This window comes from Rhinopithecus roxellana, chromosome 4, assembly GCF_007565055.1.
Source record: "Rhinopithecus roxellana isolate Shanxi Qingling chromosome 4, ASM756505v1, whole genome shotgun sequence".
Classification (NCBI taxonomy): Eukaryota; Metazoa; Chordata; class Mammalia; order Primates; family Cercopithecidae; genus Rhinopithecus; species Rhinopithecus roxellana.
In genome coordinates, this window is record NC_044552.1 from 63,755,945 (window position 1) to 64,909,377 (window position 1,153,433).

The 1,153,433-nt window shown below is 39.8% G+C and overlaps 10 protein-coding genes, 3 long non-coding RNA genes and 8 pseudogenes across 40 annotated transcripts; 12 read left to right on the forward strand and 9 right to left on the reverse strand.

The window, feature by feature from the left end:
• Positions 1-11,637: 11,637 nt before the first annotated feature.
• Positions 11,638-18,128, reverse strand: ARMH2 (armadillo like helical domain containing 2). The gene is made up of 2 exons (XM_010365199.2): positions 16,712-18,128; positions 11,638-12,160 (listed from the first exon to the last, which is right to left on the reverse strand). The coding sequence occupies exons 1-2, from the start codon at positions 17,007-17,009 to the stop codon at positions 11,733-11,735; spliced, it is 726 nt and encodes a 241-aa protein (XP_010363501.1). The 5' UTR covers positions 17,010-18,128; the 3' UTR covers positions 11,638-11,732.
• A 4,550-nt stretch (positions 18,129-22,678) lies between these two features.
• Positions 22,679-266,282, reverse strand: RIPOR2 (RHO family interacting cell polarization regulator 2). 6 transcript variants are annotated; one of them, XM_030928118.1, is made up of 22 exons: positions 265,849-266,008; positions 93,837-93,963; positions 91,785-91,940; positions 91,023-91,101; positions 89,030-89,053; positions 87,233-87,286; positions 83,454-83,603; positions 79,085-79,148; positions 70,222-70,265; positions 68,263-68,388; positions 67,169-67,317; positions 65,368-65,497; positions 59,933-60,625; positions 55,884-56,065; positions 52,506-52,674; positions 49,069-49,204; positions 47,325-47,486; positions 44,976-45,134; positions 42,040-42,242; positions 33,579-33,662; positions 31,095-31,185; positions 22,679-24,891 (listed from the first exon to the last, which is right to left on the reverse strand). In XM_030928118.1, the coding sequence occupies exons 1-22, from the start codon at positions 265,922-265,924 to the stop codon at positions 24,791-24,793; spliced, it is 3,159 nt and encodes a 1,052-aa protein (XP_030783978.1). In that variant the 5' UTR covers positions 265,925-266,008; the 3' UTR covers positions 22,679-24,790. The 6 variants fall into 6 exon arrangements, with proteins under 6 accessions (XP_030783978.1, XP_010363480.1, XP_030783979.1 ...); XM_010365178.2 differs by lacking the exon at positions 265,849-266,008 and adding an exon at positions 155,579-155,764; XM_030928119.1 differs by lacking the exon at positions 265,849-266,008 and adding an exon at positions 128,842-129,194.
• LOC115896803 lies at positions 229,919-244,974 on the forward strand. 4 transcript variants are annotated; one of them, XR_004056680.1, is made up of 5 exons: positions 229,919-230,351; positions 237,396-237,624; positions 238,282-238,394; positions 239,193-239,414; positions 244,925-244,974. It is a non-coding gene; the product is annotated as an uncharacterized LOC115896803 (long non-coding RNA). The 4 variants fall into 4 exon arrangements; XR_004056679.1 differs by having other exon boundaries at positions 237,396-237,449; XR_004056681.1 differs by having other exon boundaries at positions 237,396-237,449; positions 239,321-239,414.
• LOC115896802 lies at positions 244,988-253,189 on the forward strand. 2 transcript variants are annotated; one of them, XR_004056677.1, is made up of 4 exons: positions 244,988-245,050; positions 245,241-245,348; positions 247,067-248,792; positions 250,680-253,189. It is a non-coding gene; the product is annotated as an uncharacterized LOC115896802 (long non-coding RNA). The 2 variants fall into 2 exon arrangements; XR_004056678.1 differs by lacking the exon at positions 245,241-245,348.
• Positions 266,283-306,451: 40,169 nt separating the features above from the next.
• Positions 306,452-673,187, reverse strand: LOC104663792 (cytidine monophosphate-N-acetylneuraminic acid hydroxylase). Of its 9 annotated transcripts, none has more exons than XM_030929498.1 (17): positions 673,029-673,187; positions 590,537-590,670; positions 383,638-383,697; positions 364,673-364,876; positions 353,318-353,409; positions 340,367-340,476; positions 338,960-339,150; positions 335,360-335,507; positions 334,903-334,984; positions 333,981-334,118; positions 331,801-331,936; positions 322,887-323,027; positions 319,336-319,510; positions 317,698-317,814; positions 312,609-312,724; positions 309,924-310,020; positions 306,452-307,045 (listed from the first exon to the last, which is right to left on the reverse strand). In XM_030929498.1, the coding sequence occupies exons 3-17, from the start codon at positions 383,646-383,648 to the stop codon at positions 306,983-306,985; spliced, it is 1,821 nt and encodes a 606-aa protein (XP_030785358.1). In that variant the 5' UTR covers positions 383,649-383,697; positions 590,537-590,670; positions 673,029-673,187; the 3' UTR covers positions 306,452-306,982. The 9 variants fall into 9 exon arrangements, with proteins under 9 accessions (XP_030785358.1, XP_030785356.1, XP_030785357.1 ...); XM_030929496.1 differs by lacking the exon at positions 673,029-673,187 and adding an exon at positions 627,968-628,037; XM_030929497.1 differs by lacking the exons at positions 590,537-590,670; positions 673,029-673,187 and adding an exon at positions 384,567-384,659.
• LOC104664022 lies at positions 397,298-397,726 on the forward strand (annotated as a pseudogene).
• On the forward strand, positions 477,669-478,168 carry LOC115897027 (annotated as a pseudogene).
• LOC115897028 lies at positions 491,459-498,938 on the reverse strand (annotated as a pseudogene).
• Positions 498,439-842,683, forward strand: CARMIL1 (capping protein regulator and myosin 1 linker 1). Of its 5 annotated transcripts, none has more exons than XM_030929490.1 (37): positions 498,439-499,203; positions 504,169-504,266; positions 643,237-643,287; positions 649,125-649,184; positions 658,896-659,017; positions 670,988-671,085; positions 671,428-671,498; positions 671,727-671,800; positions 686,537-686,612; positions 692,149-692,237; positions 693,426-693,520; positions 702,899-702,985; positions 709,076-709,179; positions 712,451-712,528; positions 712,679-712,755; positions 715,754-715,858; positions 720,824-720,893; positions 730,720-730,801; positions 731,569-731,668; positions 731,770-731,824; positions 736,745-736,917; positions 738,458-738,526; positions 741,336-741,429; positions 751,508-751,606; positions 760,671-760,799; positions 762,725-762,856; positions 773,798-773,973; positions 776,893-776,980; positions 779,620-779,769; positions 803,857-803,923; positions 804,195-804,391; positions 815,989-816,116; positions 821,862-822,294; positions 826,342-826,420; positions 827,843-828,055; positions 832,158-832,289; positions 841,604-842,683. In XM_030929490.1, exons 1-37 carry the CDS (start codon positions 499,164-499,166, stop codon positions 841,738-841,740), a joined length of 4,128 nt encoding a protein of 1,375 aa, XP_030785350.1. In that variant the 5' UTR covers positions 498,439-499,163; the 3' UTR covers positions 841,741-842,683. The 5 variants fall into 5 exon arrangements, with proteins under 5 accessions (XP_030785350.1, XP_030785351.1, XP_030785349.1 ...); XM_030929489.1 differs by having other exon boundaries at positions 498,440-499,203; positions 826,339-826,420; XM_010365105.2 differs by having other exon boundaries at positions 498,441-499,203; positions 816,004-816,116; positions 826,339-826,420.
• On the forward strand, positions 604,346-604,445 carry LOC115897126 (annotated as a pseudogene).
• Positions 658,697-658,813, forward strand: LOC115897216 (annotated as a pseudogene).
• A 32,915-nt stretch (positions 842,684-875,598) lies between the features above and the next one.
• SCGN (secretagogin, EF-hand calcium binding protein) lies at positions 875,599-925,737 on the forward strand. Its single transcript, XM_010365099.1, has 11 exons — positions 875,599-875,939; positions 876,847-876,917; positions 885,035-885,127; positions 888,424-888,513; positions 892,906-892,962; positions 893,393-893,470; positions 906,182-906,237; positions 913,422-913,467; positions 913,722-913,781; positions 915,299-915,367; positions 925,176-925,737. Exons 1-11 carry the CDS (start codon positions 875,858-875,860, stop codon positions 925,302-925,304), a joined length of 831 nt encoding a protein of 276 aa, XP_010363401.1. The 5' UTR covers positions 875,599-875,857; the 3' UTR covers positions 925,305-925,737.
• A 24,834-nt stretch (positions 925,738-950,571) lies between these two features.
• LOC104663752 (histone H2A type 1-A) lies at positions 950,572-951,031 on the reverse strand. Its single transcript, XM_010365087.1, has one exon. It carries the CDS (start codon positions 951,008-951,010, stop codon positions 950,615-950,617), a length of 396 nt encoding a protein of 131 aa, XP_010363389.1. The 5' UTR covers positions 951,011-951,031; the 3' UTR covers positions 950,572-950,614.
• Positions 951,032-951,269: 238 nt separating this feature from the next.
• Positions 951,270-951,827, forward strand: LOC104659463 (histone H2B type 1-A). The gene has a single exon (XM_010359531.2). It carries the CDS (start codon positions 951,397-951,399, stop codon positions 951,778-951,780), a length of 384 nt encoding a protein of 127 aa, XP_010357833.1. The 5' UTR covers positions 951,270-951,396; the 3' UTR covers positions 951,781-951,827.
• A 4,176-nt stretch (positions 951,828-956,003) lies between these two features.
• On the reverse strand, positions 956,004-956,387 carry LOC104663733 (annotated as a pseudogene).
• A 173-nt stretch (positions 956,388-956,560) lies between these two features.
• LOC104663726 lies at positions 956,561-957,052 on the forward strand (annotated as a pseudogene).
• A 21,941-nt stretch (positions 957,053-978,993) lies between these two features.
• SLC17A4 (solute carrier family 17 member 4) lies at positions 978,994-1,005,745 on the forward strand. 2 transcript variants are annotated; one of them, XM_030929336.1, is made up of 13 exons: positions 978,994-979,077; positions 986,184-986,308; positions 992,911-993,010; positions 993,565-993,770; positions 994,633-994,866; positions 994,951-995,038; positions 995,504-995,590; positions 997,870-997,988; positions 998,108-998,269; positions 1,001,198-1,001,330; positions 1,001,415-1,001,562; positions 1,002,501-1,002,591; positions 1,003,644-1,005,745. In XM_030929336.1, exons 4-13 carry the CDS (start codon positions 993,636-993,638, stop codon positions 1,003,776-1,003,778), a joined length of 1,332 nt encoding a protein of 443 aa, XP_030785196.1. In that variant the 5' UTR covers positions 978,994-979,077; positions 986,184-986,308; positions 992,911-993,010; positions 993,565-993,635; the 3' UTR covers positions 1,003,779-1,005,745. The 2 variants fall into 2 exon arrangements, with proteins under 2 accessions (XP_030785196.1, XP_030785195.1); XM_030929335.1 differs by lacking the exon at positions 992,911-993,010.
• Positions 1,005,746-1,009,366: 3,621 nt separating this feature from the next.
• Positions 1,009,367-1,074,815, reverse strand: SLC17A1 (solute carrier family 17 member 1). 3 transcript variants are annotated; one of them, XM_010365020.1, is made up of 13 exons: positions 1,074,751-1,074,815; positions 1,073,271-1,073,354; positions 1,069,186-1,069,358; positions 1,056,765-1,056,998; positions 1,056,594-1,056,681; positions 1,056,159-1,056,245; positions 1,043,976-1,044,094; positions 1,043,712-1,043,873; positions 1,042,523-1,042,655; positions 1,042,283-1,042,430; positions 1,037,738-1,037,828; positions 1,030,888-1,031,024; positions 1,009,367-1,009,400 (listed from the first exon to the last, which is right to left on the reverse strand). In XM_010365020.1, the coding sequence occupies exons 2-12, from the start codon at positions 1,073,302-1,073,304 to the stop codon at positions 1,030,890-1,030,892; spliced, it is 1,404 nt and encodes a 467-aa protein (XP_010363322.1). In that variant the 5' UTR covers positions 1,073,305-1,073,354; positions 1,074,751-1,074,815; the 3' UTR covers positions 1,009,367-1,009,400; positions 1,030,888-1,030,889. The 3 variants fall into 3 exon arrangements, with proteins under 3 accessions (XP_010363322.1, XP_010363332.1, XP_030785197.1); XM_010365030.1 differs by lacking the exon at positions 1,056,159-1,056,245; XM_030929337.1 differs by lacking the exons at positions 1,073,271-1,073,354; positions 1,074,751-1,074,815 and adding an exon at positions 1,071,564-1,071,641.
• A 4,053-nt stretch (positions 1,074,816-1,078,868) lies between these two features.
• Positions 1,078,869-1,104,952, forward strand: LOC115896996. Its single transcript, XR_004056956.1, has 3 exons — positions 1,078,869-1,078,974; positions 1,096,701-1,096,748; positions 1,104,799-1,104,952. It is a non-coding gene; the product is annotated as an uncharacterized LOC115896996 (long non-coding RNA).
• On the reverse strand, positions 1,083,504-1,115,251 carry SLC17A3 (solute carrier family 17 member 3). Of its 4 annotated transcripts, none has more exons than XM_010364971.2 (13): positions 1,115,176-1,115,251; positions 1,111,194-1,111,317; positions 1,105,099-1,105,310; positions 1,104,662-1,104,895; positions 1,104,490-1,104,577; positions 1,097,704-1,097,790; positions 1,093,662-1,093,780; positions 1,093,363-1,093,524; positions 1,092,951-1,093,080; positions 1,092,708-1,092,855; positions 1,092,278-1,092,368; positions 1,088,117-1,088,253; positions 1,083,504-1,084,228 (listed from the first exon to the last, which is right to left on the reverse strand). In XM_010364971.2, exons 2-12 carry the CDS (start codon positions 1,111,282-1,111,284, stop codon positions 1,088,119-1,088,121), a joined length of 1,497 nt encoding a protein of 498 aa, XP_010363273.1. In that variant the 5' UTR covers positions 1,111,285-1,111,317; positions 1,115,176-1,115,251; the 3' UTR covers positions 1,083,504-1,084,228; positions 1,088,117-1,088,118. The 4 variants fall into 4 exon arrangements, with proteins under 4 accessions (XP_010363273.1, XP_010363309.1, XP_010363291.1 ...); XM_010364981.1 differs by lacking the exon at positions 1,083,504-1,084,228 and adding an exon at positions 1,087,841-1,088,035; XM_010365007.2 differs by lacking the exon at positions 1,092,951-1,093,080 and having other exon boundaries at positions 1,092,708-1,092,809; positions 1,093,433-1,093,524.
• Positions 1,115,252-1,122,919: 7,668 nt separating this feature from the next.
• LOC104664013 lies at positions 1,122,920-1,123,619 on the reverse strand (annotated as a pseudogene).
• Between the last annotated feature and the right edge of the window lie 29,814 nt (positions 1,123,620-1,153,433).

Consider the following 1,153,433-nt stretch of genomic DNA (forward strand, 5'->3'; position numbering starts at 1 on the left):
TTGTTGCCCAGGCTGGAGTACAGTGGCACCATCTCGGCTCACTGCAAGCTCTGCCTCCATGGTTCAGGTGATTCTGCCTCAGCCTCCGGAGTAGCTGTGATTACAGATGCCTGCCACCACACCTGGCTAATTTTTGTATTTTTAGTAGAGACGAGGTTTCACCATGTTGGCCAGGCTGGTCTCGAACTCCGGACCTCAAGTGATCCGCCCACTTCGGCCTCCCAAAGTGTTGGGATGACAAGTGTGAGGCACCACGCCTGGCCTCAAGCTTTTGAAAGGATTGTTTTAGGTAAGTATCCTTACAGAACCTTAATTTTCTCTCCTTTTTTTTTGAGACAGGGTCTCACTCTGTCACCCAGGTGGGAGTGCAGGGGTGCAATCTCAGCTCACTTCAGCCTCCACCTGCTGGGCGCAAGTGATCTTCCTACTTTAGCCTCCCAAGTAGCTGAGACTACAGGTGCGTGCCACCACACCCGGCTAATTTTCTGTGCAGACGGGGTTTCGCCACGTTGCCCAGGCTAGTCTTGAATTCCTGGCATCAAGTGATCCACCTGCTTCATCCTCCAAAGTGTTGGGATTATAGGCGTGAGCCACTGCACCTGGCCTTGATTTTCTTTAATACTGAGATAAAGCCTACCTCACAGTGTTATCGTGAAGATTAAAACCTTTAGTGTCTGGACTAAGTGCCTTAAAAATGGAAGCTATTACTAATCTGTAACAACATTGTCCAGTAGAACTTATTGGGATGATGAGAATATCTGCTGTACAGTATGGTAGCCATTCCTGTGTGGCTGTTTAGCACTTGAAGTGTGGCTAGTGTGAATGAGGTATGGACATTTTAAGTCACTACAAGAAGCTAGTGGCAGTTACGTTAGTGTGGCTCTGTATGTTTCAGGTTTGGATCACTAGCCTAAAGATAGAATTAAAGAATAGGTGAATTAATTTTAAAAAAGGAATTGAAGAATATTCTGGATTAGAGCACGAGGAGAATCAGCTGAGAGGCCTTTTAGCATGCTTAAGAAAGAAAATAGGTAAGTAGAATAGGGACTCGGCAAATAGAAAGTATTTTTGTAAAATGCCAGGATTTGATGGTGTAGAGCAAAAGGAGAGGGAATTGAAGGGGATTAAAAAACTAAAGTAGTAGCTAAAACCATAAAACTTCTAGAAGATTATATAGAAAATTCTTAGTGACTTTGGATTTGGCAGAGAGTTCTCAAAATAGGACACAAAAAAGCATAAACTTTAAATTTAAACTTTGTAAATTTTAAAAACTTTCTGAAAGACAGGCAAATGAAAAGGCAAGAGCAGACTGGGGGAACATATTTGTAGAACATAGCCAACAAAGTATTTGTATCTATAAAGAACTGGGATATATATGAGATGGAAAATAAGTGCATGAAAAGATGCTTAATGTAATGCTCAACATTAGTCATTAAGGAAGTGCAAATTAAATGACAACCAGATAACTGCTACATACCTTTCAGAATTGTTTTAAGTTTGAAAAATAAAAACAACTATATCAAGTGTTAAGGATGTGAAGCATCTGAAACCCTCCTGCAGTGGTGGTGGCAATGTTAAATGCTGCAACTGCTGTAGAAAAGCTGAACAATTCCTTGAAAGTTATACATACACATTTTATATGACTCAGCCATTCCACCCCGGGTATTTACCCAAGAGAAACGAAAGCATATGTCCACATGAAGAGTAGTTCGCACATTTTCATAGCTTTATTTGTAATAGCCAAAATATCCATTGGTAACTGAGTGGATGAATTATGGTATAACCATACAGTGGAATACTATTTAGTGATAAAAAGGGGACAAAAGGCTGGGTGCGGTGGCTCACACCTGTAATCCCAGCACTTTGGGAGGCCGAGGCGGGCGGATCACGAGGTCAGGAGATTGAGACCATCCTGGCTAATGCAGTGAAACCCTGTCTCTACTAAAAAATACAAAAAATTAGCCAGGCCTGGTGGTGGGCACCTGTAGTCCCAGCTACTCAGCAGGCTGAGGCAGGAGAATGGCGTGAACCTGGGAGGCAGAGCTTGTAGTGAGCCGAGATCGCGCCACTGCACTCCAGCCTGGGGGACAGAGCGAGACTCTGTCTCAAAAAAAAGGGGGATAAAAATTGGTACACACCACATGGATGAATCTCAATGTTGTGTGACAGAAGCCAGGTAAATACATACTGTATGCTTCCATTTATTTAAAACCACAAAACTACAAAGTATAATGAGAAAGCAGATTAATAGTTGCCTAGGGGTCATGTAGGGGCTGATTTTGGGGACACATTTTAAGCTTCTAGTCCCTGGGAACTGACCCTAGTGAAGGAGAATTTGTAGGAATTTCCTGTGGAAGGTGAGTCTGATTTTTAATTAGGTATCAAATGTTAGTATAACATGTCAGCCAGGTGTGATGGCTTACGCCTGTAATCCCTACACTTTGGGAGGCTGAGGCAGGCAGATCACTTGAGGCCAGGAGTTTGAGACCAGCCTGGCTAACATGGCAAAATGCTGTGTCTACTAAAAATACAAAAGATTAGTTGGGCATGGTGGCGCACACCTGTAGTCACAGCTTTTCGGGAGGCTAAGGCACAAGAATTGCTTGAACGTGGGAGGCAGAGGTTTTAGTGAGCCTAGATTGCGCCATTGCATTCCAGCCTGGGTGACAGGGTGAGAGTCTGTCTCAAAAAATAAAGCAAAGAAAACCATGTCAATGAAAATACCTTGGAGAAGGGGTGAGGGAGCCTGGCCAGTTAGAACAAGTTCTTTGAAGCTGGTTTAATAACATGCAGTTGAGCTTCCTTAGGGAAATGGCAAATGGATAAGAATCCATTGGAAAAACAGTATGCATGAAGTCTAGATTAGACTGAACTAATTTGCCAATATGTTTTACAAGGCTAGCATAAATGATAGCAAGATTTGAGGATGGACCAGCTGGGTGCGGTGGCTCATGCCTGTAATCCCAGCACTTTGGGAGGCCCAGGTGGGTGGATTACTTGAGGTCAGGAATTCGAGACCAGCCTGACAAACATGGTGAAAACCCGTCTCTACTAAAAATACAAAATTAGCCAGGTGTGGTGGTACACACCTGTAGTCCCAGCTATTTGGGAGGACGAGGCAGGAGAATCACTTGAACCCAGGAGGCAGAGGATGCAGTGAGCCGAGGTTGCGTCTTTGCACTCCAGCCTGGGCAACAAGAGCAAAACCTCATCTCAAAAAAAAAAAAAAAAAAAGAAGATTATGAGGATGGACCATAAGGTTGGAGTGGCGGAGTCTAGAGCCCTATTAATACAGATTGAAAAATCATACATAAAATGGCAAGTCTAATCTACTAAAAGATAAAATGATGAACAAGTTAGGGTTTATCTCAGGAATGCAAGACTGCTACAATGTTAGTAAACATGAATTATTTATATTAAAGGAGAAAAAGCATATCCTCTTAATAGATGGTAAAATAGCATTGAAAAAATCCAACACCCTTTCTGGTAAAAACTCTTGGTAAGCTAGGAAAATAAAAAAATTGTAACCTGAAAGAAACTACGCTACCCACGTTTAACATAGTGCTTCATGGGGAAGCTTTGGAATTAGCTTCAAGGTCAAGAGTAGAAAAGGATGGACCACAATTATTTCCAATTCTTTTGGAGGTTGATGCAGTAAGACCAAATGGAGGATAATTATAGGAAGGGAAGAGAAAAGCTAATCCAAGAGCAGCTAGAAATGAATTTTAAGACTACATCATAGGTAAGATATCTCCCCCAAATAAACAGAAGTGTTATTAGAAGAAAGAATAAATTCTAGTGAGCCAAAAAGCAACAAACGGTCCACCACACTGCCTTAGGGCCCTTGTACTTTTGGTTTGTGTAGAAAATTTCCTTGTCTGTCCCACACCCTTCAAGATATTTCAGTTGACTTTTAGGTTGTAACTAGGTTGTTAGGTCAACCGAGAAGGACAAGAATTGGTGTATACATATCTGAGCTCCTTGGGACCTCTGGATGAAATAACTCTTACGGTGTGTGTGTTGTGTGTTTACCAGACGGTTTCCCAGCAGGATTAAGCCTCCGTTTACCTACAGCGGCAGCTTTCTTCATACGACATCTTTTGTTGGCTTTCTTCCCTTTCCTATTGCTAGTTCCCGAGATCACCTCCCAAATAATATCTCAAATCCTGAAGCAAATCCTCTGATTTGCTTCTAGGAAAACTCAAATGTTGGGAGAGATGAACTTAGAAGGGACAGCAAAGGAAAACAAAATCACTGTTGTTAAAGCTTTGGTAAGCCAGTTTAAAATTCAAAGTTTAGAGTAAAAATGCCTCAGCTCAAATCTGAACCTTGTATCTTACTTCCTTCAACTTAAAGGGGTTCCAGATACCAAAAAGGAATTTGAGTAGAACATATTATTAGACTAACTTATAAGCTAATCTTCCGTAGATAAAATGTTAACCAAAATTTCTCTAAACATTGTCACAGAGAGGCCTTCAGCAATTTCTGGTTAAACATGTCAATTGAACAGAGCCATTTAATTTCTGTCTTTCCCAAACCTTATTAAAATGTCAGTAAGCTGTAAAAAACATAATCCCGTGCTGACAAAGCAGAGTCAACAGAAGGTGAGGCAAAAGTCACAATGCAGGGAACAGAATAAAACAAAAGCAAAAGATGAAGTATGGCTGAGCAATCCCATTTCTAGAAACTTACTCAACAGATACACTCACACATGTGAAATCACACATATTTAAGGTTATTCATTACAACTTTGAACTATCAAAATATTGGAAATAACCTAAATGTTCATCAGTATAGGACTGGTTATATAAATTACGGTTCACCCCTGAACAAGTAATTAGGGAAGCCAACATCTGTACAGTTGAAAATCCGCATATAAATTTTTCTTTTTCTTTTCTTTTTTTTTTTTTTGAGACAGGGTCTCACTCTGTTGCCCAGGCTGGAGCGCAGTGGCCGGATCTCAGCTCACTGCAAGCTCCGCCTCCCGGGTTCATGCCATTCTCCTGCCTCAGCCTCCCGAGTAGCTGGGACTGTAGGCACTCGCCACCACGCCCGGCTAGTTTTTTTTTTTTTTTTTTTTTTGTAATTTTTAGTAGAGACAGGGTTTCACTGTGTTAGCCAGGATGGTCTCGATCTCCTGACCTCGTGATCCACCCGCCTCGGCCTCCCAAAGTGCTGGGATTACAGGCTTGAGCCACTGCGCCCGGCCCCCGCCCCCCCCGCCTTGTTTTTTTTGAGACGGAGTCTCGCGCTGTCACCCAGGCTGGAGTGCAGTGGCGCCATCTCTGCTCACTGAAACCTCCGCCTCCTCGGTTCAAGAGATTCTCCTGCCTCAGCCTCCCAAGTACCTGTGACCACAAGCACGTGCCACCATGCCTGGCTAATCAAAATTTTCTTTGGCAATCTTCTGCTTTTAAAATTTAGATAAATTTTCTTTTTTCTTTTTTTGAGACGGAGTCTGGCTCTATCACCCAGGCTTGAATGCAGTGGCGTGATCTTGGCTCACTGCAACCTCTGCCTCTGGGTTCTGGTGATTCTCCTGTCTCAGCCTCCCGAATAGCTGGGATTACAGGCACACACCACCATGCCCGGCTAGTTTTTGTATTTTTAGGAGAGACGTCAGTTTCACCATGTTGGCCAGGCTGATGTTGAACTCCTGGACTCAGGTGATCTGCCCACTTAAGCCTTCCAAAGTGCCGGGATTACAGGTGTGAGCCACCACAACTGACCTAGATAAATTTTCTGCTTTGAAATTATTATTGTTATTTGAGACAGGGTGTCACTCTGTCACCTGGAGTGCAGTGGCACAATTTTGGCTCACTACAACCTCTGCCTCCTGGGCTCAAGCAATCCTCCTGCCTCAGCCTCCCAAGTAGCTGGGACTATAGGCACACACCATCACACCTGGCTAATTTTATTTTTTGTAGAGGTGTCTCACTGTGTTGCCCAGACTGGTCTTGAACTCTTAGATTCAAGCAATCCTCCCATCTAGGCCTCCCAAAGTGTTAGGATTACAGGCATGAGCCCCACCCCACTCCGCTGAAATTAGTTTTTATTTGAGGCAAGGTCTTATGTTTTTTAGTCTGGGTTCAAGTGATCCACCTGCTTCAGTCTTACAGGTAGCTGGGATTACAGGCATGCCACTATGCTCAGCCTTGCATATAATTTTTTGCTCTCTCAAAACTTAATTATCAGCCTAATGTTGACTGGAAGCCTTGCTGATAATATAAACAGTTGATCAACACATATTTTGTATGTTATATGTATTATATCCTTTGTTCCTTTTTTTTTTTTTGAGACGGAGTCCCACTCTGTTTCCCAGGCTGGAGCACAGTGGCGCGATCTGCAACCTCCGCCTCCCGGGTTCAAGCGATTCTCCTGCCTCAGCCTCCTAAGTAGCTGGGACTACAGGCACACGCCACTATGCCTGGCTAATTTTTTGTATTTTCAGTAGAGATGGGGTTTCACTATGTTGGCCAGGATGGTCTCGAACTCCTGACCTCATGATCCAACCTCCTCAGCCTACCAAAGTGCTGGAATTACAGGTGTGAGCCACCGCACCTGGCCTATATCCTGTGTTCTTACAATAAAGTAAAGTAGAGAAAAGAATTAAGCAGATCATAAAGAAGAGAAAATATTTTTAACTATTCATTAAGCAGAAGTGGTTCATCATAAGGGTCTTCATCCTCATCATCTTCACATTGAGTAGGCTGAAGAGGAGTCTCGGTGGCAGACTTGCTGTCTCGGGTGGCCGAGGCAGAAGAAAATCTTCATATAAGTGGACCTGAGCAGTTCAAACCCATATTGTTCAAGGTCAACTGTATAGTACAGTCATACAATGAAATACTCTGAAGCAGTAGAAAAGAATTAAACTCTTTAAGATGTAGAACCAAGTGTGAAATAAATTATGTATGTATAGAATGCTAGTATATGTTAAAGACAAAGAAAGGGATAAATGTATATTTTCTCGTATATAGATAGAATACTTCTGGAAAGATACAGAAGAAGCTACTTCTTCTTTTCTTTTTATCCTTACATGAGTTTATACATTTTAATTGGTTGCATGTATGCTGCTTTTCCATATCTGATGTTTTCTTCCTGGAGTAGGAAGCTCCAATGCCTGCAACACTCCTGGCTTTAGTGGAGATGAGGGACTTACCTGATTAGTGACTTTGGGAAGAACAAACCTCATGTGCTTGCCTCAGCTCTTCCCTTCTTCGTCTGGGGAGTGAGGGCTTGCACAGAGCACTGATGTTCTCAGCTGCTTCTCTTGGTTCAGGGACAGGCTGAACTCAAATTATTAATCAAGTGAAGAATAAAGACATCATTGGACATGCAAATGCTCACAACATTTACCTCCCCTTCATTCTCAGGAAACTACTGAAAAATTTTCAAATTAAAATGTTGGAATGAACCAGGAAAAGGGAAGAGATAATATACAGGAAACAGTCTTCAAGATGAGGGGGGTAATGGGGGGTCCTGGATGTTGAAGGGAACCCCTAAAATACTGTCTTTGTTAGCTATAGGGCAGGCCCAGATTGGGGCAAGAAGATGGTGGAGCTGGAGCTGACAGTTACTCGATGCATGATTGTATTGAGAGATGTTAGACATAGAGAGGAAAGTGTGGGAATAAAGTAGTGATAGGTATTCAGAAAACTAAGTTAAAAACAAACTCCACCTGGGCGCGGTGGCGCATGCCTGAAATCCCTTTGGGAGGTGGAGGCGGGTGGATGGCGAGGTCAGGAGTTTGAGATCAGCCTGGCCAATATGATGAAACCCCGTCTCTATTAAAAATACGAAAAAATGGGCCGGGCGCGGTGGCTCAAGCCTGTAATCCCAGCACTTTGGGAGGCCCGAGACCGGGCGGATCAACAAGGTCAGGAGAATCGAGACCATCCTGGCTAACACAGTGAAACCCCGTCTCTACTAAAAATACAAAAAACTAGCCGGGCGAGTGGCGGGCGCCTGTAGTCCCAGCTACTCGGGAGGCTGAGGCAGGAGAATGGCGTGAACCTGGGAGGCGGAGCTTGCAGTGAGCTGAGATCTGGCCACTGCACTCCAGCCCGGGTGACAGAGCAAGACTCCGTCTCAAAAAAAAAAAAAAAAAAAAAAAAAAAAAAAAAAAAAAAAAAAAAAATACGAAAAAATTAGCCGGGCGTGGTGGCGCGTACCTGTAGTCCCAGCTGCTTGGGAGGCTGAGATAGGAGAATCACTTGAACCTGGGAGGCGGAGGTTACAGTGAGCCGAAATCATGTCACTGCTCTCCAGGCTGGGTGACAGTGTGAGACTCCATCTCAAAAACAAAACAAAACAAAAGAACTCCGAAGAAAACAGAGTTGTGGAAAGAAGGAAGTGTAATCATACTATCCTGTATGACTTAGCCTTGAAAAATACTGAATTAATCATATTGCATTTTAATTAATTTATTTATTTATAACAGAGCTGGGTCTTGCTGTTACCCAAGCTAGCCTCAAGCAGTCTTCCCACCTCAGCTTCCCAAAGTGCTGGGATTACAGGTGTGAGCCTCTGTGCCCAGCTATCGTATTTTTTAAGTCAACAATTGTGACATAATTACATCGAGAGGAAGAGGAGGGCAGGTGGAGGTAGGCAAGATGAGTGTTAGAGTGCCAGATTCCATCTGTCCTATTCGGAAGGACGAACAAAAATCCCCAAAATTGAAAAAAAAAAAAAAAAAGACAAGAATTAACAATATATATAAATTATTTAGAAATATGGAGGTAAATAAATACCAGAAGAAACAACTGAAAGAATTCAGATGGTTCCCTCTGGGAGTGTAAATGAGGAGGGGACTCAGGGGCTGCTGTTTCTCACTAGAGGCCTCGCATTATTTGACTTTTTAAACTGTGTATGTGCACTTCTTTGACATAAAAACTTAATTTTAAAAGCATTCAAAGGCTGAATGTGATGGCTGACGCCTGTAATCCCAAAACTATGGGAGGCCAAGACAGGAGGGAATGCTTCAGCCTGGGAGTTCAAGATCAGCCTGGGCAAAATAGCAAGACTCCATCTCTATTTAAAAAACGTGTGTAAACTTTTCATATATCTATATACACACACACATATATACACATATATATATATATACATATATACATATATATACACATATATATGAAAAAGAAATTAGCAGGGCATAGTGGCTTGCACCTGTAATTCTAGCTCCATGAGAGGCTGAGGCAGGAGGATTGTTTGAGCCCAGGAGTTCAAGGTTTTGTATGATCTATGCCTCCAAATTTTCAGACACTGATTTGAGTAATAACAAAACTCTGGTCTCCCATTTAGCCAGCTCTACGTATATTAAACTCTTTCTCTATTGCAATTCCCCTGTCTTGATAAGGTTCATAGCTCAGTGGCATGAGCTATGATTGCACCACTGCATTCCAGCCCGGATGAAAGAGTAAGAGGCGATCTCAAAATAAATAAATAAATAAATAAATAAATAAAATTTAAAAAAAGAAAAAAAAAAGAAAAAAAGTAATTCCTGACAGTAATTCAGTATCTAAATGGAGCTTGCAGTTTCCAACCCTTAATCTATTCCTATCAACTAGATTCTAGTTGAGAAACTCTACATTCCACACTTCACAAAACCACAAAGAATGGAAATGCTCAGCAGAACATAGCTTTTTCTGGTCTAAGATCTGAGAAAATTCTCCTCCAGATCCTTCTTAAGGAAACCCCATCTGATGATGTGATTAGCATCCTCCACAACACTCCTGTCCCAAATACAAGTGAGGATCACGAATCTACGTTACTGTGTGTGTGTTTTTTTAATAGCCCCCTCTGTGTCTAACACTATAGCACAGCTCAGTCAAAGCAAGTCTGTGAAAGATGAAAGTACATAATTCAATGTTATGGTTGCAACTGAAGCTAGAGAAGCTAGATTCTCTAACTGTAGTTAGAGAATCAGGTACATATCCCTTAGGCACTTTTCTGCCAATATTATTTTTTCGAATAAAATTTTTGATGAGGTTGGTTAACACACATAGAGTGCAGGTATTCTGTTGCAGATTAGTAGACAAAACAGAGAGAATAACATCTTTTTATGAAAATCTAAGAGCCTACCTAACTTTAGGCGTTGGAACACATGTGCTCCATCTCCATCCAGACATTTGTGCCAGTGGAGCTGCTGCAGGTGGAGGTAGGCAAGAGGAGTGCCAATTCCAGTGCTAACCCAGTCAGCCCTATGTGCAACCAGATCATGCTCTGATAGCTCGAGAACCACCTCAAAAGCACCGCCACCGGAGGTTCTGTACTGAAATAGGGCTGAAAGGATTCAGGTGGGTCAATAGTGCCTGCTGAAGGAGGTGGCTGTGGGTGGGGCTAGGATTTGGCTTTTCTGGGTGCCTTGGTTTAATGTCATCTAATAACTCCCAAAGTGCATCATTGCTCCTAACAGTTATATACATGATGCATCTTCTGATGAATTTCCATTCTATGAACTTAATTTTTATGAGGTCTTTTTTAAATTTTAATGATTTTGTTTTACCACACAGAAGCATATGGTTAAAAAAAAAACCAGCATATATTTTTTTCCAATGGGAAATCAATTATAAAATACATATTTTTAATCAACTTCAAAAAAAGATATATTAGAAAATAAGAGTTTCATGATTTAATGGTAGACATTGAGGATATACATTCTCTCTAGCCTTTGTATAATAGGTGGCAAAAAATAATATTTCAGTTCTGTAATTTTACGAGTGTTCATGTTTCTGCCCCATGAGTTCTTCTTGCTCTTTGCCCAGACAGAGCAGATTTATCAAGACAGGGGAACTGCAATAGAGAAAGATTTTAATACACATAGAGCTGGCTAAATGGGAGACTGGAGTTTTAATATTACTCAAATCAGCCTCTCTGAAAATTTGGAGGCTAGGATTTTTTAAGGATAGCTTTGTGGACAGGGGGCTAGGGAATGAGGAATGCTGACTGGTTCCATTGGGGATGAAATCATAGGAGGCTGGAACTTGTCCTCTTGTGCTGAGTCAGTTGCTGGTTGGTGACCATAAGATCAAAAGAACCAGCTTGGCAGTCTGGGTGGTGCCAGCTGATCCATCAGAATGAAGGATCTGAAAAATACCTCAAATACCAATCTTAGGTTTTTCAATACTAATCTGTAGGTGCAACTGGGGAGGTTGGAATCTGGTGGCCTCTGGCTGCATGACTCCTGAGCCATAATTTCCAATCTGTGGCTAATGTGTTAGTTTTATAGAAGCAGTCCAGTCCCCAAGCAAGGAGGGAGTTTGTTTCAGGGAAGAGTCTAGGTAATCATCTTTGTTTCATAAACTATGAACTAAATTCTTCCCAAAGTTAGTTTGGCCTATGCCCAGGAATGAACAAGGGCAGCTTAGAGGTTAGAAGCAAGGTGGCGTCAGTGAGGTCAGCTTTCTTTCGCTGTCAGATTTTTCTCACTGTCATCATTTGTGCAAAGGTGGTTTCATTCATATTCCCCATTGTATCTAACGGCGTGCTTTAACATCTTTATTTCCTAATGGGAGAGAATACACTCATGAGCAAGCTCAACGGGCTCTCTCTACGAGGTAATTTTAAACAGCATTGCTTTTCTGAAGTTTGATTATTGCCGTTAACTGTATGAAAATCTATACAGAACTCTTCAACTACAAAGGAAAACATCGACTTTTATTGTTTATTTCAGTTTTCCAGGGTAATACAATGGCACAGAGAGCTGCAACATGTAACTGGATTTAGAGAAACTAACTCCTGTGAAAACCAATTAGGAAATACAGCACTTCTGCAAAATTCTCTGTCCATCCAGACCAATTCTCAGCAGCCAACATTTGCAAGTGATATTTTAGAGCCCTGTGCTCTTTAAGCTCCTTGACGTAAGACAAGTTATTGCATGTCATGACAGAGAGAACGTAACAAGTCCAAAATTTAAGGAGGAGGTAGCTGTTTATTTCACTTTTGATAGTAGACTCGAATCTGCCTTCAAAAAAATGAACGAGAATAGGAATAAATTGCAGACTTTGGGCTCTTTTCTGGCTGACAGGGTTTAAGTAACACCAACATGCCACACTCTGGAGCAGCAGGATCTTTATTTTTGGTGCCACCTCCTCATCTTGCAATAAGTGAGCCACTTCTTTCATGTACTCAGCTGCAAATTTCCCAGCAGGTGGTCCTCCTGTAAAACAAGCATTTGCATTTCCAGAAGTATTTGGTGTATCTAGTAGCTAATAACACTTTGAATGCTCCTATATGTTCATATTCTCGTTGCCCTATAGAGGATACTTTGGATACTTTGAATTTTCCTGTCTTTTTCCCTCACCTCCCATGCTGCTGCCATGAAGACCAGAAAGTGTGTGTCAATAAGCAAGCAGTGATATGAAAAGCCTGGGAAGGTCTCTGCTTGCTGGTCTCCTCCCTGGTTCCTTTAAGCAAGCACCCAGGAGTGAGTATTTCTTTCTTTCATTTTTTCTTTTCTTTTCTTTTTTTTTTTTTTTTCTGAGCACATGTTTGCTAAGTTTAATTCAACTGTTACACCCCATTCTGCCTTGTAAAAATAACAAAACGCTCCTATCAAAATGACATTGTGATGTGAGTACAGGCTTTTTGTTTTGGTATAGCTCTAGAAAAATGTTGGCAGCGAATGCACTTAAGAAAAGTGTTAAGGCTTAATACAAATACAGACAAGTCATTTCTCAGTGCAGCTTAGAGGGTGAGGACAGGATGCTAGGTTTTAAACCTTCCAAATACAGGCAGTCCCCAACATACAGACATACAGAACACCTCCCAAATGCAAATGACAGCCACAGAGCAAGACTTGCATGTGCAGGAACTCCTCTTCTCCCGGTGACCAGACGAAGCACTCTGAATCCCGCCCCACAGTCGCGCAGAGGGAAAGAAGGCAGGACAGATGCGAGAGAAGTAACGTCAGGGGCTCCGTCCCAGCTGCCCAGAGGCTTCTGCGAAAGTTCCTATTTTCCTCATTCCCATCTCTGGTTTCTCCCACCACCCAGAAGTCCCTGCCAGGAGCAGAAGTAAAGAGTTTTTCCTCTCACCTAGTGGACAGCAGGGGCTGGGAGAATCACAGGGCCCAGTATGGTCATGTCCTATTTCTTCCTGGCAATCTGATTTGGAATTCGTGAATCATTTTCTCAATTAAAAAAAAGAAGTTATAAATGGTAGTTCATTTCCACCATTAAACTGTTTCCTTTTAAGTTGCATCAATGACTTTGAAGCTAAACCACATGAGGTGTGTGTAGAGTCACACAGTGTTTCTTGGCTCCAAAGTCTACAGGCAATCAAAAGGGGGGAGCTGTCTTTGGTTGACAAAGCCTTGTGCAGACCCCTCAGCGTGCCAGGTGTAGGAAGGGGAGCTTGGCAGGCAGCTTCTGCAGGCACTTAAGCACTGAGGCAACATGAGCCTAACTGGACATGGCTGCTGCTTTTCTAAAGTTTAATAATGATGATGTTTCTAGCACCAAGTATTAGCTTTATAGGCACTCAGAGCAAAGCTGCCACCACCCAGACATTCTCCTCTGTTAACAGATGCCCACCCAAGGACAGCATGAGAACTGAGCCTGCAGCCCTTTAGGGAGATGGGAAGGGGCTTCTGCCTGAAGATGAAAGCAACACCACCTTTGCCATCCCGTAATAGCTGAGTGAGCAAAGCTCAGGGAATTGGACAGGTGTGACTTTGCTACTGAACGCTTTCATCTCCTGGCCTAAGGTCTGTAGTCTCTTCCGGAAGCTTGTGAGTTAGATCCAGAGGTTTATAAAGCTTTGTAGAGGGTGGCCTACACAGCTCTTCTTCCTCTTTGGTGTACCTGAACAATGGACTTTTTTCTGGAAAGGTGTCAGAAACAGACCAGAGTCAACAATCATTTATGTAAAGCTGGTATTTAAAAATTTCTTTTTTTTTTTTTTTTTTTTGAGACAGAGTTTTGCTCTTTTTGCCTAGGCTGGAGTGCAATGGCACGATCTCAGCTCACTGCAACCTCCACTTCCCAGGTTCAAGAGATTCTCCTACAGCAGCCTCTCAAGTAGCTGGTATTACAGGCATGCACCACCACGCCCAGCTAATTTTTTGTATTTTTAGTAGAGAGGGGGTTTCACCATGTTGATCAGCTGGTCTCGAACTCCAGACCTCAGGTGATCCACCCGCCTTGAGCTCCCAAAGTGCTGGGATTACAGGCGTGAGCCACTGTGCCCGGCCAAGAGTATTTCAAGGTGAATAAAACCTGGTTGCGTTCGCTTAGCAAATATCCCTCGTGGTCTCATTCTGGATTATCTGCCTTTAGTACTGGTGGGGGAAAAAAAGAAGGATCCCAGAGCATTAGTGCCAAGAGCAAATTGAAAGGTTGAGCAGCACTGTCAGGGACTGACTGGCGGGAGGGAGGTTTTCCTGAATTTTTGTTCGTTGCTGTCTTGTTCCCCTTACACATTTCTTGCCTCAACTCTTTTGCAGCTATGGGACCAACACGACCTTACAAGATTTTTCTTGTTTAGCCACTGACCCAGCCTGGCCCTAGACTGTACTTTCACCATATACCTGAGCCCCAGTGCAAATCTCAAACTCCAAGGTACTAGCCAAGAGGACATGGGATGAAGACTTTTTAGGTGGTATGGAGTAGCTGACAAAGCTGGTCGGATTCTTGCCACTGGAGGTTTTTTTTTTTTTTTTCCTGAGACAGGGTCTCACTCTATCGTACAGGCTGGAGTGCAGTGACGCGATCTCAGCTCACTGCAACCTCCATCTCCTGGGTTCAACGTGCCACCACACCCGGCTAATTTTTGTAGTTTTAGTACAGACGAGGTTTCATCATGTTGGCCAGGCTTGTTTTGAACTCCTTACCTCAGGTGATCCACCCGCCTCCACCTCCCAAAGTGCTGGGATTGCAGGTATAGCCACCACGCTCGGCGCCACTGGAGTTTTGATCCCACTTGGATTTCTCTTACTTGTTCTCCACAGGTCCATGGTCCTAAGAATATTCTATTCAACATTAAAGCTTTACCTGAAGCCTAGGCAGAGGCCCTTTCCCTAGCTTCCTACCAGAACAACTAAGGCTAAATACCATCAAATTAAGGAATTCTGATCCTTTCATAATTAGCTAGCTCTTCCCACAAATGGTGAAGATAGCTACACAGGAAACTCACCCCGCCCCATGTTGGGGGAGCCCTTAACCCCCACTCAGATGGGTGCATCTCCTATGTTTCCTGTCTCCTTTCTAGCTCTGTGCCAGTGGTTCCCGGCCATTCTGGCAACAAGGATTCCTTTCACTGTTTTCTTTCCTGAACTCCATTCTTTGAAAGATTTAGTCTATCAAACTACATCTAAGTAATTCATCTTCCCACTTAAAACTCAGTCTAAGGGCTGGGCGTGGTGGCTCATGCCTGTAATCCCAGCACTTTGGGAGGCCGAAGTGGGTGGACCATCTGAGGTCAGGAGTTTGAGACCAGCCTGGCCAACATGCTGAAGCCCCGTCTCTACTAAAAATACAAAAAATTAGCTGGGCATGGTGGCGGGCACCTGTAATCCCAGCTACTAGGGAGGCTGAGGCAGGAGAATAGCATGAACCCTGGAGGGGAAGGTTGTTGCGGTGAGCCGAGGTCGCACCACTGCATTCAAGCCTGGACAACAAGATTAAAACTCCATCTCAAAATCATAATCATAATCATAATCATAATCATAGGCCGGGCACAGTGGCTCATGCCTGTAATCCCAGCACTTTGGGAGGCCGAGGTGGGGGGATCACGAGGTCAAGAGATCAAGACCATCCTGGCCTACATGGCGAAACCCCGTATCTACTAAAAATACAAAAAAAACAAAAAACAAAAAACAAATTAGCCAGACATGGTGGCAGCCGCCTGTAATCCTAGCTACCTGGGAGACTGACGCAGGAGAATCACTTGAACCCAGGAGGCGGAGGTTGCAGTGAGTCGAGCGCCATTGCACTCCAGCCTGGGCAAAAAGAGCAAAACTCTGTCTAAAAAAAAAAAAAAAAGACAAAAAAACCCCACAAAACTAATAATAATAATAAACATAATCAAAGACTCTTATAGCCACCAGCCAGAGCTTCTTGTTAGGAAATGTGTTATTGAGGACAGTCTATAAAATCTCATTACACATCCTAAAATTTATCAATTAGAAAAAAATGGAGTGAGTTTGGACTTGATGATTATTAGAGCAATGTGTGTTCAAACAGTTACCACTTTATTTTCCACTTTGCTTTCTAGTCAAGTATACATTAATCGTTGTCTGTCACTAATGCCCCTATTGGCTTACCTAGTAAGTGTCTTAAGGGTATTAAGATTTACTGATTTTTCTAAGATATTTACTGTACAATGCATAAAATAAAAAGTAAAATATCAGGTAGTTTTACTCTGCATTGGAATCAAATCACTAGGTTGAAATTATATCAAATCATTGTAGTCTTTGATTTTTTAAAATGTTAATGAGAAGTTTGATAGGCATTTTAGTACATATATATTTTAATTAATAAAAATGGGAGACATTTAATTAGTAGTTTATTTGATGGGCACATTCTTTTAAAACATGAGATCCTTGAGGATAAAATAATTAGTAATATTTTGGGCACAAAGACAAAAAAATTTCATCCAATGAAATGTTATCAGAATTTTAAGATTACAGCTAAGAAAAATTACTAAACTACAGTGTTATAAAATGAGTATCATGAAACACTCATTTTAGCACAGCCAGTTAGATCAGTACCTGTGAAGGCCAGCAGTCCAATTTTCTGGGCAGCTTGAGCTCTCTTCTCAATGGGTAGGGATTCATTCATCAACACTTGACCAAGTACAACAATTTTTTCCTTATGAAAATAAGTCTCAGCTGAAGGGATTTGTTTTTCCTTCTTCTTAACAAAAAAGCCCTTAACAGTGGCACACCAGTATTTCTGGAGATGCCGACACAGCCCCGCAAAATACCCATACATGTTAACCCAAATTTGCCTACAAGAAAATCGGCTGTTAGCCATTGTGGAAAAAGGCCAATGGTCCTTCAGGTGCATCACTGGCAGTCACAGGAGTTCACAATCAAGAACTCTGGACTACATCACTTAGCAACACTGTGGAATGGAATATACAAACCAGGGAAAGCAATAGATGCCTAAATTCTTCAGCTTGTCATTGAAGGCCTTCTACTATTTAGACTAAATCAATTTTACTTTCATTTCTCTGGTGTACAAAACCTCAACTTAAACTTGTTTCCCCTAATGCACATACATCTCACTATTGTCTTTGAACCTTTGCTCAGGCAGGGTGTATTTGGAACTTGCCCATTCTAGTCTGATTATTCCAACATGTACTTTGCTTCTTTCCATCAATCTTTCATAGTATTGTTACCTCTTTTGCTTGTTTGCTACCCAAAGAGAGTTCTCTACATCATAGATTTATCTTATTTTGCTGAGAAAATAGAGCAATGAAAAGACACCTTGCATAACTCTTACCAGTGCATTCATCCACCTATCTGCATCTGCGGTACCCATAGACTCTGACTTTCCTCCTGTTACTATGGATACTCTCTCTGTGCAGTAGATGTCAATCAGCTCCTCTCACCTCAAGAATGTTGCTCTACAGTTCTTCTCTTATCTTGGTAATTTTTCCATCTCAACTGGACCCTTTGCATTATCAACAAACACGCTATACTTTTTTTCTCATTACAGAAAGAAAACTCTCTTGACTTCATTTGCTTTCTCCCCGCAGCGACTGCACATTCACTTCCCCGCTCTCCTTTACAGTATAGCTCTTTAAAGAGCTGCTATACTCCCCATCTCCAGTCTTCCTCATTCTTTCTTGGATGAATTCCAAACAAGATTTCAACCCCATGACTCCACTGACATTGCCTGTTACGGTCATTGAATTGTCAGTCTTTGACATTTGACACTCCTTTCTCTCCGAAACACATTTCACCCAGCTTCTAAGATATCACACCCCTAATTTTTCTCCTCCTGGCCACTCATCATTTTCCTTTACTGGTTCCTCTTCTTCTTTATGACCTCTAAATATTGGAGGCCCCAAGGTTCATCAGTCTTTGTATGTGTTCTTTTTTTTTTTTCTTTTGAGACAAGGCTCTCTGTGTCCCCCAGGCTGGAGTGCAGTGGCATGATCTTGGCCCACTGTAGCCTCGACCTCATGGGCTCAGGTGATCCCCCTACCTCAGCCTTCTGAGTATCTGGGAACCACAGGTGCACACCACCATGACCAGCTAATTTTTCTGTAGAGATGAGGTTTTGCCATGTTGCCCAGGCTGGTCTTGAACTCCTGGGCTCAAACAATCCACCCACCTAGGCTTCCTAAATGCTGGGATTACAGGCATGCCACCATGCCCGGCCCTTTTTCTTTATCTATACTTCCTAGATAAGATAAACCAGTTTATGGCTTTAACTAGTTACCCATATGCTGAAGACTCCCAATTATATATATTATGTATATATTATATTAATTATATGTATATATAATTTTTTTTGAGACATGTTGCCCTGTTTCCCAGGCTGGAGTGCAGTGGCCCAATCATAGCTCATTGTGGCCTTGATCTCCTAGGCTCAAGTGATCCTCCTGCCTCAACTTCCTGAGTAATAGGGACAATAGGCCACCACACGTGGCAAGTTTTTAAATTTTTTTTTTTAAGAAATGGGGGTCTCACTATGTTGTCCAGTCTGTTTTGAACTCCTAGCTTCAAGCAATCCTCCCACCTTGGCCTCCCAAAGTGCTGTGATTACAGGCATGAGCCACTACGCCTGCTCCAATTTTATATCTTTAACTGGATTTCTCACCTGCACTCCAGACTCATATTCAGTCATAAGCTTGATATCCCCATTTGAGTGTCCAAGACGCTTTTCAGTTTTAACATATCCAAAACTGAGTTCCAGGTCTTCCTCCCTAGACCTGCTGCTTCTCAGTTTCTGTATCTTGGAAGATGGTATTACATCCTCCTAGTTGTTCAGATAAAAAATTCTAGATTCATCATTGGCTTCTATCTATCTAACATCTCATTTTCAACTTATCAACGAATGTATTGGCTCTACTTTAAAACATATCCCAAATTTGAGACAGTCTACAGAATATACCTGCATATGCTCTTCAAATATATTAATGTGTGAAGGCTTAAAAAATTGGGGTTACTCTGCTACATTAAAAGAACCTGAGAGACATGACAACTAAAATAAAAATGTAGGCCGGGTGCAGTGGCTCTCACCTATAATCCCAGCACTTTGGGAGGCCAAGGCAGGGGGACCATCATCTGAGGTCAGGAGTTCGAGACCAGCCTGGTCAATATAGTGAAACCCCTTTTCTACTAAAAATAGCCAGGCGTGGTGGTGCATACCTATAATCCCAGCTACTCAGGAGGCTGAGGCAGGAGAATCACTTGAACCTGGGAGGCAGATGTTGCAGTGAGCTGAGATCTGGCCATTGCACTCCAACCTGGGTGACAAGAGTGAAACTCCATCCTCAAAAAATAAAAAATAAAAAAAAAAATGGCTGGGTGTGGTGGCTCATGACTGTAATCCCAGCACTTTGGAAGGCTGAGGTGGGCAGATCATCTGAGGTCAGGAGTTCAAGAACAGCCTGACCAACATGGCGAAACCCCATCTCTACTAAAAATACACAATTAGCCGGGCGTGGTGGCGCATGCCTGTAATTCCAGCTACTCAGGAGGCTGAGGCAGGAGAATCGCTTGAACCCAGGAGGCGGAGGTTGCGGTGAGCCGGGATTGTGCCATTGCACTCCAGCCTGGGCAACAAGAGTGAAACTCCGTCTTGAAAAATAAGTAAATAAACAAAAGTAAAAATGTAATCGCTGCTTGGATTCTGTACATAAATACGTGTGTATGTGTCTGTGTGTGTGTGTTTGTGTGTGTGTGTATGCTGTAAAGGGTATTACTGGGACAATTCGGAAAAACAGACCTTCCTTGTCCAATAAGGTAGGCACACATGGCTGAGTATTTGAAATGTGACTAGTCTCAATTGAGATGTACTGTAAGTGCAACATGCACCCTGGACTTTGAAGACTTTGTAGGAAAAAATTTAAAATATTTCAATAATTTTTATATCGATCATATTTTGAAATATTTTATATTAGGTTAAATAAAATATATTATTACAGTTAATATCCTCTGTTCTTTTTTCTTTGTCTTAAGTGTGGGTACTAGAAAATCCAAAGCACCAAGCGTGGCCTCTTTTCAAGGCTTTTGTACTTATTGTTGTGCAAGGGAGAAAACAATTTCTTTTTTTCCCCTTTTTGGGTTTTTAGTTGAGACACTGTCCTGAAAATAAAAGTCAGATTAACAAAGAAAAATAAATGGAAGTTTATTAATGTGTGTCGTACCCAACGCACAGGAGAGACTTCAGTTCAAAAGTATTTCTCTCTCTAAGCAGTGGCTTAAGGGCTTTGCTTAAATAGTATTTTAACAAAGAGCCACAATCCTATCTAGTGACAAGACAAAGACAACACCATCTTCAGGCTTCCAAAAGGTGAGAAAATGCGGGAAGGTGGCCGGGCGCGGTGGCTCAAGCCTGTAATCCCAGCACTTTGGGAGGCCGAGACGGGCGGATCACGAGGTCAGGAGATCGAGACCATCCTGGCTAACACGGTGAAACCCCGTCTCTACTAAAAAAAAAATACAAAAAATTAGCCGGGCGAGATGGCGGGCGCCTGTAGTCCCAGCTACTCGGGAGGCTGAGGCGAGAGAATGGCGTAAACCCGGGAGGCGGAGCTTGCAGTGAGCTGAGATCCGGCCACTGCACTCCAGCCTGGGCGACAGAGCGAGACTCCGTCTCAAAAAAAAAAAAAAAAAAAAAAAAAAAGAAAATGCGGGAAGGTAAATTGATGGGAAGAGTGAAGTCTATTCCCGGGTCCTCTGGCAGTGCTGTCTCTGAGCTTTGGTTACGAGCTGACCAAGGCAGAAAGGAGACTGTTTTAACCTCTTCACTATAATCTCCAGCATTTTAGGGAGGAATATTTTAGTTGCCTCCAGTTGCCTCTGCCTCTAATGTTCTTCCCAGAGATAATACATGTGACTCATCCCAATAGCTCCTCAGATCATTCCTCAAATGTAATTTTCTGTGAGGCCTTTGCACTCCTTTTTTTTTTTTTTTTTTTTTTTTTTTTTGAGACGGGGTCTTGCTATGTCACCCAGGCTAGACTGCGGTGGCACAATCATAGCTCACTGCAGCCTCAAACTCCTGGGCTCAAGCAGTCCTCCCGCTCCAGCCTCCCAAGTAGTTGGGACCACTGGTACACACCACCACGTCCGGCTAGTTTTTAAAATTTTTGTAGAGATGGGAGTTTCAGTATGCTGTGTAGGCTGGTCTTGATTTACTGGCTTCAAGGGATCCTCAGCCTTGGCCTCCCAAAGTGCTGGAATTACAGGTGTGAACCACTGTGCCCGGCCTCCGACCACTCTCTTTAAACCTGTGATCTTTGCTTTCTCCCTGTGTCTCTCTTCACCCCACTTTGTGCAATCATTTTTCCCCTTCTCTGCTTTGCTGTCTTCCCTTGCCAGGATATAAGGCCTGGGAGTTCAGGGATTGTTATTTCTTTTGTTTTTCTCCATTACTCTATCTCCAGTGCCAAGAACAGTCCTTGGCATACACCTTGTTCAGAGTAAGTAAGCAACAAATACTTGTTGAATGCGTGAGAAGTTAGAGATCTAATTTTTAGCAAACAATTATTATTCCTTGAACAAGGTGTACTTAGGACTGCCTCAAAATCAAAAGATAATATTTGTTTACTAAGAGGTACTGTCTCCAGGAAAGGTCAGGGATAAAAATATTTTATTTGAATTTTTCTGATACAGCAAGAAGTACTGGCATTTTTCAGTGAACTAAGGTTTACAATTTTACTTTATAATTTTGTAAAGTAACTAAGGCAATTTAGTTAAACAGTATAGTAGCAAACCTTATAGAGGAAAATGTTTTTACCACTGACTCAGTAAAAGCAGTCACTGGTATTTAATGAGTCACGTGGTAAATACTGTCAGAGTTGAAAGTCAGGGGCTCCTTTGTGATGATGCTGGTGGGGTCTGAGTGGGAACAGAACATACACAACTCAGTGAAGGCACTTTTTTTTTCCCCCGAGACAGAATCTCACTCTGTTGCCCAGGCTGGAGTGCAGTGGCACGATCTTGGCGTGAGCCGCCGTGCCTGTTTGCCCTCAAGGAGCTCATAGTCTCTGCTCATAGATACCACAACAGTGAAACTTAGCTGTCCAATTAGTTTTACAACAAATTTGAGATTTATTATCTCTATTTAGAGATAAATGAATTTCAAATTTAAAATGAAATCACCAGCTGTGGTGGCTCATGCCTGTAATCCCAGCACTTTGGGTGGTCGAGGCAGGCAGATCACCTGAGGTTGGGAGTTCGAGACCAGCTGATCAACATGCAGAAACCCCACCTCTACTAAAAATACAAAATTAGCTGGGCATGGTGGCACATACCTGCAATCCCAGCTACTTGGGAGGCTGAGGCAGAAGAATCGCTTGAACTCAGGAGGTGGAGGCTGTAGTGAGCCAAGGTCGCACCATTGCACTCCAGCCTGGGCAACAAGAGCAAAACTCTCTCTCAAAATAGATAAATAAATAAATAAAATAAAATCAAGGTGAAAATGAGGTGCAGTGTGTTCCATAAATACCAACTCAGAAAGGGCATATGAAAAAAAAAATCAGACTCTGCACATGATGCTAGTAATTCAAAAATAATTTTTATTTTAACTTACATGACTGAAAGATCAATGAATACAAATGCCACAAAACTGAAAGCACCTCCTCAACCGAACATAAAATACAGAAGTGAATACAAAAGATCTGAAATTAATTACTCATGCAATAGTCAAAAAATAAAAATAAAAAAATGACAAACCAAACACAAAATCCTGTAACATCTGTGTTTGATTTTCTATAAAAAGAAGCATTTCAACCATTTAACATAAACTATAGACTATACATACTAACTACAGCCTGTACAATGTACCTTTAAAGTGAAGGATATATGAATATATATAATATTTATAAATATACAGATATATACATTATAACTTCACAGTTGAAAGAACTATTTGCCAGAAGCCTGGCAAACAATTTGCACTTTGAAATGAAATGAGTCCTTTTTAAAAGTCTTGCTAAAATGTAAATATTTAAAATGACATCTAAATGATACAAACACACCCATAGTAGTTAGTTGATATCCCACAGTTTAAATTACACTCATATATATTGTTTTGATACCTTGGCATACCTCACCTTGTATACTCTTTAGAGGAAGAAAAGATATTTTAATAAGAGCTACTGAATGGTCTTGTACTTTGCTTAATGAACGCAATGCGTCTCTGATACTGAAGCAATAATGGGACCTGATGTTTGAACTATTTGGCCAGGGAATCCTACCAGTGAGTGATTTCCCTGGGGGCTGTAACCACCCCTCAGGATGTCCTCCTTCTTTGTAATCCCATGGTCATTTTTACAGAAGGAGGGACCACTTTAAATAAAAGGAGTTTAAATTTAAACTCCTACTCCATTAGGATTTCTCCGACTTCTAGGTTCCTCCACCTCAAAGAGCATCACAGGTTTGTGAATCTACAGCTTTTGGTTTTGATTTGTCTGAGCAGCAAAATACCCCTATGGTAAGAATATCATAAAAAATGGCTCTCATTAATTAAAAAAAAAAAGCGTAAGTTTTGAGTTTTTTGTTTGTTTTTAAGTGTATAGGTATAATCTTAAGGTAGTTCTTAGTCATGTACTTATCTTTTTTCCATAATGGAAACATGATTTTGGAATTTTCAGGATGGGGGAAAAGAAGCAAAATAAATTGTGGGAGTTTTTTCTTTCTTTCTTTCTTTTTTTTGAGACTGGCTCTCATTCCTCTGTCACATGGGCTGGAGTGCCATGGTGCAATCTCAGCTTACTGCAACCTCTGCCTCAAGCGTTCCTCCCACCTCAGACTCCAGAATAGCTGGGAGCACATAAAATTAAAACATCTGAACTCTCACAATGGGTTATTTTTGCCAGGTTCTGCAGGAAAACTTTTATTTGAAGAGATTCTTTTTTGTGCTTTGTATTGAAAGTAAAGTTAGGTAGCTAAGGGGACCACTCAACCCTGAGAACACGACAGAGAAAAACTGCAAGGCATATGATGTTTATCGAAGTATCACATGACTATTTCAAGCTTATAAACTTGCAAAAAAGTACAAAGATGGCTATTTTAAAATTTCATAAATATTAAGATAAGATGGACTCTTGCACTGAGTATTATCAGACACAATTGACGATGTAATCTATTGAATTATACCATAGCCCTATCCTATGTTGGCCAAAGGAAAAGTAGATACTGTGAAATGAGACTCTGAATTCTTTCTATAACATATTTTTGTTGTTGTTGTTTTGTTTTTTGAGACAGGGTTTTGCTCTGTCACCCAGTCTGGAGTGCAGTGGTACAATTATGGCTCACTGCAGCCTCAATCTTCTGGGCTCAAGCAATCCTCCCCTCTTAGCCTCCCAAGTAGCTAGGACTACAGGTGCACGCCACCATGCCTGACTAATCAAACAATCTTTTTTTGTAGCGACAGGGCCTTGCTATGTTGCCCAGGTTGGTCTTGAACCGACTGGGCTTAAGCAATTCTCCTGCCTTGAGCTCCCAAAGTGCTGGGATTACAGGCATGAGCCATTGCACCCAGCCTACATTTTTATTTTAGTTTTCATGTCTCTCAGGCTCTAAACAATTTCCAGGCAAAACCACAGCACCATCTTGATGAAAAGGGTCAGATATTAAGACAGCTGTTAGGCAGTTAACCTGTAATTAAAAGGCTGTGGCAACTTCAGTTCCATGACGACCTCCGACTTTGACACAGTCTCGAGGAAATTTGTCCAATTGTTCATATGCCAGCCGCCCATCTTCTCCTAAATATAGAACATTAAACATGAATACCAATTCAAACTTAACATTTTTATTCATTACTCAAAGTAACATAGTGCCAATTGTTTAGGTATGGACTGCTATAATATCCTTTGTTAACTTTTGGTAAGAAAAAGTTATCTTTTGTTATTCCTAATTATGTCATTGTTTTCCAGGTAATGCTTAGAACAACCAAGAACTTTTGAGCTAATTAATGCCAGAGACCAAAAGAATGCCAGGGTATGAAACAGAGTAGAAGTCTCATGGCCATTTCATATTGATGATTTCACATAATAGATTTATTTCAGAGCAATTGTATGGATTATATTTTAAGTACATTAGGGATTTCAGTATGGCTGATCCTTTACTTTAACACATTGAACTTTTACATAACTTTTACTTGTATACATTATATATTGATACATCTAAATGATCATTGGTAAAATCAATCTTAGGCTTTCAAACTTCAGCTAAAAATTACTCTTTACTATGTAAACATACAGAGATGCCGTCTACCAGCTACCAGCTAGTTCATTTTGCCTGTAGCACCACCTTGAACAGTTAAGATGCATTTGCAAATAATTTTAATGTTTTATTTTCCTACTTTAAAAAATGATTAGAAAATGAGAAAATAAAATACAAAGACAAGTGATAAGAAACAGGCTTTCATAAATGTAACACAAGTGAGACAAAGATGAAAATAGTTGTGCTTAATCAGAAGTTCATCTGGGCGTGGTAGCTCATGCCTGTAATCCCAGAACTTTGGGAAGCCAAGGTGAGTGGATCACTTGAGGTCACGAGTTTGAGACCAGCCTGATCAACACAGTGAAACCCCATCTCTACCAAAAAATGCAAAAAAAAAGTTAGCTGGGTGTGGTGGAGTTCGCCTGTAGTCCCAGCTACTTGGGAGGCTGAGGCAGGAGAATCGCTTGAACTCGGGGGCAGAAGTTGCAATGAGATGAGATTGCATCATTGCACTCCAGCCTGGGTGATAGAGCGAGACTCCATCTCAAAAAAAGAAAAAAAAGTTCACTGTGAAGGAAAACAAAAGTAAAAAAAAGATTCAGAAAATGTTGGAATTATATTGACATGAGGGGGTTTTAGAAAAGGAGTGTTAATTATTGTAATTATGGATTTTATAATACATTAGAGTCTCTCGAAACAGAAACATTTCAGTAAAGCGAAAGTCTGGTTAGGGTTTTTCCCCCCATACATTTAAGTTTTTCAGGAACACCTTAGATACAAAAACAGATATCTGCCTATATTTAAAAGAACCTTGCAGAGTGAGCTTTTCTATAGGCAAAAGGCTGCCTTTTTTTTTTTTTGAGATGGAGTCTCACTCTGTTGCCCAGGCTGGAGTGCAATGGCGCTATCTTGGTTCACTGTAACCTCCACCTTCAGGTTCAAGCGATTCTCCTGCCTCAGCCTCCCGAGTAACTGGGATTACAGGCGCCCACCACCACGCCTGGCTAATTTTTGTATTTTTAGTAAAGACGGGGTTTCACCATGTTGGTCAGGCTGGTCTCAAACTCCTGACCTCAGATGATCTGCCCTCCTTGGCCTCCCAGAGTGCTGGGATTACAGGCGTGAGCTACTGTACCTGGCCATCTCTTATTAAGATTTTTTTTTTTTTTTTTTTTTTTTTTGAGACGGAGTCTCGCTCTGTCGCCCGGGGTTGGAGTGCAGTGGCTAGATCTCAGCTCACTGCAAGCTCCGCCTCCCGGGTTTACGCCATTCTCCTGCCTCAGCCTCCCGAGTAGCTGGGACCACAGGCGCCCGCCACCTCGCCCGGCTAGTTTTTTTGTATTTTTTAGTAGAGACGGGGTTTCACCGTGTTAGCCAGGATGGTCTCGATCTCCTGACCTCGTGATCCGCCCGTCTCGGCCTCCCAAAGTGCTGGGATTACAGGCTTGAGCCACCGCGCCCGGCCAAGAGATTTTTTTTTTTAAACAGTCTTTGCATGCCTTGACTTTTCAGAGGCAATGCTCCATTTTTTCTAGTTTGGTAGTTTTCAAATTTTTATTACTTTGGAGTAGAACCCTTTACTGGAAACACAATGCTGATATGCAAAACCCTGATATATTAAATAGATTAAACACAGGACCTTTCCAGTTGATGGCAGGAGAAGATGGAGCAACAGAGGGCCTGAGTTAGGCTCGTTCACGTGCTCCCTCCTTGCCCACTCACACACACCCCGCTATGGATGCCTCAGCTAACAAATGCGACTTTAAGAACCACGTCTGCTAGGCCAGTTCCTAGTTTGCTCATGAAGAGATTTTAGTTTAGAGGTGTTATGTTCTACTCCTAGAGTCCCACAGGGTACAGTGGCCTAGAGTGGCAAGATTCCATCTTGGTGCCTGACTAGGTCTGGGTGCCGATAGGCAAGTTATACAACCTCAGCCTGCTTTCTGTAAAATGGAACTAATTGCACTTCTGCCTTTATGGACTAGTTTTGAGTACTAAATGAGTTAACCCATGCAGATCCCTCAAAACAGTGCCTGGCCTGGAGCAAGTCCTCTATGGGTGTTACCCAATATTACTACAGTGACATGAGTAGGGTGGGTATCTCACTCTTATTCAGTTTTCAGTGTCTTGATCTGCTCTGCTGCTAGTCATTTTTTTTTTTTTTTTTTAGCTAGAGCTAGAGGTAGAGTGTGGTGACACAATCACAGCTCGCTATAGCTTCGACCTCCTAGGCTCAAGTGATCCTCCCCCCACCTAGCTTCCTGAGTAGCTGGGACTACAGGCTCATGCCACCATGCCTGGCTACTTGAAAAAAATGTTTTTGGTAGACCTACTCTTGCTATGTTGCCCAGGCTGGTCTCAAACTCCTGGTCTCAGCCAGTGCAGTGGCTATGCCTTTAATCCTAGCACTTTGGAAGGCGGAGGTGGGAGTATCTCTTGAGGCCAGAAGTTTGAGACCAGCCTGGGCAACATGGCAAAACCCCATCTCTATCAAATTGAAAAATATATATTTTTAAAAAAGAGTAAAATTGTTTAAAAACAAAACAAAACAACCCAGAAAACAAGAAAGAACTCATGGCCTCAAGCAATCCTTCTACTTTGGCCTCCCAAATTGCTGGGATTACAGGGATGAGCTCCCACACCCAGCTCTGGCTAATTGTATTAATTTTTATTTTGTAGAGATGGGGTTTTGCTATGTTGATCAGGCTGGTCTTGAACTCCTGTCCTCTCACACTCAAGCAATCCTCCTGTGTTGGCCTTCCAAAGTGCTGGGATTACAGGTATCAGCCACTGCAGCTGGCCCTCTGCCAATCCTTTAACTGCCTTGTGAAGTGGGCAGAGTGTTGGAGGGGAGAGAGCCCCAGCTTTGGGGAGTCAGGGAGTACGGTTCTAAGCAGGTCTGAGGTCCAGCTGGGACACAATGAAATGGCCATCGTCATGGTGAAAACTGTTCTGTCCAACATAGTGGCCACCAACCACATTTAAATCTAAATGGTAATTACAGATGGTCCCTGACTGACAATGGCTTAGACTTATGATTCTTCGACTACAATGGTGCAAAAGCTGCATGCATTCAGTAGAAACCATACTTTTTTAGCATGGTATTCAATACAATCCATGAGATATTCAACACTTTATTATAAAATATGCTTTGTGTTAGATGATTTTGCCCAACTGTAGGCTAATGTAAGTGTTCTGAGCATGTTTAAGGTAGGCTAGGCTATGATGTTCTATAGGTAAGATGTATTAAGTGCATTTTTGACTTAACAGTATTTTCAACTTACAATGGGTTTATTGGGATGTAACCCCACTGTAAGTCAAGGAGTAGCTGTCCTCAAAATTGAGTAAACTTAAAACTTCAGTTCCTCAATCATGGTGGTGAAGGTGAACAGCTCAACAGCCATTTAGGATGACTGCTGTCATACTGGACAGTGCGCATATAGAACAATCCCTTCACAATGGAGGGATCTACCGGACAGCTGTAGGTTAAAATATCGAAATCATTCCATACTGGTTGGTAAATAGTTGCAGCCCTGAGTCCTTTAAGTGCCCACAATGACCTTCTGCCCTTTGTCATAGGGCATTTTATCAATTCCTATTGAAAATACTATTTTCACTATACTAATTCAGTCATTTGTGTGAGAGAAAAATGTGCCAGTATTTGTATATTAGGGTCAAAGAAGATTCATAATATTGAGTTCAGGGGGTTCTCAAACTTTGTATTAGAATCACCTGGGAGGCTTTAAAAAATCCTGATGCCAAGGAACACTTAGACCAATGAAAGCAGAATCTTTGGGAGTAGATTGTTTAAGCTTCCCTGGTGAATGTGCAGTTAGTGTTGAGCACTGCACACTGGTGATGTGAGAGGGCCCAGGGCTGATGCGAGCAGTGTGCACGAAGAGCTAAGGTGAAGCAGGTACGGTGATGGCTTCTGGAGATACTGCTGTTCGCAAAGCTCCAGTGAGTCCCGGGGCACATTCTGTTGGGATCAACTTCCTTAGATTACACAGGAAATAGAAGCTTCGTTGGCTATGCTTTATAAGTGCCTGGCTTACCTTCATGGTTATTTTAGAATACGAAGGGATAAAGGAGTTTAAACTAATAATACCTGGGTACATTTTTAGAGAATTAAACAATTTCTATGCCTAATACAGCCATAAGGAATAACTTTTATCCTTTAAACAAATATATACTGGCTAAGATTTCTGTGGAAGATATAACATATTCAATAGCAGAATGATGTCTTGTTAAACGCATAATTGTAAGAAAGAGGGCCTAACAATAAATGGGATTTTCACAGTGATTATAAATGCCATGAGATTCTTCTTCATGTTGTTAAGTTACTATTACTAAACAAGGGTGGTTTTTTTCTAAGCTGCATTATTGATTGGATTATGTCTGAGGATTTCTGGGAGCATAGTTTTTTGGGTTTTTTTTGAGACAGAGTGTTGCTCCTGTTGCCCAGGCTGGAGTGCAACGGCGTGATCTCGGCTCACAGCAACCTCTGCCTCCCAGGTTCAAGCGATTCTCCTGCCTCAGCTTCCCTAGTAGCTGGGATTACAGGCATGCACCACCACACCCGGCTAATTTTGTATTTTTAGTAGAGACGGGGTTTCTCCATGTTGGTCAGGCTGGTATTGAACTCCCGACCTCAGGTGATCTGCCCACCTCGGCCTCCCAAAGTGCTGGGATTACAGGCATGAGCCACCACACCCGGCTCTAGGAGCATAGTTTTTACACTTTTAAGAGTGTGTTGTTGAGTAAAATTATTTATAATGATTGTTTATACTTTTTTTTTGAGAGGGAGTCTTGCTCTGTCACCCAGGCTGGAGTACAGTGGCATGATCTCAGCTCATTGCAACCTCTGTCTCCTGGGTTCAAGTGATTCTCCTACCTCAGCTTCCCAAGTAGCTGGGACTACAGGTGCACCCCACCATGCCTGGCTAATTTTTGTATTTTTAGTAGAGACACGGTTTCACCATGTTGGCCAGGCTGGTCTCGAACTCTTGACCTCAAGTGATCCACTCACTTTGGCCTCCCAAAGTGCTGGGATTACAGGCGTGAGCCACCAAGCCCAGTTATTTATACTTTTTAATTCAGAATTAAGAAAGGCTTTCCCTTCCCTCCCAAATCCCCAAAAAAGAATAAATGTATAATGCCTGCTAGGCATGAATCTTCATAAAATAAAGTGAAGAGGAAGGGTTCTCTGGATATTTCAGAATAAAATAAGTACTCCAATTATTTTCTTAGATATCAGGGTTCAGATGGGCAGAGGCTACAGGGCAGTCAGAGATTAACCTGGAAGTCAGGGTGAGGTTGAGATACCTGGGGCTTTACAGCATTCCCTGGGATGCATCTCTGGTACCTCATCCAATTTCTGTCCTCCAGGGAGTGTCAACCCCACCCTGGCAACCCAGCCTGGATTCCTATTGCCTCTGCTTTATGGTTTGACTTCTGTGTTCTTGATTCCAAATAGTATACAGACTGATCAATCCATATAGAAAGGCTCCAGAGAATATACTTCACTCTCAGCATCCAGACAGAACAAGGAGTTGGGGTGAGATGGACATTGATCAGTTCTTCATACTCTGTGTGAGAAGACAGCCTACAGCAGGGAAACTGCTAAGACAGGGTACATGAAACTTCTCCTTACTGGAGAAGGGAGCATCTCAAAGGGAACATCCCTTTGAGAGTGCCAGAAGCACACAATCATGTAAACAACAACAACAACAATAAAACTCACCCAGAGACAAGAGGGTTTCGGAGGCTACATTTCTGATTTCTTCAGTATCAGACTGACACAATGTCACCAACATTTTAATGCTTTCAGTAGCCTATGGGGGAAAAATAGGTTACATCGTGTTTTGACATTTAGGTCCAGAGTTCCACGAGACTTGACACTTAACAACTGGTGGGAACTTCAGCCTCACTTTGTTGCCCAGGTTGGAGTGCAATGGAGCGATCATAGCTCACTGCAGCCTTGACCTCCTGGGCTCAAGCAATTCTCCTGCCTCAGCCTCCTGAGTAGCCAAGACTGATTTCTAATTTTTAATCTTCGGTAGAGATGAGATCTCACTATCTTGCCCAGGCTAGTCTCAAACTCCTGGGCTCAAGCAATTCTTCTGCCTTGGCCTCCTAAAGTGGTGGGATTACAGGTGTAAGCCACTGTGCCTGGCCATCTTACCTACGGGTTTTTACTTACCTAAAAATCATCTTACCTATGGGGTCAAACCTAGCTGAGTGTCTGAATCCCTTAAAAGTAATACTCCTGGGTGCCACTCTGGATGCACTGTATCGGAATTTCCTGGGATGGGGCCCAGAGTTCTTACTTTCAGGAATTCTGATGAGCAGTTAAATTCCTCATTCCACAGTAGACTTCTAGTCTAGAGGAGTGAAGTCACTAGCTTGCTTTTCCAGAATAGAATCCATTTTCCCTGGTTCTTTCCACTGAATCTCACTGATTCCAAAATGGCTCTAATTTAAAAATTCTTACTATTTAGTTTATATGCTAAAACAGAGGAGGAGGTAAAGGCCATTAATGACAATTCTTCTATTTGTTTGTTCCACAAATATTTATTGAGCACTCCATGAACCAGACTATTCATAAAGCATGAGAGAGTCCACAGTGAATCAGACATGGTTCTGGTCCTCAAGAATTTACAGTCTAGTGGATTTAGAGTAAATCCATACAGATCACTGTATCCTTATGTCTTTATTTGTCTGTATCACAGACATCCATCACTGATATGTCACTGGATATCAGGAGAGCACCCAAATAGTAATCACTGTGGGTTTTCTTTTTGGGTACCTGAAGGCAATTTTTTTTTAACCAAGTAACAAGGAAGTCAAAATTTCCTACAGTTTTTTTTTTTTTTTTTTTTTTTTTTGAGACAGAGTTTCATTCAGTAACCCAGGCTGGAGTACAGCAGCGTGATCTTGACTCACTGCAACTTCTGTCTCCTGGGTTCAAGCAATTCCCCTGCCTCAGCCTCCTGAGTAGCTGGGATTACAAGAGTGCGCCACCACGCCTGGCTGATTTTTGTATTTTTAGTAAGGATGAGGTTTCACCATGTTGTCCAGGCTGGTCTCAAACTCCTGACCTCAGGTGATCTACCGGCCTCAGCCTCCCAAAGTGCTGGGATTACAGACGTGAGCCACCATGCCTGGCCCTAGAGCTGGTTTTGATCACAGGCCGTTAACTTTTTCTTTTGAGGTATTAATCCCTTTCTTTATCAGGCCTGCAGGTCCCTGCCTCTTTTCCAAGATTTTGGCAAGTTCTAAGGTGTGGCCTTCTCTCATTCTTTTCTCAAGACTGATTTGTCTTATTTTTTTGTGATGAAGGTAGGTCAAACATTACATCTTGCCTATTGAAAGGGAAACTTCCATGTCAGGAGTTCTCAGTCTTTTCGTACTTGTTTACATTCTAGCTCTCTCCCTGCTCACGACACCTTATGACAATCAAAACTGGTTCTCTGCTTAATAAAAAGAGCTTGTGGGAAAGGATCTGGGAATTCAGTGGCATACTGAATTTTAGTACTTCTTTTCAAATCTTATTTGTTCCTGCTTTTTGTTGTTCACAATAAAAATGAGTGAAATCACCATATATCTCATCTCCCTTTTAAGATATACTTTCCTTTTCTCTCTCTCTCTCTTTTTTTTTTTTTTTTTTTTTTTTTTGAGACAGATTCTGGCTCTGCCACCCAGGCTGGAGTGCAATGGCACAATCTTGGCTCACTGCAACCTCTGCCTCCTGGGTTCAAGCAATCCTCCCACCTCAGCTTCCTGAGTAGCTGGGATTGCAGGCACCTGCCACCATGCCTGGCTAATTTTTGTAGAGACGGGGTTTCACCATGTTGGCCAGGTTGGTCTCAAACTCCTGACCTCAGGTGATCCACCGGCCTCGGCCTCCCAAAATGCTGGGATTACAGGTGTGAGCCACCGTGCCAGCCAATATGACATACTTTTCTAATGCTGACCTAAAGGCAAACTGGTTCCCTTGGGCTAGTGCAAACCATGATTGCTTTCTGCCACTTATTGACTAACAAAACAAAGTCACATGTAATTACTGTTTAAGGGAGAAAAATACTAAAACTAACATACAGTGCAAAGGAGACAAGAAATACTGCTAAAAATGTACTTTCAACCATGAAAGAAAAGCTGTTATATACACTCGGCTTAGCCTGGCTCCAAGCTGAGTTGCCAGGGGAGTTCCAAGGCTGGGCTTTACCTCAAGGATTTTCAGGGCCAGGCAAGCTGCTTTCTGGAGCTGGAGGTTTGTCTTTGTTAGTGCTTCACAGTAATAGAGCAAGGCCTGAAAGAGAAGGAGGGATCTCGTGAAGGCATTTTGGTTTGTTTGTAGTTTAAGAGGTATACCTCATTCTCACTCTCTGAGATAAACTATAGCATATAACCTACACATTTTGCACTACCTTCAGAGCAAGAAAAAAAAAGTCATTGAAATTCATGTTAATTAAAAGAGTCGTTTATTCAATAAATTGATCCCTCATGTTCTCCTAGATCTACTATGACTCTAGGAGAACATGAGGGATCAATTTACTGAGTAACATAATCATGGTGGGCTATTATTGGCCACCTAAAGGTAATTTTTTTAACCAAGTAATGAGGAAGGCAAAATTTCTCAGAGCTGTTTTTGATCCCAGATCATTAACTTTTTCTTTTAAGGTGTTAATCCCTTTGTATATGTCACATCATAAAGGCCTGCAAGCTCCTGCCCCTTGTCCCATGTGTCATTCCAAGATTTGAAATATAAGGGATCAATTTATTAAATGAAATTGGGAGATAGAGAGTTATGGTTCTGGCTTTTAAGGAGCCTGTAGATATAGTAGAAATGCTAAGACTGTTAGAAGGAACTGAAGAGAAGAAATGTATTAGGTGCCATAAGAAATCTACAAGGTAAGTCAGTCACTTGAAGAAGAGACATTTTATGGAGGGGCAGGGTAAGTTTCACAAAAATGTTTGAACTGGAATGGAAATGATGGGTTAGATTTCAGTGGGGAAGTTGATTGAAAAAAAGATATTCAGGCAGAAATAAGGAAGACAGGAGGAGGCAGTACGTTCCAGTGAGGAGGGTGGTAATGTCAGTTTGAGATTTGCTGAGTTTGATACATGGCAAATAAATGCTCTGTATAAAAAAAATCTGCATAAAAGTACATTGTCTTTTTTTTTTTTTGAGACCGAGTCTCGCTCTGTGGCCCAGGTTGGAGTGCAGTGGCATGATCTTGGCTCAATGCAACCTCCGTCTCCCGGGTTCAAGCGATTCTCCTATCTCAGCCTCCTAAGTAGCTGGGATTACAGGTGCCCGCCACCACACCCAGTTAATTTTTTTGTTTTGCTTTGTTTTGTTTTTTTAGTAGAGACAAGATTTTGCCATATTGGCCAGGCTGGTCTTGAATTCCTGACCTTGTGATCCACCCGTCTTGGCCTCCCAAAGTGTTGGGATTACAGGCGTAAGCCACTGCACCCAGCCAACTGTCTTATTTTTACCAAGCTAATTTCTTCCTATATGGTTGATAAAATGTGTAGTACTTAACATTAATTCAAACGAATAAGAATCACTATATGTCATATTGGTTCATAGGAAACTTAATTACTCTTGAAGAGAATTGAGGGTGGAAAGAGAGGACTAACTTTTGATTTTGTTGGGCTATATTGTGCATTTCTTGCTATTTGTCTGAATTACTTTTATTTTTTATTTTTATTTATTTATTTATGTTTTGAGATGGAGTTTTACTCTTGTTGCCCAGGCTGGAGTGAAATGGCGCAATCTTGGCTCACTGCAACCTCCGCCTCCTGGGTTCAAGCGATTCTCCTGCCTCAGCCTCCCTAGTAGCTGGGATTACAGGCGGATGCCACGATGCCCAGCTAATTTTTGTATTTTTAGTAAAGACAGGGTTTCACCATGTTGGTCAAGCTGGTTGTGAACTCCTGACCTCAGGTGATCCACCCACCTGGGCCTCCCAAAGTGCTGGGATTACAGACGTGAGCCACCGCGCCCAGTTTACTTTCATTTTTAAAAGCATAACTCAAGTCAGATCACTATTCTAAAGGGTATCTGTTGAATCAATAAGTGGTATTGCTCTGCCATTTGTTTTTTTTTTTGAGACAGGGTTCTTGCTCTGTCACCCAGACTGGAGTACAGTGGCGTGATCACAGCTCACTACAGCCTTAACCTCCTGGGCTCAGGTGATCCTCCCACTTCAGCCTCCCAAGTAGCTGGTACTACAGATATGTGCCACCATGCCCCGCTTAATTGTTTTTTAATGTTTTTTTGTAGAAACGGGGTTTCGCCATGTTGCCTAGACTGGTCTCGAACTCCTGGGCCCAATTCATCCTCCTGCCTCAGCCTCCAAAAGTGCTGGAATTACAGGCATGAGCCACTGTGCCTGGGCTATATGATGATATTTCTTAGATTTATCCCTTTTCCATGGTCTCAGGTCTTGTTGGAGGTCTCAGTTTCCTACTGGGCCATTACCACAGCATTCTGCTCCCCGTGCCTAACAATGAGGGACCCCCTTCCTCCAGCATGCATTACGTCAGCATGGGCAGCCCCCCTCCCCTCCTTCTTCTTTGCCTAGCATCAAACTAGAACTCCTCACTATGGGCTTTTCAAGACCCTAAGCCAGGTGGCTCCCTACTCTCTCCCTAACTGCCCTCTTTTCCTGCCATACTCAATGTACCCAGGGGCTGTGAGCCCCCCTGCACCCCCCCCCCCCAGAGGATTCCCCATACTCTCCTCTCCTCTCTGACGGGCCTCATTTTTGATGACCTTTCAAATTTGTTCAAGGCCCAGGACCCATTTCATCAACCATTATGTGACTGATTCTGTTTTTTTTTCTCTCTGATTTCCTATAACTAATGTTTTCCTTGTTTCTTAAATTAACTGTCATTATTTATATGTATTTATATTTCTAAGTATTTATATTTCTAAATTTGTAAGTATTTATATTTCTAGTATGTACTTCAGCTACCTAACGTGATTTTGGGCAGGTTACTTAACTTCCCGTGCTTCAGTCTGCCAATCTGCAAAATGGTTGTAATAATAAGACCCACTGACAGGGGTTTGTGAACCTTCAGTGCTATTAACACACGTAAAGAATGGAAAACAAGGCCTGGCACAAAGTAAGCCCTCAATTAGTATAGCTATAATATTATTTTTATTCTCACATATATCTGTGTATTCATATATTTGTTTATAGGATAAAAATACCATAGTGACACCATTTATGTTGAAGCTTCTTAAGGATGAAGACCTTGGTTTTTTTGTTTGTTTGTTTTTTATTGCTTACTTAACTCCTTTAGCATCTGGAACGATAATCTGTCCTTAGTGAGACCCTAGATGAACCAGCCTGAAAGTGTCATCGACCACTTAATGACATGACTACTCATAAAATGCCACATTGTTCTGCTATAGTCACTGATAGTTGGGAGTAAACACATCCTGTCTTCTCAGTTTTTTTTTTTTTTTTTGAGACGAGTCTTGCTCTGTCACCTAGGCTGGAGTGCAGTGGCATGATCTCAGCTCACTGTAACCTCTTCTTCCTGGGTTCAAGCCATTCTCCTGCCTCAGCCTCCCCAGTAGCTGGGATTACAGGTACCCACCACCATGCCCAGCTAATTTTTGTATATTTTAGTAGAGACAAGGTTTCACCGTGTTGGCCAGACTGGTCTCAAACTTCTGACCTCGTGATCCACCTGTCTCAGCCTCCCAAAGTGCTGGGATTACAGGCGTGAGCCACTGCACATGGCCCCTGTTTTCTCAGTTTTATAGGACAACTTCATTTAAAAAAATTGAAAATATAATTTACATGCCATAATATTTAGACTTCAGCATGTATATTCAGTGGTTTTTAATATATTCACAAATCATCCCCATCATCTGATTTCAGAACATTTTCATTACCCCAGAAAGAAATCCTGTAACCATTAGTAGTCATTCCCAAGACCCTTTCTCTCTAGTCCCTGGTAAACACTAATCTACTCTCCATCTCTATGGATTTGCCTACTTTGGACATTTCATATAAATGAATTCACACAATATGTGCCCTTCTACGTCTTGTTCTTTCATTTGGCATATCTTCAAGGTTCATCTCGGTTGAAGGATGTATTAATATTGCATTTCTTTTTATGGCCAAAAACTATTCCATTATATGGCTAGACCACATTTTATTTATTCACCAGTTGATGAACCTTTAGATTGTTTCTACTTTTTGGTTATTATGAATAATGCTGCTATGAAGATCTGTGTACAAGGTTTTTGGTGTGGACATATGGTTTAACACTTTTTTCTTTCTTTTTTTTTTTTCTGAGAGAGTCTCTTTCGGTGGCCCAGGCTGGAGTACAATGGCACCATCTCAGCTCACCGCAACCTCCGCCTCCCGGGTTCAAGCCATATGCCCACCTCAGCCTCCTGAGTAGCTGGGATTACAGGCCCCTGCCACCACACCCAGCTAATTTTTGTATTTTTAGTAGAGATGGGGTTTCACCATATTGGCCAAGCTGGTCTCAAACTCCTGACCTCAGATGATCTGCCCTCCTCAGCCTCCCAAAATTCTGGGATTATAGGCGTGAGCCACTGCGCCCGGCCAGTTTAACACTCTTTTTCTTTTTTGAGATGGAGTTTTGCTCTTGTTGCCCAGGCTGGAGTGCAATGGCACGATCTCAGCTCACTGCAACCTCTGCCTACCGGGTTCAAACGATTCTCCTGCCTCAGCCTCCCGAGTAGCTGGGATTACAGGCATGCTCTACCACGCCCAGCTAATTTTTTATATTTTCAGTAGAGACGGGGTTTCTCCATATTGGTCAGGCTGGTCTCAAACTCCCGACCTCAGGTGATTCGCCCGCCTCGGCCTCCCAAAGTGCTGGGATTACAGGCGTGAACCACCGTGCCCAGCCGGTTTAACACTCTTAAAGGAAACAAAGATACGCAGTATAGGTTATTACAGCAAGAACAAAAGCAGTAACAGTAACTAGCTCTTAACTATACTAGACCTAAATAGTTAGAGCCTGGGCTTTGGCTTTTGAAAAACCTCTCTCTGGCTTGCTTTTTGGCCTCTACTAACTTGAGGGTGAGCAGCCAAAAGGGGAGGAAATAACCCTCAATCCACAGCTGGGCAGCTACACAGGGACTAGCCTCCCGTACAAAAGGAACAAGGTCCCTGAAGTGCCATTTGCCATCAACCCCCTCCAAAGCTCCCATTTCCAGAGGTGGATATACACCAAAGGTCATCTTTAGCATTTCATCCCTATTGAAGCATTGTTATAATGCAAACATGCCCGAGAGGAAGGACAATCGAAGTTATCATCACCCATTTAAGTCTTTGGAATATGTGGTTTTGGTAAGGGGTAAACCCGGGTTTGATAGTGAACCTTGAAGGCCCTTGATATGAGTATAAGAGGGAAATGGCAGGAGTTCAAGGCTGTAGCAAGCTATGATTGTACCACCTGGGTGGTGCATGTCCAGCCTGGGTAGCAAAGTAGGACCCCATCATTACAATCCAAACCCGAGAGAGAGAAAGAGAGAAAGAAATGGGCAGGAGAAAATAGAGAAGAGTCTTGTGCTAAAGTTCATCTACTTTATAATTTTAACAAGGGCTGGCCCTGGAGGTCAGAAACCAATTGATGGTGGCTATGCAAAATGCTGAGTCATAATTCATTTAGTTTGATCATGTTGGTGGAAATATTTGTCTCCCTCATTTCAGGAACACAAATATTGTAATCATGTGTGTAAATATATCTGAAAATATCAATTCACTTGTCCAATGAACAGATGACTAGCTACTTGTTAGGTGCCAAGCTAACATGCTAGGTGATAGGGCAAACCTGTCTATGTTAACTTCGGAGATGATACCTGACCCTGCTAATTTCGGGGTTACTGAATAGGTTGCTCACTTTATTTATGTATTTATTTTTATTTATTTATGTATGTATTTATTTATTTATTTATCAAGATGGAGTTTTTGCTCTTGTCACCCAGGCTGGAATGCAATGGTGCGATCTCAGCTCACTGCAACCTCCGCTTCCTGAGTTCAAGCAATTCTCCTGCCTCAGCCTCCCTACTAGCTGGGACTACAGGTGCCTGCCACCATGCCCAGCTAATTTTTTGTATTTGTAGTAGAGACAAGGTTTCACCATGTTGGCCAGGCTGGTCTTAGACTCCTGGCCTCAGGTGATCCACCCACCTCGGCCTCCCGAAGTGCTGGAATTACAGGAGTGAGCCACCGTGCCCGGCCTATTTATTTATTGTTAAATGTCTGTTGAGTCATAAGGTTGCTCACTTTAGTTTGAGTGGTTGCCTAAGAATTGGTGGCTGCTCAGATTCGTAACAGTTCCAGAAAGCAAACAGAAGGCACATTATAAAGCAAGAAGCCCCTGTCACCATGCAGAGGCCACCAGCATCTCCTCTGACCAGTCCTGGATAATTAAAGAAGCAACCACATCTAAATGCAACAGTACAGTTGGAGGACAGTAGATATTTCCTACTTGTCTAGGTGTGGGGAAAAGCATAAAATAATGAACCAACACACACAACTTTTATTTTGTTTCAATAGCTATGATCCTTGAAGCACGGTTCTGGGTTTACAGTGACACCAACTCTCACAGAGGCATTTTTGTGTAGCTTTAGTGCTTTGCATCTAGTTTTAAGAACTTAATGTAATCACTTTTGCTATTCCATATAAGAAAATATGGAAAGGGTTCAATGTTTGCTTTGGGAGTCAAACATTTCTAGGTAGTAATCCAAATTCTGTTACTTAACTAGTCTTAGCCAAGTTTAACTCCTTGGAGGCTCAGTTTCCTAATCCATAAAGTGGGATCATAGCATCCACCTTGTTAGAGATAAGACAGCTAAGTGATGCCGCATGGTGCCTGGTGTTTAGGAAGTACACAGTACTTCATGGGTATTATTTCTTGTTTTTCTGACTACTGGAAACTCTTCAAGGGCAAGGACTACTTTTCCTTTATTTCTACAGTGTCCACAAAACCCTCCATATAATACCAGGGACACAGTACTCACATAATGAAGGTTTAGTCATGAAATATGAATTTAAGGGAATAAACATGAGAGCTGAATTGGAATAAAAAGAGAACATTTAGCCTGTGGCTAATGCCCTAAAAGTAGAAGATGCATATAGAATAGCCAAAGGAAGGCTATGTCTTACCTGTTGTTATTTCTTTTTTTTTTTTTTTTTATTGTTTGAGATGGAGTCTCGCTCTGTCGCCCAGCTGGAGTCCAGTGGCACAATCTCAGCTCACTGCAGCCTCCACCTCCTGGGTTCAAGTGATTCTCCTGCCTCAGCCTCCCGAGTAGCTGGGATTATAAGCACGTGCCACCAGGCCTGGCTAATTTTTCTATTTTTAGTACAGACAGGGTTTCCCTTTGTTGGCCAGGCTGGTCTCAAAGTCCTGACCTCAGGCAATCCAGCCACCCATCTCAAACTCCTGACCTCAGGTAATCTACCCACCTCAGTCTCCCAAAATGTTGGGATTATAGGCGTTAGCCACTGTGCCCGGCCCCCTATTGCTATTTCTAAGGGCACATTTAGAACACTGGCCCCTCACTGTGACTAAAGAGTATCACAGTCCCGCTCCCCATAAACTGCACACTCAGATGCATATATATTCTGCTACCAGCATGTTCACGATTCTTTAATTTTCTTTCTCTTTTTTTGGTAGGAGGTGAGAATAGTCAGCCCACAGAACAGCCTTTTGAGCTAATTCCACTGAAAGATAACTGTAGCAAAGAACTACATAGAGTTCACCCTTTTGGACCAAAATGGATTATCTTCTTGTGAGTACACAAATGTTCCACTACATATTAGCTTAGGCAATGCCTTAGACAAGTTAAACAAACTCTGAGTTCAACATGGGACCTTTTCAAGGACAAGGAGAGGCCATGTTGAACTTTCTTGAGCCGATCTGATCTGGATTTTGATGAGAGTTAGTTTTTAGAATGACAGTATCAATTGTAAAGGGCTCCCAGGGACCAATTCCACTTGTATGAGCCAATGTACTTAAATTACAGATTCCTGTTCCATCTGGATGGCTATTGAATTAAAACTGAGAGAGAGATAAATTACCTCTTCCCTGGAAATAAGGGTGATGGCTTTTAAAATTTAAAATACTCCAGTTCTTTCAGCCAATAGCTAGATTACTTGACCCTAAACTGCTCATAAGACATTCCTGTATACACACACATAGACACACATATGTTCACCATAATATTTTTAGAGTTGGACACTACACAAATGCCCACCAATATAGAGTAAGAAAATAAATTCTAGGATATTCATAGATGGACATGCCATTCACCCATAAATATAATGAAGTAGTTCAATATGTTCTATCAAGGAAAGAAAATAACCATGATTTATTACATTTAAAAATCCATTATGAAACAGGATAGTGTGATCTCATTTTAAAAATTATGTATGTTAGCAGATAGATAGATACAATCTGAAAGAAGAGACAGTATGTTATTAATAGTTTTCTCTGGGGGCTGGGCTTAAGGGGTACTTAATTATATTTCTTTAGTTTTGTTTGGTTTATGGAGCACATATTATTAATAAGCAGAAAAAATTATTTTTGTAAAAGAATAAATGCTAAAATATTAATAGTAAATGATAGAAAATTAAACCAGCTTCTGGCTCAATGGCCCTGGTTTAGTGTCTTACCTTTTCCCTGAAATGCTGATTTTTAGAGGCTGCTGCCAAGTAAAGCGTCACAGCCTCACTAACTTCATTGTCCTCTCTGGTTAATAGCAGAGCCAGAGTCCTGAGTACTTCCTGCTGGGCCGGGAGGTTGCTGGGAGCAAGGTCACTCATGGTCTGTAGCAGTTTTTCATCTCTCAGTGATTGCAGAGTCTGAACCATGGAAACTAGAGGGTAAGAAGGAGGGAGATTTCATGTTCTGACATGCTAAAGTAACGAGCTCGTTACAAATATAAATAGAACTCAACTACATAAGAAACTATAGTATAGTAACTCAAATACATATGAAAAATTAGCATCAGATAAAGGTGGTATTTCAGATTGGTGAGAAAAGGACAGACTATTCAAATAACTACATTACAGTGATGGGCAAAGCACATGGGAAAAAGTGAAGGTGGGTTTCTATCTCATAATGGCTACAAAAATAACTTATAGATGAATTAGCCCAATGTAAAAATATGCAGAAGAAAATACAGGTAGACAGTTTTTACAATCTTCCTAATATATGTATGGCAGACTCAATTGCTCCTCTTTTAGTCAAACCTGTCTGGCAAAACCCCAATCCTGGGTGAACCCAGTACAGAAACCAAGTCTTCACTGAGGCAACTGGGCCCTGATGGAGCAACCTATTTATTTATTTATTTATTTAATTTTTTCTTTTCTTTTCTTTCTTTCTTTCTTTTTTTTTGAGACAGAGTCTTGCTCTTGTTGCCCAGGCTGGAGTGCAAATAGTGTGATCTCAGTTCACTGCAACCTCTGCCTCCTGGGTTCAAGTGATTCTCCTGCCTCAGCCTCCCAAGTAGCTGGGATTACAGGTGCATGCCACCATGCCCAGCTAATTGTTGTATTTTTAGTAGAGACGGGTTTCACCATGTTGGCCAGGCTGGTCTCAAACTCCTGACCTCAAATGATCCACCCGCCTTGGTCTCCCAAAGTGCTGGGATTACAGGTGTGAACCACCGTGCCTGGCCAGAGCAACCCGTTTTGTTGGTTGGAATATTAAGATAATATAGTAAAAAATAAGGTTTTGAGTCCCATGTGGACAAATTAACCATGTTCCTTGAATAAAGAGTATACTATACTCCCTAACCAGAAATCCAGCATGATCAACTGTTCGTCACAAAAACACTGGGATGAGGATGTGTCTGGTCAGTACAGATGGAAAAATAAAAGCCAAAATTCATGCTCCATGAATAAAACAACATTCTCTACACAGTAGACAAATATGTGACTTATTTAGATTTTTTGTTTTGTTTTGTTTTAATTTCCTATTTTCCTTGCTGTGGATGCTCTATCAATTTCACTGCTTTGTAAATAAACACCCTAGTAAAAAGCCTCAAGGCAGCATTATGGATTGTAACATCTAAATTAACAAATAGCAGAAAATAGCCTAAATGTTCAACAATATAATCAAATACATTAGTATACATTCAAATGCAGAACTATTAATCTAATAACTAACATAATCTAATACAAATGCTTTCAAAGAATACTTAGTAACACAGAACATAATATCAAATAAAAAACAGGATCAATACTCTATAAGGCATAATTACAATTTTGAATCCAAAACCCACATACATTCAACTGAAAAATACATTCAATTTAAAAAGTAGGAGGAGAGATTGGAATTTCTTTCTTTATACTTCTCTGTTTAATATATATATATATTTTTAAATAATGAAGCTTTCCCTTTTATAGTGAAAGAAAAGAGACACTTAAAAGGTTAAAGGTTTTTTTTTTCATTGTCATTTCCCATTTCTGTTAGTAAATGAATAGGCTTTCTTGGGGACCATGTAATAAGAGGCTGGAGATGTAAATTGCCACTGATATAATCTGAGTAATAGAAACGTTTTCTCAGGATATTGATTTAGTTGGGATAAATTTAGTATCAAGAAATGAAGATTATATTATAAAATAAGACTTTGTGGTCCTAAAACAAGGTCTTTCTGCTCGTGCTTTGTCTTCCTGGTCCTCTGTGCTGGCGTCTGCCTCATCAGGGGTTATGCTCAGACTCTCTCCCATGCTCCGTGCTGGTACAGTGCTGGGTGAAGGAAGATTTTTCTTCCTTCACTATGATGCCACCCAATGTGCTGACTGTGTTGTTGCAGGATTTGATGTTCTGGAGAGAGAAGGGGTAAGCCTGGGCTTGTGCCAGACATGTTGCTGCTGCCTGGTGCCGTGCCAGACTCACCTAGCTCCAAAGAACACACCTCATTCCTCCCGTCCCTTTTAACCTGCATTGTCAAGTCTCCGTGGATTTATAGAGCACAAACCTGGGAACCAGAAACCAGCCCCTGACTACCTGGCTCCACTCCCAAAGTGGAGTTTTCATTTGATTCAGATTGTTCTTTTATTTCCAGTCCCTGATGGGCCACGTTGAATGACAAGAACCAGCTTCACCGCTGCACGCCTGCACTGACAGCTGTTCTCCTTGTTCCCTGGACATGTAGCCCTAGAGTTAGTTTTCCACCTTTTCCTCCTTTCCTTTCCCACCATGTTACCCACCTGCCTTCTTTAAAACCCCATTTCTTCCTATTATTATTGAAAGCCTCACCAAAAAGGGCAATATAAAATAGTATTGCCTGTAGGATTGATCCGACTAATGGCAAATACATTACTGAAGGAAATAAATTACAGTGAAAGCTTAAATCATTTACCAACTTCCCGTAAATGGTACCTCTCTGCAGATAATTGAGTTGCTCCTAGTGAATCCCTGGTTTAACAAGGGGCTCACTAATGTTAAAAGTCCAAAAGTCATTTAAAAGGCAAATTGCACCTCTACTGTGGACTTGAAAAATAAAAGGCCATCATTGCCCAAAGCCATGATTTAAAAGACCAGAGATATTGCCAAATTGAGCCACCACTACACTACAATGTGACAAAAGAACATGTCCCACCTTGCCTTGCCAGTTGGCTCAGGTAACTCTCCAGGTCACTGACGCCGTGGCTGGTGAAGTAACTGTAATACTGGAAAACAGTGACGACTTCCGAGGACAGGCTGGAGGAAAGCAGAGGCTCAGCCCGGTCCAGAATTTGGGACACCAGGGTTCGAAACACTATTCGGAAGGGAAAGACACAAAGCAGCTTTAGATATATGACCATTCATTCATTCAATAACTTTTATTTTTATTTTTATTTTAGAGACAGGGTCTCACTTTGTTGCCCAGGTTGGTCTCAAACTCCTGGGCTCAAGCAGTCCTCCTGCCTCAGCTTCCCAAGTAGATGGAATTGAAGGCATGAGCCATCACATCTGGCTCAATAAGTTGCTTATCTTTTATTGTGGTTGAAGATAGAGTGAAGTAGGTAAAGTAAGCAGTTGGATGGTTTTTGCACATGTGCACACCTGTGTAACTGCCATTTAGATCAAGATATGGAAGACGGCCCGCATTCCATAAGGTTTCCTTGTGCCCCTTCCCAGTCCATAGCTACCCTTCCCTTCCCTTATATGTAACATATATATGAAGAAATATTATATATGTGTGTGTAGAAGAGAGATAAAAAGGAAGAGGAAGAGACAAGTGAGAGAGGAAAAGAGAAGGAAGGAAGGAAAGAAGGAAGGAAAAATGAAGGGAAGAGAAAGGAAGGGAAGGGCACAAATCGGCAACCATCTGACTTCTATCAACATGAATTAGTTTCACCTGTTCTTGAACTTCATGTAAATGTAATTATATGGTATGTACTTTTGGTGTCTTGTTCCTTTTACACAACAAAGTATCTGTGAGATTCATTCAAATGATTGATTAGAGCAATAATGTATTCTCTTTAAAAATTGCTGGCCCAGGGCTGGACACAGTGGCTCACTCCTGTAATCCCAGCACTTTAGGAGGCTGAGGCAGGTGGATCACCTGAGGTCAGGAGTTCAAGACCAGCCTGGCCAACATGGTGAAACGCTGTTTCTACTAAAAATATAAAAATTAGCCGGTCATGGTGGCATGTGCCTGTAATCGCAGCTACTGGGGGTGCTGACGCAGGAGAATCGCTTGAACCTGGGAGGTGAAGGTTGCAGTTAGCTGAGATCACACCATTGCACTCCGGCCTGGGCAATAGAGCGAGACTCCATTTCAAAAAAGAAAAAAAGAAAAAAAAATATTGCTGGCCCAGAGTAGTGGCTCACAACTGTAATTCCAGCACTTTGGGAGGCCAAGGGAGGATTGCTTGAGCCCAGGAGTTCAAGACCAGCCTGGGCAAGAGGGTGAAACCCCGTCTCTACTAAAGGTACAAAAGTTAGCCAGGCGTGTTCGCATCTGCCTATAGTCCCAGTACAAAAGGGAAAGAGGCAGGAGAATCTCCTGAGCCCAGGAGATGGAGGCTGCAGTGAGCTGTTATCACACCACTGCATTCCCCCTGGGTGACAGGGTGAGACCTTGTCTGTATTTTGTTTTTAAAAATTGCTGTGTAATACTCTGTGCTATGAGTATATTACAATTTATCCATTCTCTTGTGGGCATTTAGGTTGTTTCCAATTTTTGGCTCTTATGAGTAAAGCTGGTAGGAACCTTCATATAAATGTCCTTTCTTGTGAACATAGCACTTATTAGTCTTTACATATTTAGGAGTGAATGTGCTGGATCCAAGGGTAGGGGGTATATTGAGCTTTAGTAGAAACTGCCAAACAGTTTTTCCAAAGTGATCATACCATTTGACACTCTCAAACTGGTGAAATTGTAATGAAAGAAGTACACATATAGAAATAACAATACATAAGAACGTAGTAGCTTTATTATTATTGAGATGGAGTCTCACTCTGTCATCTAGGCTGGAATGCAGTGGCGTGATCTCAGCTCACTGCAACCTCTGCCTCCTGGGTTCAAGCGATTCTCCTGTCTCAGTCTCCCAAGTAGCTGGAATTACAGGCGTGGGCCACCATGCCCGGCTAATTTTTGTATTTTTAGTAGAGACGGAGTTTCGTCACGTTGGCCAGGCTGGTCTCGAACTCCTGACCTCAGGTGATCCACCTGTCTTGGTCTCCCAAAGTGCTGGGATTACTGATGTGAGCCACTGTGCCTGGCTAAAATGTAATAGCTTTAAATGTCACTGCTGATGTTCTGAATTAAAACAGTTCAACATCTTTCTTTTCTTAAATCTGAGTAGATGTTTTCCCTGGACAGTACACTTCTTTTTTCAGGGCTGGCCTTTTGTATGCTTCCCATCCACAGGCAAGTGGTAGGAGGAACCCCCCGGATCCCACCGCAAAGCCCAGTCTCACACTGAAGGACAGAAATTCTCTCTCTACTGCTGCCTCGTACCTGGGTCTGCAAGTCCTGGATATTCTTTGTTGACAGTTCTGGCAAAGCTGGCCTCCAGTTGCTTAATCACTCTGTCCGCTGGGCTGTGGTAGACACCAATAGGGCTGCAGCACTTGGTCCAGAATGACAGCAAAGACAGCTTTTTGTGAAATTCTGGTATGGCTGGAAAAGAAGAGCAACCCCCCATCTCATAACACATTTTATTTTATTTTATCTTTTTGAGACAGAGTCTTGCTCTGTTACCCAGGCTGGAGTGCAATGGCATGATCTTGGCTCACTGCAACTTCCGCTCCGAGGTTCAAGTGATTCTCTTGCCTCAGCTTCCCAAGTAGCTGGGATTACAGGCATGCACCACCACATCTGGCTAATTTTTGTATTTTTATTAGAGATGGGGTTTTACCATGTTGGTCAGGCTGGTCTCGAACTTCTGGCCTCAAGCAAACCACCCACCTCGGCCTCCCAAAGTGCTGGGATTATAGGCGTGAACCACCGCGCCTGGCCATAACACATTTTAAATGAAGCAGATGAAGACGTGTTGGGGCAAGGGTGTGTGTGGGGGAGGTTTTTAGGGACCTTTTTTCTCCCCATAAGACTGTGATTAGTTTTCAGATGGAACTAGCAGATTCCTCTGCGTTTGGCAGATGGCCCAAAGGGTAAAGAAGTTATTACAGGAACTCATCCTGCCTGGGGAACAAAGAAAACAGAGCAAAAACAAGGCTGCTTGCTGTGAGTGATAGGAAACACAGGAGCTCTACCCTTGGGAAACATTCCAATCATGGGTTTTCCTGTAACTCCACAGCAGAAATCATACAGGATCAAGGACTCAAACTTGAGGAGTTTCCTGAAGGGGATGGGAGGTAGCGGTAGGTGGCTGGAGGAAATTTTTACCCTGCCCAGGTGGTTCCCTGACTGAAATGACTGAGCAGCATGGTACCAGGTGGCATAGGAACAATGTTTCACTTGCATGTGTCATGATCATGAGGAGGGGGCTGGGAGAGGAGAGGACACAAGTCACGCACAGCCTGAATGTCCTGCCCCTCTTCATGCCCCTCAGAGACCAGCCAAGGTCACCTACTTCTACTGGGAATGGATGTGGGAGGCAGAAATGTACAGGGAGAATAAGATAGAGGAAGTTTTAGGTTTAATCAGAGATTACCTGGAAGACCCTATTTCTGCTGAATATCTGATATGAAAAAAGACATAAATTCTGGTTTCTACAAAAGTGCCCCATAGCCAGATCACACAAATTCAAAGGCATCTTTCCCATGTCAAATTCTTCATCTAAAACTCTTAGAATCAGGAACTCTCCTGGAGGTGTTTGCATCCATGTATTTGTACCTTTCCCGAGCAGGGTCTGGCAGGATCTTCCATTTGACAGTCACTATATGAGTTGTCTTAGCCACCTCCAGGGTACAAGAACATCCAATAGTCATCTGTCCCTAAAGGGAACCGCACCAGCAGAAAGTCTGTGAAACTCTGCCTGTGAAGTGGGTGCTGTTTCTGTTTCTGTATCTGACTTCTGGAGGTGGAGGCCCCCTGGAAAAAAACTGTGTGTCTGCTGCTTTGACTCAGAAAGCCGAAATGTGACATTAATGAGTCCAATTTGTTTGCAGACCTTTCTCAATCCTGTGACCGAAGAATGCTTTTCTGTTTTTCCAACAAAGCAATGAACATGCATAGGGAGTGGACTGGGCTAGTGGTGTCATCATTTACATGAATAGCGGTGTAATTGGCAGACACTTACCTTCCACAACAGAACTGATATTTCCTATGTTCTCATCACTGACAGCAGCGAGTTTCTCCATCACTTGGATCTGCCTAGAAAGCTTCTCTAAGAGACTTCTTGCCACAAATGGGATTTTGCTTGAGAAAACAATTTGCTGGTAAAACAAACAAAACCACGTTTCAATTATGTTGTTTTCAGTAGAGCTTTCTCTATCCAGCTTCATCCTTCCTGAATGTGGTGGTGATACTAAATAAACTCATGCAATGTTTTTCTTCCAGCTTGATAATGATCCTCATTCCATGCCAGTTACAACATCTGATGAAATCGGGCATGTTTTTGTTGCTTTGCATTTCTTCATGTGTGCATAAATTCTGGAACTTTCTCAGTAGTAGGTCTACAACGTTATTATAAAGCTGCCTTCCCTTTTATGTACTATGAATCTGATCTTCCCCTTTGAAACATGAGGGGCAGTTTAGGCTGTGTCTTGGTGTGTAAGCAGAAATAGATTTGTCTTACAAATGCAGTAATTTTTCACAGCATGGTTTTATTTTTGTGTGTGTGTGTTCAAGTTGAAAGTTAAGGGCAGGTTAAATGATAATGATAATTACAATCAGAGCTGTCTCTTGATAACAAATGAGTGCTTACTATGTGCCAGGCACTGGTCTGAGTCCTGTATAAGTGTTAGCTTATGTTATTTCTCATAACAACCCAATGAGGCGGGTCCTATTGATATCCCCATTTTACTGATGAGAAAATTGAGGCACAGAGAGATTAAGCAACCCGCCCAAGGTCACATAAGTTGTAAGTGGGTTCATTTGTGTGCAGTTCACAAGAATGAGAAGGCCTAAGAGAGGAAAGAATATAAGTCACTTGCTGCCCAATGGTTCTATTCCTTTCTGTGTCTCTCAGAGACTTGTCTCGATCACCTGGTAGGCATAGATGCAGAACACAGACCTGTACTACTATGCTGCATTGTTTAAAGTATGAGACTCTAAAACAAATAGGATTTTCAAACCCAGCACTTTGGGAGGCTGAGGCAGCCAGATCATGAGGTCAGGAGATTGAGACCATCCTGGCCAACATGGCGAAACCCCACCCCTACTAAATATACAAAAATTAGCCAGGCGTGGTGGTGCAGGCTTGTAGTCTAAGCTATTCAGGAGGCTGAGGCAGGAGAGTCGCTTGAACCCTGGAGGCGGAGGCTGCAGTGAGTCAAGATTGTGCCACTGCACTCCAGCCTGGGTGACAGAGTAAGACTCTGTCTCAAAAAAAAAAAAAAAAAAGTCTAGTGCAGCAATTATGTACTAACACCTTTCTTGTGAGTAAATACAATAGCAATGAACTGCTTTATTTTGAAAATAATTGTAGTGATTATGATTCTTAGAAAATGCACATCTTTATCTCTCTGTGATTATATACCTAACAAATAAGTAAGCTCACACACGAATCAATGCAAGTGAGAAGTTAAGTTTCTAATCCTCACTCCTTCAATCTACATCTTTATATCCGCCTCTTCTGTTTTTGTACCATTGCTCATCCCCACAGAAAGGTTGAATTATTATAATCACGGCCTTATTACTGAGAGAAACACTTCATTGACTGCTTACACTAAAAACATGCCAATTAGTCTTTGCGAGGAAACAGTCACTCCTTCATAGACAAGAATTCTTTTATGTCTCACAAAACAGCTATTTTTCGCTGAAAGAGAAACAAGTGGTTTGCTTGGTGTAGTATCAAGGTCAGCAAGGACAAAGAGCTGTCTTGTTCAAATGGTTGGTGAGTAGAAAACAGTTATACATAAATAAAAATCCCTGTCTATTTTGATCAGAAAAAAAAATTGCACATTCTACCAGATTGGTTGTCAATCTCATGGTTTGTGAGACCTTTGTGGTTTTTGACCTTGAAACTCAACAGAAGAGTGCAACTAAGTGTTGGCTAACCAAGTGGCAGGAGTTATAATTGCCAACCAGTCTCCCACAGCACACAGTTGTCTGAGGCTTCCCTGATGCTCTTCATCTATGGTGGAGAAGCATATTCTCCTTACATGTGTGTTACCAAGGAGGCAACACTGCCCCTCTGCTGGGCTCCCAAGGGACCCTTGGCTCCTCACCCTGACTCTTGTCTTCCAACAGGTTCTGTGCTTTTGGGTTGCAACAATTCCTCCTCTTTCTGCACCCTTCCTGCTTGGCTGATCCCCTTACACTTTTTTTTCTTTTTTCTTTTTTTTTAAATGAGGCCTCAGCCTCTCAAAGTGCTGGGTTTGCAAATCCCATTTGTTTCAGAGTCCAAATACCTTAGACAATTCAGCATGGTAGTACAGGTCCGTGTTCTGCATGTATGCCTACCAGGTGATCGAGACAGGTCTCTGAGAGACACAGAAAGGAGTAGAACCATTTTTACCCAGGCTGGAGTGCAGTGGCGCCTTCACAGCTCACTGCAACCTCTGCCTCCCAGGCTCAAGCAATCCTCCCTCCTCAGCCTCCTGAGTAGCTGGGACCACAGGCGTGTGCCACCATGCCTGACTAATTTTTGTATCTTTTGTAGAGATGAGGTTTCACTCTGTTGACCAGGCTAGTCTCAAACTCCTGGGCTCAAACAATCTTCCTGCTTTGGCCTCCCAAAGTGCTGGGACTATGGGCGTAAGCCCCTGTGCCTGGTCTGGAACCATTATATTAGCTTCTGCATTCTCTTCTTGTTTCACATACATCCAAGCAAGCTGGGAGAAGAATGATGTTAGGAGAAGAAAAGCAACCAGGCAAGAAGAAAGCTCTTAAATAGATGCTTGAGGAAAAATGCTTTGTTCAAGACAGCTGAAACCCTTCCTGCAACAAAAGAATTTCAGAACATTTGCTCCACTGTTGAAAAACCTTAAGTGGTAAACAGCTTGGGATGAGAAGAAAAATCAGCTCTGTGGTGTCCCAGAGTGAGAGCTAAATGGTGATGATGATGGCCTAGAGAAATATCTCTTAGCATTGCTAATAAGAAGTACTTATTCAAGATCCAGAAGACTGTGGTTAGATTCTTTAACACTTTCTTTTAGCTCTCCAGGTGGTGAAAAAGTAATTCATTTGACATTCACATTAATATATATTCAGTACTACTGGCTTTCAAACTCCATTGCAGATGGTGGAATACAAATGCTTTCCCCCTCGCCACCCCCTCAATCACATTATTCTCATTTACTACCAAATGAGACAACAGTGAGAGCTAACCACATTCCACCTACTACTGTTAAGGTCTGGAGAGTTAGGTTCGAAGATGAAAAACCCAAGGTTGTAGAGGGTTGGGCAGGCCCAACCTCTACAAGTCAGAGTTTTTGACTTGGCTCAAACCAGAGCAAGACTGTTCTCTTATTCCTGAATTCTCATTTCCCTGGCAACACTAAAAAATGAAAGCACACTTCCTGGTATGTAAATCACCTGGCATCTCAAACACAAATTCATCGCTGATCCTACCTGCACGAGTTGGGTGCAGTACTGGAGGTGCCTGATGATGGTGATGTCCAGGCTCTCGTTGCCTGTGGTCAGTGGGAGAGGACTTCCTGCCACACTGGTCCCAACTCCTGTGTCTTCAGTGAGCGCTTCACTGAGATGGCCCCTGGCTTCTGGGTGAACTGACCTGTAACTGTTGAAGGTGGGCAAAACATTAGCTATTCTTTTTCTGTGCACAAAACCACAGGTCAAGTCAACATGGTTTGCATCAGGCCCCAGCACCACCCCCTGAAAACAGTCTTTCACTTGCCTATCTTGAAAAATAGAGACACCTTTCAAAAATTACTTAATTCTGCCTGGTCACCAAATTGCCTAGAGTTAAAAGGAAATGCAAACAAATTGCTTTCAAAGTTCTTTCTCTGCTTCTTAAGCCTAATGAACCACTTATGAAGTCGTTTCACCCAGAAGTCTTTGAAACATGCCCTCAGTTTGAATGTGTTGCACTTTCCTGCTCTGTTGACAGGGTGATCTGCCAAATTTTCTGGGATTAAACTGTCCTCTATATTTGTGGTTTCCCAAAGGCAATACCATTAAGAAATAATCTGTCAAGGCTTTTTTCCTGGCCTCAGATCAATTGCTACTTGAATAAAAGGAAAAAGGAAAGCTGCCAAGAAGAGAGACATGATGTTCTACTCTGGACAAAAGTTAAAAAGGGTGTTTGAACATTTAGAGGAATAGCTTAGTTCTGCCTCTCACGCTTTGTTTAAACCTCCTTGTTGAACTGTATGAAGTTATATCATGATAGGCATCTACATTTTAAAAAATCTCTTGCATTGATTATCTAATTTTATTCTTAAAATAAACCTGTGTACTGGGGAGGGTGGCAAGAGTGATCTTGTTTCCCATGATTAGCAGGGATGTTAAGAGTGTCCTGATTCACCCAGCTAGACAGGACAGGGCAGATTTGGGCTTCTAGCCTCACACTCTCTGGTGTCCACAATTTTAAAAGATCAGCACCAGAGCTTAGAGGCTTTGAATGCTTTATTCTGATTCACATTTGCCTCCAAGGGGAAATCATTCAGTTTGTGTCCGGGCAGTCCACACATAGCAGCTGTTACATATTTAAAACACACACACACACACACACACACACACACACACACACACACACACACACACACACACACTCTTCCCTAATACTTCTGATGACATACAATGAGATTAATCAAATTAGACATATTTAATATCGATGTATAACATTTATAAAATCTGTGATATTTCTGTTGTTAAAATGTTTCTTATAGCAAGAAGAAAAAAAGTTTAGATTGATGCCTGACTTTGCTATATCCTGTAACAGCTTAAGGTAACAAGTAAGCAGAAAAATTTTTGGATAAGAAGCATTTCACAAATTCTATCAAGCTAAAAAATATGAAGGCAGAACAATTTACTTTTATTTATTTTTTTTTTGAGATGGAGTCTCACACTGCTACCCAGGCTGGAGCACAATGGCTCAATCTCAGCTCACTGCAACCTCCACCTCCCAGGTTCAAGCCATTCTCCTGCCTCAGCCTCCTGAGTAGCTGGGACTACAGGCATACACCACCATGACTGGTTAATTTTTGTATTTTTTCACCATGTTGATCAGGCTGGTCTCGAACTCCTGACCTCAAGTGATTCACCCTGTTCGGCTTCCCAAAGTGCTGGGATTACAGGAGTGAACCACCAGGCCCTGCCTTATTTATTTATTTGAGAGAAGGTCTTGCTCTGTTGCCCAGGCTGGAGTGCTGTGGTACAATCTCAGCTCACCTTGACCTCCTGGGTTCAAGCAATCCTCCCACCTCAGCCTCCGCATAGCTGGGACAACAGGTGCGTACCACCACACCCAACTAACTTTCGTATTTTTAGTAGAGATGGGATTTTGCCATGTTTCCCAGGCTGGTCTTGAACTACTGAGTTCAAGTAATCCTCTGGCCTTGGCTTCCCAAAGTGCTGGGATTATAGGCATGAGCCACCATGCCTGGCCAAATGTAGGATAATTTGAACATTACATTCATTTAATAAATTTTCTTTGCCATGTCCCCAGTTTGCTTAAGCGGTAAATTCAAGTTCTCATGGTTTTTTTCCTGGTTTTATTTTGAAAAAGGAAACCCTTCAGGGACAACAACAACAAAACTAACATCTTTCAGAGAGATTTGTGAAGGTTGAAGTCACAGCTTGCTGTAACTTGAGACCTGTTTACGTCATATTGTGCCAAAGGTGAAGATGAGTGGGCAATCCACCCCCACTTTGGGAAAGTGTGTTTTCTTTCACAGCAATTGGTGGAGGTGGGTACGTTCCACTGTACTTATTTTGCTTTATCTGTAGTTAATAAAATTGGACCCCAGGCTCTAGTTCTCAAAATGTGATTTGGCTGCACGAGGACACCTGATGGTGAAGGTGACAATGTTTCACCTTCATCCACTGCTTCCAGAGAAGGTCACATTCTCCACCTAGATTGCTGCAGAACCAGTGGCAGTCATCGGTCATCCTCTCTTACATTCTAAGAGAAATATGCACTATGGGACTTAAACTTGGCTTTGATGCATGCCTTGATGAACTCAGTCTCATGCAAAGACTCACTGGGTTGAAGGAAGCATAAAGGGTTGGGAAAGGGAAGCTCAACAAAACAAAGGCAACTGAAGTAAAGTGCAAGCCAGGGAGAACCAGGTCCAAATTTGTCATCCAGTAAGAGTTCTCCAGAAATGTGTATACCTAGTTAATTTGGAATTAAATGCATGGGGTCAAGTTGTAGACACTGAACCGTATAAGACACATGTGAGGGCTGGGTGTGGTGGCTCACACCTGTAATCCCAGCACTTTGGGAGGCTAAGGCGGGTGTATCACCTGAGGTCAGGAGTTCAAGACCAGCCTGGCCAACATGGTGAAACCCCATCTCTACTAAAAAAATACAAAAATTAGCTGGGTGTGGTGGCAAGCGCCTGTAGTCACAGCTACTGGGGAAGCTGAGGCAGGAGAATTGCTTGAATGTGGGAGGTGGAGGTTGTGGTGAGCTGAGATCGCACCACTGCACTCCAGCCTGGGTGACAGAGCAAGACTCTGTCCTAAAAAAAAAAAAAATGTGTACACATGTATGTGTATATAAACATTCTCATACAAAATTTTCCTATTTATAAAGAGGAAATATAAATATATTTATTTTCCCTTAAGCAACCCCAAAGAGATGAATAATATTGATGCTTTTATTGCACTTGACAATAAAAAGGAATTGTAAGCCAACTGGTCACACATGTGGAGAGTTTAATCTTCCTGGAAATGTGTACCAGGTCCCCTCTGACAGTAACAAAGAACTACTGTATCAGCTGTGATAGGAGAAATATAAGGAGACACTAACTCCAGACTTACCTGTGTTTCTCAGTCTCAGTGTCTGAAAATACTGAGTCAGCACCTCCGCCAACATTACAAACCTCATCACCATCCTCCTCCTCGTCAAAATCAGAGGTGTTCAGGAAATCAAAGCTTTCTAAAGCACTTTCAACTGTAAGACTTAAACTGGAAGACCTGCTGCGGCTTACTGCTGGCTTGCACTGTAAAGGCAGAAGGCACCAGGAAGAACATCAACATATCCGGAAAGAGAAACAGGACACACGATGCTCAATTGGAGATGCCACACTTTTTTTTGTTTCAAGTTTTTATTTTTTGTTAGCATTTAAAAATGCATTTAAAAATCTTAATATCCAAAAAAAGTACAACCATGGATAAAATGGCACAATATCTGGGACTGGTTGCAGAAGAATCCAGAGGGAAGTAAGCAGGTTGAAGAATAGGAAACAAGATTGGCCATGAGTTGATCACTGGGGAGGTGGAGAGACGGGCACACTGGGATCCATTAGAGGATTGTCTCTACTTCTGTTTGAAATTTTTGTAACAAAAAGTTGAAAACAAAACAAAACAAAACAACACAAAGTCAACCACAAAGCCTTGGGAAACAGAACTGCTATATCCCTCTGCCTAGTGCTCACCCCAAAATAAAATACAACAAGCAGACAAATTTTAAGTCGTGAGTCAATGCTGAATACTGACCAATCTCTAATTCCAAGTGGCAATGTCTTCAGTGTTCTACAAAAGGTGCTAGCTATCTAAGGCACCTGCTCTAAAGGACTAACAAAACAAATCCCAGAAACAGGAAGTGGCTCAAATTCACCTAGCCCATGTTCCCTAGGTAAGAAGCCCTGCATTTTTTTTTTTTTTTTTTTTTTTGTTGAGACAAGGTCTTGCTCTGTCACTCAGGTTGGAGTGCAGTGGTGTGATCACAGCTCACTGCAGCCTCAACCTCCTGGGCTTTAGCAATCCTCTCACCTTAGCCTCCGAGGTGGCTGAGACCACAGGCATGTGTCACCACACCAGGCTAATTCTTTTCCTTTTTGTAAAGACAGGGTCTCTCTATATTGACCATACTTGTCTCGAACTCTTGGGTTCCAGCAATCCTTGGCCTCCCAAAGTGTTGGGATTACAGGCATGAGCCACTGCACCTACTCACAGCATATAATTTTTCCTCGGAGCTTTGAGGGAAGAATGAATGCCTTGCGCATGACAAGAAGCAGCCCTGCTTCCTCTGTAGCTCTGCCTCAAAGGGAACAAGTCCCATCACTTCCCTGACCAGGCCCTGGCATCATGGGAACAATCCCATTCTCTGGCTTGGAGCATTCTATAATGCTGGCCACATGCAGAAACATTACAAGCAAAACAATGCCAGTTGCTACGGGCACAGAGTTGGAGAGAAGTATTTCCAAATATTCAAGAAGATGCTGGGGTTGGTCGAATGGGACAAATTCTGCAAGTAAGAAGCACTAAATGTCTTCCATCCAGTTAGGTGACACTCCGTGCTGATTTCTTAGTGCAAGGTAGAAAGGGCCTTGCAGGGATCTGTCTCTGACACTCAAGATGGCACAAAAGCACATGGGAAAACGTCTTTCAGTCTTTTAAATCACAGTTGTCTCATTCACCCTCAGTGATCTCCGTCCAAGAGGCAGCACCACTTAGTTTCTGATGGTCAAGATGTTTAGCATCCTAGGAATGTGAAGGAGGGAGAAAAGAGAAAGCTTTGTCCAGCTGATGCTTTAATTCTGGCTGGATACAAAGCCGTTTGCCCCAGACCTAAACACTCACTAGTGACGTTTTCAGCAGTCTCAGGGGGAGAGAGGGAGTCGGTTTGGTTTTCACCTGCTTCTAGGGTCTTTTTTCCTAAGCAAGGTGTCTGCACAATTTGATCTTGTACAGTATGGATGTGTTTAAATATTGGTCATGAAAAGGAAGGGGCAGTTGAGGATTTTAGTAGCAGGACAATTTTAGAACAACAGCAGACTGAAATAATACTCTGGAAAGAAGTCTCTGGTCACCAGTTTTTAATAATGCTTAGTGTTTCCTGCAGATTGAGCTACTTAGCAGCATCCTAGATGCCTGGAATGGGACCCGCTATCACTACTGGATTTCTCTAAGGAATTCACTTTAGATGGCATCAATTTGTGTCTTAGCTCTTTGAAATGAATACCTTTTGCCCACAAAGCAAAGCTGGTCAACTGTGCAGAAAAGATAGGTGCTTAGTGGAATACCAGACAAGCAGCCTGCATGTACAAGCCCTGAGCTGATGGTTTTGAACTGATATTTTACAGGAAGTAGATTCAGAGTGCTCTTCTGTTTCTCGGAGGCTATGTCATCAACTGAACTGTCATGAGCATTTGAGGACCTGGAGAGTCAGAGCCTGAATTATCATCTGCCTTAGGCACAAATCTCTTCCAGAGTTAGGTCAGCAAGACTGAGTAGAGAAGGATAAGATGGTCAAAAAGCCTTGGAAATGCAGTTTCAGATGCCACTGGGCATGTAAAAACAATCATCATATTCTTTTTTTTTTTTTTTTTTTTTTTTGAGACAGGATCTCACTTTTTCGCCCAGGCTGGAGTGCAGTGGCATGATCTCGGCTCACTACAGCCTCTGCTTCCTTGGCTCAAGAGATTCTTCCACCTCAGCCTCCCGAGTAGCCGGGACTACAGGTGTGTGCCACCATGCCCAGCTAATTTTTGTATTTTTTGTAGAGATGGGATTTTGTCATGTTGCCCGGACTGGACTCTAACTCCTGGGCTCAAGTCATCTACCCGCCTTGGCCTCTCAACATGCTGGGATTACAGGCGTGAACCACCATGCTCAGCCAGGAAAACAGTCTTAGAAAGGGATGCAACAGCCTTCTGTGGGTTGGTTCTTGGCTTGCCCCTGCAACCTTACTTTCAAGCCTTTTTACAGACCAGGTTCCCCAAAGAACTGCTCTTTTAAGAAAAAGGATCCGAGTTCTCTTTTCTTTTATACAACAATATAAATCAGAGCAGCAAAGAATACAAGAAGTGGCAGTGAGATTTGGGACAATTCAAATCTGTCTTCTTGTGCAGTGTTTTTTAAAAAATTAATCTGTATGCAGGTGGAGACAGATACATTCTGATGCAGCAATAATGATCTCATTATCAGGACCTCCCGCCTGTGAGGAAATCATCCTTCTCATCTTACCCTTCCACCTGTACCCTGGACTGTCTGATCCCCATGGATTGAGGGTATCTCTGGAGAGTCTATAGATCCCCCGCTCTAGAGTAGAATGGATGATTATTTTGCTGATGATTAATCTGAGATTCTGACTTGGTTATTTGGACCAATTGTGAGAGCAGGCAGTCTCCTCCAGTAGGCAGTGCCTCATGGCTCTCACAATGGAACTGGATGACTCTGACTCCAACCAGGAAAAGGGCTCCCTGCTTTCCCGACCCCCTGAGAGGGATCCCATCCAGTAATGCCTGTGAGACTGTAATCATCAAAGTGCCACTATTTCACATATGGGATTAGAATGATTCACTTGGGGACTGGGGGAATTTCAACATTCTCTAGAGCTCTTTGTTTAAATCCTAATCAATTTAGATAAGTTGATCTGTTGTCAGGAAAATAAAACTTAATATGCACTACTGGCATATTAGTGCCATTTAAAATGACGATGAGCTATTAATCCTGTGATTGGACAAGATTTTTTTTTTTTTTTTGATGGAGTCTTGCTCTGTCGCCCAGGCTGGAGTGCAGTGGTGTGATCTCCTCTCACTGCAAGCTCCGCCTCCTGGGTTCATGCCATTCTCCTGCCTCAGCCTCCCAAGTAGCTGGGACTATGGGCACCCGCCACCAGGCCCAGCTAATTTTTTTGTATTTTTAGTAGAGATGGGGTTTCACGGTGTTAGCCAGGATGGTCTCCACCTCCTGACCTCGTGATCTGCCCTTCTCAGCCTCCCAAAGTGCTGGGATTACAAGCGTGAGCCACCGCGCCCGGCCTGGACAGGACTTTTTTTTAAATGATACCTCATCTTAAACAGAATGTTGGCTTAGGACACCTCTCTCCAAACCTAATCCAATTTCTCTGAAAAGGTACTTACTTTTAGAATATCATCCAAATGCATGACTTCTTGGTTCAGATCCTGAAACTCTTTATACTGCTCTTTATGTGGTTCTAATGCAAGGAAAAGCCCATTAAAAGCATCCTCTAAGCTTCCATCTAGAAAGGATCTGCAGCCTTCGGATTCTCCCCCGACAGAGCCCTCAGAGAGCACCCTGTCTGTGGCCACTGGCACCTCTGCGGATGTGAGCCTCTTAACCAGCTGCTTCGTGATGTTTCCTTCCAAAGTGTCCAGTTCCACAGGCTTGAGCTCAGAGGCCTCCTCGGACTCTTGCAGAAGTGCCTCTGCAACATCATTCTCAAGGAACAGGTGCTCAGCCCCAGCACCTGAGGACTGTCGGCGGCAAGCCTCAGATGGGGCCGAGGCAGGTTTCCTGGGCTCCTCTGGGTCTTCCTCCTTCAGGTGTGATTTTGGCTCTTGGCCTTCTCCCAAGGAGTTCCTGGAAGATGCTGAGCTGGTGTCATCCAAACCCTCATTCTGGGAGGCCAGGCTGCTGTGGTGAAACTCCGCAGGGGTGATGGTAATTTCTGGATTTGTTGAGTTGGAAGGGGAGCCTGTTGAGGGGGAGGCGAGGGCGCAGTCCCCGTTGGGCAGGTCACTGAAGCTGAGTGACAGTGGCATTTTCTCCTCGGCTGCCTTTCCATTTTCAAAGATGTCATCAGGTAGATTCGACTGTAGATAAAAGATACCTCATTATTATTTTCAATACAAATGATGCATTTGGCTTGGCATGGTTTATTTCCAGACAGAGTGTAAGACAATTACAATGAAAATACCCAGAACTTTCAGAATATTAGCATTTTATTTGTTGATGCCTGTGTGTGTGTGTGTGTGTGTGTGTGTGTCTGTGTGGCTGGCAAAAGAAAACAGACCATCAAGAACAGTTTCTATTGTTGAATCTAGGTGAAAGTTCATGCCAATAGTCTCAAGATCTGACATTTTTCAAAAGAAAAGGTTGCATGGGGGAGGGGGCTTGTCTTCTGAATTCCAAGAGCTCATAATATTTGGCAGCTATAGTTATAAATAACATTACCAATTCCATTTTCTATTTAGGCAACTACCTTAAAAAACTTTCCAACGTCCATGCAGTTTAGTTCCAAAGATGTGATGTTTTGTTCTGCTTCAATTCTCAAAAATTATTCCTTTGAAAATCTCTACCCACAAATCCCAAGCTCTGGAAAATGTTTTATTAATTTAGTAACCATGCCATAAATAATTCAAGGCCAGCCATACATTTGCATAGCTTCTCTAGAAATAAGAGGAAAAGACCAATAAATGGAACATCAATCTTGCAGGGGGTAAACCCCAGGGCTCTCAGGCTGCCCAGAAACACCGAGTCATCTGTCAAGCAGACCCGGGTGGTGTCACAGGTACGCCCTGTGCTTCATGAAGCAGAACTCTGAAGAGAGAGGTCAGAAATATCCAGGTAACCAAGATCATTCATTTATTCAGGCATTGCCATTTCTAAGTCAGCTCTCCTTGTGCTGTGGTCTGTGTATAATGCCTAATTGCCAAATGCTGCTCTGTGGAAAGGGCTTTTTAGTTATTGAGATTAACCCCTTCAAAATGGTTAATTTTTCTTTCTTTCTTTTTTTTTTTTTTGAGACGGAGTCTCGCTCTGTTGCCCATGCTGGAGTGCAGTGGCGTGATCTCGGCTCACTGCAAGCTCCGCCTCCCGGGTTTCCGCCATTCTCCTGCCTCAGCCTCCCGAGTAACTGGGACTACAGGCGCCCGCCATCTCGCCCGGCTAGTTTTTTGTATTTTTTTTTAGTAGAGACGGGGTTTCACCGTGTAGACCAGGATGGTCTCGATCTCCTGACCTCGTGATCCACCCGTCTCGGCCTCCCAAAGTGCTGGGATTACAGGCTTGAGCCACCGCGCCCGGCCTTTTCTTTTTTATTTTTTTGAGACAGTTTCACTCTTGTTGCCCAGGCTGGAGTGCAATGGTACGATCTCAACTCACTGCAACCTCTGCCTCCTGGGTTCAAGTGATTCTCCTGCCTCAGCCTCCCAAGTAGTTAGGACTACAGGCATGCGCCACCATGCCCAGCTAATTTTTGTATTTTTTTTTTTTAGTAGAGACAGGGTTTCACCATGTTGGTCAGGGTGGTCCCAAAGTCCTGACCTCAGGTGATCTGCCTGCCTCAGTCTCCCAAAGTGCTGGGATTACAGGCGTGAGCCATCACACCCGGCCCAAAATGGTTAATTTTCTCAGATTCCAGATTTGGTTTTTAAAGTAAATAAATGGTAAGTATTATGCTAATAATTGTTTTAATTATATAGAAATTGACAAATTCTCAAAATTTGCTGGGAATAAGCCCGGCAAATAAAACTGTTACAGCAAATGCAGTGAGGAGCAGATGGGAAGATAAAGGCTCCCCGTCCTCCTCCAGCTGGGTCCCTGGTCCCATTGCTGCTGCATCTGAGGCTATGAGATCCTGACACATGCAGTTCGTTCCACCCAAACTGTCCATTGTTGTAGCATGGTTGGAAGGCGATTTACTTTAACTGCAGGCGAGTAAAATGATGTGTCACTGGACACTTGAGTAACCTCTACAAGCTCAGTTTCTTTACCTCCAAAACTGAGGATGTTTTACTCTGTGAGTAATTACTGAGCTGTGGTCCACAATGTTGTTGGGGTGTTGGGCTCTGGTGCTCCTCTTCCTCCCCTCCCAGCTTGTGTATTTCAGTTTCTTCCCTCACGTATTTGCACCCCCCACCTCATATACACCTTATGTCTCTAGGAAAGATAAAAGGAATCTTTTAGGGGAGGGATGAGGGATGCCTGGAGCCTTCTCCCTAGACCTCATCCATGGGGGTCCCTTAGGATTCTAGAACCCGTGGGCCCTCCACATGGTCCCACTGAGCCTCATCTGATCTGTGCACACATCTCATGGCAGCACCGAGGGAGGTGGGAGACAGTGGGTATGGCAGAGAGATTGGGTTGTCAGGATTCTTATTCAAATTCCAAAGTCCTTCCCAGCCATTTCTCTTGAGACTCCAAGACTCAAGCCCAACTTCCACCTATTTAAGTGGCAAATATTTGGTGAGAATAAATCGAGATGCCCCACCCAAGGGGACTTGCAGTCTACCAAGGGGGCGAGCCTAACAATGACCACACAACAGTACAATGGTGTGCATGCTGTAACTGAGGGATGACATCATGAGGGAGCCCCAATAAGGGGGTGGCTGCTGCCTGAGAAAGAGCCAGTCCTGGAGCTTAATGTTGAGGATGGTGAGGTAGGGGGCAGGCACCAGAGGAAGTGCATTCTAGAAGGAACAACGTGCGAAGATATGAGCTCCTGAAAGGAGGTGGTGCATTTCGAGGACACTGAGAAGCTGCAAGGGGCTCCAGCAGAGGACAGAGAGTGGAAAAGTGAGATGGGCTTGTGGTGGGTTGTGGCCAGATGGAAACAGCCGCTCTGAGGACCTTTGCATTTATCTAAAAGGTTTTATTAGGAAAATCATCCAGTTGTTTTCTAACCTTGTTCTTATTTAAATTATGACATGAAACCTCTACCAACTCTCACCCACAACCCTCAACCTGTAGCACATGAGCATGAATATACATGTTATGGTAATGGTTGCGTGTACAGCTGTGTTAGCTCTTTGTGTTTTGGTTCATGTTTTCGTGTGTATTTCCCCCACATATTCTTCCTATTTTCCTTCAAAAGTCCACCAGAGTTTAGCCTGGTCCTTTTCACCTGCCTTTTGAGACAAGGTCTTGCTCTGCTCTCCAGACTGGACTGTAGTGATGCAATAACTCACTGCAGCCTCAACCTTCTGGGCTTTAGTGATCATCCTGCTTCAGTCTCCTGGGTAGTTGGGACCACAGGTGTGCACAACCACACCAGGGTAATTTTTAAATTTTTTTGTAGAGACAGGGTCTCACTTTGTTGCCCAGGCTGGTCTTGAACTCCTGGGCTCAAGCAATCCACCTGCCTTGGCCTCACAAGGTGCTGGGATTATAGGTGGGAGCCACCATGTTCAGCCTTCACCTGCATCTTTTAATTCAATGAAAAAGATGCAATTATTATTATTATTAACCCGAAGACTTTTAATCCTTTCCTCTGCTGACACTCAAAGCTTCCTTTTATACGTCTGTGAAGAGCAGGATGTTCCATGCATGTGTGTGTGTATGCATGTGTGTGTGTGTATCCTCTCATGACATAATGTATAATATATAATACTTACCATATTCCTGACTGCGAATTAAGGATTTCTTTTTGTTAAAGTGTTATAGAATTAACAAACATTATAATAAACTAAGATGGAGAACCTTTCAAATAGAAGTAGCTCTAGTAAAACTCATTGAAATCCTTCTGAGTTCCTCGAATGCCAATTTTTTTTGTTTTTGTTTTTGAGATGGAGTTTGCTGTTGCCCAGGCTGGAGTGCAAGGGCACCATCTCGGCTCACTGCAACCTCTGCCTCCTGGGTTCAAGTGATCCTCTCACCTCAGCCTCCCAAGTAGCTGGGACTACAGGTACATGCCTCCACTCCCAGCTACTTTTTGTATTTTTAGTAGAGGCAGGGTTTGATTATGTTGGCCAGGCTGGTCTTGAACACCTGAGCTCAAGTGATCCACCCACCTCAGCCTACCAAAGTGGTGGGATTACAGGTGTGAGCCGCCATGCTGGGCCGAATGCCAGTTTTTGAAAGGCTTAAACTTGTTTAAAATCTTGTTACCATGGATATCTTTGCCACAATGGAGAAAAATCACAGCACAAAAACAGGGATTATTAGAAGAGAAGGACAAACTGTGTCTCTATCAAAGTTACATGCACAACCAAGTTTCCCACCCCAAGGACAGTACAGCTGTAACTATTACCCAGTGAGCAAGACAGAGAAGATAAAACAAGAGACATGCTGAGTCACACATGCCACAAGCCCCCCGAAGTCAAGCACTCCATACCCGGCAGGCTACACTCACATAGAGCTCTAGCACGGCCTTGGGACTCGGCCTGAGGGAGGGCAGGTCACTGAAGGAGCGGCTGCGGTGCAGCTTGGCAAAGAAAGTGTCTTGCAAGGCACTCAAGACAGACAGCCGCCTTGGCTTGTCTGGGGAAGGATGCAGCCACCTCTTCAGAAGTGAAAGCAAGATGGGGTAGTTAGTGGGAAGAATCAGGTTACTATGTTTTTTTAGCTTTTTAGCGAGCATTTTTGATTAAAACAAGGGGCTATTACTTACATCCACTTCTTTAAAAGGCTGATCTTAGAGAATGTTCAGAAAAATCTACATGTTACCATCACAGCAATAGGTAAGATGGGCAAGGAGAGAGGAAAAACGGGAGGCTTACCGCCTCTGATAGAATTACTGAGAACTCCCAGCACTCTCTCTCCAGCATTTCAAATGCTGGGTGCAAGCACTGGCTCAGGTGCATTGATTCTACTCGGGAAATTACACTGAACTTACAAAGAAGGAGTGGTCTTTGAAGGTGGGCGTTTCCGGGGTACCCTGGCTGTACATGGACATTCTCCTCTGAAGGGCTGCCGCCTTGTTCCCAGCGCCTGAGGATGCGGTCATGTCCTCCACGTCAAATGGACTGCAAAACACAGGACCCCATGTATGCACATTTGGTAAAATCACCTATCATCAACAGACCACAGGCTGAGAGAGTACCTCATTACATAAAAGTAAACTCAACAGGTGGGAACTGGGCTGGTTTTAGCTAAACTGGTTTGCAGAAAATAAACCTGGATAAAAGAAAAGTGGAGCAGAAAACTGAGTCTAGGCTCACCCAAGGGACCCCAGAATATTATCCCAGCTCTAAGCACAATTTATCTATACACTTAGATACACCCGTTCCTCACTAACATTAGAAACACAAACTTATGAATGCTTGCTTAAACAAAACAAGATGTTGAAAAGTCTATAAAAATTATCTGAACTTTGTGGGGCTAGATACCTTAATGGTATAAGACATCGACGGACTATTGTTCTGTTCTAAAGAAAACACTCAAAAATAGAATCCCATTCATTTCAGTTGACACAGAGCCTCTCGTGTGGGAAGAGAATAACAGTCTGTTCACAATGATGCCACTTAATATCATGGCACCTGATTCATCCAGCAAGAAGAATGATCTTGCATGTGAGATGTCAATGGCTGCAGATTGTGGGGACGAAAGGGCTGGGTAAAGCGTGCTGATGATGACAAGGCACGAGTGTCTTTGCTGCTTCCACACCTGGCTTTCTATATTGTAAATGAGACCCTGAGCATGAATACTCAACATGTCAACTCAGCAATATACCAGGGGCATTACATTAAACATTGTGAACTACTAGTGGGGTTTTTTTGTTGTTGTTTTTTTGTTTTTTTTTGAGATGGAGTTTCCCTCTTGTTGCCCAGGCTGGAGTGCAATAGCATGATCTCAGCTCACTGCAACCTCTGCCTCCCGGTTCAAGCAATTCTCTTGCCTCAGTCGCCCGAGTAGCTGGCATTACAGGTGCTTGCCACAATGCCTGCTAATTTTTGTATTTTTAGTAGAGACGGGGTTTCACTATGTTGGCTGGGCTCGTCTTGAACTCCTGACCTCAGGTGATCCACCTTTCTTGGCCTCCCAAAGTGCTGGGATTACAGGTGTGAGCCATCGTGCCCGGCGCCACTAGTGTTAATAACTTACCATGACCTTTCTCACTGGGTGACTTTGGAAAACCATTTCTAAGTTCATTGTTTTGAAAAAAGATATCTCTTGCCCTTTGGGAATGTTCTATTTCAGTAAATACAGTGCAGAGGAACTAAGGATACTCAATTTTCCAGAGCAGTGTGAAGTTATGCGATAAAGGGGAATAAGCATTTAAAGCATCGTAGTGAGAATCAGGATTTTTCTGAGGTCAAAGTACCTCCTATTGGACAGATATTTTCTTTCAAATTAGTTTACTTGAGAGGACATATTCTCTTATATATTTAAAGGTAGAGAGGGAAGGAAGGTGACAGAAAAAATATTTTAAAATAGGAAGTAGAAGAGGCGATTGGTGATATGATTCAGGCTTCTCCAACTTTAACACGTGTGCACCTCACCCGGGGAGTTTGTTAAACAGATTCTGGGGCCTGAGCAATTCTGCCACAGTAGTTCTGGGGTGGGGCCTGAGATTCTGCTTTTTTAACAAGCTCCCTGGTGATGCAGGTGCTTTTTTAACATGCACTAGCTTTGAATAGCACTAGCCAGTATCAGATATTCCTATATGAAGAGATAGAAAAGGAAGAGGCACTTACTACCAGGTGATTTCCAGGTTCAGTTTGATGGTGCCAAGGTCATTGATGTCGACAGCCACCACCTGAGGTCGGGCTGCAAACAGCTCTTTGGTCTCACAGGTCACGCTACCTACCAGGATGTGAGTTGCCAGCCCTTTGAGCTCCGTGACCTAGCAGAGAGAGTGGGAGGGGAAAGGCCTTACATCACAGCAGAGGAGAAAGGTAGGATAATGTGTCATTTTTTTTTTTGAGATGGAGTCTCGCTCTGTTGCCCAGGCTGGAGTGCAGTGGCCGGATCTCAGCTCACTGCAAGCTCCGCCTCCCGGGTTCACGCCATTCTCCTGCCTCAGCCTCCCAAGTAGCTGGGACTACAGGCGCCCGCCACCTCGACTGGCTAGTTTTTTTTTTTTTTTTTTTGGAATTTTTAGTAGAGACGGGGTTTCACCGTGTTAGCCAGGATGGTCTCGATCTCCTGACCTCGTGATCCGCCCGTCTCGGCCTCCCAAAGTGCTGGGATTACAGGCTTGAGCCACCGCGCCCGGCCTGTGTCATGTTTTTTACTGAGCTAGCTTGGTCATTTCTTTCAGAATCATATCTGAAATTGGAAGTGGATTTTGTTTTTTCTTTCTGGAGACAGGGTCTCTCTCTGTCACCCAGGCTATAGTGCAGTAGTGTGATCATGGCTCACTGCAGGCTTGACCTCCTGGGCTCAAGTGATCCTCCTATCTCAGACTCCCAAGTAGCTGGGACTACAGGCACACATACCACATCTGGCTAATTTTTGTACTTTTGTAGAGATGGGGTTTTGCCATGTTGGCCAGGCTGGTCTCCAACTCCTGGGCTCAAGTGATCCATCCACCTCAGCCTCCCAAAATGCTGGGATTACAGGTGTGAGCCACTACACTACACCTGGCCAGAGGTGGATATTTCAAAAGTGTATCTTAGATTGACTTTACCTACCCTGATGCGAGAGCAGCTGTCTTTGTAATGGACTTGTAGTGCAGAGAAGTCTGTGGGATGGAGGGGTGACAGGCAGGGGTCACGGGTAAAGGCCCCACCAATGGATCATCCAGCTGTGGCACCATGAAACACAACAGGCAGTGACAATACTGTACCTTGATGGAAATGAACCCAACTATCAGGGGCAGAAAAACTGTTTCTTCTCCATCCCAGCTCTGCTTGCCATTTACTTCTATTTTGCCTTTCAGTTTCCACCGCTGCCGGCCATACTTCATGAAAATCTGGAGAGGAGACATCCAAGGGCCTTCATGTCTTGCCATGCCCCCTTCTCCACCAGAACACCAAGATCAAAAGGAGAAAGAATACACACCACTGCCGCCCTCCCCTTCTCCCTCACTCTCCCTCCACCCCCTTACTCTTGGGTATGGGTGGAGCTGGGGATGAGTGGGGAAGAGACTTTTTTCTTTTCTTTTGAGATGGAGTCTCGCTCTGTCGCCCAGGCTGGAGTGCAATGGCATGATTTTGGCTCACTGCAACCTCCACCTCCAGGGTTCAAGCGATTCTCCTGCCTCAGCCTCCCAAGGGACTACAAGCATGTGTCACCATGCCCGGCTCATTTTTGTATTTTTAGTAGAGATGAGGTTTCACCATGTTGGCTAGGCTGGTATCTCGAACTCCTGACTTCAGGTGATCTACCTGCCTCGGCCTCCTAAAGTGCTAGGATTACAGGCAAGAGCCACCATGTCTGGCCCGAGACTTTTAAAGCACAGTAAGTTCTGCCTGTCTGAGACAGAGGGGGTACAGGTTTTCTGTAGTAAAAGGTCATTGCATGGTGCCCTTCTGCTCACTCATGCCAAGCAGTTCTCTCTCTTGTTAGTTCTACTTCAATAGAGCAGCCACTGGGATTAATTCTTCACACAACCCAGCTCCTTTAGTGAGAGGAGTAAGTATCAGCTAAAACCCCCTTAAGAAAGAAAGAAAGACATCCTTATTCTGGATAGGGAGATGGAGCTGGCAAGAACTTTGAAATCCAATGTACTCTTGGGGGAAGGTGTGCAATATTTCCTTGGTCAGACTGCTTTAATGTTTAAGGGAAGATATACCCTCACCCCTGCTTTAAGAGGTATGAGTATAGAGGGTTTTGGAGGAGATGTCAGATGAAATGGTTATATAAGTTTCCTTTTGAAGAGGGAAAGGAACAAAGCCTATTTTTACTTTTTGGAGCACATTTTTACAAAGAAAGATCTAGATGTTATTTTTCTTCAGTCATGGTACTTATGATCAGCCATGATCCTGGATTGGCTCTTGGATTAGGAAAAAAAAAAAAAGCCTGCTTATCTAGTACAATATTGGGACATCTGGCAAAATATGAACATAGACTAATTCCAGGTGACGTTAGCTGAAGAGCCAATCTTAAACTCACTGGTGTTGAGGGCTTAGTAATGCCTATGTGAGAGAATGTCCTTCCATTCTTAGAAGAAGAATTTAGGGATGAAGAGTCCTGGTGTTTGCATCTTGCTCTAAAATGGTTCAGGGGCCGGGCGTGGTGGCTCACACCTGTAATCCCAGCACTTTGGGAGGCCAAGGCGGGGGGATCACTTGAGGTCAGGAGTTTGAGACCAGCCTGGCCAACATGGTAAAACCCCATCTCTACTAAAAATACAAAAAAAGTTAGCTGGGTGTGGTGGTGTGCGCCTGTAGTTCCAGCTACTCTGGAGGCTGAGGCAGGAGAATCGCTTGAACCCAGGAGGCAGAGGCTGCAGTGAGTTGAGATCATGCCACTGCACTCCAGCCTGGGCAACAGAGTGAGACTCCATCTCAAAAATAAATAAATAAAAATAAATAAAATGGTTCAGCAAAATAATAGTAACAATGACAGCAATAATGATGATGATGACAGAGCAAATGTGGCATAATGTTACAAAGTGGTGAATCTAGATGAAGCGTTTATGGGAAGTCCTGTACTAGTTTCCAGACTTTCTCATTGGCTTAAAATGTTTTTCAAAATGAAAAATTAAAAAAAAAAAAGACAACTTGAGAAGCAAAATGACATGACAACTGGCCCCTACCGTTCAGGTCCGTAATTCCAGCACCCAGACCAAGACAATACTTACTTCATATTGATCTCCAGGACAGAGGCGCGCAAATCCAGCCAGACCTGGAACCAAGCAATTGGAAAGTGAGGTGTAGAACATTATTTCCCCTCTCTATAGACACATACTGAAAAGAATTCAGGTGAAGTGTCAGAACTTTGTGCAAACTCACATAACACTTTTTGGGGCCATTCCTGGGGAACGGCTGTTTTGGGGGAATTCCTTCTATCACAGGTAGAGAAGACATTCCTGGATGAAGTGATGGAAGAGGTGGTTTCCAAGGCAGGGGAGGCTGGGCAAGAGGGGGAGCTAGAGCTCAGTACATCTTGGGCTGATTTAAGATCCAAGCAGATTCCAGGGTTAGGGTATTAGGGCCAGAAAGATAGATTTATTTATTTATCTAACATAATCCCATGAAGATAATCTGGTCTCCTATTTTCCCTTCTGTCCTAAAATGTGTGATTTTTAGGTGCCTCCCATTTGAGTTAAGATTCCATGCAGTTATTTCCCTTGCTGCCCTCCAATTTACTCATTCGGATGTTTTCTTTATCCTTTTTATCTGGTATAATGATACAATTTGCTGTTATGAAATCCCTGAAAATGGATTATTACTTACACAAAGCTAGTGATTAAGAAAACAAAATCAATCCAACCAACCAAATGATACACCCCCAAAAGAAAGATGGGACTTCTACTGTGCCATCCAGGAAGTCATGTCTAACTGGATCTGCTCAATTTGAGATCTCTTTCTGGTGCAGCAGCAAAAACAAATCTTATCAGACTAGATGGTCACCATCTGAGGCCATCTCAGGAACTCTCGGTTTGTCCAGTCTTTTTCTTTCTTTCTGTAGATATTTACTGAGAGTCTGCTGTATGTAAGGCTCTATGCTAAGCATTGGGGTAATAACTTGGAAATTAAATTAAAGATTATATGGATCCCCATGGTATAGAACAAAATACGGTTAAAGCCCACAGAAATGAAACAGACAAGGACTTGCAGACAGTAAGATGGAGTTACACCTGAGGTTAATTTGTTTGTCTACTGGCTATCCTACTCTAGAAAATTTACTTAACCCAAGTTTCTTCACCTTTAAAATAGGATAACAGTGTCCACTTCTAGAATTGTTCGTAACAACAACAGATGGCATCTTACACATAGTAGGGCCTTAATACGTGGTAATGATGATAAATCCAAGAGTGGGATAATACTATTTATTGAGTACATGCCATCTACTATATAATGAAAGACGTAATCTATATGAAAAGACACAAGGCTGGCATGTTGGCTCACTCCTATAATCCTAGCATTTTGGGAGGCCAAGGCAGGAGGATGACTCGAGCTCAGGAGTTCAAGACAAGCCTGGGCAACATAGTGAGACCTCATCTCTACTAAAAAGAAAAAAAAATTAGCCAGGTGTGGTGGTGCATGTCTGCAGTCCCAGCTGCTCGGAGGCTGAGGTGGGAGGATCGCTTGAGCCCAGGAGGTCTAGGCTATAGTGAGCCGTGATTACACTACTGCATTCCAGCCTCCAGACTCTGTCTCAAAAAGGAAAGCGAAAGCGAAAGCGAAAGCGAAAGGGAAAGGGAAAGGGAGAAAAGAAAAGAAAACACACAGTAAACTGATATGCATCAGGGAGGGAAACAACAGTGGAGAGACAGAAGGAGATCTTTGCTTTTTTCTGTATTTTTATGAGAATGTATTACTATATAATTAAAATGAAAAAACAGAGACTATCTTATTTAATGTAGAATAGTTTCATGGAGGAAAGCAGCATTTGAATAACAAAGTTTCACCACGGTAAAATGAGGACATGGGTGTACAGATACTTCCAGGCTGAGTGAATGACATGTGTGTATTCGACAATGTTTCTTGAATGTCTACTGTGTCAAGCATGAATAAAGCTGTGAGGAGGAAGGTGTGCTAGTCACATGTGCATAGCAAATGAGGAAACTAATCTCATCAACAGAGGCTTGTCAGAGACCCAGCTTTACTTTAATCAGTTGTTTCTGGCTTTAGTCAGCTGTTAAGTTGTTTTCGTGCCAATCACAAAGCAAAGCCCTTTACATTCATTGGGGCCTAAAGACTAAAAGTTTTATTCAAGGAACCAAACAAATTTAATAAAAATGGGTAAAAATCTTTATCCTTTAAAAATTTGTTGAAGGAAAAAAATAAAGTCTTATAAGATTTCCAGTTAAGAATTCAGTACAGGCTGGATGTGGTAGCTCACGCCTGTAATCCCAGCACTTTAGGAGGCTGAGGCGGGCAGATCACCTGAGGTCAGGAGTTCCAGGTCAGCCTGGCCAACATGGAGAAACCTTGTCTCTACTAAAAATACAAAAACTAGCCTGGCGGGGTGGTGCTTGCCTGTAATCCTAGCTTTTCGGGGGCTGAGGCAGGAGAATTGCTTGAACCCTGGAGGCAGAGGTTGCAGTGAGCAGAGATCACGCCACTGCACTCAAGCCTGCATGACAGAGCGACACTCCATCTCAGAAAAAATCCAAAAAAACAAGCAAAGAATTCAGTACAAATATTTGTAGTGAACTTTTAGTTAAAGGCAAGATTTATAATGTAATATTAAGTATAGAAAGAAAAAAAGGTAGCTGGGTGCGGTGGCTCACGCCTGTAATCTTAGCACTTTGGGAGGCTGAGGCAGGTGGATCACGAGGTCAAGAGATTGAGACTATCCTGGCCAACATGGTGAAACCCCGTCTCTACTAAAAATACAAAAATTAGCTGGGTGTGGTGGCGGGTACCTGTAGTCCCAGCTACTTGGGAGGCTGCGGCAGGATAATCACTTGAACCTGGGAGGCGGGGGTTGCAGTGAGCCGAGATCACACCACTGCACTACCGCCTGGCAACAGAGTGAGACTCCATCTCAAAAAAAAAAAAAAAAAAAAAAAAAAAAAAAAAAAAAAAAAAAAAAAGGAAGGACACAAAACCTTACATAGAGTATAACCTCGGCTATATATAAATGGATCCCCAGAGAAGAAAGTCTAGAAAACCACACCAAACTGTTAAAAATAATTTTCTCTGGTAGGGTAGAATTAAGGAGAAAGTTAAATTTTTGTCATTAAGTGATAATTTTTATTTGATTTTTAAAAAGATCATACACTTATTTTGTAATACAGAAAAAAGATGTAAAAAAGATCACACACCTTGGCAGGCTGTGTGTACACACAGAAAAGTTGGTTGGATATTTTAATAATTTTAACAAAGCTTAGCACTGGGTGGAACGATTATATATGATTTTAATTTTTTGGTTATATTTCTCAATGTTTTAAAAAAACAAGAAGGTACTACTTTCAAAGTGTTTACATCGAGATTGAAGAAGACACGAACAGTTCCTCCCTGTTTACCCAGTGATTTTTTAGAGGCAGTCCGAGGAAATAATTTTGATGAGCTGGTCCAGAAACAGCTGTGAGTCCTAGGCTGTTCCCACACAAAGACGTCCATATGACAAATGGGTCCCTTAGTACCTCAGCCTCCTTGAGTTGCTATTTATAGCCTTTGCTATTTATAACACTATTTATAACACAAAGATTGTTTATGTATTTATTTAAACGTGATTTTACCCATATAAAGATGCTGTGGGTGGTATCACACAACGTGTTTTGCCTTCTATGAATAGCCCTGTTAGTATGCTGGAGATTCTTGGCCAGGCATGGTGGCTCACACCTGTGATCCCAGCGCTCTGGGACGTCAAGGCAGTAGGATCACTTGAGCCCAGGAGTTTGAGACCAACCTGGGCAACATAGTGAGACCCTATCTCTACAAAAAATTTAAAAGTTAGCCAGTCATGGTGGCGTGCGCCCATGGTCCCAGTTACTCAGGAGGTTGAGGCAGGAGGATTGCTTGAGGTTAGGAGTTTGAGGCAGCAGTGAGCCACTGAACGCCACCAGCCTGTGTGACAGAGCGAGACCCTCGACTCAAAAAACAAAACAAAGCAAAAAACCCAATTAAGTTGAGAGTCTTAAATGAATGCTTCTACTTTCACCTGACTGATGGACGTTGCATGGGTAAGCTGACAGCAAAAAAGGTCCCCGGATGCTTAAAAAAAAAAGCACGTGCTGTTACCATTACTTGTCAGTAGGTGGCAGCAACTCACCAGCTCGTCCGTGCCTTCCTGCCCGTGGAGCCAGTACATTTAAGAACAGCTTTCACTAATAATTAGAACACAACAAGCCACTTAAAAAGACTTACTGAAATAAGAGCAGAATTGAAGAAGCCTGTATTCCACTAATAATTTTCTGGAGCATTTAGTTAGTCTTTTAAAAAAATACTTGTGAAAGAAAGTACAATCGACTGGCTTTTGTAAATCCTAAACTGGACATGCTAATTCTAATAAAATCCAAAGTACTCTTTAAAAACCTCTGCAAATTGGCCGGGCGCGGGCTCACACCTGTAATCCCAGCACTTTGGGAGGCTGAGGTGGGCGGATCACCTGATGTCAGGAGTTCGTGACCAGCCCGGCCAACATGGAGAAACCCTGTCTCTACTAAAAATACAAAAATTAGCCAGGTGTGATGGTGGGCATCTGTAATCCCAGCTACTCCGGAGGCTGAGGCATGAGAATTGCTTGAACCCAGGAGGCAGAGGTTGCAGTGAACAGAGATAGTGCCAGTGCACTCCAGCCTGGGTGACACAGAGAGACTCTGTCTCAAAAACAAAACAAAACCTCTGCAAATTAGTTCAGGATTAATTTATTGCCTGTTTATTTATGTAATTACAATGGAAGACTGGTTGAAAAGAAACTGATCTGGCATTGTTACTAGATAAGGTGGATAAAGGGGAAATTCTTTGAAGGTATTTGTTTCCCCACCTTTAAAATTATCAGAAATTTTATATCTGAAGAAAACTGAACATGAGAAAGGTACTTGGTAGTGATGTTTTTTTCACATCTCAGCCCACGTTACTAAGCAAAATTTCTTGGAACTGCTGTAGTGGCATCACTGATCCTCTCTGATTGTAGCAATAATGTAGCACAATGGCACTATCCAGGCACAAACAGCTTTTGTGCCATGCTTCTTAAAGTACTGTCTGCTGTGTAAGCCACTGGTGGTACAGGCCACGGAATTAGCACTAACAGTGGGGCAATGACAGTTACAGTCTGTCTTTGAGGTCTGGCCAGGTTTCTTTCAGGCTCTTGTCTGGGGACCTGCTGGCATTTTCACAGTTGGAGAAAGCTGCAAGTTTTCTCAACAGTTTGTGATTACTAGTGCATGATCTAGAAAGCTTAATAAAAGCTTTCTAGCTTTCACTCAGAAAACCATCATGGGGGTTACCTCTGAGGGTGGGCATGGGGGGCTTGCAGGGGTCATACCTTTGGATGTTTCATGGCACTCACATATTACTGATCTAACACCTCTTCCATAACCTCGTTTGGAGGGTGTTACAGCAGCTGCCTACTCTTGCCTGTCTTCCTTTGCTCAGATACCATTGTGCCAGAACACTCTCCATCATTTCTCCCTTCACACTTCCTACTTTAAGACAAACAACCAAGTAGTTATACAGTCAGGAGCTCCTATTACAGGCCTTACTGATTTATTGACTAGGCATAAATAATGCGAGTTTACTAGCTCAGTGGTGGTTCTTCCTTCTCAGGAATGTTGATCTGCCCTGGAAACTGTAAGGACCAGCAGAGACTGGATATATACACTGCCTGGAACTTAATTTGAACCAAGTAATAATTTGGAGAACTAGTTTGCTCTAAGGAACTACATCTTTTTACCTCCATCCTGTTTGATAGTTTGCAGATTAAGTGCTCTCTGTTCAGCCTGGCATTCATGGATTTTTATTATCAGGACCCAACTAATTCTCCATAGCTCTTCTCCCGACAAGCACATCAGCCACACCGGTCTACTTGTCACCTCTGAACAGGCTTCCCTCTGGTGAATGCTATTCTGGTGCTGTTCACCATTTGTTACACTGGGAAGCCTTCCTCTTTCCTGCTCCCCTCCCCACCTAGAGAGGTGAGTGGCAACCTTTTCCTCCTCTCCCCTCCTGCTTCTGCAGCAAGCTGGGTTACACTGTTGTTCAGGTGGTCATTTATTCCATTGGATGAGAATGCACAGCCTCATATGTCCCTTTTCTCTGGTAGACCATGTGGAACTCAAGGCCAGGGACCAGTCATCAGAATGCAGTCTAGTGCCTAGCCAATAGCAGGCACTTAGTAAGTACTTGCTCTATTCTCTTTAACATCACTACCCCAAAAGGTTGTTGTCTAGTGTTGAGGGTGGGGCAAAAGGGAAGTGAGGAAGGGTGTGGTGCAAGGAAGTTAGGGGTTGCTGGGTCTGAGAGTATTATGACATACTCTCAGTTTGTCAATATGCATGTTGGAAGTAGTTTTTACCAGAATGAGTAGCAGATGAGAAAGCAGTTAATTGCAAAGACAATAGGATTTCTTGGCAGCATGAGAAGGTTTCCCTTTCTCTTTATGGAGGAAGAGAAAGATTTCCATGGGGGTGTTTACCCTTGAAAGGCTTCACAGATGTAGTTTCTGAATTTGCATGTTAGATGAGGACAGTGGAGGAGACAGGAGTCTATCAATGAGGAAGGAGATTCAGTTTCAGGCCTGAAAAACCCCATGGAAGAAATCAAGTGTTCAGGTAGACTCTCAGGAAGATCAGGCAGGAGAGCACGAACAACAGAGAGAGGGGGAGACGGAGGAGTGGGAGCCACAGCAAGTTCATCAGCCCATCAGGGCTGTGATGTAGCGGGTGGCCAGGTCCCCCAGTAGGTGGCAGGGACTCCAGCATCATCTCCTCACTGACCACCAAGCCTGAAGCTCCAGATCTGGTCCGAGGGTGGTCCCTTTCCTCCCATCCCACTCCCAGGGTGTGTGCCTCTGTGCTAGGTTGAAGAGGATCTGCCCATAAGGGAGACCATTCTTTGAGCAATGGTTTATGTTGTCTGCTCAGCTCTGAACTTCCCTCACAACATGGAGTTAGAGGTGGGAATGCATTAGGAACAAAGAACCCTGGAATTCAGTTTCTTGTCTGACTCCAATTTATGTATGACTCCTGGGACAAGTCATTTAACCTCTCTAGGCCCCTATTTCCCATATGTAAAATCAGGAAATTACCATCCCACAAAAATAGATGCATTTGTTAATACTGAACATCAGAAATATGAGAAATACAGTACTTATTAATATTAGCAGCGATAGGCGATGTGCATGATTTGCATTACCGTTAGGCTGCGAGACTCTGCGACTGTGCTAGTCTGTGTGGGTGGCGTCTGAGTGTTGGGGGAAGTAGAGGGAAGGTTTTCTGCTAAACACTGATTCAGGGCAATTGTTTTCCAGAATCGATCAGGCTGCTGATAGAATCATCCTCCAAGTTAAAATAAAAATTCCAGGGCCCACCGTGGGACTATGGACCTGAGTGATTTTGGAACCACTGACTCAAGTGAGGACCCAAAAATGTAGAGAATGGACCTAAAAACTGGAAAAAAGCACAGATGCCAGACTCAGTAGCAAAGCAAGTGTTGAAATTTAACACTGAATATTAAACTGATTCCCTACCAGATCTGCTGGAAAAGAAGCATGCAGCCATTTGGGAAGCTGAGGGTCAAGGTCATTTTTATTCCAGGTATTCTCAGACAGGCTCTCACATGTCAGTGCCTAGTGCTTGACAGAATAATTTCCCTCCTGAGTTAGGTGATTCATTGGAAAATGAAGCCCTCCTATCGAGCCCTTTCAAAAAAAGTCTCCTTTCTTTACTCCCTTAATTGCAGAAAGTAGAAAGAGGGTGATTAAATCCCCATTAGCAACCCAGGGATCAAGCTGCTAAGAAACCTCAGAATTGCATAAGCACCAGCCCTCTTCGCTGCAGTCAAATGGGCCAAAACTCAGAAGAGAAATTGACTTGCTGTGATGGCCGCTTATTTGACAGCCATGCCTGGCCACTGAGCCGTAAATCTGACAACACCTGAGCAATGCTCTGTTTTCTAAAATCAGACTTCGTTTTTGTTCTGAAGATGCTGTGGTATAACTCAATCATATATCTAGTTTGGAACTTTCTGGAATAAATACCAGAAAGGCACTGGGAGGGGAAAATTTCTCTGTGGGTTTAACACCAAGATTTATAAAATTTCATAGTTAGTTTGCTAGAAACATGAGGAGCTAAAGGAATAATTTAAACATCACCACAAAGAAGCCAACAGACAAGCTAGAATGTGGGACATTCTGTACAATGGTTTCTACAGCGAGTCAAGAGTAGAAAAAAAAAAAAAGCGGGGGGTGGGGGGAGAGGTTTGTTTTAGATTAAAGGAAGTCTAAAAGATATACCTAACAACCAACTGTAATGCATGGACCTTGTTTGGATCCTAATTTGAACTAATCAAATGTACAAGGCATTTTTGAGACAACGGGGGAAATTTGCTAATGGAATGGGTTAATAACCAAGGCTTATTATTTTTGTTAGCTGTGAAAATGTGACAGTACTTGGCATCGTGGTTATGTAAGATAACAACCCCATGCTTTAAGAGATGCATACTGAGGTATATAGCCGCAGACTGACCTATCTGGGTTTTATTTCATCAAAGGACTTCTCTTTTATCAAAGGAAAAACAAAAGCAAAGAGTTGGAGCAAATGTGGCAAAATCTTGCTAATTATTACATCTAGGTGATGGGTTTATGGGGGGTTCATTATAATGTTCTCTCCACTTCTGTGTATGTTTGAGATTCTGTCATAATATTTTTGTGTGTGTAGGTAAGCCTCAGCATGAGAAGCATCAGTAAACTATCAAAAGTGGGGAGGGTTGAGAGTGGGTGGCACTGCGTCTTTGCAAGGAAAATAAAAATAGCATGGGCTCTCAAACTTTAAGGAGCTCTGCGCTCTGCAGAGATGGCTCCTTATTCTCTCTAAACAGGGAAAAGAATACCTTTCATCTTGATGGAGAATTCTCCCAGCAGATTCTCTAGCTCTGCTTCAATGGTGCACATATTCTGCAAAGAGGACAGGAGATGAGCATGAGAATTGGCCTTTTACCCAACAGCTCAAAGCACACGACATTTTAACAGGAGCACAACAACTGCATGAACAACAAGAAGCATTTACCTGTTTGCCCAACAGAGCACAGCCTATGAAACGTTGTTGACAAAATGTTTGATCTGAGTCTAAGCCTACCTTTTAGTGGCATAGAAGAGCAAGTCAGATTATATCAAAAATAGACAAATTCAGAATGTGGGGTAGACTATAGGAATTAGCATGCATTCTACAAAAAGGCAGTATCATAGGGGAAAAAATTTCTAGATAAAGAGACTAGACAAACATAATCACCAAATGTAACATCTTAACCTTGATTACATTCTGATTTGAAAGTAAATCAATCAAAACAGTTACAAAAGACATTATTGATCCAAATAGGGAAAACTTGAAAATGGACAATATGTTATATAATTCTATAGGATGAAGGTCAATTTTCTTAGTTGTGGTAGTGGTATGTGGTTATGTAGGAAACGTAGATATTCCATAGGTTATTACAAGTAAGAGATCCCTGGCTTGATTTAGCCATTGTATTACATATTTCAGTGTATACATACTTCAAAACATCATGTTGTACACCATAAATATGTAACAGTTTTTACTTGCGAATTACAAATAAATTTTAAAAAGAGATCCAAGTTAAAATATTTATGGGGTGAAATGTCATGATGTCTATCACTTACTGTGAAATGACTTGACGGGGATGGAGGGGGATTTGATCATATGAGACAGAGGGAAAGCAAATATGGCCAAATATTACTGATTGGTAAATCTAAATAAAGGAATATGGTGTTCAATGTACTAGTCTTTCCATTTTTCTATAGGTTTGAAATTTTTCTGAATAAAAATGTGGGGCCAAAAGAGCACAAGAGTTGAATTCTGCTCGAATGAGTAAGGTGGGCTTCCTGCTGCAATGCCACAGCACCCCAAAAATAATTTTTGGGTCTGACAATGGTTCCTCTCTTTGATGTTGAAGGAACAGGATAGAGAGAAGGAGTAACACCATCTGCACATGTGGTTAGCTACATAACTACCCTCACCCTACTTCCTCAATACCTGAGGACGTAAATAGAACAACTGCAGTTAGAAATGAAAAGGGAAAGTGCTGCGGCCACGGCAGTCCCAGGGAGGCCCTTCTGCTGCATGCGAGGCTTCCCAGTGTAAGCCTTACAATCTGGATGCTGCTGCTGCTATGCTAAGCAGCCGTCTCCACTGAAGCTTGATGCAGGGTGATGTCTGCAGGCTTCTTCCTCAGTTGCCAGCCTCCCACAAGGCTAGGGGTTTGAGGGTGGCCTCACTGACAAAAGCACAGCCAGCTTGATTAGTGCAGGCTGATATTGCTTCCATTTGAATTCTGTATGCTGAGGACCTCAGCCTAGAAGCTCTGATTCTTCTATGTTTCTTTGTTCTGCTCCAAATGATCACTCTCATGGGATGCAAAGAGAATGGCATTGCTTTTTCCCTTGTAAGCTCTCACTACCTGAACTAGCTAGCAAGGTTGGGGAAAACTTCCTGAAGTCTGAGCTCTGTGTAGCTTGAAAGTCTTGAAAACAAAGCCTCAGTATTATAAACCAATTTACTTCCTCAGAGTATTGGGCACCTCTGTGAAGAAACAGGTTCCAGAAATATCAACTACGCTCTCATGCATGTCAGGATTGCTACCAGTATCTCCGAAAAACTTGAGAGCAGCTAGGTTAAGACTTGAGGACATCCATGGTCAAAATTTCCCCCCCACCACCACCCGGCACCCCTCCACGCCCGCAACCACTGATGAACATTGCTGCACACGCAAATGTACCTGAGCCACCTTGACCGCATTGTTAAATCCTCATTTTAAACCCGCATCATAATAAAATCCTGGCTTTTGTGGTTATGTGAGGATATATTTCTTTCTTGTTTTTGTGCTTTTTTGTTTTTTTGAGATAGAGTCTGGCTCTATCACCCAGGCTGGAGTATAATGGCGCCATCTCAGCTTACTGCAACCTCCGCCTCCCAGGTTCAAGCGATCCTTCTGCCTCAGCCTCCTGAGTAGCTGGGATTTCAGGGCACACCACCACACCTGGCTAATTTTTGTATTTTTAGTAGAGATGGGGTTCTGCTATGTTGGCCAGGCTGGTCTTGAACTCCTGACCTCAAGTGATCCTCCCACCTTGGCCTCCCAAAGTGCTGGGATTACAGGTATAAGCCACTACACCCGGCCGTGAGGATATAAACCCACCTGATACCAAATGTGGTATGAGGCTACAGAAGTCCTGGACTTCTTTCTTCTCTAAGGCAGTTTAAATTGCACTCTATGTCTTTGAATTTGTGAGCAAGGTCATGATGCCATGCCCTGACACTTCCTCAAGAGTGGCTGTGTCTGAAATGACCTGCAAATATGCCAACACAGACAGTCCCTGCATGCTGCTGGTCAGTTATCAGCATTTGTCCTATAAACGTCCTCTATAATTGGAAACGGTTCTCCTGATTTCAGAGATCTGTAGAAATGGGGTCTCATGAACTAAGATTGCTTCTAGGCCAGGAATTTTCAATCTGCAGGTCTATAAAGTAGGATAGGGGAGGGTAGGAAGAGTCAGATCTTTATTTTCACTAACATTTAACTGAAATTAAACATGTTTAGGTATGATGAAGATAGAAAACGAGCCACAGCATACCTGTGGCTTTGACACATAGCCATACCTGTGACTTTGACACTGATAGAAATCACATACATGTTCATGTCCCATCATTTATTGCAGATAACTTTAAAAAAAATCATTTACACTTTTCATTACTTTGATGTTTCAGTAGTTATTAAAGCCACTACTAGATCTTATAATCTGATGTATTAATAAAGTAGCAGCATAGAACTATGTCACATATTTGGCTTTTGAAATATTTTGAAAACTGTACTGATGATATTGAAATAACTGTATTTCAATATATTTTCTTCCTTTCAATTCCTATGTATTTTATTTTATGCATTTAAAAAACATTATTCTAGGCCAGGCTCGGTGGCTCATGCCTGTAATCCCAGCACTTTGGGAGGCTGAGGCAGGCGGACCACCTGAGGTCAGGAGTTCGAGACCAGCCTGGCCAACATATAGTAAAACCCCATCTCTACTAAAAATACAAAAATTAACCGGGTGTGATGGCACATGCCTGTAGTCCCAGCTACTTGGGAAGCTGAGGCAGGAGAGCTAGTTGGGAAGCTGAGACAGGAGAATCACTTGAACCCAGGAGGTAGAGGTTGCAGTGAACCAAGATCGCACCACTGCACTCCAGCCTGCGCGACAGAGCAAGACTCCATCTCTCAAAAATAAATAAATAAATAAATAAATAAATAATTCTAAAGGAGGAAGTTAGGTAAAGAAGCTATGCTTTCAGTCAAATAAAGAGACACACTTGGTTTAGACAAGAGGCAACGTGGGAGTGTACACACAAAGGGATCCTACTGACAGTCATCCAAGCTGTCCCTCTGATTCCAGGGCTGAGACAGATGCTCAGCTCTGGGAATTGTCCAACAGACCCTCTACAGGCTGATGACTTCATTCATGAAATCTGATCTCTGAACAAAGACTCATGGGATAGTGAGGAGTGCTGCTTTAATAATTTAGTCATTTCATCAAACACATTGGTATTAGGTGACCCCAGGAGGAGTGAAGACTTCTCTACCTCTTCCAGAGAGCTGGAAACCAGGAAAGCACACTTCTGTTCGTGGTTCTTAATCTTGGCTCCTTTATGATAAAAATTTCTCACAATTAAAAAAAACATTGTAGGCAGAGTGTTACTGATATCCAACACTGACATCCAGTGTAGCTATCTGAACCATACGGTCTGCTCCACTTCCAGGGATAAAACTCGGCTCGATTTACACTAGAATATTTAGAAGTGTGTTTCAATGACACAAATCAGGGCAATGTGGCTTATGCATTTATTTTATTTTATTTTAGAGATGCGGTCTCACTCTGTCACCCAGGCTGAAGTGCAGTGGCGTGATCGTAACTCACTGCAGCCTCAAACTCCTGGGCTCAAGCAATGCTCTTGCCTCAGCCTCTTGAGTAACTAGGACTATAGGCATGTGCCACCACTCTCAGCTTATTCATTCATTTTAAGCAATTCCACCGATTGCCTTTCTTGCATACTTTTGAGGCTAACAGTAGAACCTATCTTTCTAGAGAAAGAATGAGGTTGTGGGTTGCTGTTTGCCTTGTTCTTGGCAATTACCAACAATTCACACCAGGCCAGTTGGGATTTGGCAACTTAAGCAGGTTAGTGGGTTATACCTCTGTGTACTCCTTGTAGCTCCGATTGATCTCTGATAGACTCTCCCGGGCAGCTTTGCTGGCAGGGGATGTTGCGAAGGCTTGCTTCATTTTGCTAGCACCATCCTGGAGGCGTCGCTGGATACAGTAAGCTTCATAGAGTTCATCTACCTGCCAGAATCAAAACAGGAAACAGAAATAAATGTCAGGCTTGAAAGAAAATACATAGATCATTGTTACATGATTAATGTACTTTACATTTCTGACCTCTACAAAGAGAATCCTGTAGAAGTATTATCCTTTTAGATAGGGACCGATCACTTTTATTTTAGCCACTGTGATACATTTTGTCTCAAAACAGATTTTGCTCTAATCCTGTTTTCAAATTATGCAAAAGGGAAACGCCTCTTTTGCATTGTTTGAGGCCATCATTGGAATTGTTTAAAATGACTCCTAGGTGACTTTGTGGGTCCATGGGTGGACTGTAAGTACTAAATAAGATGAGAGCCTTCTGTAAGTACTAAATTATTAAATAAGTATTAAATAATAAAAATAAGTAAGTATTAAATAAGACTGTAAGTAATAAATAAGGAAGATGAGAGCCTTCTGTTTATAGAACAAACACTGAAAGGGTTTATACAATTTCATACCAAGGTGAAAACTTGGTAGTATCCTAGGCTAATATCACTTTAAGAGGTAGTGTCACAATATTAGGATTTGTAATCCTGATATTTACATATCCAGACTTAGTATTTCATAAAGTAACTTGGGGATATATATTGAAGATAATTTTTGTGAAGTCTTGGCTCAACTGTAAAGAGAAAAAGTTATTCTTAAAATTAGGGTAAAACACAATTGTCAAAATATATCAAACTGAACACTTAAGAACTGAACTCTTTTTCATGTAAATTATATGACAATTACAAAAAAAAATAAGTGGAAGCAATATAAATGAACTTTCTTTTGCTACACATCTATACTTCTGCTTCTAAATAATAATAATATACCATTTTCAAATGACTATTGATTTTATACTCATATAAGCCTGATAATCAGCTAATTCTTCTAAGGCGGTGATTCTCAATCAACCCAAGGCAATTTTGACCACTGGCATCTAGTGGGTAGAGGCCAGGCATGCTGCTAAACATCCTATAATGCAGAGGACAGCTCCTGCAGGAGAGAATTATCTGCAAATGCCAGCAGTGCTAGGGTTGAAAAAAATGTTTTTTTTTTTTTGAGATGTGGTCTTGCTATGTTGCTCAGGCTGATTCCTAACTGCTGGGCTCAAGTGATCCTCTTGTTTCAACCTCTCAAGCAGCTGAGACTACAAGTGCACATCACTGTGCTTAGCTGGGAAAAAAAAAAAAAAACCTGTTCTAAAGTTATTCCTAATGATATTTATCTCTACAAGTCCGGTACTATCTTTAATTGACTGCAGTTATCTACAATAATTTTCAGGCAGAAAACAAACAACAATATCATCAGGCATTGTCAAAAGCAAATAAAACCTATTACTTTGGGGAGGCATACTTACCTAGCACTGTTTGAATTTTCAGTTCAGTATGAACTTTGTTTCTTCAAAAAGGAAGCTTAACTATAGATCCAGAAGGTGGAGATGCATATACTAGATTTCAGAGTTTAAGAGTCCCCTTTTGTTCTGAAGGCAAACTTTTGGCTGCTCACTCAAAAGCATTACTATAACCTGTCTGAGGAGTACAATTTTCCATAATTGCTTTGTCTACACAGATATCAATGACACTTAGCTTAGAATGCAAACATTAAGAGACTAAAAATTATTCTCTTGATTAAAGGATTCTTTGTTGCTATTTACTTCAACAATGCACTCAACTCCACTAAGAAGAATGCCCAAATTGAAAAGAATCATCTTTAATCTTCAGGGTCAATGGATTTATCTCTGATTAACAGGGAGATATAAGACTCAAGGAGTGTCCTATCTGCTGATGACATCTTTTGGTTGATGGTTGGCGTACAGTGTGGTTTCCATGCTTTAAAGCTAAGCCTCATCTGGTGAGCTTGTTAAAATGCTGATGCCCAGGCCCCACTGTGAGGTGCTGATTCCATAGGTTAGGGCTGGGCCAGGAATTTGAAATTTTAAGTAAACATTGCAAATTGTTCTGATGTGGGAGATCCTCACAAAACTTTTAGAAACCCAAGTGCTAATATCTCTTCCAATGCAGGTCAGGCTATGTCACCCATGTGGTCTTCTGGGGAACGCCCCCTGCAACCCTTTTCCCTACTAGTGGGTACGCCAAAGTTTCTGAGCTTGTTATCCTTTCAATAAGGAGACAGTGCTCACAGGACCATTGGTATAGCCATAATGACTTAATCTATTACTTTGTGTAGCAAGAAAGTTTATTCTTTGTTTTTGCTTAAATATCAACCTATCCTAGCCAAATAGAATGAAACTTTTGGATAAAGTATACCTATGTAGTCACCTTAGCAGATAGCCATTTGTAGGCAAGCATTTATCTTACCTATGAGTCAGCAATGGCTCATTAAATAAACTGATTAATTGAATCATTCAATTACATATCATTTGTTAGGCATCTGGATATAAGATGTTGCAAACAGAAAGAGTACCACTGACCTTTGAAAACCATTAGGATTGTTGTATCTAACAAGCATGGATACAATATTGATAAATATACCCTTACTTCATACTGATAGTTTTCGTGCTGTTTTTTGAATTAAACAATAATAGGTCAAAGCTTGCCTGCCACATAAATAACTTCTGATGGATGTCATTGTTTTATTTATTGAGTTTCACAGAAATAGGAGCAATTTCAGATTTGCCTAGGTAGTAAATATCTTTCAAAGCAAGAATGTATGAAGGCAGTAGCATATACATGTGTATTCACACATACAAATCATCCTAGAATTTTAAACGGGAAAGGATTCTTAGGATCATGTAGATCAAATCTGTGCACCTCCCCAGCGCCACTTCACAGAGTGGAAAGCCAAGATTCACACAGATGACACAGCAAGTGAGTATGTGGCAGAGCTGGGACTAGAACCTAGGGCTTCTGACTCTTAGAGAGATCTGCTAAAATTCCCAGGCTTCCCACTTGGAAGAGAGGCTAATGGATATAGACAAATAGGAATTGATAATTGTGTGATTTAGCTGCCTCTAAAGGTAGATGTTTTCTAGCTGGCACCAGTAACTCCTGACAGTGCCCAGAACAAGGGGGTGATAGCCTCATTGTACCACCAGTGAACTATAGGGTTCAGGGCTGGGTGTGTGGGATACTGGCAAGCTAGTGCACATCTAGGGCAGAGGGGATAACACGGCACCTGAAAACCATGCTATATGAGGGAGAGTGGAAAGAACCAAGAGCTTGAGAGAGATTGAGGGAGGCGCTGAAACAGCGGTCTTTTGGTAGTTACAAGGCCTTCATGAAGAAGTTTATGGGGTACCAAGTGTTATGTGGAACCAGAGTGTAAAGTCAGGCAAAAATGAAGTTTTTTGTAGGGCTAGTTTGATTGATAGTTTAAGTACACTACACTGACGCTGGAAGTCCTCCACCGGGCACTGTGCCTGTTACTTAGCACTTAAATGTTTGTAGAACTGAGGTAGAGCCCAAACTGTGCCGGGTCATCAAGCCTTCCATTCTTATTGTTCCTCCATCTTTAGTGCCCACTTGAGGACTTAATTGCTAGTCAGCTTGGGAGTCAATTGGATAGGAAGTTCTCCATGCACTAGATACTACGCTCAGGCCAAAGGTGTACCTGATTAGCAACAGAACTGAAAAACAGGCAACGAGAACAGGAACTTCAATTACCTTACTAATGTGAAACTCCAGGCGTCTCATGTATCGTTCAATTGTTTTAATTTGCTGGAATTAAAAGAAGTTTGAGAAAGTACAGTCATTTATAGTTCATTTGACTCAGGCTTGTGAGAATATCTTTATTATATCATACTCAAAAGTACTAGAAAATCCAATATATTTCTCCTTTCCTTCCCCTTTCCTCCTATCTCTGATGCTATTTTAGAGGTTCGCTAATACCAATTTGGAATTTTTTTCTTATTTTGAGACAAAGTTTCACTCTTGTTGCCCAGGCTAGAGCATAATGGCGTGTTCTCGGCTCACTGCAACCTCTGCCTCCTGGGTTCAAGCGATTCTCCTGCCTCAGCCTCTTGAGTAGCTGGCATTACAGGCACTCGCCACCACACCTGCCTAATTTTTGTATATTTAGTAGAGACGGGGTTTCTCCATGTTGACCAGGCAGGTCTTGAACTTCTGACCTCAGGTGATCCACCCACCTTGGCCTCCCAAAGTGCTGAGATTACAGACATGAGCCACTGTGCCTGGCCCTGGAAATTTATTTTTGTAATACTGAATAAATATTCTGAGATGTGAACTTGAATTAGTTATCGGAATCCTTGTGTTTAACATAAAGAAAGGCCAATCCAATGGAAGTCATTAGATTCTGACAGAACAGTATCATATTGGAGTATATTTAAATTTCTTCATAATAATATATTTTATCTTCTAAGATTGTTTTTTTTTTTCCATTCACATTTTAGTGTCTCTGAAATTGGGGTGCATTTTACAATTGCTACTGGCAGACAGCTGCCTGTACAAGCTCAAAGATAATCATAGTTGTTCATGTGTTATCTCTTTGAGTTGTAATTATTATTATATGCATTTAATTTAATCGCCTTTTAAAATGTCTTCAAAAAGAATACACTATGATTCAGCGTTGAAATAAAATTATTGTGCACATAGGAAGGCATGGAGCAGCATCATATATAAATTTTTTTAAAAAGAAAGAAAGAAATCTGTGTCTAAATAGACCTAACAGTTTTCTTGATAACTATAAAATACAAATTTTAGGTGAAATGAAACAACTGTCAGATTTTAACTGGAATCCTTTTTTTCTCTTCATGGCACATGAAATAATGGTTCATTTTATAATCAACAATGACTTAGATTTGATGAAGTATAGTAATTTATATTCAGAGACAACACAGGTAAAGGCCTCCAAACGCTTGGGAAGTTCTTAAACTTATCAAAACACAAACTTATCAAAACACTACAACCCAGTGGCATTTTTATGGACGTAACCTTAAATACTTTATTTAATCTATAGATCACAGTACTTGTATTATCCTCATTAGACAAGAGTATGCATTTTTCCAGGATTCGAAAAACTGTCAGTTCTCTAGGATTTTACTGTCCCTAAGAGGGTCTCCCATTGACTTCTCAAGGATGCAGAGTTCTATTTTATTTTTTGAGACAGGGTTTTGCTCTCTCACCCAGGCTGGAGTGCAGTGGGTGCAATCATGGCTCACTGCAGCCTTGACCGCCTGGCTTCAGGTGATCCTCCCACCTCAGTCTCCTGGGTAGCTGGGACCACAGGCACACACCACCATGCCTGGATAATGTTTTATATTTCATCTTTTGGTAGAGATGGGATTTTGCCACATTGCCCAGGCAGGTCTCGAACTCCTAGGCTCAAGCGATCCACCCACCCCAGCCTCCCAAAGTGCTGGGATTACAGGTGTGAGCCACCGCGCCCAGCAAAGATGCAGAATTTTTTTCTTATTAGCACCCCAACACAGAATGGCAACTTACCTTGTCTAGGTCATACAGCACACCCTACAATAAAAAAAGGAGTATGTGCATTTAAACATCATCCTCCAAAAGGTTACCCATCTTAACAGAATGATTTAGCACACATTTCCACATTATCTGTGGAAATAATAATCAGCTCTACAAAATTCTACTGGATATTTTACATTTGCTTTAAAAGAATAAAAACGGGTTATTTTAAATACCAGTAAGAGTACATTTAAGAGCTGACATTGATTTACACTCTGTTTCTAGCATTGCATGCAGTCCTCCCTGCCCCTTGGGATCTTTAAAGTTTTCACTTGCTTTGAGCTCTCCTGTCCTACCTATTGAGGGGCATGGAAATTCACAGTCATTAAAAAAAATTTAAAATAAATGGTATGAATATAAAACATAGCAGTGGCGTATGTGTTAAAAAATACTTGCCTCGCTGTCTAAGCAAATAAAATTGATATTTAAGAAGAGTTCTCTCTTTTTTTTTTTGAGACAGAGTTTCGCTCTTGTTGCCCACGCTGGAGTGCAGTGGCGTGATCTCGGCTCACCACAACCTCCGCCTTTCTGGTTCAAGTGATTCTCCCACCTCAGCCTCTCGAGTAGCTGGGATTACAGTGCCTGCCACCATGCCCAGCTAATTTTTGTATTTTTAGTAGAGACAGGGTCTCGCCATGTTGGCCAGGCTGGTCTTGAATTCCTGACCTCGGGTGATCCACCCGCCTCGGCCTCTCAAAGTGCTGGGGATTACAGGCGTGAGTCACCACGCCCGGCCTTAAGAAGAGTTCCTGAGGCTGTGATAAGCTTTTCTGAAATTGTTTTCAAAGCCAGCTCATTTCCTGTGTGCTCACAGTATCGTAGTATAATCAGTGCACTATCCTCGTATCCTCCAACTGAAGGATTTTTAAGGAACAGGAGGTCTTGGCAGAAGCCCCTGCATTCGTTCACCGTTGTTTTCCAGGAGGGACATTTGCAGCCACTGAGGATGGTCAAGGGCATTCACCAGCTCTGAAAGCCCTGACACAAGGGGTTCCACACAGATGCAGGCAATTTATATCCTAACATCAGTAGAACACAAAAATTGTTAACATTGATAAAGCCTTGAATCTCTACGCCTTTGAAAAGGACAACAGTATACATTTGAGCACATTTCCTATAAAAGAAAAAGACAGCAGCTATGACTGTCTAGCTGCACCCCCTAGGAATAAGTTGAGTTTTCTTGGACTGATTTCTTGAAACAGTAAGGTATAATATCTAGAGCTGAATAAAACCATTTAAAATAGTGTAGACATTAGAACCACCTCTTCAATCACACAAGTCCTCACAGATTCATTAGAAAAGAAGAAATTTGCAACATAACATGTACTTGATCTGGTCTAAGAACTCTAACTTCTCATGGTGGTTACACCTTTCAGCCTCTTTTCCATCCCTGATTTTACAGATTATATTTTTTAAAAATTGGAGACAAAGTAAAAGTTCTAGATTCCAAATTCTTTATATTAATTTTTTATATTTTTTAAAAACAGAGACAGGGTCTCACTTTATTGCCCAGGCTGGGCTCGAACTCCTGGCCTCAAGCGTTCCTCCCGCCTTGGCTTCCCAAAGTGTTGGGATAACAGGCATGAGCTACCGTGCCTGGACCCAAATTCTGTATGTACTAACAATATGCTAGGAAAACTTCAACTTTTCATTTACTTATATTATTTGGGAGGGTGGTAGAGGACATTAAATTTTTTTTTCCTGATTATAAAGTTTCATGAAGATAGACATTTAAAAAAATGATCTCATAAACATGCTTGGAAAATACTGAAAAGTATTAAGTAGAACACATTAAGAAGAAAACACACCCTTCTTTTTCCTTCTAAGACATACTGGGGGGATGCAGATAGTACTCTGCCCCTTGGATCTCCTCTTCTTAAACATTCCTCCCCAGTCCCATCCAGTAAAAGAAGATATTTGGCTAAAAAGAACAGTGTTAACATCCTAATGACTGGATAGTACCTACCAGGCGAGAGTTTCTTTTCATGTCTTTTAACTGAGCTGTCAACTTGTCCAGCTCCGTCTGGTGAACCTCCAGATATTCACTGCAAAGATAAGACAAGATATAATCGTAATCTCTGTGCCTGTTAAGTGGAATCTGGTGCTGTTGCTGACTTTTCCTTCTCAAAGGGGATTAAAAATTGAACCTTGCTCTGTAGTTGGGGAGGAGGCTTTTTATTTTCCCAATCTTTCAACATTTTGAAAGCTCTAGCAGTGGCACTGGATACTATCCAGCTGGGAAAGTAGAAAAAGAGAAAAAGGCTGAAAGTCAAGAAAAGAAAAACCAATGGGGAGGCAAGGGGCAAGATGTCTGTAGAGTCAGCCCTGGCTCTGGCCTCACAGAATTCTATCTAGTCAAATAGAACAAATAGTGAATGTCCCACTGCACAGCAGGGAAGTCTTATTCTGGGTTCACAATCCCTGTAAGATATCAGGGAGGTTTCAGAACTCTCCTTCAGCAATCTCTAGAATGGATATGTCTGTCCATCACTGTTTAAGTGAAACTCAATACGGCACAGGTTCCAGGTCTCCATCAATGTTATGAATACGACGTGGAATACCAACATATTTCCCATCTTTGGGACTTATGTCAGGCTTCCCTAATTGTGGTGCAAGAATAAAATACCTCCTACCGAAATAGACATCTAAAAAATGATCTCATAAGACCAGCTTTTCTCTGACCCCTTGGTTCTTTCCTTAAAGTACATTATCAGGTTCAAGTTCTTACTCAAGTCCATTTTTCAAGGCCCTGTAGACTTCCTCCACCCTTTTAGGCTGAGGCTCTTTGGGGAGATTGTTGTTTTTGTGGCCTAAATTGTGCATTTTCTTCAGTTTGGCCTGAGGCTTCTTGAGAGCGGAGGAATTTTCAATGAAGGAGTTACACCTATAGAAAGAAAAAAAGAACAGAAGAAATTGTGAGGATTGGGCATCCAAAAGGATTTGACCAAAGAAAAATGTCTTCTATTATTTACTTATTTGTTTTAGAGACATTCTTCCTCTGTCATCCAGGCTGGAGTGTGGTGGTGTGATCACAGCTCACTGCAGCCTTGAACTCCCGGGCTCATGAACTCAAGTGATCCTCAGCCTCCCAAGTAGCATGTACCACCACACCCAGCTAAATAGTTGGTTGTTGTTTTTAAAGAGAGGGGGTCTCACTTTGGTGCCCAGGGTAAAGTGCAGTGGTGTGATCATAGCTCACTGCAGCCTTGAACTCCTGGGCTCAAGTGATCCTCCTCCTCAGCCTCCCAAGGAACTGGGACCACAGGCATGCACCAGCATGCCTGGCTAATTTTTTTTTTTTTTTTTTTGTAGAGATAGGGTCTGGCTTCAGGCAATCCTCCTGCTGTGGCCTCTCAAAGTGCTGGGATAATTTTTTAAAACTTTTTTTGTAGAGTGGGGTCTTGCTATGTGCTATGTTGCCCAGACTGGTCTTGATCTCTTGGCTTCCAGTAATCTCCAGCATTAGACTCTCAAAGTGCTGGGATTACAGGCATGAGCCACTGCGCCTGACCAATCTTGTGTTCACATTAGTGTCCTCTGCAGAAGGTAATGTTCCCAGATCTGAGCCATCCTGCATTTAGTTTCTTAGTATTGGATTTGTTAACTGCTGAAACCAGAAAGTTTTGTTGGGCAGAGGCTACCTAGAGTCAAAGTCTGGCCTCAGGGAATGTGTATTCTGAGTGAAAATGTATTGCTTTTCTAAAACGTCATAGGAAGCTAAGGGCAAAGAGCTCCAGGTGGACATAATTAACAGGCAGAAGGATATAATCCAACTAAAAAAATACATGTACTACGCAATTTTAGATACAAGTGTCTATGAAATTCAACGAGGATGTGAATAAATCCTTTTCGATAAGGGACCATAAGCATGACAAATAGCTAATTCTATATGACATTTAAAATACATGTAGCTTTTTTTTAAGTTTTATTTTTAGGAAGTACATTTACTGACTAGGTATAACTTATAACATTTCAGCATCTCTAGTAGTGTCAGGGATACAGTTTGCAGTGGTAAGATGGATATGTGATAACTTAAAACCAGAGTACTGATCTGATTAGGAGATGCAGAGGCTAGGCCACTCACTGACCCGGTTATCAGCAGGAAAGCCGAGATCTCTGAGGCCAGAAGCTGCCTACTGCACCCCTCCCAGGTTAGTTATTCGTTACAATCCCTGCCATCACCGTGTGCACAATTGGGACAATACAGGTCAAACAAAGCACATAGGGCCCCTCAGAGGGCAAAGACCTTTATGATAACAGAAAAACTGAAGATAAACTTGGTTACCTGTTGCTTATTCACTATCTGTTCTTTCTTTCTTGAGTTCCCCTAAGTCCTGTTTCAGGTGAGAGGAGATTCACGAAACTAGAAAGACTCACTCTGGCAACCCCTGTCTGAATGACACCTGCTCCCCAGAGTCAATCTGCAGAGGCATAGTCAGTATCCACTGCATGACTTTATAGCAAACATAGTCTCCAAAGTCTGAATGCAATGGAAAATGCGCTTCAAAAAGGGGTGGAAGTAGGGGTAGTGAGAGGTCTATGCATATATCACTGGTTTGTCCTAAATCCTTAGCCATCATCCTTGCAGGAGGAATTCTAAATGATAGAAAATAAACTATAGCACTTAATTTTTGGTACATCCTTTCCATAAAGAAGATTAAAATAGTGGGCAGGGGTGGGGGGAGGCTGATGACGCCAAATGCACACAGACCCTCTTCACAACATCAAAGTTCACTTCCTTGACAAGCTGCACCCCGGGAGAGAACCACACAGTACTTGCCTGGATCGCCTTTCCTGGAGGCCGCTGAAACCCGCGAAGGACTGGCTTCTAATGATCCCATTGGGCCCTCCAGGCGAAAAAGACTGGGATCCTACCAACATGATTTCCGGGAGTCTGGTCGGTAGTCCTAGAAGACAGTGGAAAGATCATCACAATTTATAGGCAGGTTCAGACAGAAGATGCACTAAGCTTGTCAATAATGATAAAGGCTGTAAAGTAAGCCATGAGACTGTTAAGTGCTTGTGAGGTTCTTTATTATGGAGTGTCCTGAAGACAAAGGGCTCAACTCTCAAAAGAATAAAAAAGATATCTATCTACCTAGATGAAAATAAATATAGCCAGGTGCAGCAGCTCACGCTTGTAATCCCAGCACTTTGGGAAGCTGAGGCGGGTGGATCACCTGAGGTCAGGAGTTCCAGACCAGCCTGGCCAACGTGGTGAAACCCCGTCTCTACTAAAAATACAAAATTAGCCGGGCGTGGTGGCACATGCCTGTAATCCTAACTACTCGGGAGGCTGAGGCAGAAGAATGGCTTGAACCCGGAAGGTGAAGGTTGCAGTGAGCCCCACTACACTCCAGCCTGGGCAATAAGAGCAAAACTCTGTCTAAGAAAAAAAAAAGTAAATATAAATTATACATAACTACCAAACTGCCCATCACTCTAGGTTTCCTTCAAGATTTTTTTTTTAAACAAGGTTCAACCACACTCTCAAAAACATGAAAACTGTTGCAACATTAACCTCCATTCAACAATAAAAACACACAAATAGGCCAAGTCAAAGTTTCAGATAAATCATGCATCAAACTGAAAACACAGTCAAGTCTTAAGGCGGAATTCTACACCTAGGGGTCACAAGGCTGCAACACTAGGTTTCTTCAGAGATGAACTTACTTAAACTAGCTCTCCCTTTCTATCTTTTAGAATATTCTGAAAGCTAAGATTGTGCCACTACTATGACAGTGCAAAGTAAGAAGGGTAAAGGGAGTGCTCACAAAAGAAATGATAATCTAGGTTAGATAAGAACACAAGGGCCAGGGGAAGGTAAGAGGAAAATACAGCAGAAAGCACACAACCTGTATTTCAGTCGTTTGCTTGGCTTTTGTGAGGACTTACCACAACAGACCAAGAAGCATCGTCAAAACACAACTTCAGCTGAACAGAAGCCCAGGGCTAGTTCCCCCAAAGGATGCCCCTGGAACTGTTAGGTAATTCTGTTCCTTTTAGATCAGGAGTCAAACCACATACCATTGTCTTAGCAGGTGACTTCAATCCAGAGAGGGGGACAGGCCAGCAGGAAAAAGGGGAAAGAGTTACTGCCCAGACTGAAGACTCCAAAGTGGGCAGACACCAAATCGTAGGCAGAGTGTTGACAATTGCCTTTTAAAGACTCAATGAAAAAGAAAGAAAAGCTAAAAAACAACAGCAGCAGAACTCTCTGGTAGTACATCCAGATGTAATGGAAAGACCAATTTCACTAGACCTTCCTCAAAGCTGCGCGAAGCAGCTCAGCAAGGAAGGCAGTTTGAGCGAGTTACTTCCCCAGAGACAGAAGGACAAATAGACCCCTCCCCCATGCTGCTGCAGGTTTTTAAATCCCCTCCCTCCCTCTCCAGGAGAGAGCAGCCCTGGAGTTTGTATGCATTCTTGCAAGGTACAGGTGCTGACTCACTTGGCTACAGGTCTGGCAATTGGCTTGCTCTTTCATCTGGGTGAGATGCAAATCCCACACTAGCTGGGGAGAAGTAGCTTACATTTTAGGGCATTCTCCAGAATTTTAGAAGTAATGAAGAAGTATGTATGAGCAGTAAAAGTAATAAGTAGGGCACAAATGGTTAGACAAAATGCAGGTGCAGATAAGGTTCTCTCTGGTTACTTCTCCCCAGCCTCAAGGCTCAAAAAACTCCTAATTCTGTTATAAATAATTTTTTGATACCACAAGGAAATAGCATTCGAACATAAATTTAATTTTCTCAGCAAGGCAATTTTTACTTCTATAGAAGGGTGCAACTTGCGAATGGAGTAATGGTGAGAGCACACCTGGACAGGGGAGGGGCAGGAGTTCTTATTCCTGACGCAGGGCCCTGCTGCTGTGTCATTCCCCTATTGGCTAGGGTTGGACTGCACAGTCTAAGCCAATTCTGATTGACTGTTTTAAAAAGAGTAGGGGTATGAGCCAGAGTGGTGGGGTGGGTGGTTTGGCAGGAGGGATGGTTAGGAACAGGTAACTAAAGGTGACTTAGGTCAGAGCAGGTGACCAGGGGTGACTCAAGTCAAACAGGTGACCAGGATGAGTCAGGACGGAGCAGGTGACCAGGGGAACAAATGTGAACTACTGATTAGAACTGGTGGTAAAGCTGTTTACTGAAACTAGGAGCAAGGAGAGAAAGAGAACCAGAAGGTTAAACTTTAAAATGGAGAATCAAAGAATAAGAGAGCTGAACACACTGAAAGACTGATTCTTCGAAGAGAAACTTGGGGTTCACTATATTTAACAATTCCTTTAAATACTTAATGAGGTTCTCCTCCGTGCACTCTGCTGGTTACTAAGAAATCTGTCTACATTTCTTTGAGGGGACCTTTCTTAGGTTCATAAAGCACGCCTGTGGTATCACTGTACACCATGCAAACTTCTAATAAACTATAGTGCTTTCTTGATATTTCTGTTCTTTCTGTACTCAATTTGACAACAAGCACCCACCTTAACATCTCAATTTGGCAAATTTTAGTATTCTATCTTATTTTGTAAATTGTTGTTCAATATATCTATTGTATCACACTCTTTGATCAAAAGAAAAAACGTAGAGTATTTGAAACATTTAACTGTACAGTTATCTCATACTTCCTAGAAATTATATTTTTCAAGCCAATTTTTCCCCCCTTATCCATTGGGTCACTGTAGTTTAAACAACTGATGGCTGGCTCCTATCCCCAGGCACTGTTTAATTAATATGGGGTATCACCTGGGTATGGGGAGGTTTGTAAAGTCCCCAGGTGATTCTGAGTTTTGATTGAACAATCAGTTGCACTAGTGATAGGCAGAAAAAAGAGAAAAAAAAAATACCAAGTTCATTGCAAATTTAAGACTTCTGTTAAAATAATCTGCTACAATTAATCAATTCCAACTCTTTCACTAAATGAATTAAACACTGGAGAGTAAAACATATGTACCAGATTGTAAAATAATTTTCCTTCTTCCTCATTTTCTGTAACAGGTGAACAAGGTTCTCAAAATCAGAACAAATGTCTGTCCAGGATCCTAAGATTGTCAAATGCTTTGGGAGGGGGAATAATGCTCAGAAACTTTTCATTAAATTTATGGTTGGGCACAGTGGCTCATGCTTGTAATCCCAGAACTTTGGAAGGCTGAGGTGGGTGGATAACCTGAGGTCAGGAGTTTGAGACCAGCCTGACCAACATGGTGAAACGCCCCCCCATCTCTACTGAAAATACAAAAATTAGCCGGGGGGCATGGTGACTGGTTGCCTGTAATCCCAGCTATTGAGATTACAGAGGCTGAGGCAGCAGAATCGCTTGAACCTGGAAGTGGCGGCTGCCGTGAGACGAGACCACGCCACTGCATTTCAGCCTGGTGACAGTGTGAGACTCTGTCTCAAAATAAATAAATAAATAAACAAATAATTGAGAAACTTTTCACTAAGTTTACATATGGAACTGACGGCCACTAGGAATGTGACTTGGGTGAGCAGTTTTGTTTTGTTTTGCCTTTGTAGTCTTAGAAATGATCATTATCTATCAGGAAAGAATGTGGCCCAGAGCTGGTTTAGGCTGAGATCTCTCTGTCTTGACATCAGTTCCCCTAAAAGGTGACACATGGCCTAAGGAGAGTCATAAAACAAGCATGCACACACACAAAGTCTGGCTCTGGAAGAAATAAAAGGAGGAGGTTGGGGCAGGGTAGTGTAGAAGGTATTAGGGACAAAAGTATACAAAACACTCCCTTCCCCATACCTCCCAAGTCTGATGGAAGGGTGGTAGTTCTTTGCTACAATTCTTCCAGCTTCCCCAGCTCTTCTCCAGTTGCAACTGATCTTGCACCTCTTCGTTATCAACTGTCATTCTATTGACCAGTCCACTCCTACCTCTTAGCGCCTTATATCTTTAGGTTGTTCCCTGGCTTCCTAGAAGTCCCAAAGACCTGGTCTGTCCCCAGCTTTCAGCAAAACTGTCTCTCAAATTTTCAGGTTTGAAGGATTTCATTGCCCCTGCCAGAGTAATCTGCATTTTAATAGCCAGTGCTCCACTGAACCAAAAGCCTTAACCTAAAGAAAGGACTACGGTAGAATTGCAGTATTACTGCTGGTAGGGATGTAAAGTGGAATTAAATTTTTGAAGAACAATTTGGCAGTATCTGTTTAAGCTGCAAAACATACTAATCCTTTAACAGGGCACTTCTTTGATAGCTCTTCCAGGGAAATACCCAAATGCATGAAGAGGCATATACAGGGATATTCATCACAGGCAATGTTAATAGTAATGGAAAAATAAGAAATGATATAAATGTTAGTCATTACAGGAATGGTTGACACTCAAAATTATGGGAGAGAACATTATGTAGCAGTTAAAAACAACATGGCCACATAGAAAGATCCCCAGAAAAATTGCAGAATGAAACAGAGTGTGATAGCAGGAATGCTAAAAACAAAACTATATAAAACCATGAACACAAATAGAAAAGTTCTGAAAGTATACAGAGTCTATGGAGAGGTGGGATTGAGTGGTAGTCAGAAACATTTTAATTTTTTCTGTATTGTATTTTTATACAGAAAATGTATTTGTGTATTATTCATATAATGTAAAATTCTGTTTTGAAATTGCAGACATTTGGAGTTGCCTAGAAATGGAAGTGAAGGGGAGACAGAGCTCATAAACAAGATCATATAACTGTTGAGTAATAACTGTATTTATGTAATTGTTTATATTTATCAGCCTTGCAGAGGAGAAATATGATTGCCAAGAAATATTGTATAGGCTTTATAAATTCTGATTACATCAGAACTATTTAGATTTCCTGATGAAGTCCTTATTATGAGTTCTGAGCTATGTAACAAGTTCGTTATTTTTGTCTGCAAAACATTTAGAGCTGGGCTTGTACTCCTGGTAACATGCACTATACCTGATACATACCGGATATATACTCTATGTTCACCAGTTCACCAGTTCACCAGATGCCATATCTATTAAGCAAGAAATCCCACATAAAACAACAACTCAGGCCAGGTGCAATGGCTCACGCCTGTAATCCCAGCACTTTAGGAGGCTGAGCCAGGTGGATCATGAGATCAGGAGTTTGAGACCAGCTTGGCCAACATAGTGAAACCCCGTCTCTACTAAAAATACAAAAAAATTAGCTGGGCGTGGTGGTGGGTGCCTGTAATCCCAGCTACTCGGGAGGCTGAGGCAGGAGACTTGCTTGAACCTGGGAGGCAGAGGTTGCAGTGAGCCAAGATCACACCATTGCACTCCAGCCTGGGCGGCTGGGCCTTTGAAAAATGTTTCCAGTCTCTAAGTTATTGACGCCTCACCTGTTCTTTTGGAAAATTCCAGCATAACTAACATTCATTTTTGTGCATTAAATCCCAGAAAGGACTCAAATCCTAGGCAAACAGTGAGGCTGCTATGGTTTGCTCTTCACTTGGCTTTGTTGCAGGAGGCCCTGGCTGTCATACTAGGTTGCCACCCATGCCCTGCCATTTCTATAACCAATGAGAACAACACAACAGGGTCTTTCTGGAAGGAATCCCAAGCACCTTTACTAAGAGTTGAACAAATCCTACCATTCCGAGCTGAGCCTCTAGGCGCAGAACCCTGAAAGCCACAGCTGTTTCTCTTCCCAATTTCTTCATACAATGAAAATCACTGCCTTCTCTGTTGACTATGCAGTGTTAAGTTCCAATTAAACACATATCAGGGTCTTTTGAAATTATAATAAGTATAAGATTTTATATGTTCTTGTATGAATGCTGTGATACAGGTACACTGGGCTTTGGTAGATGCTATGAGCAACCGCCTGACCCAAACATCTTGTGTCTGTTTAAATTAGAAGGTAGCTCATCAAATCAGCAGGCGGTTTTTGGACAAGAACACGGAATCTGAAGATAGAAGGGGGCTGAAGCAGATAAAAAGAGAACAAGGGATTTCCCCTCACCCATCAGGTCTCAGGCTCTGATTGGACCAGAAATAAAGGGTGGAATATGATTGCAGTTCAGGGGAAGAATCTGCAGCTCCTTGGAGAGCTTGGAGATAACCTGTCTATTAAGAATAAAGGACAGGAATCAATCTTGGAGGGCTGCTTGGAGGATGGGTGATGAAGGACATCCGTCATGTAGCAGGCCTGTGCAGTAGGCCCTAAAGTGCAGCTCATGGTAGTACCCCCAGTAGAAGTATAAAAGTGATGGGAAAATGTTTGGAATGTCTGGTCTAGGTGATGGTTCTACTTCTCCCTATATTTTTATGAACTGGCATGCTGGCTTATGTTTTCATGTGTGTTTGATTAGCTTGAGTTAGCAAGCCTCTCTCTTCAGATTTCAACAATTTCACTAGGAGACGGGTAAGGCTAGGTATGCTAAAGTAAGAATCTTGATTGCCAGGCCAATGGCTGACCTCCTTTCAACATCTGCCAGGTGTGAATCTTCAAACTCACTTGTTCAGAGTAGAAGTGCTGGAGGCATTGATTAACCTGTAAGGCAACTGGGCAAAGTCAGCTAGAACGAATGCTAATATTAATTGTTAGAGTTAAGAATACTGAGACTCATTAAAGGAAATACGATTCAGTAGGTTATTTTTAGTTTTTACAGGCACAAAAGCACTCTCTCATATTAGGAAAACACAGAAAAGTAGAAAGAAGGCAGTGTAGGGAGAAGGAGAGAAGAACCATACTGTTTGTACCATATAAACACAACCACCGGGGGAATTTTGTTCTGTTAAATTTTCTCCAGCTCTTCCCTTCTCATATAAAGCATAATAATTTGAGCATATTGCATGCAAAATTTTGTATCCTGCTTTTTCTATCAGATTCTTTTTTTAGAGCTATGCCGAGGGGGCTATAAATTAGCTTTTTAACAAAGCTATCTTTAAAAGGATACTCAAGTCTACCCCATATTCCATGTGCTCCTTTAAATAATAAGAGGAAAACCAACCAGTCCACATTAAATATGCCTTTTATTTCTGATTTTTCAGATATGGCAGTTTGGCCAGAGGCAAAAGAAAACTCCTGCAAGGATGAGACCAGGGCTTTTCTATGGGAAGCAAGAGACCATGTGATCATTTGTTCCTGCTTGAGTTGCAGGACATCAAACATCATGAAATTAAAACAACAAAAATACAATAGCTAGATGCTACTGTCTTAACCCTTATGGTGTTTTCTTTTTTAAAAAATTTAACCAAATCTTCTATTGAATTAAGAATACAAACAGACAATTCTGAGAGAAGCTTACATCTGTGATTTCTGAATGACATGAGTAAGGATATCTCAATTCTCACCAAGGCATTTCTCATGGGGGCCAAATGTCAACTTGGAAACCCATAGTTGTCACAGTTACAAAGCTATGCCATCTCCATAAGCTAGACTGAGACCAACTCCTCTGAGACAAGACAATTGACCCATAGATCAGTTGGCTGTAGCTGGGGTGACATGTTAGCAAAAGTAAAAAATTCCACAATCAATTTAAGTGTTTGCGTAAGGCCAGGGACAGGAGCAGGCAAGGAAGCAGAGAAAACTTTTGGGGGTGGTGGAAGTGTTCTAAAACCAAATCATGGTGATGGTAGCACAAATGTATAAATTTACTAAAACTCAAACTGTCCACTTAAGATGAGTAAATTTTATGGTATGTGAATTGTACATCAATAAAGCTGTTTAAAAAAAATCACTACCAATTTCTAGAAAAAGTCATCATTCCTTCCGCAAGAGGAAGTGCCAAGAAATCAGGACTTGGAAAAGCTGAATCAGTAAGCAACCAGCTGAGAGTTGCTTTCGTGATTTGATCCTGTCTCGCAGCGAGGCTTCATAAGATGTAACACCTGCCCTCACTGCACTTTCTGAGTCATTTCTTCATGCCCGATTTAGGTTCTTCCTTTCTTTTTCCCCTAACAATGCCATCCTGTTTATGCTCCCCTACATCTTGGTCAAGAGCAGATGTATAATTGAGTTGTCTGAAAGAGGCATGTGGGCCAGATGTAAATAGCCTGCTATGCAAAATGATTATTTAAGATGAATACTAAAAATAGGTGTTTGCTTATTATATGGTTACAAGGTACCTATTACAGAGCAGTTGACTAATCTTTTTTAAAAAGTAAATATATTTATGTCATTGGCCTTGAAAAAATATGGCTGCTTTAAAATAAAGCAACGTTAATATTTGCTTCTCAGTTGTCAACACTGTTTGTCAGCCCAGTGATGAATGCATGCATGATACACTGCTTCACTAAGACAACTGATGCGAATGCATGAAAAAAAAGTGTAGACCAACTCAACAGAACCTCACTCCTCAGCAAGGGGATGGAAGAACCAAGGCCAGGTGTTCTAACTGGCCTCTTGGGCAAGTCCTAAACTCAGCCTCAGACTGTATCTGTAAAAGAAGTAATTCCTCCCCATTTTAACAGGCAAGCATTGTAAGGTTCAATTGAGATCAAAGTTTCATCCAATCTAACAATCACAAGACTACTTGGACATGCAGACTGACTTTCCACCGTCTCTGTAGATGGCTGGATTTCTGCTTTAAAACACAGAGAAAATGACGAAGTGCTTTACAAAAGGCAAAGTGCTTGAGAAACCACAGATTACTATAATGAATACTTAGTTTTAACTCACTTGAAAAAAAGAAACTTAATTTTCAGAATCTCTGGAAAGTGATATGATAATTTTCTTTCCATGTTTTCTAAGACTCCATCAATCAACATAATTTTTAAGTACATATTATATGCTCAGCACTGGCAGGATACTACGTGTTGTCCAATATCCAAAGACAACCTAAGACTGAGCTCTGCTTTTAAAATTTTTAACAATTGAAGATAACGTGACTATACATAAAGCAGATTGGAGACAATTTTTGATGTAAGAAATAACAGTGTAAAATTTTAAGTGGTACCTATTTCTGTTTTTGTTTTGTTTTGTTTTGTTTTTTTTGAGACAGAGTCTTGCTCTGTTGCTTAGGCTGGAGGACTGGAGTGCAATGACTCAATCAGAGCTCACTGCAGCCTCAATCTCCTGGGCTCAAGCAATCCTCCTGCCTCAGCCTCCCGAGTAGCTGGGACTACTGGCATGTGCCTCCACACTCAGCTAATCTTTTTGATTTTTAGTAAAGATGAGGCGTTGCTATGCTGGTCAGGCTGGTCTTAAACTCCTGGGCTCAAGCAATCCTCCTGCCTCGGCCTCCCAAAGTATGAGAACTTCAGGTGTGAGCCACCGTGTCCAATCAAAGTGGTACCTTTCTTAATCTTCCAAGGAAAGCAACACAGCAGAGACAATAAGAATGTGGAATCCAGAGTCAGACAAATCTGCATTCAGTTTGGGTTCTACAGCTACAGCTGTTTGAAATTTTGCACATTATTTAACTTCTCTGAATCCCAGTTTTCTCATTTATATAAAAGGATTAACATTTCAGAGGATTTTTGTGAGGTGCAAATGAGATAATATACACAAGACCTGGTATGTAGTAGGTGTTTAATAAGCCTAGCTGTTAATAATAATTTAAAATAATAAGGAGTTTTATCAAAAAAGAGGGAGATACATAAGACAGGAATAGCCAGGCAAGTTTAGGTAATGCTAAGGAAGCTAGAAACTAGCATCTTTTTGAAGACAGAAATTTTTAGGTAATTAAAAAGCATAGATTGATAAGAACTATAAATATGGGTACCTGGGATGTGCAGTTTGAAAGTCAATTTTACAAAAAAGATTTTGATTTTGAAATAATTTGAAGCTTACAGAAAAGTTGCAGGAAAAGTACAGAAAGTTCTCATCTACCCTTCACCCAGATTCATTCATCGACATCTGCCACATTTTACTTTGTCATTCCTCCTCCAAATACACACACACATTATTTTTTCCCAAATCCTATGAGAGTAATTTGCACATATGTATTTATATACATTTCCTCCCCCACACTGAGTAATTTGCAGATGTGATGCAAATTTACTCTTAAATACTTCAATGTGTATTTCCTAAAATCACAGACATTTGCTATTTCACTATCATAGTCTAATTATCAATATCAGAAAATGTAACATCAATACAATACTATTATCTCATGCACAGACCTTATTCCAATTTCATCAATTGTCTCAATAACGTTCATGTATTGTCCCTCCTCCCCGCATTCCAAGAGCCAAACCAGGATCAGATGCTCCCTGTTTTGTCATGAGTCTGTCCTTTTTAATCTGGGACAGTTTCTTGGTGATTCTTTGTCTTTGACATTGACATTTTAATGGAATTCAGGCCAGTTGTTTTGTACACTGGCCCTTAATCTGAGTTTGTTTGCTGTTTTCTTGTGAGAGTCAGACTGCGTTTTCAGCAGTGATACCATGTAAGTGATATTGTCCTTCTCAAGGCATTGCGTCAGAGGCTTAAGGAGTTGCTTGGTGCCATTACTGGTGATGTTAACTTTGATCAGTTGGTTAAAGTATTGTTGGCCAGTTTCTCCCATGGAAAGTTACTATCTTTGCCTTTGTAATTGATGTGTAGTTGGTAAGGAGGTACCTTGAGGCTGTGCAAATATCTTGCTTCTTTAAGCCAGGAGTTTTAGCATCCATTGATGACTCCTGCCCAAATCAATTATTCTTATAATAATGGCAAAATGGTACTCTTTAAACTCGATCATTTCTTCTACTGTAAAGACAGAGCTTTTTCTAATCCTTTTATTCATTCATTTATTTCCTTATTGTCACTGTATGGACTCACTGGATTCTTATTTTACTCAATGGATTATAATCCATTACTATCATTTGATGCAAAAGCCAACTGTTTTCTAGAAGCATTTTCTGAGCAGCATGGCCAGAGGGATCTCACATTGTGAACCTCAAAACTTTGAATTACTGATGGGGAAATTAACATATTCAGGGCCTTGCTTGTATTTTAGTTATTTTCCCGAATGTCTTACCTCTTTAACCAAGCTACACCCATCTTGAGATGGGGTACCAGCTGTCTTTTGAAACTTCTCTGATGCTTGGTACAGGGAAAGATACCAAAAGCATTGGCTCTGCAGCCAGGGTGATCCAGGCTTCACCCAAGTCACCTGCTCTCTCTAAGCCCTAATTTTTCTTATGAATAAATTGATGATCATACCTAAGTCACCAAGGGTGTTTTGAAGAGAACATGAGATAACATATGTAAAAGACTTCATGTGGAATAATGGTCTTTTTTACTAACTAGGACTTGCAATTTGAGAGATATCTGACTTTTATCAAATGGAATGTGCTAATAATAAACCCATGCACATTTTACAGGTGAAGAAATACATAGAGATGAAGTAATTTGACATTACTGCTCTCCCCTTTCCTTCTTTTATTCCTCTTCAAAGCAATGATAGCAAAGTACCTTGAAGCTATTTTAAGGGTCTGGCTGAGTCATTTGAAGAGTAAAGAAGAAATGTTAATAGCACTTCTATTCACTGGGACAGTCAATTGTAGGAACTTCTGGATAATTGACACCATTTTAGCCCTGGGGAAAAATGAAAACTATTTCTTCTCCTTTTCTGGTGGATTAAGTAAATGCAGGGAGTAGCAGCTGGCCTCACGATAATTAGAAGAGAAATGATTCAGGGCATAAAACTTGCTTAAGTCTAATGAGGGGTTGGGTTGATTTTGACTAATGTTGTCATAACTCATTTTAAAATGCAAAGTGCAGAACACTTGTAGACCTTCATTTGGTGCACACTACATGTCAAACCAGGACCAACTGTTTCCTTATTAGACAGAAAAAAGCATTTTACACTTAAATGAAGGCTGATGCTATTTGTAATAAGTACATTTAGCTATTAAAAAAAACAGCAAAACCCATGTATATCAAAAAAGGAACATCTCTTGGGACCATGATCTTCAGAGACAGCTTGGCTGATCCTGCTGAGAGAAAAACACACCCAGCAAGGATCCTCATTTTTTGATCACCAGGTGAAAAAAAACACTGCCATATAGAAGAAAATGGCCCCATTCCTGGTATTATCAGCTCCTTCAGGCATATTTGCATGCAGCCTGTTTTCCCTAGAGCTTGGCAACTCATTTCTAGCTAATAGCGATTACTGCTTCTTTACTTCAGAACAGCATCAAAATGATACTGACATCCTCGCTTCTCTTGGTATTTGACTTTACTGAAATTACCATTTTTATAAGCTAATATTTTTTATTGTTCTTATTACAACCAAGCTACATCTTTGGGAAACCTACAAAGAAAAAGCCACTAGGTTTCAGGAGAATGTACCCAACAGTGTGCTGGAAGTATAATTACACACCATGTGCTTGTTTCCTTTGCCCAACATGTGCAATTAATGCTGGTGTTTATTAATGGGCATGAGGGTCCAGGAGGAAATTGAATTGAGCCTTGTAAATAAAGCTACACGCTGTATTTCATCTCAGAGAAAGGATAAGAAATTATCTTAAATGAAAGCATTTCAGATGTGGCTTACATAATCACACTAATAGATTTTTCATATGGCCAATTAATTTCTTTCTGTCCATCCTAACAAGTAAATTGAATTGATGGAGAATTGACTGGCAATTATGTGATGGTAAAAATAGCTGAAAACATTACTCAAATATGGTAATGTTCTATGATCACGGCCTTTGTTTGAACTAGGTTAGAGTTAAACCCTTGCAACATGAAGGTAAAGCAATGGACTTAAAACTAAATCAGCCCTTTCAAACTCCAGTTATATTCGTCATTTTATTCCTGTTGTTATGACAACACTTTAAAAAGCAGCACTTTAAATGCTTAACATTTAGGCATCTTATTATAGACTGGAAAATAATACATGAGGGTATAAAGTGCTGTTCCTAGGGAGCTTAAAAGGGGGCCTGGTGATCATCAAGAGATGCAGCTGGAACACCTGGACTCCTTTCTCTGCTGTGTCCTCTAGAGCTCAGTAACTTTGCTTTTTTCTACCCTCAGGGGAGTGAGAGCTCATCCAAGGGAGGGAAGCTTAACGAATTTATGTGGGAAGATACAAATTATTATTCACAGCCTCTATTCTGTGGTTTCATTCGTGAATAAGAAATTCACCCGTGACCTTAAGTATTTTATTTTCTTGATTATAGCCTGTGTCATGCAGTTTTTAAAAGGCTGTAAAGGATGATGTGTTCCGATTGATTTTAGCTGCTTATTGTTAGCTACTGGAATGACCTGTTTATGTGAATATAACTTTACAGAAGGAAATTCATAACACATAATTATTATGAAAATGAATTATTGATAAAGAGATAATGTGTTGGAGTGAACCTCTTACATGGATCAGTGACCTATTGTGTTTGTACTATCCTCTGATAAAAGCATATAAATGCTTGTTAAATTTAAAATATTATTTTTAAAAGCAGCTAGTTGCTTTAAAACAATGTATGTCCCTATACGTAGATGTTTTTATTAAGGAAACAAGCTAGTTGAATGTTGGCACTTTCCAGTTATTATGTATTAGTAGGTTGAAAATTATCTGTCATGTTTAATTCTCTCTGCCTTGAAATAAATTTCCCTGATAATTTTACCTTGGTAGAAAAGAAATAATTGCACCAAAAAGATACCTGCACCTGTATGTTTTTTTTTTAATTTTTTATTTCATTTATTTATTTTTGAGACAGAGTTTCACTCCTGTTGCCCAAGCTGGAGAGCAATGGTGTGGTCTCCGCTCACTGCAACCTCCACCTCCTGGGTTCAAGTGAGTCTCCTGACTCAACCTCCTGAGTAGCTTGGGGATTACAGGTGTGTGCCACCACACCTGGCTAATTTTTTGTATTTTTAGTAGAAATGGGGTTTCACCATGTTAGACAGGCTGGTCCTGAACTCCTGACCTCAGGTGATCCGCCCGCCTCAGCCTCCCAAAGTGCTGGGATTATAGGCGTGAGCCACTGTGCCTGGCCTGCACTTGTATGTTTAACGTAGCACTATTCACAATAGAGCAAAACTATGGGATCAACCTAAGTTTCCATCGGGGGTTGATTTGATAAAGAAAATATGGTATATATACACAATACTATTCAACCATAAAAAATAAAATGTCTTTTTTTTTGTTTGTTTTTGAGACGGAGTCTCACTCTGTCGCCCAGGCTGGAGTGCAGTGGCTCGATCTGGGCTCACTGCAAGCTCCGCCTCCCCGGTTCACGCCATTCTCCTGCCTCAGCCTCCCGAGTAGCTGGGACTACAGGCGTCCATCACCACCCCTAGCTAATTTTTTGTATTTTCGGTAGAGACAGTGTTTCACCCTGTTAGCCAGGATGGGCTCCATCTCCTGACCTCGTGTTCTGCCCGCCTTGGCCTCCCAAAGTGCCCGGATTACAGGCATGAGCCACCGCGCCTGGCCAATAAAATGTCTTTTGCAGCAACATGGGTGGAACTGGAGGCCATTATCTTAAGTGAAACAGCTCAGACACAGAAAGACAAATACGGCATGTTCTCAATCAGAAGTGGAAACTCAATAATGTGTACAAATGGACATAGGGTGTGGAATGATAGACCATGGAGACTTGGGACAGTGGGAAGAGGGGAGGGGAGTGGTTAAGAAGTTACTTCATGGACACCATGTATGTTATTTGGGTGAGGTATACACTAAAAGTCTGACTTCACCACTATGCAATCTATGCATGTAACAAAATTACACTTGGACCTTGGTACCCAATAGATTTTTTCTTTTTCTTTTTTTAAGAGGCAGGGTCTTAGTGTGTTGCCCAGGCTGGAGTATACTGGTACAATCATAGCTCACTAAAGCCTGGAACTCCTGGGCTCAAGTGATTCTCTCCCCTTGGCCTCCTGAGTAGCTAAGACTATAGGCACATGCCACCGCTCCCAGCTAATTTTTAAAATTGTTTGTAGAAATAGGGTCTTGCTATTTTGCCCAGGCTGGTCTCAAACTCCTGGGCTCAAAAGACCCTACTGCCTCAGCCTAGGAATACAGGGGTGGGTCACTGCACCTGGTTCCCATAAATTTATACAAAAAAAGAAAAGAAAATTACCTTGGTCTTTCTAAATGTGTGCTGTTTTGTATAAAGTCACGTGAATTATTACTGAACAAAGTATAGCTGACCAAAAAAAGTAGAGGAAGAAAACTATAACAAACTGACTCACTGCAGAACAACCCAGTGTCAAAGAGTTATTCCAGGATCTTAACAAAGTAAGGCAATGCTATGTACGTGTGTACCGTCATATGCCAGCAGTTGCAAACTTGAGTGGCTTCCCAGAGTTCTCTACACATGTCCTCTGCATGGTAATTTTAGCAAATTAAACTGCCATAAAAGGAATAGTGGTTTCATTGCTGGTCCTAGCTGCTGCATACCAAAAGGTAGCCACATGTATAACATCTGCTGAGTTATTTTTGGTTGCCAAAGACAAATAATTTGTTATTAGAATGCAAAGCAGTTAGATATAGCTACGTGCAAATATCTAGATTATTAACAAAACAGAATTATGTTCCTTTTTATTGTATATCAAGAGTGTTTAATAATTTCTTACTATTCTTTGTTTAAAGGATTCGAAGCTGTAACGACAGTAACGAGATTAAAAAAAAGGCCATCTAATTCTTATCTTTAAGTACGATATAGCATAAAGAACAAATGCTTATGTATCCAAGACTGGATCCATCAACATACAGCAAATTCCCAACACCAAAGACAAAAGAATATATTAGAGGCATATTTGTACATGTGTGAAATGCCGTATTACTTGTATTCTGAGCCCAAAAGGCACTATCCCATTGTTTCCCCTCTCAGAGGCCCACGTAACTCCTATAATCACACCAAGCTCTCACTTAGGTTAGTAAGTTAGCTTTCACAATCCTCTTGCCTATTTATGGTCCTTAGCCAATTTACCTAGAGTGGAGTTACATCCATTCTTATTTATTTTATTTTTTTGAGACAGGGTCTTGCTCTGTTGTCCAGGCTGAAGTGCACTGGTGTAATCTCGGCTCACTGCAAACTCCACCTCCCAGGTTCAAGTGATTCTCGTGCCTCAGCCTCCCAAATAGCTGGGACTATAGGTGCGTGCCACCAACCCTGGGTAATTTTTGTATTTTTAGTAGAGACAGGGTTTCACTATGTTGGCCAGGCTGGTCTCGAACTCCTGACCTCAAGTGATCCACCTGCCTCAGCCTCACAAAGTGCTGGGATTATAGGTGTGAGCCACATCCATTCTTACAGAGCAAGAAAATGAGGGTTAGAGACTTTTCCTAAGACTCCCGTCTCCCCTAATGTACCCTCTATCACCTCACACTCACCAGTTTTAAATCCTGTTTCTCCTACATCATTCCCTATGCTTATTCCCAGGACGTACTCTATCCTCTGGGTCACACAAGAATTGTTTGAAGGCCACTTTTTATTTTTGGGGACTCAAATCTCACTCTATTGCCTGGTCTTCTTTTGACCCTTGTCTTTTCCATTTTTTTCTAGTTCACTGGGGAGAAAGTAGTTTTCATTTATTTTCTTGTGTCCTCATCTCATCAACCTGGGTGAAGTTATAAACAGTGGAGTAAGATGTGCTGATTCTTTGGATAGCCTGGGAGAAATAAAGCAGGGAACAGATCTTCTCTGGAAAGATTTTCACAGGGCCTCAGAATTCTTACTAATCAAAGAATTTATTTGTGGGAAAAAAGGGTGGGAGAACAAGAAGAGACGCAGGAGACATAGCAACAGAGGCAATGTGTAGATTCTGTTTGGATTATGATGACAAACCAACTGAAAAGTCATTTTTGAGATACTTGGGATGTTTTAATATGTACTAGATATTAGATGGTATTAAGGAATTATTTCTAATTTTGTCAGGTGTAAAATGGCCCTAGGGTTATGCAAGAAAATGTACATACTTAGTTTGAGGCTACAGTGAGTTATGATCTTGCCACTGACTCCAGCATGGGCAACAGAGTGAGACCCTGTCTCTAAAAAACCAAACCAAACCAAAACAAAAGTGTGCATACCCTTGAGATACAGTGGAAGTAGGTAGAACTGAAATCTAGAGGTCTGAATTTGCTTTAAGAAACTTCAACAGCAACAATCACCAAAGGGATCGATTGATCATGGAAAAATCTTCCCGATTTTTGTAACTGGGTGATGGAGATTCAGGAATTTGTTACCTCATTTACTCTATTCCTGTGTATGTTTGAAAAGTTTATTTATTGGGTGTCTACCAGCCCACTGCTGATACAAAAAGACAATCCCAAATAGCTTAAGAGTATCAGGGCACTCATCTAGCAGAAAGTAGGTGAGGGTAGTCTCAGAGACAGTAATTCTTAACCTTTACCTCCTTTATGGAGTGCTTTAGGACACAGTGAATGTAAGAATGGGGGACATAGACTGTAGGCAATATGTGAAAACCCTTGTCCTCCTCAGGTCTCTGTGCAGATAAAGATGAGGCCATGGAAAAGGGGAATGTGTCTATTTTCTCTAGAAGATTATTTGGTTTGGCCTTTTAGCCTGGTGCGTTTACTCTATCCCACTTCAAAGCAAACAAGAAGCCTATAATCTGACCACACTGGTGTTCAAATTAACTGGTTTTAATAAATTCCAGATCTAGCTAATTTTCCACTCCACTCAGGCCAACATCTGTGTAAATACAGAAGCCCCAACCAAACTGGGGAGCATCCTTCTTGGATGTGACCCAGATCAACAGGGGAAGAGAATCGTGTTGTCAGGGAACCTTAGATTTTGCCTGTATCATCTGGTTTATAGGCAGAAGCATGTGGGGATATTCTGGGACTTTCACCATAAACAAGAGAACAGAGAGGTCCTAGGCTGTCAGGATCCAAAGAAACAAATGCACAATTTGAGCCAACTGGAAGCATTGAACTGGGTCATGTCAGCCATGCAAAAATGAAAAGATGAAATAATCTCCATGTAGGGAAGTTAGGTGTTCAAACCAACTTCCAGAGGCCTTCTCCACCATAGTGAGCTACCAAAGAATTTAGTAGTACCAGGTGCTAGGAGGAGCAGGTGACCCATTAGAGATCAAAATCAACAGAAAGAAAGGTTCATCTTCTGGTGGTTACACAGCTGTTTGTATCTCAAATATTACTTGGAACTTCAAAGAAACCCCTTGATTGACGAGGGGGTTTCAGGACAATATTTCATGTTTGCAGACTGCACTTTTCCAAATGCTTTGGCACCTACTCTATATGCTAACAGCAACCCGCGAGTTAGGTAGGACAGTGATTATTATTCCCGTTTTACAGGAAGAAGAAGAGGCTGTAGAGAAGGGAAATTCATCTGTATTCTGCAACTGACCTGTAGGCAACTGTTCCAACAAGATTGTTAGCAGAACTGGAACTGGAATGAGGGTTTCTATCATCCAGATGGGGTCTTGTTACTACTTATCTTCGTTCTCCTTTAGCTAAGAATGCAGAATTCCCTTACTAATAACAATTTCCTTTTCCCGTTTCTTAATTTTCTGTCAACTGGGAGGGGAGGATCATCAGTTCTCAGAATGCCCTGTGGCCCAAGAAACATCATCAATCAGTACAAATCCAATTCAGTGCTCACATGGGTTAAGAACACTGACTGGGGTCTCACTATGACCTCCTGTTCCCGGTCCCCAGGCGTTTTACTTTCATATCCCATACCATTCCCCACCACTAGGTGCTCACTGAGGGTCAACAACACAGTGTAACAATAATAACAGCATTTCAGTTTCAACAAAAATAAATGGATAAATGGGTCATCTTTGCTATTCAGAGAGTAACATCCTGCACCTATACTCTTAGGGTTAAATCCACAGTTATGTTGACTGTTAGAAATGGATTTAATGGGCTTATCTGAAGACATCTGCTACATTAAAATATTTATCCTTGTCCCAATCTCTGCATCTTCCTATTGATATAACTGTCAATAACCTTTAGAAAGAACCTAATATAATGCACTGTCTACTTTAGAGGTTCTCAAACCAGGCCACATCTTAGAATTACCTGGGGAGTTTTTGTGTGTTTGTTTGTTTGTTTTTGAGATAGAGTCTCACTCTGTCGCCTAGGCTGGTGTGCAGTGGCACCATCTTGGCTCACTGTAACCTCCGCCTTCCAGGTTCAAGCTATTCTCTTGTCTTAGCCTCCCAAGTAGCTGGGATTACAGGTGCATGCCACCACACCTGGCTAATTTTTGTATTTTTAGCAGAGACGGGGTTTCACTATGTTGGTCAGGCTGGTCTCAAACTCCTGACCTCATGATCTGCCTGCCTCGGCCTCCCAAAATGCTAGCATTATAGGCGTGAGCCACCACGCCTGGCACCTGGGGAGCTTTTTAAAAATGTCATTGCCCAAGCCTCATTCCCAGAGATTCTGACCTAGTCTGGGGTGGGGCCTGGGCATAAGTACTTAAAAAAAAAAAAAAATTTTTCCTAGGGTTTAATTTTTCTCCATACACACAGCATGCAGTGATCATGTCACATTTGCCTCCCATTCTTTTAACAGGTAAAGAAAAAAAAAAGGAGTCACTAATGTTCTTTAGTCACTTGGCTTCAACTTCACTACAAAAAATATTTGAAAAAGGCATTACAAATATTTACCAGAAAAACAGGATAAAATTGTATCACTCATTCAGTCGCATACAAGGAACGGTTCTGGGAATCTTAGGATTTAAAAGAACTTCTTCATTGCATTGTTGTGAAGACTTAAAAGGAACCCTGTGTCAGGATTGGAATTTGTTGTCATCTGTCCCTGTGTTTTCCAGTGTTTCACTAACAAAACAAAAGCCTTCTACTTCAGCAGTGCTGAGACCAAAGAATCCAGCCTGCCTGGGTTTGCGGCATGGCAGCACCACTTTATACTGTGTGGCTTTCACAGGTTGCTTAAGCTTCCCAGACATATCTGTATAATAGGGATAATAAAAGAACCAAACTCGTAGGTCGCTATGAAAATTATATAGGTCGATTAATGGAAAGTGCTTAAACAGTGAAAGGGTTCATTGCTGTTCTTGTTACAGTGATGAGGATATATTATCAAGTCAATTCCAATTTACTAAAGTCTAGATTGAGACTTCCTGTGCATCTCCTAGAGGAAAAAAAGCTTCAAAGGAGGTTGATTTCATGAATTTTATCATGTACCTGGGCTGTCATTTTTAACTACTGTGCATTCTCAACTCTCTTGAAAGTTGAATTAATAAGGTGAGATTCAATTATAGAGACTACATAATATCAGGAGGTCAAAAATCATCAGCTCTTCCTATTAAAAAATAGGCTGGGCATGGTGGCTCATGCCTGTAATCCCAGCACTTTGGGAGGCTAAGGTGGGCAAATCACGAGGTCAGGAGATCGAGACCATCCTGGCAAACATGGTGAAACCCCATCTCCACTAAAAACACAAAAATTAGCTGGGTGTGGTGGCACGTGCCTGTAATCCCAGCAACTCTGGAGGCTGAGGCGCAAGAATCGCTTGAACCCAGGAGGCGGAGGTTGCAGTGAGCTGCGATTGCACCACTGTACTCTAGCCTGGTGACAGAGCAAGACTCCATCTCTAAATAAATAAATAAATAAATAAATAAATAAATAAATAAATAAATAAATAAATAAAGTTGGTATGAAATGTGGCATAGGATCCCAGGGTATTTTACCACCAGAAGGAGGGATTTTTAAAAGTCAATTTTCTCTGATATGATTGTGAGCTTTTCAGCGAAACCCTCCAGATAATCAGCTGCTCTGAACATTTTCTTTTTGAAGAACGCCATTCACACTGTATATTTCTCAACCCTCATCCCAAGACATTGGAAGTGAAAATACAGGGAGCCATAAATGTGGGTGTTGAGTCTAATCAAATGGGATGAGCAGAGTTCAGAATGTGAACTAGGCAATGTCTTTCACAAATGACATGCATTCACTTAAGAATGCATTTCGATTCCTAGGAGGGCCAGAATTTTTTCTGTACCAAAAATACATCATTTGGCAGGATGAGTCTATTGTTTGAGTCAGCAGTGCGGGTGTTCCAGCCCCAGGAGCAGATGCCCTCCAACTGTTCAGACTGGGGTATTCAGGGTGAAGAGAGAAGGGGCCACAGCGTGGACAGGTGGCTGCACACAGCTAGTCATAGCACCCCTCCCCCTCTGCCATCCTCCACATTTGGATTCCGGATTACACTGTATGCCACAATTAATATTCGCAGCAGGAAATGGCAAGTATCAAATTTACCAGTTAGGTTTCTGTTAGCACTTCCAGAGTCAAGGAAAATTGTTTAATAAGGGCATTTGTCTTAGTAAATGAAAGTTCGCCTAAACTTTACATGTGTATATATGACATATTTCCTGAGAGTTGACTCCGAGGCAGTTTCATGCCATCATACCTCTCATTAACAGAGGGCCTTAAGAATCTTAAAGATGGTCACAGTTAGTGTTTTTATTTTTATTTACTTGTTTATTTATTTTTGAGATGATATCTGGCTCTATTGCCCAGGCTAGAGTGCAGTGGCGGGATCTGGGCTCACTGCAACCTCTGCCTCCAAGGCTCAAGGGATTCGCAGCCTCCCAAGTAGCTGGGACTACAGGCACGCACCACCACGTCTGGCTGAGGCAGGAGAATTGCTCGAACACGGGAGGCGGAGGTTGCAGTGAGCAGAGATCGCGCCATTGCACTCCAGCCTGGGCGACAGAGTGAGACCCAGAAGAAAGAAAGAAAGAAAGATAGAGAGAGAGAGAGAGAGAAAGGAAAGAAGGAAGGAAGGAAGAAAAGAAGGAGGGAGGGAGGGAGGAAGGGAAGGAAGGAAAGAAGGGAGGGAGGGAGGGAGGGGGGAAGGAAGGAAGGAAGGGAGGGAGGAAGGAAGGAAGGAAAGAAAATCAAGCCAAAGTGTAGTGCTAGGCACAAAGTATGCACTCAGTTAAATGACACCTCTTATCCTATATATCATCATCATCACTAAGGTCAAGGGTAAAAAGACAAATGGCCTTATCTAAACAAACCTTTGTGTTTTTATGCTTTGCTATGTTTTCCTTATTAAGTTGGTCTTACTAGAACCTATAACCTGAAGCGATAAGTTCTGGCACAGTAATAAGATTATTATGAAGTTGTAACTCCAATGTCTAAGCTGAGCTCCTCTGTGAGGGGGTGTGGGGCAAGGGGTAAGTCATCTTCAACTCACCCTGCTAATATTTTCTGCAGATAAAATCTGATTATGGCAAGTAAAGTTGCCTTAGATAAGTTGTACCACTTTTTCTCAAAAAAGGGCTATTGAGGGCCAAATAGAGATCTTCTTTTTTCTCTTCATGAAATTGCCTTTGATTGGCCTTTTTTGGATCTTTAGAGAGCTTGATGGAGGGATAGGAAAATAAGAATGAAGATCAACGTGCAAGGTGTTGCCTCTTGAACTTCACTGCAATGAACTAGCTCAATTTAACCTCCCGTGTATACGTTCCCATATAAGATATTACTTTTACAGTTCATCACTAAGGGAATGTGTCCTTTAAGGAACTGCTGTATTTTGTATGCCCATCTTTCTGCTAGCAGTAACTTAGGTGATAACTTCCTATGTTCCCCTTTCTGCCTGGTTACAAGGAAGCTCAGAGTAAAATTTACTGCTCTGTCATAACAAGAACATACTTACTTTCTCTAGCTCCTCCTTTTGATACTGGTATTCTCCTTTTAAAATTGTTCATTATTGTAACCTGTCTCAATTCAGCATCAGGGAGTTTTTTTTTTTTTTCCAGTAAACTTGAACCACCTCTTCTTAGTCTTCTCTCAATTACTAGGTGTGAGTTCAAAGAGGCCTTAGCAGCTATCTATTGCTTGACAAAAGTCACAGGGAAATTTCCACTGATGTCCATTCATTGCCCCATAATTTGTTCCAGCTGTTTGTTTCAGTTTTTGGAAGCCACTGGATCATGGAGGTTCAGGGACCATGTGGGAACAAGTAATGTGATCATTACTGTAAATCTCTCATAAATCTTGATAAAGGAAATACTCATCATTCCCATTGAATTATCTCCATAAAGGAAGTTGTACTCAGGCTAACATGGGGCCCATGAAGATAATTTCTCTTGCACTGATTTGAAAAATGGGCACTTCTGGAAGAGATAAAATATGAGTTAAGTCAGTGAATCACAGCTATTGTTCTGGAAATTATGTTCAAATCTAGTCAGTCCAAATCCGAGAACTCTATTTGTGATGCAAATCAAAGAAAGAAAAATACTTCTACTTAGCAAACCAATGCAATTTTGCATATCATTCAGATTGGTTACCACTTTAAATCTTTTCTGATAGAGAGATAGAAGGGTAAACCATGCGTGAATTAACCACATCTGACGCTATTCATTTTCCTTCAACTGCAGGTAATTATCCTGCATAATTCTCCTATGCATAAATTAAAACTGCATGAATTAACAATGAGCTTGTTTTCCTACATTCAGTAATTAAGACAAAATTGATCAAGGGATACTTTACATGTGGGCATGGATCAGACAAAAGTCCTCACAAAAGACAAGGAATGATTCCTTTATTCTCTCAGGTTTGTTTTTTCTCCATTTCCTTTCCCTTTTGTGGGGTTGATCAGATCTCTGAAGCATCAATCGTTTGCAAGAGGAAGAAGGCACGCCACTGACATGGCGTTATTTATCAGGATGCATTGCTTACTTGGAGAAAAAGTGCCCATTTCATTTCCCGATGATAGGGCATCTTTGCAGACACACTGCTTACCCAGCTGGAATAATGAACCTTGCAGATAGAGGATGTGAAAAATCTTCTTCTTGATTATAATAGAAGCCTGAAGAGTCTCATTAACGCCTTGATAGCAACTGAGAACCTCAGCCTGCGTGGACAGTCTCTGTTTCGAGTTGCTAAGCCAAAAGATCTGGCAGCCACAACTCAGCTAAGTTATGTGGGAGAACTCGGGCTTTTCGAACATGCTACAAACTGGCAGTTGCTGTGGGAACCGTGGCTCTGAATTTGGAGTCTGTGTATTTACATCCACAGCCGCAGCACAGCCCAGACTCTGATGCCAGACGGCCTAGGTTTAGAACCAAGCTCTGCCTCTTAGTAATTTTTCAGAACCTCCATTCTGTCATCTATAAAATGGAGTAATTACCTCAGGGTGTTATGAGCACCCAATGAATTAGCACATGTACCTGGCACATTAGCAATGCTGTTTAGTGATATTTAGTGATAACTATTACTTTTATAATAATATAAAACATGTTTATTTATATTGGGTGTTTCATTGTATGAGAAGCTTGGCTAGGTGTGGTGGCTCCCATCTGTAATCCCAGCACTTTGGGAGGCTGACGCAGGGAGATGCTTGAGCCCAGGAGTTCGAGACCAGCCAGGCCAACGAAACCCCATCTCTACAAAAAATACAAAACTTAGTTGGGTGTGGTGGCATGAGCCTGTGGTCCCAGCTACTCAGGAGGCTGAAGTGGGAGGATTGCTTGAGCCCAGGAGATTGAGGCTGCATTGAGCTGTGATCTGGCCACTGTGCTCCAGTCTGGGTGACAGAGTGAGACTCTGTAGCTGTCTGTCAATATGCAATATGAGATATGTGTACACATATCTGTAATTCAGAATTTGCATTTCTTTGTTGGGTTTTTTGGTCTTGCTTTTTGTCGTTGTTGTTTTAAGAGAAGGACTTGTCAGAGCTGGACTTGAACTCCTGGGCTCAAATGATCTTCCCACCTCAGCCTCTGGAGTAGCTGGGACTACAAGCACAGACCACCATACCTGCCTTAGACTTCGTATTTATTTTTGAAAATTTCAATGGCTTCAAACTCCTCTTGTGCCCAGGAAGGCCTTGCCTCTGTACTTATACTCAGGATCCTATGATTCACCTAAAGGGAGATGATAGAGGGAAGGTCATTTTTACCATATGTAGCATCTTATGTGCCAGGCTTGGCCAGGCTTATACTCCCCCAGCTGGATTATAAAGGAGTGAAACGAGTCCCCGACATGAAAAACTATGCATCCTTTCAATAGGGCCTTTTTCAGTACCTTTAGCCTGATTACTGTATATTCACATTTATGAAAACATCTTGAGTTAATGCGGCCCCTTAGTCCCTTTCTGCTTTGGCTATTTTCTTCCATCAGTGAGGGAAAGAGCCATTTTGTGACAACCAAAGAACAAAACCAAAACAAAACAAAAATTACATCTGGAAACATGCTAATGTGAAGAAATACACATTGAGGATCTGGAAAAAAAAATGACCCTTAAAAAAGAAACACCACGTGCCATTTCTATCCTATTTTAGGCCAAAGACCATTATGACAAAATTCAAAGGGCAAACTTTTTTTGGAATGTCATGGGAGCCTGAAAAGGGAGCAATTCCTGACCTTTATGTCATTACAGGGGCAGGTTTCCATTTGCAAAACCAAGTGTCCAACTGAGGACATTAGTCATGTTGTAAGAGAAAATGGTCATACTTCGAATAGGCCACTGCTTTGGTGACTGAAGAGGGACTGGCAGGCAGAACAAATCACCTCTCCTCCCTTCAGAGAAACACTGTTTTTTGCTGCCTCCAGGCTGGCTGAGTGGACCTCCCGGGGTGGAGAGCCCCCAGTGAGGAGTCAGAACATCTCAGCGCTAACCAGCTAATCCATTCGTTTGGTTTCCTAATTTGTGAAACCAGAGACATCGATGTTACATCACAGGGTTGTTCTGTGGTTTAAATGAGACCATGGTTGTAAAAGTTGTTGAAAACTGCAAAAATCCACAGAGATATAAGGCACTATCACTTGGACTAAAATATCGTGATGACTATCCTCAACTGGACCTTGAACTTAAACTTGAGGAACAGCCGACTTTAGGTATCAAAGAAGAAGGGGTGTGCAGAAGAGAAGTGGTAGAAAAGGGCCGGGCGCAGTGGCTCACGGCTGTATTCCTAGCACTTTGGGAGGCCAAGGCGGGCGGATCATGAGGTCAGGAGATCCAGACCACAGTGAAACCCCGTCTCTACTAAAAATACAAAAAATTAGCCGGGCGCGGTGGCGGGTGCCTGTAGTCCCAGCTACTCGGGAGGCTGAGGGAGGAGAATGGCGTGAACCTGGGAGGCGGAGCTTGCAGTGAGCCGAGATCGAGCCACTGCACTCCAGCCTGGGCGACACAGCGAGACTCCCTCTCAAAAAAAAAAAAAAAAAAAAGAAAGAAAAAAAAAGAAGTGGTAGAAAAGGAAACAGCAGCAGTCAGCTGGCTGGAGGAAGTAAGGGATCGCCAGCTGTGGCAGAACGTACTGCAGGTGTCAGAGCATAGTCGTTAATCCAATTACTTTTTCTTTTTCTTTCCTTGTTTCGCTTTTTTTTTTTTTGAGATAGAATTTCACTCTTGTTGCCCAGGCTATAGTACAGTACAGCGATCTCGGCTCACTGCAACCTCTGTCTCCTGGGTTCAAGTGATTCTCCTGCCTCAGCCTTCTGAGTAGCTGGGATTACAGGCACCCGCCACCAGGCCCGGCTAATTTGTTTGTATTTTTAGTAGAGCCGGAGTTTTACCATGTTGGCCAGGCTGGTCTCGAACTCCTGACCTCAGGCAATCCACTTGCCTCAGCATATCAAAGTGTAGGGATTACAGGAGCAAGTCACCATGACTGGCACTTTTTCTTACTGGCACTCTTTTCTTCTCTTTTCCCCATCTCCTAAGTGGGCCCCCAATTTGAGGACACTTCCTGAAGTATGGTTTGTACTACCTATACTTGCTACATTGAGACAGCTCTGCTTTGAAACGAAGTTATTTGGATTCCTGTTTGTTCACATGCTAGATTAGCCAGTTTGAAACTAAACTCCTTCTCCATGGTACCAACTCCATTTTCCCAAATCCTCCCCCGACAAGCCAATGAAAATGTGCAACAGTTTGCTTCTAATATACAATTTAAGAATGGATTTCTTAGACCAATATTCTGCAGGAGGAGAAGGTGAGCTTTAGATTTGGCTGTTCTGTGACTGCTACTATCATGTTATTTACCTCACAGGGAAGAAATTTGATAGGAATAACACAAGACTGTGGTCATATTTGACCTTTTTCTGTGTCTGGCCGTATAAACCAATCTAGTTATTTATTGCTGTGTGACAAATCATTCCAAAATGTAGTGGCCTGAAACAACAGCAGTGAGTCAGGAATTGGGAAGGCCTCTGCCAGACAGTTCTGGCTCAGGGTCTCTCCTCAGTCAGATGGTGGCTGGACATGAACAGCAGGGTTTGGAGGAGCTGGGGGCTGGCCAGACATCTTCCTCTTTCTCATCTTCTCAGTTCTCTCTATGTGATCATAGAGAGGTAGCTTGGGCTTCCTCCTAGCATGGTAGTCTCAGGATAGTCAGACTGCTTGCATGGCAGCTGATAACTTCAAGAGTTAGTATTCCAGCCAGTAAGGTAGAAGTTGAATGTTCTTTTATGATCTAGCCTTAGAAATCACATTCTCTATTGACTGAGAAAGCCACAGTTTTGAGGGGAGAGAAAATAAACCCCCATCTCTCAATGTATCAGACTCACTTTATTGAAAGATCATGTGGGGTGGGAGTTATTACTGAGGGCATCTTTGGGAAAATATAATCTGCCAATCTGCCATATGGACGGGCTGTAAGTAGTTAAAGGTTAAATTGCAGAAAGTCAATATTTATCCCTGATATGGATACTTACATAAGATCTCTCCTTAATCTCCAGATAGCAACTTTTTTTGTTTTTTTTAACTTATTTATTTTTAAATTTTTATGGGTACACAGTAGGTGTGTATATTTAGGGGATACATGAGATATTTTGATACAGGCACACAATAAATAATAATTACATCAAGGTTAATTGGGGTATCCTCCAGAGAGTAACTTCTAATGTGGTAAAACAGGCAACTATTCTGATGCCTCTCCCCTACCTCCCCTTTGTATCTTAATGACTTAACACTTGTTAAACTTCCTAAAAATCTCAGGCATCCACTTGTGTTCTGCCACATGCTACTGTCCCTCAGAGAAGGATTGTGCCATGGACATACACCTGCAGCTCCCCGAGTTCCTCACGACTTTCAGTGGCAGCTGCACCGGATACAGTGATTGGCACTCAGCATTGTCCCAACCCCTTTTTGCTGCCTTCCTTACTGGAGCTGGGAAGCTGAAAACTGCACTGCCCAGAATCCCCTGCAACTAGGATTCCATGTGTGAGTTGGGGTCTCTGTCAAATGCACTTGCACAAGATTGAAGGTAGAAGCGAGGGCAAGGCTTGTGTATATGAGTTTCAGATGGCTGCTGTAACAAATTGCCACAATTTTACTGGCTTAAAGTGAAAATGACACATATTTACAGTTCTGGAGGACAGAAGTCTAAAATGGGTCTCACTGGACTAAAATCAAGGTGTTGGCAGGTCTGTGTTCCCTTATGGCAGTTCGAGGAGAAAATCTGTTTCCCTGCCCTTTCTAGCTTCTAGAGGTCACCTGCATTCCTTTCCTTGTGGCTCCTTCCTCTATCTTCAAAGTCAGCAATGTTCCATCTCCCTGATCTTTCTTCCATAGTCACATTCCCTCTGACACAGCAGGGGAAGGTTCTCTGTTTTTAAGGACAAATAGAATTAGGTTGGGCCCAACTGGGTAATCCAGGATACTGTCAAGTCCTTGACTTAATTACATCTACGAAGTCCCTTTTGCTATGTAGGGTGACATAGTCACAGGTTCCAGGCATTAGGACATGGACATCTTTGGGGGTTGGATGTGCATTATTTTGCCTACCATAGCAGACTTCTTCTTCTATTGTCACTGCTGGCAGCCACCTTCATGGAGTATCTGCTTTTTCTGTAGTGGCTTCCTGGCTGGCTTTTTCCTGACCATGCTAGTGGTAGCCTCATTCTGGAGTCAGTAGCTTCTCAAATCAGTGCATAGCTTCTTTTGTTTTTGGAGATGGAGTCTCAATTTGTTGCCCGGGCTGGAGTGCAGTGGTGTGATCTCTGCTCACTGCAACCTCTGCCTCCCAGGTTCAAATGATTCTCCTACTTCAGCCTCCCAAGTAGCTGGGATTACAGGCGTATACCACTGTGCCCAGTTAATTTTTGTATTTTTAGTAGAGATGAGGCTTCACCATGTTAGCCAGGCTGGTCTCAAAACCCTGGCCTCCAATGATCCACCCGCCTCGGCCTCCCCAAGTGCTGGGATTACAGGTGTAAGCCACCGTGCCCAGCCAGTGCACAGCTTCTTGAGTATAGGTTAGACAGTGGCTCCAGTAGCCTTGTTTTACAATGTACTTTTCTTAGGTGTTCCAAAAAGCTCAACCTAGAGTGTGTTTCCTTATCCTTCAACTTAGAGAGTGTTTAGTTGGCCTTCCTGGCCCAACCATCCTGTAACCCATTTTATTTTAGATCCTTTCTGCTGAGTAGATTCTGTTCTCTGCAACTGAGCCCTGATGAATGTTGGATCACCTGTGGGTGTCCATCACCTCAGCTTCATCTCTCTTTTTTTGTAAGCTCCACTTATTTCTCAGGATGAAGCATCACTGAGAAAACTCTAGGTTAGATGAGAACTTGGGAGGATACAGATCAAAATGGCTAAAATGCTGCCAATAACCTTATAAACTAAAAGTAGGGCACTGCAATTCAAGGGTTACAGCTGGTAGTTATCTTGGAATCGTCACATAGGATAGGTTAACCTTGAACCTCTGCGTATCAGCAGGGCACCTAGTGTGAGTATACATTAATTGGAAGGTAGACTGTCACAGCTAAGGCCAAGGCCAAGTCATTCCAGGACTTCATATGTAGCAAAAAGTAGAGAAACCAAATGTCATACTGGGATTGACCTCTTGGGAGTTGCACTAGCTCCAGGAGCTCCCGGAAACTGTCACTTTGAATTTATTTCTCCTAGTAGGAGGAGGAAAATCACGGGTGCTTTCAGTGTTTCTCTGCCTTGCTTTTGTATTTCTCAGGTACTCTCCCCATTTTCCTGCCCTTGCCTTCCTTCCAAGAGCTCACCTGGAAGCCAAGGTCAGAAGGAGACAAGCTTGAAGAGAATAGAGTCATTGTTTCTTCATTTAACATCCAAAACAATTTGTTTGAGAAGGAAGAGATCACTTCCAGGGGTAGAGGTAAAGGCCAATAACATTAAACCCAAAAGTTAAGAGGCAAATACAAGAAAGAATTAAAAGACACTGTTGTTTTTCTGTACATAAAGTTGGTTTTCGGTATGGTCGTTGGCCAACCTTGTTCTAGTATCATCATTAATAGTAGCCTTGTTTCACAACTGTTCTTATCTGACCTTCCTTGCGAGACATGCCTTTTGACTGTCCCTAACGTTCCTACCTTCAGTCTTGATCTTAAATCTAGGTTCACAGGCAGTTAGTTAATAGTTGATACCTACCATTGGGTAGGCGGCATGCCAAGTCTCAAGGATAGAGGAACAAACAAAACAGACCCTCTGTGCCTTCAGGGAGCTCACAGTCTTCCCAGTCTTTTTGTCTGGTAAATATTCCCTTTTCCTTTCTGTTTACTTGTAATCTTAGAATAGGCACATGAATGAAATCTTCATTGACCACTCCAACCACAGCCTTCTTCCTCTGACCTCTCATAGTCCTTTCCTCTAGGGTGACTATGTGATTGCAACACTTCTGAGTGAAAGGTGGTGCTATTAATAATTATGCTGCAACAACAGGTGTCTATGGGGCAAACCAGGACATCCAGTCACCCACAGCACACTATCCAACTCAACTGTGCTCCTCCTACTTCTCCACCAGACTGTGCTCCTTAGAAGGTATAATCAATATCTTACACTTTTTCTTTTTCTTCAGAGCTTCACTCTGTCACCTAGGCTGCAGTACAGTGGCATTATCTCTGCTCACTGCAGCCTCGACTTTCCAGGCTCAAGTGATCCTCCCACCTCAGCTTCCAGAGTAGCTGAGACTACAAGCATGCGCCACCACGTCTGGCTAATTTTCCCTTCCCTCCCCTCCCTTCCCCTCCCTTTCTCTTCCCTTCCCTTTCTGAGATGGGTTTTCACTATGTTACTCAGGCTGGTCTCAAACTCCTGGATTCAAGTGATCGTCCCACCTTAGCCTCTTAAAATGCTAGGATTACAGGTGTGCGCCACCGCACCCGGCCAATATATATAATATGTTGAATGAGATGTCTAACTTTGTCCAGACCTTAGAATAATTGCCCAGTAAACATATGCTTAAATTGAAACAAAAGTGGGATTCTCCTAAATTACATAACATTACAGACTTGAACTTAAAATCTACCTCAGAATTAAAAATGATTGCAAATCAGTTTTAGAATGCTAAACGGTGTAAAAAATACTTCCTTTGAGACTCCTCTCTCCTTGGTCTGGTAGAGAACTCATTTTGATCTAATGGAACACAACATAGAAATATTGCACCTCATTTGCTTTCACTGTTGAAAAAAAATCTAATTTCCTTTTTAATTAATGTAATGAACTTGTGAAAACATTCATCCCCTCCACACAGCACTCATCAGTTCATGTAAACAATGCACAATAAAATAAATTGGAGCAGCTTCTCTTCTTCACAGTGTTCTGGGTTTCCTTTGAGGGAATTAAATCCAGCACAGGGCCATGTGTAAATGATCTTTTTTCTAGATAGCCTGCTGCACTCAGGAAAACATTGATTATTTTTAGGGAATGTTTCCAACCTAAGTGAGATGAGTTTACTGTGACCAAAAAGCAAAACAAAACAAGACAAAAACCTGGACCATGAACCTACAGAAGAAGTTGGTGGCTGCAGAGAGGAGACACAGAAGAGGGAACAGGACATGTGAGGGTTTCATGCTTAATTCTCTGGAGATACATGATGCATTGAGTGATTTTGTTCAATTGAATCAACTTGAAGGCTTCCATATGCATAACAGCGAGGTTCTCATTTTCAGGGGAAAAATGTCGTTTCAAGAAACTGCCTGTAAGTAAATGAAATGAAGAAACGAAGCTAAAAGAAGGGGTCCTTCCAGATGAAAAGGCATATACTCATGATCATTCTCCTTTTCTGAATAGATCTTTCTAATAATCACATTGCAGGGTGTTTACATGACAACTGCTTTATGACACCATTCTACACCTAGGTTTGCCTTTGGGGAGCCAGTTATGAGCGACTGGGCTATCTGTACCTCCTCTCCCCACCCCCACCCCAATTCCCTTGCTCCATTGTCTGTTTTCAGCTGGTATTCTTTTCTGGTTGAATGGCCACAAACACAAGCTGTCTATCTCTCCCAGCTCATGGAGCTCAGCTTGGCAGATGAAAATAACCCTGGTAAAGGAGCTCTTCACAAACACCAGGCCCTGCTCACAGGACCACCGATGCAGGAAGCCCAAGTAGAAAGTCAAATCTGCCATTGCCCTGAGGAGCACCCATTGTGTAAATAAAAGGGACTTTCACTTCTATCACACTTCCTCCCAAGAAAAGCAAGGAACTGTTTTTAGACTTCTGACTTCTTTTCACAATGAAAACAGATAATCTATTGAATGCAATAAATGATTAAATAAAACTCTGGTTTGCAAACCCTTCAACCCAAGGGACTGTTGTATGTACAATTCAGCTATTTAATATAAAATCTGAAATCTGTGCTATTCACCCTGCACAGTTGCCTTTGTCTATATTTTAGTCTCTTGACAGAGGGGTGAACCAATAATCTGTGAATTAATACAAAATGTAAGAGAGAAGTGTCTTGGTAATACTTAGAAGTGGGCATGTGGTTGATATAACAGTTGGGCTGTGGGGTTTTATCATAATAGGGGTGTTTCCACTTTAGTGACCTCAGATTTAGGGAAGGACACTTGGCAGTCATTAGCAGGGCCCCAGGTCAATGGGTATCAATACTAAAGAGCAGAATTTTTATGCGAGTTTAGCTAACAAGACCCACAGATATAAATATCTTCCTCCACCCACCCCCAGCCTCCTTGGCTTCTCCAGGTCAACCTTGGGTGGGTCCCTTGTCTGCTGGAAATAACTTCACTTTGCAGTTAACAAAAGGAAGGAGAGCCATTTCTGGAATTGTGTTTGGGTAATCAGAATTCTGTGCAAGTCCCTAGTGCATGCTTTTGGTTTTCCTTCTCTCTAGCTTGGTATTTCTTTATATTTATACTGAGGATAAAATATTCAAAGAGAAATCTCACATTAGAGTGTCAGAGGAAGAGGGAAGCAACAGCAACTGGGGGGTCCTTTGGAAAAGCAACATATGCAGTATGTTTTTACTAAACAGATTCTCCAGTGTTCAAGTTTTCAGATGTTTGGATGCAGTAAATTTTTGGACAGGCAGATGCATTACCTTCCTGGGGAAAAGACACAGTTTGACACTATTGTAACTGAAGGGGAAGCTGAACACAGAAAGCTAATCCTGAGTGCTGGGAGATGGAGGCTTCAGATAGGGGAGTTCCTCAAGCCCCTGTTACCCTAAATTGGCACATCCCTGCAGTTTGTTCCTACAGAAGGATAACTACTGATGCTTCTTAATTAACCACTGGAGAATAGCCTTGATGGCGCTGGGTCTCGGAGAGTTCATGGCTGACATCCCCTGCTTGTGACAGCAGCTAAAATACAATTTGATGAAGGTAGACGGTGTGAGTGGGCAAGTTCAGAGGCTGGTCCAAAATGGCTGGAGGAGCAAGGGGAAGAGGGGAATTGAGTGAGTGGGAATACCCGGGTAGGGGAGGGAAGGAGGTGGGTATACTTTTAGAGCAAGACAGACCCGATAGAAAACAAAAGGGAAGAAATGATTGTGTGTCAGGTAACAATCGGGCAGATGCTCACAAAGGATGCCCCCAGTCCCATAGAGATGGCCAAGTACAATTTCTTCAGAATGGGGGCAGTAATTAGTCACAATCCTAGACCTTCTACCAAGTGTGTGGACATAAGAGGGTAAGAAGTGGGGAGCAGGGAAGAAACAGCTCCAACATTTATTTTAAGACAGTCACAACTGTTTTCCCAGATCAAAAGCTTGAACATTTTTCCTCAGTCACTCAAGCAACATGTAGGTATCTCCAAGACAAGGACCTAGGAGCCTACCAATCTCACTCTGTACCACCCCCATCCCAGCAGAATTAGCCCGATTCTCCTGCTTTTCCACCTGCTCTCCAGGGAGCTGTCACTTCTCACAGCACCTCTGCCACCTTAGCACCTGATGACTTCTGCTTACCTAATTTCAAAATGCACCTACTCCCTTCGAACGTGAGGGGTCTCTATCTGCTGCCCACTGCCCTGTGAGAGGGAGCTAGAAGGTCATCATCTCGGGCAAGAGAGCTGCACATGCTCCGCTTGGCCAGCCCCCTCCCACGCCACGGACAGCTGCTAGGGTGTTCCTGTCCTCAGGTGCATCCCCTCCCCCCATCTTTCCAGACACAGGTCGGCATCGAAGCAACACATTTTTTCCCTTCTTGCCCCTCTTCCCAATTCTCATCCTCCCATTCCACCTGGCCAATTTGGAATTCACACACGGTGAGGAAGGAGCTGGTTCATAGTCCAGCTCAATCGGGCAGCCCGGGGGCAAGTGAAGACCCTTGAGACTGCCATCCCAGCCCTGAGCTGGATTCCCCATAGGCTCTGCGAATGCCGAAGTCGTTCCGTGCCAGGGGGCCACCCAGGACTCCCATCTGGGGGCGCTCGCACACACACCCCTCCCTGACTCCCAGGGCCCGGCGCTTCCTCGCCCCAGAAATGTCCCAACGCCGGGCAATGCTGTGGGCGCCTCTAACCTTGGCCCATTCCTCCACTCTCCAGGGCATCCTTCAGTTCTGCTTGCAAAAAGTGCGCGTGCCCCTTTCGCTTAGCAACTTCCCGACCGTACCCTGCGGGCTTCAGATGCCCGAACCCACCAGGGTGGTGGAAGCCGAGGACGCTCCAGTTTCAACAGCTGCTTAGCATGCAACGCTCATTGAAATCGAGGACACCTCTCCCCACACAGACCTCACCGGGTTGTAAGCAAAATCAGAAGCTAAAAAGGAGAAATGAAAAGGTGAACCTACCTAACGACGACGGCTCCTTGTCATGTCAGGGGCACACTCAGGGTTCTCTGGCATGGCATATAAAAGCCTCCGCACCAATGCAATGCCCGGAGCTGCCCGCACCTCCGGCTTTGCATACAGCCTGAGCTCGCTCACTTGGGTGAAGGGGACCCCGGGAGGCAGTCGGGTGGACGCGAGCTGTCCCCAGCGCCGGCTGCCCTGCCGCGTCCGCTCGCAGCAGCTGCGGCGCGCGGGCTGAAGTTGCGGGGCTGGCGGGCGCGAGGGTGGCGGAGCGCGGAGCGAGAGCGGCGGAGCGGGCTGAGGGGCGGGAGCCGTGAGGAGGGAGAGGCGCGGCGCGGGGGCCGGCGGCGTCACTTGTGCTGGGAGGGGAGGGCGGGTGGAGACAGCTGCTTGACAGCTACTTCAGCCCAACTCCAGGAGGCTGCGCTTCGGTGCCTGCTTCCAGCTGATCGCCGGCACGCCAGGCTTCTTTGCAAGAGCTGGCGCGGCAGCTTTGAAGTGATCCGTGGAATCGCGCAGGGGAGCGAGCCCGGTGGATCGAGGGCGCTGGAGGGAGAGGGCAGAGTAAAGGAGCCGAGGCAAGGAAAGGCCCTTTCAGCTAACGTTTTGGGATCTCTTATACAGGCTGGGCTGTGCACTGAAAAAAATGAGGCGGTAGTGTATGGGGTGGGGGCGGTGTGGGGGTGAGATTGGTTGCCCACGGCAAGCGTTGTGCTGGAAAGCCCCGCTGGGGAGGGCTGCTTTGTAGGGCATTCTCTCTACAGGGGCTGCTTTGGACACAGCTCTCATAAAGATGGCAGAAGCAGAATTGTTTTTTATTTTGTTCTGGTGGATTTGAATTATAAAGGTTTCCTTTGGGGAAAGCATGGGTCTGCCTAATAGACAGCCATTCGCAAAAAAGGGCCTTTTGGAGTGGAAACTGTATGGAACTGGGAGTCGACAAAGGCCCAGGGACAAGGTCCTGACTCAGTCTCCATCCTTACACAGGGATTCCCTGCTATGCCTCAGTTTCCTCATCTGTTAAGTGATCATAATGAATAAATTGTGTATTTAGAATATGTTAACTAGAAAATAACACAAGATACACCCACTCCCTCCCACACCACTTGAGATTCAGTCACCTTGTGAAAGGATCAGTAAGAATCAGTGAGCTGAGACGTTAACCAAAAGGGAACATCCTAGGAGACGTGTCAACATGGGAAACACCCACAACCAGACATGGTCTGGGCACTGCATCCTTGGGCTGAAATACCAAGCAGCCAGAACCATCGCCTGATAAACTGTTTCATAATCCACCTAGGAATACAACAGAAAGGGCAAAGTCAACTTGATGCCCAGCAAGAATGCCCAGGAGCATGCCTTGGTCACCGTGTCTCTGCCTTAGACCATGAAGAGTGGCCTGAGCAGTTCCTTGACAGCCTGAGCCCTCATTACAGCTTCTACCCTTCTTCCAACCTACAAAATAGTTTCTGACAGCACTTAGTCTCCTCATGTAGGCATTCCTTTGGAGGAGAAAATGTGTTGACCACATGGCATGTATATGTCAGGCAGCCTGGCGAGTTATTTTTCATATGTTTTTAATATTGGGATTCTGGTCAATACATGAATCTCTGGTGAGTTTCGTTGACTTGAGTCTGTCCTTACACTGCTGAACACTACAGTTTATCAGCTATCTTATATTGTAGGCTCCAGAGCAGATATTTTACAAGCATTGTATCCTTTATTCCTGATTATAATCCTCCAGTGGGTGTTATCGTGCCCATTTTATAGATGGGGAAATCAAGATTCAAGAGACTTCACATGACTTGTCCAAGATGACACAGGTTAACCAACTTTAGATACACATGCGAAACCTGGATTTGGACACCCACAAATATGGGCTGTGGTGATACTATCCTGTCCCAGATCCTCACCCTTCAGAGGACACAACTAAGCTGTGTCTGGACTCCTGAGCTGCAGAAACTGTGAGATCATAGACATGTGTTGCTTTAAACGACTGTGAGAAGGGGTTATGCAGCAAGAGATAATGAAAATATCTACACCACAGAAACAATCATCTTTAAAAATATGCACTGTATTGTGGTCACGTGGTGCTTGAAACCCTGCATTGGTTCCCAATTTGGAGTACAGAGCAAAAGCCAAACTCCACACCAATGCTTACTAAGCCCCTGCCAGTCCCTCCAGCCTCACTCACGCCTTTCTCTTCTCTCTCCTCTCAGTTCCTTATACACTCCAGGCCACTTCTCAGAGAGGCCTTCCCTGACCACATCTTTAAGTACATCCTTCGCCCACCAGTTATTCTCTTTCTTAATGCTCTGTGTTTTTTTTATAGCACCAACTGTAAATTGTAAAAACTTTATTTGCCTCTTTGCTTATTTCTTGTCTTACTAGACTGTGAGCTCATAGGGCAGGGACCAACTCTGTCTGATATACGGTGTCCCCAGCACAGAGCAGGAGCTTCATAGCTACATACTGAATGAAAGATGGATCACCCAGTCATTCTGAAGTACCCCTTCACTCTTACATTGATCCTTTTATTTCCCTTGCTAAAAACTTATCTGCAACCACATAGCTTTTGCCCATTTCCAAATAGCCACATCTATTCATTAAGATCCAGTTTAAATACTTTAATCTATATCCATTTTTCCAAGATCCCTTGCCCCTCCCCCCGCCTTTTTTTTCCCTTTCATTTCAGAGCTTTTATAGCACCTTAGTTTATTCTCCAGATGCCTAGCACCTTCCTCTGTGTAGAGGTGGATGGTTCCAAACATTTCTCTATTTACTGAAGTCTGGAGAAAGAGACATGGAAAGAAGTACAAATATGCAGTAGAAGTTTGGGCAGAACTGAGTAAAGCACTACTGCAGATAAGGACACTACTAATGGTCTCATAGGACGAATCTGGAGGGAGAAGGGCCTGACACCCACCCTGGAGAGAAGCCAACTGTATTTCCCCACCTTCCCACTCCCATCACCTTCCTGACTCAGGAATGGCGCTGTTGTAAGTGACATATAACATTTTATAAGAAGGAGGGGGAAGAGGATGAAAAGAGAGAAGAGGCAGACAATGTTAGGTACTTTACAGACATTATCCCACTGAAGCCTGTCATCTCTTTCCCATAGCTGCCTCCACTTGAAAGATAAGAACACTGATACTCTTGAGAAGATGAACAAGTAACCTCCTGATGATTACAAAGATGAAGCTAGTGTTGAAAGTCAGATGTGATTCCAAATCAAGTGCTCTTTTTACTATAGCACATTCCACTCCCACCCCCAACTTCCCCTATTGGGCTGAGGGGTATCTTGCTGAGGTTTGGGCATGACTGTGGGCATGACGTGTGTGTGTGTGTGTGTGTGTGTGTGTGTACATACAGAGCAGAGATCAGAAAGGAGCATGGAGTGGCTCCCCAAGCTGCTGCCTTTAGAGATTCCATGAGGTTGCCCCACTCAGCGCTGTGGATTTAGGACTGAAGCTCTGAACAGGAATGAAGAGTGCACAGTAAGCTGTTTCTCATCTTAAGCGAGCTTCTTAGGAAGGGAGCAGAACGTGTGGAGTATGGAAGATGAAGGGCCAACGCAGGCCTGACTGACTGCATTAGACTGGAAGCTCTGGGAATTGGGATCTGTTCTGGGTGACTTTGTAGACCCCACAGTTCCTCCCACAGAGTACCTCCAGAGAGCAGGTACATGTGTGACTGAGGGACCAGGCAGCACAGATCTAAACAACCACGACACACTGTGTATTAGATTGCCTGGTCCAAATCCCAGAGATTAAGGTCATATAACCAAATAAAAAGCCCACACCAAGTCTCCTAGAGCTTAGTCTAAAGGTCTTCACACCACCTCTCTAATCACGGCTCCTGCTGTGGTCACCAAAGGTCTTGTGTAGTTAATTTCTGCTTGTGCCCATTCTCTGTCTTATAATGCTATTCACTTCCTTCTAGGTTCCTACTACCCCTTAGGCAGGATTCTTTATCCCCAAAACTTCACTGAGCAGAGCACTCAGATATCTTGGCTGGGTCCTTTTAACCTCACCCAGGGAACAGTGAAGCCTAGAGCTTGACAGGCATTATGGGTGGGGATAGTATAGGAACCTCCCCACCCCCACCCATGAGACACTTGCATTGCTCTTTCAGGTCAATGAAAAGGAATAGTTCCTTCCAAAGAAGAAATCGTTTAATACAACTCAGGGTATTTTCCCCCCTATATATAAATTTTAATTGAAAACACCCATAATGGCTGGGCATGGTGGCTCACGCCTATAATCCCAGCACTTTGGGAGGCTGAGGTTGGTGGATCACTTGAGGCCAGGAGTTTGAGACCAGCCTGGCCAAAATGGCGAAACCCTGTCTCTATTAAAAATGCAAAAAATTAGCTGGGTGTGGTGGCAGGTGCCTGTAATTCCAGCTACTCAGGAGGCTGAGGTGGGAGGATCACTTGAATCCAAGAGGTAGAGGTTGCAGTCAGCCAAGATCGCATCACTGCACCTCCAGTCTGAGTAACAGAGCAAGACTTCGTGTCAAAACAAACAAGCAAACAAACACCCCTAAGTACTAATAATAGCTATTATTTCAAGAAATAATCGAGTGCCACCCAGGTGCCAGGCACTCTGTTAAGGGCTGGAGACAGAGGTAAGCCCAGTAGTCATGAAACCTGCCTTGTAGAGTCTGGTGATGAGGACAGTTGTAAATAAGTGGGATGGTGTATTACGAAGGAGGCAGCACTCTGGGTGCTATGGGAACTGTGATAATTTTTTATACATAAAACAAGGTGTTTGAACTTCGGCAGCACTGAAAATGGCCTTTTTTAATAACTGAACTGTATCCCGTTCTCCTCTCATGAGCACTTTTTAAGCCAGTGTGTGGTTGAAGAACAGACTCAGTCAAACAAGCCTTATTGTTCTTACTGTCAGCAATCAATCCTAGTAAATACACAATTCATCAGAAGAAAGCAGAACAGCAGCCAAAATGCAACCAATTTAATTCGCTGACTTAAAGCTTCACATATGTAATAAAGGACTTAGACCATGCCTGAAGAACCACTGTTGTTATAAAGTGAAGTCGGTGCTCTGGGTCTAATCAGAAGGTCACTTAGAGATTTGGTTGTACCTACCAACCCTTATCTATCTATCTATCTATCTATCTATCTATCTATCTATCTATCTATCTATCTGTCTATCTATCTGTCTACCATATATTTTTTTCTGCATTCCCGGCAGAAATAAAAAACCATATTTCTGTATCTACCTGTGTCTATCATTCTGGTGAATTTTGGCTTCTACTCTTGGACTAGCTGACTAGTCCTAGAGGGAAGTAAGCAGATACAACTGAGGTCTAATTTCTCTTTATAACTGTGATGCTTCGTATCCATATGAACAGCAGATCTAACAGCCTTGAAAGTCTTTTCTCTACTCCTATGACCTTTCTCTATAGGCACTTGGCCACCCAGATCCAAGGCCAAAATATGGCTTGGAATGCTGCCAGTTCTAAGATTTTTGAACTTCTTTCTAATAGTATATAATCTTTTGGTCTCCACATTGCTCACGTCTATTGAATTCTTCAGTTGACTCTGTGACCAGTCTTTCTCCCTCTCTTTGTACTTTTTTTTTTTTTTTTTTTTTTTTTTTTTTTTTTTGAGACGGAGTCTCCCTCTGTCACCCAGGCTGGAGTGCAGTGGTGCAATCTCAGCTCACTGCAACCTCCACCTCCTGTGTTCAAGTGATTCTCCTGCCTCACCCTCCCGAGCGAGTAGCTGGGATTACAGGCGCCCGCCACCACTCCCAGCTAATTTTTGTATTTTTAGTAGAGATGGGGTTTCACCAGGTTGGCCAGGCTGGTCTCAAACTCCTGACCTCGTGATTCACCTGCCTCAGCCTCCCAAAGTGCTAGGATTACAGGCGTGAGCCACCGTGCCCCACCACTGTCTCTCTGTATTTTTGATTTTCCAGCTTATAAAGTGCATAAGAATCACCCTGGGAAGGAATTTAACATGCAGATTTTTAGGTCCCCTTCCTTTCCCCATGTCGTTTTAACAAGCACACTGATGGTTTTGGCACAGTCATCTCAGAATGCACTTTAGGAAACACTGGTCTGAACCAAGTCCAAATAGGCATCCAGCCCCCTTGGCGCTGCAGTGTGGTTCCAAAAGCCTTCCCAGCTGCATCCCCGCCACTCTGCCATGCAGGCTCTCAGCTCTGGCTCTTCTCACCCTGCATTCAGGGAACAGCCCTGGAAAAGGTCCTGGACTCAGAGTCGATGCCTGGGTTCTATTTTAGTGTTGCCAATAGAGAACTCAGGGGCCTTTATGGACCTATGTCCTCATCTATCAAATGAAGGGTTTGGACAACCTGATCGCCAAGCTTTCTTTGGCTCTAACATTTGACAATTCCTGATTCCACCTTTTTCCTCAGGCCATTCCTACTGCCTGGAAATTCTCTGCTGAGCCCTTGCGTCTCACTTTTTCTCCTACCTTTAATGTTTGGCTGTAAAAATCCTGCCTGGCCTATGAAGCCCTGTTCAAACGTTACCTCCTTCATGACACTTTCTTTGGCCATCTGTACTCTACCTGAGTCCTCTTGTAATTCATCTGTCCCGAGTGCAGACTCAATCACACATCTTCCTTTTGTTGCAGCTACTTAATACACTTCTCCTCTTTGGTTTATAAGCTCTGTGATGTCAGGAACTATGTTTTGTGCTGCATATAGGATAGTAACCTCTATATTAATGAGTGTAGAGGATAGCCAATAAATACTGACTAAATGAGGAATGAGAGCATACACTGTCCCTGCTGGTTCCTGCCACCTTTTCCCCTGGAAAAAGAACATAACAAGCCTGCATTTATTAGCGTCTGAACTGTACCTACAGAAGCATATTTCAACCTGACAAGTGACAGCTGGGTCTTGCTCACTGCTTTCCTAACTGCTGAGAGAAAGACCCTGTTATCCTTTGCCCATGTCTGGCACCCATGATAAGGTTCTCAAGGGAGTGGACATCTCAGGCTGTTTCCTTGCTATTGTCACATATATCTGCTTGCACAATGAGAAACTTGTTTAGCCAACACCCTTAGCATTTTAGTATGTCCCAAGAATGAATGTCCCGGAGGTTCAGAAATCAGTCTCCTGTACTTGGGCAAATTATCCTGACCCTAAACCTCCTCTCCACCCCCACCTCTAGCTTCCACACCAAGTGACCTGTAAGGCTGCATGGGTAGACCACAATCAGTGGAATGTTCAAAGTTGATGGGAAATAAAATATTCTCTAAATATAGCAGTCTCCTTCTCTCCAGAAACTTGAGATTGGATTTCTCATACATTATTATTATATTACATATAGAGATCATTTTCTGGAATCACATAATCTAGGCCAGCAGTACTCCCGACCCTTTCCTTGGTTTCAAGACACATTGATACAATACTATAATCTAGAATAGCCTTTTTGAATTTTTGGTCCCAAGACCATTTTATGCTTTTAAAAAATATTGAGGACTTTAGGGACCCCTTGAAAGGGTTCTGGGAAACCTCATGAATCTTTAGATCACATTTTGAGAATCAGTGATCTAGACTGACAAAAATGTTGGCAAAATGTTAACTTTACAAATTGGTATAGTTCTAAACACCATAGGCCGAAGGTAAATGGCATACATTTAATCAATATGAATTATTGCACAAAGATATTAAAATAAGTATAACATGATTCAAAGCAGTTGTAGAAGTGATTGGAGAGTATCAATATCTATGTGTAAGCACAATGCTAAGTACTTGTTATGCAGTAGGCTTTTTTTTTCTTTTTTTCTTGAGACAGAGTCTTGCTTTGTCACCCAGGCTAGAGTGCAATGGCGCCATGTTGCCTCACTGCAACCTCCGCCTCCTGGGTTCAAGCAATTCTCCTGTCTCAGCCTCCCAAGTAGCTGGGATTACAGGTGTGCGCCACCAGGCCTGGCTAATGTTTTGTATTTTTAGTAGAGACGAGGTTCCACCATGTTGGCCAGGCCGGTCTTGAACCCCTGACCTCATGATGCGCCCGCTTTAGCTTCCCAAAGTGCTGGGATTACAGGCATGAGCCACTGCGCCCAGCTGTAGTAGGCTTTTTTAAAGGTTCTAAGTTGACTTTCACTTCACAATATCTTTCCTTTTTCTCTCACAATCAGGGGAAACATTAAAATAAGAGATGTATCTGCAAAGGTCCTCCAAGGTGATTTATTCATTCCGTGACCAGGCTGGTCTTGAACCCCTGACCTCGTGATGCTCCCGCTTTAGCTTCCCAAAGTGCTGGGATTACAGGCATGAGCCACTGCGCCCAGCTGTAGTAGGCTTTTTTAAAGGTTCTAAGTTGACTTTCACTTCACAATATCTTTCCTTCTTCTCTCACGATCAGAGGAAACATTAAAAGAAGAGATGTATCTGTAAAGGTCCTCCAAGGTGATTTATTCATTCTGTGTCCCTGTGCCTGATGCAGTCCCTGGTTTGCAGGTTACCCCATGTTGCCCCTTTCTGTCCATCTCCATCTTCTCTCTCCTGGAGGGTTCACCTGTAGGGACCACATCAGTGGCTGCCCTGTGATATCCAGGTGGGTCTGGCCAACGGGGATCCCCAACAGGAGATGAAAGTGAGGTGAGAATATGCATTCCCTGGCTCCTCCCTATGAGGTCACCATGGACCCCACTATCCCCAGCATCCCCATCCCCCTTGTAACTTGTCTCATTGTAAATAAGTTTCCTTGAATTATTCTAACTTGAGGGAGCTGTCAGCTTCCTGACATTGGCTTGATTGATAGTCATTAATCATTACCTATTATTGAAAATTTTAAAGTATCTGCTTTTATCCAGTCATTCATATTTTTAAAATATTTCTTCTTCAGGTAGCTCCCTTAATTTAATTTTCATTTCTCTTTCCATTGTAGGCTAGTGATGTTACTGTATGTAATCCTGTTTAATTCTTTTCTGTCTCCCTGCCCCCACCTATGCAAAGATCTTCCCAAAGGTTAGTTCATCCCTATTTCATAAAGCTGGGACCATTAACTTCAGGAGGTAATTTTAGAAGGAATTACGGGCCCAGAAGCCCTATTGCTTAAAACTTTGTCACTGACCGTTAATCTTCAAAATCTTCATGGACATTATTTTGGAGCCTAATTTATATCTGGAACTGAGGTCTCAGTAAGGTTAAATGAGCTGTCACTAATACTCAGGCAAAGCTAGGGAAAGCTCTAGAGAGTCTCAAGGCAGCTTAAAATACAAGGAAACACACTCTGAAGCCATAACTGGGGCTCCTCCTGGCTGTGCTCTATTCCTTTCTCTCATACTCCTGCTCCTAGGCTCTGAATCCAGCTGCATGCTAAAAAGGCCTGTGCCTCCTCTGTAAGCCTGGAAACCATTAGATACCCTAGCTAGCTCCAGGGTCTAATGCCTCTTTCCTTCCTAAGTCACTCTTTCACAGCCTGCACCTCCCCCAACTAACACACATTTTATGCAAAATCAGGATACTGGATACAAGATTCATCCCCATGGGCCCAGCACAGTTTCACTTTACAGAGGTGAAAGGGGAAATCTAACTCCGGCAGCACAGCCTGCTCAACCCACAAAGCCTTCTTTGGTAGCAGGAACCTGGCCCCATTTCCCCTTTCCTTCTCCGCTCACATAGAATCCACATCCCTGGCAGCTTTGGAGAGGAGCTGTGACAACAGGATAGAGTGCTGTCATCTTCCATAATTAGCCAGGCAAGCAAGATTGCTGTAATATCACTACGTTGACAGTGCTCTTGCACCTAATAAATTATTCACACCACCAAAGTGTAATCGCTGTCACGTTCAAAATAGGTCATTCATGCTAAGGCTGCTGGAGGTGAAAATTTCACAGCAACGGAAACAAATCCAAGAGCTTTGGTTTAAGCAAATCTCCAAAGAAAGTGGCTTCTCCAAGCAATCCCATATTAAATATCTTTTATTGAGTCCTGGCTATGTTTTCATTAGCAGCAGCAAGAAGAGACTGAAACAGCTGTCTGCTGGCAGGAGTGAGAGCTGGGGGATGGAAGGCTGTATTTCAGTCTCTTCCTTCCCTGACCCTCCCCCAAAGAGCCTCAAGGGGCTGCTTGAGGAAGATAAATGTGAACACCTGCTCTCGTTTGTTCTCTGCACACAAGACGGTGGCTAAGTCACAATGAGGGTAAGCCCTGGACATCTAGAAGAGCAAACATACACAGGCCTCTCTGAGAAGTGCCTCTCAGCTGTGTGGTTTGCATTCACAGAGGACTTCAAGTTCAACAGCTGTAGGCCGTGTGCCCCTGCATTTCATATCCTAATTCACAGACATTCAGGCCTCTTCACCACTGAGAATACACTCGCCCTCTTGTCGGCAGTAGATACTATTCGACTCAAGTGCCTGGTGGAATACAAATATTGGACTGGCGATTTCAGTGTTTGGAGAGTTATTGGTATTGTTAGTATGTTATTTTAATGATTTTTGAGGACTGTCTTGCAGAAGGAAGAACAATTATTTCCCAGAATTAGAATAAAGAGAAGTGATTGAAGATATAACTTGTGGGATTTGAGTTAAAATAAAAGCAAATGTGATGCCTGCTAGCTATTGACTGTTCAACGGTTGTGTAAATGATGAAGACATATACATCTCCTTTGGAGGGATAAAGGGAGGGAGCTGAGCACTGTGGCTGATTCTTGCCAGCCTTCTGTTAGGAAGGTAGACCAAACACCTCTTTAGGTCTCTTCCAGCTGAGATTCTATGAATATATGGCCTTGGAGCAAAAGGGCAAGAAATGCAAGCATGTGAACTTGGTATGCATAGCACCAAATGCAGGAGAGTATGTGAAGATAAAGCATTCCCTGATGCATTCCTACAATTATCGTGTTTATCAGAACACTGCTTCCAAGGATGTTAAGCTCTCAACTTCAAATATTCACCTGCAAGAAGCCTGCTCAGATTATTCCAGCCCTTTCCCTCTGGTCTTTCCCTAAATTGCCCTTTAGTGTTCTGAACAGTTTGCATTATATTATTGAACTCATGGTCTTATGGAACAAACCATATAGTTTATATAGCCCAATCCCTATAAGCTAGAGATAAATATATGTATAATTTTCAATTATGTATAGGTTGCTTTATAGGCAACATTTCAACAACTATTTCCTGAGTGTTCGCTATTCTGAGTACTTAGAATGGGACTTCATGAAGTCATCCACAATTTATATGTATACTATAAACTTAACTGTCCAAAACTGGACTCTTGATTCTGCATCACAGCAATACCCTTCCTCACCTTAAGTCTACTCCTTCAGCAGCCGTCTTCATTTCAGTAAAGAACAATGTTATCCTTCCAGATTCTGAGGCCAAAGCCCTGGAATCATCCTTGACCACTTTTTCCCATGCCCCCATTATTCAGCCAGTAGCAGGCCAGGTAAGGATCCCATGAGCTCTTCTGGAATAAGCCCATGGTCTCCTAACCTGCCCTTGCCCTTATTCCCCCATCTTTCTTTCCAAGACAACAGTCAGAATGATTCTTTTGTAAGGTAAATCAGATTGCATCACTTTGCTCAACACTGGCCAATGGCTTCCCATCCATCTTCCCTCAAATCCTTACAGTAGCCTATAAGGCTTTACAGGAGCTGAACTCTCCAAAACCTCTTAGATCTCTCTTCTTTTTTTTTTTTTTTTTTTTTTTTTTTTTTTTTTTTTGAGGAGACAGAGTCTCTGTCACCACGGTTTGAGTGCAGTGGCATGATCTCAGACCACTGCAGCCTCTGCCTCCTGGGCACAAGCAATTATCCTGTCTCAGCCTCCCAAGTAGTTGGGACTATAGGCACGTGCCACCACACCCAGCTAATTTTTTTTTTTTTTTTTTTTTTTTTTTTTTTTTTATAGTAGATACGTGGTTTCACCATGTTGGCCAGACTGGTCTCAAATACCTGATCTCAAGTGATCCTCCAACTTTGGCCTTCCAAAGTGCTGGGATTACAGGTGTAAACCACCATGCCCAGCCTTAGATCTCATCTTCTACCATTCTCTGCCTTGCTCACATTGGTTTCCTTACTATTCCTGGAACACTCTCCCCAGACCTCCGTATGTTCAGACCTTGACTTCAAACCTCTGGGAATTTGTCAGTAAAGTCTTCCCTGACCACCATGTCCTATTCTGCCCACCCTGCACTTAATTTTTTTCCATAACACTTATCGCCCCCCTCCCCCGATGTACTGTATTTTTATAGGCTGTCTTATTTTATTTGTCTGTCTCTCTTCTCTGCAATATAACTTCACAAGGCTGGGACTTTGTTACATTCACTGCTGTATTCCGAGAGCCAGAATAGAACTGAACCAAGCATATGGAAGACTTTCAATTGATATTCTTTCTTTTTTTGTTAAATTTGAGACAGAGTCTCGCTCTGTTGCCCAGGCTGGAGTGCAATGGCACGATCTCGGCTCACTGCAACCTTCGCCTCCTGGGTTCAAGCAATTCTCCTGCCTCAGCCTCCCAAGTAGCTAGGATTACAGACGTGTGCCACCATGCCCAGCTAAGTTTTGTATTTTTTAGTAGAGAAGGAGTTTCACCATGTTGGCCAGACTGGTCTCGAACTCCTGACCTCAAGTGACCCATCCTCCTCGGCCTCCCAAAGTGCTGGGATTATAGGCATGAGTCGCCATGCCTGGCCGATATTCTTTAAATGAGTAATTAAAAAAAAAAGCATTATTTATATCCCTAAAGATCTCGTAAACCCCCAAGGGAGACACATCTTCTAATTATGTTATTCATCTCTAGAGGAGCCTCAGTAAGTGCTAATCTCAAAGTATTTTTGCAGAGTTCCTGAAACTGATGCCCAGCTAGGAAGAAATTAGTAGCAAGAATCCCATACGTAACTCTCACATATGCTGTTATAAAGGAACCAGTCTTTCTAAGATTGTATCAGATATGCTTAGCCTTGGTCAGTGTCAGCTCCCTAGAACCACTTCTATCTTTTGTGGAAATTCAGTTCCCTACTGTTAAATTTACGTGGCTCAAGAAAAAGCAACTGCTCTACAGACCCTCAGGAATGGCCTGGTACTTTCCAGTTTTTTATGTACCCATTCTGAAGTCTTTAAAAAACCAAAAATATGGTAAGGGGCCAGGCGTGGTGGCTCATGCCTGTAATCCCAGCACCTTGGGAGGCCGAGGCAGGTGGATCATTTGAGGTTAGGAGTTCGAGACCAGCCCGGCCAATGTGGTGAAACCTTGTCTCTACCGAAAATACCAAAATTAGCCTGCTGTGTTGGCATGTGCCTGTAGTTCCAGTTACTCAAGGAGGCTGAGGCACAAGAATTGCTTGAACCAGGGAGGCAGAGGTTGCAGTGAGCCAAGATGGTGCCATTGCACTCCAGCCTGTGCAACAGAACAAGACAGTCTCAAAAAAAAAAAAAAAAAAAAAAAAAAAAAAAAAAAAAAAAAAAAGGTAAAATACACATAACATAAAATTTACCATCTCAACTGTTTTTAAGTGTATGGTTCAGTAGTGTAAAGTATATTCACACTGTTCTGCACCAAACTCCAGAACTCTCTCATTTTGCAAACCTAAAAGTCTATGCCCATTAAAGCAATTCCCTACTTTCTCCTCCCTCCAGCCTCTGGCAACCACCGTCTATTTATTGTTTCTATAAATTTGATTACTCTTGGTACTTCATAGAAGTGGATTCATACAGTATTTGTCTTTTATGACTGACTTATTTCACTTAGTATAATGTCCTCAAGGTCCATGTATATGGTAGCAGGTGTCAGCATTTCATTCTTCTTGCAGGCTGAATAATATTCCATTGTGTGTATATATATATATATATACATATATATATATATACTGTACTACATTTTGCATGGGTGAATACTTGAGTTGCTTCCACCTTTTGGCTATTGCAAACAATGCTGCTATGTATATGATATACAAATATCTTTTCAAGACTCTGCTTTTAATTCTTTTGGGTATATACTCAGAAGTGGAATTTTTGGATCACATGGCAATTCTATTTTTAATTTTTTTTAGGAACTGTCATACTGTTTTTTAGAGGCTGTACCATTTTATATCCCCACCAACAGTGGCCAAGAGTTTCCTAACTCTTTTTAATAGCAAGATTTTTCTCCCCCACAGCAAGTTAGAACTGCTCAGAGGCTGGGTGCGGTGGCTCACTCCTGTAATTCCAGCATTTTGGGAAGCTGAGGTGGGTAGACCACTTGAGGCCAGGAGTTTGAGACCAGTCTGGCTAACATGGTGAAATCCCCTCTCTACTAAAAATACAAAACATTAGCCGGGCATGATGACATGTATCTGTAGTCCCAGCTGCTTGGGAAAAACTGAGGCATGAGAATCACTTGAACCTGGGAGGCAGAGGTTGCAGTGAGCCGAGATCGCACTATTGCACTCCAGCCTAGGTGAAAAAGAAAAAAAAAAAAATGCTCAGAAATGCCTCACAGAGCTCAGCATTCCTGCCTCTTGTAATGCGTAGCAACCAGGAGCCGTGTGGCCCCTCCAAATGTGCATGGGTGTGTGTGGCAGTGCTTTTAAGTGCTCTCCTGTTGTGTCTGTTTTGAAAAGGCTTCCTTGTTCTTGAATTAACATGCAGGCTAAGCAGACACATGCTGGTCTGCTTTACAGACATGGGGCAGTGGGCAAGAGCCAGCACTGTTTTGGGATGATCAAAGCTCTGCTAATCCCATGTAATCTCCTAACGTAAGGTAATGCATTTCCAATTTGTGGTTTCTTTGGGAGATGCTCCCTGAGGCCTGGCACCATCACTCCTTGGTAAACTGGGACTTGCGTGTGTGCAAAAGCCAAAAAGACAACTTTGAGTCATGCTTGCCTATCATTCATTATCATTCATTATGGTTAGGTCTAAGGGCTTCAGATCTTGGAGATGTGTGTACTCAAAGCATCACATGGGGGAAAGAAGTCCCTTGAAATGTTGCAGAGGTGTAAATAGAAAAGACTCCTTGGACACTTGCTGTGTGCTATCTTCTTTCACCTGATTTACTGTTGGGCTGACAGAAAAGATCCTTAGTCTTATGGTGTTTCTCCTTTTATAGGATGTTGCCTTCTGTTCCCTCCCCAAACCCAAGGCATTCTGTTTTAGCCACCAATTTTTCATCATCCTTCCAATTGGTATTACAGAGCAATGTAATATAATGACAGATATTCTTTTTAAAAGAGTTTTAAAATAACCATAAGAAGGGATAAGTCCCTTCCTACATGGGGATTTAATAATAAGACCCTCCCAGCAGACATGAGAAGGAAGGAAGAGATGATGCAAAAGGGGAAGAGGAAGAGATGATTACAAAACTCTCAATGACCTTAAGATTTGGAAGTTGATGACATAGACTAGGAGTTGGCAGGCTTTTTCCGTAAAAAGCTAGATAAATATTTTATGCTTTGTGGGCCAAGTGATAAAAATGAGGAAATTATATAAAGACATACAACAAGAAAGAAAATAAAATTTCACATATCGTTATTGACAAAATTCAAAATATAATTGAGTACTTTAAAAAATGGTCTAGTAAGGACAAGAATGGAATCCTTTTCCTTTGGGATAATGTTCTGCTTAATTGAGATTCTAGGTTAGTGATCCCTATCACCAAATTAATTGCAAATGTTATCTGTAAAAAATCATTCTTATCTTGCAGGCGATACAAAAACAGGCAATTGGCTGGATCTGGCCTGAGGCCATGGCTTATCCGTCTCTGCCTAGACCAAGAGCAGTGCAGAAAGCCACTGACTCACTGTGTGCAGTTCTCAGTGTTACCTGGTGGGTCGTAAGGCATAAACACCTACTTTTCCAGGTGTATCATCAATATTAGGAAGACCCACGGGGCTATCTCTGTCTTCTGCATTGTAGTCCTTGTTGTAAAGGATAAGCTGTGTTGTCTTTTTGCATAGGGCAGATGATGCTTCTGATCCGCCATCAGTTGCCTTTCCAGAAGAGTAGAGAATTTAGGTTCAGGCCGGGCATGGTGGCTCATGCCTGTAATCCCAGCACTTCGGGAGGCCAAGGCAGGCGGATCAGGAGGTCAAGAGATGGAGACCATCCTGGCCAACATGGTGAAACCCTGTCTCTATTAAAAATGCAAAAATTAGCTGGGCGTGGTGGCAGATGCCTGTAATCCCAGCTACTCAGGAGGCTGAGACAGGAGAATCACTTGAACACGGGAGGTGGAGGTTGCAGTGAGCGAAGACTGCGCCATTGCACTCCAGCCTGGTGACAGAGTGAGACTCGGTCTCAAAAAAAAAAAAAAAAAAAAATTTAGATTCATCCATTCTTGGTCTACTCTGCTGCAGCTGGTACCATTTCCAACCTAACCAACTAAGTATGTGCCCTGCTCATAACTTTTATGAGTGGTACTCAATAAGTATTTGTCAATGAGCTCACAGAGGGTTGACTCTATTCACTCTTTCTCTGTCCAGTGTAGTGTTATTATAAAGCAACTGAGCTAATGTTTGTCCTGTACATTTGTATAAAATTAATGTTTATACACAAATACACACAAACAGATTATCATTTTTTTCAGGGAGTTTTACCACTGAAAATATTTTTAAAACAATGGAATCTAAAACAAAAACAAAACACCACTAGAGAGAACATTGTAGAGGCTTCATTTAAAATCTTAATTGCTGTCCTAAAATACTGTAACATATACAACATTAAAGTTTTCAGTGGGTGTTATCTTTAAATTAGAAATGTTTTAACAGATACAGAAAGTTCAGCTTTTCTCAGATTACATTTTTAAAAGAACTCTGTAAAGTGGTGATGGGGGAGGCAGTGCCTCTGATGTGTTTACCACAAGTAAATATTTACTCAAGAAATAGGTCCTGCATACTGCTAAAGATACGGTTAAAGATATGATTTTCACCTCTGAGGCAAGGGGCCCCTCTACACAATAAAACTGCCATAGTACGTGTTTCTCCCTTGGATACCCAGAGAATTTTCAGGCAGAGACCAGATTGATTAAAGCAATAGCACACGGGTAAGCAATCATGTATGTATTCTGTGCCAAGCAATGGGGTTATTCTGAGCCCTGCCTTGGTCACATGGTGGAGATCAGATAGCAACCAGGTTTGCTAATTCATGAGCCAGAGGTACCTCTATATTCTCAGGAAAGCATTTGAGGTGAGCAGTCGCAATAGCTCTGCTCTAATCAACTTGTGTCTTTTATTAAGCCAGCTCTTCCTAACAAAGGCCAAGAATAGAAGAGGGAGGAATTGTATAGACTTGGGAGGCTGAGACAGCTGAGAAAATCACAGTCAAATAATAACTGATACTTATGTAGTAAGCCCTTACGTTTTTTTTTTTTTTTTTTTTTTTTTTTTGAGAAGGAGTCTCACTCTGTCGCCCGGGCTGGAGTGCAGTGGCCGATCTCAGCTCACTGCAAGCTCCGCCTCCCAGGTTCACGCCATTCTCCTGCCTCAGCCTCCCGAGTAGCTGGGACTACAGGCGCCCGCCACCTCGCCCGGCTATTTTTTTTTTTTGTATTTTTTAGTACAGACAGGGTTTCACTGTGTTAGCCAGGATGGTCTCAATCTCCTGACCTCGTGATCCACCCGTCTTGGCCTCCCAAAGTGCTGGGATTACAGGCTTGAGCCACCGCGCCCAGCCCGCCCTTATGGTTTTCAAGTATATCATACATTATCTCCCTTTAAACTCAGCAGTTTTTTGAGAGGTTAATCATCACCATCATCACCATCATCACTAACATCATCATCAGCATCACCACAATCATCATCTCCACCACCATCATCATCATTGCCACCACCCACCATCATCATGATTATCATCATCATCAACTCACCACCACTACCATCACCACCACCACTACAACTACAACCACCACCACCATTATCATCACCACCACCATCATCAACATTACCACCACCACCATCATCATGATTATCATAATCATCATCACCTCACCACCATCACTACCACCACCACCACCACAACTACAATCATCACCACCACCACCAACATTAGCATCACAATCATCATCACCATAACCACAACTACAACCATCACCACCATCACCATCATAACCAATACCACTACCACCACCATCATCATGATTATTATCATTATCATCACCTTACCACCACCACCATTATTATTATCTCTATAACCACTACCACCACCATCATCACTACCATTGGTCCAACCACTACCGCCACCACCACCATCATCAATATCATCATAATCATCATCACCATTACCACCACTACAACCACCACTACCATCACCTTTATTATCATCATTTTCTTTTATTTTTTATTTTTATTTATTTTTTTGAGACGGAGTTTTGCTCTGTCACCAGGCTGGAGTGCAGTGGTGCGATTTCAGCTCACTGCAACCTCCACCTAGCAACCTCCACCTCCCAGGTTCAAGTGATTCTCCTGCCACAGCCTCTGGAGTAGCTGGGACTACAGGTGCACACCACCGTGCCCAGCTAATTTTTGTATTTTTAGTAGACACGAGGTTTCACCATGTTAGCCGGCCGGGATGGTCTCAATCTCTTGACCTCGTGATCCACCCGCCTCGGCCTCCCAAAGTGCTGGGATTACAGGCATGAGCCACCATGCCTGGCCTATTATCATCATTTTCACTGGAAAAAGGAAATTGAATCTTCTGAGGAGTTTTGCCTAAAGCCAAACAAATAGTAAGTTGAAGTAGGTTTTATGAGTTCAAATATTTTGCTCATTCCACAGCATATATGCTACTTTCCCTCAGTTTGGAAGTCTGGAAGCTAAAAATCAAAGATTCGAAAACAACAATGACTTCAGAATTTCTGTATGCAAAGTACCCAATACAGCAATATGGTTAGAAAAGGGGTCTGGGCCTTCTCTAGAAGCTGTTTGCAGAGCAACACGTGATTTTTTACTCAGATTGTAGAATGCAGACCACTCAAAATTGCAATGTTTTATTTAAAAAGCTTTCTATTACGCCTTCTATTAAGATTTAAAATGTTAATTGCTTTTTCAGTTTTTAGAGATGCTTGTGGAGATTAATAGGGGTGTGAGTCACGCCCTACCTCAAAGACATTCTTGGTACCCCTCAGCGTATGAACCACAACTTGAAGAAGAGTTTGTTTTTCCTAATATTTTAGTCATGTCATTTATCTGAAGGCAGTTAAGAGAGTTAAGAATGCCTTCCACAAATCATATCTGCTTATTTGAGTCTTTGGTATATTTTTCTTTAAATACCATTCTACTAGTGTATTTTGCTGTTATCAATAGAAAGAAAATTCCCACCATAGAAAATGTTTTCATATTTATTCTCTGTCAGAGATTTCTGAAGTTCACATAAAAAAGTTGTACTCAAAGGCTCAGCCAGCTGACTCATCTTGTGATCTGAAAGGCAAGTTATCCTTTTGTTACTTCTTACACTGAATGAACAGTTTAGAATGAAGTCAAGAGGGAGAAGGGACCAGCTGCTCTTATGCTGCTGCTGTGTGAGTGGTATAGTATAAATATTCAAACCTTTAACTCCCAATAATTCAAAGGCAAAGAAAGAAAAGTCTGCAGTGAAAAGTGGCACCATAACCTCATCACTTTCCGGAAGGCAGCAAGTTCTTTCTTCTCTTTATTTTATTTAGAAATAATTGCTGTCTAGAGTTAAACTTGTAATATAGCTGCAGACGAATAACCCCAGGATCTCTTCTCTGTTTAGGAGGTTCTCTATTAATGAAAATCTTTACAAAGCTAGATCTGAGTGTTTTCTCTCTTCCTCAATTTGGAAAAGAGACACCTTACCCACCCCAAAAAGTTCACATTTCTCACATTTATATTTTAAGTTCCAGGAGTTTTACTTTGTATCCAACACTGTGTCCTTAAGTATATCCTGCCTGAAGCATTTCTTAAGCAAACTGAGACATGAAAAAATTGAAGATATAGAAAGCCAACATGTGAAAGAATGATGATATAAATTATTATTAATTTGCCTTCTGGAGAAACACTGCCCATTACATCTGGCTTTTGATTGCTATCACAGCATAGGTCAAAATCTTTCTCTTAAAAATATCTGAAAAGGATAAATTGTTCTGTTTTTTTTTTTGGAAGGAAGGAATATTCTAAATGATAAGATATGCTATGGCTGCACAGCACAAAGGAAAGTGGATTTTTAGCTTACATGACCTGATTTGTTTATCAACAAGAATCAAACAGTTCAGGCTCTTGACACTTCCCTCTTCAATCTAGGGTGTGCAGATGCTATGGAATCATCACTCTCAGAGCCAACCAAGTACATCCACATTTCAGGGTCCCAGAAACTAGCACCTGACATAGCCTGGACCATACTGAATGATGAGGAATTATAAGAGTGTTTACTGTCTCATCAGCACCTGCATTTCTAGTTTCATTTTCTTCTTTCCATTTTCACTTGTAGGACCATTTACTAGGTCCTTTTCTTCCTCTCCAACTTTTCTCTGTCCTTCTGGTACTTGAAAGAGTCACTTTAATTTGTCTCAACTAATACCTTTTCTCCTTTAAAATATCTTCCAAAATCAACTGCATTTTAAACATTTTAGTTAAACATCACAGCTTTTGGCAAGTAATTAGTAGACACAATTTTGCCATCCAAAAATAAACGAGAAGTTGAATAAACTGACATTTGCTTAGCACAATAAAATGTACAAGGCAGGCCAAGCACGGTGGCTCACGCTTGTAATCCCAGCACTTTGAGAGGCCTAGGCGGGAGGATCACTTAAGGCAAGGAGTTTGAGACCAACCTGGGCAACATAGTCACAGCCTGGCTTTACAAAATAATTAAAAAATTAGCTGGATATGGTGGTGCACACCTGTAGTCCCAGCTACTTGGAGGCTGAGGCAGGAGGATCAATTGAGCCCAGGAAGTTGAGGCTGCAGTGAGCTACAATCACACCACTGCACTTCAGGTTGGGTGACAGAGCGAGACCCTGTCTCTTGAAAAAATACAGAAGGCACAGTTAACTAGATAAATCACATCTTTTTAATAAATATGTTGGCTTGTGTAACTGAAGTGCCTTCTATCAAAAAGAGAGGTGGGAGGGCAACTCTCCAAATTTATTTTAATATTTTGGTCACAACAACTACACATTTATTTTTCTTTTTTTAAAACTTTTAGTTTTCAACTCAAGCCCTATGGAAGACATACTCTAGTATATCTTACACTCACCATTCCTAAAAAGTTAAGACTTGGCTGGTTTCTCATGGACATATTAAAATAAACATCTAAATGTTTTACTTGTAATATTGGGCCCCTTTTGGCATTGGCCTGATCTAAACGGGTTACTCTGAGGTCACTGGGGGCCATAAATCAGGGGGGTGGACTGGTGGCTAAGACAGCCTGCATAGCTTTAGTGCACTGTGCTATTTTAGTTTATGCCCCTGCAATGACACCATCTCTTTGGCACCAGCCAAAGAAAGCTTCCTAGACATCTATGGGAAGAGAATGTTTTGCAGTAATCCAAGACAGAGGTCACACAAGCATGAATTACTGTGGGGAGGTCTTTGGCTGCTCCAGACCCTGGGACAAATAAAGTAGGGAAAGTGACTTCCAACTAAAGCATTTATCCAGGAATTCGGGGGTGGAAATTGATCCAAGCAATCTTGGCAGAATCGTGAAAGCAAAGAGTGACCAATTCTTTTCAACCCAGGAAACTAGGGCATTCCAATGCCATTATTGGGTCCACTCGAGAAACCCAGATATATTTTGAGAAAGATTCAGCATAGTTAAATAGCAATGCTTGTATTTATTTACATGTTATAAAATGTGGCATAATCACACAAAAATCTCCAATCCTCTCTAGCCAAGACTTACATACTTTTACATTTGATTTCTCTTACTTTTTCCACGGAGGGTATGACTTAACCCATCTGAATTTTCAGCATTTATTAGTTTTGTACATATTATTTATTTAATTGCTTTTTTCCCCTTTCTTCTTTCTATTAATTTTGGAAGGGGCAAATACAATTCAGGAAACAATATCAAAATATTCCAGATTATACCAGATTGCATAATTATTAAATACTACCTTGGTTTTATAAACAGCCTACATGGAAAGACAAAAAAAAAAAAAAAAATAGGTATCTATCCTAAGTACAGTTTTTTTTTTTTTTTTTTGGTAAGTGTTTTGTAGTCTTCTTGCTCCCTCTGACCTGAAGTTCCCTTTGAAAGGGAAAAAGTGCTAACTTACTTGGCTTGGAGAAAGGAGGGAGGCTTGGTTCATAAGTGAGTGGCAATTTTTTTCCAACCAGCTGTTAGTCTCTTTAAGGCAACAGGCAGCTAATGGTTGAGTGGACTTCCTTTTGCCAGTTCATCTTCATCTGGGAGAGTTCCCCTCCTTTGTGGAGGTTGAAACGACTTTCTCAGACACAGTTATCTAGGACAGGAGAAGTATTCTCATGCTCAGCTGCACTGTATCAGCTCTGGGGGACATTTGAAAATCTGACAATGATTTGTAATTTCTTGTCATCTTCAAGCATAATCCTAAAAGGCATGCAAGTATCCAGGAAATACAAGAACCTGAGAAATACTTTGCACACTTACTGTGAAGTTGGGGTGTTTTATTATTCTAATCTTTGCACTTGACAACAGATTACTGAGCAGTGCTGAAAATGGAGGCAGGGACGGGTCGCGTTTCTAAGGAAAGAAGCAATTGGAGCTTTAACTTGTGCTAAGGAGTAATTTTGGCTTCTAAAATACTCACTGACTACCACCTGGTGAGTCGTTTGCTCCCACACATGAATTCTGTTCTGTTCTTGAAAGCAGGATAGGAACCTACACTGTGCATGACCCTTCTTTCTTCCTTTTTTCAATTGTCATCATCATTGTCATCGCCATCATCAGCAGCAGCAGCATTCTTATAGTCATTACCATTATTACCCATCCAGTTATTTCCACTAACACTGACCAGACTGGCTGTCAAGATCACACAGTGACAAAACAGATGAAAGTCGTTTAATTTGATAAGTTTGAAACAACAATGGGAAAAGAGTCTGTAATGCTAACTACTGGTTTTTCAATTCCTTGATAATCGAATGAATAATTTCTCCAGGAAAGATTAAGCCTACTTGATAGTAACCATTTTCTAAATGACATGACGATGTTGTTAGGAAAGCAAACTTAAGGCTGTGTGTGTGTGTGTGTGTGTGTGTGTGTGTGTGTGTGAGAGAGAGAGAGAGAGAGAGAGAGAGAGAGAAGAGAGAGAGAAGAGAGAGAGAGAGAGAGAGAGAGAGAAGAAACACAGACAGGGAGAGACAGAGAGAGAACAGACATTGGGATTTGTTGTGTGTAGGTGAATGCCTTTTCTTTCTCTCTGTCTCTCTCTCTTTCTCTCTCACTATATGCAACCCTGTTTTAGAACAAGAGCAGTTACACACCAATGCTCCGAAGTTCTGTGAACCTTAACATTTCCTTGAACCACAAAAAACAATTGCTGAAACAAACAGGATCTCAGAAAGGCTGTTTACAAAATACATTGTGAGCATGACTCATTGACTCATTTCTTTTCTTCCCAGATCTTTACAGTGTCCATATATCTAAATGAATTTATATATACTTTTAAGCAAATGAACTGAAATTCTAAATCTGTGTAACCTCTGGGGGAAAGGGATTTTAAAAATGTGTCACTTGCAAGGAAATGTGGTTGCCCTAATAACAAGCTTCTGGGCATTTTCCTTTTTTTATGTTACAGAAAACTCATTGTACCAAAAGCTTTCTGCTTAGGCATGTTAAGTGAGCTGAAAGCATGTGTGAATCCTAGAACACGCATGAACTTTTATAAGTAGATACATCATTTTGAAGTAAAGACTGAGTAGTATAATGCTTAGAGAATGTGTAATCAGTCCCTTTGTTTCAGATGAAGAATGAGGCTCAAAGAGGGTAAATGACTTGCCCGAGATCCTCCAGCTATACCACAGCAGGGGCAAGGCTACAACTCAGACTCCTAACAACTTGTTCAGTGCTGTATCTGCCATATTAAACCTCTGAAAAGTTATTTATAAACTGAAGTTCTGTAAATAAGTCCTATTTTGAATCTGAGGTTAACCAGACACGTGAAAAATCGGTCACTATTCTATAAACCCATTTTTGTAAATAGACAATAGGGATTGATATGTATTGAGCACTGACCACTGTTCTAAAAGCTTTCCCTATCATAGCACTTAAGCCACATACAGCCATATGAGGTTTGAACTCCATTTTATAAGTGAGTAAACTGAGGCACAGAGAGATTACATAACCTGCTTAAGGTCACAAGTGAATTGGTTGGCAAAGCCCAGACTGTGCAATTCCAGAGCTGAAGCTTTTGACTGTTACCCCACACAGAGCTTGCTTAAAATGAGGCACCAGCTGGACATGCTTTCACATAAATTGCCAAACATGAGCCACGGCTCTGAAAACTGAATAAAAATACAGTGGATGTTGGCCTTGCAATGATTTTCTCTTTAATCTTTAGGGATTAAATGAGATAATCAATTTGGAAAGGATAAAGCATACCACATTGAAGTGCAACGCAAATATTATGAATCTACTATGAAGACAATCTGTACAGCCGATAGGTATTACTGTCCCACTTCACCATTGAGGAGATCAAAGTTAGCTTGTATGGGTACCACGAGGCAGAACCAGAATTTGAGTCTGAATCTCGTTTGACTCCCAACTCATCAACCTGCACTACCTCCCTCACTTCCCACCTCAGAGCTACTTGGTTACCTAGCTACCTGGAACCTGGGGACCCCAGCCATTCCACAACAACATGGTTATTGAGGTTACAATAATCACCTTGGAAATGATGAATGCTCAGGAGAGCGAACACACAGGTTCATCCAGCCCTGCTTGGTCTTAACGCTTCCCTTCAGAATGGGGCCACTCGTAATCCAGAGTGCAGGGCATCAGCCTATAGAGGGCACTCTTAAGCATCATAGCCAGATGTAAAAGAGCAAAATTCCTGTAGGCAAAGAAATGTTTGCTGGGCGTTTTGGAATGCCACTCCTGGAGGGAGGTGTGGGTGAATGATTGCCAATTTTTCCGTTCTACGCTTATCTTCATAGTTGTGACCATTTTTCAGATCCTAAAAGGAGTTAATATCTTAGTACAAATTTTCTCTTTAAGGTGTTTGCTTAAACAGGAAACATCTTTAAGAAATGAAAGCTGAAGAACGGGGCCTAAGATCAAACTTCAAGGTATTGGTGGCTCTAAATGCCTGCCATCAAAGTAACACAACAGAATGATACAGAATGATAATTTGGTAAACAGCAGCGAAGCTCAGTAGATATTCTTCAAACTGATTTAAGTTGTGATAAAAACCCAACTTATGATTTTAAATATTTCTGTAGCTAGAACAACATAGCAGAAAGACAACATCAAAATATTAACAATGATTACATTCTACATGACTAGATTACAAGGGATTCTTTGCGACACTGTAATTTTTCTTCAACTGAACTTGTATTGCTTGGGTAATTACACATACACAAAAACCTTACTACTGCTCCTTTTAAAAAAATTACTGAATAGAGTTTTCAAAAAAATTACTAGACATAGTTTCTTGAGGAAAGTAACCAAATTCATGAGATTCTTGAGTCCAAATTTCCTTTATTTTGGCGGCTCCAAATTCTAGAAAAGCTTTTGCCTATGGCCCAATCTCATAGGCAGCACTTGAACAAAACATCCGTCCATAATTAGATCATCCCTTTAAAATCGCAACCTTTAAGTTAAATTCTAGTGGACAGGTCAAGTCACGGAAGAGCAGCAAGATGAGAACAGAAAACTGAGCAGTGCCAATGGGGGTTGGAAGCTACCAGGGCTCCAGTATCCCAACTTGGGAAAAAAGAAAATGGGAAAAGAGAATGGAGGGTTGGAGTGCCAAGTATGTGTGAGAAAGAGTAAGAGAGAAGGACCCAGGCTGGGCATGGTAGCTCACGCCTGTAATCCCAGCACTTTGGGGTACCAAGGAGGGTGGATCACCTGAAGTCAGGAGTTCAAGATCAGCCTGGCCAACGTGGCAAAATTCTGTCTCTACTAAAAATACAAAAATTAGCTGGGCACGGTGGCGGATGCCTATAGCCCCAGCTACTTGGGAATGACTTGAACCCGGGAGACTGAGGTTGTGGTGAGCTGAGATTGCACCACTGCACTCTAGACTGGGCAACAGAGCAAGACTCTGTCTCAAAAAACAAAAAAAAGAGAGAAAGACCGAGAGAGAGAGAGAGAGAGAGAGAGAGAGAGAGAGAGAGAGAGAGAAAGAAAGAGAAAGAAAGAAAGAAAGAAAGAAAGAAAGAAAGAAAGAAAGAAAGAAAGAAAGAAAGAAAGAAAGAAAGAAAGAAAGAGAAAGAAAGAAGTGCAAATCAAAGCAACATGGTACCATGGAAAACCACTCCTGGTCCATTTGTTCAACTTCTACCTTAGCAGCCCTGCTATGCTTAAACCACTGTGACAGGCTTTCCTTAAGGTGTTAGACAAGAGATAGAACAGAAGCGAGACAAGGCAAAATATTTAGTAATATTTTCCAGCCTAAACTAAACCTTTATTTTAGTAATGTCTTTACAAAATGTATTTGCAGGAATGACTCAACCCCTTGTCCCACTCCTTGCCTTGTGTATTCCTTCAGTGCCTAAGCTGATATCTGCAGCTACTATCTCACTCAGAATGCTTCGTTTTTATCATTTCAAAATACTCAAGTCCTTGCTCAAGTTGGGCAAAAGTGTCCAGTGGTGTCAAAACAAAGCAAAGCAGGCTAGAGAGGCTCCTGCCAGAAAGATGCGTTTACCTTCACCAAAAACATCATCCTCTTCATCGACCAGGAGCTCCTCAGCATCAAAAAACTGCATCTTGGAGAGGACAGGCACGAGAGGCAGCAGGCAGCAGCCCCCAGCAGTCTCAGCAGCCACACTGCCGACCGAGGTGATTTCCTTTCCTCGGGTTGCCCAAGCCCTCTGGAGGGCAGCTTCCGCATCTGCCCTGAAGAAAGCAGTTTCATTCATATGAATAGGCTTCTTGAGCCTTTTGAAGAGTGAATCCCAGGTGGGGTAATTCTCACCACTGAGGAGAAAGAATTTTTTGAAAGGGGGCTGCAGATCCGGTTGGATGTGAATACAGTGATCACTCAAAGTCTGAAAGCAGTGAATTCTATTTCAAAGCAACAACTTTTATATTTCCTTAAAGAGGAAGGTGGGCGCTTAACTTTCTTGCTTATGAATTTGAACACAATGGGTTGTGTTGAAAGAGGGAGTTCACATTTCTCATATCTTGGTTTTGCTTCAATGACAATTTATCTGAAAGTAAAGCAAGCCACTATGTTAAACCAAAACAGGCATTTAGAGGACAGAGCTTTTATTTTGCTCAGTAATAGTTGCATTTTTCTTTCCTTTTTTTTTCCCCCAAACCTCTTGCATTTAAGGATTGGAAACTTTACAGCATTTAAACCAAATTGAACCATATCTAGGCTTTCTGTGGCTCAATTAAATCTATAGTCAATGAATAGATAACTGGTTTTGGTCAAACATCTTACATTTCACGATATTTACTCAGTTTGATACTTCAGATTGTATCACTAAAGAAGAAAGAAGAAAATGTAACTCAAAAAGCAGTCCTCCCAAAGGGATGAGTAACCACTGAGCTTCTATGTGAGCATCATTGGCTGGCATCACCATATCAAGCTACCCAACATGTGCTAAATTCTGTATGGCTGCACAAACAAACACACATCTCTCTGAGTAATACTGAGACTTCATTTTGGGGTTTCCCAGACCACTCCATTGTGTTGTAAGATCTCTTAGGTGGCCAGAAGCTTAGAAAATGCAAATGGAGATGACAGTGAGGAGCTGTTGACCCAAGGTGTTTATTTTTGGCACTTTATTTACTGCGTGGTTTTGAAGATACTCCCAGTGTTACCTTAGAGAAACTGTCCCCTCCTCCTGTAACTGCAACCTTGAAATTGCACCATTTTCTCCTAGAAGAGACTATGGACAACAAGGTTGGAGAAATCCAGCAGTGAGAAGGGATCACCCCAGAGGAATTCAGGAATCAGACACCGAGGGTTAATTGAGCAGCAACAGTCAGTTCATCCCTGCATTGGTGGCTGCAGCAGTTCCCAAAGACAATGTACAGCTTGGGTCCTGCTGGGATCACCAACTGTTGTCAATCAGGGCTGGAACCATTCTTAGAGGAGAGCTTGGAAATGTCTGGGGTGTTTTGGGTGGCACAATGACTGGGGGTTATTACTGGTATTTAATGTCTTAGCACTCAGGGGCCCAGGGATGTCAACCTTACTGTAATGCATGGAACAGTGGCCCTACAGGAAGAACTGTCCCCCTCCAAATACTAATAATGCCCACCTTGAGACACACTGAGAGGCAGAGAGCTGGAGTTATCCTTTTCTCTAGCTCTCCTTTGCATCTCCCCTTTCTGACCCTTCTACCACTCCCTACCATGGTCCCCACTTGAATGATGTTTCTGGCCAAGGGTTGCACTTAGTTACATAAATTAAATTAATTAAAATGGGCCAAGGTGTAGGAAATTTGGATGTGGACTAGAGCTCTCTTTTGTGTGGCTGGGATAAGAGGATGGGTGTCCATTTTGATAATCACTACATTTCTCAACTACTGTCCCATGTCCTTTAATCTCCACAACTTCATGAGGTTGATGCTATTATCCCATTTTACAGATGAAGCAATGGAGGCTCTGAGAGCTTGAAAAACTTTCCTAAGATCAGGCCGCCAGTGAGTGGCAGATTTGACTAACTCCAGAGTTCACTCTGTTACCTCTTGTCTGGACAACTTTATGGGAGTGACTGCACACAGTCCGGGTCACTGCAGCATCCCCGTGGCTCTTGGGGACCGGCACTACCTCCCTCACCTCCCACCTCAGAACTACCTGGTTACCATGTGAACCTGGGGGCTCCCAGCCATTCCACTTCAAAAAGTTAGCATAATCTCTCTAGGCCTATTTTATTATTTTAACTGGGTGGAATTGTGTCTCCCCTATTGAATTCATATGTTGAAGTCCTAACCCTCAGTACCTCAGAATGTGACCTTATTTAGAAATAGGACCATTGAAGATATAATTAGTTAAGATAAACTCGTATCATGTTGGAGGAGGATAGGTCCTTAATCCAATATGACTTATTTCCTCTTAAAAAGGAGAGAGGTAGACAAAGACATACACACAGGGAGGATAGCATGTGAAGATGAAGGCAGAGATCCATGAGCCAAGGAACACCAAAGATTGCCAGTAAACCACCAAGAGCTAGGGGAGAGGTCTACAAGAGATTCTCCCTCACCTCCCTCAGAAGAAACCATCCTGCCAATGCCTTGACCTTGGACTTCTAGCCTCCACTACTGTGATGCAGTAAGTTTCTGTTGCTTAAGCCACCCAGTTTGTGGTACTTCGTTACAACAGTCCTAGAAAACTAATATACTTTCTCATTTAGTTTGTTTTGAGGATTAAGTAGGATAAATTATGTTAAAGGAGCTGACACAGCACATGGTACCCAGTTACAATTATACACCTAAATCTCTCACAGGGAAGCTTAGGATATTTACCTAATTGAAGCCTCAATGGGGATAGAGAATGAGAAGTCACCATGCTCCATATAAAACCTCAATAACCCTTAGGAAGTTCCCCTCAGTCTCCTCTTCTCCAATTTAGATATCTCAGAAACGCAGCTAACCATCTCAAAGAACAAATCACAAATGCCACCATGAACTTCTTGAAAGCACAGAGACTAGAAAACATGGTTCTTGCTCTCCAAAGTTTACAATTACCTTAGGGAGATATGACATACATGCATGATGTGTTAACTATAGAGAAAAACTAATAAATTACAGATGTATGCATCAATATGGATGAGTTTCAAAAACATAATATTGACTTTGAAAAGTCTCAGAAAATTATTAGTATGATTATATGGATATGAGTGTACAAAATGAGCAAATAAAAAAAATGTAAGTAATTGCTAACACTTACAGAGTGCCAGCAACAGTTGTAAGAGCCTTGATCCACTTAATTCCTATATCAACCCTAAGATACATACATATTTATTATCTCCATTTTAGTTTTAAGGCCCAAGAGGTGAAGTGATCCTCCTGAGGTCATACATTTGGTAAGTGGTAGAGGTACTGAGATTTGATCCCAAAGTCCAAACTCTTAAACACCAGGCTATACTATCTCTTATCTATGTAAAGTCTAAAAGAATGCTGAGTTTATATACAATTTGAACAAAGGGCAATAAACTGTGAAGAAATGACTAGACAAAGGAGGCAGAGTAGGGGAATGGGCTCCTAAGAGTGGTAAACTGTGGGAAGGTAACTAGGAATGTATGATAGCTAAGGATTGTTATGCAGACTCATCTCTCATATCAAGAAGAGGACCATGAGACTTAGTCACCCAAGATGGGGAATGAAACACCTTTACAAGCGGAAATTTATAGCACTTAAAGCAGAAAGGAAAAGGGCAGAAGATTCTTTCTCAAAAATAGGTCAAAATAGTACTTATGCTGAAGTAGCATATTTTGGGGGACACATTCTGATCCCCTTCAAATCTGTATTAGAAAAGAAAGACTAAGGATAGGGAAATTCAGTGCTTAGTTAAGGGAGATGTAGGTCACAGAGACTAGTTTTCACTAAGAAATGAGGAGTAAGTCTGGAACGACAATGAAAGAATCTTACTTTTCAGTGATTGAGGCTAACAGCTCCAATAATTGGATGTGGGGAAGAGAACAAAAGTATAGATGAACCAGTATAAGGCAACCACTTTGATCCAATGCTGATTTGTGACAACCTGTGCTAAATTTAACAAAAGAATTTCATCAAGATCATAAACACAGGAACACAGCAAAGCTTTTATACTCCAAACAGTTGGTGCCCACTTTATGTCCTACTAGGTCTGTGAATTACAATGATATGAAAGGTCTGGTCCTTGCTTTGTGGAACTTTACTCACTCATTCATGTGTTCATTCATTTGGAGAATAATAATGAATACCTACTATATTTCAGGTACAGTGTAAAATATTTAAGTAAATATATAAGTGACAAGGCACATGTTGTGTTGAACACATGAAAATCAATATAGTATTATTGAGTTATGAGAACTGAGGCCATAATAATCAATGATTTATTTATTAATTTAAAATATTTCTGCATAGTTTGCTGTTTAAAAAAAAAATACCATCTGTGAAGCACGTACAGGACGAAGACATGCTAGTGGAAAAATTTCATCATCCAACGTGGGCTTTTATTCCAACAGAAGAGCCTCACAATCTTCTCTCTGTGCTTCTGGAGAATTTCCCACTTCCTTCAGAAAGTGTTTTAAAATACTTAATTTTCAGATATACAAACTTCTGAACAGGGAGAAAAATCTGAAGCAATTAGGAGCAAAATGTTCGAAACAGAAAGGAGAACAAAGTAGGAGAGAGGAATTGAAACTGTGAGGAGTGGTAGGAATCAGGAAAGAAAAAGGTGAAAAAAATCACAGAGTCAGAAATAATCTTATCTTTGGGTAATTTTGCCAGTAAAGATGCACCTAAAAATTTGTCTAACTGTAAGATGCCACGTCTAAAGAGATGGGACAAAAGGAACATGATTTTTTTTTTTTTTTTTGAAACAGAGTCTGGCTCTGTTGCTCAGGCTGGTGTGCAGTGGCTCGACCTTGGCTCACTGCAACCTCTGCCTCCTGGGTTCAAGTGGTTCTCCTGCCTCAGTCTCCTGAGTAGAGTAGCTGGGACTACAGGTATGTGCCACTATGCCCAGCTAATTGTTTTTGTACTTTTAGTAGAGACGGGGTTTCACTATGTTGGTCAGGCAGGTTTTGAACTTCTGACCTCAAGTGATCTGCCTGCCTCGGCCTCCCAAAGTGCTGGGATTACAGGCATGAGCCACTGCACCTGGCCGGAATATGCTTTTTAATAGTATTCCTGTTTTCATGTTGCAAAGAGGAGGTACCAATCTCATGGGTGCAATCTCATGAGGGTTGTCTCGGGGGAAAACCCTCCCAGAGCCTTTGGAAGTATTCCTGCCTGCCTCCCCCAGTTTCAGGCGCATCATTAGGCTGCAGGAGCCACACTTAGAGTCACTTACTGAAGGTGCTGGGGAAGCCTGACCAAAGGCCAGGACAGTTTCCTTCAATGGCACTAAATATAATGAGGGTAATTGCCCACTGAAGGAATCCATTCCTTCCACTTATGAAAGAAGGATAAGAACCCAGTAAACAAGAGTTCTATGGCAAGACTCACATTGGGTATGGTTGGTAAGGTCATAACTGTGGGTTAAGGGTATGATTGCTGGGAGTGGTTAGCTTGCAACTAGAAACAGAAAAAAAAAAAAAAACATATAAAGGCACTGGTTCTGGGATTTGACAGGGCTGAGTTACAATCTTGGCTTTGTTACTATCTAGCTCTTTGACTAGAGTTAATAATTTCACTTTGAATCGGTAAAATGGAATAATAATAATCAATTACTGAGTTAAGTGATAGTTCAGCCCTTTCCCACTAAGTTGCCCCAAATTAAAATACAATCTATATTAACACATTGTGCTATCACTGCAAACACAACTTCAAGACCCAGTCCCTAGTTCCTGACCTTACCCTCTGTCTCAACCAGAATGTAATCACAAAGCCTCTCCAATAAAGAAATCCTGAAACTGCTACTGATAATAAAATTTACCTCTCAGGGTTTGGCAACATTAATTGAGATGGGAATCCTTTCCTGTGGCCCTACCATTGACTTTAAAAGCATTTTCAGGGATCACTGTACAGTCTGCCCCTCCTCCCCTTTTTTAACCTCAAGACAAATTTCTTGGTGTGGGAGCTACAGAAAGTGACAGAAGGAGTGGAGAAAAGATACACAGGAAAGTAAACTTTAAGAAGGTAGAAACAGTCTTCCATGTCTGTGAGAGATGTGGGGAGAGTTTAAGGAGAATTACAATTCTCCCTCCCAGAATGTGACCCCAGACCCAAGACAACCAAAGAAGGCCAGATGAGAAGGTATAACTTTCTCAACTTTTAAAGAAAGGCATGCATTTCGTGTACCTTAAATCTTATGATGAAAGATTGCTTGATAGCACATAAGTCACTGGGTGGCAAAATAAGAGACAATATAAAATATTGTTACTGAAAAAATGAATTTTATTTAATCACTAGTAATTCACAAACTTTCTAGTTATTTGTTTTCAAGGAACTGAAACCACTCTTACCGAGTTGATGCTATGAGACCAATAAACATATTTTTAAATAATTTATTACATGATATTTGACACATGATTGACAAAAAATTAAAAGAGTTACAGTGGATATTTGAGAAAATGGTGACATAAAGATCTTTAAAAAGACTTTCCTCCATAAAAGCAATAAGAAACTGGGAAAATGGTCAGTATCGACTTTTTCAGAAGGTTGGAAATTAACCAAATGCTTACAGCAATCCAGGGAGCATTTATTTAAGAAAAATGGCTGAATTTCAATAGAACAATGAGTTTTATGGCATTTTAATTTACCTGCTTCCACACACTTCACCTTATCTCTGTGGTAGCCTTGAAAATCAGCAGCCTGCAATCACAGTGAAAATCAGCAGCCTGGCAGCTATTGGAATGGTTGCAGAATGGAGATAAAGCTTTTTCCAAGTCCCATTCCCCCAAAATTGTCACTATTTGACCTGTCTGGTGGTTCTCTGGATGACCTCACTCACAAGGCTGTTTTTATTTAACCTGATTTAGAGTTGCCAAGTGTGAACAGTCTTTTCCTTGGGGGTGTTTGTTGAAAATAATCACAGGCAAATAGTCAATACTGCAGCTGCCTGAGGCAGTGGATAAGAGTTGGGGGCAAACAGTAGGCTAACCAAAAAGCTTAAAAGGAAAAGCTTGGGAATGAGATGCCCATAGGAGACTTAGAAAAGCTCCCATATATTCCTGGGAATCTAGAAGGCTAAGCCTATATAGGGCTATGTGCATAACCACAGCTCTGTATATGCTCAGAAAATACTTGGCAAGACCCTAAGGTCTGACCTCTGGCTAACCTTAAGGCTCTGCAGAAGCAGGAAGTAAAGGCTAAGGCAGAGTTGTAAAGTGCTTAACTGAGCATTGAAAGTGTGTCCTAGTATGCATATAGAACCCCTTGGCAAAGATTGCAAGATTTATTGGTCCCAGGTATCTAAAGAAATTTCTGTTCAATCATTAGTGTACCACTAAGCTAATCAAGCAGAGATTTCAGGGGCCACATATGACAAACAATATAGGCTTTACAGAACTATCTCAGAAAAGTCACTAAACAAACAACAAGAATAGCAACAAAAACCTTGGGGGAGTAGGGAGAATCTGATTTCCAGAGTTTCCATATAATTTTAAATGTCCAGCTTTCAGCAAAAAATTATGAAACATGCAAAGAAGCCAGAAAGTATGGTCTATATACAGGAAAAATAAACAATATGAATTCCCTAAAGAAGCCCAGAAGATGTTGGCTGCAAACTTCCCAGATTTGATGAACAAGATTAATCTATAAATCTAAGAATCTCAATGAATTTCTAGTAGGATAAACTCAAAGAAATTAACAACTAGACACATCATAATCAAACATTGGAAAGTCAAAAGCAGAGAGAATCTCATCCAAACAAAAGTGACTCACCACATACAAGGGATCTTCAATAAGACTAAAAAGTGATTTCTCATTAGAAGCAATAGAGGGCAAAGGGATGAAAAAAAGTTGGTTAATGGGCACAAAAATAGTTATATAGAAGGAATATGTTCTAGTGTTCGACAGTACAGTAGGGAAATTATAGTTGGCAGTAATTTATTATATATTTCAAAATAGCTAGAAAAGAATAATTGTAATGTTCCCAGCACAAAGAAAAGATACATGTGTGAAGTGATGGATACCCCAGTTACTCTGAATTGTATACATTCCATACATGTATCAAAATATCACATGTACCCCAAAAATATATACAATTACCATATATCAATTTTAAAAACGAAAGAAATCATAGAGGGCAGAAGAAAGTGGACAGCATATATAAACTCTTGAAAGTAAAAAACAAAAACAAACACAAACAAAAAACTCAACTAAGATTATATACCCAGTAAAACTATCCTTCGAGAATGAAGGAGAAATAAATACGTTTCCAGATATACAAAAGCTGAGGAAGTGTATTACTAGTGATTTGTCTTGTAAGAAATGCTAAAGACAGTCCTTTAGGTTGACATAAAAGACACTGGACAGTAACTTAAAGCCATAAGAAAAAATAGAGAGCACTCGTAGAAGTAACTGCATAAGTAAACATAAAAGACAGTACAAAGGTATTTCTTGTTTGTAAATCTTTTCCCTCATCTGATTTAAAAGACAACTGCATAAAACAATAATTATACATTTGTGTTGACGGGCATATAACATATAAAGGTGTAATTTGTATGACAATAACAGCACAAAGAAGAGGGAAATGAGTGGAGTGATGGAGGATAAAGGTTTTTATATTCTCTTGACATTAAGGTGGTACCAATTTAAACTAGATTGCTATAAATTAAGATGTTAATTGTAATCCCCAAGGCAATCACTAAGAAGATAAATAAAAAGTATAGTAAAAGAACCAATAGAAAAATTAAAATTATAAACTAGAAAAATATCAATTTAACACAAATAATTCAGTGATACGTCTATAAAAAAATTCTTTTATTCTCATTAACTTTCTAATGTGAACTTGGCTTATTAGTGCTTACACGTATATAAATAAAATATAAGATTATTTTTACAAACTCCTGTCTCACTGTAGCAAAAGTAATATTCATCCATGGATAAATGAACTCATTGAAAGAAAGTCAACCTTATTCATCTCATTAAGAGATACATTTCTAATAAAATTTTGATTTCATGCTAGAAGACGATGATTATTTATTTATTTACTTTTAATTAATTTTTTTTTTGAGACAGAGTCTCACTCTGTTGCCCAGGCTGGAGTGCAGTGGCATAATCTCAGCTCACTGAACTCCAGCCCTGGGTTCAAGCAATTCTCCTGCCTCAGCCTCCCAAGTAGCTGGGATTACAGGTGCCCACCACCACACCTGGCTAACTTTTATACTTTTAGTAGAGACAAGGTTTCACCATGTTGGCCAGGCTGGTCTCAAACTCTTGACCTCAGGCCATCCACCTGTCTCAGCCTCCCAAAGTGCTGGGATTACAGGTGTGAGCCAACCATCTCATTTTTAAAGTCCAAAGTAGATTCTGAAAAAGTACATACCCTCACATATTGGAAACCTTTTATCCTGTAATCCCAGCTACTCAGGAGGCTACTTCCCTGCAGGAAGTAGGCCTTGCAGTGCCATCCCTTTGCACATACTAGCTTTGTGGGCTGTAACCCAGTCTCTCCTGACCTGTTTCTTTTTGGCCTCCGAATTTCTTGCCCTCAAAGAAAGAATAAAATAAGGATTTAGAATTCAGGACTTTTAAGTTGATTTTGGCCGAGTGTTTTTGAAAATTCTTCCTGGTGTGGCTTCTCTTCAGTATATGTGTTTCAGTGACCTCTGACTATACAGAAGACAGAGAAACAATTTGGAGAAAGAGATCTTTTGAAGACTATGTGACGGAAAGAAAGAAGAAAGAAAAAAGGAGGAAGAAAGAGAAAACGTGGAGGAGGAGCAGAATATTCTTCTTTTGGAAGGAAAATACTTCCAGATTGTGTCTGTTTTTTTTTAAAGATTCTGTGGGAGGATATCCAGAGACACTCTTTGATTTAAAACTTCAGCCTTCCCTCCAACAAATTCGGCTCTGGGTGCCTATCAATGCTACAGGACAGACGTAAGCCCAGATAAGGCTGAAACACACCTAAACTCTCCATCTCGGGTTTTGGGTTCACCTTAGATGAGCTCCAACTCTGCTCTGTCAGGCATCCAGGAAGAACTACATGCATTTGCGTCAATTTGGATGGAGGAAATGAAGAATTATAGAGTAAAAAATCACCATTCCTCTTTCGTGTACTGGCAGGCTCAACCCTGAATGCACTTTCTTACTTTAATATCTGAAATGTATTAATAAATTACAATAAAGAATGGAACAGTGAAAACAAAACCCCAGAATAAAAGAAAAGAAAATGTGTCCTGTGGACCGAATTATGGAATAGTCCTGCTCAGAAGGGAAAAAAGTCCTATGTTTTCCTGACCTGGGACTGGTGGAGAAAGAAGATGGTGCAATTCTCCTCTGATTCGTTACAGTTTAATCAGCAGCCTTGATCTTCAAAAATGGGCTCTACCTTTTCTTCTCTTTCAAATAAAGAAGGAGGGGGAGGAGAAGGGAAAAAGTAGGGGGAAGGGGAAAAGTAGAAGGAAAGGAGTAGGGGAAGGGGAAGGAAAGCAGCAGTGAAGGAAGAGAAGGAAAGAAAGAAAAAAGAAAAAAAATGAGGTATTGCCTCAACTTTTAATTTATAAGTTAAATCTCGCATGTCTTAATGACTCATCCAGTTCAATTAGGCCTTCAAATACTATATCCCCTATTATAGAAGAACTCACGTTCCATGACCATGCTCTTATAATTATTTTCCTAATTAGTTCCCTGGTCCTATACATTATTTTCCTAACACTCACAACAAAATTAACTCATACTAGCCTCATAGATACCCAAGAAATTGAGACTGTCTGAACTATTTTACCTGCCATTATCTTAATTTTAATTGCCCTCCTATCCTTACATGTTCTGTACATAACAGATGAGGTTAACAACCCTTCTCTCACTGTCAAAGCAATTGGCCACCAATGATATTGAAGCAATGAATATACAGACTGTGAAGAATCAGGCTTCAATTCTTATATAGTCCCAACAGCAGACTTAAAGCCAGGAGAACTTTGACTCGTCGATGTTGATAACCAAACAGTTCTCCTAAGAGAGATCCCCATCTGTGTATTAATCTCATCCGAAGACTTCCTGCACTCATGAACTATCCCCTCATTGGGCCTCAAAACAGATGCAATTCCCAGAATAGCTGACTATGAAGAGAACCTCTGAGCATTAAGATGATGAGCCCAGATTCCTCTCCTTCACTGCTCTGTGTCTGTCTCAGATGATTGCTCATGGGAGTTGTTAGTTATTAATCACTCTGCTATTTCTTTCTCTTTCTTTTTTTTGAGATGGAGTTTTGCTCTTGTTGCCCAGGCTGGAGTGCAATGGCACAATCTTGGCTCACCGCAACCTCCGCCTCCTGGGTTCAAGAGATTCTCCTGCCTCAGCCTTCCGAGTAGCTGGGATTACCGGCATGAGCCACTACATCCAGCTAATTTTGTATTTTTAGTAGAGACGGGATTTCTACATGTTGGTCAGGCTGGTCTCAAACTCCCGACCTCAGGTGATCCGCCCACCTCGGCCTCCCAAAGTGCTGAGATTACAGGCGCGAGCCACCACGCCCAGACACTCTGCTATTTCAAACATTTTTTTGCCTTTTAAATGTCAGTTCAGGTTGACCACAGGGAAACTTTGTTATGACCAATTGGTCAAGCTTCTGAGGCGCTGGCGCTGACCCCGGCCCCTTTTCCTGCTGTCTCCATCCTTCTCCCTCTTGTCCCTGTCCCCTGACTTCTCTTCAGCAGAGAGGTGTCAAAAACAATCCAGGGCTCATTTCATCTCTGTACATCCATGTCACGCTCTCCTCCTTAACTCTTCAAAATAATACCTTTTTTCCCCCTTTTCTTAGAACCATATCTGGTGTGACAACAATTTGAAAAGCGCCACCCATCCTCTCTGAGACCACAAACAGTGCCGGAGGCAGTGAACCAAAACTTACAAACAAGGGTGTAGACCAAAGAACACGAGGGGCCAGAGGAGGAGAAAGCAAAAAGATAGAAGCACCATAATTTCAAGAGGGAGGGAAGCAGAAAGCCGCTAGTTCTATAAAAAACAAGAAGCAAAACCCAGAACTCAAACCTCATGAAAGTATCACGAGGTTGAAGCCTTTAAGAGGTGTTTTCACAGCAGATTTTAGAGACTTCTCACCTTACCAACGGTTATAAACCCGAATCCTTGCAAAATCAACAGTAGAGTCATTAGATTGCCCCCCGTCTCCACATATGAAGGGTCTCAGGGCTTTCCAGGGCTTTAGGGTCAGGTTTTGTGAAATAGGTAGGTTGGGCCAGCTTTCTGGGGGCTCTAAGCAACCTTGGAGAAAATGGGCAGGAGTAAATAAAGGTATGCCAGTGTGCTTTTTCCAGTGGGGACTTGGCAAGTGCCAAAAACAGTATAAATATTAGATTCCCATCTTCTAATATGGAAACCCGTGGTGGCGATGGGGCGAAGGGCTCACTAGCCACCCTGAGGTGAAGAAGCAGCCCCTCAGAGATCCGAAGCTGGTTAGCAGGAGTTCACCAGGGCCTAGCTCCTTGTCCCTCAGGGAAGGCCCCTTGGTGCCACAGCCCACCCCATGGAAGGGGCAGCCCCTGGAGAAATGTTAGAATTCTGGGTGAATTATTTTCTTACGAGATTTCATCCAAAGTTTTAACAAAGTACCAAATAGGAGAGTTGTCAAGTATTGTGAGTGAGTGAGGTGGAGGAAGCAGAGCGGGGAAGGGGTGGCTCCACTCTCTCACTATATTCACTGCTCATCCTAGAGATGACCTAATGTCAGAAACATTGCAAATGCAACCAGCTGCCTGTTGCATCCACGTAGTTCAGTTGTTGCTATTTACAGGGTAGTAAAAATACCTGGTGCTACTATGAACCAGGGTGCTGAGTATCCAATGTTCCTGGAAGAGCACCTAGTAGTGTTTCTTTCTTTGGATGGTATCTAATTAAAACTTTAAGTAAAAGTAATAAGGTATTACTGATTATAGGTGTTATCTGATAATAATATTATCTGATAATAGTTATTACCAGATAATATATTATAAAATATATTATTATCTGATAATAATAATCCTGTCAAGTACTTGTTTGGGCCAGATTACTCTGTGAAGGCAGAAAGTTGGCAATGCTTGTCTTAAATACAAGATTCTTTCTTTTTTTCTTCCCCCCGCCCTCCCTCCTATTCAACAATCTTTTCTTCATCCTGGGGAAAATTTGGGTTCTGCATTCACTCTTGCACAATCCTGGAATCTCATGGCTTACTTTATGATGACAATATTAATGTCAATAAAGGCACATTTTCCCTAAGACACTTGGGAGTATGTGTGGCTTATCCTTCTATTTTCCTAATGAAGTAAAAGGGAGTTCATTGTGTCTTTCCTCACTTCACTGACTGCAGAAATTAAGGACAAAGAATCGAGGCGAATGGGCAGTAGGGGACATGAAACGTGGCAGGGTCACCAGAGCAAGCCAAAACACTTTCGAAGAGCCAGTGAGTCAAACCTGTGGAAACCCATGCCAGAAATTTCTTACAGGGATGACTGAACTGTTCCACCTAAACAAAAGGAAAATATATTCATTTCAACAAGCCCTAAAGTGCAGTTATCTAACAGGCGAGGTGGATGGTGTTGGGTGCATAGAGTTTGCTGCGTTAGTGCTGATTTCTCAAATCTTTTATTTTCTGTGCTGACCTCTGCAGTCCCATAGAACACAGTCCAGGCATTAGACTTGCAGCCACAGGATCTAGGTCTTGTGTGTCAGTTTTGAAGACAACATGCCATGCTAGACTGTGACATCTCGGAAGACAAAGGTCAACCAAGACCTTTGCATGAGGCCTGATGGGAATCAACGTCCCACAGACATTTTTTTTTTTTTTGAGACAGTCTCGCTCCTAGCCCGGGCTGGAGTGCAGTGGCGCGATCTCGGCTCACTGCAAGCTCTGCCTCCCAGGTTCGCACCATTCTCCTGCCTCAGCCTCCCGAGTAGCTGGGACTACAGGCGCCCGCCACCATGCCCGGCTAATTTTTTGTATTTTTAGTAGAGATGGGGTTTCACCATGTTAGTCAGGATGGTCTCGATCTACTGACCTCGTGATCTGCCTGCCTCAGCCTCCCAAAGTGCTGGGATTACAGGCGTGAGCCACCGCGCCCGGCCAACATTTTTAAAATGAATGTAGTTCTCTAGGCAAGAGTGATCAGACTTTATAAGTTCATATCAACATGGAAGTGGTAGAATGACACCTGAGAGTAGTGAGTGGTCACCAGATCACAGGTGTCAGGGTGATTAGAACACTCCTTTGCCCTACAGTGACCTTTGTTCTACCTCCCAATATTAAGCAGAGGAACCACCATCACATAGAGACTGATTATGGTTTTTATGCTCAGGGTAACTTGTGTTGTCTTCTAAGTGTTGCAGCCCCCAGGCTTTGATAAGAGAGGGGCAAACAGACATTTTCTCACGTAAATTAATCAGCTCATCCACGAGTTTTGCAGTCGAATCGCTGTCTTTACATGGTGTTGTCTCCCAACTAATGGAATAGGGCATCTTCAAGTTTTATTGACAAAGATAAGATTTCCGTAAAAGGATCCCTTTGAAAGCAGCTTAAAGAGAATTCCGAAGCAACTGTGTTTATAACAATAAATGTTTCTCCACCACTTTCTTTCCAGTTCCTTTGCCCCAGGCTTCTGCTACTCTAGTTCTTTTTCCTAGTTTCTCTCCTGTTTTCTTGCGCTAAAAGAAAACTGTGTAAGACACTTCATAGGAACATTACAAACTGGTACAAGGGAAATGTCATGCATGGTTGGTGGGGGCGGAGTTTATAAAGGTTTGGTGAGAAAAAAAAATCCAGACCTTGCTTCTGGCATTTTCTGGGTAGGATTTTTTCACTGGTCCCTAATTCACAGAATAATCAGCTTTGGCAGCAATATTTAGTTCCCCTTTCTTTCTACACACTGGGATGAGAGCATATGAGAACGGAACTTGTGGTAAAGACTACCTTGCCACAACAGGACCCCACCCTGCTTACCTTCCGCTGGATCCACAGTAGTCATAAATATGTAGTGAATAGTAAATGTGGGGCTTCCTGTATTCTGCAGTGGACATTGCCACACCACTGTCTCCAGTGGAATGAACCAGAATGTAAAACTTATACTTTTGAAATGCGATGAAGCAACATAGGATGACCCCATTTTTTCTGTACTATATTGCACTCTTTTGCACAATGTGTAAGAACACAACATGAGAAACCCACAAAAGAAGGAAATAGAACAACTGAGGTTGTTGGCTGGGCAGGCTGCAAGGTAAAGGGCAGAATAGTAAATGCCCCACCTAGCCAACATCCTCTGCCAACTGTTATTCCTGTCTCCTAAACTGTACTGCTCTCTTTCTGTTATCCTTTCCTATCATCCATCCATTCATCCAGCCAGTCAGCCTGCATTTACTGGCCATCCTGTCATGCGGCTGCTGGGGATATAGACTGTGGGTAGTATGCTGGTAAAAACTAAATAACTAGCTCTGAGGAAAAGGAGCTGATCTGCAATGCTTATGGATTTTCATAGTGCTAACACTCCCACCATGACTAATTTCAAGCTACTAACGTGACATCATTGAAGCAAATTTGGGAAGAGATGCACAGTAGCACACCATTTCCACCAACCAGATACAACTGATGTAAATAACCTCCAGTGCACAGATAACAACAAAATGTAGTAATGATGAGCTGATGAGTACTGAGTATTTATTAGCATTGCTTTAAATGTAATTTATTTAATTGCACACTTATATAATTTAATTTTAAATCATGGCTGTTTTAACAAACAGCTCACAACATTTCTGAAACTAACAACTGGCTCTCATAAGCAGGTTATGTGCTGACTCCAGCACACCACTAGACAGAGAGAAACGATGTATACTGTCTGCTTTACAAGTCTTTTTTAAATCTAGAAAGAAAGACATACATATGTAAATAAGTAGTAGCCATATAGTTAATGTGATAATACAGTAGGGGAAAGTGCTGGGCATAGAATTAGTGGGCAGCACAGTGAGAAGCTGTTATGCACTGAATGTGTGTGTCTCCCCGAAATTCATATATAGAAGTCCTAATCCCCAGTGTGGCTGTATTTGGAGTAAGGAAGTATTAATAATCAAGGTTATGGCTGGGTGCGGTGGCTCACACCTGTAATCCCAGCACTTTGGGAGGCCAAGGTGGGCGGATCACCTGAGGTTGGGAGTTCGAGACCAGCCTGACCAACATGGAGAAACCCCCGTCTCTACTAAAAATACAAAATTAGCCAGGCGTGGTGGCGCATGCCTGTAATCCCAGCTACTCGGGAGGCTGAGACAGGAGAATCACTTTGAATCTGGGAGGCAGAGGTTGCGGTGAGCCGAGATTGTGCCCTTGTACTCCAGCCTGGGCAACAAGAGTGAAACTCTGTCTCAAGAAAAAAAAAAAAAAAAAAAAATTAGGTTAAATGAAGTCATAAGTGTGGGGCCCTGATCTAAGATTAGTGTCCTTATAGAAGAGACACTGGGGAGCCCTCTCTCTCTCCAGGTGTATTCCCCACAGAAAGACCATGTGAGGACATAGTGAGAAGGCAGGTTCCTGCAAGCCAGGAAGAGAGCTCTCACCAGAAACCAAATCAGCTGAGAAGGGATTCAGGTCATGCTACTTCAAAATATGGTACCTTGGCATTTGAGAAAACAGCAGAAGCAAGAAGGTCACTCTCACCTTTCCCTCATCCTTCTCTGCTGAAGCGGGTCACAAGACTTTCATTTGAGAATTACCTTCCCTATACCTGGAGGAATGGTAGGCCCTTATTTCTTCAGCCACAAAGACACAAAGAATCTGAACAAACAGTCCTCAAAACATTGCCCCAGTTTATGACCATTAGATGATTCCTATGTCCAATTATACATCTGCATGGCTGTCTCATCATCAAACCTAAGCATAAAAATACACAAGCTTCTGTTTCTTTGACTCTTCATTTCTAAATGTTCCCATGTCATGTAAAACTTACGTTCATTAAATTTGTCTGCTTTTCTCTTGTTAATCTGTCCTTTGTTATTGGAGCCTCAGTCATGAACCTAGTGATGGGAAAGAAAGATATGCTTTCTCCTTACAGCTGGAACATTGATGATCTTGGACTTCTAGCCCCAAGAATTGTGATGAAATAAATTTCTGTCGTTGAAGCCACTGGGCTGTTTTGTTATGGCAGCCCAAGCACTCTAATACAGAGGCCTAAATAAAATTACCTGGAGAGCAGGTTGGTAACTTGGACTCAACAGAAGCACCTGAGGATGCTCAGAGGCAGGCTGGTTTGCACTTAGCAAGTGGCCCTCCCTATTCATGAATATTTTCTCTTATCACTAGTCACTGTCTTCAGATGCAGACACCCTGGCACAATTATCATCCTTGGCAGAATGTTGACTGGGGAAGGAAGAACTCCAACTTTGTAGCCCAAGCTGAGAAACACAGCAGGGCAGGTGAGGATTGGTGACCAGTGACTGCCACTGCCAACACAGGAATCACAGCTGGTGAACTGTGCAGGCCCAATCTCTCATTTTTTTTGTTTTGTTTTGTGTTTTTGTTTTTGAGACAGGATCTCAGTCGGTTGTTCAGCTTGGAATGCAGTGGTGTGATCATGGCTCAGTGTAGCCTCAACCTCCCAGGCTTAAGCGTTTCTCCTGTCTCAGCCTCCCAAGTAGCTGGGACCATAGGCATGTGTCACCATGTCTGGCTAATTTTTTGTAGAGACAGGATCTCACTATATTGCCCAGGCTGGTCTCAAACTCCTGAGCTCAAGTGATCCTCTTGCCTCGGCCTCCCAAAGTGCTGGATTATAGGTGTGAACCACTGCACTCAGCCTTAGGCCCTAGTCTTTAATAGTGGTTTCTCATGTCAAAGAAATAAACAGCACAAATTGGATTAATAACATTTTCTCATTCCCAAGAGTCCTAGCACTGATAATAAAACATATGCCCTCTAGAACGAGAAAGTCTTTGAGATTCTTAGACACTTTGGTGGCTGTGCAGCACTCAGGGCATTCTTCCTAATGTGGTATATATGGAAATGAGAAAATAGTAAAAGAATTAAGAGTTGTGGCCGTTTATATTCTGATTTGTAGAACAGGTAATGACATATATACTGAGTACTTGTAGATGTGCTTAGAGGAAAGGATGTTGGCCAAAATGTGAACAAGGGTGTTATCTCTGGATTAGATATTTTCGGAGGAGAGTTTACTTCTATGTGTTTGCTTGTATTGTTTGTATTTTAAATTTTTGTCAAAAAATTCATCAATTTATAATACCTGTCCATTGTAAATAAAGCAAGTAAGATTTAAAAAGGAAGTGTAAAATCCAACCATAGTCATAGTCTGAAGAGCCAGAAATAAGCACTGTTAATATTTTGGCTTAGAACCTTCCAGATCTTCTGCTATGCGTGGCGTATTTTCTTTGTAACCTCTCATCAGCTTTGGATTAATCTGTCTCCATTTCCTAGACCAGGGCTTCTGAGCCCTGGGAGACAGAAGGCTCACAGCTCACACAGTATTAAGTTAATTTTAAAACACAATAGGCCCTTCACCCCTGCTCACAATTTTTTAAAAAAGATCTCTAATTAGCCCCTTTTCATTCCCCACCACTATTTCAAAGCTTAAACCATTCTCGCTATCTCACCTCCTATTTCAGAGAAAATACAGACCATCAAGCATGATTCTCTTACTCTCTTCTCTTCCACTTTTAAATCTGCACTTTCTTTTCTTCCCCTCTGTTATAGTTGAAAACCTATCTCTTACCCCATTAAAGGTCCATGCTGCTCCTTCAAAAAAAGAAAAAAAAAAAAAATTACAGGCCGGTGCAGTGGCTCACGCCTGTAATCTCAGCACTTTGGGAGGCTGAGGTGGGTGGATCACTTGAGTTCAGGAGTTCGAAACCAGCCTGGCCAACACGATGAAACCTTGTCTCTACTAAAAATACAAAAAAAAAAAAAGAATTAGCCAGGTGTGGTGACAGGTGCCTGTAATCCCAGCTACTTGGGAGACTGAGGCAGGAGAATTGCTTGAACCTGGGAGACGGAGGTTGCAGTAAGCCAAGATTGCAGCCAACGCACTTCAGCCTGGGCGACAGAGCGAGACTCTGTCTCAAAATAAAAAAAATAAAATAAAATAAAAAAATTACAACTTTTCTCTGGTTTTATAATTAATCACATCCATATTGAAAATGTTAGGAAATATAAAAGACCCAAAGAAGAAAATAAAAATCACATGTAACTCAAACATTAAGAGACAATTACTGCTGGCATTGTAGATTCTTTGTTTTTTCCACACATGGTTGTGTGTCTCTGCACATTAAATAAGTATTTTTACACAACTGAAATTATTCTGCACATTCTATTTCATAAATCTCTCTTTCCCTCTTATAATAGATCATAAATATTTTTGCATGACTACAAACGTTCTACAATGAGATTTTGAGGTGATTTTTTAGGTTAAAAATAACTTTTTCCTTATTTTAAAAACAGTGTATGCTTATTGTGGAACCATTAGACTTTCGTTAAAAGGGAGAAAAACTTAAATACTTATCATCTTACCTCTGAGATATGATGAGCTGACATAATTTTTATATAAATTTATTTTATAAAAATAAGTTAGTCAGGTATCATTCTATATCATGTATGATATACAAATATTTCATTTAATCCTCATGACACACTAGGTAGTTGTAAGTATTATGATAATCCCCATTTTCTAGATGAGGAAACTGAGGCCTAAAGAAGCTAAGTAATCTGTTCCAAGTTTTTAAGTGGTAGAGGTGGGCTATGGACCTAGGCAGTCTGCCTCTAGAGGCTGGAGTTTTACTAACTCATCTGTACAGCTCTCAGTTTATAGAGAACATCTTTCCACATCAATAAATCTTCCTCTCTGTGCCTTGCTTGCAAAGATCTACTCTAGCTCAGAATCAGATAAACATCTCTGTCTCAAACAAAACAAAACAAACATTGTTTTGTTTTCTTGTAGTTCTTTTAAGATTTTCTTTTTCGATTACCAGTTGCATGTAGAATTACTTTTGTTTATGCTGTGGGCGGATTCTCACTTTAGTTTATTTCCAAATGGTTAACAAATGATCCAAGTTTAATTTATTGAACGACCTCTCATTTCTCCACCAACTTAACCTGCGATCTTTGTTTCTGCTTCTGTCTTCTCTTGACTTCTTCGAAAACCTATTTCATTTATTATCCACCATTTCTCCTGATCTTAAAAATACAAGGTAGCTTTGAATTTTTGGTATATTTGCTTAATTAATTGATTGATGCATTATTCATTAAGTAGCATTTATAAAGGATGCAACAGGAAGATTTTTAAAAATCCTTCTTGGGGCTCACTGTCTAAAGATATATATGACTCTTTTTAAGAAACACTTCAGTTGCACTTATGGTGTGCCAGGCACTGTTCTTGGTGATTTACAAATGTTATCTTATTTAATCCTCATAGCAAGACTATGATGTAGGTACTATTTATATCCCCACTTTTCATATTATAGGCAATAAAGCATCGAAGGGTTAAGTAACTTGTCCAAAGTTACATAGCTGGTAAATGGGCAGTTGGGAAAAGTTAACTGGCAATTCCAATTTTATGCAATGAGTGTCATTATCATAGGGGAAATATAGAGTTCTGTGGGATCTTAGCAAGGGCATCTGATAGAGCCATGGGAGTCAGGAAAGACTTTTGGAGAGAGTGATGGCCAAATGATTCCTAAAGAATGAGAAGGAGGGCCGGGTGCAGTGGCCCATGCCTGTAAACCCAGCACTTTGGGAGGCCGAGGCAGGCCAATCGCCTGAGGTCAGCAGTTTAAGACCAGCCTGGCCAACAAGGTGAAACCCTGTCTCTACTAAAAATACAGAAAATTAGCTGGGCGTGGTGGTGGGTGCCTGTAATCCTGGCGACTTGAGTGGCTGAGGCAGGATAATCACTTGAACCCAGGAGGCAGAGGTCATAGTAAGCCAAGACTGCCTCATTGCACTCTAGCTGGGCAACAGGGCCAGACTCCGTCTCAAAAAAAAAAAAAAGAATGAGAAGGAGTAGGCTGGACACAGGCTGGTGAGGAGAACAGTGAGTGGTAAGTGGGGGGTAGCAGTAGAAATACTTCACCCGGAGAAAGCAGTAGTACAAAGGCTTAGAAAAGAGAGAAAGAGAGAATGTACGCTAGAAGCTGAAAGAAATGCAGTATAGTTGAAACAGAGTGTTGGGTGGGGAAGAAGGGCGGGAGGTGGAAAGCCCTAGGGTTGGAAGGGTCAACAGAAGCCCATCATCTTAAGCCTTGGGAGACACTTTGAGGAATTTTAACTGTAGTCTAAATATAAGAGGAGATATTGAAGGGTTGTAAGCAGGAGAGAGATTACTCTAGCTGCTGGGTGAGTATGCATATCAACATATCAACAGGGCAAGAGTGTGGGCAGAGTATGCTGTTGGAAGGGGCTCTTGCAACAATCTAGGTGAGAAATGATGTTGGCTTTAACTAGGGCGGTAGAAATTGGATGAAGAAAACAAGACACTTCAGGTGCTTGGAGGAGCTTAACTGGACCATAGGTGAAAAGAGCAGTCAGTGATTATGACTTGGCTCTTGGCTTGACTAATAAGTCCCCATATTAACATCTAAGGTGTCTTAGCCCATTTTCTGTTGCTTATAACATAATACATTAAATTGAGTAATTTATAAAGAAAAGGGATGGATTTCATACAGTTATAGTGGCTGAGAAGTCCAAGGGCAAAGGGCTGCATTTGGCAGCCTTCTTGCTGGTGGGAACTCTACGGAGTCTCAAAGTGGGGCAGAATGTTCCAGGGTAAGAGGGCTGAGCAGGCTAACATCCTTGCTCAGGTCTCCCTCCTTTTGCTTATATAGCCACTGGTCCCACTCCCATGATAACCAATTAATCTGTTAATTCATGAATGGATTAATCCATTCATGAAGGCAGAACCCTTGTGACTCAGTCACCTCTTAAAGGCCCCATCTCTCAATATGGCCACATTGGGTATTAAATTTCAATATGAGTTTTGGATGGGACAACTATTCAAACCATAGCATAAGGCAGTGATAAAAATGTGTATAGTAAATAGATTAGACTTAATGTCCACATAATACATAGGGGAGAAGGAATGACTTGCCTGTAGTTTAATCATGACATTCTTATGACTTCTCCCTTCACACTCACTAAGCTCTTATTAAGGAAGGTCTACAAAGTTTATAAATATGGCAAATGTTAAAAGTAGTATCTTTGGGGGCGTAATTATGTATAATTAAAATAGTTTTTTTTTGAAACAGCTTTACTGAGATATAGTTTACATTCCATAAAATTCACCCATTTAGAGTGTATAGTTCAGTGGTTTTCAGAATGTTTAAAATTGTGCAACCATTACCACAATGTACCTTTAGAACATCTTCATAATTCCAAAAAGAAACCCTGTGCCCATTGTGCAGTCACTCCCCATTCCAATGTCCTTGCCTAACCCTAGCTCTAAGCAATGTATTAATGTCCTTTCTGCCTCCGAATTTATCTGTTCTAGACATACCACATAAATAACATCATGTGCTGGACGCGGTGGCTTATGCCTGTAAGCCCAGCGCTTTGGGAGGCCGAGGCAGGCAGATCACCTGAGGTTGGGAGTTCGAGACCAGCCTGAGCAACATGGAGAAACCCTGTATCTACTAAAAATACAAAATAATTAGCTGGGTGTGGTGGTGCATGCCTGAAACCACAACTACTTGGGAGGCTAAGGCAGGAGAATCACTTGAACCTGAGAGGCGGAGGTTGCGGTGAGCCAAGATCATGCCATTACACTCCAGCCTGGGCAAAAAGAGCGAAACTCCATCTCAATAAACAAACAAACAAAATAACATCATATAATATGCTGTCTTTTGTGACTAGCTTCTTTTACTTAGCATAATGTTTTCAGGTCCATTCTCATTTTATTTTACTTTTTTGAGACATGGTCTCACTCTGTCATGCAGGCTGGAGTGCAGTGATGGGATCAGGGCTCACTGTGCCTAAACCTCCTGGACTCAAGTGAGCCTCCTGCTTCAACCCTCTGAGTAACTGGGACTACAGTCAGACATCACCACGCCCAGTTAATTTTTGTACTTTTTGTAGAGATGGGGTTTCCCCATGCCTGCCCAGGCTGATCTCCAACTCCCGGGTTCAAGCCATCCTTCTGCCTTGGTCTCCCAAAGTGCTGGGATTATAGGTGTGAGCCACTGTGCCTGGCCATTCTCATTTTATATCATGCGATAGCACTTAATTCCTTTTAATAGCTGAATAATAATATGGATATAGCACATTTTGTTTGTGCATTCATCAGATAATGGATATTTGGTTTCCACCTTTTGGCTATTATAAAGCTGCTATGAGCATTCATGTACAAGTTTTCATATTGACATGTGTTTTTTAAAGTGGCTGTACCATTTTACATTCCCACCAGCAACGTGTGAGGGTTCCAGTGTCCCTGTGTCCTTTTTAACACTTGTTATTGTCTTTTTCATTTTAGCCATTCCAGTGGGTATGATGTGGTATCTTATTGTAGTTTTGGTTTGTATTTCTTTAGTGACTAATGATGTTGACCAGTTTTGTGTGTGCTTACTGGACATCTGTATATCTTTTTTGCGTAAATATCTACACAAATTCTTTCCTGACTTTTAACTTAGGTCGTCTTTGTGAGAGTTTCTTCAGTATGTTGAATACAAGCCCCTTGTCAGATACATCATGTACAAATATTCACGCTCATTCTGTGGGCTGTATTTTCTTAAGTCCTTGATACACAAAAATCTTGAATTTTAGGAGATTCATTTTTAAAATTTTTGTTACTTGGGCTTTTGGTGTTACATATAAGAAACCATTGCCCAATCCCCAGTCACGAAGATTTACTTCCATGTTTTCTTCTAGGAATTTTATAGTTTCAGTGCTTACATTTAGGCTGTGATCCATTTTGAGTTAATTTTTATGTATGGTATAAGATAGAGGTCCAAATTTATTTTTTTGCATGTGGATATCCAGTTGTCCCAGTGCCATTTGTTGAAAATACTATTCTTTCTTCATTGAATCGTCTTGGCATACACAAGTTAAATTTTATTCATTATATCTTTTCTCCTTCCAAAATTACCGCCCACCAAAAAAAATAAAAATAAAAAAAAAAAAGGAAGAAAAGAAAGAAAAAGAAACGCCAAATTCACATTCTTTTCTTTTCTTTTCATTTTAACAGAAGAAGCAATAGACCATCAGGAACCGTGTATGCACCAAAGATTCAGTTGAGTTGGACTTAGCTGGGTTTCTTTTCTGACACCAAATCAAACTATTCCTTTTTCTTCAGCTCAGTGTCAAAATAGCTAGTCTCTTCTCAAGTCCCGCCATTTTAGAGTTTGTGACAGCGGAACTATTTGGTGAATTTCAGCTCCAGAAGAAAAGTGAAAGTCTCATAAAAACAGCAAATAATTTTTCCAAGAGTTTTATGTGTCAGATATGTTTGAGAAATTACCTGCGTGCTGGGGCAAGAGCAAATGTAGTTTAACTGCATAGGTCATTTGATTATAATGCCAATTTTTAATAAAAGGTTTGTGATGAAGTGCATACTATTTAGTAGTGTACATTTGCCACATGAAACTTTAAACTTTTAAACAACGAAACTTTAAAAATTAAAAATCCTTCTGATAACACTGTTGGTGGTATTGTAAACTGGATCAGTCTTTTTTGAGTGTATGATGGTGACATGTAACATACTCTTTATAGTTTGATCTAGTTATGTCTTTTGAAAAATAACTTAAGGACATAATCTAAGAGAAGAAAAAATATACACAGAGATATGTTATTTAGGCAAAAATGGAAAAATATCCGAATGCCTAAGAATCAGAGAATGAATGAAAAAAAACTACATTTTGCAATGAAACACTATAGAATACTAAATAATAACTATGGTTATTATAGTGTAGTATGGTCATATGTACAAATGCATCTACTAAATAATGTTGACATGTGCAAAGCAGAATTTGCACATGTACCTTAATTGAAAATGATCTAAGGATGGATGGATTCTTATACTGAAAATTAATTTAGCACAATATTAATATCCATTTGATCTATTTTTAGTCCTCTAACAAAGGTGACCTAAAATTAAAATGGAAGTTGAAATAAACCTTTCTGAAAATCAAAATAAACACCTTTCTATTTCTTCAACACATTTTTTACTTAGTTACTCCCCAGCACATTAACTCCTTATCTTAGCATGGGAGGGGGAGAATAAACACTTAGAAGAAATGAAAGATTTCTTAGAATTTTGCTATTAAGATTATTATTCCTGAGAAGTATAATCAACACCCAGTGATGTGTTATCTCTCTGATGCTTCATGAGCCACAATGGAAATGTATCTACATATAATTTGGGGTGAGAAATAGACTGAACTTTCACTCTTGGGTGTAGGATGGTTTATTCGTTTTCTAGGATTGTTGTAACAAGGTACCACAAACTGGGTGACTGAAAACAACAGAAATTTATTCTCTCACAGTTCTGGAGGCTGGAGGTATGGAATCAAGGTGTCAGGAGGGTGGGTGTCATCCAAGGACTCTGAGAGAAAATCCCTTTCATGCCTCCTCTGTCTTAGCTTTTGGAAATGGCCATCAATCCTTGGTATTCCTTGGTTTGTAGATGCAGCACTCCAAGCTCTACCTCCATTTTTTTTTGAGACAGGGTCTCACTCTGTTGCCCAGGCTGGAGTGGAGTGGCCAATCATAGCTCACTGCAGCCCTGAACTCCTGAGCTCAAGCCACACTCCAGCTTCAATCTCACAAACTGCTGGGATTACAGGCATGAGCCACTGTACCTGGCCCTTCTGCCTCCATCTTCACATGGCATTCTCCCTGCATCTCTGTGTCCTCTTAGGGGCCCACCCTATTCCTGTACAATTTCACTTCAACTAATTACATCTGCAATGATCCTGTTTCCAAATGAAGTCACATTCTGAGGTACTGAAGGTTAGGACCTCAACATATCCTTTTATGGGGACAAAATTCAACTCATAACTGGTAGCCTTGGAGTTAGTGCACAGTTTCATTTCAGAATTTTCTCAGAGCAAAATCTGCAATGTCCATGACAGGTCCTAGGAGGATCCACGCAGGAAAAGGGGCTGGTAATGGTAATCCATGAAAGTAGGATAAGATTGCTTTAATAGACTGCTGATCTTTCTTCCGAGGAGGATGGCCTCACTTCTGGTTAACCACAGATGTAATGCTTAAACACAAAGGGAAAAGACAGCTGCAGGCTGTTGTGGGGACTCTCTCTTTCCCCTTGATTTTATGTTTCCACATGGAGGAACACACATTAGATAAATGCTTCTGTCCTCATCACTCCCTCATTCATCCTCCTCAGCTAAGAGCAACCTAGCTTCTCCGTAAATTTTGGAAGAAGGCCATGAGCATACCCCAATTAGCCTTTTTCTCTCCGATTTGCAGCCAACTGCCGGCATGTCCTCTGTTTCTCCACACACTAACCTGTGTTGGGGCAAAACTCCACAGGGAAGGTCTGTGGTTGTCTTGTGCTGCTTATGACTTAGTGGGAAACAAACACTAATTCTGGGGGGTCAATGTTATGCCATCTTTTGGCCAAGAGACCTACGCCACACTCTCCAATCTGGCTTTTATCTACATTAAAAATATGTCTAAATTTCCTACAATACAGGTGATGTTTTAATTTTCTTTTGTCTACCTCCTTCTCTAAGTCTAAATGTGTTACAAGTTCAGGGAGAAAAAAGGTTGTCCCTCTAGGCATTCTTGAACCTCCAGAAGAGGATACAATTAGTTCACTTTTAGTTATTTCCTCTACATTGTAAGAACCAGGTATGGAACAGACACCAAAAAGGGAATGGAGGATGCATGTTGTTGTCTGTTCGTATTGCTACAACAAAATCCTGAGACTGGGTAATTTACAAATTATAGAAATGTACTTCTCACAGTTCTGGAGGCTGGAAGTCCAAGGTCAAGGCACCAGCAGTTTAGGAGTCTGCTGAGGGCCTGGTCTCTGCGTCCAAGATAGCGCCTTCAATGCTGTGTCCTCTCATGGAGAAGGGATGGAAGGGCCTAGCTAATTCTCTCCAGCCCTTTTATAAGGTACTAATCCCATCCATGAGTGTCCAGCCCTCATGGTCGAATCACCTAATCACCACCTAAAAGCCCCACTTCGTAACACTGCTGCACTGGGGATTAAGCTTCAACATACATTTTGAATTTTTTGTTTATTTATTTGTTTGAGACCAGGTCTCACTCTGTCACCCAGGCTGGAGAGCAGTGGTGGAATCTCAGCTCACTGTAGCCTTGACCTCCCCTGGTGCAGTTGATCCTCCCACTTCAGCCTCCTAAGTAGCTGAGACAACAGGCATGCACCACCACGCCTGGCTAATTTTTCCATTTTTTTGTAGAGACAGGGTTTCTCCATGTTGCCCAGGCTCATCTCAAACTCCCAGGCTCAAGTGATCCACCCACCTCGGCCTCCCAAAGTGCTGGAGTTACAGGCATGAGCCACCGCACCTGGCCTCAACATGAATTTTGGAGGCAAATGTCCAACCACAGCACATGTTATTAACCTCCACCCCCTAAGACTGTCCCCAGTCAGAGTGAGGGGTGGAACGTGCTGCAGCAGAAAAAGGGATGTTGGTGGGAATCGGGATACTTTCTCCATTTCTAGCTGCTTTTGCTCCTATTTATCAGTCAGCAACCATTTAAGGAGAGTCGGCTTTGGGCAAGGTGCCACGCTGGACCCCGTCGAGAACACAAAGAACCGTAAGGCAAACACCACCCATCCTCAGTAGATTTACAGTCTTGTTTGCAAAATAAGCCCCATAAAAAAGACAAGGTACGATACAAGACAGGATATGACCAGTGCCAATGAGTTTTATAGGTAGTTAAAGTGCCATAAATATTCAGAAGAGGAAGAGAACACTATGGAACAGCTTGAACTGATAAAATATTGGGGGATACTTGGAGAAGGGAGTATTCCAGGCTAGGGGAACAGTGTGTGAAAAGGGACTGGTGCTAGCATGTTCAAGATATTTTAGTAAACAATTTGAGCTACACTTAAGAAGTCCCTAGCATGTGAAAAGCCAGGGGCTGATGGATACAGTGTAATGTGGTGCTCATTGGGTGACTCTGAAGTCAAACATGTAGCCTGGAATTCTGTGCTCTGGGGCAAGTCACTTAATTTCTCCAAGCCTCACTTTCCTTGTCTATGGGGTGGCTGCTGTCATAGGCAGTAAGGATAAAGCAATAAGTAAGAAAATTCCTATTTATTTTGTGCTTTCTTTAGGGTACAGTTGTTATTCTAAGCACTTTTTTTTTTTTTTTTTTTTTTTTTTTTTTTTTTTTTTTTTGAGACAGTCTTGCTCTGTCGCCCAGGCTGGAGTGCAGTGGTGCGATCTAAGCTCACAACCTCCACCTCCTGGGTTCAAGTGATTCTCCTGCCTCAGCCTCCCCGAGTAGCTGGGATTATAAGCACCTGCCACCATGCCTGGCTAATTTTTTGTATTTTTAGTAGAGATGGGGTTTCGCCATGTTGGTCAGGCTGGTCTTGAACTCCTGACCTCAGGTGATCTGCCCGCCTTGGCCTCCCAAAGTGCTGGGATTACAGGCGTGAGCCACCATGCCTCACTTATTCTAAGCATTTTTTAAATGTTAACCTGAGGCAGGTACTTTTATTACCCTCATTACACATGTGAAGAAAGTATGGTCCAGAGAGGCTAAGCACCTCACTCTAAGTCTCCCAGCTAGCAAGAAGCAGTAGCCAAATGCATACTCAGGCAGTCTGGTACCAGAACCTATGCTTCCAACCATTATGCTAACTAGCCGTAAGGTGGTGGGTTTATCGAGGGATGTTGCAGTGGGAGATGTGATTGCATAGGGTAGGGATGACCTTGACCACCAGAGTAAGAAAAGTAAGAATATGTGGCAACTGAGATTCTTTTAGATTTACTGCTTTGCTGCTTGAACAAGCTGTTTGGACTTAAAATTACAGGTTTTGGGTGGCCATGCAAGGCCTTATAGAAGAGGTAAGTAAAAAGCTATTTTAGGAAGATTATTCTTCCTGTGACATAAATTATGGTTTTGGGAGGAGAGAGTGTGGAGGTAGGGGAGAAAAATTCGAAGGCAATAATAAAGCTTGCATCTAAGGCAGGTGCATTGGGAATGTAAAGGGAGAGATGGTTTTGAAAGACACTGCTATGAGAAGAATATTCACTCCACTAAAGAATGTTTAATCTACTAGTCTATCTTTGTATTTAATGCCATGGATGTATCATCTTTTTATTTGGTTTTCATGGTAACACGTATTGTTTAAGAGAGGTGGGATAAAAGAAATTTCATTTTTTTTTTTAGCACGGTACGCTTTGAACTTTTAGCTACTTAATAGCATTTGAAAAGGAGGTACATTATAGCAAAAAGGTGATTGTACATTGATATGCATAAAAAGGTGATAAAATTCATCCTGGCTTCCTTAGTCTTGTGAAAATCTCTTTGAAGAATAGCATACATCTGTACAAATTCTCTAGAAGTATTATCGGAGAGCAAATTTACATGAGGTCTCCACTTGGGATTCATTGATTGGAAGTGGAAAAATGAATGACTCAAGATATCTTTGTTGATGGAGGACAGGCCGGGGAGAATCGAAACTGCAAATCCCACTGGAGCAGGGTTCTCTAGTTCTCCTGTGTCTATGCCTTTCTTTGATTGGTTATGCAAACCACAGCAGAGAATGTATGTGATTTTTTTTTTTTTTTTTTGAGTTTCGCTACTGTCTCCCAGGCTGGAATACAATGGCACGATCTTGGCTCACTGCAACCTCGGTCTCCTGGGTTCAAGCAATTCTCCAGCCTCAACCTCTGGAGTAGCTGGGATTACAGGCTCCCACCACCACGTGCAGCTGACTTTTTTGTAATTTTAGTAGAGACGGGGTTTCACCATGTTGGCCAGGCTGGTCTCAAACTCCTGACCTTCAGTGATCCACCTGCCTCACAAAATGCTGGGATTACAGGTGTGAGCCATCCCATCCGGCCGCATGTGTTTATCCCACTTTTTGAACCCCTACAAAGAAGTTTGTACTGGGCAAATAATCCACACCTAGCACTTAGAGGAAAAGTTAGTGCTCATTCTTTTTATAAAAATGTTGGTAGAGTCTTAAATGTCTAGATGATACCTAAGAACAAGTGTAAAATAATAGAATAGAACAAATAGAATATATGTAGCTGTTCATGAAATGGACACATACGTACGTAAGTACACGTATATACATATAGACCAATATGTACATATTAATATTTAAGGCATTTTTCTGGGAAGACAAGGATAAAAAAAGATCTTTCATGGAATTTGCATTAAGAGAAAAAGCAAGCTGCAGAAAAGTTATGTATAGCACAATTCTACTTCAGTTTTTAAAAAAGTTGTATGTATGTTTGTGCATGCATGTGACTGTGTGTGTATTTATCCTCCTTGGCATTCATTTAGCCTTTGGGTAAAAATACGTGTCTTTGATCTTCTGGAAAATTCTCATGCTTTGTGTTTTCTTTTTCTAATGTTTCTTTTGAAATAATTATAGATTCACAGGATGTTGCAAAGATAGTACAAAGAGGTCCCATGTACCCTTCACTCTATTTTTTGAGACAGGGTCTCCCAGGCTGGTCTCGAATTCCTGGGCTAAAGCTATCCTTCCCTCCTCCCACCTCAGTCTTTCATGTAGCTAGGACTACACGTGCTCACTGCCACCTGGCTCTAATGGTTACTTTTTACGTAACTTTAGTGCAGTATCAAAACCTGGAAATTGACATTGGCTGTGTGTGTGTGTGTGTGTGTGTTTCTTTGCCATTTCACCAGATATGTAGGTCCCTGTAACTACCATCACAATCAAAACGCAGAATTGTTCCATCACTATAGAGCTCTCCCTCACGCTACCCCTATATAGCCACACAGCCACACATACTACCCCCCCATCACTGTCCTTAATCCCTGGCAACTTCTAACCTGTTATAAGACGTTTTACAATGTTTGCAAATGTATAATTGAACCCATACAGCCTGTGTCCTTTTGAGATTGGCTTTTTTCCCTCAGCATGTTGACCTCGAGGTCCATTAAAGTCGCCGTGTTTACTAATAGTTTCCTCCTTTTTATTGCTGAGTATATTGTATGGCTAGATATACACCATAGTTTCTTTAGCAATTCACCTACTGGGAGACATTTTGGTGGTTTCCGTTTTTTGACTATTGGAAATAATACTACATGGACATTTGTGTACAGGTTTTTCTGTGGATGTAAATGTTAATTTCTGTATCATAAGGCAGAGGAGTGCTGATGTACCATATGGTAAGTGAATGCTTAGTTTTTTGAGGAAATGCAAAGCTAATTTCCTGAGTGGCTATACCATTTTATACCCCCACCAGCAATGTATGAAATATCCAGTTTCTTCACATACTCACCTGCATTTGGTATTGCCAGTGTATTTCACTTGTTCCAGTAGATGTGTATTGATATTTCATCTTGGTCTTAATTTGCATTTTCCTAATAACTAGTGATGTTGAACATCTTTTTATGTACTTATTTGCCATCTGTATTTCTTTTTGGTGAAGTATCTGTTTAAATTTTTGCTCATTTTTGAATTGGGTTTTTATTTTCCTATTTCTAAGATTTCAGAGTTCTTTATATATTTTGGATACTGTCTTTGCTCTGTCATCTTTTATTTTTTACTCTATCTTCCACATCTTTTAACCTTTCTTTCGATTTTCCATTTCTTTGTCTCTCTGAGCTACACTTATTTATTTATTTATTTATTTATTTATTTATTTAATTTTTGGAGACAGGGTCTTGCTCTGTTGCCCAGGCTGCAGCACAGTGGTACAATTACTGTAGCCTCCACCTCCCAAACTCAAGAGATCCTCCCACCACAGCTTAGTGAGTAGCTAGGACTACAGGTGCACACCACTACACTCAACTAACTTTTGTACTTTTTATAGGAACAGGGTTTCACCGTGTTGCCCAGGCTCATCTTGAACTCCTGGCCTCAAGCAATCCTCTCACCTCTGCCTCTCAAAGTGCTGGGATTACAGGCATGAGCCACCACACCTGGCAAAGTTGTAATTCTGCTACTTTGTTTTTCATTTTCAGAAGTACTACTTCATTCTTTTTGAAGTTTGCTTGTGTGTTTTATATAGTTCTTGGTTTCCTGCACATATTTTCAAACTTGTTCAAACTTGTGTATTTCTTTAAACATATTAAACATGACCATCTTATAGTCTGTGTCTGATAACTTAATTACATGATGTCTGAAATCTTTGTGGGTCTTTACCTACTATACATAGTTTCTTTTACAATTGTTTGCAGATCAATGATTTTTTTAAAAATACATTTTATTGGAAATAAAACCTAGATAAAGAAAAGCTATACACAAAACAAATGTATAGGTAATGAATTATTATAAAGAAAACACTATTGTTATTTACACCGAAGTCTAGAAATTGAATTTCAAGAGCCATTGGTATAGGCCCTTCCATGTGCTCTGTCTCAATCCCAATCAGTAACTTTCAAATGTACTCATCACATGGTACATACAACTATGGACAAATTCGTTTCCTCTATATCACAAAGGTTTCAAACTCTCTAATTTGGAGGATCTCAGATGATCACAACACAATGAACTGAGGATTCTGAAACATGTACAAAACCAGCTGCAGCAGGGAATTAAATGATTGCTTTATTAGAAAAACAGAATGAGATTGGGTGAAAAGCATGAAAGAGGATATACAATCTCTCTTTTTCCTCCTTTGGCTCTGGTGCAATTTCTTCTCTTTATAGAGAAGGAACAGAAGCTGTGGACCATGCTTCCCATCTGAGCCTGTCCTCACTTTATGATGCTTAAAGATCTCAACCTGTAACCCCAGAAGGATCAAGCAGCACATACATCAGATGGACAGATTACCATCAAGCTCTCTGCAGGACCAGAGAATGCATCTCATAATGCTCATTAGATAACTATAGCTATCACTAGATATTTCACTATCATAATACAGAATTTTCATGGAATATTACTGTGTTTCATCATCCTTATTAATATATTAAGTTTACTAAATTACCTAGCCTCCCTCCCCAAAATGTTTTCTTTAATACTGCGTTTTTGATTCCTGTATCAGACAGCTGGGATGCCACGTGTTGGGTCCCTGCCGAGTCGGGAAATTATACATTTGAGGATTATGAAATTGGGCTTGATTGATTTAATCACTGTAATCATTGGCATTGTGCAGATATGCAACCAGGAGGTTTTCATTCCAACAATTATGCATGATGAAGTCATGTTATGTGGGAGGCTCATCCCTGTGTTTATTTCTGTCTAAATGGGAAGGACAATGGAGAGTGAGGCATGATCCAAGGCACAGCACTGCCATGTGAACCCACATTAGCAGCCAGGGGGAGAATAAGGACAGGTGATGAGCTTAATGAAGTCTCTGTGCTGTACCTGACCACGCAAAGAATTTGTATCTAATTATATACTTATGCCATTATCCTTCGAAGAGGATTAAAAGGCAGAGTATCTGCTACATGATAAGAATGCCACAGATATTAGTTTCTTTCTTTATGACAAGTCCTTCAAAGTGGTCTCAGGAGCTGTACAGAGGTGAAGCTACTTCAAATCCACCACTTTCCTTCAATATCCTGGAGGCAATGCGGACAGGAACAGAATGTCTTCCCCCTACTTGGTTCTACAGATTTGAGTTGCTGACCAAAGGAGTGTCTCCCCATTGTGAACTGGTACATAATTAGAAGGGCTAGTGAGTCAATCTTTGAACAAGGCTTTGAAGAAAGCTAACAGAGCCTAAACCATTCTTATCATTATGGAACCTCAGAACTCTGTCTAGGGAAGGAGCATGTGACGGCTTGAGAAATCATGTGAGCTCATTTTCACAGGGCTCTGGGCATGTGAATTTGAAGGAGACAGTGTGTGGATGTGTGGAAGTGAGGAATAAGCAGCAGCATGTTGGGGAAGTTTGGTCCAAGATATTGTCCAAGTACAGTATAAAGGATAAACATGTGTTATCTACTGCCAACATGCACTGAATCACAGTATGGTAGAAGGAAGCAGGGCCTTGGTACCATCTGTTCCAACCTCTTCATTTCACTGATGAGGAAATTGAGAGCTGGCAAGAGTGATCAAGATCACACAGCTGGTAAGCAGCCAAGTGGTCCCTGCAACTCAGGCATTCTGACATGCCCTGGATGCATTTTCCATAGGATTGTACCGGAGAAATCCAAGGATCTGTTTATAACATACAATTGGTCCCTCTCCTAACCAGCATAAAACTTCCATTAGGGCCGAAGTTACAGGATGAATTAAAGAATTTATTAGCTGTTTTCCTGTGTAATAATACATGATCTAATTTAATCCTCAAAATAGCCTTGAAAGGTAGGCATTCCCATTATTTTCCTTTGTGGATGAGGAAACTGAGGTGTAAGAAGTTATGTGACTTATAGACTAAGTATCTGGGACTCGAATTGTGATCAGAGCCCAGGTCTTCAAACCTGAAACCACAGACCACATGTCTTGGTTGCAAGATCTCAATCTTTTTTTTTTTTTTTTAGACAGAGTCTCGCTCTGTCGCCTGGGCTGAAAGTGCAGTAGCACGATCTCGGCTCACTGCAACTTCCGCCTCCCAGGTTGGAGCGATTCTCCTGCCTCAGCCTCCTGAGCAGCTGGGATTACAGGCACGCGTCACCACACTCGGCTTAGTTTTGTATTTTTAATAGAAATGGTGTTTCCCCACGTTGGCCAGTCTGGTCTCGAACTCCTGATCTCAGGTGTTCCGCCCACCTCAGCCTCCGAAAGTGCTGAGATTACACGAATGAGCCACTGCTCCTGGCCACACCAATCTTATATGCAGTTAACTTCTGTATGTTGCACTTTGACCTCTCGATACCACCTTTCAAATGAGGGCCTTCACTGCCTTTCCTCTGACAATGATTTGAGATACTGCTGCCACTAAGAAGGCAGAGAGGACCCCTCCACTTCAGAAAGCACCTATGGGTTATTTTGTACCTCCACTTCTGCTGGTGTCACTCCCTGCTGAGTGGATGCACCATGTATACCCAATCTCCAGTTGGAGGACCTGTGAATGAGAACTTGAGTCTGCAACTAATATTGTGCTTTCCACTAGCCAGTGGTTCTCAGCTGGGACAACTTTGCTCCCCAGGGAACATTTGGCAACGTCTGGAGGCAACTGTCAAAAATTGTGGAGGGGGAATGAGAGGTTGCCACTAGCATCTAGTAGGTAGAGGCAAAGGATGTTGCTAAACAGTGTCTAGACTAGGGTGAGAAAGTTTAGGAGGCCACGTTCAGAATCACACAAAAGCCAAGCCTACACTTGCAGAACCCTGAGAATGAGTCATTCCTTAAATTATGTGCCCTAGTATCTTCCCGGCCTCACTTCAGTCCCTGGCCTGCTGCTGCTAAATGTCCTACTGTGTCTGGAATTGGCGTGTTCTATGGTCTCACTGACTTCAAGAACGAAGCCGCAGACCCTTGTGGTGTTAGTTCTTAAGGAAGGCGTGTCCCGAGTCTGTTCTTGCAGATGTTCAGATGTGTTCAAGAGTTTCTTCCTTCTGGTGGATTCATGGTCCCACTGACTTCAAGAGTGAAGCTGCAGACTTTAACGGTAAGTGTTACAACTCTTAACATGGCGTGTCTAGAGTTTTTTAGTTCTCCCACCAGGTTCATGGTCTCATTGGCTTACATGAGAGAAGCTGCAGACCTTTGCAATGAGTGTTACAGCTCATAAACACATCATGGACCCAAAAAGACAGCAACAGCAAGATTTATTGCAAAGAGCCAAAGAACAAAACCGTCACACTGTGGACAGAAACCAAAGAGGTTTGCCACTGCTGGTTGGGTGGCCTGCTTTTATTCCCTCATCTGATCCCACCCACATCTACTGATTGGTCCGTTTTACAGAGAGCTGATTGGTCCATTTTGACAGGGTGCTGACTGGTGCATTTACAATCCTTTAGCTAGACAAAGAGTGCTAGAAAGAAAAGTTCTCCAAGTCTCCACTAGGTTAGCTAGATACAGAGTACTGATTGGTGTATTTACAAACCTTGAGCTAGACACAGAGTGCTGATTGGTGCATTTACAATCCATTGGCTAGACACAGAGTGCCAGACAGTTGTTCTCCAAGTCCACTAAGTTAGCTAGATACAGAGTACTGATTGGTGTATTTACAAACCTTGAGCTAAACACAGAGTACTGATTGGTGCATTCACAATCCCTTACCCAGACATAAAGGTTCTCCAAGTCCCCACTAGAGGCAGGAACCCAACTGGCTTCACCCAGTGGATTCTGCACCAGGGCCACAGATGGAACTGCCTGCCGGCAGAAGTGTCCGCCAGTCCCGCTCCTCGGGCTGGCACTCCCCAGCCCTTGGGTGGTGGATGAGACCTGGCACTGTGGTGTAGGGGGCGGCGCTCGTCTGGGAGGCTGGGGCCGAGCAGGAGCCTGTGGTGGGCATGGTGGGGATAGCTCTGGCATGGTTGGCTGCAGGTCCCAAGCCCTGCCCTGTGGGGAGGCAGGTGAGGCCCCGCGAGATTTCGAGCACAGCCCGGGGCACCCTCGGCAGTGCTGGTCAGGGTGCTAAACCCCTCACCGCCCAGGGCCGCAGCACCGGCCAGCCGCTACGAGTGTGGAGCCCGCAGAGCCCACGCCCACCTGGAACTTGCACTGGCCCGCGAGCGCCGTGCACAGCCCCAGTTCTGACTCGCGTCTATCCCTCTACACCTCCCCACAAGCAGAGTCGGCTCCAGCCTCGGCCAGCCCAGAGAGGGGCTCCCACAATGCCGTGGCAGGCTGAAGGGCTCCTCAAGCGCCACCAGAGTGGACGCGGAGGCCGAGGAGGCGTCCAGAGCAAGGGCTGCTAGCATGTTGTCACCTCTCACTACAATGCACAGTACAGTCTTCATCACCAAATAATTATGCAGCCCAAACTGTCAATAGAAACCCTGCAGGACATTATGTTGCTGGTTGCCTACCTATACTGAACTAGCTATCCCTTTCAGAGGAAGTGCCTTTGACTCCTAGCTGCCTCTGTAGGTGGCCCGTTTAATCACCTCATTTATTTCTCCCTTTTTTCATGACTTTCAACCACCTTCCCATCATTAGACAAGTGATATAAAGTGCTTGTGAGAAAACCCGTAGGTAATCTAGGGCAGTGGTTCAGCTTGCATCAGAATCACCTCCAGGGCTTGTTAAACCACAGATCTTTGCACCCCACCCAGTAGCCCTACGAGGCGGCCAGGGAATTTGCATTTTGCATGTGCTCCAGGGTGATGCTGTTACTGTTATTCCAGGTGAGAACCACGATTTGGGCCTTGCTATTCATAGTCGTCCAAGGACCAGCAATATCTGATCACCCAGGAAACTTAGAAATGCAGACTCTCAGGCCCACTCCTGTCGAGCCACTGTGGGTGAGAATGAGAATTTGCCATTTAACAAGATCCTGGGGTGATTCATGTGCAGGTTAAATTTTAGGGAGCTGGGATCTAAAACAGTAGTTCTCCATTTTGGTTGCATATTTTAATGAATAACCCGAGGAAGCTCTTTGACATACTGAGTTGAAGAACTTTTTACTCACTTATTTTCACAGTATGGGTCACTTGTTGGAGTGGGGTGTGAGACCCCAATGTGCAAACTTGAATTGCTGAGGGGCCCTCTAAGCCACTAGGCTGCCATTTAAGGTCAAGGAGCCCTAGTGATCAGTAGCAGGATGGGTTTTGCTGATAAGGCTCTTTGGCCCTGCTCCCTCTCCAACTTCACTTCCCTCCACTCTCCCCTTCACTTGTGGGGCCAGCCATATAGCCACTGCTCTGCCCCTTACTGTGCCCCCAACCTGCTGAGCTCATAAGCCTCAGGTCCTTTACACTTCATGCTCACCTTTCCTGAACCACACCTGGCTGGTGCCTTGTTGACATTTCAGTCTCTACCAGATACCACCTCCTAAAGAAATTCCCAGAGCCAGCAGAGACCTTGTCTGTTCACTGCTCTCTCCCCAGTACCTAGAGCTGTGCTGCACATGGTAGCTGTTCAATAAATATTTGTTGAATAAACAAAATAAATGAGTCTGGGGATAGCTAAGAGGGAGTGGGGTTCAACTGTTCTTTACAGAAGAGGCAGGAGAACTCTGAAGTTCCTGGATGGGAAGCCTGGGAAAGGGAAGGAAAGAGACCTTCAGGGCTGAGTGCCTCATGGAAGTTGGAGGGGAAAGAGAGGGGACAAAAAAAAAAATCATGTTGTCAGAGCATGTAGGACCATGACAAACACAGACATCTGGTTCAGATGTTCACCATGTATGGCATGTGGTGTTATGAATCCCTTACTCCTTCTCCCCTACAAAGTCTTCAATAAGCCTCTATAACCACCCAATGATAATTTTTGCGAGATGAGCAGAGGCAGTAGAGGATTATTTAGGGAAACTCAAAGAGGTCTTGAATTCTGCATACAGGTTGGCACAGGGCTGAAAAGAGAAGAGACAGACTTTACGAAGCAAGAGCAAGAACAGGGGAGGGTGGATAGCTAAGGGACTTTTCAAATTCAAATTCCTGCACCTTCTCCCACTGCAGGCCTACTGAGCTGGACCCTCCTTGGGAGGAACCCGAGAATACGGTGAACTAAAAGCTGTCTTGGTAATCTGTGTGGAACCCTGGGTCAATCAGTTTATAGCCTCCGGGTTCACATGAACGGCATCCTGATGTATTAAGAGTAGGGAGAAAAGCGACTGTTGAGCCCTCGTGAGTGTGTATTTAAAGAACTGTGGGGTGGGGAAAGGGGCAGAGATTCTGAAACCAGAGAAATATCATGCTGATTTTCAATAAACGGCAAAACAAAAGAAATGAGATTTCCATGGAGTTTATGTTGCCATTGTGTAGTGGTAGGAGTCTGCACTCTGTAGTCAGACGGCCTGGCTTTGAATTCTTGAGTCACTAGCAAGTGGCTATGAGATACTGCGCAAATTTTTTAACATCTCTAAGCTCCAGTTTCCCCATCTGAAAGTGGGAATGACAACAGTACTCACCTCTTTGTGCTAGTGCCAGAAATAAATGAGATAATCGTCATGTAAAGCACCCGAATCGTGCCTGGAACATGATCAAGCCTACTTATGAGAGTATTTTTCTTATTGTGGCGCTTGAACAAGATATTAAAAGTGGACTACAAAAGGGATGCTTCATAGGCACTTAGAAGAGGAAACAAAAAACTATGAGCAAGAGTGACGGCAGTCACCATAATTAATAGCCGTTGTGGCTGACTCCTTCCATTCAGAATGGACACTGGCCATAGCACAGCATGGGTTTATGGGCAACAAGGCAGCCTGCCATCATTGCCTTACTGCCAAGAAGACTTCGATCAGGGAGATCAGGGTGACATGTTGTCTCTGGATTTAGCAAGTCATTGACAAACACTTTTGGGATATCCCATAGACATGGAGACACACGTGCTGGATATAGGGATACAGGAATGACTTGAGCAGATGATGACTAACTAGATGAATGCCGACCTGGCAGGAGCCCTCTGGCAGCCTGTTATGGCTCTTTTCTATCACTGCTCCTTTCAAAATGTTGATGATAGTTCAGGATGGGTGCTTTGCAAATTTATTTTTGGCACCAACATTTTTCTTTCTTCCCATGCGTGGTTAATAGAAAGCCCAGGATACAAAACAGACGAAAGCAGATCTGTTTTGACTAAAGGATTTGATGGCACTGAGGAGGGTTCCCTTCATTTCCTGAAGCAGCTATGAACATTTAGGGCTCTGTGGCTTGAAAACTTGGGAGCTAGATGGAATCATGAAGGCAGATCCCAATGCCGGTAGGCAGGGACTCGTTGAGCCTTGAGCACTGAACTCCAAAGCCCAGGAGGAAATGAGGTCGATCACTTGAGAACTTGGCTTTGAAAATCGCAAATATAGTTATGACTTTGAGCAAGTTAATGAGTCTTGCCAAGTCTCAAGTTCTTAAACTATAAAATGAGGAGATTAACTGTACCTACTTCATACAGTATTTGTGCAAATCAAAATGGAATGAACATATTATCATCATCAATAAGGGGAAAAAAAAAAAGTGACATTTCCATGGAGTTTATGTTGCCACTGTGTAGTGGTAGAACAACTACACAATTATATTTACTTGATAGAACCAAAAAGGTTCTATCCTTTAATTTGTCTTTACTTGATCGAACCAAATTCAGCAAGATGGCATATAACAGGGTAAAGAAAAAATTTTATATTTGAATCTTACAAAGATATGCAGAAATATAGATGTGGAATTTGTTAGCAGTCTATGTACAAAAAAAATGTAGGCATTTTAGGTAACAGTGAAACTCAATGTAAAAATCAACCATATGTAGTTAGCAACAACAACAGAACAGGGCTAAATGCAATCTTAACCTGCATAACTTAGAACATTTCCATTTTTCCTGCTCCTGGTTGGTTCACACCCCTCATCTCAGGAGTCACACTCACAGAGAACTCAGAGACTGGAGCATTCAGAGGAGGCTGGTGAAGACCCAGACAGAAACCATCATGTTAGAACAGTTGGAGGCATTACGACATTTACCCTGAAAAAGAGAGGTCTCAGAGGAGGGTAATACAACAGAGGTTTTCAAGTATGTGGGAAGGCTTCAAGGGTTTTATAATGTCTCAGAGGGATATTATAATGCCTCATGGAGTGAAGCTAGGAGGAGGAAGCTTCAGAGAGATAGATTTAAGCTATATATAACAAAGAACTCTCCAGGAATAAACTTCTTTGTCCAGCCTTACAATGACTGCCTTGGGAGGTAATAAATTCCCTGTCACTGGATGTGTGTATAATTTGGCAGCGTATGTTACGGAAGGAACTCATGGGTGGTTAAGTCTGGACAAATTTTAAAAGCTCTTTCACCCTTGAAAAATCTGTTTTACTAATAAATTATGAAATGCTGAGTAATGACTTTATTTTATGGGTGGAGACAGGGATAGCATTTCTTTATCGAAAACATCTGTTAATGTGAATCCTGGATCTGTAGCCATGCTGGAGATGGGCTTGCTCTACTGCTGAGGGACATACACGCATCCCAGTTCTTTTAATTATCTATGGCACAAATTTGAGAATAAAGTAATGAAAGGAGAGGAAGGAAGGAAAGAAGAGAGGGAGGGAGGGAAAAAGAAAACATCTATTAACATATATTCATTTGATCTGAATAAACATTTCTCCACAGAAGATATTTAAAGAGCCAATTAGCTGGAGAGAATAGGGAATGCTTATAAAGTGTTGGTGGGAATGTAAATTAGTTTTGCCACTATAGAAAGCAGCCTGAAGATTCTCAAGGAACACAGAACTACCATTCAACCCATCAATCTCATTACTTGGGTATATATCCAAAAGAACATCATCCTTCTAGACCAGGTGTAGTGGCTCATGTCTGTAATCCCAGCATTTTGGGAGGCCGAGGCAGGTAGATCACAAGGTCAGGAGATCGAGACCAGCCTGGACAACATGGTGAAACCCCCGTTTCTACTAAAAATACAAAAAAATCAGCTGGATGTGGTGGCGTGCATCTGTAATCCCAGCTATTCAGGAGGCTGAGGCAGGAGAATGGCTTGAACCTGGCAGGCAGAGACTGAAGTGAACTGAGGTCACACCACTGCACTCCAGCCTAATGACAGAGCAAGACTCCATTTCAAAAAACAAACAAACAAAAATAAAAATAAAAAAAATCATCCTTCTACCAAAAAGACATAGGCACTCACATGTTCATCACAGCACTATTCACAATAGCAAAGACATGGAATCAATCTAGGTGCCCATCAATGGTGGATTGAATAAAGAAAATATGGTATGTATATACCATGGAATACAATGCAGCCACAAAAAAAGAATTAAATTATGTCCTTCACAGCAACATGGATGCAGCTGGAGGTCATTATCCTAAGTGAATTAATATAGGAACAGAAAACCAAATACCACGTATTCTTACTTATAAGTGAGAGTTAAACCTTTGGGTACACATGGACATAAAAATGGGAACAACAGACACTTGGGATGACTAGAGGAGGGAGAGAAGGAGAGGGATAAGGGCTGAAAAATTAACTGCTGGGTACTATGTTCACTACCTTGGTGACCTGGGTCAATTGTACCCCAAAACTCAGCATTATACAATATACTCATGTAACAATCCTACACATGTGCTCATTGAGTCTAAAATAGAAGTTGTGCCAGGTGGTGGCTCATGCCTGTAATCCCAGCACTTTGGGAGGCAGAGGTGGGAGGACTGTTGGAGCCCAGGAGTTAGAGACCAGCCTGGGTAACATAGTGAGACTTCCTCTCTGCAAGGGAAAAAAAAAAAGAAAATTAGCTGGATGCAGTGGTGAGCACCTGTGGTCCTAGTTATTGAGGATCACTAGAGCCCAGGAGTTCCAAGGTTGCAGTGAGCCGTGATTGTCCTTCTGCTACACTCCAGCCCTGGGTGACAGAGCAACATCCTGTCTCAAAAAAAAAAAATCCCAGTTGAAATTATAATAAATAAATAGCCAATTAGCACATGAAAATATGTTCAACATCATTAGTTATCAGGGAAAATGGAAATCAAAACCACAAGAGAGTATTTCACACCCAGCAGGATGGCTACAACACATGGATAATCACAAGTGTTGAGGAAGATGTGGAGGAACTGGAGCCCCTATACATTGCTGGCGGGAATGTAAAATGGTGCAGTAGCTTTGGAAAGCAGCTTTTCAGTTCCTCAAAAGGTACCATAGCACTCAGCAATTCCATTCCCAGTTGTATACCCAAGAGAAGTGACGATATCTGTCCACACAAAAACATGTATGCAAATGTTCATGGCAGCATTATTCATCATAGGCAAAAATGCAAACAACTCAAATGTCTATCAACTGATGAATACAGTGTGGTATAGTCATACAGTGCAAGATTATTTGGCCACAAGAAGTAGGAGGTATTGATACACGCTACAGCACAGGTGAACCATTAAAACATTATGCTAAGTGAAAGAAGCCAGTCACAAAAAACTACATATTGTGTGAGTTTACTGAAATAAAATGTAAAGAATAAGCAAATCTACAGAGACAGAAAGTAGATTGGTGGCTGCTAGGAGCTGGGGTGAAAGAAATGGGAAGTGACTGCTAATGGGTATGGGGTTTCTTTTCCGGGTATTAAAAATATTCTAAAATTGATCATGGTGACAGTAGTATAACTCTATGAATATACTAAAAACCATTGAGTTATACACTTTAAATTGGTGAATTGTATGGTATGTGAATTAAATTTCAATACAGCTAAAATAAATAATGAATCTCTACTTATCTTCATTTGTAAATTTCACCAAACTACTAACTTTTAATTGTAGAAGTTTAAACACAGAGAATTTACAGATATTTACAGCATGTGTAACAGAGAATGGGAAATATACTTTAATAAGGAACTCTTCCAAATAAACAAATATAAATAAATAAGAAAAAGATGAACAGCACAGTAAAAAGCTAGGCAAAGGACACAATACACAAGAGAAGTACAGACGAACAGAAAATTCAGAAAAGCATGGGATGGTGGAAAGGGGAGACATTGACTAAAGGGTAAATATTCAGTTATCAGACCTGATGTTCAGCATTGTGACTACAGTTAATAATAATGTATTGTTAGCCAGGCCGAGTGGTGCACACCTGTAGTCCCAGCTACTCGGGAGTCTGAGGCAGGAGGATCACTTCAGCCCAGGAGTTCAAGTCCAGCCTGGGCAACATAGTGAGACTCCATCTGTAAAATAATGATAATAACAATGCATAGTATACTTGAAATTTGATTAAGAGAGTAAATCTCAGTTGTTCTCAGCATACAAAACAAAGTATGTGAGGTGACAGATATGTAAATTAACTTGATTACAGTAATTGTTTCACAATTTGTACATATATTGAAACATCACGTTGTACACCCTAAATATATAAGTACATATAATTTTTGTCAATCATACCTCAGTAAAGCTGGGAAAAAACAAACTTCTAGAGATTGGTTGTACAACAACGTGAATATATTTTAGCACTACTGAACTATATACACTTAACGATGATCAACATGCTAAATTTTATGTGTATTTTGCCACAGTTAAAAATTTTTGAAAAGAGAAAAGTGTCAAATTTATTAACAGCTAAAGAAGTGCTAGTACAAAGGTTAACTGGTTCAGCCTTTTTGGATGTCATATTAGTAATATGCTAAAAAAAATTTAAAAAGTCATCTTTTTGGTGGAATAATTTTATATCTAGAAAATAAGGAAAGAAAATATGTGCAAACATACTACTATGGCATTATTTATAATGACAAAAAATTGCCGACAGTCAAATGTATGGCAATAAGTTACATATATTAGAACATATATATGCCTTAAAATACTGTGCAACCACTTAAATTATGTGTTTAAAAATGACTGAATTATTCTAGAAAATATCATGTTAAGAAACAAGAAAAAACTCACTGCATATATATACAGTAACACCAATTTTGTGGCAAATAAGCCATACATATAGAAAAAAAAAATCGTGGTAGGATTACCAATGTTTTCAATTTTTTTGCTTGAAACTTCTCTGAACTTTTTTTTTTTTATAACTTCTTTTTTTTTTGAGATGGAGTCTCGCTCTGTCGCCCGGGACTGGAGTGCAGTAGTACGATCTCCACTCACTGCAAGCTCCGCCTCCTGAGTTCACGCCATTCTCCTGCCTCAGCCTCCCGAGTAGCTGGGACTACAGACGCCCACCACCACGCCCGGCTAATTTTTTGTATTTTTAGTAGAGACGGGGTTTCACCATGTTAGCCAGGATGGTCTTTATCTCCTGACCTCGTGATACGCCTGCCTCAGCCTCCCAAAGTGCTGGGATTGCTGGCGTGAGCCACCGCACCTAGCCAAAACTTCTCTATTCTATAAGGCCTACAGTGACTATGTGTCCCCCCTTACTTTTTTTTTGGTATGCCTTTTAAATCGTAATAAAGGTACATGTTTAATTTAAAACAGAAATTCAGAACACAAACTACTTTCAACTTCATCTAAGCCTATTCTATCAGATACATAACAGGAAATGGAGACCAAATATTTATCTCCAATATTGAAATAAAGCATAGTGTGCCATATTTTATTGTTCAAATATAAGAAAACTCAGGAGAATCATGTAATAAACGTTTTCTAGTTTTGCTAATAATCTCGATGGAAGGAAAAGAGCCAGGTCCTGTCACTGGCACATCAGTGACTGGGAGGGTAGCTATGGTCCTATTGAAAAGCTGCCCTGATGTTTTTTTGTTTCTGTAAACATCTTGCTCTTGAAATTCTAATTATTCGGGATGTAAAAGTTTTGAGAATTATAGTCATCAGAATTTCCAAAAAAGTTGTGTTTATTGAAGGGCAGAGGAAGCTTCCCTCCCTACTTCCGTTTATTCATCTAAAGCTGTGATATCAGCAGAGGATTTTGGGTGGCCAGTCTGAATGTCAATCAAAACTCCATGGATATAGGGATAACACAAGGACAGTCAGGGCCAGGTGTTTATTTTGAAATGAGCCCAGGAAGGAAAAGCAGCATTCAGTCTGTTGTGTGAACTGAAGCTTTCCTGCTACTGCCAGAGTGGGATTTTGATCTCTCATTAGAGTAAGTAAAAGAAAGAAAACCTTTTAAAGTGAGAACTGCTTTAAAAACTACTGTATTGCTGAAATATGAATCTAGTGTGACTGAGTCTTTTTCATTCTACGGGTGCTGTTTTTCAGGCCAGCTTATTGGAGTTGCAGAAATATTTTTGTTAAGCTGAAAGTCGCCAGCGGTATGGTTTTAGGCATATCCCTTCACTTCACTGAGCCTGAATGTCCTCATTTGCAATGTAAGAGTGCTTTCAAGTTTTAAAATTATAGAATTCACTGAAACAAGTATGTTTATTCACTCCTCTCTGTGCCGCCATACCCCTCACATGAGTATATAAATATATATCACTTTAAGTAACTACTTTAGAATCAGGGTCTTATTTATATCAAAGGTCTTTGCATGTAAAAGCCAACTGGCTCAACCAAATGGCCAAGAAAAGGCGTCCCCTTCTCTCCCCAACTTCCATGTATCTTCTCATACCAGATGGTACAGTCTCTGAAATTCCATCTTCAGAGGGTTATTACTTAGGGTTAAGTTTGATCCTTTTTTTTGTCACTAATGCTTCATGGTGAATGGAGGTTGGGAATATTGTTCTGGGATAAGACTGCCTAGGTTTGAATCCTAAGTTCTACTTAGTTGTGAGGCCTTCGGCAGGATATTTAATCAATCTATTCTTTAGTGTCCTCATTCAATTTTAGTTCTGCTCTCATAGGGTTGTTATACGAATTAAATAGATGAAACATGTAAATTCTCAGTAAACGTTCATTCCCATTTCTTCTGGTGGGAGAATTTCAGAGCCATGTGAGCACCTCAGGCCAAGATGTGAAAAGTTCCCAGAATGGAAATCATGACAGAATGCAACTGATATATACCTCACCTACTGCATATATTAGCTTAGGCCTGAGGTGCACACTACTGAGACTTACATATCTTTGGAGAAAAGTTTAACATTATTTTCTCTATTTCATGAACTAGTTCCTTCCTATTCCCAACTCCCTTTTATAATTGACCTCTCAACATTTCCTATCACTCCTTGTGAGATGAGAAACAATGGGCTTAATTTTCCTCTCTCAGCTGTCGTGCATCCTATCTATAGGTTGCAAGGACCCTCTTCTCTGCTCCACTCCCACTGGTCTATTCCTGGGAAAACCAAAAACCACAGAAGGAACATGCAATAGTTGCTTGAAATGATACGGATTTTCTTTTTTGCTGGTTTCTTAGCCATGACATGACACTCCTTTTCTGATTTTAAAAGACACACTGCACATTAACTGTCCTATGGGAGAGACTACACCCTCTTCCAAGTCATCCCAGTTCACATTAATGAGCCCACACTACCAGGCAAAAATGTGTCTTCTGCAAACCTGACACAAAGAGCTTCCCATTTCGAAAAGGTCCTGATAGAATTAATATGAATTGGATCTCATTAGTTTTATTGTAACCAACTATCTAGTGTTAAAAAATACTTATGCAGAATTCTGGGCAAGAATTATTAATGCATGTTAATGGGAAGCCTCCAGTTCTGCTTTGCTGGGGAAGAAAAGGCCAGCTCTCGTAACTTCCTCCACACCATGTTGGGACCCAGAGCCAAATCAATGGTCCATCTGCCATCCATATGAGTTTTCATTTGGAAAATTCAAGGCTAGTTTGAGTTATTGGAAGCAAGTTGGTGGTATAGCATAATTAAAAGCACAGGTTTTAAAACTGACAAATCTGGGTTCAAATCTCCATTTAACTACTTACTGGCTTTGTAAGTAACCAGTTTCTTAGCTCTGCATGATACAGAGATACATCCTTCTTATAAATTAAACGAAGTTACGTAAGGAAAGCATCAAGCATATACTGGGAACTTAATAAATTATACTGCTGTAGGCTGGCTAGTGACCATGTTTTTGACCATGAAATATAACACTGTAGGAAAGGGAGCAAGTGGAAGAGGGACAGCCCATACTTACAGAAGCCCAGTTTAAAGCCCTCTGCTAGGATGCATTAGAGCATTAGAGAATCTCATCTTAGGCTCCTCAGCCTTGAATATTTAATGCAATCCAAGTTTTCTCTGCCATTCCATAAACTCAGCACTGTTGCTTCTAGAGCCCTTGAGAAGCTGCTAAGAATCTCAGTAAACACCATGAATGACTTGACTTTCCTTTCAGCTTTGTCCAGATTCAGAAATTTACAAAGCAATAATGTGCTTCCTGATTTATCTACTGAAGTGATATGAGTTGTGCCTGTTACAGTGGGAAAGCTTCCTTGGACATCTGTATTTTCCCATATCACCAACAGGGAGTGAAATCAGGACACCTGGTCATCTCAAATGTGACCCAACATACTCTTTTACAAATACATGCATTTTTATATAAATGAATTTTTAAAATAATACTGTGTACTCCCTGATGTGAAGGTAAGTTCATAAGTAAGCCCGTGGTTTCCCTCTCACTCTCCGTGCTCTTGTCAGAGCCATAGGTGCAACCATGGTTTGTGAATTAGGAAGGCAGTTGGCCCCTCACACCTATATGGTAAAGTGTGAATGAGGAGTCGTGTATACACATAGCTCTAACCAGGTGCACAGAGGCACCTGCCACATCCCCAGGTGCAAGTGAGTATAAAGGCAAGTGTGTTGTGGAGTCACAGGGGGCTTTTGGGCATTGGCGCTTTGCTCCACTCCCGTCTCCCTGCCGCCAAATCATCAGAGGCTTCCTCCGGCCTGATGCAGCTGGGCTCTGGGAAGGTCAGTGAGCTTATCCAGGATGGGAGCAGAGAAGGTGAGTAAAGCTGGACAGAAACAGGGGAATGGCGATTGGGGTACACATGCTTTCTCTAGTTCTCTGAATGAACACATTCATTCATTGTCCCAGTCTTCTATCTCAAATTCCTCTGCTTTATTTCTCTGTGGGATAACTTTCTCCACCTCTGTAGGAGATACAAAAACAAGGGTGGGTCTCAAATAGTTGAAATTCTTTTCTATGTTGCCACTGCCTTTGCTCTCCTTCATTTGAACAAAAGGGTGTAGAGTTTGGATGAAAACCAACAGGGTTATAAAGAATTTTATCTTTGGATAAGGCTTTCAATGGCTGCTTTCTATGTCCTGTGAGCCTAGAGTTGCCTCGTGGGTAAGTGGAAAGCACTTATCAACCCAAACAAATATTTTCCCAGGTTCCCTTCCCCATAGAGCCATAGTGGATACTGAAATGAAAACAGTCAGCATTAATTCTTGCATACCCTGCACACTTTTTCTTCTGTAAAGCAGAAGGAATTCTGAATGTAGGAGAGGAAACAGGTAAGTCTGAATGACAAAGACTGAAACCTAATGGAGGCAAAGGCTTTCTCTCTCCAATTCTAGGGAACATTTCTTTGCCTTTGGCATCTGCTACCCACCTCCTGACCCCCGCAGCCCCTACTGCCTGGCACCCGATTAGGCTAGACAGCTAGGCCTTTACTGACCTTGCTCTGGTTCCAGAACTGGGAGTATAAATCTGTACTCAGTGGGCCCAGGGTCTCCTGGCCAGCCCTTCAACCAATTAAGCCTTGAGTCACCCGCACTCTGGTATGTTTTGCATTAGTGGGTAACACTATAGACTCTGGAGCCATATTATCTAGGGTCGAATTCCTACCTCTGCCACTTGCTAATTGTGCAAGCCTGAACAAGTAACATAACCTCTCTGTTCCAGTGTTGTCATCTATGAAACAGAGATTATAGTTAACAGCTACCTCACAGCCTTGCTGAAGGGATTCAATGAGGTACTACTTGAAAGAGATTTAGAAGGGTTTCTGACAAAAAATTCAATAAATGCTAATTATTTTTATTTACACGTAATAGAGCATAGAGAGGAAGGGGGCTCACCTTGTCCCTTGGCACTGCAAAAGCAAGAGTTTAGCAGACCTTTCACAGACCCTGAGCTGGGCCTCCCTTCAACTTCTTGCCTTATGAGGAATGGACTGATGAAAAATGACCCTAATCCAGGGTACCTGTCTAAATAGCAACTTTTTAAAGATTAACAATGGTTTAACAATTTCTAACTTCTAAGAGATCTCTTTTTTAAGTAATAAAAGAAAACATATTTGTGGTAAAAATCCATATATTTTGTCTATAAAGTATAGAAAATGAAAACCAAAAGCATTTCTCTACAGATTCCATTTTCCAAAGGCTGTTAACAATCATCGGCTTTGTACAAAGGAGAATAAAGGAATAATAGTTTTCTTTGGTTGTTGCTGCTTCCAGGATCCACATTCTTTTAGTTCTGCTGTCTATTCAAACAAAATGAATTATTCAGTAGTTTGTGTGACTGAATGTGAATGAAATTAATTTAGCGCAGATTTCTTTTTTAGTTTCTAGGTGACTCAGCTTGCCTTGTAACTACTGCCCTAGTAAGATTCATTCTCTGCTGATGTTGCATTTTGCTAATTACATATTTCTGAGGACAAGTGAGCTTATGACTTATTCAGACACCAAGTATTTATTAAGCCAAATAACATTTTATCCCCTTACATTTGAGCCCAATGACTTGCTTACTTTGTGGCTTCCTAAGAATCAATTAAAAGTAGTTGGCTCATGTGCCTGTGCTTCTGTACATATAAAATGGGTACAATATATTCGCTTGTCAGACAGTCATAATAAGGTACTAATAAATGTGGTATACCTCCACTAAAAACGAACTAATATTAAGAAAAGAAAAATAGCTCAGAGCAGGCTGCATTATGTAAGGTATGCGAAATTTACCAGGCCCAGAGAGAGGAGAGTATGGGATTTCAGTTACATTGGGCCCCCCTATGCCTGGGGAGCAATTGTTTAAAGACATTTTGTTCTTTCTTTTCTTCCCTGCCTCACCCATTGTCTTCCTGTTTCTGGAATTTGTGATACAAAGAACAATGTACAACCAATTAGTAGCTTAGGTTATTTTAATGTAAATTCTTGGTAAACAATTTAGGAACTACCTCTTCTTTTTTCCTTTAAAAACCTGCTTGCAACTGTTGCTAACTGGAGGATCTACTCAGGGGACTAGAATCTATGCTCCTGGGTTGTTGCAGTCCTCAAACTTGGCCCAAACTCTCTACCTATATTAATTTTGCCTCAGGTTTTTTCCTTTAGGTTGAACATGTATACACACACACAGGCACACACATATATATACATGTATACAAATATACGTATATATGGCCTCACTACTGAGGCTGTATTTCCAGAACGTGATCTTTTTAAACAAAATGACTAATTGTAATATATATGTATACATAAGGCAAGTACCATACAAGTTTTGGAACCTGATCTGGGTTCTAATTATGGCAAAGACAGCTAGTTGTCCCCCAGTACCCATTCTCTACTTATCCCTTAATATTAAAGTCCTGAAGCCAGGCACGGTGGCTCACACCTATAATCCCAGCCCTTTGGGAGGCCTGGGGGAAGTGGATCACCTGAGGTCAGGAGTTCGAGACCAGCCTGACCAACAAGGTGAAACCCCATCTCTACTTAAAATACAACAATTAGTCGGGCATGGTGGCAGGTGCTTGTAGTCCCAGGTACTCAGGAGGCCTGAACCTGGGAGGTGGAGGTTGCAGTGAGTCAAGACCGTGCCACTACACTCCAGCCTGGGCGACAGAGCGAGACTCTGTCCCATAAATAAATAAATAAAAGCCCTGAGTATCAGTGGAGCAGCTGAGCACCTGGCTGCCTGCAATAGAGACCAGCCTTTTCTGAGTCTCTGCGGCTAGGTGTGACCATGGTTAAGTTCTTTTCAATGGTACAGAAAAAGAAATATTATGTGGGACTTCAGAGAAGCATCTCTAAAAGGTGGAGCAGCCCTTTTTTTGGTTTGCTTCCTTTCTGCTGGTAGAATAAGGACATGCTAGCTCCAACCTGAGTGGTCCTCATGGACCACAAGGAAGAAGCTACATGTAGACAATAGTGGGTGACCACACGAAAGGAGCTATAGACCTTGACATCTTGGAGCACCAGGTCAGCCCTGCACTATTTACTTCCAGCCTTTTTATATATGAGAAACAAAAATAAATAAACTTCTACATTTTGGTTGTCTCCCTTTTTTCTAACACACATATCTAGGGCTAATCCTACTGGATACATTAGACAAATTACTCACAATTTTCTAACCTGTAAAATTGGAATAATAATTACTAACTTAAAGAGCTGTGAGAACTAAAGGAGATAATACATTTAAAGCACTTGGAGCTGGGCCCGGCGGTGCATGCCAGTAGTCATAGCTACTTGGGAGGCTTGAGCCCAGGAGTTGGAGACCAGTCTGGACAACACGGTGAGACCCCATCTCTAAAGAAAAAACCTAAAAAATAAAGAAAGCACTTGGCATTGTATCTGGTCCCACAGTAAATGCTCAATGTAAGCTTCAATTATCGTTATTATTTACATGAATTCACCCATGATTTAGGAAATACAATCAGTCCAAGAACTGACAGGACATGCTGTAGTGATAGAGGGAAAGAGGGCCTCATGGTCCTCCCCTTTTCCCTTGTACCCTGGCATCACAACAAGGCAGCCTGGTTGAGGTTCCTCTTGGTGCTCTGTGTAGACCATCATTACTGCTGAGGCTGGCACTTGGGCCCTGAGAGGCCCTGTGAGCCCCTCTGCCACCTGCCAGGTCAACCTAAGGGATGCAACTCCAAATGAAATAAAAGAGCACTGGACTTGGGTCCCCAACTCAGGAAATGTTCCCTGTGCACAACTTTTGTGACTGGCAATAGACTTTTTTGTTGTAAACAATTCCAAACTGGAGAGATCTTAATTTTTTCCAGTTGGTTAACAGAGAACTGACCAACAACCATGAGGAAACAGCACTCCTTAAACCATTATCAAATAGGATAGAAAGGCGGGGTTTGGTGGGAGAAAAGGGACTAGTTACTACATGGAATTCAAAAGCTTCTTCTCTTCTAACACTGCCAGGAAATGACCAGGGACAGCAGTTGAGGTAAACTGGATTCTGAAAGGCAAGAGGTGGGACCAGGGGCTCCATAGACCAAGTGATTTTTTTTTTTTTAACCACTAAAATAAAAGAGAAGGCTGCAAGTGATCAAATCTCTCAACAAGAAGTTGCTGACTGGCCCTGGACCTCTCAGCAGGAGCACATTGTTTCTGGAAACCCTAACCCAAGTGGATTATAAACCTGAGAATGGAAGGCAGTCAGTGACTCAGGACATGCAAGCTGGCTTGCCCTGACACGTTCTTCATGAAGTGATGACAGGGACATCGACAGGATGAATTTGTATCCCCTGCTCCCTTCACACTTCCCATTACAGCAACTTCAGAATGAGCAGTAGGGAATTCTGGGACCCCCTAGACCCTGGTTGATGCAAATCCTGTAACTATCCATGGGTCCTAGGTGAAGAAACACTTGGGCTGATGTACAGGGTACTTCCATGTAGCCAACTGCAAACTAGATTTACTGATAGCAGTAAGTCACTCAGGGAAACTTAGTTTATTTTATATGATTTGGGGTGGTAGTTAATAGAATGAATGACTGAATCAGCATTCCAGAGGTATATAAAGGCTGGAATAAGGTACTGAAAACGGTGAAATATATTAATATATACGACAACATCCTGCATTTGGGTTCCAGGTATCAGTTTCATGAACAGAGAATGGGCAAAGTCTTGATAATGGTTCAGTGTGATAAAGACCTAGGGAAACACTATTCAAACCCTCTTCCACCAAATTCTCTTTCAGGAGATTCGTAGTTGTGTGTTGCATGATATTAATTGGTATTTTCCTGAATGTTTACTACATACTGGGCCCTATTTTAAGGCTTTCATGTATGTACACTTGTTTAATGTTTGTAACAACCTTCTGTGATAGGTACTATTATTGTAATTCCAGTCTACCTACAAAGAAGTAGAAGCACAGGGTGGTTAAGTAACTTGCCCAAGGTCACACAGTTCGCAGAACTGGGATTTAAATCACTGTCCATGCTCTTAAACCACTGTGTATTGATGCCTTTTGGAGGACTCCTAAGTAAACAAACTTGTTGAACTTTGAATTAGGATTTGACACATTGTTGTTTTAGCACTGAAAACTTTTTAAAAAGGCAATTACATCTGGTAGACCAGTGTTTCCTCAAACAATAATTTAGGAACTAGTGCAAAACAGGTTATTTGACTCTCATAAAGACCAACCAAATAATGTAGTTGCCAGAACAAAAAGAAACTGAAATACTGCTGTTTCGCAACAGGAGAAGCACTCTGTTCAGGACATGCAGTTGTACTGCTGTGTGCTGTATCCTTGCCTGACCTCACCTGAAACGCTCTGCTCAACGCTGGAAAGCATGTCACAAACGAAAGACAATGAAACATCTAAACACAACTACCATGTGAAGAACAGCTGATGTTGCTGGAAATGTGTAGTCTGGAGAAGAGTCGAGAAGATTAAATTGTTCAAATATTTGAAGGACTTCCTTGTGTTCCTTTAAGGTAGGGTTGTCCAATCTTTTGGCTTCCCTTGGGCCACACATAAAATACACTAACACTAACGGTAGCTGATAAGCTTAAAAAAAATTGCAAAAAAAATCTCACAATGTTTTTAGAAAGTTTACAAATTTGTGTTGTGCCCCATTCAAAACCATCCTGGGCTGTATTGGCCTGAAGGCTATGGGCTGCGCAGACTTGCTTTAGAGAATACAAGTAGAATCAACAGATCAAAGTCACAAAGCAGCAAATTTCAGCTCACGATAAAGGAGAATTTTCTAGAATATAACTGGCCAATAGTGAAGTCTTGAATGCCCAACTCTCGGCTGACTGATCAAGAATCATGGCTGGCTGGCACAGCCAGGCGGACAGGTGTGGCAAGGTGGAAAGAGTATGGTCCAAAGACCACAGTCAAGTCCTGGCCCTGCCCCTTACTAGCTATGTGACTTACATGCCAGCAAAGTCTGCTTTCTCAGCAGATAGAGGTAATGACACACATTGCATAGGGATTCTATAAATTGAGACTAGAAAGAGGTTTAATGACCTATGACTGATGGGTGGTGCCACGTGAAAAATTACCTTGATGCAACAGACGCCTCCAAGTATAATGCTGCAAGACAAACTATCCCAGAGGTCATGAAAGAGGCTCACAGGCCAAATTAAAAGGCTCAATCACATATTAAATTGTTTTAAAACACATAAGGAGATGAAAGGGAACAACGTTAAGAGTACATTAAGATACTTACAATGGGGTTGTAAGGGACGTGGAAGGCCCACTACATACAACTTGGGGTGTGCAATGTTCACAAAGCAAAGACTGACACTAAACTGCTAAAAGCCTGATCATGTCCCTATGTATACAACTGTACTTACCATTTAGCTATTTCCATATTGTATCCAGAATTGGTGGGTTTTTGGTCTTCCTGACTTCAAAAATTAAACCACAGACCCTCATGGCAAGTGTTACAATTCTTACATATGGTGTGTCTGGAGTTGTTCATTCCTCCTGGTGGGTTCGTGGTCTACGCTGGCTTCAAGATGAAACTGCAAACTTTCGCGATGAGTGTCACAGTACATAAACAGGGCACAGACCCAAAACATCAGCATTAACACTTAACACCAAAAAACAAAACAATAGCACCTCCTCAACATCAAAGACAACCCGCACAAATTGCCTCAGTTGGTCGGTTCCGGTGGCCTGCTTTTATTCCCTTATCTGGCCCCGCCCCCCACCTGCGTTCTACTGATTGGTCCACTTTACAGAGAGCTGATTGGTCCATTTTCAGAGATCTGATTGGTCCGTTTTACAGAGAGCTGAATGGTCCGTTTTGACAGACCGCTGATTGGTGCGTTTACAAACCTTTAGCTAGACACAGAGCTCTGATTGGTGCATTTACAATCCTTTAGCTAGACATAAAACTTCTCCAAGTCCCCACCCGTCCCAGAAGCCCAGACGGCTTCACCTCTCAATGGCGGTCAGCGAGGGACCCTGCGGCACCTAGCCCGGGCACTCCGGCAGCCCAGAGGGAGCTGTACCCTGATCAAAGCCAGCAGGCGTTGACTGACTGCGCCGAGTGCGGGGCCTACTCGGAACCCGCGCCGGCCCGCGAGCGCCGCACGCAGCCCGGGCTTCCTCTGTCGCCTCCCCCTCTACACCTGCCAGTGAGCAGAAAGAGCCTGCTCCAGCCTCGGTCAGCCCCAGGGAGGGGGCCCCAGAGCGCAGCGGTGGGCTGAAGGGCTCCTCGAGCGCGGTCGGTCAGAGCGGACGCGGAGGCCGAGGCGGCGCCGAGAGCGAGCGAGGGCTGCTAGCACGTTGTCACCTTTCAATATGACACATACCACATGGGATAAATCAGAAGGCCTCAGAGATTTGTCAGTGTCTTCAGTGTTCATAATATTGTCTCTAAATAGATTCTAAACTCCAAACTGACAATGCCGACAATAATAAACCAAGCCTATACTGTCTTGTCATCAACAGATGGTTCCTGTTTTTCCCTCATACTTATTTAAGGGGCCTTGCTACAAACTGCAGCTCTAAAATTGTTTTAGAAGAAACGACAAAGAATCTCAGTAACAGATGATACCTAACCCCTGTCAGATTGTACTCAAGGACCGAATTGGGATTTTCAAGACTCAGTTCAGAAGTAGACTTCATGAAAGTAGAGCTTAACTCAAGATCAAGAAAATAAGAACTAATTAACCTAGGACTGCATGAAAGTAGAGCTTAACTCAAGATCAACAAAATAAGAACTAATTAACCTAGGACTGAAATAACTGACCACACTACAGTTAACGTTCTACTGTGAATAGATGCTTTTTTTTTTTTTTTTGAAACAGTCTTGCTCTGTCACCCAGGCTGGAGTGCAGTAGCACAATCTTGTCTGCAACCTTTGCCTTCCGGGTTCAAGGAAATTCTCTTGCCTCAGTCTGCCAAGTAGCTGGGATTACAGGTGCCCAGCTAATTTTTATACTTTTAGTAGAGAGGATTTTGCCATGTTGGCCACGCTGGTCTCAAACTCCTGACCCCAGGTAATCTGCCCTCCTCAGCCTCCCGAAGTGCTGAGGTTACAGGCATGAGCTACCAGGCCCGGCTACTGTGAATAGCTTCTTAATCTTTATCTTTCAGTTGAACACACTTCCAATTGGTATCTCGTTTCAACTGACCCATTGGATTTCAAATAAATATCTTATAAAAGATCTGATAAACTGTCAAGAAAACTCAAAGAATAATGATTGTGTAGAAAAGACATCATATAGTGGCTTGACATTTTTCTCGACATCTGGGTGTGTGTGTGTGTGTGTGTGGTGTCTGTGTGTGTTTATCATGCTTTTAGAACTTCCCTCCTATCTCTCCATCATGCCTTGACCTTGTCATGTTTATGTTACAATCATCCAGAACAGGGGTTGGTTAGCCTGCTTCTTCCTTTAGTAAATAAAATTTTATTGTCCATTCATTTACATATTATCTGACTGCTTTCACACTACGGCAGCAGAACTAAGTAGTTGCAACAGAGACTACATGGATCAAACACTGAAAATATTTACTATCTTCCCTTTTACAGAAAATGTTTGCCAATGTTTAATCTAGATTTTAATGTTGTGTTATTAATTTTAAATATATATTATATTTAGACAAGTCAAGTAGTTTCTCTCCTTTACACTGATTCTTGAACCCTACATCTTCATCTTTCTTGGATTCATTATTTATTTTGTTGAAGTTTATGCTATCGTCATTCTTTCAAAAAAGATTCTATTGGTGATACATATCTGATTTTTTAATATCAAAAGTCATGTTTAATTTCTAGGATCATTGCTTCATTTTCATGGATGTAATATCTTAAACCTCTTTGAGGAAAATTGTTGTATCTGTAATACTTATAAGTATATATTTTACTTATACTAATTGTACTTTTCTTTTTTTTTCGAGATGGAGTCTTGCTCTGTTGCCCAGGCTGGAGTGCAATGGCGTGATTTCGGCTCACTGCAACCTCCGCCTCCTGGGTTTGAGCAATTTTCCTGCCTCAGCCTCCCGAGTAGCTGGGATTACAGGCATGTGCCAACATGCCCAGCAATTTTTTTCTATTTTTAGTAGAGATGGGGTTTCACCATGTTATCCAGGCTGGTCTCGAACTCCTGACCTGGTGATCCGCCTACCTCGGCCTCCCAAAGTGCTGGGATTACAGGTGTGAGCCACCACGCCCTGCCTTGTGCTTTTCTTAAAATTGTAAGATTTATAAAATAAAAAAGATACCACATATTGATTGATTTTGCTCCTTAGAATAGCAGTTAAACACTATGTAAAGTGCATTTACTAAGTTTCTTTACTTCGTTGTTTGTGTAGTTATTTGCACAGGTTTAATATTCAATACCCTGGCCGGGCCCGGACTCAGAAGGCTGAGGCAAGAGAATCGCTTGAACCCGGGAGGCAGAGGTTGCAGTGAGCCGAGATCGCACCATCGCCCTCAAGCCTGGGCTACAGAGTGAGACTCTGTCTCCAAAAAAAAAAAAAAAAAAAAAAAAATCAGTACCTTTTGTTGTGTCAGTATAAACAAAACAGGGCAAATGCAACAAAACATACTATATCAAAAATAAAATCCTCACTCTCAGTTCCTGGACATTTTCTCAAATGAAAGAGTTGGCTTATCCAAAATGACATTTGTAGTCATATTGTAACATGTGCTTTTTTTTTAGGCAATAATGTCTCGATGTGCTGAAAAGATAAAGGTCTTAGTTTCTGGACGTGTCAAAGGACAAGACCAAATCAGCTTTAATAGGTGGATATGTGCAAAAACATCACTGATAATGCTTCTAATGACGTGCAAAAGATAAATCAGCAAATAAGAAGTCAATACCAAAAGAGGAACTCTGACATTACAGACAATAAGAGCTGATGACAAAGATGTGATACCTGGATGCTCAGAGCTTCATATGGCCTCATGGTCTCAAGAAGCCACAACCGTGAGTCATACCCTGGGGCTTCTGAAAAAGTGGACTGATTGGACTTACGTTGATGTGAGTGAACAGTTTAAAAGCTGCTGTTTTAATATTGTTTACTATGACAGTGATGGTTTAGAGTTTAAACTTATCTGTATGATGTATTAGAATGAGAGATCTGAATACTCTAAGGGTGACTCATAGTGTGCATTTGTTGCATTGTTTGAGAACATTCAGCTATGCTATAGGAGGAGAAAAAGAAATGGGATATGTCATAAGCTCATAAGATGTGTTAAGTAAAGTAGTTAGTAGAGCACGTGTATGTTAAATATAGATAGAAAAGAATGGATGGGCCAGGAGAATCCTAGTATTTTATGAGATCATAAATATACATGAGGCACTAGGGCACTAAATGTACATCAGACATATGAAGCGCTAAATACACAATAAAATCCAAATGCTCAGGATACATAAAATATGCATGCGCACTCAATGTTCATAACACTTTAATTTGGCCAGCCAACGGTGGTACTTATCATGACCCACATGTTCTCTGTCCAAGGCACAAATAAAACCCATGACTGTTCAAAATTCTAATCAATAAGCTACAATTGCGGCCAGGCATACATGGCGCTGTTCCTGTGTCTTTCTAACAAGCATGTAACAAGCCCTGGGAACCTTCTGCTTGTAGAGCCCTTGCTAAAACCTCAGGTAGTTCTGGTCTTTATAATCATAGTTTCAGTGTTGAAGGCTGATGCAGCTGAGAGAGAGGTTCTCTCACAAAGGTGTACAAAATAAAAATTTTGTACACCTTAGGATTCAGATAATACTATCCTTTCACCCTGCTTGCTCTCTATTTTACATTACCTTACCAGATTTCTTCTTGTTGTGTATTTTAAATTGTTTTAATAAACTATATAATTTGAGAATTTTAATTTAGTCTGTGAGCCATTCTGTTGTGTGACTTCTTGGGTAGCTTGTCTGGTGGTATACTAGGAGGTACATTACAACAAGATAATTTCCCACAAGACAGGTAGGATCCAGAATTCTGGAAACCTCAACCAGCTAACTACTATGATTATGTCCCCCTGCTGGGTAACCAAGGGACATCTAGCACAGTGGCTGAACGCCATCCATGAAATCCTACCTATGGGTTTAGGTTTATGGAATTCACAACCAAACCTCACTGTGGGCCCCCAGTGTGTTGGGCCTCTTGGAGTCCTGAGAAGTCCTCTGCTTAGACTAGGTGGCCACCAAAACTGGCTAAGTGGCCTCCATATCTCCCAAACCTATATCCAAACCTCAGCTTAAAGGGTTTTAATGAAACCCCAAAAGGAAAAAAAGAATAGCATCCTAGAGACAGCTAGTCAAGGGAAGAGTTAGGTGAGTTGATCTAACCTGCTTACTCCAGACCTTCTGAGGGAAGCTAACCCCATCCAGGCAGGAAGCAGCCCTACATCCCTCTTCTTGTACCTGATTTCTGAGATAAGAGAGCTCCACAGAGAGAATTCACCACGTAGACTCAGAGTTTCAATTCATTTTGCATCCACTGCGATATTTTAAAAGCTTTGGCTCTTGACACCAAAGCCCTACCTAGGGGGCAAGACAGGGAGCCTGAAACTCCACCTGGTGGTCAGAGTGTTGTATTAACAGGTTTTTGCTAAGAATCAGTGCACTGAGTTAGGAAAGCATTTGATGATGGTTTTTTCTCAAGAGCTCTGCAAATGGCCACAAAACAAGGTACTATAGGAGGAGATCCTTCCTTTGGAGTCCACTTGGCCTGAGTGACCATTATAGTCCATTCTAAATCTTAGCTCTCATGAAATTGTCATAATTTGTCTTGTCACATAGAAGACATTACAGGTACTCCTCACTTTGCATGGTTCCAATATGCACGAATTTGTTCCTCTACCTGATAAACAACTTCAGCAAAGTTGCAGGATACAAAATCAATGTCCAAAAATCACTAGGATTCCTATACACCACCAACAGCCAAACCAAGAACCAAATCAGAAAGGCAATCCCAGTCACAATTGTCACAAAAAGAATAAAATACCTCGGAAAATGGCTGACCAGGCAGGTAAAAGATCTCTACAATGAGAATTACAAAACACTGCTCAAAGAAATCAGAGAAGACACAAATAGAAAAACATCTCATGGTCATGAATAGGAAGAATTAATATCATTAAAATGGTCATACTGCCCAAAGCAATTTACATATTCAATGCTATTCCTATCAAACTGCCAATGACATTCTTCACAGAACTAGAAACAACTATTTTAAAATTTATACAGACCTAAAAAAGAGCCCTAATAGCCAAGGCAATCCTAAGCAAAAAGAATAAAGCTGGAGGCATCACATTACTAGACTTCAAAATATACTACAAGGCTACAGTAACCAAAACAGCATGGTACTGGTAAAAATCTTGATTTACATGTAAAACCTCACGATTTTAAAACAATGACAGCAATTCAAACTTAAATATCCTATAAGCCAAGCAAACAAACGAGGGAATGGCCTTTATTGTAAAACACCTGCAATAAGGACATCTTTGAATGGATGACAAATTTGTTTGTTGTTTGTATTTCTGTCAGGTCAATAGTAACATTTTGTTGTTTGTATTTCTGTACGATCAATAGTAACATTTTGTTGTTTGTATTTCTGTCAGGTCAACAGTAACATTTTGTTCAGCATTTCTAATTGTTTATTTGATCTTCTCTCTTTTATTGGCCTAGCTAGTGGCCTGTTTTATTAATTTTTTCAAAAAACCACCTCCTAGATTCATTGATCTTTTGAATGGTTTCTCTTTGTAGGTCTCTAAGAACTTGCTTTATGAATCTGGGTGCTCCTGTGTTGGGTGCAGATATATTTAAGATAGTTAGACTTCCTGGTTGAATTGAAACCTTTGTTATGATGTAATGCCCTTCTTTGTCTTTTTTTTTTTTCTATCTTTCTTGGTTTGAAATATGTTTTGTCTGAACATAGGGGTGCAATCCCTGCTTTTTTTTTTTTTCTGTTTTCCATTTGCTTGGTAGACTTTCCTCCATCCTTTTATTTTAAGCCTATAAGTGTTATTTATTATGTGTGAGATGGCTCTCTTAAAGACAGCATACCATTGGGTCTTGCTTTTTTATCCAGCTTGCCACTCTGCCTTTTAGTGAGGCATTTAGCCCAATAACTTGATTTTCATGGAAGAGGTTAATGGTGTGTGTGTGTGTGTGCACATGTGCCTGTGCACATGCTCACTTTCAGTAATTCAAAGAAGTAACCTTAATCGGAGGTCTTCAAACTGTGACCTGAGGGCAAGGCCAAATTCAGTCTGCCAATTGTTTGCTTGTTGTAAATAAAGTTATATTGGAAAACAGGCATGTCTATTTGTTGTATTGTCTATGGCTGCATTCACATTACAATGACAGAGTTGAACAGTCTCACAAATTGCCTCTCCCTCAAAGATGACAATATTTACTATCTGACTCTTTGAGAGCAATTCTGCTAGTGCCTGCTTTAAATTTTGATTTGGTATCATTTTTAAAATCTCATTAAATTTTTAACAGACTGTTTGATCAATTAACTTGTAGTTGAGCCCAAGATAAGAGTTGATTCTTGAGTCAACTGGTACCTAACATTTCACTCAGAGTGCCCTTCCTTTGGCTAAATGTATTGTTCTTTGTTAAACTGTAAGCTCCCAGACAAAGGTATGACACACAGTAATTTCTGAGTTATAGTAATTGGGAAACAGATAATTTCCAAAGAGTAGGTTTTTTTAAGGTGATGGGAATAAGAGGATATGAGGAACTGGACTCTCTGAGACTGAGGAGGATATACCACACAGAGGGGTTAAAGGAATTTAAAGGGGATGTTAAGGAGAGAGAAGACTAAGTTTCTATTTTGTAAATTAGTGAAGGTCTGGCCCAACACAAATCAGAGAAAGTACAGGTCAGGTAATACCATTTGAAGATCTGATAACGTTTCTTTGAAGCATCTTAGAGTGTATCACAATATAACACCTTATTTCTCTCAAAAACATCATGTGATAAGCCATGAGGGAACTGGGATGTTGAAAGCCATTTGCAGGTAAAGTGGTGCTGAAACCATTTCTGATCTGTTGTAATGACTCTGATCACCATTGCTGCTCCCTAGCCGAGTTTTGATTTTTCTACCTTTATTCTCACCTGTAGAAGAGGAAAGAACAAGGGACTTGAAGAATGTGGGAGAAGACATTGGGGTACTCATAAGAGCGATGGGACATGGTTTGGGGTGTCTGTGGCTACCATAAGGCAAAGTTTTGGGTTCTGAAACCTGGGGTAGAACAATGTTCCCTGGCTCCCTGGGCCAGTGCTAATGACAAATAGCACCATGACACACCTTACATACCGGAAACATACTCTTAACCTGGTCTACACTTGCCCCATCTCTACTTAAGCTTAAATATTTATGTTAAAATGAGGATTATCTCTGTCTCTCTCTTCCCACTTCTTGGATGTATTGATTCACAGTGAACTCTGACAGCCAATGGAGCTCACATTTTGTTTAGACGTTGTACTGTGATAACCGCTGGTGCTGCCCCCAGTGTCTGTGGCCAACCATCCTCTCTGCCATGCAGAATTTGGTTGCTGAGGACATTAGGGGGATACTCTAAATCCAGGGAGCCATCTGGTTCTGAGGAAGAAGGGCTGGGAACGAGGCCTGAGCTACCAGTGTGGGGGCTTTTCCTTTCCTCTCTGCATCATCTTCTCTTCTTATTATGAGGGTTTTGTGCTGGAGAGCAGGACCCCAGCCTTAATAGGCTCTCTGGCTCTGCCATTTGCTTTCCCTCTAAAGGGGTCCTCAGCCTGGGAGTGCACAGAGACCTTCCCTGGGGTGGATGTGGCTGCAGAGGAGGGTGAGGCTCCAGCAGTAGGAGCTGCTGAAGGGGCAATGAATTGTCTCAAAGGGTCCATCAGGATAGAAGAGAAATGGTCCCAGAGGGAAGCCATTTGGTTGGATCAAGTGTGCTATTCCTGGGCAGCATCACTGAGGGAGGGGAGTAGGGGCAAGCGGCCATAGGGAGGGAGGACTCTGGACAGCCAGGCCTTGCCTGGGAAACTGCCAATCCCTGCAACTCAATCCACCCCTTGTACACAGTTTGTCATTCTCTCGATTCTGTGCCATAGGAGCATCAGGGAAGTGAACTTGGGATGAAGGTGGCAGGGCTGCAGTCTCACACAACTCCACAAAGCTCTGCTTACAGAGAAGACAACATACAAGGCACCTCTTATATGTTCTCAAGTAATTCTTTATATTGTGAACCATTTTAATAAAGTTCATAGCAATTTCCCCAGGGATATTTTTGGTGACTATATACAGATGTTTCTATGAAGATCTAACATCCCAAATCTACTCTCGAATCTGCAACTAGAGTGATATTTTTAACCTAGAAAATCGAATTCCTTTATTTCCATGCTTAAAGCCTTTCAATGTTTCTTCATTGTCCCTAGACAAAGTGCAAACTGCTTATCATTTTTCATGCGGTCTTTCACCACCTGGATTCTATGTATTTCTCAGGTCTCATCTATGGACTATGGGCAAAAAATCTACAATAAACAAAATATCAAAAAATTAGATAAATACAGGCTGCTATTATTTGATTTACAACCCTGGGTTACTGCACAACAGGAATTGATGAATGCATCTTTCAATTACAGCCCTCAAGTGTGCAAAGGAGGTGTGGATCACAGTGAGCTCACCTCCTCATATCACTTCTCTGTTTAACCATCACTGGCTGCCTCTCGTCTATACAGTCCTGACCCCCTGAACATGCAGCTCTTCATGAATGGCCTTATGCCCTCAAGCCCTGTGCAGCCCCTTTCCCTTCTCTCCCACCACTGTTTCTGCTTCCTTTAACACCAGCCAGTCCAACTGTGTCCAACCATGCTGATGTACTTGACATTTCCAATCAACACTGTTTACTTTCAACACCCAGGTGAGAGACTTCTCTGAGAACCCCTTCCCCAATTCTCCTGAGCCCCTGGGAAAAGTAAGCCACTTCCTTTGGTGTGATACTTCCTCTGCATGACTCAGGCACTTTGTACAGGCTTCTATTACAGCACTTACTGTATTGTTCATAGTTAACTTCTCCATTGCACTAGGAGGTCCCTAGAAGGCAGCCCTTACACTTTTCAATTTTGTATTCCTAGCACATAGTATAATGGACAACTCACAGGCGGTACACAGCAACTACTTGGAAATTAATGATATTTTATGGGTCTAACTTGTTTTGGAATGGGTTTTCCTTAGCGGCAATCATATGTATGCTCAAGCAGCTACAAGTCTTCCTTCTCACTCTCACAGTTTCGAGTGTGAATTACTAATTAGTGAGGATGGAGTTCAATAATTTTCAACCTTGTCTGCTCATTGGGGTCACCTGCAGGGCTTTTAAAACTCCCAATATGCAGGCCATAGCATACAACAATGAAATCAGAATCTATTGGTGGGACGCAGGCATTTGTGTTTTAAAAACTCCCCAGGTGATTCTAATATACAGTGAAGCCTGAGAACCACTAGTTTAAGTGTTCCTAGGTAGTTAATTTAAAAAACCTTTTCCTGTATGCTCACTATGTAGTAAACACTGTGTTAGGCATTTGGAGAGGAGGTGGGATGGAAAGGTAGTGTTTGGCCCAGAGAGAGGAAGAGCCTCAGAATTTCTATATTAGACATAGTGCTTGCTTTTAGGAAACTGCAGTCCTTACAATCTCCATGAGCAATAGCAAATGGTGATGGTATCTAAATTGTATCATTTAAATCAAGGTTTCCCAACGTGGCATTTTGGGTTAGATAATTCTTGATTGTGGGAGGCTGTCCTTTGCATTGTAGATGTTTTGAAGCATCTCTGGCCTCTACCCACTAGATGCCAGCAACAAGCAAAAGCACTCCTCACTTCCCACTGCCACAGTATATAACAAACAAAAATGTCCAACATGTCCAAATGTGCCCTGGGAGTAAAGTCATCCTTTGTTGAGAACCACTGATATAGATCTCAGTGTAGCATCCTTTGCAAGGCCCCCAGGTGATTTGTATGCACATTAAAGTCTGAGAAACACGCACTGGTTTAAAGCAGTGCTTCCCAAAGTGTGGTCCGTGACCAGCATCAGCACTATCTGGGAACTTGTTGGAAAAATACTCTCAGTCCTCACCCCAGACCTACCTAAACCAAAACTCTGCTTTAGTAAGTCCTCTGGGTGATTCTCACACTTAGGTTTCAGGGCCACTAACTAAAGGGGAAAAGGAGATTGGATGCACTGGAGCAATCAAAAAATTCTTAGGAATAGAGCTTGATTTGGGCCTTGAAATTGAATAGGCGGTGGGGAGGGTATTCCAGGTGCAGAGAACAGCATGAGAGAGGATTTTCAGATGTAAGTTAGCCCACACTCTTAAACTGCCAAGCCCCTTTTTCTCCTTTTTTTCCCCTTAACTTCCTCAATCTGTTTGTTTTCTTGTGTTTTGGCTAGAAAACGTTCTCCTCTGCAATTTATACTCCATGATGTGTTCATCAGCTTGCTCAAGTAATTCTTTGAGAATCTCAACAAAATGATCACTTGCAAAAACACAGGAGTGTGTTTTTGAAAAGTTGTGCATAATCAAATTTGCCATCAGACATATGTACAAATCAGCACATATTTACAAATGTATTTCTCATTTACAAGGATTTTATATAGCGAACCATTTTTATAAAGTTAATAGCAATCCCCCAAGGGATATTTTTGGTGACTATAAATACAGATGTTTCTATGAAAAAACCTAACATCCCAAATGTACCCTCAAATCTGCGACTAGAGTGATATTTCTAACCCAGAAAAATCTGATTCCTTTATTTCCATGTTCAAAGCCTTTCAACGTTTCTCCATTGCCCCTATACAAAATGCAAACTGTTTACCATTTTTCACATGATTTTTCACCACCTGGATCCTACGTATTTCTCATCTATAGACTATGGGCAAAAAAAACTACAATAAACAAAATATCAAAAAATTAGGTGAAGACAGGCTGCTGTTATTTGTTTTATGACCCTGGGTTATTGTGCAACAGGAATTCCAATCAGCCCAAGGCTGGCCAGGTCAGACAGTGTCATGAGAGTTGACAATGGCACGGGAACAGACTGGACAATGTGGAACTTTATGTGTAGTCACTTTTTTTTTTTTTTGTAGAGCTTGTATTGACTTCTTCCACAAACTATAGACACATTTTCGGGTAAGTGTACACTATAAGGATGCGTATTTCTTTTGCCTCAGGCTCCAGTGTGACTCCACATAGCACTGAATCAGAGTGTTCGTTCCTCCTAATTGATCTGGGAGATCAAATGAAGGCTGATAGGAAACCTTGGGGATGTTGATTTGGATGTGAGACAGGAGTCATATAGGGTGGTTACAGGAGAATAAAAGTTCCAGGCAGCAGTTTCACATGAATAGAGGCTATGGACTGATAAGACCCTGAAAAACCAGATGTGGACCAAGCTGATTGAGACTGACTGGACCCAACATGGAGCTGGATCCTACTTAGGTTTCACCTAGGACCTTATTATATGCTCATTAACATACAAATCACACACCTGCCAGTGCCATGACAGTTCCAGGAACACCTATATCTGTTGGAAAAATGGGTGGCACGACAATTCTGAGAAATCTCCAACTTTTCCCAGGAATTTTCATGAATATTCTACCCCTTGCTTTGGTTATAGAAACCCATGAAGGTAGCAACCCCAAACCCCCTTGTGCCTGGCTCTTGACTACAACCACATTCCCTTCTCTTGAGTGTGTACTCTTCCCTCTGCAACAAATCTCTGTACTTTTACTATTTTCTGACTCATCCTTGAATTCCTTCTTGCAACGGTGTCAAGAGCCTGGACACCAGCTGGAGTTGAGGTCTCACCTGTGTTTGGGGACCTCTCTGAGCCCATCAGCATCAGGTGGTGGTGAGAGAAGGTCAGTCAGCTGACTGAGATTTTTAGCTTCAAGTATGCCTTCCTCAATTCCTTGCCACCCTTCATCCTTTGTCTTCTTGGCCCCAGTCACCCAGAGCCATTTGCATATCCCCAATACCATGGTCTCTCTCAAGTCGAGTCCTATGCACACATTGGCTCTCTTGCCTAGAAAGTTCTTACTGGTGTCTTTTCACCTAGACAACTCTTACTTTCACTTCACTCTCCATTAGAGGATGCTTCCTCCAGGAACCCTTTCCTGACCACTGAAGGTGTCAGGAAGATTGGGCGTCCTTCGTGTTAGCTCTGTAGCACTCTATGCTGACCACTCACGAAAACTCACACAACTCACTCCAGTGTAACAGTTCACCCATCTTCCTTCCCGACTGTACTGTCAGATCTGTAAGGGCAGGGATTGTATCCTGTGCACTGTTGTATCTCCTGAGCCTAACCCTGTCCCTGACACATAGTAAATGCTCAATTAGTCATTTATTAAATGAATAAGTGAACTCATGAATATCTGGCTTGAAGGGTTTTATATCTGTATCTTAAATCTACAATTAATGCAGCACTTCTTTCTCCCAAACTAAAATTAGTTAACAATGTTGGGCTACATTGTTCATGTTTTTACATACAGCCAGCCTCTATTTTCTTTCTGTACTGTTTTTTCCTTTTTTTTTTTTCCCGTGCTGGCTTTTCTTTCTGCTCTTGGTGGGGCCTTGAGTAACTCTGTGGAAAAGTACGAGGTCCTCACCAAAGAATCCAGCACTGAGCCTGCTGCCCTGAAGTGCCCCAGCAGTACTGCTTTTGTTGTTCCCCAGCATGCTGGACCAGCAGCAAGGAAATAGTGACTCAAGTTCTTGGCTATGAAAAAGAAATGCTTTCTCCACAGACAGACCCATAAGTGAAGGAGGCAAAGAACATAATTCCTGTATATTGACCAGGCATCATTTACCACTTAAATGGAGGAGAGCCAGTCAGTATGTTCAGGAAAGGGGCTGCAGACCTTGATTGTTTTTCAGGTGTAATTAAAGATACCATTCCCTAGCGATGTCCTGCTTAGAATTCAATTAATCTTGTGTATGTGCACACACATAGGCACATGTACATATACATGCACATATATACATGTAAACACACATATACTCATGTGTATCTATATGCTTATACACATATTTATATATTTACATATGTGTATGTAGACCATACATACATATATATGCATATGTAGCTACATATAGGTATATACATATGCATTTATGTAATCATACAAATACAGAGACAATATACATATTTTTAGTCCTAAAATGTTAATAACTTAGGACAGGGGTCAGCAAACTTTTTCTGCAAAAGATCAGAGAGTAGTCAGGTGCAGTGGCTCATGCCTGTAATCCCAGCACTTTGGGAGAGTCAGGCGAGCAGATCATGAGGTCAGGAGTTCGAGACCAACCTGGCCAACATGGTGAACCCCGTCTCTACTAAAAATACAAAAAAATTAGCTGGGCGTGGTGGCGGGCACCTGTAATCCCAGCTACTCGGGAGGTTGAGGCAGGAGAATCGCTTGAACCGAGGAGGTGGAGGTTACAGTGAGCCGAGATCGCGCCACTGCACTCCAGCCTGGGCAACAGAGCGAGACTTCGTCTCAAAAAAAAAAAAAATCACAGAGTAAGTATTTGAGGCTTTGTGGGCCTTACTTTCTTTTTCTTTTACTTTCTTTCTTTCTTTTTTTTTTTTTGTTTTGTTTTTTTGTTTTGAAACAGAGTATCGCTCTGTCGCCCAGGCTGGAGTGTAGTGGTGCGATCTTGGCTCACTGCAACCTCCACCTCCTGGGTTTAAGCAATTTTCCTGCCTCAGTTTCCCGGGTAGCTGGGACTACAGGCGCTTGCCACCATGCCTAGCTTTTTTTTTTTTTTTCTTCGTATTTTTAGTAGAGATGGGGGGTTTCACCATGTTAGTCAGGATAGTCTCGATCTCCTGACCTTGTGATCTGCCTGCCTCAGCCTCCCAAAGTGCTGGGATTACAGGTGTGAGCCACCACACCTGGCCTGTGGGCCTTACTTTCTCTGATGCAACTATTCAGTTCTACCATTGTAGTGTGAAAATAGGTATAGACAATATATCAGCAAATGAGGTTGGCTATGTTCCAATAAAACTTTATTTACAAAACAGCAGTGAGCTGCACTAGGTATACCAATCATAGTGTGCCAATCTTTCCCTTAGACTATAGGTATGACTAGAGCATTCAGTAAATGGTATTTAAAACAAAATTACCTAAAATTTAGGACAACCATATAAGTTACGGGGTGTTCTCTTACCAAATACTATGGTAAAGTACAAATTCTGTGGACAAGAACATAATGTATGTCCTCCAACTTGTAGACTCTACATTTATAAAAATTAAGAGAACAACCACCTGTTACAGAAGGACTTATCCAAATGGTATGTATTTCTTCATTGTTCATCTTTTTGTTGTTTAAATATGTTTGAAATGCTTTAGGAAATAAGGTCCACTGTGAATCACTCATATTTCCTTATCTATTCAGTGAACACTCAAGAAATGGATGCTTTTTTTACTTCCTGCACATTCCCATAGAAAGCAAAACCTGTATTTCATGTTTTCCCCTTACAGATACTGAAGGTACCTGCAGAAGCGACAGTGCCCTTTAACGACAACCAAGTGTTTTAGGTATACAGCATGTTATTGCTTTCTGAATCACATTCAGCTTTTTGTCACAAAACCCCCGGGCAAGAATGAAAGCAGGGACTCAGCTCCACCTGGCACGGTGTGAATCGAAAATGCTACATGTAGAAGTGATGGTAGCCACAGGAAAGTGGCAGCCTGAGATGAATGAACGTCATGGTGAGAATTGCCTGAGCATTGTCAAGACTGAGAAAGATTAAACAGCCATCTTGAAATGGAATGTGTGGTTTATCCAAAGTTGCAGCCAGCAATGTGCCTTCTGCAATTTGCAAAAGATCCAAGTACAAAAGTGATTTAAGACAAGTTCATATGGGTTGCAGCTCCTGTGAATTTTTCTACAGTTAAAACATGGAAAATTTTTATGTTTTCTATTCCGTGGAACATTTTATGGTTAAAGCATGGAACAGGTCTTATAAAACATGTTTACAATTTACTTTTATTTTTACCAGGCAGATTAGATTGTAGAAAGAAAAGATTGGTGAGTCACTTCTCAACCATTTACATAGGTTGAATCTTCGAAACTTTCTCAATAACCTTTCTCGGAACATACATTCCTAAAACACAAAACCATTCAGCAATCATGGAAGAAAATGCAGAAAACATATTTTGACTTCAGCCTTTGAGAGTATCATTGGGTAACAGGTATCTCAAGATTTATTTTTATTTAACTCTTTTCTCTTTGAAAGAGGTCTACATAAATTATTAGTTTTTCAGAACTAACACATTATTATTATCATCTCCTTTTTTTCTTTTCGAGACAGGATCTCATTCTGTTGCCCAGACTGGAGTGCAGTGGCGCAGTAGTGGCTCAGTGTAGCCTCAGCCTCCCTGGGCTCTAGTGATCCTTGCACTTCAGCCTCCCGAGTAGCTGGGGCTACATGCATGCACCACCACACCCGGCTAATTTTTCTATTTTTTTTTTTTTGTGGAAACGGGGTCTTACTATGTTGCCCAGGCTGGTCTCCACCTTCTGGGCTCAAGCGATCTGCCCACCTTGGCCTCCCAAAGTGCTGGGATTACAGGCATGAGCTACCATGCCTGGCCTATAATCTCCTTTAAAGGTAGCGTTACCCCTCATTCCAAGCCTAACATTTTTATACTTTCAGTAGAATGTGCTACAGTCTTAGCTTTTCCAACAGGTAAGTGCAAATTTTAGATACTTATTTGTTCAAATAGTATTTTTGAATTCATATGTTAAAAATAGTCTAATAAATCTGACCCCAGTTCAGTCATGACCATTTACCACTCTTCTTTCATGTGTCATGTCACTGTGTGAATAAAGTACAAATAGAAGCAGCTCCAGTGGTATTTTATATGTCCTAAACACACAATAGTGCATCTGGATGGGGATTTGAGCAGCACGCAGTGAAAAGGAAACTGAGTAGAAACAAGCCAAGGGAAATTATGGTTGTGATGTGTTCATTGTCTCAGCTTCCTGAAACGTATAGACAGTTTCTGAATATCACAAAAATGCACTAAATCTGGCTAAAATACCTACAAACCACAGTGATACTGAAACTCAGTGAAAGATGGAAATTAAAATGGAATAACTGATAGGATCCGGTTGTTGAAGGATGGATACGGAAAAAAAGAACAAAGCACAGACAGGCTTTAGACCACCAAAGTCATGTAACTAAATATCACACAATCAGATGCAAGTTAAAAAAATGTCTCTGTATGCCTCATAATCCCTGCTGCTTGGTCACAGCGTAGCATTTCTACAGCAGTTCTCTTTGGCCTGGAGAGGGTAACAGCTTCTCCTTTATGTTCACCATTCCCCCCCTGTACTGGATTTTTCTCCACCCTGTCACCTCCTCTCCAGGTTTTCTCCTGCCAAGAAGGGAGATGAGCGTCCACAAACAGCACTGATTTGACGGTAGCCAGCATCAGGACTCTAGGAGCCAGGTATCCCTGCTCAGCAGGCCAATCAGAGAGATCCCCTTATGCAAGGGGCTGCTGAGGGACTATTTGTCCTGGAGTGGAGGCAGAAAATTGAAGGATTCCCTTTTAGAGTTTGTATGGGTTGTTTTTGGAGAGAAGTCATGCTTTTTTTTTTTTTTTTTTCCCCCACTGGCACCTAGTTTGTGTGTGTGTGTGTGTGTGTGTGTCGCGTGCGCGTGCGCGTGCATGCGCACATGTGTGCATGCAAATCTGCTGTCTTTGAAGGGAGACATTTTTTCAGTTCCTTCCTTAAGGTGCTTTAGTATTCTCACATTTTAATTCCCTATTGTTTTAATTCCAACCATCCAAATATGTTATGATCTGAATCAAAAGCTAGTACTCCAAATGTATTCAAACAGCCTACACACACAAACACAGACACACACACACTCTGCTGTGTCATCCATTCTATTATCCCCAACATCCTGGTATTAATTAACCCTTGAGCTACAGCTGATAGCTTTGCACCAGGAGAATTTCCCTGCCTATTTCCCTATTTGGTAGAGCTAATAGGATTGGAGTGGCTACTGCTGCAGTAACATTTCACACTGTTCTGGTCACCAGAGGTTGAAGGAGGCCCTGGGGTTTTTATCTATGAGGCTGACTCTGACTGGGTTGTCTGTAGACCAGGTTGTCTGTAGTCTATACTAGGTTCCACCTTAATCAAACCAAATACAGCTCAAAGTGTTTCTCCATCAGACTACAAATCAATTTATTAGACAAAACTCCCCATTAATCCATAAGTGTCATAGAGCCACCCACACAGGTCTGCAGAGCATCTATACAACAATGATATTTTGTGTTCTGATTTTCCTATCTGTGCAATTGTAAAATAACCCAAATAGCTGGTGTTTATAAGTTTTCATTTGAAAGAAGCATAAGAAATCTATGTCTCATCTTAGTCAATGAAAAAAAATTATCCTTAACTGTGAACAAAGTCAGAGACATAGCCTCTCAGAAGTGGGAATGAAGAAATTATGCAGGACCAATTTAGCTTCTGGTGAATGTGACAGGTGTTTCCAAGGGGCATTTCAAAAATAAAATTCCTATGGATGGATGGATAGGATAGATAGATAGATAGATAGATAGATAGATAGATAGATATCTCAAAAGATAGGCCATTATATACATCACCTTCTTCTCTTTAACTTGACATTTTCTTCATGATCACTGAGTTCTGGGATCCCAGCCCTCCTACAATAGTGCTCTCCTGCCATGGTGACTAACTAACTTGTTCATTTCAAAAGTATTCTCAGATGATGAAAGCAATAGAACATTCAGAAAATAAAATAAAACTCTACAATTCTATGCCCAGCACAAAAGCCGCTCTTAGGTTATATATTTCCTTCCAGGCTTTTAAAATTTTGAATCATTACTTTAAAATATTTCTATTAAACAAGCATGAGAAATAATTATAGGAAAATGAGACTATAACAGAAAATCATAAAAGGAAAACAATTAGAATACTCTCTAATCCCTCCACTCAGAAATACACACTATTAACATATATACAGTTTTTCTTTCTCTTTCTATATACAAACATACGTTTTTAAAGGATTACTTTTCAATGCTCATGCCTCTTTCTGCCTTCATTCATTCATTTATTCATTTGTTCAATAGACATTAATTGAGCACCTACTATAATACCAGCCAGCACTTTACTAGAGTTAAAACAATGCACAAAAAATGGCATGGCCTCTCATGGTTCTCATGATTCTTACAGCCTACAGGGGAAGATAGATCTTAAACAAATAATTACTACTTTTTCTTTGAGGAATAAATTGTATTTGTCTTTGGGCCTTAAAGTCTCATCTGCCTTTTCAAACCTCTCTCACCACCTCATCCCCACAAATTCCAATCTCCCTCTGTTTTTTGTTCATTAATAAACAAACCATCACAATTCAAGTGAGAGGTGTCCTGGAACTCTCTGTTCCTTCTTGAAGAGTTCACCCCCTGTGTCCTCCAGGCACAGGTGAGTCACTGTGCTAGGAGGTGGCTCTGTGGAGCACAGACTCTATCACCAAGTGGCCTTGCACAAGTTTTTGATAACACTTACCAGAGCCACGAGAGTTCTGAGAATTCTACCCACAGGAAGAGGAAGTATTTGGAATAGGAAGTTAAGATTGAGCTGCCAAATATAGCACAGCTATATAAGAAGCTGGGTTAAGAAGGAGGAAACATGCACTCTTTTCAGCTGCCAGGCAGCACTTTGCTTTGGGGAAAAACAAACAAAGGGTGCCGTGGCTGAAAGCCTAGAGGAGCTGGAGCTCAAATGCTGTGTAGTGCTGCTGCTGGGACCCTGTGGCCCTGGAACGGAAAGCTGTGTGAATCCCAGTGCCAGGCTCTGAGAGGCTCTCTTGCTCAACCAAAAGCAGGGAGAGTTCTCCATAGCCAAGGGCCTGCAGCAATTATTTGATTAACTTCACCAAGTTTCTGCTCTGTTTTCTGTGTTGGCTATGGTGACATGGACTTTCATTGTTATTATTATTAGTCTTCTTAATACTGGAGAGAAGAGCCCGTATCTTAACATCTTCAATAGATAAAGAAAAGGCTATTAAAGGCAAATACCATGAACAGAGGATATTCTGTGTCTACACGGTAAGCTGCATCTTCTTGTTCACTAGAGTAGTGGTCTGCTTCTCAGAGGAGGTTACTTCTCTGATACTGTTGGTCTTATCCTGTGGGTTGAATAAGTGAGCACAAAGGCCCAGCTGATTCATTTTCACATCCTCATCACTGACACTGCCTGGTCCACCATGGGCGCTCAATACTACAACAAATCCTCACTTGGTCAGTTTTGTAAATGTGACATACTGAAACATGTAGCCATAAATAAAATGAGTGGGTTTCCCCTATGTACGTAATAAGCAAGATACGATCAAATGAAGTTTCACTTTACCAATATGCAGGATATTATTATTTTTATAATTATTCTTCATTTTCCTTTGGCCTCTCTAAAAGTCCTATGCTTTCTGACCTTATTCTTCTTCCCCAGACACCTTGCACTCCTGGTGCTTCCTCCCTGCCCTCCCCATCTTCCTTCTCGTTGATCTTAGGCACCCCCACGGCTTCAACTGTATCGTCTGTCAATGACTCCACATTTCCATCCATGCCCAGGCTTTTCTCCCGGGCTGCAGACCTGTTCTTCCAACTGCTGTAGATATTTCCACATTGATCTCCTGGAGAGACCTCAAATACAACATACCAACAAATAAGCACTCTGTAGTCACACCGGCCCCCACCCCTAGTTTGCCCCTAACCTCAATTTCCTATCATGTTTAGTGGCATCACCCCAGGCAGCCAGTGCTGGAAACACTGGAAATACCCCCAATGGAAATGTCAAATGGAACTCTTTCTGCCTTGTCATTATTATTTTTCTTAAACTCAGTACTAAGAATGTGCTTCATTTTTTGCTGTGGTGCCAAGACACGCATGGTAGCTGAATGATGGTCCCCCAAACACATCCACGTGCTAGTCTCTAGAACTGCATGGTAAAAGGGACTTTGCAGATAGAATTAAGTTAAGGGTTTTCTTTTTGACCATGTTGGTCAGGTTGGTCTCGAACTCCTGACCTCGTGATCCACCCGCCTTGGCCTCCCAAAGTGCTGTGATTACAGTTGTGAGCCACCGTGCCCAGCCAAGTTAAGGGTCTTGAGATGGGGAGATGGCCCTGGATCATGCAGGAGGGCCTAATGTACTCAAAAGGGTCCCCATAAGAGGGGTCAGTCAGAGAAAGAGATATGAGGACAGAGACAAAGGCTGAAATGCTATGGCCACAAGCAAAGGTGGCTCTAGAAGCTGGAAAAGGCAAGGAAACAGGCTCCCCTAGAGCCTTCAGGGGAATGCAGCCTTTGAGTTAAGCCTGGTAAGATCCATCTTGGACTTCTGGCCTATAAGACTTGGACTTCTGGCCTATAAAACATAACAACATTATGCTATTTTAAGCCACTACATTTTGGGTAATTTGTTACAGTAGCAATAAGACACCAATACAATAAGAGATTTCAGATATGAAAGGGAGCAGGAGACGTTTTCCAAAGAAAGTGGCCTCTCTGACATCTGCTCCAAGAATAAAAGTGGTGGCCAGGCATGGTGGCTCATGCCTGCAATCCCAGTACTTTGGGAGGCTGAGGCAGGTGGATCACCTGAGGTCAGGAGTTCGAGACCAGCCTGGCCAACATGGTGAAACCCTGTCTCTACTAAACATACAAACATTAGCTGGGCGTGGGGGCGGGTGCCCGTAATCCCAGCTACTTGGGAGGCTGAGACAGGTGAATCGCTTGAACCTGGGAGGTGAAGGTTGCAGTGAGCCGAGATCGCACCATTGCACTCCAGTCTGGGAGACAGAGCAAGACTCCGTCTCAAATAAAAAAAAAGAGAGAGAGAGTAAAAGTGGTAGAAATTAGTCAGGGTGCTAAGGAAATTTGGTGAGGAGATAGGCAAGATGATGACTCTGGGGGAGCTGTTGGCATTTGTGGGTCTTCCCGTTGCCTCTAGGGAAGTGCCTGGGTTGAGAAGCACTGTTCCTGGCAATTCAGCAGGTGCTACTTTCCGCTTGGTTTGTTGGGAAACTAAGCAGGGAGAGGTCAATAGCTTGCTTGAGCTCATGCAGCTTGTTAGGGATGGAGCCAGGACACTGATGCAGGATGACTCTGGTCCATGCTTTACTGCTGCCTCACCTCAGAGAAGGCAACAAAAGCAGGGACTGGAGCTCTGATTGATGCAGGGTCTTGCTGGTGGCATCCTGCTGCTCTTGGCTTCAAAAGCATGGGCGAATGATGTTGGTCTCATGGGGAAAGGTACGTCCCTAGCAGTAGGGAGCACAAAGGGAAGAGGAGCTTACTAAGACCAGTGTCAAAAACAAGAGAAGACCTGCTTCCGTAAGCAGGTCAGACAGAATGCAGTGTTCTTTATCCCTTGCTTCTCCGCCTTTCAACATTTATCTTGATTAACAATTTCTCTGAATTCACTTTTCTCTTTCTAGTAACTCAATCCTAAATACTCCAGCCTGAGATGTTAATTTGATCGATTAAACAAGAGAAATCCCTTAGAAATCATCTTACGATTCTGAAGTCCATATTTCTCCAGAAATATTTACTTCTCCCAGATTCCGAGGTTCACGAAAATACCAATGAATTAGTAGGAAATGTTTCCTCCATTTTAACTTTGACCAAACTTCATTCAAAACCATGAAACCAAAAGAAGAGTAAGAAACCACAAAGCTAGTCACCACCCAGATGGCTCCCAGCTTATGAATAAGTTGTATTCCAAAAGTTGGCTTGTAAATCAGCTGTTCAGTATGTATGGTAGCCTTTCCCACAGAAACCATGTTTTCAATGGTGGCCAAGTTTCAAGCTCTCTCATAAAGTCTATCTAACTCATGAGACAACAAGTAATATTAACAAAGAATAGAATTCCAGAAATTATTTATGATTTTTTTTTGGGAGAAAAGCAGGATAAGGAAAGAACTATACTTCCTGTGGGTGGAGGTGGGGACCCAACTGTCTCCAAGCAAAGAGGCCACACAGCCTTCTACTGTCCTGGGCCAGGCAGGTTTTGTGGCCAGCAGGAAAGGCCCTGTGGTGAGGCATGAGGCAGGAGAGCATGGGAGAATGGACTTCCCAGAAGAACTTCCAGGAGAGAGTTAGGAGGAAGCAGTTCAGAGAGAGAGAGGATCAAGAAGAGCTTCAAGATAAGAGAAAACTGGAGAGGAAGCAAATGGAACATGTTTACAGATGTTATAGTAGGTTATGAGTTTAATTCTTTTTAATGTTTGCTATAGTTTGAATGTTTGTCCCCCATTAACCTCAGGTTAAAATTTAATCCCAATGTTGGAGGTGGGGCCTAATGGGGGTGTTTGGCCATGGGGACAGATCCCTCATGAACAGTCTCGTGCCCTCCCTGGGGATGATTGAATCATCACTATATTAGTCCCTTCTTCCCACCAGAGCTGGTTGTTAGAAAGAGCCTGGCCCTCCTCCCTCCTGCTTTCCTCCTCTCTCACCCTGTGAGCTCTACAGAGCTGGCTTCCCTTCACCTCCTGCCTTGAGCGGAAGCAGTCTGACCAGCAAGACTTCACCAGATGCAGATGCTGGTGCGAGGCTTCACGTACAGCCTGCAGAAGCACGAGCCAAATAAGCCTCTTTACTTGACAGATTATACAGACTCAGTTTTTCCTTTAGAGCAAAACAAAATGAACTAAGACAGTGTCCTTCAAGAGATTCAAGTGGAAATTAGAATTTTTTAAAATTACTTTTTCTTGCTAGATGGCATTTTTTGACTAGAACTCTATACTAGGATTGGGCTATGGGAGCACCAGGATTTATATGGGCTTTATAAGTAGGAGCCTGTGCTATAGATCCTATATTATTCAGGCAAACAGGAAAAAAAGATTTCCTTCCACTTCCACTCCGTAAACGTTTATTAAGCCAGCATTTTTTTTAGTGCTTGCTAGGTCTCTGGTGCTACAAGGGACACTAGACAGGATGAGATACAAAAATAAATAAGATGGACTTCTTGCCTTTGAGGAGCATATAGGTTGTAGGGGAAGACACCACTGCCAACAAATGATCCCAGTGCATGCTACACTAGAAGTGTGTGCAAGTAGCATAGGGACACAGATAAAGAAGGGCTTCTCTGCCTGGGTGGTTGGGAAAGCTTGTTCTCTCCAGTTGGGACCCTGCTTGAGTCTGTCCCTTATATCTTCTACCTTCAGATATCTTCGCATGTTACTTCATCCTGTTCTTCACGTTTTCATCTACAGAATCTATGAAAAACAATTTTTTTTTACAATGACTCATTGGAAAAGAAAAATTTGGCAATGGGGCAGTGGAGGGAGTCTAGGGATGCCAACAGAAATGGTGGTTACATGTTTTAACATTTTATAAATTTCAAAAATTAGGAATTGGGTTTATATATACATACACATATGTATATGTACATATAGGTATATATGTGTGTGCATGTATATAATGTGTACATATACGGGTGTGCATTGTAATCAAAAGGAAGTCGCCAGGAGGAGCAGTTTCCCAGGATCCAGTCTTCTGGTGAGACACTGAGGATGACACGGGGATGGCCAGGGCTCTAGGCATCACTGCCACATTACTTTGGATCTTGTATCTGAACTCTAGAATATGTCACATAGTCATCAAACCACAGTTTAGTCTGCTCTTCCACAAAGGAAAACTTTATCTAGTTGGCCTGTGTTACACTATAATGTGTGAAGGGAATTGGATGGTATTACATCGAGAATCCAAGCACAGCTTATTGTTTCTTGGGATTACATTCTCATATTTTTACGTTCTTTAATAAAGCACTGGCTGGAACATAAGTGAAAGGAAGCAAGTTCTTAACTATTAAAAACGGACTGCATGGCCCTGTCTCACACTGTAGACAAATAGTAGCTAAAAATGGACCGTAGACCCAAATGTCAAAGCTGAAACTATAAAACTCTTAGAAGAAAATGCAGGAGTAAGGCCGGGCGCAGTGGCTCACGCCTGTAACCCCAGCACTTTGGGAGGCCAAGGCGGGTGGATCACTTGAGGTCAGGAGTTCGAGATCAGCCTGGGCAACACGGTGAAATGCCGTCTCTACTAAAAACACCAAATTAGCCAGGCATGGTGGCACATACCTGTAATCCCAGCTACTAGGGAGGCTGAGGCAGGAGAATCGCTTGAACCTGGGAGGAAGAGGATGGGATGAGCCAAGATCGCACCATTGCACTCCAGCCTGGGCAACAAGAGAAAATCTCCATCTCACCAAAAAAAAAAAAAAAAAAAAAAAAAAGAAAGAAAGAAAAGAAAATGCAGGAGTAATTCTGTGTGACCTGGTATTATGTAATGATTTCCTAGACATGACAGTAAAAGCATAAGTGACAAAATACAAAATACAAAATAGATGTTGGACATCATGAAACTCAAAACTTTTGTATTTCAAAAGACACTATTAAGAAATGAAGAGAGAGGCCAGGCGCGGTGGCTCAAGCCTGTAATCCCAGCACTTTGGGAGGCCAAGACGGGCGGATCACGAGGACAGGAGATCGAGACCATCCTGGCTAACCCTGGTGAAACCCCGTCTCTACTAAAAACTATAAAAAACTAGCCGGGCGAGGTGGCGGCGCCTGTAGTCCCAGCTACCCGGGAGGCTGAGGCAGGAGAATGGCGTGAACCCGGGAGGCGGAGCTTGCAGTGAGCTGAGATCCGGCCACAGCACTCCAGCCTGGGTGACAGAGCGAGACTCCGTCTCAAAAAAAAAAAAAAAAAAAAAAGAAATGAGGAGAGAAATCACAGAATGGAAGAAACTATCTGCAAATCATATATCTGATAAGGGGCTTATGTCCAGAATATATAGAGGACTCTTAAAACGAACAATAAAAAGACAAATAACCAAATTTTTTTAATGGGCAAAGAGTTTGAATAGTCATTTCTTCAAAGGAGATATGCAAATGGCTAATGATCACATGAAGATACTCAGAGTCATATGTCATCAAGGAAATAGAAATTAAAACCATAATGAGATCCTGGTAGGATGGTTAAACTAAAAAAGATAGATAATATAATAACATATGTTCTTGAGAATGTGGAGAAATTGAAGCTCTCATATATTGCTGAAGAGAATATAAATTTTCAGTCACTGAGGAAAATAATTTGGCAGTTCCTCCAGAAGTTAAATATGGAATTACCATATGATCCAGCAATTTCACTTCTAGGTATAAACCCAAGAAAAATGGAAACATATATACACATAATGACCTGTCCACAAATGTTCACAGTGCCATTTTTTATCATAGCCAAAAAGAAACAACCTAAATGTCCATCAGATGAGAAAATGGATAAACATGATGTGGTTTATCTGTACAATGGAATATGATTTGGCTATAAAAAGGATGAAAGTACTATTGCCTGCTACAAAATAAATGAACTTGGAAAACATTATGCTGATTGAAACAAATCAGACACAAAATGCTACTTATGATCATATGATTCCGATTAGATAAAATATTCAAAATATACAAATCCTTAGAGATAGAGAGTAGTTTAGTGCTTGCTATGGTTGGGGGAACGGGAGATTGGAACGAGGAGTGCCTGCTAATGGGGACAGGGTTTCCTTTTGCCGTGGTGAAAACATTCCTCAATTAGATAGTGATGATGGCTGCTCAACTTGGCAAATATGCTAAAAACCACTGAATTGTATGTTTTGAAAGGTCAGATTTTATGGTATATGAATCACATCTCAACAAAGTTGTTTAAAAAAAAAAAAAAACAGATTGCCCAATCCCTGCATCCATACGGGGGTAATGAGAGACCAGGACCACTAGTCATTCTTTTATCAGAGAGTAGTCTGATTAAGTAGTACTCCACCTCTGGGTTTTTTTTTTTCCTCTCTTTTTCTTCCAGAGAGGTGAGCATCTGCAGAATGCTCTCTGGCACAGAGTGTTCATTAGAATAAACAAAAATAGCATCCCACCTACCGAATAGCTGTCATTGATGTTCAGATTGCTGTTTTGCTTTTTTCTTTTCTTTGTTTTTAAAACATCATTAAATAAGCACAGACCTCCCCCAAAGAAGCTCTAACTTTTGATTGGATAATTCTCAGGATGTATTTTCTGAAAGGTCAGTGATTTTTTTTTTTTTTTTTCAGAACAGTGATTCTTCAATGGTGGTCTGAAGACCGTGAGTGTTCCTTGAGGAGTCAGTAAGTCAAGCATCTGCAACTCCCCTGTGCACAGGGCAGGGCAGGGGGAATGAATGAGGCTATAGCCGGGTGTGGACTATGGCATACTAGGAGGGCTGCACCTACTCGGCCTGAAGGGGGAGCACGTGCTTTGCCTGAAGGGGCAGCCCCTCGCGCACCAGGGGACTGTGGGGAGGTAAGCCCACCTTCATCAGCTCTGCCAGTTTTACAAATAGACACTGAACACCTGAATTTTTTTATGCAAAATCTTTATGTTTTAAATGCTGACAACCAAACTCAGAGGAAATGTAAATCACTTGTGTGGGCCAAACAAAAGATCTGTGGGCTGATAAACTACAAGTTTGTGACCTGGGCCTATAGGGGTTCTCTGCACTGGCTCTTTTGTATAATTAATATCAAATTTTCAAATCAGAAAGTAAGTGTTGAAATGGTACTTAGAGTTCCTGTAGTTCAGTCTCCCACTCCATGTTAAAGTCTTTTCTACAATAGGCACGTTGAATTTAAGGAAGCTAATAATTCAAGCCAGACACTTGCAGTTTCTTTGTTGCCTTTTTATTTTAAAAGAATATGGAGTGAGGAGTTAGGTAAAGAGATGGAAGTAGAGGGAAGTTTTGGGAAGCAGGCCAAAAATTTAGGACTGGAAGGGGCATCAATGTTGATTTTTTTTGGATGATTCTCTCTTATGGCTACCCCTAGTATTTTTTAATCCTAATTTATCAAAATGCATCAGCAAGGTTGGGGCTTAGGTTTTCCAGAATTCCCAGAGGGAAACAAAATTTTAGGCCTGGAGCAGACCTTAGAATTAATGTTGTCCGACTCTCTTATTTTACAGATGAGGGAACTGAAATCTGTGAGCTTTAAACCACTTGCTTGAAGACATGGCTGACATTTGTGGCTGAATCCTAATGTAGTTAATTTTCCTTTCAGCGGGTCAACTTGCAACTGGTAAGTAGGATCCAAACAAAACTACAATCACCTTGAAATATCCTGTAGTCTTTTCTACCTCACATTTCAATAGCTCTCATTTTTTAAGAGATACAAAGATTTCTTTTTAAAGAAGCAGCTGGTATTTGACTTCATGAGTTACCTTATTGGATTAATGAGATAACTAATAGAAGTTATTTCAAAATAGAGCCAATTACAGAGTGCACATGATTCTGGAAACAGGGTTGGCATGAACCACAGATAATCCCCACAAGTCATTTCACTAGTTCCCATTGTCCTAATAAAACCCTTTGGAGGGGTGCTAATAAGTGTCAAATTAACCAATGTGTGTTTCATTTCCTCTATTTGCCCTCTGAAAAAGATGCTGGCAAAATGGCAGATACAGCAGTAGTGGGAAGGACAAGGAGAAGAAATGAAGGCACCAAAGAGCTCCAACATTTAGACAGTCCAGGGTCCATCCCTAAATGATCAAAAGTGTGTAACATGGCACAAATTATTACGAGTTGAAATCTTTTGGTCACTAGGGACAAGGACAAAACAGAGCCCACGAGTGTGTGAGAAGGGCCCAAGGGATCATTCAGTTTGTTTGCATTGTTGTGTTTTGTTTTTCTCTTGGTATGGCACCTACACACAAATCTGACAAGCCAAAATAGGAATAAGAACACATGCACTCACAGTGACCTTTTATTAAATGCAGAGATGGTTATGTGTCACCTAAAATATCAACAAAAGCCCAGTTCCAGTAATCAGCAAGATTTTTTTTGCTGCATTTATACTTGGTCCTCTTTAATTATACAGAGTTGCCACCAGTGTACCGAAATGATAGACTAGAAAACGATGACTTCAGCAGGGGATCAGAGCTTTAGAGCTTCATCATTCACATGAGCCAAGTGCGAGATTTCAGCCCGTCTCTCCTCTAAATGCAGTTAGGAGTCTTCGAAACCTTTTGTGTGAATCCAGGAGGGAAAATTGTCTGGCAAAGTCTGATAAGCATCGTGTCAAGAGCACATTTGTACTCTGGTAAGAAGCCCAAGCCAATTGCTGCTGGGTTGTCATGGCAACAGACATACACACCATTTACACATCAGCTTCTGAAATGAGTAGAAAATAACAAAACCTTTTCGACAGGCTGGGAGGTGAAGGGAAGAGTGGCATCATCTGTGCAGCCTGGTGAAACGGTGTTTACGACCGTCTACACGGCTCTAGTGGGCATGCTGTCTCCTTGGATGGTGTCATATTTTTAACCCAGGGGGAAATTCATAGGATCCTCCTGATTCTGTATAAACTGTGGGACAATTCAGTCACTTTTACCAAATCCTCATTTCCTTTCAAACCCTGTTTACTAATTGATGCCAAATAGTATTATAGTAATTGGGAAATAAAGGAGGTCCCTCTCCTGCTTATTCCTCCCAAAGTACATTTCTTTAGCTTTTCATGGAGGTTTTGTAGCATACTCATATATTGTAGAGGGAGGTGGAGAAGGAGGAGAAGGTCTTTCATGGGCCTAGAGAAAATGAAGTTAATCACGGTTGGAAAGCCTTCCCTTAAAAATGCTGTTTTTTGTTGTTGTTGTTGTTGTTGTTGTTGTTGTTTGTTTTAACAGAGTCTCTCTCTGTACACCCAGGCTGGAGTGCAATGGCGTGATCTCGGCTCACTGCAACCTCCCTCCTCCCGGGTTCAAGCCATTCTCCTGCCTCAGCCTCCCAAGTAGCTGGGACTATAGGCATGTGCCACCACACCCAGCTAATTTTTTTTGTATTTTTAGTAGACATGGGGGGGCGGGGCGCAGTTCACCATGCTGGCCAGGCTGGTCTCGAACTCCTGACCTCAGGTGATCCACCTGCCTCAGGCTCCCAAAGTGCTGGGATTACAGGTGTGAGCCACTGCACCCAGCCCTAAAAATGCAGTTCTAAAAATGAATAAAAAAATAACAATTCATTCCAGTAGTTCCTGAGGCATACGGCATCAACAATAGATCAGAACTATATGGAATAAGCCCACAACATTGAAAACTTTAGGCTGAGTGGAAGCTGGATCCCTGAAGCTAATCTCAGCGATTTAAAGTAGAGAATAAGGATGGAATGCATCCCCTCCATTAGTCTTGAAGTGAAACCACAGGAACTCTATTCATGAGAAGTAAAATTAGCTGTATGTTCACTTTTCATGACATTTGTTACTGCACTTAAGCATTCCACAGCATGACTTAATTGCTGCTGAAATACCTAAGAGGAAAGAGAAGGAAGGAAAATAAAGTGTTTGATCTTTGAATGATAAAATAGTCACGAATCTGGGAACATTAAGTAACTAGAGATGGAGTTAGCGTCACAAGCAACACACGACAAAAGTCTTGTGTCTGATGATAATAAAGTTCCCTCAACTGATTCATCACTTTTTCCCTTTCTATAATTATGAACATTCATCAAAAAAGCTCTGACATTAAAATTTCAAACTCTTGTTACTTCTGCTTTTCTATCTCATAGTTAGAAAAATTTATTATTTCCAATTTTAGTTCTGGATTTCTAAAAAATTCCAGGAATAAAACCTAGGGAGAAAGACCCTCTCATTGTATACATCTTCTTGGGAATTCACGTTCTGGGTGCTTCACTTAGACATGGTAAGTTGAAAACATACGGAAACAAAAGATCTAAAGAAAGTAGCCAGCCTCTCCCAGAGATTGCAAACCAGCATGCAGCCAGCTGGCAGACACTTTATGGGGAGGTAGGGACTGGAACAGTGTTAAAAGAAATGGCACTGGGTGCGGTGGCTCACGCCTGTAATCCCAGCACTTTGGATCACCTGAGGTCAGCCTGGCCAACAGTGGTTAAACACCATCTCTACTAAAAATACAAAAATTAACCAGGTAATACCAGTTATGTGGGAGGCTGAGGCATGAAAATCACTTGAACCCAGGAGGCAGAGGTTGCACTGAGCTGAGATTGCGCCACTGCACTCCAGCCTGGGTGACAGACTATGTCTCAAAAGACAAAAAGAAAAATGGCATAAATGCCTTTAGGTCGAGCAAAAGCTCGGTTGTTTGCCACAGTCCTCCCCATTCTTTACTGTCTTACATCTAGATTGCATGCTTATTTCTGTTGCCTGCTTATGGGCTTTGAGTTAGCAGTTTATGCACACATTTGCTGATGCTCCCCAGATTTTCTTCCTTTTGGTATGTATTCAAATCAACCCATTTATTTAAGACTTAATTCAGGTATTCCCTTTTCCACAAAGCCCTTCTGGCCCTCTGGTCTCACCTGACCACGCCTATCATCCCTATTCAGTGCCCTTCAGTTTTAGTTCTTACTTGTTCTCTAATTTGTTCAGGAGTAACCAAGTAGTCAACGCCCAGAGGGCCAGGTTGTGATTCACTGTTCTTGTGTTTTAACCCAGGAGAGTGGTAGTTATGGTATGGGAGCTCAGTTAGCTCACAACAGTTTTTCGACAGATGGGAATGCAGGAACCAGCAAAGTGAGGGAGTGGACCCCGGCACAGCCCAGTGGGCTTGCATTGGTTTCAAAAGGAAAATGAAAAGTTCTGTAAAGTCTTTAGGACTCCTATGATGGAAATATTCTCTTGGAAGCTCAAAACTGATATTTTGGTTCTTAGTAGAATAGTTAAAACACATTTCTGCTTAAAATCTCTAAGTACTGAGGGATGACAACAGGTAGGACAAACATAGAAATACAAGTAATTTCATAATATCACCTAGGGAAGCCGTAGCATTGAGCTTAAGTATTTGGTGACTGTATCAGTTTCCTATGACTACTCTTACCTCCTTGCTTATTTCAAAGTCTGAAGTGTTTCATGTTGGGTTGAGAAAAGCTGTAAAACGGCACCACCTGATGGTTACTACCCAGAGTGCCTGAATTGACCTGGCAATTTCAAATGAAATAAATGATCTTGGTTAGCTCAGAAGACTTCTTCCTAATGCTTTACGTGAAAAGAGCAAACTGAAATACGTTCTTCTTGGAAAATCAGAAACATAAAGAAAATGTTTTAAATTTTGACAGAAGCAAACCCACTCATATACAGAATAATCTACCACCAAAACAGAGTTTGCATATGATATTCATTGAATACTATTAGATTTCAAATAGGTAATAAATAAGATTTTATTGTCCAGTTTTTCTTTCTCCTTTAAAAGCAGATATTTTTTCTACATAGAACTCTCCTTAACCAATTGTTTGATTATACCTCCCACCCCTTCCAACAAACACAATGTATTTATTTTAAAAATCTATCACTTGCCCTGTAGAATTTTCCGCATTTTGGTTTGCGCTAATTGCTTCCTCCAGTGCTGTCTAACTTGTTTCTATTCCTAGGATTTCCTATAAACTAGTAGTAAGATCTAGATTAGATTAGATTTGATTAAATCCCAGTTCTATTTTTGGCAAGATAATAGGTGACACAATATGATGCTATATTAATCAAATCTTGAAGCACGTGCCTAGTTGTGCTCCTTATTGTGATATTAAGATTGATTTGCGGGTACAGGTAATGTCAGTTGGAATTCTCTATTATAAAGTTCCCCAATAACCTTTCATTGAGAGTGTGGATATCTATTGATGATCATTGTCTCCATCCAACGTTTCATGAGGACTGCAAAATAGTGATGGTATAAGTTTTATTATTATATACCTAGTAGCTGGGATTTTCTCATCATCTATTTAGTTAGCTTGAAATACAGTTCAAACAGGAAAGAAAGAACAAATATGTGATCAATCTCTTTAAAATATATATTTAGAATAACAAATTAGTGTCCTGGCAACCTTCAAAGGTGAGCAGTGATGTTTTGTGTTTCATTAGGAATTCATAGATTTTTATATTTGATGTATTTTAACCCATTGCAAGCATTATTCTTGTTGATGCCCAAATGGTTCCACATTTGACAAATGCACATATTTTGACATAAATACTCTAATATGTGGCATAGTTGTTAGGAAAGCAGGCATACTGTAATGTTCTCAGAATAAATTATTACCACTTTCAAGGAAGGCAATTTAGCAATATGTATTAGGAGCCTTAAAAAATGTATGCCCTTTGATTTATACTCTAGGATCAAACATAAAGCAATCTTTTCTATGAAAATAATCAGGAACATAGCTAATAATTGTATAAAGATATTAATTCTAGTGAAAAGTTAGAAAGAGATGTCAGCCGGGCACGGTGGCTCATGCCTGTAATCCCAGTACTCTGGGAGGCTCTGAGGCGGGCGTATGACGAGGTCAGGAGATCAAGACTATCCTGGCTAACACGGTGAAAAACCCCATCTCTACTAAAAATACAAAAAATTAGCCGGGCATGGTAGCACGCGCCTGTAGTCCCGGCTACTTGGGAGGCTGAGGCAGGAGAATCACTTGGACCCGGGAGGCAGAGGTTGTAGTGAGCCAAGATCGCACCACTGCATTCCAGCCTGGGCAACAAAGCGAGACTGTGTCTCAAAAAAATAAAAAAAAAAAAAAAGAGAAAGAAAAAAAAGAAAAAAGAAAAAGATGTCAATAAGTATGATGATATACTATAGCTACCATATTAAAAATCCAGTTTTTTAAAGAATTGTTATCATGGGGATATTTTTATATTACATTAATTGAAAGAAGACTACCAAAATATGTATATACACCAATTTATATACATAATATGTATATAAACAAAAGACTAGGAAGTCATACTTCAAAATATTAATAGTTATATCTGGATAGTGGGATTACAGGATATTTTTATGTCTCATTTGTATTGTTCTTTACTTTAAAAATTATTTCCAATATTATGTATCACAATATGTCTTATTAAAAATCAGCTAGTACTAAAGGTTTTTCTGGACAATGTTAATTTGTTATTGTTGGGATAATAAACCAAGTAAATAGTTTATAGTAAACAAGCAAAATATCTCCTTATGTGTTAGTGAAAATTGTGCAAGAAAAAAACACTTTTCCCTCAGCCAAAAGATCCTTCTGAGTTAGTTAAAGAATAAAAACACAACTAAGCAGGATTTGAAATAAAACATGCAGGAGCCTTCCTGAAATAGGTTATATTTTTCCTCCTAGAATCTGCTCATTGCAATTAATTAGGCTTCTTCAAGAGTAAATTTTCCCTGTGCTATCCAATAAGTCAATGTGATATCATCCTGATTCTTACTGTGAATGAGAGCATCAACATAGATCAAGATGGATGTATCTGCCATTTGTAATGAGATTCCACAAGGTATCTCCACCCACCAGTTCTTTTCTGATACTGGCAATTTCTGATTTTTGATATCCTAATGTCTAGTTGTCACTTCCAAAAGTCTAACAACCTCTAGTCCAAACCATTTATTAATCCTTAATCTCTGCCTCACCCTCTTACTACCAAACAGGTATTCAATGTCCAAAATTAGATAGTTCCAATGAGATAAAAGAAAATAAAATTCACAAATAATATTGTCAAAACAACTTTTAACATGGTGTTATAAGTCCTATTTCCTGGCAGCTCTTTGGGGACAAGGTTCATGACTAGTTTAATTTTTTTCTTTTCTTTTCTTTTTTTTTTTTTTTTAGATGGAGTCTCTCTCTGTTGTCCAGGCTGGAGTGCAGTGTCGTGATCTTGGCTCACAGCAACCTCACAGAACCTCCTGGGTTCAAGCGATTCTCCTGCCTCAGCCTCCCAAGTAGTTGGGATTACAGGTGCCCACTACCATGCCTGGCTACTTTTTTTTTGTATTTTTAGTAGAGATGGGATTCCATTATGTTGGCCGGGCTGGTCTCGAATTCCTGACCTCAGGTGATCCACCCGCCTTGGCCTCCCAAAGTACTGGGATTACAGGTGGGAGCCACTGTGTCCAGCTAGTTTAATCTTTGTTTCCTTTGCATATAGGACAGTGCTCATTTCATGAGTATTTATTGATGATAGAAGTGAGATGAGGAGGAGGAAGAAGAAAGGGAGAGGAATGCATTTCTGGACAGGGTGACTACATGAAAAAAGGTATGAGCTTTGAGTGCTAGAGGCAGTGAGGAGACCAGCTCTGTTTAAGAAGAAGGATCATGCAAGGGGACTATAGAAATTAAGGCTGTGGCACCCAAATGCCCATCGATCAATGAGTGGATAAAGAAATTGTGGTATACATACATGATGACTACTACTCAGCTATAGAAAGGAATGACTTAATGGCATTCACAGGGACCTGGGGGAGATTGGAGACTATCATTCTAAGTGAAGTAACTCAGGAATGGAAAACCAAACATTGTATGTTCTCACTCATAAGTGGCAGCTAAGCTATGAAGATGCAAAGGCATAAGAAAGACACAAAGAACTTTGGGGACTCAGAGGGAAAGGGTGGGAAGGGGTTGAGGGATAAAAGACTACAAATTGGGTTCAGTGTATACTCCTCGATTGATGAGTCAAAATCTCACAAATCACCACTAAAGAACTTACTTACGTAACCAAATCCCGCCTGTTCCCAAGAAAACTATAGAATTAAAAAAATTTTAAAAAATTTTTAAAAAAAGGAAATTAAAGTTGTGGCAAACGTGGCAAGACTGTGGAGGGTCCCAACATTTAGCTGAGGAGTTTGTCTATAGTCTGAGTCAGTGAGAGACCAGATTGAAATCTACCCTATTACATGAAACAATCCTAAATTCCTTAATGCTTCAGATCAAGTAATTGGTTTATACCAAGAGAAAGTTGGTGCCAGGGGAAAGATAAATATTAAACTTAAAAAAAAAAGGTCTGTAACTACGTAGAAATGAACCTATCAATTTGATGGAATTAGATACACTTGTTTTTAGGTATAATTTCATGGAGTAAAATTAACCCTTTTTAGTGCATAGTTCTACAAGTTGTAACAAATGTATACAGTAGTGTAACCACCACCACAATCAAGATACAGAAGAGTTACATCATATGAAAAAAGTTTCCTTATGCTTCAGTAGTCAGCCCTTGGCAACCAATGATTTGCTTTCTGTCCTAATAGTTTTGTCTTTTCCAGACTGTCTTATGAGTGGTATCATACAGTATGTAGCCTTTTGAGTCTGGCTTCTTTCACTTAGGATAATGCATTGAGAATAATCCATGTGATTGCATGCATCAGTTCATTTGTTTTTATTGCTGAGTCATATCTCATTGTATGATATACAGTTTGCTTAATCATTAATTCATAAGGACAAATATTTCTTTTTAACATAACACATATAACTAATGTGGTACCTTCTTTTCTTTTCTTTTTTTTTTTTTTTTTTTAGACAGGGCCTTGTTCTGTCACCCAGGCTGGAGTGGGATGTGTTCACAGCTCACTGCAGCCTCAAACTCCTGGGCTTAAACCATCCTCCCACCTCAGCCTCCTGAGTAGCTAGACTACAGGTGTGTGCCACCACACCCAGCTAAGTTTTTGATTTTTTTGTAGAGATAGAGTCCCACTGTGTTGTCCAGGCTGGACTTGAACTCATGGGCTCAAGCAGTCCTCTCCCCACTACCTCCCAAAGTTTTGGGATTACAGGCATGATGGTGCAACCATGGCTAGCCCAAAATAATATTTATAAGCTTTAGGGATTTATTTACTAATTGACAAAGAAAGGTGACGACAGGAAAAAGAGAAAATGCAAATAGAGTATGCATTAATTTCAGAAATGTGAATGTCACTGCCCAGTAGACTCATTTTCAGAGCAATTTTTTTAATAGTGTATCTTTTAATTGTCATTTTATAGCTACCCACCGCAGCTGCCCCCCACCCTTTCCTTCAATGACGATGTTTGCAGGCTTCAGGGGACTAGGGAACAAAGCTGGGGCCTGGTAGCCCCATTACGCTGCCAGCCGGGAAGAAGAAGTCACAATTACAAATTATCACAACAGTTAGCGCCTGTACTTGGGGTATCTGCAAAGTGAGGAGGCCCCAACTCCTCATTGTACAGGGGTCTATTTGGCAGTGACCTTGCTCTGGAGGCAATGATACTCCTTCAGCCTGAGGGAATTGATGTTGATGAACCCGGTGGCATCAATTGGCTCATAATCACCCTGCACGTTCATGCTCACCAGCTCCTCGTTGTAGGGAGACAGTGGGGACTCCCGGCTAAGGATGTACACCTGGCCCTTGAGGACGGATACCTGTGCTTTCCCTTCCACTCTGTCCTAGGACTTGGCGATGCAGTGGCGGACAAATTCACACTCAGGGCTGTGCTGGAAACCGGCAAATTTCAAGCTCAGCAAATTTCAAGCCCAGGCCTTGTTTGATTTTGCGCACCTCCCGCCTGGTCCATGGTGAAGGCCTCGCTGTCTAAATGAGTGTGGTAAAGGATGGTGCCTGCTGGGGTCTCATAGATACCTCGGGACTTCCAGTGAAGCGGTTCTCCATGATGTCAGTACTTCCCACACCGTGCTTGCCCGCGACTTCGTTCAGGTACATGAAGAACTCCAAGGAGGTCTGGTGGGTGGAACCATCCTTGACGTTGGTCACCTTCACAGGGACCCTTTTTAAAATTCGTTCTCGAGGATGTCAGGGGTGTTGAGGGCTTTGGCCGGTTCCTGGGTCTTTGTGTAGAGACCTGGAGGCACTTGGTTCTTGGGGTTCTCCAGGATTCCAGCCTCCTAGCTGATGTGCATGAGGTTCTTGTCCATGCTCCACGGATTCTTGGGAGTGACGGGAATGGGAATCCCGTGTTGCTTTGCGTATTCCATCAGCTCATTACTGCCCTTGAACTGGTTATAGAACTCGGGCATCCTCCAGGGTGCAATGACTTTTATCTGGAGGGGGCCAGCGAGTACCAGGTGAGCTCAAATTGGACCTAATCGTTCCCCTTACCCGTGGTGCCGTGGGCACTCTCTCCTGCTGGACGATTTCCACTTGTTTGCTGGCAAAGCAGGACCTGGCGAGAGAGGTGCCCAGGAGGTAGCGGTCCTCACACGGTGTGCTGGACTGGATGGCCGGCCAGATGAACTCCTCCACAAACTCCCTGATGACATCCTCAATGAACACCATTTTGGCCACAAGTTTCAGTGCCGCCTTCCTGGCTTCCTCGAAGTCTTCCTTCTGGCCAGTGTTGGCCAGGTAGGCAATGATGTCATAGCCTTGTTCCTTCATCCACACGAGGATGCAGGAGGTGTCCAGGCCTCCACCATAGGCCAGAACCATGGAGCCTTTGCTGGACCTGGCATCTGGGATTGGAGGCCTAGTTCTAAGCATCTGGAGTCTGTCTTCATAGTGCAGTGAACCACTCGGGCTCAGGCAGCTGTGGCAGGCAACAGAGCAGGAGCAGTCAGATTTTTAAACCATTGTTAAAGGTTTACAGTTCTGTGTCCTTTTGGAAGCAGTGTGGCCCCAGACTGACAACTGACCCTCAAAGAGGAAGAAAAACCCTCACCTTGCCCCCCGACAACACTGCAGCGCTGTTTCTCATAACTTGTAACTGCTGCTTCCCTACTCTGTCCACGGAGCAGGTGAGTATGGGACTTAGCTGAAGCTGATAATCATTTCTAGATTTTGTCAATACTTTGCCTTCAGTTTCCTCTTTATGCCTGTTTTAATCCATTGATATCCTTCTCACCATGGGTTTTCTTTGATGACTTGGAAAGCTATTTTCTCTCTTTCTAGTTATTTATTGAAAATTGAAGTTGCCATCCTTTCAGCTCCACAATATTCTCTGAAGCCAAATTTGTGACTTCAGGTTGTATGTCGATGGGTGAGCAATCAGACGTGTGGGGCCATGCTCAGTTTAACCTTCAAATATTCACACTAAATGGACGGAAAAAGTCAAGAAAAAAGAGAGGCCACAGTTGATATGTAGAGGTCTCTTTATTCATTTAATGGTAACAGGAAGCCCTCTCTGCCTCACGCTCGCTCCCACCCACAGGTCCTGGTGTACATGTGGGTGGCAGGAGTTCTAAGAATTTGATCTAGTCAAGGGGGGAAAAAGGTAATTTAGAAGCTTCTATTTATTTAGCTTTAGGATTCTTCCAGACAAATTCCAATAAGAGCCTGTGGTGTTAAGGTTTCTGCTATTTGGAGATAGTACTTTGGATTTTCATAGAAACTCTCTGTTGAATAACAGTGCTCTGGAAGCCCAGAGCTAGGGGAAGACTGGGTGCATGACAAGGCTTTTTTAGGGTTAGAAGTATATAAGCAACAGAACCTTTAAAAAAAAAAAATGACAGGGACAGATAAAGAAGTTTACCCTCGCCCCCTCCCAGCACTATTTGTGCCTTAAAAGAAAGGGAAAAACAAAAGTTCTTTTTAATTTAAACTGAATTTCTAAGGAGAAAAAAATTTCATTGTTTTTAGAATATAACTGATTAAAACGAAAACTGAATGTTGAACTTGAGAAAACCATACAAATTAAAGAAAATGCACATTAGGTTTAAAAGAAAAACTTCCTGTGATATGATGAATATGCGTATTCAACACGGCTTTGGAAAACATTGTTTTTTCACTTTAAGGAGCAATCTTTCCCTTCACTTAGTCCTCTAGTGAGCAACTGTTCATGAAGAGTGAGAGTGTGGGTTTTCTTAGAGGTCAAGAATCAGAGCTGTAGGAGACACTGAAATATGGGCTTGACCAGAACACTGTGATACATGGATGAGCTTCTTCACGACTCCAAGGGATGATTTGTTTGTGCTTTGATACATGGTATTTCAAAACCAAATTGTACGTGTATTCACCAACAAAAGAAACTGAAGAAATTGCATGAGATTAAAAGTTACAAAGATTGTTGGGTTTTTTGTTTTTGAGTCACAAGCAAGTCATTTTTAAAAGCATTGTGCTCAGCAAGACAGGTTTATAAATGAATGCTACTCACAGATGGAAACTAAAGAATGAACAAAACCACTAAAAGCTACATAAAAGGTTTCTTATTTTTCTGTACTGTATGATTAATTAGAGCCATCGTGTGAAAAAGAGAGGAAAATTGCTTCTCTTCATGGTATTTTGCTATTAGGGAGCTTTTATTAGATATTTATTTAGGTATACATTTTGTCACGTGTATAAATGAGAGTCAAGTTCATTATTTGAGGTCTCACTAACTGGGATTTATGATAAGTCACATAGAGATGGTTTCAAGTTTACCTCTGCTTAGCAAATGAAAAATAAAGGACTATGAAGGGCGGATTGAAAAGATGAACCTTCTAAAGCATTTTGGAAGCTCAATATGCAAACAACGGAGACACTAACTAGAAATGCTTCATGTTTATCCTTAAAGACAAGAAGCCTGAGAATTTCTAGAAGGCAATACTTTGTTACCCTGAGCAGCTGTACATTTTTCTTTTTCTGTATATTTTAAGAGAAAGGAGTTTTATGTGTACTCATAAATAAATCATTTATATTAATTTCAGAATATGAATCCTGCAATTTCTTTGAATTTGTGAACATTCACTGTCAAAGGGAGATTACGGTGGTCTAAAATTCAAGACCATGCCAACTTTAAAGAAGGTAAACAGGAAAATCTTGGGGCATACAGCACGAATGCCTCTGAAAGGAAGTTGGCAGGAGATAAGAGGCTGAGATCTGGAGGAAACAAATAATAACTCAAGTGCTCTCCAGTGGAGAGGAGGCTGAGAAGAGGCCACTCTGGCTTGCTCCACAGGCCCTAGACCACTCCCGGGCTGCTCAGGTGTGAGTCTGTTTGCTGATTTGCTGACATCACCGGCCTCAAAACTCCTGACACAGCAAGTGCAAAAGAAACCACTGAGGTAAACGGCACATTCTGGGATCTGCAAGTCTCCTATAAGTAGCTGTTCCAATTTCCAAATGTTAAAACAAAAAAGTAAGCTCATAAAGAACTTGCTGATGCATTCTATTTTTAAAATAATAATAAAAAATAATTTGGGTGATACTGCATAGCTCACAAAATATTTCCACGTGCATTATCTTAATGCAAACGACAATCGCGTAGGGGTGGATTCAATTCACCTACTTTTGCTTACAAGACGGCCCAAGCACCGAGAAGCGAAGAAAAGCACTTAGCACACAGGACTGCAGAGCCACCCACCCCTCTGCGGGTTCCCAGGGGGAGGCGCTCGAAGATGAAGTACAAACCCATCCCCAGGCTCCGAAAGAAAAGTCTACAAGCTGACCTCTGTGGGAGGGTCAGGGCCCAGGGTCTAAATATAGACATGCTGTGCAGCTGTTTCTGTTTCTTGCACGCACAGCAGAGAAGGAAAAGCGTTTGGGGTTCACTTCTGCCAGGAAATAAATACATAACCGGCCTCGTGGTGGCCATGCTGTAGCTGGCACACTCTGAGCAGTCACCTTGGGGGATGACAGGGGCATCCTCCGCTAAGCGTGGTAACAGCCTTGGGCGGGAACATTCGGGAACACCCCAAATGCTGGGGAGAAAGAGGGCCCCCCTCCCTGGGTATGAGTCACCAAATCCTTGAGCGACTTAGGTGCTCCTGCCCCACCCTCTTCTCCACCTCAGCCCAGCCTCTCAAATACCGTGATCCGCAGACACCCCCAGGTTGGGAAACCGACTGAACAAGAGGGAAGAGGCAAGTTCCGTGGACAGGAATCCCTGGAGACACACCCAGCAGCCGAGGAGGGCAGAGGTGCTCCAGTCGGGCCGCTGAGCCATCCTTCTTGGCTGGGTTCTGAAAAGAAAGGGTAGTGGGCACCGTCCGCTGGAAGTGGGCTGGGTGCCTACGACCCCCACCAGCTCTAAGTCCAAGGGTTCTGCGTGTTCAGATTTCTTTCTGAGTGGCCCCTACCACCCTCGTCCTGCATAAAAAAGAATGCAGGGACTCAAGGTAGGCATTCTGTAGAGATTTGAATATTCGGTAATACCTGGACATTCAGCACAGCACAGGAAGATGCAGTTTCCAATAGATTTCCAAATATCTCCTTAGCTGCCCTCAGACGTCGCCAGCCCTTGTTCTGCCTCTAGCAGACTCCCAGAGCTGTGTGCATTTCAACCGGGCCCATGTTTTGAGATGTGGGGAGAGACTGTAGGGTGCACTTTCTGGTTAGACAGCGTGGCCACTGGAAGAACCATAAAATTAGAAGTTGATTGATTTGAGCTTGAGTCCTAGTTCCAGCAGTGAAAACCCAGTCTGGACTTGTACACAAGTGTCTGAATGTTGGTTCTGTTCTGCCACACTGTGGCCTGTGATTTTTAATAAGTCCTTTAACTTCTCTGAGCCTCAACTTCCTCACTTGCAAAATGGATACAATTACCAACCTTATAGAGTTGGACTGAGGATTGAGATAATGCCCAATAGGGGAGCTGGCACAATGCCTGATAACTGAGAGGTGACAATGTGCTAGCAGCCCTCACTCTCAGTGCCTCCTCGGCCTCTGCCCTCGGCGTCCACTCTGGCAGCACTTGAGCCCTTCAGCCCGCCATGGCACCGTGGGAGCCCCTCTCTAGGATGGCTGAGACGGGAGCCTCCTCCCTCTGCTTGCGGGGAGGTATGGAGGGAGAGGCGCGGGTGGGAACCGCGGCTGCGCTCGCCGGACGGTATGAGTTCCGGTGGGCGCTGGCGCGAGCTCCGCGGGCCCCACACACTGAGCGGCCAGCCGGCACCGCCGGCCCAGGGCAGTGTGGGGCTTAGCACTGGGGCCAGCAGTTGCGGAGGTTGCGCCGGGTCCCCCAGCAGTGCCAGCTCGCCGGCTTCGCACTCAAATTCTGGCTGGGTCTTAGCTGCCTCCAGGTGGGGCAGGGCTCGGGACCTACAGCCCGCCATGTCTGAGCTCCTCCCCCTGCGGTGGGCTCCCACGCGGCCTGAGCCTCCCTTACGGGCGCCGCCCCCTGCTCCGTGGTGCCCGGTCCCACTTGACAGCCCAAGGGCTGAGGAGTGCAGGCAGGGCTCCGGACTGGCAGGCAGCTCCACCTGCAGCCCTGATGCAGAATCCACTGGGTGAAGCCAGCTGGGCTCCTGAACTGGATGGGGACTTGAACTTTTATATCTAGCGGAGGATCATATATGCACCAATCAGCACTCTGTGTCTAGCTCAGGGTTTGTAAATACACCAATCAGTACTCTGTGTCTAGCTCAAGATTTGTGAATACACCAATTGGTACTCTGTATCTAGCTAACTAGCACTCTGTGACTCTGTCTAGCTCAAGGATTGTAAATGGACCAATCAGCAGGATGTGGATGGGGCCAGATAAGGGAATAAAAGCAGGCTGCCGGGACCAGCCAGCGGCAACCCGCTCCAGTCCGGTTCTACACTTTGGAGTCTTTATTATTTCACTTTTTGCAATAAATATTACTGCTGCTAGTTTTTTGGGTTCATGCTGCTTTTGTCAGCTGTAACACTCACCACGAAGGTCTACAGCTTCACTCCGTGAAACCAGCGAGACCACAAACGCACCGGGAGGAATAAACAATTCCTAGACGCACTGCCTTTAAGAGCTGTAACACTCGCCACGAAAGTCTGTAGCTTCACTCTTGAGGGCGAGACTATGAACCCCCCCAACAGGAAAAAGCTCCAGACACATCTGAATGTCGGAAGGAACAAACTCCAGGCACACTGTCTTTAAGAACTGTAACACTGCGAGGGTCCGTGGCTTCATTCTTGAAGTCAGTGAGACCGAGAACCCACCAATTCTGGACACAATACTAATATAGCCCCCAATAAATGACAGATTTATTGCTCCTTTTTCTCTGAGCTTCAGTTTCCATACAAGAAAAAAAATGGGGGGGGGCAGAGATGGTACAAATTCTTCTAGCTCTACAGGGTAGTTGTGGGTCTCCAATGAGATAATATGTGAAATCACTTCCGCCCTTAAGCATGTGAAGTTTTAATCAATTTTATCAGGTTGACATTGGGCCCTTCATGCAGTCCACACTAGGGTGGGAAAGTATGGGGAAGAGTGGATCTGATTTGATGTAGGATAAGGTAAGGAAAGGCCCTGAGAATTGTGCTTTTAAGACTGAGAGAAGACACCATTGATCAGTACAACAGGAGGCAGCAGAGTGTTAGGAGAGATTGCCCACAAAGAAATGAGGGCCAGGTGCAGTGACTCACGCTTGTAATCCTAGCACTTTGGGAGGCTGAGGCAGGCAGATGTTGAAGTCAAGAGATCAAGAACATCCTGGTCACCATGGTGAAACCCCGTCTCTACTAAAAATACAAAAAATTAGCTGGGCATGGTGGCACGCAGCCTGTGGTCCCAAGTACTTGGGAGGCTGAGGCAAGAGAATGGCTTGAACTCGGGAGGTGGAGGTTGCAGTGAGCGGAGATCATGCCACTGTACTCCAGCCTGGTGACAGAGCAAGACTCTGTCTAAAAAAAAGTAATGAGAAAAGGGGTGGATAGGAAACCAAGAACGAACTGTGGCCTGGACACAAAGGAATGTTCATGTATTGACTGTACTGAGACAGTGAGTGGTCTGAGTGATGCCTCACAGATGAGCAGGGGCAAGACCAGGCAGCAAGTCCCATACCCTGAGCTGGGACCCTCCGTGCCCCACATCACCTTCTCAGATGACAGAAATAGAGACAGCATTGGGAGTGAGAGCAAAGGAAAAAAATATATATAACCTTACCCTGAAGATTATGCTTCTCATCTTAAAAAAAAAAAAAAAAAAAAAAATCCAGACATCTTCATTTTTTAACTGTTGTGGGGAAATAGAAGAAAATTGATTTTTTTTTTTTTTTTTTTTTTGGTCCTTTGAGGGAATTATAACGATGTCTGGGTTACTCAGTTAAAAGCTGGGTTAAAAACATGAAGTCAAACTATATGCTTTTCTTAAGAGATCAAGATATTCTTTAATTCTTTTCCTTCTGTGTGCAGGATATTATTGTCTTAGATTGAAAATACAGACTTTTAACTCAAGGTAGGGAAAGAAAATGGAGTGGGAGAACCAGACAGCCAGAAAGCTCTTCAAACTTTGTGGGACTCCTGGTTCCTCCACAACTGGGTCTTAGCTTGACAGAACCATTACAGCCTCTGCTATAGTGTCTCTCCCCTTTTTCCTATCCTTGTTCTTCTGTATCCTCCTGCCTCTGCTTGTCTGTGTCATCCTGGCTCAGCTCTTAAATGGGGGGAAAAGATCTCTGTTTTTGTGTACAGGTTGTATAATCATATACAATGTCAAAGAAAAAGTAGGGTTGATGACTGGCCTAATACATTGTGAATCATGATCATTTACTGCTTATTAAATAAACTATCCCTGCGTAGTTGCCACTGATGATATTCCCAGGGTACAGATGAGATGAAGTGGGACTCAGAGGGTTCAGAGTCCCTCGTTTGCTCAGAGCTTCCCCTGAGAGAGGACCAGAGCTATAGATAGAATTGGGGTGCCCCAGAACTCGGGGGTTGTCCCCTCTGATGACCATGTTTACTCATGCTTTTTGGTGATTAGAGATCTTACCACTTGCAAATAACTATACTGTATAAGAATACATCCAATAATGGGATACTACTCAGCAACGAAGAGGAACAAATGTGCATGCAGCATGGTTGATGAATCTCAGATGTATCATGTTAAGTGCAAGAGGCAAGACTCAAAAGGCTGCATACTGTATGATTCCGTTAATGAGATATTCTGGTTTTTTTTTTTTTTTGATGGGGTCTTGTTGGTTTTCTTTCTTTCGTTCTTTCTTTCTTTTTTTGAGATGGAGTTTCACTCTTGTTGCCCAGGCTGGAGTGCATTGGCGTGATCTCAGCTCACTGCAACCTCTGCCTCTTGGGTTCAAGCGATTCTCATGCGTCAGCCTCCTAAGTAGCTGGGATTACAGGCATATACCACAATGCCCAGCTAATTCTGTATTTTAGTAGAGGCAGGGTTTCTCCATGTTGGTCAGGCTGGTCATGAACCCCTGACCTCAGGCGATCCACCCGCCTTGGCCTCCCAAAGTGTTGGGATTACAGACGTGAGCCACTGCGTCCGGCGCCGGGGTCTTGCTATTGCACTTGCCTAAGCTGGAGTGCAGTGGCTATTCACAAGCAGGATCCCACTACTGATCAACATAGGAGTTTTTACCTGCTCTGTTTTCGACCTGGGCCGTTTCACCCCTCTTTAGGCAACCTGGTGGTCCCTCACTCCCAAGAGGTCACCATACTGATATTAAACTTAGTGCAGACACCCAGTCAGTAGAGCACACTATACCCCAGAACTCCTGGGCTCAAGCCATCCTCCCGAGTACCTGGGACTTTAGGCATGTGCCACTGTACCCAGCTTATGAGACATTCTGGACAAGCCAAAATGATAAGGACAGAAAACAGATCACTGGTTGACAAGGGCTGGGGAAAGGGATTGACTCCAAATGGGCATGAAGGAATGTCTGGAGTGATGGAACTCTTCTATATCTTCATTGTTGTAGTGGTTACACGACTTTAAGTGTTTGTCAAGACCCATAGGACTGCACACTTAAAAAGTATGCTGTACTCTATGTAATTATACCTCAATAAACATGACTAAATTTTTTTAAACTATTAACAAAGATTGATATATATGTTGGAGTGTTTAGAATAAAGTATACAGATGCCTATAATTTATTTAGACAGCATTAAAAATAAGATTGATTAAAGGATTTATAGAGAGATATATAGTTAGGTATGTGATATAGGTGGTAGTTACATGGATATTCACTGTATAATTATTTCAACTTTTCTATATGTGAAATGTATTAATAATAAAATGTTAGAAAACATTTAAAAATACATCTAATGCATTTTCTTCACCACCTATGCCATTTAGAGGGTTGCTTGTAGACCCATACACTTGCTTTCATACTCTCTCATGCGTTCAAGAGTACTCTCCCTCTCCCCTTCAAACCATCCTAATAGGAGTAAAGTTTCCCCTTGGTACAGAGGGGAAGAGCTCTTGGGGTTCTTTGCTGACTCACTTACATGAATTTACTGTCCTCCCTTTGATGCAGTATCAGCAAGCGAATCCTTTATGGCGTTTTTTTTTACTTGCTTGAAAATGGAAGGATTGGATTAATTTCACTCAATTTGTAACAAACCTCAGGGAACAAGCTTTGGGCAGCAGCAATTCAAAGTGTTAGCAAGTATCTCAGTCTCCGTTTTTCTTTATATTGCCTGGTTCTTGCTGCTGGCTCAGGCTTTGCCTGCCTCTTTCCATCCCACCCTGTAATGGAGGTAAGAACTAAGCCACCTGCTCCCAAGCACAAGAACTTCTCTGATGTCTCAGAAACCAGGCACCCCTAGAGCCAACCCTTGATGGGATTGGAAATGGTCTTGTTTCCAAATCACCCTCTGTTTGGTGGAGGATGAAAAGATCTCCCCTTCAAAGACTGTGTGAGGCATAGGTTTTTGAAGATAGATATGCATACCTTCTCCTGATTACCCTGACCTTTAAAATAGCCCAGTTTCCAACTAGAAACAGAAAGAGCAGCACAGCATGACTGGAGAGTCACAGATGTCCAGCCTCCATAAGTAAGTACATGGATGGTTCAATTCCCAACCAATACAATCCACTTTACAATTATAATCATTTTTTAATATTTAAGTGAATCACATTAGATGCACTTAAAGTGTCTCAAACTCTACAAGCTTTCATTTGGATTTGGGTATATGCATCCTGTCTGAAGAAATTTATTTCTATTGACATAAAAAGGTACCCAAGTTATGTTGTGAAATGAAACAGTAAGTTGTAGAACGTGGTATTATTCTGATCCCATTTAAAAATATATTTAGCTCAGCACTTTGGGAGGCCAAGATGGGAAAATTGCTTGAGCCCACAAGTTCAAGACCTGCCTGGGCAACAGAGCAAGACCCTGTCTCTACAAAAAATTAGCTGGGCATGGTGGCACATTCCTGTGGTCCCAGCTACTTGGGAGGCTGAGGTGGGAAGATGGCTTGAGCCCAGAGGTCTGAGGCTGCAGTGAGGCTCCAGTGAACCGTGATGGCGCCACATGCCTGGGTGACATAATGAGACCCCATCTCAAAAAAAAAAAAGTTTTAGGTTTTAGCTCTTATTTTTAATGTTTAAAAATGGATATTTAACTTAATGGGCTATAATCTATTAACATCATTGTTTATTTGATGCTCACATTGTCCCAGTTTTGCCAGTAGAAGCCCCTCCAAGGCAGCTCCCCAATCCTTTTGACAGATTTCCCCTTTTTTTTTTTTTTTTTTTTGAGCACTTCTTTATTTTCTGGTACAAGGTGTTTCAGCCTAATCTTGTAATTTAACTGCTGCAGCCTTGGGATCAGAATTTTTCCAATGGGCCCTCATTCCTTTTGGTGTGACTTATATTCAAAAACCAAGATCTGGGTACTAGGTCGCTCATTGCTATTGGGTATTACTCCTTCTAGATCCTTTTAGTGGACAGAGCTAGGAAATATCTGTGTCTATCTGTCTATCTAGATTATTCTAATTCCAAGGCAACAAATAGGATTCTTTTTCATCTTCACTTATTTTATATTTGTATCTGCCTTCTCCCACAGTGAGAACTCTGGCTCCCAACACATCATGTAGGTACTTGTTTGCTTAGTTCTGTAATACACAAAATAGTTTTAGAATTGTTATAACTGTGGTCTACAAAAAACAAATCTGCTAAACAGAGTTTAAGATTATTTTTATGACTTTATTTTTTTTTTGCTTTTTGACTGAGGATATTTAGCCAAAGTATTGTGTTCAAATGTTACTTGGATTAATTCTTTTCATTTTCTTCCATGTAGTTGTGCTATTCATTTGAAATACAGTTCATTGGTTTCTGTTTGCATTCAATTTGCATTTTTTCTCATACTTGTTTATTTAATTTTATTTTTGAATGTATAGAGAATTGATAACATTTTAAAACAAAAACTATACAAAAAGGTTATATGTATATATATTTAGCATATTTTACAAAAGAAATGGGAGTGCTATGATGCATGGGGTGAGGGCTGGGAATTCTAGATGACTTTCTGTTGTATGTTTCTATATTGTTTGATTTTTATACAACATGGGTATATTAGGTTTGTATCAGATGAAAACAAAATCAAGACATATGTTTCAGTGCTATTGCCCAAGTTTACAGTTTTGACAACTGTGTAGGGAGGGTAGGAGGGGGTAAGGTGTGTGTATATAATTAACATGTTCTTACACAATGAAACAATTTCTTGGATCTTGCTATTTCAGAGGAAAAACTGGTACTCACATAGTGGGTTGAATCTAGGCTAACATATTTCAAGATGCTTTCCATTCCCTAAGATCCTCCTTACCCCCAACTTGATACACTAGCTTAATGCTTCTGAGAAAATTTGCTATTCTGGTAATTTTCTGCTACTAACCAGAGACCAAGTTATCATTCTAGTGATTAACTTTTGGCCTCTTTAGATCCCTCATCAAACAAACAACCTGAGAATTACAGACTTCAGAATCCTTCGAGGTTCTGAGTTCTCTAATCCCTCTGCTAGTTTCATTTTCTTTTTTATGTTTATTAGCGTCTTTGTATTTGCTGCTGCTTCCTCTCCTTTCCTTTTCCCTCCACACCCTCTCTTTTGTCCATCCTTGGCTGGAGACAGCTAAAATATCTGTCCAGATCATGTACATACAAAGAGAACACTTTCTGAACCAACGGACCTCCTTGAATTATTCAAAGTACCTTCCATTCTCCAGTTTCCCATCATTTTTCTTCCTTGACAGTATAAACTGGAATTGGACATTTGGCAATTGTACCCATGGATTTAATCATTCAGGCAGGAAGGAGGAGGGTACGCCTTCTACAGAAGCAAGTATTCTTCTGAATGATGAGAAAATAGGTAACAACACGTTTGAAGGTATATAAATAATTTTTATGCCAGTATAAACACTAGGGTCCCTAAAACAAAATGCAGTAGCATTCTCTGTAATTGGCAGAGCTGTTGGTAAACAAGATTCAGAACTGGGGAGAAACCCAGGCCTTGTGGGGCCCAGCCGCCTGTTGTCTGGGATGAGGCTCTTAATGGATAAATTTAGCAGGTGTCTAGACTGAAACCCAGGAAAATATGTGACCTATGAATTATACAGAACGTTCTAAAAGGTTTCTTTCTTTTTTGTACTTGGGGTAAGCCCCTCACTGACCTCCTCTCAAATCTTTAAGCTTGTAGCTTAAAGGAAATAGAAACCAAGAGAGGAATTTGCCTGGTATATTCTTCTCCGCTTCAGAGCAGAGAAGCCCAGCCTGAAGCCTAAAAATCGCAGCACAAGGGATTTGTCAGTCAGTAGCAATTCTGATGGTCAGAATAGCAGCAGGAGACCAAATCAGCAGGTTGGAAAAGGCAGCAACACGGTTTCTGCTGTGGTCTGGGACACTTGGGTGTTTGTATCCACGTTGAAAAGCTCAGTCTGCAACCATAGTGCCTCCCCATGCCGGTACAAAATCCCAGAGGGGAGGAGACCAGGGGAGAAACATGAGTGTTGTCAAGGCCTGACCCTTGCCAGATAACAGGTAAGCCAGGACAGAAAGCCGATAGGAAGCTGGGATACTCTGTAAATTGATGCTGGATCTCTCTGCAAGCAGGGGCCATCTGCAGAGTGGGTAGCCTTGTGCAGATGGAGGACTCTGGGAAAGGTGCCCACATATTCTTCCTATCCCAAGCCCCTCTGTCTCCCTGAGATCTTGGCTTCAGGATCTCATCTGAAGACAGTGGTATTTAGAAGAAAATCTAAGACTCTTTCTATGAATCAGAATGCCTTCCAGAGCTGCACATGCAGTGAGGAATAGCCAGCTGAGTTCTTACCTCCCTGTGTAGAATTGTCAACCCAGGTTGGTGGCAGACAGGAAAGCGCTCCTTCGAAGTCCCACAGCCCCAACCACAATCCAGGGCATGGTCTGTGGGATTCAGACTGCTGCCTGACCAGGTCCCCTTGCTCAGTCACAATTAAGAATGCCATCACACTGAGTTAGGAGAACGGCCCGCGGAGCAGAACAAGACAATTAAGTCACATTGACACTGGGAGGAAGTCGCCAGCGGTATCTCTGAGACAGCAGATTCCCTAATCTCAAGTGCATATCAGCTTTGTCACTGTTATCTTTTCAGTGGACAGAGAAAACTCATTTCCATTCCTTTGATTGGAGTCCACAAAAAGTGCTAACCAGCGGTCACCTCCATCAAAGCTCTACCTAACAGAGTTCAACTGTTGATTTTTTTGTTTGTTTGTTTTGTTTTTTTTTTTTGAGACAGCATTTGCTGTGTCACCTAGGCTGGAGTGCAGAGGCATGATAATAGCTCAGTGTAACCTCCACCTCCTGAGTTCAATCAATCCTCCTGCCTCAGCCTCCTGAGTAGCTGGGATTATAGGCACACACCACCATGCCCACTAACTTAAAAAGAAAAAATTGTTTATAGAGACAGGATCTTGCTGTGTTGCCAGGCTGGTCTCTAATTCCTGGCCTCAAGTGATCCTCCCACCTCAGCCTCCCAAAGCATTGGGATTACAGGTGTAAGCCACCACACCAGGCCAGAGTTCAACTTTTTAAAGAGGTAAAACAATAAGTTCCAAATGGGCTCTGTCATCTGGTTGCATTTACTTGTACTGAAAACAGCCTGGAGATCCTCTGTAGGGGCAAACACTCCATTTTCCCAGAAGAACAGGAGTCACACCCCTAGGGGCCAAGATTGGTTTTTCCCTAGTGTATCTGTGTTGCCTCCTGTGTGGTGTGGTGCAAGCCAGCTGAATGTGAGGGTGGGGTGCATGGCTGAGGAAGATGGGGATACCTTCTCCAGTATGACATTTCTCCAATTATTTTGTGAAAAAATGTGCAGGTGGCAATGGTAAGCCCTTCATACTGCCTCAAATGCCACTATTACTATTTTTAGGCCCTCAGCTCCCAATAGCTACATTGCCAGGAACTGTGCTAGGCACTTGACATATTTTATGTCTTTTAATCCCCCCCAATGACACTGGGAGGTTGGTATTATTGTAATAACCATTTTTAGGTTGAGGAAGTGGGCACTCAGGGAGGTGGAATAAATTGCCCACAGGCCAACAGCTAAGAAGTTGTAGAAACAGGATTTGAAGCCAAATCTCCCAGTTGTCAAAGCTTATATACTTTTTAGGGTTTCTTTCCTTTAATCCCCCACCCCAACTGTAGCAGACTTTAAAGGAAAGAAAGGCTCTCAGGGCACTCAGTTATCTGTGCCCGCCCCTCATTCCCATGCCCTGCCCTGACCCTGCTGTCATCATGTAGAAGGCCCAGGTACCCATGGAGCTGTTGCTCTGTCTGTACTCCTCTTTACCTGGGCAGGTCACAGGTAAGCAGTTTGACAGGGTTTACAGGACACCAGATAGGTCCTTCTCCCGAATGTCTGCTCAGTGTCACACATGTGTGTCTTTGTAGTGACCTTTGGTCTCTTTTAAAATTCAAATATCCCTAAGACGGGTAACATATTACTGTTCTCATACCTTGATTTGATTATTATTATTATTTTTTATTACTTTGCTATGAACTAGAAAAGAAAATAATCTAAATATTTAATTACAGATTCTGGGGGTGAAAGGAAGAAGTGAGGAAGGCTTAGGGAAGATGGACTTTGGGATCCATCGCTTTAATATGAGTTTAATTTTGATGGAACCCAGACGGTTATTGAGTAGATGAGGTGCCAGGTATTTTGCTAAGGGTTATAGGCATACAGAGCATATTAAGGATTGGTTCTTACCTGGGGATATTTGAATATGGTCTGGGTATTAAATAACATGTGGGGATCATTGTTAATTTTATTACACAGTTATGTAGAAAAATGTCCTTATATTTTAGAGATGCTCTTACTAAAATATTTAGTGTGGAGATGTCATAATGTCTAATTTATTTTTAAATGTTTCAACAGGAAATTAGATGAAGCAAATATGGCAACATGTTAATAATTGTTAAATTTAGGTGATAGATACATAAGATTCATTATACTATTTTCTCAACTTTACTTACTGTTTGAAAATTTTCATAATAAAAAGTAAAACAAAAACAAACAAATGAGCAAACAAAAACACCTAAAGCTTTCCAGTAGCTCAAAATTGAAGTTCTATTGCAAAGATGACAATTAGGTTTTGTAGTTAGCAGGTGTCTTCACTCTTTCTCCCTTTCCACTTTCTTTAATTTGCTGCCTGCAAACAGGTACAGGTCTTTTGTGAGTTAAAAACGCAACCCTCCAAAAATGTCACTTGATCCTGTTCCTATTTCTAACTCACACTGACTCTCATGCAGCAGGGTTCTTGACCATCCTGGAAGAATATCAGAATTCCCTCCTTAGACACTATGCCAAAGAGGTTCAGGACCAGCCTGCTTAATGTTGAGCTTACATTCAACATCTATTAATATATCATTTCATGTTAAAACCATGCAGAAATCAGCACAATATTCAGATGTTAGTCTCAAAATTTAAGTGAAATTTCTGTAGTAAAGCAGGCTTTTCTCACAATTCTTATTTTAAGAGTATAGACCAACTTCCTATCCATACTAGTGAAACCATGTAGATCCATAATCCAACTTTTCTCAGTGATGGATTCCATAATGGAGGTATTGTATTAAAACTGTAGGATCACAACTATTTTCCTATAGATATAGAATGAAGTTTCACAAAAACTGGAGTTTAAGGTATGCACAAGTAAAAGAAACATGATCAAGAAAGTAAAGGCCCAGAGAAAACTGATGGCTTCTTCAATTATATCAAAAAAAAGGAAGTATTTTGCTTGATGCAAATTATTTCCTTGTCTTTGAATTGTCATTTGGAAACCAACCAGCCCAGCTTGCCTCCGAAACTAGTAGACTGTGACTATGTTGGATACATGTTCCTAAGCCACTCATTCATCTTAATTTAACTGTCTATACTAGGGGCTTGTAACACATAAGGAAGAGTTGCCAACGTGTAACTAGGCATAAAGAACACTGTGTGACGGATTTCTATTTTATTTTATTTTTTTTTCAGATGGAGTTTCGCTCTTGTCGCCCAGGCTGGAGTACAATGGCACGATCTCCACTCACTGTAATCTCTGCCTCTTGGGTTCAAGCGATTCTCCAGCCTCAGCCTCTCGAGTAGTTGGGATTACAGGTATCCACCACCCCGTCCAGCTAATTTTTGTATTTTTAGTAGAGATGGGGTTTGAACTCCTGACCTCAGGTCATCTGCCCCCCTCAGCCTCCCAAAGTGCTGGAATTACAGGCGTGAGTCACCGCGCCTGGCCTGTGTGATGGACTTCAAATGAGAACAACACCTAGCACATAAACCAGGGCTTGGCTACTGGTGATCCACAGTTGTCACACGTTGCCTCAGAACATTGGTGTTATATATTTAACATTCAAAGAATAAACTGCCAACATTTAAACTTGAGAGCTTTCACATAGAAATTAGCATTTCTTGCTGGGTTTTTTTTTTTTTTTTTTTTTTTTGAGACAGAGTTTCGCTCTTGTTACCCAGGCTGGAATGCAATGGCACGATCTCGGCTCACCGCAACCTCTGCCTCCCAGGTTCAAGTGATTCTCCTGCCTCAGCCTCCCCAGTAGCTGGGATTACAGGCATCCACCACCATGCCTGGATAATTTTTGTATTTTTAGTGGAGACAGGGTTCCACCATATTGGCTAGGATGGTCTTAATCTCTTGACCTCGTGATCCGCCTGCCTTGGCCTCCCAAAGTGCTGGGATTACAGGCGTGAGTTACCGCATCCGCCCACTTTTTTTGAAAAATTGGAAAATCTACCAACCTGTACCCCATTCCCCATGGAAACAATTTGATGGCATTGAATGGTGGGTGTCCCACTATGATGGGACACATATTTTCCCACTTGCTGTACTCTCTACCACTCCCTATTGCTACCTCATACTGAGGCCAAATGTCAGTTGTCATTTATCATCGTGGTTTCGCTATCATTTTTCTCACAACAGAGACAGGAAGAAAGTGAACTATTCGTTACCCCTGAAAACAGATACCTTTCACTCAGTCTTCTCAGCAGCCCAGCCCCTCCACCCATTTGAATTTGCTGACATCTGAGATAAATAAACATCTCTAAGAACAGACACACACGAATTTGTTACTTGTTCATGAGAAATGGTTTTGGCATACATTTGAAATGCTTTTTCATTCTCAGATTACTCCAATGCTAAAAACTCCCTTTTGGTTAGAGTTCCTGTCTACTCAGTTGTGAGTTTGATAATTTAAGAAGCATACAATTGGGTCGTTTAAAGGAAATATGACTCACTGATCCTTGAATTTCACCTTATCTAGCTACACTGCTGATAACCTGTTTGATTCAGATGTTCCATTTTTTTCCCTACTGTAATAAACAAAAATTCCAATTCACATGACTCCTCGATCAATGTAAATATTTATTTGTATTTTCCATCTAGTTGGAGAAATAAAGAAAAGAGGCCCTGTGGCCCTGTCTTGCTCACCACTTGAAACAAAATGTATCTAGTTACCTCTAATTAGGATAGTGCTGGGAAGGAAATAGGAAGAGAGAGAGTCGGTAAAAAATACCAAAGTCCATTGGAAAAGGGAGCACAGGAAGGTGGAAGAGAGGAGGAAAGGGGTAAGATTGGAGAAGATTTGCAGAGGGCAAGAAATGAGTGTGTTGCGGGAAAGTGTGGAAAACAAAGGCAGAGAAGTAGGTAACAACCCATCGGGACACTCACGGTTGAGCTGGCGCCTCCTGATTCTGTCCCTCCATGGCCTGTTTCTGATCCAGTGTAATCGCGAAGGTAACACCATGGTCCCAAGAGAGCGGCCTAAAACCTGCTCATGGCAAGGGAACAAAAGGGTCTTGCAGCGATCACGGAAGTTAAGTCCAGACGTATAAAATTGAAAAAGAAAACATAACACCCCCCCTTTTTTTCTTTTCTTTAAAAAAAAAAAAAAAAGTATTTGAGGCTTCCGTTCACTTCTTTTATCTTGTAACTTGTCTTGCCTTTCCTTCCCTTAACTCACGACTGGCCCGAAGGCAGCTGCTGTGCTGGGCTGCCCTAGCCTCCTGTGCCATGTTTTATGCATGAAGATGATGGGGCGGTAATTTATTCAAGCAGAGATGATCACCAGTCTCCTGTGTCTGCCCTCGCGTCAGAGGAGCTGTGCAATGGCAGGGGGAGGGCAGGTGTGTCTGACTGCACGCAAGAATGGCCTGAAATGGGAATCCCTCTCTGTAGGCAGAAATGAAGAGCAGAGCTTTGCTGCGGGAGCTGAATCAGAGCAACACTCCTTACCTTTTAGGGCGCATGATTTATTTACTGCTGGGTCCCTAGTATCTAATATAGTACCTGGCACTTGGTAGGTGAGCAATAAATATTTGTTGACTGAAAGAATGATCCAGTGATAACCAACATAAGTGACATCATACCTTCCTTTTCACCAGTTAATCTGCCCTGAACTGTCTTCAAATATGTCTATTTGAATTTTCTCACCCATTCTTTTTCTCCACCTACGATCACACTTGCCCCTCACCCACTCATTCATACTTCAAAGCCTCATTTTTTCCATGAGGCTTTCCTGAAGCCATAGACATGGGGCTGTACTCCAGGCACCTATTGCTCTCACCTGCAGGTGGCCCATGTCTGCACTGCCCAAATTTGTTAGGCCTTTTGTTTGTTCTCTGGTTTCTTTTAAACCACACATCCAGGCTGGACAAGGTAGCTCACACCTGTAATCCCAGTGCTTTGGGAGGCTGAGGTGGGAGGATCGCTTGAAGCCAGGGCAACACAGCAAGACCCTATCTCTACAAAAAATTTTAAGATTAGTTGGTATTGGTGGTGTGTGCCTGTAGTCCCAGTTACTCAAGAGGCTGAGATTGCCTGAGAGAAGAGTTCCAGGTTGCAGTGAGCTATGATTGCACTATAGCTTTCCAGCCTGAGCAACAGAGAAAGACCCTGTCTAAAGAAAAAAGAGAAAAGAAAAAAAAATTGCCCACATTCAAATAGTGAGTAAGCTTCTTGGTGGCAAGAACTGTATATTTCTCTTTCTGAGCTGCAACATACAGGGGTTTACATGGGGAAGTGGTACTTCAAGGGGTGGTTTGGGGCAGTTTTAGTCAACCCCCCAAATCTCCATCAGCTCCTCCTCAAAATTCCCCAAGTAAAAATACACTCTAACTAAATACATTATGTTGGCTATAATACCAACATAGGTATTACAGCTACAGCCTCTTCCAAATATGTGGCTGAAGCCTCTCTTACAGAGATGTTCTAAAGCTGCCCCTGGCAGGGGAAGCTCAGTACGTTGATTGCTTACTTTGTTCCAAGCTTCTCCTCTGTGCAATGTCAGATTGCTCCAGAGAACAAACAGTTATTGACAAGGCCTCAGGAGTAGTCTTGCCCTGAGGGTGGAACTGAAAAAAGTGACACCCAAATTTAGCCCAAGATAACCCATAAACTTGCTGATGGCGGAAACTCTGTCATTTATCTTTTGTGTCTCTTATGATGCCACAAGCAGAGGGACTGGGGGAAACTACCAAGAGATGGGAGTCAAGAGGCTTGTAATTGCAGCTGACCAAATGAGTGCTTTAGGCACATCTCTTAGTCTCGGTGACTTGTTTTCTTCACTTAAAATGGGAATGACCTACAGATTTCAGAGTTGTCAAAAGGAAATGAGATCAAGTAATTCTTTAGAAGTTGGTAGGATACTGGACTGGCACCCAAGACCTCAGGCTCCTCTTCTGTCACTATGTCTGGTGGTAAAGAGAGTGCATTCCAGAGCAGAAATGCCTGGGTGCAAACTCTTAGCACCCTATTTAGTATCTTCATGACATTAACATCCTTATGCCTCAGTCTCTTAATCTGTAAAATAAGGATAAGAATGAGGGCTGCTGCCTTAGGGTTATGCTGATGACTTCATGAGTAAATACATGCTAAGGACTAAGAATTGTGTTTAGCACAGAGGAATTTCTCAATATTGTCAGCAGCTATTATTAACTAGCCATGTGACTTCATGAAAGTTGGCAAATTCCCTGGGCCTCTGTTTCCTTATCTGCAATATCAGGGGGTCTGAGATACTTTATATCTCAGACAGGGACAGGATCTGGAGGCGCCAGCTCAACCGTGAGTGTCCCAATGGGTTGTTACCTACTCTCTGCCTTTGTTTTCCACCCTTTCCTACAACACACTCATTTCTGTGTATTAGTTTCTGTGTATTAGTTTCCTACTGCTGCTATAACAAATTACCGCAAACTTAAAGGCTTAAAACAATGCAGATCTATCGTCTTTCAGTTCTGGGGTCAAAGTCTGAAATGGGTCTTATAGGGTGAAAGTCGAGGTATAGGTAGAGCTGCATTCCTTCTGGAGGCTCTGGGGGAGGATCTGTTCCTTGCCTTTTCTAGCTTGTAAAGGCCCTTTGTATTATATAAATCTATTTGCAGAGTATCTTTGTTCACCTGAGGGACCACCACTCAGCCATTACATTAACTGGCAATTGCAGGTCGTGTCGGACATTCCTGGTCTAGATAATTGCTCATGGTTCCTGATCCCTCATGATGTACCAGCTCCCCAAGACTCATTTTCTGAATTAGGGGGGAAAGGTAGAGACCAAAATTAAAACAAAATCTATGTAAGGTAGCCAATGAGGTTTTCTTGACTATTGACACTGAACACCTAGAATGGCAAATGCAGCATAAGAAAACTACATTTGGTAGACTGGACCAAGCAGAAGAAAGGATTTCAGAGCTTAAAGACTGGTCTTTTGAACTAACATAGTCAGACAAAAATTAAGAAAAAAGAAGTTTAAAAAAGGAAGAAAGTCTTCAAAAATATATGATTATGTAAAGCGACGAAATTTATGAATTATTGGCATTCCTGGGAGAGAAGGAGAAAAAATAAACAACCTGGAAAATACATTTGGTGGAATAATTCAAGAAAATTTCCCTAATCTTGCTAGAGAGATAGACATCCAGAGTCAAAAAAAATCCAGAGAACACCTGTGAGATACTATACAAAATGAACATCACCAAGGAGTACAGTCACCAGGCTGTCCAAGGTCAATGCTAAAGAAAAAATCTTGAAGAAAGTTAGAGAAAAAGGGCAGATTACATTCTAAAGGAACCCTATCAGGCTAACAATAGATTTCTTAGAAGAAACATTATAAACCAAGAGGGATTGGGGGCCTGTATTCAGTATTCTGACAGAAAAGAAATTCCAACCAAGAATTTCATATCTCATCAAACTAAGCTTCATAAGAAAAGGGAAATATAATCTTTTCCAGACAAACTAGTGCTAAGGGATTTTATTTTATTTTATTTTATTTTATTTTATTTTTTTAACCACTAGAACAGCTTACAAGAAATCCTTAAGGGAGTTCTAAACATGGAAACAAAAGAGCAATACCTGCTACCACAAAAACAGAGTTAAGTACATAGCCAACAGACTCAATAAAGCAATCACACAATAGAAGCTACAAAGCAACCAGGTATCAACTTCACAGTAGGGTCAAAACCTCACATGTCAATATTAACCTTGAATGTAAATGGCCTAAACACCCCACTTAAAAGGCATAGGGTGGCAAATTGGGTAAACAAACAAACAAACAAACAAAAACCAAAAAAACCCATCTGTCTGCTGTCTTCAAGAGACCTATTTCACACATCCTAACACCCATAGGTGCAAAGTAAAGGGTTGGAGAAAGATCTACTACACAAATGGAAAACTAGAAAAAAAAGCAATCACTCTTCTTATATCAGATAAAACAAACTTTAAGCCAACAATAATAAAAAAGACAAAGAAGGGCACTACACAATGATAAAGAATTCAATACAACAAGAAGACTTTACTAAATATATACACACCCAACATTGGAGCATCTAAATTCATAAAAATGTACAATGTACTTCTAGACCAATGAAAAGACTCATACAACCACACAATAATAGTTGGGGACTTCAACAACACACTGACAGCATTAGACAGATCACTGAGGCAGAAAACTAATAAAGAAATTCTGGATTTAAACTTGATACTTGACCAATTGGCCCTAATAGACATATACAGAATCCTCCACTGATCAATGACGGAATACACATTCTTCTCATCTGCACACAGAACATATTTCAAAATCAACCATACACTTGGCCATAAAGCAAGTCTCAATAAATTTTTTTAAAAAATCAAAATTATACCCACCATACTCTCAGACCACAGTGGAATAAAAATAGAAATCAATACCAAAAAGATCTCTCAAAACCACATTTGGAAATTACACAACTTGCTCCTGAATGACTTTTGGGCAAACAACAAAATCAAGGAAGAAATTAAAAAATTATTTGAAATAAATGAAAACAGAGACGCAACATACCAAAATATTTGGGGTGCAGCAAAAGCAGTGTTAAAAGGAAAGCTTATAGCACTAGATGCCTAACTCAAAAAGTTAGAAAGATCTCAAATTAACAATCCAATATCACACCTAAAGGAACTAGAGAAACAAGATCAAACTAATTCCAAAGCTAGTAGAAGAAAAGAAAGAACTAAAATGAGAGCAGAACTGAATGAAATTGAGACCCAAAAATCCATTCAAAGAATCAGTGAAAGCAAATGTTGGATTTTTGAAAGGATAAACAAGATTGATAGACCACTAGCTAGATTGACAAAGAAAAAAAAAGAGAGAAGATCCAAATAAGCACAATCAGAAACAACAAAGGTGACATTACAACTAATCCCAGAGAAATACAAAAGATCATCAGAAACTATTATGACTACATCTATGCACATGAACTAGAAAATCCAGAAGAAATGGAAAAATTCCTAGAGACACACAGTCTCTTAAGATTGAATCAGGAAGAAATTGAAACACTAAACAGACCAATATCAACTTCTGAAATTGATATGCTGTATTAAAATAAAACTATCAACCAAGAAAACTCCAGGCTAGATGGATTCACAGCTGAATTCTACCAGAAGTACAAAGAAGAGCCGGTACCTATTCTACTGAAACTATTCCAAAAAATGGAGGAGAAGGGACTCCTCCCTAGCTATATTTGTCAGTTCTTATGCTGCTAATAAAGTCATGCCCGAGACTGGGTAATGTGAAAAGAAAAAGAGATGTAACGGGCTCACAGTTCCACATGGCTGGGGATGCCTCACGATCACGGCAGAAAGCAAAGGAGAAGCAAAGGCACATGTTACATGAGGGGAGGCAAGAGGGTTTGTACAGGGGAACTCCCATTTATAAAATGATCAGATCTCATGAGACTTACTACCATGAGAACAGTATGGGGGAAACTGTCCCCATTATTCAATTATCTCCACCAGGCCCCACCCTTGACACATGAGGACACAGCCAAGCCATATCACCAGCTCATTTTATGAAGTCAGCATCAACTTGGTACAAAAACCTGGCCAAGACACAACAAAGAAAGAACACTATTGGCCAATACCTTGAATGAACATAGATGCAAAAATCCTTAATAAAATACTACTAGCAAACTGGCTGGGCACAGTGGCTAATACCTATAATCCCAGAACTCTGGGAGGCCGAGGCAGGTGGATTGCATGAGCTCACGAGTTCAAGACTAGCCTGGGCAACATGGCGAAGTTGCCAAAATTAGCAACTACAAAAAAACACAAAAACAAAAATTAGCCAGGCATAGTGGCATGTGCCTGTAGTCCCAGCTACTCAGGAGGCTAAGGTGGGAGGATCACTTGAGCCCAGGAGTTCAAGGCTGCAGTGAGCCATGATTGCATTAGTGCACTCTAGCATGGGTAACAGAGTGAAACCCTGTCTCAAACCAAAAAAACCAAACCAAAACAAAAAAACAAAACAAAAACAAACAAAAAACAAACAAAAAAACCTAGCAAACCAAATTCAACAGCACATCAGAAAGAGTTAATTCACCATGATCAAGCAAGCTTCATTCCTGGGATGCAAGGTCAACATATGCAAATCTATATATAACACCACAAAAACAGAATTAAAAACAAAAACCATTTGATCATCTCAATAGACATGGAAAAAGCTTTTGATAAAATACAACATCCCTTCATGGTTTTAAAAAACCCTCAAGAAACTAGGCACTGAAGGAACATAGTTTAAAATAATAAGAGCCATCTATGACAAACTCACAGACAACATCATTCTGAATAGGCAAAACCTTTACTCATTCGCCTGGAGAACTAGAATAAGACAAAGATGCCCACTCTCATCACTGCCATTCAGCATAGTACTGGAAGGGCTAGCCAGAGCAATCAGGCAAGAAAAAAAAAAGGCATCTAAATAGGAAAAGAGGACAAGCCATGTCTCTTTGCTGGTGATGTGATTCTATACTTAGAAAACCCTAAGGACTCTGCCAAAAGGCTATTAGAACAGATAAATGATTTTAGCAAGGTTTAAGGATACCAAATCAATGTATAAAAATTGGTAGAATTTCTATACACCAATAACGTTCAAGCTGAGAGCCAAATCAAGAATGCAATCCCATTTACAATAGTTACGCACACAAAAATAAAATGCCTAGGAATACATGTAACCAAGGAGGTGAAAGATCTCTACAGGGAGAACTACAAAACCCTGCCAATAGGAATCACAGATGACACAAACAAATGGAAAACATTCCATGCCTATGAATTGGAAGAATCAGTATCATTAAAATGGCCATATTGCCCAAAGCAATCTACAGATACAACACAATTCCTATGAAACTACCAACGTCATTTTTTACAGAATTGGAGAAAAACTATGCTAAAATTCATATGGAACCAAAAAAGAGCCTAGATAGCCAAAGCAATCCTAAGCAAAAAGAAAAAATCCAGAGGCATCACATTATCTGACTTCAAACTATATTATAAGGCTACAGTAACCAAAATAGCTTGGTACTGGTACAAAAACAGACACATAGACCAATGGAACAGAATAAAGAACTCAGAAATAAAGCTGCATAACTACAGCCATCTAATTTTCAACAAAGTCAACAGTAATAAGCAATGGAGAAAATTCAGTAAATGGTGTGGGGATAGCTGGCTAGCCATTTGCTCAATAATGAACTTGGACCCCTCCATTTCACCGTATACAAAAATTAAGATGGATTAAATATTTAAATGAAAAACCTCAAACTATAAGAATCCTAGGAGAAAGCCTAGGAAGTGCATACTGGATACCAACTTTGGAAAAGAATTTATGGCTAAGTCGTCAAAAGCAAGCACAACTAAAACAAAAAATGACAAGGGGGACCTAATTAAACTTAAGAGCTTCTGCATGGCAGAAGAAACTATCAACAGAGTAAACAGACAACCTACAAAATAGGAGAAAATATTTGCAACTATGTATCCAACAAAGGTCTAATATCCAGAATCTATGACGAACTTAAACAATTGAACACGCAAATGATAATAATAACAACCCCATTACAAATAAACAACCCCATTAAAAATGGGCAAAAGACATGAACAGACACAAGTGGCCAACAAACATGAAAAAATGCTCCACATCACTAATTATTAGAGAAATACAAATCCAAACCACAATGAGAAACCATCTCACACCAGTCAGCGTGGCTGTTACTAAAAAGTCAAAAAACAACAGATATTGATGAGGCTGCGGAGAAAAGGGAACACTTATACACCATTGGTGCAAATGTAAATTAGTTCAGCTACTGTAGAAAGCAGTTTGGAGATTTCTCAAAAACTTAAAACGGAGCTGCCATTCCACTTGGCAATCCCGTTACTCTGTACTGAAAAGAAAACAACTTGTTCCGCCAGAAAGACACATACACTTACATGTTCATCATAGCACTATTCACAATGGCAAAGATATATGGAGCCACCTAGACGCCTATCAGTGGTGGATTGAATAAAGAAAATGTGGTACATATACACCACAAAATACTACATAGACATAAAAAAGAGTGAAATCATATCCTTTGTAGCAACATGGATGCCACTGGAGGCCATTATCCTAAACAATTTAATGCAGGAACAGAAATCCAAAGACTGTGTGTTCTCACTTATAAGTGAGAGCTAAACATTGGGTACTCATGGATATAATGATGGGAACAATAGACACTGGGGACTACTAGAGCAGGGAGGGAGGGATCAGGGCAAGGTCTGAAAAACTGTTGGTACCACACTCAGTACCTGGGTGGCAGGATCATCATACTCCAAACATCAGCATCACGCGATATACCTAGGTAACAATCCTGCACACGTACCCCCTGAATCTAAAATAAAAGTTGGAAAAGAAAAGAAAACTATATTTGGGAAACCTAGAAATGGATATTGTTCTAACAGTCTCCTCTCTTCTTGGTTTCTACAATTGTTAATTGCAACACTTTTCTTTTCTATAAAGCACTTAACATAAATCAAATCAGATAGCTGCCAAGTAGGCAAATTCGAGATGAGAGAAATCTTAGAGAAACTGTCACGGTACTGTGACTATGTTCCCTCCATCACCTTCTTTTATTATATGGCTCTTGAAATTCTGTGCAAGCAATGAACTTGAATGTGGAGGATGTGATACAAAAAAATCAAGTGCTTTTTTTTTTTTTTTTTTTTGCAATCAGCATCAGACCTTCTTTCCTCCTCATTAAGCCACACATTTCCTAAAGCCTCTGCTGCATGAGTCACCAACGTTTCTGATGTACATAATTTACAATAGCAGATGAGAGAGAACAGCAGGCCAGAGGGGGCGGGAAGTACAGTTAGGTCTAAAATGAGAGGCAGTTGAAAAGTTTGCATTTTCTCTGCTCTTGTGAATTTAAATACAGATCTTGCCAGTTTCCTCATTATAATCATAGAAAGACTGTGGGGTGGGTGTATGGAACAAGAAGCGGAGGACTTGCCACCTTCTTTTGTTGTTCTTTCCGGTCAGGTTGACAACGCTGAAGATCCATGGCTCCTATGTAGGGCTCCGTTTTCTGACTCTTCGTGCTTTATATTTTCTTTTATCAAGTACACACTCATAAATGCCTGGAATAAATAGCCTTGTGGGGTGTTATTCTCCCAGGGAACATTTTTGTTTGTGTTAAGTGTACGTTATCAATTTTTACTCTTTCTTGGGCTCGCGTTGCTATTAAATTTTCATAAATCGCAGAATTTCATGGTGGAAGCATGTATAGTCTGCAAGGAGCAATGTGTGTAAGAGAATATGGGGGAAAAGGCATAATTATGTGATCCATTCTTCATTTTTCCTTCAACTCATTTTCAATAAATGGAAGCTAGATGTTAGACTCAGGAGAAAAAGCATCAGCATGTCTGTTTCTACTTTAAAACCATCCTGGGGAGAAACAGACCTTCAGTTACTCAGTGGAGAATGGCAACTGCTGAGCCAAAGTATGTTGTGTGACTTTTATGGAAAGTCAACAAGGAAAACTTGGCATCATTTTAAAATAAAAGCTTATCAAGCACCAGGAGGAAAACGATAGCACAGCACCTGATTTATTTCTCTTCTGTGGCAAATACATACGAAAAGAACTTGAGGTCTCAGTTTGCTCTTTGGAAATTTAAATGGAAGTGGGGGTCAGGTTCTAGCTGTGGCCATTTGGCTTTCTATTTACACACATTTATTGAGCACTTATGGAGAGATAGGCTGTGTGTTGCATGCTTTTAACAGACAAGTGGTTTTATTTTATTTCCCCTACATTCTTATCCATGAGTTATTAGCAATCCTATTTTACATATAAAAAACTGAAGGTTAAAGAATACTCTAAATAATATACAAACACATAGAGTACTTCACTTGTGTTAATTCATATGATTGTCGTATACTAATCCCATGACCATTTTGCAGATAGGGAAACTGAGGCACAGAGAAGTTTAGTAACTTGCCATGGTCACACACCCAGCAAGTGGCTGAGATGATATTTGAATTGAGGTAATCTGGCTCTAGAGCCCAAATATTTAACCACAACCTATACTAACTCTTCAAATTAGGTAAATAAACATTGCAGTGTAACCATTCACTCATAACATTCTATTTTTAAAACATGTACCATGCAGCTTTGACAAAGGCGATTATTGAATAATAAGGAATTAGAAAATTGGACAACTATTAGAGAATTACCCTAGACAACCTCATATCCAAATGTCCCATTTCACAGAAAATGAAACTGACACTCAGGTTAGGAGACAGCTCCAAGTTGGCACAGCAGGTTGGTAGACCAGGACCAAGTTGTACCCCACTTTCTCCCCAAACCTCAATACAGTATGCTTTCCACTGCTGCTCCAATAAGATTTCAAGGGATTTTAAAGGCTTAGAACACTTTTGGGAGACAGTTTTTGTGGAATCAAAGCAGACAGTTTTGGAGTATGAAAGAAGAAGCTATGAGGCTAGAGAGAGGACAGTGTCTGCATCTTATCTCTTCTTCTCCAGTCAGACACAGCCCATTACTGCCCTCTCTCCTTCCTTCTCTTTCTTCCTCCCAAACTGGCTTCACCAGCATTTTCTGTCTTGGTGACCTTCTACCCAGTTGATCAAGACAGTGCCCTAGGTGCTACTCCTTGCTTCCTAGCCCCCATGTCCCACATTCAAACCAACAACTGACCCACCTGATTCTGCCTCCTACTTGTTGATGAAAAGAATCAAACTCTGTAAAATATTTGAAGAAATTTGTTCTGAGCCAAATATGAGTGACCGTGTCCTGTGACACAGCCCTCAGGAGATCCTGAGAACATGTGCCCCAGGTGGTCAAGGCACAGCTTGGTTTTATACATTTTATGGTGACATGAGACATCAATCTAATACATTGAAGCTCTACATTGGTTCAGTCCAGAAAGGCAGGACAACTCAAAGTTGGGGTGGTGGGGAGGAGAGGTGGAGCTTCCAAGTTAGAGGTAGTTTTAGAATTTTTCTGGTTGACAATTGAGTTTATCAAAAGACCTGGGATCAATAGAAAAGAAATGTCTGAGTTGTGATAAAAGTTGTGGAGACCATAGTTTTATCATACAGATGAAGCCTTCTGGGTAGCAGAGAATAGATTGTAAATGTTTCTTATCAGCTTTAAGGTCTATATTGATGTTAATGCTGGTCGGCTTTTCCTGAATTCCAAAAGGGAGGAGGGTTTAATGAGGCAGGTCTGACACCTGCCTTCACATCATGGCCTGAACTAGTTTTTCAGGTTAACTTTGGAATGCCCTTGGCTAAGAGGAGGGGTCTGTTCAGATGGTTGGGAGGCTTAGAATTTTATTTTTGGTTTACAACACCCAGGAGTCTAGTTTCAGTGGTTCATCACTTAGGCACAAAAGAAAGTTCCTATGCATTGAGTTTAAGCTTCAGAAGATAGAAATCTAGACACTGCCCAGAGAAACAGATACAGAAATAACTATGATATTTCCCTGACCCCTTAATAAGTGGGAACTGCAGTGCAGGGGCACTCGAACTAGCCAGCCACTTCAGCCCCGGCAGGGGTGAATTCCACTCACTCATGGGAGGGGGAGCACACAGATTAGCAGGTGCAGGAGTTGGGGCAAGTGATTTTGGGCACCAGCAAGAGCAAAACTCCGTGCAGGTCCCAAGGCAGCATCTGGCGCCTGTGACCTCTCAAGCCCCAGTAGGAGTGTTACAGTGTCCTTTTAGCTTTGCCATCTGCAGACAGCTTAAGTGTTAATAGTTAGTGGAGCGTCAGTGTGATAGCCTTTTGCACCCACACTTATGGCACCCAAGTTCTTGTCCGGCATCCAGGAGGAATGAGGTTGCACCAACAAGTTGAAAATGGTAAATGCAGGGGACTTTGTTGCCAATGAAAGTGGTTCTCAGCAGGAAGGGGAGCCAAAAAGGGGATGGAGTATGAAGGTAATCTTCCCCTGAAGTCTGGCTATCCCCAGTCAGACTCCTCTCTGAAGCTATGCCGTCAAGCTGTCCCTCTGAGGTCAAGCTGCTTCTCCCCAACTTCCAATCGTAGTCCCTGTTGTCCAGCTGCTTCTCCTCTCTCTGCTGGCCAAGCTTGGGGTTTTTATGGGCACAGGATGAGGAGCAGTGTGGGCTATGGGTGGTTTTGGAAAAGGCAACATTTGAGCAGGGAAAGAGGGATGTAAGGTCTCACTTTGGGCTGCAGTATCAAGAGTTTCAGCTTGAGAGTGGGGACCTCCCCAGGGACCTGCTGTCTTCTGCCCAGAATTTCCCTGCTTCCTGTTCCTATCAATAGTAACTAGGTGTGAACTTATTAATATAGCCACCCAGTGGCTGTCCCAAGAGCCCTCTAAATCTACAATCACTGGAAGGCCTCACTGAAAAGTCTTCCTTTCTTCTGTGATTAAGGGCCTGATATTTTAACTTTTAGAATAACTTATTATGCAAATAGTGAACGGTTGACATCAGTGGAGCAGAGTTGCCTTTATGAGTCAGAGTAGAGACAAAAGATAGGTCTGTTCTCTCTCTGGATTAAATCAGCCCCAGTGGAATAGCCCCGATTTTAACAGAAAAACATTTTTAAAGTAGTGATCTGTTTAACTTTTGTGGTGAGCTCCCTCTGGAGAAATATCTAGATGTAGAGGAGAAATATTTCCTTATTATACTTAGTTTTAAAAAAGTCACCTTTTCTTTGACCTTAATGCCATGAGATTTGGATGCTTTTCAGCCTTGGCAGAAGGGGAGGGGGTGAAAGACTCCACCATCCGAAGTCAGTTTCTCTTCTTTTTACCTATAAGTAAACCATTAAATCAGAATCTCCCAGAACTTCAAAGCCAATGAGACCTCAGACATCACTGTCCCATACCTTCATTTCATGATAAAGGGAACAGAGTCTCAGGAGGAGAAATGTCTTGTCAACAGCCACAAAGCTAGTTAGTTCCTAAGGCATTATTAATAGTTGTTCTGACTCATAGCTCAGGGCTCTTTCCATATTCACAAACCATTGCAAACCAGACTTTCCAGTTATAAAATATACGTGTTTTTCAGCAATGTTTTAAACATTATATTTTATGTGTGAGCAACCAGCATAACAAAGACTATCTTTTAAAACTTATGCTGTGAAGCCAGATATTCTCAAAAGTTTCATGCAGCTTGTTCCCAAAAGGCCATCTGATTAGAGTAACATGTATTCTTATACATTTTCAGGATGGAGGAGGAAGCAATTGAAGGAAGATATAGAAAGGAACAATAAGGGGTCTTTTCTCCTTGACATCTCTGCCAAGGCTCCTTGACTCATGAGAGTGTCCAGCCTACTTGAGGAAAATTGTCCAAGAAGTCTAAAGGTTTCTTCCTTTTGAAGTTAATTCAATTCACTTAAAAAAAAATGTAGTAGGCACTGGGCATACAAAGATGAATTATACCCTTTATCCTTGGAGCTTAAAATTCAGTGGAGAATGTAGAAGATATACAATACAGGCGGCCCTCCATATCTGTGACTTCTGCATACTAGGATTCAACCAACTTCAGTCAAAAATATTCGGAAAAAAAAAAAAAAAGACCACAATAAAAATAATACAAATAAAAAAATACAGTATAAGGACATTTACACAGCATTTATGTGTATTAGGTATTATTAGCAATCAAGAGATATTTAAAGTATATGGTAGGATGTGTGCAGGTTATATGCAAATACTACACTAGTTTATATCAGGGACTTGAGCATCTGAGGATTTGGGTGTATTCAGGGGTCTAGAACTGATTCCTCACAGATACGGAGAGACGACTTGTCACTATATTACCAGATTCAATGTGATTGGTGTCAGAGCAGCAGCAGTAAGTCATTTAGGCACCCAGAAGATGGAGAACCAATTCTGACAGGAGGAGGAAACTCAAGGCAGGTTTGGGGAGGAGGCGGCATTTGAGCGATATTTCGAAAGATGGGGAATGAATCCAAGAGTGGAGAGGAAGGAAGAGAAAGGCATTCTTGGCCAAAGACTCAAGAGCAAAGGCTGTGAGGGAAGATGACGTACCATTATGAATGGGACGAAAGAAGGAGGGAAGGTTGGGAACAGAGGGTGCAGCCTGTTCCCAACCCAACGGCAGGCCTGATGGGAGGCCACTGCTGGAGGAAGCACAGCCTTTCTAGTTGCAGTAAAGAAAGAGAAGCTAGCCCTGGCATCGTGGGCCTCCTTCACCACTGGGATGCCCTTCCTCTTCAGGAGACCACAGTTCTCAGGCTTCCTCTCTTCACCACAGCCGGCTTGAGCAGGAGGTTTGGCAGATACTCATTCATACCACAGGTTGTTTCCATGGAAATGGATCAAAGTAAGGTGATATCCAGAGAGAACAGTAGCTGCCACTTAGAGCCTCAGAGAGGGGAGAAAGCCTTAATGGAGGCTTCACGCTCTAAGGTGGTCCAGAGTGTGCCTATGACACAAGGCACCAAGACAAGATCTGTCACTGGGAACTACCTCACCGGGAACTAAGCAAAATCTCAACAGAACAATGTACACCCACATCCAAAAGAAAATATGCTGGCATGTAAAAAGGGAAGAAAAACTAGCAAGAAAAATGAAACATTTCAGTTAACTGGCCAACATATTTTAAAATGAAACAAACTTTTAAAAATACAGAAATATAAGGCATTTATTGAGTGCTTACTATACACCAGACTTTGTACTAAAGGTTTTTGAGGCACACACCTGGAAGGCCAAATCACAATCCAAAATTTGCTTGGTGAGAGTGGAATCGGAACCAAGTGAGCTAGTTGTTGGATGCTGATGGTTCTTGTCATTGAGTTAGGGTAACCAGTTTGTCCTGGTCTGCCCAAGGCTTTCCTAGTCATTCCAGGAAACCCCTCAGTCCTAGGCAAACTGGGACAATTGATCACTCTACATCAAGTTATAATGGCCCAAAGTTTCCTTCTCCTCTTTTTAGGGCTTACTTGTGGAGAGGACTGATGGTGAAGCCGAACTACAGATTGGCTCGACCAATTCCATTCCCTTTTCTCGTGAGTCTTCCTGCCCTGTAGTAGGGGAAAGCTCATTCTCCAGACTCACTTGCCGCTCGAGCTCCTCATGTGGCTTAGCCTCTGCTAAGCAGATGCAATGATGTGAGTCTTGGAAGGAGCAAGTGAGAAAAGAGCTGTTGGCCTTGTGCAGGGAGAGGGGACCTTCTGGCAAGCATAGCAGCAACAGCCAGCAGGGGCAGGGCAGCTATGGACCCAGCAACTTCCTGATCATGGCAGAGGCCTGGTGCTTCTGGGGGCCCTGCTGGCAACAGCTCCCTTAGTATACCAGTTCTTTTGAGAGGTTCAGTCTAGATTGTTTACCTTCAACCCTCCCACTGATTTTATGGAGCTATTAATAGCCATTTATAACTCTCCTTTTGTATAAACTAGCCAGAAGATTTTGTAATTTACAACAAAAAAGCACAGTCTGACACAGATGGTATATAGGATGCCATCATCAACAGCCTAATAATGGCTTCCTGGAATGCTGCATTGAAAAGAATTCTGAGACCTCATCCAGGCTTAGTGAGAAAAACTGCTCTGATGCGTTAGAACCTCTTTTATGGTCCCAGAGACAGAAGAATTGCATTTGCATCAGACTTTTGCCATCTGTGGTTGAGACTACTGACAAAATCATGTATTTTTTCTTTTGTTTTACAACCATACTGTCCTTTGGAGATGTTGTCTGCTAAGGTGTTGATAATTCTGGAAATCAGAAATTTTAGACATATTTCTTTAACCTTAATTTTAGAAATATAAACTACAACTGTCTTTGATATGAAAAACTGAACAATTGTTGATGTAAATTCTTGAAGAATGTAAATGCTGTGTTGAAAATTTCTTGCTTAGTAAAAATAAAGAAGATTAAAAGATATTTTACATTCTAGAGAGTATTACATATTCACTATTACATATCTATACATTACAGTATGTGTATATTATATTCAAAGAGTATTATAAACAAAGTGACTAGGCAGCAGGGATGAAGATCTTACTCAAGTTTAAATCTATATATCCTATTTCATATAATCATGATTACAACTTCCCTTTAATATTCAATAGTTTGAGAATGAAATTTTGCTTAGTCCTGTATAAAAATTGTAATATGTGTTTGTAATAGGAAAATATGTTTGTTCAATTGTCTGTAGAAAATGAGTATTATAGGAAACTAAATCTTCTCACTTAAACTCCAGATGAGTTTGTGATCAGCCTTTTGGTATTTTCTACTCTACATACTGTTCATGTCCTCTTGTTAGAGAACACTATGGTTGGACTTTCTTAAAGTTGTAGAAAGAAAATAAAGCCACCATGACATAATTTAAATACAACACAAAGCATGATTTCTTGAACAATTCTTAGAATTTGCGGTTCGTCATTGTACCACCCACACTAAAAAGGCTTGTCTCTCTTGAGGGAATTTTCTCTCTTGGAGGGATTTTGACTTTCACTTTCACAGGGCAAAAGGGTGAGGCTGTAGCAGAGGTGTGATGGGCTGCTGATATCACAGGGCCCAGGCATTGCTTGTTCTGACCCTAGAGCCTAACCTGGGTGAAATCCCTGTGCATCAAACCTGGGACATGGGAGTGGAAAAGGAAACTTATGAAGTTGGAAAGAACTGAAAACAAATTTCCATTTCTTTCTCATTTCATCAAGAGTGGTATCCTCACTAAGTGTCTTTTAGTTGCAAGCAAGACAAATCCACTACAACTACAAACTGATTTTTTTTTTAGGTGGGGGGATGAAAAGGAAACAAAAGGTAAACAGATTAGGAAGAAAGAAATAATATTGCCTTTATTTGCACATCATGTGATTGTCTATGTAGAAAATCCAAAAGAATTAACCAAGAAAACTCCTGGAACTAATAAGCAGTTACAGCAGGGACACAGGATACACGGTTATTACACAAAAGTCAATCGCTTCCTTATGGGTTTTTTTGGACATTTCTTTCTTTTGTTTATTATTATACTTTATGTTCTAGGGTACTTGTGCACAATGTGCAGGTTTGTTACATATGTATACATGTGCCATGTTGGTGTGCTGTACCCGTTAACTCGTCATTTACATTAGGTGTATCTCCTACATTCTCTACAATATTCTCTACAATATATCTCCTATATTCTCTACAAAGGACATGAACTCATCCTTTTTTATGGCTGCATAATATTCCATGGTGTATATATGCCACATTTTCTTAATCCAGTCTGTCATTGATGAACATTTGGGTTGGTTCCAAGTCTTTGCTATTGTGAATAGTGCCACAATAAACATACGTGTGCATGTGTCTTTATAGCAGCATGATTTATAATCCTTTGGGTATATACCCAGTAATGGGATGGCTGGGTCATATGGGACTTCTAGCTCTAGATCCTTGAGGAATCGCCACACTGTCTTCCACAATGGTTGAACTAGTTTACAGTCCTACAAACAGTGTAAAAGTGTTCCTATTTCTCCACATCCTCTCCAGCACCTGTTGTTTCCTGACTTTTTAATGATCGCCATTCTAACTGGTGTGAGATTGTGGTTTTGATTTGCATTTCTCTGATGACCAGTGATGACAAGAACTTTTTCATGTGTCTTTTGGCTGCATAAATGTCTTCTTTTGAGAAGTGTCTGTTCACATCCTTTGCCAACTTTTTGATGGGGTTGTTTGTTTTTTTCTTGTAAATTTGTTTGAGTTCTCTGTAGGTTCTGGATATTAGCCCTTTGTCAGAGGAGTAGATTGTAAAAATTTTCTCCCATTCTGTAGGTTGCCTGTTCACTCTGATGGTAGTTTCTTTTGCTGTGCAGAAGCTCTTTAGTTTAATTAGATCCCATTTGTCAATTTTGGCCTTTGTTGCCATTGCTTTTGGTGTTTTAGACATGAAGTTCTTGCCCATGCCTGTGTCCTGAATGGTATGCCTAGGTTTTCTTCTAGGGTTTTTACGGTTTTAGGTCTAACATTTAAGTCTCTAATCCATGTTGAATTAATTTTTGTATAAGGTGTAAGGAAGGGATCCAGTTTCAGCTTTCTACTTATGGCTAGCCAGTTTTCCCAGCACCATTTACTAAATAGGGAATCCTTTCCCCATTTCTTGTTTTTGTCAGGTTTGTCAAAGATCAGATGGTTATAGATGTGTGGTATTATTTCTGAGGGCTCTGTTCTGTTCCATTGGTCTATATTTCTGTCTTGGTACCAGTACCATGCTGTTTTGGTTACTGTAGCCTTGTAGCATAGTTTGAAGTCAGGTAGCATGATGCCTCCAGTTTTGTTCTTTTGGCTTAGGACTGTCTTGGCAATGTCGGCTCTCTTTTGGTTCCATATGAACTTTAAAGTAGTCTTTTCCAATTCTGTGAAGAAAGTCATTGGTAGCTTAATGGGGATGGCATTGAATCTATAAATTACCTTGGGCAGTATGGCCATTTTCACGATATTGATTCTTCCTATCCATGAGCATGGAATGTTCTTCCATTTGTTTGTGTCCTCTTTTATTTCACTGAGCAGTGGTTTGTAGTTCTCCTTGAAGAGGTCCTTTACATCCCTTGTAAGTTGGATTCCTAGGTATTTTATTCTCTTTGAAGCAATTGTGAATGGGAATTCACTCATGATTTGGCTCTCTGTTTGTCTGTTATTGCTGTATAAGAATGCTAGTAATTTTTGCACTTTGATTTTGTATCCTGAGAGTTTGCTGAAGTTGCTTATCAGCTTAAGGAGATTTTGGGCTGAGACGATGGGGTTTTCTAAATATACAATCATGTCATCTGCAAACAGGGACAATTTGACTTCCTCTTTTCCTAATTGAATACCCTTTGTTTCTTTCTCTTGCCTGATTGCCCTGGCCAGAACTTCCAACACTATGTTGAATAGGAGTGCTGAGAGAAGGCATCCCTGTCTTGTGCCAGTTTTTAAGGGGAATGCTTCCAGTTTTTGCCCATTCAGTATGATATTGGCAATCACTTCCTTATATTACCAGAAATGAACAAGTAGAAACTGACATTAAAAAACGAACATTAGCAGGACACAGTGGTTCACGCCTATAGTCCCAACACTTTGAGAGGTCAAAGCAGGAGGATCACTTGAGGCCAGGAGTTCAAGGCCAGCAATAATAACCAGGGCCGGACGCGGTGGCTCACGCCTGTAATCCCAGCACTCTGGGAGGCCAAGGCAGGCAGATCATGAGGTCAGGAGATCGAGACCATCCTGGCTAACATGGTGAAACCCCATCTCTACTAAAAATACAAAAAATTAGCCAGGCATGGTGGCAGGTGCCTGTAGTCCCAGCTACTCGGTAGGCTGAGGCAGGAGAATGGCTGTGAACCCAGGAGGCAGGGTTGCAGTGAGCCGAGATCGCGCCACTGCACTCCAGCCTGGGCAACAGAGTGAGAATCCATCTCAAAAAAAAAAAAAAAAAAAAGCCAGGCATGGTGGCATATGCCTGTAGTCTCAGATACTTGGGAAGCTGAGGTGGAAGGATTGCTTGAGCCCAGGAGTTCAAGGCTGCAGTGAGCTCTCGTCATGCTACTGCACTCCAGCCTGGGCAGCAGAGTCAGACTCTGTCTCTAAAATCAAACAAACAAACAAACAAATCCCACATTATCATTTACCAGGAAAAAAAAAAGGTGTGTGGGGGGGGGTAGGTATATTACAACAAGACAAACGTTTAGACGACTGAGGATAAGGATGGCTACTGGGAACCCAGGCAGCAATCTATCAAACTTTGCCAGGCCTTCTCCTGCTCTCAGGAGCCATGAAGTCTAATGTGGGCTTCTCAGCACTCAGCTGTCTTCCTGGCCTTGTGGGTAGCACACAGCTGTGGAGTTAAACCAGAAGACTTACTCCTGAGCATACTCTAAAACTGTGTGGCCTTAGATAATTTGCTAAACCACTTTAGGCCTGAGTATCCTGGACCTTGGATGACAGTAACTATAGTTCCTATCTCATAGGATTGTGGTGAGAATCAAATGAGCTCTTCTGTGTGAAAACAGGGCCTGCTGCATAGCCAGCACTGAATAATCATTAGCTGTTGATCTGGTTTATGTTCTTTTTGCTCTCTGGGGCTTGGTTTGCTCTGTTTCACTGGATGTCCAAGCCTGGCAACCTCAGCATGGTGACCTCAGTTTCTATGTCCACACCACCCCAGTCCAAGCCAATAGCCAGATGGAATGTGATTTTCTTGGTCTCCAAACCAAATTCTTAGGAGGAAGAATCTCCTTGGCTCAACTGTGGTCATGGAGGCAAATGAACTCAGCTGTGGAGGGTTGAATTGTGTGTGTGTGTGTAATGGGGAGGGGGTGGTGGCGAGGGGTAGCAGGTGGAGGTGATAGTTGTAGTCCTCAAAGAAAGAAAGGATATCTTCATGGGCTGGTTAATTATCCCAAAATAGGTGAGCCCAGCAACCCTGCATTTTGTAGTCTTCTGTGATACGTCAATAAGCACTTGTGATGGTAAATTTTAAGCCTAACTTGACTGGGCTCAGGGATGCCTAGATAGGTGGGAAAACATCATTTCTGGGTGTGTTTGTGAGGATGTTTTCAGAAGAGATTAGCATTTAAGTCAATAGACTGAGTAAAGAGGATCACCCTCATTAATCTTGCTGGACATCATCTAATCCATTAAGGGCCTGAATGAAACAAACAGGTAGAGGAAGGGTGAATTTACTCCCTCTGCTTGACTGGGGACATCAAACTTCAGCTCTGAGACATTGAAGCTCCTGGTTCTTGGGCCTTTTGGCTCAAACTGGACTACGTCACTGGCTTTCCTGTGCCTCTACTTGCAGATGGCCAATAATGGGACTCTCTAATAGCATGAGCCAGTTCTTCATAATATATAACTATCTGTCATCTATCTATCTATCTATCTATCTATCTATCTATCTATCTATCTATCTATCTACCTATCTATCTATCTATCTACCTATCTATCTATCATGTATCTATTGATCATCTATCTATCCACCCATCCTATTGCTTCTGTTTCTCTAGAGAACCTTGATGGATATGGCTCTCTTGGTGTTCATCCCAGGCACCTTCCATCCTTCGAATGCCATATCTGTGTGTTGCTCCCCCCTCACCCCCTCTGTGCACTTTTACACTGCCCTCAATCTCTCGAATCGTTTTGCTCACAAGTGTGGAGAGCCAGAAAGGCCTGGGAGTTTATGTGTTCCCTTCCTCCAGGGCAGCCCTTCACCAGAGACTGCTAACTGCCAGTGCAGGCATCTGAAAGCCCAGCTCCCCTGCCTTAAGTGGGGACAACTCAGAGGCATAATTTGCCCTCCAGAGCTCCCCTATGGGATCAGGCTGAGGCTGGAACTTTGCCTGGGGTGGCACTCCACTTGCGTTCTTCCCCTTCTCTATCTGGCTTCCCCTGGAAGTATTTTCTAAGTAAATCACTTACACTGGAGTCCCGATCTCAGGGTCTGTTTCTAGAGCTCAACTGAAAACAATCCTACAGATCAAAAAAACATGGGCCTGAACTCATGTGTGAGCCATTAACGAATATAACTAATGTCCATGTGAAAAGGATTCTTTCATTCCTCTGAGATTTGGTTTTGTTTCTCATCCTTGCATTCTTTGGCAGGTCTTGCCTACGGAGAGAGGCTGTTGAAGAGCCTGGATCTCTTGGTCTTCAGAAAATGATCTTCTTTCAAAGAAAACAAGGAGGACAGCCACTCTCATTTGACAAACAAACAAAAAAAGAGAGGTTAGTCTGGTATGTGACTTGATTTTCTTTGCTGCTCCCCCAGCTACCACCAAGCCCCCAATCCCACTTCCCCTTGTCAGCCGGGAGAGCCTTTTCTTTTTTGTATTGATATGTTTATTCCTGGACTTTATTCATGTACAAATAGGAATATAGATTTTTATGTTTAAACAGATGTAATAATTCTGCATATATTACTCTGCAAACTGCTTTTTATTTTAACCACACATAAAAAACAATGTACTTATTTTTTGCCTTCAGCTTTATTGAGGTGTAGTTGACAACACTGTATAAACATAAGGTATGCAATGTGACATTTAACTTACCTATATGTCGTGAAATGATCACAATCAAGTTAGCTAACCCATTCATCACCTCACATGTTTCCCATTTGTGTGTGTCTGTGTGTGTGTGTGGTGAGAACATTTAGAATCTACTCTTTTCGCAAAATTGAAGTATACAAGGCAATATTGTTAACTAGAGTCACCTTGCTGTACATTAGATCCTCTAGGCTTATTTAACTTACAGCTGAAAAGCCATTTTAGCTTTCGAAAAAGAGACTCTTCCTGCTGAGTCCAGCTGCCTGCCTGAAACCTCAACGTGGATAGACCAGCACACGGAGGCAGAATGAGACGTGACATTTCTAGGACGAGCTGCCACCGTAGCTGATTCTCGCTTAGTGACACTCTTCACTCCTATTGCAGAGCTTACTCCTGCTGATGATAAGGAGAAGTGCTTTGAACGGATCTCAGTGAGAAACGTTTTCTCATGGAGGGAATACACAGAGCTGGCTGCCTTTTCAGGTCTGAAGCCAACCAAGAAGCTCCTTTGGGCCAAGAGGGTCTGTCCTTTGAGCTGGGCCAGGCTTGGTGCCAAGCAGATGAGCCAGTCACTAGTAGATAGGGCAGAGTATGAGTGTCCCTAGTTCTTAACTCCACTTCAAAATATTCTGGCCACCTCAGCTTAACATGAGTGACTAACATTCTACCACACAAATTCATCTCTTTGGATTGAACACCTGTCTAATGCTAAAATGTAAACCTTCTGAGAGGGATCACACATTTTCTTGTTGCATTAACCAGACTCTTTTGGATGTAAGTGACAGAAACTTAAAATGGTACAAGCATAAACATAATTTAATTGGCTCAATCATTATGGTAGATGGCTTGAGGCTCAGGTAGATCAGGTGTCAAAACAACGTCATCAGAAATCTTTTTTTCATTTGCCAACTCTGTTTTTCTGGGTTGGCTTCATTCTCCGGGGACAATGATGGCCCCTGGTAACTTCTTACTTAGCAAACCAAAGGAAGGAGTGGCTCTTTCCCTGTCATTCCACCCCAAATCTCAAGACTATGTCCCTTTGACTCAAATGGAGCCATGTGGTCTTCTATAAACCAATCACTGTGACACTAATGGATGAGGTCATAGTCCTGTGCCAATGGCTGGGGTGGGAAAGAAGGGTCAGCCCCAGCCAAGCCACATATAATGAGAGTGGGAGGGGGCTGTTCAGCAAGGAAAATTTCAGGTGCTCTTACCGTTAGAGGAGAAACTGGATATTAGGAAGGCAATACCAACACCTATCTACCACACTGAGCAGTTTTCATACCACCAAGGTAATAGCTAGCAGAGAGCATCTCCCTACAAGATGAGACATAGTAGAGATGGTAACAAGTCCAGAGCTTGGGGCACCTTACTAGGAAAGCAGGCAGGTTGGAGGATATTGCATTAGGGCTCCTTGAAGAACTAAGGGGAACCCAGGGCTCTGAGATTTAACAGTACATTCTTAGAAGTTAAGAAAAACTCTCAGATTGGGCTGGGTGTGGTGGTTCACACCTGTAATCCCAGTACTTTGGAAGGCCGAGGTAGGCGGATCCTGAGGTCGGGAGTTCGAGACCAGCCTGATCAATATGGAGAAACCCTATCTCTACTAAAAACACAAAATTAGCTGGGCATGGTGGCACATGCCTGTAGTCCCAGCTACTCAGGAGGCTGAGGCAGGAGAATCACTTGAACCCAGGAGGCAGAGGTTGTGGAAAGTAGCAGGAGAATCCTAGGTAGCTTGACAAGTGTCAGGCAGGGGGCCAGCAATGCCACTCACAATTCATACCCACAGGCTTCCCCCCAATTTATGGTAGGCTCAGCCTTCATCCTTCTTTAACAGGAGTGAAATAGTGTATTCATGCTTTTCTGTATCATCCCCCAAGGATCCTTAGTCATGTTTGTGTGAATTGGTGCCCAGCAGGCACAATTGTGCTGGACTATTCCATGATCTCTTTTTTGTTGTTTTCACAAACAGATACTAGTATGACTGATGGGCAGCTGACATTTTCCAAGCACGATATTATTAGAACATCCTGAGAGCCTGCCTATTTTGCTCTACAGATACGGACACTTGGGCTTGGGGAAAGATGAAGTGATTTGCCAGTCTGTCAGTGGTGGGGCCAGGCTACTGACTCCAGTCATGGGGTTCTAGCCAACATCTTTAAACTCCATACCATAGCTGAAGCCAGAAAGAATTGAGAAAGTATGGAGGGGAGAATTTCAAGGAGAAAAGGTCGAGGTTTAAAGCAATCAGCCAACAGGGGTAGGGGAAAAGTCCCAGGGTACAAGACATGGCTGTGAACAGTACCAAGGAGGCAGCAGATGATGAGAACATGCTGCTCTTTGTTTGCTAACGATGATACCACTATGGGTAGAGTGGCCATATAATTGTTGGCCAAAATCAAGACTTTTTGAGAGTGAGAGGGCACTGTTAATTGTACTGGGAAGACTGCAATAAACCAAGACTGGTTTGGGCATAACAGAACACAGGGTCACTCTAACTGAGGCTACTAACAGTAGGGCTGGTATTGTTTTCTGATAGCAGTGATGGATATACATGGATTTGTCCACAGCCCCTCCATCCATCATCGTTTTGGGGTTGCAGGATGGCTGGTGAGGAATGTATTAACTAGCTTTGGTCTTTGTAGCTCTGTGCTCTAACCAACAGAGTTTATCTCCAGACACAGTAGAGTCAGGGGACAAAAGACACAATTTCAATAATTAATTAACTTATTTAATTAAACCAACCATTAGCTAAGCAAGGCAGTATAGTAGAGTTGTTAGTGAATTTCACTTTGAAGTTTAGATCTCAGTGATGTGACTCTGGGCACGATACTTAATTTCTGTGAGTCTCAGGCTTCTGATCTGTAAAATAGGGACAAGAGGAAACACTATCTGAGCTTTTACTTTGTTTTAGGTACTGGGCTAAGCACTTTATGTGGATTATTTACTCTAATATCATTGTAACCTTAGGAAGCAGGTACTATCATTATCTCCATTTTGCAGACCAGGGAACTGGAGCTCAGTGGGACAGAGTAACTTGCCTGAGATCAGAATACCAATTCTACAGGGGCTGTTTTTGGTGATTAAATGAGACAATGCTTATTAAAAGCTTAACATATTCCACCTGATTAAATTGGTTAATTGTGGCCCGTTGTATGTGAAGTTCAATATTAGACCCTTTCTTTCTTCATTTTTTTTTGAGATGGAGTCTCACTCTGTTGCCTAGGTTGAGTGCAGGGGCGTAATCTCGGCTCACTGCAACCTCCACCTCCCTGGTTCAAGCGATTCTCCTGCCTCAGCCTCTGGAGTAGTTAGGATTACAGGCATGCACCACTACACTCGGCTAATTCTTGTATTTTTAGTAGAGCCAGGGTTTCACCATGTTAGTCAGGCTGGTCTCAAACTCCTGACCTCAGGTATTCCACCTGCCTCGGCCTCTCAAAATGCTGGGATTATAGGCATGGGCCACTGCGCCCAGCCATCTTTATTCCTATTAAACATCCTTCCTTGGAAAAAGGGGATATATTATTGTGACTTATGCATATTGTCCAAAAATAAAATGAGTCACACATCTGAAGTCTGATTGCACTGGGGCAGCCTGCAACATTCAAGGGTTTTTCTGATCCCTGTAGTCTTGTGTCTTCTGAGAACAGAGATGTATATATTCATGTTAGCATGAGAAAATAGGTTTAAGCCACTTTTAGTAATTTAGATGAATGTTTCATATAAAGGATGGCTAGCAGCCACAATGCTGGGTGGGAGAAAATGGCCAAATACTTAATATTTTAAATGAAATTACTTCAGATCTGAATTCTGGGCCTGCCACTGTTGTGGCTCTGGACATGTTACTGAGCCTCCTTGAGCCTTCGTCTGCAAAATGGGTTGAATAATGCATATCTTTCAGAGTTGCTATGAGGATTAGAGATAATATATGCGAAACAGTCACATAATGGACACTCAAGAAACACTAGTCATTATGACTATTAAAAAACTTAGCATGGCCGGGTATGGAGGCTCACACCTATAATCTCAGCACTTTAGGAGGCTGAGGTGGGCAGATTACCAGAGGTCAGGAGTTCAAGACCAGCCTGGCTAACATGGTGAAACCCTGTCTCTACTAAAAAATACAAAAATTTGCCAGGCGTGGTGGCAGGCGTCTGTAAGCCCAACTACTCAGGAGGCCGAGGCAGGAGAATTGCTTGAACCCGGGAGGTGGAGGCTGCAGGGAGTCGAGATTATGCCATTGCACTCTAGCCTGGGTGACGAGTGAGACTCCATCTCAAAAAAAAAAAAAAAAAAAAAACATTGCATATTGACTGAAAAGCTAGTAGAAAGCCCAAATGTAAGTCCTTAATAGTAATTTAACATTCAGTATTTCTGTTTTCTTACATTTGTAATTTGGATACTTTGGATCATATTTCTAACCCACCATATGTCAGGAGAACCCTGTGAATGAAATCCTTCCTAAGAGAGGACAGCATTGTTGACATGACCCGTCTCTGACAGCCTCAAGAATCTGAAACATCCAGGCTGTTCTTGCTGCAGCTGGGAAAATAAAATATCCACATGTATACTTAAACCCAGACAGTTATTTATTTATTTTTCTTAAGTGTCCTAAGTGGAGAAGAAGCAGCAGATACAGGATGGGGAGGGAGAGAATCGTTGTTCAATCATCTGTCCTAATTCCTCCTAAACCAATGCTTGTGTTTTGGGAACTCATTTCCAGGCCTCCTGAGCACTTCCCCTCCCAACTAGCCACTCTCATGTCTCCGGAAATACCTTTAGCATTGCAAAGCACAGGTTTTATGGGCACGCTGGGAGTACGCTACGAACTTGCAAAGGTCCTGGGACCAGATGAAATCACCGGAACCACGTTCCCCTACACCCAGGCAGAGGGCATAGGAGAAACCTGCCTTATGTAGAGGAAGACACAAGTGGATTAATACGGATAGTGTGACACTGGGCAGGCTAATTAACTAGCTCTTTGAGCCTTAGTTTTTTCATTGACAACATAGAGATAACAAAATCTTTGTATCTTAAAAGAAACAATGTTGTATGCTTAACAGAGTACCTGATACATCATAAAAGTTGATAAATGCTAACTGTTATTGCTAAGGATTAACTGAACATGTCACTGCTTTAGGCAGTATGACCGCAGAATATAAGATGTAGTCCCTGACTTCCAGCGCTTGTGGAGGAGTCAACACTAACTCACCTTAAATGGCCAGCCATCAACTAGAGGCTCAGTTGTGTGGTGTGACGGGGGTTTGGAGAAAGAGAGGTGTAGGCTGGGGATGCCATGGAGGTAAGCACTGAGGATGGTGAAAGGTGTTGACAGATGCAAAGAAAGAAGAAACTTAATGGGAGCTATAACTGGCTCAGAGGAAAGGAGTGCTGTGGAAATGGGGTGTGTGACACTCCAGAAGGAACAGGAGCTCACCTCACCTGATCTACTCTATCTGAGACCCAGGATCTTGTCTCAGTGGTGAGGCAGAGCCCCCTAAAGGAGTCATCTCATCAACCACCACCCAAGGGTTCTTCAAATCCTGAGCCTATAAACACTAGCGCAGGAGTAGAAATCCAATCCACACTGTGGAATGAGAATCAGTTGTAGGTTTCTTTACAGTTACTTTGAACGTTATACACGATAAACTGTAAATGATACTATGAATTTTTAGTATGAATTGTTCATTCATTTCTAATATAAATTGATGAAAAACCCTTAGCTGAGTATGGTGATAAGAATGAACTCTGCTCTGTTCTGATTTGTGTTTCTATTTATCTCTGGCTATCCAGTTCATACCTCCTCTGTGTCCAAAGTTATTCTACAGGAGGCCAAACTCGGATAAATGCTAAAACTAATCATGCATCAAAGAAAAGTCTTCATTTTGGTGTAGCACTAGAAGTTCAGAGTGTTTTTGCAATTATATCCCTAAGGAGTTTTTACTTTCTGTAATAAGCTTTACAAAATATAAGCCCAGGATGAATTATTATCCTCAGAAGGATTTCTGCCTTTATTTGTCCAATTTTGTAGTACTGCTCTTTTTCCTTAATCTGGACACTTTTTCTCCAGTTGCCTCTTTTCTGCCCTAAGTCATTAGCGAGAAATAAGAGTGAAGTTTGGTATTTTGTCCTCTTAATGGGAAAAGTCAATTCCAGATGGGACCCAACCAAGCTCAAAATAGTTCTCTTCTGGGCAGGAACACAAATGCTACATTTCCTAGGTAATGTTATTGAAGCATGTCTGGCTTCAAACACACTTTGTAAAAAAGAAAAGAAAGTATACAATGATAACATAATAATAATAATAATTAGGCATGTACCATTTTCAGAATTCACTGTAAGTTCTACAGAGATGCACCAGAGCTGTGGATACTTTAGCTGGTGGGGTTCAGGCCGCTGGGACTCACTGTTGCAATGGCCACAAATGTCTAGTTGAACTTAATGCTTAATAACATCTATCTGCCCAGAGGGCAACAAAATGTTTGTTCCTGGCTTGCGAGGCCACGATATTTTAATTTTTTTTTTCCACAGAACTATTGGCCTGAGGCCCCTGGAAACATTGCTTCATTGCTTGGCCTTATAAGAATTTACTTGACCTATTTTGTGGAAGCACATTTACCCCGGTCTTAGAGGTTTTTCATGCAAAAGGGATAAATGAAAATTTTTACTGCTAAGTCTCATTCACCCAAGCCAATCACAGCTACTGAAATGACCAGGTTGGTAAATGCTGTTTTAATGGAAACAGACTCTCCACAGGTCTAGATTGGGTAGGTCCATGTCTCAAAAATGAAAAATTCTCTTCTTAGCTCCTTTAGCTGGATTACTGGGCAGGGCTACCATTTTGTGAGTACAAGATAATTATTAACACATGAGGCTCTCTCATTCAGACCGCACCCTTCAATGGCGTGATATCTGTGGTTACACAGAGCAGTCCAATCCTCCCATTTTGGTTTTTTAATTATGTAAATGAAAAAAAAAAAACCAACCAACTCCCATCTGCCCAAAGGCTGAGGCTGAGGAGGACTGTAAGAATCTACTGTCTACAAGACGACATTTCAAAGTTAAGGGAGTCTAGCTTTTGTGTACTGAAGGGAATGTTCATTAAGAAATAAATGTCTTAGACATAGGCCCCTTTCCTATTCCTGGTTGGCCTAAAGATGCATAATTTGAATAAAAAAAAAAAAAAAAAAAGCAGGGCTTGGGGGTTGGTTGGGAAGTGACTTCAAAATACAAGAAGTAACATTGCTTTGTCTAATAAAGTGAAGTTTGAACTCCCCTGCTTGGCAAGTTAGGAAAATATCCCTTCCTTCCTAAAAATGGAGACAACTTTCTGGGAAAGTAAACATTTATTGCTCAAAGGTCTGTGGGTTTGAGTTCACCTTCACCTGCATGTTTAGCCGTGGGAAGATCTCTAAGACAGCGATACTAAGAGTGTACCTGCCCTGGATACCAGGAGGCCTTGAAGTCCAAAGCCAGCAGGGCTCCCTCCCTCTCAGCCATGGAACCCGGGGTCTTGCAGTGATAAAGGTGGTGGCTGATTGCACCTATGAAGCCATTGAGGAATTATTAGTGTAAATATTTCATTTGGAAATGCACTGCCTGGGAACAGGCATGGTCCTAGGATGAGTTCCTGTGAGTGGAAGGGGTCTCCTAAATCTTGGGTGAAGAATGCCTGGGTGAGATAGGAAGGAGAGACAAATTTTTTTCCCTCTCCCTATAAAGAGGGCTGGATTTGAGAGCAGGAAAGAATGATTAGGAGTTGTGTGCATCCCAAGGAGGCCTCCTGTGAAGGGAGCCTTAGGGATGGGTGTGGTGGGGCATGCCTGTAGTCCCAGCTACTAGGGAGGGTGAGGTGGGAACGTTGATAGAGCCCAGGAGTTTGAGGCCAGCTTGGGAGACATAGTGAGATCTTCCATCTGGGAAGGAGGGGAAGGAAGGGAAGGGAGGGAGTGAAGAAGGGAGGAAGGAAGAAAGGGAGGGAGGGAAGGTTTTCCACCAAAATAAGAGGAAGTCATACTTAGCATAAAACTTTAAGTTTTAACCTTCTGCTCCATAGTGTCCTTAATTACCCGAAAGCTTCAGTGAAGTGTGCCACACATCAGCCTGCAAGGCGGTGGGGTGAACAGGAGGCTACAGGGTGGAGGGGGTGTCTGTGTGAAGACCCAAGGGAGAGCTTCCAAGGGACCACTGGAACACCAAAGGAATCCCCTCTCTTCGTAGATACATCAGATGAAACAGACTCTTGAAAAGGTGAAAGGCAGCCGCTTTGGTTACTTTGAAGTCTTCATGGAGTCCACAGCTACAGCTTTCAAAGGGGCAAAAAGGAACTAGTGCGCAGGCCGCAGGGGTTCGATGTGGTCCTCTTCCGCCACCTGTCGACAACATAGGCTCATTGCAGTTTCCAAATATACCTACTTGCAACTGGTCAAGGTCGCATTTTCTGCATTCAAATTAAAACTGAGTCCACAGGGAAGATACTTATTTTTACAGATCTAGTTTAGCTATGTTTTTGGCTCAACTAACCTTGATTTTTAGCTGTTAAAATAATAGCATGGCCATAACAAGAAGGCAAAGTTCTGATATCTTTTTTCTTACATTTGGTTAATGCTTTAGAATATATAGAGGCACTGAATATGGTTTTTGTTGTTTCTCAGAAAACATTATCACTCTAAAGGTGTTGAAGGCATTTTTGGAAAAGTAGGAGCGTACGAGTAACATTTGCAAACAGCAAAGTGGCAGTTTCTGCAGAATTAACATTGTGGAGCACCATGGGAAATATGTTTAGGTAGGGCACAGAAGATTGTCCATGTTACATGGGCCTGCACATTCACTGGAAGACGGAGATGCTTCAGAACAATTGTTCAGATCCTTTGATCCCGTAATCCAATTTCAAGAATTTTCTTGCAAGAAAAGAATTTGAAAGCATGAAAAATGTAATATGGATGATATTCTTCATAAGATTGTTTAGTAGTCAACAATTGAAGAAAAGTTGAAGCTATAGCTCATTCAGAATATGGAATATTATAATTATTTTAACATGTAGTAATGGAAAAATGCCTAAGAAGATATAAAATATCTAAGTAAAAATAGAAATATTTAATACAGCTGGAAAAGAATACTAAAAATATTATAACTGAGTTAGAGTGGTGGAATTAAGGGTTTACAATGTTATATATACTAATGTTTTTGTTTTTCTAATTCCACAAATATAAAAATGCTTTATAATAATACATTTAAATGATACAGAAGCATATAGAGTAAGAGGTAGAAGATCCTATTACCTTCCTGTCTTTCTTCTCCCTGTTAATGGATTGGTGTAAGAGCTTCACATCTTTGTCCTTGGAGTTACACACACACACACACACACCCCACACCCACACCTTCATGTAATGTATATGTTGCATGTATACATCATATATTATTTACAGGCATACCTCAGAGTTATTGTGGGTTTGATTCCAGACCCCCACAAGAAAACAAGTATCTCAATAAAATCAGTCACACATTTTTTTATTTCCCAGTGCATATAAAAGTTATGTTTATACTCTATTATAGTACATTTTAAGTGCAAGAGCATTCGTCTAAAAACGAATTATATATAATAATTTAAAAAATGATTCATTGCTAAAAAACATCCTAATGATCATCTGAGCCTTCAGCGAGTTGTAATCTTCTTGCTCGTTGAGGGCCTTGCCTCGATGGTGGTAGTTGCTAAAGGTTAGGGTGGCTGGTGCAATTTCTTAAAATAAGACAGCAGTGAAGTTTACCACGTCAATTGACTCTTCCTTTGACAGAGGATTTCTCTGTAGCATGTGATACTCTTTGATAGCCTTTGAATCACAGTAGAATTTCTTTCAAAATTGGAGTCAATCCTCTTGAATCCTGCCACTGTTTTATTAACTAAGTTTATGTCATATTCTAAATCCTTTGTTGTCATTTGGACAATGTTTACAGCCTCTTCACCAGGAGTACATTCCATCTCAAGAAACCATTTTCCTTGCTTATCCATAAGAAGTAAATCCTCATCTGTTAAAGTTTTATCATGAGATTGCAGCAAGTCAGTCACATCTTCAGGATTTACGACTAATTCTAGTTCTTTTGCTATTTCAACCACACCTGCAGTTACTTCATACACTGAAGTCTTGAACCCCTTAAAGTCATCCAAGAGAATTGGAATCAACTTCTTCCAAACTCCTGTTAATGTTGATATTCTTACCTCCTCCCCATGAATCACAGATGTTCTTGGTAGCATCTAGAAAGGTGAATTCTTTCAGAAGGTTTTTGTTTGTTTGTTTGTTTGTTTGTTGTTCTTTTTTTTTGAGACGGAGTCTCGCTCTGTCACCCAGGCTGGAGTGCAGTGGCGCGATCTGGGCTCACTGCAAGCTTCGCCTCCCGGGTTCACGCCATTCTCCTGCCTCAGCCTCCTGAGTAGCTGGGACTACAGGTGCCCGCCACCTCGCCCGGCTAGTTTTTGGTATTTTTTTTTTAGTAGAGACGGGGTTTCACCATGTTAGTCAGGATGGTCTCGATCTCCTGACCTCGTGATCTGCCCGTCTCGGCCTCTCAAAGTGCTGGGATTACATCAGAAGGTTTTAAATTTACTTTGCCCAGGTTCATGAGAGGAATCACTATCAATGGCAGTTATGGCCTTATGAAATGTATTTGTTAAATAATCAGGCTTAAAAGTTAAAATTACTTCTTGATCTGTGGGCTACAGAATGGATGTTGTGTTTGCAGGCATGAAACTTTAATCTCCTTGTATATTTCCATCACAGTACCAGAGTGACTTGGCACATTGTCAATGAACAATAATATTTAGAAAGAAATATTTTTTCTGAGTAGCAGGTCTCAACAGTGGGCTTAAAATATTTAGTAAAGTATGCTGAAAACAAATATGTTACCTGAAAACAGACTTTGTTGTTCCATTGATAGAGGACAGGCACAATAATGTGACATAATTCTTAAGGGCTCTAGGTTCTTAGAATGGTAAATGAGCATTGGTTCCATAAAGTCACCAGCTGAATAGCCCTGAACAAAAGATTCACATTGTACTTTGAAGCCAGGCATTGACTTCTCCTCTCTAGCTATGAAAGTCCTACTTGGCATCTTCTTCCAATAGAAGGCTGTATCATCTACATCGAAAATCTATTGTTTAGCATAGCCACTTTCATCAGTGATCCTAACTAGATCTTCAGGATAACTTGCTACTGTTTCTACATCAGCACTTACTGCTTTGCCTTGAACTGTTTTTTTCCAGCACAATTTTGTTTATTATTATTTTTTTATTTCAATAGGTTTTTGGGGAACAGGTGGTGTTCAATTACATGAATAAGTTCTTTAGTGGTGATTTCTGAGATTTTGGTGTACACTGTACCCAATGTGTAGTGTTTTGTCCCTCACCCTCCTCCCACCCTTTCCCCGAGTCTCCAAGGTCCATTTTATCATTCTTATGCCTTTTCATTCTCATAGCTTAGCTCCCACCTATAAGCCAGAGCATACTATGTTTGGTTTTCCATTCTTGAGTTACTTCACTTAGAATAATGGTCTCCAGTTTCATCCGGGTTGCGTGAATGCCACTATTTCATTTATTTTTATTTTATTTTATTTTTCTTAATATACTTTAAGTTCTGTGGTACATGTGCAGAAAGTGCAGGTCATGTCATGGTGGTTTGCTGTGCCCATCAACCCATCATCTACATTAGGTATTTCTCCTAATGCTATCCCTCCCCTAGCCACCCATCCCACAACAGGTCCCGGTGTGTGATGTTCCCCTCTCTGTGTCCATATGTTCTCATTGTTCTACTCCCACTTATGAGTGAGAACATGTGGTGTTTGGTTTCTGTTCTTGTGTTAGTTTGCTGAAAATGATGGTTTCCAGCTTCATCCATGTCACTGCAAAGGACATGAACTCATCATTTTTTATGGCTGCATAGTATTCCATGGTGTATATGTGCCACATTTTCTTTATCCAGTCTATCATTGATGGGGATTTGGGTTGGTTCCAAGTCTTTGCTGTTGTAAACAGTGCTGCAATAAACATACGTGTGAATGTGTCTTTATAGTAGCATGATTTATAATCCTTTGGATATATACCCAGTAATGGGATTGCTGGGTCAAATGGTATTTCTGGTTCTAGATCCCTGAGGACTCGTCACACTGTCTCCCACGATGGTTGAACTAATTTACACTCCCACCAACAGTGTAAAAGTGTTCCTATTTCTCTATATCCTCTCCAGCATCTGTTCTTTCCTGATGTTTTAATGATTGCTGTTCTAACTGGCATGAGATAGTATCTCACTGTGGTTTTGATTTGCATTTCTCTGATGACCAGTGATAATGAGCTTTTTTTCATATGTTTGTGGGCCATGTTAATGTCTTCTTCTGAGAAGTGTCTGTTCATATCCTTCACCCACTTTTTGATGGGGTTGTTTTTTTCTTGTAAATTTGTTTAAGTTCTTTGTAGATTCTGGATATTAGCCCTTTGTCAGACAGGTAGATTGCAAACATTTTCTCCCATTCTGTAGGTTGCCTGTTCACTCTGATAGTGGTTTCTTTTGCTGTGCAGAAGCTCTTTAGTTTAATTAGATCCCATTTGTCAAATTTGCTTTTGTTGCCATTGCTTTTGGTGTTTTAGTCATGAAGTCTTTGCCCATGCCTATGTCTTGAATGGTATTGCCTAGGTTTTCTTCTAGGGTTTTTATGGTTTTAGGTCCTACGTTTTAAGTCTTCAATCCATCTTGAGTTAATTTTTATATAAGGTGTAAGGAAGGGTCCACCTTGCACTTTTATATTATGGAGACTGCTTCTTTCCTTAAACCTCGTGAACCAACTCCTGCTAGCTTCAAACTTTTCTTCTGCAACTTTCTCACCTCTCTCAACCTTCGTAGATTTAATAAAGTTAGGACTTTGCTCTGGATTAGGCTTTGGCTTGAGGGAATGTTGTGGCTAGGTTGATCTTCTATCCAGACCACTAAAACTTTCTCCATATCAGCAGTAAGGCTGTTCTGCTTTCTTATTTGTGTGTTCACAGGAGTAGCACTTTTAATTTCGTTCAAGAACTTTTCTTTTGCATTCATAACTTGCCTAATTCTTTGGTGCAAGAGGCCTAACTTTTGGCCTATCTTGGCTTTCAACATGCCTTCCTCAGTAAACTTAATCATTTCTAGCTGTGGATTTAAAGTGAGAGACGTGTGACTCTTCTCTTCCTTTCACTTGAATACTTACAGGCCATTGTAGGGATCTTAATTGGCCTAATTTCAAGAGTATCACATCTCAGGGTATAAAGAGGCCAGAGGGAAGAGAGGAAGATGGAGGAACAGTGTGTGGGTGGGGAAGTCAGAACACACACAATATTTATTAAGTTTTCTGTCTTATATGGGTTTGTGGTGCCCCTAAAACAATTAGAATAGTAACGTGAAAGATCACTGATCACAGATCATGATAGCAGATATAATAATAATGAAAACATTTGAAATATGAGAATTACCAAAATGTAACACAGAGACATGAAATGAGCCCCTGGTGCTGGGAAAATGGCTCGATAAACTTGCTGAGTGCATAGTTGCTACAAACCTTCAATTCACACAAACACACAAAATGGAGTATCTGTGAAGTACAATAAAGCATAATAAAACAAGTTGTGCCTGTAAAGTGCTATTTAAACATAAAAGTGATATTATTATACCTTGGTTCTTTAAAAATGTGCATTGTATGTCTTTCTGGATCAATAAACATAGAGCTACCTCATTGCTTTTAACCACTATATATTAACATAATGTGATTTACTCTAATATATTTATTTCTTAATTGATAGATGCTTATTTCTTCTAAGCTCTAAAATGATATATAATTTTGCCAGTGCCCTCTCTTGTACATTTATCTCAGTGTACCATATTAGTAAATTAAGCTTCTTTTCATTCATTGGCCATTTATATTTCGTTAGATAATTTTCTATTAACTCCTGGGTTCAAGTGATCCTCTCATCTCAGCCTCCCAAGTAGCTAGGATTACAGGCCTGCACCACCATGCTTGGTTAGGTTTTTTTGGTTAGTTTTACTTTCAAAGCAAAATTGTGTTCCACGAAAAACGATGGCCAGTGTAGTTCATGGCTCAATAACGTAGGCTCCTTCCCTCGGGACAGCTGTCACAACTGATTACACGGCAGAAGTGCTGTGCTCATTCTTCCTGTAAGACATACTCAAGATCCTGACTAAATTTATACAGTTAATAAAATCAGTGCTTTTTCTTGCATCATCATGGATGTTAAATAAAACAATTTTTTTTTTTTTTTTTTTTTTTTTTTTTTTTTTTTTACTGTAAGCACCTAATACAATGACTGTTAGCACGGTTTGATGTCTCTGCCTCCGTCCGGGATAAGGTGTCAGCACTTATACACACTGTGATGTAAGGGTCAACAAGCAGAGGAAATGGCAAAAAATTTTAGTATTATTTTGAAAATAGTTCTGACCTCAAGGACTTTGTAAAAGGGTCTTGGGGACCTCCATGGGTCTGTGATCATCACTTTAAAGAATTGCTTCAGGCCGGGTGCGGTGGCTCACGCCTGTAATTCCAGCACTTTGGGAGGCCAAGGTGGGCGGATCACCAGGTCAGGAGTTTGAGACCAGCCTGACCAACATGGTGAAACCCTGTAATCCCAGCTACTCAGGAGGCTGAGGCAGGAGAATCACTTGAACCTGGGAGGCGGAGGTTGCAGTGAGCTGAGATTAGGCCACTGCACTCCAACCTGGGCCACAGAGTGAGATTCCATCTCAAAAAAAAAAAAAATGGCTTCAGTGGAGAATTTTGTGGTATGAATATACCACAATTTAATCTTCTGATGGCTATTTGGGGGTGCTTCCAGGTTTCTGTTAGAAAAAGGGATGCTATGAACATTCTTATAGATAACGTGTTTTTGTGAAACACACATTTGTGTGCATTTTTGTTGGGTATATACTGATGAGGGGGATTGTGGAGTCATAGATTACATGTATGCTTACTTTAGGGGTGCCTAATGATTAACCAAAGGGATTGTACTAATTTATACTCCCCCAGCAGAGTATGAGACTTCCTATGGCTCCACATCCTCAGTGACACTTGAAGCTGCCTTTTTTATGTTAGCCATTCTGGTAGATGGTCGTGGTAGCTCAGTGGAGTTTTAATTTGCCTTTCCCCAATGAGTAATTAATTTGAGCATCTTTTCAAAGCTTCTTTTGTGAGTAGTTCGAAATTTTCTATTACTCTATTATTGGTCTTTTAAATTTGTAAGAGCCACCCTGTGGCTTACCTTTTTATTCTCTTAATACCATTCTCAGTGAATAGGTTATTAATCGGTTAATAGTAGCTTATGAATAGGTTATCAATAGCTTAATAGGTTATTTTGAAATTTACATATACTAAAATTTACCCTTTTAGATGCACAGTGCTATGAGTTTTGTCAAATGCATAGAGTTGTGTAACCACCACCACCATCAAGATACAGAACGGTTCCATCCCCCCCAATATTTTACTCATGCTGCTCCTTCATAGTAACTGCCTCTTCTTCCCACTAAACTCTGGCAACCACTGATTTGTTCTCAAACTATATATTTGTATTTTGAGTCTGGCTTCTTTTGTGTGGTGTAACGCATTCAAGATGCATTCGCATTGCATGTGTCAACAGTTTATTCCTTTTAATTATGAACTAGTATGCCATTGTGCAGATGCACTAGCTTTTGTTTAGCCATGTGCCAGTTGAAAAGTATTTGAATTGTTTCAAGTTTAGGAGTAATTCTGAATAAAGCTGCTGCAAACATTACTAAGTTTTTTGTGAACATATTTCCATTTCTCTTGGGTAAACAGCTGAGAGTGAGATTGCTGGGCCATGAATAGAGTTTATATTTACTGTAGTCTAATTGTTCAATTTTTTTCTCTTGATGGTTAGTGCTGCTTTGTGTTCTGTTTAAGAAATTATTGTCAGCAAGGTCACAAAGATATTTCCATATATCATCATCTAGAAGTTTTATTGTTTTGCTTTTCACACTTAGATCTGTAAGTCACCTCACGTTGATTCCTTGTTTCTGTTATAACTTAGGGGTCAAGGCTCCCAGCATATGACATCCAATTCAACTAGCACATTTGTTTAAATCACCTTCTCCACTGATCTTCAGTACCATCTTTGTCTTAAAGGAAGTCTCCATGTTTGCCCGAGTTTTTGTGCTTTCCATTCTGTTATATTGATCTGTCTCCCTTGAGCCACTTACCGTACTGTCAACTATAAGTTTTGTTATCCAGTAGAACATATACTGTCTTCTTCTACTCCCTCTCCACCTCCTTCTCTCCTTCTTCCTATCTTCCTTATTCCTCATCTTCTTTAAAGAGTGCCTTGGTTACTCTTGAAATTTTCTCTTGCTATGTACATTTTAGAAACTGACTCTCAATTTCCATAAAATAAATACCTGTTCAAAGGCTTAAAACTTGTTGGGTAAATTTGACATTTAAAAAATATTGAGTCTTGGCAGGGCATGGTGGCTCACACCTGTAATCCCAGCATTTTGGGAGGCCAAGGCGGGCGGATCACCAGAGATCAGGAGTTCAAGACCTGCTTTGCCAACATGGTGAAACCCCGTCTCTATGAAATCTACAAAAATTAGCTGGGTGTGGTGGTGGGCACCTGTAATCCCAGCTCCTCAGGAAGCTGAGGCAGGAGGATTGCTTGAACGCTGGAAGTGGAGGTTGCAGAGAGCCAAGATCAGGCTATTGTACTCCAGCCTGGGCGTCAGAGCAAGACTGTCTCAAAAAAAAAAAAAAAAAAAAAAGATTTGAGTCTTCCAGTTCATTAGCATGACATGTCCCTCTATTACATCTTTGATATTTAGGTTTAGCTCAATATTGTTTTGTAGCTTTTGTTTAGAGATAGTGCACATATTTTATTAGATTTATTCCTAGGTATTTGATATTTTGATGTTGTTATAAAAGGTACCTTTTAAAATTTTTATTTTCTGTTGATCACTGATAAATATTAGTTTTTTTCTGTGTATTGACCTTATATCAGAAACCTTGCTAAACATTATTTCTACTTATCTGTAGAATGTTTGGAATTTTCTGTGTTCACAAGAATATTGTCTGCCACTAATCTATTTCTTCTAATAATTATACTTTGTATTTCTTGCCTTATTGCACTGACTAGAATTTTCATTATATTGCAATACTTCCAATCTGGGAAGGTTTAAACATCTCACTGTTAAAATATTTGCTGTAGTGTTTCTTTCAGAGAAAGATCTTTTCTATTCCCAGTTACTATGAGTTTCTTTATTCACTTAAGTTCACGAATGGCTATTAGAGCATTTATCAAATGTTTTTTGTACATATATTGACATAATCCTATACAATTTCTTCTATTTATAGTCAGGGTCTTACTCTGTTGCCCAGGTTGAGTGCAGTGGCATGACCCTGGCTCACTGAAGCCTCCACCTCCTGGGCTCAAGTGATCTTCCTGCCTCAGTCTTCTGAGTAGCTAGGATTACAGGTGCATGCCATGACGCACAGCTAATTAAAAATATTTTTTTTGTAGAATCTTACTATGTTGCCCAGGCTGGTCTGAAATTGCTGGTCTCAAACTCCTGCGCTTAAGTGATCCTCCCACCTTGTCCTCCCAAAGTGCTGGGATTACCGGCGTGAGCCACCTAGTCCAGACTAAAATTTCTCCTTTATTCAGTTAATGTGATTGATTTTCACATGTGAAACTAACTTTGCATTGAGACTAAAGCCAACTGAGTTGTAATAAATTATCCTTTTTATAAATTGCTAGGTTCGATTTGTTGATACTTTGGGATTTTGCATCTATGTTCATTTCTGAAATTGTCCTGAAATTTTTGTTTCCCTACATGTTCTTGTCACGTGTTGGTGTCAATATTTTTGCTTCAAAAAACAAGGGGGCCAGGTGTGGTGACAGCGCCCAAGAACTAGCAGCTTCCCTGGCACTCTTTAGGGTGACTTCACACTAGGAGCGTGTCAATCATGAGACATCTCCCAGTAAATGGCTTTGAGCAGATTTTGAGACATTCAGTTTCTTGACCTTTTCTGGAATTGGCAGATGTCTGTGGAGGAAAATCAGTCCCTGATGCCAAGATTATCATACTTTTATGAGTTTCCTTCCTCTTCTGATCTTGGTAGCAGTGGAAGTGGTAGAAATTGGTCAGACCCTGGATATATTCTGAAGGTGGAGGTGACAATTTGTTGACAGAGTGGATGTGAGAGCCAAATAGAAAGATGATTTCATGGTTTTTTATTTAAGTAATGGAAGTGAGACATGAGATACTAGAGATGGGGAGAGAGCAGGAGATGTGGGGTATATGCAAGAAGAGTGCAAAGGGAAGTGAGGACATAGCAGCTGATATCAGGTCAGTGAATTGGTGGTCTGGTTGTCAAGGAACTGGTGGTATTAGGATATCAGAAGGAGAGAACTGGAAAGATAGCTTGAGAATATAGACTTAGTATGAGAAAAATTCATATTTTAAAATAATCTTTTATTTGTTCACCATAGACACTCTGACCTACATTATATTGATATACAAAATTTTCAGTGAAAATTGAATAATTTATCACACAGTATAAATCACAAAATATAATTCCTGAATTTCTAGCATTATTGTTATGCATAATGTGTGTGGTTAACCAGAATAAGCAAACATCATTGATGTTAATCTAAATGAGAAGTTGGTAATAAACACTTCTATTACTAAGTATGAATCTAGAAATTTCAGGAAACAAATTCCACCATGGAATTCTTGTATCTTCAGAATCAGACGTAGCATATATAATCAGAAAATAAATTTTGAAATTCAAATCAGTGGTGTGTGTGTTGGAAATGTCAACATGTAAAACAGAATCCTAGTTAACAATCACATTTTCCTAGGAAAAAATTTGTGTCTTAATCATACGAATATCACAAAAACAGACCATTTCCTATTCTCATTGTAGTCTTGGACGTTTTCCTCTTCCTAGTTCCTTGGTGATTGGATTCGTATCTACTACAGTTATGCTTTGTTTTCCACAGAGAATTTGTTCTTATTGGGTTCATTGGTTCTTTTTGTAGAGAACTGTGGATGGAATAAGTAAAATATTTTTGAATCTGGCTATGTAGTGATCTATAAATGTAAGCTATATACACAAATCACAAAGGCAACATAGAATTATCCATTGCTGATGTCATAAAGCATAGTCTCTTTGCTGTAAGCTTCCTGTGTTCAAGACGTAATGATAAATTTTTATTTTGTTTTTCATTCATCAGTGAATTCTTGAAATTTTCATGTGGTTTTGCATTCCTGTGAAATGAAGATATTATTAATGAACAACAGTATGAGTCTCATTTCAATGCTTTTTCATTTTCTTACTGCATTGGGGCAAATTTTTATTCTTATTTAGTTCAAGGTCTATAATGCTTTAAGATAAGCGAGAATCTAAAACAGGAATGTGAACTGGAATATGACCTTCCTCCTAAGGTCTTAAGGATTTACCCACTGACTGTGGGCCATATGGTGCTCCTGTTTATTTCATGGGGCTGACATGGTCAACAGCTATTGTTCACTTTCCGTGGCATGTCACTTTTCTAGACATGCCTCATACTGTGACACAACCCTGTGAGGTAAATGCTATTATTACATTCATTTTACAGGTGGAAATTTGGAACACAAAGAGATCCAATAATTTCCCCAAGGTCATATGGTATGTGACATTGCTGGAATTTTAACTCAAGTCAGACTCCAAGTCTCCTTGATACAGCAATGTCCAAATGCACACAGTGACCTCTTGATTCCTATTGCCTTCATCTCTGCTCTGCTCTGCTTCATTCACCCACTTATACAGAAACACTTTTAACTTGTCTTCTTTCAAAACTGCTCCATCTCTAAGACCTTGGACTCGTTGCTCTATCTGCTGCCTCCTTATCTTTTATTCCTCTTGCTTTTTCACAACAGCTAAACCCTGCTCAGCGTCTGCATTGAGCCCTCTTAACTCTCCTTATTTCCCTAGTTTCCACTCATGCCCCTTTCCTGGTTCCCCTTACTTCAGTGCCATATAAGGAAGACTTGCCATTGCTTGAATTCACCTTGTATTTTTCCACCTTTTAACTTCACCCGCTCTTTCTGTCTGGAATATTCTTCCTACCATCTCTCTCCTCTATTTTAGCTTGTTTAAAACTTTTCCCAATCTTTAAGCCAATCCCCTACCCCTTACTCCCCAAACGCTATCTCTCTACAACATTCTTCCTGGTCATCTCAAAACCTCAGATGCAATCTCTCTTTCCTCAGTATTCCTGATACTCTGTTTGTACAACAAATACGGTGCTCATGAGAGTTGGCCTTGTAATAAAGTTGCATGTGAATTTCCTTAGCATCCCTTCTAGCTTATAATTATAACTTAGAAGTTCTAGCCCAGTGCCTTATGGTAGATTAGAGTATGGAACAAATAACTTTACAACTGGAAAGGATGTAAAAGATATTCTAATTCAAACCTCAATTTTACTGGCGAAGACATTGAAGCCTATTTTAAGAGGCAAGTCATGCTGACAATGGGAAAGAGAAATTCACTTGTACCTTCCTTCCTTGAATTCATATTAGAAATAAAACTGTATGTGTGCTCAGCACTGTGCTAGGTACTAGGGCTACCCAGGTGATAATTCCTACTTTTAAGAATCTCAGTATCTATTGGGAAAGACAATTAATAAATAGATTATAACACAATGGGATGGGATCGCTGTTTGTGGAACAAATAAATGCAGGAGTCAAAGAGTTTACTGTCTACTGTCTTTGCAGTCATATTATATGGTCCCTTCAATCAGAAGCATGAGGAGACAGGTTTTTGTTTGTTTGTTTGTTTGTTTTGAGACAAGTGTTTCCATCTGTGGCCCAGGCTGGAGTGCAGTGGTACAATCTTGGCTCACTGCAACCTCTGCCTTCCCAGCTCGAGTGATTCTCATGCCTCAGTCTCCCAAGTACCTTGGACTACAGGCACCCACCACCACACCTGGCTAATTTTTGTATTTTTAGTAGAGACGGGGTTTCACCATGTTGGCCAGGCTGGTCTCGAACTCCTGACCTCAAGTGATCTGCCCACCTCAGCCTCCTAAGTGCTGGGATTACAGGCATGAGTCACTGTGCCTGGCTGAGACAGGTTTTATAATTCACTTAATAAAATCATATCTCAGGCTGTAGGAAAGGAATGTCAAATCTGATTTGTGCCAGGCAAGTTCATCGTCATTAGTCCAAAAGAGGAGAGAGGTCTATTAGAAACGAGGAGGTGCTGCTCTCCATCTCACCCTCAGTTTTTAGTTTGTCTCTCCTCAGTTTTTGTTGCTGCTTTCCCTCGTGTGCTCAGGATTACATTTCAAATACTCAAAACCTGGACGAGTTTTGGTTTTGTTTACTTATTGGCTGTATGTTTACCTCAACCAGGCCAAAGGTTCTATGGACTCTGGACTGGATGCACTACTGATTTACTTTTTTTTTTTTTTTTTTTGGTGGTGGGGGTCGGGGGATGGACTTTTGCTTTTGTCTCCCAGGCTGGAGTGCAATGGCACGATCTCAGCTCACTGCAACCTCCGCCTCCCTTGTTCAAGCAGTCCTCCTGCCTCAGCCTCTTGAGTAGCTGTGATTATAGGCAAGTACCACCTCACCTAATTTTTGTATTTTTAGTAGAGACATGGTTTCACCATGTTGGCCAGGCAGGTTTCAAACTTCTGACCTCAGGTGATCCACCTGCCTCGGCCTCCCGAAGTGCTGGGATTACAGGCGTGAGCCACCAAGCCCAGCCTGTTAATTTACTTTTTAAAACACTTGAATGTTCTTGTAATGTTAGCTGTTCTCAGTCCCCCAAAAGTCGGGTTTCTGTCAGGCAGGGTGTCTGCTTAATTTAGGTGTCAAAGAGAGTGTCATGGGATGCATGGTAGGATGGCTCCCAAACCTACAGGATATTCCTTACTTGTGAAATCCCAGGCCCATTCTGCTCACAGCACATCAGGAATGACCTCCAGTTGGGTGGCGTGAGGGGAAGTTTTATTTGAAAATGATTCCAAAACCTGTAAGAGAGATAAAGCATGGGAATATGCTCTGGAAACTTCCATGCCTGTTCATTTGCCAGGATCTATTTGGTACCTGGTACTCTGTCCTCCCTAAGAGATAGTGTTTCTGTACGGTTCCAGCTGTTGATGTAGCTCAGAACTTTCGGGGTGTTGAACACAGATAGTCCCTTAGAACATGATGATTTTGTCTTATTTTGATTGTACTATGATGTTCCTTGCTTTAAGGAATCCTCATATGTGAAAATCTAGATCTACATCCTGTACACAAAAGCAATAGAATCTAGTTTTAGTGAAGGTACAGGTAAATGTATTCTCTCATACATTATTTTTGGAAAGGTGAACTGGCTTCCCAAAGAACAATTTGGTAGAGGGCACTAAAAGCCTAGACACTGTATTCATAGAATGCAGCAGCCCCGCTCCAAGGAATTTAACTTACAGAAGTCACTATGAATGTGTGCGAGACACATCCACATGATTATCTGCCATTGTTTCAAATAGTGAAAAGTTAGAAACGACTTCAAGGTCACAGAGGTTAAATAAAGTACTAATACAGGTATGTGGTATCAGGTAAGCAGGCATTAAAAATGATGTAGGAAAATACAATACTGTGGAAAATCACTTTGATAAACACACAGGTAAAAAAGTATGTACGGTATATGTGCTTTTAAGGAAAAAAAGAAAGATTAGCTAGACACCAAAATATAAATTATTCGTTTTGGGTAGTGGGATTATTTGTAGTTTTAATTTTTCGTTTTAAAATATTTTTTTCAGACCGGGAGCAGTGGCTCACGGCTGTAATCCCAGCACTTTGGGAGGCCGAGGCGGGTGGATCACGAGGTCAGGAGATCGAGACCATCCTGGCTAACACAGTGAAACCCCGTCTCTACTAAAAAAAAAAAAAAAATACAAAAAAAATTAGCCGGGCGAGGTGGCGGGCGCCTGTAGTCCCAGCTACTCGGGAGGCTGAGGCAGGAGAATGGCGTGAACCCGGGAGGCGGAGCTTGCAGTGAGCCGAGATCGCACCACTGCACCTCCAGCCTGGATGGCAGAGCAAGACTCCGTCTCAAAAAAAAAAAAATATATATATATATATATATACACACACACACACACACACATTTACATATTAAATGTATATATATTGCAGATTTTCGACAGTGGATTTTTTTTTTATAACTAGAAGAATGTTTAGTAAATTCACAAATCCCATTTTCAGAGCAACAAGATAAAGTGGGCTGTGACTGCTTCCCAATATTCACGATGACATCTTCTTACATTTGTGACCCTTGTTACCAAAACACAATAGAACAAGATAGAGTTTAGTGGTTTCCAAGACGGAATTATTTTCTCAAGAAAAAAAAATCCCCAAGATCCCCTCAAAAGTTGGCAGATTCCTTTCTTTCTAGAACAAGAGTTAGGTTTATGATCTGTTGAAAATGATAAAAAAAAAAAAAAAAAAAAAAAACTTGAAATGTTTTACAGCTATTAAAAGATTTGAGGTTGACTTGGATGTCCCGATGTGGAAGGCTCTCTAAGATATATTGATGAGTAAAAAATGCAAGTTGCAGAACATATGTACTAGGGTTTCATTTAAAAACAACAGCAACATCCCAAAGGTGGCGCATGCTTTGCCAAAATTAAAAAAAAATAATAAAATAAAAACAGCAACAATAACACTCCCTCACCACCAACTATGTGGAACATTTTATTGAAAACAAATATATTTAGAGAAACGTTGCTTGGCCTGTGAGGATGCACACTGAGCTATTATCAAAGGTTACCATGGTGGAAGGAAGGGCAGGAAACAGGGTTTCCTGGGAGGGACTTGGTGGGGTTACTTCCTTTTTATTTTATATAGCTTCACATTCTTAAACTTTTCCATATCATTTAAAAACATTCAAAAGGAAATAAGTAAAAAAGAAATTTTAATAAATGCCTCTGCTTGCAAGCTCAGAGTACAAACTGTTGCTTATACATTTTAAATAATTAGAATTTTAAAATTAAATTTCTGCATTTTTTCAGAGGATCTGTGGTAATGAGAAAAAGTACTCTTTCCTTTGATTATTTTGCAAATATAAAAATGGCAAATTGCCCTTTCTGAGATTTCAGTGCAAATATTCTAAATATGATCCTAATGACTTAAACAGTTTTGAAGTGCAGGCAGACAGAAATTCATGGGCCATTCCCTTAAACCAACTAGCCCACCAAATTCATGCTCAGAGTTGAGCACAGACAAAAACGTGATGCAGGAATTCACTAATTCAATGACCATGTCTTTGCCACACAAATACTCATTCTTGTCTTGGCAAACATACCCTTTCCCTCTTATAATGTATTTCTCTTTCTTACACCAAAACCCACTTCCAGAAGGGTGCAGGAACACATTCATATGAATGTATAAATGACTAATGTTATACCTTCCTAACCAGATTTGCTTTTTAACAAACTAACAAATGAATGAAGCTCTAATGGTGGAATCTCACATATTAGTCAGAATCTGGGGGCTTAGGCAGTCACTGACTGCTTATGCATATCCACAGCATCCTCAGCAATGGCCTGGGGGCGCCAGGTGCTTCCAGACTTACAGGTGATGGTATATGTCAGGATCCCGCTGGAGCCGTGTTTGGAATCCTATATACAACTCGTCCCAGAGTAGACCATTCTTCACCACGTGTCTGATGACATCCACCCGGCTACGGATCTGAAATAGACATGGAACCACTCGCAGGGGCAACCCAGGCAGCAGAGTATGGATCCCTCCTGTCCCTGGGAGAAGCAGCTGCCCATGATGGCAGAGGCACGGGGAGCCAAGGAGAAAAGTCTCTGGGAGCAGATATCACAGGCTGAGGAGAAAAGGAAAGAAGCTAAGTGCAGCAGGACTTGAAAGAAGGAAAACAGGAAATGGATTAAGAGCAGCGGGAATGTCTGGCTGAGAGCACAGACTGCAGATTGCTGGATTCAAATCCAGGTTCTAGCTGTGTGATCTTGGTCACCATTCTGTGCCTTGGCTTTCTTTTTTTTTTTTGGAAATGAAGAGAATAATAGAACATGCCTTATAGGACTGTTGTGAGGATGTATATAAAACACTTAAAACCTGGCACATAGTAAGCACTCAAGAAATCTTTGCTATCATCGTCATTCTAAAAACCGAGTGTTCAAGTCTCCACCTGAACATTTAGAGGCAAAGCAGAGCCTGCAAGCTCACAACAGTCTGTAGTTTCTGGCCTGTCACAGAACAGGATTACTTTAAATCAAGTGGTCAAGATCCTTGTCCTTAAAGAATCCCAACTTTTAAGCTGTTGAAGAGACAAAGCAGCACAGGATTAAGAGACAAGCAGAGATGGTCTTGAGTCTCAGCCCTGCACTTACTAATTATGTGACCTTAAGCTTGCTAAGCCTCCATTTCTCTATTATGAGATGGTTGTGAGAAAAAAATGAGATAATTTATATAAAGAAAATAAAGATAAGTTATCCTTGGTTGGACATAGTTTTAACAATCCATCAGCACCAGTGTTAGGAGCCCTTTCAGTGTCTGCATCACATTTTCCCCTGGTAAATATCATGCCAATACCAGTAGAGGCAAACTTTTCATAAGTGAGAGGCTATTAAATGACACAGAATGATTGGAAGTTTGGCATTTTTAGATCTATTTCTCTTTTTTGCACCATTTGTATAAAACAATTATATCTATTATGAACTGAGGTTACAAACATAGGTCACAGTTTTGCTAACAGAGGTTTAGAAACATGATTCCACAGTTTGGTCAGGTTAAGGTCGGCCTGGCTAAGATGCATTACCAGGGCCTGGTTCCTCCCAGTGCAGGGTAAATGGCCTTTCTTGGCCTTTTAGCTGGGAGAGGAGCACACAGGAGAATTGGAAGTAGATTTAAGACATATTTGGGGTGTAAAATGGAAAAGTCTAGATTATTGATTAGATTTGGGGATGTAGGAAAAGGGAAGAACCAAAGATTACTCCTTTGTTTCTAGCTTGACTGACTTGGGGAATGATATTACCCACGATAAGATAGAAAAAGGAAAAAGAACATTTTAAAGAAGGAGGATGAGGAGTTGAACTTTGAACAAGTTGAAAATTAGGTGCTAAGGATTCAGAAATCCAATTATATCTAGCAGACAGTTGACTATTGAAGAACCCAAAGCTTGACAGCACTGGAGGCAGCCAGAGAGAGCTCTGGGCTGGACATACGGATTATTTTTGGAGTCATTAGCAGAGAAGTGATGTTAGCAGGTGAGTTTACCCAGGAAGAGACTTGGGAAGAACAGTGGAATGAACACAGAGTCCTGGAAGGAAACAAGAGACTTAAGCAGTGGCTGGGGAAAGAGGAACTCCAAAAGAATGCAAAAGAATATTCAGGAAAACAAGGAGGTACTGTCACTGGGCTAAGAAGAAGACTATTGCTTCACAATGATGGACAAATTGCGTGCATAACCTATCCCCTCTGCATTTCCAGATCCAACTAAAATTTTGCAAAGCAATTAGGCAGGAATAAACTGCCACAGTGAAAAGAAATGGAAGTGATTCATTGACAGGAGAATTCAACTAATTACATGAATCTACAAAGCATGCAGACAAATGGAAACCAAAGATGAAGGACAGAGACTGTAGAATCCCAGACAGTACATGGAGGGGCGTTCAGATGTGGAGGGAAGAGAAGTAGGTACTGTGGATGACAGCAGGGCGAGCACAAAAGTATGTCCATGAGATAGCTGGCCCCTTCCCTACACTACATATGGCTCCCAGGTCAAGTATATTTAGACAGTTATCTCAATACATAGAATCAATTTTGGAGTAAGAGGAGAACAAGGTAGTGTATTTGTGATGCTGAAAGCAAGAGCCTCCACATTTTGGCACTCAGGGGTCCCCTAGCCTACTAGCTGGCCCCTCTCCTCACCTTCACAGCTTAAAGCATACTGATGATCCTTTGGCCAAATACAGCCTAGCTCTCATTTCATGTAGTCTATAGCTCTTTAAGAACATTGACTCTGCTTTCTACATTTATAAATTTGGGTATTTCACATGAAAATCCAGATTTTCAAGTTCTCTGGAAATTTCAGATCAGCTGGCGCTTAGCAGGCCTGCCCCTTTCTCCTGCACTCTACTTGATGCAATCTGCACCCAGCTTCACCAGTTTATGAGATGTGCCTTGCACCAGTGTGCAAGCCCTCTGTAAGTAGAGCCTATGGAATGACAGATCCTACACCTGTACATAAGAGCCCCAAATCAGCTGAAAAAAGTCTTTTTATCAGTGAATATGGACTAATCCTGTAATTCTTAAAAGTCACCCACAAAGAAAGGAGGATCAACCTAGTATAAGTTTTCTTTAGAGCAACCTTGTCTGTAACTGGAAGCCAAAGGAGCAATACCTTTGGGTGTCTATGGAAAATGATTAGTCACCTAGAATTACATGCTGAAACTTACACACCATGAGGCAGGAGACAGTTAAGCAGAAAGTCCCACATAGAAGTGAAGCAAGGAAGGGAAAGGCATGGGTGGGGTCTGGAGGCAGTGAAAGGTGGATTTGCAGCAGAGTGAGAGAGGAGCCCTTCCAGGTTGGTGCAGGAGGATGGTGAGCTATAGGAGCTATGCATTTAAGAATGGAGAGTCTGTGATAGAAATGGTGAGTTTGAAAAGCAATTAATACCTCCAAAAAGGTGGCAGGAGGGAGGTAATATAAGAAGGCTCCAGGTAGCAAGAAAAGGAGCTCTTCCATATATAGGCATAACCCCTTTAACCAAACCTCAGCATATAGAACTCTCCCTAAAATTCTGGGAGATAAAAGTCCTCAAGCGACATTATAACAGCACCATGTGCAGAGATGGCATCGTGATTTGCCCCATGGTGTATTTAAATCTGCAACAGAGCTGCTACTTGCTCTCTCCAGCAGATGCATTATGGAAAGCTGTGAACAAGTGATATTTTTTCCAAATTAAATATTTTAAATGAAGTTATTTAAACATTTTCAAAGGTGAATCTCTTGAGGCTAACAGACATCTCAATTTATAGGTTTTGTAAATTCAGATTTGAAAGGCTACACAGTGGCTAAGAGGATAGACTTTGAGCTAGACTGCTTGAGTTAAAGCCCCACACCACCATTCATTAGCTGTACAACCATGGGCAAGTTATTTTAACTCTTACAACTGTAGTTTCTTCATCTATGAAATGGGGGCAGATAGTAATATCTGTTCATAGGGTTGTTGTTGGATTAAATGTCTTAATATTTGCAAAGTGTTTAACACTGTGCTTGGCATAAAGCAAGCTAGGTAAGTGTTTTGATATATAAAGCAATAAATGCAAAGAGTCATTTTGTCTAAAAAGGTGTAAGCCTATTTATCATCTACATGGTATCTCACACAGGATTTTCTTACATGTAAAAATTCAGTTTTGTTTTATTTTGTTTGTTTGTTTGTTTTTTGAGACTGAGTTTTGCTCTGTCACCCAGGTTGGAGTATAGTGGCATGATCTTGGCTCACTGAAACTGCCGTCTCCTGGGTTCAAGCGATTCTCCTGCCTCAGCCTCCCAAGTAGCTGGGACTACAGGTGCCCACAACCACGCCCAGCTAATTTTTGTATTTCTAGTAGAGATGGGGTTTCACCATATTGGCCAGGCTGGTCTCAAACTCCTGACCTCAGGCAATCCACCTGCCTTGCCTCCCAAAGTGCTGGGATTACAGGTGTGAGCCATTGTGCCCGGTGCCAGTTTGTTTTTTTTTAATACCTATAAATCAGGTAGTAGATTATTAGTTTTACTGAAGTTTCAATAGAGGATTTCTTCAATAGCAAGTATTTTAGTAAACACAAAAATACTAGTCAATTTATTAAAATGTAGTTTAAGAACACATTTATTACATCTATTAGGTGAAGGTATATTTAAACCTCTACATTTAGGGCATCACACGTTTAAATGGCACTTACAATAAGTTTAAGGGCAGACTGTATATCCTTGTAACTAATGATTCTGACATTCACAGACAATTTTAAATTACAATGCATGCTCACATATATTATGTCATTTGACTATCACGACACACTGGTAAGGTGGGAGCAAGCCCTGTGGAAGCAAACAAAAACAAAAACCCCTAAAGCTCAGACAGCTTAAATAACGGCTCAAAGCCTCCTAATCACGAATCATGATCTGCAGAAAGGGGCATCAATCCCCATCTTGACACTGTCTCCACTGCCACGGCTTTTTACATAATGCTGCCACTGGTGAGAGATTTGTTCAGAATTTGAATGGAATCAATACGTGATGCTTCATGTTGATCTAACTCCCTTTCCAGAGACACCCATTGGGAGGGGCAGAGGAAAAGGAAGGCAGAGATCAATGCTCACAGGTCTAATAACAGCTTAAGTTGAGCAGGTGTCTGGAAGTAAGCAGATGGAGAAGCCAATCTTTGGGAATGGCTCATAAAGAAATAAGTGTGAACTTTGATCAATAACAATATTTTTAATATTGGTTTGTTAGTTGTGACAAATGTACCATAGTAAAGTAAGTTGTTAATAATACTTTGTACTATCCTTGTAACTTTTCTGTAAATCTAAAGTTATTCTAAAATTAAAAGTTTATTTAGGAGGAAAGGAACGAAGAGAGGAAGGAAGAAAGGAAGGAAGGATGGAAAGAAGGAAGAAAAGCAGACTTCCACCAGTGTTGCTGCTTACTTCCTCATAGGGATGTTCTCGTTGTGGTCTTTCTTTTGGGAAGGATAAATCTAGAAAGTCAACCAAATAGTCATATCCTCCAGGAAAAGGATTGAAGTCCTCATCTGTCTCAATCATCTGTGCAAATGACAACATGGTAAAGAGAAGAATATCAATCAAGTGGTCACGGTCTTTAAAAAATTATAAGAATGTGTAAGGCTCAAACGCTCTCAAATGATAGATGATAGCAATGAACTGGAAATTAATATTAAGAGTCTCTTCTCTCACCTGAACTGTAACATTCAAATCCTAGTCTGTATAAGCAAAACAGCTTCATGTCACTAACACCAAATGTACAGAGCTGGTTATTGCTATCTGAAGTACTATTACTAATGAGATATCAAATCCCACCATTAATTTGCAGGTGAGGAAATAAATGTGGAATGTTTCTCACTGTCATATAGCAGCTATATAGAAATGGTTTCACTGAAAATGTTTTAAAAAAAACTGTCAAAAGGTTTTCTCTTTTTCATACTAATTGTCCTAATGAAAATATCATTTACCAATGCTTCCTAGGTCATTAGATTTCAAAGACAATTTTCTAAAAATTATCTGGGAACTAATATAGATATTAACCATTTGTTTGGCTAAGTGAGGACTGAAACAAATCTTGCCTCTGCTACCCTTTTATTTCATTGAAGAAAGAATGTTTTAATACCCCCAAATAGAAAGGACTTAGTCATGGAATAATAGCAATTCATCCCAAGAAAACAGAGTTGACATACATACCTGCTCTCTTATTTATTTCACTATGTGCCAGCAAAAACTTTGCCACAGACTGGCCATGGGTCCCAGCTAGGGTTTTGGGGATCATTGCTTTTGAGAATAGTAAGTATTATCTGGCATTAGTATTCAGAAATTGAAAGATAAACTTGGGAGTAGTTCTTACCCTGAGGGTAACAAATACTCATGTCTTAAGAGTGTGAGTGTGAGTGTGACTGATGACATCTCTAAATTTTGCTCCCCTGCGCAACCTCAGGCATCTCATATAAGCCACAGGTGGCTGGTTACTCACTGACTTTGCAGTTACTCCTGTCCTGTTTCAGACCTCCTCTTTGTCTTGTACCCTCCGTCTGCTAGTATTTAGTTTGCTTCTAGAGATATGTCCAGTTTTGGTGACTAGGTTATAACACGAACTGTTTCTTAGCTTGTGGCTCTGTATGAATGTGTTAGGGCTAGTTTAAGCTGTAGACCTAGGCCTAGTTCTTAATTTGTGCAATTCAGCCTCAGCATAGCTGCAGATATGGGTTACCTGCTTCTACCTCACCTTGCTCCAGGCCATCACCTCTTTGGGTGGATCCTACCTTCTAGCCCCACAGTTTAAATAGCTGTTCCTGCCATGCCAAAACAAAGCCTAAACACTCACAAACACAAACAACAACAAAAAAACACATGGTGATAGGAGATAAAAGATGTTCCAAAAGAAAAACTTAGGGACTTCAGAACATTCTCTAAATATTCAACAAGAGATTGCTGATCACACTGTCAAATCTGTTCTCTGTTAGGCAGTTGATAGGACTTAATAAATGCTTACTGGAAAACAAAGGGGTGTTCATGTATTTCCATTATGCAAGAAAGCAAAGACAAACAATAGCATACCCTGACCACAAGGTTGTAATCTTTAAATCCAGCCCAAGTGAAGTATTCTTTTATCCAGGATGAGTGAAGAAATATTTCATCTCCTACAGCAGCATTCAAGATTTCCAAATAAGGTTCAAAATCCCAGGAATCCTTGTAAATTTTGGTCCCTTCTGGAGGCTCTATGATGCCCTTGCTTAAAGACACAAAGGTGTGAGAACAGTGAAAGAAAGCAACAAGTAATGAAGGCAAAAGTTAGTACTTAAATAGTAAAAGTCAACTAGACTAGCAGCTTTGAGACTGCTCAGATAATTCACAAAGAGTTCCACAAAAGTGCCTCAGTGATCCCACCATTGCCTAAATCAGAGCAGCTCCTATTGTCTAGTGTGATAGGTTTTTAAGTCAGATTTCATTTGAAGAAAGAAGTCTAGAAAAAAACGTGTGAAAACCACTAATTTGGGCCTCTTTGTTCCAAACAAGTAAATTATGGAAATGTTGCTTATAATCTGGCCATATGATTTTGTGGATGCCTGCACACTTGTGCCTCCCCACCCCAATTAGAATATAAGTTTGGTGAAAGTAGCAACCATGACTGAACCCATAGCAGGTGTTCAATAAATATTTGTTGAATATATGGATGACTTTAGCGTATCTTTAAGAAATTCCCAGAACTTTGTGTCTCTAATATATGGTGCTCTTGCTGTCCTAATCAAAGCACAGCCAATAGACAGATGCAAGTTTTTATCCTTAAACCCAGCCAGTAATGTGGATAATGGAGTTCTCTGACAATCCTAGAGTTCTGTCCATCACATATGAAGATGTATCCTTGCATAAAATATGGAATTTTAAATCCCGAGAATGGAATAGGATGTGATCAGGATAAAGAAAATGTAAGGAGGGAAATAGGTGCCCATCTCATAAAGACGTGGCAGGTGGCGGTAGCTGACCCTCTTCTCAAAACTATACTTTTATATGCCCTAAGCTACAGATGTACTGGTTTCTGTAAAAAAAAAAAAAAAAAAAAAAAAAAAAATTATTTAACAAATCCTAAAGCTTCTTACTTCTAAATATATCTCAAATCTTCTTCTGCAACTCCTTGCCTTGCCTCAGTCTAGAGCTTCACTAATCTCTTTCTATAGAAAGCCACACCCTCCCAACCACCCTCCCTTACTCCAGTGGTTCTACCTGTTCCCCAATCCATTCTCTGCAAAGCTGAAATGGTTTTTCTAAAACACAACTCAGCAACGTCCCTTCTTTGCTTTATAACATTCTGCAGCTCCTCTCACTCACAGCACAAATTCCCTACACTGGCTTCTGGGGCCTTTCTCCAAGCCTGGCTGCCTATCCATCTCACCCTTTTCCTCTGCTTTCACTCACCAGCCCTCTACTCAGGAAGACAGATGGCTTTATGAGGACAAAAGCCTCTTCACATCTGTATCCCCTATACCTGGGATGATGACTTGTATACAGAAGGAGTTCAATAAATCATTTCTCAATGAATGACATATATTTATGCCCTCATTCGAAGTATCCGCATTCACCAAACCCATTGTACACTTGCCGTCTCCAGCACATCCCATTGCTTCTGATTAGAATCTCTTTCTTCTCTCTACTTGTGACATCCTCCTCATCTCTAAATGCCAAAGATCCAGATTAAGCTTTCCTTGGTCACATTTTTTTCTTCCTCCCCTTGCAAGGCAGTTAAAGTACTTGGTCTCTGTGTGTCCCCTATACTTTGTCTTAGCTCTGAGACCCAACAGTGTTGACTTTCTAGCCACCCAGAATGCTTTGGTGAGGCACAAGGATACACACGCAGATTCCTGGGCTCTGCCTCAGATCTACTGAATCCGGATCTGGGGGGGAAGGGAGTCCAGGGATCTGGATTTACGTGAGTCTCTTCAGTTATTCTGATGTTCATTAAAGCTTGAAAATTACTGCTGGGGCAATAGAAAGAGATGATTTTTGCAGTTAGGCAAATGTAAAATGACAAAGGCTCTTGAATACTTTGCTAAGAACTGGAATAATTAAAAACCTTTAGACCTGGAAAATAAAATTAGAAACACTTTTATCCTGGAGGCACTAAGGATATCCTACAGAATTTTAAGCAGGAATGTTTGCACTTTAGAAAGGTTACTTTGTCAGCAATGAAGAGCAGGGGCTTTCAAACATTTTGCCTATCATCCCAGTAAAGACTACATTTTACATTAGGACCCTGGAGTCCACCTACCAAGGGTACCTATGAAACAAAAGTTTCATGAAATAATACCCTTGTTACATGCAATGTACTCAGGTATTTTCTATTCTATTCTATTCCATTTTATTCTATTCTATTTCATTTTTAAAACATTGACTACGAGCAATGGCATTAATTTTATGAGTCGCCAGTGGATTGTGACCAGCAGATTGAAGACACTGACATGGAAGATGAGTCAAGGGAAGTTGTGTGGGAATCGGGGGACACTGCAGGAGTCTAGGTGATAAATTTTGAGAGGCAGAATTAAGGCCAGGGCAGAAGAGGCTGGAGATAAGTGATGGATTTGTGAGTGCTTTATTAAGGAGAATTGACCATATTTGATAACTTGTTTGATATGGGAAGTTAGCAAAAGACAGAATCAGCTGATTTACCATTCATACTGACTTTGCAGAGGCAAGGCTGGGAGAGTGTGAGCTTTTGGTAATTGCATGTACCACTCTCCAAAATGTTACTCCATTTCCAGATAGCCCATGATGGTTTCATTTGGCTTCAGAGGTAGTATTCAAAAAAATATAGCTTTGTGACATCATGTTAATTTTCTCGGATTGCATTTCCAGTGTGTTATTGTTACTTGTTCAAATGTATTATCTGTGGAATGGGAAATTGGGTAATATTTGCACTGACATGAAAACTAATTTTCTTACTGCTTTTCACTTTCATAAAATAATTTATTTTTGAGCTGCATCAATGGCCCTTAATAGAAGAAAAGATTCTTCACTGTTTACCCTCTAGAAAGGTTCTGAGATGATGAAAACATTTGAGTCATTGTTATATAGGATGAAAAGATTAGGAAAAAATTCAGTCTTCCCCGAGATTTGTGAGATACTTATTGGATAGTTCATTTTACTTAAGTGGTAAGACTTCCATTTTTAAAAAGTGACCTAGGCCGGGCGCGGTGGCTCATGCCTGTAATCCCAGCAATTTGGGAGGTGGAGGCGAGCAGATCATGAGGTCAGGAGTTCAAGACCAGCCTGACCAACATGGTGAAACCTTGTCTCTACTAAAAATACAAAAATTAGCTGGGCACGGTGGCATGTGCCTGTGATCCCAATTATTCAGGAGGCTGAGGCAGGAGAATTGCTTGAACCTGGGAGGCAGAGGTTGCAGGGAGCCAAGATTGTGCCATTGCACTTCAGCCTGGTAGACAGAGCAAGACTCCATCTCAAAAAAAATAAAATAGAAAGTGATGTGTGGATTTTACTGTATAACAAACAAAATAGGAACCTGTCAAGAGGCCAGAGGTGAGCCATTTATTTTCTCATAGTATTGAAAAAATAGTATAAAACAGTTTTATCCTCTAAAAATATTTAAGCCAAACCTGTCTGTTGGATCCTTCAGCATTCTTCCCAGATCAAGGGTGGCTCCAGGTCGAGGGGTCCATGTTATCACATCAGAGTTTTTCTTGATAAGATTGTTGAGTTCATTTGGGTCATTTTTGGTGTTTGTTTCTTTGATGTACCTGAGAAATAAGAGCACTCCCATGTAAGAAAGTTTATTCTCAGGTGCACAGTCTGATGAATACAATGACAGATTTCTGTTTTATTTTCTCCACGTTTTCACTTTCCAATCCTCCTCCACTTATTCCATAGAAAAATACTATATTTGGGCTAATGTCCCTAATTAGAGAAGAAGTGTCAGTCAAAGAAAGTTGTATTTATACTTTGTTTTTAAGTATAATCGCATGGTGATTGGAATTGAAGTTAGATGTAGCAAGACTGACTACTGAAAATAGGTGGGAATTGCACACTCCTGTGTTTAATGTTAATATACAGATTAACTCTTATTTGGCAGGCATTATACTAAGTGTTTAATATGAACTAACTGATTACCTTCACAATGCCCCACGAGGTACTATTATGATGCTCATTTGATAGAGAGATAAACTAAGGCTTAGACAGGACATATGACTTGCTCGTGGCCATACCATTAGCAGTCAGCCCAGCTCCAGCTCTCCACCCAGCTGTCCAACACAGGCTGTGCAGCCAGTGAAGGCTCAGCCCTCACAGGATGCCACAAAACTTTGGGAGTAAAATCTGAAAAGTTTTTACATTCAAAACCATTAAAAATCTACTTGTTACACACATACATCCTCAGTTGCAACCCATCTTGAGATCCAATTTCTTTTTTTCTTTCTTTCTTTTTGAAACAGGGTCTCACTCTTTCATCCAGGTAGAGTACAGTGGCATGAACATGGCTCACTGAAGGTTCAACCCCCCTGGGCTCAAGCAATTCTCCTGCCTCAGCCTCCCAAGTAGCTGGGACTACAGGCATGCACCACTATGCCAGACTAATTTTTTGATGTTTTGTAGAGATGGGGTCTCACTTTGTTGCTGAGGCTGGTCTCAACTCCTGGGCTCTGAGATCTAATTTTTTTTTTTTTTTTTTTTTTTTTTGAGACAGAGTCTTGCTCTGTCGCCCAGGCTGGAGTGCAATGGCACGACTCGGCTCACTGCAACCTCCCCCTCCCAGGTTCAAGCAATTCTCCCTGCCTCAGCCTCCCAAGTAGCTAGGATTACAGGTGCCCACCACCATGTCTGGCTAATTTTTGTATTTTTAGTAGAGATGGGGTTTCGCCATGTTGGCCTGGCTGGTCTCGAACTCCTGACCTCAGGCAATCCACCTGCCTTGGCCTCCCAAAGTGCTGGGATTACAGGTGTGAGCCACCGCGTCTGGCTGAGATCTAATTTCTAACTGTGGCATTGATAAAAGCGTGGTGCCTCCCAAATCTAATTCTGTATCACAGTCTTTCTCGAAAAGCCTTAACTCTTCAATTTCAATGTCATACAAGAATGTGATTGTGGTTGTGTTGGAGCAGAAAGAGAAAGATCCAGAGAAAGGATTTGCCACTGTGATTCACCTAACATGGGTTTTATAGACAGACATTTCTGTTAAAGGGAATTTTACTTCCTTGAGCTACAAATTGGTTACCCAGACTTGATAGATATGTTTAGCCAGATAAGCAAAAAGTACATAATCATTTGCATTTCTATAGCACTCAGGTGACACATTTATGATCTTGGAATCAATTTTGTAGACATAAGTGAGGATGTTGTCATGGCACCAAAGACGTCAGTAGCTTTTCCCTTTTTACACACATTAATATCCTCCCACTGTTACAGTCACCACAGTGTCTCATCTTCTTCCGGCCTTTAGTCTCTACATAGTTCACTAACAGGTCTCCCTGCCTCCAACTTTCCCCTCTCCAATCACGTTACTATTCATTACTCTTCCTAAAACATAAGGTGTGGTGGTCACAAAGTTCTGTAACTGCTTGATGTGTCTTTGTCTCTCTATAAAATAAAAATAAAATCAGTATCTAGATGGGGTATTGTGGGAAGTGAAAGTATTTGCCAACTACTTACATGCAACAGTGCAGCTTTTAATTGCTTTAAATTACAGCATCACATTAAGTGGTCAAGTACCCACCACCTCCAATTCTTCTCCACGTCCTTGCAACTCAACCTACTTAATAGTTCTTGAATCTGCATTCCCTTCTCACTCCCCACTGCCATTCATTATTCCTTCCTGGGTTATTGCAATAGTTTCCAAACTAGTCTCCCTTTCCCTTTGCCATCACACAGGCATACAAACCCCTCCAGTGCACATCTGATTACATCCCTGTTCCTCACCCGACTATCAGGCTGCCTATCCTTCCAGGAAAAAATCCAAATCATGTAGCATGTCCTAAAGTGCTCATACAACCCCATCTCCTGTTCTGACCTGCACTCTCTCATTGCAGCACCTTGTTAGCTTTGCTGGTCAGTTCCTACTCCTTCTCTAAAATGCAGCATTCATAGACTCATCCAATGTTCGTCTCCTCTCCATCTGTATCCCCTTGCCTGCATTGATCATTCTGCATTACAATTATTCTTCTCGTCTAATAGACCATCACTCTGAGAAGAGACAATCATTTTATCTCTAGTTCTCCAGTACTTAGCACAGTGCCACTCAGTGAATGAAAACTGAATTTACGAGTAACGAAGAGCATTGATCAAAAGAAATTATGTTTTAACCTTAGACCACTCTTTTCTGAAAAAATTTGGAAGATACAAGACAGCTAAATAAAGTCAACAAGAAGTTTCAAAAGAAACACATCAGCAAGAGACCACATTAAGCAATTACACACATTGTAGCTACATTGCAAGAGACCATAGAATGTCAAAGTGATGTCAGGTTTTAACAATGAGACAAATGAAGTGCAGAGGAGTCAGATAGATGGTGGTAGAACCAAAACCACAATCCCATGTCCTCCTCCTACTGTCCTGCTGCTTCCAGTTGATGAGAAGTCATGGGCAGTCCTAACATGATTGCTGTCATGAAAACTCGCCTTATTATCCAATAAATTCAGACAAATACAGGTAAGTGTACTTTCACGGTAAAATGACACATGCATTTCCTGCCTGCACATAAACAGTCCCTGCCCTTTGTTCACAAAATACCAATAACTGTATGATAAAATAAATTTTTTGTGAAACAGGTGATTGCTCATGAAAATGTTATAGCTAGGGGATGAGTCACTGCATAAGCTCAGGGTCAAATAAATTCCATATACAATCAAGGGAATCTCATAAAAGCACAGTTTAAACATCTATAAACTTTGTTAGCATTTACAACAAAATTGTGCTCCAAATAACACAAATGGGTAGATTTATTATATGTATTGCTTTTGCAAGAGATTATGAAGTCCATAAAATGTGCATGTAATATAAACTGACTGTATCACAAATATGACTTAAATATGCTTGCTGGGCACAGTGGCTCACACCTGTAATCCCAACACTTTGGAGGTCAAGGTGGGAGGATCATTTGAGGTCAGGAGTTGGAGACCAGTCTGGCCAACATGGGGAAACCCCCATCTCTACTAAAAATACAAATAAACAAACAAACAAATAGCTGGGAATGGTGGTGCATGCCTGTAGTCCCAGCTATTCAGGAGGCTGACGCAGGAGAATCCCCTGAACCTGGGAGGCGGAGGTTGCAGTGAGCTGAGATTGCGCCATTGCACTCCAGCCTGAGTGACAGAGCTAGACTCTGTTTCTACCAAAAAACAAAACAAAACTCACAAACAAAAAAAATAATATGCTTGCCTTAACTACCAAGATGCTCTTTAAGAATCACCATGTTTGCCTTTTTTGATCTTTAATTTTTCAAATTTACTGAGATCTTTTTTTTTTTTTTTTAACTTTTTGAGGGAGCACAGATATATAGATCTTAACACAAATATAGATTCGTGTAACTGCCACTACAATTGGGATACAGGACAGTTCATCACCCCCAAAACTTCCTTGCATTGGCAACTTTGTAGTAAAATTCTTCTTTAACCCCTACCTCCTCACAATCACGAATCTACTCTCTATTCCTATAATTTTGCCTTTTCCAGAAAATCATATACATAGAATCTTTTAGTATGTAACCTTTTGAGACTGGCTTCTGTCACTCAACACAGTGCCTTTGAGATTCATCCACACTGTTGTATGCAGCAGTTCTTATTGTTGAGTAGTAGTCTATTATATGACTATACCATAGCTTGTTTATCCATTCACCTGTTGAAGGCTATTTGGGTTGATCTGGTGATTATGAATAGAGCTACTATTAATATTTGCATATAGATATTTTGTGTGAATAAAAGTTTTAATTTAATTAGGGCAAAAACTCAGGAGTGGAACTGTTGGATCATACAGTAAGGTTAGCTTCAGAGAAACTGCAAAAGTGTTTTCTAGAGGGACTGCACCATTTTGCATCCTTAAGAGCAAAGTGTGAGGGCTGTTGGTCTGTATTTTTGACATAAGGTGGTATTGTCAATTTTCCAAAGAGACATTAATTCTAATAGTTATGCCATTGTGGTGTTTTCATTTTCCTAATGGCTAATGCTATTCAGCATCTTTTCATATGCTTATTTGACATCCATATATCTTCTTTGGTGAAGTGTCTGTTCAAATATTTTGTCAATTTTTAAATGTTCTTACTATTGATCTTTTAAATTATTTTAAATCGTAGTCTCATTGCTGATTTTTGAGAGTTCATTATATGTTCTGGATACAAGTTCTTTGTCAGGTAGGCTACTTGCAAAATGTTCTCAGAGTCTAGTTTGTCTTTTCATCCTCTTAATAGTTTCCTATTTATAGAGCAATCATTTTAAAATTTAATAAAGAATAATATATTAATTTTTAAAATAGATCATGCTTTTGATGCAATATCTGTCTTTGTCTATCCCACAGTCAGGAATATTTCCCCTATATATTCTTTTAGAAATTTTATAGTTTTATATTAACATTTATATCTATAATCCATTTTTACTTACTTTTTGCATATGACATAAGGTTCAGATCGAGGTAAGGTTTTTTTGTGTGTGTATGGGTGTGCAATTGCTCCAGTAACACTTGTTGAAACGACTACCCTTTCTCCATTAAATTGCCTTTTTTCTGGCTGGGCGTGGTGGTTTGTAGCTCACAGCTGTAATCCCAGCACTTTGGGAGGCCAAGGCAGGCAGATTGTGAGGTCAGGAGATTGAGATCATCCTGGCTAGCATGGTGAAACCCCATCTCTACTAAAAATACAAAAAATTAGCTGGGCAAGGTGGCGTGCACCTGTAGTCCCAGCTACTCTGGAGGCTGAGGCAGGAGAATCACTTGAACCCAGGAGGCGGAGGCTGCAGCGAGCAGAGATCATGCCCCTGCACTCCAGGCTGGGCGACAGAGTGAGACTCCCTCTCAAATAAAAAATAAAAAATAAAGCCTTTTTTATTCACATTTCCCCAAATTGCATCTTTGCCAAGAATCAGCTGGCCATATCTCTGTGGATGTATTTCTGGACTCTCTATTCTGTTCCATTGATGTCTGCGTCTCTTCCTTCACCAGCACCACACTATCTTGATTACTGCAGCTTTATAACTAATCTTAAAAGTAGAGAATATGTTCCTCTAATTTTACTCTTCTATTACAGAATTATTTTGATTAGTCTAATTCCTTTGCCTTTCCTATAAATTTTAGACACTATCTAGATCCACAAAATATCCTGCTAGGATTTTGAAGGGCATTGTACTGAATCTATAAATTTGTTTGGGGATAATTAAAATATGAACTATATTAAACATCTGATTCTTGAATAATAGTACACTGTTCCATTTATCTAATTAGAGTCTTTGATTTCTTTCATCTGTTTTATAGTTTTAAGCATATGTCCTTTGTTTGATATCCTGTTTAGGGTCAGATCCACATGCACAGTGCAGCTTTGGAGTTAACCCAGGAGTTTATCCATAATTTTACGGGCTCACTTTCTTAAGCCTCCTCCTATCTGAAATCTCTCCAATATTTTTCTGCCTCCCAGGTGTCCCCTTCTTTATCTTCTGGCTGAAAAGCCAGGGCTTCAATTTCCCTGTTCTGCTGTGCATGTTCTGAAAACTGCATACGCTTCTGGGGCAAAGTGGTGAGAGGTTAGTGAGAGAAAAAACTGCGACAAGGATTCTCTTCGCGTTATTGAAACCAAAATTGCTTTGATTTGAGAAAACAATTCTTTTTCCTTGGAGTGTAATCTATGAATGAGGCTTCTAGCAGTTCTTCACCAGAAGAGTTACTCAGGGCCTCTCTCATAAGCATATGTCCAAAAAGTGAAAGCAAGTTAATTTTTGACTTTTAATTACTTAGCTGGCTAGAAGCAGCAAATCAAAGAGAAGGATTGAGACTGCTGGTAAAGATTTGTTACAGCAGTGAAGAATGATCACTAACAGCGTCTTAGCTAAACTGTAATAAGCAGATATAATGCTTTACTGCCTGGGGTTATTTAGTGCAGGGGCAAACATATCCTGTTATAACATCCTCCAGTGAACTGTAGGAACATCAAGCTTAATATTACATTCTAAAACTTTGAAATGATGAATCCATAGTATCAAGAAAAGATCAATTATGTTCTAATACTCTGAGAAGACAATTATACCTAAATCATAAAATTTTCACATCTAGAGAGATAAACTATAGCTATCCAGAAAATTTTGCTACCTAGCATGATTTCATTATTTAGAATGCCTGAGTTCCCAGAAGTTCTATACAGCTGAGATTTTACTCTATTAAAAGATCTGTGATGCCAAAAATTATTAAACTCTATTCAATAGAAACACAATGCAAGCATGTGTGTAATTTTAAATTTTCTAGTAGCAACATTAAAAAAGTACAAAGTAACAAGTAAAATTAATAGATTTTACTTAATCCAAATGTTATATTAATATGAAATCAAGTTTTAAAAATTGAGATATTATGCATTCTTTTCTGCATATCAAGTCTTTGGAATCCAATGTATATTTTAAACAGAGTACATCTCAATTTAGATCTTACATTTTCATCCAAAAGACTTGATCTATATTTAGATTTTATAAAATGTATAGTTCAAAAAGTAGATTCTCATGCTCAAGTTGTTCCACACATACCCAAAAAGTTTCCCAATAAAAAGAAGCAAGTACTAAAAATGTACTTTCATGTAACATTCAAATCCACATTGACACAACTGGTTCATATTTTTTTTTTTAGAAGAACTGATTTGGCTTTGAAGCAAAAGCATAAGAGTTTCAAAACTATGCCTGTCCAAGTTTAGTAAATTTACTAACTCTTGTGTCAACTCATTAACATTGAATTCAAAGGGGTATTACATAAATCAAAACTCAACTATAAATTATCAATACTAATGAAATATTCTTCAAATTTTGCTCAACTTTGCAGGGAATTTTAATGCTGTCAATTTAAAATAAAATCTGCCTATTGGTTTATTTTTTTAAATGTATAAAATTATTAATTGGTGCCATGACAGGTTTCCATTTTAACATAAATACGTGTGATGGGTTGTTTTCCCCTCAAAAATGAAATGTTAAAGTCCTAAGTCCTAGTACCTCAGAATGTGACCTTATTTGGAGATAGGGTCCTTATGGAGGTAATCAAGTGAAAATGAGGTCATGTAGGTGGGCTCTAAAACAATCCGACTGACGTCTTTATAAAAAAAGGAAAATTTGCACACAGATAGGCACACAGGGAAAATGCCATGTGAAGAGACAGTAAAGATGGTCATCTACAAGCCAAGGAGTGTCTGAGGCAACCAGAGGCTGGGAGAGGGCTGGAGATCAATCCTTCCCCAGTGGCTTTAAACAGACCATGGCTCAGCCCACAGCTTATTTCAAACTTCTGGCCCCTAGAACTTAACAAATGTTTGTTAACAAAAATTGTAATAGGTTCCTAGGGCTGTTGCAACAAATTTTTGTTACATGATCCAGTTTATGTTCCTTTGTTACAACAGCTCTAGGAACCTAATAAAATATTTCTCCTCGTATAACTAAGTCACAATTAAGCTTTTCCTTTCATTGTGTTCAAACACAAGATGTGTTCAACATAATCTGACAGTACATAGTGATTAAGAGCATGACATTGGAGTCAGACTTAGGATGAGATTCAAAATGAGTTTTTTCATAGGCATTATGATATCAGATCAAAAAACAAACCACACTGCCAGATTTTATCTTTGATTCCTGCATATTTGGCAAGCAATTCTTTTGTTTCAAGAGAATCTTGAAATTAATCATGTAGGTTTTCTTGACTTAACCGAGCATTGGCAAAGGGGACAAGATCAAATTCATGGTCTTTTATTTCTTTCAACAATCCCATAAATTGGTGATGATTCATAGCATTTGCACAAGTTATACTGCTGCAAGAAAAATCACATGAGGTACCTAAAACATGAGAAGACAGCTTCAATCTGATAATAACACAATTCTATTCTGGAATGCAGTATGGTGTAGAGAAAAGAGCTTTGGAACTAAGCATACCAGGGTTCCATTCTCAACTCATGTTTCCAACAGGGTGACTTTGGGCATGTCCCTTGGCCTTTCTGAGTTTCAGATTCCCTATCTGCAAAAAAGGAACAATACCCCCTTCCTATGCATAGTGTTATTGGGAGATTAACTTAGATGGCTTAGCTAAAAGTTCCCAGTTCACTTCCTGGCAAACAGTAAATGGCAGTTGCCATCCTCTTTCCTGGGATCCTTTCGGAGAATATCTGTTATTTTATCTCCTGAAAGAGTTCCTGGCTGCCAAATGTGGCTTTTATTCATGTTCTGTGTTCTCTAGCAGCTTGTTAAAAGTTCTAGACACCTGCTAATCACTTTCCTTCTCATGTCACATTGCTTTCACAGCAAAGTCGCTCATTCCACCATACGTTAAGTTGTATATAAAGATGTACAAAGTGTCTAGCCATACTTGTCTGATGGGTGAGATTCCACAAAATACCCAGCAAAGGGACAATAAATTCGGGGTTGCAGGTTCTTCACCAGCTGAGCCTTGTAGTTCAGGAGCTTCTTCCTTTCTGTTTTAATGAATTGGGCTTTCCATTCCTCTGAAATGACAGGATTTAAATTAGACTCTCCTCTCTGGAAAATCACAGAAAAACACATGTTCTAGCAGATTGGAACTCTTTCAGCAGATAAAATTGATAGATAACTAAGGCAGAAATAGAACAAGGCTCCATGTCATTAGCGGAGGATTTCCCCGGAGTTTTTATCTTGCAAATTTCAATTGGTTACTAGGAAAATGTTACCAAGCCAGCCAAAGACACTGAGCTTTCTCCTTGTATATGGCAATTCATTCGGACCCTAGCTGAATACACAGGGTAGCATGCACAATCGTAGTTGATGTTCATGTGCATTTTAAGGGTATTGTAATTCTTGAAATTGTTAACTCTTTACTAACATGGAAATGGCTTTGTTATTTTTGTAGATTATAACAGGCGTGTTCAACATAGTCTGACAATACACAGTGATTACGAGCATGATGTTGGAATCACTTAGGATGAAAATCCTGACCCACCACTTACTGGTTGGGCAGCCTTGGGCAAACTACCTAACTTCTCCATGTCTGTATCTTCTCTGTAAATGGCATCATGATGCCTCTCTCATAGCGCTGTTCATTTGCTTATTCATTCACACAACCAATATTTATTGTGCACCTACTCTGTCAGACGTGGTTCTAGCCACTGGGAATAAAGTGGTGAACAAGGCAAAGCAGGTCCCTGCTCTCATGGAGTGTTCGTTCTAGTGAGAGAAGCAAATAATGAACAAGTAAAGTCATTGCAAAGAGTGATGCACCATGAAGAAAGTAAGACAGCAACAGAACAGAGAGGCTGGGGTGAGTGGGATGAGATGGAGGGAATCATTAGAAAGGATGGTTAGTGAAGAGATGACATTTGAGTTGAGACATAGATGAAAAGTTGCTAGTCACATGCAAATCAGGGCCAGCTGCACTCCAGGCAATGGAAACAGCAAACAGAAAGACCTAGGGCAGGTGTGCACTTGACACTTTGGGTCTAAGAAACAAAAGGCAGGATGGGTTGATATATAGCAAGCATCAGAGTGACAGGCAGTGAAGGAACTTGAGAAATTAGACAGGACTCAGAGCATACAGGGTACAAGATCAGGGAGCTGTTACTGTTAATGTTTCTATGAAATTTGACAAACACAGATAAGGATATAAAAAATATACAAGCTACCCATCACCTAGACATAACATTTTTGTATATTTAAGGCCTCTTAAAATGTATATGCGTGTACTCACGCACACGTGCACACACACACACAAACTCACTGTCACACACAATGGGATAATGCCAGTTAACCTTTAATAAGTATGTTTTACCTTCCCAGTCACATTTTTAACTTCTTAAGGACAGAACCTTCCCTCTATTTCTCATGTGGTTACACACTCTGGGAGGCAATGAATATAGACTTAGAGAAGAAAGCAAAGAATGGGACAAAGGTTATCTTCATATTGCAAAACAGGGCATTTTCTGCCACATTGTTAGACAGGGATCACTTATCAGATATATTAACTTATTAAGTGGACATTTATTGAGCACTTACAACGCTAGTGTTGAAGATACACACTTCACCCAAGCCAACCCCAACCCCACTCTTGGACCCAGAGCAGAAGGGCTCCTGCCTAAGACCCCCAACCAGAGGACCCTCCTCTGGGTGCACTAGGGGTCCCCGACTAGAGGACCCTCCTCTGGGTGCACTGCTCCCTGATATGAACATCCACAGGTTGAGGTGCACACCCCATTAGGAACTATATTCCAAGAGCACCTAAGCCTGGATGACCCATTTCAGGCCTTTCCTGTTCTGCTCTATGGTCTACACAGTGAATCCAAGTGATTCTTTTTTTTGGCTCCTCCTGAGGTGCTCTCAGATCTCAACATTTCCTTCATGCTCCATCACATTGTGAGCTAGAAACCTTAGTTTGTAATCTGCAACTTACAAGTCTTGTTTCCCAATGAGATTGCATGCTTCTTGTAGGGACCATGTCTCAATTACATTTGTATTTACTCTCACAGCATTTAGCAATGTGCCATGCCTGATACTTGGTATCACTTTCATATAAAATATTACCAGTAAATTTTCCACCACTGAAAGTCATTGGAAAGCCTGATGCTCCTCCAGCAAAATCACTCATCATTAGAGCAACCTTCATAGGGAGCCTTCCCCCATTGGGTCTGGTGCAGTCCACTGTATTCAGTATTTTATGACCTGTGGAGAAACAAAGAGGTATAGGTATTCAAGGTGAAATCTTGAACACCCATGAATGGTTTAAATTCCAAGACAAAGTCTTCTGTGTACAGTCTGTATAACTGAACTTATTTGATTATAGAAGAATTGATTATATTAAAGGAAAAACAGTAAGCTTTTAAAACTTAAAGTTTTCAATAGTATATTCTGAATTTTCAAGTGACTAAATTCATCCTATTTGACTTGGTGGATTCTAGGTGTCTCATGAAGACATTTACCTTAATTCCACTCTAGCTCATTCATAGACTGCTTTCTTCAGTCAACTTTTTCCAGGTGTTGAGCCCAAAGGATCAGAAAAGAGTGGATTAACATACTTCCCTGTATCTTTTGCAAATTACATGCAAAGTTCATAATCAAATGATTATTGGGGCAGTAAGGCCATCTTTTCATATGAAAAGCAGTGCATGATTATATTACATGATATTTCTAGGTGAAAGTAATAAAAGACATTTATTTAATAAAGGTAATTTTGAAGAAATCACTATAGGTGGAATGTAAAATATCTATTGCCTTATGAGAGAAAGCTTTGCTCCTGTCACAATCTAGATGATATTATTTGTAATTTGTTTTCTGGAAAAATTATTTGAAAGGTAGTTCCATATTTCTAGGACAAGGATATAATATGCTATATTCTTTCAAAATGGAGCTAGAAGATGAACATGTGATGAAATTTCATATAGATATTACTATTCCTCCTATTAAGAATGTTTTCCAGTTTTCATTGTCAACGGGGATAAAAACATACCTTTGTACTCCACAATAATGCAAGTGTCCATCTCAGGATGAACACCATCCATCAAGATCATGAATCGAAGATTTTTGTCCACCTGGAATTTAACAATCAAACCAATAACTGTGAATTTCAGTTTGGTTTTTAATTTAATATTTGAGAAGGTAATCACCTGTTCTGGAAAGACTGCTCAATTGAACCTCGTATTTGAAGAAATTTCCTTATTCAGAACTAGATTTATTACCTGTTCTGTAGTGTTATACTATAATAGTATGGGTTAACGGAAAGAAAATAATCTTTGCCCAGGACAGTCTGCCTAACGTTTGAAGCTCAAATAGAGGTTGTGTTTATGCAGTATCAGGGACAGACCACATTGGCCCATTTTTTTACTTAATCTTACGGTGACTATCTCACCTAACATTCATCCCAGAAAGCATAATTGGAAAGCATGGAAAGAAAACAGATTTCTGACCTGCTGCCATATTCCAAATGGCACGACATTGATATTAGTCAACTGGACACCGCTCTGATTCAGATTCCAAAATACAGGCCTTTCTGTGTTTCCAACATAAATGGGAATATCTGGTCTTCTCCCAGCAAGCTTTTTCAGTGTGGGGTAACTAGGATAAGACAGATGGAAAGGTTGAAAGGAGAAAAAAATAGTGTCATCTAGTATGAGGGACAGTTTGTTCCTTTTACCAACATATATGACAGAGAAGTGAGGAATTGAAAAACTGAACTCTCCCCAAAGACCAGAGAAAAGTTTCTGTTCAAGGCTGACTGTGAAAGTGATGGGAGATTCTGAGGGGATTCATCTTTGTTGTTAGAACACATCATATGCTCATGGTGTGGACATCAACCAGGTATGCAAGTTCCATTTTCCACACTGATGCTGCTTGAAGGAGGAGTAGTTCTAACAGTAGGCACAGATGAGAAAAAGTCATGCTGTAGAGAAAAGAAATGAAGATCATGGAGATCCTCATTTCTTTGTATTCCTCAAGCAGTAGCTCTCAGTAAGAGAGAGGACTGGGACATAGTACAGGACAAAAGCCCCCCAGGACCATTTTGGGGGTCGGTTTTTCAACCTTCAAAGAGTCTGTCCCTTTTTAAGGATAAAAAATATATTTTGTATATCAAAGCCACACTTTAACAGACTATATTATTTACCCTTAAGGGAGGGACAGAATTACCAGCTAGGCAAGACAGTGAAATTTAGTGTCGAGGAACTACATTCAACAATTGTAGTAATCCCAACTCAGTACACAATCAATCATCCAAGTCTTTTTGACTATCTAGACATATTAAGTCAGATTTTATTTATTGAGCATTCATTATATAACAGAGTTATTATACTGTAGGGGGTGCTAGAAAGTTGAATAAACAAATAAATGATTACACATCTATTATTTCAAACTTGGTGCTGGGGCAGTTTTATATACTATGTTATTCAATTCTTACAAAAAAGCTATGAATTTTTTGTTTTTGTAGATGAGGAAACATTCAGAAATACACAACACACAGTAAATCGGTATTCAAATTTGGGTTTTCTGATTCTAAACCTAGCGCTTCTATAAGAAGAAAGTTTCTAACTTTAACGAATATACTATCTGGTTTAAGAATCAGACTTGTATACAGAGTATAAGATCAGGCAAAATAAGATATATGATCATAGGGAAAGTACTGTAAAAATCTGTCTGTCAGCACTTAGCTGTACTAATATTCAAGTTCCAGCATTGCGTTAAAAGCTATCCAAATAAGTAGAAGCTGGAAGGAAGTGACAGAAGTAATAAACTTTCTTCCCCCGCAAAAAAAGATTCAAAAAATCAATGATTCTTTGAATGTACCTTCAGTCTCTGGGTTCAGCAATGAAATCCTGCATTTTAAAGGACTTTGGGAGTTAGGATAAGTTATTCTAAAATGGATGTTTATTGCTTTGGATTTTTCGATTGCTAATAATTCTTACTGGCAATCCACCAAAGTACATTGGCCTTTTCCCTTGTTTTTGTAAATCAGGGAGGCTTTATTCAGTAAATAAAGGCCAGACAGAAGGGTTGGGGGCAAACAGTCTTGATGTTTATTAGTTGACTAGGAAAGAGTCAAAAAGTAAGGGTCTATCAAGGAAATAGACCCAAAGGAGTAAAAAAATCACAAGCTTTGGCCCCTTTTCAATAACAAACTATCTGCAACACACTGCACAACCAATGTGTTGTTATACTATAGTTGAAAACTGATGTTTTAATGCAAGACAACTGTCAACACAAGCCCATGAAATGAAAGCTAAACTGGTTTTCAGGACAGTAGTTAAAGAATAACTCAACTAAATGAGTTCTTACCCTCCCTAAATTTAGTGTATTCCCATAGAATCTCTCTCATTAAGACTTTAGGTAATTGCATCTTAGACACTATAAAGCAATCACATCATTTATGTGCTATTGTCCCTACACAAGCTATACAAAATTACTACCACACATTACTGTTATTGTATAACAAATGAACTCAGGGCTCTTGTAATCCTGAAATTATGCAAGTATAGTTCCAGGAGGTAGTGTGGCACAAAGGTATCACATAAAGTAGAATTTTAGTTGTAGTACCACAGTATCCTAGGGGGTTGTGATCAGTTAAGAAGTGTGTTGTAAGCAATTTGTTACTAAAACAGTTAATTCAAAAAAAAAAAAAAAAAAAAAAAGCCCTCTCCTGAAAAATAAATCAGAGCATATCCACAATTTAGAGTTCCCATATGCTTTAGAATAAAAAATTAAGGGGCCAGTCAACCAGCAACCAACATGTTATCCCTAACCATTTTGTCACGTAGGGGCACAGAAAAACAAAGTCGAATTGCTTGAGTAGCACATTATGGGCATTGTTATGTGTTTATATTGGCAATCCAGCAGAAGTGATACAAATTTCAAAATAATGATGAAGAAATATGACCCTATAGTTAAACAAAGGAATTGGCAATATGTGCTTCCCTCTTCTAATAGCTCAGTACATTCGCAAATATGTGTGGTTTCTTAACTTAAAGTCCTCCTTTCTCCCTCTTTTTTAATTGCCTGGGTCAGGGAAAATTTCAGTTGCTATCATTAGTATCATATTACTCTGGTTTCAATGAAATACTGAGTGAGGTTGAGTCAGGATTACTACGTTGGGTGTTTAGTGTTAGGATACTATAAATCAGAGCTTGGCAAACCATGTGTGGGCTGAATCCAACCTGCTGCTGCTTGTTTATGTACAACCTTGCAAGCTAAGGGTGGCTTCTTTTTTCTTTTGAAGCTTGCCCACAGCTGAGGGGATGGTTTTTACCTCTTAAACGGTTGTAAAGAAAATGAAAAGGACAATGATATTTTGTAATACATGAAAATTATATGATATTCACATGTCATTATCCATAAATAAAATTTGATTGGAACACAGTCAGTCTCATTCAGGACCATCTATGGCTGCTTTTGGGTTACAACATCAGGGTTGAGTGGTGGCAACTCTCACTGTATGGCTTGCAAAGCCTAAAATATTTAGGCTCTGGCCCTTTATAGAAAATGTGTGTTCCGTTAGGGTGGGAAGTGAGATGGTTATTCATTCTCCCCTGCTTCCTTACAATAGCTCCTTCCTCACTCCCAATGGTGTAAAGTGTAGAAAAGTGTAAATTATTTGTATAATTTTATGGGGTACAAGTGCAATTTTGTTACAACCAAAGATTGCATAGTGGTAAAATCAGAGCATTATTAATCCTAATCATGTACATTGTACCCATTAAATAATTTCTCATCATTCACCTACTTCCCACCCCTTCACCTTTCTAAACCTCCAGTGTCTGTCATTCTACTCTCTACGCCTATTTGTGCACATTATTTAGCTCCCACTTATAAGTGAGAACATGCCATATTTGTCTTTCTGGAAACAGTTTTAAAAGTATAAACTTTCTATGCAAATATAAATATTTATCTTAATTAGTCCTCTTTTCATCATCCTAACTGAACCTACTTCAAAGTCAGCAGTGATTGCAAAAGAATTGGAGAACATTTGATGCCTTCCCTGCAGCATGAGCTTAGGAGTTGTGTGCTCAGGACTTCATTACCTCAGGTGGTCTGAGTGCAGATGACTGATGTAAATGAGGTCTGCCTGACACAGCCTCTCCAGCCAATCAGATGGAGGCTCATGGAGCAACCACCATCCTCGGGCAAAAGCAGGACCCATTAACCAAGGGTCAAACACCATTCTCTTGTCTCCTAACTTGAGGTCCATGCAGGCGTGAGTGAGGTATGTTATCTGTTAAAAGAGAGTGAGATTCCTATTATTGAATTGTTCATTACTGGTCAGCAACAATGAACGGAAATGTTTGGTTTGGGTGGCTGACAAAGTACAGAGTTTGGAGTACTTTGCTCCCAAGCATGATCAGGCAAAATCTCGGACTCAAATACAATCCAACAAGAGCCTTTCATAGAACACAGTTCCCAGCACAGGTCATGACTTTATTCAAATATAAATTCTCATGGTTAGTTTTAGATGACAAACCAATTGGTTTACCTAGTTTTAGTTTATTTAAATTAGTTCCCAAACAGTTATTTACAGTCCACACTGAAGAATATATTTTGTGACCAGTCCTTTAAAGCAAACTTTACAAGGAAAGGCAGTTAGAGATGTTATCACAAACATTTGGGGATTTAAATGCCAGAGTGGCTGTGAATAGCAATATGAATGGATGATTCTCGTGAGTTTGTTAGAGCAAACATAGCCATGCAGACTCAACTGACAACTGGCTAAACAGGCTTGCAAGACTTTCTCTTCTAAATTACCTGTTAAATAATCACTCGTGGATGCCAGGGCCTCTAAGAATGGATACAAAGAATGACTTAGAGACTGGCACCATGGGGATCCCAAATCCTTTCCTCATTCTCTTGCCACAGCTTGGCACCTCCAGAGAAAGGGAATGTATTCAGAAGCAGAGATAAGATAGCAGGAATGTCATGTGAAAAGCCAACGAAGTGGGTGAGGAAAGGTCAAGGCACAGATTAGTTTTTATTACGTCTATTCCGGGCAGGTTCTCATTTGTTTCCTTAAAGTACCTGCCCAAATAATACACAATCTTTCTAAATACACAGAACAATAAATTTTTGATTGTGTGCCTCTCCCCAACTATTAAAGTGTTTCCTCTGAAGGAAATTCTCTTATAAAGCTGGAAGATACAACTACCCATTCTATCCAGTAGTGATCTGGCATTAAGGGTAATCTCAAATAGTTTTGCATGAGTCTCCTTAGCGATTTTCCCCAAAGTTTTGTGTTGTTTTTTTCCTTGTAATCCCTGCCAGGTTCTGGGGGTTCCTTAAAGAATTTGTTTTATCATATGACTTTTTATCATATGTCATAAATACTCAACTCAAAGAGTATTCAAGGTAATATAGGATGTTTACAGATATAGATGTTAAATGGACATCTTGGTTACATTTTTGTGTTTAATAATATTATCCTTTTAATATTTCCTTACCTGGACTTCTCCAAAATCCAACTCTTCAGGAGATCTGGGCTCTGAGTCCCAAGGGTTAGGAGGATTCAGTTCTAAAAGTAAAAGTCCGTTGTTTTCATCCATTTCAACAACTGAATCAAATGAGAACAAATCTGGATTAATGACAAAAATGGCTTTTTAAAAGCATCACTGAAATAGAAATGCATGGTTTTCCAAAAATCAAAGAAAACTCAAAACAAAGGGTGTTAACACCCTTTGTTGATGGAACAAAATCAAACAAAGACCACTCCCTTAGATGAAGCAATAGCTGCAGAGACTACAACTTAAGATGAACACCAATTCATTTCTTTATTCATATTGCGGTTACAGAATTTATGAGGTCTCAGTCATGTCAGGGATACACACATACAAATAAGACTTCCTTACAACGAAATGAATGATTGATAGAGATGACTTTGAGGCGCTATGGGAATGCACAGGGAGGGGCATCTGATCTGCAAAAATGACACACATTCAGTATAAACCATATTCCGAATTTTGATCTTTTCTGGGCTGGTGATAGACAGTAAAATGCTGGGCAGCGGCAGCAGGTGCAGCTCCCAGTCAGCCATGTGCAATCACAAGGGTAAACACCAGATACTCTACAATGGACCATGTTGCCAGGTGATTGTGCCCAACTGCAGGCTAATGTACATGTTCTGAGCATGTGTATGGTAGGTTAGCCTAAGCTACGATGCTTGGTAGGCTAGGTGTATTAACTACATTTTGACTTACACTATTTTCAACCTAAGATGAGTTATGTAAGTTGAGGAGTATTTGTATACAATTCTGTTAATTATACCTCAATAAAGCTGAGGGAATAGAGAGTAGCTATCCTGAAGTCCCAAATTCAAAAAAGTGATTACCTCCAGGGCATGGGTGGGGGGATATGTGATATAATCAAGGAAATATACATATTGTGTTGTTAATGTTTTATGTTTTAAGCTGGGTGCTGGGTACATGGGTGTTCACTTAATTTTTAATACCTTTTTAACATTGCTTAAGAAATTTAATAAAAATATTTTTCTTAGTCATAACTATCAGCTTATTTAATGGTGAAACACAAATGGCTTTCTTAATAAAATCAGGAATACATAAAGAATGCCATTATTATTGAACTATGTTCCTGAAATTGCGAGTGGTATAATAAAGGTACATATTATTATTTTGAGGTTATATGATTGCTGGAAATTAGTGTCATAAACTAGAAAAAATGCTGGTTTTGGGAACATCTGGATGGGAATCCTATTTCTGCTCCTTATTAGCAGTATCCTGAGCCTCAGTTTTCTGATCTATAAAATTATGATACATACTTCATACAGTTGTTTTGGAGATTAGATGAAATAATAGATCCTAAAGTGTCTAGCACCATGCTTGGAACAGAGCAGGCATTTAATAAACAATATTATTTTGGTAATTATTTTATACGTAAAGGAATATATAGAATTTTAAAAGGTCATTGTAGGACCAACAAACCTATATACTAGCCAACTCATTAGAAAAATACAATTGTATTATGGGAGACCCTCAGGAAACTCTTGCACTGATACCCGCCCGTCTTCGTAATTTTTCTTTTTCAAGAGATGCAGAAAAAAATAAGTCTGTAATTCTTCACTTGATCTTAGCCAAAAGGCCAGGAAGCAATTGTAACTCTTAATCATTGTTCTGAAGCAATTACCATAAAGATCTCTCTATGCCCCTTGCACAAAGATAAATTGCATAGATGCAACAAAGAAGAATGTGACATCTGCCAACTATCATAAATAAATTCATGAGAATATAGTATTATTAATTTAACCTTACAAGCTGATAAAATCTAGATCATTTGGGTTATAATTTTATCCAGAAAAAACAAATGGTAGTCCCTACAATCTTTTTAAAGGAAGAATAATGAAGGAGAAATGGAACAAAAGCATACCATAAAACTATAATAATCAAATCACTGATTATTGACATTAGGTCAGCCACAAAGTGGATCCCAACTATGTTAACTGTTTATTCTAAAGAAGGTATCATAAATATGTGGACCATCTAACATGGTGCTGTGACAATTAGTTCTCTAGGCATTCTAGTTGATTAAAGACACAAAGTGACCAAGTCATAAAAATGTATAAAATAGAATATTAAATATGAGAGGACTTTTACATTTAACAGCAACAGAAATAATTCCAATGGAAAATCTGAATAGATACAAATGTAAAATGAAGAAGTTCTAACACCAAAAAAATTTGGCAAACACATTTTGCCAAACCATATTTAGTGAAATATTAGCATCATATTTGATAGAAAAGTGCAAGTAAAAACAATGAGATGCAATTTTTGCCTCAAATGAGAACAGTCTGAAAGACTAAGAATGTTCTGAGCTGGTAAGGTATGGGGAGAAAAGGCATGTTTATATACCAGTCAGTGGGAGCAAAAGTTTGTCAGTGGCAAAGAATGGATGGTAATGCAATACATATTAAAGAAGGAACATATGATGAACTCATTCATTCATTCATTCAGGACATCAAGTGGAAACGGTTGTGTTAGTCATAACTTCCGGTTCATGACATGTATTTGATCCATGCAAAGCTCTTCTCTTTTTAATATTATTTATTTATTCCCTTTATCTCTAGTTCCCATTCTCATTTTCCTCCCCTCCAAGGTACCATTCTGAATGTTTGTGCAAAATATGCATTATATTGTGTGTGTGTGCATTTTTAATTTATATAAATGGTATTAGACCTCCGGTCTGTTTCCTACTCTTTTTCACTCAACACTATGATTTTGACACCCATGATGTTGCCATGTGTACATCTAGCCCACATCTAATTGCAGTTGAGTATTCCATGGTTCATGTCTACCACATTTTACAAATTCACTCTCCCAGAGGTAGACTCCTAGATTCTGCCACAACAGAATTTCTTTGAGGTATAAACAAGAGCAGGATTCATGGATCCTAGTATGTTCATAAACCTCATCAGGAGCCAGGCACAGTGGCACGTGCCTGTATTCCCAGCTTCTAGAGAGACTGAGATGGGAGGATCACTTGAGCCCAGGAGTTGAAGTCCAACCTAGGCAACATAGCAAGTCCCTGGCCCTAAAAACAACAAAACAAAACAAAAAGAAACAAAAACAACAAACAAAAACTCATTTGGCTAGTTACTGCCAGATTACTCTTCAGAATGGCTGCAACAGCCACACTCCCATCACGTGGATGAGGACTTCTACGTCACTGACAACGTTTGGCACGATCTTAGCTTCTATTTTTTTTCCACTCTAAATGATGTAAAGTGAAACCTCCTTGTTTCATTTGCAGTTTTCTGATTACTACTTAATTTAGTAAGTATCTTCATATGTTTAATAGCCCTTTGGGTTTATTCTGTAAAATTCTAGTTCATACTCTTTCTTCCCTTTTTATTTGAATTGTCTGTCTTGTCAGTTTGCATTATTTCCTACTCTATGCTTGATATTAATCTCTTGTTGATTATAAACATTGCAAAAAACTCTCAAACTGTCATTATGTCTTTTAATTGTGTCCATGGTGTCCTTCATTAGCAGAAATATTGTGTTAATAAAATCATATTCATCCATATTTAACATTTTTGTTTGCCCTATGAGCTCTCCTTATGAAGTGTTATCTGAAGAGTGAAGAAGTGCCACACTATCTCTAGATTGCAAAAATATACTTGCAAAAATATACTCCTGTATTTCTTCTATTACCTTCACATTGAGGTTATTGGGCCAAGTGAAGCCCGCCTTTAGGCTGAAGTATACAAAGTGTTGGTGGTGAATGCTTTAATTGCCATATCCTTTTACCAGTAATTCAACTACTGTATGAAACAACTCCAAATACAGAGAAGCTCTTAAACACAAAAATACCAGTTTTAAGTAAAACTTTGAAGATCTTAAATTCTAACAGAAAAATGGCTAAATATATTATTAATATTTAATGTGAACATAAAGAACTGTTTGAAAAATTAAGACTAACAAGAAGATTAGAGAATGGAATAGCTAGATGGAAGATGAACAGGGAATAGAAGACTTGAACAACACCATAAACTGACTGTACCTAATGGACATACATAGAACACTTCACCTTGGGCCATAAAACAAGTTTCAATAAATTAAAAGGATCAAAATTAAGTAAAATATCTTCTCTGAACACAAGGAAATGAAATTACATATTAATAAGAGAAGAAAGTTGCAAAATTCACAAATATGTGTAAATCAAACAACACACTTCTAAATAACAAACTGGTTAAGAAATAAAGAGAAATTAGAGAACATTTTGAAACAAATGAAAACTAAAACACAATATACCAAAACTTATGTAATACAGCTAAAACAGTGTATGCATAAGAGTTTATTCCTGTGCACACCTATTTTAAAAAAGAAGAAATATCACAAATAAAAATCCCAATATTCCACCTTAACTAGAAAAATAACAGCAAACTCAAAGTAAGCAAAAGGAAATAAAAATTAGGCTAGAAATGAAATCAAAAATAGAAAAATGAGAGAAAAATCAAGAAAGACAAAAGTTAGTTTTTCAAAAATATCAACACATTGACAAATCTTTAGCTAGACTGACCAAGAAAAAAGAGATTACTAAATTATCAAAATTAAGAATGAAAGAGTAGACATTACTACTGATGTTACAGAAATTAAAAGGTTTATAAGATAATACTATCAACAATTGTACTCCAATAAATTAGATAACCTAGATGAGATAGGACAATTCCTATGAAGATACAGATTAACAAAAATGACCTGAGAAGAAATAGAAAAATCTCAGCCGACCTATAATAAGTAAAGAGATTAAACTAGTAATCAAAAAGCTTCCCACAAAGATAACTCTAGGCCCAGATGGTTTCACTACTGAATTTGACCAAAGGTTTAAAGTAGGATTAGCACCAGTCCTTCACAAATTCTTTCAATAAACAGAAGCATATGGGCCCTTTGCCAACTCATTTTATATGGTCAATATTACCCTGATATCAAAATCAAAGACATCACAAGAAAAGAAAACTACAGACTAATATTCCTTATCAATACAGATGTAAAATATCTTAATAAAATATCAGCAACTATAATTTAATGACATTAATAAAAAGAGCTATATACCATGACCAAGTGGAATTTATGCTACACTGCTGCAATATTTGAAAGATGCAAGGCTGATTCAACATTTGAAAATCATTCAATGTAACACATTGCATTAACAGAACAAAGAGGGAAACCACATGATCATCTCAGTTAACACAGAAAGGGCATGCAACAAAAATCCAACATCTGTTATCATAAAACACACTCAGAAAATTAAGAATAGGCCGAGCGTAGTGGCTCATGCCTGTAATCCCAGCACTTTGGGAGGCCAAGGTGGGTGGATCACTTGAGGTCAGGAGTTTGAAACCAGCCTGGCCAACATGATGAAACCCCGTCTCTACTAAAAATACAAAAATTAGCCAGATGTGGTGGCACATGCCTGTAATCCCAGCTACTTCAGAGGCTGAGGCAGAAGAATCTCTTGAACCTGGGAGGTGGAGGTTGCAGTGAGCTGATATTGCGCCACTGCACTCCTGCCTGGGCAACAGAGCCAGACTGTGTCTCAAAAAAAAAAAAAAAAAAAAAAAAAAAAAAAGGCATCTAAGAAAATCTGACAGCTGTTTTCCTGCTAAGAGTAGGAACCAGACAAGCAGTTTCCTCGGCTAAAACCTCTATTTCTACCTGGAGGTTTTAGCCAAGGCAACTGAACAGGAAAATAACATAAAAGGCATCCAGTCTGTAAAGGAAAAAGTAAAACTGTCTCTATTCACAGACAACACGATCTTGTATATAGGACATCCTAAGGTATCTACAAATGAAACTATTAAAGCCTTCAACGGATACAAGGTATTTTGAAAATCAATGATATTCTATATGCTAGCCATTAATTTTTAAATAAAATTTATGAACAATTCCATTTATAATAGCATCAAAAAGAATAAAATACTTAGGAATAAATTTAATCAAAGTAGTATAAAACTTATACTCTGAAAAATACAAAATATGGTTGAAAGAAATTAAAGAAGACTTAATTAATTAATAGACATTCCATGTTCACAGATCAAGACTGAGTATTGATAAGATGGTAATACTCCCTAAATTAATCCACAAATTAAACACAATTTTAATCACAATTCTAGCTGCTTTTCACCCCCATCCCTCACCCCCCAGGAATTGACAAGCTGACCCGAAAGAGTCAAGACAAGATGGCCTAGAATAACTAAGCAATCTTTAAAAAGAAAACAAAATTGGAGGACTCACAATTCCCAATTTGAAAAACTTACTTCAAAGCTAAAGTAATCAAAACAGTGTGGAACTGGCAGAAGGTCAGACATATAAATCAATGGAATAGAGTCCAAAAATAAACCTTTATATTTATGATCAATTGATTTTTCAACAAAGATGCCAAAACAATTCAATAGGGGAAAGAATAATCTGTCAGAAAATGGTACTACAATTCATCCACATGCAAAAGAATGAATTTGGGCCCCTATATCACACAATGTACAAACATTAACACAAAATGGATCAAAGACCTAAATATTAGAGCTAGAACTATAAAACTCTTAAAACAATAGGAATAAATTTTCATGATCTGGGATTAGGCAATTTAAATAATATTTCTTAGACTGGCCATTTGTGGTAGGTCACATTTATAATCCCAGAATTTTAGGAGGCTGAGGTGGGGAGATCTCTTGAGCCCAGGAGTTTGAGACCAGCCTGGTCAAAACAGTCTGACCCTCTCTCTACAAACAAATGCAAAAATTAGCCAGACATAGTGGTGTGTGCCTGTAGTCCCAGCTACTTGGGAGGCCAAGATGGGAAGATTGCTTGAACCCAGGAGGCAGAGGTTGGAGTGAGCCATAATCATGCCACTGCACTCCAACCTGGGTGACAGAGTAAGACTCTGTCTCAAAAAATGTATATATTTCTTAGACTCTCTCTTTCTTAGACTATTATCTATGTGTGTGTATGTTAGTCTAATAAATATATTAGAATAAAAGACTTACTCTAACCATATACTTTTTTAGACAACAGAAGCACAAGATCCAAAGGAAAAAATAAATAAATTAGACGTCATCAAAATTTAAAACTTTTGTGCTTCAAAAGATGTCAGCAAGAAAGATGGACAATAACAAGTCTTGGTGAGGAGGATAAACAGGGTCATACATTGGTAATGAGAACATAAAATGATGCAGTGCTTTTGAAAACAGTTTTATAGTTCCTCAAAGTTAAACATAGAGTTGCCATATAGCCCAGCAATTCCATTCCTAGGTTTATAATCAAGAGAACAAAAATCATATGCCCATATAAAAATTAGTAGATAAACAGTCATAGGAAAAGTATTCATCATAGCCAAAATGTTGTATATCCATACAAGGAAAGTTATTCAGCCATAAAAATGAAGTAAATGAAGTACTAATATATGCTACGACATGGATGAATCTTGAAAACAAGATGCTAAGTGAAAGAAGCCACACACAAAAGGTCACATATTATTATTGGAATGTATTATTCCAATATATGAAATGTTCAGAATAGGAAAATCCAGAGAGACAGAAAGAAGACTGGTGGTTGCCAGGGGCTTGGAGAAAAGGGGAATGAGGACTGACAATCATTACAGGGTTTATTTTGGAGTGGCGGAAACTGTTTTGGAATGAGATAGTGGTGGTGGTTGCACAACATGTGAATATTTTTAAAAAAGGATTAACATGCGCAGTTTAAAAGGGTAAGTTTTGAGATACATGGGTTATTCCTCATCAAGACGAAGGAGAGGAGAAAGAGAAAAGGAAGGAGGAGGGAGATGGGGAGAGGGAGGACAGCAATCACCAGAACAAAATATTCTAAAACGTTTTAGGTGATGCAAGTGTAAATGAGATTCTTCCTTCTACTTTTCTGAATTCCAACTTTTTAATTGTTACCCTATAGTATTTTTTATAATAATAATAAAACCAGATGCTCAACGTTGATAACATGTCCCCAGGCGGATCAAGCCCTTATCTTTCTCAGAATGTGGTATGAAATCCCTACAGCGTTGGTAGCACTGGACTAAAAAGTGAGCTCTGTTAACAAATGTTCCCTTCGTGGCAGTATCTTCACTCCAGCTAAGGCTGAAATTCCCGGAGTTTGTTATTTCCTGCCCTCCTACTGACCCTGCTGCCAGCTCTGGCCCTGCCATTTGCCTGCACGGTGGTTAACAGTAGCCTTAATCTAATTTTCCAATGCATCCAACTTCCTGCTGGGAGGGAAATCCCTCATCTCTGCTCCTGTGGTCCCAGTCTCAAGGATATATGCAGATTATTTAAGACATGTATGCAAATAAATTATGTTCTGTGTACTGCCTACCATGAATTTAACAGGCATTCAATTAATTTTTTTTTTTTTACAACAACCCGTTTTTTGTAAGATGGCTACTAAAAATTTTATTTCTATTTCACATTTGAAGAAATTAAAGCACAAAGGGATTGACCAAATTGCCCATTGTCCCCAGACTGTGTATTGGAGCCTGGATCTGCACCCAGGAGAGAAGGCCCCATTGCCTTCACTCTTAACGCTTTGCTACAGTGTCTCTGTAAAGGTCTTGATCAAAATGTTTAGAGATTTTCATAAAAGCCCCTAAAAGCAGTTGTAGATTACTTGGTTATATATTCATAAAATTGGTAGTCTCTCGTCCTTTCACTTACACAGTGTTTATGTACAAACCCATGTTTATTATCAGTTTTATGTCAAATAAATTTAGCAGTATTTACACAGCACACATAACCACCTCCCAGTAATAAGGCAGCTGGCAGGCTTTCTGGGCTAAGTCAACAGATTCAGGGTGGAGTTCACTGGAGAAAATAGCTAGTGGTCCAGATGTCCTATTTGAGACGTGGAGGGAGGGTGAATTTGTAGTCAAAACACTTAGCAACTCTCCCCAAAATAGCATTCTGTTTCCTTGTGAACTCTTCCCAAAATAGCATTCCTATTTCCTTGTGAATAGTGAATGGCAAAGGACACATACCTCAATAAGTAACACCTCTGTTTGTAGGGGAACTGGGAGAATGCTGGCAACACACTCTTGTTTAAAAAGGCATTTGAAGTTGGTCTCACAGAGACACATGGGTGAGAATGGTCACACCTATATAGTATGCCCATAATAATTTGAGCCTAAAAAAATTTTTAAAGGTATTATATTCAAAGCCCACAGTCTGGAGGCACGGCCCAGGAAGCTTCCAGCTCAGCTCCCTTCACAGGTAATCTAAGACTGCCTTTATGTCACCCACATGTGCTTATGCATGTTTTTAAAAAAATAATTGAGTCATTCTATTTATAATGTTTGTAACATGCTTTTTTTGCTTTGTGTATCAAAAACAGGCTGGAGTGCAATGGTGTGATCTCAGCTCGCTGCAACCTCTGCGACTACTGGATTCAAGCGATTCTCCTGTCTCAGCCTCCCAAGTAGCTGGGATTACAGGTGCCCACCACCATGATCGGCTACTTTTTGTACTTTTAGTCGAGACAGGGTTTCACCATGTTATCCAGCTGGTCTCAAACTCCTGACCTCAGGTGATCCACCCACCTCGGCCTCCCAAAGTGTTGGGATTACAGGTGTGAGCCACCGTGCCTGGCCTCACCCAGTGCTTCTATTCCTCCTCTCCTCTCACTCCTTCATCTAAGGTTCCTGACCCTTCCAGATATGGAGCTGGAGGAAAAAGGAGAGTTGAAGAAAGAGAGCAAGGGGCCTTTGGTCACAGAGCAGCAGCACCATCTGGGCTTGGCTTTTGCTTAAGGCTGATTCTAAGGGACACCTCAGTGGGTTATTGTGAGAATCCACCCAATTGCTTGGAAACACCCACCTGAAGTTCTCTGAACCTGGGTATCTCTATGCTACCTGGTTACATATGCTTTCCTTAGCCCCAGCAAGGTAGCAATACATCCAACTGTTCTCTGCAGGCCTTTTGGACCTAGGATGACTCTAGGTTTATGCCCCTTCCAATCATGGCCCACATCACATCCATAGGAAACACTCATCTGTTCCAGCCCCACTGAATTCTGGGAGTGCCAAAGTGCCTAACACAACCTCTTCTCCTTCAGCTTGTCTGTCACAGCTACACGGCCAATCTTTCACCCTTGAGATTTCTCAGGAGAGAATCAGACACCAGTCCACTGTGTACCTCAACCTTGGAGAACACATATCAGACTCTCTAGGTGGTCCAGTTAACGTCTGGCCTAAGGAGAGGGGCAGGCATCCCTCAGAAGTTGCCCCTGCAAGGGGCATGGACTCTCAGTACAGCTTTCCAAATAACTCTTCTTAAGAAGTTATATTTCAAACTCCTCCTCTATGCTTTAGTATTCCTTATAAGGGTGAGGGATTTAAGAATGATCTACTGGTTCTCAGCCTCTTACTTTGTAAATCCTTTCTCAGAACTTCATTTTGGAATAGGCATCTGTTGTTTTGCAACCTCAACTTCCATTTCACCATCCTGTTACAAGGTATTGCATATGTTGTATATTTAGCATTTTCCATTTTTACAAATAACGCAGTTTTCCCAGGCCTCACCAGATTGAGAATATATAATAAAGTTGCAGTCTATCTTTATGCACAAATGATGATGGCAAGAGTCCCAACTGTTTTGCTGACTAGAAATTAGCACATTTTCAAGTGTCCCGAACGTATTTTGGGGACTTCCCCAAAAGTATGCTACACACATGCCCACAACCCGATCTGTAACTGCATGGTGTCTGTCTGTTTTTCCCTCTTTTCCTACTCTGGCTTATAATCTTCCACCTTGTCTACCTAGAAGTTTGAGGAGTGTCAGATCATTGCTAGGTTCCAAGGGTAGGTGGAAGACATAGCCTCCTCTCCAATTGTGTGCCACATGTGGTCACCCGGACGTGAAATGGCTCTTCTTTGTCAGATAATAAGTTCTGGCCATCTCCTACTTCCCATGAATCCTCCAACTGTCTCTGGAAAATAGTGCCATTATTTTTCTGATTGCCACTTTCCTGAGCTTGGGCAGTCCAACCCAGTCTACAGGCCAGAACAATTCCCATTTTTAGCTCCCCACAAACCACAGACTCCACCACCCAATTTCCCTTCCTTTTTCTCCCTCATGCCCAGGTACAAAATAGAAACCTCTGTATATATTAATGGATGGGAGGGAAAGAGAAGTTGAAGTCTCACTAGCAGCTTCTGGGTCAACACTTTGCTTGTTAGAGATATTCAATATTATCTCTTTTACTTTCTAAGTTCAAGAGCCATTCCAAAAAAAGCAAAGTGGAGGAAAATGTATATAGTGTGCTACTAAGGAAAGGGATATTATAAATATGCACTGGTTTATAAATGCAAAAGATACCTCTAGAAGGACCCACAAGAAAATAATAATAATGGTAGTTGCTTCTAGAGTGGGAACTTGGTGACTAGGGATCAGAGGAGAGAAAATTTGGTTTTTACTCTATTTAATTTTGTACTTTTTGAAAATTTTACATGTGCACGTATACCCCAAAGAAATTAGCAGTTTGCAAATAGATAACTCATTTTAAGAAGAGAGAAGACAACGTTCAAGTTGAAGCCTGCAATGGCAGACCATCCGTATCCATTTGCAAAGCAAAAATTAATCTTGTTTATGCCCCAAATGAAGAGGACTAACAACTAACAGCACAAACAATAGCCAACACCATAGGCATCTTAAATGGTTCAGTTTACACAATTCTGACTGAAAAATTAAAGTTGAGCAAACTTTGCACTTGATGGCTGCCCAAACCATCCAGATCAGCTGCAGACAAGAGCAGAGCTCTCAGTGGAAATTTTAAATGAGTGGGATCAAGATCCTGAAGCATTTCTTCAAAGCATTGTAACAGAAGATTAAACATGGCTTTACCAGTATGATCCTGAAAACAAAGCACAGTCAAAGCAATGGTTACCAAGAGGTGGAAGTGGTCCAGTCACAGCAAAGCCAGACCGCTCAAGAGCAAAGGTCGTGGCAACAGTTTGTTGAGATGCTCAAGGCATTTTGTTTGTTGAATTTTTACAAGGACAAAGAGTGGTAACATCTACTTATTATGAGTGTTTTGAGAAAGTTAGCCAAAGGTTTAGCAGAAAATTGCCCAGGAAAGCTTCACCAGAATCATACCACAAAAGTGTCTCTTGCTCATTTCTTTCATCAAACAAGGGCAATTTTGTGAGAGTTTCTGTGGGAAATCATTAGGCATCCACCTGGTTACGGTCCCAATTTGGCTGCTTCTGCCTTTTTTCTTTCCTAATCTTAAAAAAAAAATCTTTAGGCTGGGTGCAGTGGTTCATGACTGTAATCCCAGTACTTTTGGAAGCTAAGGCAAGTGGGTCACCTGAGGTCAGGAGTTCGAGACCAGCCTGGCCAACATGGTGAAACCCTGTCTCTACTAAAAATACAAAGCTGGGCATGGTGGTGGGCACCTGTAATCCCAGCTACTTGGGAGGCTAAGGCAGGAGACTTGCTTGAACCTAGCAGGGGGAGGTTGCAGTGAGCCAAGATCACACCATTGCACTGCAGCCTGGGCGACAAGAGCAAGACTCTGTCTAAAAAAAAAAAAAAAAAAACTTTAAAGGGCACCCATTTTTTTTGGTTAATAATTTTAAACAGACTGCATTTACATGGTTAAATTCCCAGGACTCTCAGTTCTTTAGGGACAGACAAAATGGCTGATATTATCGCTTACAAATCCATCTTGGCCTTGATGGAGCCTATGTTGAGAAATACAGCTTATATTTTTTATCTCTTAATTCCATTTTCCACAAAATTTTTTAAGTCTCCTTGTACTTAAGAAGAGATCTAACAGTTTAAAATCAGAATGTATCCTAAGCTTCAAGTAAGATTAGAAATAAGTTGACAAGAACCACAATAACAATAATAGCAGAATACATTTATTGATATTGATGGTATTTACCCAGCTCATCTTGACAGAAGCTTTCTGGAGGGTTGATATACTTCATGGTGCTCACATCTAATTTCCAGTTATGCTTTGTGCATCTAACAGACCTGGGTGAAAAATTGTACTTAAGTTTATGAAATGGTAAAAATAAAAATCTTGATTAGGCTTAAATGTATTATTTCATAATGATATTAAATTATAATGGAATTAGCTGAACACAAAATACATAAAGCAAAAACTATCAATAGCTAATACTTATTCAAAAAAAGACTAATCATCAATAGGTAATTTTATAAATAAAATAAAGATAAACTCCATATCACAAAATGACACATTTTAGAGAACAGAGACAACAGAATAAAGAAGTCTTCAGAAACACCTCCTTTATAAGCCAAGCTGGATAAGATCCAACTGGGGCCAATACAAGGAAAAACTGTAGTAGTAAATATATATCTATAATTTATATCACTCTAAAATCCTTGACCTCTAGAATAGTCAACCAAAGGTTACATATTTCAAAGAGAAAAGATCTTATAGTTTAAGATTTTAGAGCATATATGTGGGATAAAATATAAAATGCTCAGTTAAATATAGATTTCAGATAATGAATAATTTTTAAATATGCTTTCTATAATATTTAAGACATATTTATTCTGAAAATTTGTTGATAAATCTGTAATTTAAATTTAACCAAGGGTCTTGTGTTTTTATTTACCACTAGCAACCCTGTTTTAGTATGAGAACCAGATTGTAACAAAACAGGTTGTTCAGTATCTTTTCCCCATCTTACCACAACTTTGAGGGGGACAGAGTGGCTAGAGGTGTGATGTAAATAGTTCAGTTTTTTTCTACTTTGGTGGTGTTTCTTTCTGGTGATGTTTTGTTGGTTTTAAGACTTAAAGAATTTTTTAAAATAAAGAAATCTGTCTCAAACCTGAAACACCAAATTTTTAAAAAACTAAAAACATCTACTTTAACGTAAATGAATCATGCTGACATTTCTGAATTTCATTATATTCAGAATTATCTCATGTTCTCCAAGTTATGATGCAAAAAGCATTATTCAATGCTTCAGTTTATGAAGGATTATTTTATGACTCCTTTCTCATTGATGAGTAGCCAACAACCTTTCAGTTAATTCTGATGGAACATTCCAACTGTAGCTATTCAGCATGCCAAGCCATGAAAGGGAAAACTGGCAGAACCATGTGCTCACAGGTGACAGGGAGACAACAGCTTTCCAATTAGAGGAGGTTGTGAAAAACGGATAGGCTTTAAAAATGAGAATCATGGCTTATAAAATTTGATGATCTTGGTTGTGTTGAGAAGAAAAATGGCTGAATAATGGTGAGTAGAACAGAACAGGTAGGTCTCTGTTCTTAGCTGGAACCTAGAAGCTAGAAAAGACGGTTTCTTCAGATAAATAGCTACAAAGAGAATCCAACTATAATTTACCAAACTCAGAGAAGTGAATGGGAGACTACAGAGCGTAAGTTACCATAGAAATGCAGTTTCAACATACAAATGCTTGGTGAGCTGCATCTGGGAATAAAGCTGGCAGAACCTGCTTCCTCATGGTCAAGAGAGCTGAGAGGTGAGGACTAATGTGTCAACAGAATAGGTAAATCACTCGCAAGGCTTTGAATGAAGAAGAGAAAGGCTAGCCTGTGGCAAAGCAATCACTATACTTAGATGAGCATATTAGATACAAAAACAATCTGAGTTCCTGTAAGTAAGTCCCTCTATATAAGCTACACAAGAAGTTCATTGCAGAGAAATAAAATAGTAACTGTAATTCACTTTTTTGGGGTGCTCGCCATATACCACCATATGGCAATTCTTTTAAGTGTTTTTTATGTGTTTGGCATCACTTAATCCTCTCAGTAACCTGACAGAATAGGTAATATTTTCATCTTCATTTTAGAAATGAGAAGACCGAGGTCCAGAAAGAGGCTAAGAAACCTGTCCAGGGTTATGACCTAGCTAGTAAGTGCTGGATTCAGGTTTCTAAACCAGGTAGTCTATGAGGAGAGATGATGCTCTTAATCAGTAAACTTTAAGGACTCCTTAAATGGCTGGCTAAGTGGCACTCTGTGAAATGGTCCACTAAGTTAAAAAACGAGGAGAGGAAACCCAGAGTCTCAAAGCTGCAATTGTTGGAAGAGAAAACCCCAACACCTTGAAGTGCTGACAGAAGTTTACCAGTGACAGAACTATGCCCGAGGCTTCACTGACTTGAATCCACCCAGAAGATGGAAGAACATCAAAATGGGCATCATTTACCTAGATCACTTTTAATCATTTACCTAGATCACTTGTAGAAACTGCGATTGTCATTATTTGAAGTTATGGAATTGCCATTGCAAAATTACAACTGAGACAGTGAAAAAGATTTGACCTAACTGACTCCATCCTGCTCTTGCTTCTAACCTCCAAGCTGTTCTTGTTCATTCCTGGTTGTAGGTAGGCCAAACTAATTTTGGGAGGAAATTAGTTCAGGGAATTACCTAGAGGTTCTCCTAGAGCACAGTTGCCAGCTAAAAAGGTGTCCCATTAACTACTTTGGATGTATTTATACTAAAAATACATTAGTTTTTAAAATCTGAAATGCACATTTAACTGGGCATCCTGTATTTTTATTGGTCAAGTTGGCAGCTCTAGCTGAGGAGCCAAGCAAGCCACAGGTGCAACACTGATATGAAAGGAAAATATCTTGGGCCCCCAAATCACTAAGCTAAAAGGAAAAGTCAAGCTGGGAACTGCTTAGGGAAAACCTGCCTCCCATTCTATTCAAAGCCACCCCTCTGCTCACTGAGATAAATGCATATCTGATTGCCTCCCTTGAAAAGGCTAATTAGAAACTCCAAAGAATGCAACCATTTATCCCTTATCTACCTATGACCTGGAAGCCCCCTCCCTGCTTCAAGTTGTCCAGCCTTTCCAAACCGAACCAATGTTTATTTTACATATGTTAATTGATGTCTCACGTCTCCCTAAAATGTATAAAACCAAACTGTGCTCTGACCACCTTGGGTATGTGTCATCAGGGCCTCCTGAGGTTGTGTCATGGCCAAATGTCCTCAAGCTTGGCAAAATAAACTTTCTAAATTAGCTGAGACCTGTCTCAGATTTTCAGCGTTCACATTTTGGTAACCACGAAGGGATTCTGAGCGGAGATGCCCCTGACCTTGACAAATCTCCTATCAGTGCTTGGTACCAGCATGAGTTGACTTTATGGCTCAAATCAATAGGACAATTTGCTGAGGCCTGAGAGCACCCCTCCAGACAATCCCTGATCTCCCCAAATGTGGTAGAGATGTAAAGTTTATTTTGCTGTTAAAAAAAAAAAAAAAAAGGCACGTAAAACTCCAGAAAAAGTTTTACTTGCTTCCAAAAAGGAAGGCAAGATTTACTGCTTCCGTGACTGTGGAAGGCAGGTAACTCCTTTATGGAGTTCGAGCTTGCTTCCGACAGGGAAGATGAGTTTTTTTCCTGCTTCTAGGATGGTAGAGAGCAGTCTACAGCCTGAGACCCATCTCTAGGTAAGTAACTGAATTGGGGTTTGTCTTGGCTAAAGTTAAGATTAACAGCCAGCTGGTCGTAATTTCTCCTTACTATTAGAGTGCTCAGTAATGACGTAAGTTGTGTGATTGCTTTTGCTTAACTGTTTTTGTTGTTGTTGCTGTTCGTTCCTGTTTTCATTGTTGTTTCGGACTTTTTCCCATTGGGTTTGATCAACTCTATCCGACTTGATCAAATCCAAAGGAAATTCCAAATTATGGGGAACAACGCCTCTGAAGTGGCTAAATTCACACACACACACACACACACACACGCACACACGTGGTATGAGGTGGAGGAAAAAAAAAAAAGAGGAAAAATTTTTGATTCTGACTAAGGGGCTTTATTTACATAGCAAGGCCACCTTTTTGTTAGCCAGGCCAAACTGAAAGAGCAATGGCTGTACTTCTGAAATAGCAGCAATTTGTCCTAGCTGAAATATGGTAATGAGATTTTAAAAGTTTCTTTTAAAGGAGTTCAATGGTTAAAAATCAGCTTAATTAAAACCTAACATCCAAGGTGTGTGTGTGTGTGTGTGCGCGCACGCATATGTGTGTGTTTGTATTTAAAAGGCCTTCATATTTTTGCTTTTCTCCTGGGACCTTTTTTTTTTTTTTTTTTTTTTTTGGTTTTGAGCAAACGTTCAAAAGTTTTTTTTATTCTCAGTTGACAGAATTCTGTTTTTTTCATTTATTTCTACTATCGCTCCTTTCTCTTGCACCCTCTGCTGCATGGAGGACCTAAAATAACTTATAATACCCTGGGGTTGGGAAAACAAGTTTTTTCAAGGATGTAAGCAGACAAGTTTGTCTCACTTCTTGAACAGCTTACTTTTTATATTGTGTTACTTTTTTTTTTTTTTTTTGACTAAAATAGTTATTGCAACAGAGGTTACTCTTGGGTTTTTAAGGAAGAGTGTGGTTTAGACACTTAGAAATGTCTTTGTTTACTTTTCTTTTTTCTGAGTGCACTGTGTAAGCACCACGTGGTCTAATCTCATATTAATTCTCCTTTTTGGAGACCCAGGATTCAGTGTGGTCTCTGCCCAGAGTTCAGAGATCCAGTTAAAAGATAGGTAGTCAGTCCCTACCTAAATAAAATTAGTCTCCTTATAGAATCCTATGATAGACTTCTATAATTTTATGTTTAATTTGGCATCCATTTTTAATCTCCCTCCAACATCACCAGACTTTTTCCTCTCTGTACCTTATGATGTAAATTTTGCTATATGATTTTCACCTGAGTTGTTTCCTTTAGTATGCAAATTTAAGGCTATTTAGCTGACAACTGCCTGGGGTTGTGAAACAGTTTATCAGGAATCTGAAAGTCTAAAGGGAAAAAAAGGTTTCTATAAATCTATAAGATGTACTTCTATCAGCATGCCCAATATATCTATGTATTTATGTGTTGTGTACACAGTGTTTCACTACTGAAAATATATAAAAGAGCTCTAATTAATTGGCTTAAGAAACTAAAAGTGTTGGCTGGGCACAGTGGCTCACACCTGTAATCCCAGCACTTTGGGAGGCCAAGGTAGGTAGATCACCTGAGGTCAGGAGCTTGAGACCAGCCTGGCCAACCTGGTCAAACCCCTTCTCTACTAAAAATAAAAAAAAATTAGCTGGACATGGTGGTGTGGTGTGTGTCTGTAATCCCAGTTACTCAGGAGGCTGAAACAGGAGAATCGCTTGAACCCAGGAGGCAGATGTTGCAGTGAACTGAGATTGCACCATTGCACTCCAGGCTGGGCAACAAGAGTGAAACTCTAAGAAATAAATAGAATAAAATAAAATAAAAGCATTTGCATCAAATACTTTATCAGGAGAGAGGAAAAGATTAGTAAAATGCTTTTTCAACTTTACATAACTTAAGTAAAATTTTTAATAAATAAGCTAGCTTTAAAAATTATAAATAATATTAGAAATGTCTTAAGAATTGCCAGCATACTTTTTTTTTACATTTATTAATCAAGCAGTTTCATAGTTATGCCTGCCAAATACTATAAAGTGTCAAACTTTGGCATAGGCATTATAAAACTATAAATTCTGCCCAAGACAGAATGATCTTTGCTTGTGTAATCTTTCATAAATAACACATTGATATTAGTTTAATAAAAATAGCTACATCGTGAATTGAGTAAGATTACCATAACTTCTAATCTTGTGGCTTTAGGCAGTCTAGTTCACGAGTAGTAAGGTTTGTTTTGGGAAAGGACTGTTACCATCTTTGTTTCAAAGCTAAACTAAACTAAGTTCCTCCCAAAATTAGTTTGGCTTACCTACAAACAGGAAGGAACAAGAACAGCTTGGAGGTTAGAAGCAAGAGCAGGATGGAGTCAGTTAGGTCAAATCTTTTTCACTGTCTCAGTTCGCAGTTTCTACAAGTGATCTAGGTAAATGATTAAAATAATTAGGTAAATGTAATAGGATAAATACTTGTAGACAAACTCATTATAATTTAGAATCAAAAGTTATATAAATAATAGATATTTCATTATTTGGGCATTTTCCAATAAAAATATATTTGTAGAAAAACATTCTTTCTAAAAAAACAAAAAGTATGTCCTTTTAAAAAAGGTGAACAATTTTTGTCTAATTCAAAGCTTATTTAAAGGGCATGTATAAAACAAGGTAAAAGGAACCAAGAAATAGAAGATATGTAAAGAAAGTTATAAAAATAAAGAGCTTTTTTTTGGTAAAAAAGCTTAAGGAGAAATAATTTCATATGAGAAAGAATCTTGTATGGTAAATTTAGTCCTAGAGTAAAATGACTGTTTAAGAAAGATGTTCAGACAGGTGCAGTGGCTAAAGCCTGTAATCCCAGCACTTTGGGAGGCTGAGGTGGGTGGATCACCTGAGGTCAGGAGTTTGAGACTAGTCTGGCCAACATGGTGAAACCCTGCCTCTACTAAAAGTACAAAAACTAACGGGCATGGTGGTATGCACCTGTAATCCCAGCTACTCAGGAGGCTGAGGTAGGAGAATCACATGAACCCGGGAGGCAGAGGTTGCAGTGAGCTGAGATCGTGCCATTGCACTCCAGCCTGGGCAACAAAGTGAGACTCCATCTCAAAAAAAAAAAAAAAAAAAAAAAAAAAAAAAAAAGGAAAGAAAGAAAAAGAAAGAGAAAGAAAGAGAGAAAGGAAAGAAAGTAGTTAGTTAGTTCAAGACAAACCAGAAAGCCTAAGCATGTCATGAACAGTCTGTATACGTCACAATAAGAGGATTTCTAAAAAACAAAACAAAAACTTTTATATGATCAAGTTACCTATGATTAAGGGGAAATAATAATGGTCTTTCTAGAGGTTGGGTTTGATGTTTAAAAAATGCCACTTATACACTTACATTGCATCTCACTGGTTTTGGTTTTCTCTCCTCTTTTAAAAGGTATGAAATAGTAACACTCTCCTTCAACTCATTTTCGGCTCATATAAGTTTTCTCCCTGCTCAGGTTCTCTTTTTGGTGGCCTGATGCTACCAACATTTTCTTAAAGGTCTAAAGAAATTGTTTTCTTCCAACATAATATTCTGTGCACTGCAGAAGGTATTTTCTTTGGCCTTTTGGTAACTGACCTAACAGATTTTACATTTATCACAATAACTCCTATGACATTATTATTAAGTTTGGTTTGCTTAGGAAAAACTGAGATTTAAATTTTTTTTAATTAAGGTTATTACATTCTTGTATCTTCCTGTATGTACTTTTAAAGTCCTTGTGACATTGAGTTACAGGGCTTTGACTCCTGGGTCTAAAAAGAACACCAAGTCCTGCTAAATCTTAAACACTGACAGCCATTAAAACCTCATCTCCAGGCCCCCTAGAAGATGCCAATCAAAATAAACTGCATTCCTGAGACACAGGGCCAGAAATTAAAGGCATTCAACTCCTCAAGGCCCAGGGGCTATCGCAGAAGAGGTGGGCTTGTGAAATTGCAAGGGTTAATTTTAAGAGATAAAATGAGTTTAGTTTCTCTATAAATTAACTATTAATGTCAAAGGCACACTGATGCAAGACCAGTATATCAACCCCTGTGTCAAATTAACAAGGTTTTCTTGAAACATTAACCAACTGCTTAATAGAGGTTACAAAGATATAAAAGGTTCATAGAAGATATGTCTTATGATCAAGATTAAACCTTTATGGACTGTTTATAAAAGTTTAAAAAACAAATTTAATCGGCTTCATGCTGTTTTTTACTAGGGTTTAATGTTTGGAAAATTAAGTCTCCTCTCTCAAAGAATGAAGGTTTTTGCCCTTTTTTTTCCTTATCATTTTGGCTAAATGAATGACTTATTTTGCAATGACCTGTAATCCTATTTTGTGATATCAAAGATTTTGTGTTTAAAATCTTTGATATTTGACAAACTTTCCAAAATCAAATTATAAATTATATCTTTTTCTGACCTAATTAGTCCTTTAAGATATTATTAATGGGTTCTCTAAAGTCCAAAAATGACATATTTGGCTTTTTGGTATGAAAATTATACAGGAAGCATTGTCCAATATGAAATGGTGTTTGGTTTTCTTTGGGCTGTATTTGTATAAATGTTATTGGTATGTATTCCAAAATTACGGGAAACTCCTATTATTCTGATATGACACAGTGTATGTTATCAGTAATAATTATAATTTTATGTTAAATTATTGTGTGCCACAGAGGTAAAAACATGTCTTTGACTATGGCTGCCCTAAAACTTTTCATTATTCACAGACAATTTTTGTCTTTTTGTGGTCCTTTCCAGAAGATGATTTTATAATCAGCTATGAAACCCCTAACAGGTGCTCTTGAATACATGTTTCTGATAACTTTGGAGACTGTGACATCAAAATAGAGAAAAAACTTTGAGGACTCATGGAGAGCTGAAATGTTCATGAATATCAAGCAGAACAAGAATTAACTGCATGGACTAAACTAATAAAAGTGTGAAGTAATCTTTTTTGACTTTTTGCTTAAAACGTTGCTGATACATTGTTTTTCAGAATCAAGAAACTTTTAAGCTATTTACAGCTTTTTAACAATGAGTATACTCCTATGAACAAAATTTGGAGCATATTTGTTTTTCTCTACCTGATTTCTACAGAATTTGGGATCTATTTGAGAGTATGACAAAGTTATTTGTGTAAGTGTGATAAGAATCTGTTTTCATTTGTAACAGGACACAATTGAAGAAACTGGTTATTTTATCAAGGCTTTGACTGGAATAGTGTGCTTTCCTTTAAAGAATTAAAGTTGACTTATGGAGCCAATAAAAAGCCCCTTGGAAAAACTAGCCTCATACCTTTGTCTCCACAGTCCCTGTACAGGATTCCTGACCTGTGGTAAGTAAAGAATGTCACTTTCTGACAGGCCCAGGAGCTCCAAGTTTTTCTTAGGAGCTCAAAAGGAGAGGAATTCACTCAACTCATAGGTATTTCATGGTACAAATTCATGGCTAGGCTGGGCTTTAAAAAAGTCTTCTCTGAAATTCCTTCTGTGGAACAAATTTCCATCAAAGCCAATTTAAAAGCTGATGTAAAAAATAATTATTCTTACGGCACTGTATACAAAGAATTAGGCCAAGTACAATAAAGAAAACCAGTCCTGTCGGATTTGTCTTTAATAAAAATGGGAAAGTGGAGACAGAAAAATTATGTTTCAAAAACTATAGTACACCTATTGTTAGATTCTAGTCTTGTGTAATGTTTTTCCATTTTTATTATTTTCTACAGTTTGGACTGAATTCTAATTTTTCTTGGCTACACATCTTCAAAACAATGTTTTCAATATTTTTCCTTCTTTTTTTCCCTCCATTTTTCCTAATTTGGAGTCACTGGAAACTAAAATGTGCTTTCATAAAGCCCTGTGAAATGAAGCTAGACAACTTAAACTTCAGAAGGAAATAACAGGGACCTATTTACATACATAAGCCACTTTCATACCTGCCTACTGATGTATGGACTTCAGAGTAATGTGGCCTATGTCTATTTTCCAGGACTGTTCTTTTGTTTGTTGTTGTCCTCCCCCTATTTTCTCTTCACAGGACATGAGACTGCACAACCTTCTAAAAATGAGCTTTCCTAATAACTCGGGACCTACCTGTCTAGGTATAAACCATCCTAGCCATGAGAGATCAGACGAAACCTGAGGCTAGAGACTCATTTTCTTCTAAAATGCTTTTTCCAACAGATTTTTTTTTTAAAAAAAGGGGGGAAATGTGAAAGGAAAGTATTTTGGGCCCCTCAAATCACTAAACTAAAGGAAAATGTCAAGCTGGGAACTGCTTAGGGCAAACCTACCTCCCATTCTATTCAAAGTTACCAAGGTAACTTTGAACTCTGCTCACCAAGATAAATGCGTATATCACTGCCTTCTTTGGAGAGGCTAAATAGAAACTAAAAAAAAAAAAAAAAAAAAAAAAAGCGACCATTTGTCTCTTATCTACCTATGACCTGGAAGCCCCCTCCCTGCTTCAAGTTGTCCCACCTTTCCAGACCGAACTAATGTTCATCTTACATATGTTGATTGATGTCTCATGTCTCCCTAAAATGTGTAAAACCAAACTGTGCTCTGACCACCTCGGGCACATGTTGTCAGGACCTCCTGAGGCTGTGTCATGGGTGCACGTCTTCAACCTTGGCAAAATAAACTTTCTAAATTAACTGAGACCTGTGTCAGGTCTCCAGGGTTCACAGTGGTTAGTTAGCATTTAAGAATCAAATAACCTGAAGGGCTGGGCCACGATAGTAGGTATAGAGCAAAGTAAATCTGTGTGAACGTTAGAGAACATTCTAGAGTTACCTGTTAGATTTGGGTAACAGGTAACTCATGGACAACTACTCAGCTCTCACTCTGAATACACCAGCACTAAACTACCCCAAAATGACCTGAGAAATAAGACCTACAACACAGTGGAAGAAAAAAGCCTAACACCAAATGACTAAAGCCACATAGGGCAAATTAGGCTAAAGTAAAGCTTGAAAGGTGGGGGTAAACACTCACAGCATTACTGGTGTTGAGAATTAGACTGACAAAGCACACGCCCAAGAGCCCTATCTGGCTCTGCCAGGCACTACTGCTATTTCTTTGGTAGTCATTGAGAAAAAACTAACAAAACAATCCTGTCCTGGTATTGCTGCTGCACTGGGGAGAGGTGATCTATACAGAGGGGAGTGGAGGGGAAGGGACAGTAGAGGAGGGGAGGGGATGGGAGGGAAGTTGGCAACAGCATCAGTTCTTCTAAGAAATGACCAGAAGAGTCACTGTTCAGGGCAGGAACAGCTGGGGATCTGCTATTTTTGTTTAGTAATCACAACTACCCTCCCGGGAAAATTCTATCTGCTCTCCAGCAGGCTTTGGAAAAGAGCCCCCCATACATACATACACACTCACAGGAGCATGCACATGCACACGCACACGCACACACACACACACTCTTCTGGGGGAGAGGGGAAGGAGACCCATAGGAGGCTTGGGTCTTTGAAAACAAAACCAGTTAAATGTGTGTTTTCCCTGTGCACACCCAAACACACACACACACACACACACACACACACACACACACACACACACACAGAGAGAGAGAGAGAGAGAGGTTTTACTATATATCAAGCTAGGAATAAATTTTAAATTAGAGTTCTTATAAGAGAGAGGAAAATTAAATAGAACATACAACTTTTAGATCAGAGAGATGGCCTAAACACGCAAGAGTAAAATTTTCTGGGGGAAGTAATTTGCTGATTGGTTAATTTAAAATTTCCAGATGAACATATTTCCTGCCAAATCTAACAGCAAGAAAGGTAACCAGTGAGAAAGCAAAGGACTCTTGGTACCTTCCAGCTAAATCCTCGATATCTTTTATGAACAGGCCTCCTTGGTGCTTGCACACATTCTTGCATGCCCTCAGTCGGCTCTTACTCTTGTACAAGATGTAGTCTTTGCCAGTGCTCTTATTACGAAAGAAATTGATTCCTTCCTTAAGATTGGCAACTTCAACAGGTGATAGGCACAACAGGATCTCAGTTGTTTGTTCAGTGCTATGAAAAGACAAACATTTTGAGAGGAAATGTTAATAATGTTAGGTTTTAAGAGATAATCATTTCAAACTGACAGCTCAAAACCCCTTTTCCCTAAAATACTTCTTAAGCCCCTTGCGTTCCAAGTACCCAGGTTTGGTGGCTACCTGAGGATGCATTTCTCCCCACCTTGATGTGAATGTAAACATACATCTTACTTGTTAAATATGCCTCTCCACTTTTCTAGAGAACTAATATCCCTCTTACTTGCCTGCCCATCGTCTGCCAGTTCCTCTGGCCGGGTATTTTGAAAGAACAGCAGTTGCTCGTATCGTTTCTGTGGCTGATTTGCTCCCATAAGGCATTAGTCAGCCTGGAAGGAGGGCGTTTGCGGTATTTCCTTCAACAGTTACTGGTTTCCTTTGACAGTTTTCTCCCTCTACCACAGCTCTTTTAGAAGTCTAACACTATATTCACTTCTGAGAAGCCACTGTGCTGTCCCTCCCATCTCTGCTCTTTTGCATCTGGACTGCCTCTGCCTAGAACGCAGTTCCTCTCCACCACGCAGCATCAGTCTTGGTTCAAATAGAACTGAATCGTCCCCTTCCTGGTTAAGCCTTCCAAGACACACCCCAGGTCCAGGCGCATTCTTGGTGTGCATCCGTCTTCTGTAGAACATTACAACGTTGTAATTGGCACACTGCTCTGTTTACTTACACATAGGCACTTTTGAAAGCACTCTTATCTCCCTTCTGCCCCTACCACTTAGCCGACTGCCTTTCACAGGCTATGTCTTCACTAGCTCTCCACTTAATGAGTCACCCCTCCCACTGCACTCAATTTGATTAATTTATAAAAAGCTCTAGCAGCAAATGAAGCATTTGAATCTTTTTTTTTTTTTTTTTAAGGAAACAAGCCGTTATACTTTTCAAACCCCAATTTCTAAACACTCTGTTTACAGTGCAACACTGAATCATAACGGAATATTATTTTTGCCAAGAAAGGTTTCAAGATATCTTTTGCAAAATCATGGTAGGAAATCTGGGCACACGTTGTTTAGTTTTATATTTGACTCCAAACAAAAAAGTAGCCAAAATTCTCTTTGCGTGTTAACTTAAAACTGATTTACAGCACAAGCATGTTTGTGGCACTTTCACTTTCCTTTTTAGAAGCACTGCAAATTTCTTAAACGGGATAAAAATAATTTTAAGAACACTCCAGGGTAGAAAATAACAGAGAAACCACTTCCAATTTTAAACTGATGAAGGCATAGCTGTGTAATATTATGATCTACTTTCTCAAAGCAGATTCTCATTGTCACCTCTGTCCCAAATTCCTAGTAATTGCGTTCCCCATGGACTTGAAATTATTCCAAGAATATGTTCTAAATGTATTTGATAGGAAGAATCTATTCTAAATATCATGATTTCTTTTTTGACTTTGTTCTTACGAGTACAAATATCTGACACCAAGCTAACACAAGCACTGAGGCAATTCCTGGAATAATTACTCTAAGAGTATAAAAGGCAAACCTCTCTAGATGTTTGTTGTTCCATTGAATGAATTCATATAGCCAAAGTTCTGTGTTAGATTTCAACTTATATCACAACCATGTAGAACAGGTTTACTTAACCACACTTTTGTACTCAGTTCCATGTGTATGTCACATTAAAGCAAAAGGCAAAAGAAAAACATGTGTGCACCTATATACATGCTTTTCTATATATTTTTTTAAATGATTAGCTTTCCCCAAAGTATTTTTAAAGATATCAACGAATTTGCTTCTATCAAAATCAGAAAAATAAAATTGTAGCAAATTCTTATTTTGCTATGAGTAAAACATTAACACTAAAATGAATTTTAATACACCTACTTTTTAATGTTTCAGTATTTTTTTCAAATACTTTAATATTCTTGAAAAATAACAATTAAAATACATTTATACAGGGCACACTTTTTTCCCTTTTGCCTCAGAAGTAGTGGCTCAGTGTGGCAGTATAACATCCTGTCTTTAAGTTTTGTATATTTTGTTTGTCATGGAATTTGTGCATTCATTTTGGCCTTAAAAAATATTGTGTTGGCCAGGTGTGGTGGCTCACACCTGTAATCCCAGCACTTTGGGAGGCCAAGGCGGGGGGATCACCTGAGGTCAGGAGTTCGAGAGCAACCTGGCCTATATGGTGAAACCCTGTCTCTACTAGAAATACAAAAATTAGCCAGGTGTGGTGGCGGGTACCTATAGTCTCAGCTACATGGGAGGCTGAAGCAGGAGAGTTGCTTGAACCCAGGAGGCGGAGGTTGCAGTGAGCTGAGATCGCCCCACTGCACTCCAGCCTGGGTGACAGAGTGAGACTCCATCTCAAAAGAAAAAAAATTTAAAATGAAAAAATACTGTGTTAAAATAATTTCCATTTTAATCAAGATTTTTTTTTACATTCCTTAAATTTTTTACAACTTAAAAGTTGTCTCACTTGTCTCACCCTAATCCTGGGCTCTGTTATTTTCTGATGCTTAATGATGATCTAAACTAGGAACTAGTTAGAAGTCAGCTTCATAGGCAATGTATGTATCTCGCCTGAATTATCTCCATCCTGTTCTTTTTCTGAAGATTAGTAGGAACCAGATATAAGTGTGTAACAAAAGAATTTTAAAAATTTACCTCACTAGAGATCACAGAAAATACCTGTATTGATGAAAATGTCATTGGTTTACTATTTCAAGGGCCTATGGAACAAACAGTGATGCTTTTGAAACTTACTTTGAAAATTCAAAATCTAGACCTCAAAAAAAAAATACAGAGGGGAGTAGAGTTTTATGAGGTAAAACTGTCATTCATTCATGCTCTGATGCCACCACACACCCTAAGGATCTCTTCAAAGGCCACTGACTGGGGCTTCTAAGCTCAGAGCTGAGGGAGAGGCAAGGATAGGAATGATATAAATGTCAACTATACTTTCTGTCCAAGCAGGGCAAGGAGCCCAAATAAAGACTACTTCTCATGAAACTAGAAATCCTCCAGAGGCTTATAATCTGAGAAAAAGGGTGGAGGAAGAAAAGGCAACTCATGCAGAATTTTCAGTCTGTATGTACGTTTTGCTCCCGATAATTTCTTAGGTATTTTGTTTTCAGTGGGAAGATGTTCATTATTCTGTTCAAGAAAAGGTAAACTCTATGAAGGCCAAGACTACAGTGCCTGTCCCATGGTAGGTGCTCAGTAAATATCTATTGAATGAAAGAATATCCTCACAAGAACAAAATGTGTACTCCATGGTTAAAAGAAGAAAAATTCACCTACTGTACCCTGTGATACTCAATATCTAAAATCAATCACATAAGCTTCCACTTTAGGAAACTAGAAAAAGGAAAGTAAATTCAAAGCAAGAAGAAAAAAAGAAAGAAAAATTAGAGCAGAAATCAATGGAATTGAAAACAGAAAACTAATAGAGGAAATCAACAAAACCAAATGCTGGTTCTTCGAAAAGATCAAAAAAGTGATAAGCCATAGCTAGGCTAACTAATATTTTAAAAGAGGGGGTGGAGGGAGGATGCAAAAATATTAATATCAGGCTGGGCACAGTGACTTATGCCTGTAATCCCAGCATTTTGGGAGGCCAAGGCAGGAGCATCACTTGAGCCCAGGAGGTCAAGACCAGTCTGGGCAACATAGTGAGACCCTGTGTCTAAGGCAGGTGTGGTGGCTCACACCTGTAATCTCAGCACTTTGGGAGGCTGAGGTGGGCAGATCACTTTTAGCTCAGGAGTTCAAGACCAGCCTGGGCAACACAATGAAACCCCATCTCAACAAAAAATGCAAAACAATTAGCCGGGCATTTGGTGGCTTGTACTTGTAGTCCCAGCTACTTGGGAGGCTGAGACTGGAGAATCACTTGAGCCCAGAAAGCAGAGGTTGCAGTGAGCTGAGATCGTGCCACTGCACTCTAGCCTGGGTGATGGAGCGAGTCCCTCTCTCAAATAAAAAAAAAAGAAAAAAGACAGACCCTGTATCTACAAAAACCAAAAAAATACTAATATCAGAAATGAAAGAAGGAACAATACTACAGACCTTATAGACATTAAAAAGATAATAAAGAAATGCTATGAAAAACTCTACACTCACAAATTTGATAACCTAGGTGAAACAGACCAATGAAGGACACGATCTGCCAAAACTTGTACAAAAAGAAATAGACTATCTGAGTAGAACTATATACATTAAATAAATTGAATCATTTAGAACCTTCTAAAACAGAAAGCATCAGGCCCAGATGGGTGTACTGGTGAATTCTACTATAATTTTAAAGAAGAATTTATACCAATTTTCAAAAATCTCTTCCGGAAGACAGAAACAGAGGGAATATTTCCTGACTCATTCTATGAGCTCATCACCCTAATACCAAAATCAGACAAAGTTATAACAATAAAAAAAACTACAGGCTAATTTCTTTCATGGACATAGATGTAAAAATACTCAACAAAATATTATCAGATATAGCAATGTATAAAAAGAATTATATGCTATGACCAAATGGGATTTATTCCAGGCATGTAAGGCTGGTTTGACATTCAAAAGTCACTCAATATAATGTATCACATCAATGGGCTAAAGACGAAAAGTCACATGATCACATGCATTTGATAAAATCCAACATTCATGATAAAAACTCTCAGCACTCTAGAAATAGAGGGAAAGTTCTTCAGCTTGATAGGGAACCTTTACAGCTAGGCACAGTGGTCCATACCTATTAATCTAAGTGTTTTGGGGGGTCAACACAGAAGAATAACTTGAGGCCAGGAGTTTAAGACCAGCCTGGTCAACATAGCAAAACCCCATTGCTTAAAAAACAACCAAACAAACAAAAAAAAGCCAGGTGCGGTGGCTCATGCCTGTAATCCCAGCACGTTGGGAGGCTGAAGCAGGTGGATCGCCTGAGGTCAGGAGTTCGAGACCAGCCTGGCCAACATGGTGAAACCCTGTCTCTACTAAAAATACAAAAATTAGCCAGGTGTGGTGGTGTATGCCTGTAATCCCAGCTACTCAGGAGGCTGAAGTAGGAAAATCGCTTGAACCCAGGAGGTGGAGGTTGCAGTGAGCTGAGCTCATGCCACTACACTCCAACCTGGGTGACAGAGTGAGACTCCATCACAAAAAAAAAAAAAAAAAAAAAAAAAAAATTAGGCAGGCATGGCAGTATGAATCTATAGCCCTAGCTACTTGGTAGGCCAATATGTAAGTATCACTTGAGCCCAGGGTTCAAGGCTGGGTTGACCTCTGATCACACCACTGCACTCCAGCCTGGGAGACAGAGCAAGACCCTGTCTCTTAAAAAAAAAAAAAAAAAAAAGAAAAAAATTTTAAATAAAAACATCTACAAAAAACATACGGCTAACATATACTTAATGGTGAGAAAGTAGAAGCTTTCTTACTAAGGACAAGGTAAGGATGTCGTCTCTCACCACTGCTTTTCTATACTGCATTGGAAGTTCTAGATGACAAAATCGGGCATATAAATAAATAAGTGGTATACAAATTGGGAAGAAAGAAAGAAAACTGTTTTTGTTCACAGATAATATGATTGCCTATGTAGAAAATCTGAAATAATCAATTCTTAAATGTGGGCTGCACATAGAGACTTCCTTTCAAAGAGTACAGTATGGAAATGATGAAAAAAGAGTAACTTTTTTTTTTTTTTTTTTTTTTTTTTTTTTTTTTTTTTTTTTTTTTTTTTTTGAGACGGAGTCTCGCTCTATCGCCCAGGCTGGAGTGCAGTGGCCGGATCTCAGCTCACTGCAAGCTCCGCCTCCCGGGTTTACGCCATTCTCCTGCCTCAGCCTCCCGAGTAGCTGGGACTACAGGCGCCCGCCACCTCGCCCGGCTAGTTTTTTTTTTTTTGTATTTTTTTTTAGTAGAGACGGGGTTTCACCGTGTTCGCCAGGATGGTCTCGATCTCCTGACCTTGTGATCCGCCCGTCTCGGCCTCCCAAAGTGCTGGGATTACAGGCTTGAGCCACCGCGCCCGGCCGAAAAAAGAGTAACTTTAACAGTAAGGAAATGTGACAATCCATCAATATCAACGGTGATAAATTATGTTAGAATGTAACTTTAATATGATGTGGTCTTCCTCCCGCAAACCCATAATCCCAGTCTAATCATTGAGAAAAAAGAATCAGATAAATTCCAGTAGAGAGGTAACCTATAAAATACATGGTCAGAACTCCTTGAAACTCAAGGTCATCCAAAACAAGAAAAGTCTGAGTAAATATCACAGCCAAGAGAAGCCTAAGGAGACATGATGGCTAAATGTGATGTGGTGTCTTAGATGTAACCCTGAAACAGAAAAAGACATTGAGTAAAAGTAAAGAGACCTGAATAAGCTACTCAGGGCATTAAGGCAAGAAAAAAAAAGTCAAACACATAAGGGATGGAAAGAAAGAAATCATTTTTGAAGATAGTTAGACCGTATATATAAACATTCAGAAGAACCCACATATAAATTATAAGACTCAAATTATAAGACTCTGAGAGTTTAGTACAGCTGTTAGATATATAATCAATAGTTTAAGAAATCAATTTATTCTCACACCAGCAATAAAAAATACAAAAATTGAATTTAAAAATATATAATTTAAGATACCAGAAAAGGCCAAGGTGGGTGGATTACCTGAGGTCATGAATTCGAGATCAGCCTGGCCAACATGGTGAAACCCCATCTCTACTAAAAATACAAGATTAGCCACGTGTGGTGGCACATGCCTGTAATCTCAGCTACTCGGGAGGCTGAGGCAGGAGAATTGTTTGAACTTGGGAGGCGGAGGTTGCAGTGAGTCAAGATCGTGCCACTGCACTCCAGCCTGGGCAACAAGAGTAAAACTCCATCTCAAAACAAAATAAATAAATAAAAATTAAAAGATAGCATAAAAAATGAAATATCAATAAATAAATTGAACAAATGATGATCTCTATGGAGAAACTTATAAAACTATTGAGGGATATTAAGTGTATCTATAAATGAAGAATTATATTATGTTCATAGATTGGAAGCTCAATATTATGAAGATAATCAGTGTACTCCAAATTTATCTGTAGACTTACTATAGTCTCAATAAAGCCCCCAGAATTTTTTTTTTACAGCTTAAAAACTTACTCTAAAATTTATTAAGCTATGCAAAGGGCCAAAAAGAGATAAAACATTCTTCAAGAAGAACAAGGTGGGAGATGAAAGAGGATTTGTCCTAGCAAATATCAAGACTTATTGTAAGCTATAATAAGTAAGATTGTATAGTGTTGGCTCAGTGGTAGATAAAATAATCAAGGGAACAGGATAGAGGCCTGGAAACAAATCCACATATACACCAACACTTGATAAGTGACACTGTAGAGATCACTAGGGAAAGGATAAATGTTTCCACTAAACTTGCTGGAGTAATTGGGAACCCATATTGGAAAAATAGATTGGACTCCTTCCTTATTCCACAGACAAAAATTAAATTCAGACAAGTTAAAGACTTACATTTAAAAGATAAACAATCAAGCTTTTGGAAGTTATTTAGGAGAAAATTTTTATTATCTTGGGACAGGTGGATTTTTTTCAACAACACACGAAAAGCTCTACCCAAAAGGAAAATTATTGCAATTTTAGATTACACTAAAAGAACATATACACCCCAAAACACCATAAAAGAGTAAAAAGACACATAATGAATATTTGCAACATAAATATGACAAAGGATTTCTAAGCAGAATATAGAAGAATGTCTACAAATCAATAATAGACAATCTACAAGAAAAATGGGCAAAAAGATTTGAACAGGTACTTCACAAAATAGAATATCCAAATTGTGAATAAAGAGAGCTCAGCCTTACTAGCAATGGGGAAGTGAAAATAAAAACCACAATGAGGTACCACTATACTCACCAGAATAACTAAAATTAAAACAACTGCAAGTACCAAATGTTTATAAATAGGAGTATGGAAACTCTCCTATGTTACTAATGACAATGTAGTGAGGTTCAATCTCATTGAAAAATAGTGTGGCATTCTACATTAAAACAGAAAATACACATATACCGTGACCTAACAATCTACTCTTAGCTAAGTCTCAACACTGGAGAAATGTGTGCATATGTTCTTCAAGATACATGTACAAGAATGTACATCACAGCATTACTCATATTAGCCCCAAATTGGAAACAATGCAAATGTTTATCAACAATGAAATGATAAATTATGTGTTTATATGTTATATAAATTATACACTATAACAGTGAAGTAGCATTCTGGGGAATACAAAAATATAAATGAACCAATTAAGACTATTTGCAACAACATGCACCAGTGCCCAAACATAATATTGGATAAAAAGAACAAAACACACACACACACACACGCACACACACACACACAGGCAATGTGACTCCATTTAAATAAAGTTCCCTAATAAGAAAACTAAAGTGTATTGTTTCGGAAAATGAGGAAAATATTACAAGAGTCAGGGTAGTATATATCTTTAATGAGAGAGTTTTAATCAGAAAGGAGCACAATATGTAGGATGCAATTAAAGCAAGACATAGGGCAAATTTGTAGCTTTAAACCGCTATAACAGAAAAGAAGAATGATCTTAATAATCTTAAGACTTCAACTTCAGATCTGGAAAAAGAAAAGCAAAACCCAAAACAAGTAGAAAGAAGAAAATAATAACAGAGTAGAAATAAAAGAAGTAGAAAAAACAAAAAACAATAGAAAATCAGTAAAATTAAAAAAAAAAAACAGTTCTTTGAAAAGATCAGCAAAATTGGCAAACCTTCAGGTAGATTGACCAAGATAAAGAGAAAAATCACAGATTACAAAAAATCAGAAAGGAAAGAGGAGATATTACCATTAATTCTACAAATATTAAGACGACTAAAAGTAAATGGTATGAACAAATATATGCTAACAAATTAGGTAATTTAGGTAATGTGGACAAATTCCTAGAGGAACACAAATTGCCAAAACGGACTCATAAAGGAATAGAAAACATGAACAAACCTATGACAGGAAAAGATATTGAATCAGTAATTTAAAGTATTTTCAAAGAAAAACATAGGCCCAGAGTTTTCACTGGTGAATTCTGTCAAACATTTAGAGAAATATTAGTATTGATAGTCCATAAACTCATCCAGATCAAGTGGGATTTATCCTAGGAATGCAGAATTGATTTAACACATGAAAATCAATTAATGTAATATACCATATTAAAAGAATAAAAGGTAAAAACCACATAATAGACTCAAAAGAAATTACAATGCAGAAAAAATTTTTGAAAAAAATTTAATGCCCTTTCATGACTAACCCCCAACCCGTCACAAAGACAAACTTTACAAACTAATAGAAAGTAATTTTCTCAATCTAATTAAGGGAACCTATGAAAAACCCAAAACTAACATTATACTCAATAGCAAAAGACTGGATACTTTTTCCCTAAAATCAAGAAGATAAGGATATCTGCTCTCACCACTTCTATTCAACATTTTACTGAAGGTTCTAGACAGGAAAATTAGGCAAAATAAAGTCATCAATTTGGAAAGGAAGAGTAAAGCTATTTGCAGACAACATGATCTTGTATATATAAAATCCTAAAGCATTTACTAAAAAGTTTCCAGAGCTAATAGACAAGTTAGGCAAAGTATCAGATACAAGATGAATATACAAAAATCAATTGCATTTCTACGTGTTAGCAATGAAAAATTCAAAAAAGAGATTAAGAAAAAAAATCATTCAGAATGTCACTAAGAAGAGCAAACACTTGGGAATAAGTATAACAAAAGAAGTACAAAACTTGTACACTGAACACTACAGAATATTTTTAAAATTAAACATCTAAATAAAGAAGATACTCCATGTTCATAGATCAGAAGGTTAGATGGCGATACTCCCTAAATTTTTCTACAGAGTTAATGCAATTCCTTTTTAAATCCCAGAAACTCACAAGCTGATCTGAAAATTCGTAAGAACACACAAAGGACTCATATTAAAGTAATCTTGAACAAAGTTGGAGAACTCATACTTCTCCATTTCAAAACTTTCAACAAATGCTGCTGGGATAACTGAACAGCCACATGCAAAAGCATAAATTGTACCCCTATCCCACACCACATACAAAAATTAAGTCAAAATGAATCATATACCTAAATACAATAGCTAAAACTATAAAAGTTTTAGAGGAAAACTGTAGGGAGTGAGTTCAAGGATTTCTGGATTGATCGAAGAAAAAGGGATCATGAGCTGGCAGCAGCATGCACAAGCTTTGGTAGGGTGCTGCTTTAGCAAGTAAGCAGGAGGTACGAGTCCTTCACATCTTGAAACTATCCAGTCTTGGAGGGACCACCATTCAGAAGGAAAGGAGAGCAAGGAAACTTCTAGGAGAGGGGATAAGTCAGAGGCACAGCAGGGAATCTCAGGGTCAGTGAACTCAAAGGACAGCAGCAGCCTGGCATCTTTATAACACTGGGGCTTATCTTATCCATGGATAGTAAATATTGCCAGTTTCATAGAGTATGCAGATCAGGCGCTAAATGGCTAAAAATCTGCTTATTTGGGCTATGTTTAAAACAATTGTATGTGTACAATTTTAAGTCTGGTGCTGGCAGCCTTTGAGCTAATGGATCTCAGTCTGCTGTGAAGAAATAAACAACCGAAGAGCTAACACATAGAGAACATCTCTGAGTCATTTGTTAGGTTGGTGCAAAAGTAATCGCAGTTTTTGCCATTACTTTTAAAGACAAAAACCATGATTACTTTTGCACCAATCTATACTTTAGAAAAATATGAATATATCTGTATGACTTTGGGTGAGGCAATGATTTCGTAGACACAACAACAAAAGCACAAGCAAAAGAAGAAAAGAGAAATTTGACTTTATTGAAATTAAAAGCATTTGCATTTCAAATGACACTATCAAGAAAATGAAAATAACCCACAAGCTGAGAGAATATATTTGCAAATTATATATCTGTAAGAACCTTGTATCAACAATATACAAAAAATCTTTAAAATTCAATAATAAGAAAACAACCCAACTAAAAATAATCAAAGGAGAACCAGGCATGGTTGTGCACATCTGTAGCCCTAGCTACTCAGGAGGCTGAGGGAGGAAGATCACTTGAGCCCAGGAGTTTGAGAGCAGCCTGAACAATATAGCAAGACTCCCATCTTTAAATAAATAAAATAAAATAATGAAAGGATTTGAACAGATATTTCTCCGAAGAAGATATATAAATGGTCAGTAATGCACGTGAATTACCTAGGTTAATCACCCTTAGTTAACCTAGGTTAACCATCCTTAGTCATGATAGAAACTCAAACCAAACTACAATGAGATGGCACTTCACATCCATTAGGATGGTTATAAGAAAAAATGTAAGTAATATCAAGTGTTGCTGAGGACGCAGAGAAACAGAAACCAACAAACACTGTTGCTGATAAACTTTTGAAAGGTTTGGCAGATTCTCAACACGTTAGAGTTTCTGTTGATCCAGCAATTCCTTGGTCTCCACCTAAAGAACTGAAAGCATATGTCCACATACACACACAAAAAGCCTGTATATGAATGTTCACTTCGCTATTACTGATAGCAGTCCCAAAGTGCAAACAACCTAAATGTCTCTCAATTAGTGGATAAATAAAATGTATACATCCATGTAATGAAATACTATTTGGCAATAAAAAGGAATAAATTACTGATACATGCCACAATAGATGAATCTCAAAAAAATTCTGCTAAATGAAAGTCAGACACAAAGACCACATATTATATAATTCAATTTATATGATATGTCCAGAATAGGCAAATTCACAGAGACAGATTAGTGGTTATCAGAGACAATGGTGGGGGTGTAGACAGAAAATGGAGACTGACTGATCAAGGGCACATGGTTTCTTCATGGAGTGATGGAAAAATTCTAAAATTAGATTGTGAAGATGGTTGCACAACTCTATAAGTATACTAAAGACCATTGAATGGTACACTTAAATCAGGTGAATTTTATGGTATGTAAATCATATATCTATAAAGCTATTTTTAAAAAGAAAGAAAGCAGTACATGATAGATTTCTGGGGTACTTACAGATAATATGACTTTTTTTTTTAACCGAGGTTAAACTGGTGTTCATTTTCTAAGTGTTCTTCATTTATGTTTTCTGAACTGTTCTGTATGTTATATTCCACAATAAAAATAACGGGGAAACTGGTGTTTTAAATATGCCTTTCAAAGTATATTCACTCCTCACTTACTCTGATGTACAATTGTAAGTAAAGTTTGACCTCTCAAGAGAGAGCAGCCCACTCCTGCAACCAGCTATAATCAACTATAATCAAGGATACAATAATCTGCTATAATTAAGGAAGGTCCTACTGCAAACAGGTTTAACTTTCAAGTCAGCCAAACTTCCTCTATGGAGGGCCTTCCAGTGACAAGTTCTGGAAGTTTTGAGTTATATTTTAATAAGAGAAGTGCTTCCTGTACACAATACATGAGTAATAATGATGATTGTAATAATTAGATTACACTTAAAGGGCAAAATACTAAAGAAAAAGTCATTGTAGGCCGGGCGCGGTGGCTCAAGCCTGTAATCCCAGCACTTTGGGAGGCCGAGACAGGCGGATCACGAGGTCAGGAGATCGAGACCATCCTGGCTAACACGGTGAAACCCCGTCTCTACTAAAAAAAATACAAAAAACTAGCCGGGCGAGGTGGTGGGCACCTGTAGTCCCAGCTACTCGGGAGGCTGAGGCAGGAGAATGGCGTAAACCCGGGAGGCGGAGCTTGCAGTGAGCTGAGATCCAGCCACTGCACTCCAGCCAGGGCGACAGAGCGAGACTCCATCTCGGGAAAAAAAAAAAAAAAAAAAAATCACTAAATCTTCTCCCACAAAGCAAAGTCCTGTAGTTAATAAATCCATTCCCAGTGGCGGAAGAGATCACAATGAAGCAGCGATAGTTGGTCAACCAAGTTTATAAAAGTTTGAGTTCTTGGCCAATGGATACTAAAGAAAACTGTCTTTTTCTGAGACCAAGTAGGAATGGGGCCTGGCTTCAGCCTATATTGACTAGATCATTCTTTCATGCATCCCCACTCACCACAAAACCCACGGTACTACCTCACTCAGGCCATAATATTTGAACCATGCCTTTTACTTAAATCTGGAAACTGGCCTTAGGAGATAACCAAGGTTTTTGAGTATCCCACATAGGTAAGGAATGCTGAGCCACTGATTTACACTGTTGTTGCAGCCAGCCAGATCACCACGTTGCCCATTATTGAAGATAACCACTGTAACCAGATATGCTGACTGGCTACCCTTCACACTTGCCCAGCCCATCCTGCCTACCCTACCCCTGAAGTCAATTCCCACGCTTTGCCTGATTAAAAAAAAAAAAAAAAAGCCCTACTGGCTTCAGTCAGGGAATTCTCTTCCTCTCTTGTGCTGCCTGTCTTTTGTCCAGGTATAAGATAAACTCCAATAAAGACTTGTCTGGGGAAACTTTCAGCCTCATGCCAATTTCTGTGCATTAACAGCCCAAGAACCCAGAGTTGGTACCATTTCTAGCAACTGTTAGAAACTGTCATGCCTTTCAAGACTTTTGTGAATGGCTTGAATTTCTTATTTCCTGACTCCAGGGGGACCCTAGTTTCAACAGGCCTACTGTTTTTTTGTTGTTGTTGTTGTTTTGTTTTCCTGACTCCAATGGGACCCTAGTTTCCAACAGGCCTACTGTTGATCCTTGACCCTGGGGCTCCTTTATTCTGGATGTAGTCTGTGAATGAGGCCTGTCATTTCCCTGGAGTTTCTTTCCATGGCCTTTATTTCTCCTCTTTTCAACGGGAATTTTGCAACCCCTACTCCATGGAAATGTCACACTAACTTTGGCTTGTCATTTGGCTCCTGCTGTCTTTTCTGGACACTCCAAGGTAAAGGCAGAGTTGGGTTTGAGACAGAGGTTAGGCATGACCACAGCTGAGAAAAGACGTTTCCTTCAGTCACAGTGCTCCTCCCCACGGCAGCTACCTCACCCCAACCCCCACAGGATAGTGTAGGGCATGCAGTAGGCAGGAGGAACACAGACTCTGACTGTCCCCATGCTGGTCCCAGTGGACTCTGTGGGCTCTGGCTGTGCCTGTGCTTGACCTTCACAGGCCTCTTCCCCTTTGAAACACAGCTGTGAGGAAGGAAGCCAGGAAGGACCCCTCTCACACAGTGGTGGTCTGTTTCTTCCATTACAAAATAAGCAGCAGAAAAAGTGAAGGCAGGTTCGTGAACGTGACACATTTCTCAAGAACTCAGATCTCACCAGGCATAGCCTGCAAGACCCAAGTCTGTTCTAACTTTGTCTGGCTGGGCTCTCTGATCCTCCTCCTCAATCATTGTCCACGATGTTCAGGCTCTGTCATTTCAAAAATACAGAGAGATAAAATCAGGAAGGCTGGAGCATGTGGGACAGTCACTAAATTGAGACCTTTCTGTTGTGTTAATATCAGCATCTGAGTCACAGCCCAGGTGCCTGGAAGTAGCATTTTCATACAGTCAGTGGGTTTCAAATACTTTAAGGCGAACCTTTTTTCTTTCCCTCTGTATTCACTACAGTCAGCATAATGATTGTGTTTGTTCCCTACTGGATCCATTTGTTTTATAAAGTGTCTGATAGGAATGTGAAGAACAAAATGATACATAATTCTTGTAGGATGTGGTGGTGCACACCTGTAGTACCAGCTACATCTTGGGTGGCTTAGGGAGGAGGATCATTTAAGGCCCAGATTTCAAAGTTGCAGTGAACTGTGATTGCACCACTGCACTGCAGCCTGGCTGACAAAGTGAGACTCCATCTCAAAAAACAAACAAAATGACATATAACTCTTCTATCACCACCAAGGAACTTCCTCAGTGAAGCTCCCAAGGACTACCCTTTATAGTCACATCCCCACTGTTCATACCCTCTGGCAACCACTGATTTGCCAGCTATCCTTATAATATTGTCATTTCATGAATGGTATGTAGAAGGAATCTACATTATATTGCTTTTTTAAACCATCCAAACCTTTTTTTTTCTTTTTTTTCTTTTTCTTTCTTTCTTTTTTTTTTTTTTTTTTTTTTTTTTTTTTTTTAAGCATTTCAGCCCCAAAGACCCTCCAGCTAGTTCTCTTTCTCCCTTCCTTTATAGCCAGGTATACTTTTTGTGGTTGTTGTTTCAGGCACACCTAATAGCTTATTAGTTTTCTTCCTACATTTTCAGTCCTTTTTTGTTTGCTTTGTAGATGGATCCTTCCTCTATCTCACCATTAAATATTGTAGCTCCTCAAGGCTCAGTTCTGCAACCTCTTCATTTGACACTTTTTCCCTAGAGAGTCTCCTTCATACTCTTGGCTTCAATTATCTCCTGAGCACAAATGACTCTCAAACACATATATGAGTAGACCTTGAGCCACAAAGTTGTATCTGTATAGCTAACTACCTTTTGTACATATGTATTTGGATGTCTTAAAGACACCTGAAACTTAGCATATCCAAAATTCAGCTCAGTGCATCTCACTCATTCTCATCCTTCAAATGTACTTCATGACAACCTGTTATCTTCAACAACTCCCTTTCTCTCCCTACCCTATAGCTAAGTCAAATCCATTAATCTTACCTCTTAAGTCTCTCTCACCACCATCCTCCCTGTCACCCTAATCTAAGCCATCCCCATAGCCCTCTGGGCCACTGCCATAGAGCCCTAACTGGTCACCCTAAATTCACTCTTTCTCTAATTTGTTCTTTCCATGATGACCAAGAATAACATAGTTACTTAATTTTAAATTTTTGTGAGTACATAGAAGTGTGTAACTGTGGAGTATATGAGATGTTTTAACACAGGCACGCAATGCTTAATAATCACATCATGGAGAATGAGGCACAATAACATAGATTAAATGGAAATTTAAAATAATTCCACCCTATCAACCTTTTTTTTTTCACTTGTCTCCTGTCACTGTTCCTAGGAGAAAGAGCAAAATCCCTAACATGCCTAGGAGGTGATGCATATATAATGACCCCTATGCACTTCTTCCAGCTTATTTTGTACTATGTTCTTCCTCCTAATGACATCTGGCCTTCTTTAATTTCCTCAGTGTACAACTCTTTGCTCAGAATATTCTCTTTTGATCCCTTCCTCACAGATTTAACTCTCCTTATTGTTATGGGAAGTCAGGGACCCTAAACGAAGGGACTGGCTGAAACTGCGGCAGAGGAACATAAATTGTGAAGATTTATGAACATTTATCAGTTCCCAAATAATACTTTTATAATTTCTTATGCCTGTCTTTACTTTAATCTCTTAATCCTGTTATCTTCATAAACTGAGGATGTACGTCACCTCAGGACCTCTGTAATAATTGTGTTAACTGTACAAATTGACGTGTGTTTGAACAATATGAAATCAATATACCTTTAAAAAGAACAGAATAATAAATAATAGTGATTTTTATGGAACAAGGGAAGACAACCATAAGGTCTGACTGCCTGCGGGGTCAGGCAAAAAGAGCCATATTTTTCTTCTTGCAGAGAGCCTATAAATGAATGTGCAAGTAGGAAAGATATTGCTAAATTCTTTTCCTAGCAAGGAATATTAATATTAATACCCTGGGAAAATAATGTGTTCCTGGCGGGAAGTCTATAAACAGCTGCTCTGGGAATGTCTGTCTTGTGCAGTTGAGATAAAGACTGAAATATGCCCTGGTCTCCTGCAGAACCCTCAGGCTTACTAGAGTTGGGAAAATTCCACCCTGGTAAATTTGTGATCAGACCAGTTCTCTGCTCTCAAACCCTGTTTTCTGTTGTTTAAGATGTTTATCAAGACAATACTACTGAACATAGACCCTTATCAGTGGTTCTGCTCTTGTCCTTTGCCCTGTGATCTTTACTGGACCCTTATCAGTGGTTCTGTTTTTGCCCTTTGCCCTGTTCCCCTCAGAAGCACTTGATCTTTGTTGGACCCTTATCAGTGGTTCTGCTTTTTGCTCTTTGAAGCCTGTGATCTGTGTACCTACTCTCTGTTCTTACACTCCCTCCCCTTTTGAAACCCTCCATAAAAACTTGCTGGTCTGAGACTCAGGTGGGCATCATGGTCCTACCAATATGTGATGTCACCCCTGGCGGCCAAGCTGTAAAATTTCTCTCTCTGTACTGTCTCTTTATTTCTCAGCCAGCTGATGCTTATGGAAAATAGAAAGAAACTATGTTGAAATATTGGGGGCAGGTTTCCCCAATACCTTATACTTTAGGTCTCAGTTCAATCAGTAGCCCCACTGGGAATTCCCTGACTCCCCATATAAGGTCAAATCCCACTGTGATACAGCCTCACAGCACTATGTCTTTTTCTTTCACGTCACTTATCAAACTGATTTCTTTTTTTTTTTTTTTTTTTTTGAGATAGAGTCTCGCTCTGTCCCCCAGGTTGTAGTGCAGTGGCGCAGTGTCAGCTCACTGCCACCTCCGCCTCCCAGGTTCATGCCATTCTCCTGCCTCAGCCTCCCAGCTACTGTTGAGTAGCTGGGACTACAGGTGCCTGCCACCATGCCTGGCTACATATATATATATATTTTAATTTTTAGTAGAGACGGGGTTTCACCATGTTAGCCAGGATGGTCTCAATCTCCTGACCTCATGATCCACCCACCTCGGCCTCCCAAAGTGCTGGGATTACAGGCGTGAGCCACCACGCCTGGCCAATAATTTCATTTTTAATTATGAGGTTGGTTGATTAATATCTGTGTCCCCCAGAAAACTGTAAGCCATGCAGGGGAAGGAACCATGTTTGTGTTAGGGTTCTGTTGCAACCCCACAGCCTAGCACACACGAGGATTTCAACAAATATTTGTGGAGAGAATAAATCAGCATTGAAACTAATGGCCCACAACAGCCATTCTTACAACCCTTTTTATAAACCTGAGATTTAAACATGTCACCATTCCTAAAATATCTTTAGAACGGCTTTATATTTACTTGAGAACTAAAACTTAGCAAAGTGTTATAATAGTATGTGTTTAATTAAATATACTACAGAAAGCACCCCCCTTTATGACTAGGTAGTGGTCTAAATGTTTATTTTATACTGCACTTGATATTTTCCCATAAAAACAAGTTACAAATGGCAAGTAAGTTCTAACAAGCCCACAAAAATCTTACTTACCCCATGAAGTAGTTGACATTGTATTGATTGGAGCTTTAAGACTGACTGCACTTTTGATCCATGAATTCACTGTACCATTTAGTCCACAGCACCCCTCAAGTTCAAACCCTGAATCTTCCATGCCCTTTCAGCCCCAATCCTTTAGTATCTCTCTGGATCCCAAAGCTTTCTGAGACCTGAGCAAAGCAGTAAGTAATGTCTTGACAGAAGGAAAGCTCCAAAAACAAGATCTGCTAGCAGCCAGAGAAAAAAATAAGGGAAGTATACAGAAAAGGCAGTGTTGCTGATAAGGGTGCTGGGTAAAGTGGACAGGGTTGCAGAGATGGCTCAAGTAGATAGAATATAAAGGGCAAGCAGGGTGCGATACAAGCAAGTTCTATATCCAAGTAACTGGGTGAATTGTAAATCAGGTGTTCCGAAGATGGCAAATACTATATATTCGAAAATTGTTTTAACATCATAAATCCTTCCCCATCCCCCAGCAAGAACTCTCAATTCTTATACCTAGTCACAGAAGATGAAAAGACAAACCATCAAAAATAAATATCCTAAATTCAGTAGAAAAACAATGCACACCATACCTTTGTTCCATTCCGAGTAGGCAGGGGCCAAACAGCACAAGAGCAGCTCCTCAGAGATAGCTGAAATGGAGTGAGGTTGAAATATTCTTTTAAATAATGTTTAAAACTTCTAGAAAGGCTGCAGCCCGAACAATTCAATTTGCTTGGTAACAAATTTAATCAGATTTTATTGTAGCCAGAAAACCTTTCCAAAAGCAATTACAAGAGCACAGCAGGCAAGAGCACAGCTGGTGAGTCAGACTTCTGGTGACATGAACACTTGGCCTGCTGATATGAATTTCAGTTGTCTTCATATATCTGCCAACCTTTCTATTACCCTTCCAGCTCCACCCATAGAGCCTAGCAAGTGGATGGTGCACTTTAGATAAACTCCGAATTCCCCACCAGCACAGGAGTATGAAGTGTGTGTGCGTGTGTATGTGTGTTCATACATATGTGTGCCTGAATGCACATGTATGTTTTGCAGACACATGAATGTGGTGTATGAGGAGAAAATATTAAGGATAACTTAATATATCACTCCCTAATTTTATGTATCCTTCTGTGAATCATCCTGTCACAAAAACAGATTTTGGTTTTCTTTGTAATATAATAAGAATTGCTTTATTATAAAAGAAAAGACCTCTGTATAGTATTTCCCACTGGGGCGTACAGTTTAGGTCTGGCCTCTGTTCCTTCCTGATCCCTACCCTCCCCTGACTGTACTTCTGTCTTCTCAACCCTGAGGGCTCAGACTAGTGGCCCAAGTCTAAATCTCTTGAGACATCTGTATGCCTCTTGGTTTATTTACCCCAGTTTGATAAACATCCTGTCTTGCCCAGTCACTGTTTCAGCTCTAGCAAGCAGGTGTTCTGTGGTTCTTTCAACAAACACAATACAGTGAAGAACTAGCTGGCATTGCGCCTGCCCATGTATTTTCAAAAACTCACCTTAAGTTCTCCCCACTTCACTAAAATCAATTCCTCCTTTTCCCACTGAGTGCGCTCTCTCCTGAATCCCTGGAGAATTCTGTGCCTCAAAATCTGCACTTAAAAAAAAAAAAAAAAAAAAAAGACAGCAACACTAAATTCTCTTTCATGTTAGTCTTGTCTCTCCAACTAGACTGTAAGTTTCCGAAGCACTGGCAATGTGACGTTGAACTTGTATTTGCCACAACATTTAAAATGGTATGTGGGAAACAACTGAACAAATTCTCAGGAAAGAGCAAGAGGACAGTTGTAACCACATCTATTCTAGTTGGAGAAATGTCTGGTAGTAGGATAAAGGAAGAAAAGACTGCTACGTGAAGCAATTCTTCTAAGTAACACCTGCCCTCAAAAGTATTCTTTTCCTCCCCAGATCAAGAAGGTCTCTCAAATTCTTCCTTCCCTAGTTCTAGACGACATCACATGACATTTTTTAAAGCGAGGTATAACTTACATACAGTGACATGCACTAATCTTGAATGTATAGCTCTATGACTTTTTTACACAGGTATACATTCATGTAACTACCTCCCACATCAAGATATAGAACGTTTCTAAGACTCCAGCTAACTCCTTCCCAGTCAACATCCACTCAATTGATAGCCACTCCTCTAATCTGTATCACCATAGACTGGTTATACCTACTCTTAAATTTTGTATAAATGGAATCATATGCTCTTTTGTATCTGGCCTTTCTCCTACCATTATGATTGTGGGATTTTCCATATTGTAAACATATTTCATGTTATGTGCATATTTTATTGCTGGAGACTGCATATTTATTGCATGTTAAATAAATTCTACATAAGTCTCACATAGGAAAAGAAAGCAGGAAACCACCAGAAAGAACTGAACCCTGACATGCACAATTGCTTAGGGAACCCACAGGAGTTGCCAATGTTGAGCAACATAGACCTCTGATTAGAAATAAAAGCCATCTATTTTCTCTTATACAAGAAACATTAGACACATGGGGAAAATTAGCTGCCAGAAATAATCACAAACTGAACAATTAGGGCAAAGATACCTTTCCGCAAGATAGATTTAGTAAAGAAAACAAGGAAGAATTTTCAGAGAAAGAAATTTAATGCATCACGGCATAAAAAGGGATTATAAAAGCAGGAACCTGAATTCTCTGAAGGAGAGAACAGGTGTGGTAACATCTTTTTGACTTAAATGTCAGATAGAAACAAAGAGAACTTTAGAATTCAGGTAAAGGGAGTTCTGTCTGAAAACAGGAAGATAAGAAAGGCAGAGAACAGAGGCCCCTTTCTCTTTTTTGATTTCCAACTTTTAAGTTCAGGGGTACATGTGCAGGATATGCAGGTTTATTATATAGGTAAACATGTGCCATGGCAGGTTGCTGCACAGACATTCCCATCACCTAGGTATTAAGCCCTGCTAGCATCCATTAGTGACTCTTCCTTTCAACAGAGCAGGAGAGGAGCCCTGTTAGTAAGGTGGTAGGTGACAAATCCCTGGTAATAGGGCAGATGGAGGACTTTTTAAAACACATGAATGCTCTCTGGAGAGCAGTGACGCCACCCTTTTCACTACCTCAGACCTTTAGCAAAGTGTGCTGAAGAATGCCATCTGGGGAACACAAAGGAAAAAGATGTGTTCTATGTCTGCACCAGGACAAGTTATAAGAATAGACTATAAGAAGAGGTACAATTAGAAAACCGAGGACAAAGAAAATTGGACCTAGGTAGGGACCAAGTACAAAACATCTTGGAATTGAAAAGAAAAAAAAAAATCAAAAACAAAGTTAGGGGAGGCATTAAATTTCCCATCAAGAATGGGATGAAGAGCCAGACATTTTATTTAAATCTCAAATGGAGGGGTAATTTTCAGGAAGGTGTCACATAAATGAAAAGGGGCAATGAGAGAACAAAAAGATTTTTCCAATAAAATCATGGGCGCCAAAACAAAAAAACAGTGGAGGCCTTAAGTAGCAGAATCATAAGCCAAAAACCAAACCTGGCATCTGTGAAACAGATAACCAATTTAAGGAATCTCCTAAAAGAGAAGTTATGAAAGAAAATTAAGAAATAGGAAGAATAATATATAACTTCTATGTAACAGAAATTCCAGAAAACAAATGAAGGAATGATCAAGAATAAGTTAACATTTTTCTCAATAGAAGAAAATCTAGATTTCATATTTAATGAATCTAAGGATTGTTGGGCAGGAATACTGAAAAAAGCCATATTACAGATAATCTGATGAAATTTATAAACGACAGAAAAGAATCCTACAAGAAATCCTACAAACTTCCAGACCACTCCCCCACCCTCCTCATACTCACTTCTCCCAACAAAAGACACCCCAACCCCTTCACCAAAATCAGGTGTCTGCCGAGGGCAAATAAACCAGTGGACATTGCCGTCTCATTTGGAAATGAAGTTCCAGGAGCCCCAATGGGGTGATGTTTACAGAATTCTGAGGGAGAATTCTACGGCCAAATGGTGATTCAAGTGTGACTGTAAAATAAAGGCCTTTTCAGACTTGTAAGGACTCTGAACACACAATTTCCAACTGTGGTCTCAGAAATCAGTTCCACAGTATACTGGTCCTCTCAGCCTCAGAGTCTTTGGTGAATCTGCAGGTAACAGAGAGCTTCATCTCCCAAAGAGGTCCTCCAGCTTTCTCTGGTAAAGGTTTTAGATACTCTCGCCCACACAGCACACCTTTTTTCTAGACCTTGAAACAGCGTCCCAATAGAAATCTACCTGAGATAATGACCTCTTCTAGTAATTATCCTCTTTTTCTTCATCTGCCAAGTTTCTTTGTTTCCCTTATTCCTCCTCTCCACTTCTTAACTTTATTCCTCTATGACAATCCAGCTCCTCACCAATCCACTGGAACTGCTGTCAAGAAGGCCACCAGTGAATCCCAAAAAGCCGTTGTCAGCCCTTACCTTATTGGTGCTCCTTATCACACTCAGGACTGTGGCTACCTCGTTCTTGAAGCTTTCAGCTCTCCAGATTCTCCTGTGTCTCCAGAGCTCTTTTTGCTTTGTCTTTTTTTTTTCTTCCTTTTCTTCTGCCTGACCTTAGCTATTGCTGTTTTCCAGGCATCCTTGACTCACCATTCTTCTCTTATTACAGAGACTATGTCTGTCTTACTCATTTGTTTCCAAAACCTCCTTGAGTCAAAAGAGGAATTTGCTGGAAGGGTCCGGAGAGATCTTGAAAAACCCAGCATAGAAACCTCAGCCCATCAGGCCTCGTGCAAGGCTGGAGCCTCAGGCTCTAATGTCAGCACTAGAGAAAAACACAAAAAACACTTATCCTCCTTCTCTTCCTGTGTCTCCATGGTGTGGGAGAGGAGGGAAGATGAACTAACCTGAATGGCCACAGGCATTCACAGGGTCATATGCATGGTGGGCAGGGCCACTGAGCTGAATAGCATCTTCTACTTCTGTGTTCCACCCACGAGTGGGGGCAGTGAGGGGAGCAGGCCTGGAGTTTTTTAGGCTACTGGTGGGCCTCAGAATCTCCTCTGCAAGCACTTTAGAACATCCAAGTCTCAAAACAGAAATCCAGAATGGGCAGTAGAGGACCCCTCTGAAGCCTCTAAGTCATGTACTCTCTGTCTTTTATCAAAGAAGGCTACCCTGGGATTTTTAAGATATTGTGCTGATGAATAAAAATCATTCTTCCCACCCATTCGCCACTGAGTCTTTATGTGGGTGCCTGCCTTAATTGCTAGAACCTAGAGAACTTTCTCCCTAAGTCGCCTTAGTGAAACCTGAATTCATTCTAGGACCGCGCTGGATTTTGGAAGGCAAGCACTGTACTATCTTCTTTTTGTTGCTCACATCTGACCAAGAGCCTAGATCAGTGGTACACAGTAAATGTTTAATAAATGTTGATTAGCAAACAAAATCTTAGCATATTCATTTCTTGGAAGTATTAACTAGTTTGCTTTTGTAACACCTTTTAATCCAGCTTTCCTTTGCCATTTCGCCTTCCTGAAAACATTCAAAGGCCATTTCTGTCTCATTTTCTCATTCCTGGAAGAATATCACCAAAGTATCAGGCAGTTTTAAGTCTTTTCAAATTTCATAGAAATAAGTACAGAATAATTTTTACCAACCAATATTAATGGCAGTGCAGGAGAAAATTATGAATGCAACATAATTGTTTCATTGAATTTCTTAATTTTTATGTCTGTGCTAAATTTAACAGCAACTGAATGGGGAAAGATTACAGTCCATCTCAAAAAAAAAAAATCTTCTGCATCATGATATTCAAATAATGCATTCTAGTGTAGTCAGCCCCTTCCTGGACATCTCAGCTCCATCTGGCACAGTTGATGAAGTCCTCCTTTTAAAAACCCTCTCCCCTGGGCTTCATGAAACCATTCCTGACCCTTCTTCTTCCCTCATTCCCCAAATTCCACAAAACACTAAACCCTTTCCCCTTGAAGCAGATGCACTGCCCTAGTCCAAGCCCACACATAGCTCTCATCTGAACCACAGCAGGAATGTCCCAACTGAATTTCCTGTGTCTCTTCTCACCACCCTGCCTCCAGCCCACTTGCCACATCACAGCCAAATGGGCTTTATTTAAAATATCAGATTTGATCATATCTTTCTTTATACTCTTAATGATTTCCAACTTCTATGAGGATAAAGTTCAAAATCTTTAGTATGGCCTGCCATAAGCATCCTGGTCTGATTTGTGCTTACCGCTATGGACTGACGTCAAATCACCCTCCCCAGCCCTCTCTCCATTCTGGCCAGTGTGACCTTCTTATAGTAAAAAAAAAAATATTCCACGGACTTTCTCATTTCAGCTGTTCTCTCAGCTTGGAGTGGTTCCCCCTCCTCATCTTTGCCTGGACAACTCCTACTCACTACTCAGATTTCAACTTAAATGCCACTTCATCTAGAAATCTGATTCCCAAGGAATTGGTTAAAGCCCAATATGATCCTACAGCTTGTATAGCACTGTAGTTCTTCTTAACAGTCAGCACACCAATTATTACTTATCCAATGTTTATCTTTACCCCTAGACATGACTGAATGAGAGCAGGGACCATGCCGGTCTTGTTCATTGCAATGTCCCCAACACCTGGCATGGGGCATATTTTTAATGAATGAAGAAATGAATTAATACACTGAATGCATTAAGAATAATCAAGAGGGACACCTAAGCCAGTCTATAACAAGAAAATGAAGGCTTAGCATTTTCCAAATCTATAATACTATGATTTCTGGAGGAAGAATGATAGAAAGAGCCAGATGCTTGTAAAGGACAGGTGTATTTACAGAAATGACAAAGGTGGGTCAAAGGGTTTTTAAAGAATGATTGTTATTCTAAAGTGCTATAAAATACAGCAGGATCTAGGGTGTGAACAAAATCTAACAACTCTGGCCAGTAGCATGTTATAAGAGAACATACATTATATTAGATGAATTTATGTTGCTTATGTTTAGCTAAGTAAAGGATACTTAAACAATTGCTTCTAGAATAAGTCATCCGGAATTAGCTCATGGCCATACAACCCAGACCTGAAAGAATCAAGGCCTTATATACACAAGAATTTGACATTAAAAAAAAAAAAAAAAAAAAGCAGCAGCAATCCATAAAAAATGTTAAATCATAAATGTCTACAGCAGTAAGGAACCTTATATTATCCAGCTCAACCCCGCCACACCTCCTGTCATCCCCACCCCAGGGGTGTGTAATATGGGAAGCTGAGGCCCTAGGAGGTTAAGTCACTTTCCTCGGGTTACATGTCTACTTTGTGGCTAAACTGGTCGTAGAAATGGGGTCAGCTGGGCACAGTACAGTGGCTCACGCCTGTAATCCTAGCACTTGGGAGGCTGAGGCGGGCAGATCACGAGGTCAGGAGTTTGAGACCAGCCTGGCCAATGTGGTGAAACCCGTCTCTACTAAAAATACAAAAATTAGCCAGGTGTGGTGGGGTGCACCTGTAGTCCCAGCTACTTGAGAGGCTGAGGCAGAAAAATCACTTGAACCTGGGAGGCAGAGGTTGAGCGGAGATCTCACCACTGCACTCTTGGGTGCACAGCTTGGGTGACAGAGTGAGATTCCATCACAAAAAAAAAAAAAAAAAAAGAAACCAGGTCTCTATTTCAATGCCTCCTAATTATCTGTGACTCTTTTTTCTTTTTTTTATACTTTAAGTTCTAGAGTACATGCGCACAATATCTGTGACTTTTGATTCTGTAAACTTCAATGAGACTACTCCAAACCACGGCCTGAGGTGGTTTTCTGAAAACCCTCGCCTTCCTCCAGTCTTGATACTGATTCACTACATAGCATATCCTGTGTGAAGAGAAGCCTGTGGCTGCTGCTAACCTCAACACCTCCCCACGACCACCCACACTGCTGAGAGGCTTAGGAGTTCATAATGGCAGAAGTGAAACACTTTGAGTAACTCCTTGAAATGATATCCTGTTCTGTGGCATTAAGTAACATTGTTCTCATCTGTCCTTTGTGATTTCTCAATCTCCTTGCTGTCGTATTTGGGAAATATAAATATTTGGGAATAAACAAACAATATAAATAAATGTTTGGGAAACTTCTCGTGTTATAGAACATTATAGAAAATATACATATTTGTTTTCATCTGTCTATCTATCTATCTATCTTCTGCATCATGATATTCAAATAATGCATTTTAGTCAGCCCCTTCCCGGAAATCTGAGCTCCATCTGGCACAGTCGATGATGTTCTCCTTCACAGTTCCTGGTTCATAACTCCCACATCTCTTGTTACAGTCTTTTGTTATAATGCTGGGTGTGTTAGGTCTCAGAGGCAGGCCTCAGGAAATAATCTCTCTCCTGCATTCCTTTTACCTGACCCAAGGCAGGATTCTAATGTTCCCTGTCTTTCTGATTGTGGGTCTTAAGAGTCTCCCCAATGAGGGTCTCACCTCGTATCCTGGGGGAAGGAATGCTGATGTCATGAAGTTTCCATAAAAATCCAAGAGAACTGGGTTCAGGGAGCTTCCAGATAGCTGAACACATGAAGGCTCCTGGAGGGTGGAGCCCAGGGAGGGCATGGAACTCTGCATCCCTTCTCCTATGCCTCTCCCTACATGTTTCTTCATCTGTATTCTTAGTAATATTCCTTATAATAAACAAGTAAATGTAAGTGTTTCCCTGAATTCTGTGAGCTGCTCCAGAAAATTAGTCAAACCCAAAGAGGGAATTCCTGGGAACCTTAACTTCAAGCTAGTTGGTCAGAAGTTTCAGAGGCCCAGACTTGCAACTGGTATAGAAGAGACAATCTTGGGGACTGCGACCCAACCCATGGGGTCTGATGCCATCTCTAGGTAGATAGTGTAAGAATCGAATTGGAGGACCTTCGGCTGGTGTCCACCTGCTTAAAGCGTGGCAACCAACCCCCAACATATTTGGTCATAGAAGTCTTCTGTGTTGATTGTTGTGGTGTGAGAGTGAAGACACAGTTAGAGAGAGTTTCTCCCTACACAGCCACTGATCGCACACTTTAGAATGGCTAAGGTGATGAAGTTTGTGTTACGTACATTTTATGGCAATAAAAAATAATTACTCAACAACTTCCAGCTCCAGCCATGATGGAAAGCCCCATTCCTCCTAGATCCTCTCTCTTACAATTTAAAAACATAAAACAAATAAATTAAGATTGAATCCTGAAACATGTTCAAGTAACCCACAGGAAGGTACAAAAAAGAGAGGCAGAGGAACAGGAAATAGAGGAAACAAAAAGAAAAATTAGGGGGGCAGATATGTCCTAACATATCAACAATTCCCTTAAAAGTAAGTGGTCTAAATATACGAATTAAAAGACAGAAATTTGCAGAGGGGATAAAAATAAAAACATGTTCCAGCAATATGCTATCTATAGGAAATTCACTTCAACTTCAATTACACAGGTGGATTGAAAGCAAAAGAAAGGGGAAAAGATACACCATGCATTCATTAAACAAAAAAGAGCAAGTCTTGGCTATATTAATATCAATGCAATTAGTAATCCTTGTTTTTAAACCACAATTTTAAAATTTCACTAGAAACAGCCTTGAAGAGCCTCTGTGTTTCAAGAATGCTGACATCTGCCAAAGGCTTTGCAGCCCTGTCCCAGACTGGCTCAGTCTACCTAAGGCCAAGTCATGCAGATTTGTCTCCCATTAGATGTGAAGAAACAAAGTGAAAGTCTCCCTTAACCTGCTCTTCTGCCCTCCCTACAAACCAATTAAAATAACATTGAGTCATTTTTCTACCTTTGTACTGACAGAATTTTAACGATGAATAATGTGTGAGGACTTTGAAAAAAGTGTATGCTCATAATACTGATAGGAACATAAATTGATAGAGTGTTTTTAGCAATTTGACAGTATCTATATACAGATGCTGCTTGACTTACAATAGGTTGTGTTCTGATAAAACTATTGTAAGTTGAAAATAATCTTAAGTCAAAAATGCATTTAATACACCTAACCTACTGAACATCATAGCTTAGCCTAGCTTTAACATGCTCAGAACAACTCTACTAGCTTACAGTTAGGCAAAATCATCTAATTTAAAATCTATTTTATAATAAATGTTGAATATATGAGGTAAGAGTATCATGCTACTTATCACTAGTTCTGGAAAAAGACCAAAATTCAAATTCAAAGCACAGGTTCTATTAAATATGCATCACTTTCACGTCATTGTATAAAGTTGAAAAATAATAAGTTGAACCATTGTAAGTCAGGACCATCTGTAATCTATATAATAACTTTTAAATGTGAATATCCTTTGACTCACCAATTCTACTTCTATTCTAGTATAATTTTTCTAAAGAAATGCTTTGGCATTTATACAAAAAGATGTCCATTGCAACAAAATATTGGTAACATCAACAGAGGAATGAGCAAATACATTATGGTACATTCTTCTGTGGAATACTATGCAGCAGTTAAAAAGAAAGAAGTAAATTTATACGTACTAAAATGTTAAAGTAAACAAAATGAAAACCAGGCCTGAAGAATCCTTGAGCAGACAAAATTGGTTATGCCTCATCCTAACCTTGCTTGATTTACAAGCATAAGGGAAACTTGAGTTATATTTTATAAATGCTCAACCAATCTGAGGCAGCCAATAAACTGATATAACTAGGGGCTTTCCAAAGGGATAGACCAAATAAGGCTATCTGTAGGTTTAACTGTAACCAATCAAATATTTTATTTGCTTTACTTCTGTGTTCACCCTATAAAAGCTGCCCTCTTGTGTTCCCTCCATGTAGCTCCTAAGCCACTTCTGGTTTGGAGCTGTCCCATTCATGAATCATTGTTTCCTCAGATAAACTCTAAAATTTTATTGTGCCTCAGTTCACTTTATAACAAACATAAGTAGGGCTTTAGAACACATTTTTATTGATTTATACTATTTCACTTGTGGTGTATAAAAAATTCCTACTTATAATAATGGTTTAGAATTTCAAATTTATTAGTGCTATAAAATTGCTACACTATTGCTAGTAGTGATATATTATTTTGCTTATCAGCACATGACACCTGGAATAGATTGATTATATTTGAATGCCCAGAGCATCTTAGAGTCTAGTACATTATATTTACTCAAAAATTGTTTAATTAATTAACTGATGAAACAGGCTAGCAATTCCAAACTTCCTTCCAACTCCAGTTCTTCAATTCTAACTGGAAAAAAACTGTCCTTATATATAAAATGTTAATGACAATACCTATCTCAGAGAGCTGCTATGATGACAAAGTATCCAAAATTGTTGGGGCGAGGGGCGTTATAATTTGGTAGACACATTCCAGGGGCTATTTGTTCTGTTGTTACTCTTCATTGGAAAAAAACTACTTCTCTACAAAATTCAGACTTGCTCTGAGAAGTTTCAGAGAGCTAATTTCAGTGTGTATGAAGGAGGAGGGGCAGGGGTAAAGTAAAGACAGGTGGAAGTGTCAAACATTAAAACCACCGCTGTAGTTGAAAACAAAGCAGGAGCTGATGGTCAGCACTGAGCATGAGTGCTGGACTTCTTAAAAAAGCAATAGTCATCTTATGGAAGCTCTCACATGTGTTAAATGCTTTAAGCACACACAGTGTATTTGATCCTCACAACCAGGAAACTCTTGAAATCCAGCCTCCAGAGACGTTCTAATCCAGTTCTCTCATCTGACTGTCATTCTTTGATCACGCTTGGTGGAAAACTAGATTGCAAACTTTTAAAAATTACTAGGGCAGAGGGAATTTATAAATTTGTAGATTAGTTTCCTGAAGGTGCCATAGCAGATGACTGCAAATAGAGTGCCTTAAAAAAGCAACAGAAATTTATTGTCTCACAGGTCAAGAGGCCAGAACACAATATCAAGGTGGCAGCAGGGTGGGCTCCTTCCAGAGGCTCTGGGAGAGAACCTGGTTTGGCTTTTCTCCTAGCTTCTGGTGGGTGCTGGAAGTCCTCGGCATTCTTTTGCTTATAGATGCATTGCTTTATTCACCTTCATCTTCACATCATCTTTTCTGTTTTTTTTTTTTTTTTTTTTTTTTTTTTCTTCCCTGTGTCTTCTCCTCTTATATAAGGACACACACTTGTCATTGGATTTAGGTCCCACCCAGATAATCCAGGGTGATTTCATCCTGAGATTCCTAGCCTAATTATATCTGCAAAGTTCCTTTTCCCAAATAAGGTCACATTCAGAGGTTCTGGGTGAACATATCTTTGGGGGCAGGGGCACTCAACCCACTACAGCTTGTTTGTATGATTTTGATTTTGGAGGAAAGCTACTAAAGCAGAAATATAAACAACAGAAGTAAATGCAAAAGATAAACTGAATGGAAATAAAAGCTAAAAATAGAAAATGGGCAGTTTCATGTGCAGTTTCAAGCTGACAGATTTAAGGAGTCTGTGGTATCTGTTTCAGAACTTTGTGATATCCTTTTAAAGAAGCTGACTCAAGCTTGGAACTAAAATGTTTACCACTTACCAACCAGAGCATACCACCTTCCCAGTGTCTTTTCCTGGAATTCAGGAATTTATAAAAAACAAATATTCATGACTGTAATATATCGAGATATAATTACTTAAGAGGAAAAAGCATAAAGAAGCAATTCAAGGCCGGGCGCGGTGGCTCAAGCCTGTAATCCCAGCACTTTGGGAGGCCGAGACGGGCGGATCACGAGGTCAGGAGATCGAGACCATCCTGGCTAACACGGTGAAACCCCGTCTCTACTAAAAAATACAAAAAAAATCTAGCCGGGCGAGGTGGCTGGCGCCTGTACTCCCAGCTACTCGGTTGGCTGAGGCAGGAGAATGGCGTGAACCCGGGAGGCAGAGCTTGCAGTGAGCCTAGATCGCGCCACTGCACTCCAGCCCGGGGGACAGAACGACACTCCGTCTCAAAAAAAAAAAAAAAAAAAAAAGCAATTCAATAGAGTTTGAAGTGTGATCTACTAAATTTAGATTGTTTCCAGTAAAGTAGTGAGCTAAATTCATCAACAGATTCTCTTGTTTAAAACAACTAAAAAAAAAAAAAAAAAAAAAAAGTAACGATTTCTCAAATCAGGGACTAAGTGAAGACGAGTCACTGTGGGGAATTTGCGAGAGGCCTGGAGCCGGCCATTTGTCAAATGAGAGAAGCGAGGAAGAAGAGATTGAGCTTTGTATTTTATGACCTCAAAGGCACCAGAGACACAGCCCAGGGTCTGCCCACGTTGTGGAGTCTGTTAAAAGAAAGCGAAATTCCCCTCATTGAATCATTACTGGTCAGCAAAATTAAACTGTGTCTAAAAGGAGATCTTCCACAAAAAATGTTGGGATCATAATGGGTTAAACCATTTATTTTTAGAAAGAACTAGAAATAAACCCATAATAGTCTCCAATACCTCACCTCTCCCTTCTTACCTCCAGCTCCAAAGAAAAGAAAATCTATGAGCTCAAATTTTAGTGCTAAGCAGAAACAAGAAAAGAAACAGGATTCTAAATACTAAAAACCAGAGAAATCTAGTCTATGCATGTTTGTAGCTTGAATTTACACTACCTGAGAGAACTGGAGAAAAGTCTTGCTGAACATTTAATTTAGAGGCCCCTGGACTAACAGTAGTTCCCATAAACCTAGAAGAAGGGGAAAATTCTCTTTGAAGGACCCCATCTTTAAGCTAGCTAACGAGAATTTCTGTAAGTAAAATTACAAACCATGAAGCAGCTCATGGTACAAAATAACTAAACAGCCAAGGCACAATGAACAAGAGCTAGCAAAAACAACAGATTATATACACATAAAACAGACCCACAATAGTATGGTTAATATTATGATCAATTCTATACACCTGAGCCTGAAATATGCCTGTTTATATACTTGTATCTACTATATGAGAAAGATATAAAGATCCTAACCAAGAGAAAGCTGATATAGCCATATTAACTATTAACATATTAACTAATAGAAAGATAAATCCATCCTCTTTTAAGCAACAAATATTACCAGAGAAAAGGGAGTTAGTTAAGCTGCTGCAGTGCACAAAGGGGCCGCCCAGAGTAACATGGTGGCCACTCAGCAGGCATCCCCAGCCCTCATCCTGTCTCCCCGGACCCCTCACCCCAACTCCCCATTTTCTCCAGCTGGGAGGTGGCCTCAGGCTCCCTCGCCCGTCCCTTCCCTGTCCTCATCCTGGTCCCAGGGGTTGGAGGGAACACCACTTGCCTCCCACCAAAGCTCCAAAGAGAACCCACAAGGAATTGAATGACCTGGCACAGGACCCCCTGCTCCAGCAGAGTGTTCAGCTGGTCCTATTGGAGATGGCATGTCCCACTGGCAAGCTGCAGTAAGAGGTGAAATGACAGTCCCTATCAGCGTGGAATTTTTTTCTTGCAATTCATTTCCCAACAGACTACCCCTTTAAACCCCCTAAGGTTGCATTTACAGGAATGTATTATCCAAATAGTAACAGTAATGGCAGCATGTGTTTTGATATTCTATGGTCACAGTGGTCTCCAGCACTATTTCAAAAGTACCCTTGAACATTTTGTTCCCTATTGTGTGATTCCAATCCACATGATCCTCTAGTGACTGAGGTTGCTGGGATCTACAGAAAGGATAGAGAAAAGTATAGCAGAAGAGCTCAGGGATGGACTCAAAGTATGCCAGGTAATTAAAGAAATTGAATATCCTCTACAAACAAAGACAGGGGCACTCTGAAAGAGAAAGTCCTTTTAGGCTGGGCATAATGGCTGACACCTATAATCTCAATACTTTGGGAGGCTAAAGCAGGAGGATTGCTTGGGCCCAGGAGTTCAAAAGCAGCCTGGACAATGTAGTGAGACGCTGTCTCTACAAAAAAATTTAAAAATTAGCCAGGCATAATGGCATGTGCCTTTGGTCTCAGCTACTCAGGAGGCTGAAGTGGGAGGCACCCTTGAGTCCAGGAATTCAAGGCTGCAGTGAGTCATGATAGTACCACTGCACTCTTGCCTGGGTGACAGAGCAAGGCCCGGTCTCAAAAAAAAAAAAAAAAAAAGCAAGTTATTTTGATTTCCATTTTACTGCCTTCCATGAGTGCATACCTCACCCTGCCCTGTATATACAACCTGATACAGCAATGCTGCAGGTTGCACATACTTGGAACAACATACTAGAAATACTGTACATCTGTACCAACATTGCCTCCTAGCAGAGAAGTGTGTGTGTGACAAGCCAGTTCTACAGGCATAGCCTAGGTGTGAGACTAAAAGCTTTCCTCATTGACTTAAATTTGGATAACAGTTAGGGGTGGTGGGTATGATGTGTGCTTGGATGGAGGAGAAAAGCTTTACTCACCTGTAGGAGACTGTTTTTCAGTAGATTCCATCTATAGTCAAGACAATTGTGAAAAGCAAAGTGAACTGAAGCTGTTTCTGTATTCATTTTACTGCAAAGGAGCTACATCTTACATAAAAATTATGACCAACCAGATTAAACTCTACCCACATCCTGTATTTTAAGGTCTAAGTTTAACTGGACAACATTTATATGGATTGGAGCTATTAGTACATCAAATGTGATGGGTTTTTCTGTTGTTTGGAATAGTTTCAGAAGGAATGGTACCTGCTCCTCTTTGTACCTCTTGTAGAATTTGGCTGTGAATCCATCTGGCCTTGTTTTATACGGTTGGTAGGCTATTAATTACTGCCTCAATTTCAGAACTTGTTATTGGTCTATTCAGGGATATGGCTTCTTCCTGGTTTAGTACTGGGAGGGTGTATGTGTCCAGGAATTTATCCACTTCTTCTAGATTTCTAGTTTATTTGTGTAGAGGTGTTTATAAGTACTCTGATGGTAGTTGGTATTTTTGTGGGACCACTGGTGATATCCTCTTTATCATTTCTTATTGTGTCTATTTGATTCTTCTCTCTTTTCTCCTTTATTAATCTAGCTAGTGGTCTATTTTGTTAATCTTTTCAAAAAACCAGCCCCTGGATTCATTGATTTTTTTGAAGGGGTTTTTGTGTCTCTATCTCCCTCAATTCTGTTCTGATCTTAGTCATTTCTTGTCTCCTGCTAGCTTTTAAATTTGTTTGCTCTTGCTTCTCTAGTTCTTGTAATTGTGATGTTAGGGTGTCAATTTTAGATCTTTCCTGCTTTCTCTTCTGGGCATTTAGTGCTATAAATTTCCTTCTTAAGACTGCTTTAGCTGTATCCCGGAGATTCTGGTATGTTGTGTCTCTGTTCTCATTGGTTTCAAAGAACATCTTTATTTCTGCCTTCATTTCATTATTTACCCAGTAGTCATTCAACAGCAAGTTGTTCAGTTTCCATATAGTTGTACAGTTTTGAGTGAGTTTCTTAATCCTACGTTCTGATTTGATTGAGTCTGAGAGACTGTTAAGATTTCCATTCTTTTGCATTTGCTGAGGAGTGTTTTACTTCCAATTATGTGGTCAATTTTAGAATAAGTGCCATGTGGTACTGAGAAGAATGTATATTCTGTTGATTTGGGGTAGAGGGTTCTGTAGATGTCTATTAGTTTCACTTGGTCCAGAACTGAGTTCAAGTCCTGAATATAATCCTTGTTAATTTTCTGTCTCATTGATCTAATATTGACAGTGGAGTGTTAAAGTCTCCCACTCTTATTGTGTGGGAGTCTACATCTCTTTGTAGGTCTCTAAGAACTTGTTTTATAAATCTAGGTGCTCCTGTATTGGGTACATATATATTTAGGACAGTTAGCTCTTCTTGTTGCATTGATCCCCTTACCATTATGTAATGCTCTTCATTGGCCTTTTTGATCTTTGTTGGTTTAAAGTCTGTTTTATCAGAGACTAGGATTGTAACCCCTGTGGGTTTTTTGCTTTCCATTTGCTTGGTAATTATTCCTCCATCCCTTGATTTTGAACCTATGTGTGTCTTTGCATGTGAGATGGGTCTCCTGAATACAGCACACCAATAGGTCTTGACTCCTTATCCAATTGCCAGTCTGTGTCTTTTAATTGGAGCATTTAGTCCATTTACATTTAAAGTTAATATTGTTATGTGTGAATTTGATCCTGTCATCATGATGCTAGCTGGTTATTTTGCACATTAGTTGATGTAGTTTCTTCATAGTGTCATTGGTCTTTCTATTTTGATGTGTTTTTGCAGTGACTGGTACTGGTTTTTCCTTTCCATATTTAGCACTTCCTTCAGGAACTCTTTGTAAGGCAGGCCTGGTGGTGACAAAATCCCTCAGCATTTGCTTGTCTGGAAAGGATTTTATTTCTCATTCACTTGTGATGCTTAGTTTGACTGGATATGAAATTCTGGGTTGAAAATTCTTTCAGAATGTTGAATATTGGCCCCTACCCTCTTCTGGTTTGTAGGGTTTCTGCAGATAGATTTGCTTAGTCTGATGGGCTTCCATCTGTAGGTTACTTGACCTTTCTCTCTGGCTGCTCTTAACATTTTTTCCTTCATTTCAACCTTGGAGAAATCTGCAATTATGTGTCTTGAGGTTGCACTTCTCAAGTAGTATCTTAGTGGTGTTCTCCATATTTCCTGAATTTGATTGTTGGCCTGTCTTTCCAGGTTGGGGAAATTCTCCTGGATAATACAGTGAAGAGTGTTTTCCAACTTGGTTCCATTTTCCCTGTCACTTTCAGGGACCCCAATCAATCGTAGGTTTGGTCTTTTCACATAGTCCCATATTTTTTGGAAGCTTTGTTTGTTCCTTTTTGTTTTTTTTCTAATCTTGTCTTCACGCCTTATTTCACTAAGTTGATCTTCAATCTCTGATATCCTTTCTTCCCCTTGATGGATTTGGCTATTGATACTTGTGTATGGTTCATGAAGTTCTCATGCTGTGCTTTTCAGCTCCATCAGGTCATTTATTTTCCTCTCTAAACCAGTTATTCTAGTTAGCAGTTACTGTAACCTTTTGTCAAGGTTCTTAGCTTCCTTGCATTGAATGAGAAATGCTTCTTTAGCTCAAAGGAGTTTGTTATTACCCACCTTCTGAAGCCTACTTCTGTCAGTTCATCAAACTCATTCTCTATCCAGTTTTGTGCCCTTGCTGGAGGAGTTGCGATCATTTGGAGGAGAAGAGGCATTCTGGTTTTTGGAATTTTCACTGTTTTTGTGCTGGTTTTTCCTCATCTTTGTGGATTTATCTGCCTTTGATCTTTGAGGCTGATGACCTTTGGATTGGGTTTCTGTGTGGGGGTCCTTTTTGTTGATGCTGATGTTGTTGCTTTCTGTTTGTTAGTTTTTCTTCTAATTGTCAGGTCCCTCTGCTGCAGGTCTGCTGCCATTTGCTGGAGGTCTGCTCCAGACCCTACTTGCCTGGGTATCACCAGTGGAGGCTGCAAAACAGCAAAGATTGCTGCCTGCTCCTTCCTCTGGAAGCTTCGTCCCAGAGGTGCCCCATCCTGATGCCAGCCAGAGCTCTCCTGCATGAGTTGCCTGTCAACCCCTGTTGGGAGGTCTCTCCCAGTCAGAAAGCATGGGAGTCAGGACCCCCTTGAGGAGGCAGGCTGTCTCTTAGCAGAGCTCAAGAGTTGTGCTGTGAGATTCGCTGTTCTGTTCAGAGTCAGCAGGCAGGAACGTTTAAGTCTGCTGAAGCTGCGCCCACATCCACCCCTTCTCCCAGGTGCTCTGTCCCATGGGAGATGGGAGTTTTATCTATAAGTCCCTGACTGGGGCTTCTGCCTTTCTTTTAGAGATCCCTTGCCCAGTGAAGAGGAATCGAGAGAAGCAGTGTGGCCACAGCCGTTTTGCTGTGCTGTGTTGAGTTCTGTGCAGTCTAAACTTCCAGGCCTCCTTAGCACTGTCAGGGGAAAACTGCCTACTTAAGCCTCAGTAATGGCTGATGCCCATCCTCCCACCAAGCTTGATCTTCCCAGGTCAACTTCAGACTGCTGTGCTGGCAGTGAGAATTTCAAGCCAGTGGTTCTTAGCTTGCTGGGCTCCATGGGAATGGGACCCACTGAGCCAGACCACTTGGCTCCCTAGCTTCAGCCCCCTTTCCAGGGGAGTGAACAGTTCTGTCTTGCTGTGATTCCAGGTGCCATTGGGGTATGAAAAAAAAATTCCTGCAGCTAGCTTGGTGTCTGTCCAAACTAGCTCTTATTTTTCTTATGCTCTTAATCGCTTAGGTCTAAGTGTACCTAAGGGTGAAAATCCATTTGATAGAAATACTTGTGTAGATTTAAAGATTGTTCCTCTGGAGTTAATCTATGTAATAAATTGATTACTAAACTGATTACATATTTTAAAAGGTAGGAGATATACAAAGAATTTCTACAACTCAAAAATAAAAATATAAGCAACACAAGTTTTTAAAAAACAGGCAAAAGATTTGAATAGACATTTCATCATAAAAGATATACACATGGCCAGTGGGCACAGAAAAAAGTATCCAACATTGTTAGTCATTGGAGAAATGTAAATTAAAACCAAAAGTGAGTAGAAAATAAAAGCATTAAGAATGACTTGGCCGGGCGCGGTGGCTCAAGCCTGTAATCCCAGCACTTTGGGAGGCCGAGACGGGCAGATCACGAGGTCAGGAGATCGAGACCATCCTGGCTAACGTGGTGAAACCCCGTCTCTACTAAAAATACAAAAAACTAGCCGGGCGAGGTGGCGGCGCCTGTAGTCCCAGCTACTCGGGAGGCTGAGGCAGGAGAATGGCGTAAACCCGGGAGGCGGAGCTTGCAGTGAGCTGAGATCCGGCCACTGTACACCAGCCTGGGCGACAGAGCAAGACCCCGTCTCAAAAAAAAAAAAAAAAAAAAAAGAATGACTCATGTATTTCCATTTCTGGCCAAAATGCAGTAAGAGAGAACAGATTTATCCTCCTCTCTGAAACAACAACAACAAAAACACAAATACATGAAACAGCAATTCTTAGAACAAGTTAGACAATGAAGAATGGTGATCTCCAAGAAATAGGAAATAAATGAGGTGAGCTAACGATTGCCCCAGTATACTATTTGCAGGAAGTTTTTTCAGGTCACAGGGCAGGGAAGAGGCACCTTCGTGGAGGTGTCCTGGAGCTGAGGAGACAGCCGCGAGTCTGGAGAGTGAGGTGGCTAGAGTGCCTAGGGCAGAGTACCAAAGATGTGAGAGCCTCCCTGGAAGAACCTGAAGACCTGCAGAAGGTCCCCCTCAAACAGCCAGCTAAGTGCTGATCAGTGCATGTGTGTGGGAAAATACCCAAGGTCAGGGGAAGAATCACTAAATTAACATGAGGAAACAATCATCAGAGCTCACATAGTGCTAGAAAGGGTGAAAACCTGTGACGCTGTCTCCTTGGAATGCCATGCTCCATGACAGTCACACAGAGGTCAGTCTCTGCATACCCAAGACTTTAAAACGTCTGTGAAATTGAACCGCTAACTCAGCAAGTGTTTCAGCAGGTAAGTCAACTGTGTACCGAGTACTTGGAGCCATTAATAACACCCTACCAACCTAACTCAAAGTGTTGCTCAGGAAAGTCTCTCTTAAGCGGGAACACCTCTCCGTACTCGTCAAATGCTCACTACCACTAACCCCACCATCCCCCAAAAGCTCCTTCCATACTAGCCATCTTTCTGGGTACTCCTCCTAGTCTGCCACCCCTAAGCCCTGGGACTTTTCCTTCCTGCTGTTTCCCATCAATACTGCCCTGTCTCATTCCTTCAGGACCTGGCCCCTCTGCTACTCAAAGTGGCAGCAAGCCTTCTCATGGCCTAATCTGCACAAATGAGTGAGAAGCTAGGAATAGTTAAAGTGTTTTTACCCAGTCACTGTCCTTCTCAGTGCAATGCATTATGTAGTAGTAGCAATAGGTGCTATCAGGAAACACATGATCTCAACACAGAATAGTTGCCATGTGGACGTTGCTGGTATGCTAGCAAACACAGCGAGGAGGGGTTTGGAGCAAGCAGGCTTGACCATGTCCCCTTAATTCCCATCAAAGACAAAGTGCCTTCTTTTTTCTCTACACAGAATCCACCCCTGGGAAGATGCAGGGCAGTCACAGAGCATTTCACAGGTGTTAGGGGAATGTCCTATGTGTTTGGGGAAAAGAAAAGGAAGATAGGAAGGAGGAAAATATAAAGGAGGTTCAGTCGACAAACACTAGTTGAATATTCTACATATGCCAGGCACTGCTCTAGGTTCTGGGGTTATACCAGTGAACAAATGGTTTTGTTCCTTTTATACCTGTGGTCCCCCAAATTTCCCCACCATGGAAATCTCCGCCTTGGAAGACACAGAACTTTGAATGTGTCTTTGTAAGAAGTTTCCCAGGTAAGTTGGATTGTCAGGCAATTTGAGAAACCACTATTGAAGCGACAGTTGAGATTCTTCTCAATCAAAAAAGCAACCTACAATACTCACGGCTGCTGACCTTTGGAAAACAATTGTATTGAATATCGAGGTGCTATTTTTCTTCACACTGTCTACCAAAGGTTTGCTTTGGTGTCCTCCTAATCCTTCTCCAAACACGGAGGCCCCTCCCAATCTACTCCATATACTTATGCTTTGAGTATCAGGTCCCACCTGTACCTCGTACGCCGACTCCCAATTATTTGTCAGTTTCCTCACCACATGCCCATCAATTATATTTAGCAATATAATATGTACTGAGGACTTTTGATAAGAGGTATGTTCCTTCTGATTTATACATATTTTCTCAAGTCATCCTAAAAACTATGTAGTAGGTATTATCCTGCAGAAGAGGAAATTGAGACAGATTATATAACATGACCATTGTTATTGAGAATGAGGTCATTCTTCATGTATTAACACGACCTTCCATCTTCTGCTGTGCCTCCATCATACTGATTAACACCTTAAGTTTTGAAATTGAGAGAGAGGGAGAAGAAGAGGGAGAGGGAGAGAAAAGGAGAGCGATCCAGAGGAAATTTGGAAAAGAGAGAGGGAAAGGCTCTTAAATACAACACCTCTTCCATTTACTTGATATATGAACTTCACCTCTTACAGTCTCTTTTCCACATCTGCAACAGAGAAATAATGACTCCTACTCTATGTAGGTTGTGGGGTTTAAATGAGGTTATGAATATAAAGCTTCTCATACTGCACTTGCCACATAAGCTTAAGTATGTGATAATAACAGCCCTACTATATACTCGCTTTTTCTTCAGCTTTTTAAAATCAATATGTGACATTATATTGTGGGGGGGGGCGGGGTGTGAGTTATCTCTTTGTCCCACTGTGTTGTTTTTTTTTTTTTTTTTTTTTTGAGACAAAGTGTCACTCTTGTTGCCCAGGCTGGAGTGCAACAGCCCTATATCTATATACTCCGCTTTTTCTAGTCAGTATCTGACATTATATTGTGTGTGGTGGGGGAGGGGGCCCGGGGAGGTATATTATCTTTCTGTCCCACTGCTTTTTTTTTTTTTTTTTTTTTAAGACAAAGTCTCGCTCTTGTTACCCAGGCTGGAGTGCAATGGCATGACCTCGGCTCACTGCAACCTCTGCCTCCCGGGTTCAAGTGATTCTCTTGCCTCAGTCACACAAGTAACCAGGATTACAGATGTATGCCACCACACCCAGCTAATTTTTGCATTTTTAGTAGAGATGGGGTTTCATTGTGTTGTCTAGGCTGATCTCAAACTCCTGACCTCAGGTTATCCACCCGCCTCAGCCTCCCAAAGTGCTGGGTTTATAGGTGTGGACCACCACGCCCATCCCGTCCCACTGTATCATAAGCTCTACACGAGAGGGAACTTTGCCACACTCACCTCTGTATCCACAGTGCTTACAATTATGGCTGGCTCCTAGCAGGCACACTTTCAGTATTTGTTGAATGGTTGTTATGACAATAATCTTCCCTATGGCACTAGTTGTTATGATCATAATCTTCTCTACAGCACCTCACTACCAACATAGTAGTTGCCCTACAAATGCTTTCTATGTGGTTTGCAGTAAATAGAACCCAAAACCCTTATTATCATACTATATTGCCACCCACTTCAGCTAAACTGAATGAATAACCTTCTGGCTGGGGTAACCTATTTGAAGATACAGATCACAAAAACAAAGAGAGCATCTAATAAATACTGATTATTCATTACATTGCCTGCTTTCTACCCTGGCTTCTAGGAACAAACAAGTTCAGTGAATATCATCCCTTCTAAGATGTATATTTAAACCTTTAAGCTCTCCTGTATTTTTACAAATTTCCTAAAATAATGTATTATTTTTACAAACAGAAACAAAATTTTAATTGAGAAAAAAATAACAAATATAATAACCTAGCATGGAGAAAAGCACTGCATTCTAACCTGGGTGATAGCGCAAGACCCTGTCTCAAAAAAAAGAAAAAAAGAAGGTATTTAAGGTCAAGTCAAATCTCCCTTGCTCTATCTCTGACATCTGTCCCTAGAGGCAGCCAAATGGTAGTTTGGCATTTATCAGGATGCCCATGATGTCAAATTCTTTCTTTTTGTGTTTGATGTTGCCAACCATTAATGTTCAAGTCTATGATCTATTATTTCATTAGGGGCTTGTAAAGAGGCAAAACCCTATCACTTCTTTTTCAAACATTAACTATCATCCTAAGATAAATTTCCCTTTACCTACAACTTGCTTACCTAGTTGTACAGTTTGCAAAGAATACATATTTTTTCTTTAATCATTTTTCAAAATAAGGAGTTGGTTTCCTATGACCCTTTGTTTTAGTTATATTATGAACATATTGTGTTACAGATATTTGATGAGTTTGAATCCACTTATCACTTGTATTAGTGCTCATATCATCCCATTTTGGTCAGTGAGAAGTCTATTTTTTAACCGGCAAATAAAGTGTGTATATTTAGAGTATACATGACGTTTTGATATGTGCATACATTGTGCAATGGCTGAATAGAACTAATAACAATATGGATTACCTCACATACTTATTTTCTGTGGTGAGAACACTTAAAATTTAATCTCAGCTATTTTCAAGTATATGTTAACTATAGTGAACATGATGTACAATAGATTTCTTGAATTTATTTCTCCTGTCCAACTGAAATTTTGTATCCTTTGACTAACATCTTCCCAATTCGCCTATCTCCTAGCCTTTGGTGACCATTACTCTACTCTCTGCCTTGATGACTTTTTTTTTTTTTTTTTTTTGAGACGGAGTCTCTCTCTGTCACCCAGGCTGGAGTGCCCTGGCGTGATCTCCACTCACTGCAAGCTCCGCCTCCCAGGTTCATGCCATTGTCCTGCCTCAGCCTTCCCAGTAGCTGGGACTATAGGCGCCCGCCACCAAGCCCGGCTAATTTTTGTATGTTTTAGTAGAGACAGGTTTCACCGTGTTAGCCAGGATGGTCTCCATCTGACCTTATGATCCACCCGCCTCGGCCTCCCAACGGGCTGGGATTACAGGCGTGAGCCACCGCGCCCCGCTGAGTTTGAATTTTTAAAATCCTACATTGCTATGTTGAATGACGGTACTCCCTCCAAAATTCATGTTGAAACTTAATCCCCATGCAACAGTATTAAGAGCCTTTGGAAGGTGATTCAGTCATGAGGGCTCTGCTCTCACAAATGGAATTTGCACACTTATAAAAGACCTCAGGGTTGAAGGGAGAGTCCTCTTGCTCCTATGCTCTTCTGCCATGTGAGGCAACAGTGTTCCTCCCCTCCAAAGGATGCAGCAACTAGTCGCCATTTTGGAAGCAGAGATTGGGTCCTCATCATATATCAAACCTGCCAGTGTCTATCTTGAACTTTCCAGCCTCCAGAACTATGAGAAATAAATTCCTGTTGATAAATTACCAGTCTATGATATTTTATTATACCAAGAGGAAACAGACTAAGACATACATATAAATGCGATCATACTGTATTTGTCTTTTTGTGTTGGCTTATTTCATTTAATATAATGTCCCTAGTTTCATCTATGTTGCCACAAATGACAGCATTTCCTTCTTTTTTAAAGCTGAATAGTAGTATTCCATTTTTCTGATCCTTTTATTCACTGATAGACTCTGAAGTTGATTCCGTATCTTGGCTATTGTGACTAATGCTGCAATAAACATGGGAGTGTAGATATTCTCTTCTCAAATATCTCTGACACACTCACTCCACCAATTCCTTTGGATATATACCCATTAATGGGATGACTGGGTCATATGATAGTTCTATTTTTAATTTTTCAGGAAACTTCATAGTGTTTTCCATAGCAGCTGTGCTATTTTATACTTTCACCAGCAGTTTAAGGGTTCCCTTTCTTCTATATCCTCATCAACATCGTTACCTTTCATCTTGTTGATAATAGCTATTCTAACAGGTGCGAGGTGGTAAGTAGGAAGCTTTTCAAGCTGGCCCTTGTGAGTCATTTTGAGATGACCCCAATAGTATTTGATATTTCCTTGCCTCTCCTATAACAAGATACTTCATGTTCTTTTATATTTTCTGTCCGACACCTTGAATCAGCTATTTCTCCTAAAAGTTTTGGTTCCTCTTGTTGGAAAAGGTGTCTGGAAACCACAATCTAGGTGCTACAGGATAGATGTCAATTTGAGGCTGGCTCATATCTGTAATCCCACCACTTTAGGAGGCCAAGGCGAGTGGATTGCTTGATGTCATGAGTTCAAGACCAGCCTGGCCAACATGGTGAAGCCCTCTTTCTACTAAAAGCACACAAAAAAATTAGCCGGGTGTGGTGGCACACACCTGTAGTCCCAATGAGCCGAGATCATGCCACTGCACTTCAGCCTGGGCAACAGAGTGAGACTCCATCTCAAAAAAAAAAAAAAAAAAAAAAAAAAAGAATGTCAATTTGCTCAATTTTGGATGTAGTAAAGAATTTCCTTCAAACTGTAGACAGTCCTAAAAGCACTTAGCACTTGATTATTTAGAAATTCATTATCTGGATCTCTTGCTTTTTATAAGTGCTTTTGTATCTGTGTCCTTTCTGAGACTAGGAGTTTAAAAACCATAACCTCTTCTTCACCAGTCCCTGGCCCAAAGTTTGTAACATGATAGACACTCAGAATATATTCATTGAATGAGAAAAATCAGGCTTTAGATGCTAAATGACCAGAAATGAGTTTCAAAAATATGAGAAGAAACAGCAGCATAATTAGAATAACCTGGCCTCTGAGGACATTATTTTAATAGGGTCTACATTTGCTTGGCTGTTTAAATTCATGTTTACTTAAAAAGCAATTACTTTACAGACCTATGCTATATTTTTAAAAGGGCATTTTTGAGTTGGTTCAAAGGTTATGGGTTATTGTTGACACAGTTTCCTCCAAAAACCACCCTTGACTAGCTCTAAAACAAGAGAGTTTCTATGAAAAGATACAAGTTTTAATTTTCTATTCAGTCATCCTCAGAGAATTTCAACCTATGATGATTAATCAAACAGAGACAAAAAAGGGCAAAGCAGGTCTAAGTTAACAGCAGATAGAGTGCAGCCCCTCCCTGCTGGGCAGGGAGTTGGCAGGGGTGGGGTACATGACAAGTTAGCCGAGATGAGGCTCCTGGTTGGCTGGGTGGGGAAGTACAGGGATGGAATGTGCCTGTGAAGCTACTGATTGACCCTGGACAGTTTGCAGCCTTGAGTAGGAGGGGTAGGATCTGAAGAAGAGCAACAGAGGGCTTTGGAAGGAATTGGGGTAAGGTGGTAGAGGGGAATCTGGTTTCTTATTAAGAGGCAGAGAAAGGATGGGCAAAAAAAAACGGTCTTCCTGTCCTTCTCCAGTGCCTCATCTATTATAGCTTTCTGCTGAATTTTGCTCATGCAAACCCTGTCTTTGCTCTTTCTCCAGCTGCTCCCTTAATCTTTCTATTCCTCTTTTTGGCTGACAGCCTCTTTCTCTGATGGCATTTAATTGACCTTAACTCACAACAGAGGAATAAACTTTTTGCTCACTAATGGCAAAAATCCAACTCTGGCTACTTACGGCAAAAGACAGGTTAGTGTAAGAAACTTGGTAGCAATGAGAATCTGTAGGCAAGCTAAGAGAATGGGCCTTGGAAATTGGCAGGATCCAGGGTAGCTCTAAGGACTAGTAAGTGGGAGCCAAAGGATTAGTTTCCTAGCAGAAACAGCCTGGTCAAGGATGTCACTGCTGGGGTAAACCATTTGTGAAAATCTCAGTGACCTCCCTCAGCCAGGTCATGAGAAGAAGGAGCTTATAATGTAAGAGGCAGACCACTGGATTTCCTCTCCCATGAAGGCTGTACATGACAGGATGGATATGTTTGGAAATTGGCAGTGCTATTAAAAAGAGGTAGTGAATGCCCAGCAGCCACAAAAAAATAAAAGGAAAAAAAGAAGGAAAAAGGTTTTTTTACTCAAAGACATCAACTTATTATCACAATTACTTAGTGGTTCAAATCCTGCGATTTCTTTCTTAATTTCTTAAATTTGCAAAGTTAGTGCTCTCAGTGTCTTAAAAACAATTTTTTTTAATTTTTAAAATTAAAAACATATGTCCTCGTTTTGTTTCTTTTCTTCCGATGAGTCAGTGACCTTAAGAATCCAAAGCTCTGCACCCCTGGACTAAGGCCAGGAGTGAAAATCCATTGCTAAGGTTAGTCAGCCCTGAAAAAAAAAACACCCTTTTCCCTTTGGCCTTTTCATGACTTCTCTCTACCCAAATAGAAACAATTAGCCATTGAAACTAAGTTTTTTTTTTTTTTTTCAACTTATTATGAAAATTTTCACAATATACAAATGTAGAGAGTATTATATAATGAAACTCCTTGAGCCAGCTTCAACAATTCATCTCTGCCCACACACCCTCACATCCATGCACACAACCTCACACAATTTTGTTCTCCTTAGTCGGATGATTCTAAAGCCAACCCCAGACATACGATTTTATCCAGCAATATTTTATTCTGGTTCTCTAAAATATAAGGACTCTGAAGATTGATAATCATAATATCACTACCAAACCTAACACATTTATTAAAAATTATTTCCTATCCTCAAATAGCAAGTCAATGGTCAAGTTTCCCCAGTTGTCTCATCTATTTCTGGATCAAATCAGGATCCAAATGTGGTCTGTACATTCTGGCCAAATTTTTAAAGAGATTACAGTAACTGCCCAAACTGTTATAGTCTTAGTTTGAAGTTTGAACACAGCTTTTTCTTTGTAATTATTTATTATGTTTTTGAGACAGAATCTCGCTCTATTACCCAGGCTGGAGTGCAGTGGCGCTGGAGTGCACAGCCTCTGAGTTCAAGTAATTCTCATGTCCCAACAACCCGAGCAACTGGGATTACAGGCATGCACCACCACGCCCAGCTAATACTTGTAGTTTTAGTAGAGACAGGGTTTCAACATGTTGGTCAGGCTGGTCTCAAACTCCTGACCTCAAGTGACCCAACCACATCAGCTTCCCAAAGTGCTAAGATTACAGACTTGAGCCACTCACGCCCACCCTATTTATTTCAGTAGCTCTTTGGCAAACAGGTGGTGTTTGGTTACTTGAATACGTTCTTCAGTGGTGATTTCTGAGATTCTGGTGCACCCACCACCTGAGCAGTGTACACTGAACATAGTTTTTTCATTTTAGTTTTCTTTGGTAGTCTAAGCTCATCTATGTTCTGAAGCTGCCATAATTTCAAGTGTTGAAGTGATTCAGTGTCCCTCAGCCCATATCTTCAGGTTAAAGAAGCATATCTTGCAATTTCATTAAGAAAAACTATCCAGGCCTTTTTTAAAAATGCTATTATTATTTCTTCTCAAAGATTAGAGAAAGTAGCAACTGTTTTCTAAAATGTAGAGTTTATTTACTCTAACATTGTTTATGGTGACTTCAGATTGGAACTAAAAAGGTCCACCAAGGAGCCTGGTTAAACAGACTACCCTATGCCCAACCTATAGGAAACTATGCCACATTTAAAAATAATGAGGTCACTCTATCTGTAACAATGTGAAAATGCCAAATGCCTAGGTATATTGATGAATACAAAAATAGTATGAATAATGTGTTCTATTTTTGCCTAAAAACAATGTGTTTCTAGATACACTTAAATCTCAAAGAATAAGCACCAAATCATGGGGGCAGGATGTAAAATTCTGGAGGAATTACACTTTCTACTTTTTAACATTTTTGTATCATTTAAATGCTATACTAAGTGTATATTAGCTTTATAATGTGAAAAAAGATACTTCTATGATGAAATATTATGTAACTTTATTATATAAACGATTTTCTTTCTTTCTGCAATCTTTCTGCAATATCAAAAATAATTTGGAGTTGACTCTACCACAGATACAATGTTATCAATTGGAAGAATATTTGAAGATACACCTTAATGATATTCCTCAATTCACAACAATAATATTGAACTATGACTCTATGACAGACACAGACATAAGCTTTATCCCATTTAATCTCCAGAATAAATACCACTGTCTACATTTTACATGTAAGGAAACTGAAGCTTAGAGTGCCAAAGTCACTTGCTTAAGTCACAGCTAGGATTCAAACCTTGGTCTCTTTCATGCCATGGCCCACAACTTCACCCTTTATGCAGAGGTGTCCAATCTCTTGGATTTCCTGGGCCATAATGGAAGAAGAATTGCCTTGGGCCACACATAAAATACACTAATACTAACAGTAGCTGATGAGCTAAAACAAATAAACAAAATATTGCAAGAACATCTCATAATGTCATGTTTTAAGAAAGTTCATGAATTTGTGTTGAGCCACATTGAAAGCTGTCCTCGGCTGCATGCAGCCTGTGGGCCACAGATTAGACAAGTCTGCTCTATAGCATACTGACTCTACTCTACTAAATATAACAATTGTACAAAAAAAGCAATATTCCAAAATTTAAGGCCATCATCCTCTCATGTTTCTCTTCAGAACCACTGTGTAGAGAGTTCCCAAGACCATGCAGCATCCCATGATTTGTTTGAGGCACTCGGCCCGTAGTCATACTCACAGCCATGACTTATTGCAGTGAAATGATACAAAGCAGAATCAGCAAAGGAAAAAGGCACATGGGGCAAAGCATGGGGGAAACTAGGCACAAGTTTCCAGAGTCCTCTCTCAACAGAGTTACATGGGATGTGCGTAATTCCCCTGTCAATAAGTTGAAAGCACACCTGTGAAATATTACCAAGCAGGAGAGACTCAGCACTCAGGGATTTTATTGGGGGCTAATCATGTAGGCATCCTCTGCTTGGCACATACTCAAATCTTAAATTCCCACAAGAAAATCACGTGTTCACCATAACCACATTGTTTGTTCAAATAGCTTAGGTACAGTGAGCCACTCTACCAGTTAATCACGGGAAGCCTCCCACAACCTAAGTTCACAGATGCCAGCCTTATAATCAGACCTGTCAAAGAATAGCACTTGGGCCTTTATGCCAACTCTTTTCTGTATAGCCTCCAAACAATTATAAGGAGTCAAGTGCACAATGAAAATATAATTACATCAGCAGCCTCCAGCCTGTTTTCACAGTGAACATGGTAAAGTCACTCAGTATTATTTCTTTTCAGTAAGTAACAATTTTCCTCCAGAGTCCTAGCATCGTCCATTTATAGGCCAGACAGCCCTTTCAAATCTACTTTTCTTAGTCAAAGGCATTGCAATTCTTATCCCTTTCTTCACTTTTCACAGCCTCTTCCAAGGAAGTTTAGACACAAAATATCTCAAAGAAACAGTTTCCCCATGATGATAGCAGTGCCTATCTGATTGCCCATGCAGAGGAAGACCTTTGATATTTTGTTTCATTTTCAGTAACCGGTTGAGGGTTTTTAAAAAAGATTTGAGTGTAAGCTTCTTCATCACTATTATGACCTTCTCTTTGATATCCATTTCCAAGTCAATGACTGGTATGTAGAATGGCAGGTTTCAACAGAAACGAGCCATGTGCCTGATCACTCAGAAAACACTGTTGCTCTCATGTTAATTTGCCATACTTGAGAAATTCTAGCCTGACTTTTAGGGTGATAACTTTTTGCCCCTTTATTTCATGCTTTTTACATGAAATAAAGAACTTAAAATAAAACAACTTTATTTCATGCTTTTTACATGAAATAAAGAACTTCATACCACCCAGCACCTACACCCAAGGTGTCTTGCACGGTGTCAATTTTAGATATGCTATCTGATGAATGTCATAATATGCTCAGAGTTAAGCAATTTGAGGATTAGCTTATTGCCCAAAGCACTACACCAACTTGTCTAGTTCATAGAGTTCTTTCCTTGTTTGCAATTCGATCTCTACTGAAAATGATAAAAACAGAGGAGTCGAAGACTGACTATACTTACGAAATTAATAAAAATTTTAAAACTCAGTTAAGTTCTGGTAATATTTATCCATGTTTTACTTAGAAACGTAAAGGGTTGTATTTCTTCCTCGTGTACATACTTGTTATAGCCATTATGAGTTAGATATGTGCCTCTTTGGGTTTGGAAATTACTGAAGTTGCACAAGTACAGCCCTAGAGACTGAGATAATTCCAGATACCACTTCATATTTGAATAAAAATTGGCAAGATGTTTGAGGAGATGAACGTGCTTTGATGTAATCCCCTGACAGGAAAGTTTAACAAATATGTTGGGCAAGTTTTTCTCTGTTCTAAAATTTGTTTCAAATTTCTGTGATTGAATAATCCACAAAGATATTCAATTATCTTAAGTACCCATGGAATTTCTACCTCCAGAGTGACTGATATGGTTTGGATATTTGTTCCTTCCAAATCTCATGTGGAAATGTGATCCCCAGTTTTGGAGGTGGGGCCCAGCGGAAGGTGTTTGGGTCATGGGGACAGATCCCTCATGAATGGTGTGGTGCCCTGACTGCAGTACTGAATGAGTTCTCATTCTGTTCGTTCACATAAGAGCTGGTTGTTTAAAAGAGCATGGCATTCCTCCCTCTCTCTCTCACCATGGGACCTGCTCCGTCATCATCTTCTGCCATGAGTAAAAGCTTCCTGAAGCCTCACCAGAAGCTGAGAAGATAGATGCAGGTGCCATGCTTGAACAGCATGCAGAACTGTGAGCTAATTAAACCTTTTTTCTTCATAAATTAGCCAGCCTCAGGTACTCCTTTATAGCAATGCAAAATGAACACTGTAACTAAGAATGAGCATATCAAAAACCTGCTATAAAAATGTGGAGAATTTTGCCTACTATTTCTTAATTCATTTTGTGATCACTCACCTTCTGCCTTACTATGTCTGTCTGTTATATTCAGCTTTGTTATTTAATGCTTCAGGCCTTTATCTGCTTTTTATCAAAATTTCCTAAGAACAGTGACTGTATTTTGATTCATCTTGTTGAGCCCAGTGCAGAAAAGGTAGCTGGTACTTACTTACCTGTTTTCCTGCTTCATGGATGAATGAATAAATAAATGGGTTGTGAGCTCCTAAAGAATGTGAACTAACTATATCTTCCACACAGTGGGGACTGGATCAACACTTCTGCCCTGAAGGAAAATATGAATCCTTATCTAAATTCAGAAATGTGGTTATGCCACGTTACTTCTCCACAATCAAAAATTCATAAGCAATCTTCATGTTTTAGAGATGCATGTTAACATTTATGAATGAAAATATTTAATGTTTGAGATTTTCTTCAAAATAGTGGGGGTAGGCGAAATGAAGGAATGAGTACAGGTAGAGCTAAAACAAGGTAGACCATCAGTTGACAAAAGTTGAAGCTTGGTATGTATTTGAAAGTTTTCATAATAAAATTTCATAGTGAACTTCACTCACCTAACCTATTAATGGATGTTTATGTACCCATTCTAGTATGTTCTTCTCCCTGGAGAAGGGAGGTACTATTTATTGACTACCTACTATTGGAATATTTGTCATGTTTTCTGGCAACTTTTTAACAACTTTCATATATTTTGAGAATTCCCTACCATTGGAGTCCTGGCCTCTCCAGTACAGAAGTCAAAAACTCACCTATTTAACCTCGTTTGTGGGTGGGATACAGGTATGGGACTTGGACTCTGTTGATCAGAACTACCTAGCTACGTCATCAAATTAAAAGAGTGACATGAATAAGGAGGTGCTGGTAAGAATCATTTCTCACCAGGATGGAAAGGAAGCATTCAGCCTTCAGAGGCAGCACTTGCTGAGAGCCCAGCAGTTGCATCCCATGTTCAGGCCTGTGTCCAGGCCCTGAAGCCTTCCTTAATATAAACTGGGACTTTGTTCCTGCTCCTCCACCTGGCGTGGTTGTCCTGCCCTACCTATAAGTATATAGGTACTTATAACTAAGTACCTTGACTAATATATCTACCTTATACCAAGTTTTTGATATTTAGCATCTTGTTTAAGCTGGAAAAAGTAACTCATTGAGACTTGAAAAGAAAGCAAGGGCTATATTATGAAAAACCGTACTGGCCAAGCTCAGTGATTTGAAACTTATTTTCCAAACTCAAAACATCTAGAATGCCTCAGCACAAAGTAAAATCCTTACCCTGGCCACCAGGGCCATCCTTTGCTCATGTGCCTGCTCCTTTCCCTACCGAGCAGTTTGTGTGTGAGCATGCCCAACCCATTGGCTCACCAACCCACAATTTAACAGCTCTCTTTTTGCTGTTATGGAAACAGATCTACAGACCACTGAAGAAAGTCACTGCAACTACCTATGCTAATCACTTTTGTCCTTCATTGTAAACATAAATGAGCCCCTGTGGCAGGCAGAATAATGGTCCCACAAAGATGTCCATGTCCTAATCCTAATCCCTGAAACCTGTGAATTTATTATGTTATATAACAACAGGGAATTATGGTTGTTAATCGGCTGACCTTAAGATAGGGAAATTATTCTGGATTGTCTGGGCAGGTCCAATGTAATCCCAATGGCCCATGAAAGTGGAAGAGGAAGAAAAACAGGAGATCAGAATGATGCCATGTGACATGGATTTGACCCTTCTTTGCTGGCTATGATAATAGAGGAAAGGCCATGATCCAAGGAGTATGGGCAGTCTCTAGATGCTAGAAAGGCAAGGAAATGAATTATTCCCTTAGGATCTCTAGAAAGCAATATAGCCTTGCCAACACCTTGATTTTAGTCCGGTGAGAGACGTGTTGGATTTCTTACCTAAAAAATTGTGGGCCAGTAAATGTACATTGTTTTAAATTGCAAAGTTTGTGGTAATTTGTCACAGCAACCACAAAAAACTAATACAGCCCCAAGGACAAAAACCATTAGCATGAGAGAATTAACATAATACATACATTATATCTTGGAGAATGACTGAAATGGAAATTCTGATCTGTGAGATAATTATATTTTTAAGTATTACGATTGACTGTCATTTCTATTTCCTAAAAAAATAAAAATAAAAATAAAGCTACTGCAGATCAACAAAGTTACAGTAACTAACATAAAAAACGGAAGATCTGGCATTGGCACTCAGCTAGTTGTGGGATCTAAGACTATCAACCTCTCTGAAGCATTGTTTTACCACGTGCAAAGTGAGGTTAATATCTGCCCTGGTTAATGCAGTGTTGATTGAATTAAATGTCTGTACAGTAAATGCTATACAAAAACAAGGTATTTTAAAATTATTATTATTATTGCTAGCTTACGGCTAAACCAATAGTGGAGAAACCACCTAAGCAATCATAGATTGCTGTTATTTGGTGACTATTCAGGTAACCTCATTATCACATTTCATACTGTACATTCAATAAATATTCTTGACAGGCATTCAATATAATGTTTAAAAGCTTAGGCTACGGATTCAGACAGACCTGAATTCTGTCTCGGAATGACGTTAGGTAAATTGCTTTAATTCCTAATCTCTAAAATGTGAATAATAGAGTTGTTTTAAAAGTGAGATAATGTCAATAAAGCACCTAGCACAGGGCCTAGTACATATCAAAGACTAAACTGAATGGCAGCTATCATTATTTATGTATATTATTAATAATGAACACGACATCAACCACTTTTGACCATTTAAGCAAGTTTTACACACATTCCATTTGATTAGCACAGCCTCCTTCAGAAAGCAGCATGGTAAATTTACACCCATGTTTCAGGTAAGAAAAGTTATGCACAGAGCTGGGTACGATGGCTCACACAGTAATCCCAGCATTTTGGGAAGCTAAAGCAGATGGATCACTTGAAGCCAGGAGTTTGAGAACAGCCCAGCCAACATGGCAAAATCCCCTCTCTACTAACAATATGAAAATAAGCCAGGCACGGTGGCCTGTGCTACCAGTAATCCCAGCTACTTGGGAGGCTGAGGTGGGAGGATAGCTTGAGCCTGGGAGGCAGAGGCTGCCGTGGGCCGAGATGGCACCACTGCACTCCATCTCACTTTTGAGATGGCAAGACTCTGTCTCAAAAAGAAAAGAAAAATGGTGCACAGAAAGAATATATACCTTGTTGTAGTAAACTAGAGCAAGAACTAGTTCCACCTGAAATGACTATGGGGAACTACAATAGCTAGAACAGTCTAGGAAGTAATTTCCTTTTGTGCAAATCAATGATGCTAGAAGACTAGCAGGAAATAATGAGGATCTCCAATATATTTTACTCTTAAATGGTATTCGGTAGGAAGACAGTGGGATACTAGAGAAGGAGAATTCAGGTATATTTTAAAGAGCCAAACTTCGTGCCTGTTACCCCAGCACTTTGAGAGGCTAAGGTGGATGAATCCCTTGAATCCAGGAGTTTGAGACTAGCCTGGGCAACATGGCAAATGGCTGTCTCTACAAAAAATACAAAAATTTGCCGGATGTGGTGGCTCATGCCTGTAATCCCAGCACTTTGGGAGGCCGAGGCTGGCGGATCACGAGGTCAGGACTTCAAGACCAGCCTGACCAACATGATGAAATCCCGTCTCTACTAAAAATACAAAAATTACCTGGGCGTGGTGACGCGTGCCTGTAATCCCAGCTACTTAGGAGGCTGAGGCAGGAGAATCACTTGAACCAGGGAGGCAGAGGTTGCAGTGAGCTGAGATAGTGCTACTGCACTTCAGCCTGGGCGACAGAGTGAGACTCCGTCTCAGAAAAAAAAATAAATAAAACAAAAAATACAAAAATTAGCCGGGCATGGTGGTGTGCTCCTGCATTTCCAGCTACTCAGGAGGCTGAGGTGGGAGGATCACTTGAGTCTAGGAGGTCAAGGCTGAAATGAGTCATGAGTACACCACAGCACTCCAGCCTGGGTGATGGAGTGTGACCCTGTCTCATTAAAAAAAAAATAAAAATAAAAAAAGGGTTGGGCATGGTGGTTCATACCTGTAATCCCAGCACTTTGGGAGGCTGAGGCAGGTGGATCACTTGAGGTCAGGAGACCAGCCTGGCCAACATGGTGAAACCCCGTCTCTACTACCACAAAAAAAAAAAATTAGCCAGGCATGGTGGCATGCACCGGTAATCCCAGTTATTCAGGAGGCTGAGGCAGGAGAATCACTTGAACCCAGGAAGCAGAGGTTGCAGTGAGCCGAGATTGCGCCACTGCACTGTAGTCTGGGCAACACAGCAACACCCTGTTGAAAGACAAGAAAGAAAAGAGAAGAGAAGAGAGAAAAAAGAAGTAAAAGAGCCAAACTTAGGAAGTGGAAATATTCTGTCGTTGGCCATTCAAAGGAGGGAGGTCAAAAGAGGAAAAACCACCTGCCAAGTATGTTTAGATTTTAGAGGATACACCATGATAGGATCTACAAGAGGAGTTGGAACCATTACAAAATAAACACCTGTATATATTCCTCATTATCCAATGGAAAAGCATGGGAGAAAAACAAATCTTACATGTAATCACTTGAAATAAGACATTTGGAATGTTGTTCAGTGGTTCCTCCTACTACCTCATAGGAAAGTTTTCCATGAGTTGTTTGACTTTTCATCAGCTAAAAATAGTAAAATTCAAATAACAAAAAACATTTTGAAGGAAAGAGTGAACTACATTGGAAAGATCTTTCTTTGAAAGATGGGATGGAGAAATGGGCTGGTGGTTCAGAACACTGTATATGTTGAGCAGCTGCTAAGCATGATACTAATGATTATTTTCTTCATCTTTTTTCTTCTCCTTCCCCTACTTCTTTATTTCTGTCTTCCTTCTGCTTTTCCTACTTTGTCTTCTTCCCTCCCTCTCTCTCTTCCATTCTTAACGAAATGACTCAGCACTCTATCAACAATCAGAAATCAGCTCAAGCACAGGCATCTACTTTGAGAAGTCTTTTCAGCATCTGGTATGTAACTCTATTGTACTCTTAGCATACGTCATCTTTAACATTTTGTTTCATTCCATAATAAAGTAATATGGCTAGGCACTGTGACTCACACCTGTAATCCCAACACTTTGGGAGGCCAAGGCGGGAGGATCTCTTGAGCCCAGGAGTTTGAAACCAACCTGGGCAACAAAGTGACACCCCCATCTCTACCAAAAAAGTCAAAAAATTAGCTAGATGTGGTGGCATGTGCCTGTGGTCCCAGCTGCTGGGGAGCCTAAGGTGGGAGGATTACTTGAGCCCAGGAGGTCAAGGCTGCAGTGAACCATGATCGCACCATTGCACTCCAGCCTGTGACACAGTAAGAGCCTGTCTCAATGAATAAATAAATATATGCAACGTATATGTCCAACAATAGGAAAATAGTTAAATATATTAAAAATACATATTTTGGAGAATATTTAATGTTATGAGGAAGTGTTAAGTGAAAAAGCAGAATTTAAACTGCATATATTTGTGCATGCATTTAAAAAGTGAAAGGAATACACATCATATTGTTCATTGTGATTATTTCTTTAAGAGGCTGGATGGGATAGAAAGAAGTAACTTTTATATTTAATTCATTCACTTTTAAACTGGTTGAAGGTTCTCCCTCTCATAAGTATATATTGCTTTTGGATTTTAAAACAAGACTGCTAGAAAAATAGGTGAAAAAAGTCTTAATATATTAACAAATCAAATCTAGCAATATGTTAAAAAGAATACATTGAGAGCAGTTGCAGATTTTCCTAGAGAAGCAAATTTATTCTTTGAAAAAAAAAATGAAATTCACTATATTACCAGAATAAAGGAGATAATAAAAATCATTTTAGTAGGTACAGAAAAGGCCATTTGGCAAAACTCAATATTATTTTATTGTGAATTTTTATAAAAATTTCAGCAAGTTTAAAATTGAAAGAAACTTTCTCAAGTTCCTTTCATACATACAAAATATAATACAAAATATATTTATATATATCATATAATACAAAATACTTATATTTAACATCATATGAAATGGTGGAATAGTAAATGTTTTCCCCTAAGATAAAAAGAAAAAGCAAAGATGTCTATTCTCAATACTTCTAATCAACATTGTAGAAAATTCCAAGTAATCAGCAAAACAACTATTAGAATAAATGAGTTTAGCAAAGCTGCAAGATGCAAGGTCAGTATAAAAAGCAATTATGTTTTTATATACTAGCAGCAAATGATTTGAAATAAATGTTGTTTTCAACATAAAAAATAGATGTTTAAAAATAAATTTAACAAAGGATGTGCAAGACCACTACATTAAAACTGTAAAACATTGCTGAAGGACAATGAAGAAAATTGAAATAAATGGAGAAATATATCTGTTCATAGATGGAAGACTCAATGTTGTTAAGATGTCAGCTCTCCTCAAATTTACGTGTAGATTCAATGGCAACTCAAATCATAATCCTGAAAGGCCCTTTCAAAGAAATTGACAAGCTGATTCTAAAATTTACACATAAATGAAAAGGACCCAAAATAGCCAAATACATCTTGTAAAAGAAGAACAAACTTGAAGGGCTGGTACTATCTATCTCTAAGATCAAGACAGTGTGGTACCAGCATAAAAAACAGACAAGTAGATAAATAGAATAGAGCTTAGAGGTAGATCCATATTTATATGGTCAACTAATTTTCGACAAAAAGTATCAGAGCAATCTTACGCAAAAAGAAGTCTTTTCATCAAATGGCACTGAAACAATTGAAAATCCAAATTAGAAAAAAAATGAACCTTGACCTATACCCTATACCTGCACAAAGTTAACTCAAAATGGATCACAGGTCTAAACAAAGAATAAAACTATGAAACTTCTGGAAGAATGTATTTGTGGCTTGGGAGTAGGCAAAAGTTTCTTGGAAAGGACAAAGAAGGCCATAACCATAAAAAATTGATAAATTAGACTTTATCCAAATTAAAAGTTGCTCCTAATCAAAATATACCATTAAAAAAATAACAGACAAACTCCAGACCAGGAGAAAATATTCTCAAAACTAAAGTGTGACATAGGACTAATATTTGGAATACATAAGGAACTCCTACAACTCAGTTTCTTTAAAAGGTTCAAACTACTCAGTTAAATAAGGGGCAATATATTTGAACAGATATTTTACAAATGAAGATCTACTAATGGCAAATAAACACATCAAAAAGTATTCAATATCATTAGCCATCAGAGATTAATGATCAGAGCCCCCAAAATCGCAAACTTAAAACTACAATAAGGTACTATTACACACCCATCAGAATGGTTAAAATTGAAGACTTTAACACCAAATGCTAGCAAAAATATAGATCAACAGCAACTCTGATGCATTATGGATAGAAGTGTAAAATATATAGCCACTTTCTAAAAAGGTCTGGCAGTTTCTTATAAAATTAAACATATACTGAAACCATAACCCAGCAATTTCACTCCTAGGTATTTATTCAAGAGAAATGAAAGCAGATGTTAACAGGCAGAAGAAAAAAAAAATTCAGTGAACTTGAAGATAGTACATTCAAAATTTTAAATCTAAAATTAAGAAAAGTGAACAGAGATGAAGGAACTTATGAAGCAGATTAATATTTGCATTATGAGAATCCAAGAAGAGAGAAAGAGATAGCGAGATTATATGCAGAAATAATGACTAAAAAATCCCAAATACAATGAAATACATGAATGTACAAATCCAAGAAACTCAGCTTCCAAAGTGGTCCACTCCAAAACACATTATAATCAAATTGCTGAAAGCCAAAGACAGAATTGGGAGAAGAGAGAAGCAACTCATCACATACAAGCAATCTTCAAAAATACTATCAACCAATATTTCAGCAGATACTTTGGAGGACAAAATGCAGTGGGATAAAGTGCTCGAAGAAAAAACTGTCAGCTGAGAATTCTGCATTTGGCAAAACAGTCCTTCAAAATGAGGGAAAAGTTAAGACATTCACAGATAAACAGAAACCCAGGAAGTTCATTACCACTAGACCTGCCTTATAAAAAATGTTAGTGGGAGTCCTTCAGGTAGAAATGCAAGGACACTTACAGTAACTCATACCCATGGAAGGTATGAAGATCTTCAGCAAAAGTAAATATGTGGACTAATATAAAAAAAAAAAAATCAGCCGGGTGATAGGAGGCACTTGTAATCCCAGCTACTCAGGATGCTGAGACAAGAAGATTGCTTGAGATCAGCTGGGCAACATAGCAAGATAGTGTGGTACTAGCATAAAAAAGACATACATATATATACACATATATATATAAATATACACACACACACGAGAGAGGTGTATATATATATATGTATGTATAATATGATATATGAAAGGTAATAAGAGAAAAGCAACAAAATTATAAAAGCTGCAATAAAAATTTTGCAAACTGGGTCTCTCACTGCAGCCAGAGCTCTAGGTCTCCTCTTCACTGCCCTGTGTCCTCTGCTCCTAGAGATGCAGCTTCTGTGGCCTTGTGACCTGCAGGTATTGGGAGATCCACAGCTAAGATGTCAGGACCCCCTGGAAGCCTAGAAATGTGTACATTTTTGATTCCATGTTTTAATTAATCATTTTTTGACAACACATTGGATGGCATATTTAAAAGGATATGTTTAGGGAAGGGCCAAGATAGCCAAATAGAAACAACTCCAGTGTGCAGCTCCTAGTGAGACCAATGCAGAAGGTGGGTGCATTTCCAACTGAGGTACCCAGTTCATCTCACTGGGACTGGTTAGGTAGTGGGCGCAACCCATGGATAGCAAGCAGAAGCAAGGTGAAGTGTCACTTCACCCGAAAAGTGCAAGAAGCCAGGGAACCGCCTTCCCTCAGCCAAGGGAAGCTGTGAGGGACTGTGCTACCAAGACTGGGTACTGCACTTTTCCCATGGTTTTTGCAGTTCACAGATCAGGAGGTTCCCTCATGTGCCTACACCACCAGGGCACTGGGTTTCAAGCCCAAAATTGGGTGACTGTTTGGACAGACACCATGCTAGCTGCAGGAGTTTTTCTCATACCCCGGTGGTGCCAGGAACCCCAGCAAGACAGAACCATTCACTCCCCTGGAAAGGGGGCTGAAGGCAGGGAGCCAAGTGGTCTGGCTCAGCAGGTCCCACTCCAAAGGAGCCCAGAAAGCTAAGAACCACTGACTTGAAATTCCCACTGCCAGCACAGCAGTCTGAAGTTGACCTGGGACAATCAAGCTTGGTGGGGGCAGGGGTATCTGCCATTATGAGGCTTTAGTAGGCCATTTTCCCCTGACAGTGCTAAGGAGGCTGGGAGGTATGGACTGGGCAGAATTCACCACAGTGCAGCAAAGTGGATGTGGCCAGACTGTTCCCCTAGATTCCTCCCCACTGGGCAGGGCATCTCTGAAGGAAAAGCAGCAGCCCCAGTCAGGGGATTACAGATAAAACTCTCATCTCCATAGGACAGAGCACCTGGGAGAGGGACAGCTGTGGGACAACTTCAACAAATTTAATTTTTCCTGCCTGCTGGCTCTGAAGAGAGCAGCTGATCCTGACAAGGGGGATTCTCCCAGCACAGTGCACCAGCTCTGCAAAGGGACAGCCTGCCTCCTTAGGTGGGTCCCTGACCCCCGTGCCTTCTGACTGAGAGAGACATCCCAACAGGGGTCGACAGACACCTCATGCTGGAGAGCTCTGGCTGGCATCAGCCCAGTGCCCCTCTGGGACAAAGCTTCCAGAGGAAGGAGCAGGCAGCAATCTTTGCTGTTCTGCAGCCTTCACTGGTGATACCCAGGCAAACAGGGTCTGGAGTGGAACTCCAGCAAACTGCAGCAGACCTGCAGAAGAGGGGCCCACTAGAAGAAAAACTAACACAGAGAAAGCAACAACATCAACATCAACAAAAAAGAGCCCCACACAGAAACCTAATCCAAAGGTCATCATCCCCAAAGATCAAAGGTAGATACATCCACGAAGATGAGGAAAAACCAGCACAAAAATGCTGAAAATTCTAAGCACCAGAATGCCTCTTCTCCAAATGATTACAACTCCTCTCCAGCAAGGACACAAAACTGGAAAGAGAATGAGATTGATGAATTGACAGAAGTAGGCTTCAGAAGGTGAGTAATAAACTCCTCTGAGCTAAAGGAGTATATTCTAACCCAAAGGCAGCTAAGAACCTTGATAAAAGCTTACAGGAACTGCTAGTTAGAATAACCAGTTTAGAGAAGAACATAAATGACCTGATGGAGGTGAAAAACACAGCATGAGAACTTTGTGAAGCATTCAGAAGTATCAGTAGCCAAATCCATCAAGTAGAAGAAAGGATATCAGAGATTGAAGATCACCTTACTAAAATAAGGCATAAAGACAAGATTAGAAAAAAAATAAAAAAAAGAATGAAGAGGAACAAACAAACCCTCCAAGAAATATGGGACTATGTGGAGAGGACCAAATCTATGATTGACTGGTGTACCTGAAAGTGACGGGGAGAATGGAATTAAGTTGGAAAACACATTTCAGGATATTATCCAGGAGAACTTCCCCAACCTAGCAAGAAAGGTCAACAATCAAATTCAGGAAATACAGAGAACACCACTAAGATACTCCTCAAGAAGAGCAACCCCAAGACACATAATTGCAGATTCTCCAAGGTTGAAACAAAAGAAAAAATGTTAAGGGCAGCCAGAAAGAAAGGTCAAGTAACCTACAAAGGAAGCCCATTAGACTAACAGCTGATCTCTCTGTAGAAACCCTACAAACCAGAAGAGGGTAGGGGCCAATATTCAACATTCTGAAAGAATTTTCAACCCAGAATTTCATATCCAGTCAAACTAAGCTTCATAAGTGAATGAGAAATAAAATCCTTTCCAGACAAGCAAATGCTGAGGGATTTTGTCACCACCAGGCCTGCTTTACAAGAGCTCCTGAAGGAAGCACTAAATATGGAAAGGAAAAACCAGTACTAGCCACTGCAAAAACACATCAAAATAGAAAGACCAATGACACTATAAAGAAACTGCATCAACTAATGTGCAAAATAACCAGCTAGCATCATGATGACAGGATCAAATTTACACATAACAATATTAACTTTAAATGTAAATGGGCTAAATGCCCCAATTAAAAGACACAGACTGGCAATTGGATAAGGAGTTAAGACCTGTTGGTGTGCTGTATTCAGGAGACCAATCTCACATGCAAAGACACACATAGGCTCAAAATCAAGGGATGGAGGAATATTTACCAAGCAAATGGAAAGCAAAAAACCTACAGGGGTTGCAATCCTAGTCTCTGATAAAACAGATTTTAAACCAACAAAGATGAAAAAGGACAGTGAAGGGCATTACACAATGGTAAAGGGATCAATGCAACAAGAAGGGCTAACTATCCTAAATATATATGCACCCACTATAGGAGCACCCAGATTCATAAACCAAGTTCTTAGAGAACTATAAAGAGACTTAGACCCCCACACAATAATGGTGGGAAACTTTAACACTCCACTGTCAATATTAGAAAGCTCAACGAGACAGAAAATTAACAAGGATATTCAGGACTTGAATTCAGCTCTGGACCAAGTGGACCTAATAGACATCTACAGAACTCTCCACCCCAAATCAACAAAGTATACATTCTTCTCAGTACCACACGGCACTTATTCTAAAATTGATGACATAATTGTAAGTAAAACACTCCTCAGCAAATGCAAAAGAATGGAAATCCTAACAGCCTCTCAGACCGCAGTGCAGTCAAATTAGAACTCAGGATTAAGAAACTCACTCAAAACCACACAACCACATGGAAACTGAACAACCTGCTGTTGAATGACTACTGGGTAAATAACGAAATGAAGGCAGAAATAACAAAGTTCTCTAATACCAATGAGAACAAACAGACAACATGCCAGAATCACTGGGACACAACTAAAGCTGTGTTAAGAGGGAAATTCATAGCACTAAATGCCCACAAGAGAAAGCAGGAAAGATCTAAAATCGACACCTTAACATCACAATTAAAAGAACCAGAGAAGCAAGAGCAAACAAATTCAAAAGCTAGCAGAAGACTAGAAATAACTAAGATCAGAACTGAGAGAGATAAAGACACGAAAAACCCATAAAAAAATCAGTGAATCCAGGAGCTGTTTTTTTTTTTTTTGAAAAGATTAATAAAATAGATGGATTGCTAGATAGACTAATAAAGGAGAAAAGAAAGAATCAAATAGATAATAAAAAATGATAAAGGGGATATAACCACTGATCCCACAGAAATACAAACTACCATCAGAGAACACTATTAACTATAAACGCCTTTACACAAATAAACCAGAAAATCTGGAAGAAATAGATAAATTCCTAGACACATACACTCTCCCAAGACTAAACAAGGAAGAAATTTTAATCCCTGAATAGACCAATAACAAGTTCTGAAATTGAGGCAGTAATGAATACCCTCCCAAACAAAGCCCAGGACCAGATGGATTCACAGCCGAATTCTACTAGAGGCACAAAGAGGAGGTGGTACCATTCCTTCTGAAACTATTCCAAAGAATAGAAAAGAAGGACTCCTCTCATATTCATTTTATGAGGCCAGCACCATCCTGATACCAATACCTGGAAGACATACAACAAAAAAAGAAAATTACAGGCCAATATCCTGGATGAACATTGATGTGAAAATCCTCAGTAAAATACTGGCAAACCAAATCCAGCAGCATATCAAAAAGCTTATCCACCATGATCAAGTCAGCTTCATCCCTGGGATGCAAGGCTGGTTCAACATGCGCAAATCAATAAACATAACCCATCACATAAACACAACCAATGACAAAAAACCACATGTTTATCTCAATAGATGCAGCAAATGGCTTTGATAACATTCAACATCCCTTCATGCTAACAACTCTCAATAAACTGGGTACTGATGGAACATATCTCAAAATAATAAGAGCTATTTATGATAAATCTGTAGCCAATATCATACTGAATGGGCAAAAGCTGAAGCATTCCCTTTGAAATCCAGCACAAGACAAGGATGCCTTCTGTTACCACTCCTATTCAACATAGTATTGGAAGTTCTAGCCAGGGCAATCAGCAAGAGAGAGAAATAAATGTATTCAAATAGGAAGAGAGGAAGTCAAATTGTCTCTGTTTGCAGATGACATGATTGTATATTTAGAAAACCACATTGTCTCAGCCCCAAATATCCTTAAGCTGATAAGCAACTTCAGCAAAGTCTCAGGATACAAAGTTAATGTGCAGAAATCACAAGCATGCACCAATAACAGACAAGCAGAGAGCCAAATCATGAGTGAACTCCCATTCACAATTGTTACGAAGAGAATAAAGTACCTAAGAATATAACTTACAAGGGACATGAAGGGCCTCTTCAAGGAGAACTACAAACCACTGCTCAAGGAAATAAAAGAGGACACAACATTCCATGTTCATGGATAAGAAGAATCAATATTGTGACAATGGTCATACAACCCAAAGTACTTTATAGATTTAATGCTATCTGCATCAAGCTACCATTGACTTCCTTTGCAGAATTAGAAAAAACTACATTAAATTTCATATGGAACCAAAAAAGAGCCCGTATAGCCAAGACAATCCTAAGCAAAAAGAACAAAGCTGGAGGCATGATGCCACCTGACTTCAAACTATACTGAAAGGCTACAGCAGCCAAAACAGCATGGTACTGGTATCAAAACATATATATAGACCAATGGAACAGAACAGAGACTAAGAAATAACACCTCACATCTACAACCATCTGATCTTTGACAAACCTGACAAAAACAAGCAGTGGGGAAAGGAGTCCCTATTTAATAAATAGTGCTGGGAAAACTGGCTAGCCATATGCAGAAAACACAAACTGGACCCTCCTTACACCTTATACAAAAACTAACTCAGGATGGATTAAAGATTCATGTGTAAAACCCCAAACCATAAAAACCCTAGAAGAAAACCTAGGCAATTCCCTTCAGGACATAGGTATGGGCAAAGACTTCCTAACTCAAACACCAAAAACAATTGTGACAAAAGCCAAAATTGACAAATGGGATCTAATTAAACTAAGGAGCTTCTTCTCAGCAAAAGCAGCTATCATCAGAGTGAACAGACAACCTACGGAATGGGAGAAAAATTTGCAATCTACCCATTTGACAAATGTTAAGGAACTTAAATTAACAAGAAAAAAACAACCCCATCAAAAAGTGGGTGGAGGATATGAATAGACACTTCTCAAAAGAAGACATTTATGCAGCCAATAAGCATATGAAAAAAAGCTCATCATCACTGGTCATTAGAGAAATGCAAATCAAAACCACAATGAGACACCATCTCACGCCAGTTAGAATGACAATCATTTAAAATTCAGGAAACAGATGCTGGCGAGGCTGTGGAGAAATAGGAACGCTTTTACACTGTTGGTGGGAATATAAATTAGTTCAACCATTGTGGAAGTCAGTGTGGTGATTCCTCAAGGATCTAGAATCAGAAATACCATTTGACCCAGCAATCCCATTACTGGGTATATACATACCCAAAGAATTATAAATCATTCTACTATAAAGACACATGCACATGTATGTTTATTGCAGCACTATTTACAATAGCAAAGTCTTAGAACCAACCCAAATGGATTTCTTTATCCAGTCTATCCAGTGATATCCAGTGATAGACTGGATAAAGAAAATGTGGCACATATACACCATGGAATACTATGTGGCCATAAAAAAGAATGAATTTATGTCCTTTGCAGGGACATGGATGAAGCTGGAAACCATCCTTCTCAGCAAAGTAACACAGGAACAGAAAACTAAACATGGTATTTTCCCACTCATAAGTGGGAATTGAACAGTGAGAACACATGGACGAAGGGAGGGGAACATCACACACCAAGGCCTGTAGGGGGGTGGGGTGCAAGGGAAGTGAGAGCATTAGGACAAATACCTAATGCATGTGGGGCTTAAAATCTAGATAATGGGTTGATAGGTGCAGCAAACCACCATGGCACATGCATACCTATGTAGCCCACCTGCACGTTCTGCACATGTATCCCAGAATGTAAAGTAAAACCAAAAAAAAATTAAAATTTTTTCAAATTGACTAAGGGTTTGAAAAAAATCAGTCTTACTGTAATTTTGGTTTGTAACACCACTTTTTATTCTCTACAGGATTTAAAAGACAAATGCATAAAAATTAATTATAAATCTATATTAATGGGTATACAATGTATAAAGATATAATTTGTGATATCAATAACATAAAGGCGGGATGAAATTGCATAGGAATATAGTTTTTGTATATGACTGAAGTTAAATTATCAATTCAAAGTAGATCATTATAATTTACACATAATCCCCATAGTGATCACAAAGAAAATATCTACAGAAAGCACACAAATGAAATGAAAAGGTAATCAAAATGAGTCAGCTCAGAAAAAATAAAGACAAAGAAAGGCAGTAACAGAAGGAATGGGAAATAAAGTTATGATGTACAGAAAATTTAAAAATGGTAAAAATAAGTTATTACTTATCAATAATTACAATAATTTACATGGTTAAATCTTGAAAACTTCATACTAAATGAAATAAGTTAGACAAAAGAGTAAATATTATATGGTCCCACTTAAATGAAGTATCTATAAGAATCAAATTGGGAGAGAAAGAAAATACAATAGTGGTTACCGGGATGGGAGAACAGGGAGTTTCAGTTTGGGATAATAAAAATGTTTTGGATATGCCATGTAGTGATGGTTGCACGACAATGTAAATATAATTAATTCTACCAAATTTCACACTCAAAATGGTTAAAATGATAACATTTGTAAGTATTTTACAACTTTTTAAAAAATAGTACCTTGGAAATTAACAAACTAACTCCTTCCCCACTTCCATTGGCACATGACTTTTTTCCACTCATGTTTTCAACTTGTTGAGACTACTTCCTAGTAAAGTAGGTAGATTCTAATGTTCTGATGCAGGGGGGAATTATAGGACCAAGAGGACAAATAAAAAAATGACATAATCGGAATACAAAAAAAGTCCTGAAACATTCATGATGTTGAAAACATGAAAACCATGAAAGGGAGTAATGGGGTTGTGACTACATCTAATAAAGCACCCACTGAACCACTGAATACTGTTTTTCTTGCCCAAAGCATTCACTTTTTCATCAGGAAGACATATTAAAGATGGCTTTAAATTATTATCTGAGGTTACTGGACAGAAAAATCACATCAACATGACTTATTATTTACTTCACTGCCAAGTCATTGCCAAGCTTTGAAAAAGCTAAGTCTACGATTTGTCATTATTAATACCGGCGTAATAGCCCATATTTTTGTTCACTTTTAGTTAAGTATTTTGGTTGAATCCAGGTTTTTAGAAACTATTGATACACATAATCCTGCTCTAAACAAAAAAATTCTAAATATATTTTAGCCATACATATAGCATGGTCTCAAATTCATGTTTAAAAAAAAAAAAAACTATACCTACATACATAGTCATTGTCTCCTAATACTCTCTTTTTCTGAGACAGGGTCTCGCTCTATCACCCAGGGTGGAGCGCAGTGGTGCGATCTCAGCTCACTGCAACCTCCGCCTCCCAGGCTCAAGCAATCCTCCCACCTCAGCCTCTGGAGTAGCTGGGACTACTGGTGTGCGCCACCACACCCGGCTAACTTTTTTATTTTTTAATAGAGGTGGGGTTTCACCATGTTGCCCAAGCTGGTCTTGAACTCCTGGGCTCAAACTGTCCACCCTCTTGGCCTCCCAAAGAGTTGGGATTTCAGGCGTGAGCCACCGCACCTGACCCTCCCAATACTCTTCCTGTTTGTCACCACTGTGTAGTAGCTATGTGGTTTTAATGGGACTGACAACCTCAGCCAATGAGGGTAGTCCCATCCCCCTTGCCATATTGATTAATTTACACAGTCCTGCCCAAGCTAGTCAGGGCATGGAATTCCCCCAGCCACCAGGATTGATGTAGAAGTGTGCACCTGACCCAAGATACTCTGAGAAGCTCAGAAAATTTTCACAATAGCTCTGAGAGGTCTTTCTCTGTATGTGAACAAGGATGCATGAAGCCCCAGATGTTACTGGCAGCCATCTTGTGACCACAGAAGCGGACTAGAGAATAAAGATGGCACACAAGGGAGAAGCTCAAATTCTCACAGAGAAATAAAGTCAGAATTCAGATTAAACCAATCAGCCTTAACTGGACTTAAGTTTTTTTGTACATAAAGATGAATGTAGAAAATAATGTAATGAACATCCCTGAACCTCCATTGTGTTTTATCATATTTTAGTATTTTGCCTATTTGCCTCAGGAATAGGAGTTTGGGGAGTTTTAAGGTTTTGTGTTTTGTTTGGTTTTTCTTGCTTTGTTTTGGAGACAGAGTCTCCTCCTGTTGCCCAGACTGGAATGTAGTGGTGCAATCACAGGTCACTGCAACCTTCCCCTCAGGCTCATTCTCGTGCCTCAGATTCCCAAGTAGCTGGGATTACAGGCCTGCAAGGCCTGCACCCTGCCCGGATAACTTTTTGCCTTTTTAGTAGAGATGGGGTTTCATCATGTTGACCGGGAAGGTCTTGAACTCCTGGCCTCAAGTGATCGCCCACCTCGGCCTCCCAAAGTGCTGGGATTACAGGCCTGAGTGACTGCACCTAGCCTTTGATTGCCTTTTCTAATCAATATACAAAACCACTATGGATTTTTGTACATTGGTCAATCTAGAAATGCTGTTGAGGCCTCTTATTAATTCTGTTTATAATATTCTTTGGATTTTCTAATAATCATGTTTATGTAAATTAGTTTATTCTCTTCCTAATTATTATACACCTGATATTGGATACGTCTTGCTCACCACTTCTGACCTCTTTGCCACCCAGATGCAACCCGATGGCACCCTTTGATGTCCTGGAAATTCTTCCTGCCCTGGAAATTTGCTCAGCAGCACTCACACAGAGAACCCAGAAGCGGGGTAGGGCAGGGAGAGTTAATGCTTGATGAGGAAATCCTTGACAGATGGGGAATAGGGGCAAGTGGAAAAGTGCTTTCCCCTTTATTCCTCTATGCAGACAGTTCTGAGATGCACTTCATAAGGCTTCTGAGCAAGTCCTATGAGCTTAAGCAACCAGTGTCTATAGTAGACACTTCCTATTTTTCTGGTCTCACTACATTAACCAAATTCTCTTTATAATGTTGACTGATGTGGGGATAGCAGGCGTGCTTGTCTTATTTTTGGCTTTAATAGGAATGTCTCCAGTCAAAGAAGTATATGGATGATGTGGATATCTGCGTCCTCTGTGCATACTCACCAAAGGGCAACCTCGACAGGTAGACAAAATCACATTCCTGGCCGGGTGCAGTGGCTCACGCCTGTAATCCCAGCACTTTGGGAGGCTGAGGCGGGCAGATCACCTGACCAGGTCAGTTCAAGACCAGCCTGGCCAACATGGCGAAACCCTGTCTCTACTCAAAATACAAAAATTAGTCGAGTGTGGTGGCACGCTCCTGTAATCCCAGCTACTCGGAAGGCTGAGGCAGGAGAATAACTTGAGCCCAGTAGGCGGAGGTTGCAGTGAGCTGAGATAGTGTCATTGCACTCCAGCCTGGGCAGCAAGAGTGAAACTCTGTCTCAAAGAAAAAAAAAAATCACATTCCTTCAGTCAGCCTCTTTACCAAATGCAAAGCGGCCATATTGGCAGGGATCAGTAATGTGAGTTCCCCTCTCTGAGGCCTGCTACCAACATTACCAGATGTGGGATCTTCCAACAGCAGAGACCAAAGTGGAGTCTCCAATATAGCATCCTTCCCCCAGGGAAAATCAGCCAACCACCTGGTGACAGATTGATTACATCAGGCCACTTACATCACAGAAAGAGAACTGATTTGATCTCCTTGGAATAGACACTATTCTGAATATGGATTAGCTCTCCCTGCCAAAATATGTACTAGCCAGCACTATCTGCACTCACAAAACAGCACAGTGATAGACTGATGCCCTTGAAATACACTGGCCTTACCAGGTATCCCATGACCACGAAACGTGGGTCATGGTAACAAGCTGATAAGAGGCTTACCAAAAACTCAACTACAGATGGTACCAATTAGGGGACAACACCCTAAAAGGATAGATTCTATCTTACAGAATGCCAGAGGGAGAGGGAGAGAGGGACTGATGCATGGTACTGTTTCTTCTACCAGCCCAGGATCAAGGAATGGCCGTGAGGGGATTCCCCTTATTCTTTCATAGCTAACAACTCAATTGCAGGACTTTTGCTTCCTGTCCGCACAACTCTGAGCCCAACAACAATGGGGCTCTTGAAATGGCAGCTGAAGCAAGCCCCTGGCCTTTTGGAGCTTCTCCTGCCACTGAAACAAAGAAGAGCATTTCTCAATTGCTGCAGCCATAGATCCTCATTACAAAAGGGAAATTAGATTGCTACTAAACAACAGGGCTAGGGAAGTCTGTGTCTAAACCCAGGAGATTCTCTGAGACACCGTTTAGTATCTCCATGTCCCATACTAAAAGTTAATGGAAGGTGCAGGGGGCCACCTGAGAATCCAGAACATGTCCTGCTCCCCACCACCCCCAGCCCCACCCCACTCCTTCCCAGGGAGGTAGCGGACGCTGGAGCTTCTCAGGCCAGAAGCCCAGGGGCAGGGACATGGTGGGGGCATCTTTCTCACCCCGAGAGAACGCAGCGGTGGTCACGGGGAGGGGCGCCACCATGCAGCACCCAGGCCTGGATTCCAGCAGCCTTCTCTCACTTTCGGGCAGCGACACCACGGGTATAGACCGTCTCAGGTGCGTCTTCTTTCAGATATGCTGTCCTCAGCCCCAGTTTGGGCTCGCCCTCAGCCTGCTGGAGCTGTTGGATGTGATCAGGCCTCGAGGCGCCCTGGCCTCCCCCGCGAGGACGGAGGGAATGCAGACGCGTCTCCGCGGCAACCCGGGCCTGCAGCCCGCAGGGACCCCGCAGCCCCAGGTGCAGGCGGGTACACGCCAGTGGCAGAAAACTTCAAACCAAACCAGTTTGAGGGAATCAAAGCAAACTAATATTTCAGGCGTCAGAGACTCTCCTATTACAGAGTTTACCCGTTTGGATAGCGTGACACCTTTTTCACAAGATTTTATTACTAAGCTGAGCAAAGAGTTTATAGGCTCAGTATCACACACCTGAGAAAAGAGTTTCCTTAACGTTACATTAAAATCCTTCCCAGCTAACAGAAATAGAGGCCAGAATACCAGAGAGCAGAACTCAAAACCTGAACAGGGAAGGAAACTTCATATATCAGGCTCCGAATGGCTTGGTATTAGTTATCACTATAAATCTTTTGTATTTCTACTATACAATGTTCTCCAGGGTTTCCGCTTCTGATGTCAACATCAGAGATGTATGAACTGAACCGCACCAAAGCCAGAGCTCAGCTTCAGCGTCAGCCACACTAGGCATGGAGCACATAATCCCAGCTACTCAGGAGGCTGAGGCAGGAGAATCGCTTGAACCAAGGCGGTGGAGGTTGCAGTGAGCCGAGATTGTGCCACTGCACTGTAGCCTGGGCAACAAGAGCAAAACTGTCTCAAACAAACAAACAACAACAACAAAAAAAAACACCTTTCAAGTGCACTGACTCCCAGCAGAACTAATGGAGCTGCTAGCTTCCTCCAGAAACTCTTCTTTTATGGAAATGTGTTTCCTCTGCCAATTAGGAAGTCTGCTGAATAGACTTCCTGGCCATAAATTCCCGAGAGTGGTTTAAGTATCTTAATGGACAGACAAGAAAGAGAAAGATGAATCTTCCACTTCCCTTGGCTTTTATACAGTAGTTGATCCAGCCATACTTCAACCCCCATTCATATTGAAACCTAAGCAAAAAAAAAAAAAAAAAAAAAACCTAAAACTAAACACAAACTAGATTTTACACCTACAATTTGGGATGCCAAAAAGAAAAATTGTTCTGGGATATGCTGAAGCAAAATTGTGTTCATGGAGGATCAGGTTGCTAATACACTTTGTTGAGTCAAAAAACATATTCAGATGAGTAAGGCTGAAGAAAGAGGCCTGAGCGTATACAGGCTTTCTACAAAAAAAAAAAAAAAAAAGCAATGGATATGGGGGACATGGGTTCAGTTAAACACAATCTTTGTTTTTAAAATGGCAGGCTAGATTGTATCAGTGCAACTCAAGACATCTCCCAAATGAAGAAGGAACAGAGCATTTACAAAAATAAAATAGAAGTTATCTCTTATCATGTTTACTGCGGGAGAAGCCGTGATGGATGAGATCATCAGCCCTTTCCCTGTCATGATGGAACTCTTACTAATGAGGACTAATAGTAGCACTATTGGAAAATACTCTGCTACCAAATTAGCTCAAAATAAGGATTCCATTAATCCTACTTCCCTTCTGAGGGCTATGATGCAACAAAATGAGTCTGGGTGTTTTATCCTGTTTCAAATACTGCACCCTTTGAAAGAGCTTTTTAAATGCATCTATGAGTGAAGGCAGTAATTAGCAAGATAATATTGTGCCAAATGCAGAAAGGCAATGTCTTAAAACATGAATCTATTGATCCATCTCAGCAAATGAACTTGACATTTTGTGGAGATCATGGACGTTTCCTTCCATATAATAATAATAATAATAATAATAATAATGACTTGCTACAAGACTAGGAAAAACTTAAACATTGATTTTGAAGATATCAAATACAATCAGCAGAATAAGGAACTTCAGATCTGACTTCCTGGTGAGGATTTTATTTACTGGCATAACAGATGAAATCCTAACTTATATCCAAGATTATTTTACAAGTCTACCTTCGTGTATTCAGGTCATGAGCAGCAACATTCCCTGGTTCTCAACTCAAGCTACAGGGTAGTTACAACCAGCCCAACAGCTTTAGCACCAACAAATTCATGAGATGAAGCAGCGGCAACTGGGTCAGAAAATGAGGCGTAGCAAGTAAATGGCAGCTTATGGATTGGAGTTCTAATCAGGCCATGCCTTGCGGATGTCCCCAGCAAGACCTACAACAGTATCAGGTCTATTCCAACTTCCGTGCCACGAATCACACTTTCCCTACAAATCTGAGTTTAATACTAGGCCTCATATGTAGAACTTTAGTGCCTGTATTCAGGCTGTGTCACAACAACATTCCAAGTATACTCAGTTGGACTTCCCTGTAGGAAGTTTTGAATCATTGCTAGTATCCAGTTACTTCATTTTTTTTTTTTCTTTTTTTTGAGGGAGTTATGCACTGTTGCCCAGGCTGGAGTGCAAGTGGCGCAATCTCGGCTCACTGCAAGCTCCGCCTCCCAGGTTCACGCCATTCTCCTGCCTCAGCCTCCCGAGTAGCTGGGACTACAGGCGCCTGCCAACACACCCGGCTAAATTTTTGTATTTTTAGTAGAGATGGGGTTTCATCGTGTTAGCCAGGATGGTCTCGATCTTCTGACCTCATGATCTGCCCCCCTCAGCCTCCCAAAGTGCTGGGATTACAGGCGTGAGCCACCATACCTGGCCATATTCAGCTAGTTCTAATTTAGAAGATTTGGTCAATTATTTATAAGTTTCTGAAAACCAACAACGTGAAGAAAAAAGCAGCCTGTTGTGGTAACTTTTCAAGTGTGTTATGCCAAGGACATGTCAATAGATCAGTGCCAGCCAGAAACTGCACACCTTTGTGGATCTGATGCAATATAAATACAACTCCAAGCTCACAGACATTTTAAAACAAGTTGCTTTCAATGAAACATATCCAGCTGAATAGCATTAATAACCCTCGGACTATTATATGTCCTCAGCCTCTGTTATCCATCAGAAACTAGATTGACATCCAGTGAGTTCTTCTAACTCCAGGCCTGATTTTCGTCTTAGCTTTGGATGATGTAGAAATTAGCTTGCAGGTTGCAGAATAAAACTCAATATTCAGTGTCAGCAAGTTCACATGGAGGCACTGATGCACATTCCTCGTACTGTCATTTCAAAGCAAATTGTTGATTTCAATCTTAGAAGATGATTTTAAAATAAAATAAAAATATAAAATAAAATGATCTTATTTTAATATATATAAATTTTAAAATAAATTTTTAAATCATCAGCCATTAAATAGAAACTGTGCTGCTACAAACAGCGACATACTGCATTTCACCTTATTCTGATCACCATGTTATATGAGATATTTATTTGAGGGGAAAAATGAGCATTTAAGATACTTTAAATCAGAATTTTCTCTATTTAAATTATTATATCAGAATAAAAATGAAACACATGGAGTTTGAACTTCTGGGCTGCTAGTTTAGTATATCAAATACAAAGTTAAAAGTCAAAAACTCCCTATTTATTAGCTTGTTTCTATCTCAGAGGCTAAAAAGAAGTAGTGTGTTTTTATGAAAAGAAAATGTCAATGTTTCCCTTCTTCACTGTTAATGTAAACGCCTCACAGGTTTTTTTTTTGTTTGTTTTTTGTTTTGTTTTGTTTTTATCTATAACAGTATAGGATTTAGATTCTTTTGAAGTCTCATATTTCTTATATGATTATTATAATATAGCCAGATAATATGGTTCATATAACTTAGATTCTTAAACATTTTGACTTTAAAGACTTTCTTTGTGACCTAGTACCCGGGGCAGGAGTGAGGTAAGGTAATATTTGAAATTTCAATAGGATATGATTGGAGTTTTAAACAAAATGATGTTTAATAACCAAATTGATTCTGACATTATTAAATCTCCCCAAGATTTCATTAAGTGGCAGGAAAGGGATATTTTGCAGAGCCCAGGTAAAAGCAACGACAGGAAAAAATAAAATGTTTTCCTACTTTCGTTGTCCAGTGAAGCAAGACTGCTCAATACACCAATTATATATAGTAGGTCCTTAATTCATGCTGGTTGAAAATAATCTCTAGTTTAAATCTTTTCTCTTCTATTGGATACAAGCAGCGCTGGACTTAGACAAAATTAGAAAGTGGAAAAATTTGTTTTTAGAATCTTCTAATCTTAGACAAAATTAGAAAGTGGAAAAGTTTGTTTTTAGTATCTTATCTCTGTCTCCAATTTCTGGCATTCCCTCCTGCCCACTTTTCTGTCCAGTCCTTGTTCAGGAGCCATCACTCCATATGCTTGTGACTGACCCACTGGGAATCCTTAACAGAGCCTGGCACTCCACCCATACCACCCTAGGTATGCCTCCAGAGCCATGCACAGATATTCACCTACTTTTTCTCCCTTGGTATCAGCAAGACCTTGCTACTATTAGAGAGCACATCTCTAGTAGTGTTCAGGGAAATATTCTGGCTTAATGAAGTCCCAGGCTGTAAATAACATTCATAGGAACAGTCACAACTTTGAAGAACCAGTATAAGGGCTAAGGAAGGATACTCTACATTGCACTCAAGGGTCTCTGTGGCTCCCCCTTAGTGGGCAAGGAAGCTGCCATTTTTCCTCCTCTAGAGCAAGTCTTATCTTCTTCTCCTTCTAGTGAGGCCTCTGGGCCTCTTATTCTAGATTCTTTCTTTTCTCTTTTTCTTCTCTGTCATCCCAATTAGTTTTCAGAGTGTCTATGATAAAAAAGAAAAAGATAATCTACAATTCAAAAAATTAAAAATTATACCAGAGCTTATGCCTATAAGTTATCTTTTGATAATAAAAATGTAAGACTTTAAAATTTTGACACTCAATTTTTACAAAAATGAAATTGAAATGTACATCACTGTTTCATAGAGGATAATCTTATAAGAGAATTAGAATGGCTGAACCTTAACTTGGCTTTCATAGCTTCTCACATCCAGAAATTCCAAATAAAGTAACTCAAACAACTGCAATCTGACAACTCCTTATACACAGGGACCCATCTTGCGTGTGTTAAAGGGTGAGGAAGAAAGTAAAATAGGAAAGCAAAAAAGGTATGCTTTATCCAAGGGTCTACATCTTCCCCAAATGACTACATTCAGAATCTCTTTGCCTAACTCTCCCCAGTTTGAGAGGTCTTTTTCTTCAAAATCCTGATCCTTTCATTCCATTCCCTGTTTAGTATAAATTCCTGGCTAAACACACTAGCTCTCAGAGAACCATGCCAAAGGTTACTAAGGTCAAAAAAGCTTTTCTTATTTTCTGACAGTCCCTGAGGTCCTGAGAGAATGCATTCTTCTTTTGTTTGGCTGGTAAATAGGAAGTTCTGCATTTTACTTTCCCCAACAAGGAAGCAAATATTTCCTTACTGTCTTATTCTGTGGCTGTATTGAAGAAAAATCAGCATTTCCAGCGCTCTATGTTAACAGACCACTGGGTGGCAGTCCTGAGCTATAATGTAGAAGAGAAGAGTCAGGAAAAACCTGTAAACCAGAGCGGGAAGGATAATAATGTTCAGGAGATAACAACGTCATCAAAGATCAACCACTTTCCACCAATAGAACCTAAGTAAAGGAAAGGAATCATAGCAGGAAAAAATGGAGGTGGTATCATACTTTTAAAATTGCCCAAGATGCTTAGATAAAATTGGTAGAAAAGCATCCCTCCTTCCACTTTCATTATCACCAGGGTAACATGGTCCAGAGTGGAGCTGAATGTCAACCCAGTGCTAATGGGGAGGCTTCTTCCTACTCAATCTTCCCTTTTTCACCAGGACTTCAGAATAAAGCACTAGAACTCACACTGTCCTGCTCTGCAAGCTCCAACCCTAGATTAATCCTGAAATCCCTCTTCTCTGCTTCTATATCTTTGCGAACTAGGGATTCTAGAGAGAAGTACAACTATGGGAATGGGTATCTTCGCAAAGGTATACTTTCCAATTTCAGAATACTCAATTCACCTTGTTAATACTTGTCCTTATCTAAAAACAGCATCTCTCTCCTCATCCCTTCTCCTTCCCTACTCCTCCCTTATAGTGAGAATCTCACACCTTCAGTTCCGTCCATCCCCTGGCAGCAGGTGATCTTGCCCCCACAGAGACTACTGAGCACACAAACCCTCAAATCTTCACTCTCCCAATCCCACCCCCATACACATCCTGCCCCCATACAGGTTTATCTTCATTTTCACTCATTCTTACTTCCTGTCCCACCAATCACAAGAAATAAAACAGCTGCCCTCCTCTCCCCTCCAGGTGTCTTCCCAGCATTTACCGCATGCATCAATTTCTATATCTACATAAACTTTTTGCCCCACCGCCACCCCCAGAATGCTAATATGACTACAGGACAATTGATTCTCTTAGCAAATGGCATGAAAATTCGTTTTGGCAATTTCTTAGAAAAATTCATGGATAAGCCCATTGAGGTTGAAGATGAGACCTTGAATGTGGGTTGATCACTCAGTTCTAGACAAGAAAAGCAATTCCTTGCTCTAAAGGAGGAGGAAGTTGGGAAAAGTGGAGGAAGAGCTGGCAGGATGGCAGAGGGCAGCGTGGTTGGGCATATAACCCCTCTCCAGGAGCACCTCCAAACTACCTTCACGTTCCTTGTGAAATTGTTAATTCAATAGATTACTATTAACATGAATGTGTTTCTGCAGAAACTGGTGAGAAGGCTGAGATTTGCACTGTGGTTCCACAAGATGGATCTGAGACCACAGGTACAGATGTGGTAGTGGACACAAAGAGAAGCATGAGGGAGCAAGCCTTGGAAATTTAGGGAAATCGTGAAAGGAACCTGGGACTGTGACTTTGGACCAAGTTTACAAAGATGGACCGACGTGTCACAGAACCAGGGAGGCCCCAACCTCACTCCGGCTTCTCCCATCCTAAACAAAAGCCTCTCTACCCAGAGCCCTTTTTCACTTTCTCCTTCTCTCGTCATCCAACTCTCTCAGAAGCATGGTCTGTACTTGTGGTCGCAGCTTCAGCACCTCCCAATTTCTCAACCTTCTGCTGACTGTTCTCACCAAGGTCATCGATGATCTCTTCATGAGGAGCATTCTCAGTCCCTGTCTCACAAGACAGCTCTTCTTCATTAGGCACCACTGATAACTTTCATCGTATCTCCCCTCAGGTGCCTGACCTTTCCAGTCGCCTTCACCATGGGCTGCTCCTCTTCTTTCGACTGCTTAAATATTGGTGTTAGGCATTGAGGATCTGCATTTCCAACCAGCATCCAAAAGAATTCTTACGTTCACCAAACTAGGGTTAACAAGCCTGTGAGTTGAATTCAACTACAATCGAGTCAAACTGAATGGTGCTATCAGAGTGTGAATGAAGGAAAATAAAGAAACCAAGGGAGGAAACATTATAAATGGCAGAGAAAGGAGGCCAAGAATATTCTTGAGAATATTAAGAATATTCTGAGAATAAAAGAAACAACCTGGGTATAGTGGCTCCCACCAGCAATCCCAACACTTTAGGGGGCTGAGGCAGAAGAATTGCTTGAGCCCAGGAGTTCAAGACCAGCCTAGGCAACATAGCAAAATCCTGTCTCTACTAAAACCACAAGAAATTAGCTGGGCATGGTGGTGTGCATCTGTGGTCCCAGCAACCTGAAGGCTGAGGTAGGAGGATCACTTGAGCTTGGGAGGTCAAGGCTGCAGTAAGCCAAGATTGCACCACTACACTCCAGCCTGGGCCACAGAGCAAGACCTTGTCTCAAAAACAAAAAAGAACAGTAGTTACAGAAGCCAAATTGCAATACAAAGAGAAGATGACATTGTGAGAGAAGATGCAGGTGTTCAGAGATAGAAGGAAGTAATGTTATAAAAATAAAACTATATTTGTGTAATTTAATAGAACATAAAATAGTTCCTCGACAAGAAAAAATAATGGGAAGCACTGTGCTACATAAATTCAACTTAAATGTGTTCATCCAGTCATTCATCATAATCTGTCTGGGCCAACGAAATACAAATGATGTTGTTCTTGTTAGCTGCAGTAGGCTTCAGAGTCAAAGGCATTCAGATTATGTTCCCACTACATTCTAACAGGAAAATCAATCCATTCACTAAATGGGTGTTAGCAATAAAATACACTAGAGTGTTCCAAAACACAATTTACCTGGTTTGTTGGGCCAGATTATCTTTCTTTGTAGACATATGATCCTTCTTTGAAATGCTTTGTCCCCATTCAGCTTTTATCCATGTGACTAAATGCTAGAGTTTCACTGTAATCCTACCTATTCCAACCCGGAATTCACAGTAAAATATTCCATCTTGGACTCTGTTCAAGAAAACGAATCTGAAGAACTGGCAGAAGAACTGAAATACAACATTGTTACACCCATTCTATAGCCCCCACATTGTCCGATATTCTGTTGTTATAACTACAAGTGGCTGTTTAAATATAAATAAAATTAAAAATTTGATTTTCCCTTTATACTAGTCACCACTCAAGTGCTCAATTGCCACATGGCTAGTGGCTACTTCATTGGACAATCAAAAAGTATTTCCATCATTGCAGAAAACTCTGTTGGATAGCACTGACAGACAGACAGACACACACACACACACCCCGCGGTCATTAGGCAAGGATCATCAGAATAGCATGAAAGTAAAATGTCTGTCAGTGCAGGAGCCATAGGTCAAACTTTAACCTCCATACCCTAGTTTTAATTTTATCAGGTTGTCTTATTGTCTTATTAAACTAATCTGTATTAAGATGATTTTTCCTCCCAGGGGTACGTTAGTCATCAGTCACTAGATTGAGTTCCTAAGGAAGACTGTAGCATCTCTTTCTATACAAAACAATTTGGAAACTGTCCCTTTTGGAAATTGCTAAGTAGAGTTATAAATTCGGAAAACTTCTTACATTTATTTTGCTCAAACAGAAAGATTTATAGATTTAGCAAAACTCAGTCTATGTGGACAGTGCTAGCTTACTTGTACTTACTAGATCCTTATATGTCAGATCTCAAATGGGTTATTAACTAGGTAAGTCACTTACCTTCCCTGAGACTCAGGTTCTTCGACTATAAAAAGGGAATTATAACATCTGTGTCACGGATTTGTTATAAAGAAAGATTAAATATGATATTGTATAGAAAAGTGTAGCCTTCATGGAAGTGGGCAAGAAAAGATTAAACAGTAACCACAGTTGCAAGTCAGGTGGAGTGTTAAAGATTCTAATGACTTCTGCACCTCAATCTAGGAATGGCTTTTGCCACCAAAGAGCCAGGGGCTTGAAGAAAATTCCTCCTCTTACCACAAAGAGTGCAGAGCAGAAACCCAATTCACAAATAATCGTTGGTGGAATGGATTTTGTGAGATATGATTCTGTGATCTTCAAAAGCTACCAGTGAAGAGATATTTGTACACCTGTGTTCCTAGTAGCACTATTCACAATAGCCAAAAGGTGTAAACCACCCGAATGCCCATTGATGGAGGAATAAACAAAATATGGTATATACAATGGAATATTATTCAATCTTAAAAAGGAAAGAAATTCTGATACTTGCTACAACATGGGTGAACCTTGAAGCCATTATGATAAGTTAAATAAGCCAGTCACAAAAGGGTAAACACTGTATGACTCCACTTATGTGAGCCACCTAAAGTAGTCAAATTCATAGAGATAGAAAGTAGAATGGTATTGCCAGTGGTTGTGGGGATGAGAGAATGGGGAGTTGTTTGATGGGCAGTTTCAGTTTTAAAAGATGAAAAGCATTCTGGAGATTCACATTATTATGCAACCAATGTACTTAACATTACGCGTTACACTTAGAAATGATTAAGATGGTAAATAGTATGTGTTTTTCACTTTTTTTAAAAAAGCAGCATGTAATTTATATTACTATAAAGGTGGCTGACTCCATTTTGGGGGAAGACTTCTCTTTTTCAGGTGGAGGGGCCACTAATAGATTTTAATTGTGCATAGCAGGGCCCAGAATCCTGCTCTGATGGTAATATAAAAATCTCCTCTCATTGGGGATCGAACACTGGTGAGCAATGTCACGTTGGAGCCTGAAGCAAAAGGATAAATATGTACCCTTATCTATACATACAAAGTACCCTCCCCCATATTTTGAACCAAATAAATAAAAGTTCTACAATTCAAAAATATAACTAAATATAAAGCACCGTATTGTCCAATCTGTTCACACACCATCATCACCCCTTATAAACCCACCTAGCTTTGTGAGCCCAGGAACCTGGAGCTAATCAACAACTATGCTTTATTGCACAAAAATGCAGAGTTCCAAAACAAACAGGCTGTTTTTAAACTATTGCTATTTTATTATCGATTTCGGCATTAATTTTAATTTTTAAAATATTGCATTAACACATTACTGCTCTTAATTGTTCAATTTTTGGGTGCTCTGTTAAAATTTGTGACCTCATGCGGCAGAGCTTGCAGTGAGCCAAGATTGTGCCACTGCACTCTAGCCTGGGTGAAAGAGTGAAACTCCATCTCAAAACAAAACAAAACACTTGTGGCCTCATGCATCATTGCCTTACTCTCATTCTGGCCCTGTGCCTACAGATTATCATGAGCTTAACTCCAATTTTCCTATGGCTATACTAAGAAGAAATGATGATGGAGCTGTGAACTTTATGATGGAGAGAGTCAAGGGAACTGTTTGTTCAAGTGGGAGGCTTCTTATGTTGAAACCTAACTACCAAGGTGATGGTATTAGGAGGTGGGGCTTTTGGGAGATGGTTGGGTCATTAGGGCAGAACTATCATAAGTGGAATTAGTATCCTTCTTACATGGGACCCCATAGAGTTGCCTTGTCCCTTCTCTCATGGGAGGACACAGCAAGATGATGGCTGTCAATAAACCAGGAAGCAGGCCCTCACTAGACACTGAATTCATCAGTGCCCTGATCTTGGACTCCCAGCCTCCAGCACTATTAGAAGTAAAGGTTGTTTATAAGCCACCTAGCTTATGGTATTTTTGTTATAGCAGCTGAAACAAACTAAGACAGCCAGTAACTTGGAGACACTGGTGGGAGTGGGAGAAGGTGGGTAGAAAGATGACCAGGGATCATCCTGTGAAAAGGCCATGACTGAAAGGTTTCAGGAGCAACGGGATCTGAGGACAACTCAGGCACAGACTTTCCTTTCTGCATTGCAGGTCTTTGACCTTATTTTGAAGTCTTCAGTAAAATTTCTTAAATTCTACAGTGATTCTTGGGAGAATGAAGAGCAAAACTGGAAACCACAGGAGTGACAGATTGGCCTGGAGAAGGCTGCAATAGCAAGAAAGACAGTTACTTCATTGAATAGATATTATGTGAGAAAAAGGAGAGCAAAATCTTATTATTCAAGTCACATGCATGAACTGCATACTCCCTTGCCACCAATTAAAATTGCAAGCCCTACAGGCCCCCAAACTCATGCACAGATACAAGAGCTGGACGTGATGGTAAAACCACACCCTGTGGTCATTAGATAACTAAGCCAACTAAGGTCTGGGATGAAGGAAGAGACAGGCCAAATAGACAGCAAAAGAAATTATTGGGATTTATGAAATCAGATAAAATAATTGGTATCTGGAATTATATTAAATAAAAAAAAAACCACATTGGATTTGAAAAGTAGAAACAGAGCAACTTCAGTAATACCAAATGTCAGATTGATGTGAATTGGAGCATATTTACAGTTCTTCAGTTTCCACAGGCCAGCACGCTAAGAGTAACTCAAAGACTGGATGCCTTTACTAGAAATTGAGGCTTTATATTAAATAAGAAACACAAGAAAAGTCAAATATTAAGTTTTTAATGACATTTAAATTATATTTCTGAACTGAAGAAAAATCTCTATTAATCTAGATTAGACAGTCTACACTAGACACATTGTACCTATTGTACCTAAACGGTCATCGTGAGCAGACTCCAGAAGGTGGAGCAGACGTGGCATGACTGAAAATTCACTTACAGGAATTTCATAAGTTCAAAATACTAAGTGGAAATTAAAGATTGCTATAAATATTGCTTAGGCTCTTAGAATATGAAGAATACATCACTTCTATATGTCCAGAAGAGGCACAGCAGAGACTCTGGGAGCAGTGGAGAAGCTGAGCAGAACAATGAAGTAAAAAGTAGTATCTTCAAGAATGCGTGTGTCCAAGCATTTGCTGTCACTCAGAACAGGGTCCCAGATTTGAGTCTCTGAATATTAAAGTAAAAAGTGGCAATTGATATTAGAAAACTCAAAAGAAGAATGATCATTTTAGGACAGACTCACCTACAGTATATAAAAGGATAAATAGACAACATAGATCCTGGAAAACCAGCAAAAAGCCAGGAGCCAGGTCCCTGAACGGAACAAGACCCAGAACAGATGATTTGCCTACGTTAAGATTTGGCTTGAAATGATTTCTCTCTCTACTTATATTCCTTGCACAGGTATCAGCTATGAAAATCAGACACTACAACTTGGCTACATGTAATAGAGAAAAACGGGGATTTATCACTAGAATGACACTGTCTACAAGTTGTGATATATACATTCATGCTTAAGTGTTAAGTGAATTTTACTTAGTTCTCACATTGTATGTTTTCACTTACTGTCAATGGATGACAACAAAACAAGATGCATAACATTATGAATTAAAGAGCCCCTCTGGAGAATGCTAAAAAGATACCCCCAGCTGACAGCAATCCACATTCTAGTAGTTAATCTAGAATGAGCAGACTAACAGTGTATCTGACTTAAGTGCCATCTATTTGAATCAGAATCATCTGGGATGCTTGTTAGAAACAGATCTCCAGGACTTAACCCAGACCCACCAAATCTGGGTTTAGGCATCTGCCTGTCAGCAACTTCCCTGGGTGGTTCTTAGACACCAAAGTGTGGGTGGAGCTCATTTTTATAGCAAATATTAATAAAAGAGGGAATTCTCACTAAAATAAGTCATTGAGATCTGAGATTTTCACCTTTCTACAAGGGGTGGGGTAGCCTCCAACCTGGATACTACCCCAGGGGCTTCATCAGCTGCACAACTGGCCTTTGAGGACCAGATGACACCTGCCTCCTTGAGCCAAGCCCAGGATTTTTCTGAAGAGGGAAGAAAGTGGGCTGCCACCAGCCCCTCTGGCATGGCCAGATGGAGATCCTGAGACCCTCCATTCTTCAGATTTTAACCTGGCACGCCAAGGAAAACCACAGGCAAAGTCCTAGGGAAATTCCCCTTCCCACCCTGCTATCTTACAAGCAGCAAACTCCCTTTGACATGCCACATACCCCTATAGGTGTTATAACCGGAATTTTGGAAGACACAAAGAACTACTCCAAATGTTGGGAAACAGCCCTTCCTGTGGGGTTTGTTCTTTAGCATGGAAGCAACAGGAGCATCTAATAAACTGCTCTCAGGAAGAATTTTTCTATGCTCTTAAGAACCACTAGCTTACACCTTAAACATATGAAACTTCGAACAAACGTGTTGAATGTTTTTCTATTAAAGGAAATCGTTTAACTCTTTAAAAATAAATAATATGGCGTCCAGGCACGGTGACTCACCCCCGTAATCCCAGCACTTTGGTAGGCTGAGATGGGAGGACTGCTTGAGTCCTGGAGTTCAAGAGCAGCCTGGCCAACATGTCGAAACCCCGTCTCTACTGAAAATACAAAAATTAACCGGGCATGATGGTATGTGCCTGTAGTCCTAGCTATTCAGGAGGCTGAGGTAGGAAAATCGCTTGAACCCGGGAGGTGGAGGTTGCATTGAAATCGTGCCACTGCACTCCAGCCTGGGCGACAGAGCAAAACCATGTCTCATAAATTAATATAATGCCAATGTCAATGTTTTAGCTTTGGCAAATATTCCATGGTAATGTAAGATGTTAACAATGAGGGAAACTGGATAGAGGTATATGGGAACTCACTGAACTTGATTTGCAGTTTTAAATCATTTCAGATTATTCCAAACTAAAACACTTATTAAATATAAATAAACATGAGAATGACCTGCTGTTGTCCTGCAGGTCTCCCAGGTGGGTTTATTTCCGATCCCACCTCTTCTTCAGGCTCCGGCCTCTCACGCAGAAGCTCAGCCACCATGAGTTGGAGATTCTCTCGCTGCAGCAGCCTTCAGGATCGGGTTTTGGCACTGGCTTCCTTCCCTCAGGGACTTTTTATACGTAGCCTGTGCGTAATCGTTGGTGCCGGCACGTCCAGGCTGCTGCTTCTAGCCCCTGCCCCGCAACTCTGTCTCCTGGGAAACGATTTCCATCTGGTGAAGACTCCAAGATTGAAATCATGTGGAGTTGATTTGCCTACATCTAAGATTTGGCTTGAAATGTATTTCCTCTCTATTTATATTCTTTGCGTGTATGTCTACCATAAGAACCACACAATATAAAGCACTGTGGGGAGGAGGTGTTAAAGAAAGATCTTTGGGCTCATCGACTTTAGTTGAAATACTTCATAAAAGCACAGCTTAATTTTTTTTGGAAAGTAGGTTTTTAAAAATTGTTTTCCACCGTGCTTATTTTCAGAGGTAACAATTAAGAGGGGTACATTTTTAAAGAAAAAATTTGAATATTGGACCTTTTAAAAACTCCCTGTTAAAAGAATATGAAGGAAGTAGGGGGAAATATTCTCTTTGTGAACAAACTCTAAATGGAGTGCATTGTGTGAGGCTAAAGGAAAACTTCATTTGGGTAAGATTCTAATTGTATTCTTCCGTGTCGTGCAGGAGAAGCTGACAACCTATATTTTACTACTCAAAAAAGAAAATACAAGGCTCAACTTGTTTCTGATGCAGAACTCAGGAGCTCCTAAAAGAGCAAGTGGAATGAAATGTTTCCTTTTTTATTTTCTTCTCTTTTGAAACCATTAACCTATTGTTTATTTGGAAAGAGCTTATGTGGCACGCAGAATCCGGGAACACAAAAACTGAACATTTATTTATCCAGTATATTAAACATACTGTGATTGCTTCAAGCTGTGTGAGGTACGGCCTGTGCCAATGCAAGATTCAATTAGAATTCTGAGATATGTTAAAATACCTTTGCTATAAGGCAGTGGATCTTAACTAGGAGTGATTTTGTTCCCCCTTCTCCGCCATTTGGCAGTGTCTAAATGCAATTATTATTGTCACAACTGCGGGTACAGTGATGGAAATGATGCTATTGGCATCTAGTGGGTAGAGACCAGGAATGCTGCTAAACATCCTTACAATGCACAGAACAGCCCCCCAACAACCAAGAATTATCCTACCTGAAATGTCAACAGCACCAAGGGTGAGAAACTCTGAGTGTAATTAGTGTGGTGCTTTCTGTGTGATACAAATCAGGTGCTCCGGCAGAGCAAAGAAAGAAAGACCACATCCAGTTGGGATGATCAAAGTTTTCAAGAATTCTTTAAGTGGGTTTTTCTGTGGTCCAGAATACCTAATTTTTCTGAGTCTTAGAGGTCCTCTAGTGTCCCTAAATATTGTATTTCTGTATGTCAGTCAATACGTTGTCAGTGAAAAGTCTTGCTTAGCCCAGTAACTCGACATCTCTGTATTTCATTTTTTCCACTGAAAAGTGAGATTTTATTCAGAGGCCCAAGATGTCTCCTGGCTTTGAACAAGTGACAGTTCTCACTGTTTAAAAAACAATTTTTTTTAAATAGAGACAGCAGTTTCACCACGTTGTGCAGGCTGGCCTTGAACTCCTAGGCTCAAGTGATCCTCCCACCTACAGCCTCCCAAAGTGCTGGGATTATAAGCATAAGCCACCACACCTGGCTGATAATTCTCATTTTTAACTTTCTAGCTGGTGGCCCTATGTATGGTAGGGGCACCTGACAGCAATAATTTAACTTAAGCATACTCTGTATGGCAGATGCACCTGACAGCATAACTTCACTTAAGATATGACGGTTGCCATGTGGAGGTTGTGTGGAAGGAGGTGGGGTTGGGGGAAGGAGTGTTAAGGAAAAATGCTATATAAACAGCATGCTTTTTTTTTTTAAGTGGTGGTGGTTCTTCTGACCAGCCCACTGCCACTGGACTGCCCTGTAAGTTCCCAGATAAACCCTATGTTTCACCTGCTGGCTCCATGTCTCTTCTTCAGTCTTGTGAACCTGGTGTCATCCCTACTGAAGTTAATAGGGGTCCTATAATCCATAAGACAGGATTCTCAGTCATTTGTGGGTAATGCTCTCCTTTGAGAATCTATCACCCCCTAACATACATGTAACACAACATTTTGCTTATCGTTTCAGGAGATCTATAGGCCCCTGAAGCCCATTTCTGGCCCTTCTAAGAGAACGTGAACTCCAGATTAAACATTTCTGTTCCAAATGTTCCTGAGCAACAAAATTTTGCTGGGTCTACCTCATCCCTTGGAACCTGATCCAACTGTGTTTCCAAAACTACCAGACTTTCTCTTCCATGTCACATTCATCTGTTTCTTGTTTTTCTATCATGAAATTATATATTTTGCTACTGCTTTTTTTTTTTTAACCAAAATTCCTTTAGCTAATCTCATGGCTTTGCCGAAATCCAATTCACATAACAACAAATGCTCTATCTAACTCAGGAGGATGGACTATAACTACTTCCTCCCAATCCTAGGCAATGTTTCTGATGTGTTTCTTTAAGCTCTGGGAGCTGCCAGTGAATGTGTACCTGAGGCCCTAGGGAAAGAATCCCTGCTTTAAAAGTCTACTCTTAACCCTCAGTTACATCAGGATGCACAGAAAATGCTGACACTACCCAGAAAGGAGTTTCCAAGTACCCCTTTGCTACTGTGAACAGACTGTGAAGACCTTAGAGCTATAGAGTTCAGTAAGGCAACCACTAGCCACACATGGCTCCCTAGCACTTAAAATGTGGCTAGTTGGAAGTGAGATGTGCTCTAAATATTAAAAAAATCACCAGATTTTGAATACATTGTATAACAAAGGAATATAAATATTTCACTAATAATTTTCACATTGATTATGTGTTGGAATGATGATACTTTAGCTACAACTGGATTAAATAAAATACACTGTTAAATTTAACTATTTCTTTTGCTTTCTTTGGCTACTAGGAAATTTCATATTATAAATGTAGCTTGCATTTATGGACCGCGTTATATTTCTATTGGACAGCGCTCCCTTAGAATGTTACTGAAGATTGCTGGAGGGGCACACCCCTCTGTGGAGACTTATGTGTCTACTGAATCTTTATGACCTGCTGAGGGGTTGTCACCCCATCCTGAAGGACCAGCCAAGATATCTGGAACCCCTTAGTTTAGGCAAAGGCTCTAGGATCTGGAATATATATATATATATATATATATATACACACACACACATACACATACACGTTTAATTGTTCAATACATGGTCTCTTAGTGGAAATTACCAGTGCTTGTGCTGTGGACCATAAACCCTGAATCAGAGGCCACTGAGATGTTGGTGACCAACCAGTAACACTGCAGTCACACATAAATATGCTTTCGTTATTAGCCACAGTGGGCTCCAGGAGTTCATTCTCAATGGTGGAATACATGTGCTGAGGTTATGTGAATATCAAAATTTTACCTACCAGTTTTATCATCCATTGATATTTCTTGGCTCAATTATTAACTTTGGCAGTTGCCAAACGGTGATTTCCTAATTCCAACATTCCTTCTATTTATTAGTTGGAATCCTACTGCAAGGAAAAGAAACCTTTTTTCCTCCCCATGTATTTATTTATATTAGTATGGACTTGTGGGTTACGAGTTTATTCAATGGAATATAATTTGTTACTGTCATTATTTATTTTGAAGCTAAATTGTCCCAGATTTCACCAATGAAAACCTCATTAAAGCTAACTCACTCCCATGTCCTTTTGACTCGACCCCATCATTCTTTGCTCACTTTCTCACTTTCTGGCACAAGAGGTTCCAGGATCACTTTCCCTGTGATTGTCTTGGGATCAGCCATTTCTCTAGGAAGCCCTGGTTCATTTTAATGGACTGTGATATTTAAATACCTATATCTGGGCACCGGGTGTGCTCATGGCTATTGGAGTGTTGCCATGTTGCTGCTGCTCCTAGACCCTCTCAGTGGACAGAGCTAAGGAATATATGTATGTATCTACACATAGAGTCATCCCTCAGCATCTGTGGGGCCTTGGTTCCAGGACCCCTCCCCAGATACCAAAATCTATGGATGCTCAAGATTCTTATATAAAATGGTATAGTATTTGCATATAACCTACACATATCCTCCTGTATACCCTAGATTACTTATAATACCTAATATGGTGTGATATGGTTTGGTTCTGTGTCCCCATCAAATCTCATGTCTAATTGTAATCCCCAGTGTTAGAGGCGGGGCCTCATGAAAGGTGAACTTGATCATAGGCGTGGTCCTTCATGAATGGCTTAGCACAATCCCCTCAGTGCTGTTCTCATGATAAGGACTAAGTGAGTTATCATGAGATCTGTTTGTTTAAAGTGTATAGTGTGCACCTCCCCACTGTCCCTTCCTCCCACTCTGGCCATGTGAAGTATTTGCTCTCCCTTCACCTTCCACCATGGTTGTAAGTTTCCTGAGGCCTCCCCAAAAGCTGATGTCACCATGCCTGTATGGAACAATGGGCCTATGGAACTGTGAGCCAGTTAAGCCTCTTTTCTTTATAAATTACCCAGTCTCAGGTATTTCCTTATAGCAGTGTGAGAACAAACTAGTACACATTGTAAATGTTCTATAAATAGTTGTTAGTTATACTGTACTGTTTTGGGAATAATGACAAACAAAAGAGTCTGTATGTATTCAGTACAGATGCAACCATCCATTTTTAAAAAATATCTTTGATCCACAGATGCAGAACCCATGGGTGTAGAGAGCTGGACTGTATACTTGACTACATATTGACATCTTTATTTCTGTATCTATATATCCAAATATATTTTGAAAATCATGAGTTTACACTGATACCTCTAGTTTGAATATGACAACACAGGTTCATTCTAGTTTTCTCCCTTTTCATATTTATAACTTTCTTCTCTGACAGGGAGAAATCAGGCTCCCTTTGTCCTCTGTATATTCACTTACTGGCTAAATTCCCCTCCCCATTCCCTATAAACTACTCATCTCTCATTGGTGCTGCCACCACAATCCCTCAATCTCATGTAGGTGTGGGTGACCTCCTCACCCCACTTGGTCTCTGACATCCTGTGTGAGCCCTCTGTCACTGCCTCCCATGTGGGTGCTCTTCTCACCCTTCTTTGGCTCAAAAACCCAATACTGGGTTGCTACCGATAACCCCAAGCCCAGACACAGATGCCCTCCTCACTCCACTGGGACTCCAATACCTCATACTGGGCTGCTGCTACTCCTGCCCAAGACCTACCTGACTCTGCCTTTCTTAATGACTTTGAACTGAATTAATCAAGAAGGAAGGAAGGAAGGCACGAATCAACTAAAATATCTTTGAGACAATTTGGAACATAAGTAAGCCTATTTTATAACTCTTTAGGACAGCTAAAATGTTCTTCATGATCTCACCTGGTCTACTTACGGTGGAGTCAGGTGAGTGTGCTGGAATAGTGTGCTCTTAATGTACAAGTATATGCTTTCAATTTACAAGAGGAAGCCTTCACTGAAAATTCCACTGTCAAGCAGCACTGATACATGGCCTTGTAAAAAGAAAGCTGTATTTATTGGAGTCAACAAAATATATCGTATCCAGGGTAAAGACTTTTTTGAAAATGAAATCTTCTGAAATTATCTTTGAGTTCGAGTCATAGTAAGGAATTGATGAGTCTTGCCAAGGAGGCCTATAATGTTATAGAAGAGAAGCTGGGTAGAAAGTATTTCTCTCTCAGAATGAATTGATACCTGTAGCAACACCACATCTAATAGAAAAACAATGTTAAAGAGCCTCAAAGCACTACTGAAAAAATGAAAAACATTACTATAGTGAAAAAATATTTGAAAGAATAATTAGAAATACAAGCACCAGCACATATAACTACTTCAAGACAATGTATATAACAATTTATGGTAATGGTGGCCAGTCTACTTATGTGTAGACTGAGGAAGAAATATAAATATATGTATCTATGTACATCCTTCGAAATACATAGAAACTGTGACTATTTTAACTATTTGCGTCCTAAAGCTAAAAGGTACAGCATTAAAAATATAGACTTTTTTCTATCAAAGTGACACATAATCACTATAATAAATATGATACAAGAGAAAGAGGAAAATGCAATCGTGTATTGCATTTTTTAATTAAATTAAACCTCTGCCACTCAGGTTTAACTCTATCTAATATTATGGTATATTTCCTTTCAATCACATTGTTCGTTTTCAGAAATGGGATCGTGCTATACATACTTCTTATGTTTTGAATTTTTTCACAATGACACATCATAAACATTTTCCCATCACCTTGGATATTTGATAACGTAATTTTAATGGCTATGTAGTATTTTGTTGTGTAGACATGCACCATGATTCCTTTAACCAATTTTCTATTGTTGAGTATTTAAGTGGTTTCTAATTTTTAATATTAGAAATGATGTGGGGGGGGTTGGGTTATTTTATTTTATTTTATTTTATTTTATTTTATTTTATTTTATTTTATTTTATTTTATTTTATTCTGAGACAGGGTCTTGCTCCATCGCTCAGGCCTGAGTGCAGTGGTGTGATCTAGGCTCACTGCAACCTCCACCTCCCAGGCTCAAGCAATCCTCCAAGTAGCTGGGACTACAGGCACATGCCACCATCCCCAGATACATTTTTTAAAATATATTTAGTAGAGATAGGATTTCACTATGTGCCTAGGCTGGTCTGAAACTCCTGGGCTCAAGCAGTCCACCTACCTCAGCCTCCCAAAGTGCTAGGATTACAGGCATGGGTCACCACGCCTGGTCAGAAATGTTTTAATAAACAACTGTATACAAATCTTTGCTTGCATCTATGATTATTTCTTCAGAATAAACATTTAGTAGTAGAAATTGAGTTGCTAGAGCAAATAGTGTTGTGCAAAATTATGTTAACAAATCAATAGGATATGCAGAAGAGTAATATACTTTCCTAAAGTATGTGACAGTTGTTGATAAATATAATTAATTTGAACTGTTAGTGTTTTGGTTGAATTGTGTGCTTAACAATCTGTAGGAAACCTAAAGAACAAACTGTCTGCCAAAAGTCTTGGAGAAACAGGATTATTACTTTGATGCTGGTTCCAAGGGCCTCCCTTAGCTTTCCTGATAAAAAAGAAATTATTGTCTGATATCACACTGGCAGAGAAAACAGTAAAATATTTATTTTGGAATATCTGCTTTCTATCTGGCAGGGATTTGACATTTTAAAACCTTTTCAAAATATTTTAAAACCATAAAATACAGTAAGCTTTGAATTAAGAATTAATTAGGCTTTTCTTTATCCCTACTGTTTGATCAATTTTTCAAAAGCCAAAAAAAAAGTACTACACAGAATACAATTAACTGTTAGTTTTCAATAATTTTAAAGTGTGCTGTTGCTTAGAAGGCAGACTGGACCAGGTGATCTCTTGAGATCCTTTCAAGCTCAGTAATTCTAACTTTTATATTCAATGAGTTTTAACCTGGACTTATCACCCATTCCTCAACCAGGCCCTTTCCTCTTTGCCACATATTTTCTTTATGCCTTAATTTTCCTTTTATAGTCACAGAGGATGTCTAACACTTTAGTGGTATAATTATGGAAATGTTTGTATGTGAACATTAATCTAACAATGAAGGAGACAAGAGTAGAATGCCACATTCAGTAATGCTTATGCAGTCATGAGCATGGAACACTCTTAGAATATTTTATTTTATTTGTTTATTTTTTTAACACAGGGTCTCACTCTTTTGGCCAGGCTGGAGTGCAGTAGCGCAATCTAAGCTCACTGCAAAACTGCCTCCCTGGCTCAAGGGATCCTCCCAAGTCAGCCTCCCGAAGAGCTGGGATTAGCATGTGTCACCATGCCAGGCTAATTTTGTATTTTTAGTAGAGTTGGGGTTTCACCATATTGGTCAGGCTGGTCTCGAACTGCTGACCTCAAGTGATCCATCCATCTCGGACTCCCAAAATGCTGGGATTACAGGCATAAGCCACCATGCCTCTTAGAACATTTTTAAAAATTAAGTCTTGGCTTGAAATCTGATGTAGTGTAACTATACTTGAGAATAAAAGTAAATTTCCCAAATGCTAAAGACTTTAAGTACAAGAGAAAGTCAGTGTTCTTTTTTCATACATAACTTTCTATAGGAAAGATAAAAGAAAAACTATCACAATATTATGTATTATTTATCCTCTCTAGTTTATCAAACAACAGTTTTGTAATTTAACAAAATTCCTGTTTTCTATATGAGTATATTGCTCTAACATACTCTGTAAATGATTATGTTTCATTTGTTTGGTTAGTTACTGCTCATTGCTGTGTGTATGTGTGTGTGTGTGTGTGCGAGAGAAAGAGAGAGACCATGTTAAACACAGTATTATTCACCTGTTGTTCACCTGTTGGTTAACGCTCTTGTATCCAAGTCCCACTTAACCTTTCCCAACAGTCTATACTCTTATTGGAAATTTATTGTTACTCTACCCCCAACTATCCCATTATTTCAAGGATAAAATGAATGACATGTACTGTGCCCAAGAAAGTCTTATTGCCTTATTGCAGTGATTAGATCACTCATGGGTCTGTGGTTTAAGTCAGGTGTGAATTTTAGGATTTTTGCTGACAATTCTGGAACACATTTCTTTCTTTTTGTTTAGTGTGGGATGTGGATGTGAAGGTAGAACTGCTATCCTCACTTTGCCACATATAGTATGTTCACCTCAGAATGAATCCAACACATTTTCTCTGATCTTACAATACAAAAAATATTTTTGAAGAATTGTCTTTGTCTCTAGTAATACTTCTTTATTGAAGTCTATTTTGTTTAACATTAATAAAATCACTCCAGTTTTCTCCAGTTTTCCATGCTACATATTTTTCTATCCTTTTAATCTATTTGTATCTTTGCATTTAAAATGCATCTCTCGTAGACACCTTATAATTGGTTCTTGATTTTTTTTTTAATTCAGTCTTACAATAACCTCTGCCTTTTGGTCGTTTAGTCTATTTACATTTAATGCAGCAAAGGCCAGGCATGGTGGCTCACACCTGCAAACCCAACATTTTGGGAGGCTGAGGCAGGCAGATCACTTGAGCCCAGGAATTTCAGACCAGCGTGGACAACATGGTGAAACCCCAACTCTACTACAAATAAAAAAATTAGCTGTGCATGGTAGGATGCGCCTGTAGTCCTAGCTACCCAGAAGCCTGAGATGGGAGAATCACCTGAGCTTGGGCAGCAGAGGTTGCAGTGAGCCAAGATCGTGTCACTACACTCCAGCCTGGGCCACAGAGTGAGACCCTGTCTCACAAAAAAAAAATAATAATAATAATAATAATGCTACAAAGACGGTTAACACAGCAGATTATTTTTATTTACTTCTTGCTTATTTCTGTAGCTATAACTGACTCTTGGTCTAATGCTAAGAACTAAAGTACTGTAATGTTTACCTAGTACTAGGTAAAGATGTCATTCTATACACCCAATCCAGTAGGTCAAGATGAACCAGGTTGTCAGCAGATTTAAACATGAAGATTCAGGATGCGCACCTGGTACCTGGTTTGGGGTCTGCACTATGGCTACTGATGTGGCAGTTATGTATTAATGTGACAAGCTCTCTTCAAGAATATTGGACTCCAAGCCCCAAATGGGCTTTCCTGAATGTGGAAATCTTGTACATGTCTTTACAGCTTGAAGCTGTAGAGAGGATTACACCAGTGTGATAATCTTAGAAAGGGAGGACTCAGGAACCTGCACATGATCTCTCTAGCCTTTGCCTACTTATGTATTTTTCCTGCTGTTCCTGCACTGTATCTTTTGCTATGATAAACTTCAGCTATCCGGTTTAACTTCATGCTAAGTTGTGCTGAGTCCTCCAGTGAATCACCCAACTAGTGGGTGATTATGGGACCCCTGAGACAGATATAATTATCGAGATGGTGGTATTTATTTTTTTATTTTTACTTTTATTTTTGAGACAGTCTTGCTCTGTTGCCCAGGCTGGAGTGTAGTGGTGTGATCTCGGCTCACTGCAACCTCCACCTCACCAGCTCAAGCAATTCTCTTGTCTCAGCCTCCCAAGTAGCTGGGACTTCAGGCGCATGCCACTACGCCTGGCTAATTGGTGTATTTTCAGTAGAGATGGGGTTTCACCATATTGGTCAGGCTGGCCTTGAACTCCTGACCTCAGGTGATCCACCCTCCTGAACCTCCCAAAGTGAAAATTCTGGGATTACAGGTGTGAGCCACCGTGGCCGGCCGAGATGGCTATATTTAGATCTGCCATTCTGCTATATATTGATTACTTGCTCAGTTATTTTTTGTTTCTCTTTCTAATAATTTCCATTATTCTTTTGGGATTTCCTATCTGTTTACCACCCCTCATATTTTCCTATAATTCTTGGAATATATTTTCTTTGAGTCTTTTGACAATTTTAATAATAGCTGCTTTGAAGTCTTTTTATGTTAAATTCAACGTCTGGGTCCACTTACAGTCAATTTCTGTTGATTGTCTTGCTTATATGTGGGTCACACTTTCTTGTTTTTTCAGATGTCTAATACAGTTTTGGTTGAAAAGTGGACATTATAGAAAACATGTAGTAGCTTTAGAATCTATTGTGTTCTGAAGATTATTAGTCATTTGTTGTATTAGGCAGTTGGACGTTAACTCACCTGGAATCAAATTGCAAACTTTGTCTTCCCTACTATTCAACTGCTAATATCTTTGCCTGTTCTTATAGTCTCCAGTTGCTGCTTTCAAAAAACCCTGGCCATTTGAGAGGTTTCCTCTTTTCCTGAATAATTTATTAGTGAACTAAATATTTGGACAGAGAATATACTCAGACTTTATGGCTTCTCTGTAACCTACTTGCTTCTAAGGATGCCTCCTCAATTCTAACTTCTTTGCCAACTTTGGACTCTGTTCTCTTACACATCAAGCCTGCGAGGCTTTAGCTTTCTGCTACCTGAGCTGTACATTATTGGGGAATAAATACACTGAGCTGAAAAGCAGAAAACTCATTGATCTTACTCTGTGTCATTCTATTTTTTGAAAGTAAATTTCTCTCTGGTCTCTGCCTGCTTTTTTACTATGTTCTTTAGGTCTCCCACATGCATGCGCAGTATAGCTGGTGAATTGATCCAATGAGTTTTTAATTTCAGATATTGTATTTTTCTCTTCTAGAATATCTAATTGGTTCTTTTGTTATGGATTCCAATTTTGTTTTAACATGCATCTTTTTTTATCAATTTTCATACATTTTTGACATATCAATCATGGTTATTTTCAAATCATTGTCTGCTAACTCCAACATAATGTGTCTACTTCTATTTTCTGTTTTTCTCTTGATTTTTAAATCACTTTTTCCTGTGTTTTTGCATGTCTAGCAATTTTGACTGTATTCTGTAGGATATATACAAATGAATCATAGAAGCTCCAGATGGCATCTTATTCCAGTGTGAGTTTCTCTTTTCTTCTGTAGATAGGGTGAGAGATTGATTACCTTAACCCAACCAGGGGTTTAGCTGGATTGGGACCACATTGTAATTTCAGTAAGCTAGGTCTGCTCTGGTTCACCCCTATTCCTTAGACATGGTCCTCCAAGGCTTTCAATTAAGACCCTAGAAGTCTTTGTCTCCTTAGTCCTGAAAGAGTACAGCACATTCTATTCTGCTCTTTGAAGATTCTGAGCTTCAAATATGGCAGATTGTCTTGAGGTAGAATCCAATTAGGTGCTTGAAGCAGGCCCCTTCTCTCTAGCAGAATTTTGTCTCCTAAAGAATGTAGAATTATTGGATACATTCTACTTTTTCAAACACAGCCTCTCAGCTTCTTTCTAATAACCCCAGAATTCAACTAATGTTTCATAGGGACGCTAACCACATTTGCCGCTCTCCAAATTTCCAATCTGTCATATCAACCTTGCACAAAGCTTTATTGGTTTCTCTTTTTTCCTGCAGAGTCCCACTCTATAGCTAAGCCTGATGCTTCCTCAGTGCTTAGATTCAGCAAACGGAGAACTGAAGAAAACAGCAGGTAATTATCAGCTTACTCCAGAAGGACTTCCCGTTCTCTCTGGAATTTCAATTCGTCTAGTCTGTGTTGCGCTCACATCGCTTTGATGTTTAAAAAATGTGATTTTAAAATGTATCCAGTTTTCTGATTGTTGTACAGGAGCACTATGAGGCCATGAACTATTTCCACAAGTGGAAATCCACTTATGGGCAACATAATCAAGTTGGTGTTTATTGGCAGGCACAGTGGCTCACGCCTGTAATCCCAGCACTTTGGGAGGCCAAAGCGGGTGGATCACTTGAGGACAGGAGTTGAAGACAAGCCTGGCCAACATGGTGAATCCCTATCTCTATTAAAAATGCAAAAATTAGCCGGGTGTGGTGGCGCACGTCTATAATCCCAGCTACTTGGGAGGCTGAGGCACAAGAATCACTTGAGCTTAGGAGGCACAGGTTGCACTACTGCACTCCAGCTTGGGCGACAGAGTGAGACTTTGTCTCAGAAGAATAATAAAAAAAAAAAAAATGCCCAAATTGGTGTTATTGCAGCCAGGCACAGTGGCTCATGCCTCATCTCAGCACTTTGGGAGGCCAAGGAAGGTGGATTGCCTGCCTGGGCAATATGGCAAAACCCAATCTCTACAAAAAATACAAAAATTAGCCCAGCATGGTGGTATCTGCCTATAGTCTCAGCTACTCAGGAGGTTTAGGTGGGAGGATTGCTTGAGCCCAGAAGGTGGAGGTTGCAGTGAGTCGAGATAGTGCCACTACTTTCCAGCCTGGGTGACAGAGCCAGATTCTGTCTTAAAAAATATATATATATTTTTTTTTAAAGAAAAAAATGGTGTTTATTGCAGTGACAGAAAAATTGATCTTGATATTAGATCATACTAGCTATTTGACTTTAGATAATTCACTTATTATCTCTTAGGGATAATAGTGGCTACTTCTTTGGGTTCTTATATAGGTCAGGTGAAATAATATTTATATAAAGCACTCTCAAGATGCAAAGTGCTTTACATAAAAAGCAGTCCTTTTATTCATTCAAAGTCACTTAATGAATACTTAATATATGCTAGACACTTTGCTAGGAGGTGAGTGGGAGAAATGAATAAGATTGGAAAACATGGTCTCACAAGAAGCTCATAATTCTAGTTGGAAAGAAGAATACATAATTAAATAACAGCATTATATTTTTATTATTGTAGATGTAGGTATAAGGTAAAATGGCAGCATAGATAAAGGAGTAACTCAGTATACTCTGATAGCGAAGAGAAATTATAGATACTTCCCAGAGAAAGTGAGGATTTAGCCAAATCTTAGGGACTTACAAGTGAAAATTAATCCATTGTTGTAGAGACTACCTGTTGTCTACCTGAATCCATTCTCTCTCTGTTCCATAGAAGACAGTCATAGTTGGTTAAATAGCTATGCAGCTAGAGAATATAATCTCATCCTCCCTTGTACGTAGATATGATATGGCTATATCAAAGTTCTCACTTAGATGAATATAAGTGAAATTTGCCATGTATGGGTCCTGGCCTTAATAGTTTTAAGTTTTGAACTATATAAACACACACACACACGCACACACACACACACACACACATTCTCCATGCTTCTTCTCTCTCTAAGAGCTGGAGTACAGGCAGTCTTATTCTTAACTTAGCCATGTAGACAAGGATAGCTAGGAGATAGCTGAGCAAACAGATGAAAGAAACTCGAGTCCCTAAAAGGTCATGTGCATCAGAGACATCCTACTAACTCTGAATGCTCACCTCTAAACTGTTTCACGAGAGAAAAATAACTCCTTTTTTTTTTTTTTTTAAGCCAATCTATTTTGGTAAATGTTGTTACAGTATCTCATCTGTACCTAATTGCCCAAAATAAATACTTATAAAAACAATAAGAAAAAGATGAGCAACTCAAATGGAAAATGGGTGAAGGCCATGAACAGACAATTTATATAGATGGCCAATGAACACACGGAAACAAATGTTCAAACTTACAATTAAAGAAGTACAAATGAAAATAAGATGTGTCTTTATGTATCAAATGATTATATGTACATAATACAACCTACCAATTCACTTCAAAGAGAATTTATTTTAGAATATGGGAATATATTTAGCGTTATTATAATTTATATAAGTCAGAATTCAGAAATAACTTATATTCCCAATACCAAGTTATTGAGTTAAATAAATTATGGTATAGTGGAATGATATTCCATCATCAAAAAATAATTTGGTATAGGCCCAAATGAGAGTAATCCCAGCTGACTGGACAGTCATGTTTGAATGACTGTATTTGTAGACCCAGATTCTAGATACAGAAATATACTTTAAGAGATTGGGCCTAATGCAAGGATCAAAAAAAAAAAAATTGTCATTCTTCTCCAAAATCTTGTTAGAAGGAAAAAAAGTCTCTAGAAGTTATGACTGTAACCTGATAACTAAAAAAATTACATGATTTGTGGAGGCTCCTGCCTGAGAAATTATTCCATAAACTGAAGTTTAACTGAAGTGGTTATGATTCATCACAGAGGGCCCATAATAAAAATATAGTGAGTATTTTTCTGAGGCTTTTCATAACCATGAGTCAATGACACAAGTTCTGGAATTTAACTTTGAATGTGGCTTCAACTTCTAGAGGAAGAGACGTGTAAGTGAACTTTGTAGCGCTCTTGGTGTTGTGTTGGTTTGTTTTCTCATGCTCATCAATTCTCAGAAAGAAAAATAACAAATCTCACTTTGTTGTTGTGTTGAGTTGTTGCCTCTTATAAAGTCATTACCCAAAAGTAAATGGAGAATATAAAATAATTGGTCTAAACTTACTTTAAACTGTTACTTTTAAAAGGACCAAACCAAACGTGATGAAAATGATAAGATTTTAAAACAATTAAATGAAATATGGAAATGGGAAGACCATCTTACTTTGGTTTCAGAATGTCCTAGTAATATGGCTAAGTATGTAGAGGCATGTTTATTGTGGTTTCATTGAAAGGCTTTGCCTATTAAAGAGTGTTTGATTATTCAAAATATCTCAAAATACATAGGTTACAGAAAGATATCTATTCGGAGAACTACGAACTGTGGAGGGAATCAAAACCTTTTTTTAAAGCCACATAATGAAACCACCAATGAAACAACAATCTACTTCACAGCAAAGTGGAAAAACATCTGAAAGAACATTTTCAACCTCAATGAGGTGAAAGTGCACTGTGAAAAATTCCTCCAATGAAGTTTCTAGCATTGTTTAAGAATGCTTTGTGTTGGCCGAGCATGGTAGTTTATGCCTGTAATCCCAGTAGTTTGGGAGACCAAGGCGGGAGAATGATTTGAGAGCAGGAGTTCAAGACCAGCCTAGGAAACATAGTGAAACCCTGTCTGTAATATTAGCTGGGTGTAGTGGCATGCACCTATAGTCTCAGCTACTTGGGAGGCTGAGGTGGGAAGATCACTTGACCCCAGGAGGTAGAGGCTGCAGTGAGCCCCATGATTGTGCCACTGCACACCAAGTTGGGTAGCAGAGTGAGACCTTGTCTCAAAAAAAAAAAAAAAAAAAACCCACCAAAAACAGAATACTATGCCCTCATATTGCACAAGAACATAATTTATACTTCCATAAAGATAGCATTTATTACTAGAAACAGCAAATGGCAATCACCATTAATTTGTTTTACTATTATTTTATAAGAAAACATTTAAATGTGTATAGCTATTTTCTTATGTTGAAAAATATTTAAAATATTTTTAATAGCAAATAATCAACATTCATATTTGTTCTCAATTTATACTGAGATATTATGTAAGAAAAATATTAACGCATTGATTACAATATTATTAATAAGCTAATATATGCTATTAGCTGAATAACTATTAAAAATTAAAACCATTATGCTTCTGACAAGATAAAATACACCTATGAAATATTGGGGTTTTATATTCATATAGAATGTTGCTGTTGAAACTAGCTTCACAGAGTTTATGAAACTCAAGAATATTTTTGATTTCTCTGATTTTTGCCAGAATCAACATGACATGAACATGTATATTGTATCTCTGTGAAAGAAAAGATGTATATATTACTTTGCAGATACTTAAGTTGAAATGTTTATGGAATTAGCTAATTTATATTCACCTTTTTACTGCATGTAGATTTCTAATATCTCTAGTTCTATGTCTTTTAAGTTTCTTTTATTTGAATAAATTCATTCTTTCTAGCTTTTGCTTTTAAAAATTATTTTATGGAAGTTCATTTATCTACCTTAGAGGATCTTCACAATATATTAAGGGAAAATGGCAGGCTATGAGCTTATTTTGTGCAAATATGATATGTGGATAGAAAGAAGTCTATAGTAGATACTGGTTGCACAGTAAGGACCACTTGAGGAATGCTCTGTCATTGGCTGGAGTGCAGTGGCACGATCTTAGCTCACTGCAACCTCCGCCTCCTGGGTTCAAGCGATTCTCCTGCCTCAACCTCCCGAGTAGCTGGGACTACAGGCACGTGCCACCACGCCTGGCTAATTTTTTGTATTTTTAGTAGAGACAGGGTTTCGCCATGTTAGCCAGGATGGTCTGGATCACCTGACCTTGTGATCCACCCACCTCGGCTAAACATCCAATGACCAAACCCCATCTCAGCCTGATTAAGTCAGAATCTCTGAGTGGGTGTCCTAGACGTCTACTTCAATAGCTCCCCAGGTAAGCTAAGGCTGAGAACTACTGATTTAGAAGCACGCACACAGCCTCCCTTAACACACACACAGAGTACATCTACCTGTAATGTGGATCACAGGAAGTTTTATATTCTTCTTTTGGCTTATCTGCTTTGTCTACAATAAACATGTACATTTTCCTAAAATACACATGTACTTGAATGCATGTAGATGGAAGGGAGGGAGAGAGGGTGAAAGGAAAGATATTTAAATTAATTTTTAAAATTTTTTTGTAGAGACCGGGGTCTCACTGTGTTACCCAGGATGGTCTGAAACTCCCGGCCGTGGACAGTGCTTCCACCTCGGCATCCCAAAGTGCTGGGATTACAGACATGAGCCCCTGCACCTGGCCAATTTTTTAAAAAAACTGTTTTAAACAAATGAACCCCACATTAACACAGCAAGGATGCAAGACAACAGTGGGGGAAACACGCATGGTGTCTTTCCGCCGTCCTCACGGGTAGCTGAAAAATGCTTCAGGAGCAGAAGAGTGAGTCAGAAGGAGCTGAGTTTCTATCATGAGTTATTGCTTAATTTTTCACTGCCTTTAATTCCCACACCTACCTTGCAGGGTTGATAGATGATTTTTCTCTTATAGATGGGGAAATGGGCTCTCAGACAGATGAAGTCACTTGCTGAGTTGCGTGGCAAGCACTCTGACGTACAAACACTAAGCCAAAGTCACTACCTGACTCCTAAAATTCACCTTCTGTGGTGAGGAGGAGTGGTGGTTGGCACCAGGGCATTTTCCTTTTGTGTAACTAACAGAAAGCTGTTAATCTTTCTTGTTTGTTTTTTTATTCACTGTCCTGCAAAATTGATACTTCACTAAAGCTTTCCGGATGTCACTTATTCTGCCTAAGACCACCTTCTGCTGCTTATTTTTAGATGACCACAGATTCTTCATTCACTATGGAAGCTTCACAAATCACTTTGTCAGACAAATTGTCTTGACCTTCCACTGGAGAGCAATTGTTACCACTTTCTAATAATGGCCCGTAAACAGATTTTTAAAAACCACCCGGATTCCTTTGAAAACATGGCCAGGACAGAGTCTTGTCACTTGTGTCTAAATGCACAGTAATTTTGCTGTCAGCCAGCATGATTTGACAGCTGACAGCAGTTGATGATAAACAACAAAAAGAAATGGAGGGTCTAAGTGGCAAAAGCTACAGAAGCCAGAGAGAATCAAGCAAGAAGAAGATATATTTTAGAAACAACAGCTCTAATAAGCAAATTAACCATTTAAAATAGTATGTCAATCAAGTGTTTTAAGTAAATGAAGCTGTGGAGCCCAATCTTCTTTTTCACATGCTTTTAAAACAAAACAAAACAAAACAAAAAACCAGTTTTGCTCTGTCACCCAGGCTGTAGTGCAGTGGTGTGATTATAGCTCAGTGCAGTGGTGTGATTATAGCTCACTGCAGCTTTGACCTCCCAGGCTCAAGCAACCCTCCTGCTTCAGCCTCCCAAGCAGCTGGGACTACAGCTGTGCACCACCACACCTGGCTAATTTTTAAAATTTTTTATAGAGATGGTTTCTTGCTCTGTTGCCCAGGCTGGTCTTGAATTCGTAGGCTCAAGTGATCCTCCCACTTTGGCCTCCCCAAGTGCTGGGATTACCAGCATGAGCTACCACATCCAGCTTCACATGTTTATTAATGCCAGTGCTATATATCTACATTTCAGTAATTTATATTTTTGATTAAAGGGAACATTTTAAGTTAAAAGGATCAGCCTGAGCAACATGGCAAGATTCTATTAAAAAACAATATAAAAATTAGCCAGAGGTGGTGTCTGTGGTCCCAGATACTCAGGAGGCTGAGTTGGGAGGATCACTTGAGCTCCAGAGTTTGAGGCCACAGTGATCTATGATTGTGTCACTGCACTCCAGCCTGGACAACAGAGCAAAACCCTGTCTCAAATAAAGGGAGTGGGGGAAGCATTCTGATTTCTTCCTGACCTTGCTCTTTATCACCTCCCTCAAGTTAACATTATTCATTGATTGGTGCTCCCAAATAACTTTAGAACAGCATAGTGGAACCCCAAATAACTTCAAAGGCAGACTGGCTTATTGGTTTAAAGAATTTCAAATATTTAAGATGGTGCCCTTGACCAATTGCTTTTCCCTCTGATCACATTTGGCCTCTGTCTTCTCAGATACTTTTATTGCACATGATGGTATAAAAAAGAGAACATAGCTCTGGAGTTGGGCTGTTCTGGATTTGAATCCTGACAATGCAAGTTATTGGTTATGGGGGCTTGACAATAATTGTTTTATTTCTCTAAGCTTTAGTTTCTACATTGTCAAAGTTGAAAGAAAACTTTTTCCATGCACTCCTTAGAAAAATGTCAGACTAAACACGTCAAGGGCCTAACTCAGTGCTTGGTACCGGGTAGGCACTTTAAAAATGTTAGTTTACATCCCACGCCTGATTAATATTGCTCCCATCCGCTTCCATCTTCAGCACATTGTCATTATGACGGTTATTCTCTCTGAATGTTATACTACATCCTCCATGAGACTACATGTTTGTTGGAAATGGAGACAACGCCCAGTCTTTTATAAAGATCGTGTAAGCCCCGGCTCCAATAATGGGCAGTAACTGACATGCATGGCTAACCCAGACTTGTAGCCAAGTGTAATCTGGGTGTATGGCTAAGCTAATACTTGTCATATCAACTAGCTATTAATATACTCTGTTCAGAAAACTTGGCAATGGCTATTACGTTTTTTTAGTTCTAGCAAGGTATTTTCCAATATCCAGTAAAAACATAGATATTTTAAAAACTATTCAAATCAATACACACGAGGCAGGGTCATTTGAAAGTGTGCTCTCTGCGAAGACAGCAAGTCAATATTTTAAGGAGGGTATTGATTTTTTATTTGTAAACACATGAGCCTAGGCTACTCTACAGGACTATGCTGTGGACCTGTTCATAGATGAGACCACATGATTAAAAAAATGAAACAACAACCAAAAAGCTTTGATGCTCTCTTGGACAGGATCCGAGGCAAATAAGCCTTCAAGTAAATTGCCCTAAGTCTCATAGTGTTCCAGATGCAACATGTTATTTTACAGTCTTGGACATAGTTTCTGAACTATCAACTGAAAATGATTCACTGATCTATGATATAAAGTTCTGTGTGCCTTGAGGGAAAAGATCAGGACTTTTTGAAATCTCATCTACCTAGGCCGGGCGCGGTGGCTCAAGCCTGTAATCCCAGCACTTTGGGAGGCCGAGACGGGCGGATCACGAGGTCAGGAGATCAAGACCATCTTGGCTAACATGGTGAAACCCCGTCTCTACTAAAAATACAAAAAACTAGCCGGGCGACCTGGCGGGCGCCTGTAGTCCCAGCTACTCGGGAGGCTGAGGCAGGAGAATGGCGTGAACCCGGGAGGCGGAGCTTGCGGTGAGCTGAGATCCGGCCACTGCACTCCAGCCTGGGCGACAGAGCAAGACTCCGTCTCAAAAAAAAAAAAAAAAAAAAAAAAAAAAAAAAAAAAAAAAAAAGAAATCTCATCTACCTTTGTAGATCAGAGCATATAGTACCATGAATTAAATAGGTGTTAAATAACTGTGGGTTGGATTGAACTTATTGATCAGGGCTGATATGTTTGCAGGCAGAAATAATTAACAAAGAAATACTTTATTTTTATATTTTAATTTAAAAAGTGATGCTCACTATCTTATTGCAGCTGACTTTTTTTTAAGGCTGGGGTACTTTCCGTAAGTTTTAAAGCTTGCTAATTATGTTTGGAGGTTTGAATATAGTTGCGCATATTTAGAGTCAAATTCCTTCGATTAATAAATATTATTGCCTGTGAATATTTCTCCTTCAAATTCTGTCTTCTTCAGTTTCAAACAGTTTAAAACATAAACAGGCTTAAATCAATCTACAAAATGTGACTTCTAAGCCAACAGTTGAGAAAGACCATCTTTTCTATTTGTACATCAAAATAATGAGATGGTTGAACATCATTCCAGATGGGAGTCATCACCTGTCCTAAAGATTGCTTTAAGTAAACATCTCATTCAGTGAACTGATGAAGTGGTAAATTAGATACATTGCTAATTACTGTGTTGTCCTGTAGCTATAAGTAAAAGCCAAGAGGCTGGGTGCAAAGTGACTCACACCTGTAAATTATAGCACTTTAGGCGACCAGGGCAGGAGGATCACTTGAGCCCAGGAGTTTGGGACTTCCAGATACCACACCACTGCCCTCTAGCCTGGGTGACAGAGCAAGTTCCTATCTCAAACAAAAACAAGAACCTAGAGTGAGGGACCAATTACTTCCTATTGAAAAGGCAAACATATTTTAAAAAAGCTATGATATTCAGCTGGGCGCAGTAGCCCACGCTTGTAATCCTAGCACTTTTGTAGGCCAAGGCAGGTGGATCACCTGAGGTCAGGAGTTTGAGACCAGCCTGGCCAACATGACAAAACCCTTTCTTTACTAAAACTACAAAAAATTAGCCGGACATAGTGGCAGGCACCTGCAATCCCAGCTACTCGGGAGGCTGAGGCATGAGAATCACTTGAACCCTGGAGGCGGAGGTTGCAGTAAGCCGAGATGGAGCCACTGCACTCCAGCCTGGTGGATAGAGCGAGACTCTGTCTAAAAAAAAAAAAAAAAAAAAAAAAAAAAAAGCCATGATATTCAATGCCAATGAACCTTCAGTAAAACTGGTGCTCTGAGGCACTGCTGACGGCAACTGAAAAAGATACCTTCCTGGAAAGAATTTAGGAAGCCACAGAAAAGTTCCTAGCATCTGATCCAACTTCTGGGATTTCATCTTGAGAAACTTGTCCAAACAGGAATAAAAGCCATTTGCATGAACATGTCCATTGCAGCACAATTTATACTGATAGGGAATGAGAAGCAACAATATGGCAATGATTAAGGAAGCTACAGTGTATATACTCGATGGAATTTTAATTTCAAAGACAATTACCAGCTGTAATCCCAGCACTTTGGGAGGCCAAGGCAGGTGGATCATTTGAGGTCACGAGTTCGGACCAGCGTGGCCAACATGACGAAGCTCTGTCTCTACTAAAAGTACAAAAATTAGGTGGGAGTGGTTGTGCTCAACTGTAGTCCAATCTACTCAGGAGGCTGAGGTAGGAGGATTGCTTGAACCCAGGAGGCAGAGGTTGCAATGAGCCAAGATCATGCCACTACACTCTAGCCTGTGTGACAGAGCAAGACTCTTGTTTCAAAAAAAAAAACAAAAAAAAGAACAATTATCAGATCAAATCAACTGCAATATAAAAAAATGCTTGGAAAATGTCAAACAAACAAAAATTGTTAAATACAAAGGTGTGTGTTGTATTGTAGCAACAGCTATGTAATCAATGAATATAATTCAGAAAGATTAGCCAAGGATACACCAGAAGTGATGGCAGTTGCTTTGTTAGAAATACAGCAGTACTTGGCCGGGCGCGGTGGCTCAAGCCTGTAATCCCAACACTTTGGGAGGCCGAGAAGGGCGGATCACGAGGTCAGAAGATCGAGACCATCCTGGCTAACACGGTGAAACCCCGTCTCTACTAAAAAATACAAAAAACTAGCCGGGCGAGGTGGCGGGCGACTGTAGTCCCAGCTACTCGGGAGGCTAAGGCAGGAGAATGGCGTAAACCCGGGAGGCGGAGCTTGCAGTGAGCTGAGATCGCGCCACTGCACTCCAGCCTGGGCGACAGAGCGAGACTCCGTCTCAAAAAAAAAAAAAAGAAAGAAATACAGCAGTACAGGAGTATAGGTAATTTAAAAGTATTTCTATTTCCCAAATACACCCTACTATGATTACATTTAATAAGTTTAAAATACTACATAAGGCCTTCAGAGGAAATTAAGTATCTTTTCCTATTTCTTTTTCCAGTGAGCAATAATTTCACTTAACTGTCAGTGAAATCTTCCTTAAACGTGACTTGCATTTCTCGTGCTTTGGCTTAAGTATATTTTATCTTGCTCTGTTGTAAGGATAAACATTTCCATCCTCTCTATTTGTTATTTTGGCTAAGGACACCACATTTCCATGTTAGAATTTCTTCAGTTTTTTTTCTATTGCCTTGAGATTGCATGCACGTATGTTTGGAACTGAGGATTTAAATGATAAATATACATATATTTAACCTAATAAAGGACTTTCTTTTTGGAGGCATGTTTGATGATTGGCTGGTTAATAATGCAATCTAATTGATGGTGTACTTATAACTCTAAAATTCTATGGTAGTTTCTAGACTGTTCTTGAAAGGCTTATCATTTTTATTTTATTTATTTATTTGTTTATTTATTATTTATTTATTTTCTGAGGCAGAATCTCGCTCTGTCACCCAGGTTGGAGTTCAGTGGCACAATCTCCGCTTACTGCAAGCTTCGCCTCCCGAGTTCACGCCATTCTCCTGCCTCAGCCTCCTGAGTAGCTGGGACTATAGGTGCCTGCAATCATGCCCAGCTGATTTTTTGAATTTTTAGTAGAGATGGGGTTTCACCGTGTTAGCCAGGATGGTCTCGATCTCCTGACCTCGTGATCCGCCCGTCTCGGCCTCCCAAAGTACTGGAATTACAGGCTTGAGCCACTGAGCCCGGCCAGCTTATCATTTGAAGTAAGAAACCACACCAATAGGCCAGGTGCCGTGGCTCACACCTGTAATCTCAGCACTTTGGGAGGCCGAGATGGAAAGATCACTTGAGGCCAAGAGTTCAAGACCAGCCTGGGCAACATAGTGAGCTCTCGTCACTATAAAAAATAAGCAAAATTAGCTGGGTGTGGGGGCACACACCTGTGGTCCCAGCTACTCAGCAGGCTGAGGCGGGAGGATCACTTGAGCCCTGGAGGTCAAGGCTGCAGTGAGCTGAGAGTGTACCACTGCACTCTAGCCGGGGCATCAGAGTGAGATCCTGTTTCTAAGAAAAAAAAAATTAGAAAGAAAAAGAAAAAAGAAGAAATCATGACCGGGCATGGTGGCTAACGCCTATAATCCCAGCACTTTGGGAGGCCGAGGCAGGCAGATCACCTGAGGTCAGGAGTTTGAGACCAGCCTGGCCAACGTGGCGAAACCCTCTCTCTACTAAAAATACAAAAATTAGCCAGTTATGGTGGTGTGTGCCTGTAGTCCCAGCTACTTGGGAGGCTGAGGCAGGAGAATCACTTGAACCAGGAAGTGGAGATCGCAGTGAGCCGAGATCACACCACTGCACTCCAGCCTGGGCAACAGAGCAAAACTCCGTCAAAAAAAAATCACACGGATATATCATTAAAGATTAAGCCAGGGACGTGGGCTTTCTTGTACGTGAGAGCTTTTCTCACCCTTAAGCTAAGTAAATTGGTATTATTCAGCTTTCCTCATATGATTAAAAAAAAAATCAAACTTTATGGTTGTACACTGAAACTTCTCCAGGTTCCCTCTTTTCTTTTGAGTTGTGGAAACTTGAATTGTATTTATGCAAAAATAAAATATCCAAGATCCTATTCTTCTGGGGCCAATTCTGATGGTGGTGTTGGCTATTGTCTTTGGATATCTCTTTAGTTCTGCAGAAAACTAACCTACTAATGATGGTTAATAATGTGTGCCTCAGCAGCAACTAATGTGATAAGATTATAGTTAAGAACCTGGGTTCAAGTACTAGCTTTTTCATTTACTAGATGTGTTCCCTTTGTTGAACAAATAAATAAAACAAGAAACTTACATTTCCTATTACATGTTAGTAAAAGTGAATCAGAATGCCTAACGAGAATAAATGTTTTTAAAAGATGAGGGAGCTTTAAAAAAATAAATTTTGCTGCACTCTAAGATGTAAAATATATGTAATTATATGTGCACATTAGTGGGTGGATATTCACGACATTGAAACTTAGGTGATGGTTATGCAATTGATTGATGCTGAAATATGTTTGTTCAGTGTCACTAAGGAGCCGGCCTCAGATCTTAAACATCTCATCAATTACTATGAGTCCATGGGGGCCATACAAGTTGTAGGCTCCCTTAGCACACTTCTGTCTTAAATAGTATTTTTTAAATTACAAGAATCCTTAGCCCAGATAATCTGTGCTGTCATACAGTGAATAGATATCAGATGTGTTGACATATTGATTCTCTCAGCCCACAGGGCAGCCAGGCAGGGCCTGGGGAATGTGCTGGATCTCTTGGGAAGACCTCCTTCAGTTGAGAGCTACCTTACCTATTTATGCTGATATGCTGAACAAATATAATCATTTTCTATGTGTGCATGTGATAGACTCTGGTCTCACTGTAGATCACTTCTACATTCCAATAATATACTTTGATTTGTCTTAACTTTTCACACTAGTTCTCATTCTAGCTCTTCCTATTTTGTTTAAATTATTTATGTTTTTCTCACAGACAGTGCTGCCTTTTCAAATGTGGGGTGTCCAAGGACTGGAGCATCTGTTAGTGAGCAGCCAGGTTCCTGGCAATGTCTGTATGTGCTTGGAGGCATCATTAAAATGTCCCCAGAACTGTGACTTAGAGCTGGATAAGACAAGAGGGATATGTGGAATCTAACCAGGTCTCAATTAGGAGACATGAAAAGAATTTTAGAAAAAAAAATTAAACATAAATTATTTTAATATAATCAAATAATAAAACAATCTAGAATGAGTTGCCAAATTAACCTAGCCTTGACACTTATGTAACATGTTGCTTGGTCTCAGTGGCCCGGGGCTGTGAGTCTGCTCCACATGGAGGGCGTGGCCATGGAAGCTTCCACCTGCCCATCATGGTTGAGAGAGAAATTGTCTTAGATGCCTCAGCTTAAGCTCCTTACTGAAATCTCTGGTATGATAGTGGGTAGACCAAATTGTTTTTTTGTTGGAAGTGAATTAGTCCTAAAAAGAGCTAGAATTTAGTAGAGGAATGCTTTTTGAAAAGCAAAAAATTAGTTCTAATATTTCAGGTTTATGTTTGTGGATAAACTGTGACTGTGGTAGTTTTAAGTAATGTAATGTTTAAGAAATTCTGAATATATTAATTATTCAATAGATTAGCCAAATGGCCCTAAATTTAAAATGTGAAACATCACCATTGATCCAGACTTCTCTTAGGTTGAAAAGCTTAAGATAATTTTATGTAATTTATAAGGATTCAGCATAAATACAAGATTACTTATTAGGTTTATTATGCTTATTTAAATACCTAGGAAGGTTTCCTTGTAAGGTAGAAAACTAAAGAACTTTAAAAATTTGAAAACAATAAATGCATAGGTTGCTTAAAATATTTAAGGAAGTTTGCAAATCGGACTAAGCAATAATCAAAGGCCACCTTAAAAGTAAATTTTATAATATTACCTTATTTATAAATTGAATTTTAAAATGTGTAAAATGAACTTAAATGTAAGGGGGAAACTGGGCTTTTGCATTTATTACTTAAATGAATCAAATGTTAATTTTAAAAACCAAAGTGAGCCCTGAATAATTTGTAAGAGTGTTTAGAGATGCCAAAAACTCCTGTTGATCAAAAGATATCACATCCAAAGGGTGATTAAAACATTTATTCCGAAAGGAAAACTTGTGGTGTCCATTTTGTTAAAAACGATAAATTATAATGTTTTATACAAAATAAAGGAATCTTGTCATTGCCTCCTTATGATGAAATTAGGGTTTTCATCATTAAAAATGAATTTGTTAGATTTGCAGTCTCATTGATCTCTCAGGATTTAGAAATAATTATTTTTTGCTGAATTAAAGATAGCTCTATTTTTTAATTGTTATTAGCTTCAAAAAGAGTAGCAAATTCACAGGACTGGAAGTTTAAGCTCATCTCTGATGAAAATTGGGATCTTATATTTAAGCAAGAAGGGCATCCACTCTCCCTTGCTTATTTCAGTCTCTCTCTGACACATTTAGAAGCAGAAGAGTTATGTATAGTTAAGTTCAGCCTCCCCTGTTTTCAGTAAGAAAACCAAAGCTAAGAAATGTTAGGTAATTTAAGTAAAAATATATGGTGAGAGGTACAATATGATGTGGTTGATGGTTGGCAGGATGTGGAGTCATAAACCCTGTTGGGTTTTTTGTTTGTTTAATTTTTTTTTTTTTTTTTTTTTTTTTTTTTTTGCCGGGCGTGGTGGCTCATGCCTGTAATCCCAGAACTTTGGGAGGCCAAGGTGGGCGGATCACCTGATGTCATGAGTTCAAGACCAGCCTGGCCAACATGATGAAACCCCGTCTCTGGAAAAAATACACAAATTAGCTGAGCGTGGTGGTGTGCAACTGTAGTTCCAGCTACTCGGGAGGCTGAGCCACGAGAATCACTTGAACCCAGGAGACGTCCTTGAACCCAGAAGGCAGAGGTTGTGATGCACCGAGATTGTGCCACTGCACTCCAGCCTGGGCAACAGAACAAGACTCTGGCTCAAAAATTACCATATGTTTGTTTCCTAATAATAAACATTTATTGAATTCTTTAAGTATTTCAATATGCTTTATATTTATTTATTTCACTTAAACAACAGAGCAACCTAGTGAACTAGGTGATATCCCCATTTTATAGATGGGAAACCTGAGACTCAAAGCGATTAAGATAGTGAGAGGATCATGTGAGCCCAGGAGTTTGAGGCTGCAGGGAACTATGATAGCGCCACTGCACTCCAGCCTAGGTGAGAGTGAGACCCTTCTAAAATACATACATATCTTTTTACATTCAGAAGATCTGATTTTAAAACTTGCCTTTATCATGTGTTTGTTGCCTTGTGACTCTGGGATGTCTTCCTACCAAGACCTTACCCTAGGCTAGCTCAGCAGGTTTTTGTGAGGAGCAAACGTAAACAAGTATAGGAAAACACTGCCTAAAAGTAATATATTATTCATTCACAATGGGGTGAAGCCCAGAACCCATTTATTCTGATTCAATGTTATTTTGCTGAGTAATTCTTAATCAAGTGTTCGTTACCTTCAAATAATTTTATTTTCCATCTGTGCCCACTTTTGCCTATAGTGATGAATATTTATTGAGTATGCATCTTGTTCTTGGCACCATGTAAGTATCATACACGTCAAGGGATATGAAAACTTGGCTTATGTTATCCAGAGACTTCATGGGATGATGAGAAATGCAGAAAAAAACTGAAATCCTGATCCTCTCTTTTTTCCATCACTTCTCTGCACCTCATATTTTCCATCTATAAAATAAGTGATAATACCACCACATGAAAAATCATAGAAAGAATTTAGCACAGTAACTAGTAAAAGTGAATAAATACAAACCATATGTGATAGCATGGATGAATCCCACTAAGAACAGTTACCAGGTAACTGAAGCTAAACAACTCTTGGAGGACTGAGAGCTGTTACATTTCTGACCAAGTAGAGTAGAAACACCTTGCTAAACACTTCATGTATTCACTAAAGGCCCCAGAAAAGCTGCACCTTTGGAGCAAAACTAAAATAGCTAGTAGTATAGGGTACTCCAGACCAACCCTAACAAAGATTAACAACAACTTTTAAGCCGGCCATGGTGATGCATGTCTGTAGTCCCAGCTACTCAGGAGACTGAAGCAGGAGGACTACTTGAGCCCAAGAGTTGAGCCCAGCCTTGGTAATATAGCAGATCCAGTTTTTTATAAAACAAACAAACAAATTCTTTGAAAGAATCAGTAAGCCTGCTGGAAAAAAAAACTCAAAATAACATTGTTATGTTTAAAGGAAGATTACAAAGTCTAGACAGTAAATGATATAACCTTCACAATGTCCATCATCCGATCCAAGATTCTCATGCAGAGAAGCAAGAAAATGTGATCCAAAAACAAAACCAGCCTTTTGGCCAGAACCGTCATCTTCCAGTAATTTGTCAAAATGACGAATACAAAGGCAAGGAGGAAAGGCACCCAATATATGTTCTCTAGGCCTTTGAGAAAACATGGAGTTGTTCCTTTGGCCACATATATGCAAATTTATAAGAAAGGTGATATTGTAGACATCAAGCGAATGGGTACTGTTCAAAAACGAATGCCCCACAGGTGTTACCATGGCAAAATTGGAAGAGTCTACAATTTTACCCAGCATGCTTTTGGCATTGTTTTAAAAAAACAAGTTAAGGGCAAGATTCTTGCCAAGAGAATTAATATGCGTATTGAGCACATTAAACACTCTAAGAGCCGAGGTAGCTTCCTGAAACGTGTGAAGGAAAATGATCAGGAAAAGAAGGAAGCCAAAGAGAAAAGTACCTAGGTTCAACTGAAGCACCAGCCTGCTCCACCCAGAGAAGCACACTGTGTGAGAACCAGTGGGAAAGAGCCTGAGCTGCTGGAATGCTGGAATCTCTTCCCTATGAATTCATGCGTAATAGGCGTTGAAGAAATAAAATAAAAGACCTCTGGACTGTAAAAAAACAAAAAACAAACAAACAAAAAAAAACAGGAAACCATATAACCAATAGAGGTTGTGTGTATGTGTGTGGTGTTGTGTGTGGTTAGGCAAGTAAAAACAACAAAAAGCAAACAAACGATAAATCTAACATTTAGGATCAAAATATTATTTGAGGGAGATCCAATGGGATGAGACAAGAAAGGCACATGTAGATAGATAAATATAGGTTACTTATTCTGATTATTGGATTGGATGTTTATTACATTATTGAACGGTGTTGTGAATGGATCAAGGATGATTAACACTCAAAGGTTATAGTTAACACAATTCTATACATCTGAAGTGCAGGAGAACAGGGTGGGAAGTAAAAAGGAAGAGTAGGAAACAACACAGCATTATAAAGTCTGTGGCAGTAAACAATATAACTTTCTAGAGCATTAAAAAAAGGCCAGTGTGAGCACGGCTGGAACTGGAGGACGTTATGTTAAGTGAAATAAGCCAGGAACAGACAGTTAAACACCACATGTTCTCACACATATGTGGAAGCTAAAAAAAAAAAAAAAAAAAAAAATGTTAAGCTCATAGAAGTAAAAAGTAGGACAGAGGATACCAGAGGCTGGGGAGGGTCAACGGAAGGGTGGGTCGGGGCAGGACAGGGAGAGATTTATTAAAGGACAAAATTACAGGTAGATAGAAGGAATAACTTCTGTTGTTCTATACCACTGTAAGTAATATTTAGTTTCAAATAGCTAGAGAAGGAAGAGGATACGGAATGTTCCCAACTCAAGAAATGATCATTGTTTCAGACGATGGATATGCTAATTACCCTGATCTGATCACCATACATTATGTTTCAAAACATCACTATATACCCCAATGAATAGGCACAATTATTATTTGTCAGTTTAAAAGTTTTTAAAAGATTAAAATGTTTTAAAAAAGAAAAAAGGGCTGCCAGGTGCCGTGGCTCATGCCTGTAATCCCAGTACTTTGGGAGGCCGAGGCGGGCGGATCATGAGGTCAGGAGTTCTAGACCAACACAGTGAAACCCCATCTCTACTGAAAATACAAAAAAATAATTAGCCAGGTGTGGTGGCAGGTGCCTGTAGTCCCAGCTACTTGGGAGGCTGAGGCAGGAGAATTGCTTGAACCCAGGAGGCGGAGGTTGCAGTAAACCAAGATAGCATCACTCCACTCCAGCCTGGGCGACACAGCGAGACTCTGTCTCAGAAAAAGAAAAAAGAAACATTTTCTGTGTGCCTGACGCATAGAAAATCAGCAAGATGTACCTCTCAGGCGACCTCTCACTGACTCATCCCATAGAGACTGTCATTTAAGCATTTATTAAATCATGATGTGAAATGCAACAGTCATAAAATCTGGAATGTTTAACCCATTTAGCATGGGGGAGGGTAGAAAAGTCACATAGTAGCACTCAATAAATGTTAATTCATATCTCCTTTAAAACTGTAAAGTTCTGCAAAGGCAGTACTAGTGTTTATTTTCTTTTCTTTTTTTTTTTTTTTTTGAGACGGAGTCTCGCTCTGTCGCCCAGGCTGGAGTGCAGTGGCCGGATCTCAGCTCACTGCAAGCTCCGCCTCCCGGGTTCACGCCATTCTCCTGCCTCAGCCTCCCGAGTAGCTGGGACTACAGGCGCCCGCCAGGTCGCCCGGCTAGTTTTTTGTATTTTTAGTAGAGACGGGGTTTCACCATGTTAGCCAGGATGGTCTCGATCTCCTGACCTCGTGATCCGCCCGTCTCGGCCTCCCAAAGTGCTGGGATTACAGGCTTGAGCCACCGCGCCCGGCCTAGTGTTTATTTTCATATGGAGAAATAAAATAGAGCAAGCATGATATCATGAAAACAAGACTTAAAGTGAGAGTTCTAGCTCTGCCAATAACTAGCTGTATGATATTAGGAAAATTATTCTCACTGGGCTCCATCTGTAGTAACTGGAGTTTGGTATATTGGAAATTTCCAAGTGAATTCCACAAAACACTAATGTCCCTTAGGATGTTAATAGGAGCTAAACGAGAACTAATCTGTGATCGAGTACTATTTGGGAAGTGGACTGAATGTTTGTGTCCCCCCAAATTCATATTTTGAAGCCCTCACCTCCTGTGTGGCTGTATTTGGAGATGGGGCCTCTAAGGAAGTATTTAAGGTTGAATTAGGTCATAAGGGTGCAGAACTGATCCAATTGGATCAGTGTCATTAATAGAAGATACATAAGAAGAGCACCTCTCACCCTCTCCAAGACCATCCTCCAAGGAAGGACCCTGTGAAGACAAAACAAGAAGGCAGGTATGCGCAAGACAGGAAGAGAGCCTTCACTGGAAACCTAACTGGTCAGCACCTTGATCTTGAACTTCCAACCTTCAGACTGTAAGAAAATTTATTTTTCTTGTTTAAGCCCCTAGCCCATGGTATTATTTTATGGCAGCCCAAGCTGCCAAATACGGTTTTATGTATAACCCTTCTCAAAGACTTCTAATGCACAGTAGCATGTTAAATACTCTGAGAAGTTCTACAGTGAAAAAAAAGGGAAATTTATCTAATGTACTGTTTCTGAAACTTATTTGTCTATTAAACACTTTTTAAAAATCACCGTCTTGGCCGGGCGCGGTGGCTCAAGCCTGTAATCCCAGCACTTTGGGAGGCCGAGACGGGCGGATCACGAGGTCAGGAGATCGAGACCATCCTGGCTAACACGGTGAAACCCCGTCTCTACTAAAAATACAAAAACTAGCCAGGCGAGGTGGCGGGCGCCTGTGGTCCCAGCTACTCGGGAGGCTGAGGCAGGAGAATGGCGTAAACCCAGGAGGCGGAGCTTGCAGTGAGCTGAGATCTGGCCACTGCACTCCAGTCCGGGCGACAGAGCGAGACTCCGCCTCAAAAAAAAAAAAAAAAAAAAAAAAATCACCGTCTTTTGAAACAGGGCTTGGGAAACACTAGCCAGGATTTTTCAGGTCTTTTTCAGTTCTGAAACTAGGATTCCTTCTAAAACCTATACAATGTAACCGATAAAGTTAGATTTAAACACCAGTGAGACTCCACTTGTAAACTAGGTTATAGCAAGGAAATGCAAAGGATATTGTAAATGCAGAGACAGCACAGTGAACGAAGTAAATACTTGAAAAACAGCATCATAGGCCGTGAGTAGTGACTCATGCCTATAATCCCAATACTTTGGGATCCCAGCATTTTGGGAGGCTGAGGTGGGTGGATCACCTGAGGTCAGGAGTTCAAGACCAGCCTGCTCAACATGGTGAAATCCCGTCTTTATTAAAAATATAAAAATTAGCCAGGTGTGGTGGCACACACCTGTAATTCCAGCTACTCGGTAGGCTGAGACAGAAGAATCACTTGAACCCAGGAGGTAGAGGTTGCAATGAACCAAGATCACGCCACTTCACTCCAGCCTGGACAACAGAGCAAGACTCCATCTCAAGTAAAAAGGGAAGAAAGACACCACCATTGCTTTGTGTGGAGACAGCGTCTATGTTCTTTCAGGACAACTTGAGAAGTTTTACCAACAAAAACTCTCCTGAGATCTCCATTTGTTCATTCCATAAATACTGAGTGCCTACTGTGTGTCAGGGACTGTTCTAAACATGAGCAGGATAGATGGCATCATGAGACTCCAACGTGTATCAGAAGAGAGCTCTCATTGCAAACATTAATTTGTACAGATTTTTAGTTGCAGCATGAGCAAAAGTAGCTAGCAACTCTGCTACTTACCAGCAGATGGCAGTAGCAGTCACTTCTTTACTGGCATTTTAGCTTAGGAATGTATAGAAGCACCACAACCAGTAATCAGAACTACTCTGTGGTGTCCATGTGTGACTTAGGGACAGTTATCTAACCCGCGTGGGGTGAGGCTTCCCTATTTAAATACTAGAGATAATAAATGCACCTACCTCTTAAATTGTCTTGAGAGTTACATGAGATAAAACACTTAAAGTGCTTTTCCTTCAACATGAAGGAAGGGTTCATAAATGTTAGTTATTACTTATTACTTATTACATACTAACATAAATGTTAGTATGGTTGATACTGTTTTTTTGCCATTTGACAAAATGTCAATTGTCCAAAAGAGGAAGAGAAGCAGATGGCTAATAGTTGTATTGCTTCATAGAGCAGTAACAATATCAGCAATAAAGGAAAAGAAAATCTAAATACCTGAAAAGATAACAAAGGGTGCAACATGATATTAAGGTAATCACCAGAAAAAAAAGCTAAAAACTGAGCAGGTTTTTAAATTACTACTTTTCCAACAGGTCACTTTTAAAGTAACTTAGCTGTCTGATAACTCCCTACCTGCACTAACTCAACATAATTGTGAATTATTTGTAAATTTCCTATTCATCAAAGATGTAGCAGATTTGCAAACAGATTTCTAGCTAGATAGCCAAGGGAATCATGGGGCTATCAGACAGTTAACCTTTTTTCTTAAGCTTATTGTTTATTGGAACAAAAGAGAAGTTGTTTCAAGGCTAGGACCTCCGGAATGACTCAGTGAAAATGAGCCAGAATTCAGAATTTAGAAGCCTCAGAGCCAGCTTACCTCACTTCTTAAAAATATTTGGAGGAAAACACTAGGGAACTGAGTTGTAATGAGGAGGTGGGTAGGAGGAGTAAAATCCTCTTATATACCCTTGAGAGCTGTTTGAACAGCAAAGATTCCCAAAACAGGGACAAAGTATTTCTAGAGATAATCTATATATGCAAATATAACTGTTTCTTGAATGAATTCGTCCATATGGGAACGATTATGATGCTTCAGGGCATGGATGATTTCACTACAATCTCAAGAGTTCAGTTAAAGAGGAAAACTTTCCATGTGCAATCCAAAACATCCCACATTTTTCTCTAGTAACAAATAGATCTCACAAGATAAGTTAGCCTTTTTAGGAGATCTCCACAGCCTGAACTAATGAGCAACTGAACAATAATCATCTTATTTTTATGACAATTCATGTGATGACACTAAACAAGGGGAAAACAGAAGGTAAGCAATGCTGATGAAATGCGTCAGTGGCTTACATCATTGATGGCTATTATTGTCATTTTCACTTCTTATGTGGCTAGATTTTTTAAACAGAAAATTTGGAAAGATTTCTCAAACAGCTATTTTCTTTTTTTTAGCCTGACTTATTTATTGCTCCCACTTCAGAAACTACTTCCTAAAATTGCCCCAGATATCAGGTTCCAGAGGAGAGAAGCAAGCAACGAAGGTTAATCCTGAGTATATAGATATTAATAAAGTAGAAAAGGAAGGTGAAAAATAATTACATTTGCAACAAAAGTAGTTTAATATTCTTTTTGTGATTGATCAATACGCTGAAAATACAACACACACACATACACACACCAAAGTTCAGTAAAACTGAACAAAAACATGTATAGCCCATCATTCAGTATCCACAATACAATGATTTGCTGAAATTTCTCTTAATTTTTATCTCTCTGTTTTATGCCAACTTTATTGTGGTAGCAGATTGTGGTATATTTCCTCCCCTAGAGCATGGAAGGGACCTGTAAATATGATGGGATCTTTCATTATTAGGTTGTGTTATATATAGTACATGTGACTTTAAGAAAGAGGGACTAGGGTGAGGGGGAAAGGGAGGGAGAGCATTAGGACAAATACTTAATGCATGCAGGGCTTAAAGCCTAGATGACAGGTTGATGGGTGCAGCAAATAACCATGGCACTTGTATACCTGTGTAACAAACCTGCACGTTCTGCACATGTATCCCAGAACTTAAAAGTATAATAAATAAATAAAGAGAGAGAGAGAGAGAATAGCTGGGTGCAGTGGCTCACACCTGCAATCCTGCACTCTGGGAAGCCAAGGCAGGCGGATTTCTTGAGTCTAGGAGTTTGAGACCAGCCCGAGCAATGTAGTGAAACCCTGTCTCTATTAAAAATACAAAACTGTTAGCTGGGCATGGTGGTGTGCGCCTGTAATCCCAGCTACTCAGGAAGCTGAGATGGGAGAATCACTTGAGCCTGGGAGGTTGAGGCTGCCGTGAGCCAAGATTGCACCACTGCACTCCAGCCTGGGCAACCAGAGTGAGACCCTGTCTCAAAAAATAAATAAATAAATAAATAAATAAATAAATAAATAAATAAATAAGAGAAAGAGAGACTATACTTGGCGGTCCTGACCTGTCTAGGTGAATCCTCAAAAAGGACAAGTCTCTTTCTGGTGAAGGAGGTTACAAGCATGAGAGGAATTTGATGCAAGAGAGATTCTAGCTTTGCTCACTTTGAAAATGAAAAGGGGCCACATGTCCAGGAAAGTAAGCTGGCCCTAGGAGCTGAGAATGGGCCCTGAGTGACAGCAGCAAGGAAACACAGATTTCAGTTCCATAATCACAAGGAACTAAATTCTGTTGACATCCTGAATGAGGTGGAAAGCAGATTCTTCCCAATAACCTCCAGAAATAAACATTTCTGGTAATACATATAAAATTCTGAGAGTTATTTTATCTTTTCTGAATTGCAAAAATAGAATCCCCATGGAATCTGAGGTTAGACAAATGTATGCCTCCTGTTACCACAAGTACATACTCTTTTGTGTCTAGATTTCTTTTTCTTAGCATAATGTTTTTGAGATTCATCCATATTGCCATATATATTATCAGTTCATTTCGTTTTATTGCTGAGTATTTCTCTCTCTTTATTTTATTTATTTTTTTGAGACAAGATCTCACTCTGTGACCCAGGCAGGAGTACAGTGGTGGGATCATAGCTCACTGTAGCCTCGACCTTCTGGACTCAGGTGATTCTTCCACCTTAGCTTCCCAGGTAGCTAGCTAGGACTACAGGCACACATCACCATGCCCAGCTAATTTTTTATTTTTTATTTTTATTTTTTTTTAGACAGAGTCTCGCTCTGTCGCCCAGGCTGGAGTGCGGTTGCCCTATCTCGGCTCACTGAAAGCTCCGCCTCGCAGGTTCACGCCATTCTCCTGCCTCAGCCTCCCGAATTGCTGGGACTACAAGCTCCTGCCACCACAGCGGGCTAATTTTTGTATTTTTAGTAGAGACGGGGTTTCATCGTGTTAGCCAGGATGGTCTTGATCTCCTGATCTTGTGATCCGCCCGCCTCAGCCTCCCAAAGTGCTGGGATTACAGGCGTGAGCCACTGCGCGCGGCCTAATTTTTATTTTTTTTATTTTTTGTAGAGACAGGGTTTTGCCATGTTCCCCAGGTTGGTCTTGAACTCCTGGGCTAAAGAGATCTGCTCACCTCAGTCTCCCGAAGTGCTGGGATTACAGGTGTGAGCCATCATGCCCCACCAAGTATTTATTTTAATGTATGAATATGCTAAATGTGTTTATCCATTTATCTGCTGTGTGCATTTTACTTCAGTCTAGTTTTCGGCTATTACAAATAAAAGTGCTGTAAACATTCATACTTAAGTCTTGGTGGGAACATATGTTTTTTTATTTCACTTAGGTAAATATATAGAGGCAAATAGCAAAGTTGTATGTTAATTATCTGCTTAACTTTGTAAAAAACTGCCAACATATTTCCAAAGTAATTGTATTATTTTACATTCCTACCACCAATTGCATGGGAGTTCCACTTACTCTACATCTTCACCAACACTTAATATTGTCAGCCTTTTAAATTTTAGCCATTCTGGTGGATGTGGTGGTACCTCAATATGGTTTAGTTTTTTTGTTGTTGTTTGATTGGTTTATTTTGGGACACACTCTCCTCTGTCACCCAAACTGGAGTGCAGTGGCCCAATCGTAGCTCACTGCAGCCTCAAACTCTTGGGCTCAACCCATCCTTCTACCTCAGTCTCCCAAGTAACTAGGACCCCAAGCACACACCACACCCAGTGTTTTGTTTTTTTTTTTTTTTTTTTTTGAGACATGGTGTCCCTCTGTCGTCCAGGCTGGGCTGCAGTGGAGCAATCTTGGCTCACTGCAACCTCTGCCACCCAGGCGCAAGCAGTCCTCCCACCTCAGCCTCCCAAATAGCTGAAACTACAGGTAAGCAACACCACACCTGGCTAAGTTTTTAATTTTTTGTAGAGATGGGGTTTGGCCATGTTGCCCAGGCTGGTCTGGAACTCCTGATTATGCTCAAGTGATCTGCTCACCTCAGCCTTTCAAACTCAATATGATTTTAATTAGCATTTCTATGATGATTAATGGTATTGAGCCCCTTCTCATATTCTCATTGGTCATCCGTATATTTTCTTTGGTGAAACGCCTGTTTAAATGTTTTGCTCATTGTTATCATTGAGTCATAAGAATTCCTTGTATATTCCACACCCATCCTTTGTCAAATATATGTTATTGAGAAAATGTGTTCCTTTTCCCTTTTCTTAACAGTGTAATTCAAGGGGAAGCAGTTTTTAATTTTGATGGAGTTCAGTTTATCAGTTTTTTTTCTTTTATGACTTGTGCTTTATGAATGCAATCCAATAAAATTTTGTGTACCCCAAACTATGAAGACTTTCTACTACGTTGTTATCTAGAAGATCTATAGCTTTAAACTTTATGTATAGCTTTTGATTCATTTAGAGTTAATATTTGTTATGGCATGAGGCAAAGGTCAAAGATCATTGTTTTCCATATGGATAATCAGTTACTTCAGCACCATCTGTTGAAGAGACTACTCCTTCTCATTGAATTACCTTGGTACCCTTGTAAAAAATCAATAGATCAAGTATGTGTGGTACTATTTCTGTACTTTCTATTCTGTTCTGCTGATCTATAAATCTGTTCTCTTGCTGGGTGCAGTGGCTCACACCTATAAATCCCTACACTTTGGGAGTCTTTGGTAGGAGGATCACTTGAGGAATTTGAGGAATTTGAGACCAGCCTGGGCAACACAGTGAGATCTTGTCTCTACAAAAAATGAAAATAAAAATCATTAGCCAGGCATGGTAGCACACACCTGTGATTTTTGCTACTTGGCAGCCTGAAGCAGGAGGATCACTTAAACCCAGGAGGCTGCAGTGAGCTATGAAGGCATCCCTGTACTGTAGCCTGGGTGATAGAGTAAGACCCTGTCTCGATACATACATACATACATACAATAAAATGCCAATGTCACTATCTTTCTTTTTTTATTTTATAGAGATGAGGTCTCACTATGTTGCCCTAGCTGGTCTCAAACTCCTGGACTCAAGTGATCCTCCTACCTCAGAATTACAGATGTTAGCCACTGTGCCCCACCCCAATATCATGTATCTTAATTGTAACAGCTTTATAGTAAGTCTCAATTAGGTAGTATAAGTTCTATAACTTTGTTCTTCTTCAAAATTGCTTTGACTATTTTAACTCCTTTGGATTTTCTATTCTTCCATTTGTTTGTTTTTCTTTTCTTTTCTTTTTTAAATAATGTGACACCTTTCACAAATACGTTTATTTGTTTTTGAGACAGGGTCTTACTTTGTCACCTAGGCTGAAGTACAACAATATGATCCTGGCTCAATGCAGTCTCAACCTCCTGGGCTCAAGCAATCCACCCACGTTAGTCTCCTGAGGAGCTGGGACTATAGGTGCACACCACCATGCCTGGGTATTCTTTAAAAACTTTTTTTGTAGAGAGGGGGTTCAACTACATTACCCAGGCTGGATCCTTTGGATTTTCATATGAATTTTAGAATTATCCTGTTAATTTCCACAGAAAATCCTCCTTATACTTTTACTGGGATTTCATTAATGTCTGTAGTTCAATTTAAGAATTGGTAACTTAACCATATTGACTGAGTCTTCCAATCCATGGAAATTGATATGTTGTAGAATTATTTAGCTCTTCATTACATTGTCTTGGCAATGTTTTGTAGCTTTCACTGTACATGTCTTGCGTCTATTTTATTAAATGCATCCCTGCTTATTAAATACTTTGATGTCACTATAAATGATTTTCAAAAAATTTCAGTTACCAATTTTTCATTGCTGGTATGTGAAAATCCAATTCATTGTGTATTGACCTGTGTCCTGCAACTTTGCTAGACTCATTTATTATTTCTAGTAGCTTTTTTGGTAGTTTGTTTAGGATTTTCTTTTCTTTCTTTTTTTGAGATGGAGTCTTGTTCTGTTGCCCAGCCTGGAGTGCAGTGGTGCGATCTTGGCTCACTGCAAGCTCCGCCTCCCAGGTTCACACCATTCTCCTGCCTCAGTCTCCCAAGTAGCTGGGACCACAGGTGCCCACCAATACGCCTGGCTAACTTTTTGTATTTTTGGTAGAGATGTGGTCTCACCATGTTAGCCAGGATGGTCTCCATCTCCTAACCTCATGATCCACCTGCCTCGCCTCGGCCTCCCAAAGTGCTGGGATTACAGGTGTGAGCCACCGCGCCTGGACTGCTTAGGATTTTCTATGTATACAGTCATGCCTTCTTCAAATAAGACAGGCTTTTCTTCCTTTCTGCCCATTATGTCTTTCGTTTCTTATTCTTGCCTTATTAGAGTGGCTAAGACTTCTAGCATAATATTGAGTATAAATAGGAAAAGTAGATACTCTTGTCTTGGTTCTGATTTAAGGGGGGAAGCACAAGGGGGACTAAATGCTTTCACCATTTAATATAACATTAGTTATAGGTCTTTCATAGATTCAATTTATTAATTTGAGGAAATTATCCTCTATTCCCAGTTAATGAGGGTTTTTATTTTGAATGGGTATTGAATTTTGTCTTATAGTTGTTTGTGTGTGTGTGTCTATAGAGATAATTGATATGACTGGTTTTCCTTTTCTTTATGGGGAGGTTTTTATTTTGAAATTCAAATTTCTTTAGTAAATATAGGGCTTTTCAGATTTTTTCTATTTCTTCTTGAGTCACTTTTGACATTTTTATCTTTCAAGGGATGTGTAGGTTTCATTTAACCTGTCAAATTTATTGGCATAATGTTTTTCATAATAGCTCCAATATTATCCCTTTTAATACTTGTAATCACGTCCCCCCCCGCCCAGATTCCTAATATTGGTCATTTGTGTCTTCTATCTTTTTGTCTTGATCAGTCCACCAAGTGTTGCATAAAATTTAATATTTTTTTTGCAAAGACCTAGATTAAGTTTTACTAATTTTAAAAAATTATGGGTCCAATTTCAATTTCATTGATTTCTGCTATGACCTGTATTATTTTCTTTCTTCTATTTAGTTTGGATTTTATTTTCTCTTCTGTTCCCAGCTTCTCAAAGTCTCCACTAGATGCCCAGAATGAGAACAGAGAACTTCCCACTTGGACTGGTCAGAACTCAAATATCTCTGCCCTGTGTAAGCTCTAGAAGTAGTTCACCTTACAACTCTCCAGTGGTTTTTCCTGCCCTTGCAGAGTTTCACCCTACGCCTGTCTGGCCACGTACACAGCAAAGACTCAAAGAGACCTCTCTGCAGATTTCTGGAGCTCTTTTCAGCACAGCTCCCTCCTCCCTAGAACTCTACCTTGAAACATTCAGCCCCCTTGGCCTCTCTGATCCCTACATCTCCTTGACTCAGTAGACTCTGTTTAGGATCCCCATCTTTGCATCTACAATGTGGTTATTTCCAGGAAGAAATCAGGGGCAATCAGAGTGATCACCTTGTTTGTTTCAACTTCTTTTAGTGATTAAAGTCTTGTCTTACCTGATGTCCAATGTTTGAAAAAATAAGAGCTTTTTATGTTCTGCATATTTTTCTGGGTTTTGGTGGGAGAGAATGTCCAATCCTTGTTATTCCATTGCAGCCATAGGCAGAATTTCTCTCACTACAAATTTTTGAAGTTTTTTTTCACTTCCATGCTCTTCTATGTCCCTTGTTGGGGTTTGTTTTTTTGGTCTCTGGCTTTCATGGTAGAGGCTTTCCTCAAATGTCAGTGTACCTTTGATGTCTATATTTACAGTGAAGCATAACAAGGCTGATCTGAAGCTTTACATGAATGGGCAGGGTTTGTCGAATGGTGGGTCTCAATTGAAGGGGACAGGTGGGGACTTGACCTATTCACTAGCCAGTCCCCGTATGTCAGTATCTCACTGGTTTTTCATTTAAAGATGATTAATAACATAGGAGAGGAATTCTCCAATTCTCTGACTGGGATTATAAGCCTTGCTGCTAGACTTCTGATAACTAAACAGAGAAGGAATTTTTGAGGGGTTTATATTTAGGAATGTTTCCCTTTCCATATGGTATGGCTTCTCACTTTTACCCTTTGCTGTTCCAAGACTAGGTCTTTTTTGGTTTAACCTCTCCAAAGAGTTAACTTCCCATCTGAGGCAGCTGTGCAGGGGGTGCAGTAGACTGGCTTTGTAAGGTAGGGGAGGGAATCTATAGAGTGTCTAGAGCTTTTACATTCTTTACCAATCTTCCTTCATTCTGTACTTCCACATTTAGAGATAACTTGTGTATCTAGTTCCTGAGATTTTTCTTGGATTCTGCTATAGAAATTAACTTGCTTTTTATTCATTCTCTCCCTGGAGAGTTTATCTTTCACTAGTCTGCTAAGTCACCTACCATTCCTCTGTTAGCTTTCTCAGTTCCAAAATGTTGAATTTTCTTATTCGCTACCATCTCCTGTTTTCTTTGTCCTTGTGGCTTTATGCATTGTTTTTTTTTTTTTTTTTTTTTTTTTTTTTTTTTTTTTTTTTTTTTTTTGAGACTGAGTCTCCCTCTGTCACCCCAGCTGGAGTGCAGTGGTGCAATGTTGGCTCACTGCAACCTCTGCCTCCCAGGTTCAAGCAGTTCTCTGCCTCAGCCTCCAGAGTAGCTGGGATTACAGGTGCCCACCACCACGCCTGGCTAATTTTTTTTTTTTTTGTATTTTTAGTAGAGATAGGGTTTCACCATCTTGGTCAGGCAGGTCTCGCACTCCTGACCTCGTGATCCACCCACCTCTGCCTCCCAAAGTGCTGGGATTATAGGCGTGAGCCACCGCACCTGGCCGCTTTATGCATTTTCGTATAAATTATTAGGCTTCTTTTTTTTTGAAAAGTTAAAAACTCTTTAATTCTTTATTCCTGGTACCACTACCACAATTTACAGGGTCATACACCTGATGTAATGAAAAGAAAAAGAAAAAATTACAACAGATAAAAGACCTCAGGAATGTACATCTAACTGACACTACATTGCATTAATCAAGAGCTGTACTTATTGCAAACTGTGGCTATGACAGTCCTGAACAAGAAGGGTTTCCTATTTAAGCTGCAGTAACTTTTCTAACTACAGATAATTGTTCCTTTTATGGCAGATTTTTCCAGTTCCTCTAATGCATTTGAGCCGACTGTCTCAAAGTAACCTGCTGCTTTCCTGGTAACTCCTCCCTTTATCTCCTTCTAGGAACTGAAGCCCTTTTTTGCTGTTTTAGAACCTTCTGCTATCATATCCACCACTTCTACCACCAGATCCATAACCATCACCATAGGGACTGCCCGAGCTTCTTCCACCCAGAAAGCCTCCTTTCATGGGTCCATAATTTGATTGCTGTTGTCCACTATAATTTCCAAAATCATTATACTTCCCACCACCACCATAGTTACCACTGTCAAAATTTCATCCTTCATTGCAACCATCACATCCTCCACCAATGCCACCAAATCCACCACCTTGGTGTTCATATCCTGATCCACCACCACCATAGCCCCCTATTCTACTATAACCAGGACCACCACCATAGATGCCACCATCACTTCCAAATCCATTATATTCACCATCACTTCCTCCACAACTACCTCTGCTGGCAGCGCCTCCACCACCATAGCCTCCTTTTCCACCAAAATTACCTCCACCGCCTCCAAAGTTTCCTCTGTGACAATTACAACTTTAGCAACTGTATTATGATCCTAAAAAGTTATGGCAAGGCCAGGTGCAGTGGCTTACGCCTCCCAAGCACTTTAGGGGCCAGGGTGGGAGGATCATTTGATCCCAGGAGTTTGAGACCAGCCTGAGCCACATAAGGAGACCCCATCTCTATAAAAAATTTAAAAATCAGCTGGGTGTAATGGCACGTCTTTGCTCCCAGCTACTTGGGAGGCTGAGGTGGGAGGATTGCTTGAGCCCAAGGGGTTGAGTGAGCTATGACCAGGCCACTGCACTCCAGCCTCGGTGACAAAGGGAGATCCTATCTCAAAATAAATAATAAATAAAAGTAAATTTAAAAAAAGCAAATCCCCTCTTTTTTCCACTGCCTACCTTCCATAACATCTATGGTTTAAATAGTGCCATACTTTTCTTTCCTCTCTCTCTCTCTCTTTCTCACTTTCCTTCTTTTCTTTTTTTGAGACAGGGTCTCACTCTGTCACCCAGGCTGGAGTGTAGTGGTGCAATCTTGGCTCTGCACCATCTACCTACCAGGCTCAAGTAATCCTCCCACCTCAGCCCCCCAAGTAGCCGGGACCACAGGCACGTGCCACTATGCGCGGCTAATTTTTGCAATTTTTGTAGAGACGGGGTTTCATTATGTTGCCCAGTCTGGTCCGTCCCAAACTCCTGGGCTTAAGCAATCCACCCACTTTGGCCTCCCAAAACATTTGGAATTACAAACGTGAGCCACTGCACCCGGCCTTGCCATGCTTTTCAAAGTACTCTCTCAAATTATATTCTTCTCTATCTTCCTTGATATCACAAACAAAGATTTTCTTCACAGTTAGATGGGCACCAGGCCTTATAGAATTCTCTCTAAAAACAGCTTTCTTTGGTTCCAGTACACACCTGTCAGCCTTGTGTGGTTGAGGACATGTCTCTGTAACCACCTCTTCAACGCATGAGTAAGTCACAAAACCAAAGCCTCTGGAACGTGTTGTTTGGGAGTCTCTCATTATGACACAGTCTGTGAGTATGTGCCATTTCTCAAAATGTTCTCTTAAACTATCGTCTGCATTTTCAAACCTCAGAACACCAGTAAACAGTTTTCTGAAGTGCTCTGGTTCCTTTGGATCATATGCCTCCATTTTGAGCCTGGACTTGCCTTTTCCAAATTGAGTTCAATATGGAATTGAGAGGAAGAGCAGTCTTCTTTTTTGAGAATAGTTTTAGGTCTATAGAAAAATCGAGCAGAAAGCACAGGAGAGTTTCCATATGCTTCCTACCCCGGCGGAGTCCCCTATTATTGTTTTGCATCAGTGTGGTACATTTGTTACAAGTAATGAGCAAGTAATAATATTGACACAATTTACATTAGAGACTTGATGTATGTTTTATTCTTCTCCTCTCATTGGAAAGTGGCAGAAATAAATGTAAGTTTTAAATCTTCCAGGGTTAACAGAAAGTCTTCTATGGAGGCCTTTGGCTACTTCTCTCCTTTTTGTCACCCTCAAAATTCTAGAGTCATGTGTATTCCCTTTTTCCCTTCATCTTTTCCATCCCCTGATCATGCTTCAACCCATGGCACTTTATCTTCTCTGTCATTTTACTAAACTGCATCTTTCCATAGAAAACAGTACCTCCTTTATTACCAAGTTCAAGTAATGCATTACTATTCCTTATCAAATTTGACTTTGTAGCAGCACAGGACACTGTTAACGCTTTCTCCCTTCTTGAAATATTTTTTTCTTAACTTCCCAACTTGACATCTTACCTTCCTGATTCCCAGCTACTCTAATCATTGATCCTTTACTTTCTCTACATTAGCCATTAGCCATTTTTTTCCCTCTCTGTCTTCTTTAGCCATTCTCTAAGATGGTCCGCAATGATCCCCAGCTCTTGGTATTCACATTCTTGTGTGTTACCTTCCTCCACTGACCTGGGTTGATCCATGTGACCAGTAAATTAGAACAGAAGTGATGGTATGTCATTTCTAAGATTAAATTATAAAAGATGTTGCTTTTTTTTTTTTTTTTTTTTTTTTGTCTTGGTCTTGCTCTCTTTCTCCTCTAGACTGCTCCATAAGGGTTGCATGAAGCAGCTACATAATTTACCATTATAACCTCTGGCAAATAGTAAGTGCTCAACTCATATTTGCCGAGTCAATTTATATAAGAACCTTTCCACATTTTAGTGCTTCCTCTCTCCCCCTCCTACAAATTTCTATAGCACTTACTGAACACATTTTGACATCTAGCATATTTTGTATTTATTATTTTATAAAAGGACTTGGCTCAATTGACCCTTCTAAAGGAGGTTTTCCTCACCTACTATGTGGCTGGTACTGGGCTAGTTGCAGGGCGATCGAAGCTCATCTTGATCATCCTCCTAGAGAAGGAGCTCCTTGTAGATGAGTGGGGCCAAGCCCTGGTCACCTGTATGCTTCCTAGGGAACCTAGTCTAGGAGCCTGTAGAGTAGCATAAAAATTATAGTAAAATGGGTCGGGCGTCCTGGCTTACACCTGTAATCCCAGCACTTGGGGAGGTTGCGGCTGGCGGATCATTTGAGGTCAGGAGTTTGAGACCAGCCTGGCCAACATGATGAAACACTGTCTCTACAGCACTTTGGGAGGTCGAGACGGGCGGATCACGAGGTCAGGAGATCGAGACCATCCTGGCTAACCCGGTGAAACCCCATCTCTACTAAAAAAAAAAAGAAAACACTAGCCGGGCGAGGTGGCGGCGCCTGTAGTCCCAGCTACTGGGGAGGCTGAGGCAGGAGAATGGCAGGAGCCCGGGAGGCGGAGCTTGCAGTGAGCCGAGATCTGGCCACTGCACTCCAGCCAGGGAGACAGAGTGAGACTCTGTCTCAAAAAAAAAAAAAAAAAAAAAAAAAAAAAAAATTAGCCCGACGTGGTGGCACACACCTATAGTCCCAGCTACTCTCCTCGGGAGGCTGAGGCAAGAAAATCACTTGAACCCAGAAAGCGGAGGTTGGAGTGAGCCAAGATCGTGTGCCACTGCACTCCAGCCTGGGCAACCGAGCAAGACCCTGTCTCAAAACAACAACAACTACAGTAAAATGAACATTTACCTGGAAATCTCAAATTCCGAGTTCAATCTTTGACTCTTAAGGCTGTGACTTTGGGCAAGTCACTCCACAAATGTGAACTTATTTCCTCATTGTGATAAAGATATAGTAATTATACTTTTTATCCAAGGAGTCACTGGGTAGCTCCGATATGTCAAACCCTTATTTCCTCACTTGTCACAGGTCACTTATTGTCAGATGAATCACGGATTTCATAATGTATTTTGCATTTGTGTTGGGGATGGGGTGTGAGAAGCATGATTTAACTGTGTATACTAATTATAAAATGCCTTCAGATTTCATTAACTTTAACATGAGAAAATGTTTCTTTGAATCAAGACAACATGTTATCTATTGAAGTGTTCAAGTGTTCTGAAGTTGGAAAACCATTGTAAAACTGGGAGCTCTAATTATGGCACACTCAAACAGATGTGTTCTGAATTAATGACTGAGTTGGTTTTCCTCCTTTTTGTTCAGTCATATGTGTTAAGGATGTGTTCTGTTTTATTATTGTTATGAAACATTGCAAACACATACAAAAGTGAAAGCAATGAATTCCCATGGATCTCATACCCAGCTGCAACAAAAATCAACAGACGGTCACTCTGATTTCGTCTATATCACTACTCAATCCTCTCCACCCCCCAACATCCCCATGGGCTATTTTCAAGCAAATCTCAGGTCTCATATAATTTCATTTGTCAATACTTTAAAGGAGTACTGTTTAATAGCCATTTACCTTCCACTGTCTTCTAGTCAGAGATAAACTAAGTTTTCTTAAAGGTGTTTGCAAACTTAGTTCACATTGCATACTCTCCTGAAAGATCTTTATTAACCAAGTTGAAAAACACACTTTCTTAAGAAGGCCTCTTCCCCAGTGGTTACTGGGGGTGGGAGGTAACCTTAAAATCATTACTTGGGGAGTAAAATGCCGGTGGGTCCCACATTTCTGAATATGTTTCCATTTTAAAACCAGTTCTGAATGTAGTAGAGAAGATCAGAAACTGACCTACGTAAGTTTGTGATTTTTTTTTTTTGTTAGAATGTTGATTTCTTCTTATCTTTTTTGTTTGCTTTGTCTCCATGGGTTTAATCATTACATGATATAGGTCTAACGATAGTATGTTGGGTCATTTTAGAGACACTATTTTCTGCAAACTTTTTTATTCAGAGTGTTTTCTGACCATAATGCGTTACAAAATGTACTATATAGATGTGAATATATGCTCAGAATTAAAAATAAAAATCCAGGGATAACTTTTCAAAATAATGTTGCCACTCACTATATGTTAAATGTTTAACATTTTACAGATTCAAATGCAGTAGGGATTCTCTGAAAAAGTTTTATCCTACTAACAGCTTTCAGATTATCAGTACTAGTTTTATGGCTTAAATACAGCCACATGTAAATACTTACTTAGATGAAGCTATGGCTAATCACATATGTAATGCAATCAGTTTCATGTAGTGGTTTGATCACTCTTTTCTTCAAGACTATATAAACAGGGATGAATTTGAAGAAGTTGGAGGGATGGAGTGAGAAAAGTTTGTTTTTGCAGCAGTATCAGTAGGAGGGGTAGGTAGATTCAGTAAACAAGCACACATCTCAAAATGCAAACTGTATTGTCTAAGCTAGCACCATGGTTTTACGGTGCTGGGGATGTTTACTGCTTGTTGGGTTTACAGCTTTACGAACAGTGCTCCTTGGAGTTCTCTGCTTGCTATTCTGAAATATATTTGAGTTTTGCAACCGAGAAGTAAATGACTTTGATTTCCAAAATCAGTCATTTTTCAGTGTTGTGATAGGAGATTCATTTGAATTCACTTCTTCAGAGATGCAGGAGCCAATCAGGATCCTGTTGCAGTGAAAATGATTCTTTTATTGAAATCCCAGCTTCCTTTTAAAGAAGCCAAAGAGTACTGAATTACAGAACTGCCATACAGCCTTCCCTTTATTCTTTCCATCACCCAGGCCACAGGAAAAAAAAAAAAAAGACAAACTTTTGTTCTTATTTTCACAAGTTATCACATGGTTTGGAAACTTCAGGGCATGTCTGAAACTTCATTGGTATGTGCCAGAAAAGTCCTCTTTAACACACCCGGTTGAATGAAAGACAGTTTGAGATGTTAATTTCCATTTATTGCAGGAAAAATATATTTAATGCATTAAGGAAATGTCTAGCTTAAAGAAATTGCCCACTTTTGAAATGAATGGTTGGAGGCCTGAGGTCCAAAGTTCTAAAATCAGTTAACAAATGTTTATTGAACACCTGCTTTGAAGTAGGCTGTTGAAGAAGTTCAAAAGTCTAAGATAAATTCCCACTTTCAACTCACCTACAGTCTAGGTGGGCAGAAAAGTTAGATAGTAAAACCAGACAAATAGACAAGCAATGAAACAAGACACTGTATGGTTGGGCTTAGAAAAGTGTGTTTCAGGCAATATATATTCTAGAGGCATAGGGATATTCTAGGCATATTCTAGAGGCACAGTAATCTGACAATCCCTGGAAAATATTCACAAAGAAGGTAGACCGTTGGGATGGGCTTGAAAACATAGATAAGAATCAGATAACCTTACGAGGAAGGAGAAAGCAGTGAGTCTGGCTGTAATAGAGTGGAGAGTGGGAGAGGTTAAGGAGGGTGGGATCGGGCCAGATTGGCAAATCCTTAGTGGTAAGGCCTGGCTGTGGGGCTGAAGATTATTCTAAGGGATCCAAGGTCAACAGCAGTGTTTAAAATTAGATTGCCAAGTGTATGGATTCCCTTTCCTTTCCTCCTTTTCTGTCCTTTAAAAGCAGAACCTGATTAGACAGTCTGGGACATTCCTAGCCCTAGGCTAAAAAGTAGCGATTGAGGCAAAGTATTCTTGGCCCTGAAGTTGAACCTCTGGGGATGGAGCTCAGGGAGGTCATAGGGAGTCTGGGCCCAGGTAGGATCAGACCTATCCGCAGGCTTACATAGGCTCCAGTGATTAAAGCTCAGCTTCCCGAATGTGCCCCGAGGATAAAAGAGACTTTTTTGAGTGAAAGGCATTTTCCAAGGCGCTCTCAACGGGAATGGCTGAGATTGCGAAGTGCGGCCGCAGAGCACCCGCTGAACGCACACAAAAAAGTGTCTTCTCACCGCATGATTAGTATTCACAGGTTTCGTCTAGCTCACCAGAAATGAAGAATAGCGCTGATGAAATGACATGTCACCGGGAGGGCTGAAAAACAAAAAGTGCGTAAGAGGGTCCCAAAAAGAACCAGCTTCCGTATAGACGGGTCTGCAAAATCTGCAGTCTCCTGTCGTCCGGTCCCTTGGCCCGCCCCGAGGTGGGGACAAGGAATCGGAAAGCCCGGCTCAGCAGGCTCTCCTCCCTCGCAGCCAGCAGATGGCTCCCGGGCTCTCTTGCGCGTTCACTCGCCCCCTCTCCAGACGCAGGGCTTTTGCGGTTTGGGAGGGAGGCTGCGAGGAGGGGCGCGGTGCCCGCTGCCGCCACCGCAGCACCGCGCAGCGTCTCTCCTGGGGGTGAGCCCCACGCTGGGGACCCAGCGCCCGGGCACCAGAGGCCGGCCTGGCACCGGTGCGGAGGCCGGCTCTCGCGAGGTGAGGAGGAAAAGCACGAGGAAGAGAAGAAGGAGAAGGAGGAGGGCCGGAGCTGCCCCCGCCCAGCCGGAGCCCGGCAGGAGCGCTAGGAAAACCTACTCCCCCCGCCCCGCGCCGCTCTCCCCGCCCTCTCCCACGCCTTCCGCTTTCACCTAGGGCTGTAGGTGCGGCGCGGAGACTGGGCGGGATCTACGCCGGCCCGAGCCCCGCCGGGGACCAGCGAGCCGGGAGGAGGAGCAGGCGCCACAGCCGCCCGGCGAGCCGCGCTGGCTCGTAATCCTGTCCGCTCCTTATTCCGCCGCCGGGAACTGCGAGGAGGCGTCATGTAGCAGCAGCAGCAAATCCGCCTCGCATTGCAACTCTTTTTTTTTTTTTTTTTTGGTGGGGCGGGGGGCGCGCGGCAAAATTGTATCTCCGCCCCGCTTTTCTTGCCCACTCCCATTTGCAAGCTGCATCTGCCTCGCTAAAAAAATTAAAGGTGTTCGGGGAAGGGCAGGGGGCCATAAATCAGAGTTGGACCTGCAATAACCCCCGCACCTACAGGGCAACCATGACCGAGGAGAGCTCTGATGTTCCCAGGGAGTTGATAGGTAAGATTCGCGCGGTTGTTGGTTTTCCATCTTCCTCTGCGTACTCCTCACCTCCACCTTTCTTCCCTCCACGCCTTCCCGTGGGTCCCAAGAAGTCTCGGCGCCCCTTAGGGCAGAGTGGTGTTGGGCAGGGTCACTGGGGGCGCTGGGAAGTTTGTTCCCGTTCGACCGCCTCTAGAGCCAAGTGCAGAGAGGGAAGGCATCGGGGAGGAATCGGGAGTCCTCGGGAGGTTGGTGGGAGGGGGGCTCTCGACTGTGAGCCCTGGGAACCTCCTCCTGCCCAGACGCAGGGTTCCAGGTTGGTGGAAGAAGGGGGCGGGCCATCTTAGACTTGGGAGTTCTGCAAGCGAGGGGAGCCCTTTACGGCGCCCAGCCCACTGCCCCAAACTCGGGAAAGTCCGGGAAAGCCTATCGGAAGGACAGGTGGAGAGCGCACAGTAGGTCATCTCCGGCACGTGTCAGGCGCCTTCCTGAAAATGCCCCACGGGAGGTGATCTTCTGACACGCAGACTTCGGGGAGTGGGCGCTAGTCTGGTAAAATGACTGGGCCTGGCAAGGCGTGGCTTAGTGTAGTCAGCTGGGAGCGAAAGGGTTACAGGGCTGACGCAGACTCGGGACAGGAAATAGAGGGTTAATGATAAAAGCCTTATTTTAATAATGATTAACCTACCGATTCTCCCTACCGGGGATCTCTTAGGGAACCTGTGTGTGTTACCCTGTGCAAGGTGACCCATTGTTTGAGTACCTTGAGGTTTCTTTTTGGTGGTGGTGGGGGCAGGGCTGGTTAAGTCTTGGGGTTTAACTTAATTATCTGGAGGGTTAAAATGGCAGAGCTGAAATAGGATGGGAGAGTGTTCTGAAAACCTAGCGTTTAAGCATGTATATGTGGGTAGCATGTTGTATTGTAACAAGGTATGTGCGTCTCTGTGCAGATGTGTTTTGAGCCCTAGTGACCTATATTCCCTACTGTACCATTCTTGGCACACTACACAGCCTACAGCTCACAAAATGATGTTTAATCGGTGCTGTCAACCAGCGGAAGTTCTAAGCACCCATTCATCTCCGTGTGTGGAATTTGCCCCTCTGTTGTTCCCTTTAGCTAATAATACTTTGGAGGAATTTGTGTATGCCCTTCGATTGGTGACTGTTAACTCAGCAGGTAAAACTTGATGTAGAGAGGCTGTTGCTAGGTTTGTATGGAAGCCTCTACTTCTGCTGAATTACAGACAAACCTGAACTTTTACCAGAATTTACAGTATGAAGTTATTCACAGACGCGCGCGCGCGCGCACACACACACACACACACACACACAACGCACACACCTCTTACATGATTCCAGCAGGCCCTCTTCTCTCTCCCCGACCCTGTGGAGTCTGCATCTTTTGCTGGAGTGAGTGACCCATCCGGTTCTGGGAGGCTGCGACCTTTCCAACACCCCAAGCAAACGCCAGAGGCTCTGAAGATGCCTCCAGAGGTCCTGAGAATGAGTTTAGGGCAGGACTTGCCTGGCTGGTCAGGGGATAAGGATGGCTAAAGTGGGCGGCAGATTTTTAATTTATATAAGGAGTTGTCCTTGAGTCTGGAAAGGGAAAGTATAGGTAATTACTTAGACCCAAGAGAAAGAGTGAAGGATATAGTGGAAATAAGGTGTCTGGGTTTCTATTCATGGTTCTCAAAAGTAATAGTTTGTATATTTTAAAAGTTGAATTTGACCTTTATCTTGAAATGGAATTTTTGTTTTTATTAAGTATTGCCTATCATATATCTTTCAACAGAGTGACATATTATGCCTGATACGATTTTTCTGGACCTTTCAGTGGTCAAGTTAGGCTGGGATAGAATAAATTCCTGCACCTGTTTTCCTCTAAATTCAAGTGCTCACCAGAGTTCTGCTCTGATCAATTCAAAATGGCGACCGTCCACGTGAAAACCTCTGTGTTTTCCCTTAAGATTCCCTCAAGATATTTAAAAGGTGTTACAGACTTGGCTGGGCGCAGTGGCTCACGCCTGTAATCCCAGCACTTGGGGAGGCCAAGGCGGGTGGATCACCTGAGGTCGGGAGTTCGAGACCAGCCTGACCAACATGAAGAAACCTCGTCTCTCCTAAAAATACAAAAATTAGCTGGGCATGGTGGCGTATGCCTGTAATCCCAGCTACTAGGGAGGCTGAGGCAGGAGAATCTCTTGAACCCGGGAGGCGGAGGTTGCGGTGAGCCGGGATTGCGCCATTGCACTCCAGGCTGGGCAGTAAGAGCGAAACTCCGTCTCAAAAAAAAAAAAAAAAAAAGTGTTACAGACTTTTTGTAGAAAAAATTTAAATGCAGAGAAGAATAAGAAGAATATATATCACTCCTATTACCACGTAGAGGTAGTTATTTTAAATCTTTGGGTATATGATTTTCCAGTCTCTTTCCAGGTGTGTACGTTCTTAAGTCAATTTCAGATGCCCATTTCCCACAATTCTTCTAGGGGAGGGAGAAGTGGCCTGTGCTTGTTTCGAGTTCTGATAAGATAGGAGCTGTGTGAAGAACTCAAAGCGCAGTGAGCTCTTCCACATATTCCCTCGTCCCAAACATTCCACCTCCTTGCTGTTCCTTGAACAGGCTATGTTTTCTCAGGTTTCCATGCTGTTCTTTATGCGTACACTGTCTTTTTCTCCCCGTTTTCACTCTTCTTTATCTCAGCAGCTCTAAACTTTCATGGTGGTGTTTCCAAGAAGAAAATTTTGATTATCCTTTAATAAACATATATTTGTTAAACTACATACTCCATTTAGTGTGTATAATCTAAAACACAAACTGAAACACACATCGTAAGTAGAAGTGAAAATTCTATTTTCTTCTTTCATCTCAATGGATTGTATTGTACATTCTACTTTGGAAACCAGGGGTCTTATTTCCTATGCCTTCAAGGTTCAGCTCAGGGATGCCCTCCTCCCTGAAACCTTTGCGTGCTTCCGAATCCATGATCCTATGCATTGTGTGTGAATTTGATTTATGACATCTGTCCGTGACCTCCACTGGATTGCAAACTCCTGTGAAATGCAAGGACCATCTCTGTCTAGCACCTAGTAGCACACAAGAGGTACTCCTATGTATATTTATTTGTTGAATATGTGAATAGACCAAAATGATTATAATACAGAATACAGAGGTGTGGGAGCATCGAGAGGGTACTGTATTTTGGAGGATAAGTCGAATATAACCAGGAGGACAATAGGGAAAGGGCATTCCAGGAAAAAGAATAATAGATACACAATCCTAGGGGTGTAAAAGATGAAGATATTAGGGATAATTGGATCTTTAGGTATGTGCTGAGAAGTCACACTGAAAAAAAAAGTGAAAGACCTTGAATGGCATGCTATGAGTTTTGGGTTTATTCAAAAATGACTGCAACTCATAGACTGGGAGAGACATGAAGAGTCTCGCAGTTTTGGAAGAGTCAATGTGGTCATGGAGGTGACAGTGGGCTGATGGGTTAGAGGTCATGGACTTAGTCTTGGTGAGAGATTCTGAGACCCTTACTGCAGTCATGCCTAGGTGGTCAGGAACTGTGGAGGAGGTAGATTTTAGGAGACTGACTTGCTGTCTGAAAGGAGTTGGAGATAAGCAGTTTCCAGCATGATTAGTGTCCAGAGTAGGAGATAATGAGTTTGATTTCAGACATGTTCATTTTGAGGTGCTCATAGGAGCCCTAGGAAGACTTTTTCACCACCATCTGAAATGTCAAGTCTCCAGATTTCTCCTTCTGTTGCCTTTGACCACTTCTTGGGGGTATTGTGCTGTGATGAATTTGGAAGGACAGATGGCTGAGAGTGCCTTTCTTTGGCTAAATCATTTGGTATAGTTCTGGTTTATTTTTATTTTTTTGAGACAGAGTCTCACCCTGTCACTTAGGCTGGAATGCAGTGGCATCATCTCAGCTCACTGCAACCTCCACCTCCCGGGTTCAAACAATTCTCATGCTTCAGCCTCTGGAGTAGCTGGGATTACAGGCACGCACCACCACACCTGATTAATTATTTTTTTGTTTTTTAGTAGAGGCGGGGTTTCTCCATGTTGGCTAGGCTAGTCTCGAACTCCTGGCCTCAAGCGATCCACCTTCCTCAGCCTCCCAAAGTGCTGGGATTACAAACGTGAGCCAACGTGCCCGGCCCAGTTCTGTTTCGTTTTGCTGTATTCCCCGACCATCATGTCAAGACTTACTCATAGAGAGTGCTAATATTTGTATGACACTATGGTGAACCCAGAGGCTGCTGGGCCCCGGAGGTAACCAGCCAAGGCAGAGGGAGTTTTTGAATTCCTGTTGTGTTCTGCATGCAATGTAGTGTTTCATCATACTGTCCGACTTCACTGTTTGCTTTTTTTTTTTTTTCTAATACCTTATTTTCCAAACAAGATTATGTCATGCCTTGCATGGGCTGGTATTATGTCATGCTTTTATGTTTGCCTCAGCATATCAATATACAGTACGAGGTACAAAGTAGGTATTTATTAAATACCTGATGGGTGATAACCATCCAACTTGTCAAAACAGGTAAAAAAAAGACAAACAGTCAGGCACGGTTGCTCATGCCTGTAATCACAGCACTTTGGGAGGCCAAGGCAGGCGGATCACTTGAGATCAGGAGTTCAAGACCAGCCTGACCAACGTGGTGAAACCCCGTCTGTACTAAATACAAAAATTAGCCGGACATGGTGGTGCGCGCCTGTAGTCCCAGCTATTTGGGAAGCTGAGACAGGAGAATCACTTGAACCCAGGAGGCAGAGGTTGCAGTGAGCCAAGATCTCACCATTGCACTCCAGCCTGGGTGACAGAGTGAGACTCTGTCTCAAAAAAAAAAAAAAAAAAAGGCAAACAACAACAGTAAAAACAACCAAATATACTCCTCCAAATGCTTACTCCTCCCCAATGCTTTTGTTTTTCTTACTAATAACGTAATGAAACTGTTCCTTTTTTTCAGAAAGCATAAAGGATGTTATTGGCAGAAAGATAAAAATTTCAGTGAAGAAGAAAGTAAAGTTGGAAGTTAAGGGAGACAAAGTTGAAAACAAAGTGCTGGTAAGTATTACTGTTTATTTTTATTAAAATGTCTGGAAATGAAAGTGTCTTTTCATTGTTCAGATTACTTAATTTTCATGCAGCATTACTTCTGTGTTTTATATATTGTTCAAAAGTTCTGATGACCATTTTGTCTTAGGTTAATTGGAATATTTCTTTGTCAAAAGTTAAAAATAGGGTAATTAGGGTAATTTGAATTTTAAAGATCAAAGGCTTTTAGATTGTATTTCTGAACATTGTAATTCCCCCTTATATTTAGATAATCTCTTAGAGTCTGTTTTCATAATATTCAGAGTCTGATGTTAAATGGAACTTTTTTATTTTGTGTGTGGTGGCTGATCCTATGACTTTATTCATAAAGTCTTATGGAGGAGTTTAAAAAGTTCATCTCATGTTAGTTTAATTACTTAATTAGATTCTCTCAGATGTTATATATGAGTCCATCTAAGGGGTGATGAGCTAACAAAGCTTTGTCATTTTACATAGGATGTTGGTGCTTTGGAGGGAAACTCCTGCTGAAGGCAGTACCTGCTAGTGTTGCGGTTAGACTTGGGGTTCCCTCCAGTTTGTGAGAGGAGATGCTGAGGGGCTGAGGGATTGGGCCCTGCTGCAGAAAACTTCTTAGAGAGGTGTCAGTGACAGAGTTGTACCTTTAGAGAGGTGAAAACATTTTGTGGTATTTTAATGGTTTCTAGGTTGAGATTGTGGCAAATCTAAATTTAAGCTTAGGTGGAAAGAATATTTTGATGGAGAGAATATTATTTAACTTTTTAACATGGATATTTTCAAACATATATAAAAAACAGAATAATATATCGAACCCTGTGTACCTGTCCTTCCCAGCTGCAACCATTTTCAACATTTTACTAATACTAAATATCTTCCCCATGGTGGTGGTGGTGGTGGTGGTGTTTTCTTTCTTTCTTTTTTTTTTTTTTTTTTTTTTTTTTTTGCCTCTGGAGACTTTTAAAACAAATCTCAGGTATATGTTATTGAAAGAGAATGATTTTTGAATTTTTTAAAGCTTTTTGAGACAGGATTTCAGTCTGTTGCCCAAGCTGGAGTCCAGTGGCATGATCTCGGCTCATTGCAGCCTCTACCTCCTGGGCTCAAGTGATCCTCCCACCTCAGCCTCCTGAGTAGCTGGGACTACAGGTATGAGCCACCATGCCTGGCTAATTTTATTTTTTGTAGAGACAGGGTCTCCCTATGTTCCTGAGGCTGGTCTCAAATTCCTGGACTCAAGCGATGTGCCTGCCTCGGCCTCCCAAAGTGCTGGGATTACAGGCATGAGCCACTGTGCCTGGTCTGAAAAAGAATATTTTTAATATTCTGTTTCTTCAAAGTTGCCAAAGAATTTGAAGTGTCTTTCTGATCACATCTGTCTTGAGAATCTTCTAAAATATCTAACCCCAGGATATATGACTGTCTTTTCTTATTAGTAAGGATTATGCTCATGATGGATGACTTCTATTTCTATGTTGTCTGTATATACAAGTTGGGATGGTAAAGGCATTGAAGTGGGAAAACTTGAGTGACTTTTGCTCAGCAACAAAATGTGCTTATGTAAACTGCGTGATTAAGTTATCAACAGAAGAAATGAGTGGTGCCATTGTTCTGTTTTATTTAGCTTCAGTAAATATGAAATTTCCTTAAGTTATGTTTTTCTTGATGTTGTTCAACAATGATTGTGTTACTATTTTGGAAGTGGTAGTGTAGAGAAGAAATACTGTTTCTGTCATTTGCTTTTTTATAAATTTAAAGTAAGTTTCTAATAATGTAGTAATTTTATCAGATGAATCAACTTCTCTACAACTTAAATATCAGGTAGTGGTTGCTATGACAGTCTAAAAAATTGGGACTTGGTATTATTTGATATGGAAATTATTATTATGCTAAGAACAAACCCACGTCATGAGTGCAATTTACCACGTTAAAATTTCAAAGACAAATTTAAATGTCCAATGTAAAATTATCACTATTTAAAAATAGTTATGATTAGTACTTAATTGTAAGTTTTTTGGCCTCATCTAACAGCTGGAATTGATTGAAGTTGTAACCAAATTAAAAATGTATTTGAGTTTAAGCATTTATCTCCTCAAATATGGAATATAAGCAGTTTCTAGGAGCATGACCGGAACTCATTGTGGCGGTTACTTACTTGCATGGGCAGGAATTATTAACAGAAATACTCAAGGTCTGGCTTTCTTTGACAGGCTTCAAGTTAGAACAAGAAGATGTATGAAGTAACCTCAAAGTTGTGGATTTCTGAGTTTCTGAGTTTAGAGAAATTTAATTGCTTAATCCATTGTTAGCATGCTAAAATGGTTCGTAAATGAGTTGGCTGAATATCTACAATACGCTTTTTTGAGTTGTGCTTTTGTTACCTTTCCCCATTGCCCACTATTCATTCCTTTTCTTCTTATAAAAGTAGGAGTGTGCTGTATGTTACGTGGTTCTTTCTTCTTACACATGAGACTTTATACTATTTCTAGCTTGTCTTTTGTAGAGGGCTTATCTTCATCTTCCTATAATCATAATAGCTAAGATTTCTAAAAATCTGTTTTTGAAGGCTAGTCAAGTGAAGCAGTGGGAGTGAAGGAAGAGCAAAGAAATCTATAATGAGTTGTGATCAATTAGTTATAAATACCCTTACACTCAGACCAGCCATGATCATAATAGCTAATATTTATTAAACCCTGGCCAAGTGCTACAGACTGTGCTGAGTACTTAATGATGCATTGCCTCGTTATATCCCCACTACAACGCTATGAGGTAGGCACTTTTCACATCTGCATTTTACAGATGAGGAAATTGAGATTTGGAGAGGCCAAAGTAAATTGCTTCACATCATTTGGCTAGTTAATAACAGTTGGGATTCCAACCCAGCTCTGCCTCACTCAGAGCCTATCCGCTTTGCCTTTGTGGTCAAAAAGAAAGCAGCCGTTCCTTTGTTCCATGGTTGCTGACTTCAAACAATGATAGGGGAGATTTGGACTCTAGGGTCTCTCTGTCTTTGATTGATTGCTTTATATACTAGTTTTATATTTAGTGAGTACCTGCTGTGTCCCAGGCACATAGTATATACAAAATAGTCCTAGTCTTTGACTTCATAGGACTCCAAGCTTACAATCTAGTTGGGGAGATAAACATGTAGCCAGGCAGTGGTTTGAGATGTGCTATGGGTGGATGAATTGGGGCTTCAGGAGCATGGAGAGGAACTCCCAACTCAGGCCTGAGAATCAGGGAAGACTTCAGAAGGAAGATAAGCTTAAGCTGGCATTCACTGGGTGAGTAGGAGTTAGCCAAGGTAAGAGAGTGGAGACATGTTCTGGACAAAGGGAACAGAATATGCCTGGAAGCCTGAGAGAGCTTATGTTAGAGAAACATACTAAGGTACAGCTGGGGTAAGGCATATGCAGCGTAGAGAATGGGTAGGTGTAAAGCCTGAGTCCTGTCTTTGCAGTTGGGATATCAGCTGAAGGTTGTGACTGATTAAACAGGTCTCTCCTTGCCACCTGCATGTAATGAAATATTAAGGCTCAGTGGTTAAGGGCTGTCAACCCTGGGTTCACACTGTTGCTCAGCAACTTTATGACAATGTTAAGAATCAGTTTTTTTTTTTTTTCTCTAATGAAGCCTATGTTATAAGAGTATCTATTGGTATGTGGTTGCTTTGCATATTAAGTGGAATTTATTTAAATACTGCATAGCACAGTGGCTGCATGCAGCAAACACCCAAAAAATGATAAGGCAGGAGGAACAAAGGGGTGCTGCATTCTGTTTTCTCCATGGTGCAGAAAATGCCAATCCTTCTGAAGCCCAAGTGTCCGCTGCCTCCATTGACAGGTTGAGGTCAGTTCACCATAAGGCCAAGAGGGTTTATTCATAGTTTGTGGCACCTTATTAGCAGGATAGAGGGCAACAGGCTGGATCTAAAATTCCTAAGGTATGCTCTCCTCAAATGAAATCAGAAATGCTAGATGTTCTGGGGCAAGAGTGTTCTATACTCAAATAAATTTGGCAATCAGAGTGTTAAAGATAAATCAGTTTCTTTATTGTATGAGTTTTCAGAGCCATTAATACACCCCTGTGCATTGTAAATTTCTAAGAATTGGATAAAGTATGCTGTTTTTTCCAAACTTGTTTGGCCAGAGACCCTAATGACCATGGGCTAAGAAGGAACAGGCCAGAGATGATGCCTCTTGGGACAGTTAAGAAAAGATGGAACAGGCTCGAATAGGCTAGCCATCATTAGGAGTGTTCTCCTGAGGAATGGTCCTTTAGCCCATGTTTTTTAAAATCTATGTTGTGAGTAGTTCCACTCTGGGCTACATTGGCTTGACATGTCATATGTTGTTGAAATACCTTTCTCTGTTGTCTTTAGGGGATGTCATTAGAAAGTGATTCCGTGTTTCTTTGACTCTTATTCCCTTCTCCCATTTTGATAAATGAATCTGCACCCAATTTTGTATAGTTCTTGGAGTGTAAAAAAATGTATTTTAACTTATGTATTTTTTTAAAATTAAACTTTTTCATTTTTAAATAATTGTAGATTTGTCTGCAGTTATATCAGATAATACAGAGAGGTTATCTTATGCCCTTTATTTAGTTTTCCCTTTTTGCAAAATTATAGTATAATGTCATAACCAGGATATTGACATTGATACTGTAAAATGCAGATTTCCCCCACCACAAGGACCCCTAACATTGCCTTTTTATAGCCATACCTAGCGTTCCCCACTTCTCTGATACCTGGTAGCCACTACTCTCTTCTCCATTTCTATAAATTTGTCATTTTAAGAACATTATATAAATGTACTCATATAGTATATACCTTTTTGGGGTTGGTTGTTCTTGCTCAGCATAATTCCCTGTACCTTCATCCAAGTTGTATCAGTTTAACTAAGGAGTACTTCATGGTATGGATGTACCACGTTTGGTTTACCCATTGTCTAGTTGATGGACATCGGAGTTGTTTCCAGTTTTTGGCTATTAGGAATAAAACTGATGTAAACATTTGTGTACAGATTTTTGAGTGAACATACTTTTCCTTGCTCTGTGATAAATGCCAAGGAGTGCAATTGCTGGTTTGCATGGGAATTGCATGTTTACTTTTATAAGAAACTGGCAAACTGTTTCACAGAGCGGCTGTACCATTATATGGCTCTACCAGCAATGTATGAGTGATCTAGTTTCTCCAAATCCTTGGCAGCATTTGGCATTGTCTGGACTTTTTTTTCTGAGATAGGGTCTCACTTTATCACCTAAGCTGGAGTACGAACACAGCTCACTGCAGCCTCAGTATCCCAGGCTTCAGTGATCCTCCTGCCTCAGCCTCTCAAGTAGCTGGGACTACAGGCATGTGCCACCACACCTGGCTAATTTTTGTATATTTTGTAGAGATGGGTTTCACCATGTTGCCCAGGCTGCTCTTGAACTCCTGGGTTCAAGCAAGCTTTCTGCCCTGGCCTCCCAAAGTGCTGGGATTGCTTTTTTTTTTTTTTTGGAGAACTACTAGTTGAAGGAAAAACCATGTCCGGAGGGAGCAAGAACCCTGATGACCTCTTGTTACCCACAGTTCTGCTGTTGCCTGTTTGGGGGAGAGGAATGTAGCACTCCTCTCTCCAGGATGGTGGACTTAAAGGGTATGGAAAGTCATTCCTAGTCTCCACTCGGTTTTTTCTGGTTGATTTGGAATTTGGGTTGCATCATCTTTGCCAACCCCTTGTTCTTCCACCCCCTTCATAAAATGGGTCATGGGTAGGGGAAGTGGCATACAAATCGAACTGTTTTGTTTTGTTTACCTCTTCTCTTTAAAACTACCCATCTGTTGTCCATTTGTTTTCTTTTGAAAAGTCAATCTGAAATCCATCCCCTCACCTTTTTTTGAGACAGGGTCTCACTGTGTTGCTTAAGCTGGAGTGCGGTGGTACAATCACAGTCACGAGCCTTGCTGAAGTGATTGCCTTTTGCAATCACTTGAATTGAGCCTTGCCCAGTTCACCCTTTTGAGTAGCTGGGACTATAGGCACATGCCACCATGCCTGCCTAATTAAATTTTTTTTTTTATTATTTGTTTATTTATTTATTTAGAGACAATCTCACTGTTTTGCCCAGGCTGGTCTTGAACTTCTGGGCTCAAGCGATTCTCCCACCTTGGCCTCCCAAAGTGCTGGGATTATAAGCATGAGCCAACGCGCCAGGCCTGAAATCCCTTTAAAAAATATATATATATATTTTCCCTTGGCCATTTATTTATGGCTTTTGAACATCTTAATTAGGCTGGATTGGAATAACTATAAGTTAACTTAAAAAAATGTTGAAAGGTGTAGGGGTATTATTTTGGGCAACACGTATCCCTAAAATGTTTTGGTAGCAGTGCTGTCTTTCATTAACATAAAGTATAAACTCTGTTCCACTGGCTTATTTTTTAAGAGGACATGGAAAAAAAGTACCTCTCATATAGAAGTTTTGGAGGTATTTGGCCTACTTAATCAGTCACAAATCATCTTCAATCTCAGATATTCTGCAATATGGAAACTATTGTTCTTTTTCAGTAGGCCGTACTCATTTTGCATGGCCAGTCTGTTTAATGCTTTTCTAGTTCGCCAGTCTCTAGTACCTAACTTGATTCAGCAGCATGACCTGTGCCATGGTCACTTTTCAGACAAATATTCATGCTGAAATTTGTGTTCAGCTTCTTTAAGGCAACATCAGCCTTGGCCAGTGCTTTTCAGACTTAGTGTCTGTTTAAAACATTTTTTTTTTTTTTTTCATGGAACCCATAATGTAGTAATGTTTTGGGATTGTGTTTTGTGAGTTCATAGTTAAACTTATAATAGTGTAAACCTAATCACTGATTTCAGTGAGGCTGTTTTAATGAACACAAATTAGAAGGGGAGATTTGGTTTTTGCTCTGGTTGCAATGGAATAGAGAGACTCCCGATTCACCAGTTAAGCAGTACAGATATCACAGTTTCTAAAATAGCTAGTCTTGCAATCTCAGGATGCTTTCCAAGTAAATAGAGATGGCAGGGGAAGCTTTATTCTGAGATCTGCACAAAAGTGGGTTATCCTGGCAGCACAGTATACCTTGTAGTTGTTCTCTGATATGTAAAATTTGGTGTAACACATCTGAGTGTGTGCGTGTTGGTGTTTTATTCCAGTAGTTAAAATAGACATAAGCCAAATTCATATAAAATGTTTGTAGACTGCAGTGTCTTCTGAAGAATGCTGTCAGAAAATCATTATTCTAGGCCCCCAGGTTTATAGCCCTCGGTGAGAGGCTCTTGTACTGGTTGTTGGGTAATTTGAACAGTTCCCTTTGTGGTACCATTAGGAGTCTCAACTTTTAAGGATCACTTACAATTCTGTGCATAGGTGATTTTCAAAGCATCTGGGTGAAGTTACATGGCTCTAGAAAATTGAGCTTTAGAAAACAGCAACAACATTGAAATGGTCTTTGGGAGTGAATTATCAGAGAACATGCATTGTTGCCAAGGATCCTGGCAAAAATTCTGGGAACTTCAAAATAAAAGACTCCGTATTTGAGCACTTTACAATTTACCTGAACTGAACACTGGAGTCAGTTCCTACCTGTTTCCACTAATCTCTGGGTAGGGGATGGGGGCAGTCTCTGGCCCTGGGCATGCATTTTCAGGAGGCAGTTCTGGCTGACTTGAACTTGTTACCTGAGCTGCATTTACATTCTACTCTCTCCTCATCTGCAACTGCCCCAGTTTCTACTGTAGTTAGGATAGGCGAGTCAAATGACCTTGGGCAAGGAAGCCAGTTGAACATATACCAGGCTCGGTGTAACTTTTCATTGTTCTAAAAAGATACTCTTTTTCCAGTCTCTGGGAGTTAGCCACCCTTGGACCAGAGCAGTTAGGTATACCCTGAGAGGGGAGGAAGGTAAGTGAGGAGGAGAAGTAGGAGAGTAGCATGAAAGGGACATTGTGGACATTAAGGAGCCAGGAAATCTAATCAAAATATGTAATGAATAAGGAGATCTCTTCTTTTTTCATAGTTATAAAATAGTTACAGAGAAAATAAAGACTTTAGTAAAAGGTTACTGTAACAACTTTAGGCTTCATTTCATTGGAAACAAATATCTTTGTTAACATAGATTAAAAATGAAGCTACAATCTGAACGATGAAAGATTTTTGTTCCCTCTTATCCCCTCTGCTTTCTAAAATGCTTTTTTTTTTTTAAATAGAGTATAAGAATTTGGACTGGTATATACGGGGTGTATCGTTGTCTAAATCTTTACGTTACTGTGTTTTATTTATTTTTTTCTCTCTCAATAGACCACTTTCCCCAGCTCTTTGAGGAAAGAGGGGCAAAGGGGAAAGAAGGATGCTTGGCGCGTGCGCACGTGTGTGTGTGTTTTGTAGCAGTAGTAGTAGTAGCAGTAGGTAAAAGAGTGTTCACTTTCATTCACTGGGTTATTTTCCTCATCTTGTTTGTTAGGAGAAGGTTTTTCTTATTTATTTATTTTTGAGACAGTGTCTCGCTCTTTCATCCAAGCTGGAGTGCAGTGGTTCAAACACAGCTCACTGCAGCCTCGATATCGTGGGCTCAAGAGATCCTCCTGTGTCAGCCTCTTGGGAGCTGGGACTACAATCACATGCCACCATGCCTATTTTTTTTTTTTTTTTTTTTTTGTAGAGATGGGGTCTCATTTTCTTGCCCAGGCCGGTCTTAAACTCCTGGGCTCAAATGGTTCTTCCACCTTAGCCTTCCCAAGTGGTGAGGTTACGTATGTGAGCTGGTCTTCCCTTCCCTTCCCTTTCCCCTTCCCCTTCCCCTTTGACAGGGCCTCACTTTGTCACCCAGGCTGGTGTGCGGTGGCATGATCTCAGCTCATTGCATCCTGTGCCACCCAGGCTCAAGTGATCCTCTCACTTCAGCCTCCCAGGTGGCTAAGACTACAGGCGTGGGCTGCCCCACCTGGCTTATTTTTGTATTTTTTGTAGAGATGGGGTTTCACCATGTTGCCCAGACTGGTCTTGAACTCCTGAGCTCAAGTCATCCACCTGCCTCAGCCTTCCAAAGTGCTGGAATTATGGGTGTGAACCATTGTGCCCAACCCAAGGTGTTTCTTTTTTTGAAGCATTATCACTTGATGAACATTGGCCAGCAAGTATCTTGGTTTCTTTAGATATGTGTAGATGCACATGACGTCCTCTTAGAGGTAGAAGCAGGCAACTACACATGTCCTGAGCTGTACTTACAGCGTCTCCAGCCTTTGGCAAGGGTTTGAGCCAAATGTGTTTAGTTCCTGCTAAGGAGGCAAATGTGTCTATTTCTGCTGATCCCTGCGCCCTGGAGTCTCAGGAGACATTTATGGATATTGACTGGGTTTAGTAGGTATATCCACTAGATGGAATCTGCTGTAGACAGATTGATTTAAACAGACTCTGGGGAAATTTATTCAGACCTTGCCCTCATTGATTGCTGCCTTGAGGATCTTGGGGCTGGAGGACTCTTGGTAGCCATCTAACCATGTGTCCTAACCTAGGAGAAGTTTCTTCTATAGCACTTCTGACAGCTAGGTATCTACTTTTTGCTTCACTATTTCCAGTGATGAGAAAAGCAAAAGCCCCCAAAAGCCCTGTCTTCTTTTGGCCTGGGATCTGCTTCTCACTCTCCATTTCTTCTTGCGTGGTCTACTGGAATATCACAGAACAATTTTTCTCCCTCCTACCCATGAGTGCAGTTCAGGTATTTGAAGAAGGTTATCATACTTTTCTTTCATCTCATAGTCCTCAGGCTAAATAGGCTCATATCCTGGAGTCTCAGTCCTTGGAAGATGTTGTTTTCAGACTTATCACTATTCTGATCACCTTGCTTTGGAATCACCCAGCTTTGTCTGTGAACCTTTTAAACAACTGTTGGTGTTTGGGGATCACACATGCTTGGCAAACACCCTTGAACTGAATTAAACAGACTTTCTCAGAGTCTTTAATGGGCACCTGTGGATTGTTCCTTTTGAAGAGGGTATGGAGCCTATGGTATCATAGCATCCGTGTTCCTCCAGACAGGGTGGGGAACATCAATCTAAGTGCAGCCTGCCTGGTGAAGAATACTACCTACACATTGCTTGGACAAAAGGTTTTGTTGTTGTTTTTTAAATTTTGGAAGTATCCTTGATATTTGCATTACTAAAACAATAATAAAACATAGGAAAGAAAAAGCGAACATCACCTAATCGTATCAATTTAAATATAATCTTGGAAAAACATCAGTATTTTTCATATTTTTCTGTGCCAACTTTCATAAAAATATATGACATATTTTAAAAAATGGAATCATGACTACTATTTTGTGATATACTTTTAAAATTTAATTTTTGGGGTCAAAGCTTTCTAGGACAGTAGAAAGCATTGTACTCCATTTATCCACTGTAGAGGAGTACTGTAGTTTCTCTAACCATGTCCCTTATTGTCAGATAATTTAGGTTATTTCCAATATTTTGCCTTATAAATGTCCATATCCTCATATTTATTTCTCTTGGATAAATTTCTGGAAGTGGAATCATTGCCATCATTGCCTAATAGGCATTATGAAGGATGCATTTTTTCACCTGATTGTTGTTCAGGAAGTCTCAATAGCGAATAAATCCTCCATCTCATCAATTTCATTGTCTTAAACAAGAGTGTACGTGGCAGAATGGCTTGTTCTCTTTGCTCACATCCTTGTGTTTCTTAGACCAGTGCTCCTTGGACCCTAGCTCCTGAGGCAAACCTTTTTCATGCAATTTAAGGTTCTTTCAGATCTGCCTGTGTGGATGTGTTGTCTTCTACTACAGTATGTTTCCTGGAATGGGAAAGTCTCGTGACTTCACTTGTGGTTTCAGAGTCACAGCTCCTAAGTATCATTGTCTTGGCAGATCAACCATAGCTTTTTCCTTGGCTGAACCCTAGGTAGATGTGAACCTGTATTATATGATTCAGATCTTTGCCCTTGTCGTGAGACTTTCTTACCTTGGGTCTTTGAATGCTCTTATAAATGGTAGTTGAGTAGATTTGCAAATGATAAGGCCCATGGCACTTTCATTAGATGAAATGTAATTAACAAGAACCATAAGCTAATATGCATGTAGAACTAGTCCAATGTCTTAGAAGATAATTTAGTATCATAATGAAAGGAGACATTGTTTTTCTTCCCGGACAGTTCTGAAGGCAGTTAATTTCATCTGTATAGCTAACAACAATTTCTTTTTTTTTTTTTTTTTGAGACGGAGTCTCGCTGTGTCGCCCAGGCTGGAGTGCAGTGGCTGGATCTCAGCTCACTGCAAGCGCCATCTCCCAGGTTTACGCCATTCTCCTGCCTTAGCCTCCCGAGTAGCTGGGACTACAGGCGCCCGCCACCTCGCCCGGCTAGTTTTTTGTATTTTTTAGTAGAGACGGGGTTTCACCGTGTTCGCCAGGATGGTCTCGATCTCCTGACCTCGTGATCCGCCCTTCTCGGTCTCCCAAAGTGCTAAAAATTTCTTAAGTCTCATGGTCCTTCCCCACTCCACTAGAAGCTGCAGAGTAGTCCTTCCCATTCTTATTTACTGTCCCCGTTTCCTGACCCTTTCACTGTCTGTCTGTCCTGGGAGAGGGGTGTCCTAGGTGATGAGTACCTATGGTCTATTTTCTGCCATGAGGAGCTCCGTGTGGAGCCCTGTCCTCCTTAGTGAGGCCCTCCAGAGTTCAGCCTGCTTTTCTCTATCCTTTCAAAGCTACCATTGTGTACCATGCTGCTTGTGGCTATCTTTTCTTCCAAGACTGGCAGATAGGATGATATTCCTCAGGGACCTCCTTATTTGGCTGTCTCAGAAAACAAGCACAGAAGACTTTCTTAGTTACCCTGTAGAACAGACATAGAAAATAAAGAGGCCCAGATGTGGGGAAGTGACTGAGAACCTTGCAGTGTTCTTTTAAGGCAGTCTCTCTGCTCTTTGATGCCTTAACTCCCCTACCTTATGGGTCACAGCCATACTTACTTGCAGAATCTGAGCTAAGGTGTGGCCAGGAGAAGTCCAGGCCAGTGGATGTTATAGTGGTCATTTTTTGGTTTCCTGAATCCATCTGTCTTAATTCAGCTGTCACTAGCAAACAAAAAAAGATCTTATCTGTCATAGGCATGACCTGAAGAGAAGCAGCTGTGCTTTGTTTTTTGCTAAGTCTTGGGCAGTTCAGTTTGGCACTTAGAGTATTCCAGCTCCTTTTCTTATAAGAATATCTACCTCTAGGCCGGGCATAGTGGCTCATGCCTGTAATCCCAGCACTTTGGGAGGTCGAGGTGGGCAGATCACCTGAGGCTGGGAGTTTGAGACCAGCCTGACCAACATGGAGAAACCCCGTCTCTACTAAAAATAAAAAAAGTAGCCAGCCATGGTGGTGCATGCCTGCAATCCCAGCTACTAGGGAGGCTGAGGCAAGAGAATCGTTTGAACCCAGGAGGTGTGGAGGTTGTGGTAAGCCGAGATTGTGCCATTGCACTCCAACCTGGGCAACAAGAGCGAAACTGTGTCTCAAAAAAAAAAAAAAAAAAAAAAAGAAAAAAGAAAAAAAGAATTTCTACCCCTATCTATCTATCTATCTATCTATCTTATCTATCTTATCTTATCTATCTATCTATCTATCTATCTATCTATCTATCTATCTATCTATCTATCTAAAGCATTTTAAAAAGTGACATCTCGCTGTGTTGCTCAGGCTGGTCTCCAACTCTTGGACTCAAGCACTCCTCCCATCTCTGCCTCCTGAGTATCTGAGACTACAGGCGCAGGCCACCATGCCCAGCCCCAGCTCCTTTTCTTTTAAATCTCTTAGTCCAATTTATATTATTTGCTGTCATCCTTGGGACAGCACAAATGTTGAAGTTTGGGGAAACATTTTGTACAACTTTGTTCACTGAATCACAGTCACTGCTTTGCTGTTGATAATCAAAACTAGGCTGCACAGAGTGACGTAGTCAAATATTTGGCTCAGGTGTACAGATGTTTCCCTTCAAGCATCTTGGATGTCTTGGTCCTTATCAGAATTTTATCTCCCCCAAATGCATTGTTTGTGAATTAACTGTAAAGTTCTGGGAGCGATTTCCTTTTCAACAGTTTGCCATTCTAGAAAAAAAACTTGTGGAGTTTAAATAGCACTTAACCGTCTATCATTTGACTCTCTTTGAAGTGGTCTCTGGGGGGAATATGTTGGGTCTTCTCTGTTCAATATTTCTCTCTCTCTTTCTTGGCAAAGCCTGGATGCAAGAAGTTGGTCCAATCTTTCCTGTCCAGGGTTGCTTGGTTAATAAAGCATCTGGAGCAAAGGAAAGGCTGTTAGCACCTTGTCACTTAGAGTTTCTTAAGCATTGTTCCATTTATGTGTTCTTGCTGCAGAGATTTAATGAAAGTGGCATCTGTCTTTACACCTGACATATGCAGGTTGTCCGCAGAACTGAACAAGTGGTGTCAGCAACACTGTATATGCAGGAAGGCTTTATGCTCACTTCCTTTTTTCTGTGTTCTCTGGGAATGGCCAGCTTCTTTATTCATCAGGGTAGGGCTTTATATTTTAATATTCTAGAGAGAGATCCTTGTGGTGATATATTTAACCTTAAATTCAGAAATGGCTTCTTTTTTCAATGTCTTCACATTTTACGTCTCCCATTTTCTGTGTTAATAGGTAAGTGTGTCTACATTTAAATTCTGAAATGGCATTTGCTAACATTTAACCTTGGCCAAGTTATTTAACTTCTCTGTGCCTTACTTTCTTCATCTGTAAAATGAGTATAATAACAAAAAACTACATTGTAGCTTTGGTTTGAAAATTAAGTGGGATATTACATACAAAATATTTCGTAATAGTGTCTGGTACATAGTCATGAGTAAGTCTTAGCTGTTATTGTCAGGGGTAGTGTAGTGATAATGCTAAATGCTTTGATTAAAAGAATGTAACTGTATATTTGAGTCACAGATTATTCAGATATATTTTATATAAATATTTAAAAAGAAATACCTCAAGTTTGCATGTCTTCCTGGCCCTGTACAAGGTACATGTTGTTATGTTTTCTCTGCTCCGGGCTATTTTAAGCCAGTACAGACTGTCTACAGAAATGGGTTTAGATTTTTTTTTTTTTCACTCTGCTATTCTTAAAGAGGGTACACTGCTTTTGAGAAATCTTTTTTAAAGAAAGGGTTCAAGTTCAGTGTTGAGAAATTTGTCTCTGAAGACAACACTGTGCACTTCCAATGGGTATCTGTTTTTCATCTTGCTTTCATTGCAAATCTGAATGTATTTAGATATATGCTCAAGTCCCTCTTTTACTTCCCAGTTACTTAGATAAAAAAAAAAAAAGAAAACATCAGTAGTTGGTGCCTGTTCATTCATTTATGGCTTTCTTGCTCCTGTTGGGGCACTGCTGTCTATTCCTGTTGCCTCACTCAGATTGCTTCCTCTTGGATTTCAGTTATTATTGCTTTTTTTTTTTTTTTGAGATGGAGTTTTGCCCTTGTTGCCCTGGGTGAAGTGCAATGGCATGATCTCGGCTCACCGCAACCTCCGCCTCCTGGGTTCAAGCGATTCTCCTGCCTCAAACTCCCAAGCAGCTAGGGTTACAGGCGTGTGCCATCACTCCTGGCTTATTTTGTATTTTTAGTGGAGACAGATTTCTCCATGTTGGTCATGCAGGTCTTGAACTCCTGACCTCAGGTGATCTGCCCACCTCGGCCTCCCAAAGTGCTGGGATTACAGGCGTGAGCCACTGCACCTGGCCGACTGCTTTTGTTTTATGGCCGGTCCTCCATCGGGGGTTCAGGGTCCATTATCTGAGTTGATTGGTGTGTGCGGCTCTGTGTCTCCATAGTCAGGAGGATTCCTGGGCATGCTGGATTCTTTTTTTTTTTTTTTTTTTTTTTGGAGAAAGAGTCTCACTCTGTTGCATAGGCTGGAGTGCAGTGGTGCAAGCTTAGCTCACAGCAGCTGCTACCTCCCGGGTTCAAGGAGCCTCAGCCTCCTGAATAGCTGGGATTACAGGTGCCCGCCACCACGCCCAGCTAAATTTTTGTATTTTTTGTAGAGGCTGGGTTTTACCATATTGGCCAGACTGGTCTCAAACTCCTGACCTCAGGTGATCTGCCCGCCTCAGCCTCCCAAAGTGCTGGGATTACAGGTGCCCTCCACCACGCCCAGCTAATCTTTTGTATTTTTTGTAGCGACAGGGTTTTACCATATTGGCCAGACTGGTCTCAAACTCCTGACCTCAGGTGATCTGCCCGCCTCAGCCTCCCAAAGTGCTGGGATTAGAGGCCTAAGTCACCGCGCCCCGTCCATGCTGGATTCTTAATCTCCAGGCTGTGCTGGACTCTCACCTTCTAACCAGCCTTGAGGTATCTCAGTCTCAGTACTATTGACATTTTGGTGAAAACAATTGTTGTGGGGGCTGTCCTGTGCATGATAGGATGTTTATTACCATCTGTTGCCCCTACCCACTAGATCCTGGCACCATCACCCACTCTTCCTGCAGTTGGGACAATTAAAAATGTCTCCAGAGACTGGGCACAGTGACTCACGCCTGTAATTCCAGAAGTTTGGGAGGCCAAGGCGAGCGGATCACCTGAGGTCAGGAGCTTTAAGACCAGCCTGGCCAACATGGCGAAAACCCATCTCTACTAAAAATATAAAAATTAGCCAGGTGTGGTGGCAGGTGCCTGTAATCTCAGCTACTCAGGAGGCTGAGGCATGAGAATTGCTTGAACCTGGGAGGCAGAAGTTGCATTGAGCCGAGATTGTGCCACTGCACTCCAGCCTGGGTGAGAGAGTGAGACTCCATCTCAAAAAAAAAAAAGTTTCCCAACATTGTCAAATGTCCTTTGGATTGTAGAATTGCCCCTCACTGAGAATCATTGGTTTAGGTCAGTGGGTTTCAAATATCGGAGAGCAGGTGTGTATCTTATATTTAGCTTCTAGAGTTATGTCTAAGTCTCAAAATTTACAGTTTTATGACATAGCTATTCTTGATTTACCTATAAATCTATATGCATTTAGTTTTGAAGTATTTAGATAACTAAATCTCTATGTAACAAAAGTAACATATCCCACCACATACAATTTGTCTTGTTTTAAGATACCTAAAAGATCAGAGCAGTGGTTCTCAATATTTGGTCCTGAGAAACAGCAACATTAACATCACCTAACTTATCAAAACTGCAAAAGCAGGCCAAACGTGGTGCCTCATGCCTGTAATGCCAGCACTTTGGGAGGCCAAGGAGGGCAGATCACTTGAGACCAGGAATTTGAGACCAACCTGGCCAACATGGCAAACTCCCGTCTCTGCTAAAATACAGAAATTAACGGGGCCTGGAGGCACACACCTGTCATCCCAGCTACTTGGGAGACTAAGGCATGAGAATCGCTTGAACCCAGGAAGTAGAGGTTGCAGTGAGCTGAGATCGTGCCACTGCACTCCAGCCTGGGTGACAGAGTGAGACTCTTTCTCAAAACAAAACAAAAAAAGAAAGCAAAATCAAAGCATAGGAGACCTATCTAGACCTACTAAATCAGAAACTCTGGCAGTGGAGCCCTGCGATCTGTTTTAACAAGACCTTCAGGTTGTTTTGATGCACACTGAAGTTTGAGAAACATTTGGTTAGTTACTTAGGTAACTAGGTAACTAAGTATATTACTAAGTTACTTAGATAATTAAGTTAGCTGCAATTAGAGACCCATAGAATAAACCTTATTGAGAAATAAGTATAACCTGCTATATACAGAACTTTGAAATCTGCTTAGGAAAATGACTTTTACCACACAGATCATGCTAAGTGTCTGCTGGTCATATTGGCTTCCCTGCAAGAGCCTGCCATGTCCACAGCTTGCTTTATAGGATTTCCTTTTGTCAGTATCCCCAAGTTTGGTGCATGCAACTCCACAGTTTGGTGGCTGTGGCTGCTGGAACTAGGTATGCTTATGCCTGACTCCCAGGGTAAGCATCTGTAGGCTAACCGGCAGCCTGTATTGGGCAGAGATTGTTCCTCTTAGGAGTTTGAGACAGAGAGACAAAGAAATGGGAAGACAGCAAAAGGCATGAGGCAATAAAAGCCCTTAGTTGAGCAGAAACCATGAGGAGATGAAGAGGCTGTTAATGAGCCAGTGGTAACAAGAACAATAGGAGGTGGAATTGGGTGGCAGAGCACAGGATGGTTGCTTTGGAATGGGTGACTTTTAGAATCGAAGTCGAGTCAAGCTACTTAAACTAATATGTGCACAGTATGTTTTAGTTTTCTAGAAGGCCCAGCTGGGCAGTTGCTCATAGGGGTTCCTATTTTGTACTTCCCTATTTTGCTTGCTTCTCTAGGGAGCCTCATGTTAAATCATTAACTGAGGCAGTTTCATAATATGTCTATTCCTTGTTGCCTGGATGAGCCCATTGAATACATACCTATATTAAAAGACCAAGTGGTTTCAGATGGGTTGCAGGTGGGTTTCATGGCACCCTGCTTCATTAAAGCAGTGACTCTCAGCCTGGCTTTGCTTCAGAAACACCTGGGTAGCCTTTGCCTGTTTATTTAAAAACGTTCTGTATGTGAGATTCTCACGGGCAGTTGAAGTCTATATTACAGGAGAGAATGGGAGACAGAACCTGTTCCTTTCAGCTTGTTGATGGGTTGACTTTCCCAAAATAAAGCTGCATAGGGTGTACTTCAGAAAACCTCAGGCCCTGCTTCATTCATTTCCTTAGATCAGACCAAATAAGGCAGCTCACCATATTTATTGCAGAGAGGTGTTGCTTTGCCTCCAGTAACATTTTCTCTTAACATTTCCTGTTAGGGCCTCTGGGTACCATTTCTTTTGAGGGAGATGCTAAGAGTTTGAAAAGCCTTAAAAAGATCATTAAAAATATATGCAGTAGAGTGTTGAAATCAGCCTTGTAAATCATTTTCTGAAAATACAGTAAGTCTAAAGAAGTTTTTCTGTTTTGAATTACCGGCATTGACCCTATCTAGTTGATCAGTCCCTCCCTTATCCTGCTCGTCACCTCTTCCGTCTTTCCTATTAGAACCAAGGAAAGTATACAAGTACCTTCATGAAGCAAATCCACTGGATTCTCTGACACAAATCAGTCCAGAGGGGAATGAGTGAAGATATAGAATACGTTGTTGCTCAGATGGTTGGCAGAGTTCCATTAGAGTAATATATTCTGGGAATGTGGTCCAGTGCTTGTTTTCAAGGCCAGCTTAAAAGATTTGGGGCCTGCCGGGCGCGGTGGCTCAAGCCTGTAATCCCAGCACTTTGGGAGGCCGAGACGGGCGGATCACGAGGTCAGGAGATCGAGACCATCCTGGCTAACACGGTGAAACCCCGTCTCTACTAAAAAATACAAAAAACTAGCCGGGCGAGGTGGCGGGTGCCTGTAGTCCCAGCTACTCAGCTGTAGTCCCAGCTGAGGCAGGAGAACAGCATAAACCCGGGAGGCGGAGCTTGCAGTGAGCTGAGAACCAGCCACTGCACTCCAGCCCGGGGGACAGAGCGAGACAACGTCTCAAAAACAAAAAAAAGATTTGGGGCCTGACTGAGAGCATAATCAGGATTCTGTTATTCTCTAACCTAGTATCCTTGAGGAGATTGTAAACTACTCGAGAGTCCAGACTGTTTACCTATTGTACTTTTATGTTAAGTACCTCTACCCCTAAAAGCAATCTGTTTGTGATATACACAGAATATTTGCCCAGTAAGTCACTCAGCCTAGAGTACAAATTTTAAGCCAACGTTTGTTTCCTCAGGGGCCAGGGAAGTCTCTTTACTCGGCAGCCTTATCTGACGTAGCCCATCTTTAATTTAGCTTTGTTCAAGATGCAGGGATCAATAACAGCCATGCTGGGAGGGAGGGAAGGAGAATGGCCAGCTGCAAACAGCCGCCCATCTCAGCACTTGAACTGAACTCTGCTTTGGTCAGAATGATTAGTGCAGTCTGGAGAGCCATTAAGTGCTCTCTTGACTAGTTCCTCTGAGCTCTGCTTCCCACTACACTCGACGACCCAGGAGATTACAGATGCTTGAGGAGAAAGGGTGGCGTGTCTCCCTGTCGCAGTGCTGAGTAGTGTTTGTACCACTGCCTCAGGAATGTGAATCACAGTGCAAATGAGCTGCCTCTCTTGTTTCCTTTTCTGCACGTCATTTTAGAGAGAGTGATTTATTTCCTGTTTGCGAAGTCTTGCTGTCATCATTTAGATGAGAGAGAAATTGCATGTACTTTCAACTTGTGGCTGGTTATAGGCTTCTCCTTTTTTTTCCCATTGTGAGAGTTTATGCTGATTGAATGAAAAGATTTGTTTTCTTAGGCTTTCAGTGATGACACTTCATTTCTTCCATGTGATAAAATTATAATGCGTGATTTTATTTTATTGTTTTTAAAAAGTAAAACTGTCACCTAACATTTCCTCCACAGTTGGGTAAAAAACCTAAGAAAGCATCTCATTTCCTATTGGTTCCATGAGCAACCCTTTTTAGCGTACAAATCAGAAGCCTTGTGCAGCTCTAAGCCTATTTCCTCAATTGGGGAAGTAACAGACCCTGTTCCCAAGATATGAATAGGTGTGCTGGGTGAGAAGTGCTCTGTGCCCAAGGACTTTGACCCTTCATTTTCCAAACTTAAACCTCCATTTCTCTATTCTTAGAACCTTTGGTGTTCTTATATTTAACATATGTTGTACATTTCTTGAAGTACCAATTATCATCTCCCAGGACACTGGTGTTCCAGGGAACTTGGAGAAAAGTTGACAAGTTATTTGAGTGTTTTATCTTTTACACAAAGGAACCGTGTTTAGAATTTGCCATACCTGCTTTAACGCTTTACAAATTAGCCAACTGGAAAAATATATGTCAAATAATGGGTGAACAAGACACCATCACCTAACCTACTTTTGGGAAGATTACTGAAACATTCAATTTAACAATCATTCAGCACTATCTGTTTGTAAAGGACACGTGTTTTAAAGGAAGAAGCTGGTGACTTGGGAATGCACTGGAATAAAGTCAGAGAAGTCCTTTGTCCAGGGAACTTCATCAATGAGTTTGACCTGAGAAGAACAAGTCAGATAAGATTAGTCTCCTCATTATACATGTTTAAGGTAATTTCAGATCACTCTGCTTTAAAAGTCTTGTGAAACGGGATTGGGGAAGGTTCCTTAAATCATTTACTCTTGTTGATTATGTGCAGTTTATATTATGAGCCTGTCACCTCCACAGGTGCTGAGCTGTGCTCACACATGGGAGGGGCCATCACAGAGAAGAGGACATAGATTTATTATCTTTGGTCCTGAACTGGGACAATTGATAAAAACTACAGGGGATGGAGGATTGGCTTGAAACGCAGAATAATCTTCCTAACAGAGCTGTCCACTCATAGAATGTGCTTATTGTGGGGGTGGGGGTAGAGGATGGGGGATTGAATTCCTTGCAGCTGGGCAAGTTCGAGTATGGATTGCTTGCCCTCTTAACTAGGATGTCCTATAGAACAGCTGTCCCCAACCTTTTTGGTACCAGGGAGTGGTTTTGTGGAAGACACTTTTTCCACAGACCAAGTGGGTAGGGGGATGGTTTTGGGATGAAACTGTACCACCTCAGATCATCAGGCATTAGATTCTCATAAGGAGTGTGCAGCCTGCATCCCTCACATGTGCAGTTCACAATAGGGTTCACACTCTTATGAGAATTGAATGCCTCGGCTGATCTGACAGGAGGCAGAGTTCAGGTGGTAATGTTTGGTCACCTGCCCTTCACCTCCTGCTGTGTGGCCTGGCTCCTAACAGGCCACAGACTGGTACTGGTCCACAGCCCAGGGTTTGGGGACACCCGTTATAGAGCATTCAAGTAGGAAAATACTTCCTTTGGTCCAAGATTCTGAAATTTACAATGTTCCCTGCTCATATATCAAATGATGTATTTTAGCTAGAGCTTATTGAATGTCACAATTTTACTGTCAAGAACTGAAAACTTCTATTATGAGGCCAAGGCAGAGCAGTTGCTAAGGACAGTTGAGTCCCACAGTGACTGTTTGGAATGATTCTATGTCCTAGGATTGAGTACATGGTATCATTCTGATGAGGTTAAAATCCAATTAGGTCTGTCCCTTTGACTGCTGGCTGGGTTTGTTACTTTTTAGTTTCAGGAGAGATGTGTGAAGCTTTTTTGGACATGTTTAGCAAGGTTTGATTTTGGCATTTCTGATTATAACTCTGAGAAGAATTCTCGCCCTGCTGTCCTGGTGGCAGAAGACATTGGACTTTGTCTGCTTGTCTCTTTGGGGACAGATACACGGGCATTTAAAGAGCCATTCTAGTTTCAGGAACTTGAGAATCAGCAGTCCTGAGGGTTACTGCTAATGCTTTAAAACGTTCTCTGCAATTTTAGTTAATAGTGTGGGGCCGAAAAAGCCTTTTTCCAGGAATATAGTGAGAGTAAGTGGGAAGTAGAGCTTTTAGAATTTTAGAAGAAAAAGGCATGGCTATTTCAGTTAATAATACATGAAAAGTTTTCTCCTTTCAGAGTCCTCCTTTCTTTAGGTTTCAAAAGTTAAGACAATCCATGGGTTTTTAGTTTGTCTTTCAGGTGAATTATAGAGTTTTCCTGTACATACTATCATTGCACTAACTGACGTGGCTGTTGCTGAGCAGAAAAAACAAATAGCAAGTTGATGAGTAAGTTAATTCACACTCTTCCTTCTCTAATATGGTCTGCGGCTCTAAGAATTGTCTCATCTGCGGCTTTTGGACCCTTAAATTTTAGTAAGTTTCATCCCACGGAAACTATTGGTTAATTTCTTCTTCTGAAGTTTTTTGTAAGTTGTCCCTGCTAGCTAATGGTGCACCAGATAAAGCAATACAACACTTTTCTTATGGGGACTGGGAGAGAACTGACATCCTTTATAAATATGTAGGTGACATATAAGTTACTGGCCTAAGGGCTGCCTGGTGGGGAAAGTGAGGCCTGTGCCTGTCTCTACCGCTGAAGACATGTTCATCAAGCCAATATATGCCTCAGCTATTACCTTTTTTTCATTTTAAAATAATTGCCATTAAGTATATATAACATAAAATTTACCATTTTAATCACTGTTAATACATATATATTCAGTGGCATTAAATATATTCTCAATGTTATGCAACCTATCCATTTCCAGAACTTTTTCATCCCAAACAGAAACTGTATCAAACACTGACTCCTCATTCCACCTCCCTATCGCCCCTGACAATCACTAATCTACTGTTTCCATGGAAACAGAAAATATCCCTAGTTTAGCATGTTTTATATAAATGAATTATATAATACATGGCCTTTTGTGTCTGGCTTGTGTCATTTGGCAAAGGGGTCCCCAACCCCGGGTCTGTGGATAGGTACTGGTCCATGGCCTTTTAGGAACCCGGGTTACACAGCAGGAGGTGAGCCACAGGTAAGTGAGCATTACCGCCTGAGTTCCACCTCCTGTCAGATCAGTGGTGGCATTAGATTCTCATTGGTACGAGAACCCTGTTGTGAACTGTGCATGCAAGAGATGTAGGCTGCATACTCCGTATGAGAATCTAATTGATACTTGATGATCTAAGGTGGGACATTTTCATCCTGAAACCATCCCTCCTCCCCCAACTTTTATTGAAAAGTTGTCTTCCAGGAAACCAGTCCTTGGTGCCAACAAGGTTGGGGATTGCTGATTTAGCATAGTTTTCAAGGTTCCTCTATGTTGTAGCATGTGTCAGAAGTTCATTCCTTTTTAATGCTGAATAATACTCTGTTGTATGCATATACCAATTTTTAAAAAAGTCATTTGTACTTCAATGGACATTTGAATTGTTTTTACTTTTAGGCTACTGTGAATAATGTTGTGAACATTGCTATATGGCTGAACATTGCTGTATCTGAGGTCCTTCTTTCAGTTCTTTTGAGTATATACCTAGGAGTGGAATTGCTGGATCATATGGCAGTTCTGTGTTTAACCACCTGTTTCCTGCAGTGCCTTGGCTTTTATTTTATTTATTTATTTATTTTTAGAAGGAGTCTCATTCTTGTCGCTTCAGGCTGGAACGCAATGGCATGATCTTGGCTCACTGCAACCTCTGCCTCCCCAGTTCAAGTGATTCTCCTGCCTCAGCCTCTGGAGTAGCTGGGATTACAGGCACCTGCCACCACGCCTGACTGATTTTTTTGTATTTTTAGTAGAGACAGGATTTCACCATGTTGGCCAGGCTGGTCTCGAACTCCTGACCTCAGGTGATCCACCCGCCTTGGTCTCCCAAAGTTCTGGGATTACAGGTGTGAGCTGCCGTGCCCGGCCACCCTGGTCATTTTGAAACTGGGCAGTAATACCTGTGCTTGTAAGAGTGTTTACAAATATTTATCAACCTTTTGGAACTTTAGAAAAGTGAACAGACTCTATTTGTTAGCACTTTATGTACTTACATTATGTCATGGAACTCATTATTTGTGTTTCCTGAATGTCTGTTGTTTGGATACCTGTGTGTGTTTCCTACTCTACTAGAAGTTCCTTGACCTGATCTGCATTTCTCCATCTTTGTCCACCTTTTTTCTACCTTGTACAGCAATAAATGTTTGTTGATAAATTGATTAGATGTGCAACATATTCTAAAGTATTATTTTAAAAAAAGAGATCCGTTTATAAGAAGCACATTGGAATTATTTCCGGGTTTTGTTTTGCTAAAGTTAAGATCTGATATTATTTGTTAATTTATCTTGGTTTTGGAATGAAAAGTATTCCTGCTGTTAAAAATAAATGTTAGATGTAGGAAGTAAACAGAGATGTATTTAGACATTGGGGAAAGGCTTCCACTGGGAGCTGAAATATTGTGGGAAGAGAATTGCTATTGTTAGAGTAGTTCTGTGCTGTGTTAGTCTTTATTTTGTTTAGACACTGCTTTTTTGGGGGACCACTCTGCAGGCATCTAAATCTGAAGTGTAAGTCTCTTTTTTGATAAATGAGGGATAGTGAAAGATGGGTTATTTTGGGTTGTTGGTTTTGTTTTTTGATAAATGGGTTATTTGATAAATGAGGGTGAAAGATGGGTTATTTTGGTTGTTGGTTTTGTTTTTAGTAGACAACCATAATTTTTTCCTCTTGGGAGAGAATGTTATCCACTTATTTATAGCAACCAAGTGTTGTTATGGCAGGTGGCTGTGGATGTTGGCATTCAAACAGGCACTGATAAGACTTTAAACAAGGTAGCCATCCAGTTATAGGCTAAAAATGACTATGTGTAGATTCAGCTACATATTTCACATGGGTATAAAGTTCTACTTTTATTAACAAACATAACAGTGCATTGCTTTTGTGTTTTTAGTTTCTCTTAGCCCTTATTTCTTGTCTCTTTTGGTGGCTAGCTGTTGTCCATAGCTGAGCTGAAACTTGCTGTGTAGGAATTAAGCTTAAAATATCAGTTTGAGATTGTAATCAGCTGTGGAGTATGATAAAACTTTGAGCAACACAGTTTCCAACAGCACTCCTTTGTCACTGTGCCTGAGAAATCTCTTATTAACAGAATTCCTGTGAGATTCCATGAGAAAGACTATTGTACAACCATTTTTTTTTTTTTTTTTTTTTTGAGATGGAGTCTCCCTTTGTCACCCAGGCTGGAGTGCAATGGCATGATCTCGGCTTACTGCAACCTCTGACTCCCAGATTCAAGTAACTCTCCTGCCTCAGCCTCCTGAGTACAGGGAACTACAGATGCGTGCCACCACACCTGGCTAATTTTTTGTAATTTTCATAGAGATGGGGTTTCACCTTGTTGACCAGGCTTGTCTCGAACCCCTGACCTCCTGATCCACCTGCCTCAGCCTCTCAAAGTGCTGGGATTACAGGCGTGAACCACTGCACCGGCCGTTTTTTTTAACGAAACAGAGAAACATAATATTTTTCTAACTTTAAAAAATCCTTCAGTTTATAATCATCAGGAGTATTGGATATCTTGTAAGTGAAGGTGGAAGTTCACTTAATGAAAAAGGAAGCTCATTTTTCCTTCTTTGAATGGTTAACATGGGAGTACCCCAAGGTGGAAGCTTAACGTGACTGAGAAAGACCATCCACTCATTGTTATAGAATCAATTTTTAATTCCACAAATACTTATGGAGCCTTTGCTGTGCCTGTGAGCCTTGTGCTAGAAGCCAGGGATAAGTATGATAAATTCTGCACCTGCCTCCTGCAACTTAATCCAATTTCCAGGTCTCCCCTAGATTTTTCTCTTCTTTTATTTTCATTTTAAAAATGGAGACAGGGTCTCACTATGTTGCCCAGGCTGGTCATGAACTCCTGGGCTCAAGTGATCCTCCCACCTAGGCCTCTTAAAGTGCTGAGATGACAAGCTTGAGCCATCACACCTAGCCTCTCTCTTAAAACAACTTTATTAAAGATGTAATTCAGACCGGGCGTGGTGGCTCACATCTGTAATCCCAGCACTTGAGAATTACTTGAATCCGGGAGGCGGAGGTTGCAGTGAGCTGAGATCATACCACTGCACTCCAGCTTGGGCGACAGAGTGAGACTCCATCTCAAAAAAAAAAAAAAAAAGAAAAAAATAATTCATATACCATAAATTTCACCTGTTTAAAGTGTACAACTCAGTGGCTATTAGTATATTCACAGAGTTGTGCATCTATTACCAGAATCAATTTTAGAGCCTTTTTTTTTTTTTTAATCCCAGAAAGAAACCTCTTCTCTTTAACACTTATCCTCAGTCCACCCATCCTTCTCAGCCCTTGGCAACAGCTAGTCTACTTTCTGTCTCTACGGACCGGCCTAGTCTAGATATTTTATATAAATGGAATTATATTATATGTGGCCTTCATGTCTGACTTATGTCATGTAGCATAATATTTTTAAGGTTCGTCCATGTTGTTGCATGGGTTAGAACTTCATTCTTTTTTATGGCTGAATGATATTCCACTGTATGAATATACCACATCTTTTTTTTTTTTTTTTTTTGAGACAGAATCTTGCTGTGTCACCCAGGCTAGAATGCAGTGGCGCGATCTCGGCTCACCACAACCTCCGCCTCTTGGGTTCAAGCGATTCTGTCTCAGCTTCCTGAGTAGCTGGGATTACAGGCGCGTGCCACTACACATGGCTAATTTTTGTATTTTTAGTAGAGATGGGGTTTCACCATCTTGGCCAGGCTGGTCTCAAACTCTTGACCTCGTGATCCACCCACATCTGCCTCCCAAAGTGCTGGGATTACAGGCGTGAGCCACCACGCTCGGCCACGTCTTTTTAAAATCTATTCCTTCACTAATAGACTGTGGGTTGTTTCCACCTTCTGGCTATGTGAGTAATGCTCTTACGAGCGTGCATACAAGTTTCTGCGTGGGCATATGTGCTCAAGTCTCTGATCCCCTAGATGTCTTGCCTCTCCCACAGATCCAGGCCTACCACAGAAAAATGTAGAAGAATCATATACCATGGGAACATAATGGAGGGACATGTAGACTTAATTAGGGAGTCAGGGAAGGCTGCCCCTGAGGCCACCGTATCCAAGCTGTGGCTTGAAAGATAGGTTGAATAGAAAAGTTTTTCAAACTGCAGCTGTATCACCCATTAGTAGGTTGTGAATTCAATTTAGTGAGCCATGGCCAGCATTTTTAAGGAGGTGAACTAAAATAGAATAGTAGCTATTAGAGGACATTCCATGTGGTAAGGATAAGTATTGTTGCATGAAATTTATTTTCACTAGCTATATGAGAGCATATAGCAAATTGCGATGTAAGATGTATTCTATATTCTGGGTTACAATCAGAAAAATATGAAAGCCACTGCTCTAGGGATTTTTTAAAAGGAGATTATTTATTAATCTGGAGCTTTAAATATGGTTCCACTAGAAGATTGGAGAGATACAGGAGAGAGAACCTAGAAAACTGAAGATTCTTTGAAAGCTTAAAGTTCTGTGATTTTTACACTTTTAAAATGATTCATTCAACAAATATTAAAATATCTACCATAGGCCTAGATTGCACTAAGTTCTGGGAGCGTACGTAAGATTTGTGTGATTTTGGTTCTTTTGGGATCTGGCAGGGAAGATGTACAAGCAATTAAAATGACTTCTATAAAACACGGTGAGTTGAGGCTGGGTGTGGTGATTCACACCTGTAATCCCAGCACTCTGGGAGGCCAAGGTGGGTGGATCACCTGAGGTCAGGAGGTTGAGACCAGCCTGGCCAACATGGTGAAATTCCGTTTCTACTAAAAATACAAAAATTAGCCGGGTGTGGTGGTGGGTGCCTGTAATACCAGCTACTCCAGAGGCTGAGGCCAGAGAATTGCTTGAACCCAGGAGGCGGAGGTTGCAGTGAGCCAAGATCGCGCCACTGCACTCCAGCCTGGGTGACAGAGCAAGACTCAAAACAAAACAAAACAACAACAACAAAAACCATGATGGGTTGAACGCATAAATATCTTTAGTTTTTCCAGAATGTCTCTAAAATGAGAAAGCAATGAAATAAAAAAGACACAGGCACCTCAAAGGTAGGAGAATAGGAGAGGAGATCACAGCAGTTAATTGCCATCAACATGTCTTTGGAAGGAGTCACTGATGTGGCTAAGCAGAGGAAGCTGGACTCTAAGGATCTCAAAGAGGATGTCAGTAAGTGAGCCAGTTAGCTCCGTAAAACTCCAGAAAAGTTCAGGATTTGGAAGCCCTAGGTCTTGAATAAGGCTCTAGGATATAGAACTGAAAAAAAGAGCATTAGATGGAGATCTATAAAAGCTGTTAAGCCCCAGTTCCCACCCCCACCCATCAGATCCTGCCCCTCCTCTCACCCTGAAGGTTCTTTTGTGAAAAGCTGTAAATCATTAGCCATCCATCCCCCAACCTGCAAAGGTACACACCTAATAGATATGATACACACCCATCAGAAACAATGGCACACTTAGTTTAGAAGGGAAAAGTGGGCAAACCCCTGTGGATGTGTCATGATCTTAGAGGGGCAGGGGATAAATAGTTTGAAAGTTATCTCCAAGGTGATTTTGAAGACGCAGTTCTCCCATCCCATTCTCTATTACTAGCCGCTGATTTTGTCCCAGGAGACATTAGCCGCCTATCAAACTGCTGGGACATTATTTTTCTCTTAGTCAATAAAAGTAGTTTGACATCCATCACATGTATCATGTGCTAGGTCTTGTGGGAGGCAACAATGACAACAAAAGGGTAAAATACTGTCCTGTGCTCATGGAACTTCAAATCTAGATATGGGTGATTATATACATTCTAAATTAAACACTTTCAAATTAACACATCTCGTCAAGGTGAAGGATTAAAAACCTTTCTGTCCCATCCTCTCATCCCCTTCCATCTGAGTGTGTTCAAATAAACTTTAGAGCACCCAAGGTTTATAGAACTCCTGACAGCGGCCTCACCAAAGGCTGGGCTTCCTATTTGTCATAAACTTGTTGAAATTTTGTTTGACTGCTTTAGTACAGGAGTATATTCCCCAAGACAAGAGACTTGTGAGCTTTTCCCTGGTTAAGATACCAAGGATGATTTCCAGATTTTAGCCATCCTTCCCCTTGTTCCACCATTTTTTTTTTTCTTCTGGGAAAATAGCCAGGATGATTGCAAAACATAAGCTTGTAAAAAGGCAAAACTCCATGGATGTAAGAAAGTAAATTTTCTTGAGGGCCACACCCATAGTAACTGGATTTTTCATTTAATTCCTAACTCATTTTTTGTTGTCTTTGTTTTTTTAGACTCAAGTGTGTAAGTCTCTTTAATTGAGGTCACTTACTTGGTTGGAAGATTAATATTCTGATGGGGAAACTTTCTTTTTAGAGTTTATGTTGTTTTATTCCTTCAGTCATTCAGTATTACTATTGGGGTAGCTTTTGGAATTTTCCATCCCCCCCACTTTCAAATTACTTTTGTCTTTTTTTTTCTTTCCCTGAGAAATTAGTGAAAACAGTTTGAAATGTTGACATGTTGTAAGGAGATCTGCATTATTTAAGGAAACAGCTGGCAGATCTCTGTAATGCCCCACCTCTGTTCTGCCAGTGCCTGAAATTTCCTTTGCATGACTCAGTTAAAAAAAAAAAAAAAAAAAAGCCAGAGGAGGGGAATGAGTGGAGAGGAGAAGAAACCCTTGTTTCCCTTTCTGAGTTGCAGAAAGCTTTTATCAAGGTTTACATTTAGTCATGCTTCTGTCCTGTAGTGGATAGCAGCATGTGATGAACTCAGAGAAACGCTCCTCCCAAATTGGCCAGTAAGAACTCCGCAAAAACTGTGGATGAGCTGAGCTTACCTCCCACAATTTTATTTTGAAAATAAAAAATTTTCCCCACACAGTAAACACAGTTATCTTCACGAGTGTGGGAATGATTAAGAAAAAAAACCAAATTTAGATTTGTAAGTTGGGTGACCTGAAGTTTTGCCTAGAGGGAGAGGAGGCTCTCTTCCTCCTTTCACTTTGTTCTTGCCAGTGCCTGCAGCCTGCCCTGGAAGAATGGGTTTCTTCTTCGGGTAGACAGGAATTGTTGTCTTCTCTGCCAGACTTGCCCATAGGCCTGGCTGTTTCCCTGGTGCACCTTCCCTGCTCAAGTTGCTGTCCTTATCATTTTATATTTTTGTGCCAGTGTAGATTTGGTCCTATAAGGCTGCAGATATATAGTGGGCAGAAAGATGTGGGGATGAGGACACTGAGCCTACAACTTATTTGGAGGGACTCTGGGGCAGCATGAGGATGAGGGGCAGGGCCAGGGCCACAGCTAACTAGTTAGCAGTCAGGCAAATAGTTGAGGACAGAGACCTTCTTGTGTACATTGATAGTGCCAGCATTTTAAAGATCTTTACCCAGGGAAGGCTCTCGCTCTCGCGCGCGCTCTCGCGCGCGCTCTCTCTCTCTCTCTCTCTCTCTCTCTCTCTCTCTCTCTATATATATATATACACACACACACACACACACACACACACACACACACACATATAGTTATTTAGGAGAAACTAGAAATAGTGTATTTAAAAAAATTGGATGCCTTAAACTTCCAAATACATGTGTTTTAGAGCTCACTTATCTGGAGGTTGGCCTATTCCGTTCCCTCTCTGACATCTTGCCTTTTAACTATTTTTTTTTTTCACTTCTCAGTGTGGGCACGAGAAACCACAGGATGTAGAAACATAGAGTCAGTTTTGCTAAAGCATGCCCTCGTGAGACTTGGAGGGGAAGAGGTGATGAAAACTAGTGAGTCCAGTGAGAGTTTACAATTAGATGTTCAATTATTGATTCTGTTTTCTTTGTAGTCAGTCTTTTTCTGATTAAAGTGGGTAAGACGTTTGAATATAGGGAGATAAATGTGCTACGTGAAAGGATATAAGAAATCCTAGAGGAAGTCTGAACTCTAAACTCTTTGGCAAGTCTTTCTGCCTGAATTTTGAAGCCAACTTAAAGATTATGTATATGGCTGGGCGCAGTGGCTAATCCCAGTACTTTGGGAGGCCGAGTCAGGTGGATCACGAAGTCAGGAGTTCAAGACCAGCCTGGCCAACATGGTGAAACCCTGTCTCTACTAAAAATACAAAAATTAGCTGGGTGTGGTGGTGTGCGTCTATAGTCCCAGCTACGTGGGAGGCTGAGGCAGAAGAATTGCTTGAACCTGGGAGGCAGAGGTGAGCTGAGATCATACCACTGCACTCCAGCCTGGGAGACAGAGCAAGATTCTGTCTCAAAAAAAAAAAAAAATTATATATGTACACACACACACACACACACTACATACATATGCATATATACATATACGTACACATATATATGTATATATTCACACATGCACATATGTATTCAAAATGATAGTTAAGCTAGTTTTTGCCCTCCCTATCAGTTTGTCACATGTCCATGTTGTTTCCTGGTATATCCAGCTGTTTCCCTAATGAGACCATCTCCATCTTTCAGATATTTACCAACAGTCGAGTATATACTTGGCTTTATTGCAGGACCTGGCTATGATACAGATGGATGTACTGTGTATAGATGCCCCAAAATAATTTTTATTTTTATGATGGTTAGATTTTGCCTGCATATTTAAGGTTTTGCTGTATATACTAATTTGCTTCAGAGTCAGAAAAATAGCAGCAAACTCTGAGAGGGCACTGAAAAAGTATCACTGACTTAGGGGGTATTATAGTAGGAATGGAACTACAGAGATAGCCTTTGCCACTGCTTTGTGAGAAAGCAGTGGAGAAAAATACAATAGCTCCCATTTATTAAAAGCTTCCTATATGTCAGTACTGTATGTATTATCTGTTTTAATCCTTACAGTAACTGTGTGAGGCGGGTCCTAATTATCTTCCTTTTACAGATGAAGAAAGTGAAGGCAGAGTCTTTAGGTGCCCTCCCAAAGTTGCAGAACATGAGAGACAGAGTGTGGGCGAGGCTATATGTCTCAGATTGTAAGGACAGTGCTCATTTCCATTGCATTAAGGAAAATATCCTAGTCTATCCTGTTTAATCCTAGGAACCCTGTGGTGTGGAGAGGTTTTCTCTTACATACCAATTCTAAGCCTCCGCTTTGATCCTTTGTTTTGGTAGGCATCTTCTCTCCTCATTTATTGCTCACTGTGTGAGGATGATAGGCACTCCTCAGTTATAAACATCCCCTTTGCAAACATAGCAGCTTGGTTGCTCCCTCTGCAGTCTACCCTTAGTGCTCCCCAAATGCCCACCCATGGTGGCAGGTGCCAGACTGGGGCCTGAGCAGGGCACTGACTCTCCACAGCATCCTCCATACCACTGCCTGCTTTTTTTCCTCTTGTCTCTTCCCCCACCTGCCATTGTTTTTTGTGTTTCCCTTCAGGCAGATTAGTTAATTCCACCTCAGGTCATCTCTTATTCTTTCTATGACAAAATGCATTCTTAGTTTCACACTGTTGTCATATAAATGAAGGAACCCTTTCCCACAAATTGAGAATTCGCAGGATTTGATTCATCAATATTCTCGGCTGTTAGTTTTCCTTTCACTGTGCTCACAGATAACCAGATACAGCAAAATTAAAAAGTAATAGGCACACTCTAGCCCCTTGCTACTCAAATTGTGGCCCATGTGGCTCATTGCTATTACCTGGGGCTTGTTAGAATTGCAAAATCTCAGCCCCTCCCAGGCCTACAGAACCAGGTCTTGTGGTTGAACAAGATCTGCAGGTGCATAATTATTTGCACATTACACTTAAGAAACACTGTAAACCTACCTTATTTCTGTCCTTTTCTTCCTAAGCTAAATGTTATGACTTGGTCACAGCTGAAAACCTTCAATGGCATTGTTAGTAATGACGGTGCTGATGGGGTTTGTAGATGACATTAAACTGAGAAATGTTTCTTGACGTTAAACTGAGAAATGCTTCTAATGACCAGGAAGATAGAATTGAAAGTAGCCTTAATAAATTGAAGTGATTACTGTAAAACAGGTTAAAATTCAATAGGGAACACTGCCTGCCTGGCAAAGCATTGCATGGTGTGAGGAGTGGGCACAGACACAGCACTCAGGTGTTTTGCGTTTGTCGAGAATCACTGTCCTTTTCAGTCCTCAAGCCTCATGGACAGCTGTTTCCCGGGGACTGTCAGGGTCCCAGTTTTGAATTGTCTTAGTGATTTTGGATGAGATTGTTTATATTCCAGAGGCCTTTTTTTTTTGGTGACAGAGTCTCACTCTGTCGTCCAAGCTGGAGTACAGTGGCACAATCTCCACTCACCGCAACTTCTACCTCCTGGGTTCAAGCAATTCTCTTGCCTTAGCCTACCAAGTAGCTGGAATTACAGGCGCGTGCCACTGCACCTGGCTAATTTTTGTATTTTTAGTAGAGACGGGGTTTCATTATGTTGGCCAGGCTGGTCTTGAACTCCTGACTTTAGGTGGTCTGCCCGCCTCAGCCTCCCAAAGTGCTGGAATTAGATGTGAACCACCATGCCTAGCAATTATTATTATTATTATTATTATTATTATTATTTTTATAAAGACTATCCTAGTGTACTAGTGAGAAGAAGGAAAGAGAAGAACAAGAAGTTCTGCCTGTAACTTACTATGAACATTCAATGGAGATAATTCACAGCCTGCAGACTAGCCAGAGGGCCAGTTGTTAAATCCTCATTATCCTGCTACTCTTGAGTCCTGTTAGGTTACTAGGAAGCAGTGCACCTGGAGACGGGGTACTCCTGTCCTAGAGCTGTCTTTCTAAAGTAAGATTTAGCATTAGGCCCTTAGTTTTTAATTAGGAAGTTGAGCAGACAGGGAATGTTTGAGGACTGTTACTATAATTTTGAAACTAAAAGCTGTCACTGAGGGTACTGAGCATGTTGTTTATCCTCCAATGCTCAGTTCCATGGGAGAAATTTCTCTCAAAGTTGAGTTAGGAAGATTTTTTCCTAAATGCTTTCTTTCTTTTTTTGGGACAGGGTCTCAGTCTGTTGCCCAGGCTGAAGTGCTATGGCTTACTGCAGCCTTCACTTTCTGCGCTCAAACAGTCCTCCCATCTCAACCTCCTGAGTAGCCGGGACTACAGGTGTGCATTACCATGCTTAGCTAATACATTTTTATTTATTTATTTTTTTAGAGATGAGGTCTCCCTATGTTGCCCAGTCTTGAACTCCTGGGCTCAAGCAATCCTTCTGCCTTGACCTCCCAAAGTCCCAAAGTGTTGGTATTACAGGCATGAGCCACTGCACCCTACCCTGAATGCTTTTATTTAGCGAGAGCCATAACATAATATTATTTCCATACTCTTTTCATCTTCCAGGAAATTCCTAAGCTTTTTTTTTTAAAAACTATATATTGGAAGCTTTCCTTTACTCAGGGCTTATTTTTTTAAAAATAGAGATGGGGGATCTCATCGTCACCTAGGCTAGAATACAGTGGTACCATCACAGCTCTCTGCAGCCTCCAACTCCTGGGATCAACCCCTACCTCATTCTCCTGACTAGCTAGGACTACAGGTACTCGCCACCACACTGGGCTAATTACAAAAAATTCTTTTTTGTAGAGAAGTGGTCTTGCTGTGTCACCCAGGTTGATCTAGAACTCCTGACCTCAAGTCACCCTTCTGCATTAGCCTATCAAAGTGCTGGGGTTACAGACATGAACCACTGCACTTGGCCTATTTAGGGCTTCTAATTCACTTTCCTTTTCCTTCTTGTCTAATTCTTGTGTTTTTTAGAATCTGCATTTTATTTTAAGTCATCTCAAATTCCTTTTGGAAGTAGTGAGGGAGTAAATACTAGCCTTGTGTAGAAACCATAAAGCGTATTCGATTTGTTTCTGTTTTGTGAACTCAACCTTGTGTGAGCATCAACCATATGCAGGACTGTTGGGCTTGCAATGTGCCAGACCAAGCAGTCTCTAATTTTGTTCTCAGTTCAGAGCTGAGGGGCTGAGGAAGTTTTGGGCAAGAGTGAGGTCTGCTTGGGAGGATTGCTTTGACAGCTGTGCGCACAGTGGGTTGGAAGGGGAGCAGGAGGGCATCCGTTTGGCATCTGCCTTGGTGGTCTCAGACTACAGCATCCATGCTGAAATTGGAAAGGAGAGGGTCGGGAAGAGAAAGATTAGGGACAAAGTGGACTGATTTGGGCAACGGGTAAGATGCAGAGAGTAAGGAACAGGGATGAATATATGTGACCCTGGTTATCAGGCCTTGATGTTGCTTTGAGAACAATCCTCTCCAGTTTTTGATATTTTTTTCTTGTATCTGGGGAGCTTGATAAACTAAGCCTTGGACCTTTGTTGTTTTGATCTTTCTGAGCTCTTTGTCATCAGTCCTACTCTGGGAAATGAGAAGTGGCTGCAGAAGGCACCTAACCTGTGCTTGTTCCCTTTTCTCTGCCTCATACCTCAAGTTCTCTACCACTAGAGGAGAGGTGGGCTGAACTTCCTTAGCAAGATCTCTTTCATTTTTTGGGAATCCCATTTTCTAATACAACTCCAGACCCATCAGCCACCCAGGAGACCCCACGTGGGAGCTGCGTTCCGTTTGCCAGGGAGATGCTCCAGGGAGTTGCGTTAGGAAGGCAAGTCAGGAACAGATGGCTGTCCTGGGGGGTCTGGATGTCGGCCCAGCCCCATCTCCTCAAAGCCATTGTTTGCCCTGGTTTGTGAGGTTCTCAACAGCGGGGACAGGTGCAATCAGAGAAGGATGAAATGCTCTTTTTTTTTGGACCTGAAATGGGACCCTGTACTTAGTGCAGCCTTACTCAGTGACAACCAAAATTTGAAAATTGTGCTTTTCTGAGGCTGGGCTCATTGACTTCCATGAGCTCTTATTAGCTGTTTACTCACGCATTAGGAGGCAATTTAATGTGGGTAGAGGAGGGCAAATCAAATGAGAAGGAGCTGCTGTGTTTAAAATTACTGCGAGGATAGACTGTTCTTAAAGGGTCCTACTTGAGCCTACAGAAGCCTTCCTTAGCTTACATGTTGAATAAATTAATTAGATGAATTGTGAATTAATCTGATTTATTCAGAGAAATCCTTTGCTCTGCAGGCTGTACTGGGCATCATGTGGCTGACTTCTTGTTCTGACTTTCTATGAATGTTTGCAAGTAATACAATATCTTTTTATGATTGAGACTTAGTGTAATAATATTTAATATTAATATTTAATAATTTTAGGAAAATAATTTAGGTAAGGTTTTGATGTGTATTGTAGCATGCATTCTTCTAAGCCATGCCCTTTGATATTAAAAGTTGTGCTGGTTTCAAAGGGCTTGATTTCCTTAACAGGAAGGCACCTATAAATCTGGCAGTAGCTAATGAAGGGAGAATGGTAGTCTTTTCGATAGGGGAGGGCAGTGCACACAGAGAGTTAGCCTATGTTTTTTAGTCTAACTGTACTAATCTAATCTCATGAAAGGTACATACACATTTAATATACATTTTTTCTGGGGCCCATAGCTTTTATTACATTTTCAAAGGAGTAGATGACTCCTAGAAGCTAGGAACCTCTGCAGAATAACTTCTTGAGTGAGATAACATTGTTGTGATTTGAGAAATACTGAATCTCTACTATTTTCACCTTTTTTTTTTTTTTTTTTTTTTTAAAAGAGAGTCTCACTCTGTCACCCAGGCTGGAGTGCAGTGGCGAGATCTCAGCTTACTGCAGTCTCTGCCTCTGGGGTTCAAGCGATTCTCCTGCGTCAGCCTATTTTTCACCTCTTTAAAGAAATGTATTATTATCACTCCCTGAAAGTGGATTAGTTAAGTACTGTTTACCCTGCCTATTAAGAAAACTTACTTGCACATGTTGTGTTTGGACATTAGTCAATGAAGATTAGTCAATGAGAACTAGTCGATGAACATGGTCAATCTTGCTTAAAGACTCAAAATGTTCTGGAGTATAGTGTTAATTGTGGTAGTTTATGACATTTTTTGGAAGAGAAAAAACACTCCAGCAAGGTAGGTAATTCTCTGTCTTCTTCCTCCTGCCCACCCCTCTGTCTACATTAGAGACAGGTTTTGGAGGAGTAGTGGGAGCATTGGGTGATTTCTAGTGGGGTTAGAGAAAGCAGTACCTGGTTCTTTGACCGCATCCATCAAAGCAAAGACCTAGACTTGCATAGGAGGGTATTGTTTGTTTGCTTGTTTGAGGATTGTGATTTCCCAGGTTTGTTCATTTGCATGATTGGCTGAATAATGTAACGGAGACTTCAGAAATAAGGAAAATGGTCGTCACCAAAATGTCTTGTTTTACCTTTATTTGGACTAAATGGAAAACACATGTTTAATAGCTAAGGCTATTGAGTGCTTATCATTTGCCAGGAGCTGTTTCTGAGCCTTTCACATATAACAACTCATTTTATGCCCCCTACCCCTAACAAATGGGGTGGTTTGAGTTGGGCTTGGTGAGGTATGAAAAGGAAACAAAGCAGTGACCTCTTCCTGCAGGCTGGTCAGATGCTTGAGATAACATTCCTTAGCATTCTTGGTGGAAGTGGTGATTTTGTTGAAAGCTGCTTCCCCGTTGCTCTGGAGTGCAGGTGGGAGGGGTGGACTTTGGCTTTTTCAAAGGATCCCAGGAATGAGAAGGACCTTAAAGATCTAGACCAGGGGTGTCCAATCTTTTGGCTTCCCTGGGCCACATTGTAAGAAGAAGAATTATCTTGGGCTGCACATAAAATACACTAACACTAATGATAGCTAATGACCTTAAAAAATTGCCAAAAAATCTCATAATATTTTAAGAAAGTTCATGAATTTGTGTTGGGCTGCATTTAAAGCCATCCTGGACTGCATGTGGCCCATGGGCCATGAATTGGACAAGCTTTATCTAGACCGTTCTGAACTACTCATCTGCCTCCCCCAGCCCCCACCCCACACATTCAGAATTCTCCACACATTGGTTGTCTGGCCTCTGCCTGAATAGCTGAGTACCTGTCTTTCCGAAACTACCCCTTGAGGGGAGATTTACAGCACCTTGTAGCATAGTATATGATATTTGGCTAGTAAAATGTGATCCTTTAATATTTTTCAGTCTTTATTGAGCACCCACCCATGGGGTTGGAGGAATTTAGGAGGTTCTGTGGCAAAACAAGAATAGAGTCTTTGTATTTAACTTGTTCTCAGACTTGTAGGGACAGACAGGTAAGCTGGGTGTTCTGGTGAGCGCTGCTAGAGGCCACACAGGATGCTTCCAAAGCCTAGAGGAGGGTCTGATTCAGCCTTGAGGAGACAAGGAAGGTTTTTGGGGAAGGTGGCATCTGAATTAATGCATTAATGGGGAATGCATACTGTTATTATAAAGCTCAGGGATGTTATGGCCTCTGATACTTTACACAAATAGAAAGGTTAAGGTAATTTTCCAGCCGGGCACGGTGGCTCAAGCCTGTAATCCCAGCACTTTGGGAGGCCGAGATGGGCGGATCACGAGGTCAGGAGATCGAGACCATACTGGCTAATATGGTGAAACCCCGTCTCTACTAAAAAATACAAAAAACTAGCCGGGCGAGGTGGCAGGTGCCTGTAGTCCCAGCTACTCGGGAGGCTGAGGCAGGAGAATGGTGTAAACCCGGGAGGTGGAGCTTGCAGTGAGCTGAGATCCGGCCACTGCACTCCAGCCTGGGCGACAGAGCAAGACTCCGTCTCAAAAAAAAAAAAAAAAAAAAAGAAAGGTTAAGGTAATTTTCCAAATAAAATAACAAAAATACCATCTAAAAATGATAACTGAATCAACAAAATGCAGGAAATTTGAATATTCAGTACTGTTTTAAACCTTTCATTCTTTTAATTATATTTATTTATGTATTTCGCTTATTTATTAATTTAATTTAATTATTATTATTATTTTTAGCTGAAGTCTTGCTCTGTCACCCAGGCTGGAGTGCAGTGGCTCAATCTCGGCTCACTGCAACTTCTGCCTCCCAGGTTCACGCCATTCTCCTATCTCAGCCTCCCAAGTAGCTGGGACTACAGGTGCTCGCCACCACGCCCGGCTAATTTTTTGCATTTTTAGTAGACACGGGGTTTCACCGTGTTAGCCAGGATGGTCTCGATCTCCTGATCTCATGATCCACCCGCGTAGGCCTCCCAAAGTGCTGGGATTACAGGCATGAGCCACCATGCCTGGCCCTATTTATTTGTTTATTTATTTATTTGTTTTTAGTAGAGATGGGATTTCACCATGTTAGCCAGGATGGTCTCGATCTCCTGACCTCATGATCCGCCTGTCTTGGCCTCACTGGGTCACGCTGTGTTGCCTAGGCTGCATTAGAACTCCTGGACTCAAGTGATCCTTCTGCCTCAGCCTCCCAAGTAGCTGTGATATAGCTCATACCACCATGCCACCATGCTTGGCTCTCTTTCAGTTAACTTTAAAGAAATCTAGTACGTTTTTTTTTTGTTTTTTTTTTGTTTTTTTTTTTTTTTTTTGAGACAGAGTCTCGCTCTGTCACCCAGGCAGGAGTGCAGTGGCACGATCTTGGTTCACTGCAACCTCTGCCTCCTGGGTTCAAATGATTCTTGTGTCTCAGCCTTCTGATTAGCTGGGATTACAGGTGCTCTCCATCGTACCCAGCTAATTTTTGTATTTTTAGTTGAGACAGGGTTTCACCACGTTAGCCAGGCTAGTCTCAAACTCCTGCCCTCAAGTGATCCACCTGCCTCAGCCTCCCAAAGTGCTGGGATTACAGGCCTGAGCCACTATGCCTGGTTTCCAGTGCTTTTATACAAAGGAATAAATAGAGTGATTATTAAAGTGCTCTGGATCACACACATACAAACACACACATGCACATACATACACACACACAAATAACACACACTGTTTAGGTAACATAAATGTGCATGGCTGTCAATGAATGCAGCATTTTCCTGAGCTTGTAACCTTCCCTTTACTAACTGTCTCCACATTATGACCACCTGAAAAATGCTACACTGCAGTGGTACATTCTTCAGCCCAACTAGAATTGGATCAAAGGAGTTACTGGGTTCATAGCCTTGGACTGAAGCTCTCTAAAGAGTAGAGTTTCAGTTATGTGCAGGTAGCTTACTGTTACCCTGTAAGCTCCACTTTTATATTTCTTTGCCCTTCCTTCTCAATATTCACACAGTTTTCATAGGACTGATTCAAGTGTGAAGCCAGGATCTCATCTTTTAACAGAGTGGCATTCCACACAGTCCAAGGCATGATCTCTTTGTGTTTGGGTTGCTCCATTTAGCTTCAAAGGCAGCATGATGATTTATGGTCCATGTGTATCAGGGGAAGACTCAGAGGAGGGCTGGAATTGTGATGGCTGGATTAATTCGTTTTTTTCAGGTGCGCCCTTTCCTCCCCACTCGGTTGTTTTGCAGATATCCCAAGTAATTCCAGATTCATTTGGAAGGCTTCATTCTCAGTAGCCTGCTGTCTAGGTAGTTCTGGAATTCTAACAGATGCACAGACACAAAAATCTGCTTGATAGGTGGGGTTTTTACTTTTTGGTGACTTTTATCTTGTGTGCCTGACCTCGTTCACTGTCTGGAAAAGTACTGGTAGAAAAGAATATTCTCAGTGAGAAAGAGAAGGAACAAATAAAACAATGTGAACTAAAGGCCTGGTACAGTGACTCACGCCTGTAATCCGAGCACTTCAGGAGGCCAAGGTAGGAGGATGGCTTGAAACCAGGAATTCGAGACCAACCTGGGCAACAGAGCAAGACCCTGTCTCTACAAAAACAAACAAAAAAAAAACAAGCAAAAAACCTCCCCAGAATTAGCAAGGTGTGGTGGCACATGCCTATAGTCCTAGCTACTTGGGAGGCTGAGGTGGGAGGATTGCTTGAGTCCAGGAGGTTGAGGCTGCCATGAGCTATGATCACACCACTGCACTCCAGCATAAAAACCTTGGTTGTTTGTCTTAGTTGAAACTGTCCTTAAAGAATTTATAAATGGTTACAAACATTTCTGAAAATCATAGATGTATGGTTTCTATGGTTCCTGGTTACTTTATCCAGTAAAGTAACATGATAGCTGATTTTATGGATAGTCACTGGAGTGTAAACCTTTGGAAGTTGGGACTGTTCCATTCATCATCTTCACACTTCCTGCTGTGCAAAGCACAGTTTGCTCATTTGTTTGTTTCATTTTTTTTCCCTTTCAACTATAGTTTTCACATGTAAATGATCAAATTATAAGAGATTAAAGAGAATTTAGGATTTAGCGTACTTTCTTTTTTCTTTTTCTTTTCTTTTTTTTTTTTTTTTTTTGAGACGGAGTCTTGCTCTGCCGCCCAGGCTGGAGTACAGTGGCGTGATCTCAGCTCACTGCAAGCTCCGCCTCCTGGGTTCACGCCATTCTCCTGCCTCAGCCTCCTGAGTAGCTGGTACTACAGGTGCCCGCCACCAGCGCCTGGCTATTTTTTTTTTTTTTGTATTTTTAGTAGAGACGGGGTTTCATTTTAGTCTCGATCTCCTGACCTCATGATCCACCTGCCTTGGCCTCCCAAAGTGCTGAGATTACAGGCGTGAGCCACCGCACCCAGCAGGGTATTTTGATTTTCTAGCTCATAAAATAAGGATGGAAGAGCAGTGATCAGTTGTGGTAATTGACTATTATGGCAGAAGGCAAAAACGCACAGAGAAAAGAGAGAGAGGACAACCCTATTCTGGCTGGCATCCCAAGTCTAGATCCTCCATCTGGGAGCCCATGGCTCAGATAATACTCCAGGTAATCATGAATTGTGGGAGTTAACCCTGTTTAATGCCCCACAAAGGAACAGACCTGTAGGAACACCCCCTCCTGTCTGCAGCTGCCACAGAGGGTAGCAAATCCCATGCTAGTCGTAGAGAGGAGACTTGGGCATGTCCCTAGGGGGACACTTTGCTGCAGTCACTTCATTTACAGAGCTGGGGAGGCCCTGAATGGTGTCAGAGTTCCCAGTGCAAAGCAGTAATTATGTTGAAGAATGTGACATCTCAAGATTCAACACTTTTTTTTTTTTGCCTTAAACATGAATGCCCATTCATAGAGGGATTATAGGAGCAAAGATATTAAACACCCTCATCAGAAGAAAAAGAGAAGCAAATTCCTGATGTCAGGAAATAGCAGCAAATTTTTGCAGAGTGCTTAAGCCTGGCACAGCAATCCTAAGAATGTTGTTCAGTTTCATGGTTTTTCCTCTCATACTGGGCTGAATGTAGCTTGTCCTTCATTTATTTAACAAATATTTGAGTGCTTACTGTGAACTAAGCACTTTCTCCGAGTTGGGAGTAAGGCAACAAGCAAAGCAAATCCCTAAGCTTTGGGGAGATGGAAAAGAAATATCTGATAAAGTATCTGGTAGTCATGAGAGCAGGGAGGATAGGAGATGGAGTAGGATGGTGGGTGCTGTTGTAGATAATGTGTCAGGGAAGGGCGGGTGTTTAGTAGAGGCTGAAGTAATGGAGAAGACATTCCAGGTGAGGGCACAGGTGTGAATGTAGACCCTAATGTGGAAGTGTGCTTGGCTGGGTCAAGGAAGTGAGCCCGAAGAGGACCACTGGGCAGAAGTGGAAGAGCTAGAGTAGGGAGGTGGGGCTGAGGGTGACCAGGGGCTAGGCCATGCAGGACCTCTTAGGTCCTGAGCTTTCTCAGTGGTCTCCCCTTCATTTGCTTTGCAGCTTGCTTTCCTATGCAGCATTAGTTCTAGTGTGATGAATATTAGTGGGAAAATAGAAAGTTCTATATAAAACTTACTTTTGGAAACTAAAGGATTCTTGCTTAGACCTCAGCTGTTGATGGGTGGTAGATAAAAAGCCCTTTCCTCATTTGTTGAGCTGTGCCCTGAGATGAGCTTTCTATATTCATGTGGTAGAGAATTCATTGAAACTTGAATACTTGCCATTATGTGAGGCAGGAGTATATATTCTATGAAAGGGTGTTGACATATTGTCACATACCATGAGCTGCTTAATCTGGGAATATTTGTAAAAGTGTCATCTGGTGTGAAGGCTGATATTTAACTATCTTTAAAAAATACTGGAAAAGACAATTTGCTTACAGATTTTAGAGTTTTGCTGTGGGTCTGTTTTCGTGGAAATGATTTGTGTTCAGTAGCATTTTTTTCCTCCATAGCTCTCATATGGTATTGTTTTGACTTGTTTGGAACATAATTTGCTTGGCTTAAAGGGAATTATTCAAAGAATCTTAGAAGTTTAAAAAATCATGTTAGCTAGAATTTAGAAGTTTTTGCCTTTACTGAAAGCTTCATTATTTATTCATTAATTTATCCATTTATACAGCCAAAAGTGATTCAGCATGTAGTGTGTAGCAGACAGTGTGCTGAGGATACAGCACATATAACAGATATGGCTTGATTAGTCTTGCTAGGCAGCAAGAGACAAACATATGCATACACATCCATACTAATTATGGTAAGGGCTAAAACTTATTGAAAAGAGTGTAGTGATAGGGAATTTGGAGTGGGGTGGGGAGCTGTGTAGGATAGTCAGATGATACTTTTTTTTTTTTTTTTTGAGATGGAGTCTTGCTCTGTGTTGCCAGGCTGGAGTGCAGTGGCATGATCTTGGCTCACTGCAATCCCCGCCTCCTGGGTTCAAGCAATTCCCCTGCTTCGGCTTCCCGAGCAGTTGGGACTACAGGTGCGCACCAGCATGCCTGGTTAATTTTTTGTATTTTAGTAGAGACGGAGTTTCACCGCGTTGGCCAGGATGGTGTCGATTGCCTGACCTCGTGATCCGCCCACCTCGGCCTCCCAAAGTGCTGGGATTATAGGCGTGAGCCACTGCGCCCAGCCTAGATGAGACATTTTTGAGAAAATAACATTTAAGATGAGGCCTGAAAGAAAAGAGTGCCAGCCATTCGAAAAGTGTGGGAAAGGGGTTTCCAGGCAGATTCAATGGATTGTGCAAAGGCCCTGAGGAAATGTGTGGTTTTAGTGGGGAGCTAAAGAACAGTGAGGCAAGAGCATCAGGGGATATCCAAGAAGTCATGCTGGATTACATATACTGGTCAGTAAGGAGCTTGGCTTTGATTTTAATGGGGAAATAACGTAATCTGGTATGTTTAAAATGATTACTGAGGCTTCTAAGTAGAGAATTACACTGTTAACAGTAGTGGGGGTGAGAGGTCAGGCTTGGTCTAGGGCAGTGCTTCTCAATGTGTGGTCTCAGGATCAGCCCTATCAGAATGACCTGGAAACCTGTGAGAAATGCAAACTTCAAGTCTTATTATGGACTTGGTGATTTAGAAACTGGAGGTGGGACTCAGCAATCTGCTTCAACAAGTCCTTTGGATGATCTGATAAACAGAAAAGTTTGAGAACCACTGGTCTAGGGATTGCTGGAGGAGACGGTAAGCGGTAGATGGATTCTGGATATGTTTTGAAGGTTGGAATGATAGGACTTGTATATGGGAGCTAAGGAAAAAGGAGAAATCAGTGATTAGTTTGAGCACCTGGGTAGATAAGGCCCTTATTATTGTTACTAAGTTTTCGAGACGGGGTCCCATTCTGTCACCCAGACTGGAGTGCAGTGGCACGATCTTGGCTCACTGCAACCTGATAAAGACCTTGTTTATTGTAATGAGGGAGACTGCGGGGGCAGGGGTAGCAAAAGGACATAACTTTTGAACACATTGCGTTTGGAGTGTTCATGAAATTTCCAAGTGAAGATGTTGGCCTGTTGATGGCAAAATGAGCATACAGCCCAGAGGGAAGATGTAGTTTCAAATACAGCTCAGAGGAAAGATAGAGTTTCCAGAAAGGAATTCGGGACTTGCCAGTGTACAGGGAGTATTTAAAGGATTTGAAATAGGTGTGATATCACCAAAGGAGAGAGATAGCGAGGAGAGAGAGTGCAAGAGCGGGCAAAGGACCAAGCTGGAAGGAACTCTTGACATTCACAGGAGCAAGAGCCAGCAAAAGAACAGAAAGAACGGCCAGGGAGAGAAGAGAAGAAAACCAGGAAAATGTGGTTTCGTGGGGAAATATTTCAGGAACAGGTGATCAACTGTGCTTAATTCGTATGATGAAGTGCAGATTTGCAGCATAGAGATCACTAGGCATTCTATTTGGACTGTCAGTGAAATTGAAATAAAAAGTCAAGAATCAACTTGATTTACATCACAGGTTTTAGATTAGAAGAAACCAGAGAAACACAGCCCCAATTTTCTATTTACTAGTTTTCCAAACAGCGAATCTTCTTTGATTTCACTGGCTCCCCTCCGGCTACTACTTGCTGTGCACAAACTCTGAATGAGCATTCTGTAGTCCTGAAAAGGAGCAGCATATGGGCTTCAACAGCCGGTCATGTTTTCTCTTTTTACTGTATTTAAAGCAACATTCAAGATTAAAAAAAAATTCCTGGCAACTAGCATAACAATCTGCAATAAAATCATTCCTGGCTATTGATATGGGCTACTTTGTGCCTCATGTCATATTATTGAATCCAACTTCTTGGCATTGACTGTCTTTTAATCTGTCACTTAGCAAATTTATATTGGTGAGGAAGAACAAAAAGAGATTTATAACTTGCATATCTCTTCAAGCTTCTGTTAATATGGTCAACATTTTAGAATGTTCTACTTTTAACGTTTTGGGTCATAAGCTATAGAACATTGGGACTTGGTGGTAGGATACAGGTATGGAGAGAGGAATGAATATCTGGCATTATTAAAGACCCCATTGAGCTGGGGTCTTTAGGTTTATTATTTCATTTAATTCCCACTCTGACATAGGTGGCATTTCCCTCATTAGTAGATAAGGAAATGAACTAGTAAAGAAAACTGTTTAAATCCAGATCTAAAATGGATATTTATTCTGTGCCAAGCTCTTGGGAGAAGAGTATGTGTGGAGGAGGAGTTGTGGGGGCTCACAGAGCAGTGGCAAGACAAGCCAGAGATACGGCAAAGGGATATCAAGGACTAATGAGGTACTTCAAAAGAGACTGACTCATGGCACGGTATTTAAATATAGTTTTGTTAGCAAGTACTGCATGGAACAGAAAGAGTCTGTACATGCTCAATGCAGGGCTTGGTCCTTCAAGACTGGGTAGGAGTTTTCTAGATAGTGCCTTAAATCTTGCATTAAAGTCACTACAGCCCATGAACTCTTTGGACGTTTCATTAAAAGCTTCTTTTCTACTTGGATATATTTTTTTACTTCTTGTGTGCATGCTTGATTTATTTACTGTTCCTTATAAAGCTGCACGGCCTTGTTTCTTTTCTACAGAAGTTATATTTCTCTGGTTCAGATGTTACATCTTCATTACCCTCTCTCAAGTTTCGCTATACAAACTTGGGATGTCATCTCTTTCTCTTCCAGAGTTATCTTCCATCATGTAGGCTTTGGGGCCACTTTCCTCAGAGCCTCCATTTGCCTCACCTCTTCTTGCCTGGGACCTTGTAAAAACAGTGATTGTGGTAATTAAATTGAGATATGAGGAATATATATAACTTATTATGTACTCATAATAACTTAAAATTAAAGAAATGCAATGAGAGGGGAAAAATCTCCTGGATTGATGAGCTACACAAAACTTCATGTTAGTTAACATGGATGCTTTAATCCAGCTGTTCTTGAGTCCGGGACATCAAATCTTGGGTTCTACAATGGGTGCCAGTCTTAGGAGAGTCATATGTCTTTCCAGTCACAAAAGATCTTTCTGTCATGTTGGAGAAGACAAAAGTTTATAAGAATCAGTGGGCCATTTAAAATGATAATGAGCAACTTAGGCCTAAAGCCAGATGTCACAAGCTGGTGGCTTGCATCCTGCTATACTGTGCTTTAAATATACAGTATTTAAAAAATTGATGTTGGTTCCCAATATTTATAAAGTGGGAGATATCAGCCATAAATCTAGATTCCATCCTCCCCCTTTAAAAAAAAAAAAAAAAAAAAAAAGACCTGGGAACACTAGGTCTATATTTGTGCTTAGCAGGAATCGGAAGAGCTGGGTTGTGACCAGCCTCTTTCTTTTAGGAGTGGCAAGTTTTCTGCTACCCCGAAAGCACCCTAGTGTTTCTCATTGGCCGTGATGCCCATGTTGACTAATTTGTCATTGTTCTCAAGGCTGTCGTTTTTTCCACAGAGCTGGCTTTGCTCTTTGACAAAGCTACTTTGGCCTCCTTATACATTTGAGTTCATTGATCCTTAGCCTAAATGATCAGGACATGGCACATTCAGAAGTTTGTATTATCTTGTAAAAGCACATGAGCAAAGCCTGTCTAGTAAGTGACATTGCTGGTATTCAGACCAAGATATGGCTGAGAGAAAGCACAGACTTCAATTGAATGCATCAGGAATCTTTTGGAGAAGTCAAACAAGAATTCTGATTACCTCTTCAGTCATACCTAAATGCGGATTTCTTCTTGCTTCAGACAGAATTTTTCAAAGATACTCAAAGTATCTCAGCTCTTGTTGTATGTATGTTTTGAAAGATAGGGTTGAAGAAAACAATGAAAAGGTAACAGGGATATCTGTCCACCAGAGCTGTTCAGGGGATTCAGCATATGAGAAGATATTTGCAAAGTTTCAGTTTCCAGTCTGGGCATCAGCTCATTATCGTTAGTCTCTGATATGAGTTGTTTAATGATGAACTTGTGCAAAGCACGTGATCCTATTCAGCATCAGGGATTCATTATTAAAAGAACACATTGAGGACATTGTTGTAGGTCAGGAAATTGAAGGTAGGGAGTTGAGGGCAAGTCGAAGAGAGTTTCATTCTGGAGTTAGTTCAGTAAACATCAAATGCTCCTGATGTGTCAGGCTTTACGCTGCTACTAGAGGCAGGAAGATAAATAAGACAAAGAGAACATGTAGACTCGAACAGTACGGTGTGGTAAGAGATGTGCCCGTGGTACTGTGCGATTATAGACTGGTGTTGGCCCAATGCAGGGCTAGAGGGATGCTCCATGGTGATGACTGTGTTGAGCCTTAAGGCCCGAATGAGCTGGCCAGGCAGTGACGACAAGAGGGAGAGGGATTTAAAGTATGAAGTTCAGTTTAAGGAACAGAGATGATGCAGGAAGGGCTAACATATGGAAGGCTTTGATGAAGATTTTGGGGAGCCAGGGAAGAAGGGGAGAGATGATCAGATTTCCATTTTGATTGCAATTTGGTAACTGGATTACAGTGTGGCAGAACTGGAGGCTGGAGACCAGGAAGATTTCAACCAAGTTAGAAAATCCTTTTTGGTTATAGAAGACAGTGAGGGGCTGGGTATGGTGGCTTATGCCTATAATCCTAGCACTTTAGGAGGCTGAGGCAGGAGGATCTCTTGAGCTCAGGAGTTCAAGACCAGCCTGGGCAACATAGTGAGACCCCCTGTGTCTATTTAAAAAAAAAAAAAAAAAAAAAAAAGAAGGATGGGATCTGGAGTGGCACAAGCCATGATTTACCCCATCATTAGGTGAGACACTTTTTGGAAGTACTGACCTTATGCCATTTTGAAGAACCAGCTTTTAGATGCTCCATTATGGACTTAGATTGAGGAAGGTTGATCAATTTTATTTATTTATTTATTTATTTGGAGGAGGAGGGAGGAGAAGGGAACTTATTGTAACATAATTTTGCTACAAGTTTCCCAGAAGTGAATCATGTTTATCAAGATAAATTGTAGAAAGAAGAAGTTTGTTTGCTTGTAATATTGTTTCTATAGGAAATCACCCTGATCCATTGTCAGTACAACTGCCAGAGTAATTTTCTGAACTGCATATCCAAGTGTATCATTCTCCTACTTAAAATCCTTCAGCAGTTCCCCAGAGCTAATCCCTCGGAGTGGGAAGGCAAGAATGTGAATCTCTCTGGTCCTGCAGCCTGTATCTTTCTACTCTGCCTCACCGCTTCCTACAGGACCCGTGAGGCATCCATCCCCCAAGGAAGTCAAAGTTCAGCCCTTACTATTAGGTTTCTAGAAAGCTACGTGGCTGGACCCTATTATTCTACAATCCCTGAAGCCCACTTACTTTAATTTTTGATGCTTGCCTTTGGCTTTTACAAAGTTGATATGAGAAGCCAACTGTGAAGTACAGGTCCATGTTGTTTGTTAAAGGAATCGTATGTCTGTTTTGCAATTCAGTGCTTTCTTTAAGGACCTATGAGTAATTGTTAAATGAATAGTTCATATTCTAAATTGCTTTTAGCATTTAGTGCCAGAAAAAGAGAACTTTTCTCATTTAAAAGTCTTGTATGCTTCCTTTAAAAAATCAATTAAAATAATGGGGTATTTGCTTTTTTAAAAAAAGATATTTTATTTTTTTAGAAATGGGGGTGGTCTCACTATGTTGCCCAGGCTGGCCTTGAACTCCTGGACTCCAAGTGATCCTCTCGCCTCAGCTTCCTGAATCACTGGGACTATTGTGTATTTGCTTTTTTACTTTTGTTGCCAGGAGCCTCAAATCTAAAGATTTGTCATAATAGTCATAAAAGTAGTGATCAACTGGAAATCTGCTGTTTTTGTCTTTCCAGCCTAGGAGCCTTTTCCCCATTTACTCATTTGTTTACAAATATTTTTTGAGTGGTTGTCATGTGCTGGGCACTGAGAATGGTGTAGTGAATACGATGAGTAGGCAAAAATGGAAGTGGTTGGATTGTGCTCATCCAGGTATGAGATAATAGTGGCTTGGATGAGTGTTTGCAGTGAAGGTGTAGAGGAGTGGATAGATTCCAAATATGTTTTTAAGGTAGAAGCAAGTGAATTTGCTGGTGATCAAAAGTGGGGAGTGAGGGAAAAAGAGGAACCCAGGACGATTCCCAGGTTTTGATTAGGTATGTGATATTGACTTTTGCTGAAACTGAGGGAGGAAAAAGTTGAGGAAGAAGGGATGGAGAGCTGAAAACATTTGGGAAATGTTAATTTGTAATACTTGTTACATATCCAAATGGAGATGTCATTTAGGTTTTCCAGGGCTCAGGGTAGAGATTCTGTCTCTATTCCATAGCACCACCCACCATGCACACATACATACACACACACACGCATAAAAGTTAGGGAACTTCTCATGTCCGCAGCAACCATGTGATTCTACTGTGGTTTCAGCTTCTTCAGCCACAGAAGACCCGATACTTCTGTGCCTGCTGGCCTTTGTGCTGTAGTCTCCTGGCCACAGTGATTAGTCTAGGGGGTGGACATATGACCCAAGAGTCCTTCATTGGGGTCTAGGGAAATACTGCCTTGAAGAGAGAGGCCCTCTTTTTCTGCTGGAGAGACTAAGTGGTTTACACTCAGATGCCTGTGCTATGATTCCTGCTACGTGGAGGAAGCCCATCTGAATAGTACACAGATTGATGACCCTGCCCAGAAAAGCAGAGATTCTCCAGAAATGTGGAAAGGCCTCTCCCTGCCGTTTGCTACACTGGATCCCTTGGAATGCCAGCTTTAAAGGTGTTAAGTGAATAAAACTTCTTTGGTTCAATAAATTTAAAGAAAGAAATTTCTTGACAGCAAAACTTTTCAGATGAGTCTTTATAATGAATATGCGGCTGGGCATGGTGGCTCATGCCTGTAATCCCTTCTTCCTCAACTTTGGGAGGCTGAGGTGGGTGGATTGCTTGACTCCAGGAGTTCTAGACCAGCCTGGGCAACATTACAAGACCCCGTCTCTGCAAAAAAATTCAAAAAATACAGAAAAATCAGTGATGAGTGCACCTGTAGTCCCAGCTACTTGGGAGGCTGAGGCAGGGGCATCGCTTGAGCCTGGAAGGTCGAGGCTGCTGTGAGCCAAGATTGTGCCGCTGCACTCCAGCCTGAGTGACAGAGCAAGATACTGTGTAAATAAATAAATAAATAAAAATATGTTTTGTGCCTCTTTAAGAGGAGGATTAGTAAACAGTGTTCCTCAAATCTATTTGACAGTGGAGGTTTTTTTTTTGGTTTTAAATGAGACATCTATAAATACCTCTCAGTCGGAACCCAGCTTGAAATATTGCTTAAAATGCTACAACAGGTTGTCATGTTTTTGGTAGTCATAGTGGGGATGGGTGAGTTGTTCTTTATTTCTGGGAAAACTGGTAGGCTCCATATAACCATCATTACTTCCTGATCATTTATAGCTTGTTAAGGAGACAAAAACCTTTTTTCTTCTCCTAGTGTTTCAACATGTTGGTACCAGACATTATCTATGCTTAGGTATAAATTTTGGCTCAGAGATTTTCTCAGTAAAACACCAATGTTAAGTTTCAGAAGTGATCCTAGAATGTACTCTCCCTGTATTCTTTCTCCTCTGCTGGTGTTTTGTGAGTGCACGTGTATGTGTGTGCAGGACAACACTTAAAGTGGTTATTCTTTCTTCAGAGACTCAGCTGAACCCTGGTGGCTTCGGGTTGAGTAGTGATCCTGGTATTAAAGATGAGAAATTAGTTAGAAAATTTTGCAGCTCATAGCGGCTACCTGAGGCAGAGGTATCCGGAACAGAGTCAGGGGGGCCACAGGGCCAGAGGACTTCCTGATTCTGGACACACAGAACACCTTGGTTTCCCCACCCTCATAACATTCACTTATGCCGATCAATTACTTAGAGATAGTGAATGTATTATATTTATGTGAACTTGTACTCCCTGGCAGTCTCTCTTCTCATGCCTTGGTGATTTGTATTGAGGATAAATTGCTTTTTGGCTTTTATAAATTCTGTTTTCTTCTACCTAACCATTAACATCTCAATCAAATGGGGAATTTGCAGTTATCAGCTTAAATAATCTCCATGCCAACACTTCTTGCTTCTCTCCCTGTTACTGACCCAGATCCTTGATGATAACTCATTGTAGATTCTGTTATCATTTAAAACCTTTTCAACTAGGTACTTGATATAATAGTTCTGTTAATAATTTTTTAAATTAAATAATTTATATTATTTAGTCATTTGCTGAGTTGGTAGACATTTATCTTGTCATTTCTTTTAAAAAAAAGTCTTACTTCTGAGATGAACCTTTAACAGCCCCCTTCTGTGGCAGTCTACTAAGCACAGTGTTAACCTGAGGTCTTTGGAAAGGCCAGCTTCTCACAGATCTAAGGGATGCAATTTGCTGGCAAGTCTTTAGATTGCCGGTCTTGACTACATCTGATCAAAGTTGGGAAGTGAGCTGTTGGAGATGGTGACATTTTCTGAAGCACAAACAGTAACAATCTGAAACCATAGGCCCTTCACACCTCTTCTGTCATTTCATCTTTGCTAGAGTCCTTGGAAATAGCCTGTCTTTACAAAGGTTTCTATATAGGTTAAGATACTTGCCTGAGGTCATGCAAATAAGAGGTGGTCTGGAGGAAAAACTCAGTTTCCTGTCTCTTATGTTCATTTCACTGTCCTGCATGGGGTTATGCTTTTTTCTTTCAATGAAGCATAGGAAGTCTCCCTGGGAATCATATGTGCTGATCTCAGTGTGTGTGTTTTAAATTGCAATTTGTGTTGCAACTTGTAATTCCAGTTCTTGTATATTACGAAGGCTTTCTCTGTAGATGGGTAGTTAATCCATGAAAATCCCGAAAAGCACGCAGCTCTGTTGAGTTGATTTTTTGTTATAAGATAAGGAATGCATAATCACTATGGGTTCCTGGCTTTAAATTATAAGGATGTGTTAAATTATGAAAATGAAATGAGGTTTCTAAAAATTCTATATTCTGGAAAATGCTATTAAGCAATTTTGATTTTGATGCAATGTATATTTAAAAAGATATGTTTTCTGAGTATAGTTGTACTGTTATTTCTGTTCGCCTTGTGATTTTCCTGAAGCTGTGCTTAAATGTGAATAATTGTTTAAAATAAACCAATAAAGGAGAGAAATAGGATGAGATATTTTACATGTTTTACTAATTCTGACATGTCCCCAAGTGAGAAATGGTATTCAGAGGCTGTCTGTATGAGAAGGGTTCTTACAGTCCATTTCTAGACAGATTTCAGAGAATGCAGCACCTGAGTGGCCAGGTGAGCTGTGCTCACTGTGGGGTGGCAGGGTGGGTGCTAAAGCCTTCAGTCCATGCTCAGTGCGCTTTCCCCTGCCCCGTGCTGGCATCCAGATTTTTGTTTATTGTCTCTAGTTTCTACATCCTTTGTAGGCAATGAAACTCACCTTATATGGAATTGTACACTTTTTTTTATAGGAAGAGTATGTGTGTCTAAGTTAATCACTCCTGGTAGGATCTCTATCTGCTCTGTTACTGTGCTGGCCATTGTTACAGCTCTGTTACTGTGCTGGCCCAGTGAAATAGTCTCTTGGCCATTCGAGTACTTCAGTTTAGGTCCTAGATTGTTTCACAACTTGCTTCCTAGTTCATCACCCTTCCACCCATCTTCCATATTCCCAGGAGAAAAAAAATAAAAATAAACTCCCCCAACCCCCAGATTTTAGGTACTGTTTTCTGCCCCCTGCCCCACTTTCTAGCTGTTTCTCCTGACCTGCTTGCACGTGCCCTTCTCATTCTGGCTTTAGGAACCACTTGCTGTCTTGACAGTGACAGGTTTCATCCCTCCATGCTTGTAGGTTGTTGCACCATCCTATGACCAGAATACCTTCCTCTCCCCATTTCAGCCATTAGAACTCAGCTTCTGTATGTGCTTCCCTAGGAAGTCCTTCCAGTGACAGACTACTCTACTCACCTCCCCCGTGAGCAGCCTAGGCAGTATGGTAGCGAAGAGTGTGGGCTGTGGTCTCAGGTTGCCTGGGTTTGAACCCAGCTCCCAGCTGCGTGACGTTGGACAAGTCATTTAACTTCTTTGGGCTTCAGCTCTCATCTCTAATTAATAGTATTTAAAGTTGTTTTAGGATTAAATGAGTTAATGGATGTAAATCATTCATGAAAGTGCACATACAAACATCCTGTTGCTCACAGTCTACTATTACTAGCTTTTAAGCCTGGAAAACCAGTCTGATTCCATTTTTGTACCCTCAGGCCCCTTTTATAATGCATAGGACGTGGTAGGCACTCAATAAATGGACTTACATGAAAAAGTGAAACAAAAAGTCAGTAAACACAGAACACTTATTTTAGTGTTTGTTAAATTATGCCCTGCTTTGTTCCAGAAAATGATTTATTTCAATTAGGTTTTTAGATGTACCCCTTAAGGAGCAATGTACATATCTGTAAACTTTAAAATCTATATTTTCCTCAGAGTCAGAAACTGTTTGGAATTTCATTTTGAAATTCTCTTTCCACTAACATTTGTAGTTTTGGCACAGTTGCCCTTTAGAAGACAGCGTATCGATTGAACATAAATATATTGTGTTTAAACTGTATGCCTGCTTGAATAAGTGTAGTACTTATTTGTCAGGACAGATGTTATGTTGGAGTATGATATCATGAGGCTTGAGGAAACTAATGCTTATCATTTGTGCTTAAAACAAAGTAGAGATAGCCAAACGCATTTCTCTACTTCCTTATTGCCATACAGCTCTCCTTCTAAGTTAATAAGTATCTTATTGCACATCAGCCCTGTATCTGTTTAAAATTCACATGTTGTTGGTTGAGCTTCCAGTATTTTCTCCTATGTATATATATTCGCACTCAGTATCATTTCCTGAAGATTCCATAAGACCCATTTAACATTTGTAACTATGAGACTTATTTATACATTTCTGTTTCTTTAGTTGTATTATGGTAATCGGGCACATGTCTTCTGAGCTCGGTGATCTCACCTCTATATAACATAAGGATGTTGGAAGAAACATGAAATCTAGACCAACTCTAAGAAATTGAATGTCAAGTTAATTGTCTTATCATACAATGGTGTAACCAGCCAGCATCCTCTAAAAGGTCCGTGTCCATAATGGCATCATTACCAACTGCACTGTATGGTGGTGTTCCTGAAAGGTGCTATAGAGAAAACACAAGTGTGAAGGGCGATTGTGATGGTTGCGGGTCTGAGGCTCCTCAAGTGGAGTGAATGAGGCCAGCCAGGAATGAAGACAATGCAGTGAATGATTCTTTTGTTGCATAGTGAAATGAAGTACTAGACGATGTTCTCTTAACAAAGAATCATGTGTGGTCAGAATGGACGTGATATAGTGAATAGTTTTTTGCAAACTCTTCATTTAGCGATTAATATTTTGGCTCAGTTAAAAATGTGAAAAACATTTTTTAACAAAAAGGTGTTATTGGCCGGGCATGGTGGCTCACTCCTGTAATCTGGCTTTAGGAACTAACTAGCTGGTTCTGACTAGCATATGAGGGTGGGGTTAGGTTTTCCCTATCTTCCCTCTTCTTCCATAGCACTTTGGGAGGCTGAGGCGGGCAGACCACCTATGGTCAGGGGTTCAAGACCAGCCTGGCCAACATGGCGAAACCCTGTCTGTACTGAAAATACAAAAATTAGCCAGGCGTGGTGGCGCATACCTATAATCCCAGCTACTGGGGAGGCTGAGTCAGAAAAATCGCTTGAACCCAGGAGGCAGAGGTTGCAGTGAACCGAGATTGCACCACTACACTCCAGACGGGGCAACAGAGTAAGACTCTGTCTCAAAAAATAAAATAAAGGTGTTAGTATAAAAAAAGGGGTACTATATTTTATAGTTACAAATACTCAGTCATTAATGTGACCGGAGTACAATGCTCCACTTGCTATGACAGTGAGCTGCTAAGCTCTGTCTCCAGAACTTTTGTCCCTTGGTAGACTCTGTCTTGCACAGGTTTCTTGTCAGATCGTAGTCCTCATTTTCTGTGCATACGATGGAAATAGCATGCAGATTATACCCCAGATTGTCCTAGTAGCTCTTTTATATGTTTTACTGAAAAAAGCTGGTCCTACTTTTTTTTTATTTCTTGACTAGTTTTGTTAGGAGAATTTACACTTTTGGCAGTAGTTTTGCCATTATGTCATTACTTATGAACAAATGTAAATTATTGCACTTACTTTATAGAGCCAGCTCAGAAAATTTCATTTCAATGAAATTCTTTGTGTTGAGTACTTTCCAATGAGTGGGCCATTGATTCGGTTATAACAAACTATTTTGATGAATGAGTTGTTCTGTTTATGGAAGGATTTTACACTTAAATATTGCTTCTTGAGTTGTGCTATTTTTTTGTACTTTGAAAGTTACATAAAATGAAAAGAACCAGCACATAAGTTTTATATGTTGAAAGTTGAAGGGTGATCCCATTGTTTCTGAATTTGAGTCTCTGCCAGCATTAATCCTCCCATAGAGGGCCCCTAAAGGCTGTATTATAGTTTTGATGAAATTTATACATTCTATGAATGAAAAAAAATATAGAATTTCCTTTTCATGATTTTTTTCTTAGTTTGTTCCCATTTTTGTCCCCATCAATATAAAATAAATAAAAATGACTGCAACAAACTCAAGGAGGTGAAAACCAAGAAATTGTTACTTGTGTTATGGACAGGTACGTAGCATCACCTCTCTCGTGTGCACTGGCTATCTCCAATAAACCTAGCCCGGGAAGGAAAATATTTTCCTGTCCTAAGCTATTTGAGTCCTCTTGCGAAGTCATTTGAATATGTGAGTTCTGGACATTGCAGATAACTAGCTGGTTCCGACTAGCGTATGACGGTGGGGTTAAGTTTTCCCTATTTTCTCTCTTCTTCCGTAGTGAGATTTGTGGAAGGTCAATTAGAGTCTTCCTTGACACAAGGTTATTCCCTAAATGTAGACCGGGGAAGGACGTCTTTTTCCTTTTTATGAATTCTGCCCAATCCTTTTCTAGACTGACTTTGATTCCTATCATGGAGTCTGTCCAGTTTTCAGTATTCTTCCTTGTTTGGTGGGTATTCAGATAGTAGATATCTCAGATATTCTTCCTTGAGTAACAAAGTATCTCCTAGCAGTGTGGCCTTAGGCAGATTTGTGGTCTTTTTGGCTGTGCTGTCCAGTACTGGCAAGGACACCACATAGAAGCTTCAGTTCTCAGCAGGGTCAGGTTGCCTCTGGCTGGGCAGTGGGTGTCCAGATGCAGGGATGCTGGTATAGATGCAGGGCAGTGATTAAGGCCTTTGGAGTTTGAATCCCAGCCCTGCTCAGGGTGACCTTGGGCAAGTTACTTACCTGTGTTAAGCCTCAATAACCTGTGCCATTGGGACCTTGATAAAGATTAATGAGGTATAATATAAAACACTTCACATAGTCATTTTCTGGTGGAGTATGTGGTGTGAGATTATGGTGATTTTATTAAAATAGAATTGGCTGTAGATGCCCCTCCCCACTTTCTAAGATCCCAACATTATGCCCAGTCTGCCTGCTTTCTTGTCGAGCATAAAGAAATCATCGATTTTGTAGTTTATTCGGCTCCATATTACTTTTCCATTCTTGCAAACCCATTGCCCATATCCTTAAGATGTTTTCTTTAGCCTTACCCTAGTCAGAGACTATCTGCTAAATAGAACTAAAAGAGAAATTTGATTGAGCATCTGAATCTGACCTTCTCCCCAATTAACCCAGCTGGGCAGACCTTCATTTAGAGTGTCATTTATTTTTCAAGCCACATGGTGAAGCAGAGGGTTCTGCTGATTTCTAAAGTCAATTTCCATTAAAACCTTCAGTGTTTAGTGTGTGGCTTAATGTCTTCTAAAATGATTGCTATTTTTGAACCAGTGTTTTTGTCACAACGTTTTGAGTATAGAATATTCCTTATTTGACAACCCTCAGCTTGTAGGAGTTTATAAATGGCTAAGAACAATCTGATTAGAATGTATTGCTTTTGGTTGGAGGCCAAGAATATTGGATCATTGGTTTAGGGCACGACATTTAAAGGGACCAAAGAGCAGACTACGTAATGCCCAGATAGGCCAATTCATGTAGCTTTGTTCGGTAACATAAGATTGAACCCAAAACCCTGGCCACCTATCTTTGAGATGTATGCTGTTGGCCACAGGAGCGTTAATTACTCTGGGCAAATCAGCAGACCGTGAACTACATGCTACGAGGAGAAATCCAAATGCCTCAGTGTGCAGGATGGTGGGTCAGTAGAAGAAACCTCATAAAGGAATGCTGGAGAAGGCTGTCAATGAAGGTTTTTTTTGTTTTGTTTTGTTTTTTTCAAGTTGTATAAGAATTGCTAGGTGACAGATCAGAGTCCAGAAGTCAGGAGAGGAGTTAGGAAATTCTCAGATATTTAAATTCTGACCATGTAATAAATGATTCCCTTGTGGAAGATAAGGGGTAAGTACCAAAAGAAAGGAGTGTCATAATCTGGCAGTTTTCTAATGAACTTAGGTCTTAAAGAAAGCACACGCAAGATAGAAGGCTCACAATCAGGAGGGGCTGGCAGTGATCTTAGCTCATGTTAACACACTGTGTGTCTGGCAGTGTTCTAAGCACTCGCGTCCTTGTTTGATCTCATGATAACTTTATGAAGTAGGTGGTATTATTATTGCCCTTTTACAGAGGAGTAAACAGGAGGCTCTGGGCTTTTAGGTATTTGCTGTCATTTACACAGCTAGTTAAGTAACTGTGCTGGGATTTAAGTTGAGGTAGTCAGATTCCAGAGAGATCTCAGACTTGCAGAAGGTGCCAGAGACAATAAAAAAAGTTGTTGAAAGAAGTGTTCAGAGTCATAAGGAAAGAATATATTTGCATCTTAGTGGAACTGATGGTGGCTGTGGGTAGTCGTAGAGCATCACCTTTTAACTCCTGTTGTCTGTCTATCTTTTATATATAGAAAACTCAGAACGTCAGCCAGGCATGGTGGCTCACGCCTGTAATCCCAGCACTTTGGGAGACTGAGGCAGGTGGATCACCTGAGGTCAGGAGTTCAAGACCAGCCTGGCTGACATGGTGAAACCCAGTCTCTACTAAAAATACAAAAATTAGCGTGGTTACACACGCCTGTAGTCCCAGCTCCTCGGGAGGCTGAGGCAGGAGAATCACTTGAACCAGGGAGGCAGAGGTTGCAGTGAGCCGAGATCGCGCCACTGCTCCAGCCTGGTCAACAGAGCGAGACTCTGTCTCAAGACGACGACAACAACAACAACAACAACAACAACAACAACAACAACAGACTCAGAATGTCAAAAATATGTTGGAGATGTAATAAGACAGGCGTAGTTTTTCTAAATGAATTTAAGCCTCTTAGCCTGACAGAGTTTCTCTACAGGGTTCTGAGAACATTTTGGATCCAGATTGTTCAACCAAGTGCATGATGATCTGTGAGGAAGCATGGAGAGCAGAAATAACACTGGAAAGGCGGAGGAGCGGGCACATCTGCACTTTGGTGCGGGAAAGGTTGGGAAGCATTGTTTGATAGAAGTTGATATCTTTAAATATTCAGGGCTAGTTGCTAGCAACTTACCGTGGCTAGTTGTTGAACGCTGCAGTGAGTCTGTTCATTAGCTAGTGGGCAGCCCACATTTAGTTAGGCCTGAAATCCTTCTTTATTTTATGTACTTATTATTAGGAAGTTTTCTAGCACCTCCCAACTGATGACCAAAAAGTTTCATTTTCACCTTGTTTTTCTCTTTGGATGATTTTTATAAGAGTATTTCTTATAGTTTCTCTATATTTAAATAGTTTATACTATCTAGGGTATTTAGGCAAAGGATTCAACTACAGGGCTTTTAGAAATCCTTTCCAGCTCTAGGCCGGGCGCGGTGGCTCAAGCCTGTAATCCCAGCACTTTGGGAGGCTGAGACGGGCGGATCACGAGGTCAGGAGATCAAGACCATCCTGGCTAACATGGTGAAACCCCGTCTCTACTAAAAATACAAAAAACTAGCCGGGCGACCTGGCGGGCGCCTGTAGTCCCAGCTACTCGGGAGGCTGAGGCAGGAGAATGGTGTGAACCCGGGAGGCGGAGCTTGCAGTGAGCTGAGATCCGGCCACTGCACTCCAGCCTGGGCGACAGAGCGAGACTCCGTCTCAAAAAAAAAAAAAAAAAAAAAAAAAGAAATCCTTTCCAGCTCTAAAATTATAGGTTTTAATTGTTTTTGAAAAAGATGCTTTCTACCTTCCTCCTCCTCCAGCTGCACATGTAGTTTACTGGTTACTGTGGTAACCACACTCTAATAATCCTGTAAGGAAATCTGATGCAACTATTTGTCTGGTCTTATTTTCCAGACACAAAACAAGCACACAGCTTCCTTCTAAGAATCCTTCTAAAGCGCTCCAGGCTAAGCACTGTTTCTTCTTGTTCTGATGTTTTTTAAGATTACACTTAAAGAATGCACCTCATTGGGTGTTTCCTCAATGTGGCATGTTTTATAGTATCCAGTGACTAGTGCATCACTCTAAAGCAGTGTGTGCTTTCATGCACTCTCCTGGAGTTGATGAAATTTTGGGTAGTTTGAATTGTAATTTAAAAAAATGCAGAATAGAGATTAGAGAGGATTTAAATTTATTTTGCACATAGAGGATTGAAGGTAATTGCTTGGAAAAAAATAAGTGTTTTTGCTTTATTTTTTGGTCAAGCCAAATTTTATGAAACGTCCCTTCTTCAGCCACTCACCTTCCTTAGTAGGGGCCAAGTGGGATCCCTGTAATGCTACTCTTGGCAAGGACCCTCTGTATTCTCAGCCTCTTCACCAATCTCTGCTTGATCCTCAGAAGCAATCTCATCACACTTTTTATTCCCATTTATGTCAGTCACCATAGGAAGCCTGGACTCCTGTGTCATCTCTCACTCCCGTGCCCTGATCCTCATTTGCCTCTCTACTTCAGGTTTTCCAATCCTGCCTCCCTCCCCTAGGGAACTCATGAAGCCACTTCACTGTGCAGTTTGTGTGCTCACCGTCAGTCATCAGCAAAACCCCCCACCTCCTCACCTTGTCTGGGAGCATGCCCTTCACCTTCTTGCTTTATTGGACACTTGGGTCTCTCCTGGTAGTACTGCCTCTCCTTTAGCCCTCTCAAGTGGCTGCCCTTTTTCACCTTTCCCATGCACCATGTGTAGAGCTGGGGTAGCATCCTCTATGCTATTTTCATACTGCTGCTGCTCCTCCTCCTGAAATGCCACCTCCTCTGACTTTCAGGTCTCTGTATAGCCCACTTTGCCTCCTTGTCACAAGTCCTCTGCTCTTCCACGTGGTCATTCCCCTCTTTCTTTGAAAAATTTTGTTTCTGGTTCACTGTCCCTCTCTCCAACACTACTCCTGTGGGTTCTCCAGGATTTCAGTCCTCATGTTCACTCCATCCCCCAGTCATATCTTGATTCTCTCATCACCAGTGACATCAGTGCCTCCATCACTCACTTTGAAACATTCCACTCTTATCGCTACTTCCTCTTCTCTCTCAAGCCTCGTGTGGTACCTCCAACCTCAATAGTCCATTGACCCACCAGGATTTTCAGTCCACTGAATCCATCACATCTTCACGGCCCACCACTCACCCTATGTCCTCACTTCGCCCCTTCCCCAGCTTGAAGTCCATGATCAACCACTGTAATCTCGACCATGGCATAGATCCTTATCACCCTTGACCCCTCATGCTTTGTCATTCTTGCTTGACTAAATCACAGTTCTGGTTAAATCCTTCTCTCTCTTCACCTGTTCTGTGCTTGCACCCATAAGGCCAAATGGGCCTGGAGAAAACCACACCACCATATTGGTTGTCTCACTCTAAGCTGATCACAGATCTTAAGTGGGCCCTTGATGCCACCTGGCAGTCTCATTATCTTTCCACTGTTTCTTCATTCCCACCACTCTTCAGACAACTGTTGCATACTTTCTACTTGCTGTTCAAACATCCATGGTCTCCTTACTCTTGGTTGTTTCCTTTTTCACCAAAAATCCCAGAAATAATCAGTAGAGAATGCCACCAGCACACCCACCACCTGCCTGCATCTGTGCCCATGCTCCCACCTCCTTGGGCATGACGTTCTATCTCCATCCACACGTACCTTCTCAAGGACATTGCTGCTTGAAATTTTCCCTCTTTCCTATGTCATCAATTTTCTTCTTTCTACCAAATTCCCAGTGGCATATGAGTTATTATTTTTCTTATTACATAAAAACATCCTCTTGACTCTGATTTTTCCTCCTGCTACTAGCCAGTTTCTTTTCTTGCTTTTACTGCAGAACGTTTGAATGAGTCCTCCCGTTCTATCCCGAGTCCATCACAGTCGAGTTTGTACCTTAACTCATCATACTCCACTGGCGTGCTTTTTGGGGCCACTGGTGGCATTTCCTTGCTGAAGCCCATGGTCAGGACCCACTCCCCTTCTTACTTCATTTGCCAGTAGCATTTAATACAATCAATAATTCCCCTCCATGAAATACGTTCTTTACAGGACTGCTTGGACACACATGCATGTCATTTTTTTGGTTTTCCTGGTCTTTCTCAGTCTCCTTTGCTAATTCCTTATCTCTCCAAACTCTGAACAACATGCTTCAGGGTACTTGTTCCTCATCGTATCTACACTCAATGCTTTAAATATCACCTGTGTGATGACTTCTGCATTTGTATTTGTAGCCTGGATCTCTCTCTTGAACTCCAGACCCCTTCATCTGATTGCCTGATAGACATCTCTCCTGGGATGCGTCTAACAGGCATTTCAAAACATAACATGCCCTATCTCCAATCTGCTTCCATCATGGTCATTCCCATCTCAGTTAATAGCATCCTGCTCTTCCACTTACTTGAGAGAAGACATTTGGTGCCATTCTTTTCTTTTATTTCTTTTTTGAGACAGAGTCTACCTCTGTTGCCCAGGCTTGAGTGCAGTGGCGCGATTTCCGCTCACTCCAACCTATACCTCCCAGGTTCATGCAGTTATTGTGCCTCAGCCTCCTGAGTAGCTGGGATTACAGGCGCCCACCACCACTCCCAACTAATTTTTGTATTTTTAGTAGAGATGGGGTTTCGCCATGTTGGTTAGGCTGGTCTTGACCTCCTGACCACAAGTGATCTGCCCACCTCTGTCTCCCAAAGTGCTGGAATTACAGGCGTGAGCCACTGCACCCAGTCTAGTGTCATTCTTGATTTCTCTTTCTCATATACCCCATCAGCAAATCCTATAGGCTCTATCTTCAAAACATATCCAGAGTTGATTTCTTATCACCTGTATTGCTATCACCCTGGTCTAAGCTGCCATAATTTTTCACCTGGATTAGGAGAGTATCCTTCTAACTGGTCTTTCAGCTTCCAGCCTTATCCCCTTCAGTCTGTTATCAACTGTGTGCGGATTATGTCACTCTTCTTGCCATCTCATTCAGAGTAAAAGCTGAAGTGATTACTGTGACCGACAAGCTGTGGTGTGCCCTACCCCTCCATTACCCTGTGGCTTCATCTCCCACTTCCCGCCCACTTGCTTCCTTGTTTCCCCCTCTCTGGTCTTGCTGTTTCTTGAAACAGTCCAGGCCTGAGTCTACCTCAGAGCTTTTTGCATTTGTTCTTCCCTCTGCCTGGAATTCCCTTTAACTTCCTGCCCTTTATCCATGTCCTCATGATCCCTTATCCCGCTCCTTCACTTCCTTCAGGTCTTTCTTCAAATGTCACTTTTTCAGCGAGGACTTCCCTGGCCACCAATCTTAACTTCCCACACAACCTCCCGACACTTTCTCTCTCTCTTGCCTAATTTATTCTTCCTTAGTATTTAGCATAATCTAATAGAGTATATGTTTTGTTCGTTTATTCCTTGTCTCTTTTCTCGCCTACTGGAGTGTAAGTTCCACAAGGCCAGGGACCTTTGTTTTGCTCATTGCTCATTCCCAGGAACTAGGGAGTAGTTTGTGTCGTGGTAGGGCGTCATAAGTATTTGTTTAAGAGAAAAATAACTATTTCTTGCTCTAGGCACATTTTGACTTAAAGTCACTGTAAATCTGCTTGCCGCAATGCACTAATAAAGCTAATTATTTTATTTCATGTTCCCTCTTAAAGTATATTTATTATAGATATCAAATTAATTTAAAAGCATAATATTAGGCATGACAGAATACAAATAGAGAAGAGTTCCTACAGCTTTTCATGCTGCTTTGTTTAAGTGAGTCCCATTCATGGTACAGTTCTCTCTACATGCATTTGGAAATATGTCAGCTTATTTATTTAAATGTATCTTGTCTTATTAGAAAAAAAAAAAGATTTAAGAGGGCTGTTTGGAAATGTGATGATGTAAGGATGGTGCAACTTAACGTGCTGTTTCAGATGTTTAGACCGTACATTATTTATGTCAATAATCTCCTCTCTAAGAGGCACTGATATCTGTCTAATTGTGCAGCTTGCAGCATTCCATGCCAAAGCTTTTGTATTTATTACTTCAGTTCTGCCTCTCTTGTTTGGGAAATAATGTCTCCAGTCCTCTAAATGTAAGCTAATTTATATTATAAGGCAAAAAGCAATTGAGTGGCAATTTCTCAAGGTCAAGTTAATCACAACTACCTAAATTTAGCCATGTGATATTTTACTAACAGCCTATTGATGCCATGCCTCACTGGCTATTGCACGTAACTATAAAGCAAAGGACAGAACCCAGGCTGGTGCCCTCTGGTTTTTCTCCCAGTCTTTTCTGGTTTCCCTTGGTCTCATAGTTAACCAGAGTGAAGAATATTCAGAGTAATTGATATTTCTGCTTCCTAGTAAGTTTTCAAAAACATTTCATTAAAAAATACTATGAAATTAACATTTTTGAGTGGGGTATGGTTCTTTGAGTTTTTGAAAAATCATTTTACTTGGAAATTATTTTAGATATATGAAAGAATGGCAAAGGTAGTTTAGAAAGTTCCCACGTACCCTTTACCCAGCTTTCCCTAATGTTAACATCTTATTTAACTGTGGTAAATGGATTAAAACCTAGAAATCAACAGTGGTATAATACTATTAACTAAGCTGCAGACTTTATGTAGATTTTTACCAGTTTTTCCACTAATGTCCTTTTTCCATTTCAGGTTCTCATACAGGATATCATGTTTTACTTATTCATTTGTCTTTTAGTCTTACAATCAGTAGTAGCACCACTTTCAAACTTACATGGATAGAGAAAGGAGGTTAAATTAATGCTGTGGTGAAGTCATGACAGTGTACAGTAAGTCCTCACTTAACGTCGTCGATAGGGCCTTGGAAGCTGTGACTTTAAGCGAAACATCATATAAGGAAACTAATTTGACCACAGGCTCATTGACATAAACAACAATTAAGTTCCTACTGTAGATTTCTAGTTACAAAAGATCATCAAACTTCTATATAAACACTTAAAGTACTTCTTTTTCTTTTTTTTGAGATGGAGTCTTGCTCTAGGCGGGAGTGCAATGGTGCAATCTTGGCTCACTGCAACCTCCGCCTCCTGGATTCAATCGATTCTCCTGCCTCAGTCTCCCGAGTAGCTGGGATTACAGGCATGCGCCACCACACCTGGCTAATTTTGTATTTTTGGTAGAGATGGGGTTTCACCATATTGGGCAGGCTGATCTCGAACTCCTGGCCTCTGGTAGTCTGCCCTCCTTGGCCTCCCAAAGTGTTGGGATTACAGACGTGAGCCACCGTGCCTGGCCGTTAAAAGCACTTCTAGTCTTAAATATAGAAATAAATGTGAGTTATACATACATTTAAGAAAGAGCAGTAGGCCAGGTGTGATGGTTTACGCCTGTAATCCCAGCACTTTGGGAGTCCGAGCTGGGTGGATCACGAGATCAGGAGATCCAGACCATCCTGGCCAACACGGTGAAACCATCCTGGCCAGAGTGGTGAAACATCTCTACTGAAAATACAAAAATTAGCTGGGTGTGGCTGTGTGTGCCTGTAATCCCAGCTACTCGGGAGGCTGAGGCAGGAGAATCACTTGAACCTGGGAGGCAGAGGTTGCAGTGAGCCGAGATCGTGCCACTGGCCTCCAGCCTGGTGACAGAGCTAGATTCTGTCTTAAAAATAAATAAATAAATAAATTAAAAACAAGAAAACAGAAACAAGATTATTCAATTTTTGGTGAATCAGTGAGTGATAGCAGTCATCTTGGTGATGGGTTAAATCAAGGAGTAAATGTTTGCAGAGTGAAAATGGTAAAGAGTCCTCCCTACCATCACACATTTAAAAAACAAATATAGTGAGCTTGCTGAGTGCTTTCATTACTCATCTTTATTGTTGAGTATATTTGTATGATTATTGTCTACTTGGTGAATTTAAATTTGACAGTAATTTTTTTTTTTTTTTTTTGAGATGGAGTCTCGCTCTGTCGCCCAGGCTGGAGTGCAGTGGCCGGATCTCAGCTCACTGCAAGGTCCGCCTCCCGGGTTTAAGCCATTCTCCTGCCTCAGCCTCCCAAGTAGCTGGGGCTACAGTCGCCCGCCACCTCGCCCGGCTAGTTTTTTTTGTATTTTTTAGTAGAGACGGGGTTTCACCGTGTTAGCCAGGAGGGTCTCGATCTCCTGACCTCGTGATCCGCCCATCTCGGCCTCCCAAAGTGCTGGGATTACAGGCTTGAGCCACCGCGCCCGGCCTGACAGTAATTTGTATTCATTCCTTCCTTCATTCATTTTTCAACTTGCTTGTTTTAGTTCAGAGTTGAAGGTGGCTGGAGTGTATCCCGGCATGCAGGGCACAAGGTGGGAACCAACTCTGGACAGGGCTCCATTCCACTGCAGGGTACACACACACATGCGCAGACACACTCTCTCATTCAGACTGGGACAGTTAGGCATGCCAGTGAACTTAATGTGCATGGTTTTGCAATGTAGGAGGAAACTAGAAACCTGGAAAAACTCTCTCAGACATGGGGAAAACATGCAAACTCTACACCAGACAGTGGTCCCAGTCAGGAATTGATTTCTTTTTTTTTCTCATCAATGTTATTAACCAAATGAAATGACATTATTCAAGAACCTGCTGTATAGGTTTAAGGCAGATAGACTGTTGGGGCTGGGAGACATTCTGATCCAGGGGCTACAGACAGGTGGCCCTGTGGGGCTCATATAGTGTTGGAAATATGATTTGAATTTGAGAAATTTAGTGACTAAAAAGTTTTCCAGAAAAATTTATGTTTTTGGTTTCTCTTTAAAAGATTGGTAGTTTCTACTGCCTGAGGTCTTGTGTTTACCACCAGGGATGATCATGTGGCCCTGAGGGGGCCCTTCACCATGTGCAAGGATCCCACCCTCCCAGTACTGCCCTGATCTAAACCAGTCCCCTCATTTTTTTTTTGAGACGGAATCTTGATCTCTTGCCAGGCTGGAATGCAGTGGTGCAATCTCGGCTCACTGCAACTTCCAACTCCCTGGTTCAAGCTATTCTCCTGCCTCAGCCTCCCGAGTAACTGAGATTACAGGCACGTGCCACCACGCCCAGCTAAGTTTTGTATTTTTAGTAGAGACGGGGTTTCACCATGTTGGCCAAGATGGTCTTGATCTCCTGACCTTGTAATCCACCCACCTCAGCCTCCTAAAAAGTGCTAGGATTACAGGTGTGAGTCACCATGTCCAGCCTCCACCAGCCCCCTCATTTTGTAAATGGAAATGCCTCAGGGGACCAGCACATTGGCAGAAAGCCACCTCGCCTTGTCTGGCCTTTCGCTGCTCCTCTCCGTCTAAGAGCGAGCTGGGTGAGCATGGTTTTGGCTTCTTTGGGCAGCAATGATAGCTCAAAGAGGATGCAGTATTAACTCCCTTCCAGGTCTAGGCCCATTCTTAGTATTTTTGCTTGTGTCCCTCAAATACTAGAGTTTGCAGACTGGTGCCCGGGGCTGCATTGGCTTTGTAGTCACTTCCTGTTCACTTGTATGTGGTTATCTAAAGTATTATGAGTAACTAATGGTAAAAATCAAGTAATGAGCCTGAAAATCCAGATTTGTGACTTATTTTGATAAATCAGATGCCCTGCAGCACTGGGGCCACTGTCTCACCAGGCATGGGCTCCTGGGCTGGGGTCAAGGCTACCTCCTCAGATGGGCCCAGGCTCATCTGGCCCTTATGCTCATTTTTGGGGCCCGCCCAGGTTCCTGTGGGCATTTGAGTTTGCAGTGTTTGTCTCAAGTTATTAGGTTGAAAATCAGAGAAGCCCCAGTAGTTTCCTGTTTGTGTTTCTTGATAATAGTTATTCTTGACAAGGAGTTATTGAAGTAATTCCTTTAAGGTTCTTGAGGAGAGAGGGAATTTGGAACAGGGACTTGTAATAGAATCTGAGATGAAGTTTGCCAAAAGTCAGCCATCTAATTTTTGTCTTCTCTGCCCCTACTGGCTCTTCCTGGATGTGCTGTCAGTTCCCTTCATGTAACCTAAGGTTTAATGATAGACAGATATTAGCTTAGAGTATCCCCCCTTTCGGGGCATTTTTGTTTAAACACAACTTGAAGCAGAGTATATTTAAATAATTGAGTGGAAGCTACCATGGTGGAATTTCAGGCATTCATTGGATGGTATCCCTGTAATTTCATCCCAGAAGAGTGTAAGCATAGAAATGAGAGTAGAGCACTCCCTCTTTGGATCATTATAGAAACATGGAAGAGATTATTAAAGGGGTGTTGTATGTATGTGTAACTCTTAAGGGTCTAGATCTGTGTGGCCCTGTATGGTAGCTGCTAGTCACATATGGCCACTGAGCACTTGAAATACGCTAGTCTATGTTGAGATGTGCTGTGAGTATAAAATACACTCTGGATTTCAAAGACCTACTGTGAAAGAAAGGATGTAAAATTTCTCATTAATAATTTTATATATTGATTACATGCTTAAAGGATAATGTTTTGGATATATGAGGTTAAATAAAATATTATTAAAGGTACTTTCATCTTTTTAAAAAATGTGGCTACAAGAAAATTTAAACTTCCAGACACAGCACACATTCTGTTTCTGTTGGACAGAGCTGCTCTAGATTCTGCTGTATTTGATGGTGAGAAAGGGTGAGCAGCCTGTTGTCTAGACGTTGGTAAAGCAAAGTACAAAGAACAAATGTGGAGACTGCAAATCGTAAATTGTTTTCACACCTCTTGCTTTTAATAAAGTTTATACTTAACTGTTCACTTTAGGGTTTTTGGTGCATTTAGATGCGTGTAAGGTTGCCTTTTCACTTCCTTTGTTGTATTCATGGTGTAGTGGTGTTATGCAATGGTTCAGAACAAGGGACTTGAAGTTAAACAGTTGCTACCTGGAATTCCAGCCCAGCTACTTGACCTTGGGTCAATTATTTTAACCTCCCTGAGCCTTGTTGTCCTCCTCTATAAATAATGGACAATGATGATGCACCCCAGTGAATGACAGTTATGGAAAATAACATATGTAAAGTGCCCTGTGTTATGATTGTTATTCCTGACAGTATGAAAAAAAAAATCTTATTCAGCACTTCGGTGTGCTAGGAACAAGTCTGCCCCCAAAATCAGGACATGGCTCCTTTTTGCTTCCGTGGTGTGATACTGGGTCAATCAGAAACCATTTATAATAAATGGATTTTTTTTCTATTCACTAGTTTCATGGCATAGGTTTTTATTGTATCAGTCTCTTTTTGTTGTTGATGTTCGATATTTATTAAAACCCAGCAAGGACTAAATGTTTAAGAAAATATTTGGCACCTTGAATTTTCATAGAAGTTGAAAATATGTATTGGATACAGTAAAAAAAAGAAAAGTATTCATCTATAGGTGGCTACATAAAGGACCCTAGATAACAGGAAGTGGACAATGGAGGATGGGAGCAGTCACGAAAACCATGCTATGGGGACCATCAACCTGGTCATCTTGCTCTTTCTCTTTGTGGTTTTCAGGTACTTATGGGGTACCTTGTTTGTTTTTTGAGGTAAGGCTAAACTTTTATTATGTGTCTTCAAGCTTTTATTATTTGCTTGTGGAACTTATTAAACTTAGTGTACTACTAATGTATGTAACTCAGGGGAGCGCCTGTGTAAGTTAACTACTAGAGAAACCTTGACAGGAAAAATAGGATACTAGGAAGATAGTTTCGAGTGGACTTTATCTTTTTCCCTTAATCATAAAAGAATTGGGACCTGGAAGCTTGGAACTTGGGACTCAGAAGGCCCACTGGTGGCCTGCTGACATGTAAGAGCGCACAGATTGGTAAATATTTTTTAAAGCTTATTTATTTTCTGTGTGTTTATGAAAGACACTACGTGAGTCATTCTCTGCTTCACACTGATGTCTCTTGTACTAATAGAAGGCAAGTCTTATATTTCCCACTTCTTGCCACTTTGCTTGGCAGTGACTTTTCAAGTAATTAAAAAAACTGTCTTGCTGGAGTAACTCTCTCTTACCTGTAGACAGTCTTGTTATGTCCAAATCGATCAGATAGTATGTGTAAGAATGCTTTGAGAGCTAATGTCACTTAGTAACTACAGTGTTATTACTAACCTGACCATGGCTGCTGGCCATGAAGCTCACTTGATTTCATCCACAGGTTCCAGTCAACCCCTCCTGCCACCACCTGTTGTAGGGACGGATGGTACTTCTGTGTGGCTTCTCCTGCCGCCCTGCCTGATGTCAGCAGCTATCTTTTGGCCATCACCAGCCTGGGTTTACCCACCAACTATAGGTTCTGGCTGTCCTGCTTAGGATACGACTCTAGCAAGAATTCTCTGATTCCTGATAGATGACCCCTCTTTGTAAATTATGATTATGTTAAATAATATGATACCTATAATTATAATAATAGAAGCTAACAACTGATTGCTTACTGTGTGCTAGATGCTCTTGTAATTGATTTGTTCTGAGTCTCTCAACAATCCTAGGAGAGACGTGTTGTTATCCCTGTTATTCAGATGATAAAACTGAGGTGCAGACAGGGTAAATGCTGTCCCAAAGTCTCAGATTAGAACCCAGGTCTATCAGACTAGATCTTGAGGTTTTAACGTGCTTGTTTTCTGATCTTTGTTTATGTTGTTTTCCTGATCTCTTGCCATGTGTCTAAATATTTCTAGTCTTCAAACAAGTTCTACCTCTGAAATGACATTTTCATTAAGGACTGTAGGCTACATGTTACGTGCTCTTATCCCCATTGCTCTGAGCCAGCTGAGGGATGTCTCGCTTGTCTCTATGGCTTAGCTAGCCTTTTATAATGTATTTTTTTTCTGATTGTTTCTTGTGCATCAATCTTGATTTTCCAAATTTTATTGTTAGTACTTCTAAGATGAAGGCACTTTGTATGTTTCTCTTACATTCTTCAACATGCTTAGCATGGTAGTGAGTAAGCTCGTTAAGAAAAATTTAAGAACTAGACATTTAAGAAACAGACAGAGAGAATTTGCTACTGACACTGTCGATTGGCTGACCCTGCACCATTCACTGCCCTTTTCATTGTAGCTTCTGGAGTGATTAGTCTAAGAGTGCTTCTCCATTGGAAGAAGTTTTGCCCTGCAGGGGACATTTGGCAGTGTCTAGAGACAGACATTTTGAATTTTCACAACTAGGAATGGGGTGCTACTGGAATCTAGGGGGTAGAGGCCAGAATGCTGATAATGCACAGAAAAAAATAGATAATCCACAGATAAAAATATTGTCTGGTTCCAAATGTCGATAGTGCCAAGGCTGAGAAACTCTGGACCAGAGGTAGCAATATGACATGTTCTGGTCAATTAAATATAAGTGGAAGGGTCTGCTGTGGCTTTCTTTTCTTTTTTGGGACAGTATTTTGCTCTGTCACCTAGGCTAGGGTGCAGTGATGTGATCATAACTCACTGCAGCCTGTAGTTCCTGGACTCAAGTGATCCTCCTGCCTCAGCTTCTGAGTAGCTGGGACTACAGTTGCGTACCACCACACTTGACTAATTAATTTTTTTTTGTTTTTTTGTAGAGACAGGGTCTTGCTATATTGCCCAATAGGGTCTTGAACTCCTGGCCTCAAGTGATCCTCCCTCCTTGGCTTCTGAAAGAGCTGGGATTACAGGAGTGAGCCACCATGCTTGCCCTGCTGTGGCTTTCTAGGAAAATTATGCTTTCGTGAGAGAAGATTGCCCCTTCATGTTTTCAGCTTCTTCTGCTTTCAACATGAGCTTGAACCTGGAGGTAGGATATCCATGCCTCTTGTGACCAAGAGGGAACAAACATGAAGATAAAAGTCAGCATGCCAAGGGCGGTGAAGTGAAAAGATAAAAAATGTTTGAGTTTTCTCTCACTTGTAACCAAACACATTCCTGAGCTAATAGACCACAGAAACTTGAGTTGGGAAGGAATTAAGCCCAGCCTGACCTCATCAAAGACTTCTCTAACGTTTCTGGTGACATAATCCACAGCTTTGGGAGGGAGTCTAATTTTGTTACAGATCTGTATCCATTCAACAATTCTCCCTTAGGGTGAGTGAAATTTGACCCCTGAAGCTTCTGCTCATGGACCCAGTGTGATGCTGACCTGGGAGTCACCTGGACAGTCACTCCTATACTTTCACAGATGTCAGTGAAAAGTCATCCTGATCAAGCTGGCGAGTCTACTGACAGACACTGTCTTCCAAATACTCTGGAGGGATGTACATCTAGAACATAATACCCTCTCCTTGGGCAGCTCTTCAGAGCCACAGTCCAAAGGCAAGGCCATTAGTAAAATGAAAAGATGTGACCTCTGGGACCCCCAAGTCCTTTGGTTTCCTACATAGGACTGTAGAGTCAACATAAATATACTAGATGCTTCTGATATTATAACCGCATGAATGAGCCAAAAGGAACTCTCAGTGGCTTGACTGCCGTTAATCTTTCCTCTGTGTCTTGGGCAAGACACTGTGAATACTACTTTCCTCCTTATTACCTTTATTTTCAATTCAGTTTACAAATAAATAAGTGCCTCAAAACCCCTCAGAGTAAGGACAGGCAAAGGTGACTCATGTCTGTAATCCCAGCACTTTGGGAGGCTGAGGCTGGAGGATCGTTTTAGGCCGGGAGTTTAAGACTAGCCTGGGAAACATAGGGAGACTCTGTCTTTACGAAAAAATAAAAAGTTAATTGAGTGTGGTGGTGTGCACCTGCTACTGTGTAGCAGTCCAGAGTAGTTGGGTAGTCCCAGCTACTCTGGAGGTTGAGGTGGGAGGATCACTTGAACCCAGCAGTTTAAGGCTGCAGCGAGCTATGATCGCACCCACTGCAACCCAGCCTGGGTGACAGAGCAAGACCCTGTCTGGAAAAAGAAACAAAAACAAAAACAAAAAAATCCAAACCAAAGAAACCTCTCAGAATAAATGCCTGAGAGCTGTTTCTGCTAAATAACTTTCTTTTAATTAAAAAAATTTTTAATTCTGGTAAAAAGAAAAACCCACATGAAATTTGTCATCTTAACTGTTTTTAATTGTGCAGTTCAGTAAAATATATTCACATTGCTGTGCCACAGATCTCTGGAACTTTTCCATCTTGTCTGCTGACTGTCTTTTATGGCAGTGTAGGGTGAGCCATGTCTTTATACACTTGTTCATTCACTGCTTGCCCTGCTACTTATACTCCTCCCACAAAATGCCCCTAGTTTATAGTGCAAGAAAGTACAAGAAAGAGGTTCCTTTGGCTGGACTTTCCTCCTTCTAAGTGTCAGCCATTCAGTGAGTTGCTCAAGTCCTCTTACAGTCCTTACCATTTCATTAGTTGAATGCTTAAGTAAAGGTGGGTTTGGAAAACCAGAGATTTGGTTTAAAGAGAGGGAATGTCTGGGAGCAGCAAGGATTCTATGTGGTTAGGGTGTAAACCTCACCAAGTAACTCAGCTGAAAATACTTTCTCAATTTAGTACAAGGTCCCAGCACGGAAAGATGTACAAGGTTGTTTTTCCTGGCACTTCTCCCTTCCAAATAGCCCATATGTTAGTGCCCTTAGTTCTTAATGTCCTCTGGAAGCCAAGTTCTTATCTTGGGGAGCTACATCACAGGTGTTGGGTGCTGTTTGATTTTGAGCTAATTGAACTTTTTGCTGCTAGAGTCTTGTATGGTGTTTTCTTGAATTCATGAATTAGTCATTAATTCGTGTTTAGCAGGCAGGCACCCTGGCAATCTGTGGTCTGTCCAGCAAACCTTTTTCGGACTGGACGGATGCTCTTTGTGCAGTAATGTTTAGTGAATGATGGTGGGAAAAACAGAATCCTCTTCCAGCACCCTTAAACGACTGCCTTTTCTTTACTTCCAGCTCTTACCTTGTAGGTGGGTGTGGGTCTTAACCTCAGAATGGCTACTTTTAGTGGGGTTAGCTATTGCAGTGGGATGGAGACTGTGTTCTGAGGCTCAGCAAAAGTGATTGTGTTTTTTTGTTTGTTTGTTTGTTTGTTTTGTGGCACTCTGAAAGGGTTGAGGAAATTCTGTGATTTGAATGAAATTTTTTCTCAGGAGGACTCACCTCTAAAATAAATTTAATTAATTAGATTACTGGATTTTCCTACATAGATGGTTGTTGTCAGGTTCCGTTTCCTTGCTACAATTTGAAAGCACTTGAAATTTCAGATTCATGAATTCTCGACTCAAAACAGTCGAGAAGTACATAGATGCTCAAGCCTGTAATCCCAGCACTTTGGGAGGCCGAGATGGGCAGATCACTTGAGGCCAGGAGTTTGAGACCAGCCTGACCAACATGACAAAACCTCATCTCTACTAAAAAGGCAAAAAAATCAGCCAAGTGTGTTGGTGCATGCTTGTAATCTCAGCTACTTGGAAGGCTGAGGCATGAGAATTGCTTGAACCCGGCAGACAGAGGTGGCAGTGAACCAAGATCGTGCTACTGCACTCTAGCAGAAGGGACAGAGTGAAATTTTGTGTCAAAAAAAAAAAAAAAAAAAAAAAAGATATTTATGGAGTTAGGATTCCAATTCTTTAATTTTAATAAGCCTTCAGAAGCTGCAGTTTGCTCCATCGTGAGTAGGGATAAACTTTCCCTACAGTGTAAAACAACCTGTAGTTCTGTGGTTAATGAAATAAGAAGCTTGAACTACTTTCTTAAGTTAAAAGTGCCTTTTCAACAAGTAGATGGTCAATGAAGTTAGCACACCTATTTCGACTTTAATCAGTAAGGTGGAAATAATGCAATATGGTAGGTACATGACTTTCGGTTGCATTTTCTAGGTGTGATTATCTCAGAGTTTGAAATCTTACATTTTATGATTTGGTGTCAGTGCAGGATGAACCTTTTCAGTTATAACTGAGATGACTGTAAGCATTTAGCCTGACAGCTTGGGCTGACTTATCTTTCTTAACTGGTTTTGTCCATATACGGAGTACCACAGAAGTAACTCACATGCATTTTAAAATAACTTTTTGGTAATAAAAATTAATATTGGTTAAGAATAAACTTAGCGTACCTAATGCATGGGCCAACCATTTCTGAGCAAAATTGTGAGCACACTTTGTCTTGTGAGTTGGCTGTGGTCTTAAAAACACTAGCAGACAGTGTTATGTTGACTGTAGCATTCCTTCCACAGAGTAAAAGATAGATTTCATGTCTGGGCGAAGCATTGTAATTGGCTTATACTTTTGTTTCTGGTCATATTATATAGACAGTAGAAAAGAAGTGGGAATATAAAGGTAGGAGAAGCACTACTGCAATGTGATGCATAAAAAACATATGAGTGGGCAGTAGAAAAGAAGTGGGAATATACAGGTAGGAGAAGCATTACTTTAATGTGATGCATAAAAAGTATATAGAGTTTTCTATTGTTTTGGGGGGTGGGGTTAGAGAACATACTATAGATAAAGAAGACTCAAAATTAGAAAATTAAGTAAGATGTTTCCTATCATACTTAAACATTGCAATACTTACAAAGCATATCATAAGGTATATATAAAGCGGTCATTATGAACTTTCTTCACCCAGGTCAAACAACGCTTCTAAGGGGGAAAATAATTTAGTGAATCCCCATAGTCTATGATAGGGCATATAGAGCTATTTTATTGTAAAGAAGTGATGTATTGCTGAAGTGAGTACTAAGTAGCAAACAGTGGAAATGTGTACCATGCATTTCTGAGAAATAATGTCTGGGAATGCACTGCAAAACAGGTGTACTTGGTATATATGCAATTAAGTAACATAACAGCTTAAGAAGGATTCAAAGATGGGAATAGCTATCATGTGAACGAAGGCATTGCACTGTAGAAATATCTTTCTATAACAGTTTTATTATATGGTCATTATGGCCAAGAATACTGATCCTTTAGCTCAGTTTTGGAAGCTAAATATGAAGTATCATCATTCTGTGTACAATGTATTCTGTGGTGGTTGTGCATTTATTATTGGGATCACAGCCTGTCTTTTTTCTGCCAAGATGGACACTGGGCACCATGGTCACAGGCTTCTTGGGTGCTGCTAATAGAAAGCTCTCTCTTGGCTTGCTCTGCCAGGCAGAAGTCTATGAATGCCATTATAGCTAAGACTCTCCCATTCTGGCCAGGAAAGGAAGCCGGAAGGACTTGGACTCACTGATTTGTGCTGACACCCATTCAGCCTTGCTGCTGGAACCCTTTAATGTGCTTTTCAGTGTGCTGGTGTTTCAGAACCTCATGACAGGGCAGGCTGATCTCTCAGATGCATACTTCTCTGATCTCTGGCTTCCCCTAGCTCACTGAAGCTCGTTCTGCCTGTTGATGAGGTTCTCCTGGCAGATTTGACACTGGACCCAAGAGGACAGAAGGATCAGCTGTTAAGCTGGTACAGGGCTCAAAGATAAATAAGAAGATGCTCAACAGAGCGTAACTTTGAGGCAAAGGCACACAGCCACTTTCAGTGTAGCGTTTCGGGCATGTGGGTTTGTGTTTGGAATTTGAGAGGAAGCACTCTGATGATCCAGCAGCCTTTGCGCTCCAGTGGCATGCTAATTTTTTTCCCTGATATTGGGATTGCATTCCCTTGACTATTACAACAGAGAAACTGAAATGGGAACCATTTCCTGTAGGCGCACTGATGTGCACAGTGGGCGGAACCGGGAAGGCAAGTCGGAGGCATTTTTCTCATTTCTGAATCCATGAGTCTGGCTTTTCCCTTAGGGGTATTTGGGCCAATTGTTATCATGTGTCCCACTGTGTAAATTGAAGGTTTGGCCAAGTCTGGCTGAATGGTTTAGTCTTTTGCAAAAACTAAAGCACTTTGTTTTTAAAAAAAGGAAAAAAAGTTTAACTTTTTTTTTTTTTTGAACATGGTATTATTGGACTAAATTATGTTAGGTGTGTTAACAGAGTGAAAGGGAGAATTTTTTCTGCAGTTTGGCAGGGCCTGTCACGTCATAGGTGTATCAGTGTCCAAATGGGGGATGCCAGATAAGACATCATTCAGCCTCCCCGAGGGGTGGGGGAGCAGGTATGGCACAATACAGTCATTGTTCATTGTCTTCCCCTTACAGTATTGTAAAACCTGCACTGCATTAAAAACCCTATTAATAGAACATTGGATTAGGAAGAATACTTAGGCTTCTCCCTCCTTTCATCAGTTTTAAAAGGAATTTAGAAAAATCACTATTTCTTGTATGTAGGAGTGGGGGAGGGAAAGAAGGAAGAAAAGAGAGCCTGACTTTGTCTTTGAAATACAGAAGAGAACATCTTGCAGTGAGGAGTGAGAATTTAAAAAGATAACTGGGCTCCTGGTAAGAAAACTTTCATAGACAGTTATTCAGCAGGCAGATTTTTAATTTTCTTGTCTGCAACTTGTTTAGTCTGCGGGGACTTTGATTTCTGGAAGCCCACTGGGATTGCTGCTAAACCTTACATACTTTTTTGTTGTGTCAAATTCAGTTCAACTACCAGAAAATATTTTTTTGGCAATTTTTTTTTTTTCTGTGTCATGTTTTCTGGCCAGTGAGAGGAGAAGGCTGGGGTAGCCAAGGCAAATGCTGCTCAAATTATTGCATCCATGAGGAGAGATTGGGCCCTGTGATACTGCAGGGGGACTGTTGAGAAACAGTAACGGACATAGTGGGAAGTGTGCAGCCTGGGCTTCCCAACTGATGTCTTAGCTAAATTGAAATGTTGTGATTAGACCTTCCCTTATTCATATTGAGGAATGGATATGCTGACAGCCATATGCATGTGATTTTAGGATTATTAAGTGTAATGGAATGTCCAAACCATCACTCACTTTTACATAGCAACCTTCAAGAACTGGAATGCTTGCGAAGCATGGCTGCCCTAGTTAAGTTGAGGTTTTATCTGAAACGCATTTTGTTTTCAAACATGTTGGAAATGTTCCTAAAAAATTCCTGAGTGTGCTTTGTGGGAGTGTGCTTGGTGAGTATGCTTTCCTAACCTTGAGTGTTTGAGACTTGTTTTCATTATGTTAGGGACTTATGACAAAGTCTTCGTTTCCAGATCTTTATATAGAAGAGAGATTTTGAGGTTTCCTCAAATCTTGTTTGCATTTAAGAACTGTTTTTCTTATTTATTATTCTGGTTAGTTTTTCTTTTAAAAGTGGCAACATTTTGCAGGTAGTTTATGGTTTTGCAAGTTAGAATATGGGTCATTCCTCTAAATAGAAACTGTTTTTGGTCTTAAAGGGCCTGTGAATTAGGTGAAACTAGTTTTTTCTTCTACTTCTAGGGAAAAGTTTTTACCTTTCTCCCCCTGCACACTCCTTACACCCCACCCCTCCAAGCTTGATCTCAGCAAATTCATTGACTTCCAAAATTCATTTATATGACTTTAATCTTAAGTCATCTTTATGAAAATGACTTATTTTTAACTTACTACCTGTTTTAGGAATGGTTGCAGGCAGAACTTTTTTCTTATTTTTCTTGGTATGAAAGGCTTTGTATCCTGCTAAAGGAATTTCAGGATTTATAGCTATAAGTAGGGATATTTTTAGTCATGAGCTTTGCTATGGTTTGAAATTGTCCGCCAAATTTCTTGTGTTGGAAACTTAATCCCCAAATCCATATGTTGGTTGCATTTGGAGGTGGGGCCTGTGGGACATAATAAGGGTTAAATAAGGTCATCATGGGGGTTCCCATTGATGGTACAGGTGGCTTTATAAGAAGAGAGACCTGAGCTAGCTTGCTCTTGCTCTCTCACCATATGATGCTCTCTGCTATGTTATGACATAGCAGGAAGGCCCTCGCCAGATGCAGCCCCTTGAGTTTGGACTTTTCAGCCTCCAAAACTGTAAGAAATACATTTATTTTTCAGGACCCATAAGACAGAGCAAAAAAGAAAAATAAAAAAAAGAAAGATAAAAAATTTTAAAAAATTCTTTTAAAAAATACTTTACACAGTCTGTGATATTGTGTTATAGCAACAGAAAGTGAACTAAGGCTGGTTCCCAGAACCCTTATAATCACATCAGCTTGTTAACTGCTGTTCCACTTGTGAGCAGCTTCCCCTCAGACCAGATACTACTGGCGTAAGTGGAAAACCTAGGTACCTGAAAGTTTCTGACAGCCTTCAGAAAGTTCCAGAAAGGAGTGCCTTTGTTTTCTTCACTAAGTGAGAGATTAAAAAAGAAAATCAGTGAAAGTCACTTCCCCTAATGCCTACAGTTGTCATCCTGGAATCGTACTTTTATTGAATCCAATTCAGCAAATATTTATTGAAGACCAGCTGTGTATATTTAAAACCACTACACGGGCCGGGCGGGGTGGCTCATGCCTGTAATCCCAGCACTTTGGGAGGCTGAGGTGGGTGGATCACCTGAGGTCGGGAGTTTGAGACCAGCCTGGACAACATGGTGAAACCCGGTCTCTACTAAAAATAGAAAATTAGCTGGGCATAGTGGCACATGCTTGTAGTCCCAGCTAATTGGGAGGCCGAGGCAGGGGAATCACTTGAACCCACGAGGTGGAGGTTGAGGTGAGCTGAGATCATGCTATTGCACTCCAGGCTGGGCAACAGAGAGGGACTCTGTCTCAAAAACAAAAGAAAAGAAAACAAAACAAAACAAAAAAACCACTACACGAGCTGTAGAAAAGCCCATTTGTTTCTCTTCTAAAGTACATAATGGGGCCAGGCATGGTGGCTTACACCTGTAATTTCCACACTTTGGGAGGCCAAGACAGGCACATCACCTGAGGTCAGGAGTTTGAAACCAGCCTGACCAACATGGTGAAACCTTGTCTCTACTACAAATACAAAAATTAGCTGGGCAGGATGGCGCATGCCTGTAATTCCAGCTACTCTGAAGGCCGAGGCATGAGAATTGCCTCAACCTGGGAGGCGGAAGTTGCAGTGAGCTGGGATTGCGCCATTGCACCCCAGCCTGGATGACAGAGTGAGACTTTGTCTCTGAAACAAAGAAAGCAAGCACATAATGGGTGAAGAAATGAGGTAGTGAGTACCTGACCAGTATAGAATGACTTTTAAAATTCCAGACTTGGGAGCATTTCTCAGGATGCCAGTAGGTATTAAAAATTGTTTTTGACCAAGTAAATTTGGAGAAAAATGGGTTAAGTGAAGTTGGATAGGGATTTTCTTTTTTATTGGTGCTTCCAAAGGGGGATGGTATATGCTGCATTTCCCAAATTTATTTGACCAGGGACCATGTATTTATTTATTTAGGAGCAGCTCAGAGGATTAGTGTTCTGTGGAGAACACTGTGACAAAGCCTGTTCTACACCACAGAAGATTTTTTTGTTCCCTCTCTTTTAGAGGGCTCTTTTATTTTGGTGCGTGCATGTTTATTATTCAGAGCCAGCAAACTCTGTAAGTTTCTCCATTGGTTATATAAAAAAGTGTTTGCATTTTCCTTGGATATTTGTGAGGTTTTGAAGGGCCAGGATAATGACCATTGAGTGAGCTCTTTCTTGGTGCCAGCTACATTGCTGAGCATTTCCTCTAGAATCTCATTAGTGGGAAGTACGAATTAGCAGTTCTGCTTTTTAGGTGAGAGGATAACTTGACCAATATGCCATTTATGGATCATTTCCAAACATGCCAGACATTTTAAGGTGAAGAGATTTTAAAAATCATGTATAGTTTTATACATAGATTGATATATAGTTGTAAGAAATTATACAGAATGATTCTGTGTCCCTTTCACCCAGTTTCTCCCGATGGTAACGTGTTGCATAATAGTATTACAGTATCACAATCAGGCAATTAACACTGATACAGTCATCAACACTTTTAACACTTTTTAGATTTCTTTTCTTTCTTTCTCCCTCTCGTCTCCTCTCCTCTTGTCTCCTCTCCTCTCCTCTCCTGTCCTCTCCTCTCCTGTCGTCTCCTCTCCTCTTCTCTTGTCTTTCTTTTTTTGAGACAGGGTCTCACTCTGTTGCCCAGGCTGGACCGTAGTAGCAATATCATGGTTCAGCACAGCCTTGACCTCCTGGGCTCAAGCGATCCTCCCTCCTCAGCCTCCAATGTAGCTAGCTATGACCACAGGCATGCACTACCATGCCTGTGATTAACAACAACAAAAAAAAATTGTAGAGATGGGGTCTCACTATGTTGCCTAGGCTGGGCTTGAACTCCTGGGCTCAAGTGACCCTCCTGCCTGGCCTCCCAAAATGTTGGCATTACAGGCATGAGCCACCATGCCCTGCCGCTTTTTAGATTTCATAGGTTTTACACACATTCTTCTTGTTTGTGTGTGTACATTTAGTTCTGTACAATTTTTCACATGTGAAAATTTGTGTGACCACCACTGCAGTTAAGATACAGAACAGTTCCATCACAAGGATCCCAAATGGTATGCCTTTATAACCATAGCCAACTCTCTCCTTCTCTATAATTTTGTCATTTTAAGTAGTCTCTATAAATGGAACTATACGACATGTAACCTTTTGAGATTGGCTTTTTAGCATCCTAGCTGCTTTTAATCCACTATTGCCAATTTTTAAAGCAATCCTATATGAATTTTTTTCTTTTTTTTTTTTTTTTTGAGACAGAGTTTCTTGTCACCCAGGCTGGAGTACAGTGGCGCGATCTTGGCTCACTGCAACTTCTGCCTCCTGGGTTCAAACGATTCTCCTGCCTCAGCTTCCCCAGTACTGGGGTTACAAGTGCCTGCCACCACGCCCAGCTAATTTTTGTATTTTTAGTAGAGATGGGATTTCGCCATGTTGGCCAGGCTGGTCTGAACTCCTGACCTCAGGTGATCCACCCGCCTTGGCCTCCCAAAGTGCTGGGATGAATTCTTTTTAGTAGATGAGGAAGGGAAACCCCGGAAGAGTACAGTGTCATGACCAAGGCTATACTGCTAGTGGACCAGGAAGTGAGGAAGGGGCCCAAGCACCTCTGATTCTCAGCCTTGACTCGTTTCACTCAGCCTTGGCCTTTCTCTATCCTGATTCCCAGTATTCACATTCTGTTTCTGCCAACACAGTTCTCCTTTTCTCTTCCTCTGTACTCAAAATAAAGTCTCTTTTGTTTTTTATAAATCTTAAATTTTAAAAAAGACGCTTGGATTGCATTATTATTTTGGAAGTGCAGAGATTGGATATTTTTTCCATCCAGCTCTATTTTGGTCTTGTTACCATTTTCAGTGTTTTCTGTGCTGAGTTCCTTCACCACCTTGATGCTGCCACAAATGATGAGGATGGTTGTAGGGTAGAGAGTAAAGGTAGAGATTCTTGCACATCATTTCTTGAATCCATGTATAGGCATCTTTGGCTTGCAGCCCATCTGAGTGCTGTATTCAGCCTACTAGCTTTGGTTGCTCTGGTGCTAAACATATTCCCAGCGCCTCTGGGACTTAACTCACTACAGATAAGAAGCTGTCAGTGCACTGAGGGATAGTGGGAAAGCAAAATGCATACATTTCTATTTATCACAGTAGTGCCAGATGCTGTATATTTAAGAAAAAACTTCCAATATTGGAGAAGAATTACCCCCCATCTACCCCACTTTTTTTAAAACAGGGTCTGGCTCTGTCACCCAGATCACTGCAACCTTAACTTCCCAGGCTCAAGTGATTCTCCTGCCTCAACCTCCTGAGTAGCTGGGACTATAGGCATGTGCCACTGCACCTGCCTCATTTTCTTTTTTAGTAGAGATGGGGTTTTGCCATGTTGCCTAGGATGACCTCAAACTCTTGAGTTCAAGCGATCCGCCTGCCTTGGCCTCCCAGAGTGCTAGGATTACAGGTGTACAGGTGTGAGTCACCGTGCCTGGCCATAAGCCTTTTGAAATCTGTACTTTTGAAATGTATGTGGAATGTAGTATTTAAGAAGATTAGGAAACAGCAAAATGTGTAGATTTTTGTTGATCATTGAACTGCCTAGACATTATCTTCTTTCAGTGTCCATTTAGTATGTATGTATTATGTATTTAGAGACAGTGTCTTGCTCTGTTGCTCAGGCAACAGTGGCACTATCACAGCTCACTGAAACCTCAAACTCCTGGGTTCAAGCAGTCCTCCCATTTCAGCCTCCCAAATAGCTAGGATTACAAATCTGTACTACCATGCCTGGCTAAATTAAAAAAAAAAAAAAAAAAAATTGTAGAGATGTGGTCTCACTGTGTTGCCCAGGCTGATCTTAAACTCCTAGCCTCAAGCAGTCCTTTCATCTTGGCCTCTCAAAGTGCTGGGATTACAGGCATGAGCCACCATGCCTGGCCTTTCAGTGTCTTTGAACTAGCTGTTCCCTCTGCCTGGAAAACTTTCCTAAGATTTCCATGCAGTTTAGGGCACTTCCTCACCTTCTTCAGATCTCTATACAGTATTACCTTTTTTCTGTGTCTGTACCTGACATTTAAAATTGTAACACCTCACCCTCACACCATTTTGCTTTATTTTTCTCCATCACACTTTGATCAGCTTTGAACATGCCCCATGTCTTCGTTATGTGTCTATGCATTGTTTTCTCTTTCCTAGAATGTAAACCTCCTGAAGGCAGGGATTTTTGCCTGTTTTGCTCCCTGCTGTATATCCAGCCTTTTAGAATAGTGCCTGGTACATACTAGATCTCATCATGCATTATACAAATAAATGAAAGTTTTCAAGATTAAAGATTTGTTTGAATTAAGTTAACCAACAGCACCCTCTTACAGGACACAAGAGAATAATCATGTCTGCCCCTGGTAAGATGCTCATTTAAAAATGGTTGTGTCAGTTTAATATAAGTGTGTTCTTTTCTTGCCTACTTAAAATGTATTTCTCAGTATGACTTTTCCTTTGGAAAATGATTGACTTTGGGGGAGCTCTTTCAGAGGTAAAGGAAGTTAGCTAGCAGATCTAGGTAACTGAACCTTGCATACTATTCTAGAAATGTTTATACTTCTGCCAAATTGACGCATCAGTTCAGTGTTTGCATAACCACCTGTGTAATTACTCATAGTAGCATTCCAGTATGCATTTGCTGAACTATACTCTTCAATTTTGCAATAAAAGTATTTTCACATGTTGGCTGCTACTGTGAAAATTGGTTTCTCTCAAATGTTTGGAAAAGCTTGTGCTGCAGTTTTGATGTGGGGGTGTGGTCTAGTGCTGCATAACATTTGCTTTTTTGGTGGAAGGGGGATCCGCGATGTAAACTTTTGGTTTCAGTTTCTCTCTTTGGAGCTGTTTTTGTTAGTGCTAAGAATACTGAGGGTATCCCTATATATGCTGGTTAAAAAACAAACAAAGCAATGTTGTCATTGACAACGTTTGGTCGAGTGGGATGTAAGCTGTTGAGTGGGGTGAAGACCTGGTCTTTGGGGCTGATTTGGGGTTTGGGAGTGGTTTGGAGGGAGGCTGCCATTGAGGAGCAAGAAGTGGGGGTTGCTGCTGTGTCTGGAAGGACCTCCTAGGGGAGAGCTAGCAAACCAACACCACCAGTGCCCCCAGAACACTCAGCTGTGTGTGGTGTGGCTGTGTGTGCCCTTACTGGTACTCAGTCCTGTTAAGGCTTGAAGAGGAAGGTAAGGAGGGTAAGACTTGGAGAGGGAAAAGTTAAGGAGGGAGAATGTTAATACAGTAAGGAAGTAATTCATATGTTGGGACAGGTTCCCGTGTGTGAACACTTGACTTCCAAACAGCCCACACTTGGCTTCATTATCTACAGACCATCTCTCCTGTGCTGCATTCAGACTCTTCCCCCAAACCCTGACGGAGCCTCATTCTGTCGCCTAGGCTGGAGTGCAGTGGCGCCATCTCAGCTCACTGCAACTTCTGCCTCCCAGGTTCAAGTGATTCTCCTGCCTCAGTCTCCCGAGTAGCTGGGATTACAGGCACACACCACCACGCCTGCCTGATTTTTGTATTTTTAGTAGAGATAAGTTTCACCATGCTGACCAGGCTGGTCACAAACTCCTGACCTCAAGTGATCCACCTGCCTTGACCTCCCAAAGTGTTGGGATTACAGGTGTGAGCCACCGCACCCCGCCACATTCAGACCTTTCCATGTCAGCTGAACTGTCAGTAAAATTCTGAGCACAACTCTGGGAGAAATTCAGAGTTCAAGTCAGTTGGTATGCCAGAAGCAGAGAATCCTGATCCTTACTGGAGTTGACTAGGACACTTTCTCTTTATTAGTTAAAGGTGTGGCTAAATTTAAATAACTAATAGAGGTCAGACACGACTTGTTTAGTTTCTGAGAGTAGTTGTTAGCTGTCCTTTTCCCAAGGGAAATAAACTAAGCTGAATTACTTAAATCACACTTTTTCCATTTCTTAAAATGATTTCCATTTCCCTGCCCTAGGAAAAGTAGGTGGCTGCAGAAAGGTTGTGACAGAATTATAAAGCTATTGGGGTTAAATTAGCCCAATACATCACTCTTACAGCACATTGAACAGACAGCTAACACCTCCTAATAAGCACCAGCTGCATACAGATCAATGTTTCCAAGTGAAATCAAAGACATGCTTTCAATTTAGGGAGACAAAACAGACATTACTCCGGAATCTCATAGAACCCCAGATGATTATGATATAACCAATAACGTAAGACCCACCTGATTGGCAGTTCTGTGAATCTCCCTAAAATCTCTCCTAAAATGGTTAAGTCCTGTACTCTTTACTCTGGAGTCCTCTGTCTACCTTTCAGAAATGGTTGAAATATCTAGATGTGGAATTAATGAGATTTTACATGTCTACACTCTTGCTTTATGTATTTTAATGTGATAAATGGCTTCACGTATGTATATTCTTCCTTGTCCCAGACTCATGTTTTTTGACTAAAATGTCTAATTGGTCAAAATATGTTGTATTGATCAATATGTTATACAGAATGATATACTTATTGATTTACTGTAAAGAATTTCAATGGAGTAACTGTGTTAGGAGGGTTCGTTTTTGCTATTTTAGCAAGGAAAATTTGCCAGTTATTTTGGCTGAATTTAAAACTCCTTACATGATTAGGTCACATGTCTATTTCTACTACAATAGAGGAATATAAGTAACTAAGTTTATCCAAACTTTTAGGAGTCTCCTTTCAGGCTCAAATTAGTTAGTCTGGTGTCTATACAGGGCCTTTGTTAAAGGCTGGATTTAAATATTGGGTGGATCTGTCTTGGATCCTGTTCTAGGGAATGCTTCTTGGAAGTCCCAGACAGGGAACTCATCATAACCTGGTTTTACCCCTTAGCATGGCCTTGTGCCATCGACACCATTAGAGCAAGGCTCAGTGTCTCGAGCTTTAGTTTTATTCTCAACCCATTGATCGCTCTTGCAGTCAGCTTAACAGTTGAATGCAATGCTGTATTTTGATTTTTTTTTTTAAGCTAGTCCAGAAATTACCACAGCTGCTTCTTGGTTAATCAGATGTTTAAGACTCCCGTTTCCACATTGCTTGGCTGCTACATTTTTATAACACCACAGCTGTCTGGGTCTAGCTTGTGCCCCTCGCCCCCCTTACCCCTTTCCATCTGCCACCGCTCACCACTTCCTCACTTGCTATGTATTGAGGTGGCAAATTCCCAAGTAAACTGCTGACTTTCCTCCTCTGCAGGAAGGCTGGGCCTTTGGTTCACAGTAGCCTCTTTCACCAGAACTCTTGTAGGCTAGGAACCAACCCTGGAGTACTGCTGCTCTCAGAAGTGCCCACATTTGCCTCTGGAGCTTGCTTTGTATGTTTGGGTATTGAATTTTCCCCTTGACTTGGAAACTTTTGCAAAGAAACTGAAAGGTGCTTTCAGATTAAGCAGCTGTGACTCCCCCTCCCAGCCACTCTCCTTGTTTTTAAAGCTCAAAGTCTTACTTGAAGTGAGGAGAGAAGGTAGGTAGGCTGCAGTCCAGATTTTCCTGTTTGTGAATGATGTTGCTTACCTTGGTTGATTCCTTTTCCTAATGACGGTGCTTCTAGTCTTGGCCTTTTGCCATGTGTGTACCATCCACTGGGAGCTGTTTTCCCTTGTCCTTTAAAGCGTATCCGACTCTATCTCCAGTGCTCTTCTAGCAAGCTGTTACAGTAAGCATAAAAACAAGCGCATTAAACTAGGAATAAAATGCCAAGTTTCTATCTCCTTGCCAACCTCATTAGAAAACAGTGATAAAGTATGTATGCATATAATTACAGTAATTAAACATTTGAAACCAGCTCAATAGGGAACCTTCTTAACGCTTTTATGAGTGTGATATTTTCATTTCAGAACTGGACTCTGGGTGGCTTCTGTTTTATTCAAGACCTTCATCTTTATGGGGGTAGGAGGGGGAAGCTGTTCCTTTTGACCACAGCACCAAGCTTCTGCAAGAGTAGCTTTATTACACATGTATTAGCAGGGAGCAGAGCAACCTTTCCATCACTGTGTTTATTTTTGAGGGTGTGTAGCCAGTTGTCAAATATAAAGACATGAATGGCCTGGCTAGTAAAGAAGACATGTGGAAAATAATCGTAAACTGCCTGCCATGATGTGCTTGCTCTTAGGAGCAAAGGACGGGAATATTTTGTCTTTTGTACTGCCCCGATGGAGTCATACAGCCCCTGCATTTGTGTGGGATGATAGAATAGCACTATGGGGTTTGTCTGCCTCGTAACTCTTCCACCCTGAGAGCTGTTCTCTCTTAGGAAGTGGAAAGTCTAAAGGACCAACTGTAGGTTGAACCAGGAGTTTTATTTACTAAATAGATTTTTTTTTTAGTTGAGATATATATATATATATATATATATGTGTGTATATATATCTATATCTATCTGTGTGTGTAAAATTTCAATAGCTTTTGAGGTACAAATGGTTTTTGGTTACATGGACAAATTGTATAGTGGTGAAGTCTGAGCTTTTAGTGCACCCATCATCTGTGTATATTGGACCCAATATGTAGTTTTTTTGTCCCTTATCTCTCTCCTCCCCTCCCCTCTTCTGAGTCACCAAAGTTTGTTAAACGACTCTATAAGCTTTTGTGTACCCATAGTTTAGCTCCCACTTATAAGTGAGAACATATGGTATTTGGTTTTCCGTTCCTGAATTACTTCACGTAGAATAATGGCCTCCAGCTCCATCCAAATTGCTGTGAAAGATATTTCATTCTGTTTTATGTCTGAGTAGTATTCCATAGTGTATATAGACCACATTTTCTTTATCCACTCATCAGTTGATGGGCACTTAGGTTGGTTCTGTATCTTTGCAATTACAAATGATGCTATGATGTGTGCACGTGTCTTTTTGATAGAATGACCTCTTTTCCTTTTAGTAGATGCCCAGTAGTGGGATTGCTGGGTGGAATGGTATATTTACTTTCAATTCTTTAAGGAATCTTCATGCTGTTTTCCATAGAGGCTGTACTAACTTACACTCCCACCAGCAGTGTATAAGTAAGTGTTCCCTTTCTACCACATCCATGCCAGCATCTATTGTATTTTAACTTTTTAGTAATGGCCATTCTGGCTGGGTGGTATCTTGTTGTGGTTTTAATTTGCATTTCCCTGATGATCAGTGATGTTGAACATTGTTTCATATATTTGTTGGCTATTTGTATATCTTCTTTTGAGAAATGTCTATTCATGTCATTTGCCCACTTTTTGATGGGATTATTTGTTTTTTTTTTCTTGCTAATTTATTTGAGTTATTTGTAGATTGTGGATATTAGTTCTTTGTCAGATGCATAGTTTGCAAATATTTTCTCCTACTCTGTGGGTTGTCTGTTTACTGTGATGATGATTTGCTGTGCAGAAGCTTTTTCGTTTAATTAGTTTCTATTTATTTATTTTTGTTTTTGTTGCATTTGCTTTTGGGGTCTTAGTCATAAATTCTTTACCTAGACCAGTGTCCAAAAGTTCTTCCTAGGTTGTCTACTCTAATTTTTATGGTTTCAGCTCTTAGATGTAAGTCTTTGGTCCATCTTGAGTTGATTTTTGTATATGGTGAGAGATAGGGATCCAGTTTCATTCTTATACGTGTGGCTATCCAGTTTTTTCAGCACCATTTATTGAATAGGGAGTTCTTTCTCCAATTTATGTTTTTGTGTACTTTGTTGAAGATCAATTGTGGTTGTAAGTATTTGGTTTTATTACTGTGTTCTCTATTCTGTTGCATTGGCATATGTATTTATTTTTATACCAATGCCATGCTGTTTTGGTAACTATAACCTTGTAGTATAACTTGAAGTTAGGTAATGTGATGCCTTCATGTTTGTTCTTTTTGCTTAGGATTGCTTTGGCTATTTGGGTTCTTTTTGGTTCCATATGAATTATTTTTTTCCAATTCTGTGAAAAATGATGTTGGTATTTTGATAGAAGTTGCATTGAATCTCTAGATTGCTTTGGGCAGTATGGCCATTTTCATGAAACTGATTCTTCCAATTCATGAGCATGCGATATTTTTTCCATTTGTTTGTATTATCTTTGATTTCCTTCAGCAGTGTTTTGTCGTTCTCCTTGAAGAGATTTTTCACCTCCTTGGTTAAGTGTATTTCTAGGTAACTTATTTTATTTTATTTTTGCTGCTATTATAAAAGGGATTGAGTTCTTGATTTGATTCTCAGTTTGATTGTTGTTGGTGTGTGGCAGTGCTACTGATTTGTGTACATTGATTTTGTAACCTGAGACTTCAGTGAGTTCATTTATCAAATCTAGGAGTCTTTTGGAGGAGTCTTTAGGGTTTTCTAGGTATACAGTCATACTACTGGCAAACAGAGATAGTGTAACTTACTCTTTTCCAATTTGGATGCCCTTTATTTTTTTCTCTTGCCTGATTGCTCTGACTAGGGCTTCTAGTGCTATGTTGAATAGAAGTGGTGAAAGTGGGCTCCCTTGTCTTGTTCTAGTTCTGAAGGGCAATGGTTTCAACTTTTCCCCTTCAGTATGATGTTGGTTGTGGATTTGTCATATATGGCTTTTATCATTTTGAAGTATATTCCTTCTATCCCTAGTTTGTTGAGAATTTTTATCATAAAGAGATGCTGGATTTTACCGAATGCTTTTTCTGCATCTATTGAGAAGATCGATAGGTTTTTGTTTTTTTTAAATTCTGTTTATATGATGTTTCACATTTATTGACTTGCATTTGTTAAACCATCCTTACATCCTGGATGAAACCCACTTGAGCATGGTGAATTATCTTTTTGATGTGCTGTTGGATTCAGTTTGTTAGTATTTTGTTGAGGATTTTACATCTATGTTGATTCAAGGATATTATTCTGTAGTTTTCTTTGTCTTTTTTTTTTTTTTTTTTTTCTGTTATGTCTTTTCCTGGTTTTGGTATCAGGGTGATATTGGTGTCATAGAATGAGTTATAGAGGATGCCCTCTTTCTCAATCTTTTGGAATAGTTTCAGCAGATTGGTACCAATTCTTCTTTGAATGTCTGGTACAATTCAGCTGCGAATCTATGTGGCCTTGCGCTTTTTTTTTTTTTTTTTTTTTTTTTGGCAATTTTAAAATTACTGATTCAATCTTGCTACTTGTTGTTGGTCTGTTCAGGATTTCTATTTCTTCCTGATTCAAGCTAGGAGGATTGTATGTTTCCAGAAATTTGTCCATTTCCTCTAGATTTTCTAGTTTGTTTGCATGGAGGTGTTCGTAGTAGTCTCGAATGATCTTTTACGTTTCTGTTGGTTATAATGTGTCCATTTTCATTTATTTATTTATTTATTTATTTATTTATTTATTTATTTATTTATTTATGACAGTCTCGCTTTATCGCCAGGCTGAAGTGTAGTGGCGCGATCTTGGTTCACTGCAACCTCTGCCTCTCTGGTTCAAACGATTCTCCTGCCTTAGCCTCTGGAGTAGCTGGGATTATAGGCATGTGGCACCACACCTGGCTAATGTTTTTGTATTTGTAGTAGAGACCAGGTTTCACCATGTTGGCCAGAATGGTCTCAATCTCCTGACCTCATGATCCGTCTGCCTCGGCCTCCCGAAATTCTGGGATTACAGGCCTGAGCCACCACGCCCAGCCTCCATTTTTCATTTCTAATTGAACTTACTTGAATCTTTTCCTGGTTAATCTAGCTAATCATCTATTGATTTTGTTTATCTTTTTAAAAAACCAAGTTTTTGTTTCCTTGATCTTTTTAATTTTTTTGTTTGTTTGTTTCAGTTTCATTTAGTTCTGCTCTAATGAGAAACTCTTTGTTATTTCGTTCATTCTGCTAGCTTTGGGTTTGATTTCTTCATGTTTCTCTAGCTCCTTGAGGTATGAGGTTAGGTTGTCAGTTTGTGATCTTTCATACTTTTTGATGTAGGCAATAAACTTAACTCACAGCATTGCTCTTGCTGTATTCCAGAGTTTTTGATGATGTGTCACTGTTATTCATTTTGAAATATTTCTTAATATCCATCTTGATGTCATTGTTCACCTAAAAGTCATTCAGGAGTAGGTTGTTTAATTTCTGTGTATTTGTATAGTTTTGGGAATTCCTTTTGGAGATGATTTCTGGTTTTTCCATTGTGGTCTGAGAAGGTACTTGGTATGATTTTGATTTTTTAAAATGTATCGAGACTTGTTTTGTGGCCTGTCATATGGTGTGTCTTGGAGAATGGTCCATGTTCTAATGAGAAGAATGTATATTTTGCAGTTCTTGGGTGGGATATTCTGTGAATATATTAGGTCCATTTGTTCTAGAGTATAGTTTAAGCTTGGTATTTCTTAGTTGACTTTCTTCCTTGATGATCTATGTAGTGCTGTCAGTGGAGTATGGAAGCCACTATTATTATGTTGCTGTCTATTTCTTTTCTTAGGTCCAGTAGTAATTGTTTTATGAATCTGGAGTTCCAGACTTAGATGCATATATATCTAGAATTGTAATATCATCTTGTTTGATTGATCCTTTTATTACTATATAATGGCATATTTTGTCTTTTTTTACTGTTGTTTTAAAGTCTGTTTTATCTGATGGAAGAATAGCTTTTCCTGCTCACTTCTGATTCTCATTTACATGAAATATCTTTTTCTACCTCTTTACCTGGAGTCTATAAGAGTCTTTTCATGTTAGTTGATTCTGTTGAAGACAGCAGATATTTGATTTGTGACTTTTTATCCATTCTGCCAAAGTATATCTTTTAATGGAATATTTAGTCTTGAGATGCAAGGCATTGTTCAGTTATCGTGTTGTTACATAGGTACTTGGTTTTCTTCATTGTATTATGGTTTGATATGTCCTATATATTTTATGCTTTCGAGAGGTTCTATTTTGGTGCATATCAACCTTTTGATTCAAGATTAGCATTTTTTGTAGGGCTGGTCTGGTAATGACACATTCCCTCAGCATTTGCTTCTCTGAAAAAGACTCCATTTGTAAAACTTAGTCTTGCTGGATAAAAAATTCGTGACTGACAGTTACTCTGTTTGAGGATGCTAAAGATAGGACTCCAGTCCCTTCTGGCTTGTATGGTTTCTGCAGAGAAGTCTGCTGTTAGTCTGGTATGTTTTCACCTGTAGGTTGCCTGATACTTTTGTCTCATTACTCTTAGAATTCTTTCCTTCATGTTTACTTTAGATAGCCTGATGACTGTATGCCTTGATGATGTCCTTTTAGCTGTGAATCTCGCAGGAATTATTTATGCTTCTTACATTTGGTTACCTAAATCTCTAGCAAGGCCAGGGAAATTTTTCTCGCTTATTTTCTCCAATAAGTTTCCCAAACTTTTTGCTTTCTCTTCTCCCTCAGTAACACCATTGATTCTAAGGCTTGACTGTTCTACATAATCTCATATTTCTTGGAGACTTTGTTAATTTCTTTTAATTCTTTTTTCTTTATTTTTGTCTGGGTTAATTTGAAAGGCTTATCTTCAAGCTCTGAAATTCTTTTTTCTACTTGTTCTAGTCTAGCGTTAAAACTTTCCATTATATTCTGCAATTTCCTAAGTGTATCTTTAATTTCCAGAAGTTCTGATTGGTTTTTCTTCAGAATATCTAGCTCTTTAGAAAATTTTTTGTTCATACCGTGAATTGTTTTTCCAATTTCTTTATGCTCTTTCTTGTATTTCCTTGAATAGCTTTAATAATCCACCTTTTGAATTCTTTATCTGGTATTTCAAAGATTTCATCTTGGTTTGGATCCATTGCAGAAGATCTAGTGTGATCTTTTGGGGTTGTTATAGAACCCTGTTTTGTCATATTGCCAGAATTATTATTATTATTTTTTGAGATGGAGTTTTGTTCTTGTTGCCCAGGCTGGAGTGCAATGGCACGATCTTGGCTCACTGCAACCTCTGCTTCCTGGGTTCAAGGGGTTCTCTTGCCTCAGCCTTGCGAGTAGCTGGGCTTACGGTGCCCACCACCATGCCCAGCTAATTTTTGTATTTTTAATAGAGACGGGGTTTCACCATGTTGGCCAGACTGATCTCGAAGTTCCTACCTCAGGTGATCCGTCTGCCTCAACCTCCCAAAGTGCTGGGATTACAGGCATGAGCCACTGCACCTGGCTGCCAGTATTATTTTTCTAGTTCCTTCTAATTTGGGTAGGCTATTCTAATTATTCTTGAATTTATTTTTGATTTGACTTAAAAAAATTTTTTCCCCCTTGAGGATGTGACTTTAATGTTTATAGTTTATTATAGCCTAATTCAGCTCTTGGTGGTTTCAGGGGTGAAGACTTTGTATGAGTTCCTTGGTTATAGAGAGTCTTTGTATGATAGCTTTCTCAGATGCAGGTTGTAGTAGCATAGTGCTTGGTTTGTGAGCAGGTTCATTGTCTCCTGTGGGGTTGGAATTGCAGAGGTCTCTTAAAGCTGATCTCATTCCCCAGTGGTGTGCATGTTTTAATTAATTTATTTTTTTCAGCAGTATTTTATTTACTGAGTTGAACAGCTTAGGCGTCAGGCCAGTAGGAGAGATGTCCATGGGTAAAAATCAGCTGTGGCTAAAGCAGGTTGGTAAATGCAATACTCAGTGGTGGGCAGAGGTCTCAGCCTTGATAGAAGCAGCTGGGGCAGCTCTCAGTGAAATGCACTGAGGTCTTTTCAAGGGAAAGGGAAGAACCCACCTCAGCTTGCCTACTAGACTAGCAGGAAAGTGATCCACCTTCCAATTACACTCCTGACCCAGAGTTCCAGCTATTCAGATCAGGCACCTCTTTTCATCTGTAGGAATGTTGATGTTCATCAAAGAAAGGATTGTACCCCTCGTGCAAGCTTGAACCTAGGGGACATTCTTTCTATGTGGATGCAGCCACCCTGAAGTATCCCAGAAAGAATGTCTACAGGTACATCCATGCTGAGCTCCCATGGGGGAAGCCTCAGCTATGTCGATGGTGGATGAAGGGGAGAAGAAATCGCCTTTTCTAAGACCCTTCATGAGCACCAGGGCTGACTGGCTGTTGGGGTAGAGCCACAGACGTTTTCTGCTGAGCCAAGCACTGCAGCTGTGCCTCTGCTAAAAGCAACTTCCTAGAAATGGAAAGTTCTGGGACTCAAGGCCTGCCATCTTGATTCTTTTGTTTCATGGAGTGCTCCCTTGATGTCATGCATTTCTTCTTCCCTTAGGAGTAGAAGTCCCTGAAGTCCAGACTACTGTGAATGAAACTCTTATCTAGGTCTAGCTGCCTAGTGGAGCTGCTACACTCCAGGGTGGTGCTGGGGGATGTCTCCAAGGGATCCAGTGATGTGGATCCTCAAGTATCCCAGCAGTGGGTACCAGCACCAGTTCTGATGGGGATGGCAGGGGAGTGCTGTGAGATTCCTTGGTTATGAAAAGCCTTAGTGTGTTGGTTTTCTCAAATACTGGTTGTAGTAGTAGATGAACTGGTCACATGGACAGACTAAGGATCTATTGATTAGCCAGGGTGTTGCAGGCAATGTTGATTGCTGAGGTCACACGTGAGTTTTCTTCTTCCTGCATGCTGTGTTCTTCTGCCTGAAGATGCTATAATGGCCTATGTCAGTTGGACTCCAACCAGAAGGTGGTGCTTGCAAAACAGCACCAGCTGTGGTAGTGGTAGGATTTGTGCTTGCCTTATGTACCCAGGGGAGGTACTCTGGTGTCTCAGGCAATTGGTGGGGCCATAGAGCTCCCAAAAGTTTCTGTTCTACAAAGAACAAGCTAACAGGGTAGGATTGAGGGGCAAAGCCAAACTGGGGCTGGGTCAGGCAAGTCTGTGCTCTAGCTCTCCATATGCGGGCAAAAGCAGCGGTCCTAGTGAGGATCAGAGGGCAGTTCTCTGGCTGCTGGGGTATATTCAAAGGAAAAGCACAGCTGCTTCTGCTGCACTGAAGAGTCTGCATGGAGAGTGGGGAGTAGCAGGTAGCAGCAAGCCCTACCCAGCTTTCATGCACTTGGCAAGGCAGGTCTCACAACCACAGTGTACCACTAGCAGCAGCTAGCTGGGTTCCAGACAGTTGGCACCCAGAACTGAAAACTGCCCCAGGCCATTAGCCTTTGCATGGCCTTCAGGCCACATTTCTCTTGGTCTCCCCAAACAGCAGGGGCACCCAACCCCTGTGCTGTCTTATGGCTGCAGCACACTTCCCACTTGCCCCTCAGTTCTGCCCAAGGGAGCTTGTTCCCACTCATATCGTGAATCTCAGTTGAGCTTCTCTCAACCTGTGATTGCTGGCTGAGTTAGCTGGCTGACTTCCACAAGGTCCCCAGTGAGGTAGGATCAGCAGTGGCTTCCCTCTGTCCTTGCTGGAGACTGGGAGTGCACTGAAAGCATGTCCAGTGCTACTCCTTCTCATATACTCCCCATGGCTCACTGAATCAGCTTTAGTGCTGGGTAGGGTTGAGGGCTTCCCTTGTGGCCTGGATAGCCAGATTCCCCAGTAGGAGTGTATATCCTAGAGGCAGTTTATCCTCCTCTCACACTCTGGGGACTTAGAGATTTCCATCTGCCTCATAGTAAGTTCCTGTGCTTCTTCCTGAAAAAAAAATTCACAGTGTGAATCTCTCCACACTATTTTGTCGTTCCAAGTGGTAGAGGCATTCTCACAGTGCCTCCAATCTACTATCTTGGGGGTAAAAAAAAAAAAAAAAAAGCAGGTTTTATTGGGTACCTTTGGGGTGAGAGTTAGTGTACAATTTAGGAACGTTATTCTTGGAACCAGACAGACCTTGGTCAGACTCCTAGCTCAGCCATTTTCTGGTTGTATGGCCTACAGCAAATTTAAAACTTTAAGTCTCAGTTTCTTCATCTGTAAAACTAAAATAACACATACGCATAAGATTATTTTGAGACTTAAATAAGATAATGCATACAAAGCATTTAGCACAAAGTTTGACTCAGTAGGTGCTGTTTGGTGTTCGTGCCATTATTAGCTTTTGTATTAAAGAGCTATATATTGTCCTGTCTTCTAGGAGCTTACAGTCCAGTAGGGCCGTAAGATACATATTGAGGAAAGAAAGAGGGAATGTCAGCCTGCTGTGATGTGTTGGGAGAGGCTTTCTTGAGGAGTTGGGATTGGGGCCACTGTGTTGTACAATGCCAGGGAACACCATTTACATCATCTTTGAGAATGGGTCCCTCTGGAATAGCACAGTTGCACTGCTTGGAATTTTGAGTGTGACCATGAAGGATGTGTAGAATTTGGGTAGATGGAAGAAGGAGGGGTTTGGGTTTGGGCTTGGTAGGAATAAGCAAGATTCTTTCAGAGGATGATGAGACCTCTCAGCTGGCCAGAGAACTTTCTACATTAAGCAGAGGTAGTCAGGCTGTGTGTCTTGAGGTGGCTCCAGGGCTTTGCTTCTTTCTGATCACTGAAAGGTGGATGGAATGAACCTTCTGGTGAAATGGGTACAGGTCAGGGTGAAATGCCTTTGATCTCTTCACGTTGTCTTCCTTGAGTCTCCTCAGGGCTGGGATTGCTATATTTCCAAAAGGGCACCTTTTTGCCTGGTTTCTGCCACTTTTAAGCCTGGTTAAGTAAACCAAAAGGCTCACTTGCTTTTTCTGCTGTTTCTTTTTCTTTAACATTACTCGAAACTCATCTTGTTAAATATCACATTTACTCAATATGTGGAGTGATCAAGATGTTGTATGTGTGACCCTGTACCCTGCTTCTACTTTGTATAGCCTTACATTTCTTTTGAACTTCTTTATGCACTTTTTTCTTTCCTTTTCTTACCTCTGTGGAATTTATTCTGCCCTTTAAGGACTCTCAAAGGCATAGCAGATCATGGCATAAATTAGGTGGCAAGAAAGGATTTTCTGTATCATTAGGCTTTTGTTCTTTTAAAGCTGTGTCTTTGGTATATTTTAATTTTGAGGATGTAAATAAAGCCATGTGGACCAAAAGTGAATAGCATATCCAATTATCTTGTAAATAACTTTAGCTTAGTAAATCTCCCAAGTTATTTTAAAAACACAGTATTTTATTGGGTATTTGGTATTATATGATACTCTAAAGAAGAAATCACCAAACATTTACTCTAAGGGGCCAGATAGCAAACATTTTAGGCTTGCGGGCAGATTCTCTGTTGTAGATACTCAGTTCTGCCATGGTAGTGTGAAAGCAGCCATAGAAAGCAGCCATAGAAAGTATACAAACTGATGGATGTGGTTATTTTGCATTAAAACTTTATTTACAACAATAAATAGTGGGTCAGATTTGGCTCTCTGGAGTAGTTTGCTGACCCTTGCCCTCAAGGAAAGAAAGAGAAAGAGATTTTGTTGGATTGGGAAAGTAAATGGAAAATTAAAATTACATGAATTACAAAATTTCCAGATAATGAACTCTATGAAAAACTAAAAAAAATACTTATACCTCCTATTGTTTGAATTAGATTTCATGTTTGATATGAATTTGTAAATAAATTCCAAATACCTTTATCGATAGTTCTTCCTTTTTAAAATCTAAGGCCTGTGGTTCACAACAAGCCTCTCTTTATTAATCAACCATTTATTGTTTTCTTTGCACCAGGCACTGTGTAGGTCATTGGAAATTTACAAATAACTTAGACACACATTTTTCCTTTAAGGAGCCACAGTCTAGACTGTGTACTCTTTCCTGCCAGAAGTGGACTCATGCCTTGGATCACACGAAATATTTGGTCTAAAGTAGCAAGAAACCTGCATTGGAAAAGGGACTTTTTGATGGTACACTCATCTTTTTTTCTCTTTCTGCTGTAAGTGTGTTTGGACTGCTATATATTTGTTTCTCTTTATTTTCGTATTGTTAGAGAAAGTGTGCTAGAATTTATAAATGGTGAGAATATTTTGATAACTTAGTTGCCAAAATTCCTAGTCTTGATTCCAGAGGTTGTGTTTTCCTGCCCTTTAAAATTTTTACTGAGTTGCCTTAATTCCGTTTTTGAGTTTCGTTAAGTTCTATCAGATTATAAACAAGCACCACCAAATTGCAGAAGGTTATATCTTAATAGTATTGAAATAGGCAGTTATAAAAAATTGTGTCACCTAAGTCTAACGGCTCCTCTAGAATGTTTTCCTTTAGACCTAAGCCATTCTGGCCCTTGCACATTGGGTGGGTCTGTGATCTGTTTCTGCTCACAACACTTCTGACACAAATGGCTGGATTTTTTCCACACCAACAACCAATTCTTCAATTCTGACACTACCCAGAGTTAGCACAGACCCCACAGTTTATGGGCTTAGACCCACAAGACTCTTCTCCACTTTAGATACCAGTTGTAAGTCCAGGTCTCCTATACTTCAAGCAAGAGATGATAAATCTTGAGTTTCTGTGAGCCCCACTCTTTGGGTTCAGTAATTCTCTATAAAGGCTCACAGAACTCACGAAAACTCTATGAAAAACTAAAATTACTTCCTATTACTGGTTTGTTACAGAAGTTACAACCCAGTAGCAGCCAAATAGAAGACATGCACAGGACAAGGTATAGAGGAAGGGCATGCCCTCTCTAGATGCCCACCCTCCCAGCACCTGGATTGTTCACCAATCCAGAAGCTTTCTGAACTCTGTAACTTAGGGGTTTTGTGGAGCTTCCTTTACATAGTCATGGTTGACTACATCACTGGTCACTGGTGATTAATTCAATCTCCATCCCTTCTTTCCTCCCCAGAAATGGGGCAGGGGCTGAAAGTTCATTCCTCAGATTTCATGGTTGGTTCCCCTGGCAACCACCAGCCCTCATCCTGAAACTCTCTAGGGACCCACCAGGAGTCATCACATTTGCCTAAACTCAGGTATGATTGAAAATGGGTTTATTATGAACAAGAGACACTCTTCTCATTCCTATTGCCCAGGAACTTCCAAAGGTTTTAGAAATTCTGTGCTAGGAACTGGAGACGAAGACCTTATTTTTATTTTTTTAAGACAGAGGCTCGTTCTGTTGCCCAGGCTGGAGTACAGTGGCTCAATCTCAGCTCATTGCAACCTCCACCTTTCTGGTTAAAGCGATTCTCATGCCTCAGCCTCCCAAGTAGCTGGGATTGCAGGTGTGCATCACCACGTCTGGCTAATTTTTGTATTTTTAGTAGAGACGGGGTTTCGCCATGTTGGCCAGACTGGTCTTAAACTCCTGACTCCAAGTGTGTCTGGAGTTGGTTCCTTCCGGTGAGTTCTTGGTCTCACTGACTTCAAGAATGAAGCCATGGAACTTCGTGGTGAATGTTACAGCTCTTAATAGTGACACGGACCCAAACAGTGAGCAGCAGCAAGATTTATTGTGAAGAGTGAAAGAACAAAGCTTCCACAGCGTGGAAGGGGACTTGAGTGGGTTGCTGCTGTTGGCTGGGGGTGGTCAGCTTTTATTCCCTTATTTGTCCCCGCCTATGTCCTGCTGATTGGTCCATTTTACAGAGTGCTGATTGGTGCATTTACAATCCTTTAGCTAGACACAGAGTGCTGATTGGTGCGTTTTTACAGAGTGCTGATTGGTGCATTTACAGTCCTTTAGCAAGACACAGAGCAGTCATTGGTGCATTTTTACAGAGTGCTGATTGGTGTATTGACAGTCCTTTAGCTAGACACAGAGCACTGATTGATGTGTTTACAATTCTCTACCTAGACGGAAAAGTTCTCCAAGTCCCCACTTGACCCAGGAAGTCCAGCTGACTTCGCCTCTCACAAACGATCTACCTGCCCAGGCCTCCCAAAGTGCTGGCATGAGCCAACATGCCTGGCCTTATATTTCTTATTATATCATAAAATCACAGGGGAGTTGGATGGGGGTGAGGGAGGGCAGTATATGAACGAGAGAAGCTCTAAAGTCCAAACGAGGGCAGAATGTGGACTTCTCTGGCCCTGAGGAGTGGGTTGGGTTGAGTAAAATGGGATGGTTTGATTGGACAGGTTCTGATGAATCTGGTAGTGGGTACCTCAGGAGCCATGAGGACATTTAAACATAATAGTGTCACAGAAAAGATAGAAGATTGTTCCCTAACTTGGGTAGTGGCATGAGAAAGTGGGTCTGCTGTTGGGAATAAGGTAGGCTCAGATTGTGGTTTTTGAGGGTGCCAAGAAATGTCTTTGTAAGGTTTCAAATGTACATAGATGTAGAAGGAAGAATGATGCCATTCTAAAGTTGTTTTGAAGTGAAAAACAAAAATAATATATTTTAAAGATACAAATAATTTCCGTAAACATATAACAATCCATAGAGAACAGTGTAATCTCCTTCTGGTGACATTAATTGAAATACTTTATGCCAGGCTGGATGAAATCTATGTTTAAATTACTGGTATTAGTATTTTGGTATTTTCCCTTCCGTAAGATAACCTTGATTTCTCACTTTTTGTGTCCTGATTACCTTGAAGTTAATATCTTGAAATAGAAAAACTCTGGTTCTTGCTTTGGTAGCACATACACTAAAACTGGAACAATAAAGACGTGAATATGTCCCCTGTGCAAGGATGACATGCAAATTTGTGAAATGTTTCACATTTTTTTTTTTTTTTTTTTTGAGACGGAGTCTCGCTCTGTCGCCCAGGCTGGAGTGCAGTGACCGGATCTCAGCTCACTGCAAGCTCCGCCTCCCGGGTTTACGCCATTCTCCTGCCTCAGCCTCCCGAGTAGCTGGGACTACAGGCGCCCGCCACCTCGCCCGGCTAATTTTTTAAATTTTTTTAGTAAAGACGGGGTTTCACCGGGTTAGCCAGGATGGTCTCGATCTCCTGACCTCGTGATCCGCCCGTCTTGGCCTCCCAAAGTGCTGGGATTACAGGCTTGAGCCACCGCGCCCGGCCGAAATGTTTCACATTTTTTAACACAAAATTGTGGCTTGTATGTTTTTAAAACTTTGTATTATGCAAAACTTCTTGAGAACAAATAATTATGGGAACTTTTAAATACATGCAAAAATAGAATAGGGTAATAAACTTTCCATCTACATTTTATTTATTTATTTATTTATTTATTTATTTAATTTTTGAGATGGAGTCTCGCTGTGTCGCCCAGGCTGGAGTGCAGTGGTCTGATCTTGGCTCACTGCAACCTCCGCTTCCTGGGTTCAAGCGATTCTTCCTGCCTCGGCCTCCTGAGTAGCTGGGATTACAGGCATGTGCCACCATGCCCAGCTAATTTTTGTATTTTTAGCAGAGATGGGGTTTTACCATGTTTGCCAGGCTGGTCTTAAACTCCTGACCTCAAGAGCTCCGCCCACCTCAGCCTCCCAAAGTGCTGGGATTACAGGCGTAAGCCACCACGCACAGCTGGTTTTTAAGACGTGAAATTTCAGAATGCTTGTTTTTAAGAAAGAAAGCCCAATTGCCCCAATGCTTTGTTTGAGGACAGAGCCTGAGACACAGGAGAACAACATGGTGGTACATTATTGGCACCACTGCCAACACAGCCCACATGTAGCAACAGCACATTTTGTTGGTTTTGCCAGCGTTGATGCTCAGATCCCTCTGTGGCCACCAATAGCCAGCACCTGTGTCAAAGTTGGCTGCCTCAATTAAGACACAAACCAAAAATTCTAATTTTATAGTAGTTTCTGTAGTACCAGCCACGTGTACAACAGGTGTCATTTGCTTTTCTTCTGCCACAAGAGTGGCTTTGGACTCATGTGTCCGTTGGGTGATGGTTGAGGTTGCTCTCAGCCAGTCCCCTCTCCTGGTTCACTCAATGGAAGCTGTGTATGCCCACATGGCGCTGTATGGACACCAGCTTGTTTTCCTTAAAAACATTGCTGTTTTAGATTTGCTTTCGGAATGTGACCTATGGGGCAGAGAATCCAAGAATATATAGCTTCTACCTCATTGCCTCGTTCTCAAAGGTATCCAAGCCTCACTGCCTTGAGAAATAAGTGAAAGTTCCAGAAGGTACTATCTTACTTGACGATAAATTCTATAATCTTTGCTAATAATAGAGTGTTTTGTTCAAGTCACTTACGTTTGTTTATTTTTTCCTCTCGGCAAGCCTAACATCATCATCCTCAAAAGCATGGTTGACTGTGAATTTCCTTTTGAATGGATGTAATACTATTTAATTTCTCCCACCCATTCATCTATCCAAGCATTCAGTAAACATTTATCGAGTACCTACTGTGTGCCGAGTACTCTTCTAGATGCTGGAGGGACAATGATTAATAAGAAAATCTTTTCATATTCGGTGAGAGAGGAAAGTTGGACATTAAAGCAGATAGTAATGTGGTGAACTAAGTGCAGCTATAAAGATATGTACAACTTATCAGGAGAACAGTTATCTAAGACATCCAGTTCACAGAAGGAAGGAGAGAACACCATGTAGGCGAGGGGAATTTCACTATTATTGCCATATATTCAAGGCCAGGAGTGGTGAGAGAATGGGCTGGAGATGTAACAAAGGTGCTCTGTGACAGAGTTTGAACTTCAGTTTGCTGGTGACGTGTGGGGAAGTCTGAACGGGATTCAAACAGAGTGGCATGATTATATTTGTGTTCTAGAAGAATCCCTCTGGTGGCTCTGTGCAATGTGGTTTTCAGGGAGCGAGGACTGGAGACAGAGTAGATAAGTGAGAATGCTGAAGGGCCTAATGATTCATGCATGCATTTCATTTAGTAAACATTTATTGAGCACTTACTATGGACCATGCCCTGTTCTAGTCATTTGGAATTTATTTTCACATAGATAAACAAAAGAGATAAATAGTAGTAGCTTTTTTTGGATAGATACCAAATAAATCACAGGGTTTGCTTTGATCATGACAAACTTTTGAATACATGTTTTCTAGAGGAATATATTGATTTGGTGGTATTTTTATTTTGGATTTGGATCAGTCAGCACTAACATAAAAAATGGCCTGTTTCATGGTGCAAAGTAGTAAGGCTTTAGTTTCAGCTCTTGAGTTTTTCTAAGACTGATTATTCCAGTCTGTAGATTATTCTGAGCCTTAGACTCTCATTTTCTGCTCATTAGCACCTCAAAGAATGGAGAGGAAGGGAGAGAAACTTCAGTCTGACTTGCCACTTGTTAGAAGATTTGGTAAAGAAGGTGATGAAATTAATATTTAGTTTTCAAAATCAGGTTACAGATTGTTTTTGGGCTTGTTCTTACCTGCAGTTCTTGCTTTCTCTCAACTGTAGCTAACTTGCTGTCTGGATATATCTGAGTGTGTGTGCCTCATGCACAATGAAGGGTAGGATTAACCTTGGAAATTTGGTGTGGGCAAATAGCCCAAGAATTAATACATTTAATAATACATTTAATTATTTTATCCATCACACTGGTTATTTGCAGTGTCAAAGCAGTTACCTTGGTAGGATATAAGGACATGGAATTAATTTTGTTGTTTATAATCTTTTTGTGTGTGTATGTGGGGCGGGTGAGGATAGAATCTTTTTCTGTCGCCCAGGCTGGAGTGCAGTGCCTCAATCTTGGCTCACTGCAACCTCCGCCTCACAGATTCAAGTGATCCTCCTGCCTCAGCCTCCCAGGTAGCTGGGATTACAGGTGTCTGCCACCACACCTGGCTTTTTGTGTTTTTGGTAGAGATGGGGTTTCATCATGTTGGTGAAACTCCTGGCCTCAAGTGATCCACCTACCTCAGCCTCCCAAAGTGCTAGGGTTACAGGCCTGAGCCTCCATGCCTGGCCTGTTGTTTATAATCTGATATCTTGCTACTTGTACTTTATTAGTATAGTTTAGGAGTAGGAATTTTCAAATGAAAACAAACACCCCCCAGGACATTGAGGAAATAACTGTACCCACTTCATAGGGTTGTCAGGAGGGTTAAATGAGTTAATATAAGCGAAGACTAAGGTCCAGCACATAGTAAATGTCATATAAACACTGGTCATTTTTATTGAGTTTACTTTTGAAAGACAGTTTGATTTTGCATGAAAGTAACAAGCAATAGGTGAAAATCATGATATTACTAGATAATAGAAGATATCACAAGGCCGGCTGTGGTGGCTCATGCCTGTAATCCTAGCACTTTGGGAGGCCGAGGTGGGCGTATCACCTCAGGTCAGGAGTTCAAGACCAGCCTGGCCAACAACATGGTGAAACCCCATCTCTACAAAAATACAAAAATTAGCTGGGCATGATGGTGGGTGCCTGTATTCTCAGCTACATGGGAGCCTGAGGCAGGAGAATTGTTTGAACCCAGGAGGCCAAGATCGCACCATTGCACTCCAGCCTGGGTGACAAAGGGAGACTCCGTCTCAATAAAAAAAAGAAAAGAAAAGAAAAGAAAAGAAAATCACGACAGACTAGATTACACTCTATGATGTCACCTTTTACTTCACTAACAATGCATTTAATGTACAGACTATATACCTTTTTAAAAGCTCTGGTTCAAGGAAAGTTAAAAGTGTTTATAGTTACAGGTCTACATTTGAAAAATACTTGTTATGAACTGACGAATAGGCAAATCCAGCATTTGGGCCACAACCTTTTTTTGATAGTTCCCCAGATAATAGCCTGGAGAACATATGCAGAGATTTAAAAGTCAATGAGTAAGTGGATAGCTGAATCTGTTGAACACTATGCTCACAGTTTCTAGTTCAAGACAAATGAAACATTAACATAAGTTGTTCTGAATATTCTAAGTGAAGAATTCTACCTTTCCTTAAGTTAAAAGATTTATAACCTTTTAAATAGTAATATATATTCTGCAATTCAGCAGCTTTTCTTTCTGTGATTTTGAAGACCATCTTTTGAAGATGCAGAATTTAGAATTCCTACTTGGCATTTCTTCAATTCAGTGAGCCATCCATGAAATTCAGCCAATGGAGATATTAAACACAATGAAGGTGAGGAACTGAAAGTGCTTTGTTTTTTAGTTGCAGTGACTTCTAATTGAAGCAAACCAGCTATACATGTGGATGGTCATGACTTTATAATTACAATTAAAATATTTTCAGTAGAAGACTGAGGCCTCAGGGAAAAGCATCGTATGAAATGGAGACTAATCACCAGATACGATTATGGGCCCCTTTTCCTAGTGGGTAATGATTTCTTTGCCTCTAGCTGTGAGTTGGCAAATGGGCTCTGTTATTATGAGTGTCTGTTGGAAGAAAGAAAAGGATAGAACAGAACTATGAGAGAAACAGTTCATAAGAGAAAAAGAGAAAAAGATCTTGAGCAGATAGGCAAGTAGAAGTCAAAGTCCTCACTGTTTGGGTCCTCCAGACCTTGTTGAACCATGTTACGATTGTAGCATTACACCTGCAGTGTGTCTGCAGGTGTTCTGGATGTTTTGAAACCCATTTGATGGAGAATCATTTTTTGATGTCCTCAAGTTGATAAATGTTGGAACTGCCATCATTATTCTCTCTACAACAGGAGGGTAAAGGCTGGAGAGTATTGAAAAGCTAATGTTTCTTTTGGTGATGTCTGCCTTAGTTAAAACAGTTAGTATTATGTAATAGAAATGAAAGTATTTAGCACAGACAACAGTTTTATTATGTTTTCTCTTTTAGATGTGGATTTCTCTACTTTTCTTTTTTTTTTTTTTTTTTGAGACGAAGTCTCGCTCTGTTGCCCAGGCTGGAGTACAGTGGAGCGATCTCAGCTCACTGCAACCTCCGCTTCCTGGGTTCAAGCAGTTCTCCTGCCTCAGCCTCCGGAGTAGCTGGGTTTACAGGCAGGTGTCACCAAGCCCGGCTAATTTTTTTGTGTTTTTAGTAGAAATGGGGTTTCACCATGTTGGCCCAGGTGGTCTCAAACTCCTGACCTTGTGATCCAGCTGCCCTGGCCTCCCCAAGTGCTGGGATTACAGGCATGAGCCACTGCACTCGGCCTTTTTTTTTTTTTTTTTTTTTTTTTTTTTTAAGAGACAGGGTCTTGCTCCATCACCTAGGCTGGAGTGCAATGGCATGATCATAGCTCACTGCAGCCTGCAACTCCTGGGCTCAAACAGTCCTTTCACCCCAGCCTCTCAAAGTAGCAGCTGGGACTACCACACCCAGCAAATTTTTACAATTTTTTGGTAAAGATGTGGAGGCTTCTCTTTGTTGCCCAGGCTGGTCTTGAATTCATGGCCTCAAGCGATCTTTCTGTGTTGGTCTCATGAGATTACAAACATGAGCCACCACACCTGGCTCTACTTAACAGGCACAACCAGGAAAGTAGGAATGGCTGCCCTAAGGGGAATTAGCTTTCACTCCTTATTGATGGGAATTTCCTGCCTCTACTACTAGAGAAACCCATATTTCCATGTTTTACATTCAGTGCTGACCAAGCATTTGCAAGTGCCCGGCACTGTGCTTATCTCATCCATAGATCCTCTGCCAGTAGAAGATGGAATGGTTTTAATTGAGAAGACCTGAGGAGGACTTCTGTTTCTTAATCGGAGTCTATAAGCAAACTTGAAAAGAATCTGTCTTTCAGCTTCTCATTGGTTTAAAAATTATGATACTGTCTATTATATGTTTTGCATAACTTTAAATCTTCTTTTAGTCATATTGTATTGCTTTCTTTTTTGAGATGGGGGGGTCTTGCTGTGTTGCCCAGGCTGGCCTTGAACTCCTGGGCTCAAGCTATCCTCCTGCCTCAGCCTTCCAAGAAGCTGGGGATACAAGCATGTGGCATAGTCAAATTGTTTTGCAAAAGTGTTAGCTGCTTGAGATTTTAGGCAGATTGGAAGTTGTCGATCACTTCTTTTCTCCAAAATGTAAGATGGAATAATTGCTGGAATTGGATGTCAGTGTGTTTTTATTCTAGATACTATGAAACATGACTAATGATGTTAGGAATACTTGAGTCAGCATGTGAAAAGGAAAAAGCAATGAGTTGTTTCTGCCCAGTGATCAGGGCCAATTAAGCAGGGGAAGGCAAGCTAATATTGGTGTGGTCCGCAGCAATGAAGATTTTGTCTACGTTGTTCTGTGTGTGTAGGACTCATGATAATTACAAGAGGGCATGCAATATCAGCAGAATACAGTTTAGGAATGAAGAATCAGGAGACACTGAGTTTCCTGTCTGGGAAAATTTTCTGTGTGACACTAGCCACTGGTGTTCAACTATGTTCTAGGAAGCATTTTACTCTGTTGTTATACATTATGAACTAATCATCTGTTTAAGATTTTTCTGGTGGCAATTGCCTAGTTAAAAAAAAAGTAGACTTTACAACATTGCAAAAGTAAAGTATTGCAAAAATAATAATACTTTCCTAGATGCACTACGAACTTCCTGAAATTAGTTGTGATTAGGCAGCTCACTGCCCTTTCACATGTGCTATTTTGAGATCTCATTCTTCGGTGCTATAATGATCGATATTGCTAATATATGTTAGGAAATTTGTTGCCAAGCTTCTCTTAAGCCTCTGGAATATGGCTATTATTGACATTACCTTGTAATTTTTTAAAAATAAATTTTCTAGACATATATATGTACACACACACACACACACACACACACACATATATATATATATTTTGAGACAGGATCTCAGTCTGTCACCCAGGCTGGAGTACAGTGGCACAGTCTTGGCTCATTGCAACCTCCGCCTCTTGGGCTCAAGTGATCCTCCCACCTCAGCCTCTCAAGTAGCTACAACTACAGGCACATGCCAACAAGCCAGGCTATTTTTATATATTTTTGTAGAGATGGGGATTTGCCATGTTGCTCAGGCTGGTCTCCAACTTTTGGGCTCAAGCAATCTGCCTGCCTTAGCCTCCCAAAGTGGTGGAATTACAGGCGTGAGACACTGCACCCCACCTAGATTTTTTATATATGTTTTAAAAACAACCTAGGCAACTCTTTAAAAAGTCACATTTTTTGGCTTTTTAAAAATTTTAATTTTTTTTTTAACAGTCTCGGTATGTCAGCCCAGGTTGGAGTGCAGAAGTGTGATCTCGGCTCATTGCCACCTCTGCCTCCTGGGTTCAAGCGATTCTCCTGCCTCAGCCTTTCCAGTAGCTGGGATTATAGGCGTGCACACCACTACCTGTAATCAGCCTGGCTAATTTTTGTATTTTTAGTAGAGATGGGGTTTCACCATGTTGGCCAGGCTGGTCTCGAACTCCTGACCTCAAGTGATCCACCTGCCTTGGCCTCCCAAAATGCTGGGATTACAGGTGTGAGCTACTGTGCCCAGCCACTTTCTGCCTTTGTTTTTTTTTTTTTTGCTTTTATTTATTATTTTTATAAGTCCAAGGGGTACATGTACAGGTTTGTTACTTGGACATGTTGCATAATGGTGAGGTTTGGGCATCTAGTATGAACTTTCTGGCTTTTAATATTTGTGTGTTTTCAAGCTTGTGAAAGAACTTTGAAAGTTGGTCACGTGATTTGATTTGAAAGCTAAAATAAATCGAATGGTTTCCTTCATAAGAGATAGTTAACTAATTTAAAGGTAGCTATTTGTACTCTACAAGAAATAGTATTTTTCAGTAATGTTCACTAATTATTCACAGATATTTCACTAATATTCCACTAATGTCATTATAATAGGGTAGCTGGCTGGGTGGGGATAATTTCCGTAGGACATTGTTCTATACATGTCATCTTTTCAGGGAACGTTGATAAGTACACTGCTATACTTGGCTGTGTATCCCTGGACAGTCAAAGGATAAAAGGCCGCTGGGCTGTCTATCCTAGGTTATGGGGGTGATAATGAATGGATTAGACAATAGCTGACAGGAGCCCTAAGGACCTTCTGAGGTTGAGCCTCAGATTTTTAATCTTTTCCTTTTGTCGCAGTTGTCTAGATGGTATCGAGATCTTGCAGAAGATGATGGGTTGAGGTTGGTTTGGAATTTGACTTTCTTCTTCAGTGGCCTTGTCAGCAGTAGTTACTGTTCAATGTGATAGCCACTAGCCACATGAGGCTGTTTGAATTTAATAAATTAATGACAGTGAGATATAATTAAAACAATATTTAAATTACAAATTCCTTTGTTGCACTAGCCATATTGCCAGGGCTCAAAAAACCACATATGGCTAGTGGTAAACATAGCAGTACAAGTTCTATTGGACACTGACATCTATAGAGCCGTGGTGGATTGTCCAAAGTCATGTGGCTAGTCAATGCAAACCAAGTGTTTGGACTAGTTTAGCAGTTATTCTTTTATGTCATGCAGGCTTTCAGTTTTGGGTATTACAACTTGAACTAAAAAATTTGTCCCTGGCATGCCACGTTCTTCTTCCAAACTGTGAGAAACTCAATGACAGAGTTAGAAATTAATTATTACCACATAATTTTAGTTTTACAAGTATCTGTGATTCATCTTAGGCTGTTTTTTTTGTCTGTATGCATGTGCATGTGTATGCGTGTGTGTGTGTATGTGCGTGTGTATCACATGTGGTATGGTGGGAGTTTGCCACCTGTGCCATACATTGCTAACCTGGTATATATGATACCCAAACCATAGATATATATATGGGATCTAGAATTTCAGGGTATTGCAGTTGGACAGGACTTTTGAAGGTACCTAGCTTAACCTTGTACGTATGTGTAATACTCCTGACAAGGTTTTTCATGGTGAGAGCCCTACCTTATAAAAGAGTTCACTTCTTTTCACAACTTCAAATTGATCTTGGAATGTTCTTTATATCAAGCAAAAATCTTTCTTCCTATAATTTCTATACATTGTTCCCAGTTGGCTCACAGGAAAATATTTATTCCCTCTGACATATGCAGCCCTGCCAATATTTGAAGTCTGTTTTCCTGTCACTCTTATGTCTTTTCTCCTATAGGATAAGCAGACCTAGTTCCTTCAGCTTTTCCTTATGTGACATGTTTTGCAAACTGCTCACCACCCTGCTTCCTTCTTCCTGGACCGACTCCAGGGGATGGCTCAGATCTGTGTAACTGAACATTTCGCCTTTCATGTGAATGGATGTCATACTAGATACATTTGGAAAATCTGAATAAGTCTTTCTTGAGGCAAAAAATGGCTACCACTATCCACGTGTAGGAAATATATTGATTTAGTTTTCGTTGGTAAGAGGAAATGTCGTTGTCTATAATAAATGTGTTATTTTTATAATCAGAAACTATTATACCATTTTGATAAAAGTAATACCGCTCTTTATAATTACTGGATTGGGTAGAGTTTAGGTCTAGTGGATGGGAAAAAACAACAACAGTGTTCCTGATCTTCCTCCCTCCATTTTTCCCACCCTTCATTCCATCCATTGAGTAATCTTTGTATGCCTGTTATATGTCACTAACTATGGCACTAGGGTCACAATGATGAAGAACAGAGTGGTTTCTTTCATGGTGAGAGGCATGATATGAGTGATTTAATTATTCTGGCAATGGGAAGGATGCAGTAGAACTCTGTTCCGAGCTCCACAATAACTTATGAATGGCATGATCCTCAGTAGGTCTTTCATTTTATTCTTGTTTCTGAATTTCTGAAATGGCAATGATACTTGGAGTAGCTTCCTTGTGGGATTGTTGTAAGACTTAGAAACAAAATGATAGGTGAGATTTCTCTAAAGATCATGGTTAGACCAGGCATGGTGGCTCACACCTGTAATCCCAGCACTTTGGGAGGCTGAGGCGGGCAGATCACCTGAGGTCAGGAGTTCGAGACCAGCCTGACCAACATAGAGAAACCCCGTCTCTACTAAAAATACAAAATTAGCCAGGCATGGTGATGCACACCTGTAATCCCAGCTACTCGGGAGGCTGAGGCAGGAGAATTGCTTGAATCTGGGAGGCACAGTTTGCAGTGAGCTGAGATCGCAACATTGCACTCCAGCCTGGTCAACAAGAGTGAAACTCCATCTCAAAAAAAAAAAAAAAAAAAAAAGAAAAAAATCATAGTTAGGTTGTTAGGTTGGGCATGGTGGTTCATGCCTGTAATCCCAGCATTTTGGGAGGCTGAGGTGGGATGATCACTTGAAGCCAGGAGTTTGAGACCAATTTTGGCAACAAAACAAGGCCTGCTCTACATTTTAATTTTTTTAATTAGCTGTAGTCCTAGCTACTTGAGAGGCTGAGGCAGGAGGATCGCTTGAACCCAGGAGTTGTAGGCTGCAGTAAGCTGTGATTGTACCACGCACTCCAGCCTGGGCAACACAGTGAAACCCCATCTCTTAAAGAAAAAAGAAAAAAAAGATCATGATTATTGTTGCTATTGTTATTGATGAATAATACTTTCTTGGGGAGGTAGTGTAGATGATCTTCCATGCTAAGTTCCCTTTTCTTTTTCACCTATTTCTCCCTTATGCAATTCTTTTGCCATTTTCTTATGAATTTTTTCTAACATACGGAAAACTTGAAAGAGTGTTACAGTGAGCACCCACATACCACCACTTACTTTCTACCATTTACATTTTACTTGCTTTATCACATATCTCTCCATCCCTCTGTCATTAGCTAGTGTTTACACACTTGTATTTACAGAGAAAGATGCATGGTAGTTATTTTCCCTGAGAAATGGAGGCCTTCTCACTATGATTTTGTTCATCTTCTTGGCCATGATAATGATGGTTATGACGATGACACAGTAGCCAGCACAAAGCAGCACACTATTAACTCATTCAGTCTTCTAACAACACTAGAAGACAAGTGCTAAAGTGCTAAAATTAATTCCTGTTTTACAGAAGAGGAAACTGACGCACAGAGAGATTAAATCATCTACCCAATATTACACAGTTTGTGAGGGGCTAAGTCAGAAATCTGGTAATCACCTGAGTAAGCCTTGTTTGTTTGTTTGCTTTTAGTCTGTAAAATCAGTGAAAAAAGAAGTAAGACACCATTTAGGAATAGGAAAAATAACCACTGCAGCTCTTTGTGATTCAGGTTGGTTTAATGACTACTCTGTGGCAGTTGTACCAAGTGCTGGGTTTGTGCAGGTGGTTAAGTCAGGGTCTCTCCTCTCAAGCCAGTCTAATGGACAGAGCCACTATGAGTTGTTGGATTGATGTTTTAATATAAATAACCTTACAGAAATTGTTAGAAATGAAGGGTTTCTGTAAAGGAGAGTTACCTATCTAATTTTACTTAAATGTTTATACATTAACAGTTACTATTTTGGGGTTTCTGTGAGAAGATTAATTATTCCAGCACATGAGTACTACCTATTTGGAAATGTCTTACTGTTTATAAGTAAATACGTTACTTATTTCCTTTTGCCTTAGCAGAGAAGAATAATTTGGAAGAAATACACCCAGGAAACCTTAAAATATATTCCAATTAATGGTAACTCTTAGACTATTTATGGTAAGGTGTATCTAATTACATTTCACAAGGCACTTTAAAAAATATTGTCCCTTCAAGTTTTTTCCCTTTATTTCTCTCCATGATTTTGTCTCAGTTTAGCAGCACATCACGAAAAAATGAAAATTAAAACCCTACTGGGGACTAGAAGCTCGCTGAATTGGCTTACATCATTGTAAGCCATGTAAGCATGGGCGTATTTCTGTGCGTTGCTGTCCCCAAGCCCATGTGCTGTAAGCATATGCATTGTTGGGACGGTGGTGCAAGGACAAACATCCTGGAGAGGATGTACAGGATACAGAAATAAGTCACTGCTGTGACATCATTAGTCAACATTGGTTGAGTGACAGAGTAAATAAGGCATCTTCTGTTATAAATGGTTGACACCGCTGAAAATTGAGAAACATCTTGCTCCAGTAGCAGCATTATTTTCTTTGGACTATGCAAATCTTTTTAAATTAAAAATTCAAATTAAAAGAAACTATTTTTAATTGACTTCTTTGTGGCCATTCCTTGATCAATATCTCTGTGAATAAGATTGTTAACTGAACAATTTCTATTTCTGCATCTTCTGGCAGAAATAGAGATAATGACAGTTTTGTTTTCACTTACTTTTCTTGTTACAAAATTTAAAAAATAACATTAATTTTTAAAAGTCTTTTGTTATACATAAGTTACATTTTGGGACCTTCTTTAATGATTGCTCATATAGTATTGTTCCCTTTTTGAATCAGTGACCTGCCTACGCGTTTGCAAGTCACTCTTAGCATTCCTCAAAAGTTGCTGTTATAAACGATAATTTTACATAGAGGATGGAGGAAATGAGAAAATTGCATTTGTCTTCCTATTGAGGTAAGACATAAGCAAGTGGAAAGGTGGTCTCCTACTGGGGAATGAAGTCTGTTGTTCATGCTGTTGTGTGTTGACTTGTCCACTTGGATGGCTCTTAGGATCATGGGGGTCCTTGTGACTTCCATATGTCATAGATCCTGCATATAGTTTCTGTGCCTTGCCCTCCTCCCAGTCTTTTCTGCCCTGTGGTTATTTCTGTACTGCCACTGCAGGGTGGCACTCAAGCTTTTCCTTATATGAGATTCATCCCCTTCAGGGCATGCGGACTCCCTGTGAAAAAGCTGAGCAGGTTTATTTTGATAGCATTGCCTGGAGGGCTTGCCCCATTTCTTTCCAGGAAAATTTAAAATTATTCTGCATTTTTTTAAGACTGTCTACTTCATTTTATAAGCCACAACATTATAAATACATCTAAATTTAATAGTAGAATTATAACATTGCTTTCAAAATTTCTCACTGGCTCACAGAATTACAGAGCTGAAAGAGATCTTCACCAGAAGCAAAACCATCCTGGGAAAATAAATACCATGTTTTCATTTTTTTTTTTTTTTTTTTTTTTCCGTTTGTGTTTTTTTTTTGAGATGGAGTTTTGCTCTTGTCACCCAGGCTGGAGTGCCATGGCATGATCTTGGCTCACTGCAACCTCTGGCTCCCGGGTTCAAGCGATTCTCCTGTCTCAGCCTCCCAAGTAGCTGGGATTACAGGCACCTACCACCATGCCCAGCTAATTTTTGTATTTTTAGTAAAGATGGGGTTTCACCATGTTGGCTAGGCTGGTCTCGAACTCCTGACCTCAAGTGATCTGCCCACCTCGACCTCCCAAAGTGCAGGGATTACAGGGCTGAGCCACCATGCCTGGCCATGTTTTAATCTTAAGGTAGTTTCACTAACTCGTGGTAATTTCGTTTATTTTTTTGTATTAACCTTTTCTGTCAGTAGAAAAGTACACTTTCCTGCTTCTAAAACTGCCACAGAATAATAATGGAGCCACAGCGTCCTTAGAGAGGGCATTTTTCACTCTGTGCAGAGATGTGGAAATGGGCTCAGAAAGGACAAGGGGCTCACCCAACACTGAATGGCTATTTAATGGCAGAGTGGGGATGAGAACTTGTCTTCTGATTGCCAGTCCAGTGTCTTCTGTAACACACGGGGCCACTTATTTTAAGCCATTTGTGTCCCCAGCTGATTAACAATTTTCATGTACAACCTAGCTCATGAGAGCAGCATCATGGAGGAGGTTGCCATTCAGCAAACACTTGTTTTTTTTTTTTTTTTTTTTTTTCTTTTTTTTTTTTTTAATTATACTTTAAGTTCTAGGGTACATGTGCATAACGTGCAGGTTTGTTACATATGTATACTTATGTCATGTTGGTGTGCTGCACCCATCAACTTGTCAGCACCCATCAATTCATCATTTATATCATGTATAACTCCCCAATGCAATCCCTCCCTCCTCCCCCCTCCCCATGATAGGCCCCAGTGTGTGATGTTCCCCTTCCCGAGTCCAAGTGATCTCATTGTTCAGTTCCCACCTATGAGTGAGAACATGCGGTGTTTGGTTTTCTGTTCTTGTGATAGTTTGCTAAGAATGATGGTTTCCAGCTGCATCCATGTCCCTACAAAGGACGCAAACTCATCCTTTTTTATGGCTGCATAGTATTCCATGGTGTATATGTGCCACATTTTCTTAATCCAGTCTGTCATAGATGGACATTTGGGTTGATTCCAAGTCTTTGCTATTGTGAATAGTGCCGCAATAAACATACGTGTGCATGTGTCTTTGTAGTAGAATAATTTATAATCCTTTGGGTATATACCCAGTAGTGGGATGGCTGGGTCATATGGTACATCTAGTTCTAGATCCTTGAGGAATTGCCATACTGTTTTCCATAATGGTTGAACTAGTTTACAATCCCACCAACAGTGTAAAAGTGTTCCTATTTCTCCACATCCTCTCCAACACCTGTTGTTTCCTGACTTCTTAATGATTGCCATTCTAACTGGTGTGAGATGGTATCTCATTGTGGTTTTGATTTGCATTTCTCTGATGGCGAGTGATGATGAGCATTTTTTCATGTGTCTGTTGGCTGTATGAATGTCTTCTTTTGAGAAATGTCTGTTCATATCCTTTGCCCACTTTTTGATGGGGTTGTTTGTTTTTTTCTTGTATATCTGTTTGAGTTCTTTGTAGATTCTGGATATTAGCCCTTTGTCAGATGAGTAGGTTGCAAAAATTTTCTCCCATTCTGTAGGTTGCCTGTTCACTCTGATGGTAGTTTCTTTTGCTGTGCAAAAGCTCTTTAGTTTAATTAGATCCCATTTGTCAATTTTGGCTTTTGCTGCTGTTGCTTTTGGTGTTTTAGACATGAAGTCCTTGCCCATGCCTATGTCCTGAATGGTACTACCTAGATTTTCTTCTAGGGTTTTTATGGTATTAGGTCTAACATTTAAGTCTCTAATCCATCTTGAATTAATCTTCGTATAAGGGGTAAGGAAAGGATCCAGTTTCAGCTTTCTACTTATGGCTAGCCAATTTTCCCAGCACCATTTATTAAATAGGGAATCCTTTCCCCATTTCTTGTTTCTCTCAGGTTTGTCAAAGATCAGATGGCTGTAGATGTGTGGTATTATTTCTGAGGACTCTGTTCTGTTCCATTGGTCTATATCTCTGTTTTGGTACCAGTACCATGCTGTTTTGGTTACTGTAGCCTTGTAGTATAGTTTGAAGTCAGGTAGCATGACGCCTCCAACTTTGTCCTTTTGACTTAGGATTGTCTTGGCAATGCGGGCTCTTTTTTGGTTCCATATGAACTTTAAAGCAGTTTTTTCCAATTCTGTGAAGAAAGTCATTGGTAGCTTAATGGGGATGACATTGAATCTATAAATAACCTTGGGCAGTATGGCCATTTTCACGATATTGATTCTTCCTATCCATGAGCATGGTATGTTCTTCCATTTGTTTGTGTCCTCTTTGATTTCACTGAGCAGTGGTTTGTAGTTCTCCTTGAAGAGGTCCTTTACATCCCTTGTAAGCTGGATTCCTAGGTATTTTATTCTCTTTGAAGCAATTGTGAATGGAAGTTCATTCCTGATTTGGCTCTCTGCTTGTCTGTTACTGGTGTATAAGAATGCTTGTGATTTTTGCACATTAATTTTGTATCCTGAGACTTTGCTGAAGTTGCTTATCAGCTTAAGGAGATTTTGGGCTGAGACAATGGGGTTTTCTAAATATACAATCATGTCATCTGCAAACAGGGACAATTTGACTTCTTCTTTTCCTAACTGGATACCCTTGATTTCTTTCTCTTGCCTGATTGCCCTAGCCAGAACTTCCAACACTATGTTGAATAGGAGTGGTGAGAGAGGGCATCCCTGTCTTGTGCCAGTTTTCAAAGGGAATTTTTCCAGTTTTTGCCCATTCAGAATGATATTAGCTGTGGGTTTGTCATAAATAGCTCTTATTCTTTTGAGGTACGTTCCATCAATACCGAATTTATTGAGCGTTTTTAGCATGAAGGGCTGTTGAATTTTGTCAAAAGCCTTTTCTGCATCTATTGAGATAATCATGTGGTTCTTGTCTTTGGTTCTGTTTATATGCTGGATTACGTTTATTGATTTGCGAATGTTGAACCAGCCTTGCATCCCAGGGATGAAGCCCACTTGATCATGGTGGATAAGCTTTTTGATGTGCTGCTGAATCCGGTTTGCCAGTATTTTATTGAGAATTTTTGCATCGATGTTCATCAGGGATATTGGTCTAAAATTCCCTTTTTTTTGTTTTTTTTGGGAAAAGAAGTTCAAATGACTGAGCTAGAAAGAACTTTAAGAAGGTTTAATTCTTTGTGGCACTTAGCTGTAAATATGCCTGCAAACCATTTTCTGGAGTGTTAGCCTGAGGGCAGGACAGTGTCTTAATCATCTTCATCTTGGTATCCTCCCTCAACAAGTGTTCTCCATGAAATGTGAAATCTTAATTTTAGACATCTAAAATTGGGCAAATAAGCTTTTTAACATATACATAGATTTAAAATACAGTTAGGTTTATTTTTATTCAAATAGCACATGCTTTCTGTGTTTGTGTGTGCATGTGCATGCAGTGAGGAGATACATCTTTTCTGGATTATCACTTAATATTGATGTTATTTAATGCAAATTTGGAGGATTTAAGAATATTAGAGGGGAAAAGATTACAGTTTCTAAAGAATTAGAAAAGGGGCCGTATCTCTGAATGTTGGGTTACTGCAAAAGAGAAACAACTGGGTGAAGAACTATTTAAAAATTAATGAACAAGGTAATTTTCTATTTTTCTGATATGGGTGGAATTTTGTACGTCCTATAGTAAGACCCAGTGATGTCATGACTAGGACCGCTTCCACCAAGAGCTCTCAACTAGGGATAATTCATTTGTCTGTATTCAGAATTCACTACTATGATAAGCCTTTTTGATGACCAGTGGCAAAGGAACATCATCAGTGATGAAAACTCACAAATAGAGAAATCAGCAAGTATATTAAAGTAATGGATATTTCTCTTCTCCCCCAAAGGTCTCACATACAGGTGTGTCATGAGTGTTCTTGATTCTAGTTAATCAGTTTCTTGTGTAAAGTGCTTATGGTGATAAATCAATGTGGGTTTTAATTACCAACTAGCTTGTTAGTGGGTGGGAAGAAGTTTGTTTTTCAAAGCTTGGTGTTAGCAAGTCCTGTTTATGTGATAATCATATGCAGAGGACAGAGGCTGGCTATATTCTGGCTATGGGAATAGAAGATTTAGATCAGACAACTGTCTTCTTTATAGCAGACACCTTGCTGCGTGAAGTGTGACATGAACAAGCCCTTCCAGAATCATGCAAATTATTGCTCCCCATGAGAAGACTTTTATGAGTAAATAATGTAACTGAGGATATGAGCCCTAAGAACTGGTCTGTGGTATTGATGAGAAGCATTAGTAGGGAGAGGCTCACCCCATGGGGTGCTGCAGGGAATGTGGCTTTTGAAGCTGATAATTGAGGGTTCAAATTCTAACTCTTATCAATGTTGTTGGGACACGTTAAATTATTATAAACCTCTCTGAGTCTTGGTTTCCTCATCTATAACAAGAGAATCATGGTACCTTCCTCACGGGGTTAAATGTGATAAGGTAAGTGCCTTGCCACTTCTGGTTTACAGCAGATTTCAAAAACTTCCCCCTTTTCTTCTCCACTCACAGATGGTTCAGAAAAGGAAGAGCTATTAGGAACTTGTGTGTGGAAAGAAGGCGTCTGGAAGGATACCTTTTGATACTTATGTAAGCGATCCAGGATGCACAGCCTTTTGTGGCTAGAAAAAGGCCTTAGGCCCGTGGTTTTGCAGGTATAATACAGATGGTAGGGGCTGCACAGCTACTATGACAGTCATTCCAAGTGTTTCTGCTCAGGATTCTGGACTTCCCATTGTCTGGCTCTGCCAGAATGTGGTTGTCTACCTGCCCAGGTGAGGATGCAACCCTTGCATTAGAGAAGACTCTCAACAGTCATGGTCTTTTTGACTGGGGAAGCTAATAGGAGACCCGAATGTTCTAAGTCTGTTGTGGATGGTTGTATGTTTGGTGACTGGATATGAGGCAGATTTCAGAAAATGGTTACAAATTGGTCAAGTTTGGCAAAAATATCAGAGGCATTGAAACCAGATATCAAACTAAGCCTTAAGGCATTCTCAGAAGTGAAAAATATAAGTTTTGTTTAACTTATTGAATTCAAAAATGACGCTAATGAATGTGGAGGGATGATTTGGATAGAACCTGTTCTGTGTGGGGCCTTCATGTAATCGCTAGAGAACGTGTAAATCAAATTATGCCTGGAGGAAATTTTATTTCCAATTTCAGTTGCTTTACTGATACGTTAAGAGAATTAAAAAATATTTAGCTCAGCCTTTCAGAGAACTGTTATTACTGTTTGAACTATGACTGTTATTTTAATTCTCATTAGATAAATAGTATCTTTTAAGCTGTTGTTAGCTAGGCTGTGTGCTGAAAAGTTTTTATAGACATCCTCTTATTCAATCTTCATGACACTTATGGGAGGTAGATACTACATTGTGTGTTTTTACAGCCAAGTGTGAGGTGTAGGGGATCTGATAATTCGCTCCAAATCACACAGCTAGTAAATGGTAGAGCTGGCCCAGGCGTGTCTGTCTTGAGAAGCAGCTGTACCATCACCTTACAATTACATCTGTAGGTATTGTCTGACTTACAGAATCCATGCAGTACATCTGTGCAGCTTCCATTTCTGTCCTTAGCCTCAATTCTTCTCTGTCTTTAGTTCTCTATCTTTACCTTAAAATCTCCATGTAAATCATGCTAACCTAGCACAATCTGTGGTGCACCCACTTGATTTTCAGGGAAAAGGGATAAGGCCTATAAAGCAAAGTCCACACCCAGCTCCTGGTTCTCCCTGTGCCCATTCTGACTGCCTTATCTTCTGTGCTTTAGATGAATGTGCATCTTCCTGGATGCTTTTCCTTCCTGCATGATTTGGAAGAATTAGAATCAGTCTTCCTTCCATGAGTTTCCCAGGGAATCAGAGGGACTTTTTAAGCATAATGATGGAATTTTTACTAATCACCTTTTATTGTAAAATGCTCTATAGATGAGAAATAAACAGATTATATCCATCCCCCCACCAGCTGTGCTTAATGGTATTGGCCAAAAAAATGTTTGCAATTAAGACTGGGAATTTTTTGCATTCATATCCCAAAGCTCCTTTAAAAACTTCTAACTTGGGGAACTAAAACAAAGTCATTTTAGAAGGAAATGGGTTTTTCTGTAATAGTGGCCATCAGAATGATTACCCAAGTGATGTCACACAGCTGGCAACCTTCTTAAGGAAGGTAACCGATAGCAGAGGAAAGTCTGCCTTTCTCTACGTTAGCACTTCAAAAAACAGTTGTCCCTAGAATCTTCAGTGTCATCATGAAACATACATAAAGCTTCTGTCTATTGTTTGAATGTCTCCTCTCACTGAGGGGAACCATCAGCTCAGACTTGCCTGGACTCATTGAGAAGACCAGGCTAACCAAGCCATCCTTAAGAAATCTTTCTAAATTCTAAGAAGCAAAACAATATTTTTTCATTATTAAATAGCTAACATACTTGGTTTAGATTTATGATATAGTTCTAGTTTTAGGGTTTTCCTAAATATTGTATGGTACGTTTATCTCCATATGTAACATATTTAGTATATTTATGCTTATTTCACAGGCTCTAATAATATTTATACAGTTTTGAATTATTTTGACGGTTTACATTTGTTTCACCTTTGCTTTTATAACGTTGTTATGTCTCAGCTCTTAGTTAATAATGTTATTCAGGGATGAAATTGCTAATTTTAATATCCCCCCCTGGAAGAAAGGTTTTATATATATACACACACATACACACACACACAAAATGTGTATGTATATATACATACACACACAAAATGTATGTGCATATAGATACACATATATAAAATGTGTATATGACATTATGTGTGTATATATATTGGAGTAAAAAGCAAGGATAGTCAGCTCCTATGTTTGCTTATACAAGACATAGGAACTCAAGCTCGCTTGCTTGTAAAGTGAAGAAAATTGTGTTCTTATGCAAGTGTCACAGTCTTCCTGGGACTCAGTTTCTTCATTCTCAAAGAAGGAATTTGATGAATTCAAGGATCAACTCTAAACTCATCGAATTGCCTTATTAATCTTTTGAGTCATGCAATTCAGTGATATAACTAGGGTTAGCCTGAGTGTTTCAAAGCAAGATTAATGGAAGCTCATTCTCCAGCTGTCGGGTTAGGAGATTATTCACAAATGTTGCCCTGTCATTTGAATCTGGTAGGGTTTGCTGATGAATAAATGAACCCCATAATACTGACAGCCACCTCACTAATCGATCCCAACTAAACCGCCTTATCCTCTTCACCTTCCGATTGTGTAGCCAGCAACTTGCCAGACCTCAGGGACATTGTTGGGACATGTGGAAGGTCTGAGACAGACGGCCAGAAGGACAGACAATGCCACCAACTCTATTCATCAATCCGCATTTCTCAGACCTAGCTCTCAGCCTAATGAATTTGACAACCAAAGATTTGCATGTCGTTTTTCTTTTTTCATTTTCAGTTAATTCCCCTTTTTATGCCTTCCTAATTTCTCTTCTTCTTTTCTGACTAAGCTATAGATTTACACTGTGAAATTGACTGTCATTAATCTTTTTCTGTCTTGATTTCCTCAACTGAAAAATGGTTAAACTAATACCAGCCCTTTCATTCATGATGATCTTGGGAGAAAAAAAAAAAAGAGATACCTGATGTCAGAGAGCACTTTGAACTTAAAGCAGGAGGGCAGTTCAGTTATAATAAGACTCTTCTATCTTTATTTTTATGTGACATTTAAAATGTTAGCGTTGAACATGCATCAAGGAAGAAAATCTCATTTTGAATGACAGTGTTAGAATGACGGCCTGTAAGATACTGGAATTGCATTCAAAAACCAAGAAAATGTGTTTAAAAACTGTTAAGACCAAGCCAGCTACTATTTCTTTTCAAAGAATATATGTAGGAATAGGAGAATTAGGTGATAACTCTAGGGCATAATAAAAAACAAGAACATGTGCTTTCTGATTTTGCCAATCTATTTTGTATTTACTTTATAATTCAATTTTAAGAGGAAAATGTAGTGTATGATTCATGAATGTTTTACTGTATAGTAATATTTTCTTCTTCTAGAGCTGTATGGTCCATATGATAGCCACTAGCCATAATTGCTGTATTAATTTAAATTAAATAAAAAATTTAGTTACTCAGTCACACTAGTCATACCTCAAGTGCTTAGTAGCTACATCGTGGCTAGTGGCTCCTGTATCCAAATGTGCAGCTACAGAACATTTCCAGAAAGTTCTGTGAGAGAACACTATTCTAGGGGAATGGAGAAAAGGAGAAAGGATTTTCCCATTGTCCTTTTTCCCCCTTTCCCCAAAGTTGCTTTTTAGAATTTAAATAGACTCTCAGGTTATATCTTATAGGTATTATATTTACAATATACATTTGAAATTATTAAAGCGTGAAGGTGGTGGTTGAGCAGTACAGCACAACTCCAGAAGATCATTTTTTCCCCTAGTGAGGACAAACATAATTTGATAATCTTCAGAATAACACTTGGAAAATTCTGGAACCAGCTCTTTCCTCAAGTTACATTTCTTCCATAAAAAGTTTTTTTTTTTTTAAACTTTACCTAGGTAACACAGTACCTAGACCAATCCAGGAGTCACTTAAATTGAATTGCTATGTAATTATTTCATGAGTGTAAACCAAACTGTTACTTTTAGCAAAATAACTAGGTTTCTCTTATATTCCAATTTCACTGCATCAGCAAAACCAGTGGGCTCCATCATCAGTGTATATCCGGTCTGACCACCTCTCAGCACTCCTGCTAACACCTGTGGCTTAACCATCACCATCTCTCACAAGCTATTGCCGTTGGCCTCTGCCTGGGCTCCCTGCTTCCACTCTCCTTCTGTCACCTACTTTTCAGTCTGCTTGCAACATGGCAGTCAGAGATTGGCCTTCAGGACAATTATCAGTCAGAACAAAGTGTAGTCAACAGCCTATAAAGCCTCATAGACCTCCCGGCTCCCCTCATCCCCACCTTACCACCCCTCTGACCTCCCCTGCGCTTACTCCCTTCAAGCCAAGGCTTCTTTCTTTTTTCAGTTGCTGCAGGCATATTCTTGCCTCAGGGCCTTTGCATTTGCTATTCCCTCTGCCTGGACCATGCTTATCCCAGATAGCCATATGGTTCATTCTCTTACTGCCTTTAGATCTTTTTCAACCTCACTTCATAATTACATCTCACCAAGCTATTTAAAAATGCCACCCAAAGCACTCTCTATTCTCTTTTTGTACTACATTTTTCTCATAGCACTTATCACCATAGCTATACCATATGTTTTACTAATTTTTCCTGTATAATCTCCTTTGAGTGAAATATAAGCTGCTTGAAGGCAGAGCTTTATGTCTTTTTATCCTTGGTGCCTACCACAAGGTAGGCACTCAGTAATTATTGGTTGAAAGAATTACTCAAATATTTAATGACAGTGTTTGAAAACAAAGAGTACTAATCTAATTGAAATTCATTTCAGCAAGAGATAGAGAGTCAGGAAGACATCCTCTGGTGTAACCCTGCCTCCCCCACCACTTCTAAGATTACTCTGGTTTCAGGCTCTGCATTCTGCCTGACTCAACAAGGGGCCTCCGTTTCTCTCCTGCTTGCACTTGAGGAGCTACATAGAAGGGAGTTTGAACCAGGGCTTCAGGGAGTTGTCTGTGGACAGCTTCTGAGAGAAGGAAGTTCGGGCTTTCTGTGTTGGCTGGTCCCTTTGCTGGCTGGCCAGTCCTTTGCCACCATGCCAGCGTTCTCAAAGGAGGCAAGAAGGGATCTTATGGGTTTTGGAGCAGGGCCGCTTTGGGTATATGTTTGTTTGGACGAGGTAGGGACCGTGGGTGAAGGACCCACCTGGAGTTTGCTGCCCCAGGAGGGGAGGGGTGATGAGCTTTAAAAATAATAGAGGCTGGGCGTCGTGGTTCAGGCCTATAATCCCAGCACTTTGGGAGGCCGAGGTGAGCGGATCACTTGAGGTCGAGAGTTTGAGACTAGCCTGGCCAACATGGTAAAACCCCATCTCTACTAAAAATACAAAAATCAGCCAGGCATGGTGGCACACACCTGTAGTCCCAGCTACTGAGGAGGCTGATTCACAAGAATTGCTTGAACCCGGGAGGCGGAGGTTGTAGTGAGCCGAGATCGTACCACTGCACTCCAGCCTGGGTGACAGAGCGAGACTTCGTCTCAAAAAAATAATAATAATAGAGGTGCAGTGTTCCCTGCTTCATGCTAGGAAGTGGTTAATGCCAAACTGGGGCAACCACCCTGTTTCTGGCAAAGTGCAATGGAAGGGAAAGCTTGGAAAGGGATCTGTAGCAGTAAAGACAGAGGAGTCACTTACAGTTTGTTGGTTCCCACTGAGGCATGGCGGAGGAGGCACAGCTGTGCAGAGAGCCTGGGTTGCTAATTTATATATTGAAAGGTGGAGCAGCAGCAGTGTTTATGACTAAACCCGTCAACATTTCACTTCCTCCCATTGTGTGAAGACTGGGTTTGGCTGAAAAAACTGCCTTGAAACTTTGAAATGTTTGTCTTGAAACTTTGAAATGTTTGTCTTGAAACTTTGAAATGTTTGTCAAAGTACTGGATGGAGTTATTTGAGTAAATCAGAGATGTTTCTATGTTCCCTGAGCGAAACACTAGCTGCTCTCCTTTACCTGAAGCTTTGAGAAAGAAAATATTCTCTATTTTTAAAAATAGCTTTGCTCCCTTGAGCATGCCCTTTCTATATGCCCTGGCTTTAGAAGATGGGCCGCCTTATGTTTGAGTTGTTTTATTCATTGCCACTGAAATAATATATGGTGATTTGTATACCTCATATAAAGTCTGCCTCATCAGTACCCTGGCCCACCCTTTACTAATTATTTAGTTTTGTGGATTTAGCCCTGTAGTCCTATTGGCACAATCAAGGGCAAAATCAAGATCCAGAAAGTCATCGGATACCTGAAATCCTTTATTAAATTGGATTTTGCTTACCCTACATCCATTGTTAGAAATGACATTCCCAGATTGTAAGAGCTGCAGAATTCTGGAACTGGAACATTTTCTTTCTGTAATGAATTTGTGAATGAAGAAGTTCTTTGAACACAGTAGGCAAAAGGCAGGGATGTCAGCACTTGACACTTCTATGCCTTTCCTCTACTAGGCTATCTTTTTATTGTTCTATTTCTTTTCCTTTTGGCAGGTGAGTTGGGAATTAGCTAGCATATCCGTTTTAAGTGGGTAAACTGCAAACAACAGATTTTTAGGTATTTCCCTTATAGGATATGGCTGTTAAACAGGAAGGATGTGTCAATTATGTGGTAGGCAGCAGAATAAAACAGGCAGAACAGAATTATTCTCAGAATCACAGACTGTAGCAATTTTTTGCTTCTAAACTCCTGAATTTTCAGAGGTGGAAATAGGGTGAGAAAGATCAGTAAAACTTATTGCATTCATTAACTTAACAGATATTTGAACACCTACTTTGTGCCAGTAGTGGGCACTGAGAAATAGAGCTTTGAATGGGACAGATGTGGTCCCTGCTCCCAGGCACCTTGTGGTCTAATGGGGCTGGTAGATACTCAATATGTAATCCCACTGTTAATTAAAACTGTGATAAGTTTTCATAAGAAAATGTGCACATACGGTGGGAGTATGTAATAGGGAGACCTGGTATAGTCTGGACTTTCTTAGGGAAGTCCTTTACCTGAAGGATGAATAGGCATGATCCAGGTGAAGGTAAAGCAAGAGGGGGAAGGGAGAGCACCTAAAGCAGAGGTAGGGCAGGAGCCCTCCTCTTGGGAAAGCAACAGAAGGCCAGTGTGGCTGGGTTGAAGTGAGGCTGGAGGTGGAGGCAGGGGCCAGTGTAGTGGTGCAGAGCCACTGAAGAGCTTAAGCAGAGAAGGGACATAATAATGGTTGGGTTCTTAAAAGATCATGTTCAGATCCTACACGAGCAGGTGATTTGAGGGGGCAAGAGTGGATCTGTTAGAAGGCTATTACAAGTGGTCCAGGAACAAGATGGTGGTGGCTTGGAATAGTATCATAGTAGTAGAGATGGAGAGAAGTGAATGGATATAAGAGGTATTTAGGGAGGTAGACTGCATTGAACTTGGAGAATGACTGAGATAGGAAGAGAAGGGGACAATGCTTGGATTTCTGGCTTCAGAAACCATATGGATGACCATCCTTGTTCCTGAGCCAGACCTATTGTGGGAAGAGGAGATTTTGAAAGAAAGATCATGGTTTAGTTGTTGACATGCTGAATTTAAGGGTTGGAGTATCATACAGGTGAAGTTAGATCAATAGATCTGATGATCGAAGGGAGATCTGGGCTGTGCATAAAGTTGGGAGTCATCTGGGATGGACTGAAGTCATGAGAGAGAATGAATGGTAGCAGGGAGTGGGGAATGGACATTCAACTAGGAATAACGAGAGAGACCAGTTGAAAATGTATGGAAACGATAACATCAAGCATGCAGGGCCATGCCCAGTGCTAAGGAGAAATCTGGTTGGAAAATGCATGGATTTAGCAGCCATGAGGTTGGATTTAGCAACCAAGATTGGCACCTCAAGCAGGAGCAATTTCAGTGGAGTTGTGGGGACAGAAGCCAATTTTGAACACTAGATGAACGCATTGGAGGCAGGAATATGAAGACACTGAGTATGGATACCTTTTTTGAGAAGCTGGGCTCAAAGGGTAGAGACAGAGGAGACCTGCAAGAGGTGTGTAGGATCCAGGCATATAGCTCTAGATCTAAATGTCTCTATGTTTGGATATTTAGAAATAGAAGGGAAAGCATATTTAGTTGCTTAAGGTTACTGCGAAGACAGGTGGGATGTAACCCAGAGCCCATGTGAAGGGATGGGCATTTATCTCCAGGACTTCAGAAGGAGAGGAAGAGGAGGGGGTGGATACAGCTGCAGGTGCAGGCAGTTGTGGAGGTTTGGAGTGGGAAAGTAAGTGATACCCTTCTGAAAATTTCTGTTTTCTGTGTGAAGTAGGAGGGAAAGTCATCTTCCCAGATGAAGGGAGTGGAATCAGCTTGCTGGGTAAGATCAGTTCTCCAGCTGTGCTTGGCAGCTACCACTGCAAGCATGGAATAGGCCGCTAGGTAAGTTCAGCCAAGATTGAGGTTTTACTCTGTGGGAATAATTAAAGGACAAGGAACACGAAGGCTAAGGACATTAACACATGGAGGAATGGTTTCAGTGGAGTTTCAGTGAAATGAAGATAGGTTAATGCTGATGGAGAATGACCTGGCAGCGTCAGGAGGCAATGAACAGGGTAGTGGGAGTACCTGAATAGGGGAACTAGCTATGAGTGCTTCTCCAACTGTAATGCTAATGTGAATCACCTGGGGATTTTAGTAAAATGCAGATTCTAATTCAGCAGGTCTGGGCTGAGGCCTCAGATTCTGCATTTCTGACAAGTTCCTGTCATGCCAGCCTCTCCCGGCCTGTGGATCACACTTTGAGGAGAAATTAAAGGATTGTGAAGGCCGGGTGTAGTTGTGCATGCCTGTAATCCAAACACTTTGTGAGGCCTAGGTGAGAGGATCACTTAAACTGAGGAGTTTGAGACCAGCCTGGGCGATGTAGACGTCATCTCTACAAAAATTTTAAAAATTACCTGGGTGTGGTGGCTCGTGCCTGTAGTAGCTACTTGAAAAGCTGAGGCAGGAGGATCACCTGAGCCTGGGAGGTGGAGGCTGCAGTGAGCCGAGATTGCACCACAGTGCAGCCTGGTGAAAGGGTAAGATCCCACTATCTCTTTAAAAAAAAAGATTTTGGGCAGAGAGTGGGATGCCTGAATTAGAAATCCTTTGAAATGGTATAATCTCAAGCGATAACTCACATGGCCCAGGGTGTGACAGAGTGAACAAGAAGGCCTAAGAATTAAAAGGCTTCCTGATCATCATCTTTAGGGATTAATGATGACTTGCACTGATTATCGCCAACACTTTTCTAAGCACCTTGCGTGTATTACCTTCTTTAATCCTTATGACAACCTCCAGTGAGGTATGTATTGTGATCCCATATTTTACAGATGAGGAAAGTAAGGCACTCAGAGGTCTTTCTCAAAATCATGCCTGCTTGTAAGTGGTGTGGCCAGAATTCAAACTGGGGTGGTGCAGTTTCAAAGCCTAGTGCTCTGTGTGATTGGATGCCGTATTGTCCTCGGATAAGAGAAGTTGGGGCTGTATAGAAAGTGTGAGGTGGGAGGATCATTTGATCCCAGGAGTTGAGACCAGTCTGGGCAATATAGTGAGACCTTGTCTCTACATAAAATAGAAAAAAAGAAAAAAAAAAAAAAAAAAGGATTTTGAGCCAGATATTAGCATCACTTATGAATGAAGTTCAGCGTGTCTAGGAGAGTGCTAGGCACAGTACTACTAGGCTTTTTACATGTTATCCCATTTAATCCCCACAACTGTCCAACAGAGTCTATTTCATACCCATTCTACAGGTAAGAAAAATAAAATTTAGGAGGTTAGGTAGTTGATAAATGGAGGAGTTGGTAATTTGATCTAAATTGGTCTGGATTAAAAGGCCATTCTTCCTTTATACCAAAGTTTATCCCATCACCATATAGAAATGGAAATTCTCTTCTAATTCTTAAATAGGTTATAGTTACTATGTGAGTAATCTGCCTCTTGCACTGACTCAAGCCACATGCTGAAGATGATGTGTTATGAACAAGGTTGAGACCAGGAGACCGGGCTTCTGGGCTCGGCTCTGTTTCTAACTAGTAAATTTGCACACTATCTCTGTAGGTCTCACACCTTTGTCCCTGTAGATCATTTTCAGAGCTATATTCTATAGTTTAAGGACAATTATTATGGCTCTTTTTATATTAGTATCTACTGTATGCTCAGCACTTGATAGGTTATCTCTAGTACTTACACTAGGATACAGATTGTCACCGATTTAGAAGTGAAAAAGCTGAGGCCTGGAGATTGCAAGCAACATGCCTAATACCTCTCAGTCCACAAAATGGCAAAGCTGAGATTTCTCCTGGAGTGTGTCTGACTCTGAAGCTCATGTTCTTGCCATCTTACCAGCTGCCTCATCCTCTTCTATAGCCTCATGGTGGATCCCGCTTACAGGTGCATATGGTACCATATGCTGGTATTTATCAAACTTTCAAAACCTGAATCCAGAGTGAGACATGCATTTTATATTGATGTCGAGAAGTGTGCACACACACATTTGCATGTGAGTACCATGTACGTACTGACATCACTCAAACAAGTTTTATGAAATAATGCTTATGTTTGCTACATGCTGTGCCTTAGCTTTCTTTTCTTCTTCACTTCAGTTTAGTCAGTTTGTATTAATATGCTCGTTAAACTCTAATGAATTGATTTAACCACCTACCAATGGGTTGTAACCCTCAGTTTGAAAAGCACTGCTGCAAATTATATACCTACCTTAATTTCTTGATGTGATTACCCCAAATCTTCTATTCTCCTTCTTTCCTTATTTTTTAATCTCTGAATTTAATGAAGACTATCTCTCTGATTATGTATGTAATGGTGTTAAATCTAAATCAACCCTCCCGCCGCCATATGGCAACCACCTTTCTACAAAGTGGGAAACTATTTTATAACTTTGTTCTGAGAGAAGGAAAGAAAATATGTGTTTTTTTCATTTGATGAAAATGCTAATATAACAAAGGAGGGAGAAAGAAGTAACATTTGTGTTTCCTTGGCTTGAGAAGATGAGAATGTAAGACCAGGAAACACAGACAACTTGAAATGTAGGCTGGGGAGGGACTGCGGCAATAGACTTATAGTAAAGGAAAAGTGAAACTGATTTCTTATTCCAACTCTGCCATTTAGCATTTATTGGACTCCTTCATGTGCCAGGTACTTGTATTTTGCATGTATTATCTCAGGTGAGGAGACAGAGGTATGGAAGGCCAAGTTACCTGCCCAAGATTGCATGGCTGGTAGTGCGTGGTCTAGCAGGAATTCAGACCCAGACTCCTGGAGCCAGTGCTCACTGTCACTAGGCCATAGCTGCCACTTGTTTCCACTTTTGAGTAATTCCATGTGGTCTTGATTGGGTGCCAGGCCCAGGACAGGGGACTTTTGCTTCCTAGGTTTTGAATCGAGAGGGATCATGCTAGAGAGTAAAAGATTGGAGTCAATTCGTTCCACAAGGGCAGCCAGAGGAACTCCTTATTAGTCCCTGCTTCTCTCATCTTTAGAGTTGATTTGGTTTCTGTCTCTACTGAGTTCTTGTTGTTCTTTTGGTTACAAGAACTACTCCATTTCCTTTAAGTAAATCTATTTATTCTTAAAATTCTGTTGCTTGAAACTAAGAATGAGCCCTAATAGGCACAGAGGAATAATTTAACTCTTTCTGTTTCCTCATCTGTAAAATAAAGGAAAAGGGCACACATATCCCCTGACCCCTCTTAACTCTCTCATCTTTAGCTAGAATTGGGTTCTAGTGAGTCTCAAATGGACGTGTTCTAAAAGAGGCTGGCTGGCCCTGTGTTGGAGAAGCAGAAGTTTTAGTAATTACTTAGGTTAATATGAACTTGATAGTTATGTTTTTTTCTGTATTCCCTGAATAACTGTGACTCTATTATTTGTGAATTTATTTAAAACATAAAAATGACAGTGATGACTAGATGAGGTCTCTTAGCACACATGCCCTATGCAGACCTGTGAGTCCTCTGCTCTCTGCTCACTCAATAGTTGAAGGCCTGGGTAGCAGTTCTGCCACATGTGAGTTCTTAGTACAAAATCCTCATGGACCCTGTGGGCCTGGAGCTGGGTATTTCATTCATCTTAACCCTTGTTCTCATGCTAAGAATTATCATCCTGCCACCACTTAAAGATGCCCATTCATGTTTGTGTGTCACTGCTAAAGTGCTGTCATTAAAGAATATGTGTCATTACTCTGACTTTAAAACACATTGTTCTAACAGAATCACTATGGGAGATTCCAGACTTCTGTATCAGCTGGTGCTTTGAAAAGAGGATCTGATCTGTACTGGCCCCTGTGTTCACCTGTGGGGGAACATTAGACATGTTTGTTTCTTTTATGCTTTGATAACACCTTGCAACTTGCAATAGTGGGACTTTGGAAAGAATGAAGTGATTGTGTCTGGCATACTGTATGTAAACATTCCATTTCTACATAATGTGAAAAGGATTGAATTAGGTGAAAAGAAATGGATTTGCACAGGTGTTAGAGTACATAGATTTCCTCCGAAACTAGACATCAGAATAGAAAACCGAACTCAGTGACTTCTTGCCCTGCTATTGAAGGAGCACCTGTTGGTCCAGGGAGCAGAGACCTAAGGGGAATTAATTCCTCTCAGCAAATATTTACTGGGGGCTTGTCATTCCTAGAAGTCCACCCAAAAAGAGTGGGGCTAGAAGAGAATCCCAGAGAGGGTGTAAGTCATGGGCTCAGGTGTAGGGAGGTGACTTTGAGACCTGTTTCAACCAAACCTCTTATTTTAAATTTGGGTGAAGTAAGGTCTACAGAGATTGTAACTTGTTCATGGTTAGGCCACTTGGCTAACTTGAGGCCAGACTCAGGCTAAATCTCGATAACTCTCTTCTTGGTTTAATACCATTATGGACATAAAATTTTATTATGATATTAAAATATAAATAACAATAACAGACACCATGTAGCACCTCTCATGTGCCAGCACTCTTCTGAGCACTTTAGGTATATTAACTCATTTAACCCTCGTCGTTCCATGAAGTGGAAATATTTCTCTCATTTTAAAAGAGAAGAGGGCCTGTTGCAGTGGCTTGATGGCCGATGCCTATAATCCCAGTCCTTTGGGAGGCCGAGCTGGGAGGATTGCTTGAGGCTATGAGTTTGGGACCAACCTGGGAAACATAGCAATACCCCATCTCTGTAAAAAATTAAAAATTAGCTGGGCATGGTGCCACATGCTTGTAGTCCCAGCTACTCGGGAGGCTGAGGCCAGAGGATTATTTAAGCCCAGAAAGTCGAGGCTGCAGTGAGCTATGATCATTCCACTGCACTGTAGGTGACAGAGTGAGAACCTGTATCTTAAAGAAAAAAGGAGGAAATTGAGGCACAGAAAAGGTTTACTAATTTGCTCTGAGCCATGTATATATTAAATATACATGGCTTGGTTTCAAACGCAGGCAGTCTAATTCTACAGTTTGATCTCTAAACCACTAGACCAGGGGTCGGCAACCATATCTTGGGTTTTATGAGCCATAAAACTCTGCGGGGGGTAGTGGGAAGAGGCTGGGTTTGGCTTATAAGCTGTAGTTTGCAAACCCTACACTAGACTGTATAGCCTCACTGGGGCACAACCATTAATATCAATGTATCCCACAGCTGCCCATGAAGAGTGAAACTCTAATTTTAAAAAGAATTTGAGGTCAGGAATTACATTAAAATGTTGTACTTTTTTGGTGTTCCTTTTGGGTGAAGCGTCCTCCTGCCAGAAAGGATGGTGTTCATCATAGCTGAGTATGGTGTTAGGAGGCTCAAAACCAGGGGAGTGGTTTTATTCTCCTTCAGTTTTCTGGGTGACCTTGCATAAGTCCCTTATCATCTGCCACTTATAACTCTCTGCAGTGGTGATAATGAGCCTCACCACCTGCCCTTCTCCCTCACCTAGGTATATGTCTTGGATTAATGAGGTTTTATCTGTAATGTACTTAGAGCTGGGAGTTTGGAAGGGGAAAGTATTAAGAAGGGGAATGACGGCATTCATCATTTAGTTTGCTTGCAAATTAGAGAGTGCTTCAGGGGTGTAAGACCGTTTGTTGAATGTTTGGCACGTAGAGTCCAATTTTAAAGAAAAGGCACTCCTGATAGTCTGTATGAGAGAATATGGATTTAGAGAGCATGAATGTATGGATTGCCTGTGCTGCAGCAGGCTTTAGGCGATGGAGTTATTTAAGATGGTATTTATTTATTTCAGTTTCTAGTAAGTGTGCAATAAGCAGATTCCATAGTTGACCTCCATGTCATCTCCATAAGAAAACGTAGACTTCTCTGCTAAACTGTGAGTCTTAACAGTAAGGAGGACTTTTATAAATGTTTCTAAGTGAAATTACAAAGTTAGCAGTTGAACCAAGAAGTCTCAGAGGGAACTGGCTGCTGCTTGCATTTCAATGAAAGGCAGAGGAAATTCATTACAGAGGTTGAAAATGTGGTTTGCATGTTAAGGCTGTAGTGGAAAAATGGGCCTTCCCAGGGGAGATGGGAGGGAAGTTGTAGCTTACCCTTTGTGGTGAAGGTTCCTTGGCTAAGCACACATACTCCATCTGATGCACCCTAATTTTTTTTTTTAACTTTGCAAGAAAATTCTTCTCCTTCAAGGCCAAAGATGTGCATTGAACAGAAAATTTCAGCCTAGGAGAAGTTTCAGTATCTTTGTATTTTTTGTCTGTTTTGTTCTCTTGACAAAAACAATTATTTAAAAATTCAGTGGGGTGAAACAACTTAATCTTACTCTGAGAAACTAAATCTAAGATGCTATTAGTTAAGTTTTAAGAAGAGCTGGTATTTAGCAAAGACATGTTAGATTCTGGGGTAGGGCTTTATCTGCATTTGTATCTTATTTAATCCACACAACAGTAACAGTCTGCAGAGGAATATTCTTGTTTGAGCACCTCTTGTATGAGGCACCTCAGTTTGCTCATCTGTAATTCTGTAATCTCTGACTCTCTAGAGATCAACAAAAATCTATTAGGTTTAAGTGGCAGAGCCAGAATCTGAATATAAGTCTTTCTGATTCCAAAATTCAAGCTAGTAGATTGACCAACAGTCCCAGTTTCCTGGGATGCGAGATTCTCAGCCCTGAAACTGGAAACGTCTTGTACAAACAGAGAATTGGTCACCCTATAAGCAGGATGCCTCCCATCCCAAGCGCTGAAGAAGTATTCATTATCAGGAAACACTTTTTGGTAAGTCACAGAGGATGTGTCCTATGCGACTGCCCCTGACCCTGCTAGAAACCATGTGTGTGCACTATAAATCCTCTGAAGCTTTAAATCCTAGGGCAGTTTTGGAACCAAACAGAGAGCTTGGGAGACTGAGTTCATTGGGATTTCTAGTAGGAATGCAGCCCCATTAATTGGCTCAGTTTGTATTGATAAAACAAGAGTCACAATCTGGCTTGTAACAGTAGTATTTGTAATTTTCACTCTTGCTTTAAAATATTGCTGCCCCGTTGTACCCACAAGTGGGTACAGTCTTAGGAAAACTTGGAAGGTTTCATCTATTCCAACCCCTATCCCCTTCCACATTTTCTGTGAACTCTTTGTGCCTCTGGAGGCTTTCACTGACCACCAGAAACGGGACCATCCTGCACAAAGCTTTTGTGGCTTATCAGTCTTCCTTCAAAGCTTGGGCTCCCTTATGGATGTGTTTCTTTTCAGACAAATTATTTTGATCTGTATCCAACTTCTGAAGGACACTGTGTACTTCCACTGCCTGTAAAATACTTTTAAAGAAAGGGAGTTGACACAGAGGGTCACAGATCATGAACCCTATTATTGCTGGGGTGAAGGTAGATATGATCATTAGATCCTCATATGTCTATCTATAGTTACAAAATTAATCTTTATTCAAAAGGTGAATCCATATGAACATTCTGGTTTCTTTTTTCTCCTTTTTCTTATTTTCTTTTTTGTTTGTAGAGATGTAGAGATCGGGTCTTGCTCTGTCACCCAGGCTGGGGTGCAGTGGTGCCATCATAGCTCACTGTAACCTCGAACTCTTGGGCTTAAGAGATCCTCCCACCTCAGCCTCCTGAGTAGTTGGGACTACTGGTGTGAGTCACCACGCCCAGCTCTCCTCTTGTTTTAAATATTCTGACCCTAGTTCATACCATGTCAGTGGCCTCTGGAAACTTCCTATGGTGACTGTTCTGGAAAGGGCAGGTCAAGAGAAGACAAGCAGGTCACCTGACTCCGTCCCTTCCCCACTCCCCATCCCCCATCCCCACTCCCCCACTGGTAGTGGGAGAGTTATTCCCTAAAGTACAACAATTGTCAAAGAGTGGAATGGCCGGCTGGTTCCTTGTGCTAGTGATTGCTGATGTATTTCAGTTGTTTGGGTGCATGTTTGAGATTAGTTTTTAAGACTTATTAATTGGATTCACACAGGGGACCTTGTAATCACTTAATTACCAATGTGCTTATTGTGTAATGATGTCAAAAGGTATCTATGTTTGGTTCATACTTTGTTCACATTTTTCTGTAACTGTGTTACAAATGAAATACTTTTCCAGAATGCGATCTTTCTTCTGTGATTGGTGTCTATTGTCTTGCAAAAGGCATAAATAAAATAACAAGTTCTCAAGTGATTCTCATGGAGAAAGGGCTGGGGAATGGAGGGCAGAATGAAGGCAGTGGGGGAGGGCTCTGGAAGAGGGAAAGGAGATGGAGCAAGATAGGGTGGGGTGTGGGGGACACTGGCAGCAGTAGCAAAGAGAGGGGTCAAAGGAGGGGTGGGGAGCCAGTGAGGAGAGGCACAGATAGACTGAGAGATACATATGTAGAATCATATAGACAGATACAGAACAGAGATGAGAGAGAAATTCAGAGAGATAGAGACTAACAGATGATGGGAGTGCATAGAAAGAGACAGAAGGAGACACCAGACCAGTAGGGATTGATCCTTTTCCTTATGATATCCAAACATCTCTCATTGTACTGCTAGTCATTTTACATGTTTGCTTCTTTCTGGCTTTAAAGCTTCATGACTCATCTGTGTTTCCATGTGTGTGGACTATTGAGGAATCTGTTTTTTGGAAAGGTGAGATTTGACAGCCAGTATAAGTCATTAGAAACACCGTCTCTGGAGCCAGACCATCCAGGCTCGAATCCCAACTGCCACCTACTTGCTGGGTGACCTGCACAAATTACATAATCCCTATGTGCCTGTTTCTTCAGTGGGGATTATAATAGTGTTTTCCTTATAGGGTGCTGTGAGGATTAAATGTGGTAACATATGCAAACCTATTAGAACAGTGTACTCAACAGGTACTGGCAATTATTACTATGTGAAAGGATCCTGGATTCCTTTGAAGGAAAGTTCACAGAGTTAAATATATTTTTATGCATACTGAAGAGGCTACACGTTCCTATCTGTAGCTTTTGGCCTTGAACCTTATTGCTCATGTTAGGTGAGAGTGGAGAGTTAATAGACTGAGAGTGAGGAGTTGCAGCTTTTAGTTCCAGCTCTGCCACTGACTAGCTGTGAGATGATGAGTTTCTCTGGACCTGCTGTCAGATTATACACAAACTCAGGGAATTTTAGGTCTTTGACCATGTGATATTGGGACCTTTCTGGCATGCGAGTTTTAGGATTTGTCTGTTATTTCACCTCTAAGCAGAGGTTTTGTGGACCTAAGCTTTTTGGAAAGATTGGGGATTGATCATACCAGTACTCCTGGGAGAGAGAAATGTATATGCTGCTTTGTAAATAATAAAAAGAGAGAAATGGTGAGAATAGGGAACTGGCTTCCTATAGCCATGCTTATGATCATGGCTGTCAGCATTATTGTCTTACTTCTTTTCTTTTCCACTACGGGGGAGGAGCAGTATTTGAAAGAGGGGTCATATGCTGGTACTAAACTGGAGTAGAAGGTGCTGGATGCACTGTGGAGCTTAGTTCAGGGAAGCTGAAGATTTCATCCTTTGAGATGAGTTCTAATCTCGGATTCCGCTCCCTAGACCTAGGCAAATGGCAGTGCAAGCTTAGCCTCTCTCTGGTGCCTTTTATCTCCCTTTCCAAATTCTTCTTTATTACTGCCATGCTTCTTTTGATTATCTGATGCCTGTTATCCAACCCTGTGTGTCTCATGCAACAAAATGCTCTCTTGCCCTTTTGCAAAAGGCCTGCAAACTCTTAATTCCCTGAGTACTGCTGTATTAGCCAAAGATTAACTAGTGCTGATGACAGAAGAGTTCAGTTCTCCAGGGCATACTTGGATTTAAACAGAGCATTTTAAAAACTGTTGGAATGTTGAAAAAGGTACTCCTTCAAGCTGAGGGCTTTGTGGCTCTCTCCCAGTCATGGCTGCCCGGGGCTATCCCTTCCTACCTTCACTGTAACTGATCTTCCAGGGGCTAGAGCATGAGGAAGCAGGATTGAGTAGTAACATGTAAATATAGCCTGGTGGTTAAGAACATCGGTTCTGGTGTTAACAAAGCTGTAAGATTTCAATTATACTCTTCTTAAGAACCTTTTGAACTCTGATGCTTTTATAAACGATTTCTGCTCTCATTGAATGACCTTGAAATGAGTTCATCACTGAGTCTCAGTTTACTCATTTGTAAAATGGGAATAATGACATCAGATATATTTGTTGTGAGGATTAAAGTGTGCCACTCTCCTCCAAGATATTCACCTATTCATGGCACATGGGAAATGCTTGACAAAGAGTAGCAATGACTCAGGGACAGCTTTATGGCCTGCAGTCTGTGCAGTTGCACAGGACACATCTGCCAGCGTCTAGAGCACAAGGAGTCACGATTGAGTAGTAACATATAGATATAGTGTGGTGGTTAAGGACACAGGCTTTGGCATTAACAGGTAAATGCAGCCAGAAAGTGGCAGAGCCAGAATCTGAATGTAAGTCTTTCTGATTCCAAAATTCAAGCTAGTAGCTTGACCAACAGTCCCAGTTTCCTGGGATGCAAGATTCTCAGCCCTGAAACTGGAAACATCTTGTGCAAACAGAAAGAGCTGGACACCCTACAAACAGGATGCTTTCTATCCCAAGCATGTGAATTCTGTTTCTCCCCTAATTATATGACCTTGAAGTGAGTTCATCATTTCCCTGAATTGGGTTAATGCCTTATTGTTATCATCTTGAAATTCTTAATCATATTTGAACAATGTCCCTACAGATTATGTAGCCAGTCTTGCTACTACCGGGCTACACTTGACCTCTACGCACTCATCCTGGCCATATTTCGTCCCTGTCCCTCTCCTTTCTACTGCCTGGTGCTTTGTCCCATTTCCTTGCCCCCAAGGCCTTAGGAGGGTATTAAAAAAAAAAAAAAAGGATAACTTCCTCAGGGAAAAGCTGTGATTTGGCTCACAGCATATGGAATATTCAAAGATAGACGTCATCTGTTACCCACACTTTTATGAGACTGACACACTGCCTGTAGCATTGAGAAGGCACTTGTTGCCTACACTTTTAGCAGTCATTTATTAGTGGCTTCCTAGGGCATGCCAACTCTAAAATCAAGCTGCAGAAATGATACCAGGTAAAAATTGATCCTGTGAATAACTGTGATGGTGGCATTTGGGTGAAAGGTCTTGAAATGGGCTCTGTCTTTTCCCTCAGCTTTCCCCACCTGCTCATATCACACTCTCCCAGCCAGTGTCAGATTACTTCTCTTCTCATCTGTCTCGTAAATAGTTCTGACTTGAATTATCCCGTATCATGACGACATATGATTATTCAAAGAAAGATTTTATAGAAAATGCACTGTTTCTATTCAGAGTTGGGAGACTAGGGAAAGGCATAAAGCACGCCACAGGGGCATAGCATTGATTCCTTTTCTGTGCTCAGCTTAGCTGTTCAAGCCCGGGGTTGTGTCTGGGTAAAGCTGTTTGACTTTGGATAAGTCCTTTAACAACCTGAGGTCCCAGTGTTCTTGACTTTCTACAGTTTTGTTCTAATCTAGCACTCTTAAAGTAGCACATAAGCATAACTTGCTAAATAAGCACCACTTGCTAAATACAGGCTTAGTGACAAGGAAGTTATTTGGAAAATGAAAAAAGGGCAATTCTCCCATCAGGACTTGAGAAGCCTTGGAGTTTTCTTTCTTTATTGAAAAGACTCATGAGGCCTGCCCAAATCTCAAAGTTGCAGAACGGAAAGTTTTGCAGTAAGCTTCATGGATGTGGGATCCTGGCTCAAAATCTGAACTCCTAGCTCAGCCCCTTTGTATTCATGAGGGCCTCTGCTAAGTAAAGGAACCTATAGGCATATGGGACCCCACAGGCTGTATGTATGTTCTTAGCTGAGCATCAAAAAGGAAACTTCCATAAATATTCTAAGACTGAGAGAGACACAGCTGAGAAGCAAAGTTAGGGATGATTTTTTGGAAGCTTAGCCTGATTTCGCTCTGTGCATTATATAATACGTATATTATATAATATATATATAAGCCTGATTTTGGTCTGTTAGCTGGAGTACAAAGAATGGAAAGCAAGAGGGCAAATGTGGGTGGTGGGTGTAATTTGGGAAGTGCAAATGAGTACTTAGTTGTCGTTTTTTTCCATTAAGCTTACTGTTGATATAGTGAGACTTGTGACTATATATCTGCATTTTGATATCACAGAGACCTGTTTTACTTGATCTGAATAATCTGTTGGGTTTTTGGGCTGCTGACAGGCTTCTCATCTTGAGATTTTACCTGTGATTTGTTCCAAAAGAACTTTGATACAGGAACTCTTTAAGTTAAAATTAATTCTATGAGAACAAGAAGCTGTCCCAGGTCTTAATTCTTCTTACATGACAGGAGCCAAGCCACGTGGCCTTCTGAGGCTTCAGTATCATTAAAGTCCCGTGGAAACACCAAAGCCCACCGGGCCCACTTTTTGGCACATACTGATGCTGCTGCTTCTGTCTTACAGGTGCTTACATCATGCCGAGCCTTCCTTGTAACAGCGCGAATCCCCACCAAGGTAGGTGTTCATGAAGTCCTTCCTTCAACACTCACACTCACGCAGTGCAGACTCACACATGCACACTCATGCATAGTCACTCATGCATTCTTAAACATGTGTGCACACATACACACTCACATACTGCAACACAACACACACACGCCTCACTTACATAGACTTTTGATTTAAGCTGTGTTCAGATTTCTCTTAGCACATTCAAGTTTTCCTTCCTTCTTCCCAGAAGCACCTAAAGGCTGTAATGACAAACATCTTTTTTACTCCTTTGTTCCCTCTCTCTGTGTAAAGGCATCCCAAGAAAATCAGTGAAGGATTTTTGTGCTGTTTGTCCCTAAGGCTCCATGTCCCAGTTATTTTTCTCTCTCAACTGGGGCTTGATTTCCACTTTATTCAAGTCTACTTCTTATTTCCTTGGATCAGTACTGGCAGATTTTTCTAAGACTGTAGATATGTGGGAAATAACCTTCATAACTCCAAAGAGTACATTACCAGAAATGTAACCATCTCAGCTGTTCTCCGTTTACTCTGATGTTGCCTGTAAGAAATAACAAGGTGCCACTCTGTTCTTTAAAAGAGATATATACCATTTTTCATGAGATGTCCTTCATTACTTGGTGCAGAATTCGATCTGATAGTTTGTGAATTAATCATAATAATGACTTACTTTGTTTATGTTAACTAAAAGGAGTTTATCATTTTTATGGGATATGGACTGAATGGTCATAGGAAATTGGGATTCTTTTTCCTAAAAAAGTGATAACATTTACTGGAGTGTTGTTTTAGTAAATAACTTGATCCTTAACAGAATCTCATGAGAGCCATAAGTCTTATTATTATCCCTTTTATTGATGAGAGAACCGAGGCCCAAGGAGGTTCAGTAACTTGACCAAGGTTAAACTTCCACTAATATGTGGCACATGTGTGATTCTAATCAAGGGAGGCTGGCTGCAAAGCCGCTGCTGCTGCTATTGCTAGAATCTAATCAGTTATTTACTAAGTATATAAGTATACAGTCTCATTTAATTCTCACAGTAACCTTGTAGGTGAGTGATTAGAAAATAGCTAAAAGATGCAAAGTTGGCTAGTCTAAAGATTCACAAGTGATGAATGGGAGAAAGAGAAATTAGACTCACCATGTCCTACTTATTTCGACTTTTTACTGAGCTGAACTGCTTCCCCTGCCGGCATATCCAGGAAAATGGGTAAGGTCTGGTAGATGCTTTCAGCCTTATCGTGCTGTGATGTTTGGGCCGCAGTGTTATTTGCTCATTAGTCTTTTCTTGTTTCTTGAAATTTAACATTTAGCCACTGTTTTGTAAATTCTGACTTAGGTGCCAAGTTAGGGTGCTATAATGTTATTGGTACAAATGAAATGGATCTTTTGGGACTTGCAGTCTTATGATTTGCATGATTTGCACAGACTTTTGGGAAGATGCCAATGCAATGTTTGCTAGTTATAGGCTTAGGATATCTGTGGCCTTTTTTTTTTCTTTTTTCTGATCGTACAAATGTTAACTTTTATAAAGTTTCTTCAAGAAATGAGACTTTTGGCCCAAGTCCCTTTAGGTAATATAAAGTGAGCCTATATGTTTATTATGTTTTGTAAATAAATTATGTCGATGAAGTTAGACTAAACTGTACATTAAAATACCTGAAGGCATAATATGAGGACTTCAATTAGACATTATCCCACTGGTAAGAAATTAAATTACAGAAGGAAATTTTATGGGCTTAGGAAAATATTCAAGCACTCTATTGAATAGAAGACCCCTAAATAATATGCATACCCTAACACGCTGTGACACAGTGGAAGTGTGTTACCTCTTGTGAAGTCACCTGCCTGCCTTCTGCTGGATGACTTTATTCTGCTTCTGCTGCCTCCTTGCTCTGCCCCTGAGGAAAGGCTTGGCTCCATCCTGTGATACATATAATGTTTCAGAGCCAGCCCCTTGCCAGGGTAGTTTGAACATTGGTTCTGATTTCTGATATTGTCAACATCACAAATAAAGAAAGGCAGATTTTCTTCCAAAGTGATCTGCTTGCAGCTTTGCAGCTTTCCCCCTTAGAGAAGGCTGGTTTTAATGTGCCACCTTACATCTTGACTGAGAAGTAAAACCAATGTCAACAATAGTAATTTTCTGGAGAAATAATTATATTTAGAACGTTAGTGTAAAGCATTGACTATGACATAGATGTCTTCTCTTTGGGAGCCGATTAATTAAACATGCTTTCTTTTGTCATTTTATTGTGAAATATACAACATGTATAGTCAAATGCACAAAACAGAGATGTACATCTCAGTAATTAACTACAAAGCAAATAGTTCTGCAGTCACACCCACATAAAGAAATAGAACTGTCCTGTCACCCCAGAAGGCCCTAACTTTTCTTTCAGGGGGTGGGTAATTATGAGATCAAAGAAGGGTTTGCAGAGAGGGCAGGTTGAAAAATTACCCATCAGCCAGGCAAATAAGGGGTTTTATACTGATCAAAAGGCTTAGCAGTTTGGAAGACCACAGTGCATTTGGGGAGTTAGAGTGCGGGCCGAGGGTTGTGGAGGAGGCAGTGGTGGGAGGGAAACAGCCCAGCAAGGCAGTCAGGGCTGAGGCCTGGCTGAGGGACTGAAGCGTGGTCTGCTGCCTGGGGAAGAGCGGGAGTTACTGAAGACAGCCTCTTTATCATATTTAGATCTGCTCTGTTGTTTGTGGGATGGGCACTGCCTTGCCAGGGTATGGGTGAGAGGTGAGCAAGAGATTGGTGGAAAGGCTATTGACAATCTGGGTTAAGTTTTTCCTCCTATCTAATAATTCACTAATTTCTGTGGTGATATTTAATGAGTGTAATTTCTAACTGAAAAATGTCCTCAAGTCTTCATGCAGCCTACGTCTGCCTCAGCTTCTTCTTAACTAGTCTTCCTGCTTCTTCCTGCCCATAAATCTAATCCAGTGACATTGTTTAAATTGTCTTTGGGTGGGTTGAAGTGGAGTGGATGATGGGTTGTGGGGACTAGGAGCAAAGGCCTAATAAAAATAGCCATAGGTGAGATAAGAGAATGATTTGAACCTTTCTGTGACGTCTTTCAGTATGTTTTAGAGACTTCCCTCCCCACTATTAATAATAACCCGGGGCCGGGCGCGGTGGCTCAAGCCTGTAATCCCAGCACTTTGGGAGGCCGAGACGGGTGGATCACGAGGTCAGGAGATCGAGACCATCCTGGCTAACACGGTGAAACCCCCGTCTCTACTAAAAAATACAAAAAACTAGCTGGGTGAGGTGGAGGGCGCCTGTAGTCCCAGCTACACGGGAGGCTGAGGCAGGAGAATGGCGTAAACCTGGGAGGCGGAGCTTGCAGTGAGCTGAGATCCGGCCACTGCACTCCAGCCTGGGCGACAGAGCAAGACTCCGTCTCAAAAAAAAAAAAAAATAATAATAATAATAATAACCCGGGACTTCGACTAATCACAGATTCAGCCAGTCATTCTTATTGATTACTAATACTGTAGGATCTGCTCCTTTTAGTTTCTTCCTTGTCCTAGTTCTTTTAACACTTCAATGCCTTTGCAAATTCATTTTCTTCTGCCTGAATTTCCCTCTGCACTCCTTGTTTGCTTGAGGAACTTGAAGTCATTCTTCAGGGCTTAGATGAAATGTCACCAGTCTTTCCTGCCTCCCCAGCACTTTGTTATTCTACTCAAGGGAAAGCACTCAGGTACAGTAGAAGCATCTTAGTTGACCTCCAACTAATCTTGCTGAGCCAAATTGACCAAAGGTGGCCATTCCTATCCCTGATGACGCTGACTGATGCTGGCTCCTTTTTCATAGCTGTTAGCATGTAAGAGAGGGTATGTGCTCACACCTATTCACACCTGCTCCCACCCACTGAATGAGATGCTCATTGAGGGTCATGGGTTTATTCCTAAACCTGTTTATAGCAGTTATAATAGCAAATGTTTTTAGTGAAACATTTTAGTGAAAGATATTTTATGTAGCAATGAAATATGAGTGCAAAAGAAGAATATCTATGACATTGAATATTGATAAAAATGAATTACTTAAATTGCTGTTTTAAAGACTAGACAACTTTATAGTTGGGGGAGGGGTGGTGAGGAGCATAATAATCTAGAAAACGTCTGCTGTCGTACTGCTTTTCAAGTATTTTGCAGTTCTGCATTTTTAAAGAGACTTAAATTGGAAGCTGGAAGCCATGCTTGTGAGTATGGCTTATGCAGAAAGGCCACTGGAGGGCCAGCCAGTGGGCTTAACTCAAAGGAAAACTTTGGCGCAATATTAAAGGATAGTGAATGAATATTTATTCATAAACTTTAAATTAAAATAAGAAAGGTATGTATACTTTTTAGAAAATAATTTCCTGCTTTAAATGACTTTTCAAAACCAAATTATGTATAGATCTTGGTAATCATAGGTAAGAAAACTTCTACTCTAATTTAATGCCTATAAACGTGTGCCTTAAATGCTGCATTTAACTCTTGGAGGACAAAACAAATGTCTCAATACTCTTTGTATTTCCAATACTGGCATGCGGTAGGCTTTTCATAAGTGTTTGTCAGTTGATGAAGTGAATGATGAATGAGCGAGTTCTCTTTCTATTTCCAGAGCTCATCAGTATACTTCGTGATGTTTAACTGGAGACTCAGGGGTTTTCTGCCCAGTATTTACTTCCCTCCCCACTATTAATAATAACTTCATCAGTATACTTTGAGATGTTTAACTGGAGATTCAGGGTTTTTCTGCTCTAAAATTTATTCTACCAATGTATCATGGTACAACATACCACCAGGGAGCAGAACTAAATCCCTTGTGGGTTTGGTTCTGGATGTGTTCTTTTATCATTATATTTCTAGGTTTAATGTGGGAGGGTGAAATAAATTGATCCAACTTGGTTCCCCGCTGTCTCTAGCTCCATGCTCTGTGATTATTTGCTGAAATGGGAAAAACTGGGAAGAAAGATTAGTGGCTCTTCATCAGGAAAAACAGGTAAAGAGTGAAAGACTGGGGATATTTTAAAGAAAAAAAAAACCCTGCTGATTACAGGAGAAGAGAGGAGCACTTGTTAAAATAGAAAGGAAACAAATAATCATTTGTTTACATGCAGAGAGAGAGGACTTTTGTTTAACTCTGTGCATTTCATCTAAGCACAACTTAAAATTCCTAAATATTGTATTTGTGTAAATATAGATTTAATTTGGGTAAACATAGATTTATTTCTCTAAATCCATTCAAACTATGAATTTTTATGGAAGATAGTAGAAGGATGGCTGACTCTGATAAGTGGTCAGAGTGTAACAAATAGCTAAAGGTTTAGAAAGAAGGGAAAACCAACATTGACTTTATCCTGTTAGGACTTCCTGAAGCAAAATTTTGAAGTGAAAAAGGGAAAAAAGTGTTTAGATGGTTCCTTCCATACATTCATTTTTCAATGAATAAATAGTGGATAAGTGCAAAAACTTACTAGGTTTGTGCAGAAGTAATTGTGTTTTTTGCTATTACTTTTAATGGCAAAAACTGTGATTGCTTTTATACCAACTTCTACTATTGTGTTTGTCTCTGGATAAAGTTTTAGAAGTTGAGCATGCAGCTTCCTTTCTTTTCTTTTTTAGTAAAGTAAGTAATACTTTTTCTGAAATTTAATAAATGATGTTTCTGTCTTGTTGAATGAATGAAGATATTAAGCCAGCCTGCCTTCAGAAGATGCCCAATGTCTTATTTGCTCTTGGACTGTTTCTAGTTGTAGGATTTTTTTTTTTTTTTTACCTTGAATTTTATGTTTTAAAACCCTCATTACAGGTCTTTTCTTTCCTCCTTTCCCCTCAATTGCAGCTTGAGTTAACCTTCAGCTACTTGGAGATTCATGGCGTCATCTGCAGCAAGTCAGCTCAGGTGAGTGAAAAACAGATCACTGCAAGGTCATCTTTCTTGAATTCCTGAAACCCTAAAATGTTCCTTGAGACAATGTGGATAAACAAGGTTACGGAAGATTAAATTTTCGAAATGAGAGACTCAACACTGGCTGTGTGAACAGGAGTTGGAAATTCATTCTGATAAGGAAAACACATTCTCCATAACTCAGTTTGTGAAGAACTAATTAGCTCTTATAACTGGCAATGTAAACGTGAGAGTACTGTTCCTTATAGAGTTTGTACAACATGCTTTGACACTAAAATTTCATAGCAATTACATAGTACTATATAAGGTTTTAGTGGGAATATAGTGATAAATGAATTTTTTGGAGTTAATAAAATGCAGATTTTAAAAAATAGCTTTATTGGGCTGTAACTAACTGCAGTAAACTAAAAAGTGTACAATTTGATAAGTGTTGACATATGTATGACTCTCTCGGCCCTCTTCCCCATCTGCAGTCAATCTGCAGGTATCTACTTTTGATTCCTGTAGAGTAGATTGCATTTTAAAAATTTTATGTGAATGATGTCATACAATGTATACTCCTTCCTGTCTGCCTTCTTTCAGTCAGTTTAATTATTATTATTTTAATTTTTAATTTTATTTTTAGTTCTGGGGTACTAAAAATGTGCAGGGTGTGCCAGTTTGTTACACAGGTAAACGTGTGCCAAGGTTTGCTGCACCTATCCACCCATCACCTATTAAGCCCAGCACGCATTAGCTATCTTTCCTAATATTCTCCCTCCCCCAACCCCCATTTAATTATTTTGAGACTGATTTATTTTGTTGCATGTCTCAATAGTTTATTCTTGTTGTTGCTGAGTAGTGTTTAATTGTGTGGCTGTATTACAGTTCGTTTATCCATTCACCCGATGAGAGGGACATTTGAGTTGTTTCCCATTTTGGCTATGTTGAATAAAGCTGCTATGAATATTTAAGTACAAGTTTTTGATTGGACATGTACTTTCATTTCCCACGTGTAATTACCTAGGGGTAGAATGGCTGAATCATATGATAACTATATGTTTAACCTTTTAAGAAACTGTCACACTTTTCCACAGTGGTTGTACCATTTTACATTGTCACCAGCAGCATATGAGAGTTCTAGTTCCTCCACATCCTCCCCAACACTGGTATAGTCAGTCTTTTTAATGTTAGCCATTCAACAGGTATGTAGTGCTTTTTCATTGTGGTTTTAATTTGCATTTCCCTAGTGACAGAACATGTTAAGTATCTTTTTATCTGTTTAATTGCCATCATGCATTTCCTTCTGCCATTACAAAAATTGGGCTGTTTGTTTTCTTATTGAATTTTGAGAGTTTAAAAAAAAACACATTCTGGATACAAAGCCTTTATCAGATATCTTCTCTCAGTCTGTGGCTTGTCTTTTCATTCCTTTAACAGTGTCTTTCAAAGAGCAGAAGTTTTTTTTGTTTTTTGGTTTTTTTTTTTGAGATGGAGTCGCTTGTTCTGTCGCCCAGGCTGGAGTGCAGTGGTGCAGTGGTGGGATCTCAGCTCAGGGCAAGCTCTGCCTCCCGGGTTCACGCCATTCTCCTGCCTCAGCCTCCTGAATAGCTGGGACTACAGGCGCCCACCAACATGCCTAGCTAATTTTTTGTATTTTTAGTAGAGACGGGGTTTCACTGTGTTAGCCAGGATGGTCTCGATCTCCTGACCTCGTGATCCACCTGTCTCGGCCTCCCAAAGTGCTGGGATTACAGGCGTGAGCCACCGCGCCCGGCCAAAGAACAGAAGATTCAAATGTTGATGAAGTTCAATTTATCAATATTTTCTTTTATGGATTGTGCTTTTAGTATCATATTGAATAAATCTTTGCTTAACTCAGGGTCACAGCATGTTCTATATCTTCCAGAAGTTTTACAGCTTTAGGTGACACATGTAGGCCTATGATCCATTTAGAAATAACTTTTGAATATAAAGCTATGTATAGATCAAAATTTTTTTTAGTTTGGCTTTTTTTCTCATATTTATATTATATGCACTTGTTCCAGTAACATTTGTTTGAAAGACTATTGTTTCCTCACTGAGCTTGTTTTCACCTTTGTTGAAATTCTGTAGTCCGTTTAAGTGTGAATCTATTTCTGCACTCTTTGAATCCCATCTCCTTGCTACTATCTTCTTGCCACTCTTATACTCTATTATTGTGGCTTGTTTACAACAAAATTTGAAATCAGATAGTGTTATTCCTCCAACGTTTTTCTTCTTTTTCAAAATTGTTTTAGTGATTCTAGGTCCTTTGCAATTCCATGTGAATTTTAGAAACATCTCAGTTTCTATAAAAGCTGGCTGGAATTTTGGATGATGTTACAATGAATTTTTAAATCACTTTGGGGGAGGAACTGATGTAATGTACAGTCTTCTGACCTAAGAAAACTATATATTTCTCCATTTGTTTAGGTCTTTTTCAGTTTTCCCTGAGTGTATTTTGTTGTAGCTTTCAGTGTACAGGTCTTACACATCTCTAAATTCATTCCTAAGTGTTTAATATTTTTTGATGCTGCTATAAATTGTGTTATTTTTAAAATTTCAGTTGTCTCTTGCTGGTATTAGAAATATAGTTGATTTTTTCATGTTGACCTTCTATCCTGCTATCTCGCTTTACTCATGTATTAGTTCCAGTCGCTTTTAAAAATAGATTTCATCAGTATTTACAAAAATGATGTCATTTGTGAATATGGATGAGTACCTTTTATTTTTAACGTGGGTGTCTTTTATTTCTTTGTCTAGTCTTACTGCTATTGGGAGATATGCCTCTATTGGTGTCATACTCCTACATATTTTGCTGGGTATGCCAAGAATTTAGTGCCATGACTACTCTTTGCCCAGGCTGTTTCTCAGGGTTGATTGCAGTGAGCATCCTTGTGGGATGGTGGAATAGTTCCCTGTTGAACAAAGAACAGGCTTGCTTACTTCTTACCATGAAAACAGTAGATTTCCAATGTCCAAGGGTTCCTTTCTTGTAAGCAGCCTACTGTGTGTGCAGGCATCCATCTGAATCCCTTCATGTCACCATGTGGGAGGGCAGGGGAATCTGTCCAAATGTGGTGCACATGCCTTTTGTTGTGCCATTAATCATAAAATCCTATGTCTCTGACCCAGGTGTCTCCTGTCTTCGGCAGCATCAATGAAACAGTAATAGGCTAACTTACTGGCTTACAAGTAGGGTAAAATCTCAGACCTTGACAATTGTTCTGGTACCTACAGGACAGTGCTGAATGGAAGTGGCAAGATCAGATCTTCTTGGCCTTTTTCCTCGTCTTTGAGGGAATGTATTTATTCTTTCACCATTAAGTGTGATGTTAGCTGTAGGTTTTTAAAATAGATGCCCTTTATCTGTTTTAAGAAGTTTCTTTCTATTTTTAGTTTGAGAGTTTTAATCAGGAATTAGTGTTGGATTTTGGCAAATGTTTTTTTTCTTTGTCTATTGAGATTATTGTGTGGTTTTCTTTCTTTTTTTAAGCTTCTTAAAATGGTGAATTATATTGATAATTTTTAAAAATATCAAATATTTTATTCCTGGGATAAGTCTCATTTGGCCATGATGTATTATTATTATTATATATATATTTTTGAGATGGAGTCTCACTCTGTCACCAGGCTGGAGTGCAGTGGCACAAACTTGGTTCACTGCAACCTCCGCCTCCTGGGTTCAAATGATTCTCCTGCCTCAGCCTCCTGAGTAGCTGGGACTGCAGGTGTGCGTCACCAAGCCCAGCTGATTTTTGTATTTTTAGTAGATACAGGGTTTCACCACGTTGGCCAGGATGGTCTCAATCTCCTGACCTTGTGATTCGCCCTCTTCGGCCTCCCAAAGTGCTGGGATTACAGGCGTGAGTCACGATATTATTCCTTTTATATATTGTTGAATTCCAAGTGTTAAAATTTTGTGAATAGTGTTTTGCATCGATGTTTGTGGGAGTGATTGGTTTGTCTTTTTTTTTTTTTTTTTTAACATTTTTGGCTGGCTTCTCTATTAGAGAATCATGGATTTATAGAATGATTCTATGTATTTCTTCTCTATAGAGGAGGAAGTAGTTCCTCCTCTTAAGTTTTTTCTGTTGAGGTGGTAGGTGGTATTAATTTTTGTCTTAAATGTTTAGTTGAATTTACTGGTGAAGTAATTTGGGCCTTGAGTTTTCTCTTTGGGAAGGTTTTTTTTTTTTTTTTTTTTTTTTTTTTTTTTTTTTTTTTTTGAGACAGGGTCTCACTCTGGGCGCAGGGGTGCAATCTCGGCTCATGGCAACCTTGGCTTCTTGTGCCCAAGCAGTCCTCCCAAGTAGGGACTATAAGCATGCACCACCATGCCCAGCTAATTTGGGTATTTTTTTCTAGAGACAGGGTTTCTCTGCATTGCCCAGGCTCGACTCAAACTTCTGAGCTCAAGCGGTCCATCCCCCTTAGCCTCCCAAAGTACTGGGGTTACAGGCATGAGCCTCTGTGCCTGACCAGGGAAGGTTTTAAACTGCAAATTCTATTAATGTTCCTTAATGATATAGATCCATTTGTATTTCTCTTGTTGAATGAGCTTTGGTAGTTTGTGTCTTTTAAGAAATTTGTTTGTTTTATGTAAGTTGTTGAATTTATTGAAATAAAGTTGTTAACAATACCCACTTGTTATACTTCTAATACCTGTTGAATATCATTCCCAATACTGGTAATTTGGTTATCTCTATCTCTTTCTATTTCAGTCAGGTTAGAGGTCTACCAATTTTTTTGATCTTTTCAAACAACTTTCTTTTTGGTTCCATTGGTTTTCTTTATTGATTTCATTGATTTTTTATTTCCTATTTCATTGACTTTTGCTCTGATCTTTATTCTTTCCTTCTACTTTTTGTTTTAGCTTTTAAAACTACAGAGAGAGAGAGAGAGAGAGAGTGTGTGTGTGTGTGTGTGTGTGTGTGTGTGTGTGTGGAATTTGTTGGTAATGTTCTTTAAAATTGACAAAATCGTCACTGTGTTTTTTGAGATTTCAAACAAACTCTTGGAACTTTTCCACAGTTCATCTTAGAGCAATGTTTTATCTTATGTGTTTATCATTTTCCAGAAACTGGAGTTTGAAAGAAAAATCACAGCAGCATATGTTTGCCCAAATGGTCAGACATATGCAGGAGTGAATGATCACTCATGAATGATGACATAATGACATAACCAGGGTCTTCTTGCTGGTCTTAATTCAGGAATGTTGATGTTTATGATTTGAGAGCTGGGATGGGAGCAGAAGGGCATTAGGGAAATGTTAATGCCAAGGTTATGTTCAAAATATGATTTCACTGTGCTATTTAATTATGAGAAAGGGTGTTGATGCAGCAAGACTAATTTTCCTATGTGGCTGCCAAAATTGGTCTTTCCACACTTGTAGTCTTGCCCCTTTCAATATGCCTACCACTCAGAGGAACTATGTATAAAGCCGTCTGTCTCAGCCCCTGTCAGTGTCAATACCAAAAGAACAGATTTACAACAGTGCTTCAATTTAACTTTGTCCCACAGTATGGACCTTTGAGATGAAATTATAGTGAACATTGGCACTGCTTCTATAAATGGCCTACCAGTTCAGAGACTGGCAATACCAGTAACCTAATGGTATTCAAAATTTGCTGTGTTTTGGAATTGCCTGAGATTGTTTTTAAAAATATACTTTCAGCAGTGCCCTTCTGTCTGTCACATCACACTTCCTCATCCTCCTCATACACACACAGCATATACATAGGACAGTTAATGATAACATACATCTGCGGTGGATGTTTGTTTTTTTTTTTTAAACAAGTGCACCATTTGATTCTGTTGCATTCCAAAGGTTAAGAACCAGTGACCTGTGTAACCTCTGGTTCCTTGAAGTCTCTAGTTTTGATTTTCTTTTATATAACATCATAAGGATGGGAGTGTCTACCAGTGGCACTCAGAATCTAGCCTTGATTAGGAATTCTTTTGTAATGTTCTCTGGGATTTATTTTTTTCTCCTTGCTATTTTTTATTATCATTTAATTATAGTTCGTAAACTTGGATAAAATTCCTGAGACTTACCCACTGCATTGTGTGTAAGAGTGAGTGATTGCTCTATAGAGTTAGTGAAATGTGACTTTTACAATTGGTATTTTCCCCTTTCTTCAGAAATGTGGGAAACCTTTATCTTATTTTACAAGTCTCTATGCCACATTATTTTCTGGTGCTCAAATTCTATTGCCTTCATGGTATTTAAGTTGAGGCCAGCAGTTATATAGTTTTGTAGTTATACAATTTTTGAACCCTTTTTTTTGTACAACTGAATAGCTGCTATGATTTTTTTTTAATTATAGGGTTAATTGTTTGCTATGTCACAGAATGATATTGATAAGCCACCCACCACCCATGGGTATTTCTTTTTTTTTCTCTCTCTCTCTTTTTTTTTTTAGACGGAGTCTTGCTCTGTTGCCCAGGCAGGAGTGCAGTGGCGCGATCTCAGCTCACTGCAAACTCCGCCTCCTGGGTTCACGCCGTTCTTCTCCTCAGCCTCTGAGTAGCTGGGACGACGGGCACCAGCTGCCACACCCGGCTAATTTTTTGTATTTTTGGTAGGGACGGGGTTTCACCGTGTTAGCCAGGATGGTATCGATCTCCTGACCTCATGATCCACCCGCTTCGGCCTCCCAAAGTGCTGGGATTACAGGTGTGAGCCACCACGCCAGGCCTACCCATGGGTATTTCTGATAGAGGAGGGAAAAACAACTCACAGGTCTGTTAGCTGGGGATTAGTAAAACGTGCTGCCCTTAAAGTTTAATCAGGTTGTTCGACCTTAAAAAAGGCGGTAGAGTGGGGTGGGAAATTTGAATCATACATAAGTTACTATGGCTTATGTCTCTGATTATTATTTTAAATGTATATTAGATATCATGGGTTATATACTGCTAGGTGTCTAAGGAAAATGTGTTTCAAACATTCTGTTCCTCCCCAGCTGAAGTGGGAGGGAAAAGAGTATTTGATAGGAAATTTTTTTTTCTTTTTTTGATGAGGTGACTTATTGTGTTGGTTTCACCTCCATCACTTTGTTGCAGTCTTTTTTTTTTTTTTTTTTGAGACGAAGTCTCGCTCTGTCACCCAGGCTGGAGTGCTGTGGCCGGATCTCAGCTCACTGCAAGCTCCGCCTCCCGGGTTCATGCCATTCTCCTGCCTCAGCCTCCCGGGTAGCTGGGACTACAGGCGCCCGCCACCTCGCCCGGCTAGTTTTTTGTAGCTTTTAGTAGAGACGGGGTTTCACCATGTTAGCCAGGATGGTCTCGATCTCCTGACCTCGTGATCCGCCCGCCTCGGCCTCCCAAAGTGCTGGGATTACAGGCTTGAGCCACCGCGCCCGGCCTGTTGCAGTCTTTACATTATGCACAGGTGGTGACATCTTACACAGGGTTCTGTGAGTGCTTGCTTGTAAGGTTGAATTGAAGGCCTCATTTCTTCCTCCACCTGTCACCTTTTTTTCTTCTCTGTCATTCTATTCAAGCCTGTGCAGTTAAAGATGATTAGGTGTTAAGATTAAGTGGAATTAGAATAAGCTAATTACTAATTACTCGCACCCAAACTGTGAACTGAATAGATGCGCTAGATGTGAAGGATGTAAAAGTACCCCTGTAGTGAAAAATATAATTACCCATGGTGGGAAGATTGGGGGTGGGGTGCAGAGCATAGACACAATGGCAAATCAAAAGTGTCTGGCTTTTAAAAACATGCCTATGCACAGATAATGTGCATATGAAAATTATGAGCCTAATTGCACTAAGTAGATTTAGTCTTACTTAAAACATCTTATAGACTACTGGGTTTAGCCTCCAGGTACAATAATGCTTGGTGCCTTTTGCAAGAGGAATATCTCTTGAACCAGTTTTTAGAAGACAAATGGAGCCTTTGCCTAGAGAATTTTAAAGGCTTTGCCTTTCATTTCTTGAGGAAGGTGCTGAAAAATAGGAATTTTAATTTTTTTTACATTCAACTAACTAGCACAGAAGCGGTGTTTATTAAATACTTATTGACAGATTCTTCTGGAGGTATTTATGAAAAAGTGACATCTTAAACATTTACATTATTTATTTCCTTTGATCTCATCATTTTGACATACCTTGCATTACTTTTCCTTTTAACATGCATATGTTGAAATACTTACATTATTATTATTTTCAGTTTGGGCTAATTTTAGGAAAATCTAAGGCAAAATCTAAAAACTGCATTGCACATTATAAACAGTGTTCTCCATCATATTTTTGTATAGATAAAGTAAGAACAGGAAGTAAATGTATGAGGATATTTTGATGAAGTGATAATCTAAGAGGATTGAATTTTATGGGAATTTTTTGTGGGGTGGGAAGATGGGGTTTTGCTATATTGCCTGGACTGGTCTTGAACTCCTAGGGTCAAGCGATTCTCCTGCCTCAGCCCCCTGAGTTTCTGGGATTACAGGCATGCGCCACCACACCCAGTTTACATGAATGTTTTTGAGATTAAATAAAATGGCATCTTTTTTTAAGTGGCTGAAGTTCTTCTTATTTGTAATGTGTACATCTTCAACTTCTTGCCCCTTTTGTGACCTGCCCTCCTTTTCACAAGTTAATTTATACTTATTTAGAGGACTAGCTGTCTGAGTCTCAACATTTTTTGACATGTATTTTGGACATCTCCAGCAATTAATTATAGGAATGAGTTTAGCCTGACACTAAACCTAACACCAAACATTTTATTAACGTGTTACCTTAATATTCCAAGTATCCTCTCTTCTTTTTTTTTTTTTTTAAGACAGGGTCTTGCTCTGTCATCAGGCTGGAGGACAGTGGCACGATCTCAGCTCACTGCAACCTCCATCTCCTGGGTTCAAGTGATTCTCATGCCTCAGCCTCCTGAGTAGCTGGGATTACAGGCACGCACACCCAGCTAATTTTTTTTTTTTTTTTTTTTTTTAAGTAGAGACAGGGTTTCACCATGTTGGCCAGGATGGTCTCGATCTCTTGACCTTGTGATCCGCCTGCCTCGGCCTCCCAAAGTGCTGGGATTATAGGTGTGAGCCCACGACCGCACCCTCCCGATCGAAACTTTTAAAAGCATTTCTCTTTTGCTCCCAAGAGCAAAAGGTTTTAACATTTTATTTAAGCATATTATAAGGTTTCTTGTTTTTAAAATGTGTGTGTGTGTGTGTTTTAAAGGTAGCTTTTAGATTGCCCATGGGTACTCACAGAAAGATATAGCCCTACTTATACTGCATAGCAGGGATATAAAAACTTGGTAATACTGCAGCTCAGGGCAAAATCTTGGTAAAAGGAGAGTCATGTTTGAATGTGGGAATTCAGTCTCTATCATATGGGAGTCTATTTGAATCTGCCAGCTTGGCCCTTGGAAACACTTGCTTCGGTTTCTAGATGTTTCTGACAATACTTACACCCGCTACCCAAACACTTCTTTGAGTCTTAAATTAAGTGCGTCATTTTAAGGGAGCGCTTCTTGAAAAGCTAATACTGTGATTCTTTTGTAGTTCATGAGCGTGATGGTTGGGTGTTCACGCACGTATGTGAGAGTTGCTACCCTCGAACCTTGTTAAAAAACAGCTAATATTATATTATTATATATCTGTGTGAATATGTGGTTTACAATATTGAAAATAATTTAAAACGGAAGGAACTGGACTCATTCTTAAGAAGTGTCCCACCCGGTTCTTGCAGATGGTTGTGGAAACTGAGAAGTGCAACATCTCCATGAAGATGGCGTCGCCTGAGGACATGAGTGAGGTGCTGGCTCACATAGGCACCTGCCTGAGGAAGATATTTCCTGGCCTCTCTCCAGTGTGAGTTTCCCTGGGCAGGGTGAGGAGAGCAAGTAACCTGTTCTTCCTCAAAACGGCAAATACAACAATGCTTTCTTTTTACCCCTTCACTTAGTTCCTTTCTCAGACTTTCTCCTCCTCTTAAACATTAAATATCAAAACCCTTACTCAAAACCCTTGTGTTTTGGTCTGAGGATTTCTACAGGACTGTGTCTTATTCTTCAGAGAGCTTGAGTGATGAAGGGATTTGGCAATCCTTTAACTTCACATAAGACTAAAACAGTAACCTTTTAATATAACGCCAGATTTACACGAGTGTGAATTTTACTCACAGCTTATTACCAGAATGCCAGGGGCTGCATACTTTGTATAGTGGCACCAAGTATAATGTGGATGAAGAGAGAGAGGGCTTCATTTTATTTGCTTTTTTATTTTCAGTAACAAGAAACCTAAAAAAGTTGAATGTAAAAATCCCTTTTTGTCATTGTCCTCTTAGTGTTCTGAAATACCCATTAGGCATATTAGTAAATTTTGTTCATCCATGCCCTCATATTTTTTGTTAAGCTTTTAAAGTCAGGATTATGGGCTTGGATACCTGAGTTTGTAGTTGGGGGGTGTGTGGGTTGCTGGGATGCAGGAATTAGATTGACTGAGGTGAAAGGCAGAGAGATGCTTATGTCTGAAAGCTCCCTAAAATAATAGTTATAGTCAAAATACCCTCCTGAAAGAAGAACAGGATACACAGATGGCAGAGAATTTCCTTCCCATTGCTCTCCCAGAAGGCAGAAATGTATACAGGGAAGGGCTGGAGGCCCCTTGTAGGCATGTGTAGCATGGTAACTGTGTTCCTTGCATGGTGGAGATGGGAGGGGAATTTTGGGAACAGTTGCCCTTCATAGAACATGCTCCTCCTGCAATGCCTTGCCTGCAAGTTGAGGGACAAAGAAGCAGGAAAACCTAAACTTTTAGTCATTTGAACCTTATGGATGAGTAAAAGTGGCTCAGTGGGGACAGACACTCCCTTTCAAGCTCTTTGGCCTTAAGAGGCCTGCTCAGTTCCCTTCACAGCCCTTCCCAGGCCTCTCTCTCTTCCCCACGTGGTGGGAGGTGAACGCACCAGAATGAAAGGCTGGCCCTGTGCTTGCTGGTTGTTCACCTTGGACTCCTTCCTTCCTGAAGCTTAAGTCTTGTGGTTCTCTGATTATCAGGGTAGCTGGTTGCTGGGGGAGCTAAGTGTACCTAGCCTCCATTTCAGTGGAGTGGAGAGGGTGAGCTGGGACTGCCCTCTGACTCCTGCTTGGCTAGAATTTCAGGTATGAGGTGTCTTCAAGGCAAGCTCTCCTGGTCTCTAATCACACACGGGCAGTTCTGGAGAAGAAGTGTGGGCAGCAGTGGGTGGTAGGATGAGGTAAGAAGTGAATCCATGGTGGCAATGGGAATTGCCAAGAAGCAAAACTTTCTTAGGAATGGTTTCGACATCATCCTTAAAGCCAACAGAGAACTAGCTAGGGTAATCATGAGTTAACAATAGCTACAACCCATTTTCCTTAAACTACATTTCAGTAATGCGACTTTGTACATGTGTTTCTTTATAATGTGCTTGCTTTCCTTCTAAATTAACACTGATGAAATAAAAAAAATTATTAAGCACCACCTTACTTGGCAAGAGCTTATAATACCCTGGACTTTAAAGACACTTCAGAGCAATATTTAGAATCTCTATTTTCTTTAAAAGGCAGCCTTATTAGTTTAGTATTGTAGGATTTTCAGAGAAATTAACCATTTTTATTTTTAGTTTGGATTCTTCCATTTTTTTTTTCTTCCCAGAGAACATTGAGTAAGAATAGTGTTTTCACTTATAGCTTCCATTTAACTTCTTGTTAAAATCTTCAGGCAAATATTAAACAAGTATTAATCACCTCTGTTTCTAGGAAGAAAGTTCCCATGTGTATGTTGATTTCTAAATCTATGACCTCTGCTGTACCCAGGTCTTCATCCCCACTTACCAACTGCCTGTTAGGCGTCTCCACAAGGCACCTCACACTCACTATGTCCCACGCTGGACTCCTCACTTCCCCCCTAAAAATTGCTTGTATTCTGTATTTCTATCTCAATTAATGGCATTGTCATTCACATAGTCTCACAAGTTAAAAGCTGAGCCATGTTCATCTCTTGGTCCTTACTGTCATATTCGATTGGTTGCTAAGCTTTTAAACATATTATCTTAATATCTCATGGTCTGGTTCCTTCTCCTCGTTTTCATTTCCACTGCCATAGTCACTTTCTCCCTTGCATCTTTCTAGTTAGTCTCCCTGCTTCTGTTCTTCTCTTGCAAGTGATCCTTCATACTGTCATCAGAGTTATCTTTTTATAATTCAAACAGTATCTGTTCTTTGCCTAAGCTCTCAAATGGCCGGCTTTCCTGATAAAATGTAAATTGTATAGCCTGACACAGAATACCACTGTTTTCCTCTTCCTGAACACAATCAGGCTCTCTCATATATATTTCCAGTACCATTATCATAACTCTAATCCTGACAAATTCCAAAAGATTTAACTCAGGTATCTTCTCATCTGTAGAGTGTCTTTATTCATGTTTCCAAAGAACTTTGGATCATTTCCTGCACTAGGACACATCACACTGTGTTGTAAATGCTTGTTCATACACTTAAATATTCCATGAGTATTATTGAGTTTCTACTATATGCTAGGCATAGTGCTAAGTGTTGAGGTCCAGCAGTGAACATGGTCCCTGCCCACATGGAACTTACATTTTAACTTGGGGAAACAAACACTCCAAAGAGGGAAATACATAAATCAAGTAACAGTACCTTTGAGTAAGTGCTATGAGAGTAATAGATGGGACTAATATAAAGAATAAACTTCTGTCTCCAAAGGCCTCCCTGTGGCCATGATAACTTCAACAGACCTAGTGGAAGAGAAGGTGCCTGCCCTATAAAAGGAGGGCAAAGAATATTATCTTCCCAGGGCTTTTGTTCATGCTATTTCTCCTGCCTAGAAAGGGGTTGGTATCTCTGAGGAACTGAAAGATATCCACTTTGGCTGGGGCATAATGAAGAACAAAGTTGGGAAGGAGTGAGGAATGATGCAAGAGGGGGCTAGCACCAGCTTTGGTGATATAGATGGAGTTGATGTAGAGCCTTGTGGGAAAGAGGTTGGGATTCAAGAGTATTTTCCTTGGAAGCCACTGTAACATTTTAGGGGTGGGAGATGAATCTTTAGATAGTTTATGAAGATCTTTTGTTGTTTGTTTGTTTTCTGCTAAAGAGAATAGACTGGTGGCAGGGCAAGAGTAGAAGTAGAAAGCTAATTTGGACATTTGTAGTAATCTAGGCAAGAGATGACTGTGGCCAGGAGAAAGGTAGCAGCATTAGGGATTCAGATAGAGAGAGTAGATGTAAGCTTTATTTTAGATGCAGGAGTTGCTGATGGATTAGGTAAGTGTGGGTAAGGGCAGTGAGGAAAGAAAGAGAAGAAAAACAAGGATGGCTTCTCAGATTCTGGTTTAATAACTGGGTGACCAATATGACAGCGAGACAGAGAAGGCCTGGGGTAGGTGGGGACAAGTTTTTTCTAGGGGGTGGGATCGGTAGCCATTCTGTTTTAGGTATGTAGAATTTGAGATCTATTTGTGTAGGACCTATAAGACCTCCATAGACCTCTCCTCCAAGCTCCATCTAGATGAGGCTATAAGGTAGGCAAATATGTGAGGTTGGGGCTTGGAGGAGAGGTCTGGAGATGGAGCAAAGGTGAGTGCCATGAGTACAAGATGGTCTTCACTACATGGCTGTTGATTACGTCACTTGGAGAAAGATGTGCAGATGAGGCATACTTGGAATGAGCTCAACACTTAGAGATCAGGTAAACTAGGAAGAGCCACAAATGGAGTTGGGTAAGGACTGGCTGTCAAGGTAGGAGGAAGACCAGTGAAAAACCAGGGCCTGGGAAGGAGTGGTGGCTCTGCAGAATGATGCTGGGGCTGAACAAACTGCAGGCAGAGAGGTGTCCAGTGGGTTGGTGACATGGATAACACAGGCACCTTGATGAGAGCAGGTCTAGGGGTCTGGTTGGGAGAGGCAGACTGCTGTGGTTGAGGGATGAACTCAGAAGTGAGAAAGGGGATGTGGCATGTATGGACAACTTCATAGAGAAGATCAGCTATCAAGGGGAACTGACAAATTGGATGTAGCTAGTGCACTCTGAGGGATTACAGGGGATTTCTGTTTGTGTTTAAAATGGGAGATAAAAGCATATGCTTAAACCATATGGCTGTAATGAGGGGAATGATCAGTAGAAAGAGAGATTTGTTGCTGGAGACTGCCCTAATAAATAAATCAGCAATATCCTTGAGAAAGTGAGAGGCACGGTACAAAACACACCTTTTTTTCCTTCTAGGCTGGGAGCTGCTTAAACAAAGACCATGTTTTTATTAATCTTAAATCCCTAGTTCTTGGCATATAGTAGGTACTGACTGAGGTTTTGGATGAGCACATACACTTCACACTTACTCCGTGCCCAGTACCTTGTTGGATGATGTACCACGGGACATAGAGAAGTCAGAAGACAGTGGCCTTGCCTTCAAACCATGAACTCATTAGCTGAGGTAACCTGAAGCAGATGAGACAGGAGATGACTGGGTGTAAGTGGGAGATGAATGAGCACAGGCTGACTTTGCAAAGGAGATTTACCGCAAATGGGTGGAGAGAAATCAGAGGAGAGAGTGGGGGAAAGGAAGGCAATTCACATGAAGAGACCAGTCGGAGAGAAGGTGCAGATTATAATTTGGAAAATACCTTGGCAGAGAATTAAATTACCTAAATGTATTTGATTGGCATTCCTCTTTCCTACCCAACACACACAATTAGCTTGTCATCATAAGCCTAATATTTTGTGGTTTCTATGTTATACCTTTACTCTTGAAGTTCCTTAGATTGCATTACATGATTTTGGCAGGAGAAACATATAATTTTATTGGTTTTGGTTGTTGTGACTGGAGAGGGTGGAGAAATGGGTAACCGTATCTTTTCTCCTACATTCCCAGTATGCCTTAAGTCCAAGCTATCAGTCAGGGCAATATTTGCTTTATATAAATAATACACAATAGAACATGCAAAACAAAATATATTTCCAGTAATGTCATATATTACACTCATGATAAACTGGAGAATATGAAACTATATTTAGAATCCTTAGACCTTATATGACTCGTTTGTCCCATCAAATTTGTTTTCTGAGCCTGTCATGGGGACCCTCATCTCCTTCCTTGCTTAGGGCACTTCTGGTGGTGATTGATGAACAGAAAAGGGCCTCATGAGGAGGTATTAGGAACTAGGTGAATCAGGGGGAGTTAGAGCCCAGAAGATTCTCAGTTTGGGTAATCAGTTATTGAATAGTCTACGAATGACTCTGTATAAATGAACTTATAACTCCAAAGATCTGAATTTCTGATTTTACCCATATATAATTCTGAAAATAACATCCATCATCCAAATCAAATGCATGAAAATATACAGCCTGGGCAACATAGTGAGATCTCATTTCTACTAAGAAATTTTAAGAACTAGCTGGGTGTGGTGGTACATGCCTATAGTTCCAAGTATAGTTCCACACACACACATATATGTGTGTGTGTGTGTGTGTGTGTGTGTGTGTGTGTGTGTGTGTATGTATATGTAATCAGCTCTTATAGTCAAGAGAATGCAGGTTGGAAAAAAATGAAGGATTTAAATTAAAATTTGTAGTATTTACATGTCATATTTTCTCCCCATCTCCTGTCTCCAAATATGTGTTAGGATGTTTCTCTCTCCCTCTCTCCTTCCTTTCTAAGATGACATTTTTTCCTCATTAAATATGGAAAGTTTAATTCAAAATATAGAGAACATGTAAAGTATAAAGAAGAAAATGTAAGTTAAATTTAAAAATCACCCCAACTCAAATCACTGTTATCGTGTGTTTTGTTAACATTCCAATCTTTGCTATAGATTGTCCTTGGAGGCCTCACCTCTCAGACAGTGACAGCCCTACGGGTTGAACTAGGGAAGGGGTTAGAGCCTCAGTGTTGTCATCTGTTTTCTCAGGGTTGTCTGTGATGGCAGTTCTCTTCGGGAAGTTGTTCTGTGTTACAGCCTTCAGCTTTTCTACTGTCAAGAACCTTGACTGTTCTCCAAAACAAAGCTAGATTTTTTTTTTTAGTATTAAATGATATTGTTAATACAGGTATGAAGTATGAAAATGTGAGGTTATTATGGAGAAAGCTGATGAAATAGAAGTTTCTATATAAACAAGAGAAAGGTGGTTGCTGTGTTTTGGTAGTCTCTTCACTTTGCAAAGCAGTAGGTAGCCTTTTGTTGTGGTGTGGCTTGCAGCATTAAAGCATGTGCCATTCTGGAGACAGTTGCCATGTTGCATAGGCTGAGCATTGGAATTGAATTTTAAATCAATTAGTGTAAGTACATTAAAATATAATTTTTTGTGTCAATAGTTTATCATGAGATTTGCATGGAGAGTTGTGTTTGTTATCTAGTTTGCTATTTCTTGCTGCCACATATAACTATTTTCTGAGTCTTATGCAAATCAAATGCATATAGTGCAAATGCTGAATCAGCGCTAGTGCTGCCTGCTTGTGAGAGACATGTCTTGCTTATGTTTTGTTTTGGGATTTTGGTTTACCTTTTGTGGTGCTTATTTGGACAACAAATCGTCTGTCTTTCTGTCTGTGTAACACTCTGTGTGTGTGTATGTGTGTGTGAGCTGGTGCCCGGTAACAAATACAGTGTTGGGGCTCCTTGCTCTCATTTAACTACAGGCAGAAAACAACTTCTGTAGAGTGGATTCTCCTCTCACTCATTATTTGTATGTACAGTGTCAGCATAGATAAGAAATTGTTCCCACCTTCTGGAAATTTAGTTTTTACAACTTTATCTCTTACGGAAATGAATAAACTTGTTTCATGAGACTCCTTTAGCTCCTGAAATCTCAGTTAAAAAAGAAAAATGAGAACTGTAAAGAAGCGGAGCTACTTGAAAAGGCCCTGCCGGACATGTTGGCAGGTTGGTTCGCACAGATGTCTGCCCTAGCTGCTGCCTCCCTTAGTCTCTGATTGATTTCCCCTTAACCCTGAGTGTGAATGTCCACTGTTGTTTTTCGAGTAAAACTGAGGCTCTGGTTTCCAAATCTACCATCAAGATTAATTTATTTCTTTTGGTAATTGTAGACTGACAGCTTCCTGTTTTTAATCCCACCAGCTTCTGGTCAAAGATTTTTGCCATATTTTCTTCCTGTGTTTGAGTAGCTAAACCACGTATGTATCATCAAAAGAGCATGATCTGCAGTTTTATGGAGACAAAGCAAGAATTTTAAAAGAGAAATGTGATCCTAGATGAGGTCAGACAGAAGTCCAGCTTTCTGTGTCCAAGGTTTACCTAATTGAGTTGAATAATGGCTGAATCTACTTCTGACAAACTTGCTGTTTTTTTGCATAACATCTGCTTCATTGTCTTGATGTAGACAGAATATAATGCCATTAAAATGTCAGATGATGGTTTTGAACCAAGATGAACCATTCCAGATTGCCAGATTCTGTAATATTGCTTTAATTATAATGTCTTCTCAAACATGGTTACCCCAAGTTATTAAAATAATGCTTCTTAATCACAGGTTCCTTTGGGTAAAATAGACAAAAATCTTGCTACACGTGTAGATCTTGTGCATTTACACGGAATTTGAAGAAATTAATGACATCTGACATGAATTAGGTAAACAGGCATACCTTAGAGATACCACGGGTTTGGTTCCAGACCATTGCAGTAAAATGAGTCAAGAACTTTTTGGTTTCTCAGTGCATATAAAAGTTGTGTTTACTAAAGTATGCAATAGCATTATGTCTAGAAGAATATATATACCTTAAAAATACTTTGTTGCTAAAAAATGCTAGCTGTCACCCGAGCCTTCAGTGAATTGTAATGTTTTTGCTGGAAAAGGTTTTGCTTGTGTCCATGCTGATAGCTGCTGTGACTATCAGGGTGGTGGTTGCTAACGGTTGGGGTGGCTGTGGCAATTTCTTTTTTCTTTTCTTTTTTTTTTTTTTTTTTTTTGAGACGGAGTTTTCCTCTCGTTGCTCAGGCTAGAGTGCAATGGCACGATCTCGGCTCAGTGCAACCTCTGCCTCCTGGGTTCAAGCTGTTCTCCGGCCTCAGCCTCCCAAGTAGCTGGGATTACAGCTTGTCCTTTGAAGCTTTGAAGCCTGAGATTGACTTCTCCCTAGCTAAGAAAGTCCTGGATGACATCTTCTTCCAATAGGAGGCTCTTTCATCTACATTGAAAATCAATTGTTTAGTGTAGCCATCTTCGTCAATGATCTTAGCTGTATCTTCTGGATAACTTATTTCAGCTTCTCAGCACTTGCTGCTTCATCTTGTACTTTTATGTTATGGAGACAACTTATTTCCTTAAACCTCATGAACCAACCTTTGGTAGCTTCCAACTTCAGCTTCCTCCCCTCTCTCAGCCTTCACAGAACTGAAGAGAGTTAAAGCCTTGTTCTGGATTAGGCTTTGGCATAGGGAATGTTTCATTCCAGACCACTAAAACTTTCTGCATCTCGGTAATAAAGCTGTTTCACTTTCTCATCATTCACATGTTCATGGAAGTAGCGCTTTTAACTTTTAACTTCCTTAAATAACTTTTCCTTTGCATTTGCAATTTTGCTAATTTTTTGTCACAAAAGGCCTAACTTTCAGCCTGTCTTGGCTTTCCATGTGCCTTTCTCACTAAGCTTAATTGTTTCTAGCTTTTGATTTGAAGTGAAGAGATGTGCGACTCTTCCTTTCACTTGAACACTTAGAGGCCACTGCAGGGTTATTAATTGGCCTAAATTTCAATATTGTGTCTCAAGTAATAGGGGGGCTTGGTGAAAGGGAGAGAGAGAGGAATGGTTGTCAGTGGAGCAGTGAGATCACACACAGTTTTAAGTAGCTAAGTTTGCTGTCTTGTATGGGTGTGATTCATGGTCCCCCAAAATAGTTGCAATAGTAACATCAAGGATCACTGATCACATCACCAAAACGGATATAATAATAACGAAAATGTTCGAGATATTGCGAGAATTACCAGAATGTGGCACAGAGACAGGAAGTGAGCACATGCTGTTGGAAAAATGGCGCTGACAGATTCGCTTAATGCAAGGTTGCCACAAAGCTTCAACTGGCAAAAAATGCAATACCCGTGAGGCACTCACAATACCTGTGAGTATAATACAATAAAATGAGGTATGTCGGAACCTGATTATGCCTTACTCATAAAATGTACAAAGAAGTAGGAGGAATATTTTCCATGCTGACAGAATGTGTGTACTTAAATGATTTGATACGTATCTGAGGTTTTCTCCAGGAGTAGAACCCAACCAGGCAACCTCTCAGGCCCTAGCATATTTTATCTGGAATCCATCCATTCAATCAGAAAATGTAAATAACTGGGAATATTTTCTTCCAGTTTCAAGAAGAGCTCTTTCAATCACAAGGTGATTGAAATTCATAAGAATGACTGAGAGCATTGTATGTAGCAGAGTGCCTTAAAATCATTAAAGATGAAACTATATTCAGTATGAGTTAATAGATTTATTTCACCACCTCTCACCCACGTCCTGTCATGGTTCTGGGTGACTGACACCCTGACACTGTTCCTCACAGCTCATGGCCCCTTCACCTCTACCCTACTTCCACTTGCTTTTGTGGCCACATGACCTTGTCATCTCCTGGAACAGCTTATTCCATGGTGAAAAAGCAGTTTAGCCCTCCGCGTCTGACTACAGCCTTTCACTTCCTCTCCCCTGGAAGTACCAGTATTTGGACTTTTTCAAGGCCTCCAGACTGGGGATGGCTTGGCTTTCTCTTCTTCTGCCACCCCTGTCCTGCCTTCCTGTCCGTTCTTAACTGCTCAGCCCACAACATCCATGACTTCACCTAGTCCTTATCAATATCCTCTGCTCCTTCTTTCCCCCACTGTTTTTCGGACACACACACCTGGAAATCCTGTATCCTGCAGCAAGCCAGCTGCCTACCTCTCCATATACATTTGGGCTGCTGAGGGCCGCAGGAGAAAATCCCATAGCTATTTAGCCCTGAACCACCAAGAATCCATGACCTTCACTCTCAGCTGGACTCTTAACAGTCCTGGAAAGTTCTGTTTTATTTCTCAAGCTATGTTTTCTATTTCTCAATTTTGTAGAAAATTGAGAGCAAATACCTACACAGGCAGATATTTGTTCACAGTGCCCATCTAATCATCATGTACTCCTCTGTTTACAGTCTGCCATGGCTCCTCATTGCCCTGAGAATAAAATCTAAATCCTTTTATTTGACCTGTGAGGCTCACCATGGCCTGGGATTTTGCTTGGCTCCCCAGATTCTTCTTTTACTCCTCTCCTTATTACACATCATTTGCCAACTATTTTGAACTAGATTGAGTTTCTGATAAGCATGGGCTTTCTCATCTTTGGGGGTGTGTTGTTCCTTTATCTGAAACACTTTCCTGGACCCTAGCTCACACCTCCTCTTGCCATGCTTCACCTGATTGTCTCTTTTTGCCCTCTTATGGGTCTTAGCAGAGATATATCTTATACCAAAGAACATTTCCAACTCCCTACGTCCCACCCCTTCTCCTCACCAGGGAATAAGCTAAGTGCCCCTTCTTTGCCCGCGCTTCCACCCTGAACTTTCCTTGTGTTAGTTCTCTTCCACTAGTGCCTGGTTATTCGTCTGTTTCTCACAATAGACTGCTAGCTTTGCGAGGGCAGGGGCAGCATCTGTGTTTAATCATGGTTGTATGCCTAGTACCTGGTTTTGGGTCTTGGCACTCTGTAGATCTTTCATAAAAAATTTTTGAGTGAATTAATGAATTTATAAACTATTCATTAAGCGATTACTCTGTGATAACTAATGACGGTATCAGTTAACATATATTGACATTACCACACACCAGGGATTCTTCTTTTTCTTTTTTTTCTTTGAGAGTCTCCCTCTGTCACCTAGGCTGGAGTGTAGTGGTGCAGTCTAACTGCAGCCTCTACCTCCCATGCTCAAGCAGTCCTCCCACCTCAGCCTCCTGAGCGGCTGGGACACAGGCACATACTACCACACCTGGCTAATTATTGTAGTTTTTGTATAGATGGTGTTTCGCCATGTTGCCCAGGCTGGCCTTGAATTCCTGGGCTCAAGTAATCACCTGCCTTGGCCCCCTGAAGTGCTGGGATTACAGGCTCAGCCCTGGGGGTGTTATTCTAATAACTTTATAGGTACTATTATTATTTTTTTCTCACAATAACTCTATGGGATAGCATCTCAGCAACTGACAAATTCAGAAATGTATCAGTTCCTGAATAAGGAAACTTTGGGATGGTTGGCTGTACTTTTAACCACTACTCTGACTTGTCTCTGCATGTGTGGGTAAGAACTTTGTTAGGTTCTGAGGAGGAGGATGGGGGTTGGGAGGAGCTGCACATGTTCTCTGCCCCAGAAGAATCATGGCCCAGGGGAAGAGATAGCAAAAGGAATAACTATTCCAGTATGACTTGATCAGTTTCTTGATGGACATCTGTGCAAGGCACTATGGAAGGACAGAAGAGATTTTTACTTTAATTAATTGAAAATTAGTAATTTATGTTTGGTATACATGTAATCTAGTAATTCATTAAGTGGAACACACTTTTCAAACTATTCTAACAAAATCTAACGTTATAAAACTAGAACATGGAGACTATATTGCTAAATACCTTTCATCTACAAAGGAAAGTTATAGGGATTTATTGTTATGTTTTCTAGATTTCCAGCTCTCTAGTGCTGAAAAAATAAAATTATATTTACTGAAATTGAAGTGACACTCATCTTTGTTTAAAAAAAAGGAATGTGACAAAATTTATTTCTATGTGCAGTTGAAAAATGTGGTTTGTGAAATGTGTTGTTGTTGATCTTACAGGAGAATCATGAAAAAAGTCTCCATGGAGCCGCCTGAGCGCCTGGCTAGTCTCCAGGCTCTGTGGGACAGCCAGACCGTGGCTGAGCAGGGCCCCTGTGGTGAGCATGCATTTTAAAACTGAAATGTGAATAGCTGGATGGATATCCCCCTGCCAGGAAGTTAAGTCTATTCCTAGTGTGCTACTGTAAAGGTGCAATTAGTTTCAAGGTGTAATTAGCAGCGCACAGACTTTAGATTGGTGGACAAAAGTCCTATATTTAAGCTGTATTGCATCCTGCTATGTACTTACTATAGAACAGGGAGGAGAATCTTTGCTGTTTTCCCCCCTAAAAAGGAAAAGGATAATCAGTATTGTCAACATCGGCCATATTTAAGCTTTAAAATTTTAATTTAAAAATCGTTTGCCAAAGACCTGTCAGTGTTTTTGTTGTATGTTTCAGGTGGATTTTCTCAGATGTATGCCTGTGTTTGTGACTGGCTTGGATTTTCTTACAGGGAAGAAGTACAATGGGTAAGAATGTCTGTGTACATGTGTGTGAGCACACACACTCCTGGAAAATATGGTAATATTTGGCTGGCTTATTTTTCTTTTTTTCCCTTCATTTATTTTTCACTTAAAATCTTCATTTCTCAGATTACATAAAAACCTGACATTGTCATTGTCTAATTCTCACTGTCTCTCTTGCTTCCCTGGTCATCTGCATGGACTGATTACATGACTGAATTATATTTCAAATAGGATGTGGATACAATTTATCTTACCCAAGACACCAGGGAATTGAATTTACAAGATTTTAGTCATCTTGACCACAGGTAAGCTCGCTCCCTTCCTCCCTTCCTTCCTTCCTTCCTTCCTTCCTTCCTTCCTTCCTTCCTTCCTTCCTTCCTTCCTCTCTCCTCTCTCTTCTTTTCCTTTCCTTTCCTTTTTTCTTTCTCCTTTCCTTTCCTTTCCTTTCCTTTCCTTTCCTTTCCTTTCCTTTCCTTTCCTTTCCTTTCCTTTCCTTTCCTTTCCTTTCCTTTCCTTTCCTTTCCTTTCCTTTCCTTTCCTTTCCTTTCCTTTCCTTTCCTTTTTCCTTTTTCCTTTTTCCTTTTTCCTTTTCTTTTTCCTTTCCTGCAGTTCTCTGTTGGCATTTAGGGCTGTACATTATCCCCAAAGAATTGTTTTATAAGAGGAATCAGGACAATCTAAGAATCTCTAGATTTTTGCCTTTCAAGTTATAGTTTCAAATATGTTTATCACTGTGGATGACTTGTGGAGGTGCATGTGTGTATCCAAAATCCAGAGTTCATAGTTAGAAAATGTGCTGAATTTTACCATAAAAACAGTATAATTCTTAGGTTCTTATATCGGCCTACAAAAGTCTATCTATTCTACTCTGTCTATAAAATGTAGTATTATTTGACCTAATTGCTATTTAGAACATTTTTTCAAGGATGAACTTCCATACTGAAATTCTAAGATATGACTTTTAGTTCAGAGTTTCTTTATGAATTGGGCATTGGTAGGGTGTATATGTGTATGTTGGTGAAAATCAGTTTGCCAGTATCTGCCATGTGATAGTGATAATAAAGTCATGAAACCTGTTACAAGTTATTCGAGAAACTTTTAGGTTTAAGATCTTGACTTGAATATATTTAGGGCTATGGCTAGTGAGATTCAGGCCTCAGAGAAAAGTTTCATTTGCTCCCCATGTCTCTTAACAAGAGCAGACCTGGCAAGTTTATTTTGCTCTCTGACAGTCGAGCCCGGCCCTGTTCCAGAATGTCTGGGAATTTATCTTGGCCTATCCCAATCTCTTCAACCCTGGATATGCTGCTACCTATTGTAGGTAGGCAGAGGTCAGTCCCCTGCTTAATAAACTCCAACCCAATAAATCTTTTCCCTCTGATTGGAATTGAGAGAGAAATCTGGGATTCTAGCTATATCATTTGTGCCATTTGGACAACTGGAGTGTCACAGAGGATTGTTGTTGCCCATATGTCATCTCAGCACCAGCATCTTGCCCCCCAAAATACCGTTTTGAATTATTTTTCCACCTACCTGGCAGGAAATCCAGAATTGCAGTGTGGTTGGTCCCTGAAGAGCTCTAGCCAACTGAATCAGGCAGGGAAAAAGTATGCTAGCTGGATATACCTCGTCTTCACACAGCCTGGGTCTACGGAAGATGGTGAAACAGGCTCAGCTGTGTCTGTAGTTGTGGCTGATGTGCCTCAAGCCTCCAGTTCTCAGGCAATGTTTTTTTTTTTTCCTGCTTAGAGCAGTTCTCCTTCTTCCTATAAGTGAGGCAACTTTATACTTTCAAATTTAGGCAAGATGTTTCCTGTGTAGCTCATAAAAAAGTGAACTGAGAAAGAAAAAGGGAAAATATTTTTCTTCGTAAGTATTTTCCAATAAAACAAGAAAATTGCATGTAGAATAAGATAGAACTTCACAGTCATCCAGTGTTTGGTCTCAGTGTTTTTGGTTCCAGCGTTTTTGGTCCCTTTACAAATCTTAAAAATGATTGATCTTTGCTTTTTATGGGTCAAAACATTGATATTTACAATATTATAAATTAAAACTAAAATTTGAAATATGTATTAATTTAAAAAAATGACACTAATAAACCAAACCATTACGTGCTAACATAGTACCATGGCACCATGGTACCATTTTTATGAAAAAGTAAATGTATTTTCCAAAACAAAAATAAATCAGCAAGAAGAGTGGCATTGGTTTATCTTTTTGCAGATCTTTTTAATGTTTGACTTAATAGAAGACAACTGGATGCTCATATCTACTTCAGCATTCACAAAATTGTGGTACGTTGTTTTGACTGAAGTATAAAAAGAAAATCCAGCCTTAAAGATGTGTAGTTAGAAAAGGGAGTATTTTTAATAGCCTTGTCACATAGTTGTGGCTATTCTTCCTTGGTACTTCACCACAGCTCAGTAAGTGGTAGTTTCTTAAAGATAAGTTGCAATGTAGAATCAGAACCATATCAATGAACTGTTTTTTATTTTTTTACATTAAAGTCTGTTTGGTCTATCTTATCCTTCCACTGGGTCTTACCCATACATAATTTTGTAGCATTGTACATTGGTAACTTAGAAAATATTGCTTCATCGAGTTATACATAGTTTTCAAGTATTTTCCTCTTGTACAATAACAAAAGAAAAAAGAAAGACATTTGATAACTATCATCACTGATCTTATAAAACTTTTTAAAAATACTTCAGAGCTGTTGAGCTCATAGTAGCAGATAAAAGTTTTCCAAAATTTAAATTTTTGCTTGAAAGATACAATTTTACTATTGGGGAAAAACAAAACAAAACAAAACAAAAAAAACATAGTATCAGGTGAAGTGATATCTTGAAGTGACCAGATTACTTCTTACATTTTAGAGGGAATGTCTACCAAATCCCAAATCTAAATAACTGTATGTTGTCATTTTTTTGTGATGGCCCACTGAAAACAAGGAGCTAGTTCTGCTTAAAAATGCAACTATCACACGAACACTTTACATTGAGACAGTGCTCACTTTGATATATAGAGGAACATCTCATTTTGAACATACTTCTCATTTTGTTACACAGGATATTAAAACGTTTGTACTTAAGAGCTAAAATTTAATAAAATGAGTAGTGTTTACTGCTTCACTGAGGACATTCTAAAATGAAATCGACGTTTGTTTAAAAAACTAGGAGCTTGTGCCAGTGAAGACGCCCACCTTGGCTTGTGCTCAGGTGCTAGCAGTTTTCCTCACCTTTGCTTTTGTACCTTCCACGCAAAAGTCAACACAGTGAAAGGATAAGTTTGTTTTAGTGTTGTTATGAAAATGATTTTGAACCTGTGAACCTCCTGAATGAATCTCAGGGTCTCCAAGGGTCCATCCTTGGAGAACATCTGGCCCATGGGAGTGAAGACACTGTAGGGCAGCTGGAGGTGTTTTTTTTTTTTTTTTTTTTTTGACTTACTTTATTATGCCATAATGGTTTTTATACCATTGGTAGGTATGTATAGGGTCAGTGCTAAACTTTTCAGCTAATCCATGTTTAATTTGGTTTCATCCAGCAACTAACCCACCATGTTTAATTAATCTGTAGGCAAAGGGAAACTATATTTAAATAAGCCACTAAATACAGTTACCTGAAATATGTAGCATGAGAAATTTGTCAAACCTTTTAGAAAAATTATTTACTAATTCCTTAGTTGGAGAATTTTCATTTCATCAGTAAAAACTGCATTAGTGGGTAGACCCAAATAATCTACTTTTCTTGCTTACTTAAGGGGCTAGAAGGACATTTGTCGTTATTGAGACTCTAGTGGAGGATTTGGAAAACTTTTTTTTTTTTTGGTCAAGGACCAGATAATAAATATTTTAGACTTTATGAGCCAGACAGTTGCTGTTGCAATTATACAATTCCACTGTGGTAGCTTAAAAACAGACCTAGACAATATATGAATGAGTATTTCTGTGTTCCAATAGAACTGTATTTGCACAAATAGGTGTCATGAGCTGTAGTTTGCTGATACCTGCTCTAGATCAGCTGCCTCTAATGTGAAATGTATGTATCTAGAGAAGAATCCAAGTTGGGGTACAAAAAAGTAGTGGAACTTTATATTTATTATTGACTCATTTTAACATTTCTCCTTGTTTTATAGTATGTGTGTAAATATTACTATTGTAGTCTTTGGAATGCAATAACTAAATATTAAAAAACAAGATGGTACTCAAATTTTTTTTTTTTTACTGTTTTTTACTAGTTTTACTATGAAAATTAGAGCCAGGTTATATATAAAGAGACTGCTCTCAGTCCTTTTAGATGGGCTGTGATAGTTTTTCGCTAATTCAATTACAATACATTTTATTAGCTGAATCTTTCGATATAGTGGAAACTTGAACATGCTAATTCATGAAGGCATCAGTCTGCACTTAAATGGCATAGTTGTAGGATTCATTGTGGCATAAGTTGATGTGATGTGTGTGGGTTATTCTCTTAACCTCTACTGGTATTTTTCTTGTTGAGGTGTGAGTTACAGAGAAGAGGAATTAGAAAATTTGGAGGTATCAGAGAAGACATCAAATGGGCTATGTGTTGAGCTGGAGTTTGTTAGCAAAAATGGGGAGACATTCTCGTATGTATACATTAATTTTCCCACTATGACAATTAGTTCCTATATTCCCTTTTTGAGCATATTTGAACATATGTCCCCTATTTGAACGTAATTCAGATACAATCATGCAACCATGTTTGCCACTTATATTTATTAAAATTAGTTTCTGCATGCATTTGTATGTCAAGATCTGTGAACTTCATATTACAACTAGAGTTCCTTGTAGAAAGCTGTACTCGCTTCATAGAGTCAATAAAAAAACTCTTCTGACTGGCCATCATCCAAAGCTTTATTTTTTCATTCCACTTTTTCTTGCCATTATATTTAGTCTTCATACTTAGAAACATCCATTTGTAACAGTCCTTAAAACCATCAGTGCTTCTGGAATGGAAATTCACTGAGGGCTAGGCTGTGTCTGTCTTGCTCATGCTCTGTGATGTGATACTCTACAGTCAAGCCATTGTCCCAGAATAAAGGATTTTTAAGGGACAGTGAGTGATCTGCTCTAGTGGAGCACATCAGAATCCTGCGAGGTAGGATTATTTCTAGAAAGCCTGTCAGATTACTCAAATATTGTTTACTACCCTGCTCAGGTCGGCAGTTATAGCTTTAATGACATTCTTAACCCCATTTTGCTTGAAGCCATGGCTAAATTCTATCTGGATTCTTATACAGTTGCATTTGTTTCTTTTAGTTTACTCATCCAGGTCACTATTTTCTTCTGCCTGGAGGTTTGTAACTACCATTTTCCCAGGACCAGTTCAGATTCAAAGCCGGGGATTTGAGTCATGGGAGAGGCACTGATGTTAATGTCACAGGTCTGAGAGGATGAAACATGGCTTTGGCACCTTGCTCATCTGAAGCACAGAGATGGAGGAAGCAACATTCTGTCTGTGTGGGACCCCATCACCACACGTGAGACATGGTTTTAGAAGGTCCAGGTGTGGTGACAGGGCAGTGCCTTGGTCATTGTTCTGTCACCAAGAGCCCCTACTACTGTCCTCACCCCTCTGATTTGCCTAGGATCTGCTCTTCTTCAGACATAGGCCCAGTGTTAGGACACTGTGCCCCTTATATCATGTGATCTGTAGCCACAGGAACTGAAGGATGGAGAGGCATGTGCATCGTCCTGTCCTGGGGATGCTTTATCAGTCATCCAGCTTGCTGTTCTCTTTTCAATGTGGACTTGGCTTCCTGTTTCTATATATCTTGCTACTTGACTAAAACCTATTAGATCTATCTAGGTGCTTCATGGTAATTTGTAAGCAATTTGAATGTTGTGATAATGTTTTCTTATTTATTTACTATGGTTCTATCAGAACTGAATCTAGGACCAGTCCCTCTGTTGTTGCTGAATAAGCATTCAGGAATAAGGATGACAGTGATCATGCTAGATCTAGCCAGTTAATCTCTGGAGAACCGTAATTAGGAAGTACTTGGAAAAATGCCCACTCCAGTTGTTATTTATAAAATGTCCAGTTGGCATCTTATTTAAGTATATTCTTTCCGTTTGTTCTGTTTTAGGTTATCAGTAGGGCAAAAAAAGCATAGATTGAAAATTTGTTATAAATTTCTCATGGGATTTCTCAAAGGTCTGTGAGCTGACGTGAAAAAATTTAATTACACTGTGATTTGGAGTGGTAGGAAATTATGAAGGTAGAGGTACTGGTGCCAAGAAGAAGAAAATATATAGCTATAACTACATTGATTTCTCATGTTCCTGAAAGATATTATGTTCCTGAAAGATATTAAAGAGGAGCTAATCTCATGAATTCTTTGAAGACTCAATGACATGCATCATTGAGCTTCAACTTGGCTGACAAGAGTCCAGGCAGCAGATTCATGCTTTTTTGTGTTGTCATATTTCTTACTGATCAAGGTGACATTCTTGAGTGTGATACTATCAGGAAAGAGTTCTGAGTGTGGATTATGTTTGGCAAGGTTGTCCTGAGGACACTGCTGTCATTCTTTTCCTAATCAAAGATCCTTTTTTTTTTTTTTAATTCCTTGTCTCATTTATAAAAGCATTGCTGTTTGGAGAGTGGAATCAGGTGTGAACACCATTGGCTTCTGTTTCCAGTCCTGAATTTCTTGAAATAGTTCTGTAGGACAATAGTCCTCAACCTGGGTGAGATGAACTCTAAGGAGCGAATAAGATGATGAGATGTTGGGGATGGGACGCTAATAGTAGAACTTGATTTTTGTCTAATTTTTCTTATTCATTTTATTTATGCATGTGTGTATGTTTTATACTGAGCTTAATATATTAGTGCTGCAGTACATGTGTATGATTTATAGATTAACACATTTTTTAGAGGGGGGAATATTCAAAATTCTTTGCTGTTGGGGATGAATGATCAAAAAATGTAGCGACCACTCAGTTAGACCTCTAGGAATGTCCTCATCTGGGATCTGTTTTAGGTATTTACATCCTTCCCGGAGTTGATGAGTGGTTCCACTAATGATTTAATAATATACAAGACATAAGTTAGGATAGCAGGAAGGAATAGCTCGTTTGTGACATTCTTAACTTTTTAAAACTCTCCAACTCCCATTTTCAAAATAGATGGAATGGAGAAAAGTCTAAATTATTCCCAGAAAGGCTATCAAATGAATATGTCAGGAAATGATAGTGCTAGGCTCTGAGTTTTTCCACGAGAGTGCATAATCTATTGTGTGCATGCATGGAGCATGCAGAGTGGCAAGGCTGTGCATTCTTGCATTAAAACACCTCCTTTGAGCCTTTAAATGTTTATAAGATTTATCACTCCTGTGGTAGGTGGATATATAAGAATAATCATGATGTTGTTCATTGAATTACTGCTCTCTTTGTGCTTTTCTCGCGTTGCAGGTTGTGGGACTTGCTAGATGTCCTTCACATCCATCAGTTATTTTTGTTCTTTAACACTTTCCTGGTATATTTAACACTGTCTTTACACAGTGTTTTTGAAATTTCAGAGAGATGACAGGCAGGGGAAAGGGAGTAAGGAGGGAAATTTGTACTGATAATAATAACTAGGAAAATTAAATTCTTATAAAGTCATACAGATCAGAAAGATGGGATCAAACTAGGTAATCTAGGTTTAATGGGTTATCTAGAATGTAGAGTAGTAAAGAATTTGGCAAGAGATCTAGACTTAATCCCTTGCCAACTTCTTTGTTTTTGCATTTTACCTTTTTATTATAAATTAGCCCCCACATATTAGCAGTTTATTTTTGATGTTCAGAAAAAAGGGGATGGTACAATTGTCACTTCAGAATACATCTTAATACTCTGCTAAAAATACAAAAAATTAGTCAGGCATGGTGGCACATGCCTGTAATCCCAGCTACTTGGAAGGCTGAGGCAGGAGAATTGCTTGAATTGGGAGGCAGAGGTTGCGGTGAGCCGAGATCCACCACTGCACTCCATCCTGGGTGACAGAGCGAGACTCCGTCTCAAAAACAAAACAGAACAAAACAAAACAAAACTTTAAAATCAGAAACCAAATGATTGGTTAATTGTGATGGAAGGGGTTTTCAATCCTTTGATCTGAAAACCTGTGGATATACCATCCTGGTTTCCTCTGTAGAGTATGAAGACTTTTTTGATGGTACGGAAGGCAAGTTAGTCATTAGTGAGATGACTGCACAGTGGTTAAGACACGGGATCATGAGTCACACTGGCTGCTTTTGAATCCTGGCTCTGCCTCAGCTAGCCTTGTAACTGTGCATACATCAAACTTCCCTGTGCCTTTGGAGTGTTCATCTGAAAATGGGGTTAATAATTATACCTCTCTTCTGGGGTAATTATGAAGACTACATGGATAAATATATTTAAAGCACTTTGTATTAGTACATAAAAATGTTCAAATAAATGCTTGCTATTTTTATGTCTTTAAAAGGTCTTCCTTTTTAAAAAATGAACAATTATCTAAAGTGACAAGTTTTCTTAATTGAAAAAAAATAAAGTTAGTGAATCCCTATGTTACAGAAAATTTTGGATTTCCTGAGACTAGTTCATGGTTTTTTTTCTGTGATGCTCTTACTTTATCAGTTTTATGATGGCTTTTTCTTCTGGAAAGGTATAAGAGAAAAACTTGATTCTTTTGAGTTTTAAGGGGAGGTTTCTATTATTCTGAAGTGTCAACTGACATGAGAAATAGGGATCCCACTTTTTCTTTCTTTTATTTTTTTTCTTTAAAGACAGGGTCTTGTATCACCCAGCCTTGACCTCCTGGGCTCAGTTGATCCTCCCACTTCATCCTTAGTAGCTTGAGACTACAGTCATGCACCACTATGCTTGGCTAATTTTTATATTTTTAATTTTTTACATTTGATTTGTGATTTATTTGTAAAGACGGGGTTTCACAATGTTGCCCAGGCTGGTCTTGAACTCCTGGGCAAAAGCTATCCACTTGCCTCAGCTTCTCAAGGTGCTGGGATTACAGGTGTGAGTCACCACACCTGACCTGGATCCCAACATTTTTTACACTCCCTAACAAGTCATTAGACTAATAACAAAACCAAAAAAAACTCTATGTATAATAAATTTACAACAGGAAAAAGTTAGTGAATATTAACTGTCTCATCTCTCTTCAGTGTCATGTAAGAAATGACTGTGTGACGTGGCTCTAAAAGATGTTAATACTGGATCCTTCTCCTCAGGGTTTGTAGTCTTAAGATGTTTTTGCTACCATTTTAAGGAAATGATAGAAGTAATGTCTGGAAATGTACAGGAGAATGCTATGTTGCCATGTTTCCAGGACTCATGAGAGGGTTCCCTCGACTGTTATCACTCCTTTTAAGGCTGACTTTACTTTTCACATCAAAGGTTCCATCATAATTAGGAGTTTCTTAGGATATCAAAGCAAAACACAGTGGGGAATGTACAATGAATATCATGGACTGGTGATGGTAAAAAGTTGTTACCACTTCCAACTAAGAGAAATCAGTTAATATGACAATGGCTGATGTTTGGAAACCTTTCCTCTTAAGTCAGTTAATTGCATCAGCACTTACTGAAAACACGAGGAAGGATCTGTCCTGCCATAAACTCCACCAGGGAAAATCAGGTAGTCCTTTGCAGTGAGTTGGTATCAGCACAGCAGTAGGGAGGCCCATGCAAATGTCAGATTAAATATTTATTCATGATCTGTTTATGTGCTCACTTATTACTATGTCATAAGAAAGCCATCCAGGAAGATAAACTCTCAGAAATGAGATTAGTTACATACTGTCTTGTGTATTTTGTATTTTCTATTAAAATGAGACCTCATCAGAGTCTTGATTATTACTGGCTCCGTAATTTTTTTATTGTATGCAAACTTGTTTGTCCCATGCAGGCCTGAGTCTCCCTGATCCTTGGTCTTCATGTTTGTTCTGGCTGTCATGGTGACTTGATGCCCAGAGAGTAGTGAATTCTAGGGGTCCTGAATGTCTCTCTAGACTAGACCTTGCCTCTTATATAAAGCGTTTGCTGAAGTACTTCCTGGGCACTTGGTCTTACACTGTAAGCTCCTCATTCTCAGCATATTGTGGCCAGGCTAAGAGGTATTAAGTATCTAAGAAGTTGAGGTTTTACGTGTTGGTATGTGTAGCTATAATGTATTAACTTTTGTTTCTATTTCGTATTCTAATGTATGAACATTCCATAATTTATCCATTCTGCTGAATGTTTGTCAGACATTTTGGTTAGTGTATTGTCTGTTATCTGTCATGCTGCTAAGGCCATCCTTGTACTTGTCCCCTTAGCGAAAAGTATGCAGATATATACTAGGATGGAAATCTTTGTAAATTTAACTACTGTGTCCACCATTTAACGCAAGAAATAGGCTACTGCCTCTCCTTAAAAGACTTACATATATCAGTTTTCAATCACGGTTTCCTCCTTCTCCACCTGCCCTGCCCAGTTATAATAATGGTTCTAGTAATCTTTGTGTTCCTTTATAGTTTTATCACAAAAGTATGCCTATTTTGATTGGCATTGCATTACTTACATCTATAAATCAATTTGGAAACAATTACTATTTTGCCTTGGTCCTTATTCTAGCCTCTGAACCCACCTTCTGCCTTAGACTCCTATATCTCTGATACATCATGTCTGCATTGTGGAGACTGTCACCTTGCTTCTGATACCTCCCACCGATGTTGCAGAAATTAACTTTCTGAAACATTTCTGTTCAAAAGTTTTCTATGACTGCCTTGCATGCATGCAGTCATGCCTCCTAACTGTAGCTTTCAAGCCTCATTTCTAGGTGCTAAGTGTTCTGGTTATCTATTGCTATGTAACAAAGCCCCTCAAACTTAATGGCCACAGCAAGAACAGTCAGGAGTCACAATGAAGCGTTCCTCATTCACGTGTTTGGTGCTGGATGCTGGCTGTCTGCTGCAAGGCAGCGCTGCGTTCCATGGGTCAGCTTGCCATGAGAGAGAGCTGGGTAGGAGCTGTATTATTACCTCTTCTAATCCAGCCTTGACAGTCCTGTAGTTTGAAGGACATCTGTGTTGTTCTTAGTTTCTGGTAATTATGAACATAGCTCTTAAAAGTAAATAATTGTCTACATTTTTATGTGAACATAAATTTTGATTTTCCTTAGGTAATTTCCTAGAAATGGGATTGCTGGATCAGATGTCAGATATCTGTTAAACCTAAATAAGATGCTGTCAAACTGTTTTCTCCACTGAGTGTATCATTTTGCATCCTCATCGGCCACGTTTGAGAGTTCCAGTTGCTCTGGGTCCTTATTAGCAATTGGTATTGTCAGGTTTTTTTAAAAACTTTTTTTTCTCTTTTTTAAACCATGCATCTCTTTTTGGTTTTTCCTTAATGCATTTTTCTAATGGCTAAAAACTGTGAGCATCCATTCATGTGCTTATTTGCTATACATATATCTTATTTAGTGAAGTGTCTGTTTAGATCTTTTGCCGTTTAAAAAAGCTGAGGTGATTGTTTTTTATTTTTGATAGTTCTTTATACATTTTGGATGCAATTCTTTTTTCAGAAATGGGATTTGTAAGTATTTTCCGTCAGCGTGTGGCTTATCTTTTTCTTCTTTTAACATCTTTTGTAGAGCAGAAGTTTTTAATTTTGAATAAAGTCCAGTTTATCAATTTTTTTATTCTCATATTGTGCTTTTCGGAGCTCTAAAAACTCTTAGACTAAGCTGTACCTGACTTTGTTGCCCATTTCTTCTGCTAGAATATGTGTCTCATCCCACTCTGAGGGCTTAGTAACATCCTCTTTCTCAACTTGGTTGTCTTGATTAACACCCTTTTTATTTGCACACATAGTATTTTGTATTCCCCCTACCTCACTAGGGCTTGTTTCACTGTATTATAGCTGCTTTTTCCTGCCTGAGTCTCCTGCTAGGCTGTGCCAGGCCATCAGTCTTACAGGGCAGGGACCATTTTCTATGTTCATTTCTGCATCAGGCCCAGTGATTCACGCACGATGGCTGGCATTTGTTGAACATAAGAATGGATAGAATTGCTGGATATGCTCAGGTTCCCATGCCATTGTATACGCTATTCCTAATTTCTTAAAATACTCTGTCTCCCTGGCTGGTTGGTTTCCTTCTGATCTTTGAAGCTGGTGAACCATTCCCCATTTACTTCAGGCTGAATTACTTGCTGTCCTACTGTGCTCTTAGGGCTTTTTGTTTGTTTGTTTTTTAACATTTTCCCTATTCAGCACATCTCCTATTGTATTACAGATAGTTGAGGAGGAGTTTTTCTTTACCACTGGAGTGTGATAGAGGAATAAGAGCTACGCTTCTTTTTCATCTCTTAGCTCTCAGAGCATAATAACCCTGCCTAGTACTAAGGACTAAATAAATATCTACTGAATATAATATGTGATTGTCTCCTTCTAGTTGTTTTTTAACATAAAAAGCCTAGGCATTAACACAATTTAGAGAAACATGGTAGGCACACCATGCCAGTATACTTAGTCTCCATCCTCCTCATGAATAATTTTTTCTAGAGCAAAATTTTGTTTATATCATCCATAGACAATTTAATTTTGTAAAATAGATTATGAATATGCATCATAGAACAATTTTAAAACATAACAATTTTGTTAGAAGAAATTAATATCACCTTTAATGCTAACACAGTATCCTTATGACATTTGGTTGTATTTCTTTCTTTTCTTAAGAAAAGTCTATATTTGTTAACATTTATATCTTTTTTATATGTAGATTTTATTAATCCCAATTATTGATTATATCACACAAATGTACACTTTAGAATGCTGTATACCTTAAAAATTTAATATTGAACAATAAGCATTTTTAGTGTTAAGTATTGTCGTATGTAGAGATGATGCTGTTTTACCCACTGCCTTCATGATTCTGTGAAATGATGTGCCCTTCAATTCCTGAAAATGACTTCATCTATGACAAAAGCCAGTTATACTTCAAATCAGATCATGTGACAGAACAGACTACACAAAAAAGTGGTTCCCAAGTGTGGTCCCTCCTGGACATTAAATCCATAAAAAAGATGCGATGAGACTGCTTTGCCATAGTTCTGAACGTTGAAATATACATGAGAACTCTCAGCGTGGGCTTTGGGGACTCTGTAATAAGGTGGAATCACCGTTAGAGAAGCTACAACCTATAATTAGGCAACAGGGAGAGATACAGGGACTCGTTCTGAGCCCTGAGAGCATGTCAGTGGAGGGGGACGAGGCGAGTGAAGACCATAAATTAACTATTGAAAGCGTTGTTCTCCTTTTTAATCTAAAACTAAAAAAAAAAAATTTAAACTTAGGCAAAGTTAGTAAAGAGGCTTGTCAGTAGAAAACCTGGCATGTGGAAACACATGACTCAGCCTGCCTATTTCTTTGGATTTTTTTTTTTCCTACTACCTGTGGGCACTCATTTAGTCTTTTTAAAGCATGTCTATTGAAACTGCAGACATGTGGTGCTTCAGAGCCGGGGTTCTGACTGCAGTTCTGTCCCTTTGGCCTAGTTTCACTTTATTTTCTGAGCATCTGTTCCTTCATCTGTAAGATGTAAACAACAGTAACTCTCGGGTTGTTTTGAGATTTAAACGAACTGGTCTATGTAGAGTGCCAAGCACAGGGCCGGCACCCAGAGCTATGAGATAATATTGATTCTCAGACCTCTTTCCACCTTCTGCCTTTCTTTTCTATTTCAGTAAAAATTTGAGTATCTGCTACTTGTCCTGCACTGAGTATAAAACTGCTATTACCTCACTAAAGCTAAAAAACTGAGGTAGACAAAGTCTTGGTTTTCAAAGAACTTAATAATTGGGGGTGGTAAGAATGCTTAAAGCAACAAACTATAATATAAGATAGAATAAATGCTAAAAAGGGAGGTGGGGTTTGACCAGGGGAGGACTTAAGGAGGTGAGGATGTGTGATAATAGTGGCATTTAAGGACACACCAATTTTCATAACAGAGCAGTAAAAGATTATTCTGAATGTGAAATTGCACATCATATTAGATGAGTAAGGAGTTGTCAGCTTTTTGTCTTGAGCATGGGATGAGTTGTGGGAGCTTAGGCTGCAAAATTGGAATGGAGGCAGAACTGTCATGCAAATAGCTTCACTCTGTGGTCGAAGAGCTGATATGAAGCCTAAGACAAAAATGCATCTGGGTTATCTTATGGATGTAATCACTACTAGGAACTAAAAAAAAAAAAAAAAAAAAAAAAAAAAAAAAAGACCAAATGGTTGCAAAATGCTTGCTAAGCATTGGGCATCCATCCAGTGCCACTTACTGTTCGGGTAGGCAGTATCTTGCTTACAATATGAACTCCTCTGACTAGAGAATACTGTATGAGATAATTGATGGTTAAAGAATTTATGAAGGAGGCCAGGCACTGTGGCTTACACCTGTAATCCCAGCACTTTGGGTGAGGGCCAAGGTGGGTGGATTGCTTTGAGCCCAAGAGTTTGAGACTAGCCTGAGGAACATGGGAAAACGCCATCTATACAAAAATTAGCCAGGAGTGGGGGCGCGTGCCTGTAGTCCCAGCTACTTGAGAGGCTGAGGTGGGAGAATCACCTGAGTTTGGGAAGTAAGGCTGCAATGAGCCATGATCCATGTCATTGCACTCCATCTTGGGTGACAAAGTGAGACCCTGTCTAAAAAAAAAAAAAAAGATTTTATGAAGGAGAGGTCTAAAGAAGTAAGACTTGTTATTGGTATGGACTTAGAGGTATGATTTCTCTCAGAGCAAGGAGGTTCTTCCAGCAAATTCTGATACCAGCCTCTTTTCCTTTGGAAGTAGGAAACAGAGTCCGTAGAGACAATTTACTTTAACTTTTGGGAACTTTGAAGATCAGTCTTTGAGAACTTAGTTGTTGTCTCGTGGCCTACTAGATGTTGTGTTTGTGAATAATAGAAATTAACAGGTGAACTTGGATGTCATGGATTAAAAATTAAGTGTCAGTGTAGCTACTGTAGGAGCACTTTCATGTACTTTGTTTCTGCTTCCAGGGACTTAATACCTATCATAGCTGCTCTGGAATATAATCAGTGGTTCACAAAGCTGTCCTCTAAGGATCTAAAACTGGTAAGTAATCAAACATGCAGCAAATTTTGCTTGACTTTGCTGAATTTCAAAAACCCAATAATTATAAAAAAAAAAATTGTTTTTTTTTTTACTGTACTGGTAAACTGTATGCATTTTATTTCTTGAGGAGATATTTTCCTTTAAATGATTTGCATAACATTTAGTAAAAGTTGTGATGTGAGATGCTTCCAAGTATTTCCTCATGTATTCAGCTGTTTCAGGCAATTTAAGAGGATGAACAAAAAGATGCATTTAGTGTAGCCTTTAGTACAAACCATTCAGTTGGCAAAAACTGTTAAAGTTAACGTTTGCACAGCTGCAAATAGCAGATTTTATATTCCTGTCTTACACTCTGTGTCTACAAAGTTTCCTTTCCTAAGAATTTAGGAAAACTTTGGCAGGTAGCGTTCCCCTGGTCGAGTAATGATAGTTAATGTTGATTTTCTAGATGGGTTTTTGGGTAGATTTATATGAAAGCAAAATTAAATTAAAGTGAAATCTGTTTTCATAAGGTATGAAGGAGAAAAATATTTGGTGTATTTTATTAGTGGAAATAAGATGCTGTGTTGGGGTTGTTGACAGTTCATATCAGTCATATGGACAGATGCTTATCCATAAATTAACTCTCTGGTGTTTGTTATGGGATAAGAAAGAATTTGTATGTTTTCCTGGAGACTCTCATGTTTAAGTCTCTAACTTTCAGAGGTCATAGGATCTGGGGGTTTAAGATTTTCTTTTTTACTTTTTTTGAGATGGAGTCTCGCTCTGTCGCCCAGGCTGGAGTGCAGTGGCCGGATCTCAGCTCACTGCAAGCTCCGCCTCCTGGGTTTACGCCATTCTCCTGCCTCAGCCTCCCGAGTAGCTGGGACTACAGGCGCCCGCCACCACGCCTGGCTAGTTTTCTTTTTTTGTATTTTTTAGTAGAGACGGGGTTTCATCGTGTTAGCCAGGATGGTCTCGATCTCCTGACCTCGTGATCCGCCCGTCTCGGCCTCCCAAAGTGCTGGGATTACAGGCTTGAGCCACCGCGCCCGGCTGGGGTTTAAGATTTTCATAGTGAATACATCAGACTTGTAGTAAGACGTGGATCTGTAGAACATGGAGGGTTGAGACTGGCTAGTGGGCAGGCGACTTGGTTCTCTGAATTTGCTTGGGGTAGGGGTGGCCTAAAACATTGTATGTTTGAAAATGGACTAAACTTATTTGGGGTCCCTTAAAAGCCACTATGGTAGAGGAAAATGCATAGACTTGGAATGAGAAACCTGGATTTCAGATTCTGATTTTTATTATAAGGCTGTGTTACCTTAGATAACTTACCTGACCTTCCAGGGCCTCAGCTTCCTGCATACCTATTATTGTGAGCTAGCTGGAACCATTTCTTACTCATCTCTATCCAGTGCTTATGAGAGTGTGTGGCTCATAGTAACTATTTAATAAAAATTGGTTTAATAAGTATATGTCTAATAAGTTATCAAAGAGATTGAGAAATGAACATATATGAGAGTATGAATTATGTGAACTATATAACTCAAACAAGAGTTGTGTCTGAGCAGTGATGTTGGAGTGAGGGTTGGCATGAGTTGGAGCCAGGTGAGCCCTCAGGGAGCAGACAGGTAGCCATGATGGGAAACCTAAGATGCCCCTTATTTGCTGCTTGCTGAGATGGGACCATTTCCAGGACTGAGCCAGCAAAGAGTACAGGTGGGAAAGGGGAGCCATTAGAGGAATGAGAAGGAGATTAGTCCAGAGGTTGTAGGATCAGGGAGAACAATGGTTTGCTACCATGTCAGTTTTTCTGGCTCATTCAAACATTTACATAAGCTTGTGAATTTCAAAATCGGGCCTCAAGAGGGTTTCAAGAAGGTTGTGGATATCTCACTTTTGGAGATTGTCCCAACCTGCAATTACAGGAAGGTGTCCAGGCAAGTGCCGCTGCCATTCTGTCCTTATTCCTCCCAGGTATCGTCTCCTTTCAGCTGCCTTAGATGTTTAGGACATAAAATATGCACCTAATCATTTCAGTCCTGGCAAAACAAAGCATGTACATGCTATTATGCTTTCTTGGGTGTCCTGGGATGGAAGGAAGTGGAGTGACAGGATGTGAGGACTGCTCATGCTGCTTTTCTATTAACTGAGATTTAAACACAAAAATACAGTTTGCATATATTTTTAATATTTGATATTTTAAAATGAAGTGATCTTTGTGGATATTACTCTACAGGTCTTCAAAAAGAATACTAAATTCTTGATGTTTTTTACCCAAAGTTAAAAAGAAATGATACTTTCCCTTTTGATGGGTACTGAAGTGGGCAGTTAACATTGGGTTTATTCAAAGAAAAGGACAATATGAAGAGGCACGTCTTTGGATTTTTGTAAACATGAAGTGCAAGGGCAAAAATAAGTGGCTGCTTCTCAAGTTATATAAGCTCTCTGGGTTAAGATTGTTACTAGTCCAATAAAAGCCTCCTGTGCTAAGGTGCCACAAGAAAAATATGACTTTATGTTGATCTTATGAAGCAAATTAGCAATCAGTATTTCTAATTTGAGTCAAGGATTTTTTAAAAAAATGGTACTGAATATGCAATTAGGACCATGTTTTTGGCCAACATTCTTGACTCATTAAAAAAGCAGTAGAATTGGGGTCTTGCTCAGCTTCTTCTGTTTTGCAGCTCAGGCAAATTGGTGAGCATCATCGCATCTTTTTTTAGTCTTTAGGGAATGACATGGTGGGATGAGATAATGTATACGGTTTCTTTCAGTTCTAAAGTTCTAGTTTTAAAAAATTTATTTTGCAATAGTTCATTTATTACTCTATAGTGATTCTAGTTTTTGTTGTTTACATTTATTTTTTAACTGAATGCAAGCTCCTGGAGAGCCACTGTATCCAGTTTTTAAAAAATTTCCTAAATTGATGCACGGAGTGCTGCACATGCTGTAGACATTTGAAAAATACTACTGAAATTATCACATTATACTTAGTAGCTAGGTTTGAGTGTGTCTCCCTTTAAAAGTTTCATTTCCTTATATTCATCCCTGTAGAAAATGATGCTTTTAATGTACTTGGCACTCAATAAAAATTAGTAGAATTAATTTAGTCATGAATGATTTGTTATACATCTCCCCTACTGGCATTTTAAAGAAAAGTTGGAGACACTTTCATACATTTTCCTTAATAAATTTATTTTACAGTATTTATACCCCAATGGGCTGTAAATCTTCAAAGCATTATGGTAAATTACTTTTCTGGGTGCACTGCAAGGTAGCCCAGAAATGGTAATGATCCCAAGAATTATTTCTGGTAATTAGGATAATATCCGCAAAAAAAATAGTCACTTTTTATCATGACAGCACAGAATAAGACCATTTATTTCCCTTGTATGTACATTATGAGATAAAGAATTGCACTGATAAGGGGGTCACCATTTTGAATATCATCACTGTCAGCATAATGTAAATTGCAGGCATCAGGTCAATTGGAATTAATTTTTCTCTTTCCTCCTTAATCAGTGGGACACATTGGAAACCCAGGAATATTGTGAAGGTGGCATTATTGGCAGAATGGAATCAAACAGCAAATAAGAATTATGAGAGCCTGACATGCTGTGGACTTGGGGTGTTTCTAAGTTAGGTTTTCTTAAAAATACTTGGCTAGAGAACTTGTGCCACATTCAGACTGTGTTCCAATTATGATTAATCCAGTTGGGTATTTGTTATATGATAAGTCAAAGTACTGTAATATTTTTATGTGATATTTTAAGAAAAGAAAGTGCTTTGATATTGTATACTGTGGCACACAGAACATGCCTTCTTTCTCTCACTCTTTCTTTTTTAATATCATGAAGTATTTAGTACGCGCTAGGTTGCAAGGAGAATTTTAAAATCACTTTGTGTGTGTGTGTGTGTATGTGTGTGTGTGTGTGCATGTGTGAAACAGGGTCTCACTCTGTGGCCCAGGCTGGGATGCAGTGGTGCAATGACGGCTCACTGCAGCCTTGACATCCTGGGCTCAAGCGATCCTCCCACCTTAGCCTCCTGAGTAGCTGGGACTGCAGGCGCATGCAGTCTGGGACCCCACCCCACTACTTTTTGTATATTTTGTAGACATGAAATTTCACCATGTTCCCAAGGCTGGTCTTGAACTCTTGAGCTCAAGTAATCTGCCTTCTTCAGTTTCCCAAAGTTCTGAGATTACAGACATGGGCCAAAATGACTTTTTAATGTATAAGTAATATTAAGGTGAAGAACCACTTTAAATTAGTTTTGGAATGAGGCAGGTTATAAATATAAAAACATTAATAAATATTTTTTTAAAATATGCACAATTCTACCACCAGGACACAACTCTTCATTTTTCATAGTCCCCTCAAAATGTTGTTATATATTACTCATTTTAATTGTTGTAATCTTGTTTAACATATAGGCATATGTCTATATGCCTAACATATAGGCGTAATAGTTATATAACTACATAATGGTTGTTTTGAAAACATGTTTATTAACATGAGACTATTATTTATTAAAGTTTTTCCTATTATTATGTTGTTACCCATTTTATCCTATTTATATTCCAGTAGGAACATCCTGATACCAGCTAGCGTTCATCAAGTACTTATTTAGCCTTCCTATTTAAGTTTATGACATCTTTAAACCTTAATTTTCTTATCTATGAAAATGGAATAATAATCTTTAATGGTTTTATAATGAAATACACATAGAGGACTTAACTCAGTGCCCGACACATGGTGAGAACTCAGCAAAGATATTTTCAACATCATTATCATCATCACTAACACTTAGTCTTCAGTTCTCCATTTTGAACGTCACCTTCTTTGGGAAGTCCTCTTAGTTTTGTGAACCTGGATTAGGTGCACTTACATGTATGCATAGCACTACCAAAATGGTCTTTTTATTATTTTATCATAATCGTATATTTTTATCTTATTTCATTCAGGTTGCTATAACAAAATATCATACATTAGGTAGCTTATAAACAACAGGTTTATTTCCCAGTTCTGGAGGCAGAGAAGTCCAAGATCAAGGCTCCAGTAGACTTGGTGTCTGGTGAGAGTGCCCTTTCTTGTTCAGAGGTGGTGCCTTTTAGCTGTGTCTTTACTAGGTGGAAAGGGGCAAGATAGCTCTCTGGGGCCTCTTCTACAAAAGCACTAATTCCTTCATGAAGGTCCCACCACCATGACCTAGTCAGTTCCCAAAGGCACCTAATTGCTAACGCTATCACAGTGGGGATTAGGTTTTTAACTATGAATTTTGGGAGGGGGAACACAAACTCTGACCATAGTATTCTTCTTGTCTGTTTCCCCTGCTGGGTGGCGCACTCTTGAAGGCAGGGACTTTCTCCTTTATAACATTGTGTTTCCAGGATCTTCATGACGATGGTGCATAGTAGTAGATGCTCATTCAAGGTTTGTTGAATGAGTGACGTTTTACTTAATTAAAACTTTGCATTGCGTAGATTTATAACAATAAAGTTTTTCTTCTTTAGAGTTATGGAGTAGTCAAAGAATGTTTTCTGTTACAGTCCACTGATGTCTGTGAACAGATCTTGAGGGTGGTGAGTAGGTCCAATCGACTGGAAGAATTGGTGTTGGAAAATGCTGCACTTAGAACGTGAGTATTTTCCTGAATCTATAAATATGTTGTTTTAAAACTCTGTGCCATTTGTTCTTCTAATCAATTCATAGTTTTTTTTTTTTTTTTTTTTTTTTTTTTAATTGGGCTTATCACATATACAGCAATGTTTTTCCTTCTGGGGAAAAAAAATCCCTATAATTCCCATCATCATGAAGCCTAAGCATTTGGTAACATCTCTTGATATTGTGTCACTTGATATTTTTGAGAGTACATAGTATCGTTTTTAAGAGCATGGATCCTTGAGCCAGATTTCTCATGGCCTTGCAGAAGTTGCTTAAGCTTTCTGTGCCTCATTCTCTTCACTCTTACAATGGGGATGATAATAATGCCTATTTTATACAATTAAAATTGCAAGGATAAATGAATTAATATATTTAAAGTACTTGGCAAAGTGCCTTTTGCCCTGTAGATGGTATATGTAGGTTTTATTATCATTACTGGTGGTCATAGTGATAACGTATTTCATATGACTTTACTGCTTTGCTTTGATCAGTTTTAGTCATTTTTTTCTTTTTCAGGTTAATGCTTGTATAGTCTTTATCTAGTGGTTTAGTAGTCACTGCCTCAGCCTACTGTTAAGAGCATAAGAGTTAGAATCTAGTAGAATAAAGATTTCACTGCTGCTAAATGAGGACGGTTGACAGTTGCATAATCATAGCACTTAGTGCGTTATTTCAAGTTAAACATAACTAAAACAGTAGTTTTAATTTTTGCCAAAATGTAGCGCTAGCAATTGTAACCTTTAAACTTAATAATTAGTGTAATCAGTTTTGCATTCACAATTGCATGAAATGAGAAATAAGATATGGTAAATACTATAATTTTCATGAAAAGCAGGTTCGATCCAGGATTTTTTTGTTCTTTTTTTAATTATGGAGGGGCCAGAGAATACTATTAATAGCATACAACAGAGTGCCTTTAAAGGGGCAATTATATATTTTCTTTTCGCTTTTGGCCACAAAATGAACCATTTTCTGGCTGTGGCTTTACAAATTATCTAATGAGGTATTAATGGGTATTAAGAAATATATGCTATATAGACTAATATTGTAAGGGAGATTTCTCTATTTAGATTTCACTCTGTTCTAAGCTTTAAATGTTCTGTTCGAATGGTTTTACATTTTACATTTTGCTACTTAATCTTATTGTTTTGTTTACACGCAGAGATTTTGCACAAAAACTGGCCAGTGCTTTAGCACATAATCCCAGCTCAGGACTCCATACAATTAACCTTGCTGGCAACCCACTGGAGGATAGAGGTACTGCGGGGTTCTCATTATCATTGATGCCAGAATTGTAAGAGGATTAGAGAATTTTAATTTAGCCATGCCTGAAGAGCTGTATCAAGCTAAGTTGTAATTATAAGTGCTGTTGATTGTCCTGTTGGCTTCCGGTTCTTTCCACCCTTTCATATAAATACTTATGTTAAAATTGTATGATCTGTTTAGCTTTTTTTGAAGTGAAACAAAAGGAAAGGAAGATTTTTTTAATGTATTTTATTAGTTATATAGTCCTGCATAACAAATTACCACATGCTTGGTAGCTTAAAATGATACCAATTTATTATCTCATAGTGTCTTGGCTCAGGAGTCTGGGTCCGGGTTAGCTGGGTTCTGTGCTCTGGGTCTCTCAAGACAAAGTAAGTTGTCAGCAGGGGTTGTGCTCTCATCTGTGACCTGGAGTCCTCCTTAAGTTCACTGGTTGTTGGTGGAATTAATTTCCTTGGAGCTATAGGCTCGAGGTCCCCAGTTTCTTGCTAGCTGCCAGTGGGTGCCACTCCCAGCTCCTAGAGGCTGTGCTCCTAGAAGGGTTCTTGTCATGTGACCCCCTTATCTCACAACATAGCAGTTTGCTTTGTGTGTGAGGCTAGCTGGAGCACATCTCTCTGATGCTTTAGTTTCTTTTAAACAGTTCACCTGACTGGATCAGACCCACCCATGACAGTTGCCCGTTTTTCATGAACTCAAAGTCAAGTGATTAGTAACCTAATCGTGGTAGGGATGTCTCATTACTGTTGACCCTTGAACAACTCAAGAGTGAGAGTCACTGACCATAAGCCATCAAAAATGCACATGTAATTTTTGACTCCCTCAAAACTTAACTGCTAATAGCACTGTTGACTGGAAGCCTTGCCGATAAAAAGTTGACTAACGTGTAATTTGTGTGTTATATGTATTATATAGTATTCTTTAAGCTGAATAAAATAAAATGTTATTAATAAAATCATAAGAAAGAGAAAACATATTTCCTATTCGTTAAGCAGAAGTAGATCATCATAAAGGTCTTTATCTTGGTTATCTTCACATTGACTAGGCTGAGGAGAAGGAGGAAGAAAAGGAGGCCTTAATCTTGCTGTGTCTGCAGTGGCAGAGGTGGAGAAAAATCCACACAGAAGTGGACCAGTGCAGTTCAAACCCATGTTGTTCAAGAGTCAGCAGTGTATTTACTGCTCCCCATCCCCATATTCAAGGAAATTGCACAGGGCGTATACACCAGGGGGTGAGAATCTTGGAGACTATCTTAGATTTCTCTTTACCACTATTATATTTTAATATTTATTAACAAGATTTGAGTGTGAGAATAGGGAAAGGATGAAGGACTAGAGTTCACGAAGAGTCAGAATGTTTTATTAAAAGTGGATATGTAGAGAGAGGAGTCAGTAGATTTAGAAAGGGAAACTCGAGAATTTGAATTCTTAGTGGAACACTAATGGACAAGGTTTAAGAAGGAATTGGTTTATCTCTAGTGGGACTATTTTGTTTTCATTTTCTGTTGCAGATGTTTTCCAGGTTTGTTGAATACGGCCTTTCACCTTTCAATGTTATATTTGAAGAGTATTAATTATTAAACTGAGCTGAAGATACTGATATAGATGTTCAGTTTTTCTTTTTGTCCTTAACATGGTCATTGTTTGGTGCTGACAAAGATACCTAGGTTATATTCAAGCAAAAATCTCCAGGGTAACTTGTCATCATCTAAAGTAGTGAATCTACAGGAAGGTTGAGACTGAATTAGAAAATTAGATCACGCCAAAAGTACCCTCATAGAATAAACCAAAGCTGAAATTAATGGTTGCGTAGTACTGGAATAGGAGTTTTTCTAGGGTATACTCAATTCTTAGGAAAAACAAATGTTTCTCTATTAGATACTACAGAGAGGTGAATGTGACAAAGTAGAAATCATGGTGATTACCGTTTTATAGACGGGAGGGCTATTTTTGGTTTTGTTTTTAAGATGGGAGGGACTCAGTCATATTTATCAACAGACAGGAAAAAATCTGTAGAGGGAGGTAGTTGTTTGAGGAAGGTTCTTAAGCAAATGAAATCCAGAGTTCAGATGGATCAGGATGGGGACACTTCTCAGTGTTTAGAGAAATGCAAATTAAAACCACAGTGAGGTACCATTTCAAAAGCAGTAGTGTGGCAATAACCAAAATAAGTCTTCGAAAGGATATGAAGAGATGGGAACTCCTGCGTTGCTGGTGGGAGTGTAAAATGGTGCAGCCACATGCAAAACACGCTAGACAGTTTCTTAAAAAGTTAAACTCAAACCTGCCATATAACCCAGCAATTCTACTCCTAGGTGTATCACCCAAGTGAAAGGAGACTTATGTCCACACAGAGACTTGTGAATGAATGTCTGTAGCAGTATTAGTTATAATAGCCAAAAAGTAGAAACATCCCAAATGTTCGTCACTGGAGAGTGGTTACATAAGATGTGGTGTATATAATATGTGCATTGGAATACTACTCAAAAGAGAATGAAATTCTGACACATGCCACATCATGGATGAACCTCAAAAACACTGTTAAGTGAAAGAAGCCAGACCTAAAATACCACACATTGTTTGGGGAGATGGAAGAGGAAGAATGAATTTGAGGCCCTTTGTTTTCTCTCCCGTTGTCCACTTCATGTTCTCTGAGGTGCAGCCACACTGGACAACTTATCACCGCAGGTGCAGTTTCCTTTGTCTTGCCCTCACTTTGGAGCTCCCATGTAAACTTCCATAATAGCACTTACTTCATTCTGCTCACATGAGAACTAGAGGTGGACATTTCTTCCCCCATGCTTCAGCACCTTGCTTCCTCTCATCCCCACTTTCTGGGTTTTCTCCCCTTCCTTGTTTCCTAAGATGCAAAGCATCTAGTGTAAGACTTGGTCCACAATCAACAGATATTTTCTTTACATTGAATTTGATTTATTTGATTGTATTCAGTTTTAATTCTCTTGTATAGGTTTTTTTATTTGCACTGGAAAATTATGGTGAAGTTTGAGAGATTTCTTTTGTATAGAGTCAGACCATGTGTTCAAAGATGATGTTTGCCTCCTTTTTCCCTCTGCTTTCCTATTTCTGAGACCTGTGTCTTTTTGTCTAGCTGCAGCCCATTCACCAGTGCTGTCATCATGAATCATTCCAAGGATAGCCTTGAATATTCCTGCCAAGTCTGTAGTGTGGTTTCTGCTCACATACCCTCAAATTTTGACATCCTGAAAATATTTTCGCAGACCAAGACTTTTCTCATTTCTGCCCCTTCTAAATTCATTCATTGCTGTATTTGCCAGTGCTCACAGACAACTGCCAACATTCATATCTCCCACCTTTCTTTACTCTTCAGGATGAGCCTCCTGAACACAAATTATTTATTCTTTTCTTTTTTTTTTTTTTTTGAGACGGAGTCTTGCTCTGCCGCCCAGGCTGGAGTGCAGTGGCCGGCTCTCAGCTCACTGCAAGCTCCGCCTCCCGGGTTCACGCCATTCTCCTGCCTCAGCCTCCCGAGTAGCTGGGACTACAGGCGCCCGCCTCGTCGCCCGGCTAGTTTTTTTTGTATTTTTTAGTAGAGACGGGGTTTCACCGTATTAGCCAGGATGGTCTCGATCTCCTGACCTCATGATCCGCCCGTCTCGGCCTCCCAAAGTGCTGGGATTACAGGCTTGAGCCACCGCGCCCGGCCTATTTATTCTTTTCATTCAGGCTAACTACCTGAAGGATTGGTAACTTTTCTGCTCATGGATGGAAATTCCACAAGAAATCTAATTGAGTATAAAATGTTTATTGAAATTTCAATCTAGAGAAAACTTTTAGTAATTTTTGTTCCCAAGCTTTTCAGTGATGGTATTTTGTGTTTGAAAGTAATAAAAAGGGTGAAGGAGGAGTCTGTGATTAAGTTATACAGGATATAAAAAAGACTAAGCCAGGACTATTATTTGTAAGGAAGCTCAAAGACATACAAGGGGCTGGGTACAGTGGCTCATGCTTATAATCCCAGCACTTTGGGAGGCTGAGGTGAAGGGATCATGAGGTCAGGATATCGAGACCATCCTGGTCAATGTGGTGAAACCCCATCTCTACTAAAAATACAAAAATTAGCTGGGTGTGGTGGTATGTGCCTGTAATCCCAGCTACCTGAGAGACTGAGGCAGGAGAATCGCTTGAATCAGGGAGTCGGAGGTTGCAGTGAGCTGAGATTGTGCCACTGCACTCCAGCCTGGCGACAGAGAGAGATTCTGTCTCAAAAAAAAAAAAAAAAAAAAAAAGATAAGGTCTTAACAGTTAAGTGGCCAAGAATTCTGAGGAATTTATACAGCAAATGGAATGTGGTTTTGTACCTAAACCTTCCACTCAGGAACTTATTTGGAAACTCTCAAAGATTTGTATGATATGAATGTTGATGCAGCAAAACTGTTATTTTCACATCTATGTATAGAGGACCAGGCCTGCAGTCTTCTGATTGCTGAGGGGGTTGTGGTAAAGGAGGTTCGAGTATGACTTAGTAAGCAGAGGTATAATGTGTATGAGTAATCCTTCAAATGCTAGATGCCCTACTGCTCTCTTTCTGCAAGAACCACACAAGATGGTGAACAGACCACACACATACACAAGCTGTTCTTACCCTTGTTGCCAGGCCATGCCTGTTCACCAGCTTGCTCTTGGTCTTCATCTAACACTGTTTTTTCAGACTGTGGGTCAAGACCCATTAGCTGGCCATGAAATCAATTTAATAGTTCATGACAAGCATTTTTTTTTTAAAAAGCAGTGGAATAGAAGAGAAATGTCAGAGTGCATTGTTTAGGGGAAACTTTGGTTTTAGTTTTCTAATCCTAATATATGTACATTTATGCTTTACTTCTCTAAGCATTACAAATTCTGTGTTCTGTTTTTCCTAGTTATCTGTCCCAATTACCTTAGTTCTTATGATTTTAGCCTTTTCAAAAATGTCTGTCCTCTTCTCCTCACTTTTTTTTTTTTTTTTTTTTGTGAGACAAGGTCTCATTCTGTTGCCCAGACTGGAGTATGATGGTGCAATAATGGCTCACTGCAACCTCGATTTCCTGGGCTCAAGCCATCCTCCCCACTCAGCCTCCCAAGTAGCTGGGATTGCAAGTGTGCACTGCCACACCTGGATAATTTTTAAATGTTTTTTGTAGTGATGTCGTCTCACTATGTTGCCCAGGCTCCTCCACTCACTTTATTACAAATTCGATTATTTCATTTAGACACCATTTAGAATCCTAGCTCTAGTGTTTTTTGTTGACCTGAAGTATGCTCATATTTTTTCCCAGCTATTTGGTGGTGGCTCTGATTTGATCTTCTAAATAAGACAAGAGACTTACAGATTCTAGGATTGCTGCTTATTTTTCTTGGTGTTTTAGATCTTTCATGTCTCAGTGTATATCAGTGAGTCCCAGAGTCGAAACACATGGGTTTAATTCCGAGCTTCACAGCTTTCTAGCTAAGTGTTCTTGGACAAGTTACCTACCTTCTCTATACCTCAGCTTCCTTATATTAAAAATATAATAATAGTACCTACCAAATAAGAATGTTCTAAGGATTAAATGAGATAATTGATATTTTCATGGTTAAACAGGTAAAGCAATATTTTAAAAATGGCATAGATTGGCTGGGCACGGTGGCTCACGCCTGTAATCCTAGCACTTTGGGAGGCCGAGGTTGGCGGATCACGAGGTCAGGAGATCGAGACCATCCTGGCTAACATGGTGAAACCCCATCTCTACTAAATATACAAAAAATTAGCTGGGCGTGGTGGCACGCACCTGTAGTCTCAGCTACTCGGGAAGCTGAGGCAGGAGAATCCCTTGAACCCTGGAGGAGGAGGTTGCAGTGAGCCGAGATCACGCCTCTGCACTCCAGCCTGGGCGACAGAGGGAGCCTCCATCTTGGGGGAAAAAAAAGAAACAGGCATAGATTTAGATTTTAGGGCATTTAAAAGTTAGAAGTGTTGACTCATTTTTTTCCAGTATCCCTATATTCTTATATTCTTGGTTCCAAGTCTTTTCCTCTCAGCCTTATTTTTGAAATGGAAATACTTCATTGTATTTTGCTTTTTCACTTACTTTTCTTAGCGTTTCTGAACTCTCCAGGAAAGCTATAGGAATGGGTGGAACTGTAAAAATTTTTACTCACCTATGCTCTGACATCTACAATGTTCTAATCTGTATGCTTTCTAACAGAGAAGAGGCCTTTTGTTTCTCCCAGAAGCCACTACCAAGATCAAGAGACAGAATGTTCCCAGTGTTCTCCAGACTTACCTTGTGGTTTGCCCCAGTGATCACCAGCCCTGTCCTCTACCACTTGGAAAAGATAACTACTATTCTGACTTCTCTCATGATGGATGAGCTTTGCCTGTTCTTTGCCTATGTACTCCTTTGTGTTTGGCTTCTTTTGCTTCTCTTTATGGAGAGATTTTTTAATAATAGATTTGTTTCCTTGAATAGATAGCGAACTATTGAGATTATTTACTTCTTCTTACATTAGTTTTGGTCTATCATGTTTTTCATAAGGGATTTGTTCCTTTCTATTAAAATGATAGTTTTTTGACTTACAGATTTGTTTATACCCTTAAGTTATAATTCAATGCCTGTAAGATCTTTACATTCTTTTTTGATTTGATTTTGATAATTTGATCTCTCTTTCTCATTTATTTGTTTTACCAGTCTTGCTGGAGTTTATTAATTTTGTTAGTATTTTTAAAGAACCAACTTTGTTAAATTTACTTATTTTTACGGCTGCTATCTATTTAATTGGATTCTTCCCTTTTTCTTATTTTTTTCCTTCCTTCTGTTTACAGAGGTGGGTGAGGATTAATTTGCTATTTTTTGAGATGGATAATTAGATAATTACTTTCCAGTTTTTAATCTTTCTTAAAATATGTATTTAGGTCTATTGATTTATCTTTAGGCATGGCTCTAGTTAGATCCCCAAAATTTTAATACTATAGTTTTTAGATTTAACTCAAAAGATCTTCAAAATTCCCATTGTGATTTTTGGCTCTTTTGTTATTTAGAAATATATTGCTTACATTATAATTATTTGGGGATTTTCTAATTATCTTATTGTTATAATTCGTATTTTAACTGCAGTAGTGGTAACAGAGAACATACAAATATTCTGTGTATGAATTCACAGTACTAAGGAACATTCTGTTGTTTGTTGAGACTTGCTAAATTTATGGCTCGGCATCTGATTCCTTTTGGAAAATATTCGGTGTGGACTTTGAAGACATGTATTCTGTAGTTACTGGGTAAAGCATTTTAAATATATCAATTATATCTTTCTTCATTATGCTCTTGATATTCTCTATATCTTTACTGACTTTTTCTGTTCATTTATTAGCTACTAATAGAAGTGTGTTGGAAAACTTCTATTATTATATATGTGTGTGTTTATGTAATAATATATGTATTTTCCTTTTGTTACTGTCAGATTTACTTTATACATTTTCAGATGATGTTAATCAGAGCATAGATTTAGAGTAATTGTATCTTTTTAATTAATGAAATATTCCATTTATCTTTAGTAATGCTTCTTAAAATTTAAATTGTCTCATTGCAGCTTTCTTTTGGTTAGTGCTTGTAGCATATCTTTTTTCATGCTTTTACTTTCACTTCTGAATACATATATCTCTAGGTGTATCTCTTGAAAACATTTGATATTTTTATTCAAGTAAATCGTCTTAGATTTGTAATTTGAATCTTTATATTTACATAATTTTAAATAATACAAATGTAATTAAATATATGTAATAAATTTATGTTTAATGTAATCATTCAGATATTTGGGTGAAAAGTTGTATTTCTATTTGTTTCCTTTTCTTTTTTTTTTTTTTTTGAGACAGAGTCTTGCTCTGTCACCCAGGCTGGAGTGCAGTGGCACGATCTCGGCTCACTGCAAACCTCCACCTCCTGGGTTCACGCCATTCTCCTGCCTCAGCCTCCCGAGTAGCTGGGACTACCTGCGCCCACCACCACGCCTGGCTAATTTTTTGTATTTTTAGTAAAGACAGGGTTTCACCGTGTTAGCCAGGATGGTCTCGATCTTCTGACCTTGTGAACCGCATGCCTTGGCCTCCCAAAGTGCTGGTCCGTTTTTTTATTTGTCCCGTTTTCCTCGCTTTTTTGCCATTTAGATTAATCAAGTTTTAACAGTTATTCTGTCTTTCCCCTTTCCTCCATCAACTTGTTAGTCACTTACTATTTTTTTTTTACAAGAGTGTATCAGCTAAATATCAAGGCTGCCCTCTTCTTGTAATTTACAAAATGTATTTGCATATTCAAGTCTCTAGAAATAATCAGATAAAAACCTGTTTAACGTGATTTAATCTAGTGATTTGCAAACTTCTTTGACTGTGGAAACACAGTGGGGAAATAGAGGCTCCCAGAACACCCACTATTCTAGGGGAAACGCCCATGTAGAGGCTTACTCTAGCTGCACGACCTCCATGTTGTTTCTTAGAAGCTGTGATAAGATTTATAGATAATTTGGGGTTATATAGTAGGACAGCAACCAGCACAGTAATTTCTTATTGCTGCCTGAAGCTTGAGAATTAGCCTAAGGGAGCAGGAATTAACATTGTTTTAGGAGCCTTCTGAAGAACATGCCCCTGGGGAAATGATGGCTCCTCTACAGCAGGAGATCAGTTGAAGGACCTGTATGAAGGGCATACGTTTGTGTATTACTTATTTCCTCCCAGAAAACAGTCTATGCTCATTGCAGTCCTTGGATGGGTGAGCTGGTGTTCTCAATCTCCCACTCTGGTTATTAAATTTAGAAGATACCTGATTTTAAATACTATAAATTCCTGGTGAGTTATCCAAAGTTACAAAATCTACTTTTAAGAAGTTAAAACATGCTCCGAAGCTCTGTATGAGGTTGTTAGCTGTAAGCCTATTAAGTATAGGAATCCATCTGCCGTTATCAGAATAGTTAATGTTACTCCATTCTTCTTGACAATAATTAAGTAGCATACATCTGCTCATCTAGAAGAGTGATCAACTCGTTAAGACAGAGGTTAAAAAGAAAAGGGGTTAACATCCTTTCCAAGAGGATTTGCATTTTAAGTAGAACTGTGAGAAAAAGAGTGACACTTGGCCCCAAGAAAAGTATCTCCAATGGAAAAGTTTCAGATATTGTATGCCGAATAAGACATCTTCCCCTTCTCTTACCCTGTAGGTAGGACAGAAAGAAAACGAGGCTTGATGGTAAATGGTTAGAAAACAAAGTCTGATATTAGAAAGAAAAATATGATCACTTCATTCAGAATCAAAATTAATTTTCATTCATTGTAGAAAATGCAATTCCGAGAACTTGAAAATTCTAATCGCTTTTTTTCCTTTCTCAGGTGTGTCCTCTTTAAGTATTCAATTTGCCAAACTCCCAAAGGGATTAAAGCATTTAAATTTATCTAAAACCTCATTATCGCCTAAAGGTACAGTATTTCTTATTTACCTAACAATGTCTCTGAAATATTTCTGCTGCACCTGCTGCCTTAGTTAGAATTATTTGTAAATGTACTTACATTTAAAAATATATCTATTATATTACTCTGGCAGTTTGAAGATAAAAGACATTATGTAATTCAATTTTTGATGCTCTGAAGTGAAATGCTGTCAGTGTAGAGAATAATTTTGATATGTACGTGCAGTCTTTAACTTTTAAAACTTTGAGTCAGGGAACACTCTCCTGTCTGCTTCTATCCTCCTGCCTCACATTCCTAGATGCACCTGGTTGTGTTTATCTTGGTTCAACAAGTCGGCCTTTCTAACTGTCAGATAGACTGTCTGCTTTACAGAAAACTGTTGGGCCTAACTGCTGGATCACCACTGTAGCTCCCCTCCTTGTAGTTCTGTCTTTAGAGATTTCCTTATCTTCTCTCCAGGTGAGTTCATAAGTTCACTCACCTTCATTTTTTCCATCAAATCCTGTCAATTCTGTTATTATTTTGCCACAGCAGCACCACAATAATAATATTAGAAATTATCCTGCATTCATTGTGCCTTTGTATATCTTCACATTTTGCCCTGGATGCCTGAAAAAAATTTTTTAAATCTCCAAATATTCTCAGAGAGGTTCAGTTTGTTTTATAAAACTGTTTATCTGTGATAAACTGCTGAGATGTGTTCCCTGTTCCCAAGGCAACACGGAATCAATGACTGTTCCCTTTGTATTCAAGATCACATATGTAACATTATTGTATAAATATTGTGTCTTTCCTGCTACACTGGGGCTCTCCTTGTGGCCTGTGCTTCTCTCATCTTTTTATCTGCAGCACCTGGCACGATGCCTGGACTACTGTTTAACAAAAGTTTCGTGAACATCTTGCCATTTCTTAAGAAAGTCACTGTCTTTTGGAAACAGTATATATGGTGGTTGAAAGTGTCAGTTCTATAGTCAGATTGCCCAAGGTTGAATTCTGACTTTTCTACTTATATGTCATGCATTTATATGTAATATCTTTGTTCCCAGGTGCCTCATTTGTAGGACAGAAATAACAGTATCTTATTTCTACACAGGTAGTTAGAGTTGAATGATTTAATATACATACAGTATGGTTCTGTCACAAAGTGCTTAGTAAACTGCTACCGTCACCCCCACCAGTACCAGCACCAGCACCACCACAATCATCATAATTATCATCATCCTGAGGTGTCTTATGTTTTTATATGCCTCAGTTTCTACCTGGAGCAACCTTAGTGTCCTTACCTGGAATGTCTCATGAATTACTGTGCATCCTATGCAGATTCAGCTTCTATCTCTGTCTCAAAAAAAAAAAAAAAAAAAAAAAAAATTGGAGGTGGATTTTTAATTTAATTTAATTTTTTTAGAAGACAGGTTCTTGCTCTGTCACCCAGGCTGGAGTGCAGTGGTGCGATCTTGGCTTATTGCAGCCTCCACTTCCTGCGCTCAAGTGATCCTCCCACCTCAGCCCCCCAAGTAGCTGGGGCCACAAACACGCACTACCACATCCAGCTAATTTTTTTTTGTAGAGACAGGGTTTCCATGTTCCCAGGCTGGTCTCGAACTCCTGAGCTCAAGTGATCTGCCTGCCTTAGCCTCCTCCCAAAGTGCTGCGATTACATGCATGAGCTCCTGCGCCTGGCTGCTTCTATCTCACTTTCTCTTTGAAACGTTCTCAGACAGTCCCCTCTCACCACACCCTGTATGACTAGATGCCCCTTTCTCTGTGTTCCATAGCTCTTTGTAAATTCCTCTATCTTAGCATGTGTCCCTCGCATTTGATTGTGACTTAGCCTGTACATTTCTGAATAATAAGGGCTTTGCTTCATTCATTGCTGTGTCCTAGCACTTCTCAGTCTCTCACTGAATGTGCCTTGGATAAATGAGTAAAGCAAAGTCATCCCTTGATGATTTTATATCCATGCCATCATACATTATTCTGAACATGCAGTTAAATTAAGAATGGTTTGAAATTGAGATTAGTTCCATAAGTCCCATGATTTTATGTGCACACATTTATACACACATATTTAAGATTAAGGCTTAAAAATACATTACCAAAGGGATTTCCCCAGGAGTCAGTGTTTTCAGACCTAGTGCCTGAAGCCATCTACAGATCTTACAGCTAAGTTTAACTCCTTTACATTATCACTGTTCTACTTCAGCAAATCCATTTTATATAAACCTTTTTCTGATCATTATCAGTGTAGTACACATTTATGGTAAAGATTTAGAAGATACTAAAAAGTATAAATAAGAAGGCAGACCCCCTCTGAACTCCCTTGTTCCTTAGTCATTTGTATTTCTTTTAGGGAAATCACTAAGTTTATATCCTTTGTTAGTTTTCTGTTTATAGTGTTAATCTTTTTTTAAAAAGTTTATGTGACTTCTGTACATATTAAAAACATTCATTATTTATTGTGTGCTCCATAGGTCTAGTTTAAGTCTTTTATAAGATAGAGTGGTTTTAAAAAACCTGATTATATGAATTGCATCTGTAATTCTAGCCACCCAGGAGGCTGAGGTGGGAAGATGCTTGAGCCCAGGAGTTTCGGGTTGCAGTGAGCTATGACAGTGCCACTGCACTCCAGCTTGGGTGACAGAGTGAGAACCTGTCTCTTTAGAAAACAGAAACAAAAACAGAAAACTGATATATTAATAATCCTTGATTATATTTATTTTAATTCATTTGTTCATTATAACAAATAAAAGGATGTAGTGATCATTTATCCTTCCAAGGGCAAGTTTGGTTCTGAGGACCTTCAGTGCCACCTCTTCCTGATGTCCCTGTCCCTTTTAGAGTGGTAACAGTGGGTAGGTCCTATGGGCAGAGCTGGGCTTCTTCACCTCCTTATGATGAGGACAGCTCCACATTGCCTATACCCTTTACAAATAAGGGTCCTCCCATTTATCTCTTACCTGCAATAAAATATGTATATATTACAATATGTGTTTTAAGAATTAGCATTGTCTTATAACATGACTTGAAGAATTTATCTTATTTTATTTTAGTTTATTTAGACGGAGTCTCGCTCTGTCGCTCAGGCTGGAGTGCAGTTGCATGATCTTGGCTCACTGCAACCACCGCCTCCAGGGTTCAAGCGATTCTCTTGCCTGAGCCTCCCAAGTAGCTGGGATTACAGGCATGTGCCACCATGCCTAGCTAATTTTTGTATTTTTAGTAGAGACAAGTTTTCGCCGTGTTGGCTAGGCTGGTCTCAAATTCCTGACCTCGGGTGATCCATCTGCCTCAGCTTCCCAAAGTGCTGGGATTACAGGCATGAGCCACCATGCCCAGACTGAGTAATTTCAAATTGCCCTAGGACAAAACTATCTTGAAATGTTTGTTTACTTTTTTTAAAAAATTGACTTCTTGAAGTATTTTACATAGGATCTGAAAGATTCACAGATTTAAAATGACTGGAGTTACATTGCAGTGTTAAGCTTCTGGTGAATCAGACTAGCATTTATATTCATGGCTCGATAATACAAGACAGATTTAAAAAAAAATCAAAAAACTCCCCATGACATCGCCACTGCCTCCAAATACTGTTTCTTTATCTCAGATGTTAACTAACTGATAGTTTTCTGGATTTCTAGCAAATGTCCTGCTGGTTGCCAGATTATGTCAGGGCAGAGCCATCTGGTACCACCTTTTTCCAGCTGTAAACACTACAATAATAAATAACAGGGAATGGTCAAAATTGCTAGACAGCCAGAATCGAGAAAGTCATGTAAATGTGTTTAGTTAGGGCTGTAAGAGCCTTGATTTTTTTTTCAGTTCTATACTTTTATAATTCTCCACTCTTCGTGGGCTTATTAACACAGGCCTCATGTGAAGATGGGCTCAGGGGGCAGGAGAGGAAATCCTTCGTGCTGTTTCAGTAGCATGAAGCTGAGCTGATAACATGATGCTCTCTCGAGTCTATTCAGATGTTGGACAACTGCCAAGTGCCCGCACTTGTCAAGGAGCATTTTGCTGTCAGGACTAATTTAGCCTTCTATTTTTGGAATTTATTTATTGAGTTTTGTTATACCTCAGTAAGGAAATGATTTCACAAATGATTTTCTTGATGAGAATCTGGTATTGGCCCTATGTTTTGGAGTCCATTATTCTATTAAAAAATACATTAATACTAATATCAGGACAAACTAAAGGAAGTTGGTCATTTAAACAGTTATAGAAGATAACCTCCAGAAAATAACCTTTTGTTATAAGCCACCGTGCGTTCCTCTTATCTAACACAATTAATCAAATTTCCTGCTTCTCTACTGCCAAGCTCTTGTTCTTGCCCCATTGATAGTTATTGCCTCTCTGGATAGTGATTATTCAGCTGTCTGTGTCTCCCGCTCCACTGGCCTTCAGCGAGTAAGATGGTATCTCAGAAGACCCTGCCTGGTACACAGGAGGATTTCAGTAAAGGTTTATTGAAATGAATTTTCCTTGTGTAGCACTGACTTTTCATTGCAGAGTCTAATTAAGTTTTTCCCTAATGGTCTTTGCAATTTTTGAGGGTAAAAAAAAAAAAGATCTTATTTATATTTATCTCCTAATTCCCAGCATTTTATTAGCATTTAGTAAATGAGTGAGTTGACAGCCAAGAAGTTCTTTGCACTTAAATATTTTTTATTTGAAGTCTCGGTCTCCTGTATACCCACCCAAATGTGTGCCCACTTTGAGAAATGGCTCAGTAGCCTTTATCAGACACACATTAGAATCAGTTTATTATAACTCTCTGAAGCTGGGGAAGACAATGTCTTCTTTATCAGCCCCACACTGAACGTTCTAAGCTCACATCAGGGAGGTGCTCCAGTGGGAGGCTTCACCTGCAACCCATAGCTCTTGTAGTACCCTCATCAGATCCTGTTGCTATGACCAAAACTGTCTCTTACTGGCAGACCTGACCTTGGCCCCTCTTCTCCATGAAGGATCTGCCCAAATGTGGAGGGCAAAGAAAACCTTTTCCTGGTTCTCTTTACAGTAGTTGACTTACTTGAGTCTCAGTTTGATAGGTTGAGATTTTCAAAAAATTTTGCTGAAAACTAAGAAAAACAAAATAATTTATAAAAGTATACCCAATTAAGAAATAGCCATATTTCTAAAGTATATAATTTGGAACCATGGACTTTTGGGTAGAAACACGAAGAGCTTTACTATCTTTTACATTCCCATTATGCTAAGTAAAATCATCAGTGCTGTGGTGGTGAGTGATTGAGTCTCAGTGAGTGATTAGACCCTTCTGGGCTCCCATTTGATAATGACACCTCAAAGAGCTCCTATTCCCTTCTTAAAAGAAGTGGCCCACTAGACAACCATGACTAGCGGGCCTGACAATAATTGTTACCCACCTGTAAGAGAACTTAGTTCTATCCATACAGAATAAGCAGCCTCCTCACATACTCATTATTTGTTTTCTGAGGTGGATTTGTCAGTTTAGTTCAGTTTATGTTAACTTGAGCCATTTATGTTTGTGTGTAAAGAGTGTATAGAATGTTAATTATACATTTTTCCTTATGATTGCATCTTACATGGTATACAGATCATCTCCTGATTCTTTGTGAAATCTATTTTAATCCAAATGTTTCCTTGAATGTAATACATTTAAGAAGAGCTGTATACTTCTCTTTTTAACTTCCCAATACTTTAAATAGCCTAAATTATCTGAATTTGGACAGGCATCATTTAAATACCAGGCACTAACTCAAGAATCACCTGGCAGGATTGAGAGAAGGATAAACATTGTCAACTATATTGCTTTCATCATTCTAAGGCTTCAGATTAAAATCCTTTCTGTCCTTGGACACAGCAGAAGACATGGAGCAAAGGGAAGCCAATTCATTACTCCTTCCGATTCAGTGAGGGGGTTGTGTCTTTGACCAACCTGTTCTTCCTGAGGGTGTGTCAAAAGGAGACACAATCATAGCGCCACCTTTCGGGGACAGTGTTCATGGTTAACCTCAGTCCTGCAATTTGATGGAACTGTTGGGCCATTTATAGAAACCCAAACCTCATTTTGTTTCCTGGAGTGCAAACTGAGCCTGGATTTTCTTAATGTTGCAGGGGTGAACAGCCTTTCTCAGTCACTCAGTGCCAATCCATTGACTGCCTCTACCCTTGTCCACCTCGACCTCTCAGGGAATGTCCTTCGTGGAGATGACCTCTCAGTAAGTTTTCCTTTCTTTTTTTTTTTTTTTAAATTTTAATTTTTATTTATTTATTTATTTTTTTATTATACTTTAAGTTCTAGGGTACATGTGCATAACGTGCAGGTTTGTTACATATGTATACTTGTCCCTCTTTATTCCATCTTCGAAGAAGCTGTGTTTAGTAAGCCTGGAATAATTCTAAACGTGACTTTGTAGCGCGTTTCCCTGCCTGTCTCTTTATCATGACACCTTTGAATCATTTAGTTACAAGCTTACGAAGTGTTTTACTGAAAATTCCAGAGCCTTCGTTAATTAAATGTCATATATCACCACAATTTTTTTTTTCTCATTTAATGATGCTGAAGTTCACATTTTTTTGGAAGTAATGCTGTTGAAGAATTTTTTTTCTTCATTTAAAAACATTAGCTTACAGGGGCTGGGCGTGGTGGCTCACACCTGTAATCCCAGCACTTTGGGAGGCTGAGGCAGGCAGATCACGAGGTCAGAAGATCGAGACTAGCCTGGCCAACATGGTGAAACCCCATCTCTACTAAAAATACAAAAATTAGCTAGGCATGGTGGCATGTGCCTGTAGTCCCAGGTACTCGGGAGGCTGAGGCAGAAGCGCTTGAACCCTGGAGGTGGAGGTTGCAGTGAGCCGAGATTACGCCACTGCACTCCAGCCAGGGCGACAGCATGAGTCTCCTTATCAAACAATAACAACAACAACAAAAACTCATTAGCTTAGAGGTTAAAATTGCCTGGTAAGGAAGATTGGGGACATAAACTGAACTTTTTCATTATTTTTATTGTTACTGGGAAGATTGATTTTTTTTTATAGGTTACAATTGAAAGGGAGTATTGGGATAAACCTGAGCACTCGTCTATTCTGTGAATAAAATAGGGAGAAGAGTGGTCTACACATAACCTGGGGCGATTTCTTCAGAGTTTCAGTGTGAAGACAAAAACTACTCCCTCAATTATAATAAAATTGTTAATGTAACTGAATCAATAATGTAATATTTGGCAGATCTTTGACACAGTGGATTAGGTATGATCTCATTTCCATATGAGGCGAATGATCCCCTCTGGTCACCAAGATAGAATTTAAAAGAATTGTTTCTTTAACAACATGGCCTGCACCCAGTGGCCATCTTTGGAGGGCCTTAATTTGCAATCCACTGCTTTGCCACAGGGCTGAAAAACACTGAAATTTATTCTTACTTCTCTTGTTTTGGTTTACCTGTAAGGCAGGAAGTACAAATGAAGGCCTTTTTGTATTTTTTTTTCCTTTTCCTCTCCCTTGCACTTAAAATTATTTAAATAATACTTGATTCCTGGTGTGCCATGATTTTTCAATTCATTTTCCAGTTTCTGTTGTTACCTTCACTGACGGTTCATAAATCTGCTCCCTCCCAAAATAAAACAAGGAGGCCAATGTGAAACCACCAAAATAATACTGTGGCAAAGTAGAAGAATAGAGGGAAGGGTGAAAGGAAAGGCTAAAGATTAATAAGATTCAGCTAATATAGGAACATTAATAGTCACCTAAAACAACAAAATAGCTCAAGATTTCTTTTTCTTGCCAGGATGGGTCCTGTTGTAGCTTGCTTCTGGAGAGTGAAACGATGAGGCCTGAGTGAGAGTGGGCTGGAAGGGAGAGTAGATGAGAAAGACGAAAATTCCAGGAGCCTGGTGGCAGGTGCAGGAGTTTACCTGACCCTGTGCCCTCAGGGAAAGCAGCCAACAGGGCCTGGCCTCTTTGGAGAAGTGTGACCAAATAGTCTTGTCACCATTTCATGGTGATAAGAGCTCCCCCAGCTGGTGACTGGGAGCAAAGCCACAGTGAACTTAAAAGTCTCTTGAGACAATTTTTGCAAGGCAAACAGAAAGAGGCAGAGGATCTTCATGTGAGAGCAAAATGACTTTTCTGAATCAGAACTTTTCATAATGAAATCCATTCTATGGCTGGGTGCAGTGACTCACACCTAGAATTCCAGCACTTTGGGAGGCCAAGGCAGGTGATCTCTGGGGTCCAGGAGTTTGTGACCAGCCTGGACAACATGGTGAAACCCTATCTCTACAAAAAATACAAAAACTAGCCGGGCGTGGTGTCACATGCCTGTAGTCCCAGCTACTCAGGAGGTTGAGGTGGGAGGATGGCTTGAGCCTGGGAGGTGGAGGTTGCGGTGAGCCGAGTTCATACCACTGCACTCCAGTGTGGGCAACAGAGCCAGACCCTGTCTTAAAATAAATAAATAAATAAATTAGAGCCAGACCCTGTCTTAAAATAAATAAGTAAATAAATGAATAAGAAAGAAAGAAAGAGGAGAGGAGGGGAAGGGAGGGGAGAAAGAAAAGTCATTCTATGTGTATGGTTAAAGTGTTTACAGGCTATTTTTTTGCTCTTCTGAATTTCTTTATAGGATTCTTCTGAAGCACCACATAGCCAAACTGCTACACATAGTAAATGTTTGCAAGCGCATACTCAGTATAAGCTTGTTTGTTTTTGGAAGTATCCAGTGGTATCCAGTGAAGCAGAGGAGAATTAAGCTATTTGCCTGGTGGCAGGGAGCTTGGACTCAGTTTCTTATGGGTGGGCTCTGGCAGTTGCTACACATACAGGATAATTCCAGAACAACATCTCAATTGAACTGATCTGTTGATCACTTTCATTATTTTGATGGCCTTGAATGGGAGGACTGGGGAAGTTTAGGCATTGTGACCCCCTGAAACCGGAAGTGTCTTAGCTATTAGTGAAAACTTTTAAAATGCACTCATATTACTGCCAAGTCATTCTTGTTAGCTTTGAGAAGTAACTAAGGGTAGAAAAATCATTATGTTGAACAGAAGAGAGGATAGCCTGAGACCATCCTATGGTTCAAATTCAGATTCGTAGTTCTGCAAACACTTTCAAAAGTGATTAGCATTTTGATAGCGTGACTGCAGTCCGGGTGGTATTTTAATCTCAGGAGTTAAAATGAATTAGCACTGTTCCAAAATTGTATAATAAAAATTAAACTAATCAGGAAAACTAAGTCATGTGTAACAAAATGGGGGTTTGGTTTTCAAGGTTCCATTTGGCCTTTTTTACTCAAACATAATTTTAACTGTTCTTGGGATTTTCACGTCAGGGAACGTAAAGGAATGACAGAAAATTCTGGTAATCCCCTTGGGAAGAGCAGAGAATGATCTAAGAAATTCTGGCAACTTCCTTTTAAAATATTAACTTGCATTGTGTGTATGTGTGTTCCTAGAATCCTAACATGTATCTTTTATTTTTTTCAAGCACATGTACAATTTTTTGGCCCAGCCGAATGCCATTGCTCATCTGGATTTATCCAATACAGAATGTTCCCTGGACATGGTAAATTTAATATATATATTTATATATATATATATATTGCTCTGAGGGGTCTCAGAAGAGCTATTTAGATGGGATATAGGGGACCTCTAATAAAAGATTCTCCTGGACCTAGAAATACTTGAAAAGAAGAGTACCTTATTTCTTTTTCAGGTCTGTGGAGCTCTTCTCCGTGGATGCCTTCAATATTTAGCTGTGCTCAACCTCTCCAGAACTGTCTTCTCTCACCGGTATAGATTTATTTCTGCTCTCATTGTCATCTGGAAGTGTCTTTTTCTGAGAAAAACTTGTAGTGATAAGGAAAATGGAGTGATAAAGGGTGAATATTGTGTATGAAAGAAGGCGGCCTTAAGCATTATTTATGAATATTAGGCCTTGAACATTCAAGTTTTTGTTTTCTCATTTTAAACGTAGGTTAATGTTCTTATCAATAATTCCAGCCTGCCTACGTGAACTGTGTGATAGCGCACTATTTCTCATATGTGGTCAGGCAATCTGTCTTAATATGGGAAAAACCCTTTTAGAAACTTTTATAGGTATTTTGCATGGATGAGCTTGGATGTAGGTATAAACTACTTTTGGAGAGTAAAGAGAATAGTTATCTCAAAGTCATGCATTTTCACTTGCAGAAGTAATTGAGGGCCAGTCTGACTACTTCACTTATATACTCCTGACTATAACTGTTTACAGAATAAGGCAGTAGATTAGAAGCAACAAGGATTCACAAAGAGTAGCAACTTAGAATGCAAAGAGACTATAGAGGAATTATCAGAGGAATGATGAAAAGTACATGGATTGTATAGGTATGGAATCCGGGAATATCTAAAGAATTAATACAGTTCAACACTTAGCATTTATAATTATGACCATAAATTATAAATAATATTTAGTTATTATATGCTTTTAAATAATATGGGTATTGGTTAATATTAGAAATATTTTTATTTTTGCTAATTTGTAAAGGACTTATATATTTAAAAGGATAACCCTCACTTATTTGGAAAATTCAGTTTTGTAGCATGCTTTATTCCATAATTGTGCTTTGCAAATCAATTACTTTGTATATTAAAGTACTATTTTTTATTACTTCAATAGTGATTAAATCTTTACAGTAGCAAAAATATGCCACAAATACCTCCATAGATTAAAGTTAGGAAGTATTACGTCTGAAAATATAATGGTGGGAAAAGTAGAATTTTCCATGGTAACTATATTTTGGGGAACATTTGAGAATTTTAATTGAAACCTAGTCAACTCATATATTTGAAGCTAGCTTATAAAGCCATGCTTTGGTGGAGCAGTAATTGACTGGGGAACTGGGTTACAAGATGAAAGCACAGACTATAAAGGTTTTTGTATAATCAGCACTTTTGAGTTCACAATACTGTGAATTCTGTGATGACTGGTCTTCAGTAGAGCTGTTAAGCTTATAGAACAGAATTGCGCTAACAAATTGTCTTGTCTTCCACATGAAAGGTTGTGATTAAACTGTTTAATACCTAATACCTTACCTAGATATAGTTGTAGGAAGCCCTTAGTAATTTTGTTGAAATTACTGCATTTACGTTGAGGTGTGGATTGTCAGCTAGGCTTTTCATTCTTTTATTCACAGATAATTTCATAAGTGCATCCGTCAGGATAAGTTAGATTGTTCCACAGTAACAGTGACCCCTTTCCCCCAATGTCCATGGCTTTCAGTAACAGTGATTTTGTGACGTGTCCATTGTGGGCTGGCATATAACCTTCACTCCAGGAGGCAGAGTGGCCTCCTATCTAGAACATTCACAGTCATATAGCAGAGAAAAAGTGATCATGGCAGTGCACATACTGGCTCCCAAGGCTTCTCTCTGGAAGTCACACACATCATTTCTGCTCACGTCTCACTGGCCAAAGAGAGTCACGTGGCCAAGCCTGCTGTCAGTGGAGGGATGAAGCATCATCCTCCTTCAAAAAGGGGCAGTGAATATTTGGAAACACTGGAATACTCAGCACTAAGACAGAATAGCAGGAGGAGAAATATATTTAGAGTAAGTTAACAGTATTTTCTCAGCAGAAAGTGAACAAGAATATACAAGCTTACATTGTTCCACTATATGGAAACAGAGTTGTTTGAGATTTCTTATATCACACAGTCTACCAGAATTCTCTTTCCTCTTAGTGTTATTTTTCATCTTCTCTGATAGAGATTTTTGTTGTTCAGATTTTTCTTCTCAAATAGCCTTCAATTGTCCTGTTTTAAAACTTAAAAAAAAAAAAACAACTGTCAAATATTGACAGATTTTCCCAGATCTCTGTACATTAAATATTATTAAATATTATGTGGTTGAGCTAAACCACTAGGATGCTCTCTGCCCTGAGATTCCATGAGTCCCTCCACAGAATATGAATAACTATCATTAAATGAGTGCTTACTCTGCATCAGCTAAGTGCTTTATATATACTGACTTATTCAATCCTTCCATCATTTCTACCAGATAGAACAGAACAAGCAAAGTGTTCATTCAGATTCCATCTTGGACTCTTGAATCCTGTTTTTCTTAAACCCTTATCGTATAGTGTAGATGCTACCTTATTATTGAGCTGTATGATTTGATCCACATACTTTTCTCCGTAATAGCAAGGGGATGTATTCGGAGGTTATAGCCATTTTATTTTGTAGTTTTGTCTTTAACTGTTCTAACAGTTGGCCTGAAATGATTAGGTTTGTGATATGGACATAGTAACTGAATAGGCTATTTGTAATGCAGGCTTCATGCCATTTGGACTTTCTGTGCTGTTTTAGCTCAACATCAGATCACAATCTTGTTGCATGTGAAACCTGCTACATCTAAAAACATTGCCAAATGCAGGTATTGATCTCTAACATTTTGTGCCACCCAGTGGGAAAGCTTTTAAATTGGTGAGAAATATACATCTTCTCTGACCTCCTATTTTTAAAAATTCCAAACATGGAGTTTCCTGATCAAGAGGTAAAACACAATGAATTCATTGGCTATGAAGAATAGCAATGAATTATTTTATGAACTAAGTATTTCTTTACCTCACTTAAGTGGTTCCTTTAATAATATTGGCTTTATGGCTTTAGGTTTTGGACATTTATTTGTTTCTATTTACTTTTAAATTTCTACAGAGAATATGACTGATTTGTAGATTTCACAGTGTCTGAATAATCAATGAATATGTTTGATGAAGGTATAACCGCTTGTATAACTCTTGTGTTTTTTTCAGGAAAGGAAAAGAAGTACCTCCATCTTTCAAACAATTTTTTAGTAGTTCTCTGGCTTTGATGCACATCAACCTTTCAGGCACAAAACTGTCTCCTGAGCCCTTAAAGTGAGTGGTTAATTCACTTTCTCCAGAGCTTTTAAAGTTCAACTTGTTTTTATGAATGTGCTTGAGGGAAGGGAGAAAGATATATAATCCAAAGACAAAAACCACAGATGAGAATACCTTTTTACTGTGGGGCAGAAAAATAAATTAAAATTTTAAAAAATACATTGTGCACTATTGATATTATTGCATCTTCTAAGAAAAAACATCTTTTGGTTTATGACCTTGGCAGGAGTCACTGATCTACAAAAGTTGTATTCCCAGGTACTTACTATTGCTTTTATATTAACTTCTGTTCATTCCATTTCAGGCATATTCGTGCATGTGTGTGTGTGTGTGTGTATGTGCGTGTTTTCATTAGCATTTACTCTAAATCTTTCTACTAATAGTAATAAACTCTAAACACGTTGTATGTATGCAACAGAGTGAATTTTTAGCTACTTTGGTTTCTGAATTACTGAGGTTAGTATGGGCTATTTGGCACTTTTATTTGGCAGCCAACTTATGGGTTAATATCCCTAGTGTAGGTATAGTGGTGAAGTTAAAATTGTTAGTTAAATTGAGGTTTGAGAATAATTTATTATCCTTGAGATTTCTGTTCACTATTGCCAGAAAGAGTCAAAAGTTTAGTGTACAAATTCAGTGAATTTGACTGTAGGGTCAAATTCTCTTTGAGTCTAAAGAAGGTATTTTGAAGTAATGATTATAAAAGTTGTCAGATATGCTCAATTAGATGCATGGATTTCTCCCTTCCCAGCTGACTGTAAATCAGCATTTAATTTTTCCCTTGTGATGTGTATGAAATGTTAAAATTAATGTCTGCTATTCATCTTACTAGAAAATTAAGCTTCATTTAATTTATAAATTATCTTTTCTTTTCCTTTTTTATTTCTGTTTTGAGAGGTATCAAGTTCTTGTTTTCATATAGTAGTACCAGATGATCAAAACAATGGATGCCTTTAAAAAAGTAGATCCAGGCCGGGTGCGGTGGCTCATGCCTGTAAACCCAGCACTCTGGGAGGCCGAGGTGGGCAGATCACTTGAGGTCAGGAGTTCGAGACCAGCTTGGCCAACATGGTGAAACCCCGTCTCTACTAAAAATACAAAAATTAGCCAGGCATGGTGGTGCATGCCTGTATTCTCAGCTACTCAGGAGGCTGGAGGCAGGAGAATCACTTGAACCCAGGAGGCAGAGGTTGTGGTGAGCCGAGATCACGCCATTGCATGCCAGCCTGGCGACAGAGTGAGACTCCATCTCCAAAAAAAAAAAAAAAAAAAAAAAAAAGTAGATCTAGTCAAGTGCTGAAAAAAAAAAGTCTGATGTTATGTTATAGCAGGCTTAAAAAATGTTGAGTTAATATATTTGGGATCCCTAAATATAATAGCCACAAATAATAAACACCTCATGATTTGGCTGTTTGTATGGATATTAAGAAAGCTATGAGAATCATATCTAAAGTTCCATTATAATCATAGTCATTTACATATTCATTCAAGTAATACTGAGCATCTACAATGTGCTGGACACTGGATGGCAGAGTAGGAAGCAAAACCAGAGAGGGTCCTTGTCCTGGTAATGTATCAGCAGGAAATTAGCATATTCAAATAGTTTTCTATTTTTAATTCTTTCAATCTTGTTGACTTTTGTATAATATAGAGTAACATTTTATTGGTTAGTGTAACTGATTTTGTGGAATATTTCACTTTGCAACAAGACTGGACTTAATGTACTTTGTTGCAGATATATACCTGTAAATGTTGTACTTCAGAGATATTTTATAATTGTTAAATCTTGGACCTGATGTTATTGGTGTGAATGTTTGATAATGTTAAGTCGGTAGTCTCTTCAGCTCTGTGTTTTAATCAGTAAAAATTTTAATATGGGGAGAAAGCCTTCATGGCTAAAGATTATGTAAATAAAATTCCACGTATACATTTAATGTGATATAATTATTTGAAAAGATAACACAAAACTGAAGTTCTCAGGTTTATGTATGAGAGGGTGAGGATGAAAAGGAATTTGCACAGTACTACCCTAAACTAGACACTGCGCTGGGTGCTTACATATGGCCTGTCACCTTTAATGTTGATGACAGTGATGAGAAGTTGATATCATTATCCCCATTTTACAGCTGAGGATATTGAGGCTCAGAGAAGCTAAGTAATTTGCCCCAAATCACTATTGGAGATTGGATTTCCTGAGGAGCCAACTTTGAGATGGAGATTAGCAAGTAGGATATTTATAAGGACATTCTCTTGGGATTACCATCAGTGAAGAGGGATCGGGGAGAAAGCAGGATCAGACGGAAGGGAGAAGTTGCGCTGGGAGGCTCTTCCAGTAAAGAGGAAGAACCCAGAGTGGGTTCTGGGAAGTGCCTAGCAGTGTCCGCTGCTCTCAGCCAGCTGTCATGGGCTCTGCAGTGTTCCCTACCTCATTCCGCCTTCAACTGCACCAAGAGGGGCAGAAACCCTTGTTTCTCTAAAGGTTTTGGATTAGTATCAGTGAGAGAATAAACTGAAGCAACACAGTTACTTTTGAGAGAAGTTTGGACATAACAATATTTTTCCCCACAAGTTTCCCACTTAATTTGAGATTCTTTTACAAGCAAATTGGGGAAGTAGAGTGTTTTGCAGGAGGTGGAGGTAGGAAGCAAGACAAAGAATATGACTGCTTACTTTATTGTTGCAATTTTCCTTTGAGGCCTTTTTTGGTCCATGTTAATGTATTTCAAGGGGAGTTAGAGAACATGGTGACGCTGTTCCTTGGTGTTTTCTAAAATTGCTAGAATAGTCTGGTCCATGTGTGTCCCAAGGATGTTCGTTGCTCCAGCATCACTCAGAGTGCAGTGTGAGTTCCTGCTTACTGCTCATTCTTGGTCTTTCATTTTCCCTCCCTCAAGTCTTTCTTCCTGGACATCCCCTTTCTCCCTGCCATGTGGCACCCCTTCTCTTTGTGACCCCATCTCTCTGGCTGAGTATTTTTCATAAACCTGTTGAATGTGCTACCCTGAAATCACAACTAGTGCCACTGATCTAGAGCTGGAAGAATTAAATTCAAATTGTTCTCTTAAGCAATTTTGCAATAGTAATTGGGGATCTAGAAGATGATTGTTAAGGCAATTTTGCCATCATTAGGTTAAAATAAACATCTTATTTTGCTATAGAATTTTTCCCCAGTGCCCAGTATGCTTTATTGTATTTATTCTTTTGTTTTACTAGGGACAGTTTCTATAGGTTATTTATTTTTACTAGTCTCATGAGTTGTTGCCTCCTAATCATTGGCCTTCTGTAGTTAAATGCCTTAAAGCATATCATTTGTTTTCCTGGCCTTAATTCACATGTGAGAAAAGTAGGAAGTATTTTCCTTCCGTCTAAGCATCATAAAAATACAATGTTGAAATATGTGTCTAAGTCCTAGAAACTCAGCATATATTGGAAATAAAAGGGGCCTTTTTGGTAATATCCTAACTCTCTCATTTTACTGATGAGAACTTAAGACATACACAAAAAGTGATGTGCCTAAGGTCATTCAACCAGTAGCTGCTGAGCTGGGACATGAGGGCTGGCCTTTTGGTTTTCAGCCTCCAGCGCTTTCAGTGACTCAATACTGCCCCCATGAAAGAAAGGGCACATAAGTAATTTTTAGGAAAAGAGAAGCAATTTAATAAGTATTTGAACAAGTACATAGATGAGATATACCCAGCCTTTCTCATAGGACAGTGTTTTAGAATAAGGGACTAGTGAACTGAATTTAAAAAGTGAAAAGGAAGGCACTTACTTCCAGCCTCCTAACAAGGTCAGGGAGTGGGAGGAGGTGGGTTTTCATAGCTGGAGGCAGCCAAGCCCCTATGTGTTCCATGCCACTGCTGGGTTCTCTCTTAGTAGTAGATAAAGCCAGAGAATCACTAGAAAAGAAAATCTCAGAGACTTGGGCATAAAATAATTGCCTATCTTCCTACCTCACCCTTACCCTAGGGTATTTTTGGGGTATTCTGAGTAGAGGTCCTTTACCTGGCAACATGGAAAACAGGTAGTCACCCCCAGTTAATAAATACCTGGGTTCCACTCTTCTAGTACTTACCACTGGCAACCTTGTGTTAGAGTTATTGGCATACCTATCTGTTTTCCTTGCTTGAAAGCAGGAACCATCTTACGCTCATCTCTGTGTTTTTCACAAAGTCTGATTTAGGGTCTTCTGTCCACTTTGTATAATTTAGTGGGTGTGTGTGTATGTGTGAATTTTCTGTTTCAAGCTTGCTTGATGGTGTTGGATTTTATAGGACTGACTTGTCAGAGTGGATCCAAGTGATTAGTCTAATCTCCTCAATTTGCAGATGAGAAAATTCCTTTTCAGAGCAGTGATATATGATTTGTCCCGGCTGAGCAGGTAGTTGGACAGGCAGGATCCTGGACTCCGATTCAAGACATGTGCCTTGTTTTATACCCTTGCCCACCCGCTACTGTAGGTCATTTAATAAACTCATCTAGATATAATTTCACATCCTGGTATACTATGGAGCCTGACTTCCTCACTTACATGTTCCTTAGGGAAAACTAGCTTTACTTTGCAACTCTAATAACAATTGCTTAATAATATTCTAAACATTATTAAAGCTCTTCTCAAGCAGATGCAGGTGGGAATTTATCTGTGATGAGCACAATTTAATTTCAATATGCAATTAGGTGTGCTGTTGGTTTATTTGTATAGGAACAGCAATCCTGCCAGGTTTTACATTTATGATGGGCTCACTGCCTGTCAGGCAAAAGAATGCTGCAGAGTCAGTCTTTCACTGTTGTTGTGAGGTGGAAATGCAGTTGGCATTTTAAAAAGTAAGAGGGTGCTTGGTGCTTGACATGTGATTCAGAAAAGGCAGTCTTCTTTCTCTAGGCTTTATTCAGTGTGCTTACATTTTTTCTTTTGGGCAATGTGTGGAATGTGTATCTAATATATGTGTTTCCTCCCCTCAGAGCACTGTTATTGGGCCTGGCTTGTAATCATAACTTGAAGGGGGTTTCTCTGGATCTCAGCAACTGTGAGGTAAGAACACCCTTAGATTGTTTACTGGAATAGATAATAGCCTTAACCGCTTTGTCTTTTTCCTGTATAAAATGTGATAGTGTGATTCCACAGGGTGTAAATGAAGCAGAAAAACACATTATACAAGTTTATAACGTTCTGTACTTTGCAAGTTTCTTCTATAGACAGCCACAGAACACCATTTAGAAAACTTTCAAGTATGTTTTTAATGACTTGGGTTTTGTTGTTGTTGTTCCATTCTTGGTGCTGGATGGCTGAGTATTTTATGATGAAGCCTTGAGATATAAAACCATAGACTTACTTTGCCATCATGAAAATGAAACATGCAGCATTTGTTGCAGGGGATAAATGTGTATAACCTAACTTGGATTTTGTAGAGCGTGAAAGAGAATGGCTGTCTTATTAATTTTACTTTTTAATATCTTGATTTAAAACAAGAAAATTAATATACCTCTAGAAAGTATAGCAGTTTCAAACACTTCCTATCAAAGAGCTCATAGAGAAGAATTGAGACTAAAGTGTCTATGTTTTACAGGACACCTAAACTTTTACTATCTTTGAAACTTTTACTTTGTGTGACTAGGAAGAAGATACCCAGATACAAACTATATGGCCTATTCAGAGCCTGACTTGACATGTCAAACTTTATCACTTCTTCCCAGGAATGGAGATGGAAGTCTCCTTATTCCTATTCCTGGGCCTTTACACTCACTGTTCTCTCTTCCCCAGCACTCCTACCATGCCCCTCTTCCTCCACCTCCCCAAGACCTCCCTCTCTTTGAGGAATTAACTCACATGCAGTGTCCTGCATACGTGCATCAGCCTCCTAGGCTATGCAATCCTGGATGAATTGGTTAATATAACTAAGTCTCAATTTCTGTGCCTGCAAAATGGAGATAATAGTACCTCTCCCAAGGGGTTGTTAGGAAGTTTAAAGGAGCTCTTTTTGAAAAGTGCTGCTTAGGGTATCTGGTATGCAGAAAAGTTGTTTGCTCTTGCTGGTTTCCTATCTGTCTGCCAAGTTTCTTCCCTGCCTGCTTCAGCCCTTTGTGATCTTGATCTTTTCTAATTATCTAACCCTTAATGATAATAGCATACACTTGGATGCTAAAGCGCCAGTCGTACCTTGCATAGATATTAAATTAACTCCTGTATGCTTGGATGTAACTTTCTGGAGGGCAGTATTTATGTGATACTATATTTTGTATTTCCTCTATCTCCTAGCAAAATGCCAGGTACCAAGCCAATACTAAATATTGAATAAGATTAATGCTTTGCCTCTATGAAAATTCTAGAAATGGACAAGTCTGAATTTGTACCATATAAATTGTTAGTGTAGTATTTTTCATTAGTTTCAAGCTGGAGTGAACACCAGTTATGTGATTTAACAGTCTTATTGTTTTGAAAAAAGAAAAGCAAAAAACAATACAGAAAGACATATTGTTAAAAAAAAAAAAAAAAAACCCAGACAATAGAACCCTAAAAAACTAACCTTGTTTGCATTGTGGAATTTTCATATGCACATTAATTATCTTTCGTTTATAAAAATAGACTATAGTAGAAACCAAATCTGGTAATATTAATTAATTATTTGTTTGCCAGCACTTTACTGAGGGGCATGCCAATAGTAATTTTATATTTTATGGTATGGTATGTTATGTTATGTTAGAGATGGAGTTTCCCTCTGTCATCCAGGCTGGAGTGCTGTGGCACAATCTTGGCTCACTGCAAGCTCCACCTCCCAGGTTCATGCCATTCTCCTGCCTCAGCCTCCCAAGTAGCTGGGACTATAGGTTCCCGCCACCACGCCCAGCTAATATTTTGTATTTTTAGTAGAGACAGGGTTTCACCTTGGTCTCGATCTCCTGACCTCGTGATCCTCCCGCCTCGACCTCCCAAAGTACTGGGATTAAAGGCGTGTGCCACCGCACCCGGCCAGTAATTTTATTTTTAATTGGGGGAGGAGTGAGAGATGAAGCCAGTGGGATAGGTTATTCTGTACAAAAAAACAAACAAACAAAAAAAAACAGGGCAGGCGCAGTGACTCATGTCTGTAGTTCCAGCACTTTAGGAGGTCAAGGCAGGTAGATCACGAGGTCAGGAGTTCAAGACCAGCCTGGCCAAGATGGTGAAACCCTGTCTCTACTAAAAATATAAAAATTAGCTGGGAGTGGTGGCAGGCTCCTGTAATCCCAGCTACTCAGGAGGCTGAAGCAGAGAATTGCTTGAACCTGGGAGGTGGAGGTTGCAATGAGCTGAGACTGTACCACTGCACTCCAGCCTGGGTGAGAGAGTGAGACTCTGTCTCAAAAAAACAAAAAAGCAAGTTGGTGTAAACTTTACTGCTCTATTAGATCAAACTACTAAATTAGCAATAACTTCTAATGTGGTTTTACAATCCTGATTAAATATCGTGACTGCCAGCACTCTAACATCTTTTATTCAGTTATGTGATAAAGCTAAGATGGTTTCTTAATTGTAGGTAAACTGAGGTCAAAAGAAGTGGAAATAATATAACTCAACAATGGCAGACCCATGATGAAAATACTGTCCTGATTCTCTGTTGCTAATAGTTATATTGACAGTGATAATTATTAGACTACTAAGTATGGTTAGGCATTTTCTTCTCAAATAAATTGATAGGGGCCGTGTTCCCAAAGATTGCTATATACCTTGTTCCTTAAACTCCTTTGTGATCTATTGAGAATAACTTTCAGATAGTTATAGTGGAAGAACTGTATAAAACTGATATTTTGCATGTCAAAAATTGCAGACTATTGGCAGTTTCGTAAAGTTCAACCTAATTGCTAGTAGACTTTATCTTTTATAATCTTTTTTTTTAATGAAGGCAGGAATTCAGGTCAAATAGTTAATCTCTGATGATGGGATTGAACAGTATTATTATGATAATTCCAACTTCATTTTGGCCTTTCACTTATGCATTATATGATAAATTGATACTACTGACTTGGGGAAGTCTTAAAAGTATTGTAGTACCATGTTCTCCCCACTTACAACTTGAATCACAGTACTGGCGACCACATTTATAAAGTCACATGTTATGATGATGCTCATGAAAGTTGGTAAAACACAAAATTATTTTTCTAAACTATGTCATAATATTTTATCACATTTTGTTTCTTAGGCCTAGATGTCCACATTTAAGTAGATTTAAGTTTGCTTCTCTTCATGATATAATAAATCTCCCCCCAAAAGTGTTTGGATTTCCAATATAATTCATGCTGGAATGCTTGACACTTTGAGTGTTAACTGTTTGAGTCTTTAATCATCTGTATTTGATATTGCAGAATTTGTGTAATCCTCTTAGAAGCTCTTTCTATCACGGAAGTTTAAAATCATGAATATGTATATTTTCTTTCTGCCTGTTCTCTGTTTAACTACAAACCCTCTCCACTCTTAGCATACCAGTCAAAATCATAGTAGCTTCAGCCCTTGACGTTTCCCGATGATCATATAAATCTAGTCTTAAAATCCAAAAGGTGGTGAGAAATGAAATTTCTCCTTGATACCATTGTCATCTTGGGAGGTTACTTACTCAGGTTGAGGGGCTGGCAGACCTGGGACAAGTCAAGGTCCAGAGGGTTCAGCTGGCAGATGTTGATCATCCTGCTGGGGTTGGGGGAGGAGGTGCGGAGGGCCAGGGGTTGGGGGGATGGGGACGGATAGGGAGGGTTTGTCCTGCAGTCCTGCAGTTTCTGATGTGGGCTCCGTAAGAGCTCAACGCTTCCTGCGGGTACCTCTAATACAAGTCCACCACAGCCAGGGAAACAGGAGCTATTGTGAGATACCTTGAAGTCTTCTTATATTTATAAATAGGTGATTAATATAAAACATCTACTGTATAGAATTTTTTTTTTTTTTTTTTTTTGAGATGGAGTTTCACTCTGTCGCCCAGGTTGGAGTGCAGTGGCGTGATCTCAGCTCACTGCAACCTCCGCCTCCCGGGTTCACACCATTCTCCTGCCTCAGCCTCCCGAGTAGCTGGGACTACAGGCATCTGCTACCACACCCAGCTAATTTTTTGTATATTTAGTAGAGACGGGGTTTCACTGTGTTAGCCAGGATGGCCTCGATCTCCTGACCTCATGATCCACCCGCCTCGGCCTCCCAAAGTGCTGGGATTACAGGCGTGAGCCACCGCGCCTGGCTACTGTAAAGAATTTTTGACCCAGATTTATTTCTTCTCCTGGTAGGGGGAATAAATCCAGCGATGGATTTTAAAATCAGATTAGTATGAGTGTTATAGAGGATAAATGATGGTAAAATATGGTAGTTGAGATTATTGGGAAGAAAGGGAATATTTTCTTAAAGTAGGAAGTAAAAGTGTTTGGACAGGGAGCTTAGAATAACTTAAGCAAATTATTTTTGATTTTGCCATATGCTGGTTCCTTTACTGTTCGTTCTCACCTTTCCTAATAAGTTGGCTTGTAGTTCTCAGGGTATTCTTTATTCCCCTGAAATAGGCATTTCACACTCATTAATTTGAATGAGAGAGGAGACCTACACTTCATGCTATTAAAAAAAAAAGTTCCCTGTGGGTATTTAGAACGTATGGAGTTGCTTTCTTACAATACAAACATCATTGTTATTTGGAAAATTAAATCTAAAATGTTGGTCTATAGTCTTTGTATCTGTGATAACTAAGGTAACAAGCACTGAAATTAACCTTACATTTTCAGGTAACTTCTATACTTACAAGAAAAAACTTCTATGTTCCTTAAGGCATTTTGCATTAATGATATCATCACCTCTGTTTCTTTCTCTTGGTCTTTTAGTATGGAAAAGGAGTCTGTCTTGTGTGTGAACATGACTCAAAGTAGTTATGGGAGGCAAAAAGACTGAGCCAAGGGTGAGCACTTTGGAATCAAAGGGCCCCCTTTGAAACATGGCTCACTTACTTGGCTTATTAGGTGACTCACCTTCTTTCAGCCTTTGTTGCTCATCTATTGAATGGAAATAATGGTTTTCAAGGCTAGCGTCTGGTACAACGTCACTAAGCCAGCCCAGCATATGTGAGCCATCATCTAGGGTGTGAAAGATTTGCGATGGAGGAGCTTTATTTGGAATGTCAGAATTGATATCATAGGTCAGTATTGCCCTTCTAAAAATTTTTATTTAGAAGCTTTATGAATATTCAATCTTTACCAAAAAATTTTTGGGAATTGCCTTCAAAGCTGTTTTACATCTTTCAATAAGGATTACTCTCATCAGCTTATTGGTGAGACAAATTCTTCTTGAAACCTGATTTTTTGGACACAAGACAGTATTATACTTCATGGCCAGATTAGCTTCAGGATGGCCTGTGGCTGATCCTTATTCATTCTCAAAGGGTTAGGATTTAGTGTCAGTACAGATGTTCAGAGAAATGTGTGTATTCCATTGCCCTCTAGGTTAGTTCTGAAGAGCTTCAAAACCATTTTATATGGCAGTAGTGATATTGTCATTCATGAGTATTCTTCCCATGTACCCAAGTATCTGAAGAGAGGCAATGGATCTATGCATTCTTTTTTTTTTTGTTAATTGAGACAAAGTCTTGCTCTGTCACCCAGGCTGGAGTGCAGTGGTGCAATCTTGGCTCACTGCAGCCTGCACCTCTAGGGTTCAAGTTATTCTCCTGTCTCAGCCTCCTGAGTAGCTGGGATTACAGGCATATGCCACTGTGTCCGGCTAATTTTTGTATTGTTAGTAGAGATGGATTTCACCATGTTGGCCAGGCTGGTCTCAAACTCCTGACCTCTAGTAATCCACCTACCTCGGCCTCCCAAAGTGCTGGGATTACAGGTGTGAGCCACTGTGCTTGGCCATGTGCATTCTTGTATGTTTAAAAATCTTATAACTTCATAGTTATACATTAAGAGAAGAATTGGTAAATGATGGGACTAAATTCTTCAAACTTAATCTCCTTCCAAATGAGAGACAAAAATCTCTAATACCTCAGAGAAGATGCAAAGGGCAATTAATTATAGTTGTGGCTTAGTTGCAGGCCTGGGTGTGGGAGTTAGTTTCTTTAAGTGGAAACTTTTCTGAAGATGATCCTACAGTTTATTGCAATTCATGATGAGTGGAAAAAAGAACATCAAATACTGACATTTGTAATGAGTTTTGCAGCAATTGAATAAAAACTTTTACAGTTTCATTCCGTTTGATAGTCATTCAACCAACCTTGAGGCAAGCATCATTGTAGTTCCCCTCACCTATCACTTCCCTGTCAGGCCAGGTATGGAACGCAGAATTGCAAATGTTTCACGTGACAGGATGCATATATGAAAGCAATGAATATCTGCACCTATTTGCACTTTGAAAATGACTGTATTTGCCTGAGCATGGTGGCTCACGCCTGTCATGCCAGCACTTTGGGAGGCCAAGGCAGGCAGATCACTTGAGGTCAGGATTTCAGGACCAGCCTGGCTAACATGGTGAAACCCGTCTCTACTAAAAATACAAAAATTAACTAGGCATGGTGGTGCACACCTGTAATCCTAGCTACTTCGGAGGCTGAGGCAGGAGAATTGCTTGAACCTAGGAGGTAGAGGTTGCAGTGAGTTGAGATTGTGCCATTGCACTCCAGCCTGGGAGACAGTGAGACTCTGTCTTGAACAAACAAACAAACAAAAAAGAAAACAACTGTATTTATATACATCCTTCTTAGGTACTAGATTGTTATTTGGCGTCAAATCCTGCTAGAAAGTGGGCATTATGAACTGGATGTTGTCTAATCATTTTTTCTGTCCTTGGAGAAACCTACACCATTCAGTTTTATGTATGAAAATTTCCCAGGATAAAAATTAATTTAAAAAATTACTATTGGAAGCCCTATGAAAGAATAGTAGATAATTTGGGGGTCATTTTATATTTTTTTAAATGGTAAATGATATTAAGGAAGGAAAATAAATTATTGAAAGTTCCTTCTAGATTTTAATTTTCCTTGCTGTGCTTATCCCCATTATGGATATTTGAGTGTTTGATATTACTTTTTCCTTAGAATTATGAGTAAGATCAGAAATGTGAGAGGATACTACTCTCTTGAAGGAAATGTGATTTTATTTTTAACAGTTCAAAAAGTGTTCGTCATTTTAGTCACATTTACTTCTCTTTGATCTTGCTTTCTTTTAAATAATGCTAGTGTGTGGGATCCAAATAAGGGTAATTTAAAAACCAGTTTTACATGCACACATGCAGACAGCCTCTAATTATGCAAATTCATTTAAAAGGATTTTCATTTACAGTAATGAAAAAGCTTTTACTGTTTTGGGAAAGCTTTAGCTTTTGGAGAATTTTAGACATTTAATAACCTGTGACTTAAATTGAATGTTCTTGGTAACTGAAGCTCAGTTATTTTTGTATCTAAATTTTTGTTTTGGGAGCAAATTTTAGTTAGAAGTATTTTTCCTGACTCTTTGCTTTTTTACATTTTGTATTGATAGAGACTTTAGCTTCTCCTTTATTCTTGTTCTGCATACTGCTGATAATGTTTTCTGTTTTTTCTCCTTGGGCTTTCATTAGCTTGGCCATTGTGTAAGTACTTTATGAATCAATTAGAATATATTGATACATTTGATTACTTTTTAAATATTGGAAAATATGTTTTATGTGTATATGCTGCAAATATTATCAGTAAGGAATATGTATAAGCAAAGTTAAACCTTTAAATGTTACCTATATTTTCTATTTCTATAAATGGAATATTTTTACTATACTTTACAATGATAGAACATAGACATTTTCTAACAGAAATTTTATTTCTCAACAAGTAAATAACTCTCAGCAAATATGAAATTGTAAAGACTTACACATTTACACTTACCTTCTCAAAAGCGTACTTTTTTCTTGCTCTAAAAATCAAATTGTTTTTGGAGAAGTGTTTACTTAAATTAGTTCTTATTTTAGCTTTGACATAGTGTATGTACACATTTAATTCTTCAAGTATAAACAAGCTGTGACCAAGAGCCATGCTTTTCAGAACTATCTGTAGTAAATAAATTATTTTTATGTTTTTTAAACTTCCAATCTATCATAAACCAATACATTTATAAAATATAATAAGAACAAAATACAAGAAATATTTAGAAAGATGTGAGATATACAAGCCCCTGATTTTTGTGATTAGATACAACAGACCTAAAATGTTTACTACTAAGGTTTCTAAAAATCTTTACACTCAATTTCTGTACTTATTCATCTCAGATTTTGAGTAGCAAGGTGCTGGGGAAGATGTACAGGTGTCATGATGAGACAGGCCTGATGGGGCATTTGGGTAAGCTGGAGAGCTCCTGAGAAAACAAGCAGGTGTAGTGAAATGGGTCTGCCACTCGTTCCTGACAATAGCTTCACACATAGGTTAGAAGCCCTTCAGCTGTGAAGTTGGTTTTGGTTTCCCTGAAGTATGAAAACCAGTCCCTTGGAGAGATCTGCCTCTCTGCAATACTCTACTTCAGAGCTCACCTTAGAGCAATCTGTCACCTTAAAAAGTAGAAATGGTGAGATGCGGTGGCACATGCCTATAATTCCAGCTACTTGGGAGACTGAGGTGGGAGGATTGTTTGAACCCAGGAGTTCAAGACCAGCCTGAGCAACACAGTGAGATGCTGTCTCAGAAAAGTAGGAATGGCTGAATGTAAACATCCCCACTGAAATTCTTCTGAATAGAGAGCATTCCCAAAGATCTGTGCAGAACTCTCTGCTTACCATACAAAAAAACCAGAGAAGTTGGCACGTTCTGATCCAAGGAACCAGCAAAATATTGCATCCAAAATAGGGAAATGAGGATTCTTCTAATTCTTACATCAAAACCTAGACATGTGGAAAATAGCACCTTGTATTGTAAGTTTGTTGTCAAAATTTTTATAAATTTTAATTTTCCTACATGAGTAAAGGACTTGCCATGTTCCTTGGTTCACAGGTTTCCAATAAATGACAGTTTGTTTTTCCTCATTAGATAATAAGTTTACTGAGCAAAAGGGCCACAGCTTAGGGAACTTTGCATCCTTCACAGTGTCTTACACAGAGTAAGAACTCAACAGATATTGCTGAATGGAAAATACAAAGATATTATGACTCCTGTAAAATATGCTTTGATTTCATAGGAAGAGATGAAAAGTGCTGTATTGGGTTTTTCAGGTTGTTGTTCTCTTTTAAATAAAATTGCAAATGAGGTGAGAATAATCATTTGCACTTAGTTTTGCTCTAAAATAATCATCATAATGATATTTTATATTAATTCAACAATTTTCTCTCCATGACTCAAAGCATTTGTACAAATCATTTTGCAGTCATCTTTAGTTAGCTAATTATTAGTGAGAACTCACACTCGTTTCTTAGAACAGGTAGGGATGGGTCCTTCCTGAAATGTTTGACAATCAAAGTAAGTCTTTATTGTCTCCTTTGGTTGGGTGGGGAGTTTATACCTTGGAATCGGTAACAGTCAAATAAAACAGTAATTTTCTCATGTATAAAATGAATTTATTAGATTTCCAAAAGTCAGAAATGAAGAAGTTCTTCCGGGTTGACACTGCTTTGCTACTATAGTGGCCTGGGTGGTAGTCATCTTGTTTCTCTTTTGTTTTTTTCTAATGGTTTTAGGATTTAATGTGGGATCATGTGGCACAGAAAACAGCAGCAGTGGCTAGTGATAGGCTCTTTACAGCAGCAATGGCTAGTGATAGGCTTCTTTGGAGTTGATAAGCTTTTACTTTTTCTTTGGTACTAAGTTTATTTTAAGACTGACTATCTCTCCTATTTTTAATATTTTGATTACACTTCCAGTAGAGTGAAGACTTTACTCTGTGTTTGGTTTGTGTTTCTCTAGCTGAGATCAGGAGGTGCTCAAGTATTAGAAGGTTGCATTGCTGAAATACACAACATCACCAGCTTAGACATCTCCGACAATGGTAAGTCAGGTATCAGAAAAGAAACGAAACTGAAATTTTTTTTGAAGCAAGTTAATAAGGGGAAAATAATCTTCTACCCAAATCCAGACATACCTTAATAAAAATGTTATTTTATTTCTTAACTAATAGGGCTTTTAAATTTAATAATAGGATTTATTTGTAGAATAAAACTGTGCCAGAGTCTTACTAAGTTGATTCTGTGGCCAACTATGCAAAGTCTATGCAGTAAAATAACTCAGTTGCAAAAATATCACCAGTACATTGAAAAAGGTCTGAGCCCAACTTTTTGCATTCTTGCTGATAATAAAATTGTACTCTTGTTTATTTATTCAGAAGCTTATTTCATTAGCTTCATTTCTGCTGATTGTAGTATCATGTTATTATGAACCTGTGAAATTTACATAGACAACTTTAACTCCACTTACCCCCCAGTGAACAGTTTGTTGGAATCTTCTCTAACAGAGTGGTGGGGAGAGATGAAACTTTCTGCCATTATTCATTCCCATTTCCTGCTGACTTGGTTTAGCCACTGATTGTATAAGAGATTTAGATAAGTCTTTGTAGAGAATGAATTTATCCCTGTGAAATAATAGGACATGAAAAGAGAGCAAAGAGTGCCTTTGAAAATGAAAGATTAGAATCCCAGGCCCCTCAGGAAGGTAAAGGAAGTCATCCAACTACATGTCACCTTTGCTTAATTGTGTTCCAGCTGAGAATTAATTTATACACATGTGTTTTGATGCTTTATTTACTCTGATTCTTTCCAGGTTTAGAATCTGACCTATCTACCTTAATAGTGTGGCTCAGTAAAAACAGATCAATACAACACCTGGCGTTAGGCAAAAATTTTAATAATATGAAATCCAAGTAAGAGTTTTGAATTTTTTTATATGACAATGATGAAAATAACCAGTCTCCTGAAAGCTTTTGATTTGATTCCACTGTCCACATCTCTAAAATCTCTTTAGAAATCTGACACCTGTATTGGACAACTTAGTACAGATGATTCAAGATGAAGAATCAGTGAGTATGATGTTAAACATTTTTTACTAAAATCTTCTGTTTGTTGCCATTCTTACTGATTATTTCTACTGGATTAATTCTGAAATCCTTTCAGATAGTGTTATCAATGTATACATTTTCCATTACTTTTTAAAAATGGAATAAATATGCTTTAGTAGAGTTGTAGAATGTATTTGAAAACTCACTTTTTTACTTCATTCAACGCACTGTCAATTAAAGAAAGATTGTCACTAATAGATAGAAAGAAGTATAAATTGACTCCTGGGCCTATCTTTTAATTAGCGTTACTACTTCCTAACTTTAGCTAATAATCTAATCTGCAGGCATGAATTTTTATAATCTAGTTGACTTCATGACCTTATATAATGCTGAGAAATATCATATTGCTAATTTGAATTTCATCTAATAATTATGTGGAATTATAGGAGACCAAGGAAGTTTTCTTCCATCTTTAATTGCTGCTTGAAGTCTAGTAGCGCTCTGTATTTTTAATTCCCTTTAGTCGCCCCTGACCAAAATTTAGTTCAGGATAAAGAAGTTTAATTCCAAATAGTATCTTATTTTGCTGCCCTTTAAAATGGATTAGGAGAAAGAAAAGTTATTTTATGGACAAAGTAAGAAGCACTCTACCATGAATCCATTTAATTTAGAGCTGGTGTGTTACATCTTATACTTTACTGATGCTCTTTAAGATTTTGTCCCTTTCCTCTCAAAGTCCTATTTAGTCATCAGACTCAGCTTTTCCAATTCCTAAAACCCAGATCAGTTTGTATTCCTACTATGAAGAGTTATATTATTCATGTTTTGTAATAGCTGCTTTTGTAGGTCATGAGGGTGATTTTTATATTAATCATGTGGAGTATGTCACATTTTGAAAAAGTGTAATTTTCCCTTCTGAATTCATACCAGGGAATAGCAAATTCTATTACAGCTGTAAGCTGACTTTTCTGTGAAAGCTAAGAGGCCAGGAGGGATGGACACTGGACACTTCCTCACTTGCTGTTGCCCCCACTTCTTTGGTGGGCCTCTGAGCTGGTGGGCAGGAGAAAATTCTGTTCTGTTTCCTCTTCATTGTGGATGTAATTTTCAGCCTGTGGGCTAGAAAATGAATCTCATTATTATTTAATGAATTCAGCACTTCTCCTTACCCTCATTTGCTAATAAACCCCACATTTTGTTGCTCTTATGCTGGGTTATTGAAATTAGGGATATAATTAGAATGTAATTTAGACTTCTCAGAGTTTATGCTGTTTGCTTTACATATTTAATTTGACTTTGCATCACTCTGCTTTGAGTTTCTGATTTTCCAGTATTGGCCCAGTTTTAACAGATTATGGAAGCTAATATTATGTAATTATACTTAATATTCACCCCAAAAGGTTTTTTTTCTTAACATATACTTTAGGAAAATTTATATTTTTATGAAAAGTATATAAATTTTATGTTTTGGTCATTACGTGAGGTTCTTCAAACCATCTATAATTCTGGAAGTCTGTTACTTAAAGATAATAGTTAAAATATACTTAAAACCATATTTGCAGATGATGAAGTTTGGTATATAAATGTGAATTTTGTCAAGTTAAAAGTTTGAATAGAGTGTTGCTCGTAATGCTGTACAATGAAAAGCTTTTTATGTTCCTGCCATTGAAAAGTAGATGGCTTTTTCAGAAAGCAATTACCTTCTATTTTTTTCTACTTTTAAATGGGTAATATGCAAAACAATTTGAAATGATTAGGAGATGAGTCTTGTGATGATAAAAATTTTATCGATACCTGGTACAATTGGGATCATTTTTTGTTTTATTTATTTACGAGTTTTACATATTAAAAAAGTAATCTCTTTGCTTTTTACATTCTGACCTGGTGTTTGTAGAGCTTGTTCTTTGACCAGCCTATGGAATACCTTATTCACCCAGTGTTATACATTATGTTCAGCTGAAAAACCTAGATGCTGGTGGATTCCAGTGTCACCTTCATCTATAGAGAGTGCTTTTCAGGCTGCTGCACCCAGAGTCATGGGACAGTAACATGGGACAGTAACATAGAGGGGCCAAGATGACAGGGAGTTTGTTCTGAAGTATTATACATATGAACCCATATTGTAACCAGCAGAACAGAATGTGTTTCTCCTGGGAGTGAGATTCTCAGATTCTCAGATTAAGCATGTTCAGCTATGAAAAAGAAATAGTAAGATTTCAAATAGTAATGTTACACGGAAGTACAATAAATCAAGAAGGGATGACCTTATAAATATGCATGCAATTCAGGCTGTTCTGTTCACATTAATGACTGCCTATTATTTTTAAGCATTAACTGGGGTGTATTAGAATTTGAATATAGTCCTGGAATTGATGCTTGATAGCTCAGAGAGTTGGCAGTTTTCCAATATTAGGAAGAAGCTATATCATTTTTGTAGTAATTGAATCAAGATTATTGAAATGATGAAAGATGTGATTACATCTTTTTTAAAGCATATTGTGTTTATTTTTCTTTAAAACAGTTTCCTGAGCCTGAAGCATTTTTAGTTATCATTTCTGCTTACCTGTATGTAGGATGTTAAGAAAATTGAAGAAACCAAGCTAAACCCGCTTGAGTCTAAATGGATGCAGACTTTTTGGCCCAGATTTTAATTGCCTTAGCACTTACTAGGCCATTTAACTTTTATAAATTTGATTCTGATTAATACAGCATTACCTTTTGATTTTACCGTAAATGTATTAATTTTGAAAGCCATGGTAAATTTGGATGATAAGGACGATAATATTGTCTCTTGGTACCAACCACATGCATAATAATGCTTTGTTGATATCTGAGTCTTGAAACCATCAACACCCTCATTCTGTCTCCTGTAGCCCTTTGGTAGATGAACCTCTCACAGATATTGCTTTGGAAGTCAACGTTAAGTGGTTGAGTAGACATAGATAAACCCCAGGCTGTGTGTGGGGGCTGTCATGTAGACCACCCAGGCACACCTTGAGAGCTCCAATCCCCAGGCCATTGTGGAACTTGGTCATAGATTACTGCAGAAGCTGCTTCTATCACTACTTCCTGTAATGTTGGGACTGCTTATGCACTAACCATACAATTTGTTTAGTGTGGCTAGGACAATATAGAGCACTCCACGCAACCCAGGAGACATCCAGATCTCCCAGGGAAGTCTGAGTTCTGACATTTAGAGGCACATTGGTTCAACCTGGTTAACCTGGAATTCTTACCCCACTTCAATAAGTTATGGCTTAAATCAAGGAATGCAAACTCAAATGCCCACAGGGCTAGGAAGGCAACATAAACTAGTAAAGTGAGCTGGGTGTAAGTAGGAAGCTCTATTAATTTATTATTATTATTATTTTGGTCAGATACCATGCAGGACAAACAAAACCTGCCTTTAGGCTGAGTGGCTTTCAATATCTGGTTTAAATGGACAATGAGTGGGCTGGTTTGGATTCACCATACAGCTTATGGTCAAATAAAAAGGTCACACAAGACCTGGTGTGGTGGTTCACGCCTTTAATCCTAGCACTTTGGGAGACTGAGGCTGGTGGATCACCTGAGGTCAGGAGTTTGAGACCAGCCTAGCCAACATGGTGAAACCCTGTCTCTACTAAAAATACAAAAACTAGCCAGGCATGATGGTGAGTGCCTATAATCCCAGCTACTTGGGAGGCTGAGGCAGGAGAATTGCTTGAACCCGGGAGGTGGAGGTTGCATTTAGCCGAGATTATGCCATTGCAGCACTCCAGCTTGGGGGACAGAGCGAGACCTTGTCTCAAAAAAAAAAAAAAAAAAAAAAAAAAAGGGCATACACAAGTTTGACTTAAAAAAAGAATTGTAGATGTATCTTCTGATTGAAACTTAACAGATGAAGTTAAGGCTGGGTGCGGTGGCTCATGCCTGTAATTCCAGCACTTTAGGAAGCCAAGGTGAGAGGATCACTTGAGCCTAGGAGTTCAAGACCAGCCTTGGCAACATAGTGATACCCTGTCTCTACAAAAAAAATTTTTTTAATGAGCCGAACGTGGTGGCGCGCACCTGTAGTTCCAGCTACTTGGGAGGCTGGGCGGGGAGGATGGCTTGAGCCCAAGAGGTCAAGGCTGTAGTGCAGTGGTGATTGTGCCACTGCACTCCAGCCTGTGCATTCTTCACAAAGCGAGACTCTGTCTCAAAAAAAAGATAAAATTAAAGGGTGATGATCAAAAAGATCTGCAATAAGCTAATAGGGAGATGTGGTATAAGGTTAGGAGCATGAAATCTGGAACCAGTACATCTGGGTTTGAATCCTAGTTCAGGTCCTTTCTAACAATGTAACCTTGGTTGAGTCACCTGACTTTTCTGTTTGTTGGTTTGGGAAATGGGATAACAGTAGCATCTAAGTAATGGGTTAGTGGGAAGATTAAGTGAATTAATACACATGAAAAGCTTAAATGGTGGTTAAACATAGTAATTGTTCAATAATTGTCAGCTATTATTAATCCTGGCTGGCTTTTATCTTGCATTTGCCCTCTATTAGTATTTTAAGCTGTCATTTCACCTTGTATAAAAATAAAATGGGTATAAAGGGTGATCATATTAAAGCTGAGAAATTTTTATGTTATGGTTTTTTTTTTTTTTTTTTTTTTTTTAATTTCATCCTATCCTCTGCTTAAAGCTGGCATTTGTCAGCCTACTTGTCTTTCCCTGGCTTCCCTTAAGAGAGAAGTGGTAGGTATTCAGCATTAAAACACAGGTTCCCCATCTTTGACTCCAGTGGTCCATTTTGTGCCAGAACCTTCAGTTTCTATCCATGAGTGTCTTTTAGGTAGCAGTTCTAAAATCAGACACGTGCAGTGGGTCCATCCCCTGTCATTCTCCACGAGATGTATCGTGGAGAGTGGGTGCTGCTTTGATGAGACTGCTGAGTGCCGCGTGTCGTTTGCTCCACAGCCTCTGCAGTCATTGTCCCTGGCTGACTCGAAACTCAAGACTGAACTCACCATCATCATCAATGCCCTGGGAAGCAACACCTCCCTGACCAAAGTGGACATTAGCGGGAACGGAATGGGGGACATGGGAGCGAAGATGCTGGCCAAAGCACTGCAGATCAACACTAAGCTCAGGTAGGGAGATCCTGCCCTCCCTGCTCATGAGGAAGGCTTGGAGCAGATTCTGAACAGCAAGCATTGCAGAGCCGCTGGGCCCAAGGGGACCTCAGCTTCCCATGAGGCCAGCTGAGAAGAGGTGACAATGTCAAGACTTCTGTCGGAATAATGAGGAGGGTGTTCCCAAATTTAGACATGGTGATTCTTTTGGTCTGTTGTCTTATAGTTCTGTTGTACGGTAGAACCTGACTGAGAACTGCCACGATTTCCTATTTCACATCAGTGTTGATAGCTGATCAGTGTGTGGGTAAAGGCAGTGAAAAGCTATGAGGGTTTTGTAGGCAGCACTAAGTGAGCAGAGCCCATACTTTGCTGTGAGCGCAAGGTCTTAACCCCCTTGCTCATGCCTGCCAATATAAAGACTTAGAAACAAGGGGCACGAAAGGTCTGCTGGTTCAAAACCAGGCTCACACTGGGTGCTAGCTGTTCTCTTTAGCAGTTTTATTCCATGTTTCCTAAGTGTGGCTTTTCTCAAGGACTAGCTCCACTGTCAACTCATTGCCATCCATCATTCAGAGAGATTGGAGTTGCTACCTAGGTCAACAGTCTGGTGAATGAAGAGTCAATTCACATTGCTCCTCAAGGGCTCTTTTATGAAGTTTTTCTATTCTCTGGCATAAAAGTCTGAGTTTTCTGTCTAAACTGAAGCCAAAAGCCAAAATCTGCAGCAATTTCTTTGAAGGTCAGTATGTGTGTAAAGAAGGTCATCGAGATTAGGAAGGGAAGGCAGTGAAAGTTGTGAGGCTGGGATCATCCAGACAAATAAAAGCTGTTTTATGTGTCAGGGTGAACTGACAAATCCTAAATATCTCTGAAGTATACACATTCTGAAGGTAAAGTAGTATTTTTCTCTCCAAATGCATTTTGTGTTTAAAAAGCAAACAAAACTATAAGCAAACTATAAACAGGTAACATCGGTAACATTACCTGTTTATAGTAACTGATGTTTTACCAGCAGAGTGAGGAAATTCCTAGGATTACTAATTAAGCCATGTCAGGGAAGTAATGAAAACACAAAGAACTATGACAGATTCTCTCTAGTGTTTTAGAAACACTAGTGTTTTACTGTTTGGGGGTGGAAATCTTAGTAGCTGAAATTCTTTATATTGGGCATGGAACTGGTTAGCATCTTTTGTAAATAGCTTCCACCTCAGACATAAATATGAGAATATTATTGGGAGAATATCAGAGAAATATTGGAATTTAGAGTTTTCTGTCTAGTGAAAGTTAGATAACATAATAGTAAGTTAATATATGTGCTATTGCTTTTAAGTACAGTTTTCCCACACTACTTGCATGGTAAATGTGTTACGAATATAATATTGGGGGAAATGCTTATCCTTGTTTTGTTAGAAATGAAGATGAACATTATTCCTTCCTCATATAATGTGACTGTACTGAAATATCTAGACAGTGCTGTCTATAAGAGGTTTATATTCAATGCGAGAATCATTTTCTCTAAGTGTCTGATCATTTATGTGATTTGGTTTTCAAACAGGACTGTAATATGGGACAAGAACAACATCACTGCACAAGGCTTTCAGGATATAGCTGTTGCTATGGAAAAGTAAGTTTGAATTAGGATTTCTTTCTAGGAAAATAAAAAAACAAAACCAATGGTATATATATTATCTGTGGGGTAATAGAAGCAACTGTTTATTGGGGATCAGAAGATCTGGGTCTGAGTTTAGTCTACAGCTAACCAGCTATGGGATCTTGGAAGACATTGAATTTTCCCTGGTGGGAGTTTCCTTATGTATGAAATGAGGACACAGATGCCTGTTCTGCTAAAAACACCACACTGTCGTGAAAATTAAATGAGATCACGGAAAGGGGATAGGGGCTGTGTGACACTTGGCTTATTTCCTTTCCCCTTTGTCGTTTCACAATCTACACTGGGTCTTGTTCTTTTGCCTATTGTGACACCTTTGAATTCACTGGTGAGAAGAAAGCTGAGGTCCAGAAAATAAAGGTGAAGTTGATAAATGGTAAGCCCAGGGCTAAGTTGTGTCATTACTATGAAAGACTTTCTTCATTACTTTAGTAACTAAAGCCTACAGTTATTATTTATTGTTGAATTTACTTTCCCAGTAAACTAAATGAGAAAATAATACTAGACATAGTTGAAAGTAAAACTAGGAATGTGGTTCTTTCTGGGCTTTTCAGTCCTCATATTGTATTATAAAGGCAGAAGTGAACAAAGCAGATTTATACCATTAAAAATGAGAGGATATAAGATATGGGTGAAAAATAAGGGGCCGATAGCATGGAAGCTGTTTCCCTGGGAAAGGGGAGGAAATGCTCATTATTTTGTGTTTTTCCAGATTCCTTGTATATATGAGGCCTCCCAGGAGGGCCTCTCATGCCTGACATGGTATTGTGGTACAACCCTAGACTAGGAATCAGGAGTCCTTCATTCAGTCTTCAGTTCTGTCACCCACAAGCCTATGATCTTGATCAAGTCATTTAATCTCTCTGATTAATTCTTTTTTCATGAAGTGAGAGGATTAGGATAAATGATCTCCAAGTCCCTTCCATTTCTAAATTCTGTGGCTCTACTTTAGCCAGGAGTTCAAAGTTACTGCCACTACAAAATCACAGGGACTCATCTCTCAGCCTCTTCTCTGTACTGACCCCAGGCCATCACTAAATAGGGGTTAAGCAGCTCAGACCATCAGTTTAGCATTGCCACTGCATGATTGTAGACCCCGCTATGGTTACTCCTGTTGCACCACAAAACCCCAAATGGAAACATTTATTTACACTGCATCTGGATGCTAACAGCACAGTTGCCACCCTGATGTAGACTGCCAGCTCAGGCTGGTGTTTGGAAGAAGCCAGGAGCATGGACAACCAATACTCAACATTTCCAGATAGACTGTCAGACTGCCTTCATCACAGTCGATTACGTATGCTCTGCTCCAAGATGCCAATGCTTCAAAATCACATTTGGTTTAAATAAACTATGCTGGTCTGTAACATGATAAAAATTGGATGAGGGAAAGAAGAATTGTGAAGGCCATAAAAAAGACATATTGTCTCTTAGTTTCATTTGGCTGGATTTTCTGAAGGCAAAGAAAAACAATTTTGCTAAAACAAAGCTAAGTTAAAAATCAGAGCTATAGAAATTGCAACTTTCTGTTTGTCTGATTATTTTACTTGAAGCTACCCTGTAAGTTGGACTGGGTGAATTTTTTTTTTTCAGTAGCCCATCTAGACTGCTACTATTAAGTTGATGATTTTATTATTTATTCTTTATTAGTACCTTATTTTACGAGTTAGTTGCTAATTTATTCTTCCAATAGATGTCATCTAAATATGCCCCAGAAGCACACTGTGAGTGCTGCTGATAGTTTAGAGTCCTAAAACAAGGCAGCTGACTGTGCAATTTTAGTGTCCCAGTTGCCACCAAGTAGCCCAAGGTGAAGTTGATCTCTTCCTGAACACCGTGTTGTAGAAATGGACAGATGCATTTTGGGGTGGAGGACAGAAGTCATCTCTAATACTGGAGTTTGTGGTAGGTGAGCAGGTGTTAATGATCATTTCAGCACGTAGCAGTTTGCAGCAGTGTCAGGATCAAAGGCCAGGGACCAGATTCAGAGTTCTGTGTGTTTTCCTCACACAAAAATGGCTCACTCCTGCATGTTTGTGTTCAATAGGCCTGCCAGTAGCAATGGGATAATATACAGCAATCAACAGTTACTTCATTTGGTTTCTAGAGCCTGGTGGACAGCAGCTCTTGAACTCAAGCTGAAAGGACCTGCAGAGGTCAGAGTGTTTAGCCAGGCAGCAGACCCTTTCCCAGCAGCTTTAAAAGAGACAATCCTATGTATACTGGACATCATCATTTAATGGAGCCCAGAAACTTAATAGACTGTTTTGTGGGCACTAATGGCTTGCTTTGCAAGCAAATGTTTTGTTTTTATTTCTGTTTTTCCCTCTGCCAGTTTGGGGCTGGTTGTCACACATAATCACTGTGGGGACCCAGGTACAGTCAGGTCTATTGGTTACTAAAACCCATGTAGCGAGGTGATGTTGGACTTTCCCTAGGCTTGCCCTCTGTTCATCTTTTCAATCCTAGTGTGAAAATTCTGTCCTTGATGGAATCCAAAACTAAAAACAAAACAACAAAACTGCATTCCTCAAAGTTGTGTCAGTTTTGTAGGTAGTGTGAATTAATGTGGTTGCCTGTGGTATTGGACATGTGGTTATTACAAAGGATAATCTGCAATCTAGTGGTCTAAATGGTCTGGTGGTTTGAAATTTTCTAAGCTACTCTTGCAGCTATCCTTTTGGATTTTTTTTTAAAAAAGAGTGCTAATTAAGGTAATAGGAAGTTATTTTTAAATAAGTATATTATTTTCTCCTTTTTCTAGGAACTACACGTTAAGATTTATGCCAATTCCTATGTATGATGCTTCTCAAGCCCTAAAAACAAACCCTGAAAAAACAGAAGAGGCTCTGCAAAAGGTATTAAAGAAACAGTAGCTTAATTATAAGCAATTCACATTTAAATTGCGGTTATGTTCCTGAAGGTATTAACAATACTTTGTTATTTTACAAAGTTTATTTTATTTTTTTATTTTATTTTTTCACATTGTCTTGCGTTCTTGTGACCACAACTGGGGTAATGCATGACTGGGAGAGGAGTAAACTAAGGAACACTAAAGCTTGTCATGCAATTTAAGTGGAATAAAATAACATTTTTACAACATCAACATGCTGGAGCTTAAGTATAGTTAAAGTATAGTTAACTTCCTGATTGACTGTCAGAGAAGTGTGTGGAACTGAGTATCAGTTTGTGCAGCTTCCCTCCTCTTCATCCTCAACAGATGGATCCCTCTCTTCTGTCTTCATCAAGAAATTTAGTGTATTCTGAGCTCTCACTTTACCATCCTCATCTATAAATGTATATAAATCCACACCCATTCCTGCCTCTATACTGGCAAACTCAGAGGTACCTTCCACTTCAAAGCCCAGCCATTCCCTGGTGCATTTGACTCCCTTATTCTGCCCTCTGCTAGAAACCTCTGAATCATTCCCTTGCTCTCCCATATCTTCATCATTCTCTTTCTATGGCCACCTTTCTCTGCATTTTAGATGTGCTCAAATATTTCCCATCTGAAGAAGCCTGCTCCACTCACACTGTGGTATTATTTGAGGAATCTTTGAACTTTTCCTCCCCCTTTGTTCTTTCTCCTTGGTGATGTCATCCAAAAGACCACCAAGATGGCTAAATTTTAGAAAGGATAGCTTCATTAATGATGATTTGCAAACTGAGAAGAGACAGCCTCTAGTGTGTGCTGAATGTGCTCCTCTGTTCAAAGAAGGGAAGGGCAGGTTGGTTTTTATGCCTCACAAGGCCTGCATCATACAGTCGAGTTGTACATATTCAGCAGGCTTGGGTGGAAGCTATACATATTTATGAGGGGAGCAGAGTGCATGTGCAATGGGTAAACATATGTAACATACATCTCATATTCACTTTGGGGTGAGGTTTTAGCATTAAAATGAGGGTGAATTTGGTTCTTCATGTTAGAACTATAGTACATGAAGACAGTTTGTGTGCAGCCTCTGTACACTGGCTGAAACTAGTTTCAGGTCTGCAGTTACTTATCAAAAAAGAATGTAAGGCTAGCCGTCTGTCCAGTCAGAGTCGTAGTTGTCTGGGTTGTAAATCAGAATAGAAGGGATCTGATAGTTCCTGTTGTTAGGATGTTTAGAGCTGTAGGAATTTAGAAATTTGCCTTGCCAGCTGGCCCTGAACCCTTACCCCATAGGTAACTTTGTTTCCTTAATCTTAGGGTCCATCTTAGTTGATGAAGGAGTTGTTCAGATCAGTGTTACCACCTTCCATCTAGTCTTCCAGAGTTGACTTTCCTCTCTCATTTCTTCCTTAGCTTATCAATCAGCAAATCTACCATCATGTAGCATAAATCCCTTCATTAGCTTTTCTTCCCTCTGTTCCCATTATGGATACCTTCCTTCAAGTCTCATCATTTCTTACCAGGATTATTGCCACATTTGCCTCCTCTTGTCAGCTTTACATGTTGCAATAAAAAAATAGCCATCCTATTTCATGGTAAATCTGAGCAGACTAAAATCTTCACTCTATCCCTTCCTAGTGGCTTTCAGGATAAATAAAGCAGGGTCTCCGTAACACAGCAGGAAATTCTGTTCAGAATCTACCTCCTATACACTTCCCGCTTCATCTTTGGCCAACTCTTTTGTTTTGACCTGTGTCAAGGAACTCATTAAAAATGCAAATTATTATTATTATTATTATTTTATTATTCTTTAAGTTCTAGGGTACATGTGCACAATGTGCAGGTTTGTTACATGTGTATACATGTGCCGTGTTGGTGTGTTGCACCTATTAACTCGTCATTTACATTAGGTATATCTTCTAATGCTATCTCTCCGCCTTTCCCCCTCCCCACAATAGGCCCTGGTGTGTGATGTTCCCCTTCCTGTGTCCAAGTAATCTCATTGTTCAATTCCCACCTATGAGTGAGAACGTGCGGTGCTTGATTTTCTGTTCTTGCGATAGTTTGCTGAGAATGATGGTTTCCAGCTGCATCCATGTCCCTACAAAGGACACGAACTCATCCTTTTTTATGGCTGCATAGTATTCCGTGGTGTATATGTGCCACATTTTCTTTATCCAGTCTATCATTGATGGACATTTGGGTTGATTCCAAGTCCTTGCTGTTGTGAATAGTGCTGCAATAAACATGTGTGTGCATGTGTCTTTATAGCAGCACAATTTATAATCCTTTGGGTATATCCCCAGTAATGGGATGGCTGGGTCAAATGGTATTTCTAGTTGTAGATCCTTGAGGAATCGCCACACTGTTTTCCACAATGGTTGAACTAGTTTACAGTCCCACCAACAGTGTAAAAGTGTTCTTATTTCTCCACATCCTCTCCAGCACCTGTTGTTTCCTGACTTTTTAATGATTGCCATTCTAACTGGTGTGAAATGGTATCTCATTGTGGTTTTGATTTGCATTTCTCTGATAGCGAGTGATGATGAGCATTGTTTCATGTGTCTGTTGGCTGTATGAATGTCTTCTTTTGAGAAGTGTCTGTTCATATCCTTTGCCCACTTTTCGATGGGGTTGTTTTTTTTCTTGTAAATTTGTTTGAGTTCTTTGTAGGTTCTGGATATTAGCCCTTTGTCAGATGAGTAGATTGCAAAAATGTTCTCCCATTCTGTAGGTTGCCTATTCACTCTGATGGTAGTTTCTTTTGCTGTGCAGAAGCTCTTTAGTTTAATTAGATCCCATTTGTCAATTTTGGCTTTTGTTGCAGTTGCTTTTGGTGTTTTAGACATTTGAAGTCCTTGCCCATGCCTATGTCCTGAATGATATTACCTAGGTTTTCTTCTAGGATTTTTATGATTTTAGGTCTAACATTTAAGTCTCTAATCCATCTTGAATTAATTTTCGTATAAGGAGGAAGGAAAGGATCCAGTTTCAGCTTTCTACTTATGGCTAGCCAATTTTCCCATCACCATTTATTAAATAGGGAATCCTTTCCCCATTTCTTGTTTTTGTCAGGTTTGTCAACGATCAGATGGCTGTAGATGTGTGGTATTATTTCTGAGGACTCTGTTCTGTTCCATTGGTCTATATCTCTGTTTTGGTACCAGTACCATGCTGTTTTGGTTACTGTAGCCTTGTAGTATAGTTTGAAGTCGGGTAGCGTGACGCCTCCAGCTTTGTTCTTTTGACTTAGTATTGTCTTGGCAATGCAGGCTCTCTTTTGGTTCCATATGAACTTTAAAGCAGTTTTTTCCAATTCTGTGAATAAAGTCATTGGTAGCTTAATGGGGATGGCATTGAATCTATAAATTCCCTTGGGCAGTATGGCCATTTTCACGATATTGATTCTTCCTATCCATGAGCATGGTATGTTCTTCCATTTGTTTGTGTCCTCTTTGATTTCACTGAGCAGTGGTTTGTAGTTCTCCTTGAAGAGGTCCTTTACATCCCTTGTAAGTTGGATTCCTAGGTATTTTATTCTCTTTGAAGCTATTGTGAATGGGAGTTCATTCATGATTTGGCTCTCTGTTTGTCTGTTACTGGTGTGTAAGAATGCTTGTAATTTTTGCACATTGATTTTGTATCCTGAGAGTTTGCTGAAGTTGCTTATCACCTTAAAGAGATTTTGGGCTGAGACGATGGGGTTTTCTAAGTATACAATCATGTCATCTGCAAAGAGGGACAGTTTGACTTTTTCTTTTCCTAACTGAATACCCTTTATTTCTTTCTCTTGCTTGATTGACCTAGCCAGAACTTCCAACACTATGTTGGATAGGAGTGGAGAGAGGGCATCCCTGTCTTGTGCCAGTTTTCAAAGGGAATGCTTCCAGTTTTTGCCCATTCAGTATGATATTAGCTGTGGGTTTGCCATAAATAGCTCTTACTATTTTGAGATATGTTCCATCAATACTGAATTTATTGAGAGTTTTTAGCATGAAGGGCTGTTGAATTTTGTCAAAGAAAAAAGCAAATTATTAAGCCTCAGAAACTGGGGTGGGACTTAGCATTTGTGTTTTCACAAGCTTTCCTGGTGTTTGTAAAGTTTGAGAATCCCTGCTATATTCCAGACATCCTTTTTCTTTCCTGACTACCATGCAGGTCTGTTGAGATTGAAACAAGTGTCAGCTCATCTAGGAAGACTTCTCAGAGGCCCTTTCCTTCCCTAGGTGTGTGGTCTTCGGATTTCCTGTGCTCCTCTCTGTCATTGGCCTTGCAACATTGATTTAAGTTACCTGGCTCCATGATTTTTTCTCCTAATGGTCCATGAGTTATTTGAAGGCAGAGCTTATGTATTTTTTCATCTTTTTTATTCTCACAGCTAGCACAGTGCCTGGTGTGTATGGTTGGATACTTCATTGATTGATTGATTGGTTGAGAGGGTCTCACTGTGTTGCCCAAGCTGGAGTGCAGTGGTGCAGTCATGGCTCACTGCAGCCTCAACCACCTGTGCTCACGTGATCCTCCCATCTCAACCAGGACTACAAGCATATGCTACTCTGCCCAGCTAATTTTTCAAATTTTTTATAGAGACGAGGTTTCACTATGTTGCCCAAGCTGGTTTCAAACTCCCGCACTCAAGCAATCCTCCCGCATTGGCCTCCCAAAGTGTTGGGATTATAGGCGTGAGCCACCATGCCTGGTCACTTGAATGCTTTTTAGGCATATGTGATTGGAGATGGGAGAGGGAAAAGCTGTAGTATGGCAAAATAAATCAAGATTTGAATTTAGAATATCTGACTTAAAATTAAACTCTTCTCATAACCTTCAATAAGTTACTCAATTTTTCTGAACTTTATTTTTTTTCAACTATGTAGGTAGGAAAAATAAAACTATGTAATAATGGTTAGCTGACAATATATAATTCTTACTAGGTGTCTGGCACTGTTTTAAATGTTTTACATAAATTAATACATGTATTCCTTAGAAAACAATGCAGTAGGTTCTATTATTACAGATATGGAAAACAAAGAGCAGGAAGATTAATTTGTCTAAGGTGACCATGAGGATCCGGTGACACAGTATATGTGAAAAGGAGTTTGTGAAAAGCTACATAAAAATATTAGATATCTTTATAATTTCTAATAGGATACTAATCAGCTTTGAAAAAATGACATATTCTAGAGAAACCAGATTTCTGATTTCAGATTTGAATTCTCAAGAGTTTGGAAGTTATCACTCCCATCCTCACAACAGCAAAAATGCCTGAACAAACAGAAACTCAATGACTTTCCTTAGATCTATCAAAGAACTTAAGCCACAAGGAAAACTATCACCCTGAAAACTGGGGACTGGAAAGAGAGGTGCAGAGAATCACAGTGAATCATAGCCAAGATCAGCCAGGAGCAGAAGCTAGTAGAATAATAACTTATAGGAGCACTTAAACAGTAAGTGATGAATTGCCACAGTCTTAGCATAGACTAGCATGAGAGCTAAAAACTCCTAGGGGTCCAGTTTTAGGGAACCCCCACCCTTTCATGGATTTTACTTCCATGAGTCCCATCAGGCTATCGCAGTCAAGACTGGAGAGAAATTTCTTTTTTTTTTTTTTTCTGACGGGAAAGAGGAAAATAACCATTTTGAAATATACTTAGAGCATTCTGTTCTAAATAACAAAGGTCTACCAGCCAAAGAAACCACTTTAGTAGGATCTTACCTGAACAGGGGAAAGATAATTAAACAACCCTTCCTCTCTAGCCTTTCTGTCTCACATAAGGGATAGGGTTAAAAAGGATAAGAAATATTTCTGAAGGCCATAGCCCAGGGACCAGGATTGCTTAAAAACAAACAAATAAAAACTAATCATAAGATTATAGAATACTCCCCCTTCCTAACACCTTATCACCACATCAAATAAAATAACAGTGGATTATAACTGAGCAAACTGCAAGACACAGATTGTAATTAAGAAAGAATTTCTAGGGAAACCCCAAAATAACGGGATACAAAAGCAAAAACACTAGAGGAAATCAAAGCCTCTGGCACATACAGCTACAACAAATACTAAACAGAGCCCAGCTCTTAGCCAGTTAATATATAAAACCTCACACTAAAAGGCTGATTACCTCAGTTTATATTACCAGATATATCATTTTCAGCTTTCAGCCAAAAATTACAAAGCATGTTAAAAAGCAACAAGCAAAGTGTGAAAGAGACAAAACAAGCATCAGAACGAGACTTATATATGATACCAGTTTTGGAATTATCAGAGCCTTTAAATAACCATGATTAACTTGTTAAGGGCTTTAGTGGGAAAGCAGACAGCATACAAAAACAGATGGGTAATGTAAGCAGGAGATAAAAGCTCTTAAGAAAAAAAAATTAAAAGGAAATACTAGAGATAAAAAACCTGTAACAAAAATGAAGAATGCCTTTGATGAGGTTATTGGTAGACTGGACGTGGCTGAGGGAAGAATCATTGAGCTCTAAGATTCTTCAATAGAAACTTCCCAAACTGAATTGCAAAAAGAAAAAAAAAAAGAAAAGAAAAGAACAGACTATCCCAGCACTGTGGGATAATTATAGAAGATGAAACTTGCAGCTAATGGGAATACCAGAAGGAAAGTAAAGAGAGAAAGGAACAGAAGAAATATCGGAAGTAATAATGGCTGATAATTTTCTGAAATTCACAACAGACACTAAACTACAAATCCAGAAAGGTCAGAGACCACCAAACAGGATAAATACCAAAAAAGCACACATAGGTATAGCAAATTCAAAATGTGGATAACCAACGACAAAGAGACAATCTTTAGAGAATGTAGACTAAAAAAACACCTGTGTATTGAGAAACCAGGATAAGAATTACTCTTTTTGTCAGAAACCATGTAAGTAAGAAGAGAGTGGAGTGAAATATTTAAAGTGTTGATGCAAAAAATCCCTAGCAGCCTAGAATTCTGTATCTAGGAAAATTATCCTTCAAAAGTAATGGAGAAATAAAGACTTTCTAGGATAAACAAAAACTGAGGGACTATAGCACTAGTAGATCTGTCTTGCAAGAAATGTTAAAAGTTCTTCATGGAGAAGGAAAATGATATAGATTAGAAATTGGATCTGCATAAAGAAAGGAAGAGCATCAGAGGGAATAAAATAAAGTAATAGTATATTTTTCTTATTATGAATTGATATAATAGATGACTGTTTTTTCAGAGTAGTAATAACCACAATGTACTGGGTGAATGTGGTATAAAGGATGGAAAAGGAACTGACAATCTTATGTTATAAGGTACCTACTACACTACTCATGAATCAATATAGCATTATTTAAAAGTAGACTTGGATTATTTATAAATGCATATTGCAAACACTAAGACAAACACTAAAAACTTTTTTAAAAGGAGTATAATTGATAAACTAGGAGAGAAGAGAAATGTAACCATACAAAATGCTTAAAGAAACAAAACAAATGTAATAAATAGAAAACAGTTACAAACATGGTAGATATGAATCCTACTATATTAAGACATAATTGACAGGCCAGAAAATTGAAAATAGGTACAGAAAATGGACATTCAGGACAAAGTATGCAGATATGTTAACTGTAACATTTGTGCTTTGTTAATAAAAAATAGGTGACTTTAAAGCTTGTGTTGATTGGTTTCTCTTCTCTCCCCTCCCCTCTCCTTCCCTCTTGTTCTCCTGTTCTTCTCCCCTCCTTCACCTCTCATTTCCTTTTCCTCTCCTTTCCTCTTCTGTTCTTTTTTTTTTCTGAGACAAGGTCTCACTCTGTTGTCCAGGCCAGAGTACAGTGGCGCAGTCATAGCTCACTGTAGCCTCGAATTCCTGAGCTCAAGTGATCCTGCCGCTTCAGCCTCCTGAGTAGCTAAAACTACAGGAGTAAGCCATAATGCCTGGCTAGTTTTTTAATTTTTTGTAGAGATGAGATCTTGCTACGTTGCCCATGCTGGTCTCCAACTCCTGGGCTCAAGTGATCCTCCTGCCTCAGCCTCCCAAAGTGTTGGGATTCAAGCGTGAACCACCACACCCAGCCTATTGATTTTTCTTGTAAAACTTGCTGTGTTCTTATATATTCGTTTTTACTTTAATAGGTAGATTTTTGTCTTCTGGAAAAAAATATGACTATTTAGTTTTACTCTGCAGAAGAAAAAAATAATGTGATTCAATACTCAATCTTAAAAATACGCGCGCGCACACACACACACACACACACACACACACGATTCCTTTACTAAAATACAGATTTTTTTGTTTCGTTTTTGCTTCTTGCTCTGTTTCAGCAGTGGGACCAGAGATGTCTAACTAGCTCTAGGTTATCTCCCAGCTTGCTCTCAGCTGTCCAGGGAAGCCCAGTAAACATGATAATGACCCCTTTGGTCCTTCAGGAGGTGGGTTTTCTGTCCTTAGTCTGAAATGGTACATGCAAGCAAAGTTTACCCTATTAATCTGAGATGCAAATAATTGTGGTGGTGGTGTATACAGACCTGATATTAAAGTCACTTGAAAATTGTTACTGTTTCTTCCTTTTGAACTGGTTTTTAGAAGCAAGCTTTAGAGTATTACTTTAAAAAAAATTCCTTCCTGGCTTAAGTCCATAAAGCACCACTGGTGCATCTGGGGAAATATCTGGAAGGCATGAGCCAGCCTTGGATGCACTGCTTGTGTGTGAGATGAGCCTTCTGAAAAAGCAACCTTCTCTCAGACCCAGCCACAGCCAGTGCTGCAGTGAGGCCAAATGATTTAATAAAGCAAAAGGACCGGAAGCTGGATGGTGGTGTGTGCCTGTCATATATTTCAGGCAAGAATCTTTTTGGCAAAATATTTTGCATTGATAGTCATGTCACCTTGGAAAGAGATGACTTCTTGGGAAGCAGCAAGAGAAAGTAATGTAATATACTGTAAAGGCATTAATGTGTCACTTTAATGATGTTTCATTTCAGGTATCTTTTCGTTTTTATAATTTCTTCTTTTATGTTTAATGGAAAGGTACATTTTGTTCCGCTTTATATTTTCAAGGGATGATCGTAATTATAGTCTGTATTTTAATAGTTTCTAATTGATATTAAGTAGTAGTCATTTTAGCATATGGAAAATAAAAATTAAAATGTAAATATACTTAGAGCTTCGCAGTTATTAGAAGTTCTTAACCACGGAACTGCTGTGACAAATTAAAAGCCAAATGGTTAAGTGATGTTATTAAAAACAAACAAAAAGAACAAATTTAAAAAAATAGATGACAAAATTTACCAACCTCAGATTATGCCTTTAAAAACATCTTTATAGTACCTATCATTCTTAATAGTTAACCTGGCATTTTTGTTAAATATGTATTTATTACATATTGTTCTTCTTGAATGCCTATTTTAATCTAGTTATTTGTACCTTTGAATTTTTCATAGTAGATAGTCTATATATAAAAATACAGAAATCCATTTTTTATTTGCTATAATTTTAATAATTCAGTCCTGTTTTTGAGAAAATATGAAAATTTGATGGGTTAATGAAATTAGTATATGTCTTTGAGTTGTACCAGCCTGTATCCTTCAAATGTATTAGCGATTCTCTCTGCCTCTTTTTATGTTAAATAAAGAATTTTCTAAGTGCTAATATATTCTACAACTGGAACAAGGCTATAAGAGATTCAGAGAACACTACCCTTATTCCTTGGGGATATTTATTTAACTTCTGAACTGTTGGGTAGTTAAAAATTCATGTGAGAGAAGGATTGAGGTTGTGTGCTGAAAGTGATGAAAAGTCACGAAGTGGGGTCTCTAACCCTGCAGGCAATTAAAAACCTGCTTATCTTTTTCAACTACTGAGTTACACAAAAATTACTCCAATTACCTGCAAGTTGAATCTCTAACTAAAACCACCAGTACTTACAATGAAAGCCAGTTTCTCCATCCCATGTGTTTTGTGGGGTCAAGGCACTGGCAGGATGTGTGTATTAGCCCTTTGGTTTGTTCAGCAACTGACTGTTTCACTTGTACTTTATTCTCTGCTGGGTTGAAATGTATTCATGAGGGATACCTGTGCTTTATTTCCAGATAGAAAACTACCTGCTACGAAATCACGAGACTAGAAAATACCTTCAAGAGCAGGCCTACCGCCTGCAGCAGGGTATTGTCACCAGCACCACCCAGCAGGTAAGCGAGCCAGTGCTTGTGACTTCTCCTTCTGTTCTTAACTGACCCTCTGAGAGCAAAAGACTTCTAGCGTTTGAATCATTTCCAATGGGTCAGTAAGAACTAGTTTTTGAAAATGACAACAAATCTAAGTAGAGTTTTAGGGAAGATACTGAAGGAGGAAAAGGTAGGCTAATTCTAATGCTAAATATGCACTTTTAATTATCAGTCAACAATTGCCAGTAAGATAGGTTTCTATACAAATATTAGGAACTTTTGGTTATAATAGATAACAAAATCTGAAAGTGATCAAATTTGCTACTTTGGAGACATTCTGTTCCTTTCTCTTTATTCCTTCACACTTCCATGGGTAGAATACAGATTCCCAGATTTTATGTTGACAATGTCAGGTTCATTAAAAAAAGAAAAAAAAAAATTCTGAGATTCTTTTGAAGAAAAGTTTGGTGAATATTAATTAACACATGCTGTAGAGAAACTGAGGTGTTTTTCTCTTATACTGCATTCCTCTTCGCTCTACTCAGCTTTACCGAGGAAACGGAATTATAATAATTTAAAAAAAGTGAAATATTTCTTTTCAAAAAATTAACCAAAACCAAAAATCACAAGCTATTTGAGGAAAGCAATTTATGTGTCAAAGAGCAAGACGAACAAAGGAATTGAGCTCAGATAATGCAGAGTACAGCAGAGAGCTTTAAAAAAAATTGTCATTGTAAGTTCATTGGGACTACAGAGAATGATATGTCCATAAAATAAGAATAGGCTGCTATGAACAGGAGTAGTCAGAGAATAAGAACAGTGCTTAACAATTAAAATTATGATACTCTGGTACAGAATTAAATAAACTGATAGGACCAAACTAAGCTGGTCCTCTGGAAGAAAAAGTAGAGCAAATCTTCATGGCTTATAATAAAAAAAAGACAAAGATTAAAAATAGGAAAGCAAAGTAAGTGAAATGGTGAACTGACTTAGAATAATCAACAGCCTTCTAATGGAGCTTCAAAATTATTATAAAAATGAGAGATATTAGAGGACAGAAAATAATAGAAAACCATTTCATATGAGTCTTGGGATTGATATAGCCCATTAGAATTGATCAGAATGAGTGGGCAAAGGGATCCACACCTAAATATATCTTGGTGGAATCTCAGAACACCTAGAATAAAGGAAAAAAAAATCTCAAAGAGATCCAGAAAGAAAAGAGTTCCAGGCTGGATGCCATGACTCACGCCTGTAATTACAGCACTTGGGAGGTTGAGACAGGTGGATCACTTGAGGTCAGGAGTTTCAGACCTGTCTGGCCAACATGGTGAAACCCTGTCTCGACTGAACGTACAAAAGAAAAAGTAGCCAGGCGTAGTGGCACAGACCTGTACTCCCAGCTACTTGGGAGGCGGAAGCAGGAGAATCACTTGAACCTGGGAGGTAGAGGTTGCAGTGGGCCAAGTTCGTGTGAGACTCTGACTCAAAAAAAAAAAAAAAAAAACAGTTCCAGAAAGAGTAAATGGACTATCTTACAAGGGAACTAGAATCATTTGTTAGCATCAATCCCAATTAGTATACGTAAACGAGGTAACGTCTTCCTAGTTTGGAAATGGATTTATTTTGGACCAAGAATTGTATACCTAGCTGTTTTCAGACATGAACTCAGAAATTTTATTCCCTTCGTATTCCATATGTGAAAAAAAGTTACTTGAATAAATTCTCAAACAGGAAAGTACGCAATATGAGGTATAAACAGGATATGATAGCAGAGATGAAATCGTAGAAGTTTTACAAGCTGAAAGAAAGTTCTTAAAAATCACCGCTTTGGGAAAATCTATTTTGAGCTACGGGGTTAAGGGACGTGGGATTGGCATGTCTTTCTCTGGGGCAGCCATAATCACAACTTTATAACTACATTTTAGAGGGTTTAAAATTTTAGTATTAGACAAGAATGGCAGTCTTAATTATTGCTACATAACAGATTGTAAATGTTGAAAATCACAATAATGTAAAGGTAATGAAACATACTAAAATTAGAAGTTTAAGAGGGAGAAAGTTGAATGGTATTGTAAGTATGCTAAATGTGTAGTTTTTATTTCATGCTATTTTCTATAATTCATAAATCAAAAACATAAAAATAAGTATCCTATTTAAATTTAAAATGGAAGCCACCAGAGGAATTAAAGGAGCAGAGGCTTTCAAAAGAATTTTTCTCTGCAAATTGAAAAGAATTGACTAATAGGGAAATTTTTGTCATTTTAGACCATGTTGAATGGCTCACATTATTTTTTATCTTGTTAAAAATGTTATTTAATTTTTTGTTGCTTCTTCTTAACAGAGAATGAAAGAAAGATGTCCATAATAAAAATGTCATGTGTAATATTCCAATTAGGTAAAATATGGATGACTATATAGATAGGCATAGAGACGTGTGAAAGGGTGTTCATCACAATATTAATGATGGTTATTTTAGGTGATATGAAAGGCGTATTTTATTCTCTTATACTTCTCAGTATGGTTTGAATGTTTTACAGTAAATATGCATTGTTTAAGCAAGAAAAAGTAAACCAATATGTGTTGAGAAGAAAAGTTGTACTGGTGAAGTAGCAGGACTTTTGATAAAGAAGCCATTATTTTGACCTTACCAGTCCCTTAAAAATCTAATTTATTTTCCTGCAAAGAACTAATACTAGCCTAGTATTTTATGGTTTACTATTATTAACAGGTTTGTGTGTTTAACATGAAAAGCAGTGAAAGTTACATTGAAACTTTGTCTTGTGTTCCTTTATGAGCTACAATAATGAAGACTTCTCACTCTGTCACCCAGGCTGGAGTGCGGTGGCGCAATCTCAGCTCACTGCCAACCCCTGTCTCCCGGGTTCAAGCAATTCTTCTGCCTCAGCTTCCTGAGTAGCTGGGATTACAGACACCCACCACCATGCCCGGCTAATTTTTGTATTTTTAGTAGAGACAGGGTTTCACCATGTTGCCCAGGCTGGTCTCGAACTCCTCACCTCAAGTGATCCACCCACCATGGCCTCCCAAAGTGCTGGGATTACAGGTGTAAGCTACCGTGCCCGGCCCAAGACTTCTTTTCTTTTCTTTCTTTTTTTTTCCTTTTTTTTGAGACAGAGTTGAGCTCTTGTTGCTCAGGCTGGAGTGCAATGGCACGATCCTGGCTCACTGCAACCTCCGCCTCCAGGTTCAAGCGATTCTCCTGCCTCAGCCTTTCTTTTCTTAATATAATATCTTTCCAACTTTTTCCCCCTAATTCAGAGCGGATTTTGCCCATCCAAAAGAAATTACAGCATTAACCTTTAATGCTTATTCTTTTTTTTTTTTTTGAGACGGAGTCTCGCTCTGTCACCCAGGCTGGAGTGCAGTGGCCAGATCTCAGCTCACTGCAAGCTCCGCCTCCCGGGTTCACGCCATTCTCCTGCCTCAGCCTCCCGAGTAGCTGGGATTACAGGCACCACCACCTCGCCCGGCTAGGTATTTTTAGTGGAGACAGGGTTTCAAGTACGTTTCATCAATTGAGAAAAAATTGTACACAAGAGCAGTTGGTGGATGTTTAATTCTGCATAGATGGCATTATTCTGAATTATCTGAGTCATTATGTAGTAGGTATATTGCCACCTTTACACTTTGGGAATTTCTTAGGACATTATGATTAGCAGTTTTTAGACTTGAATCATTTTAGTCACTTCAGGAGAGATTTACCTTGAAGATTCCAAAAACCCGAATATAGAAAGGATAGACCCTCTGTGACTAATGCCCCTGCCAACTTGATAACCATCATTCTCAGTCATCATTCTCAGGTGACATCAAAGGCATTAAAGAATGTTTTAATGAAATATTGAAGTCTCATAACTGCTTGTATTTGTTTTTGTCTGGTGACTTTGATTAGGAAATATTTTTGTAAGACTCAACATTCTACGTTCGTTTTTGATACCTTCTTTTCCAGATGATAAAGCCTCTTAATTAGGACTCAGCAAACCTTTTCTGTAAAAAGCCATATAGTAAATATTTTACTAGTTTTGGAGCCCATAGGATCTCTGTTGCAGCTACTCAACTCTTCTGTGGTAGAGTGAAAGCCACCACAGAAATATGTAAATGATTGAGTGTTACAATAAAACTGTAGTTATGAAAACAGGCCCAGAATTGCCTGCCACTTGCCACACTCTTCTCTTTAGCTTTCTCACCAAGAAAGAAAGGGGGAGGGGGGGAGAGAGAGAAAGAAAGAGGGAAAGAAGGAGAGAAAGAAAGAGGAGGCAGGGGAGGGGGCTTTACTGCTTACAGCTATTTGCTTGGTATATTCTCTTTCCTCTTTCATGTGCACATCTTTATGTTTGCAGTCCTAACTTTGTTAAACACTCACTTTGCAACCTTCTAACTTTGTTAAACACTCACTTTGCAACCTTTTGAAAAATGGCCTCTGTCCCTCTTTAACTGCTGAAATGGCTCTTTCATTGGTTTCTTTGTCAAAAAGTGCCGGGGCCTTTTCTCCTTCTTCATCTCTTGATAAAAGGAGGCAGAATATTATGGTTAAGAATCTGGGCTCTCAAGTCAGATGACCCCAGACGTAAATCCAGGCTCTGCTATTCCCTGTGTGAACTTACGTTAGTCACTTACTAACCTCTTTAAGCCTCAGTTTTTTCATCTGTTTATTGGGGATGATGATAGTACCCATCTATGAAGGTGCTATAAAGAGTGACTGAGATAATGCTTGAAAAGTATTTGGCTTCTTACCACTAAACATTAATGTTTTTTTTGGCTGTTATTTTTATTATTACAGTTACCATCATTGTTATGGACCATCTCATCTTTCTTAAAACTCAATTATTAGTTCATTGGACAATGTGCCATTCTGAATGTCCTTCTGCCACTCTTGTGTCTTACCTTCTGCTTTCTACACAACTCTTTCTCTTTTCATATCCCCAGTGGAGGATTTTTTTCAAAGCTTTGTATTTAGTGTTCTTTTCCTTTGGCTATTTACTTCTGTTTTAACTCTCTCATCTGTAGATGACTCCTGGATCTAACCATTCAGTCCCTGTTTCTTTCCAGAGAGCCCTATCTTGCCACTTATTTTTTTCAGCATCTCCACCCCTTTGGCATTCTGAGATATCAGCCATTAAGACCAAACTCATCCTTTTGAACTCTTGATTTTGCCGTTTCATTCAGGAACGTCATCATTCACTGAGGGTTGAACCTTTGGAATCATCTTGAACTCTTCATTTGCTTTCCCCATCCATTACCCATTATACACTGTCCAGTGGCTGCAAAAGATACTTGTTTTGTTTTTATTTATACTACCAGCCCTCTTGCTAAGGTCTTTTTACTAACTACCTTCTATGTCTTTTTTTTTTTTTTTTTTTTTTTTTAACAAGAACTGCAAGAACTAGTTTTTTCATCTTCCGTGTCTCCTCCTGCTTTCCACAGCCCATGCCCTTTGTATCAGGGAAGCTGAGCCACCATGAATATTTATATGGTAAGGGATTTCTAGAGCTCACAATTGTCGGGGAGAGCTGGGGAAGTGGCGCTCTGTGCCTTGGACACCATGTTCAACCTCTTAGCCTGCACCGGAGTGCTGTAATGTCCTGCCTTAACCCATCATTCCAATCTGATCTCCCACTATAAGGTGCCTCTGTTCCTAACCAGGAGATAGGAGTCATGGTGTCAGGATGTACCGCTGCTTGGGTTCATTCTTTTGCTTAACAATCCGTTCTGTTTTCTCAATCTGTACAAATCTTTCAGGACTCAGCTAAACAAGAAATAAAAGTTGTTCTTAACCTCACCTAGGTGTGATTCCTCCTTTGGCTAAAATTTTTTAAAAGCTTATATCATTCATTTATCATAAACAGTTGTAAAGGTCTGTAACATGGCAGGCACTATCTTAAGAAATAGGAATTCAGCAGTGAAGAAAATAAAATGTTCATGTCCTTGTGGATATTATATTATGTAGCACTTTGTGTCTTATGTTACTGTTAATTGTGAATATTTCTTCCCACTTCTAGGTTTTTAAGTTGCTGATGGCAAGGGGTAACATTTTTCAACACTGTATCTCCTCTATGCCAGGTGTTCAGTTTATTTCTGTTGAATGGAATAAAAAAACAGATGTGGAGAGTGATAAAATTTTCTATGAATAAGCTGTTTGCTGGAAGTAAGATCAGTTGTATCAACTTGTGAGCAACAACAGATGACATTTATTGCTAATAGTTGTAGTTCTTACACATGGGTTCAATAGCCCAGTATATTTGAAAAAGCCTAGGTAGTCACCAGCAAGTGTGATATGAGTTAGTGGTGTGACATAGTTGCCAAAGAAACCAATTTGACTTGTACTGTATTAATGAAGGTATACTTTCTACAGTAAGGAAGCTCAGCTCTGTGCTTACCAGTCCACTCTTATGTTACAATCCATTTCACTGAGGAGGCCATACTTCATCAGGTTCTAGGTGGAAGACAAAATGCAGAAGTGACTTACAGGAAAGGAGGTCAAGGACTGCAGAACTGTGTCAGTGTAGGCATGGGAAAAGGAGCTGGGAATGTTAAACCTGAAGAAAAGAACGCTAAGGAAGAAAAGATGGGTGTATTTAAATATATGCAAGACTGTCACTGGAAGAGATCATATGATTGTGCAGGGTGTTCACAAGGGTAAGATATGGGAACTGCAGGAAGGATGTAAGAAGACAGATTGAGACTCAAAACCATGTCTGGGAATGACAGGGTACATTTTCTTGGAAGGAATTGAACTTCGTAAACTATGGCAGTCAACAACTTTTCTGTGTAGCTTTAGAGAAACTGAACAGTATAGGGTTAAGGTGAAGTAGAGAGGTTAAACTAAACAGCCCTTACACAACCATCTTCTATGAGGTCTTCTAATGGAGTAACCCAAGAGATTATAGCCTTTCAGATTGCATCTCATTTCTTTTTCATATTTATGTACTTGAGAGATGAATTATGAACTGAAACCCCTTGATTTACTTTTTTCAAAATTTTCAATTTGTACTCTGTGTAATCATTGTATGTCATCTTAAATAGTTTACCTTTTCTGAGCTTTGAGCTCTTTCATGGTAAAGGATCTAAATGTGGTCTGTTGAGCTATGCGCAGAAGAATCTTGGAGACGTGAGATTTTATGTCTCCTTTGAATTGAAGAACTTAATTTTGATTTTTCTTTTGGATGACATTTTAAAATGTTCTACTTAAAGACCATTTTTGTTAAGTTCTTGTAAACCCTCTCTCCTTGGTGAATGCTTAAGGGCATACATTTCAAGCATCTCTTTGGTCTCATGGCGATTAAAGATATCAGCTTTATAGTGCCTCATCCACATGCCTCTCAAATTAGCCTATTGTGGCCCCAAATGTATATCAGTTTCTTTCTTAGTGTGTGGTTTATTTGTCTCTTGAAATTGGGCATTCATTCTTTGTAAAATATGAATTATTGATGACCCTTTTTGCTTCAGGAAGCACAGATCAATACAATAGTTAGAAGAGTTATGATTTCTATCAATTAAGATTTTTAAAAACTTATAGTTAGCTCTATGCAGGGCATTGTGTAAATGCAGAAAGATATGATTTCTGCCTACAATCATAGGCAGGAATCATAACTTTCTTATCTTAAATTTTAGGGATTTTAGGCAGAGAATTTGATGTGAGAAGCAATATTCATATAACTTCTTTTTCCTGTGGAGATCTCAAGATACTAACTTATGTAACCTCAATATATTTTACAGCAATAGGAGCTGTTTTTATTATATATGAACTTTGGCATTACTGGCCCTTTATCAGTAATAGGTGCTTTGAGTGGTGTTATTTTACTGAATTGTCTTCATAACACACTAGTAAAGAAGGTGCGGTAGATATTATGAACCTGACTTTACAAAGAAAAAGGCAAGAGAGATGGCAGTGCTGCAGCAAGTAAACATGGGCTTTGTAATCAGACTTGAAGTCTTCGGAATAGTGTGTAAAAGTCTCTTATCATTTTGAAATTTATGGGGGAAGAAGGGCAGACTTTAGCTTCCTATAGTTATGATATCAAATAATTCAAAATAGAGAAGTGCGAATTTAACTAAAAAAAGAATATTGTTTGTCTCCTCTACCAAATGAATTATCAGATGGAAGAGGACTCTTGACATGTAAGGTCTTTGAAGCATGAATAATTTTTTTAAGAACATGAAATAGATAGACAACCGGCAGCTCTGACGAAAATATTGGAGACACTTTTAAAACCACACTGTAGTTATCTTTTTCTTCAGACTTCTTGGCTTCCTTCATGCTTTCTTGTATGAGTACAAATATAGAAGAGCATAATCTTACCTTTTGTAATATTTTTTGTCTACCATAGGGATCCACCATCTCCCATTGGGTTTTGTATTTATATCCTTTAAACAGTTGAGAATGATTTAGGTGCAATTAACCTGGCAGGGGAGGCATCTTACTGTAATAGAAACTAGACGATACTGACTTTATTATTACCTATGTCAGTATAATAAAACTTCAATTTGTTTTTGTTTTTTTGGTGGCTCTTAGTTTACAAAGAAAAATACTTGATGTAATTGAATCGATTTTTAAAAAACCATTTTTTAAGAGATACTCTGGTTTCTATAGTATTGAGACCAACTGGCTGTCGGGCATCATTTTGTAGTCATTGTAACAGTCTCAGTGTTGCACATTTTATTTCTCTGTTTCCTCAGTACCTAACTCTAACACATAGAGGGTGCTCACTAAAAGTTAATGAAGGAGTTAGTATCTAGCAAAATGTCACCAAGTGAGCTTCTGAATCATCAAGAAGTGTTCACTTTTGTTCTGTGTGCTGCATTCCCTAAGGCAGGAAAGGGGACTGAAATGCCTTCAATTTTTTTCTGGCATTAAAGTTGCCAAAGGTTACTTGCATGAATAAAGTAAATTAATAATTGCTTATAAGCAGCATTCTCAATGATTCCAGTTAGAAGGGTTTGAGGTTTTCATCCTCATGCATTCTGTGGTTTGCTGAAGTTTTTTTCATACTCCTTCATTCTGTGTTTCCTTCTATCTGAATATCGGTGGGGCTGACTTGGATGCTTACCTTTTTCTGGTTTGGAGCAGATGATTGACAGAATATGTGTGAAAGTACAAGATCATCTCAACTCCTTACGAAATTGTGGGGGAGATGCTATCCAGGAAGATTTAAAATCAGCAGAGCGGCTCATGCGTGATGCTAAGAACTCTAAAACGGTGAGTTTCACTTCAGTCTGTGTAAGAGTCTGGTGTAATAAAAGCGTTTAATAAAATTTAGTTTTGGAAACCAGTTTCAACTTTCTTTCTCTCTCTACCCAATTCCAAGTTTACTAACAAGTGGCAAAGTGAACTGAATTAGCCTTGACCTCCTTTCTGTACCTGTGCTGATTACCAATAATCAAGATACAGAATAAAAAGCAGAGGGCCAGTGTGATTTACAGAGGGTGTGACTGGGCCCTCAACAACTGAGAGGGAGCTGTAGTTTAAATGAGTAATAGCTCATTTAAAATGATTCTGCTTCTAAGCTGATAACATGAAACTCCCCTCTGTTACCTCTAAAAGGAAGTTTCTCTCACATTAGACTTTGGTTCCCAATGTGTGACTTAGTGTAGAGCAAGGACTTAACTGTGAGTCAGAAAAACTGAGATCTAGTTTTGATTCTGCTGTTAGAATCACACAATCACTGAATGTCATGAGTATGAGGAATCTGTAGATCAATCAGATACTCTCGTGATACAATAAGAAATGTATATTTGGTCTTTGTTCCCAGTTCCTGATATGGAGCTTCTAAAACCCTCGTAATTTCCTGAGTGATAGGGATGATAGGAGCATCTTTTGTTATAATATTTGTTCTTTGTCCCTGGTTCCTGGCACAGAGCCTCTAAAACCCCTGTAATTTCCTGAGTGACAGAGATGATAATAGCATCTTTATTATTAATGAAAAGCCCCTCTCATCACACCAGAGTTTATCCTAATGAGGTGACTCTTCCTGTGCCCTAGAAAGTTGCAGGATAGGGAAGGTTGCCAGAGGAACCAGCCACGTTATTAGTGAACTGAATCTGTCAGCTCCACCCCCTGGACTCCATGGAAGTGGAGAGGGGCTGGAGATTGAATGGGCACCAATGGCCAATGATTTAATCAGTCATGTCTACGTAATGGGTCCTCCATAAAATGTCTAAACAGTAGTCTTCAGATAACTTTTGGGTTGATGAACTCATCAACATGCTGGGAGGTCTGTATACCTGGAGAGCGCCCCCGAAGCTCCCCCAGCTCCGTACTTCACCCTATACATCTTCTGTTTGGCTACTCCTGAGCTGTATCTTTTATAATAAACCAGTAATCGTAAATAAAATGCTTGGCTGAGTTCTGTAAGTCATTTTAGCAAATTATGGAACCTGAGAAAGGATTTATGGGAACCCCTTGAATTTAAGGCTTGTTAGAAGTACCAGTAACAACCTGGGACCTGTGACTGCCATCTGAATTGAGGATAGTCTGGTGAGACTGAGTCCTTCACTTTTGTGATCCGAGGCAAACTCTGGGTAGACAGTGTCAAAATTGAATTGAATAGATTTGTAGGACACCCATTTAGTGTATGCAGAGAACTGGAGACTTGCCTGGTGTGGCAAGCACCTACACTTTTGGTGACAGAAGTGTTGTAAGTAAAAGCAGCTCAGCTTTCATACCGCAGATGAAGAAATTAAGACACGAAGCAGGGCTGGGCGCAGCGGTATGTGCCTGTAATCCCAGCTACTCGGGAGGCTGAGACAGGAGAATCGCTTGAAGCCGGGAGGCAGAGGTTGCAGTGAGCCGAGATCATGCCATTGCACTCCAGCCTGGGAAACAAAAGCAAAACTCCATCTCAAAAAGAAAAAAAAAAAGACATGAGGAGTTAATGTATTATTCCTGTGGTTTCAAAGCTGCTTAATGACAGAAGTGGTCAATGTGAAAGTCTCCTAATACCCAGTCTAGTGTTTCTTAGGGTTGCTATGACTCGTTGAATAAAAATGAATGCCCATAGTCTGTCAGTTTATTAATCCGTGCAAAGAGCCTTTGAGAAGAGATCCTTCTCATTCACTCTGCAATGGCTTTGATTGAAATATTTACTCAGTTATAAAGAGGTTTTTTTTTTATTTCTCTTACAGTTGTTACCAAATTTATACCATGTTGGTGGTGCATCTTGGGCGGGAGCCAGTGGCTTATTATCCAGTCCAATTCAGGAGACCCTGGAATCAATGGCTGGAGAAGTTACAAGAGTAGTAGATGAACAACTAAAGGTTTGTGGGATTTGTTATTTGGGAAATGAAATTGTTAAGATTTAACTATGTGTGATAGCATTTTATTCCATAGCTATCTGTGTTTTATAGATTTGTATGTGTGCATGCTGCAAAGATGTACTTGTAGTAAAAATTGAATACTGTGTCTTTTGCAGCTTCATTATAAGTTTTGGAAAGACTTCTTACATAATCATTTTTGATGGTAAACCTCTAAATGTACCTAATAAATTATGGGTTGCCACTGATAAAGGAATGATTGATTTCTATTAAGGGAGTAGAAAGAGAAGTGTGCTTCAGGAAAAAATACCTTCTGTTATTAACATCTGATTTAGAGAATGGGAAAAATGATGGTAAGTACATTTACATTACTTAGATAGTGCTTATATGGGGAGTCTGCCACTGGGTAAATAGATAATCTTGTAAGGAGCTGGTTGAAAGACTAGGAAAGGTATTTAAATGTAATTACAAGGTACTCAAAGTTGCAGAGACCTGCCTATAGATTCACTGAAAAAAAGGTAAAAAAAAAAAAAAAAAAAAAAAGTTATTGAAATTTTAGGGGAATAGACTAATCTAAGACCAGCTTTTGCTTAAAGTAACTTCAAGAAACAGCTACACTAGATAAATTTCACATTCAGAAAGTTTTCATCACTTCCAATCTGCCTATCAAGGCAGCCTGTAAACACTGTGTCTGAATTTGTATAAGTATTTGGCCGGTTTTATTCTGAGAACACAATTACTGCAGCATATAGGGATTTGAAGTGCAACTCACTAATAACTTTGCAGCATGTTAATTACTCTCTTTGAAAATTAAGTTAATGAAGGAGAAAATGTGGGGTTTTCTTTTTAAGGCGTTTAATCCCCTGTCTTCCTGTGCATATGATACAGAGAGACTCTGTGTGTCATTTTTATTTTATTTAATCATGGTGGTTTTTATTCCATCCTGAGCAGAGACAAATGGGCAGAAAAAGGAGTGGATGGTAGAGTTCTGCTAGACCATTTGTTAATTAATAGCACTTGTTTTATCCTCCATGAAGGATAACATATTTAAAACAAAATTGGCTTTGTTGTTTATTTTTAACTGTAAAAACTGACTTACTCTTTGTGAAATGTTTGAACAATACTAATATGTAGGGAATAAAAGAAAGTGAAAAAATCCCCTGAGATCCCAGAGTATCTCTGTTAATATCTTAGTGAATTTCTAGACATTCTGTGCCTATATAAACAGTTTTTTATATAAGTGATCATACTATACATACTGATTGGTAACCTTATTCTATGTGGTACAGTGTCATGAATACAATTATAGGTTGATGAATAATCATTTTAATGGCTATGTGGTATTCCATTGCATAGATGTACCAGCATAATTTATTTTATAATTTCTGATTAATTTAGTTAGGGTAAATGTCTATAACTGACCCATTGTTGTGTCAAATAGTATTATACTTTCATATGTATTCAGACACTGCTATTCATTAGTGCAGGCAATTGCTGATTTTGCCACATCTTTAACAACGCTAAGTTTATCAACCTTTTAATATTTTTCAATGTAATGGGGAAAAAAAATTTCCATTGTGTCTTTTTGTTTGTTTTTTGAGATGGTGTCTAGCTCTGTCACCCAGGCTGGAGTGCAGTGGCATGATCTCAGCTCACTGTAACCTCTGCCTCCTGGGTTCAAGCTATTCTCCCATGTCAGCCTCCCAAGTAGCTGGGACTACAGGTACCGGCCACCGCGCCCAGCTAATTTTTGTATTTTTAGTAGAGACAGCGTTTTACCATATTAGCCAGACTGGTCTCAAACTCCTGACATCAGCTCAAGTGATCTGCCTGCCTCTGCCTCCCAAAGTGGTGGGATTATAGGCATGAGCCACCACTCCTGGCCTCATTGTGTTTTTTGGATTTCTTCAATAACTCAGTGATGCATCAAGTACTTTCATCCCCCCTTTGTATTTCTTCTTCTGTAAATTATGGATTCATATCCATTGCCTAATTTGTTTCATTTGTAAGAACTTATTCCATACTTATTACAAATTTGTAAGTATTTGTAAGAACTTATTCCATACTGAAGATTGGCCAGAATTTAAATGGGCATGAAACGTTTGTAACAGGACCTTTCCTATCAAACAGCTTCAAAATTGTCATTTCAACTGGTCTAAACGACAAACCACCCCTTATATCTTTGGTGTTCATTTTCTTCTCATTGCATGGAATTGTTGAAATGGATTCTTGCCAGTCTCTTTCTTAGGAGGGAGCAGAAGGAAAATATCTGAAGTATAACTATATGTATTTTTAAAAGCCTAAAATAATATAAATATATTTAGGATTCAAAATATTTTCTGTAAATAGGCATTTCCTACTTTTTTTTGAGGCTGATTTCTCTGACCCCTCTTTAAACATCCCCAGTGTTCTCCATTCATCATCGCCTCCTTGTTTGCAAATATCGTAGCATGCTTTTCTCTCATTCTCACTATTTCGAAGGTCCCAGGCCTCCAAATGGCCTTTTCCCCACCTTTTCCTGTTCCCTACTCCCTTGTTTTTATTATTCTCCATCCTTCTGAGTTTCAAGTTTCTTCTCCTTTGGGGATGTCTGGAATGAAGCAGAGAAAATCCTCAACCAAAGCATCTTAATTAAATGTATTTTAAAATGTTCTTTTAATTGGGTGCACATTTCAGTTTTGATACTTCTAATGGACTTCCTTATATTTCCTTCCAGTTTACATGACAAGTGGACAACCTTTTACTATTTTTAAAAAAATACCATTTGTCTATTTATATAAACTTTCACTGCATTGATTTTCTTAAAATTATGTAGGCAAAGTGTATTTTTAATATAACCAGTGTTCAGTTTTAAATCAAACTATTGTGTCTCTTATTGAATTCACTACTACTATCAAATTTTCCTAGTTAAAAAGTTTCCTTTTTCTATTTCCCACATTCTCTAAAATTAACATGTTAAACTCGCAAGAGCTAAAGTCGATGGATTATCTTGTTTAAAAGTTATTTTGTAAAAATAGTTTTTATTATAGGAAGTGGTAGATTAAAAAAAGGAAGCCAACGGGCCTAGATTTGTGTCCTGGGTTTCCTGCTATGTGCTCTAAGCAAGTTGCCTAACTTTTTTGGACCACGTTTCCTTCTGCAAGATTATCTTGGCCTCATGATAATCAGGGGGATTTATTCCAGCTCTAATATTTAATCATCCTGTACCATGGCCAGTCATAGACATTTTGAACATTGAATGAGAATTAGTTCAAATAACTCTTTAAGCCATTTTTCCAAAGTATTATTTCAGAAAGCAAAATAAATGGCCAGATAAGCCGGCCTTCTTACTATACTTCCTGGAGGAGAATAAAGCAGTAAGTCTGGAGAAATTTCTTCTTTGAAGGAGATGATGTTTTCTCTAAACTGGCCTGTTTTAGGTATTTCAGAATGACAACAGTCCCCTGTTTTCCCTCTTTTGATCCTAACATTCATTCCTGGAGTAGTAGTAGATGAACAAGGGGGAATCGAATGTTTTAACATAAGGAAACATTCATTTCTCCCTTCTGGACTTAAAGTCTAGAGTATTTGTGTTGGCCTAGGAAATTCTTAATTTCATTCAGGGCTTAAATGGTAAAATACTTGACTGGTAAATTTCAGCTTTACTTAGGATATGAGGCCTGAGGGGTTTAGATGGCATTTTGTCAACTATTAACTCAGTTTGGCCAGAAGAGTTCTCGAGTTTTCTTCTTTCTAGACTTTATATTTTCCAAAGCAAAAGAAAGCAAGATTTCAGGACATTTTAGTATGGAAGTTGTATTTGCTGGTAATGAATTACAAGTCATTGGCTCACTGCAAGAATATAAGAGCATAGCTGCCAAGTTAAGGATATTAATCCAATTTATTTTGCAAATATTAAACAGGCTTCCTAAGTACCATTAGTTATTTTTACAGTTAAGAAATATAGACCCTCATAACTGTCATTAGAGATACATCAAAACAAAATTGGATTATCATGTTTCAAAAACAAGGCCTGTTCACTGCAAGTTGTCTGAAGGTAGTAAAACGGGGACTAACAAAATGAAGACTATATAAAAAAAAGTTAGGAAATATGGATAGAATGAGAAATTTAACATAAGCCTAATTTAGATTTCCCCCCAAAAAAGAAAACAGAGACTAGGGGAAGGCAACATTTGAAGAGATGACAGCTGAGAATTTCAGAGATGAATTAAAGACCAGAATCTTCTGATGCAGGAAACGCAGTGAAACCTAAAGCAGAATAGATAAAAGCAAATTTGCATCTAGAATCATTGTAATAAAAAGTGCAGAGCGCTGAAGATAAAGATCTTGAAAGGAGGCCAGAGTTGGTGGTTGGGGGCAGGCAGGGAGAGGCTCTTTTTTTATTACTTAAAAAAAGACCAGTATTAAGACTGACAGCTCACTTCTCAATAGTTAATGGAATCCAAAAGACAATGAAATAGTATCTTTAAACTTTAGAGAGTACATAACATATCAGTCTAGAATTATATACTCAATGGACCTAGTTTTTACAAGTGAAGGTGAAAGCATTTTCATCACTTCAAAAACTGAGATCATTTACTGTCACTGGACTACACACACACACACACACACACACACACACACCAAACACTAAAGGATATACTTTAGGACAAAGAAAAATTATCTAAAAATGTAGTCTGAGCTACAATTGTGAAAGACTAATGAGCCGGGAAAGTCCAAATATGGGGAAATGGTAACATTGCATGAAACAATGACATTAATGTCTAACATGCTGTAAAATTTTAAAAAGCAAATACTGAAAGTGAGTGTATAAGTTAGTAGAAAGTCAGTTAAAGCAATCCAAGGTCTTAGTTTTCTTCTGGAGAAGTGTTAAGAATTCAGCATTAGAACTGCATTGTCCAATGTGTTACGCATTAACCACATGTAGCCATTAAAATTACAATTAAACAAAATTTAAAATTCAGTTTCTCAGTTGCACTATGTACATTTCAAGAGCTCAGTAGCCACATGTGGCTGTTGCCTCCCTTATTGGACAGCACAGATATTCCTGTCATCTCAAAGTTCTTTTGGACTGTGTTGCTTTACACATGAAGTAAAATATGCATGTTAAAATTCCTAGTATAATCACTAAAACAGAGGCACTAAACTAGAAGTTATGCTGCATTTCTAGAAGAGCATTAGGAAATATTGGGTTATTTTTGGTGTCATAGTGACTGACATGGGGAGGTGACAGTGATCCTAAATATCATACAAGGTTGAGTTCCAAGCCAGAAGAATTGATCCCACCCAAATGGCCATAGAATAGGTATCACCAGAGAGAAACAGGTCTGTGAATAATGACAAATGGTCCAGTTTTCCAGAAATATGTAACAATTTCAAGTGTGTAAGCATCTAATCATATGGCTTCGTATATAAATGAATGAATAAGTGGACAAAATTACAAAGAAAAATGGACGAATTTGCCATTGTGGTAGAGATCTTTTAAAATAACTGCCCATAACTGATAGATCAAGTAAAATGATGATGAAGATTTGAACAACAGAAATCTCAACTGCAATCTAATGCAGCTATTCAATCAGTGCACAAAAAAAGGAGAATGTGAAATTTTTTTCAGGTGTCCGTAGAATATTTATGAAAAATGCTCACGAAGTCATTAAGGTCATCTGCACAATTTCAGAGACCATATTTTCTCGTCTCAATTCAAATAAGTTAGAAATTAATAACAAAAGATAGCTAAAAAAAAAAAGACCCCACATGTTTATAAATTTAAAAATTACTTCTAACTCATGGGTCAAAGAGGAGGACATAATTTAAATCAGAGGATATAAGGAATTGAACAGTAGTGTAAATAGTAACATAAGAACCTGTAGGAGGCAACTAAACCAGTACTTAGGGTGAAATACATAATTTTAAGTACCAATATTGGAAGTGAGGAGAGGCTGAAAACTAATAAGCTGTTAATGGATAACTTAAAAAGTTAGCAGTGAGGGTCATGATGCCTACATGCTTTCAGGTGTTTCAGAGAGAGGGAGAAACAAATATTGCAAATTATTAGCAACTGGTGAATTTTAAGAGTTAGGGTAATAGATGTTTTTCGTCCTATTTTTTCCAATTTTTGCTAGGTCTAGATTTTTTTTTTTTAATGGGGGAAATACTTCCTTTAAAGTCAGGAATAAGGCAAAGATGTTTATTATCATCACTTCTATTCAGCTTTATACTGAAGGTCTTAGCCAGTGCAATATGATAAGCAAAAGAAATGAGAAATGTAAGAATTAAAAAGGTAGAAAAATTATCAGAATTTGCAGATTTTATGATGTCCTACATAGAAAACCCAAAAGAATCTGCAGGTAAGTTATTGAATTTGTATGACAAGGTTTCTAGATGTAGAACAATATGTAAAAAATGAGGCCAGGCATGATGGCTCACACCTGTAATCCCAGCACTTTGGGAAGCTGAGGCTGGAAGATCACTTGAGCCAAGGAGTTTGAGGCCAGCCTGTACAACACAGTGAGACCTCATCTCTACAAAAATTTTAAAAATTAGCTAGACATGGTGGCCTGTGCCTGTAGTCCCAGCAAGGTGGGAGTGAGCTATGATTACACCACTGCACTCCAGCCTGGGTGGCAGAATGATATCCTGTCTCAAAATAAATAAATAAATAAATAAATAAATAAATAAATAAATAAATAAATAAATAAATATTGTGTTTCTATATGTCAGCAACAACTAGTTAGAAAATGTCATTAAAAATAGTCACCATTTAAAATAGTAACAGAGAGCCTGGTATGGTGGCTCATGTTTATAATCCCAACACTTTGGGAAGCTGAGGCAGGTGGATCACCTGAGGTCAGGAGTTTGAGACCAGCCTGGCCAATATGGCAAAACCCCATCTCTACTAATAAAAACAAAAAAAATAGCCAGATGTGGTGGCAGATGCTTGTAATCCCAGCTATTCAGGAGGCTGAGGCAGAAGAATAGCTTGAACCCGGGAGATGTAGGTTGCAGTGAGCCGAGATCACGCCACCACTGCACTCCAGCCTGAGTGACAGAGCGAGACTCCATCTCAGAATAATAATAATAATAATAATAATAATAATAATAAAATAGTAACCGAAAAATCTAAAGTACCTAGGAAATAAATCACACAAAAATTTCTAACACCTCAATGGAGAAAGTTTATTGAGAGACTTTAAAGAAATTCTAAAGTAAAAATATGTGTCATATTTGTGGGTAGGGAAAGTTACTGTTACAGATGTCAGTTTTTCTCCAACTTTATCTGTTATTTGACAGTTCTAATAGACATTCCAATAGATTTTTAATAGAACTTGACAAAGTTGATTCTAAACATATGGAAAAGCAGTGCTCGAAAATAGCCCAAACACATATAAAGAACAAGAAGGTTAGTAGTCTTGTTCTACTCATGTTAAGACTTAGGATAATTAGGACAATATGCAGAGGTAGATGAATCATAAAAACAGATCCCAGAAATAGACCCATACATGTATTCAGATGTTAGAAATGACAGAGGTAGCACTGAAGTTTAGTACAGAAAAGATGGACTATATAGTACCCATACTTAGTGAGTCCTTGGGCGTGTAATACTTTTTAATATGTTCCTTAGTGATTGTTTTAAGAAGTGTGCCAGGCCCTGGGGATGTAAGGTGGGACTTCACAATTGTCATCAGGTTCTAACTCTGTATCTAGAGTCTGATGACTCTAGCTCTCTGTGAAGTTCCAGAATTCTATTAAAATTGTATATAAATTTTTCTGGATGAGTGTTCATCAGATCCTCAAAGGAGTGTCTTGACCCAAAAATGGGTAAAAATCACTAACTTCTTGAACATTTTATTTTATTTTATTTTATTTTATTTTTGATTACCGAGGTTCCCACTGTATGGCATCAGGAAAGAGAGCATGTCATCAAATACAACTTGGAGTGTGAAGAGAGTAGGGGAAGAAAGAAATATTCTCAAAGAAAAATATTGAACTGAGTACAGAGGAGTACAGATGTTTTATTCTGGCCCAGAGGGGGAAATGGAGGAATCTAGGTCAAGAGTTTTAAACAGTGTGTATAAAGCATGGAAACAGAGCCTGGATCATATGGGGAACTACAACCATAATTGGATTATGACTAGTTATAAAGGAAATGGAGAGATATGTCATGAAATGAGGCTGGCAAGCTCAGCATCTACCAGATACTTCAGGGATTTTTATTCTGTGCTAAAGAATAATAATTTTGACGTATTTCCACTTTTGAGGAAATATCTAGGAATAAATTTAGCATGTTTTGGAGATAGTTGTGGTGGAAGGGATTGGAGTAGGTAGAGTCTAGTGAGACTTGCAAATTTCTCACCTAGTTTGATACCATTTTTCACAGTAAAGAACTTAGCGAGAAAGCCTGATTTTGCTGTTGTAGTTGTTATTGTTTGAGTGGGGAAGGGAGGACAACACATTGCAGTTGAACTTTCCATGGCAGAATATTCAGGTGGAAAAGTTCCCTAGGCTTTATTGTGTATGTATCATATGTATTATATAGGTGATTGTAGATAAACATTTGGTTGAGACTCACTAGAATATAAGTAACACTCTGAAGCCATGGGAAGGATGGATGTTGAACAGGGTCTGGTGTGCAGAGGTCCATGGGGCATGAGGGAGAGGCTGCAGTCCACTCTCATCTTCCTCCCAGTCCTGCCACTGCAAAGTTCACCCTGGCAGCCCTAGATAACTGTTTACTTAAGAGAACAAGGGAACAAACTTTTAAGTAATAAAGCAGAGATGAAAGGCACATTCTTTTGGCTGCTGATCAGGGCCATTAAATGAGGATGGGTAGAATAGAAAACAAGAGTAGGAAACAGAAGACCTGAGTCCCCATCTCACCAACTCCAGTGACCAGCTGAGCAACCTTGAGCAAGTCAGTTACATCCTGTGAGCCCCAGTTCCCTCATCTAAAGTCTACCTTTAGTTGTGTGGATCAAAGGAAATCCTGGATGAAGTTACTTTTAAAGTGGTGTATTGTACTGTTGGGATAAAGGTGGTGGTAAGGAACTAACTGCAGAATATTTGCTGGATTAATTAAATGCCTAAGACAGGCTAAAATTCCTTTTTATAGGGTCAAAGTTACGTGTTCATGGAGCAGAAAGAGACCTTATATAATTTTATAGATGAAAATGCAGAGATCTGCAGATTATTCACTTAATACTACTCACTTAACATTCCACAGAAATTTTATGTCAGAGTTTACATTGGAAGCCAGGCTTCTTCCCTTTAGGTGTAGAGTTCATTCAAACAGAATTAGCACTGTCATGCAGGGAGACCTTTCAGAAAGTAACTGATATGTTGAAGAACATGACAGAATTAAAACAGAGTATTAATTCCTGAGGTTGTTCGTATCAGGAGTGCTGGACTATTACTCCATCTAGAACAGAATGTGTTTATTTCAGTGTCAAAGAGGAAACTAATTTGCCTTAAACTGACTTACTTGCATCTCTTTGCAGATGATTGGTATAGGAGCTTTCTTGGAAAATATACTACTTCAGTGATTATTCAACCAGAGTTATAATGGGGACACACCACTGTCAAAATAGGAAGGGCTTTTGGAAACTTCTCAAACAGCTGCCTCCCTCCTCTCTTCCCCTGGTTTTCCACATGATCCTTGTAAACAGCATGCTACTCTGCTGCTCATACTGCAGTGCAATGAGAAATTTTACTGGTGGATTGTGCTTTGCATTTTAATATGTGAGCAGATAAACCACTCTACTAGTCTTTTGATAATAGTGCTTCATTGGTCCTTATTCACACTGGACCAGTTAATAGGATCCAAGCCTCACTTTCAAAAACTGGGTTTCTTATCATTAAGAACGGTCTTTGAAATCAGATTAATAATAATGTCTGTGATATATTGAGCTTTTAATATCTGTGATATACTGAGCTCTTATTGTGTGCTAGACACTCTGTGGAACACATTACACATGTAATATTATTTATCCTCAATAATCCTATAAGGTGAGAACGTTTATTGTCATTTTATGGGCAAGGAAAGTAAAATGGAGAGATCAGTAACTTTGTCCAATGTCACTCAGCTAGATTTCAAATTTAGATCTGACCTGCGCTGATGCCCTTTCCACACTTTCCAACCGTATCACCCATTTCAGACAAATCATTTAACTTCCCTTAGCTCACATTCTTCAACTGTAACATGGTGATCACATGAATAACTGCCCTTCCCATCTCCACAGATGTTGGAAGGATAAAATGTGCAGAACATTTTTCAAACTCTAAAGTGCTATATGAATGTCTTTCAACTGTTGTTATTAATGCTGTCTATAAAGTGCTGTTGGTGTTTTTGTCTGTTATTTTTCACGTTGTTTATTGTTGTCATAATAATTAATATCTTACCTAACACTAAAGCTTTTCTTTTAAAAGAGTAAAATTGGCAGTAGTTTCTGTGATTTTTCTGCTACTCCTGTTTTGATAGAGCAATTGAATGGTTCACCCTAATTTGGGGTTTCTGTGATTTGCAGAATCTCAGAAGCATTCAAGTATGATATATTTACTAGGGTTGCCTGTGACTTTATTTTCTAGTACCAGGGAAAACAATTTCTTGTGGTAAGGGGGTGTATAAAGGCTTGATGTTTGTGTATTTTAATCTTCTCCTTAATGGCTTTGTGTTAAATACAGCTGACACACCATAACACTTCAGATGCCAGCGTGAAGCTTGCTTGGTTCTGCCAAGTGTCTGATTTAAAGTGATTACCAGAGATCAATGATCATCCAACAGTCACAAGTCACCCCAGGGCAGCTCAGAATTCTTGGTTGTGCTCTGGGACTCTGTCGTGCTCCTGTTCACTTAGGGCTCCGTATCATATATTACCACCTTTCAGTTTTATGGCGGGCGTCTCTGGTGCAGTGTCATCATCTCTTCCCTTCACTTGTGCTGCATTGCAGGCGTTGCTTGAGTCCATGGTTGATGCTGCTGAGAATCTTTGTCCCAATGTGATGAAAAAAGCCCACATTCGACAAGACTTGATTCATGCCAGCACCGAAAAGATTTCTATTCCACGTACCTTTGTTAAAAATGTCCTGTTGGAGCAGTCTGGAATTGATATCCTTAACAAAATTAGGTAGGTTTATAATGTTAATAAACCTAGGAGCTGCAATTTCTGTAAATGCAGTTGAGGCAGCTGTAAAGAGGGTTATTGTTGGCTGTATCCATATATAATGTGTTTAGGCATGTTTAATAGGCAGAAACTGTGTATAAATATAACTGTGCGTAAATGCATAGGTTTTATACATTTCCAAAATAAGATGATCACGTAAATGCCTGCATTACTTAAGGTCATAGAATTATCTGCTCTGTTTAAGGGTTTTATATTTAAGAGGGGGTACATGTTTGTAATCCCTGTTTTCTGTTTCTGAAGTTTATCTTTCACCTTTGTAAGTCACTAGCTTGAAGATTGAGATCAGTTTGCTTTTTACCACCATAAACTGTGAACAAATGCACAGCCTATAAATAGGCAGAGGCCCACTTTGACCTTACCATATTTTCCTTCTGGGTTATTTTGGTGGGTCCGTAATACTATGTGTGTATTAATGGTATCTTTGCAGTGTTTACCTAGATTTCTGTTTGAAAGTTTGAAAAATATGACAAGATATAAATATTTAGAAGCTGTGATTACTGGCAAACTTTTCTGAATTTTTACATAGAGACTCTTGGTCCATCACCAATATTACATTATAGCTCAGCTTATTCTCATAATGTTTCTTAGTTGGGGAATCAGATAACTAAAAACTAAGTTCAGAAACATTTTTTAATTTTCCATTTTAACCATTTTTGAATATTGATAAAGATTTTTAGATGTAGCAGAGATAATAGCTCCTGTCTATAGAGCTGGGGGTGGTACTAACACACAATGATATAGCTAAGTGACAATCCATGAGAAAAATGAGTCAAAAACAAAACAAGCCCCAAATTATATTGTCGTTAACTAGATATCAAAGGCTGATGACTAAATCCAGATTATAGAACTTTGAGGATTTAGAAATTCTGCAGTAACTGAATAATCTCAGGCCTTGTTTTTGTTTGTTTATTTGTTTGTTTTGTTTAACTAAAGCCCCTAAATCCTACTCAGCTGAATTGTAAGGCAATTGGAAGGATTTGAGAAATTTTAGAAAAGTCTTATAGAGGATTTATAGGACCCTATAGAGTTTATCGGTGACCTTATAAACTCTAGCCCTTCACTAGGTGTGCTTACATTTTCTTATAACCGGTTGTTTCAGAATTTTTTTTGTTGGAGATGCCTAAACATTAAGGAGAAAATAATATGTTGACTACTATTCTTTCATAATAATGGTTTCAGCCACAAATAGATCCTATTCTGATAGCTTTACTTGAGTATCAAATTCTGTCAAATATGATCATTTCCTTTGAAAACAGGCAGATTCTGAAAGTTGAACAGCAGTATAGAACACACATCAATGAATCAATTTTATGTCCATTAACTCCTTACTTGGCTTTTTATAATGCATTATACTGAACATTGATAGAAGGAAAATATTTACACCTACACATGCATGTATGTATACATTCATATAATATGCATGTTTGCATGGGCAGGTTAAGTTGACTCTTTTCCTCTAAAAGCTTTGCAGACTGGAAGCTTAACCAGTAAGGAAGCATAGTATCCAATAGCAAAATGATAGAACGATCCTGAGATATTAAAAAATAATTGCGTTTTTAAGACTCTATCTTTTTTGGTGCTACAATTTGAAATAGATAAACCACTCCTACCCACTTTCAGAGAGAAGGAGAAGCTATTGAACCTATAGTTTTATGAGGAAGTATAATTTCTAAACATGCCTAAAAAGAATCAGAGGAAGTACTTAAAATTAGATTTTCAGGTCCCTCTGAGAGTTTGGAGTGGGACCAGTAACCTGTATTTTTAATATGAGACCTGGGTGAATCTTGTATCAGTAGACACCTCTGGGGAATAGGAAAGTATCAGATAAAGCAAATAGCTAGTGATAACCTTGTTTCAGGGGCAGAAATTAAACGTATTTTTTATCTTTAGCTTAAGATAATTTTTACTGTAAGTAAAGAGTACTTCTATTCAAAAATCTCCCCGGGCAGAGAAATCTCCATGCAAATTATTGCCTTTAGGTTGGCAAGATTTTTTCTGTGTTACACGAATATCTTTTCAATGTTAGCTTATGAGACAATGTTGGAATATAGGTATGTATTTCTCTCACATATTTACCTTTAAATATATTGTGCTTAATGTACATTTGTACATATGTGCATTAAGATATTCAGACCGAGAACACACATAAAAGTGGAATTCTTGGGAATACCAAATTGCAAAAATGCAAACAAAAATACCAGCCATCTGACAGACTCTTAGTGGCTGGGTCTGTTTATTAGTAAAAACAACAAGCCACTTTCTGCTGTGTGGACAACTTTCTGAGGTCAGGCAACAGGCACCAGAACTGCAAATTTCAGTAACCTGTCTTCATAAAAGATAAGGGTAGGTGATTTTGTAAATATTCAAAGTAAGATGGCCAGTCAAAGCAGAAGCAGTTATGGTATCATTTGATTGGTGAAAAGGTTTTTAAAAGGGTGAGTGATATGCATACTAAAGCAGTAACTAAGACTTAACAATCAGGCTAGACTTTCTTAATTTACTCCAGGCCAAGTTTGTTTTCCTTTATGTCAATGGATGAATTGTTCCTCACCACATGGTACATATGGTTCTCATTAACTTTGTCTTTATCCAGATGTTTTTCATTTCTACCATTAAATCTTGAGTTTTGAAATTGCAGAGGCAGGTTGAAATTGGTAAAGAAAGTCTATTACTTGTGTGTTTATGGCAGTGTTTAAGGTTTATTTTTGGAAATCCTTAGTCCTGTTCACACATTCTTATATTCTACTTTCAAAGACAGAAATGAAATCACAATTGACCTTATCACTGTAGCAGCAAGGATGGATGATTTTTCCCCCCTTGCACAAATTAAAATAATACTCTGTCCTTTTGATTTTCACATAGTGAAGTAAAGTTGACAGTGGCCTCCTTCCTGTCTGATCGAATTGTGGATGAAATCCTGGATGCACTCTCACACTGCCATCATAAACTGGTGAGTGCTGTGCACATCTTGAGCAGGACCTCCTGTTTCATCTCTGCTGTGATGCAGGATGACTTCCGGTGTGGGGATGTGATTTCTTTTCTACATTTCACACTATTACAGCTTTATGGTTTGTGATCTTGATTTTCTTCCTTTCTCTTCTATGTTGCTTCTGGCCATTCTGGAGCATGTTAGAACTTCGCCAGAAGGAATGATAAGGGAAAGCAGAACTGATTATATCCAGAAATCTTACTGTTCATTTATAATGACGGTCAAAAGTTTGGGGAAGAAATGTTGAGACTGAGGTCTAAAATTAACATTTTAATGTATCTTTGCTCATTTGTTGCTGATATGATTATTTGATAATGGACTATTCTAAAAATATGGTAGAAAATAAAAATATCTGAATAAAGGAAGTGCAAGAACAAAATGGGCATAATTTAGTGATGGATAGTTGCTGACTGCCCAGCAGGTGCCTTGCATATAACCAAGGTAAAAAAAAATATTTTCTTCATCTGGAGACGGGCACTGTCTCTAGAAAATGGCACTGGATTGTGCCTTTTTTAAAAATCCATCAAGGTAGGGGGCTTTACTTCTAGTATCAGTGCATATGAAAAAATGTGTCAGAAACTCCATGTTTCACAAACTTGAGGAAGTTCTCTGAAGTACAGATGAAGCTTTTATAACTGGTTATATCTTATGTCTCAATATGGTGCAGTGGAAGTCTCCCAGGAAAGTTATAGCAGTGTTTCCTTCAAGAAAAATAACTCTTCAATGTTTTCTTAACTGTGTGGGATGGAGATGCCAGTTTCATGGTGTTGAATTGTTGGTTGACACTAGAGAATCCTAAAATGGGAGGAGTAGCAACAGCTTCTTCTACATGAAGCAGACAAAATGCATGTTTTTGAAAAATTCATTTGAGAAAAATGTGTAAGACCGCCTTCTAAAATCTGAAAGACAAGACAGACATCTCTAATAGCACGATTCAAATGCTGCCTGTGGACCAGAGGTGGCCCACTAATGGATGGTTCCCCAGAGGAAGCATCCACAAACTTCTTGAGCTTCCAATATCAGTGCATATGAAAAAATGTGTTTTTTCATTATAGCACCAAAAAAAGATAGAGTCTCCAGACACATGTTATTTTTCTGATTTTTCTTTTTTATTGTATTTTAACAGTAAATTGGTTTGTGCTAAATTGGAAATATAAAAAACCAGTTTATTACCACATTGAATGTAAGAAACACTGTTTTCTATTTCCTGGCACAGTAAAGAGCTACATGATTGTTTAGAGCTCCTAATTCAGCCTTTTCTTTTTTTTAAATAAGTACAAACAAAAGCAATAGAGTATACATTCATTCATTCGAGATGGAGTCTTGCTCTGTTGCTCAGGCCGGAGTGCAGTGGTGTGATCTTGGCTCACTGGAACCTCCGCCCCTAGGTTCAAGCGATTCTCCTGCCTCAGCCTCCGGAGTAGCTGGGATGACAGGTGTGCATCACCACACATGACTAATTTTTGTATTTTTAGTAGAGATGAGGTTTCACCATGTGAAATCCGTTCTTGATCTCCTGACCTCAAGTGATCCACCTGCCTCAGCCTCTCAAAGTGCTGGGATTACAGATGTGAGTCACTGCACCTGGCCTAGAGCACCCTTTTAAAATAAACTTTTTTTAAGAAAATTTGTTGCTAACCCATAGCTCCAGGAATGGCCTTAAAATGCTGACTTATGACACAAATACTACATATTAGACTAACAGAAATCTTCACATGAGAACCACACTGAAAGTTTGAATTTTTCACTGTTTTGCATTTGTTTTTTCTTAAAGAATTTACTCAGAAAGTATTGATTTTTTTAATTGAGAAATAATTTGCTGAATGCACTTTTGGTTTGAACTTCATTTTAGCATTAATACTGCTGATTTAGATTGTAAGGAAAGAGATTAAGTCCCATATGAAGGAAATACTATCTTCAAAATGAAACCTTGTTTTCGATGACTTTCAGATACCATTTTCACCAACTTAAGTTTGTAAACGTTCTCAAAGTTTCCATAGACTTGCTAACTGCTTTTCAGTGTTTCAGAATTAAATCAAAGTTCCTGGTGTCAGATCAGCTCAGCACTGAAGTTTTATTAATTTCAGCTAAGTTTATTCTACCTCTTATTTAATTTGTTATGTTTACCTAAAGTATAACACTGGAAATTAAGAAATCATATCAAATATGGTATTCATTATATGAAAACAGTGAAAGCTAGCAGTAATTAAAATTTTGCTAGTAATTTCCTTCCTTTCATTCCTTTAAAAATAATGAAAGTTGAAATTGTTTTATTGCTCTCAGATACTTTTTAGTACTAGATATAGAAGGAAATTTCTTCGGAGGAAATATCAAATAAAATTAATAAAAAGAACACTACTAAGTTGTCTCTGCATTTACTAAAAGAGATTTATAATTTATTGCTTAAAACACTCTGAATCCAAAGAAAGATAATAAAAGAGGTAAGTTACTGTACTCTTAATATATTAAGACTTGTCCTTATCTCGTCAACGTTGTGCTCCACTGCGCCATCTTGTGGAAGATGTCTTCAGAAATCCAGCTAACCAGCCTTTCAGGTCTCTGTGCTTTAATTTCTCCTCATACACGTCTTGACCTTCTAGGCTGACCATTTCAGCAGACGTGGCAAGACCCTTCCTCAACAAGAATCCTTAGAGATCGAGCTGACTGAGGAGAAGCCAGTTAAACGTTCCATCATCACAGTGGAGGAGCTAACAGAGATAGAGCGTTTGGAAGATCTGGATACCTGTATGGTAAGACACATCCTCTGGTGGCACTGTTACCCTATTCACTGGATTGTGCCATTTTTTTTTTTTTTAAACAAATCTCAGTTTTTGAAATCAGACCAAATAAAACACTCTCCCCACCCCCAGAGAATTCTTTCAGAAAAGTCCTGAAGAGGCCACTAATGAAGTGAATAAGCTGAAGCTTCAGCACCCATCTAAGGCCTGGTATCCCTAGTGGGAAAATTCCTAATTAAGAGAAGTAGATTAGGTAACTCTTAAAGACTTTTGTGACAGGAAAATATCTTCAGTTAAAATTATAAGTAACCCATTAAAAATGTGGAGAAAGACTTTTTCAAATAAAAAGTATATATAGGGTGACTTTCTTGGTCTTACCGGTTTTCTTTTGTTACACAATTTTTTGACAAACCCTTCAATTTGGGCTTCCTGTTTAGATGAGGTTGTGTTTCGTTAACCTGATTTGATGTGCTTTAGAAGATCGAATGCACACTAGAGTGTTTACCTAACTGTAGGTCTTAATTTCTTATCCATTTTCTAAATTTCATGTAGCATATCCATCTGGCCCTATAACTAGAGTATCTAGGTCGTTAATACCTTTTCAGTCTGAGGACAATTTTATCTGAATCCTATTTCATTATTTTAATATTTATATTAATCAGCATAGCTACTTCTCACTTTACCGTGAAACAATTGTTTGTGTCTATATCATCCTCTGTATTCAGTATGTTTATGTTTTACAAAATGTTTACTTTTTAATAATTCCTTATAATCTGAGGTGGTGGTGGTAAGACTAGATTTTGGTTACATGTATGTCCAAATGTTTCTACATTAGCTTGTGATTTTAGTAATTTTTAGATGAAACCATTGTTAAGAAATAGTACTTGTTTTAACTTTGAACACCAAGGATCTGATATGGCCGATATTACTTTCCTAGCTTAGGAGAGAATGTAGTGTGTTAAGAAGTTTACTTATTTATAAACCACTGTTACCGTGTTTTAAAGTCTGTGAATAAAATATTTGAGGGTTCTCCATGTAAAATCCTGTCCTATACAAGGAGAATAGCAAAGAAAGCCTAATGTATAATCCAAGATTTCAAGCAACATCCTCATATCACTAAATAAAGCTGAAAAACAATTTTCTATATAATTATATAAAACTGCACATATATTTAATCTGGGTGGAGGAAATTGTCAAGTTTTTAAAAACTTGGTTGTCCAGCTCATTATAAAATTTATATTTCATAAGTATTTTGAGTTTGTTTGCCTTTTGAGGCATTAGAAGTTGGACACTATGTTATAGGACAATTGTTCTGAAAAGCTCTTAGACTAGTCCTAAAAGAAAATAAATAATAGGAAATATAGTTGAATTAAAAATTTGAAATTAATTCTGCATACCACGTTTCCTAATTTATTTGGTCATGTGTAAATTAGAAAAGGGTAAAAGAAAAAATAAGCTAGTAAAATGTATTTTACTGGGTTTATAGATGATGTGGTTTGAAATGAGGAAATGGTTATGAAAGACCAACTCAGCTACGATAACGTTGGTTTTAAATGTGTAAGCTTTGTTTGGAAGTAAGTTTTTTTTTTTTTTATTATTAATTTCGTTTAGTTTTGTGAAAGGAAGAAAAAGGTTTTTCTTTTCTTGTTTTGTTTTTGTTTTTTTAAGTGAGTGAGTTGAGGGTAAAGGAAAGGGATAATTTTTAAAAATGCAGTTGGAAGACCACCCTCAGAACTTAAGGGACAGCCCTGCAGCAGGCACAGCCCCTGTGAGGCAGCTTCCATTGTAAAAACATTCGTGTTGCCATGATGCCTAAAGAGGCAGGAGTAGATGCAGGTCTCTTTGAATTCAACTCTCAGGACAAACCAAGTTAGGAGGCTAGACTATCTGGTTTAAAGGGCCAAGGAGATAAGCAGGGAGAGCAATTCCTGAGATGAGCATGTGTTGAGTCCTGGGGTGAGGAGCAGGACCCTCAGTGTTGAGGGAGTGACAGAGAAACACGAGGCTGAGCTCTTCATCAAAAAAGGAATATATAGGTAGGCATGAGTTTTTAAGTCGTGAAAGTAGCTTTTTTTCTAATAAATATTGTCTTCATTCATTATTCTAACGAGACTAATAAGTTGTTAAGTAGTGGAAAACCAGAGTTAAATTTGCTGTTAGTGTAATGAAAAAGAATATTTTTTGTGTATAAAAAGTGCAAGTCTGGATTCTATACTATTGATAATGATTTCCTGTATACTTTCAGCCTAACCATCAATTCCAAGCCACCCAAAGACAGAACCATTCACATGGCAGCAGCTGCCCCAAGCGCAGGGATCCCTCTCCTAAAGGAAATCTATTTTCTGAGCTTTAGGTGGTACAAACTCATAGCTAATTTGGAAGGAGTAGAGCAATAGATTGGTCTTTTAATGCTTCCTTTCATAATCAAGGTAGCAAACCATTATTGTTTGTTATCGACATCCATTACCAGATATTTCAAGTTGTGACCCTCATATGATGCCATTCGGGGAAAAAATTTGCAGTCCATATTTCAAAGGGAGGTGCATTTAATTCGTGATGGTTTTCTAAATGAATGTATGCATTTTCCTTGGCAACATTTCTATCTTAAGTGATCCAGAAAGTTAGGACTCAAGATTAACTGTTGTGTAGAAAACTATCAGAAGGGCAAGTACATAAGTACATGCATGCAACCTTTCCCTCATGGAATTAAAAACCCCTGGTGGATAGAATTTGTGCCACAGATGGAGCTACAGCACTGTTGAATTTGATTGCTTTGGGAGATGTTGTAATTTTACTATTACCAAAATGTTTGTTTATAGCCCAAAGATGTGAAACTTTCCCTATGATTTCCAAAGGAACTTTGACACATCACCAACCTGCTATTCACAGATTTAAGTTTATTCACAGATCCTGGCACTTCTTGTGCAGGATGTTCTTAGCTACTAAACCCATTTCTTTAGGAAACTGGGCAGAGATTCTGGGAACCCCTTCTGTCCCCTGCCCCTGGATTTCTATCTTCATGTTTTCTTCCATTTCTCCCTGGTCCAAATGTCAATTCCATTTCAGTGCTTAAGTCTCTTTAAAAAACCAATAGTTGTCATTGCACTAGGGGAGGTTTAAGGGCATGTTAGGTGTAGAAATTTATATTAATTTGAGATTTAATGTTTACCTTCCTGGAGTTCGAAACAATAATCCATACGATTGATTTCTTTTAAAGAAATTCATCACTTAGTCAACAACAATTAAACTTTTGCTTTGACTAAGCGAAGGCTGAAGTAAGAATGATTGAGTGATTTCTTGGGATCTGTAATCTACTGGAGGATAACTAAGCTTCTAATCAAACTTAATTTTATAAAGTTAAAGAAAAAGGCTGTTCTTTTTAAACAGAGTGTCAGAAAAGGGAATTTTGTTTGTTTCCAATAAGGTAAATGATCTTTTTCTTGTAACTAGAAGAAACTAAGAGGTAATCTAGTTCAGGTGGTAGGACATAGTGGGGAGGAAGATAACACAAACTATTAAAATAACCTGCATTGTTTTTTAGCCTGTGTCTATTCTCTTAGTCCTGGAGAGTGTGATATCTCCCTAACTGTAGGGCAGAAAATCAGATGGTTTAAAAAGCCTTCTTATTCATGTATTTAACACTTATGTAGTACCTCTGACATGCAGGCACTATTCTGAGCTCTTTATAACTGTTAACCAGTTCAGTCTTCATAGCAACCTGAATAATAAGGTCTTATTAATGCCTTCTGTTTAATAAATGAGGAAACTGAAGGAGAGAAAAGTTAAGTAAGTAACCCAAGATTAACCACAGGCAGGCAGTTTGGTGCCAGAGTCTGCATTTAACCAGTCTGCTATAATGAGTTTGTGGATTTCATCTATGGTATTTCTTACAAAAGGATTAAAATTTGCATTCAATTTAATTATACCACATTGATTTCTGTAATACAGGTACTTACTAGCCCCAGATGAAATGAACATGTGAACAGAAACACAAGTAAAAGGCGCAGTGTCGTATAACCATAATGGAAGCCTGTAGTTTTTAAACATTGTTGGAAACAACTGTGTCAAATATCCGCTGTGCTCAATTGTTATCCAGTTGTTAGAAATGAAGTTGCCCACTTTTGACTTACCAGAAACCTCCTGAGCCTCTCTATGTGTTATTTTGTTGGTGACAATGATTAATTCGTTTTCCTATATGCTTCTTATCATTTCAGCCCACATGCCTTATATGTCATGCTGAAACATGTATTTCTTTAGAATCTTTATTGTTCACAGACCATCTGTTCTTCTGCAGTCGGATGCTCTTAGAAAATCAGTATTCTGAGCCATATCTTCGAACTTTGGTGTCTTACTGGTCCTTGGGGTATTGAAGGATGCAGTTTTAGTTCTACTGATTAGTTATCTCTAAATATTTAATTTATATCCATATATAGTATACCATCTTTTAAAAATAGCCGAAGTTTGGAATTTAAGTAGTATGCCAAGTAAGTGAAGAGCCAGTGTCTGCTCCTTAGGCATAACTAGCTCACTAATTGTATGTAATTCTTTCAATTATTTTAATGAGCATCATACCAGTTTTAAATCAAAAGATATTCATGCAGAGGAGCAGTTTGTCTGCTTATTGCTCTTTCCTAGGAAAAGAATCTTAAAAGGCTTGAATTATTACCGAATGCATCTTTGTGAATCCTGTCTCCAATGACAAAATAGCAATTATGTTCCTTTAACAAATTCAGCTTCAAATTTCAATATATATATTTTAAGTTTTTTAATACAGACTAAAATTCAGCAAAAGTCTATTTGACTTGGTCAAAATAATATTGTTTAGAAGAAATTTAAACAGACAGCCTTATTCTCAAGTACCAACAGCTATTAACTGAACTAATCTATTCACAGTGTTGCCAAACACAGACTATTGAGTCAATATGTTTCATTTAAAATGGTTTACACTAATATTAACTATGTGCCGAGGGGTGTTCAAGTCATCATTATTAATTTTCTCATATAATTTTATTCTATAATGTCCTTTTCTTATTGATATTACTTTTGAAAGCAGAGTTAACTTTTTAACTAGTAGAAAGCAATTGATTAAAATGCCTTTATTTCCAAATTCTAAATTTCAAAACTATAGTACACTCTCTGAGTCCAACTAAAATGGTTAATGTGTGTTCCTCAAAGTTTGTGATAATGTTTTTTTATTTTTTATTTTATTATTACTGTTATTTCTTTCCTCAGAGATCTTTGTTCTGATATAATAATATTTGTTACAGTCCTTTGTCAAAAAGCCAGGAACACATGTCCCATCCCTGAAGAGTTCATTGTTGCCTCAAGACCCAGAGTTAATCTTTTAAAAAGTGTTTAACTTACATGAATACCACTATCAGAGGCCCTATTCCAGGGAGCTTCCAGAGATCTGACCCAGACATTTTTTTTTTTTCTTTTTTTGTGACGGAGTCTTGCTCTGTCTCCCAGGCTAGAGTGCAGTGGCGTGATCTCGGCACTCCAGACTCCGCCTCCCAGATTCAAGCGATTCTCCTGCCCCTCAGCCTCCCATGTAGCTGGGATTACAGGCACCCACTACTGCGCAAGGCTAATTTTTGTATCTTTTAGTAGAGATGGGATTTCACCATCTTGGCCAAGCTGGTCTCAAACTCCTGACCTCATGACCCACCTGCCTCGGCCTCCCAAAGTGCTGGGATTACAGGCATGAGCCACCACACCCAGCCAGACATCTTTTTTAAAGAATTAAAACAAGGCCTAAGGTACAGTGTTGACTGCCCTCACAGACCACCCAAGAGACAAAAGATTTCCCCCTTATTGCAGTTATTTCTAGAAAGAGATGAATCCTACACCTTTGTCCTGCAGGTGACATAGCAGGCTTCACCCCCAGAGCCCTAAAGCTCCCCGTAGGAGCTAAACTCCTAAGATAGAAGTTGGGACATACTAAATAAATCCCTCCACAAAATGACTTCAAATATGAGCCAACTGTGACTACTCAGGGTATTCCAAAACCAGCACCCAAATTGGGCATCTGACCTGTTGATTGGAAATGGTGATTCTTAGGAGCTTAATTGTGACATGTAATTATCATTATAAAAGGCAATTTTGTAATCATAAGCTAGACATGAACTATATTAAATGTCTCTAGTGACCTGCAGACTTATAAATCAGAAGCCATTCCATTGATTTGTTCTGTGTGTGTGTGTGTGTGTGTGTGTGTGTGTGTGTGTGTGTGTGTATGAATGATATAGGTAGGAGTATACTTCTCTTAAGGAGGAAAAATTTTAAATGAAGTCTAAATGAAATAAGTTATTTATAAGCAGCCACAGATTTAATGACTCCTGGGTGTAGTACAGTAGAGTCAATAGTAAGTGAAATAATTTCTCTAAACTCAGTCTCAGCTTTCCTACCTTAGAAACCTTGTGCTTTTCAGCATGCCATGATGACACTTGTGTCAACAACGTTTCTCTTATGTCAGAAAAGCTCCAAATTTTCACTGCTTTCCAGTTGGAATAAAAGATCAAATCCCTTTGGGATGAAAGATTTCCTCCTTAATTTCTGGTTAAACAATGTTCAAATTGGAGAAAACAATGTTTTTAGTTACTAAGGATGTATTTCTTGTCTGTATATATGTAGGTGAGTGAACCTGCCTAAAGAGGAAGACAATGGGAAGTCCTTAAAGAGGACTTGTTTACCCAGGTGATGGGGTAAAAGAAACATCTGGAAGAAGGTGGCTGCTGGCTCTCAACAGAGCCCAGAGGAGGAGGCAGTTGTACTTGATGTTGAAGTCTTAAGTAGCGATGAGCTATCAGAAGATCCCTTAAGCCAAGAATAGGCTAGACAGCCATTCATTTTTTCAACAAATGCTTATTGTTCATCCATTGTATACCAGGTATTCTTGGCTTCTTGCTAGGAATGGAAGGTGAAAGAACCATTGTATCACCCACCAAGCTTGCTACGTTGAGGGGCAGATGTGGCAAGGTAGTTTTGGTGGATCACAGAACCACCATCTGTGTAAATCCATCACTTGAATTTGCTTGGATGCTGGAAGCTATGAGTCTACCACTGAAATGAGGTCATCAAGAAAGGCTTGAATTCATATAGGTTACATCTTTCAGGCCTTTGGTCACAACCCACTAGGGAGTCATGAAATCAGTATAATGGTTGCAACCAGGAGTTTAAAAAAATGATCTGACATAAAGTATGAACATATTTTGTGTCATACTAAGTATCATAAGTAACATACAAAATGTAGCCATAAGTATCATATTACACCAAATGTTTGTTTCAGTTATACATTCATGGATATGTAAATTGGGGTGTGACATAATAACATATATGTCTTATGAGTAGGTCACAGTCAAAAAAATTTGAGAAACTTTAGTCTATAATAACTCTCTCTACCTGGTGTGTTTCAACTTTCTCAAAATATTAGGCACACAGCAGCTCATGCATGATCTTATTATTTCTCCAGTGCACTGTTCAGGTCAGGAAAGGACCTGAGCAGAGACGCAGGAGTAGAAGAGGATTTGGTACCCTGGAGAGCCTCTTCTAAATAGGCTCATCGTTTGTTTCATTGTTTTGCGCTCCCATGGAATCACTTTCACTGAAGTGTGCTTTTGCCTTATGTTGTTGATCTTCATTGAGGACCACTTTAATAAATATCCTTATGAAATTCGTTGCCATATGTACTCTTTATACTGTCTGTACCACTATTACCGTCACTGTTTTATCTTAAAGTACAATTGTTACAGCTAAATCCAGGTGAGATTGCAGGCAAGGGTAGTGGACGTTCTGAGTAGTTTGCCTTCTGTCTTACGGACACGATGGATTGTGCCGTGTGTCTCACTTTGGTACTGTTAATTGAGAGACTCAGAACTGAATGTGCATTTGACCTATAAAAAGTGTGGAGTGCCTGAAGAAGTATAGTTTGTTGTATTAAGCTGTAATTCTGGCTTCATTTTTTTCTTCATTGTCTTGATTTACTCATTAAAAAAATATTGCTGTTACATGTGGGCCTCAGCTCATTTTCAGACTGAGGTGGTTATACATTAGTAAAGTGAAAAATTAGATATGGTGGGCAAGTGCTCTGATAGAGGTAGGCAGGTTGCTATGGAAGCACAGAGAAGTGGTGTCCAGCCCAGCCTAGGGGAGGGGTGTTGTTAAGAAGGCTTCCTGGAGGAAGGTTCTGTGCATCATGCCTGGCACATACCAGGCCCTCAGTAGCTGTTGGTACAATGAGAGATGGCATGAGAAAGAAGTTCGCTGGAAGGAAAATGAGTAAGTAAATTTAGTAGGGAGAGTGGCACATATAGAACTCTGGAGTGAAGATAGAACAGTGCAATTTGAGGAACTAGTGTAGTATTATGATAGAATAGGAATAAAGGGTAGGAGAGGGGATTAGATGGAGTGGCTGGAAGGGAAGGCATGAGCCTTATCACCCAGAACCTTGTAGATCTCACTTAAGGGTTTGTTTGTTATTTATTTGTTTATTTTTAAGGCAGCAAGCAGCCACCAAAGGTGAGGAAGCTGTAAGATGAGCTAGGTTTTTGCAGAAACAGTGGTGACTTCTGTTTTGTTCATCAAGATTGAGGTACTCACAAGGCCCTGGTTGAAGTGTCCAGAAGTAGCTCTGGGGCTCAGTAGTCAAGTCTGAATAAGGAGTCAGCCATGCCCAAGTAAAGCCACAGTACAGATGCGCTCACCAGTCTGCCTTCCCTGAAGTGAACATTGCCTCTTCAGCTCTGTCAGCACTGTTCTTTTTCCACATTCATGAAATTTATCTCAATTTACCTTCAGCGGCCAGGTACAGTGGCTCACGCCTGTAATCCCAGCACTTTGGGAGGCCAAGGCGGGCAGATCATGAGGTCAGGAGATTGAGACCATCCTGGCCAACATGATGAAAACCCCGTCTCTACAAAAAATACAAAAATTAGCTGGACGTGATGGCACATGCCTGTAATCCCAGCTGCTTGGGAGGCTGAGGCAGGAGAATTGCTTGAACCCAGGAGTCAGAGATTTTAGTGAGCCAAGATCATGTTACTGCACTCCAGCCTGGTGACAGAGCGAGACTCTATCTCAAAAAAATTAAAAATAAAAATTTACCTTCAGCTACAGGTACACATATTCAACTTCCTACTTGACATCTTCAATTAGCTGTTCAAAAAGTATCTCATATGTAGTATGTCCCAAATAGAATCATTGCGTTCCCGCCTTCCCTCCCTAAGGCTTCACCGTCAGCTTTCTGACTTTCTATTTCTACCCATTTGTTCCCAACTCTACCTGTCAGTCTCAATATCTCTCTTGTTCTTTCGCTGTCCAAATCTGTCTTCCCTCCCTCATCCAAGACATGTTGGTTTTTGTCTGGACTCTTGAAACAGGCTTGTACCTCACACGCCTACCTTCACTGTTGATTCTACAGTCAATCTATCCTCTATTCAGTATCCAGCAGAGTTTTCTAAATGGAACTCAGATCAGTATCTAAGGTGTCAAATCCTCTGATAGCTTCACATTGTACGGAGAATAAGGCTCCTGGTCCATAAGGTCCTACGTGGTCTGCCTTCTGTCTCTGTCTCCTAATCTTACTCTAGTCTCTCCTTTGTTCACTTCCCTCCAGCCACTGGTGGTTTTCTTGCTTTTCCCTAGAAGTTGTCAAGGCTCCCATCTCAGCTCTTGTTCCTTCACCTTGGAATATTCTCTACCAACTTGTCCCATGGCTGTCTTCTTCTCACTGTTTAGGTCACAATTCCAGTGTTTCTTTCTCAGAAGTTGTCCTTGATCCTCTGAGCCAAAGAAGCCTTCCAGTCACCTTGCATATTATATTATCTTAGCACTTATCAGAACTTGAAGTGATCTTACTCGTGAAGGTATAAGCTTCTGGCGGGCCGGGACTTTGTGCTGTTGACCACATATCCCCAGTATCTAGAGCAGTGCCTGGCACAAAATTGTTCAGTAAAGTTTGTTTCTCTCCTCCTGGCTTTGAATTATAATTACTTGCATGAGTTTTCTTTGTATGCTTCTTGAAAGAACTGGAGTTACATGTTATTGATTTCTATATAGCTAATGCCATCAGTAAATATCAGTAGTAGCAGATTAATCTGGGAGCTATAGAAAATAATTCTTGCATGGAAAAGTTATCTTTAAACTGATGCGGTTCGATTAATGAGAAGATTATAGATTACCAAGCTGTCAGCAAGTTACTTAGGAGAAAGAGATTAAAACCACCCACCCACTGTAACCAGTGCTTTGTCATAGCAGCCAGGTGTGGTAGCTATTTTAACCCATTTTTCAGAAGAGACTCTTAGAAGTCAGAGATGTTAACACACCTTCCCCCATCACATTGCAATAAGGAGTAGCTGCAGCTGAGAGCCCAACTCCACACGATCTGACTCTCAAACACATTCTCTGTATGCAGAACTCATGGTCTTCAGGCTGGCCTGAATCACAGGAACAAAGACCCAGGGGAGGTTTGTGGTGGGAAAGAGCCTTTGTACTGAGGGCTTACACTGAGTGTTCAGCGGATAGTATCTTTACTCCCACAGGCCAATTATTTCTTTATAGAGGTTTATTCTTATTCTCAGTGGAACTGGGGAAGATATTAACATACGGTAGCAAATCCATACCTCCTCCAATTATGGGGCAAGCAATGGCGTGGATTGTAGATGCCTGAACTGATGGAAACAGCAGAAAGATCCGGGGTAGAGGACTCTGCTTCTGGAAGCTGCCCATACATATAACACATGTGATCCTTCCAAATTCAGCCCTTGTGGTTAATCAGGCTGCACTTCTTGCCCTAACTTTGAATTTGATAGTTTTCCCTCTTGCCTGATAGAATCTTAGGTTTAACCAAATATTCCCTGAGATTAAAGACTTTCTGAGGAGGGAACAAGTAGGGTGGATTTACTTGGGCTGAAATTTGGGAATGACAAAAAGAAGTGGCCTAAATGTGGGTGGAGGGAGAAAGAAAACTAGTGTATGACTCCACTCCACATTATGCTTTTGACCATTTAAGATTAGGTCACAGTAGATAAATTAAGTGATTCTGTCTAAATTTCTAATTATACTGTTATAGTTTAGAAACATCAATTAAAGTTGGGATGAATTAAGCTTCATTCTTCAGCTCACATGTAGACATTCAGAGAGTGAAGTGGGTCTGTCAAATTCTCAGTTTCCCTAAATGTGCCTCAGAGGAAACCTCTGTCACTACTGGAATTTATATTTAAGATTTCTCCCATCTCTCAGGGCCAAGGCCAAACCTCTATCACAAGCCTACCCCTTAAAAAAATCAAAATATAAAATAAATGATTTTTAGCTTTGGCCTTTGATGTATGTGCTAAAGAAAATCACATTGACTTTCATTCTGAAAAATCACACTTGGAAACTAGACCAAAAAAATTACTTCCATGCTCCAAATATAACTGCAAGAGATTTCTTTTATAAATTCTTGTCTAGATTATATAGCCTTATATAAATGTGTTTCTTGGATTTATATGTGTTTCTGATTTATATATATTAAATCTGCTAACTATTTTAGGTAACAGATTTAATAATTAATAGAAATTAAAAAGATAAAGTGGGGTGAACAGAGTTTTAAGAGGAAAGAAAACCTGAGGGAGTTCTAATATAGCAATCTTAAGGATCCATGCCCAGCCTAGGACCACATGGTACTCTATTCTGCTTGCTGGCTAAGGGTTGAGCCTTAATCTGGAAACCAGTGCTGCAAGGTTTAGATCTAACATTTGATTATCCAAATTGGGGTATGTGATTATTTCTCTTGTCCAGACAGAAGACTTTCTAGCCAGAGCCAAGCTATTGAGTGGGTACCTGCAAATCCAGACAGGGTTTTTCTCTGAAAGCAGCTTCAAATCCACTTCAGCCCTTGAGCCGTGTGATCCTGGAAATCCACAAATGCCAAACTCAATTCAGCAATTCCAAAGTGACTTTTTTTCTGAAAAAGATTTCAGAGCATTCTTTATCACGTCCATCAAAACCTTAGTGATGCTTCTAGTTGTGCACTGTGTGGCCTCTTTCCCTGTAGGTAACTGAATGAATTGGCCACCTGTTTGCGGTTATTTGATGTTGAAACTTTAAATGTTGGAGAATGTCAATGGAAGAGTCATATGGGGTTTGTTCCACTTAACATTAAATCAAACAACAGCTAAGAGATTGCCCTCATTATGCTCCGAAAGCCAGTTTTGTTTTGTTAGAAAATAATGCCCTAGTGGCATATAAGTCATATGTTTGATAGAAAATGTACCCAACTTTTCATTATACCTTGGCTGTAAATCGATAATTCATTTTAAAATGAGATCAAAGCCACCAAAGATCAAAAGCAGCAAACAACAGTGCTTATTGTTTTTGACAGATGTTCTCATAGGTAGAATAGAGTGTATGAATGATGATCTGAAGTTATGGAAAAATAGCTATCAAAATAATTGTTCTGTCATTTAGAGAGGGATATCTTGAGAATTCACTCTTTTGAGAATCTCTCTTTAGAATTCATTTAGTAGGGATGTTGATTAAAAGGAGTTAAACTGAGCATGATGAAAATCTTGGTTTCCAAGCTGGAGCAGGTTTCAGAGTTTTGGTGGTAAATCATCTTTCCCTGAAGCTGTGTTTGAGGTTGAAGAGTTGGGATTTGAGGACCTAATTTCAGTAAAGCTTGGGGAACGACTTGCTCTGTGTTAAAAAGTATAGGAACCAGATCTTCTGATTACTGATTGATTTCCACAGCTCTGTAACTAGGTTCCTAAATTTAAATTTATAAATTTATTAGTTTTTATTATTTTATTTTTTATTTAATTTTTTATTCAATTTAGGATAATTTAATTAATTTATTTTTTATTTAATTTTTATTATTAATTTATTCATTTTTGTCATCATTATGAAGCTGATATTCCATGAAGGGAGCAAATGTGTTACCTGAAGAATTTAGGCTAATTTTGATTATTCATCTTGATGTCACTGAACCATGATGTCCATTCTAAAGGAGAGTATTTAAATCTTCTCCTAAATTCCTAATTTTTGCCGTCCATTTTAACATGGATTTTCCAAGATTGCAACTTAAAATATCTCAAGTTTAATACTCAGTGGGGTTCCCCCTTTGTTTATGTTATCACAATAAAGAAAATATTAAAATGCTATTCACGTTTTTATGACCATTGGATTAACATCATGCTTAATAGTGCAACAAAGTAATTAAAGAATTTTCCCACTTTTTAAAAAATTACAATGCTGCAGGGACATATACCTGATCTTGTAGTAATAAACATCATGCTTCTGTGCCCAACAGGAGTCACACACATCGTGGTGGCAAGATACTTGCTTGAAATCAGTGCCAGAGAATTCTATTTTTGGATTGCTCTTGAGAAAAATGTATTAAATTTTATTCGCTTTTTAAGGAGAATATTCAAACATGAATTTTCACTTTTGCATCAGTTGCAAGATGAGTTACGAGGAGTAAAAAGTGAGGTATTTCCTGTTTCCTGGAGAAAACGTGACAAAGTTAGGAAGATAAATATTTTTGTTGTATCAAAAAATTGTGCAGATCTGGAAAATAAGGAAACAAACCATTTTAATTTCAAAATAGTTCTCTACCATGATCTTTACAATAGTCTCTCATCAGTGCTATTCCCTAAATGTTTTTGTTTTAACATCATGATGCCAGTTTAACTTTTATGTGAAATGAGACTCTGGATATGAAAGTTAATGAGTGCAACATGAATAGCTGGATTTAATGTTGTGTTTAGTAGGAAATGTGACACATCACTAAATCTCTACATATCATTCCTCCTTTTGTCCATCGATTTATTGCAGCTTTCTCAGAGTTACGACTTCCCTATACCTTTTCTTTCTAGGCTTGCAAAGGAAGACTTTTTGCTGTCCAACAATTGTCTTAGAAAGAATTAGGTATCTCTTTTTCTCAGTGAGATTTACACCATCTCAGACTTTTTAAAATGGAAGTGTACAAAAATTACTTTTTTTTAACTACAAATGTGATAATACTGTTTGGCTAGATATTGAGGGTAAAAGTCAATTAAAAATTACTGAGTTTTCTCCTTGAACTGAAAAGCTAGTAGTAAGTAGTTTTTATAATCCAGTTCATTAAACAGGGAAGGTAGGTCTAGGATATTTTGTATCAAAAAGCAATGATTAGCTCTAAATTCAATGGGATCATTTCAAATCTCAGAAAATCCAGTTGAAAGGGCTTCACTGAGACATTCTGAGCACCAAAAAGAATAATGAATAGTAGTTTAAGATACATTGAAGTAATAGAAATCCATGCATTCCTAGTAATACTCAGAAAACATCAAAATGCCAGTACAGAGGATTTTAAGAGACGAATGTTTCTCTTTCCAGAGGAATGGCAACTAATAAATATAAGAATAATGAAAGAAGTAGGAAGTTATAATTTTGCAGTTCCAATCATATCTATTAATTCAGGCAAGGATTACCAATAGTTGCTTTAAAATCCAGATGGACTAAATGTATCACGTCATAGAGTTACTATTAATTACCAAGGGAATGAGTACTTTACAATGGAGCGTAGCTGGAGAGTCCCCATGCTAATCAAGGGATCAAGGTCAGTCTTACCAGTAGTGGAACAACCTGACATATATGCCAATCACTGTGATTCAGTCAGTAGTTCACAGCGTCCCCTATATGGTATTCATGCTAAAAATGTTTCATTGAATCTAATTATGAGGAAACCATCAGACAAATATAGAGTGTGTATAAAACAATTGGCCTGGATTCATGGAGAAAGTCAGTATTATGAAAAAGAAAGGTGGGGATGGGAGTTGGGAGGGGGGATGTGCTAGATGAAAGAGCCTGAAGAGACGTTACCCTGTATAATGAGTGTATTCTCGATTAAGATCCCAAAATGGAAGGGGATGTTTTAAGGCACTTGAGGGACAGTTGGGGGAATTTGAATATGGACTATAGTGTGTACATTAGATATTATGCAATTGCTGTTAATTTTCTTAGATGTTGATAGTAATGTATGGTTATATAGGAAAATATAATTCTTAGGATATTCATGCAGAAGTATTTAAGGGAGAAATGTCAAGATGTCAACAACCTTAAATGGTTCAGAATTTTTTTTTCTGTGTTTGTGTTAAGAGAGAGATGAGAATGAAGGAAATAAAGTAATTTTATGTGACAAAATGTTAACAATTGCTGAATCTAAGTGAAGAGTATACTTGTATTTATTAGACTATCCTTGTCCTTTTAATTTGCTAAATTTGAATATGTTAAAAATAAATAGTCGGGGAAAAAGAGTGGGTGTATATATTTGAAAAGTGTATTGTTTAAGGAGGTGGACATCATGGCCGGGCGCAGTGGCTCATGTCTGTAATCCCAGCACTTTAGGGGGCCAAGGCAGGAGAATTGCTTGAACTCAGGAATTGGAGACCAGCCTGGGTAACAAGGCAAAACCCCGTCTCTAAAATACAAAGATTAACCGGGTATGGTGGTACGTACCTGTAGTCCCAGCTACTCAGGAGGCTGGGGTGGGAAGATGGCTTAAGCCCAGGAGGCAGAGGTTGGACAGTGAGCCGAGATTGAGCTACCACACTCCAGTCTAGGTGATAGAGCCAGACTTTGTCTCAAAGCAAAAAAATAAAGAGGTGGACATCAATATATGAACCACTAGGGTCCATGAGGAAGTTTTTGTCCGTGTAACAAGAAATAGAAAAAATACGCCAGATTTTTCATGAAAATAAATGTCTCTAAAGGACTATTCTTTATAATAAACATGTCCTTACTATTTTATCTTTGTGCCTAAATGCCCTTTTTGGTAACAATCGTTAGTACTGGTAATATTTTGTTTTTAAACAAGTCTATAGAACTTGCATGTGGGGAGCGCACTGGATTAAAGCAGTATTCAGTTCATTCGTTCAAACACACACTTCTTGAAGTCCCATTATATGCCAAGTCCTCTGTGGGCTCTGGGGATCTAGAGATGAACAAGACAGAATCCTGGCTTGTGTTTTTCACCCAAGAGATGTTCATTTTGTCTTCCCCAGGGATGACCAGGGGGAGCAGGATGGGGATGGGCACCTAAAGGAAATCCTTTGAGTCACTCTCTAGGCATTCCCCTATGTCACCCAAATTAGTCCCATTTATCTATCATGTGTTTTTGACACACTGCTTAAGATGTTTCAAAAAGTATTCTGCTGTATATTACATGAAACCCATTTTCATTTAAAATGAAAAAAAAATTTTGTGAAAGAATGCTATAGTAAATTTGTTGGCCATTAGATAAAAAGAATGTGTCTCTGCCTACACACCTCCTGTTTCTATTCTAAACTCATTTTTTAAAGTAAATATACTTGATGAGGTGACTCTGTAGTTGAAATTCTTGTAGGTTTTCTGCTTTTTCTTCGCCTGGAGACTGAGGGAGGACTGATGAGACAGTGGCCAAAAGATACCTCTGCCAGTTTTTTGCCAGCAATAAGAAAATGGAGGGTTCACCTCTAAGCAAAAAAAAAAAAAAAAAAAAAAAATCCTTTTTTTACTTAGAGGTAAACCCTTCATTTCCTTATTTTTCTTTTTTTTTTTTTTTTTTTTTTTTTTTTTTGTAGACAGAGTCTTGCTCTGCCGCCCAGGCTGGAGTGCAGTGGCTGGCTCTCAGCTCACTGCAAGCTCCGCCTCCCGGGTTCACGCCATTCTCCTGTCTCAGCCTCCCGAGTAGCTGGGACTACAGGCGCCCGCCTCGTCGCCCGGCTGGTTTTTTGTATTTTTTAGTAGAGACGGGGTTTCACCGTATTAGCCAGGATGGTCTCGATCTCCTGACCTCGTGATCCGCCCATCTCGGCGTCCCAAAGTGCTGGGATTACAGGCTTGAGCCACCGCGCCCGGCCATTTCCTTATTTTTCTAACTAACTGGCTTTTTCCCACTTCACCTAGTCTGTCCAGTTCTGACCATCATGTCTCCATCTCAGTTATGTATTAAAAGGAGGTGCTGAAATGACTGGCAAAACATTTGTGTATTTCTGATAGAGTGAATTATATTAAGGTTAATATTAATTTTTTTAAAAAATTCCTTACATGTGAGGTTCATGATAAAGAACATGAAGAAGGAGGATGTGGCACTGGGATTTTTATTTAATTCGAGTTCTTGGTCTCTGGAAAACAGTAGTTGCTGAATGTCAGGAAGCAAGCCACTTTTTAACACTTCCATAGAAGAGCACTAACACTTATCAAACACTTACACATACAGAAGAACTCTGAGTTACTTTAAGAAACTTTAAAGTTTCTTTCCATGTGTTATAGTTGATCACTTTCCACCCCCAAGCTATTATGATCTGGTTGGTGTTTTTGTCATTGTTACCCATCAGGAGGTAGCAAAGGTGGTGAAAGTCTATGGTCATTCAGACAGGCTCCTATTAGAGTGTCTGCAGAGTAGTATAAGTCAGATAATCGGTCAATGCTATGACCAGAGTGATTTCTTTAAGTATTCCTAAATAAATTTTTTGGGGGCATTGCTAAGAAATCACAAAAATTACTCACAAATGCCAAATACATGTGTTCCTACCACCCTGAAGAGCCACCTGTTAACAGAATGACTAGGAGTGCAAGAGCTCATCTGTCTTATTCACTGCTAGACCCACCCCTTTCTCCAAGAATGCCTGATGCACAGTAGGTGCTCGGTAGCATTTGTTGAATCTTGAATAATACAGGGCATCACAGATAATGTAATAGCATCATTTGACCACTACTAACAGTCTCACACTTCTCCTCCTTTCTCCAGAGGCACTCTCATGAGTTCAGTTGGACACTTCTTGTTTGTTTTTTGTGTTCAAGCATACATGTATTCATGAACAGTGTATAGTATTGTTTTGCATGTTTTACAGTCTACATAAATGGCATTGTACCACATGTATCTTTTTTGAAACTTGCTTTTTTCACTCAATATTATATTTTGAGACTTGTTCATGTTGCTACATGTAGTTTTTATTTTTCCTTTTAACTGATGTTTCTTCATTTAAAATACTTCATTTTAGTTATTCATTCCTCTATTGATTGGCTTTTCGATTGTTCTGACTTTTTTGCTGTTATAAATCTGCTTCTTATTCATTTTCCCCCTCCTTTTTTCTCTCTCTTTGGGAATAGAAGCATTTTAAAAATGATAATATTAACCTCTCATAATCACAGCCAATTATTGAAGCACTGAGAGGTCACTGATTGGCACTGTTTGCCAGACACTGTGCCAAGCGCTTTGTATTTATTATTTAATCTTCACAATTTATTTTACAAACTAGAAAACTGGAAGCTGACTTTTCAAAAACATTGGTCAAAGTCCCATAACCCAGGAAGTGGCAGGTTCAGGATTCAAGCCCAGTTCTTGGATGCCGAAGCCATGAGCATGAGACATACTCCTTCCCTCGTCCTGATGGAGGGATGTTGAAGTCAGTGTGGCCTAAATGAGTTCCAAAAAGTGGACAAGAGTAGCGCAGTGAACTAACGATCTTCCTTCTGTCAAAAAGTTGAAATGTCTGTTGCCATGCTTTCCATCATCATGGGAACATGTTTTGCTTGCCTGTCATTTTAGGAGTTGAATCAATTGAAAGATTCCTCACTATCACTTACAATGATCTTTAGGTAGATAATTGGGACAGACTACTTGTCTTGTTGAATTAATCTTTCACAAGGAGAAGGAAAGTAAAAAGTCATCTGTGGGACTTAACCATCAACTGTAACTCTCTTATGTATGTATTCATAGTCATACCTTTAAGAAAGCTTCTGAGGGCTATGTGTTGGGAAAGGGCAAGAGTCTTTGTTTTGGGCAATTCTGGAAAATATATTTGAAAATATATTTTTACTTTTTCTCCTTTCATCCAGCAAGGATGTTTTCATGCTAATGTAATGGGTCATAGAATGAGTTATATTTGAAGTAAATTGCCTAATCAAGTATGAAATCAGAAATGTGAAGAATGAGAATTTTTCAGGACTTTACCAGTGGAAGCCTTTCTGATAAGCACGTAATACTTGTGCCAGTGATGGTGATGGTTATAGGGAATGCTTTTAACTTATGTGCTGCCTTTACTTTAAAGAGACACAAATCATTTACATTCACAAATTGAGGAACCCTGTATTTCCATCCCATTTTATATTGAAAACTATTGACATGAGAAAAATAAAGAACTTGGAAAAAAGAAAACCCCAGCTCCAGGTGGAAGGAGTAGGTGGCCTTCCTCAGGAGGTTTGGAAAGGATGCCTCAAGCCCTGACACTTTGCTTTCACAAAGACTGACATTCTATAACTGGACTTCTTTTTTGTTTTTAAAAATTTGTTTATAAATGTTCAGAATAAGAAGAGGATGCCCTAACAAAATTTAATGATGACCAATGGAGTTTTAAAAATTATTTAGAGATTTTTTTCATCTAAGGAGAAGGAAAGAAAATAAAGAAAAAACTTATTTAGAGACATAATGTAAAATGTAAGGTGACCGAAGTTCCCACTAAGGTATAAGATATCATCCATATTGAATTACACTGTAGCTAGGTAACTTGTGCTGAATCCTGACATCAGATCTTTCCCTGAAAAGTTTTAATGACTAAAGAGGCAAAAGAATTCAAAGATACTGCTTCTAAAATGCAGTGTGAGCACAGAATGATGTAAATGGCCCCAGAAGAGACTCTTGTTCATGCCTGCAGATACACTGTCCCCACTTAGTTCTTGAGACTGGTCCTGTGGTCCAGGAGCCAGGACTTGCATGGGGTTCTTTAATAACCATCCTCTGCTCTGTCCGTTATGTGCTTTGGAGCTAATAAAGCCACCATCCCCCAAATGAGGTTAATGCCTTGTGGGGTTGGTAAATATCACTTTGACACATTTAGCAAGAGAAATAATATCTGTAGGTTAGGAGTTTCTGAAATTTTTCAAGCTGTAATTGTGCTTCTGCTTATAAAAAGCCAGTTTGGATGTCTTAAGCCATTAATATGTTGGCCTCATTCCTGCCTTATTCCTTTGCTATGAAGGCTTTTTATGTGTTTTAGCTTTTCTGTTTCTTTGTTTGTGAATGGTATCCCTCTCCCTCCCCTTTTCTAGTAATGCTGTTGCTTTATCTCTTTTCCATTCATATTTTTTTCTTTCTTTTTGCTGCATGGAGACTCTCTGCTGTACAAGTGTAAGTATTTTTTGGTGGCTTTGCAGTTTCTGGCTGTACTACTTTATATTCTTGTGCTCCATTTGCTTCTGTGCTGCCTGGCTGGTCTCCCAGGAGACTGTAGTGTCGTCGTCCATCTGCAGATCCTGAATGAAATAGGCAACAATTTAGAGACAAGATTGGATTTTACAAGATGGTTCAGCTAGCAACACAGGCGATGAATTTAAAATATCTCCAGCCATGTGTCTGAAAGCAAGCAGAGTGTTGATGAAGAGGATACAAACATTCAAGAGGAGACAAGTGCTTATTCCACTCATGTAATAATAATAATAATAATAATAACAACAACAACAACATTACTTTTAAGGTTTTTTCCTGATTCTTGTCATATTACTTGTTTTGGGCCCAGGGTTGTAGAAAATCGACGTTATGATTTGCTTCTTATATTAGAAGAACTTTCCTAATCTTCTTCTCAACTGGTATTGTTATGATTTTTTTCTTTCTACAGCCTTGGTGGTGAGGGGGAAGTAATTATGGATTCTTGAGCTTGGAGTGAGAGTGTTATTTATTATTTTTTGAGCAAACGGTGACAAAAACAAAGCACCTCTTTATATTTTTATGGTGACATAAGCAATTTGACTCTCATTTTTAAAAAAAGCATGTCTAGGAATTACATGTTAAAAGTGGGTTTGACAGGAAGAAAAAAGGTTACGTTATTTGTAAGGTTCCAAGATTAGTCTTTAACTTGTAGTAAAAGTAGACATATCTCAATTGAGCTATGTGCAGAATAGTTTAACATTTATTATAAAAATTTGATCAAATGAGTACAATTTCAGAGTAATGTAAACATTGATGCTTTTGGATTCTCAGAAAATAGAGTTATGGCCTTTTTGTTCACAGTGTCTGCCACAGTGGGGATTTATTGATGATTTGTGATGTTAGGACAAGAAAGAAGTCTGTGTTTAAGATTTTCCTGCTAAAATTACATTTAAAATAAGGGTTTAACACATTTTTCCTCGTATTTCTTTAGGATATGGGTATTGAAAATTATACCTTATTGCTTACAAGATGCATTTTTTAAGATAAGTTAATTTTGTCTAGGCCTCAAGTTGACAGTGTTAACCACTGATTGATGAGAGGTCCGTTTGCAGTATGTACCTCTTCTTTTTCAAATGTTGACCCCCTTCATCTGATGAACAGTTTGTGATTTCTCTGACTCAGAAAATACTTAGGCATTAACAGATGTCAGGGGAAGGTCAATAAGGACTAAGAAACAGTTTGAAAAAATTGACCTTTCATTTTGGTACCAAAAGAGAAGAGAGCTAACCGTGTTAAAGAAGATGGTAAAGTCAGATTGTTTTCTTTTTCTGGGATGTAATTCAACAACCCAACAGTTGTGGAGAGGAGGAGGAAGGAGTTCAAATAAACCAAATTTCTAGACAAACATTAAATATTTGCTCCTAAATATACCCTTAGGTAGATAATTATAGTACATTTTTATATTTCCTCTAGCTTTAGGTTTATATATAATGGCATTGTAGGAATAAGCCAATAAGATTAAGGAAGTCCACATTTTCTGTAAAACTAAGGAAGAATTACTTCCAAAGAAAAGCAATAAAAATATGAGAGAAATGAGATTGATTTTTTTTTCTCTGTTGTCACACTTAAATCCCATAAGGGAAAGATATAGAAGCTGGGTTACCTTCTTAATACCAATTGTAGAAACTAGCCTGATTACAAATTCTATTTTACCAAAAGACCATTGACTCTGTGCCAGAACTTCAGAACTAAAAGATATGATAAGTATAGTTTTATGGGAAATGTAATTAGAAGTTACTTACCCTTGTAAAAAGCACACAAAGTAACAGAAAGCAAGTGAAATACATTAGAAGTGAGTTTTTCTGATATTCAAGCTTTCTATATTGGGCTTTGAAGCATTGGAAAACAAGACCAAGAGGAGAAAACTAGCTCCCCTTTGAGTGATATCAACTGTCAGATTATCCTGATGATTTTTGTGTGTTTCTTAATTATGTCTATGAAATGAAATTAAGCTGAATAACCTATTCACAGATGGACATGAGTTTGTAAATGTGATTCTTTCTGTACATATTATATATTATGTCATTTATTTTATATATAGTACATATTTTTATATGCTTAAAATTGTAATGTATTTGCAATATAATTTTTATACATTTTACATGTATTTGGTATCATAAAGACTTTCATGATATGGAAACTTAAACCAGACTATTTTTGCCCATGAATACACTTTCTGTAAAATCTAATCAAGAGTCAGGAAAAAAAAAAAAAAGACATCTTCAGTCCATGCATTTTTAAACATCTTTCCTCTTTATTTGTGACAATCTAGATGAAATTGGCTAAAAAATATATCTGGAGCTACTTCTTGATTATTTTACCTACCACGGTTGTGCATAAAATGGATAGAATACTGAAGAACTTGTTGCAACCAAACACAGCATATGTTTTGATAGCTTGTATCTCCTGAGAATTATTTTCAGAGATTTCACTTGTGAATAGACCAGGCAGGCCACTAACTTCTTCAGCCAACTGCATGGCTAACTTTGGGGAGAACTGCCTTAAACTGGATTCCCTTCCATTTGCGTTGGGTTAGCTGTGTTTTTATTGAACCTGCAAAGCCTGTTACTTTATAAATAGCTTTTCCTCAGATTGTCTGCCTTTAACGAAACCCTGAAAAAAGTCAAATTAGCAAGTTTCATTTTGTATTTTAGGAAAACAAGTCTGGATTTCAATATAATTGCTAATCATTTTTTTTCTCTCCCTTTTCTCTCAACAATAAATAATAGCAAAACGATATTATTATTAAAACTGACATAATTGTTAAAACTATAGATTTGTTTGCTTTAAAGATGAGTATCAACCAGTTTCTCCTTGGAGCTAAAGAATGTTTTTCAATCATGTAGATTTTTTTTTTTTGAGGAAGCATTAGATGAAAACCTATTAAATGAAATGAAAGTATGCAAACTAAGTTCTTTCAGTTATGTTACCTCCTAGTTTATACACATACCAGTTTCCTGATATCAAACCAGTGAAAACATCCCTAACATCCATCCATCTGTATGTGGATCATGAATTATGTGGCAGGAAGGACGCTGGCCTGACCCTCCTCACTGGGTTCTGTCCATGGCTCTGCTCCTTCTGACAACATGAATGTTAGCCTTTGTCACCTCTGTAACTCGATTTCATCCTTGGAGTTGATTTGTGTAGGTGATGACAAAGCTTCCCTCCATCTTTGACATTTGTGTGATCCTATTGAGGGAGAAGATAGTGCCTTTCTGAGGGCTGGCTTTGCACCATAAACAGTTGACACCAGTGCTAGGAAAGTGTTCTTCAGTTTTGGCCCTTGATTTGAGTTTGGGTTTCATTTTTTAGACGACTGACAGGATCAAAGACATTTCACTGAGAAGTGCCAACAGATACAGATTTTTGAATCCTAGCACCTTTTCCTGGTCTTTGCCCATGATGCAAAGATCAAAATCTTGGGGGCAAAATGTGAAACGAGAGAGTGAAACTGCTTACATCATTGACGTGACACAGAAAGAGGTCAGAGTTGCTTACACTGATGTTACTGTGAGAGTGATTAGTGAACAGTAGTGTTTTCAGTTTTTCGTGACTGATTTTTACAGTCTTTGATTTTTATTTTTGTATCCATGTTAACATCTTCTTATACAGCTTGGAATTAAATTCATTCATTGTTCTTTTTAGCTATATAAGTGGAATTCAACTGGTTAGGGATGGGGGAATAAAAGAAAGAGGTTAGCTGTATCATTTGAGAAATTGTAAACATTTAGAAATAGTTTGGTCTCTTCTGTCAGGCTTTCAATCAACCTCTAAAGCAGAGAAACAACTACTGAGTTAAACAATCGATCCAGAATGTTTCAGAAGTTTGAAAGGCGAGTTTTTGTGGCTACCTACGTGTTTCTTTTTAATTATTATTATTTCATTTCTAGATGACCCCTAAATCCAAAAGGAAGAGTATCCATAGCCGAATGCTGCGGCCTGTTTCTAGGGCTTTTGGTAAGTGTTTTGTTGCTGCCAGTCATTTTCTTGGCACTGTGAAGCACCCTCAGCAAGACCTTAGACCATTTTAGGGATGCTCCTTATGGATGCACTGCGTGGGTAATTATTGAGAAAGAGTTAAGTGATCTATGAATGGGTGTTTGCTATTCTATGCTAGACTTAAAATTATTTTTAGGAATTTTTTTATCCATCCCCATTCATTAAACTTTGGCCTTGGGCTGGTTTTTTTTTTTTTTTTTTTTTTTTTTTTTTTTTTTTTTAATTTTAGAAATGGAGTTTGATCTAGATAAAGCGCTGGAAGAGGTACCAATTCACATCGAAGACCCGCCCTTCCCATCCCTCAGACAGGAGAAGCGGAGCTCGGGATTTATCTCAGAGTTGCCTTCTGAAGAGGGGAAGAAGCTGGAACACTTTACCAAGTTAAGGCCAAAAAGGAATAAGAAGCAGCAACCCACCCAAGCAGCGGTAGGTGGACTGGAGAGGCCCCATCTCTCACACCCTTTTCTTCTCTGGGGAAAGTTGGGGGGTCTTGCTAAAGTGCTTTGCATAAACATGAAAGCTATGGTTGAGGAGACTAGAACCTCTTTGCATGAGATACACAAAGTATCTCAACTTGGTGCTCAATAATTTTGGAGAATGAACAGATTGTGTCACTTAAATAAAACAACATAATTGTGGAGAAGACAATGCTGTAAAATTTCCAATTCTTTAGAACAGAGCTGCCCTTGGAAATCCTTAGATAGATAAGGATTATCTAGGGTAGGAAATCCTTATTCTAGATAAAGGTCTCTAGCACTTTACAGTGTCAGGGCAAAAAAGATACAAGTACCAAAAGAATTAATTGGTAATTAAAAATTGTTTGATTCTGAAGTGCGCACATGCATTCCCCCCTCCACAAACTGATGTAACTGAAGTGTTGGAGAAGAGCCCTAAATGGGAGCCCCGGTGTGTGACTCTTGACATCCTGCTCTTTCTACTCCAGTAGAAGACTCAATTGTGCGTGCTGATGAGCCTTATTGTAGTTTACCCATGTCTCTCTCTGGCTAATGTCTTTTCTCTCCTTTATAGCTAAACTTCTTGAAAAAGTTTGCCTGTACCAACTGTCTCTACTGCCTCTCTTCTTCACCTTCCTGGCGCTCCACAATTTACCAAAATCTTCCTTCTGTATCTACCCACCCTTGAAACCACCCTCCCAAGGTCACTCCAGACCAAATCCTATGGACTCTTTTCAGCTGTCCGTCATCTTATTTGATGTTTCAGCAGCTCCTTGACACAGAAAGCTCTGTCATTCCCGACAGGAGATTTCCCGTTGATCTCTGAGTCATCACACTCCTTTCTTTTCCACCCACCTCTCCAGCAGTGTCCTTTCAGTTTTCCCGTCAGACCCATTTAAGTTTTTTATTTTCTGTCTGGGTGATGTCATCTGAACTCATGGTTTCAGTCTCTGTTGTTGACTATAGATTTCTGGATATCCACTTGCCTCCTAAATTTGAATGAGTACCTTGGGCTCAAAAATTTGAAACTTAGATCCCACCTTTCCCTATAAACCTGCCCTTCTCATATCCCCTGTTCTTCTTGGGACATCATCAGTTGATAGGTTAGAAAGCTGAATACGATCCTGATCACCAGCTCTCCCTCTTCCTCCTTGCTTTGGCTACCTCCCATCCTGAGCTCCAGCCCTGTAATGCTACATCTCTTTTCTTATTGCTTCCCTCCATCTCCTGGACTGAGAACTACTTTCAGATTTTTTACATCTCCACTGCATCTCTTTTGATAGTGGAGAACTATCCACTTCTCTATACTCTGTCCACCAGTGCTCTGGGAAAAAGCCAGATCTATTTAGACCTCTGGCCATAAAACATTATTTTGGGACTTACCTTTGTGTTACACAGTCCCTCAGGGAAAACAGCCTAGAGTATGCCAACCCTGTTACTTCTGGCTTCATTGTGGACAAAGGTGAAATCTCTCTAGAACAGATTGATGAGGTTGGGACATGCTACCCCAAAATATGGCGCCTCGGCATTTGAGAAAATGGCAAAAGCAGGAAGGTCCTTCTCATCTTCCCCCTGCCTTTCTCCCTTGAAGCAGATCATAAAAGCTTCATTCAAGAAGTGCCCTTTGTATAGCCAGAGGAAAGAAATGTCCTTATCTCTGAAGACATGGGGACAGAGGGAAGAATCTGAACAAACAGGCCTTACTAAGTGTCCCCAGTTTATTACCATTAGATCATAGTTGTTTCTAAAGAAGGCAAGGCTTCTTCCAGGAACCCCTCCTTACCCCTCCCACTGTGTTCCCACAGAGCTAGGGTCACATTACACCAGGGAAGTTGTTCTCACAGACTTTTTGTGCACAGTGCACAGCCTGAGCAACTCTCCATGGAGGCCCCACCTCCTCCGGTGCCTGATGCTTACTCTGTCACAGCTCTCATCACACAGAGTTTTCTCAGCTTACTCCTTGTCTCTAAGTTCTGTGTAGGCAGGGCCTGTGATTTATTATTCATGGTAATATGCTCAGTGCTTACATTGGGTTTTGAATATAGTAGGGGTTCAACAATACTTATTGGATAAGTAGGTGGATAGCTGGAGACATAGATGGATGAAAGTCACAATAACTTAACCTGCCTGGTTGATAATTTCCTCACTTTAGATCAGGCTTTGTTGTGTTTGGTTAATTTCTCTCATTTGAATCCAAATAGCTTGACACCGTTTCAAAATACAAAAAAATTCTAGTTTGCTGTTTTCTAATTTACTGATTTTTAACTTTTTTAGTCCATTATTACATATCCTTATAGGGATATATTTTCTTTTTTAAAAATAAGGGAAAGATTTTTGTAGATAGGTAAAAAGACAACCCCCCTCCCCGCCCCTGCTCAACAACAACCCACACTTTCTAGAACATACCTAGGTTCTAGGGTGCTACTGAATAAATGGTTTCTCTATGGATCTTTCTATATGGAATAACATTAACAATATAACTTGTCTGTGAAATGGCTTAAGTTTATCCTTGATAAAATGGTGACTCATGGAAAGCGATAATCTTGTGTACTTCTTTCTTTTCTTCTTTTTTCTTTTCCTTTTCTTTTTCTTTTTCTTTTTTTTTTTTTTTTTTGAGACAGGGTCTCACTCTGTGACACAGACTGGAGTGCAGTGGCACAGTCATGCCTCACTGCAGCCTTGAACTCCTGGGCTCAAGCAATAACAATCTTTCCACCTCAGCCTCCTGAGTAGCTGAGACTACTGGTGCACGCCACCATGCTTGGCTAATTATTTAAATAATTTTTTTGTAGAGGTGGGCTCTTGATATGTTGCCCAGGCTGATCTGAGAACTCCTAGCCTCAAACTACCCTCTTGCTTGAGCCTGCCGAAGTGCCAGGATTGCAGGCATGATTTACCATGTCAGCCTTTTTTCCTTAAATGTTTGAAAAATAGAAAAGAAAGGAAGGAAGCTGTGGCAGAGTCCTATTTGAGGTGCATACTAGATATTGCAAGGGAGAACAGATATTTCTCATCTATCACTAGGTTTTGTGGCTGAAGCACGTGTAACAAAAGACAGGTCATCAAGAGAAAAGCATAAGAGAATTTATTTTATGTAAGTTTTATGTGACATGGAAACCTTCAGAAATGCAGACTCAAACATTTTTGTATTTTTGTATTTTTATGCTAAGTTTGATGAAGTGGATAGTTACAGAGAAGTAGTATTAGACAAAGGGGGTATGATCTAATGGTAATAAACTGGGGGCACTTAGCAAGGCCTGTTTGTTCAGACTCTTCTCCCTCTCCCCATGTCTTCAGCGACATTTCTTTTTCTCTGGCTATAGGGAGGACATTTCTTTTATCTTCCTGTAGGGAGGGTGCTTCTTGAATGAAACTTTTATGACCTGCCTCAAGGGAGAAAGGCAAGGGGAAGATGAGAATGGCCTTCCTGCTTTTGCTATTTCCTCAAATGCCGAGGTGCCATATTTAGGGGTAACATGTCCCAACCTCATCAGTCTGTTCTAGAGAGATTTCACCTTTGTCCATAATGAAGCCAGGACTCACAGGGTTGGCATACTCTAGGCTTTTTTCCCTTAGGGACTGTGTAACACAAAGGTAAGTTCCAAAATAATGTATTACGGCCAGAGGTCTAAATAGATCTGGCTTTTTCTTAGAGTACTGGTGGTATAGATTAGCACACCTATATTTACACCTAAGTATAGATTAGCACATATTTGAGTTCATAGTGACAATATATTACCTTATGATATCACACTGCTTACAATTTCCAAAGTGCTTTCATGTCTAACAGCCCTGTGAAGCTGCCACACAGGCACCATTATTTAAATTTTTCAGTTAAGAATGAGGATGCTGTGGCTTACTTTTATTACTAGTGTTTAGTAAGAGCAATTATTAACAATTATCGTTGTTTTTCTTCCTATGATTGAGTAAAATCAGTTCATCCAAAGTCTGTCTTAGCTTTTCTAGAGTTTGTCTCTGAATCCTAATGCCTCAAATGAACTTTTCCAGGTGTCAGAATTCTCAACGCCAAGGCTGAGTTAAATGCCAGCATGCCAGTTTCTTCCAGGCCAAACATGTTGTAATGACCGATTTTTGTGCCAAAAATGTACAAATAGATATTTGTATCAATATGAAGAGTAGATAACCTATTTTTAAAACAAGAAGCTAGGCACAAAAATTTAACCTTAAATCAAACCACAGTCATTTTCAGAACAATGGATATAGATATTTTAGCTATATGTTTTAATTCCACCTCTACCACTCCAAAAACAAAAACAAAGATGTTTTTTAAATAACAAGAGATAGAATGTTTCTTTCTTTTTTCTTTTCTTTCCTTTCTTTTCTTTCTTTCTCTTTTCTCTTTTCTTTTCTTTTCATTTATTTTCTTTCTTTCAGTAGATAAAAGAATTCTTAAACATTACATTATAGCTGCTTAGCCCATAGAGTGTAACCTTCTACTATAGTGGTAAGAGCAGGATGCCAGGCTTAGCCAGTGGGCTCTCCCACTCCCTGACAGTGTATATGTGGACAGAGGCTTGTGGTTTTTTTTTTTAAAAAACCTGAGCCAACTTGTTTCTAAATACCAGCATTGCCTACATCGTTGACTTGTCATAAGAAATAAATAGGATAAAAATATGCCATCCTTTACGTAAAAACATTGTTCTTCAAAGCCAGTATTTCCATTTTATTAATGTAGTTATCTTTACAATATAAATCTTATATTTGCTTTTGCCTTTGTACCTATTCTCCCTTTTCTATACTTAAATGGAGGAGGAAGAGAAAAAAAATCCTGGAAACTGATTTAATACCACACTCATTTACCCTCATTAATTCAAAGAGATTCTTACCCATGTTTACTAAGAAACAAATTAACTAACTTTACATAAAATTTTATTCAAAAATTATTTCCTCAGTTGAATTGACTGTCAGAAAGTCTTTGCTTTTGGGAAAAGAGCGTCACATGGGTAATTTAAGAGTGGAAATGCCATTTTCTCAGGTACCAGAATGTTCCAGCTACAGCAGAGAAAAGGGGGAAAATGTGTAGTGTACAGTGAGTCCTCCATATCCACACATTCTGCATTTGAGCATTCAACCAACTCTGGATTGAAAATATTTATTTAAAAGGCAATTAGAAAAACCACAACAATGAAAAAAACTATATAAATTTTAAAATACAGTGTAACAATTATTTACATAGCATTTACATTGTATTAAGTATCATAAGTAATCTAAAGATTATTTAAAGCACACAGGAGGATGTTTGTAGGTTATACACAAATACTATGCCATTTTATAGCAGCGACTTGAGCATCTATGGATTTTTGTGTCCTCAAGGGTCCTGGAACCAATCCCCCTCGGATACTGAAGTTCGGCTCTATTAGGTGGGGTAACACTAGCTACTATATGAGATAAACTTTTACTATGTTAAATCTCTGATATTTTGGAGATTATTTCTTGTTCATATCGTAGTCCATTGTGAGTATTTTCAGCCAGGGGATGCTACAGTTGTCAGGGATCCAGGCTACTTTTACTTTGTGGCTCTACCTTCCTTTTTGGTCCTCCAAGTCATATGCATTCAGCTGGAGGATGACATAAAGCATGAAGGCTCATACCCCTGAGGTTTTATGGGCCAGGTCTGAAAGGATGAGCTTCATATTCATTTGAATCCCACTTTCCAGAACTTAGCCACATGGCCACCTAACTGCAAGTGAGCATTCTAACCATGACACCCACCAGGGATGGAGGCATGCTTATACTCATTCATCCACTGCCAGTTAGCTATTGCTTCTTTCTACTTTTTCCTAACATAACTATAGGTGAAAAAGTATTCCTTTAAGGAAAAATCATTGAAAAATTTGCATAGAGGTGTGGAAAAAACACTGGGCTGGGATATAATGTTGACTCTACCACTAACTGGAATAATCTCTTAGTGGAAGGAATTTTAAAGATTACTCAATATTCAAGGGAATATGAAGTCCAGGGCAGATAACTGATTTGTCTATGATCATTCTCTGAAATATTATACCACGCAGTGGATTCACTTGGTGTGATATGTCAGTATCAGTCAGTTTGCCGTATATTGGCATAAGGCATAGCCCTACACTAGTCGGCCCAGTGATGAAACAAACCAACTCAAATTAAAATAGACTAACTCCTGGGTAATAGGTTTTCTCATGTATGCATTGAATCATGGTGTCATAAGGCTGAAAAGGATTTTGAAGTCATCTTGTTCAGTCCCTCATCAGGTGCTCAAAAATCCCTACACAGCCGTTGATTGGCCATTCCATCCACAATGACTTCTTTCTCTGAAGCTGCCATTTTCTTAAAGCTCTAATTATTAGCGAATTATTTTTTGTGTTGCTAAAACTCTTAACTCTATAGCTTGAAATTAGCCATCTTGTTTCTGTCTTCTGGAGTGGCACATGGTATCCAGTCTCTTCCACTTAGTAGACTTCACAATATTTGTGGGTCAAATCTTAATTCTTCAGCTCTTTCGATGTTCTTCATATGAAATTGTCTAGAATCCATTTACAAGTCTTGTTACTCTGTTCTGAATAAATTGCAGTGTGACACCCAAGACAAAATAGAGTACTTTAATAAGATCTGCCATATCTCTTCTCTCCTTTTATTTATTTATTTTTGAGACAGGGTCTCACTCTGTCACCCAGGCTGGGGAGCAGTGGTGCAATCTCAGTTCACTGCCACCTCCCCCTCTCAGGCCCAAGTGATCCTCCCACCTCAGTCTCCCAAGTAACTGGGATTAGAAGTGCGCACCACCACACGCTGCTAATTTTTGTATTTTTTGTAGAGACAGGGTTTTGCCATGTTGCCCAGGCTGGTCTCAAACTCCTGAGCTCACACGATCCACATGCCTCAGCCTCCCAAAGTACTGGAATTACAGGTGTGAGTCACCACACCTGGCCCATTGATTCTCTCCTTTTAAATAGGACACTTCTATTTATTCAGCCACAGGTTGCATTCACCTTTAAAATGGCTGTATCATCCAGGTGACTGGTATTGATCTTATTCTCAGCCAAGGCCTATAATCTGTTTTTATACATATATTTCAGACAGAGGAAAAGGGAGTACATGCATCAGGGAATCTGAACTACCCAGAAGTCCTAGTATACTTCCAGTTGCATCTTACTGGCCAGAAATGAACCATATTTCCATCCCCAGCTACAAGAAAATCTAGGAAGATAAATAGCCAGTTGGTCACATTGATACTCCAGATAAGTCAGGGTTTTGTTATTGAGTCAACGAGAGCGAATAGACACTAAATAGACACAAAGCAGTTTCTGCTGTAATTTATTCAGGTGAGAGCGTTTTCTTCTGTTTTGCTAATTTTGTTTTGGAATGAATGGTAGTTTGATTCTTTTTTTCAGTATTTATTGAGACTGATAATTTTTCTTTTTTAATGTGAAATTTGGGTGAATCTCATTAACATACTTTTTCTAGTGTTATAACATTCTTAATCATGATTTTTTGCTTTGTTTTAATCCACTGCTAGGCTTTGTTTGGTAATATTTTATGAGAATTTTTGCATCTATACGCATAAATGAGAGAGGCTTAACATGTTTATTTTTCTTGTCTAAACCATCCATGTAGTTTGACTTTCAAAGTTATACTATCGTCATAAAATTGGTTGCAAAACTCTTTCTTTACTCCTATTCTCTGGAACAGTTTACATGTAATAGAGATTGTCTCTTCCTCTCCTGGGATGCCATCTGGGCCCTAAGTGTTGTCTATATGCTTGTGTGCATGTGATACTTGTATGTAGATATGTTACTAGGGATTTTATTTCTTTTGTCATAGATCTGTTCAGGTTACCTAATTCTTCTTAAGATCATTTTGGTAATTTATGTATTTTTAGGATATCTTCCATTTAGTCTAATTGTTCATTTAATTGTTTATAGAATTCCTTTAAGTTTTTAATTTCTTATACCAATAACTTTAATCTCTTATATAGATATGTCCCCTGTTTCATTTTAACATATTTTTAATGCCTTTTCTCTTAATGTTGTCATTATCTCTTTTATTAGTCTTTTTCTAAGAGTCAGCTGTTTTATCAATCCTCTCAAGTTCATTAATTTTTTTTTTTATTATATGCTCTTCATTTTACTTCCTTTGGGTTCCTTATTTCTTGATTGCTTAGCTAATTAATTTTCCATGTTTTTTACATTCTAATATATGCACATAACATTCCGTGATTATTCAGTTCACTAATTAGCACTCCTTGGTATATTTGTTCGAAGAGTTACTAATACACCTAATTGTCCTTACTTCCTGTCCATTCCTCTCCATCCAGCCTTTGAAGACATTGTGAGAGATTTGGCAGCTGCCGCATCAAAATCCAGGTGCACCGCCTACTGTCTTTCCCTGGTGTATTCACTGTAATAATCCTGGCAGAGGGAAAACAGAGGGTGGTCTGAATTGTCTTTAGTCCTCACGATCACCAGCTTGTTTTCTCAGCATTCACGAACTATCCTTTTAGCACTTACACACTGGAGGTGCAAAATCTACCTTCTTTATCAAATATCAACAACAGCGATTCCTGATTTTATTTGCAAAAGCCTTTCTCTGAGTGCAAATGCAGTGGGTTCTGGCCCCAGGCTCACTGCTGAGATTTCTGCTCACTCCCTTTCCAACAGCTGTACTACCCTTTTCAGTCTGAAATGTATTTTCCTTGACAGAGAAGACCAAAAGCAAATGGGATTTTGAGAACTTCTGATAACTGTTTGTCCTTTCCTTTGCTTTTGTTAGAAAATGAGCTGAAACAGCATGTGCATTTGACCTTGAACTCTTTTGCAAACTACATTTCAATTCAGCCTTCAGTTTTTCTACTGCTCTTCATGTAGGCTGATGCCACCTCCTGCTTCCTATTTTAACAGATGCATTTTAAACCATGTCTCATGGAAGATCTCCCAGTGATACTGGACTTCTCTTAACCTGTCTGCTCTCTGTCCCTTTATCTCTAAAATGATAGGGTTGGACTGGAGGATCTGTAGGGGCCAGTCCAGCCCTAAAAGCTGGTCTGTCCTGCAGGAAAGCAGACTGTTTTGTTCAGCTCTGTGCTTCCATTACTGAAACCCATTGATGTACCCCACATCCCCAGAGAACCTTTTGTGCTGGCTGTGACTTCTGTTTCCAAGTGGGAAAAGAAAAATTTTTCCTGAGGGGAGAAATTATGCAAGTAAAACTTAACTTTTTTTTTTTTCCGAAAATGGAAAGAGGAGTCATTGGGGGAAGCTGGGAGGAAGCCATGTGTTACGACCGTATGTCCTGGGGTCACATCTTTCTTCATCCATTAATCAGGTGACCAGTGGGGGTCCCACTAACCTTCTGAGTCACTGTTTGATCTGTGACTAACCAAAAAGTAGGATAGTACTGTCTCTTTCAGTTTAAGGGTAGACGTAGGGGTGACATAATAATGTGTAAAACACATGTAAACTATCAAGTACTATATTAACTTAAGGGGCTGTTACTGCTATAGAGATTCTATGCTCCATTCTTTTCCAAAAGGGAAAAATAATATAATACAAGCAAGTTCTGTACTACTTTATCTTTTGTAATCAAAATAAAAGTTATTCAGTGAGCTTTGTTTCTCTGCGTAACGGAATTATAGAACTTTGCGGATTTTCTGCTCTTTTGCAACACGTAGGAAATCCTTGTTCCAATATAAAGCACCATTCAGATGAGAGGTATAATTGTTATTTCATAGGGTTCTTTGTCTATTATCTGTTGTCTCTTCACTTTTCAGCATGTCACAAACATGAACTCAAACACACAGTTCATTTTCATAATGAGAGCTTCCTGATGAACGAAGTGGATGATTGTTCAAGGGTTTTTTTCTTTAAGCAATTTCCATACAGACATAAGCCATGTTCCCCCTAGGCACCTTGAGACTTGCAAATCAAGATTACAGGAAACAGCTTTCCCACCGCTCTATGGCAAGACATCTAGACCAGGTATCCCAACCACATGAAAATTTGTCCTTGTATCCAACAGCATGGGCAAGATGCATGCTCTTTCTCAGTCATCCACAACCTATCTGTGAAATATTAATATACATTGCAGACACAAATCAAGCATCTGACTAAGCTCACTCTGAGTTGTCCTTTCAAAGAGACATGCTAACTTAGGTATAGCTTTGTGATAGCTTCTCACCACCAACCTCTCTCATAAGATCAGAGTTTTTGGCTGCCTGCTGGACACCTGCTTCTGGATTTCTCATAATACCTCAAGCACTCAAGAAGATAAGACACAGCTTTTTCCCCAAATATGGTCTTTGTAACATGTTCCCTAGAACCATACCCCCATTTACCTGGCCTAGAAACTTTGACAGTATCTTGGGCAGCTCTTGTCTTTCCGTTCTCACTTCTCCACTTCATTAGTGTCCCTCATCACCTCTAGATTAGATTAAATTACTACAAGAGTCTTTGATTTCAGCTCCTGAACAGGTTTTCCTGCTTATATTCTCTGGTGTCTCCAATTGGTCCTTCATGCTGCCCCAGAATTACTTCCCCAGAATTCAGGTTGGTCCATGCTGCTGCGTTGGTGGCTCCCTATCATCTAAGGAGTAAATTCCTTCTTCTTTAGCATAAGGCTCAAGGCTATTCCTTATGGGTTTTTGTATTATTAGTTGGAAAGTATTCAACTGGATATTATGGAATACTCAATACTCACTCAAAAGTGACTTAAACAATGAGAAATATTTATTTTTTCACCTAACAAAAAATCCAGAGACCTCAGGATCCAGGCCTGGCTTATTCAGCAGCAGAGCATAGGTACCCAGGTGCTTTCCCCTTTCTGCTTTGTTATTGTCAACCAGCCGGCAGCCTTTTATCCTTGGGCCTCCCCATTTGGTGAATGCCAGTGGCCTTCCGCAGCTCAGACATCACATCTCCCTCACATAACTGCGGAAACACACATTCTCTCCTCCTGACAAAACCTGTCCCCATGAGCTCCCTAGCAAATTTCCCCTTGTATCTCGCACACCGGGATTATATCCCACTCACATGCCTATTAATCACAAACAAGAGGAAGGGATTGTAGCTTAAGCAAATCAGTATCCATAATCTGACCCTAGGGCTCTTCTAGCAAGAGAGAAAGTAGGCAGGGGAAAGGGTTAGGGGAAGCCAATGTTAGCATCTGCCATGCTCCATCCTTAGCAGCCAGCCCCACCCACACATTTCAGGCCCCCTGGAGTTATCACCCCTCTCAGAAGTCAGTGCGTATTTCATTTCTCCATGCATTCCCTTTCCCCTTACACACACCTGCAGTGCCATTCTCTGCCTTTAGAAACACTCAACTTGTCATATCTGTTAGGTTCCCAGCTTCTGATGCACCAGTCAGCATGAATCCTCCACAAGGCATGGTGTTTATAGTGCATCCCTCACTTTTGTTTCTTCCCGTCTATGTTATGATTGTACATATGGCTTCTATTCCTGTAGATTACGTGGCCCCTATTTTAGTGAGCCTTGTCCCTCCCATAGCCCTTAATCACAGTGTCTTAAATCTAGTAATAAATGTTTGCTAAATCAAAGTGCATATGAATTAACATTATAGCTGTTTGTTTTGCAGGTCTGTGCTGCCAACATAGTCTCCCAAGATGGTGAACAGAATGGTCTCATGGGGAGAGTAGATGAAGGTGTAGATGAATTTTTCACCAAGAAGGTGACCAAAATGGATTCCAAGTGAGTTCAGAGTAATTTCACTAATAATGCTGTTTAATTCATATTTAAATTAGTAACAGTTGCATTTTATATATGGAAATTACTATTCTGACAGCTTGCAAAATATGGTCTCTGGGCCGGCGATACCAGTGTCCACTGGGACCTTGTTAGAAATGCAAACTCTCAAACTCCTACCCCAGACCTAACTGAATCAGAAGCTCTGGACGTTGAGCCCAGCAATGTATATTTTAATAGGCCCTCCAGGTTATGCTGAGGCATGCTCCAGTTTGAGACCTATTGTACGATTGTAAACCAGACCACAAAATGTCCCACCCCAAGATTCTTCCAGGGCTCCATCACTTGGATAGTTCCATTACAGGGGACTGATCATGGCTATGCTGGAATTACTTACTTTGAGCTTCTCCTCTTTCATAATTTGATTTATTGGGTTGGGGGGCTAAGTCACTGCTAAATGGCATGATTTAACAGACAGTGTCAAAATGACAGTAAAATTAGTAAAGAGCCCTCAGAGTGAGCATTTTCTGAAGAGTTTTCTCGTATCTTCTTGCTACTGAGAGTTCCCTTAGAAGATAGTTCAGTGGTACTTTTGTTAACAGTTCTTTAACTTGAAACATTTCAGTCTTTAAGCGTGATTTGTACCAAGTTATTTAATTCTCAACTAAATACAAATCTATCCCAAAATACACTCTTAACATGGATTTGTTTTTATGAAGATTCTTCACATTGAGATACCAAATTCAGGAACAAATGTAAGCCAGATAAGCCAAAGGTGGCAGGCTGGGCACAGGTGGGGAAGCAACTAATCAATTCTAGTAGATGGATGTGCCTTATCTTGCCTCGGCAGGATGGTGAAGTGGCAGTGAGTTAAATTTTTATATCCATAACCATGTAACTTACTGAATCTTACAACCTTTAGGACCCAATTATTTGTCTTCTTTGACACTGGCCTTGAAGCTTAGCATACTATACTTAGCAAAATTTTCTTCTCCTATCTTTCAAGAACCAACCTAAATATCATTTATTCTTTGAAGCTCTTCTGGAACTGCTCCTCCCACCCACCCCTGAATTAATTGCTGTTTCTTCACTGCTGACTTAATACTTTTCTTTCCATCCTTCACACACATCTGTTAAAGCCTACGTAATCCTTTAAGAGTTTGATTTTTAATTTTTTTACAACTTAAGGAATAGATGAATGTGTTTTCAATGTAAAAGATTCAAGAAAAACCAACACAAATATATTGCAAAATGGGAAATTGCTGTTAATGATTTGCTTTCAAGTCTTTTTTCCCAAATAGAATGCTATTCTTAAGGAGCAATACCTGGGCCCTATTTTGTTATAGCTTCAATGTCTAACACAGCCCATAATATACAGTCTCCCCTCAATTAGTGAAGGTTGAACGAATGGAGAAAATCTTGACTTGTCTCCATATAATTTACAGATACCATTGTTTGCTCTTGTCTTTTTAAACTTCTGAAATTTATATTCAGTTAGTGGGGTGGTTTATAAGCATTTGATCTGAACTGTACGTATTGTTAAACCTTCCCCAGTGTGATTTCCTCTCCTGTTAATGCTACTTTCTTCTTTAATAGGCTCTGAATGAAAGTTGGGTAAATTTTGTAAGGTATAAAATATATTTTTTAATAAAGATGGTGCTCAAGGAAGATTCTGTTCCTGTTTCAGTGCACAAATAGAACTAAATACATCAATTTTCATCATCAAATAATATGGTGGAATCTACTAAGTTGTGATTTTAAAATTTTTTATAAATAGTCAGTCCAGTCTTTAAAGGTCAAGGGATAGGTAAAATCATGAAGTAGTATGAAGGAAGTTTGAAAATCAAAGTTATACATGCTCATAAAGTGTCAGATGTTCTACGAAGGCTTAAAAAAAGTTGCTTGTTATTTTCCCACTCCCTATTCCCCAGAGGCAACTAATTTTTATTCCTTTAGCTGTTTCTTCCATTTGTCTTAATAGCATACTTTCTTTTTTCTTTCTATGTTTCATTTTTAGGTAGTGCTATAACCATTAACTTCTTACTTAGATGATGATAATACAGACCAAGTATCACTCATCTGAAATGCTTGTGACCAGAAGTGTTTCATATTTGGGATTCTTTTTTGAATATTTGTATTATACTTACTGGTTTTATATCCCTAATCTGAAATTCAAAATGTTCCAATGAGCATTTCTTTTGAGCATCATGTTGGTGCTGAAAAAGTTTCAAATTTTGGAGCATTTCAAATTATGGATTGCAGATACTCAACCTATATACTCTGTCACCACACACACACACACACACACACACACTTAGACACACACTTTTCCTTGCCCCATCTTCTTTATTTAATTTTATCATAATTAGTGTCTTAGTCTGTATTCTGTTGTTATAACAAAATACTTGTGAGTGGGTAATTTATAAAGGAAAGAGGTTTGTTTAGCTCATGGTTCTGGAGGCTGGGAAGTTCAAGTTTGGGTGGCCACACTGGTTGGCTTCTGGTGAGGGCCTCCTGCTGCATAATGGCATGGCAGAAAAGTGAAAGGAGAATTGAGTGTGTGCAAAAAGAAAGGAGGGGTGAAGGAGGCTGACTCACTTCATAACAACCCAGGCTCTCAAGAACGTATCCATTCCCATGAGAACTAATCCAGTCTCAGTAATTGATTTTGATAACCTAATCACCTCTTTAAGGTACCACCTCCCAATACTATCAAAACTCATGTTGACCCCAAGTCTCAACATAAGTTTTGATGGGGTCAAACTACAGCAGTTGGTTAGATCAATATTGAGTGTTTGCTTCATTCTAACCATGTAAATATTAACAACTGTGTTAGATCATATACTGTGATTACATTTTCTTTCTATAGAATTTTTTGTTTTCTTTGGTGTTAATAATTATCCCCTTTTTCGTTTGCTTTGTTTTCTGCATTCCTTTCACTGACTTATCTCCTAAATTTCCAGTAAAGATATATATTTCCTTTCAATTTGTTCAAGTATTCTCAGTTTTTTTTCTTTTTGGACACACGTCTTACCAGCATCTGACCAGCTCCAGTGTGACCTCTAGGTCCATCCCACTGGTGTCTTCTGGGATCTCCCTTCATCATCTGCTGGGAGATCCCCTTCACCTCATCTCTGTGTCATTTTTCTGTTTCCATTGGCCCATGTTGGTCTTAGTTTATGCCCCTGTTTTGATGGAGCACCTTCTTGAATTGCTTCCTGAGAAAGAGAAGTTTGGAAAACAAGTTTCTGTAACTGTTGCATGTCTTTCATTTGGATTAATAGTGTCACTAGGTATAGAACTGTAGGTTGGTCTTCGTTGTACCTTAGCATTTTGATAGCTTTGCTCCATTATCTTCTAGCTTCCGGTGTTGCTATGAGAATCTGATGTCGACTTGAGTCCTGATCTTTTGTTTCTGACTTGCTTTTGTTTTCCCTCTCCTCTCGAAGCATTTGAGATCTTCTCTGCATTCCCAGTGTACTAAAATTTTTTGATGATATGTGCCCTGAGGTGGATTTTTTATTTTTTAATTTTTTTAAAAAACCAATTTGCCAGGCACTTATAAGCCATTTCAATCTGGAAACTCATGTCCTTTGTTGCTGAATTTTTAAAAATTATTTATTTCATAATTTCTTCCTTTTTTGTCTGTACTTTTTTTCTTAAACTTCTATTATTATTATTATTTGAGATAGCATCTCACTATCACCCAAGCTATAGTACAGTGGCATGATCATGGCTTACTGCAACTTTGACCTTCCAGGCTCAGGTGATCCTCCTACCTCAGACTCTTGATTAACTGGGACTGCAGGCGTGGACCACCCCTCCCAGCTAATTTTTGTATTTTTTGTAGGGATGAGATTTTGCCATGCTGACCAGGCTGGTCTCGAACTCGCAGGGTCAAGCAGTCTACCCATCTCAGCGTCCCAAAGTGCTGGGATTACAGGCATGAACTACCATGCCCAGGCCGTTATTCAGATTTTTTATTTCCTCTATTAATCCACTGATTCCTACCTGTTCTCTCCTATTTTTTTTTTTATTCTTTATATTCCTTTTTTTTTTTTTTTCTGGAATATTTCCTCAGTTTTGTCTTCCAACCTTGAGTTTTCTACTTCTGCTATCACATTTTGCTATTATTCATGTTGGTGGACACAATATTTTTTTCTCTTCCATGTTGAAAAGGAATGGGGCACCAAAGAGCTTCTTAGAAATTTGTGGGTAGAGCTTGTCGACTGGTGGGCTTCAATGTAGGGTGGTCTTCCTGGACCGTTTTGTTGGAGGAGAGGGTATCCCTGACTCTCAGAATCTTTAGGTCTTTTCTGTTGAGCTTTGGAAACTTCCATCTCCTGCCTTGCAGGTGTAAACCTGCCTGCTTGATTCTGGCATGTAGAGTGAGAAAAGGGGTCCCGGGGGTGTCACTGCTCACTGTGCAGGCTTTCTTGAGCCTGCCTGTTTCGTGATCCTCACTCAGCTCAGCTGCATTTGGTGTCCCCCAGCTCAGCTTCTTTGGTTCATTCTCTCCGGAGAGTGAACTTGGGTGTTGGGATGGGCATCATCGGCTCTGTGGTTTAGGGAGAGGATCTGATGAATTTCTGAACGGGCTTCACAAAGAAGAGAACCTTCCTGTCTTCATTTCCCCTTCACTTCCACTTGCAGAGGTACCTGCATCTCCTCATTCTGGAGCCAGCACAAATCACATGCTTCTGGGTCTCCCTGACTGTTGGCTTAGGTTTCAGCTTTCTCTGATCTATTAAGTCAATTTTCACACATATCTAGTGTATTTTGGCTTCCAAATTTTGTTGTTTTTGCCTTTTCTCCCCTATAGGGCTTATACTTTTATAAATCCTTTGCTATTATTTAATGGAGATTCAGGGGAGCTAAGTGGATATTCAGTCTGCCAGCTTTAAATGAGACAGTTGTCTGTGATACTTCCTACTTAGCTCATTTCGTTGACTGTTTCTCCCTTTCCATTTCCCAAGTTTCAGCATATTGTCCCTCTGAAAACTGTCTCCCAGAACATACTCTCTGCCTTTTTGGAACCAAATTCAGGTTTAGCTGCTTGCCCCTCAAAAAGCCAAACACATGCGAAGCGAAGTTTGATTTATGCAAGTGACGACAGCTTGGGAGATGGCCAGACTCAAGTCCCAAAAAGCCATCTCAGATTTTCAGGCTGGCTAAAAGGGTTTTAAGGTGAAAGGCGGCATGAAAACTATGCACGGGAGTGGTGTGGGATGCCGGTGTGTTAGTTGTTTTCTGATGACTATCTTGAGTAATGGACCATTTGGAGGTCTGGTTGGTTTCCTCTTGGCAGAGGTTAGGTTATGGATTAACTACGTACCAATTTCTTCTCGGAAGGGAGAAAATTGCACCACCACCTCTGCTTTATGCCTGGATTGTTTCAAGATTACCCTTTGGAATTCTCAAGCAGAGCAGGTAGTTAGATACATATATAAAACAAGAAACAAAGGGAGGGAGGAGTTACTTTTCGAGTAAGCTTGCACACTGGCTGTACCAGTTACATTTTCATCTTTCATACTTAATGTTTGCGCACCTCAATTTTCTCACATGTGAATATGATGATGATATTCCACATTCCTTTCTGTTTCCTAAAGATAGTAACTCAAATCCACTTTTAAAAATGCTTCTGAATGGTTATTGTATATGTAGCAATCTCCATATTTATATTTTGACTGATTCTTGATGGAACTTATTTACAGTAAAAATAACAGATCTGTGTCTTGGTTTGAAATGCAGGAAATGGTCAACAAGAGGCTCAGAGTCTCATGAGCTTAATGAAGGAGGAGATGAAAAGAAAAAGCGAGATTCTCGGAAAAGTAGTGGCTTTCTCAACTTAATCAAATCCCGGTCCAAATCTGAGCGGCCACCAACAATCTTGATGACAGAAGAACCCTCCTCACCAAAAGGGGCCGTCAAAAGTCCACCTGTGGACTGTCCCAGGAAAGACACAAAGGCCACCGAGCACAATGGCAATTCTGAACGGATAGAGGAGATAAAAACACCTGACTCCTTTGAAGAGAGTCAAGGGGAAGAAATAGGGAAGGTGGAACGGAGTGACAGCAAGAGCAGCCCACAGGGCGGGCGGAGGTATGGGGTCCAGGTGATGGGCAGTGGTCTGCTGGCAGAGATGAAAGCCAAGCAAGAGAAGAGAGCTGCGTGTGCACAGAAGGTAAGGGTGGGCCTCTTTTTAATTAATTCATTTATTTGATATATAATAGATGCACATATTTTCATGGTGCATGTGATATTTTTATGTATGTCCATCACCTTAAACATTTAACTTTCCTTTATGCTGGGAATATTCAAATTACTCTCTTCTAGCTATTTTGAAATAGACAATAGATGATTGTTAACTAGAGCTACCCCACTGATCTGTCCAATACTAGATCTTGTTTCTTTTATCAGCTGTGTTTTTGTACCCATTTTGTACCTCTTTTCGTCTCCCCCCATGCCCCCACATTTCCTGCCCTCTGGTAGCCCCCAATCTCCTCCTTGTCTTCGTGAGATAAGTGGGGGTTCCTTTTTGACTTGGTTGTCCTTGTTTGTCTTTTTGCCCTCACTTGGTTTATTTGGGTGAGAAAATAAAAATAGCCTGTTGGTTAAATAGAAATCCAAAACCATAACTTACTGCTAAAGAACCTGCAGCACAGACTCTAAAGAAATGGCCACGTTTTCACTTTGGCCTGAGGGTCACACTCTTGTGGAGTGCCGGCATTCTAAGGTAGGCTTTGAAGACCCCAGTCTTTTCCCACCTGCCCAGGGGACTCCTGTGCATGTCATGGAAGCATGTCAGAGATGTTCCCGGGTCGGGGGAAATGCTCATGTCTGGGGGAAAAGACAGTCAGCTGAATACAAATGGAAGACTGAGGGTAATATTGAAGATAGGTGAACTACCAGAGGGAAATAAAAACACTGAAACTAGATTATATATAAAAATGGAAACTATTTTCTAACTTATTCCCTTTTCAAAACCTAAAAATTACTCTTTTCAAACCTAAGAATGCCTTGTTATATTCCAGATTTAAAAGACAAAAGAAATAACAGTCAAGGTATTCTATTAGAATTAATTGAATATTTGACCATTGATATAATCATCTGTTGCTACAAAGAAAAACTTCATAGTTTAAAATTTGCTGAGTTCCCCCAAAATCTGACTTAAAACATTATTTATTCTTCGAACCTCCTTTTAAAGTGTAAGGAGTCTTTTTCACTTTCCTTTTTACCTCTGTTTTCTCCTGTCACTGCATGAAGGATTGTATCCGTGTGATAAAATGAACATACCCATGTGTACGTCAGGTTATGGCTTCTGTGCATTATCTTGAGCTCCATTATTTTTACACAACTGGTTCTCCAAAGAAAGGATATCACCTGTCTATTTTATTTGAAGTACCACAATAAAACAGTTCATCCCGGTGAGCCCTTGACTTTCAGAAAGTAAACAATTAACTACATGGCATGTGTAAGGAGCTCTTTTATATGGCTTCTAAACAACCAATGTTTAAAAATTAAACTCCACTTCCCACCTGATCTTACAACTATTCACCAAAGTTCTCCCACCAACATCAACATTATTTAGCAATTCTCTAATTATAAATCCCTCCTAACTCACTGAGAAACCCTTAGAGTTGGGAGAGACCACATAACTATATCCTGCTCACTCAACAAAGGAGGCATGGTGTGATCCTCACTGGTCAGAATTCTGGGTAATACTACAACCATGTCATTAGTGAGTCAGATGCCAAAGGAAATGTTAAAATTTTAATGCATGTTGTGAATTTCTTTATAACAATGAATGTGTGGTTTTCATCAATATGCTGTTTATGTTTTTCATGATTAACAGTTTCTTTCTGGTGTAAAGATGACATGTGCTAGAGTGTTTTATTCATGTACTTTGGATTTGATATCTAAATCAGTGACAAAATCTTTATGGTTTTATATTTGTTTAGGGTTTACACAATATTAATGATCTCTTAGCGCCATCTAGTGTCAGTTTAAAACCACCATCGTTAAAAATTATTGCTATTTAAAATTCAGTCATGGGTCTTCTGTCAAAACATTAAATAATACAGTTTTTCAAAAATTAGCTTTAGAACATTTTTTTCCCTAAAGTACCATGACTGTATTCTTTATAAAGGTAGCAACAATTAGCATCAATGATCAGCATCAATGATTAGCATCAATTTTTTATATATATAAAAAATACGTACAGTTCTTTTTCTATATATATATATATATATAGAAACTCTCTCTATATATATAGAAAAAGAACTGTAAGTATTAAGATATGACACTTCATTTATTGACAAAAGAGAGAAACAAGCAGTGAATACTTAAAGTTCATGTATTTTCCTCTGGGGCCTCCAAGACATCTGTCTACACACAAAGGCCATGGGCATTATATTATTTTATCCTTATTCCCCACAGTCAGTTTGGGATTTATAAATAACTTTAAAAATGTGGGAGGGAAAAGAAAACAACTCCCAGGATTGTTTTAGAGATGCAGGCAAATGAGGTGCCCCAGGTACACAGTTTAAGGAGGTCCTCACTTTCAGGTGCCTGCCCTGCACTTGGAGGAACCTGAAAGGGAAGGATGTGGAAGGGGACTTCATGGATGGTCCCCAGCCCTGTCCTCCAGGCACTTGTCCTGGGCACAGAGGGCTGGCATGGGGCTTCCTTTTTAGGAGATCACTTTTCCATAGTGATGCCAAGTAATGTGCCTGTTTTAGCTGCAGTGCTTGTATACACATTTCCTCCTGGAAACCTGTTCAGCACCTCGCACTCATGACAGTGGAACTTTTGTCATCTTCCTGAGAAATTCCTCAGCCTTCCTGCCCCTTGGGTGCTTCCTTCTGATAGAGCCGGCACTCCTGGGGAGTGTGTGGCTGGAGTAGATTGATGATTTCAGGGAGTGAGGCTTTTCTCACCTGCATTTCAAATAATGCTTCCTGTATCATCAAACACAGTTTAAAGTTAGGAATTGACTGCAGAGCTTTTGAGGTTTGTCAGAAGCATGAGATGAGCAGGAACCAGTAGTCTGAAGGTCATACTGCCTTGGGAATCATCATGCCTCCTGGTCTACTGGTCCACCTTGTTTTTGCCTGTTAGATAAGAGGTAGATGTAGACCATCTTTGTCAATATAATTCTTAGATATTATGATGTAAACACCAGACTTTGCTTTCTATATCTTTTGTGGTATCTAAATGGCTCAATCTAGTGTAGACTTTCTAAACTTTCCACTCCTACCCCAAGACAGTGGCATTTTACTTTCCCCATCATCACCATCTTCACCATCACTAATTCCTCCCACCTGCAGATTTTTAAAAAATTTGTTCAGTCCTGTTCATCTGTATTTGTTTCCTAAATAATAGATCTGTGTCCTGTGGTTCTGCCTCAAAGCAAGGAAGACCTTGCCTGTTTCAGGACCCCTTTCATCTATATTATCATTGAGGTTGGAAAGGTTTCTGCTGCTTTGAAAATTATATATATGTATTTTTTTTTTTTAATAGATAAGGTCTTGCTCTGTCACCTAGGCTGGAGTACACTGGCACGATTATAGTTGACTGCAGCTTCAAACTCCTGGGGTTGGTCAGGTGATCCTCCTGCCTCAGCCTCCTGAGTAGCTGGGACTTCAGATGCATGCCATCATGCCTGGCTAATTCTGTTTTTTGCAGAGATGGGGGGGGCGGTCTCACTCTGTTGCCTAGGCTGGTCTCAAACGTGTGACCTCAAGCAATTCTCCCATCGTCCTGAGATAGATTACAGGCATGAGCCACTGCACTCAGCCAAAACTAGATTTTTGGAAACCAAACCTAGAGCAGATTCTGTAAATTTCTAGCGTATAAGGGCCCTCATCACATAAAGCATCAGGGGCTGCAGAGCCTGCATAGATGTTCAACAAGGAAAACAGTAAAGGTCACCGAGCCCACTGACTTTCCCTGGCCCCGTGCACTTCTGTCCTGTGAGGAGCCTTCTGAGGAACCAAACCGGCCGCACTTTGGACCCCAAGGCTCTGACCGTAAACACAGAATAGAATGTGTTTCTCACAGCTTTGTCCCTGTAGGAGAGCCTATGGAGGCAGGTCAGGCATAGTCACCGTAACAGCAGCTGAGTTAAAGAGCCCTTCTTTGCTGTCATTTATTACCTGCATTGTTTTTTCACTTTTGCATTAAATAAATGTGCACTTTTTTGAGGGATGGTGCTTAAATTTTTCAGAAGCTTGGGAATGATGCTGTATCCCAGGATTCTTCCAGCCCAGCCTTGAGCAGCGTAGAACGGTTGGATGGAGGTGGGGCAGGTAAGTCAGGCCATTGCCATCATCCATTAGGAAAAATGCTTACCTTCCGATTGCAGGAGTCACGTGTGATTGACAGAAGAAAAATTTAAATGGGGAGGCAAGAACCGATCTCTTTGTTGTGTGTTCTCAGCTATCACCTGAAAGACCACATCCCTTACCTACCTTCCCCTGGGGTGCATCCTGCCCCACTGTAGCATTGTGCCTGGACAGGGCACTTTTTGATTTCCCAAAGGGAGGAAATTCTGACTATTTTTTCACTGCAAACTCCTCAACTTTGAGCATTCTGGCAAAGTTAGGGGTGGGGCCAGCGTACAGGATCATGGCTGATGTATTTAAGAATAAGCCATGCATGATATATGGAAGATGGGTGGCTGTCTTATTTGGTATGAAAATATGCTTCCCTTGCAGCTTGAATATGCATGAAATCCAATATCACTTGTCCCTCTGACATTTTAGGTATAATAAAATAAGAAAATACCTTAGATGAAAACCGGAGAGTAGTGTGTTAACTGTGTGATAGAATCCTCATTTTGCTATTTGAGATTCTTATGCATAGCTACAGTATCTTGGTGCAGTAAGAGTTGGATGATAAATCACATTTTATGGGCTTATTTTTACCAGTTGTCTTGTTAAATTAAGGCAGCAGTATGGATGGAGGTGGGGGATGAGATGACATTTCTGGAGCTGTTCTCACTAAACATGAGATTGCAACCATCAGCATCCTCCTCCTCTCTTAGAAACTGCAGCCAGAGCCCTTAACCGCCTGTTGTCCAGAACCAAGGCACTTACATTTGGTTATACCTGTACCTTGTGCCAGATCTGAGAAAGACCTGAACACTTTAAATGCCTGAAGAACCACTGTTTTCCTTGTATGTGATTACAGCACTGTACACTATTAAATATAAAAGCTTGTCAACCCTGGAATAGTCAGGGGTGATCAGAAAAGAAACAAAAAGTTTATTGCTTTTCTACAAAGAACATTACTCTTCCTCCAGCATGTTTTGATTTTAAAAACATGCTAGAACAGCATATTCTTAAAATATTCTTAAAACATCCGCCGAGACGGGCGGATCACGAGGTCAGGAGATCGAGACCATCCTGGCTAACACGGTGAAACCCCGTCTCTACTAAAAATACAAAAACTAGCCGGGCGAGGGGGCGGGCGCCTGTAGTCCCAGCTACTCGGGAGGCTGAGGCAGGAGAATGGCGTAAACCCGGGAGGCGGAGCTTGCAGTGAGCTGAGATCTGGCCACTGCACTCCAGTCCGGGCGACAGAGCGAGACTCCGCCTCAAAAAAAAAAAAAAAAAAATCCATGAGAAACAATGGTAAATGATTATAGCAGTTTTGTACCAGACTTCTAGTTTCAAGTTACTGGCTTATTTGACCTTTGATTAATTTTAAAGTGGCCTTTTTCGTCTTAGTGCCTAAACTGCACCCAGGTCTTCCAGAGAACCGCTTTGGTTTGGGAACACCAGAAAAGAATACCAAAGCAGAACCCAAAGTGGAAGCAGGTTCCAGGTCTCGGAGCTCATCCAGCACACCTACAAGCCCGAAGCCCCTCCTGCAGTCCCCCAAACCCAGCCTGGCAGCACGGCCCGTCATCCCGCAGAAACCAAGAACCGCCTCACGGCCTGGTAAGAGTTTTGCACTTAGGGAGTTGCATTGTGACCAGGTAGCTTCCCAGAGCCAGCTGGATCAGATGCTGCAGGTGGTTTCAGGGGCAGCTGGTGAGCAAGGTACAGCGGCTTCTGCAGGAGGAGATCACAAGAAACCTGTGCAAAGCTGTGAAAGTGATGAGAGCTGAGGGATTCCTTTATTCAATGCTGAGCCCCACCATGTGTCAGAGTTGGGGACTCTGAGACTGCCCTTGCTTTCAGGGGTACAGGTTGGTTGGTAGGCAAGACAGGGACATCCATCTTTTGTCATGTTGACCCATCTGCAGTGCTTGGCTTGGCTTTCTGATACTTGTCTCCAGGGTGTTCAGACACTTTGAAAAGCAGCAGTTTAAGGATGAAGGCTACAAATGGGGAAGGCACAAGCTCTTCAGTTTTTATGGACATATTCTATGATGTATCAAGGGTTTAGAACAAGACTTGGCAAACAATGGGCCTGTTTTTGTAAATAGTTTTCCTGGACATAGCCATACGATTTGTACTGGTGTCATCTGGGGCTGTGGCTGTGCTACAGATGCAGGAGTGGTGTGCTTGCAACAGGGCCATATGGCCTGCAAAATGTAAAATAATTACTCTTAGGCCCTTTACGAAAACGTTTGCTGACAATTAGTTTAGAGAACCTAATGATAGAAGAAACTTAAAAATATTAGAAATGGGTTGGTCTTCACCTTAGTCTCTCCTGCACAAAAGAAGTCCTGGTGTGGTAGTGCACACCTGTAGTCCCTGTTACTTGGGAGGCTGAGGTGGGAGGTTCATTTGAGCCTAGGAGTTTAGGCTGTCATCACACTGTGACCACACCACTGTACTCCAGCCTGAGTGACAAGACCCTATCTCTTAAACACACACACACACATACATACACACACAGTTTTTTGTTTTTTGTTTTTTAACTTTCCATTGTAAGAATTTTCAAACATACACAAAAGTAGGATAGGTAATATAACAAAAGTTACATCAATTCTTCACCTCTTCCCCCTTGTTCTCCCACAAAAATTAGTCAAACAAGGATAAAAATAATATAGTCAGATCATCATCATGGCTAATCTTTGAGCACTTAACTGTGTCCTTGGCACTGTTGTAAGTGCTTTATGATGAACTCTCAATATCCTCATCACTGCTCCATTTTACAAATAAGGAATTTGAGGCATAGAGATACTGAGTTTGTCAAGTCACGCAGCTGGTGTGTCTGTGTAGCCGCCAGATGTTCTGACTCCACCAGCTGTCTTGGTAACTGTGTTTCTATTGACCTCTCCCCCATGGACATACATATTGTAAAGTAGGATGCGCAGGTCATCCTAATAATTTATCAATGTGCAGATGATTTGGGTAGAATGAGCAAAAAGCTAGAATCCTGTGTATCCAAACTTCTTCCACTTATGGTTCTTTCCCATGTTCCCTCATGTATTTTTTTCATTTCCCGGGGGGCCAGCCTGGATGATACTCCCTGGTCTTCATAGCCCATTGGTCCCTTGAAAAAACCAGTAAACCGTCTCCAAAGAGAAGCCACAAAGAAAGGGTTGTACTGGCTTTACCTCAAGGAACTAAGCCTTGAAACAAACCCCTTAGTACTTCCTAAGTCTACTCAAACTTTTTCCCAAACCAAAGTTCTTTATGATGGGGAACACAAAAAATTTCTTGGTACACACACAATGTCTTCATGTAGAAGGAGTGGAGAGAATGGAGGCAGAGAAAATGGAAAAATGTTTTAATAGAAAGCAAAGCAAATAAGTTCTCCAAAGGAGGCTTGCTCCTAGCATTGTCATCAGCTAGGTGTGTCTCTAGTCTACAATAAAGAAACAGTTCTTATAAAATGAATCTAGTTTGTAGAGTAACCTAGTTTGTAGAGTACAGTAGGCGCCTCTTATCCAAGGTTTTGCTTTTTACAGTTTCAGTTATTCATGGTGCAGATATTGAGAGAGAGAGAGAGAGAGAGAGAGAGAGAGACCACATTCAGATAACTTTTATTATAGTATATTGTTACAATTATTCTATTACTGGGTTTTAGTGTTAATATCTTACTGTGCCTAATTTATACATTAAACTTTATTATAGGTGTGTGTGTAGGAAAAAACACAGCTTATGTAGGGTTCAGTACTATCCACAGTTTCAGGCATCCACTGGAGGTCTTGGATTGTATCCCATGTGGATAAAGGGGGACCACTCCCCAGTTTCTAATGCTGAATATAAAACTAGCTGAATTCCCAATATTCTGTTGCAAACAGTTTTATTTTGTTTATTTACTAAATGTGTTCATTTATTTCATAGCACTTAGTATATCAAGAATTATGTTAATAAACCCATGTTTTTGTAGAGCTTGGGAATTCAGCAGGCATTTTCTTTTTTCTTTTTTTTTTTTTTCTTTTTTGAGACAGAGTCTCGCTCTGTCGCCCAGGCTGAAGTGCAGTGGCCGCATCTCAGCTCACTGCAAGCTCCACCTCCCAGGTTTACGCCATTCTCCTGCCTCAGCCTCCCGAGTAACTGGGACTACAGGTGCCCACCACCTCGCCCGGCTAGTTTTTTGTATTTTTTTAGTAGAGACGAGGTTTCACCGTGTTAGCCAGGATGGTCTCGATCTCCTGACCTCGTGATCCGCCCATCTCAGCCTCCCAAAGTGCTGGGATTACAGGCTTGAGCCACCGCGCCCAGCCATCAGCAGGCATTTTCAAATACACCATCTCATTTCCTCTCCGCCACAGCTCTGACAGCTTGTGAAGGCGGATAGTGTTATCTCCACATGTCTTATCACATCCCTGCTTATTTTGGTTAAGCAAGTAGGCAACTGGAAGTGTAAGACTGAAGATGAACCTTGCTGTAGATTGTCTTCTACATGCACAGATACTCACACACTAACTTAAGAACCACCTTGCTGGTAACAGCAAAGGAAGGAGCAAGATCCAGTAGTCAGAGGTGTCCACTCTTTTGGCTTCCCTGGGCCACATTGGAAGAAGAATTGTCTTAGGACACACACGAAATATGCTAACACTAACAATAGCTGATTACTTTAAAAAAAAAAAAAAAAAGCAAAATAATCTTGTAATGTTTTAAGAAAGTTTACAAGTTTGTGTTGGGCTGCATTCAAAGCCAACCTGGGCCGCATCCTTGTTCAATCCTGTGGGCCATGGCTTGGACAAGCTTGTGGTAGATCCTTTCAATTAGGGTGAAACAGCCCTGATGTTTGAATTAAGAGACTAGAATTGGCCGGGCTCGGTGGCTCACACCTGTAATCCCAACACTTTGGGAGGCCAAGGTGGGTGGATCATGAGGTCAGGAGATCGAGACCATCCTGGCTAACATGATGAAACCCCGTCTCTCCTAAAAATACAAAAAATTAGCCTGGCATGGTGGCACGCACCTGTAATCCTAGCTACTTGGGAGGCAGAGGCAGGAGAATCGCTTGAACCCGGGAGGCAGAGGTTGCAGTGAGCCAGAATCATACCACTGCACTCCAGCCTGGGCAACAGAACAAGACTGTCTCAAAAAAAAAAAAAAAAAGAAGGAAAAGAGACTAGAATTCTAGTCCTAGCTATTTTGTCATCTTTTTCATTTTTAAGCTCTTCATTTGTCCAGTGACCAAAGTTTTTTCTGGTTCTAAAAGACCATGATTCCAAATTTTTGTTAGTGACCTACATATATGCATGCATGCATACACATATACACATATGTATAGTGACTATTGTACTGGGTTTGACAACAGGTAAAGGCAGTGTCTTGTAAGTATTACATATTTTATGAAAACCAAACAGGCTTTGTGTTTAAGTCAGAAGGAACATGTGGTTCACTGACAGTCTGATTTTCAAATATCAGCGCATTGAAATTCTTGATCTACAGGATAGATTCATATCTTTTCAGATACTAACTTTTTATAAGTATTCATTGGTTTTCCCTTTTGTTTGTGGATGTAACTTCACTGAGCAAAGACACAAAACTAATTTTTGGCCAGAAAAATTCTATGATGCTTTCTTTTCTTTTAAATGACCTATTTATATATATAGATTTACCAGGCTTTATGTTCTTGGAATCCAGTTTGTAGAACGGTTTGAGTCACGTGTTTGTGCCTCCTTAGATGACATTCCAGACTCTCCATCTAGCCCGAAAGTTGCCCTTCTTCCACCTGTCCTGAAAAAAGTTCCTTCAGACAAAGAGAGAGATGGCCAGAGTAGCCCCCAGCCCAGCCCCAGGACATTTTCACAGGAAGGTAAGGATTTCTTTTCTCTGGGTTAGCTCTCCCCAAGGAGGGACATTTCAAAATAAAGGAATTCATTTTGGACTTTACTGATATCTTAGAGTTTGTTAAAGTCAACATTCCTTGGGTTAACTTTTTGGAAATAGAGTAGTTTCTTAGTTCAGAAACTTGATTCAGTATGATTGATGACATTGGATCTTAATGACAAATGAAAAAAGCAGCTGAGATACCCAACCAAAGGTCTAACTTATTTGCAAGAGTAATTTCTAGATGCTTCTGAACTGACTTCCAGCATGTTAGGAGCTCCTTAAACATGATTTTATGATGTATTTGGGGCTACATATAGATTTCTGAGTCCCATTATTTTCAACGAAATCTTTTCCTACATGTGGTAAATCACTACTGCAGTAGTTCTGGAGCAGCACCCCCGGGCCTGAGCCAACTTGCAGCTCACTCATGGTGCTCGCTGAGTCACAAGGTCAGATGTTCCTCACTCTCAGAAGTGTGGTGCAGACGTGGACATTCTCAGGGCGACTTTGCACCAGTTTGCTCCTTCTAATTTGCTGAGGTAGAAGCACAGCAAGCTAATCCTGTGACAAGAATGCTTTCTTCCCAAATCAGATTGAGCTGTTACCAGTTACTATCAGAGGTGAGGCATGGTTGTGGCTTCAGCACCCATGCCATTTCTTTTAAATGTGTGATTGACTTTGGGGTTCTGTCGTATGTAATGTATAGTGTAAATGCCATCTCTGAGCCCCACCTATAAGGAAATTCTAGAGCTACACAAGTCATCTACACCCAGAAGGCTCTCATTGTGGTTTGGAGTTGCTGTGTTTTATTTTAGATTTATTTAATGCTTTAGAATCCTTTGATCTCTCTGACTGTTTTCTTCCTACAATGGCCTGTTTTCTTTTATTGATAATAGTATTGGGTTGAAGTTAATAGAAAGTGTTACTGAGTACAGTACTGTCTTTGTGGCTTGGAAATCTAATAAAAACAGTAACACTGCCTGCTTTCTCATCTCCATCCTACAGATTTATTTGTTGGGTAGAAGCTTTACTCACCTATTTGCTATAAATAAAAGATGGTAGGGTTGAGACCAAAGCTGCTAAACCACTTCTGCCAAATAGAGAAACTAAAGCTTTCGAAAAGTAGCTGGTATCTATAGTCATTTTACATGAGGTAGATAAATACAGGGTTCAGTATTATAACCAAAGCCTTTGGAAGACTTGGTATAAAAGGAAGGACCTTTGGTGGTGCCAGCTCAGAGAGACTTGAGCCAGCAGATATTTTCTGACAGTCCAGTTCTCACCACAGAGTGCCTCCCCCATTCCTACCCTAATTTTCCATCCTTTCTGCAACTGCTAACTTTATGTCTTTACTTTTAAGGAAGTGTTGAAAATGCCCAAAAGAGTTCAGTTGGAGAGAAAAAGAAAGGTGAGGAAGGGATGGTAGTGCTAAGTAGGAATGTTCATCTATCTTGTCTGAAGCAATTGAAATATTGAAGGATTTACAAAAGTAGAAAAAAGATCAGAAGGTTGAATACAAAAATCATTCTTTTAACATTTCTGGAAAACAATGTTTTCTAGATGTCTATAAATGATCAAAACAGGGCCTAGAGTAACCCACCAGCCTAACAAGTGCAAATATATATCATGGAGCCTCTCCAGTTAACAAAGTCGGGGAGATAGTGGATACTGCTGCAGGCTTTTAGCTGCTGTGAAAAAGTCGAGTGTTCTTTCCCCAGGAAGTTAGAGATAGAATGTGTTGCTCCTTAAATGTTTTAGAGCTTTAGGGGTGGATGTTTGATCCCCTTCCTCATCCTTCTCCCTCCCCTAGTAGCAAATCTTAGGAATGGCTCCCACGCCCTTCTTTCCAGTCAGACGGTAGGGATGGCTGAGCTGTGGAGACCATCACTTTCCCACCTGGGATCCTGAATAAGTTAATCATAGACATCATCCTGATGTTATCACTTGGTATTGAAATTGGACTGAAAATATACATGAAGTCTGGGAACAGTCTGTAAGTGTCTGAGGTGGTAAGATTTTGACTCTCAGCTTGTCCGCTAAGGTGGCCCAGAGTGGCAGCCATTTGTGAGTCCTATCTTTTTCTTTATAAACTGTCCATATTGTGCTCATTTCTGTTTTCTTATCTGTTATTCATGCTGGTTACTTCATTTCCCTGTTCTTTGCCTCCCTTTGGACTAGCGTGCCCAACTAATTTCTGAAGCAGGTAAATTGCTATGATTCTTCTGGATTATTCCATAGTGAATGTGATTTTCGTTAATCCATCATGGTATCAAAATGATAATACTGGGGCCTTTTTGTTAATACTTTTTTGGGGCAGAATCAGAGCTCACCTCATTTTGCACGACATTTCCATAATGTTGGCTGTTGAATTCTGTAGATAATGATGTATATCTGCCCAGGACCAACACTGTGGGTTCCTTGAATCCTAAGTGGGGTGGGTAAGCTGATATTTAATTTTTAATATTTACATTTTTAAATATTAATGTCAACACATTGATGTATGTGCTAATATAAAGGGTAAAATAAATCCCTTTTCCTCAGTAGTGCAAAGAGGAGATTATTACAAAAGACATTCAGATCATGACAGTGGCAAGCCTTCCAGTAGAGGGAAAAGATCTTCAAAACTGTACTCCACCATTGCAGAAGAGGAAGTGAATGCAATTGGGCACAGGAAGTCACAGCCAACAAATGGTTAGAGCCTTCGATTATCATCCCTCACTGACCCGAAGCTTATGAACTGGCACTAACAAAAAAAACTATAATTGAGTAAATTCTGTCGTGGGACTGGGTCATACAAGAGAGTCATACGAGAGAGTTTTTTTGTTTTTGTTTTTGTTTTTTGATTTTTCTAAATGTCAACAGGATGGTCCTTTTATTTGTGATAAAAAATATTGACTTAAAAATCTAAAATTAGAAATTCTTATGAGGAAGATCAAGTTACTTTGGTGACTTGTCCTTTCAAATTTTTGTGATCATGCAAGTTTATTTTTATAATTGGGGTTAGACCTCCTATTCTCTTCCTTTATATCTTTACTGTCCTGTTAGGTTTCAACTGTGGTTGGATCAGAGATTCTTAGAGTGACAAGAGTTTATATCCTTAGAGAATATTGGCCTAACATCTTACATTCTTTCAGGAAAGGATCAATAAAAAGTCACTGACTCAATGCAGACGTTGGGTCATGCACATGATCTTTCAGTGGACATTTTATCACCCTTTAGTAAGAAAGAAAAAGTACCAATTAACTTGTCAACCTTCAGGAACAATTTATTCCATTTTCTAGAAGTTTCTCTCTGACGTCTGTCTTTCTTTTGGCCCTGTAGTAAATTCTGTAATGTACTGTTCACGTGAGAACAATCCCAAGCGACAGAAAGGAGACAGATTTCAAATCAGCTTTGCCCTCCAATGGGAAATTTAAGAACAAGTATTGCTGACTCAGAGGAAAAAATGTCTTTTTTTGTGCCTAAAGTACTCATCTCCTCCCTGGTTAATACAATAATTTTTTTTTATAAATATGACTTCAAAAATCCATTAAAGGAAATCTTAGTACCTGTAAATAATGTAACATATTCTGGTGTGTGAGATTTCTTTAAAGGATTTCTGCTCTTGGAATGAGGCTCTTTTCTTTCTGTGAAACTGTCAGGAGTTAATAGATGCATGTATTTAGGCTCCCAGGGATTAGGTGTGGCCCAGCATTCAGGCTGTAACACCATGTCCTTCACTGCCTCCCAAGAAAGCATTTCAGAATACAAGTTAATGGGAGTGACCTTATTATAGGGATACCTTCTCTTATTCTCTTATTGCAAAGGGATAAACTATTCTTGAATTTTCACACTTTACTATTGATAATAAACTTCTTGTGATACACTTCACAGCTTAACAGCCCAATGAGTTATGATACCTGAAGTGGGAACTGTTGTCTTTGAGAACGTTCCTTGATATAGGTTTTAAAACAAAAAAGCATCTACCAACTGCCTGCCAGGGACAATGTTTGGACCCTGCCTTCTCAGCCAGTGCCATGGGCTCAGCCACGTGTGCTCACTTGCCTGGGGTTCCAGCATGTACTAGCTAGGTGGCGGGGTGGGTTAAAGACACCTCTCAGAGCATAAAGCAGAGTCTGCAGGACACGTAAGGATAAAACATTCTGCTTGGGCTGGGTAGCTCCTGCCCTAGAGAAAGCCAATTGAGTTGACCCTTTACTTTTACAGAATTCCTAGGTAGTGGATTTGTTTATAGACACATAGTTACAGTAGCTCCTCTCTACAAGAAAGTTTCTCTCATATTGCCAAGAAAATCTCTATCTTCAGTCCTAGAAAAGTTACATAAATGAACACCTAAGACATTTATTTTCTGATGAGTTATTTTTGAGAATTTATTAGGCCAGAATCTCTGTCTCTATATTGCCCCTTTTGTTAAGGGCACCTAAGGTTGCAAAGATGTTTCTGGATTCTGGAGCTTTACATTTGAACTATTGTTTTCATTGACTTATATCAGTTGATTATTAACAAAGCATCATTGATGCAATGTTCCTTCTTCAAGAGGCCACTAAAAACACTTCATACAAAACAAAAAGAGACGCTCCCCTGCTACCTGCCGCCCAGTGCCTATTGATCATCCAGTGAGGCTTTGCGTTAGAGTAAAAAGAGGATAAACACTGAGATAACCCACATTATAGAAAAGCACGGAGAAGAGATTCTATATCTGTCTCAGATTCGTTCATAACCTCTTTAGCTTAAAATTCTCGTTGTGAGGAGCTGGTCAAATTTTGGTGGAATTAAATAGGACCATCTTGTATTTACTTTTCTGCTTTGATTTCTTGAAATAATGACAGGCATTAAGAAGTACTTTTTACAGGAGCTTCAATTAAAGTGATTTTGTGCGTAATATTTTAATTTTGTTTTGTTAGTGCCGATTCCTAGCACTTGACTGTCTTCACCTTTGAGAATTGAGTAGCAGTCTGCTTTCTGAATAGTTCCTGCTTAAAAAAAACATTTAGTGAATTAATTCTATTAAATAATTGCATGTACTTTAAGTCTTTTAAGAGCAGCTTTGTTTATGCTAAAACAGCCTTATTTTCCTAAAGTATGTATTCATGAAACAAACAGAGGCTATTATTCTCAAATATTGTTCTCAAAGCATGCTGCGTATTTTTATCATGAATATTATGTTTTGTGTGGCTGTTATATTGATTTGATAGACAAAATGCTTAATTTCTTTTACTAGAAATATTTGTAAGCACATCTTTTTCCATTTCATATTATTTCCTCTCTACATTTAATTATAAGTTGTGATGTTTTTATAAGTGTATATCCTATTTTCTCGAAGAAAATAGTTGATTTTGGCTTTGAATGCATTGTAATGGCCCCTGTTTGTACAGGGCATCTGATTCTAAGATTCCTTTTATATATCACTTGCCTCTTCCATAATCCAAGCTGCAGCCAATAAATACTTGGCTGTGACTTGCAGTCTGTAAGCCAGTGCTCTGCTCTACTTTTTCCACCAGATTCAAGTTCTGCTTCCACTAAGTGAGTTCTTAAAGATAAATTTAATGGTTGGCATGTTGGGCTCTTGCTAGAAAGTATAAAAAAATCAGGGCCAACTACTGAATACTATTTTCAGGTCATCATAGTGTTTTTCTCCTGGAAAATACGGATGTCAGTGGAGCTTACAATGGAGAAAATACCAAATTTTCATATGATTCTCTAACTCTGCATTTATATGCATGTTTCAGAAGCTTTAAAATTATCACATATATGCAATGTCAAATCATCTTCAAGAATGGCAGACTTCATGTTTGAGCCTCTCTGTACCAGTTATTGCCGCTATAGACAGGATGTGTATATACATGGAGTGTTTGTGTTTAATAAATTACCTGTTCATTTACTTGAGTATCTTCTATTAGTTAACTTTAATGGTATTTAAAATAGTGATAAATATGTATATAGACACATGCAGAGATGCTCCAGCACTCTTAACAAATACTTGCATTGAAGAAGTGTTTGTGAAACAACTGGATTTTTTTCACCCTGTGTAAAAGCAAGCATGAACTCAAGCTGCCTAAGAGGAGGTCTGTCTGAATTTGTAAAACGTCTAAATCTTATAAATACATTAAAAATAAATTCCAGCCAGGCACAGTGGTTCACATCTGTAATCCCAGCACTTTGGGAGGCTGAGGCTGGAGGATCACTTGAGGCCAGGGGTTTGAGACCAGCCTGGGCAACAAATGAGTTGTCTATACAAAAATAAAAATAAAAAATTAGCTGGGTGTGGTGAAAAGGTACACCTGTAGTCTCCGCTACTCTGGAAGCTGAGACAGGAGGATCACTTGAGCCCAGGAGTTTGAGGCTACAGTGAGCTATGACTGCGCCACTGAATTCCAGCCTGGACAACAGAGTGAGACTCAGTATCTATAAATGAATAAATGCTTGCATGCGTACATACATACATGCATACATTCTGGAGTTTTAAGTTTCAAAAGGATGTAATTCTATTGAGACCATCTTTTAATAGAAGCCTGACTAAACCTACTTCAATATAGTTGTAGTCAACATCTTAATTACATGCAATCAAATAGATGTTCCCTTAAGGGCTGGAAAGCAAACGGCAAAGAACATTCCCCCTACAAAGTTGTTCACATTACGGATCTGGACTAATAAGGCTGGAGACTAGAAGGCCAAGTGCTTTGACCTTGAAACTCATCACATTAATTGCATAACTTTAAGTCCTTGATCTCACTGTGCCTCGATTTTCCTATCGTTGAATGGTGCTTACCTACTATACTAAGAACATGTCAGCCTGGTATAGTCTCATTATCACATGCACATTCACAGTTGGTAGAGTTTAATCAATGGAGGTGAATATAATTAGAATGAATTTCTAAATAAAGTCACCACCATAGGGAAATTCTTTGACAGCCCTCTTGAAAGTATGTATTATTTTTCCTCCTACAGTCCCTGAGTCTTGGAGAATTCGGAAGCCCAGTGTCAGTGACTCAAAAGAATCAGCATTTAGGTGGAGACTGAAGGGCAACCTACTTTTTGCAGGAAGATTTCTATGTTGGATTTCTTTGAATTTTAATCATGCCTGCTCTAATGACCCTGGTCTATAGGGTTATCTCAGTTTTTTATCTGTGACATAAACATTTTTGGTTTCTTGAATTTCTCCATTTTTAGAAAGTACTCTTATGTCATGTCATACAACATGAGTTAGACCCAAGATTGCCAGGAAACAAAAACATTGGGAAGAATGGAAAGTTTGATTATCCTTTAAATCTAAGAATTAGAACAAATATATTTGCTCTGAAGACAAATGAGCAGTATATTGTATTTGTTTCTTCCCTTGAACCTGTAGTGTATTTTTGAGTCATTTAATATAGAGGAAGAACTTATTTTGGTTTTAAAACAATGAAAAATATTTTCTAGAAGATACCAAAGGAAATGCTCTAGTTTGAGGTTGGGTTTATTGTAAAAAGTTTTCAGGGTGAAGATAATACAAGTCTTCCCTACCTTCTTTTGTTCTTAGTAATTAAAGGATTCTTTGTCTATTAGTATCAAATTGGTTTTGTGATAAAGAGCAAAATATTTATAGATATTTATGCACCTTCATTCTCCAAACCTGGCTTACTGACAGCTTTGAAAGGACCAAACAAGTGCATTTAATTTTTTTACCCAACACAAGCTTAAAAATAGAAATTGTACTTCAGTTTGGGTGACAGAGCAAGACCCCGTTTCTAAAAAGAAAAGAAAAAATAATAGAAATCAATGATAATATTTATTTGTTGCTTTCTTCCCCTGATTTGAGAATTTGCCTGAATCTGTTACACAAAAAGAAGTCACAATTTAAGAAATTACCTACTTTTATTATCAGATTTGAAAGGTTTTTTTCTTTTCAGAGTTTTGAGTCATTTCAATTTAATGTCATTAACTAAAAATTTAAATTTTTATTGTCTAAATAGCAGAATCTGGCTCTAATACCAGTTTTGGCAAGAGAAGTACTCTATTAGGTTTGCATTTTGACTATTAGGTTTAATGAGCTTTCACTTCCTGAAACACTCTTCAGTGGGTTCATCATTTTAATAGCCAGCTCCTGGCAAGATGAGTTTTGTTTTTTGGGGTTCTTTTTTTTTAGCAGAATGCAAAAATCAAGTGATTAGAAGCATCAAGTGAATCCTATAACTTTTGAAGGACTGATGCAGTGTGTTCCTGGTTAGATCATTTGTAGTTCCAAGTGATGAGGTAGCTGTACTCTTCCTTCAAGCTGGCACAAAGTGTGTAGGTTTAGTATTTTTAGCTCAAGAGCTGTCTATACAATATATAAGATAAATAGTATTTAATAATCCTTAATAGCTATGCTGGAGTACAGCATCCAAACCTTTTCCCCAGGTATCATAGCAGTGAAGCCATGTTGTAGTTGGAAAGAACATAGGCTTTGGAGAGACAGATCTAGTTTAAATCCTGGTTTCAAGTTTTACAAAACCTACCTTACAGGAGGTAATTGTGAGGAATAGCGATAATAAAACAGAGAGTGCCTAACACATAACAGAGGCTCCGTTCCAGTAATGATTCTCCCACCGTTGCTTTATAAAGCCTCAGTGGATTCTTCATATTTATTTGTAATCAGAGCAGGCAACAATAATGGTAATGCTTTTACCTGGAGGGTGATTCCAAAATGGCTGATTGTGTCATAGGCAGTATTTAATGCATTTTCACTAGACTTTACAGTATTTATTTCCTAGAGGGTGAAACTGAGGTTTTCTGAGTCACAGAAAGGTCTGACAAAGACTCCTGAGGCCTTTGCTGATATCCTGCCCCACAATCAGGAATGACAAACCCCAAATCATCTGCAGAAGGCATCGAATGGGACATCTGTCAGTCCAGCATCTCCTCAAGGCTCTGTCTGCCCTGTTCTCTCTGCTGCATGAGGGGGCAGCTACGACTGAGGAGGTCACCTGGGGCAGAACCACTTCAAAGCCCTCCTCCCTCCTGGCATCTCCCTCCACTTCCTCACCATCCTTGCCTGGGGGGTCCTCACCTCAGATTCTTACCCACATCTATGAGAGGTTCACCCTGTCATAGACTGTATTTTTGTGTGTGTTTTCTCATTTTGTTTCTGCTTTGTTGGTTTGTTTTACATTTCTGTCTAGAGTCTCTAAACATAATAGCAAGTTTGTTTCTGAGAAAGTTCACGCTGTTCCCCTCCCCTCCTGCAAACATTCAAGGCTACTGCATCTCAGCCCATTGTCAGTCAGGCCAATGGTATTATTTTGTCAATAAACTGTGCGACTTTTCTTTTTATTTCAGTTTCAAGGAGAAGCTGGGGCCAGCAGGCCCAGGAGTATCAAGAACAAAAGCAACGGTCCTCCAGTAAAGATGGCCATCAAGGCAGCAAATCTAGTGACTCTGGAGAAGAAGCAGAAAAAGAGTTTATTTTTGTGTAAAGGTCACCCACGCAGAAGTCTTCCTGTGCAGGGTGCTTTGGTAGCCATCAGAGAGGAACCAAGGGCACCACCTCTTCTTCCCAGACGTTCTTCTCTTGGTGCTTTATTCTCTTCTTTTTCTTTATTTCTCCCCTACCCCCATCCCCTGCCTTTTTTTTTTTTTTTTTTTTTTTTGTATAGAAACAGATCCATTTCTTGGTAATCAAATCACGTTTGTTTGGTCTTCCTCCAACCCTTCGCATTTGGTTTCTAAACATTCCTTCATATGCCTTTAATGAAAGCCAGCAATTATCCCATGGGCCCTACTTGAATTTCTCTGAGGCAGCTACAGATTGCCCTGCAAGATGAGTTTTTGGAGATAAATGAAATAACTGGACACACACTCACACAAGTAACACCACAGCAAACCTCAGAGTACTGCTGAGTGTACCTGTGTCAAATCCACACAGGACTCAATATAACAATTTATTCTTGATGTATGCAATTGCACATTGTAATTATATTAACAGAGCACACTAATAATTTGTATAAATTATATATATTAGATCTTGGGTATGGTTTTTACCTTCTCCCATGGGAAACTTCTTCCTTCCTGATGTGGAATTATACATTTAAAGCTTGGTCGGTGACCTTTGCATACCGTCAACGAGCACAGCTAAGAACAGAGTGAGAGAGACCTGCGGCTGGTTTTACCATGTGCCCTGATTAATGTATATAGTTGATTGGAATGAGGTTTTATGAATATTCATGTTTTTGAAGGCCTTTAATTTCTGTCTGCATATTAGCTTTTAATGTGTGATTTTAAGAGAGAATACTTTGACAACTGTAAAAATCAAAATACTACTCTTTATAAGACATTTCACAAATATTCACTTACATTACAGGCTGGAAGTATTTTATTCATATGTATATTTATACCAATAAAATGAATTTACAAGTGGAATTTGGGCCTTCTCCAGTTACATTTTTAGTTTGGACTGGCTCAGGGTGGTGAACTTTGGTTTTGTTTCCAAAATCCAAAATAATCAATGTTCTCAGATAAGGAATCTGGGATAACTTACTAGTGCCACTGCCTGTTTTCACCCTTGGGAAAAATGATCAAATTTACCAGAAGAATATAGAATTATGAGTTTGATCCAGCTCCCATTACCCTGCATAAGGGTCATATGAGGGATGCAAGTGTGAGCAAAGAAGTATGATTTGAAGAGTTGCCAGCAGTGGTTATCTATTGGAAAGAAGAATGATGGAAGGTGGGGTTGGCATGACATGACTATTTCCCTCATCATCCTCCACTAGCCCTCTCCCCAACTCAGGTGCCTGGCATATGAGTAAGTGCCCATAATGTAGACCAGATGGTTTGCTGCCTTTGCGTGACTTCATGAGGGCAGAAAGACACAAGACTGCTTCCTCCAGCTGTAGCTCTGCCGTCATAAAACAGAAAGTACTCACAGAGCAATCAGGTTCACATTCACTTAGAATGCTATGCGGTAAAAGGCACACATGCTGCTGGTTAGCACTTCTCTCTGAGTTTCAGCATGAGAACTATTCTCAAAGAGACAGTCGAGAGAAGCCCAGGTAGTGAATAGCCTTGGTGCTTTATTATGGAGTTGGATCCTGATTCTATGCAGTAGGAGCCATTGCATTTTTTAAAGCAATAATGTAATCAGAGCTAAAATTATAAAGGTAAACCCTATAGACTAGAGATAGGCATCCAGTGAAGTGGCTGAGCAAGGATTCTTAATCATTTTCCCTCTCCTTATGGTGGTCAAGAGGTGCCCACTCAGATGCTCCTTCAAGAGAACTTGGCTATGGGGAGCACGTGGGGGCCGACCATGGCTAACAGCTTCCAGCTGCAACACCTTCAGACCCTCTACAGTGGTGATGCTGCAGCTAGGCCACCCCTACTCTCCCTGCCAACCACCGAGGATGGTTGGTTCGCTAGAGCTGCCCAACACAGGACTCTACTGAGCAACTTTTGCTCTAGGGCCCTCCTCTGGTCTGGCCAAGGCTTTCTCAGAGCTGCACCAAAGCTCTCCCTACCTACATCTCCTTTCCTCCTTCCCAATCTTCTACAGGTGATCAACCTGAATAAGGTCTGAAGGCACTCCCTGCAACTGCTCCCTCCACTTTTATCCTTCCCAGCAATTTCCCCCAGTAAATAAATATTCTACGGTCTAATCCCATCTGGGCACATGCTGCTTGGAGAACCTGAACTGACACACTTCTCCATATTCTCTCACCGTAGATCAAGAATACCTGCACTTTGGGAGGCCAAGGTGGATGGATGAACTTTGAGATAGGGAGTTTGAGACCAGCCTGGCCAACATGATGAAACCCCATCTCTACTAAAAATACAAAAATTAGCCGGGCTTGGTGGTGGGTACCTGTAATCCCAGCTACTCAGGAGCCTGAGGAAAGAGACTGGCTTGAACCTGGGAGGCGGAGGTTGCGGTGAGCTGAGATCATACCACTGCATGCCAGCCTGGGTGACAAAGACTCCGTCTTAAAACAAAAAAAAAAACCACACACACATGGAAAGGCAGCTTTACCATGTACATCTGCTGTGCTGGTGACTAGCAGATCTTTCCTCAAAATGTGTGGGCCTTTGTGTTTGTTTTGTGAATATATTATAATTTGTGCTATGTCCCTAAAAGAAAGATGCCCTTAAGGCAGAGTGGACTAACTGACTTCTCGAGGTCCTTTGGGATTTTGATACAACAGATAACACATTGATTCCCGTTACCCTTGTAAAGTGTCAGTAGAAGTGAAGAGAACCATTCTTGCATCCAGGAACGCAGTGAAGCTAAGTGCTGGAGCAGCAGTGGAGCCCATCAGGAGCTGCGGGTCCCAGAGAGCCCACTCGGACCAGCCAGATGGCGGTAGCGGGTGCTGGTCATGGAGCAAGGGTTGAAGCCTCCTAGAAAACCCCTAGAATACTAAACCTCACATATTCTTTTTTCTGTTTGTGCCATGCACAAGACCTAAATTAAGAATGAGAAGGTTTCCAGCTGCATCCATGTCCCTACAAAGGACATGAACTCATCCTTTTTTATGGCTGCATAGTATTCCATGGTGTATATGTGCCACATTTTCTTAATCCAATCTGTCATTGATGGACATTTGGGTTGGTTCCAAGTCTTTGCTATTGTGAATAGTGCCGCAATAAACTTGTGTGCATGTGTCATTATAGCAGCATGATTTATAATCCTTTGGGGAACTGAACAATGAGAACACTTGGACACAGGAAAGGGAACATCACACACCAGGGCCTGTTGTGGGGTGGGGGGAGGGGGGAGGGATAACAGGAGATATACCTAATGTAAATGATGAGTTAATGGGGGCAGCACACCAACATGGCACATGTGTACATATGTAACAAACCTGCACGTTGTGCACACATACCCTAGAACTTAAAGTATAATAAAAAAGAAAAATCTTTTAAAAATGCAGACTGTAAAAAAAAATAAATAAAAACGCACACACAAAAAAGAATGAGAGATTTCATAATCACCTCTCCGATATACTAAGCAGGGGCCAAATAATCTAGGAACTGTTTGGTCACTTATTTTGGGAATGCATTCATTGTGCAGCTTTTGAACAGGCTGACTTTCCAATCTTATTTTCTTTAACATCGGTCAGTGTCGGTGTCTACCAGCACAGGCCATTGGCCAGCAGTTGATCAGGCATGTGTCAAGTATTGGAGAGAACTCAATCGCAATTAAAAATTGGCAACTAAAAATCCCAGAAGAGGATAACGCGCACGTGCTTCAATTAGGAAGGGGCAAACAGCTTGCAGTGGGTAAGATATTCTCATGACTTTGACCCTGCCCTGTGTTGGCTCATTTCCCCACGTGATCCAGTGCCTTTTGTTGACTGTTCACTTTAACACTCCATATGCAAAACAGCATTTCCAGAGAAAACAGCTTTTCAACTGAAGGGAAAACAGAATATATATATGTGTGTGTGTGCATGTGTGTGTGTGTATGTGTGTGTATATGTGTGTGTGTGTATGTGTGTGTGTATGTGTGTGTATATGTGTGTGTGTGTGTGTGTGTATATATATATATATATTTTTTTTTTTTTTTTTTTTTTTTTTTGCAGAGAAGAAATAAATGGATTGCAACAGGAAATCTCAGTAGGCAGGATGGCCCTCACCTGAGACATTACACCTGTTCTCAGTCCCAAGTGTGAAAATCCTAAATTGAGGTGGCCTTGAAAGGATATTTCTGTTTATCACTTTTTTACTTGCTAAATTGAAAGCACTGCCCCAGTGTGGCCCTGCAGTAAAAACGATGTGGCCTTTATTCATTCTCAGTTTCTCTTTTACATTTTCCCTCAGAGCAAGAACATGAACCAATGCCTTCAATAGCTGTAGTGATGCTGGCCTTCATTTCTACTCTCTTTAAAAGGTGCTAAGAAAACAGTAGAGGTTTCCTAGATGCTCACTGTTGTCATTGCCATGTTTAGGGTCCTGCTTTTCCTAAATTATTCCAAATAGTACCCTACCTTCCTAAATTCTTTAGCCCAGAACCCCACCCCTTGGCCAAACTGCTAAAAACCAGAGCAGGGAGGCAAAGTAGGGAACACAAAGAGCAATGGAAGGAGGATCATGTTTTCTCTCCCTCTTCCTTGTGTTTTGATTTTTTGTTTGTCTCTCCTGAGGTTTGATTGAATGAGGCAAAACTAACTAAAAGCCATGCTTTGAGGCAGCCCGGTCTCTCCTCACCTCTGATGGTATAGGCTGGGCAAACTGTCTGTTCAGTGAGCCACATCATTTTAACATCTCAGCCTTCTGTGACTCTTGGCTCACACACACCACACGTCACAAAGCTGAGAGTAGGAGAAGGCTCCGTTCACTGAAATGGGCCATAATGTAATCTGCTGGTGCTATAATTAAGGTGAGTTAAGGGCTATGCAGTGTTTGCATCACATAGAGACATAGGACAATGGGGGAATTCAGCTTCTGTGCAAATGGTTATCATTGACCCAAAGCCAAGGGGGTCTTCCTGGGTTTTGGAATGTTGATCACTGTGTGCCACTGCCACCAAAATCACTAAGTCTCAAAATGTAAGGCAAAACATTTGGGATGTACAGATTGCATCTCAGGATTTCTTTTTTTTTTTTTTGAGACAGAGTCTCACTCTGTGGCCCAGGCTGGAGTGCAGTGGCTGGATCTCAGCTCACTACAAGCTCCGCCTCCCGGGTTTATGCCATTCTCCTGCCTCAGCCTCCTGAGTAGCTGGGACTACAGACACCCGCCACCTCGCCCGGCTAGTTTTTTGTATTTTTTAGTAGAGACGGGGTTTCACCGTGCTAGCCAGGATGGTCTTGATCTCCTGACCTCGTGATCCGCCCGTCTCGGCCTCCCGAAGTGCTGGGATTACAGGCTTGAGCCACCGCGCCCGGCCCGCATCTCAGGATTTCTTAGTCTGAGGTCAGATTGTATGTTATTTCATAATCACAACTTAAATGTGTAGCTTCCTTTCCTTTTTAGGGCAACATAATAGAGATTAAGTCTCTTAGCCACACTTGAAAATCTATCTCATGAATTAGAAACTCTCCCTAGTCAGAGATTTCTTGAACTCATTAGAAACAAAATGTGTTTTCTCCAAGGGGACTGACCTTGCTGTTATTGGGTTGTGGTGCATTTGAGTAAGACCAGGGTAATCCATTTATACTTTCCAATTACAGTTTGTATTAGGTTTAACTCAAAGTGAAGCCATCACTTACACTGTGTACACACAGCTTACACTGGGGCCTGTTTCATGCGTCCACACCCAAACCACTACTTTGAGGATTAGGCACAACTTTGCACTTCCCATGACATATAGTGATCATGAGGTCTCTTCTGACAGTAAGAGCATACACTTAACCATAGTTTCTGGAGGTGTGAAGAAAAGAATTATCTCAAAGACAGAAGCATTGTCAGGGTAGAGGCCACTTCAAGTTGCCTACCATGTGATCAGAGGAGCCTGGATGCAGAAAAACCACTGCTGGGAGGATGTGCTTGAGCTTCTAGACGTTGAATCCCTGCAGAGAATTCAGACATGAACTGCACAGGGATTCTTCCATGCAGGAGTGTCCTTACCCATGGCAGTAAGGACATGGAAGAAGGGCCCTAGGTCTAGGTCCTGTGGAATGGGAGGTGTCAATGCAGGCAGGAGCTCATCTTGGGGACATTCCTAGACTGTTCCCAAAGGGTCAACAGGTCTCCCATGCTCTTCCCTCAGGTCCTCAGAGGAGGGGGAGAAAAGGCAGGCTGCTTCCCACTTACTGAGAGCAAAGAATTCAAATGGACATTTGACCTTTTGACCTGACCAACCCTCACCAAAGCCTGTCCTCTCTGTGATCAAGTCATTTTGAGGCTGGCTCATGATGCACCTTCTTCTCATTTCCCCAGGTGACCTTACTCCCTTCTAAGGCTACAATTCCCACCTTTGCAGTGATGTCTCCCTCATCTTTTGCTTTAGCTCCGTCTCTATGCAGCATCATTAGGGTGACCCATGGGCATGAGAAATTCTGTATATAATACAGATAATTCCTGAGCATAGGGTGACCATACTCCATGCCTAGAAATGAGATAATTCAATTTTATGACACCTGGAGAGATCTCCAGGGCTCATAAGACTCAACTCTCACTGGAGATAGAGGGCCAGAACCCCCATGTCTTTCCATTTCTACAGAATGGAGACAGACTTTGCCCAAAGGTCACTAAGCTAGTTTGCTCTTACTCTATCCCAGGCACCCTGATGGCGCTTTCATTGCCTATAATGACTAGGTGTGAGGGAAGGGAGGACCATTTGCAAATAAGAATATGATTTGCTGGCCCAAACCACTGGGCTCCCAATGGACACTTCCCAGCTGAAGCCAGCACTACTGTGGCTCAGGCACACTCAGCAGAGGAGACCAGCTCCTCTGCCTGCTACTAATTTTCAAAGCTCTATACAGGGTGTGTATCCTGCATACCATGGGCTGGGGAGAATGCTGGGCATCTGTTTGTGAGCTTGAATTGTAAAAAAAAAAAAAAAAAAAAAAAAAAAAAAAGACTCATTTATTTTCGTTAGCCTCTTCTGCAATTTAGCATTTCTTTCAGTTATGAATATGTGCAACAAACTATAATAGTATTAACAGTGCCTGGGAAAATGGAAATCATAAACATTTTTAGATCAGTTTACACTGCAGATATTGTGATACATTATCCCACTCACCACTACTTCAAAATTATGGTACTTATAAGACCGTCTACTACATTGTGTTATTTAAAGAATTAATAAAGCAGTGCATTAACTTCTAAATCAAAGTTTGTTTTAAAATATTCTAATAATTGTATTTTCAATATTATTAGTTTCTTCTGTAATACCCTGTGTTCTACTTTATTTGTATAAAATATTTACGATAAGAAAGGGTCCTGAGACTTCATCAGACTACCAGAGAGATGACGGTCCAAGCAAGGTTAGAAACCAACTCTAAGAGCTGCGGCCCCAGGCCCAGCCAGGCAGGAGAGGAGTTCTTTTTGGAAATGAACTGGAAAAGGCTCTTCTTGTGGATACATATTCCTTTCTGTTGTCTTCCAAGCTGTTTCTTATCCTCCTATACCATATGTGCCCCTGAGGATTTTCTTCAATGGGTCTTGGAAATGTATAAAAATTAACTCAATACCTATGAGGAGAAAATGTTTCCAAAGTTGGAACAGGATCTCAAACTTCATTGCCAGGCATTGCCTTCGTGGCTGGTGGAGAGGGAGTGTGAAGTGGGCTCAGCTATGTGTGCCTTCGGCCCCTGTTCAGACACAGGGAGAGAGATGGCTTTCCTCCACCATGGTGAATGGTTAAAGGACTTTGTCTTCCAAGAAAGGGCCTAGGAGGCTGTTTAAATGTAGGTTTTATTAGTATTCAGGTATAGTGAGGTCAATAGATCAAGAGACAACTACTATTGAAAAGATCTCCAGTTCCTCACAGTTCCCAGGAAAACAGGGTGCACCATACCACGCAGGGCCACATGGAGAAGCAGCAGGTTTGGTCAGAAGGCAGCGGGAGCTAGAGAGAAATGCGAGCAAGTGCTCTTATTGTGTTTCCCATGAGAAAGAATGGACAAGGTCAGGTAACCAGGCTTAGGACTGACTAGCTTGAATAATTTCAGAAGGTTCAGAGTAGAGCAACTGTCCTGAGTTGTCTAGTACCTGTCCTTGGGGTGATTATGGTGGGGAATAGCAGCCAGGAGTGTGAGAGCCCACTTCCACTTAGAGGAGGATGTGGGATGGGGAGGCACTGGATTGGTTAGTTTGCATATGAAAGGCACACTTCCAGGTGATTCATTTACTATCTCTGAGAAGTGGCTAGCCTTGGGAGAGACAGTCCCTTTAGGGTCAGCAAAGCCCCAAGATACAGAATTACAGAAAATTGGATAGGCGTGGTGGCTCACACCTGTAATCCCAGCACTTTGGGAGGCTGAGGCGGGCCAGATCACTTGAGGCCAGGAGTTCGAGACCAGCCTGACCAATATGGCAAACTCCCATCTCTAATAAAAATACAAAAATTAGCTAGACACAGTGGCACTCACCTGTAATCCCAGCTAATCAGGAGGCTGAGGCACAAGAATTTGCTTGAACCCGGGAGGCAGAGGTTGCAGTGAGCCGAGATCACACCACTGTACCACAGAGGCAACAGAGTGAGGCTGCATCTCAAAAAAGAAAAAAAGAATTACAGAAAATCAAAAGGAGTAATTAATACAGAGGCCACCTAGGATTCCTGGCTAAAGTGATGGTGCATTCTGGGGAGAAGGTGTGCCCTTACAGTCTCTTAGGTGAATGAATTAATATTCATTAGTAGAGACCTGAGCCATGACAAATGCAGGACCTGCAGAGCCTCATGTTCAGATGGAAATAGGTCTTTAGAGCACCTTCCCAGCACCCTGGCCTCTTCCTGCCCTCCACCATATCACTTACTCCTGAGAGTAGAAAAGAAGCTCAGCTTTGCGGGCTTTTGGGGTCCCAGGTGCCTCTGAGGCCTGAGCAGAGGGTTAGAAACTAACACCCTTGAGTGACTTTGGGTCTGAGGGCAACCTTATGGTCCAGAAATGGCTGGCCCAAAGAAGACTTTGGGGTTGACCATGTTTGGCCTGTTCAAGAAGGAAAAGCAATTGATTTAATCTTTTGGCTACAGGGGCACCCACTTTGGGGTTATCACTGTGCAAATGGCTTGTTTCGAATAGGCCTTGCAAACCACTCCAACCTTCTAATAACTTAAAAAAAGAAATCTGTGTCACTAATGAGTTTAATTGAAACAGGAGGGAGAGATTTTAAAAAGTTCTGGGGGCACGAACATGTTAATTAGATTGATTATTCTAGGAAAAGGCAAAAGGAAGAAACTTCCTCTCCCTGAATCTAATTTCATTTAATTGAATTATGGGAAGAAGTTAGCTCTCCAATCACTGCTGAAAGGCAAACAAAGCAAGACCCTGAGGTTAATGAGGGGATGTCAGTGCAGTCCAGATGCCTGGCACTGCCCGTGTTATTAGCATTCATACATAGGGAACCCCAACGGCAGCAACTGACACAAGCTAAGCCGCAAAAATCCCATGTGCCATGTGAGCTTCTTGCAAGTTTTACACTAGCATGCTGCTTTTGAAATTCCAGGTGTTCAGGCTACAAGGAACAAGGCTGAGTGTCCACCAGTGCTGAGATTTCCGCTTCAATAGTAGACAAGACTGGTGCCATTGTTACTATGACAAGATGCACTGTGGATTAAAGGGGAGGAAGACAATGTGCCTTACTGTCTCATTCCCTTTCCTGGAGAAGCCCAAAGAACCACGCAAGACATCTGAAGAGGGAAGGGACAGGCATCATTCAATCACAGCATTAGACTTTGCATGTCTATGACCCAATCTGTTTCAATGATTCCCCCAGCCATAGTTCCATTGAATCTGGCCTTGGAGAATATTCCCTCTCTCCTTCCCTGACTCCTGAGAATACCTCAAATACAAATCAAGCTTTTTGCCAGTTATGGTTTCTCATTTTGTTAGCTTGTTGAATATTTGTTGAGCACCTATTATGTACCAGGATATGGTCTGAGTGTTGGTCACCTAAGACCAAATCCCCATCCTTTGGCTCATGGAGCTTTGATTAATGGAGCTGAGAGAACATAAACAAGTTAGTGAATGACATAATTTCACAAATGCTCTGCTGAGCAAGGGACTAGGCAATGGCTAGGACAATAATTTGGATATGAAAGGGCTTTTCTTCACTAGTTTCCTATTAATTTATGCTCCCCAGTTGTGGTGGACACTGGGATGCACCACTCAGATCTCCCTTTAGGAATAACGAATTTGTAAATTCAGCTGCCACTGGCAGATGACTTCAGCTGTCAGCTCCCTGAGGGATTTGCCTTGGCTGAGAGCCAGCTAGCTCAAGGTCACACTGCTTTCCCTGGCAGCTCATCTAATACCTAATCAATGCAGAAACATGAAAGTCCAGCCCCTCACCTCAACTCAGGACAGCAGTGAAAGGTCACCCCATCTTCAGAACTCAGGCTGAGGCCTCCATTGGGACAGCATCACAGCTCAACTTTCCCTTTGCCCAATCCTGCCTCCTTTCTTTCCTTCCCATCCATAGCTGATGATTCCAAGAGCACTCCTAAAAACCCTCTTGCACACCAGTCTCCATCTCAGAGCTAGCTTTCTGGTGAACCCAACCTGTGAAAACTTTGAAAAAATGAGTTTAAAGAGGTTGAAATTTATGTTGAACTTATGTAACAGGATATATTTATAGTTCATATTCAACATTCATTGGATAGGCTTCAACAAGGCTCTGCGAACTCCTGGTACACCTGGGTTCCTCCCCTGCAAACATGGGCATCCAGTTCCTTTTCCCGGGATGGCACTGGGAGACCTGAGGAGCCTGCTCTTCTTATTCAGACTCTTGGCGTTTCCTGGCCTGAGTCAGGGTGCACTTTTTGGAGAAGGTCTTCTCCGGAAGCCTTCTTGGTGAGCAAATGCATCTTCCATTAGCAGATGCTGCATAGGTTAGGTTCTGGAAACATCCAAGAGTTCCCTTTCACCTTCTCCTCAGTGCTGCTGCCATCTCTTTGACACTCTCTAAGAGGTGGGCAGTGCTCTCTTCATTAAATGTTAGCAAATATTTACAGAGCATCTGCTATATGCCAAACACCAGCCTATGAACCTCCCTTCTCCCTGGAAACCACACCTGGTCCAGCATTACCAGAGACCTGTCCAACCAGAGAACCACCCCAAAGAACTTGATAAACCTGTCCAGTGCTGCTGGAGTTGGTTGAAGGGTCTTAACCCCTCAGCTCGAGTTTGCCATTTTGTTTCTTTCCATATCATCATTTTTTTCTCTCTTGGCCACAGTAGCTTCCTATTCTCAGTGGGTCCTCCGCTAGCCTCTATCCCTCAGTTTTCTTGCTGCTCTCTATGATATATCCCAATATGATGGTTTTAATACTTAAAAGTTTCTGGACTATGATCCACAATTTCCAGGTGAAGAAACAGAAAGAGAATGGTTAGGGCCTTCTGAAAGTCCTCCAGAAAGATGGAGAAGATGATAATAGGAATAAGAAATATTTGAACTTTGGTTATGTACCTGGCGCCTTATATGCCTTCTCACTTATTTAATCCTCAGAGCAACCCTGGGAAGTAGGTAGTATTATCACCTCCATTTACAAATCACGAATTTGAAGCTCGGAGAAGTTGAGTAACTTATCCAAGGTCACACAGCTCATGACCCACACAGTCTATTGCCGAAACCACTCACTCTTAAGCACCATATTATGCCAGCCCATCTGCTGATTGACATTCCAGAGTTGTGGGAAGCAAAGAATGAAGCAGTTGTGAGTGACAGAAAAGTGCACAGTCAGGTAAGTCCCAAGGTTTACCCCACTGCACTTATTTGTAAAGGGCATCCTGTCTCCTGCCAGAAAAAAAGCCCTTTCTCACTGGTGTCCTGGCACTAAGTACACTCTAAATGATCACATCCCAGCCTCCTCCAGCATTTCCTCTGTAATGAGAGATCCCACTGGGAGAGGTGGAGTGAGGAAGGGCTCATCCATAAGAGGGTTATTTCCTTACAATCAGGAGCCCCATGGACCCAGGGCAGCTATGCTGGTAAAAGCACTGATTGTAGCTTTAGTATTGATCTCATGCAGAGAAGGGATATTGATTAACTTAAACTTCTTCACAAGGAAAAGTAGAGAAGTGGCTGGGCCATTTAATGTGTGTAGGTGGCGTCAAAGGAGTCCTATACTTTCTTCTACTCTACCCCCCAAGGGTTGGCCTCATACCCCTTTGTGATTAAGTCCAGGAAGCTGGGGAATGTCAAGGCTGGTAAGCCTAGATTGTTTCATAAAGTGCTTTTTATGGAGACTTGGAGAAAATGTTTCAAATGTCTGTCCTCTCTTTAAAAAATAAAAAAATAAAATTTAAAAGCCCAGTGTGGACAGTTTTGCTTGACTCTCCAGACACACACTCAGTGGGATTAAGGGAGCAGGAAAGTAGGTGGGAAGGAAGGACTGGACCATGTTGGTGGAGCACCCTGGGTGCATGGCTCCTGCCCTTTGCTGGTGCAGGGACTGTGCGGGCTAGCTTGTGGGAATTTGAAGAAGTAACTTGGCTTTTCTTCCACAACATGGAAGGTGTCCAGAGCAAAGCAGGGCATCAAGACAGCTGTATGTGTCCAGTGGCTCTGCCACCTGCCCTCAGCATGGGCTGTGTTCTGTGCTCTGGCAGCCAGTGGGGCAGAGCGGCTGATCTTTGCCTGGTGGAGTCACTGAATGCTGGCTTTTCTCCTTGCTAAGGGAGTGGCTGTCATAAGATAGGGAAAGAAGGGAAGAAGGACAAGGTGTGTGATGCACAGTCCTGAATTCAGAGGGTATAAGGGGTAGAGATGCCAGAAGGGAGCAGGGACGTATGCAGAGACCGGAGACTGCCCCTGTCCTGCAAGTGCAAAAGAGGAATGACTAGGAAATCTGACTCTGTACTAGGAGTGACTAATGGACTTCTGCAAGTTATTTAAATCCACAGGTAAATTCCTTCATCTGGAAACCGGGAATAATGACTACTTGTCTCTTAAGGTTGCAATGAAAATTGAACATACATTTATAAAAAGTGCCTGGCACATTGCAAGTGTTCAAAAAATAATAACTACCACTTGGATGATGACAATAGTGACTACTACTACACTATCACTGATGACAGTAGAATGTCAGAGCAGAATGGCCCTAGATGGTTTTAGCCAGGTTAAAGTTGTCTCTAGCCCACAACACCCTCAGGGGAGGCAAGTAGTTCTAGAGTGAAACACCCAGACAAACCTTGAGTTGGGGGGCAGGAAAGACAGAAAGCTGCATACTCACTCAAGCAAATTGCCTGCCCAAGGATCGCTCATCATTTTGGAAAATCACTTCATGAATGGCAGTATTGCTCATGACAGTTGAGTGACCAACATGAAACACCAATTCAGTCTGTTTTTTGTAAATGTCACATTTTTGGGGATTCTACACAGGCTGAAGCCCCTGACTACTTGATCATGTCTTCTGGTGTAGCTGTGCATGTTGTTACATGTTATAGTTTATGTTGTTTTATTATGAATTAGTTTCATTTACATTACAGCCAAGTCATTATTTTATTGTTTTTTAAAAAGTACTTTATTGAGATATAATTCACACACCATACAATTTACCCACTTAAAGTATGCAACTCAATGGTTTTTAGTATAGTCACGGTTTTGCATCCATTACCACAATCAGTTTTAGAATACTTTCACTACACCCTTCAAAAAAATCCTGCTCGGCCGGGCACGGTGGCTCACACCTGTATCCCAACACTTTGGGGGGCCGAGGTGGGCAGATCACCTGAGGTCAGGAGTTCAAGACCAGCCTGGCCAACGTGGTGAAACCCCGTCTCTACTAAAAATACAAAACTTAGCCGGGCTTGGTGGCAGGTGACTGTAACCCCAGCTACTTGGGAGGCTGAGGCAGGAGAATCGCTTGAACCCAGGAGGTGGAGGTTGCAGTGAGCTGAGATCATGCCATTGCACTCCAGCCTGGGGGACAAGAGTGAGACTTCATCTCAAAAAAAAAAAAAAAAAAAAAAAAAAAATCCTGCTCTCCTTCGATTTCACCTCCTGTCCCTCCATCTCCCAGCTCTAGGCAACAACTAATCTATTGTCCATCTCTATGGATCTGCCTGTTCTGGGTATTTCATATAAATTGAACCACACGGTATATTGTTCTTTGTGACTGGTTTCATTCACTCAACATAATGTTTTCAAGAGTCTTCTATGTTGTAGCATGTATCAACATTTCATTCATTTTTATTGCTGAATAATATTCCACTGTATGAATAGACTATGTGTATCCATCATCCAGTTGATACTGTTTGGGCATTTCCACTTTTTAGCTATTATGAATAATGCCACTACAAACATTTGTGTGCAAGTTTTTATGTAGATATTATTGCTTTTATAAGAAAAGCAAGTACTAGGCCAGGTGCAGTGGCTCATGCCTGTAATCTCAGTACTTTGGGAGACCAAGGTGGGAGGATCACTTGAGCTCAAAAGTTTGAGACCAGCCTGGGCAACATGGCAAAATCCCATTTCCAGAAAAAATAAAAATCAGCCAGGCATGGTAGTGTGCAGCTGTAGTCCCAGCTACTTGGGAGGCTGAGGTGGGAGGATTGCTTGAGCCTAGGGAGTTGAGGCTACAGTGAGTCATGATCCTGCCACTACACTCCAGCCTGGCCAACAGAGTGAGACCCTGTCTCAAAAAAAAAAACAAAACAAACAAACAAACAAAAACCCAAGTACTATACATAAGATTAGTTTTCAGGCCGGGCGTGATGGCTCACGCCTGTTATACAAGCATTTTGGGAGGCCAAGGAGGGCAGATCATGAGGTCAGGAGGTCAAGACCAGGCTGGCCAACATAGTGAAACCCTGTCTCTACTAAAAATACAAAAACTAGCTGGGTGTGGTGGTATGCAACTGTAGTCCAAGCTACTTGGGAGGTTAAGGCAGAAGAAACGCTTGAACCTGGGAGGCAGAGGTTGCAGTGACAAAGATCATGCCACTGCAGTCCAGCCTGGGCGACACAGCGAGACTCTATCTCAAAAAAAAAAAAAAAGAAGACAGAAAGAAAGAAAGAAAAAAATTAGTTTTCAATGATTTTTTTTCAGGGTAGTAAAGAAGACCTTACAAGATATTTGTCATAAAAAGGGGCCTTGGGTCTGACGGGACTGAAAACCGCTACTTTAGCAGAAAGGAAACAAACTTTGACTTCAGAAAGACCAAAGATTGAGCTCTCACTCTGCTACATCATACTGACAGTAATTTTGAGGAAGTTACTTAAATGCTCTGAGTCCCAATTGGCTCATCTCTAAAAACAGGAAAATTAATATCTACATCTCAAGACCGTTTGGAGGATTCACAAGATAACGTGAGGAACATCCAGCATACTGTATGTACTCAGCAAATGTGGTTCTGTCTCTCCAGCCACTTGATTTTGCATCTTCTCAGTGCCTTGCATAGATAAATAACTATTGAACTTGAATTGGGAAGAGAGCATAGTCACTTCACTTGCTGGCCAGTACAGCTCTTACAGGTAAAAGACCTCTGCTAACTTCTTCCCATTGTGTAGGCAGGAGATGTTAATCTTCCCTAAAATTCATCTATATCCTTTCAGCTTCCAAAGACCTCCTCTGATCATTCTTTGTGGGATACCTGATTTGGTGAGGCCATCATGGTTCCCATGTCCCTTCCTGTGATACAAACCAGGCTCTGTCCACCCAGCAGATGATGAGTAGGTTTTCGCAATATATTTAGGAGTGGAAGTCCTCCCTTCTCAGACTATACTTGCTTTTCCCTTCTCTGACTCGGTACAGGTCCTGCTGTGTCTTTCTTAAACTGCAGCAATGTACAAAAAGTACATTTTGATGTGTCAATAAACAAGTGTACTATTTTTGATTACCAACGAAGTAACACACCAAGCACATTCTGAGCCTCAGTTCCTTCCATTCTCCATCCTGTACAGATGACACAGGATCCAAGGGTCAGAGCTGTGGCAAACATACTCCTTGTACTCAATACATGGATATGTTATTAAAGTGGAACATATAAAAGGTTTTTTTAGGTTACATCTAAGTGTGTGATGCATGAAAACAATTCAGTCAAAAAACCCTATTCTTGCACCAGAGTCTCCATTCTTTGACCTATGCAGCCAGCTGAAGGTCCCTGTAGCTCTGTTGACCATCTGCAAACATGGAAAAGCTTGGGTTTAGGCTGCAACTATAGGGATCTCAGCATTCTGAATTGGGACTGCTTAGATTGTGTGTGTGTGTGTGTGTGTGTGTGTGTGTGTGTGTGTGTGTGTGTGTATAGCTTAATGTAGACACAGCATGCCCCAGCATTTAGGACATTTTTCTCATCCACACTCATATTGAAGCCTGGAAATGAGCCATGCACACTCTCTCTGCTCCCATTCAGACAGCAAAATTGAGCCACTCTGCTGGAAAAGCCCATCTTTCTTCCCAGCCCATAGGCCAAAGGGGCAACTCTAAACCTTCTCCCCTATATGACTGGCATGAACATCTGACCCACAGGGATCAGTCAGGTTCTTTCTCCAAATAATTTGGAAAAGTCGAGAAGAGCTAGTTCAGGGGCTGGCAAACTATTGCCCATTGGCCAAATCTGGCAATGCTTGCTAGTTTAATAAAGTCTGTGACTGTTGATAGTTGCAGCAGATATTTTATGGATCCAGGAAGCATAAAATATTTACTATCTGACTCTTTGCAGACAAAGCTTTCTAACCCCAGAGCAAGAAGTTTATAGAGATTTGGAGGCTGAGACCACCATTTGGAGGCAGGAGGGCTGTGGTGTGCCCTCAGAACAGAAGAAACTGCGCTCAGAGACATGGATGTGAGAGAGAGAGAGAGAAAGCATGAAGCAGCGACTGCCAGGAGAAGCAGAAAAGAACCAAGCATTTCAAAAAAAAGGGCAGAAAGGGCCGGACAACCTTCCAGTGTCTGTGAGACACATCAACCTTGCTTGTGCTCCGTATCTGTGACTGTCCCATGTATACAATAAACCCTTTTTACTTAAACTAGTTTAAATGTATTCCTGTTTTTTTCAACAAATGATTCCTGAAAAAATCAGCCATAGGGGCCATTATGTGGCTGCAATAGGCCTGAACCAGTTAGGGTCTTTGAGTCCACTGCTGATTCCCTTGATGAGTTCCAGAGGGAGTTAAGCTTAGAGAACAATGGTAGGCAATAAAAGGTACTTGTTTCTAGGGACCGTTGGCTCTTAATCCATGGGTCCCCTGATCCTGGTGACTCATGCTCGTCCACATTTGAGTGAAAAGGGCCACTGCTGACCTTTAGCCTAAGGTCTGGACAAAGCAGACTGCACCCTCTTCCGCTGGGGCAGCAGCAAGTATCCAAGAGAGACTTTCTGCAGAGGCTGCCTCTGGCCTCCCCAGCAGTCTGTCTGATGAGGAGTGTGCAGAAAATGGAGACTGAAGAATAAATCAAAAGGAATATGGGAAGATGAGTGTATCATTAGTTGGTTGAAGTTCCATGATAGTGGTAATTCTGTTTTCATGCTTTGGTTCTTTTTTAGGGAAAACATGGTGCCCATGCTCGGGAAATGCATCATAACCCTCACTTATATCACATAATATAGAAAAAAACCATGACAACAATTTTACAAAGTAATAAGATCACAGTGCTATATAGTGAGTAAATGCGAAGCTGGTCCGATAGCTAAGACACTGATGAGAATAATTAAAATGATCAAAACCTTCTTTTCTCACAAAACCAGAAGCCAGAAAAGAACATTTTAATAATTCCAACTCTTAATACATAAACATTTAAAAATATGATCATAAAGATAGTTAAAATATAAGTGACAAACAGGGAAAAATATTTGCAACTTATATTACAGAAACTGGCCACCTCATTATTTAAGTGCATAGTGTTACTATTTTCCTCATCCTAGTGGAGTGACTTTCTTCCTACCTGTGAACAAATCACTATTAACTTTCCAAATTAATCACTACAGTGTTTAGGTATGATTTTAAATCTGGGAAGAAACTGCAAATACTGGCAGAGGCAAGCTAGTAAAAGAGAGATTTAAATTTGTCATTGAGAAGAGATTATCATGGGAACTTCAAATTAAGATGATGAACTGAGCAGATGTGGGAAGCCCTCCCTCCCATCCTAACACCTAACACCAAAAATCTAGGAGCCAGAAAGAGATTGTTCTATCCATGTATGCGTACAGTTAAAAAACTTTCTCCTTGGGCTGAAGATTTATCCACAATATGGGACTGCCTCCATGAACAAAGTGACAAGCACAAGATTCTCATGAAGATGAAGTCACAAACAAAGATTATAAAGCAACAAGGAAACCCTCCTGCCAGTGATAATAAAGCATTCTGAATGGGACTTAAAATAAATATGTTAAAAATAAGTAAATATTAAAAAAGAAAAAAGAATCCATAAGACAAAAAAAGAAATCTATTTTAAAAGAACAGGTATTTTTTTAGAGTCAGAAATATTGCAGTAGAGGAAAGGTAGCTGAAAATTCTTTACAATGCCTTGCTTTGAAAGGCAGTCTGGGTTGGCCTTGCAACCTGTTTTGATCAATGGATTGTGGCAATAGTGATGTGGTGCAATTTATGAGGCTGGGCCTATCTACAGCCTCCATATTTGTCTCTTAGAATGCTTCGGCTTGGAAATATTAAATATTAAAACAATATTAAATAACACTTGTTAAGGCATGGTAGGAAAGACTTTATGGAGGGAGTGTACTCTATAGGTATAGGAAGCACTGTAATGGAATTTTGCTGTGGGGAAGAGATTGGGCTCAACTCTGAATTCCAAGGAGCAAGATGATGTCAGTGAATAAAAATTTACTAAACTAAGACATAAGGGGGTAAGGAAGATTCTGACTAACTTGACCTAACAGGATTCCTTGCTGAAGGCAGGCCAGGATGATCAGACATTATCTGGGGGATGGTGAAGACTGAAGATCCAGTCAGATATTGAGAGTGATCAGATATCCAGAAAGGAGTAAGGGATGGTCTTGCTAAACTGACTTAGCAAGGCTCTTGCTAAAAGTGAATTTTACAAAAAGTGTATAGATGAGTCTATGAGAAGTTTTAGGAGCCTGTCAAAAGTTTGGTCAAGCAAAGAATCTGTCAGAATCCAGCTACCATGCTATGAGAATCCCAGGTGAGTCACATGGAGGGGAACTGGGCCATTTTGCTGGATAGCTCCAGCTGAGCTCCTGGCTGACAGACAGCACCACCTGCGAGCCAGGTGAGGGAGGTCATTCTCCCAAGGCCATTTAGGCCCAATCAAAGTGATGCCACAAGCAGCAGCAATAAGCCTCCCCTGCTGAGTCTGGGCCAAATTATAGCCTTGTGAGCAAGTAAATGACTGCTGTTCTCTACGCTGTGTTATCCAGCAATCAATAATGGAAGAGACCACTGCATAGAAGCTGCAGTTCGGGTGAAGAGATGGGACATACCTCAGTGCCAAGTTTCTTTTGGGCAAACTCTGAGGCAGATACCAGGCAGGCTTTGTTGGAAGGGAGCCACAGATGGAACAGAGAGCAAGACACACATGGTGTTGAGGAGAGAAATGTCTGGCAATAAGGAGCCAGAACTGAAAATGAGTTTTAAGTCATCCTGTAAGCAAGAAAAAATTTCAATGTTTGCTGTTTCAAAACAGGAAGCTTTATCATTTTAAGTAATTAACTTTAATTAACTTGGATCTGGGTTTTTTTATTTGAACCTTCACTTGTATTACATGCTGTTTATTGTCAAAAAATCATTGAAAACATATTATGTTAAATAAAAAGAATGTCTTTGCAGATCATTTACTAATTAGTAAGTCATATAGACTATGTTTGCTTCTCTTGGTTACTATTCCTTGAAACTCGGGCTCCCACGCCACAAACCTCAAGTCCTCTATTTTCAGTTTAGTGCCAACTCTCTGCTGTCAGCAACTGTCCCAGACTGCCCCTGAAAGGTGCCTGTCACTGGGTGGGCTATCAGTAAAAATTTAGATGATTGAACCTCATTGACTTCTTGAATGAGTATAATGTGGGTTACCACTATCCTAAGGGATTTCAGGGGGCCAATTCTTTTCTTATGGACCAGCTAGAAACAAACTGGCCATTTAAAATGGCTCTATAAACTGAGATCACTTGTGAGAAAGAGTTAACACCAACCCTGAAGTGCCCAACTTTCGTGCTTAGAGAACTGTGAAACAGTATGTACTAATAGAACGGAGTAGAATGCATGCTGGCAAATGCTTTCCTTCTTTTTTTTTATTTTTAAAATTTTATTTATTTGTTTGTTTGTTTGACATGGAGTCTCTCTTTGTCGCCCAGGCTGGAGTGCAGTGGCACGATCTCGGCTCACTGCAACCTCTGCCTTCTGGGTTCAAGCAATTCTCCTGCCTCAGCCTCCCTAATAGCTGGGATTACAAGCACCCACTACCACGCCTGGCTAATTTTTGTATTTTAGTAGAGACAGGGTTTCACCACGTTGACCAGGCTGGTCTCGAACTCCTGACCTTAAGCAATCCACCCACCTCGGCTTCCCAAAGTGCTGGGATTATAGGTGTGAGCCACTGCACCAGGCCTCTTTTTTAAAAAAATCCTTGTCAACAGCTTTACTGAGGTAGAGTTTATATAATATAACATTCACCCACTTTAAATATAGTTTCATGAATTTTAGTAAATTCATCTGATTTGCAAGCACCACTATCCAGTTTTTTTTTTTTTTAACACTTCCATCACCCAAAAAGTTCCATCCTGCCTGTTTTTAGTCAAAAAAGTAGATATCCCTGACATCTTATGACCATGGATCTCCTTTCTGTCTGTGGTGTTTTACCTTTTTTAGAAATTTCATATACATTGTAATCATATAGTAGGTGTCTTTGTGTCTGGCTTTTGGGAAAAATATTTTTTGCTTATTTTCTATTACTTCTCTTATACTTCATCTTGTCTGGTCATATTCACTGGTAAATCATGGGAACTTGGCCACAGGCAGGAGCGTGGAAGCTGGAGATCAGAGTTAGGATCCTGAGTCTGCCACTCTCTGCCTGTGGACCATAAGCAAGTCACGGTTCTGAACTCCATTTCTCTGCCAGGAGCATTAGGGTCATGCTGCCTCAGTTTAGGAAGAACTCAAATTTAAAAGATCCATCAGCTGTTCCCACAACAGTTGATATAATATGATATAGTTCCTTACCAATTGGTAATAACCACTGTCCAGAACACCTGCAGGCTGCCTCCCCTACCAGCCTAGCAAACTCAGCCTCTCCATTAGGACCCCTTAGATCTTTCTGTAATCGAGACACCCACCCCACCCCCCTAAAAGGAATAAAGCCTAGTACAGCAGGGGCCCAGGTACCTCCCTTAGCCCCCTGCACTGTGTTAGTGTCCTTTCTGATTGTTTAGTGCCCGCATCATACCCAAAGTGAAATATTAGGAATAGATCCTCTGTTGACAGGAGGCAGGAGGATGGAATAAGAAAGTGGAGGTGAGGGGAATTTGAGGCTGGGACTTTGAAAGAAAGGGCTATAATCAGACTGGAACCAAAGTGCTAAAACGTATTCAGAAAAAAACCAAAGTCTTACATTTAGGTTTAAAAAAGAAGGGCACAGTAATAGAGTAGGGTGACTTGGTGGTCGGAGACCTGGAGATTATGGCCAATGACAACTCTCTGTGGGCTCTCAATAATATGGCAGAACATTCACTAAGAGGTGAATAACAGACCAAATATTTACTTACCTGAAACGCTTGGCCAGGGGCCTATGAGCCCTAAGCTGGGCACCAGTGAATACAGGGCTCTACGTTCAGAGCATGGATGGAAACTACTCGGCCTGTCTGGGGCTGCAAGTACACCTGAGTCTCGCCTCAATGTTTGCGTAGTAACTAGGTAGCACAAAGAACTCTCCCCATCCCTGTCCAAACAGACTGAGCTAGAGTATTGACTGAAGGTCCCCAGCAGAAGGACATAATGGCTAGAAACCCACTAGAGTGTCCTGGGGACCACTTGGTGCTATTAAGAGACCCAGGTGTGTTTAACTCAAGAAAAGGAAGAATAAGGAGATAAAAGACAGGTATCCTTAAATGTCTGTAAATCTGTGAAGTGAGTGAAGCTTCAGCCAAATCTCTGTGGCTTACATTGGAGCAGTGCAGGGCATAGATTTTATTGAAGGCAATTTTCCCTGAGTCAGAGCTCTCCAAAGATGGAGTGGGATGCCTCAGGAGGAGCAAACTTTTTCCTTGGTATTTGGGTCAGAGGCTGGACACACCACCGTCAGAAATAATTAGAGGCAGCATTCCCATGGGGAGCATGTTAAGGAGGAATGCTTGTTCTCCTCTCCCCAAATTTCCACAAAAGGGAGGCTATTTCCATTCCATACCCCAAAAGGAGAAATATGAACTAAATAATTGCCATTTTTCTTCAGATGCACATGTATCTCCTCTCACTTTCCCACTGGTGAATTTAGTGATTTTATAAATTGGTGAATTTAGAAAAAGGGGCTATATTAGTCTGCTTGGGCTGCCACAGCAAAATACCACAGACTGGGTGGCTTAATCATCACAGTTCTGGAGGCTAAAATGATCAAGGTGCCGTCATGGTTGGTTTCTGGTGAGGCCTCGTTTCCTGACTTGAAGACAGCCACATTCCCGCTGTGAGCTTACATAACCTTCCATCTATACACACAGGGAGAGGAATTGATCTCTGTTCTTGCCTCCTCTTCCTATAGGGACACCAATCCCATCAGCTGAGGGCCCCATCCCTATGACATCATTTAATCTTAATTACCTCCCTAAAGGCCCTGTCTCCAACTACAGTCATATTGGGGGTTAGAACTTCAACATATGAATTGTGAGGGGACACAATTCAGTCCACAACAGGGGCTGAGTATGCTGACTCTATAGCTCTGCCTATCCTGAGGTGTACTCTGGCCTCTTCTGTACCACATGATAAGCTTAGCCTCTTCCTATGATGGAGATGTCTGTGGCTGCTTAGCTCTTCCTGTGGCTTGTGGGTACATTTCATTTGGAAATCAGAAAATATTAGGAAGCCTATGATGCTCACATATTAGCCATATGCTCTTTTCTAGCTTTTATTAGTGATAAAGCTAGTATTTTGATTTTTCACCTGGCTCTGTGTTGTATATCTCAATTGGGGAAAAGGGGGTGTTATTTAATGAATTCCCTAAAACAAACAGGGGAAGAAGCTGGAAACATGAGCTCCTTCTAAGATCGTACCCTCTTTCAGTCCTGTGCTGTATTTCCTTCTGTCTATGTCTGAATAGAAGCCCCAAAGAGCTTGGCTTTTAGATGCAAAACAAGTTCATGCTTGGAATGAAACTGTTACCCATGGGTTACTCTGCCATTCCTTTTAAATTTAGCATAGAGGTATTTGGCAACTGGATTTGCCAAATTTCTATCAAGGAAATATTAGTCCACATAATGTCAGCAAAACAACTTGAAATCTCTCCAGGTAAATATTGATGAATCTGAGCTTTCTGAAAATGCAAACATCTCAGCAGTTGCTTATAGCCTCATGAAATGCATTCTGTTCACCATAGAGGCAGCTATCCCCAGGAAAAAAGTGAACCCTTGTTTGTTCTGTTTATTTGAGGAATTTATTAAGTTGGACTCTCCCATGAAAGTTTGGGTAGGCACCTAGAAAAATATTAACCTTTCTCTGAAAAGAGGCTCAACTCTTGGCATGCTTCACACAGGTGCATTCATTCTTGGGAAAATACCAGTTTAAATCAGGCACAAAAGGTCAGAATGCTAGAGCCCTCCTGTGCATGCCCCAACTTTTTTCTTTCCTTGGAAGTATCCCCTTCAGTCCCAAGCAGAAAACTTGAACCCCTCCTGGGCACTTACTGCTGGCTCTAGACATTAATAGGCATACAGACAATACCATGGCCTAAAGCCACTCATCTTTCTCTATGTAGAAAACTCCAGTTACCAAGCATAAGCCTTGAATGGCATTTAAATGTGCATCAGCAGATATCACACTAGGCAAGGCTTTGTATGCGAAGGACTTCCAGTTTGAATGCGAAGGACTTCCAGTTTGAATGAGGTAGAAACTGGAAGAAAACAAGCGACCCAGTGAAATCCTGTTGACCTTCACTCTCAACCACTAGGATTTGAAGAATGGAGTAGTTTGTTCTGCTTAATCCTTAAAAAGATCCTCCATAGGATCTTTCATAAGGATCCTTAAAAGATCCTTCATGATTAGGGAAGGTACAATCCCTAACGCATATGTCTTTGGTGCTCTCTTAACTTGTCCAAGTACTCGCATGTGCCCACTGCCATGACTGGGCAATTGGAAGCAGATGATACAAGTCAGTTTTATCCTTCCCCACAACCTTCCATAGATGTCAAGAAAAGGATACAAGACAGCTAGTCGGGAAGCCTGGGTGACCTTAGACATCCCATCTCTCTGGGTCTTGTTTTTCTCAACAATGCTAGATCAGTGTTTCCCAAATTTTATAGATGATTAAAATCTCCTAAATGGCTTTTTAAAATACAGTTTCCAGGCCCTTGCTCTAGGAATATTAATCCATCAGATCTTGGATAGCAAATCGGAATCTTTATGTTGTATGAGCACCCCTAACCCAAATTAGACTACCCTTAACCCAAATTAGACTATGAGCAGGGAAGGTTTGGAAAACACTGAATTCGATGCTGTAAAACATCTTTTCCAGGATGGGCGTGGTGGATCACACTTGTAGTCCCAGCACTTTGGGAGGCTGAGGCAAGCGGATCATGAGGTCAGGAGATCGAGACCATCCTGGCTAACATGGTGAAACCCCGTCTCTACTAAAAATACCAAAAAAAAAAAAAAAAAATAAGCCAGGTGTGGTGGTGGATGCCTGTAGTCCCAACTACTGAGGAGGCTGAGGCAGGAGAATGGCATGAACCCGGGAAGCAGAGACTGCAGTGAGCTGAGATCGCGCCATTGCACTCCAGCCTGGGCGACAAAGCAAGATTCCGTCTTAAAAAAAAAAAAAAAAAAAAAAGAAAGAAAGAAAAAATCCTTTCCAGATCTAGTGATGGAAGTTTTAGGTGGATCATCTGAATTTAGCATGACAGTGGCTGTCAGTCCAACTCTCTCCACCTTTATGCATTCAGAGGACTTAACTGTGGGCAGCTCCTTCCTAGTGGGGTTGTGGGGGAGGTTTGTAATTAGCAGAAGCCAAGCAGCTAATTAAATCCAGATTACCTGGTAAATTTGTACTTATTCCATCCTGCATTGTAATTCACCAGCTGGCTTTATTTGAGTCTTCAAAGGTTTGCAGAAAATGTTTCAGCTTGTAATGATGATATCTCTGAAATTCCAAGACTGACAAAGATAAGACACTTTCATTTGACAAGCAAATTTTATAAATCACTTTCTTCTCCTTTGTCATGTCTTTAGCCTCAGGCATCTACTCTATTCTCAAAAAGAATACCACGGATAGAAGAACTTTACAGAGTTGAAAAAAGAAAGGAAAGAAGGACAGAAAGACAAAAAAAGACAGAAGGATGAAAGAAAGACAGAAAGAAAGAAAAAGAAAGAAGGAAAGAAAGAAAAGACAAAGAAAGAAAGAAAGAGAGAAGGAAAGAAACCACACCAAACCTGTTCATCACTGTAATGATTGAGATTTACAAAAAATAAAGTTTCACACTTTTTAATTTAGCATCTACACAGAAAAACTGAAATTTTTACAAGGAGTCTTGACATTAAGAACTCAGTGACCTCTAATAATGAGGTGGATGAAGTATGCTGACTCACCCACTGTATTATATGTGTATACATATATATATACACACACACATATATATAAAGGGGAATTTGTTAAGTAGTATTAACTCACAATATCATGTCCCACAATTGTCTGCAAGCTGAGGAGCAAGGAAGCCAGTCTGAGTCCCAAAGCTGAAGAACTTGGAGTCCAATGTTTGAGGGCAGGAACCTTCCAGCACAGGAGAAAGATGTAAACTGGGAGGCTAAGCCAATCTAGCCTTTTCACATTTTTCTGCCTAGTTTTATATTGTGGCCGCACTGGCAGCTGCTTAGATGGTGCCCACCCAGATTAATGGTGAGTCTGCCTTTCCCAGCCCACTGACTCAAATGTTAATCTCCTTTGGCAACACCCTCACAGACACATCCAGGATCAATACTTTTCATCCTTCGATCCAATCAAGTTGACACTCAGTATTAATCATCACCCCCAGTCACTGAAGAAACACTGAAAATGTTTAATAGACTATTTTCAAACTCAAAAATGCTCTGATGCACCGACCATTTGGTAAAAGATACTAAGGGTCTCAGCTAAGTGAAAATAGAAATGCAGAGAGGCAAGTGTAGACTGGATCTAGTTTCTGCTTTGAAAATATTTAGCAAATCAGGTGAATTTGTCCTTCAAATTTCACAGCATCAAGAGACAAAGCCTAAGGAGGAGTCCCATCAATGTTAGTGAAATCTAGAAATAATAGAGCCCAAGTGACTTCATTAAAAAATATCTATTCCAAACTGCAGTGCAGATGGAAGAGAAAAATCACCTAACATAAGAATTTCTAACCACAAATTGGCCCTCATACATATTTGCTGCCTGAATTCATTCTAACTGGGTGTTAAACAAAACAAAACAAAAAAACCTCAGTCTATGAATTTAGTTTAAAGTTGCCTTGGGCAGATAATGCCATAGACATCTGGTATAAGCTAATGCAAATCCTCTCTGGAGAAATTCAGCCTAGGCGTTAAAGTATTCCCATAGATATAGTTCCAAGACTTATGAATGTATACAGTCAAAATTATAAAAATAACATAAGAAAATATGTCACTATTAGTGAGATCTAGCAGGAATAACACACAGTAGAATCAGACTTCAGAGATGGGAAAAATAAGAAGTAGAATGTTCAATAGTCAATTTTAATCAGTTCAAATCAGTAAAAGATGGAAAATATGAGAGAACAAGAAACTACGAGACATAATCAAACATATTTAAAAAAGAACAAAATATACAATATTAAAAACTTAAATGATGACTTTAACAATTGATTAAATACAACTGCACTGAGCATCAGTGAATTAAAAGATTGATCTGAAAAAATTATGCAATATGCAGCACAAAGAAACAAAGTGGCAGAAAATATGAATAGTAATGAAGAGGAGGAGACTTAGAAGGATTTATATGTTTCTAATTAGAATCCCAGGAGAAAAGCGGAGAGAGATGGTTAGGGGGAGGGAAGGAGTGGAGAGAGAAATTAAAGTGTTAATGGCTAAGACTTTTCTAGAGCTAATGAGAGATATCAAATCACAGATTCAAGTAGCCCCATGAATTTTAAGCAGGATAAAAAAAAAAAAAATTTCTAGACATATTGTACTAAAACCACAGAACTCCAAAGACAGAGAAAAATCCTTACAGCAGCCAGAGCAAAACAACGGAGACCTATAAGGGAATTACATAAAGACAAACAGCTGACTTGTCAACAGCAGCAAAGGAATTCAGAAGGTCCTGAGGGAAAGATAATCTCAGCCTTCTAAGAGAAAGTAACTGTCAACACAAAAATCAATATCTGACAACGGCCTCGAATAAAAGGAATTTTAAAGGATGCACTTTTGGAAGAATAAGAGTAATCCCAGATGGAATTTCTGAAATGCAAGAAGAATTAGATGAGCAAAAACAAAGACAAATATATGGGAAAATCTAAACAAATATTACTAGATGAAAAAATAATGGTAATATTTTGTGGATTTAAAATGCACTTAAAATACATAATAACAATAGTATGTAAGTTGGAATGGGGTGGCTAGTTCTGAAATATCCGAAGGTTTTAACATTATGTGCAAGGGCTGTAAATGTATTAATTTTTACTTTAAAAGTCATGTATGCATGTTGATATTTCTAGGATTAAAAAAACTGAAACAGAAGATGAATGTATAATTTCCAAGTTAATAAATAAGAAAAACCAAATGAAAGAAAAAACTTTATCAAGCAAAAAGCAGAGAGGATAGAAGGGAAAAATAAACATACAGAAGGCAGGAAAAATAACATGAAGTAAATCCAAATATATCAGTAATTACGATAAGTAAAAATAGCTACATATTCTATGGATACAATCTAAAACAGGTAAGATGATGAATGTAAATGGATAAAAATAGCTAGATGAAGCAAATACTACAAAAGAAAGTGGATGCACCTATAATAATATTAGGTAAAATAAACTTTAATAGAGCAAAAAAATTTACAAGAGATAAAAGGTCACTACACAATAATAAAAGGAATCCGTTCACCAAGAACAGATAACTTTTAATCAATATTCACCCAGTCACATAGTCTCAAAATACATAAAACAAAAAAATGCAAATAATGACAAGAAGAACCAGACAGATCGACCAACAGAACAGAAGACTTAAACATATCTCTTCATAATCTTTAAATCAAGCAGGCAAAAAATCAGTAAGGATATAGAAGTTTAAACAGTGTAACTAACATACCTGATGTGATGAACATACATAGGACACTACATCCCCAGATGGAGAAATTCATATTTTTTTCAAGCACACACTAAAAATTTATAAATATTTACTTTATAAAGGGCCGTAAGGCAATCCTCAACAAATTTCAAAAGATGGCTACTATAGATCACGTTCTCCACCTACAATGCAATTAGATTTAAAAATCAATAACAAAATAGTTACATAAACCATGTGTATTTAGAATTTAGGAACTTTTTTTTTTTTTTTTTTGAGACGGAGTCTCGCTCTGTCGCCCAGGCTGGAGTGCAGTGGCGCGATCTCAGATCACTGCAAGCTCCGCCTTCCGAGTTCATGCCATTCTCCTGCCTCAGATTCCTGAGTAGCTGGGACTACAGGCGCCCACTACCGCGCCCAGCTAATTTTTTGTATTTTCAGTAGAGATGCGGTTTCACCGTGGTCTCAATCTCCTGACCTTGTGATCTGCCCGCCTCAGCCTCCCAAAGTGCTGGGATTACAGGCATGAACCACCGCGCCCGGCCTAGAATTTAGGAACATTTTAACTCACGGGCCAAGGGAAATCACAGTAGGAATCAGAAGAAAATTATAATTAAACAAAACTCATAGGATGTGTCTTAAGCCTTACTTGGAAGGAAATGCATAGCTTTGAAATGATTATATTTTAAAAAGCTGCAAGTTAACAAGTTAAGTACACACGTATTTAGGTTAAAAAAGAAATGGTTATTAATGTATCAATATTTCATGAACAAAATTTAGAAACTATTTGGGAATTAAACATAATAATGTCCTTATTTTGTGTAGACACCTAGATTTAGCTACACCTACCAATTGTTTAGAAAGTACTATGTATCAGACTTGGTGCTGAGATAAACCTGTATGTAATTTAGGAATGTAGACCCAGAAGGGGAAAAATAGGAAGAAAATAAATTTTAAAAGCTACACTATGCATTTGTATTATTAAGTTTGTAAGAAGATGGCTGTCTAAGTGGCTGGAAAAATACTTAGTTTCAACTTACTTTAACAGATGTAGAGCTTTTAAAGAACTGGTTTTGTGCTTTAGTATAAGTTACAAACGTCTTCTTTCATAATTTAGTGATATCAACTCATTAAGAAAAGGTGGTATCATTGGTGTAATATAGAATACTAAATAGCCACTGTTTGCAAGACACTGTGCCAGAAGCTATGTGCTGTTGGGTAGGAAGGGAAGAGAGGACAAGAAATTTTGAAGAGCCACTTGAGTGTGATAGGCTTTTAACTTTAACACTCAGCCTACCTCTTCAAAAATCCCAAATTAACCCAAACAACCACCCATAAAATCACTATTAACTACTACGTTAAACTATTCAAAGATTTTTATTTTTATTATTAATAATGGTGTAAAAAGGTATCTCTTCCACTGCTAATAGCAGAATAAATCAGTAAAATTCAGCTGGAGGCCACTTTTAACCTTATGTTACCAAAGACATAAGATGTTATACATTGTTTAGCCCAGCACTTGTGCATTTAGAACTTTAGAAGAAATAATTACTAGAGTGTGCAAACATTTAGCTGTAACAGCAGAGGTTTATGATTGTGAAAACCTAGGGACAATTAAAAAGTCTAAAAAGAGGATATTAGTTAAACAAATTATGATAATACCGGCATTAAAATAATATCATAGAAGAATATTTAATGACATGCTTCGTAATACTAAGTGAAATGAGCAAGTTACAGAGCAGTATAATCTACTTTTTGTGCATATAAAAAATTACTGTAAGGACATAAACCCATAAGTTATTATTGCTGATTATCTCTAAGTGTCAAAATTATGGAAGAAGCTTTTCTTTCTTGTTTTGTAGTTTTTCTAATCTATATTGTTTAAATTATCTGTACTATTCATGTGATTGCAAAGGAAACAGTAAAATGTACATATTTTAAAAACATTAACTCTATTTCTAGTGTTTTCTTATTTTCTTATGAAAACCACTGTCCAATTTCTTTTGTTCTGCTTGCATGGCCCTTTGGAACTGACGTGGCCTTAAACCAAGGCTTTCTCTTTGAATTCTAAGGTCTACTGTATAGTCTGTGAGGTATCTACAATGCTTGAATGTTCAACAACATTGGAAGATGAGTACTGTTTATATTTCCAGTTAGAAATATCATTCTGAATTTGTAAAAAGATGCAGATATTTTAGCTTAGAATTAAATGGATGCATCAGGGTTAATTAGCAATGCTTCAAATTATAGACCACTGCCGCTTCTTGTGCAACTAACCATCAATTAGCTATGCTAATGAGAAAAGCAGGAAATGATTGCAGGAGAAAATGAAATCAGTACGGAAAAAAGAAAAACAACTGATTTTGCTCTCTAGTTTCAGCCATCAATTGTCAAAACTTACCAGGATGACATATAAGTATAAATTCTAACCTCTTCTTGGAAGAGACAGTGTATTAATAAGAAAGTAATGTTAATTCTTTAGAAGTTTTTTCCTTTTCTTGATTATCCTTCAGAGACACCATACCTAAATAATAAAATGATCAGAATATGAGCAGCAGGAAACTTATAGACAGAAGGTTAGTGAGAGGTTCTAATGTAATCCCTAGGGGAACTCTTAAAAAAAAAAAAAATCAATGTAGAGGTCTTACTCCAAACTATTAAAATCAGAATCTCTGTGGAAAGTGCTAATTAATCCATAAGATGCATAATGTATTTCAACTTGATTCCAACTGCTGAATATTTGCTTTACACTGAGTTCTCCTTTTGGACAGGAAGGGACTCTGATAAACCACCTCTAGTTCCTTCATCCCCATTTCCATCACTCCAGTTTAGGCAGGAGAACTTTTCCAGTGAGACAGTCTTACAGGTGTCTCCTTCCTGATGATACAGGATCCTTAAATACCTTCCTACTGGCTCTCTTCTCTGTTAAGGGCTTGGATGATTTTCTAAAAGGGAAACCTTTACATGAGAGAATGCAGGATACCTAAGTAGTATCTACCTACCTAGTGCCATGATAAATATTTGGATGCAAAGAAAACAGGAAATAAATTATCGAATGGAGATTGCAGCTCCCCAGAGAGCTCCAGATGACAGGCTCCTGGAAAGTGTTCCAAGTTCTGTTTGTTCTCCAGTCCTGAGAACAATAATCTTTGTGGCTGTACTTTTCTACTTCTTTCCCTAGATTTCACTTTCACAACTTTAAAAAGTTATAATAGCTTGCATTATATGCCTACTGCGCAAAGTTTTAAGACAAAAGAATTACAAATATCAAAATTAAAATCATCTGTGAGCCTCCCTCTTCACCACTCCAGAGAAACATATCATTAATGTCATTAGTGTGTATCTTCCATGTTTTCTACGTGTAGAAACATGGATTTTATTTTACAGAATTGAGTCATCATATATGTACACTTTTGAAACTTGCTTTTTAATATTAACCTTACGTTTTGAGAATTTTTCTGGATCATCAAGCTTCAAAACCAAGATTTTTGTGTATGCAGCAAAGCCCATCATAGAGATTTACTATCATTTATTTAACCATCCCTCCACATTAGATCTTGATTATTACTTCTGAAATCTGCTTTATCTTTTTCCACTACTTATCAGAAAACAAGATCAGCCCTGGTGAGTTCATACCAATTACTTTTTGTAACTGGTGCTTGACATTGTATCCAATAATTTCCCAAAGTCACAGATGATAATTATGGATACTGAACCCTTACCCCCTCCTATGCTACATATTCTTTTCTCCAAATTTTGTACCCAGCACTTGTTTCATTGGTGATGATACTGCTTTTCCTTCTTTAGGCTAGGCCACACTTCATCATCTTCCAAATATGTATGTATGGAAGATTCATCATTTTAGTAGCTAACTTACACTGAATGTTACTGTATATACTGTGACAATAGGTTTATGTGATTTTTTATTTGACCTTTATGATAATAACACAGGGTAAATACTACGATTATTCCCATTTTACAGTCAAAGAAAGTGAGGCTTCTTTTGAGTAACTTGCCCAATATCACACACAACTAGTAAGAGGCAAAGCTGGGCCCCGAACCCAGAACTGTTTTCTTCTGAACCATTTTTTTTCATTATTATTAACTAAAGTCCATATTTATTCAAATTTTCTTAATTGTTACCTAATGGCCTTTTTCTGTTCCAGCATCACGTCCAGGATAAAACATTACATTTCTCTGTCATGATTCATTAGGTTCCTCTTGGCTATGACAATCTCTTAGACCTTACTTGTTTTCTCTAATAGAGTCACCCCTCATTAACTACACCACCATAGCAGCTATAATTCACTGGGCATTGCTCTGTATGACTCTGATCCTCAGAGCAACCTTCCAAAACAGATGTTTTAATCCGCATTTTACAGAAAAGAAAATTGAGGCTTAGGGAGATGAGAACTAATGGTGCAGGTCACAAAGCTGGTAAATAATGGAACTCAGATCCCCACCCAGGACTATCTGACCATGAGTGTCTTGTTCTTTTCACTACTCTGATTTAGATGATTTATGCATGTGTGCTTTTTATAAATAATTCTGAATGCTAAAACCAGAGTCAGGGTGCCGTAAAGAAGATCTACATCTGGTTCAACTTTCTTATCTAATATCCAAGTATTTTCTATAGATTATCCAACGAAAGGTTGTAAACATATAGTCAAAATGTATCAGTGTAGTTTGTACACTTTTTCACAAAGTCTTGCCCAATTTTGTACAGTTTTGATTGTTAGAAAGCTCTGTGTTCCTCCAACTGATTTTTATCCTTCGGTCTTAATGTGGCTGTTAGGAGCCAAACACAATCATCTAAGCCTTCTACCTAAGTACCTTGCAGGCAGACACATCTCCCCCAGACTCTCTTTTCCTGGCAGAGTACAGCTTAGTTTATATTTTCCTCAGCATCCTAATGATGCTACTTTAAATCACAGTGACTTGCAGTATCCCTATTTAGTTGCAAGTCCTTATAGTGCATTATGGTACAGCAATGTGTATGTCCTATACAATCAGGACTCAGTAATTGCTGTTGACTTACTCCTTGCTTAAAGGGAACCACTTACCACCACCACCATCTCTTCTCACCTACCCTCCCCACACACTACATTTCTAAATCCTCAAGCCCAAAGGGCCCTAACACTGACACTTCCTGCAACCTTTTAAATGAGGCAGCTCTCCCTAGAAACCCCTTGAGACACAAGTTTGGAAAGTGAGTCAAACGTAAGAGGGATGTCTTCTCTGAGTCTGACAAACAAGTTAAAGGGCAAAAGCAGTGAGCCGTGGACGCCTGGAGACAGTTTCTTTCTTCCTGAATACCCCACGCGCAGAGACAGACAGGATCTGCCAGGACAGCGCGCAGGGCGGGGCGGGGACCAGCGCGCCAGGAGCGGGGCGGGCTTCCAGCAGCTGGTTTTTGCTGAGGGCTGAGGGACGGCTCAGCGACGCCACGGCCAGCAGCGCTCGCGTCCTCCACAGCAACAGTTACTCAAAGCTAATCAGATAGCGAAGGAAGCAGGACAGGGAGTCAAGAAATTCCGTAAAGGAGTCCTTACCAAAGTTGTCTAGGTCCTTCCGCGCCGGTGCCTGGCCTTCGTCGTCAACACCATGGACAGCGCCCGCGAACCGACTCCGGGGCGGTTGGACGCCGCTGGCTTCTGGCAGGTCTGGCAGCGCTTTGATGCGGATGGTGAGTAGAACAAGCTACTTGCACACTCAGGTGTAGACGTGACTCTAAACTCAGCCCGCTGAAAGGACGTAGAGTTTCCCCTTTACTGTAGGGAAAGTTATCGACCTGGGTTGTTAATGCGTTGTACCTAATACAGTATCATTAACAGACGTTTGGCATACTGGTGATACACATCTATACAACTTGTTAAAATTCTGGGTGGTAGAATTTCCACTTTCCCCTTTCCAATATCTCTTTGTGTGTGTGCACGCCATATATACGGTAGACATACATATATATTGTATATATAATGACTAATATCATTGTATACATTCAAGGCTTGTGGGACTCAGCTATTTGAAGTCATCCTTCCCTAAATGGGCTCACTTTCACTCAGTGACTTTGTTGTACACCCTTCACTCTCTCAAAATGAGGATAAATTTTATCAACTTTCAAAACGACTCCACCAAAAAAAGACTCCTCCACCAAAAAACTACTTGAAAATAAAATGGAACTACTTAATATTTGTTTTTATTAATAAAGAAACAAAATATCTAAAAGGTGTGTTTTAACTCTGCAAACTGGGATTCAATACTTACACCTGTTAAGTTTCTCCAGGCTTCAAAAATTTTTGGTTAAATTTTATTGCAAAGTTCACGCTTATTCGTTGATTAAAATTCATGTACTTAATAGCCTTTCTTTTCCAAACACTAATATAAACCCTAGCATAAAGCACTTATTCTGGAACAGTGTTTACTGTTCAAACCTATGTCTTCTAGAGGTAGGTGTTGGCACTTTGTTATTAGAATAACAAAAATAGTGTTGATGGAAGCTTTATAAATTGTGAGATTAAAAACATATTTAGATAAATACTGTCATGTGTTATTTTATATGTTACTATTATTTATGTTTATTTTCTTGCATTTAGAAAAAGGTTACATAGAAGAGAAGGAACTTGATGCTTTCTTTCTCCACATGTTGATGAAACTGGGTACTGATGTAAGTACTTGTACACTAAGCCTTAATGTATGCCTCTTAGTAAGATACACACATCCAAGTCTTATGTTGATTTGTACCTATTAATTCCATCTGACCTCTTTTCTTCCTTGCATGTATGTAATTTCTCCCCCTCTCCTAGCAACATAGAGGGATTTAGGCACGTTTTATAAAAGGTGCAACTGTAGCATTAGACATGCTGGTCACTGACTTTCAGTGTAACATCTGCCATCCACTCAGAGATCTTAACTGTAGACTCAGTTAACTTGGTTTTGAATGTCTCCTTGGTTATGTCTCTGGTAATTGATTTATACCTGGTGATAAAGTAGCCCAATTTGTTCAAAAAGCTGGAAAAGATGTTAAGCACATTAAGGCTCTGGGTGTTTCATATGTATGATAGTCCTCTGATAGCAAACTACAAACCATTTAAAATCACTTTTCCATTATTCATTTTATTAGAAGAGGTTACAGATTTTTCAGGGCATGACAAACCAGGAAACAGCCAGCATACCCAGAGCCAGATATAAATGGAAGCCAATCTATCGAGTGTCCATCTGATGGTAAATCTGTCCTTGGGAGATGTAAGTGAACTCTTGAAAGTCTCTGTACCAAAGCAGAGAAAAATTTTACACAGAAACACATGAGCAGAGGCCAGCCTGGGGATGGGCTCGATCTGATGAAAGCTCCAGTAGGGCATGCATAGTAGAAGGAGACGCTCTAGGGACAATTGAATTTAAATGAATGATGGAGATAGTTTGTCCTTATCCTTGAGCTGTTTATCTGAAGAATAGAAGTGCATCACATTCTCATGTGAGAGCTCAGTGAGGGAACAAGTAGCTCCTCACCACTGTTGAGAACATGGAAAGAGTATGGGATGGGGGGTGCAAAGGAAGCCAGTTCAGAAACAAAGGGGCTGGCATCTGCCCCCTTCAGCCGCACAGATCTCTTGGTCCCCCTCTATTTCTGTCTGCCTCTCATATTCTGTCTCTCTTTTTTATGTCTATCTCTGTCATTTTTCTGCTCACTTCTGTTTCTCATCTCTGTGTTTCATGGCTCTCATCTCCCACTGTTTCTTGCCTTTCTCTCTGACCTCTCTGTCGCTCATCTTTCTTGTCTCTTTCTTATATCTGTTTCTCATGTGTTTCTCTAGCTGTCTGTCTCTTTGTTTTCCCACTCTTTTTCCAGTCTCTCTGCTTCTCAAAGCTCTTTTGTTCTCTCCTTTCCCCGGGTCTTTTATTTCTCCTTTCTTCTTTCTTTCTTATCTCTCTGACTTTCATTTCTTTTCTCATAATTTTCTCCTTCACCCTTTTCTTTGCCTCTTATCTCCCTTTTTCTCTACCTTTTATTGATTTTTGTCTGCCTGCACTCCACCCCTTACCCTGTGCAGCCTGTGAAGTGAAAGGATCAGCAGATGAGAAGGATAGAGACACGAGTCCCTTCTTTCCTCTGGTCAGACCACTTGCACACACTCCTTTTTATCCTTCATTCTTGTACTTACACAAGCTACAGGTAGAGCTGAGGAAGCCTCCACCAAGCGAGACTTCTGATTCAGTCTTGCAGCCAGTTTCACATGCCAGCAGCCCATGGTGAAGCCCACCAGCCTTGTCCACAGGGCTTCTATTTACCTCTGTAAATGTAAGGCTCATCGTGCTCCAGGAACCGATCTTATCTATCACGAACAAGGGTATTTGAGGAAGGCAAAAAGACAAAGTTAAAACCATTCAAAATCTTGGAATAAATGGGATGGTCAGCTCCTAAAAATCTATCATCAGGGACCTGGACTTCTCACCTTTTCAGAGGGATCCTTGCTCTAGTGATTTATAAAAGGGAGGAGAAAAATTGCTATCAGTGTTGAAGCTGGAGTATCTAATTTTCATTCATCGAGTTGGGGTCTGCTCTAAGCTGAGGATGCTGTGAGATATCTTCATCTGAGGCCTTGGCTAACCTTAGAGGCATTGTTGCCTTTGTGAGAGAAAAGAGGGATGTCATCTCTTGCAGCTTGACTGTTTTTATCACTGCCCCTATCTCAGATGTGGTCCACGGACTAATGCTCTTACACAGGGGCAAGCATAATCCTTGAGGAAAGAGGACAACAAAGGACTCACTGGTGTCCTGCGTAACTACATTCAGTGCAAATGTCCCTGAGGCTGGAAAGGGGGTTGGAAGGTCTCATAATTCTTAACCTAGTGCAAATCAAATTTCAGTATGCCTGAGAATTATATTTGCTTTGTTAAAATGCAGACCCCTAGGTCTCATCCTGTAGGTATTTAAGTACATTTGGGGTCTGCCAAGGATCTTTCATTTTAAAAGCACTCAAAGTCAGTTTGCATGTTTTTTTACCCTCTTTTCCTCCAGGAATGGTAACTTTTGGAGGGGGGATTCTAATATTATTAGGCCAATCCCACTGAGCTGTGGCAACAGCCCCAGGCACATCTCATGAGCACTTGGCTGGGAAGAAAGCTTTTGGAGCCAGGATGATAAGTTTGAACTCTTAACTAGAAATGGAATCATCTGCCATTGGATGCCTTTCAAAATGCTGAGGCACTACTCTGGGGAGTGTGCTTGCCGGGACCTTCATTGGGCACTCCATGTTACCTGGACAACCATGATTAAGGAAGCTATTCCTAATTTTGGGTTTTGTCTCTGATGAGTAATAAGCAGGCCTTAAGGAAGTTCTTAACAATAGGGCAGGGTTTCCAAAATGGAAGCCCTTTCAGTTGAGGAACAGTCACCATTTGATTGTGACACCTGCTTTTGATTGGTAATGCCCAGTGAGTACAGAATCCAGCAGCAGGGAGGCCTCCACAATCAGGCAGCCCCTTGCTCTGGTGTTCAGCAGTGGTAAGCCATTCTTCAAAGGCATGAATAGCTCTACTTTCCTCTGCTGATTACTGGGTCACAGAGACCTCAGAAGAAGGTATTTTGAGGTTTCTAATGGCAAGCTGCCTGCTAGTCTATCCAGGAGAGCAACCAGCGTGCTTGTAATTACCTGTTCCTCAGAGCCTCGCAGGGGATTGACTTAATGGAACCATCAGCTGCAACTGCTGCAATTTCTGTTACTCCCTGCAAACCTTTTCTTTCAAAATGCTGAGATTTTAGCCAGTCCATAGATAAGCATCAGATTCTATGTGTACATACCCCTCATGTACAGTACCACATCCTGGGCCTCTGTCAATATTTCAGGGATTATAAGTACCCTGCTGGAGCCTAGTGTCTCAGATAAGGACTGATGGGAAATTACAACAGAAGAAGCCCCAGTTTCTTTTGCTTTAGGTCAAAGGGATAGTCATGAGCTTTGGGGTTCGAGGTCTGAGAAAACAGAAGCCAAGATTCTGTGCCCTCAAACTAAAGGTAATGTAGAATCTGGCTACTGCTTATTTGGTTTCACATTTATTTACTTTAAAATCTAATTTTTCACCAACATAACCCATGTTAGTTAACTTCTTTTGGGAATGCCCAGCCCATCATAAAGAATCATTTATTCATCCAACAGATCCCGTGTTCCAGAGATAAATAAATGAATGCTCTACTTGCAGAGTTCTTAATCTAAAACATCAAGTTGAAATTCAAAGTGAAGTTCGACCCTGTTGAGTGATTTCCTGTTGAGTATTGTGCTTTTCCTGTATGGTACATGAACACTCAAATGTAAGCACATACAAAATCTTTGGTGCTGAGACTAGACAGGTTAATCCCACCATGATTAGTGGGGTGTCACATGAGGAAACCTGGTTGACAGAAGATCCTGGAGTCTCAAAGAACCTGTTCACCTTCCATAGAAAATAAAAAAAAAAAAGTGCCTCTTGTCTCTGAAGGCCCACTCCAAAGAAGGCTCATGGTCAGGGGAAAGGACAACTATGTGTGGAGGCAGAAATCCAATGCTCATTCCCTATCTCTGCACCTAGAGCTTTGTGATAGCAACATGCCATTTAAACCTCTTGGGTCTCAATTTTCCTATCCATAAAATAATAATTATTAGAATAATGTTTTGGTCTGCCTGTTTCACAGTGAAGATCAATAAGATAACATAAGTGAAAGGTGCTTTTAGTTGCAAAAGCACCCAACATGTATGTTCTTATGCTGATGCATATCTTCTTGGGTCCTTAGTTTTCCCAGTGTTTATTCTACGCCCCTCTTTGCCTCAGATCCACCAAGTGGTTATCCCACACAGGATCGTTGAAGCTTACTCTCTTAAACGCTGAAATGCTTTTAAGATTATATATATATATATATATACACACACACAGACACACTGTGTGTGTATATATATGTGTGTGTATATATAGTATATATTTATATATATGTGTGTATATGTGTGTGTGTGTGCATCTATATATATGATTTCCAGTTTATGAGAGCAAGTTTTCCAAGCTAGGGTAACCTTTGGAGGATGCCTTAAGTCATACTCACCACCACCTTTGGTCCTTCATGAGTAAAGGAGGCTACTCAAAGGAAGACAGAAGACAACAGACAGACTGTCATTTCAGGGACCTGTTAGACTTGCTCTGTCTTAGACAAATGATACAAGCATTATCTCTCATTTCTTCATTTGATGCTTTGGTTCCAAATCACTAATGTATTTTTTCACATTTTTAGTCTGATGTGTGTTCATTTAGAAAGGTATTCTTTTTTTTTTTTTTGAGAGGGAGTCTCACGTTGTTGCCCAGGCTGAAGTGCAGTGGTGCGATCTTGGCTCACTGCAACCTCCGCCTCATGGGTTCAAGCGATTCTCCTGCCTCAGCCTCCAGAGTAGCTGGGATTGCAGGCACGTGCCACCACGCCCAGCTAATTTTTTATATTTTTAATAGAGATCGGGTTTCACCATGTTAGCCAGCATGGTCTCAATCTCCTGACCTCATAATCTACCCACCTCAGCTCCCCAAAGTGCTGGGATTACAGGTGTGAGCCACCACACCTGGCTGGTATTCATTTTTTGTTTTTTGTTTTTAAATAGACCCTTCACTGTTCCCCATTTATAATCACCATATGAATATATTTGGTTGATGTTTACAGAGTCAGACTGTCCAAGTCCTCTTATTTTAATCATTTTGGGTTTCCAAATACAGGACCAAAGCCAGAGAAACAGCAGATGACCTTGATATGGCTAGGATATCAGATCCATTTGATTGATACATCATCTCAATCACAGATGCTAGTGGTTTGGGTTTATAACTTCAAAAAATAGCTATACATATAGATGCTATTTTTTAGTTCTTATTCATATAACTTTTGTTTTTTTTTTAGAGACTCACCTTCACTATGATTTATTTCAAATAAAGTTTATTGCTCACTATTTATTATCCACTTGGAAACTATACAAGCCATTAATTCATTAACTTCTTTCTGTTGCATGAATTTCATCTATTTATCATCCCCTGCAGCAAAAGGCAACAAGTGAAAAAAAAAAAAAAGGAAGTACAATTCTATCTTTATACTTGCTGACAAAAGTTTGTGTATGATTGAACAGGGAAGAGGAAAACTACTGACTGACATGAAACTTGGCAGTTCCCTATATATCCAGTATCCACACCAATCCTGGAAGTTTAGAGAATCAGATATTAGAGGATCCAATAGCTTAAATTATATCAGCTCACAGCATCTTTTCTACCTTACATCGAACATTTGCTATGCACCCACCTCCTGCAATGAGTTGGCACGATGGATGCCAGTGTCAGGGGTTGAGGTCTAGCATAATGCCCAGGAACTTCCCTAGCATTAAAATTGTTCTTGCTGACCAAAGTGTTCCCTGGTTTTCTAAGAATAGGCTTTCAAACCTTCAGGGTCTTATAATATTTAAAGCATCTGGTTATCTAACTAGTTGCCAGAACCTATCCTGAAAAATCCCAAAGCAAGTCATCAAGCTTTCCTTGCATTTTGTTTGAACCATTTCTCATTTATTAACAACTTAATGCTGGAATGCAATGACTCCATTAGGTGTTCTCTGCCTCATCTCAAGCAACAACAAGGTGTGGTGGAAAGTGCACTAGACCAGATATCAAATGTGCTGGTTTCAAGATTGTTCTGCCAGTATTCAGTGGCATCACCCTTCTGGCCTATTTTCTCATCAGTAAAATGAAAGGAGAGTGTCTCAGATCCTTAGAAAAGATTGCCAAGCATCCTCTGATTTTTTCTCCTTTACTCTTTTGCTTCTAAATCATGAAGACTAATCTGAAGGAATCATACATTTTGATTTATAGTGCAGCAATGGATAAAATTATCATGAATTTGAGTATTAGTCTTCATATGTTAAGATCTGGAAGGTAGAGAGTTTGTACTACTTTTCTACTAGATTTTCTGCTCCCTGGAAAACATTTGCCATATGCAGTCTTCCCTGGGTTTTATTCCCGAGAGCAACATGTTGTGCTATGCTAAAGTGTTTTAGGACATTTTGTTCTAGGAAGGACTAAAACAGAGCCTGGGTTGTTCTGGCAAGTTCTTTGCCATATGCAAGAGGTCAACTGAAGCGATGACAGCCTGAGGGGAAGAGGTGAGGACTGACAGCCCCTCTGAGTCAAGACTACAAAAAAACCAAAAACATTTTCTCAGCTAGTGATGGGAAAATGATAACGGAGAATTTCCATGTAAGAAGCGGGAGCACAAAAGAAAAAACAAGTTTCCCAAAGAGGAAGAAGCTAGCAGGCCTACAAGGAAGCCAGGAGCTGAAGGGTATAGTACATTTTTTTCTTCTGCCTCCCAGGGCCTTTGTGAAGATCCAGGGAGACAATATTTGTTAAAGAGCATGGCTTAGTGCCCATTCTCTGGCTGGCACTCCAAAAATGTTTATTCACCTGCTCTTCTTTCCTATTCTTGTGAATTGGATGTGGCAGCTGTTAATTCCCCATCACACTTCTCTTTCCACCATCTCCTCTCTTCTTCCATTAGGGAGAGGTCCCAGTGGAAAGGAAGGCTAGACAAAGATGCCTTCCACCAGCCTGTGATAGAGGGCAAAGACCAGGTCTCTTTTGCTGACTATAATGTCACCAGCAGCCAGAATTGTGTTTTGGCACATGGTAGGTGCTTTATAGAAAGCAGTGTTTTCTGAGTTTTATATCTGAAGTCAACATGTGGTGGGCTAAAGTGTTTTAGGACATCTAGAACCTGGGTTGTTCTGGTAAGTTCTTCCTTATCTCAGGATGTTGCATCACCAGCACATGCTAGGGTTATTCTTGAAAAACACGAGTAAGAAAGGCAGAAGAACTGAGTCAGCCCAAGGCCACTCAGATAACTGTCCTGTACACATGTGCACGGATGATGCATCCAGAGAGTGTCCTGAAGGCTGAGTTACTTCCACCCCCAACACCAACAGGGAGGATAATGAGTCAATAGGATTACCTCTTCTAAGCCCTTCTAACTTACAGCTGGAGGGCTTGGGACCAGAGATAGCATGATAGTATTAAGGAGAATGAATTTAGCATATATTTCAGCAAGTCTAGAATCTTAGAATTGGGCACTCTTTGGGATTATCTATGCTTCTCAACCCTTGCATCAGAATTCATTCTTTATTGTTGGTTACATATGTCACTTTTACTGTAGTAACCATAAAATCCACCAAAGAAGACAATTAAGGTTCTACGTAGAAGGGAATTGTAACATCTTTGGTTAACTCAGCAATTACCTTATTACTTTGGTCTCCTCTTTAATTATTTCTCCCTTCTCATTATTTTTTTTTTCCTTAGAGAATACAAAAGAAGATTAAAAAGGAGTTACATACACCTGGGGGCCCAGAACAACTGGACTTTTCAGTTAAAAAATGTAAAACCTCTGAGTTACTGGGAAGAAAACCTGTAATTACAATACAATCTTTTGTCACAACCAAATATAACACTGTTCAAATTTGTTCTTCCAGCACCCTAGTCTCTAAGCTTCTTTTAATCAATATTTTAATAACTAATTAACTGTAAATTGTACCTAGTCAAGATTCTGATTAGTGCTTGGTTGCTCAAGAAATCTCCAGCATTGCTCTTTTTTCTACAAAAGGATAAAATCACTTTAAATAGCCAAGGAACCTGCTTTCCAGGTTTGAAAAACATAATTATCATGCTGTGTGTTTTGAATATTTGCTATCCTAACTATATCTTTGAGATCCCAGTGGCTTTAATGTGGCCCTGTTTGGTCAATTGCAGGACACGGTCATGAAAGCAAATTTGCACAAGGTGAAACAGCAATTTCTGACTACCCGAGATGCTTCTAAAGATGGTCACATTCAGATGAAAGAGGTACCTTTCATGACTGTATCTTTCATGGCTCTATTCTTCTTGACTGTTTTTTTTCTTTACTTTGTCATCTTGAGCTGTAATATTCTTTGAAAGACAATGGAAACTTTACATTTGATCAGGAAATTAGAGATTTCAGAAAGGCATTTGGCTTAGATAACATTTAAAAAGTAATCACCTCTCCTTTTTCATCTACTTAGTAACAAAGAGTGTGCAATTCTTTTATCATTTTATTTTGGTCAATCAATATTTGTACCTATTTTATAATTGGGGAATTGAAATGATAGAGGCCTTTCAATTACTTGATCCACCATTTGTCTCTTTATATAGTGTCCTGTTCAAACTGAACAGTGATATAAGGAAAAACTTACTGAAAATAAATAAGGTTAAACTTCAGCATCAGCTCCCAGTGGAGATGGGAAAGATCTATCCCTAAGATCATTAAAAGCATGACAGACAATAGCTGTCTTTACTTCAACTCAATCCACTTTTATGGAGCACGTACTAAAGCATGTAACTATGCTACATGTGCAGCGCTGTGGATGGTCTACAACTTACCTGATCATTTCTCCTTCCAGTTACAAAAATGTTTACAGTTTAGAAAGGACTTCCACATACATTTTATTATTGTATTCCCATAGTAGTTAAGATGATGATAGGCATGGGACATTATCCCTATTTTGCTGATAAGGACTTGAGTTACTTTCCTAGAATAACATGACCGAATAAGTGGCAATGGTTTTAGTGGAACCCTGCTTATAGATAGGAATCTATACAGGTTCCTACTATGTAGCTATAAATCTGTATGTGAAAATGAGTCAATCTGAAACTAAGATTTTTTTCATAGTCAGAATTGCCTGTTAGACATATTACCTGACACTGGGAGAGCTAGTCTCTTGATGTTGTGACACTGCCATATTTGAGCAGTCAATATTATTGAAGAGAATAATAGGACAATTTCTTCAGGAAGTTATGTTAATAGGGCAGGATAATTTCCCTTTACAAAAAGTGTGCATGTTCACCAGGAGACTGCCTTTTCAGAAAACTAATAAACTAAACTCTAGATTTATGAGTGTGGCTGTTTCCAAACTTTTAATCAAAGGCAAAATTGTATATGTAACCCAAAATTATCATTATACTGGATGTAAAAGTATCAATGTATGCATCAACAGAACAGTAAATGCAAACAGCAAGTTAGGTGTACTAAACAAGAGATTCATAACTACATGTTCACTGTTGTAATTTTCCAGACCCTGGAACACAGCATAACATATAGTAGAGCTCAGTATTTCTTGACCTAATTAATGAATGAGCAAAACATAGCAAATAACTGAAAACTATTATCTTATTAATAACAGATAGACATTCCTCAGTAATTGGCCAACCATTTTTGTCTTGTAATCCTGCATATGAGTGTCATTGAGGTTGTTGTTTTTATGAAAGCTGATGGTGCAAGACTGCATCGTTCCCAAGGCTCCTTAAAACCTTATAAGTCTGTAAGTCTAAAGAGCAGCAAGGCCTTTTGTTTCCCCTACATTCCCTTGCTGTACTATTGACCATTTCACTTACTCCAATTACAGGTAGTCGTGACACAAAAATCAGCCCACTTTGGCTCATGTTGGATTTTCTAGTAAAAAATAAGATGGGAAAAAGGCCACTGTTAGTCTCAAAGAGCAGTTCTCCATTCCAGTTGACCCTGTGTAGGTTGATGAGAAAAGCATGAAGTCAATATGGTGGAATATGAAACCTTAGGCAAGTTACTTAATTTCTCTGAGCCTCAATTTTATCATCTTCACCAACATGGCAGTCATCATTTATTGACTATTTGATATGTATGAAGTATTTTCCTAAACAGTTTATAAATACTGGCTCATCTTACTTTTAGTCTTCCCATCTGGACCAGGATATCAATATTATTATCTCCATTTTCCAAATGAGGAAATTGAGGCACAGATATATTAACTAAATTACCTAAGATCAAATCATTAGTAAGTAATGGAGAAGAAATTTAATTTCACTCTAAAGCCTATCACTTACACTTTGAACTGCACTCCCTCCCATTGACAAAAAGGGGATATTTACACTCATCCTGAAAAACTGATGTGAGGACTTAATGAGATGATAAATAAAAAGCATCTTGCTGGTACCTGCCATGTAGCAGGCACTCAAAATCTGGTAGTTATTGTTAACATGGTGTGTCCTTGAGCTGACCCACATCCAATTAGAAAATGTGAATGAGAATGTGAGCTAATCACACCTAAATCCCTTCCGGAGCATCTGCTGTGGACTCACTCTGTGGTATTGTACAAGACACTGAGCAAACTACTCAGTTAGAGAAGAAATGACCATTGCCTATGGCAACAGCTCAGAAAGAAGACAACATATACTACAATACCCTAGGCTTGGCAATGAACACAACCAAACCTGAAAAAAGTATTATAACTACATAGGGGAACAAGATATTATTATACCTTTGTTCAAGGGAGTGCATGAAGTAAATCAGTCAAACTGATGCTCATATTAAAAAACTGATTGGTTGAATTTATCATACTTGAGTCAACTGTTGTAGTATTTTATAGACACTAATAATGTTAAAGAATATAAACCCGTAGCTAACACTCAAGTATCAAGCCAGGCAGCAGTTATGCTTGCTTTTGCACTGAAGTACTACATATATACAGCATCTCACCAGTAAACCATAGTGATTAAAAGTGTGGGCTTGAGATCGCCAAGCTGAAATACTGACTTCATCGCACACTAATTACAAAACTTTGGCAAGTTCCTTATCTCTGTATAGACCAGTTTCCTGCACCGGAAAATAACAGTAATGGTATGTTGTGCACCCTATAGATTGTTATTAGGATTAAATTAATTAGCATACGCAAGCATTTAGAATAATGCCTGGCAAACATAAGCATTATTTGCTATTTTTATCTTCTGTTATTATGGAATTAAATTAGTTCAGTATTGGAAGTTCTTAGAATAGTGCTTGGAACATATCAACACTTAACAAATTTATTATTGATATTAATGTTATATTCATCATTATCTTAGATTTTAAGCTCGTGGAAGGCAGATATCCATAGCGATTTATACTTAGTAGGAGTGTGATACTTTCTGAAAGAATAAATGAATCAAAGAATGTCAATCAAGAGCACAGAACTGCAAACTGAGCTGTTCATCCTGGAAGATCTGAGACCTTCTGCCCTGGAAGATGTACCACCATGCCTTTTACCAGGGAGCATTCTTAAATGGACACTGGCCAGGGTCCCCGACTGTTATTTTTTCTGTTCCTTTAGCTTGCTGGTATGTTCTTATCTGAGGATGAAAACTTTCTTCTGGTCTTTCGTCGGGAAAACCCACTGGACAGCAGCGTGGAGTTTATGCAGGTGAGTGCTTGGTTATGTCTTTATGGAGAAAGAGGATGGAGACAAGGCTACGATCTTAGCCACCTGCTGCGGCTGCCACCACTCCTGCCCAGCGGTCAAGGGAGAGCTGAGCACTGAGGATAAGACCAAGCAAAAAATGCCTTAGTGATGAGTGAGGACTTTGGTCCCAAACCCCAGTGTTCTCTCAGTGCTGTCCTGGGGTGCTCCTGAGCTGACAGGCTCCTTTAGTTTGGGCTGGAGGAAACTTTAGACAAGAGGCCAGGTAGGTACACTGAAGAATGGAGAGGGAGGGGAGGTGGGGGACTATGGAAAGGAGAGCAGGTGCCCCATCTGAAGCCCATATCCCTATGGAGCTTCAGCCTTTTGAGAATGCTGTCTAGAAATCTAGACTCCAGAAAATAGCGGTAACTAATTTTAGTTTTGAAGGCATGATGATACAGAACATAATGTATTAGAGTGCTGGTCCAGCCAGGAGGCCTTCTGTTTATAATCATGGGAGAGTAAAAGCTAAAGGCAATATCAATAACCTCTCTTACCACTTTCTCTCTGGTTACCCCTTCTCTCAGCCTCTCAGTGTTACTGCTCTGTTGGGGAAAAACAACCAGGGAAGGGCAGATAAGGGTTTCCTCAAGGCCAGAGCAGCAGATTCAAGACAGCCACTGCATCCGGGGCCCCACACTGGAAACAGCTACCATGTCCCCATTTAGGAGATAATAAGTTTTGCATAGGCAATTTACAGAAGAAATTCTGAATGGACCATGAATTTATGCCAGTAACTCAAGAAATGCAATAGTTTTATGGAAAGTAATTTTGGAAAAATTCAATCACGATCCTTTATAATTTCATTATTCACAGTTAATTTTTTTTTTTTAATTTGTCCTGGCCGGGCACGGTGGCTCACACCTGTAATTTCAGCATTTGGGGAGGCCAAGGTGGGTGAATCACCTGAGGTCAGAAGTTCAAGAGCAGCCTGTCCGATACTGTGAAACCCCATCTCTGCTAAAAAAAAAAAAAAAAAAAAAAAAAAAAATTAGCTGGGCGTGGTGGTGGGCACCTGTAATCCCAGCCACTCAGGAGGCTGAGGGTGGAGAATTGCTTGAACCCAGGAGGTGGAAGTTGCAGTGAGCATGGGTCGTGCCATTGCACTTCAGCCTCAGGGACAAGAGGGAAACTTGGTCTCAAAACAAACAAACAAACAAACAAACAAAAAAACCCACAAAAAGTCTACTTTTTCAGGCATCTATTTTATGGCTATAATCAGAAATGTAGACAAAAGTTTTCTGTACAATGATGTTCATATAATGTTGCAGTGTCACTTATAGTTCAAACTAAAAATAACATAAATGTCTAACAATAGTGGAAAAGTTAATTAAATTATGATATATTCATATAATTCATTCATTCTACAAATTCTTATGAGCACTGTAATATGCAAGGCACTGTTCTAGGTGCTGCAGATTCATTAGCAAAAAACTCCAGTATTCAACATTTTTGATCACTGAAGATCAAGTTTTCAAAAAATAATTAATGACATGAAGGAAATGCAATATAATATTAAGACACAAAATTGTATATGGAATTTGATCTTAACTTTGTTTAAAAGTTGTTTACTCTGAGGCCTGAATAAATAAGATAATAGGTAAGTATACACAAATAAATATTGGTTGTTCGTAAGTGGTAAGATTTCAGGTGATTTTATTCTTTGTACTTTTGTATTTTCCAATTGTGTATAAAGTCATAATTATTTAAAATGTATTTTAAGACATTTTCAAAATGATTCTAATTGTGTTTAAAAACACTCAGGCCGGGTGCGGTGGCTCACGCCTGTAATCCTAGCACTTTGGGAGGCTGAGGCGGGCGGATCACGAGGTCAGGAGATCGAGATCATCCTGGCTAACACGGTGAAACCCCGTCTCTACTAAAAATACAAAAAAAAAAAAAAAAAAAAAAAAATTAGCCGGGCGTGGTGGTGCGCGCCTGTAGTCCCAGCTACTCAGAGGCTGAGGCAGGAGAATGGCGTGAACCTGGGAGGCGGAGCTTGCAGTGAGCCGAGATCGTGCCACTGCACTCCAGCCTGGGCGACAGAGCGAGACTCCATCTCAAAACAAAAAAAAACAAAAACAAATAAAAACACTCAGATAACATTTTTAATAAAAATAACAAATAGACTGCCCAAGCGTATAGACAATATGACCCCAATTCTGTTTTTTAGTGTATGTTGTAGAAACATGATAGAAATGAAACACATGGAAACAATAAGTAATTATCTCAGGAGAGGAATTTCTGGAGATTATACATTTTTTCTTTTTGTATTTCATTAATTTTGTACATTGAACATGATTTCAGAAAAAAAATCATGAATATAGAAAAATAGTATTAAAATGTTAGGCCTAGTGTAGTCTTGAATAATCTTGAGAAGTGGGAAAAGCACATGGCCCTATGGAGGCTTCTTATCTTTTTTTAAAATTCTACTTTTCCTGCCTTTCTAGTTTGTCAATTTTATCTGTAAAGAAGAGCTTTCCCTTTCTGTACCCAGTTTTTAAAACTATCATTGTAAATTATTCATTTTTTAAAATTAACTGTCTTATATCCCATTACATTCTACATATTTTAAGAAATTCTAAGTTAATGTCTTTACTTTTCCCCTGAACCACAGGATCTTAACACACTATAACTCTTACCCACCAACTCATGTGCCATTATTGTCCAGAATATTAGTTGTATCTTGTTTTCTTTAATCCCACAAATTTTATGCAGTCAAGATTTGTTTCAATTTGCCCATGTGTCACCACATGTCATATTGCTACCATTGTCTTTGTTCACCATTACTTTTCGTATATCTCAGATTTCCTTCTTCCTGTTCCTTCTTTTTCCTAGAGTATGTCCTTTATTGAGAGTCTGCTGGTAATAAACTCTGCTTCTGTTTATCTGGAAATGTCTTTATTTTGTCTTTATTCTTTAAAGATAGGCTTGCTGAATATTCACATAAAAATCTTTGGCTCTCCAATGACTCAGCTGTAGTAAAACTACACAATAATTTAGATGGAAATTGTTGGAGAATGGCAATTAAAAAGCATGCAAAAAATTTTAAAAATTATTTGAAATTCTCATAGTTTTGGCATATTCATACGATAAAAGATATAAATCACATTTAACTCATTGTGTAAATTGGACTAAATTCAGACATACATGACAGAGTCTGAAAGGAGTGACATTTCTGAATTGTTATCACTAAATATCAGCATCAGTGTTGACATAGCATCAGTATCAACATCTCCTACTATCCCTGCAGAGTCTGAGCTCAGGACACTGATTGTGGTTAATAATTAAGGTTCCTGCAGTTGGTAACACAGAACACAGGCAATCCATTTAGGATCTAAGAAAAATCTGTCAATGAAAAAAAAAAAAAAAACAACTTAGTGTAACCTTTTATTTTGTACAAGAGTTAGGGAGCTTGCCAACTGATGTGAGCCTTGTCCACGGAATAATCAGAGGTGGCGAGAGTAACAGAATTTATTAAAGAAAGTAGTTCAGCGCTTTCCTCAAAGAGTTTCAGCTGTTCTGTCTTCCAGTTCAGTAACTGCATCTTCAGTTGGATGAATGCTGGCCTCACACTAATGAGAAGAGTAGCTTATAACTGGGAACTATCAGTTATTTTATTCCCTCCATCAGAGACAAGCCCACACAGGCAAGATTTCTTAGGGAACTTTTCTGCAGTGTAATTTTTTAAAGTTCATCTTTCTTTAAGGTTTTAGTTTTGAAGCTTTAGTTTAAAGCGGGCACCTCGATCTGATTTTCCACCTGTGTGGGTCCCATGAGGTATTCCCTGTCTACCACATGTGCAGTTTTCTCGTAAAACTGCAGACTTTGTTGCCAGGGACCAGCAGATATACTTGGGACAGGCTTTGGTTTCAGTCCTACATTACCACTCTAAGTTTGTGCTTTCCTATCATGTTGGGTCTCTAAGAAGTCCTTTCACTTTCTTGTGATCTATGCAATGTAATTAAAAGTTATTTTCATAGGATGTTGCATTTTTAGGTATTTAGTATTGAGGAGGTTTCTTAGTTTGTCATATTGCCCCAAATTGAAGTTCATCCCTTTGTATCTTTCCATTCTGAACTTTCCAAAAGAACCCTTTCGATTAAAGCCCACTCTGGGCTTTCATTGAAACCACTGTGGCCCTCCTTAAGTGGCTCCAGGTGAATGCAATGATCCATTTCTGGTGGATTCTGCCTAAAATTGCTGTCACCAAAGAAAGCCTAAAGTTTCCTATCAAAAGTGGAATTTCCATTCAGTTAAGTACTGTTTTCAGATGCTGAACTGTAGTAGATACCACATAATTATTCCAACTTATCTGAGGATAAATGAATTAATGACTTTTGTGTATTTCAGATTTGGCGCAAATATGATGCTGACACCAGTGGCTTTATATCAGCTGCTGAGCTCCGCGTAAGTGTCACTGGGTGAAGGGGTGGGTTTGTTTATCATTGGGAATTTGATACGTATGTATCATGAGTTTGATTTCTGTGGGCCCAAGAAAGATGTATTTGAATATGTTACTCAAAAATACATACATATGTACATATATGTATATATATTCATTTTAAAAGGTTTAGAAAGTGCAAGTCACATTGCTGTCTCTGGAAAAGAAGCATAATTGAGCATTTATGATAACTTTTTCATGCTGGAGCTATTCCCTGGGCCCCATGAGCTCCCTATAAACAGTGACAGCCCTCAATTCTTGGATTTATTGCTTGCTAAAAGCATTTTATTTCCTCCTGGAAACAAACAACCCACAATTCTTGAAATAAGGCCTTTTAAGACCTTTGCAGTTTATTTGCTCACTATATGACGTATGACTCTTCTCTTGGCGCCACAGAACTTCCTCCGAGACCTCTTTCTTCACCACAGAAAGGCCATTTCTGAGGCTAAACTGGAAGAATACACTGGCACCATGGTAAGTAATGAGTAATTACTCACTACTCCATGAGTAATTACCTCCATGAGGACAGCTCCCCCACTCCCTCCCCAGACCCCAGAAACAGTGTCTGCTAGAGAGTTCGTCCTTGAGAAATTGAAGGCTAAATGAATGCAAGAGGAAACCTCAACTCTGAAAAACACTGGCTAAAACTGAACGGTTGTAGCCTCTCTCTTGTGACCAGGTTGCATCTATTTGAGAGAGAAAGCTGTTCACCAGTCTGTGGGGAAACCTGAAAAGTTCAGTCAATATTAGGTTTCTAAGCACCAGGCCAATAACTTCAATGTTAATTGAAGTCACATGGAAACAAGTAAACATGGACTTAGACAATCAGCACCAAACAGATGGAAGCTGCCTCTCACCACAGTGGATGATTCTCCTCATTTAGCATGTTGATTTAGTGCAGTTGGAGAGTCAGATAGATGGAGGATGCATGTCCTACCTCTGCCACTTACTAGCTAGGATGTAAGAAAACTGTCAAGCCTCTCAACTTTATTTACTTCTCCGATAAAATGGGGATGAATAGTGCCTAATTCCTGTGAGGGCAAATGTGTTGATGCATTTGAAGGACTTGCATACTGTCCAGAATATAATGAGTTAGCTCTTATTGCAGTAGTTGTCATTGTTTCACATTCCCCTCATGTCATCCTTGTTCCAAGTGACCTTGAGACTATTTTTGTGTCAAGCTCCATGGAAAGTGGTGAAGTAGGAAGCTGCCTTTGGTAAACTCATCCTCATGTTCTGTTTCAACACCTGACTTGATGCATTTCTCCCAGTACTCATCAATGATTTGTATTAAATTGTATCTGGCTCCTCTGTCTTTTCTCCTCCCCTATCCTTTTCTATCCCTAGGCGTGTGGTTCATTCCTATAAAAATCTTCAGGTTTCTTAATTAGTAAGCAAGGAAATTTGCTGATAAAGCCTTAATTACTTGTAGGATTGTCATATTTATTATATAAAGAGTTATTGAGCAGATTCACCTCATTGAACCTTATGGTGAAGTCAGGGATACATATTACTGAGAAGAGTTTGTTAAAATGTGTACCACCAGGTTGACCTACTTAGGCTTTTAATTGGTATTTCCAAATACTATAATATTTCTAACAACTTCTCTACAGTGTTGGTATTGTTCATGCAATTTTATATATCTGATGACTAAGGATAAGAAAGCGTTTTAAGTGACTAAGTCACCATCAGGTTGAGTTCTTAAGCTCATTTTAAAGATCAGATAACTGAGAAAAAATGTTCATTAGCTAAAGGCATCTGTTAAGCTGGAAGTTAAGCTCCCCTGGTTTTCAGCCCTGGAGCTTTCTCTACTCTCCCTCTGTACTCTGCTCTGAATGTGCCTCCAGTCAAGTGAGTCTATGCTGGGAAGGAGGCAAGTGCTCTTGACCCTGGTAACTTGTAATTGGCCTAGACAGGAGAAAGCAAATGCCAAGGAGAGAATCAAATCTCAGGGCAGGATCTCAATTAAGGAAATTATTCAGCCTCTTACTATGTTGATTTGTTTTAATAGCATGCAAAATGATGTCTGAAATCCTGAGTAAATATGTGCTCAGCACCAAAGGGTGAAGTGGGAAATCCCCCAGCAGTGGGAAGCAGTTCCCCAGCTACAGGAAAATCTCTAGGTTCCTTTTGACCTAAGCTCCAGTGAAGCCCTTTAATAGAATGAATACTATGAAAAAGGAAATTAGATGGAAACTGCCTGGGGTACAGAACAATAAGGAGGTGTTTTTCTAGTTCAGCATATTTTTAACATTGATTTAACAGAATGTTAACACTGGCTGCTGTTATCTCGATTTTATCGACTTATAAAACATGACCTACTTAATGAATATATTTTCATGTAGAATCTCCAGCATGTTGCCAGTATTTCTTTGACTACCTTTGACTCTGAGGAGCTTGCCCCCACCTCCAACTAACCATACTAAACCACTACTCTTTTACTTCTTGATATAGCTCAGCTTTTTTCTCCTCACTTTTTTCACCTGGTTCTTGCTCATCATTCGATATTCAGTTAGATATCAACTTGCCCTAAAAAAAATCTTCTGTAGCCTTCCCTCCACGGTGAGCCCAGTACCCCTTCTCTGTGCCTGTGTAGTGCCTTGTGCATATTATCATCTTAGCTTCTTAATAATTTAATTCATTCCACAAATATTCATTACATGTCTACTATGCCCCAAGCATTATTCTAGTCAACAGGGATTCAACAGTGAGCAAAACAGACAAAGGAGAGACTGACAACAAATAATAAATGTAATTAATAATTCATTATATTGCATAACAGAGGGAGATGAGTGTTATGGAAAAAATTAAAAAGTGGAGTTGGGCCGGGAATGGCAGTGCTAGCAGGAGCAGTTGGGGTAGGGGACTGGGAAGAAGGGGTACTTTTCAATAAGGTGGTCAGGGTGACTCCTCTGAGAAGATGAGATGTGAGGAGGGACTGAGGGTACAGGAGGCACAGGGCCCCTAGTGCAAAAGCGCACCTGGGATTTTTAAGAACGGGGGAGACCAGCATGGCTGGAGCAGAGCAAGAAAGGATGAGACTAAACAGCAGCCAGACCATCATGGGATTTTTAGCCCATCGTGAGGACTTGGAGTTTTAGTTAGATGGAAAATGGCTAGAGGGCTATGATGCAGAGGATGTCAAGATTTGCCCCCTTGATTGAGAAGTCCTCAATGGGCAAGTATGGAATCAGGAAGATCTGCTGAGAGGCCATTGTTGCCATCCAGGTGATGGAGGATGGCAACTTGGACTCAGTTGCAGTGGCAAAGAGGTAAGAACTAAATATATTTTGAAGATAAATTTGAGAAGATTTCCTGATGAATCACGTGGGAGTCAAGGATGACACTGATGTTATCTGCTTATGGGTCTTGTACCTCACTAGCCTTTGACTCCTCAAGGGTGAGGACAGCATCTAACCTTCTTGTCCCAGCCCTCACATGGGACCTGACACGTAGTAGGCTACTTAATGCAAATTAAACTGAACTTTCAGTTGTTACCTAATAGCCAGCTATGATGAAACCATGACAAAATAAGGAACGTTTGTCTTTGGGAACCTCCTATCTCCCCTGTCAATGTTTCTTATGACCCTGTGCCCCTATTATGGCTCTTGCTCCCTCTTGGGTGGGAGGGAGCATATTGTATATTGCTTGGAGGGTTGCATATTGCACATTTCAGCATTTTGCACAGATCCAATCTTCCCCAAGCAGAGCTTTATGCTCTGAAATTCTCCTTTTCTCCTCTCCCTTAAACCAGACCCTCCAGGGCAGAATCAGAAAGGGTGCAGTATGTGGTTGAAGAAAGATGATGCACATCACAAATCAGGCCAGTTGCCCAGAGCTTTTCCCTTTACAGCCGTCAGGCTTAAATTAAAGAAGCTTCAGGCTGGCATCACCTTACAATGGGATGTCCTGAGCTCAAGAAAATTGGGCAGTATGCAACATTTTTAGCTTAGATTTGTAAGTATAGAGTCCTGGGAAGTAGTTGAGGGAAATCAGAGTGATCTTACCCAATGTTTAAGTATCCAGGTTGAGAACTGTCCATTGGCTACGACAGTCCTATTATTCTATGTCTGTTTCATTGCCAACACCTCATAGCTCTTCTGCTCATGTGTGCTGCAGTTAAGTACTCATTTTGGTTCTAAATTGTCCCATGGAGACAGGTCCATAATCAAACAAACTCCAAATGGCCCCTGTGTTAGGCCATTGTTGTGTTGCTATAAAGAAACACCTGTAACTGGGTAATTTATAAAAGAGGGTTTCATTGGCTCATGGTTCTGCAGGCTGTACAAGCATGATGCTGGCATCTGCTTTACTTCTGAGGAGGCCTCCGGGAGCTTTTACTTATGGTAGACAGTGAAGCAGGAGCAAGCACATCACGTGGCAAAAGCACGAACAAGAGAGAGAGAGCCGAGGAGGGTGCCACACACTTTTAAACAACCAGATGTTGGGAGAAAGCATTCACTATAGCACTATAGCACCAAGGGGATGGTGCTAAACCATTCATCAGAAATCTGCCCCCGTGATTCATCACGTCCAACACTGGGGATTACATTTCAACGTGAGATTTACAGGAGACAACATCCAAGCTATATCATCTTCTCATTGACTTTTTAATGCACTGAGATGACAGCCAAGTGTGGAGGAAGCTGGTGAAAGAGTTTCCACCCAAAGATTTGAGTTTGATTAGAAGATAAAATGAGTTTAATGAAATTTTGACCAATCGATTTCATTTTTCTTCCCTAAGTCATAGAGGTGACTTATACTTTCCAACAAACAGATTTTGGAACTTGATAGTTGATTTTTTAAATGACTTTTTACATTTCCCTAGAAACTTTTGGGTGTACTAACTTTTAGGAACTTAGCTTTTTAAAAACCGACTTCTGCATCCTGAGCTCTGATATACCAAGCATAAAATCACGTTATTGCTGCTTTAATGGATTTTTATTGAGCAATGGACATAATCATGGCAATACTGTATTAAAGATTTTGTTCTGAGGTTTAGCATCAAATGCTTTACTTAAGAGATGTAACTTATTAAATGAATTCAAATTGATCTGAATAAGGATTGGCACATTTAAAAACTGGCTGAAGCATGACTAATGAGTGAGTTAAGGCAGAATGACCAATCAGAAGAGAGAAGCTGAGGTCTGCACATCTTGTCTTATCCTGATTCCTAATTAATGTTCTGGACAAGGAAGGAGACAGCCTATTATTAAAATCAAATTATGATACTGAATTTAGAGGTGCTGCCAACGCCAGGCAGGAGGAAAGATTTAGCTGTCTGGATAGGATATTTTTAGATAATATTTACTTTCGTTAAATGTAAGCTAATATTTCTGGCTGATGTTAAATCACATACTAAATTAGAGCAGGAAACTTGAACTTTTATAAAACAGTACATTTAAATCTGAGACTATGGTGAGGTGGTAAATTAAAGAAAAATAAAAAGAAAGAGAAATAAGTTTTCCTGTATTAGGCTGACTTGTCCCAGAGGCAGCAACAAGCACAGCCCAGACCCAGGAAAAGTCTTGATAATACTACTTAATGTGCTCTGGAGACTCTCCCAGCACTCCCTCAACATAGGGAGAAGAAAAACAAATTTTCCTTTATTTTATGGAATGAGTTTATAGATTGCTGTTCTCTATAACTAGTGGCTTCAGGTATTCTGTTTTATCTAGGAAGTACAACAAAGGTCATAAGAAGCCTGAGTAGGCCTGAACTACAGCTGCCTGGGTACCATAGTGAAGGTTAAGAGATAAGCCCGTGCCCAGGCAAACCTAGATAATGGACAACTGGGTTGCTTGGCAATGGTTATGTGCAATCCTAAGTTTGTCCTGCCTCTGTATCCCTGCTTTCACGCCACTGTAAGCTTGCTTCAAGCTAGCCCACCCACTTTTGTAAAGTGTATGTAAAAGTCAAGTGCTGTCTTTATTCCGATCCCAGTCTTTTGCACGTGAGTCAGCTGGGCCTGAGTGCACTCAATATTCTTCTGTTTCAACCCGAGGTCACTCTCATCCTCCTAAATCCCGCAACAATGGCAGACAAAGAGAATGATATGAGTTTAAGCTTGTCCCCATCCATGATCCTGGTCTTGGCTCTCATATTTCATGCCTGGATTAAAGCAGCTCATATCTGCTTCCTTCTCTGGGTCTAGGTATTCATCACTGTGATCCAGGTCAACCTGACACTCGTCTGGGGTCAGTCCCCAGATCTCTTCTCTTCTATGTCCACTCTCACTCTCGGTAATCTCAACCAGTCTCATGGTTTTGAATACAAGCTAAAGGCTGACCACCCTTGACTTATATGGTTGACTCAGACCACTTCTCTAAACTTCTTGGATACACTTAAATGTGTATCTCTACTTGAACTGCATGACTAATATACATTTTCAACATGTCTCAAATTGAAATTCTGACCTTTCCCCAAATACCTACTCCACTACTGGTCTTCCTCAAGCTTTCAAGTTGCTCAAGGCATGACACTTGAAACCATCTTCGATGCCTCTTTCTCTATCACTCCACATCTAACTGGCAAATCTTATTGAACACATTTAAATTACATTCTAAATCTGATCATTTCTCACCCTGTTCCAAGCCATGATTATTTCTCAACCAAATTGTAAGATGCTTCCCAGCAAATCCCCCTATTTCCATTCCTGTCTCTTACCATCTCTATGAAACACAGCAGCCAGAGTGATCCTGTTATACTATGAGTCAGATTATGTCATTTTTCAGATCAAAAACCTCCAAAGGCTCTGTCTCTGAGAAAAAGCCAAAGTTCTTACACCACCTGCTCACACACCAAGTCATCACCTTTCCCACCTTATCTCCTTTTATCTCCTCCCCAGTCCTAGTCTTGCCACACTATTGCCTGTCATACTTTTGGTTACTCTGACATGCATGTATGTGCTGCCACAGGTGCTTTGCACTTGCCATATCCCTGCCAATATATTTTTAACCCTGGTATGCATTTGATTTACTTTCATCTCTTTCAGGTCTTTATGAAAAAGCCACCTTTTAATTGAGGCTTTCCATTTCCATTCTATTTAAAATTGTACCCCCCAACTTGCTATTCTATATGCTACTTAATTTTTCCTCCAGAGCATTTAACATAGGTAACATGTATATTTCATGTTACATATGTAAAGCAGTCAGTATTTTACTTATCTGTCTTATTTTCCTTCCCCCCTTCCATCTCCTCTTTCCAAATCAGCTCCATGAGAGCATGAATCTTTGTTTGTTCAGTAAATAGAACAGTGTCTGACACATAGTAGGCACTCCATAAATATTTGCTAAATGAATGAACTCATGAATAAATGAATGAATGATGTCAGTCACCTGTGCATGGATCTGCAAAAGTTTAAACTCCTATTTATGGCTTTCAAGCTCTTGCATCATCTGGCCCCATTCTCTCTCCCACTCTAACTTCTCTCCTCTACTCCCAGAACAGCCCTTGTCCTCCCTGGTGACTGTCTATGGTTAACCTATTGCTATCATGTGAATTTCTATCTTGGTGTCTTTGTTCTTACATTTGCTAGTCTATAATGTCTTCCTCTCTTCTCTCTGCCTCATTTCCAAATCCTATCCTTCCTTCAGAACTTACCTGAATGCTTATCTCCTTCCTCAGTCTCCTCCAATATCCTGTCACGTTGCTCTGTCTCTTTTTCTATCATAAAGAGATAATGCTGAATCTTATTCGTTAATGTATATTTCAGATATTTCTTTTTCACTCTTCAATTACAGTTGTATACTCCTAAAATCATGTACCATCTTAATAATTGTTTGGGATGTCCCATAGTGTGTAGAATGCTATTAGACACAGTAATTACCTGACAAATAATTCTCAATTGATAATATGGGAGGGGGTTCTAAATCTTTTTTGGAATAGCATATGGCAATAATTTCTAGGGAGGAATGAGGATCTCCTTTAAAGTTTTCTTAAAAAAGAACTGCTGGCCGGGCGCAGTGGCTCGTGCCTGTAATCCTAGCACTTTGGGAGGCTGAGGCGGGCAGATCACAAGGTCAGGAGATCGAGACCATCCTGGCTAACTCAGGGAAACCCTGTCTCTCCTAAAAATACAAAAAATTAGCCGGGTGTGGTGGCGGGTGCCTGTAGTCCCAGCTACTCGGGAGGCTGAGGCAGGAGAATGGTGTGAACCTGGGAGGCGGAGCTTGCAGTGAGCCGAGATGGCGCCACTGCACTCCAGCCTGGGTGACAGAGCGAGATTCCTTCTCAAAAAAAAACAAAAAAAAAGAAAAAAAAGAACTGCTAAAGAATGATTTTTCCAATAATTTATTAAATTAAAAAAAGGAAGCTGCAAAATAGTATATTGCATATGGTCCTATTCTTCAAAAAACTAGATATATGTGATATATGTGTGTGTACATATATACACATATACTTGTATGCTTAAAAAGTTTCTGGAAGGATACATAAGACTCTGTGAATGGTAGTTACCACTAAAACAGGCAAGGGAGGGACTCACACTCTTGACTCTGCTGAATTATTTGCATGTTTTTCACCATGGGCAGGCATTATACTAAAATTCTTCATTAAGAATTGTTTTAAAAAGTCACAGACTTCCTCTCCCACCACATGACAGTAGTTGTACTTTGAATCTACTGTTTAAGAAAATATCTGTTGACAGGAAGTTACCCAGTAATGATTTTAAGTGATTTTGCATTTTACAATCACTACTGCACCTACAAAGGTTTGAAAAACTAAAAGATTATTCAATCTAAGGAGAATTCTGAGTAACTCCAAAGTCCCTGAGGGGTCTCTTGCCAGAGAATGGGAACTACCACACTTAGAATTTTAAGGCATTTGTTAATAAGACATTGTGTTCCATTTCTAGGAGCCTTGATAGCACCTTTCAGGTAGCTAATTCTCAAAAATGTGTGGATGGAGTATGAGTGCAAGTCTTGGAAAAGCAGTGGTAGAGGTAAGAAGAGTGATGAAGGGCTCTTCTCCACCTTTCAGCAATTGCCCTTCAGAATGGAAGGCATGCCCCCTACCGCTATCATCGTCAACTGCCACAGCCCTCCTGGAGTGAATTAGGATAAAGAGGGAGGAAAAAATAAGGCCTATATTTATTTTCTTTTTTAAAAAATTCAATAAATAATTATTGAATGCCTATTATGTACTAGATATATGCCAAGTACTTGGGGGCATATCACAAAACAAAACAAAGATCCCTGCCCTCATGGAGTTTGCAGTCTAGCATTTATTACCAATTTATCTGCAGCCCATCTGTGATCGTGTGCAAGTCACCACACCTCTCTGTGCTTCTGACCTCAGCTGCCCAGTGGGGAAATAAGCAGGACTGGCTCAGATATGGGTATGCCTGGTGTTCTGTAGATGTCAACAGGACACCCACCCTCAACCCACAACCCAGGCAGTAGGTAGCACTGGAAGTAAATTGGAAAAGGGCAGAGAGATTTGAACCAGGTCATCTGGGGTGCTGTGGCGGCGGTGGGCAGGGCCCAGGCTGGCTACATGCACTGTTGCTGTTATTGCATTTCAGTGGTTGCCTTGCTCGCTAGGTCCTTGGCCTTCTCCACAGCTGTCAGTGCTGTCTCCTTTGCCTTCCCTTCGGCTTCCTTTGCTGTCCCAGCAGGTGTTTTGGAAGGTGTATCATCTGGCAGCTTGGCCAAGATATATTGAAAACTCTTCACAGTTACAATCATGTTGTTTTTGAAAAGAGCATGACCAAGTTCCTGGACAGATCTGGAGATACTAGATAAGCTAGAGAACACCCAGGCTTCCCTGAGGATTTCGGACTAGTGCACTTCTCAGAGTTCACACAGTAAATACATCGTCCCTCCACCACCATCAGCTTGGCATGGTTGATGCTACAGGTGAAGGTGGTCACTTCTGATTCTGTGGGTGCCCAGTAGAGTCCTCCAGGATGGACACTGGGTGAGCATCATTGGCAAGAAATAGCCACTCAGTCTAGCAGGACAGCCCATTGGTCTTGGTCAGGAGTCACTGCGAGAGGAGCTTCTGGGCAGGGGTCACGTCCTCATATTCTGTGTTTTTGGTCAGAGCATGTTTGCTACAGGGATTTGAGTACCAATGTCACAAGGCAGTGAACATTTGGTTTCAGAAATTCTGGAGCCTGTTCTGGCCTGGGAATACTTCATCATCATTCCAGCCAGGGTAAATGAGCACCCGTGCAGCTTCAGGGCATGGAGCCCAGTGGGAAGGGGTGTGTGTGCAGGGGATTGAAGGGGAGCTGGGTTGTGGGCTGAGGGCTGGCAGGGGCGCTTGCTCATGGAGCTCAGGCTGCCACTACTGCCTGGAGCAGTTGTCAGGCACTAGGCTTATATCTCTTGGTTTATAGTCAAAGGTAGAGAAAATAGATAGAAATGAACTATATAAGCGTGAGTCCAGTGAAGTGAAAATTGGCAGTCTTAGAGTTGACTCAACTATCATGAAGTTTCTATTTCTTTAGGGGAAATTCAGATGACTGAGTTGGAGGGAAATCCACATAGAGTCTTTTCTCTAAAAAGAGGCAATTAGAAAAGGTAAATATCACATCTCTGGCATAGTCTATGGCACCAGATTTTTTTTTTTTTGAGATGGAGTCTCCCTCTGTCTCCCAGGCTGGAGTAGTGCAGTGACGCGATCTCAGTTCACTGCAAGCTCACCTCCCGGGTTCACACCATTCTCCTGCCTCAGCCTCCTCAGCAGCTGGGACTATAGGCGCCCACCACCATGCCTGGCTAATTTTTTGTATTTTTAGTAGAGACGGGGTTTCACCATGTTAGCCAGGATGGTTTCGATCTCCTGACCCTGTGATTCGCCCTCCTCAGCCTCCCAAAGTGCTGGGATTACAGACGTGAGCCACTGCGCCCAGCCTGCACCAGATGTTTTACTTCATAACCAGACATGAAGCAAACCAAATTCAGGATGAGATACCCAGACTTTATAGAGCTAAGAGCCTGGTTTTATGGAAAGAGCTCTGGTGACAGATATGCTTAGATTAAAATCTTGCTTCTTAAACAACTTACCTCAATCTTTCTAAATATCAATTTCCTTATTTGTTACATGCAGATTTTTTTTTGACCTTATAAGGATGTTGTGATAATTAAATGTAATAACATATAAAGTATTGAGCCCTCATAAATGGTTCAATTTATTTCTATTTCAATTGAAATGGTTCAATTTCAAGTGGGCTCCTCAGCCAATTTAGGCAAATATGTAATCAGAAGAGCAAAATAGAAAGGTGCTTTAATAACTTTCAGAATTAATTCCTGTTACAAGTACAACCATTTTCCCTTCTGCATTTCAGATGAAGATTTTTGACAGAAATAAAGATGGTCGGTTGGATCTAAAAATTAGTTTAAACTAAAAATTAGTTTAAAAATTAAGAAGCCATTATGTCTCAAACAAATACATCAAGCATTCAAAATTCACTAAAGGTTATGCTTGCAAAGAAGCATAATGTCTTAATGTCACACAAGATTTGATTTCTAGTCTGCTGCTACAGGCATGCTTCAAGCTTCCCTCATCATTAATATTTGAACTTAGAGCTACAGAGGCCCCAGGAAAGTAGACGAGCAGATACAGTGGAATATGTGTGCCATTCATTTCCACTGGTATACACTCAGAGATGGAAAAATTAGGCAAATGATTTTTTTCCTGATTCTTATTCTTATTTGAGCCATAGCCAATTTTCTGATGGGTAGAAGCACAATTTAGCACACTGATGTTAGGTTCATCCCAGGCCAATTTCGAGCATGGGATTGTTTTCTCTTGGAGTAAGTTTGCACAGCAATGGAGTTAGGCCCACGTCTTTCAAGGTGAGCTGTTACTTGCTTAAAGCTCAAGCTGACCTAGCTTTCTATTAAGATAGATCCTCTCACCATGAAGATGTCACAGAAAATAACTCATGGCTCATCTTCTAGCAAAGTGTATCCCCATCAGACTTTTTACTGGATACTGTATAGTGTTTATGTTTAAGGGACATAATTGGACATGTAATATGTCCAAATGTATAAAAATATAACCTGTGTTTTAATTCTGTAATACACATTTTTGGTGCCAAAATAGGGATAATGGGTTTTCAAATTCATTTTAAATATTAAAAATAAACTGTATTTGCAGAGAGAGGAAGGATGGGGGACTAATGTATCTTTTAAAGCAAAAATCTGTTGTATATATTTTCAGATTATCTCGCTCCCTCTTTTTCCTTGTGCAGCCTCCTTATACGGATGTGTTTAGAGATATTCTGTAGCATTAAAATGTTGTAAAGTCACAAAATTCACTCACATTTCAACTCAGATGTGCAAAGAAATCTATCTCTTCTATTTTGCCCAAACCAATCTTGTCTTTCTAATTTGTGGTTAGTGCAGAAATTTTTAACTTTTAGTCCTATCTTGTTTAAAGTTTAGTCTGATCTAATAATGTAAACAACTTCTTTGGACAATGCTAAGTCTCTCTATGAAAGGAAAGGCTCAGCGTCAACACCTTTTGCCTTCATGGAAACATGAGGTTTCTCCTATACCCTATGACAGTACCCTATGATATGAGCCCTCCAAGCCCTCCTTGGTGGTTGATATGCTAAATGAGGGCTATAAAATAATTTCAGAAAACCTTGACTCAAATCAAGAACCCACATTTCAAGCTTGTAATCTTTATAAAAGATTTTTATCTGTTTTGCCTGTCAGAGACTGGTAGTCGTTGCTGCTTTCCTCCAAATAAGTAGTTTTCCTCACATGGTAGGATTTTATTATTCTATCCCTTTGAAGGTGGGTGTGGCCAGGGGTCTGCTTTGGAGAATACAATTTTAATAAGTAAATTATTTACTATTCTTTCTTTCTGCAATGACAATCAGGAATGTGGCCAGATGGTCACTACTTTGTCATTCCATGTCACCAGAGTATAGACAACATGAAGTAGACCTGCCAGCTAACGCTTGATTCTCATATAACATGAGTGAAAAATAAACCTGTGTTGTGTTAAGCCACTGAGATTTAGGAGGTTTGGTTACTATGGCTCATCCTAACAGAGAGGCTGACATGCAATTCCTTCTGTGACCAATACTAATTTTCCCCAGGTAAGTGGGCTCCTCAGCCAATTTAGGCAAATATGTGATCAGAAGAGCAAAATAGAAAAGTGCTTTAATAACTTTCAGAATTAATTCCTGTTACAAGTACAACCATTTTCCCTTCTGCATTTCAGATGAAGATTTTTGACAGAAATAAAGATGGTCGGTTGGATCTAAATGACTTAGCAAGGTGAGTTACACGGAAATGATATCATACATTCAGAAATACTTTCCTAGGGGTCTGATGACATCATATATTTCCTTTTGAGACTGGAGATCAAGCCTCACCTGGAGTCTAAAAGAATAGGTACATCTTACCAAATAAGCTTAGTGATTCTAAATCTTTTAGGGTAACAGATTCCTTCGTGAAGATAATAAAAGTTCTTCTCTCCAAAATGTACAACGCACAACATTTTCACAAATTTTATGGATGGGTCATGGGAAAACCCTACCCTTAAAGGCAAGACATTTATAGTCTCACCTTGTGACTTCATGACAAAAATGTCCCAAATCCCATTCACTGGCTCTGGGAACGTCGAGCAGTTATTTCAGGACATAGGACTACTGAGCCAGACTCCAGATGCACTGTGTGGTCTTGAAGTGTTGGTGTATCCTCAGGGAGTCACCAAGTGCCTGAAGGCTAGAAGTGGAGGAGGACAGGATAAAAGCAGAAGTGGCTCAGTGTCCATGAAAATGTTGTCTGAGAGTCTGGTGTTGTGACATGTGATTGGTGTGTCAGTATGTTTTGTCAAGTCCAGCTGATCCCAAACAGCATGGAGTTGTCTACAAAAAAGAGAAAGACATTCTGAGCAAATAGAGTTGAAATTGGATCTGGAATACACAGATACACCCGTTATAGGGGAGCAGCTATATGTAATACCAGGTACTTCAGGGCAGCGCTCCATGGTAATTGTAAATGGCGCAGCAGTTACAGGCTGCAGTGCAGCAGCAGGTATAGCTGGGAGGGAGGAATTCCAAGGACTGAGGCAAGTTTTTAATGATGAGGAGGTAACTTGACAAAGTCACAAGAAGATGTTGGTTTCATCTCTTAGTGGACATTAACCTCAGTCTAGAATCACCAAATCCCATACCAGCTATTTCCTTTCTTAGCAGCTACCTCAACCAGGTTTTGATATCTGTGAAAGGGGACTCACCAGGAAGAATATCTCCTCAGTAACAGCCAGGATGTTGACCTCAGTAGACTAAATGGCCTTCTATCTGTGCCTCATAGGAATTGTGAGGCAGCCTGTGTGTCCTCCTTGGCTACTTTTTTTAGGACCTTCGTTCTAATTTTGGCCACATTGATATAGAAGAGCCACTGAAGGACCAGCCAAAGAGAGACAAAAGTGTTTCTCCATCAGGCCTGGCACAGAAGGCATCTTGCCTCTGCTCCCTGGATTCCATCTGGTTCTCTTGGTCAATAGAGGCAGGGTTCCTCTCAAGTAGAGGTCAGAGAGCTATGTGAGAGAGCCAATCCCAAAGCAACCAAAGGATTCATTCAATAGATGACAATCTAGATGAAAACAAAAGCTTGCAATCTCATGGTTCCCTTCACCAAAAGCATCTATTCATCTGTGCGCTGATTCAGTTGTGCACGCCTCAAGAGTAGTGAGAGCTGAGGAGCCCTGTGTGCCCTGAGAGGCTGGGATTAATAAAGGGCTCAGAGCGACTACTCTCTGCCCTCTTAGTCCATATCCAATATGACCTACCTATGTATACAATGCTAAAATAACTAACATCATGCACAGACTATAACTTATACAGGAGAAATAAAAGGAAAGCAGTTAATTATACAATAATGCACATTTTAGTGTATAAGTGCTTGCATACAATAATAGTGAAGATATAATGAAGTGGTCACATGCTTTCACCTGTGTAGAATTATCATAAATGGGGCAGCTGAGATGCTAACTGATACAACTGTGGCACTTTGGTAACTCAGGTGCTGTTGATATGATTTTGTGAAATAATAAATAAGTATTGACAGAGTTCCAAATGAGACAAAATACATTCATCTCTCAACACAATTCATATACCATGTGGAAAATTTATGTAAGTAGTAAATTTTGCAAACCTTGAGTTTTTATGCAAATAAGAATTCAGTTCCAAGCACAAATAATTAAAAGCAGGATTTTTACAGACATGATTGCCCCCCTGGACATTTGAAATTCAAGTGAGACATGTGACAATTCTTCATTCTGTGGAAATTTCCATGTAATGCCAGAAACCTAATATCCCTGGCCCTATGCACAAAATGCTAGTTGTGCCCCCTCTATCACTGTGATAGCTAATAGGGCCTTTTGCATATGTCTAAACACTCTGTAAAGGCGGGTTTGCTATGGTCCTGCTGGTAGGGCAGGGACTATGCCTTAACCCCTTGAATAACTTCTCACTTGGTGGAGTGTTGTGCAATGAGGGGGATCCAATGAGTAGTTGTGAATTGATGGAGTTACAGTAGCACTGAACAAAGATGCAAGGCAGCAAAATCAGTTAGTACAGTCTCCCCTAAGTATCTTCTGGGGATTGGTTCCAGAACCTCCGCAGATACCAGATACCCAAATCCTTGGATGCTCAAGTCCCACAGTTGGCCCTGAAGAACCCACAGATATAGGGTGCCAAGTGTATTTCAAAACCAGTTTGATATGGAATTTGAAAATGAGAACTGTGGTAAGCAGAATAAAGATGTCCACATCTTAGGCTGAGTGCGGTGGCTCACACTTGTAAACCCAGAACTGTGGGAGGCCAAGGCAGGTGCATCACTTGAGGTCAGAGTTCGAGACCAGCCTGGCCAACATAGTGAAAGCCTGTCTCTACTAAAAAAAAAAAAAAAAAAAAAAAAAAGAAAATTAGCCGAGTGTGGTGGTGCATGCCTGTAGTCCCAGCTCTTCAGGAGGCTCAGGCAGGAGAATCACTTGAACTCAGGAAGAAGAGGTTGCAGTGAGCCAAGATTGCATCACAGTACTCTAGCTAGGTGACTAAGCGAGATTTCATCTCAAAAAAAAAAAAAAAAAAAAAAGATGTCCATGTCCTAATACCCAAACTGGTGACTATTTCATGTTACAAGGCAAGAATGAATTAAAGTTGCAGATATAATTAAGTTTGCTAATCAACAGACTTTAAAATAGAGATTATTCTGGATTATCCACATTGGACCCAATGCAATAACAAAGATCCTTTAAATATAGAAGAGGGAGTCAGAAGGTCAGAGTCACAGAGAGATTTGAAAATGCTAGTTGCTGGCTTTAAAGTGGAAGAAGAGGCTAAATAATGTAGGCAGTCTCTAGAACCCGAAAAAAGGCAAGGGAAGGGATTCTCCCTGAGCCTCCAGAAGGAATGTGGCCGTGTTGACAGCTTGAATTTTGCCCAGTGAGATCAATTTCAGACTTCAGCTTCAAGTGCTGTAAATGATTATGGTCATTTGAAGCCACTATGTTTGTGGCAGTGTGTCACAGCAGCACTAGGAAACTAATACAACAACAAAGAGGCCTTAAAACATTTGCAGATAGGAATTTTCTCTCTCTGCTTTCAGCTCTGAAATGCAGTTCAATTCCTCTACATAAAAGCACCTGCCAAGTATATGTGCTGTGACTGGCAACATGATTTAGGCTGCCTGGTGCCAGCAAATAGTAAGAACAATATTCCTTGCAGACTTCCAGGATATTCTATCTTCTAATTGGCTCAAATTAATTCCCTCTATTCTGAGCATTTGGAGGCGGAAAGATTTTCCACATAGTTGTGTTACATTTTTTCTACTTTTTCTATATATCCTTACGACTATGAATACAACATGAATCTAATGTTGAATCTACTGAAACTGACTGTATCCTATTAAAGTATAATTATAATTATACAGACAAGACAGACATATTTGCTTTCTAAAACAAAAACAAGATTATTTTAAAATTGAGATATAATTTAAGTACCATTAAATTTACCCTTTTAAAGTATACAATTTGGTAGATTTTAATACATTCATAAGGTTGTCCAGTCATCACCAGTATCTAATGTTAGAACATTTCATTATGCCAGAAGGATATCCAGTACCCATTAGCAGTCACTCCCCTCTTCCTCCTCCCACAAGACTCTGGCAACCACAAATCTACTTTCTATTTCTATCGACTTACCTATTCTGGACATTTCATATAAATGGAATCATACAATATGTGCCTTTCCTATCTGGCTATTTCACTTGGAGTAACGTTTTCAAGGTTCATCCATGTTATAACTTTATCCCTTTTTATGGCTGAGTAATAGTCCCGTGTATGCACATATCACATTTTGTCCATTCATCAGTTGATGTTCATTTGAGTTATTTTCACTTTTTAGAGATTATGAATAATGTTTCTACATGTTTTGGGTTAAATATGTATTTGTGATTCTCTTGGTTATATATTAAGGAGCAGAATTTTTGGTTCATATAGTAATTTTACATTTAATTTTCTGAGGAACTGCCAAAGTGTTTTCTAAAGTGGCTGCACCATTTTACATTCCCACCAACAATGTATCAGGATTTTAATTTCTCCATATTCTAATCAGTACTTGTTATTGTTTGCATCTTTTTTAATCATAAAAAAGATATATAAAAAAGATTTGCATTTTGAATATTTTTTATGTATTATTGGCCATTTGTATGTCTTCTTTGGAGAAATGTCTGCTCAGATCCTTTGCCCAATTAAAAAATTGGGTGATTTGTCCTTTTGTTATTGAACTGTAAGAGTTCTATGTATATTCTGTTTACTAGACACTTCTCAGATGTATAATCAGCAAAAACTTTTTCCCATTTTGAGAGTTGTGTTTTCATTTTCTTGATGATGTCCTTTGAAGCACAAATGTTTTTAATTCTCATGAAGTCCAATTTGTCTAACTTTTTTGGTTGTTTGTGTTTTAGATATCACATCTAGGAAGCCATTGCCAAAATCCAAGCTCATGAAGATTTACCCCTTTGTTTCCTTCTAAGAGTTATATAAATTATAAAGTTTCTGTTTTATGTAAATCCATTTCATGTTAATTGTTTAATACGGTGTAAGGTGGGGGCACAATTTCATTATTTTGCATGTAGATATCTACTTGTCCCAACACCATTTCTTGAATATTTTTCCTTACTGAATGGTCTTGGCACCCTTTCTGAAAATCAATTGACCGTATGTATGGGTTTATTTTTGTACTCTCAATTCTTTTCCATTTATCTACATGTCTGTCATTATGCCAATATCACACTATCTTGATTCTGTAGATTTGTAGGCAAATTTTGAAATAAAAAATGTGAGTCCTCAAACTTTGTTCCCCTTTTTCAAGATTGTTTTGGCTATCCTGGTTCATTTGCATATTCACATTAATTTTAGGACCAGATTGTCAATTTCTGCAAAAAAGCCAATTCAGATTTTGATGAGGATTGTTTTGAACTTGCAGATCAATTTGGGAAGCATTGTCTCCTTAAAAATATTAAGTCTCCCAATGTATGAACGTGGGATGTTTTTTCATTTACTTAGGTCTTTAATTTGTTTCAACAATGTTTTGTAGTTTTCAGTCTACAAACTGAACCTCTTTTATTAAATTTATTAAATATTTTATTCTTTTTGATGGTATCATAAAAGGATTAGTATTCCGAATTCCACTTTTGGAATGGCCATTGTTAATGTATAGAAATGTCATTAAATTTTTTATATTAATCTTGCATTCTGCCAGCATGCTGGATTTGTTTATTAGCTCTAGTAGTTTTTTGTTGGATTCCTTAGGACTTTATATATACAAGATTGTATCATCTATAAAGAGATAGTTTTACTTCTTTCCATTCTGCCAATCTGTGCTTTTAATGGAGTATTTAATACGTGTATATTTAACGTGATTACTGAGAAGGTAGGATTTATATTTGCTATTTGTTTTCTCTTTGTCTTAAGTTTTAAAAATTCCTCTATCCTTCCATTACTGCTTCCTGCATGTTGAACAGACATTTTCAAATGTATTATTTTAATTCCCTTATTTTTTGAGTTATTTTCTTAGCAGTTGTCTGCTAGATTACAATTAACATTTTAATTTAGGTCAAATCTAATTGTGGATTAATAACAATTTAATTTCAATATTATACCCCAAATTTTACTTCTATATAGTTTAAATGCCTTTCTCCTCCTTTCTGTTGTTAAAATTATATCTTTATATATCGTGTGCTCAGCAACATAGATTTTTAGTTATTGTTTTATGAAATTGTCATTTAAATCAGATAGCATAGCAAAAAAGTTACACACAAAAAAATACATTTATGCCGTATTTTATATTGGGTTATATATTTACCGCTCCTGGTGCTCTTTATTTTTTCATGTGGATTTAAGCTATTGTCTAGTGTCCTTTAATTTCAGCCTGAAGGACTCCCTTTAGTATTTCTTATAGGTCATGTTTCTGGTGTATTAATGATTTTTGTTGTGGTTTATTTGGTGACTTTTCTGAATTAATTCTATGAAGTCTATATTCTTTGTGAGGTGTGTCCACTGAAGTCTCTGCTAGGTTAGTTCAATGGTCAATTCATAATTGGACAGAGATTTTCTAAAATGTCTTGGACCAGTAAGTCTCCCACTCTCTTGCTAACGGGCTCTGTGTATTTATTAGGGCAAGTTAAATGCTACAGTCATTGTTCTAACCAAGATTCAGCCCTTTTAGGGGCCAGGTGCAGTGGCTCACGCCTGTAATCCCAGCACTTTGGGAGGCCAAGGCGGGTGGATCATGAGGTCAGGAGATCGAGACCATCCTGGCTAACACGGTGAAACCCCATCTCTACTAAAAATACAAAAAAATTAGCCAGGCCTGGTAGCGGGCGCCTGTAGTCCCAGCCACTCGGGAGGCTGAGGCAGGAGAATGGCATGAACCCGGGAAGCAGAGCTTGCAGTGAGGTGAGATCGCACCATTGCATTCCAGTCTGGTCGACAGAGTGAGACTCCTTCTCAAAAAAAAAAAAAAAAAAAAAAAAAGGAAAAAGAAAAAGAAAAGAAAAGAAAAGAAAGATTTAGCTGTTTTTTTCCAGAGTAAACACTCCCCAGATTGCTGCAAGACTTTAATTGTTTTCCAGAGCTCTGGGAAAATTATTTTGACTATTTTTTCCAGTTTTCTCATTGCTTTATGGAGGAGAGAATTTCCAGAAGGCCATTACTGTGCATTTTCCACCGAGATGAACTTTTAAAAGTCTGTGGTGACTACTAATCTCTACGAGTTTTTCCCAATTAATTTCTCTGTTTTTGTGATGTAGGAAGTTCTGTCTTTCAAGTACCTATTCTGTTCTGCAGGAAATTGCCTGTACTTTCCACACACCAAGGCTATAAATTTTCATATAACTGAGAGCTGAATGATCCTTATGTGGATTTTTTTTTTTTTTTTTTTTTAATTTAGGATTCTGGCTCTTCAGGAAAACTTCCTTCTCCAATTTAAAATAGATGTAAGTAGTGACATTTCTCTAGATGGGTTTATGTCATTGCTGTTTCTCTACGGATTTGAGCAGGAAAGAAGAAAGGAAGGGATCTATTTGCTCTACTTTATAACTTATTTAGAAACAGACAAGGCTCAGCGTGGAATCAAGGGATCTTAAAGGTCATTGACTCAAAGTTTACAAAAGTTGCCCAGGACTCTGGAAGAATTGTACAGCTGAATTGTCACATTGCTGGACTGACATAATGTTTTTTCCTTACACAGGCTTGTTCTACTGAAGAAAGGAAAAGGGACTTTGAGAAAATCTTTGCCCACTATGATGTTGTAAGTGTGTCTCTTTATATTGTGCTGGCCATCTTTGAGTAGGAACCTTGTTTAGCCCCTATGTGGAACCATCTTACCCAACAGACCCTAAACTTACATGATGAATACAATCCCATCTGTGTGTTTCTAGGTCAAGGTACCCTCAAATTCTCTACAGACCTTCTGAGAATAAAGTAAAAATAGCCAAAGGAGTACACATGGTTGAGAAAAGAAAAAAAAAATGACTTTTTTTTTGTCTCCTCGGGCCCAAACTACAAGTTTTCTCCTTCTTGTAGGACAAAGAGTTCATTTATAATCATGCACAAAAACATACAACCTCCCAACCCAGTATTCAACGCAAAGAAATAGAGGAAAAGTCATACCTATTTATCATAAAAACTATTTTTCTTGTAGAACCAATTATTTGATGAAAAGGGGAGAAAATAAAAAGTATAAGTACAAAGTATGGCAAAGAGATTAAATTTCCTAAGGATAAGATAGTATGATGTAAGAAGGAAGAAAAGTAGAAAAGCAGAAAAAAAGTTGGGAAAGATTATAAGGATGTTTCCCTGAAACTAATCAGATTAGATAATTATGTGTCATGTTCTGAGCAGAAAACAGCATCACCTGGGAGAGGCAGTCTAGCATAGAGGTGGTTAAACATGTGAGTTCTGTGACCAATTACCTAGGTTTGAATCATGGCTTATTACCTATGGGACCTTGGGCAGGTTCCTTAGCTTCCCTGTGCTTTGTTTTCCTTATTTGTAAAAGTAGGGTGATAAGGATAATAATACCTACCTTCTGGGGATGTTATGAGAATTAAATGAATTCAGGTTTAGAAAGCTTTTATGAGAGTGCCTGGTAAGTACAATATAAGTGTTTGGTAAATACACTAAGGGAATGGAATTTTAAAAATGATATGTGAAAGGCTCAGGATTAAGAAATCACAAAGAGAGCAGAGGAGTTATTATAGTGGAACTTTAGAGAATAAACAAATACTTTAATATGTATTGTATTTTATAGATGTTCATATTTGCATGTGTTATAAAATGGGAATAAAGGGTCTCATGTACAGACCAAATGATAATTCTAACATGTTCATTCAATGTAGTCTCCCTGGATTTAAAATAAATATTTTAGTAATCACCGTATCATTGCCAAATTATAGGGCAAGATAAAAAAGTTTCAACCTATACCTCAAAGGATTAATATTATATACAATTAACACTTATCTAAACTGAAGCCTAGGACCCGGGAAGCAAATAAAGTCAATATATGACATACGACTGCAATCTGCAAAAGCCGAGGAACTCAAAAGTATGATTTCTCATTTGGTTACATGGAGTAGTTTTCAACGAGTTATTTTAATTCATGTGGAACATTCACGTCCTGCATGGAGAACATAAATTGGAACATGCCACTTCTAAGTCTATTTGTGGCCACATAAGAATACTGATACGGTTTATTTATCTAATTTATTCCTTTGCTTTTTGGCTTAAGAAAATGATATTTAGGCAATTGGATCTTTTCCTTTTCAGAGTAAAACGGGAGCCCTAGAAGGCCCAGAAGTGGATGGGTTTGTCAAAGACATGATGGAGCTGGTCCAGGTGAGTGCAGGTTCTTCTTATTATGAACTGGGATTGTCATTTTGATTGATTCCATTGTTTATGTGTGGGAATCAGTAAGACTGAAGGTTAATGTCAAAGATAAAATATAGGGATGCAGTTTATTTAATAACCTTTGAATTGCTATAAAACCCAATAAACCTCCCTCGCTTTCTTAAGATTGTAGTTTAAATTACTTGAAGTTATCATACAGGTATCTTTTTACTATCATTTAAAGGCCACCTATTTTACCAAAGGACTGCAGTGCCACTGAATATCTTTCTGTTCTATTTTTTGGTTACAGAAAGTCCCTTTTCCCTTTAGACTTGGTTATTAGAATAACTAAAACATTTAATTGAATTTCATGTAATAAAACGTACCTTCAGAATTATATATATATGTGTGTATATATATATATATGTGTGTGTGTGTGTGTGTATATATATATATATTTTTTTTTACTAAGAGGCTTATCTAATACCTAGCCTAAGATGGTTATTTATCGGTTAAGACATTGCTGAGGTTGGGGCGGATGAAATTTAGATTATATTTACATCACACAGTTGTTTTATGTAGGATAGACAGCGTTTAAAAAACTTCCTTCGAGGTCCTGTTGAACTGTATTGACCAGCTGCATGATCCAGTTTAGCAGATCATTTCCAATTCTTCCATTTCCATGGGATTGTGTAGATAATGAATTTAGTAGTCTTGTATCCTCAGGGAGTTTTTGAGGTTTGTTCAGAACACAACGATTCTTTTCTGGTCAGCCCAGATGGCAAAAAATCAGAGTAGCAATTATGAGCTGTTTGTGGAGTTCCAGACTTCTTTGAAAATCCGATTAACACTATGGAGCCTTGCAGCTGAAAAATGTCCAGATATCAATTTTTGCATGAATCTCCAGAAAGTTTGTGTACTGTGATAGAGCAGGCATGGATAAAACCCTCTCTGATGTCTAATTAGCCTGATGAGACGTCTTCTGTGACCCCCTTCTTTTGTTGTTCTCATCCCAACGGGTCCCTTGCCTCTTCTTTTCCTCGTTCTCTTGTTGCTCCTGTTGGAGATTTCACAGGCATTTGCACAGCCAGAATAATTGATGGGTATTGGTGTGGTATTGCTTTTTATATCGATTGCTAGAGGAAAATCCCATTTCACCCATTATCTATTTAATGCCAGAATGGCTTCTGTAATAGAAACTGAGCAGTTATCCATAGGAATATTAAAGTTGCATGGCAGCATTTGCTAAACTAGAGTTTTAATTTGCTTTTGAGAGAATGAATGGGACAGTTTTTTGAGAGCTGCCTGGTCTCTTATGCATTGGATCCAGGGGCAGTGACTGCCTGAGTGTAGAGCCTGGGGGCTTTGGAACCTTACTGCACTCTATCCCACCACCCTCCACAGAGGTTCTGGCCTTCTGCTCTTCCATGGCCCCCACACACAGCCCAGCTGTGAGTATGGATGCACAGTTACAGGGAGCAATCAGTCATTAACCAAATCAACCTCTCTTCTTCTTTGCTCCCCCTTTTCTTTAGTCTCATACTTGTGGGAAACAATTTTTTCTCAGGTCAGAGGTGTCATTTGTTGCTGAAAACAGTTTTGCAGCATCCCACGTCTTCACCAGGCTGTGGGAGGCAGCTGGGTTGGGCTGAGGGATTAGGCTCTGCTTGAATCAGAATACATCCGATTTACAGAATTTGAAGCGGTGGTTTCCGGAGGGGCTGCCTTGGTTGGGGGTGGCTGCTGCTCCTCCTCTTTGGTAACCTCATTTTGGTCCTTCTCCCTTCTTTCTCTTTTCCCTTGCTATGAAAAGAACTGATTGGAATTTTTTTTTTGTAGATGAGGCAGTGTAAAATGGGAAACAGTGCTTTGGACTGTGACAAATCTGAGCTTTAATTCCAGATCAGCCATTTATGAACTGTATATCTGTGGGCAAGTTACTCAATCTCTCTGATACTTGTCTTCTCATCCGTTATATGGGCACAATATTTACTTCCCAAGGTTGTGTGCTGACTAGAAATAACATAAACACTGATCACAGACCCTGGGATATCGAATGATTCCCAAAAGTAATAGTCTTTGTTATTTTCTTGGAACAAAGCTGCTGTAATATTTGGAGTACATTTCTCAGCTTGAGAATAGTTATTGAAAGAGAATTTCAGAAAAGGAATCAGCAGCTCAATGCATGTCTATGCCATTCTACTGGATATTCCTGTCCAAAACAATAATGTAAAAAAAACCAGTACAAAAGAAAACTTCTAAAAGATAGGTATGTCAGATGGCAATTTACTAACATATTTTAGTATGCATAGCTTGAACATTTTTGCTTCCTTTCTGATTATAAAATTATCTCTGCATACTATAGAAAAATGTTGAAAATAAAGGCAAGTAAAAGTTAAGAAGCTGATGAGAATTCAAGCTAAGAATTCAGATTTTAGGCTGACCCCCTGGGGTTCCAGGCCTGATTTTACCACTCCCTGCCAGTGAGACCTTGGGCAAGTTATTTTGCATCTCCAAACCTCAGTTTTTTCATCTGGAAGATGGAAATTGTCATAGATCCTACTTCCATAAAGTTACCATGAAGATTACAGGAGGAAAATCTGCATAAGGCAATTGATATTGCGTTACTTCACTAATTAATACCATGGTAATAAATTATTATTAAAAACAAAAAATATTAGCTATACCACATATTGATCTGGAAAGTGATATAGCTGTCATAACTTCAGTGACTATGATACTTGCTATTTCCATATGATTTTTCTAAGAGAAAGCCCAGATATCTATAATCAGTATAATTTTACTGAATCCCTTCGTAAAAAATCATGATTTTTGAATCTGGATAATCTTAATAATCTTCAATAACTCTGCCTTTCAATTGTCATTGAGTTTGGCAATGGTTTCCAAAGGCCAGTAGGAGGAGGTAGAAGTAAAATCCAAACCAACAATGTAGCAGACAAGACATTTTTTCCAGAGAAAATGAAAGAGATGGGAAAAATTCTAGACCATGCAAAAAATTAGTTGGAAGCAGAGATCAGCCTCGTTCTTCAATGGATTTATATCACCTCTATGGGAAGGTGAAGATCCTCGCCCCTTTTTGCCTCTCTGTTTCTGTGGAGCTGCTGGGGCAGCACAAAGGCACCTCTCAGTGTAAGCATCAGGCCAATTTGAGACAGAGCTAGTTCCTAGGGACCAAGTCAAACTGTGGTCAGTAATTCAGAAGGAATTTATTGGGATTCTCCAGATGATTTGTTGAGCTAAAACATATGTACACAGTAGTTCATTATTAATGTTCTCCTCCAATAATTGAAGGTGCATACACTTACTGTGTCTTTCCTAGTCTTTACTGGACCTTCCTTAGTCTTCTAGGTTTCTTTAAAAATACTCACCATATAATTTGTATGCTGTAGTCAAATGATGACCAGTAGTTGAATTTCACATTTCTTGGCTTTATAAACAGAGTCTTTCCTGTGACTTTTTTCTTTATTTTCATTTTATAAAAAGGGGCCATGGGAGAAGTAAACAAATCAGTATTTGGAATTTATTTTCAAAGATACTGTCAGAGAGCATATACCATGGGGTCAGCAGGAAGCTGGCCCAGTTACAAAGTCTGGGTCAGGGTTTTTAGTGTTTGCAGTAATAACTCTGAAGTAAGCTTATCTTATAGTCTTTTAATTCTTGGACAATCATATATGATGTAATATTGACTTTACATGAACAAGATTATTAGGTTATCAAAACACATCATTCCCCAAGCTCTGAAAAATGGCACCCAAGTCTTTCCTCTGTCAATCTGATAAGATAGCAGGTCCCTGAGGAATAAACATGGTTTCTCTTTTTCCAACAAATGTATTGAGATATGATTGACACTTTAAAAAGCACTGTATATACCTAATGTATACAATTTGATGCATTTGGACATAAGTATATATCCATGAAACCACATCATGATCAATGACATAAACTTATCCATTATCTGCAAACATTTCTCTAGCTACCCCCTCCACCTTTTTTTTTGTCTTTTTGTTTTGTTTTGTTTTCTTTTATGTCAAGAACACTTAACATAACATTTACCCTCATAGCAAATTTCCAAGTATACAATACAATATTGTTAATCATATACACAACAACTTCTGTACAAGATTTTTGTTTGTTTGTTTTTGAGATGGAATCTCACTCTGTTGCCTAGGCTGGAGTGCAATGGTGTGATCTCAGCTCACTGCAACCTCCGCCTCCTGGGTTCATGTGATACTTCTGCCTCAGCCTCCTGAGTATCTGGGAATCACAAGTGCACGCCACCACACCCAGCTAATTTTCGTAATTTTAGTAGAGATGGTGTTTCACCATGTTGTCCAGACTTGTCTCAAATTCCTGACCTCAAGTGATCTGCCCACCTCCACCTCCCAAAGTGCTGGTATTACAGGCGTGAGCCACTCCGCCTGACCTACAAGACTTTTTAACAATCTGTAGCTCACTCAGAGCAGCATAAAAACCAACACAAGAATCCACAGCTTAAATTAGAAAGTAGAATGGCAAGAAATTCAAGATCTCCCAAGAGAAGGTATAAATGTGAACAGTAACATCGGAAGCCAAATAAATTGGCTGCCAGAAGTGACCCCAATTTATTTGGAAGCCAAATAAATTGGCTGCCTGGAAGTGATGGGAGTTCCTGCCCACAGGCCTCCCTAAAGTTCTTTCTTTTCCTTGATGGACACCACATTTGCTTTTTCTCTGCTATTGACAAGGAAAATGGTTGGCAAGAGGGGACAATACCTCTTTTATTGATAGATTCAATAAAGGATTGAATCTAACATGTGCCTCTCTAAAGAGCTAGCCCTTAGCAAAAATGTTTCTTTTCACTTTTAAATTGTAAAAATGAGACATGTGTCATAGAGAAATCAGAAAACAGAAACCAGAAAAAACAGAAGCATAACCTCTATGTTCTAACAGACTGACTGTGAACTGACTTCTCTCCTATGTATGTTTTTATATGGTTGAGATTATAGTGAATAATAGACATTACAATATAATAGTATATTATATATAATATAGATCATACTATATATAGCCTATTATAGAATAATAGTAATAGTCATTCAGTAACCACATAATATTTCACCTGTGGTTAGATCATAATTTACTTAAACACTCCCCTATTACTAATAATTTAGATGGTGTCCCATGTCTGTGATTCAAAACAATAATGCAATAATATCTTTGTGCAAAAATCTTTCTCTATATTTGGCCTTGTCCCAGGAATAAAATGACTAAATCAAGTGGTTTGCATGCTTTAAAATTCCTGGGTTCCATTGTCAAGTTTTAGCAAACATCTGAAGAAAGAGCAGGTGTGTTTTCCCATTTCGTTCTTCAATGTCCTTTCCTCCAACCTGACTTTTCTTCCCCTCACTACCCAGAAAGTTGATGATGACTTCATTTTGACCTAGCTTTGTCTATCAAGGAAGATAGCATTCTGGTATATATAGTATATGTTTTCACACTATTAAGTTAGGGACTTAATGTGCTGCCATCTCTTGGGTGATGAAAAACTGAAAAGAGAGGATAGGTGGCAAGGAGAAGAAATCGTAATCCCAAAGAGTGAATATCTAACAAAAGAATGTCTGGGGTGGTGGGAAATGGTGATGGGAAGAAAGTTGGAAGATTGAAGAGGTTCTTCCTGGAGCTTCTCAAATTACAACACTGCTAGGAGACTTTCCAGTATCTGAGCAGACATTTCCATTTGCCTAGTAAAGTGATCCTAAAGGAACACCAATGTAATTTCTTATTTTCATTTTAAAAAGCAATGGCAGGTGATAATTTGTAAACAAGCGGAGGCTTGTTGGTAGAGACCTGGATGGATATCTAAAGCAATAATATCTTAACTTCTGCCTGTCGCCTCAATGTTTTCAAACACCACTGTGGCCAATAAATAGTAAACTGGAGACAGAAAACGTCGTAATTTTGCATGGTTAGAGAATAAGGTTCTGGTTAATTAAATATTTTGATTAATAGAGAATTATTTTAAGTGGATTACAATAAAATGCACTTACCATCAGTGAAACTCTAATTCAGTTCCTTTAGTGGTCAGAATATGGTCCAGTGTTGGAGTCATGATGACTCTAAGATAGAGATTTGTGGAGTGCTGGTTAACAGAAGGCTTGGATATAAACTTTAATTATTTTAAGAGAATTGGAATGTACAGGAAAGGGTAGTTGTATGACAAAAATAGGAAGGCTGCATTTGAGGATAGTCATTCACTAATTTCATAGATATAATTGAGTATCTACTACAGGCAAGAATTGGGAAGAGAAGGCCAGACCCAAAGGTCCCCCAACTGCCAGTATTAAAGGGAGACAGGTCAGCATTTTTCAATCAATTTTATCTCAGATCCACTCTCACACTGTCCTATGAGATGAATGAGGAAAAAATTACACTTTTACATGAAAGGTTATGATACAGTGTAGTGATGAAAAATATACACTTTGGGACCTGCCTGCCTGGATTTGTATCTTGGTTTTGACATGGCTCAGCTGTGTGACAGTGGGCAAGTTAATTAACCTCTCTGTGCTTTAGTTTACTCATCTATGAATTAATGATGAAAGTAGATACAACCTCCTAGGGTTGTTCTAAAGATTAGAGTTAATGTATTTAGAGCTTTTACCTCAGGAACCTATGTGCAATTATATTAGTCACTTGTTATAAAAATTGTTGTTAAGACTGAGGCTCCAAGGGTTTCTGGTGATGTGTCTTCAGTGACACGTGCATTTTTTGAGCTGTGGCATTTAGGTCTCCTGACTCATATTGAGTTGTTCAATATTAAAAACATAACTCAAAAGGTCTGAAGGAACTTCCCTTACATACATCCGCATTCATTCCCACATCCCCTAACACACATACATTCATACACCAAAAATATTTTCTACTCACTTGAAGGAAATAATTACTATGATGGGAAACAAAGCCCATTATTCTTCAATTACAAAACAAAACAAAAACAAACTTAGAATAGTTTGAATGAGGTAAATACATTGGCAAATTAATTCACACTAATTTGTAAATGACTACCACTTGAGTATTTTTCTAATCTTGGGATTTGCCAAAAGGATCCTGGGGCCAGTTAGTGGAGAAAAGTTTTAGCAACAAGTCATTGAAGACGGTGAAAAGCAAAAATTCCCACATTGCACTGTACAACAAATGAACTGAGACCACCAGGGGGTCTCAGAATGCAGCCTCTTTTCAGGACCTCTGAGCCCTATTTCCTCGGGCCACATCTACACTTGCCTGGTACTGGCAGAGAACTACAAGAGAACCTATTGACAGATCGAGCTACATTGTGGCCTCAGAGTCTAATCATTCAGGGCACTCTCTACAGAAGAGTGAAGTCGATCAAATTTATCTTCTGGTCCCAGACTTTCAGCTCCTGATATCTCTCTGAACACCAGCCCTACTCTGGTGTTTATTATTCCTGCTCTGCCATCTGGCTCCCAATTTCTTTTGCTGTTTCCTCCTCCCTTCTATTTAAAAACTGCTATCAATAATAGATTTGGTGTCAGTCATTTGCCCCATTGGACAGTGCAAATTAACGAGTCTTAATGTGGCTCGCTAGTTAAGGGACAATTTTTTTTCTCCTACTGATGACGTTTTTAGTGATTTTGTTTTTGGAAACGAAAAAAACCTTGCGGCAGGGTTGGGTAATGAAGAGTGCTTCCCAGAGCCCCTGAAATCAAACCTGCGGGTGGCCGCCTTCTCTGTTCACTCATAAAACTACTCCAGTAATCAAGCGGCTTGGAAATTTGACTAAGTTTGTTTTTTGTTTTTTCTCTCTGTATACTGACTTTTAAATTTAGATTTGTGAACACAAGTTTTCTGAAAAGGAATTTGGTGGAAAGGCTTTATTCCCGTTAATAGTTTGAAAATGGGGCTGGGCATGATGGCTCATGCCTCTAATCCCAGCACTTTGGGAGGCCGAGGCCGGCGTATCATCACAGGTCGGGAGTTTGAGACCAGCCTGGCCAACATGGTGAAACCCCATCTCTACGGAAAAAATACAAAGTTAGCCGGGTGTGGTGGTGGGCACCTGTAATCCCGGCTAATTGGGAGGCTGAGGCAGGAGAATCACTTGAACCTGGGAGGTGGAGGTTGGAGGTTCCAGTGAGCTGAGATTAGCCACTGCACTCCAGCCTTGGTGACAAGAGTGAAACTCCGTCTCAAAAAAGAAAAAACGGGAAAATGGAAGACACACTTTTCAGTGTAAACCAGGGTGCAGAGAACAAAAGGGGTTTGAATCTTACAGTCAGTGCTCACTCAGGTTTCCAGCGAGTTCTGTTTATGCAAATAAAGGATTCAAACTTGCTTAGTTCCAATTGGTTGTTGGCGTTGAGTTCTGATTGGTCAATAGAGCTGAGCCTTGATTGGTTAATTTAACTGAGTTCTGATTGGTTGGTTCGGATGAGCTCTGAAAGCCCCAAAAAGAAAAAGGTGCTGGTTTTCAGGAAACTTGAGTAAGCTGTCATCTCTAGTCAAAAAAGGACCACTTGGATCTATTTTAAATTTAGGGCCCGTGGCTGTGCATGGTGGCTCACGCTTGTAATCCTAGCACTTTGGGAGGCCAAGGTGGGCGGATCACCTGGGGTCAGGAGTTCAAGAGCAGCCTGGCCAACATGGTGAAACCCTGTCTCTACTAAAATACAAAAATTAGCCGGGCATGATGGCGGGTGACTGTAATTCCAGCTACTTGGGAAGCTGAGAGGGGAGAATCGCTTGAACCCGGGAGACGGTGGTTGCAGTGAGCTGAGATCACTGCCACTGCACTCCAGCCTGGGCGGCTGAGACTCCGTCTCAAAAAAAAAAAAAAAAAAAAAAAAAAAAAAATTTAGGGCCAGTGAGCCACGTGAGATCCATTTTGAAGGATGAGCTCTTTGATTTTGACGTTTATTCACAGTTGCATCAGCACTCATGTAGTTTCTTTAGGCCAGCCTTTTCTCCACGAGAATGGTATGAAATTTTGCAATGAGCACTCAATTGGAATCAGAGGATTATTGAGGACTATCTCCAATTGTCAGAGGACTGTTGGTCTATTCTTGGGCTCAAAAATGCTGCCACAACTTTCCAGCTTGGCAGGAAGCTTAAGCTTTCTCTGCACCTCTGTTTCCTAATCTGTAAAAGAGGTGGAATTATTTACTTCCCAGCATTATTGTGAAGCTTAAATGAAGTAATCTATGGAGAATCAATTTGTTAAAGCATTCCTCACTTTTGCAGGCCTTTGAGCTTGAAGTAAAAAACTTTTCCTAGCTAACATGTATCATATTTCTAGCTAACATTCTTTCTTGCCCCCTAACATATCCCTTGGAGTAAATGTTACATCCCTAGCTCGACCACATGTGCATTTAGATTTACATTCAGTATAACCATTTTTTTTTTTTTAAACCAGAGGCACAAAAATCTCCTACAGGGAGATAATGAAATGTGTCTTCTCTCATCAGTGCAGCAAGGCAGAAATTTATGATCATAATTCTCTACTTTGAGGCAACGTATCTTTACTATGCTTGCTAATAAGGCAGTGTTTCTCTAAGAACTGCAGGGAAGTGATGTGGAAGTAAAGGTTTTTTGGCCTGAAGGGACATGCTGAGAAATGAAACTGTTGGCAGAAAACTTATCTTTGGTAGCATTTGGTGGGATGAGGCGATAGACTCATTCCCTCACTCCCTGTGGCCTGTCTCCTCCAAGGCAGGACACTGAGCTTAGAGAGCATCAGAGAGGGTGTTAAAGGGTGGGAACATCATTGGCTTGCCTGTTAACATGTTACTTTTGTCGCCCTCAGCCCAGCATCAGCGGGGTGGACCTTGATAAGTTCCGCGAGATTCTCTTGCGTCACTGCGATGTGAACAAGGATGGAAAAATTCAGAAGTCCGAGCTGGCTTTGTGTCTTGGGCTGAAAATCAACCCATAATCCCAAACTGCTTTGCCTTTTGCTCTTACTGTGTTTCTGTGCTCTTGCTGGTAGAACTGTATCTGTGCATTGCTGTTGGGGACACAGTGGGCAAACTCACAAATGGTGTGCTATTATTGGGCAAGAGGAGGGACGCTAGGGCCTTCCTTCCACCAGCATGATCTATCCCTGCCTCACTGTGCAGTGTCTGTGTTGTTTTCGTCTTGACCCTGGGCTTTCCTATCCTCCCAAAGAGTCAGCTCCCCTGTTACATGGCTCTGCCTGTCCTTCCCTAGTCACCAGGGGACAGGGGCAGCTGAGTGCATTCATTTTGTGCTTTTCTTGTGGGCTTTCTGCTGAGTCTGAATGGTGTGTAGCATTCATGGCAATTCTGTAACTTCAACATAGATTTTTTTAGTGTGTGTGGAAATAAATCTGCAATTGGAAACAAAAATGTACTGGTAATTGCTTTTGTCTTGTGACCTTTGAAATGTTCTACCTGGTGGTTTGACTAACAAACCCCTGACGTAATGGAGAAGGGCAGAGAAGGAGAGGGAAGGGCAATATCTTAAAAGAAATCCATACACCAATCCTTCTATAGTTCTCACATGCCCTCACTAGGACTGACTTCCTGGTGAGCTGGCATTAAAGCGAGAGCTGCCAATAATCACTTTTTATTGGAAGGAGGAGACCAGAACACTCATCCTGGACTGGGTTTTGTTCTTAAGTGCTTGGTGAGCTCACATGGATAGGCAGGTAGAAATAGAGAAGAAATACGAAGAAAATGTTTCCCAAGTAACCCATGCTCCCCTCTCCATCCCTTCCTTTTCCAACAGTGCTGTTCAGAAAATCTGGGACCACGGCAGCCTTCTTCTAGGTACCTGAGTGTCTCTCATGGGTGCCTCTGCATGCTCCTGGCCCCAACATGTACCCTGCTCTCTTCTCTCCTGGAACTCTGATGCCATCCCCATGGAAAGGAGACTGCTGGGGCAAGGGCAGAATTTCTGTGGGGCAGGCCCCACTTTCCTTTACTGTCTTCACCCTTTATTCTTCATGACACCCCTACCTTATACTAGACTGTGCAGTAATTTCAGGCTTCCTGAAGTGTTATAGATAATTCAGAAAAATTAGTGTAGAACAGTGTATTTAGAGCTGTTCATAACCCAAGAATTCTGTTTACAGGGTTTCCCTTCATTGCACACCCTTTTCCTAACTTGATTTTCTTCCCCTCAGGTCTCCCTTACCTCCAACATATAGATAATTCATATTAAGAACTACTATTGGGCCGGGCGCGGTGGCTCAAGCCTGTAATCCCAGCACTTTGGGAGGCCGAGACGGGCGGATCACGAGGTCAGGAGATCGAGACCATCCTGGCTAACACGGTGAAACCCCATCTCTACTAAAAAAAAAATACAAAAAAAAACTAGCCGGGCGAGGTGGCGGGCGCCTGTAGTCCCAGCTACTCCAGAGGCTGAGGCAGGAGAATGGCGTAAACCCGGGAGGCGGAGCTTGCAGTGAGCTGAGATCTGGCCACTGCACTCCAGTCCGGGCGACAGAGTGAGACTCCGCCTCAAAAAAAAAAAAAAAAAAAAAAAAAAGAACTACTATTTACTAAGGCTTTCTATGTGCCAGGTACTTCTAGGTGCTTTCCATACCTTAAGTAATTTAGTCTTCACCAAATCCCTGTGAGATAGGTACTATCATGATACTCAGAGATAAAGAAACTGAGGTAGATAGAAGCTAAACAACATGTTCGTTATCATAGCTCTTACAAGTGGGAAGTCAGGGAGTCTGACTCTGGAACCCCATGCTCCTAACCACCATTTTATTTATTTATTTATTTATTTATTTATTTATTTATTTATTTAATTTATTTTTTAACAGATGGGCTTTCACCATGTTGCCCAGGCTGGTCTCAAACTCCTGAGCTCAAGTGATCCACTTGCCTCAGCTTCTGAAAGTGCTGGGATTAGAGGCATGAACCACCATGCCCGGCCAACAACAGACAATTTTCATGCACCTTTCAGGAAGCCTTGGCCCTTTTCTGCAGGTTCTTTCTCACTGTGGGATCCACCACACCTCCCGGAAGGACAATTCTCCAAGTCCGGGTCATTCAGCCTGGAGTACACTTTGTGGGAGCTTAAAGAGAGTTCAGGAAGCACCACAAGGTGAACCACACATGCCAGATTCTTCTGTTGATTGTCCAAATGGTGAGCTAACTGTGCACACGTACACCCTTCACAGGACAAACAACTATTTTCAGAATTGAGACTACCTGAACCCACAAAGAGGAAAAGACATTCTCTATTTCCAGGACATCACATTATTCTGCAGTGATTAATTCCTCTTAATCTCCTGTTTTCTTGTTGTGTTTCAAATAACAGAAGCCTTTTATTTTAACATAGTTGAATTTATTTTATATTTATTTATCGCAACATACTTTATGTTTGGTTTGAGAAAACCCACTCTATATGTCACAAATGCATTCTCTTCCACTATCACTTTTTTAAACTTCAAAATAATTATAGTCATAGATACATATGTGTGTGTTTTTAGCACACCAATTGCTATTTAACCATTTTTAAGTGTATAATTCAGTGACACTAATTACATTTACAATCTTGTGCAATGATTACCACTATGTCTAAAGTTTACTCATCACCCCAGACAGAAACTCTGTACCCACTAAACGGTAACTCCCAATTTCCCTCTTCTCCATTCTATTAAGCTCTAATCTATGTTATCTGTATGAATTCACCTATTCTAGACATTTTATATAAGTTGAATCATATATTTGTCCTTTTTTGTCTGGTTTGCTTTACTAAGCATCGTAATTTCATGATTTATCCATGTTATATATCAGAATGTCATTCCTTTTTATGGCTGAATTATTTTCCATTGTATGAGTAGTCTGTATTTTGTTTATTCATTTGCCTGTTGATTGACAGTTGGTTTGTTTCCACCCTTTGGTTATTGTAAATAATGCTGCAAGGAACATTGTCATATGAGCATCTGCGTCCCTGTTTTCAATTGTTTTGTGTATATATGTAGGAGTGGAACTGGTGGTTCATATATTAATTCTATGTTTATCTTTTTGAGGAAATGCCAAACTGTTTTCCATATAGCTGCAACATTTTACATTCCCACTAGCAATGTATGAAGGCTCTAATTTTAATCTCCTGTTCCTAAATAGAGCTTTTATGGAACTGGCAAAAATCAGAACTGGACCCAAGGCTAAGCCACATCTGCGTAATTTATGACTCTTCCTTTAGCTACATGAAGAGAGTCTTTGAGGTTTGCTGATCCTGTAATGGGTGTACCGCATTCTTAGCTAAGGATGTGCATCCTCCTCAGTGTCTACCTAGTGGTGGCTGAGAGGAGGATGAGGGTGGGAAGGGACGTTTTATTCTTTTAGGAATAACTTGTTCAGATCCATTGAAAGAAGCTATTTACCTTGAACACCAGTAAGCTTTCAGTCATGGCACATAGCTGAGACTCTCTCAGAAGCTCTCAGGTTTCCTGCTCTATTACAATCTTAAGTTGATGAAGACCTTTCCAAGCATGCAAAGAAAGGGCTGGTGAAGATCTTTGAATAGCAAGAGGGTGGGTTTGTTCCACGTGAGGAAAGGGTTAACTATATCCTATAATGTAGGTGCTGGTGGATTCATTTATGGATGACCAAGGAAGATAAACGGACTTAGGTTTTTGATGAAAAACCAGAGGCAGATCAGGGAGCTGAAGCAGAGGCTTCTAGTAGGCAGAAGTCTCTTATCAGAGCCCATGTAGTATGTATTTGATGGGTCGGGAAAAAGTGGAATGACATCCCGAAAGCTGTGCTTTGGTCCAAAGATGTGTGTTCATCCGTTCATTCAACAAATACCTATTAAGAATGAATGAAGCCTTCTTCAATTGGTCAGGCCCTCAGACACACCACTCCCTCCCCTGAATTATGATCCCAGGTAGTCACTGTCCTACTTATCTGCCAACTATACCTCCAAATAGTGTTAATTTATATTTATGGATACTTTTCTTCTTAAGTGGATTGTAAAGTTATTGACACCAAGGAATTTTGTCTTGCAGTCCTTTGTATATCAAGCATTTTAGTTGTAATCAAGAATGCTGTTGACAGTGGTGGTGGTGATGATGGTGTTGGTGGACTAAGAATCTACTGCACAACATAGTTGGGGATTGGGGAGTGCTTAATGTAATCTTTTATTGGGTCTACATGATTATAAAGCAAAATAAAAATGTAATCATATTTGCTGCATAGTGTAGCCTAAAATAAATAGTTAAGTGATAGATCTCAATCACTCATTTTTGTAAAATTTCAGTAAAATTGGTGTGGGTATCCAGCTTTACTTTATCTCTTGATATTGCAATTTCTGGTTAATTCAGCCCCAAGTTCTATAACACCCAGTAGCTGGAGTGGACTTAATATAACACAAGTAACGGACTTTCTGATTAAACCTGGACAAGACTTGGTGTAAAAACAACTTCAGAGGCCCTACTGCCAGACCCATAAGCTTCTGTTTTGCTTCTTGATTGCTTATTTGTTTATAAGTTCTTGAAGGCAAAAGCTTATAGGTTTTTATAGGTTTTTATTTTAGCAATAGTTAGCTTACTTTTGCTTTTTGAGAGTTAGGGATACTTATAGCCATAACCTCCTCTATGAGACTTTTAGGACAATGTTGAGTTTCTAACTATAATAACAAACAGTCACAACCTGGGAGATAAACTGCCGCTTCTGCCTTCTCAAGGACCTTCTCTCTTAATTCCCTCCAGGGTTAAAGGAACTAATTATTTCGACTGTGGACCTTCACTTGTTTTTCTTAACATTCTGGGCCATCTTAGTCTCCCTGACTCCTTCCACTGACATCAATCAGTTCCACTCTCCTCTTCTTCCACACTCCCTCCACCCTCCCTCCTTTCTCTGCAGTGACTTCACAGCTCCCTAGTCTCTCTTCTTGATCTTTTTCTAGTCTCTTCTTTCCACCTTCCACTTCATCCCTTTTGCTCTTGACCAATTAAAATGTACCCTTTCTTCTTGGATCTTCTTAAGTCCCAGCTTTTCCATAAATCTGCTCCACTCTCCACTATCTCTTTTCACCCAATTTCTATTATTCTTTAATTAATATCCATAATTTAATCATAATTCTCCTGTAGTTGCTGTATCTGTGGGGCTCTGTCACCTCCAACGAGGTGAAAACCTTACAGTAAGATCTGAAACCCTTGTTTTAGACTTTGGTAGCAACTCCAACTGCCCCTGCCAGACCACTATATGAGTATACATCTCCTAGCACAGTTACCAGCACGGATGAGAAACTTTCATCACTGAGCGATGGAGAAAGCCTTGCCTCTGAGACTGGTTCCCTGGTATTTATTTCCAATTCTGACTTTTGCTAGCTGTATAGCCTGGGGAAAATCAACAAATTTCTCTATATATCCATTTCCTTATCTGAAAAATAATACTGACTTCCAGTGAAAATGATGCTGTATGTTCAGGATTTGAGAAAGCATCTCCCTGGGCCACCACTCCAAATGCATAGCACTGTCAGAATCAGCGATAAGAAATAATTTAAAAAAACAAGGCTCACAAATAAGACGAGACTTTTCCTGTAGGATAAAGCAGAGCCTGAGATCTTGCTGGGCTCCAGATTCTGAGGCAAGAAGGAGCAGCAGCAGGCACCAGGAAGGTCCCTGAGCAGGGAGAAAGGAGTGGGTCTCACTGCTCAAAACCAGGGGCTGGAGATGGACTTCACAGGCATGAAAAGAGGCTGGAAAAACTGAGTGGCACTGCTGGGCCAAAGGCTTATGAGTGCCTCAAACCTAGGGAGCTGGACCTGTGCCAAGTCACCCACTACACCATTATGCAACCTCTAATATCCACAGTATTTTTAGAGGGAAGGAGTCATAGGCCCCCAGTGCAAAATGTAGGTTTTTAGCTATGGCCCTAAGAGGCCAATCTTATGTAAGCACCAAACTACCTGACAAGAACTTAGAAGAGACAGAGAGAGAGAGAGAAATAGACAGAGAAATAGAAAGAGAAAGAGGAAGAGAAAGAAAGAGATCATGATTCACATAAGCCTACAAAGTTTAATTCTAAAGTTCATAAGGTTAGAAACAGAACTATCAGCAATCCTTCTTCTGAGTATATGCCCAAAATAGAAGAAATCACCACCTTGTAAAGATATCTCACCCTGATGTTCATTGCAGCATTATTCACAGTAGCCAAGATACAGAAACAATCTAAATGTCCATTGACAGATTAATGCATAAAGAAAATGTGGTATATACATTCAGCCTTAAAAAGGAAGGAGAGCCTGCCATTTGCCACAACATGAATGGACCTGGAGGACATTATGCTAAGTGAACTAAGCCTGGCACAAAAAAGAAAAATACTGCATGATCTCACTTACATGTGGAATATTTGGGGTTTTGTAAAAAAGAGCTCAAATACAGAGAGACAGAGGATGAAACAGTGGTTGGGGGGTGAGGAGGGGAGGGCACAGGCAGTGGGGAGATGTAGGTCAAAGGATATAATATAGCAGGTATGCTAGGATGAACAAATTTCGAGATCTAATGTACAACATGAGGACTAAAGTTAATAAAATTGTATTGTATTAGAATTTTATGTTATGTAAGTAGGTTTTACCTGCTCTTGTCACAAAAAATAACGATGTGAGATGATAGATATGTTAATCTGCTTCATTATAGTAACTATTTTACTATCTATATGTGTCCCGTAACATCATGTTGTAAGACCCAAATATACACAATACAATTTATTTTAAAAATAAATAAAACAAAAAGTTTTTAAGGTCATTGGGAAAAAAGCTCATGAGAAAAGCTAATGCTGAAGAGACTATTACAAAATCAATACTCAGGGAGTAAACAAATGAAATAAAAACAATACAGCCATATACAAATACCTTTAAAATAGATATGTTTGTGTTTGCTAAAATATATGTAACTTATGTTTATAAGGGAATCTGTAATTTACTTGCCTCCAGGAAGAGGCACTGGGTGACAGAGTACGAAGGAGACTTCACGGAATATTCTTTGTACCTTCTGAATTTTGAACCATATGAATGTATTATCTACCTAAACAAATATATAAATATAAAATTTAATAATTATTATACCAGTATATGTTTGCTTAGAACCCTTACAATAATATAGGTATAATAATTAAAACAATTATTTTAAAATAGGCAGAATGAAATATAAACAAGTGGACATAAATAACCCATTAAAATCATGAAAATAAAATATATAATTACTGAAATAATATTAGTGCAAGAAATAACTTTTGACCAGTCACAGTTGGAATCAGCGAATACACATATTGCAGATAATTCACATAGGAAGACACAGAGACACACTAGATAAAAATTAAAAAGAAGATAATTGTTTTTACAGTCGACAACATATGTCTATAGCAATTGCAAAGAGAATAAAAATAGTGGATCAATACAATTTGAAGAGATAACAGTTGAGTTTCCAGAAATGAAGACATGAATCCTCCAAATGTGAATACATAGTGAATTCTAAACCTGGTAAATAAAAATAAACCCACACCAGAAACTTTACATTGAAAATGTAGAAAATAAAGGCTAAAGAAACCTCAAAAGCTGAGAAAAATGTGAAAAGTATGTACTGAATAATAACTACATTGCCAGTAGATTCTTATCAGCAAAGCCAGATAATAAATGGACAGTGGAGTATTTCCACATAAGAAAGGAAAATAACTGTTTATCTAAAATGTTACCTATCTAAACTATCATTCAAAATTAGGATGAAAGACTTTACATAGACAAATATTTTGAGGGTTTTACTCAACTTCCACCATATATTCTTATTAAGAACTAGATACGGCTATATTTAAGCAGAAAACTAAATCCAAAATGAAGTGTGGGGTGCATAGAGTATGGAAATTGATTTTAAAATATGTAAACCTTAAAATGGACAGATATTTGGCTAAAAATTGATTTGTAAGGATGTTCGCTATAGTACCAGCTATAACATATGAAAGTATAGAAACAACCAAGATGTCCAATAGTGCTACTCCAACCTTTGTAGCACTTCATTTGTATTAAAAATCTGGACTTTTAAAACAGCTGGTGTTTTCTTTTTCTTTTGAGACAGAGCCTTGCTCCGTCGCCCAGGCTGGAGTGCAGTGGCCTGATCTCGGCTCACTTCAACCTCCGCCTCCCGGGTTCAAGTGAGTCTCCTGTCTCAGCCTCCTGTGTAGCCTGGATTAGAGGCGCCCGCCATAGTTTTGTATTTTTTAGTAGAGCCGGGACTTCTCCATTGTTGGTCAGGCTGGTCTCGAACTCCTGACCTCAGGTGATCTGCCCGCCTCTGGAAGCGCTGGGAGGATAGGTGTGAGCTACCACGCCCAGCCTAAATAGCTGTCTTTCACGTATTACGTAATAATCTCAGAAACTGTCTTTGTGGCCTGTTACTTTCCTGGGAGTAGAGGCTAAAATATTTTTCTTTAAAAAGATGGCCAAGGTATAGTGTTGAAAAGGAGCAGCTCCGTTGTCCTTCTGGCAGGGAATGCGATGAAGTGGCCTGCTTCTTCAGTGCCCCGCTGCTTAATTCTCTATGGGAGTACATAGAGGGTCAGGTTGTGGAACTCAGTGCCTAGAGGATTAATGTTTACAACTCCTGAAGCCCCAGCCGACTTGTTACAGGTCCCTGTAGTTTGTCTTGTTGTCTATAGGCGGTTTACATTAAACAGCTCAATTAAACTCTCTACCTTAAAAGACACAGAAGTTTCTCTCAAATTCTTGATTTTGTGTATGCGTAGGTGGGCTTAGAGAATGAGTGCAAGGTTTTGACAACGCAGTAGAAATATAATGTCGTAGACTGCAATGCTAAAGCTGTCCCCTGGCGCCAAGCGCCCGCTAGAACAATCTGAGTTCTACTGGCTGTTCTGAACAAACTCCGCCTCTTTCTAACCAAGTAGATAACTTCCGGCGGCCTACTGGTACCCGTTTTTGCGTTGCCGCAGCAGATAACTTTCCCGAATGAACACCTGTCTAAATGTGCACGCACTACGGTCTCGGGGGTTTTTATAGGCACATGATGGGGGCGTGGCAGGCCAAGAAGGTCTTGGGAAATGCAACGTTTGGTCAGGGAAAAAACAATGCCTGTTCTCACCTAGGTCCGTGGGCACAGGCTGGGGGCGGGGGGGTCACCTAGCCAAGGACCACGCCCTTCTCTACCCAGCACTTCTCTTTTCGCTTCGGTATCATTTAAAGGGACCATGCTCTTTCCTTCCATACCAGTATTACGCAACTCAAAAAAGTGCAATGACGTTTTAAGATCATTAAGAGTACAAACAAAAAGTTACTAAAAGTGGACAGGAATGAATTAGGAATTATACCCAAAGTAAAGCTCAGATTATTCACTATTTTAGAAGTAGCATTCCAGCAATTTAGAGATACTCTTTAGGAAAAAGAAATGGGTCTATCTTGACTCTATTCCGTTATGTTAAATTAGAAAGAAAAGGCCAGGTGCGGTGGATCACGCCTGTAATCCCAGCACTTGGGGAGGCCGAGGCGGGCGGATCACGAGGTCAGGATATCGAGACCATCTTGGCTAGCACGGTGAAACGCCGTCTCTACTAAAAATACAAGAAATTAGCCGGGCATGGTGGCACGTACCTGTAATTCCAGCTACTCGGGAGGCTGACGCAGGAGAATCGCTTGAACCAGGGAGGCGGAGGTTGCAGTGAGCCGAGATCATGCCACTGCACTCCAGCCTGGGCAACAGAGCGAGATTCCATCTAAAAAAAAAAAAAAAAAAAAAAAAAAAATTACAAGGAAAAACTCCCAATTGTCTGTGGAGACTGACAATGGAGATGCAAGAACGTTGAGGGTTGGTTGGGGCTGACCTTCAAAAAATACCATTTTGTGGTATTTCTTCTGCTGTGATTTCTCCTCTTCCATCATCTATCTTTATCTTGTCATAATAATCTATTATTTTCCTTTAAATATGGAATTAGTGCTTGCCTAATTGGCTTTCCTGGAATCTAATTAGTTTTAAACATTTTCTCAACTTAATTTTTTGTATGTAAAAATGAAGATGGCGTTTGCAACAGAGTTGAGGTAATCATTTTCACAGAGAAATCATTTCCAGGGATTTATAACTGTGTTCACTAATTTGTTAGAGCATGAAATGATAAACTCCATTTTTTTTTCCTTTGCACTCCAGATTACAGTCAAGGGAACATCTTTCTTCTCATACCATCATAAAAAGAGACACAATAGCCAACGGATTGCCTGCCATCTAGTGCTTACCTATTACCAGAAAAACTTCATGGTAGTGAAAATATGATCCTTCACTACTAATTTGACTTCGTTATTTGCAACCAACAGGATCAAAGCCAACACTTTGGCACAATTTCTTTTGCTAGAAGTTTAAGAAAGTTCACTGGGTTTTTATTTATGGCAATCTCCTTTGATGTTTATTGAAATAGTTCTAATGACTAAAATTTTCAAGTTTTTTGGCTGTCAGATTGATGTTTCCCGGAATAAATCACTGTGTATGAGTGGTCCACAAGGCTGCTCAATTTTAAATGGGCAGCACTTGGTAGTTGGTGTTGTTAACATCTAGTGAGACTATCTGATACATACAGAATCTTCTTCTATGAGGGGCTGGAAACTTCCCTCTGACAAACATAGTGTGGTGGAAGAGTTATTGAACCTGGGGTCTGGAATCCTGAATGTGAATTCCAGCTTGAGCCATTTTATCTTGGACAAAGTCACTCGACTCTCCCAGGATTACATTGCTTATGTAAAATGAAAGGCCAGATTGATTGATTTCTATGGTTTCTTCCAGTTCTAACTACATTCTTGATTACATGTTGAAGAATTAATAACCTGATGGAAAAGAACGCCAATATTTTCATTTTGTACTTTAGTTACAGATATTATTGTTTAAAACTACTTGCTAATAATTGTTGCCCTAAAGAAGATTCAGACCGGAAAGTAGCTTTTATGCACTAACATTCTTCACGGGGCCTGTATACACTAATAGGGCAGATGCAAGCCATTTGGGCCAAAGAAATCCATTCAAAGTTAGAAAAGATCTAGGATATTTCAGGTCAGAAAGAACATGTAATAGGAAAAAACCCTACATAAACGAGAGGGAAGGTATATGAATCCAGTTATATTTTTGAGCCCACCACTTAGTGGCTATGTGCTATTGAAATCACCACTGCAAAACTGTAACTGCCCTAAAGAAGATTCAGAGCTGAAAGTTACTTTTATGTACTAACATACTTAATGGGGCTTGTATACCTTAATACAGGTTTTATAGCAAAAGTTCTACCCAAGTTCCTAGTCAGGTCTGTTTATGCAAATAAAATATTCAAATTTGTTTAGTTCTGATTGGTTGATACAGCTGAGCCCTCATTGGTCAATACAGATAATCCCTGATTGGTTGGTTCAGGTGAGCTCTGAAAATTCCAAAGTTGAACAGAGGTGTGGGTTTACTGGGAACTCAGAGTATTCCTTGTGATTTCTAGTTAGCAACTGGTCCTTGGCTCTATTTGAAATTCAGGTCCAGTTAACCACTTGGGATCCATCTTGAAGGACTGGCTTTTTCAGTTTCACATTTATTAATGACAACTTTGCATTTTTTAGTTACCTTGTTAATCAATTATGATCAGCTTGTCCAGGCACAGTGGCTCACGTCTGTAATCCCAGCACTTTGGGAGGCCGAGGCGAGTGGAACACCTGAGGTCAGGAGCTCGAGACCAGCCTGGCCAACATGGTGAAACCCCGTCTCTACTAATAATATAAAAATTAGCTGATCGTGGTGGCGCATGCCGGTAATCCCAGCTATCCAGGAGGCTGAGGCAGGAGAATTGCTTGAACCCGGGAGGTGGAGGTTGTAGTGAGCCGAGATCACACCATTTCACTCCAGCCTGGGCGACAAGAGCGAAACCCCGTTTCCAAAAAACAAGAAATATTACCAGCTTGAATTCTCCCCATTGCACCCTGGGAAGTTCATAGCTCTGGTCTGCAAGTCTCCCAGGTTGTTCCTAAGAACTTCGTCTGTGGAAAAGATATAGAATAAAGAAGAGGATTTAGGGGAAGATCAGAAGATCTTAGAGAACCAGGAGAGCAACCAGGGCTCCTCACTGTCAACCAAAAAAAAAAAAAAAAAAAAAAAAAAAAAAAAAAAAAAAAATCCCTTAACTAGAATAAGAAAGAAAGACCAAAAGGTCTATGGATCCCAGAGCAGTGGAATTGGGCCTAGCTTCATAACAGAAACCCAGGGAAACAGCAAGCTGTTGGAGGGGAGACTGCCATGTGTCACATCAGGGTTCCCTGTGACCCAAGCATAGCAAAGAAGAATCTGAGAACAAATAGTCTCAAACAGCTCTTCTTCATCTGTCAAAATACAATGCCCATTTTTTTCTAGACAATGAAGCAAAATTTTACTCCCCTAGTTATTTGAGTGCAGATGGTAGCAAAATTGAGTTAGGGAATGTTGTACACAGTTGGGAAGAGGGAGAGGGAAGGATAGTTTGTGTGGAACCCTTTCTTGGTGCACATTTTGTATTTTTTTTTTTTTTTTTTATAAATCTGTGCCATTCTGACTCAGCACTGATTACTACATGCACAATGATAGCAATCCATAGGCAAGCGTTCATATTGCTAATGATACTGCTTTACAGAGTGATTATCTGAGAGCCATTCTCAGCTGCTGCATCAGGATTACAGCATTTGTGCAACCACAAATTAAGGCAGGGGTGAAAAAGCCAGCACTTGTTCAGTCGAAAAGAGCTGGCAAAGAGGGCAGCCTGCATTTAGATTAAACATGCTTGTCACCAGGGAGCTGGCAGGCCTGGTTCACATGTTCAAGAGTTGGGGATGACCTTTAACAGATGTAGATTCTCAATATATAAACCCTTCAGTCCAAAGCAGATAAATGAACCAAGTTTTGTAGCTGGCTGCGTCACGTTTTTATCTCCATTTGAATAAGCATTTTCTGGGCTTACTGTTGAGATACAACAAGTCATTGTTGAGATCTCTTAAAGGACCACACCAGCCAGCCCCATCGGTGATCTTATGCTTGGATATCCCAGGGATCAGTTTAACCAAAATCATTCGTTTGTGCCAGTCCCTTCAATACTTTCTGAAAATTTTCCCTTTGGCTGTTTTGGATAAGAAAACTTCATTTTCAAATGTTTTGCCTAATATTTTTACCTTAACATGGGTACTCAAAGAAGTCTTCCAGAGACAGAGGATCACTTGTGATAGTCAAAGATTCAAGTAACTGACTCAGGAGAGAAGTGTCTGCTAGCAGTAGGACTGGGTTATTTGTTATATTTCACGGAGCTTCTCCCTCTCTACTTCCCATCCTGCCTTTATTAGGAAGCCAAAGAAAAAACTTGATTTTACAAAGCCTGACCCTTTAATTACTGGCACACTCAGGTTCACAGAAATCCTAAATGGCTTTGTATTGATCACAATTTTTATCTCTAGCAGATTTATAAACCACTGCAAGGCCATATCGCTAGTACTCAGCATATGCAAAAGTTTTAACCAGATATACTTCCTTATATGGGTTCTCTGTTCTAGCCTTAACTTGCATGGAGCCTTCCTAACTCTTGGTGTGACCCTCAGTCTCCACTCTCCTTTTCCACACATCAAAACATTCTTCACCTTCAAGCACAGCTCAAAGCTCACTTCTTTCAGGATGCAGTCCCTGATTAATCAGATGGAAGTGGTCACTTCCCCTCAGGAAATGAGACAGCTACTCAATGAAGAAAAGAGCATTAGATTGAGAATCAGAAGGGCTGAACCCAAATCCCAGCTTTGCTAAGAACTCATTGAGGGACTGTATTAGTTTCCTAGCGCTTCCATAAGAAAGTATCACATACTAGGCGGCTTTAAACAACAGAAATGTATCATTTTACAGTTCTGGAGGCTGGAAATCTGAAACTAAGGTGTTAGCAGGGCTGTTTCCTTCTGAGAGCTATGAGGGAGAATCTCTTTCATGTCTCTCTCCCAGCTTCTGGTGGTTTGCTGCCAATCTTTGGTGTTCCTTGGCTAGTAGAAGTGCTACCCTGATGTCTACCTTCATCTTCACATGGCATTCCCCCTGTTTGCATGTCTGGCTCTGTATCCAAATTTCCTCATTTTATAAGGACACCATTCATATTGGATTAGGGGCCCATCCTATGCCAGTATGACTTCATCTTAACTAATTACATTTGCAATGATCCTATTTACAAATAGGTCGTATTCTGAGGTACTGAAGATTAGACTTCAGGATATGAATTTGGAGAGTATGCAATTCAACCCATAACAGGGCCCATAGGAAAAAAAAAGTCCCTCTCAGTTTCCTGACCTGTAAAATAGAGGTAAAGTAGAAATAACTACTCACAGAATCCTTGGAAGGATTAGTGTAGGTAGTTACCCAGTTCTGTGGCTTAGTGAATGCATATGTTAGATTCCATATGTTATCGTTTTTATTTTCTGCTGTCTTATTATGCTTTTTACACCTATATATGAGTGGAAGCAGAGAGGAGAGAAGACCCAAACATAATTGATAGCTCTTCCCTGGGGGAAGTGGGGACACCATAACGGCTTCCTTCAGTGAGGCACCAAGCTAGGCAAGGAGACAAGCTGTAAGCAAAGAGCTTACAGTCGGTTGGAGGGATTGCAGTGCCAGATGACCCAGCACAACTCATGAGTTAACGTTTGAAAGGTATAGTGGCCTTTCCCTCAGTTCTTTAGCTGCTGCCTGGGATGCAGGATTTACTTCAGTGGAGTCAATTATGAGATGCTGCAAGAAGAGAAAGTGCTCTCCAAGTGAGTGTTTATTTTACTCAAAATTTCATTTTAAAATGCATGTTTGCGTAAAATGCCTGTACATTTCCTTTGGACAATCTGCTGTAGAAGTAATAGGTCAGATTCAAGAGTGTTTTTTCCCTGCGGGTGTGGGGTCAGACTGACTCAGATCTTGTTCTCCTACACAGGCAGGGAGCCCAAAACTTGCCTTTGCTGTCCTTCTCTGAGAGTCTACCAATTGGCTTCCTTACTATTGTTGCACAACACTACACATAATTTTAAATTATATCCCCCATGATTTCTTTTAGAAGCTGCACAGAAGGACATCCATAAAATTAGCCATAGTAGGGTTCTTACTGTTTCATTAAATGTTTCTGGTAACTTTCTGATCTGATGGAACAGTCATAACTACAAATGTTATGCATTTTGGATACATGATATAGGCATTTGCTTTCTTTTTAGAAAAACATGAAACTGGAAAGGGAGTGTATTGAGAACTCAGCTCCCTACCTGGCTGATGACAGAAGCATGGGCGGTGGAGGAGACAGTAAGTGAGCTCCCGGGCATTCAGCTCACTCAGCCCCATAGCCTCTCTTAGAGTGCTTTTCCATACTTGTGTCTTAAACAATGGGCACAAAGTGATGAATTCAGAATGCACACACAGTAGGTGCTTTTAAGCGTGATTCCACCTGCCTCTAGCTGTCGACATAAGGCCACACTAGAGTAATTTTGTGGCAAATTCTGAGCTTGGTTACAGAACTTTTGGGCAGGCAGGACTCAATAAGCAAATCCCCTCCCAGAGGGGGATTATGATTTATATTTGCAAAGCACCAAATAAAGTTCACATAAACCTCATGAGAGATTCCTCCTTCCATGCTATAAAGTGGAGACCAGAAACGTCAAGACTTTCCCCAGCCTCCTCAGGAAGAAAGAAGCAGAGCCAGGACCCACACAGGACTTCGGACTCAAAAGCCTTTTCTCTCATGAGCCACTGGCCATGTGTGGTGGGCAGAAGTGGCTCTTACTCTCCTCCGTAGCTAACTGCAGAAACTCCTCAGGGCTGAGGGAGGGGATGTGCTGAAGGGTCAGCAGGTGAAAGCTACCCTCACATAGGCCCATTCTGCAGGAAAGGGCAGAGCCCCTGTGCCCCAACATCTACTGCAGCAGAGGCCAGCACTTGAATAAGAAGGGCTGAGGAAGTGACCAGCACTTCTTTCTGAAGCAAGCCTAAATTAAGGGATAGCAAATCCCAGGAAAGAAACTCTTCTGGATTGCTCCGCTAGCATGGAGACAGCCAGAGGGCACCCAGGGTGCTCTGCAACCTTTTGCTCACAGAGGTGGAGGTGCTGAAGGTGCTTACTCTAAACTGAAAAAGGGATGTTCTCTGAACTTTCCTCACTCTTTCCCATCCCCAAACTCGCAGACTGTGAAAAGCCATAGTTCCACTATTAGACTGTAATCCCCTGCCTGGCAAGATCTTTATATTTCATGGTATTTCCAGAAACTCAAATTGAATCCAACATAGAATAGGCTCTCAGCAAAGGAGTATTAATGATGGCATTAGATTTCTCTAGATAGATAAAGATTACCCAACCCTGGCACTTTTAGCATTTGCGGGCAGATAATTTTTTGTTTTGGGGAGTTGTCCTATGTAAGATGTTTAGTAGCATCCCTGGCCTTGACTATGAGATGCCGGACCTGCCACTAGTTGTGACAACCAAAAATGCTTCCCAACATTGCCGAATGACCATTGGTAGCAAAATCAGCCTTGGTTGAGAATCACTGATTTAGATGAAGAAATGAACTAACACATCTGAGCCTGGGCTATGTGCTGGATGCTTTATTGATGTGATCTCAGTTTGATCTTCACAATAACCCTGTGAGGTAGGTATTACCATGTACAGGTGAAGAGACTGAGTCACAGAGAGATTATGTAACTGGTTCAAAAACAGTCAGCTTAGAAGTAGCAGAGCTGGATGCTGAAGTAGACATGTCTGATTCCTGTGCTGACAGGAGGCAGAAATAACAGTGGAAACAAGATCTGTAAAGGCATTCGTGGGTGTTCTACAACTGCTGTTCACATAATCATCATTCTCATGTCTTTTTCAGTTTACTAAAAGGTTGAAGTCTGAATGTATATTTTAAGCACTGATTTCTGTTTTTTCTCCGTAGGACTATTAAATACAGTATTCATAGTTTCACTGTATATTTTATCCAGTGTCGCTTCAGAAATGTATTAAAAGTCAGATATATTTTCACAGGGAATGACTACTGGGCTCCCCCTGGTGTTAGCTTTGATTATATTTGACTTCAAAGGAGCTCACGTGTGACTGCATTTCAAATTAATGAGCGCTTTCTCTAAGAGTCAGTTTTAAATATTCAACTGGCTCTCATTGACTACATTATAAAATTATTTTATTCAGATTTTGCAAATATTATATTTAAGGGTCTAATATAACTTAAGTTTTATAATGTTACAAAACAACTAATTTGAATTTGTTGTTTAAAGTATTTTTTATGGACCCAAAGAGACATTTCAGAATATGGGAGTAACTGGCAAAAACAAACATATACAGTCATGAGCCGCATAACAATGTTTTGCTCAATGCCAGACCACTTATATAATGGTGGTCCCATATATTATAACACTATATATTTACTGTACCTTTTCTATGTTTAGATATTCGAATACTTACTATTATGTTACAGTTACCCCCAGTGTTCACCACAGTAACATGCTGTACAGAAACCCAGGAGAAATAGGCTATATCCCATAGCCTAGGTGCGTAACAGGCTCTATCATCTAAGTTTGTGTAAGTACACTCTGATGTTAATACAATGATATCAGCTAATGATAAATTTCTTAGACTGTGTATCCCTGTTGATGAGCAATGTATGATAGATGTGTGTTACACACACACATATATATGTATGATAGATGTGTGTGACTGTATATATATATATATGGAAATGTTCAGTCTCACTTTGATGAAAAGAAGTGCAAACTAAAATAATGTGGTAATGGTGTACTCTACCAACTAAACAAATTTTTCTTTAAGTAACACCAAATTATGTGAGGGCAAAATAAAATAGAAACACAGTCATGCTTTGCTACTGGCCTTCTGGTGCAATAATCTGGAATAGTAACAATATGCAGAAAAATGCATAAAATCTTGTGTATTCTTTGACCTAATCATCCCATATCTAGGAATGGTTTAAACAAGTACTTCAGAAGGAGTGAAAGATGTTTTTGCATAGATGTTCATTACACCATTGATTGCAATAATAAAATATTGGAAGCAGCCTAAATAGTTAACAATGATCAGCTCGGCCTGGCCTGGTGGCTCACGCCTGTAGTCCCGGCACTTTGGGAGGCTGAGGCAGGTCAATCATCACATGGTGACACGTGCCTGTAATTTCAGCTACTCAGGAGGCTGAGGCAGGAGAATCATTTGAACCCGGGAGACAAGGTTGCAGTGAGGGGGATGTTGTGCCACTGCACTCCAGCTCCATCTCAAAAAAAAAGAAAAAGAATCCCCCCCAAACAATAAAAGATGGTATATTTAACTAAATTATGGTACAAACACTTTAGTATAGTCACAGTTAAGATGGGCTTTAGAGTCAGACTATCTGGGTTGAAATGCTGGCACCAGCGCTAGCTCTGTGGCTCCTGTCAGGCCTCTGAGCCCAAGCGAAGCCATCGCATCCCCTGTGACTTGCACGTATATGCCCAGATGGCCTGAAGTAACTGAAGAATCACAAAAGAAGTGAAAATGCCCTGGCCCGCCTTGACTGATGACCTTTCACCACAAAAGAAGTGAAAATGGCTGGTCCTTGTCTTAAGCGATGACATTATCTCGTGCCTGGCTCATCCTGGCTCAAAATGCTCCCCCACTGAGCACCTTGTGACTCCCACTCTTGCCCGCCAGAGAATAACCCCCCTTTGACTGTAATTTTCCTTTACCTACCCAAATCCTATAAAACGGCCCCACCCTTATCTCCCTTCGTTGACTCTTTTCGGACTCAGCCCACCCGGACCCAGGTAATTAAAAAGCTTTATTGTTCACACAAAGCCTGTTTGGTGGTCTCTTCACACCGACGCGCATGACAGCTCCAAAGAAGTTTAATCTCTTCATTGGTAAAGTGGGTATAATAGTAGTACCTAGCTATAGGATTGTTTTGAGGATTAAACAAGATCAAGTGCATAACACATTTAGAAAAAATGTGTGGTACAAAAAAAGTGCTCAGTAGATGTCTTGATGCAGCTATCGAAACAGAATTAAAAAACAAGAATTATAAAATTACATAACCACTTAAAAATCTAATGCTATGATATATTTTATAAAACATGATATCGAAAGAGAAAAATTTTCTCTATAAGCATAAAGATTGGAAGAAATACAAAAATAAGAATAAATATGTCAAAATGGGAAATGATTGATGACCTTTCCACTCTGAATTTTCTATTTTACTATTATCACTTAAATACTAAAACATAAGCAGCTGGAACCCAGAAAAAAGTGTTTTTATTTATGTATTCAACCAGTCATTAATTGGTGTCTTCTGTATTTTAGGCACTGCAAAATTTGGCTAAACAATTAAAACATTCTCATAAAAAACTTTATAGTTTTATAAATATAAAAAGCTTTATATTTTAGTAGAAGAGACAGGCTTAAACATTAACACCTTTAACTAGAATGTGCAACAGGGTCACCAGAGGGACATCTAAATGACTCTAAGATGGGGGGGAATAGTCAAGGAAAGTTTCACAAATGATGTAATGTGTAAGTGTATACTTGAAGGACGCATAGAAACTAATTAAACGAAGAACAGCAAGAACATTCTAGAAAAGTTACACAACTCATAAAGACACAAGTGAATTAAAGCGCAATGGGTTCAAGGAACTGCAAGTAGATTGGTTACGACCACAGCATAGGAGAGGGTGGTAAGAGCCTGGTGAGACAGCTAGGGGGAGCAGTTGAGAGCTGTTAATCGGAGAAATGGCAAAGGGAGAGAAGACCTTAAGATTTGATGATGGCGGATATACGGGAGGTGAGTGAGAATAAGGAACTTGGGCTCCAGGAGGACAGGATCTCATCTGATTTGTACAGCACTGTCTCTCCAATGCTGGAAATATCTATCAAAGAACCACTGCAGGAGAAAGAAAACACCGCATGCGTGTAGATGTTTGTTTCAGCATTATTTATAATAGTAAAACGATTAGAACTGTGCCTGGTACTTTGTAAGCTCTCAATATTTGTGGAACAAATCATAAATCTATGACTCTAAAGTTTAGGGAAGAGGCCGGGCGTAGTGGCTGACGCCTGTAATCCCAGCACTTCGGGAGGCCGAGGCGGGCGGATCACCGGAGGTCAGGGTTCGAGATCAGCCTGACCAACATATAGTGAAACCCTGTCTCTACTAAAAATACAAAAGCTGGGTGTAGTGGCACAAGCTTGTAGTCCCAGCTCCTTGGGGAGCTGAGGCAGGGGAATCGCTTGAATCCAGGAGGCGGAAATTGCAGTGAGCCAAGATAGTGTGGCTGCAATCCAGCCTGGGCGACAGAGCGAACCTCCGTCTCTCAAAAAAAAAAACAAACAAACAAAAAAAAATTTTTTTTTAAATAAATGAAGTCTAGGGTAGAGGACTCAGGTTTCTTTGGGACTCTTAAGCATATATATTACAATTAATAACATACATTTTAGAGACAGAGATAGAAACAGAGGCAAACTGGTAGACTGACACAGAGACAGACAGACACACAGTAAAAGGTTTATGGTTTTGCTATTAAACTCATGAATTATGCTTTAGTGTGTTTTTAACATTCCAATATGTGGTAGCGGTGATTACCTTTTTCCAAGACAGACATATTAAAATATACACTATAATTGTGAATGCATTCTTTGTCATACATTTCTGCTGTTCGTTTTCTATAAAGCTGTTTTTGGGTGTTAATGCAATGAGGAATAGGGTATCTACCTAGATAATTTTTCTGCTTTTAATTTGCAAATTATTTTTTCGTTAAATATTATCTCTGCTATTAATTTCACAAAACAATTTTTTTGGGGGGACAGTTTTGTCTGGAATGTATTTTTTCCATACCTTTACTTCTAAGTGTTCTGTGCCAATAAATTTTAGGTATTTTATAACCAAGGGATAGCTGTGTTTTACTCCTAGTCAAATACTGTCTTTTAAATGGCAAATTTAATTGGGTAACCTTCATTTTGATATTTGGACTCATTTCTTATATTTGACTTTGCATTCTAATTTGTCATGCCAGTCCTTTCTGATTTCCTGCTTTCCATTGGACTCATTGTTTTTTTTTTTTTTTTTTTTTTTTTTTTTTTGCTATTACCCCCTTCTTTCTAGTCTACATTAATTTTATTATTTTAGTGGTTACATTTAACATAAAATATAAACCTCACTTAAGAAAATATAACAATCAGTATGTCTGTCCTCCTTATAAACAATACAAGGACATCAACATGCTTTAATTTGTTTCAGCCACGTTCATCTTCTGTAACTATTGTCTAGTGTTTTTGGTTCATTGGTTTTTCTTAATATTCTAGTATTATTGTTTTTTTTTACAACTAGTATATTTATTTAGATGGATTTTTTACCTCTTCCTTGGTAATATTATTGCTTATTGCATCTCAGTCTTTCTTCTGAGTTCAATCTTTTTATTTCAGTACACTCTTTAGCATTAATTCTTCTAGTATGAATCTGTGAGTGGCAAAACTTTCCAGTCTTTGTCCAAAAATTATTTCAGCTTTACACAAAAAACAGTTCATCTGAGCACAGAATTTTAAATTGAGAGCTATTTTGCTTTAGAACTTCGAAGGTATTATTCTATCGTTCCATGACTTCTATGATTTCTGATGAGAAATCTATAATGTTGTAGTGGAGGAAGCAAAACTTTACTTCTGCCCTCAGGATATTTTGGCTGGGCTTGAGAATTAAATTGACAAAAGAGATGTCAACAGGAGAAAAGTATATAAATTTATTGAATGCAAGTTTTACGTGGCACAGGAGTAGGACAAAGAATGGAATGCTTATATGAAGAATCTGACAAAGTGCAGTAAGCTGTGAAAATGTGACAAACAAAGGGGGTTAGGTTACAGTAATTAATTAGGTGGAGAAGTGACTCGAGAGATAAGGGTTGGTGTAACAAGGTTTATTTGTACAGATTTTCCTTGGCCTTAATTTTCTGTCCTTGATGAGAATGATACTTTCCTTCTGGTATAGGGAGGGCATCTTTCATCTCCTACTTTTAAGAAACAAAAGGAAGGTCAGAGTGTTTGTGCACCTGCTGTTTTTCAAGTGTCTTTAATTCCAAATAGTCAATATGTCAGAGTGACATATTTTGGAGTGGTGTGTTCTGAATTCCTTCAATGTGATTTATCATAAAAAGTAAAAGGAGGCCGAGCACGGTGGCTCATGCTTGTAATCCCAGCCTGTAATCCCTGCACTTTGGGAGGCCGAGGCGGGCAGATCACCTGAGGTTAGGAGTTCAAGACCAGCCTGCCCAACATGGCAAAACCCTGTCTCTATCAAAAATAACACACACACACACACACACACACACACACACACACACACACACACACACACAATTAGCTGGGTGTGGTGGCAGGCGCCTGTAATCCCAGCTACTCAGGAGGCTGAGGCAGGAGAATTGCTTGAAGCGCGGGAAGGTGGGGGCGGGTGGGGGGAGGTGGTGGTGGTGGGGTGGAGGTTGCAGTGAGCTGAGATGGCGCCATTGCACTCCGGCCTACTACAACTCTTAGTAATTTTGGAATTACACAAATCACATAAAAACCTGGCATTAGGCATAAGAAAGTGTCATATTAGTCTGATTATAAAAAATAAGTCAGCCAGGCATGGTTGCTCACACCTGTAATCCCAGCACTTTGGGAGGCCAAGGTGGGTGGTCAGGAGTTCGAGACCAGCCTGGCCAACGTGGTGAAACCCCATCTCTGCTAAAAATACAAACATTAGCCATACATGATGGTATATGTCTGTAATCCCAGATACTTGGGAGAATGAGGTAGGAGAATCGCTTGAATCTGGGAGGCAGAGGTTGCAGTGAGCTGAGATCAGGCCACTGCACTCTGAGCAACAGAGGAAGTCTGTGGGGGGTGGGGGGGAGGAGAGTCAATATCACCATTTTTATTTATTATCACTTATAACTATTCGACAATGCATTTAGATAAGAAAGTCAACTATTTAAAACAATAGGACAAAATTATATGATTTTTCTGCCTACCTGGAAAACCACAGAGGAAAAAAGCTGGACAACAGAAATGATAGAATTTAATAAGGAAGGAAATACAAATCAGTACCAAAATCAAGAATGTTCTATCTGTAAAACATGGTCAATCAGAAAACATAATAAAGAAACCCTTCTAATATTTCCCCAAAATACACTAATAAAAAAGAATACCTGGAGATAAATTCTATGAAACGTGTGAAAGTTCTGTAAGAAGAAATCAAGGCTGGGTGCGGTGGCTCACACCTGTAATCCCAGCACTTTGGGAGGCTGAGGTGGGCGGATCACCTGAGGTCAGGAGTTGGAGACCAGCCTGGCCAACATGGCGAAACCCCGTCTCTACTAAAAATACAAAAATTTGCTGGGCGTGGTGGCAGGCGCCTGTAATCCCAGCTACTCAGGAGGCTGAGGTAGGAGATCACTTGAACCTGGGAGCCGGAGGTTGCAATGAGCTGAGATCGTGCCACTGCACTCCAGCCTGGGTGATAGAGCAAGACTGGCTCCAAAAAAAGAGAAGAATCAGAAACTTCTATAAGTAAATTGTTTTGAAAAATCAAGAGGCATGTCTCCTTTAACATGTATTCACCATTTTTTATACATTTTATTCTATCTAAACATTTAGTTTAATGCAATTTTAATAGGATTGCATTAGAGATGGAAATAAAAGTATTATGTAGTGCATTTGGAATAAAAGAATATGCAAGTTCTCTCCTATAAAGTCAAGTCCCTCCTCTTCTGCCTTTCCATACTTTGCTTTGGCACGTCTGGAGAGTTAAGTGCCACTTCCTTGACAAAGTATATCTACATTAATTACTTGGAATTCATCTGTTTAGATTTATCTTATATCCTGATTTTAAGTTTCACATTTGCCATGTTCTAAATATTACCCAGTTTTATTCAACATATAGTTGCCATTTCTGTTTTCAAAGATCTTCAGTTTTTTCCTTCCCTAATTGTATCCCTTACTTATTATTTATGCAGGTTAATTCAAGGGATGACTGACTGTTGTGACTTGATTGTCCTTACTTGGCATGTTTTATTTTATAGAACTTTACCTGCTTCTATATATGCCTTATTTTGTGTAGATATCAAGTGTTTAGCAGTTTTTTTTTTTTGGTAACCAAATGAGTTTTTTTTTTTTTTTTTTTTTTTTTTTTGAGGTAAGGTCAACTGTTGAATATCGTACAGTAATTTTTAGTTATTTGGCAGCGTTACTGAATGGGTTTTGCTTTTCAGTTTCTCTTGGTGTTACAGCACAAACAGCAAACACAGATCAACAAACTATTTTGCCTCTTTTTGGTAGTCAAAACTTTTGAAGCATATACTGTTCCAAATTTCTAAACTTCAAGTTATGTTAGGCCTTCTAGTCCTATTCCTGCCTGAGTCTGACACTAGTATCTCACCATCACATATGGTGTAAGGCTTCTTTTTAACATCTTACTTACATTTTAAGAAATAATTCTATTATTCTTTACAAAGTGCATGAAGCCACAGGTATCAAATATATATATGCTTACCCAAATTTTAACTTATTTTACTTACATGTCACATTTGAGTATTTCGTGAGACTGCCATATTTGAAAGGAAATTCTTCTCTAAAATGTACTTTAAGCAACCAGCCAGACTAATGTCGCCTGGACTTTAACTGTAAGGTTATACCTCTTCTGCTTGTAATGCAATCTTCACTTCCATACGTAACCCTTAACATGACATACATAGCTAGTTTGAGATAGTCTCGCTCATGTTACCCAGACTGGAGTGCAGTGGAACGATCTTTGTTAACTGTAACTTTCACCTCTCGGGCTCAAATAACCCTCCCACCGCAGCCTCCCGTGTAGCTGAGACTACACGCCTGCCACACCAGACCCGGCTAATTTCTGTGGGATAGGGTCTCCATTATGTTAATGGTTAAGTCTCAGGCTTAAACGACCCTCCCGCTTTCAACCTCCACAAGTGCAAGTACTGCTGCTCACAAGCGTGAGCCACCTCGCCCAGTGACACATATAATCAAAACTACCTCACGCTAATGGTTGATGCAACGCTCCTTGAAAATTCAATCCCCTTACATTCCAGAATGTCTTTAAACGGGTATTGCTTCTGACAGGTGCCGGCTAACATAGCTGCTTAACAGCACTTAACGTTCTGTGAGGCACAGCCTTTTCTGAGATGGTAAGTGGCTCTGAAAAGAGCCTTTTGTTTTCACTTCTGACACTTAAAAGTCACTATGTACCAACGACAGCCCGAAGTTACTTGCTTTGGGCTTTATGGTGGTGACTCTCAGTCTTCTTGGGTAGCAGCACTGCTTGAATGTTGGGCAGGACCCCGCCCTGTGCAATGGTCACGCCGCCTAAGAGCTTATTGAGTTCCTCATCATTGCGAATAGCTAGCTGCAGGTGGCGGGGAATAATGCGAGTTTTCTTATTATCGCGAGACGCATTACCAGCCAGTTCAAGAATTTCTGCTGTCAGGTACTCTAACACTGCCGCCAAGTACACTGGCGCCCCTGCTCCTATCCGCTCCGCATAGTTTCCCTTACGGAGTAAACGGTGAATTCGACCTACAGGAAACTGCAAGCCTGCTCTAGAAGAGCGAGATTTAGCCTTGGCGCGTGCTTTTCCCCCCTGCTTCCCTCGTCCAGACATTTCTACACTGCAGAATTACAGCAACACCAAATATCGCATCCCTAAGGGCGCTACTGGGCCTATTTATAGTCTGACTGAGGTTGGAATTTTGCTATCTGATTGGCTGATGGCTTTCTACCCAATCAGAAAGTCTTACTAGAATCGCCTTATTTGCATTCACGCCACTTCGCATTGTCCAATCAGATTTTGGATACCGAACATGGCAGCTGAGGGCCGTGCCTATAAATACCGCACCTTTCAGCCGGCTGCACCATTCGTTTACTTGGTGACGGTCGGAGTTGAGGTGTTACTAGAGCTGTTTAACACTTAAAAGCGCTGCTTAACACTTAAAAGAGCTGTTTAACACCTAAAAGAGCTGCTTAACGCTGCAGAAGTTCGTGGCAGTTATGCCGGAGTTATCATCTAAAGGTGCTACCATTTCTAAGAAAGGCTTTAAGAAAGCTGTCGTTAAGACGCAGAAGAAGGAAGGGAAGAAACGCAAGAGAACACGGAAAGAGAGCTATTCTATTTACATCTATAAGGTGCTGAAGCAGGTCCATCCGGATACTGGAATATCTTCTAAAGCCATGAGTATCATGAATTCCTTCGTCACTGATATCTTTGAGCGTATAGCGAGTGAGGCATCACGCTTGGCTCACTACAACAAACGCTCCACCATCTCTTCTAGAGAGATTCAGACGGCAGTGCGCTTATTGCTGCCGGGAGAGCTGGCTAAACATGCTGTGTCTGAGGGCACCAAAGCTGTCACTAAGTACACCAGCTCCAAGTAAGCCTGCCAAGTAAACGTCTGTCATAACCCAAAGGCTCTTTTCAGAGCCGCTTAAACATGCTGAAGGAGCTGTGGACTATAATGTACGTTTCTGTGTAAAGGCTATCTTCATTATAAGCCACTCAATCAGCTGTGGGCTTAAGGTAGAGGAACTACTTCCAACAAGACCAGCCTGGCCGGGGACCATTTGTTTATACGCCTGTGTTAATCCCAGCACTTGGGAAGGCAGACGCTGGCGGTTCACGCAGTTAAGAGATGGTAGACCATCTTGGCTAACAAGTTGAAACTCTCGTCTCCGCTAAAAACTCGGAAATCAGGTGGGCGTGGTATCGCTTACCGTAGTCCCAGTTTATTGGGAGGTGGAGGCAGGAAAATGGCTTGAACCTAGGAACCGAAGGTTGCAGCGAGCCGAGGTTGTCACTGCACGCCAGCCTGGTGACAGCGAGATTCTGTTTCAAAAAAAAGCGGTAGTTTGTATAAAAGCTACATCCTGATCGATATTGGTATGTTTAAGGTTAGCATTATGTATATAAAACTACAAAGCGCAGTCACGTAGACAATATAACTTGCATTATGATCCCAAATTTTTAAGACCTCCCAAAAAGGCAGTAGTTGAGAGGAAGTTACGTTTTGTGCCACAAGTAAGGCAAGGTGTGGAAATCATTTTGGGAACTGGAGAACTCACAAATCTGATTTGCAGGAATGAAACATTTAAAGTGTCCTGTGATTTTCTTAAATTTATAATAGTTTCCTTCATTGTCGTGTTAACTGGTTGTTGACCTCCATCTCTAAGGGCTCTCAAGCATTAAACTGATTGCAGCCACCTTAAAAACGAATCAAATGTTACTTCTTGGAAACCTGGTTAGCTGGAATTCTCAATCCGTTTAACGCATGTTCATTTAACCTTTATCTTTTAACGAAATTTCGGATGTGTATATGTGCTTTCTTTAAAAAGTTAGTACCGGCCGGGCGCAGTGGCTCACGCCTGTAATCCCGCACTTTGGGAGGCTGAGGAGGGCAGATCATGAGGTCAGGAGATCGAGACCATCCTGGCTAACACGGTGAAACCGTCTCTACTAAAAGTACAAAAAATTAGCCGGGCATGGTGGCACGCGCCTGTAATTGCAGCTACTCAGGAGGCTGAGGCAGGAGAATCACTTGAACCCGGGAGGCGGAGGTTGCAGTGAGCCGAGATCATCCCACTGCACTCCAGCCTGGGTGACAGAGCAAGATTCCGTGTCAGAAACAACAACAACAACAACAACAACAAAAGAATATATCGATGTACAAGACCCGTTCAAATAAGTGTCCCAACACTTTTGTGAACAGTAAGGCAGTCCCTGCAAAGCCCCTGTGTGCTTTAGCTGGGAAATCTTCCAAGGAGGTGACAAATCGGGGGGAAGGGGCATCTAGCATCTATGCTCACCTTGTATTGGGGATGGGATCATCTCCAGTCAGGGATTCATGCTTCTCCAACACCTTGGAAAACAGCAGGTATCACATAACTGCCAAATAACCTTTCAACTTTGTGACCACTGTCAGTAGACTATCCTGATTACCCAAGGACTTTTAGGCTCATTTGGGCAATGGATAAGTAGGAATACCAACAAATAAAAACTCTTTTTCAGACTAAACTTCATGTAGCTTTTATATCGATGTATTTTGGCTCCAAATAACAGGAAATGCTAGCTGGACTGGTTGAGATAATAAGTAATGCAACCAAACAGGACAACCTAAAGGCAGAGAAGTTCCACCAATAGGATGATCACAGCCCTGGCTCCACTACTCTGCAGTCTTGCCTCTGCCCCTCTCCCCATTGTGATTTTGCCATCATACTGGTCACAGTTCCAAGTGTTCATGCAGAGATGATAAAGTAAAGGCAGGAAGAGTCACTCTATTCCACTGGGTTTTGGACTGAGAGCAAGAAGAGTCTTCCCAGAGGACCCCAATCCTCTCAGGTCCATTTTCTACAACTGAGCCTAGTTCAGGTGCTGCCTGAGTCATTCACCTACAGAAGACCACAGGATGGGTGTGAACTGATCATCTACCTTCATACATATTTGGCATTTTAAAAAGTTAAATATAGTTCTGGGTATTTTGTTTTTGTTGTTACTGTAAATGAGGTATTTCCTATTTATTATTTTTTAACATTTTGTTGTTATATATGTAAGACTGCTTTCTGTGCATTATTATTTTTTATATCCTTCTAGTACCTCATTGAATTGACTTACTTTCCTATTGGTTTCCTGGTAGATTTTCTTGAGTTTTTCATGTTTGCAATACAGGTTGAGCATCCGTAATCCAAAAAGCTCCAAAATTCAAAACTTTTATTGTATTATGGATTTCTTTCCTAGTCTAGCTGATCCTATACACAGCTTAATATAAATTTCTATGTACATGCAATAAAATGTTAAATACTATTAATAAAACAATGCCAGATTGAGTTTTCAAAATATTTTTAAAAATGTGTGATATAGTAATATTTGTGCTTCAAATAAGATTGAAAATTGTAATATTTTAGTGCATACATTGTGGAAAACACTATAGAATTTCCTCAAAATTTAGAAATAGAACTACCATATAAATCCAGCAATCCTACTACTGGGTATATATTGAAAAGAAATAAAATCAGATTCTCAAAGAGATATCTGTACTCCCATGTTCATTGCAGAATTATTCTCAATAGACAAGATATAGAGAGAACATAAATGTCCATCAGCAGATGGATAAAGAAAATGTGGCATATATACATAATAGAATACTATTTGGCCTTAAAACAGAAAAAGAATCCTGTCATTGGCAGCAACATGGATGAACCTGGAGGATGTTAAGTGAAATGAGCGAGGCACAGAAAGACAAATGCTGTGTGATCTCATAAGTGGAATTTTAAAAATGTTGAACTCATGGAAGTAGAGAGCAGAGTGGTGGTTACCAGTGGCTACACTTGGGGAGTGGTGGGAAGATATTGGTCAAAGGATATGAAATTTCACTTAGGAGGAATAAGTTGAAGAGCTCTATTGTACAATATGCTGATTATAGTTGGTAACAATATGTTCTATTCTTGAAAATTGCAAAGAAAGTAGATTTTAAGTGTTTCCGTAACAAAAAATATGTGGGGTAATGCATATGTTAGATTGATTGCTATTCCACAATGTATACATATTTCAAAGCATCATAGTAAATGCATAATTTTTATTTGTCAATTTAAGAAATGAAAATGGATGGAGAGTGGATTTTAGGGAGGCGAGATTAAGAGCAGTGAGATTAATTAGAAACTGTAATTCAGGTGACAGATATGAGTATGCAGACAAAAATGGTAGCTGTGGAGATGGTGAATAATCAGACAACAGAAATATGTAGGAAGTAAAATTACCATATCTTGAGAGATTGAAGTGGATAGAAGTTGAACAGAGACTATTAGAGAAAAAATACATTTCTGGTTTGGACAACCATGTGAATAGGGTGGTACTCATGGATATAGAGAACACAGAAGTCCAGGAAAGAGTTCTGTTGGAATCAACTGGAAATCCCTGTGGAGAGAATTCTTAAGTGGCTAAGCAACATTAAGAACTGTGATATTGAGTAAGCAGTTTACTGGAGTTCACGGAGATGCAGAAACCTTGGGCTTTGGACCTCAAATCCCAGCAGATAAAGGGGAGTTAGCCTGATCACTTCTCATAGTGTGCAAGAAAAGGAGCGTAAAAAGCACAAGAGATGCTGCAAAGAGAGCTATTCAATTTACATCTACAAACTGCTGATCAGGTCCACCCGGACTTGGAGGATGTTTTGCACACATTATGGCCAAAGTCAAGAAAAAGCAAACAGCCTAATGCTCAGTGCCAAACTTCCCTAAGTGGGGAGCTCCAGGCCTTTTTTGTCATCGTAGAGGGTTTGTAGTAGAAAAAGTCGTAGACAAAAAGTCATATTTCCCCATGGCACTGTCCACAGAAAGAATATCCCCATGGACCCAGGATTATGGCAGCTCCCCTTGGATTGCTTCAGCTGTGAGGTTTTAGCTTTCACCCAAACTGCTGCAGAAAGAGTTAATGCGAAGTTTAGACTTAAAGATAACCATGTATGTCTAGTCCAGGAAAAAAGTTTATCAGTCTGGCAATGAGGCACACCCTATAATAAAATAAACATTCTACAGCCCTATTAGAAGCTTTCATTGGCTCTTAAAAGAGCCTTTGGTTTGTGGAGCTCATCTGCTGGCTGGATCATGTTTTACTTGGAGCTGGTGTACTTGGTGACAGCCTTGGTGCCCTCCGACACAGCATGCTTGGCTAATTCCCCGGGTAGCAGCAAGCGCACGGCTGTCTGGATCTCCCTGGAGGTGATGGTCGAGTGCTTGTCATAATGCGCCAGGTGGGAAGCCTCACCTGCAATGCGCTCAAAAATGTCACTAACAAAAGAATTCATGATACTCATGGCCTTGAAGGAGATTGCAGTGTCCGGGTGGACCTACTTCAACACGTTGTAGATGTAAATAAAATAGGTCTCTTTGCAGCATCTCTTGCGCTTTTTACCCTCCACCTTTTGAGTTTTAGCGACTGCCTTGTTGAAGCCCTTTTTGGAAGTGGTAGTGCCCTTTGAAGCAATCTGCAGCATGTTTGTCTTACAAGTTCACTGGGAGATCAGTAAGTGATATTTGACTGGAGCGAAGTGTGATATTTATAGGTATGGTCCTCAAGCTACGTCATTTGCATCCAACATCTGATTGGATAATAGGTAGAGGAAGTATGTAAATAAGGCAATAGCAGTAAGGTTCTCTGACTGGATAGATGGCTATCAGCAAATCAGTCAGATAATAAGCCACAATCTGCCGTCAGACTAGAAATACGCTGACTACCCGTTTTAACAGGTGTCTTTTTCCGTTATAACTTTTATTTTTAAGCTATGTCTTAGACTAGGGAAGCTCGGGGAAAAGGCACGCGCTTTTCATTCAGAGAGGTTCTGCAGTTCCTTATGAGCTGTGTCCGCCGGCTGCTCAGCAAGGGCAGCTATGCCGAGCAGGTCGGGGGCGGCTCGCTAGGGTACCTGCCGGCGGTTCTGGAGTACCTGACCTCCAACATACTGGAACTGGTGGGCAACGCCATCGGGACAAGAAGACTCGCATCATCCCACGCCGCACGCAGCTGACCATCCGCAACAACGAGCTCAACAAGCTGCTGGGCCGAGTGACAATGGCCTAGGGTGACGTCTTGCCCAGCATCCAAGCTGTGCTGCTGCCCCAAAAGATTGGGAGTCACAACCACAAAGTCCAGTGTGAATAACTACGCAAGCTGTAAAAGCCAGCGAAGTGACTTGAATGTCTAATGTCTAGAAGAAGAAGAAGAAAAACAAACAAACAAACAAAAAAAAAAAACCAAACAAACAAAAAACAAAACCCAAAGCTGAAATCAAAGGCTGTTTTCAGAGCCACTCAATTTCTGAGTAAGAGCTAGTTTACAAAAAGGATTACAAAATGCTGTTTCGGGCCGGGCGCGGTGGCTCAAGCCTGTAATCCCAGCACTTTGGGAGGCCGAGACGGGTGGATCACGAGGTCAGGAGATCGAGACCATCCTGGCTAACACGGTGAAACCCCGTCTCTACTAAAAATACAAAAAACTAGCCGGGCGAGGTGGCGGGCGCCTGTAGTCCCAGCTACTCGGGAGGCTGAGGCAGGAGAATGGCGTAAACCCGGGAGGCGGAGCTTGCAGTGAGCTGAGATCCAGCCACTGCACTCCAGCCTGGGTGACAGACCGAGACTCCATCTCAACAACAACAACAACAACAACAACAACAACAACAACAACAAAAAAATGCTGTTTCGTCAATAAGACTACAGCTTTCGTAAAGAGGACTCAGAACAGTTCTGGTTATTGGGGTATCCGAAGCAGTTTCCTTTAATACTCGGTAGTATTGACAGCAGAACTTGATGTTTCTGAGGGAAACTGTTTCAGTACCTACTTCAGGTAGGCAGGGCAGTCATCATAGCAGGCTCCTGGAAGGGGAAATGCCATTCTTCTTGGAAAAATGAACAAACAAATTAGGACGTTATCGTGACAACCTTTCCTGAGAAAAATGATGTGAAGACGGGGAATCCTATTTTGGGAGTTGAATTTTAGTTAGGGAGTCGAATTAGACTGATTAGAAGCAAAGGAAGAAGATTTGTAAACTTGCAGCTTTCAGTACAACTCTTGTTGGGAGAGTATTGACATCAGTCAAGGAATGGGCATATCTAAACATACTCCTAGGGCGCATGTTTTCTTCTGCCAAAGAATTACCTTCCGAGAATTCTAGGATGGTTATATGTCTAGAAGACCGTAGCCATGCCATGTTAATAAACCAAAAGATAAAAGGTACATATGGATATTTGATACCTTGTTTATGTGAAAGTGCTTAATACACTATAATAAAGTTTATAATGTTTATAAGGTTTATAAGCTACACACTAAGATACCCATAATTAGGCTTTGGTTTGAGATATAACGGACACACTGAGATATAAATATCTTCATACTTATAAATACTCATAAGTATAAAGATACTAATATTTAATATGTGGGTTATATCTCAAACCAAAGCCTAATACTGTGTGTGTGTGTGTGTGTGTGTGTGTGTGACAGAGTATTGCTCTGTTGCCCAGGCTGGAGTGCAGTGGTGCAATCTCGGCTCACTGCAACCTCTGCCTCCTGGGTTCAAGCGTTTCTCCTGCCTCAGCCTCCCGAGTAGCTGGGATTACATTCACGTGCCACTACACCAGCTAATTTTTTTGTATTTTTAGTAGAGAGGGGGTTTCACCACCATAGTTAGGTTGATCCGAAACTTTTGACCTCAGGTAATACTCCCACCTGAGCCTCCCAAAGTGTTGGGATTACAAGCGTGAGCCACTGCGCACGGCCAAAAGTTATTTTCTTCATAATGCTTGTGTCCATAAAATTATTACTCCAAACTTATAGAATTAAATAAATATAAGAACTATTTGTTGAAAACAGTTATTAAACCTCCGGGAACTTAATTTAGATAGAGATATTTAGGAATTGTTTTAAGGTTACAAGAACATAGTTTAAAAAAACCTCTGTTAACATATTTGAAAATATTGAAGAAATGTAAGAGTTTCTGAAAAAATAGAAATTGCTTAAATTAAACCTAGAAAGCAGTGAGGACTAAGATGAATGGGGAAAAAATGAAGTCACCAATGAGCTAACACCTTAAAATATCAGGCTTCTTCTTAAACATTTAAGAAAAGGATAAATCTACAGCTAATGAAATGGTTTCAAATTATTTAAAAAATCCCAAAAGTGAATGAAGAAGGCATGCTACTAAGTGCAGCACGTTCTCAGTTAGAAGTAAATATACACAAATCTTCCATTACATATGAGCAACCAACTCTGGTAGCCAATTAAAAAGTTAACAGTGATAAACCGGGATCCATCTACGAGTGTAAGGATGTTTGAATGCTGAGTAAAATGCAAACCTATTTGCTAAAGGAAAAATAAATCTTAAACTCAGTAGATGCTTAAAAGGCATTTGTTAATATGTTTAGATGGATAATCTTTGTTTCTTAGTGGAATACTGGTAGTTCTTGTTAGAGTACTTTTAAAATCATTGTTATTTAATAATGTTCTTGATGATTAGACAAATCTTTAAAAATGGTATTAAAAAGATTCTCCTACACTAGTAGAAGGAAATAAAATCAGATTTAAGTAACATCTGCAGGGCAATGCCCCACAATTAACTGGGAAATAATTATTGGAAATCATCAGTTCTCCTCAGAGCCATACACCCTTTCAGAAAAGGAGCTGTGATCAAGTTTCAAAAAATATCATTTCAGTAACTCACTGATGTTCAATGTAGTAATTGCAGCTGCTTCAAAATGATGGCATTAATCTATCATCCTCAGTTCATGCAAATTGCATTACATGACAAGGGATTTTAATAAGTAAAACAGAACATTTTTGGTGAGTGTTGGCTGTTTTTCATTTATAAATTCAGAAAGCCATAGTAAACATTTACTAAAGGAAATGACAATTTTCTACTGTAATTACACTGTGGAAAATAGGGAAAGTAGGGGGATTAAAGACAAATGAAATTGAGAATGAGCAAGCACACATAATACTTGGTGTTAAAACCCAGAAGGGAAATAAGTACATCTGATTATCCTCCAAAGTGGGTGAATGAGGAGCAGAGAATAAGCAGTGAATAAGTGAGCAATCATGCTCTAATGCAGTCTGTTCTGCAAAAGACCAAACAAGGGAGCTGTCTTACCGCTGTAACACATCACAAACTCCTAATCTGGAAACATCAACATTGACAGAATTCAAGTACCCAAGCTGTAAAGTGGAGCTAAAAGTTTTTTCACTTTTTTTTTGTTTTTTTTTGACTACAAAAAACATTTAAGAAATACCTTTTATTTCATGACCAAAGTCACAGGGAAACATGCACATACCAAGAGCTAAAACAAAAGTTTTCAAAAACAATATGCTATGGTGGAAGCATTCTGACATTCCTTCTAAATTATTATGTTGTATTCTATTGTTTTCTTGTATGTTGTATTTCACAAGTGGTTCATGAATTGCTGTTCCGACCAAGACAGGGATGATGAAAATGGTCAATCAGGATAGTCCACTCTGCACTCAGGTTTAGTCAGTAAACGAACTGCACTCACTGGGGTACCATGATTGGTTCAAAGGGTGGGCATGCCACCCAAGCTGAGCCAGTAAGAATCTTTTCTGATATTTTCAGACCTGGAGATTGAACAGACACATTTATAGGGTGCAGGACAAATAAAAAATTTTAGAAAATTAATCCAGAGCTGCCAGTGGCTGAATCTCTTGCTCTTGGAGCACTTTAAAAAATAAAGGTGACATCAGAAATAAAAACTTCTGTGGCTGTTGAAAGAGAAGATAGTGGGGGTGGTAGGGGGAACGTCTGTGTATCTCAGATTCCACTCTCTGAGGACTTCAGTCCCAGCAGCTTTTCTTTCTAGTCTACGGTTACCCCAGAACAGAACCATTAATGGTCCCCACCCTTTCCTCCTCAATTTATCTCAATAATGAGTTTCTTTTGTAAGCACATCTGTCTGATAAATTTAAGCAAAAATTTTCATCTTGACACAATAAAACCCCTCCCCAAAAGCATAGTCAATTAAATGTGTTTGGTCTTTAACCATGGCCCTGTATCTCAGTACTCATGTTGGTGATATTAAATGGCTTTGCTCTTAATCAGGGTGTGCCAGAAGGGATAAATGAAGAATAAGAAAGAAGCATGAAATTAAGCTAAAAGATGGAACTTTTCTCTTTCCTTTAATACTGTAAAGCAATTTAGAAGACAAATTTAGAGCCAGACAAGGGGTATGGCTGGTGCTTTGAGAAGAGTTTTGGATCCTCAGAACATTTTGACTCCTTTCTGTGGGGTCATTAACCCATTCCTTCCCTTCTGCTGTTAAGAACCCATATCAGATCAGTGGGATGGGCAGGTCTGACTCTCAGTGTCTTCTGTTACACCAAGATTCTTTTGAAATCCTGAAATTTATCAGAACTGGACCATATTTAACTAAATTTGTTCTCAAGGTCTTTCTACACAGTAAAAATAAAATTAATACCCTATTACCTTTTCCATCTTAAATTGTACAAAATTACATGGTCCAACTGAACTCATTATGAAATCACATTTGCAAAAATTGTAACAGTGAGAAAATTATGACAGTGAAAGAGATCTGACCTAACCAACTTCATCTTGCTAGATCTTGTTAGATCTTACCTAACCAACCTCCAACCTGCCCTTGGTTATTTCTGAGCAGGGGCCAAGCTAACTTTGGGAGAAATTTAGTTTGTAGTTTAAGTTGTAATAGCCCTTCTCAATAAATTAAACCACCTTTGTTAAACTAATGAAAGCCTACCAGGTTAGGAGGATGAGAGGGTCTTAATTTGTAGTTAAAACATTATTCCATTACCAGCCATTATTCTATAGGTGACAAGATTTGCAACTTCTCCAATTACTCTTGTAAATAATGTCATTAGTGTAGAATCTAAGATTGGATTTTTGGATGTCTTTTCAGGCGTTTGCATTCCTGATGACTGGATGGCCCCACCGGACCCATGACTCTTGACTCAACTGGTCCTATGGCTACTACTCAGAAGTGGACTCAGCTTCAGGAAGGTCATTTTCCCTATCCCTATGATTGCATTCTCAACCAGACAGCAGCACGCATTCCCTAGCCCTCTGCTTGCCAAACTATCTTTGAAAAACCCTAGCCTCCAAATTTTCAGGGAGGTTAGTTTGAGTAATAATAAAACTCCAATCTACCTTCTAGCCTGTTTTACATGTATTAAACTGTTTCTCTATTGCAATTTCCTTATATTGATAAATTGGCTTTATCTGGGCAGCAGGCAAAAACAAACAAACAAACAAACAAACAAACAAACAAACAAACAAAAAAACCTCATTGGGTGGTTACAACCGCTATTACAACCAGTAATATATGACCATCATATGGCACCCAAATAATATGATTTTGGAAATATGAGTTACTGCCTTCCAATGAAATATAACAATGTTACTAGATCACTGACAATTTCCGCTTTCAAAATATAATAACAAAATTAGGAATTCCTTCAAAAGAGTCTTCTCTACCATTGTTACTACAGAGAAATATAAGTCCTACGTTATATAAAGTGTTTCATTCTTAACATGTTTCTTCTGATTCCCCTAGACATTCAGATTCTACCTGGATTCTAGATTGGTATCTAAGATCAGGAGCAAGGCAAAATGTTCACTCACAATTAAATTCAACTGTATACTGGAAATCCTTGCTAGTACAATAAGGCAAGAAAAAGAAATTAAAGGCATATGGATTTGGGAGAAAATGAAACTCCCTGTATTCACAGATGATATGATTGTTTATGTGAAAAATCACAATAAATCTTTTAAAAAGTGCCAGGAAAAGGAGCTAGAACATCTAAAACTATTTTGAAAAAGAATAAAGTGGTAGGGATCACTGTAACCAAATTCAGGACTTATTATATAATACAGTAATCAATACTGTGTAGTAATGGCAGAATAGATCAATGGAACAGAAGAGAGAACACACAGATAGTCCTACACAAGTATGACCAACTGAGTTTTGACAAAGATTAAAAAGCCATTTAATGAAGGAAGGATAGTGTTTTCAATAGCTGATGCTACAGCAATAGGCAAAAATATGTATATTGACTTAAACCTTACACCTTGCACAAAATTAACTCAGACAGATCATATATTTAAATATGAAAAATGTAAAACTATAAACCTTTTAAAAAATATGTAGGAGAAAAGTCTTTTGAGTCTAGATGTATGCAAAAAGTTCTTAGACATGAAATCAAAACAATCCAGAAAAGAAAAAAAAAAGTAAAAGCTTTCATTCTTTGAAAGTCTCCGTGAAGAAGAAACAAGCTACAGACTTGTAGAATATATTTGCAAACCATATATATGACAAAATACTTGATCTATATTAATATAAAGAATTCTCAAATCTCAACAATAAAAAAACCAAACTATTCCAGTAAAAAATGAACAATATTCATGAAGAGACATTTCATTGCCAAAGACATACAAAGGCAAACACATGAGGAGATGTTTAACATTAATGCTCATTAGGAAAGTGTAAGTTAAGACTAGGAGGAGATACCACTACATACCTATCGGGCAACTAAAATTAAAAAATTGACAACATCAAATGATGGCATGAATATGGGAAAACTTGATCTCCCATACATTGCTGGTAAAACTATAAAATGGTACAGATCACCATGGGAAATATTTTGCAGTTTCTGAAAAATCAAAACATATACTTACCATGTGATCTAGTACTCCCACTCTGGAACATGCATCCCAGAGAAATGGAAATGTATGTGTTTTAGTCAGTTTGGGCTGCTACAACAAAAATACTATAGACCGAGTGGCTTAAACAAACAAAAATATTTCTCACAGTTCTGAAATCTGGGAAGTCTAAGATCCGGTTGCTGGCAGATCAGATGTCTGGTGAGGGCACTCTTCTTGGTTTGTGGACAGCCTTCTTGTATCCTCATGTGGCAGAGAGAGAAGAGAGATAGAAAGCAAGCTTTCTGGATTCTCTTCTCATAAGGGCACTAATCTCATTCATGAGGGTTCTACACTTATGACATAATTACATTTCCGAAACTCCACTTCCTAACACCATCACACTGGAAGTTGGAATTTCAACATGTGAATTGAGAGGACACAAATATATGAACTAAGGGACACAAATATTCAGTCTATAATGTTATGGTCATATAAAAATCTATATGCATATATCCATAGCAGATTGTTTTTAATAGGTAAGCCTTATAAACAATTAAAATGTTAATTGTTAAGGAATAAACATTCCTTTAATGAGTGAATGTTTAAACACACTGTGGTATATTTATACCATGAAATATTACTGAGCAACAAAAAAGAAAAGCTATTGGTATACAGAACAATTAGAATGGACTTCTAGGAAATTATGTTGAGTGAAAATAAAGTCAATCTTAAAAGATTACATACTATATGATTCCATTTATGTAACTTTTCAAAATAAAGTCATAGGGATGGAGAATAACTTAATGGTTCCAGGGGTTTGGGATAGTGAGGCAGACGGGATAGCACGAGGTGTGGTTATTAAGATGTAACATTAAGGAGATCTTTGTGATGATAGACTTGTTCTGTACTTTGATTGTGATGGTTACACAAATCTACACATATGATAAAATTATATGGAACTATTCACACATTGTACCAATGTCACATGCCTGACTTTGAAATTGTGCTATAGTAATTAAGATAAGGCCATTGGGATAAAATTAATGAAGGATACAGGGCACCTCTGTATACTAGCCTTGCAATTTCCTGTGAACCTATAATTATTTCAAAACAAAAAGTTAAAGAAAACCAGCCCCTTTTAGCTATGAGGCAACAGTATAACTCATATCCATTAGTTACTAGGTTTAAAAAAAGCCAGAGCTGGAGAAATCTGGGATGAAATAACATTATAAAAATAAATTAAAATTTTATGAAGAGAAATGTAAAGTCACAGGCTGGAGCAGGAACTGACTGATATAAGGGAAGACAATGATCCTAAACCTTAGTTACTTGGAAAACTAAAATATGATCCACATTCTCCAGACAATGCAAAAAACAAACAAACAAAGCACCTGGATGTTTACAACAAGATATAAGCATCAAGATATTTAAGCATCTATGAAGTCATTTTTTTAAAAAAAGTGGGTTTCTCAAATATTAGAAATTACTGATTAATATATTTGTTGGATTACAACAGTTATTAGACTGAACTTCTAATTTCATTAGGAAAAGAATAAATAACCATGGGGATGGTTTAAAATTACAATAAAATATAAGTTGCAAAAAATTTAACCACCAAAGAATGGACTATATGGAATGCAAGATACTGACGTTACTGATGACTTCTTTTCTCAGAAAAGTGAGTTCATTCTCAGATTTTTACAAAGATAATCCTGAAAATGAAATGGTTCAAAAAACACATCTCAATTCTAACACATTAAGAAAATATATAAAATATCTGCACGTCCATGTTAATTATAGCATTACTCACAATAGCCAAGAAATGGAATCAACTTAAGTGTCCATCAATATATGACTGCAATTTAAAAATGTGCTATATATACACAGTGCAATACTATTTAGTCTTAAAAAAGGAAATCCTGTCATTAGCAGCAACATGGGCGAAACTGGAAGATGTTAAGTAAAATAAGACAGGCATAGAAAGAAAAATATCACATGTTCTCAGTCATATGTGGGAGTTAAAAAAGTTGATCTCATGGAAATGGAAAGTAAAATTATGGTTACCAGAGATTGAAAGGTGGAGGAGGTGGTGGGGAATGAAGTGAGGTTGGTTAATAGGTAGAAAATAGAAGGAATAAGTTCTACTGTTTGATAGTATAGTAGGGTGACTATAGTTAGCAATCACTTATTATATCTTTTAAATTAGCTAGAAGAGAAGATTTGTGATGTTCCCAACACAAAGAAATGATAAACGTTCGAGGCGATGGATATCCTAATTACCCTGATTTGATAATTACACATTGAATGCATGTATCAAAATTCCACATTGTTAAAGTATACAAAATATGGCTGGGCTCTGGGGCTCACACCCGAAATCCCAGCACTTTGGGAGGCTAAAGTGGGTGTATCACTTGTGGTCAGGAATTTGAGATCAGCCTGACCAACATGACAAAACCCCGTCCCTACTAAAAATACAAAAAAAAAAAAAAAAAAAGGCATGGTGGGTCACGCCTGTAATCCCAGCACTTTGGGGGGCCGAGGCGAGTGGATCACCTGAGGTCAGGAGTTTGAGACCAGCTTGGCCAACATGGTGAAACCCTGTCTGTACTGAAAACACAAAAATTAGCTGGGCGTGGTGATGGGCGCCTGTAATCCCAGCTACTCGGGAGACTGAGGCAGGAGAATCGCTTGGACACGGGAGGCAGACGTTGCCATGAGCCCAGATAGCGCCACTTCACTCCAGTCTGGGCGACAGAGCGAGACTCTGTCTCAACAACAACAACAACAAAAACAATTAGCGGAGCATGGTTGTGCATGCCTGTAATCCCAGCTACTGGGGTGGCTGAAGCACGAGAATCCTTTGAACCTGGGAGGCAGAGGTTGCAGTGAGCGGAGATCACGCCAAGACTGAGTGAGACTCTGTCTCAAAAAAAAAAAAAAAAAAAAAAAGGTATACAAAATATCACATTATTGAAGTATACAGTTGGCCGGCAGACAAAACAGACTCCCTGTGACAAACTGAGGCTTTGAAAACTTCAAACAGAACCAGAGGGCCATAGCTGGGTGAGGGAGCGTTCAAATACTCTGTATTCTCAGAAAAATGTTGTTAAAGTATCACAAAGCCTCCCTTTCTGCAATCAAGCCAAACCAGTCGTTATTGGTGCCAAGGTAAAACTACAGCCAGAGCCTCTGGGCAACCACTCCCAAGGTTAAAAGGATCATCCAACACAGACTTCTGGGCTTGGAAGCCAACCAGCGTTCAGCTATGGTAGTCAATCAGAGTTCAGCCGTATCAGGACTTGACTGTATTGACCAATCAGAGCTAAGTTACATTGATCAATCAGAACTAAGTGAATTTAAAATCTTTATTTGCATAAATGGCCCTGACTGGGAACCTCGGCAGGAAACTTTTGTCATAAAACCAAAATCCAGTGGGGTGTAGTGACTCATGCCTATGATCCCATCATTTAGGGAGGTCAAGGAGGGAGGATGGCTTGAGACCATGAAGACGAGCCTGGGCAACATACTGAAATGCTGTTTCACCAAAAAAAAAAAAAAAAAAAAAAAAAAAAAAAAAAAAAAAAAAAAAAAAGCTGGGTGTGGTGGCATGCACCTGTAATCCTAGTTACTGGGGAGGCCAAGGCTGGAAGAGAAATAGGCACACTCATACAGCTGCTGGTGGAAGTGTACAATGGTATAATATGTATGGTGGGAAATTAAGCTGGATGTAGTGGCGCACACCTGTAGTCCCAACTACTCAAGAGGCTGCGATGGGAGAATTCCTTGAGCCCAGGAGTTCAAGGCTGCAGTAGGTTATGATCCTGCCACTGCACTGGGCAACAGAGGAAAATCCCATTTGTCAAAAAATAATAATAAAATAAAAACATAAATTAATACATTTTGCGGGGAATTTAGTAAAACCTAACAAAATAACATATGCCTTAACCATGGACCCAGGAATTCTTCTAGCAATCTACCCTGAAAATAAAACTCCACGTATATGAAACAACAAAGATGTACAAGGTTGTACATGCAGATTATTTGTAGTATAAAAAATTGGAAATAATGTTAAAGTCTATCCATAGGGAAATGTTGAGTAGTGTCTAGAACAGACTCACAGTAGAACACCTGGGAAGCCATGGAAATGAATGAGAATCATCTTCATGTGTTAGTACAGAAATCTCCATGATATATTTGAAGTTTTTATAAAAAAAGTGAAAAAACTGTGTATTGAGTATTACTTTTTTTTTTTTGTAAAAAGGAGGAACAATTTAAACCATGTTAATGATTTACAGGTTCAAGAAATAAAATTAAATCAAAAGGAAAATAAGCAAACTGACACTGAAAGCAAACTGAAATGAATGAAACAAATTGTATTTTGTATTGGCAACATGACTACACAGAGAACAGATTATTTCCAATGACTTTTGAATATAGTTCTCTGATGATACATTCTTTATGAGATGCCTTCTATTTCTGCCAGAAACTTAAAAAAAAAAACTTTCAGGTTTTGTAAACCAATTCAAAGTATAGGAAAATACAGCACCTTCTATGTAATTCTGTGAGCTAGCGTTACCATGAAATCAAAACTAGATGAAGGAAACACAAGACAACCTGAAGCTAATCTCAATTACTAGAGTAGATGCAGAAGTACTAAACAGAATAATATGAAATTCAATTAAGTAGTTTATTAAGAAAAAATATATTGTAAAAGTACTTAGTTTATGCTTGCAATGCCAGTATAGTTAAGGTCTTAAATGTCATCTACATTAAACAAGGGTTATGGAGCATGCACGTGTGACAGATACTGCTTCTGGCCTAGGAAAATTAGGTAATGTTTCAAGGAGTTTATGTGTAATAAAATGGATAAATAAATAAACCACATGCTTTCAGAAAATCATAAATGTGAAAGAAACCTGTGCTATAGCATATATATATATACAAAAGTTCATGAGAATTACTGGGTTGAGCATATGGTTCTGACTGGAGGGAGAAGAGGGTGAGAAATTTTCCCAAGGAGAAGAATATTTGAGTCAGATCTGGAAAAGGGTGTCACTAAGTTCCATGCAGAGAAAAGGGCAAGGTCCATTCAGGGAGATAGAAGAGAGTCATCAAAGGCACTAAGGTGTGGCCAGCCATGGCTTCTTTAAGTAATAAAGACTAATATGACTAGAGAACATGGACATACAGTGGGGAGATGTGACTGGATGGCAGCTTGAGGTCAGTTGACACAAACCTTTGTGTGGCATGCTAAGGATACTGGAACCTCTAATTTAAAAAGTAGACATCCAAGGCTTCTGAGTACAGGAGTGAATGGTCAGATGTGTGAGTAATCAAGAAACTGATGGCATCAATGTGGATGGATTGTAATGGGGAACTGGTGAAGTATGAGGAAACACACCTGTCCAGTTTGCTTGAGACAGAAATTTGGGATTCTCTTAGGCAGTCATTTAATCCCTATAAGCAGTCACAGAGCCAGGGTTGTGCTGGAGCTGGCTCAGATGAATGCAATCTTACTCACAAGGACCAATAATTAAAATTGCAGGAATTTTGCAAACTTGTTGTTAAACACCACCATTATTAAAAATTAAATTATATAAAATTACAATTAAATTAAATTTAGAAAGATGAAAATACAGTACATTTTAATATTTGCTCTCCATGCTCTTGAGGTTATTTATGTCAATTCTATTTGAATGGTAGAAATGCTATTTAATGGTATGCTATTGTGCATCTCTTCCCAACTCTGCATTCACTAATGTGTGGGTAGCTGGAAATTAGCCTGGTGGACATTCTCACACCATGGAAATCAACAAACACTATAAATTAGGACTTTATTGTTGATTGTCTAGACTTAAGAAAATCTTGGAGAAAATGTTAATAATGTAGATTAAACTTAAAAGTGTGACATATCTGTAGCTATTACATTCTGAATAGCCCAAAATATTATAGAAATATTATTTCAGTACCCAAAAACTATTATCTAATTCAGCAAGTAGTTGCTCATGCCATTGACATCTGAGCAAATTTTTGACATACTTTCATTTTCCTTCATTTTTTTTTGAAATATGAAATAAAAGCACATAACCAACATTTATGTCAGGACTGCACCCGTTAGTTAATGTGTGAGTGACTTCTCTGATCAAACAGATAGTAAACAAGCAGTTTGCAGTCTGATCTTGTGACACTATTGTTGGCAATAAAATTCTAAAATTGATAACATTTTTACAAGAAATAGTAATTCCTCTGAAGTTATAGGTCTAAACTGAAAATCAAGAAAGCAGTTTAGCTTAAAATTTATTTCTCAAATTATATACAGAAATGTTAGTGGAAGTTTTTACATTAACCTGCAAGTGGTACCATGGATTTTATTGACAAATATATGTATAGATACAGGTGTGTAAATGTTTTGTGCGTGTATATGTGTGTATTCACTTTTCTGTTAGAGCCAGTTGTTAAAAACGTACCAGCACATAACTATCTACAAAGTATACATTTGAGAGAGGCCACCAAATGAAATACATGTATGGAGGACAATGAGAGAGAAAGGAATACTTTAACATTTACTTGGTCTTTGGTCTGAAATTCACACTTGTTTTCCAATGGGGATAAGGCCAGATCATGGCAAGAACACCTTTTCCCTTCACTAAAAAACACAGAGAAAAAGTAAAACTTGCTCAGTCTTTGAGTTACAGACTTCCCTAAGGTGGAGGCCTTTTCTTAGGCTCCAGGTCTATTTCAGACTTACAGAATAATGAATCATCAAAGTAACAAAAACAGATGATCTGGCCTCTTTCTAGAAGGAACTAATCCATTACTCACAATACTCTGATATTGTGGCTGAAAGCTTCTGAGGGATCAAACCCATGTGGGTTTGGGCATCATCACGGCATTTATTAGCTTGTCTCTTTAGAGCTTCTCCCTTACATGAAAAATTGGTTCTACCATATTTCATCCGTAAAGTTCAGCCAACAGATCCTGATAGGCTTTGTGGAAAAAGTGCCGTTGCACAAGATTGCTTCAGAAGTCTTTAAAGATATACTTGGGAAGTAAATTCACATATTTGACTTAAAAGACAGACAGGATCACTCATAGGCAGATTTTGCAATCCTAACAATAAATAGTATTAGCTGTTATCAGTCTAGTGAACTTAAATGTTTACTGCAGCTTCAGATAATAAATTAAACAAAAATGCATCATGTCTTATCTGTATTACCTGTCTTATCAAATTAACTGTATGATTCATAAATAGCATATAAATATGGAAACCATAGTTAAATCACAGCTCTTATTTTTAAAACTTAGTTGCTCTGAAAAAATCTTTAGTTTTGATGATCCTTCAGCAGCTTATTTTCAGTTGTAGTCCTCATGGAGTTCTTCTTCAAAGTGCAATGACATCCATGATTCCGGTATAACAACATTTATAAAGGTAATTAAATAAGTCAATACTGATAAAATATTATATTCCTCACAATAGTTGCTAAAATGCATTAAAAATGCATTTAAAGTTTAAAATTCTTAATAAACTAAGGGTAATGGGATAAATTATAAAAATTGTTGAATGAATACATCCCAAAAGAAGGCGTAGCATCCTAAGTTCAGTAGTAAGATAGTTTTATTGCCATTAGAATCAGAAACCTCCAAAAAAAAAAAAAAAAAAAAAAAAAAACTCTTATCACCACCATATGCCTTGTTGTGGAATATTAGACAAGTTATTAAGCATAGAATTTAGCCATGTTCAACTATAAGACAATATCATACTTTTGGATGACTTAATTGTAGTCCTAGTATAATAGCTAGCTTCTAAGGTGGCACCCCATTATTCCTGCCTCCTGCTATTCCAACCCTGTGTACCCCCTTCTCACCCTGTACCAGGCTGCACAACCAATGAAAAACAATATGGCAGGATTGATGGTATGCTACTTTAGAGGTTAGGTTTTAATGCGTAATACAACTTCTTTTAGTCACAAAGTAGGAAACAGAGCCAACAAAGCCACTGACTGATTCATCAGGGATAGACTGACAATAAAAAGAGTACTTTGTCACAGATCTTATTTTATAAGTTCACAGTATGCTAAAAAGTACCTTCCATTGTAATGACAGGGGCCTCTCAAAGCAGTTCATCAAGAATATCACCAACAGAGAAACTCATGATGTTTAAGGCTGCAGAGAGGATGCCAGTATCAAAGTGGATCTACTTTAGCACCTCCTACAGGTAGCAGAGCAATCAGCCCAGTGTATTCCTGCAGCAACATTGCCATTCTTCCGGGTTAGGGCATTCAGGGTAAAGGAGCAAAGTGCAATTGTTTTGACATTCTGACAACAACACAGTTCCTGAGAAAGAAGAATAAATATGTAGATCATGGTAGATCCATGGGGAAATCTTATTTTAGGGCTTCATTTCCACAATGTAAGAGCTAGGCTTAAATGCTGGTTGGATTAGAAACAATGAAAGGAGGCATGTAAACTTACAGCCTTTAGCTCAACTGTCTAGAGAAAATGACTCTAGGATGTCAGTAAATCAGCCAACAAATAACACTACACCTCCAAAGCTGCACAAATTCTTCAAGTATCTTTTAGCCAGAAATATTCTTCCAAGAAACCTACTGTTATGGACTGAATGTTTGAGTCTCCCTCAAATTCATATGTTAAAATCCTAACCACCAATGGGATGAGATTAGGAAATGATTAGGTCATGAGGCTGGATTCCTCATGAATGAGATTAGTACCTTTATAAGAAGAGACATGAGAGCATGCTTTCTCTGTTCTTCACCACTGGAGGATACAACTCTCTGGAGTTGGAGAACACAGCTGTCCACATACCAGGAAATGTGCCCTCATCAGATACTGAGTCTGGCAGTATTTTGAACTTCTCAGCCTTCAGAATTGTGAGAAATACATTTCTGTTGTTTAAGCCATCCAGTCTATGGTATTCTGTTACAGCAGTCCAAATTGACTAAGATGCCTAGGATATACTGACATTTGGAAATCTACAGTATGGAATTTATAATTCCAAGCCAAAAGATTAAAAAAAGTGAATTCAAAAAACTCGAAATTTGCTAGAAGGGCATACGTATATATTTGTTACTTATTTTACATGAAAAAATGCTTAGTAAAACAAGAATAACATTATTCGTAATACATGGGCCAAATATACCTTAACCTAAACCCCAATGTCTTGTTTTATGGTGAAATATCAGTACTATATCTATGACAGTCAGGAACACAAAAGGTCTCAGATTGGTGTTACTGAACAGAGGCAAACACAACATCTCTCTGGAGAAACAATCTCTCAATCCATGGCAGGGTTAGCTGAGGTGAAACATTAAATATGAACTCACAATCTGAAATTACACAACACACCTGAAATAATCACATATGGGCAAGAGTCAGGAGAACACAAAAAGATTGGACATTCTTCTCCAGATCTTCAGATAATAAAAATCATAAGAAATTACAGAAACTAAGAAAGTAGATATATAAAACACTAATAAACTATTTATAAATACTATAAAGAAAAGGGAAAAAGTGGGAGGAGTGAAGCAATGGCCTGCCCCTCCTCACCTGTGGGTATATCTCGTCAGGTGGGATGAGAGATAGAAAAGAAATAAGACACAGAGACAAAGTATAGAAAAAGAACAGTGGGCTCAGAAGACAGGTGCTCAGCATACAGAGGACCTGCACCGGCACCAGTCTCTGAGTTCCCTCAGTATTTATTGATTACTGTTTTCACTATCTCAGCAAGAGGAATGCGGTAGGAGAGCAGGGTGATAGTGGGGAGAAGATCAGCAAGAAAACATGTGAGGAAAGGAATCTGTGTCACAAATAAGTTCAAGGGAAGGCACTATGCCTGGATGTGCACGTAGGCCAGATTTATGCTTCTCTCTACCCAAACATCTCAGTGGAGTAAAGAATAACAAAGCAGCATTGCTGCCAACATGTCTCGCCTCCTGCCACAGGGCGGTTTTTCTCCTGTCTCACAATTGAACAAATGTACAATTGGGTTTTATACCGAGACATTCCATTCCCAGGGGTAGGCAGGAGATAGAAGCCTTCCTCTTGTCTCAATTGCAAGAGGCCTTCCTCTTTTACTAATCCTCCTCAGCACAGACTATTCATGGTTGTTGGGCTTGGGGACGGTCAGGTCTTTCCCATCCCATGAGGCCGTATTTCAGACTGTCACATGGGGAGAAACCTTGGACAATACCCGGCTTTCCAGGCAGAGGTCCCTGCGGCTTTCTGCAGTGCATTGTGCATTTATCGAGAATGGAGAACAGTGATGACTTTTACCAAGCACACTGCCTGTAAACATTTTGTTAACAAGGCACATCCTGCACAGCCCTAGATCCCTTAAACTTTGATTCCATACTTGTGAGCTCAAGGTTGGGGCAAAGTTACAGATTAACAGCATCTCAGGGCAAAGCAATTGTTCAGGGTACAGGTCAAAATGGAGTTCCTTATGTCTTCCTTTTCTACATAGACACAATAACAGTCTGATCTTTCTTTTCCCTACAAGGAGACAAATAAAACCTAAAAAAAGAAGTCATTGAAAATAAAACTCAATACAAGTGAGTTTAATACCAAATTAGACACTACTTACTTCTTGAACTGTATACAGGTAATGGCTTAAACAAATAGATTTTTATTTTTCCCAATTTATAGGCAGTTCAGAACGGGTATACCAGTTCAATAAAGTCTGAGGGACCCAAGTTTTTTTTATTTTTCTACTCGACCCCATGGTAGAGTATATTATTGTTCGCAGATACTTGCTGCCTTCCTCATACTTCTTGGCTGCATTAATGTCTATCTAGATCATGTGACTTACTTTGATCAATTCAATTTAATTACAAATAACATGTTTCCAGCCATAAGTTTTTACACATATTCTCTCTTTTCTGTGCCATGAGACTGGCTGCAATGTTTCAAATGGAAGCTGTCCATAAGCCTGGTCTCAACAGGAAGATGATGTGGATCACAGCTGCTGCTAGTCTGTGCTAGACATGTATCTTGAAGCAGGAAATAAAATTACATTGTATGCCACTAATTAAGGCTTCATCTCTTACCACAGCATACCTTCTCCTTTTCTAACCAATACAGAAATTAGTGCAAGGCATAGCATAGGGTGTTGCCATAAATTAAAAACAAAATAAGACAAAGCACCGCCTTTTTTGGGGCATTAGCTTCAGGGATGGGATAGGAGCAGAAAAGAAGCTGTTATTAGAGTTTAGAAGGGCAGTAGTACTTAATTTGCACAGGTGAAACATTTAGAAAACTTTAGAAACTAATTTATGGGCAATTTCCCTATTGAGCTTACTATTTTTGGTGAAATTCTTGGCATAATTAATATAAGTTGTGTGATTTACTATTGACTATATTTAACAAAGTATAATAAGACAAGACATAATCTCACAAAGAAATTAGCTGATTTGAAAATCAGAATGAAGGAAATTGAGAGAAACTAAAATCTCTAGACTTACTGAGTTGAAAGACACTATTTCTCAACTCCCAACAGTTAAAGATAAAACTGACAAATGATTTAAGTAAGAAAGTCCTTTTAAAGCTTGGCCTTGTGCAAGCATCAAACCAAGGTGGTAACCATTCATAAAAATAACGAAGCAAAGGTGATGGCTTTTCTATTGAAGCCTAGTAGGCTCAAAGTAACCCATGTCAGAGAGAGAGAGAGAGGGAGAGAGAGAGAAAGAGTGAGAGAGAGAGAGAGAGAGAGAGAGAGAAAGGAGGGAGGGAGAAGCCCTTATATAGGAAACTGGTTATGATTTTGAGTGACATAATACCGCAGGACTACCAACCTGGATAAAGGAGGCTGTGACTCATCAAGGGTTATGTCACTTGTGTGTGTGGGGGGTGTTCTCTTTAAAAAAAATTTTTTTTGTCAGCAATGGGCTAAGCATTCTGCCCAGTCTGCAAGGACTATTCAAATATGGTCAAAGGAGATACTGGAAAAGGAAGGACTGACCAGAGCGTGGAGCCAAGACCTGTGAAAAATAATATCCTGGGGGAATTACTCATGGTGTGCAGAGCCACAGATTTTTTTGGCGACTATCTCATGTGGGGAGATAGGAGGAAAACTGAAATAGCTACCCACATGATCTCAGATTTCTTTGAACTACAAACTACTGTGCAATTCTGTCTGCAATTATGTTTTCTGTGTCCTAGCATGACACATTGGGTGTGCATGGGTGTGTAGGCACACACCTTGTCTCATTAGTTCATGAGTTTCTGGAGCAAGACAAGTCATATTCAACCTGATGAGAGAATATCATAAAATTGTCAACATCAGCCCTGAAGCTATAATTAAGTGAGACTTTGAATTGACTTTTCATAGGAAGGGAGTAAGTACATTTTGTGTGAGGAAAGGATAGTTAACTAACCAACTAATTTTGAACTGAAGCTTGAACAGTGATAGCTTATATTACTGTTCAAAAATTTTCCCTGGTCCTCCCCTGGAAAAATTATATTTCTCTATCTTGGTTCTGTTGGGCTTGGCCATCTGACTTGCTTTGCCCCATTAAATTTGAGTGGAAGTGACACCTAGGCAAAACCTGTAAGAGCGAACACTTGGCTCGCCATAATTTCTCTTTTACTTCTGCCATGAGACCATCCGTGTTCCAAATAAAGCCTGATTTGTCAAACTGGGCCCTGAAGTGAGGAAAACATGGTGAGAAGCCATAGCCAAGACACAATGGTCATGAATTGTGAACAGCACATAAAACTTCGTTATTAGAGGCAACTGAGATTTTTGGGTCATTTGTTATCCCAGTGTAACTTAGCTTATCCTGACTGATACAGCCATCATCAGTTTATTGGCTTTCATCTTGCTCTTGACTCATGAGCCATCAGGTACTTGCCACACCTGGAGACCTGACATCCACTGTTAAGGCAGAAGGAAAAAGAAAAAAGAAAAAGAGATGAGACACAGGCCTACTTCTTTTTATGCATCAATGGCCAGAAATGTGTAGGTCCCATTTGTTTCAACGAAGCCACAGAAATGAAGTTTTTGTTTCTATATTCCTTATAGTAGATATAAGCTAGGGCACAGAAACTTGGAAATGTAGTTTGGCTTAGCCAATTAATAGTGCCCGCCACAGAAACTCACCTACTGCTTCTTCTCCCCATAGAGTATGTGCTGTATATTTGCTATAATACAATCATGCGATGCTTAACCATGGGTATACATTCTGAGAAATGTGCTGTGCAGCAGTTTTGTTGTTGTGTGGATACCATAGAGCGCACTTACACAAACTTAGATGGTAGAGCTTGCTCTACACCTAGGTTACACGGTCTAGCCTATTGCTCCTGGGCTACAAGCCTGTACCACATGTTACTGTACTGAATATTGTAGGCAATTGAAACAGTGATATTTGAGAATCTGAACATATCTAAACATAGAAAAGGTATAGTAAAAAGATAAAAAATGGTATGTCTAGGACACTTTTCATAAATGGGGCTTGTGGGACTGGAAGTTACTCTGGGTGAGGCAGTGAGTGAATGTGAAGGCCGAGGACATGCCTGTACACTGCTGTAGACTTTGTAAACACTGTGTACTTAAGCTACACTAAATTTATAAAAAAATTTATTTCTTCGATAATAAATTCTAGCTTACTATTTCATTTTGACTTTATAAACTTTTAAATGCTTTTGAACTTTTTGACTCTTGTAATAACAGCTTAAAACACAAACATATTGTACTGCTGTACAAAAATATTTTCTTTATACCCTTATTCTATAAGCTTTGATCTATTTTTAATTTTTAAAAATTAAAAAATATTTCTTGAAACTAAGACACAAATACGCAAGTTACCCTAGACTGACACAAAATCAAGACCATATTAGAGGCTTCTTGGAAAATCTATTTTCAAGTGTTTTATTTTTCTAACAACATTAGTAAAACATTTGCAATCATCTTGGGGAGTTGGGCATCACTGACAGGAGGAACTGCAAGTGCAGAGGCCTTGAACTTCATGGAGAAGGCAGAACTGGATGGAATTTAGTGAGGGAAGAATAGCAGGGCAGAGGTCAGTAAGGTTGGTGTGTCCGAGGTGATGTAAGGCATTGGAGCACCTTCAGGAAGGTCAATTTGCTCTCTTTTGTCCTAGATTCTCTGGGAAGGCTTTGGAAGTCTTTTATACCAGTAAGTAACATGAGCATATGTATATTTCCAACATTCTGCCTGCTATGCGGGATGGATTAAAAGAGAGAGAATGGAAACAGTGGGGCCAGGTAAGTAATCATTTTATTTACCTTGGTGATAGATGATTGTGACAGGAATGGAGGAAATAAAAAATAATGGAAAGAGATGAAGGTGGAACTGATAGAACATACTGTTGGAATGAATGTTGATGGAAAGTATAGAATGAAGGCTGACTTTTTTTTGGCAAGATTAACAGGGAAATGGTGATGCCATTAACCAAGATGAGGAATCCTGGGCCAGGAGTAGGGTTGGAGGGAGATTCAGCTCTGCTTGCCATCATAAGACTGTGATACCTAATGGGTACTCAATGAGAGATGGATGAAGTTGAAGTCGAAGCCCAGAGAAGAGGTCAGAATCGGGTGTGAAAAGAAAGGGGACTGGCTGGGATCTCCTTGGGAGTGAGTTTAGATAGGGAGGAAATTCAAGGACAGAGTCTTGGGCACATCAACAGTAGAAACCAGAGAAAAGGTAAGGATTCAGCAAAACTTATTGAGAAGGAACAACCAATGAGACATGAGGAAAATCAGAGCTGATGGAATCAAATGAAACAAGGCATCAAGAAGGAACAAGTGATGGAATCTGTCAAGCACTGACAGATGAGGCCTGGGATGTGACTGCTGGATTTGCTGGCAGAGAGGCTGGTGATGGCTTTGCTAAGGGCTGTCTTGTTGCTGATGGATTCATGAGAAAACTAGAGGTGGGGACACAGAATGCAAATATGTATGAGTCTTCTGAAATGTTTTGCCATAAAAGGGAGGAGAATCACAGAGTTAATTTTCACAGAAAACTCATTGGCCTTTGTACAAAAAGTTACAATCAAAAAACCACAAAAATCACTCAGGTCGACCAAAATGTATTAAGTCTCTCCTCTTTGGAAAACTCAGTTCTATTAAATAGGAGCATGGTGGAAAAGGGACTCAAAGGGAACAAATATACCCCATCTCCATGAAGATTATAATAACTCTGAGAGACCCCAGAAGGGAACACTGCTGTCAGTGAGGCATGTGGGGTGTCAAGATCCTTATAAAAAGGGACATTGATTCTGATTAAGGATGAGGGAAGACATAGGTGACCTCAGCGGGGCTTGAAGCATGAGGAAGATTTAATGAGCTTGATTTGCTTATCAATCAAGCAATAAAATGTAAAGTTAAAAGTTAAACCACTGAGCCAATAAAATCCTGCAAGCTGGTAACATAAGGGCTAAAGGTTTTGGGTAATTATTTACCTCCCAGAATTAGACAACTGCAAAGAGATTAGAGAAATTTATTTGAAAGGAATGAGGATCCTGCACTCTTCCTCCCTCAGGTTAGTTAGCTTTCAAATTTTACCCTTAATATTCTGCTTTTGAGATGATGGGAATGGGTCTTTTTCCATTAGAGAGCAGCTTAATTTGCTGTTTGGGGGCAGAGACTGTGGGAGTGGAGAAGAGAATGCCTGTGTCCTGAGATAATTCTGGTGAGAAGGGATGTTGCATTAAGTGCCATGGAACTACAGGGAATAATTTCAAGAGAATGAAATTTTCTAAAAGTATAGCTGAACAGAGACAGACAGACAGACACACACACACACACACACACACACATGCACACAGAGAGAGAGAGGGAGAGGAAGAGACAGAGACAGGAAGAGAGAGAGAGAGGAAGAGAGAGAAAAACTAAATGATATATTTGGATTGTTTTTGTGAAATACATTAATTTTTTTAAGCATTGATCAAATCCACGGTGCAACAATAAATGCCAATACTGAATTCTCACAGAGGAAGATTTTCATCATGCCTAAAATATCAGTCAAAACCAAACTGTTCTGGTTTGGTTCCAGTGAATTTATGGGAAAGCAAAATAAATGAAATCTAACCTGGCTTTGGGAAGTGGTTAATGATGAAGAGTTTAGGGCAGAGGACTTTATTTGCAGACTGTGAGTGAGAGCCATGGGCTATTTCTCATAGGGAGGAAAAATGTTCAGTGCTGAGACCGCATAAGCTGACATTTGAGCTATTAATAGCTCTGCACAGCACCTTAAGGAAAAGTCTCATTCTACAGTGAAGTGATGACTAGCAGAGGAACAGGATGCATATGAATCCAAAAAGAACGGACACAAGCAGTCTTGGCAAGAAAAACTGATGAGAAATTGATATAAGAATGGCTGGCTCCATTTCTTTGTTGTTTTTTCCTCATTTACCTGGTTTCAAAATAAATAGATAAGGCTGATGACTTACAAATTTATATTTCTACCAAGGCCCTTCTGTTCTTAGCTATGGACTCACAGACACAAAACTTACTTGTCAATCTTCCCTTCTGGGTCTAACAGGAGTCTCAACCCCTATGTCCAAAATAAAGTTCTTGCTTTTCCTCTGAAACCTTCTGCCCTCCCTGTTCATTTCCCCAACTTTGAGTGCAACACTATTCACTCATTTGTTCAAGTCATAAGTCTGGAAGTCTCTGATGATTCTTCCCTTTCTCTTGTTCCCATATACACCTCATTAGCAAGTCTTTGTGGCATATCTCCAAAACAGGCCCTGAAGGTGGTCTTTTTCACCACAGCTAGCCTGGCCCATCCACCATCAACCCTTGCACAGGTCAAGAAACAGCTTCTTGTTCAGTCTCTTGGTTCTCAATCTTGTCCTTTATAGCCCATGTGCCACACAGTGGCCATAGTAAATCCAGTCCCCTTACCCGGCCTATAAGACCCAAAATGGTCTGGCCCCTGCCCACCCCTTTGATCTCATCACCTACCATTAACCTCCTCATTCACTCTGCATCGCCATGTTGGACTACCTTCTGCCTAGAAAAATGTGACAGACTTGCTGGTTCCTTTGCCTGGCATGTTCTTGCTCAGCACTGCCTCCTTCTCAGTGTTCCCATTTCAGCTCAAATATAACCATTTCACACAACCACACTAGGTAAAGTGGTTAGACTAGGCAGAGTGCTTGCCCTCCTCTCCTGATGCTAATTAACCTAGTTTCTGTCACTGCCACTCTTGTTTTTTTCATACCATGTGGCATTCTTACTTCTTTCTTTTCATATGTGCCCCTCCTGGGATGTAACTTTCTCACAGGTGTACTGTCCATGCCTGCATCCCTTGCCCCACAACAGCACTGTCCTCCCTTCGCCCTCGGCTGTCTGTTCCCACTGCTCTCATTAACGTCAGCAAAACCATGATCACCCATTACTGAAAAAACTGGCAATTGATTGCTGGTTATAATAAGCACAAGGAGAGGGCAATTTAATGATTACTAAGTCCTTCAGTCATGCAGGAGATGGAGCTATGAAAGCACAATATTGCATTCATTGATTCAATAAATGTTTACTGAATCAATGAATGAACTTGCGGTCAGTGAACTCTTAGACGCTGGAACACTAGAAGAGTCTGCATGGGTATAGCCTGTGGAAAAAAATGTTACCCTGAAAGCTATGTCTTTAGTTCTTGTGACTGATAGGAGTTTTTCAATTCAACTAATTGCCCTGAAGTGTGAAAATAAATAAAAGGCAAATTATTTTTCCAGCAGACTATTCAGTCCCCTCATTTTACCAAGTTTCTTTTCAGAGTTACTAGAACTATTCCATTTGCCAATGAGTATTCGTTTGGATTTCAATTCAATTTTGAGTGTGTTTTTGAATTCCAGTGCAGACTAGAGGGCTCCATGGTCTAACATCTGTGGTTTTGAAGGACATCATTGAGGCAACTTCTCTGTCAGTTGCTCACTTACCAACTTTAGTGGTGACATTATGTAACATTTCCACTTATCTTTAAACACAATAGCACCAAAGGATCAGGTCTATTTTCTTTTATATTAATAAGAAGAGTCCTTCACAGAGAGCAAGTGGAAAATGATTTTATTTCACCAGCACCTACTGCTTATCCCTTTACATTTTATTCCTTTACATCTGCTTGGTGTTGTAACTTCATCGTATCCCTTTACATCTGCTTGGTGCTGTAACTTTATATCTGCTTGGTGCTGTAACTTCTCTGATCATTTTCAGTAGTAATGGGTTTATTGTTTATTTGTAGTCTTCAAATAATCTCATTTTGTAATTAATGGGTCCAGTCCAATGAAAACCAGAAAATTCCAAACTTGATCTAAAAGTAAACCTTCATTCCCCTTCCCCGCCACCCACCACTCCAGCTTGGTTCTGGGGAGGGAAGGGATCATTTGGTTGGCTTCTTGTTCCCTTTCTCTGTCAGCAACTACTCTTACCCCTCTTGCTAGCTGTCGCTTCTGATCTTTGATAGCTGGTGGGTAGGGAGTTAGAAGCAAGAAGCAGGAAGTGTCTTTCTTAGCCAGAACTCTTGTGCACTGGCATTGGTGGTCTTTGAGTTGGATGAATGTTCAATGCTGAATCCTTTATTGTACCCCAGTGGTGGGATCCACCAGTCCTCCCATGTCAGGGGTGATATGTGTTCACTACTCAGCAGTTAGGGTTCCTTTCTCAGGTGCTGGGCATTAGGCAGTCTGTCCTCTCTTTTGGGGTCATGTGGCCTCTCCAGACAGTTCTCATTTTAAGAGATTGTAAACTGGATTTTTCCTGAGTCATCCATATCTGGTTCATAAGGGACCTGCTGGTCTCTACCTGTGCATCTTCACCCCTGCTGCTGTGGGATGTATCACAGACTCCAGTGTGGTGTAGACCTTTGCTGTGCTCTGCAACCTCAGACCAGGAGTCACCACCCCATGCCCTTAGATTCTGAGGCACGTGTCACTCACCTTTACATACACACAAGCACACACACGTAAGGGACATATGTCAAGCTCCCTGAATGACCCCCTTGCGGGCAGCTCCTATCATTTGACTAGAAGTGACGGGGCAGTGCCCTCCTCATTTCTTTCCTGGAGTGAAAATGAATACCTGACAGAGAATACCAGCAACTGACTGTAAAACGCTCACGTTCTTCATCTCAGCCTACCTGTGTCCCTGAAATTTATTTTTAATTACAGTAATAATTCAAATTACATTATTGTTGTCACACATGTAAACAACAAAGACAAAGTTCAACTCCTGCATGGCCATTCCTGCCCTCCCCATTCCTTTGCACAGAGAGTTTTTATTTTTCCTGGTTTAATCTAGGAGGGTTTTATATTTCCAGGAATTTATCCATCTCCTCTAGGTTTTCTAGTTTACACACGTAAAGGTGTTTATAGTAGTCTTGAATGATATTTTGTATTTCTCTGGTATCAGTTGTAATATCTCCCGTTTTGTTTCAAATTGAGCTTGTTTAGATCTTCTCTCTTTTTTCCTCGGTTAATGTCGCTGGTGGTCTGGCAATTTTATTTATCTTTTCAAAGAACCAGCTTTTTGTTTCATTTATCTTTTGTATTTTTTTGTTTATTTGTTTCAATTTCCACTTAGTTTTGCTCTGATCTTGGTTAATTCTTTTCTTCTGCTGCGTTTGGGTTTCGTTTGTTCTTGTTTCTCTAGTTCCTTGAGGTGTGAACTTAGATTGTCTATTTGTGCTCTTTCAGACTTTTTGATGTAGGCATTTAATGGTATGAACTTTCCTCTTAGCACCGCTTTTCCTGTATCCCAGAGGTTTTGATAGGTTGTGTCACGGTCGTTCAGTTCAAATAATTTTTAAATTTTCATCTTGATTTCATTGTTGAGCCAATGATCATTCAGGAGCAGGTTATTTAATTTCCATGTATTTGCACAGCTTTGAGAGTTCCTTTTGGAGTTGATTTCCAATTTTATTCCACAGTGGTCTGAGGGAGTACTTGACATAATTTCGATTTCCTTAAATTTGTTGAGACTTGTTTTGTGGACTATCATATAGTCTGTCTTGGAGAATGTTCCATGTGCTGATGAATAGAATGTATAGTCTGTAGTTGTTAGGTAGAGTGTTCTGTAAATATCTGTTAAGTCTATTTGTTCTAGGATATAGTTTAAGTCCATTGTTTCTTTGTTGACTTTCTGTCTTGATGGCCTGTCTAGTGCTGTCTGTGGAATATTGAAGTCCCCAACTATTATTGTCTTGCTGTCTATCTCATTTCTTAGATCTAGTAGTAATTGTTTTATAAACTTAAGAGCTCCAGTGTTAGGTGCATATATATTTAGGATTGTGGTATTTTCCTGTTGGACTAGTCCTTTTGTTATTATATAATGTTTCTCTTCATCTTTTTCAACTGTTGTTGCTTATAAGTTTGTTTTGTCTGATATAAGAATAGCTACTCCTGCTTGCTTTTGGTGTCCTTTTGCGTGGAATATCTATTCCCACTTCTTAAGTTTATGTGAATCCTTATGTTTTAGGTGAGTCTCTTGAAGACTGTAGGCACTTGATTGTTTACCTGTCTTTTAAATCTTTATATGCTTTTATATGTGTATCCAATTCTTTGATAACCATATAGTATTCAGAAAATATCTGCATTTAATTATGCAAATATTAAATCATCATTAGTTAGCTCCTGACTTTTTGCTTTTACAAATATTGCTTTAAGGAGTGTCCTGAAACATACTACTCTGTGTGGCTGTGCCTATTAGTCTCTGGTACACACCATGAAGCAGCAATACAAGTGAGAAGATGCAGCTTGACTGCCTCAAATAATAGCTCATTTCCCGACATTTTTGCCTAAGCTTGTAACAGTCTTTTAAAATGTTTATGAAAATTAATAGGTAAGAAATAATAGGATCTTGTTTTTTTAATATCCATGTCCTTGATAGTGAAGTGATGCACATTTTCTCATGTTTGTTCTTAATCTATATTCATATATTGTTCTAATAGTCTCCTACTTTTTGCCAATTTACTGTATTTTATTTTTTTATTAGCTAGAAGTTGAACAAATGCTACTCCATATCTGATAGAATGCTGTAATCAATTTCTCCCCTTCTAAAACTGATCTTTTATGGTATCTATTATTATAAAGTCATCTTTTATGGTATCTATTACTATAAATAAGTTTTGTTCTTTTTGTGTCCTGCAGTATCCTTAAATATGTTTAGGTGTAGATTCTTTTCATTTCCGTAGCTTGAGACTCATTTTGATTCCTGAATCTGAGAAATCTTGTGGTTTCATCTATTCTAAAAAATTCCTATTCTTTATTTCCTAAAGTATTGCCTTTTCTCAATTCTCTTTATTTTGTCCTCCTAGAAGTCCTATTCAACATACATTGGACCTTTTCACTCCATTTTCCAGTTTCTTAACTTTGCTGTCATCCCTCATCATCTCACTGAGCTTTATTCTGTATAATTTACATAACTCATTGCCTTTGATTTTGCTAATTCTTTCATTAGCTATGTCTAGTCACTTAGTTTGAAATTTTAATGCCTAATCATTTTTGTATTTCAGGTAGTATCTTTCTTAAATCTGCCTATTCTTTTTGGTATCTTTTTATGTTTTAGGGTCCATATTTTATTTCTTCAATTATTTAAAGCATACTTATGTAATGTCTTTGTCAGTTTATTCTATTTTTAGAAGTTCTCAGTAGTTTAATTTTGCTATGCATTGAGTCTGAAAACTTGTTGTGGATGGATCATTTCTTTGAGTGTTTATAATTTTTTATTTTGAGCTCATAATATATAGAGCTTCATCTGCAGTAATTCTGTGTAATCTGTTTTGAGCGAATCAGACTGGGCTTGATTCTTTGGTCAATTTTTTAGCTAGGGATGAATTCTCAGACAATGAAGGAAGTATGAATTTCAACCCTCAATTCTCCATAACCTAGATATGAACTTTCACAGTTTTCAGGTGAAGTACTTTATTTTCAAACCACAACTTAGGACAAAGAGGGTTGTCACTGTTATTGTTGAAAGGGCAAGAGCCTCTTTAACCAAATTTTGGACCCCTTTGAGGCATCTAACTCTATATTAGAATTTCCCTTATAATCGCCTCCCTGGCATGGGCCTAAGGCTTCATCCTTCATCCCCACAGGGGCTTAGATCTCAAGCCCCCACATCACTGAAATTGATGCTTCTGTGCCCCAATCTCATGATCACTGAAGTTAGCGCAGACATATAACTTGATGGATGTATCTCTTACTGTTTTTGCAGCTATGTAAAAGGGTGTTTGCTATATTTTATGTAATATGTATAGGTGTTTATAATAGTTTTTCCGGTAATTTAATCCACTGGAATCTCCTAGATGAAATTTCAAATAAGGTTGTCAAGTTTTCATGTTCATGTAATATTAATATCAATTTAGAGACATGGGAACACAGAACTAGAAAGGATATTACAATTTATCAAGGCAACCCAGGCCAGATTCCTCACTTGTGAGACATAGATACTAAGACCCAGGGTAAACTGTGACCTTTCAAACACCAACCAATTGGTTAGTGATAAAGCCAGGATGACAAATTAGTTTTCACGAACCCTAATCTAGCACTTTTCTTATAGAACAACATTTGCTCCTAGTTCTTAGAAAGAATTGGGGCGGTATCATATAAGATTCTCTCTGTATTTGCTTTTGCATTCTTTTTATTTTAGTAAGTAAATGTCAGTCCCTGGGAAGAGAACCAAAATGTCTACTGGACCAGATGTCAAAGCTACAGTGGGGGACATTTCCAATGATGGCAATTTAAATATGGCTCAAGAGGAATGCTCCAGGAAAGGTAAAATCATGCACAGTAATCTGGTAGTAAATAAAACTAGGATCTATGGCACCTTGACTTGTAGTAAATAAAACTAGGATCTGTTGGCACCTTGACTTGTGTTAGTAAATAAAACTAAGATCTGTGGCATCTTTTGTTGATACACATCATTTTCCTCACTACCACCAATTGCCAAGAATTCTATATGGCTATAAATAGTTATTGATAATTATTTCATTTCTCACAAGAAACTTTGAAGGTATATAAGACAGGCAGGTATCATGACATTATTTAGAGATGAAGGAAAAAATCAGAGCAGGTTCTAAGTAGGAAATATAGAAACCAACCTTGGCTTGTCTGATTCTAAGCTCAAGACATGTCCCATTGGATCTTTCTGCTCATGTTAAATCCAAACCTGACCCCGATCCCAAAATGGGCTTTTTGTTTCTACCATGTCATAGAAGTCACCTTTCTTCCTTTCTCTTATCTATATTACAATATCATGCTTTTTATAATATGCATTAAGGGAAACTGTAGAACATCTTTTTTTTTTTTTTTTTTTTTTTGAGACGGAGTCTCGCTCTGTCGCCCAGGCTGGAGTGCAGTGGCGCGATCTCGGCTCACTGCAAGCTCCGCCTCCCGGGTTCACGCCATTCTCCTGCCTCAGCCTCCTGAGTAGCTGGGACTACAGGCGCCCGCCACCGCGCCCGGCTAATTTTTTGTATTTTTAGTAGAGACGGGGTTTCACCATGGTCTCGGTCTCCTGACCTTGTGATCCGCCCGTCTCGGCCTCCCAAAGTGCTGGGATTACAGGCGTGAGCTACTGCGCCCGGCCTAGAACATCTTATTTTACCCTAAATGCTTAATGAGTTATAACTATGTTATCCATTAATTCTTTTAAGGATATAGTCATTTCATAAGATAATGCCTTTAAAAGGCAAAACACTAACCAAGAAGGAATGCTTTGTAATACTCAACATTTTAGCCAGTTTGTCTGTTTTGTCTGTTAAGAATTATGCATATCTTCAAGAAAAGAGATTTCTCCTAATCTCATCCATCACAGAAGAAATCAGGAAATTTGCATGTTAGTACTCATCCTACAACTAGTCACAATTGGACCCAGAATGAATACTGTTCCAATAGTCTTGGCTGAAAGTCTCATCTGTTTCTAAGGACTTCAGAGTCTACTAGACTATACCATTGGCCAAATTCTTTTATCATTCTGTCTCTCCCTCAAAATTGGTATTGTGAAGAACTTATGTGTAAAATTTTACCAAGGTACAGTATAGCATACTGGATAAAAGCACAGGTCAGAAATCATAATGCTTGAGTTTGCAATCCTGATTCTGCCATTTATGAGCTCATTATTACCACTCACATAGTGTCCCTTCCTCAGCCCACCTTTTGGCAGTCATTGGGTAATTTGTCTAAAGTGGAACCCCTATGGTCTTTCTGGTTTTTTCTATAGTCTCCTACAACATCTGGCCTACCATGCCACCCAGTCCTCTGGTGACCACTCTGGGCTATAGCTATACTGGACAACTACTTTGTAACCAACTTTACCCCAGCTTGTTGTTTCAAACAGCATCATGCTATTAACACTCATCCTTTTTTGGCAGTCTCATCCTACCTAATAAGGCAGAACCCCAGCTACTCCTCCAAGCCTTACCAAGTTATTTTGTTGTGTATCCAAGCATTTCTCACAAATGCTTAGGAATAAACCTTGCTGATTGCTTTATCTGTTGGTGTCCAACATCAGTTTTCCTCTCATCTCCTTCTCTGGCTCATGCTTACTGGGCATGACTGGATCTTCTGTATCAGACTCCCAGGGCACTGCTGGGGCTTTCTCTGGGTACCAGTACTCCCATCCCCAAAGGCTACTGATGTCTTTGCTGTGCTTCTAAGACACTTAGTGAGCTGAATCCAGGTGTTCCATGGGATGTGGGGAAATGCCCCCTCCCCCATTATCTGGTCACCTGGTTACACAAAGGAACTGCTCCAATAACCCAGAAACCTTGAGTGAAAAAAGCTGGGCCTTCAGGTTCTGCCTGAAGATCAGTAGTTTTTCTTTCTCAGGCTCAGTTAGGGATTTCTGGGGCCAGGCTGGAGACAGACATCACTTTGACCTTCTGATCCCCCTTTCCCCCAGAGGTCCATGAGCTTCTGTATCAGTCTGGGTTATATCACAAAATCAAAAGCAAATCTAGGTATTTCTGAGAAGAAAGATTAATATAGGGGACTGGAAGATTCCACAGATGTTGGAAGGCTAGGGAAGCAAAAGTCAGATTGGTTACTTTCAGAAAATCCGGGATATTACACTGCCAATGATCTCAGCCATGTGCATCACAAAGTGGATGTTTTTGAGACGGACCCCCAAAGTCACAGGCAGAAATCCCATGTCTAACATGACTGATTCTTGCTTATCAACCTGCAGCTGCCTGCAGAGCACAGTGGTTTCTCACTGAGTTCAGCCTGACACATTGTGCCAGAATGTCCTCATTTGTGGAATCTGAATGGAATCCTGAGGATTGTAGCTTCCAGATATTTGTTCCTCTGTTACTGTGGAGACCACAGAAGGGTGGGAAAGGCACTGAGAACAATATCAGGGACAGTGTCCTTTCTCCATATCAAATGCCTGCAGGGAAAACATATTGCCCCCCTCCATGGGGAAGAATGCCATCAGAAGGCCCATTTACAATAGCACCCCCTTCTGAAAGCCGTGGAAATGTATGAAACAAGCACAACACTTGAGAAAGTACTTCCATCTACGTTGAAACTAAGGAATTATTCCTACCACACACTAGAAACTCCAAGTCTTGCAGACAGATTTAATACAATTTGGAAGAAATTGAGAGAGGAGCCAAGAGCCGATAAAACTCCCATCCTTGAGGCATGGTGCAGTGTTACAGCAAGAACAAAGAGGATGCTGCGGAGCTTCAGCTAGTGCTCCCCAGCTTAGAGTGGCAGTGTCCAGAAGCTCGGCAGACCACAGACCCCATGAGCCCCTCAAGGGTCTACAGTGCTGGGATGTGCTGGGTGAAGCGTGCATGGGCCCACATTCTGCAACTTTCCCCTCACGCTTCACTGGCCTTTCTGATCTGCAATTTAGCATTAGGGGCCAGTGCTACAAAGCAGAGGAAAATATGAGTGATTGCCGAAATCAACTTGGAAATTTGGAAGACTTTCTCTCAAATTATATAATGTTATTGCGGAATTAAAATGGTACAATAGTTAGCTTCCCTTGAATTGGTGAAGGAATTTCCTACCTCCTCCTCCCCACCTGCTGCCACCAGCCCACCCACATACACCACCGCATCATAGCTGGGCCTCAAACTAGCATGGGTGGCCCTGTGCAGGGGTTTCAAAATGTGAGAACAAAGTCACACACGACTGGCTTTTATAGTCCAAGGCTGTAGGGGTGGACTACAAGGAACCTATGTAAATATGTTTGCATATTTACGTAGAAAGAGTAAGGTAAGGCATGTGTTAGATGGAAGAGAAATCAACAGGTACACTTATGAAAGATCACAGTTCATTATAATAGCTGTCACATAATGAGTGCAAGCCCTATGTTAGACACTGTTTTAAGCAGTTTGTATGTATTAATTCATTGAATTCTCACAACAATCCTTCAGGGAAAGTGCTACTAGCATCATCCCCATTTTGTAGGAGCCTACTCAGGCACAGAGGGATGAAGTAACACATCTTAATCATCCAGGTATAAAGAGGTAGCAGCTGGATTCAAATCAGCTGTTGTTAGCCTTTACATCACACTGCTGTGCTTATATTATTACGGGGAAATTGAGGAATATTTTCATTTTCAATTTCTTAAAGTTCTCAATGACAATAATAATAATAATAAAGCATAGAGTATAGGAAGTAAATCAACAGAAGAATATGGAAGAAGTCCCTAATATAGATGAGAAAGGAAACAAAGGAGGAAAAAAATGTCAGTGCGGAATTAAAATGGAATTAGCAGCAGCAAGGAGAAGACAGATTTGAAAAAGGGAAGAAAACAGAGATTGTATAATAAAAAATGAAAACTAGTTAATTAAACATCAAATTCACTGAGCCTACAACTTTAAGGAAATTACATAGAAAAATGAAACAGACAACTTAAATGTAGAAAATAGTGTGAACTCAAATCATTAAAAAATTGGATTAAAAATATATACAATAGCTGATTCTTTGATAAAAGAAGATGCCACTCAATGCAATAAAACAATCCACTACTCAGATTAATCAGGCAGAGATATTAAATACAAGCAGTTATGAGAAAATAGGAGACAGAAGCATCGAAAATGTATAAAAGCTAATTATAGGGAAAGTACATAAGTAAATGATTTTCTAGGAATTAAAATTTATAATTATAAAAACTTCACATAATCATAATTTACTTATTGAAATTTAATATTTTAAATATAATTTAATTATAACTTTGTAGAAATTATGATTTCTAGGAATTATACATTTTATGTTTCTAATTTATAAATCTGAATAAAGAAAAAAATTATACATGTCAAAAAACACCTAAGAAATGAAGAAACTTGTCAAAAAGTTATTCATTTTAAAACACAGAAACAAACAAATATATTCTAGTAGTTTCACTAGAAAAATTTTATGAGAGTTTTAAGGAGCAGAAAATGCCTATTTATCCTGTGCAGAAGAGTTCCAAATAGTTTATATATAGCACTCTATCTTCTGAAAATGGAGCTTAGCTCCTTACTCTTTAAGTGTGACTGGTGCTTGTGACTTCTTCCAGAGTACATTTGTACATATTAATTCATACAAAACATTAAAAGGAGAAAAAGAAAAAAGAGAGTAATTTTACAGTGGAGCAACCTGACAAACACTACCTCAAGCCAGGGGACCAAGATCAACTCAATAGTAAGAAACTTTGTTGACAGTGTGTGGCCATAATATGATGTGACGAGAATGGCAGTTTACCTCCATGGCCTTCCTCTCAAAAACACATAATTCCATTCTAATCATGAGAAAAATATCAGAAAAATTTCAGTTAAGGGACGCTCCACAAAACACCTGACTGGTGCGTTTCAAAACTATCAAGGTCTTTAGACATTTTCCACTACAAGGTACTTAGAATACATTTTAGAAACAAGGTAAGTCTGAGAAAGTGTCATACACAAGAAGAGTCCAAGGAGACAGGACAACTAAATGTAATGTGGTTCTCTATATGGGATTCTGGAACAGAAAGGACATTAGGTAAAACTAAGATAGCTGAATAAACTGTGGACTTTAGTTGTTAATAATATATCACTGTAGGTTTATTAATTGCAACAAATGCACCATAAGATATTAATAACAGAGGAAATTTTGTGTGAGATATTGAGGAACTCAATAATTCTATAAATCTAAAACTGTTCTAAAATCAAAAATTTATTAAGAAGAAAAATGGCTATGTACCTAAAACATTTCAGATCATAGATTCAGATGGAAGTTTATAACTTAAAAAAAAACAAAGCTAGTATAGCAAAAAATAACACACATATATACATAAACAACATTTTAAGCTCAACTATACATACTAAATAAAATTCTAGCTAAAACACTAGCCAAATACATCACGTTTTTAAATTTTGTAATAGCCTATTAAGAACAAGAAGAGATCATCCCAATAATACAAAGGTGGTAGGCTATTATGATAATGAACTTACATAAACTTATTCAGTTGTTATCACAGTGCCTTGATGTAGACTCTATTATTAATTCCATTTTTCAGGCAAAATTTGGGGGCCACAGAGAGCTCAGTACCTTGCCCCAGAACACACAGCTGTAAGTAGAACACACAAGCTGGAATTGGAATGCAGGTGTCTGATTCCAGGATTAAAATACATTTTATAAAACTTATGTATTCCCATAAAAATATTTAAAGGTAGTAACAGAGTAGTTTAATATAATTAAAGAACATGTCATACCAACAACTAGCAGCATACCTAATGGTATAATGTGAGAAGCAGTCTCAGTAAATGCAAATATAGCTGAGGTGCCCATTCTTACCATTCCTGTTTTGTCTATTTTTTTGAAAATACCAGTGAATTAAATTACCCAGGAGAATGAAATAAGAGTTGCAAACAGTAAACATAATCAACTACATTTTTCATTATTTGTACATAATTTGTCTTTCTTTATTAAATCAAAACCCAATGGGGAAAAACCTGATGAAAATGATAGGAAAAAGAGCTCAGTTACACAACAATAAAAAGTACTTTACAAAATTTGTGAAGGCCTTAACTGAAAATAACTATAAAATTTCACCTTGGACTGAGTAAAAGACCAATACTAGTACATGGGTAGGTATCCCTTCTTGAGTAGAAGACAATACTATAAATGTGGCAATCCTTCTGAATTTAATCTGTCATATCAATATGACTGATCAAAATTCCAATGTAGATTTTCATGGATGGTGCATTGGCTGGGTTGGGGATGGGGAACTAAATGCTCTCAGAGTTGAACCAAAGGTAAGAGCAGGAACTTAGCAAGAGCATTACTACACAAAACAAAACCATGCTGTTCATTCCAAGAGCATTTGCACCCTTTCAGAGCCAAGAAAATGGCATCTTCATACCTTGTGATCATACATTACCTCTGGGATTTCTCTACAGGGATAGTGGATGAACTCTTCCCACTGTTGTCAAACTAATGTATTTGGACTCAACCACAGGGATATACCCAGAGTTCCTATGGAACACTAGCAAATTTTGTGTAAGCATAGATTACAGTATTCAGATGAAGTTTAAATACTTCTATGATCTAACCATCACCTATCTTTCAAGTTTCATCTCTCCCCAGCCCCAGACAAGCTAATCTTCCGTGTTTCCTGGTTATAAATGGCACTTCCAGCTATCCCAGCTGCCCAAGCAGGAAACTTGGGAGTCACTTCCAGCAATTTCCTTTCTGTCACTGTCCATATCCAATCAGTCACTGCTCCCAGCCAATTCTTTCTCTAAATCAATTTCTTCCCATTCCCATTCTAATCTTCTCATCCTAGAGCCCTGCCTGAAAAACTCTCCCCTAGGGCTTGTTCTGACCAACTCCACACATTCTTCAAGTCTCTGTTTGGGAAATGCTTCTGAGGGAGCCACTTCCCCCATTACCTCCCAGGGGGACAGAAGTCCACTACACAATTGCAGAGGAATGTCTCTCTCTCTCTGTATTTCTGCATCTCATACAGTTACCAATTCTCTCCTTCTTCCAGACTTAGGGAGAGTGGGAGAAAAGCATTCTGATTGTGACTTTGCATGCCCTTCTCCTCTCAGGCTTTTGTTCAGTCCGACATGGGCTGGCCCTCATCTTGCAGCTCTGTAATTTTTCAATTTACACCCAACAAATGAACTTTAGCATTGCCATTACGGCTATGGTGAACAACACGGCTCCACCTAGCCAGCCCAATGCCTCCACAGAACGGCCCTCCACTGACTCCCAGGACTACTGGAATGAAACTCTAAAAGAATTTAAAGCAATGGTAAGTTTAATGAGACTCTGGACTCTTTCTTTGACTCAAATAATTTGACTTAAAGACTTATCTTAGAGTGAGGTTCATTTAACCACCAAGTATTTACTGAACATGTACTATGTGCCAGGAATGGCACAAGTACCTAAGTATCAGGCCAAGTATGGTGGCTCACACCTGTAATCCCAGCACTTTGGGAGGCCGAGGCATCCTTACTAAAAATATGGAAGTCAGCCAGGCATAGTCGTAGGCACCTGTAATCCCAGCTACTCTGGAGGCTGAGACAGAAGAATTGATTGAACTGGGGAGGCGGAAGTTGCAGTGAGCAGAGATCGTGCCACTGCACTCCAGTCTGGGTGAAAAGAGATTCTGTCTTAAAAAAAGAAAAAAGAAAAGAAAAGAAAAGAAAGGAATAAAGAACATAATAAGTATCTAAGGGGATTGCATCACTACTTAGTGTCTATGAGTGTAACCAGGGGCTAAGTTAGAATAAATGAAAAATTTTACCATTTAGGGGACATAAATTCTTCCCCTACAATGATGAAAATCTGTACAAAATATGTTTCACAGATTTGTCCGCTTTCTCTTCCTTCCACATATTTTTTAATTACCTTGCTTACAATGCTTTCTCCTTTATAGTCTTTGTTTCTTTATGAGCTCTCTTATATTTTAATTTTTAGTTAATTGTGTCAGGGTGAGTGGAAAGAGTATGTTGGGCATATATTTTAAATACATGATACTGGTATATTGGGGGAACTAAAGAGATGTAAAAAGAAAGATAACTGCCAATTATTTTTTTTGCCTCTCAAGGCCTCTCAATGAAAACTGTCAATTCTTCAACTAAAGACAAACAGTAACTCTCTTTGTCATCTAGGCCCCTGCATATGACTGGAGTCCTGAAATCCAGGGAATCATCCTCAGCTCCCTCAACTATGGCTCATTCTTGGCTCCAATCCCCAGTGGCTATGTGGCTGGAATATTTGGAGCCAAGTACGTGGTTGGTGCTGGCTTGTTTATTTCCTCATTCCTGACCCTCTTCATTCCACTGGCAGCTAATGCAGGAGTGGCCTTGCTCATTGTCCTCCGGATTGTACAAGGCATAGCCCAGGTACCAAGATGTTTTCCAGGTGTAAGTGGGATATAGGTTCCAGAATGACCTCAGATCTCCAAGAATGGAATTTATTCCCCCCAGGTTATGGTATTAACTGGTCAATATTCAATTTGGGTCAAATGGGCTCCCCCACTGGAAAGGAGTCAACTCACCACCATTGCTGGATCAGGTAATTGATACCCTAAATCCCACTTTATATGCACTGTTCAAGAGAACTCAGCAAAGTCCTGTCAATAGAACCAAGATCTTATATATCAATCACTCTGTCTTCATAGTCCTTGCTTTAAAATACTACCCCATACTGCCTTTCTTGATTGTAACTGAATGACCTGAATGCTTACTATGTGCCAAACATTCTTGTGTTTTGCACATATTTTCATCTTATCCTCAAAACAATTTTATAAGTCAGCTGTATATAATTACTTCCATTTCACATATATGGAATTTCAGACACAAATAGAGTAATAACTTGTCCAAGATCACATAGTTACCAAGTGAAGGAGCAGGATTTGAACCTAGATAGTTTGACTTGAAACTCATACCTTCCCTCACTGTGCAACTCAGCGTTGTAGAAAGCACATAGAGCCCCAAGACGGGTCCTCTCACCCAGAATATCCTCACTTTTTCTGTTCAGGGTCAATGCTGGGGTCCTTCATTGTTCTACTCGTTGGTGGTCTCCTTTGCCAGACCATAGGATGGCCGTATGTCTTCTATATCTTTGGTGAGTTTGCTTTTCAAATCTCAATTTTTTATGACAGAGAATTCTGTGATGCAATTTATCTATGGTTAACCAAATCCTAATAGATATGGATATTTACATAGCTAAAGCTGGTAGTGTTCAGAGTCAACTGTGTTTAACATTTAAGTTTCAGCAGCCTGAGTGTGTAGCTAGAATAATCTTATGACATTAGAGGCATCATAACGTTCCTTACTGCTTCTAAATTTAACCTAAAGGAATTCAGAGCAAATTATTTCATAAGATGTTGAAAATGTTATCTTAGGCTAGGCGTGGTGGCTCATGCCTGTAATCCCAGTACTTTGGGAGACTGAGGCAGGTGGATCACATGAGGCCAGGAGTTTGAGACCAGCCTGGCAAACATGGTTAAACCCCGTCTCTACTAAAAATACAAAAATTAGCCGAGCATGATGCTGCATGCCTGTAATCCCAGCTACTCGGGAGGCTGAGGTGGGAGAATCGCTTGAACCCAGGAGGTGGAGGTTGCAGTGGGTCGAGATCATGCTACTACGCTCCAGCCTGTGCGACACAGTGAGACCCTGTCTCAAGAGACTAAAAAAAAAAAAAAAAAAAAAAAGAAAATGTTATTTTAGTCAGACTACATTTTAGTCATGCTTTTTAATTTAATATATTCTTTAAAATTTCTCCAGTTATTATTATGGCAAAAACCACAATTACTTTTGCACCAAATTAATATCATAGTCAGAAAGTTGTGTGACTGTGACCTAATCATAGGTAAAATGCTAATTAGAGTAAGAATCAACCAGTGGAGCCTGCAGGACAGGGCAGATTATGTAAGGTTCAGGAGCAGACATAATATACAGAGAGATGCTACAGAAAGGTTCCAAAGACACATGGAAAGTTCCAGAGGCAGTATTTTACTACATTACAGTTTTACCTTCGTGGAACTGTGGTTGGAATCCGCCTAGCTGCTGTCAGCTAAAGTTTGTTCAATATCTGAAACATTCTCCAAAATCCCACCCCTAAATTGTTTATGGTAATTCCTTATAGTCCCACTAGTGTGCTCATTAGCAGCGGGCCTCTTAGATCAAGGGTTTCTGTAAAATCAGGTCAATATATTCACCAAAAAAAACATGTAATGATTCCACAGCACACCAACCTTCAAAGTTTTTATCATGAAAACATTCGAAGGGCAGATTACAAAAATTATTCAAACAACGAGAAAATCTTACTGTGCTTATGGTTTTGAGAAACAGTAAGGACCATATACATGATAGAAACTCACTCAATATTTGTTGAATAAATATTGACATCCTCCAACTCCAATGTGCAACATTGCTAATTTTCATATCTATCCCTCCCCACTTGATTAAGTTCCCTGATGGCAAAACTGTGTCTTTGTCATTTTATATTCTTAAAATGTAGCAAAATGCCTGGTGTATAGTGGCTGCTGTATGATATTTGTGAAGGAATTTGTAAATGACATGCTAGCCAAATAAAGAGAGCTCATAAGATTTCTTAAGATTCTAAAAAGGGAATTTGAAGATGGGCCATATTTCCACTCAATACTGATAATGTTAAATTCCCAACTCTGTAATAATGTATATATCAGAAAAAATATCTTTGCTGAGGATTAATTTCATTTCATGTCTAGAAATTGGGTAATTAATTCCACATAATAATGTACTGCTTCTCACTTGTATGTGCTTTGAGGAAGATAAGAGATAGATATGAAAAGGTTTAATGATGAAAGGAACTCTGCAAAGCATGACTAGCAGGAGGGATGCCGAGTGGTATGTGAATGATGAGGGCATTTTCAAGCACGTGGGGCAAACACGCTACTTTGTTGTAAGTGTGCTATAGCTTTAATAATAGTGCATTTCAAAATCTCCCAGAACTCAGTGGTTTAAAACAGTGATCATTTATTCTCGTGGTTCTTTGTGGGACAGCTGGGTGGCTCCACTCTCTGTGTCTGTCATCTGCCTTGGTCAAAGGATGAGCTGGAACATAGTCTTCCAATAGCAGTGTGCAAGACCCAAGAGGATAAGTTTTAAAAAAAATGGTTTTTAATGCCTAGGCTTGAAACTCCTCCATACCATTGGCAAAAGCAAGTTGTATGGCCAAGGTCAAAGTCAAGTGGTGAGGAAGTACTCTCCCCCTGTGATAGGGCCATGCAAGGGATAGATGCCAGGAAGAGTAGAGTACTGAGGCTAGTCACTCTGTCAACCACAGGAATCATCTTAGAGTCAAACTGAAAGAAGTACTTCACTCCATCCAGTGCTAACTGGATCCTCTTTTCCTAGGAGGAATTGGCTGTGCCTGTTGTCTTCTCTGGTTTCCTCTCATTTATGATGATCCTGTGAATCATCCCTTTATCAGTGCTGGTGAGAAGAGATACATTGTGTGTTCATTGGCTCAGCAGGTACATTGAGAAATTCCTCTGACATTTCTCTATGTCCCTCTAGACGTCTCAGAAATGCAGAGTGCGATAGAGAGAGCTGCCTTCTGATGGAGGGGACATTGCTGTGTGCTTTATTCTAGGACTGTTCACCAAGCTGGTCTCTTCCCATTAGAGCTATGATCAAATCCTTACCACTCTGGGCTATTTTAGTCTCTTATTTCTGTGAATACTGGCTTTTTTATACCATTATGGCGTACACACCAACGTACATCAGCTCCGTACTTCAAGCCAACCTCAGAGATGTAAGTATAGAGAAAACTCATTCTGATCTTCTGTTTAAATGCTTAAATATAGAGAGCTCATATATAATCCTGTGTCTCTCCCATGGTCACAAAATCGGGGAATTAGGACCAGGACCTCCATGTAGGAAATGGAGTCTAGTTAATTTGGATTCTGATTGATCTCAATGTGGTTCACTACTTATTGCAGCAGGATGATACATATGGTTCTAGGTCAGTTTGATTTTACTGTCATATTTTATATACTATCATATTTTATACTATATACTATCATATTTTAAGGGCCCTGTGCAAAATTTTTATACTCAATCCAATCAAAATTTGCAAACAAGATGCTCTGCTGGTAGCATAAATAATAAAAATTAGCAAAACAAATTCTGCCTCTGAGAAAATTGTGACAGAGAAGCATAAACAACATATGCTGAAAATAAGATATTAATAGGACATAAAGTCCCAAAAAAGACTTACATAGACATTTATGGAGTAATGTTTGTTTTAAAAAATCATTTTTATTCAAGTATAACACACAGAAAGAAAAGTGCATATATGTGTACAGCTCTCTGAATTTTCACAGAAGAAACAGATGCTCTGAATGGCTGACAGGAGCCTTTCAATTCCTGCTAGATGGATGTCTTAAAAGTGGCTAAGAGTGTATCAGATTTCATAACCTGTTAGTGACAGTTCACAAAGCCAATGTTACTCTTGTACTCTCTGTACTCAGGAAGAAGCTTTCTCATATTGATTGGGTTCCTCTGGTGAAAATGTGCTAAGTAGCCAACAGAGAGCTGATCTTCTTAGTAGTAGTCAGCGTCTGCATGCAAGCAGGCTGCAGGCACTGAGATTAGAAAGCCCCAGGAGGGAGTGGCTCTGGTTCTTTTCAAAGAGAAGGAGGGCCAGAAATTAAAACAGAACCTTAATCCAGGGGATCAGGGGACCAGATAAGCAAGAGGCCAGTGCTAAGCAACAGACTTCCTGAGGCTGGCTGTTAGGAATGATTTGTCTCTGGTGTGAGGCTGGGTGGGCTTGACCCTCAGAGGCCAAGGCTGAGGAAGAGGAAGATGGGAGAATGAATGGAAAGACAAGTTGTGAACAGAAAGCAGAGCTTTCCAGGCTAAAAAGTTAAGAGACCTGGATTCTCATTGCCCTCAGGGTATTTTCTCACTAAGTAACGTAACCTTGACAGCCTTGGCTTACTCATCTGTAAAATGAACTACTTGAACCAGGTGAGAGCTGAATCTTTTCCATTGTTTGGATTATATATAACAGAGGAGTCTCCTTTTCACTGCATTTTATTCAGTAGAATTTTAATTTAGAAGTTCAATTGCTAACAAGAAGGTTCAACATTTTAAAAACTATATTGAAACATAGAGTGGGTCAGGCATGGTGGCTCATGTCTGTAATCCCAGCACTTTGGGAGGCCGAGGCAGGTGGATCATCTGAGGTCAGGTGTTCGAGACCAGCCTGGTCAACATGGTGAACCCCCTGTCTCTACTAAAAATACAACAATTAGCCAGGCGTGGTGGCGGGTGCTTGTAGTTCCAGCTACTTAGGAGGCTGAGGCATGAGAATCGCTTGAGCTGGGGAGGCAGAGGTTGCAGTGAGCCGAGATTGTGACATTGTACTCCAGCCTGGGCAACAAGAGCAAAACTCCATCTAAAAAAAAAAAGAGTGAAAAATCTTTCTTTCATTACTCATTGCTTTTCCTAATCTGCCCTGTCCTCCCAGACCATTCCAATGATCATTCTTTAAATTTCTTTTTTCTTTTTCTTTCTTTCTTTTTTTCTTTTGAGACAATGTCTCACTGTGTTGCCTAGGCTGGAGTGCAGTGGTTCAATCATGGCTCACTAAAGCTTTGACCTCCCAGGCTCAAGCAATCCTCCTACCTCAACCTCCTGAGTAGCTGGGACCACAGGTGTGTACCACCATGCCTGGCTAACTTTTTGTGGAGATGAGGTCTTGTTATATTGGCCAGGCTGGTCCTGAACTCCTGAGCTCAAGTGATCCTCCCTCTACAGTCTCCCAAAATGCCAGGATTATGGGTGTGAGCCACCATGGCTGGCCTAAATTTCCTATATATATTCTTTCCTTGTTTCTTTATGAGAATGCAAGCATACACGAATATATATTCTTATTTTCCCAACTTTTTAAATACAAAACAGTATACTCTGTAATATGCCGTTATGCTTATATACTAAGTTTTTGCCACTTAATATGCCATGGAAATCTTCATATCAATACATGAGAACCTTGCTGAGCAGTATTTGGATTGTTTCCCATCTTTGAGCAATGTTGCAGTGAAAATCTTGTTCATTTGTCACACCTTTGTGCAACTCTCTGTGGAGTAAATTTCTATATATGAGGTTATTGAGTCAAAGGGTAAATGCACTATAAACTTTTATATTGTCAAATTAACCTCAATAGAGCACCAGTAATATTTATGAGAACCTGATTCTCCACAGTGTTAGCAACAGAGCATGCCAAAAAAAAAAGAAGGGTGTTTTTGCCAATTTGATCCATGAAAAATAGTATCTCACCATAGTTTTATTTTGTTTTCTTTCATTATGAGCAAAGTTGGATACCTTTTAACATGTTTAGGAGCCACTTATTTTTTCTTTTTTTCTGTAAATTGTCTGTTATTATCCTTTGCCTATTTTTCTACTGGATTTTTGTCTTTTAAATATTTATTTCCAGGTGATTTTTATATATAAAGAGAGCATTAGTTCTTTTTTTTTTTTTATTTTTTTTTGCAAGCAGAGCTATGAACATATACATACTAAAACTATATTGGCTGATTATGGTAACATGGAATTTGTATTAAAGGTGATGTGTATATAAAGAAAAGCCGCAAATGTGGACAATCTGTCCAAGGTTGTCTGTGTCATGGTGTGGGTGGTAAGGGCACATGTACCTGACCTAGTCTCTGGTCCTCAGAGTGGGATCCTGTCTGCCTTGCCGTTTGTTGTTGGATGTATCTGCATTATCCTTGGAGGTCTATTGGCAGACTTTCTTCTCTCCAGAAAAATCCTCAGACTCATCACCATCAGGAAACTCTTCACTGCCATTGGTAAGGGCGAGGCTGGACACAGGGGTGAATGTAGGAAGCTCAGAGCAGCCTCCAGTTTATTCTGTGTTTGTCCTCCTACCCCAGGGGTTCTCCTCCCATCTGTGATCCTCGTGTCCCTGCCCTGGGTCAGATCCAGCCACAGCATGACCATGACCTTCTTGGTGCTGTCTTCTGCCATCAGCAGCTTCTGTGAATCAGGAGCCCTTGTTAACTTCTTGGATATTGCTCCTCGGTAGGGACCTCTTTTTCCTCATCCTCTCAGAAACTTAGTTTAAGTCTAGCAGGCCTAAATATACTCCGATGTGAAAGTAAAATGTGGCAGGTGCGACAGGTTGCAGGAAATGTCAGCACCGGCTCTACACCCTACATCTAAATAATTCCTGGAAGAGACTCAAAGCTGGTCAACCATTGTGAACTTAGTTTTTCTGGGCATGAACAAGAGGAGTCAGTGGCCAAGCTCAGAGTCAACTGAGGGAGACTCACACAAATCTCTCTCTGTTGAGGAATGCAGCAGTTGCCTAAGGTGGAATCACTGAAAGAATTCTTGAGATTCTATAGGGCATGCTCATAAAAATCTTTAATAAAGGCAAAGGACACAGGACTGCAGGAGAAATATCTGTCTCTGATACAGTAAATACAGAGTTGACTGAGACTTACAAACATAGCTCCCAGGGTCCTGTCCCAGTCAACAGGACATCCTTCATCTTCAGATAATGAACCACCAAGAAATGTGAGAGATGCCTTTGTCTCAGGGGAGCCAATGTCTCATCTGCTGAGGGGTCTTTTATACCCACGGAGGGTATAAAAATTACAAGATCAGACTCAACAGCAGAAGCCAAAGCAACAACAACAAAAACCTTACAAACCAGGTGCAGACCATCAATCTGACCATTCTGCATAAACAATGTTGACAAGTTAATAGAGGTTACCCCCTTGGGAGTACCAATCCCTAGCACAGGATTATACTAATCGTCAGACAGTATATTTCATTCAGGTTTCACCAAGGCATACGCAATTCCAGCCATCCCCACAGATAAGCACAGAGTTGCAACAGACCAGCTGAGATTAACCCTTTGTTTGCACGGGAATGTTTCACTCCTTCTCTCAGGTATTGAGACTTTCAAATGTAGGTATACTTGAGTATAATAGAGTACGATCTCTCTCTCTCAGGTACACTGGCTTTCTCAAAGGACTATTACAAGTCTTTGCACACATAGCTGGAGCCATCTCTCCCACTGCTGCTGGATTTTTCATCAGTCAGGTGAGGTCAAATGTTCTGATGAATATTCATAAGAGAAACCTATAGAGGCAGGTGTTTTCACATTTGCACGGCCTTGTATCCTACAAGACGCATTTAAAGTAGTAAAAAATAACCTAGTTTACATGATGACTTAAAGATTAAAGAAACTTAAGACTCTTAAGTTTCCTAAGAATCTTACTGGTATAAACTTTACATGAATAGAGAAGTATGTGACATTCTTCTTTTCTGCCATATACTTCATTTACTGGTGAAAAACACTGCCATATACCATTCACTTACTGGTGAAAAACCACAGGAAAGTTAAAGAATGACTTTCCTGTGATTTTGCACCAGTAAATCAGAAAAATAAATGAAGAATAACAAAGAAAGAGTATTCTTTATGAAATCAAGTCCCTTATCTTTTTTGAAGCTTCAGTTCCCTCCCAGGCACTGACTAACAAGCTGTCAGGAAATGGTTGTTTAAAATGGAAATCCTCAAACTGCTCTTGTTTCTCCTGACATTCATTGACTTATTCATTCATTCATTCATTCAATAAATAAGTATTAAACGTTAGTATGTGCCATGTACTATTTAAGTGAATAAAGCACAATTCCTTCCCTTGTGAAACCTATATTGTAGAAAAGAAACTGAAAGAAATCTATGAAAATAAAACATATGACATATTGAAGGTAACAGGAGAATAGCAAATGCTTAGCAAATGCTAAAAGGAGAATAGCACACAAGGGGTGTAATTTCTATTTTAATCACGATGGTCAAGGAAGGACTCACTGTAACCACTTGCTTGAAAAGGAACATTTAAGCAAGGACTGAAAGGAAGTGGAAGTGTGAGACAAATAGATATCTGGGGGAGGAGTGTTCCAGCCAAGGAAATGCCCAGTGCTCTGGCCTCATGGCAGAAATGTACTTGAGTATTCCAGGACCAACTGGGAAGCCTATGGAAGCCAGATTGGAGGTCGGGGAGGGAGCAGTAGGACAGAGAGCCAAAGCCTTTCTGAACCAAGAGGGACAAGAACTGGGTGACAGTTAATAACTTGTAATTTTCTGCCTTCAGGATTCAGAGTTTGGTTGGAGAAATGTCTTCTTGCTTTCAGCTGCTGTTAACATATCAGGCCTGGTTTTCTACCTCATCTTTGGCCGAGCAGATGTGCAGGACTGGGCTAAAGAACAGATATTCACCCACTTCTGAGCAAACCAAGAGATGTGCTAGATCCTGGTGCTTAGTTGTTCATTGTTTTCCGAGACATTTCCCTTTCATGCCTGCTTGACTGGTAAGCCATTAGCTAGACCCTGTATATAATACTCAAGATTTTACTATGCCTGGAGATTTTACAGAGGAAGAAAACAGACTAGTTATTTAACTGCAAGCTACCAAAAGCATAGGTGTGTTGAGATTTCTGTGTTCTCCACTCTTCCACTGTTACCCTGGTAAAAGCATGAGGGGTTGGGGACAATTTCTTTCTAAAGCAAAAGAGGAAGCCAGACCTTGGGACTGAGAACTGAGAATCACAAACAAGTTGTGCCCAACATGCAGAAGATGAATCCTCAGAGCTGTCATCAAAAGAAAGCCCCAAACAGCAGAATGCATAGTGTTTTCCATTGTTGGTGAAAAATGTCAAGGAGGAAAGAACAATAATGATTCCATCATGACAAGAGGAATGATCATGTCTGCAACTAATGGGAGCAAGATAGTACACTTTAACTCTTTCCAACAACTTCCATTCTGTGGATGCCAGCTTTGGAATCAGAGCCACCTCTGGAATACCTGTGCTTCCAGAATCAGCTTTTGGACAGTTACCTTCTTTCTGGCCATTTTAACCTCGTCCCCACATCTGCTTTTTGGCTCGGTGCAGATCTTTAACATGTTAGTGAATGGACATTGCCCAGTATCTCTTCTAGCCCCTCCAACAGTTCTTCATGTGTCACTGCTTTTGGACAATGACCCATGATGTCTGCCTTCGTGGGCCCCTCTGACTGTTGAAATCCCACACACCATTCAGTAGGATTCAATTCATGTGGAACGATTCAACATTCACTTCATTAACCTAAAATGCCTTCCAAAGATGTATGTAAGACACACACTGCCCTAAACTCACTCCAAATATCTGGAGAAATGTGTATAGTGCTTTTGTTAAAGCCCCTATATGGGCAGCATGGAGGATCATAAGACAGTAAAACCATTTCAACACGAAATGAATATTAATGCACACATACCTTGTGGGGATGGCAGAAATCAAAACCATACACAGTGTTAAGGAACTCAGTATCTCAGGAGGACAGATAACTTTAATCAAAGTATCACACAAATGAATGTGTAATAACTGTAGAAATAACAAGTGGTTACATGGGTTATGAGAGTGGATGATAAGTGCACTAATCTGAATGTAAGGAAGGGCCACCCCTGCAAAGTTGCAGCTGAGCTGGGATCTGAAGGGTAATAGTTAACCGGTGTGGGAGACTGACGGGAGAACGTTTTAGGAAGAAAGAACAGCATAAGCTAAAGTTTCATGGCAGGAAGGAGCAATTAGGTATCCCAGAGGACAGAGAATAAGGGAAGTATGATTTGTGAGGAGGCTGTAGAAGAATTAAGGTCAGGAGCACACAGGATAATGTGGGCCCAGTGAATGTGTTGGTCTTTATTTTGAAATCAGTGGGAAGTGTCCTTGTTTTCAAAGGCTACTCTGCATGAGAGATTAGGCTGGAGTAGGAGCTTACAGTGTAGTCCAGGAGAAAACAATGGCTTCTGGCATGAGGGAATAGACATGGTGAGAGGTGAATGGATTATTTGATTTAGGTGGATTCTTTGATCTAGGGAATAAACCTGACAGACCCTATAACTAAGTGAGAGAGTGGAAGATGTCCAGAGTAACTCCTGAGTTTTGGTTTGCTGTTAAATTAATGCAGATGCCTCTCACACAGATAGCAATTATACCCAAGTGAAGACAACAAGAAGGAAAATGGACACATGACTCTGGATTTCTCTTGTGAGATCTAGGCTACATTTACAAACATATAAATCATCTTGATACAGGCAGTGATTACAATTTTTAGCATGGATGAGACATCCCATGGGTGAAAGTGGCATAAGAAAAGGAAGCTTGGGAATAAGCCTTAAAGAATTCCAGTATTTAATCGTCAGCTGGAGGATGATTAGCAGAAAGAAAGAAAGAAAAAAAAAAAAAAAAAAAAGAAAAAAAGAAAAAAGAGGAAAGAAAAAAGAAAGAAAGCAAAAGAAAGGGCCTGAAAGATAAAAGGAAAACCAAGAGAATATGGTGCTAAGAAAGGGAAGGGAAGAGAGAATGTTTCCAAAGAAAGTGAATAGTTACCAATGCCAAATTTGCAGTGATCAATCCAGATGAGAAGGGAGCAGAAGGTACAGAAAGGAGACCACTACTGAGAAGTTTGGGTATGAAAAGGAGGTGTCTTTTTTGATTTTGTGTTGCTATAAAGGAATGCCTGAGGCTGGTAACTTATGAAGAAAAACAGGTTTATTTGGATTGTGATACTGATGGCTGGAAAGTTCAAGATTGGGCATCTGCATCTGGTGAGGGCCTCAAGCAGCTTCTGCTCATAGTGGAAGGTGAAGGAGTGCAGGCCTGTACAGAAAGCACATGGTGAGACAGGAAGCTGGGAGGGGGAGAGGAGGTGCCAGGTTTTTAAAAACAAGTAGTTCTTGTAGGGATGAACTCACTCACCCCTGAGGAAGAGCTTTAATTTCACTAGGGATTCACCCTTACGACACAAGCACCTCCTGCAAGTGGACCCAACATTGGGATCAAATTTCAATATTAGATTTGGAGGGAACAGACATCTAAACCATAGCAGAAAGAAAGAGGCAAGAAAGTAGCTGCAAAAGCCTATGGGCTCAAATAAGGAGTTAAAAACAAACATGTTTAAGATTGTGAGAAGCTGCTAGCTGACAGAAAAGTTGCATATGCAAAAAACACAACACACTAATGGAAAGTTCCTGAGAAGGTTGTGACAAGGGAGGAATTTTGTGACCTGAAGCCCAGTTAGGGGAATGATGAGAAATGGTGTGAGGACAGCTCCTGCCTTTTCACCCGATGGCCCAAGATGGTGTCTTTATCTGCTAGTGCAAGATCCAGGGAGGGTCTTATTTTTATATCTTTCTTCTTAGTTGGAAGAGAGGCAGTAAGTGGAGAAAGAAAAATGTCTGAAATGCTCTTGTCAGACCAGAGGAGAGAGGCCCTGCAGGTTTCCTGGCAGGGCTGTAGCCACATGTTCCTCAGCTGCTTCATTTATGACAGTTTCCTGTACACAGTCTGAGTACAAACTCCTAAAGTTCAGGAACCATGACATTCATTATTTTGTAACATCGTTAACACAAAGAACAACAGTATCATATACAGTAAGTGCCAATAAATGCTATTGAATCACAGTAAGAATCAATGAATGAACAGTTCTAGAGTGGTGGGAGAACAGTTAGGGGAGAAATGGATAGGAAGAAAAAGGACCAGATTTTTCTTTAATTCTATTTGTTTTCTGAGCATCGAGTCATCTAAACCTATGGATTATCTTTCTTCATCTGGAATTAAGACGTTAGAGTCTGGGTCTGCTCCATGTAATTTCTCCAGCAGTCACCAAGCCAACCCCAGGCTCTCATCAGTGACAATTAAAATGCTGCCCACCAGAGCACAACAAGATCACTTGCTTGTTTCTGAGTCACCCAATGTCTGCATTTATTCATCTCTTTTCCTTCCCTGGATCCTATTCTTTCTTTCTTATCTGTCACTTTTAGTTATTTCTGAAAATGAGTTACATTTCTCCCTGGGCCCACCAACGAGGGAGGTGACTTGTGCTGTTTCCTCTAAAATGGGCCATCCTTAAATTATGGAAATCTCCTAAAATTTTGCACTAGCTCACACATCTACAATGAGAAAGAATAAAAGTTGAAAATTGTGGAAAAGTCTTTCATGAAGCCTTAGAATAAAATTTTATCTTGTGTGTGTTTATTGGTTTAACAATCATTTATAAAGCAACTGATGCAGAGAGGAAGATTGAGATAAATCACCACCCCCATTTAAAATTCAGATATATTACATGTTACAAACAATACATGTTAAAAAACGATGCACACAGGGTATGTGGGAGGGTAAAACCGGCCCCTAGGACTCTTCCTACCACCTTCTTCCTGGTGCTAGTGACTGTCCCTCAGCCTTAGCCTTGTGTGCTGGTCCTTCTTCCCTTCAATAAGGAAGTTGTCCCAGGCTCTGCAAGTGCTCTGTTTCACACTAAGTTTTGTAAACAAAGAAAAAAATAGTGCACACAAATATCACTGGTGAGTCCCTGTACCCAGAGGACATAAGAAAGCTTTTAAATATTTCAAAAAGATGGTCTCATGTATTATATTTTTCTCAAGTTGTCTTCCTTGCCTCAGTGATAGGTTATCCTAAGCATTTTTTCACACTTCTCTCCTCTGGACATAAAAATAAATACGGCTGTCTGTGCAAGTTTATCATCCTTCCTCTTCCCTATTCTCAAAAATCTTTATGTAAAAGATCCAAACAACTCCAAAATTTTGCTAGATCCAGGCACACAGTATGAAACCATCTATCAGTTGCTCTGTATCTATGTTGTATCCTGAAAACAAAACAAATCCAAACAAAGCAAAAAAAAACACAGGGCATACCAGTGGGGTTTGACACTCAAGTAGTTTGATACTGCCTCTCTCCCTAATAAGAATATATTTTATCCACAGCAATAATAAGGCATACCTTTTGTACTGTTACCAAATTCTCATTCTTTGTAAACCAACTTGTTATTAAGAAAATGAAAATAAAGCCCCCCTTTGTGGTCCTGCACCCACCACACACTCTTTTTTTTTTTTTTTTTTTTTTGAGACGGAGTCTCGCTCTGTCGCCCAGGCTGGAGTGCAGTGGCCGGATCTCAGCTCACTGCAAGCTCCGCCTCCCGGGTTTATGCCATTCTCCTGCCTCAACCTCCGGAGTAGCTGGGACTACAGGCGCCCGCCACCTCGCCCGACTAGTTTTTTGTATTTTTAGTAGAGACGGGGTTTCACCGTGTTAGCCAGGATGGTCTCGATCTCCTGACCTCGTGATCCGCCCGTCTCGGCCTCCCAAAGTGCTGGGATTACAGGCTTGAGCCACCGCGCCTGGCCCACACACTCTTTTTTTATGGACCCTACCCAAAAGTGTCACTAGTCCTTTCAAAGAACAATTGCTGTCTTCTGTGTTAACTGGGATAGTGACCTCTGGCAAGTTGGGCTGAAACTGGGCTTTACCTGGTTAGTAGGTGTCCAGATTAGCTCCTCCGAAGTCATATTCTCCAAAACCTGAAAAGGGGGAGTGGCCAAGGTTCTAAACTGGGGTGTCAATCCAGGGGCCTATCTGGAGTAACAGTGAGAAAGGCACATACGATCTTTCCTTTGTATTGGAAATTTTTTCCTCCATTTTGTATCTGAAGTTGTATTAGTTATTAAAACATGGCATCCATACAAATAGACATTTTCTGGGTTTTCCAGTGGAAACAGCTGCTTACATTGCCTAATGACTGTCTAAACATGCTGCAGATGTTTCCACATGTTAGCTGAAATATGTATTCCCTTCACATAGGCAATCATGATGCATCTTATCCTAGGGAGACAATATGTGTTGCTGTAAAGGAATACTTGAGTCGGGGTAATTTATAAAGAAAAGAGGTTTATTTTGGCTCATGGTTCTGCAGTCTGTACAAGAAGCATGGTGCCAGCGTCTGCTTCTGGTGAGGGCCTCAGGAATCTTCCAATCACGGCAGAAGGTGAAAGAGGAGTCAGTGCATCACATGGTGAGAGCTGGGGCAATAGAGAGAGAGATGGGAGGTACCACACACTGTTATACAACCATATTCTCTCCTGAACTCAGAGTGAGAACTCACTCATTATCCAAAGGACAGCACCAAGCTAGCATGAGGGATCTGCACCCATGACCTGAACACCTCATACTATGCCCCACTTTCAAAATTAGGAATTACATTTCAACATGAGATTTGGAGAAGACAAACATCCAAACCATACCTTACAGATATTGTTCAGGATGTCATAAAAAACCAGTCATATGGCTCTAAAACAGTTCAGGTTACATAAAAGTTAAAGCCTCAATAGAGTGTAGATGAAGAAAGGCTTTGTAAGAATTTTAAAATGTGTGTTTTCTCTCTAAGATCAGGAATAAGACAAAGATGTCTACTCTAGCCACTTCTGCTCAACATTATGCTAGAGGTTCTATACAGGGCAATTAGGCAAGAGAAAGAAATAAAAGGAATCTAGATTGGAAAAACAGAAGTAAAACTATATTTCACAAATGATATAATCTTGCTTAAGAAATCCTAAGAAATCTACTAAACATATTAGAACTAATGAGTTTAGCAAAGCTGCAGGACACAAGATCAATATACAAAAGTCATTTATATTTCCATACACTTGCAATGAGCCATCCAAAAATGAAACTAAGACAACAATTCCATTTCAAGTAGCATAAAAAATAATAAAATACTTATATAAGTTTAACAAAAAAAGTACAAAACTTATATTTGAAAACTTCAAAATATTGTAGGAAGAAATTAAAGAAGAATGAAAAAACCATCTCAAAATGAATCAAAGACCTAAATGTAAGAGCTAAAACAATACAACCCTTGGAAGAAAATTTAGGGGAACATCTTCATGACCTTTGAGTTGGCATTGATTACTTCTATATGACAACAAAGCCACAAGCAATAAAAGAAAAAATAAATAAATTAGACTTCATAAAAATTAAAAACTTTGCTTCAAACTTTGCATCAAAGCACATTAACAAGAAAGTAAAAAGACAACCTATAAAATGGGAGAAACAATTTGCAAATCACAGTCTGATAAGGGTCTAGTATTTAGACTATCCAATACACTCTTATAACCCAACATCAAAAGACAAATAATTAAAATGTGGGCAAATACACTGAATATATATATTTCCGTAAAAAATAGAAGAACGGCCAATAAGCACATGAAAAGATGTTCAACATAATTACTTATTAGAGAAAAGCAAATCAAAACCATAATGAGATACCACTTCACATTCACTGAGATGGCTACTGAAAAAAAAAGAAACAAATGTTGATGAGGATGTGGAGAACTGGAATTATTCTACATTGCTGGTGAGAATGTAAAATAGTCTGATGCTGTGGAGAAGAGTTTGGCAGTCCCTCAAAACGTTAAACATAGAATTGCCATATGACCAGCAACTCCACTTCTCGGTATATACCCCACAAAATCGAAACATACCTTCACATAATAACTTGTACACACAAAAGCACATAGTAGTCTATTCACAACAGCCAAAAGGTGTAAACAGCTCAAATGCTCCTCAGTGGATTAATGTATAAACAAAATGTAGCATAGCCATACAGTCGAATACTACTGGGCCACAAAAAAAGAATGAAGTATTGCTACATGCTATGATGTGAGTGAACTTTGAAAACATGTCAAGTGAAACAGGCCAGTCACAGACATATTACATAATTTCATTTATATGAAAAGTACAGAATTAGGTAAATCAATATAGACAAATTATATCAATGGTTGCTTAGAGCCTAGTCCGTGTTTGGGTGGCCCCGTGGGTCAGCCGTTGGCTTTCCTGAGGAATCTGGGAGTGAGGGGCTCTGACTTTCCACTGGAGGAAGAGGGCAGAAAGACAGTGACCACTGCATTTGGAGTGGACGGGACCTCTCCATTTTGTTGGACCAGAGGCTACATGCGTGTTTCCTGTGGATTAGATGCAGGTCACAGAGGAGTGATAGCCAGCCCCCAGGGACCACCTAGAAGGGAGAAGTGATATCCACAAAGGAAGATTTGTGTGGAGTGGATCTGGGACGCCAAGGGAGATGGGCAGCTGGAAAAACCAAGTGCATTTCCTGCCTTGTCAGCCTCTTATGCATGAAGAAAAGGATCTGCTTTCAACACCTACCAGCCCAGGGAGCGTGAGGGCAACTGACAATGGGGCCAAACAAACCAGAAATTTCCATGCCTGCTTCCCCTCCTTTTTCTCCTGGTTACACCTCAGGAGGGGTCAGAGGTGGAGTCAGCATCTTAGTGGATGAGGAGAAAAGCCAGACGAAAGAAATTGCTCACACCCCCCTCCCTGAAGGAGAAGGTCTGCCTGCAGCTTTGTCCCAGCTGGAGACACAGGGAAGGAGTCTCGTATGTGTATGACAATTGACTAGCTAAATTCTATATTGAAATAGTATTTTCAGTTATCTAACTGGGAATGTGTGCTTGCTATTTAAAGTGACCACAGTACTTTTTATTACCTAAGAGGGCTTAACAAGGAAATAAATAAATAAATAAGAGTGTGGGGTATAGTGGGGGTGGGATAACCTAGAGTTTTAAAATTCTTTCTTCACTGAGCAGGTTTAAAGGGAAAAGGTAAACCCTTTGCATCCTCACTTAATTTTCTGAATTTGTTTAAAGTATTGGAGGCCAGGTGCAGTGGTTCACACCTGAAATTCCAGCACTTTAGGAGGCCAAGGTGGATGCATTGCTTCAGCCCAGGAGTTCAAGACCAGCCTGGGAAACATAGCAAAACCCCATCTCTGCTTTAAAAAACAAAAACAGTTATTGGGATAGGGTAGGGAAACAATAAGCAAGGTAGGCTGCCTCGCTGCAGGGTCAGATTAAGAACAATGATACCCTAAATACAGACAAACCATGTTGCCCCCTCGAAACCATCCCTATGAACTTTACAAAATTAATCAGAGAAGAAGGGAGGGGAAGAAATGAAAATAACCAAGCTTGCAGCACATCCAGCATTAATCATGAGGTCAGCTTATTCTCTCATGCTTTCTCATAGTTGTTTGCTGCCTACTGCCTCAAAACCACGTAGACCTTGTCAAAAGATTATAGTTTCCCTTAACTGCTCTGGAGATAACAACTTAAGCATTGTGAAACGTTATGTTTTCTATTTGAGTTATTCTTTCAGGTCCTGCCTATCAGTGAAACTACTGTGTCAGTTGGTCTGCAGGACCCCACAGGGAGCTGGCTCACCAAAGAATACAGCCTGATGACTTCATCCACCTTACCCTGACCACTCAGTAACCTCAGTTTTCTAGCCCTTGCCCTCCAAGACTCCCTTAAAAGTCCCAGCACAAGAGTCCTTGGGGGAAAAGGAGTTTCCTCTGGAAATGGAGATCCCTCTGAGGATTTTCCCAATCTCCTTGCTTGGTCACTCTGTATTCATTAAATTCTTTGTCTGCTGCAAAACCTACCTGCTGAGTGCATTAGTTTGTTACTGAGTAGTGGAAATATGAATCTGGTGGTTCTGTAACACCCTTGGCCCTTCCATTTCTTAAAATAAAGAGCTTAAGTGTTCCTTAAACAAATCAGCTGATGAGTTAAATGCTAGCCAGACCCCGTCAACTTTCAGGAAGGCAAAACCCTCAGAGCATGAGACAGAAACAAATGTTATATCTGATACCACCTTCAAATCAAACTTTTAAACTTTAGTCACTCACCATGCCAAAGAGCACATTTGAAAAAATTTTAGATTAAATCTAAACAGCAAATAAAGACAATTTAAAAAATGTTACTAACATCATATGACCAGTGAAAGACTTAAGGGCATGACAGCTGGGGGAAAGTTCTGTGGTGCCCTCTTCTCTTGGTGCCCTAAACACAAGCTTATTTTGCTTAATGGCTAGCCTGGGGATACTCCAGCAGGACACAGTGTGGGGAGCCACAGTGGCCCAGTGAGAGGTGTCAGAGCCTGTGCAGGGTGAGGATTGTGTTCATGCAGGAGGACAGCCTGGCATGGAATGCTGAAGCCTGACCAGGTGCAGAGGGTGTCTGAGCTGGGTGACAGCCTGGCCCACTGAAGTGGGTTGAGGAAAGCTTCTAAGCAAAGTTGTGCAACTCAGCAAAGACGTCAGTGTCCAACAGAGATGAGGAAGTTTGCCTTGGTCCGGGAGGTGTGGCCTGTGGCAGGGAATCAGAGCACGGGCAGGAAAGGAGGGCATCCACAAGGGGGCATCAGAGTGAGAGGTGTGGGCCTGGGAAAAGAATGAGAAGGATGTCTGGAAATGGGATGATGGTGGCATACCAGGGGATTGACAGAGTAAATACAAACATTAAGACTGATAGGAGCTCACTGCTGGAAAAGAAAGTTAAAAATATGGAAAAGTAGAAAACTCGAAGAAACTCTGTGTTGGATTGGAATGGAAGTACTGGTGTAAATTCATAGGTATCCATAGAAAGATAAGTAGGTAGGTAGGTAGGTAGGTAGGTAGATAGATATGTATGTATGCACATATAGTCCCTAACTGTCTACCTAGTGGACCTGAGAGCAGAGGCCCCAGAAACCATGAACACATCTACCACCAAGATCTTGGTTTCTAAATACGATTCTCAAACATTAAGAGGAACTAGAGCTTCTTAGAGGGAGGGCTGATTTCAGGGCGTGGTCAGGGAAAAACTCAAGATGACTCTGGAATATTGTTTCATGCCACAAAGTAAGAAAGTGCTCAAAGAATGATGAAGAACCTCCAACTGGCCAAAATTGAGATAAATTGAGCATCAAAGTAAACAAAAATAGTAATATATTACACATCATTAAATAAAGCAGATAATTATGAGCTTTACTAAAATAAATGTGAATAAATTGAAAGTCTGATGTAGGATGAAATATTTACGTAGCTCCAGAGTATGTAAATATGTACATATTTCCAAATTAACAAACTACTTGTTAATTTCAATGTGAGAAGGAGTAACTTTGCAGAGGCAAAACCTGATAGGCCCCACCTTAATTAAATGAAGAGCCAGAAATGGTACATATCAGCATCATATGACTCCTGGTATAATGACCTAGAAGGACACAGGGACATCTTTGTGGTATCCCTAACCTGAATTTAATCATGTGAAAACATCAAAGAAACCTACACTGAGGAATTTCTACAAAATAGCCTGTACTCTTCAATCATGTCATCAAAGTCAAGGAAAGACTAAGGACAATTCTAGAGTTAAAGAAACTAAAGAGACATGGCTACTAAATGCAACATGAGATTCTGAAGTGAATCTTTTGGTCAAAAAGAATATCACTGATACAATTGATGAAATGTGAATGAGGTCTCAGAATTACATGGTAGAAATGTATCAGCATTAGTTACCTGATGTTGATGGTTGTTTTGTGGTTAAGTAGAAAAATGTCCTTGTTTGTAGGATACCCTAAACTGTGTGAGTGGTGTGGAGATGATGGTAAGGGCATCATGCTAGCAACTTACCCTCAAATGGTTAAGGAAAAAAAGCTCTTTGTGCTACTCTTAAAAACTTTACTGTACCTTGAGATTTTTTTCAAGTTAAACAAATAGTGAAGGTAGGAGATAGAAAATAGAACTGCATTTTGATCACATCCCTTAAGTCATCTTTGTTCAACTCAATGGTTATAATGGTAACAATGCTCCATCAGGGTATTTGGTAAACATCTGATTTAATACCCCAATAGATTAATAAAGCCCAGGTCCATGGTTCTGGAAGATAGTGGAGAAGCTCTTACTCCTATTTATGTTCCGTCCACAACATTATTCACTCAAAGAATTCAGTCCAAGGAAAGCTTTGCTTCCCTCAAAGCAATGTTGTTGATATATTTTTATTAGACAAAGAGCTTGTATTTTATTTTTTAATTGCATTTTCCATTTTATTTTTAATACTAAGAAGTTCAGAACTAAATATAGTGCTCCATTGCCCCATCAAACTAATCCCAACTTCCTTGTAATACTTTCTTTGATCTAAAAAGTTTTAATATCAGGAATGGAAGTCTGGTTTTAATATTAAAAGTATATTTTACTAATAAATCACAACAAAGAAAAATATGCAATCATCTGAATAGAAGTTACAAACACATTTAACAAAACTCAATTTCTATTCTTGGTTTTTGATTTTCAATCTAAAAAAGAACAAAAAGACAATTCATTAACATAATTAAATTCCTATTTTAAATTGGCAGCCAATTTATTATTTAAGAATATGCCTAGAGGCTGTGCAATTAAAGCTATAAAGAATAAAGGAATCCCAATATTAGCCCATTATTATTATTATTTGCAGATGAAGAGGATCATCCACTCCAAAACACAAGAATCTATTATTCAAAACTATACTAACAAGATAGCTTAGCAATAGTTTTTTCAGTTAAAAAATTAAATATATTCAAATGATATCTTTCCAATATTCCGGAAAATACAATGAATAAAAATCAAATTCAGAAAATATAAGAAAACAACTTTAAGTTTTGTAAGAAATGCATAGGGAATGCAGGAAGCAAACTAATATTCGACTGAGGAAAACCTTAAGCCAAGTTCAGCAGTGGCGGTCTTATTATGCTCTTATATCAATATTATTGAGTACTATTGATATTGAATATTGATATTGAGTACTCTTATAACTACCAACTTCTCCCTAGTTAGTTTATTGCAATTCAGTGCAACTCTGAAAACACTGCTATAGGTATTTTTAAATATGGTCCACTGATTATAAACTTTTCTGGAAGAATAAACAGCTGATACTACAAAGTAATACTTTCAAAAGTGAAAATGATGTGTTTTTTGACCTACCTGATATTTACATATATTAAAATTTAGACCACTGAATATATTGTATAATAGGTCTAGTAACAGATATTAAACTAAATATTAAGTCCAGAAATAGACATAAATATATAGAGATTTCTTTTACTAAAAGTTGGTATTTTAAGTCAGAGAGGAAAATGCAAAATTATTTTTTAAAAAACAACGTTGGTAAAATTCAAACACTTGGAAAACAAACCCAAATCTTCACTTAAGCCATGCAATAAAAGTCTACAAATGAACTAAAGACTATGAATTGTCCAGAAGGAAACATTCACTCTTCTTTCTCTCCTTTTTGGCTCTGCGTGAGCTCACACCTTCTGGATGACTCCAAAGCCACTGAATACTTTAATTGGTTAACACAGAAAATTTTAAAGGCCTGCAAGAAGTTAAAATACTATCACAGTCCTGAAATTCTTTCCTGCCCATTGCCCATGTAGCTGTGATGATGTCTGAAGGAGAAATAGGCCTGTGAAGTGACTGAGTCCACTTGCAGGTGCAAAGGTGGAGGGAACATTTCCTACTACTCACATGGCTTCATTCTCTGTCTCTGCCTTCAAGGAATAGAACTGTACAGTCCATTTCTCTTTACAGACCCAAACACATTCACCTAAATCTACTGTTAAAAATCTATTTACATAGGGAACAAATGTGAATCCTTCAAGCCAGTCTTCAAGATGGATCCCAGATGGCTAACTGGGCCTAAGTTTAAAATACAGCCAAGAAGTGATTTTCTGACCAGGTAGGAGCCACACAAATACTCTCTGTTCCCTGAAAACCTGCATCTTTTTATATTTGGGACTTCCAGCATTCGCCTGAACCAACCAATCAGAGCTCAGCAGCCTCAGTCAATCAGTCAGGGTTCAGCTCTATTGACCAACCAGAACTCACTTTTGTCAACCAATCAGAAATCATCTACACTCACCAATCACAACTAAACGTGTTTCAATCTTTTATTTACATAAATGAACCTGATTAAAAACCTAGATGGGGCCTGACACGATGACTCACGCCTGTAAATCCCAGCACTTTTGTAGGCCAAGGCAGGTGAATCACTTGAGGTGAGCAGTTCGAGACCAGTCTGGCCAACATGGTGAAATCCCCGTCTCTACTAAAAATACAAAAACTAGCCAGGTGTGGTGGCAGGCACCTGTAATGCCAGCTACTCGCGAAACAGACGAAGGTTGCAGTGAGCTGAGATCCTGCCACTGCACTCCAGCTTGAGCAACAGATCAAGACTCTGTCTTCAAAAAACCAAAACCTGGGCAGGAGGGAATCTTTGCTATAAAAACAGACTGGCTTGGCATGGTGGCTCAGTCTTAAATCTCAAAACTTTGAGAGCCCAAGATAGCGGACTGCTTGAGGCTGAAAGTTTGTGACCAGCCTGGGAAACATACAAGATCCCATTTCTATCTAAATAATACTAAAAAAAAAAATTTAGCAGGGCATGATGGCGTTTGCCTATAGTCCCAGCTACTCAGGAGGTTGAGGTGGGAGGATCACTTGAGCCCGGAAATTAAAGGCTGCAATGAGCTGTGATGGTATCACTGCACTCCAGCCTGGGTAACAGAGCAAGACTCTGTCTCAAAAACAAAACAAAACAGAAAACTGAGCCTTCCCTTCTTTCTCTGGAATCCGCCTTCGTTTTGTACCCTGGCTTTCCTCTCCTCAGTTTGCAAACTGTTCACCAGAATAAAGTCTCTTTCCTCCAAATTCCTATTCAGAAAACTTTTGTTCACATTCTTGGCATCAAAAGTGAGATTTGAAGTCCTGTCCTGAACCAAACCATCGGTGGTGTGTGCCTGCAAGAGCCCCTTGAACTCAGTTGTCTTCTCAGTGTTGCCAGAGGGGAGAGAAGGGTTGGGTAAGTCCTCTCAAATTCAGACCTATCACGCTTTGGTTGAAGTCTCAGAGACCGTTCTTTCCCTGTAGGCCCCTCCATCTGGACTCCAGAGAGGATTTATTACCTGTGGCCCTGGTTCGGAGGAGGGGGACAGTTTCCTAGCCTTAGTAATTCCCTCTATCCAGACCCCAGAGGGGACATTCCCTTTGGCCCCGGGTTTAGTGGGAGATCTTTCCAATTTCAACCAGTTTCCTCCATCCAGATCCCTGACAGGACATTCCCTGTTGGCTCCAGGTTTGCTGGGGGCTTTTCAAGTTGCCTGGCTCTGACCATCCAACTCTAGAGGAGACTTTCCCAACTGGCCCTGGGTTTTGTTAGGACTTGGCCTGTCTGTAAGGTTTTGTGGGGATGTTGGCACTATGGGTACTGGAAGGGATGACTTCATCACGTCAGTGCAATGGGTAGCCCGTGTTGTAAGTTTTTCCCGTCTGATCAGCCACTTCCTGTGACTCCAGCTGGTTTTATAAGCAAAAATTATGGTACAATGAGTTGTAATTGGCTAGGTCTCTGAACAAAAATTACCCACCATAAGCTCTAATTTTGCTGGCCAAAATAGGACTCTTTTGAAATTCTGAAACGTGTCTATTTGTGCACACAAAGAAAAAGTGAACCTCTCAGAGACAATGGGAAGCCTTTATCAATTGGCACTTTAAAAGTTGTAAACAGAATCAAGAGGCTACCATTGCCTTTCTTACAGAAAATAATTCCAAATTGAGTGAGTGCCTTAATTAAACGTAAAGTGAGATTAGCACTCGCGAGACTGAAACTAAAGCTGCAAAAAATCTTCTGGAAAAACTTTATTCCACTGGGCCCCCTTTCCTGTTGCTCTGCCTGTCTTCTGCACCTTTTCTTTTTTTTTTTTTTAAAACACCTCTGCTTTATCTTTCATTCCTTCCTTCCTCTTTTACTTGTTCACCCGGTTATTTGGAAAAGTTTCTAAATTTTCTCGTGGACTCATTACGTGTTTTCATTGCATGTTTTCTTGTCAAATCTTGTCATGTGTTCCGGTGATTTTGTGTTGCTTAAGCATTCATTTTTTGTATGCCTGTAACACAACCAGACAACTTCTTGGAGAAGCTTGAGTTTTCCCTTTGCTTGAGATGTACATTTCCTACCCCATTTTCTCTAAAATTTGATAAGGGCTTCAGCCATGTGGAACAGATAAATTTCAACCTGTTCCACTTACAGAGATGCAGTTTGAATCCAACTGTCCGTTTAAACTAATGAGTTTTACCCGATTCACGGCTAGAGTTTTAAAATTAAAGCTACACAGTCTTTGTGTTTGCCTGTATTTTTGTGCATATGTTTGTATGTGTCTGTTTGTATGTTATCTACAGTACCAAATTGGCTTATAACTAAATGAGTACTCATAAATTAAGCAAACAAGGCCAAATGTTTTCCAAGTTCATGTGACTTAGTAATCTTCTGATGAATGGGGCTAATCTAAAATGGTTGGTTTGATGGACATGGCTGTGTTTTCTGAGTTATCAACAAAATAGGCATGTATTTAACTTTGAGATTCTTACTTTTATGACACTTGGATGGCATGCAGTAATGTAAAATTGGTTGATAGAAAATTTAGCTTGAGACGATGGCTAGATTTGTCTGATATCTCATGATATTTTCCAGGCATAATTATTAAGAATGAATGGTTAGGGTAGATGTGCATGGGATAAAAGTTTGTAAATGAACTTTTGATAATGGTTATGTTTTATAATATGTTTCCTTGGGGAGGTTTCTCAAATCTGTTTGGTAACTACACCCTTAGAGTTTTGCTAAGCCAAATTAAATGACGGATGTTCGTTGAATGTCTGGATCATTTCCAGATAAAATACTATGCTGAGACTCTGAGTTAAGGCTCAGATGCTTTTGGCTTCTTATTTCAGAGAAATAAAATTATTTGGTTTAAAGAGTTGCTCTGTTAGAAAACCCATGATCTGGACATTGTAAAATGTGTATTCATGGATTATTGGTATGTGATTGATAGTTAAAAGTTGCTTACTTCCTAGGTTCTCACTGAAATTAGAGTTGCTAAGAGTTAACATTGTAATTAATGTGTGTGATTAAACTACTAATGATGAGAAAGACAATTCTGTCTCCAATTGTATGAGGAGAATACAATGTATTTTTGGTAAGAAGTTTAAAGGAAAAAAATAACTTTGTATAGGAAAGACTTTTGTTTGGTAAATTTTTGTCTTAGAGTAAAATGAGTGGTTAAGAAAGAAGAAGTATAGAACAAAGCAGAAATTTCAAGCATTTCATAAATAGTCTAAGTAAGTCTTAAGGTTTATGAAAAGACAGTTTATAAAAGGAATTTTCTCTGTGATCAGATTGCCTATGATTGGAAGCAAATCTTTTATGGGTTTTTCTAGGGATTGAACTTTGATGTTAAAAACACACTGACACAGAACTTAAAAACTTGGTCCCCTGTGTTAGAACAAGGCTTTCTGAAAATATTAATTTGCTCTCAGTAAAATTGCAAGAAGGTTTGATTTTAGTTATGAAATCTGTTTAACGGCCATCCTCTAAACTACAAACAGTTCCTATTCCGGTCACATTTTTTCCTGATAACTGTCTAGTTTCTCTAATTTCAGGTTCTTCCTTCTTTTGACCCTGAAAAAGGTATATCTCTTTGTTTGGCTGTGGTCATGACTCTCCAAACTTTTCATCAGTTCCTGTAACTTTTTCTGGTTCCAATTGTGCTGTTATGGACTGATGCTAAAGAGTTTATTTTGAAGGTCTAGAATAGCAGTGTTTTACCCTTGTACAACTTATTTTGGCTTGGCTTTTCTTGATATGCCTGAATTATTTTGTGTAACCAGGACATCCCATGCTGTTTCTAAGAACAACGCATTCCTCTGCTCAAAGTACTAGTTTTCTTGTTTACATTTCTCTGTAATATAGTATACTCTCATAGTCCTGGAAACATTCTTCTTGTGCCTGATTAAATTTAAGTGCTCTTTTTTAAAGTCAGGTTTAACACCCAAGTTATCTAAATAGGTTTTCTGCAAGGAGAAGCAATCGTATTACAGCAGGTTTTTTTCTTTGCCTTTTAGGTAACTGACCAAGGAAACAAAAATTGTGGGTTTTACCAAAATAAGTTCCAATGCTTCATGTTGTCCTTACTAGATTTTTGGTTACTTAGGAAAATTGAGCTTTAAAAGGATTAAGGTTTTTACATCCATGGAACTTTCTCTATTGCTTTTGAAATCTATTGATTATCACTCGAGTTAGATGAATAAATATTATCTCATCATGACCTAGGATTCTGTTTCATCAAGTACCTTGAAACTTTTGACATCTTTGGCGGGTTTCCTCAGGATCAAAATCCTAAATTAAGTCTTTTTTATCTTGTAGACATAGTAAATGATTAGGCTTGTAAATCATAGAGAAACATGGTCAAAAAAAAGAAATGTTCAGCTTTCTTTAACTTCTAGTTTTGTAAATGTGTTATTAAAATATGTTCCAAAACTGTATGAGATTCCTAAAATTCTGGTTTGTCATGGTATGTGTTATCATTCACGATTATGATTATTATGTTAAATCGTAGTATGCCACAGAAATACCCAGATTCCTTTGTCAATTGTAAACTCCCATCAGATCTTTGACCATGGCTGTTTGGAGATTTTGTCATTCACAGTTAATGTTTTAAATTCTTTGGAGCTCGGCACAGTGGCTCATACCTGTAATCCCAACACAAGCCGAGGCTGGAGGATCACTTGAGTCCAGGTGTTCGAGACCAGCCTGGGCAACAAAGTGAGACCCTGTCTCTACAAAAATACAAAAAATTAACTGGACATGTTGGTGCAGGCCTATCGTCCCAGCTACTTGGGAGGTTGAGCTGGGAGGATTGCTTGAGCCCTGGGAGGTCAAAGCTGCAGCGAGCCATGATCTCGCCACTGCACTCCAACCTGGGTAACAAAGGGAGACCCTGTCTCAAAAAAAATAAACAAATAATAAAAATAAATTATTCTTTGGTAGCATTTTCAATTGGCTTTAGTTCAGAATTGCTTTTCATGAAACTGTTAATCAAGATCAAGCGAAACAAATTACCTGAAATTAAATAATTGATAAGGATAATTTTTAATGACTTTTACTTAAAACATTGTTGGTTCTTTACTTATATGTTTTGTTTTTCATATTCAAGGAAATTTTCTTTCGTCAGCTATCTATAGTTTTCACTCATTTGGTAAAATATTCTTTTGTGAACAAAAGTGGAAGCATTTGCTTTTACTCTCTACTTGATTCTTTCAAAACTCAGAAACTGTGAGTATTCTGGTTTTATTTATCTGAGTTTAATAAAATTTTCTCCCTCTTTATAAATAGTATACAATTGGAAACATTAGTTTTATTACCAAAGTTTTAACTGAAATGTCATATTTAAGAATGTACATAAATGCTTGGCTTCAAGAATTACCAGCCTTACAGTGAATGAGTAAATGTTCCTGGCAGGCCCAAGAACTCTAAGATTGTAAGTAAAATCTAAATCCTAGCTTTGTTTGACTTCCTAGCCTCAAGAGGTTCTAAAATCTGAGGTTTTCTGTATGATCAATGTGGAGAGAAAATGTTATGCTTCTAAGTAAAGCTAAAGTATACCTGTTATTAGCCCTGTGTATTGTTTTCAAGTTCTTGCTGTCTGCCTGTAGAATACAGTAGATATTTTACCCTAATTTCTTCCAATAGTTGGCTAAAACTAAATCCCAATAAAGTCCCCTGGCACTCTTCCTCCAATCTAGGAATGCTCCGGGACATTCAGGGGATTTCTCCTTCTTAAAATTAACTGGCTAGAGGAATTATATATCAGAATTGGGGACAAACTAGTTAGAGCACTGGCCAACACTGGGGCTACTCTATCTATCCTTAGCCCTGGCCTGCTTTCAATGTTCCCTTCCTGTAGTTCTGAACTCATTCAGATGGCTGGGCTGAGCCTATCATGGTCCCTAAATCTTTGCCTTTCCCCTTCCAACTAAGACCCTTCACTGGCAGTCATTGTTTTTTAATTGTCCCATTGGCTTCTCTATACCTCCTAGGAAGAGGCTTAGAAACCTACTAGACCAATATTTCCTTCTCTCAAAAAGAGGAAATAATGTTTGAGCTATCCTCACCAGGAGACTTTGCCACAGAAACAGCTTTTACTCCAGTTACCATCTGTGTAGTTAACCTCACAATGCTGTCCATCCTGCTCTCCAGGAGCTGCCCAAGAGTCTTAGGCCACAATCCAATACTGATGTTGGTCACACGCATTCAGCACCTCTGATCAAGATTCAGGTAAACCATAATAAGCCCCTCCCCAGTGTTAAGCTATACACCCTGAATCTGAGGCCCAGGCTCATATACAGACCATAATGGACAACCTTATATGAAAGAAACTTGTCCTTTGCACCAGGCTTTACAATACTCCTATTGTCTCCATCTGTAAACCCAACAGTAGAGGATAGCAATCTTTCCAGTATCTTAGGGCTATCAATAACATAGTCATTCCTCAACACCCAGTAGTTCCTGACTAAGCCAATACTTTTCAGCTATTGACCTTTGTAGTGCCTTCTTCAGTATACTGGTACATCCTGATAGCCAGTACCTTTCCCATGGGTTTCCAAGTCCGTCAGTTTGATCATCCACTCTGTTATTACCTAAGACTAGCACTTGGTTTGACCATATTCTCTCCTCTCTCTCACCTGTAAATGGGTCTTTGAATTTTCATAACCTCTCAGGAAATTGTGTTCCCACAAAGGCTGTGTTTTTGGCTCCAGTTACCATAGTCAAGAATTTTCCTATCCCTGTCTCAGGACATGAACAAATGCAGGCATTTGCTTTCTGGATCAAATCATTGCTCCCATCACAATTATTAAAACCCCTGGAAGCATCATTGTTGCATCCCAAGTGTAAAAGAGCTCTATTAATAATTGATGACTACCCTAATGACAAGCCCTCAGATTATAAAAATGACAGTGTGGACACTCTTAAGGATGTATTTTACCTGGGAAGGCTAACCCTAATGAAGGAGCTAGATTAGGAAGGTTTTTAGGATCCTGGTTTGGACTAGGTTCTGCTTGGAATGAATATACAAAGAGAAACTTTTCTTGCACTGTTTACAGAATTGCCCACTCCAGTGCCTGAGCAATAAGGGCATAACAGATCCCGAGACTCCCTTACTCGTGTGGTCCTAGACAATCACATTACTTTAGACTATCTTCTCACTGCACAAGATGGTGTTTGGGCTGTCACTAACACTTTCATCTGCACCTGGGCAAATACTTCCAGTCAGGATGAATTCAAAACATCCAAGATCCTCAAATCTTTGAAAAGCACATCTTCATAAAGCCTACTGACTGGAATGACTGGGTGAAATTTCCAATTTCTAGATCTTTCCAGCCAGCTTTCCTCAGGATAGGATCCCTCTTGTGCTCTATTTACAAGTCTTAATGATCTTCCACATATTTGGGGTATACATTTGACTCCCCTTTAAAATTGTTCTAGCCTGTTTTAACAACTATCTGCGAAAGACCCCCATCAGGATCATGCTGACCCAACATCCTTCATTTGCATAAAGGAACTGGATGAGAACCTGAGCAGGAACCTTTGCTATAAAACCAGAGCCTTCCTTTTGATCTCTGAAACATTTCAATTTAATGTGGACAAAATCCCATCCTCCTCCCTGTCAACACTTCCAATCTCAGTAATAAACATTCTTTAGTTGCTAAAGCCAAAATCTAGGTCCTATCCTTGTTTCTTCTCTTTCTGCATAGTTCACAATCTCCCTGCCTTGTCTGGCCTGCTCTGCCTCCAGAACTCATCTGAATCTGGCTGCTTCTCACCATATCCCCTGCCTACATCTCTCACTTGAACCTCTGAAACAGCCTCTGTCCTGGTCTCCCTGCATCTACTCTTGTTTTCCTAAAGTCCTTTCTCTAGAAGGTGGCGAAAATGATCTTTATAAATCATTGATCAGGAAAGTCACTTGTCTCAAAAGTATCCAATGGATTTGATTATAGACAGAACTGGATGCAAACCAAGCTTTTGCCATGACCTGGAAGCACTACATTAACCACTTAACCTCAACCACTTACACAGTTTATCTCTCTTTACTCACAAGATTCCAACCATGCTGCCCTTCATTCTCCCTCTTAGGAATACTGAGCTCATTCCCATCCCAGATTACTTTTCTTGGTTATTTTTTATGCTTGGAATACTCTTTCCCAGAGTATGTAAATTCACAGACCCTAGATTAAGAATCCCTGCTTTCTGATACTCATCCAGACAGTAAAGAAATACATTTAAGCACTTTTACAGGTGCTGGGATAGAACAGTGAGAGCTGGGTTCAAGTGAGAACAAATTTTGCCCAGTAGGTGACATTTGCGTTGAGACTTCAGTGATGCGAAAGAGGCACATTATTGTTCATCCTTGGAATACTCACTGACCTCCAGCAAAAACAGCCCTCCTGAACACGCTCTATTGTGTTACCCTATTTCATGTTCTTTTTAGTATATCAGTGTGTGGAATTATCCTGTTTAAATATAGCTATTTGTTTCCCCCTATCAAAATGTGAAGCTCTTTTAGGCACTGAAGTCCTGACGATGTTGCTCACTGCTCTATCCCAGCACCTACAAAAGTGCTTAAATATGTTTATTTACTGTCTGAATGAATACTAGATAGCAGGGATTCTTAATCTAGGGTCTATGAATTTACATAGAGAAAAATTACATTTTTATTTCCTTAACATTTGACTAAAATTTAACATTTCCTTCCATTATTAATGTAGACAATACATCACAACAGTGGTCATACTGAGGACTTAAATATCAATAAAAATCACAGGTATTTTCCTGTGACATTACAATTGTGAACCATGAAAGAACAAATCCTTCAAGTTGGATGCTGACTGGCTAAATGGGCTTAAAATCAAAATAGAGCCAAGCAGTCATTTGCTGACTAGAGGTCACACATGCACTTTGAGTTTTCATAAGACCCACACACCTTCTAAGTTAATAGCTTAGTTCATAGCTGCTTGTTCCTGTTTATATGCCTGAACCAACAAATAGACTGTGGCCTGAGTTGACAAATCAGAATTCAGCAAGTGTCAACCTCTCAGAACCAAGCAAATCTGAATCATGCATGTGCATGAGTGGACCTGAGTGGGAACCTGGGAGGGAACTTTCTCTGTAAACGATAAACTCTTTTTGTTCTTTAGACTGCACCTTAAATCTGTCTCTCCCTAGTTCACAAACTGTTCACTGGGATAGCCTCTTTCCTCTAAATTTCTTTTCAGAGAACTTTTATTCAGACAAGTATTACTAATATCTCAAAATATTTTGTTTTGTTCAATATTATTTTAAAACTAAAGCACTAATAATAATCATGTTATCATAAACATGCTTTTTAGTATCTTGATAACTATTTCAACATAATTAATCTCCTTTAGAATCCTCCACATTATATTCTGAGTTGTGGTTTATTACACAAAAGAGATTGAGAAGCCCTGCTGTAAAGGAACTACCACAAGCAAAATGCATGCCCCTTATTCAACTATTGTCCCTGGGATCCACTGAAATAAATGTAAAGAAACAAAAATAGAACATTACAAAACCTAGAGAACTACCTCATACCCAAATCAACAAGGACTATTAGCTATAATAAATTCAGAATACTGAGGGCCAAAATAAAGGGTGACATTAGAAATCAGCTCACAGCTGTCTACTAAACTCATGATCTCGGTACATTCAGAGGGAAGACAGAGGTGGAAACAGCAGTTCCAGGACTGCGAAGCGACTTCCTCCTGGGTGAGGCTGGATAGGAGGCAGGGCATCTGGGAATCAATGGACCTTTGCAATCCTGGTGCGCCAGGCATATTGGCAATGGCTTCTACGCTACAGGAGAAACGCAAGGCCATTATTCTGCCTTTTCTTATTTTCTTCCAACCTCTAAAATTACAAGGCAAAGTTGTAAGGTAACAAGCTTTGCAGCAATGTGTCAGTTTGAGAATGACAGGTAAAATACTGCTGATTCCACGAACAAAATGCCTGTGTGCTGCTGAATGACTGACAGCCCTGAGGATACAGGTTGTTGAAGAAACAGCCATTAGCACAGCAACACAAACAGCAAGGCCCAGAATACCTCCTGCACTATGGCACTATTCATACTGGTGTTCCCAGAGCCCCTCTGCCATTTAGCCTAATATCTAAAATGAGAATTTAAAACCTCCACTGCCAGCCTGATGGAAAGATGCCAAGGGCAACCAGATAAACAGAAAGGAGAATGGAGGAAATTCTACCCACATCATCTTTGGGGAATTACAGGCTTACATAGAATTAGCCTGAACCAAAGAAAAATAATTAGAAACATTGAATGTGTTTGATATTTTGGAAGGAGGAAAAAAAGCAGAAAAAGAATATAGCATGTAAATGGAAAAAATGAACACATTTTCAAAGAAGAGTTAGCATAAACACAATCAAAATTTAAAATATTCTACAAATCTAAATTACTAGAGGCAGGCAAGGAGGCAGGAGGGGAAAAAGGACCAAAAAGATAAGGAGGATTTTTTTCAAGGGAATAGAAAATAAGATGCTAGAAAATGAAGTATATTTGTAATGACAATAAACGCAGTTGGATTGAAGTCATCTATACAAAGGAGACGGCTCTCAAAGTGGGTGAAATAATTGAACCCAGCTATATACCTTCTGTAAGAAAAATGTTAAATAAAATGACTCAGGAAGGTGGAATTTAAAGGCAATGCAAAAGTATTCCAGGGAATCTAAAATAAGCACACACCCACACCCACACCCACAATTTAACGTCATATCAACATCAGAAAGTAAATTAAAAGTAAAATTTATGAAATGGGAAGGATTCATAAATTTATAAAGTCAAAAGTAAATTTCAAATTAAGATATACTCGTCAAAATCTTTTTGAAATCGTAACATCAGAATATAGTATTCAATAGTAACTGCCAAAGCAGACATAAAAAGAAAAATGGATAGAAATAATAATGGAAAACTTTGGTATAACTTTCAAATTTAATAGGTCAAGTATATAAAAAACAAATAAGATTTATGGATTCTGAATAAAGTAAAGTGATTGTTCTCATAGCTGTGCCACACTCTGTGCCTTGGAAATAGAGGATAAACCTTTGCTAATGTCTATGGGATATTTTCTAGTGCCGTTATATGCTTATTTGTAAGGACAATCTCAGATATTTCTACATTAAAATATTCAGATAAACTTTTGTATTTTTAAATTACTAGTTATATTCCATTCACTTAAACAAAATGTATTAACTAAGGCTGCATTGACAAACATGCTTAATTCCATATCCAGATTTTTGCCATTTCTAAATCAACAATCTTGAGTTATGCTTGCATCTTGGCAAATTTTTGTGAGTATACCATTATGGAAATTTTTAGTACTTGCAATACTGGATCAATTTAATACTGACTCAATTTCATTTTTGAGTGACACTATCAGTTTTCCTCCTTTAGCTGGGTGTAGTGTTGCATGCCTATAGTCCCAGCTACCAGGGAGGCTGAGGCACGAGGATTACTTGAACCCAGGGGATTGAGGGTACAGTAAATTATGATTATGCCACTCCAGCCTGGGCAATACAGTGAGATCCTATTTTTTTAAAAAAAATTTCTTCAAACATCATTTGGATCATTTCTTCCAATAAATTTGTTAACTGGCTATTTTTGTTTAAGGTGAAAAATTTATTTATTACTATTAATATAATATTTATCAATAAATTTTCCAGGATACTTACTGAATTCATTATTGTTTGTATAGTTTTCCAGTCAACCCACTTGGATTTTCTAAGTAGATAACCGTATCAGCTGCTCATAATGATAATTTTACCTTCTTTACCAATATGTGTTTTCTTCATTTCCTTGTCTCTCAGCCCCTCTCTCTTAACTGAGAACCTCCTTGCTTATTGCACAGATGAAATGCTAACCTACATACTAACTCATCACATATACAACACTGCCTTCTCTCTGCCACTGTGGATAAGCTCTAGGTTTCTGCCCAAGGCCAACCCAAGTCGTGGTGCTTGAATTACATCCTTTCCGGATGAGTCAAGTACTTTTTAATTCTGTCATTGTGCCTTATCTCCTACATTGTGGAACCTCATTACTGAATTATACCGTCACCTTATATGCTATTGCATCTATCTTCGGAAACAAACAAAAAACAAACAAAACCCTCCTTGGTTCTACATCCCTCTACAGCTACCACACCACTTCTCTGATTTCCTTTATAGGAATGCCTATCCTGACTGTCTCAGTTTCCTCAGCCCATATTCTCTCTCTCTTGATCTCTCTTTTCATACTATAAAACACAGAGACACAGAAAATTGCACAAATATTTGGCTCAATGAATTATTATAGGATAAGTGTTTGTAGTCACTAGCCTGGACATGAAAAATAGAATATTGCCAGGATTCCTGAAGTTCTTCAAATGGTCCCTCCCTGCCCCTAAAAGTGACAACTTCTTTGACATTTATAATAATCTATTTGTCTGTATTTCTTTATAGACTTATCACCCACATGTATACTTTTATAGGGTTTCATTTTGCCAATATTTAAAAATTTGTTTTATCATTTAAGTTCTTTCTAATCTAGAGCATCCATTTCTACCCCCATTTTTGTTTTCTTCAGACGGAGTCTTGCTCTGTTGCCCAGGCTAAAGTGCAGTGATCTCGGCTCACTGCAACCTCTGCCTTCCAAGTGCAAGAGATTCTCCTGCCTCAGCCTCCTGAATAGCTGAGATTACAGGTGCCCGCCACCGCGCCTGGCTAATTTTTGTATTTTTAATAGAGACGGGGTTTCACCATCTTGGCCAGGCTGGTCTTGAACTCCTGACCTCATGATCCACCCGCCTCGGCCTCCCTATTTTTCTTTATATGTAATTTATTTATTAAAGAACCTGAGCCTTTTGACCTATAAAATCTCCTGCAGTTTAGATTTGCTAATGACACACTCAGATTTTGTCAAACATATTCTCTGTTTTCTGTACTTCTTCCAAAATGGTAGCTGTATACAAGGTTTGATGAGATTCAGCTTGATTTTCTTAGCAAGACATTAGTGGTGGTGTGTTCTTTCATCAGAAGGTATACAATGTCTTCATGCCTTTCTTTTTGTGATACTAATGATCATTGAAATTCAACACCTGGATCTCTTAATTTATTGAGGGTTGCAAAATAAGGATATTCCACATCTATCAATTCTTATTTATGCATTAGCCAAAATAATTCTACAAAGAGACATTTCTCCTACCGTTTATTTACCACTGATAGAGTTGGCATAAGCAAAGCACAGTATCATACCTTGAACACACCTTAATGGACTCTTTGTCCCCATCATTCATTTGAAAATCATTTTAGTCAGGGTTACCTTTAAAGTTCCTCTTGCCTAACCCATTTGTAAATTCTTAGACCTTATATAATTTAATGTCTTGATATTACAGCACTTGCCAAAGGCTCCCAAGCTTTTTCACTTTGAGTCTCCATTTTACAACTGTTCTTCCTACTTCGTTGAAGGCCCTTCCCAGTCTTTTTTGCAAACTTCTCTTTTTCATCCTCACCTTTTGATGTTAAAGAGTCCCAGCCTCCCAAATTTATATCTCCAGCCTTAGCATCCCCCACAGAGTCCCACAGCCATTTCCATCAGGATGTCTAATATTCTCAGGCTTAACATGGTCTCCTCTTTTCCAAACCTGCCCCTTATTCCTCCCCATCTGAGGAGTAATCCTTAATTCCTCTCTCTCCTGAATTCCCAGTTTCAAAAATTGTCCTTAATCTGATCACTTCTCACCTTCAGAGACGTGTGTGTTGTCTTTCTTTAGCCCAGTCCTGAATTTCTGCTTTAGCAACTATAAGGTAGAAAATTAGGCCAGTCACATTAATGGCTGCCATCAAGACGAAGGTTTTAAACCAGGCAGATTCTGGATCCTAAGGAATTAAAATTCAAAGTAATTGTAAATTATTGCTCTTGTTTTTTTGTTTTGTAACATTTAAAATGTAATGTTAAAAATAATGTAGACTCAATCACTTAACAAATATGGAAAAACACACTTATACATAGCCAAAAAAGTAATCATTTTACTCTATAAAAATAATCACTTTTATCTTTCTACTGTATACATGTTGTTTAAAATTCTATTTTAATCAGATATTAAATTTACTAGTTTCTTATAGTTCAAAATTAACTGATTTTTTTCAATCTGATCTATTATTTCAAAGTTTTCTGCATCTTTTCAAGGTATCTTATGTAGCCGACATATTATTGTATCATATAAGCCTATATAGATGAAGAATGTCTTCGTATTTTAATTGGCAAATTTAACACACTTTCATCTATCATCACTATTATTTTGTTAAGATATATTGCTCCCATATTATTTCGTATTTTCTATTGCAATGCTTTATTTCTTTTTAAGTTTTGGATTCATTTTGAAGAGAATGAGTTTTCTTCTACTGGTTTATAAAAGTTATCTGTATTACTCTTTAAACATTATTCTTCAGATGCATGCTCAAGTTGAAATAGCTATCTTGATAGGTAGATCAAAAGATATAGCTATAGAGATTTAAGAATACATAGCTAAATATATCTATAGTAGATACATATTGAACTGTATAAATGGAAAGAGTTGTATAAATTTTATCAACATTTATCTTTTTCATAATAGGACTAATATTTGGCAGGCTCTCATTTCCTTTTGGTCCTATCTTCTGTCTCCATACTCATCCCTATGCAAACAAACAGTTCGTATTTTGGCATTTATTTTTTTCTTTTCTGTTCTTTCTTCTTTTTTTTTTTTGAAACAGGGCCTCACTCTGTATTGTAGCCTAGAGCTCAATGGCACAATCATGGTTCACTGCAGCCTCGAACTCCCAGACTCAGGTGATCTTCCCACCTCAGCCTCCTAGCTGGGACTACAGGCACGTGCCGCCATTTGCAGTTAATGTTTTATTTTTGTTTCTTTTTAATAGAGATGAGGTTTTGCCATGTTGTCCAGGCTGGTCTTGAACTCCTGGGCTCAAGCAATCCGCCCAACCTCGGCCTCCCAAAGTGTTGGGATTACAGGCATGACCCACTGCACCTGGCCCTGTTTTGGCATTTCTTAAAAACTTTTTAGTATTGATTATTATGGATAGTCTTTCTTTTTTTTTCTTTTCTTTTATCCTTAATTTTAAGAAAACGAAAATATAATCAAGATAATTGATACTATTATTTTCCACTCATTTTCTGACTACGTCTCCTGTTTTTTTTTTTTTTTTTTTTTTTTTTTTTAACTTCTCTAAATAGTTTATTTCCCCTAAAGTGTGAGGCATTGTATGGTCTTGTATCCCTAAAAATAGTTTTCTTATGCCATTGTCCTCTTGCATCTTGTGTTGCTGACAATTTTTGACTGTTGCCTCAATGGGACTATTTAATTTAATTTAATTTAATTTAATTTAATTTAATTTAATTGAGACAGAGTCTCACTCTGTAGCCCAGGCTGGAGTGCAGTGGCTCAATCTCAACTCACTGCTACCTCTGCCTCCCAGGTTCAAGCAATTCTCCTGCCTCAGCCTCCTGAGTAGCTGGGATTACAGGCACGTGCCACCACGTCTGGCTAATTTTTTGTATTTTTAGTAGAGATGGGGTTTCACCATGTTGTCCAGGCTGGTCTCAAACTCCTGACCTCAGGTGATCCACCCGCCTCAGCCTCCTGAAGTGCTGGGATTACAGGTGTGAGCCACCGGGACTGGACTGTTCTCATCATTTTTGAAGAACTTCGGGACTATTTTAAACAATGCTGCTATGAGAGGATTGTGAGAAGAACAGGATGTTTGATTAAATTTGAATGTCAGATAAACAATGAGTAACTTGGTAGTACAAATATGTCCCATGCATTTTGGTAATGAAGCAAAGTCCTGTATTATTTCTTGTTTATCTGAAAGTCAAATCTAACTGGGCAGTCTTCATCTTCTTGGGTTTTTTCTTTTTTTTTTTTTTTCAAAATCTGGCAACCTCATAGTATAAACATTTTTTTTTTTGTATATGTTCCTCAATGTGTATAGATTCATTTATCTTGGAGTGAAATTACTGAATCATAAAGATTGCATAACCTAAGCTTTACTAGGTAATATCTGTGCTCAGAAGTGTTGTATTAATTTACAATTCCAGCATTTGTTATTAATTTTGCTTTTCAGCACATCATTACTTACCCTTGGTATTATAGACCACCAATCTAGTGGGTGTGTAGTGTGAGCAAGTTGTGGTTTTTAATTTGTCTTTTATTATATTTATTAGCTATTTGGATTTCGCCTTGTAAAGTGCCTACTTACATCTTTTTTTTTTTCTCATTTTCTTATTGATTTGTAGTAACTATGTATTTTTATTAAAAGCCCTTGGTTAGTTGTATGTGTTGTAAATATCTTTTCAAACTTGATGGTTACTTATTCTATTGTTGGTATATTTTGAGGAACAGAAGTTCTTAATTTTAATGCAGTCAAATTTGTTGTCTTGTTCTTTATGTTAGTGCTTTTAGTGCCCTTTTTAAGAAATAATTCTGTCTGTCAGATCATGAAAATATTCCTCTGAATTATATTCTAGAAACTTTATATTTTGCCTACAATTTTTAGATGTGCAATCCACCTCTACTTCATATTTTTGTATGTTGAGATAAGTTAAATTTTATTTTTCTTCATAATGATATTCCTTTAACCCAGTACCATTTTATAAGCCCTTTCTTTACAACAAAGGTGGCACTGTTCTGTCATAAATTAAATGTCCATATATGTGGGATCTTTCTACACTCTTTCTTCAGTTCTATTGGTCTACTACTTGTGCCAATACCATAAGGTATTTATTTTCATAGCTTTGTAATGTATCTTAATATTAGGTAGAACAAATATTCCAGTTTGTCTTCTTCAAGATTCTCTTAGTTAACTATTCTTGGCCCTTTGTGAACACATGTCAATTACATAAAAGTCTTTTCAATTTCCACAAAGTAATTTAAGATTTTGATTGGGATTTCATTGAATCTACAGCTCATTAGGGGAGTGAGAAGATATTTATAATTTTGAGTCTTTTAGTATATAAAAATGGCATCTCCCTCCATTTACTTAGTTTTTAAAAAATTTCTTTCAAGTCTCTCACTTATGGTTTTCTTTGTGGAGATCATATGAGTAATTCATTAAATTTATTCTTAGATATACGATTTTTATTATGGTGTTGAAAATAGTATTCTTTTTAACATTTTTATTTTCGCACTCTTTATTCAGGTATTTAGAAAACAATGTATATTTCTAGATTTACTCTATAAATTCCAAAACCTACTTATTAATTCTAATAACTTATAAGTAGTGTTAATCTTCTGATTTTTTTTGAATGCCACCTATAAAAATGTTAATGATATTTCTTCTTTTTTTCATATTTCTGTGTCTTATTTCATTCATTAGGACATAGTAAAAAGTTTAGTATTAATAAATAGTGACAGCAGGCATTTTTTTCATACTCCAATCTCAGAGAGAAATGTTCCATGTTGTGTGTGTGTGTATGTGTATATATGTGTGTGTATATATATATGTGTGTTTGTGTGTATATATATTTATACACACAAAATTCCCACAGCAAATATACATACACGTGTATGTATATATACATACATATAGAAATAGGTGTATACATATTTCTCAGTGAATTGAATCATATATCTTTATGAAGTGATTGTTGTCATTTCTAGCAATACTGTTTGTCTTAAGGTGTCCTCTGAGATCAACATAGCCTCAGCAGCTTTTTAGCTAAAAATTGCGTAGAATGTTTTCTCTGTTAATTTCAACTTTTCTGTTGCTTTATATTTTATTATATATTTATATGAAAGCAGCACAGAGTTAAGCTTCATTTCTTAATCCAATATGGCCGCCTTTTGCTTTTAGTTAGAGCTTTTAGCTTATTAAAGTAGCTGCTGGCACGTCTAGTTTACCAAATTATTTTGATTGTTTTATATTTGCACCTCTTGTTCTATGTTGCTTTTTCTCTACTTTTTTTGCCTTCTTTTAGATAAGGTATTTTTATCATTTCATTTTTGTCTTTATTACTTTGAAATTGATGTACTTTTTCTATTTTTTAAATTATTAGATTAGAAATTACAACATGTTTTCTTCATGTATCAAACTCTTGGTACTTTTATCCTCTGGCAAGACAGCATGAAGTCTTTCAAATACTTTGCTCCATTTATCTTCTCTTGACTTATTTACTCTTATTATTGTTTATTTTATATTTTGTATATAGTGTTTTTTAAACTCCACAGGGCATTACTTTTGTTTACCCAATAAAACAAATAAGGTGAATAAGTGGATTTGTCCGCTTATTTACCACTTTTGCTGATCTTCATTTTTTTCCTGCATCTCTAATTTTCTTTCTTTAAACCTAAAAACACTTTTAAACATCCATTAGTGAATTGAATTCCCTGTTTTCGTTGGCTTGAAACATGTTGTCTTTCTTTTGGCAAATATTTTCGTTGTTTACAAATTTAAGTTGGTAGTTATTTTCACTAAGCAGACTGAAGATGCAATTTTATTGTGTTCTGTCTTCCTTTCTTGAGTTTGAGAAGTCAGAGACCAGTCTATCTGTTGCTCATTTGGAGGCAATCTTTCTGATTCCTCTGATTGCTTGTATGACATTCTTTTTGTCTTTGCTTTTCTGCAATTTCTGGTTTCTTTTTCATCCTACTTGTGATTACTAGGCTTCTTAAAGATGTGAATTTCTGTATTTCTGGAAAACTAGAAAACAATCATTTTCTCTTCATACATAGCCTCTGCCCTATTTTCTCTCTTCATCTTCTGGGCCTCCAGTTAGTTGTATGTTGGGTTTTCTGACTGGATTACCCCATCTCATGCCATATATTCTGTATTTTTACCATTTTTTCTTCCTGGGATTCATTCTGGATAGATCTTGACAGGTCAAGAATAGAGTAGTTTATAGTATAGTAACCAATACCCTCAAGTCTTAGTGGCTTTTAACGACAGAAATTTGGTTTTTTGTTTACACAAAAGGTACATAATGGGTTGGCTAGGAGTTATGCTCCATATAACCTGGATTTCTGGATCCTGGTTAGTAGCCTTGCAGTCATCCTTCTGAATAATACTAGTTGTTGCATCAAAGGGAAAGAATGGCCTCTTGGTTTCTAATGCTTCTCAGAATTCACATGTATCACTTCCTCTCATATTTCATTGGCCAAAATAACTTACAAGAATACATCTAACTTCAAAGAAGTGGGGAAATGCCCAAGAAGAGAACCAGAAAAGTTATTGCAGCTGCAATAATTGACTTCCCAGGCTTGCCTTCTGGTCACCAAATATTTGATTCATTCAAATTTCAAATGCTCAGAAGAGTATTCAGTTTTTCTCTCCTTTTAAAGCTGAGGCAGGGCAGATGAGAACTGTCTAAGTTAACTTACTAGGCAGAGACAACTTTGAACAGTTCTGGAGTCACATTTCCTTCCACATCTTGGATGTTTGCAGAAAAATTAGCTCCACTAACAACTTTTGGAAGTTAGCTCTGCACACCTGAGTGAACTCAATGGAAGAATAAAGGCACTATGCTCAGAGGGAGGAAACAGACCATGGCCACCTGGTGTTCCCCATTTCTAATGAGGCCACTTCTCTGACCAGGGAGCTTCTATGATTCTAGTGATGTTTTCTTCTTTTTCTAATACCATAAATACAGACATTGTGGTGGTGGAAGATTCCTCTTTATGGGAAATGTGGCCATGGTGGATGCAGACCATCTCTCCCTGTCTCAACTTTGGGATAAGGAGCATTTGGAGGAATTATCTACACACTACCATTCCTTTTGTTGAAAGCATTCCTCCAAATAAAGTTTATATGTGATCCACATGGTGCTAGTGGTAGGAAGGTCTAGTCCTTTGTGAGTACAGATTTATGCCAGCATTTCCATTCTGACTCTTTTTTTTTTGAGTGGCTTTAGGATATTATCTCTTATCTTCTGCTTGTTCATTATAACTGAAGACATAGATTACCCAGGATAGGCAAACACCCAAGGCAGCCAGTGGTTTCAGTGGTTATTTACCTCTCTGGAAGCAAACTATTCTTTCATTTTTAATCTCTGAAGTATTCTTTTGCTTTACTTTTTTTGCAGATGAGGCATGCATTTAAAATAACTGTTACAATTTGATAGGGCATTTTAAGTGTCCTTAACAGGAAAATTTCAGCTAACTTTGTCCATGACACTTGCAAAAACAGAAGTCTGCCTTCATAGTCAAATTTTGGTCAATCTTTAACTGTATTTACTTGTGATTTTTCATTCTTTCTTTGAGAAAACTGTATCTTGTTACTTATATTACCACTCAGCCAGTCAAATACCTGTGCTGATCAATCCACATATTCATTACTAAAAATAAAAGAAGTCCACTTCTGTACCAATGGCCAATTACTAAAGAGTTCTCTACATATCTAATTGACAAATAATGAGATAGAAATTGTATTATTTGTAGATTTGGAGAGATGCCTGATTTGACCAAGTTTATTTTCATATGATGCAAAAACTCACAAGTCATCTCCTTTTGGCATCTTCTCTGCAATCTTTCCTATGCATAATCTTTCTCTATACAATTAATATTGGAAAAGTAACTACATGTCTGTATGTTTCTTACCTGCCTAAGGATCAATCCAGTCAAAGTGGAAGCAATCAGTCCTCCTAGCATTCCACTTAAAGTTGAACATGCTTTAATAAATCCAAAATATCTATACATAAAAGAATAATACACAAATGTAAAGTAGTACAAATACTGCAGGAAATGCCAACCTAATCAAATGAAATTTAAGAGAGATGACTGCTCATTTTGCAAATTCCTACTTCTCAAATTCCATTAAGATGTTAGAAAAAGTATATGAATATAGGCAACTTTCCAGTGTCACCACAGAGTCAGAAAGGTTGTCTTTAGCAGTAAAGGATACGATGATATTAATAAAATGGGATTATATTTAGAGTGAAACCCAGTAGAATTACAAAATATGTAAGTTCCATTGAGAAATTCAGAAGGTGATATGTTTTGGTAATGGGAACTGTTTGGGGTTAATAAAAAATTGAAGGGCTTTGTTCACCTGGTTTACTCTCACAGGTCCAGAGCTACTGACCTACAGAATTGTTTCCAATACTCAGGCAAGGAAACCAGAAGCCTAGTTTACAAGCAACTATGATTGGCCAATCCTGGAAGCTCAAACCAATTCCAGCATGAAATGAGCTATAAAAGCAGTGAAACTGCAGCAAATGAATCCAGGTAACTGTGAATGGCATTATTTTGTTTGTTTTCATGGCTGAGTAGTATTCCATAATATATATATAACCACATTTTCATTATCTACTTATTGTTTGATGGGGATTTAGGCTGGTTCCATATTTCTGCAGTTGCAAATTGTGCTGCTATAAATATGCATGTGCAAGTGTCTTTTTCATATAATGACTTCTTTTCCTTTGGGTAGATACCCAGTAGTGGGATTGCTGGATCAAATGGTATTTCTACTTCTAGTTCTTTAAGGAATCTCCACACTGTCTTCCATAGTGGTTGTACTAGTTTACATTCCCACCAACAGTGTAAAGGTGTTCCCTTTTCACCACACCCACGCCAACATCTATTATTATTTTGTTTTTTAATTATGACCATTCTTTCAGGAGTAAGGTGGTATCACATTGTGGTTATGATATGCATTTCCCTGATAATTAGTGATGTGGAGCATTTTTTCATATGTTTGCCACCAAATGCCATATGTTTTCACTTATAAGTGGGAGCTAAGCTATGGGTATACAAAGGCATACAGAGTGATATAATGAACTGCGGAGACTCAGAGGGGGAAAAATGGGAGGAGGGGCAAGGGATAAAAAACCACATATTGGGTACAATGTACACTATTCCTATGATGGATGCACTAAAATCTTAGACATCACCACTGTCAATTCATCCATGTAACCAAAAACCACTTGTATCTCAAAAGCTATTGAAATAAAAAGAATATTTTTTAGAAAAACTCAGAATTAACAAGGAACTCCAACTTAACAACAACAAAATATAAATAACTACATTAAAAAAGTGGGAAAAGGACATAAGTAGCCATTTTCAAAAGAAGACATACAAATGGACAATAAGCATATATAAAAACTTTCAACATCACTAATCCTCAGGGGTAGTGCAAACTAAAACAGTGATGAAATAGCATCTTATGCCAGTCAGAATTATTATTATTTAAGTCAAAAAACAACAGATGTTGATGAAGATGCACAGAAAAAGCAATACTTATACACTGTTAGTGGAAATGTAAATTAGTACAACCTCTATGGAAAACAGTATGGAGATTTCTCAAAGAACTACAAATAGAACTACCATTAGATCCTGCAATTCTGCTACTGGGTGTCTACTCAAAGGAAAAGATATTATTGTATCAAAAAGATATCTGCACTCATGTGTTTATTGCAATACTATTCACAATAGCAAAAATATCAACCTAAGTGTCCATCAACAGATGATTGGATGAGGAAAATGTGGTACATATGCACAATGGAATACTACTCTGCCATAAAAAAGAATGAAATAATGTCTTTTTCAGCATCATCGATGGAAATAGAGGCCCTTGTCTTAAGTAAAACAACTCAGAAACAGAAAACCAAATACTGCAAGTTCTCAGTTATGAAGTAAGAACTAAATAACTTATACACATTGACAGAGTGTAGAATAACAGACATTAGAGACTTGGAAGAGTGGGAGGAGGGTGAGGGTTAAAAAATTACTTAATATGTACGATGTACATTATTCAGGTAATGGTTACCTTAAAAACCCAGGCTTCACCACTACATAATATACTCACTTAACAAAATTATATTTGCACACCTTAAATTTATACAAAAACTAACGACTTTTAAAAATGCTTTTGAGAGCTTGGATTTAAGAAAGAAAAAGATTTTTAAAAACTCTCCCTAGTTACAATGAACTATCCACACACACACACACACACAAAATCAATGAAACAATCCCATATATAATAGTTACAAGAAAAAAATTCTTAAAATAACTTTAACTGAATAGGTGAAAGACCACAATGAAAACTAAAACGTTAGTGGAAGATATTGAAGAAGACATAAACAAATGTAAAGATATCCTGTGCTTATGAATAGGAAGAATTAATGTTGTTAAAATGTCTGTGCAATTCAAAGCAATCTAAAGATTCAATGCAATCCTTATCAAAATTCCAATGACATTTTTCCCAGAAATAGAAAAACAATCTTACAATTTCTATGGAAGTACAAAAGGTCCCAAATAACCAAAGTAATCTTGAGCCAAAATAACAAAACTGGAGGCATCACACTATCTGACTTCAAAATATACTTCAGAGTTTTAATAATCAAAATGACAAGACACTAGAATGAAAATAGATACATAGACCAATGGAGCAGAATAGAGAGTCCAGAAATAAATCCAACATTTAGGGTGAATTGATTTTTGACAGTTTGGTGCCAAGAACACACCATGGAAGAAGGATGATCTCTTCAATAAATGCTGTTGGAACAACCGGGTATCCACATGCAGAAGAATGGAATTAGACTCATCTCATGCCATATATAAAAATCAACTCAAAATGGATTAAAGACTTAAACATAAGACCTGAAACTGTAAAACTACTAGAAGAAAACACAGGGGACAAGCTCTATGACTTTGACCTGGGCAATGATTTTTGGGTTAGGATCACAAAAGCACAAGCACTGAAAGCAAAGACAGACAAATGGGATTATATCAAACTAAACATCTTCTGCACAGGAAAAGAAACAATCAACAGAGTGAAGAGACAACCTGAAGAATAGGAGAAAATATTTGCAGACTATACGTATAATAAGTGATTATAGGTGTGAACCATCACGCCCAGCCCATCTTGGTATTTCAATAAGAAAGCTTCTAATGTTTCACTATCTAGTAGATATTCTTTACCAAGTTAAGGAAATTTGTTTGTTATTATCAGGAATGGCTATTAAATTTTATCAAATGCTTTCTAACATCTATAATCATGTATTTTCTTTTTTTATTTGTTATTGTAGTGAATTGCTATGATAGATTTTCCAACATTGAGCCATCTTACATTCTTAGAATAAAATCCTATGAAGTCATAAAAAAAAAAAAAGTGGTTAATATCCAAAGAATACTAGGAACTCAAACTCTGTAACAAGAAAACAACCCAATTAAAAAATGGGCAAAGGACCTGAATAGTCATTTCTCAAAAAACAAAGATATACTATCAACAGGTGTATGAAAAAAATGCCCAACACCATTAATCATCAGGGAAATTCAAATTAAAACCACAATGAGATATCCCTCTACACCCATTAGAGTGTCTGTTATCAAAAATACAAAAGATAAGTGTTGGTGGGGATGTGGAAAAAAGGGGAACTTTTGCATACCATTGGTGGGTATATAAATTAGTACAGCAGTTATGGAAAACAGTATGGATGTTCCTCAAAAAATTAAAAGTAGAACCACTATATGATCCAGCAATTCCACTCCTGAGTGTCTATCCAAAGGAAATGAAGTGAGAATGTCTAAAGAGATATCTGCACTACCACGTTCATTGCACCATTATTCACAATAGCCAAAATATAGGATCAACCTAAGTGTCCATCAGCAGATGAATGGGATAACAAACGTGATAATATACACAATGGGATACTATTCAGCCTAAAAATGAAGGATATCAAGTCATCTGTGACAACTTGAATGAACTTGGAGGACATTAATTTAAGTGAAATAAGTCAGACACAGAAAGACAAACACTGCATGATCTTAGTTACATGTGGAATCTTACAAAATTGGACTCAGAAGTAGAGTAGAATAGTGATTACTAGGCACTGGGAGTGAGATATTAGCCAAAAGATACCAAACTTTATTTATATATGAGGAATAAGCTTAAGAGATCTATTGCATAACACAGTGACTATAGCATAAAACAACATATTATATTCTTGAAAATTCCTAAGAGTAAATTTTGTGTTCCCACACACACACAAAAATGCTAAGTGTGTGAGGTAATGCATATGTTACTTTGCTCGATTTTAGCCATTCCACAAAGTATCCATATTTTAAATCATCATGTTATACACAATAAATATATACAACATTTATTTGTTAAAGGTTTAAAAAAAGTGTATAAACAAATCCTACCTGGGAGCGATATCCAAGCCATTTATAAGTATTCCACCCAAGCAAAAGCTGCCTGTTGCACCAGCAAGTATTAGGAAAATGACAATGCCATAGAAGCTGGAACTCAGATAAGGCAGGCATACAGCAAAGATTGCAGGAAGGAGAAATCCTGGGGAGTGATTCAGACAACATAGTTAGGTGCATCCTAAAGACAGGGGAGAAATATCTCCCAAGTGCTTAAATGTTCTGGCTGTTGCTTACCTGCTGCTGTGAAGAGTTTTCGGACAGCAATTACGCTGAGAATATTCCTGGTCAGGAAGAAGTCTGATAACTGACCTACTAGGATACCACAGATCCAACCAAACAAATAGGGAAGGGAAGACAGAAACCCATTCTGAAGAGGAAACATTATTCTTGGAGTGAGTTTGATGGGTAAAGCAGTACTGACACACAGAGTAATCCCTATGCTAAAATTTATTATCTAAAATGAGTACTTTCATATAGGAAACCATCAATATACAATACCAGAATTACTGCTGGGATCACATTACCCAAAAGAAAGAGAAAAATAGCTTTGAGGTCAGTAATATTTATCATAACCTGTCAAATCTTCCAATTTCAGTATCATGAAACATAAAAGCACTGGCTAATAGAGAAGGAAGACTACATCGGGAATGGGAAATACTGGCCCTGGGGAAAATGGTAAGAGAGGATAAAGATGACAATTACGGACATGCGTATAGTGCTTACACTGGACCAGCTGCTACTAATCCTCACAATAACTTCAGGGTTTCATGAAGTATAAAATGGAGTCAGAGAGAGTTTATAAGACCTTACTGTTATGCTGGGCCCTAGGCTGGTTTACTGAAAGTTCATTACAGAACGCGGCAAGTGGTAAGCCCAGACAGACTCCATTTCTAAAGGAGTCTTGTCTTGTCTGGGGTTTCGAATAATAGGAGTTTGCCCGTATCAGTGATTCTCCAAGCCAGATGAGTAATGGGTATGCCAGTCCTTCCAAAGCAAGACTTAAGTCTTGTTTTCATAGCCCAGACTCATTGCTTTACCTTGGAGAGGATTGGTAAAAGCTTGGCAGAGTGACAGGGCCTGGCTAAGTGACTTTCATAGGAGGCCCCCAGTCTCTGTAGGGAATGGTGGTGTTGAGCCTTAAGTAATATACAAAGGGAATCACACAGTAAATGGGAGATGGGGAATGTGTGGAAACACAGATGCATGTACACTGCTGCTGGAGTGCCAGACACTTGTGTCTGTATCAACACCTTCTGTTTTGGGCAATGTTCATATAAAGAGCAGAAACAGTTAATTTCCAGGTGAGGAGCAGTAGCCAGACAGTGTGAGGAGTTGGCAAGAGCTGAGACTAGGGTCATTAGAGACAAAAAAATGTACACAGAGTCCTTCATGAAGTTAAAAACAGAACGAATATTATACTTACCTCTTTTATATTAACATGAAGTGTGGAGTTGATAAACAGTGGCGTGTATAGTGCCGTGATGATATGTGACCAGAAAAAAGCAAAAGCACCAATGAAAATAGCCCAGACTGGAAGCGATTTAAGCATAGCCTTGATAGGCAGAGATTGTCTACTTGAACAGACCTGGAAAGAAATTCATTAATAATTAGCACATTAGAACAAACTGGAACATGTTTAGTTTGGAGTAGAATCTTGGAGATGACAATATGGAGAACTGTGCTCTACCTGCTGGACCAGGGAGGATGTGATGTATTCCTTTTCACTGATGCTTATACATGGGTGGTCCTTGGGGTCATCATAAAACAGAATGAACCAGAGAAGACATAGAGCACAGCCACAAGCACCTATCAAAGCAGGATAAGTTAGAATTGGAAGTTTCTGTTTGTAGTGGATCTCTTTCCCAAATTCTCATTTTTCAATGTATTAGTCTGAGAACCTGGACCTCCTGTTTCTTTTTTGAAACTTTGCAACAAGGCTTATGTTTTTCATAGTCCTCCTTTTATCCACAGGGACCTCTCCCTGCTAGAAATAGGGTAAGGCCTATGACCTTTCCTGATCTCCTATCCTCTGCTCCCTCCACTCATGACATCTGGGCCTGCCTGCCCTCAGGCCCTCATCTTTTCAAATTCCTCATGTGTTCCATCATAAGAATATGGCACAGCTGAGCCTGCTCAGGGCTTGACAATTGCCCAGTTGTTTTGTTTTGTTGTGTTTATAATGTTTAAGTTCAGGGATACATGTGCAGGTTAGTTATACAGGTAAACTTGTGTCATAGGGATTTATTGTACAGATTATTTCATCACCCAGGCATTAAGCCTGGTATCCATTAGTTATTTTTCCTGATCCTCTCCCTCTTCCCACCCTCTACCCAGTGGTAGAGGTTGTTCACCTCAGTGTGTGTTGTTCCCCTCTATGTGTTCACGTGTTCTCATCATTTAGCTCCCACTTATAAATGAGAACAAGCGGTATTTAGTTTTCTGTTACTGTGTTAGTTTGCTAAGGAGAATGGCCCCCCAGCTCCATTCATTTCCCTGCAAAGGACATGATCTCATTCTTTTTATGGCTGCATAGTATTCAATGGTGTATATGTACCACATTTTGTTTATCCAGTCTATCATTAATGGGCATTTAGGTTGACTCCATGTCTTTGCTATTATGACCCAGTTTTGACAGCGTAGCCTCCTGAGATATAGCCCAGACTTCAGGGATTGTTGGAGTTCTATAAGAGTTTGACAAGTTATTTACATGAGTTTTTATATGAATAACTTGACTGTGAGGAATTCTCTGTTGGGACAGGAAGTATATAGCGCTCACCAGTCAGTCTTCCAGAAGACTTGCATTCATTTAACAAATACTAAGTGCCGATTATTTACCATGCACCTATTTTAAGTACTGGGGATACAGCAATGAATAAAACAGACAAAAATCCCTGCCTTTACGGAGTCGACTTGGTAGCGGATAAAAAAGAACAAAAATTATTTTATTCATTCAACTCCCCGAAAATTCATATAATACTGTTTATTATCTCTTTTTCAAAATGAGCAACTGAGACTCAGAAAGATCAAATTATTTGTGGGACATAAATGTTAGTGAGTGGTAGTTTACCTGTAAGCATGAATTATATTGTTCAGGGAGAAACTACACCCCTAGATGGGGAGGCTGGGCTGCTGGAAATAAAAATACTGTAATAGAAATAAAGAATGCCTTTGATGAATCAGTAGACTAGACATGACCAAGAAAAAATCAGTGAGCTTGATAAAATGGCTATAGAAATTTCTAAAACTGAATTGCAAAGACAGAAAAAAGAACTAAAAAGACAGAATGGTCTGGGCGTGGTGGCTCACGCCTGTAATCCCAACACTTTGGAAGGCCTAGGCGGGCAGATCACCTGAGGTCAGGAGTTCGTGACCAGCCTGGTCAACATGGTGAAACCCTGTTGCTTCTAAAAATACAAAAAAATTAGCTGGGCATAGTGATGTGCCCCTGTAATCCCAGCTACTCAGGGGGTTGAGGCAGGAGAATCACTTAAATCCAGGAGGTTGAGGTTGCGCTGAGCTGAGATAATGCCATTGCACTCCAGGCTGGGTGACAAAAGCAAGACTCCATCTCACAAAAAAAAAAAAAAAAAAAAAAAAAAAAAAAAAAAAAAAAAAAAGAATGGAATATCTAAGAATCGTAGGACAATTATAAAAGCTGTAATATACATGTAACAAAAAAATACCACAAGGTGTAATATACTTGTAAAGAAACATACCGGAAGAAAGAAAGAAATAGAGAAAGAGAGAAAGAGAAAAAAAGGAAGGAAGAGAAAGAAAGGAAGAAAGAAAGAAAAAGCAACGGGGGCGGGGAGGAAGGAAGTGAAGGAGGGAGGGAGGGAGGAAGGAAGGGAAGGAGGGGAAAGAAAAAAATAGAAAAAATATTTAAAGCAATAGTTACTGAGAATTTCTTAAAATTAATAATAAACTTCAAACCACAGATATAAGAATCCCAGAGAATGCCAAGAAGAATAAATTAAAAAAAAAAAAGTTACAACCTGACATGTTGTAACCAAATGTCCCCAGTTTTTTAAGAAAAAGGGAATGAATTACTATTTTTTTTTTTATTTTACACTTTCTTTTTTTTTTTTTTTTTTTTATTATGCTTTAAGTTCTAGGGTACATGTGCATAACGTGCAGGTTTGTTACATATGTATATTTGTGCCATGTTGGTGTGCTGCACCCTTCAACTCGTCAGCACCCATCAATTCATCATTTATATCATGTATAACTCCCCAATGCAATCCCTCCCCCCTCCCCACTCCCCATGGTAGGCCCCAGTGTGTGATGGTCCCCTTCCCGAGTCCAAGTGATCTCATTGTTCAGTTCCCACCTATGAGTGAGAACATGCGGTGTTTGGTTTTCTCTTCTTGTGACAGTTTGCTAAGAATGATGGTTTCCAGCTGCATCCATGTCCCTACAAAGGACGCAAACTCATCCTTTTTTATGGCTGCATAGTATTCCATGGTGTATATGTGCCACATTTTCTTAATCCAGTCTGTCACAGATGGACATTTGGGTTCATTCCAAGTCTTTGCTATTGTGAATAGTGCCACAATAAACATACGTGTGCATGTGTCTTTGTAGTAGAATAATTTATAATCCTTTGGGTATATACCCAGTAGTGGGATGGCTGGGTCATATGGTACATCTAGTTCTAGATCCTTGAGGAATTGCCATACTGTTTTCCATAATGGTTGAACTAGTTTACAATCCCACCAACAGTGTAAAAGTGTTCCTATTTCTCCACATCCTCTCCAACAACTGTTGTTTCCTGATTTTTTAATGATTGCCATTCTAACCGGTGTGAGATGGTATCTCATTGTGGTTTTGATTTGCATTTCTCTGATGGCGAGTGATGATGAGCATTTTTTCATGTGTCTGTTGGCTGTATGAATGTCTTCTTTTGAGAAATGTCTGTTCATATCCTTTGCCCACTTTTTGATGGGGTTGTTTGTTTTTTTCTTGTATATTTGTTTGAGTTCTTTGTAGATTCTGGATATTAGCCCTTTGTCAGATGAGCAGATTGCAAAACTTTTCTCCCATTCTGTAGGTGGCCTGTTCACTCTGATGGTAGTTTCTTTTGCTGTGAAGAAGCTCTTTAGTTTAATTAGATCCCATTTGTCAATTTTGGCTTTTGCTGCCGTTGCTTTTGGTGTTTTAGACATGAAGTCCCTGCCCATGCCTATGTCCTGAATGGTACTACCTAGATTTTCTTCTAGGGTTTTTATGGTATTAGGTCTAACATTTAAGTCTCTAATCCATCTTGAATTAATCTTCGTATAAGGGGTAAGGAAAGGATCCAGTTTCAGCTTTCTACTTATGGCTAGCCAATTTTCCCAGCACCATTTATTAAATAGGGAATCCTTTCCCCATTTCTTGTTTCTCTCAGGTTTGTCAAAGATCAGATGGCTGTAGATGTGTGGTATTATTTCTGAGGACTCTGTTCTGTTCCATTGGTCTGTATGTCTGTTTTGGTACCAGTACCATGCTGTTTTGGTTACTGTAGCCTTGTAGTATAGTTTGAAGTCAGGTATGGTGACACCTCCAGCTTTGTTCTTTTCACTTAGGATTGTCTTGGCAATGCGGGCTCTTTTTTGGTTCCATATGAACTTTAAAGCAGTTTTTTCCAATTCTGTGAAGAAACTCATTGGTAGCTTGATGGGGATGGCATTGAATCTATAAATAACCTTGGGCAGTATGGCCATTTTCACGATATTGATTCTTCCTATCCATGAGCATGGTATGTTCTTCCGTTTGTTTGTGCCCTCTTTTATTTCACTGAGCAGTGGTTTGTAGTTCTCCTTGAAGAGGTCCTTTACATCCCTTGTAAGTTGGATTCCTAGGTATTTTATTCTCTTTGAAGCAATTGTGAATGGAAGTTCATTCCTGATTTGGCTTTCTGTTTGTTACTGGTGTATAAGAATGCTTGTGATTTTTGCACGTTAATTTTGTATCCTGAGACTTTGCTGAAGTTGCTTATCAGCTTAAGGAGATTTTGGGCTGAGACGATGGGGTTTTCTAAATATACAATCATGTCATCTGCAAACAGGGACAATTTGACTTCTTCTTTTCCTAACTGAATACCCTTGATTTCTTTCTCTTGCCTGATTGCCCTAGCCAGAACTTCCAACACTATGTTGAATAGAAGTGGTGAGAGAGGGCATCCCTGTCTTGTATCAGTTTTCAAAGGGAATTTTTCCAGTTTTTGCCCATTCAGTATGATATTAGCTGTGGGTTTGTCATAAATAGCTCTTATTATTTTGAGGTACGTTCTATCAATACCGAATTTATTGAGCGTTTTCAGCATGAAGGGCTGTTGAATTTTGTCAAAAGCCTTTTCTGCATCTATTGAGATAATCATGTGGTTCTTGACTTTGGTTCTGTTTATATGCTGGATTATGTTTATTGATTTGCGAATGTTGAACCAGCCTTGCATCCCAGGGATGAAGCCCACTTGATCATGGTGGATAAGCTTTTTGATGTGCTGCTGAATCCGGTTTGCCAGTATTTTATTGAGGATTTTTGCATCGATGTTCATCAGGGATATTGGTCTAAAATTCTCTTTTATTGTTGTGTCTCTGCCAGGCTTTGGTATCAGGATGATGTTGGCCTCATAAAATGAGTTAGGGAGGATTCCCTCTTTTTCTATGGATTGGAATAGTTTCAGAAGGAATGGTACCAGCTCCTCCTTGTACCTCTGGTAGAATTCAGCTGTGAATCCATCTGGTCCTGGACTTTTTTTGGTGGGTAGGCTATTAATTGTTGCCTCATTTTCAGAGCCTGCTATTGGTCTATTCAGGGATTCAACTTCTTCCTGGTTTAGTCTTGGGAGAGTATAAGTGTCCAGGAATTATCCATTTCTTCTAGATTTTCTAGTTGATTTGCGTAGAGGTGTTTATAGTATTCTCTGATGGTAGTTTGTATTTCTGTGGGGTCAGTTGTGATATCCCCTTTATCATTTTTTATTGCATCTATTTGATTCCTCTCTCTTTTCTTCTTTATTAGTCTTGCTAGCGGTCTGTCAATTTTGTTGATCTTTTCAAAAAACCAACTCCTGGATTCATTGATTTTTTGGAGGGTTTTTTGTGTCTCTATCTCCTTCAGTTCTGCTCTGATCTTAGTTATTTCTTGCCTTCTGCTAGCTTTTGAATGTGTTTGCTCTTGCCTCTCTAGTTCTTTCAATTGTGATGTTAGAGTGTCAATTTTAGATCTTTCCTGCTTTCTCTTGTGGGCATTTAGTGCTATAATTTTCCCTCTACACACTGCTTTAAATGTGTCCCAGAGATTCTGGTATGTTGTATCTTTGTTCTCATTGGTTTCAAAGAACATCTTTATTTCTGCCTTCATTTCGTTATGTACCCAGTAGTCATTCAGGAGCAGGTTGTTCAGTTTCCATGTAGTTGAGCGGTTTTGATTGAGTTTCTTAGTCCTGAGTTCTAGTTTGATTGCACTGTGGTCTGAGAGACAGTTTGTTATAATTTCTGTTCTTTTACATTTGCTGAGGAGTGCTTTACTTCCAATTATGTGGTCAATTTTGGAATAAGTGTGATGTGGTGCTGAGAAGAATGTATATTCTGTTGATTTGGGATGGAGAGTTCTATAGATGTCTATTAGGTCTGCTTGGTGCAGAGATGAGTTCAATTCCTGGATATCCTTGTTAACTTTCTGTCTCGTTGATCTGTCTAATGTTGACAGTGGAGTGTTGAAGTCTCCCATTATTATTGTATGGGAGTCCAAGTCTCTTTGTAAGTCTCTAAGGACTTGCTTTATGAATCTGGGTGCTCCTGTATTGGGTGCATATATATTTAGGAGAGTTAGCTCTTCCTGTTGAATTGATCCCTTTACCATTATGTAATGGCCTTCTTTGTCTCTTTTGATCTTTGATGGTTTAAAGTCTGTTTTATCAGAGACTAGGATTGCAACCCCTGCTTTTTTTTTGTTCTCCATTTGCTTGGTAGATCTTCCTCCATCCCTTTATTTTGAGCCTATGTATGTCTCTACATGTGAGATGGGTCTCCTGAATACAGCAGACTGATGGGTCTTGACTCTTTATCCAGTTTGCCAATCTGTGTCTTTTCATTGGAGCATTTAGTCCATTGACATTTAAGGTTAATATTGTTATGTGTGAACTTGACCCTGTCATTATGATATTAACTGGTTATTTTGCTCGTTAGTTGATGCAGTTTCTTCCTAGCCTCGATGGTCTTTACATTTTGGCATGTTTTTGCAATGGCTGGTACCGGTTGTTCCTTTCCATGTTTAGGGCTTCCTTCAGGGTCTCTTGTAAGGCAGGCCTGGTGGTGACAAAGTCTCTAAGCATTTGCTTATCTGTAAAGGATTTTATTTCTCCTTCACTGATGAAACTTAGTTTGGCTGGATATGAAATTCTGGGTTTAAAATTCTTTTCTTTAAGAACATTGAATATTGGCCCCCACTCTCTTCTGGCTTGCAGAGTTTCTGCCGAGAGATCTGCTGTTAGTCTGATGGGCTTCCCTTTGTGGGTAACCCGACCTTTCTCTCTGGCTGCCCTTAAGATTTTTTCCTTCATTTCAACTTTGGTGAATCTGGCAATTATGTGTCTTGGAGTTGCTCTTCTGGAGGAGTATCTTTGTGGCGTTCTCTGTATTTCCTGAATTTGAATGTTGGCCTGCCCTACTAGGTTGGGGAAGTTCTCCTGGATGATATCCTGAAGATCGTTTTCCAACTTGGTTCCATTTTCGCCCTCACTTTCAGGCACCCCAATCAGACGTAGATTTGGTCTTTTTACATAATCCCATACTTCTTGTAGGCTTTGTTCATTTCTTTTTCTTCCTTTTTCTTTTGGTTTCTCTTCTCGCTTCATTTCATTCATTTGATCCTCAATCGCTGATACTCTTTCTTCCAGTTGATCGAGTCGGTTACTGAAGCTTGTGCATTTGTCACGTATTTCTCGTGTCATGGTTTTCATCTCTGTCATTTCGTTTATGACCTTCTCTGCATTAATTAGTCTAGCTGTCAATTCTTCCACTCTTTTTTCAAGATTTTTAGTTTCTTTGCGCTGGGTACGTAATTCCTCCTTTAGCTCTGAGAAGTTTGATGGACTAAAGCCTTCTTCTCTCATCTCGTCAAAGTCATTCTCTGACCAGCTTCAATCCGTTGCTAGCGATGGGCTGCGCTCCTTTGCAGGGGGAGATGCACTCTTATTTTTTGAATTTCCAGCTTTTCTGCCCTGCTTTTTCCCCATCTTTGTGGTTTTATCTGTCTCTGGTCTTTGATGATGGTGACGTACTGATGGGGTTTTGGTATAGGTGTCCTTCCTGTTTGATAGTTTTCCTTCTGACAGTCAGGACCCTCAGCTATAGGTCTGTTGGAGATTGCTTGAGGTCCACTCCAGACCCTGTTTGCCTGGGTAGCAGCAGCAGAGGTTGCAGAAGATAGAATATTGCTGAACAGCGAGTGTACCTGTCTGATTCTTACTTTGGAAGCTTCCTCTCAGGGGTGTACTCCACCCTGTGAGGTGTGGGGTGTCAGACTGCCCCTAGTGGGGGATGTCTCCCAGTTAGGCTACTCAGGGGTCAGTGACCCACTTGAGCAGGCAGTCTGTCCGTTCTCAGATCTCAACCTCCGTGTTGGGAGATCCACTGCTCTCTTCAACGCTGTCAGACAGTGTCGTTCGCGTCTGCTCAGGCCTCTCCTGCTTCCCCTGTTGTTTTTTTAGCTGAGCCCTGCCCCCAGAGGTGGAGTCTATAGAGACAGGCAGGTTTCCTTGAGCTGCTGTGAGCTCCACCCAGTTCCAGCTTCCCAGAGGCTTTGTTTACCTACTTAAGCCTCAGCAATGGCGGGCGCCCCTCCCCCAGCCTCGCTGCTGCCTCGCGGTTAGATCTCCGCAGACTGCTGTGTTAACAATGAGGGAGGCTCCGTGGGCATGGGACCCTCCTGGCCAGGTGAGGGATATATTCTTCTGGTGTGCCCGTTTGCGTAAAGCGCGGTATTGGGGTGGGAGTTACCCGATTTTCCAGGTGTTGTGTGTCTCAGTTCCCCTGGCTAGGGAAACGGATTCCCTTCCCCCTTGCACTTTCCAGGTGAGGCGATGCCTCGCCCTGCTTCAGCTCTCGCTGGTCAGGCTGCAGCAGCTGACCAGCACCGATTGTCCGGCACTCCCTAGTGAGATGACCCCAGTACCTCAGTTGAAAATGCAGAAATCACCGGTCTTCTGTGTCGCTCGCACTGGGAGTTGGAGACTGGAGCTGTTCCTATTCGGCCATCTTGCTCCGCCCCGAATTACTATTTTTTAAAAAATTTTCTCTTCTTTTCGCCTTTCCCCTTTTCCTCTTGCTTCTCATTTCCAACTTAGCCCTCCAGAAATGCAAATACAACGTTTCACCTCCTCCCCTCACCAGGCATTCGCTACAGGAAAAATTCTCCTAACTACGTGCTTCAAGACGTAGCTCTCCTCCAGAGCTGACAGTCAATCTGCAGACCAAATTGCCAGGGAACTTTCATCTCTAGGGCGTGGCCTCAGAACTTCCACTCTCCAGGAGTGGCCTTGGAACTTTCTTCCACCAGGAGAGCATATGGAAAACATGCCCTTTTTGGCCACTTTTTCAACCTACTTCTGTCCATGAAAGTGCCACCTCAACTGTGCAGTAGATAACTGCCTGGTAGCAAGGGGACCCCTGCTCTTGCTCATTTCCTCTCCTACCTTATGAAAATGCTCACTTTTTATTTTTTATTTTTTATTTTTTATTTTTTATTTTTTTTTGCCACTTCAGCTCCAAAGGTGAAATGGCACATTTAAAAGCAAGAAATTTTGTTTCCCTTCCCCAAGTTAGCTTTGGAATAAATCCACTTTTCTTGTACCAGCCCCCACTCTTGTTAATTGGACTGTGCATGTGGTAAGCAACTAACTTGATTTTCAGTTACAATATAATATTCAACTTCAATAAATCAAAGACAATTTTGAAAGAAGCCAAAGGGAAAAAAAATAACCTGAAGAGTCATGTTTAAATTTAGAATTCTGAACACAAATCTCTGGTGACTAGTCTGAAGCTTGACCCATTCCTACCCAGATCCATTCCCACCTTGCTAGGTACTTTGAATGGATATATGTGGAAACCCTTGCCTTCCCCAATGGTGTACCATTCATATCTTGTGCAAATAGTGCCTCGTACCTCCCTTGGTCACTCCCCAATTCAATGGATATTGGGAAGAACCCTGCTGGTTTTTTCCAATATAACCAATAGCCTTGGTTCTATTTAAGCAACACATTCCAAGTATAATGATTAGAAGCGGAGTCATGAGCTCTACAGAGCCTACTGTCTTGGCACCTGCCCTATGAAGAGAGCCTAGCTAGAGAGGGGCTAGAATGGGCTCTCCACAATGTGGAATCCAGGGCAAGGGCCCTCTGGCCTGGCCTCAGGGCAGCTGTGACAGAAGCCATAAGTGATCTTGGCAACAGCTGTGCTTGATGGCGCAGACACTAGTCACATGTGAGTTAAGGAGAGTGTGAGATGCTAGGAAATGTAGGCAATGGGTACAGACAGATTATGCAATGATTTCAATGGTCAAAGGGAGGTTAGTTGAGATAGAAGACAGGGAAAGGGAATCATTTTAGAGATTTGAGAAGAGTTAAGGAGTTTGAAATAGTCTTTAGGAGACAAATATAGCAGGATAGATAGGCTTTTTTTTTTTTTTTGAGACAGAGTTTCACTCTTGTTGCCCAGGCTGGAGTGCAATGGCATGATCTCGGCTCACTGCAACCTCCGCCTCCTGGATTCAAGTGATTCTCCTGCCTCAGCCTCCTGCGTAGATGAGATTACAGGCGGCCACCACCACACCCAGCTAATTTTTTGTATTTTTAGTAGAGACAGGGTTTCACCATGTTGGCCAGACTGGTCTCAAACTCCTGACTGTAGGTGATCCACCCACCTCAGCATCTCAAAGTGCTGGGATTACAGGCATGAGCCACTGCGCCCAACTGGCCAGGCCATTTTAAGTGCAAATGTAAGTCTGTGACTCAATTTACTCTATTTGGTAATCTCCAGCAATTATCAGCTGCTTAAATACAGTTATTGTCTTATTCTTTAAAACAGTATCTATTCAGATTTGTTCAACTTTATTGGCAAGAATATTCAAATGGAATTTTAAAACAATCTTGGTTTTAGTTTTCCCTCTGCCACTAATGAACAGGTCATTTGACATATGTGGACATCATGTAATTTCCAGTAAAAGGGTTGTGGGAGGCAGACACCTAAATTCCTAAACAGCTGTCATCTAATCTCTTTTCCTCGATTCTTAGTGATAAGGTAGAAACATGGGAGGGACTTCACAGTAAAGCTATTATCATAGTACAAAGTGTAGTTGTGTAACAGCTTCGTTTGAGTTTCATGAAGCCACCCATGATAACTGTAAGTGGCATACATTGCTGTACATGATCTTATCACAGAAATACAACATAAATATTAGATGTCATTCAACCCTTGATCAGCAATGTTGGGCAGCATTAGTTATTCCAAAGTTTTCCTTATATGGAGCTGAAACCTCTCCCCTGCTCCCCCGCTTCCCCATAATTTTGCATATTTGGGTTAGTTTTGTAATTCAAAACAGATCTGCATTTTATTTATATGAAAGTCCTACAAGGTATGTTTTCTCAAGTTTTCTCTTCCTCAGGCTAGCCATTCTCAGTTTTTTCAGCACCTTTCCTGATAAGGGGCTAATGTTCCATCACTATACTGACCATTGTCTACTACTGAAGACTAACACAGTCATTAACAGCAATGGAATTTTGAGGATGGAAGTTGTGTTTTCAGATTAGGCCTCTGCCATCTGCTCACTGTATGTATTGGATATCTTCTGTTTGTCTCCCTAGATGTTCTCCTCATCCTTCTTCACCTTGCTTTGGCTACAGATGGCTGATATGAATGAACATCAGTAGGCCCCCATGTCCTCTGCTTCTACCTGGATTTGGCCAACAGAAATTCCAGGCAGAGATGAGAGGGAGAGAATTGAGTGAGATCAAGGTGCTTTTTCAAACCCTGGTTACCTCTGTCCTGTGATTGCCTCAATCTATGTGTCCTTTTATGAAAAATCAGGAGGCATCCTGCTCTATAGAGCTCTCCTAATGGATTCTGATAACTACTTCCTTGCTTGATGGCTTTGGACCTGGGGATGCTAGATGTTACGAGCTCCTGTATCACTAGCCCCAGGTAACTGGACTATTCCTGGGATTCTACCACATCTCATACTTACCTTTTTAAGTGATCATTTTGTAAATAAATTCTTCTAATTTTGCCTTAAGTATATGACTTTGATCAAGTTACCTAAGCCTTTTGAAATTTCCTCACATATCAAATGGGCATAATAGAACCTATCCACATTTTCTTATTCACAAACCTGAAATCAAGATCAGAGAGCCAAAAGTGATATTATCACTTATTTGTAAACCTTATTTCTTTATAGTTTTTGTGTGTATTTTAGTTTGCACAGATTTCATTTTTTACCGTAGAAATTAATGTGTTTGATTATGGGGTAGTGCTCCACATCATGCTTTGAATGTTAAGTATAAAAAGTAATATATTTCTGAAATCTATAAACTTATTTATTCTGATCATCCTTTTCCTGGAGAGTTTCATATAAAAGCATATGCATCTATAGCACCTACATTATAGAATTACAAAAGTTATGTATGAAAATACATGTATAGTTTTAAGCATCATAATACCTTGCTTGTGGTAGTAACTTAATGAATATTGACTTCTCTCTTTCACTCAGTGGAGTTCTTGATTTTTAATTTTAACTTTATATGAATTATTACATTATATTGGGTTTTAATGTTTAAATTTTTCTTAGATTCTGCTGAATAATAACTAGGATTTTACAGAAGGAGACTCACCAAAAATATAGAAGACCATGGGCCAGCCCAGAGATTCACAGATTACTCCAGTCACAAGTAGGACAATAAAGGGTCCCAGCAAAAACCCTAATCAGTAGGTACAAAGAACATCCCTAATTAATGCAGCCATCTGAAAGTACAGATAATGTAGTCTCACTGTAGCAATGAACAATTTCCTGTGAAATAAATTTGTGTATCATTAACACAGATATCAGAAGAAAATAAAAATATTTTCTTTTCTCTCTTTTTCTCTGTTGAGATAAGGATGCCTCTTCTCCATTCTATACAATTCTCTCATCTTCACAGCAAGAATGCTGAAATAGATGATTTCCAAAGCCCTTGACCATTCAAAACACATGTTTCTTATGGCTCTAGGGAAGAACATAATGCAATGATGAAAATAGGATTCAAACATTCTAGTCTCTAACTCTTTACCTGATGTACTTATAGAAGTAAGTCGGCCTCGTTCCAGGGGAGGAGCCCATTTGACATATATTTCAAACTGGGCTGTTCCAACTATCCCCTGAAATGAGAAAGTTTTGACATTTAATCTCTAATACTTCCTGTGAATTTAAACTCTGTTTAGTTTTAGCATTATTTTAATACCTGGGCTACTCCCTGAACTGCTCGACATACAATGACCCAAGCTACTCCAATTCCAGCTGCTGGTGGGATGAGTAGGCTTAACACAGAGCTGAGGCACAATGCAAAGCCAATCATTTTCTTCGTAGAATATATTCCAGAGAAGTATCCAACAGGAACTTGGATGATGATGGAACCATAGAAGGTGGAACTCAAGATAAGTCCCTGGATATCTGGGCTCCAGTTATACACAGGGTTCTAAAAGACAAGGGGGGGGATACGTCGAATCACTCTGCATATCAGAAATTTACTGTGACATTCAGGGATTCAGGGAAACTGTTCTTCTGGCTCACCTCTTGTAAAGTAGCTCCCTTCTTATTAGTATTCTTTATCACATGACCTTCTTTATTCTTTAATCACACCATTTTCTATACATATTTACATTTTATTATTGGAGTAATGTAAAGTCCTCACAGCCAAGGACACCATCTGTACCTCCCTCCAGTACCACTCACAGCATAGACATTTAATGCTTGTTTCTTGAATGTTGCTAAACTGCATGTAAACTCCTCCTGCACAGCATACATACATTTAAATAGTTAATTTCCTGTACTTCATAGTATACTACAGTTGTGAATTTCCTCTTGCCTGTTCACTTTCTCTAACTCCTCCATTAATTTAAACTCATTCACAAAACCACTTTTCCCCACATACATATTGCTCCCAGAGAGAAAAGTCATGATAGAGAGAAGATAAAACCATGAAGAGTTCTGTCTGAGCTGTAAAAACAACTGCAAGGAACAGTAAAAAGAAAAAGGTCATTTCTCTTCTTTTACTTGGTTCTGATGTGGCATGTTTTATCCAGAATGCATTTGTTGGTCCATTCCTACGTTAGAGGGCCTTCTATAGTTTCTTTTTACATTATTAAAGAATGATAAAAGAAAATCCTAATGTTGAATTTATTGTTGAGACTATGAAGAAGGAGGTTGCACATGTTTTTGGACCCACTGAATAGGAAGAAATCTTAATGGTAGTAGGGGAGGACAGGATAAAGTTTATTTGGAAGTGTCTAAGATAGTGGCATTTTCTAAACTTTCTCTGTTAGTTGCATAATTAGGAGGAACATATTAAGTAACAAAGAGTTTCCTGAATAAACGGTGAATGTGCTGGGTGTTATTTTTGGTTCAATATTAAATAAAATAGGTAGGAATCCATATGTTTGTTGTCATCACTATTATCTTATCCCTCCATTCCTCTTTTTTTCTTTCCTTTTCAAGTCCCTGTCACCCTATAGCTGTGGCCTCTAGAGTGTATATTTCTCTTGGATGGAAAAGGACTTCCATGGAGAAATTTGGTAGGAGTGACTCTCAATACCAAATAATAACCAGTGAGACACATCTGTATAGTAGCCTGGGTGCCAGGGAAGTTCCAGATCTTTTCCACTGAGGGGAAGAAGGCTACACAGAAGATGAAGCAGAATGCTCAGTCAGGTTTTGTTTTTTCTTGTTTTTAATCACAGGAAGCACCAAGGAAGTCAATACTCACCCATACCCATATCAGATGGGCCAACAAACATTTGTTCAACTCTCCCTGTGCATGTGAACCGATCACTCAAAATCTTGGATAGTTTTTCTTATGGCTTAAAGCCATCACTCTCCACAGCAGAATGTAGAAAATAAAAAAAGTTCACCAGAATTGGTTTAAATCCCTTGAGCTCAGACTGAAACTACTCACACCAGAAAAATAAATCCTCAGTTTATATTTTTCTATTCAATGCATTAACTAGTTGCCATTGAACAAAGAACTCCACATATAAACGTATAAATGACTTTATGTAAATCTTAGAAATAAATATATATACACATTTGTATGGGTCATATAAATGAATAAGAGATGTACAATACCTAAGCAAGGAAAATGTATTAAGGGTATCACTAGATAATTTATAAGAGAACAAAATGGAAATGATCAATAACCATAGGTCACAGAAATATACAAATGTGTAATACCATTAGTAATAAAAGAATATATACTTTAAAGTTATGGTAGAATTTCTGTCAGGTTGGTACACTTTAAAAAGAATAATAACACATTCTCCTTGACTTTGATGGAAGAGGGAAGACTGACTACAGAATATTCCTCATCTACCTTCTTTTTCATCTTCTTTTCTATAATCAGTGTTTTCTTACTGTGGTAAAATATCTGTGTGTGTCTGTTCTTCCTTGTTTTTCTTGTTATTTCATCTTTTTTTCTAAAGTGTTCTTTCTGACTTTTTGATAATCCTTTCCTGTCAATTTCCTTTTTTCATTCATCTGCTCTTCAAGTATAGCCTCCTGTGGTCTGGCCATGTCTACTTTGAGTTCTTGTAGATACTGCACTATGGTGCAGTATCTTCCATAGCTATAATTGCTTTACTAATTTTTAGGTTATTTTGTAATGTTAGACTACAATTTAGATATGCTTTGTGGAATAATTTTCTGGTGTGTTTTTCTATTTAGAATAATTATGTATTCTATTTCTTCATTTTTAAATGTAGTACCTTATGTAGCAGTAAACTGAATTGTGACAGGAAATTTCATGGGATGGCAAAAGGTTTCATGGGGTGGCAGGCTGATGCATGTGCTAGAGAAATCTTTCAAGTTCCATAGCTCAAGAGCTCCCTCCTCTTTTAGAGCCATAGAGAAGGCTCTAAAATACAACTCCCATGAGTTGCCATTTCTCTAGAATATGAGGTTCTCAGTATTTAAACCAAAGCACTGGAATACCATAAATATTTAAGAATACAATTCAAAACACTTTTATATAAAATAGACTTTATATAAAATAGATTTTATATATAATAGATTTTATATAAAATAGATAATTGACACAATAAACTGTATCTATATATATACTTGTGAAGCTATCACCACCTAGAAGTTTTATATTAAGGGAGTCCTGTCATATGTACTCTTTTTTATTGTCTAGCTAATTTCACTTGGCATAATTATCTTAAGTTTTATCTATGTTGTTCTTTGTGTCAGTAGTTCATTCTATTTATACTGCTAAGTAGTACTATATTTTATGGATGTGCCATAGTTTGTTCATTAATTCACCTACTAATGGACATTTAGGTTATTTCTAGTTTTTTGGCTATCGAAATAAAGCTAGACAAAAATGTTTATAGAACATTTATGTATAAGTCTCTGATTGGACATATGTTTTTATTTCTCTTCAGTAAATAACTAACAGTGGAATGGCTGTCTCATATGGTAGGTGTATGCTTAATTTTTTATGAAATGACAAAATGTATTCCAAAGTGGTGGCACCACATTTCATTCTCACCAGGACTGTAGGAGAATTCTAGTTCCTCCACATTCCTGCACACATTTTGTATTTGCAATCATTACAATTTTAACCATTTGAATCAGTGTGCAGTAATTTATCTTTGTAGTTGATGTTTGTCTCCAATGTCAAATGATATAGAGCATCTTTTCATGTGAGTATTTTTCCTCTGTGTATTCCCATTGGTGAAATAGCTGTTCACATCTTTTTTCCATTTTTTGTATTGGGTTGTGTTTTTTAATTGAGTATGGATAGAAGTTCTTTAAAAGATATGATTTGCAAACATGTGCCCCTGTCACTGGCTTGTTTTTTCATTATCTTAACAGTATTTTAAATTCTGATGAAGTCCAGTTTTATGTTTGTTCTTTTGCATATCTTAAAAAATCAGTTGTTCATATGTGTGTCAGTCTCTCTATTATATTTCATTGATTTATTTTCTGTCTTTACACTAATTCTACGCTGTCTTTATTACTATAACTGTGTAAGTCTTAAAATTCCAGTAGGTAGTGTTACACCTCCAACTACTAATTTTCTTTTTTTTTTTTTTTTTTTTTTTTTATTATACTTTAAGTTCTAGGGTACATGTGCATAACGTGCAGGTTTGTTACATATGTATACTTATGCCATGTTGGTGTGCTGCACCCATCAACTCGTCAGCACCCATCAATTCATCATTTATATCATGTATAACTCCCCAATGCAATCCCTCCCTCCTCCCCCCTCCCCCCTCCCCATGATAGACCCCAGTGCGTGATGTTCCCCTTCCCGAGTCCAAGTGATCTCATTGTTCAGTTCCCACCTATGAGTGAGAACATGCGGTGTTTGGTTTTCTCTTCTTGTGATAGTTTGCTAAGAATGATGGTTTCCAGCTGCATCCATGTCCCTACAAAGGACGCAAACTCATCCTTTTTTATGGCTGCATAGTATTCCATGGTGTATATGTGCCACATTTTCTTAATCCAGTCTGTCACAGATGGACATTTGGGTTGATTCCAAGTCTTTGCTATTGTGAATAGTGCCGCAATAAACATACGTGTACATGTGTCTTTGTAGTAGACTAATTTATAATCCTTTGGGTATATACCCAGTAGTGGGATGGCTGGGTCATATGGTACATCTAGTTCTAGATCCTTGAGGAATTGCCATACTGTTTTCCATAATGGTTGAACTAGTTTACAATCCCACCAACAGTGTAAAAGTGTTCCTATTTCTCCACATCCTCTCCAACACCTGTTGTTTCCTGACTTCTTAATGATTGCCATTCTAACTGGTGTGAGATGGTATCTCATTGTGGTTTTGATTTGCATTTCTCTGATGGCCAGTGATGATGAGCATTTTTTCATGTGTCTGTTGGCTGTATGAATATCTTCTTTTGAGAAATGTCTGTTCATATCCTTTCCCCACTTTTTGATGGGGTTGTTTGTTTTTTTCTCGTATATTTGTTTGAGTTCTTTGTAGATTCTGGATATTAGCCCTTTGTCAGATGAGTAGGTTGCAAAAATTTTCTCCCATTCTGTAGGTTGCCTGTTCACTCTGATGGTAGTTTCTTTTGCTGTGCAAAAGCTCTTTAGTTTAATTAGATCCCATTTGTCAATTATGGCTTTTGCTGCCGTTGCTTTTGGTGTTTTAGACATGAAGTCCTTGCCCATGCCTATGTCCTGAATGGTACTACCTAGATTTTCTTCTAGGGTTTTTATGGTATTAGGTCTAACATTTAAGTCTCTAATCCATCTTGAATTAATCTTCGTATAAGGGGTAAGGAAAGGATCCAGTTTCAGCTTTCTACTTATGGCTAGCCAATTTTCCCAGCACCATTTATTAAATAGGGAATCCTTTCCCCATTTCTTGTTTCTCTCAGGTTTGTCAAAGATCAGATGGCTGTAGATGTGCGGTATTATTTCTGAGGACTCTGTTCTGTTCCATTGGTCTATATCTCTGTTTTGGTACCAGTACCATGCTGTTTTGGTTACTGTAGCCTTGTAGTATAGTTTGAAGTCAGGTAGCGTGACGCCTCCAGCTTTGTCCTTTTGACTTAGGATTGTCTTGGCAATGCGGGCTCTTTTTTGGTTCCATATGAACTTTAAAGCAGTTTTTTCCAATTCCGTGAAGAAAGTCATTGGTAGCTTGATGGGGATGGCATTGAATCTATAAATAACCTTGGGGAGTATGGCCATTTTCACGATATTGATTCTTCCTATCCATGAGCATGGTATGTTCTTCCATTTGTTTGTGTCCTCTTTGATTTCACTGAGCAGTGGTTTGTAGTTCTCCTTGAAGAGGTCCTTTACATCCCTTGTAAGCTGGATTCCTAGGTATTTTATTCTCTTTGAAGCAATTGTGAATGGAAGTTCATTCCTGATTTGGCTCTCTGCTTGTCTGTTGCTGGTGTATAAGAATGCTTGTGATTTTTGCACATTAATTTTGTATCCTGAGACTTTGCTGAAGTTGCTTATCAGCTTAAGGAGATTTTGGGCTGAGACGATGGGGTTTTCTAAATATACAATCATGTCATCTGCAAACAGGGACAATTTAACTTCTTCTTTTCCTATCTGGATACCCTTGATTTCTTTCTCTTGCCTGATTGCCCTAGCCAGAACTTCCAACACTATGTTGAATAGGAGTGGTGAGAGAGGGCATCCCTGTCTTGTGCCAGTTTTCAAAGGGAATTTTTCCAGTTTTTGCCCATTCAGTATGATATTAGCTGTGGGTTTGTCATAAATAGCTCTTATTATTTTGAGGTACGTTCCATCAATACCGAATTTATTGAGCGTTTTTAGCATGAAGGGCTGTTGAATTTTGTCAAAAGCCTTTTCTGCATCTATTGAGACAATCATGTGGTTCTTGTCTTTGGTTCTGTTTATATGCTGGATTACGTTTATTGATTTGCGAATGTTGAACCAGCCTTGCATCCCAGGGATGAAGCCCACTTGATCATGGTGGATAAGCTTTTTGATGTGCTGCTGAATCCGGTTTGCCAGTATTTTATTGAGTATTTTTGCATCAATGTTCATCAGGGATATTGGTCTAAAATTCTCTTTTTTTGTTGTGTCTCTGCCAGGCTTTGGTATCAGGATGATGTTGGCCTCATAAAATGAGTTAGGGAGGATTCCCTCTTTTTCTATTGATTGGAATAGTTTCAGAAGGAATGGTACCAGCTCCTCCTTGTACCTCTGGTAGAATTCAGCTGTGAATCCATCTGGTCCTGGACTTTTTTTGGTGGGTAGGCTATTAATTGTTGCCTCAATTTCAGAGCCTGCTATTGGTCTATTCAGGGATTCAACTTCTTCCTGGTTTAGCCTTGGGAGAGTGTAAGTGTCCAGGAAATTATCCATTTCTTCTAGATTTTCTAGTTGATTTGCGTAGAGGCGTTTATAGTATTCTCTGATGGTAGTTTGTATTTCTGTGGGGTCAGTGGTGATATCCCCTTTATCATTTTTTATTGCATCTATTTGATTCCTCTCTCTTTTTTTCTTTATTAGCCTTGCTAGCGGTCTGTCAATTTTGTTGATCTTTTCAAAAAACCAACTCCTGGATTCATTGATTTTTTGGAGGGTTTTTTGTGTCTCTATCTCCTTCAGTTCTGCTCTGATCTTAGTTATTTCTTGCCTTCTGCTAGCTTTTGAATGTGATTGCTCTTGCCTCTCTAGTTCTTTTAATTGTGATGTTAGAGTGTCAATTTTAGATCTTTCCTGCTTTCTCTTGTGGGCATTTAGTGCTATAAATTTCCCTCTACACACTGCTTTAAATGTGTCCCAGAGATTCTGGTATGTTGTATCTTTGTTTTCATTGGTTTCAAAGAACATCTTTATTTCCGCTTTCATTTCGTTATGTACCCAGTAGTCATTCAGGAGCAGGTTGTTCAGTTTCCATGTAGTTGAGCGGTTTTGATTGAGTTTCTTAGTCCTGAGTTCTAATTTGATTGCACTGTGGTCTGAGAGACAGTTTGTTATAATTTCTGTTCTTTTACATTTGCTGAGGAGTACTTTACTTCCAATTATGTGGTCAATTTTGGAATAAGTGCGATGTGGTGCTGAGAAGAATGTATATTCTGTTGATTTGGGGTGGAGAGTTCTATAGATGTCTATTAGGTCCGCTTGGTGCAGAGATGAGTTCAATTCCTGGATATCCTTGTTAACTTTCTGTCTCGTTGATCTGTCTAATGTTGACAGCGGAGTGTTGAAGTCCCCCATTATTATTGTATGGGAGTCTAAGTCTCTTTGTAAGTCTCTAAGGACTTGCTTTATGAATCTGGGTGCTCCTGTATTGGGTGCATATATATTTAGGAGAGTTAGCTCTTCCTGTTGAATTGATCCCTTTACCATTATGTAATGGCCTTCTTTGTCTCTTTTGATCTTTGATGGTTTAAAGTCTGTTTTATCAGAGACTAGGATTGCAACCCCTGCTTTTTTTTGTTCTCCATTTGCTTGGTAGATCTTCCTCCATCCCTTTATTTTGAGCCTATGTATGTCTCTGCATGTGAGATGGGTCTCCTGAATACAGCAGACTGATGGGTCTTGACTCTTTATCCAGTTTGCCAGTCTGTGTCTTTTAATTGGAGCATTTAGTCCATTAACATTTAAGGTTAATATTGTTATGTGTGAACTTGATCCTGCCATTATGATATTAACTGGTTATTTTGCTCGTTAGTTGATGCAGTTTCTTCCTAGCCTCGATGGTCTTTACATTTTGCCAAGTTTTTGCGATGGCTGGTACCGGTTGTTCCTTTCCATGTTTAGGGCTTCCTTCAGGGTCTCTTGTAAGGCAGGCCTGGTGGTGACAAAATCTCTAAGCATTTGCTTATCTGTAAAGGATTTTATTTCTCCTTCACTTATGAAACTTAGTTTGGCTGGATATGAAATTCTGGGTTTAAAATTCTTTTCTTTAAGAACGTTGAATATTGGCCCCCACTCTCTTCTGGCTTGTAGAGTTTCTGCCGAGAGATCTGCTGTTAGTCTGATGGGCTTCCCTTTGTGGGTGACCCGACCTTTCTCTCTGGCTGCCCTTAAGATTTTTTCCTTCATTTCAACTTTGGTGAATCTGGCAATTATGTGTCTTGGAGTTGCTCTTCTGGAGGAGTATCTTTGTGGCGTTCTCTGTATTTCCTGAATTTGAATGTTGGCCTGCCCTACTAGGTTGGGGAAGTTCTCCTGGATGATATCCTGAAGAGTGTTTTCCAACTTGGTTCCATTTTCCCCCTCACTTTCAGGCACCCCAATCAGACGTAGATTTGGTCTTTTTACGTAATCCCATACTTCTTGCAGGCTTTGCTCATTTCTTTTTCTTCTTTTTTCTTTTGGTTTCTCTTCTCGCTTCATTTCATTCATTTGATCTTCAATCGCTGATACTCTTTCTTCCAGTTGATCGAGTCGGTTACTGAAGCTTGTGCATTTGTCACGTATTTCTCGTGTCATGGTTTTCATCTCTGTCATTTCGTTTATGATCTTCTCTGCATTAATGAGTCTAGCTGTCAATTCTTCCACTCTTTTTTCAAGATTTTTAGTTTCTTTGCGCTGGGTACGTAATTCCTCCTTTAGCTCTGATAAGTTTGATGGACTGAAGCCTTCTTCTCTCCTCTCGTCCAAGTCATTCTCTGACCAGCTTTGATCCGTTGCTGGTGATGGGCTGCGCTCCTTTGCAGGGGGAGATGCGCTCTTATTTTTTGAATTTCCAGCTTTTCTGCCCTGCTTCTTCCCCATCTTTGTGGTTTTATCTGTCTCTGGTCTTTGATGGTGGTGACGAACTGATGGGGTTTTGGTATAGGTGTCCTTCCTGTTTGATAGTTTTCCTTCTGACAGTCAGAAGGACTCTCTGTTGGTCTGTTGGAGATTGCTTGAGGTCCACTCCAGACCCTGTTTGCCTGGGTATCAGCAGCAGAGGTTGCCGAAGATAGAATATTGCTGAACAGCGAGTGTACCTGTCTGATTCTTCCTTTGGAAGTGTCCTCTCAGGGGTGTACTCCACCCTGTGAGGTGTGGGGTGTCAGACTGCCCCTAGTGGGGGATTTCTCCCAGCTAGGCTACTCAGGGGTCAGGGACACACCTGAGCAGGCAGTCTGTCCGTTCTCAGATCTCAACCTCCGCGTTGGGAGATCCGCGGCTCTCCCCAAAGCTGTCAGACAGAGTCGTTCGCGTCTGCACCGGCTCCCGCTACTTCCCCTGTTGGTCTTCAGCTGTGCGCTGTCCCCAGAGGTGGAGACTACAGAGACAGGCAGGCTTCCTTGAGCTGCTGTGAGCTCCACCCAGTTCGAGCTTCCCAGCGGCTTTGTTTACCTACTTAAGCCTCAGCAATGGCGGGCGCCCCTCCCCCAGCCTCGCTGCTGCCTTGCGGATAGATCGCGGCAGACTGCTGTGTTAGCAGTGAGGGAGGCTTCGTGGGCGTGGGACCCTCCCGGCCAGGTGTGGGATATATTCTCCTGGAATGCCTGTATGCTTACAGCGCAGTATTGGGGTGGGAGTTACCCGATTTTCCAGGTGTTGTGTGTCTCAGTTCCCCTGGCTAGGAAAACGGATCCCCTTCCCCCTTGCGCTTCCAGGTGAGGCGATGCCTCGCCCTGCTTCAGCTCTCGCTGGTCAGGCTGCAGCAGCTGACCAGCACCGATTGTCCGGCACTCCCTAGTGAGATGACCCCAGTACCTCAGTTGAAAATGCAGAAATCACCGGTCTTCTGTGTCGCTCGCGCTGGGAGTTGGAGACTGGAGTTGTTCCTATTCCCACAAGTCTTTAAATAGGGTCTACTAATTTTCAATGAACATTCAGAGGTAATTCAACAGAGAAAGAAAAGATTTCTCAACAAATTGGGCTGGAAAAAAATTGTATATCCATATGTTAAAAAAAAATCTTTAATGCAACATATATAAAAAGTAATTCAAAATGAATCATAGATTTAACTGTAAAATGAAAAATTATAAAGCTTCTAAAACATAGAAATTTTTTTTGATCTTGGGTTATGCAAAGATTTCTTATATGCAACTACAAAAGCACAACACACAAAAATGTTAAAAGAAATTCTTCAGGCAGAAGAAAAGTGGTATAGCTAAAAAATGTGGATTTACATTTAAGAAGTAAGACCATTAGAAAAGAATAAATGAAAGTGGAAAATATTTTATTTTGAATTGATCTAAAAGATAACTTTTTGTTGAAGGAATGTTTTGAGTGTTTATAACATATAGATACATAAAATGAATAACAGTAGTCACAGAGATGGGAGAGAGGAATTGGAAATATTCTGTTACAAGATGCCTTCATGATACATGAAATAGTGTAGTGTTATATAGGGGTAGATTTATATTCTTACAAATGTATATCATAAAACCTATAGAAGCTATTAAAACAGGTTTTTTCAAGTATAAATGATATATCAAGAGGGGAGATAAAATTCAATCATATAAAATGCTCAGTTAAACCCAGAGAAGGCAAAATGTGAACAAAAAAAAATTAGCAAAGAACAGATTTAACAAATAGAAAACAGTTACCAAGTGTGTATTTTTCTATTCTTCCTTTCAGTTCTCAGTTTTTGCCTCCTGTATTTTGCTGCTCTGTTGTTAAGGATCATTCGTTGTTAGGGATCATGTTTAGAATCATTTGTTTTTGGAGAATTCACTCTTTTTATCATTGGGTAATGCCCTCTTTATCTCTGGTTATCTTCATTGCTATAAACTCTGCTTTATCTAAAATTAATATAGCTACTTCAGTTTTCTTTTTATTTGTGTTCTCATGGTTGCATAGTTTACATCTTTCTTCATCCCTTTACTTCTAACCTATCTGATTCTTTATATTTTAACAGGATTTCTTGTAGATAGAATATTTGAGGATCTTTATTTGTTATCAATTCTAACAATTTCTGTCTTTTAACTGGTGTGTTTAGAACATTCACATTTAAAGTGGTTATCAATATAGTTGGATTAAAATCTACCATCTTTTAACATTTCTTTTGTGGTAAGCCCAATGGCCATAAATTCATATATATGGAGGGAAAATTGAAGGACAAAAATTGAAAGACAATAAAGGCTTTTTCAAGTTACAGCTACAGCTTGAAATTTTATAGTCTTTCAATTTTGTCAATAATTTTATTGAATACAGAATTCTAGGTTGGCAGGGGTTTTCTTTCTTTCAACACATTAGAAAGTTCACTTTTCTCTCCTTGTTTGCATGGTTTCTGATGAGAAGTCTGCTATAATTCTTATACTTGTTCCCCTGTAGGTATTTTCTTCCTCTGGTTTTATTGAAATGTTCTTTTTGTCTTGGTCTTCTGAAATTTAAATATGGTACGCCTAGGTGGCTTTTCTTTGTTTTTCTTTTTGCTATTTACCTTGTTTGGTGTTCTCTGAGCTTCCTGGATCTGTGGTTTGATGTCTGTCATTAATTATGGAAAGTTCTCAGCCATTTAAAAAAAATATATTTCTTGTTTCCTATTCTCTCTAGCGTTCTGGTCATGTACATGTTACACCATTTGATACTGTCTACAATTTGGGAATGATCTGTTAATTTTTTTTCATTCTCTTTCTCTTTGCATTTCAACTTTGGAAGTTTCTATTGATCTATGTTCGTGTTCACTAATTCTGTCCTCAGTGGTGTGGAGTCTACTGATGAGCCCCTCAAAAGCATTCTTTGATATAGTTTCCTTGATTTCTAGTTTTTCTTTTTTACTCTTTTTATAGTTTCCATCTTTTTACTGACATTACCTATCTTGTTTTTATTTTTTCCTGCATCTACAGCTTCTGACAGATAACAACTGATTATCTTCCAGAAATGAAATTAATGAAACATTTAAATATCCTGCTTGTCAAAAACTTTAAAAATGTAATGTGTCTTCACCTTCCACTTCTGGTTTAAAATGCTTTCCTTTTTTTTTCTCTTGTCCAAATTTCTAGATTGTAAAGAAACCCTAACTTTAGGGTTTTATTCTCCCTTGCATAGAAGGATTTACACAACAAGCCCTTCAGAAGTATTGAGGCATACTTTAATCATGGAGCATTTTATTTAGGTCACTCCTGGCAAGGTAGATGAAGACTTGAGCTTCTTTTTAAATTATATTATCATATCAATACAATTCCATCTTTACTCAAGTTAGTTAGCAAGAGAGGGTTTTAAACATTTGACTGTGGAGAAAATTATTGATATACCTTTATATTATCCAGGAGCTTCTTTGTGGAGGTGTTGAGCAAACCATGTGGATCTGTGCTATTCACCATGACTACCATTGTGAGGTTCAGGCATGTGCGCTGTGCTGCTGTTATAACATTGCAACAGTGCACAAGGAAAGACAATCCATAGCGAAAGGAACAGAAACCTGGAACTACAAAGTAAAACAAAAAGTCTCAATTATTGACACAGCTGAGATAAAAACATACTTTAAGTATAGGAGGGACATTCAGAAATTTGGACTCCTAGATATTAATTTAAAATTTTATTGTACTTAATGACCTTTGATAATTATTATATAATAGGAAGATGTGAGACTGATATAATAGTACCATATTCTCCTTAAAATTATAATGCCAACTAGAAATTACAAGAAAATTAAGCCAATCTTTAAAGTTCTTTGGCTCATGTCTATTTTTAAAAGGCCCTTTATAAACACCCTGTGTTACTCTTGGATGTAAGTCCCCTTTATAACAACAAAGACATTTTCTGTCAAGAAAACTATTTCTTTTCCAACATTTTAAAAATACACTGGATGAAAGACTCATATATGCCCAATGTGGAGAAAAACGGCATTTAAAAAAATGTAATTACTTATTGATATAAGCTAGAGTAATCAGTTGGTGTACAGCCAAACAAGTTCATTGATGGAAGAAAGTAGGGAGTCCAGAAACAGACAGGCATATATGGTTAACTTTTAAAAAATAAATGTACTAATGCAATTCATTGGAGGAAAGTAAAGTCTTTTTCAACAAATGGCATTTTTTTCAAGAGAAATATAGGTATATGTCTACAAAATGACATGTACAGAAATGTTTATAGCAGCTTTATTCAAAATAGTAGAATGTTTGGAAAGAATGAACATATTGTGGTATTTTAATACAATGTATATTACTCAGAAATAAAAGGAAGGAACTACTTTTACACAACAATTTGGATAAATATGGATGAATTTCAACAAAAACACGTTCAGTTAAAGAAGCTGGACACCAGACAGTATATACTATAGGAATCTAGTTTTGTGAAGTTCAAAAATGGCAAAAATTAATCAGTATGGCCCCCTCCATCTCCAAAATCAGCAATGGGAATCTACTTTATGTTGAATCCCTCTCACTCTTTGAATCTAACTACTCTGTCTCTGACCTGTACAACCAGATTTAAAGGGTTCATGTGATTAGATCTCTCCTAACTGCATAATTTCCCTATTTAAGATTAACTGATTTGGGACCATTATGACATCTGCAAAACCCCTTGAAGCAGCACCTAGCTTAATGTTTGCTTAAATAACTGGGAGAAAGTGTGTATACACCAGGGGCTGGGAATCTTGAAAGTAAACGTAGAATTCTGCCTACTTCAGTCCACCATCTGGGTCTTAAAGACTCATGTTCATTTCACATGCAAAACACATTCACCCATTTCAAGCTTCCCAAATTCTTCGTTTTATTACATTATCAACTTATGTTCAAAACCTCATCAAAATCTCATAGCACAGTCCAAATTCTCATCATCTAAATCAGGTGTGGAAGAGGCGCCTATGATTAATCCATCCTTGGGCACAATTTCTCTCTGTGGGCTTGTGAAACTAAAGAGACGAGTTATATGCCCCTAACACTTTTACCACGTAATGGTGGAACAGGCGTAGGATAAAGCTATAGACATTCCAGTTCCAAGGTGGGAAAATAGAGACGAAAAGGAGTCATCGATCCATGAAGGTTCTGAAGTTCAGCCAAGCCAATGTTGGATTTTTCATGAGGCCTGGAGATAATTCTTGTGGCTCTTGGCTGCACCCTCTGGGCTCTGGGCTGTATCCTCTGTGATCATTGTTCCACCCAAGATTAAAACAGGGGCCAGGGAGCTTGGGGGCCATCTTGGAATTCTGTCTACTGCACATTCATAGTTAACTAAGAATTTTTTATTGCAAATAAATATTAAAGTCATAAATAAATAGATTTTTTATATCTATTGAGATAATCATACAGTTTTCATCTTTCAATTAATTTGTGTGGAGTGATATGTATACATTTTCTAACATTAAGTTACTCTTTCATTTTGAGGATAAACCTGACTTAGTGTAGTGGTTGCTTTTTTAATGGTTTTATAAATTCTTAGACTTGCTTTGTTCTGTTAATATTTTATTTAGGATTTGATATCTTTATAATTTTCATAGGATTATTTTGCTTTATATGTTGGAAGGTATTTTATTAGATGTATAAATATTTTATATCATCCTATTGAATTGAATTGTATATCATTTTGCAACATTCTTATAGAATCATTTGAACTAGTAAAAGACTGTAAACAAATTAGATGTTTATAAATCAGTGACCATTTAAATAAATTATAATATATCCATCCATACCAAAGTCATTTGCAGCTATAAAAATGCTGAGGAAAAATCTCTGCCGAAAATTGTGGAATACTCTTTAGGTAAACTGTTAAATGAAAAAAAGCATTAGTACCCAACAAATAGTTGGCTAGTTTCCTGGACTAGACTGAGCTTCCATTGTTAAAAGATAAGAATATTAGATAAAAATATGCTTAAAATAAAACATTGTATTAAAAGCATGGGTGATCTAAGAGGAAAGACGAAATATTCAGGCCAAGGGCTTAGTGAAGATGGGGGCCTCAAAACATAAGTTGAGCATTGAAGTCAGATGTTTCACTGTGGACTTTTGATCTTGGAATTTTGGGCCTTCCATGATATGGGGACAACAGGAATCAAATACCAAGGTCCTAGCAATGCGATAGTATATAGTAGGAGACCCTCTCCTAAAATACTTAGATGTCAAAGACTTACATGGTCAATGGAGGATGAGCACATTGCCCCTTTACCTTGTCAGTGGACTGCCAAAACATTTTGTGCCATATGAACTTAAGAGCTGAATAGAAGGGGGGGGTAAAGGAATACCCCTGAGAATTTTAATAATCAGTCAGCCCTTCCTTTGATTTGCAGCCTAAACTCATTATCTTAGGGAAGTGAATGGATCTAGAAAGCTATCAGAAACTTTGTAAACACTCCTGCAGGAGAGAAAAAAGTCTCAACATGGTAAAGGCGAAGTCACTGTCACCACGTCAGAGAAGGGCTCATTGTCTTGGTCATTTAGGGGTACCCTTTTGAGTTTTACTCATTTCTCTCCTCCACATTGCTCCAGAAAGTCCATGAATTATGTCTAAGCAAGTTTTAAGTTAAAAAGAAGACCACAGGGGGATTTCTAAAGTGTTTGGGATTGAATAATAGTAAGAATACTGCATATCAAACTCATGGAGAGAGCAAAATGTGAATCTGTTAATATATTTATCAAAAAAGAAAGAATTTAAAAAATTGGAAACTGAACAAAGGAACAAACCCAAAGAGTCTAAAAGGAACTAAATACGTAAGGGCAGAAATGAATGATATTAGAAAAAAAAAGTATATACATATATATATATAAACTTTGAATGTAGATTAAATGGACAACTTAAACAATCAAAATAATTAAGTACCAAAGTTGATACAATAAGAAATATAACATTTAATATACAGTAACTTTTACATAAGTTGAAAAATTATACAATCTATTGCTCATCTCCTTTCCTGAGATTTTGTCCCCCATGACATTGACACAACACTAAGCCAATAGCAGTAATCCTTTATTGTCATTACACTACTCTGCCTAAAATAAACAGTTTCTCTTAAAAAATATTCAGTACACATTCAGCTGTTGATGTCCAAGAATGCAGGGACTCAAGAACATTCATCCTGCCTTACTTCCTCTTACAGATGTATCTCTCCTTCTCTTGGGGATGGAATCAAAATAGCCCAGATTTTTCTGATATTTTCCACTAAATGATAAACTGACAAGTGTACAAAAATGAAAATAAAGTGTGAGCCACCAGAGTATGTAGAATCTTTTTATTTAGGGCTTTTCTGGTGGAAAACCGTAGTAGGACTAGTTTCTTCTACCTTCTTTCCTGAACATTTTTAAGACCCCATATGTATTTCACAAAAATATTCCTCCACATGGAATTTGTGATGTAATATTTAAGAAGCAAAAAGCCTATTTAATGGAACAGAATAAAGTGCTACCTTTTTTGGGAGGCAACTGGTTATCCATTTGCATACACGACTGAAGTTGCTTCTCTTCTTGCTGAAGGGTTTGGCCTCCACCCACTGTGAGCACAAAACACGTTGATGTCAGCATAATGTAGAGAGGTAACTGACCAAACACTACCCAGTACTCCTCTTTGATTTAAAACTGCTTCCAAGGGTAACTTGCTCCATCACAGCAGTGCCCATTCACCTCCATTATGTGCTTCCCTTGATATTTATTTTACTTTTGTGATTGTTTTGGTTGATTAAAAATGTATGGAAGACCTGAAAACTACAGAGAACAAACAAATAACCCTGCCAATCCAGAATTCTAAATCCATGATAATATTCCTTCAAAGTGAGAAATGGAAAGAATTCATTACCAGTAGACCTGCTCTACAAGGAACATTAAAAGAAGCCTTTCAGGCAGAAGGAGATTGCTATGGATCAGAAACTTGGCAGTACAAAAAGAAAGGAAGAAAGTCAGAAAAGGAGTAAGCAAAGGTAAAACAAATTCTTTTTTTCCCCCTGTATCTTAATAGAGCTGAAAGATACTATCTGCTTACTGATACCACCAACTCAAGCACAGGCTAATCATTCGTTATACTTCCACATGCCCCTGTCCATATCTTCAGTTTCTGTGGATAGAGCAGCCACTGCTGCAAAGTTTTATGGCAGGAAGTACTGTGGATGAATCGGAGTGGAGCAGTCTCCTGTCAGGCAACCCCTTACCATCAGAATTCAGTACCAATATGTGCTAGTCAGCTTAGACCTCAGGATTTTACCATATCAGATTATATGATACCTAGTGCCCCAAAGATACCTAAGTCCTGAGATTGGATTTGCAAAGTATTTTTGAGTAAGCAGTTTGCCAACCATCATTATCACACACTGGAACGTCTTCTGGGCCTGCTGTTTATTTCAATACATATATACATACACACCAAGCGCACACACAAACCACCCATATGTATGCATCACATACATACATACAACATAAACACATGGTACAAACTCCCCTTATGTTCTGCACACATACACTCCAGACACATAGCAAACCAAACTTATAAACACGTTACAATACTGCATCCTCAAAATGGAAGTACAAACTAAAAACACCACACACATAACCACACGCACACACAAACCATAGGCACATATACACCAGGCACACACAGTGTGCCACACACATTACAGACACAGCACACCACAGCTATACAAGCATCACACACTGTACAACACACACTTCTGTTTTCTTGTGTCCCTGTGAACCTCACACTGATTGCTAAAAATATGTTCTTTTTTCTCTTGTGAAAAGCCTCAGAAGATAGGGCATATTCCACCCCTCCCCAAATTTTCCCCTATTGCTAAGTACTTTCAATAATATCTTTGCCAGGGAATGTCCCCTTATGACCCTCTGGGGAATCAACTGATTGTTCATTTCATTTAATGAGCCCCTTGTAAGAGTGAGACTAACCTGATTCGGAACAAAAAGTGATTTCTTCTTCCTCTGTGAAGACTTTTCTCTCAACTTTACACAATATTGACTTTCTGGGATTACCAAGTTTAGCCCCACAAATCATTCACCAAATCTTTTGACATCGCTGTGTCAAAGTTAAAAGCTTAATTTTTAACTTTACTTTTACCTTTTCCTTAAAGCTTCATGGAAGGTGTATGGGTCAAAATCATCCAGTGGACCAGAAATCTGGGAATCTGCCAGTAATTTCATGGCATAATAAGCAGACAACCTTAGTCTCTCTCCCTGCCCAGGAGATAAAGCTTGCCTGCCATAAGTGCTCTCAAGATTTCTCTATTAAAGATGGCTCTGGGTATTCAATGCTGTTCTCACAGGAATGTTGTGGCTTTCTAAATGCCCCATAAATGCCCTATTAAATTTTTACTCTTAATTCCCTTCCTTTCTTCTTCCTTTTCTCCCTTTTTTCTTTCTTCCTTCTCTTTCCCTTCTTCCTTCTCCTTCCTTCCTTCCTTCCTTCCTTCCTTCCTTCCTTCCTTCCTTCCTTCCTTCCTTCCTTCCTTCCCCTCCTTCCCTCACCCTGTCTCCTCCACACTCCTCTCTAAACAGTATATCTGTCTGACATTTGGCATACTCAGAAAGAGGTACATTTTATTGAGGCATGTCCTCTGGAAGGTGTGGCTTCTCTCATGGCTCCTCCTGCAATTACTGTAGGTTCTGGTTCAGCCACTTGGTTATAGTAATATCCAGAAACATTAAAAAAAAAACAAAAATAGAGAGACAGGATCTCACTCTGTCACCCAGGCTGGAGTGCTATGGTGCAATTATAGCTCAGTGCAGACTTGAACTCCTGAACTCAAGGGATCCTTCCACTTCAGCCCCGAGTAGCTGGGATTACAGGTATGCAACACTGTACCCAGCTAATTGGTAGAGACAAGGTCTTGCTGTGTTGCCCAGATTGATTTCAAACTTCTTGCCTCAAGCAATCCTCGTGCCTTGGCCTCCCGAGTGTTGGAATGACAGGTGTGAGCCACCATGCCTGTCCCCTAATACTTTTAACTTAGAACTCTTCGAAGGTAATCTACTAATTACTTAAACATATCCAAGCACTAAAATCAGGGATTTTGCATTATAGATCATTTATTTCATGCTTAACAAATATTTTTTAATTTTTTAATCATGTTTTAAAGTGCTCATTAAATGTTTGGCACATAGCGGATTCTCTGTAAATTGAACCAGTTATTTTTTTCCTCTAAAGAAATGTTGTAAATCTTTAACCCCTTTGCCCAGGAGACTTTGATGTTGCTATTGAGTTGGATTTTTTCTTTTTCAGAAGTCCAGATTCTGCTGGTCCTCTTCTGTATGTTGCAGAATATTTGTACTGTCTGTTCTGTTTCACGCTTGGCGATTTCTGGCATTTTCTGAAAGAGGAGCCCTTTTAGTGATTGAAACCCCTAGGTCAGCAGTTGTTCAATGTCCATGTGTTATATAATAACACTCCCATCTGCCATCAATATGGCAGTTCTAGTACTGATTACCTGAAGGAGAACCATCTTTCTGTTTGCTGGCCCCAAAGCTTTCTGCTGATCTGTGAGATTCTTTGAAATTGTTTCTTTTGGATTCTGTGTTTTATGTATTAAGTTTTAAAATTTATCATCTTATTATGGAAATGTTTAAGCATACAAAAAAGTAGATCAGTTTAAGATAGCTGTGTACATATTCACCCACTTCAATAATTATCAATATTTGGCCATTTGAGTTTTCATTTGGTCATTTGAATGTTATCAACAACATTCAATGGTTGTTTTTTTGTAGCATTTTAAAGCAAATCTCAGGCATTATGTCATTTCTTCTGTAAAACATTCAGCATGGCTATCTAATTCATTAGAACTTTAAAAAATATAACTAACATGCTATCAGCACATCTAGTAAATAAACAATGATCCCTTAACATCACCTAATATCCAACCATTATGACAATTTTCCCAATTGCTTCAAAGTTGTGTCCTTTATATTTGCTTGATTTAAGAGAGAATTTGAATAGGATCCACATAATGGCGCGCTTAATTGTTAAGGCTCTCATGTCTCTTATTTTATAATAATCCCCTCTCCCAGTTTACATTTGCCATTACTTAAAAACAACATCAATAAAACAGGATCCCTTGCAGAATGTCTCTCATAATTGGTTTGGCTAATAGCTCCCTTTTAGGATCATTTGATATATTTTTGTATTTCCTTACATTCCGCAAACTGTGAGGTATTTACAGAGGCTTGGTTAGATTCAGCACAAAAACACTTCACTGGGGTATGAGATGATACAGGGTACTATCGCACCGTGTTGGGAGGCACATAATAGCAGGTTGTCTCACTTTTAGTGGTGGTAAGATTAATCGGTAGTTTCAAATATTCTTAGCCTGACTTACTTATTAATAAAGTTTTCATCAATCTTTCACCTATGGCTTTTAACTACAGTTAGTAAATGACGCCTAGATCCATCATTTGCTTAGAAGTTATAAAATGGTGATTTTCTAATTCTATCATGTCTCCTTCATTTACGAGCTAGAATATTTTTATAAAAAAGGAAATTTACTTTATCAAACATTTGGTAAACTGGGAATACAGATTTAATAGGAAAGTTACCATAGTTACTTGATAAATTTCTAGAATAACTTAGTGTCTTAGCAAAAATGACCAAGTACTATTATGACCTCACAGATTTTATTTGATGTTTTGCAATCTATTGCAGTTCTTATTCCTTTCTGATGCTACAGTTCTTCCTTCTTTGGCCAGTGGGAGTCCTTTCAAGCTGGTTTCCATGTCATTATGATATGACTCTTGTGGTCTTGAATAGCTTCCTTGTCTTCCAACACACAAAAAACTTTCCAGCTTCCTCTTATATATTTTCTATTCTCAGATCTGGGCTTTCTTAGGAAGTGCGGGGTCCTTTCAGCAGGAAATAACGTTTAGAGACCACACTTTGAACACTAAGTGCTCATTGTTCCTGGGTTTCGCGGCTTTTCGAAATTTTCAGTGGAAGAACTTGAAAAGAGTATTTTTAAAAAAGAAATTATAATATTTTCCTTATATTTCTAATTCAAATTTAGGATTAGGATTATTCCCAAAATTCCTTTGATTTTATAGTCTCACATATTGCTCTTTTGTTGGCTATCTGTTCCCAATGAATACACTTTTTTGCTTTATTATAGCATGCCTATGTTAACATGAAAATAATACTAATAGTATTGCCAAAATAAACTGCTGCCTTCCCCAGAAACAGATCCTGAGATGAAGATTAATGTTAAAGTGATGTAATCATATTTTCAGGGGAAAAAACCAACAACAAAAATAGTAAGGAGGTTGGGAAGTGGGCAGGGAAAGAAAGGAGACCAAACAAGGGTACGAAAACAAGCCAAGTCTGGAGGAAGGTAATTTTGGACTAATGCTACAAGAGAGCAGTGGGAACAGTGTAGTCTGCACCTCAGATCTGTCCTAACCAAAGGTACAGAAGTTAGAGTATTTATATGCCAGTACCCATCAGTGGTTGGCTCCAGGGTGTCAGGTTTTGAAGGGAAGGCAAGGGTTAAAGAAAGATAGATAGATAGAGAGAGAGAGAGAGAGAGGCTTAACAGCAAATGCAGGCTTTATGTCCAGCATTAGACCTACAGAGGCGGGAGACCAGCTTAATGCCAGGGCCCACTGATGCTTAAAGGCTGGGACAATTTATAGGTCTGGGCAGGAGGGATCTGCCGGGGGGATGGCCTGCTGCCTGGGAAAATGTTGATTACGTGTTGCCAGGGTGAGGCCGTTCTAGCCCTTGTAGTGGCTGAATGTAGTGTTCCTTGCACTTTTGCACTTTCTCCCAGCAGAATATAAGAGGCAGGCTGTTTCTTATGGCCCAAACCCCTGTGGAATGTTTCACTTTGACCAAGGTCTGAGAAATGGCGGTGGGGAAGGCTTACAAAGTGCTATAGTGTGGACTAACATTCTTGGCTTCTACTTTAATATAAAAGGAAAAGGGGTGCTGTTGACTATCTGGCTACTTCCTGCTGAATAGGGGCTCTGTTATCAGGGTTGGGGTTTTGCAGTAGTGGGTGTCCGACTTCGGAGTTGTTTTCCTGGAGGCACTGATACCGAACTTGGTGGAGGAGAAGGATGGCATCAGTGGGTATCTGGGTGGTTGCCTGGACAAGGGAGTTCAGCCTTCGGGAGATAAAGCAGGATATGGAGGTGAGTACACATGGACCAATTGTTAGTATTTGGAGGAGGAAGATTAGGGACCCTAAGAAAGGGGTTACCCAAGGCATACACTTTAGGAAGGATGACCTGTGCTACCAAGAGTTAGTGGCTTGATGTTGGATTTCTGCAGCCCTGTTATGGATCCCATGGGCTTTGTCATGAACAATGCCAGATTCACTAACATTAAAAAGCATTCTTCTTGGAGATATACACATGTGCCCACCTTTTCAGTGGTTAGCAGGTCTAGGACCCTTTGGCTTTGGAGAATGACTCCCACAAGAGAGTTTATCTGCCTTTGGAGGCTTGTAATGGAAGTATGCATGTCCTCTAAGGTATTATAGAGGACTGTAGAGGTTTTTTTTTTTTTTTTTTTTTTTTTTAAATATAGGGAAGTTGAGGTTGATATACTTGCTATTCCAGTGCCAAGTGCATCAGAGATGCTTAATCCTGTTACCAGAGTAATGAGATGTAGAGTCCGCTTAGTGAGTGTGGAGGAAGATGAGACAGAAACTACCGAAGGAACCTGGATGGTCTGGTTGTTTGGCAAAATGCTAATGTTTGGAGATTGTAACCAGGGTGTACGTTCTTGACCAAATTGCTGGCAAGCAAAGATAAGAGTTTGTGCCATACGGAAAGAAAAGACCGGGGGTTGAGAGGCAAAAGTTGTAAGTGAATGTAGCAAGCTACGAGTAGATGGGGGTTGAATCCTGGACAAACTTTTTGTTCCAACATTTTATTTCTCCAGGTTGAATAGCTATTAGCAAGGGAAGCCCCTGTGAGGGTCTGATAGGGAATGTTGGTGGGGGAGGAGGTGAAGGCTGTTTGGTTTTGGAGAGAGAAAAATGGGTTTTAGTTAATTAATAGTCATTGTGGCCCCGATGGGACAGAAGGATATAGATTGCAGTTGAGGGAATTGTGTGTGCATTTTTTTCCAGGGAGCACCCTTGGGTTGGATACATGAAAAGCTGGGCCAGCTGAGAGGGGAGGGGTTGGTAAGAGGTGTTTTATGGAATCGGGCTTGTAACATGTTTAGTTTAGAGGTTATGAGGTGAAGGACGGTGACAGCTCTGTGTGTGATGATGTGGGTGGATTTGATAGTTTGGAGGGAAAGGTATTCAGCTGAGAAAGAGTATAAACAGGTTTCAGGAATGGTTTGGCTGAGTAGGTAAGATGCAGGTTTATTTTGGACCAGGGTTATGTAGTTAGGTTAACAGAAAGGGCAGTGAACTGCTGGATTTTTGTGGACTAACAAATTTAACAGTTGGAAGAAAGAGGGGTGTGTGACTGATTTAAGAGGCAATGTGTGAGATTGATGACAGGGGCCTGACTGCCAGAGGTTGGGGGTGGGGACTGGGGACTTAATAGTACCCCACAGACAAAGAAGACAAAAAGAGAAAAAGGAGATTTAAGAAGGAGTGAATATTCCGAAGGCCCCCGGATTAATGTGAGAAATTGGAGTTGACTATTCAGGGACCTGGGGAGGAAATATCAGGAAGTATCTGAAACAAGATGTGAGATAAAAGATTTACAATTGGAGGTGGAGGGTGTAATGGACTAGGGCCTTCTGGACTGGCAACTTCGGGAATTTTTGTTAAGTGCAGTGAGGTTGGTCCTGTGAGGGAGGAAGAATATTTTGGGGGCGAGGAAATTTCTGAATGTCAAGTGTGGAAAGGATGTTAGCTTTACCTCTGTGGGAGGAGCTTGGATAACCTGGTGAAGGCCCAACCACTTAGGTTGGAGGGGGCAGAGGAGTCTGCCATCCAGACCCAGACCCAGTCCCCTGGTTGTAAGGACAGGGAAGAGTGTTTTGAGGATGGACTTTCAGGCTGGGGCAAGTAAGCGTTAGCGTACTGTCTTATTAGATGTGTGATATATATTCCCTCTAAAACATGACGAGGTTTACACCTTTTTTTTTTTTTTTTTTTTTTTTTGCCAAGTTCTGTGATTCTTTCTTAGTGGTAGCAGTTTCAAGATATAACTTGTCCTTTACCTTGGAGATGATATTCTGGCATATTCAAGATCACCGGATCCCTGAAACCTTCACTTATGTGACTAGTCCCTAACACTTTGTAGGCTTTCTCTCCCCTCCCTTGGGAGTGTATATATTTTTACAGGGCATCCAGAGTCCTTGTTTCTTCTTGCTATTCAGCTCTAGTTAACATAATTGCATGCTTATAGTGAAACAATGTGATGTTGCAGATAATCAAGATCCTTTCAGATTATGTTGTCAAAGAAGCTGGCGAGTTAACATATTCCTTGACAAAACTGTGAAAGAAGTACTGTTGTCTGTCCCAAGTTAATGCAAACTACTTATAATCCTCCTTTCCAATGGCATTTCCAAAGAACACACTCGCCATATCAATACCTGTATAGGAAGTAACAGAGCCTCTGTTGATGCATTCCATCTGGCACACCATATGCAATTAAGACTACCACTGGATCCCATCTGTGGTGGTCCTCCACCATTTGACACAATCTATTTATTCTGGGGCCACATTGGTGAGTTGAATGGGAATACAACAGAGATCATTACTCTAGCATCTTCCACGTCTTTACAAATGGCATTACTGTCTGCTATTCCACCTGGGATGTGGTATTGCATCTGAATTACTGACTCAGCAGGAGTGAACTGTTTTTGAGCATTTTCATGTAAGCTTCAATGATATTAAATCCTGAGTCACAGCACTGTGCCCTCATATTAACAAGATCTCCCTTATCTGGACTTACCTTCTGCCCCCAATACCCTGGTCTCATATTCTAGGCATGCTCTTCTTGTCCCTTCCACTTTAGCAGAGCCAGTACTACACTATTTGGATCATCCTAAGACCTGACCTAGCTATTTGTCAAGTATTCAAGTTTGCTATTTGTTAAGGTATTAGAGAACATGAGGATAGAATTTGACTAAGCAAGTATTGTCTTGCAAGGTATTTGTATCAGCTGTGTTTTCTGCATGGGGATCTTCAGGAAAAGGGATGTTGCCATCCCCCAGCATGGGGTACTGGGATAAGGATACCAATAAATTTCAGGGTAAATTTCAGGCCTTGACTTTAGCATGAGACTTCCCAGGACTTGACTTTAGCATAAAGTCGAGTGTTTGTCGTTGCATTTTCTGCTACTCTGACAATCGAATCCTGAGTCCCATCTTAAGAACATGTCTGCCCTCTGCTATTGGAGATCAGGATATCTTTAAATGCTGCCAGGGAGATTTTCTGACTTTCACACCATACTCTGATGTAACTGGCCATCTTGAGTACATCGGTGATCATGACCACCATCAAACAGCCAACTTCAAAGTTGTTCTAATTGCCATTTCCACACATTTCTCAAACACTAGAGGTATTGACCAAGCCAGTGCCTTCCCTTACACCTGTATCCCATCTTTCATTCCAATGCACAACAGGACAGAGTCAGCAATTGTAATGCTACAGCAGGCCCACATTATCACCAATGCTTTTACAAACGTCAAGGGGGTCTCTGGGCCACCTGGCTTGTCAGTGATACAACTCTGGAAGTTATTATAAGAATCTGCATCCTAGGTCTTCTTGTGGAAACAACTAGTTTAGGTCAGATTCTTTAGAAGCAGACCCTGAGATGAGGATTCCTATAAAAATGATTTATTAGGATATATTTCCAGGAAAACCTGACTAAGGAGAGCATAAGTAGATCTGGAAAGGATATAAAGTAAGGTCCAGTTCAATTCTTAGGGGATTTGGGAGATAGTGTGAACCTCACTTGCCAAGCAGAAGCAAAGGGAGATGGAGCATTTATATCTGTGTAGTGATGCTTTGACTAAGAACTATTCCCAGGCAGGCACAAATTCCCAGGTACATCCAGGTTGGCAGGCAAAACTGGCTCCTGCAGCCTGAGGGAGCCCTCTAACAGAAAAAACAGGTTCCACGTGTTGGGAATGAAAACTCATCAGGAGCTGGTATGCAGCAAAACGGTAAAGAGAACTGAGGGGATATGGGTGGAATATTGAGTGTTTGCTATAATGACTGAATGCAACTATTTTTAATTTTTGATGGGAAGGAACCTCTAGATTGATTTATTTCTGCACTTCTGCACATATGCTCAACATATAGTTAATGTGGGCATTGTCTGAGACTGAACCTAAGCTGTTTTCATTGCTAATATTCAATAACATCTATACATGCCTGGCATATAGAGAAGTCTAGTAGAGTTGGAGTCACTAGGAACTTCTTCATTAGTGACTAGAGAGTCCCTGGGAATGAGGAAAATCCCTAAGAAACTTATCCAAAGCAATAATGGAGGCAGGCACACAATGTCAGTATTAGCGATCTGGTAACAATGGTTCGGTAAATAGAAAAGAGACGCAATTAATGGAAGAGTAAAAGTGAGTGTACGTTCAGACTCTAGAATCTTATGGAAGAGAGTGGCTGGTGGGTAAGAACTAAAGGATTGGCTTTACCAAAAACCTCTCCAAGACATTGTAGACAAAGCAGTTCTGCTTGGAAACTCATGCAGTGAATTGGAGTGAGACATTTGGAAGATGCCAGTGCTTCAATTTAGTTCATCAGATATTTATTAAGTACTGACACTGAGGGCTCAAAAAAGCATGGCTCAGCCTTGAAACATCACGAGTTTCAGCTCATTGACAAGATTAAAGATCTTTCATTTGCATGGACCATTTCTAAAGTACTGGCGGGGAAGAGGGCACTAGTAACATGTTCATATAGTCTCATATTTTTGAAAATTTCTAGAAATAAGCTATTTTAACCACAATTGTTTAAAATTACTATCTCCATCCTATTGTTACTATGTTAATGAAATTGCTCTTGGCATTTTTTGATATGGTGAAAGGAAGGCTGCAGTGGGAATGTATTTTGCTGGACTAAAATTTGGGATACATTTATGTGGCTTGGGTTGATAATGGGCATAGTCACATTATTGCTAGCTACCTTGGTATAGAAACAGCTTCCTGGAATACCTAAATCATCCACTGTGCCTGTGTAATGGGATATCCAAATAATGGAAAAGAGTAAATCACATGAACATATTGGTAATGGTTTTAAACTTCGTATTGACTTGACACACAATCTTGACATTGCAACGATAACACAAAACTCGTAAAAACAAGTCCTTCGTTAGGATTCCCAGAAATATTTGAGCTTCATTGGAGACTGAAGATTTGATAGAAGCAAACTGTGACTGAAGTCACACAAAGACAATTCTTCCCTCTATAAATGTGAATCATTACCTCATCCCTGTCCGAGGTTGGTGTTGCCTGGGGAAACAAAGGTTTCACAATTTATGTCATTGTCTTTGAATATCACCTAAAAATTTCCTATCTTAATAAAATAGCTCACTAATTTTGCCTTTAAACAGTTCACTCTCAGTATCATGTGGATTATACCTATTTAAAAATTCACACTAAAAACGAAAGACATGGTACTAGAGGCTGTGTATATGCCTAGTAATGAATTTTTTAACATGAGGTCACGGGAAGGGAGATTGGAGTGTATGGATAAAAGCAAGAATACAGAAAAGAATACCAAGCAGAAATCCATCGTAAGTTGGTGCATCTCTGGTCATATGTGTGCTCAAGCAGGGAGGCCAGGTAACTGGATCTTTAATAGAAGAAACTGGTCACTTCTGGACAAACAACCCAAAATGCAGAATTTGAAATGTGATGAAGGTGAGCACATATGAAGAGCAAAAGAGGAACAGTCCTTTGCCCTTTGTTAGAACAACAATGAGGTGAGACCCACACTTCAAGAGGAGAACTTTCTCACGATGTTGACTGAGACCTTGATGGCTGACCCTCAAGTGCCCTCCTTCCTTCAGGATTCTACACTCTGATGGTGAAATACCAACTAATGAAATATCCCTCTCTGCTATATGCCTATCTCCCTTTATCAAATTTTGTGAAAATATTTCTCTTACTTTCTCTACCCTCGCTCACCAACAAACTGCAAATTGGCCTGTACACTCATCTCTGCTAAATGTACCCTGAAAAAGCTACTAAGAATTCCGATCACAAGGTGACTAAGTTCCTTTTCTGACCTCATCTACTTGAGCTTCTTCACTTCACTTGTTACTGCTCATCAGCGATCTTTCTTAAAAGGCCATGCCCATGAGTTTTCAGTGAGAGTTCTACTCTCCTGTTATTTCTCACACTTACACACCTGACTCTTTCATCTCTGTTATGTGTGGGCATTTGTTTTTTTGGTCCTCCTTAGATGTTGGCATTCTGTCTTGGCTTGTGATTTTCCATCAACAGGCTCTTCTTGAGCCATTTGGTCTAAACTCAGGTCTTCAGTACTGAACATCTGCATTTTTCTCCTTTATCTTCTTCTCCATTTCACTCTCATAGTTTCTATAAGTTTCAGATTAACGATCTGGCCCCTTGTTGAGCTTGCTGTTATGACTTGAATTATGTTCCCCCAAAAGATGTTGAAATCGTAATACTCAGTATCTGTGAATGTGACTGTATTTGAAAATAGGGTCTTTGCAGATGGTCAAGTTAAGATGATGTCATTAGAGTAGGCCCTGATGCAATATGACTGATGTCCTTATAAAAACAGAACATTTGGACACAAAGACAGATGTGTACCAAGAAGAGATGACATGAGGACTCAGGGAGAAGGCCATCTACAAGCCAAAAAATGCCTGAGACTACTAGAAGCTAAAAGAATAAAAAAGGCACAGAACACATTCTTCCTTATAGCCTTTAAAAGGAACCAGCCCTGCCAGCACCTTGATTTTGGACTTCTAGAGCTGTAAGACAATAAATTACTTTGAGAAACTTAGTTGGTGGCACTTTGTTAGAGCAGACCTAGGAAGCTAATATACATGTCCACATGATTATCCCACTATTACCATTAACTCAACATGTCCCGGCCGGGCGCGGTGGCTCAAGCCTGTAATCCCAGCACTTTGGGAGGCCGAGACGGGCAGATCACGAGGTCAGGAGATCGAGACCATCCTGGCTAACACGGTGAAACCCCGTCTCTACTAAAAAAAATACAAAAAACTAGCCAGGCGAGGTGGCGGGCGCCTGTAGTCCCAGCTACTCGGGAGGCTGAGGCAGGAGAATGGCGTAAACCCGGGAGGCGGAGCTTGCAGCAGTGAGCTGAGATCCGGCCACTGCACTCCAGCCTGGGTGACAGAGCAAGACTCCGTCTCAAAAAAAAAAAAAAAAACCTCAACATGTCCCAAAGTCAAATCATGATCTTCCCCCTTGAAAAGGTCTCATCTTGCTACATTCCCTGGCTTAGTTGTTCAGACCACAGCTCTATTCAGTCTCTCAGGTTAGAGACCCAGGACTCCTTGACACCTTTCTTCTCCTGCATCCATCTAGTCAAATACCATGATCTTTCAGTTCTATCTTATAAACATTCTTCTTGTCTTCATCTCAGCTTTTTCTGCCCTCACCACTGCTGAGGTGAGTTCAGTCCTCACCACTGCTGTGTAGGCCACTGCACAGATGGTCATTTAACTAGTCTTCTTGATTCTCAAATTAGGTCAGAGTGTTCTAGCTAGAGAGAAAATCTGCCCATGTTAGTATTGCTATGATTCCTATCATACTGCTTATAGGTTATACCTTGAACTCCCTAACACAGCAAACAAGACCTCCTTACTCTGACTACTCCCACTTCCCTAAATCCACTTTCTTTCCTTTCCTGATTATGTAGGCAAGTGATTCCCTTCAGAATCCATCCTGCTTCTTGATTTTATTCTTTTGTGCAAGTTGGGCTCCAGTGTAAAGTATCTTACCACTTGATAAGATTTTACCACCATCCAGTGTAAAATATCTTACCACTTGATAAGATTTTACCACCACTTGGAATCAGAACTCCTCATCTGGTCTTTCATGATGCCCTACATGTTCCTCTGCTATTTTACCTAAAACAGTGTAGTGCTATCAATTATTGTGTCTATCCTCCACATTAGGATGGAGAATGGCTGCCTCCTTTACTCCAGTGTCCCAAGATTCCAGATTCTGGAACATAACAAGATCTCAGTAAGTGCTGTGTTTATTCAAGCTTGGGCCTCTAAATCCTTGCCTTGATTTTTCACTCAGAACTATTGTCTATCACATTACCTCTATATGAAATGACTCGATGCCTCTAATCTTTATTCTACATGGTAGAAATCAAAACAGGGGTCAATCCAGACCATGGTCCTGAACTCACCAACACCTACACATTATCATTTTACAAAAATACAAATTCGGTCATATTTGAGATTTATAAGTAATTGAACCACTGAATTATTTGGATCCCAGAAGAAGAAAAATGACAGACTTACACTGGGTAATTTGTGAGCACTGTTGAAAATGAGAATTTACACAGGATTAGGCAGGTGGTAGGGAAACCACAAGGGATTCTGGAGAACCCTAGAGCTTGCCAAATAAAGGCAAATAAAAAAGACTGGACAAGGAAGAGGGAAGTTATCAGAACATATGGAAAGGGCTGCCTTCCTGGAGCTGTGAACTGCAATAGAAAGCTCAGTCTTCTGCACACCCCAAAAGAGAGACTGTCAGAGATAAACACCCACTGACTCTACCTATCTCCCTCAAAAATCTAGCAGAAGCCAGTGGATAAGGGAGTACAGGATGCAATCCATGTGGGTCAGCCTCTTGGAGCCTCAGCAGCATGGAGATAAATGGAGGACATACAGAGAAGAACACATGGACAATACCCAACCCAATAAATAGAAAGTAGTATTAATTTCCACAGACAGGAAAAATCATTGCCCTAGTGAGGTTGTCACCCTGGATTAAAAGTTTTAAGACATTGTTTCTCGTATCCAGTACTGGAATCTAACATACTGGGTCCCACACAGCAAGCCCTCTTAATCCATTGTTAATTCTATGAAGATGACAACTGCGTTCTTAGTTATCATTTTATTTGAATTTTTATTCATCTTATATTCATCTCAAAAAAAAGTCTGAACAAAATAACGAACTGGTCTTATAATTGAAAAGAGCCACAGGAAACAAAATTCTTTTCACTGATATTTTCATCACGGAAGCCTTCTATTTTATGCCATATGGTGCCTAATGACTTTTCCATCCAAGGTGGGATAACTAAGAAAGGAAAATGACATAGAATTTAAAACTTCAGCTGCTTCTATGGCTATAACCATACATAAAATCATTATCCTTTACCTTCACAAATGAGTGAGTTTTCTCTCTTTAGCCCAGTCTTGGACATCTGCTTCTCCAAATATGAGGTAGAAGATTAGTCCTGACAGGTTAATGGCAAACAGCAAGAAGAAGACATTCCTCCACCCAAACTCAGGGTCCTGGAGACACAAAATCCCGAGTCTGTATTACCCCTTTCATATTTTTCTATGAAACATTATATTAATAGTTCAGATGACAACATTCACTGCTGTGTTTCCATGTAGAAATTAATTTCCTGAAAGTGACTCGATAGTTAAATGGAAAGGATTTCAAAATACATTCAGAGTGTTCTTAATAAAGGGTATTTGGGGAACTTTGTGGTTAACCTAGATAAATGCATTTGTCACTATTTATCCAAGTGCCACACATGTTCTCTTTTGCATGAATCTCGACTATGTAAGCTATGCTGAGAATCCTTTCAAGATTCCTCATATGTTGTGCTGGAATTGTGAGAAGATTATGGGCTTTTGAGCTATACATGTTTAAGTTTGAAGAATTCTGATTGTTCATCCTCAATGTGGAAAGACTTATGCTAACATATTTTCAGCTTAATTGTTAGGGAATGAAAATAATAGCATTTCATTTTCACAATTTATGTGAGAATCAATAGTTAAATGAGTTTACTGCATATGAAATACCTATACATACATCACACACTTAATGTTTGCTTTCATTATCACCTTTTTGGCATGATTATGCAAATGAAAATTTTTTAATGTATAATTATTTATAATTTTCTAGAAATTTTGTTTTTTTAATCAATTAAATTTTAAAAGGAACTATTTTATCACTATTTGAAATAGATAACCAGAATTACTTGCCTTTAATAAAAAGCAACCATAATGAATGCAATGAAACCAAAACACTGTTATTCTAGTGAAAAGAAAACAATGTTCATAGCAGCCTTATTGATAATAGCCAAAAACTGGAAACAAGTCAAATGTTCATAAGAGTACAATAGATAAATTGTGATTAGCCACACAATGAGACACTACACAGCAATATAAAAGAACAAACTATTATAACATCCACCAGATGAATCTCAAACACATGATGGACGAAAGAAGCTAGGGTATGTACTATATGATTCCGTTTCTATGAAATGCAAGAATGGGAAAATATAATCTATGAAAACAGAAGTCAAGGTAATAGCTACAACTAGGAGGGGTACTGACTGGAAAGGAGCACAAAATGACCATCTGGGTGATGGAAATATTCTTTTCTTTTCTTTCTTTCTTTTTTTTTTTTTTGAGACAGAGTCTCACTTTGTTGCCCCGGCTGGAGTGCAGTGGCGTGATCTGGGCTCACTGCAGTCTCCGCCTCCCAGGTTCAAGCAATTCTCCTGCCTCAGCCTCCTGAGTAGCTGGGACTACAGGCGCGCACCACCATGTCTGGATAATTTTTTTGTATTTTTAGTAGAGACGGGGTTTCATCGTGTTGGCCAGGATGGTCTTGATCTCCTGACCTCATGATCCACCCGCCTCGGCCTCCCAAAGTGCTAGGATTACAAGCGTGAGCCACTGCGCCCGGCCGGAAATATTCTTTTCTAAAAAAAAAAAAAAAAAAAAAAAAAAAACTTTTACATTCAGAGGCATATGTGCAGGTGTGTTATATAGGTAAACTCATGTAATGGGGGGTTGTTGTACAGATAATTCATCACCCAGGTACTAAGCCTAGTCTCCAGTAGTTTTTTTTTTTCTTTCTGACTCTTTCCCTCCTCCCACCCTTCACTCTCAAGTAAGATCCAGTGTCTGTTGTTCCCCTCCTTGTGTCCATGAATTCTCATCCTTTGTCTTCTACCTATAAGTGAGAACATGTGGCATTTGGTTTTCTGTTCCTGAGTTAGTTTGCTAAGGATAATGGCCTCCAACACCATCCATTTCCCTGCAAAAGATATGATCTCATTCTGCATAGTATTTGATGGTGTGTATGTACCATATTTTCTTTATCCAATCTGTCATTGTTGGCCATTTATGTTGATTCCATGTCTTTTCTATTGTGAATAGTGCTGCAAAGAACGTAAGTGTTCATGTGTCTTTATGGTAAAATAATTTACATTCTTTTGGGTATATATCCAGTAATGGAATTGCTGGGTAGAATGGAAGATCTGTTTTTAGCTCTTTGAGGAATCACCACACTGCTTTCCACAATGGTTGAACTGATTTACACTCCCACCAACAGTGTGTAAGTGTTCCCTTTCCTCTGTAACCTCTCCAGCATTTTTTATTTTTTGTCTTTTTAATAATAGACATTCTGACTGCTATGAGATGATCTCATTTTGGTTTTGATTTGCATGTCTCTAATGATCAATGATATTTAGCTTTTTTCATACCTTTGTTGGCTGCATATATGTCTTCTTTTTAAAAATTTTTATTTTATTTTATTATTGTTTTCTAATTTTTTTATTTCCATAGGTTTTTGGGGAACAGGTGATATTTGGTTACATGAGTAAGTTCTTTAGTGGTGATATGTGAGATTTTGGTGCACCCATCACCTAATCAGTAAACACTGAACCTGATTTGTAGTCTTTTAACCCTTATCCGCTTCCCACACCTTCACCCTGAGTCCTCAGAGTCCATTGTGTCACTCTTATGCCTTCGCATCCTCATAGTTTATAGTTCCCACTTATAAGTGAGAATGTATGATGTTTGGTTTTCCATTCCTGAGTTACTTCACTTAGAATAAAAATCTCCAATCCCATCAGATTGCTGTGAATGCCATTAATCCATTCCTTTTTATGGCTGAGTAGTATTCCATCATATATATATATATCATATATTTATATATAGACCACAGTTTATTTATCCACTCATTGATTAATGGGCATTTGGGTTGGTTGCATATTTTTGCAATTGTGAATTGTGCTGCCATAAACATGTGTGTGCAACTATCTTTTTTGTATAATGACTTCTTTTCTCTGGGTAGATACCCAGTAGTGGGATGGCTGGATCAAACAATAGTTCTACTTTTAGTTCTTTAAGGAATATCCACACTGTTTTCCATGCTGGTTGTACTAGTTTACATTCCTACCAACAGTGTAGAAGTGTTCCCTGTTCACCACATCCAGGCCAACATCTATTATTTTTTGATTTTTTTATTATGGCCAATCTTGCAGGAGTAAGGTAATAGCGCATTGTGGTTTTGATTTGCATTTCCCTGCTCATTAGTGATGTTGAGCATTTTTTCATATCTTTGTTGGACATCTGGTGGGGAAGGGACATCCTATTCAACAAATGGTGCTGGGATAATTGGCAAGCCACATGTAGGAGAATGAAACTGGATTCTCATCTCTCACCTTATACAAAAATCAGCTCAAGATGGATCAAGAACTTAAATCTAAGACCTGTAACTATAAAAATTCTAGAAGATAACATCAGAAAAACCCTTCTAGACTTTGGCTTAGGCAAGGATTTCATGACCAAGAACCCAAAAGCAAATGCGATAAAAACAAAAATAAATAGCTGGGACTTACACTTGATCTTAGCCAAAAGGCCGAGAAGCGATAATAGCTGGGACTTAATTAAACTAAAGAGCTTTTGCACAGCAAAAGGAACAGTCAGCAGAATAAACAGACAACCCACAGACTGGGAGAAAATTTTCACAATCTATACGTCTGACAAAGGACTAATATCCAGAACTTACAGCGAGCTCAAATAAATTAGCAAGACAAAAATAAACAGTCCCATCAAAAAGTGGGCTAAAGACATGAATAGACAATTCTCGAAAAAAGAACGTATATGTCTTCTTTTGAAAAGAATCTGCTCATGTTCTTTGATCACTCTTTAAAGGGTTTGTTTGTGCTTCGTAAACTTAACTTCCTTGTAGATGCTGGATACAAATTAAAAGTATTGCCAGAAACATAACAGGTTGGCATTTATGCGTGGAATCATTATCCCAAGACACCTATGCAACTGTGTGTTTTCAGTTTCAAAGACAGCAATCGATATTTAGTTCTTTTCTTGAGAATGAACCAGGTTTTAGGTCACCAAAGAAATGATTTTATATTTTTCTTTACCAGGTTCATCTTAATGACAAATTACCCACAATTTAACTTTATTTTCCAATATTTGAATACATACTATTACCTTTATAAATGGATTTAACAGAGCATTTTTGGAGTCCTTCATGACAAAAAAATTGTACCTGACTAAGAAGAAATCCACTGACAGTGGGTACAATGACAGGTGCCATGCTCGAAAATCCCCTTGATGCTCCCATGAGAAAACTGGAATGCCTGTGGGTGACAGGAATGTTCCAGTCTAGATCCAGAGATGTTTGACAGTATCCTTCAGCCCTGATCCATGAATGAATCTATAACTCAATTATATTTTACAATTATATTTAGTTATAATTAGACAATTATATCAAAAAGGACTTGCACTATGTATATTCAAGGAGAGGGATGAAGACAAATCAATACCCCTCCCTCAACATCCCTGAAAAAAATGGCCACAGGTCTATCTGTGGTCCTTCCCTATGGTTTATTCATTTCCTAAATTTGGGGATCCCAGAAAGCTGAAAGCTAAATCTTTTAAAGAAAATGTGAAACTGATAGTGGGGAACAGAGTCCTACCTTGGAGCAATATCTAAGACATTGATATAAATCCCTGACTGACACAATGTGCTTAATGCACATGAGAGCGTCAGCAAGGCAGTTGCTGTGATATAGCTGGAACTGAGGTAGGGCAGAGACACAATGAGTGCTGAAGCGGGAAGATTTCCTAGGGAATGAAGAACAAACAAATTAAACAGTGAGATGCACTCTTTGGCTGTTGTATGCTATGCGAATTATCTGACCCTCAGGCTCTGTTCTTACCTAAAATTGTGGCAATTTTCCTCACAGTGATGAGTCTAAAATTTTTGGTTAGAAGGAAATCTGCTAGATAGCCTCCCACTATGCCTATGACCCAGGCAACAATAAAAGGAAGGGCAGATAGAAGTCCATTCTAAAGAGAAAAGATTGAGTAAATTACCATAATAAAGGCAGTGAGACCACAACTTCTGTTGATAAATTACTACTAATAATACTGACGCTCTGAAATCATACTTTCTTAGGAAAATCAGTAACCTCTTAAATCATACCACAGAAAAGCTACTGGCATGAAAATTAAATATTAGATTATTTTTGGTAATAAGAAATACATTTCTCTAAGTGGAATGATTAGTGAGGGCAGAGTAATTGGTCAGCCATGCAAGCAGGAGAAAGGAAGGGAAGGAAACATACTCACGTCTCTGATGTTAACATGGTACACAGAGCTGATGTAAGTTGGTATGTATACAATCATTGTGCTAACTAACCATTGATGGCTGAAACAGCCTAAACATATGGACCAAATGGGTAGAGATCTGAGCACAGCTTTGATGGGAAGAGGCTGCTGAGAAGACCTGACCTGAAAACAAATTTACTGTCAGAACGGTAAATCCAAGAGATGCTCACACACTTAGTCACCCTTAAAAATACAGATTTAAGGTCTCAAGAAAATTCAGATACAAGGTCTCATGAAAGTATTGGTGTCTTTATATGTACCTGTTGTTTCAAGGAGGATATGATGTATTCTTTTTCTGAGGTGCTTATCCATGGATAGGAAATGGGGTCATCATAAATCACAATAAACCAGAGAAGGCAGCAGACACAGCCAACACCTCCTGTAGGCACAGGGTACATTTGGTAAATGGGCTGTTTTCTGCTTTTTGGGCGAATTTCTTTTAGTTGGGATATTTTCTGACATAAGTTCTAGGAAAAGCTCATGTTCATTATATCCCTTTTCCATTTCTTAAACAATTCGCCCATTTTACATTTCCTGTTTATGTGTGTGTGTGGAAATTACAGAGCCTAGAAGTGGCACTATACTTGATATCTCAATATTTTTAATATTAGCCATTCTGATAGGTGTGTAGAGATACCTCATGGTTTTTATTTGTATTTCTTAAATAACTGAGGATAAGTTGAGCATCTTTTCATGTGCCTATTTTCCCTCTCTCTATCTTTTTTTGGTGAAGGATTTTTGCCCAATTTGTTTTTGGTATTTTTATTATTGAGTTTTGAGAATTATTTACTCATTCTGAATAAAAGTCCTTATTATACATGTGTTTTGCAATTATTTTCTCCTGGGATCAGCTTGTCTTTTTATTATCCTAACAATGCCTTTTGATGAGGATACATTTTTAAATTTGATGAAATCCAATTTATTAATTAATTTTATGAATCATGCTTTTGGTGTCATATTTAGGAAATCATTGCATAAATAAGAAAGATTATCTCCTATGTTTTCTTCTAGAAGGATAATTTCAGGTTTTCTATTTAGGTCTGGGATTCATTTTGGTTTAGTTTTTATATATGATCCAAGGTATGGATGGAAGTTCATTTTTTTGCATGTGGATATCCAATTTTTGAGCACTTTCTGTTAAAGAGACTATCCTTTATCTATTGAACTTTTCTCAGAGATCAGTTCAGTTTACTTTATATGAAATAAATAGAATCATGAGTCTATGATTCTATTTTGTTCCACTGATCTATTTGCCAGTCTTTATGCCAGTACCACACTGTCTTAAAGACTATAACTTTATAATATGTCTTGACATCAGATAGTGTTAGTCCTACAACTTTGTAGTTTATTTTCAAAGGTGTTTGGCTATTCTAGAATCTTTGAATTTCCATAAAGATGTAGTTTTCAGTGCACAGCCCTCACATCTCTTTTGGCAGGTTTTATCCCTGCGTTGAATATATTTTATGCCATTGAAAATGGTACTGTTCTCTTTAATTGATATTTCTAATTATTTCAGTTTTTCTACATCTGAAAATATCTCTATTTTGCATTTGTTTTTGAAACAGTTTTTTCATTGGGTCTAGAATTCTAGGTTGACAGATTTTTTTCTTTTCTTTTTCTTTTTTTGGTTTGTTTGTTTTCTTGTACTACTTTAAAGATGTTGTTCCACTGCCTTCTCTCTTGCACTGCTTCTAACAGGAAGGAATGCTGCATTCAGCATTATCTTTGTTCCTCTCTCTATAACACATGTTTTAGCTTTGGCTACTCTAAGATTTTCTCTTTATTTCTGGTTTTGAGTCATTTGATTAGAATGTAACTTGATATAATTTCCTTCATGTTTCTTGTGCTTGAGGTTCATCGACCTTTTTGGATCTGTGAATTTATAGTTTTCATCCAATTTGGAAAATTTTTGGCCATTGTTTCTTATATATTTTTGAGAAATGTTGTTGTTGTTCTCCCATCCTACTCCTCTATTTTGGGCACTCCACAACTTACTAATGTTCTCATTTTAATATTATAATTTTCTCTGTGTGGTGCATTTTGAATGATTTATATTGCTGTTTTTAAGTTCATTAATCTTTCATTTTATTGTATCTAATCTGTCATTAACTCCATTCTGTGCATTTTTCATCTCAGATATTGTACTTTTCATCTCTATAAGTTTTATTGGGTCTTCTTTATATTTACTATGCCCCCACTTAACTTTCTGAACATACAGACTTATGCTGTAATACAGCTATAGTAACTATTTCAATACCCTTGTTTACTAATTCTAAAATCTCTGTCAGCTCTGGGTTAGTTTTGATCAATTCATTATTCTCTTCATTTTAAGTTGCATTTTTCTCCTTTTCTTCATGTCTGGTAATCTATGGTTGGAGCCAGACATTATGAATTATATCCTGCTGGGTGCCAGATAGTTTTGTATTCCTGTAAATCTGTTTAAGCTTTGTTTTGGGATATGATTAAGTTATGTGGAAATAGTTTGCCCCTTTTAGGTCTTACCATCATCATTTGTTAGAGAGATCCACAGCAGTACTCCCTCTAAGGCTAATAACTTCTTACTACCGAGGAATAACATTTATGAGTATTCCATCCAATGACCCATGAATTATTATTTTTTCAGTCTGTCTTATGAAAATGGGTACTATCTCTGATTCTCTGTGAGTGCAGGCACTGTCTTCAGTCTTCACCAATGATTTTCCCCTGCCTATACTAAAGTCCTCTTTTACATTCTTGATATTGGTTATTTTTCTTTCCTTTCCCTCTCTCTCTCTCTGTTTCTTTCTCTTTCTTTCTCTCTCTCTCTCCATCTGGCTAAAGATTTGTCAATGCTATTGGTCTTTTCAAATAACCAATTTTAGATTGAACACAACCTCTTTTTTGGTTTAAATCCATTAATTTCTGCATGTACTTTTGTTATTTTCTTCCTTCAGTTTGATTTAGGTTTACTTAAATCTTCTCTTTCTAGTTATTTTAAGACATAAGCTTAGATCGTTAATTTGAGAACCATCTTTTCTAATATAAGCATTTAATGTTAAAAGTTTCTCTCTAAGCATTGTTTTAATTACATCCTACAAAATTTGATATATTGATTCTTCATTTTCATTCAATTCAATTAAAAGCTTTCCCTTGTGTCTTTTTCTTTAACTCATTGGAAATATGTTGCTAACTTTTTAAATATTTGGGGTATTTCCAGAGGCTTTTCTGTTACTGATTTCTAGTTTAATTCTATTATGTTCAAAGAACATATTTTCTATCATTTTCAACTCATTTAAATTTGTTCAATCTCATTTTTGTAGGCCATAAATTGTCTATCCTGGTGAATGTTTGCAGCACACTCGAAAAGAGTAAGTACTCTACTGTTGTTGAATAAAATGTACTTATTCTGTGTTCTTATTCTATTGATTATTGAGAGAAGAATATTGAGGCCTCCATCTTTAATTGTGGATTTGTCGATTTCTCCTTACTCTTCTATCAGTTTTTGCTTCATGTATTGTGAAGCTCTGTCATTAGGTGTATATACATTTCAGATTGTTATGTCTTCTTGTGAATTGGTAATATTCCTTGTTCTGAAGCCATTCTTGTCTGATATTAATATATCCCCCCAGTTTTCTCTTGATTAATGTTTCCATGGTAACTAACATCTTTGTTCCCTGGACTCTGTACAGTCCCAAGAACCAACAGGACTCTATCTCTGCCCTTAAAGAGCTCACTGCCCAGAAGGGGAGATAAATGTATAAACAAATAAATGCAAACTAATGAAAGCTTTGAAAGTAGAATGTAAAAGCTACTGAAGTGGAAGTTATGGAGGGAGCAGTTCTTTCTTGACTTCTAATAACTAAATGGAAGGCTTTGGGACAAATGCTGAGGTTGGCAAAATTCATCCTCTTGGTGTTTCATGTTTTCTCCTCTCTAAGAAACTTGAGCCTCACTCAGGATGCTTTGCTCCTGTGCTTAATCTGAGACAAAACCCACAGCAGCACCTAACTCTCTGGATTTCTTCCTTCCGTGTCTTACCACTGAACTGCAAGCCTATCCCCTACTGCCTGCAATGGCAGCAGAGTATGCCTGATTACCGTGTGATAATAATACAATATGGTAGGTTAATAGAACTTTATAAGAGGCAGGAGAACTTCCAATTTTTTTATGGCATTGGCTAATTATTCCCTTAGATTAAGATATTTTGTTTTCTAGGGTTTATCTGTCTTGACTCATTTCGTTTGGAAAACTATACACAAATATACTTACTGAGGAGAATCTTTCTGCATATGAAAGTCTGGGAACTGGGAGATAGTAGCTTACCAAAGATATAGAAGACAAAAGGCCACCCAAGGGTTTCACTAATGAAGCCACCTATGAGGATGGCAGAAAAGCATCCCAGTAACATTCCTGCAAAGAGACAGAAAGTAAACTGTGGGACTCTAGACTTCTACCTGGCAAACACATACAGATTGATAGATGACATATTATAGAGCAGTAGCACTAAACCATAAGGAGACGAGCATATTAGAATGCACAAACTTCAAATTTATGATTTAAGAACATATAATTTCATATGTTCTCCTTAGAGCACATTTTTCTGGCAGTTCCCTATAACATAGCAGATGACTGACATACTTCCTTTCAAGTTCTTGTAATTACACAAGTTATATATGCTTATTGTAAAAGGAGCCAAAGTTACTACTATAAGGAGCCAAAGTTACTCTCATCTGCCTTCCCAGCCATTCTCATTCTTCTCTCAAAAATTAACCATTAGTAACAATGTATTATATAATACGTAATTGCATACCTTTTCTTTTCTGTACACATAAATAATATATATCTACACATAGTCATCCTCCTGGTAAATGCATTTATGTAATATGTAGGCAGAAAGATAGATTTTTCTATAAACGTGCTAACAACTCTTTTAACTTTTATAGCTTTTCAGAATGTTCTAATATGGTAGGGCATGTTCCCTTTTTATCACTTTTTCAAACATTTCTAGGTGATTGTATTTTTTATTTTCCAGATGAACATTAATATTAAGCTGTCAAATACTATATATGTGTATAGGTATTATCATTTTTAAATAAACAGGATCATAATGTTTCTATTGTTTTGTGACTTCAGTTTTTATTCAACAATTAGTCTTGTAAGCATTTTTATGTCATTGTAGATTCTACGTAGTTACTCTGAACATAGACATAATATATTTCTGTGCAATAGAATATCAGAAGTGGACTTGCTAGGTCAAAGTCTAGATCAAAGGCTATGTGCATTTTAAATTTTGGTAAATACTGACAAAGTACCTTACTAGAAGGGTGCACCAAATTAAATTGCCAAAAATATTGTTTTTTTTTTTTCCTCGTCTCTTTGACAGCATTTAATATCCTCAAAGGTTTTTCCTTGTTATTGTTTCTTGTTTTTTGTTTGTTGTTTGAGACAGGGTCTTGCTCTGTCACTCAGGCTGGAGATTTATTACATGGTGCAATCACAGATTACTGTAATCTCAAACTCCCATGCTCAAGCAATCCTTCCACCTCAACCTCCAAGTAATGGAAAGACAGGTGCATGTCACCACACTTGGCTAACTTAAAAAAATTCTTTATAGAGATGGGAATCTTGCTATGTTACTCAGGCTGGCCTCAAACTCCTGACCTCAAGTAATCCTTCCATCTTGGCCTCCCAAAGCACTGGATTACAGGCATGAGCCATCATGCCCAGCCCCTCAAAGTTTCTTTTTTTTTTTTTCATTTTTACATTTTAATTTTTATTTATTATACTTTAAGTTCTAGGGTATATGTGCACAAAGTGCAGGTTTGTTACATATGTACACATGTGCCATGTTGGTGTGCTGCACCCATTAACTTGTCATTTACGTTAGGTATATCAAAGTTTTTAAAAATTACCTTTCTGGCCACGTGCAGTGGCTCACGCTTGTAATCCCAGCACTTTGGGAGGCCAAGGCAGGTGAATCATGAGGTCAGGAGTTCGAGACCAGCCTGGCCAACATGGTGAAATCCTGCCTCTACTAAAAATACAAAAACTTAGCTGGGTGTGGTGGGGGATGCCTGTAATCCCAGGTACTCGGGAGGCTGAGGCAGGGGAATCGCTTGAACCCAGGAGGCAGAGGTTGCAGTGAGCCGAGATCGTGCCACTGCACTCCAGCCTGGGCGACACAGTGAGACTCCGTCTCAAAGAAAAAAAAATTATTTTTCCAATATTAACGAAAAAGAGAGCTGGGAGTGGTGGCTGATGCCTGTAATCCCAGCACTTTGAGAGGCTGAGGTGGGAAGATCAGTTGAGGCCAGGAGTTCAAGTCCAGCCTGGGCAACAAGTAATATCCTGTCTCTACAAAAAACAAAAAGTAAAAAATTATCCAAGCATGGTGGTGTCTGACTGTAGTTTTAGCTATTCAGGAATCTGAGGCAGGAGAATCACTAGAGCCTAGGAGTTCAAGGCTGCAGTGAGCTGAGATCATGCCACTGCACTCTAGCCTGGGTGGCAAAGGGAGACTTTACTTCAAAAAAAAAGTAGAATAAATAATAAAGAGTATCCCATTTTAATTTCCTTTCTCATAGTAAAGTTGCACATTTTTTTCTATCTTTAGCTATCATTTTTTATTTCTTCTGTGAACTGTCTGTTCATAATCTTCTTATCTTTGTTTCTTTTGCTTGTTTAATTTTGCCTTAATTTACAGAATCTTTATGTATTGTGAATGATCCTTTGTCTGTATGCTGGCTGCAATTATCTTCCCATCTTTCACATTTTTAATGTTGTGTTTTGTAATTCAGCTGTAAGTTTTTATGAAACCAGATCTCTGATTCTCCTCTATAATGACCGCTACATTTACTCTTTAGTTTAGAAGGTCTTTTCCCACCTCATAACCTAAAAAAAAAAAAAGAAAAAGAAAAAAAGTCTCTTATTTACTTGTGTTGCCTCATTTAAGCACTAGTAGTCAGATTTATAATTGAGTAAATAGAGAGAAAACTTAAATAACTTGCCAAAGGTCACATTGTTAATAACGGGAAGTTAGTGTTGGAAATGAGACTGCCTGACCCCAGGCCACAGATACATGGAGATGGAAAACAGCATCTTTTTCTACCACTAAGTCTACCAAATTTGCATCTTTTCCTTGAACTCTCTGCCTTTGCTTTGACTATAATGGGGAACAGGTTCCTGCATTGCATCGATCCAAAGCCAGGTCCTTTCTTATCCTCTGGACCCGGTCTCCTCCAATCTACCCCAGGCTTGGACTCTTAAGAGTATGCATTCTCTCCCTGCATCCTCACTTCCCTCCTCAACTCTTGAATCTTTCCCATCCACATGCAAATATAGCTTCCTGTGGCTCATGCTAAAAACAAAACAAACCCTTCAGAACCCCCTGCGTGCACTTTGACATTTCTCTGCCTCTCCTCAAGGCAAAACTTCCCAAAAGGCTGTGCTAACTGCCTCCATTCTCTTTCTTCTTGTTCTTTCCTCAGCCGATTCCCAACACACCTCCATTTTCACTCTCAAAACACTGACACGGTTCTTGTTAAGATTTTTTGTGACTTCCACCCTGCTGGACTCGTGGCCACTTGCTCAAGCCCAGCAGCGTGTGGTACAGTTGGCCGTTTACCTCTGGCTGACTGTTGTCTTGCCGCATCTGTCACACACACCTACCTTGTTTTCCCACTGCCTCATGGGAAGCTTCTCAGAACTTTTGCTGGCCTGTCATTCTCTTCTAAGGACTGAATGCTGGAAGGCCTCACAGCTATTCCCTTGGTTTTGTCCCCTTCTCCATCTATGTTCTTTCTCTAGGTGGTCTTGTCCAGGACCAGGGTTTTAAATACTATTTCTATTGAAATACTGAGGAATTTTCAGTATGTCCTGTTTTCTCTCATATCGCTACCAAATTCCAAACTATAAACCAATCTCCATTCAGATGCCTAACAGCTCATGGCTAATACTTGATTTACATTGACTTATTTAATGCTTAAATACACACACACAAATACATATACATGCATTCACATCTACCATAGGTTGATATCACATGTATCAACCTGTGTGTGAGCTGTATTGTATATACGTTCATAACTAAAGTGTATTTGTTTTGTTTTTATGTTTTGGGCTTCATTAAAGTTGTATCATCCAGGATGTCTTTTTCTAAGACACTGTAATGTGTTTGCTGTATATTATATGAGAATATTCATTTCTACCATAGAAAATAAATAAATTCACCTTATAAGAGATTATTCAGATGTCATAAGATATATTGGGTATTGATTATAACAAAGTCAGTAATTTGAGAGGTATTGATAGACAAGATTCATAAACTATGTAAATTAAAGATAAATAATTTACTAAGAATACCATGTTTATCTTTGAACATAGATCTAAAGGGATATGAAGACTAAGAGACAAATAATATTAGTCAGGCAATGATTTTAAACATGAGTCTCTGAACATTCATGGAGGTTTAGAGACACTCAATCAGGGAAGCACTGAAGCTTGTGAAATTCAAATGTGGCCATCTCTTCCCAAGTCTGCATTCAGTGACTTGACTGAATCTTGAAATCAGCTATGGTGGGAGTGTTTAGAGCACAGAAACTGATAAATACTATAAATGAGCTTACTTTTCCCCCTAAAGAGCCTGTTTAACAGCACAGCACTGCTGACTCAATATTTGTCTGGGCCTAATTCAGCACCCACTGGAGATACCCATTCTGTCTCCATGTGCTCGAGAAACACAAAGCCATGGCAGTTAGTTCTTTAGGGAATGGACCTGTGGCCAGCATCACTCATCCTCGTGTTTTTCCCATACAGTAAATGCATGTCATTGGCCCTGATGCCTTTCCTCTAGACACCCCTGTTTGAACCTTAACTCTGGTTCTCAGAACCACACCATCAGTGGTAAGGCTGGTGCAGCAGAAAGACAGAGAAAGAATGTTTGAACACTTGAACATTCTGCACACTTGATTCAGGTCATGCTTCTACCTGCTTATGCTCTATCTTACACGGGTTAACATATCCCATTTCCACTTCTCCCCCTTACTTTTTACCCTGTGTTTTAAATTGACGTAACACTGCAATTACAGCACCTAATGTGGTCTGTGAGCCTATCTGTTCTATGACCTCTGGGATAGCTTGTCTGGTAGTGTACCTTAGCCTACCAAGGTATCAAGGCATTATCCTCCATGATAGATGTGCTTTATTCATACAACATTTGTGTTTCTGAGATTAATCTATGTTGTTTCATGCAGCTACAGTTTCTTCATTTTCACTGCTGTATGACATTGCATTATTTTTAGATTTAAAGGTGTTTGTGTTAATTTTTCTTATCACCTATTAAAACCTGCCTTAGATATGAACTACCAGTTCTGTTTGGTCTGCTCAGTCTCTTAAGTTACTAAACTCCTTAAGTGGCTGCAAAGTTTCCTATCTATAATAGGTGCACTTTTTTAGGCTCCCTTAGAAGATACAGTACACCATGTCCTAGAGGCTGGCAATACTTGAGCCCTTCCACTAAAGGCAGGTGCCTTCTGCGGTAGTCCTACGCCAACCTTATGAGCTGAGTACAGCCTGCAGAGGAGCCACAGGATAATCAGAAATGGCACTTTCTATAAGATCTACTGAGGAAAGCAGGCAGGTTCAGCTCATTCCACCTGCTGATGGGATTCTCCAGTGGTTTTCTGTTGGGTGCCTTCAGACAACCATGGGGTCTATGCTCTCTAACCAGGTTGGGAGGCCAGAAAAGATCACCCGCTTGGAGCCTCTGAAACAGTCCTTCAACACCAAAGATGAGAAAACTTCTGGAACCTGCACCCTTTGTAGGCTACTGAAATTCTTCTAGATACTGTCATTTGACCTATTCTGGTTGTTCCGTCTCTATATACTCAGAAGAGAGAGGAAAGGGAGTTGCTACTTTATATAAGGTCACTGTCTTCAGTCCAAGTCTTTTAACTTTTCTTTCATGCTTTCCATCTCTTGATTTTCTTGTGCTGTATTCTGAGATAATCCCTCGGTGTGATAAACAAAGTGAATTTTCTTAGTCCAAGTTGCAAATGGCAGAGACTAATCCTCCAGAATTGTGAGGGTTTTAGAGTGTGCTGTCGGTCAGGGTGTGTGTGTAGTTTATTTTCTAGACTTGAAGGGTCCCTGCCTTCTTGGTACTCATAAATTACCCGGAGAGTTACCCTTTTTTTCTCACCCAGCACCCACTTTAGCAATCTCCTGTTTCTTAACCATACACTGTCTATTTTCCACACTTCCCCAGTATAACTTAGACTTCTCGCTCCAGAATATTCATTCAGAGCACAGTGTCCAGGCAGATAATTATCAGAAAGAAGTTCTCAGGACAATTGAGAGCAACTACAAAGAAGATTAAGTTGAATCTTTACCTTCCAATAAATAATAGTATAAACTCCCAAATGTCAGGAATTAATATATAAAGATAAAGCCATACAAGCTAAAGAAAAAAAAATGTGGAGTTTTTTTTTTTTATAACCTTTCCATCTATGATTCAAAATCCAGATGCCATAAAAATGATCAATTTGACCACATAAAAATATTTTTTTTTTTTTTTTTTTTTTTTTTTTTTTTGAGACAGAGTCTCGCTCTGTCGCCCAGGCTGGAGTGCAGTGGCCGGATCTCAGCTCACTGCAAGCTCCGCCTCCTGGGTTCACGCCATTCTCCTGCCTCAGCCTCCTGAGTAGCTGGGACTACAGGCGCCCGCCACCTCGCCCGGCTAGTTTTTTATATTTATTTTTAGTAGAGACGGGGTTTCACCGTGTTAGCCAGGATGGTCTCGATCTCCTGACCTCGTGATCCGCCCGTCTCGGCCTCCCAAAGTGCTGGGATTACAGGCTTGAGCCACCGCGCCCGGCCTAAAAATATTTTTTAAGTGATCCAAGTAATGGTGTAGGCAAAGTCATGCCACAAATGACATCTTAGGGAAAATAACTGAAAGTCATGTCATAGACAAAGGACCAGTCTTTTTAATTTAAAAATACTTCATTGACATTGAGCAGATGATGAGGAACCATGCAATGAAAAGCTGTCAAGGAACCCAGTGGGAGAATGTTGGATTGTAGTGTTCCCATTTGGAGTACATGACCTTACCTGACAAAGCAATGCTGCAGAGTCTGCTTCGTTCATGTGGAGGGCCCCACTTTTCCCAAATTGCAAACTGACCCCCAATTACTGAGCACTGAAATTAAAATGATTAGAGTTCTTAACGTGTGGTGCCATGTCAAAATTAATATCCAACTCAGATTTATAAAATATTGAGTACCTGGCTTAGGCCCTGGACTATTCGAGTTATAATGAGGAAGACTATTCCAAAGTCAGCAGCCAGAGGGATGCATAGAGTGAGAAATGAAGTTGCAAACAAAGAAATGCCAACCACTCGCTTTGTTCCTACTCTTCCAGCCAGGTATCCACTGGGAGCCATTGTCAGTATGCCACCGTAACCAACAGCACCAAAGATGATGCCTTGGATTTGAGGAGACCAGTCATACACAGGAGCCTTAGAGAAACAGAGAATGCTGTAGTAAACCTTACACAAAAAGATTCTCACATACCCTAAAAAGCTTCTTTAGACCTTTTACTTGCTTTCAAATCACTATTTTCTCCATTAAAGTTTTTAAACATACATACTCTAGAAAAATAATTATCTGAGCAAACAAACAGCAAAAAGAAAAGCACAAATTTATATCTTCTGTTGCTTACCTTTGCAGAAAGACTCTTTGGGGCTTTACTTAGGTCACCAAATGAGTCAACAGGCAGTCCCTCAGAGGAGCCATTGAACTGGGATTGAGGGCTTGTGCTGTTGACCATGGCTACCATGGTGATGTTCATGATGACATTTTGTGCTATCGTTGTGAAGTTGCATAAATGTAAGACAAGGGCTATTCCATAACGAGCAGAACATAAACTTGGAACTGGAAATATTATGACATCATATTAGTGCTTTTTAAAATTGAGCTAACATTAGTTTTTCACAAGATATGATTTAAAAAGTACCTGATCACCTAAAGATTTAAATCATTACTTAAATGACACTTCTGTTGGCTTTAGGAAAGGAAGATACAAAAGGAGGAGATCACTGAGTTGAGCTAAAGGACGTTTTATACCACAGCTTTGTAGAGCCTAACTTGATCTCAGGGATTCTGTTCATCCTAAAATTTTGTCTTTCTCATTCCTAGGTCATTGTGTTCTACGGTTGATGAACTTACTCACAAGTAAATGCTTATACATATATGTGTGTGTGTGTGTGTGTATGTAACACATATATATGAAAAGAAAATATATACATATGAATATGTGCACATACTTAAATTGCTGCATATAATTTATAATATATTACATATAATTTGTATGTATAATTATATATAAATATAAAGCATATAATTTATATATGACATGTATTGTTATACATAATGCACTATATGTTATGTATAATATGCATAAATTTTATGTATGTAAATGAAATGTAAGTTGCACTCTGAAGAGAGTTGTCCATTGGTATAGATGTATTCCATTGACATCTTAAAACGTTGAAGATATATTTTCACTTAATTTTTGAGATCAAACTCCTAGGAAGATTCTCTCATTAGAGAAATTGATGCCCACAAACTATGAAAAAATAAAGTGAAAAATAGTGGAAAAATAAAGGAGCACAGCATTCAAATAATCTGTATGTGTACAGCTAGGAAAGATGGCAACTTAAATGCAGAAATCTCATTCTCCCTTTTCCATATCCTGGCTAAATTGTCCAAAAAATGTAAAACATAGGGAAATCAGCATTTGTGGTTGAAATTAAAGAACTCTTCAGAAGTTAAAATCTGGGAAAAAAAATCAGTTAGATGAGATTGAGTGGTATAAAAGTTTCAAAGGTTAGGTCTCTACTCAACTTCTTAAAAAGTCTTGCAGCATTCTATTAAGTGAGTAGACGGTATCCTGGCAGAACACAGCCAACAGTCTAATTTGAAGGGCAAATAAAATGTATGAGCCAAGAAGCTGTATTTATCTGGGCTCAGATTTTTTACACTAGGACTTCAGGCAGAGTAGCTCTTTGAAATTCTCTCCAACCCTTTCACTTTTTTCTGCGTGGGAAGAAAAGGGACTTTGATCAATGAGAATGGGTAAATAAATTGAGCATGTGTAGCTCTGTATCTTCTCCAGCCTGCCTAGAAGCTGTCTACTCTCCTGCCATGCAACTACTTTAGCAGTGCAAGCCTGGGATTGTCCAGTTCACCCTATGCCTGCATGGATAAATCTATTCAGTGCAACGGAAATAGCAGGGAGCTGGATTGATCACTGTTCTAGACCATGTCCTCCAGCCCAGATTTGACATCTTCAGTCAATCATTGAACAAAACACTTATCAATCACCTCCAATACTGGGCCCTAGAAGTGTAGCAGCAAACATAGCACACAAATAGCCCTGTGTTTGGGGACCTCACATTCCAGAGAGAAGTACAAAATATGAAACACAAACAGTAAATCAAATAATGTGTTAGAGGGTGATAAATGCTGTAGAGAAAATAAAGCAAGAAAGGGGGGAAGTCCCAATGACATACCAGAGAGGTGGTCATGCAGACATCTGGGGAAAGAACATACCAAGTAGAGGGAACAGCCCTGGGGCTGGTTGGAGAGTGCCTGTATGTTCAAAGAATCAAAAAGAGGGGACTATGACAGAATGGAGTGAGCCAGGGGTACAAGAAGAGATGTTAGGAAAGCTAGATAATGGGGCCTGAATTGTTCAAGATATGTGGGCCATTGCAGGTACTTTGGCTTTTACTTTGAGTGGGACGGGGGCCACTGGAGGGTTTTCAGCAGAAGTGGAACATGATGTGACCTACATTTTGAAAGGATCTCGTTGGCTGCAGAAATGAGAACAAAACAATAGAGAGGAAGTGCAGTTAGGAAGCTATTGCAATAATTCAGAAGAGAAATGAAGCTATCTTGGATTAGGGTCATGGCAGTAGCTAAGATGTGGTCAGACCCCAGATAAATCCCAGCGTAGAAAAAACATCAAATGAGAGTTTCAGTTTTACAGGTGGGTGGAAGGCAAGGAGAAGGGGAATTGGAGAGCTTGTTGTTCTAAACAACAAGAAGAATGAAGTTCTACTTTCCTAGGAAGAAAGGTCTTTGGAAGGAGCAGGTTTGTAAGGTGGGGTGGTCAAGAGCTTATTACTGGACATGTTAAAACAGAGATGCCTCTTAGGCACCAAAGAGAAGGTGTTGAGCATGTTGGATATACAGTTCTTAAGTTTAGAAGAGAAGTAGGAGTTGAGGCATAACATTGGGAGTTAATAACCTACGGAAGATACTTAAAGCCATAAAACTTGGGAAATGGAAATAAATAGAGAAGAAAACCAAAGACTAACTCTGGGGCTCTCCAGTATTTGGAGGTTGGATAGATGTGGGAGGAGCAAACAAAGGAAAGTAAAAAGGAATGGGTGGTGGGATAAGAAGAAAACCAGAAGAGTGCGGTGTCATGGAAGCCAAGGGGACAAGAGTTTCAGGGAAGAGGGAGTCAGTAGGTACTTCAGATATTCCTGATAGGTCGTGTAACATGATGTCAAATCCTCACAATAACACTATGAGGCAGCTATTGCTACTATTTTACAGATGAAGAAACACAGGCACAGAGAGACCAGCTCACAATGTAGCTCAGGTGTCTATGCTGTTAACCACTGTAGCACATATGTATGGTGGCTTCTGTTTTGTCCAAGATGACTCCATGAGAATACCTCTGTGATTAATACAATCCACGTGCACCCAGCTGTAGGGTTTATGTGGCTCTGTGATGTGGGATAAAGAGGTGCCGTGAGATTAACAAAGGAGGATTCCCTTTATGGCTATGCTATCTTCTATTGATGGAGTACAAGTCTTTGTAGTGAATGAACTCAAATGTAACATCTTTGTAAGGGTTTTTTTTTTTTTTTTTAATCTGATTCAGTGCTGGTGGTGACTTCCTCTATCAATCAAATCAACTAATAATTTGTGAGTTTTTGTGGCCTCTGATTTTCCCAAGTTCCTTTGGGATCCTACGTGCCAAAGGCTACCAAAAAGGGTATCAGCAAACCAAGAGACTAATGGCTTACAAATGAGGAGGTTGAACATTTGCCTCATGAGAATGCTGAAAGATTAACAAGAGAGTGCATTTAACAGGTTTAGTCTGGTGCTTGCCAGATGTTAAGTGTTTCCTGCAGGCCACTATTTGTATCCTTAAAAGTTATTTTGTCCTGTATCCATTCTGAATGAACTATATCAGTTGTGCCTACTCTAATAGATTGGTGCCAGTGGTGTGCTGTCTGTTGAATTTTTTGTGATCACCCCTAGCTATACGAGAATGTGTGGGTCTGTATGCATGTGAGAAAGTACAAATTAAGAAGCACCTGAAGATATTCTATTAAACTACTGAAAAAGGGCACTGACATCATGAAATCATAGGTTTTTGAACGTGAGAGGTTTTATTAATGAATTCAGTACTACTGTACTCAAAATCCAGGAAGCTTGTTTCTTAATTTGATGTGACAGACAGACCTTAAGGTGGCCCCAGTGATTACCACCTCATGGTATTCTCACCTTTATATAATTCCCTTCCCTTTTATGGGGCCAGGAACTTTCACTTGCTTGTATCCAACAGAATATGGCAAAGGTGATGGGATGTCACTCCCATGATTACATTATGTTATAAAAGACTCCATCTTAGCAGACTAAAGATAAACACTCTTCATGTGGGCTTGATGAAGTAAGCAGAAAGTTGGAGAACCTCACATGATAAGGAACCATGAACATCCTCTAAGACCTGAGAATGGCCTTCAGTCAAAATCCAGCAAACAGCCAGAGCCTTCAGTCATACAGTTATAAGAAAATGAATTTTTCCAACAACCTGAATAAGCCTGGAAGTGGGCTCTTCCCTAGTCTATTCTGTAGATGAGAATGCAACTTAACCACTCATTTGTAGCCTTGTGAGACCCAGAGAAGAAGAACCAGTTAAGCCAAGCCACACCTGGAGCTCTGAGCCACAGAAACTGTAAGATAATAAATGTGTGCTCTTTCAGGTTACTATGTTTATGGTAATATGCATGCAGAAATAGAAAATGAGTACAGTTGGCAAAAAAATAATAAAGCCTAGTTGAACGACTATACAAGAATTTTTGGGGGTAAGTATTGAAAGATATTTGCATTACAAAATTTATCATGAGAGTAAGATGATAAGACATTATTGTATTGAAGAATAAGAATACTCAGAAAAATATAAGGAACAATAGAAAAACATCCAAAAGAGTCATGCAATGTGTAAAGAGTGTTGTGGCAATTAATGGGAGAAAACTAGATCGTGTAGTTAGTACTGCTAAGATAATTGGTCACGTAAGTGGAAAATACTATTGGTGGAATAGCATGTTTTAAATTAAAATATAGATATGATACAATAATACTGCATTTTGTCAAACTGAAGGCACCATTGATACATCATTATTTTTGTTCCACTAAAACTCAATTGATCAACCGATTAACAGATCAAATTGAACAGGTCTGAAACTAAACTCTTGAGCCCTACAACCTCAAAACTTCTACCCAGAGTCTTTCCCAGCTCAGTTGATAGAAATCTTATTCTTCCAAACACTTTGCAATCCTTGATCTGGAATGTAGTATTGTCTTCATATTCAAAATGTGTATAGAATCCAACAACTTCTCACAAGGGCCACTGTTATTTTTTGGCTAAAAGCTAATTTCATGTGGTTCTAGCTATCAATATCTCCTGCCTGAATTTTTGCAGTAATCTTCAGCTTGGTTCCTTGCTTCTAATCTATTCTCAATACAGCAGTTGGAGTATCCTCATCATACCATAAATAAAATCACCTCCTCTTCTGCTCAAAATCCTCCCTGTGATTTTATTTTTGTTTGGATTAAAAACTAAGGTCTCTGTAGTGAACAAAGGAAATGAAATACGTAAACTCTTTGCCTCACAATTTTCATTTCTTGGGAATAAACCCTGAAGAAATAATTCCAATGTGGACTAGTGTTGTGTTAAATAATGTTCATTTATCACCATATATATATAATAACTTACATACATAGTTCATATACATGTAATAACCTAAGTAACATATATAGTCCATATATAGATATAATAGTTGAGTAACAAAAGAAAATTCCACAAATTAAATATCCAGCCACAAGGTTTTTCAGCTAAATAATACTTCATCTATTGGCTATGTTGGAATATAATATGTATTCTTTAAGAATCCATATTGGTTTATAAGATTCACAAAGAGATTCACACTTTATGAATCTAATAAATCAATATGGAAAAGTATATACTGCCAAATTAAAAAATATACAACACAATACATAAAGTATAGAACTATGCAAAATATACATACAAAATAAAGGCAATAAAATTAAATTATAATCGTTGAATTAAGCTGATGAAAACCTTTTTATTTCTTGTTTTTTGAAGTATCTATAATTGGTTTTTCTTACTTTTTTAAATTAAGCAATACAGTTACATTTAAAATATTACATGCAATCACAAGCAGGACACACAATCCTATGTGTAGACAATTCAGTAGCAATTATCAAGAACGTAAAGATTGGATAGATAAAGATTGAAAGGTAACTGTCAAAAATAAAACGCTTCTTTTTAGTAATATTTATTTCCTTCATATTTGCAAAATATGTTAATTTCACTGGATTTGTAAAAAGAATTAAAGAAAGTAAAAATCACAAATTCATTTTTATAGTAATACATTGACAAAAAGAATTCACTGTAAAATCCTAAAACCATGCATTTGAGGTCGAATTTACCTTTCCTGGGGATCAGTACCTCATCCACTTGCATATCTTGTGCGTTCTTACTCTCCCTTGCTGTGGGACTCAACTCTGTCTTGGTGGTCATTGTGTTTCTCCTCTCCAGGTGAATGGTTTTCACCTATCAGGAAGACATGTAATTCACATGCATCAGTTGAGAGAAAGGGACTCCCCTTTCAAATATTTAAACAGGGGCACCAAGGAAACAAAAGCTGGTCCATTCCATCTGGTTGGGGACAGGGAGGTTCATTATCCCCTCTTGGCTCAACACAACAGGCATACCGCACCTAAGGTTTGGAATTGTTTATTTATTAGGATCTAGAGTGCTCTCGGTGTGCCAGCTTATGAGCAATGACTTTGAAGTTAAGTATTCCCAAGTTCAAATTCAGGTTCATGATTTACTGTGCCAAGTGCCACTAGGAGCACATTTGTGTGTTTCAGTTTCCTCATCTGTTGTTAATAACAATAACATCTTCATCAAAAAATTGCTGTCAGCTGAAACAGATTGCACATACCTAGAACATTGCCAGACACCCAGTAAGTAAAAGCTGTAGTTCATTGTCATCATCACTGGAGCTACCACAGCAGTGGGTCACCTCAGAGCTATGCTCCTCTGGAATCTTCTACCTGCACCTGAGAACCTGGCTTCTACTGCCCTTGACAACTCCCATATTGCTTCCTCATTTGACTCACTGTATCGATGTGTGTCACTCATAATTAGGGACCAAATTTGCATAATGAGAAGATAACATTTAAATCTCATATTATTATTGTCCATAGGTTGATGATGTGTCTACAGATTTCTAGAAATAACTAACATGGAGATTGTGACCTTTTTGCATACAAGACAACTAAAAAGAACCATTACTGTATTACAATACTAGGATCTTCAATGCCCAAGGAGATTTTTATGTGTTACTATATGTAGAATTGTAATATTTGTGCTATGTTTACTGCTCATATTATTAAATTTGACTCTCTTAAAGAAAACGTCTCAAAATATATAACTGCTTCTACCACTAATAAACCAAACTTGTCAGCTTAACAAATTAAATCTTCCTAAATATCTAAGCACTAGTACTTAACCAGAACTGGCCTGATATCATTGTTGCAAACTAAGGAATAACTTCTTAGTATCTCTTTATAGTAGAAGTTTTATTATTCAGAGGTATATTTTCACCAAGAGAGGAGGGACATAAGGACATTCCCAAGACCGGGTAATTTATAAAGAAAAAGAGGTTTAATGGACTCACAGTTTCACATGGCTGGGGAGGTCTCACACTCATGGCAAAAGGCAAAGAAGCAGCAAAGCTACATCTTACATGGCAGCAAGCAAGAGAGCTTGTGCAGGGGAACTCCCATTTATAAAACCTTCAGATCTTATGAGACTTCTTCACTACCATGAGAACAGTATGGGGGAAACTGCCCCCATGATTCCTGGCCCCACCTGGCCCCACCTTTGACACTTGACTTTTAGGAAGACCACAATTCAAGGTGAGATCTGGGTGGGGACACAACCAAACCATATCAGGAATTATAAAATATGTACCCACTTTTCTCCTGGTTTATTTCAATCAGTATAATTATTTTAAAATTTATCCATGTTGTCGTACATATAAAATAGTTCAATCCTTCTAATTACTGAGTAATATTCCACTCCATAGCTGCATCACAATTTGTTCATCCATTTATTTACCTTGTGATTAAAAATTGCATTGTTTGCAGTTTTTTGCCATAACAAATAAAGCTGCTGTGAACATTCATGTACATGTCTTTGTATAGACATGTGCTTTCATTTCTCTTAGATCACTTAGAAGTGGAATACCTGGATCATATAATAAGTGTAGTATTAATGTCTCTTCAGATCTTGCCATTGGGCATTCTAATTCCATGGTGTGGCCAGGACATTTTAAAAACAGGTCTTTTATTTCTAGGGAAATTGCCCTGATTCTGTATTCAAAGATTGTCTGGAAGATATTTTACCAAATGACAAAGATGGTTCAAACTGCATTGTTTTGTGCAACTCTGAATTTTTGTGCAACTCTCCCCAATTCTGAATTCAGTAATGTCGTGATGGTAGCTTGGAATTGGCCATAATAGGAGCTTTAACACCACAAAAAAAAAAAAAAAAAAAAAAAAAAGCTACAAATTTGGGCTTAATTTATTGTTTATGAACTTCCTGGACTTAAGAAATTTATCAAACAATATTCATCTAAGTGTGTGTGTGGGGGGGGGGCTTGTTTGTATATATACACTCTACAGATCTACATTCACAAAGACACAAAGACACAAACTTACATAAACATATAGAAATAGATACGTAGTGTGTATACTACATTCATTACTGTATACATATAGTATATATAATATATGTATATAGTATATATGTATATATATACACACACTATGTATATACATATAGTAATGAATGCTTCTCAGGCATGAAAACCCTGAAACATGAGTCAGACTTCACTTCCCACTGATTTCCTTTGCAATGATGTGACCTCCTCTGCAAAGCATAGCTACTCTTGCTAAGATGACATCCTTCATACCCAGCCCCTGCATCTGCATTGCCACTGCCTTTATTCATCAGTATGATCTCCAGTCTCCACAGACAGGTCAAGGTCCCCTGATTCCATACTGATATTCCCATTTGTCTCCTGACTTTTGAAAATATTAATACTTTTTAAAGCTATCTAAGGCTTCACATGACAGTCTACCACCTGCACACAGCTTGTACACCCTATCTCCAAGTGAACCAGGATGTTACATCTTCTCTTGCCAGCAGGTCTAGTCTACCCACCTCACCATGACAGATACCTGCTGTCACGGTAATCTCAAAACATTTCACTGACTTAAAACGCTGGATTCAAGCCCTGCTGACCCTTCCCACAACCTGGGGCTGTAACTAGAGGAAAGAGAAGTAATCTAGAGGGAAATTCCAAGGCACCAACTGGTGAGCCAAGAACAGGCTCAAGTAGCACAACATAGAAAATGCAGTCTCATGATCTCTTAAATATGCCCTTCCAATCAGTCTCGTAGCCTTTCTACACCTTGGCTTTACTCCAAGTAAATCCCTTTTGTTTTAACAGTTCTCTTTATTTTCCACTAAAATCTATGCTGCTTATCTGGGTCAGAAACTATATATTGCACTCTGAGAAGTTTCTGGTCCAAAGCAGTGTTCATAGAGAACCACACTAAGGATCAGCTTTCAGTAGAGATGGTTAGTTTAAAGGCAGGGAGTGTTCTAATAGCATCCTCCCACACATCTGTGAAGTTGCAGCTGCCACAAAAAGTTGCACCTTCTCCATTCTGGCCTTGAGGACTCCCTGATTCCCTCCTTCCCAGTGCCCTCAGCTCACCTACCATCTTCTGCTGACTCTGGTGACTGTCCCATTGCCTCATCTCTCCATTTCCTCTTCTATCCCTAGCCATTTTAGCTTGGTTAAATTTCACGCCAACTCACTGGATCTTGATGCAGCATTTCTCCAGATGCTTTCTTGGACCAAAGCCACCTTAGCCATTGGTATAATAGAAATAATTATTATAGTCACTCTTATAAACTACTGCACCAGCCAAGTCTACATCAACCCCACATGGAGATATTACTGACCCTCTTCCTCCAGGTCACCCAGTTGGTAAATGAAAGAGATGATATTTGTTCACAAGCCAGTTTGACCTGCAACATTTTGCTTTTAAACACCTCACAAGAGTGCCTATTTCTTGGAATTATCTTCCATAGCTGCTACTGTCTCCACTAGCTAGTTTCAAAGCATATGGATGATCAGATACAAAGCTTCAGCTTCTTGCCTCTTCTCTCTCACTTTTGTCAGTCTTGTTAATACGGATTTTTACATTTTTCATTTTAATTTTTATCATATGAGGAAACTTGGGGTTGGGGAGTATATAAAAATTGTCAGTTGTTATACAGAAAAGAGTCTTGGAGGTCTTCATCTCAACACCAAGAGAAGTGACTTACCGACTTAATGTCTGTGGAAGGGCTTCAAGTTGAACCCAGCATTTCCTCCAAGCTTGCTCCCTTGGACTTTTTGGAGTAGAGAAATGAGGATTCTTTGCCACCCTAGGGCTTAAGTTGCTAATCATTAATAAAAGTCATCAAACTACAAAGTTGACTCAGAAGGGCTTCTTGCCAAATAGGCTTTGAAGAAGCATTCAGAAATCCAGCCCAACCCCCTCTGCAGTTCTTCCTGCTTTTTGGCTGATGTAAGCTTCTTCATCTCCCCCTTGAGAGTGTCTCCTCAGGACCTCATAGGTGTCCTCTGGTTCAGACACTTGCATATAGTTATTTTGCTTTGCTTTGTGCTGTCTTCAATGTCTTTAGTCTTTTTTGAAAAGGTTAAAAAGAGATAAAATTATAATTAAAGAGTTCAGTGTTTTTTGTGGTTTTTCCTTTGCTATTTTTGTTTTTCCCCCTTATTTGAAATTTTGTTAATGTTTTTCTTCTTTGAAATATGTGAATTGTAATATTATGGATGAACTTGAACTTCATTCATTCTGTTGCTTTCTCTTTCCCTGGGTCCTTGTCCTCTTCTCAGCAAACCAAACCAAACAAAACAAAACAAGCCTGACATAAATATAATATGATTTCTCCATTTCTTTTTATTCTTGCTATTTATATGAGTATTCACAAACTATAATTAATAATGCTTTGTATTATTTCTAAATTTGCACACATGCTATCATGTAGCATTTATGGCCATTCTATAACCACGTTGGAAAATAAGTGACATAAATTTGGCATACCTACATGTGCACAGTGAAGGCCAAAATCTCTCAATTTCTTGTGGTTAACTCTTGCGCTAACACCCAGAAAGTCAAAAGCACTGTCACTGCTTTCCAAATGTGTGTACAGTCCTGCTTGTCCTTGTCTCATAGATGAGGCAAAGCCTTCAGAATCCTAGTTTTCTGTAGTTTTATTTCCAGCTCGCTGAATGCCCTGGGTTCATAATCCAGACTCCTTTCTTTATATGAGCATTAGAGTCAGCCATGGAAATTTAAACATTGTTCTGTGTTTTAATGACTTTCCTGGCCTTAGCTCATACTCTTCACTTTGACTTTAAATCCCTTCTTACTTTATGGACCTGAGGAGATCTCCTTTAGATTCTGAGTTTGACTCTTTAATTCTATTTGAACTGTATTGTGAGAGGAGAGTGCGTAAACTACCTCTCAACACCCTGGCTGAGACGTGGGAGGCTGGTAGGATATATCATGGATCAAGAACTCAGAAGGAGGAACCCGGGTCCTGGGGAGGGGGAGTCAGAGCTACCATTTACTGCACATTTATTACATGTCATCCTCACAATGCTTTCAGGTAAGTTTTATTATATTCTTTATAAGATAAAAGAAAAAAAACAGATTTCTTCCATCTGCACTTTAAGAATTTAAGTATGGAAAACTTAAGCCCATTATCATGTGGGGTAGTGTCAATTTCACCTTTCTAGGTAAAAGATTTTTCCCTGAGTCATTTCTGAAGGACTCTGGACCCTGGGATAAATAATGATCAACTTTGGGATTCACATATCACAGGAAATGTTTCTGACCTTGAATTATCCAAGTCAGAAAATGTTACTTGGTTTTGCAATTTAATGTTTAACTTTATTTAAAGTGCTCCAGAGTTGTTGACATGCTAGCTGGTTTGACTTGGTAGAAACAGGCTCAACTTGTCTCTGTGTAGAAAGAATAACAATTCAGCTTTTCTTCACCTCTATAATTAAACACTTGAATGTGAATTGAGATATTTCTTTGACTTAGGTTGTAATACCCATCTTTTCAAAAAAAAGAAATTTACACTTTCCTTTCGAATAAGATTTATTTTTAAATTGCTTTGTTTTAGCCATGGGGATCATCAGAGAAGACAGAGTATACATTTCTCCTTTAACAGTTATCTTTAGCCAGGCGTGGTGCTTCACACCTGTAATCCCAGTGCTTTGGGTGGTCAAGGCCAGAGGATTACTTGAGGCCAGGAGCTTGAGACAAGCCTGGGCAATGAAGTGAGGCCTCTTCTCTACAGAATTTTTTGGAAAATTGGCTGGAGATGGTGGCACGCATTTGTAGTCCTAACTACTTAAGAGGCTGATGAGGAGGATTCCTTGAGCCTAGGAGTTCAAGGTTACAGTGAGCTATGATCATGCCACTGCACTCCAGCCTAGATGACACAGCAAGACTCTCTCTAAAACAAAACAACAACCAAAAAAAAAAAAAAGTTATCCTCAGACTTGTTTCATAAGACTGTGAACAGTTGTTAATAATCAGTCACATGACAACTCAGCAGGATGCAGGCTCTGATTCTGGTTTACATTTCAGAGGACTCCAGTGCACGATCCTGTTGTAATCATAGGAAACCTGTCTCTAGTCTTTTGTAGAGGAAGCCCAGAATGGGCCCAGGGAGAGGAAGCATCTTTCAGAGTCAGACCCTCCTTCAAAGCTCACAATGTCCAGCAGGGATTCTGATGAATCAGGGGTAGCTGTCAAGCAAACACACGGAATGAGCCTAAGTCTTAAAACAGAAGACTTGACTAAATGGCAGTGGTTATTCTCTGGAGCTTGCCTGGTTTTTCACACACACTCTGGTCTAAACAATGAACCCATATGTGATGTTATATCTGCTCAGAACCTTACATCTTCATGGTTCTGGCAAATCTTTTTTTCTCCAAGTTCAAGTCAGGCTCCTGTTTTGCCTTACCATCTCTATGACAAATGGAGTCAATCTGGTCACTCTAGTTATCAGTCTGACATCATCTGGTCATGGGCTTGGCAGTCCATCTGGAACACTTGTGGGTGTTCTCTATTATTTTGTCTTCTATTTGTCTTCTAAAACCATCTCTATTATTTTGTCTTCTATTAGCTGAGCAAAATGGTGCATTTTTTGTTATCTACACGATGCATTCACTTATGTCCTAGATCTCCATACTGAAAACACATCTTACTTTTTTCCTTAGACGTGTCTGCTGTCTAGTCTACTTTCCACTTTCAATGCCATTTCTTTCAGCAACTGTTTTACCAGGAATGCCCAGCTAAAACTGCAAAATCATATATTGAGGACAATGGCTATGGAAAAGAAGAAAGAACAATTGTGACAAATATAATCTTTAGGAGAATACACAAAAGAAAATCAGGAGTGCTTATGGGCTGAGGTGTTATATGCTTTCAGATAGAATAGTAAACAAAATTGATATCTGTAGTGCATAAAGGATGTCATAATTATCAAGTGAGAAAGTGTTGCGTTCTATAACCAGCACAAGGTATTACAATTATACCATGCTGAATTCATATCAAGATAACTTCACTTACTACCTGGGACTTAGAGCAAATGTATTTTACTTTGCTGAGTCTCACTTGGAGATCATTAAAAAAACTTAGGAATAAATCATGCAACAAAATGAAACCATCCACCATACTTTGCATAGAACAGAAAATCAATAAATGAAGGTCATCATCTGTCATAATTATCATTATCATTATTATTTCTATTACTACCTCTGAAATGTCATGAGTAATATTCATGATTGAAATAAAGCAATTAAAAATCAAATTCATTCAAAATAATCAAATATAATTTAATTAAAAAGTTAGAGGCAGTCAGCAATCAGTCAAAAAATACTGAGTTACTATATGCATTCCAAAAAGAAATGTAAAGGGATAGCATTCCCCACAAACAATGAATAAAATAAAATTCCTTATATTTTATTTAAATAAAACAAACAGATGATGTATAAACAGCATCCGTAAAACCTACAACAAACATTCCAAAGATGAATCTTCGTTACAATCAGATACATAAAAGAGGTGTTTGCTACATCTGTTCATTGGAAGGCCTAACTAGCACAATAACATGAGAAAGAAATGTGAAGCAATTAGAAAAGAAGTAAAATTATAATTATTAGCAGATGATATGATTGTCTACATAAAAAAACAAAGCAAATCTGTACATAAATTACTGTAATTAATGTGAGTTTAGCAAATTTGACAGAACAAAAAGTAATATTCAAAGACCGATTGCATTTTAATTACCAGCCCAAAACAACAACAAAAAAGATATTATAAAAAGAGATACAATTCACAATGGCAATAAAAGAATGTAACAGCAACAAAAGGATATAAAACCTAGGAATAAATCTAACAAAAAATGTGGAAGATCGTTATGTAGAAAATTGTAAAGCTTTATTGTAAGGTATTAAAGTCGAACTAAATAACGAGACATAGTATTTTTATGAACAGGAACATTCAAAAATGTAAAAATCTCGTCTCTCCAGACTAATCCATATGCCATTCTAACCAATATTCCAACATAAATTTCCATATAATTTAATTTACTAAATATATCCTCAAATAAAGATTGTGGTTATCCCTTTCTTTGTAATCATTCTTCTACTCTGCCCCTCACCCCCTTTTCAGAGACTCCTTGTAATAAGTCCTATTTAACACTAAATATGTGCTGAGCACTATTCTGAGCATTTTATATATAATAACACTTTCACTTCTCACAGCAAGCTTCTATGGTAGGTACTATTATTATGGCAGTTTACAGAGAGGTTAAGTAACTTACTAATAAGCTATGGAGTCAGGAATCCAACCACCCAGAAAGTCTGGCTGTTGTGTCCATTTTCTTACCCTCCAGACTATTCTGTCTGTTAGGTAAATATTGAAACCAACTTTCAATATCAGTTTCCTATAAAATTTCCCTCTCATTATTCTTCCTTTTGTATCTTGGCATTACTGTGAATTTGAGCTGTATCAATTTTCTTCCAAATTCCTGAGATCACCTGCCTACCTTCCTTCCCTTCCTCTCTCCTTTCCTTCCTTCTTCCCTACTTCATTTTTTTCTCATTCTTTCCTTCCTTCTTCCCTCCCTTTCTTATTTCTTTCCTTCTTCCCTAATTCTAAGGATATTTGTCATTTCTAAGAAAACCTTCTTTTCCACACATCTAATTTTTTAAGTATGTCAGCATATATTTCTGATATTATTCATTTATTTATGTTAAATATTTATACTAACATTCTTCTAGTTTGGAGAGGGGTTCTAGTTTTTCTGTTTACTTTGATGCTCTGTCTTGAGGTTGTTGAGTTGTACTTGGCTATTGGTTTTTGTTACAAGTGATGGTGTTGAATTGCCAAATAGAAGAATACATTTCCAAAACTTAAGTGTTATTTACTACTGAAGTGCAGGTTAATGAACTTTATGATTCCGAGAACTTGTCTTAGCAGATGAGGGTGAATGTTGGTTGTACTGCCAGGATGGGTGTGTGAGGTGCTGGCATTTTGAATCTGGGGACTCCATGTTCTCATCTGAAACATTTTTGTTTCTTAGCCCCTAGTAACCACGTCAGTCACTTAAAAGTGTAGCTCGATTGCAAATATTAACTTGGAGAAAAATGAAAAAGGTAATTTCTCTCTTATTCTCTTCTTTTTTATTTTATTTTTTCCCTCTGCCACCTTTATGAAGGGGAGTTTGCTGTGGCTTGACATGGCTTTTCTCAGCTTCCAACATTTATACCAAAAGCTCTTAATTTGGCTCAGTTCCTTTTGATTCCTCCCTCTCCCACTCAGACTCTTATTTTTCTCTTGGTGCTAAATCAGAATGAGGAGCAAGATCATGTCAATGTTGTTACAAGACAGGATTAAGGGCCAAACCTATTTATTGGCCTTTGAATTGCAAGGTTTAGTTTTTATTGTACTCAGTTTTGGCTTCTATTTGTCAGACACCTGTGCTTATAAGTGATAGAAGTCCAACTGAAATGGCTTTGGAAGAGAAAGAAAGAGAAAAAGAAAACATGGAGACTGAGGTAGGTCACAGAAGATAAGAATGAGCAGCTGGAACAAGCACAGTTCCAGGGACCACTGCCCCAAAATAAATGAAGACCTTTCGAACTCTTATTTCAGCTGTTCTTTTGCACTTTCTCCCTTCTCTTAAATCTTCTCCAAGAGGCAACAGACAAGTCTGTTGGCAGTTTTGCAGTCTCATTCATCCCATCCATAAAAGAGAAGAGAAAGCAACTGTGTTCAAAACCTAGGAAAGGCTGTTACTGGCCCAGCCCAGAGTACTTTATTACCATTTGAACCAATTGCTGCAGCCTTGTGGGTGCAGTGCCAAGTTGTCTGATTGGTCACTCCCATCATCCCAATGTTTTTCAGCCTACAGTCATTACTCTTATCAATTTAGCACCTCTTATCAATTTAACCAGCATGGTTTTTTAAACAAAATGGATGAGGCTAGAATAGAAGGGAACAGATCAGAGTGCATCCCACTTAATAAGAGTCAGGATTTTTTGTGAAACTTTTGATTCTGCAACACATATGTTTACATATTAAGCCTATATATTAGTATTGCAGCACATTTTAAAAACATATATTTTTTACTCTAGGTCAGTCATACTCCAAAAGGGTTAAAATTCTCTCTTTACTGCACGTTTTATGTATTTTATTTCTATTAATAACACCTCTGCTTCTGAGACATAAATGCTTTTGCTTGGCCTTTCAAAAAGGACGGCCTAGAAAACAATTGTTCAACCATGTAATTGCTTCGCTTTTCATTACCCTGTGGGTTTATTGGGCAGATACATCTATTTCTCCTCTGGACTCCAAAGTCAAAGGTTGTGTTTTGTATGCATGCTTCTTTCTTTACTCTAGGTCAAACTGTATTCCACAGTCCAGTCTGGGAACTGACGTAAGCTTCTAGTTGTTAGACAATGGTAGCCATCAAAGAAGCTTAAGGTGATCTATAGTTAGGTTTAATAAAAGTAAATTTTAGACTAAAATCTGCCATATGTACAGCTATTTATGAAACCATCTAACCATCACATTGTGCCAAATGTTCATTCCTAGCGGATGCAACACCATTCCAGAGACAGGATTTTGTTACCCTTAGAGTTAGTATCAGGCAAAAGGAAATCAATCTAAACCAATGCTTTGGACACAGGCTTATCTAGAAATGAAGCCTAGGGTACCCTCCATAAAACTACAGGTTACAGACCTTACTGAACTCTCCAGATCTGCACTCTGCAGAGTCCAGCTTTGGCAAAAATGTGGCTGATAGAGGGCATTGCAGGAGCGTCCTTTGGCCCGTAACCCTCTTTTACATCAGCCTAGCTGACCTCCCAGGAATGAGACCTCTTGGGGAAGTTGACAGCCCACAGAGTGAAACCTTAAACCAACTGGCACATACGTACCTCCCTATATTAAAATATCTAAAGGCTAAATACAATCTGAACATGCCAAATAAAAAGCACTAAAGCACGTCCCTTAGGCTTGAAGAAATTAATCATCAGTTGACAAATTCATTATAACTTGATGGCAAATAAAACAGCCCACATGAGCAAAACTGCTTTATAAGTGCTTTTCTGGATACCACATAAAAATGTCTTTCACAAAATTATTAGGTTGGTGCAAAAGTAATCGTGGTTTTTGCCATTACTTTTAATGGCAATTACTTTTGCACCAACCTAATACAGCTTGCATGGAAATCCAGTGCTAAACTCAGCTTTCAGGAAACCAGTGTGACATAATGTTGGTAAAGAAAACAAAGTGGAGAGTATCAAGAATATGAAGGTAATGAATGAAAGAATGGAGAGACTTTATTGAAATACTCTTGGGCATTATCTGCCTATATACTTTTACTTGAATTCGTGGCTGGCTTTTGGTTTTACTTTTTCTTTCCCCTCGAAAAGTAGGTCATCTACTTTGCTGGGCTTTATTATCTGGAGACATTACTTGCCCTTGGCCTTGTGGTGGCTCTTGGTCTTCTGGGGCAGCAGCACGCCCTGGATGTTGGGCAGGACACGTCCCTGCGAGATGGTGACTTTGCCCAGCAGCTTGTTAAGCTCCTCGTCGTTGCGAATTGCCAGATGCAACTGGCACAGGATGATGCAGGTATTCTTGTTGTCGCGGGCTGGGTTGCCAGCCAGCTCCAGGATCTTGGCGGTCAGGTACTCCAGCGCTCTGGCCCCGACCCGCTCGGCAGTTTACCTTCCGGAGCAGACGGCGCTGGAGCCTCGGCCAGGGAAGACCGAGTCTGGGACTTCAGCGCGAGCCTCGCCGCCCTGCTTCCCACAACCAGGTGTCCCCTGCGAAGTAGTGCCCTCTAATGCCAAACCAAAACGACTATATCCCTTACACACACACACACACACACACACACACACACACACACACCCCTTAATGGCTAACTTCTCTGGAAGGTGCCTCATTTAAGCAAAGCAGAACTGCAGATACTTTTACATGCCTTTTTCCGCTATTTTGTATGCAATCAGACTTTTTCCAGACTTTCTTTGAATACAAGTATCTGCAGGATTTTCCTTATCACCTGTAGACACTTTTTCTCTTTTCGAGGAAGCTAGAAACAGATTTTGATATGCCTAAAGTTTTGAAGTGTTCTACAATTTCTAGAAAGGGCTCCAAGAAAGCCATGTATAATATGCATTTTTTTGGTATAATTTGAGAATATTTATTTCTTCTATAGAGGGCAAGTAAATGAATTGGATGTGAATGTATGAAAGTCGTATGTTATGTATTTGTGGAAATTAGTAAGTATATCATACATAGGTTAAGAAATGGGAGGACAAAGAGATACCTATATTCATGAGGCCTGAAATAAACAAGACACCTGGGCGCAAGATACTTACGATATACTAAATATACAGCTAACACTAAATATCCACGGTACACCGAAGGTTATACAAGCACCCAGTATTTTCAAGGCCTTGATTCAGCCACCTACTGAGGACACCCCTTCTGCCACCATGTATTCTCTGTTCAAGAAACACACTACTATTCAGCCTTTAACAACAAGGAAGTCATGCTATTGGTGAAAACATGGGTGAACCTAAGGAACATTAGGGTAAGCAAAAAAAAAAAGTAGGCACAAAAATACAAACACTACATAATCTCACTTGTATATGGAATCTAAGTGTATCAAACTTATAGAAGCAGAGAGGAGAACAGAGATTACCAAACGTTATGGGTTGGGGAAATGTTGGTCAAAGCATATAAAATTTTAATTAGACAGGAGGAGTAAGTTTGGTTCAGGAGATCTATTGTAAGACATGGTGACTGTAATTAATACAATGATTGTATACTTGAAAATTGCTATGAGAGTAGATTTTAAATGTTCTCACCACAAAAAGATACATATGTGAGGTAATGGATAATTATCTTGATTTAGCTGTTCTACACTGTGTACATATATCAAAACATCATGTTGTACACTATAAATATACATAAGATTTATCTGTCAATTTAAAAAAGGAAATAAATAAAACCCATAGCTGTTTAGCACGTCTTTCTCACAGAGCAAGTATGTGTCATTATCCTCTCCTATACTACTTTCTGTCTGTGGGCTCCCTTGTTGGAATCTCAGTGGTAGTCCTTGTAATCACACCATTAGCTGGGAAAGTTAATGTGGCAGAGAAAGACAGGATGTTTGCACATTCTGTACTCCCAGAGTCAGCACTATGTCCTCCCATCTTGCTTGCTCCCTATTCTAAGTATGTAAAATTACACTATCTTTTTCCCTTGCTTCTTGCAGCAGATTTTAAATTTGTTTAACCAACCATGCATATCTATCATCTTTATTTGGCCTGTGAGATTTTCTGTTCCATAGATGGCCTGCCTCCTTATAGCAAACTTGGAAGCTCCGTTGCATCAGAATATTTTCCAACAAGATACCAGGGTTAAGATCAAGAAAGACGAGAGAAATAGAAGTTCAGTTGCTGGGAGAATCCAAGTGAATAATCTAGTAATCTTGTAAGATGTTGAAACAGATACACTGACATCTGATCCAAGGCCATGTGAATCATAAATTCCTATTGCAATGGCATCCTTGAGTGGATCACTGGTAAGGCCTCCCACCTGACCCATTGTAACAGATGATTGACCATTACCTCCAGGCAGTTCAAAAGGCCAAATGCTTCTTGCTGCCTGGGGAGCTGGCCAAGTACACTATTGGCTAACACCAAGTACACTAGCTGCCAGTGAGTTCCTTTTATCAGACTTCAACATCATATACCAAAGACAGTTTCAGAACTACCTTGGTTTTTAAAATTAGAGTTCTAGTTAATGTGTTCTTGCTAATAATTTTTTGGTTGTGTTAATAATTCATGGATTGTGAATCACCCAATCCACTAATACATTAACACAGCAGGGGGTGGGGGAGAAATTTCAAATTTCTCTCAGCTTTAACATGTCTTCTTATGTGGTTTGTTTTCTTTAGTGGTTTGTTTTCAAGATTATAGAGTACTTTGTGCATATGCTCTAATGTACCACTTATGAAGTGACAGCCTCTGTTGCTTAGCTTTTTCTTTTTTTCTTTTTTTTTTTTTATTATACTTTAAGTTCTAGGGTACATGTGCATAACGTGCAGGTTTGTTACATATGTATACTTATGCCATGTTGGTGTGCTGCACCCATCAACTCGTCAGCACCCATCAATTCATCATTTATATCATGTATAACTCCCCAATGCAATCCCTCCCCCCTCCCCCCTCCCCATGATAGGCCCCAGTGTGTGATGTTCCCCTTCCCGAGTCCAAGTGATCTCATCGTTCAGTTCCCACCTATGAGTGAGAACATGCGGTGTTTGGTTTTCTGTTCTTGTGATAGTTTGCTAAGAATGATGGTTTCCAGCTGCATCCATGTCCCTACAAAGGACGCAAACTCATCCTTTTTTATGGCTGCATAGTATTCCATGGTGTATATGTGCCACATTTTCTTAATCCAGTCTGTCACAGATGGACATTTGGGTTGTTTCCAAGTCTTTGCTATTGTGAATAGTGCCGCAATAAACATACGTGTGCATGTGTCTTTGTAGTAGAATAATTTATAATCCTTTGGGTATATACCCAGTAGTGGGATGGCTGGGTCATATGGTACATCTAGTTCTAGATCCTTGAGGAATCGCCATACTGTTTTCCATAATGGTTGAACTAGTTTACAATCCCACCAACAGTGTAAAAGTGTTCCTATTTCTCCACATCCTCTCCAACACCTGTTGTTTCCTGACTTCTTAATGATTGCCATTCTAACTGGTGTGAGATGGTATCTCATTGTGGTTTTGATTTGCATTTCTCTGATGGCGAGTGATGATGAGCATTTTTTCATGTGTCTGTTGGCTGTATGAATGTCTTCTTTTGAGAAATGTCTGTTCATATCCTTTCCCCACTTTTTGATGAGGTTGTTTGTTTTTTTCTTGTATATTTGTTTGAGTTCTTTGTAGATTCTGGATATTAGCCCTTCGTCAGATGAGTAGGTTGCAAAAATTTTCTCCCATTCTGTAGGTGGCCTGTTCACTCTGATGGTAGTTTCTTTTGCTGTGCAAAAGCTCTTTAGTTTAATTAGATCCCATTTGTCAATTTTGGCTTTTGCTGCCGTTGCTTTTGGTGTTTTAGACATGAAGTCCCTGCCCATGCCTATGTCCTGAATGGTACTACCTAGATTTTCTTCTAGGGTTTTTATGGTATTAGGTCTAACATTTAAGTCTCTAATCCATCTTGAATTAATCTTCGTATAAGGGGTAAGGAAAGGATCCAGTTTCAGCTTTCTACTTATGGCTAGCCAATTTTCCCAGCACCATTTATTAAATAGGGAATCCTTTCCCCATTTCTTGTTTTTCTCAGGTTTGTCAAAGATTAGATGGCTGTAGATGTGTGGTATTATTTCTGAGGACTCTGTTCTGTTCCACTGGTCTATATCTCTGTTTTGGTACCAGTACTATGCTGTTTTGGTTACTGTAGCCTGGTAGTATAGTTTGAAGTCAGGTAGCGTGACGCCTCCAGTTTTGTCCTTTTGACTTAGGATTGTCTTGGCAATGCGGGCTCTTTTTTGGTTCCATATGAACTTTAAAGCAGTTTTTTCCAATTCTGTGAAGAAACTCATTGGTAGCTTGATGGGGATGGCATTGAATCTATAAATAACCTTGGGCAGTATGGCCATTTTCACGATATTGATTCTTCCTATCCATGAGCATGGTATGTTCTTCCATTTGTTTGTGTCCTCTTTGATTTCACTGAGCAGTGGTTTGTAGTTCTCCTTGAAGAGGTCCTTCACATCCCTTGTAAGCTGGATTCCTAGGTATTTTATTCTCTTTGAAGCAATTGTGAATGGAAGTTCATTCCTGATTTGGCTCTCTGCTTGTCTGTTACTGGTGTATAAGAATGCTTGTGATTTTTGCACATTAATTTTGTATCCTGAGACTTTGCTGAAGTTGCTTATCAGCTTAAGGAGATTTTGGGCTGAGACGATGGGGTTTTCTAAATATACAATCATGTCATCTGCAAACAGGGACAATTTGACTTCTTCTTTTCCTAACTGGATACCCTTGATTTCTTTCTCTTGCCTGATTGCCCTAGCCAGAACTTCCAACACTATGTTGAATAGGAGTGGTGAGAGAGGGCATCCCTGTCTTGTGCCAGTTTTCAAAGGGAATTTTTCCAGTTTTTGCCCATTCAGAAAGATATTAGCTGTGGGTTTGTCATAAATAGCTCTTATTATTTTGAGGTACGTTCCATCAATACCGAATTTATTGAGTGTTTTTAGCATGAAGGGCTGTTGAATTTTGTCAAAAGCCTTTTCTGCATCTATTGAGATAATCATGTGGTTCTTGTCTTTGTTTCTGTTTATATGCTGGATTACATTTATTGATTTGCGAATGTTGAACCAGCCTTGCATCCCAGGGATGAAGCCCACTTGATCATGGTGGATAAGCTTTTTGATGTGCTGCTGAATCCGGTTTGCCAGTATTTTATTGAGAATTTTTGCATCGATGTTCATCAGGGATATTGGTCTAAAATTCTCTTTTTTTGTTGTGTCTCTGCCAGGCTTTGGTATCAGGATGATGTTGGCCTCATAAAATGAGTTAGGGAGGATTCCCTCTTTTTCTATGGATTGGAATAGTTTCAGAAGGAATGGTACCAGCTCCTCCTTGTACCTCTGGTAGAATTCAGCTGTGAATCCATCTGGTCCTGGACTTTTTTGGTGGGTAGGCTATTAATTGTTGCCTCAATTTCAGAGCCTGCTATTGGTCTTTTCAGGGATTCAACTTCTTCCTGGTTTAGTCTTGGGAGAGTGTAAGTGTCCAGGAAATTATCCATTTCTTCTAGATTTTCTAGTTGATTTGCGTAGAGGCGTTTATAGTATTCTCTGATGGTTGTTTGTATTTCTGTGGGGTCAGTTGTGATATCCCCTTTATCATTTTTTATTGCGTCTATTTGATTCTTCTCTCTTTTCTTCTTTATTAGTCTTGCTAGCGGTCTGTCAATTTTGTTGATCTTTTCAAAAAACCAACTCCTGGATTCATTGATTTTTTGGAGGGATTTTTGTGTCTCTATCTCCTTCAGTTCTGCTCTGATCTTAGTTATTTCTTGCCTTCTGCCAGCTTTTGAATGTGTTTGCTCTTGCCTCTCTAGTTCTTTTAATTGTGATGTTAGAGTGTCAATTTTAGATCTTTCCTGCTTTCTCTTGTGGGCATTTAGTGCTATAAATTTCCCTCTACACACTGCTTTAAATGTGTCCCAGAGATTCTGGTATGTTGTATCTTTGTTCTCATTGGTTTCAAAGAACATCTTTATTTCTGCTTTCATTTCGTTATGTACCCAGTAGTCATTCAGGAGCAGGTTGTTCAGTTTCCATGTAGTTGAGCGGTTTTGATTGAGTTTCTTAGTCCTGAGTTCTAGTTTGATTGCACTGTGGTCTGAGAGACAGTTTGTTATAATTTCTGTTCTTTTACATTTGCTGAGGAGTGCTTTACTTCCAATTATGTGGTCAATTTTGGAATAAGTGTGATGTGGTGCTGAGAAGAATGTATATTCTGTTGATTTGGGGTGGAGAGTTCTATAGATGTCTATTAGGTCCGCTTGGTGCAGAGATGAGTTCAATTCCTGGATATCCTTGTTAACTTTCTGTCTCGTTGATCTGTCTAATGTTGACAGTGGAGTGTTGAAGTCTCCCATTATTATTGTATGGGAGTCCAAGTCTCTTTGTAAGTCTCTAAGGACTTGCTTTATGAATCTGGGTGCTCCTGTATTGGGTGCATATATATTTAGGAGAGTTAGCTCTTCCTGTTGAATTGATCCCTTTACCATTATGTAATGGCCTTCTTTGTCTCTTTTGATCTTTGATGGTTTAAAGTCTGTTTTATCAGAGACTAGGATTGCAACCCCTGCTTTTTTTTTGTTCTCCATTTGCTTGGTAGATCTTCCTCCATCCCTTTATTTTGAGCCTATGTATGTCTCTGCATGTGAGATGGGTCTCCTGAATACAGCAGACTGATGGGTCTTGACTCTTTATCCAGTTTACCAGTCTGTGTCTTTTAATTGGAGCATTTAGTCCGATGACATTTAAGGTTAATATTGTTATGTGTGAACTTGATCCTGTCATTATGATATTAACTGGTTATTTTGCTCGTTAGTTGATGCAGTTTCTTCCTAGCCTCGATGGTCTTTACATTTTGGCATGTTTTTGCAATGGCTGGTACTGGTTGTTCCTTTCCATGTTTAGGGCTTCCTTCAGGGTCTCTTGTAAGGCAGGCCTGGTGGTGACAAAATCTCTAAGCATTTGCTTATGTGTAAAGGATTTTATTTCTCCTTCACTTATGAAACAGTTTGGCTGGATATGAAATTCTGGGTTTAAAATTCTTTTCTTTAAGAACATTGAATATTGGCCCCCACTCTCTTCTGGCTTGCAGAGTTTCTGCCGAGAGATCTGCTGTTAGTCTGATGGGCTTCCCTTTGTGGGTAACCCGACCTTTCTCTCTGGCTGCCCTTAAGATTTTTTCCTTCATTTCAACTTTGGTGAATCTGGCAATTATGTGTCTTGGAGTTGCTCTTCTGGAGGAGTATCTTTGTGGCGTTCTCTGTATTTCCTGAATTTGAATGTTGGCCTGCCCTACTAGGTTGGGGAAGTTCTCCTGGATGATATCCTGAAGAGCGTTTTCCAACTTGGTTCCATTTTCCCCCTCACTTTCAGGCACCCCAATCAGACGTAGATTTGGTCTTTTTACATAATCCCATACTTCTTGTAGGCTTTGTTCATTTCTTTTTCTTCTTTTTTCTTTTGGTTTCTCTTCTCGCTTCATTTCATTCATTTGATCCTTAATCGCTGATACTCTTTCTTCCAGTTGATCGAGTCGGTTACTGAAGCTTGTGCATTTGTCACGTATTTCTCATATCATGGTTTTCATCTCTGTCATTTCATTTATGATCTTCTCTGCATTAATTAGTCTAGCTGTCAATTCTTCCACTCTTTTTTCAAGACTTTTAGTTTCTTTGCGCTGGGTACGTAATTCCTCCTTTAGCTCTGAGAAGTTTGATGGACTGAAGCCTTCTTCTCTCATCTTGTCAAAGTCATTCTCTGACCAGCTTCGATCCGTTGCTGGCGATGGGCTGCGCTCCTTTGCAGGGGGAGATGTGCTCTTATTTTTTGAATTTCCAGCTTTTCTGCCCTGCTTCTTCCCCATCTTTGTGGTTTTATCTGTCTCTGGTCTTTGATGATGGTGACGTACTGATGGGGTTTTGGTATAGGTGTCCTTCCTGTTTGATAGTTTTCCTTCTGACAGTCAGAAGGACTGTCTGTTGGTCTGTTGGAGATTGCTTGAGGTCCACTCCAGACCCTGTTTGCCTGGGTATCAGCAGCAGAGGTTGCCGAAGATAGAACATTGCTGAACAGCGAGTGTACCTGTCTGATTCTTCCTTTGGAAGTTTCCTCTCAGGGGTGTACTCCACCCTGTGAGGTGTGGGGTGTCAGACTGCCCCTAGTGGGGGATGTCTCCCAGCTAGGCTACTCAGGGGTCAGGGACCCACCTGAGCAGGCAGTCTGTCCGTTCTCAGATCTCAACCTCCGTGTTGGGAGATCCACGGCTCTCCCCAAAGCTGTCAGACAGAGTCGTTCGCGTCTGCACCGGCCCCCGCTGCTTCCCCTGTTGGTCTTCAGCTGTGCGCTGTCCCCAGAGGTGGAGACTACAGAGACAGGCAGGCTTCCTTGAGCTGCTGTGAGCTCCACCCAGTTCGCGCTTCCCAGCGGCTTTGTTTACCTACTTAAGCCTCAGCAATGGCGGGCACCCCTCCCCCAGCCTCACTGCTGCCTTGTGGATAGATCGCGGCAGACTGCTGTGTTAGCAGTGAGGGAGACTCTGTGGGCGTGGGACCCTCCCGGCCAGGTGTGGGATATATTCTCCTGGTGTGCCTGTTTACTTAAAGCGCAGTATTGGGGTGGGAGTTACCCGATTTTCCAGGTGTTGTGTGTCTCAGTTCCCCTGGCTAGGAAAACGGATTCCCTTCCCCCTTGCGCTTCCAGGTGAGGCGATGCCTCGCCCTGCTTCAGCTCTCTCTGGTCAGGCTGCAGCAGCTGACCAGCACCAATTGTCCAGCACTCCCTAGTGAGATGACCCCAGTACCTCAGTTGAAAATGCAGAAATCACCGGTCTTCTGTGTCGCTCGCGCTGGGAGTTGGAGACTGGAGCTGTTCCTATTCAGCCATCTTGCTCCGCCCCCGCTTAGCTTTTTCATTGAAGTCTTTAAATATAATTTCGTGCTCTGAAGTTTAAGTATTATCTTCATAATGTTCTCAACCTCTTATGGTATCTTGGTTTAATCTGTTTCCTAATTTGTCAGTCCAACTCCTTCTCCATAATTTTTAAAATAATTTTTCCAATTTACTAAGATTTTGAATCAGTCCTGGAGACATTGGTCCCTCAATATAAGTGCTATGTTTTCCAGGATCACTCTTCTTTTCCAGGTCAGGTAATTCCTGCTCAAGCTAGGGTTGACTCAAAAAGGCAGCTTCTGACAGCAGTTGATTGTAGGTGGCTGGATTTATGACCCAAACTTGACCAGTGTCATTTCTTATAGACTTAGGTTAGGAGGTTAGTTTCTCTCAAGTAGTTGAAGCTGAAACCTACAAAATTTAGGTGCTGTAGGAAGAATCTTTTCAAAGTACTCTTGGTACAGGCCACACTTGGGTACTAGGCTGTCCGGTGTTGCTTTCTGAGTGGTTCATGCCAAATATGAATGCTATAAAATCAGAGTGGAATTTGATCAACTCATTTACATGCATTATTTATTTTTCGTCCAATCAGAGATTGGGTTGTCCCTATGCTTTCTTTGAATATGGCAACTATGAATAGTTCCTACTTGGTACCATCTGACAGTCTTTTTATCTCAAAGCAGTGGGAGGCTGAATCTACTATGCCTGGCTCTTCCTTTAAGTAGTTTGCTATCACCATAAATGACTTTAAGAACATTTGTTTGCTATCTCCAAAAACAACTCTAAGAAACTTTTGCCAAAACTCAGAAGATTAGCATGAGAGATGCCCTACAGAGAACTACTCCATCTACTTTAACAAGGTCTTGAAACAAGTGTGCTCCAACATGGGCGTTTCATCCAAGGCAACATGTATTGAGAACTATTTTATCAAGGATATCATTAAGCACACAGTAGGACAAGACTCCCTCTAGGCTCATTGTAACAGATACTGCACTATTGCCTCCAGAGAGAGCTAATGATCTGTGCACCTGCTCCTACCCAGGGAATTGACTCGGCATGCTATATCTGAGGACATCAAGGCCATTACCAACTCTATCCAAATAAGCTGCTGTTGAGGATTCAAAGAGCATAAGACAAAGGGTCTGTTCACAGCCATCAACATTTTCTGTTAATAGCTACCTCTTAATGTATTCATATTTCTGATGGATATCTTTTTGTATTACCTCTTTGTGAATTGTTCAGGATCCTATATAATTGACTTAGTAAAACTTTTCTCCTTTCTACCTTAAATATTAAAAAGTAGATCTATTTTGTTTCTGATTTTTCCTAATGAGGGATAGCACATGTTTGTATGTTTGTGTTTCAAAAAACCTACTATGTGGCCAAATATGGTCTCAGTTCACCACATGATTTAGTGAAGGCCCCTGTATTAGTCTGTTCTCATGATGCTAATAAACACATACTTGAGACTGGGTAATTTATAAAGGAAGGATGTTTAACGGACTAACAGTGTTCCACAAAGAGTGTTTCAGAACTACCTTGGTTTTTAAAATTAGAGTTCCAGTTAGTTCTAGTTAATGTGTTAACTATTATTTTTAATAATTTATTGGTTGTGTTAATAATTTATTATTAACAATTATTTATTATGTTCACATTTTATTGGCCAAAGTAAGTCATATAGATATGCCTGATGCCAGTTGCATAGGAAAGTATCACCATCCCAAAAGGAAGGGCAGAGATATTTGTAATTAAAAGTACAATTCATCACAATCCAAACTTCTGAACACAAATATTCAGTTCATGCTCCTTTCCTAACACAAAATATATTCAATGGGTGCCCCTCTCCCACTCCAAGAAAGAAAACCCGAAAGTCCTATCCAGTGACAGCATCAGCATTGAAGTGCAGGATCTCATGATAATCTCTGCATAAGTCTGGATTGGGGTCCTTTTGTTCTGAAACCAATACAATGACAAGTCTGCCCCACCTCTACTCTACCGCACAACCGCATGTACAACAGTGGAACAGGAATAGGATAGCTACAAAAGTAGGAAACAGACAATACTCACTTGTTGGAGGAAATTAGGAAATCATTCAGGGCAGATATTGCAAAGTTTTTCTACACTGGAGGTGTACTGATTAATTCCTTGCTTAGTCCGTAGTTCTACACCCTCAGAACAGCTCGTTGTTTTCCACGGCCTTTGGCTCCACCTTCTGGGAAATATTTTCTTTTCCATTATTCCTTTTGGCCACATTTGAAGAGGACATTGGATATACCCCTCCTTAGGAACTGAGCATCTTTCACAGTCCATCTTCTGCCAAAAAAATTTAAAATAAATAAAATGTAAAAATTGGTATACCAGGGTATACCAATATATTTTTGAGTCCTGAAGTTACGGTCTCCTTTAGTCCAGGCTGATTTGTACAACTCTCAAGGCTCGTTTCATTGCCTTGCTTACAACCAACTTTGCATGCTAACTTTACTTGCCACCCCTCTGCACCCAATTAATTTGAAGATGTGCTCTTCTCTCTTCAAATCTTTCTCTCAACTTAATTTTGGGCACTTCAAGCCTATCAGATTCCCATGAGAAATCCATGTTCTTTGTCTCATTTTTCTGAGCCACTTTGTTGAACCAAAAGTATTTACTAGACACTATCTTAATTCAGAGATTTGAACAACAAACATGAACATGGTTGAACATGGTTCCCTCATTGTTTTGACTTTAGTTCTTCTTATGAGAATGACTTTTAACAAGTTTTTTGTTTCTTAAGTCATTTCTCAACTGGGAGATGAAGTTTTTTTCTTTCAAACCTAAAACTCTAGATATTCTGAAACGGGCCAATTATTTTGGGGCCTCATATATTTTTGGAGAACATTGTCAAATGCAACCAATAGTAACAAAGACACACTACTAACATTCAATATCTCAACCACTTCACCCAAAGCAAGAAGCTCACTAGATATATTATCAGCTTGCCAAGTTGCTTTAGGCAAAAGTTTAATGTATTTCAAAGTTATGCTTCTAACCTCTAAAATGTGTTTTCCTTTGCCTCCTGGTAAGTCCTGAAGCCAACACTACACACATTTGGACTTTTGTTTGTTCATTTGTTTGTTTCTCTTATGGTAGCATTTGACTTCCAGTACTAATTTTTTTTAATCAGTCAGAACAGGGTAGGTTATGCTGCAGTAGCAAATAATCCCCCAAATCTCAATAGTTTAAATGAACCTCCTTCATTCTACATATGCAATGGACAGCTGTTGCTCTGTTCCACATCATCTTCACAATAGCACTGCGTTGATAGGACAGCTTCCATCTAGAACATAATAAGTTTCATGACAGAAGAGAGAGAGCATTGAGAAAGTTTTTGACTGGAAATGACACATCATGTTGGCTCAAATTACAGCAGTCAAGTTAAACCACGTGAACAATTTTGATGTTAATGAAGAAAGGAAATATAATCCTTAAGAGAAGGGAAGAAAATATCTGTGTACGAATCATTGGTGGACTCAAAAAGTAGAGCGAGCTTCGATCCTTGATGTCATCATTTTATCACTGTCTTACTTTTGAGCTGTCTAAACCAGTGTTTCCAGTTCACAAGTTCAGCTATTTTAATTTACTACTTAACTCACATGTTAAGCTTTTGCTTTTCTTCAATGACGGTAATATCTGGTTTCTCTACATTTCTTATACATAACTGTTTGGTCTCTTGTTATTCACTCTTTTTGCTATTATGGTCATCATTTCCATTATTTCTTCTTATGTTCATTTATCTGAAAATTTGAGGATGGCTATTTGAATTTCCTTAACTCATGGTAGATTGTTTCCACATATGCTTTGTAATTTCTGATGGTGAGAACATAGTAAGTGGAAATTTGTTTGAGGGAACTCTAATGGTTAGGAATTTAGCGATTAACACCTCTGAGATGATTTCTGTTTGATTCTGCTAAGTATCACCAAACTAACTATTTTTATGTTCGTTTCATGGCTTTCCAGGTCATGTACATATTGTACATTTGAATCCTAAAACAAAGCAAGTACAAACTGGTATTTACGCACTCTCAACATGGGCTAACAGAGAAAACCTATCTTGTCTCCCAGTCCCAATAAACATGTGTTTTCTAGTTTATCTGCCACTGCAGCTATGGCCTTTTGTGCATCTTGGAAATTTTAATTTTAATGTCAAATTAAGAAGGACATTAGATGGGTACATGTAACTAGAAAAAATATGTTTAATTCTCTTGAGTTGTTGGCATGACGTTTTTTAAAGTAGGCTGATACACGATGGACATTGTGTAATAAGAGTTGGTTTTGACTTGACAATGTAGCTGAATGTAATTCAGGATAGGAAATATAATAGTCAATTACTTCTATTTCTATTGTGTAGGATGACCTTGGAAGTAGCAGTCATGACCAATTCTGGAAAAATTATAAAATAATAATAAAAAAGACTTGAAGGGAAAGAACCCATCTTACTGCCCTCAAATAGATTCATAGCAGCAAAAGTAAATATAGAAGTGGGCCTGTGAAGATGAAGTCAGTAATGCTTTGATATGCCTCCAATCTCCTCTTCAGTAATACTAGCCATGCCTATCTTTAACCATTGTCTTAGATCATTTCATGCTGCTATAATGAAATGTCACAGACTGTATAATTTATGAAAGAAAAGAAATTTATTTATCACAGTTCTGGAGGCTGAAGTCCAAGATCAAGGTGCTGGCAAGACTGGTGTCTGGTGAAGGCCAGGTCTCTGCTTCCAAGATAGTGCTTTGTTGCTGTATTCTCCAAAGGGGAAAAACACTGTGTCCTTACATGGAAGGGCAAGAGGGCCAAACTCACTCCCTCAAACCCTTTTGTAAGGACACCTAATCCTATTTATGTGGGTGGAGCCCTCATTACCTAATCATTTCCCAAAAGGTCCCACTTCTCAATACCACCACCATAAGGATTAAGTTTAACGTGAATTTTGAAAGGAACACCATCATTCAAAGTAAAGCAACCACAAGCTTGTTTTTAATTGTTTTTGTTCTTTGGACAAAGAGAAAAAATCCATTCTTTTACTGGATTTCAAGCTTTCTCTTTACCTAGTCCTTATTCTTCATATATTTTCTGATGACAGACTAAGATTAAGAACAAGGTTAACTTCTTCATAAAGTGAAGAGCGATGATGGGTCAGGATGAAGGGTCAGGTTTATTTTATTGGCTATCACGCTGGGATTGGGGTTTTCATTGTATCAGGTTAAAGTTGTGGCTTACATATGTCAGGCATATATGATGCCTCAGGCAGAAAGCCACACTGAACCAACTTCAGGAAAGAAAGCAACTGGGTAAGGGAGCTCACTGGACAGAAAGAACAATGGATGCAGCAAGAACAGCTCCAGAGAGCTCATGGTCTGGAATTCAAGATTTTAATCCCATTCTCTTCCTCCCCCTTTCCTTCCGTCTCCCTTCGTTTCTCTTCTTTTTCTCTCTCTCATTCTCTCTCCTTTCTTTTATTTTCTTTCTCTACTCTTTCCTCACGCATGACCTCAACTGCTCTAATTTCTGCTGTTCCCCATCACCTTCCTTCAGTTAATCTTTTCTGATAGAGAAAAGCCCTTTACCTGGCATTCTGGAGTCTCATCCTTATATCTTTACTGTAAGAGAAGAAGAGGTATTTGGGTTCAGCCTCCAGATCAGAGAGTCTCATGAAGGACTCTTATTGGCTCAGCTCTGGTCACTTCTCTAATTCTTGAACATATCGTCCCAGCTGATAGAGGCAGAGCTCTCCCATTAGCCAAGCTTGTAGGAACCTTTGGTAATTTGGAGGGCTCTGACTAGCTATGACCATAAAACCAGAGTTTTCCCAAGCACTAATTATGACTCACTAGTGAAATCAATTTGAATTGATATGAACAGTATTTTTTTAAAATGAGATATGTAATAAGATAAACTAAGGCCTTATTCAATAAAATTAAAAATTTCAGAGTGTATTTCACTCTGAAATAAAGGTAACTGTTTTGTAAATATTCCGTTTTATTTATATGTGTTTGTGTTTCTGTATGTCCTGAGTTGCACGATAATACTATATTTGTTATTGGGTAATATTGTCAGAAAAGTTTCTAAAAACTTTCTCTGCTGCACATATTTTATACATTTTATTTATGTTAATAATCTCACATTTAACACACTTGTGATTTATTCTTCTCAGAAAAAGGTGGTATTTCTTTCATTTAGTCTTTTAAAAAGCTCACATTATCAAATGATTGCTCAATCATTTAATGTCTTTGCTTCTCTTACATGCATTGATTTAATAAATATGTATACTAGTTTCTCTACCGATTCTTTAGATTTGAATCTTATTTTCCTTTTGTTCATACAAAACTGACTTGTCTATAGGCCCACTTCTACTTACTTTATTCAATCATCTTCCTCAACTTATTCTGTGGTCAAAGAATAGAGAAATAATATTAATAATATGCTTTTCTCATCAATGACTTACACCTGTTCTCTGAGAAATTCAGCTTCAAGAACTTTAGTTTGATATGACTGGAAAGATAATACACAGTCTAAATCACAAAAATGTCTCAAAGGTTTTTTTTTTTTATTTGTTCCTTTGAATTATATGTGAACAGGCATGTTTGTCTCCTGTAGTACAATTTGTGTGAAATTCTGGGATGCACTTAAGAGGATATCCTAAAATACCAATATTTAATTGATTCTAACTCATGTATTGTATCACATTTTTGCCCATGGATTGTTGAAATCCATGGACAAAACTGATCGTGTTTTAGAACTTCCTTTGTCTAGTGGCAGTCTTGATATATTCACACTATCTATTGATAAAATATCTAAAGCACCAGGCTCAAAGCTTGTAGAGTAGGTGTCAGTGATTTGGAGGAAATCTCTAGGGCAATAGTAGAGGCATTTTTAACCCCTAGCAACAAAATGATCATTAGAAGTGAGTAATTTCCTCACTCATGACCCCAACTGCTCTAATTTCTGTTGTTTTTTGTTTTGCAGAAATGAGAGCAGGTGGGGTCATGGGTGAGGAATGAGGTGCTGAAAGTGAATGAGGTGTTGAAAGCAAGGTGTTTAGCAGCGTTCTGAAAGCACACATTTAAATAGGCTATCCGCACAGTGTCAATGGCTAAGTGTCAAGCTAAGTACTCGTATTTTATTCTAAGAACTATTTTTAGAAATGCTGAATCAATAAATCTCAGATGGCACAGAGGTTGTCATTTTTCAATAATATAAATATCAGTAATTTTAGTTGGAAAAGAAGATTTTCGAAGAGCCATCTAAGTTTCCATAATAAGTGTTGTAGTCATATTAAATACTATATTTTCCTGCCTGTTGATCTACTGCCTGTGAATTGCTTATCAAACCAACAACCAACTGGAATACATAGTCTGCATGTCTTGTTCATTTCCTGCATTTGCAAGTAATGGTTTAGCAAACTCATAAGCTTACTCTTTGATCTGAACCACGCTTAATTTCAATTATGTTGATTTAATCTAAGGATGCAGAATTTATTTTATAGTTATGTAGGAACTGGAATCCAAAATGTAATATGCCTCCAAGCTTCTCTTTGACAGCCTCTGAAGGAGCATCATCCCTACAACTTCAACATTCTTATGAATACCTCTGGGGAGGTGTTTACCTCAGGCGCCAAATTTGGAAAAAGGGAAGTGCCACTTTGGAGGAGTGCTCTGAGCAGCTGATCCATTAAATGTCCTGACCACATACACGTGGAAGCGTCATTGCAATATCTGCACTAACAGAAGCTCAGTGACTTGAGAAGTAAGTCTGGACTTCTAGGATAAAGGCAAGGCATCTCTCTTGCCACTTGTTATTTTTCCAGTCAGGCAAGTGTGATAACAGGGCATGGAGAACAGGAAGAACTGAAAAATTCCAGGAAAGTCTGGAGTGGAATCATTAAACCAATTCTGCTCCCTCTCTAGGCCAACTCAGGCCTATGAATAAGGAGGTCTTCTTATAATCCAACTAACTCCACTCAGAAACAATTTGGGGATCGGAGACTGTAAACTCAATGGGCAATAAAATATTTCTTGGCCTGTCATTGTTCTCTGTAGGATATTAAGGACAGGTTTCTGTATGTAGTAGAGTCCTGAGTTTTTGCCTTCTCTCCCTGAGATACTTCTACGCTATTTAATAATTGATGGCCACAGTCTATCGACAACATTTCTGGGCAACTCTAATAATCCTTGTTATATTAATTATTGGACCAATCTTGATTGTGTATGACCATCATCTTGTAGTTACCACCTCTATGTGGATGCTCTCCTCACCCTGCTTAAGTGCCAATGCCTGTGCTATGGGCCTATCTGTCACATGGATAATCTCTTCACTCCAGTCAGACTCCAACATTAACACAGGGCTGTCCTCTTGTCCCCCTTTGAAGACAGCTTCTTCACCCTATTCAAGCTGCAATACTCTCACTGGGTCTCCACTGTTGCCTCTCTCTCACTTTGCTTAGGTTTCTTCACTCTACTCCAGGCAACTGTCACTAAACATCCTTCCCCCATATATACACAGACATCTACTTTGCTTGGCCAAATCCACTGGATTTCAGACTCAACCATTCAGACAGGAAGACAGAAAGGGGTTCATTTTTTTTTTTAAGACATTGTCTCACTCTGTCACCCAGGCTGGTGTGCAGTTGTGCAGTCTCGGCTCACTGCAACCCCCACCTCCCAGGTTCAAACAATTCTCCTGCCTCAGTCTCCCTAGCAACTGGGATTACAGGTGCCCACCAGCATGCCCAGCTATTTTTTCTATTTTTAGTAGAGATGGGGTTTCACCATGTTGGCCAGGCTGGCCTTGAACTCCTGACCTCGTGATCCACCTGCCTTAGCCTCCCAAAGTGCTGGCATTAGAGGCATGAGCCACCGCGCCTAGCTGGGGTTCATTCTTAGGACATAAATTAGAGATATAGATTCTGTTTTTACCTAAAAAGTCTTTAGAAAAATCTGATTGAATGGTCAAACGCTGTGCTAAAATCTGCATAATATCTTACAACACTTCTATGAATCATGAGACAGTTTTGAATGCTAAATGTCAGCCAACAAATCTAAAGGGGCCAACATCTGCTTTCTCAAATTATATGAAAGAAGATCCTGATCCCTCATCAGGTGAAACTCATATCAGACAACAGTGTCTGCATTTCTCCAAAACCCGCCTCAGCCCCATGGCCACTTTCCAGGGTTATCCTGCCTACCAAGCACTCTCTTTCCTCAGAAAAACTTGGGGGAAAATGTCGAGTAATAGTTTTTTAAACTTTTTGAATAATTCAGTATGTTTTGGACTACAGGTACAGAAAACCCTGACTCAACAAATTTAAACACTATATAAATTTCTTATCTCCCCAAACAGGACATCAAAGGCAGAAAGGTTCCAGTGCAGGGTGATCACAGCTCTGGCTCCACTGCCCTCAGTCTTCTTGCCTCTGCTCTCCTTTACAGCAGGCTTTACCCTCATGCTGGTCACAGTTTCAGGTGTCCATGCAGACACAAGTTAAAGCAGGAAGAAACAGGGTGTTTCTCTTGGAGACCAAGGAATGCCTTTCCAGAAAACTCCCCCTCATGTCTCATTTGCCAAAACTTGGCCTAGTCTCAGGTGGTGCCTAAGGTAATCAGCTACAGGAGAAGGGACCACATGACTGGTGTGCATGAGTCAGAATTCACCCCATGAAGCTAGTAATGTGGCCCACCTTTCCCAGGAGGATATGGCCAGGTAGAAGACAGTGGATCGCTGAACAAAATACTGATAGATTTTAGCACCAAGGTTAGAACTGCTACCATACCTAATCCCACACTATCCCCGTTTCCTTCTTTATTTTTTTCCATAGCACTTATCAGTATCTGACAAAGTATATATGCTTTTAGTTTTTTATTGTCTGTAGCTCTCAAGTAGAATACAAACATCTGAAATTTACTGTATCCATCTCTGAGTAATGTTCTTTTCAGCTCAGTCACAATCATTTTTTGATATCCTATCCTATAAGCTTAACTTATAGTGTTAACCAGTATTAATAATCTTAGTGGGAAAGAAGGAAAAAAATAAACAATCACACACATACACAGACACACAGACACACACACACACACACATTTACACAACAGAGCAAGTGTGAAAATACCTAAAGGCTTTATAGCTCCTTTTGTCAATGGATACATTACAGTATTTATAGCATTCTTTACCACTCTTATTCCATGCTCCATTTGCCTTCAGTCAGCAGCTCAGCTGCTCTTATGTTTTACTTGGTAAGGCAAATTCCTAAATGAGCCTGGTAATTAGTGATCCTGCTTATATGAAGGTACTATAGTTTTTCATTAACTTTTTCACTGGGCTTGAGAGTAGTAAAGACTCCCAGAGAATTCCTTGTGTTCCAAAAGTACTTCTCCCTGACGTCTTGGTATAGGGGTAACTCTGTTTACCTTTGATAATCAGGAAGAATGACTCCAGCTAGTACAATTATATGATGCCCATACATTCCTTTTTTTCTGGGAAAAATGTAATGTGAAATTATGTGCAAAAACCATGCCTTGTTTATGTATGTATCAAACACTTCTAGAGCTTTCCCAATACAGTTCTCTTCTCAGCAAACAACAGGACTATAACCCCATCCCCACCCGTGCACTTAGGTGTAGCCAGTGTGTTGTAACTTAGAGGAGAGGGCACTGGATAAAGGGAAATCTGCCTAACAAGCTTCTTTATTTCACCTAGTGGAAAAAAGCCTTAATCTGCAGTGGGGCAGTTCTCAAGGACATAGACTGAATTGGTTCATGCATTTATGGAGGTGGGGAATCCCATTATCTGTCATCTGCAAGCTGGAGACCCAGGAAAGCTGGTGGTATGATTCAGTCTGAATCTGAAGGCCTGAGAACCAGAGGAACTGATTATGTAAATCCCAGTTCAAGGGCAGGAGACCAAATGAGATGTCCCAGCTCAAGCAGTGAGGCAGAAAAAAAGGCCCCAATTCCCCCTTCCTCTGCTTTTTCTTCTATTCAGACCCTGAATATCAGGTGGCATAATGCCATCCACATTGGGAAAGGCAGTTAACTTTACTAGGATCACCTATTCAAAGGCTAATCTCATCCAGAAACACCCTCACAAACACAGCCAGAAATAATGTTCAACCAGACAGCAGGGTTTTCCCCTGACTCAGTCAAATTTGACACATAAAATGAACTATTTCAAAGCTTACTGTAATCAACACAGTATAGTATTGTCAAAAAGATAGACACAAATTAGTGGAATGAGATATACAGTCTAGAAATAAACCAACAAAAATATTGTTAACTAAGACAAAGGTAATCAATGGAGAAAAGATAGTCTTAGCAACAGATAGTACTGGAACACCACAATGTGTTAATAAATGAACCTGGAGACATCTCTCACACCTTATACAAAAGTAACTAAAAATAAATCAAAGGGCTAGATATAATATATCAAATTGTCAAGATTTTAGGATAAAATATAGAAGAAAATTTATATGATCTAAAATTTGGCAATGAAGTTTGAGCTATAATAACAAAAGTATTATTCATGGAAGAAAACAAAATTGATAAGTTCAGGGTGGGCTAAAGTAAGGGAAAAAAATCACTTTGCAATAGAGAAACATGAAACTTTACGTAAACCAAGTGATGAAGGTTAATATCAGTGATGTCATGTGGATATCATGTACTCCCTAAAATGATGTGAAAAGAAGTGCCCTTTGCCCTTGTGGTATTATTTCAAAAAATCTATAACTCCAGTGTAATTATGAAAAAAAAAAAGCAAATGATTTTCAGGACATGAAAGTATAATGCAAACGTTCCAAGAAAGGTCATGAAAAGTAAGAAAAGACTGAGACATTGTCACAGACCAAAAAAGACTAGGGAGATATGACAAGTAAATGCAGTGTGGTATTCCAGATTGGACCCTGGAACAGAAAGAAAACATCAGTAGAAAAAGTGGTGAAATCCACATAAAGCCTATTGTTTGGTTAAAAGAGTTTCATGTATCAGTGTGAGTTTCTTATATTTGACAAATGTATCATAATAATGTAAAATCCTAACAATTTTACATTATTAAAGCTAGGTGAAAGATATACGAGAACTCTCCTGTACTGTCTTTGTACTATCTTTGCAACTTTCCTGAAAATTCAAATTATTCTAAAACAGAAAAGTTCATGCTATTAGAAGTCAGGATAGAGGTTACCTTGAAGGAGCTGAGGTCTCAAAGAGATCATGAAGGGTCTTATTAGCTAACACAGGTTGGGTATCCCTTATCCAAAATGCTTGGAACCAGAAGTATTTCAGATTTTTTCAGATTGGAATGTTGCATTATACTGAGTATCTCAAATCCAAAAATCCAAATCTGAAATACTCCATGAGTATTCCTTTGAGAATCATGTTAGCATTCAAAAAGTTGCAGATTTTGGAGCATTTTGAATTTCCAAGTTTTAGATTAGGAATACTCAACCTGAGTAGAGGTTACCTGCTAATTATCTGGGAGCTAATTATATAGATATGTCATTTTGAGAAAGTTTAGCTTGCTGATATGGATAATTTTCTGGATACAAATTATACTTTGATAAAAATTCTTTTAAATAAGACAATAGTTATTAACTATCTTTTAAGTACTTTTTAGCTCTGCAATTCAGAATTGTTTAGTGATAAATATTACATATTTTGAAACAAAAGTTTTCTTTATATTTATTTATTTGTTTACTTTTTTTTTTTTTTTTTTTTTTTGAGACAAGTTCTCATCTTATTGCCCAGGCTATAGTGCAGTGGGGTGATTATAGCTCACTGCAGCCTCAAAATCCTGGACTCAAGGGGATCCTCCTGCCTCTCCCAAGTAGCTAGGAGTACAAGCATGCACCACCATATCTGGCTAATTTTTATTTGTTTATTTCTACAGAGGCAGGATCTCACTATGTTGCCCAGGCTGATCTCAAACTCCTGGCCTCAAGTATGCTCCCACCTCAGCTTCCCAAAGTGCTGGGATTACAGGTATAAGTCACTGCACCCAGTCAAAAGTTTTATTTTAAACTTATGAGCATGTAACAGATTTATGTGGTTTGAAATTCAAACCTACAAAAGAAAATAATAAAAAGCTAACAGATAGACAAACAAAAACAAAAGCAAAACCCCACTTAGCCATGCTCTCTAGTTCCTCATTTCCCTCTTGGAAGAAACCAGAGTAATGTTCCTTGTGCATCCTTCCAGAGACAATTTTTTAAAATACTTTTTTCTTTTTAACAGAAGGGATGGTAGACTACTTCTTTTTAATTAAATTACTATACATATACTTGTTTCTTTTCATTGCTATATAAAATAAATTTGGAGAAACAGGAAAAATTACTTAATATTATCATATTAACACACCAAAATTCTTCAACTATTTCCCATGTCAGTTTTTACCCCACTTGTTTTTTATTTGGTTTGAAATCATAGTAAAGATAAAATTTGAGGTAGGTATTTTAGACTTGTTTTTCTTTTGTAACATAACACTTTGAGAGCACCAGGGAATCTGGAAATATTCACTTAGTTATTCATCATTCAAAATATCGTTATATCCACTTTGTGTCAGACTATTTGTTAAGAACTAAACCAAAAGAAAAAGATGGGTCTGGGCATGGTGGCTCATGCCTGTAATCCCAGCACTTTGGGTGGCTGAGGCGGATGTATCACCTGAGTTTGGGAGTTTGAGGCTAGGCTGACCAACATGGTGAAACTCTGTCTCTGCTAAAAATACAAAAATTAGATGGGTGTGGTGACACACGTCTGTAATCCCAGCTACTCAGGAGACCGAGGCAGGAGAATCACTTGAACCCAGGAGGCAGAGGTTGCTGTGAGCCAAGATCGTGCCGCTGCACTCTAGCCTGGGCAACAGAGCAAGACTCCGTCTCAAAAAAAAAAAAAAAAAAAAAGATGATTACACCCTCTGGGAGATTACATTCACATAGAACAAATAAAAGTGTAGAACTTAAGATGTGACAAGGACACTATTGGGCGACTGATTCTTCCTGTGAACATTTATAAAGGCTTCCTAGGGGAGCGCGTGTTTGTATAAGAGTTTTCCAGGTCAGAAAGTACGTACAGTGGAAAATGTATATGAAAAGACTGTGTTTGGAAATCAGGGATTACATATTGTGACTAGGGGAAAGAGTCCTAGGGTTTGATACCTACAAAGAATTAGAGTTTCTAGGTGCTTCTGGACATGTGGATTGATTACAGCAATACTAAAAATACAAAAATTAGCAGGGGATGGTGGTGAGCGCCTGTAGTCCCAGCTACTTGGGAGGCTGAGGCAGGAGAATAGCTTGAACCCGGGAGGCAGGGGTTGCAGTGAGCTGAGATTGTGCCACTGTACTCCAGCCTGGGTGACAGAGTGAGACTCCATCCAAAAAAAATAAGAGGAGAATGAGGAGTTAGTAGAAAACCAACAAGATATGGGAAGGAGAGAGAGAGCTGCAACACCCAAGAGGAAAAATAACAATGCTGAAATAAAAGTATAATGAAGGAAAGAGGATACCGGAAGTTATGAAATTCTTTCCGTGAGGCAGTGGGGCAATGACCCTAGAACTGCTGAGTTAGCAGCAGTGGCAGACTCAGTGCCAAATCATATAATAGAAAAAAAAAAAATCAGATAGAGGTAAAGTCCAGATCCAAACAAGAGGGTTTTTAGCAGTAAAGCAGACAGTAGAACCCACTCAGCTTTCTCAGGTAGAGGGGGCCTCCCTTCCAGGCATCATGAACAGTAGGGGACCATAACTAGGCATGATGGCTTCAGATACAGAGCCTGTTCATCTCCTGGTGTGGTCAGGCACTGCCTGCTGAGAGCAACCCCTTCCAAATGCTACTGTTGTGTTTAACTAGGGCTCTTGATAATCTGACCAGCTTTTGCCTTATTGATTTTAGGAGAAAAATGGAGCAACCTGCAAGATGAGTGGGATTAGCCTCGTGCTGTCTCCCATGCACACCACTCATGCACACTTGGCGAGTATGGCAATTCCATTTATTTTGTGCCCAGTTGTGACTTAAAAACTTTTAATTAATTAGTCTTATGAGCCTTCATTTGGGTTTAAATGCCAAATAATAACCTTCTACCTTGTAAGAGGAGCCCTTTTAACCAAAACAAGGCTTAAGTTTGGATACATTTTCTCCTATTTATTATTCATCCATGAGCTATCTTAACATACTGAATACACACTACGAAGACTCTCAGCACTCTGAATAGTATGATAAATTAAAAGTCAATAACTTCTCAAAGTCATTGTGTATTAGTCAGGGCTCTCCAGAGAAATAAAACCAATAGAACATATATACATGGGCCTTTACCAAATGTCATCTTTTCAATGAGCCCCCTTGCCTGCTTAATTTTTCCTTTTAGCATTCACCACCTCCATACAACATGCACTTTACTTATTTATTGTCTTATTCTCTTTCACATGGGCAGGGGTTGCATTTGTGTGTTTACTGCTATATCCCTAGCACCTAGAGTGGTGCCTGGCATATGGCAGTTGTGTGATATATATATTTGGAGTGTAGGTAAAAGTCCCAACTTAGGCTATCCACTTTTGTGACAGGGACAACACAGTTATCACTTGTCATTGTACCTATAACATCTCACCCAGAGCCACAAAGAAGTGGCTCAAAGTATATATTAACAAACAAAACAGAATAATCCCATCTGAAGGCCAGGATATAATAAAAGCAACATATCTGTTTTTGGAAGGATATGGAGAGCATCAACTTTAAGACTAAAGACTAAATTTGAGAAGCAATTATTACGTTTCTGTTAAAAATTACCCAATGCAAATAATTAACTTTGAAGAAATATGTGAATAATGATGGTATCTGCAAAAGAGGAAAAGACTTCCTCAATTTCATTGTACCTTAGTTGTAAACAGTATTCTAGGCCACCATTTGGAACCTATTTGACACAGTTTAGTTCCTTTCTATGTTCCTAAGAGAGGGCAACCTCTGTATGCCAGCAGCCACGTACGCCACACTCCAAAATGGCTAAACAGTCATCCCTCAGAGTCAGTTCCAAGAACTCCAACAAAAATTAGAGCTCATGGTAGCAGATTGGCTTCGATTTTCAAGCTCCTGGGTGATTACAAAGTTGTAAATAATGTTGCTGTCCACTGATTTTCATAATGCGGGCCTCTCTGCTTCACTATGCCTTCCTCTTATGTCCATGGTACCAATTTCTCTGATAGTTCCTCCAGGGGATAGGGTTAGATATGGGTTCATAGTGCTGGATCACTGAGGCTAATTCACTCTTAAGAGTGGCGAGCGCTTTCTGAATCTGAGGAGTCACATATTAAAAGAGGCAGGAACATCTTCTGATTTCTAAAAAGCAACTACATGACCACCCTGAAAGTGGTTTCAAAACATTTGAAAGCTAGCTGTTCAAGTTGATAAAAGCCATGGCAGTCCCCTGCAGGGAATGCTGATGGGCCCCGTTTCCTCTGCACATTAGAGCCATTTAAATGAAGTCATTGATCGTATTAAGTGAAATCACCTGGCTTATAGCTCAGGTCCTAAGAATTGTTAGTGGCACTTGGAGATACAAAGAGGAATCCCCAAAAGAAATGATTCTCGCTTTATTTTGGCAAAGTCTGGCTTAAGTAGAACTGACCCTTTTCCATAATAATAAAAAAGGAAACAGTAAATTTTATATAAACCTATTTCCAAGATTTCTTGCCCCTTCTTGTCAGCATTTCAACTTTATTTGGTGGAACTATCTTTTCTCAATATGTGTGATGTATTGTGGTTGTGAATCACAGTGTTCTGAACTCCCTTTGGAAGCTAAAAGGGTCTGCTGAGGCTCTGCCTACCAGCTCTCTAGGGTCTGTTAAAGCAAAAGAGTGAGCACTTTACTTAAATTTCACCAATTCTATTATCTTCTGAGACCTTAAATATTGAATAGAGGGAAAATACAAGTTCAAACCTATTTATTTAAACAATGAAGCAAGTTGCTACAGCTAAGACCTTTTGAGGCTGCCTGTTTCTTCATATTTTCCTTTGATCCTCCGAGTAACCCCACCTCAATTTCTTTGAATAAATGTACTTATGGTTTAACCAACACACAGGTGGTTTCTTTAACTACAGTGCAAAAAACTTCACACATACAAACTTTTTAAAAAACAATTCTCAATATGAAAAAGAGAAATCAATATAATTGGCTATAAATTATTGGCATCTTTTCAAAGAGATTTTCTCAATAAAGTAACGGTGAATTCCCAAAATTCTTATGACTTTGTTAAAGGACTCAAAAGAAACATATATTCTGGCTGGGCAGGTGGCTCACGCCTGTAATCACAGCACTTTGGGAGGCCCAGGAGGGTGGATCACTTGAGGTCAGGAGTTCAAGACCAGCCTGGCCAGTATGGTGAAACCCCGCCTCTACCAGAAATACAAAAATTAGCTGCGCGTGTTAGCGGATGCCTGTAATCCCAGCTACTTGGAAGGCTGAGGCACAAGAATTGCTTGAACCCGGGAGGCAGAGGTTGCACTGAGCCGAGATCACGCCATTGCACTCCAGCCTGGGCAACAGAGGGAGACTCCGTCTCAAAAAAAAAAAAAAAAGAAACCTCATATATTCTACAAAGCAAGTGATAAAAATCAAAATATGACAATGGGCTGAGAGGAAAGGGAAACTAGTAGTATTAAAGTAAGTATTTAATGAACAAATAATGCTAAGGCAAAATTTTTGTTTGTTTGTTTTCTTTTTTTTTTTTTTTTTTTTTTTTTTTTTGAGACAGAGTCTCACTCTGTCGCCAAGGCTGGAGGGCAGTGGCACTGTGTCGGCTCACTGCAACCTCCATCTCCTGGGTTCAAGCAATTCTCCTGTGCTAAGGCAAATTTTTAAGGATTTTTAAATAGTAAATATTAGAAGGGATACTGCTTAAAAATAAACAATTTGGATAGAGAAATGGTCTTCAGATTATTTTGATTGTACAATATGTAAAACAGTTTTGAAAACTTTAGGCATTCCTTTGAATATTATTAACTTGATTTCTAAAACTTTTCATCAAAAAATAAATTGTTTTGTAAATAAAAGGAAACATTAAACATGTTATAAGATGAAATAAGATGAAGATTGACTATAAATAGAGTAAGTATTTCATGGCATAAGTTTATTTTAATAAAAGTTTTAATCACTTTATTGTATAGTTCATATCAAGTTTTTTAAGTATATATTGAAACTTGGTGCTCTGGGAAAATATGCCAGCTTCATTTGAAAGAACCAGTTCCTATTCTGTACTGCTTCAGTTATTCTGAATTCAGAACATTCCCACTCTGGCCCGTCCTCTCTTTAATAAAACATACAATACTCTGAATATTCTCAGTGATAAAAAAAAAAAAAAAAAGACACACAGCAGACAAAAGAAGAGGGAACAGGCAAACCAAGAGCCAAGGTAAATGTGTTAATCATTAGCAGGTTATCCCCAAACCAATATTTGGAAGTACCCCTTTGTTAACAACCAGAAAGTGTTCACACTTCAGGCATTGCACCAAAATAAAGTGTGGATGCCTTTCTTTTCTAAAGTGGAAGGAGGGATATTGTGGACATAGGCACATTATCAGGCAATTTTAGGAAATAAGTTGAAATTGATGGAAGTTGAGAAAGACTTTGGAAAGTGTTTGCCTGCCTCTACCACCAAAAAGTCCATGGAGAAAGAAAAGCAAAAGATCTAAAAATGAAAGTCAGCAGAAACTAGAAAGATGGGCAACAAAGTTTTACCATACAGATAAATAGATGACAGAGCCTTAGTAAAGAAAACACAATAAATTGAGGACAATCACTAAATAAAACAAAATTGAAGGAAACTCTAAGACCACCAGCCAAAAAGCAACGGAAAATGATTAACACCTTGGGACATCTTGGTGAAGAAATTCCAGGGTAAAGAGAATCCTATAGCACCTAGCCTAAACATGGCTCTCCTACAAAAATTAGCTGACCAACTAGACTTCCTCATATTGGACATCAGAAGAGACTAGCAGGAAGTCAATATTGTTCTGAATAAGATAAATTGCAAAACAAAATTTCTGTTGCCAGCTAAGTTAATATTACAATGTATTAAGGCGCCACAGTGATGATGTAGAGTACTAAGAAAGAAATTCTTCGCTATTCTGGGACTCAGAGTCTCATCCAAGTACTGCTCCAAAAAATACTCCATTGAAATGTTTTGAGATGAGGAAGGATAAAGGATGGACATGAAAAAACAAAACAAAAAACACTTCATTGTCCAGGGCTACGCTAAGTGAGCAAGAAGTGTCCAGTACTCAAAATTAAGGAGGCACTCACTCTCATGTGCTAATTCTATTCTTCATGATCCTGAAAAAGGATGCCTCCTTAAATATTGCTCCCTGGGCACTTCACTTGCCTCACCTTGGTTTCAGTCCTCAAATTATGTTCAAATAACAGTGACAAGTATAATACCCAATAGAATGCAAACGCTATAATTCTTGTATGGAAACTACTCAATGCAAAATTAATACATTAACTGCAAAACGTCAGAGCAAAATTTCCAGAGAACAGTAATGAAACCAAGAGTGAGGTGACAGGATGCCTCAGTGTGTCTGTCTTCTTATTAAATGTAAGGAGAGAGACATGGCTGGGCATGGTGGCTCATGTCTGTCATCCCAGCATTTTGAGAGGCCAAGGCAGGAGGATCCCTTGAAGCCAGGAGTTTCAGACCAACCTGAACAACACAGCAAGATCCCTGTATTTACAAAAAAAAAAAAAGCTGAGAGTCAACAGCCACTTTTTTACTATACAGGTTATTAACTTGAGAAATAAAGCATTAAAAGAACAATGAATTTGGGAGAGCGACACAGCAAAATGTAATCTGCCCACAAAAGTGGACTTAGAGGAGAAATTTTCCTCTAAACCTTAACCTGTTTCATAATTAAATACAAATGAATGAAAAATAAATAAATTAAGTATCCAAAACAAAATTTATATGAAGTAAAGCAAAGGGAAATCGGATATAAGCTTGATAAAAGATAAAGCTAATATATTATAAAATTAAAAGACGGCCGGGAGCAGTGGCTCAAGCCTGTAATCCCAGCACTTTGAGAGGCTGAGATGGGCGGATCATGAGGTCAGGAGATCGAGACCATCCTGGTTAACACGGTGAAACCCCATCTCTACTAAAAAAATACAAAAAACTAGCCGGGCGTGGTGGCAGGCGCCTGTAGTCCCAGCTACTCGGGAGGCTGAGGCAGGAGAATGGCATAAACCAGGGAGGTGGAGCTTGCAGTGAGCTGAGATCCAGTGAAGGCAGGTGGATCATCTGAGGTCAGGTGTTTGAGACCAGCCTGGCCAACATGGTGAAACCCCGTCTCTACTAAAAATACAAAAATTAGCCAGTCATGGTGGTACATGACTGTAATCCCAGCTACTCGGGAGTCTGAGGCAGGAGAATCACTTGAATCCGGGAGGCAGAGGTTGCAGTGAGCCGAGATCAAGTCACTGCACTCCAGCCTGGGTGACAGAGCAAGACTCTGTCTCAAAAATAAATAAATTAAATAAACAAACAAACAAATAAATAAATAAAAGACAAGCTATTCTTAAAATTAGTAAATGACTAAGTAGTCTAATGAAGGAGAAAGAAAGCACACATGCAATTGGATCAGAAGTACAAAGAAGCTAAAACCTCAGATATAGATAAAATGAATATATTATTAAAAAGATAGTCTGATAAAACAGTTGAAAATTTTGCAAATATACTTTAAATAGTGTGTAAAATAAATGATCCTCCAAGACAACATAAATGGTCAAAACTGATCAAAGAAAAACACAGAACCCCTTAAAAGACCAATAACTGAAGGAAATTAAGAAAGTTATCAAAGAAGTCTCCTCAAAATGGCTTTCAGCCTGGATAATTTTTACAAACCAATGCTTTCAAGCTTTCAAATAACAATAGCAATTATAAAAATTCCATTCTAGTCAATCTTTTTCAGAGTAATGAGGAAAAAGGAAAGTTCTCCTTTCTTGTTTTTGAAATCAGCATAAGCTGCATATCCAGACACAAAAAAGATACACAAAATACATGTGTGCATACAGAGCCAATCTCATATATCATCAGTACATCAGCCAAAGTCCTAAATAAACTATTAGTGAATCAAATTCTGTTGTACATCAAAAGAATATTCAAGGGAAAGCTCAACATTAAGAAATATATTTATATAATTCACAATATTTAACAGTCAAGGAGAAAAAGCAGGTCATCTCATCATTAGATAGATGACAATAAGCTATTTGAGAAAAGTTAATTAATTTTCATGACTATTAATGTTAGAAACAATCCTTTAGGGATGGGGAGGGGAGATGAGTTAGAAATGTTTCCTACCAGTTCACAATTGCATCTATTCTGAAGCCATTAGGAATGTGAATGGTAACTATTCCTCAAACCATCACATGAGGAAAGAATACCCTGAAAGTCTGACACACCAAAGTCATCTGTCAGGAATCAGTCAGAGAACCTACTGGGAATACCTAGGCATGCTGAGTCATCATTGTTCTTACCACCCGTGGCAACTGATGCAATTGGAAACAACTGATGCTTTCAGGGTCATGGTTTCTTCGAAGCCTGAGCTCATTAATTTTGCTGTTTGAAAACTTGCAGTTTGATCCAAAAGCTGACAGCATCAATTATCCCATTGCCTTCCTTCCTGCTCTGATACTGGAAGTTCCAAGAAAAGAGGAGGAGGAAGACGACCAAGAAGAACATGAAAGCAGAGG

Excerpts from the sequence above, each read along its gene's own strand:
- LOC104663752 (XM_010365087.1), bottom strand. The coding sequence starts at position 951,010 with ATGTCTGGACGAGGGAAGCAGGGGGGAAAAGCACGCGCCAAGGCTAAA.
- SLC17A3 (XM_010364971.2), bottom strand. The coding sequence starts at position 1,111,284 with ATGACCACCAAGACAGAGTTGAGTCCCACAGCAAGGGAGAGTAAGAAC. Across the intron at positions 1,105,311-1,111,193 it reads GGTACTGATCCCCAGGAAAG|TTCCAAGTTTATGTTCTGCT; the intron begins GTAAATTCGACC and ends TAATATTTCCAG. Across the intron at positions 1,097,791-1,104,489 it reads CTGCAGCATTGCTTTGTCAG|GAATGTTACTGGGATGCTTT; the intron begins GTAAGGTCATGT and ends GTCTCTTTGCAG.
- SLC17A1 (XM_010365020.1), bottom strand. The coding sequence starts at position 1,073,304 with ATGCAAATGGATAACCAGTTGCCTCCCAAAAAAG. Across the intron at positions 1,056,999-1,069,185 it reads AGCTCCTGGATAATATAAAG|AACCCTGTGTATAACTGGAG; the intron begins GTATATCAATAA and ends CTTGTCTTTTAG. Across the intron at positions 1,044,095-1,056,158 it reads CATGGTCTTCTATATTTTTG|GTGCTTGTGGCTGTGCTCTA; the intron begins GTGAGTCTCCTT and ends CTGCTTTGATAG.
- RIPOR2 (XM_030928118.1), bottom strand. The coding sequence starts at position 265,924 with ATGGTGTTACCTTCGCGATTACACTGGATCAGAAACAGGCCATGGAGG. Across the intron at positions 70,266-79,084 it reads ATTCTCCATCAAGATGAAAG|GTCTGGCTGGATTTGCGCGC; the intron begins GTATTCTTTTCC and ends GCTTGGTTCCAG. Across the intron at positions 68,389-70,221 it reads GTCCTGGAGATCAATATGAA|ATTTTCATGAAGTATGGCCG; the intron begins GTAAGTATTGTC and ends TCTCCTCTCCAG.
- LOC104663792 (XM_030929493.1), bottom strand. The coding sequence starts at position 365,220 with ATGCCTTATGGGAGCAAATCAGCCACAGAAACGATACGAGCAACTGCT. Across the intron at positions 353,410-364,672 it reads ATCGAGGATTTAGCTGGAAG|GTCTGTTAGATGCACAAAGC; the intron begins GTACCAAGAGTC and ends TTTTTCACCCAG. Across the intron at positions 323,028-331,800 it reads GAATCTCACCCATCAGACAA|GTACATCAAAGAAACAAACA; the intron begins GTATGGCTAGAC and ends CTTATTTCTCAG.
- SLC17A4 (XM_030929335.1), top strand. The coding sequence starts at position 986,191 with ATGTCAGTCCCTGGGAAGAGAACCAAAATGTCTACTGGACCAGATGTC. Across the intron at positions 994,867-994,950 it reads TTGTACAAGGCATAGCCCAG|GTTATGGTATTAACTGGTCA; the intron begins GTACCAAGATGT and ends TATTCCCCCCAG. Across the intron at positions 995,591-997,869 it reads GTATGTCTTCTATATCTTTG|GAGGAATTGGCTGTGCCTGT; the intron begins GTGAGTTTGCTT and ends CTCTTTTCCTAG.
- SCGN (XM_010365099.1), top strand. The coding sequence starts at position 875,858 with ATGGACAGCGCCCGCGAACCGACTCCGGGGCGGTTGGACGCCGCTGGC. Across the intron at positions 892,963-893,392 it reads TATCAGCTGCTGAGCTCCGC|AACTTCCTCCGAGACCTCTT; the intron begins GTAAGTGTCACT and ends TTGGCGCCACAG. Across the intron at positions 906,238-913,421 it reads GATCTAAATGACTTAGCAAG|GATTCTGGCTCTTCAGGAAA; the intron begins GTGAGTTACACG and ends TTTTTAATTTAG.
- LOC104659463 (XM_010359531.2), top strand. The coding sequence starts at position 951,397 with ATGCCGGAGTTATCATCTAAAGGTGCTACCATTTCTAAGAAAGGCTTT.
- CARMIL1 (XM_030929489.1), top strand. The coding sequence starts at position 499,164 with ATGACCGAGGAGAGCTCTGATGTTCCCAGGGAGTTGATAG. Across the intron at positions 671,086-671,427 it reads GGCTGAGCAGGGCCCCTGTG|GTGGATTTTCTCAGATGTAT; the intron begins GTGAGCATGCAT and ends TGTATGTTTCAG. Across the intron at positions 693,521-702,898 it reads CAACCCACTGGAGGATAGAG|GTGTGTCCTCTTTAAGTATT; the intron begins GTACTGCGGGGT and ends TTCCTTTCTCAG.
- ARMH2 (XM_010365199.2), bottom strand. The coding sequence starts at position 17,009 with ATGCACCTGAAGGACCATTGGCCTTTTTCCACAATGGCTAACAGCCGA. Across the intron at positions 12,161-16,711 it reads TGGACTGCTGGCCTTCACAG|GAGGACCACCTGCTGGGAAA; the intron begins GTACTGATCTAA and ends CTTGTTTTACAG.